The sequence below is a fragment of the Cavia porcellus genome, unplaced genomic scaffold, assembly GCF_034190915.1.
Source record: "Cavia porcellus strain 051 isolate PalLab524CR breed Dunkin Hartley unplaced genomic scaffold, mCavPor4.1 scaffold_6, whole genome shotgun sequence".
NCBI lineage: Eukaryota > Metazoa > Chordata > Mammalia > Rodentia > Caviidae > Cavia > Cavia porcellus.
Genome location: NW_026947489.1, coordinates 4,632,364 through 5,785,796, shown reverse-complemented (window position 1 = coordinate 5,785,796; position 1,153,433 = coordinate 4,632,364). Strand labels below are relative to the sequence as shown.

At 42.8% G+C, this 1,153,433-nt stretch overlaps 2 protein-coding genes, 4 long non-coding RNA genes, 1 other non-coding gene and 3 pseudogenes across 13 annotated transcripts; 8 read left to right on the top strand and 2 right to left on the bottom strand.

The window, feature by feature from the left end:
- The first annotated feature begins 93,273 nt into the window (after nt 1-93,273).
- On the top strand, nt 93,274-93,392 carry LOC111758504 (U6atac minor spliceosomal RNA; annotated as a pseudogene).
- A 25,458-nt stretch (nt 93,393-118,850) lies between these two features.
- On the bottom strand, nt 118,851-127,323 carry LOC100721731 (importin subunit alpha-1-like; annotated as a pseudogene).
- Nucleotides 127,324-131,755: 4,432 nt separating this feature from the next.
- On the top strand, nt 131,756-173,556 carry LOC134476232 (uncharacterized). Its single transcript, XR_010047804.1, has 7 exons — nt 131,756-131,901; nt 134,602-134,775; nt 135,744-135,859; nt 137,309-139,719; nt 140,526-140,602; nt 141,183-141,554; nt 173,433-173,556. It is a non-coding gene; the product is annotated as an uncharacterized LOC134476232 (long non-coding RNA).
- Nucleotides 173,557-207,577: 34,021 nt separating this feature from the next.
- On the top strand, nt 207,578-1,080,105 carry LOC101789269 (uncharacterized). Its single transcript, XR_010047764.1, has 10 exons — nt 207,578-208,081; nt 208,973-209,058; nt 209,921-210,057; nt 1,008,997-1,009,067; nt 1,048,893-1,048,973; nt 1,059,475-1,059,649; nt 1,062,976-1,063,081; nt 1,065,823-1,065,980; nt 1,076,194-1,076,307; nt 1,076,546-1,080,105. It is a non-coding gene; the product is annotated as an uncharacterized LOC101789269 (long non-coding RNA).
- Nucleotides 1,003,340-1,015,490, bottom strand: LOC106029213 (uncharacterized). 6 transcript variants are annotated; one of them, XR_010047768.1, is made up of 6 exons: nt 1,015,373-1,015,490; nt 1,014,409-1,015,249; nt 1,013,417-1,013,493; nt 1,012,567-1,012,595; nt 1,010,480-1,010,607; nt 1,003,340-1,003,517 (listed from the first exon to the last, which is right to left on the bottom strand). It is a non-coding gene; the product is annotated as an uncharacterized LOC106029213 (long non-coding RNA). The 6 variants fall into 6 exon arrangements; XR_010047767.1 differs by having other exon boundaries at nt 1,014,409-1,014,439; nt 1,015,127-1,015,486; XR_010047769.1 differs by having other exon boundaries at nt 1,014,409-1,014,439; nt 1,015,373-1,015,474.
- Nucleotides 1,004,290-1,004,392, top strand: LOC111753565 (small nucleolar RNA U3; annotated as a pseudogene).
- A 10,442-nt stretch (nt 1,080,106-1,090,547) lies between the features above and the next one.
- Nucleotides 1,090,548-1,110,681, top strand: Snurf (SNRPN upstream open reading frame). 2 transcript variants are annotated; one of them, XM_063249545.1, is made up of 6 exons: nt 1,091,665-1,091,821; nt 1,094,274-1,094,508; nt 1,098,036-1,098,131; nt 1,100,302-1,100,425; nt 1,110,298-1,110,423; nt 1,110,522-1,110,681. In XM_063249545.1, the coding sequence occupies exons 1-4, from the start codon at nt 1,091,737-1,091,739 to the stop codon at nt 1,100,405-1,100,407; spliced, it is 522 nt and encodes a 173-aa protein (XP_063105615.1). In that variant the 5' UTR covers nt 1,091,665-1,091,736; the 3' UTR covers nt 1,100,408-1,100,425; nt 1,110,298-1,110,423; nt 1,110,522-1,110,681. The 2 variants fall into 2 exon arrangements, with proteins under 2 accessions (XP_063105616.1, XP_063105615.1); XM_063249546.1 differs by lacking the exons at nt 1,100,302-1,100,425; nt 1,110,298-1,110,423; nt 1,110,522-1,110,681 and adding exons at nt 1,090,548-1,090,695; nt 1,097,078-1,097,129 and having other exon boundaries at nt 1,091,657-1,091,821; nt 1,098,036-1,098,137.
- On the top strand, nt 1,106,153-1,110,681 carry Snrpn (small nuclear ribonucleoprotein polypeptide N). The gene is made up of 7 exons (XM_003462088.4): nt 1,106,153-1,106,293; nt 1,106,906-1,107,057; nt 1,108,262-1,108,373; nt 1,108,994-1,109,146; nt 1,109,836-1,109,974; nt 1,110,298-1,110,423; nt 1,110,522-1,110,681. Exons 1-7 carry the CDS (start codon nt 1,106,291-1,106,293, stop codon nt 1,110,557-1,110,559), a joined length of 723 nt encoding a protein of 240 aa, XP_003462136.2. The 5' UTR covers nt 1,106,153-1,106,290; the 3' UTR covers nt 1,110,560-1,110,681.
- A 6,016-nt stretch (nt 1,110,682-1,116,697) lies between these two features.
- On the top strand, nt 1,116,698-1,116,766 carry LOC111753566 (small nucleolar RNA SNORD64). Its single transcript, XR_002788337.1, has one exon. It is a non-coding gene; the product is annotated as a small nucleolar RNA SNORD64 (small nucleolar RNA).
- Nucleotides 1,116,767-1,131,360: 14,594 nt separating this feature from the next.
- On the top strand, nt 1,131,361-1,132,226 carry LOC134476202 (uncharacterized). The gene is made up of 2 exons (XR_010047770.1): nt 1,131,361-1,131,581; nt 1,131,674-1,132,226. It is a non-coding gene; the product is annotated as an uncharacterized LOC134476202 (long non-coding RNA).
- Nucleotides 1,132,227-1,153,433: the final 21,207 nt, after the last annotated feature.

The window sequence follows — 1,153,433 nt, the reverse complement described above, 5'->3', positions numbered from 1 at the left end:
ACACAGGTTTGCAAAAATCGATTCCATCTCCATAACACCCACTCCTTTCCCCATTAGCTTCATTTTGTGCTGTGGCCCTAGAAAACAAATGATGGTGCGGGATTCACAGGACGCCTCTCAGGGACGGATCTAATGCAGGGCCGTCCAAGGTTACACCACCCGAATGTGCCCAGTCTCATCTGATCTCAGAAGGCTAATGCAGGGCACTTGAAAATCAAGGCACTTCAAAGAACATTGTGTCCGGCTGTGTATGTGGAGAGGTTGTACGTGAGCGCCGGCACGGAGCGCGGCATGGCAGGAGAGGGAAGCAGAACCTGCTTTGTGTGTGGGGTCTGTACACCGCTTTGTGTACCTTGTACACCGAGGGTCTTCTTTGTGTCTTGCTTTCTCCGCATTCATGCAGAGGCGAACTGCTGGAGGAGGGGTGCGGAGGGGGGTCTGGAGGAGGCCGGGGGAGCTGCTCCTCTGTTCTAATCTCTGCCTATTCTTCTCTCTGGACTCAAGGGCCCTAATCATCTATTTTATATTCTATTACAGTTCAGGCTTAAATCGCCTCCACTTAAGGTGCCTTAATTTGCTGATCTTCTACAAGAAGGTCTAAAGGGATCTCTAGTCTGTGGGCAGAATAAAAGTTTAACAAAAACCATCAGAGCTTCAGGATTCAGACTGGAAATCAATTAAAGCTGGGGCTGGACACGAGCTTGAGTGAGCAAAGGAAACGGAGTCACAGGGGGCTCAGGGTGTGCAAGTTAGGGGAGTTTCGGGTGGCTCGGTTACAGTTTGTGAAACACTGACAGCCACACCCACGGTCTCCTGCGTCCTAAACCTAAGCTGTGTGGCCTGCAGTGGGCCAGGGTGCGCCTGGGAAGAGGCGCCTGGGCTACTGGACAGGACTCCGAGGAGATGTCTGTGCCTGGGGTGGATCTCTGGGAGTCTGGTGTGCTGGTCTGCATGGTGAGAGCTTTGTTTCCAAGAACAAATGTGTGGACCAACAGCTGGGAGGGGGAGTGTGCGAAAGAGAGGGAGGGGCAAGCCATGAGCCCTCCCGGTGAGAGGAGGGGGCTTCCAGGCTTCCGCTGTCTTCTTTGATGCCTGGCAAGTTGTGCATTGTGCCTGTGTCTCCTGCAGGGTCACGGCAGAGGCGGGGTGGGATGGGCATGGTGGGAGGCTCACGTTTGCAGACCCTCCCCACCGCCACTCTCTCCTCTGGGCTGTCAGTCGCTTGACAGGCATTTTGGTTCGTTCCTATGAAGACAGTCTTCAGTGGCTCCCAACACACTGCCTCTCTGCCCATCTGCGCCCCATCCCAATGCAACTGTGGGGTGGACATTTGGGATGGATTATTGGGGCCTTTGATTCAGGTATGGCTGGATGGAGAAGTCCCGATCATCCATGGTTTAAGATGTGGAATTAAAGGGCAGATGGAACCCGACAAGAGGTGAGTTAACTTGATAGAGTCAAGGGTGACTTCAAGAACAGCTCAATAAAATGAGTAAAATAAAGAAAAAAAAGTCTTATCAGGCCCTAATATCAGAAAGGTAACTTCTGGTCAGTGGAAGCCTTTCCCCCTTCGGATTTCTAACCCCAAAGCATGCCTGGCTCCGGACTTGTCCAGCATGTCGGCGACGTGCTACGCCCTCAGACGGGGACAGGCCACCAGGGTCACAGCTTGGTTCTGCCCGTTGTCATGTATGTACAAGGGGTTTTGTCCTATTCATGACAAAGTTGATTACGGTTGGCAGGGACTGATATTTAACATTTGCTATAGTTTTCAATGTGGCAAGACTTGCATGTTTGAAATTAGCATTCTCAAGTAAAAGCTTGCTTTCAGGCCCATCAGTAAAAGGCTGGATTTCTGAAAACAAAGCTTGTCACGAGTCACTTGTGCTGTTAGCTGCAGAGGGTGAGGGGAGGGGGCTGCGCCTCTGCTGGAGGAGGGGGGTCCTCTGGGAGCCTGCGTGCTGGTCTCTGCACCGCAGGGCCTTGTCTGCTCCTGTGCTCACACCGGCCACTTGCAGTGGACGGGTGTGCGCGGAGAGGTGCGGGACAGCTGTGTGTCTGTCCCTGTCCCCCTGCTGCTCCCGCCCTCTCAGCGACGTCACTTACTGCTGCACACAGAAACACCTCACCAGGATTGCGCAGCAGTGGCGCACACGGACCCACTGACGTAGCGGCTGCTGGGATTGAGATGGGTTATGAGCATCCCAAATTTAGATGTGAAATACAATTAAAGTAGCCTGATCATTTGAGAGCTATGATGCAGAATAAAAAGGCAAGAGATGCTTCACAAGACATAGCTAAAGTGTGGAGGGGGCGAGCGTAAATCTGAGCACCTCTTCCTGTTGACAGCCCCTCCCCTTTCCTCTCCCTCTCCCCCCTCCTCCCTCCCCACCTCTGTGTTAACCCTGCCACCCCGGAAGCCCTGACCACCTGAGGATTAGAAATGAGATGTGGAAACCAAACGAAGCTCTCAAGTTTTACGTTGGGCCTCTTAAATGGGACTTGTGCAAGTTACCAACTTGGAAATAAAGGGGGTGACAACTGAAAGGAAGGGTTTGGGGTAGGGTGTGAGGGCAGAAGAAGATGAATCTTTCTGCTGCACTCTGAAGTAATGTCCTCCAGGTGCAAAGGATCGTGGGCAGTGGGACCCAGCCCTCCGTACACCCCGGGATGCCAACTTTGAGTGTGACGTGGGGCGGTTCCACCTAAGGTTCTGTGGGCTTTGCACAATACAAACAAGCCTGTGCCCCACGATGGTTACCATAAGATTGCTGTGCCCTGCAGAAGATCCCTGGCCTTTATCTACTCAACTTCCACATCCTTAAGCCACTGGCACCACCAAACTGTTCATAATCTTTATCATTTTGCATTTTCAAGAATGTTATGATTACACAGTGTGTGTTGTTTTCACCTAGAAGTGTATACTTAAGGTTGGCCTGTGTTTTTGTGGGGCTTATTAGCTCCTTTTTATGGCTAAATAGTACTCCCCCTATGTAGCTATACCAGCGTGTTTCTGTTCAGGACGTATTAGTTGCCTGCCGAGCAGGAGTAAGCTTCTGCAGCCATTTGTATGCGCTATGTGCATGGACGTGAGTTTTCACGTAAGTTAGTTAAGTACCCAGGAGTGTGGTTGCTGGGGCAGATGACAGTGTTGCGTTTAGCCTTCAGCGGGTCTGTGAAGTCGTGTTCCACAGCGGCTGTGCCACTTCATGCCCCTGTCAACAAGGGGTGAGAGCCCGGGTGTTCTGAGCGCTCGTCACTAAGCAGCGAGTCTGTTTGCTTTTGCTTTTTCTTAACTTTTGAACTTTACCCTTCTAATAAAGCAGCAGTCCTTTGTTTGAGTTGTGCTCCCTGATGACAAATGCCCTGGAGCATCTTGTTGCCTGTCGGCTTTCATTTGCGGATCTTCTTTGATGGGACTTCTGGTCACTGTTTTGCTTTTTAAAATTGAGTTTTTTCTTGTTGAATTTAAGATATTACTCCATGTTTTGAAAACAACTAGTTTATCTGCTACATGTTTTGCAACTAATCCTGCCAGCCTATGGTTTGACTTTCTGTTTGTTATCTTAACATTGTCTTTGACAAAAGTTTTTTACTTCAATAAAGACTAAATTGGCACTTTTTTCTTTTCAAGCACTGCACTTGCTGCAAGTGTCATGAAAGCTAATCGCTTTATTCTCTTACGTATTTCCTACAAGTCTTATGATTTTGCAATTTACATTTATGTCTACGATAAATTTTGAGTTAATATTATAAGGCATAAAATTTGTATCTAGATTCCTATTTTAGCATATAATCAATTGTGTGAAAACTTTATTGGGTTGTTTTGTCAAAAATCAGTTGGTTATATTTGTGTAGGGATCTTTCTGGACTCTCTTTTATCTTTCAAAGATCTGCGTCTACTTTGCCAAGATCATGCTATTCAAACTATTGTATCTTTATGTTAAGTTTTGAATTTAGTGGTATGAAACCTCTGAGTTTGCTACTGGTATTGATTATCCTGGGTCCTCTGTGTTTTTATAGGAATTTTGAATTCAGTTTTTTGGTACCTGCAAGATGGCTTTGGGACTTGAGCTCGGAATTCGTTGAGTTTGTATATTGAATTGGGAGAAATTGACATTATAATGTTACTGAGCCTGTCAATCCATTAATAATGACCATATATATGTCTAGTTAATTAAATTTTACTTGCTGCATTTCATTGCTGTTTCATATTTGTAAGCATAGAGACCCTGTACATGGGTGTACATAAGTACTTTACTGGGGGGAGCCGTTTGTAAATGGTATTCTTTTTCATTTCCAGTTCCAACAGTTTTTGAGTTATTGGCAAACAATTGTGTCCTAAGCAACTATGCCCTGTTATTCTAGCTTCTTAATTCTGGAAACTTCTTTGTAATTTTTTTTGATAATGTCTACATAGATGGCTATATTAATCCATGTTTTCCATCACTATCACAAACTATATGAAGCTAGACACTTGTATTTAAAAATGAGGGTTACAGATCTCATATTTTTGAGTGTTCAAGGGCATGGTTCAGTCTTTGTCAAATGCCACTCTAGTGGTGGGAGCACAGTGAGACAGAAAGGCAGAGAGAGGAGACAGACCAGACCTGCTCTTTAAGAGCAGGCTTCTCAGGAGAACTAGCAAAGATCTATGAGAAAGACTCTACTCGCTTCAAAGAGTGGAGACTCTGATGGCCCAGGGACCTCTGGACGGACCCTGCTTCCCGAAGACCCCACCACCCCTTGGCACTGCTATGCTGGTGAAAATGCTCACAACATAAACAGGGAACAAACCAACAACCTGCGAGGCATTTGTGAATAAAGTTTCTCCAGTCCTAACACGCGTAGCTTTCATATGTTTTTAAATTAGTGAAGACTTCTAGAAAATACTGAACAGTAGTAAAAGAAATACCCTTGCCTAATTGCTTATCTGAAGAAGAAAGCATTCAGGTCCCCACCATAACGGTATGTGTTGTCAGATTTCTCATATGCACCTTCACTAAGTTAAGGAGATTGTTTTATAGTTCTAGTTTTTGAAGGACTTTTATTATGTGTGAATGATAATTTTTTCAAATACTGTCTCAAGTTCAACTTACCTGGTCATATATTGTTTTCTGTTTCAGTCTGTTAATGTGATGATTTATTTGATTTATAACATTTGAACTAGACTTGCATTCCTGGCATTAACTTCCCCTGATTATGAATATATTACATATATATATATATATATATATATATATATATATAATATATATATTGCTAGATAATGTTTTACAAAGTACATGATAGGAGAAGCTGGATTTTAGTTTTCTTTTCTTGTAATACATTTGCCAGGGTTTGGTACTGAGGTATTGTTATTGGCTGGTAAAATGAACAGAGAAGGGTTCCTAATGCCTTTTTCTTTTGGAAGGTATGTTGAAAATTCGTTATTATTTCTTCCTTATGTGTCTGAGTGTGTTGGTATATGCTGGCCAGACTTTATTAATAACTTTGTCAAGTCAACAAGAAAGTGTCTGGCAATCATATTTATGATGGACCAAAAACTTGATCATACATTTTGAAATAATAATAGTGCAACAATCAATACATGTATTTAAAAAGTTTCCAATGGAATTATTCACCAGCAAGTATAAAATAACACAAAAAGGCATTGATATACACCTCTCTGGATAAGTAAAATTAACAGGACTCAAAGCATTGTGACAGGGCATGTGGGGAATACTATACAGTAACGAAAAAATAAAATTAGACACAGAACAGTGTTGATTAAGCCAGATACAGTGGTGCATGCCTGTAATCTCAGTACTAAGCAGGCTAAGGCAGGAAGACTGCTGCAAGTTTGAGGCTAGCCTGGTCTACATACAGAGACCCTGCCTCAAAAAAGAAAAAACAATGTCAATCCCATAACCACAATGGTAAATAACAAAGGACCACATACTATGTGATTCCACCGATATAATGCTCAAAAGCTATCAGAACAAATCTAGAATAATTAATTTTAACAGCCTCTAGCCAGGCACAGAGGAACTTTTTGCTTATTGGAAACACTCTATATCTCAGTGAGGGTGATTGATTGCATGGGTGTACGCTAAAGTTATCTCCATTAAGTTATGTGTTCAATTTTGTGTGTTTCCAGATGCAATTTATTATTCTGCCTAAAGGAGAAATGTAACTTAGCTTTTGAGATGTGGGCTCTTTTCCTGTCAAACCTGTCTCTGTGAATACGGAGCAGTGGAAACAGTCTGTGTAACGGTACGTGGGAGGGAAGCTCGGCAGGTTCTCTGCATTGTATCTCCGGAGGAGGGAGGGCCTCTGCCCTGCAGTGCCGACAGCATCTCTCTGGCTTGACCCCTTGTAGAGGAATCCTCGTGGCTGCCCGGGGTCGCTTGCCAGTTCTCGCCTGTGGTCCCTCTGTCGGCTCGTGGGTGACTTGTTTGATCGATCTCCAAAGCAACAATCATAAACACTACTTCCGGCAAATAGCCCCTTTATGCTTGAAAAACAAATGTAATGATGGGAAAGAAAGGCTCATCATGGGCTGTGAGGGCTCTAATTTTGAGACAGCACAATCCCTGATATTTTGTGCGCTATGACTCAGAATGAATAGTTACTCTAATTTAATAAATGGCACTTTTAAATCTGATGGTGTGAAGAGAGAACATTAAAGATAAAAACAGGAAGGGAAACCGAGGTCAGAAATGTGAGTTTGCACTCCAGCTCCATTCCTCTTTTCCACCCTGGAACGGTCCTCTCTGAATACGACGTTCAGGAAGCGTTCATGAGATCACAAATATGTCCCTAAAAGTTTGCCTTGAGCTTCAGTTTGGCATGAGATTCTCACTTGCTGTGTAGACGCAGTGGGGCTTGGCTGGCTTGTGTCTGGGTGCTTGGATGCTCTTCTCAGGGTCCGGACCTGCCGTGGCACTGCGTGCCCCTCTTGGCCATAGGAGCCCATGGGATGGGAGGCCAGGCAGGAGAATGGTGGTTCCTGGGACAGAGCAGGCAGGGATGCTTTCACAATTTCAGTGGTCCATTATTCACATCGGCCATCCCTGTGATGGCAGACCAAGCAAAACTCACCCATTGCCCCGTCCCAAGGGTAAGCCATGCAGCTATGTTATGTAAATACCAAGCAAGGAATGAACAAACTCAAGGAATACGTGCTGATGGCATCGAGTAAAACAAGGAAGTTGGACAAACAGACACCGAACTGCAGGAGTGACTCCAGATGAGGAGCAGCTTGGGTCTCTCCAATGGGAAGGCTGCCCGTGCCTGCCAGAGTCTTAGGTGAACTTGGCTAAGTTGCAGATGGTTGCTCTGCGTATGGGTCGAGAACTTCAGAGAGTGAATTTGTGTGAGTTCCCTCACACAAGAGAAACTCTAGATGAACTCTACAGACATAGTAAAGGATGTATAAACCCGTTGGAGGACTGAAATATACACCATGGTGTGCCAAAAATATAAAGTGTTTAAATACTGTTAAAGTATCACAGTAAAAGACCCAGTGCCATACATTCCCTCAAAATTCTCACTTCAAACACTCTCATCCCATCACTCCGGGCACTTTCTCAAGCAGATCTGGAAGCCCTCTTCCTCGAGAGACGTGATGTGATTTAAACAAACGTGGAGGCTGCTGCTTCTGGGTGCCATCCAGGGGAAGGGTGGGCTGCTGAGAATGGGTATTAGAGTATGTCTTCCTCACCAGGCTTCTCCAGAAAATCCTGCACTGTGTGAGTTCGGCTCTTCTCCAAAGTCAGAGTGACCCTGAAAGCGAAATGTTTCAGTGGACTCAGGACATCACAGAACCTCGGCAGTGCAGGCAAAGACATCTGCGACAGAGGACCTCCAGAACTGCTTCAGAAAGTGGCACTTACAATGGAACAGGTTCCTCTGGAGTGAGGAAGAAGATTCTGAGTGGGACTAGTGGGAATGTGTCTTTTACTGTAACATACAGTTTTGAATTTAAACCTTCACCATATTTTTTATCATAGTCCATGAGTACAGGTTGGTGCAAAGTTTGGGGTTGAGGTGAGGAGAGACGGGGTGGACAAGCAGAGGCTGGCAGTGCCACAGTTGTTCCTCACTTTGAGCCCAGGGCACAAGGAGGCGGCAGATAAGCTGCTCCATGCCTCTCCTTTCTGTGCCTCAGCCCTCTCTTTAGGCTCGTGTTTATTAGTGACCGTTTGCACACAGGAGTCTACAGAGCCCTGATGTGTCTTCAGATCCATCCCCTTGGGCTTCTCCAGGACTTCCATCTGCTCTTAAGGCATAGCTTCAGGTGCGGACATCCATGTGGATCTGTGGTGAGATCCAGGACAAAATGATTCCCCTTAATCATGTGTGGAAAATGATGTGGGACGTGGAGCACCTGAACTCTCATCGAAGTTGTTTCAAAGCCTGTGTGGGTGAGATTTCAGGAGAAAACCTCTCTGAGCTGCTAAAGCCCATCAACAAAATTGGTTCTGTTCCCCAGTGACCCTGTGACTCATCCATCTCCCTGCAGCCCACAGATTTTCATTAAGCAGGGACAGAGATGAAGGGCTGCAAGCATAATGTGCGTGACTCATTGTAAAGCAAAGCAAGATGTTTGAAATTGGATCTGTAATGTTCTAAATTGTCACCCTGGAGCAGTGCTGGTGTCCACGGCTATCTCGCGCTATGTGAGTGCATATTTTTGCAGGATGAGGAGATCGAGCACCTGTTTGCTACCTGCAAGGTTTGCAAGCCAGTCAGGCCTACTGAAGTTAAGCCGTCAAATCATGCCTTGACTCCTTAATTTTATTACAAATTCTTGCGGTTGTCTGATAGTGAGGGCAGGGTGGTCCATTTGACCACTGGCTTCATGAATCAGGGCAGGCAAGAGATTTTGAAATTGGTGAATTGGAGTCCTTAGATACAAAACAAAAAAGACCAAAAAAAAGAAAAAACACTTCAGGGAAGGTGCATGGTGTTCTGATCCTGAAAAACTTCAAAGGAAATCTTGTATGTGTAGGGCACAGAAGTATAAATAGATTTTGTCTGGAGCTAGAAAGTGTCAGCCTGGTACCTACCCACTTCTTTCTGGTTCCCCGTGCACTCATCTTGTACCTCACCTCCTTCTAGGTGTGAGTGGTGAAAAGGGGTTTTTCCATGATGGAAGTATTTCTACGCCATTTACATCTGGCATCCTGAACTAGCTTTGACACACTCTAGGAAAGGAAAGAGAAGGTGGGTATCTGTTGGCTTTAGATTTGTGACGATAATACAAGTCTCCGTGTAACCATATCCAATATTTCCCATTAATTAACAACTTGCATTAGTGTCAGACGTTGGCCACAGCTAATGAGCCAACGCAGACATGTTACTGTTCACTACATCTGCGCCTGAGAGTTACTTTCCTGTCACTCAGACACAACATCTGACACCCACAACTGAAAGGAAGAAAGATTCAGTTCTGATCATGTTTTCAGTCCACAGTCTGCCAGTGCCAAGGCAGAACAGCGTGGCTGAGGGGCACCGATGCTCTTCACTTCCCGGCTGCCAGAAAGCAGCGTGAGAATCCAGGAGCAGGACAGGGAGATCCACCCTTCCAGGTCACCTTTCAAAACCTTTCTTAGGAGCAAAGCAGGCCTCTTGGGGATGTTCTTGTTCTAAACCATAACCCTGGGACTTGCTGCTACTTGCTTAATTTTGCTTAGTGTCTTTTTCCATCCAGGACACAACATCTTATTCCTTTGTTATGATTTCTTAGGTTCCGCTTGGCCGCCATAATGTCTCCATTTTTCGTGACCTTGAAGGTTTGGAAATCCTGGTCACTACTGGTCACTCGGATGGTCCTCTGTTGGAACCTCACTGATGCTTTTGCATGATTAGCGAAGAGTTTGGGGAACAGGAGCACAGAGGCCAAGGATAGTTTCTCTTACATGTCACCCCCTGATTGTTCGTGGTTGTGCCCACTCTGATTACCTGGCTGAGTTATTGTTTGGTAGGTAATCACTGAAGGCAGTCACTGGGTACAGCCCACACATCAGGACTGTGCGTCATGCTGCCCTCCTGGAAGATGAAACATCTGCATAAATTTCTCAGAATTCTTCTACAAGCAGCTTTCTTCTAGCCCTCCTCTCCACACAATTATCTGAGAGTCCAAGAGGGATGCGTTATCAAATATAATATAAGTTAAGGTGTCTAACTGTAAATCTCCTGTGCAATCTGATGTCCAGACTTATAAAAGTGTTCATAGGTTTTCTTCCTGGGGAAGGGAAGGGGGTGCCAGTCTCTGAGAGTGTTTGGAGAGCATAAGTGAAGTGGACTAACCCCTGGACATGGCGATGTCCCTGTGGATGGCTGGGTTGTCCTGTCCCTGGTATTTCCTTGAAACATGGAGAAGGTAAAGGGGGCTGCGAAAGGAAAGAGAGGCACTTGTTTGGAAATGGGAGGGAGACAGATTCCCAGATTGTTTAAGTGGTCTAGTCTCATAAACTGGAGCCCTGACATTGTCCAAAGACAATGTCCGGAAGAGGAACTGGGGAGGACTGTGTAAAGCACATTCCCCAGAGAGGGAAATTCTGAGTTCCATTATCTTTGAGACACACACTGACTCGATGGGACACTGATAAGTACCCGGTCTGCCTCCCTTCCTGCACCCACTCACCCTGCCCACACCCCACTCTCCTACGGCCCTGACATCTGCAACCCTTTGTCAGCTCTCTCTGACTCGGAGCCTCCGGGGGCCTGACCATCTCAGCGTTTGGACATGGAAAGGATAAACACCTGAGGGTTTGGCCCTGTGACACAACAACATGTTGACTTGAAATGTCTTTTGAAAGGGCCCCTTTTTCTAAATTCTTTCCCTAAAAACAAATCTTGTGCTTCCTGAAAGAAATGGGGGTCTATGATAGATTATTAGCCACCTATAAATCAACTGTAATACTTTAGCGAAGTCCCCTGTAGCTTTTACTTACAATCATGAACATGTATTTGTTGCAAATGTCAGTAATAACAGGGGATGACCACATATTTATTTGATGTATTTTCTGGGCTCTTGGCAGAACACATCAGATTCCTGTAGCAGAAGGAGAAACCATGAGACGTCCTTGCAAAAGTACTCAAGAATCTGCCTGCAAGTGGCATTCATTATTTCTCATATTTTAAAGACAGTCTATCAAAGAGATGTGATCTAAAACCATGATAAGTATTTAAATGATTAAAAAACGTTGGAGTAAAAGACATTGCGCCAATTCCGTCCAAACCCCCCTTGCAGTGAACGTACTTCCCCTCGCTCCCGCCCCTTTCTGGGGTTCTGAAGTCTCCTTTTGTGAGGGTCTTCGGTTGTGCTATCACTGCTGTCTTGTGTCCATGTCCTGGGTAGATTCAAAATATCTTCCTTTCATGGTCACGTTGCCTTTGGAGAAGACCCAGAATTCACACAGGGCCAGCCACAGTGGAAATGCAGAGGACCCATGGAGAGAGCTTATGGTGCGCCTTTCTGTGGGATGGTGCTCGGCAGCACTGACTGCTCTCACACCTTCTAAGGCACTGATGGAGAAAGGCCTCCAGAACCACGTCAGAAGGTGGCAACTAGGATGGGACAGTTATTTTCAAGAGGGACTATTTTGAGGGGTTTAAGGGCAGTATGTCTTGTATGGTAATAATTTTTTAATTTAGGCATTCAGCACGCATTTTGAGCACTCCTCAGAGGATAGGTCCTTCTTCTAGGGAAAGGGGAATAATGAAAACAGAATCAACCTCAATCTAGTGCTTGTTACAATTACTATTTCTCCCTTAAAATGCAGCACATGATCCTTCTTCAAAGTGAAACCATCTATATATCATCTAATCACATTGTCAGGCAGAAAGGTTCGGATTAATTAGCACTTTGCTTCCTGATTATGAAGATATAAAAATATGTTAGCTGCCTCTCACATAGTCAGCATGAAATAACGGGCCAGAGTACACACTCTCAGTAACTGCTGCCCTTTAGACGGACACGTGTTGGGAGCCTCCCTTCATTGCTTTATGAAAATTCTGGAGTTGGTTCAGACAGACATTGTGAGACACTCCCGCCAGCTAGAGATGCTCTGCTTTCCCCAGTTCCAGTGTCTGCAGTCTGGAGCCAGGTGCCCGGTAATCTGCCCACCTCGAGTCATGGCCCACCAACTGGGAAGTCCCTCATGTCCATCCCCTTCCTTGCCATATCAGAGCATGAAAGAATAGTCTATCTTTGGTGCAATGAATATATTACTAATTTTTTGAGACAGAATCTCTCTATGGAGTTCAGGTTGGACTTGAACTTACTATGCAGCCAAGGTTGACCTCAAGCTCATAGAGATCCTCCTGTCTCAGCCTCCTGCAGGCTGAAATTACACATATGCTACCATGCCCGATTATAAATATGTTTTTGTGGGACAAAATAGTTACTTTAATTCGCAAATGGACACAAGCACTTTTAACAGTACAACTCACTCCAAATGCAGTTAGATTTTTATTCCACATAATTTTAATGGGCCAATAGCCACTCTTAGTCCATTTGTAGCTTGAAATAATCTAAGGTAAATCATGAAGACTTGAAGTTGTTAGTATTTTTAAGAGTCACACTTGTAGTCTGTTTAGTTGTGAGAGCAGAGCTAAAAGTATTAGCAGGATTTCCCTCTACTACTGTTTGGATCTTGAGTGTCCCGCTAAAGGATGTGTGTGCTAAGGCTTGCTCTGGGGCTTGGCACTGCAGGGTGGTAATGGACACAGGGAAGCCCGCCCTGGTGAGGTCAGTGGGGTTTTGCCTTGTGGGGGGATGATGGGAACACGGTCTCTCCCTCTCTCTCTGTCTCCTGCCTCCCGGCCCTGATGTGACCATCTCTGTTCCTTCACATTGCCACCCCCCGACGATGGCTGCCTCCCCACAGGTCCAAACCAGCGAGGCCAACAAAGCTCAGAGTGAAGCCTCAGAAACCCTGGGCCACAATAAACATGCCCTCTTCGTAAAGTGATTATCTCGGGCATTTTGTTACAGAAGGTGAGCACGCCCTTTATATAATTCAGAGATTATAATAAAAGTATATAAGACTACGCATGTTCTGTGGTTTTGGCCTTGACACAGAGTTTTCTTTAATTTATGTTTTTATTAGTATGTGCTTACGGTACACAGTGATTACATTCATTGTAACACAGCTGGACTTTTGAGGTCTCTGCCCCTCCTTTTCCCTGCCCTCCTCTCTCGCTCCCTGCCCATTTTCAAAAGTTCTATCTTCTTGTTCTTATTAGATATATTTTTGGGGTTGGTACCAGGTATCAAACTTGCTGGACAGGTGCCTGTGCCTCTGAGTATAACCCTGGCCTCATTTTTACATATTATTTTGCTCTTTATTTACACTTCTTGTTTCTTATACAAGAGAAACACAGTATCTAAGCTTGTGTGTCTGATTTATTTCACTTAGCATTGTGGTCCCTGGATCCATTCCCTTCCCTACAAATGACTGTGTATTATGAGGTCTTCTTCCTCAATTGTGTCTTTAGTTATGAGAAGATGAACAATTCGGTCTTTCAATCTTGCATTCAAATCCACAAATTATTTTCCCGAATTATCTCTTTGTTGTAATAAAGGCTTCCCGGGGGGACCAACAGCGGCCAAAAGATATTAGTTCAGTTGTCCAATTGAATCCAACTAAAGTTTGGTTTCTTGATCTTTTTGTCTAACTGCATAAACTCATTCCAAATTAGTGTTTAGCAAATATCATGTCAGTAAAAACATGGGTTAATCTAATTTTTAAGAATTGATCACAACTATGGAACCGCTCCTTATCGGCTCTGAGAGGAGCATTTGAGTCTTTGATCAGTGCGCCTCACAGCTGTCCAACCCTTTCCTTACTCCCTGGGCAATCGCAGGGTTAGGAATTAAATCAGAGTCTCGAGTAGTCACGAATACAGCCCAACTCTTGTTCACACATCACTGAGTAGGCATGTGGTGAGTGCCACGGCAGTTCTCCGTATTTTTCTCTCATTCAGGGACTCAGGCTCCAGGGCGTGCACTTTTTGTGATATCAGGAACAAAAGATATCACAGATGTTCACAATCACTGGTGACCGTCAGGCCTGTGTTTGGGTGTGGCCTCCGTCACATCTACTCACACTGCCAAAAGCATGTCCCCTGCCTAGACATCAGAGGGGGCAACAGTGTACTCTAAGAAGAGGAAAAAAAGAGTTAAGAAGAAAATCCCCTCACCAGGAAATACATTCATAGAGCTGCCGTGGCATTATTTGTACCTGCGTTCTCCACTTGTTTTTCTTTCTAAAACAATATGTGAAGGCAGGAAAGGCCCACACACCTGAAATCCTAGCACTCAGGAGGCAGAGGCAGAAAAATCTCTGTGAACTCAAGGTCAGCCTAGACCACCTAATAAATACAAGGGCAACCAGAGCGACATCACCAGACCCTGTCTCCAAAAAGACAAAAAAAAAAAAAAAAAAAAGGGAGCAAAGAAAGAAAGAGCGTCTCTTGCCTTTTCCCCTCCTTGCTGGACTCCGTGTCTCCTAATGGGCCTAGTCTATCCTGTTGCCATGGAGATAGAAGAAGCATGGCTCAAGGTTTACAACCTGAGTCCCTGGGTCCTGCTCTGGAGTCACTGGGCTTTGAGACAGACGAAGACGACTCCTGACGTGGCACCTGCAGCGTGTGCACAAAAACTGTGATGATTGGTCATTTTAAATAATACTTTATGAAAAAGTGATCTGTAAGAGGCAAACAAACCATTGCCTGGGAGGAGGAGGAAGAAGCCCGCACCCTCACGGGGGCGAAGGCGCTGGGTCTCTGGGAGGGCGAGTCCGCCCTGCGTGGTGAGCTGCGCCCCACACTGTCTGCTCCGGCCTCCTTCCTAGAAGCATTTTCTGCCTTCAAGATGAACACAGCTGCTGAGGACCTGGGATGTCATTCGCATGATGACAAACCAGAGTGTGCAAAAAGGGGCAAGATCTTAAAACTTAGTTCTTTCATGCAAAGAATGCTCAGATCCATTTGTCCATATTGAACTCCTGAAAGCGAGGCTTGGAGCAGACACGTGGCAGGGTGGGGGCGGGGGGAGGCCGGTACCTCCCCTGCAGGAGAAGTTTTTCTACGCAGTATCAGTCTTGTCTCTACTCAGAAAGCAAGACTCCAGCTCACCCCTGTCTCTCTGGGGTCTTTTCTCTCTTTCCTCTGTCTGAGATCACTGGTTCATCTTGTTTTCCCCTTTTTTTTTTCTTTTAAACTGGTCAAGTTAGAGAAACACCGAGATCTTGAATTAACCCATTCTAATATTTTTTTTTATATTTTTCCTGAACTTAAAAAATAATGTAACCCATCAAGCTATCAAGTTGTGTACTCATCTGTCATTGATATCTGTCTCAAATATCACGTATTTCTATGAAAGTGCAATCCAATATGCCATTTCCCCATCAATTTCATGAAATATTACTGATATATTTATGACTAGAATTTTTAACTGATTCAGACATTAAATTGACACTTTCATGTCCATACATAACAAGGAAAATAGTTTCTCTATAGGTGCTACTGACCTTGGGAAACTTAGCAACTTGAACCAGGCTTCAAAAACATAAAATGAAAAGAAACAAAATAAAATAAAGCTCTTGGGAAGTAGCTCAGTGCAAAGACCCTGGCTTCCATCTCAGCACAAAAAAAATGAATATATAAATATTGAAACCAGAAACAATGGGTAAAAATTAATGCATAGGAAAAGAGAATAAACAGTTAATCAAACTTTGAGTTCAGTAGAAATTTTCTATTAAATCCAACTGAAGTAAATGTATTCAGAGCATACATGCATTAAAAGAAACCTACTTTAAAATTAAAATTGCTTTTTAGTGGACTGAATGTTTCCCAGGGGATTTCATGTTTTTATACCCTCAACCCAATATAAAGGTAGTGGAGGGGCTTTCAGGAGGTGCAGTCAGCAAGGGGTATGTCACCACATAAACACTCAGGCGGAAGATGGCTCACTCCAGCCCAGGAGAGAGTGGTCCTCAGAAGCCACGTCACTGACCTTTGACCTGGGAATTCCTAGCCTCCAGAAATATAGGAAATCAGCTTATGCTGTTTGTAACCACTTAGTTTTCTTTGTTACAGCGACCCTAACTGATGAGGCAAAATTATTGGTAATACTACAACAATAACTAAAAATGTGGAAGCATCTTTGGGGCTGGTTGCACAGTTTTGGAGATGCATGCTATAAAAGCAAAGTTAGCCACAGTGAGATCTCTAAAAGTGATTCTGCTCAAGGCTAAGAAAGAAAACACAAGAGTTGAAGAGAAAACCTCTATTTTCTTAGAGAAGGCCTAAGGAATCCTGAACAAATTGTTGGTAGGAATATGGATTGTGAACACCATTCTGATAAATTCTCTGATTAAAATGAGAAATATGTTACCAGAGACAGGGCAAGGCGATTCCTGTTACAGGGTGACGGAAAATGAGCCTGAATAGTGCTCATGGCTCACACTTTTGTGGTAAGCAGAATTCGTCAGAGAAGAAATTGTTTATGTAGTAGAGCAGACCTGTGAGCAAAGTGTGGAGGGACGGACTTGGTTCTTCCTGAGTGCTTAGAATACAAACTGAGGAGAGAAAATGCCTGAGATGGAACCATTAAGGAAAATGGAACTGGAATTTAAGGATCTGGAGGATTCTCAAGATAGCCATAAGGAAGGCACTGAGAAAGCACGTTTGGAAACGAACTCAAGGATGCTGCATGGAGACCACCTGAAAAGGAACCATGCATCGCATCCGTGGCCCTCACAGAAAACTGCCAGAGTGAGCTGTCATCTCTCCTTCCCATCTTCAGGAAGGAGGCAGGAAGTAAAGAAAGAAGGCTGTCTGATTCATCCGCTTACAGATCACAGAAGGTAGGTGATCGCAGACCTCCAGCCACCCGCAAGCGAAGAAAGAAAAGGTGATTCAGAAGGGACACGGGTGGGAGCCAAGCCTGCTTTCACCAGGACAGATGACCCGGCGGACAGAGCTACGTGTCACCAAAGGCCCTGGAACTTGTCTGCTCCTGAGAATACCCAGTCAGTAGACACAGAAGATAGACAGCTAAGCCTAAGGATTATTCTGAAGCCGTCCTATCTCCTGAAGCCTCTCTTCCTCCTTATCATCCCCTTTTATCTCCCTTTTGGAATGTAAATGTTAGTTTAGGCCTTTCCCACCATGATCTCTCTGAAGCACATTACCTTTTTTTAATTACAGAGTTTTGTCAGTGGAAGGCTTTTGCCTCAAAATGAATCCATACTCAGGAATCACTGATGTGGGATTTGACTGATGCTTAGATGAGATATCGAACTTTAGGGTCAGTGCTGGCATGAGTTAAGACCTTTGGGTCTGTTGTGATACAGTGAGTTTATTTTCCATGTGAGGATGTATCGGGAGGCCAGGGACAGAAATCTGTGGGATGACTGTTTCTGTCTTAGTCAAATATCGTACATTGAAACTTTAGCCCCGATGTGATGGAATTTGGATGTGGGGACTCTGAGAAATAATTGATCCTGAAGGAGGAGGCCTCATAAACATCACTCATGCCCTCCTAAGGAAACACCGCAGACCCTCTACCAGGAGCTTACGTCACCAGATATCAAAGTTTAGTACAGTAAGTGCAGGGCGGTTCTGGAACAGTGGGAAAGAAGGAGACACAGGTCACCAGCTCTGGTGCATCTGATGGCCAGCTCTGGAACATCACAGTGATGCTGTAAAACAGGAGGAGAGCCAGGGATTTAGCTCAGCAGCATAAGTGCCTGCCTGACAAGCAGAAGGTCGGGAGTTCAATCCCCGGTACCAAAATAAATAATAAAAATAAATAAAGCAGCAGGAAAATTATTATCTTTTCCCAAATACTCCTAGATCAATATAAAGGAAATATTTTCATCATAAACATAATTAACTATTAAAATTTTTCAAGCCTAAATTATAATGGAAAAGCAAATGGCTTTTGCAAAATAAAATATGAGACTGGCTTCATGATTTCTTTTTTAAATTTTTTTATTTTAAAGTGATTACGACAAAAGAGAACGTAACAAAACAGATCAAAACAGAACAATTTAATCAGCACAGTATTTCACCACAAGACAACCAGATATAACAGTAGCTACCATAATGTCTCTTTCTTTAATATAGTTGAGCATATCTTCATATACAGCTTCGTGATTTCTTGAAAAGCACACCTGATACATACTCCATTCTCCTGGGGTCACTAGTTTTGTTATCAGGAATGAACTCTGAGCAGAAAGAACCTCAACACCTCCTTCCCAGATGTGATAAAAGTTTCAGATACCCTGTCTGATGTCAATATTAGGCAAGATTTTCTTATCTTTCAATTGGCAAAAAGTCACTGAAATTACAGATACCAGAATTTGGAGGAAGCTGGGTGTGGTGGCTCACACCTATAATCCCAGCACTCAGGAGGCTGAGGCAGAAGAGTCACTGAAAGTTCAAGGCCAGCCGGAGCTGGAAAGTGAGCTCAAGGTCAGCCTGGACTGCATAGTGAAACCTTGTCTCAAAAAAATTTAAAAAAGAATTTGGGACACAAAATTGCAATGAAAAAAGGAAAAGGTAAAAAATCTAGTGAGAACTAAAACAATTTTTCGAGGTCTAACTTTTTGATACTTGCTCGTTGGACTATAATATGTAAAAACATATCTTTACCTGTATTTATTTATATTCTGTACTACAGTGTGACAGCAAGGAAAAGTATGATGTTGCCACAGTTACGTTTGTCAAAGCAATCATACACAAAGTGTGAAGATTTTCCACTAAACTTACTTTTGTGAAGGGTATTCAAAGGCAAAGCTATGGTGCCAAATTGTTCAAAATTTTCATGTATAAATGTGACTCAGAATATGCTTCTAACTTTGCTGATGCGGCTTGGTTTGTTGAGGGTAAGACTTAGGATAATACAAACACAAACTTGGTTGGTAAAGCTTGGCTTAGGAAAAGCTGGTGAACTCGCACCTGTGGTGTGGCAAATCTTCTTGGAAAAGACTGATGCTCATGGTTCAGCACAGAATTCTTTACTGTGGTTGGGATCTCGGGCTGTGCTCTTGGCCACAGGGACGTTTGGGGGTATTGAAGAGTTGTGAACCAGAGGCTGAGCAGGCACTGTGTTGGCTTCATTGTCCAACACCTTCACCTCCTGCTCTTTTGACTCACCTCCATGTCATCCTGATCACACCCTGCAGCCAGGGATGCTCTTGGAACCTGGGTTTTGGAGGCCGATTGAGAAGTCGGTGGAGACAGAAATAGCCAGCCACACCTGCCCAACCCGGAATTTAAGATGTGAGCTCAAGGTGCTGCAGCTTCCTTTGATTATTGTGGAGTTCTCCCAAGGAATGCAGTGCTTTCTCTCCTGAAAAATCTCCTGTCTCTTTTGTGGGTTTGCCTTCACTGTGCCTGACCACAGTTACCAGAAACGTTAAACTGCTTGTTTCTCTGGGCCTGGACAGCATTGGCGTTTCTGAGAAACTTGCAGAGATCAACAGCTCTTAGCAGATTGCTGACTTACTGATGCTGAGATAGAAGCTCCCGTCCCAAAGATGCTGTGTAATTCACTCATTTCAAAGCCTCAGGACCTTCTGAGGATTCTTATTTACTTACATATATAGCAGATAACGGCACAGAGAGATTAAGTAATTTACATGAAGTTACACAGTTAATGAGAGGGGAAATCAGAATATGATCCTGATTGGTTGGCAAGCAGATCGTACATTCTTTTTTTTTGTTTTTAGAGACAGGGTCTACTACGCAGTTCAGGCTAGACTGAGCTCACTTTGTAGCCCAGGCTGGTGTTGAACTTACAACGATCCTGCTCCTGGCTCAGCTTCTCGAGTGCTGGGATTACAGGCGTGCGCCACCATGCCCAGCTAGACTGTGCATTCTTGTCTGATATGCTCTTCAGTTCTTCCTAGGGGCCGAAGTAACAAGAATGAGGCTTGGCAAGGGCCTACGTAACATGTAGAATAAAATGACACGGACAGCTGTCCATGATCTATTTAAGATGAGGAATGGAAAATCCTGTGAAAGTTGACCAGGGGTGACCTAAGAGCTCTGAGAGCCAGCGGGGCTCCTGTTGGCCAAGTGTCCAGAATAGTGGCACCTAAGGAATGGCTTTCCTGATCTCAGAAACATGAGCTGTTCCCGCACCAGCTGCTCTGCTCTCCGTGGGCCCAGCCTGTGAGGTGGCTTGGCCTGGAGCGAGGAGTGTAGGGAAGCCGTGTGCACGATGTGATTGGTCTCCTGTCACAGCTGGGAAACTGATACCTGGGGAGAGGCATCCAGTGAAAATCTGAGAAGGAAGGACAGAGGTGGCGGCATCCACCCTGCTGAGGACGTCAGCAGCCAATGCTGCCCGGCCTGACCATCTGCAGTCCAGAGTCTTCTTTACCCCTCCAGTTGCTTCATTTAAACCTGAGCGTTTTTCACAGATCACAGTGTAGGGTGAGGAAACAAGGTTGCGTTTCCATTTTCCTCCGCATAGAAGCAGGCTACCCATGTGCGCCAAAAGTAAATGATTTTTAATCGGTACCAGGGATCGAACTCACGACTGCCTGCTGGCAAGGCAGGCGCTTATGCCACTGAGCTAAATCCCCAGCCCCAAAAGTAAATGATTTTTGAGGAACTTTTTTGTGTTGTCCATATGCTTGTTCAGCTTGACACCCCTATTTGAAACTGCCTTGCTCTGTTCTTCTATAGATGTGTAAGTAGATAGCTTCGTATTCTAGAACTTTGGGTGGCTCTCTGCACCACCCACATATTAGCATACAGTGCGTAACCTTCATGACATTCCAGGGAGTGCACCATGAGATGGGTGGAATAACAGACTTTCTGTGCTGTGGACTACAGTTCTCAGATTTGCACATCAGAACAGCTGATAGAAGATAATAATGAATTCTAGAACTTGTTTTGTGTTTTATTAATTGAGACATAATGACCGACACCCACAACTTAAAAGAGGACAGATTTAATTTGGCTCACAATTTCTATAGATTCAGTGTGTGGTCAGCAGATGCCTTGGGGCAAATGAAAAATGCTAATTTATGGTGGTCAGGATGCAGAGCAGGGCAATAGCTCCAAAGAATGGACAAGGACCATAGATGTACCCAAAGCCACACCCCATCAGCCCACCATTCACACTTGTGAGCACACTTTCCTAATCTGCTAGGTGTCTCCTACTCCCATGAAGGTGATGCAGCCAGATTAACAATAACACTCTGTCATCTGTAGTGCTGGCTTTTCTCCCTCTGGGACATCAAACCTCTAAAGGATTTAGAGGGCTAACCAGGCTGAATGAAATGCAAGACCATACAAATTGAAAGGCCCGAAGTATTTTATGTTTGTAGATTTGGGGGACTCACATGCTTGCTTTTCACCTCTCGTTCCTGAGAGCAGCACACGGCAGTCAAGACTCTCCTTTGGGTTTGTGTGAGGAGAGACTTCCAGGATGAACCAGGACAGATTCCTGCAGCCTCCACTGGACTTCATGCACTGAGACTGGGTCTCCTCTGTAGCGAGGTGATTTCTGTGGCTCACCTCAGCTGTGGGGAGTTGGGAGCCAGTTGGAAAATCTGGGTTACCTGCATGAACTCTTCTTACCCATCTCCAACTATCAGCCATTTTCCCCCCACAACACAGCTCTCCACTTTGGCTCCATGTAAGTTGGCCAATTCTGCTTATTTCTTAGCCTATCCACATGTAACCATGCCAATTTAGCTTGGAGGTTGTATAATCCTATCTCTGATGAAGGTATGAAGAAAAAATTAGACTCTGCTCATCTCTGAGATATGGAATAACTAAGTGAATGAGGTGCCCTAAGCAAAAGGCAATGGCTTGTGTGCTTAGACCCTGATAAAACTGAGTGCAGGGTGATGCTCTCGCAAGCTCTGCCCACAGCTGGGCAGAGAGGCAGCAGCACCCCAGTCTCTCTGTCCAGCGCTAAGATCATGGTCTGTAAATATCACTTGCTAACAAAGAGGAGCAGAGCTCCTTAAGTAAATGTCAGATTTTAGAGCCGGAGCAAGAAAAATACAAGATAAAGCTAAAGCCTTTTGCCATGCCATAAAGTAAGGACATGAAAAAAATCAGCGCGCATGAAGAGCACACAGACTTAGATTCAAAGAGCTCTCAACGTTCAAACAAAGCTCGTAAAATTTGAGCAACAAAATTAAGGACAGTTTTGAACTATAACACAAAGAACAAAATAAAATACCCAAGTGTCCACAGTGATATGGGACAAATAAACACGACCTAAAGGTAAATCTTTACAGAATTCTAAAAGCCAAAGTGTAACCCTCGCCTGCAGAAATTGGAGATTTATTGTCTTTCTTTTGAGTGTCAGTTTGGAAACTCACTTCTAGCAAGTATGGAAAGAGGTCATTATGCAGTGGTGAAATCTGGCAAGCACTGTCTTTATAAAACGCTCATATTCACATCTCAGGAAAGGTCGGATTGATATGCACAGCTGGGGCTACTGATAGGAGAGGCTTCTTCCTGGTGGAGGGCTCACCCTCAAACCCTCAGCCTTCATCTAACAATAGTGAAATACGAGAGAAACTCGACGGACGGCAATCTACAAAGGCACGTGGCTAGAAAACCTCAGAAATAGCATTCCAAGACTGAGAAATGGTCACCAATGGCAGGATGCTAAGTTCATATGCTGACCACATACAGCGTGATATCCAGGATTGTTCCCTAAACTGAACGTAGAAGGAGAAAGCCATAAAGTCTGTAGAAATGCTCTACATAGTATTTCATATCAAAGCTAATTTGTTAGTTCTGGTAAGTGCTCTATAGTTCTATGTTAAAATTAGGGGAATCTGGGAAATTCTACATGGAAACTCCTTATGTTATAGGTTTTCTATACATCAAAAAAATCTCATCTAAAAAGGTTTTCTGTAAACCAAAAATAATCTCATCTAACCAATTTATAAATGAGACATGGAATAGTACTCATCAGTTAAAAAAAGAGACAGATTGTTGACATACATGGCGCTGTAGATAAATTTCAAAATTGTTACACTGAGTAAAGGAGCCAGGGGAAAAATTATACATATGATGTTATTCTATGTATATAAACTTCAAATCTGAAAAATAATGTAGAGTCAAATAATTATATTGGTAGCTTCTTGTGTGATTGCACTTAGGGTAATAATGGGGTTCAGACATTGGGCTGAGAGACTGGAATTTACCTTGCCTGTGTGGATGGTTTCATAGGTTTGTGAAAACTGATCAAGCTGGACACTGTAAATATACACATTTTTTGTTTACTTTACGCTAATGTAGAGGAACGGAAATATAGGTGGTTAGATGATAAATAGGCACATATATGTATAGGGCTAGGAAATAGTTCTTTTTGGTACTAGGTAATTTTGAGAGAAGTTTAAAAGTATAAAATTGTTATCTCAGTCCCCAGAGTAAGAACTGAATGGCCTAGATCATGTGTTGAGGCTGTATACAGCTGGTAAAAAGTTCTTAGTTCTAGAATATTCAAAGCATCATTCCATGGACAACATATTCATCCCAGAAGGGAAAATACATCTGTCTGGTGACCAAATCCAACATCACTGAGTAGCTTACCCTCATGTGGCTCCTAATGTGATCCATAAAAGACACATTGCCTTGCAGGTTTAGCCAGAATCCAGTCCACATTCTCCATCAGACAAGTCTAGAATGTGGAACACTCTACAAACCAACTCTGCTGGATGCCTGTATAACAAAGTGGCATTGTCTGGAAAGGCGTAGAAGTATGGACGTGTGTTGGTGGATGTGGAAGCCGTCAGGGCAGACTCACAGAGACTGCGGAGACAAACAAATACTCTGCGTGGACTCTGCTTAGATTCTGAGTCCAAAATAACTTGTAAAAGCTGTCCAGGCATTTGAGGACATGAGAGGCATATAAATATTATTAAATCGATCACAGACCTCTTGGAAGCTATACTGTCCCATAGTTACACGACAACAAACCGAACTGTGGAGAGACGTGACAGATAGGCAGGTAGGTACAGGTGAGGGACATGTGGACCACACCTGTGCTGAGCTGTTAACAACATGCACGTTCAGGGGAGGATGTTATAGGTGTCTGCTTTACTATACTCCACCCTCTCTGTAAGTTTCAGTTCTTACCAAACAAATGATGGAAGAAGGTTAAAGCCACAAGAGGAAGCCCAGTGCCGTTCTGTTCCGGGCAGTGCTCTCCTCCTCTCTGCAGCAGTCCTCCCGTCCAGGTGCTGACCCCACAAGGCCCTCCTGATCAGACGCAGAGATTGGTTGTTGTGAAGTGGCCGTATTGTCACCAGATCGTTTGAAATGGATGGATTTTATATTATTTTTTCAAAAAGATCCAGGCTAATGGGGAAAAACAGGATGGAGGGAGAACAGAGGATGAGTCAGTTGCCATGGCGCCGAGCGTGAAGGGCCCCTCTTTCTCGGGCTTGATGCTTGTTTAGAATCCCAAGAGGTGATGGAGAGGGAAAGAGAGGAAGAAAAATGGGGGCTTAATTTGCTCTCACAGATCCCGGCTGCCCACGGGGCTTATTATCCTTGATTGCCTGTTTTCTGCTTTTTGTCTCCATGGAGACAGGCAAAAACGTGCCTCTCCTCCGATTTACACATTTTGCTCACTGAATGCCTTGTCTCCATGTACCTGTGGGGTCTTTGCCGTGGGATGGGATCCCTATGGAATGTGTTCGTGCAAAGCCCTATGATTAACTTAGGTGGCTGCTGCGAGGTATGCAGGAGCCTGGAGTGGGGGCGTTAAGACGTCCCTGGAGAGTTGGCTAGAACAGAGTTGCCATCAGCTCGATTCTTCAGGGCAGGCTGCTAAAGCGTGTCCAGGTTTTCAAGGTGGGGATTGGGAGCAGCCTGCTGTGCTGCCAAAGACAGGCTGTATGGGGAGATGCCCACGCCTACAGAAAGCACGTTCAGAAACATCTGACAGGCCCCTTCCCGCCTCATGCAGGCAGCTCTGAGGTTCCCGTGTTCAGATCAGGCCCTAAGAACACATCAAGGTGACACGGCCCTAAGAATGGGTGGTGGGGAGTCCAGCAGGCAGCCAGAGTGGAGAAGGGAGCTGGCCACGACACCCATGAGACGGTCCCCTGAGAACATGCCCTTTGTTAAGGGCAGGGACAGAAGCTGGTGCCAAACACCCCCCACAGGTTGGGCCAAGGGATGGAGAATCATAGATCCTGAGAGGCAGCCCACAGTGCTGGGAGAAAATTCCTAGGAGCATCAATGACCATCACAGTGTCTGTGCCCGCTTCGCGGTTCAAGAAACAGTGGAGGAGAGCAAGAGAGAGATACTTCTTATTACTTCTTATTGTCCTTTTGTGTCTCTGTTTTCGTAAAGGACCCTGCAGTGGATTGTCCAACACTTGGTGAAGTTCACAAGCTCCCCGCCATAATATTGGGATAGATTTAGATTCGTTTTCCAAAGTCTGGGAGGCTCTTTCTTCAGACAGAGGTGCTGCTCCACAGTCAGTGATTGAAGAATCGAAATGACCATACCGTGATTCACACACTCCACCAAGACTTTAACATTATTTTTCATAGAAATTAAAAAAAAATAAAACCCTACAATTTACTGGGAACCAGAAAAGTCAAAGCAATCATGAGCAAAAAGATCAAAGCTAGAGGCATCACAATACCTGACTTAAAAATCTATTACAAATACGTGGAAAGCAAGTCAGCGTGTTGCAGGCATAAAAACAGAGACACAGACTGAAGAACAGAAGAGAGTCATCATGAACCCAGGAGTCTGTAGTCAACTGATTTTTGACAAAGGCACCATAAACACACAATGGGAAACAGTCATTTTCTTCAATAAGAAGCAGAGCCAGATGGAGATGAGTACCGGAAATGAGGTGAAAGAAAGGCAGATTTTACATTTTGGTCCATGAATGTGCACATTGGTTCAGTCATTGTGGAAAATAGCACATTTTAGGCCTTAAAAAATCTAAAATTAAAACTGCCCTATGATTGAAGAATCCCGTAATTGAAACCAATCTTTTGTGACGTCTGCACACCTGTGTTCACAGCAAGATTATGCACAAGAGAACATCTACGAAAGCAATCTAAGTGTCTATCTACAAGTGTCTTAAAAGAAAAGTTAGTCAATACATGTCGTGGAATACTAGTCAGAAGTGAAAAAGAAAAACTCAGTTGTCCGTGGTAATACGAATGCATCTGGAGATGGTTACGCAAAGTGTAGACAAGGACAGATAGACAGATGCTCCATGATCTATCTTATGTGTAGTGTGATGAAAAGTTGAATTGAAAGCAGAGTACAATGATGATTACCAAAGGCTTGAGTAGGGAACAGAGTGATGCTCAAAACATACGAAATTCTCAGAAGAAGGAAGTTTTTGACCACACTACACAGCATGTGGGCTGTAATTAATGTAATGTCCTGTATATTTTAAAATCGTTAAAAGTAAATTTCAGATGTTCCCGTTGCAAGTCCATGGGGTGACGAAGAGGTCAATGAGCTTAATTTAAAAGGCAGACACATTGTACCGCATCTCCACACACAATTACTGTGTCAATTAAATGCTAAGTGGGGGAAAATGTAAACAATGTTCGGAATGAACATGGGACTGAAAGTGATGTGGATCAAGTTTTGGCTGGGTGCTGGGTTTCTGAGTTTCTAACTAGGTGAAGCTGAGTCTCGGGAACTTCTGCGCAGATCTCAGAAAGCAGCAGTGTCCCGCCTGGAACCACTGCTTATTCCCTGCTCATTTCTCCATCCTCAGGCAAATGTTTTGTTGGCAGAGCCAGAAGCGCATTCCTCTGTGCCCCTGCTCTGAGCTCAGCCACACTGCGATCCGTCTCTGCAGTGAGACTCTCCAGCGTAACACAAGAGGCTTCTCTGCTTTTGGACCTCTGGCTCTATCTACCTCTGAGTACACACTGAACATGACTGGTGAAGAGGAAAACTGAGTGATTTTGCAAGGCTCCTGCTTCAATTCTGGGGTCAACTGAGTCAGGGGTTTCCTAGGAGATGGTGCAGAGGCAGGGAGGTTTCCTGAGCCTGCCTGCAGAGAAATAATAATCCCGGCTCCAGAAATACCAGCTCTGTGCCTGGTCAGCTACATTCCTCCTTTTAGGCTTCTAATCCCCAGAATCCCTTCCTTGCCTTAGAGTGGGAATAGGACCTTAGGACTTGGCTTCAAGTGTCCATCAAGTGCTTGTATGTGTGTCTGAAATGGCTGTTTTCCGAGAATTGTTGCTGTCCAGGCCAACATCAAGATCGGTTTACAACTGACCGAAGGGAAAGTGGGATGATCTGGCATTCCTGCCTTCTCCACAAATCTCGTGGTGCCTTTCACCCAGTTCTGAGCTGCTCTTCGGTAGGGCCTGCTGACACACTTCCCAGGAAGCACATTCTCCTGGGCCACGCCCTGCAGCTTGCTACTCTGCGGAGCTGTTCCTTGACTACCCCTTGGCCTGGCTTCCTGACCTTTAATCCCTTCCTCTGACTCTGACCTCTCACCTGGTGTCCTCCCCGTGCCTGGGCTTCAGAGCAGGTCTGCCATTGCCTTGGAAGCGTGACATTCCTGGTTGGGCACCAAAGAACTGGGTGGAAACTAAAGGGGAAAACATGGACTTTGGCCAGTCCTAAATCTGAGAAGAAAATGGGTGTCCAAATGTATGAAGTTGGGTACTTTACACATAAACGAAATTTTCTTAACTCATACTTTCGAAGGCTGAAATCCAAGGTGGGGTGACCTCATCTCTCTGACCTCCAGTGAAATCCTTTGGGGCTGCATTACAATTTCACAGCCAAACAGAAAGTGAGCCGCTTGCATAGAGTCCCAAGTACATATATCTCACTTGATAAAAGTCACTCCCATGAAAACTATGGAACACTACATTAACACAGCCCAAGAATGACCAAAATGGCCCTATCAACCTTCTAGAAACCTACAAAGCCACACATCTTACAGGCTTTTTACCCACTATCTCTCCTGCTGCCATCCTGAGGACAAGCTTCCTGCTCTAACACTCTGAAACCATGTCTGACTGAATTAGAAACTGCTGTGGGGGAACCAAGCCATATGTGCTCTCCCACCCTTGGCTATGGTTCTGATGCATTGCGTAGTGCACTGAGATATGCTGTGTATAGATTAAAACTTCAGGAGAAAACAAATGAAAAAGCACATCTCACTGAAGTTTTCTCTAAGCTTGATTTTGGTTAGCAGGTTAAGTGCAATCAAGGGTCTTTCTATAAGCTGATCTTCATAGTACCCATGTCTGTGGTCACAAGGAGGCTATGAAGTGGGACATTAACTCTCCATCTCTCTCTCCCTCTCCTTCTCCTCCTCCTCTTCCTTCTTATTCTTTATTATTTTCTTCCTTCTTTACCATTCTTTACTCTCAATCAGAAAAGTTGACCAACCATCTTATGCATTCTTATTGTATTATCTCACCATATTTTGTTCCATATAAGTCCCCAGACACTCAAAATGAGACAATCTTACTGTGATAACAAAAAATGTCTCCACATCTGATAAGCCTATCAGAGAGAATTTTTATTTGTTAACCACACAGGGACTTACATTGGTCAGGCACATCTTCCATACATTTCAGCCTCATCCTCTGAGATTTACACAGAATGGAGAGGAAGTTAGATGCTGGACACCAGCCTCCACCAACTCCATCCAGAAATAACACATTTCTGTGCAGGATGCACTGATCAGAGCCACGGCACAATCTGACCAAGGCAAGGTGGGCAGTGGCAGGAAGGACCTGAATATTTGCTGAGCAGGCCTGGGCCCATACACACCTTGCAGTGTAACATGAGGGTCAAAAGAGTCTTTTGTGCATAATAGAAGTGAAATCCCAGGGTTTATGTGACACAGCACCATCCAACTACTGCAGCTGTCAACCTGTATCCCTATGAAATTGGCTCATAGGGTGGGTATTGAAGTCCATATTTAGGAAGGGAATGGTGAAACCAAGATATGAATTAAGATGTGAAAGGTTTTGATAACATGTGAGTTAAGAGTTTAGCTCAGTGGATGTGTTTCCTAAGCAGCGCACTTTAGCAGATGCCACCACCACCACCCCGCCCCTAGTCAGCTACTGCCGGACACCCAGGCTTTGGACAATTCTCATTCTAAATCCCTGGCCCCGGGAATCTTTCCCTGTGGGAGTGTTGGACATTCCAGAGTTCATGGGTGACTTGGTCTCAGAGCACTCAGATGCTTGGAAACTGGATTTTTTGTAGCAGTGAAGTTCATGGTTCTAAAGCAGAACCAGTGACAGCAGTGGACAGGGAAAAAAATGTTGTCTTTCCCTCTTCCCTGAGCACAACTCTTTAGTTTCTCCCACCATTGAGCCAGCAGAGCGTTATGTTTGGATCACTGTTTTCCTGCCATTGTGTCTTTTTTATGGCTCCGGGTATTGAACTCATGACCTCACACTTGCCAGGCAGGCGCTTGTACCACTGAGCTATGTCCTTGGCCCCAGGCATTGTGTCTTTAACAAGCATTGTATTAGTAAGCCTATAATGATCTGGCTTCCCATCTTGCCTCATTCCAGGTTTTCTGGAAGCCCGTTTTGCCTATTGGGTACTGGTGAAATTCTGAGGATGCTGAGATAGTACAGAGAAACCATTCAAGGTAGTATAGGGCAGAATGTTCAAATGAGCTGGTGTGCTCTCTCTGAACAAAGCCTAGACAGATGATCACTCACCATCTGTCTCTGCACTCTGCCGTGGAGGGCAGGCATGGCAGCATCCAGCTTGGGGCAGAGGTGAGGGGATTCCCAGATTCTCCCTCGGATCTCCAGGCAGGGACAGACCACATGCAGATTTCCTCTTCTTACGTTCTTGTGACACTTCGTGCCTGCACCTTGTCTGACTCTGGCTTCCTGAATGAACTGGTTGTGGATACTGTGTATGGTAGGCTTGATTTATTTTTCTGTCTTCTTGATCTTCTTTTCGTCTGTGTTTTGACCACTTACGGTGAAAAAAGCTACCAAGACACCATCTCAGAAGTTTCTCCTTGGTGTACATCTCTAACCCCTCCTCCAGATGTAACTTGGAGTTACAGCACCAGAGTCCAGAGAAAGGACTCTGGAGGTGCTTCAAAGAGACTCAAGTTAAATTCATGACTCATAACCTCATTGTACAGAGGGGAAATCAAGGGGTATCTGTGCTAAACTCTGAAGATCTTTGGATATTTGCCCAAAGATCTGATCTCAGGAATCTGAGACCACCTGGTGCCACACAGATCTTACTGTGTAATCTCTGTTCTCCTCCAACTTCTCTCTGTGACACAGGTTCTGCTAAGGTTACCTGTTACCAATTAGGAATCCTGTTGTTATATATTTCTACAAGGAGGAGAAAGCTGGTGGAAGGCAAGTTGGAGTGAGGTGGGGGCATAGAGAAAATGCTGAAAATCTCTCTGGCTAGCAGGCTTTCTGTGTATCTGCTTGTTATCCATGAAGACTGTTGAACTCATTGCTTCTCACAGAAAAAGAGAAGACTATGACCATGGGAGTTTGGAGAAATATGTTAATACCCCCTCAGTGCTCACCTCCCCATGCACACTTGGAGCCCTTGGTGCTGACTTGTGACTTCTGGATGCAGAAACAGAGACACACGTGTATATCCACCCATTGCTGTACCAACCACACACTCCTAAGAATAGCTGCTGAAATTTTTGCCTTTATGTAAAGAATGATGTTGGATGTTGTTATGGTTTAGAACAAGAAGTTCCCAAAGACCTCACACTCATGGGCAGGGCTGTTGGGAGACAACTGAGTCATGAGGTTGATATATCTGACTTCCTGTTAGGAAACGGGGTTTGCTCAGAGGAGGTGGCCATGGATGGCGTGACCTGGAAGGGCATCTCTTTCTCCCCAGCTCTGCCCTTCTCTGTTTGTTGGCTCCCAGAACATGAAAAGTTTTCCTTTATCCCAGCCCTCCCATCCTGCCTCCTTTGCCTTGGAGTTAACCAACCATAGACTATAAGTGAGCCAAATCTCTCCTGTGTATGGCGGGCATTGGATATTGTGTCTTAGCACTGAGGAAATAGTCTCAGAAAAGTGTGGATGAGGAGGACAGTAGGAATCCTACGGGGATGCTACTCTGTTCTCTCTTCTTAGTCTGAGCTCCCTTTTTAGTCTTTATCCTAAGCCTTTAACACACTGGGATGGAGGACGGAGTAATAGGGACCAGCATGTTATGAACGCATATGATATCCTGCTATGGCTTGAATGTTCTCTGAAAACCCAAAGATGAAATTCACTTGTAAATTTAACAGTGTTGAGGTCTGGAACCTTTTAAAGGTAATTGGTGTGTAGGAGCACTGTCTTCAGGAATAGATGAAGTTCATGGGTAGAGTGCTTGGTTGCTTGAAGACTAGGGTCATTCTGAAAGAGGGGAGACTGGCCTCTCCCTCTACCTTCTCACATCATGTGGTGCCCTTCATGGTGTCAGTATGCAACAAAGCGTCTTCTACCAAATGTGAGGCCTCCAGCCTGCATATCCTGCTCTCCAGAACTTTGAGCTAAATGAACTTCTGTTATTTACAGTCTTCCCAGCCACAGAAAACAGACTAAGGAAGAAGCAGAGACGGACCATTAACTTCTTCTCTCCAAAATACATTGAGGGGCATCTGTGAGGAGTCAGGAAAGAAGTGTGCCTCAGTGATGTGCAGAGGGTTGGACCCCTGAACTCTCCCTGAGTCAGGGATGAAGGTGAGACAGACAAGCTCACTGGGATTACCTCTTCACTGTGCCTTTCCTCCAAACTAGCTCAGGGCTCCATCACTGTGGAAATAGGAAGTGACGTGTTCAGAGCTGTGCTGTCTGTCTAGGTACCTGCTGGGCAGCAGATGCATAGAGACCGGAGCATGCATAGCCAGTGGCACTGCAACTGTGACAGCCATTGTTCCTAGCTCTTCCTTGTCTGGATCTGCAGAGCTATTCACAGCTCATTCTTGACCTTATTCCATCCAGACTAGAAAGCGTCCCTGCATTCTACATGTATTGCTATATGCAATGGGTGCTTTCCGGGGCATAGCAAAGGCTGGCTGGGTCTTGAGAGTTACCCAACATTTTATTTCTATACATGAATACATGCCCTATCGTTTCTGATTAGCAGCTTTGGCTCCCATCAGCACAGCACAGATTAACATATTCTGAATCTCACTTTATCAAATCCTGGCCCAATGCTGAAGTCCCTACTATTTTAATATGCACATTATGCATGTCTTAATGTCTCTTGACCAATGGCATCTTGGGATTCTGTCATTATTGAATTAGCTGTGCTTCTACTTCTTAGTGCAAAGCATGCATTTGAAGCCCATAACTTCTTTGATTTAATGAAATACTTATTTACAAAGGTTACAAGTAGGAAGCAGAATATAAGGGTATCTTATATTCTGGGTGGTCATGTTGAGAGAGAAGGCAAATTGTGAAACTCGGCACTGTAACGCGTGACATTTTTAAAATTGGATGGGGGAAGGGGAGGTGAGAGCTCGGTGGTGCCCATACCCTTATGAAGAACCAGAAATCCGCTCTGATAAAGGTCACTGTCAGGGCTGGGAGGCTCCCTTAGGACCACAGCCATGACTCTGAGGCTCTGGGCAGAGGTCTGGGCGAGAAGGGTCGATTATAAAGCAATTGAGTAAACATAAGATTTGATCATATTTCTTCAAGGCATAGAAAGTGGAGTTTTTGAAAATCCAGGCATATGGGTTCTTAAATCTGAATTCTCTACCTAAGATAGCTGTTGATGGCCAATTGAGAAATGGAAGGGGGCCCCCGTGACTTTAATACTTGCAGATCACAAAAATTTCCTTTTGTCTTTCTTTCTTTCTTTCTTTCTTTCTTTTTCTCTCTGTTTTACATTTATTCTGGCCGCTAGCTCATGGCAATCCTCCTGCCTCATCTTCCTGAGTAATGGGATTACAGACATGCTCCCGCATACCCAAGCATCAACATTTCTTTTTGCATGTGTTAGGGGCTCTTTCACTGTAATTAACATTGCATAGCAAGAAAACTCTCTGAGGGAGGATATATCAAAAAGTGAAATCTCTAGTTACCTTTCCCTTGTCCGTGCCTTCCTCAGGTGAGTTTATTGCTCCTTGGATGCTATTTTCTACTCTCCCTAGAGGAATCTGAACAAATTATGGTCTAGCATAAATGCACAGCCTTCCTACAGCCTGGGAGTTTAAGGCTGTCTAAAGCAGTTGCGTCCCTGTGGGGAACATTCCTGACTCCAGCACCCAGTAACCAGAAAGTCTTTTCCAGCAATAGGCAGGCCACAGAACGTTGCCCTCAGGGGTCAGGGAGGACAGGGAAGGGAAGATGGGCTGGGTTTGTCTTCCTACTTCTCCCTCAGTTTTGTCCCTCTCAAGCCATAACTTACTGTCCACTTGAGGAGCAACGAGGGGTGAAATGCTTGTGAGTGACCACCCTGCAGGTGAAGAAGAAATGGGCCTATCACCACATTCCTGATTCCAGATGTAGAATTTCAAAGGGCCTCGTTAATGAAAATGGAAATTAGCATCTCACATATCCAGATCTCAGAGATCTGAGCACTGCCCCTTGTAAGGGCCATTCCCTGGTGCATCCTGCCCACCAGCACCAGGAAAAGATCCTGTGCACAAAAGAGGCTCCCTGAGTTTTGCCCAACAAAAGAGGAAATGTTTATTTTAACTTTTCTGAAGAAAACTCCTAATTCTACTCCATGGCGGTCCATGTGTTTCTACCATTGTGTGGGTCATCTCACCATCTGTGGTGTTTGTGCTGCTGCCCATGTGTTTTCATGTATGTGTTTGTGTAGAGTGTGTCAATGAATTGGTTTGTGTGTGTGTCGACTTCTGCACTGGTGTTTGTTTTGATGTGTGATTGTGTCAGTACTGATGTGTGGGCATGTTTCTTTTGATAGTGTGACCAGCATGTATTTTGTAAGTGTATTATAATGCTCTTTCTTAGTGCCTATGTGTCAGTGTAAATATGAGGGGGTCAGTGTGTGAATTTCTTAATCAACTTTCCTGTTACAGGGGCAAACACACACAACTTAAAGGAGGAAAGGTTTAAATTGGCTCAATTTCAGGGAGTTCAGTCCATGCTTGATTGGGTCCAAGGGGGGAACATCAGGATGGAAGGGGGTAACAGTAAATATGGCAACCAGGAAGTAAAGCATGGGAACAACTCCATAGAGGAACAGGCAGGGGACCGCAGATAGTGCCCAAGGTCGTACCTCCACGACCCACCCAGATAAACCCACAAGTGCGCTTCATCAATCCTCCGAGCAGCTCCTAAGCCAATCAAGCTGACACTATTAAATATCACCAACACAGTGCACATTTACTTTCCCAGCAATAATGCTGATGAAAACAGTGCTATCATGGTGTGCATGGACAGATGGATGCGGGGAAGTTAGGGGACACAGGCCCACCTCCTGCTCTGCCGAGGGAGATGGGGTACACAGGGTGTGGCGGAGGGAACTTCACTGGTGCAGAAAGCACCTCTTTACTTGAGGGACAGCTGGGAAGGTTAGTATAGGTGTACGGATTGCAAGTTTTCAGTCTTCATTTTCTTCTTTACAAAACAACATACAGGGGTTCAGAGAATAGACACTGAAGAGGAAACCTTTACATTAAATGAAATCTCACAGTAACTAAGAGGGGAAATGTATAGAGACTGGGAAGTAAACCAGTGAGAAAAATACCACAAAACAGATGCTTATGCCTATAAGTAAATTACATTTTGGAAAAGTCAATGAAGGACAGATGTATTTGTTTTTGAGACAGGGTCTCACTATGAGTCTGGCTTTGAACTCACTATGTAGCCCAGGATAGCCTCAAACGTACAGTGATCCTGCTTCCACAGCCTCCTGAGTGCTGGGATTTTAGGCAGGCAGCATCATGCCTGGCTTGGAAAGACAAATTTTTAAGCAACGTTATAAGAAGTTGAATATTCAAAAAGCATAAAAAATATGACTTCTGTCTTCACATTGCACACAAAATCAATTCCAGGTGGACCATGAGCCAATATATAAAAACAATTTAGTATTGTGTTATGCGGTATTTAGACAGTGATTTAGAAAAATAACTATGGCCATAGAGTAGGGTAGAATTTTTTAAACTAGGAAGTGTTTGCCACAGAAGGGAGCAGAGGTCCTGATGTAACTGACGTGAATGAAGCCTCTGGACAAAGCCTGGGTCAGGCCCAAAGTTCTCTGCCTGAGCTTTAGCTTGGTTAAGAACTGGACCATGGGAGAGTGAACAGTGCCTACCTCCACTAATATCATAGTGTACACTAATTGGAGGTCTATACTGACCTCTAAGTCAATATTTTCTAATATTCACAATTTCTAAGTAACTATAAATGCGTCATTCACTTCAATTGTAAACAGTGTCATTATTTTCTGTAACAATTAAAGAATAAAACTGACAGTGATGATGTAACTATGTTCTGTACTTTTCTTTGAGACAGGACCTCACTGTGTAGTCCAGGCTGGCCTTGAACTCGGGAGGTCCTTCCGCCTCTGCCTTCTCAATGCTGGGATTACAGGTATGCACCACCATACATGACTTCTTATGAATTTTTGTAATAATTGGAAAAACTCATCAACTGATATAAATATTGATATTTGCCTTATATAAGTCCTATGATTATATGGTTTGGAAGGAGCAAAGTGTATTTATAATGCGTAGAAAATCTTCCATTCAGATCAAGCCTGTGAATTATTTCTCATCTTTTGATGCCTGTGTCTTTCTCCAACATTACCATCGCCACCGAGCAGTTGTGTCCACATCACCTTCCTAGTGACAATCCTGGGTTACTCTCTGTGAGTGATGATTGCCCTGTATTAGTCTCTCATTCCAGTATACTGAGAGCCCCTCTGCAAAATTTGATACGCACAATACCATCCAAATGTGACAAAGAACATAGAACAAGTCTATGTTCATGTACTTTGGAGAGGTAATTTCATAAACTACGGTGCAAAACATCCATGGACAAACCCCTATTCTGATTTCCAAAATACTTATGTCAGCTTAAATTTCCCCAACAATGTATAAAAGTTCTCTTTCCCCCACAACCTCTCTGTCTTTTGTTGTTTTTGATTCCTTGATGTGGTCATTCTGATTCCATCTGACCAAGCTACTCTTCTCCTGGGCATCTTCCTATCCTGCTTTAGGAATACATGCAATACCCACATCCATAGCAGCATAATTCGTAACTAAGGCCGGAAGTGCCTGTATGCCCATCAGCAGCTGAATGGATAAAGAAAATTTATACACGATGGAGTCATGCTTAGCCATAAAAAGGATAAATCTGAGTCATTTGCAGAAAAATTGATGAATCTTGAGCTCCTGATGTTGAGTTAGATGTCAGTCACAAAAACTGAAATATTGCATGTTCTTTCTAATGTGAGAAGCCCAAAACAAAAACAAATTAATAAACAAAATAAAGATCCATGTTTTTAAAAAACATGGAGATAGACTCTAAGGAAATAGAAGAGGACTGGGGGAGGTATAGGACATTAGAAAGATGGAGATGAAATATGTGTGTGTATCAGACCTCCAGGCTGCATGTAAACGGGATGCATCACCACACGTACTAAGAAAAAAGGAATCATCCTAAATACAAACCAGCAATCTGAACTGGATCCTAGAAAACAAAAATGATGTCAGTCGGAGACTGATGATACATGTACAGTGTGTAAGGTGATCAATTTAAAAAATCCTTCAGAAAGCACAGAGTACTCAACAGTTTCTACCACAGTGACAACCTTGAAAACACTTAGAAATGCCTTTATTTTGAGAATTTCTGCACCAATATTAGAAAAATAAGCAATGCTCCCTGTAATCTGCATCCCGAATTCGATTTTTCCACCCAGCACATTTGAATATCCCTCTTTTTGTTCTTTCCCTTTTTATCCTTCAAATCCCTAAGATCGTGATCCTCCGTATATCATTTCATGAGCAGTCACTGCAGAAGTAGGTACACAAAATGTTTTATTCTACCCCCTTGATGTTCTGACAGACTATAATCTTGTGTTTGGGAGTTGGAATTATCTTTAGTGTCAGCTGATGAACACACGAATGAAGGTCACGATGTAGCAGTGTTCCCTGAAATCGCATCTGATTTTCAGGCCCCTGTAGGGTTGAATTAAGTTAATATCAACTCTAAATCTCAAGTGTAAGCCACTCATTTCTCATACTCTGATTTCTCTTTTGCCCAGAGTGTCGTGGCAGGGTGTGGCCTGATTTGGGAATTTTTTAATGGCATCTCTGAAAATCCTTGAGGCTGGCCCACCTGTGAAGTCTGCTCAGGAGAGGATTATTATGATGTTGACTTTCACATCCTCCCTGCTGTCAGGAGTGTGTGTGTGGACTTGGTGCTCAGTACTGCATGCGCCCGGTGGTGATATCATGCTGGCAGTTTGGTGGCAGCCACCTGTCCTGTCTTAAGTGCTTCGAGTGCATTGACTCTCACTTGCCATTTTAAAGTGGGTCACTCCTTGTCCAGATCTAGGTGGAGTCTATTGATGGAATTCGTTCTGCTTCCTTTCTCTCCTCTCCATTCTTTCCCATCACTTCTTTGTTGGAGGGATTAAGGCATGATATGGAGCACTTCACGATAGACCATAATGCTCACATTGAAATGAAGAGGGTAAAATGTTTTAATATGTAACTTTTGTGTTGTGGAAACTGTACTTAAAATGAAATGAATAAACTAATCCCCAGTGTGTTAAAATGTGGCATTGCAGTGAGCTGTCTTATCTCGAGGAGTGATGTATGGGCTTGACAAGTTGAGAAGGAATCTTGAATTACAAATGCCCAAAATAACGGCAACTAAACATTGGCTATCCTGACCTCAGAAGTGAGAGACGTGGTCCAAGTCAGCATATCTTTCATGGCCAGTTTCCAGGCCACAGGAACTAGGAATCGAATCTGGGACAGCAGTGTGGGGTTTGGGGCCCTAATGACAGAGTACTGGCTGTGTGGACAGCCACGGGCTGCAGTGGGCAGCGCCAAGGCTTTTTGTACAAGGTTCCTGGGAATAAACATAATGCTTTTCAGAACATGCTGGAAGCATGAACAGAGCCATGTGGGACGTGTAGGCAATGCTTCCTACTGTGGGGCTCCTTGACTCAGGACATGTTCAGTCTCACTCAGCCTGTGTATATCTTTGCATCACCGCACACAGAGTTAGCAAATGTTACATCATGCTGTGCTCTTACTTCTTACCAACACTCCCTATCTTTTCACGTCTTCTAAATCACTCATTTACCATCAGCTGTCTACATCTGGTGACTCTGAGTTTATTTCCAACTACCCTAGTCAGTGTTTGTCAATATACATGATCACATGCGGTCACCTGCCTCAAGCTGATGTCTTTTTATGGTGTAGGAGCTTGGTATTGGGTGTATAATTTCATTGTATAAGTAGGAACAGAACACCCATGCTCAAAAACTAATACAGTTACTGTAAAAGAGAAATAATGACATATCATTTCCTCAGAGGCTTGAGGACAGTTATCTTTTTAAAACTAGACCAAAATATTTTGATACAGACCAAAAATATTTTGAATGATGAAATGTGATCCTTGTTTTTTTTTTTTTTTTACCTGACATCTGTTAGTCTTTCCTGGTACAGTCCAGAAATCACATCTTCCAAAAAGACTTGTGGGTTTCTACAGATGCAATGCAAGAGGAGTTTCTAAGTGGATCTAGTGAGATTTTTTAATGGACGCTCTTCTTTTTAAAGGTGTTCCTGAACTTAAAGGATGTGACTGAGGAATGGGGAGCTGGGGATAGGGGAGCAGATGTAGAAAGGAGAGAGGAATCACCTAAGATTGCATGAGACTTTCGGGGAAAATCTAGACACTACGAAGAATTCAACAGTGACCCAATAGGTCCGTGCATTTTTAAATGAAAGATTTGTTATGACTGATTCAATATTTTGACTCAGTATTGGGCTGTTCAGATTTTCTATGCTCCACAGAAATAGAGAGCAATAAGTTTGGTAGATATACAGCCCCCCCCAGTCTCTCCATATCTTATAGATCTTCCCTTCTCTTGCTGTAAAGTTGTACATCACAATTTAATGATCCTTTGTATTGTGTGGTGTCAGTTACAATCATTCTGTTTCCATCGCTGATTTTGTTTATTTCAATCTCCACTCTATTTTTGCTTAATCTTGATAAAGCATTCTTAATTTTGTTGATCTTTTCTAAAAATCCACTCAGATTTTTGTTGATCTTTTCTATTGTTTTCTAGTGCCCTGGTTTTATTGGCAATTCTTTGTGCTCTGGTTTATTGTTTCCTTTCTTCTAGTTTCTGTTTTCTCTACGCAGTTCCTTGAGGTAAAAGGGAAGTCATTTATTGGAGATCGCTCTATTCTTCTTGTAGGCATTTATTGCTGTAAATGTCCCTTTAGGATGCCTTTGTTCTTCTCATTAACTTTTGTGGGTTGTGTACCCATTTTCATTTTTCAATCATGAAAATGTGCATTGTTGTGTGTTTTTTTGGATGCTACTTTTATTTTGATAAAGTTTCTTACTCTGCCATATTTATCAAGATTTTAAAATCAAGAGTAGTTTTTGGCTTTGTCAAGGGCTCTTTTTTACATCTTTGTATCTGGTCATTTAGATTCCATCCTTTAGTCTCTTAATATACTACATCATACTGTTTTCATATGCTGAACCCCAGCTGTACTCTTGAATAAATTTTCTTTTTCATGCTGAATGATATTTTTATATATTTTGGAATTCAAATGATAGTGTTTTTGTTGAGTATTTTTATATGTTCAAGAGGCATCTTGGACCATAATTTTGTTTTCTTGAAATTTATTTGTGATACCAGGCTAAAGCCTCAGAATGAGTTGGAAAATGAACATTTTGTGTTGATTTTTATGTGTTTTTGTGTTTAAGAACTTTTGACGTATTACTTCTTCATGGATTTGGTATAACTCATCAGTTCAGTAAGCTCTGCCTTGAATTTTTTTTGTCGAAAGTTTTAAAATTATTCTTTCAGTTCCATCATTCTTCTAATTAATTTAATGTTTAAGGTCTCTGTATCTTTTTTGAGGCATAATCTCACTATGCAGTTCAGGCTGGCCTTGAACTCACAGTGGTCCTCCTGTCTCGGTCTCCTGAATGCTGGGATTGCAGGTGTGTGGCACTATGCCTGGCTCTCTCTGTCTTTTTAATCCATCTCAGAATGGTGTTATCTTTCTAGGAATTTGTCCATTTAGTTAGGTTAGGTAATTCTGAGCACACAGTTATTCATAGTATTCCCTTATTTTGCTCACATAAGATTTGTGACTGTGCCTGCTTCCAATGGTACAGCCCTGTGTGCATGTGAGTACGTGCACACACACATGTGCACACACATCTTTATTACCTGTAATGTTTGGAATCCATTTCCTTAAATTGCTTTATTCTTTTTGCTATGGGTTTCAGCCCTTGGCTGAGATAAAAAGTTTTAAGAGAAAGTTTTTCAGGTGGTCCGTGGAAAAATTCCCCTATTTTAAAACAACAGCGTTGTTTTATAGAGGAAGCTCTGGGCAATGGATGTATTGTCCATAAAAGGCAAGGCCCTTCCAAGAAATCTGCCAGCCTGGAGCTATTTTTCACTCAGGTTCAAGGATTTGTCAAAACTTTCAGTCAGTGCTCCTGCCGGTTTATGGCTCCATTTCCTTCCTTTGCTGATAAGAATTCAGTTGCCACATTTCTTTAAATGTACTCATCTCTCCATATTTTGGGGTGCAGTTTCCACAGTGACCCCGATTATCTCATGGGTTCAACATAAGTCGCTGATTTTCAGTTTGTCCAAATTTTCCTAATCACATGCATGGGAGTAAAAATTTGGAAGCGTTCGTATGTCCTAGCTAACGCCAGAATTGTGTGATATAGATACTTGGGAAGAATAACACAGGACTGTGGTGTCTTCTATACACCAAGCGGTACTAGGCATCAGCACAATTATCGCTAGTGATATTATATGGGGTCCCTTGGTTAAGGTCGCAGTTGTAACATGAACTCTCTGGAAAGCTGTTGTTTTTCTTTCTCCATCCTCCGTGTTTTAGAAGCCGTTTGCTATACCCCTTATCAAACAGAACACACGAATTAAGACTGCTTTTAGATAAGAGGCTATTAATTTAACAGACGCACGTTAAAAACATCATAATTAACATTTTTGAGGAGTACTTTGAGGTTTGCAAACATTCTGTTTGTGCTTAACATTTCATCAACTAATCTTTGCATTCATTAATGAATCTTGTTTGCAGTAATTACTGATGATGTTGTCATGGTGATTTTCCACTTAAATTATTTCTTTTATGTTTATGTGGAATTATTCTGTAAAAACAGTCTGTACCTATTTATTTCATTTATTTATTTATTTAGGTTAAAAACATGAAGACCTATTCTTCCTAATAAATTGCAAGCATAAAATATCATGTTGCTGTTCACAGGTATGATCTCTAGAACTTGTTCAACTTGCATATAGAAATTTTACAGGTCTTATTGAAGGCCAGATCTTCACTTCTCCATTGCTAACCCCACCAACTAACATCCTCCTCCCTCCTCCCTGAGTTTGACAATTTTGATGACTCGTGTAGTCATGCAGTGTGTGTCATCTACGCATGACACATTTCACTTCAACTGGTTTCTGTAAGGTTGATACATGCCTGTAGAAAAACTTCCTCCTTTTAAAGACGCTATGCCACTTCACTAAGTCACTTCCCTTTTCACCAATATACACCCAGAAGTGTGATTGTTGAATCATAAATTACTTCTTGTATTTTTTGAGGAATCTTCGTTCTGCACCCAAGTAGCCATGACATTTTGGATTCCTGGGAACCCAGGGTAAGGCTGCCAACTGCTCCACCTCCTTGCTAGCATTTACCTTTGATTTTATTTATGGCAGCCACCCAAATGTGACAGTTCTTCGTGGGTTCTGCGTGTGTCTTGCTGGTACACGGTGTTGCACATTTTTCAGAAACTTCTTGCCCATGTGTATGTCTTTGGAGAAATGCCTCTTCAAGGAAAATTACATTGCTCATTTAATCTGGGCTTTTATTTTGCTATTATTCAGTGTATAGTTTGCAAACATAGTCTCACATTGCAAAGACTATAATTTAATTTTTTGTTTGTTCCGTTTCTTTTGTGGCACAGAAGCTCTTTAAATGTAGCCTCTTGCCTGTTTTTCTATTTTTGTTTTGTTTTGTTGTTTCCTTCTCTATTGGCCTATTTACTTTGTATCATAGCCACAAATCTCTGTCTGGACCAATGTCACACAGTCTTTTCCTCTTGTTTACCTCGAGTAATTTTACAGCTTCAGGCCATAGGTTTTTAAGTCTTTAGTACAATTTGGATTGATTTTCTGTGTAGGATGGCAGAGTCCAATTTCATTCCTTTACATGTACTTCTACATCTCCACATCAATTTTTGCAGAGACTGCCTTTTCCTAATTTTTTATTCTTGGCACCCTTGCTAGAGATCACATGACTGTTTATGCATGAATTCACTGCTGAGCTCTTTCCTATGTGACTTGCCTTTTTGTTATACAGCAGTATGGATTTTTATTATTACCTTACTTCCTGACACTCCAAGATGTTCCTGATGGATCTTGTTTTTGCTGGCTTCGCCCTAGAATGATTTCTCACAGAAACAGTGAGAATTTTTCCTAACAGAATAAATGATCTTTCACAACTAGATGTGCCTGTTGATACTGGAATGTCATTGCCTCTAGGCACTTCCAACACCTCCAACAAATGGAACAGAGAAATATACTGATGCACATCCAGATAACTGTGTTTATGTACCTACTTTTCTATATCAAAATCTATGTATATAGATGTATAAAGGCAAAAATATGCCTATCATGACATCTCCAAATCTAGCCCACGACTATAGGATTTATTTATGTTCTTCTCATTCATTATTTACTTTTTGTTGAGCATGAAAGAACATTTCCCAAGCTCAAGACTTGAATCACCTTTTTCTTTACACAGGCATAGACTGATTCAAATTCATTTTCATTGACTTTGCAGGGCTTACGCTCTAGCTTTCAGCCATTGTGACTTGGGTCGGGATCCTGGGATCTTGGATGAGGTGGTAGGAAACAGCAGGCTTGATCATCTGTTTATAGATGTGAAATTAAAAGCAGATTGGGTTTTGGCAAAGGGTGAGTTGAGAGCTTAACAAAATGAACGCAATCCAAGAACCCTCAAACATGTAAGCAGTGGAGTGGAGCACGTTGGAGCTGTTCTTGGATGTGTTTGTGGTCATTTCCGTGTGAACCCATTCCCACGCAGACCTGTCACAGGGTGGTACACGGTCGCGGCTGGCAGAGTATGCATGTCGTGAGACACCTGTTCTCTAAAATGCTGGAAACTGGACTCCGTAGGGAAATGTGATGTACGGCCCTCTAAATACATGGATTCCTTTCTGAGTACAGAAATGGAAGCGGTCATCTGGTGACCCAAGTACTTGGAAGGTTGCTGTCACCCTTTGTGACCTCATGGTATGCATGTCCTGGGCGGACTGATGGATGAGAGCTCCAGCTCTTCCGCTCAGGTCCCCCTCCCCACGCAGGCTTCCTCTGAGGGTGATTTTTTCTGGTTGTTTTGAGAAAGAACACTACATACCCTGGCATAAAACCACGCACTCCTTCCTCCTCTTCCTATTTACACATTCTTCTTTCAATTGTGGAGCTCTGGTTTCCCAGGTGCAGGTGGCTGCAGAATGTCTGGTGACAAATGATCTACTGTGTACCCTTATCGGAGATCGCACTGACGAGCAGTGAAATCTCAGGAGGAGGCACAGGAACGAGACAGCTTCGCTACAGGACAAGCTCTACTGAGCCTCGAGGGCCTGGCTGTACCCCTAGAGTCTCCCCCTGAGTAATGGCTGCTGCTCACCAGAAGACCCAGGGGAGGCTTCCAAGGTCATGGTGAAGATTTACTATAAAGCAGCAGGGACATTTGAACACACTGGAAGAGTTCTGGTTCAAAGTTCCTTTTAGGCCTAATTTTTGTGACTTAGAATAATCACAGCAGTACAGTAACGCGGCCTGGGTAGAGACAGAAAGAGGACTAACTGGTGTCTGGGCCACGGAAAGTCTGTATACAGGGGCACACAACTGGATGGAAACTGGGGTAAACAGAAAGAAGTCACCTGCTTTTCTCTTTTCTGACCCTTTGTGGGCAGCATCTCAAGGTGCTTTTTAGGCATGTAACAGATTTACTAAGATAAAATTTGTATGCTACATAGTTAACTTACAGTGCTGTAAGCCGGGTATGGTGGAACATGCCTATAATCCCAGCATTCTGGGAGGCTGAGGCAAGAGGATCTCAAGTCTGAGCTGAGCCTGGTCAATTGAGTGACTTAGGAAGACCCTATCACAAAAATAAATAGATACATATATAAAAGGACTGAGTACTTAGCTCAGTGTGACAGACCTGGGTCAACTGCCAGTGCTGGAAAATAAATCCATTGGGTTTTAGTGTATTCATCTTATTGGGAAATCATCATAAAAGTCAAGTTAGAATCAGTTTTAAAATTAAAACATTCAGAATAAAAAAAACCTATACTATTTATTACCAGTTACTAATCCCCCGTCCTTCCCAGCTCTGGGCAATCACAACTCTACTTTCTATGTCCAAGGATTTGCCCATTTTGGACATTTCACATAATTGAAATTAAAATATGCAGCACTGTCTTTTGTGGCTGGTTTCTTCTGCTTTGCAAATGTTCTCAGTGTTTGTCCACAGTACATAATGTATCAATACACTGGCGTTTGTCACTGCCAAATCGTGTTCTGTGGCACATGCATGCCACGTTCTAGTTTCCTACTTACCCTATGGCTGCACACCCAGGTTTCTCTGCCTTTTAATTACTATGAATATAAAACAACACTATGAACGTTTTGGTATAAGCTTTTGTGTAGATACATGTTTCCACTTATCTTGGGTACACTGTCATAAATCATAAAGAAGAGGGTTGTATTCTGAGAAATTCTGCAAACTGCAGAATCGTGTGATTTTTATCACGGAGACACGAAGCAGAATGAACACTGTGTTACCAGGGGATATAAGACTAGAAGACCACCAAAGCGTATGTAGGCAGCTGTTGACTGAAATGTTGTTACATGGCCCATGACCACACATATCAGGGTAGGATGACTGGATTTCGTGGTAATTCAGTGGGAAATTAGCAGACTACTTCCCAACCTATGAACATGGAAATTTCTCTACAATCTCACCAAATGCATTGGTCAGCTGTGTCTGTATTGTTTGGAGAAAACTATGGACTTATTTTGTCTCATGAGTTCAGAAGTTTCAATCCATGGCTGTCTGGTTCCAAATGTGGGGCCTGGTGAAGAAATCTCTTTACATGAAAGATAAGGAATGAACAAGAGAGGGGAGAAGGAGCTGAGAGAGATCAGTGTTTGCAAGGCACGTTCTCACCGAGTAGTCCTTGTGAACTACTTCTCCAAGATGGGCTCCACCTCCTAAGGGCCCACAGATTGAGCTAAAAGCTCATGAATAGGTCAGTCCACAAGGTTAGCAACCTTGCAGTGCAGGTGGTATCCTAGGCCCAGCGCTGAGAAGTGCCACCCGGATTTAAATCCTCAATAGATCCACCTTTGGTAGACATTTCATATTTAAACCAAAATCTCAACACTGTTATTATCTGATCCTTCATCTTTTTAAAACCCTAAATCTGGCCTCTTTTCTCTTGGATTCTACTTATCTATTTTATCTTTCCTTGTTCTCTGGCATATACACAAGTTTTGAAAACTAGGCTCCTTTACTGCCCTATCATATGTTACATGTATTCATAAACTGATATCTTATGCTGCTTCTACCATTCTTTATATTTTTAAAACATTTGCAGTAAAATATACATAGCATAACATTTTCCACCTTAAACGTCACACATGAGCAGTTCATTAAGTGCTCAGTACCCCATGTGCCTCTGCAGTCCTCACCAGCACCCATCTCAAGAACTCTTTTCATATTACAAAAGTGGAACTCCATGCCTTTAAATAATAACTTCGCACTATTGCTTGCCAAAAGGTAGCACAATATAATATTTGACTCTCTCTGATTGGCTTACTTCAATTACTATAATGATGTTGAGGATTACCTGCGCCATGCCATGAATCAGACTCTTCCTCCTCTATCAGTCTGTGTAGCACTCCAGTGTATGTATAGACCATGTTTGCTGATGTATTCATCCATCAGTACAATTTTGAGTTGTTCATACCTCTTGGTTACTAGGAATAGCATTTCTAGGAACATAGGTACACAGATATTTTTAAAACCATGATTTCAATTATTTTGGTTTTATAACCAGAAGTAGATTTCCTGGATTAGATGGCAATTCAAATTTTAATTGATGTATCATGACGCTGTTTACTCTAACAACTGTACGTTCTCACCAGCTGTGCATAGAAGTTCCAATTTATCCACATCCTCACTAGCACTCGTTATTTACTGTAACAGGTATGATAAGGGATCTTGTTGTAGTTTTCATTTGCATTTACAAATATTTATAAGTGTTGATAATCTCTTCAAGTGAATACTGGTCATTTGTGTGTCTTTCAAAATTTTTATTGAGAAATTTTGTCTGCTTTAATGTTTTTGTTCGTTGTTAGATCTCATGACTATTAAATGGCTGTTCACATAATCCTTCTTGACAATAATTTTTAATCAAACCTTCTCAGGTGTGCATCTGTACCTGCCCTGTGCAAGGCGATGCTGAGCTGTCCCAGGTGGAAGGTGCAGAAACCCTCGAGGTAGACACAGTGGGAAGTAGAATGTTCTAGAAAGGCGTGAGTCGCCGTGGGGGATAATTGGCAGCTGCACTTTTGTGTGCTTGATGGAAGATGTGCAGAGTAAAAAGATGTAAGGAAATCTAGATCGAGAGAGGTACAATCAGAATAGTTCTAACCACAGAGACATGAACTTTGCTACTTATAGAATCTTTTTTCTTTTAAACACACTCAAAGCAAAGGTGGGCATTATAAGTGTTTGATACCATTGAACAGTTTCAGCCAGAATACATTATCAATAGCCTTTGTGAGGTTCATTTGCCTACATTCTGTCCTCTGCACCAGAGCATATTTAGCTGTGGTTGGGTGAAAAGCAGAGTCGGCTTCAGAGAGGACAGGAAGATCTCCTCTGACCACTGTCCTGCCTCTCTTTATTACCAAGCAGGCTTCACAAACCATTCCCTGAAGAAATAATGCAGGGGCTGTTTGGTAACTGGGATAACTTAACTTAAACAAGAAAGAAAAACCTTCTATTAATTGTTTAAGAAACTGTTAGTCAGGTCTCCAGGATGTGAAAGTATTTTGAGAAACCTATTCTGAGAACATTATACTTATAAGCGTAACAGGCTTATTTGAGAGGCTTCATTTATTATGGAGGTTTGCATCTATAGTCACATGATCCCATTGCCACAGAACCGTGGCATGGTGTGGATCACCGTGGGTCATAAAGTCATGGCAGCCATGGGAAAAGTGGCAAAGGTCCCATTATCCACTTCAAAGTGACCTAACTTCCTCTTTCTGGGTTCACCTTCTTCACGATTCCACCACCTCCTAACAGGGCCACGCGCTGGGGGTTAAGCGTCCTACATGTAGGCCTTGGACTTTCAAAATCCCAACTATCCTATGGATCAAATAGAAAGACTTAACTTTTCAAGGAGTCAGTTAGGAGCTTACAGTGCATAAAAACCTGCAAATCACAGTCAGAAGGAATCTGGAGGGTCTTCCTTGACCTAAAAATAGCCTGTAATAAGATCACTTCTGCCTATGTACTGTCTCTTCAAAGCTTTCCCTTTCTCCCTATTAGGCCATTTGCAGAGAGCTGTTTCATGCATTAATCCTCTCGCTCTTCCCCGGCCCCTAGTCCCAGGTCACCCTTATGATGAGGCGTGTTCTAGTTACTGATGTCTGTGCAGTAAGGCAGCCCAACAGAACATGCGCTCTGTTTTCTCATGAATTCAGTAAGATGAATCCAGGGAAGGAAAATGTTCTCTCTTAGTATGTGGGGCCTCCACCGGGAGGAAACAAATGGCTGGAGTTGATTCCAGCAGTCAGGCTAGAAGCATCTGGAAGCCCTTTCCTTACACGCTGTGTGTCTGGCAAGGATGATTCAAACGCTAGTTCTGTCAGCATGAACTCTCCAGTGATCCGGGGTGCCTTGGACTGAACAGTCAATCTCCAAACCCACAATGCAGAGCAGCACCCTAAATCTGGACATAGCTGCCACTTCAAATCCCAGAAGACCTGTTAATTAAAATAGTTCCAGGTCCATCCAACTTCAAAGCGAGGGGCATAAATAGACAACTTCCTGGTGGATGCCGGACCATCCACATTTGTGACCAACTTTTCCAAACACCACAAGTTTGTGAAGAGAGGCATGTTTCCCTACCCCAAATATTTAACGTAATGAAAACTGATGGTTCACAATTGGAGAGATTGTCTCTGATCATGTGTGTGTTTCTGTGCAAGTTTTTTAAGAATTTGGAAGCAGGGGACAGATTTAAGAGGCTCCACTTAATGTCCTTCCCCGATTCTGGTGATGTCACTAAATTCATATATGTTGTCACCTAGTCACCCTGAGATATTTAAAGTGGCAGAAACAATCAGGAGCTGGGTTATTTGCTTGAACATTGTTTGATCTAAAAAATTAGATATAATTGGGGCTGGGGATTTAGCTCAGCGGCGTAAGTGCCTGCCTTGCAAGCAGGCAGTCGCAAGTTCAATCCCTGCACCAATAAAAAAGAAAAAGACAAAAAAAAATTTTTAAAAATAAGATACAATCAAGTTTGTACTTTTGTGTGAGTTTCTCTGTTTTGAGAAGGCTGCAGTTCCTGCTGATGTGTGAGCAGTCTGGAGCCGAGTGTCTGTGCCCAGAAAGCTGTCCTCGTTGATCCTGTTCTATGCTTTGTACTCTGAGTGACTTCTGTGATAATAAACACTCGGCATATCTTACGGAGAAAAAAAAAATTGAGACAGGGTTTTACTATGCGATTCAGACTGGCCTTGAACTTATTTTACAGCCCAGGCTGGCCTAGAACTTGTAGCAGTCCTCGTGCCTCAGTCTCCCAAGTGCTGCGATTACAGGCATGAACCACCGTATTTGGCCTACTTTTCTGTCACATGAATATTTTTGAGCTTACTGACCTCTTTCTCCAAGTTTTGCTTCATAATTTCTTTAAGTGGTGGTTTCAACCTGTATCCATTCCTCTTTCCTGCTCAACTATTTCCATGGTATGAAATAAATATTAGGTTGAATTCATAAATTTGTAGCCCATGTGTTGACTCCTGCTTCAAATAGAATACAATTAGAGTGGGGAATAGAATGCCCCATGTAGGGTTACAGATCTACAATGTGTGAAGCAGAAGGCAGAAAAAATAGCAACAAAAAAAGCTACACAAAAGCCATTGGCCTAGCTATCAGGATCTTGGAGATGCTGTGTGAAGGGAGGGAAGGTCCGTCTGTCGGTGTCTGGAGTTGTAGCATAAGGAAGGCATGAGTTAATGCTGCATTAAACCGCAGACTTTTTGGAGATAATGGACTAAAATTACATTAAAACTATGAATGGCATTGACTTGGTAATCAGGCGGCAGGCACAATAGAACTGAGAAAGATAGGTGCCGGTATTTTGTGGTTTCAAAGCGTGGCGTTGTCCGCCGTCTTGCTAGGTTGGGAGGTGGACCGCATGTTTCCTGAGCCAGCTGCTGAAGGAAATAACTGTGGGAAACAACCTTAGTTCTAAACTTGGTTGTTATTGTCTGCAGCCAATAAAATGCCATGAGAATTCAGTCTTCCAAGAAAATAACAGACCAGTTTACAAGCTAATAAAATAATTGATGAAAATAACATATATTTTCAAGATTGAAAAACAAATGCAGAGAAAAAGGCTTAGAATGGTACACAGCCCTTATCTCTGGGAAACGTGTTCGGGTAGCACGGGGCAGAGCTCTGGGAAAGTGGACCAAATGGGCGTAGTCTCATCCGCAGGGCTTTATTTGTTACAAAGAATGCATGAGTGAATGTGAAATTTATTTTTTAATTGAAAGACCCAATTTTGTGACATACCGTTTTATTTTAAAAATCTAAGTGATAGATTTATTTTTCTAGAAAGAAAAATACAATAAGAAAGAGAGAGAGAAAGAAAAAAAAGAAAAGAAAGAAATGCGAGGGCAGGAATGAGAGTTTTAAGACAGCCAGTAATATCTGTTAACTTGTTAACATACTTCAACAAAAATATCAAAGGGTTGTAACCTCCCTGCCTCGGCTCCAGAAAGCTGAAAATCACTTCTTTTCCTGGACTTTAAAATGGAGCTGGTCATGGGGATGACAAGAAAGTGGATAATTGACAGCCTCTTAAATGTAACTGTGTGCGTGGCTGTTTGTGAAAAGACCTGAGGAGCCTCTTTCCAGCTAGACGCATGGAGGGTGTGGAAGAGAAGAAAAAGAAGGTTCCTGCCTAGCCTGAAACCCTTAAGAAAAAACAAAGACATTTCTCCAAACAGAAAATAAAGCACCTGAGAAGTTTGCCCAAAAGATGCTCAAAATGCACAGAGGAAGCTCCTCTATGAACAAGCCAGGCACCACCATAGTGAGGTCAGGTATACAGAACTGAGGTGTCCAGTGGTTAGGACAGCAAGAAAAGCTGGAGACTCCTCTGTACCAAACTGGTATTTGTCATTTCGATCAGGGGTGTCAATCTGGGTAAGATCTGGAAGCTTCTTGGCCTTCACTAAATCTTCAGGGGTGCTTTTGTGAAGCTCAGTGAGGCTTCAGTTCACATGCTGACAGTTTTGGAACTGTATATGGCACAGGGGACCCAAACCTGAAGTGGCGGAATGAACCAGTCCACAAGCGTGGTGATGGAAAGATGTTAAGAAGTGAGTTGCCTAGACAGAGAATTCATCGCCAGCCTGATCTCTTGGCAAACAGGGCACCATCTGCATGGAGGATCTGATTCTTGAGTTTGGCGCTGTTAGAAAGTTCTTCAAAGAGGCAAATCACCTCCTGTGGCCCTTCAAAATATCTTCTCTGTGCAGTGGAAGGAAGACAAAGATCACTCCTTTTATGGAAGGTGCAGAAGCTGGAAATAGGGAAGACCAGATCAGCAGGCTTAGTGGAAAGAACTGAGGTATCCACCATGGTGCTTTTATGATTTTAATAAAAAGTGCCTGTTTCCAAAATTAAAAAAAAAAGATCTGAGGAGCAGCACATGCATGGCAAGTCTTCTGTGTGTTTAGGCGAGTTAAAATTATACATTTTCAAGAATTAAAATGACCACGGGGTACAATCATTTTGGAAAGCAGATTGTCAACTTCATATTAAATATGCACTTACAGTAGCAATCAGCAATCCCATCTTAGTTATTCACCCAATCAAAATGAAAATACAGGTCCACAAAAATAACTTTTCACAGATCTTTATGGCTACTTCCTTTCTAATAACCCCAATAAGAGTCAACCCAAATGTCCTCCACCAAGCAATCTAACATGTTCATATAATGCAGTAATGGTCTGTATAAAAAGGAAATACTGTTTACATGTACCACAGCATAGATGTCTACTAAAGGTCTCATTCTCAGAGAGAAGAGCTATCATACAAATTGTCCTCCATGATTCCACTGTCATGAAACTCTAGGAAGTAAACCCCATCTGTAGTGACATAAAGACTTCCAGGAGGTCACAGGACAGTCAGGTATTTGCAGAGGTCTCCCCGGATCTCAAGGGTTCAGTGGGCTGGGGAGGGGAAAAGTCCAGGGGTGAAGGCCGTAAGGAGGCCTCCTGCCAGAGTGTTGTGCTCACGTGTCCCTCCCTCAAATGCTGGCCTCCTCTGAGATCTCTGCATTGAAGATTTACTTATCCCAAGGAAGCTCCTTTGTGCCTCCCCTTCTGTATTTGGCTTATGTTTGCTTATTTGTCTCATTTCAAACAGTAAACACCACATCTCTCAACAGAAGGTACTTGTTTCTAAGGGGCCATTTTTTAACACACACACACACACACACACACACTGAGATAAAGACCTAAGAAGCTGTCTGTGAAAAGTGTCTCACACACTCTCTACATACTTACATCTGCTCATATCACAGTAGTGGTTTGGAAGTTGGGGTTGAATCTCTGGTATTTGATCATGACATTCCAACGTGTTCTATTTTTAAAAATAAAGGTTTTATTGATTTATAATTCACATATCATATAATAACCCTTTAATATATATATATATATATATATATATATATATATATATAGTTTTATGGCTTTTAGAAGTATTCATATTTGTAAAGATCATCACTGTAAACTTCATAAGATTTTCATTATCACAAAAATATCAAGATTTTTATAAATGTATAAAAATAGTATATTAACTATAACCATTGACTCCAAGCAAAAACTCTTCTGTCTACAAATTTACTTATCCAGGCATCTTCACATAAATGGAGTCAAATAATATGTAGTTATTTATACTGGATTTCTTTCACTTAGCAAAATATTTTCATGGATCGTGCATTTATAGCATGTGTTGGTACTTTGCTCCTTTTTCTTGCCAAATAATATTCCCTTCAATGGAAAAATACATTTTGGTGACCCTGTTATAAAGTCATTGCATGTACAGGAGACTGCAGCCCTAGGTGGGCTTAGTAAATGCTTTGAAGAGTGAAAACACTTTAGAAACTAGCTGAAAGTTTACTACACAACATAGAAATATAAACTCTGCTCTTTGCTACCCATATGCCTTATTTTAAGCTTCCAGCAATCTTTGATTTTAAAAAAGATTACTTAGAATATTCTGAGTAAGATATGGAGAGCTACTTTGAAGAAATCAAGAGACACTATGGTATCCATTACTGATTTTCTAGTGGCTTATGGCTCTCATTCTTGTATTTTGATTGCTTTAATACTATTTTGATGTGTATTAGCTTATTGTGTGTGAAGGTATCGACAATTATTTTGAAGAAAACAAGAGACATTATGGTTAGCCACTGTTAGTTTCCTGCTGTCTTTTTCTGAAATCCTGTGTTATTTGCAGTATTTTACGCTGCTGTATTTTGTTCTGTTTTGTTTTGTTTTATTCTCTTTAAAAGAAAAAAGAATATTCTGAGTAATGCAAAAAAAGAAAACAGGAATTAATATTAGAGCTGTGCTGCATATTTGGCTCTTGAGATGTACCCATTGTGTCACCTCTGAGACTGAAGGCTCTTCCTAAATTCTATGTCATATTGGGTGCCCTTCATTTTAGCTCAGGTAGACTGAAGAGGAGAATTTAAAAGTTTTTTAAAACTTCCATTTTTATCATTGAGCCATAATTTGGCTTGGGCTTAGCTTCCTTTCATAAACAACTAGAGGGCTGAGAGAAATATATGTGAATTGCACCCCGTGCCATATATAGTTCCACAATTGTTTTTCAAATATTGAAAGCAGACATCACAGAACTTAATTCTTGGGAAGAAACAAACAATTTTGCCCAATCCATCTTCTGCCTGGAGACACCTCGTAACTATAAAAGGGAGGACAGCGGGTCCTGAGAATCAGGGAGATTGTCTGGGAGTGAGGAAGCAGAGGTCAGAGAAATATGCAGAGGACAGAAAGTTCTGAAATCCCGAGGTCCCACTGAGTCTGCTACCAAGCCATGCCTGTGTGGGGAGAATCTCCAAGAGGCTGGGCGACAATTACCACACAGCCACAAAATGGACCATTCCTAGATTCTAGGCAGAGCTAGACAGTATGCGAGTCCAGAGCAGCCAGAAAGGAGAAACCTGATTTACCACCCAAGGCATTCAGGAGAGACCCAGAAAGGGTGACTCATTAGTAATGCAGTCACACTATTCCCAGAGTAAAAGTAGCTCCATAGCCACCCTAATAATGCCTTAAAACAAGCCTCAGAATGATTGAGCTGCTTTGCAAGTTACTTAATTTCCAAGCAACAAAGCCTAACAAAATCCAGATATCAACACAACTATTTTCAATATTAAGCATTCATTTGCAATGATTAACTATGTTAAGGAACAGGAAAGTGAGACCCATAACTAGGCAGAAACATGTCTCTCAGATTCAGACGAGATGAGAGTAGCAGAAGGGGTGTTACAAATGGCTCCTTTTCACAAATGACACCCCGGCATCCACAGAAAGTTCTAAGGAATCTTCCAAACAGCCAGGAGAACTAAACAGTGAACTTAACAACATTAGAGGGCACAGGAAAACCAAATACAAAGATGCACTGACACTCTGTCCACTAACAGCAAATGATTTGAAAATAAACATTTAAAAGCAATGACACTTACACTAGCAAAAAGAAATCCGAAACCAGAAGGATATACTTAACAAAATATATGCAGGAGTTTTGCACTAAAAATTACAAACTTTGCTTTTAGTATTTCAAGGAATTTACATAAATTAAAATATTTAGTATGTTCATAGATGACAAAAAGGCTCTGTACTCTTAAGGTATCAAGTTTACCTCAGGTGGATATATATAAAAAATTAAAACACAAGATCACTCAAGGATTTTTGCAGAAAATTGAATTCTAATTTTAAAATGAATTTCAAAATTCAAACAATGTAGAACAGCCTAAAGTGTTGAAAGAAACAAAGTCAAAAGTGTCACACTGTGATTTCAAGGAACAGCACAGTGAGTTCAAAAGTAAGCTTATATGTATATGATCAATTAATGTTTTACAAAGTCTCCAAAATAACTCAGTCAGAGACGGAGAGTCTTTTCAATAGGTGCTGTCATGTAGCCATCTGTACAGGGAAGAATGAAACTTGATTCTTACCTTAAATCATAATCAAAAATTAACCTGACCTCAGTCATATAAATAAGTATCAAAGTTAAAATTAGGATATATCTACAAAAAATACTGTGGAAAATATTCAAGACTTGGTTGAAGGAAGGTTTCTGGTTCAAAGCACGAACCCTGAATTTTAAAAATTAATAAATTTAAATTTCAAGAAAAATGTACGTTCTTCAAAAATGCAATGTGTGAGAAATATGTGTGGTACATATATGTAGAAAAGGGTTTACATCTAGATTATATAAACATCCTTATAACTCAAAAATTCAGCAATCAGAATTACAAACGTCACACCACAGGGATGTATATGTATTCGTGTTTATGGCAGCACAATTTGTAACAGCTAAATTTTGGAAACAACCCAGATGCCCATCAACCAAGGAATGGATAGAAAAGATGTAGCATTTTTATGCAATGGAATACTGTTGAGCTAGAAAGAAGGATAAACTCAAGGCTTTTATAGATAAATGGATGCAATTTGAGACCATACTCATAAATGAAGTAAATCAGACTCACATGGGTAAACATCGTATTGTCTCCCAACTGTAAGAAATTGCACGAGTAAATAAGATCCAAAATATATAACAGATATTGTAAAGTGGAAAAAAATTATTCAGAAAGAAAGAACAACTGGAATGGGGAAAGGAAAAAAGAAGGAAAGGAAAAGAAAAAAAATATATATATACACACACACACACACAAGATAGCTAAGATAATTATACTATTAATTTCTATTAAGTTCATTGAAAAGAATAGTTGGTGCTTATATGAGCAATTTTTCATACTTATAACTTGTAATCTTTGAAGATAACAATGCACAATATATTAATCATTGTTAATCTCCTGTTATCTTAATTAATCTCCTACTATTATCTCATTTTGAAATTTTGTTATCATTATTTTCATTGTTTTTTTTCTTTAAAATAAAAAACAAATTCAGCAAACAATCCAAGGTAAAACAGAAAAATGTTCAATCAGCATCTTCACCTGAAAACGCACAAGTGTGACAAGTTCCTCAATATTAAGGAAATAGAAATTAAAGCCACAGCGAAATATTATTACATACCCAGAAGAACGGTCCAAATTTAAGAGACTGGTAATCTCAATTAGCATGAATGGGAAAAAATTAGAATGCTTATTGCTCTCGTGAATATTAAATAGCTGCTTTGGAATACTGTGTTTATCATATTACCTATCAACCCTAGGAGTAAAAGTTTGTCTATAGAATGGCTTTATTCAAAGTGACCCAAAACGAAAAATTGCTATCAACCATCAAGTGTGTAAACAGATGAGTAGCACAAAAAAAAAAAAAAAAAAAAAAAAAAAAAAACCAAATGAAAACTAAATTCCCTCATTCTGCTTCCCTTCTACCGTGTTTATATAAAAGCATAACATGTTAGACTGGAGTAAAATGACCCCTAAGTTAGGGTATGAAGTAGAGATAAATTCGCCTTCTATGAAACAAGATAGAAAATGGAAGGAGACTGAACTTGAGCTACCACACGGTGGACGGGAAGGAGGAGAGTGGGTCTCACGCGGGCAGTAGGAGCACCGCCTGATTCTCCAGCGCCTCAGTCCCCAGATGCCTTAGCTGCGAGCCCTCTTAGTCGCACTCACAGGCTGATTCTGATCCCCAGCAGCTCTGCTAGTCCAGGCCTGGAGGAGGTTCCCACTGAGCAGATGATGCATAGCAATCTGGGCACAGAGGTTTCCAGCAGAAGTGTGATAGCAGGCCTGCAGCTGTGTACAGCTCATGAGAAGCTGTTATTAGGTGCCCTAAAGAGAGGAGGAAGGACAGCTGAGAAGCTGGGAGGACTGTCCCGCATGCAGTGCACTGTCCCAGAACAGGACAGGCACCTTCTCTGTGTCCATACCCACTGAGCAACTGAGAGAAAGTGTGAGAGATACAGAAGAGTTTTGGTACGATTCCCTTTCTCCTCTTCTAGGCCAACATCCAAATGCATAAAGACAAATTTATCACTTCTAATCTGAAGTACAAGGTCACATTTAGTGTAATTTCACACTCAAGCCCTTTTCTATAGTCTAATTGTGCGGTACCGTTATTTTACTGGGGTGTAGGTTTCCTAGGTTTGGCTCAGGGGTTAACTCGTATATTTTTGTAGCTTACAGAGTGGAGTGGGGAGAAGTGTGGGGAATTTGGCTGGGAGGTAAAACCTTGTAGGTGAGTAAAGGCTTCATAAAGACTGACTTAAGAAAACAGATGTATTTTAGGAAGCTTTGCCCAGATCTGAGAAATATGAGCAGTGTTCCCTTGCAGCTGCCTTTCCCCTGGCTCTGGACTGTGCAGAAATTTTTCTGCTACATATTCTCAGCAGCTCTGAGAAAATTTAATGTGTTATGGTTGGATGTGGACATGGGAGGGATCTGGATGCAGATCCCGAGGACTAACACCTGATGCTCTGAGCTACCAACGTGAACTGGAAGTTCTTTGTGGTTTGGAAAATGATCTGGAAGGCAAGCAAATCAAGACTCCATTACAATGAGCTACATTTCTCTCTCCGGGTGCCTCAGTCCAGGCACGATTGTTTACTAGAGTGTCTGCACGAGTCTTCAACTTTTAAGTTATGATTTGATGTAAGATTTTAGGGGGACATTTGAAGTTTTTGCTCTAGAAAGTAGTTACAATGTGGCTTGCAGCAGGGTAGGAAGGGGTGGGCATGCTGTGTGCTCCCAGGAAGCATGCTGGGTGGACATTGTGGGGCCTTCTGCTGACCTAGCATCCTTATTATGACCACTGTGAGATTGTCTTCTGTCCTCCTGACACCTAATCCACTTTGTTCCCCAGTCTTCATCCTCCATCTGTCTAAACCCTCCTCAGAGGAAAAGGAACACCATGTCATATCACACTGCCATATGTATGCTTCTATCCTCTCTCTTGTCTTTTTGTACCTGTCAAAAAGGATGCCAGCAACAGAGGGCACCAGAGGTGAATGGTCCCTTTATGGTAGATGCCAGGTACGTGGAGAGCACTGTGGGGAATATGACGCAGGATGTTCAGTGAAAAGGGGAACGAGACACCACAAGAGCATAAGGTATTGTGGGAAGAAAACTTACGCTAATAAAAAGAAAGAAAAGTTTTCTACAATTTAATGTTTGAATAGAATTGATGCTCCATTTTCCTAGAGGGTGAGGTCAGCATTTGGAGAGACTAGAGGCTTCGTGCAGCCTAAATGGAAAGAACAGCAATCTCCAAGGGGGGAAAAAGAAGAGAAAAGAAAACAGAGCAGTGTTTCCTGCCTGTTAGCCCCTGTCCAGGTCCCCAGGTCCCTGAAGGGAGTGCTGCCTAAACTGGACTACAGCGTGGGGAATGTATTGTCTCATTTTGTTTATGAAAACAAAGGCGATAATTACTTCTGACAAGGGTGGAAGGAAGATCATGTGAACCTGAGGTCTCATTCCTTAGCCCTCAGATGGCGGGCGGGGCGTGGGGCAGGTGGCCTCCAGTGGGAGCTGCGATGGATCCCTGCCCATGGCCTCTTCTGGTATCCAAGTCTTCTGCGTCCTGCTCAAAAAAGGCTGCATGGGGATTTGGTAATTTACACTTATCTGCCTCTGTGTCTTCCTGTCGCCCTCCCCTCACAGCCCACGCCAAAGCTCATAGGGTCTGAAATGTGATTTTCTACCATTTCTGTAATAAACAGGCTGTCCAAGCATTCATAGCTGTGTTCCTCTTCTGTTCCCCAAACACATCTGATCACTTCTGAGCTCCGGAGTGGTCCCAGGGGTGTCACACACTTATCTTGACTCCACTGACTTGAGGTTCTGCTTCATGCCCCAGCCAAGACTCCTCCTCTCTTGGAGCCAGTGTGCTGCAGACATCACAGATTTATTAAGGGCTTAGTTTTCAATGTATGTGTAAAGGTTACCCATATTTATATTGCTATTCTTTCTTATTAATACATATGTTTGTCACCTTGAACATCAAATGCAAGACCTCACACAGGTGAGACAAACACACGCTGCCACTCAGCTATCCTCCAGGCTTCCTACATTCTTTTTATGTATGTATACATTTATTTCTTTAAGACACATTGCTAGCTATGGCCCTGAACTCCTGGGTTCACAGGTCTTTCTCTCTTGCCTCAGCCTTTGGGCTGCTGGGACTATAAGCTTAGGCCACTGTGACTATCATAGGTCTATTATTATATTAATAATAACAACATTATAAACACTTTAAATGTCTTCATAGATTATCCAAGCATAATATGCATAAATTTAGATAAAAGTATTAAACAAAAGCCAAAGCAACTGAGATCAGTAGACAGAAGAAGCAGGCAGAGACCACAGGAAAACCAACACTTGGCTATTGTGCTGTGGCTCGAGGTGAGCTTTCCATGTTTTATGATTTTTAGCTTCAGACCACTTCCAAATCCCTGCCACGCAAGGTAGCTTAAATTCTAATGGGAAAACCAGCAGTTTTACTGATGTGGGAATTCAGAGGATAGTGTTTGAGACAGTTCCATGAGCGAGCTCACAAAGGAGAAGGGAGAAGGCAGGGAAGGGAGACCTGAGTCCTGCTTCTCCACTTTCCCCCAACTTTGTCTGCCCCTGGAACTTTGTCTGCTGTCAGATTCATCTCAAAGGAACCCACGTGAGACCTGAACAGAGACTCGGTCCCAGCAGCGGCAGGGGAACTAGAGTTTATGTGCAGCCAAGTTAGTTACGTGCATTTACACATACTGAAACATGCACACACACTCACATACACACATTTAACTCTTCAGTCATGGGCTGCATAACAGTATCTGGGCAATGATGGATCATGCATGTGAGAGTGGTTCCATCAGCTTATATCACCACATGACACTGTAGTTAGCTTAGTACAGCGGTGATGTTTGCACACTGACAAAATTGGCTGATGATACATTTCTCTGAACAAAACACAGACTGTGTGTGTGTGTGTGTGTGTGTGTGTGTGTGTATCAAAAGACATTACAGTCAGAAAAACATCACAATCAACATTGTTTATAATGTATTGTTCATAATGTCGGGGACCCCATCCAAGAATATTCAGCTTATGGAGAAGGATGAATTATCATGTGTGCTGAAGAGCAAATATAATAAACCAACACCCTAAGTGCTGGAGGAGGATGTAATATTTGGAATAAGTCGAAGGCTGACTTGAACAGTAATAACCTACAGGCTTAAGGACTGACTTTAGGCAGCCTATCGGACAAAAAAATGACCTCAGCTAGGAAGGTTTTGAGTGCAGAAGAAATAGTTTCACTGCTGCGTGCCCCTGCTCTCATCTAGAGCCTTTGATCTCTAGAAGCCTTATCTTCTATGAGCCTCTGCTGACAGATAAGACACAGGACTGTATTTTGCTAGGAATTCGTCAGACAGAAGGTTCACTTCTAGAATAAAGAACTCCTAAAAATTAGGCCCCACAGATTAAAAGACCAAATCAAAAAATGAGCAAGCAAGATGAATGGATGCCACACGAAGTCCAAATGACCCCATACATTCATGAAGAGACGCTCAGCATCGCTGGCTACTAGACACACGTAAGTTACAACTGCACCAACATTTCCTCTTACCCCAGGCACATGGACCATATCGGTAAATAAAATAATAACAGATCCTGGCATGGCTGTAGTTAAAAGGAACATATATGCTTTAGAGAGATCAGCATTAACACTCTTAAAGTATATAAAGCTAGAACTCCTTTATTTGACCAACTATTACCTTTCTACCAGCAGGTACCTTCCCAAGAGCTAAAGACATCATATTACAGAGATACACATAACCCATGTTGATAGCAGTAAAATTCATAACTAACCCTTAGGAGTGACCTACATGTCCACTCACACACGAATGGACAAAGAAAACGTGCTCTTTACACACAGTGGAGTACTGCTGTGCCACACAGGACAGGCTTGAGTCACTTACAGGAAAATGGGTACGCCTTGAGGCCATCATGTTAAGTAAAATAAGATGCAAAAGCTTCATTATGTGGTTTCTCTCATATGAGAAATCCAGAGCAAAAATAAAGAGCAAGCTGAAGGCTGGATAATAGGAATCAGGGAGATGGTTCTCAAAGTGAAGGGGCATTCAGAGATGGAGGGTGAGGTAGGGAAGAGAGAAGGGATCTAAAAAAGGAATTGAGGTGAATTATGTACATGTAACAACTCCACGCAAGGAACGTAAACATCATCTGCTGAAAACATGTTCAAAAAACAAAAAACAGAAGGGGTCCCAGGATGAGTGGAGGAACAAAGAAGATCGGGATACGGGGGACAGGGGACGAAAATACGCAAGATGTGTTATGTACATTCACCAGCTTCTCACAAGGAATGGAAATGTCAGGTACCACACGCACGTACTAACAAACTTAAGTAAAATGAAATTTTTCTTAAATACATTTAAAAGACATAGTACTATATTGATGTGACCAACTAGAAACAGGCTGTTGTAGATTGAACCAGTTTGAAGATAAATGGTATCCAGCCCATTTCTGGTGATAAAAAGAAAGGAAGCGTTTGGTCCACAGGGCTCTGGAGAAGACTACAGGGAACTCCGGGCCGGGAAGGGTGTCGGTCTCAGGTGCATGGGCTTGATGCTCCAGTGAGGATCCTATTGGTACACTTTCTGAATTCCCACCTGATACAGGGCCATAGAAAGCAGTCATAGGGCTGGAAAGTGATGTGTGTCTGTGTGTGTGTCTGCACGTGTCGGCGTTCGTGTCACTGTGTGCATGTGTGTCTGTGCATGTCTGTGTGTGCCTGTGTGTCTGTGGGTGTACATGTGTCTGTGTGTATGTTCATCTGTGTATCTATATGTGTCTGTGTAGGTGTCTGTATGTCTCTTTGTATGTCTGGGTGTCTCTGTGTGTGTGTGTGTGTGTGTGTGTACATGTGTCTGTGTGTGTGCATGTCTCTGTGTGGTGTCTGTGTATGTGTATGTGTGTGTGTTCTCATTTTTCTTCTTGAACATATGGCTCCTGAGGTGTAGTTTCATGTTTTGGTTTATTCACTTGCTTTCTGGGGTTCTTTAAAGTACAAAACATTGCATATCCCAAAGACAAGCTCACTCGGTTCTTCCAGAGTGAATATACCAGTCTATGCAGAAGACTGCGGTAGCCCCTGGTGCCCTCTCCTCACCCATCCTCTGCAGACATGCCAGTCCTGCCAGAGAGTGTGCTTATGTGTCGTGAGCAGAGACAAAATTTGTTGTAGCCAAAGAAAAATTACCCTCTTGCAACTTAGTGGGTTCACTAAGACCTGGGGAGGGTGCAGGGCTCACAGACACAGAGAATGGAAACTTGGAGCAGCTGCTTCTTTCACGGTCTATCGAAAGGGAAGAGACAAGACAGTTCTGTATAGCAGAATGGACAAAAGTTGAAAGAAGTCCCACATTTGCCCCTGGTTGTTTCTTTCCTTGGTGGCCACCAGGTCATAGCTGGACTGGACTTAAAGTGAGGGATGTCTGGACAACTGTGGGAAGGTATCTAATAGGCTTAACATAACCCGGGGTGCTCTCCCTGCATCTGAGTGAATTCCACATTCAGAGCCATTAGCCTGCAGGTTCCACGCCCCTTCAGCAACACTCGCACTCAGAGCCCAGAAAGCAGTGTTGCCAAGAAGAGCGTGCCCCTCACCACTCCCAGTCCTTCAGCCCTTCAGCCCTAGCCCGTGCCCCATGCTTTGCAGGACAGTGCTAGCGGCCCCTGAGCTGCTGACTCAGTGCAAGGTGGGGATACACGTTGTGTGTGGGTTCAGCTCCTGCAGGGTGGGCGCAGAGGGGCCGCAGTGTTCAGCCTGCTGGCATCTACCCATTCCTCAAGCTAAAGAAGGCTAATTCATTCTGGTTTTTACATGGAAACTTAAATATGGCTCTGCTAATTATCCTCAATGGACACAAGGACTCTGCCCTGTTTAAATGAGTTAAGGTTTTCGATCTGTTTACAGGGGCCCTGGTGTACGTGCACAGGGAGACTCAGATAAGAGAAGCTTGGCAATGCAGAACAGAAAGAAGCTGGGATTTGGCAAGTAGCGAATGATAAGCTCAGAGAAGAATGTGACTGTTCTGTACAGAGCCTTGAGAAATGCAGGGAGAAGGAGAGGAAAAGACCTGACCATACAGACCTGGAGGCCCAGGCAGAAAACAACAAGCAGAAGTCCGGCTGCTGCGTGGTCAAGTCCATGGAATAGTAACAAATGTCCCTTAGATGTAACGACATGAAAATCAGCGAAACCTAAGCGAGAGTATTTAGATTTTAAAATAAGAATAAAACCCATTAAGAGCAAGGTGGAAAGGGGATGCTTTCAGCAGCTCTAGGGAGAGAACCTTTCACTCCCCGTTGCCTGAGTCTGTGCTCTGTCCTAAGGTGAGACAGCGCAGTCTTGCAATCCAAACTCCAGGGGCCTGGGGGTACAAAGCCACAACCTTACAAAGTCCAGGAAAACATGCTCCTGTTCCATGGCTAACCCTGGACAGCGTGGGAGCACCCTGTAACCTGTAACACATTCGAGCGGCTCTAGAAGACATACCATCCCAGCGCTACTCTAGTCCAGGCTGGGAGCCCAAAGCAGGTTTTCTGGATGGATAGGTCCAACCGGAAACCTAATTAGGAGGTAGTGCAGATGGTGGATACTTCTATATTTGAGAAAGAGACGTGAGAGAACCATGGTAATGATATATGCTGACTCTCGGGTTCACGTTCATTAAACACCTGGTGAAGGGTTATGAGGCCAGGGTGAGCACTGAACTAGCTTATAGGAGAAACAAACAGCACTGCAGCTTCTTATTTCTTGTGAGGAGCATATGAGATGTTCTGAAAATACTGTAGCATTTTACTTGTTGCAGGATATTTATCGGCTTCAAAATATTTCATTCACAACTCTTCCAAAATGCACGGCACTAAGTCCAACGTTTTTGCTGATGAAGGCAATAAAATGTTTCCCATTAATGTTGTTAATCTCTCCATAGAGCATTCTAAGGTATGTTTTAAAGTGAAACTTAATCAGGATCATGTGAAATAATCAGAATCATATGTTTTGAAAACAAAGTGATTTTCCTCTTCCCCATTAACATGGTTCACATCTAGTATTTCAGCTTCCCATGAGCTGAATTTTGGTAAAGGTTCACCAGTGGTCTCAGGGCAGCAGTGCCCTGAGTCGCTTTAGAACAGCAACATGGAAACACAAACTACCAGCAAACATATTCAGGTCTCCTTTTTGATGTGACTCCATTCTTCACAGAATTTTCTCATTTTCCAAAGCTTCAACACCAGGTTCTCTTCCTGAATTTTTGAGGTCCCTTATACAATAGAGTCAGGAAAGCTGGACACAGTTCCACAGAAACACTGGCTTGTCTTTTCACTTAAAAAAGTACTTTTGCTGCTTTTAGACCACTGGGATTCCTTTTTACAAATAATTTAAGATAGAAGTTTAGCTACATTTTCCCAAAGGTATGTGAGCCAAACATTGCAAAATAATATTTTCAAGTTTCAGCTTTACTCAACTTGGAATGTTCCTGTTTGTTGGAACGCGTTTCCATGTACACATAGATTAAACACAGTAAATAAATAAGTAAAAACAGTTTTCCTCCTATTTCATCATTCATATTGATAGCTTGTGCAGAATTTATGAAGTGAGGGGGAAAATTCTAAATGAGGGATTTCAGTTACCCATAGTCTAAATTTCTGCCCTTCAAAAACAAACAGCAAGTTTGTGGCACATTTCTCCAGGCACATAAAAGCTGAGTTCAAGGTAACTTAAATTTGACAGAATGCTCTTTAAATTAAATTGATCACTCTGTTTACAGTGTACCGTTTCAGGTGGACTACCCATACCTGTGCAAAATTTCAGCGATGTTCCATGATTCATTTCAACAGTCTGTCCTAGACTGCCCCTTTTGGTTTATTTCGTAGATTCTAACCTGACCAACCCCCAGGAAAAGCTGTCTGCATTTTCTCTTCGCTTTTCTACCCATTCCTCTTAACCGGGTCTACTGTGCATTCAGATAACTTCCCCAAGAGCATCTATAGGTACTGGATCCTAAACCCAGGTGGTCTGAGACACAGCAACTTGAGGTCCTGGCTGTAATCTGGCACCATTTTCAGCCCCAAGGAGGTGCCTGGTCTTCCCCTTCTGGGGAACACAGGTCCCCTCAACCTTCTAAACATCCAGTTTGGTTGTTTCAATGTCTTGATATTACCATTGGCCTGCTCCTGGCTGGGAGACTTCACCCGGCAGGTTGCAGCGCCATCTATCATCCAGACCTGGAAGTGCCGGGCGAAACGCGATCTGCTTCCAAAAAGCCCCCGGAAGCCCCCGAGCAAGCGGCGCTGACCTGGGGGCGGGGAGGCTGCCAGCGCCTCGGATCCACCGAGGCTGCTGGGGCGGGTTTTTCAAATGACGCCAAAATCCAAAATTTTCGGACACATTCAAGCAATCTGGGATTGTGTACGTTTATGAAGCAGAACCCCCTTTCCGACCTCCCATGCAACTTAGCAAATGGGCTGCTTCTCAGGAATTTACCAGCGTTTGCAAAGCAGTTGTTAACTCTGAGATATAATCAGAAGTACCTAAAGGAATACCCAGATTTTAAAACTGTTTTTTCTAATTTGAAATTGCTCAGTTTGTAAAATATTGAGTCATTTTCCATCTCATCTTATGCAAATCTTTCTTTCTTCATTCTAGTACTATGTACACTACTTGTAGGCAATGAGCTCATTTTGAGGTTTTCTACTATGACAACGGTGCCCTGTACATTTCTGTTCTTTTTTAAAAGCTACTTCTGGAAAAATAAAACAGGTGTCCAAGTGTAGGCATACTTCGCACTTTGAGAGCTATTAAAATATCTCCTGTAGAAGCTCCTCTGAGATCACACGGAGAGAACAGAGGCTCCCATTAGCTCTGCTACCATCTCCAAAAAGGGAACTGTGACTCCTGCCAACTTCGGGGTTCATCCTCCGCAGCTAATCCCTCGAAGCCTGGCTGCGGGACAGGGGCGGACTTCTGAGGGCAGACTGCAGGACTCAGACGTGTGAGGATCAAAACATGTAAACTCAAACTGCGGCCACCCCTTATGGCACTGCCTATTCCCAGGGAAACATGTTTCCTGCCCAAACGGGCGCACGTTTCACTCCCGGGAGTGAACGTCCTGCGGGATGGTTTGCCAAGGAGGGCGGAGAAGAGCAGTGAGAGGGCACCACTCTCTTGAGGAATTATCTGGGTGGTGCCTCTACCAGCATCTCACTTACTTGGCAGATCGCTCTTGTGCTGACATTATTCTCCTCGCTCACAACGTGAAGAGGGCTGGAGAAAGCTGTTTCTAAGACTAAGAATCTCAGTGCCACTTTGTTTACTTTGCGTCCCTGGCCCTGTTCATGGTGCCTGAAGGGTTTCTTACCCCAAAGATATCTTTATCTAATCAGTGTTTGCTGAACACCTACCCTATATGGATCACTGTTCTAGAAACTTAGGGATGTATTTGCATGCAAAGTAAAGTTACCTGCTCTTTAGGGTTCACAAAATTGATATTTATAAATATCCTGTGCATTAATTTACATAGTAAGAAGATATTGAAGACAACGGACAGACATATGAAAAGTTAAGAAAGAGTTAATCATCGCGAGTGGACTGTGTGCTGTCCCAGGCAGAAGGCAAAAGCCCTCCTAGAGAGCTCGTGTGTCAAGAGCTGACAAGGGAGTCAGCTTGGCCAAGGTGCAGCTGAGGTCAGGGGTCACTCGCAGTATGTATGGCACGACGGGGATCTTGGCTTCCGCCGAGGGTAATCAGCTGCCGCTGCAGTATTCTGAACAGAGGGGCTGCATGTGGTCGGATACTCAGCTGTGTTGACAAGGGGAAGGGGCAAGGGCGGAAGCGGGCAGGCGTGCTCAGGGGTGCTGTGCTGGCCAAGGGAGGGACGACTGGGCTCAGTGAGGCTTCACTATGCACCAGGCTCCCCCTCCCCTGCAGCCCGATGGAGCTCTGGGGTCCCCTAAGTTCCTCACAGAGGTGTGAAGGAGGAATCTATGGACGTGCCCTGTGGTGTGTGTTCCATTACAAACAGTGCTGTATGAGGGGGAACAGTTAGGGCCCGCTGAGTCACCCCAGATCTTTGCTGCTCTGAGAAGTCTTGTCTAGCAGGGATGCTGGGACAGGACGCCAGATGTGTGCTTTGTAACATGGCCAGTTTGAAAGTACAATGTTTAAACACGAGTCTTTTGGGGAATTGGGGTTAGCCTGAGCCGTCCACGCGGGGACACCACCGCCGAGCTCTGCAGGCGACTGAGCGAGGGGCAGCAGGCCTCTCGGGCTGCCTTCCGCTCCTCTTCTGGCTCCACAATTCTGGTTCCAAGTGGGGTTTTCTCCCCTCCAGAGAGCCGCAGAGTAGTTAGACCTCCCTATTTTGTACCTGTCCTTATTTTCTGTACCTGTGACTTATTAAGATTCCATGATTTAAGAAAGAGGGGAGTCAGAGGTCCGTGGCGACTCCTTAAAATGCCCTCTGAGGGCTGTGAGGGGGAAGAGGGCCTTCACGAAGTCAGTGAGGTTTAAGAAAACCCCAATTTCAGAAACCTGAGCTCATCTGACCTGGGCTCATTGAACCATGGTTCACTAATCTCCGCATTCTAAGCTTCCCCAGTTGGAGGCCAGGAGCAGGTGCCCAGGGTTCTGTCTCAGCAACCCAGAATGTTTAAGTCGTGTTTGTGCTCCAGACTTTCTCTCAGGGCCACCGTGTTCCAGGGCTGCATCCCTCGGGCCACAGCGAGTGTCAATCACCTGGGAGGAGAGGTGGGAGGAGATGAACAGCACAGCTCCGGCCCGGGGAAGGAGGGGGCCCTGCCTGCGCATGCGCATTCTTTCCACTGCAGTGCGGGGGTCCGCTTGGCGGAAGGGGGGTCTCTTGGCGCAGGCGCACTCAGGACGCATTGCGGGCCCAGACTCGCGCGGGGAGGGGGCTTCTTGGCGCCTGCGCACTTTTTTTGACAGCATTGCAGAGCCTACTTTGCGGCTGCGCCGGTCTGGCAGCTTCCAGAAAGCTCGGGGCTGGGCTGGGCCAGGGGACAGTGCGGGAGCTGGCCTGCCACTCACCCCGCAGCTCCGCCCCGCGCAGCGAGCCACAAGTGTTCTTTTCTGGCGGGTTACTGCGCCGACCCGCGGCGGCCGGGTGGCATAGACGTTGCGCCTTTCCTTTCCCTGACAGCATCGAACTGGGTATTTGTCAGGGCTTGGAAATGTTCTGTGTGGGTCACCGAAGTAGAATTAGACTCGAATAACACCCTAATTTTGGAAAGAGCAGCTGCGTGAAGGCAGTTAGGGCAGCTTGGCAGGCCGTCCCCCAAAGCTCACCTCAGCATCTGAGCCCCAGGAATCCCTGGCCCTGTTCCCAGCGCTCACAGCCACTGGGCATCGGCGTCGGTGGACCTTGTTGGACCCTCAGCCCACTCTAGTCCTGTCCATCGGGAGCTGCGTGCACGGGCCCTCCGCCCTGCAGCCGCCCCGTGGGAAATCCTGTTGCCTGCTCCAGACCGCGCGCAGGGCGGGTGCAGAGAGACTGGCAGCAGCCCAAGGAAACCCAAGAACTTTTCATTGCATCCCGGGAATGCTGGTTTCCAGGATCTCTTTCTGCAGTCGCTCCTCCCTGCTGGCCCGGGTTCTGCTGGTGTTGGCCAATTGTTGCAAGGTCATAGTGGCCAGAAAAAGACAGATTAAGAGTTCCTTCACAGAAACCAGTGATCCTGAGGCCTGTGTGTCCGTGGTGATCTCTCATGGCGGTTTCAGGGTCAAGAATCTAAGGAATCTTCTTAAGGAGGGACACGTTTTCCGAAGGCTTCCCACAGGCACCCTAATGTCGGGACATCACTTTTAGTTTAAGTGCAGATGTTTTGGTGGGTTTAGGTGTTCAGGGGAGTCTGTGGTTAAATGAAGAATGAAAAACAGGGTGTCAAGGTACACATGTCCCACATCTAATTTAAAATGCAGTTCAATTCTTACGGGTTTTTCTTCCACACACAAAAAGAATGGAAGTGGTTTTCAAGGATGGAAAAGCATAGTTCGATTTCTGTTGTCTTGTGTTGTGTTTTTGTAATGCTTGACTCTGACCTAAAGCTTCACACATGCTCTCTACCACTGAGTATATTTCTGGCCCAGTTGCTGACTTCTAGGTGTAGACAAGGTCTGAAAATTCGAGTGGGTTTCAAGATGTAGGATACGGGCATATAGAGTTCATAATAGTCTGAGCCAGAGGTAAAACGATATTGAAGTCATTCGCAGGCCTATGATATTTGAAACTATGGTGTATGAGTTAATTTTCACTGTGCCAAAACATAATTTCCTGTGTTTTCAGTTTATACCTGATGCTACTCTCTAAGGTCAGGCTCACAAGCTCTGTTACTGTCCTTGTCATCCAACAGGCGCAGGCGCAGGCTCCACTTTTAAGTGCCTATGTGTTTATCAGCTAGGTTTGGTGCATATCAAACTGTCGCTCAAAATTGGTGGCTTAAAGTAGCATGTACTGTTTCTCAAGGTTCTGCATGCCCTCCTAGTTCTTCCCTGATCCAGGCCAGCTCCACTCTGTCTGGATAGTCTAGGATGGCCTCACTTACATTTTTGAAGATTGGCTTGGTGGCTTATGTGATGGTTGGGAAAGCACCTCTTACTGGGCAAGCTAGACCCCTTTCCTTCTAATAGACACATAGTTTAAGAGTAGTAATAGAAGGGAACTCCCAGTGTTCATCTCTGCATGATGTCATACTTTTTATTGTCCCATTGGCCAAAGCAATTGTAAATCCACGCCCAGACTCCATGCTAGAGAAGACCACTCAATGCACTGCATTTAGGGAGTAGCAGAATATTCATAGCCATTTTTATACATATAGAAATGAATTTATGTAAGGGGATATCACACTGGTTAATCATTCCAACACTACAGTCATAAGCAGAGGAGAGCAAACTAATAAACAAGGCTGATGTGACTAGAGATTTCAGTAAATAACAGGAGAATGGACGGTCAAAAACAGTAGAGGCTCTTTTAAGGAGGAGGAGAAGGAGGCTTAGAAAGCCTTGAATATAAGATGTGGTCAAATAAGATGATCACTAAAAAGTACCCAGCAGATTAAACAGCATGAGGTTCCATAATGATGCTGGAAAGTTTTTTTTTTTTTTATGGAGTAAGGAGAAAACCAAATCATCAGGATGATGACTGATATGTAAGTAGTTCATATTGGTAAAAATGGCCTAGTATTGTCCAATAGACATAGCATATTCTGTGGACACAGTTTTTTTCCCCAATTACATGAAAGATAATCACAGTATTCTTGATTCATGCCAATCATAAAGCACATGAGAAGCTACAATGTATTTCTTCTATGGCTTTAAAAGATATGCCAGGCTCTGTTCCCATCCAGGCCAGAATCCAGGTGATGCAGCTGGTAGATGGATACGTCCAGCTGCAGACTCCAACATCACGTACCTGAGACAGATATCTATGTTTGGAGGGAAAAACCACGAATAATATGAGACTGCAAAATAGTTTAAATTTTGTAGATGATTTAGGTATTAAAGGCAAAAGGAAAATTATAATTAAGAGATGAACTTATTTTTTCTTTCACTTGAAAATCAAGAATTTATTTTGGGAACACCTCAAAACATTCCTGCCACTGGTAATGGTCATTCATTTCACAAATATGTCATCAGACATAACTGGAATTAGTCATCTATATTAGCTAATGGCAGTAGAAACACATTTTATCTTTCAAATTGGGGTTATCCCCAAGTTTTCTTGAATATTCCATTTGCATATTTATAATTTTAAACCAGAGAAACAATCTTTAAAGGCATATAAAAATAGAAAGATAGTAAATAAAAGTAGCAATCTATTTTTAGTAAATTGATATTATATTTGCATCACTTGATATTTTGCTAGACATAAAGAACTGAAACTTAATACATTTATGCTCTTATTGCCAATATAGAACCTTATTCTCCCACTGCTGTGACTATATATTATTTTTTAATTGATACTTCAATATCTAAAAAAGTGTAATTTAATTTTCCTAATTCCTACCTAAGGTTAAGCATCTTATCACACATTTAATAAGGATTTGGGTCTTCTATGAACTCCATTTTGGATACAAATCCCCCCAGTGTAGCAGGTTATTTTTCACTCTCTATCATTTGGAAGGGTTTTCATGCATTCTGGAGACTGACCCTTTTTCAGTTACACATGACAAATATTTCTACCCTACCAGATGACCTGCTCATTTTATATAATATTTCTATATTAGTTTAAGCTCTTTTTCTGTACCAGGAATCAAACTCACAACCTCTTGCTTGCCAGGCTGGCACTGTGCCACTAAACTACATCCTGGGCCCTTAAGCTCATTTTCCAAATGTAAAGGGGAAACTCAACTTTATTTCTAGATCATTGAAATTCTAAATAGACCCAAAATTATTTTTGTGACTTTGTTATTTAAGTTAATTTTAAACTTCAAAGTATTACGAGGGACATGGGATTCCTATCTCCTCTTTACACAGATTCACCATGTGTTTATATTTTGGCCCATTTATTCTTATTGTTGTTCCTCTCTGTACACATTGATATGCTCATATCCACACACACACACACACACACACATACATACACTACTCTAAAATGTCTGAAAAATAAGGAATATTTTAACCATACATATTTTAGTTTTTAGTCGTAGTACTGACCTCCAACTACACAAGGGTTAGGGTTAATGAAATGCTATCATGTAATGCACATCTATAGTCACATTTTCTCACTGTACCAATTATGTCTTTTTACACCAAATGTTTTAGGATACAGACCACATTATTCACTGGCATTTAATTTTCACATCTGTTTAATCGCCCTCTGTCATAATTCTTGTTTCTTGACTGTCACCTTTTGAAGCTGGACAAGTCAGTTATTTTGCATAATGCCTCTCAATTTGTGTTCTTGTGATATTCTCCAATAATGAGACTTACTTGGTGCACATTTAGGGAAAAAGGTTATTATATGGATCGTGTGTCCATCTTAAGGGCATAGACTTTCCAACCTAAGTCCTTTATCAAGCAGCCCATAATGTGGGTTTTGTGCCGATAATGGAAATACTCACTTTAACTGCTTTGTTAAAATGAAATGTTAGGTTTTTCTACTATTAACATTTTGCATTTGTAATTAATTGTTGGGTGACCTTGAAGCTAGAAATTGAGCATATGTGCAGGGCTGCACCAGGGCTGGGACATGAGGGTACCAAAACTAAGGTCGCCTGGGGCAGGCCACTTGAAATAGTTGCTACAGCCCAGAGAAACAGGAAGCCCCCAGGTAATCCAAGCAGTGGGGTTGAAATTGACATCATCCCTCTGCTTATAGGAATAAACATGCTACCCGGGTTAAGCAATATCTTTCCTCTCTTATGCGGGATAAGGGCTCCACCTGACCCCAGCTTGGTCTCTTGTTAATTTCCTTAACCTTTCATTGTCCTTCACCCCAAGAACCCAAGAGCCGCATGGGTCACAGAAATTAATATTATGTGGGGAGATACTTATACTTTCACTCAACATTTTAACACAGGTTGATTCCCTCCCCCTCATTTGCCATTCATTCGTTAGTTGCCAGCTGGCATGCACGTATAGGACAAGTTTTCCCCTTTCCCTTCATTATTTTATTCACTGACTTACATCAGTGTAGACTCAAGACACCTTTTATTCACCAGCTACCTTTACTTTTTAAATAAACTTTGAAAAAAAGCATGTCTAACTTGATAGAAAAACTGAATGTAGTTTGGGGATCTTCTGTATTCCTGTTCAGACCGTGCAGAAAACCTGACAGCCAGTGTCCATGCTCAGAACATTTACAGGGGTATGCTCTGGTGGTTACAGTTAATGAACCAGAACTGATAGGTTGTTATTAGCTAAGACACACTTCATTAAAACTCCCCCAGTGTTGCTCTAATGTATTTTATGTGTTCCAAGATGGAGCACCATGCAATATTGCCATGAAACCTTAGGCTCTTCTAGACTGTGATTTTCTTTGCTTTTGATGATACTGATACTTTTGAGAACCACTGGTCAAACACTTTGTAAACCTCCTACTGGGACAGATTTGAAGTTCTACTTGTGCTTACACTGCATCCTCCAATTACTAAAGTCTTTAAACTCTGCCTGTGAAAATCCATGTTCCTGCTCCCTCCTCGAGGAAAAGTGTAAATTCTGAGAATGGTTCTACTTTACTTATTTTCTTAGTCAAAATCTTCATCCGCCTATGAAGGGTCAGTTTGTAAATGTAGATGATTAGGAGAAACCCATCTTACAGCGCCATCTATCATCTAGAAATGGAATTTAGGATCAGGTTACAGTGAAATTGCCAGAACCCAGCAGCTGTGGAAGGTGGAACTAGAGACTGAAAAAAAAAAAGAGATCAGAGTGCTGAGAAGACTGAAGTTCAAGAAACCATCTGTTACGGTCTTCAGTAAAAAGCACATTCAAATTCCTTCCAAATTACTGAATTAGGTTACTGTAAATATTTAGAAAGCATAGAATGTCACAAGCTAAAATTTGAGATTTACACATAATACCTCCATTTAACTCCATACTACTTTTCCCATTGTATTTTTTAATATGCATATATGTTTGGGGTATGTGATGATTACATTCATCATGATGTACTGGTACCTACACATAATGTATCTTAGTTATTTTAACATTCCTCCCCCCCCTTCTCTTCCTCCTCCCTTCATCTCTTGATCCTCTTCCAATTTTCAAACTGTTAATATGTATTCAACTGACTCTGCCTCTATGCCCATCTAAAGAAAGAAATTTGGATATATATAGAGATGTAAATATAAGTTTCACAATTGAATACCATTATCAATAGTATGCAATCAAAACTATATTTACCTATGTAGGTATATATTTCTACATAGAGTACATGAAATAAAACCTGTATTTAAGCCATAAAACTAAATATATATTTACATTTTATTTTGGAAGTATGCTTATTTGCAGAATCTCATAGTGGTCTTTCCATATAACTAAATAAATGCACTGTTTTTATTAGTATTCCAAAATATGTATGTCCCTTAATTTTTCTATGGACCATGATTGACATTTACTTTCATTTATTTTTCAAGATTGCAGAAAATATAGCAGAAAACTCTGGAAAGTTTACATTTCACTAATAAAATTGATAAACCCAAAAAAGGCTGCAACTCAGCTTAACCAAGTTAAATATGCAATTATTAATCTTACCTACTAACAGCCATTTTTCCCCAGTTGGTCTAAAACTGCTTCTCTAATCAGTTTATTTTCGTTTTTTTATATTTAGAATTTTAAAAAATTTTCTCTTTGAAAACCTCTATTCAAAAATTTAGTACATTTTATTAGTTTACTTTTAATTTTACGTCAACATATATTCTTAGTATTAGCCTATACAGTACACATACAGCAAATATTTCCTATTAGTTGACTCCTTGTAGCTTTACCTAACATGCCCATTCATTATTGTTACAGAAAAATGCATATATTTCTGATTTCGTGTTATCATCTATATTTTTAAAAACATTTTAATTGGTATTCTACACTTAAAACACAGTATTTCATCAGTCTGGTGGTCAGAGTGAAGAGCCTGGAGTTATTTACCAATGGGTGGTTGACAATGCCCAACTCAAATCACCCATCCTCTTTAGAGTGAGGATCTTTAGTAAACCACGTTCTCAATTTTGTAGGAAATAAACCAAGTGCAAAATGAGGCTGGGAAACCCTTGACAGTTGTGCGACTGTCACTGTGGCGAGCGCCCAGCCCCACTGTGCCCCGCTGCAGCCTGCGCCGGCCCCTGGGACGGAGGCGCACAGGGCGCCGCGGGACCCGGACACTACAGCACCTCCGCCACCGTGCGCCAGTTTGGTCCCTGAAGCGGCGATTTGGACCAAGAAGTTTATTTGACGCTGATTTTATACTATGCATAAAAACAGCAAGGCTCAGGCAAGCCACCGTACGGGGACAGACCCTCCCGAGAGCCGCTCTGATGCTCGAGTGACTAACGGCTAAGCGGCCCCGATCTCCTCCCGCACCGCCCGCCAGGACCCGGGACGCGGTGGTCCGCGTACCCGCAAGGCACCCCGGCCCGGAAGCACGCAGCCCGCCGGACCACAGACTCAAAGGGAGCAGTGGAAGGTCACGTGGGTTGCGAGGCGGACGGCGGCCCACGAGGGCCGATTCTATGAGGGTCCTCGCAGCCTCGCTGAGGTGGGCAGGTGTCGCACCTTTGCCGTCCGGGCTGAGTCTCCGCAGCCTGCGTCCCACCAGTTCCAGCCTGAAGCGCCGCTCGGTTCCGTGCGGGGCGGCGCCGCGGGGCGGGGCAGCGCAGTGCTTCGGGCTGCCGGGCTGCCGGGCTGCCGGGCTGCCGCGCTGGGGTGACTGGACCCCCGCGCACTTTTTTCAGCACAGAGACAGACTAACTTTTTCCTGAACCGTGGAAGTGTATTGTTAATATCCCTCCATTTGATATTTATGTGAAAACCCATAAATAAAATTGTGTACAGTATTTATTTTTAATATTAGTGCTTTCCATTGCTACTTTACTCCCGCTGATCAAAATTGCCTTCAAATGTTTACATTTAGATCGATGTTGGGTTTTTTCGTTTTGTTTAATTGGAAGTCCACACGGTGACTTTCTGTTTGGTTCTCCACTTCTATGTTTTCCAGACATTTTCCTCTGCTTCAGAAACAGTCTTCCAGACGTTTACACATCGTCCCTAAAGTTCTCTGGCCATCACCAGCATAAAACTTATTCTAGTTAAACTGTCTTTAATCCCCGAGGTTTAAATTAGTTTAATTCACTACTAAAGGGCGTAAGGTATTTGAGTGACTTAAAAGCAGAACAAATGCTGGATTTTATTACTGAACAGTTCTCTACGTGGTGGCTCCTCCTTCAGGAGCCTGTTTGCTGCAGCCCACCCTCCTTCCCCTCCTGCCTCTCTCAGTTCAGGTTTTTGTGCCTTTTTATTGGCATCTGACACAAAACAAGCAAGACTCGGGCTGTGTTCCTTGTTATCTGCTACAAATTATTTGCATTTCATATCTTTGTTCTTTTCTTCAATTCTGAAATTATTAGAGAAGGATAGTAACCAAAAGCCAAGCAAAAGCAGGGGGGACCCCAATAAGATAAAACTACTGTGGTGGCGTTTAGAAATAGCATTCATTTCTGTTTCTGTAGTCCTGGAATTGCCTGCAGAAAATTCAAAACTGCATACCAGTGATTATTGAGCCATGTGCATTTTCAATTTTTGGAGTAAGACATTTCATTGATAAAATTTCAGTTTATATCTGATGAAAAAATATATCACAAAGGACCATCTTCTACCACTGATCCTGCAGTTCATAATCACTATTGGCATCTTTTCTTTGCTGGTTGCCTTTTCAGACCTATGTTTGCAGAGTATGTATTTGTATAATCTTGTTTTATGTGGTATGTAAACCATACAGTGATCATCGTGTTAATTTTAGCAAAGTACATTGTTGCATAGCATTGTCATGGGTTATTATTAGTGCTGTTTTAATTGGTTAGGACATTATTACTCGGGAAAAAACATGGTGTATATTCTTGTTCTATGCATTGCAGAGGGGCAGGCACCAAACATGGGACAGGTAGAGTGACACTGAGTGATTGCAGAGACGTTAAGTGATGGCAGGACACTGTTTTCTCTGCAGTAGCACCCTCTTCACTGTTGTGTGGGGATAAGAATCTCTCACTTTCTCTCGTTAGCTCAGAGTCTTGTACCATAGATGCTTAAATATTCAGAAAGCACTGCTTCATCTACGATGTTTGTATGGTAATGTATTTAAAGATGTGCCATATATTTGCTAAAACATACATTACTCTTAAATTTTTTTTTGTCTTTTTCCTTTTTATTGGTACCAGGGATCGAACTCACAACTGCCTGCTTGCAAGGCAGGTGCTTATGCTGCTGAGCTAAATCCCCAGCCCCCATACATTATTCTTTGATAAGTGTATATATAACATTTGTTTTCCAGTTCGGTTTATTTTATCTAGTTTACTTTTAGGTTTACTCTTTGAAAAAAAAACAACGTTGAAATACATATACTGTATATTTACCTGCAGTGTTGTCCAATTATTTTAGAAATATAATTGTAAAATTTTAACTCCTGGATCGAAGCATGTATGCCTTTGATTTTTACTATATGTAGTAAATTGTTACTCAGGTTGTGTTAGATCTTTCCTTTATCAGCTATTTATGTATCTGTTATCTGTTTTTCCTTTTGCACCACCTTTCACATTCCTTTGGTAACATTTGTTTGAGATTAGCCTTGGCAGGCTCCTTGCAGGGAGGCAAATAACAGGAGGAGAAAACCAAAAGGAATCACAGAGCAAAGGGGCTCTTTGGGGATAACCACTGAGCTAGGCATTCTCAGGACACAGGATATGTGGGTGATTACTAGGGCTTTGGTGTAAGTGCTGCCCAGGTGTAATGCAACTATATGGCCATTTGTGGAATTCTGATTTAGAGGAAAGTTTTCTATACTTTCTTAAAATTCAGCTAAGATTTATTTTTTATTGCATTCAAAATTTAAAGCACAATAGAAACACATGGAGTTTTAGGGACAATCAAGGTGTCTCAGCCACCCAAACTTCTCCCCATCATTCTCAGCATCGTTCCGAGGGGCAGGATATTATTTCTCCTTTGAGTCTGTGAGAAGAGGAGGGCAAAGAGGAGTGACATTGCATCCCTTCAGAGTGACATTCACATGGAGCACTCCAGGTATGTCCTTGCCTAACTTATACAAGGAGTTCAAATATCCCATTTGAATTTTCAGCTTTGCATGGGGCATTTTGGATGATTCACCTTATTTGGAATCAGGGTTGTTGACAATTGCTGACGGCAATGTGATATGATTCCTAGAAGTGCTTGGTTCATATTTTTGATGCATAGAATAAATTTAATAATTATTACCTATCACCTTAATAATTAACCCTATGAATTTTAAATTCTTAAAGATAAAAAGAAAATGTGCTAGCACACCAATTTTTAAGATGTCCTGCTAAAACTGAGTGTACACTTCAAACGATCACCACTCTTGTGATGGGACACTATCAATACTATGTCACACAGCCACGCTCGATTTTAAGTATAAAACTATAGTCATATCGTGAGACGTGTCATATGTTTAGTGTCTCTGATGCTTTTTGTTTACCTCTCTTCTTGTAACCATTGTGTGGAGGTTATTACATTGACGAGTGTGTTCTGTTGCTGTTTGGTGGGTATAAAATCAACAGGGGCCAACTGGACCAAACTAGTGAACGTTATTATACTAATATTCCACGTCCTGTCTTATGTTGGTTTTTCTGCTTATTCTGCTCAGCCCTGGTGAGAGTACAGGAATCTTGAAGTATAATTTTGAGCTGGTCTATTTTTAATTGAGGCTGATATTTTAAAGATGTGTTATTCTGAGATAAAGAATTAGACTTATTACAATCTCCTGATACATTAGTTGTACTGTAAAAACATCTGTCTTCTTCCCGTTTTTCAGCATTAGCATTTGAGCCCATCACACTCACACCGAGCTACAGCTTCAACCTTCTCTTTTATGTGTTCTTTTATGTTTGAGACAGAGTCTTACTACATCATTAAGGTGCCTAAACTGCGTTCAAACTTGCAGTCCCTCCTTCTCTCAGAGTGCTAACATTTCGGATATGCACCACCACACTTGGCTTCACTTATTGTATGTCTTTACTTATTGTACTATTTTTTGTGAAAAATCTATATTGATTTTTAATAGCATCACCATTGAAGGTGTCTTTAGATGGTTGTCACAAAGGCGTCTATTTATTATTTTATTGTTACCTGATGTGCGAATTTATAGTTAATGTATATTTCTGCAGGATCTTACTTTTATGTGCAATCTGAGGCTCTGTCTTTCAGCATGTATATTTAGATTTATTTACATTTAAAATGATCACTTGACCCATTTTCCTTTTAATTTGTATTACTTTGGATAATTTATCTTTAAAGATTTGATTTGCTTTCCTTTATTGGATTATCATATATAATTCCTTGTTATTATGCAAATATTTGGTTTAGGGTTTATAGTGTAAATAATTTATCAGTTTTCACCTTCAAACAGTATTCTACTATTTAATGTAAAGCTTAAGAGCGTTCGGAAAAAGTATCCTACATTTCTCCCTTCCTAGCCTTCGTGAAAATGGCACACATTTTGTTTTTATTGGTAATCACATTATTTTGTAATTATTGTTGTCTAAAGAGTAAATTGTATGCTAAATAGGTTTTGCATAGTTATTTATTCAGTTTTAGATCCTTTTGTTCTTTATTGCTGATCCAAACATTCATCTGTTATAATTTTCCGTCTGTATGAACATTAACATATATTACAGTAATAGTCTACCAGGGGTCAATTATTAAAGCTTATATAAGTATAAAACATTTATTCTATTGTTTGTTTTTGAAAATACATTTGCCTTGTGAAGAACACTGGATTGAAGTTTTTCAAAGCTTTAACAATTTGGCTTCATGTCATCCTGTTTGCGATGTCATAATAATAATAATATTATTGTCATCATGTCGTTTTTATTAGTGTGCTTGGTGTATTCCTTATACCTGTTGCTCTATATCAACAGGTTTTTTTCTTTCTTGTACTGTTTTAATGTTAATTCAAACGTCTGTTTTGTTTCTGAGTCAGTCACAAGTGATTAAATTATCTCCTCATTATGGTTCACATTTTTATAATTTTCACATGCTTGGAACTAATGGATGCCAGGTATTTGCATTTGTTGACGCTGTCTGATTTTAAATTCTACCACACCCTTAGCTTTGTTATGGGGTATTATATGGAGCAGTTTCAGTATTTTATATCATATGTGGTGTACTAATGGGTCCTAGATGCCGCATGTAATCCAGAACCCATTATTCCCCAGTTCTGAGGAAGACTCGTGTGTGTTCTGCCTTAAGTGCCTTGGGAATCCTGAACTTTACCAGGTGGATGATAAAAAGAGCTCTTACTCACAACAACATATGTGAAGTATCTCTCATCCTTTCAAGTGATTATTGCCCCCAATCAGAGCACCACAGGATCCTTTGTGGATCCTTCTAGCCCTGAGCACTTCTTGGCCTTCCAGAATGATGGATTAGGAAATTGGGCCGACTTGTCCTCCCAGACTCTCAGCATGGTCATCTCCACACAGACCTACGCCTCACCACAGGTCAGCAGAAGTGGTAAACTGGAGGAAAGTAGGGCTTGCATCATCATTCCGTGCTTCTCACATGCTCCTCTCTGTCCTTCACTTCGATACGCGTTGTTGGGAATACCACTGACTCTTGTATTATATTTTTTAGGAAGTTTTCCATATGGTAAAGAGTATCCCATCATTGGTATTTACTCCACCACTTCACAGCTCATCATCATGTCTCCTAAAATTGCTTAGTCCTTATTAGAACGCTGGCTATTTGATTCTAGATGAAATCATAAGATAAATGTATAGAAGTATGAGTAAAATTTACACAGAAAGACACATATTGCACCAGGGCTTGTGGCACTAAAAAAGAAAGTAGGAATCACCCTAGGAGCAATGTCTGGGTCTTCAGAGGGCAGCTGCACACTGTGTCAACGAATCTGTAAGAGGAATCTAAGAGAAAATATATAGTCATACACATAGTGGTGTTACTTTATACTTATTTAAATCTTTTTACATTTATAAGTACAGGGGTTCTGTTCACATGAAAATAAAAGCAATGCTCAAAGTAACTTAAACTATTTCATAAATATCTGGACCTTGTTATTTTTCTAATTCATGTTTTGATCCAGAATCCTGGACCTCTTGATATTACCCTCTGCATCATGAGGCAATGTCCTTGTTACCAAACAGGACCAGTTTGCCTCCTGTCTAGTATACCAATGAAATGAAAACTTTTACAAAAGAGTTCACTCACGAGGTGGCCAAATGTCTAAATAAGAGACTAAATCTCAAATCTGACTTTCCTGAGAATAAGTCTTAGGGGTATTTATGAGATTAGGAAGCTGAGTGATTTAAGACACAGGTGAGGATGATTGGGGGTGACTAACTAGAAGTTTGTCTATATGTAACCAGTCTTCATAGTTCTGCACAGGACAGTGTTCACAAATGAATCCGAGGAGAGTTTTTGATGTCAAAGAAATGACTCGTCAGACAGTTTTTGAGGCCCCAGTGAAGAGTAGGTGACTTCAACTGAAGTGACACTTGAGTCCTTCACCAGTAACCTCTCCAGACGGACACATCCTGACCCTAGTCAGAGGTGCTCGGGCAGCAAAGTCAGTGGGAGGCTCATGATCTATGGCTCAGTTGCGTGACGTTCAAAGTTGCTGAATTTTCATGTCAACTAAAAGCAAGTAGCTAAAACAAGTGAACCTTGAGAGATTATTCCACGTTTCCCTTAGGTTCACCACAGTCTATGGTTTTTATCTAAAATCTCCCTTAAAAGCTGAAGTGGTGCCAAGTTGGTGACAGGATGACCCATGAAGGACACACCGGGACCACACTTCCCTCCCCTCCCCTCCCCTCCTCTCCTCTCCTCCCCTCCCTTCCCCTCCCCTCCCCTCCCCTCCCCTCTCCTCTCTTCCCTTCTCTCCTCTCCTCCCTTCTCCTCCCCTCCCTTCCCCTCCCCTCCCCTCCCCTCCCCTCTCCTCTCCTCCCTTCTCTCCTCTCCTCCCTTCTCCTCCCCTCCCCTCCCCTCCCCTCTCTCCTCTCCTCCCTTCTCCTCCCCTCCCCTCCCCTCCCCTCCCCTCCCCTTTCCTCCCCTCTCTCCCCTCCCCCTCCTCTCTTTTCTGCTCCTTTCTCTTCTTTGTCCCCACCCCCCACCTCTGCCACCTCCCATGAAGTACCGTCTCACTGCAGACCTCGAAATAACATATTCAAGTGACGTTGACTGAAACCTCTAAACTATGAGCCAAAATAAACATGCTGTCCCTAAGCCGATTTCCTTCTGAGTTTTGTCACGGTAAGAAAAAGTTGTCTAACGCAGTTCATATGATTTTTAGCTCTTCTGTGGACACCCATTCCAAAATTTTGGATGTAGGTGATTTATCTACCAGAAAATGACCAAAATTTCAGGGCATTTTTATTCACGTGCAAACAAGGAAAACAATGTGATTGCTATCACTCTAGCTGTTATTGTAAGTTTGGGGGGAAATACACAAAATAATATTAGCAAAATGTGTTAAATACTGAACTGAAAATATTTTCTAGGTAAACATATTAATAAAGCTGAACATTAGAAACTGAGGAAATTTTACTTTGTGGTCTGTGAAAATGCATTTAGAAGGAGGGACAAGATGCAGGAGAGTGGAGAAGCACCATGGGCCCCCAGAGGTCCACCAGAAGTCTGCACAGTGGCTTGGGGGCGGGGAGACCAGACAGGCTGAGATGGAAGTCAGGGTTTACTTTCTGTCTTGAGAATAGAAAGGGGTGAAAGAAGCATGTTCATTTTCAAGTCGGAGTTCACTGCAAAGTTGATAGGGTGTGAGGGGCTCCAGGGATCCTTTACTGCGTGTGCGGGACTCAACAGAAGGAGAATCTTCTGTGATGCTCTTTGTTGACTGCACAGCTGGCAGCTCACAGGTCAACCACAGGTACGGTTTTCGAATTTTGCGGTATTTCAGTTCCGTGGGAATTAAGAAAGCTTGGCTTAATCTAAGCTGCAGGAGCAACAGCTGCACCGGGAACTCGAAGGACAGTGTCAGACCCGGTTGGGATGAGGGCAGCCTTCTGGAGGAGGAGACCTGACACAGGAGGGGTGGCGAGACTAGCACACCAGAGAGGGAAAGAGAGGCCAGTAAGTGTGTCTGTGACTTGGGCCACCCGGGGAGAAGAAGGCAGTGCTTCGGACCGCTGGGAGCTCTTGGAAGGGAGAAGACAAGGCAGGAGGTTTGAACACCAGGGTACTGAGCAGGAGAGAGAGGGCCGGGGCAGCTCGGAGAGGACTGCAGCCTGTGCTGGCGACTGCCAATGCGTGGGCCTTGAAGTCACCCCAGTGACTTCCTAGTGACTTTCTTGAAGTCATCCCAGTCCATGATGTGTGCCGGTTGGCAAGACAGATTCAGTGAGCCGGGACCTGTCCCGGGAGGACCCCTGAGCCTCTCCAGGAGTAGCTGTGCCTGACTCTAGAGAAGGGCAAGGATGGAGGCGGCCAGAGAGCATCCCCAGACCTGTGGACTATGGGCTCAGGGATCTTGGACGCTCTTTGTCTGATCATCTCTTGCTGGGAGCCCTTAAAGCTGGAAACTGACTACACAAGCAGGGCTGCAGCGTGGACAGGGCATCTCATTCCCAAGAACGAAGAGCTCCGGGACAAGTGACATGAAGAAGCTGCTTCAGCCCAGAACACCAGCCCCTGGAGGATCCAAGCAATGGGTTGCTAGGCAGCGGGGCTGAAACTGACATCACTGTCCTCAGTGTACCAATAAACGTGCTGATGAGTGGTTGATCAGCCCCCCTCCATCAGAAAGGTAGGGGTGCCCACTGAGCCCAGCCTTGGCTCCTCTTTCCTGTCTCATCCCCTCGCAGTCCTTCACCCCAAGAATCTCGAGCCTCAAGGGTGCTGCACCTCCCTCTGCCCATTGCAGACTCCCACCCCTGCACTGCGGGTTCCTGTCCTCCCAGTGCTTTTCCAGGCTTGGGCTCTGCGGTTCCTGGATTCAGAGTAGGCAGCGCACAGCGCCACCTGGTGCCCACCTACCGCTGCCGAGAGCGGCTGCAGGAGCGCGGTGTGGAGCGGGTCGGAGCTGCGGGAGAGCCGGTCGGGACGGCGGGCGGTGAGGGGGCGCAGAGGGGGCGCGGGGCGCAGAGGGGTCGCGAGGCGCAGAGGGGGGCGCAGAGGGGGCCGCAGAGGGGGGCGCAGAGGGGGCGCAGAGGGGGCGCGGGGCGCAGAGGGGGCCGCAGAGGGGGGCGCAGAGGGGGCCGCAGAGGGCGCGGGGCGGGGGGCGCCCTTTCCCATTTTCCGCGGTGCTCTAACGTCAGCGTCATGGGGTCTGCGGGAGGCTCAGGTCGCAGCCTGCATTCGGACTGTTTTTGTTGCTGTTACCGGGGATCGAACCCACGACCTTGCGTTCCCAGGCAGGCGCTCCGGCAACCGAGCTGCAGGCCCCTCCTGTGCACGGTACCCCTCTAGGGCCGCTCGCCTTTCTCGAGGGTCAGTGTTCGCGTCTTGGTAAGCAAGGTGGTCCTGACCCTCAGCGCGTCCTGGGGGGTGCGGGGGGCTGCTCGCGCCTTTGCCCTGCGTGGGCGGGGGGGGGGGGAATGTACGGAGACTGTTGGACTGTCCCTCGGCCAGTCGCTTGCTGCAGGCTGGCTCTATGACACGGTGCCTTTTCTCTCTCTGCATTAATTGAAACAGTTAAGTGACATAAGGTGAAAGTTGCATATTGAGTTCGTCTTTTCCGAGCTGTGCATTCAATGTTTAATTTTTTTTTCAGCTCCAAGTTGATTGTGTTCATTCCCTGACCAAGCTTAGTACCCTACTATGGGCCACTGCCATCACCGCCCGCCGTGTGTGTGTGTGTGTGTGTGTGTGTGTGTGTGTGTGTGTGTGTGGCTGGAGATGGAGGCTAGGGATGTGCACCCGACCTACACCTCCAGCCCGTGTTCATTATTTATTTATTCATCTTTCAAAACAGGGTCTCCCTGGCCTGGGGATTTAGCTCCGTGGCACAGCGCGTGTCTGGCAAGTGCAAGGTCCCGAGTTCGATTCCTGGTATTAAAAAAAATAAGAAAAGGAGGAAAGTGGGGTCTCCCTGAGTTTTCCAGACTGGCCTAGGCCATAGGATGTCCCTTCCGTGGCTCCCAGGGAACTGGAATTACAGGCCTAAGTCAAGACGCCTATCCCCACCAGCCATTGCATTAGGGAATTCTGGGTTCCAGCTGCTTTCACTGGAGAGGGCTGTTGGAAACAGACTCCTGGTCAGCAGGTGGCCTTGTCACCCCCTTGATCCTAGGCCTCTCCTGCTCACAGAGCCAAGAAACTCATCTGTGCAGACTGATTCGCTCACGCACACGCTTGAGGGCGCCTGCATGCGTGCACGGGCCCCTACTCCAGGCTCCAGCGCCCACCGCTCAATCTGATTCCGTTCCCCAGCTCACTGCACACGCTTCCATTCGCCTGTACATAAACACCTGCTCCATCCATGGACAGTTTTGCTCCACCGATCTTATTCGGCTCAAAAACGTGTGCATAATGGTTTCAGAGTTGGTATCCACACCCACAGGGAGCATCTTCACCAGCTGAACGCAGTTATTTACAGCCTCTTTCCCCTCTGGACGCCGACTCTGTGCTTACTTCCCTTACCTCGTTGGCTCCCGTGTCCCCTTCTTTGACACATTTGTGGCACACTGATGCTGCTTCTCCTGCACTGCCCCCTGCACCCCATCCTATAGCTATTTTCTCCTTCACCTGCCCTTGGGTTTTATTTTTTTCTCCATGTTACAATGTTCTGTATGATGTCAAAAATAGTGTCATGTATCATACCAAATAACTTTTCTGTTCTAAAAAAACCTCTTTGCTTGCTTCTTGATGTTTCTGATTTTTTATTTCATTTAAAATTTTTAAAAAAGACAGAACCTTTCTGCACGTCAACTACTCAAATTTTGTTTTTGCCAAACCTGTGGTAACCGCTGATCTCTTTCCTATTTCTATAGGTTGTCTTTTCTGAGGTGTCGCATAATGGAATTGAAAAGTTTTTTGATTTTTCTGTCCTGCTCTTTTAGCAATGTGCCCCTTTGGTTTTGCTGAGTGTGTCTTGTGGTTCTTTGTGAGTTAATTGAATTTTCCTGAATATTGAAAGTTTTGAAATTTTTAAGTGCTTATTGGATATGTGTATAGCTTAATTGAAGAAATATCTATTCAAATAATTTACTTATTTTAGTGAAGATATTTACCTTTTATTTATAAATATGTAAGATACTTTATACTTTCTGGATAGTAGGCCATTGTATGCATCATAATTTGTACATATTTCCCCATCCATCAGTTTCCTTTTCAGTTTTGATGGAACACTTTGAATCCTAAAAATGTTTAATTGTTGTTTAAATGTTTATTAGGATATGTTTGCACTGCATAGTGATCACATCTATTATAGAGTGCATGTGTGTAATGCAATTTAATTATTTTTGCGTTCCCTTTCCTTCCCATCTCTGCCCCCTTTCCACAACTCCTGATCCTTGTCTTTTTGGTAAAAAGTCTGTCTTCCAAAATAATTTAGTATTTAAGCCTGTGTGTCTGATTTCTTCCATTTAACGTCGTGATCTCTAAATTTTAGACGCAGCCTATGTGTCAATCAACAGATGAATGGACAAAGAAATTGGCTTTTATTCATAATAGAGAACCACTCTGCCCCAAAGGATCAATGTCAGTCATTTGTAGGAAGACAGATGCACCTTGAGACTACAATCTAAAGAGAAATAAATCAGACAAAAAGTATTTAACTCTGATTATGTTCCATATATCTATTTTTTCTTCTATGACTTGTACTTTTGGTTTCATATATTAGAAATCATACCAGAAGTGACCATCTTAACTAACCCTATAAAGATTGGTTTATACTTACTCTGCAGGAAATTTTCTGATTTTAAGTCTTATAGTTTGGACTATGGTCCATTTTAAATCGACTGTAAAATCAGTGGACTCTAAGTGTAATCATTAACGTTTGGACATTCGATTTTATCCACTAATCTATATGCCTAAACATTGCTAATATCACAAGGCCTTGATTGCTGTCACTTTGCAGCAAGTTTTGAAATTAAGAAGTATGAGTCTAGCACTCCAGCTGTGTTCTTGTTTTAGCATGTATATTACTGAAATTCACATGGTAGTACTCAGAATCTCGGAATTCTTTGGAAAGGCTTAGCATTAAGCCTTCTGAGGAGTGAACTGGTATAGGTTCAAATTTATTTAGGCATTCTTTATTTTTCTCACTATATTTATATATGAATCTTATGCTTATTTCATTAAATTTTGCTCAGGATTTCCTCTGTCGTGCTATTTTATTTGGTTAGTTATTTCTGAGGCACAGTTTCCCTGAGTTACCTAGGCTGCTCTCCAGCCCCTCTGCCCCGGCGCCCTCTGCACCTCCCCCGTGGCCCGCTGGACCTGGAGCCCTGTCACCTGCCACCTGCCACCGCACCGCCAGATGCTCCTGAAATTCAGCTGCTCTGTGAACTGCAACCATGTTGTTGATCCTTGTTTGTAGAAAAAGAGTTGAATGTTTATATTGGCCATATTTCCTGACACTTTGCTGAGTGCATTTTGTAGCTGTAAATAATAATTTTGTGAAATGCTTAGGGTTTTTCTACACACAAAATGATGGCATTTGAACATAGTTATAGTTTTGCTTATTCCATATAGAATATCAAGTGATTTATATTTATTTTCTCCATAATAGTTCTAACAAAAGCCTCCAGGGTACCGCTGAGTAGAAATAACATAGGCAGAAATATTTGTCTTATTTCCAAACTCGAGAAAAATAGAGGTTTTCAAGATGAACATTAGGTGTTAAAGATCAATTTTGTAGATGTTCTCCTTAGGCTAATAAAATTCCCGCTGTGCCTAATTTGCATTCTTTTGTCATGAGGAGTAGACTTTGGATTTGTCAAATATTTTCTTTCCTCTCTTTGGATGATCATATAGGTTGTGTTTTCTATTAATAACTGCATTAGATCAGATTTTTCTAATGTAACTCTGCATTCGTAGGTCACATTCATTTGGTCACAACGTGCAATACATTTCATATTTTGACGTTGGTTTACTAGTATTCACTTGAATGCTTTCTTCTCTGTATTTTTAAGGCATGTGTGCCTATAATTTTCATTTCTTGTGATGTCTCTGCCTAGTTTGGTGTCCTAGTAGCCTGGCCTCATGTGAGGTGCCGTGAGTGATCCCAGGGTCCCGTGTGCACTGATGGCATTGTGACTCTTGTTAACTTCCTCTTCCACCCGCTCCCCTCCCTTCTCATCCTCAGGTCCTTCTCACACACCCACTATTGTGCTTCCCCAAAAAGGCCCCCGAGATGAAAAATGGGGCAAAACCCCTGAGATGGAAAAAGACAGGGCAAAACGAAATCGTTTTAGGAAGAAGCGCTTTTATTTTAGCTGGCCCAGCGACACAGTGCAGATGGAATTTGCAAAGCTGTGCAACTGAGTTAGAATTTTGACTGATTTTTATAGTTCATTTATGATTAGCTCATTGAGCATTAAGTACATAGTGATGAGAAACAGAAACAAGGTGGGCCCTTTATTCTCCTTTGCTTGAGGTCAGAGGCATTTCACAGTGGGTGGTTAGCCAATTCATAGCCCTTGGTCTGCCAATTCTCCGAACATTTGTCTCTCATAAAGGGAACAATGGTTGACACAGAATCATTTGTCTCTTACAAGGGGGAACAAAGGTTGGCAGCACACAGGTTACTTGGAGGGGGCGACACATACAGAACAGCATAACGAGGCGGTCAGTTAATCTATAACTATGTGGTTGGTGCTTGGTTAATACGATAACAAGCTCAGTACAGAATGACAATACTGCTAATAATTATCCTTTTAACTAACTATTTTTGCTAATTATCTTTTAATCAGTTATTTTAATTTTTCAGCATCTTAGTATAACACCCACGACTACCCCACCTGCTGCTGAATTGATAAGAAAGATACGGCATTTTTGTCTGATGGAAAGCTACTCAGCTATGAAGAAGGATAATCATGAGGCTGTTGTAGGTAAATGGATGAAACTTGTGATCATGCTCGAGGGTGAAATGGTTCAGATTCACATGGTTGAACATTGTGTCGTCTCCCTAGTATAAAAAAACTGAAGGAGTTAGAGGGATGCAAAATGTACAATACCTGTTGTAAAAGTGAAAGGGCAGGAAACATCTAAAAAGGGAAGCCATTGTTAATTTTCTATTCTTTTTTTTTTTTGAAGTCCTAGATCATCTTAATTGTTCTGTCTTGTTTGTTTTTATTCTGTTTTGTTTTGTTTGATTTTTTATGTCCAATTGTATGGGCAGCTATTTTATTTTGTTTGGTTTTATTCTCTTTAAAATAAAAAAAAGATGATCCAAAAATATATACACAACTCCTATTAGCTTTGTTTTAAATTGTTCTTTAAATTACTATAATTTGGGTTTCTCATATAAGGCACACCATGAATATTTAACCTTCTGTGTCTTATTTAATTTCACCTAGCATTATGGACTCAAGGTACATTCATTTTTCTACGGATGGTTCAAGTTTATTGTTCTTTATGGCTGAATAGTATTCCATCATGCATATATAGTACGTTGTCTTTAACCATTTATCCATTGATAGGCATACTAGCTACTTTCAAGATTTAGCTGTTAATGATTGGATTTTTTAAAAGTGTTTGTAAATGCCTGATATTAATTGTCTAAATTTCTTGAATCATTCACTAGTGAAACCACCATGACCTGAGCAAACTCCTAACCACAATCTCATGATCTTGGATGGGAATCCTTCCGGGCTGAGCCTTAGCTGTGACTGACATTGAGGTTTCTGACCCAGAGAAACTGTGAGTAACGGTTACAAGATTCTAATCTACTGACTTGTGTGTTGCTGACATTCATGGAAAGCTGGACACATCCATTGTTCAGTAACTAATTTGGAACCACTCTCAAATTAACAGTTTTGGAAGCTTATTATGGTTACTTAACCTATGAAATATACATGAAATTCTTTGTGCCACCTTGATGTATTCTGTAACTCTAAAATTACTTCAAAATAATATTGTTTAAAAGGCATTAATTCAGAACAGTGCCCCTTCACAAGCATATTTAAAAAACCCACAAGGCCTCACGATCTAGCTGGACATCCATAGAAAGAATATTAGAGCCGCAAACAGTGCATACCATTCCAAACACAGTGCCCCTGCTTCCTGAGGGCCTCCAGGGACACCCCTTTCTTCAGCCCTGTCACATTCCCACTGACAGCCTCCCCCAAGGTGAGTCACTGTGCTCACCCCTCCAAGTGACATTTGCAGACATTATTTGTTTGTATTATCCCACTATATATTTTCTGGAATGTCTGACTTCTGGATGGAAGCAATCATGTGTGCTAATCATCTTTTATCACTGTAATAAAATATCTGGGATAATCAAATTAAAAAGAGAAAAGATTTGTCTTACCCCACAATGGTGAAAGTTTTAGTCTGAGCTTAGTTGGTTGCATTACCCTTGGGACCATGGTGATACTGACCAGGATGGTGAAAACTACAGGACAGAACAGAACCGCTCACTGTACAGCCAGGGCAAGAACACATGGGAGGGGGAGACCAGGAACACACACTGTAACTCAGGGTCATGACATGAAAGACCTAAAACCACCTCCCAGGTCTGACTTACATTTTTTACCATCTCCTGATATCGACAAGGTAGATGACAATATTTAACACGTGAGATTTGGGGAACACTCCACACCCAAACTATGGTACCATCAGGAACAGGTAATAGAAACCAGCTTTCTGTAACCAGAAATATGTTTTCTTAGTATTTGGTTTCCCTCTTTAATTTTTGCAAAAGACAGCTGTCACTTTAAGCATTAGAGAAACCCCTCTGATACCTAAATTTTTTCTCTCTAGCTTCCATCATGCACTCTTCAGGACGATGCGTTCTGTAGCACTCACACCCTCGAGCTGTATTAACCATTGCTAAGACCAAAAGCCTCAGAGAGTGTCACGATAGCAAGTAGACTGCACGTGAAAAGAAATTGCTAGCAGGGGTTTTAGTTTAACCCTCATTTACAAACATATGGAAATGAGCATTTAGATTCCAGGCACTTGCAGTGAGTGATGCAGAATGTGTTGCTCACATGTGGAGAAATCCTGGCTCAAAAACTAAAGAAAACAAGAAACGAGACGACACTGTGATACAGCACATCCTAGATGACCCGGGAAATGGGCACAACTCAGACAAGATTGGGAGGCAAGAAGCCAGCACTGTCCTTCTTTAGTCTGAATACACGAGATTTTCATTGTCTGCATGAACCAAATATTTGATATGCGGGATTCCTGCCACCTTTATTCAGCCCTTATGACAGTTAATTCATAGGTGTAACATTGTTTAACACACCATTACATCATGAGTTATATTAATTGATGCCCAGTTTATTATGCATTTCAGAGAGCAGCAAAGCTCTTCAAAATTCCAAGTCCTCAAAGCAGAGTTGGACAGAGAGCGAGAAAGCAGAGCAAACTATTTTGTGCGGAACATTACGCATGCACTCCTGCATCGTGTCCTACTTGTTTGCACAATAGACTGATTCAATTAGAAAAATACAGAAGAAAAAGTTAGATGAAAGTTGTTATGGATTAATTAAATTAGGAATGGACTGCAAGGGAGCACTGCTCATATTTCTAAGTAGGGTTCAGAATTTCCCAAGGTACACCTTTACACACCCCAGCATCTCCTTGATCTTTCTGTGCTCTTTTTCAGTGGCTTTTTTGAACTATAGCTCACAAAATTGTTTCTATGTACATGTTGTATTAGTTTTCTTTTTAATTTGATCTTTGTGGGTTTCATTTTATATCTCCAAATGATCTCAAGCCATATTCTGAGAAGATTTCAGGGAATTTGACTTCAGTATCTTTATATTGATGATTGAGCCAACATCTGAGGATCTGACCAGTAAGAAAATGTCCCTCTAGCAGTCATTAAGAAATCAAAGGATAAAAAATGCTAATGAGGCTCCTGGGAATGTAAGCTAGTACAACTGTTAGGAAAATCAGTATGGCGATTTCTTAAAGAACTGAAATTAGAAATTCCATATGACCCAGCTGGGTCATAGGGAAGATACCCTGCTGGGCATCTTTTCCAGAGATCTTAGGACATTAAACTACACCAATACTGACATACCAATGCTGATGGGAGCCCAATTTGTAATAGCTAAATCCTGGAAATAATCTGTATACCCATCAACAGATCACTGAATAAATAATATGTGGTGTCACAGGTGTGGTGGCACATGCCTGTAATCCCAGCATTCTGGAGGCTGAGGCCGGAGGACGGCTATGAGTTTGAGGCCAGCCTGGGCCACATAAGGGAGTTCAAGGCCAGCCTGAACTCTGTCTCAAAAAATAAAAATAAGAAGAAAAGAAAACGTGGTGTCTATATATAATGAAATATTACTCTGCTATAAAGAATGACAGATTTGAGACATTTGGAGGAAAACAGATACACCTGGAAAATATAATGTTGAGTGAAACAAAAGACACACAGGCTAATACCACATGGAATTTCCCATTTGAGTGAGGCAGAGTACAAACAACAAGCACAATAGGATGGAAGGGAAAAGGAGATGAATCTCTTACAATAGGGAAGTGGTCTAAGGGAAAAATCTCAAGGAATAAGAAGGAGAAAGAAAAATAGGTAACATAAAGATAAACCATGAATAGGAACCCAGTAACCACAGTTAATTTAAACACTGTACGCCATAACATGAGGTAAGGTTAATGATCCTAGCAAGAATGAGAAAGGAGAGGAAGGGGAAGGAAGAGAACAAGGATTTGGAAAAACCAAGCCACAGGCTGGGGATTTATCTCAGCAGCATAAGCACCTGCCTGGCGAGCGCTAGGTTGTGCGTTCGATCTCTGGAACAAAAAAAAAAACCAATTTATAATATGTACGTGTAACCACTCCCACTTGTAAGCTGCATGAGCTACAAACATATATTAATAAAATTTAAAAAAGAAAGTGTCCCTCTACCAGAAAACTTGCTTGCACTGGAATATGTCCTGATGGCTGTGTTTGACCTGTGCCCAGTTTACTCCCACCAAGTTCTCCCTCCCCAGGAGAGTCCTGAGGAGCAGGGAACCCAAGCTCAGGGCTGTGGATCAAGTGGGACCCAGAGAAGGCCTCAGTAAATTGCGTGGGGTACCAGAAGCTGCGCGTGGCGTGGATGTTCCGGAGAGGAGGGCAGCTCCTCACAGGGCCAAGGGGTGCAGGGAGCTGAGCAGAAGCAGCTGTGATAGAGAAACATCCAGAGGAGAAGCCGAGTGAGCTCTGAGGGCCATTCACTGTCTTGGGTCCAAGGCATTTCCTCCTCTGTCCCTTGCTAAGGTTTTAGAGCAAGCTAACAAGTTTCCAGAAGTCTCATGTATAACAAGAAGTCCGGGAGTGAATAAGGGCCTGTTTTCCATTGTCTAATCGAGGGTGATGCACGGATCAGGAGGCAAGTTGAGCATTATCGCTCACTGTCCCGTGGAGATTTGGTCACCAGGAAGCCACGGCACATGGTAGAAATCTGAGTGGACCATGTTGAGGAGCAAACTCCTGGGAACACGGTTAAAGCTGTGTGAGCTGTTTCTGGAATGAGAATGTTAACTGATCATACACAGGTGCTGACATAGCACAACACTCTCGGGACTCAGCATGTAAATATTAGCAACAGGTGTTCACGAGTATCTCTAATAGCTAGGGAGTGTGCTGTATGAAAGGAGAGGAGGTTAGCACACTCCCTGACAAGGATGGAAGAGGCCCTTCGGCCTGACAACACAGATACGGTTAAGCCATTGCCACCTATGCTGTGACATCTAACGGTTAGGGAGAAGGTGGCTGGTATTTGAAATGCTGTGTAACACACAGTAATACACAGAACACAGAATGCTTCTACCATGATTGTGCTGCTGTTCCTATGAAACCAGAAATCACAGAGAAAAATTATTTCCTTAATGATAGGGTGTGTGTTTATATAGATGCATCTTAAAACTAATAATATTCACATATACATATTCCAGTGTATGCAAGTTTTCTGGTAGAGGGACACTTTCTTTTTTAAATTTTATTAGTCTATGTTTGTAGCTCATGCAGCTTACAAGCGGTATTGGTTACATATACATATTATAAATTTTTTTTTTTTTTTTTTGGTTCCAGGGATGAAACGCATAACCTAGCACTCGCCAGGCAGGTGCTTATGCTGTAAAAACACAGTTGGTCACCAGGCAATAATGTTGTGACTGTCTTCATGTACACACGTGTTAACTTGGTCTACAAAACACTCCCTGGTGCCCCAAGTGGCGCTATCAGTATGAAAATTTGTAAAGAGGCCATAGGCAGGTTTGATGGAATAGCAGAGGACTTCCTCAGGAATATTTCATTATTATGGCTTCAGATTAGCATTGGTGATGTTTATATGGGAAATACACAGGCAAACTGATACGAAAAATGATTCAGAAGCATCTGATCAAAATGAAAGAAAATTTTACTATTTTTTGTTTCTATTTTTCTTCTCATTGGAGTGGCATAAATATTCACATAGATAAAAAACCCTAATTGGGAAAATATTTATCAGACTAACAGTGTTTCTATTTCAGTGTTACATACAATGCTAAAGCACATTATAATTGATGAAAACAATACTTCTTTTGTAAAAACAAAGTCATATCAGCAAATATGGACCTACTGGTTAGACTACCACAACTCTTTGTCTGCATGCTTTGTGTTTAATTAGCTTACTTAGTTCTGTACCAACAGGCAGGCAATACTATCAGTTCCACAGCTCAGTTCTAAATCTGAACGGAAGCTCTACAGGAAGGGAATAGAAGATCCTTTTGCTTGACTTGATCTGCAGAGTATTTGCTCACATCAACAGTTAGAATATTTTTCTCCTACATGGAACATACTGTACAGACCTAACATAAGAAATTTTTTCTTATGGCTGGTCATGATGAAGTTATTTTCCTGACAGATATACTATATCAAATTGTCTTTATATTTAGAAGCATACGCCACCTTGAATAGATTTTGTATATATTATGGGTTTAAAGTTCAGCTTTTATTTGCCCCGGTGTGGATATTGTTGCCTACAGCATTTATCAGAAGTCCACCTTTTATTCATTTGCTTAGGTATACCTATGCCTGATTTAGCTCTCTTTTTCAATGATTTATTTCTAGCTGTATACAGACCTTATTTAAGCCAAGAATTTTCCTCCCAGAGCCTTTTCTTTGAATCACAGTACTACTCTATAATGGAGAAAAAGGTTAAACACTGACACGGTCAGGTGTTACACCAATCTCCCCAGCTGTACCTTGAGATAGATATAGAGATAGATATAGATAGATACAGATAGATAGACGATAGATAGATAGATAGATAGATAGATAGATACATACATACATACATACATACATACATAGAACCTTAGACTGCTGTTACTGATTCTTTCAGTGAGGTAGAAAACCCAGGGTGGCAGATGTGAGGTGATACGCGTCTGTGGAACCATCCTGGGCATTGGAAGTGAGCAGCAGAGTTAGAGCAGAGCTGAAGTTAGTCATACATAGGGTTGGCAGTGGCAGGAAGGGCAGGGCATGGGGAGCTTTACTATAGGAACACGGCAAGGTGGACATGTTTAGGGGCAACTCACTGAAGATCATGTCCTTTCTGGGTAGTCGGGCCTGTCTGGGATTTGTCCCATGAAGCGTTTCCCCAGCCCGTGCAGTCTCAGATATCTGGAAGACACTCAGAACTCTTGGCAATGCTAGAATGGGGCCCTGATTTTGATCCACACTGCTGAAGAAAAGCAAAACAAATGAACAAGACCCAAAAGCTTCACATAATTAAGGAACATGGTCTTTCTTTGCTCCTGAGGGCCTTGGCCATTAGCAGGTAAGATTCAGCCCCAGGATGAGGGAGCATGGATTGGGGCAGGTGTGTCCCCAAGCAAATGAAGCAGGAAGAAGCCCCTGTTCACCTCCCCTTCCCCATCATTTCAAACCTGCACCCAAACTGCACCGCCAACTCCTGTCCCACGTGCATTTTGCAAGGATAGGAGGGATTCGTGTAGAAAACAACTCACACATTTATTCAGCCAGGCTCTGTGGAATCCGTATGAGTGCTGCGGAGCACCCTAACAGGAAGCTGTGCAGAGGGATGGCAGCAGGGTGTGCGGTGTCTGAGGTTAGCAGTGTGTGGCCTGGAGGGATGCGCCTCCATGTAGGTACACTCCCCCTTATGTGTTCTTACAGAACATGCCCGGACCTCCAGAGGCAGCCACTGTCTCCAAGTGTAATATGTAGTTGCACCATTTTTTATATTGTATTTTATACTGAACATATTATACTGGTCACCTCTATTTGTAATTAGTAGAATATTAATGTTTAATGCATTCGCCAGCTTACCAAGCAAGTGAAATTTCTCTGTGTGAGCATACATTTGGTTCATCATTTCTGAATATTATTAGCATATCCTCATTTGAGAAGATCAGTCCTCCTGCCCTGTAGCAAGGGATCAGTGTGTCATGTTATATTTTTTCATTCTTTTTTCTTTTTTTTAGTTTTTCATTCTTAACAGTGTCAGTACTTTAAATCTCTCCTGGACCTCTGCTTTCATGGTATCCTACACATTTTTCGGTAGAACATGTTAGTTGCGTCAAAATATTTAAAAATATCTTTTAAGATTTGTCTTCTTGCCCTTGCAGTATTTAGAATGTGTTCAATTTTCATGTTTTCTTTTTTATTTTCCAGTTTTCCTTCTGAAGCAGTTTGAACCTATAGTATCTCCTTTCTATCCTGAATGAAATGTACTGTCCAGTGAGTGCTTGACACCAATATCTGAACAGGATTTTCTGGCTATTTAGTTGACCCTTCCTGGATCCTGAAAATCTAGATAAAAGCACACGTCATATCCTCAAACATAAACTGAGTTTCCGCTGCTTTAAATACATTCCCTGGAAACTGTTAGTGCTGCTGCAATTTTAACATACACAAAACAGAGTTTGTTAGATACCAAAGGGGCAAAGGAAAACAATTTTATTGAATCTAAAGTCCATCTGCATGTGCAGTAAGTGATTTATAGAATCTTCATAGAAAAACACAAATGCAATGAATTAGAAAGTTGAACATGTTATGGAACAGGAGGAGAACCTTGTTGATACTATTAAGATAACAGCAGAAATTCGCAAGTTACCAATTTGTCTAAATGTTTGAAGGGCTGTAGGTCTGGAACAAAGCTTCCAGCAATACGTTTTCATTTTATGTTCCTTCTCAATGAATGTTCTCAATGATAGTTTATAAAATGTTCTTCCTCCATATATTATATTTTTGTTTTTTCTAGTTTGTTCTTAAGGCCTGTTTCTAGTGAGTAGGTTTTTGTTGTTGTTTTGGTTTGGGTTTTGGGGTAAGAGTGTTTGTTTGTTTGTCTTGAGTCAGAAGTTCAGAGTGGCCTGGACTCACTGTGTAGCCTAGGATGATCTCAGACTCACAGTGATCCTCTTGCCTCAGCCTCCTGAGTTGTGGGATTACAGGCACGTAGTGGTTAGTTTTGTACCCTAGCCCTGCTCTGATAAACCTCCAAGAATTTGTGTGTTTACACTGTGTTTTCGCACAGTGTTATTGTCATTTTGGACAGTTGAATTCTCAAGTGTCTGACTTGAAGCTATTTTTTTTCTCACACTTCAAAAACCTTGTTTCTTTTGACTGACACCCTTGTAGTTCCTGTCAGACCAGCGTCCCCTCTGTTAGTGGAGTGTGGATGTGGAAGGAGACCACATCTGGTGTGTTGCTCAAGTGAGACACAGAGGAAGCAGCTTGCTGAGTCCGAGGGAGACCATCAGCGCCATCTGCAGGGGGACAGAGGGAAGAGGTCCGCGGGCCTCCCAGGCTAACCTGTATAGATAGCTCCTTGCACACCACAGCTGGCCAGACGAGGGTTCCTACGGTGCTCTGAAAGAGGCACTTAGGTTTGAGACTATACTTGGGATCAGGGTTCTGTGCTAGTGGGTTTCACCACTGAATTCTCATTGAATAACTTAGAGGAGACAATCATGAGTTCCAGGGAGTCATCTCACTGAGAGCTGGTCATTCCTACACAATTTGCCAGCTCACTTTTGAATTAAGATCACATTTTTGTGGATTTCTTAGGAGTTTTCTATATACAAGATGAGGACACTTACAAACGGATATAATCTTACCTCCTTTCCAGATGAAGGAAGATACGTAAGAACCATAAGATGCCTTTGGTTTTATTTCTAGTCTTCAGAGAATTACTGAGACTTTCAAGATAAACATATATTTTTAAATCCTCTTTTTAGGTTAAGAAATTTTCATTATTTACTGAAATTGTTGAGGGTGTTTTCTTAAATTATGAATGTGACTTTGGATTTGTCAGATACTTTCCTCTGTCTCTTTTGAGATGACCTTGTAGTTTTTTTTCATTTATGTTCTATTGTTCTTTTTTACTTATGTCAAATTAAAACTGTATCTTGGGTCACATTACCCTGAGTATACTGTGTATTTCTCATTTTGCTACATTTTGTTTGATAATGCTTTCTTTTAAAAAATCTTATTGGCACATGTTTGTAGACATCATGATTACATTCATCGCAGGGAGTTGATGCAGTGCAGGACATTTCTTAATTTTTTTTATCCTCTTTCCTCTCCCTCCCCACTTCTGCCGCCCCTTCATGTCCTCTGGACCCCTTTGTACGTGACACATGATAACCACAGTCCCTTTGGAAACTTGGGGCACATACACATACTTCACGGTAAATCTCTCTGCCCCTCCCGCCTCTTGCTATCACTTGGTTGCCTTCCCTCATGCTACTATTTTCTTGAAGATTTTTCTTTGTATTCATAAGACTCATAGACATGTTTTTTCCTTTAATATACTTGTGTGGCTTGTGTATCAAATAAACTGGCCTCATGCAATGAGTTGGGAATTAAGTATCTTCCTCTCTCACGCTTCTTTTCAAACAGTTTTTGAAGGCACTGTATTAAATCTCTCACCAGTGAGACCATCGTGACCTGAACATGGAAATAACTTCATACAACTGTCATACCCGCTTTGAAAGTCATCTCCTCTCAGCTGAGTCTTCGCTGCACACCTTAACCTTCGCCATGATCTGCGAGAGGTCTCCTGACCCAGTGACCTTGTGAGTAATGTATGGGAGGCTTTGAGCTGCCCAGCAATATGGTTCTCTCTATGCAGCAGCAAATAATCCAGTCATCCACTAGTATCCTTGGTTTGATCCTGCCTTGATTGTTTTTCTTTCATTGCTGGGAAAAAATACTCAACACCCAAAAAGAAGACAGAAAAGGTTTATTTAGCTCACTGTTTGTAGAGGTTTCAATCCATACTCAGCTGGCTCCAACTCAGGGTGGCCCAGGGGCAACAGTTCAAGGCAGCTGCCAGCAAAAGCAGCCAGAGCAAGAGAAAGGTTCTTTTCCTCCTTTGTATTGTACACAGGCTATGCACGCCCTCCAGGGTAGATATAAAACTTCTGTGCCCTCCTCTTGCACAGGACCAGGATATTTACAAAGTAAGAACCCTGACTCCATACTGAGTTCCTTAGTTAATCTTCTAAACTTCTCAAGTTGACACAATGTATCAACCATAACAGATCCTAAGATAGAAAAGAAAAGGTGATATTTGTAAAACAAATAGTAATAAAATAAAATGATGTAATTCAGTTGGTGCTTTTTCTAATTCACAATTTATTTAACATACTATCTTTATATAAGGTGTTCATATTATCAAAAGAAACTCTGTATCACCTTAAAACTGTATACCTTAGTGTATCTCAAAATAATATTTTGACAGGAATTAATTTATTATAGCCACTTTCTGAACCCATAAAAATAACACCAGGCCTCAGGAGCTGAAATAGGCTTTGGCAGAGAATAACAGGCAACTTCTCTCTTTATCCTCCATTCTAAGCCTAGGTGCACCTGCTTCACAGAAGACCCTCAGGCTTCAGGGTCACTTCTCCTTTCTTCCACATTGCACAGCCCATTTAACAGTCACCATTTTGATTGTCAACTACCACATCCTCAACATAAGTCCTGAAACCTCCAATCTCCAAAACATTCTCCAAACATTCATTTGCACAATTCCCCTGAAAGCTTTTCAAATACCTAACTTGTAAACAGGAGCATCCCATATCAGCCAACTGTCCGTTACAATAACAAAACACTTTATCAACTAATAAAGACAGCATGTTTATATCAGCTCACGGTATTAAAGCTGTCAGTCCATGGTTATTTGGCTGTGTTGCTTTGGGGCCCGTGGTGAGGCTGTGCCTTATGGAGAAGACCATGTGTTTGAATAAAACAATTCAACTGATGGCCAGTTTGGGAAAACAGAAGGAAGAGAGACTACAGTCCCTTAATGCCCAGGTACAGTGTGATACCAGGTCCCACTTACAGTTTCTACAACCTCTCCATACGGACTAGGTTGTCACTAAGCCCTGCCCTGTGGGGTCTTGTGGAACAGTCCAAATCCAACCATCAGTGGCAGTTTACGTGCACCATGGCACTGTATCCGCTAGAATGTTGCCTTACGGTAGGATTTCCTCACTTAGGTTCTGAAAGGATGAAGATAGCTTTGTGAATTTACTATGTATCTCTGGCAACTGACTCCTCTTATCCTATAGGCTTTATCAAGAAGTCTTTGGACCATGTATTCTAGTGTCACTAACACTGCTAAACCCAACAGCCACAGAATAGCTATTGTCATGGTCGCAGATAAAGTACATGCAAAAGTAAATTGCTTATATGGCGGTTTAGTCTAACATTTATTCACAAATATACCAAACAAATATTTGTTGCTCAGGTATTTGTCAAGTGAAAGCAATAGATAACCTTGTACCAAGGTGGAAATACCCTAGTACAAAACAAAACAAGAAAACAATCAAAACATTACCCAACACTTCATACAACAATAAAAGAGATGGATATAGGCTGAAGACTTGCACATGTGCTGTAAATAAAGAATCCCACGTAGAAGAAGAATTCACCCTCATTATTCAACAGCATCGTGTTCTTAGCCACACCACTGTGCCAGGCAGCACTGGGACGACATTCTGTACCCCATGGGTACCTGCAAAGACAGGAATCTTGATTTCCTGCTCTGTATTCGTGAGCATATTTTAAACACCACATTCATTGCTGTAGTGAGAAAACCAGGTGCTGGAAGAGAGATGTAGCTGGCCTGGACCACAGCTCTCATTTTGCAGAGCTGTATGCACAACAGACATTGAGGTCCTCGTCTTTGGCCATTTGCAGTTTTAAAGAATCTCACCCCTACATATTTGCCCTTCACTAGTGGACAGAGGAAAACATACTCAGTATTCACGTTAATACATCAGAATGTTTTTCTGCTCCTATTATTTTAAATGGAACTCATTGTATGTGATTGAATTAATCCCACTATAGTATAGCTTAATTTCAACTGAAACGTTTTAGTTGCTCATTGCATATACTGTGAATATTTTTCTTCCAAGAATGCCTCACACATATGTGCACAACTATGTAAATCATAGTGGTACATCAAGAAATGGTCACCAGTAGACAGGAGCAGGGGTAACTGTCTCCACATGCAAAATCACGGCTAGGAAGCCTAACTGGTGGCAGTTAAGACAAGACAGAAGACAGACACAAATCACTGTCCCATAGTGTAATGCCCCTCACACAGGAGAGACAGTGCTGAGCATCCCGTCCCACACACAACTCACTGATAGTACAACAGACAGGATTTACCGCCTACAAATAATTCCAATACTTTTCACAGAGGCGGGCCCAGCCTCCTGAATAGTCAGAAAGCTTCCACTGCAGATATTCCAAATGTGACCACATACCCCAGGAAACCCATACCCCGCATCTGCATTTTTCTAAATAGAATAAGGTGTCCAGGAGTACAAGAATCAGATATTTGAGATCAGGCCCTGCTCCTGACTTACAATTCCTAATGCAGAATTGGTGCAACTTCAACCCACACCACCAGTAGTGAACTGTATGAAGTTATTTCAATAAAATGACTGGCAGGGACCCCCAAAACTGATTCCAGTTTCTGTATCTTCAACATAGACTTGGTCAAACAGCAAAGGAGGTGAGCAGAGCATCTCTGACACCCGTGGTGTGTCTGCTTCTGCAGTGAAGACAAACGAGGTGGTTGGAATGATCGCCATTCGGATAATTAAAGAGGTGAGTAAGGAAGAAAAGTTAGATGCACAATGTTTTTAAATTCAATAATTACATTTAGAACATAGCTTTGAAATAGTGTTGGTCATTGCCAAATTCAGGGTAGACGTTCTCCACATAGAGCATTCTCGTAATCCTTAGCAAGCTACCACTACCCTGCATGCTTTCAAGAATCATCTATTTCAATCTTGATTTCTAATGGATTTTGAACTACAGTTTAAAACATTGTATCTGCCTGTGACTTTTGCTTGTCCTTCCTATTCCTTGATCCCTCAGGTTGTCTCTGAATAAACTCTATCTTTAAGTTTATGGGATGTAGGAAATTCGGCAGAAGGCTATGGAAATTTATGTCATGTATTCATTAGATTTTTTTTTTATTCTAGTAGATAGCTTAATGTCTGAGTGTGACAAGTGTGGCCGTGTGACTCTCACTGGAAACTTTCATAGAGCGGTACGTAGCCTTGTGGATTCTGTCTGTCATCTGTGCATGTCATGCTGATGAAGGCTTCCAGTCAGGAAAACAGTGTTGGATCTGGTGTTTGGGCAAGGGAGACACAGGCTGCAATGAATCAGGCCATTATGAAGTAATCACAGCATTGCATCACCTGTGGATTTCACAGAGCCCAGGCCAGCACACCTCGTAGTTCCCATGGGAGGGGGAGCCACCCAATGCTTGATTCTGGTGAGAGAACTTTGTATTTACATTCAAATTAATGCAAAGAACCTCAAAAGTATAGGGATTAGCTACAATTTAAAGCAGTAATTATGGTATTCCCCTAAATAGTCGAACAGCAAAGAAGAGGGAAAATAGAGATAATCAACTCATATAAAAGTAAGTCTAAGAATGCTTCCTCGACAGTAAGCCAAATTACAGCACATTAGCCACCAGGATTTTACCTGTGAAATGAGAAATCACAGACAAAAGTTGTCTCTTACACTAATAATAAAATATATTCTTGCATCTGTAAAATTTGGATGGTTTCTTCCAATCTGCTTTGTTCTGTTTTGTTTTGTTCTGTTCTCTTTAAAATTAAAAATAAAAACAAAATTTGGATGCACCTTAAAATTGTTATAAAAATATTATTGGCCAGAAGGCAATAATAATAATGTAATTGTTCTAATAATGACACACAAAAGAACTTGCTCAAAAAATCCATTGGCCCCTCACAGTGACACTGTATAATTGTTGGATTTTGCAAAAGGCCTATCTATAGGTTGGAAAGATAATTCCATTAGGATACCATAGTTCTTTTCTGAAATATCCTGTACCATCTCAGCTCCAGATTATCATAGATACTGATTATATCTAGAACATTACCTACAAAATGAAATGATAAGAGATCCATTTGGCCTGAATGCAAAAAGCTTAAAATACCTTTACTTTTGTGTTTTAATCTAATCATGGTATTCCTTGCCATGTAAGAATAAGCATATGATTCATATAAGACACATACTCAACATGTGAGGAAAGATTCTTTATAGATAATTAGACAAAAATAAGTAGAAAGAAAGTTTGTTTAGAAATTTATGATGGTTTTGTTTCAGAGTTATATGAAACAGTGATATTATAAATAATACAAATTATACATCTTTCCAACAGGACATCAGTATAAGCAAATATAGATGGTTAGTTAGTAACTAAACAAATAAATATGTTTAGTTAGTCTAGACCTGCTAATAACTGTATACAGGCTTCAGGTGTTCTCAGGTTGGTAAATCCTCCCAACACCTGCAGATGCGGGCCTTTTTATGATTATCATTGTCCAGTTCTGAAATTTTGCTAAAGCCTTGCAATAAAGCAATCCAAAAATCTTAAGCTTCACCCAGTCTAATAGAGTCTTTCATCACATGAGCTGTGTAAGGATAGCGTTCTATTATGTGGAACATACATTCTTGGTTTAGGTTAAGAGATTTTACCTTACCTAATTATCATGAAGTTTCTTTCTGTTTGGCTTTACCAATGAATTACAATGTGCTTAGAAGAAAGGTAGGAGCCACCTGGAATAGGTTTATATGTGACGTGAGGCTGGAGGGCAGATTTGCCTCTCTGTTTGTATGCTGCTTCCTACAACATGTGCTGAAAACTCAGCGTTTTTCCAGTTGAGTATTTGCCCATCTGTACTTACATTTTTCACTTGTCCTGTGTCTTTTTCATTGGTTTATTTCTCTTTGTGCACATGTTTTCTTAGTCAAATAAATTTTCATTAAACCAAGATTTTTCCCTCCAGAAATTGCTCTCCTAATCACAGTAGGATTTTATAATGAAGAAAACATGTAATGACATATACTAGTGCAGTATTTTGAATTGCATCTAGGGTAAAGATAGAGATTTAATGCTGCAAAACATTGTTGGTTGCTTATGTCTCTAGAACTCCAGTGAATCTTAAGCAGCTCCCACGACACTTCCCACCGGATTTATCGTCACAGTCTTCCCAAACTATATTTGAGGCTACCCCTCCACCAACACTCTGAAGCCTTGGGAATCTCCTGTGCCATCAGCAAATCTAGGTAAGCAGGAGCTTGTAGCATGCCTCTGCTTTACTGGTATGTTACACATTTGTAGGAAATACATGGTAACATTCATATATTTTAAAATATCCAGTAAAATTATTTTTACACATGTGCTATTTTACGTGCATTTAACCTCCATGGCTTGGCGGTGTTTCCATTTTCTTTCTGTGACTGACTTCTAGTTTACTTCTTCTGTACCCTGAGAGCAGACTGTCTGTGCTAATTATCATTCAAAGTTTGTTTAGTCACATTTAAGGACAAGAATGTGGGCTGTGGAGTACATGATCCACGTAGACCGAAAATGAAGGTAAATTTTGTGTTTATTAGATGAAATGCTAGTTAAGAGATGTAACTATTTCGTGTGATTGACGATTCTAATGACCTCTACTTTGTCCTTTTATTTCTGTGTGCTGAATGTGCCCACTTAAGGTAGACAGGTATTGAAGATCCCACTATGATATTATAATCAGAGTTTTGTAAATATAAGTATATAAAAAGAAAGGGATGATAGAATTTAAAATAGGAGTTACCTGTAGTGGGTTAAAAAGATTGATATTGGGTAGTGAGCCCGAGGGCATTGGCAGGATTGTTAAAGTTCATTTCATTAAGCCCAGCAGTGAAGTCCCAAAGTTTAAACTTCATTCTTAAATTTCAGAATAAATTTGGATTTTAAAGTGTTCCAGGTTGCTGCAGAAATTTCCCATATTGCCCCCCTACTTCCATTATTATTAATCTCTTCCACTGTAAAAATCCAGTAGCATACATTAGCATTCACTAACACCCACGCCTGATTAATACTTGCTTATTTTTTATTTAAGGATTATTTTGTATTCTGGAATAGAAATCTCTTCCAGGATCCCACATGATATATAGATACCCTATTTCATTGTTATGACTTATGACTATAACAGCTTCTCACATATTTTCTCTTCTTGGGGACCTTGATGTCCCTGATTTTGATTTTCTCATGTTTCCCTCAGGACTACACCAAGTCTCTGGTTTTTAAGTAGGATGTGCACAGAAGTAGCTGACCTAGCAGTTTGCTCTTCTTCACTGTTGTTATTGGGCACATGAATGACACTGTGTTATTAGATTCATCCTCTGTTTAATTAATTTTTATTCCCCTTTCATTTTGGGGAAAAAAGGTGGAACTTTATCAATTTACAGAGCACTGTAAAATGTGAAATTCTGCGTAGAAAATGAGAAATTTCTTCAGAAGACAAGCTTCCTAAACCAGGTATAGTACAGAACTATTCAAGCATAGTTTCATTGTTAAAAACTGCTTGGGAAGAGAGGAGAAGAAAGTGCTCTAAAGGATATAACTGCATTTATGTTTAAGTGTGTAGGATTGATAACCATATTACTAAATTTTTGTTGAATAGTTGAACAGTACTGTTTGCAGTCTCGCTGTTTGAATGTCCACTTTGTATGCTTCATTTTTGTAACTTGAACAACTATTTCTAAGAGGACAGTGTGTAATTATCAACTAGTGATTTATTACTGTTTATTTTTTTAAATTATGCATTATTTTTACCCTTTTTCTTTTTTTCTTTAAATAAAAAATGTTTTTAAAACTACAACATGGGAAGTACTTCAAGTAATCAACAACTCTTTTTTTAAAAGAGAAGAATACATTTGTTGAGATAACGAAAGCTTCTGTTCCAGAGAGAGTCAGAAGGGTTCCTGAGTGGGTTGCCAAAGATCCTGCCCTTTCTAAGGATTTTTATACAGCAAAACCACAAAGTGAGGTGGGTCCAAGGTGGGGAAAAATGGGAAACTGCAAGGTGAGCGTGAGATGGGTCAGAACTATGGTCAACCAGTAATACTATGAGTGTAATTGCTCAGGTAAAATTCATTAATTCAAGATCAAATTAGGAAGTGGGTCACATAGGCAGTGGGCATGAATGCAGAACAGGGACTTCTCCTGTAAGGGCTTGGGTTAGTGGCCCCTGCTGGCTTCCTCAAGGTGGTAAGAACCTACTTAGAATATCAGTCCCTGATGTTTATCCTTAGGAAGTGTGTGAGTGTGTTTATCTTTTGCCTTGAGATCTGGCCCACAGCAGGAGTGTCAGTTGCAAGGTATCTGGTCTTCCTCACTGGCTCCTTTGAGGGCCCAGCCCTATCTGACTGCTTAATATTTCTTCTTTTTTTCTGCCTATAGTATTTCTATCTAACTTAGCTGCCTATAACATTCCCTGCCCCCAAAGAATACCCCCAACTGAGCTATGAGAAATGACCCATCTGATTTCTTCAGGCCGAAGGGGGTCGAGGGTTTTGATCTGCAGTCAGAGACACTCCCCATAGTCTCTCTAAAGGCCCTTGATAGACATCAGGCACTTTCATCTTGGGTAGATGCACAGTTTAAGTTGCTTTTTTTTTCCTTGAACAGGAATCCTACATCTTCTGTGGGTTCACAGGAGTACAGAATCAACTGCAGTGACACCCTCCGGTTCCCAGGGCTTGAGTGCAACGTGATGCTTCCCAGAGTTCAGGCCTGTTGTCTTGACCACAGAAGGAGGCGATAGGGTTATAGGGATGGTCCTTCCCAAGGTGGTCCAGGGAAGGATATGGTGAGGTAGGGGCTTTATCAGTACTAAATCTCCAGATGCCCTTTTCTTTAGGCTGGGCTTCTGCTAGCTCTTAAAGAGTTTATTGGAATTTAGCCAGTAAGGTAATATCTTTTAGTAAGACATTTGCTTCTGTGTCGAAAATAAAATTGGTTGGGGAAAATGGGTCCGTAAAGCATTTCAAATGGGCTGAGGCCAGGACTTGAGGTGTGTTACATATTTTGATAAAACCTAAAGGTAGTAAGTTAGGGCACTAAACTGGGTTTCCTGAGCCATTTTACAAAGATGTCTTTTTAGGGTCCCATTTACTTTTTCTATTTTTCCTGGTGATCGCAGCTTCCATGCACAGTGGAGGTGATGGAGAATGCCCAGTGCCTCAGAGACACTGTGTGACTGTTGCTTTAAAAGAAAGCCCACCGTCACTCTGTAGACTCTTAGGAAGTCTGAATCTGGGGACAATGTCTGAGACCAAACTTTCCACCTCCTGTGCTTTTTCTGTTCTACCAGGGAAGGGCTCAACCCACTTTGTGGAAGTATCTACCCAGACCAGTAAGTACTGAAGTCCCTTACTTTTTGGCATGTGAGTACAATCAAGCTGGCTGTCTTCTCCGGGATGTTCTCCATGTCTCTGCATACGTGGAGGAACTATGGGTTCAGTTAAGAGGATTTTTTTGGGCAGAGCTTACATGTTTTAAATATCTGTCATACTGTCTTTTAAAGTGTTTTTCCTATGAATAAATTTGAATCCATCTACTGAGTCTTGTCTCCCTCCAAATGAAAGGTTTGGTGTCTGAATAGTTTTCCATGGACTCTCACCTGGCAGGAATAATTTACCATCACCTGATTGTAACCATCCTGATGGAAAGTGCTGGGACTCGTGGACAAGGACCCATTCACTTTCTGACTAAGGTCAGTATAAGTAAGGGACCCACCCCAATTAAGGGAGCCTGAAGGGAAGACCTTGAAGTGGCCTTTTTAGCTGCCACATCAGCCAGTTGATTACTGGCTTGAGATAATTCTTAATTCTCTTTTGGTGTTCTTTACAATGATTATTGCTTTGGAGGGCATATAGACAGATAATAAAAAACCATCTTCCTCTTTATGATACTTTGGCTGTTAGGTAATTTCTTTCCTTCCGTATGGCTGCATGGACGTGTAATACTAGGAAATATTAGGAAAGCATATCTAGAATCAGTATAAATACTGACTTTTGGCCCTTTGCTGAGTTGTAGGGTCCTGGTAAGGGCTGTGAGTTCTGCTGGCTGAGCCATAGTCCCAGGTGTAAGTGAGGAACTCTCAAGAGTCTGATGTAAAGTTACCACTGCATACCCTGCCTTTCTTGTTCCATCCTCCAGGAAGGCACTGCCATCACAGAAGAGGATCAGATAGGACCAGCGAAGGGCGTGTCCAACAAGTCTTCCCTGGCTGCTGATGTGTGGGGAATTACCTGGTCACACTCACGTCTATCAGCCTCAGTTCCCTCTTTTTCTGGCAAAAAGGTAGCAGGCTTTGTGGAGGAACATGTGTTTATTTGACTGGCTGGTCCTTCTAGAAGCAGAGCCTGGTATTTAAGAAGTTAGCTGTGTGATATCCATAGGCTTCCTTTGGAATAAAGAAGTCCTGCCACGTTGTGAGGTGTATATATGATGAGATCTTTTCCTAAAGTCAGTTTGGATGCTCTGGCACCAAGAGAGTTACAGCAGCCACGGCTAAGGCAATCAGATCACCCTTTGCTATAATGTCTAATTCACGGCTCAGATACCCTCTAGGCTGTTGCGTGAGTCCCAGAATCCTGCCTCGCCTCTCCTCCACATATAAGTTGAAATGGTGTTCTGTGCACAGGCCCGGAGCTGGGCCATTTAGAAGCTCTGGTTTAAGCTTCTGGAATGCAGCTTGGGAATCAAGTTCCCAAGTTAAAATATAGGCATCTGCCTTTGGGGGCCTCTTTTATAAATTTATTGTAGGGTCGCACAATCTCCCCATATGCTAGTATCCACAGACGACAAAAGCCACTAACCCTAGGAATCTCCTTAGCTGTTTTAGAGTGTTGGGCTGTTGAAAGGAAAGAATTGGTTTAAATCTTTCTTTCCCTGTTCTTCTGGTTCCCTTGGATATGATGAGGCTCAATATGTTACCTCAAGACAGTTGTGCCTTGGGTTTAGAAACCTTATAACCTCTGTCTTCTAGAAAATTTAGCAGAGCACAAGTGTCTTGGCTACAGGGCTCTTCTGAGGGGTCACATAATAGCACATTGCTAAGCCAAACCAGGGCACAACTGAGACCACTGAGGCAGGCTAAGTTGAAGCAATGTGTGAGGACTTCATTGCCAATCAGCTGTGGTCAGGCCAAGGGTAAAAAGACCATTGGCCCTGAGCAAGGGGTGAGGCCATACTTTTGTAGGGGAGTTTAGGTAGGGAAGGGAGGTATTGCTGAGGGGGGTGCACAGTTTTGGGTTTCTGAATAGGTCTAAGGCTAAGTGATGGAGTTGGGTACAGGAGGTGCTGGAAGGCACAGCGTGTCTCATGGTTTTTCAGGGAACCAGCTATTTGAGGGTTAAGCTGTGTGGGGACAACTTCAGCCTCCAGCTGAACACCATGCTCCCCTAGGTGTGAATAACAGATCTGTTTGGGGGAGTTTTTTCTGTCCTAGTTGGGGCGGAGGCTAGTTCAGAGACATGACATTCCTATCTGTGGTGTTATAAAGAGAGGGTGGGGTGGGGCTGTATTTTCTTAAGGCCTCTTCAAGAAGGACTGAGGGCTGAGTGGGAAACCTAAAAAACAGGGCTGGGGGCACTGGCTGGACTGGAGGCTGTGCTGGTGCTGTGGTGGGCAGGCCCCCAAATGAACCAGCATGAGGTCTTGTGGGACATCGCTGTGGTGGATCCTCAGGAGTCATCTGAGTGTCATGCATTGGACTTGTCCTTGATGAAATCTGTTAAAAATCTCATGATGCAAGGCCCATAAAACAACAGAAGATTGAGACCTGGGCCGGAGAACGGGGAGCAGCTAGGACATCCACCCAGTTTGGAAGATGTCCCCTCCCCATCCCAAGGAAAAGTATCTATCAGACTAGGAGATAACTAATTTTTACATTTTTGGCAGGTGTGTGAAGTCCATTTGCCACTCTCGGACCAGAGTGAATCCTCAGGCTTGGTGAGTGGGGACGGAGGGAGCCTTTCGGGGAGACTGAGTGGCAGACCTCAGCACGCAGTGATCTCTCCTACAGGAGGGGCTGAGATGAGGGTTTTGTAGCCTCTATTAAAGCTGCCAAGGGGGAAGAAAGTATCTGGAAAGTTTGGGAGGAGGAGGAGATATCCTCCTTGGTCAAGGAACAGCCCTCAGAAGTGGGCAGTGGCTGATACTGTAAGCTTTCCTATGAAAAAATTAGGGGTGATGCCTGTCAAGGAGAGACACCGGCCTGAGGGGTGAGTGGAGTCTTGTCAAGGGCAGCAGCTGCCTTTGCTGTCTGGTGTGCCAAGAAGTTTCCTTGCATTATGAGAACTGTGGTTTTTTGATGTCCCTGTGAATGACCCCTGCCTGAGTGGACAGGAGTGACCTTAGGAGTGTCTTCAAGTTGGAGCTGATGATAGAGGATCCCCTAGTGGTGAGAAATCCCCTTTCTGTCCTGATTTCTGTGTGGTCTTGGGAGTTTGGAAAGCCTACTTTGAGTCTGTGTAGATGTTCCTTGTTGTTCCCTGTGCCGGAGGACTTGGGTCAGGGCTTTGAGTTCAGCCTGCTGTGAGGTGGCATTTGTGGGGAGAGCTTGAGCTTTGATTATTATGTTAGTTGTAACTACTGTGTATCCTGTTTTTGTAGTTGAGTTGGCAGAGGCCTTGCAGGACTGCTATCTATGAACCAAGTGTGCTGTGGCTTAGGTACAGGAAGGTCTGGAATGGGCGGGGAAAGCTTGGAGGAGGGACATTCCCAGGAGGGGCTTGAGCTGTTATCTGTCTGTTGTTTGTAGTGAAGTTAGGTGGTCTGCTGGATTAAAGGCAGAGCCTGGAGCTAAGGTAATTATGGGGATCTCAAGGAAGAGGACATCAAGTTATATGAGCATTAGGACTGAAAGTAGGTGGGGGGTTAAGGGGGTGAGGCGAGCTTGGAAGTCGTGAGGGGAGTATAAAGTTACCAGTGCATGGAGGGTGATTTTCCAGGCTTCCCAGAGCTTGAGTGCAGTGGCCAGGAGGGCCATCTGCTGGTGGTGGAGCTCAGCTGTCAGGAGAGGAAGGCAACAGGATGGAGTGTTAGAGGCTGACTCAGAACTGCTGTGGCTCATCCCCTGTGTTCTGTTCTGTGCAGGGAGAAGGGTAAGTGGGGTCTGAGCTAGATAGAGTGCTGGTTAAGGTTAAGGGCTTTTTAATTTCTGAAAGGATGCATTGGTAAAAGCCTTCTGGTCTAGGTAGCCTGAGGGGCTGTCATGGGTGAGTTCATAGAGGGGTTTGGCAAGTGTGTAGAAGCCAGGGATCCAGGGGTGGAAGTCGCCTGTAATTTCTAGGAAGGAAAGGAGCTATTAGACTGTGGTGGGCATCTGGATTTGGGTGACACAGTGGATGCCTTTGGGAGGTAGGAATTTTGTTGTTGGTGGCGGTGGTTTTGTTTTGTTTTGAGTTTTTGTAGAAGGATGCATAGATAAAAGACCAAGGTCTTATGGATTTGGGCTTCAGAGGGGAAGACTCAGAATCCCTTGCTGTCTAAGTGCTGGAGGAGGGCGAGTGTGTCCTGGTGGCAAGATGCAGCGGAGAGAATACAGAAAAGCAGGTCATCGACAGACATTGGAGAAGGCGAGAAGCAGTGGGTGGTGGAGAGAGGTCCTCAGGGAGGGCCTGGCTGGCATGGTGAGGGCTGTCATGGAAGCCTGGAAGCAGCACTGGCCGAGTGAGTTGCTGGGATTGGTGGGAGTCTGGGTCAGTCCGTGCAAAGGCAAAGGGTGGCTGTGATTTGGGGTGTAAGGGAGTAGTGAAGAAAGCACCTTTGAAGTCAAGACAGTGTAGTGGGTGGTGTTGGAAGGTATGGAGGACGGGAGGGTGCAGGGGTTGGGGATCACAGGGTGGATCAGGAGTACAAATTGGTTTACAGCTCAGAGGTCTTGCATCAGATGGTATGATTGATCTGATTTCTTGACAGCAAGGATGAGGGTGTTGAAAGGGAAGCTGACGTGTGTGAGAAGGTGGTGGTTGTGAAGAAAGGTCATTGACCATAGGTACAAGTCCCCTGTGAGCTGAGTTGGGTGGGGGTATTGGTACTGAGTGAGGCAGGTGATTGTATTTTAAGGAGGGGAGTTTGGCGTGTGGTTACTGAAGAGCTAGAGCTATCCCATAGTGTGTGTTTAAGGAAAGTATAAGTGATTGAGAGAGGGCGTCACAGCCAGGATGCAACGGGGAGAGCAGAAGAGCCACGAGACGTGAGGAGGTGCGGAGATAGCTAGAGTAGCAGACGGTTTTATTCAAACGTCTCTTCTGAGGGCTGGAACAGGGCGGGTGTAATGGCTAAGAAAGCGTGAGAAAATAAGAGGTTTTGTAATTAGCAGAGGAGGGGGATGTCTTTGAGGCCTGGATGTGCTGCCATCACTTCCCACAACTTCCCAGAGATGGCAGCTAAAAGCAGCTGTCCTGAGAACAAGGGGATGGTGGAATGGGGTGGCTACGTATCAGTTAGAAATGAAACGCTCTCACCTTCCACCATGAGAGTTACCATTCAGCGACTATGATGGTCCAGGGGGCTTCTGAGACTTCAGGGTATGTCAGTCATCCAAGGCACAGGCGATCAGATCAGAGAGGACAGGAGTGTACAGTGCCCTGGGAAAGGACTCCCAAGCAAGCCTGGCTTGTGAGGGACAGTCCACCTTCCAGTGAGGGCCCCTTTGCATGGTACATGGCTTGGAGGGAGCCTGGGCAATGAGTTAGGGCACTCGTTGGCCTGGTGGCCTGGCTGTTGACACTTGAAGCAGACTCTTGGGGGGACCTGTCCCCTTTTTTCCCCTTTGGGATTATCATCTGTATCAGGTTTAGGTTTTGGGTTTCATATGGTGGAGGCAAGTAATGGTAGGTCAGAGATGTACTGCTGGTCCGCAGCCTTGTGTGGATTATTGCAGACCTTAAAGACTTGGGAGATTAATTCCCATTGTCTCAATTTTGGGGAGCTTTTTCCTTATGTAAGGGGCTGATTGGGTGATGAAATGATTTTGAGAATCAATTGTCCTTCTGGGCTTTTTGGATGGAAGGTGGTATACTTTGTCAGGGTGGTTGTCAGCTGGGACCTAAACCGAGCTGAATTTTGATTTTCGGTCTGGGTAAATTTTTTGAGTTTACCATAATTGATTGATTTGTGAGGTGCCCTCCCTCCACAAGGCAAGTAATCAGGAAGTTTTGTGCCCTTTTAGATGGACAGAGCCCTTTTTTGTCTCTGATATTGAAGTCCCATTGTGGTCTGGTTCGTGGGACAGTGGTGGTACCATCTGGAAAGTGGGGCTCAGTGAGGCAGAGGTCCTCAGCATAAGCCTAAGCCACAGTGAGAACTGGCTCTCATTCCTCGGAAGAGAGGGCTGAGGTTAGAATGACAGTAGTACCACCTCCAGTGAGGTCATAGGTCTGGACTAGGGATTAGAACTCTTGGGTATAGGTGCTCGAGTCTGAATGAAAGGAACCAAAGTGGTAATTGATTTGAGCCAGGTCTGTGAGATAGAAAGGAGCATGGACCCAGACAATGCCTTTGGCTCCAGTAACTTCATGAAGGGGAAACTGGGGGTGGGGAGGCCAAAGGGGAGGCCAGATCTCAGATGAGAGAAAGAACTCTTGGGACTTAGAGGCTGTTGCTGAGGGCAAAGAGGAGGGGGTGGGGTGTGGAATTCAAGAGTGGTGCCCTTGATACTGTAGGAGCTGTTCAACCCACGGGTGGAAGTGGGCAAGATGGTGGGGCCAAAGATGGTGGGGTCAGTAGTGAAGGCTGAATCATAATCTGGGGGAGCCAAAAACGGGCTGGGAGGAGGTGTGGAGAGGAGTAGAAGTCCAACAGGGTCACAGGAGGCACACAGTGAAGGGAATTGTCAGAGAGCAAAAATGCCTGGACATACGGGACCTCAGACCACTTACCCAGCCTGTAACAATAATTGTCAACATCCTGGAGGATTAAAAATGGCCCATTAATTGACCATTGGGATTGATTGTCCAGCTTGTAGGCTAGTTAGGCCGGATTACTCAAGAAAATGAGGCGTATTGGCATCAGGTCGGGAGTGAGATGGAGAGGCTTGAGAGCTTTCAGAATGCAGCCAGTGGTAAGGTGACAGGAGGCCAGTTACCCACGGTGACTCAAGACCACAGTCAAACAAGGGGTGACTCAAGAGAAAGGGGGAAAGTCTCCCATCAGTCCCTTGAGGTCAAAAACAGAGGTGATGGGGGGACCATACCAGAGGTCTCTGGTTTGGGCAGCTATTGGGGAGCCTGGCTCCTGACCAGAGGCGTGTGATCAGGCCTGGGTTTTTTTTTTCATCACAACTCAGTAGGTTTTGAGGTTCATCGAGGTGGAATGGTGAAGCAAAGGGTACAAGGGGAGAGAAGATTAAACAGAGGCCACTTACCCAACCCAAAGAGAAGATCAGGACCAGCAGCCAGTCCAGGCGAGAGAAGGAATGGTCAGAGGTCTGATCTATGGTGTTCTCAGTGTACCCAGCAGGGTTTGAGGAGAGTGTCAGACCCTTAGGACAGCAGACCTTGATACCTAGTCACACAGAGTACCAGATGTTAGGCTAGAGGCGCAAAACTGAGACCACTGAGGCAGGCCAACTTGAAGCAATATGGAAAGACTTTATTGCCAACTGGGTATGGTCAGGCCAAGAGTGAAAAGATTGTTGGCCCTGAGTCAAGGGTGAGGTGTGTTTTTATAGGGGAGTTTAGGTAGGGGAGGAACGTACTGATGATGGGAGTGCAAAATTTTGGGTCACTGAGTAGGGAGTCTAAAGCTAGATGATAGATGACAGGAGTAGGTACAGGGTGGGCTGGGAGGCACAGTGGTCTCTTGTGGTTTCTGTGGAATCAGCTCTTTGCAGGCTGAGCGCTGTGTGGTCAGCTGCCGACTTCCTGTTGAATGCCATGGCCCCCTAAGTATGAATAACAGATCTGTTTGGAGGAGTTTTTCTCTGAGTTGGGCAGGGGTCCAGTTCAGAGACCTGGCACATCACATTTACACAATATAAGACTGACTGAAAACCCAAAACATGCAGAGTCATGAGACAGCACTTGTCTAAAAAGAGACGTACCCTTGGGGAAGCACTATCCATGTTGGTGGAGAGACCTGGTCATGAGGGTTTTCAAATGCTGTAAGAAACTGGGAATCTGTATGGCATGGAATACAAAAGGAGGCATCTTTTAAGTCTAACACTGAGAACCAAACGGCATCTTCCAGAATCTGAGAAAGGAGAGAGTGTTTGCTAGGTACCATTGGATGCACTGTACTACTGCCTTATTTATCTGTCTAAGGTCCTGTGCTAACTCCTGCCCCACTGGGTTTTGGAATTCTCAAGATCAGAGTATTGCACCGATGGTTACAGAGCTCAAATAAACCTTGTGCCCTTAGTTTATCAGTCATAGGTAGGAATCCTCTCTTGACTTCAGGTGTTAAAGGATATTGTCTCTAGTGAGGAAAAGTAGTGGATTCTCTGAGATGGATCTGTAGTCCTCCTATTTTACCTTTAGTTGCCCATCTTTCAGGGTTTATTTCTGCCTCTATGCAGGGAAGGCAGCATACCTGACCTGGGTACATGTAGTACAGTATTTAAACAAGATAAAGTATCTCTCCCGAAGAGAGGAATTGGACTTTCAGGCATAATCAAAAATGAATGTGTAGAAAGAAAACCACCCCAGGTACAGCCTAAGGGTTGTGGAAAACAGTGAATTATCTCCTCTCCACCTCTACACCTTCCCTGAGGTGTAGAAGAAAGGCCAGGACTGAAAAAGAAGGACCCAGAGGCTTGTGCAGTATCCAGCAATATACTGGTTTCTTTTCCCTCTGTCTTCATGATCACCTGGGGCTCCTCTGTGGAGATGACAGTCCAGCCAGAGAGAGGACAGAGAGTGCCCCGGGGCCCTTCAGTCCTGCTGGACCAACTGGTAGGATGGGTCTGAACTCTGGGGCCTTAGCCTCAGAAGGCAGTTCCACCTCCATTGGTCACCTCTGCGGTCAGGGCGGGGCCCTGGGGGTGTACTAGGGCAGTTCCTCTTAAAGCGGCCTGGTTTGCAGCAGCAGTCACAGGTGAGTGTCGTCATCAAGCTCTTCTTGGCGCCCCAAGAACCAGACTTAGGGTCTGTTTATCTTAATGCTGCAATAAAAGCAGGTGCTTTTCCCCAGTCTCTGTTTTCTCTCTCTGGTGTCCTCCACACCATGGTTGTAAAATACAGAGGAGACAATTTTTATAAAAGTACCAAGTGAACTATCTGGAGCAACAGCCATCTTTTGTAGCTTTTTTCTAATATCTGAGGGTGACTGGGTAATAAATTTATCGTTAAGAATAATTTGTCGCTCTATCAAATCAATATCTAGGAAAGTATGTTTTATCAGTGCCTCTTCTAAATGGTCTAAGAAGCCACAGGGGCATTCCTTCTTTCTTGCTGAATAGCTAGTGATTTAAAATATTTGAATGGTTCAATCAATTCTTCTTAGACCTTCAAGAATACATGACTGGCAATGTTTCCTATTCCAGGCTCCCTCTGGTTGTTAGGGCAGTAGGGCTCTTGGATAGGGACTGCATGGGCTCTGGAGGGGAGTGGTGGTTCCCTGGCTGTCTATCTTCTGGCCTTCTAAAACTAACAATATGGTGTTCTCTCCAAGTGCAACAGCAGCTTCTAATGATGTTTGTCTCTCATTGGAAATCAGTGTTTGATTTAAAAGTAACATTACATCTTTCCAACCTAGCTCATAGGTCTAAGTCTTCTAAGGACCTTAGAGTACTCATGAGGATCATCGGAAAATTTCCTAAGATCTAGCTTTGTCAGTTTTAAGTCACTGAGAGAAAAAGGCACATGAACTCTGGAAGTTCAAACTGTCCCTGTACTTCCTTTAAAGGGTACTGTTTTTGAGGAGCTTGCATAAGCTCAGCTAAGGGTGGGTATGGTCCTTAGAGGCCTGGATTACAGCTAGGCAAGAAGCCCCATCCTCAAGACTGGAAGAGCAGGTAGGGGAAACCTCAGGTAGGTTCAGTAATGGTGGATGAGGCTTTGATGAAGGCTGTCTTCTCCTCAGGTTCCAAAGGGTGGAGAGGAGCAGTCTCAGCCTTTGGGATAGCGAATGTCTTAAGGACCTGAGGTGTCTGGTTTTTCTGTGGCTCACACCTACATTTTGATCATAAATAAGGAGTATTTCTTAATGCAAAGGAAGTCTGAACATAAGACAGTTCTGACCTTTCCCTCTTTTCTGTAGTAGACTCTAGTTGTAAAATAGTATCATGATTAATATTTTCCTCTGCATTCTATTTTAGCTCCAGGAGGTAGATATGCCACCCACATATGTGGGGAACTACCTACTGGCTCTTTTTCAACATGGAAGAGTCAAACGTCTTGCAGTGCTTACGAATGCATCCCAGAAGAGGAAGAGACTTCGACTCTGAGCTACCCAGATCTCCATCCCATGATCTCACTGGAAGATCTCCAGGTAACATAGGGAAAAGAAACTCCTAGCCTACTAGATGTCTAGTATGAGTTCATGTTCTCTAAAATCAAAGAATGAATTTTAGGAACAACAGAGGTTAAGAGCAGAATATATTCATTGAAAAAAATGAAGTTTTTGTCTAGGAGAGACAGAAGGGCTCCCAAATGGGTTGCCCAGATCTCATCTTATTAAAAAGCTTTTGAACATCAAAAGAAATCACCAACAGAGGGAAAACAAAACTCACCAATTGGGAAAAATTTTAGTCAACTGTTCCTCAGACAAAAGACTTCTAGAACATATAAAGAATTAAAAGTAATCAGGCCCCTCCAAATTTGAAGACTCAATCTAAAAATGGTCATCTGAGATGAATATACACTTCTCAGATGAAGAAATACAAATGACAAATATATATATGAAAAAATGTTCAACCTAATTGGTCATTCAAGGAATGCAGAATACAACACTGAGATTTCATCTCACTCCAGAAAGAGTGGTCAAAATCAAGAAATCAACCAATAACAAATGCTGGAGAGGCTGTGGGGAAAAAGGAACTCTCCTGCACTGTTGGTGGGAGTGTAGACTGGTGCAACTACTGTGGAGGTCAGTCTGGAGATTCCTCAAAAATCTGGGATTGGAAGACCCATTTGACCCAGATATTCCACTTCTGAGCATTTTCCCAAAGAACTAAAAACATCATACCACAGTGATATTTGTGCACCATGTTTTTTAGCAGCACAGTTTGTAATACTTAAATCTTGGAAACAGCCCAAATGCCCATCAACTGCAGGACAGATAAAAACAGATGTGATATTTGTATACAATGGAGTACTAATCAGCTATAAAGAAGGATCACATTGATATTTTTATAGGCAGATGGATGCCACTTGAGAACGTACTCAAAAACAAAATAAATCACACTCCCATGTGTAAACACTGTCTCCCTAGTGTAAGAAACTAAAAGAGTAAATAAGATCCAGAAGTTACAATAGATACTGTAAGAGTGAGGAGAGCAGAGATTGCCCAGAATGAAAGGACAATTGAGATGGGGGAAAGGAGAAAGGAAACGGGGGAGGGAATATGTATATATATTACTACTGATCTTTGGGGTTCATCAAAAAGAACAGTTTGTGCTTGCATTATTTGATCATTTTTTATCCCCATATCTCGTAACCTGAGCAACTACTATGATGACAACAATACACAATATATTGTGTATCTCCTATTATTTTGTTTTGAAATTCCGTATCATTGTTTTTATTCTCTTTTCGTTTTAAAATAAAAAACTGCAACAATAGCACAGCATTTTTTTGTTTAAAGAAGAGTTCTTCATGGAGACATAGTAAGGCCAACTTACACTGAGTGAAAACTTGGTGCCTCAGCCATGTGAGTAGAAGTTACAGGAGCCAGGAGCCCAGTCCTCAACTTGGAAGGCTGAGCCTTGGGTTGTGGTTCCCGGCACAGCATTTTGATCTTCCTCTTTCTTCTTGGGGAAACACTTCCCGATCAAGGTTATTGAGGCCTTGTGCATAGATTCATCTCCATGGTTCTGCAGAGCTTCAGTGTTGTCCAGGTTTCCACAGTCTTTGGTCATTATACTGAGTTTCTCAGATTCATCTGATTTCTCAGCAGCCTGAGAGTTATTCAAAACTGCATCCAGAAAGAATAAACTGATTTTTTTTTTATATTTTGCAGGTAAGAAGTTTATCATTGGTTCTGCTATATCACGAGGAGCAAGGGTTGCAGTCTGTGCCACTGTCCCACTGCGTGTGTAGCTGGTCACAGCCTGCACTGTTGGAGCTGTTAAAGCTGAATACACGTGCAGAGCTGTGGTGTGGCCCGGGCATGGCTGACCTGAGAATGAGGAGATGCTTCAGGGGGTAAGATAGGCCACAGCTGAGGTCACCTGGAGACTTTCCCCTGAAATAGTTCTCCTTAATTAGCATTGTGTGTTGCTTTGAGGGGTCTCTGAACCCCTCCCGAGATCCTGCTCAGGTTTCCTGCATTTTCCACTCAACTCCTTGCTTGTTCTGACTAAACACGGGCTGCCTAGTGTTAGTCACCGGCTAGTAGAGTTATGAGCTCTGCAGAGGACTTTAGTTCTCCTGGAGACCTGAAGATCGTATTGCTTGTCTCATTCCTTTGGGCCTTCACTGTACACCTGTTTGGAGGATTGGGGGGCCTAGGCACAGACCCCAACACTGCAGGGCTTCCTTTTGGTCTTAAATTTTTTTTTGGTCTTTTTCATTTTTATCGGTACCAGGGATCGAACTCACGACTGCCTGCTTGCAAGGCAGGCGCTTATGCCACTGAGCTAAATCCCCAGCCCCTCCTTTTGGTCTTAAAATTAACCTTAGAGAGAACACTGACGAGGTTTGGGTTTAGTCTATGATTTACAACTTGCTGAATCTGGTCCTGGCCACCAGTTGTGATGTTTGACAGTGTCCATTCAGCTTCCTTCTGAGTATTTGGGGTGGGTGATCAGGGTGGGAAATACAGCAAGTGTCCCTGCGTCTATCACAATCTGAGTCTGTTCTTCTTTTTCAGTGACAATATTCCCCATGGCTCTTGGCGTGGAAGTCCTAACTGGAAATTCATGAGATCCAATAAACTTCACTAGCTGAGCCACACCTCTTCTTTTTCAAACACATAAGCGCATTCCTTTGGATCTTTGGTAAGGTGAGAAATAGCCCAAAAGGCATCTGATGCTTTATGATCCCTTTGGTGCAGTAGATGAACTAAATAGGAAGAATTTGCTCAATAATGTCTGACGGGGTTGCAGGAACTTCATTTTAACAAAGGTCTGAAAGTGTCCACCTAAGAGTATGTAAGTAACCACAACTGAAGATGACAGAGCAGAAAATCCAAGAAGAGTCAAGAGTAGGCGAACTCTACCATGTTTGATAACCAAGTCACACTGAACTGGACCATTGCCTGCTGTGTCTTCTAGAGCTCCCACACTTATTCACTGATGGGGCCAGTTGAAGATGCCAAGAGCAAACTGAGTGTCGAGGTAGTGCCTCCATCCATTTAGCCTTGACCTGATCTGTTGACCCAGAAGCAACGTTAGTAACTCCCCAAGCAGACCCAAAGAGAATGGGGTCACACTCGCTTCTTCCTAAGAAGGACACACATTTTGGAGTCAGAGTAGCCGGGATCATGTCAACCATAGAGGCAGGGTGCTGTTTTTCATGAGAAGTCAGTTTCCCTGCAGCTTGAGTAGCTTGAGGCTGGCTTTCAAGATTGTTGCTACTTACTCTTTGACAGTTTCATCAACGTGCTGATTTGCAGTGAGGGTCCTGGTTGTGGTAGTTTCCTACATTGGTGAAGCGGCATCATCAGGAAATAAGCTTACATTTCTTCTTCTTCACATCTGGCCCTCCTTTTTATCTTTTCTCAGTTCCACAGTAACTTCTATCCTGTGCTACCTCGTGTCTGTACTGTCTTCCCCCTTGTTTGCGAATCTACTCAGATAAGCAGGTGGTGGGAAGCAGCTTTTCCACTGGTGGACGTAGTTATGAGATGGAGAGAGAAGGCTGCCTAGTGAGCTCAGAGGCAGTTTAGGGCTCACAGGTGGTGGACAGGTTGCCCTCAAGCTGTCCACTGAGGCTCAACCCAGGAATAGTATGCCTATCACCCTCTCTTTGTTTATGTTTTTTGAGATGAAGTACTACGCTCTGCAAAGTGCATACCTTAGTAATAGTAGGGATTCATGTTGCAAATCTTTGTAAACATGATATTTTTAAAGATATTTTAAATTCATTTACATTGGTGTTCATCAGTTCTCCATTTACAGAAGATTTATGCACACACTTAGGATGTAAATATATAACCTTGATTTTTTACTCACACTTTTGATGCTTTATATTTTTCTCAGTTTTTTTGGGCGGGGGCTTAGTGTTAGCTAATACTTCTAGTGCTTTATTTGACTTCTGTTCACAGTGTGAAATATCCACCTCATTAACGTTCGGTTGTGTTTCTTTCCTTGCTTGGTTTTGGTTTTGTGTAGCATTTGATTACAGTAAGGCACCACTCCACTCTCCAAGGTTAGCATGCGAGTCTTTGCTTAAAACTCATATCTTCCATGTCTTCAGTCCTTGCTTCTTTTTTTTTTTTTTTTTTTTTTTTTTTTTTTTTTTTTTGGTCTTTTTTGTTTTTACTGGTACCAGGGATCAAACTCACAACTGCCTGCTTCCAAGGCAGGCGCTTATGCCGCTGAGCTAAATCCCCAGCCCCCAGTCCTTGCTTCTTTTATTGGGAACTAGTGTCAGAATCAAATATCTGGACACAGTAAATATTCTCTGCCCCTACGGTGCCGGTTGACTTGAGTCCTGTGAGTCCTGGCAGCTTCCTCTTTCACTAACAGAGGAAAAAAATTGTGTTTATCAACTCATACATGTAAATGAACATCTCATATATATTTCTGCTCAAATCCATATGTGTACATAGTTGTGTGATGTTATCCATGAAGTCCTACTGATATCCCAGGACCACGTGGTCTAATCACGTACTACACTCATCAGGGGTCCCACTCCCAATTAGCTGCATGTTACCTACTAGTGAGAAACGTGGTTCCGTTAAATTTTACCACTGACGCCCAAAGAATACATGCAGACATGATTCAGGATTATCAGTCCGATCCCACTTGTGGAACAGCTTGACAGAGTTATACAGGGCTTATACAAAAGTTCTTTAACTTTAGAATCCCCATCTGTTTCTTAGTTTACTTAGTTCAGTCATAGTTTCTCCCACTGCTTCCACTAAGTTATTTAATGCATTTATATTTTTATTTCATCCCAGTGATCACCTAGCCTATTAAATGTTTCTATTTTGCATATATTCAGATTCACATTTTGTGTTATAAAATTTAGCAGAAATTTGAAAAACAGTATCATGTATATGCCATTACAGTATTCAGAATTTTTCTTTTTTTAAAATTTTATTTAAAAGGAAAAAGAGAAAAAACAAAACAAAACAAAACAGTGTAAGGGTACAAGTAATACAGAACTACAAAAAAAAAAAAAAAACCAGTAAGAAATCACCGGTTAATAGATTACATATTATCATCTTAGAGATAGTTGCTCAAATCACAGTATCAAAGCATACAAAGTGGACATTCAAACAGTGAGACTGCAAACAGTTGTGTTCAATGATCCAACCAAAAACATTAATATGGTCAGCTATTTAACATCCCTAAACACACTTGCTGTTGTATCATTTAGAACTCTTTTTTTCCCCTCTCTTTTTTACAACAAAATTTACACATTTTGGGTTTTATTGCTCCTTAGTTCTTATTACTTTTTTTGGGGGGGAGAATAAAGTCAAATATGGCAAAACAAAGCTGTCAGTCAAACCAAGGATAGACATAGCACATGATGTAAAACAGAGTACAAGGTCATCAACAATGGTTATCAACAATGTCTCTTGTTTCCTTAAAAAGAATTGTCTATCTCATTAGATATTATAAAGTTGAACAAAACAGTAGAGAACAAGACCAATAAAACTTAAGCATTGTAAACATCACAGGACTTCCAAAGGAGACAATAGTCAAACCAGAATGGGCATCTTAGTGAATCTTATTGCCTTCAAAGTAGTTGCCTATACCCTCAAACTTGATCCTACCATACAGAATGGAACAGAGTCTAATCAGTCAAAATAAGATAGTGGGAGTATTACAGGACTTCACTACCCTGTAGAAATGTCTTGCATTTTATTTACCCAGATTTTCTCTCTTATCTACCGCTAGAAACTATTGATACCTTCATTGCATGTTTAATATTACCTATTTCTATAAATGGAATTTCACCTTATATAGTGTTTTAAAACATAGTTGTTTCACTTAGCAACATGCTTTTGAGATTAGTATAGTTTGTATGAGTGTTTTAGATTTGACTGTGTTAGCCTCTAAAAGTTCTAAGAACCTTTGAGGTGCTTACTGGTCATGTCTGCAGCTTCTTTAGCAATACATCTAGTTGAATAATGTCTCCATTTAATTGGATGCTTGTCTTTTTATTATTGAATAAGACTCTTTAGGATATTCTGGAAAAAGACTCTCATGACCCACTTAGTTTCTAATGTTTTGTCCCATCTTTGAGTTGTCTTATGTACGTATAAATAGTGAAAGTTTTAAGTTTAGACGTTCACTTTATTCTCTTGTCTCTTGTGTTGGGAAATGTTACAGAAATCGTTTAACATAAGGCTGTGGGAACTCATTGGTTTGTTCTCTTGTACAGGTTTTGCATATTTAGCCCCTGCACTGAGATCTATAGTGCAACTTTAGGTTAATAAGTATGTTTCAAGAGGGAGGAGTCCGATTTGCACATGGGTATCTAGTGATCTCAGCATAGCTGAAAAAAAAATTGTTGCCTTTGAATTGTTTGTGCAATCTTTTAAAAATTGATCTTACATTTAAAATTGATTGATTGATTGATTGATTTATTGAGACACAGGGTCCAGGCTGTGAACTTGCTATGTATCCTATACTTTCTCAAATTAATGATCCTTCTGCCTCAATCTCTGGAATACTGGGATTATAGATATGTGTCAACACGTGCTGCCCCAGGGTTCATTATTTGAACTCTGGCTTCTGCTCTGGTGATCTGTATGCTTACCTTTACGCTAATATAAAAGTATATTGATCACTAACATTTTCATAAAGTGTTGAAAACCATAATATGAGGGAAGTACTTCATTTTGTCCTTTTATTAATCAATATTGTCTTGGCATTTGTAATTGAATTTTAGAAACTGCCAATTAATTAAAAAATCCAACAGGAAATTTTAGAGATTTTTTCCTTTTCTGTTTACTTAAGAGAAAAAAGATACAGAAAAGAAAAACAAAAAGCAAAAGAGAAAAACAAAAAAACAACAACAAAACAATAACAGTACAGGTTTTCAAAACAAGATGATAGGAACTTAACAATGGTTGTAATATTGCATATTGTTACTTCAAAGGGATTGTGTAGATTACCAGATGGAGACGTGTAAAATTGATCCAATAGTATGAGTATTAACTTCTCTTTCCCAAGAACTAACACAATTAGTAGTACAGTCATCTTAATGATCTTACATATATATATATATATATATACACACACACACAAATTTATGTCTTTTCAGTTTTTCCTCCCTTATTTTTCTCCTGTCTGCACGTGTATCACTGTGGCATGCTGTTATCAACTCTTCTGGGAAATGCCCAGAAGAGACTGGCAGAGCTGGCTCAAATGGAATCTCTAATTCTTGCTTTTTGAGGGATCTCCATACTGATCTCCACAGTGATTGCACCAGCCTGCACTTCTCAAGCAGTGGAGAAAAGTTCATTTTCCCCCCACAACCCCTCCAGAATTTGTTATTGGTTGATTTCTTGATATTGGCTATTCTTTCTGGAGTGAGATGAAATCTCAGTGTTGTTTTAATTTGCACTTTTTGAATAGCCAATGATGCTGAATATTTTTTTCATGTATTTATTTTCCATTTGTATTTATTCATCTGAGAAGTGTATATTCATGTCAGATGCCCAGTTTTGGACTGGGTCTTTGAATTTTGGGGGCCTGATTTTTAAAATTCTATACATGTTCTAAATAGAAGTCCTTTGTCTAAGGGGCAGTTGGCTAAGGTATTTTCCCAATTTGTAGGTTTTCTTTTCACTCTGTTGGAGATTTCTTTTGACACACAAGAACTTTTTAATAAAATGAAATCCCAGTTGTTGATTCTGTGAAGTATTTCCCATGCAGTTTGATTTTGTTCATAAACTCTGCTTACCCCTATGTCATCAAGATTTCTACCCACTTTGACATCCAGGAATTTAGTTTTCTGTTTTAATAGTTAGATTTCTGATTTTTGATCTCTGTGCATGGTGATATATAGAAGTCTAGTTTTAGTTTTTGTCATATGAAAAGCCAGGTTTTTTTTTAGCACCACTTATTAAAGAGACTGTCTTTATTCCAGTGAACATGTTTGGCCCCTTTGTCAAAGATAATGTGGCTGGGAGTGTTTGTAGTGGCTGTATCTTCCAGTCTATTCCATTGATCTTCAGGTCTGTTTTTATGCAGTACCAGCTGATTTTATCACAGTAGCTTTGTAGCATAATTTCAGGTCAGGGATTATGGTGCATCCTGCAATGTTGCCCAGAACTGCCTTTGTTACTCTAGGTTTCTTCTAGTTCCAGATGAATTTTAGGAGCAATTTCTCAAGATCTGTGAAATACTCAAATGGTATTTTGATTGGAATTGCATTAAATCTGCATAACAATTTTGGGAGAATGGCTATTTTCACAATGTTTATTCTTCCTATCCATGAACTAGGAATGTCTTTCCATTTTCTGATATCTTCACAATGTCCTTTTTCAGAGTAATTTAATTTTCACTGAATAGGTCTTTTACTTCCTCTGTTAGATTGACTCCTAAGTATTTCAATTTTTGGGATGCTATTGTGAAGGGTGTTGTTTCTCTTGTTTTTCTCTCAGTGAGTTTGTTGTTTGTGTAGAGGAATGCTACCGAGTGTTGATTTTGTATCCAGCTACATGACTGAATTTGGTTATTACATCTAGAAGTCTTTCAGCAGAGTTTTGGGGGCCTTCTATGTAGCGTGTCATATCTGCAAGTAATGATAATTTAACTTCTTCCTTTCCTAGCCTTATTTCTTTTATTTCTGTCTCTTGCATGATTGCCTTGGCTAATGTTTCCAGAAATATATTAAATAGGAGTGGTGATAATGGACATCCTTGTCTTGTTCCTGATTTTATATTGAAAGTTTTTGGGTTTTATCCATTTATTAAGATGTTGGCTGTTGGTTTATTCTGTATGGCTTTTATCAAATTGAGATAAAGATCATCTATTCCAATTTCCCATAGGGTTTTTATTATGAATGAGTGTTGGATTTTGTAGAATGCTTTTTCTGCATCTACTGAGATGATCATGTGATTCTTGTCTTTGGCTCTGTTTTCTTTTTAAGACATCTTTCCTTTCCTCATCACTAGCTGCTGTCCTGTCTTCAAGGTTTGAAAGTCAATCTTCAGCCTCTTTCAAGCAGTTTTGCCAGCTTTTGACTTTTTAATTTCCTGGACATCTCTTAGAATCTGTTTCATACATTGTAACTCCTCTCTATATTGTTCATTCAAGGTTTCCATCATTTTCCTATGCTCCTCTCTTTTAATCTATGTCTTCTTTAGATATGCTCAGCAATTCTTTCATTATGTTTGTGATTTCTTCTTTATTTGAGACATTATTTCTGATCTGATTACTTTTACAGTCTCATGAAGTTATTTCTTTACTTCAGTTGCTATCCTTGTGGAGATTTCAGGGGTGTGACTTCCATTTCCTTCCATGACTGTATCTCCCAGACTTGTTATATGTGGGCTGAGATTGCCTTTTGCTCCTTCCTGTTGACATTCTCCTGGTTTTCTCCCAGCAAGCTGGTTGTGGGGTCCCAGGCACTTCCCACACTGCCCCTCCACAGTGCAGAGGAATAAGACAAACACCTGGGTTTCTCTGACCCCAGGTTCCCAGAGAGGTAGCAGGGTATGGGTGGGCTTCTCCAGATTGTGCAGATATGCTGGGGCTTCCCTGATGGCCATGGTGGGGTGGAGCTGCTTCTTCCCTTAGCCTGTGTGTCTGTACTGAAACTCCCCTGAGGATGGCAGACACACAGGGGTGTGTTTGTCTGAGTCTCCCAGTGGCCAGTGGCTGCCTGAAGGAAGCAAAAGTCTCCAGTGGTGGTCTGCAGGTCCATGGGGTACCTGGCTGCATGTCTCTGCTCTTGCTGGAAGCCTACAGGAAGCAAGTCTTCTGATGACAGTGGCTGGCAGGCAGAGGCGGATCCATCTAGATCTCTCTGCTCATGCTGGTTGTCCATGGCAAGTAAGCCTTCTGATGGTGGTGGCCAGCAAGTGGATGTGTATCTTTGGTTCTGTTAATATCGTGTATTACATTTATTGATTTGTGTATATTGAACCACCCCTGCATGCTTGGGGTGAATCCCAGTTGGTCGTGGTGTACAATCTTCTTGATGATTTATTGAGTTCTATTTACCATTGGTTTTTTTTAAGGATTTTTGCATCTATATTCAATAGGGACATTGGCCTGTGATTCTCTTTTATGGTTGAATGTTTATCTGGTTTTGGTATTAGGGTAATACTTGCTTCTAGGAATGAGTTGAGGAGAATTGCTTCCCTTTCAATTTCACTGAAGAGTCTGAGGAGTGTTGGCATTATGTCTTCCCTAAATTTCTTATAGAAATTCAGCAGTGAATCCACCAAGACCTACACTTTTCTTTATTGGTAAAGCTGTAATTACATTTTCAATTTCATTAACTGAAATTGAGTTATTCAGCAGTTTTACATATTCTTGATCCAGCTTTGGTAATTCATATGTTTCTAGGAATTGAGACTTTTTCAAAAAATATGTTTCATTCAATGTATAGAAATACTTTGGGAGTATTTCCAATATATAAAGCATTCTGATCAATGAAGGTGAAATATTTTATGCTTTATATATTGAAGACATTTTTCTTTTAAGCATTTTGTAATCTTGCATATACATAGCTATTAGGATTTTTATTTAAGTATATCCCTTGTGCTAGTTAAAATGGAATGTGTATTTTAATTTCTACGTTGCCAGTTGCTAATGTGAAGGTATAGTTAATTTTTATACATTGGCATTGTATTAGGTTACCTTCATGAGCTTGTTCTTTAGTTTTAATACTATGTCAGTGGATTTCTTGGGAAATTCCATACCCAAAGTGAGGCATCAAAGAATGATGATAGTCTGACTTATTCTTTTATAACACAGGTACTTTATATTGATTTATGTGTGAATGGTCATGTGGAAAGTGCTTAACATTTTCTCTGGAGTCGCTTTGGCATACTCAAATACTGTTTAGACATTTTTAGATTATCAACTGGTTTTCCACTTTACTCAACTAATGTGTTTGCTGTGTGTTAGACCTTGGAAATCTTCGAGGTGAAAGTGCTGAAGGACTGGTTTTCAACTTGGTGCTGTAACCATGCACAGAAGCCACTTAGTAGAATAAAGTAAGGTCTTCAAGAGTTTCCTCTTCAAGGAGAAAGCAGGAACCTTTTGTCTCTATTGATTCCAGATGCCTGAGCTGTTCTGTTTCCTTGAATACCCGCTTTCCTTGTAACACACTACTCCACCACTGCCCCAGAGATAGATAATGCTGAACCTCTCAACCCTGAGACAAAGTAATATCTCCTGCTTGTAAGTTATGTGTGTCAGATATTTTGTCAGAGTCCAAAGCAAACTTTCAAGGAACTCGTTTCCATTACTATCTTCATTCTCAAAAGATTTCATGAATTATGGTCTACTGAACAACACTGCAGATCGTGTTTTTCTTATCTCTGCTTTGTTTGCAAGGTCTCTTTTAGATGAATGGCTACACATTCTACCCTTGTCCTCATAGAATGCCGGGAGATTTGCATCTTTACAGCACCCTGTCACAGGATACCTCTTACCCTGATGGACATCTGACGTCTAAGCCTCTGACTTGCACCCAGTTCTTTCTCTCTCTCAGGAAACTTGCTTTGAATCTTGGCTGATAAATGTATTTATACCAAAATGGGCACTGCTTCTAAGAGCCCTGATGAGAAAGGTTATTAGGTTCTGATGAGAGAATCAGGTGCAACACAGAAGAGAAAGCTTTCTGAACCAGATTTTTTAAAAATCTTTTTTTGAGACAGGTCTCACTATGCAGTTCGTACTGGCCTTGAGTTCACTTTGTAACCCAGGCTGGTCTTAAACTCCCAACAGTATATTACAGGCATGCACCACCACACCCTGTTTTGAAACAGACTCAATAAAACCATCAGTATACTATTTATAAATCCTAGAGACAAGAAAGCAGTATATGTCTTAGCAAATAGGAAGGAAAAGCTTTGGAGATACACATTCTCAACCCAGGAGTGGTGGGTGAGAAGGGAGGAAAGTGTGAGGAGTGTCTGTTGGAACTTGTTTGAATGTCAGGGTTTCACTGAAATGTGTTTTCATGAGGGGTCTGGTCTGAAGTAAGTTATGTGAATTTCCTTGGAGTCACACTGTGCCAGAGAAGTGACTGCTATGGATTTGTGCAGGTGCCATGTGAGATCAATGGTTCTAGTGAAAGATATTGTCTGCTGCATCCCATAGAAGTTTGTAACAGGTAGATATCTGAATCAAATCTCCTGAAATAAGTGTTACTAGATAGAGACCTCGAAACCATGTCATGGATAATTAAGACCTGCTGATGGACCCAAGGGCCTTGGATTGGATTGGCAGCAACTAAAAGTGAGGCCACCTTCTAGTTACAGACAAGCTACTCTGTTTTCAATATGTATGCTAAGACAAGACAGAATTGTGAGAATTAAGTATAACATATGAAATACAAATATTCCTTGCATGACCACCTACCTGTTCAATGAATGGTCAGACCTACAACCAAGGTATGCTGTTTGAACTTTACAACCTGCCACTCAGATTTAACACCCACTTTTCTGTAGTTTTGTACATCTTCCTTGTAGATCTTCAATATCTTTGTACAATATACTTTGTTTACATAGCACTTTAACTTTTGGTGATTGCACTGCATAATACAATACTGTAGTTTTATGTTCTGTTGTGAATTATATTACTTCCATACAAGATAAGAATAAAGAGCAAAGAATTTAAGTTGGAGTTTCCTTTGACCATTTCTTGGTTGAATATTGTAATGGTCTGAATATTGCAATGTACATAATACCTACAGTTGCTCATTTAGCAGCGGTGCATTTAATGAGCTGGTTCCAGAAGTGTAGAGTGTTAAATATTAAATGAATTCCAGTATTCTAATAACTCTGCTGTTGTAATATGTAGGTAGTAGGTAGATATCACACTATTGGTCAACTTCTTTGAAACCACAGTTTTTGTGGTGGTCTGGTTTGTGGTGACAAACCAGAAGCTATGGACGAGCTCCAGTTGTTCTCCATTGCAAATCTGACATTCACTAAGAAACCATGTCTGCTTCACTACTGTTAGGGTATATATTTTGAAGTCTCTAAAACAGAGATTCATCTTAACACTGATAGTGTCAAGATACTGTGGACCAGAAAGTAGCCATAGTATGATGGTTCTCAGGACACTTTCAGGGATATGGGGGGAACCTTCCCTTGATATCTCCCAATGGTATCATCAGCATCGGACCTCTCAGAGAGGTTGTCACTCAGATGGTAAGCTAATCCACAGGGAGAAATAAGTGGAAGACTTTATTAGGAAGTTTCTAATTGGCCCTAATAGTAATAATGCATAGGAAATGGTAGTCACAATGCATAGATTATTTTTATTTATTTAATTTTCTTTCATTTTACTTTGCTTCTTTTTATTATTGTAACACATTTCTGAGGGATAATACTCACTTTTGTATTGCAGGTTGGATAAATATATACACCTTCTTGATCATTTTTCACCACCTCCCCAGCCTCCCCTCATTCCCCTTCCCAGTTTTGAAGGTAATTGTTTTCTAAGTTTTATTTTTTATTGTTAATTCTTGGGGTAGGAGTAGAAATACATTTTCATAAGGATTATATATATTTAACTTTGTTGTGTTTATTATTCAAGTCTAATAAAAATTTTATTCTATTGGATTTTATAGACAAGATTACATTTTTGACAAATAGATGTTGAGTTTGTTTCCATATGGAAAATCATAAGCAATATGATGACTTTTGTTCACTTTTCTCTTTGCATAGCCACGTGACAGCCTCCAGCATAGTGCTGAGTGGAAGTGACAAGAATGGGATCTTTCTCTGATTTTTGATGTCAGCAAAGTGAGTCCTTTGTGCTACAGTAAGATGCTATTCGAATTTATTGAGATTCCATTTTAAGGGAAGAAATATTCTCTCTATACCTAATTAATGACATGTTTTTCAGTCAAAAATCTGGATTTGGCTTTGTCCAATATTTTCTCTGACTTTTGCAATGACTTTCTTTCCTTTTCCACATCATGCCTCTTGTTTCCGTGTGTCAGGACAGACTTGTATCAGGGATCACGTGACCTTGCTCACAGTTTTTGATGCTTTCTTCTTTTGCTCATCATTGTTTAGTAATATTTCTTCGAAGAGTTTCACATCTGTAGTCATAAAAGCCTGCAAATTTCTTTTCTTGAAAAGTCTTTGCTTACTATTACTATCAAAATATCACCTCCTCTAGTTAGGGAAGAAATATTTTTGTTTCCCCTTTAATTTGTTTCTTTGGACTTGTTTTTGAGGGGTTGTAACATCTGCAGATGTGTGTTATTAATTCCATATGTTTATACGCAGTTACCAGTGGAATCATCTTGACCTTGGCAGAGAACTGAATCCTAATCACAATAGTATGAGCAGAGAATAGGGTCTTTTGCTGCCTGAACCTTCAGTGCACAGTCAAGCCTGCAGTACACATCTGGACTCCCGACTCCAGAAATGCTGTGAGTAATGCATGTTAGGCTTTAAACTGTTTGATTATGTGGTAATATGTCAAACAACCACCAATGCATAGCCAACATGTCAGGAAATCAACTCCATTAACCCCTATTATCTTGAATGAGTTCTGAAATGGATAGAAGGGAAGATTTCTAGAAAAATAGTAAAACAAGAAATTCTGTGTTTGAGTGAGTACTTTTGTGCTATAATCAATTTAAATTCACATAAATGTGCTTTGGTTACATAACACATTCTGATTCTAGGAATATAAAGGATAGAATCAACAGTCTTCGCAAGTTGATAAATACTTTTGATAAATGTATAATTACCTCAAATTAATATTCTTTATATGATATTTAATTAGTACAGCTATCCCCCCAAATACATTAAAAAGCTTCTGACCATCAGGAAAGAAATCAACATAGAGTGAGAATATCTGAGCAGGTTTTGTTACTGCCCAGCATTCTGAAGACAGCAGTGTCTGCTTCAGAAAAATCCCCTAAGTCCTGTGACAACCCCCCTTTTTTTCCTATTCCAACATAACCCTGTTAGTAGTCACCAGTTTCAGTCCAAGCAGCTACGTATCCAAATACACGATCCATTAACTCACATGTCTCCAAAACTCCATTTGCAAATATTGTATGATAATTATTATGCATATCCTGCTGAAATTTTTTTGAAATTTATGACTTCTGGACAAGAAGAGTCTTATGAAACTGTCAGGTGTCCATTTCTTTATGAAAACCCTTAAGAAAATAAACTAACAAAGAGTATTATTCTATCCCACAAGTCTGGAGGTATCAGGTCATAACCAGGTGGATCCGGTGCGTTAGGCCAGTGGTGAGGTGGCACCTGTCAAGGAGCATGCAGTGTTCAATGCTGCTCCTCTTATGGACAGGATGGAGAGACAGAGGAAAGGACACTGGGCTCCCACAGTCCCCAAGGTCATGACACCAGGAAGGAAAATATCACAGCAGCCCCCAACTCTTGTAGTTGCAATTCCCTTCCAGTAGTGCCAGGCGTGGACCAAGCCTGTACCACGTGGGCTCTGTGGGACCTGAACTGTGGCACCGTGGTGAGAGCTTCCAGAAAACGCAAACAGAAAGTACCGTTCTGGATCCACACAGAATCTTATCAGGAAATATTTAATTTCTTCTTAAATTTTCAAAATACAGTTGTACTAAAAAAGTAGGGGAACATGTATATAGCTCAGCAGTGCAGACCTGCCTGGCAGGCATGAGGTCCTGAGTTCAATTTCTGCTACCCACAAAAAACGCAGTTCTCCTTTCAAGAATTCCCAAAAACATCCAGATAAGGAAGGTTTCATTGTGTAGGCGCAGCTTTGCTTTTTGCCCGTGTCACCATGTTCTGTTGTTAGTTACACCCTCGAATTGTATTCATTGCTAAGCTCACGAGTCACAGAATAGTCCTGTCCTAGCAGCAGGTTAAGCTGTGGAAATCAGGGTTAGATGCCAGGCATTTGTCAGTTGAAGGCGGTTAGTAGTCGGAATGTCGTGTACATTGACAGTGAAATCTGATGATGACAAAACAACAAATAAATTATCAGCATGATTTAATGTCCCTTTATAAAGTGGTCTAAGTGACAGACACAGACTCGACACACGTACTGGAGAAAAAAGAATTTCACAGCAAAGAGGACTACGACTCACGTCCACACAACTGCGGGCTCAGCCAACACCTCAGTACCCTCCACGGACATCTGAAGGACAGGAATCCTTGTTTTATGTGCTGTAACCAAGGGGCTTCTCCATCCTCTATTCATACGTTCTGTGAGAAAATGGATTTCTGTGCCCTGCAGACATTAAGTGAGAAGGAAACATGACCTGGACCACTTTTCTCCCTTCTGATATCAGTGACAGCAGATTTTTAGCCCCTTTATTTAGACATTGGTAATTTTTTTAAAAAAGCTTTCACACAGCCCCCAAACTCTTATTTCTCTCCTCAGGGCAAGCAGTCAAAACATAAACACATGGAAATGTTTTCTGTTCATATTGTCATTAACTGGAGTTCTCTTTAATTTTTTACTAGTGCATGTTTGCAGTGCATGAGGTTTACATTCCTTGTGTGGCGTTGGCATAGGCACGTAACACATCTTAATTCCTTTCTTCCTCCCTTTCCCTTTCCCTCCTCCCTCGTTCCCTTTCTTGATCATCTTCCCCTTTTAGAAAGTAAGCAATCATTGCCTCCGTTCCTTTCTACCTCTTCATATCATCCGCTACAACATGACCTGCCATGCTGTACACTAGGAATGCATTTCTCCACCTGACACTGCGTACACACATGCAGGATAGGGCGGCTTGTAGATCTGAACACAGAGTTACATCCTCAAAGTGGCACACTAATGTTAATGGGTTTTCACTTCTCAGAGTTAGCAGAAAACGATGATGGACATGAACCACACGGGCACAACGTAACAGACACAGAGGACACAGTGCAGAGTACGTGATAACTGTGACCAGATTTAACGAGGATGTCATTGAAAACATCCTACGATTCCACATCACCAGAAAGGAGCCCTGCTGTCCTTGCACGTGGCTGCATGGATTGTGATGTCATAGAGTGCGCTGGTCAAATGTTTGACACTGAGCTTCTTCCTTATTCAGCTTTCCTGGTGCTGTATCAAAGGTGCAAACTCAGCCAGCACCTCACAGCATGGGTGGCATTAATTTCTTCTTTCTCCACAGCGCTCCTCAGGGACCCACTGAAGCACGTTGTGATTTCCAAATACACAGAAAGAACAGGACAGAACAAACCAACAAAGAAGCGGATTGAGACATTTGCCAAGCAGAGGATGCTTCCACCTCTGTGGTGACTATTCTCAAATGACTTGTATGTTTTTCGTTCATGTGATTGAAAAGGTAAACAGAATAAGAGATAACTTGATATATAGTTACATGGATTAAACAGTTAAATTACAAGGGAGCCTTTTCAGAACAGCACTGTAAATATCTTCAAGTGTGGGTCGAAATTCTAAAGCTATGAGGCATAATCAACATACACAATGTATATTGAAAGTTCAAAACTGTTACAGTGAGACACATTGCCTTTAACTCTCCTCCAAAGCTCCCTCTCACTTCAGCTTACCCGCCCTCTTCCCAGGGTCCTTGCTGCTCTGGCCTTCTCTTTGTCTTCTTTATCAAGTACCTTTAGGAGTTAAAAGTAACAGAGTGTGCCGCGGCTGTGCCACGTGAAGGAAAAGCAGGTGAGGAAAACATGTCTTATTTGCCAGATCTGGAACCAAAGTCTTCTCGCTCTTCTGCAAAGTCACAGTGACAGGGAGGGTAATGTTTGGAATCTGCTGAGGATACTAACGTAGCCACAATAGCACAGCTAAAGAAAGCCACAAAAAGGACTTCTAAAGCTGCTTCAGAAAGTGTCAAATGCAGTGGGACAAGTGGGCTTGAAGGAAGGGCAGCATTTTGAGGAGAAATCATGGCAATGTGTCTCTTACTAAAATGAATTTTTTTTTGTCTTTTTCATTTTTATCGGTACCAGGGATCAAACTCACAACTGCCTGCTTGCAAGGCAGGCGCTTATGCCGCTGAGCTAAATCCCCAGCCCCCTAAAGTGAATTTTTTAAAAAAAATTAAAGTCACCTTATTTTCCATTCACCCCAATACCACTTTTTGGAAGTCATTAGAAAACATTTGTATTTTCCACTTCAGTGGGTTTTTGAAATATAATTCATAAATTGTCTCTGTATATATTTGTAGTGTTTTGCTTTCAATTTATACTTGATACTTGTCTGAATAAATTCCAGCATTAACTTCATAAATTTGATTCTGGAAACGTGTCATATCCTTTCATGAAATACTGTTTCATGCAGGTGGAAGGTCTCCGTCCGACTGTCCAAGCAGTGAGCCTGTGGTGGTCAAGTGAGACCCAGAAGAGGGAAACCCACAGAATGAGTGAAGCAACAGCTAAGTAGCACCCAGAAAAGAGGTAACACATCTGTCAGGGCCAAATGCATGGACACAGAGGGCCATGCCCTCATCTGGAGATTTGAGAGCTGCCCTGGTATTCAAATGGGTGCCGAAACAATATTAAAGTGTAGGAATTCACTTTAAAATACGAATAGTAATTGTAATAGTCTAATGATAACCAAAATAACTAGGTGAATGGGAAATGCGATTGGTCATTTTATATATGTAAGCATGTTTCCTCATTAATAGGCTAAAAGAGGAAGACTACTTACTTCGACTTTATATGTGAACTTAGAAGTCACAGAAAAAAATAGTTTTTCCCAGTATATAGAGTACATTTTTATGTCGTGAAAAGGGGGACACATTGTAAAACTGACTCTGGGAAAAATATTATTGGCCAGAAGCCAGTGTGCAGGCTGTTCAGCACACGCACAGGAACGTGGCCTGCAGTCCGTCCTTGGCAAGTCCTAGTGATACTGTCGGGGTTAAAACTCGGAGAAGAGCTGCCAGGAGGAGGGAAATGCCAACCCACAGGAATAATGCAAACCTTGCTTAAGAAACGCTGCATCATAACAGCTTCACATGACCATAGGGGATGATAATGTCATGAAATTGTTAACGAGGTGAAATGAAAAAGACTCAGAAGAACTGATCTGAATGCACACAAATTTAAAATACATTTTTAAAAACATTTATTGTGTCATCTTCCCATCTTCACATTAGGATCTGAGCGGCAGCAAACAAATATTTATGATAGAAAACAATTTTCTTTAAACATTAGATAAAAAAGTCTAAATGTTAAGACTTTTCAGTGGTTTTATTAATTGCTATTAAGACAGTGAAGCAGTTTATAATTAGGAAGAATTGCACAACTTTGGAAAAATGGTATAAATAAATGCTAACTTAGTGTTCAGTCAGACCTGTCACCTGACAGGCACTTTGTGGAACTGATTGACTTATTTCTCACAGCAGCTCAAAAGGCAGGCGCCGTTACCACCCTGCTTCCACGGTGCAGTCCTGATGCTACCGTACTGCAGGAGAAGAGCCCCAAAGCCTGAGCTGGTCCTAGTTTGTCTCTAGACGTTTTGCTCATATCAGCTGTTAGAATACCCTTCTGCTACACGGAGAGCCTCACTTTAAACATTGTACCTGACCTCATTTTCAGGAAGTTATTTTCCTAACGTGTGTTGTAACGCTGGATAAAATGTCTCTAGATAGAGGGTCTCAGCCCGGAATGTATTTTGTGTGTATTGGGAGGTTAAAGGTCTTTCCCCTGGGAGTATACAGCCTCCTGGAACATTTATTGTGAATTCTACAAATTCATCCTTTTGTGTGTATTCTGTTATGTACCATTTCCGTGTCAGGCTCCCTCTTTCTCCCTCCCTCCCTCCCCCCCCCCACCGTCTCTCATTTTAGTTTTCTCTATGCAAATTCTGTTAGTGATTGTTGAACAAGTTTCTCTCCACAGTCTGCTCACTATTCTGTAGTGAAGAACACAGAAGAATCACCGAGATGTTCTGCCCTACACAAACATCCTGACCTGTACCGTAAGTAGAGGAAACTTTTAAACTTTTAAATATTGCTTATTATTTCTCTAGCATCCCTTTGAAACTCAGCATACTCAACATATGGCCTACTTTTCTCGTTAATACATTTTCACTAAATTATATTTGATGCCACAACTCCACTTTATTATGTCTTACTCCAGCTGGTTCCAGTACAAACAGAAACCCGGGTGGGCGGGGCTCTTCCAGGCTCCACCCACGAAAGGCGGGGCTCCCTCCAGCACAGCTGAGCCCTGCCTCTTCTGTGGGGGCTCGGGGGTAAGTGCAGCGGCTCCCTGATCAGCCTTCGATCTTAAGGGCCTCATTCAGGTACTTTGTATAAAAATGGGATCTTGAAATCGCACTGCTAGCTGACCAACAGCACGTTGCTGTTTCAGGCTTTGCCTTAGAATATTTGTTTTGCCTGTAATGTTTACACTGCCGTCTGCTTTTTCATTTTTTAGCCATTTAACTAACAGCTGTTACCGTATTTGTATTTTAGTGTGAATTATTATCTTTCAGTCCTTGGTTTAAAAAGACATTCTGACTTATTTTCCCAGGTTCCTTTCAAATAGTCTCACCTGCAAACGTCACTCATTCGTTAACTGGATTGGGTTAGTTAGTTATTAGGTGAGACAGTTGTAACACATCGCAAAAGGCCCCTAAAACCAAGTCAGGCTCAGGTACGGAGATATGGATTTGTGCATCGCGGTGGTATCCAGAGCACTAACACCTGCTGGGCTCCCAAGAGGAGCACATTCTGTAGTGAACAAACCGTTCCACAGGTGCATCTTTGGGAAATAAGCCCTATGGGTGCCATAAAACTAGTAGCATACTTAGTCTAAGTTCCAAATGAGATCAAAGTCTAACCGTCTAGAAAAGTCTTTAGGCAAGGGCAGAATCTGTTACAGGTTAGGACATGTTAACAAATAAGAGAACAGAAGTCCGAACATTCTCTGTATACTTTTACACCAAATTTATCACTGTGTGTTTTTAATCTGTGTAAGATACCGCTAAATAGAGAGTTCTGGGTTATATACACAGATTATTTCATGGCCAAATATTGTCAAATGACCAAAATATAAGTCCCACATCCATACTGCAACATCTCATGACTTCTCAGCTTCTGGCCACAGAGGAGCCCAGGCCCATTTACCTCAATTTCCCTGCACATGAACAGGAAGCCTACACTCTTAGCAATGGACGTGCATGGGGACATTCAGATATGGCACAGGCAAGATGATTCAAGAATGCTTTATATGCTTATGTGCCTTGATACTGGTTGCATATATATTTAAAATTGTTGCTTCCTCTTGCCAAATTGATAGCTTTATCTTTATATAATGGCCTTCCTTACATTTTATTTCTTTTAAAGTCTTTTTTTTTTTTTTTGTCTTTTTCCTTTTTATCAGTACCAGGGATCGAACTCACAACTGCACACTTGCAAGGCAGGTGCTTATGCTGCTGAGCTAAATCCCCAGCCTAAAGTCTTTTTAATTCAGCCAAAGCTTGCCTGCTCCTGCCTTTATTCCATTTGCATGTCTTATCTGATTCCACCCCTTAATGTTCGTACTGTGTATGTCCTCAGGGCTGGAGTGTTTTGTGGGTGGTGGTGGTTTTTTTTCCAAACAACATGTAAATTTGGGTCTTGTTGTTTTATTCAGTTATTCACTCTGTCTTTTAATAGGAAAATTTAATTCCCAGACTAACAAAACCTGAGAAACATATAGCCACCTAAATTGTCCTATAGGACATTTGAAAAGGAGTTCTTAAAACTGAAAGAAACATTCATAAGTAAGACCAAAACTTTGGATAGTTGTAAAACTCACTGATAAGAGTAACTATGCCAAATCAGAATGTTCTGCTGTTGTAATTATGCTGCATAGCCATTCACATCATTAGTATAAAAATTTTAAAACAGCTAAACTAATAACTGCATTAATATGATGATATAAGCAGTGTATAAAAGATGAGAAATTGAACATCAGAATTTCAAAATGTGTGGAAAATGGAATAAGAAGTTACCCGGAAAGAATGATGCTGAAATGCATATGTAGTATATTACAGTTTGGGTCTGGGTTATTTCCCAAATAACCCAATAATTCCCAAATTCCATGGTGGAAGTTTTAAGAGGCAGAGCCTAGTGGGAGCTTTGAGTAAGCGGGGCATGCCCCTGACAGGGAATGGTGTGACCTCTCTGTCTTCTTCCTTTTTCATGTCCAAGCCATAAGCCGAGTGCCTTTGTGCTTCCATATGCTCCCGCCATGAGGAGCCACCCCAGGCTCAAAGGGATGGGACCATCCGCGTGGACCGAAACCTCCAAATGTGAGCCAGAGTAAGCCTTTCCCCTCGGAGCCCACTGCTTCGTTATAATTATGCATCATGCAATGCATAAACTGTAACCTATATCTTTCCTGTTAATGTCAACTACAAAGTAGAAACCATCATCGCAGGTGCTGTGCTAACCGGCGGCACAGTAGGCTTATTTACAGCACTATCATCACAAGCACAGGAGAAATGCTGTGCACGTTAAGATGACTGTGCCCAACACCCTGTATTCGCAAGTAGCCTGGACCGAAGTCAGGGCTCAGTCGATAAATGGCTCATGGATTTCAGATCTGAGCATGCTGTTAACTGAATTGGGCAAACAAAAAATTCTAAAATTATATGGCTTTGTTTATTCATTAATTGATACACCAGCCTACTTATTTTCCTAGTAACCAAAAGGATAATTGGCCACAGTAACATGTACAGCAACAATATTTTATAAACATCATAGTGTATTGACATCTTTATTGATAGCAAAGTAATTTATTGATGAAAAAAAGATAGATACGTACTTGAGGGATATTTGCATTGGGTTACTCATTTGTAAGAATTTGTATTGTACAGACTATTTTCAAAAGCTGTTTTAGCAATGTAGTTTCCAATTATTTTACTCCATTCTTTGAATTGTCTTTTCAATTTTTGATAATGCTTAGAGTTACAGAAGTTTTAAATTATATTTTGAAACATTCTCAATTTCCTATTTTCCATTAAATGTTATAGTTATTTAAGATGGTAACATTCTAGGAAGCTGAAGTGTAGATGAAATTCTCTGTGTAATCCTGGAAACACTCTCTTAATCTAATATTACTTCAGATTTTAAAACACCTAACTGTTAGAACAACAGCGGTCTGGAGAGGCTCACATCTGTACCCTCGCCTCAGGAGACTAAGGTAGGAGGACTGCAAGTTTGAGACCAGTAACTCTGAGCAAGCGAGGCTGGGAAACTTAATGAAACCTTAACTCAAAATAAAAGTTTTTACCAAGGATAAAGGGTGTTAGCTCAGTGGTGCAGGGTGCATGTGTGAGCCCTGGGTTAATCTCTCAGTACCTCACAACCAGAACAACAATAAAAACTCCCCTGAAGAGACAGCAAGACAAGTGGGTGGAAATGGTGGAGCAGTTTCTTACCCAGCTCCCAGTTCAAACACAGGTGTCCTGCTTCAGGGAAAAGTCACCAAGCTCCGGGCACTGTCTCCTGTTTTCCTCACCATCATTCCCCATGTTACCTACTCACCACTTGACTGTCACCAACCATGTCTGACATGACTCCAAAATCCCCATTTTCAAAATTCTCAGGATTTCAAAATGCACAATACCCTTCTGAATCCATTTGGGAGATACGATTTGGTAGAAGCCAAGGTTGGCAAGTGTCTGTGACAGGAAACATAAATCAGATTCTGCATTCAGGAAAAGGTTTTCAGTGCAAAAAGACAGCTGTACTCCTGTATGATTAAGTCATCTTTGTTCTAGACTCTAATGGACCTCTGAGACCATGACTTCCATTGAACAAAAGTGCCAGTGGTTCCAACAGTGCCAAGTCCAAATGCCATAGGGATTGGCAAGTAGCTTTTTGAAACACATTTCATTTTCTTGACGTGTCTGTAAGTAGTTGTAATATCAGGATAAAAGCAGACCTCAGACAGTGCATTGAGAAGTGTTAACTTTCACGCTCCAGTTTTGTAGGGTGGGGGTAGTAAAGGTTATATTCTTAAAAGGTTTGAAATAATCCACAGGCAAGCCGTGCGAAACTGGGAACAACAGCCACACAAGAGCTTGGAAAGACGTCCTTCTCCAACTGAGCCCACAGCAGACCTGCACCTGCACCACAGATCCAGAAAAACCGTGAGTTGTATGTGCGTGCATTTGAACCTCTGTGCTACAGGGGAACTTATTACACACTGTTTAATTAGCAACACACTTGACAGTAACTACGATGAGCTATCATAAAATTATATATTAGAAATTGGCATTAGTGGGAAATTTGAAAAAATACAAAGAAAGACTGTATTTCAGTTAATTGTATTGCACAACTATTGCTTTTTTAATATATATTTGGTAATAAGTACATGAAAAAAATGGCCAGTGTCTCTAGCTGTTAGAGAAATGCAAATGAAAGCAGCACTAAGGTTCCATCAGTAAGATTTTTCATTTTCTTATGATATTACTGTTATAGGAAGTTAGAGAATGCATGAAGTCCCCTTTTCTATCTTTACACCTTTCAGTAAATATAAAAATATTTTTAAGAGAGATGTTGTAGATAAGCATGAATTTTGTATGAGAACACCATTACAAACCAAGCCATAAACAAAATATTCTGGCTCAAGAGATGAAAGGTCACGTAATGAGAGAATGGTAAACCTTCCTGGTTATCTGTAACTCCTAGAAAGCCATGAACACGTTTCAGCAGGACAGTTGCAGGCTCCAGGGAATCCTCCATGTTCTCCTTCCCCATCAGAGTTCCCCGCCATCAGTTAGAGCATCAATAACCACTTCAAAGACAGATGTGCCACATATCCCAGAAAGACCAATTTCAAACTTTTCTAAGAAGTGTATCTCTCTGTAAGTTTCCAAGAAGGCTAGTAAGGCCAAATTTCTGGACATTAAAAGCCAAGATTAAGAGATGTCAGTGACAGGAAACAAAACATCTTTCTGAAGTCATCAGTGTTTCTACAGTGCACATTTCTTTCTTTAAGTATTGAAATTAAATCTGTACCTTAACTATTTTTTTCATTCTCCAGCCTCTGATTTGTTGGAGCAATATATTCATTTAACATCAAAATTGTTTAGTTCTGCTACCCATTACAAAGCCCCAGTGCCAAATGGTGAATGGAAAGCTGGGTGCGAACAAACAGGACACTTACTTGAGAATCAAACCTGTTGCTTAATCTTTTCAGTTATCTTTTGGTTACTGATTTGTAGTACAGTTCCATATCATTTGAGAACACACATGGTATGCTCTCAAATGATCTTTGTACCTTTGCTATGTTATATCCTTAATGTGGGTCCATGTTGGCAGCTGAATACTTAATGAGACTGTGTATATAATCTGTCCATTATTGGATGAACTAGTCTGTGAATGTCAGTTTTGCAACTGATGGTGCTTGTTGTGGGAACAGCTTGGTCACAGTGTATTCACGTACTGGTCCTGAGGTACCATAAAACTGAAAGAAAGACAGACAGATCTAGGATTGTGCAAGTGCAGTTTATTAGGGTTCTTACTGATGCAAGCATGATCGTGGGCAGTAGCGGAACAAGTTGGATCTCAGCAGTTTGGGTCATATATACAGATTAGGATAAAAATACTTCACCCTGCGGAAAAGTCCTTGGTTTCTCTTAAGCCCATATCAAGGAGTCAGGCAAATCCCTGGCACCAAAGACAAATATAGATATGTTATTACCAGTCCAAAGGTTTTTTATGTTTATAATCTCATGGGAAGCTATGTAGCAAAGATAAACCAGTGTTATTCTAGGACAGTCATGTCAGTTAATAATTCAAGATGATTGCACTAAGGTCAAGAAAGGTCCGTGCAGTTCTGTTTAAACAACATCTTTAATGATGTGGTGCTTGGGGCATCTTTCCACTTCAGGGAGCAAGCGTGTTCCAACTATAATAATGGATTCATTTCTTTCTCAAAATTATAACATTCTATGCATCACACAGTATGATGCTCTGTTAAGTACCCAAATTGATAAATCATTATATCTTCTTAGAGAACTGTTTTATATAATAGCCTTCTTTGCATCCCCCAATGCTAAAGGGCCAAGGCTACCTAAGCCATTTGGTGTCCACATGTTAGCCCTGCTAATTTTTTACCTTGATTTGGTCCCGTTCCCTTCCATTCCCCTCTTTACTCTTCTGGAATGGGAGTGCTTACCTGCGTCATTACATGTTAGAAGTGTTTAGCTTTGTTTTTTATATTTATGGGGATTCATAGCTATGACAGAGGCAGTTTCAGAGGAGACTTTAGGGTTGCACTTTTCAGCAGTTCCACACTGTTAGAACCCTGGCTGCTTTTGGGGGTAGACTAAATAAATGCATTTTGCACGAAGATATATGCATGAGTCTTTAGGGGGTCAGGGGCCAAAAGCTATTTTTTAGACTGAGAATGACCCCCAATACGCTTATGCTTGGATGTGGGATTTAATAAGAATTTGAGGATGGAGGCACTGCTTTCTCTGGTGGGTTCATCCACCAGTGATTGAAGAATCCAGTGTGCCAGCGGCAGATGGGGCCTGGCTAGAAGACCTGAGTCTCTGGGAGCAGGACCTAAGTGGTTTCCTGGGCTCCTCCCCTTCTTGCGTGTTTGTAGTTTTCCATGAGATGAGCATTTTCCTCCACCCAGACCCTTCCTGCCTTGGATCCGCCCACCATAGACTGAAAACTTGGGCCAGCTAAACCTCTTCTCCTTTAAGTTGTGCGTGTCTTCTGCTGGATCTTGGCAATGAGAAAAAAATAAACTTTATGACTGTCCCTGCTTGAATCTCCTCTCCGTCAAGGCAAGGTAGTTACTGTGGTGTCCTTGGATTAGTGTTAGCATGATGGACCTTGTTCCATCCATTTACTCCAAATATTTTACATTTAAAACATTTTCTTAGTTTCTCTGCTCTCTTGCTGTTTAGACTGGATAATAAACTAAAACGTAAAAGTAAGATAAAATAATTTCTTAAAGACAAAAGTTAGTCAATTTTTGAACCCCTTGAGAATCCTTGTGTTTTACTTAGTTACTTTATACCATTTATAATACAAAATGATTGCTGAAATTGAATTAGAATATATTACAATATTCGTGTTGCTTTCTTTTGTTATTCTTGTTTTCTAATTTTTGTTTTCCATTTGTTATCTGTCATTGTGGTTTTAACTGAACACTTTTTATATTTCTGTCTTCCTCCTTTTCTCTGTTTTAAACTTGTGTTAGTAGTTGTAGAAAATAAAAAATATATGCTATCCATTATTCATACAGATAATAGTTCAGAAAAAATATTTCTTTATGTGTGATTACACATTTATAGGTATATATAAAATAAATAAATGAGAGAAATAATAATAGCAATTGGAGGGAAGAATTAGGATTATTTCATAACCATAATGTACTCACGCTAACTCTGAGGGTGCATAGTTGTATTTGAAAAGTATCTTGGATTTCTCTGAAGTGTCACAGTGCAGAATCTTGGGAAACTATTGGACCAAAGGTCTCGGTTCCGTGCTGGCTGTTGATCAGGGACTACATGCAGTTTCTTCAGTTGCTTTACTTATGGGCTTCTCCTATGAGCAGAAAGCTTAAGGAGACAGAGAGACAGACACAGAGAAAGAGAGAGACAGGCAGACAGAGACAGAGAGAGACAGAGACAGAGAGAGACAGACAGAGAAACAGAGAGAGAGAGAGAGAGAGAGAGAGAGCGAACAGACAGAGAAACAGAGAGAGAAAAAGAGAGAGAGAGAGAGAGATAGAGAGAGAGAGAGAGAGAGGAGCAGTGGATTAGAATTAGAATAGCATTGTGTATAAACCGGAGTGTGTGCTAATTGAGGGCCTGTGTGCCACACTGGCTTCTCTCTAATCTCCTCCAGTTTTCCACTTACTTTTCATGACCCAGACCCTTTTGAAAACTAGGACTCTGGCATTTCATAAAATTCGCTGCTGTTCCTGACTTCTGTGGCCCTCGTCTCAGTGGTGTAGTGAGGAACAGGGCGACGCGGCCTGCGTGGGAGATTTATGATTTTTCCCCACATTGCCACTGGATGTGGAGAGCATGTGAGGGCATGTGGCCGCCTTGTTCTCTGGACTCGCAGTTCGGTTTTCCCCGCTAAAATGTCTCCAAAACCCCCTGCCCCACCTGCCGGAGGCTCTCCAGGAGCAGTGAGCCTGGCCAGTATTACACTCACAGTCGCTTCAGACTTCTCAAGTGTCTTTGTCCTTCCTTTTTTTTTTTTTTTTTTTTTTTTGATAATGGTTTTGCTATCCAGTTCAGGCTGGCCTTGAACTTACTTTGAGCCCAGGCTGGCCTTGAACTCACAGCGATCCTCCTGCCTCAGTCTCCAGAGTTCTGGGATTACAGGTGTGCAACACCACGCCCCGCTTTTTGATGTGCAGTGTCGTGCAAAACACGTACTCAAATATAGTTCCAATTTTTGCTTTTACATGTAGTGAAGGATATTTCACTTCTCTTAGTCTCTTCACAGCATCCTCGTTCCTCCTGCAGTTAAGAGGTCCTTACTGCAACCCTCGCTATGTGATTCTTCCTGCAGTATTAAGACGGTGAAATTCGCCAAACAGAAATATAGGTGAATTAGCATTTGTAACCCTGTCATGGTTTATGTCTGTGTCCCCCAGGCCTCATGCATTTACAATATGCATCTGTGATTGGTTCATTGTCTAGAGTTTGGATTGCTGGTGTGAGTGCTACACCCCATGGGGTGGAGTCAGGATGTGATGTAATGCAGGAAGAAGGCGTGTCTCCCTCTCTTGCTGGTTTATGCCTTGCTGTTTGCAGCCGTCATGAGCTGCAGCCCATCATGCCATTGTGCCTTGGAGCCAACTAAGTATGGACTGAAACCTCCAAAAACTGTAAGAAATAAACCTTTCCTTTCCCAAATTTAGGCATCAGGTATTTTGTCTCAGCAACCAGTAAAAAGTAACTAAGAGAAACCCTAATGAAAATTTTATGCCGACTCAATGTATAGTGTTGTAGGTTAATCACTGAGTGTGAATGGATCAAGATTAAGAAGGATCTGACCAACCTGGCATGGTGGCACACTCCTGTAACCCAGCACTCAGGGGACAGAGGCAGGAGGATCTTTATGAGTTCAAGACCAACCTGAGATACAAAGTGAACTCAACATCATAATGAAATGCTGTCTCAAAAAAAAAGATCTAACTGAAAAGATACTTCCCTCAATTAAAATAATAGACTCACTTTACTGGAAATATATTGAAAATCACTTTTAGAATTACAAAGATTTTCCTCTTTATACACTAACACTATTGAAGTTAATTCATCAATGAATTTATATATGCCCTGACATTCTGATGCTGTTTGCTCTGAATAAGATTTTGATCCAGTCATGGATATCTTCACATCACCTCTCTGGCCTGAAGACTGGTGCAGTGAAACCTTCTTAAAGGAGGTGTGCCATATTGTCTATGTGATTCTCTTTCCTGGGAATATCTCCTCTGCACATCATTATCAAGTAATCTTACCAGGAGTTGACAGCAGAGGACCTTAGGTGGATTAATCCATATGCAGACAGTGAAACCCATCTTATAGCTACCTCCAGGCTGACAGCAATTATAGCAACATTTGAATTAAAAGCATACGTAGTAAGATATATTAACTGTATAACTATTAAGGTTTAGATATACCTAGCTAGAAGCTATATTAATAAGTCCCAATCTTATAGAAAAATGAAGGTTTTACTTAGTGTTGAAAGAAAATATGTCCAGCAGAAGGGAGATGTACAGATTAGCTGAGAAGTAGCAGGGTCCTTCAGAGTCTTCACAGCGATTTGAGAATAGAAAGTCACAGAAGAGGCTGATGTGGAAGCTAGGGCTCATGCTCTGTGCTAGAACTAAAGGAAGAAAAAACGACAGGTTAATTTTCCAGTTCAGATTCTCCTTAATTCAAAAGAGTTGCAAAATACTGGAAGTCAGTTATGAACGCAGGTGAGGAGTTGGAAGGATTCGTTCACTCATATGCAGCACCCCATAGGGGAATCCCCTGTCTTGCTTTTTATCCACTACCTGTGTGAAACTCACAGAGTTTCCATCTTCTCTGAGGTTTCAGCCAAGTGGACAGTCAGAGAAAGTCAGACGACAGAAAGTGCAGGAAGAAGAGGCAGCGTCATCCCGGGGAGGGAATGGGCAGGGAAAGTGTGTGTTGGGGGCAGAATTTTGGAGGATGTGCTAAGGAGTGAGGAGCAGTGAATCCAGTACTTTGGTGTGTGATAAAATTGTCCATAAAATTGGCATGAAAGAAAACATGCCAATCAGAAAATGCGTTCTAACACTTACTGGGGGCAGCTTGTCTCTTTCTACCAATGGCTTTTAAAATAGGAATTGCATTATTTCATTTGTGTTATTCTATATCCTAGAATAATATTTTAAAAGATTTCCATGTGCTTTTTTCAGATGATAATTTTCTTAACCTCAGTCAGTGTGGCTTATGCACATTCCTAATATTTATCTTATCTGTTCAGGTCCACTGTTTGCAGGGAAAACCTTTGATGTTTCATTGACACAGACTGTATAAAAGTGATACTTCTGTTCTGCTCTACCCTTAGGAATAAATGATCTCCTTAAGTCATTTAATAGTATAATAAAGGGTTCAGTCATCCAAACAAAAAGTTATGGGAAGGCAAACCAAGGTCCTAGCTGGGGTGATTCCATAGACATTTACACCATCAGTAAACAACATTAATTTGTTCCCGGGAATTTTGAAAGATAAGTGAATTATGAAAAGACCTGTATTTTTTGACAGTGAGAAACAAGTTGAGAGTTGAAGGTCACACAAAAGCCTTCTCCATAAGTGTTTGCCTCCCCTCAGAAACGCTTCTACAGTTCTGTGACCCCGGTCTCACTGTCGTGGTGACTGCACACGGCAGAGTGATATTCCCCTGTTCTTATGGCCGGTAGTGGACGGTGGATTAGTGAAGTGGGTTGATGCACAATTCAAGTAGAGCGTTGTACAGTGTTTCTCACACTCTCCCCTTTTGCAACTAAATAATTTTTGGCAGATTGAAGCAAATGTCTCTAGTCTCTTCAGCTTATAGCAATTTAACATGTAGTCAGTCATAAGAATGCAATGACAAGCTAGGTGTGGTGGTGCATTCCTGTAATTACGTCACTCAGGAGGCTGAGGCAGGCAGATTCTTGCAAGTTCAAGACCAGCCTGGGCTATAAAGCCCATAAAAACCACATAAGATAATGACATAGTCAGTGATTTCTAAAAAAGCCAGACTCTAGCTAAGTGGTAAGGACAGACTCTAATTAGTAACGATTACTGAACTAAGAAAGAGGACCAGCATGTCTGAATTCAAGTTAATTTTTATATAGGTGAATTTTATTTTAAAGGAATAGTAAGGAGAATAGAGGGCCAGGAAGGCAGATTTTAAAAGCGTGAAAATCAAAAATTACAAAGGGTTGGTCGGCATAAGTGTGATTCAGCCATCTTTGGGAGGGAAGGTTAAGTTTGAACTGAACTCAACTTTGTTTTGCATAGATGTGAATGGTCATTTGAAAAGAGAATAAAGGAGTGTATGGATGGAAGTGGAAGCAGGCCTTAGTAGAGTCAGGGAAGTAAAACTTTACAAAGGACTGGTCAGTATGAATGTGATAGACCAGCTGTGTCTCCTTGGAGGCAGTTATGCAAGACAGGAGTCTTTTCCCAGAGACCCTGGAAAACAGATCCTCTTATGCCTGATGAAAGTATTTCAAGTAATTGGCTTTTAAGTCTTTGAGAAAGATACCCTTGAGTTGATATAAAAGCATAGACATCCCAAAGGAACAGAGGAAAGAGTCCCAGTTGCAAACCCTGTTCTTGAAAGTCCCTCAAGAATGGTTGGAATAAAGGTATACTTAGGTGTCAGCTAGAGGAATAAATTCTTTGGGCACTCTTGTGTCACCATAAAGTTTCATCCTTGAACACTTAGAAACTTTTGTCATTTGGATATGGTTTTTATGTGGAAGGTTGAAAATGGGTCAAATAAATTAGTTTGAGAGTCTGGTATTTATAGGGCAAGGTTAAAGTCTGTTCTAGTAGAGTGTTCAGAGGAGCTCAGATAGTGTTCTCAGGGAAAAGATCTTTACATTATCAAAGACAAAGCTGAAACTTAAACATTATCAAAGACAAAGCTGAAACTTAAATTTCATTTGGAGTCTCACAGTCTCTCAAAAGCCAAATCAGTCTTGAAAAAGAAAAGTCTCATACTTCTTAATTTCAAAACTTACTACATAACTACAGTAATGGAAATACAGATTTCATATGGTCAGATATATTGATCAATAGAATTGAATGGACAGCCAAAAAAATCCTTAGATACATATTAAAGGAGTTTTTTGGTGTATCATAACAATATATATGAGCTCTAAAATTTTGCATTGACAAACCCAGTGTTGCTCACATATGTTTGACAAGCACTCTGCCACTAAGACAGATTCATCCTTAGCTCAAAAAAGTGATTATAAATTCATAGTTGTTCACAGGTTTTTTCATGTTTTAGAAAATCTGATAAATTTAGTTAACCCAACAACTGAGCTACTCTGCACTCTCTATTGATTGATTAATTGGTTGGATGATTACTTTGATATTCACTTTGTAGTTCTAGGGATTAAACCCATGTCTTTTTCACTGAGCTACATCCCAGTCCTTTTTCAACTTTTTAAGATTGGTTCCCCCTAAATTATCTAGACTGAGATTCTCCTGCTTCAGCCACAGAGATGGCTGAAATTACAAGTGTAGACCACCAGATCTAGCTGTTCTTTTAAAAATTTTAAAACAGAACTTTGCTAAGATTTCCAGGCTGTCCATGAACTTGCAGTCCTACTACCTCAGTCTCTCAAATACCTGGGATTATTGATGAGACCCCACACTAAAATTATGTACACTCGCACACTGCTGAGGAGATTGATGGTTTACGTGAGTGAATCCCATTTTAATCTCCCTAATCTAAACTGATGGAATATTTTCAAAGTACTCAGCTCTTGTGCAAGTAAACAGATTGTTCTTTTCATAGTCATAACATAGAAGGCCAGACATGATGGCACACACCTGTAATCCCAACCCTTGGGAGGCTGAGGCAGGAGAACCACTGCAAGTTAGAGGCCAGCCTGGGCACGTAGTTCAAATCCAGCCTGAGCTGCATAGTGAGACCCTGTTTCAAAACAACAACAACAACAAAGAATACTCCATAGTTATAATATAGAAATACAATTTAAATAAACATTGATTTTTTTTTGTTAAACTGCTGAAACTATAAAGACAAACTACTAAACTATGTTTTTATGAGTGTCATAAGCTTTCTTTCATTTTACTCACTTTCAACATTCCTGAAACTTGCCCCAAGAATTCGGCACACGCTAGGGAAATACTCTACAACTGAACTGCACTATCAGTTGAAGGATCACAAACGTAAGTCAAGGCAAGTAAACAGTAAGTTTTTCTGAAGACTTTAGAGATTGTTTGTTCTCATCATAAAAAGGAGATCTCACTATCTAATCAGATATAGCTTTATTTACTTTATCAATTTGTTGATCCCCTGGAGGAAAAAAAGACATTAGAGAACATTGAAATATAAGATATGTCTGCAGGCAGTCCACTTACACTGACAGTGAATTTCTGTTCTCTGCTGCATAAAGTTAGATTCTGCACATAAACTTTATTCTTTCTACTTTCCTTTCTTCAGTAATATGATTTGGAACCAGTAAGAATTTCACTGCAACGTCTCTACACAGTAATGTAAATACTTGGCACTATGAAAATGATAAAATATTCACTGTTTTTTTAATTATTGGGGGGGTACTGGGAATCAAACTCAGGACCTCACAATTGCCAGGCAGGCACTTATGCCACTGAGCTATCCCTGGTGCCAAAATGCTAGATGTTACATTTATAAATTTGCCACACGCAGAAAAACGTTGCATTTATAGATTTGCAATAGGCCTAAATTATTATTTTTGCCAATAAATACTTTACATGTCACATATATACATTTACCATAAGTTATTTTGCTTATTTATGGATACAGTGTGAGCATTCAGTCCACATATCCTGTGTATAATTGTTTAAGATAGTTATTTCATATTCCTAAATTTTTTTGTGCTGGGAAATTTTAAATTCCTCTCTACGAGTCCTTTATAAAGTGTATGGTGAGTTTTGATGGGATACGGGCACCGTGCTGCTGTTGAACACTGCAGTGTATTCATCCTATTGCCCTGCATTCTGATACCCATTACCATCCTGGGTCTCTTCCCCTGGCCCAGCCAACCTCTGCTCTCCTATCCTCTTAGAGACTGACATCCCCGCTTGTCTCTAAGAAAGAACTCATGTGGTATTTGTTTTTCTGTCCTTGGCTAAGTTCCTATCAAGAGAAGTCTCACCCTCCTATGAAAGATATCTTTCTTGTCCCTGCCAGACAGCAAGACATTGGAAAGGTCCTTGTTCCCACACTGAGGAGTCTTGAATAGTCCGGTCATTGGTTACTATTTTCTCATCGGCCAGGTAGGCAAAAGATGACAAGTCAGCAAGAAGGTGGCATGTTATGGTTGGTGGGAATTGTGACCTGAATAACCACTGGCACTGTATGTAGTGTGACCCATGGACCAAAATGGCCATGTTTAATCTCAAATGAAAGATAAGAATCCACTGGCCAGTGGCAGCTGTGTTCTAACAGAACTAGTCTGTTCTGCTGAATCCCCGAACCTCTGTAAACATCATAAATTTGCACGTCTCTGAGTTCTTGGCTCCACTCAGGTCCTTTGGGCTCTTCTAGGAAGCTAAGAATTTTTTTCATGAGTCTAAGGGTCTGTTGAGGTCCCGGGTGACCCAGTGTTTTCTGTTACACTTTTATTTGATGAGTAAAATCCATTAAGGATGTCCAGCTTTGTGGCTGAGGTTTGTGAGCACGCATGTGAGAATGGGAAGTTAGGGTGGCAGAATCAAATGAGACTCAGTCACCATGAGACTTTCAGTATGTACCAGTGCCCAAAAGCAAGCAGAGAAGACCCATTCAAAAGAGGCACATGTGGTAGCTGCCTCAGGAAAATTATGCAGCTCAGTGGCTGTTTCCTGTTGGCAAAGATTCCAGTCAGCATGCATGAGGTTTATATACTGTGTGTGTCCCAAACCACCAGTCTCACCAGTGGGGTTTTCCCAACAAAAGGATCTCAAAACATTGTCTTGCCCAGGGATTAAACCATCCTCCTGACCAAGGGTGTGACGCAGCAGGATCTACAGATACGGGAGAGCACGCCCAGCTCCCCTCTTATACTGACAGAAGCACAGGCCCACTAGCCTTCAGTGGAGACTCACATGGCATCACTTCTTTCCTAACGTATCTTTGTCCTGAGCCACTTGAATCTGCGATGTCCCTGTATCAAAACTGTGTGCCAGGCAGGCAGTGTGAGGGCTTCCTGGCTTCCTTTCATATTTGTCCTTTAGACAGTGGTTTTCCCTATTTGGGAAAGCCAGAACTGCACATTTTCTTCCCAGTCAGACCTCAGAGACCATCAGTATCTCCTTCCAGCTCTCTCTATGAGTAATCACGTGAGTGGTCAACAAGCAGGGTGGTGCCCATTCGCATTCTTCCTTCCCTGCCTCAGTCCAGGTGGTCAGCACATTCACATCTGTGAAAAAGGGTGAGGTGCCTCTGTTTCTTTGCCTACAATTCATCCAGTTGCATGACCATCCCCAGGCTCACATATCTGCCCTACGCTTCATACCAAGAGCTATGCCTGCATCACTTTCCAGAAGATGGTAGTTGTGGCAGACTCTGCTCTGTACACTAGGTTTATGAGCCAGGTTCCCTAGAGAACAACACAAGGGAAGACTTCCACTGTGTGGAAAAGCAGCAGATCACTGTGTCAACCAAGGATAGAAATCCAGACACTTCTGCCTTCTGCACCCTGGGCTGTAGTTGTACCAATTTCCTGAGTCTGATGCGATGGAAATCACCTAAACAATTCGTGTAAAGCATGTTACAGACAGGCAGTGTGAGACATTTTTAAAAAATCTCGCTTGTGAGAAACATCCATGGTAAGAGAGCCCCCGATAGCTGTATTTATCCTGAAAGCTGACCAGGGTAGACAGAGACCTAACTGCAAGTGCCCTTATTTCACTATGGCTCAGGGGTCCAAAAGGCAGTCCTCCCTAAGTTACGTGCTTCAGGGTGAACATGATTCACTGGAAAATCTTTGGGGAACAACTTGCTTTCAAAGGAGACAGGAATAAAGCCCAGGCTGCTCCAGAAAGTTATGCCTTACCTCAGAATACTGCATTACTACCAAACTATGTGTTTATTCTTGAAAAATGCAGGTGAGAAAGAGAGAAGAGTGGATACATCCAGGCCAAAAAATTGCCAAAGTGTTCCACAAAGTCTCTGCCATTTTTGCTTCCCAAGAGCACTTTGGTTTCCCCTTTCACCAGTATTTGGTGGTATTGGTGTTGTGTCTGCATGAGTGCGTGTGTGCATGCATGTATGCATGTGTTTAGTGCTGGATATCCAACTAGGGCTTTGTGCATGCTGGTGAGACTCTTCCACTAAGCTGTACTCACACCCTTACACTTTTAAAATGTTACTTGATTTAGTAGCTGTGCACTAGTGTCTGTGACTGTACCTGTGGCTTTAATGCACATCTTTCTATATACAGTAGAATGAGCGCATTTTCTTCAACTTTTATAACTATCTGTATTGATTTTTTGCATAAATGCCAAACTTCCCAATTTAAATAAATGTATTTAATTCTGTGTTTTAAATATTAGTGGTAGTACACACACACACACACACACACACACACACACACACACAGAGAGCATGGGAAGCAGGAAACGAGAGAGAGAGAGAGAGAGAGAGAGAGAGAGAGAGAGAGAGAAACATTTTATACAAGAACTCTATTGCTGATACCTTAAAATATTTTCTCTGAGCCTGTGGTATCCTTTGTTTTCTTTACAATGTCTTTCAAAGAGAAGGATTTATTAAGTACAAGTTATCCACCTTTTTGTCTTGTGCTTTATAAAATTTATTTTCTGTCTATGAAATATCTGCTTAACCCAAGGTTGCAAATATTACCTGCCATATTTTCTTTTCAAGTTTTGTGTCTTCTGGCTTACCATTTATATCTATGATAAATTTTTCATTAATTTTTGGATATAATGAAAATTAAAGTGAATGGTTTTGTTATGATTTTGCTTTTCTTTGTTTTGATACATAAATGCTTTAATTCTAGCACCATTTGCTTTAACTGCTGTCTTTTCCCCTTTAAATTTCTTTTTTTTTTTCCCTTTGGTACCGGGAATCTAACTCACTACCACACGCATACAAGGCATTCACTTATGCCACTGAGCTAAAACCCTGGCCCCCTTTAAATTTCTTAACACATTAGTTCAAAACTTAAGTGACCCCATAAATATCCAGGGTCACTGGATGCTACATTGTTCTGGTTAGCTAAATGCCTATATTTACAGCAATGTCACCCTATGTTGATTAAATTACTTTATATTAATCATTAAGGTAGGCAGTTTGTACCAACTGGAATTGTTCTGTTTATAAATTGATTTGGCTTTGAGAGAGTCCTTCATGTTCTCATATATTTGGCGGGGTACTGAGGCTCAAACTCACAAGCTCATGCTAGCTAGGCAGGTGCATATGCCACTGAGCTACATCCCCAGCCCTATCATATAAACTTTAGATTTTCACTTTCTCATATTAATTTATAAAAAATTATGAGACATTCCTTTAAGATTGTAACAAATGTATAAATAAATCCGTAAGAACTGACCTGGTGGCCATGGAAATAGCTCAGCAGCACAAGCACCTGCCTGACAAGTTCCTGAGTTTGATCCCTCATACAAAAAAATTCACCTCGTAATTTTTAGTCTTCCAATCCATGAAGTTTGTGTGTCACTATATTTATTAAATCATCTTAATCAGATGAAAGCCTTTATTCTCAAGTAAAAGTTTTTCACATATTTTTCCAGATTGATCCTTGTGTATATCTTCGATGCTGTCATAAAATACATTTTTCAGTTTAATATTTGATTATTATAATATACAAAGGTAATGATTTTGGCAGGTACATTTTTGCAAGCAAAGAAAATTAGCATCTATGTTATGTGTACATTGTGTCATATAAGCATGTATAAACAAACAGGATAAACTTATTACTTAACACCTCTTTGATCAAGTAGGCAATATATAAATCACATCTGAGTGGTATAGAATACTACATAGGCAAGACCCCGAATTCCATCCCATCATCACAAAAAAAGTCTTAAGAGATTTGTAATAAGGAATGTGCATTACTCCATGCAGTGTATCAGAAGCTCACAAATACATGAGTAAACTGCATTTAAATAGTCACTGTAGCGCAAGACATGGTGGCACACATTTGTAATCCCAGGAGTCTAGGCGTCTTGGAGGCTGAGTGAGGAGATCACAAGTTAAGTCCAGCCTGAACAATTTAGAGACTGAGACCCTGTTTCAACATTAAATAAATACAAGTATTAAAGGAGGACTGAGGATGTAGCTCATTGCAAAGGCTTTGGGTACAATCCTTGGTACACGCACACACAGACACACACAGTCATTTTGTAATTTAACAGAATATAGAAAATAATACAAATTAGAATTAGCAAAGAGCAAAAAATGAATATTCAGGTAGAAACTTGGACACAAAGTAAAAATTTTAAACTTCACAAGAAGAGTATTAGGCGTTTTGTCCCGCATACATGTTCATATTTTATTCATATTTATAGTATTTATCAGCCTACATAATAACCTATGTAATAACGCAGCTGGTATGATTGTAGAATAGGAATACGGGAGCCCTGTAACTGTAAAGGAGAAAAATGGGATTTAGAGGGACAGACCCTGTACAGGCAAAGGGAAAATACAATACTGGAAGGAGGAAATAAGAGACAGCTAAGGTCCAGAAAAAGTGGTCACAAACAGTGTACTATAAAGACAGAACTTTCTTTTTATCAACATAGACTCCCTGTGAAAGATGCCGAGTCAGACTGGAAGGAGCAGTGCAGCTGCGGGCACAGGTCGCTTCCCGCCGCAGGACCTGCAGGCAGGGCTCACGCCCTGCAGCCCCGACTCCATGCCTCTCCAGGCTCGGCCGCCTCTGTGCCCACAGCGCCATCTAGCATCCAAAGAAACAGAAAACCCATGACAAGCGAAGCCAGAATTTCTGAAAAAGATGGCGGGCCAAGAGCCAGGGATTACGGCGCTGTGCTCATTTGAGCAAAGTCCATTCTTTTGGTTGTTTGTCTGTTTGTACGTTTATCTCAAGGCCTAAAGTGAACAGTAGTAGCGGGCGGCTGCGGTTGGGGGGCCCCGGCCGGTCGCGGGGATCCTGCACAGACCTCCTGTCAACCGCCCGCGGGGCTTTTCCTGGGCTGGACGCTGCTGTAACTGCTGGGGGCTGATTGGTTTCATTTACAATCGGGCTGCACTCAAGTTTGTTGCTAGCGTTACACACGCGGTTCATGTGTGCGAAACCACTTCGCTGTCTTTGCACAGTGACATTTATCTGAGCAAGTGTGCATGAGCGCTCATTTTTTTTTTTTTCCGGTCGCAGGTCAGATGATGAGGTGAAGGAAATCAGGCTAAAGTTCACGTTTGCAAACCGGACATAATGGGGGGGCGTGTTCGCTGCACAGCCCTACCTAACTTGCTACCTGACCCGTACCATAGGGTCCGCAGTAAGTGCTTCCGGGGTGTAACTCGTCGCACCGGAAATACGCCATTTTCCCGCGCCAGCCGACAAGCCGGCTGTGCGCTACCGGGAGAGTATGCGGTTTGTATAGAGGACGGCGGCCGGCAGGGGGCAATTTTCCTGGTAATGGCCGAAAGCGAAAGCGAAAACGAAGTGAGGGTTCGCTGCCTTCCGCCGTGTCTCCTTTTTGGCGTCCCAGTTGGTTCAGGTCGCTGTTAAAGCCACTGGTGGAAATTGCGCTTGCACTGCAAAGACTTTAACATATAACCTGTCTTAAATAGTTTTTTAAATAGACCACACCGTTTCATTACCCTTGTTTCGCTATTCTCTTCTGTTCTTAAAAAAAAATAAATAAGTAAATAAATAAATAAAACTTTCATAAAGAAGTTTCAGTAGAATTTTCAACATTAACATTCCCTAGCGTCGTTACATTCAATTGTAAAAGCCTATTTTTTAATTTTTAAAAATCGTGCAAGGTTAAAAGAAGTTTTGCAAGTTCTTTTTGTTGTTGTTGTTGTTTGTTTGTTTTTGTTTTTGTTTTGTTTGTTTGGTGTCTGGTTATTGAGTTTGTTTGGTCTGTTTGTTTGCTGGTTTAACAGCTACTAGATTTTGCGCTTCTGTGTATTCTGACTTTCTGTTCGAGCACAGTAGCCCTTACTTTGTGACTGGTCATTCATTTCCCAAAACTCCATAATTGTTTTTCAAATACCAGAATTGTTTTTGAAATTGGCCCTTCCACATTGTTATGTGCGCTACTTCTCCTAATTCTCGACGTTTGCCGGTTTTTTTCTCCTTTACTCTTCTCAGAAACGCACCGCCTAGTGGCTGGGGGTTTAGCTCAGTGGCATAAGCGCCTGCCTTTGTAAACCTGTGGTCATGAGTTCGATCCCTGGTACTGGTAACGATGTTAAAAAAAAGGAAAAAAAGTGTACGTGAAGTTCCTTGTGGCCAGCGGGTTTTGTCTTTTTTTTTTAAACAAATGGCCACATCTATTTTAATCTCTGTGGCCATTTGAATTATCTGGCAGCTACTCACTCCTGTCAATCAAATATAAAAGCAGGCTCAGACTTTGTTTGCTCTTTTTTTTTTTTTTAAACTTTGGCGCCTGGAGCCCCCAGCAATGCTTTATGTACCAATTCTTTTTTTTTTTTTTTTTTTTTGCCTTTTTCCTTTTTATCGGTACCAGGGACCAGGGATCGAACTCAGGACTACCTGCTTAGGCAGGCGCTTATGCCACTGAGCTAAATCCCCAGCCCCTATGTACCAATTCTTGCGATGTAGGAACGAAGTTTTTTCTGACTGCAGCATAATCCCTTTGTTCACAGTAAAGAGGACTTTGTGAAACACAAAAGTCATTGATATTTTTCTTTCATTGTTGACTATTTAGATATCAGTTCCATGTTTTAGAATTTTTAAAAGCAGTACTGGAGAAGAGAAAATTGCAGACCTGAAGATGTTTTAAGTGAGCAACTTTGAAATTTTGTTTGTTAGTATTTTGATTGCTATACAGTTTGTAGAATTTTGTCTTCTTTCTAATCCATTCTCCAGACTGCACAGAATTTTATAATCATTTCAATTTTGAATATTAGATTTCTCAGATGTTTATAAATTTGAAGAAAAGATAAAAGAAGCAGAATAGAGAGTTGGGAAAAGCAGCATGCAGAATACAATCAAAGTAACTTGAAATAGCAGAAATCATATTGAGAATTGTTTTCTAAATTCTGTAGGATTTTATTAACATTGGTGTATAAATTCATATTTTTTCACTGATTTCTTTTTTTTTTTTTTTTTTTGTCTTTTTGAGTCAAACCTTCAAAATGCAGTGCAGACTGGCCTTAAACTCAATTTGTAGCCCAGGCTGGCTTCAAACTTGCAGTAATCCTCTTGTCTCTGCCTCCTGAGTATTCAATAATTTGTCAACATGCCCAGTCTTGTTTCACTGATTTTTGCATCAGTTTTTGACTTTGAGAGTCTCAAGTGCAGAGTACAAATATGTATAATCCCAGATCTCCTTCAATATAAACTTTCAGGGGTGACCACTTTCAAAATCTTAGTGCAATTCTTTTCTAATAATCAATTATCACTATAAAATGCTTTATGTGATTTATTTATATGGGGCTCTGTCTCTATCTCTGCATCTGCATTTGTGTATCTTATGTAAATAGACATCTGATCATGATGACTATAAGGAAAATTATTATAGACAATATTCTGATGGAGTCAGGGGATATAGTTCAGCTTCATAAGTGCCTGTCTGGCAAGCACAAGGTCCTGAGTTAAATTCCTGGTACACAAAGAAACCTGATGGAATAGTATATGTTTGAACTCTTATAACTTCTTTCATTAAAAAAGGGCTGTTATGTTAACCTTAAAAATGGGTGAAGCAGTTAAGGCTCTATTTCTTACAATAAATGACGAATACTGGTAAAAGTCTCACTGTGCTATTTTACATAATAACACAAAGATCCATCTTTATAATAACGAATATATTCTTAATCTCAGTTAATGAGTTAACTCATTAAAGCAGGTCACTTTTCTCAGTCCAGCTAGTCTGAGGAGTGGTCTGTAAATATTTACTGGCATTCATAAGGGTGATCCCTGTTTCATCCTCCATAAAATAGCTCAAAAGCAGATTCTGTCATTAGAAAATACCTGCATGTGTATGAGGAAAGAAGGAAAGACTGTAAACGGGTTGCTAGTCATTGCTTTTTGTGTTTTGGTCCAGTGTACTGCATGGTTACTGAATGTAATGCACAGATCAGGGCTTTGAGACAGTTTCTTCACACCTTCAGCCACAGCTTTTGGTCATAGATCAGGAAGAAATTTCCTGAGATTTGCCCAGTGTACATCTCTCTCATAGATTCTGAACACTGTATAGCAAATATATGGTCAATACGGATCACACTATGTAAATGCTTTCACTTCATTTAGAAAGAGTTAAAAAGAATAGAGTCTCTGAATGTAACAGCTCCCTGCTCTGAACTATTTACTCAGTAATGGAGAGGATCCAGAGGGAAAGCCACTTGATAGGAAGCACCACATATCCTTGATTCTGGAGATAGGAATGGCAAGGGTTTTGCTGTACTATTTCATCTACCATGGATAACACAGGTACCCTTTCCTTCACCTTCCCTGCATTCAGATATGGCTGAGGGAGGCAGTACTCTCTCAGGGGAAGGCAGGGGTACAGTGGAAGAGTCACGAATCTGCCTTGTGCTCTTAAGATCCTATAACCTGGAAATCACTTCTCATTTCACTGTACGGCAGTGAATATCCCCATTCTTAAATGAAAGCAGACCAGTTGAGTACGGAAGGAAGCACCACAGGTAATTAACCACATGATAGAGAAGTGGACATTTCATTAGGAGGAGGATATGAGAAAGAAGACTTCTTGGTATCTCCTTTATGTAGGGGAAATTGCAATTTGTTCTGAAAACCAGAAATCTATTTTTATCTAAACAAATGTGTTGACCCCATAATATAATACTATATAATCCAATGTGCAATAATGATCAGGTACAGCTTTAAGGATGCTAGTGAATTCTCCATCTGCAAGGCATCATCGTAAGCCCCACACTGTTTTGACCTGTCAAGATGGCTAACAGATTTATGGATATTTTGTCTTCAGTAATAAAGGGAAGGGGTAAAAGTATCAAGGGCAATTCTTTTTATCTGTATGTTCTTCTTTATTCTGGGCAGCATTCCATCATTATGATACTGAATATACGTTTCCTTTTTGCAACTGAGTCACATTACTACCCTCTACACGGGAGAAGCTGGGTTGATTATGATTTCCTTTGCTGGAGACCATAAAACAAGAAGCCCCAGAAAGGTGAGAACAACATGTCAGTGTATGTGAGGGACAGTTTGCCTCAGCAGTCGGAAATCAGGGCCTGTGGGTCCAGCACTGCTTACCCTACACTGTGGTCAGTACTGTGGGAATGGAATAGCAGCCATCAGCTAAAGGAAGCCAGACCACCAGAGGGAAGACCTGTGATCTGTGCCATTTGCTTTACCTGCGAGGTTTTCTCCTTTCTCTCCCATGGCAATAATAAATATGACTACCTCGAGTTATCTTGTGAGACTTAACCACTTAGAAAACCTAAATAATTACAGACGACTTAATAAAAATTAAATTTCTCAATAAATACTAAATGTTGAGCCTTACCAGACCTGGTATTTATCTAGATTGATGAGCAAGGTGAGAAAAAATAGCCACACACAGAAAGGACAATATATGTGCTTTCTTCATTTATCATGAAAATAATCATAACTGAAAATTTAGATCTGAAGGCAAGGAAGCAGGCACATCTTTAAAATAGGGGTAAAAAGTGCTAAAAAGATAAAGAGTTAAAAGATTGTGTACATGTTAGTGATTTACCAAAAAATCATGTGTAACATCCATGAATTTGCAAATAGGATGAGCAAGAAAATGGGAGTAAATTGGTAGACACGATTCATATCAACTATACTTAGCACAAGTGAATACCGTGAAAGAATTTTTTAAATTTTAATTGTTGAGTTTTTGTTTTTGTTTTATGAGACAGGGTCTGGCTCTGTGGTTTAGGGTGGCCCTGAATTTCTTATGTAGTTCAGGCTATCCTTGAACTTACAGTGATCCTCATGTCTCAGCCTGCTGACTACATAATTAAGGGCATGTGCCATCACACCAGACTTAATGTTTAATTTAGTGTATTTGCAATGCGTACCAATTACCTTCATTGTGGGAGATTGGTACATGTATACAACATCTTCATTCTTTTCTGCCCTTCCTCTCCACCCCTCCTTTTTTGCCATCATCAGCTTTATTTATTGATGTCTTTACAAATGAATTATCATTCATACGACTGACAACCAGATTAACAGCCAAAAACTATAAAACACGTAAGACAATCATGCTCACTCACTGTATGCTTTTGGATACAGTGTCTATGCTGGATCACCATGACTTTTCTCTCACTCTCATTTTCCCTATTGTCTGTCTTTTTATTCTGCAGAAAAACCAAATTTTTCGTGATAATTTGAATAGTAGTAGGGTGATCACTTTAGCAGCACATATACTAAAACTAAGTAGTAAAAGGGACCCATTTTGAAAATTATAAAATGATAACCAAAAATTTACATACACGAGCTACAGGCAGAACAAAATTTTGTAGCATTAATTTGTAGAAAGAGAATTCAAGTCTTTAACTTATTTTGTTTTACCAGCGAACATAATGCTTTTCAAAGGTTTTCATGCTTGTGCAATTTTTAGATTTGTACTTTACTGACTTACTTGGTATGCTCTTGAGCTAATCTGTTGATACCTACTGTTTTAGGCTAAGCATCTGACACTTCTCTGATAGAGGTTGGGGGGGGGAGGTTGTTTTGTTTTGTTTTGTTTGAGACAAGGTTTTGCTATGCAGTTCAAGCTTGTCTTGAACTCGAACTCACAGCAATTCTCTTGCCTCAGCCTCCCTCCCTCCGAGTGCTGGGATTGCAGGTGTGCCCCACCACACCTGATCCAAGTTGTATAAATGCATGTAAAATGCTTTGCCTTATGAAGATAGGATTCCTTAACTTTGTTTTACAGGGATTTTTCTCACCTGAAGCTAGCAGCGTGCACGTCCCCATACACACGCACACCCCAGGGGAGCTAAAAAGATTCCAGGCTCTATGAAGCAGACTGGGATTAGTGAGGGCCTGCTGTGTGGGGTACACTCATGCTGGCACGATTTTATTAAAACAGGCACATTGTCTAGTGAAGGAAGAATCCACAGGAGCACACTTGAGACTCAGTAGCATGTGGTACTGTACAAGTAATGAAACTTTATCCTGTGTCTAATTATTATTAATCAGGGAGTGAAAGAATCTGCTCAAAATTTATGATAAATGGTCAAACAGCAGAATAACATTCATATTTTATGGGTAAGTTTACTCCCAGTTATGTACATGATCATTTGATTTCCTTGATGTATCACCATTTTCTGTAGCTACAGGAAAATGCTGGATGGATAATGATTTAAGTCATTGCTTTGGAGGTGTAAGAGCACGGTGTCCAATATCTGTTTCACTCTTTGGTTAGAATTGTAGAATGATTGGTGCATGAAGAAAGCATGGTTTAGAGGAAGAAAGAACATGCTGAGGCAGGAGACCAGAAAACAGAGAAGACACAAACCTGCTGCTTTCACACAGTACAGAGAACCAGCCAGGGTCTGGAGAGAATTGCATTCATCCCTCTTGGGGGACACCACTCCATGTGCCCCGTTACTGTGCACTAAGCCTGGCCTTTACATTTTTACCACTCCACGATGTGGGCACGCTGCTGACCAAGCTTCTGGCACATTCACCTTTGGGGTCAGCCACAGGGCTCAGTGAGTGTAGACAGGGGCTCGACGCTTCAGTAAAGAATAAGGGTATCAAGGCTGGATCTTGACTTTAAAATTCCCTCTACTTCGTTCTATTACTATATTAGGTTTGCACTCATTTGACATTAACACACAAAGCAGGAAGGCTGTGTGTGAGCCATGCTAACTACACAGACTGTAACCTAGATGATGTGATGGAGAGGGAGCAGAGGAGCCTCTGCTTTGATGGAAATTTGAGATTTTGCACAGAAACCAATAGAAGAGATAAGCCACTTTTTATTCCTTCTTTGAATGATAATTACACTCTGTGCAAACAAACATAAATAAAGTTGTATGTAAATCATTTTAAAATATAATGAGTATATTAGCACCCACAAGAAGAAAGCCTAAGCAAAGCAAGCTTGAGCCACATGGGGCACTTTAACCTAATTTCCCCTGTAGCTTCCCCTCTGTCAGTTAGCTCAGTCATACAGAGCCTCTGGGTTTTCCTATGCAAGCACAAGATAGAATTTTAAAGGCAAAACCATTGAAATGGCCACTGGTGCCCTGGCCTTGCTCTTTGCATACAAACTCCAGCCACCCGCTCTCCCGTGAAGCGATATCCACACAGTGGACAGGTGGCTGCGTGTACACTGACCCGATTGCTCTCTGCCCTTTGCACGACCAAATACGAAGAACGGCTTGGTGAAAGCAAGCAGCTCATCTTCCACACTCTGAACCCCAACTTCTCAGATCAGAAAGTCAACTAAGTTCTTTGTCACATCGCAGAGTGAAACCTCTCTTAGAGCTGTAAGTCAGGACAGTGGTATGGCTCATGCTAGTGTTTGCTGTCACTCAGGTGTAGTAATTCTTGGCCATTTGGTGCATAGCCTTCCTAAACATTGCACTGCATAATTTGCTCCTTTTCTCCACATGTGATAATGCATACTGAATTCTTATATATTCTTCACCACATTTTTCTCCCTGCAACTAGACAGCTGCTGTGCCCTGCCTTTATGACTATACTAACTAAAGTGAGTAAACAACAATATGCATGATACAGAGAAAGATCAACAGATGAACTGGCATTTATAACACTAAAGAGAAAGTAAGAATTAGCTCAACACAAAGTGTTTTTAGGTCAACCACTGCATTGCGACAAATGAGAGATATAAGGTGGATTTAATAAGAATGATAACATCATTGTCAGTTAAGCTTTTTTCTTTTAGGGCTTGAAACGCTTCACTCCCAGTCTCCTGGCCTTTAAACTTGGTGCTGAGAGTCTTCTGTAATCCTGGTGGACCTGCCTTTATACATAACCTTTTACTTTTCTCTGTCAGATTTTAAGATTCTGTCTTTAGGGTGCTGAAATATACCTTAGTGGCATAAATGTCTGTCTGGCAAGGGCAAGGTCCTGAGTTTGATTCCTGGTACCAACCCCCCCCACACACACACAAGATTCTATCTTGCTGTGGGACGTGTGGAGTATTAACTATATTGTGTCAAGTGGGGCTTTCTTTTTTGTTGTAGTTACAGGTTATCTGTAAGCCTTGCTCACCTGCATGTTTTGTAGTTTCTGTATACTTGGAAATCTTTCTGCTGTGGTTTTTGTAAATATTTTTATTTTGTATATGCTGCTTCATAACTCCTTTCTAACTCCAACTAGTCTTACATGAGTTTTTGGATGGCCCTCTGGTGGCCATTGATGGGCTTTCCTTGTTCTCTTGTTATTTTTTTTTAAATTTTATTTAAAAGGAAAAAGTGAAAAACACAAAACAAAACAAAGCGGTGTAAGAGTACACGTAATACAGAACTACAAAAAAAAAACAGTAAGAAATCACCTGTTAATAGATTACATATTATCATCTTAGAAATAGTTGCTCAAATCACAGTATCAAAGAATACAAAGTGGACATTCCTCTTGTTATTTTTAAGGCTCACCTGAGTAAACTGTCATGAATTTCCATTTTTGAAACCTGTCGTCTCCAGGGATCACTTCTGTTGTTAATGAAATCTATAGAATTTTTATGTCTATAGCTTGTTTGGAACTTTTTGGAGCCTAGGCCTGGGAAATTTGTCATTCATATTTTGGATCACTTTGATCAGCTTTTTCAATTTTTTTATTTTTTTCTCTCATACCCACATTGGTCATTTTGTATATTAGTTTCACTGTTTGGGGGGCTAAGACTTCTTTCAACTTGATGAATTTCTTTAGTGCTTTCTCTAATCATTTCACACAAGTAGCAAATTGATACTTGCTTTTCTTTCCAAAGGTTCCACTTTGGGTTTTATTTGGTCGAGTTTGGGGTCTTTGTAGGCATGTTTTGTCTTGTTTTTTACATTCCTATTTGTGTGTGTGTGTGTGTGTGTGTGTGTGTGTGTGTGTGTGTGTGTATGAGAGAGAGAGAGAGAATCTCACATCAGACAGAATGAAGATTACTTTGATGTTGATAAGAGGCTCTCTTTCGGTAGGCATGTTTACCAGTGACGTGCTCTTAGCTTTTTGATCAGTGGTGTTGCATGTGCTTTCTGTGTACTCAATTTGATTGGGTTGAACCCTTTCACTCTATTGTAAGGAGAGAATTTCTACTGCTTATGAGTGTCAACAGAACCATGCACATATCAACCCTAAACATGAAAACTTGTTTTGATAACTTCACGCTTTTGTCAGTATCACTCATAGACTAAAATCTACTGGGGTGTGAGGGTGTGATGACATGCAAAGGAAATGGAAAGAGCAGGGAGTATGGGAAAAGACAGAAGTAGGAAAAATGCCAGTAGACTAAAGAATGGAACTCAGGCTCAGCTGAAGTTATTTTATAAGTGGAGTAAACGACTGGAGGGAGTTTAAGAGAGTAGGCAAGACAATATGTGAGGATGAATGGGAATTATTTAGAAATTGAGGGAGATTCTTGGCGCCTGTCAGTGTGTTTTGAGTAATTTTGTTCAGCTCCTCAGAGCTCAGTTTTGTTGGGGATGGCCCTGACTCAGCTTTCAGCGGCAGTGGCAATGTATAGTGCTGATTAGTTCTTGCTCTCTGATGCACAGGTACATCCCCATATCGTGTTTATGCCATTAGACAGAAGGAGAGAATAAGAGGAAAGGCAAGGAGGGAAGATAACAAGGAGCAGAGAAAGACTACAAATAATATGAGGATAACATTGAAAATTAAGAGGGAAGAGATACTACATTACACGAGAGCGGGCTGAGGGGGAAACCTCTGAAATTTAACGTGCTATAATCAATGAATACCAATAAAGACGAACCAAAGGAGGGTATGAAAAATGCAGAAAATGAAAATAAACATTCAGAATTGCCCAAATCCAAAACTAAAATAACCAACATAGCAATAAAATAAATAAAATTCTTCACACAGTTGTTACAGTATTGACCCAGACTTTCTGTGCAACTCCTATTCCTTGGGGTGGCCATATGGTTTTTATTATCTGTACACTTCCCTTGGGGGGCAGGCAGTCGCCTGTCCCATGCCTTGAGGATCTTTGATCATTCCTAACTCGTGTCCCAATTTTGAGCTCTGCCCTTCTGCAGACGTCCATGGTCTAATTACCTTGATCAGTTTGGAGGGTAAATATCACGGACTTCTCTTCGTCTTCCCTCCACAGATTTTCCTGGCCTAATGCGTGGCCAGAAAGCCTATGTATAGCCCTCATGCTGACCCCACAAATGTCTTCAGCCCCACCAACAGACACAGCAAGAGGGCGCTGTTTCTCTTCATTTTGTTCAGTGTGATTGTCACAGAACTGGTTTTCCAGTACTTCTGAGTTGTTCTCAGATTTTGCTTCTTGTAACTGTCACAGAACCAGTTTTGCCTTCCTTGTGTCATTCCTCAGTGCCCTCCCACCCTGCCGGAGCCCACAGTCTTGGGCAGGGTGCTAAGTGTCCCATGGACAGCACTCTTGTTTCATGTGTGGAAAATAGGTGACTTATCCTGTTTCTGTCCCTGTTGCTTTGTTTTGTTTTGTTTTGTTTTGTTTTGTCATTCTCCTCTTTGTCCAGTGGTCCGCGGCTCACCAACTCTAAGACAGATCTGTAGGTACACAGCAATTAAATTTCAACCTGTCCTGTTTTGTTTCTTTTCCTTGGGTTGGAAATGTCTCACTTCAACACACCAGAGGGGAAGACAGTGTCATTGTGGATCTATCCACTGATGGGCCCTTTTGCTCCTTCCCTCAACCCAGTCCTTTCCCAAATGGTACATATCTTGGGTCTAGGAGGTATGTGGGGACTGTGATCCAGAAGTGGGTTTGCCCTTCCCCACTCTCCAAACCTTGGATATTAGTCCTGCATTGTTTTCATTTCTCCTCCTGTACCAGACTGTGTCATTCACCCCTGCCTCAGGGTAATGGATTTTCTTCAGCATGGAATCGGAGACATTCACCTGGGCTGTAAGCAGCCATCATCTCCTCTAGATCCATAATTGTGCAGAGTATTTTCACTGCCCTGAGGAAATCCACTGTCTTCACTGCTTCTACCATCCTCCTTTCTCAGCCCTCAGAAACCACTAATCTGTTATCTATCTCTATGGTTTTTACCTTTTATAGACAGTCCTATAAATTACCTAGTCTGGAAGATCAAATTTTTCTTAATTGCTAAAAAATAAGTCTTGAAAAAGTTAATATTTGCCCCAAAGTAGTGATAAATGTTTGAACAGATAAATATATAAACCCTGATTTAAGTATTATACAATATGTACTTTACATGATATCCATATGTATGTATAATTCTGTGTTTTTGTCTCTTAAAAAATAGGCTGCAATTTTGTGAGGTGTATTTTATGTTTTGGAGGTTTAAATTTACATTTTTCTAAGGCTTAAGCACATCAGTCATTTTTTCATGTGCTTATCAGAAAACAACCACTCCTTTGGAGAAATGGTTATTCAAACATTTCGCCCATTTTAAATAGAAATTTATTTATTTATTTATTTATAAATTTTTTATTTATTGAGTTGTGATAACATGTTGTATATGATAGGCAAAATTTATTTTTAGCTATATTAGTGGAAAACACACACTTCCATTCCTGAGATGTTGTTTAGCCCAAAATATGTAGAGTGAAACATTTTTTAATTTTGCTAAAGATCACATTATCTGCTCTTTCTTCATCACTTGGATTTTGGTGTCGTATCTTAGAATTCGTTGTTTAATCTGAAGCCTATGTCCTCTTTTACAAATTCTGTAGTTTCAGCTCCTACACTTACATCTATGAGGACTTCTGATTCAATTATGTATACTCTGTGAGGCAAGAGTCTAATCAGTATGGGAGTATCAACTTAGCCCAGGAACAGCATTCCTTGGCAATATTAAAAAGTCAGTTGGATATCTATACATACAGGTGTGTATATGCATGTGTGCATGTGTGTGCCTTTGGAGACTCACTTATTTTCTGTTGACCAATACATTATTCCTTATGTAAGCAACACAATGTTTTGACTACTATTTTGCAGTAAATTCTAAAATAAGATAATCCAACTTTGTTCATTTCAGGATTTGTTGGTTATGGATCTCAAATGTTTCCATATGTATGTTTGGATCAGTTTGAAAATTACTGCAAAAAGCATAGAGGTTTCCACATCATAAGCCATTACAGTACTAGAGGTTTGTTCAGGAATTATGTCTACAAAACCTATATGAGAAGAACAAACAGGAACATATCTGTTAATATGTTGTGCTTACATTTTCTGTATCGATTGTAGGAGCGATATGAGACATGTATACACATTTATGTAAATTAAAATAATTTTAATGATAATTATTAGATAGTAATTTCTGTGTGATAGGAACTGATTGTGTTACAGTTTGGCAATGGTTTTATTCTTTTATTGTAACATACTGTAATGATGTACTTGACAACCAGTGAAACTATAAATCTACAATTACTTGGAAACCAGTATCAGTATAAACAATTTCTGATTTAGTGGTTTATACATACAATTCTTATTGAAAAAAATGTGTTGTAAATTAATCCAGTCCACCTGATATGTCAAAAGGAAGCTATTATTATTTGTTTTGTGTTCTAAATCTAAGTTAAAGTCCCACAAGGAATACAAGAATATTGAGCTTAATTCGTCTTGGTCTAGTGAATTTTTTGCATGGTTATGTTGCAGTAAGTGTCCTCTAGCCCAAAAGCTAAAGTTCAGATAGTCCTTTTACACATGGGGAAGTAGTTCCTTTTCTTGGACCCACAGTTAAAGACACACCTCCTGGCCTTGGCAGTGCTGGAATTTAGATTTTGAATGTTTCCCAAAAGTGCATCCTGCAGCACTGTTGGGAGGTAGAATATCTGGGATGTAGGGCCTGTAAGAAAAAGTTACAGCACTGGGACTATTCCCTTGAAGGCGATAGATGACTCCAGCCCTTTCTTTCCTGTTTTTTTTTTTTTTTTATTTCTGTCTGACTTGTATTGAGCACATTTCCTGCAACACATGATCCCATGTTGGTAAGCCATTAGTTAGGGACTGAAACCACTAAGACTATAAACCAAAATAAAGTTTTCCTAATTTAAATCTGATCTTATCAGATATTTTATCACAGCAAGAGAAAACTGACAAACACAGGCAGATTCCCTCAGTCTCCACCAAGAAGGTGACCAAGGTAACATTTGGAACTGGAGTGAACATGGAAGAGATGGTTTCCCCTGCTGGTTACATGTGAAGACATGGAAGCCAAAGGCCTTGTCACAGTGGCCCCATCTGTGGGTCAGTTGCCAAATTAAGCTGAACTTAACTCTGATCCCTGTGATCCCTTACAGATCCAAAGGGATCCATTTGGGGGGCTGAATAGAGACAGTGAAGAGGGTGAATTTAGTGCTAACTAGTAACAAACAGAAGATCAGACAGAAAAAACTTTTCAAGAAGGATAAAGATGCATGCTGGAGTCTGGAGCAAGTCTTCCTCCCCATGAATTATTTAAGAAAGTACCAGCACACCTAAGTCTCAGCTGTCCATCCAGTTTCAGGGCACCTTCTCTCTCCCATTTGGGGGATACCATGAAGGTTCCCAAGGGGCGACGCTGTCATCAAGATTGTGGAATAAGACCCCATGGCAGCAACTCACTCCCGAGCTTCTCTGAGCAGGCAGCTGAGATGGACAAGCTGCAGTTGAGCTTTAAAGCCATCACTGACCACTGTGGCCCTGTGGACATTTGTCACCTGTGGGCCTGAGGGGATGAGAGCATAGGCCACTAGGAGGTGACTGAAACCTGTCATGGTTTTCCCTCTTATAAACCTATGACGCAGTTATTAAATACCTCGTCTCAGAAGATACTGGCTTAGTGGTAGAGTAGAGGGCTCTTCATTCAGTCATCAGCATTGCCAAAATACACAACTGAAAAATACCTAATTTTACCATATGTGCAATGTCAAGAGCAATTGAATATTTGCCACAGGAAGGTAGGGTTTAAATATAGAAATAACAATAGTTAGTAAAATCCATGCTCAATAATTGATGATAGCATTATTTTCTGAGAAGTTACTCAAATTGAAGAGCAGCAGAGTAGATAGAAAACACCACATAGAATAAATGATGTTTTTGTTAGCTTTTATTTGTTTGTTTGGTACCAGGAATCAAACTCAGGACCTCACACTCACCAGGCAGGTGCTTTTGCCACTGAGCTAAATCCGCAGCCCTTCTTTACCTGTTTTTTTACTTGGCTGCATGCACCTGATTCTGTTTGGTACAGTCAAAAGAAAATCTGAAAAGTAATTTAGTCAGATAGGTAGGGGAAAATAGGTGTGTTCCAGTCCATGTAAAGGTAGAGTGGGTCATGGAATCCTTTGCACAAGACAGAACCTGCAAAAAGACCCTGTTGACACACTCAGCAGCACTTGCAGGGACAGCATCGTCTGGCAGCACCTGCACATGTGCCGGACCATATGAATGCAAGATCGTAGGAACTGCAGTGTTAATATTCCGATGAGTTATCACCTCTCCACCTCCCAACATTATATCAGGGTTCAGAAGATCAACGTGGACTGAGGTTAAGAAACTTACTCAATCACACAGACAGCAGAATTGGAACACTGGCTCTGTAATCTTGTTCCTAGGCAGCAGGAATCTGCTTTTAGTAATAATGAAAATCAAATCTAAACACACCTTTAGAGGAAAATCTTTAATTGGAAAGTTAGATGGAAGACAGAAGAGAACTTCAGCATGGGCAGCTGGAGGGCACTCGCTATGATACATGGGTGGGTCTGGCCCACCAAGCAGCAAGCAGGCTCTCTAGGGTTAGCTGGTGGGCTGGGGTCTGGTTGATCATTAATTCAGTCTTTGCGTCATAGTTTTGAGCCATTGTGGCTAAGGAGCCTAACTTTCCAAGAAAACATTCTTGGGTAGTCTCGGTCATGTGGGGCTTTACCTTTCCTGGAATCTACAGGATCACAGGTTTAGACCAGATGGCCGGAGACATCTTAGTACAGGGGAATCACCCTGTAAACCATTTATCTTCCATCTTGATGAAAGATGAGATCCTGCAAACCTTCTAAATTCAGGGCTAATCCTGTTGTTTTGCCAACTTCCAGGCAAACACTTCTTGCCAGTTTCAAGTGAAATCCAAACTCAAGATAAACTGAACTCAACTCTGACCCCTGTGAGGCCTTGGGGAGCCACCATGACCCATTTTGGGGCTGAATAGAGACATTGAACAGGGTGAATTCAGTGCTGAATAGCAGGACACAGAAGATTAGAAAGAACTTTGCAAGCAGGATAGAAATACACTCTGGAGCTCAGAGCAAGTCTTCCCCCTGGTGGGTTATTACCCCAAATATTCACATATCTCTGTGAAAAATTGAGAAGAGATTTAACCGAACATTTACAATAACAAGTGATACAAACTGAAAATCAAACTTTTTTTCCTCTTATAGTTATCTACTGACCACCCATAGGTCCAAGTGAAGAGTCATGGTTCATAGCAAAAATGGCTTTTAAATTCCTAGCTGTCCCAGGAAAAAAACATAATCATGCTTTAATAAACAACTGATAAGGGCCCAGGAGTCTGCATAGTCCTTCATTGTTGTAGTGATTCCTGACTATGTTACTATTACTCAGAGCCCGGGTCCTAACAGGGTCATGTTTCAGCTTACACTTCTGTGATTAACTTGATCTTTTAAAAAGTGTCTTTTTCTTGACAAGTCAATTTTTTTAAATTTTTAAAATTATTTTGAAGGTAGTAAAATACAACAGAACAAGATAGAACAAAGCCAATTTAGACAGTGTAGTGAAAATGGTACAGAATTTCACAGCAGGTTACTAGGATAATAGTAATAAGTACCACAGTATATCTCATTATCTTCACAATAGTTTTTCTTTCTGTCAGGTATAACAAAATAAAATGAAATACAAAACATTATAGAAATTATCAAAACATATTGAATAGAGCAATACAATTAATCAGAATAAAGCAAAACACTGGTAAATATCCCCCTTATTTGCTATATTGCATACGGCCAACCTCCCAAGAGATGCTCAGATCTCTGGCTCCCATGTGCTAATGGGGTGGAGGGAAGTAGGATGTTTGATTCTCAGCCCTTGTGCACGTAGCCTCACTACCACGTAGCAGGGAGGTGAGCTGGTTGCTTGGCTTCCCAGCGCCCTAAGTTCCAACATGGCACAAATGTCAAGAGACACTTGTGGTTCTTCCCCTAGAACTGTTGTAGCCTGCCACACCACAGCCGCTTACCAGGGAGGCCAAGTCAGTTCTCTTGTACAAATAGATTCGGCTGTATTTGCCTACTCCAAACAGAATTAGTTTGCCATTTACTCCAAAGGTAGATGTCTTCTTTTACTTTGTTTTGAGACCTTGAAGCTTTTCCAGGCTCCTACCAGTGGTCTGAAATTGCCATAAGCCCTGAACCTAAACACACTTAGAGACATTACAGTCTCTGAGCTAAAGTTTGAAACCACAGCTTGTGGGAATTTTACCTGTAACTAATGATGTCTCCTTTACTTTCCAAGTAGCCACCAGATGCCCGTCTTCAGCCTGCTAATGACTAACTCTGCCTAACGTCGTGACTGTCAGCCATACTCCTCAGATAGTCTTCAGTGTGAAAAACTACAGCCAACAATTCATATGTGGTGAGTAATCTGAGGTTTTAATGTTACCTCCTTGCTCTAAAGACTCCAAGGTTGATTCCTCTGAGTTCCAAATATAGTATTTGAATATTATACTGAAAAATGCCTTGATAATTCATGCCTGCTAACGACTAACTCTGCCTAACATCGAGACTGTCAGCCATACTCCTCAGATAATCTTCAGTCTGAAAAACTACAGCAAACAATTCATACGTGGTGAGTAATCTGGGATTTTAATTTTATCTCTTACTGCCTTGCTCTAAAGACCCCAAGGTTGATTCCTCTGTAGTTCCAAAATATAATCTTTGAACATTATACTGAAAAACGCCTTGATAACTCATGCACGGTCTAGCTTTTTTGTAAAACAACCAGATATACTTCTGGGTGTGTACTGGCCTCAGCTATGGCCCTAGATAGCAATGTCAACCTTTAAAATCAACTGACCACCATATGATGCTTACTGAAATGCCATGTTTTGGTTGTTGTTCGTATTTTTGTTTTAGTTTGAATTTTGCTTCACTTATTGTTGCATCTTTGCGGATAGAACCCAGGGGGCTTCTGCATGGCACATATGTGTCCTCCCACTGGGATGCAGCCCTAACACCTAAAATACCATGATTTTCAAGTAAGATATGAGCGCCAAGGGCTCTTCTTCATAAAAGCTGTAATGGATAATGGTGTTATCAAAGATAAACAAGGCTAGACCCTTAGCTTAAGTGATAATGACAGGCTTTAATCCACAATGACTGATTGCAGTGGGAAATAGGGCCAGAACAACTGAGGTCAATTTTGTTTTTACAAAGGCGAATTTTGTCTTGAAAGGAGGAGAAAGGAGAGGAATCAGGACCTTAGAAGTATGGAAATCAAAAACTGCAAAGGCATGGTCCTTAAATGGGATTAGACCCTTCTCAGGATGAAATTAGTTGTGAGCAGCGCTCAGCTTTCATTTGCCCAGGTGTGAAGGGGCCTTTCGAAAGGAGTGTGAGAACTGGAGGGGCAGGGCCTGGGAAAGGCAGGGACATGAGAAATCAAAAGGCTTTGTCAGTGTAAGTGATTAGGTCACTGCATCTACCAGGGCCCTGTTAAGGAAGATAGGATCCTATCTCCTCAGGGAGACTCTGCGAAACAGACTCTGCTTTCCTGATGATTGTATTTCAAAGGGATGCCTTACAAGTGCTTGAGAAAAATACTTGAGTTGAAACAGATGCATACACGTTTTAAAGAAACAAAAAGAATTCTCAGTTGTAAACCCTTTCTTTGTAACTTTTCTAAGAAATGGTTGGAGGTGGGTTTTACGTAGGCATTAGGTAAGTTTTTGCTCATATTACATCATCTTAAGGCTGTAGCCTTGTACCTCTACTAACGGCTAGTACTTGACCAGGTGTTTTAATAAGGAGGGGGGGGAACGAGTCAAATAAATTAGTTTGAGAGTTTGCAGATTTTGTAAGTCAGGTTTAAAGCCTAATCTAGAAAGGAATGCAGAGGATCCCAGAGTTCTCTATAAGGGTATCTTTGTCAGAACCAGGGATAAATTTAGGATCCTACATTTTATATGGAATCTCAGGAACTCTAAAAAACCAAATCAGTCGTGAAAAAAACCAAAATAGTAGTTCTCCTGATTTCAAAACTTACTGCAAAGCTATCATAGTTAAAACAATGCAGTTTTGATAAAATCTGATATATAGAACAATAAATTTGAATGGGAATCCAGAAATAAATCCTCACAAATAATTTCTGCATCTTTCAATATATCATAAAGATATTCCCAAGAGAACAAGTTTTTTTGCTTTTTTGTTTGTTTGCTGAAAGGGGGACTGTCTTAGTAACTTTTCACATTGTTGTAACAAAATCCCCAACACCCAAAGTTAAAGGAGGAAAAGTTTATGTGTCTTACAGGTTTAATTCTTTTGTAGAGGCTGTGTAGAGGTTTCAGTTCATAGTTGGCTGACTCCAAAGCAGGGTGGCATGGTAGAGGGGCATGGCAGAGAAGAAACAGTTCATGCCAGGCAGTCAGCAGCAAGCTACAAATGCCCAGTGACTAACAATGGCACTCTTTCTGTCCTTACATCTTATCCAGGCTACCCATACTTAGGGCAGTTAGCGCACACGTTCTTAATCCTGGCACTGCATCCTTGATCCCAGCATTGCACATCCTAGCCACTTCCAAAGAGTCTCGCCTATGATTTCTTGAGGCTTTGGGGGTACATACAGATACAAGTCATAACAGAAACCCAGGACTTAGAACCTGCTATGCAGTCACAGTACCGCTGAGATACCTCTCTAGCCCAAGAACAGTAACTAGTAATCTCTATAAATTTACAGTGCTTTTCAAATATGTGTGAAGGTATATACTGAGCCAATGAGATGAGGGGTAAGAAGAATTTACCACATTAAATAAAATATCAAATAATATATTCATCAAGAGGTACAGTGAATACATGCCAAAAGCAGTATTGCACTTTCAAAGTGAGATATTGGGGTGGAGGATTAATGAAGTTTGAGGGTGTGCAAAGAAATTCTAGGAAACCAATGAGATTACCTAAAGAATGTCTTTTTACCTAAGTGTTGTAAATCTTCCAGGATCCCCTGCAGCATTTCTAAAAATGTATATCTAAAGTTACAATTTGACAAGACTATCCTCCAGCCTCACAGAAGACCTCTTAGTTTCAGGAAGGAGCTCTCTAGGGTCCATAGGCAAGATGGATCGGGGCTCAGGGAGAGAAATCAGCAGGTCAAAGATTTCCTTATGTCCTGCAATTTTGATCAGTGTTGCTGTGTTGTCTTGTGACTACTCCATCGGGATGGGGCAGGATAGTTTTAATGGAGGAGTTCTAATACTAAGAGTTTTAATCCTGTTGTTGCTCATGTTTAACCACTACACTTTTGAGAATCTAATTAGTTCAATAGACCTTTTCCAGAGAAAATTATTTGTCAACATATACCTTGCTTGTGGTACAAGCAAATGAATCCAAGAATTCCCTGGCACTAAACTGCATACTCATCTTTTTTTATTTATTAAATTATTTGTATGTCAGGACAGGACTTTGCTATTTCTCATGCTGGAACTGAATTTCCCAATCCTCTTCCTTCAGTTTCCTGAGTAGCCTGACTACAGCATACACTGCCACACTTGGCTTATAAAAAACACATTTTACAAAAGATTCTGATCTTTACAGAATGAGAGTTAAACTCCCTTGTCTAGCGTAGTTCCTCGTCTATAAGGGTTAAACTCCCTAGCCCACAGTTAGTCCTTATCTAATTGAATATATCCAAAACCCTTACTCCTATGCTTGTGAACAGTTAGTCCTCATATTCATAATATAGGAATTCTACCTGATGATTTTTTAAATTTTAAACATCTGAAATCATAAAGATTTGTAAATGTTAAAAGTTATATTGCATTCTTGTTCAATTATATGTCAAAATCTTACCTTTATCATATTTAAGAAATTTTATTAGTATATGTTCTGATCCACAATATTACATTCTTTGGGAAAAATACATATATAATTTTAATCCTTTTCCCCTAATGTATTCCTAAAATATTCAACAGATGTAGAAAACTGAGGTTCCTGTTCTTAGATATTCAACTTCCAAAACTGGGATCTAAATATACTGTCCTCTTTTGAAGCCCATAGCTTTAGGCATTTTGTTATAGAAAGAAAACTGAGTGATGCAGTGCATGTAAGGAATACTTCTTCTTCTTGACTTCCTACTCACTGGTTCTTTTAAAATAAACACCATTAAATTACCACAGAGATAGGTATTTGGAGCAAGGTATTTGGCTTCCAAATGGCAACATCTCCGTGCGTATTCACTTGGTCTTTCTCTCTGTGCTCACCTCCCTGTGTGTTGTTCTATGTCTCAGACTTCAGGGCAGTTAATGACACCAGTCAGTTGTGTTAGTTCCCTGTTCCCAGTGTCCCCATTTCACTGACCTCTCTTGAAACCCTTCTCATCATGAATCTAGAACCCTGGTGCTAATTGGACATGTCCCTTGTTGGTGTGGAGATCCACAGAAAGTGGGAGAAGATTCCCTGGGGAATAGCTGTCTCCAAATTAGAAGCAGGGAACCACATCTAGCATTTTCTGTTGACCAAATGGAAGACCTGCAAGAGGATATGCACCCTGAAAGGAAAAAGGGGAAAGGGGGGCTTAGGAACAGTGAGATTGGGATTCTGTATTTATAGCGTGCTCCAAGTTCAGTGATTCTCAAAATGCTCAGCAGTGCCATGTCTGCCTTGTTGGGAGTACCGCGTTTAATTTGCCTACTGTTAGATTGGTAGTACCACCCCACTAGCAGGCCATCTTTATATCCTGATGATAGTGGCTCCGTGAGTCTTTTGTTGCATCCTTGCATTGCCTAGCTCATGACAGGGTACAGGGAGCATATGGTAGCACATGAATGTGTGCTCGTTGTCAGACTGCTTATGTTGGGAAGGCTGTTTCTTGGTCAGGGCGAAGTTCCGTGGGGTATCTGAAGCCAGGATGTAAATTCTTCTCAAGGCCATCTATGATACTCTCAGTGTTCTCATAAATGATATGTATTTGTCCCTATCAGACAGAAAGCTGTTACTACACCTCATTCCCACAGTGCAGTACTGATGGCTGTAGAGGCCGTCTTACCACTGACCATATCTCGATCAATTTTCATTTTCCAATGTGTAGAAGTTCAGTCTCCATCAGTCATTTTCCAGTGTGTGGAGTTCAGTCTCCATTAGTTCTGAATCAAAGAAATAAATTTAAAACTGGTATATATGGTGACTGACTCATAAAACTTATGTGTCCCATATCTGACAGAATTATATACCCCAGTGGCAGTTTACTGTTTCTGTAGACTCCTATCAGCATGCACAGAGGCTTTGGAAAAATTTCATATCATCAGGTTATCAGGCTTTGAAAAATCCAAAGGTGGTAACTCAGCCACCATTTGTTGAAGATCTCCCTAATCCAGCCCTACAAAAGGTTCCATTCATGTTGCTGTCTTTGTTTACTACCTTTGATGCAGGAGACAAAGCAATATCCAGATGAGTATATGGTGTTCCCAAGACCCAAATATGTCTGCCAACTGTTTGACCTATTTTTCATTAGTCAGAGCTTCAGGGTTAAATTTTTTTGCTTTAGAGTAAGATGCAAGAACGAGCACTTTGACATCAGCAGCTTCAGGGACAGAGGCATAATGGTTACTGGATCTCAGGACACCAAGGCCAGCCCCGACAATGTTTTAAAGACCCAAAATTTCTCAAGAAAACTCTTCTAGGGAACATTAGATGCTTCTTCATTTGGTTTGGTTTGATTTGGTTTGGTTTTATCCAAGTGTCTTGCATTGTCCCCAAGTTCCAGAGCCCTTTCTGACCAGCTAACCAAAATAGTTATATAGAGACAGGGAAGGCTGTAGCACCTTAATATGTAGCTAGCAAATCTTTGAGGTAACAAAATACAACACTCTGTATCCACAAGTTCTGAACAGGTGCAGTCAATCAACTGTGGGTCAAAAATATTCAAATGAAAAATTTCTGTCTAAATTTTTCATGCAGGCTTTTGCTTGTCATTTTCCCTACTGGTATGGTGTAACAGCTATTTACATCATGTTAGACATTATCAGTAACCTACAGAGACTATAATGCACGGAAGATAGTGCACCTGCTATTTTCAAATAGCATACACTTTACATAAGTCTTCAGCATCGATAGGTTTGTATATGCATAGGGTACCCTGAAGCAAGGAACAGGGTAATGCTCTTTTTCATGTAATGACCTTGTATCTTTTTGAGTAAGTACCCAATGAGAGTTGGAAAGCTTAAGTGGCAAGCAGAAGTAGAAATGTCATGCCCTTACGAGTCAATTCCTCAGTACACGGGGCATTCACAGTCAGATAGTGCTGAGTTCTACACCACACATAACCAAAGCATCAACTGCACCTGTCAGTTAAAACCATGGCCACTACCACCTGACATGGCCAAATGGGCTCTCTTGGAAACAGAAAAATCATATATGTAAGTAAACATGGGTGACTATGTTTTCCCAGATCTTCCTTTTGGTTTGTGACTTTTTACTCAGAAAGGATCATGAACATTGTCATATGGGTATCAGAATCTGAGCACATAATAGAAATCTGCATTCCATGTTTAGTAAGAGACAAGATCCTATTATGCTGCCAAGGATAACCCTGAACTCCTGGACTTAAGCAGTCCTCCTGCCTTAGGCTTCCAAATAGCTGGATCTGCATGTATGACACGCTGTGCCTGGCTCCCCACTTTTCTTGACAATAGTATAAACCCATTGGCCTCCACTGGGGATTCTGATTCATTGGCTCCATTCTCAGCTACACAATTCAGCCTGAGCCACTTGGGCCAGTGATGGCCTTTTATCACACAAACACATCAGTTGGGCTGCATAAGAATTTGCTGTCTCTTCTCCTCATCTTTCCTAAAGACAGCAAGTATCTCTATCTGCGAAAGCCAAAATTGGACATTTGGTCCCCTATCAGAACTCAGGCACTATTAGCGTACCCATTCCCTAAACTGTCAGGACATGACAATGAGTGATCATATAAGTGCTTAATAAACGGAGTGATACACTGCAGTCCCTTTTCCCACATTGCTTCCTCTGCCTCAGTCAAAGGTGAAAGCTTTGAAGGTCACCTTGCTGTCAAAGGAAAGAGGAAGAAAGCCCATTCCAGACAGTCCTTCCTGCATTCCTGACACTGCTTGATAATTTCATAGATTTTCTTGAGAAATTCTTTTGTGCAAGTGAAAAAGAGAAATAGGTTCCTCCAAGGCCACCCTAAGAAATCTTCTGTTTCATCGCCTGAAAGGGCCTCATAGTGTCTCTTTGGAATAACCATCCCCCACTCAGCCTTGACAGTAATTAACATAAATAGCTAAAGTATCTTGGCAATCATTGATCAATGTTTTCTCAAAAATGTTGCCTTTCCCAGAATTTCAGATACAGTGGTACCTTGGGATTCAGTGTTAACTAGTTTGGGGAGCCTTGACAGTTATCAAAAACAAGTACCAAACACATTGTATTGGCTAGAAATAGTAGAGCAAATCATGGCACAATCAACACTGACAATTTCTTAGACATACATTATACACATACACACACACACACACACACACACACACACAAGAGTAATAGGAAGAAATTTTCACATCAAAATGAGTCAAGTATCGAATTAAGTATCAAATTTGATGGGTTTCAAAGCCATGGAATACCAAGTTATGATTGTAAATGAGATCATGCTTCATGAAATAATTTATATCTGTTTTTTTCTTAATGTTGTTCTTTTGAATTGCATTCATGTGATCTCCTTTATCAGTGCTGTGTCGTTGGGGTCTGTGCCTAGACCCCAACCCCCCAAATGGGTGCACAGCTAAGATCCAAAGGGATGAAACACGTGGCATAGTCTTTAGGGCTGCAGGAGGGGTGAAACCTTTGGCAGAGTTTGTAACTGCTAGCCAGCCAGCACGACTGACACTAGACAGCCCATATTTAACCAGAACGAGTGATGAGTTGAGTGGAAAATGCAGGAAACCTGAGCAGGATCTTGGGAGGGGTTCAAGGACCCCTCAGAGCAACAATTAATTCTAATTAAGGAAAACTAGCCAGAAAGTCTGTAGGTGGCCCCAGCTGTGGCCTTTCTTGCCCTCTGAGGTGTCTCCTCCTCTCAGTTCAGTCATGCCTCGGTCATGCCATAGACCTGCAGATGTATTCAGCTTACTGCTCTCCAACAGTGTGTTCCTTTGCATGTTGAGATGTAATTTATCGAGTGGGTATATCACATTTTACCTATATTCTTGTCACTTAATAGATATTTGGATCGATTCAGGATTATGGCTATTGTACATATTGTTTCTGAAAGCATACAGATTAATTTCTCGTGAAAATACCTAAGAGCATAGGTTACTAGATAGAATAACTATGTAGTTCAATTTACAAAAATCACCAAGGCTTGTCCAAGGTCTCTGAAATTTTGCATTTCCAACAGCAAAATAGGAAAATATCACTTTGCTCCACACTCATCAATATTCAATATTGTGTGTGTGTGTGTGTGTGTGTGTGTGTGTGTGTGTGTGTGTTGTATTAGGGATCAAACAAGGGCCTTGCATACCCCTAGTGTTACATTTTTTAAAGTATTAGTCAGACTAATAAGTGTGTAGTGGCGTTTCTAATGACAGTTGTATGAGGCATATTTTCTTAGGCTATTTTGCTCTCCATATTATTTGGTTGAGTCATACTTCGTGTATTTATTATCATATTGAATGCTTTGTTAACATTATCAATAGTAGAGTATGTATAAATGTTTTATTTCATACCTCTCTCATTTGCATTTTGAAAGTATTTCCTCTGAGTTTATCGCATTTCATGTTTCTTTTTTTTCAAACAGAATCATTTAATTTTTATTTTCATTAAGTGTAATTTATTAATTTTTTTCTTTCCTGGTTTATATTTATTTGCTATCCATAGAATAGTTGCTTAACCCATGTTGGCAGATTTTTAAAATTTTTTTTGTCTTTTTTGAGACCGGGTCTCTCTATGCAGTTCAGGTTGGCCTTGAGCTCACTTTGTAGCTCCGGCTGGTCTCGAACTCTCAATGATCCGCCTACCTCAGCCTCCCAAGTGCTGGGATTACAGGTGTGAGCCACCACGCCCAGCAATGTTGGCAGATTTTAACTGCTATATTTTCACTGGAAGTTTTATGTCTTTAGCTTTGCTGTTTATATGAATGATAAAAATTTGAATTAATTTGTGGGATATAAGGCAAAATTGGAGTGGACATTTTCAGATTGTTTTGCTCAATAATTCTTGCACTGTTCGTTTTAAATGTAACTTATTCCTCATAAAATTTCATTGAGATAGCAGTCAAAATCCTCTAACTATACAAAATGTAGGTCTATTTCTGGATGGTACACTGTTCAGTTTATCTAAATGTCTATATATATATTTAACTATTTTAATCACAGATTGGTATGATGTACTATCTGGGGTGGTTCCTATTTTAATAATTTATTTAGCTATTTAAAATAATTTATTTGGTCATATAAATTAAGAATTTCACTTTCTCGTCTAAATACAGAAGAATGTGTAATGGGGTGTTTGTTAAAGACTGTAGCAAATGAATACATACATTTGGAAGAACTGACCTCATAATACTGTGCCTTCAATCATTGAACATGTTGCATCTCTGCATTTATTTAGACTTAGACTACCTCATTGTTTGCAAATTTCCAAATATATATTGTGGATATATTTTATCATTTATCATTAGTATATAATGTTTTGGATGCTATTATAAGCTACATTTTAATTTCAATATAAAATTATTCCTTATTCGCATACTGAAAAACAATGGTATAAACATACTGATTTTTGCAAAGAAAGGAAATTTAGTGGCATCCGTGTGGTATTTACATGGCTACATGTAAAGGACACCCAAACGAACCACCTAGATTAATTTATCCCTTATGCAATACATCAGTAAAGCAGAGATTCAATCAAATAAGAAACATAAATCAGATATGAATGCTACAGGTATAGCTGGCTCTTAGAGCGTTTGACTACACAAAGGCATTTTGTTCCATCCTAGCAACACTAGTCAAAGCAAAGCAAAGCAAAACAAAACAAAAACAAGTTTATAGATGGTGCAGTAATAAAGAGAAAAAACTAAGAAAAAAAGGAGCATTTAGATAGAAACTAGGATATTCGAAGAAGAAAAACCTTGAGATGTAACAAAAAGAGTGTAGGATATTTTATTCCCTGTCAATGTGTTCAGATTTTGTAGGTTTTTGCTGTTGTATTCATCAGCTACTATGCGATTTTGCTTGAGAAAACAACTAATATAATTGTAAAATGAGAATGTAGGACCCTTTTGAATTTGGAAAAAAAAATACGAGCTTCGGGTCAGACTCTGTACAGGAAAGATAAAGAGTGGGGAGACTAGTTAAAAATTAGAGTGGCTGGGGGTTTAGCTCAGCGGCATAAGTGCCTGCCTTACAAGCAAAGCAGTTGTGAGTTCGATCCCCGGTTCTGATAAAAAGAAAAAAAAATTAGAGAAAAATTCAAAGTGTTAGTATTCTGAAGGCAGAATTTTCTTCTGCTTTAGTTATGCTTCCCTGTGAGAGATGCTGGATTCGATCGTGCAATTTCCTCCATGGAAGGAGACAATTCAGCTCCAAGCACAGGTTTTTAAAAATGGTTTAAATTCACCTTGCAGAACCGCTTTTACAGCCACTAATCTGCGTGCTCACAACGCCATCTAACGGCCAACGAAACAGGGATCCCATGACAAGCTTACTGAAAAGTTCTGAAAAATCAGAGGGCCAAGAAAAAATCGCTGTTCCCTTGTGCTAAAATTTTTTAAAAATATAGTTCAAAACCAAAATGCAATACACATTTGGGAGGATGTACTTCATGATTCCCTTAAGGATACAGACTTTTCCTGTCTCTTCTCACACCTAACCCGAAGGTGCAAGATTAAAGATATCCTATTTGTTTACAGTGTGTTTCCATAAACATACATAGCTCCTATCTGTGAAACGAGCCAGAAGAGTTTGAACTACGTGACACTGATCCTTGAGCACCTGCACCGGTGTGCTGACGTACACTGTTTCGTTTTTTTTTTTTTTTTTTTTTTTTTTTTAATTATAGATTATAAAATGAAGGGAATCTCAGGCTAAGCATCACGTTTTCCAAAGAGGCAGAGTGCCGGGGCTATTTTCTCCCGCTGCTGCTGCTGCGGCTGCGCCGAGAATTTACTAGTCCGCTGTGACTCATAACACAGCGACAACGATCCGCACTTTAGCCAGGCGGCGCCCGAATCCGCAATTTCAAAGCGCTCTGCGCTGAGTCGCAGCAGCGCTTCCGGCTAGGAACCGCGGCGCGCAGGAAATACGTCATCCTCCCGCGCGGCGGAAGAGCCGGCAGTCCGAGATGCGACTGTTATTTGGTAGGACGGCAACTCCGAAGGGTCAAATTAGTTCCGTTTGAGAGGCACCTCCCAGCGGAGTTTTTTTTTTTTTTTTTTTTTTTTGCCTCTGTGCTCACCTCTGTGGTACCGGGTGCCGCCGCTGGAGATTTCCTGCGAGTCGCTTGCGTCTCAAAGATTTTAACGTGCAGTGTACATTAAACACCTTTCCTCTGTACGGTTTGAGTCATCGCCTTAGCTCTTGCTATTTCTCGTTCTGTTGATCTCGAAAGGAATGGTGTATGTTTGTTTCTAGTGGGACATTTATTTTCTCCCTAGAAAATCAGTTTTTAACCGGGCGCGGTAGGGCATGCCTGTATCTCAGCATTTGGGATGGTGAGGCAGGAGAATTGCGGCAAATTCGATGTCTGCCTGGATTACAATATGAGTTCAAGGCCAGCCTGAACCATCTGAACGACATACTGAAACCCTACCCAAAAAAGGGGGGAGGGGGGAGGGAAAAAAGAAAGGAAAAAAAAAAAGAAAAATCAGTTTTCTGCAACATCCTCCTAGACCATAATTTTGTACCCTTTCAATGTTAAAATATTTTAGTTTTTATTTTTTGTTTGGTGTGGTCTGGCATGGTTTTCGAGATAGTGTCTCACTATGTAGTTCAGGCTGGCCTTGAACCCAATATGTAACCAGGCCCGCCACCACCTCATAGCCACCCTCCTGCCTCACCTTCTGAGTGCTGGAATTACAGGCGTGCACCACCACGCTTGGCTTTTAATGATTTTAATTTCATATATTTAACATTCATCCAAAAATTTTTTTCTTCTTAATAGTGGATTTATTGAGTTCCATTTTTTTCTAAAATACAGTACTCCTAATTTTTTATTGACCTCAAGTCTGCTTTCTTTTTCTGTTTTCTAACCAAAAGACTTAAAATATGACAGTATTTGTGAAGGTTTCAAAGTTGGTAGTGCCCCATCTATGTTCAACTATAAAATGCTACTAAATGATTTTAACAAATAGTAGAAGGTTAAAACATGTCTTACAACTAGGTAAACTGCTTTATGTGTATAACCTCCTTCTATATTCTGTCACCTTATAACTGATCAGTTTCCAAAATGCCAAAATTGTTTTTGAAATGGATCCTACCTCTCTGTGACCTGTGCTACTCTCCTAGTTCTTTTGTCTTTACTTTCTCCTTTTTTCTTCTATTTCTTAGAAAAAATATTCTCCAGACTCTTATTTAGAAGTTGGCAAATTGTATGTGTGCGTGTGTGTGTGTGTGTAAGGTAAGGCCATTTGGTCTTTCTGCAGCTGTCATTTCTAAAGGCTGGGCACAAAAGCAACCTCAAATCTAATGTAAACGAAGGGATCTGGAGTGCCCCTTAAAGCCTTAAAGCGTTATCATCAGGGCAAGCCTTGAAGGCACGGATAGTCCCTGCTCCTCCACTTCAGTCAGTTCCTTGCTCACAGTAAACAAGGATATAGTTGATAAAAGCACCAAAGTCCAAGGTGTTTTCCTTTTGTCCTTAGGTATATTTATTTTACCTCCGTTTCAGTATTTTTTTTAGAATTTGTAAAGCAATTTAGACAAAGTACAAGGAAAAGAGGCAATGCCTGTAAATGATACTAAGATTTTCTAAATGTATTACTTGGTGTTATTAGTTTTCAACAAACTTCTATACTTTCATCAGTGTTGGCCATCCTAATTTTTAAAAGGCAATACATGCTTAGGATAAAAAGAAAATGGAGAAAGAAATTATAAAGAAAATTTCATCTTTTACCTCTGTTGATTCCAGTCAGTAAAAATTATACTAATTTGCTCCTAAGCTATGGTAATTTGCTACAGGTTATACTAATTATAATAATTTCCTACAAATTATACTAATTTGATGTCTTTTGCTTACACCTGACTATAAAAATACATGACAGTCTTATTACATTTATTCTGTATGTGTTTTGAAAAATTATTTAGTGATACTTTTTGAAGTGTAGTCAGGACAATCACCTTATGCCCAAGGACCATAACAATCAGGTTTTTTATATCTATTATTATATTTACTTGTTTTAGTCATATATATATATATATATATATATATATATATATGTATGCATGTATATCCCTTACTTTTGGTGTTTTTTTTTTGTTTGTTTTCTGATGCTGGGGATCAAACTCATGACCTTGTGCTCCCCAGGCAAGTGCTTACGTCTCTGAGCTAAATCTCCAGCTCTATATATCCCTTACTATGAAGAATTTGCAGCTATTAAGTTATTTACTAAATGACAGTGAACGGGAAAATCCTTCCTATTCCTAGTCATTTGAGATATTTTCATACAGGTTCTTTTCTTTGCACATACATATTTCTAAATTTCACCATCAGTCCTAATAGTATCCTACTGTACTTATTTTTAAATTTCGTTTTAACTTATACATTAAAATATACATTTTCTTGGCATATTAAAAGTAAGATTTTGCTGTGCTGGAGGGAGAGAAAAAAGCGTTGGTATGTTGAAAATTCTAGTGAAGATAAGTGGAGATCTGTGGGTGAGAAATGATGGTAGCAGGTTCTGGGTAAACTGAAGTTACTAGATTCTTGCTGAAGAATGCTGTTGGCAGAAGCAGGGGTGATAAGTCATCACTACCCAGGGGGATGGCGGGAGATGGAGGAACTGATTATCACCAGGGGAATGAAAACCATCAGGTCAGGGGATGACTTATCAGGATTCTTCCTAAAATTGGATTTCGTGAGGAACTATACCTGTCGGTCTAGAAGAAATTTCAGAAACTTGATTAAAGTTTGCTTAATCTTTTGAATTCCAAATCAAGTATATTATAGACCATACAGAAAAGTAATACTAAATTCAGCAGTGAGTCAATGATTGTTTAAAAATGTCAGGATTTTTTCTGAAACAGAAAATATATGTTCCGTGTGTTCTATGACTCTGCTTTTTTCATATGAAAAGAAAATTAAACTTATTTATAGTTTTTAAAAATAGATAATGCAGAGGATATGCACAAATCCACCCCCAGCCCGCAGAGACCCTGCTCTTTACCATGCTGAGATGAAAGTCACATGCTTTTGTTTGCTAATTGCCCGAGCCTGAAGCTTGTCCACCAAATGTTAAATATTTCATTTGAATATAATTTTATTGGGGTGCAGCTGTATTTATTTGCATGGGTGTCTGTGGCTGCCTTCATGCTTTAGCAGCCAAGGGAGGCTGTGTGACCCAGAAAGCCAAAATTACGGACAATGTGGCTGTCACCCTGGGCTCTGGTAATTCAGTCTTTGGTATCATAATCAGAATGAGATTAACTCCTGCACCATTGGAGAGACTGGGTGAAATTTTAAGTTCGCAAAGACTTCTAAGTGGTCCCTTTGAAAAGCGGCTCTATGCTGCAATTTGGTAGATTTTCAGTTTCCTTTTGGCTCCAGTTTTCAGCCCTTTGGTAAGATTTAGCTTGTTTTCAAGGCGAGGGATCAGAGGATAAAGAGAACAAATAGGAAAGCAAAGAGGGGGCTGGAGCTGTTTCTCAGAGACAGTTTAGCATGGACCAAGAGAGGCCCTATGTTCAGTCTGCACACACGTCCATGCACGTGCGCGCACACATACACACAGAGAAATGAAGAGTGACCCCATTGTCTTGGACCTGCACCTTCTAAAACTGCAAAAGACTTTGTTTTACTCCTCCATTTTGCTCTGTAAACTCACTTAGCTGCTGCCCTAGTCACCATGGCAACAAGCAATCCTGAGGGCTGGAGCAGTGGAGATAAGAGGGGAAAAGAGGTGGGGGAGGAAAGTTTAGCACTTACATTGACAGTGTTGAAATAGGTGTTCCACCTGTATATCAAAACTGTATAGCAGTAATCAGTGGCAGAGCACAATATAATTCCTTTGGCTTGCAAAAATGTAAACTTCGTGGCCTCATCAAAATCATAAAATTAATTTTTGATCATAAATTTGTATTTATACTTGATATATCATCATCACTGCAAACATCATTTCAGTATTACTGCTTTTCAGTTATTTTAATATGTGTCCTTCATAAATTTTCAGAATTATTAATTATAATGGTGTTGACTATACTATTTTCTTATTTAAAAACTAGTGCTACTTTTAATATGAAAAACTGAACAAATTTTAGCAAACAATTCCTTGAGTTTTTCCATAGTGTCCCACAGGAGCACAGCTGTAGGAGCCCAAGATAAGCAAAGAACATTGCTCTGGGCTCACGTTTTTTTTTCCTTGGTGCCAGGGATTGAACTCCATGACCTTGCACTCACCAGGCAGGCACTGATGCCGCTGAGCTAAACCCCCAGCCCCCACATTTTCAATTTCAGTGAAATTTACATAGTTTTCTAATTTGAAAATACATTGCAAGTTCCAGAATCTGTTTCCAATACAGTCAAGCATCCCTTGATGATGTGTGAGCTTCCTGTTTCATAACTGTGAGAACGAGGGTGGGAAGAATAAAGGCAGGGAGAAAAGCGGCAAGCAATGACATGATTTTAAAATTGTGCTTTTATGAAAAACGAACTTTCAGTACACAATTGGAGTTCCCCAGGTTAACAACGCCTTTCCTCTTTTCCAGAAAATGCACTCAAAAATATCCTTAGCATCTTAAAGGTCCTGTAAATGTAAGAAGTTGGAAAAAAACATAAAATGGGTTCGTGTTATTCACCAGTCCATGGTGCCTGTGCTTTTCCTGTTGTACTAGAGATGCACAAAGCTCAGACTTCCGTCCTCAGGGAGACTGGTCAGTGAATAGCACATCCATCTCTAAACCTCAAACACAGGCGACGATGTGCATTCTGACCAGTCCACTAAGTGTGTGACCTGACAGGCCATAGAAATAGCCCTGGCAGGTCTCTGGTCTCGAATACAACTCGGCAAAACATCCAATCCCCACCCACACAGGAGCTGAGTCTCGCTGGCTCCTGGGTCTCTGCATTCGATTTTTTCTGAACGTGCACTTCTTTAATTCGGCCTAGTAAAGTATTTCTGAAGGGGCTGCAGCTTTTTCTGTGATTTGTCACCACGAGTGAGCATGGTAAGTGGAGGTCACCATCTGTGCTTTTAGGGTTCTCCTGTGACCCCATCAAGTGAGAAGAGTGTGCTGAGGTGTGTTTATGCAACAAGGCCTGAAACCTCAGCAGGCATGATGAGCTGTGGACAGCTGTCCAGCGTGCAGTCCGCAGTGCAGTCCCTACCTGAGCCAGCGTCACTGAGAGTCAGCTGAAAAACTGACTCTGAGTTATAAAGCTTAAATGGAGCCCCATTTAGCCTTCATTACTTCCTGAAAATTATATTTTTCTTGGAATGGGGTATGGCCAAACTATTTGGTCAATTTGAAAAGATTTTCATCTATACAAAGTACGGTTTTTGGGTTTGTTGGGTTTTTTTTTTGTTTGTTTGTTTTTTGTTTTTGTTTTTGTTTTTTTTTTTTTTTTTTGCTTTGCTTTGTTTTTTTGTCCCAGGGTTGAACTCAGAACCTTGCATTGCCAGGCAGGCAATGCACCACTGAGCTAAATTCCCAGCCCACGATGTACTTTTTTATATGCACACCTTACCCTTTATCCCTTCGTGCCCTCCAAATTGGAAGTGACAGTTACCTATCCTACTACCAGACACAAGCGTGGCAGTCACTAACTGTCTTCTCACTAGAACATCCCCAAAGCCACTTCATTGCTATTTGTCCTACGGAAAGGACCCTCCAAATTTTCCCGCTGGGTGGGTAGTGCTTACCATACTGCCTGAAGCTTGGCTTCTCTGTCCCATCACCACTGAAAGCTATATAAAACAGAGTGAATGCTCCTTTTCAATTTTTGAAAGTTAGTTAGAAATTCTTGGACGATTATAGTTGAAGAAACTATACAGAAGAGAAGCAGCAAGCAGAATAAATCAAAATAACAAGAATAATGTTGCAAAGTGTTTTCTAATTTAATTCTCCATTACTTCATTTTTAAAAATTTATTTTTTTCACTGACGTCCCTATCTGTTTATCACTGTGGCCATCTCAACTGCAGACAGGGGGAGTCTGCCCATCTCCAGATGTCTTCCAATTTCAAAATTCAGGGGTGAACACTTACACAGTCTTGGTGTAATTCTCTCCTATAGATGATTAGGTTGATTAGGAGGTAATTATTTGGTTCCTCATCTGAGCAGGTATTGATATCTCTGTGTGAACACACATTCAAGATGACAAAGCTAGAGAAAATTATTCTAGACAGAACTCTGATAGCATAGTATGTGTCAGAACTCTGTTTTATAGTAGTTCCTGGATTGATAAAAAGTTTATGTCATACTATTACTTTAGTCATTAAGTCTAAAGAAATCATTCATATACTTCTCCAAATAACTTGCATGGAATGGCAGGCACCTTATAGATACATCATCACGAGACTAAAATCCATTTTTCTAACCATGGGGACCACACTCTTAATCTCAATGATGGTTTAAGTCTTTAATTCTTACCAGTTTTCTCAGAAAAGCTACTCTGATGGGAACTTTGTGCTTATTTGTTGGAATTCTGAAGACTAACATGGTGGCTGCCTCTGTGGTCCTCACAGACTGGTTCAAAAGCAGACTTTGTATTTATAAATCACATTCTGAGACCCAGGCAACTTAACAACACTTCTCTGTCATTCATTTTAGTTTTATCCTGCGTCGTTGTTAACATGAAGTAGAGTTCAGAGCTTAGAGATAGGGCCTTTGCTCTACCCTCAGTCCAGAATGCCTGCTTCAGGAGTAGAACTAGACTTCCTGGGATTTGCCTGGAGCACATCCCTCAGAAGGCCTAATAATGACTAAAACATTGTTGGTCAATCCGAGTCACACTTTGCACATGCCTTTACTTCCTTAAAAGAAATTACAAAACATAAGCCTCTGATCTGAAGCGAAAATCCTGAGCTCTGAACCATTTCATCAGTGTATATGATCCGAAGGAAAAGCCACCAGGGTAAACAGAAGGTTTGATTTCTTCTTTAGGGTCTGTCTGATACCGTGGAGGCCAAAAACGTTTTCAAAACAACTCTCTCATATGAATGAAATGTGCAGCTCTTGGCCTCTAGGCTCAGTAACCAAATCTAGGGCCCAGTGAATTAAATACTCCAGCTGTCACATTAGGGGTTGGCACCCCACGTCCTCAGCTCTGGAGAGGTGACCCAGGAGTAAGACTGAGGCTTTGGTGTCTTAGGAGCTTATCAGCCAACAGTATCACAAGGTGCCCTCTTTTGTAGCTGGTTAACACAGTGCTGGAGGTGGGCAGGGCTGGTCACCCAGGAGGCAAGGTGAGAGTGGGAGCATCATTTATCTGTGACTCTCGCTCGCACAACATCCTGTAACCGGGGAACCTCACCGCTCTTTACATTGAATGAATGCCAGTGACTTATCTCTATTCTCAAGACAAAGAAGACAGCCTCTGGCATTGGTAGGAAAGGAAGCACCAGAGCTAATTAACCAGTCAACAGAAAACTGGGCACTTTCAAAGGGTGGGGACACAGGAATAAAGTTTATGGTATCTCCTTCATCGGGGAAAATTCTGATTTGCTCTAAAAACCAGAAAATGCATTGTTATTATTATCTTAACACATACACTAGTCACATATAATGTTGGATAAAGATGAAATAATAGCACATTGATAGAGACAGATAACTGTGGCCTTAAATATGTAGCTCTCGGCTAGTCTCTGGTTGCTGTCCTTCAGATGCTATTTTTGACTTCGTATTGCTCTTTTGTCAGCTACACATTTAAGGGATTTTATCTTCTGCAATAAAGGTAGGGTAAAAAGACTAATAAGCCTTCTTTTCTGCATGTGGATGTATTTATTTGAGGAGGTCCCCTAGTTTATGCCGCTGATGAATTTATGAGTATATTTATGAATATATTTCTCCTTCATAGAATTGTTTCACTTTGCAACCTTCTCGGCCAAGGGACCAGCATTCTCATGGTTAACTTTCTGGAGACCCTAATTGAGGAAGACCCACAACAGAAAAGTGTCCATGCCCTTGGGGTGTGGGCCTCTTCCACAGTGCTGCATGTGCCCTAATACAGTCTGTCGCTGAGACAAGGACATAGCCCCACATGGATAATCTACGGTGGAAATCTAAGATTACCGAAGGGTTTTAGGGATATATCATAGGCTACTTATTTTATGTCACATTTTACCCTTTCCCGTGGCAGTAATAACTACTTTACATATATCTTGTGCAAGTTTAATTTTTAAAAAATCTAAATAATCATTCATGAGTGGAGGAAAAATCAAGGGCTCAATAACTGTTAGGTGTCGACTTTCTCCAGCCCTGTTATTTTTCTGTCTAATTGCTTTGTTTCATTTTTTTTTTGCAAAGACTGGGATTGAACTCAGGGCTGTGATGCACGTGGGGCAACACTCTGGCACTGAACCACATCCCCATCCCTTATTTTTCTACCTAGATTGATAAGCAGCGTGAGAAGAAAAAGTTACTCACAGAAAGGACATTATACTTCCTACACTCAACCATGACAGCAGTTGTAACTAAACATTTTTGTCTGGAGGCAAGCAAAAGAGGATTGCTCTAGAATAGCTTACACACAGAGGTAAAAAAATAAAACAAAGACGGTAGAAGCTTGCATACATGTGAGGGATTTGCAAATAAACCGTGTTTTACACTCATGAATCTGAAAGGTTGAAAAACAACAAAAACAGGCATAAATTAGTTGACATCAAATTTCCCAGTTCTCAGAAGGTTGCCAGTAAAGAACTTTATTATATGGAAATTCCAAATTATTTCTGTATTTATTTATTTTTGTCTTTTTCCTTTTTATCAGTACTGGGGATCGAACTCACGACTGCCTGCTTGCAAGGAGGCACTTATGCTGCTGAGCTAAATCCCCAGCCTCTATTTCTGTATTTATTTGCATAACAAAACAGAGGATGATATTTAAGCTTTGCAAATGACCCTCAAAAAACGTGTACATACATAAGCTGCAGACAAAAAAAATTTGGTAGCATTAAACTGTAGAAAGAGTTTTGCAATATTTCATTTCTTTTTTTCACTAATAGGAATAATCCCCCCCCCAGGATCAAACTCATGACTTTGCACTTACCAGACAAGCACTTATGCCACTGAGCTATATCACCCACAGAAAAAATATTCTAAAAGCTTTTTATGTGTAAGAGACTTTTCTTCAAATGTCTTACTCAGCACAGGCCGTGCCTCTCTGATTTTAAGCAAATCTGTTGATGCTCAGTGTTCTGGGCCTAACATGGTTTTAGGGAATGGCAAGCACATTTAGTAGGGAAGTGAGGATTCCTCAGCTTGAATTAAGTAAGGATTTCTCATCTGGAGTCACAAAGAAGAAAAAAAAAAAAAGAAAACTAGAAGAGAGCAAAAAGGATTCAACACTTCAGAAAGTGGCCGTCCACACTGCCACAGTGCCCCACTGACTGGGTGGAGAAGAAAGGTTCTCTCTGTAGTGAAGGCAGATTCACTCCCACAGCTGCATCCCTGAGCCTCAGTGGAATTCATGTGCTCTGCAAGGGGTGGGATCTTCAAGCCAAGTGTCTGATCACTAGACTCGGGTAAATAAGGACTTCGTTTTCAAAGTTTATGCCATCAGTTAAAACAGCAGATCAAAAGCATTGATGCATTTTGGTTAAGTTAACTCCCAATTTTATACATGCCCATTAATTTTTTAGATACAGTTAGTCTGCTCCCAGGCTGCACTGAAATTCATGCTGCATAATGTATGAAGAATTGAGATTTATTTACATTCCAGCTTTGGAGGTTTAAGACATAGTGTCAATATATGTTTGATCCTTGTGTGAGCTTTCTCCTCCGCTATATCACAAGATGAATGTTATTGTGGTGGACTTACATGCTAAGGGGAGAGATTGAAGTACAGATCAAGTACAGAGAAATACATTGATGCTTTATACCAATGCTTTTAGGAGAACTAGCAAGAAATCCCTGACAGCTCTACCAGTGCCTTTCAAGGTTGTTATCCCCCGTGACCTGTTACTTTGCACTGTATGGCTCTGAATTTTTTTCCCACCTCTCAACATTTGCACAATGATGGTCATTCTTCCAGCACAGGAAAACAGGAAGAAACCATGGAGATTATATACTCACTGCTAGTATAGTATGGTTAGGCCTCCAGTCTTAAATACTGTGTGATTTCAAGATAAATCTTGGTTTGGAAAATCCTTCATCTTTATTCTATTACTATTAGACACGGGCACATTTTGCCTTAATGTCACTGCAGGTAAGCAGGAATATTATATTCCACACCAACTACACAGAATGTGGCATTTGTGCAGTGACGGTGAGAGACCAGATGAGGGCCTACTTTAACAGGAACTGGAGATTTTCTGTAGAAAGACCCGGAAGACTAAGGCCCTCTTGTTACTCCTCCTTTTACTGATGATTATGTACTCTTCTTAGAAGAATGCTGATAGTTCTGTGTAAACTACTTTAAAATATAGTGAGCTGGTCAGCCACACATGAAGGAAACCCTAAAGAAAGCATGTTGGACCCAGGTGATGGTTCACCCTGTTAGTACCCAGAACTGTCTTCATCGCTACAGCACATTATGTGGTCTTCAGATTTTCTGTTTTGCAACACAGGCAGCTCCTCAGAGACCTCTGTTGTTAGAATCAAAACCAAGGTAGAGGTACTGACAGCCTGATCTACTCAAATGCCTCCTCCTGCTGTTTTTCTCTTTCTTTTTTCCTGGTGTGTGTTGAGCCAGGATGGCTTGGTGCATCTGTCACCGCCCCCACACTGAGCTCCTTACCCTCTCACCCACCGCCAAAAAGCAAGAATGGCTTGAAATTGTCATCATCATGGTTTCTGCACTCCGAGTTCCATCTTCTCAACTCTCAAACCAGAGCATTCGCCAAGGTCCTTGTGCCCACAATCTCAAGGACATTATCAGGAACCCGTGAGATGGGACAATAGTCGGTCCCTGTGTACCATCAAGATGCGGTGATTCCTCTCTTTTGACATACCCTATAATTTTCTAGTCCTGTTTTTGCAACTGGTGATAGGCCCGGAATTCTTGTCCTTTCCCCTGCACCATGGTACCATATAATTTTCAAATATCTTTCTTTGCTTTTGGTTCTAGGCGCAGAATTCCTGTACCTTTTCTACATCACTGTACCTTATAATTTTCAATTTCTTTTTTACATTTGGTAATAGGCACAGAATTTCTATCCTTTTCTCTACAGCATTGTATCATATGATTTTCAAATTTTTGTCTTTATTTTTAGTCATATGTACAGAATTCAAGTACCTTTTTCTTGTAGCTTTCTACCATATAATATTCCAATTTTCTCTTTATGTTTGGTAATAGGCACAGAATTTCTGCACTTTTCTTGCAGCTCTGTGCCTTAGAATTTTCAATGTTTTGTCTGCGTTTGTTAATAGACACAATTCTAGTCCATTTTTCCTCGATGCCTCCTATCTTAAAATTTTAAAATTATTGTTTTTCTGTTTGGAAATCGTCAGAAAATTCCTGCACTTTTCCTAAATCACTATAACATAATTTATGAATTTTTTTGCATTTTATAATAGGATATAAATCCTTTCCTTTATTTTCTCACTTCACTGTATCATATAACATTCAAATTTTGTCTTTACACTTGGTAATAGGCACAGAATTCTGTTACTTTTTTTCCTGCAGGATTATATGAAACAATATTCAAATTTTTTATATTCAGTAATAGTCACCAAATTCCTATACTTTTCTTAAATCAGTGTGCATTGTAATATTCATATTTTTGTTTTTAACAGAAGAGAGCAGAAAGTATTCAGGGCTCCAAGAAGTGGGCTGCATGCACTAGAGCCTGCTGCAGGGCAGGGCCCAGTGTCCCATGACTGTGTGGAGAAGAAAAGTTCTGTCTCTACTGAAGGCAAATTCACTCACACTACTGCATCCCTGAGTCTCAGTGGAATTCATATGCTCTGCAAGGGATGGGATCTCCAAACCAAGTGTCTGCTCACTAGACTGGGGTAAATAAGGACTTTGTTTTCAAAGTTTATGACATCAGTTAAAACAGCAGATCAAAAGCATTGATGCATTTTGGTTAAGTTTACTCCCATTAATGGAGTAAGAATTAATGCTTGCCCATTAATTGTTTGGATGTAATAGTCTGCTTCCAGGCTGCACTGAAATTCATATTGCATAATGTATAAAGAATTTAGACTTATTTAGTTTCCAGCTTTGAGATTTAAGAGCTGGTATGAATATGTTGATCCTTGTGTGAGCTTTCTCTGCTACATCATGAGATGAATGTTGCTGTGTGGACTCGCATGCTAAGAGGAGAGATACAATAGACAAGACAGGAGTACAAAACATTCTGATGCTTTATATCAATGCTCTTAGGAGATCCTGACTGAATAGCCTGAGAACCATGGCTGAAACTTTCAAGGACACTGTCCCCAGTGACCTGTTATTTGCACTGTATGACTCTAAAATTGTTTTACCACCTCTCACCTTTTCCACAGTGATGTTCATTCTTGCAGAATATGAAAACAGGAAAAAAACCACAAAGATTATATATTCATGGCTAGGAAAGCGTAGTTAGGGCTCAAGCCTTGAATAGTGTGTGATTTCCACAAAAAAATCTTGGTTTGGAAAATCCTTCTGACATTATTCTGTTATTATTAGACATAGACATATTTCGCCTTAATGTCACTGCAGATACGCAGGAATATTATAATCCACGCAAACTACACAGACTGTGGCATTTGTGCAGTGACAGTGAGAGACCAGGTGAGGGCCTACTTCAACAGGAACTGGAGATTTTCTGTAGAAAGACCCAGAAGAGATAAGGCCTACTGATGATTATGTACTCTTCTTAGAAGAACGCTGATAGTTCTGTGTAAAATACTTTATAATGTAGTGAGCTGGTCAGCCACACGTGAAAGAAACCCTAAGGAAAGCATGTTGGACCCAGGTGGATGGTTCACCCTGTTAGTACCCAGAACTGTCTTCATTGCTACAGCACATTATGTGGTCTTCAGATTTTCTGTTTTGCAACACAGGCAATTTCTGCAGAAACCTTTGTTTTTAGAATCAAAATCAAGGCAGAGGTACTGACAGCCCGATCTATTCAGATGCCTCCTACTGCTGTCTTTTTCTTGGTGTGTGTTGAGCCAGGATGGCTTGGTGCATCTGTCACCGCTCCCACACTGAGCTCCTTACCCTCACCTTCACCCACCGCCAAAAAGCAAGAATGGCTTGAAAGTGTCATTATCATGGTTTCTGCACTCTGAGTTCCATCTTCTCGACTCTCAAACCAGAGCATTCGCCAAGGTCCTTGTGCCCACATCTCAAGGACGTTATCAGGAAGCCGTGAGATGAGACAACAGTCGGTCCTATCACTGCTGTGTCCCATCAAGATGCTGTGATTCCTCTCTTTTGACATACCCTATAATTTTCCAGTCCTGTTTTTGCAGCTGGCGATAAGCCAAGAACTCTTGTCCTTTCCCCTGCACCGTGGTACCATATAATTTTCAAATACCTTTCTTTGCTTTTGGTTCTAGGTGCAGAATTTCTGTATTTTTCCCAAATCACTGTACCTTATAATTTTCAATTTTTTTTACATTTGGTAATAGGCACAGAATTTCTATCCTTTTCCTTACAGCCCTGTATAATATGATTTTCAAATTTTTGTCTTTATTTTTAGTCATACATATACCTTTTTTCTTGTAGCTTTCTACCATATAATATTCCAATTTTCTCTTTATGTTTGGTAATAGGCACAGAATTCCTGAATTTTCATAAATCATAATAACTTATAATTTGCAAATTTTTGTTTTTGCATTTTTTGGTAGAACAGGATTCCTGTCCTTTTTATTTCTAGCAGCATTTGTGACCTATATCATTCAAATTTTGGCATTATATTGGTAAGAAGCACAGAATTTCTCCACGTTTCTTAAAGCACTGTACATGATAATTTTCAAAGTTGTGTTTTTACAAGAAGGTAGCAGAAAGTGCTCAGGGCTCCAGGAAGTGGGCTGTGGTGCAGCAGGGCCTGCTGCAGGGCGGGCCCCAGTACCCCATGACTGGGTGGAAAAGAAAGGTTCTCTCTCTAGTGAAGGCAGATTCCCTCCCACTGCTGCATCCCTGAGCCTCAGTGGAATCCATGTGCTCTGCAAGGGATGGGATCTTTAAGCCAAGTGTCTGATCGCTAGAATGAAGGAATTAAGGACTTTGTTTTCAAAGTTTATGACATTTGTTAAAACCACAGATCAGAAGCATTGATGCATTTGGGTTAAATTAATCCCAATTCTATGCCTTCCCATTAATATTGTAGATATAGTAATCTGTTTCTAAACTGTAATAAAATATGCATTGTTGCATAATTTATACAGAAGTGAGAAATGAGACCCAATAGATAGTTCAGTCCCTTAATACCCATAATGGTCTTTATCCCAAAACATGTTACATAATCTTCAGATTTTCTTTTTTTGCAAGATAGGCAGCTCTTGCAGCAACCTCAGTTTTTCGTCTCTAAACAAGGCAGAGATTTTGAAAGCCCAATCTATTCAAATGCCTCCTACTGTACCTTTTTCTTTTTCTTTGTTTTTCCTGCTGTGTGATGAGTCAGGATGGCGCCCTGCTTCTGTAACCACTCCCACTCTGAGGTCGTTGCCCTCACCTTTATCCACCCCCACAAGCAAGAATGGCTTGAAATTGTCCACTATCTGTCTTTGCACTCTGAGTTCCATCTTCTCAAATCTGAAACCAGAACATTCCAAAAGGTCCTTGTCACCACATCTCAAGGACGTTATCGGGAAACCATGAGTTGGGGCAATAGGTGGTCCCATTGTTGCTGCATACCTCCCCTATGCAGGGACTCTTCAACTTTTGACACACAGGGTCTTGCAAACATTCTACCCTATAATTTTCCAGTCCTGTTTCCACAACTGGTGATAGGCCCGGAATGCTTGTCCTTTCCCCCACACCATGCTGCCCATACAGTTTTCAAATGTCTTGCTTTACATTTGGTAATAGGCACAGAATTCCTGTACTTTTCCTAAATCATTGTACTTATAATTTTCAAATTTTGTTTTTATATTTGGTAGTAGGCACAGAATTTATATCCTTTTTCCTATGGCTTTGTATCATATGATTTTCAAATTTTTGTCTTCATATTTGTTAGTAGGCACAGAATTCCTCTACTTTTTTTTTTAATTTTATTTTGAAAGTGGTAAAATACAACAGAACAAGAAAGAATAAAGCCAACTAAGATCGTACAGTGAAATTTGTACAGAACTTCACAGCAGGTTACTGGGATAACAGTAATAGGTATCATAGTATTTTGTTATCTTTATAATAGTTGTTCTTTCAATTATATATATCAAAATGAAATGAAATACAGAACATTATAGAACTTATCAAAACAATATTGAATAGAGCAGTACCATTAATCAAAATAGAGCAAAACAGTAATAAAAATATTTGCCTTCAAAGAGATGGTAGAAGGAAGTCCCCCTTATTTGCTATGGTCAGCCTCCCAGGAGATGCTCAGATTTCTGGTTCCCATTTGCTAACGGTGTGGGGGGGGACAACAGGAGAAGGGGGCAAGTGGAAGTGGGATGATTGACTCTAGGCCGTGCATCAGTAGGTTCACTACTACTTAGCAGGGAAGCAGGCTGGTTGTTTGGTTTCACAGCATCCTAAATTCCAACATGGCACAGATCTCCCCAGCTGCTGCTGGTCCCCCTCTGGAAGGGCCGCAGTCTCTCCTCTACTTTTTCTTAAGTACTGTATTTTACAATTTTTCATTTTTGTTTTTAAATTTGATGAAAGGCACTGAATTCTTATCCTTTTTCCTACAACAATGGTATTATATGATTTTCAAATTTTGTTTTTACATGTAGCAATGCACATAGGATTCTTTTACGTTTTCAATAGGTTCATTCCTTCTATGACTACTTATGTACTCCTGTAGTCTGTAATTCTTGATAAACAAAATTAAATGAATAAGAACCAATGTGAATGACACAGAGTAATCAAGTCAACTGGCATGTGCAACACTAAAGGGAATTTCAGAGTGAGACATCTTGTGTTGTTTCATTGTCCACTGTATGAAAATGAATCAAACATAAACAGAAAAACAACAGATTATAGCACTGTCAGCCAAGCTATATATATACTTAGTATATTTGAACATATTGTAAAAATAATTTTATAAGTGTTAACACAAGTTGTATTTACATTAAAATTGGAAAGCTATTGGAAATAATGTACAAATTTATCAAATCTCTTGCTATTTTGAATCTGATAGCTCTGAGTCAGATTTTTATCTAGGGTCATAGATATCTTTACTTCCCTTTCATGCCCTGAAGACCGCTGGCTTAGAGCTTGCACCATTGCCCGCATCTCTCCCATTTCTCCTCTTGACACCCACACTGCATGCCACTTATGCAGGTGACCTGCCAGAATGCAAGAACAGTATTTCAGGGTAAATTCAGCCTTGCGCAGACTATGACACAGTGGCCTGATTGCTTCCAGGGAAATGGAGTCAGGATGAAATTATATGTGGTAAAATGAATGAAAGAGGATTAGTCACCATGATTTGAAAATGTTAAGAGTAAATGTTTGAGCTGAGTCTTCAAGAACAAGAAAAGTTTTATGTGGTCTAAGATGGCAAAATGCCCAGCAGTAAATAAAAAGTGCAGATGAAGCTGGAAGTAGGGTCTGTCCAGTGGCTTGAGAACGGGGGACTAGAGAAGAGGTTTGGGGTCTGTGTTCGTGAGAAGGGAGGGAAATAAAACAGCAGAACCTTCTATTTTAGTCCCTATACAGAGTAATGAGTGGTGTATGTGCAAAGTAAGACTTTGGGGAGGAGCTTGCGAGATTTATTAATATATACTGAACATCAGAAAAAAGGATTATCTCTGTCTCCTGCATATGTGGGCTCACAAGGGAAATATAATGACAAACATTCATATTCTGAGATTTCAGTCGTATGTGCATTCAGAAAATCTGGCAGAAGTGTAAAGCATGGCAAGAAAAAGTTGTATTTGGAACTCACAAAAATGTTTCATTCCCAGAAGGGGGTGGGCACGGATGGCCTCTTGGAGGAGGACATTAGAGGATGTTCTCAAGAGCAGGGAGCAGTGGACCAAGCAAACCAGAGGGAGAGGGAAGACGAAGATGCACCCGTGGGCCAGGCCCAGCCGTGAGAAGATGCCAGCAGATTTGGAGCATATTCATTGCTGAGGACGGCAGGGGTAGAAAAGGCCGCTCGTGGGCACTGGGCAGGAGAAAGCAGGATGTATGGGGAGGAACGCATCCAAACCGAGGAAGAGGGAGCATTTGCACCTTGATGCTTACAGTGTTGCCCCAGCCTCTGGAAGACAGTCAGAGTTAATAAAGACAGCCCAACCTTGGGGAGGTCCCAGGAAAATGTCAAGAGGATTCAGGTCCGGGAAAGTGGGAGGCTGGTGAGGGGAAGGAGGGCCCCAGAGTCACAGACTTGCTTGGGGATCTTAGGTGCTCCTGTGCGCTCATATCAGCACCCTCCGACCCCCACCCTCGTGCAGGTTCTGAACTCCTCAGGCACTTTACAAGCGCAGGTGAAATCCTGGGGTCCGAAATGCGAGGGTGGCAGCAGCAGGCCATGGTGGGTCTGGGCCTCTGCCCAGCGTCCGTGTTCCTCCACGAATGTACATACGTTCACACGTCCGTACCTGCGTGTCCTCTTGCGTGTTGCTGCATGCTGTGATACATTCTTTATGGTTTTCTCATGGGTATCGTAGCATGTCTCTGTGCCTTCATTTAGCTCCTTCAATTTAGGTCTGTGGGGTCCCCCAAAATTCTCAAGTGCTGTTGATCACATAGCCATCAACTTGAAAACTAGTAGCAAACTTTCAGAGGTGACACCTGTGAGCCCTCGTTCCTTGGGGGGGGGGGCTTGTTTCTTGTGGGGGGCCCTTGAAGGGGATAACAGAGCCCAGCTGGGCCTCTCCCGGGCTCCATCACAGGTGCTGCCATGGTGGCTGCCTCACTGCGGGCCCAAAACAGCAGGCACAATTGGTCATGGACTGAAACCTCTAACATCTGTGCAAAAATACACATTATCTGTTGAAGTGGATTATCTCAATTATTTATTATAGTAAGGGCAAGGGACTGACAGAGAAACTTACCTAAGTTTCTTACTGGTGGGTTACCTATGTTTAAATACACACTGATTTTGTACGATTTGGGTGATTATTTATAAACCTAGCATCTCCTCATCCTAATTTCAGAAATAGTCCTCATGTTCTTGATCAAGGATAATTTTGCTGGGTGCAGTGTTTTCTAATTGTTAGTGTTTTTATATGCTGGGTGTGATTAAATTATACATATTTATGTGATACATCAATTTACTTTGTGTTTTATTTGTTTTTTTACTGGTTTAGTTTTTAAAATAACATGCCTTCTTAATTTGCACTTAATTGTTTTTCATTTACAAGTCCTGTTTTGACTGTATCTATCATTTTTGTTAAAATGTATTGATACTTGCATTTAGTTCAAGTATTTTAAATTTATACTGAAACTTCTTCAACTCATGTGGCATTCAGTGGCATATTTTTAAATCTGTAGGGTTTTAGAAGTTTTTCAGATATCTATCTGATAATGATTTATAGCTGAAAATATTATGATACGAGAACATATACCATATGGTTTCTATTTTTAAATTAATAATATGTGTTTATGAGGTTGAATAGTCTCTGTTTTAGAGAAAGAGCTCTGTGTGCTACAGGAGAATGTGAATTCTGGCAGTTGTTGAATTCACTGGTCTTTAGAGGTCAGCTACATCCGAATCAGTTTTGTTGAGTTCAACTGTGTCTTCACTGATTTTCGGCCTGGTAGTTCTGTCCTTTTGTGACAGAAAGGCATGATACAGGGAAAAGAAAGGCTCTTCTGCAGAATAAATTCCAGAAAAAAACAGGTGCAAATACTCAGCCAACAAGTGCTCCCAGCTGTGTGGCTTTAAACCATTGAAGCCCCCAGAGTTAGGTGGGACCCTGACCACTTCATACTGACCACCATGAGGCAAGGCCTTCCGTCAGCACACTGTCCCTCTATGGTTTACCGCCTCACCTCATGCTCACAAGCAGTCTACCAAGTGACTGTGGACTTAAACCTCTGTCCGTGAGCCAAAATCATCCATTCCTTTTATAAAGATTGCTCATCTTAGGTATCTTTTAGAGTAAAGGAAACCAACATGGAAAATTGATACTGAGAACTGTGTTTGCTGTGCCTGTACAGGAGATAAAGTAGAGAAGCTTTGGTACAGTAATTGGTTTGAGGGAGTTGGAAAAGCATTCAGAGGTAGTCTGTATAATCCTAGGAGACCAAGAGCCAGGGTGAAACCCTGTAATCTGAGCACTCAGGAGGCTGACACAGGAAGATTGCTGTGAGTTCCAAGACAGGCTGGACCACATTACTATGAGTTTTAGACCAGCCTGGAGTATACAGTTAGGCCCTGTCTCAAAAAACTACCAAAACAAAGATCTCTAGAATGTTGTAAGTGGAGCTTTACGGGCATTTTTGGTGAAGACTCAGAAAACCGGAAAGTTTATAGCAATGTTGACAGTAAAGGTTCTGTTTTCAAGGTTTCAGGTGTGAGTACTTGAAACAGAGCTACAGGCCATTCATGGAATACACTGGCAAATCTTTTCAATGCCATGTGCCCATGCCCTGGGACGTTGTGGGTGGTCAAACTGAGAAGTAATGGACTATTTTTCCTGGTGGAGAAAATTTTAAGGCAACACAGCATTCAGGTTGTGGAATATTATCACAGCAGCTTTTAACCATAGTTACAAGGAGAGTCAGGAACAAAGAAGATCAGAGTGGGAAAATTTGGAAAAATCTTGGTCTGGCCACAAAGAGAGAAACTGACACCTTTAAAATCTGAGGAATTTGCCGCAGGAAAACCGGGTGGAGTGGGGGTGTCTACTGAGGAAATGGGGGTGGGTGTGTGGCTACTGAGGGGATCTCAGTTATCAGCAAGACGCCACCCAAAGCCGACTCCAGTGTGGAAAAGAACAAACTTATCTCGAGACTTCCTTTAAGAAAAAAGCCCAGGGGTGCCTTCTTGTACTGCTGTGGCTCCCAGATGTGCCACCTTGTGTTCAGCCATCACAGCATGCAGCCTCGTTTCAAGCAAGCTCAGAGAGAGCTCGTGCTATGGGCAGACCTTGGTGTCATGCACAAGCTGCTGGCCTTTCAGGCATATAAGACTCAAGAGTTACGGTGTCGTTGAGGAGAAACCTTATGAGGCCAAGTAGTGTGCGGCTAGCTCAGAGCTCCTGCAAGGAGACATCGAGAGGGCAGTGCCTGAAGCTGTGAGGCTGAAGCTAAAGGTGCAGTGGAGACTCCAGGAATTTAGAGCTGAGAGGAACATAGTATCAGCGCAAAGGAAGCTGCAGGCGGAGCAGGGGCAGGCCAGGAAAATGGCTATACAGTGCAGGCTGTGGGCAGAGCTGAACGGCTGCCCAAGTTCCTGAGCACCCTCCTTCCACCGCAGCGTGCCAAGGATGTGAGGTTCAGAGTGGGTAATTGGTACTGGCCCTGATGGGATCTGCACATGCTTTGGTCTGATCCTTCTGTCTTATACCTCTAGTGCACACACTTTCAGAATTGAACAGTTGTACTTTGGGATTATATTATTGTTCTGTTTTCATAGGGGTTCATAGGTTAAGAGTTTGTGTTAAATTTGAGAAAAGAATCCAGGGATGGACTTCTGAGCAATGCTCTACCTTTTAAGATGTGGGAAATTCTTATAGGTGGACTAAATTTATTTTGTTTCTCTTCCATGGCATGATAGTGAAGAGGGATCATTGATACAAAATCTAAAACACCTCGGGTCGAATGCAGCTCTCTGAAGGCATCCACAAAGCCAACATTAGAATCTGTGGGTTCATGTTCATGGGTTATAGTCTCCACACCACATTCATACGTTAGGTGGGAAAGCATCTTCCTGTCTTCTGAAGAACTGTGAAGAGAAGCAAGCTGCCCTGACCACATTTTTCACTTCTGAGATAAAAATACCAGATATTTAGATGCTATTTCCCCTCTGAGTTCGAGCTCCCTCCTTAGGACAGATTCATCTTAAACTCAGCATAACACACAGTTATTCCCATTCATGTCATTTCATTTGAAATTCCCATTGTACCTAAGTCACTTGCTAGATATATTTCCTTTCTCATTTCAAGTTGTGCTTCATAGCAATATATCCTGAAAGTCATGCTACAACCAATATGCAGCCAGAATTATTAATTATTAACCATAGCAAGTTTGAGGAGAGCTTGGGTGACAAACCAACACTCTGATATTTTAAAGTGGATATAATTTACAAAAAGAAGCAAGAACGTGCTCCACAGAAAAATTCCTAGGGAGAGGTGGTCACGGTGATTTGCCTCCAGATGGGACTTGTCAGTTAGTGGCAAGAGCCACGTGTTATAAAAACCCACCACCAGGATGTTATTGTGCTAGGTTTTTCTTTTTGTTCCCTTTAAAAAAAATAATTCCCATTTCCTTGCAAATAACCTGTATATAACAAAATAAAGAAGCATTTAAGCAAAAAAGAGAGCCAAGTGGGCGTCTGCTCCCCCAGGTTAGTTACGTGGATCTGCAGGGTGAGGTTGGAGGAAGGAGGATACGGTACCCATGGCAACACATCCCACTCCCAACGTGCACATGTTCCACCTGACTCAAACCAGATGCTGAAAAAACACGAAATTAGATTTCACAACATGTACAACAGGAGCTTCAGCAGTTGGCTAATAATCTAATATACACATAAGCATATATGGGTGACAGCACAATTATGGAAAAGTTAACTTATATAAAATTATATTTGAGGAAATTTCCTCAAAACATAGACCAAAATACAGCAGAGGCACCACCAGGCACCTCTACTGAGACATAGACAGTCACAGGGTAAAAATGCATATCTACTAAGGCTTATTTTCACATTTTTCAAATAGAGATTTATGCAAAGTTTATACTGTGAGAATCCTGCTGGCCTGCACGCAGTTCTTGTTACTGAGCTCAGTGCAGATGCATTCTGTGAATCTAAAAGCAATTCTGTGATGCTAATTGGTGATAGAATCAACAGCACACCTCAGGAAGGGACTGCAGGGACCAGATGGCTGGAAAGATCACGTCACAGAGAGGAGAAAAGAACTCTCTAGAAACGAAATCTCCAAAGCATTTGGTTAGCATGGCTGATGATCATGCTGAGAAAACATAAGCAAGACTTCCGAAAAGGAATTCAATGCAGTTTAATCACAAGAGTACAATTTAATCACAGTACAATTTAATCATATAATGTGATTGGTACATTTTAAAACTGATGAAAAATAAAAATAAAATAAATGCAAATTGCACATCTTTCCACTGCTTAGGGACAGCTGTCAGCACTAAACACTGACTTAGTTTTTAGACTCAAGAATTATCAGTCTCCAGGATTTATGTGTTATTAATTTATCCAGTGATCACAGCACCCAAGGAGTAGGTGCTCTTGCCATTTTCATGGTCCAGTTCTGAACCCGAGCTAAAGAAACAGATGAAACTTGAGCTGAACATTTTCTGTAGTTCAGAGACCTTGTTCACATCAACTATGATAAACTATTTTTATGTGGTCGGCATATTCCATTTCATTTAAGAAGTACTGCCCTATCCCTTTATGAAGAATTTATTTTCCTAAACTACATTCTATGAATCATATTAAGTTTTAAATGCATTAAGTATTAATATACTTAAATTATTCATAGAATATTTTATTCTATGAATCACATTAAGTTTTAAGTGTATTGAGTGTTACGTGTGTTTGTTTCCAAGTGCACTACCCATGTGTAATTCATTTCTGTGTAATGTGACGTCAAAGATAAATGTGATACTCCCAGTGTATTTCATGGACCGTTAACTAAAAACAGGACCCTGCCCTATGCACAGGTCAATTTTAGATCTCTCTTCTTTCTTATTCATTAGTTTCTCTGTTTTTGTACAAATCTCACACCATCTTAATAAGACTTCAATTAACACAAAAATATTCTCTCTAGAAACCTTTCTCTTACCCAAAATGATTTTCTGCAGTGACGGAAGCAAGAAGGGTGAGAAGCAGCCTGCCTGGCTCCCCTTCAGAACTGGGGCTCTGTACCAAAGGAGGAGGGTTTGCACTTTAGAGCCGGACCTTGGTGCCTGGGTTTGTCAGGACCTGGTTATCTTAGGCAAGCCATCCAGAACTGCTCACAGCTTTGATTTTTAGCACATTCTCAGAGGATCTCATTACATGGCCGGCTGTTCTTTGACCACCCGGCTTTCTTGATTCCAAAGCCTGGGACCACCAGCAGTGGCAGGAACCTGTGAACTCATCCTTCACTTCCTCCTGCGCAAGAGCAGATGCGGGGAAGGGAGTCATCCTCCCCCGGCCCCGCCTCCCAGGGCGGCTCTGCAGCTGAGTACCCAGCTTGTGGGGTCTGCTTGGCCGGGAACAGCTGCTCCCTGCCCTCTCCCAGGGCTTGCATATTGCGGCTCTTTTGTGCCAGAACGCCTTTTCTGCACAGTCATCCCGCCTGAGGTCCAGCAACCTGTTATCCCTGCAGCGTGCCTGGTAATCCTGGTAATATTTGTTCGTTCTTTTACAGTTTATAATTTACAAACGTTTTCAATCTATATGCATTTTCTGTTTCTTTCTGCTTTGTCTTTCTGTCTTTATTCCTACATTTTTTGCCACGTTACCGGCAACCAAATCCATCCTTGTGTTATGTATTCATGCCATTCATCTCTTTTATAAAAGTGTATCTGTAATCATTTTCCCAAGAATCTTCTCAGTTATTTTCATCCTTTCAAGCATCACTTCTTACTAACGAAATTGCAAAACCACTTCTTCTAAGAAAAAACAATGCTATACACTGTTTTACTGGTATTCAGAAATTTCCCCTCATGTACCTCTCTCTGGTTGAAAAGGAGAGATTGGTGGAGGGTTTCTGGGAGCTCTAAGGCAAAATTTATTTTGCATCTCATGAAAAAGGAAGCTACGAATACTGTCATTATGGGGCTTTGTTCATTCTCATTGAGAAAAGCTCACAAAGCCATTGTTGGTATGGGCAGAACACTGGCGGGATGTCCATTCTGATCACGGAGATCAGACATTTTGTTAATCTGCGTATTTTCTCCTTGACCAGGACCTGCATACCCTGGCAGGAGTCCATGATTCTTTCCACCTTGCTTTTGGACATGTCTGTATGATATTTCCTTCTGATGGATCATAGGGCATAGATTATTTTCTCACTCTTTGATTTGTAACTACTAAAGTTGCTTTTATGTTTCAATTATATAAAAATCTAATTCAAAATACAGTTATACCTCTCCAGGCAATATATATTTTCTAACTGGCCTAGGTAGGAAATTGCAGGGGTTTTGTTGTTGTTTTGTTTTACCATGTAACATAATTTTATACAAGGTTTTCATGCTTCTGTAATTTTAGATTTTTTTTTATTTTTTGACTTAGTAATTTACTCAAGTTCCTGTTCTTCTGCTGATCTGTTGCTGTCCATTGTCTGAGGCTGAGCTTTCGAGGTGTTGTGGACGTGTTTTGTGAGTACATGCTGGGTGCCCTGGCCAGTGAAGATGCGGTATTCCTGGGTTGAAGAGGGAATTTCTCTCACGAAAACATCAAGAACCATAAAAGCGTGAAGATAGGAAAAAAATTCAGGGTTCCAAATAGACAAGGATTTCGGGGGTGCCATACTGTGGATGGCACTTCTGCTGGTGTGATTGTTGAGAAAAGGAAGGTTCTTACACAGTGTGTTTCCAGAACTCCGTAGCATTTTCCTCTATGTACATAATGGAATACTCAAAGTACTATTAAAAACTATTGTGAGAGATGCATGTTGAAGATGTATGGGTGGTGAGCATTCAACATACCAATAACACTTGATAAGTCATGTCTATTTTTAATTTCAAATTTAAAAATGGATGTTGAATTTTTATATTGTCCTGCATTAAAGGTCCCAGGGGCTTCAAAAATGTATCCAGAGAAGTGCAGGACCATATATTGGTTAAAAAGTATCTCTCATCTTCATCTAATTAATATATTGTGTCATGGCATAGATAATCTTAACTTTACTACATGTAAGAACAGTCTTGTACCTTACACAAACAATATAGGCTGTGGTATTTATACAGTAGAGAAAGGCAAATACAGTCTCGGAGGGTTCTCTAAAGAAACAAATAAAGGATATAAAACTTACTTATTTTTTAATTTAACAATAACACATTTTATTCTTTCTTAAATAAATATTTATTGATAATTTTTAAAACAGAGCTTTGCAAGCTGTAAATAGATACTGCTTTAAAATTTTCAGCAAGGTACTAAAAGGTATAATTCAAAAATTATATGGAGATGCATATTATAATTTGCTATTGTAATAAGAAAACTGTACTTGAATTATTTCAGATTTGATAAGCTTATCAAGCAAATGTTACCAGAAAATCATAGAAATACACGTTTGATTCCACTTGTGTGTTTCAACCTGCTTACATCCTCTTCCTCTTCTCTCCTGGGAAGCCCTTCACCTAGAACCTGGATGCGAGGTAAAGAATCGTGTGTGTTCTGTAGTAAGGAATGAGATGAAATCATGAGAAACTTTTTCACTCTAGTGACTATTCTATTTGGGTTTTCACTGATTTGCTGTTCCTATATTTCTATGACACAGGTCTTAGTGGAATAATAAATGCACATGATTATCTCTTAAGCAAATGGCTGGCATGAATCCTCACTCGTGTACTTGACACTAGCATGGAGAAAGCTTGATAAATTTAGGCCTCCTTTTTCTCCAGCATTTCTGTTCTGTCTTCTCAACATATCCTGCTCCTAGGAAGACGAAACATAAACTTTTGATGGTGGATTATTCATTAAATATTTTTGAAGAAAAGTATTGACCAACGGAGTAACTGTCTGAAAATACCCTGTATTGATATGCCTTTAGTTAATCAGACCAAGGTTAGTAGCTCCTCATTTTGCTGAGGAGTCACTTTGTGAAACGTTAAGCAAGGACTCAGTTTACAAATATGCTTTCTTTGCTTTGTTTTTTTTTGTTCCAGTAATACTCAGCTATAAGTATTCATTCAGAATCCCAGTTGAGTATCTTTTATTTGGTTTTTGTTGTCTTTAGAGTACTATAGATTTTCTTCTTCTTTATTAGGTTTAATTTGCTACACTATCAAGTTTCCTGAAGTAGAATTTTGTATGATTGGTTTTCAGATTTATTATTTTCTACTGTATGCATATAATGCTATAAATTTCACTGTAAGCTCCCTTGTAGCATTCCATAAATTTTGATAAGTCACATTTTGTTCAATTTTTTAAAATATCTCTTCAGTTTTCTTCTTTGACACAGTATTCTTCAGTGCATATGACTTAATCTTCTAAACGTTGCAGTTGCCTTTTTAGCTTGATTGCTTGCATGATGTCACTTCAGTCTGAAAGCAGCCTTTGTGTGGTTCCAATCTTTAAAAACTGTTGTAACTTTTATAAACAATCATCGGGTCACTCTTGGTGATTGGTCCGCATGTAATTGGATCATGTAATTGATAATTGTGTATTATGACCAGATTTGATGGGAGGAGTTTATAATCCCAGGTATAGCGAAGCTGAGGCAGGAGGACTGTGAGCTCACGGTCTCCCAGGGAGAAATAGTGACTTTGAGATCATCCTGAACTGCTCTGCTTGTGAGGTGCTGTTAGGAAAATAGAACACGTGCTGTATGCACTGTTGAATGAAGTACTATGTAAGAGTGAATTTTGCAGAGTTAATTAATGATGTGCTATCGAGTTTGTCTTTTTCTTTGTTAACATTATAAAGGGGTTCAGTTTGGCCTTTTTGTACATGTGTATAACATAAATTGGTTATTGTTTGCTTCTGATTGGAAGTGTGGAAGTCTGCAACTATAATTGTGGGCTCATCTGTTTACTCAAGTTTTTTAATCTATAACTGATACAGAAAAGCATGAAAGTTCTGATACCACGTAATAGTCCTACATGTATACATGGAATGATATTTAAATTAGACCAAGCAGCTACCACAGCATAGCACTGAATGCAGCCTGTGGCCACAGCCAGCAAAATACTGGTGCCCTTGTTTATCCCAGGCTGAAGAAAAGTCCTCTTCACTGACATAGCCCCCAGCATGGACGCACACACAGAACATGTCCACACATCTCAAAGTCCCTGTCTTGCCTCCACTGAAGTCTGATACATCCTTCACAGTCGCCGCACCACGCAGCGGCTCCCAGAGTCTCTTGTTCCTCACTGTAAGCTCACCCTCATTGACCAACTTTCCCCTCTCCCTCCCCAGCACCCTACTGTCCTTGGCCTCCAGTAGGCATCATTCTCCTCTGACTGTCTCTGAGATTTTCTTTTTAGATTCCACATATGAATGAAGTCAGGGGCCAAATTGTGCCTGTCTTAGTTCACTCAATATAATGGTCTCTAGCTTCACGCCTGTGTTTTCCAATGGCATGATTTCTGTCCTTTGTATTGCTGCGACCTCTTCCATTGGTGTATGTACTACATTTTCATTGTCTGTTCACAAGTTGATAGACACTTAGGTTGATCCTCTATCATGGCTAATGTGGACAGTGATGCTTAAGCATGAAAGTCCACATGTTTTTTGATGCACTGATTTCCTTTGATAAAAGCCCAGTGATGAGACTACCACTGTGCACCCCATAGGAAACTCCTTAATGGTTTCTGTAAGGACTGTACTAATTTACATTCCCACTAACAGTATGCAAGTGTCTTCTTTTCTTCGCATCATCCTTAACACCTGTTACTTTTTGTACATTTAGTAGTACATATTCAGGCCAGTATTTCAGTGTGGTTCAATTTGCATTCCCTGGGTTTGTCTTTATATTGAATTTAGTATTCTGCAAACAACATTAAGTAGAATGTGGTTTCACTCTGACAATGTCTATTAAATGGTGTATTTAGACCCCTGACATTCAGTATGATTACTGGTATAGTTGGGGTGCTAGTTTCCATATGTTATACCCTACACCAGTTGTTGTTTCTGTATCTGTACTGTGGTTGAATTCAGAGCTCTGTGTATGTGAGGGAAGGGCTCTATCACCGAGCTAACCTCGGGATTGTTGTTATTTTTATGTTACATTTTTTCTACTTTTTGTGGGTTTAATTGAGCCTGTTACACACATGAACAAAGGTGGAAGAAAGTATTTTGGAAATACAGGGACTTTGAGATGTATGGATACATTTTGTGTGTGGGTCCATGCTAGATGCCCTGGTCAGTGACGATGGCCAATTCTGGTTACTTTCTGCTCTGCATTGACTACTTTATTCCTGAAATGTCTGAATCCCTAGTAAGCCCCTTCTCTTGAGGTCATCAGAACTCAAAATGCTCTGCAGGTTTTAAGGATGTGGTATTCAATTACTTGTTGCGCTCAGAAATGAAAAGGTAAGCCATGAGCTAGAGTCCATGTGGTCACAGGCATCCATCTGCACTGCATCTTTGGCAGGGGTGGACAGAAATCCCACTTTACTAAGGGGCTATCAGCCCTTCTCAAAGCTATACCGGGAAGGTGGGATGCTATCTCAGGAACCTCAACTTTTCATTTGTGTATAAAAGATCCATTTTGTGTACCTTTTTAGAATTATAAAACATTGCTTACCAAGAAGTCATGGATAGATATCACTGGGAAGCAAGGTCCACACCACAAAGTAGTAACACCATGAAAAACCAGCTACACACCTTCTTTGTGTCATTGATAGATTTCAGACAACACATGTAGGCCACTGTGTAGAGTGTAGGTGGAGTTACTGTGAAATGATCAGTTTTTCAGAGCTAGGAGAATACATCTTCAAGCGTGAGCATGATCAAGGTCCAGTGAGGTAAATGCATTGAATAAAGTCTCAGGCTATATTTATATAATTGACTAGGTCTTTCAAGAAATATCCTTTCCTACTTTAGAGGTTATCACTCATTTACAAGAAAAAGGGGATGTGTTGACCTACTAGGTCCCTGTTTATTCCTTAGGTGAATGTTTCCCATACAGTTTTATTTTGAGATCTTAAGGGTCATCCCAACCCCTCACCTATGGGCTGGACTTTGTACTGTTCCTGGACCTTATCAACAAGCTCAGAGGATGTTACTTTTCTCTGAAATGAATTCTGAACCTATAAGCTTACCGCTATCTAGTGAGTTTTAAAAATAACTTTTCAGTGAGAAATAACTTTCCAGCTGCCTCTCCTGCCCTGCTAATGTCTAACAGATATGTGTGGATGGGTGGATGTGTGGGTGTGATTGTCTAGTTCCTAAAGAGTAAATACTTCCTACATCTAGTTTCAGAATGCGTACTCTACCTCGAGGCCATGAATTTATTTGCCTAAGTTACATTATCAGTGGATGCATTAAATTGTTTTGCATTCAGGTTTATAAACCACCAGAAATTGGTGGTTTATGTGAAGGTCAAGGTCAATGTAATCTCCCTCCTATACATAATCATTCTAGAACATTGATAGAAAAATCCTTCCCTTGTATACTGTCTTTTCTATAAGATTTTTCACTTACCTTGAAATTTAAGGGACTTAAAAGACCAGAATAGTAGACCATATCAAATTGTGCATTTAGTGTATAGTTATTGGTTTTGTAAATTAGTGATTATTGGTATACGTGTTTCTATGAAATAAGCAGCGTGTACCTAAAGAGAGCCTTCTTGGGATGCTTGTGTGTTTACCTCATAAACTTTTGCTTGATAAATCCTTACAAAAGTGCCAGCCTCTCACCATAAAGTTGGAGGCCTCTCTCAGAACCTGCTCACTGCTGTCTCACTGTTCAATTAAACTATTTTCCTGTACTTCTTGAATGATGGTAGTTGTGTCTTTTACTGACTGTGATACCAGCCTTCCACAGGTCACACATCATACAGCAGTGGCCAGACTCCAAAAATGTTATTAAGCAGCATGAAAGCATATTGCCAACAGCTTGTAACTGGTGAAGAATCTAGTTTATCTCTGCTTCTTTCAGCTATGGCCTGGCTATCACTGACAGAAAAGCATTTAAGCCTCAAGCTATGGTCTGTGTCACCAAGTGTCAACCTCCAAAATCAACTTACCATATGGTTACCACGTGTTTGTTACTGAAATACCAGTATTTTGTTTTGTTTTGTTTTGTTTTGTTTTGTTTTGTTTTGTTTTGTTTTACCTTCCTGGTGGTACGTCATGGGCCTCTGACATAATACACTCTCTGCCCCAAGGCTACATCCTCCACACCCGAAATATAAAGATTTTAGAGAAAAATATGAGATTCAAGTGCTCTTGCTTGTGAAAATCATCTCAGCGTGATGTCAAAGAGAAAGTCAGACACTAGCTGAAGAGGTGCTAACAGATTTTACTGAGTAAGCGTTGTTGCTCTGGGAAGGAGAGGACACCATGACAAAACGCAACTTTGCTTACACTGAAGTGAATTGTGTTTTACAAGGACAATAAGCGAATACACAGAGGGCAGGTAGAGTCTGACAAATATGGAATTCAAAAGTCATAAAACTGGTCATTGCAGATGCAATTAGACCCCTGGGGATGGATGTTCAGGCATGAGCTGACCTCAACGTTCAATTCACAAATGCAAAAAGGCAGGTTTAAAAAAGAGTAATAAGCAAGCAGAGAGGAGGAGGAGGAGGGAGTGGTGTCATGTGGTGTCATGGAAGGAGAAGTTGCAGAGTGTTGGCTTTGGGTTTTATATCTAGATGATACCCGAGACACACATGGGCTGATAAGGGGTGTTTGGGGAGGTGCTGGACTGGGGGAGAGTGGTACACATGAGTGGATTTGCTGTGGTGAGTTTATAGCTAATGTGATGTTGTGAGATGAGCTTGATCAGAACAGGTGGGTCACTGGGGACGTGGCCTGGACATGGTGGATCTCGGCTCCCTGCTCTCTGGATCTCAGTGTGCTTTCTGTTTGGCATGCACACACAGAATGGTCTCCTCTGCCACATCCTTCTGCCATGCCACCCTGACTTAGATCCAGCTGACGATAGGCTGAATACCCTACACATTGCGAGTGAAAATAAGCCTCTCTTCCTTTAACCTGAGGGTGTAGAGTATATGGTCTCAGCATTAAGGAAAATGGCACAGAGATTACTAACAAAAAAGTGGGGTAATTGCCACAATGCTGCCTGACCATATGGCTCACAAGCTTTTGCAATGGGAGTCACAGGAGTTTTGAAAGATCTGGAGATTCCAGTTGGAGAATGAGCCTTAGAATGCTGTGTGCCCACCTTGATAGGAGATTCTGGTCAGAACTCAGATGGCCAAATTGCTGACAGTAATATAGCTGGTGAACATGAAGCACACGAAGCTTGATTGAAACAAGGACTCCACTGGAAGTTGGTGACATAGTAAAGAAAAAATAATCACCAGGCGTGGTAGCACAGACCTCTAATCTCAGCATTGGGAGGCTGAGGCAGGAGAACTTGTGCAAATTCAAGATGAGTCTGGGCTGCAAAGCGAGCCCAAGACCATCCAGAACTGCATACTGAGACCCTGTCTCAAAAACACACAAAAAATTATCAATATTTTGTTGTTCTACTGAGACTTTAAGGAAAACAGATTCAGAGCAGTAAACAGAGTGATCTGTGTGCAGAAACTTTAGAACAGTCGAATGTTGAGCTGATGGCAAGGGTATTGCTAGGGGTGTTTAGCCAGCTCTATTTTGAAAATCAAGAATAAAAAATAAGGTACAGCTGAATAATTTAAAAATGAATATGCTTGGCCAGAAAGAAAGCCTTGATAAATTTGGAGCCTGAAAACATGGAGCAGAGAGAAACTTAGTTGTTAAAAACAATGATATGTATTAAAACTCAAGTAGTTCATAAGAGGACAATAGGAAAAATACCTTCAGGAAATATGAGGAACCAGTAAGGCCCTGCTCTTTGCAGGCACAAATTTGCAAATCAATAAAGATTTTGCTTGAGAAGAAGGCCCCAGTGCACCGTGTTGGAAAGAGGTCCTAGAAAGAGCACATTCCATGGGATTCAGGCCCTTGGAGGCTGCACAGGCTCTGCTGCTCCTGGGGACCCTGGCATCACCCACACTGTGCTTTCTTTAGGTGCATGCAGCATGACTTGGGATCCTCAACCTTGGGAGTTACTGCAACTCCAGGGGCCAACAGGACACGTGGATGTGGAAATGCAGTGCTCTGGACACAAAGATGCCCACCAACAATTTGCTCAGGTTTTTAATATTAAGTTCTGCCAGAATTAAAGGTTTTATTTTGGTTTGGAAATCAGGCACTCACTAAAGTTTCAGCTACTGCCAAGGCATAGGCAGGAGAATCTCTAACTCCTATTTCAAAACCAGCCTAAGAAACAGCATATTTCAAGAAACCTGTGTTACAGGAAACTTGAGGTAAATATTTAAATGCTTGTCAACTTGGCTCTGATATCTAGTTGTACCAGACAGTTTTCTGACAAACTGCACTAGATGATAACAGAAATTGTGTGGGCCACAGTGGCCTCATCTAAATGAAGTGTGTCTTTGTTTTAATAAAATACAGTCAGCCTGGTTTCCACATCTTCAGAACAGATGGAGGGCACCAGTCATGAGTCCAAAGTATTCAGAGGAAACGTGAAGCCTCTGTTGTGCGCATATAGACTTGTGCTGTCATTTTCCCTACATGCCACAGTATAACAGTGATTCCCTTATACCTTACAGTGTACTGGGCATTAAAAGTAATATACAAAGAATCTTAAGCCCAGGAAAACATGTCTGTGCTACACATAATTACTGTGCCCTTTATCTGAGATTTCTGCATCTCCAGATGTTCATATTCGAAGGGTGTCCTAGAACCCAAGAACAATTTCAGGGAGCTCTTTTCCATGGAGCATGTTATGTTAAATTCACAGAGGCTGTTATACAGTGTAGGTGGCCAGCAGAAATGCAAATGCTCCACATTCATGCCTCATGCCAACTGTGCAGAACACTCCACCTCAGACAGTGCTGATATTCTATGATGCAAAATGTCAAAATGTCAGTGCAAAAGCACTTCGTAGTTATAAGCACAGGCACTGTCACCTTTGATCGCCAAAGTCCTCACCTACATATAGGTAACCTATAGGTGCAGGAAAATCCTATCAATGTCCCAAACCTTTCATTTTCATTGTCACATGGGTACCAGGACCCAAAAACACTTTCATGTGGGTGTGGATGCCAGTATCTAAGCAGCTAATGAAAAGTTTGCCTTCCACTCCCTTTTTTTCCAATGGATAAGTAAATTTTATATTCTCCCCACTGGCCCTGAACAGCTAAACAAAAGTGATTCTTTTGGCTTGCACCCTCAAGCAGTTGGATGTATAAGTATGTGACCCTGCACCTAGCATCCCCTTTTATTGATAGCTATTATACTCCTGTTACCTCTGATGTAGGTTGGATGTCCTTGGTTCTCTTGCAAAATATACCATTTGATCTGAGCCACTTGGGTTTGCATGCTGCTTTTAACAAATAAACACATTAGCCAGGCTGTTTAAAATTTCTCTGGTCATCTTCTGTAAGTGTCCTTACTGTACCAAGTATGCATATGTCAGGGAGCTGAAAGTCCACATTTTGGACCCAGAGCTTGGGGACTCTGAGAGTACTCACTTCCCAAGCTATCACACACTAACAATAAATAACAGATACATTCTCAGAAACCAGGGACATTCTGCCTCAGTCTATTAGCCAGAAACCATGTCCTCATACAGAGGGAAACCAACTGCTTAATTCCTTGGTCCTTGGTTCTTTATGCCCTTGATGTAAGGATTCAGGCAAGAAACAGAAGCCACAAAGAAACACAGGTTTTATTTATTATAAAGCAGATAAAGCAAGAATCCCATCACCCCACAAACACTTGGGTACTGAGTGCAGGTTTCAATACATTTTCATTTATGCACATGTTATTCCTGGTTATGCAACTAGAATAATTACACTGCTTATCAAGTTTTCACTTAAACTTTTGTTTGACATTGCAACATGCAGTTCTTTTCCTGTTAGATGGTCAGCATTTCCTCAGATGCTTTTAACCATGTATCAAGTTTACAAAACAAAATGTATGAAAGATAAATTCTGAATTTAAACCACTTCCCATCCTATTGCAGCAAGATCTTTAAACAACATTTTCTTTCCTGATGTCATTAGGCTCCAGGTATGTCAGCCAGGAGCATCACAAGGAACCTGCACAATGTGTACCCTTAAGATGTCATTGTGCTCTATGGGGCCACTTTAGGCGAAGACCCACAAAATGATTATAAATGTACTAAATCTTAGAATTTTTCTGCAATCAGCTGGCCATGCATGCTATTTTCGACCCTCCACCAATTCTTCACACCTACTATCTATCTGCCTAACATTTCCCTCTCAAGAGTTGGGACCCTAAAACCGTATAAGGTATTGGGGTGCCGAGTCATTCTGTCTGCTTCCTGCTGAGCATGGTCGTCGAGGGGAAGGTTTTAGGGTCCCTCCTCATGCTCACTTTCAGGTGTAGGAGGGGGGGCAGGCGGCCCAACAAACATGACTTCATTACAATGGAACAGAACCATCGATTCATGGTCAGACTGTAATCTAGAAGACATAAAGGTTAGAACTAATTTGACCAAAAGCGGTGCAATTAAAATAAGTGTAAGAATAACTCCAACAGTAATTATCACCCACTTCCATACAGATGTTTTAGAGAAGTGAGCCAATTCTTCGTCAAACCTGGTTGTACCTGGTCTTACAGGCTTATGCAGATGCACACAGCACTCATTCCTGAGGATTGTACACTTCCCACCTTTTGCTGCTTTCAAAGTATCCCGTGCCATCCGATGTTGGAGTACCGCCTTCCTCATAAGGTGATCTTCAAAATCTAACAAAGACATCTCTTTGGATGTGTGATTAAGGGCTTTATCAAGAAATTGAGCCAGGGAGTCTATGTGCCAAACAACTTCCCATAATTTTAGAGAGCGGGCAGAATGAGAGGAAAGTCTTTTATGATGATGCAATACACTGTGGTTCCTGCTATGAGCAGATACAGAGTCATTGGCAGGTTGATGCGGAGCTTTTGTCCACCTCGCTTGCATCCAAGGAAAACCCAAAGTGCATCGGCCAATCCAGCCAGGGGGCAGCCAGGGCCATAGATTGGTACCACAAAGCCACTGGGTGCCATTAGGGGCAGCCCAACGTACTGCAGGTCTTGAGGACCAATCAGTAGCAAACCAATCCTCTGCCTGTAAAATGATAGTATGCTGGCACCATTCTGCATGGATCCAGCCCACGAATTTAGAAGTTCTGGGCCGAGAAGGATGCGAATGGTTTTGCTGTTCCCAGCAGAGTGGAGCTTCCAGGCTAAGGCGTGCCAAAGAAGAAGTGAGCCACAGCCGTTCATCCCATATTTGATAATAGCCATCTTTGAAATGATGATTTTTTTCTCTGATCACAAGAAGATTCGTATCATTTGGAAGCAAAGACTCATAAAATCTTTTAGTGATGGCATCAGTCTCATCCTTGGAAAAGTTTTTCCCGTGCCCCTCCTGGTTCAAGGTCATATTGATGGGCCACTGGGATACGTCAGAACGAGTGGCTCTGCGTAATACCATAGACTTAGCTTGTGCCTCATTGATATAGCCCTGTAGCTTCCTCCAGTCATTACCATGAAGTGGTGAGAGCCACCAAGGCAATGGGGAGTGGTTGGAAGCAGGGAGCGGCCCACACACCCAGCTCGGGTGGTCATGCCTTGCATCCTGCGCATATTGTTGGACCCAGACAAGAAAGGAATTCGAATGATCTTTAGTATGGCCAATTTGGGACAAAATGCCCAGCAGGAGTAACACATAAAACATGGTGAAGCAAGTGGTGGCAACTGAAATTCTTAGTTGTGTAAGATCCTTTATAGTCACCACTAAAGAAACCTCTAGCTCTTCCAAACACAACGTGCAGCAGTGGTAGTAGGGCTGGCAAAGGCCCCCAGTACAGGTAGCTCTTTGTGGAGAGTGTGGTGAGGAAGTTCAGTATTTACTTAACTGAAGTGTGCTACTGGGGGTTTCCAGCCATTCACTACGCCAGGACAGTGGAAGGTCTGGAGGATCTTCTTCCCGCCAAAGTTTGACTCAAGTCCGATGAGTCAGTCCAGTTAGCGATCTCTGAGATGTTGATATCTGTTAGAAAAGACAGAGGCACAGAGATTGCAAAAAGGAGTTAATCATTGGTTTTGTGACCCCCCCCCCAATATATTTTAATGAGAACTAATGTTCTAGATTGACAGAGAAGACTTTACGGTTCCAGGAAGCCTTGTGGCAATACCTATAATCTGAATTCTTGCAGTAACTGTTGGCATATATAAGACAAGTTAAACATAGAGCACTTTAAATGGGAGGCTGGTCTATTTGCACTACTCTGGCATCACTAGACTGGTGAGGAGCAGAGGGCTAGCCCGTCCCTTTTTGGCACATTTATGGGTGTGGCGTTTTAAGCCTAAGGAAGTTTCTATGACAACAATTTACTTCATTTTACATCCTAAAAATTTGAATAAGTGCAAATATGAATATCACATCAGCAGTTTATCACAGTCTTAAACTATTAATTCATAATACCAAAGGGAATCTACTCATCTATCTTTACTTCATTTTAGTTTTCTGTTCAATAGGTTAACGTTAATTCAGATATGTTAAAGAGAGGCAAATTGAAATACCATCCCGAGTGGCACAAACTCTAGCTATTCCATTGCTACTAATGACTTCGGTTTTCTGCTGTTAACCAGCAGACCACTGAGAACACCTCTCGGGAGCTGATGGACCTCAGGCAGCATTTGCGAACTTCTAGAAAGCCAGGGCACAAACTGCAACTGAGAACCCATTCATTCATCCCAGCATGCCAACACTGCAACTAAGCCTGAATATAGAGATTTTAATTTACAAACAAAACCTCAGACATTGAAAGCAAAATATAATAACAGAGATTCTCTTGAAACACACAGTACACTGTAGCATGTGTGTCACAGATTCACCAACAGGTACTCAGCACTTTTTCAAGTAGGTATATAAGACAAGCAAGTAACACTAATTACCTAAAGCATAAAGTAAGTAACACTAATTACCTAAAAGCATAAAGCTGTATAGCAAAATATTACAGCAGTCTTGATTCATTGACACATGAGCCAGATTTCACTGATGCTATGTACAAAAGGCAAAGCACTCATAATGCAAAATGATCATAAGGTTAGCAAATCTACTAGAAGCATATTATTTTGTAACCAAAAGCACTCTTAGCCCACAAAACAGTGGTTGAGACAACAAAACATCTGTGAAAACCTAGGAATGGATGCCTGCAAATACAAACTCAGCAGCCTGAGACAACATACTATCAATTACCTTACCTGGGAGAGAGGCGGGAATATAGTTAGGGAGCACAGCACTTGCTTGATGAGCCCAAGGCTGCAAGTTCAATCCTGGAGCCAATCAATAAATAAGTAAATAAATAATCTGTCCTGAAGCATACAGTCCCACACCCATCGGAGTGATTGCAAGCTCAGAGACTTTGGCTGCCCAATGTAAAGACAAGGAAATACAAGTTTACAGTGTTAAGCAGAGACAATGGAGGGGGACAGAAAGACTATGAATGTGGGAATTCCCACCTTACCACTCGGTGACTTAGAGATGCCGCTCAGCACCGGGAAGGTGCTGCCGGGAGCCCGGCGAGCCCGGTCCGGATAGCATAGAAAGAAGCCCCTTGATTCCTGGGTCCTTGGTAGTTTGCGTCCTTGAAGAGAAGATGTAGGCAACAGGTAGGTTGTGCAAAGTGCAGGTCTTTTTTATTGGGAAGCAGAGAAGGAGGAGCTGCACCCTCAAGAAAAGGGGCAGTCCTTGCCTGAAGCGTTCAGTGCCGAGTGCAAGTCTGGATACCTTTCTCCCTGTGCACAGGGAGCAGGAAAAATTCTGATGCTTATCAGCTCTTTTACCTAGAAGTGTAATTTGGAACTGCAAAGAATCTCCCTGCTCCTGTTAGATAGCCAGTGTTTTCTACAGGATTTATTCCTATGAAGAAATTGAAAAATAGAATTTGAAAAAGATAATTTTTTTTAAAACCAGTCCCAGCAAAGGCAGGATGGTCTTTAAAGAAATATTTCCCTCCCCAGTAAAATAGGGATGCAGGTTTGGGAGCTGGGAATAGAGTACGCCTACCTCTGGAGTGCAATAGCCATGTGCCCAGGTGTCACAAGGAATATGCTAAACATGAAGCTTAAGACGTCTCTGTGTACTGTAGGTGCCTTTCAGCCTGAGACCTAATGCATGCTATGAACGTGTAACACTTCACAGTCTTTCTGGAATTTAGGGGTAGTGTGTCCTGCTCGGACACTTCACCCATTCTCAGGTCTTCAGAAGTCTAAACACTGCCTGACAGTGCTATGTCTCCTGCTCACTCACATCCATGAAAGCTGAGGTGACACAAATCCACCTTTGGAAACAGCCTTCCCTCTAATTCATCACCCTGCATGTGCAGACACCCCCCCCCAGGATCATGTTTCTGCCCTACACGGACTATAAAGGGATTTGCTCTTCTTACTTTTCCATAAAGTGATACCACACTGCTTTGAGTGCACCATTTTTTTTAACAAGGCTCCCAGCAGTTCTGCATCTCACACTGTTATTTCACCAGTTTCCTGGGATGGGTTAAAAAAAAAAACAAAAAAAAAAACACAACACTGGCACCCAACAATGGAACTGCATTAGATGGACTGAAGATAAGGGGCAAGAGACAGTGACAGTGGAGGCTGCTTTTCTGAGACACATCTATTGGAGACAGAGGTCCCCAACTTTTAAGGACAGGTGCTTCATTTGACACAAAGGCCCACTTTACTCTAATTAAAGGGGCTCAGCAGGTAACATCTCCTAGGCTCTAGGTGTTTAATGAATTATAATTTTATTTAAAACATCTTTAGATCAGAGCCAGTTAATTTTAGACACATTCATATAACTTACCTATTTTGTATTTCATGGTTCCTTTCATGACCTAAATGCCTGAAAACCACATTGAACTGGTCCTTGGAGGATCCTTGGAGGAAACCATTTCTCACTGAATACAAAACAATACACAGGTGAAAGCATGCAAATTAGACCTAGGAAACTCAAAAAATGAGATCATAGGGAGACAGCAGGGCCTAACAGATACTCCACCAGGAGACTGTAGTTATCCCTTGTCCAACTTTTCAGATTTTATCAATTTCCTGGTGGTTTTCAGCAGCTATTGGAGGGAGGTCTGATAACTTCAGAACACAGCTGTTATAACTATAAAATGAGAATGTGATGGCCTTGGATATTTGAAGGAAAGGCAGGAAGTTGATGGGCAGAGGGTGTACAGAAAAAGGAAAAGCAGTTTCTAAAGACAATGAGAGACAGCTAAGGTTGAGGAAAAGGGTTCCAAATGATTTAGGATCAGCGAGGTAGCTGTTGTTGTTTGTTTATTTGTGTGTTTGCTCTACTTAGATGTCCCTGTGAGACATGCCGGATCAAACCCAGAGTCTCACCTCTGAAATAGGCCAATTCAGCTCCGTCCTCAGTTGCATGCACTCCTTAAACTCTTCTGCTGTAGGCCTGGCTGCCCAGCTGTGCTTCTGAGGACCCACAGCGCCATCTAGCAGCCAACAAAACTGGGGCCCTGAGACCAGCATCCCCAAGGCAGAGAAAAGATGGAGGTTCAAGAACCAGGCCTCACTGTGTTCATTTGAGCAGCGATGTTTTTTTTTCAAAACTTTCCTCAAACAACTGAAAGAAAGCATAGGACTGCTCCAGGGTGACACAAGTCAGCATTCCATGTGAAGACACACGGCCTGCCCACACTTTCCTGTCCATTCCCACACTTATAATGAGGAAGCTACAGGTATCTTACCATTGACAGTTCATGTTTGTGAAGTTAGCACAGTTGACTTGATACTGTATTACATGTACCCCGATTGATGTGGTTGATATAAATTTTCTCTTCAGCTATTGGTGGATGTTTCTATGCATGGCATCCCTTAGGATAAAGGGCCCATGTGCCAGTGTGACCAAACTACAGCTACAACAAACATAGATCCGGATGGGCACCGCAGCCCACAGAAAAGCACCATTTCTGTGTCTAGGATGTGCAGTGGGAGGTCACACGGTGCACACTCTGCCTGCAGTCTGTAAGTGCAAAGGCCCTGTTACAGGCAGAAATATGTAGCAGCATGAGGTGACCTTTTGTAGTGCTCAAATCTGCTCTGGATTCCCTTAAAGAGTCTCTGGGAGAGTTGAGAGTCCCAGGCTGGAAGATCAGTGCAAGTTCAAGAGGGCTAGGAAGGGAGCCCAAGGCCAGCCTGAAATGCGTAGTTAAACCCTGTCTCAAAAGACAAAAGTAAATTACCTATCTTTTGCTCTTGTCCTGAGGCTTTGAGGGAGATTATGATTAAGAGTGGTAAACTGAGTGATCTGTGAGAGGAAATTTTAGGGTAGTCTAATGTTGAGGTCCTGGAATGGCTATTGCTGGAAATGTTTAACCAGCTCTAGTTTGAAAATTAAGAAAAAAACATAACATATAGCTCAATAATTTTAAAAATCTGTGATTTTGGCCAAAAAGAAAGCTATGATAAATTTGGAGGCTGCAAAGATGGAGTAGAAGATATTTGCTTGTTAAAAACCATTGATATTAATTGAAAGTCAAGTAGTTTGCAAGAGGACAATAGGAAGAATATCTTCCAGAAACATGAGAAACCAGTAAGGCCCTGCTACTTGCAGGTGAAAAGTTACAGAGACAAAGACTTTCCTAGAAAAAGAGAGCCCCAGTGTACCCTGTTGGAAAGACATCCCAGAAAGAACAAATTCCCTCGGGTTCTGTTCACAGTGCGTGGTCATCAGGCCACTGGAGGTGTTTGGAGGCTGCACAGGTTCTGCTGCTCCTGGAGACACTGGCGTCACCCACACTGTGCTTTCCTTAGGTGCATGCAGCAGGACTGGGGATCCTCAGCCTTGGGAGTTACTGCAACTCCAGGGCCAACAGGACACGTGGGTGGGGAAATGCTGTGTTCTGGGCCAAAGATGCCATCAACAACTTGCTCAAAGTTTTAATACTGAGTGCTTCCAAGGTTAGAGATTTCGTCTCCCTGTTTGAATGTCCACCTTGTATTCTTTGATACTGTGATTTGAGCAACTATTTTCAAGATGATAACATGTAATCTATTAACAGGTGATTTCTTACTGTTATATTTTTTGTGTAGTTCTGTATTACGTGTACCCTTACACCGCTTTGTTTTGTTTTGTGTTTTTCTCTTTTTCCTCTTAAATAAAATAAAATAAAATAAAGAAATGAGGCACTCCCAAAAATATTAGCTATTTCCAAATATGAGGCATGAGAATTGCTTAGCCCCAGGATTTCAAAACCAGCCAGAAAAACACTACATCCCAAGAAAGCTGTTTGGAGGAAAACTTTACATATATGTTAAACACTTATCAGAATGTCATTGATATCCAGTTGTGCCAGACACTTTATCCTCCATACTTTTCCGTACTTTGAAGTCCAGGAGGTGGGGCAGGTGGTCCAATATATATGATTGGGTGAGCATGGAACAGAACCATCCATATATAGATAGATCAAAAATTAGAAGAAATAAAAGTTAAACTATTTGTACTAAAAATGATGCAAGTAAAAGAAGTTTAAGAACACCTGTAAGAATTACTGAACACTTCCAGCCAGATATTTTAGAGAGGTAAACACATAAAACCTCATCAAAGCTGGTCGGACCTGGTCTTACGCACTTGTACTTAGGCAGGTACACACAGCACTCATTCTTGAGGACTGCACGCTTGCCACCTTTTGTTGCTTTCAAAGTGCCCGGGCCTTCTGATGTTTGAGTGCTGCCTTCCTCATAAGTTGGACTTCAAAACTTAACAAAGAGATTTCTTTGGCTGTGTAATTAAGGACTTTATCAAGATACTGAGCCAGAGAGTCTTTGTGCCAAACAATATCCCTTAATTCCAAAGAGAGGGCAGAATTAGAGGACAGACACTTCCGGTATTGGAATGCCCTGCGGTCTCTTCTGTGAGGTGACAGAGAGGTGGGTAGGTCGATGCAGAGCTTTTGTTCACCACCCTTGCATCCAAGGAAAACCCAAAGTGCGTTGGTCAACCCAGCCAGGAGACAGCTAGGTCCATGGATTGCTACCACAAAGACACTGGGTGCCATTAGGACATCCCAAAGTACCCCATGTCTTGAGGACCAATCAGTAGCAAATCAATCCCTGCTCATAAAATGATAGTATGCTGGCACTGATCTGAGAGGATCAAGCCCATGAATTTGGAAACTAAAGGCCAGGAAGGGTGTGAGGGTTTGTGATGTTCCCAGCAAAATGGAGCTACCTGCCTTAGGCATCCCAGAGAGGTGGTGAGCCACAGATGTTCATCCCATATTTGAAAATAGCCACCCTTGTAATGATGATTTTTGTTTATAATCACAGTGAGATTGATACCCTTGGAATGATAAGACTTAGAAAATATTTTAATGATGGCATCAGTTTCATGTTTAGAAAAATTTTTCCTATGCCTATTCTGGTTTAAGGTCATATTGATGGGCCACTGGGAAACGTCTGAACAAGTAGCTCTACGTAATACTATAGACTCAGCTTTTGCCTCATGGATATAGCACTGTAGCTTCTTGTGGTCATCACCCTGAAGTGGTGAGACCCACAATGGCAGTCCTGAGGGGTCAGAAGCAAGGAGCACCCTACACACTCAGCTCGGTTCATGCCTTGTTATACTGGGCATATTGTCTGGCCCAGACAAGAAAGGAATTTGATTCATGTTTTGTATGTCCAATTTGGGAAAAAATGCCCCGCATCAGTAAGACATAAAACATGGTTACACAAGGTGGCACCTGAAATTCTTAGTTTTATAAAGCCCATTGTGATCACCACCATGCAAGCTCTGGGTATGCCAATCACAAGGTGCAGCAGTGGTAGAAGGGCTAGAAAAGGCCCACAGTACAGGTCGCTCTTTGTGGAAGGTGTGGAGAGGAAGTTAAGCATTTGCTTAACTGAATTGTGCTTGAATGGTGGTTTCACAGCAGTTCACTGTGCCAGGATGGTTGCTAACTTTGAAAGATCTTCCCATCAAATTTTGACTCAGGAATGATGAATCCAGTTGGCAGTCTCTGAGATGGTTATATCTGTTAGAGAATAAAGAAGCAGAGAGATTACAAAAAAGGAGTTAATCATTGGTTTTTTAGAATATCCCCATATGTTTTAGTGATGACTAATATTCTAGATTGATAGAGCGGTCTTTGCAGCTCCATGAAGGTTTGGGGTGATACCTAAAAACAGTTTTCTTTCATTGCCTTTTGGAATACATAAGACAATTTAACTAGAGAGCACTTTAAATGGGCATTTGGTCCGTCTGCACTGCAGTGGCCTCGCTGGACTGGTGAGGAGCAGAGAGCTCATCCATCCCTGTTGGCTCATATTTGGGTGTGGCATTATTGGCCAAAAGGAAAATGGTATCAAAACAATTTACCTCATTTTAACATGGTAAATATTCAAATATGTAGAAATGCAAACATTATATCCTAATTATAAAAAATATTAACTCATTTATCAAATGCAATCTACACATTTATCTATCCTTCCTTTTAATTTTCCATTCTTTTGGTTAATGTTAATCTAAATATGTTGGAGACAGTTCAATTGAAAGATGATGCCAAGTGGCACAAACTCTAGATACCCGCTTACCGCTACTGACTTCTGAGATTTCCTGACTCCTCAGAACAACTCTCACGCACTGATAGACCTCAGGCAGCAATGGGAACTTCTAGGAACCTAGGGCTGAAATTGGAATTCAGAACCCATTCATTCATCCCAGCATGCCAACACTGCAAATAAGCCTGAACACAAATTATAATTTACCAAAGACACTTCAGATGCTGATAGCAAACCATAGTTACAGCTTCTCTTGAAAGACACGGCACACTGCAGTACGTGTGCCATAGGTTCACAGACAGGGACTTAACATCTTGTCAAAACCCTGTATGGACAAGGAGCTGACACTAATTCCCAAAAGCATGAAGTCATGTGATGTATACCAAAATTAAAGCAGCTTTTGATTCACTGACGCATAAACCAGATTTCTTTGATGCTGTATTCAGAAGCCAAAGCACACACAAAACACAATAATCAAAGAAAGGTTAGCAAAACTGCTAGCAGCATTCCATTTTTTTTAACCACAAGTACTTTTACCTGCAAAGTGGCCTATCAGAAAAAAAGGAAACTGAAAACATAGGAATAGATGCCTGCAAATACAAACTCAACAGCCTGAGACGACATGATGAGCATAAATTATCTCACCTAGCGTATGGAGATATAGTTCAGCAGCAGGGCACCTGCTCTGAGAATACAATGCTGTGGTTCAATTCCTGGTGCCAATAAATAAGTTAACTAATTAAATAGCCTTTCCAGGAACATATATTCTCACATGCCTGGGGATACTTCTGATGGATTATTGAAGCCCATGGAAGAGACAAGAAAATGAAGTTTTATAATCTTAACCAGGGAGAATAGAGGGGGACAGGAACAATATGAACGAATATGGGAATTCATGACTTACCACTCTGTGACTTAGAGATGCAAGTCTGCACCAGAAAGGTGCTCCCAGGAATCCTAGGAAGCCCAGGAAGCCCAGCAAGCCCAGTCCAGAAATAGTGAGGAAGAAGCTCCTTGGTTCCTGGTTCCTCAGTCCTTTGCGTCTTTGGTGAGAGGCAACAGGTAGGATGAGCAAATTGCAGGTCTTACTGGTTGGGAAACGGGAAGGAGGAGCTGCACCCTCGAGAAAGGAGGCGGTCCTGGCCACCAAGCCTTCAGTGCCCAATGCAAGTCTGGATATATTTTAACATGTGCCAAGGGAGCTGTAATAATTATGATACTTATCAGCACTTTTACCTAGAAGTGTGATTTGGAATTCCAAAATGTCTCTCTGCTCCTGTTAGGTGGTCAGTGTGTCCTTAGGGGTTTTACTGATGTAAAGAAATTGAAAAAGATAAGTTTCTTGTTTAAACCAGATCCCAGCTAAGGAAAGTGAGAATCTAAAAAGTAAATTCCTCTTTCTGATGCCACTGGGCTGTTGGTTACATGAGCCAGGAATAGAATATGCCTAGTTCTGGAGTTCAGTGGCCAGGTGCCCAGGTGCCCAGGTGCCTAAATATCAAAAATTATATGCACAGCCAGGAACCTTAACACATCACTATGCTTGTGGGGTCACTTACAGTCCAAGACCTAATACATGACTATAAATTAGCTATACCTTGAAGTCTTTCTGAAATTAACTGGCAGTGCATCCTTCCTGGGAAACCCCAACCCATCCTACAGGGCCGCAGAAGCCTAACCACTGCCTGACAGTGCCATGTCATCAGCTCACTCAGATCCAGGACAGCTGAGGAGACACACATCCTGCTTTGTACACAGCCTTCCCTCTAATTCATCCCCTTGCATGTCCATACCCTCCAATCCCAGGATCATGTCTCTTCCCTGCTCTGTCTATAAAGGGATTTGATCTTCTTACTTTTCCGTAAAGTGAGACCTGACCTGTTTTGAGTGCACCAATTTTTTATGTAGCTTCCCTAATAACCAATGCCGAGGGATAAATTCCATTGTGTCGAAGGCCAGCACGTTGCATCACAGTGATGACCACTGAGGACAAGGCTCCCAGAACTTCTGCATCTCACACTGTGGTTTCACCAGTTGCCTGGGATGGGTAAAACAATATACATTGGCACCCAAGAATAGAAATGTATCACATTGGTTACAGGTAGGGAGCAAAAAACAATGCAAGCTTCTTCTCTGAGAAAGATCTATTGGAGACAGGGGTGGTCCCCCAGGCTAACTCAAGGGCTCCCCAATAGGCACAATTTTAGCTACAGGTGTCCCGTTTGACACAAATGCACACTTTAATTAAAGAGGCTCAGAAGGCAATCTCTCCAAGGCTGTGTGTGTTTTATGATTTATCATTTTATTTACAGCATTTTAGATCAGAGCCAGTTATTTTTAGATACATTCATATAACTTATCTATTTCATCTTTCATGATTCCTTTTGTGACTTAAATGCCTGAAAACTGCATTGAAGGGGTCTTGGATGATATTTGGAGGAACCAATTTCTGACTGAATACAAAACATAAATATGTGAAATAATGCAGATTAAAACTAGTAAGTCAAAGGAGGAGTATACAGGTAAGCAGCAGGGCTTAACAGAGAATCCAGTAAGAAATTGTAGTTCATCCCTTGTCCAATTTTTCAATTTTATTATTTCTGTGGCTGTATTCAGCAGCTCTTAACGCAGGTCTCATTACTTCATAACGCAGCTGTCATAACTATAAAATGAGATTATTGTGGGCTTGTATTTTATATTTGGATTAGATGCAGTGAGTTTATAGCTAATGTGATGTTGTAAGACGAGATTGATCAGAGCAGGTGGGTCACTGGGGACGTGGCCTGGACATGGTGGATCTCGCTCCCTTCTCTCTGGTGCTTTCTGTTTGGCGTGTCATGAATGATCTCTGCCAGACCCTTGTGCCATGCTACCCTGCCTCAGAGCCAGCTGACTATAGACTGAATCCTGTACACACTGTGAGTGAAAACAAGCCTCTCTTCCTTTATCCTGAGAGTGTAGAGTATATGGTTTCCGCAATGAGGAAAATGGCACAGATGTTAGTAACAAAAAAGTGGGGTGCTCGCTGCAATGCTGCCTTAGCATAAGGCTTACAACCTTTTAGAATGGATTCAGAGGAGTTTTGAAAGGGTTGGAGGTTCCAGTTTTGAAATATTTGGAGAGTCCAGTTGAAAAAAAGCCTTAGAATACTATGAGGCGACCTTGATAGGAGATTCTGGTCAGAGCTCAGAAGGCCAAAATGCTGACATTAATATAGCTGGTGAGGATGAAGCAAAAGAGGCTCCACTTAAACAAGGTCTCTGTTGCTAGTTGGTCACAAGTTACAGCAAAAAAAAATTAATCACCAGGGGTGGTGGCGCACACCTGTAATCACAGCATTGGGAGGCTGAGGCAGGAGGACTTCTGCAAATTCCAGATGAGTCTGGGGTGCAAAGCAAGCCCAAGGCCAACCTGAACTGAGTACTGAGATCCTGTCTCAAAAACAAAAAAAATATATTTGTTCTTTCCCTGAGACTTTAAGTGAGACGGAAATAATTTTTTTTTTTAAAAAAAGAGCAGTAAACAGTGATTTGTGTGAGGAAACTTTAGAACAGTCGAATGTTGAGCTCATGGCAAGGGTATTGCTGGTGGTGGTTAGCAAACAGTACTTTGAAAATCAAGAAAAAAATAAGGTACAGCTGAATAATTTAAAAATGATTATGTTTGGCCAGAAAAAAAAAAAAGCCTTGATAAATTTGGAGCCTGCTAAGAAGGAGCAGAGAGAAACTTGGTTGTTAAAAAGATAAATATTTATTAAAAGTCAGGTAGTTTACAAGACGACAATAGTTTACAAGACGACAGGTAGTTTTACAAGATGACAAATACCTTCAGGAAATATGAGGAATCAGTAATACCTTGCCCTTTGTAGGTGCAATCTTGTAAAGGCATAAAGACTTTGCATGAAACAGAGCCCCAATGCACAGTGAAGAAAAGGGGTCCAGAAAGAATGGAACCCTGGGATTCATTGCACTGTGCGTGGCCACCCAGGCTCTTGGAGGCCCTTAGAGGCTGCACAGGCTCTGCTGCTCCCACCCACACTGGCATCATGCACACTGTGCTTTCCTTAGGTGCATGCAGAGTTGTTTGGGATCATCAGCCTTGGGAGTTACTGCAACTGCAGGGGCCAGCAGGACACGTGGGTGGGGAAATGCAGTGTTCTAGTCCCAAAGATGCCTATCAACAATTTGCTCAACTTTTTAATACTGTGTGCTTCCAGAATTAAATATTTTAATTTGGTTTGGAAATCAGGCACTCTCTGAAGTTTCAGCTACTTCCAAGGCTGAGGTAGGAGAATCTCTAACTCTTGTTTCAAATCCAGTCTAAGAAACAATATATTTCAAGAAAACTGTGTTACAGGAAACTTGAGATACATATTTAAATGCTTGCCAACTTGTCTCTGATATCCAGTTGTACCAGACATTTTTCTGACAAACTGCACTGGGTAATAAAAGAAAAAGTGTGGTCCTCAGTGGCCTCATCTAAATAATCTGTGTCTTTCTGTTCATAAAATATAGTCAGCTCTCACAGCTTCAGGACAGGTGGAGGGTACCAACTGTGAGTCCAAAGTACTCAGAGGAAATGTTAGGCCTCTGTTGTACACACATGGACTTGTGCTGTCATTTTCCCTACATGCCACAGTATAACAGTGATTCCCATATACCTTACAGTGTACTGGGCATTAAAAGTAATATACAAAGAATCTGAAGCCCAGGAAAATGTGTCTGTGCTACACATAGCTACTGTGCCTTTTATCTGAGATTTCTGCTTCTCCAGATTTTCATACTCCAGTGATGTTCTAGAACCCAGGAAGACCTGCAGGGAGCTCTGTTCCATAATACTTCTGTTCCTGTAATACTTCTTTGCCTGTAATACTTCTCAGGTTAAATGCACAGAGGGAATTAGACAGTGTAGGTGGGCAGCAGAAATGCAAGTGCCCCCCTTCATGCCTCATGACAGCTGTGACAGAACACTGCACCTCAAACAGTTCTGATATTCTATGGTGCAAAAGTCAAAATGTCAGTGCAAAAGCTCTTCACAGTTAAAATCACAATCACTCTCACTTTGATGACAAATGGCCCAGCTACAAATAGATAACCTTTATATACAAGAAAAACCTAACAATGCCCAAAACATTCAATTTTCATTGTCACATGGTTCCAGCACTCTAAAACACTGTCATGTGGGTGTGGATGACAGTATCTAAGCAGCTAATAAAAAGTTTGCCTTCTACCCACTTTTTTTCTAATGGACATGAATTTTTATGTTGTCCACACTGGCTCTGAACAGCTAAACAAAAGTGATTCTTCTGCCTTGCACTCTCAAGCAGGAAGATCTACAAGTATGTGACCCTGTGCTCATCATCCCTTTAAATTGATACATATAATACTCCTGTTCACCTCTGGTGTGGGCTGGCTGTCCTTGGTTCCACTGCAAAATATACCATTTGATCTGAGCCACTTGGGTTTGTAATCTCCTTTTATCAAATAAACACTCTAGCCAGGCTTTTTATAACCTCTCTTGTCTTCTTCTATACGTGTCCTTATGGTACCAAGTAGGCGTATCTCTGAGAGCCAAAAGTGCACATTTTGGATCCAGAGCTAGCCTTGGGGACTCAGAATACTCACTTCCCAGGCTATCATACACCAACAATAAATAGCAGGTACATTCTCAAATACCAGCGCACTCTGCATGAGTCTGTTAGCCACAAGCCAGGTCCTCAGACAGAGGGAAACCAACCCCTTCCTTCCTTGGTCCTTGGCTATTTATGCCCTTGATGTAAGGATTCAGGCAAAAAACAGAAGCCACAAAGAAACAAAGGTTTCATTTATTATAAAGCAAATAAATTGAGAATCACATGACCCCACAAGCATTTGGGCAGGGAGCGTGAGTTTTGATACATTTTCATCTACACACAGGTTACTCCTGGTTAGGAACCTAGGATGATTACACTGCTTATCAACTTTTTTTATTAAACTTTAGTTTGACACTGCAACATGCAAGTCTGGTCCTGTTAAATGATCAGTATTTCCTCAGAGGCTATAATCATATGAGGAATTTACCAAAGAAAATGTATGAAAGATAAATTCTGAATTAAAACTAGTTCCCATCCTATTGAAGGAAGATCTTTAAAGAACATTATTATCCTGATATCACTGGGCTCCAGTTATGTTAGCCAGGAGCATCAGAAGGAACCTTCATAATATGGACACACAAGATGTCATTGTGCTCTGTGGGGTCACATTAGGCTAAGAGTTAAAAAAGATTATAAATGTATTATATCCTGGAATATTTCAGAAATTTACTGGCAGTGCATGCTATTTTAGACCCTCCACCAATCCCTCATACATACTCTCTATATGACTATGGTTGCCCTCTCAAGAGTTGAACCCTAAAACCATGTATGGTATTGGGGCGCCGAGTCAATCTGGCTGCTTCGTGCTGAGTGGGGACGTCGAAGCAGTTAGGGTCCATACTCTTGCAGATATTCAAGTTCAGGAGGTGGAGCAGTCGGTTCAGTATGTGTGACTGGGTGAGCATGGAACAGGAGCATCCGCATATGGATAGACCAAAAATTAGAAGAAATAAAAGTTAGAACTATTTGTACTAACAATGTTCCAACTAAAAGAAGTTTAAGAAAACCTGCAAGAGTTACTAAGCACTTCCAGCCAGAGGTTTCAGAGAAGTAACCCCATACAATCTTCACAAAGCTGGTCAGGCCTGGTCTTACGTGCTTATCCTTAGGCAGGTACACACAGCACTCGTCCTTGAGGACTGCACACTTTCCAGCTTTTGCTGCTTTCATAGTGTCCTGGGCCATCTGACGCTGGAGAGCTGCTTTCCTCATAAGTTGGACTTCAACACTTAACAAAGAGATCTCTTTGGAAGTGTGATTAAGAACTTTATCAAGATACTGAGCCAGAGAATTTATATGCCAAACAACATCCTGTAATCCCATGGAGGGGGCAGAATTAGAGGATGAAGCCTTATGACGTTGCAATGCCCTGTGGCCCATTCTGTGAGGTGACACAGAGAGGTGGGCAGGCAGATGCAGAGCTTTTGTCCACCGCCCTTGCATCCAAGGAAAACCCAAAGTGCATCGGCCAACCCAGCCAGGGGGCAGCCAGGGCCATAAATTTTGACCACAAAGCCACTGGGTGCCATTAGGGGCAGCCCAACTTACTCCATGTCTTGAGGACCAATCACTAGCAAGCCAATGCCCTGTCTGTAAAATGACAGTATGCTGGCACTGACCTGAGGGGATCCAGCCCACAAATTTAGAAACTGTGAGCAAAGAAAGATCCACAGGTTTGGGCTGTTCCCAGCAGATTGGAGCTACCTGGCTAAGGCGTCCCAGAGAGGCAGTGAGCCACAGCTGTTCATCCCATATTTGAAAATAGCCATCCTTGTAACGATGATTTTTGTTTCTGATCACAGCAAGGCTCGTGCCCTTGGAAAGAAAAGACTTAGAAAATCTTCTAACGATAGCATCAGTTTCACGTTTAGAAACCTTCTTCCCATGCCCCTTCTGGTTCAAGGTCATATTGATGGGCCACTGGGATACGTCTGAACGAGTGGCTCTATGTAATACCATAGACTCAGCTTGGGCCTCATGGATATAGCCCCGTAGCTTCCTCCAGTCATTGCCCTGAAGTGGTGAGACCCACCAAGGCAGGCGGGAGTGGTTGGAAGCAGGGAGCGGCCCACACACCCAGCTCGGGTCATCTCTTACATCTTGGGCATATTGTCTGGCCCAGACAAGAAAGGAATTTGATTCATCCTTAGTATGGCCAATTTGGGACAAAATGCCCAGTAGGAATAACACATAAAACATGGTGAAGCAAGGGGGGGCAACTGAAATTCTTACTTGTATAATGCCTTTATGGTCACCACCATGCAAACCTCTAGCTCTTCCAAACACAATGTACAGCAGTGGTAGAATGGTTAAAAGAAGGCCCAAGGTGCAGGTAGCTCTTTGTAGAAGGTGTGCTCAGGAAGTTAAGTATTTACTTAACTGAAGTATGCTTAAATAGATGTTTCCTAGCAGCTCAGTCTGCCAGGATGGGGCTATCTCTGGAGGATCTTCTTCCTGCCAAATTTGGACTCAAGAATGATGAAACCAGTTGGCAGTCTCTGAGATGATGATATCTGTTAGAGAAGACAGAAACACAGAGATTACAAAAAGGAATTAATCATTGGTTTTGTGGAACCTCCCTTATTGTTTTAATGAGAACTAATGTGCTAGATTGATAGAAAGACCTTTGAAGCTCAGGAAGGTTTGCGGGGACACCTAAAAACTGTTTTCTTCCATTGCCTCTTGGAATACATTACACAAGTTAACCAGATAGCACTTTAAATGGGAGATTGTTTGATCTGCACTGCAGTGACCGCATTGGACTGATGAGGAAAAGAGGACTAGTTCATCCCTGTTGGTGCATTTTTGGGGTGTGGCATTATTGGCCTAAAGGAAAATGGTATCAAAACAATTTACTCCATTTTAACATGGTAAGCATTCAATACGTGGAAACACAAACATTACATCAGCACTATATCACAACTCTTAAAATGTTAACTCATTTGTTTACCAAATGCAATCTACACATTTATCTATACTTCCTTTGAATTTTCTATTCTACTGGTTAATATTAATCTAAATATGTTGGAGACAGTTAAATTGAAAGACCATCCCGAGTGGCACAAACTCAAGCATCCCCCTTACCACTACTGACTTCTGAGGTTTCCTGACTGCTCAGAACAACTCTCAGGCACTGATGGACCTCAGGCAACACCGGGGAACTTCTAGAAACCTAGGGCTGAAAGTGGGACAGAGAATCCATTCATTCACCCCAGCATGCCAACACTGCAACTAAGCCTGAACACAGATTTTAACTTACAAAGAAGGACTCAGACACTGATAGCAAACTATGATAACAGAACTTATCTTGAAAGACACCGCGCACTGCAGCATGTGTGCAATAGGTTCACCAACACAGACTGAACATCTTGTCCAATACTTGCAAGGACAAGGAACTAACACTAATTTCCAAAAGCATGAAGTCATGTGACATATACCAAAGTATTACAGCAGCTTTTGATTCATTGACACATGAAACAGATTTCATCAACACTATGTGCAGAAGCCAAAGCACTCACTAAGCACAATGGATGGTCACAGTAAGTTTAGCAAAACTACTAGCAGCATTCCAATTATTTTTTATCTTTTTTTTTTTCATTTTTATCGGTACTGGGGATCGAACTCATGACTGGCTGCTTGCAAGGCCGGGACTTATGCCACTGAGCTAAATCCCCGGCCCCTGCATTCCAATTTTTTTTAACCACAAGCACTCTTACCCACAAAGTGGCCCATTAGACAAAAAATAAAACTGAAAACCTAGGAATAGATGCCTGCAAATACAAACTCAACAGCCTGAAACATCATGATGACAATAAATTATCTTACCTAGGAGGCAAGAATATAGTTCAGCAGCAGGGCACCTGCATTGCCACCACAACACTGCCATTAATTTCCTGGTGCCAATAAATAAATAAGTTAATTAATTAATTAATCTTTCCTGAAGCACGCAGTCTCACATGCATCCTATGCAGCCCATGATGGAGAGAAGAAAATCAAGATTTACAGACTTAACCAGAGAGAGTTGCAGGGGAAGAAAATATGAATGGCTGTGGGAATTCCCGCCTTACCACTCTGTGACTTAGAGACACAGCTCAGCGCCAGAAAGGGGCTCCCAGGAAGCCCGGGAAACCCGGGGAGCCCGGGAAGCCCGGTCCAGAAACAGTGAAGAAGCAGCTCCTTGATTCCTGATTCCTCAGTCCTTTGGTCTTTGGGGAGAAGATAGGAGCAACAGGCGGGATTTGCAAAGCGCAGGTCTTATTTGTTGGGAAGCAGAGAAGGAGGAGCTGAACCCTCAAGGAAGGAGGCGGTCCATGGCGCCAGGCCTTCAGTGCCTAGTTTAAGTCTGAATACATTGTGACGTGTGCAAAGGGATCTGGAATTGTTCTGATGCTTATCAGCACTTTTGCCTAGACGTATAATTTGGAGTTGGAAAATGTCTCTCTGCTCTTGTTTGATGGTCAGTGTGTCCTTAGGGGCTTTACTCATGTAAAGAAATTGAAAAAGATAAGTTTGTGGTTAAACCAGATTCCAGCTAAGGCAAAAGGGACTTTGAAAAAATATTCCCCATCCCAATGCTACTGGGCTGTGGGTTACATGAGATAGGAATAGAATGCACCTAGTTCTGGAGTTTGGTCACCAGGTGTCCAGGTATCAGAAGGAATATGCACAACCAGTAACCTTAACACATCACTAGGCTTGTGGGGTCACTTTCAGTCCAAAACCTCATACATGACTGGAAATGAGCTGCCCCTTGAAATCTTTCTGAAATTAACTGGCAGTGTGTTCTGCTTGGAAACCCCAACCCATCCAACAGGGCCGCCAAATTCTAACCACTACCTGACAGTGCCATTTCGTCAGCTCACTCACATCCATGAGAGATGAGGTGACACACATCCTCCTTTGGATGCAGCCTTGCCTCTAATTCATCCCCCTGCATGTCCAGACCCTTCTTTCTCAGGATCATGTCTCTGCCCTACACTGACTACAAAGAGGTTTGCTCTTATTTTCCATAAGGTGAAAGCCATCTCATCTTAATTGCACTGATTTTTTAAGTAGCTTCACTAATAAGCAGTGCCAAGGGAGAACTTCCATTGTGTGGAAGGCAGCACAGAGCATCACTGTGGCGACCACCGAGGACAGGGCTCCGAGCAGTTCTGCATCTCACACTGCAGTTTCAACAGTTCCCTGGGTCTGGTAAGACACAGTGCACTGGCACCCAACAGTGGAAATGTATTAGATCAATTGCAGGTAGGGAACCAGGGACAATAGCAGCTTCTCTGAGAAAGAACGATTGGAGATAGGGGTCCTCAAGGCTAAATCAAGGGCTGCCCAATAGACACAGATTTAGCTACAGGTGCTCCATTTGACACAAATGCCAACTTTAGTTAAAGGGGCTCAGAAGGCAACCTCTTCTCTGCTCTGTGTGCTTCATTATTTATTATTTTATTTCAAACATCTTGAGATGAGAGCCAGTTATTTTTAGATACATTCATATAAATTATCTCTTTCATCTTTCATGACTTCTTTTGTGATTGAAATGCCTGAAAACTACATTGAAGGGGCCCTTGGAGAATCTTGGAGGAAACAATCTCTGAATACAAAACCATAAACCGGTGAAATCATGCAAATTAAAACTAGTAAAGACAAAAATTGAGTATATAAGCAAGCAACAGGGCTTAAAATAGAATTCAACAAGAAACTGTAGTTCATCCCTTGTCCAATTTTTCAATTTTATCATTTTTGTGGTTGTATTCAGCAGCTGTTTTGCACAGGTCTGATTACTTCAGAGCTGTTATAACTATAAAATGAGATTATGGGGGCCTGTATTTTTTTATTTAGAAGACAATAGAACCAAATGAGAAAAAACTGTGGGATCCATCAAAACAAAAGAATGGACATCATACATGACTTAAAACCAAAATGCAAGGTAATCTACAATGATTACAATGATGTCTCATTATTTTCCATAGCTTTGTCCATATCATCAGACATAATAAAATTGAATATTGCTGTACCAAACAAAATCAATAAAAACAAAACACTGGGGACATTATAGTACTTCAAAAGAAGGTAAAAGTCAAACCAGAATGGGTATCATAGTGAATCTTCTTTTCTTCAGAGTAGTTGCTTATACTCTCAGTCTTGATACTATCAAACATAACAGATCCCAATAAAATCAGTCAAAAGAAAAGTGAAAGCAATAATGGATTCAGATTAAGTTAATAGGAGATTGAAAATGGTTGCTGTAGTATATGTTTTATCTTTGAAATAGCTGTCCATGCCATCCAATCTAGTGCCAGTACACACAGCAGTGTTTTTTTCTCTATCTCTCTACAATATCTTTCAATATTTTGGAGGGTTGGATTGGTGGTCATGAACTCCCCCAGTTTCTCTTTGTCATGGAAACATCTTGTTTCTGCATTAATTTTGAGAAACAGTTTTGCAGGGTACATAAATCTGAGTTGGAATTTATTTTCTTTCAGGGCTTGGAATACTTCTCTCCAAGCTCTTCTTGTTTTGATGGTTTGTGTCAAAAAGTCTGTTGTGATTCTGATGAGTTTTTCTTTATGGGTGATCTATTTCTTTTCTCTAACAGTTTTAATATTCTGTTGTTATGTTGAACTTCTGAGATCTTGATTATTATATGTCTGTGTGTAGGTCTATTTTGGCTATAGCTGGCTGGAGTTCTGTATGCCTACTTTACCTGAATATCATTTCCTTTTCCTATGCTTGTGAAGTTTTCTTTCATTATTTCTGTGAATAGCCTTTGTATTTCATTTGTGTTTCTGACTGCTTCTTCAGTTACATTTTTTATTCTTAATTTATAGATGCTCTTGTGATCTTCTAGCCTATGTATTTTTACTGACTGGTTATTTTTAAGAGATCTTTCCTTTAGCCATCTCAAGTTGCAATCCTATTATCAAAGTTTGATAGTCTATCTTTAGTATCTTTCAAGCAGTTTTGCCAGCTTTCAATGGTGTTTTCAATTACCTGGTTATCTCTTGGAGAATGTATCATGAATTCTAGATTTTTTATATTCTTCATCAAAGGTTTCCCTCCTTTTTCTATGCTCCTATATTCCTCCATCTGTGTCTTCTGGGAAAGTTATGGGGCTGGAGATTTAGCTCAGTGGCATAAGCGCCTGCCTTGCAGGCAGGCAGTCATGAGTTCGATCCCTGGTACCGATTAAAAAAAGAAAGTTACTTAGCATTTCTTTTATTGTTTTCTCTTATATTTTCCTTTACTTGTATTACTGTTTCAGTTTTAAATTCTTTTACTATTTCATGAAGATATTTCTCTATGTTAGATGCTGTTTCTTGAGAAACTGCAGGTGTCCAACCCCCAATCCCTTTTGTGTTTACCTCTCCTAGGCTGGTGCTGCTTGGGTTGGAGGCTGGACACTTCCTTTTGTTTCTTCCTCTTTTCATGTTTCTGGATTCTTCCAGACAAGTGAATAGTGTGCATCCCAGATACTTCCTGTATTGAACCCAGTTACTCTAAAGTTTGCTGGCTGGGGATTGCTGCCCTCTGCAATCTGCTGGTGACCGCTGGAGTACAAACAGGAGCAGGGCAGGCTGGCCTTTACTTCTGAGTTGGTCAACAACTGGGAGTCTTCAACACATTAGTGTGTGCCACATGGGCTGGGCCAGTCAGTGGCAGCTTCAGGGAAACCTTGTCGTTGGTTATCAGACTGCACACATGGGCAGGCCTCAGTCGAAGGAACTCTCTCCAAACCTCTCTGCACTCCATATGGCTGAATGAATCCAGCTGCATTTCTGGTTCTGGGCTTTTCCTGCCCAACTCCAAAATACCACCCAGCCATCTGCCCACTCCCACATGATAACTGAGTCCCCCCGATTCATTGCAAGCCAGTTCCATTCTCTGGTCTGCCACTTCCCTCCGTGATTGTGTCCCCACAAGAAGGCCCTCACACACATCAACCCCCAGGTCACTGTGACCCTACGTCTTCAGATTACAGTGATGTTTCGAGCACAGTGGGACCAGTTCCATTAAGAGCACATTTGGATAAAGCCTTCTGTCCAAGTTTCCTTTCCTTTTCTTTTCCTTCTTTTTTTTCACTTTAATTTCTTCCCACATTGAGAAGTCCCATCTTCTTCCATCTGGTTTTTCCTGGATGCTGTATTACAGCATCTGAGCTGATTTTTTTTTCAAACAGGCCATTTACTTTGCTGCTTATTGATCCGCCATGTTCCCAGCTACCTCTGGCCTTGTGTATTTGAAGGAAAAACATGAAGTTGATGGGCACATGCCACGCACACATGGAGTAGTGTCTGAGGAAATGAAAGGCAGCTAAGTGTTAGAACACTAGCTACAAAACATGTTAGGATCACCAAGATAGCTGTTGCTATTGTTATTATTGTTTGTTTTATGTAGTTAGACCTCCCTGTGAGAGATACTGGATCAAAATCCAAACTCTCCCCCTTGAATGAGGACAGTTCAGCTGCATTCCCAGGGACATTCACTCCTTAGGAAAACTCTCAGTGTAGACCTGGCTGCACAGCTGTCTTCCTGAGGATCCACAGCGCCATCTAGCAGACAACAACACTGGGGCCCAAAGACCAGCATCATCAAAGCTGGAAAAAGGATTGAGGTTCAGAAACCACACCTTCGCTTGTTTTTTTAAGCAACATAGTTTCTTTCAAATATTTCTTTCAAAACCTAAAACACAGCATAGGGCTGCTTCAGGGCTGACACAAGTCAACATTCAATGTGAAGACACAGGGGAGACCATCCACCCCCACTTTTCCTGATGGTTTCCACATATTTACAAAGAGGAAGCTACATACTTATCTTACCGTAGATGATTCTTGTTTGTGAAGGTAGTTCACTTGACTTTATAATGTATCATTTCAACCCGAGCAACTGGGGGGATAGAATTTTGTTCTTCAATCACTGGTAGATTTTTCTATGTATGGCAACCCTCAGGCTACAGGTCCCATGTGCCAGTGTGACAGAGCTGCACCAGCAGCCAACATAGATACAGATCGACACCACACTCCAGAGAAAAAATGTTGTTTGTGTGTCCTGCATGCGCTACAGAAAGGTCACACAGCAGATGTTCTCCCTGTACTTGTCAGGTACCAAGGCCCTGGTGCAGGCAGAGATGCTGTGATATGGCCACGGCACTGCATGATGAACTTTTGTGATGCTCAGTAAGGGTCTGAACTCCCTTAAAAGTTCTCCTGGGAGTAGGCCATGATGGTGCACGCGAATTTCAGGTGCGTGCCTGAAATTCCATCACTTGGGGGCCTGAGGCAGGAGTATCTATGCAAGTTCAAGACCAGTCAGGCTCCAAAGTGAGGCCAAGGCTAACCTGAACTACATAGAGAAACCCGGTCAAAAAAATTACCTACACTTTGCCCCTGTCCTGAGACATTGAGGGAGACGAGATTAAGAGCAGTAACCTGAGTGATCTGTGGGAGGAAATATTATGGTAGTCTAATGTAGAGGTGATATCATCGGTATTGATGGGGGGGTTTAGCCAGCTCTACCTTGAAAATCAAGAAAAAAATAAGGTTGCACTGAATAATTTTTAAAAATATTTGTGTTTGGCCAAAAACAAACTTTGGATGAATTTGGAGCCTACAAAAATGCAGCAGAGAGAAACTTGGCTGTTAAAAACATTAATATTTTTAAAAACCCAAGCACTTTACAGGAGGATAATAGGGAAAATACCTTCAGGAAATATGAGGAAACAGTAAGGCCCTGCTCTTTACAAGTGCAAACCTGCAAATGGCTAAACATGTTGCTTGAGAAGAGAATCCCAATGCGCCATGTTGGAAAAGGGTCCCAGAAAGAAAGAATCCCCTGGGATTCAGTTCACTGTGTGTGGCCACCCAGGTCCTTGGAGGTCCTTGGAGGCTGTGCAGGCTCTGCTGCTCCTGCAAACACTGGCATCATGCACATTGTGCTTTCCTTAGGTGCATGCAGCATGACTTGGGGTCCTCAGCCTTGTGAGTTACTGCAACTTCAGGGACCAACAGGACACATGGGTGTGGAAATGCTTTGTCCTAGCTCCAAAGATGCCTATCAACAATTTGCTCAACTTTATAATACTAAGTGCGTCAAGAAATAAAGATTCAATTTTGGCTTGCATATCAGGCACACACTGAAGTATCACCTATTTCCAAGACTTAGGCAGGAGAATCACTAACCACAAATTTGAAAACCAGGCTGGGAAATAGTACAGCCCAAGAAGATTTTGGGGGAGACTTGAGATGCATGTTAGGTATCTGACCAAATGTGTATGATATTTGGTTGTACCAGATGCTTTTCTGACCAGCTGCACTGGATAATTACAGAAATAGTGTGGGCTAAGAGGCCTTATCTTTTTATTTAATTTTTTATTTTAAGGAGAATAAACAAAAGAGAACAGAACAAATCCATTCTGAACAAAACAATGCAAGTAATACAGCACTTCACAACCAACTGAACATCAGTAGTAGCTAACATAATGTCTTCAAAATAGTTGAGCATACCTTCACACACATTAATATGTAACATAACACAATAGTACAAAACCATTCGAAAGAATGAAAGCAGTACAGGATTTTAAAGCCAAATTATAGGACATGAACTTTGGCTACTATTATACATCATTTTCCTTAGAAATTTTGTCTATACCATCCCGTAAAATAAATCACATAAACCATAACAGAATAGGACCAATCAAAACAGAAGAACAAAAGCAAGATAAGACTTCAAAGCAACATGATAGTATATCAGCAATGGCCACCATAATGTCTCGTTTTCTTCAAAATAGCTATTCATACCATCACACATTATAAAATCAAACAAAACTGAATAAAATCAATCAATCCAATGAATGAAAGCATTATAAGACTTCAAAGCAATATACTAGGAAACCATGACTACCACGATACATTCCATTAGATTTAAAATAGCTACCCCTATCATCTGACAGCATAGAATCTAACAAAACAAGAAAGAACAAATCCGACCCTAACAAAACTCTGTAAACAATTCAAGAGATCGAGATAAGACAATAATAAGTTGAGGGTAGTTTCCACCTCTCCCTCCAAGGTGTTTCCTCCCTTTGCTCTTATATTAAGTATTTTGCTTTTGGATCCCATTAACTACTTCTTTTACTTATGTTAGGGTTCACACGTATGAGTTTGAGCTTTCTGAGCCATGACATGATCTCCAGTTGGGTCCACTTACCTACAGGAGCCTGAGATTATTCTACTTTATAACTGGGTAGTTTTCCACTGCATGAAAACACCATATCATTCTTATCCATTCTGAGATTGATGGGCAAGTTACTCTTGCTTTTTTTTTTGTCTTCTGTCACGTGAAACAATTGTTTTCTCTCTTTTGATTTTCAGTCTGTGAATTTCCTTTCCAGGTAAATGTGTTTTCTGTGTACAATTTATCGATGAACATGTGTTTCTGTTATTACTGACCTGAGGCCATCTCCATTACTGGTTACAACTGACATACATTGCCTTGTCTCTGCCCTGCTATCCTCCTGTTGTTGGGCCTCCACTTTCCCCCTTCAGTCAATTGCCTGTCTTGTTTGGTGATTCAGTTCTGCTGCTGTTCCTGGAACCATGGTCAGCTTTATCTCTTCCTAGAATATTCTTTAGCACTCTTTGTTAAGTTGGTTTGGTAGTCATGAATTCCCTAAGTTGTTCTTTATCATAGAAGTATCTTACCATCAATTTTGAAAGATACCTTTGCAGGGTAGATCAATCTGGGATGGAACTTGTTTTCTTTCAGGGTTTAAAACACTTTACTCCAAAATCTTCTTGACTTGATGGTTTGTGTTGATAAGTCTGCTGTGATTCTGACTGGTTTTTCTTTATAGGTGATCTGTCTCTTTTCTCTAACAGCTTTTAATATTCTTTTCTGGTGCTGAATTTCTGTGATGTCGATTATTACATGACTGAGTGTAGATTTACTTTTGTTATGGCTAGTTGGAGTCCTATATGCCTCACTTATCTGCATGCCAGGTCCATTTCACAAACTTGGAAAGCTTTCTTCTATTACTTCTCTAAATATCTGTTTCATTTCATTTATGCTGACCCCTGATTCCTGAGCTACACCTATCACTCTTACATTATGTTTCTTTGCAACATCTTGCAGCTATTGAGTTATTATTTCCTGATTCCATGTTATTTTAAAGAGATCTTTCCTCTCATGATCACTAACTGCAACACTGTCTTCAAGTTTGAAAGTCTATCATCAGTCTCAAGTAGTTATGCCAGCTTTTGATTGGATTGTTAATTACATGCATTTCTATGAATCTGTTCCATGCATTGTACCTCCTTTCTATCTTTATTCAAGGTTTCCATCATTTTCCTATGCTCCTTTTTATTGTCTCTGTTATCTTTAGACCTGCTGAACAATACCTTGAGTATGTTTGTGATTTCTTCTTTCACCTGAGACATTATTTCTGATTTGACTGCATTTAAAATTTCATGAAGTTGTTTCCTTACTTCTGTTGCTATCCTCTCAGAATTTTCAGGTGTGTGACTTTCGTTTTCTTCCATGACTGGATCTCCCAGACTGATTCTGTGTGGGCTAGAAGCAGAGCTCTCATTTTGCTCCTTGTTCCTTTGTCTTGACATTCTCCTGAGTTCCTGCCAACAAGCTGGTTGTGGAGCCCCAGGTTCTTCCCGTGTTGGCTTCCCTAATGCAGTATAGGGGTGTGAGACAGACACCTGGGTTCCTCTAATTTCACATTTCTGGGAGATAGCAGGACATGGATCAGGCTTCTCTAGATGTTTGTAGCTACACTGTGGCTTTGCTGATGATCAGCATTGCATGGAGGTAGGGCTGCTTCTCTCAACCTGTGTGCGTACAGTGGGACTGCCACGATGTAAGCAGACACATAGGAGTGTGTTTCTCTGATTCTGCTAGTGGGTGATGGCTCCTGAGGGACCAAAGGCCTCCAATGGTGGCCTATGTGTGCACAGGTCTTGCCTGGCTGTGTGTCCCTGCTCCTGCTGGCTGCCTGCAGGAAGGAGCCTTCTAGTGTCACCTCTGTGAGGTGGATCTGCTGGTTCTGTCTGCCCACACTGCTAGCTATAGGACATAGAATTTTGTTGGCAGTGCAACGCAGCAAGATGAGTGCCTGTCTGGTTCCATCAACCCACACTGACTGCATGGAAAAAGGGGCGGCCCACTGGTGGTGCTTTGCAGGCAGAGGCAGACCCTCCGGTTCTCTCAGCCTGCACTGAGCATGCAGAGGAAAGGGCCTTGAGCTAGTCCTACCCGGCAGGCAGAGGCAGATCTGCTGGTACCTGAGTGGCCTTGTCTTATGCAAGTGTGTCTTTCTGTTAATAAAATATAGTCAGCCCTGTTTCCACAGCTTCTAGATAGGTAGAGTGCATGAACCATGAGTCAAATTAGTCCAAGGAAATATTATGCCTCTTGTATGTGCACAGACCTTTGTGTTCTCATTTTTCATAGATGCCACAGTATAACAGTGATTCCCATATGACTTACATTGTAGTAGGCATGAACAGTAATATGCAAAGACTCTGAAGCACCTGGAAATGTATCTCTGCGACACATTGTGTCCTTTCTCTGAGGCTTCCACTTCTCCAGATTTTCATACTCTGTTGTCTTTCAGCCCAGGAACAACTGCAGGCAGCACTTTTCCATGTAGCATGTAATACCTCTTTGGTTAAACGCCCAGGGGGAGTTAGACAGTGTAGGTGGCCAGCAGAAATGCAAGTGTCCCACTTTCATGCCTCAGGCCCAGCTGTGACAGAACACTACATCAGACAGTGCTGACATTCTGTGGTGCAAAAAGTCAAAATGTCAGTGCAAAGGCATTTCACAGTTATAAAGACAGGCACTGTCACCTTTGATGGTCAAAGTGCCAGCTACAAATAGATAACCACTATATGCAGGAAAAGCCTGACAACTTCACAATAGCATTAGTTTTCATTGTTACGGGGGTACCAGGAACCCAAAACACTGCCATGTGGGTGCAGATGATAGTATCTAAGCAGCAATAAAAGCTTGTATTCCACCCCTGATTTTATTCTAACAGACAAGAAATATTTATACTATCCACAATGGCCCGGAACAACCAAGATCAAGTGACACTTCTGCCTGAGCCTCTCAAGGAGTTTGAGGAAAGCTGTGTCACACTGTGCCTAGCATCTGTTTTTAATGAAAAATGTTATAGACTTATCCACCTCTCCTGTGGGCCAGGGGACCTTGGCTCCATTGTTAAGTGGCACTTGCTTGGAGCCACTTGGGTGTGCATTATCCTCTCATCAGATAAACATACCAGCCACACTGCCTAAAACTTCTCTGGCCTTCCTTTATAAGTGTCCTTGTAGTTCTTTATGATATTCACATCTTTGTGAACTGAAAGTACACATTTTGGTTCCACATCTAAGCATGGGGATTGGGACAGTACACACTTCCCAAGCTATCAGTTCAAGACAATAAATAACAGACATCCTCAGATACCAAGGACAGTCTGCCTCAGTCTACCAGAGAGAAGCCACATACTGATACAGTGAGAAATGAAACCCGTAGGGCCTTGGTCCTGTTTTTATTGCCTTTATGTGAGGATTAACTCAAAAACAGAAGCCACAAAGAAACATAGGTTTCATCTATTATAAAGATGATAAAGCCAGAATCATATCATCCCACAAACACTTGGGCACTGAGTGCAGGTTTCGATACATTTTCATCTATGCAGAGGTTATTCTTGGTTAGAGAACTGGGATAATTACACTGCTTATCAATGTTTTTACTTAAACTTTACTTTGACATTTCAATATGCAGTGCCCTTCCTGAGAGATGGTTGGCATTTCCTTTGACATTGGAACCATGTGAAGAATTTACAAACATGTGAAAAATTTATGAAAGATAAATTCTGAATCTAAACCAGTTCCCATCCCAATACAGGACGATCTTTAAAGAACATTCTTTGCTGATTTCATTGGGTTCCAGTTATGTCAGCCAAAAACATCAGAAGGAACCTGCATAATGGGTACCCTTAAGATGTCATTGTGCTCTGTAGAGTCACTTTAGGCTAAAACCCAAAAATGATTATAAATGTATTATATTTTGGAATTTTCATGAAAACCACTAGCCGTGAATGCTATTTTAGACCCTCCACCAGTCCCTCAGAGCTACTGTCTTTCTGTATAACACTTCTGTTGTAAGAGTGGGGACCCTAGAACCATTTAATGTATTGGGACACTGAGTCATTCTAGCTGCTTCCTGCTGAGTCTGGATGTCAAGGGGAAGGAGTTAGGGTCTTTGCTCTTTCTGAATTTCAGGTCCAGCGGCTGTGGCAGAGGGTCCAATATGAATGACTTGGTTAGCATGGAAAAGAATCATCTGCAAACAGACAGGCTGTAATTTAGAAGAAATAAAGATTAGAACTAATTTTACCAAAAATGATCCAATTAAAACAAGTGTAAGAACAATGCCAGCAATAGTTATGAACCATTTCCATGCAGAGGTTTTAGAGAGGTAACCCCACTGTGTTTCCTAGAAGCTATTCTGAATTGGTCTTACGAGCTTATACTTAGGCAGGTACATGTAGAACACATTCTGCAGAATTGTACAATTATTGCCTTTTGCTACTTTGAATGCGTCCAGTGCCATGCGATGCTGGAGAGTCGCCTTCCTCATAAGTAGATCTTCAATATGTAACAAAGAGACCTTTTGGCTGTGTGATTAATGACTTTATCAAGATATTATGCCAGAGAATCCACGTGCCAACCAACATCCTTAATTCCACAGAGTCGGTAGAATTAGAGGTCAGACCATGAGAGTGTTGGAACTCACTGCGGGTCCTGCTGTGACATGACCCAGAAAGTTGGACAGGTCGATGCAGAGCTTTTGTCCACCGCCCTTGCCTCCAAAGAAAACCCAAAGTGCATCAGTCAACACAGCCATGGGGCAGCCAGGGCCATAGATTGCTACCACAAAGCCACTGCGTGCCATTAGGGGCAGCCCAACACACTTCATGTTTTGAGGACCAATCAGTAGCAAACCAATCCTCTGCCTGTAAAACAATAGTATGCTTGCACCATTCTGAGAGCATCCAGCCCAGGAATCTGGAAGTCCTGTACAAGGAAGACTTCAAGTGATTTTACTATTCCCAGCAGAGTGGAACTACCTCGCTAAAGCATTCCAGAGAGGCAGTGAGCTACCGCTGCTCATCCCATATTTGATAATAGCCGTCTTTGTAATGATTTTTGTCTCTGATCACAGGGAGATGTACACTCTTGAAAGAAAAAGACCTAGAAAATCTTTTAATGATGGCACCACTTTCATGTTTAGAAAAACGTGTTTGCGTGCCCCTCCTTGTTCAGTGTCATCTTGATGGGCCACTGGGATACAACTAAATCAGTGGCTCTATGTAATACTTTAGACTCAGCTTGTGCCTCACGGATATAGCACTGTTGCTTCTTCCGGTAATTGTCCTGAAGTGGTGAGACCCACCATGACAATCCTGATGAGTAGGAAACAGCGAGCAGCCCACACACTCATCTCAGGTCATGCCCTGCATCCTGGGTGTATTTTCTGGCCCAGCCAAGAAAGGTATTAGATTCATCTTTAATATGGCCAATTTGGGACAAAATGCTCAATAGGAGTAAGACATAAAACATGGTTAAGTAAGGGTGGTAATTGAAATTCTTAGTTTTGTAAAGCCCTTTATAGTCACCAGCATGGAAGCCTCTAGCTCTGTGAACCATAATGGTCAGCAGTGGTAGAAGGATTTAAAGAAGGCCCAGAGTACAGGTAGCTCCATCTGTAAGGTATGACGAGGATGTTATTTACTTAACTGATTTGGACTTGAGTTGGTGTTTCCTAGTTGTTCACTTTTTTCAGGATGGTGGTGGGTTTGCAAGATCTTTTTCATGCCAAAGTTTCACTCAAGTATGATGAATAGAGTTGGCAATCTCTGGAATTTTTGATAGCTTTTAGAGAAGACAGAAGCATAAAGTTTCCAAAGAGGAATTAATCATTGCTTTTGTGAATGCTCCCAGTATGGTTTAATGAGAATTAATACTCTAGACTTCAGACAGTTGCAGTCCAAGAAGGCTGTGACAATACCTATAATCAGTATTCTTGCAATTCCTTTTGGAATATGTAAGACAAGTGAACCATACAACACTTTAAATAGATGGCTGGTCCATGTGCAAGGCAGTGGCATTTGGACTGGTGAGGAATAGATGGCTAGTCCATCCCAGTGGGCATGTTTTAGATCTGACACTATTGGCCAAAAGGAAAATGGTCTGAAAATAATTTACTCCATTTTAACATGGTAAACAATCAAATACTGGGAAATACAAACGTAACATCTGTAGTTTATCAGACTCAAAGTATTAACATGTTTTTACCTAAAGCAGTCTACACATTTATCTATACATCAATTTAGTTTTCTATTAACTAGGTTAACAATTTAGATATTTTGGAGAGAGGCCAATTGAAAGCCAGTCTGTACTTAGCCCATTGCCACTACTGAATTATGCATTTTTCTGGTAATCAACAGACTTCTAAGAACACCACTCAGGAACTGATGGACCTCAGGCAGCAATGAGGAACCTTCCAGAAGCCAGGGCCCAAACTGCGACTCAGAACACATTCATTCATCCCAGCATGCCAACTCTGCAACTAAGCCTGAACACACAGGTTTTAATTTACAAACAACAACTCAGACATTAAAAGCAAAACATAATAACAGAGATTCTCTTAAAACATACAGCACACTGCAGCATGTGTGGCATAGTTTCACCAACATGGACTAAGCATTTTGTCAAATACCTGGAGGGGCAAGGAACAAATACTAATTTCCCAAAGCATAAAGTGTTGTGATATATATCAAATATTACAGCAGCCTTTGCTTCGCTGACACATTAAACAGATTTTATCAACAGAGGCCAAAGGAACCGCACAGCACAATAATCTAAGTAAGGTTAGTAATACTGCTGGCAACAGTCCGGTTTTTTTTCCAAAGGTACTCCTATGCCACAAAATAGTCTATGACACTAAAAAATTGTGAAAACCTAAGAGTAGGTGCATGCATATACAAACTCAGCACCCTGAGACCTCATCCTGAGTATAAATAATCATACCTAGGGGCAGGGATGTACCACAGCAGCAAGGCAACTGCTTGGCAAGCAGGAGGCTGTGAGTTCAATTCCTGGTGCCAATAAATAAGTTGACAAGTTATTAAATAAATACACAAAGCATATGATCTCACACATTGGAACAATTCCAAGCTCATGGACTGTTGCATCCCATTGTGAAGACAAGAAAATGAAGGTTTAAAGTGTTAACTAGAGAGAGTGGAAGGGGACAGGAAGACTATGAATGGATTTGGGAAATCTGGGCTTACCACACTATGACTTAGATAAGCAGCTCAGCATCATAAAGGTGCTCCTGGGAAGCCCAGGAAGCCCTGTCCAGATACAGTAGGAAGCAGCCCCTTCCTTGTTCCTCAGTCCTTTGCATCCTTGATGAGAGCATGCAGGCAACATGTAAGATGTGCAAAATATAGGTCTTATAGGTAAGGAGGAGCTGCACCCTCAATCGAGGAGGCAGACCCTGCTGCCAAGCCTTCAGTGCCCAGTGCAAGTCTAAATAATTTTTAGGAGAGTGAACAGAGCTGGAATAGTTATGATGCTTATCAGCACTTTTACCTAGACGTGTAATTTGGAATTGCAAAATGTCTCTCTGCCCCTTTTACATGGTCAGTGTTTCCTTAGGGGCTTTATTTCTATGAGGAATGTGAAAAAGATAAGTTTTTTGTTGAAACCAGATCCCAGCTAAGGCAGCAGGGACTTTAAAAAACATTCCACTTGCTGTTACCATTGGGCTGTGGGCTATGTGAGCAAGGAATAGGATAGGCCTAGTTCTGGAGTTCGGGCCGGTGTCCAGGTATCAGAAGGAATATGCACGACCAGTAACCTTAACACGTCGCTATGGTGTGGGATCACTTTCAGTCCGAGACCTCACGCATGACTGTAAATGAGCTACACCTTGAAGGCTTTCTGGAATTCACTGGTAGTGTGTCCTGCTCAGACACTTCACCCATGTTTCAGGTCTGCTAAATTATGCCTGACAGTGCCATGTCGCCTGCTCACTCACATCCATGAGAGCTGAGGTGACACACGTCCTCCTATGGACACAGCCTTCCCTCTAATTCATCCGCTGCATGTCCACACCCTCCATTCCCAGGACCGTGTCTCTGCCCTGCACTCACTGTGAAGGGATTTGCTCTTCTTACTTTTCCATAAAGTGAGAACCAACCCTGTTGAGTGCACCAATATTTTAAGTAACTTCACTAATAACCAATGCCAAGGGAGCGCTTCCATTGTGTGGAAGGCAGCACAGAGCATCACAGTGGTGACCACTAGGACAGGGCTCCCAGCAATTCTGCATCTCACACTATGGTTTGATCAGGTCCCTGAGTCTGGAAAGACAAAACACACTGGCACCCAACAATGGAAATGCATGTGATCAATTGCAGATAGGGATCAAGATCTGTTGGAGTAAGGGGTCCTCAAGGCTAAGTCAACCTCCACAGCTGCTCAGGTAGGAATTCTTAACTGCAGGAGCATCATTTGACACAAATGCCCACTTTAGTCTAATTAAGGAGGCCCAGAAGGCAACCTCTGCTAAGCTGGCTATTTTATGATTTATCCTTTTATTTGAAAGGCCTTTAGAGCAGAGCCCATTATTTTTAGATAGATTCAGTATAACTTAACTATTTTATCTTTCGTGATCCTGTTCAAGACTTAAATATCTTGCACTGAAATGACCCTTGGGGGATCCTTGGGAAACACTTTGATTAATACAAAAAAAATTGAAAGCATAAAAATTAGACCTAGGAAAGACACAGGATGAGATTACAGGGAGACACCAGGGCCTAACAGAGACTTCACCAGGAGGTTGTCGTCTATCCCTTGTCCAAGTTTTGTGATATGATTGTTTTTGTGGCTGTATTCAGCAGCTACTGAGGGCAGGTCTGATAACTTCAAAACTGAGCTGGTATAACCATAAAATGAGAATGTGAGGGACTTGAGTATTTGAAGGAAAAGCATGAAGCTGATGGGAAGATGCCATACACACAAATGAAAAGCAGTGTCTGAGGACAATTGTGGACAGCTGAGGTGAGAAAAATGGCTACCAAATGTGTGAGGATCACCAAGGTAGCTGTTGTTATTTTTGTTGTTTGTTTGTTTGTTTGTTTGCTCTAGTGAGACCTCCCTGTGAGAGATGCTGGGTCAAAATTCAAACTCTCCCCCTTGGAAGGGGACAATTGGGCTGCATCCCCAGTTGCATTCACTCCTTAAACTCAGTGTAGACCTGGCTGCCAGGCTGTGCTTCTGAGGGCTCACAGCGCCATTTATCAGCCAACAAAACTGGGGCGCAATGACCAGCATCACGAAGGAAGAGAAAAGATGGAGGTTTTTGAGCAAGAATTTTTTTCAGAAATTTCATTCAACAACTGAAACACAGCGTGGGACTGCTCTAGGGATGGCACAACTGAATATTCCATGTGAACACACATGTCAGACCGGCCTACACCATTTTTCCTGTCCATTCGCACATATTTACAAAGAGGAAGCTAAACACATATCTTAACATAGACAGTTCATGTTTATGAAGTTAGTTCACCGAACTTTATAATGTAATACATTTACTGTGAGCCACAGGATAGGTAAAACGTTCTCATCAGTCACAGGGGAGATTTTTCTATGCTTGACATCCCTTAGGCTAAAGGTCACATATTCCAATGGGACAGAGCTGCACCAGGAGCAAATATAGATCCGGAGGGGCACCAGGGTCCACAGGGAAAGCACCGTTTCTGTGTCACCATGTGCTGTGGGAAGGTCACAGAGCACACACTCTGCTTGCATTTTTCAGGCCCAAAGGCGCTGGTGCGGGCAGCGGTGCTGCAAGTGCGGCATTTCCAGCATGAGATGTCCTTTAGTGGTGCCGAGATCAGCTCTGGATTCTCTTCAAAAGACTTCTGAAAAGCGGGGCATAAGGGCACATGCCTGCAATTCCAGCACTTGGGAGGATGAGGCAGGAGGATCTTTGCAAGTTCAAGACCAGTGTGACCTCCAAAGTAAGCCCAAGGCCAGACCAAACTGCATATTCTAACCTCACAGAGACAAAATGTTATCAATATTTGGCTTTCTGGTGAGAATTTGAGGGACACTGAGATTAACCGCAGTAATCTCAGTGATCTGTGCGAGGAAATTTTAGGAAACTTGATGTTGAGGATTTGGCATGGGTATTGTTGGAGGTGTTTAGTCAGCTTGAATTTGAAAATCAAGAAAAAACAAAAAGCTGCACTGAATAATTTTAAAATGTTTGGTTTCGTCATAAGGAAGCTTTGATAAATTTGGAGTCTGCAAATATGGAGCCAAAAGAAACTTGATTGATAAAATTATTAATATTTATTAAAACCCTAGTAGCTTACAAGAGGACAATGGGAAACATACCTTTGGGAAGTATGAGAAACCAATGAGGTCCTGATATTTGCAGGTGAAAACTTGCAAAGGCACAAAGACTTCTCTTGAGAAGAGAGCCCCAATGGACCAATGCAATAACTGTCTGAAATTATGCTGTATTGGTATGCCTTTAGTTAAACATGCCAAGGTTAGTAGCTCATTTTGCTCAGGAGTCACCTTTGTGAACCACTGAGCAAGAACTTAATTTACTGTTATGTTTCCTTTGCTGTGGTTTTTTATGTTCCAGTAGTACTAAGCAATCAGGATTAATTCAGAATCCCAGTTCAATATCTTTTATTTGGTTTTTGCTCTCTAGAGTATTGTAGATTTTCTTCATCTATCTTAGGTTTAATTTGCTCTGCTATCCTGTTTCATGAAGTAGATTTTTGCATGACTGATTTTCAGATTTATTCTTTTCTGCTGTATGCATATAATATTATAAAGTTCACTGTAAGCTCCCTTGTAGCATTTCATAAGTTTCGATAAGTCTCACTTTGTTCAATTTTTTAAAATATCTCTTCAGTTTTCTTCTTTGACACAGTATTCTTCAGTACGTATGACTTAAACTTCTAAACGTTGCAGTTGCCTTTTTAGCTTGATTGCTTGCATGATGTCACTTCAGTCTGAAAGCAGCCTTTGTGTGGTTCCAATCTTTAAAAACTGTTGCAACTTTTATAAACAATCATCGGGTCGCTCTTGGTGATTGGTTGGTCCGCATGTAATTGGATAATGTAATTGATAATTGTGTATTCTGGCCAGGTTTGGTGGCAGCAGTTTATAATCCCAGCTGTAGCGAAGCTGAGGCAGGAGGACTGTGAGCTCACGGTCTCCCAGGGAGAAATAGTGACTTTGAGATCATCCTGAACTGCTCTGCTTGTGAGGTGCTGTTAGGAAAATAGAACACGTGCTGTATGCACTGTTGAATGAAGTACTATGTAAGAGTGAATTTTGCAGTTAATTAATGATGTGCTATCGAGTTTGTCTTTTTTTTGTGAACATTATAAAGGAGTTCATTTTGGCCTTTTTGTACATGTGTATAACGTAAATTGGTTATTGTCTGCTTCTGATTGGGAGAGTGGAAGTCTGCAACTATATTTGTGTGTTCATCTGTTTACTCAAGTTTTTAATCTATAACTGATACACAAAAGCATGAAAGTTCTGATACCACGTAATAGTCCTACATGTATACATGGGATGATATTTAAATTAGACCAAGCAGCTACCACAGCATAGCACTGAATGCAGCCTGTGGCCACAGCCAGCAAAATACTGGTGCCCTTGTTTATCCCAGGCTGAAGAAAAGTCCTCTTCACTGACATAGCCCCCAGCATGGACGCACACACAGAACATGTCCACACATCTCAAAGTCCCTGTCTTCTGCCTCCACTGAAGTCTGATACATCCTTCACAGTCGCCGCACCACGCAGCGGCTCCCAGAGTCTCTTGTTCCTCACTGTAAGCTCACCCTCATTGACCAACTTTCCCCTCTCCCTCCCCAGCACCCTAATGTCCTTGGCCTCCAGTAGGCATCATTCTCCTCTGACTGTCTCTGAGATTTTCTTTTTAGATTCCACATATGAATGAAGTCAGGGGCCAAACTGTGCCTGTCTTAGTTCACTCAATATAATGGTCTCTAGCTTCACGCCTGTGTTTTCCAATGGCATGATTTCTGTCCTTTGTATTGCTGCGACCTCTTCCATTGGTGTATGTACTACGTTTTCATTGTCTGTTCACGAGTTGATAGACACTTAGGTTGATCCTCTATCATGGCTAATGTGGACAGTGATGCTTAAGCATGAAAGTCCACATGTTTTTTGATGCACGGATTTCCTTTGAAAAAAACCCAGTGGTGAGATTACCACTGTGCACCCCATAGGAAACTCCTTACTGGTTTCTGTAAGGACTGTACTAATTTACATTCCCACTAACAGTATTCAAGTGCCCTCTTTTCTCCACATCCTCTTTAACACCTGTTACCTTTTGTCCATTTAGTAGTAGATATTCAGACTGGTATTTCAGCATGGTTCAATTTGCATTCCCTGGATTTGTCTTTATCCTGAAATTAGTGTTCTGCCAGGTGTGGTGGCTCCTGCCTGTAATCTCAGCACTCAGGTGTCTGAGGTGGGAGGATCATTGGGAGTTCGACACCAGCCTGGGCTACAAAGTGAGCTCAAGGCCAGCCTGAACTGCATAGTGAGACCTCATCTCAAACAAAAGACAAAAAAAAAAAAAAAGAAAGAAAGAAAGAAAGAAAGAAAGAAAGAAAGAAATTAGTGTTCTTCAAACATTATGTAGAATGTGATTTCACTCTGACCATATCTTTATTAAATGATGTATGTAGTCCACTCATATTCAATGTGATTACTGGAATATTTGGGGTGCTAGATGCCATATGTTATACCCCATTCCTGTTGTTCTTTCTGTATCTATGGTGAGGTTGAACCCGGAATCCCGTGCCTGTGAAGAAAGGGCTCTATCCACGAACTTCTGCCAGGATTATCCTTATTTTTATCTTATATTTTTTCAACTTCTTGTGGCTTTAATGGAGCCTCTTATACATATTAACAAGGAAGAATAAAGGATTTTGAAAATACGGCGACTTTGAGGTGTATGGACACATTCTGTTTTGGTCCATGCTGGGAGCCCTGCTTAGGGAAGATGGCCAATTTTAGGTAGTTTCTGCTCTGCATTGACTACTTTATTCCTGAAATGTCTGAATCCCCTAGTAAACCCCTTTTTCTTGAGGTTGTCAGGCCACAGATTGCTCTGCAGGGTTTACCTAAAGAGAGCCTTCTTGGGATGCTTGTGTGTTTACCTCATAAACTTTTGCTTGACAAATCCTTACAAAAGTGTCAGCCTCTCACCATAAAGTTGGAGGCATCTCTCAGAACCTGCTCACTGCTGTCTTACTGTTCAATTAAACTATTTTCCTGTACTTCTCGTATGATGGTAGTTGTGTCTTTTACTGACTGTGATACCAGCCTTCCACAGGTCACACATCATACAGCAGTGGCCAGACTCCAAAAATGTTATTAAGCAGCATGAAAGCATATTGCCAACAGCTTGTAACTGGTGAAGAATCTAGTTTATCTCTGCTTCTTTCAGCTATGGCCTGGCTATCACTGACAGAAAAGCATTTAAGCCTCAAGCTATGGTCTGTGTCACCAAGTGTCAACCTCCAAAATCAACTTACCATATGGTTACCACGTGGTTGTTACTGAAATGCCAGTATTTTGTTTTGTTTTGTTTTGTTTTGTTTTACCTTCCTGGTGGTACGTCATGGGCCTCTGACATAATACACTCTCTGCCCCAAGGCTACATCCTCCACACCCAAAATATAAAGATTTTAGAGGAAAATATGAGATTCAAGTGCTCTTGCTTATGAAAATCATCTCAGCGTGATGTCAAAGAGAAAGTCAGACACTAGCTGAAGAGGTGCTAACAGATTTTACTGAGTAAGCGTTGTTGCTCTGGGAAGGAGAGGACACCATGACAAAACGCAACTTTGCTTGCACTGAAGTGAATTGTGTTTTACAAGGACAATAAGCGAATACACAGAGGGCAGGTAGAGCCTGACAAATATGGAATTCAAGTCATCAAATTGGTCATTGCAGATGGAATTAGACCCCAGGGGATGGATGTTCAGGCATGAGCTGACCTCAACATTCCTTTCACAGATGCAAAAAGGCAGGTTTAAAAAGGAGTAATAAGCAAGCAGAGAGGGGGAGGAGGAGGGAGATGCTAGTTGTGTCATGGAAGTGAGAAGTTGCAGAGTGTTGGCTTTGGGTTTTATATCTAGATGATACCCGAGACCCACATGGGCTGATAAGGGGTGTTTGGGGAGGTGCTGGACTGGGGGAGAGTGGTACACAAGTAGATTTGCTGCGGTGAGTTTATAGCTAATGTGATGTTGTGAGATGAGCTTGATCAGAACAGGTGAGTCACTGGGGACGTGGCCTGGACATGGTGGATCTCGATCCTTGCTCTCTGTGTCTCAGTGTGCTTTCTGTTCGGCATACCATGAATGATCTCCTCTGCCGCACTCTTCTGCCATGCCATCCTGACTGGGAGCCAGCTGACTATAGACTGAATCCTGTACACACTGTGAGTGAAAATAAACCTGTCTTCCTTTAACCTGAGTATACGGTCTCAGCAATAAAGACAATGACACAGATGTTAGTAACACAAAAGTGGGGTACTTGCTGTGATGCTGCCTGACCATAAGGCTCACAAGCTTTTGGAATGGAGTCATAGAAGTTTTGAAAGCTTTCAAAATTTCAGTTGCAGAAAGAACCTTAGAATACCTTGAGCCAACCTTAATAGGAGATTCTGTTCAGAAATCAGAAGGCCAAATTTCTGACAGTAATATAGCTGATGAACTTGAAGAACAAGAGGCTTGACTGAAAGAAGGCCTGTGTTGCTATTTTCTCACAAGGTACCGCAAAAAAAAAATAATAATAATAATCACCAGGTGTGGTGGCACACACCTCTAATCTCAGCATTGAGAGCTGAGGCAGGAGGACTTCTACAAGTTCAAGATAGTCTGGGCTGCATAGCGAGCCCAAGGCCAGCTGAATTGCATGTTGATACACCTGACTTAAAAACACAAAAATTTTATCAATATTTTGTTCTTCTCCTGAGACTTTAACGGAAACCAGAGATACGAAGCAGTAAACTGAGTGATCTGTGTGAGGAAACTTTAGGGCACTGTAATGTTGAAGTGCTGGCATGGCTGTTGTGGGGGTGTTTAGCCAGCACTACTTTGGAAATCAAGATAAAAAAAAATAAGGTACAGATGAATAATTTAAAAATGATTGTGTTTGGCCAGAAAGAAAGCCTTGATAAATTTGGAGCCTGCAAACATGGAGGGGAGAGAAACTTAATTGTTAAAAACATTAATATGTATTAAAAGTCAAGTAGTTTACAAGAGGACAATAGGAAAAATACCTTCAGGAAATACAAGGAACCAGTAAGGCCCTGCAAACTTGTAAAGGTATAAAGACTTTGCATGAGAACAGTGCCCCAATGCACCACTATGAAAAGGGTCCCAGAAAAAACGGACGCTTGAGATTCATTTTACTATGCACGGCAACGCAGGCCCTTGGAAGTCCTTGGAGGCTGCCCAGGCTCTGCTGGTCCCACACACTGCATCATGCACACTGTGCTTTCCATAGCTGCATGCAGCATGACTTGGGGTCCTCAGCCTTGTAAGTTACTGCAACTCCAGGGTCCAACAGGTCACATGCATGGGAAAGTGTGGTGCTCTGGACCCAAAGATGCCTATCAACAATTTGCTCATTTTAAATACTAATTGCTTCCAAAATTAAAGGTTTTACATTGGTTTGAAATCAGACACTCACTGAAGTCTCAGCTACCTCCATGCTGAGGCAGAAGAATCTCTAACTCCTATTTCAAAACCAGCCTAAGAAACAGCATATTTCAAGAAAACTATGTTACAGGAAACTTGAGGTAAATATTTAAATGCTTGCCAACTTGGCTCTGATATCCAGTTGTACCAGACAGTTTTCTGACAAACTGCATTGGATAATAATAGAAAGCCTGTGGGCCACAATGGCCTCATCTAAATGAGGTGTGTCTTTGTGTTAATAAAATGTATTTAGCTCAGTTTCCACATCTTCAAAACAGGTGGAGGGCACCAGTTGTGAGTCCAAAGTATTCAGAGGAAACGTGAGGTCTCTGTTGTGCACACATAGACTTACATTGTCATTTTCCCTACATGCCACAGTATAACAGTTATTCCCTTATACCTTAGAGTGTAGTCAGCATTAAAAGTAATATACAAAGAATCTTAAGCCCAGGGAAATGTGTCTGTGCTATACATAACTACTGTGCCCTTTATCAGAGATTTCTGCATCTCCAGATGTTCATATTCGAAGGTTGTCCTAGAACCCAGGAACAATTGCAGGGAGCTCTTTTCCACGGAGCATATAATACCTCTATGGTTAAATGTGCAGGGAATGTTAGACAGTGTAGGTGGCCAGCAGAAATGCAAGTGCCCCACTTTCATGCCTCAGGCCAGCTGTGCAGAGCACTGCACCTCGGACACTGCTGACATCTGTGGTGCAAAATGTGAAACTGTCAGTGCAAAAGCACTTCACAGTTATAAGCACAAGCACTGGCACCTTTGATCGCCAAAGTCCCCACCTACAAATGGGTAACATCAAGGTGCAGGAAAAGCATAACAGTGTCCCAAAACATTCATTTTCATTGTCAAATGGGTACCAGGACCCAAAAACACTCTCCTATGGGTGTGGATACCAGAATCTAAGCAGCTAATTAAATGTTTGACTTCCACGCCCCTTTTTTTTCTAATGGACAGGAAATTTATATATTGTCCCCACTGGCCCTGAATAGCTAAACAAGGGTAATTCTTGTACCTTGCACTCTCAAACAGTTATATGTACAGGTATGTGGCCCAGTGCCTAGCATCCCTTTAAATTGATACATATAATACTGCTGTTCTCCTCTGGAGTGGTCTGGCTGTTTGTGGTTCCATTGCAAAATATACCGATTGATCTGAGCCAGTGGGTTTGCATTCTTCTTTTACCAAATAAAAACACCAGCCAGGCTGTTTGAAACTTCTCTGGTCTTTTTCTGTAAGTGTCCTTATGATACCTGGTATACATATCTGTGAGAGCCAAAAGTGCACATTTAGCATCCAGAGCTAGCCTTGGGGGCTGTGAGAGCTCAGTTCTCAAGCTATCACACCCCAACAATAAATAACACGTACAATCCCAGAGACCAGAAACATTCTGCCTCAGTATGTTAGCAAGAAGCCAGGTCCTCATACTGAGGTAAACCAACTGCTTAATTCCTTGATCCTTGGTTCTTAATACCCTAATGTAAGGATTCAGGCAAGAAACAGAAGCCTCAAAGAAACAAAGGTTTTATTTATTATAAAGCAGATAAAGCGAGAATCCCATCACCCCACAAACACTTGGGCACTGAGTACAGGTTTCATTTTCATCTATGCAGAGGATATTCCTGGCTATGGAACTATAATAATTACACTGCTTATCAATGTTTTCACTTAAGCTTTGATTTGATATTGCAATGGGCAGTTCAAGACCCCAAAATGATTATAAATGTATTATATATTGGAATTCTTCTGTAATCAACAGGCCATGCATGTTCTTTTGGACCCTCCATCAATTCCTGATGCATACTATCTATCTGCCTAACATTTCCCTCTCAAGAGATGGGACCCTAAAACCATGTAAGGTATTGGGGCGCCGAGTCAATCTGACTGCTTCCTGCTGGGTGTGGACGTCGAGGGGAAGGAGTTAGGGTCCCTGCTCTTGCTGTCTTTCAGGTCCAGGAGTTATGTCAGGGGGTCCAATAAACATCAATCGGTTACAATGGAACAGAACCATCCACACTTCCCAGACCGTAATCTGGAAAAAATAAAGGCTAGAGTTAACTTTACCAAAAGGGGTCCAACTAAAACAAGTATAATAACACACCCAGCAGTCGTTATCACCCACTTCCATCCAGATGTTTTACAGAAGTAAGCCCATAGCCTTTCCTCAAACCTGGTTGCACCTGGTCTTACAGGCTTGTAGTTAGGCAGGTACACACAGCACTCATTCTCGAGGATTGTACACTTCCCAACGTTTGCTGCTTTCAAAGTATCCCATGCTATCCGATGTTGCAGTAATGCCTTCCTCATAAGTTGGTCTTCAAACTCTAACAAAGACATTGCTTTGGCTGTGTGATTAAGGGCTTTATCAAGAAATTGAGCCAGGGAGTCTATGTGCCAAACAACATCCAAAGATTTCAGAGAGTGGACAGAATCAGAGGAAAGACCATTATGGTATGGCAGTGCCCTGGGGTTCCTGCTGTAAGGAGATACAGAGTCATTGGCAGGTTGAAGTAGAGCTTTTGTCCACCTCGCTTGCATCCAAGGAAACCCCAAAGTGCATCGGCCAACCCAGCCAGGGGGCAGCCAGGGCCATAGATTGCTACCACAAAGCCACTGGGTGCCATTAGGGGCAGCCCAACGTACTCCAGGTCTTGAGGACCAATCAGTAGCAAACCAATCCTCTGCCTGTAAAATGATAGTATGCTGGCACCATTTTGCAGGGATCCAGCCCACGAATTTAGGAATTCTGGACCAAGAAGAATGCAAATGGTTTTCCTGTTCCCAGCAGAGTGGAGCTGCCTGGCTAAGGTGTGCCAGAGAAGAAGTGAGCCACAGCTGTTCATCCCATATTTGAAAATAACCTTCTTTGTAAAGATGATTTTTTTCTCTGATCACAAAAAAATTTGTATCATTTGAAGGCAAAGACTCAGAAAATCTTTTAATGATGGCATCAGTTTCATACTTGGAAAAGTTTTTCCCATGCCCCTCCTGGTTCAGGGTCATATTGATGGGCCACTGGGATACATCTGAATGAGTGGCTCTACGTAATAGCATAGACTCAGCTTGTGCCTCGTGGATATAGCACTGTAGCTTCTTCCAGTCATTGCCCTGAAGTGGTGAGAACCACCATATCAATTGGGATGTGTTGGAATTAGGGAGCAACCCACACACCCAGCTCGGGTCATTCCTTGTGTCCTGGGCATATTGTGTGGCCCAGATGAGAAAGGAATTCGATTCCTCTTTAGTGTGGCCAATTTGGGACAAAATGCCTAGCAGGAGTAACACGTAAAACATGGTTAAGCAAGGGGTGGCAACTGAAATTCTTAGTGCTGTAAAGCCCTTTATAGAGCAAGAGCTAGAGCAAGACTCTAGCTCTTCCAAACACAATGGGCAGCAGTGGTAGAAAGGTTAAAAGAATGCCCAGGGTACAGGTAGCTCTTTGTGGAAGGTGTGGTGAGGAAGTTAAGTATTTACTTAACTGAAGTGTACTTGAATGAGTGTTTCCCAGCCCTTCAATGCACCAGGACAGGGAAGGGTCTTGAAGAACTTCTTCCTGCCAAAGTTTGACTTGAGTCCAGTTGGCAATCTCTGAGAAGCTGGTGTCTGTTAGAAAAAACAGAGGCACATATTACAAAAAGGGCTTAATGATTGGTTTTTTGAGCCTTCCAGTACGTTTTAATGAGAACTAATGTCCTAGATTGACAGAGAAGTCTTTATGGCTCCAAGAAGCCTTGTAGCAATACCTGTAATCTATATTCTTGCAGTATCTGTTTGCATACGTACGAGAAGTTAAACATAGAGCACTTTAAATGGGAGGCTGGTCCATTTGCACTACTCTGGCATCACTAGACTGGTGAGAAGCAGAGGGCTAGCCCATCTCTTTTGGCACATTTATGGGTGTGGCATTTTTGGCCAAAGGAAGTTTCTATGAAAACAGTTTACTCCATTTTGCATCATAAATATTTCAATAAGTACAAATATGAATATCACATCAGCAGCTTAGCACAGTCTTAAAATATTAACTCATTTTATTAAAAAATGCAATCTACATATTTCTTTTTATGCCATTTTAGTTTTCTGTTCAATAGATTAGCATTAATCCGGATAAGTTGGAGATGGACAAATTCAAACACTATCCCGAGTGGCACAAACTCTAGCTATTCCATTGCCACTACTGACTTTGGTTTTCTGCTGGTAACCAGCAGACTACTGAGAACACCTCTCGGGAGCTGATGGACCTCAGACAGCGTTTGCAAACTTCTAGAAAGCCAGGGCACAAACTGCAACTGAGAACCCATTCATTCATCCCAGCATGCCAACACTGCAACTAAGCCTGAATATAGAGATTTTAATTTACAAACAACTGAGACATTGAAAGCAAAATATAATCACAGAGCTTCTCTTGAAAGACACAGTACACTGTAGCATGTGTGTCATACGTTCAGCAACATGGACTGACCATTTTTTCAAATGCATATACAAGACAAGTAAGTAACACTAATTACCTACAGCATAAAGTGACATGACATGTAACACAATATTATAGCAGCCTTGCTTCACTGACACATGAGCCAGATTTAATCAAAGCTGTGTCCAAAAGCAAAGCACTCACAATGCACAATGATCATAAGGTTAGCAAAACTACCAGCAGCATCCGTTTTTCTTAACCAAAATTGCTCTTAGCCGACAAAGCAGTGGATGAGACAAAAAATCTGTGAAATCCTAAGAATGGATTCCTTCAAAGACAAAATCAACAACAAGAGACATCATACTGAGTATCAATTACCTTAGGTGGCGGGGAAGCGAGGATATAGTTGAGCGGCACAGCACATGCTTGATAAGCCAGACGCTGCAAGTTCAATCCCTGGTGCCAATAAATAAATAAGTAAATAAAATAATCTGTCCTGAAGCATACAGTCCCACACCCGTCAGAATGATTCCAAGCTCAGGGACTTAGGCTGCCCAATGTCCCTGAAATAAAGGTTTACAGTGTTAACCAGAGAGAGTGCAGGGGGGCAGGAAGACTATCAATGGATGTAGGAATTCCCACCTTACCACTCTGTCACTTAGATATGCAGCTCAGCACCAGAAAGGTGCTCCCCCGAAGCCCGGGAAGCCCGGTCCCGATACAGTAGGAAGCAGCCACTTGATTCCTGGTTCCTCAGTCCTTTGTGTACTTGGTGAGAGGACGCAGGCCACAGGTAAAATGTGCAAGGCGCAGGTCTTATTTATTGGGAAGCAGGTAAGGAGGAGCTGCATACTCAAGGAAGGAGGCGGTCTCTGCCGCCAAGCCTGCAGTGCCGAGTGCAAGCCTTCAGTGCCGAGTGCAAGTCTGGATACATTTTTTTTCGGTGAGCACAGGGAGCTGGACTAAGTTTGATGCTTATCAGCTCTTTCACCTAGAAAGGTAATTTGGAGTTGCAAAATGTCTCTGTGCTCCTGTGAGATGGTCAGTGTTTCCATAGGGGCTTTACTCCTATAAAGCATTTGAAAAATAGAATTTGAAAAAGCTAACCATTTTTGTTTAAAACAGGTCCCAGCAAAGGCAGAATGTTCTTTTAAGAAATATTTCCCTTCCAAATACCATAAGGCTGTGGGCTATGGGAGCTGGGAATAGAGTACACCTACCTCTGGAGTGCAATGGCCATGTGCCCAGGGGTCAGAAGGAAAATGCTCAACAAGTAGCTTAAGACCTGTGTGCTGTGGGTGTCTTTCACCCCAAGACCTAATGCATGCTCCAGATGTGTTACACTGTGAGGTCTTTCTAGAATGCACTGGTAGTGTGTCCTGCTCAGACACTTCACCCATGTTTCAGGTCTGCTAAACTATAACCACTGCCTGACAGTGCCATGTCGCCTGCTCACTCACATCCATGAGAGCTGAGGTGACACACATCCTCCTTTGGGCACATCTTTCCCTCTAATTCATCGCACTGCATGACCAGACCCTCCATTCCCAGGATCATGTCTCTGCCCTACACGGAGTATAAAGGGGTTTTCTCTTCTTGCCTTTCCATAACAGAAGACCCAACCCTATTGAACGAAGCCATTTTTTAAGTGCTTCACTAATAACCAATGCCATGGGAGAATTTTGATTGTGTGGAATGCAGCACAAGGCATCACAGTGGCAACCACTAAGGACAGGGCTCCCAGCAGTTCTGCATCTCACACTGAGGTTTCACCAGTTTCCTGGGACTGATAAAACGAAATGCACTGGCACCCAACAATGAAAATGCATTAGATGGACTGAAGATAGGGAGCAAGAGACAATGGAGGCTGCTCTCTGAGAAAGATCTATTGGAGGCAAGGTTCCCCGAGGTTAAATCAAACTTTACAGCTGCTCGGTTAGGTACAGTTTTATCTACAGGTGCCCCTTTTGACACAAATGCACACTTTATTCTAATTAAGGGGCTCAGCAGGCAACCTCTCCTAGGCTCTAGGTGTTTTATGAATTATAATTTTAATTAAAACACCTTAGAACAGAGCCAGTCATGTTTAGATACATTCATATAACTTACCTATTTTATCTTTCATGATTCCTTTCATCATTTAAAGGCCTGTAAACCGCATTGAACTGGAGGATCTTTGGAGGAAGCCATTGCTAATTGTATACAAAACAATAAACAGGTGAAATTATGCAAATTAAAAGCAGGAAACTCAAACGATGAGAATATAGGGAGACAGCAGGGCCTAACAGAGACTATACCAGGAGATTGTTGTTTATACCTTGTCCAAGTTTTCATATCTTATCAGTTTTGTGGTTGTATTTAGCAGCTATGGTGGGGAGGTCTGATAACTTCAGAACACAGCTGTTATAACTATAAAATGAGAATGTGACGGCCTTGGATATTTGAAGGAAAAGCATGAAGTTGATGGGCAGATGTTGTACAGACAAAGGAAAAGCAGCTTCTGAAGACAATGAGAGACAGCTAAGGTCCAACAAAAGTAGTTACAAAATTTCTTATGATCACCAAGGTACCTGTTGTTGTTTGTTTGTCTCTTTGCTCTAGTTAGACCTCCCTGTGAGAGATTCTGGATCAAAACCCAACTGTCCTCCTTAAAGGACAATAATTCAGCTCCATCCCCAGCTGCATTTACTCCTTAAATTCTCAGGGTAGGCCAGGTTGTCCACCTGTGCTTCTGAGGACCCACAGCGCCATCTAGCAGCCAACAAAACCAGGACCCAAAGTCCAGCATCATGAAAGCTAGAAAAGATGGAGGTTCAAGAACCAGGCCCCAACCTTGTTCCTTTGAGCAAGATATTTTTCAAGTATTCCTTTTAACAATTCAAATACAGCATACCAATGCTCCAGCGGTGACATAAGTCAAGATTCCGTGTGAAAACACTTGAAAGACATCCTACCTCATTTTTCCTGTCTATTCCCACACATTTACAAGAGGAAGCTACACACATATCTTATAATAAATGTGTCGTGTTTGTGACATTAGTTCAGTTAACTTTATACTGTATTACATTGACCCAAGAACCTGGGTTGGTAGAATTTTCTCCTCAGTCACTGGTAAATTTTTCTATGCATGGCATCCCTCAGGCTAAAGATCCCATTTCCAGTGTGATAGAGCTGCACCTGGAGCAAATATTGATGGACACCGCGGTCCTCAGGACAAGCACCATTTCTGTGTTCATTGTGCACTGTGGGGAGGTCACACACCTCCTGCTGTGCCAGCAGTCAGCAGCTTCAAAGGCCCTGGCACAGGCAGTAATGTGACAAATGCAGTCTCTCCACCACTTTGTGTCCCTTCATGGTTCTCAGTCTGCTCTGAACCCCTTACAAAGACCCATGGGAAGCCAGACACGGAGGTGCATGACTGTATTCGCAGCATTTGTGAGACTGAGGCAGGAGGATCTTTGCCAGTTCACCCATCCTGACATACAATATGAGCTCAAGGCCAGCCTGAACTGCATAGTGAGACCTTGTCTCACAAGGACAAAAAAAAGATAAGTTAACTGAGTGAGTGACCTGTGGGAGGAATTAGGGCAGTGTAATGTTGAGGTACTGGCGTGCGTATGGGCAGGGTGTTTAGGGAGCTGTACTTTGGAAATCAAGAAACAAATATGGAACAGCTAAATCATTTTAAAATGTGTGCATTGGGCCACTAAGAAAGCTTTGATAAATTTGATTCTGCAAAGAGGGAGCAGAAAGAAACTTAATTGCTAAAGATATAAATATTTATTAAAATCCAAGTAGTTTACAAGAGGCCAAGATGAAAAATACCCTCAGAAAGGAACCAGAGAGGCCCTGCTTACTTGCTGACCCCCCTTACCTGCTGGGAACAGGGAAGGAGGAGCTGCACCCTCAAGGGAGGAGGCGGTCCCAGCCACCAAGACTTCAGGGCAGAGTGCAGGTCTCCAAAGGGAGCTGGAATAAGCCTGATGCTTATCGGCACTTTTACCTAGAAGTGTATTTTGGAATTGCAAACTGTCTTTCTGCTTCTGTTACATGGTCAGTGTGTCCTTAAGGGCTTTGTTCCTAGAAGGAATTTGAAAAATAGAGTTTGAAAACGATAAATTTTGTGTTTAAATCAGGTCCCAGCAATCACAGGACAGTCTTTAAAGAAATATCTCCCTTCCCGAAACCACTGGGATGTGGCCTATGGGGAGCTGGAAATAGAGTCTGTCTGCCTCTGGAGTGCAATGGCCATGTGCCCAGGTGTTAGAAGGAATATGCTCTATGTGTAAGCTTACAACATTTGTGTGTGCTGTGGGTGCCTTTCAGCCTGAGACCAAATGCATGACTATTCATGAGCTACAATTTGAAATCTTTTAGAATTCTCTGGCAGTGCATGCTGCTTGGAAATCACAACCCATCCTTCAGGGCCGTGAAAGTCTACCAACTGCCTGACAGTGCCGTGTCATGTGCTTACTCACATGCATGAGAGCAGAGGTGACACACGTCCTCCTTTGGTCGCAGCCTTCCCTCATTCATCTCCCCACATGTGCAGACCCTCCATTCCTGGGATCATGTCTCTGCCCTACACTGAATGTAAAGGAGTTTGCTCTTCCTACTTTTCCATAAAGTGAGACCCAACCACGTTGATTGCACCAATTTTGTTGATTGGAAGGCAGCACAGAACATCACTATGGTGACCCCTGAGGACAGGACTCCAGCAGTTCTGGATCTCACACTGTGGGGTCACCAGGTCCCTGGGTCTGGAAAGACAAAATACACTGGAACCAAACAGTGGAAATGCATTACATCAGTTGCAGATGGGGAACAAGGGACAATGGCAGCTTCTTCTCTGAGAAAGATCTGTTGGAGACGGGGATCCCCAAAGCTAAATCAAACTCTGCAGCTGCTCAGGTAGGCACAGTCTTAAAGGCAGGAGATCATTTGACACAAATGCCCGCTTTACTCTAATTAAAAGGGCTTAGCAGGCAACCTCTCCTAGGCTCTAGGCTCTCATGTGTTTCATGAATTATAATTTTATTTAACACATCTTTAGAACAGAGCCAGGTTTTTTTAGATACATTCATACAACTTACCTATTTCATCTTTTGTGATTCCTTTTGTGACTTAAATGCATGAAAATCACATTGACATGGTCTTTGGAGAAAACCATTTTTGATTGAATACAAAACAAAAAACAGGTGAAAGCATGCAAATTAGACCTAGTAAAGTCAAAGGATTAGAATATAGGGTGACACCAGGGCTTAACTGAGACTTCACAGGGAGATTGCAGTTTCTCCCTTGTCGAAGTTTTCAGATTATATTGTTTTTATGCATGTACTCAGCAGGTATGTGGGCAGGACTGATTACTTCAGAACACCATTGGTGTAACAGTAAAACGAGAATGTGAGGGCCTTGTATTAGAAGGAACAGCATGAAGATGATGGGCAGATGCCCTGCAGGAGAAGGAAAAACAGTGTCTGAGGTCAAGAGGGACATCTAAAGTCAAAGATTAGTGACTACAAAACATGTTAGTGACACTAAGGTAGTTGCTGCTTTGTTGTGGTAGTTTGTGTTTGTTTGTTTGCTCTAGTTAGATCTCCCTGTGAGAGGTGCTGGATCAAAACTCAAAGTCTCACCTCTGAATTAGCACAATTCAGCTCCATCCTCCCTGGCATTCATTCCTTAGACTCTCAGGGTAGGCCTGGCTGCCCCGCTGTGCTTCTGAGGACCCACAGCGCCATCTAGCAGCCAACAACACTGGGGCCCAATGACCACCTTCATCAAAACTGGGAAAAGATGGAGGTTCAAGAACCAGGCCTCACTGTGTTCCTTTGAACAATTTTCTTTTTCAAAACTTTCCTTAAACTACTGAAATAAAGCATAGGACTACTCCAGTAGTCCTACAAGTCAGCATTCCATGTGAAGACACACAATCTGCCCCCACTTTCCTGTCCATTCCCACACATTTACAAAGAGAAAGCTACAGGTATCTTACCATAGACAGTTCATGTTTGTGAAGTTAGTTCAGTTGACTTAATACTGTATTACATTTAGCCGATCAATGGGGTTGATATAAAGTTTCTCTTCTGCCATTCATTGGTGGATGTGTCTATGCATGGCATTCCTCAGGATAAAGGTCCCCTGTGCCAGTGTGACAGAGCTGTACCAACAATAAACATATATCAGGATGGGCACCACGGTCCCCAGGACAAGCACCATTTCTGTGTCCAGGATGTGCAGTGGGAGATCACACAGTGCACATTCTGCCTGCCATCCATAGGTGCAAAGGCCCTGCTACAGGCAGAAATGCTACTGAAGCATGACCTTTTGTCATGCTCAGATAGGACCTGGACTCCCTTAAAAAGGCTCCTGGATGTTCGGGCATGGTGGCACATGCCTGCAATCCCAGCACTTGGGAGGAGAAGGCAGGAGGAGCTTTGCAAGTTGAAGATGAATTTGGGCTATGAACACAGCCCAAGGCCAGCCTGAATTGCATAGTGAGATGAAAAACATTATCCATACTTTGCTCTTGTCCTGAGGATTTGAGGGTGATTGAGCTTAATAGCAGTACACTGAGTGATCTGTGAGAGGAAGATTTAGGGCACCACAATGTTGTGGTGTTGGCACAGCTACTGCTGGGGTTGTTTAGCCAACTCTACTTTGAAAATCAAGGAAAAAACATAAGATAGAGCTCAGTAATTTAAAAATCTGTGAGCTTAGAAAAAAAAATCTGTGAGTTTGGCCTAAAAGTTAGCTTTGGTAATTTTGTAGGCTATAACAATGGAGCAGAGAGACACTTGGTTGTTAAAAACCATTGATATTAATTAAAACTCAAGTAGTTTATTAGAGGACAATATGAAAAATACATTCAAGAAATATGAGGAACCAATAATTCTCTGCTCTTTGCAGGTGAAAAGTTACAGAGATGAAAGACTTTCCTTCAAAAAGAGAACTAAAATGCACCATATTAGAAAGGGGTCCCATAAAGAACAAATTCCCTGGGATTCAGTTCACCATGCATGGTCAACCAGACACTAGGAGGCTGCACCGGCTCTGTTGCTCCCAGAGACACTGGCATCACCCACACTGTGCTTCCCGTAGGTGTATGCAGAATGACTTGGGATTCTCAGCCTTGTGAGTTACCGCAACTCCAGGGCCAACAGGACACATGGGTGGGTAATTGCTGTGTTCTGGGCCAAAGACGCCCATCTACAACTTGCTCAAAATTTTAATACTGAGAGCTTCCAAGGTGGAGATTCCCTTTTTAAGTTGGAAATGAGGCACTCCCGAAAATATCGGCTACTTCCAAATATGAGGCATGAGAATTGCTTAGCCCCAGGATTTCAAAAGCAGCCTCACAAACACTACGTCCCAAGAAAACTATTTTGGGGGAAATTTATATACATCTTAAACACTTACCAAAATGTCATTGATATCCAGTTGTGCCAGACATTTTTCTGACCAGCTCCATGGGATAATTGCAGGAACAGTGTGGGCTGCAGGGACCTTATGTACAGCAGGTGTGCTTTGTATTCATAAATATCATCAGCCCTGTTTCCACAGCTTCAGGACAGGTGGAGGGCACCAGCCATGAGTCAAAAGTATTCAGAGGAAATGTTAGGCCTCTATTGTACACACATAGACTTGTGCTGTCATTTTCCCTACATGCCACAGTATAACAGTGATTCCCATATACTTTACAGTGTAGTAGGAATTAAGAGTGATATATAAACAATCTGAAGCCCAGGAAAATGTCTCTGTGCTACACAAAAGTACTTGCCTTTTATCTGAGATTTTCTACATCTCCAGATTTTCATACTCAGGTGTTGTCCTAGAACCCAGGAACAACTGTGGGGAGCTCTATTCCTGTGTCATGTAATATATGTTATGTTAAATTCCCAGGGGGAGTTAGACAGTGTGGGTGGTCAGCAGAAATCCAAGTGCCCCCTCTCATGCCTCATGCCAGCTGTGACAGAACACACCAACAAAGACACTGCTGACGTTCTGTGGTGCAAAATGTCAAAATGTCAGTGTAAAAGCACTTCACAGTTAAAACCACAGTCGTTCTCACTTTGATGACCAAATGCCCAGCTACAAATAGATAACCACAATGTGCAAGAGAAGCCTAACAATGTTCCACATGTTCAATTTTCATTGTTACAGGGACACTGGGACCCCAAAACACTGTCATGTGGGTGTGTATGTCAGTATCTAAGCAGCTAAGAAGAGTTTGCATTTGATCCTGCTCTTTTCTAAAAGAGAGGCAATGTTCACATTGCCAAGGCCAACCCTGAACGCGTAAGCTCAAGTGATTCTTTTGGTTTGGTCTCTCAAGGAGCCAGATCTACCGGACTTTTACACTGTGCATAGCTGCCCCTTGATATTGATACATATTATACTCCTATTCACCTCCAGGGTGGCCTGGGTGTCTTCAGGTCCATTGCTAAGTCTACCATTTGATCTGAGACAGTTGGCTCTGCAATCTCCTTTTATCAAACACTCCAGCCAGGCTGTTTAAAACTTCTCTGGTCTTCTTCTGTGTCCTTATGACACCAAGAATGCATATCTGTGCAAGCCAAAAAGTACACATTTTGAACGCAGAGCTAGCCTTGGGGACTTTGAGGGTACTCATTCCCAAGCTATTACAACCCTACAATAAATAACACAGACATCCTCAGAGAGCAGGGACAGTCTGCCTCAGTCTGTTAGTAAGAAGCCAGGTCTTCACACAGAGGTAAACCAATGAATTACTTCCTTAGTCATGTTCTTTATGGCCTTGATGAAACCATTCAGGTAAGAAACAGAAACCACAAAGAAACACAGGTTTCATTTACTATAAATCTGATAAAGTGAGACTCACATCACCCCACAAACACTGGGGCACTGATTGCGGGATTTGGTAAATTATCATCTATGTACAGGTTATTCCAGGTTAGGGAACTAGGATAATTACACTGCTTATCAATGTGCTAACTTAAACTTTACTTTGACACTGCAGCAAGCAGTTCTGTTCCTGTTAGATGGTCTGCATTTCCTCAGATGCTTTAAACATGTGAGGAATTTACAAAAGAAAATTTAAGAAAGATAAATTCTGAATCTAATCCCATTCCCATCCCAATGCAGAAGGATTTTTAAAGAACATTATTTTCCTGATGTCACTGGTCTCAAGTTATGTCAGCCAGGAACATCAGAAGGAAGAGCACAAATGTACTCTTAAGATGTCACTGGGCTCTGTGGGGTCACTTTAGGCTAAGACCCCAAAATTATTATGAATATATTGTATCTTAGAATATTTCTGAACTTAACTGATAATGTATGCTATCTCAGACCTTCCTCTAATCCCTCAGAGTTACTGTCTATCTGCCTATGGTTCCCTCTCTAGAGTTGAGACCCTAAATCCAGGTAAAGAATTAGGGCACTGAGTCATTCTGGCTGAATCCTGCTGAGTGGGGATGTTGAGGGGAAGCAGTTAGGGTCCATACTCTTGTGCACTTTCAAGTTCAGGAGGCGGGGGAGGCGGTCCAATATATATGACTGGGTGAACAGGGAACAGAACCATCCACATATAGATAGACCAAAAATTAGAAGAAAGAAAAGTTAGGACTATTTCTACTAAAAATGATCCAACTAAAAGAAGTCTTTAAGAACACCTGCAAGAGTTACTAAGCACTTCTAGGCAGGTGTTTTACAGAGGAAACCCCATAGAATCTCCCCAAAGCTGGTGGGACCTGGTATCATGCACTTGTACTTGTTCACACAGCACGTGTTCTTGAGGACTGCACTCTTCACACATTTTGCTGCTTTCAAAGCGTCCCATGCCATCTGATGCTGGAGTGCCACCTTCCTCATAAGTTGGACATCAGCACTTATCAAAGAGATCTCTTTGTGTGATTAAGGACTTTATCAAGATACTGAGCCAGAGAGTCTATGTGCCAAACAGCATCTCTTAATTCCAAAGAGAGGGCAGCATTAGAGGTCAGAGCATTATGGTGTTGGAACGCCCTGCAGCCCTTTTTGTGAGGTGACACAGAGAAGTTGGAAGGTTGATCCAGAACTTTAGTCCACTGCCCTTGTATCCAAGGAAAACCCAAAGTGCTTGGCCACCAAGGCAGGGGGCAGCCAGGGCCATAGATTGCTAGCACAAAGCCACTGGGTGCCGTTAGGGGCAGCCCAACGCACTCCAGGCCTTGAGGACCAATCAGTAGCAAACCAATCACCTGCCCATAAAATGATAGGGTGGTCGAACTGATCTGAGGTAATCCAGCCCATAAATTTGGAAGATATGGACATGGAAGGATGTGAGTGTTTGTGCTGTTCCCAGCAGAGTGGAGCTACCTAGCTAAGGCATCCCAGAGAGATGGTGAGCCACAGCTGTTCATCCCATATGTGAAAATAGCCATCCTTGTAACAATGATTTAGGTTTCTGATCACACAGAGGTTCATACCCTTGGAATAATAAGACTTAGAAAGTATTTAATGATGGAATCAGTTTCATGTTAAGTTTTTTGCATGTGCCTTGTGGTTCAAGGTCAAATTGATGGGCCACTGGGATACCTCTGAACGAGTGGCTCTACGTAATACCATAGAGTTAGCTTTTGCCTCGTGGATATAGCACTGTAGCTTCTTCCAGTCATTGCCCTGAAGTGGTGACACCCACCATGGCAGTCCTGACAGGTGGGAAGCAGGGAGAATCCCACACACCCAGCTCGGGTCATGTCTTGCATCCTGGGCATATTGTCTGGCCCAGAGAAGAAAGGAATTCAAATCGTCTTTTGTATGGCCAATGTGGGACAAATTCCCAGCTGGAGTAACACATAAAACATGGTTAAGCAAGGGGTGGCAACTGAAATTCTTAGTTTTGTAAAGCTCTTTATAATCACCATCATGCAAGCCTCTAGCTCTTCCAAACACAGTATGTAGAGGGGCTAGAATAAGGCCCACAGTACAGGAAGCTCTTTGTGGAAGCTGTTGTCTGTAAGTTAGGTATTTACTTCACTGAAGTATGCTGGAATGGGCGTTTCCCAGCTGTTTACTGTGCCAGGGTGGGTCTATCTCTGGAAGATTTTCTTGCTGCCAAATTTGGACTCAAGATTGGTGAAGCCAGTTGGCAATATCTGAGCTGATGATATCTGTTAGAGAAGACAGAAGCAGAGAGATTACAAAAAGGAGTTAATCATTAGTTTTTGGGACCTCTCTATATGTTTTAATGAGGACTAATATTCTAGACCACTAGAGATGTTTTTGCAGCTCCATGAAGCTTTGGGGTGATAACTAGAAACATATATTCCATTGCCTTTTGGAATACATAAGACAGTTTAACCAGAGAGCACTTTAAATTGGAAGCTGACCCTTCTGCACTGCAGTGGCCAAGCTGGACTGGTGAGGAGCAGAGGGCTAGTCCATCCCTGTTGGCACACTTGTGGGTGTAGCATTATCGGCCAAAAGGAAAATGGTATCAAAGCAATTTATTCCATTTTAATATGGTAAACATTCAAATACATGGAAACGCAAACATTACATCAGCAGTTTATCATACTCTTAAAATATTAACTCATTTGTTTACCAAATTCAATCTATACATTTATCTAACCTTCCTTTAATTTTCTATTCTATTGGTTAACGTTAATCTAAATATGTTGGAGATAGTTAAATTGAAAGACCATCCCCAGTGGCACAAACTCTAGCTAACCCATTACTACTATTGACTTCTGAATTTTCCTGACCTCTCAGAACAACTCTCAGGCACTGATGGACCTCAGGCAGCAATGGGGACTTCTAGAAACCCACGGCTGAAATTGCAACTCAGAACCCATTCATTCATCCCTGGATGCCAACACTGCAACTAAGCCTGAAGACCAATTATGATTTACAAAAGACACCTCAGATGCTGACAGCAAAACATAATAACAGCTTCTCTAGAAAGACACATGCACTGCAGCATATGTGCCATAGGTTCACCAACACAGAACATCTTGTCAAAACCTTGTAAGTACAAGGAACTGACACTAATTTACAAAAGCATGAAGTCATGTGATGTATACAAAAGTATACAGCAGCTTTTGATTCACTGACACATAAACCAGATTTCCTCAGTGCTATGTGCAGAAGCCAAAGCACTCGCAAAGCACAATAAGCAAAGTAATATTGGCAAAACTACTAGTTGCGTTCCGTTTTCTTTACTACAAGCACTCTTACCCAAAAAGTGGCCCATCAGACAGAAAAGAAAACTGAAAACCTAGGAGTAAATGCCAACAAGTACAAACTGAACAGTCCGAGACATCACACTGAGCGTAAATTATCTCACCTAGAGGGCCGGGATATAGTTCAGCAGCAGGGCACCTGCTCTGCAAACACAATGCTGAGTTTCAATTCCTGGTGCCAATATATAAATAAGTTAATTAATTAGTTAATTAGTCTATTCTGAAGCATGCAATCTCACATGCATTGCAATAATTCCAAGCTCATAGATTATGGCAGCCCATGTAAGAGACAAGCAAATGAAGTTGTACAGTCTTAACCAGAGAGAGTAGAGGGGGACAGAAACAAGATGGACTGATATGAGAATTCCCTCCTTACCACTCTGTCACTTAGAGATGCAGCTCAGCACCAGAAAGGTGCTCCCGGGAAGCCCAGTAGGAGACAGTGAGGAAGCAGCTCCTTGATTCCTGGTTCCTCCGTCCTTTGGTCTTTGGTGAGAGGATTCAGGCAACAGGTAGGATGAGCAAAGTGCAGGGCTTAATTTATTTGGAAGCAGGGCAGGAGGAGCTGCACCCTCAAGAAAGGAGGTGGTCAAAGGTTTCCCTCCTTTTTCTATGCTTCTCTATTCGATCTGTGTCTTTTTGTAAGGTGCAGTATTTTATTATTTTTTCTTATATTCTCCTTTACTTGTATTAGTGATTCACTTTTAAGTTAGTTTATAATTTCACAAAGATATTTCTTTAGGTCAGGTGCTTTATTTCAGAAACTGCAGGTGTGCAAGCCCCAATCCTTTTTGTGTTTATCTCTTACTAAGCTAGTGCTGCTTGTGTTAGAAGTTGGAGACTTCCTTTGTTATCCTCCTCTTGTCATATTTCTGGATTCTTCCAGACAAGTGGATAGTGGGGGTCCCGGATGATTTCCGTATTGATTAAAATTACTCTGAAGTTTGCTGGCTGGGGATTGCTGCCTCTGCAATCTGCTAGTGACCACTGGAGTACAAGCAGTGGTGGGGCAGGCTGGCCCCTCCTTTCTGAGTTGGTCAACAACTGGGAATGGCACCCATTAGTGGGTGCCATGTGGGCCAGGCCAGTTAGTGATAGCTTCAGGGAAACCTTGTCCTTGGTTATCGGATTGTGCACAGGGGCAGGTCTCAGTCCAAGAGATTCTCACCAAACTGCTCTGCACTAGCAGTAGCTGAATGAAGCCAGCTGCAGTTCTGGGTTTAGGCTTATCCTGCCCAACTCTGAAAGAGCACCCAGCCAATCGCACTCTCTCACAGGAGGACTTAGTTCCCCACACTCAGTGGGAGCCAGTTCCATTCTCTGGTCTGCCACTTCCCTCCATGACTGTGTGCCTGAAACAAGACCCTCAGGGTTGTCAACCCCAAGCTCTACTGTGACAGTACGTCTTCAGATTACAGTGATGTTTTGAATACAATGGCACCAGCTCCAGTAAGAGCCCATCTGGTAACAGCCTTCTGTCCATGATTTCTTATCTCTTCTTTTCTTTTCCTTCTTTTTTACACTTTAATTTCTCCCCAGGTTGAGAGGATCAATCACCTTCCACCTGGTCTTTTCTCGGATGCTATATTACAGCATCTGAGCTGTTTCTCTCAAACAGGCCATTTACTGTGCTGCTTATTGATTTGCATTCTTCCCAGCCTCCTCTGGGCTTGTGTATTTGAAGGAAAAGCATCAAGTTGATGGGCACATGCCAGGCACACATGGAGTAGTGTCTTAGGATAAAGAGAGACTGCTAAGGTCTAAGAAAAGTAGCTACAAAACATGGTAGGATCACCAAGATAGCTGTTGTGGTTGTTATTATTGTTTGTTAGCTCTAGTTAGACCTCCCTGTGAGGAATACTGGATCAAAATCCAAACTCTCTCCCTTGAAAGAAAGAGGACAGTTCAGCTGCACTCCCAGGGGCATTTACTCCTTAAACTGTCAGTGTAGACCGCACTGCACAGCTGTGCTCCTGAGGATCCACAGTGGCATCTAGCAGCCAACAAAACTGGGGCCTAATGACCAGCCTCATCAAAGCTGCAAAAGGATGCAGGTTCAAGAACCACATTATACCTTTTTATTTGAGCAAGGTAATTTTTTTTCAAATATTTCTTTCAAAACCTGAAACACAGCATAGGTCTGCTCAAGGAATGACACAGGTCAACATTCCATGTGAAGATACAGGGAGACTATCCTGCACCCATTTTTCCTGACAGTTCCCACATACTTACAAAGAGGAAGCTACACACTTACCTTACCGTAGATGATTCTTGTTTGTGAAGGTACTTCACTTGACTTTATAATGGATCATTTCAACCCAACCAACTGGGTGGATAGAAATTTTTTCTTCAATGACTGGTAGATTTTTCTATATATGGCAACCCTGATGCTAAAGGTCCCATGTGCCAGTGTGACACAGGTGCATAGGCAGCAAACGTAAGTCAAGGTAGGCAATATACTCCACAGAAAAAAATGTTATTTGTGTGTCCTGCATGCACTACAGGAAGGTCACACAGCAGATCTTCTCCCTGAAGTTGGCAGGTACAAAGGCCCTGGTACAGGCAGAGATGCTGCAATGTGGCCACTCTACTGCACGATGAATTTTGTGAAGCACAAAACGGATCTGAACTCTCTTAAAAATTCTCCTGGGAGTAGGCCATGATGCTGTGTACCTGAAATTCCATCACTTGGGAGGCTCAGACAGGAGGATCTTTTTCAAGTTCAAGACGAGTCTGGGCTCCAAAGTGAGGCCGAGGCCAGCCTGCACTGCATAGAGAAACCCTGTCATAAAAAGTACTGACACTTTGCCCTTGTCTTGAGACATTGAGGGAGACTCACATTAAGAGCAGTAAGCTGAGTGACCTGTGGGAGGAGATTTTACGGCAGTCTCATGTTGAGGTGTTGTCATGGGTATTGATGGGGGAGTATAGCCAGCTGTACTTTGAAAATCGAGAAAAAAATAAGGTTGCACCGAATAATTTTAAAATGTTTGTGTGTGGCCAAATTGGAAGCTTACATGAATATGGAGCCTAAAAACATGGAGCAGAGAGAAACCTGTTTGTTAAAAACCTTAATGTTTATTAAAACCCAAGTAATTTACAGGAGGATAATAGGAAAAAATACCTTCAGGAAATATGAGGGACCAGTAAGGCCCTACTCTTTACAAGTACAAACTTGCAAATGTGTAAACACATTGCTCAAGAAGAGACCAATGCATCATGTTTGAAAGGTATCCCCTGGAATTCAGTTCACCATGTGCAGCCACCCAGGCCCTTCAAGGTCCTTGGAGGCTGCAAGGACTCTGTGCTCCCACACACACTGGCATCATCCACACTGTGCTTTCCATAGGTGCATTCAGAGTGCATTGGGATCCTCAGCCTTGTGAGTTACTGCAACTCCAGGGGCCAACAGGACACCTGGGTGGGTAAATCCTGTGTTCTGGTCCCAAAGATGCCTATCAACTCTTGGCTCAATTTTATAATACTGAGAGCTTCACAAAATAAAGATTCATTTTTTTGGCTTGCATGGCAGGCACACTCTGAAGTATCACCTACATCCAAGGCTTAGGCAGGAAAATCACTGACCACAAACTTGAAAACCAGGCTTGGAAACAGTACATCCCAAGAAAAGTATTTTGAGGGACACTTGAGATACATATTTGGTATCTGACCAAAATGTCTCTGATATGCATTTGTACCAGATGTTTTTCTGACCTGCTGCACTGAACAATTACAGAAAGAGTGTGGGCTTAATGGCCTTATCTTTTCATTTAATTTGTTATTTTAAGGAGAATAAACAAAAGAGAACAGAACAAAGCAATTCTGAACAAAACAATGTAAGTCATACAGCACTTCACAACCAGACAACTGGACATCAACAGTAGGTAACATAATGTGTCTTTTCTTCAAAATGGTTGAGCACACCTTCACACACGTTAATATCAAATGTAGCAAAATGCTATAAAAGCATTCAAAAGAATGAAAGTAGTACAGGATTTTAAAGCCAAATTATAGGACATGAACAATGACTACTATAATACCTCATTTTCCTTAGAAAATATTTCTCTATCATCCCATAAAATAAAATCAAATAAACTATAACCCAATAGGACCAGTCACAACAGAAGAACAAAAGCAAGGTAGGACTTCAAAGCAAGATGATAGTAAATTAGCAGTGCCACCAGACTGCCTTGTTTTATTCAAAATAGCTGTTCATACCATCGCACATAAGAAAATCAAACAAAACAGTACAAAATCAATTATATAAATTGATGAAAAATTATAAGACTTCAAAGCAATATAATATAAAATCATGATTACCATAATACATCCCATTAGATTTAAAATAGATACCCCTACCACCTGACAGCATAGACTCTTAACAAATCAAGAAAGAACAAAGCCAACCCTAACAAAACTGCGTAAAAAATTCAAGACTCCAAGATAAGACAATAGGAAATTGACAGTAGTTTCCACCTTTCCCTCCCCCGTGTTTCCTCTCCTTTGCTCTTACATTAATTCTTTTGCTTTTGGATCCCATTAACTCCTTCTGTTTCTTATGTTAGGGGTCACACATACGAGTTTGAGCTGTTTGGGCCATGAACATGATCTCTAGTTGGGTCCATTTACGTACAGGAGCCTGAGACTATTCTACTTGATAGCTGGGTAGCTTTCCACTATGTGACAACACCATAGCTTGCTTGCCCATTCTGACGTTCATGGGAAAGTTACTCTTGCTTTTTTTTTTTTTTTCTGTCTCTTGTCACATGCAACAATTGCTTTCCCTCCATGGATTTTCAGCCTATGAATTTCATTTCCAGTTGTTCATTTGAGTTTCTTGTGTATAATTAATTGATGGATCTTGTGTCTTGATCTACTATCCCTGTGTTTCTCTTATTGCTAACATGAGGCCATCTACATTAATGTTTACAACTGGCATACACTAGTTGGTGTCTGCCCTGCTGTCCTCCTGCTGTTAGCCCTCCATTTTCCCTCTTCATTCAGTTGACTGTCTTGTCTGGTGATCCTCCGCTGCTGCTGTTCTGGAACCATGGTCAGCTTTATCTCTTCCTAGAATCCTAGAATTTTCTTTAGCATCCTGTATTAGGTTGGATTTTCATTTTCCATTATGTTCATTTTCCAAATGTGCCACACTATACAGTGATTCTCACATAACATATATTTTAGTAGGCATTAAAAGTAATTACAAAGAATCTGAAGCCCAGAAAAATGTGTACTGCGACATATAACTACTGTGCCCTGTATCTGAGATTGCTGCATCTCTAGATTTACATATTAGAGGCTTGTCCTAGAACCCAGGAGCAACTGCAGTGAACACTTGTAAATGCATCATGTAATACTTCTTTGGTTAAACGCCCAGGGGGAGTTAGACAGTGTAGATGGCTAACAGAAATTCGCTTTCATGCCTCATGCCCAGCTGTGACCGAACAATCCACCTCAACAGTGCTGACATTCTATGGTGCACAAAGTCAGAATGTCAGTACAAATGCATTTCACAGTTCAAACCTCAGTCACTGTCACCTCTGATGGACAAAGGCCCCACCTACAAATAGATAACCACTTTGTGCAGGAAAATTTAACAACTTGCCAATAGCTTCAGTTTTCATTGTTATAGGGTACAAGGACCCCAAAACACTATCATGTGGGTATCAGTGACAGTATCTAAGCAGCAAATAAGAGTTTGCATTCCACCCTTGCTTTTAATCTAACAGACAGGAAGTATTTTATTGTCCACAGTGGCCCTGAACAAATATGATCAAGTGGCTCTTCTCTCTTGGCCTCTCAAGGCACTTGATGAAAGTTGTGTGGCACTGTGCCTAGCGTCTCCCTTTATTGTAAATGTAATAGACTTATCTGCATTGGTGTGAGCTGGGGGTTCTTAACTCCATACTTAAGTGCCACTTGGTCTGAGCCATTTGGGTATGTATTATCCTCTTATCAAATAAACACACCAGCCACACTGTAAAACTTCTCTGTTCTTCTTTTGTAAGTGTTTTATGATACTTTATGATATTTGTATCTGTGAGAACCAAAAGTGTACATTTCAGTTCCACAGGTAGGCATGGGGACGGTGAGAGTACTCACTTCCAAAGCTATCACTTTCCAATAATAAATACCAGGGACATTGTCAGAGACCAGGGACACTATGCCTCAGTCTATTAGTGAACAGCCAAGTCCTCGTACAGTGGGAAACCAACCCCTTACTTCCTTGGTCCTTGGTTCTTTATGCCCTTTATGTGAAGATTCACTCAAACACAGAAGCTACAAAGAAACACTGGAAAAATTTATTATAATCAAGATAAATCACGAATCACATCACCCCACAAACACTGGGGCACTGAGTGGGAGGTTCACTACAATTTCATCTGTGCACACCTATGCATCTATGGCTATGAAACTAGCATATTTACATTCCATATCAAATTTTTATTAAACTTTACTTTGACAAGGAGCATGCAGGTCTATTCTTATTAGACGGTCAGCATTTCCATTGACATTTTAAACATGAGTCATTTACCAAAGAAATTTTATGAAAGATAAATTCTGAATCTAAACCAGTTTGATCCCAATGCAGGAGAATCATTAAAGAACATTCCTTCCTGATGTCCCTGGGCTCTAGGGATGTCAGCCAGGAGCATCAGAAGGAACCTGCACAATGTGGACCCTTAAGGTGTCATTGTGCTCTGTGGGGTCACTTTAGGCTAAGGCCCAAAAATGATTATATATATATTATGTCCTGGAATATTTCTGAAATCAGCTGGCAATGAGTAGAACCAACCCCAATCTCACAGACCTACTATCTGCCTATGGTTCCTCTCTCAAGAGATGGGACCCTAAAACCAGTAAGGTATTGGGGCGCTGAGTCATTCTGGCTGCTTCGTGCTGAGTGTGGATGACGAGGGGAAGGAGTTAAGGTCTTGCTCTTCCTGATGTTCAGGTCCACTGGCTGTGGCAGGGGGTCCACTAGACAGGACCTGGTTAACATGGAAAAGAACCATCTGCACATAGACAGACTGTAATATAGAAGAAATAATGGTTACAACTATTTTTACCAAAAACGGTCCAATTACCACAACTGTAAGAACAATGCCAGCAACAGGTATCAGCTGTTTCCATTCAGAGATTTTAGAGGGGTAATCCCAGGGTGTTGTCTCAAAGTTGGTCAAACCTGGTGTTACACTCTTGTAGTTAGGCAGGTACACACAGCACTCATTCTGGAGGATTGTACAGTTGTCAGATTTTGCTGCTTTGAACGCATCAATGGCCATCTGATGTTGGAGAGCCGCCTTCCTCATAAGGTGGAATTCAAAACTAAACAAATTTATCTCTTTGGCTGTGTGATTAAGGACTTTATTAAGATACGTAGCCAGAGAATCTATGTGCCAAACAACATCTCTCAATCCCACAGAGTGGGTTGAATTAGAGGACAGACCATCAGGGTGTTGGAACTCACTGTGAGTCCAGCTGTGAGGTGACACAGAGAGGTTGGCAGGTAGATACAGAGCTTTTGTCCACCGCCCTTGCATCCATAGAAAACCCAAAGTGCATCGGCCAATCCAGCCAGGGGGCAGCCAGGGCCATAGATTGCTACCACAAAGCCACTGGGTGCCATTAGGGGCAGCCCAACGCACTCGAGGCCTAGAGGACCAATCAGTAGCAAACCAGTCCTCTGCCTGTAAAATGATAGTGTGCTCACACTGATCTGAGGGGATCCAGCCCAGGAATCTGGAAGTGGCAGACCAGAAAGACCTCGAGTGGTTGTGCTGTTCCCAGCAGAGTGGAGCTGCCTGGCTAAGGCGTCCCAGAGAGGTGGTGAGCCACAGCCGTTCATCCCATATTTGATAGTAGCCATTTTTGTAACGATGGTTTTTGTTTCTGATCACAGGGAAATGCACAGCCTTGAAAGAAAAAGACTTAGGAAATCTTTTAATGACAGCATCAGTTTCATGCTTGGAGAAGTTTTTCCCGTGCCCCTCCTGATTCAAGGTCATATTGATGGGCCACTGGGATACATCTGAACGAGTGGCTCTACGTAATTCCAGAGACTCAGCTTGTGCCTCATGGATATAGCCCTGTAGCTTCCTCCAGTCATTACCCTGAAGTGGTGACACCCACCATGGCAATCCTGAATAGTAAGAAACAGAGAGCAACCCACATACCCAACTTGGGTCATGCCCTGTGTCCTGGGCATACTGTCTGGCCCAGGTAAGAAAGGTATTGGATTCATCTTCAGTACGGCCAATTTGGAACAAAATGCCCAGCAGGAGTAAGACATAAATCATGGCTAAGCAAGGGGTGGCAACTGAAATTCTTAATTTTTTAAGTCCTTTATAGTCACCACCATGGAAGCCTCTAGCTCTTCCAAGCACAATGTTCAGCAGTGGTAGAAGGTTAGAAGAAGGCCCAAAGTACACTATCTGTAAGGTGCGATGAGGAAGTTAAGTGTTCACTTAACTGAAGTGGACTTGAGTTGGTGTTTGCTAGTTGTTCACTTTGCTAGAATGGCGGTATCTCTGGAAGATCTTCTCCCCGCCAAAGTTGCACTCAAGACTGATGAAAGCAGTTGGGAATTTCTGGAATGTTCATAGCTGTTAGAGAAGACACAAACAGAGAGATTCTAAAAAGGACATAATCATTGGTTTTGTGACTCCCACCAATATGTTTTCAAACTGCAGAGAGACATTTACAGCCCAACAAGGCTTGTGGCAATTCCTATCATCAGTATTCTTGCATTTTCTTTTGAAACCATACAGCACTTAAAATGGACGGCTGCTCCGTGTGCAACGCAGCGGCATATGGACTGGTGAGGAACAGAGGGCTAGTCCATCCCTGTTGACAGATTTTGGGTGTGGTATTATTGGCCAAAAGAAAAATGGACTCAAAAATTTACTCCATTCTAACGTGCAAAACATTGAAATGCTGGGGAAATACAAACATTACATTAGCAGTTTATTAGACTCTTAAAGTATTAATTCATGTTTTTACCAAATGCAATCTACACATTTATCTATATGGCAATATAGCTTTCTATTAAGTAAGTTACCATTAATCTAGATATGTTGGAGAGAGGCAAATTGAAGGACCATCCTGGGTGGCGTTAGCTCTAGCTACTCCATTGCCAATATTGACCTCTGTGTCCTCCAGCTAACCAACAGATTACTAAAATACCACTCAGAAACTGGTGGACCTCAGGCAGCAGAGAGTAACATTCTAGAAATCCAGGGCCCAAACTGCGACTTTAGAAAACATTCATTCATCCCAGCATGCTAACACTGCAACTAAGCCTGAATACACAGATTTTAATTTACAAAAAACAACTCAGACATTAAAAGCAAAACATGGTAGCAGAGATTCTTTTGAAACACACAGCACATTGCAGCATGTGTGTCAGAAATTCACCAACACTGAGTATCTTGTCAAATACTTGTAATGACAAGGAACTAACACTAACTTCCCAAAGCATAAAGTGCTGTGACATATACCAACATTTTATAGCAGCCTTAGATTCATTGACACGTAAAAAGGAATTCATCAATGCTAGGTGCAGAAGCCAAAGGAATCACATAACACAATGATCAAAGGAAGGTTAGCAACATGACTAGCAGCAGTTCATTTTCTTTATCAAAAGCACATTTACATCACAAAATGATCAATGACAAAAAAAGTGAAAAACTCACAGTAGATGCCTATATACACAAACTCAGAACCCTGAGACCTCACACTGAGTACAAATAATCTTACCTGGAGGGTGGGAATTTGGTACAGCAGCAGGGCATCTGCTCATGGAGGATGAGATTGTGAGTTCGATTCCTGTGCCAATAAATAAGTCAATAAATTGGTAAATACTTCAAATAATCTTTCCTGAAGCATACTGTCTCATACACATTGGAATCATTCCAGCTCATGGACTATTGCAGCCCATTGTGAAGTGAAAGAAAATGAAGGTTTACAGTCTTAACCAGAGAGAGTGGAAGGGAACAAAAGGTTAAGAATGGATGTGGGAAGTTCCGCCTTACCACTCACTGACCAGAGATGCAGCTCGGCACCAAAAGGTGCTCCTGGGAGCCTGGTAAGCCCCAGAAGCCCAGTCCAGAGTGAGGAAGCAAGTCCTTGATTGCTTGTTCCTCCGTTCTTTGTGATCTTGAGAGGATGTGGGCAACAGGTAGGGTGTGCAAAGAGCAGGCTTACTTGTTGGGAAGCGGAGAAGGAGGAGCTACGCCCTCAAGCAAGGAGGCGGTCCATGCCGCCAGGCCTTCAGTGCCGAGTGCAAACCTTCAGTGCCCAGTACAAGTCTGGATACATTTTAACGTGTGCAAAGGGAGCTGGGATAATTCTGATGCTTATCAGCACTTTTTACCTAGAAGTGTAATTTGGAATTGCAAGATGTCTTTCTGCTCCTGTTGCCTGGTCAGTATGTCCTTAGGGGCTTTACTCCTGTGAGGAAGTTGAAAAACAGGGCTTGAAAAATACCTGTTTTTTGTTAAACCGGTTTCCAGTGAAGTCAGGACAGTCTTTGCCGAAATATTTCCCTTCCTGATACCATTGGCCTGTGGACTATGGGAGCCAGAAATAGAGCCTAGTTCTGGAGTGCAATGGCCAGGTGCCCAGGTGTCAGAAGCAGTATGCACATGTACGCTTAAGACGTCTCTCTGTGTTGTGGGTGTCTTTTAGCCTGAGACCTAATGCATGCTATAAATGTGTTACACTGTGAGATTTTCCTGGAATTCAGTGGTAGTACAACCTGCCCAGAAACTACACCCATGCTTCAGGTCTGCTAAAGGCTTACCACTGCCTGACAGTGCCATGTCATCTGGTCACTCACATCTATGGGGGCTGGAGAGACACATGTCCACCTTTGGACACAGCCTTCCTTCTCATATATCTTCTGCATGTCCAGAACCGCCATACCAAGAATCATGTTTCTGCCATAAACTGAGTATAAAGGGGTTTCTGTTCTTACTTTTCCATAAAAGGAGACCTGACCCTGTTGAATGTAGCAGTTTTTTGTAAGTACCTTCACTAATAACCAATGCCAAGGGAGAACATCCATTGTGTGCAAGGCAGCACAGAGCATCACTGTGGCAACCACCGAGGACAGGGCTCCCAGCAGTTCTGCATCTCACACTGGGGTTTGTCCAATTGCCTGGGTCTGGTAACATAAAATACACTGGCACCCAACAATGGAAATGCATTAGATCAGTTGCAGGTAGGGAGCAAGAGGTAATGGAAGCCTCATCTCTGAGAAATATCTATTGGAGACAGGGCTCCTGAGGCTGAACCAAACTCTGCAGCTGCTCAGTAGGCACAGTTTTAACTACAGGTGCCCCATTTCACACAGATGCCCACTTTAATTAAAGTGGGTGTACTGGCAACCTCTCCTAAGGTCCATTTTTTTATTATTTATTATTTTATTTAAAATATCTTGAGAAGCGACCCAGTTATTTTTAGATAAATTCCAAATAATTTACCTATTTTATCTTTCGTGATTCCTTTGTGACTTAAATGCATGATAATGGCTTTGAAACGGTCCTTGAAGAAACCTTGGAAGAAACAATTTCTTTTTTTAAAATTTTATTTAAAAGGAAAAAGAGAAAAAACAAAACAAAACAAAGCGGTGTAAGGATACAAGTAATACAGAACTACAAAAAAAAAAAAAAAAAAAGTAAGAAATCACCAGTTAATAGATTACACATTATCATCTTAGAGATAGTTGCTCAAGTCACAGTATCAAAGCATACAAAGTGAAAATTCAAATAGAGAGACTGCAAACAGTTGTTTTCAATGATCCAACCAAAACATTAATATGGTCAGCTATTTAACACCCCTAAACACACTTGCAGTTGTATCCTTTAGAGCACTTTTTTTCCCTCTCTTTTTTAAAACAAAATTTACACATTTTGGGTTTTATTACACCTTAGTTCTTATTACTTTTTTTGGAAGAGAATAAAGTCAAATATGGCAAAACAAAGCTGTCAGTCAAAACCAAGGATAGACATAGTACATGATGTAAAAACAGAGTACAAGGTTATCAACAATGGTTACCATAATGCCTCTTGCTTCCTTAAAAAGAATTGTCTATCTCATTAGGTATTATAAAGTTGAATAAACCAGTAGAGAACAAGACCAATAAAACTTAAACATTGTAAACATTACAGGACTTCCAAAGGAGATAGTAGTCAAACCAGAATGGGCATCTTAGTGAATCTTATTGCCTTCAAAGTAGTTGCCTATACCCTCAAACTTGATACTATCATACAGAATGGAACAGGGTCTAATCAGTCAAAACAAGATCGTGGGAGTATTACAGGACTTCAAAACAAGTTAATAGGAAATCAAAAATGTTACTATCATATATCCTGCTAATTTTTAAAATTTTTCCCCTTAATTAAAAAAAACCATAAAAAATAACTAAATAATTTTTTTAATGAATAAGGGAGAGATTGAGATAAAAGAGGACATAACAACATAACAATACAGGTCAAAGCATGACTGTTTCAGCAACCTAGTGCTTCACCACCAAATAACCCGACTTAATAGTAGTTACCATAGTGTCTGTCTTTTTCCTTGAAATATTTGAATATAACTTCATATATATAGCTTCAAATATTTCAAATCAAGAAGCCCAGAATAAAGCCTTTCCAATTAATAAGTGAAAACTTTATAAGGCTTCAAGGCCACATAATGAGGAATCATGATTACCACATACTTGTATATATTTGAATCATTACTTACATTAGGGAAATTATTCGGTGTTCATACATGCAAGATTGATTTATTTCACTTATGAGTATGGTCTCAAGCTGCGCACATTTATTGATAAATATCTCAATGTGATCCTTCTTTATAGCTGAGTAATACTCCATTGTATAGAAATACCACAACTTTTTATCCATTCCTAAGTTGATAGATACTTGGATTGTTTCCAAGATCTGGCGATTACAAATTGTGTTGCTATAAACATAGGTGCACATATATCACTGTGGTATGATGCTTTCAGTTCTTCTGGGAATATGCCTAGAAGTGGAATAGCTGGAATAAATGTGACTTCCAATCCCAGCTTTTTGAGAAATCTCCAGACTGACCTTCACAAAGGTTGTACGAGTCTATACTCCCACCAACAGTGTAGGAGAGTTCCTTTTTCCCCACAGCCTCTCCAGCATTTATTGTTGTTGGTTTTCTTGATCCTGGCCATTCTTTCAGGAGTGAGATGGTATCTCAGTGTGGTTTTAATTTGCATTTCTATAATGACCAATGATGATGAACATTTTTTCATGTATTTATTTGCCATTTGTATTGCTTCATCTGAGTAATCTGTGGGAGGAAATTTGAGGGCAGTCTAGTGTTAAGGGGGAGACCGGGGTATTGCTGGGCAGTGTTTAGATTTGAAAGCCAAGAGAAAAAACACATAAGGTACAGCTGAATAATTTTAAAATGTTTCAGTTTGACCAGAAAGGAAGCTTTGATAAATTTGGAGCCTACAGAAATGGAGCTGAGAGAAATTGGTTGCTAAAAAAAATAATACTTATGAAACGCCAAGTAGAATAAAAGAGCACTATAGGAAAAATACCTTCAGGAAATATAAGGAACTAGTAAGGCCTTGCTAATTGCAGGTGCAAGCTTGCTTGATACAGAACCCCAGTGCACCATGTTGGAAAAGGGTCCCAGAGAAGAATGGAACTCCAGGGATTCAGTTCACTGTGTGGGGCCATCCAGTCACTTGGTGGTCTTTGGAGGCTGCACAGACTCTGCTGCTACCACAGATATCATCATCCACACTGTGCTTTCCTTAGGTGCATGCAGAATGACTTGGGATCCTCAGCCTTGTGAGTTACTGCAATTCCAAGGGCCAATAGCACACATGGGTGGGTAAATGCTGTGTTCCAGTCCAAAGATGCCTATCAATTCTTTGCTCAATTTTTTAATACTGAGAGCTTCCAGACTTAAACATTTATTTTTGCTAGCAAATCAAGCACACTCTGAAGTATCACCTACTTTCAAGGCTGAGGCATGTGAATCACTAGCCGCAAATTTGAAAACCAGGCTGGGAAACAGTATGTCCCAAGAAAAGTATTTAGGGGGAGACTTGAGATGCATATTTGATGTCTTACTAAAATGACTTTTATATCCAGTTGTAGCAGATGCTTTTCTGACCACCTACACTGGATAGCTACAGAAAGAGAGTGGGTTGAGTGGCCTTATCTTTTTTTAATTTGTATTTTAAAGAGAATAAAACCAAAGAGAACACAACAAAGCAAGTCATAACAGAACAATGCAAGTAACATAGTACTTCACAACCAGAGAGCCAGACATCAACAGTAGGTACCATAATGTCTCATTTCTTCAAATTAGTTGAGCGTACCTTCACACACATTAATATCAAACATACCCACTGCAGCCCTTCCAGGGGGAGAACTAGCAGTGTCTCCTGAGATCCACGCCATGTTGGAACTTAGGACTCTGGAAGCCAAGCCAGCACCTACCCTCCCTGGTAAGCATCGGTAGTGTGGCCCACTGCAGCCCTTCCAGGGGGAGAACTGGCAGTGTCTCCTGAGATCCACGCCATGTTGGAACTTAGCACTCTGGGAAGCCAAGCCAGCACCTCCCCTGCCTGGTAAGTGGAGGCAGGGTGGCAGACTGCCTCCCTTCCAGGGGCAGAACTAGCAGTGTCTCCTGAAATCCACGCCATATTGGAACTGAGAATGCTGTAAAAACAAATGACCATTCTGCCTCCCTGCTTAGCAATAGTGAACCTACTGCTACATGGCCAAATATCCCACTTCCCCTATCCTCCTCCTCCTCCTCCTCCCCACTCATTAGCAAGTGGGAACCAGAAATCTGAGCATCTCCTGGGAGGTTGACCATAGCAAATAAGGGGGACTTATTTCTACCATTTCTGTGAAGGCAAATATTTTTATTACTGTTTTGCTCTTTTCTGATTAATGGTACTGCTCTATTCAATATTCTGTTTTGGTAAGTTCTATAGTGTTCTATATTTCATTTCATTTTGATATACGTAATTGAAAGAACAACTATTATAAAGATAACAAAATACATTGTGATACCTATTACTGTTATCTCGGTAACCTGCTGTGAAGTTCTGTACCAATTTCACTGTACGATCTTAGTTGGCTTTATTCTGACTTGTTCTGTTGTATACTTTCAAAATAAAAATTTAAAAAAGTGAAAAAAAATATCAAACATAACAAAATAGTATAAAACCATTCAAAAGAATGAAAATATTACAGAACATCAAAATCAAATAACAGGAAGTTAACAGGAGCTACCATAATACCTCATTTTCCTCAGAAAATTTCTCTATACCAATACAATAAATCAAATAAACCACAACAGGATAGAACTAATCAAAACAGGAGAACAAAAGCATGGTAGGATTTCAGGACAAGATGATAAACTAAATTAGCAATGGCTACCATCAAGACTTGCTTCCTTTCAAATAGCTACTCACACCATTACACATAATAAGATCAAACGTAACAGAATAGCACCACTCAAACAAATGAATGAAAGCATTATAAGACTCCAAATCAAAGAAATCAATCATGATAACCATAATACATCCTATTATATTGAAAAGAGCTGCCACTACAATCTGACAGCATAGAATCTTACAAAACAAGTAGAACAAAGTCAAACCTAGCAAAATTATGTAAGCAATGCAAGAGTTCACGGTAAGATAATAAGAAATTGACAGTAGTTTCTGCCATTCCCTCTCAGGTGTTTCCTCCCCTTTGCTCTTACATTAATTCTTTTGCTTTTGGATCCCATTAATTCCTTCTGTTTCTTATGTTAGAGGTCACACATGTGAGTTTGAGCTGTTTGGGCCACAAACATGACCTCCAGTTGGTTGCATTTACCTTACAGGAGCCTTGAGATTATTCTACCGTAGAGCTGTGTAGCTTTCCACTGTGTGAAAACACCGTATCTTTCTTGCCCATTCTGCAATTGATGGACAACTTGCTCTTGCTTTTTTTCTTTTGTGTCCTGTCACATGAACCAATTATTTTCCCTCCATTGGTTTTCAGCCTATGAATTTCATTTCCAGTTAGATGAGTTTCTTGTGTACAATTTATTGATGGATCTTGAGTTGTTTTATATCATGGAAGTATCATGTTTTTCCATCAATTTTGAAAGATTGCTTTGCAGGGTAGTTCAATCTGGGATGGAAGTTGTTTTCTTTCAGGGTTTGAAACACTTCACTCCAAAATCTTCTGTGTTGATAAGTCTGCTGAGGATTCTGGCTGGGTTTCCTTTTTGGTGATCTGTCTCTTTTCTCTAACAGCTTTTAATATTCTGCTCTGGTGCTGAATTTGTTGGATCTTGATTATTATATGTCTGGGTGTAGATTAACTTTGGTTATGACTAGTTGGAGTCCTTTATACCTCACTTATCTGCATGCCAGATCCATTTCCCATGTTTGGGAAGTTTTCTTCTGTTCCTTCTGTGAATATCTCTTTGTTTTCATTTGTATTGACCCCTGCTTCTTCACCTACACCTGTCATTCTTACATTATGCTTACTTGCATCATCTTGCAGCTATTGGGTTGTTATTTCCTGATTCCATGTTACATTTAACAGATCTTTCCTCTCACAATCACTACCTGCAATCCTGTCTTCAAGGTTTGAAAGACTATCTTTAGTCTCTTTCAAGAAGTTTACCCAGGTTTGGATTGACTTTTTAATTTCCTGCATCTCCCTTTGAATCTGTTTCATACATTGTAACTCCTTTCTACCTTCATTCAAAGTTTCCCTCATTTTCCTATGGTCCTCTTTATTATCTCTGTTACCTTTAGACCTGCTGAACAATTCTTTCAGTATGTTTGTGATTTCTTCTTTTACCTGAGACATTATTTCTGATTTGGCTGCTTTTACAATCTCATGAAGTTTTTTTCCTTACTTGAGTTTCTATCCTCTCTCAGATGTCAGGTGTGTGACTTCCATTTCTTGCATGACTGTACCTCCCAGAATTATTCTGTGTGGGCTAGAAGTCTTAGATTGCCTTTTGCTCCTTTGTCTTGACCTTCTCCTGGGATCCTCCCAACAAGCTGGTAGTGGCGCCCCAGGAACTTCTCGTGTTGGCAGTGTGAGCGTGTGAGACAGGCACCTGGGTTCCACTATTTCCAGTTTTATAGGAGATAGGAGGGCATCAGCAGGCTTCTCTAGACCTTTGAAGCTACACTGTGGCTTTGATGTTGATCAGGACTGCATGGAGGTCGGGCTGTTTCTGTCAACATATGTGGCTACACTGAGACTCTCATGATGGTGTTGGACACACAGGAGTGTGTTTGTTTGATTCTGCTAGTGGGTGATGGCTTCCAGAGGGAACCAAAGACCTCCAATGGTGGCCTATGGACACACAGGGACTGTGTGTCCCTGTTCTTGCTGGCTGCCTGCAGGAAGGAGCCTTCTGGTGTCACCTCCCTGAGGGTGAAGGCAGATCTGCTGGTTCTGTCTGCCCACACTGGCTAGCTACAGGACATGGAGTTTTGTTGGCAGTGCATAGCAAGAAAACATGGTCTGTCTGTCTCCCTCGAACCATGGTGACTGCATGGAAGAAGGAGCCGTCCAGTGGTGGTACTAGGCAGGTAAAGTCAGATCCTTTGGTTCTCTCATCCTGCACTAAGCACACAGAGGAAAGGGCCTAGTAGTGGTGGTACCCTGCAGGGAGAGGCAGATCTCCTGGTGCCTGAGTGGCCTTGTCTTATGCAAGTTCGTCTTTATGTTAAGAAAATATAGTCAGCCCTATATCCACAGCTTCTAGATGAGTCAAATTAGTCCAAGGAAATATAACGCTTCTTGTATGTGCACAGACCTTTGTGTTCTCATTTTCCATAGGTGCTGCAGTATGACAGTGGTTCCCATATGACTTATCTTATAGTAGGCATGAACAGTAATATGCAAAGAATCTGAAGCACATGGAAATGTATCTCTGCTACACATAGATATCGTGCCCTTTCTCTGAGGTTTCCACGTCTCCAGATTTTAATACTCTGTTGTCTTTCAGCCCAGGAACAACTGCAGGAAGCTCTTTTCCACGTAGCATGTAACACCTCTTTGGTTAAATGCCCAAGAGGAGTTAGACAGTGTAGGTGGCCGGCAGAAATACCTCATGCCCAGATGTGACAGAACACTCCGCCTCAGATACTGCTGACATTCTATAGTGAAAAATGTCAAAAAGTCAGTGCAAAGGCATTTCACAGTTATAAGGACAGGCACTGTCACCTTTGATGGTCAAAGTGCCAGCTACAAATAGATAACCACTATATGCAGGAAAAGCCTGACAACTTCACAATAGCATCAGTTTTCATTGTTACGGGGGTACCAGGAACCCAAAACACTGTCATGTGGGTGCAGATGACAGTATCTAAGCAGCTAATAAAAGCTTGCATTCCACCCCTGCTTTTTTTCTAACAGACAGAAAATCTCCATATTATCCACAATGACCTGGAACAACCAAAATCAAGTGATACTTCTGCCTGAGCCTCTCAAGGAGCTTCAGGAAAGCTGTGTCACACTATGTCTAGCATCCACTTTTACTGATAAATGTTAGACTTATCCATTTCTGGTGTGGGCCAGGGGACAATGACTCCATTGTTAAGTGCCACTTGCTTGGAGCCACTGGGGTGTGCATTATCCTCTAATCAAAAAAAAAACACACCAACTACACTGCCTAAAACTTCTCTGGCCTTCTTTTATAAGTGTCCTTGTAGTTCTTTATGATATTCACATCTCTGAGAACCAAAGGTACACATTTTGATTCCACAGCTAGGCGTGGCAATTGGGACAGTACTCACTTCCCAAGCTATCAGTGCAAGACAATAAATAACAGACATCCTCAGATACCAAGGACAGTCTGCCTGAGTCTACTAGGAGAAGCCACATCCTGATACAGTGAGAAACCAAACCCTTAGGGCCTTGGTCCTTCTTTCTTTATGCCCTTTATGTGACGATTCACTCAAAAACATAAAAGTCCACAAATAAACACACGAACCATGTATTATAAACAAGATAAAGCAAGAATCACATCACTCCACAAACACTTTGGCACTGACTGCAGGTTTTAATACATTTTTATCTATGCACAGATTATTCTTCATTATGGAACTAGCATAATTACACTGCTTATCAATGTTTTTACTTTAACTTTACTTTGACATTGTCACATGCAGTTCTATTCCTTTTAGGTGGTCAGCATTTCCTTTGACATTGTAAACCACGTGAAGAATTTACAATCATGTGAGACATTTTATGAAAGATAAATTCTGATCTAAGCCAGTTTCCATCCCAATGCAGGAGGATCTTTAAAAAACATTCTCTGCTTATGTCACTGGGCTCCAGTTATGTTAGCCAGGAAATCAAAAGGAACCTGCACAATGTGTACCCTTAAGGTGTCATTGTGCTCTGTGGTGTCACTTTAGGCTGAAACCAAAAAATGATTATAAATGTATTATATCTTGGACTTTTTCTGAAAACAACTACCCATGCATGCTATTTTTGACCCACCACCAATCCTTCAGAAATACTATCTATCTGCCTATGTTTCCCCTTTTTAGAGTTTATACCCTAAAACCATGTGAGGTATTGGGGTGCTGCATCATTCTGTCTGCTTCCAGCTGAGTGTGGATGTTGAGGGGAAGCAGTTAAGGTCCGTACACTTGCTGACTTTCAGGTCCACGGGCCGTGGCAAGGGGTCTAATATGCATGACTCTCTTAACATGAAAAAGAACCATCTGCACATAGACAGACTGTAATTTAGAAGAAATAAAGGATAGAACTAATTTTACCAAAAAAAGTCCAGTTAAAACAAGTGTAAGAACAATGCCTGCAATAGTTATCAACCATGCAGAGGTTTTAGAGACGTAACCCCGATGCATTTCCTCGAAGCTGCTTGGACCTGTCTTACAAGCTTATACTTAGGCAGGTACACATAGGACTCACTCTGGTAGATTGTATAAGTCTTGCCTTTTGCTGCGTTCAATGCATCCATTGACATCTGATGCTGGAGAGTCACCTTCCTCATACGTTGGACTTCAAAATCTAACAAAGAGACCTCTTGGGCTTTGTGATTAACAACTTTATCAAGATGCTGCACCAGAGATTCTATGTGCCAAACAACATTCCTTACTCCCACAGAGCGGGTAGAATTAGAGGACAGGCCATTAGGGTGTTGGAACTTGCTGCAGGTCCTGCTGTGAGGTGACACAGAGAGGTTGGCAGGTCAATTCAGAGCTTTTGTCCACAGACCTTGCATCCAAGAAAAACCCAAAGTGCATTGGCCAACACATCTGGGGACAGTCAGGGGCATAGATTGGTACCACAAAACCCCTGGGTGCCATTACGGGCAGCCCAACACACTCCATGTCTTAAGTAGCAAACCAATCCTCTGCTTGTAAAGTGATAGTATGCTCACACTGATCTGCGGGGCTCCTGCCCAGAAATCTGGAAGTCCTGTATAAGAAAGACTGCATGTGGTTCTACTGTTCACAGCAGTGGAGATACCAGGCTAAGGCATCCCAGAGAGGTGGTGAGCCACAGTTGTTCATCCCATATTTGATAGTAGCCATCTTTGTAATGATGATTTTTGTGTCTGATCACAGGGAAATGCACAATCTTGAAAGAAAAAGTCTTAGAAAAATCTTCCAATAATGGTGTCAATTTCATCTTTAGAAAAATTATTTCCATGCACCTCCTGGTTCAAGGTCATATTGATGGGCCACTGGGATACGTCGAACGAGTGGCTCTATGTAATACCATAAACTGAGCTTCTGCCTCATGAATATAACAGTGTAGCTTCCTCCACTCATTACCCTGAAGGGGTGACACCCACCATGGCAACTGGGAGTTGTGGGAAGTAGAGAGCAGCCCACATACCCAGCTCGGGTCATGCTGTGTGTCCTGGGCATATTGTCTGGCCCAGGCAAGAAAGGAATTGGATTCATCTTTAGTATGGCAAATATGGGAAAAAATGGCCAGCAGGAGTAAGACATAAAACGTGGTTAATCACGGAGTGGCAATTGAAATTCTTCATTTTGTAAGGCCCTTTATAGTCACCACTGTGCAAGCCTCTAACTCTTGCAAGCACAATTGGCAGCATGGGTAAAGGGGTTAAAAGAAGGCGCAAGGTACACGTAGCAATATGTGTAAGGTGTGGAGAGGACATTCAGTATTTACTTAACAGAATTGGACTGCAGTTGGTGTTTTCTACTTGTTCCTTTGCCAGGATTTTGGTAGGTCTTGAAGATCTTTTCCCCGCCAAGTTTCACTCAACTATGATGAATGCAGTTGGCAATCTCTGCAACGTGGATAGCTGTTAGAGAAGACAGAAGCATAGAGATTCCAAAAAGGAATTAATCATTGATTTATGATCATGCCCAATACATTTTAATGAGAATTAATACTCTTGACTGCAGAGAGACATTTGCAGTCCAAGAAGCCTTGTGGCAATACTTATAATCAGTATTCTTGCATTTCCTTTTGGAGTATGTAAGACAAGTGAACCATACAGCACTTTAAATGGATGGGTCTTCCATGGGCAAGGCAGTGGCACAGCTGGAGTGATAGGAACAGAGGGCTAGTCCATCACAGTTGCATGTTTTGGGTGTGACATTATTGGCCAAAGGAAAATGGTCTCAAAATTTTTACTCTATTTTAACACAGTAAACCATCAAACACAACATCAGCAGTTTACCAAACTCTTAAAATATTAACATATATTTTTTACCAAATGCAATCTACATGTTTATCTATACATCAAATTACTTTTCTACTACCTAGGTTAACATTACTCTAGACATGTTGGAGAGTGACAAAATGAAATAGCATCCTGGGTGCCACAACTCTACTTACCCCATTGCCACTACTGAATTCTGTGTTAGCCTGGTAACAAACAGACTACTAAGAACATCACTCAGGAACTGATGGCCCTCAGGTAGCCATGAGGAACCTTTTAGAAACCCAGGGCCCAAACTGTGACTCAAAACACATTCATTCATCCCAGCATGCCAACACTGCAACTAAGCCTGAATGCACAGGTTTTAATTTACAAACAAGTCAGGCATTAAAACAAAACATAATAGCAGAGATTCTTTTGAAACACACAGCACATTGCAGCATGTGTGCCAGAGATTCACCATCACTGACAGAGCATCTTGTCAAATACCTATAGGGACAAAGAACTAACACTAATTTCCCCAAGCATAAAGTGCTGTGATATATACCAAATATTACAGCAGACTTTGATTCGCTGACACATTAAACAGATTTTATCAACACTATGAGCAGAGGCCAAAGGAATCTCACAGCACAAAGACCTAAGTAACGTTAGTAATACTACCAGCAGCTGTCTGTTTTTATTTTTTTACCAAAAGCAGTCTTATGCCACAAAATAGTCGATGACACTAAAAAAAAAAAAAAAATGTGAAAACCTAACAGAAGATGCCTGCATATACAAACCGAGCACCCTGAGACCTCATCCTAAGTATAAATAATTTTACCTGGGGATGGGGAGGGGTAGGGATGTACTTCAGCAGCAAGGCAACGGCTTGGCGAGGGCAAGGCTGTGAGTTCCATTCCTAATGACAATAAATAAGTCATTAAATTAATAAATAGATATACAGCATTTCCTGAAGCATATGATCTCACACATCGGAATAACTCCAAGCTCAAGGACTATTGCAGCCCATTGTAAAGACAAGAAAATGAAGGTTTACAATCTTACCCAGAGACAGTGGAGGAAGACCATGAATGAATGTGGGAAATCCCACCTTACCACTCTGTGACATAGAAAAGCAGCCCAGCACCAGAAAGGTGCTCCCAGGAAACCCAGCAAGCCCAGTCCAGATACAGTAGGAAGCCACCCATTAATTCCTCTTCCTCAGTCCTTCGCATTCTTGATAAGTGGATGCAGGCAACAGGTAGTATGTGCAAAACTCAGGTCTGACAGGTAAGGAGGAGCAGCACACTGAGGGGAGGAGGCGGTCCTGCCACCAAGCCTTCAGTGCTGAGTGTCAAGTCTGGATAGATTTTTTAGGTGAGCAAAGGGAGCTGAAATAATTCTGATACTTATCACCACTTTTACCTACAAGTGTAATTTGGAATTGCAAAATGTCTCTCTTCCCGTTTTACATGGTCAGTGTTTCCTTAGGGACTTTATACCTATGAGGAATTTGAAAAAGATAAGTTTCTTGTTTAAAACAGATCCTAGTTAAGGCAGGAGAGACTTTAAAAAAAATTCGACTTCCTCTTAAAATTGTGCTGTGGGCTATGCAAGCTTGGAATACAATATGGCTAGTTCTGGAGTTCAGGGCCAGGTGCCCAGGTATCAGAAGGAATATGCACGACCACTGACCTTAATACATCGCTGTTACAGAGGACATTTTCAGTCCAAGACAATACATCGCTGTTACAGAGGACATTTTCAGTCCAAGACTTAATGCATGATTGTACATGTGCTACAACTTGAAGTCTCTGTGGAATTAACTGGGCATGGGTGTGGCTTGGAAACCCCAACCCATCCTTCAGGGCTGCAATCACTGCCTGACGGTGCCATTTTGTCATCTCAGTGACATCCATGACAACTGAGGACACACATGTCCTCTGGACACAGCTTTCCCTCAGATTCATCTCCCTGCATGTCCAGACCCTCCATTACCAGGATCATGCTTCTGACTATGAAGGGCTTTGCTCTCCTTACTTTTCCATAAAGTGAGAGCCGACCCTGGTGAGTGCAACAATTTTTTAAGTAGCTTCACTAATCACCAGTGCCAAGGGAGAGCTTTCATTGGGTGGAAGGAAGCACAGAGCATCACTGTGGTGACCACTGAGGAGAGGGCTCCCACTGTGGGATCTCACACTGCTGTTTCCCCAGTTCCCTGGGTCTGGTAAGACAAAATACACTGACACCCAACATTGGAAAGGCATCAAACTGATTGCAGATAGGGAGCAAGAGGAAATGGCAGCTCCTTCCCTGAGAAACATCTATTGGAGACAAGGATCTCTGAGGATAAATCAATCTCCAGAGCTGCTCAGGTAGACACAGATTCAACTACAGGGGCCCAATTTGACACAAATGCCCACTTTAATTAAAGGGGCTCAGGAGGCAACTGCTCCTAGGCTCTGTGTGATTTATGATTTATCATGTAATTTAAAAGCTCCTTAGAGTAAAGCCCATTATTTTTAGATACATTCAGTATAACTTAACTATTTTATCTTGCATGATTCTTTTTATGACTTCAATGTATGAAAACTGCACTGAAATGGTCCTTGGAGAATCCTGGGGGAAACAATTTCTGATTATACAAAAAAATAAATAATTGAAAGCATGCAAATTAGGCCTAGGAAAGTCAAAAGATGAGAATACAGGGAGACACCAGGGCCTAACAGTGACTTCACAGGAGATTGTGGTTTATCCCTTGTCCAAGTTTTCAGATTTTATCAATTTTGTGGTTCTATTCAGCAGCTACTGTGGGCAGGTCTCATTACTGCAGAACACAGCTGGTGGAACAGTAAACTGAGAATGTGAGGGCTTGTCCATTTGAAGGAAAAGCATGAAGCTGATGGGCCGATGGCACGCACACAAATGAAAAGCAGTGTCTGAGGACAATGAGAGACAGCTAAGACCGAAGAAAAGTGGCTACTAAACATGTTAGGATCACCAAGGAGGCTGTTGTTCTTGTTTCTGTTTGTTTGTTTGCTCTACTGAGACCTCCCTGTGAGAGATCCTGGATCAAAACCCGAACTGTCCCCTTGAAAGAGAACAAATAGGCTCCACCCCCAGTTGCATTCATTCCTTAAACTCTCAGGGTAGGCCTGGCTGCCCAACTGTGCTTCTGAGGACCCACAGCGCCATCTAGCAGCCAACAAAACCAGGGCCCCATGACCAGATTCATCAAAGCAAATAAAACATAGAGGTTTTTGAGCAAGCTTTTTTTTCAAAAAAATTTCTTTCAACCGATCAAACATAGCATACAACTGCTCTAGAGGTGACACAGTCAAGAATCCATGTGAAGACACATATAAGACAAGCCTATCGCATTGTTCCTGTCCATTCCCCCACATTTACAAGTAGGAAACTACACAAGTATCTTACCATACATGGTTCACGTTTGTGAAGTTAGTTCAGCTGACTTTATAATGTAACACATTTACTATGAGCCACAGGATTGGTGGAACTTTCTCATCAGACACAGGGTAGATTTTTCTATGCTTGGCATCCCTTAGGCTAAAGGTCACATATTCCAGTGGGACAGAGCTGCACCAGGAGCAAATATAGATCTGGAGTGGCACCAGGGTCCCAGAGAAAGCACCATTTCCATGTCACCATGTGCTGTGGAGAGGTCATGGAGCACACGCTCTGCTTGTATTGGGCAGACGCTGAGGCCCTGGTGTGGGCAGAGCTGCTGCAAGTGTGGCATTTCCACCACGAGGTGTCCTTTAGTGGGGCTGAGAACAGCTCTGGACTCCCTTGAAAAGACACCAGAGAGGCAAGGCATGACGGAACACCCCTGCAATTCCAGCACTTGGGAGAATGAGGAAGGAAGATCAAGACCAGACTGGGCTCCAAAGCAAGCCCAAGGCCAGAGTGAACTGCATATTCTGACCTCATAGACACAAAAAAATTTATCGACATTTGGCTTTCTGGTGAATTTGAGGCACACTGAGATTAACAGCAATAATCTCAGTCATCGATGGCAGGGAATTTTAGGAGAGTGAATGTGAGATGTTGGCATGGGTATTGCTAGAGATGTTTAGCCAGCTTGAATTTGAAAATCAAGAAAAAATATAAAGTTGCACTGAATAATTTAAAAATGTTTGGTTTGGCCAGAAGAAAGTGCTGATAAATTTGCAGTCTGAAAAAATGGAGGAGAAAGAAACTTTATTGCTAAAAGTACTAAAATTTATTAAAAGCAAAGTAGTTTACAAGAGGACAATAGGCAACATACATTCAGGATATGTGAGGGACCAGTGAGGCCCTGCTCTTTGCAGGTGAAGACTTGCAAAGGTGTAAGGATGTTGCTTGAGGGAACCCCAGTGCACTGTGTTGGAAAGAACAGATCTCCTGGGATTCAGTTCACCATGCACGGCCACTGGGCCCTTGGAGGACCTTGGAGGCTGCACAGGCTCTGCTGTTCCCACAAACACTGGCATCGTCCGAACTGTGCTTTCCTAAACTGCATGCAGAATGACTTGGGATTTCCAGCCTTGTGAATTACTGTAACTCCAGGGGCCAACAGGACACGTGCGTGGGTAAATGCTGTGTTCTGGTACCAAAGATGCCCAAGAACAATTTGCCCATCTTTTTATACTGAGTGCTACCAGAATTACAGTTTTTATTTGGCTTGTAAATCAGGCACACTCTTAAGTATAGGCTACTTCCAAAGCTGAGGCAGGAGAATCACTACTGCAGATCTGAAAACCAGGTGGGAAACAGTGCATCCCAAGGATATTATTTTGGGAGTGACTTGAGATACATATTTGGTATCTGAAAGAGTTGCTGGCCCAGACCGGACACTTTAACCAGGAAAAGCCTCAGCCAAGTTAGGGGGCTCCTGCCTCCCCCGCCCCTAGAGATTTGCCTGTAACCCTATACCCCCATCCCTGGGAACCTGTCCCTGGCGCCAAGCGTGTGCCAATGAAATACCTGTGCATCCCTAATGCCCCTTGGGTCCACCCCAGACAGAGGCTACTTATGGGCCTCACTCCACGTGTTCAGAAGAAGAGGAAGAAGAAGAAGGAGAAAGGGAGAGTGTGTTCCAGAGAGAGACCACCGGCCCCAGGATGGAGATGCTGTGCCCCGGGGCCAGGGGGGTCTCTCCCCGCCTTGCCGAAATAAAGCCACTGCCACCCACTACTTTCACGGCCGTCCACTCCACTCCTTCCACGGACCTCTTTCCCTTCCCCTCTTCTTCCCCCTCTTCTTAGACCTAACAGTATCTGTCTTAGTTACTTTTACTTGTTGCTGAGACAAACTACCTGAAGCCCAAAGTTGGGAAAGGAAAGGTTTATTTCTTAGTTTTTGGAGATTTCAGTCCATACTAAGTTGGCTCCAAGGCAAGGCAGCATGGCAGGGCCCCAGTTCATGGTGGCTGCAAACAGCAAGGCAGAAACCTGCAAAAGAGCAAGACACACCTTCTTCCTGCCATTACATCACATGCTGGCTCCACCCCTAGGTGGGTGTAGCACTGACACCAGCAATCCAGGCACTGGACAATGAACCATTAACAAATGCACAATGCAAACTCATGAGGACTGGTGGCCACGGACATAAACCATGATAGTATCTGACCAAAATGTGTCTGATATCTAGTTGTACCAGATGATTTTCTGACCAGCTGCACTAGATAACTACAAAAATACTGTGCACTTCAGGGACCTTATCTACAGCAGGTGAGCTTTGTGTTAAAAATATATATATAGTCAGCCCAGACTCCACACCTTCAGGACAGGTGGAGGGTACCTACTGTGAGTCAAAAGTATTCAGAAGAAATCTTAGGCCTCCGTCTACAAGCATAGACCTTTGTGTTGTCATTTTCCCAACTTGCCCACAGTAGAGCAGTTATTCTCATATAACTTGTAGTATGGTAGGCATTAAAAGTAGTATACAAGGAATCTGAAGCCCAGGAAAATGTGTCTGTGTTACACAAAAGTATGGTGACCTTTATTTGAAATTTCCACATCTCCAGATTTTCATACTCGGGTGTTGTCCTAGAACCCAGGAACAACTGCAGGGTGCTATGTTCCATGTAGCCTCTAATACCTCTTTGGTTAAATGCCCAGGGGGAGTTAGACAGTGTAGGTGGCCAGCAGAAATGCTCTTTTATATGTGTCCTTATAGTACCAAATATTCAAATCTATGGGAGACAAAAGTGCACATTTTGCTTCCAAAAGCCAGCCTCAGGGACTGTGAAAGTACTCACTTCCCAAGCTATCACACTCCAAAGTAAATAAAAGGGAAATTCTCAGAGACAAGGGACAGTCGGCCTCACTCTTTTAGAGAGAAGCCAGGTCTTGATACAGTGAGAAACAAACCCCTTAAGTCCTTGGTCCCTGCGTCTTTATGCCCTTGATGTGAGCATTCACTCAAACACAGAAGCCACAAAGAAACAGTGGAATCATTTATTATAAAGCAGATAAATCCAGAATCACATCATCACACAATCACTTGGGCACTGAGTACAGGTTTTGACACATTTCCTTCTATGCACAGGTTATTCCTGCTTATGGAACTAGGATAGTTACACTGCTTATCAATGTTTTTACTCAAACTTTACTTTGACATTGCAGCATTCATGACTGTTCCTGTTAGATGATCAGCATTTCCTCAGAGGCTTTAACAATGTGTCAAATTTACAAAAGAAAATTTGAGAAACATAAATTCTAAATCTAAAGCAGATCCCATCCCAATACAGGAGGATTGTTAAACAACATGTTCTTTCCTGATATATTGGGCTTCAGTTATATCAGCCAGGAAAATCAGAAGGAACTACACGATGTGTACCCTTAAGATGTCATTGTGCTCTGTGGGGCCACTTTAGGCTAAGACCCAAAATGATTATAACACTAAAATGATTATAAATGTGTTACAATGTGGAATTTTCTATCATCAACTGGCAACGCATGCTATATTATACCCTCCATCAATCCCTCAGATCTACTATCTATCTGCCTATGGTTCCCCTCTCAAGAGTTAGGACCCTAAAACCATTTAAGGTATTGGGGCACCAAGTTATTCTGGCTGGTTCTTGCTAAGCGTGGATGTAGAGGGGAAGGTCGTAGGGTCCCTGCTCTTGCTCACTATCACATCCAGGAGCTGGGGGAAGTGGTCCACTATACACGAAGTGTGAGCGTGGAACAGGACCATCGGCACATTGACAGACTATAAATGAGAAGAAAAAACCCTTACAGATAATTTTACCAAAAGTGGTGCAAGTAAAAGAAGTATAAAAACAAGGCCAGCAATAGTTATCAACCATTTCCATTCAGAGGTAGTAGAGAGGTAATGCCACAGCTGCTCGTTGAAGCTGGGTAGTACGAGCTCGTACTTCAGCAGGTACACACAGCACTCATTCTGGAGGACCGCGCAATTCCGATCCTCTGCTGCTTTCACTGCATCCAGTGCCATCTGATGCTGCAGAGCCGCCTTCCTCATAAGTTGGACTTCAAAATCTAACAAAGAGACCTCTGGGGCTGTGTGATTAAGGGCTTTATCAAGATACTGAGCCAGAGAATCTATGTGCCAAACAACATCCTTTAATCCCACAGAGTGGGTAGAATTAGAGGACAGATCAGCAGGGTGTTGGAACTCACTGAGGGTCCTGCTGTGAGGTGACACAGAGGAGTTGGCAGGTTGATGCAGAGCTTTTGTCCACCGCCCTTGTATCCAAGGAAACCCCAAAGTGCATCGGCCAATCCAGCCAGGGGGCAGCCAGGGCCATAGATTGCTACCACAAAGCCACTGGGTGCCATTAGGGGCAGCCCAACGAACTCCAGGCCTTGAGGACCAATCAGTAGCAAACCAATCCTCTGCCTGTAAAATGATAGTATGCTGGCACCATTCTGCAGGGATCCAGCCCAGGAATCTGGAAGTCTCATACCAAGAAAAATGCGAGTGATTATGCTGTTGCCAGCAGAGTGGAGCTACCTGGCTAAGGCGTCCCAGAGATGCAGTGAGCCACAGCTGCTCATCCCATATTTGAAAATAGCCATCATTGAAACGATGGTTTTTGTCTCTGATCACAGGGAGTTTTGTATCATTCGAAAGAAAACACTCGGATAAATTTTTAAGGATGGCCTCAGTTTCATACTTGGAGAAGTTTTTCCCGTGTCCTTCTTGACTCAAGGTCATATTGATGGGCCACTGGGATACCTCTGAACAAGTGGCTCTACGTAATTCCAGAGACTCCGCTTGTGCCTCGTGGATATACCACTGTAGCTTCCTCCAGTCATTTCCCTGAAGTGGCGACACCCACCATGGCAACTGGGAGGTGTTTGAAGAGGGGATCGGCCCACATACCCAGCTGGGGTCATGCCTTTCATCCTGGGCATATTGGCTGGCCCAGGTAAGAAAGGTATTGGATTCATCTTCAGTATGACCAATTTGGGACAAAACGCCCAACAGGAGTAACACATAAAACATGGTGAAGCAAGGGGTGGCCACTGAAATTCTTAGTTGTGTAAAGCCCTTATAGTCACCACCACGGAAACCTCTACCTCTTCCAAGCTCAAAGGCCAGCAGTTGTAAAAGGGTCAAAGGTACAGGTAGCTTTTTGTTGGGAGCTGTGGTGAAGAAGTTAAGTATTTACTTAACTGAAGTGGACGTGAATGAGTGCTAGTTGTTGAATGAATTTGCTAGTTGTTCACTTTGCCAGGATGGTGCCATCTCTGGAAGATCTTCTCCCCTCCAAAGGTGGACTCAAAGCGGAATCCAGTTGGGAATATCTGGGATGTCGATGGCTGTTGGAAAACACAGAAGTGCAGAGATTCCAAAAAGGAGTTAATCATTGTTTTTGTGGAACCACCCAATATGATTTAATAACTAATGTTATAGACTGATAGAGAGGCCTTTTCAGCTCCAGGAAGGCTTGTGGCAACACCGAGAATCAGAATTCTTGCATTGCCTGATGGAATATGTAAGACAAGCTACCCATGTAGCACTTTACATAAGAAGTGCGTCCATGTCCGTGGCCATGCTGGAGCTGAAGTGTGAGCGTTGGCACTTTATGGGTGTGGCAGTTTTAGCCAAAAAGAAAAGGGTATCAAAGAAACTTATTCCATTTTCACATGATAAATATTTCAATATGGAGAAACACAAACATTACATCAGCAGTTTATCATACCTTAAATATTAACTTATTATTTTACCAAATGCAATCTATACATTACTTTATTTTATTAAATAGACTTACATTAATCTAGATATGTTAGAGAGAGGCTAATTGAAAGTCCATCCCAATTGGGACAAACTCCCCATTGCCACTACTGACTTCTGTGCTCTCCTGGTAACCAACAAACAACTCAGAGCATGTCTCAGGAACTGATAGACCTCAGGCAGCTGTGAGCAAACGTTTAGAAACCCAAGACTCAAACTGTGACTCAGAAACCAAGCATTCATTCCTGCATGGCAGCACTGTAACTAAGCCTGTATACAAAGGTTTTAATTCACAAACAAAAACTCAACAGTAAAAAACAAAACATAATGGCAGATCTTCTCTTGAAACACCAGGCCAACTTATGCATATGTGTCATCGGTTCACCAACAAAGACTGAGCATCTTTTCAAATAATTAAAGAACAAGGAATTAACACTCCTTTTCAAAAATAGAAAGTCATGTGACATGTAACAGATACTACAGCAGCCTTGATTCAATGACACATTTCATCGAGGCTGTGTGTAGAATGATCAAAGTAAGGTTAGCAAAACTACTAGCAGCATTCTGTGTTTGTCACCAAAAGCACTCGTACCCCCATAAAACAGTCCAAGAGACAACAAAGTAAAAGTATAAATACCTAGGAATAGATGACTGCAAATACAAACACAACAGGTTGAGACATCAAACTGAGTATCAATTATCTTACCTGGGGGCGGGGATACACTTCAGCAGGACAGGACCTGCTCAGTGAGCCTGAGGTTGTGAGTTTGATTCCTGCTGCAAAAAAAAAAAATATAAATAAATAAAGAAGTAAAGAAATAAATAAATGAATAAAGTAACCTTTCCTGAGGTAAACAATCTCACGAGTTTCAGAAAAATTTCAAGCTCACAGACTACTGCAGCCCATTGGGAAGACAAGAGAATGAAGGTTTACAGTCTTAACCAGACCGAGTGGAGGGGAAAGGAAGGCTATGAGTGGATGTGGGAAATGCCGCCTTACCACTCAGGGACTCAGAGATGCAGCTCAGCCCCTGAAAGGGGCTTCGTGGAAGCCCGGGACGCCCGGCTCCCCACAGAGTGAGGAGGCAACTCCTTGATTCCCGGTTTCTGGGTCCTTTACTTCCTTGAGGAGAGAAAGCAAGCAACAGGTAGGATGTAAAAAGTAGTATTTGTTAGAAAGGTCTTACTTGTTGTGAAGCACGGAAGGAAGAGCTGCACCCTCAAGGGAGGAGGCAGTCCTTGCCGCCAAGACTTCCTTGCTGAATGCAAGGATTCCGTGCCGAGTGCAAGCTTTCAGTGCCGAGTGCAAGTCTGGATACATTTTAACATGAGCAAAGGGAGCTGGGATAATCCCGAGGCTTATCAGCTCAGCTCTGTTACCTGGAAGTGTAACTTGGAATTGCAAAATGTCTTTCTGCTCCTGTTAGATGGTCAGTGTGTCCTTAGGGGCTTTACTAAGTAAAGAATTGAAAAGGTCAGTTTCTTGTTTAAACAAGATCCCAGCTAAGGCAGGAAGAACTTTAAAAAAATACTCCTCTTCCAGATACAATTTGGCTGTGGATTATGTGAGCCAGGAGTAGAATACACCTAGTTCTGGAGTTCAGGGTCAGGTAGGTGCCCAGGAATCAGAAGGAATATGCACGACCAGTACCCTTAACATTCACTATGTTTGTGGGGTCACTTTCAGCCTAAGACCTCATGCATGACTGTACATGTGCTATACCTTGAAGACTTTCTGGAATTCACTAGCATTGGGTGTAGTTGGAAACCTCAATCCGTCCTTCAGGGCTCCCCGAAGTCTAACCACTGCCTGACAGTGCCATGTCATCTGCTCACAAATCCATGACAGCTGAGGAGACACACGTCCTCCTTTGGACACAGCCTTCCCTCTAATTCATCCCCTGCATGTGCACACCCTCCATTCCCAGGATCATGTCTCTGCCATACACTCACTATACAGGGATTTGCTCTTCTTACTTCTCCATAAAGTCAGACCCAACCCTGTTGAGTGCACAAAATTTTTAAGTAGCTTCACTAATCACCAATGCCCAGAGAGAGCTTCCATTGTGTGGAAGGCAGCACAGAGCATCATTGTGGGGCCCACTGACGACTGGGCTCCCAGCAGTTCTCCATCTCACACTGCTGTTTCAGCAGTTCCCTGGGTCTGGGAAACAAAATACACTGCAGCCAACACTGGAAATGCATTAGATCAGTTTCAGATAAGGAGCAAGATGCAATGGAAGCTTCTTCTGTGAGAAAGATCTATTGGAGACAGAGGCTAAATCAATCTCCACGGCTGCTCAGGTAGGCACAGTTTTAACTACAGGTGCACTTTTGACACAAATGCCCACTATTACTCTAATTATAGGGGCTCTGCAGGCAACCTCTCCCAGGCTGTATGTTTCCTAATTTGTCATTTTATTTAAAGGATCTCTAGAGCAGAGCCAATTTTTTCACTAAAGTGTAATTACCTCTTTTATCTTTCATGATTCCTTTCATGACTTAAATGCATGAAAACCATATTGAAATTCTGCTTGGAGGATACGTGGGGGAAAAATATCTGATTGAATACAAAAACATAAACAATTGAATCCATACAAATTACAGCTAAGAAGGTCAAAGGATGAGAATATAGGGAGGCACCAGGGCCTAAAAGAGACTTCATCAGGAGGTTATCAAAGTTTTCAGATTTTATCATTTTTGTGGTTGTATTCAGCAGCTACTGTGTGCAGGTCTGATTACTTCAGAACAGGGCTGTTATGACAATGTGACAAGATTATTAGGCCCTGTATATTTGAAGGGAAAACATGAAGTTGATGGGCAGATGCCATACACACAAAGGAAAAACAGTGTCTGAGGTCAGTGAGAGCCAGGTAAGGTCAAAGAAAAGTGGCTATAAAACGTGTTTGTTGTTGTTGTTGTTGTTGTTCATTAGACCTCCCTGTGAGGAATACTGGATCAAAACCCAAACTCTCCTCCTTGAACAAGGACAACTCAGCTGTATCCCCAGTTGCACTCACTCCTTAAGCTCTCAGGGTAGGCCTGGCTGCCCAGCTGTGCTCCTGAGGACCCACAGTGCCATCTAGCAGTCAACAACACTGGGGCCCAATGACCAGCATCATCAATGCTGGAAATGATGGAGGTTCAAGAACCAGCCCTTACAGTGTTCTTCTGAGCAAGATAGTTTCTTTCAAAAATGTGTTTGAAAACCTGAAATACAGCATAGGACTATTCTAGTCAAGATTCCATGAAAACATGTGGGGAAGACTGGCCTGCCCTCATTTTCCAGTCCATTTTCAAAAATGAAGCTACTCCAGTATCTTACCATAGATGGTTCAAGTTTGTGAAGTTATTTCAGTTGACTTTACAATGTATTACATTTACTCTGAGCAACTGGGTTGATATAAATTTTCTCTTCAGTCACTGGTGGATTTTTCTATGCATGGCATCCTCGGGCTAAAGGTCCCATGTGCCCGTGGACAGAGCTGCTCCAGCAGCAAACATTGCTCTAGGTGGGCACCATGGTACACAGGAAAAGCACCATTTCTGTGCCCAGCGTGCACTTTGGGAGGTCACGTGGCACACACTCTGCCTGCAGTCCGCAGATGTAAAGGTCCTGGTCCTGGCATAGGGCTGCATGTGCCACCTCCCCACTGACCTTTTTGGCTCTGGACTCCCTAAAAAAGACTCTTGGAAATGGAGTGTGGTGGCATATGCCTGTTTTCCAGCACCTAGGAAGCTGATGCAGAAAGATCATTGCAAATTCAAGACCAACTTGGGCTATATATAAAGCTCAAGGCCAGCCTGAACTACATAGTGAGACCCTGTCAGACATAGTGAGACAAAAAAATTATCTACATTTTGCTCTTATACTGAGATGTTGAGGGAGACTGCGATTAAGAGCAGTAAACTGAGTGATCTGTGCAAGGAAATTTGAGTAGATTTAATGTTGAAGTGGTGGCATGGCTATTGCTGGGAGGGCTTAGCCAGCTCTAATTTGAAAATTAAGAAAAAAGGTACAATTGAATAGTTTTAAAATGTTTGCATCTGGCCAGAAACGAATCTTTGATAAATTTGGAGCCTTCCAAGATGGAGCAGAGAGAAACCCATTGCTAAAAGCATTAATATTTATTAAAAGCTAAGTAATTTACAAGAGAACAATCTGAACACTACCTTCAGGAAATGTGAGGAACCAGTAAAACCCTATTCTATGTAGGTGTGAACTAGCACTTGAATAAAGATGTTGCTTGAGAGCGAACTCCAATATACCCTGTTGCAAAGGGGTGCCAGAAAGAATGGATTCCCCGGGGTTCAGTTCACTGTGCATGGCCACCCAGGCCCTTGGAGGTCCTTGGAGGCTGCACAGGCTATGCTACTCCCGCAGACACTGGCACCATACACACTGTGCTTTTCTTAGGTGCATGCAGAATGGCTTGGGATTGCCAGCCTTGGGAGTTACTGCACTCCAGGGCCAACAGGACACATGGGTGGTAAATGCTGTGTTCTGGTCCCAAAGATACCTATCAACTCTTTGCTCAACTTTATACTACTGAGTGCTTCCAGAATTAAACATTTGTTTTTTTGCTTGCAAATCAGGAACACTCTGAAGTAACACCTACTTTCAAGGCTGAGGCAAGAGAATCACTAACCGCAGATTTGAAAACCAGGCTGGGAAAGAAAAGTATTTTGGGGGAGACTTGAGATACATATTTGGTGTCTGACCAAAATGTCTCCGATATCCAGTTTTACCAGATACTTTTCTGACCAGCTGCACTGGATAATTGCAGAAAGATTGTGGAATAAGGGGCCTTATCTTTTTTATTTATTTATTTATTTATTTATTTATTTATTTTAAGGAGAATAAAGAAAAGAGAGCAGAACAAAGCAATTCTGAACAAAAGAATTCAAGTAACACAGCACTTCATAACCAGACAACCGGATATCATCAATAGCTACCATAGTGTCTCTTTTCTTCAAAATAGTTGAATATACCTTCACATGCATTAATTTCAAATGTAACAAAATAGTACAGAAATATTCAAAAGAATGAAATCAGTACAGGATTTTAAAGCCAACTTACAGGACATGAACAATGGCTACTATAGTATCTCATTTTCCTCAGAAAATTTGTCTAAACCATCACACAAAATACAATTAAATACCCATAACTGAATAGAACCAATCACAACAGAAGAACAAAAGCAAGGTAGGATTCAAAGCAAGATGATAGTATGTCATTAAGTCTTGTTTTCTTCAAAATAGCTGTTTAAATCATCACACATAATAAAATTAAAACAGAAAAAAACAATTAAACCAATGAATGAAAGAATTATAAGACTTCAATATAATAGGAAACCATGACTACCATGTTACATCCTATTAGATTCAAAATAGCTCCCCCTGCATCTGACAGCATAGAATCTAACAAAACAAGACAGAACAAAGCCAACCCTAGCAACACTGTGTAAACAACTCAAAAGTTCAAGATAAGACAATAAGACATCGACAGAAGTTTCCACCTTTCCTCTCGGGTGTTTCCTCCCCTTTGCTCTTATATTAAGTATTTTGCTTTTGGATCCCATTAACTCCTTCTTTTTCTTATGCTAGGGTTCACATGTATGAGTTCGAACTGTTTTGGCCATGAACATGATCTCTAGTTGGGTCCACTTACCTACAGGAGCCTGAGATTATTCTACTTTATAGCTGGGTAGTTTTCCACTGCATGAAAACACCATATCATTCTTATTATCATTCTTATCCATTCTGTGGTTGATGGGCAAGTTACTCTTGCTTGTTTTCATGTCACCTGTCACATGAAACAATTGTTTTCTCTCCTTTGATTTTCAGTCTATGAATTTCCTTCAAGTTAGATGTATTTCTCGTGTAAAATTTATTGATGGATCATGTTTCCTTATCCACTCTCCTGGTATCTCCATTACTGGTTACAACTGGCGTACACTGCTTTGTCTCTGCCCTGCAATCCTCCTGTTCTTGGCCCTCCACTTTTCCCCTTCAGTCAATTGCCTGTCTTGTTTGGTGATCCTCCTCTGCTGCTGTTCCTGGAACCATGGTCAGCTTTATCTCTTCCTAGAATATTCTTTATCACTCTCTGTTAGCTTTGTTTGGTAGTCATAAATTCCTTCAGTTGTTTTTACCATAGAAGTATCTTATTTTTCCATCAATTTTGAAAGATAGTTTTGCAGGGTAGTTCAGTCTGAGACGGAAGTGGTTTCATTTCAGGGTTTGAAACACTTTACTGCAAAATCTTCTTGACTTAATGGTTTGTGTTGGTAAGTCTGCTGGGATTCTGGCTGGTTTTCCTTCATAGGTGATCTGTCGCTTTTCTCTAACAGCTTTTAATATTCTGTTCTGGCGTTGAATCTTTGGGATCTTGATATGACTGGGTGTACATTTACTTTGGTTATGGCTGTGTGCCTCACTTATCTGCATGCCAGATCCATTTCCCAAGCTTGGGAAGTTTTCTTTCATTACTTCTGTGAATATCTGATTCATTTCATTTGTGTTGAGCCCTGCTTCCTGACCTACACCTATCACTGTTATGTTTTGCTTCTTTGCATCATCTTGCAACTATTGGGCTGTTATTTCCTGGTTCCATGTTACTTTTAAGGGATCTGTCCTCTCATGATCACTAGCTGCAACCCTGTCTTACAGGTTTGAAAGACTATCTTCAGTCTCTTTCAAGTGATTTTGCCAGCTTTTGATTGAATTTTTAATTTCCTGCATCTCTCTTTTTCAAGCATTGTAACTCCTTTCTACATTCATGCAAGGTTTCCATCATTTTCCTGTGCTCCTCTTTATTGTCTCTGTCTTCTTTAGAACTGCAGAACAATTCTTTCAGTATGTTTGTAATTTCTTTTTTTAATTTTATTTTTTATTTTTTAAATTTTATTTAAAGAAAGACTAAACAAAACAGAAAATGGGTAGAAATAATACATACGTTCAGCGAAAAAATAAACAGTAAGAAATCACTAGTTAATGTTTACATACTATCCTTTTACAAATATTTGTTGAAGATACAAAAGTGGAATATATAAAGTGGGAATTCAAACAGTGAGACTGCAAACATTTCTGTTCAACTATCCAACAAAAACTTAGTAATATGGTTGTCAATCCTATGCACGTAAACGTGCATGCAGTTATCCATATCTTCATTTATGTTGGGATTAAATAAACTAAGCAGGTTAAGTCATTCTGAACAAAGAATAATATATGCTAGATTACACATCATGGCACTCCAAGATCAGCACTGGGTAGTGTAGTGTCTGTTTTTATTTTATTTAAAGCAAGACTAAATAAAACAGAAAATGGGTAGAAATAATACATACTTTCAAAGACAAAAATAAACAGTAATAAATCACTAGTTGATGATTACAGATTGTCTTCTAACAAATAGTTATTCAAGATACTAAAGTGGAGCATATAAACTAAGGTTTCAGACAGTGAGACTGCAACCAGTTCTGTTCAATTATCCAACAAAAACTTAGAAATATGGTTATCAATCCTATACACTTAAACATACATGCAGTTATCCATATCTTCATTTACGTTGGGATTGAACAAACCCAAGCAGTCTAATATCACTCAGAACAAAGAATTGCTGGGTGTCACATTATGACACTCCAGGATCAGCTCTGGGTATTTTAGTGTCTCTTTTTCTTCAAAGTATCTGTTCATTTCATCATGTGTCATAAGATCAGTTCTCACAACCTGTTTATAGATTCTACACAGGCATGAGTATTAACATGTATTTATATCCTTTCTATATTAGAGGAAGAAACAAAATAAAGCAAGACAAAACAAAACATATTCCTATAAACACTGAAATGAAGAAGACATATAAGACTGTTGTACAAGGAGTTCTACTATAGTTCCTGTGTTGTCTCTTGTTATTTTCAATAGAATTGGATATATCATCATACATAGTACAATTGAATATATCAGTACATAACAGTATTAATAAAAACACAACTTTGTATATAGTATAAAACTTCAAAAGCAGGCAGTTATCAAACCAGCAGAGTTAGACAGTGTAGGTGGCCAGCAGAAATCCAAGTGTCTTGCTTTCATGCCTCATGCCCAGCTGTGACCGAACACTCCACCTTAGACATTGCTGACATTATATGGTGCAAAAAGAATGTCAGTAAAAATGCATTTCACAATTAAAACCACAGTCACTGTCACCTTTGAGGGACAAAAGCCCCACCTACAAATAGATAACCACTTTGTGCAGGAAAAACCTAACAACTTGCCAATACTTTCTATTTTCATTGTTACAGGGTACCAGGACTCCAAAACACTATCATGTGGGTGTCCATGACAGTATCTAAGCAGCAAATAAGAGTTTTCGTTCCACCCTTGCTTTTTATCTAACACACAGGAAATATTTTATTGTCCACAATAGCCCTGAACGAAGAAGATCAAATAACTCTTTTGCCTTGGTCTCTCAAGCATCTTGATGAAGGTGTGTAACACTGTGCCTAGCATCCCCCTTTACTGATGATAATATAGACTTTTCCACATTGGTGTGGGCCGGAGATCCTTAGCTCCATTCTTAAGTATACCACATGGTTGGAGCCACTTAGATATGTGTTATCCTCTCATCAAATACACGAACCAGCCAAAATGTCTAAAACTTCTCTATTCTCCTTTAATATGTGTCCTTATGGTATTTTGTGATGTTTGTAACTGTGAGAACCAAAAGTGTACATTTCAGTTCCACAGCTAGGCATGGGGATGGGGAGGGTAATCACTTCCCAAGATACCACACTCCAAGAATAAATAACAGGGACATTCTCAGAGACCAGGGAGAGTCTGCCTGAGTCTATTAATGAGAAGCCAAGTTCTTATACAGTGGGAAACCAAGCCTGTACTTCCTTGGTCCATGGTTCTTAATGCTCTTTATGTGAGGATTCACTCAAAAACAGAAGCCACACAGAAACACTGGATTCATTTATTATAAATAAGATAAAGCAAGAATGACATCACCCCACAAACACTGGGGCACTGAGTGCAGGTTTTGATACATTTTCATGTATCCACAGGTTATTCCTGGCTAGGGAACTAGGATAATTACACTGCTAATCAACTTTTTTATTGAATTTTACTTTGACAAGGTAACATGCAGGCCTATTCTTATCAGATGGTCAGCATTTCTGTTGACATTTTAAATATGTGAGGCATTTACCAAAGAAATTTTATGAAAAATAAATTCTGAATCTAAACAAGTTCCCATCCCAGTGCAGGAGAATCATTTAAAAACATTCCTTCCTGATGTCCCTGGGCTCCAGTTATATCAGCCAGGAACATCAGAAGAAACCTGCACAATGTGTACCCTTAAGATGTCATGGTGCTCTGTGGGTTCACTTTATGCAAAGACCCAAAAATGATTATAAATTTTTATGTCTTGGAATATTTCTGAAATCAGTAATGAGTGATATTTTAGAACCAACACCAATCTCTCAGACCTACTGTCTATCTGCCTATGGTTCCTCTCTCGAGAATTTGGACCCTAAAACCATTAAGGTATTGGAGTGCTACTGCTTCCTGCTGAGCATGGACATTGAGGGGAAGGCATTTGGGTCCTGGCTCTTCCTGACTTTCAGGTCCAGGGCTGTGGCAGGGCGTCCAATAGCCATGACCTGGTTAGCATGGAAAAGAACCATCTGACATAGACAGACTGTAATTTAGAAGAAATAAAGGTAAGAGCTAATTTTACCAAAAATGGTCCATTTAAAACAAGTGTAAGAATAATGCCAGCAATAGTTATAGGCCATTTAAATTCTGAGTTTTTAGAGAGGTGACCCAACCACATTTCTTCCAAGCTGGTCAGACCTGGTGTTACACTCTTGTAGTTAGGCAGGTACATGCAGTACTCATTCTGGAGCGTTGCACAACTGTCAGTCTTTTCAGCTTTCAATGCATCCATTGCCACCTGATGTTGGAGAGTCGCCTTCCTCATAAGTTGGACTTGAAAGCTAAACAAAGAGATCTCTTTGGCTGGGTGATTAAGGGCGTTATCAAGATACTAAGACAGAGAATATACGTGCCAAATAACATCCCTTAAACCCACAGAGTGACTAGGATTAGAAGACAGACCACTAGGGTGTTGGAACTCACTATGGGACCTGCTTTAAGGTGACACAGAGAGGTGGGCAGGTCAATGCAGAGCTTTTGTCCACAGCCCTTGCATCCAAGGGAAACCCAAAGTACATCGGCCAATCCAGCCAGGGAGCAGAAAGGACCAAAGATTGGTACCACAAAGCCACTGGGTGCCATTAGGGGCAGCGCAACACACTCTAGGCCTTGAGGACCACTCAGTAGCAAACCAATCCTCTGCCTGTAAAATGGTAGTATGCTCACACTGATCTGAGGGGATCCAGCCCAGGAATCTGGAAGTCCTGTACAGTGAACACTGCAAGTGGTTTTACTGTTCCTAGCAGAGTGGAGCTGCCTGGCCAAGGTATCCCAGAGAGTTGGTGAGCCACAGCTGTTCATCCCAAATTTGAGAATAGCCATTTTTGCAATCAGATCACAGGGACATGCACACTCTTGAAAGAAAAAAATCTTAGAAAATCTTTTAATAATGGTGTGCATTTCATTTTCAGAAAAGTTTTTCCCATGTCCTTCCTAGTTTAAGGTCATATTGATGGGCTACTGGGATACGTCTGAATGAGTGGCTCTACGTAATACCATAGACTCAGCATGTGCCTCAAAGATATAGCACTGTAGCTTCCTCCAGTCATTGCCCTGAAGTGGTGACACCCACCCTGCAAGGTCTGAGGAGTAGAAAACGGAGAGCAGACCACAAACCCAGCTCGGGTCATATCTTATATCCTGGGCATATTGTATGGCCCAGGCAAGAAAGGCATTGGATTCATCTTTAGTATGGCTAATTTGGGACAAAACGCCCAGCAGCAGAAAGGCATACAACATGGTCAAGCAAGGGGTGGCAACTGAAATTCTTAGTTTTGTAAGGCCCTTTATACTCACCACCATGGAAAATTCCAGCTCTTCCAAGCACAATGGGCAGCAGTGGTAGAAAGGTTAAAAAACGGCCCAAATTACATGTAGCTCTATGTGTGAGGTGTGCTGAGGACGTTAAGTATTTAATTAATTGATTTGGACTTGGGTTGGTGTTTACTGTTTATTCCCTTTGCCAGGATAGTGGTAGGTCTGGAAGATATTTTCCCCACCTAAGTTTAACTCAACTGTGAGGAGTGCACTTGGCAACTTCTGGAATGTTGATAGGTGTTAGGGAAGACAGACTCATAGAGATTCTAAAAAAAATTAATCATTGTTTTATGATGACTGCCAATGCATTTTAATGAGAATTAATACTCTAGATTGCAGAGAGACATTTTCAGTCCAAGAAGGCTTGTGGCAAGACTTATAATCAGTATTCTTCTGTTTCCTTTTGGAATATGTAAGACAAGTGAACCATAGAGCACTGTAAATGGATGGGTCTTCCATAGGCAAGGCAGTGGCACAGCTGGAGTGGTAGGATCAGAGGACTGGTCCATCCTGCTTGGCACGTTTTGGGTGTGACATTATTCGCCAAATGAAAATGATCTCAAAAATATTTACTCCATTTTAACATGGTAAACTTTCAAATACTGGGAAATGCAAACATAACATCAGCAGTTTATCACACTCTTAAAATGTTAACTCGTATTTTTAGCAAATAAAATCTACAGGTTTATCTATACATCAACTTAGTTTTCAATTAACTAGCTTAACTTTAATCTACAAATGTTGGAAAGTGGCAGAATGAAACACCATCCTGGGTGCCACAACTGTAGGTACCCCATTACCACTACTGAATTCTCTGTTTTCCTGGTAAGCAACAAAATACAAGAATATCACTCAGAAACTAATGGACCTCAGACAGTGATGGTGAACCTTCTAGAAAGCCAGGCCCCAAACTGCAACTCAGAACACATTCATTCATCCCAGCATGCCAACACTGCAACTAAGCCTGAATACACAGGTTTTAATTTACAAACAACTCAGACATTAAAAGCAAAACATAATAGCAGAGATTCTCTTGAAACGCACAGCACGCTGCAGCATGTGTGGCATAGGTTCACCAACACTGACTGATCATCTTGTCAAATACCTTTAGGGACAAGGAACAAATATAATTTCCCAAAGCATAAACTGCTGTAACATATACCAAAATACTACAGTAGCCTTTGATTCACTGGCACATTAAATAGATTTAATCAACACGATGCAGAGGCCAACAGAATTGCACAGCACAAAGATCTAAATAAGGTTAGTAATACTACTAGCAGCAGTCGTTTTGTTTTGTTTTGTTTACCAAAAGCACTCTTATGCCACACAATGGTCGATGACACTAAACAAATGTGAAGAGCTAACAGTGGATGCATGTATGTACAGACCCAGGACCCTGAGACCTCATCCTGAGTATAAATACTATTACCTGGGGACGGGGATGTACTACAGCAGCAAGGCAACAGCTCAGCAAGGGCAAGGCTGTGAGTTCGATTCCTGGTGCAAATAAATAAGTCAATTAATTAATAAATAAACACACACCGTAATCTTTCTTGACACCTACAGTGTCACACATATTGGATTAATTCCCAGCTCATGGAGTATTACAGCCCATTGCAAAAACAAGAAAATGAAGGTTTACAGTCTTAACCAGAGAGAGTAGAGGGGAAAAGAAGACTATGAGTGGATGTAGGAATTCCCGCCTTACCACTCAGTGACTTAGAGATGCAGCTCAGCACCGGAAAGTTGCTCCTGGGAGCCCAGGAAGCCTGGCCCACATACAGTAGGAAGCAGCCCTTGATTCCTGGTTCCTCGGTCCTTTGTATCCCTGATGAGAGGATGCAAGCAACAGGTAGATGTGCAAAACACAAATCTTGCTTGTTGTGAAGCAGGGAAGAGGAACTGTACCCTCAAGGGAGGAGGCGATCCATGCCACCAAGCCCTCAGTGTAGAGTGTAAGCCTTCAGTGTCCTGTGCAAGTCTGGATGCATTTTAACATTTGCAAAGGTAGCTGGAATAGTTATGATGCTTATCAGCACTTTTACCTAGAAGTGTAATTTGGAATTGCAAAATGTTTCTCGGCCTCTTTTACATGGTCAGTGTTTCCTTAGGGGCTTTATTCTTATAAGGAATTTGAAAAAGATAAGTTTTTTTTTATTTAAACCAGAACCCAGCTAAGGCAGCAGGGACTTTAAAATGACGTTCCATTTGCTGTTACAATTGGGCTGTGGGGTGTGCGAGCAAAGAATAGAATAGGCCTAGTTCTGAGTTTGGGGCCGGTGTCCAGGTATCAGAAGGAATATGCATGATCAGTAATCTTAGCACGTCGCTATGCTTGTGAGGTGACATTCAGTCCAAGACCTCATGCATGACTGTAAATGAGCTACACATTAAAGTCTTTCTGGAATTAACTGTCAGTGACTGCCGCTTGGAAACCCCAACCCATTTTTCAGGTCTTTTCAAGTCTAAAGACTGTAAGACAGTGCCATGTCGCCTGCTCACTCACACCTATGAGAGCTGAGGAGACACATATCCTCCAATGGACACAGCCTTCCCTCTAATTCATCCCCTGCATGTCCATGCCCTCCAATCCTGGGATCACTGACTCTAAAGGGGTTTGTTCTTCTTACTTTTGCATAGTGAAACCTGAACCCTGTTGTGTTTTTTTAAGTGTTTTTTAAGTGTTTTGGCTAATAGCCAATGGCAAGGGTGAACTTCCATTGTGAGGAAGGCAGCACAGAGCATCACAGTGCTGACCACTAGGACAGGGCTCCTAGCAGTTCTGCATCTCACACTGCAGTTTCACCAGGTCCCTGCGTCTGGAAGACAAAACACACTGCACCCAACAGTGGAAAAGTGTCAGATCTACTGCAGATAGGGAGCAAGGGGCAATGGCAGCTTCTTCTCTGAGCAGGATCTGTTGGAGACAGGGCTCCCTGAGACTAACTCAATCTCCGCAACTGCTCAGGTAGGAAGTTTGAACTGCAGGGGCATCATTTCACACAAATGCCCGCTTTGCTCTAATTAAAGGGGCTTAGCAGGCAACCTCTAAAGCTAGCTGTGTTTTGTGATTTATCATTACATTTAAAAGCTCTGTAGCGCAGAGCCCATTATTTTTAGACAGATTCTTACTGTTAACTGTCTTATCTTTTGTGATTATTTTCCTAACTTAACTGTATGAGAACTGCACTGAAATGGTCCTTGGAGGACCCTGGGGGAAACAATTTCTGATAATACAAAACAATAAATAATTGAAAGCATGCAAATTAGGCCTAGGAAAGTCAAAAGACCAGAATACAGGGAGACACCAGGCCTAACAGAGACTTCGCAGGAGATTGTGGTTTATCCCTTGTCCAAGTTTTCAGATTCTATCAATTTTGTGGTTCTATTCAGCAGCTACTGTGGGCAGGTCTCATTACTGCAGAACACAGCTGGTGGAACAGTAAACTGAGAATGTGAGGGCTTGTCCATTTGAAGGAAAGCATGAAGCTGATGGGCCGATGGCACGCACACAAATGAAAAGCAGTGTCTGAGGACAATGAGAGACAGCTAAGACCGAAGAAAAGTGGCTACTAAACATGTTAGGATCACCAAGGAGGCTGTTGTTCTTGTTTCTGTTTCTGTTTTTGTTTGTTTGTTTGCTCTAGTGAGACCTCCCTGTGAGAGATACTGGATTAAAACCCAAACTCTCCCTTTGAAAGAGGACAAGTCACCTGCATCCCCAGTTGCTTTCACTCCTTAAACTCTCAGTGTAGACCTGGCTGCCCAGCTGTGCTTCTTGAGAACCCACAGTGCCATTTAGCAGCCAACACAACCAGGGCCCAATGACCAGATTCATCAAAGCAAATAAAACATAGAGGTTTTTGAGCAAGCTTTTTTAACATAAATTATTTCAACCTGTGAAGCAGAGCATACGACTGATCTCGGGGTGACACGAGTCAAGATTCCATGTGAAGACGTGAAACCAGGCTGCCCCATTTATCCTGTCCGTTCCCAACATTGACAAAGAGGAAGCTACACACATATTATATCATAGACAGTTCATGTTTGTGAAGTTAGCTGACTTTATAATGTAATACATTTACTCAGGCACAGGATTGGTGGAACTTGCTCATCAGTCACAGGGTAGATATTTCTATGCTTGGAATCCCAAGTGGGACAGTGGGACAGAGCTGCACCTGGAGCAAATATAGATCTGGAGTGGCACCAGGGTCCACAGGGAAAGCACGATTTCTGTGTCACCATGTGCTGTGGGGAGGTCACCGACCTGATGCTCTGCCTGCATTTGGAAGGTGCAAAGGCCCTGGTGCAGGCAGATCTGCTACAATTGTGGCATTTCCAGCATTAGTTATTCTTTAGTGGTGCTGAGATCACATATGGACTTTCTTTAAAATTCCCCTGGGAGCCAGGGCATGAGGGAGTATTCTTGCAATTCCAGCACTTGTGAGGATGAGGCAGGAGGATCTTTGCAAGTTTAAGACCAGTCTGGGCTCCAAAGCGAGCCAGAGGCCAGACTGAACTGCATATTCTGACCTCACATGGCAAAAAAATTATCAACATTTGGCTTTTTAGTGAGAATTTGAGGGACACTGAGATGAACCGCAGTAATCCCAGTGATCTGTGGCAGGAAATTTTAGGAGGCTTAATGATGGGGTTTTGGCATGGGTATTGTTGGAGGTGTTTAGCCAGTTTGACTTTGAAACTCAAATAAAACAGAGTTGTGCTGAATAATTTTAAAATGTTTGGTTTGGCCAGAAGAAACCTTTGATAAATTTGGAGTCTGCAAAAATGGAGCAGAAAGAAACTTGATTGCTAAAAATATTAATATTTATTAAGAGCCAGGTAGTTTACAAGAGAACAATAGGAAACAAAACTTCAGGAAATCTGAGGAACCAGTGTGGCCCTTCTCTTTGTAGGTGAAATCTTGCAAAGCCATAAAGACTTTGCTTGAGTGAGAGCCTCAAGGCACCATGTTGGAAAGGACTCCCAGAAAGAATGGAACCCCTGGGACTCAGTGGGCCGCAGGCCCTTGGAGGTCCTTGGAGGCTGCCCATCTCTGCTGCTCCCACAAACACTGGCAACATTCACAAGTGCTTTCCTTAGGTACATGCAGAATGACTTGGGATTGCCAGCGTTGTGAGTTACTGCAAATCCATGGCCAACAGGACACGTCGGGGGTAAATGCTGTGTTCTGGTCCCAAAGATGCCAATCAACAATTTGCTCAACTTTTTAATACTGAGTTCTTCCAGACGTATAGTTTTTATTTTGGCTTGTAAATCAGGCACACTCTTAAGTATGAGCTACTTACAAAGCTGAGGTAGGAGAATCACTGACTGCAGATCTGAAAACCTGGTGGGAAATAGTGCATCCTAAGGATATTATCTGGGGAGGGACTTGAGATGCATATTTGGTATCTGACCAAAATGTGTCTGATATCCAGCTGTACCAGATGATTTTCTGACCAGCTGCACTGGATAACTACAGAAATACTGTGCACTGCAGTGACCTTATCTCAAAGCAGGTGAGCTTTGAGTTAACAAAATGTAGTCAGCCATTTGGAGCCAAAAAGAGTGCACCAACTGTGAGTCAAAACCTTTGTCTGTAAGCAGAGACCTCAGCGCTGTCATTTTCCCAACATGCCACTGTACAGCAGTTATTCCCATATAACATACAATGTGCTAGGCATTAATAGTGATATGCAAACAATCCCAGAGGCCCAGGAAAATGTGCCTCTGCTACACATCACTACTGTACTGTGATATTATGTGACGTTTATGCCTCTCCAGATTTACATACTTGGCTGTTGTTCTACAACCCAGGAACAACTACTGGGAGCTTTTCCATGTAGCCTCTAATACCTCTTTGGTTAAATGCTCAGGGAGAGTTAGACAGTGTAGGTGGCCAGCTAAAATGCAAGGTCCCCTTTCTTGCCTCATGCCCAGCTGTGACAGGACACTCCACCTCAGACACTGCTGACATTCTGTGGTGCAAAGGTCAAAATGTCATTGCAAAGGCACTACACAGTTAAAACCACAGTCATTGTCACTTTTGATGGCCAAAGGCCCCATCTACAATAGATAAACACTGTATTCAGGAAAAGCCTAAGAACTTCCCAATAGCATCAGTTTTCGTTGCCACAGGGGTACCAGGAATGCAAAACACTGTCATGTGGGTATGGATGCCAATATCTAAGCACCTAGGAAAAGTTTGCATTGCACCCATGCTTCTCTACTAATAGAGAATTTCTGTATTGTCCATGATGGCTCTAAACAGGTAACCTGAAGGGATTATCCTACATTGTCCTCTCTGGGACTAAATCGACAGCTGAGTGATACTGTAGCTAGCACCCACTTTTACTGAAAAATATTAGAGTTCTATCTGGTTCTGTTGTGGGCTGAGTTTTCTTGGTTCCATTGCCAAGTATACCATTTGATCTGAGCTACTAGGGTTTGCATTCTCCTTTTATCAAATAAGTACATGAGCCAGGCTGCTTCAAACATCTCTGGTCTTCTTCTAAAGGTGTCCTCATAGTACCAAGTATTCAAATGTACGAGAGTCAAAAGTGCACATATTGGCTCCGGAGCCAGCCTTAGGGACTGTGAGAGTGATCACTTCCCAAGTTACCAGTTTGTGCCTCATGCATATAGCTCTGTAGCTTCCTCCAGTCATTGCCCTGAAGTGGTGAGAACCACCGTGGCAATTGGGAGGTGTTGCAAGTGGGGAGCAGCCCACAAACCCAGCTCAGGTCATGCCTGGCATCCTGGGCATATTGTCTGGCCCCGATAAGAAAGGAATTCAATTCATCTTCAGTATGACCAATTTGGGACCAAATCCCCAACAGGAGTAAGACATAAAACATGTTTAAGCAAGATGCTCCAAGTAAATTCCTAGTTGTGTAAGGCCCTTTATAGCACCACCATGGGAACCTCTAGCTCTTCCGAGCACAATGGGCATCAGTGACAGAAGGATTAGAAGCCCCAAAGCACAGAGAGCTCTTTGTGCAAGGTGTAGTGAGGAAGTTAAGTATTTACTTAACTGAAGGGGACGTGAATGAGTGTTTGCTAGTTGTTCACTTCACCAGGATGGTGCTATCTCTGGAAGATCTTCTCCCTTCCCAAGATGGACTCGAAGAGGAATCCAGGTGGCAATATCTGGGATATGGATGGCTGTTGGAAAACAGAGAAGTGCAGAAATTTCAAAAAGGAGCTAATCGTTGTTTTTGTATAACCTGCCAATATGTTTTAATGAGAACTAATGTTCCAGATTGATAGATATGTCTTTGCAACTCCAGCAAGGCTTGTGACAACACCTACAATCAGAATTCTTGCGTTGCCTGATGGAATATGTAAGAGAAGTAGCAAGATAACACTTCACGGGGGCGGACGGTCCGTGTCCATGGCCATGGTGTTGCTGAGTGCTGAGGAGCAGAGTGCTAGGCTTTTCCGATTGGCACATTTATGGGTGTGGCATTTCTGACCACAAGGAAAATGGTATAAAAGCAATTTATTCCATTTCCACATGATAAATATTTAAATACGGGAAAACACAATCATTACATCAGCAATTTGTCACACTTAAAATATTAACTCATTTTACCACATGCAAACTACACCTTAATCTATACATCATTTTAGTTTCATTAAATAGCTACAAATTAATCTGGATGTGTTGGAGAGAGACTAATTGAAAGACCCTGTAAACTCTGACAAACTCCCCATTGCCACTACTGACTTCTGTGCTCTCCTGGTAACCAACATTCAACTCAGAGCACCTCTCAGGAACTGATGGACCTCAGGCTGCCGTGAGGAACCTTCTAAAAACCCAGGGCCCAAACGGTGACTGAGAACCTTTCATTCATCCCAGCATGGCAGCACTATGACTAAGCCTGTTTACAAAGGTTTTAATTCACAAACAACAACTCAAACATAAAAAATAAAATATAATGACAGAGCATCCCATGAAACACCAGGCAAACTAAAGTCTGTGTGCCGTAGGTTCACCAACAAAGACTGAGCATCTTTTCAAATACCTATAAGAACAAGGAATTAACACTAATTTCCAAAAATGTAAAGTCATGTGACATGTAAAAATTTTACAGCAGCCTTGATTCATTCACACATAGAACAGATTCCATCGAGGCTGTGTGCAGAAGCCAAAGCACTCCCAAAGCCGACTGATCAAAGTAAGGCTAGCAAAACCACTAGAAGCACTGTGTGTTTGTAATCAAAACCACTCTCACCCCTTTCAATAGTCCATGAGACAACAGAAGAAAAGTGTAAAAACCTAGGGATAGATGCCTGCAAATCCAAACACAGCAGACTGAGACATCCCACTGAGTATCAGTTATCTTACTGGAGGTGAGATACCCTTCAGCAGCACAGCACCTGCTCAGTGAGCCTGCAAAAAAATTAGTAAGTAAATAAATAAATGAATGAAATCATCTTTCCTGAAGTAAACAGTCTCACATGTCTCAGAAAAATTCCAAGCTCAGGGACTTCTGCAGCCCACTGTGAAGTCAAGAAAATGAAGGTGTATAGTGTTAACCAGAGAGAGTGGAGGAGGACAGACAGACTAAGAATGGCTGTGGGAATTCCCACCTTACCACTCACTGACTTAGAGACGCAGCTCAGACCAGAGAGGTGCTCTCAGGAAGCCCGGGAAGCCCGGGAAGCCCAGTCCTGATACAGGAGGAAGCAGACCCTTGATTCCTTGTTCTTCAGTCCTTCACATATTTGAAGAGAGGGTGTAGGCCACACGTAAGACGTGCAAAACACAGTCTTATTTGTTGGGAAGCAAGTAAGGAGGAGCTGCACCCTCAAGGGAGGAGGAGGACAGTCCGGGCCACCAAGCCTTCAGTGCCCAGTAAAACTCTGGATGCATTTTCATGTGTGCAAAGGGAGCTGGAATAGTTCTGATGCACATCAGCACATTCACCTACAAGTGTAATCTGGAACTGCACAATGTCTTTCTGCTCCTGTGAGATGGTCAGAGTGGATTGAGGGACTTTACTATGTAAAAAATTTGAAAAAGACAAGTTTCTTGTTTAAACCATTTCCCAGGTAAGGTAGGAGAGGCTTTAAAAAATATCCCCATTCCTGATACCAGTGTGCTGTGGGCTATGCAAGCCAGAAACAGAATATGCCTAATTCTGGAGTTCAGGGCCAGGTTCCCAGGAATCCCGAGGAATATGCACCACCAGTAACCTTAAAACATCTCTGTTAGGGGGTCACTGCAAATGAGCTAAACTTTGAAGTCTTTCTGGAAGAAACTGGCAGGGTGAGCTACATGGAAACCCAGCCACCCATCAGGACCACCAGAGTCTAACCACTGCCTGGCTGTGCCATGTCACCTGCACACTCACATTCATGACAGCTGAGGAGACACGCATCCTCCTATGGACACAGCCTTCCCTATAACTGATCCCCTGCATGTCCACACCCTCCATACAAAGGATCATCTCTCTGCCCTTCACTCCTTATAAAGGGGTTTGCTCTACTTACTTTTCCATAAAGTGAGACCCGGCCCTGTTGAGTGCACCAATCTTTTAAGAAGCTTCACTAATCACCAGTGCCAAGGGAGAGCTTTCACTGTGTGGAAGGCAGCACAGAGCATCACTGTGGGGACCACTGAGGACAGGGCTCCCAGCAGTTCTGCATCTGACACTGCGGTTTCACCAGTTCCCTGGGTCTGGGAAGACACAGTGCACTGGCACCCAAAAGTGGAAATGCATTAGATGGACTGAAGATAGGGAGCAAGGGAAAAGGCAGCTTCTCTGAGAAAGATCTATTGGAGACAGGGGTTCCCGAGACTGAATCAATCTCCCCAGCTGCTCCTACAGGCACAGTTTTAACTACAGGTGCCACTTATGACACAAATGCCCACTGTACTCTAATTTAAGGGGCTCTGCAGGCAACCTCTCCCAGGCTGTATGTTTCCTAATTTATCATTTTATTTAAAAGATCTCTAGAGCAGAGCCAATTTTTTTGGCTAAAGTGTAATTTACCTATTTTATCTTTCATGACTCCTTTCATGACGTAAATGCATGAAAAGTGCATTGAAATGCTCCTTGGACAATCCTTGGGGAAACAATTTCTGATTAAACCCCCAAAAAAGAACAACTGAAAGCATACAAATTACAGTTAGAAAAGTCAAAAAATGAGAACATAGGGAGGCACCAGGGCCTAAAAGAGACTTCGTCAGGAGGTTAGTAAAGTTTTCAGGTTTTATCATTTTTGTGGTTGTATTCAGCAGCTACTGTGTGAAGGTCTGATTACTTCAGAACAGGGCTGTTATGACAATGTGACAAGATTATTAGGCCCTGTACATTGAAAGGAAAACGTGAAGTTGATGGGCAGATGCCATACAGAAAAGGAAAAACAGTGTCTGAGGTCAATGAGAGTCAGGTAGGCTCAAAGAAAAGTGGCTACAAAACGTGTTAGGGTCACCAAGGCAGCTGTTGTTCTTGTTTCTTTGCTCTAGTTAGACCTCCCTGTGAGAAATACTGGATCAAAACCCAAACTCTCCTCCTTGAACAAGGACAACTCAGCTGTATCCCCAGTTGCATTCACTCCTTAAACTCTCAGGGTAGGCCTGGCTGCCCAGCTGTGCTCCTGAGGACCCACAGCACCATCTAGCCGTCAACAACACTGGGCCCCAATGACCAGCATCATCAAAGCTGGAACAAAATGGAGGTTCAGGAACCTTTGCTGTGTTGTTTCTAGGAACATAATTTTTTCAAAAGTTTCTTTCAAAACCTGAAACACCACACAGGACTACTCAAGGACTGACACAGTAAAGATTCCATGTGAACACACGAGGAAGACTGGCCTGCCCCCATTTTCCAGTCCATTTTCAAAGATGAAGCTACACCAGTATCTTACCATAGATGGTTCAAGTTTGTGAAGTTATTTCAGTTGACTTTACAATGTATTACATTTACTCTGAGCAACCTGGTTGATATAAATTTTCTCTTCAGTCACTGGTGGATTTTTCTATGCATGGCATCCCTCAGGCTAAAGGTCCCATGTGCCCGTGGACAGAGCTGCTCCAGCAGCAAACATTGTTCTAGGTGGGCACCGTGGCCCACAGGAAAAGCACCATTTCTGTGCCCAGCGTGCATTTTGGGAGGTCACGTGTCGCACACTCTGCCTGCCGTCCGCAGACACAAAGGTCCTGGTTCTGGCATGTCCCACCTCTCCACTGGCTTTTTCAGCTCTGGACTCCCTTAAAATGACTCCTGAGAATGGAGTGTGGTGGCACATGCCTGTTTTCCAGAATCTGGGTAGCTGATGCAGAAAGATCATTGCAAATTCAAGACCAACCCAGGCTATAGAGTGAGCTCAAGGCCAGCCTGAACTTCATACTGAGACCCTGTCTCAAAAAGACAAAAAAATTATGTACGTTTTGCTCTTATACTGAGATGTTGAGGGAGACTGTGATTCAGAGCAGTAAACTGAGTGATCTGTGCAAGGAAATTTGAGTAGATTTAATGTTGAAGTGGTGGCATGGGTACTGCTGGGAGGGCTTAGCCAGCTCTAACTTGAAATTCAAGAAAAAAATAAAGTACTATTGAATACTTTTAAAATGTGTCCATCTGGCCAAAAATGAAGCTTTTATAAATGTGGAGCCTGCAAAGATGGAGCAGAGAAACCTGTTGCTACAGCTTTAATATTTATTAAAAAACAAGTAATTTATAAGATGGCAATACAAACGCTACCATCAGGAAATATGAGGAACCAGTAAAACCCTGTTATTTGCAGGTGCAAAGTTGCACCTTCTTAAGGACATTGCTTGAGAGACAACTCCAGTGTGTCCTGATGGAAAGGGGTCCCAGGAAGAGTGTATCGCTGGGATTCAGTTCACCATGTGTGGTTACCCAGGCCCTTGGGGAGCCTTTGAGGCTGCACAGGCTCTTCTGCTCCCACACATACTGGCATCACCCACACTGTGCTTTCCTGAGGTGCATGCACAATGACTTGGGATTGCCAGCCCTGTGAGGTACTGCGACTCCATGGGCCAACAGGACACATGAGTGTGTAATACTGCTTTCTGGTCCGAAGAGGCCTATCACCTATTTGTTCAACTTTTTCATGCTGGGTAGTACCAGAATCACAGTGTTTATTTTGGCTTACCAATCAGGCATTCTCTGAAGTACCACCTACTTCTAGGCTAAAGCAGGAAAATCACTAATTGTAGGTCTGAAAATCAGGCTGGGGAAGTATACATCCCAGGATTACTGTTTGGAAAGAGACTTTAGATACATATTTGGTATCAGACCAAAATGTCGCTGATATCCAGTTGTATCAGATCATTTTGTGCCCAGCTAAACTGGATAATTACATGGACAGTGTGGGCTTTAGTGACCTTATCTATAGTACGTGTGCTTTGTGTTAATAAATATCGTCAGCCCTGTTTCCACAGCGTCAGGACAGGTAGAGGGCACCAACTGTGAGTCAAAAGTTTTCAGAGGAAATGTTAGGCCTCTATTGTATATACAGAGACTTGTGCTCTCTTTTTCCCTACATGGCACAGTTTAACGGTGATTCCCATATAACTTACAGTGTAGTAGGCATTAAAAGTCACATACAAAGTATCTGAAGCCCAGGAAAATGTGTCTGTGCTATACATAACTACTGTGCCCTTTATCTGAGATTTCTGCATCTCCAGATTTTCATACTCGGATGTAATGCTAGAACCCAGAAACAGCTGGAGGGAGCTCTGTTCCACGAAGCATGTAATACCGCTTTGGTTAAATGCCCAGGGGGAGTTAGAATGTGTAGGTGGCCAGCAGAAATGTAAGTGCTCCACTTTCATGCCTCATGCCCAGCTGTGACAGAGCACACTACCTCGGACAGTGCTGACATTCTATGGTGCAAAAACTCAGAGTGTCAGTGCAAATGCATTTCACAGTTAAAACAACAGTCACTATCACCTTTAATGGCCAAAGGCCCAGCTACAAATAACCACTATATAAAAGAAAAGACTAACAACATCGATAAATCTTCAGTTTTCATTGTCACAGGTTAACAGGACCCCAAAACACTGTCATGTGAGGGAGAATATCAGTATATAAAAGTTTGAATTCCACCCTGCTTTACTCTAAAGGAAAAGGATTTTTAAATTCACCACGCTGACCCTGAACTCCTAAGCTCAAGTGATTCTTCTGCTGTGGTCTCTAAAGGAGGCAGATCTACTGAAAATTGACCCTGTGCCTAGATCCCCCTTTATATTCATACATACTACAGAGCTATTCACCTCTGGTGCGGGCTGGGTGTCCTTGATTCCACTGCTGAATATACCATTGGGTCTGCATTATCATTTTATCAAATAAGCACACCAACCAGGCTGTTTAAAACTTCTTGGATCTCCCACTATTCATATGTGAAAGATCAAAAATGCACATTTTACTGGCGGAGCTGACCTTGGGGACTATGAGAATACTCACTTCCGAAGCTATCACACCCCAACAATAAATAACAAGAACATTCTCACAGACCAGGGACAAACTGTCTCAGTCTCTTAGTGAGAAGCCAGATTCTGATAAGGGAGACGCCAACCCCTACATTCTTGGCCCTTGGTTCTTTAAGCCCTTGATGTAAGGATTCAGTCAAACACAGAAGTCACAAAGAAAGAGGTTTAATTTATTATAAAGCTGGTAAAGCAAGAATCACATGATCCCAAAAACACTTGGGCGCTGAGTGCAGGTTTGGATACATTTTCATCTATGCAAAGGTTGTTAATGCTTATGAAACTAGGATAATTGCACTGCTAATAAATGTTTTACTTAAACTTTGCTTTGACATTGCAACATGCATTCTCTTCCTGTCACAAGGAGAGGATCTCCTTAGAGGCTTTAAACATGGGTGAAACTTACAAAACAAAACTTAAAGTAGAAATCTGAATCTTAACCAGATCACATCCCAAGCAAGAGAACCTTTACACAACATTTTCTTTCCTGATGTCATTGTGCTCCAGGTCTGTCAGCCAGGAAAATCAGAAGCAACCTGCACAATGTGTACCCTTAAGATGTCATTGTGCTCTGTGGGGCCCCGTTAGCCTAAGAACCAATGATTACAAATGCATTATATCTCCAAATTTTTATATATTCAACTGGCCATGCGTGCTATTTTAGACCCTCCACCAGTTCCTCACACCTACTATCTATGTGCATAACACTTCCCTGTCAATGGTTGGGACCCTAAAACCATTCAAGGTATTGGGGCGCCGAGTCGCTCTGGCTTCTTCCTGCTGAGTTTGGACGTTGAGGGGAGGAGTTAGGGTCCCCACTCTTGCTCTATCTCAACTCCAATGGGGATGGCAGGGGGTTCAATATAGATGACTGGATGAGGATAGAAAAGAACAATCCTCATATAGATGGCTCGAAGAAGAGGACAAATACAACTTAGAACTAATTGTACTAGAAATGACCCACATAAAACCAGTTTCAGTACAGCAACTAAAACAATTATCAACACTGTCCAGCCAAAGAACCAGGGCCACAGAATTTCCTTCAAGGTGTTCAGAAATGATCTTACAGGCTTCTGGTTAGGCAGGTACACACAACATTCGTTCATGAGGACAGAACACTTCCCTCCTTTAGCGGCTTTCAAAGCATCCAGAGCCATCTGATGTTGGAGAGCTGCCTTCCTATAAAGTTGGACTTGAAAGCTTAACAAAGAGAACTCGTTAGCTGTGTGATTAAGGGCTTTATCAAGATACTGAGCCAGAGAGTCTATGTGCACAACAACATCCCTTAGTCCGCCAAAGTGGGTTGAATTAGAGGCCAGACCCTTATGGTATTGCAATGCCCTGCACATCCCGATGTGAGGAGACACACACAGGCGGGCAGGTTGAGGTAGAGCTTTTATCAACCGCCCTCGCATCCAAGGAAACCCCAAAGTGCATCGACCAACCCAGCCAGGGGGCAGCCAGGGCCATAGATTGTTGCCACAAAGCCACTGGGTGCCATTAGGGGCAGCCCAATGTACCCCATGTCTTGAGGACCAATCAGTAGCAAACCAGTCCCCTGCTTGTAAAATGATAGTATGCTGGCACCATTGCAAGGGGATCCAGCCCACGAATTTGGAGGCTGTGGGCCAGGAAGAATTCAAGTAGTTTTGCTGCTCCCAGCAGAGTGGAGCTACCTGGCTAAGGCGACCCAGAGATGCAGTGAGCCACAGCTGTTCGTCCCATATTTGAAAATAGCCATCTTCATAACGATGACTTTTCTCTCTGATCACAGGGAGCTTCGTATCCTTTGAAAGAAAAGGCTCAGAAAATCTTTTAATGATGGCATCAGTTTTATCCATGGAAAACATTTTGCCGTGCCCCTCCTGGTTCAGGGTCATACAGATGGGCCACAGAGATACGTCTGAACGAGTGGCTCTACGTAATGCCATAGACTCAGCTTGTGCCTCATGGATATAGCACTGTAGCTTCCTCCAGTCATCGCCCTGAAGTGGTGACACCCACCAGGGAAATGCTGAGGTCTGGGAAGCAGGGAGCGGCCCACACACCCAGCTCGGCTCATTGCTTACATCCTGGGCATATTGTCGGGCCCACACAAGAAAGGAATTGGATTCATCTTGAATACAGCCAATTTGGGACAAAACGCCCAGCAGGAGTAAGATATAAAACATGGTGAAGCAAGGGGGGGGCACCTCAAATTAGGGAGAGGCGCAAGGCACAGGTGCCTCTTTGTTGAAGCAGTGTTGAGGAAGTTAAGTATTTACTTAACTAAAGTGTGCTTCAGTGCGTGATGCACAGCAGATCACTCTGCCAGATGGTGTTAGGTCTGGGAGATCTTCTCCTCTCCAGAGCTGGACTCAACAATGATGAATCCAGTTGGCAATCTCTGGAATGTCGATAGCTGTAGAGAACATGGAAGAACAGAGATTCCAAAAAGGAGTTAATCATTGGTGTTGTGGGATGCCCCTGATTGTTTTAATGAGAACAAATGTTACACATTTTAGAAAAGCCTATGCACCTCGCAAAGCCTTGTGGTGGCACCTATAATCAGATTTCTTCATTGCCTATTGCAATATGTAATACAAAATAACTACGTAGCACTTTTAATGGGAAACTTGTCCAGGACTACACAAGTCGCATAGCTGAAGAAGTAAGGAATAAAGGGCTAGTCTAGTGTTTACCCATCTCTGGGCATGGCAGTTTCCAAAAGGAAAATGCTATCAAAACAATTCATACCATTTTCACATGATACATTTTCCAATACATGAAAATATGAACATTAAATCAGCACTTTATAAAATAATTGAAGTATTGTCTAACATTTTTACCAAATGCTATCTACATGCTTACCTATAAGTACTTTCAATTTTCTATTAAATAGATTAACGCAGCTAGATATGTTAGAGAGAGGCAAATAGGAGGACCATCCCGAGTGGCACAAACTCTAGCTACCCAATTGAAACTACATCTTCTGTGTTCTCCTGGTAACCAACACACCACTCAGCACACCTCTGGGGAACTGATACACTTCAGGCAGCACTGGCGAACTTTCTAGGAAACCAGGGCACAAACTGCAACTCTGAACACTGAATTATTCATGAGCACAGAAAACAGATTTCATCGATGCACTTTGCAGAACCCAAAGCACTCACAAAGCACAATGATCAAAGTAAGGTTAGCAAAACTACCAACACTATTCTGGTTTCTGTTTCCTTTAACCCTAACCCTCTTACCCCACAAGTCAGTGAAAGAGGCGACAAAAGACAACTGTGAAAACCTGTAGATGCCTGCAAATACAAACCATCATACTGAGTATCAATAATCTTACCTGGGCAATGTGGATAGAGTTTAGCAGGGTAGCAGCGGCTTGCCAAGCTCAAGACTGAGTTACATTCCTAGTACAAATAAATTAATTGAGTAAGTAACTGATAATCTTTACTGAAGCAAACAGTCTGACACAAATCAGAATAACTCCAAGCTATGGTAGCCTATTATAAACACAAAAAAATGAAGGTTTGCAGACGTAACCAGAGAGTTGCAGGAGAAGGAAATATGAATGGATGTGGGAATTCCCGCCTTACCACTCCGTGACTTAGAGATGAAGCTCAGCGCCAGAAAGGGGCTCCCTGGAAGCCGGGGAGGCCCAGGAAGCCCGGGAAACCCCAGAAGCCTGGTCCGGAAAGTGAGGAACCAGCTCCTAGAATCCTGGTTCCTCAGTCCTTTCCGTCCTTGATGAGAGGACGCAGGCAACAGGAAGGCCTTGCAAAGCGCAGGTCTTATTTGTTGGGCAGCAGGAAAGGAGGAGCTGCACCCTCAAGGAAGGAGGCGGTCCACGGCGCCAGGCCTTCAGTGCCGAGTGCAAGTCTGGATAGGTTTTGAGGAGAGCACAGGGAGCTGGACTCACTCTGATGCTTATCAGCACTTTCACCTAGAAGTGTAGTTTGGAGTTCCAAAATGTCTTTCTGCTCCTCTTAGATGGTCAGTTTGTCCTTAGGGGCTTTGCTCCTAAAAAATTTGAAACAGATACGTTTCCTGTTTAAACCGGTTCCCAGCAAAGCCAGAATGGTCTTTAAAGAAACATTCCCCTTGCTGATACCAGCGGGGTGTGCTGCACAAGCCAGGGTTATAATAGGCCTAATTCTGCAGTTCAGGCCCAGGTGTCCAGGTATCAGAAGGAATATGCATGATCAGTAATGTCAAAACTTTGCAATGTTCTGTGGGATCATTTTAACACCAGTCTCATGCATGACTGTATATGAGCTACAACTTGAAGACTATCTGGAATTACTGGCAGTGTGTGCAGCTTGGACACCTCAACCATCCTTCAGGGCTGCCAAAGTCTAACCACTGCCTGATGGTGCCATGTTGCCTGCTGACTCACATCCATGCAGGATAGAGAGATACACGTCCTCCTTTGTACACAGCCTTCCCTCTAATTCCTCCCCTGCATGTCCCCACCCTCCATTCCCAGGACCCTGTCTCTGCCCTACACTGACTATAAAGGGATTTGCTCTTCTTACTTTTCCATAAAGTGAAACCCAACTCTGTTGAGTGCAGCAATGTTTTTAAGTAGCTTCACTAACACCAGTGCCAGGGAGAGCTTCCATTGTGGGGAAGGCCGCACAGAGCATCACTGGGGTGAGCACTGAACTCAGGGCGCCCGGCAGTTCTGCATCTCACACTGCTGTTTCACCAGTTGCCTGATAAGACACAATGAACTGACACCCAACAATGGAAATGCGTTAGATCAACTGTAGATAGGGAGCAAGAGACAATGAGAGCTTCTTTCCTGAGAAAGATTTGTTGTGGACAGGGGTCCCCAAGGCTAAATCAAACTCTGCAGCTGCTCAGCAGGCAGAGTTTCAACTACAGGTACCCCATTGCACACACATGCCAACTTTAATCTAATTAAAGTGCATGACCTGGAAACCTCTCCTAGGCTGTATGGGTTCATGATTTATCATTTTATTTAAATGGTCTTTACCTCAGAGCCAATTACTTCTAGCTAGATTAAGTATAACTTAACTATCTTATCTTTTGTGATTCCGTTCATGACTTCAATGCATAAAAATCACATTTAAGTTATCTTTGGAGGATCCTTGCAGGAAACAATTTCTGATGGAATACAAAAAAAAGGGAAGAGCTGAAAGGATGTGAATTGGACCTAGGAAAGTCAAAGAATGAGAATATAGGTCGGCAGCAGGGCCTAGCAAAGACTTCACAGGAGATTGTAGTTTATCCCTTATCCAGGGTTTCAGATTTTATTTTATGATTCTCTTTATCAGCTAGTAGGGTGAGGTCTGATAACTTGAAAACACAGTTGTTATAACTAAACTTGAGAATGTGACCGCCTTGGATATTTGAAGGAATAGCAGGAAGATGGTGGGCAGAGGGTGTACAAAGGAAGAGGAGGTTCTGAAGACAATGAGAGACACCTAAGGTCAAAGAACAGGGTTTACAAATGTGTTATGCGCACCGAGGTAGCAGTTATTGTTCATTAGTTTCTGTGTGTGCTCTAGTTAGATCTCCCTGTGAGGGATGCTGGATGAAAACCCAGAGTCTCACCTCTGAAATAGGACAACTGAGCTCCATCCTCAGCTGCATGCACTCCTTAAACTCTTCTGCTGTAGGCCTGGCTGCCCCGCTGTGCTTCTGAGGACCCACAGCGCCATCTAGCAGCCAACAAACCTGGGGCCCCGAGACCAGCATCCCCAAGGCAGAGAAAAGATGGAGGTTCAAGACCCAGGCCTCACTGTGTTCATTTGAGCAGCGATTTTTTCAAAACTTTCCTTAAACAATTGAAATAAAGCATACGACTGCTCCAGGGTGACACAAGTCAGCATTCCATGTGAAGACACACGGCCTGCCCACACTTTCCTGTCCTTTCCCACACTATTACAATGAGGAAGCTACAGGTAACTTACCATAGACAGTTCATGTTTGTGAAGTTAGTTCAGTTGACTTTATACTGTATTACATTTAGCCAATCAATGGGGTTCATATAAAGTTTCTATTCACCTCTTGATGGATTTTTCTATGCATGGCATCCCTCAAGATAAAGGTCCCGTGTGCCATTGTCACAGAGCTGTATGAACAACAAACATAGATCTGGATGGGCACCATGATCCGCAGGACAAGCACCATTTCTGTGTCCAGGCTGTGCAGTGGGAGGTCACACAGTGCACACTCTGCCGGCAGTCTATAGGTGCAAAGGCCCTGCGACAGGCAAAAATGCTACAAGTGCAGTCACTGCAACAGGAGATGACCTTTTGTCATACTTATATTGGCTATGGAGTCCCTTAAAAAGGCCCCTGGATGTTCGGGCACAGTGGCACATGCCTGCAATCTGAGCACTTAACAGGATGAGGCAGGAGGAACTTTGCAATTTTATTTATTTAAGGAGAAAAAAAAATAGAAAAAGAGTACAAGTTATACAGTATTTCAGAAAAAATAAACTCCAGGAAATCACTAGTTAATAGATTACATATTGTCATATTAGAAATCATTGTTCAAGTTACAAAATTAAAGCATATAAAGTGGACTTTCAAACAGTGAGACTGCAAAAAGTTCTGTTCAATGATCCAGCAAAACTCAGTAATATGGTTATCTAACTTATACACTTAAATATACATGCCGTTATATCCTTCAGAGCACTTTCTTTTCCTCCCTTTTGTACAATGACAATTACACATTTTGGGTTTTATTACTCCCACAGTTCTTATTACTTTTTCTTGAATAGAGTAAAACCAAATGTGACATAGCAGAACAGAGTCAGTCAAATCAAAAGGATGGACATAATACATAATATAAAAATAAAATACAAGGTGATCAACAATGATTACCATACTGCCTATTGCTATCTTAAAAAGAATTGCCTATATCACCAGGTATAATAAAATTGAACAAAACAGTAAAGAACAAAACCAATAAAACCAAAACATTGGACACAACAGGACTTCAAAGAAGATAATAGTCCACCAGAATGGGCGTCATAATGAATCTTATTGTCTTCACAGTTGTTGCCTATACTTTCGAACTTAGTACTATCAAGGAAAACAAAATAGAGGAAAATCAGACAAAACAAGATGGTGAGAGCAATACAGGGTTTCAAATCAAGTTAATAGGAAATCAAAGTGGGTTACTATAATATATACTGCTATTTTTAATTTATTTTCCCTTAATTAAAAAGATAAAAAGTAAATAATAAAAAGGAGATTGAGATAAAAGAGGGCATAACAACAAAACAGCGCAGGTCAAAGCATAAGCATTTAAGCAAAATAGGGTTTCACCACAAGATATCCCGACATAAAATTTGTTATAATAGTGTCTCTTTCCTTGAAATCTTTGAGTATAACTTTGTATGATCTATCATCAAACATATCAAGGCAATGTAAAACCATTCAAGAGAATGACAGTATTACAGGGTATTTATAATCAACTAACAGAACAAGAACAATGGTTTCTGTATAATCTCCTTGTCTATAAAAGTTTTTGTTTATATTATCACATATAATAAAATCCAATAAGATACAACATGTTAAGACCAAGACAGCACCAGGAAGTTCCAGACCAGGCAGCCTACGCGGAACCCGCCCCTCCCGGCCACCGTCAGGCTCTGGGATCTGGGTTGGGCCAGCCCACTGGGTCCGCCAGCAGCATCATGCAGGCTAGGCACCCCTCAACAATCCAGCGTGAGAGGGGGATGTGTGGCTGGAGTCACCACCGCGCCCTGCTCCCCCAGGATTGCCTGGGCCCAGAATGACCTCCACTGGAGTCAAACTGTGGTAGAGGGTCACTTTCTCTCACTGACCTCACCACAAGCCAGTGCACGACTCCCTGCCCATCCTGTTTTCAACTCGGTTCGCAGACCCCCGTTCTCAGAGCTTCCGCGTGTCTCTCTCCTTCTCGAGCTGACATAGAGGCAGCCGCTGCTTGGCGGAAAACCCAAATAGTGGCTTCCAATGGCTCAGGCTCCAGCCTCCACACTGAGGCTTTTCTGTTCCTGTTTTAGGACCAGGACTGCATTCCAAGTTGGTTTCTCTCAGCCCAGTTCGTTCCAGAGTCAGCAGAACATATCTCCACCGGCTTATGTCTCCTTACTCCGCACCCTTCCTGACTTCTGAGCCGAGTCTTTCAGAGAGCCTCCGTAGTAGCTGTTATCTGTCCGCCATGTTCTCCCGGAAGTTCTCAACTTAGTTTTCAATTAACTAGCTTAACTTTAATCTACAAATGTTGGAAAGTGGCAGAATGAAACAGCATCCTGGCTGCCACAACTCTAGTTACCCCATTACCACTACTGAATTCTGTGTTTTCCTGGTAAGCAACAAAACACAAGAATATCATTCAGAAACTGATGGACCTCAGACACTGATGGTGAACCTTCTAGAAACCCAGGCCCCAAACTGCAACTCAGAACACATTCATTCATCCCAGCATGCCAACACTGCAACTAAGCCTGAATACACAGGTTTTAATTTACAAACAACTCAGACATTAAAAGCAAAACATAATAGCAGAGATTCTCTTGAAATGCACAGCACGCTGCAGCATGTGTGGCATAGGTTCACCAACACTGACTGATCATCTTGTCAAATACCTATAGGGACAAGGAACAAATATAATTTCCCAAAGCATAAACTGCTGTAACATATACAAAAATACTACAGGAGCCTTTGATTCACTGGCACATTAAATAGATTTAATCAACACTATGGAGAGGCCAACAGAATTGCACAGCACAAAGATCTAAGTAAGGTTAGTAATACTACCAGCAGCAGTCGTTTTGTTTTGTTTTGTTTACCAAAAACACTCTTATGCCACACAATGGTCGATGACACTAAAAAAATGTGAAAAGCTAACAGTGGATGCATGTATGTACAGACCCAGGACCCTGAGGGCTCATCCTGAGTATAAATACTATTACCTGGGGACGGGGATGTACTACAGAAGCAAGCAACATCTCAGCAAGGGCAAGGCTGTGAGTTCGATTCCTGGTGCAAATAAGCAAGTCAATAAATTAATAAATAAACATACAACGTAATCTTTCTTGACACCTACAGTCTCACACATATTGGATTATTTCCCAGCTCATGGACTATTACAGCTCATTGCAAAGACAAGAAAATGAAGGTTTACAGGCTTAACCAGAGAGAGTAGAGGGGAAAAGAAGACTATGAGTGGATGTAGGAATTCCCGCCTTACCACTCAGTGACTTAGAGATGAAGCTCAGCACCGGAAAGGGGCTCCTGGGAGCCCAGGAAGCCTGGCCCACATACAGTAGGAAGCAGCCCTTGATTCCTGGTTCCTCGGTCCTTTGTATTCTTGATGAGAGGATGCAAGCAACAGGTAGATGTGCAAAACACAAATCTTGCTTGTTATGAAGCAGGGAAGGAGGATCTGTACCCTCAAGGGAGTAGGCGATCCATGCCACCAAGCCCTCAGTGCAGAGTGTAAGCCTTCAGTGTCCTGTGCAAGTCTGGATGCATTTTAACATTTGCAAAGGTAGCTGGAATAGTTATGATGCTTATCAACACTTTCACCTAGAAGTGTAATTTGGAATTGCAAAATATTTCTCGACTCCTTTTACATGGTCAGTGTTTCTTTAGGGGCTTTATTCTTATGAGGAATTTGAAAAAGATGTTTTTTTTTTTAATTTCAACTAGATCCCAGCTAAGGCAGCAGGGACTTTAAAACGACATTCCACTTGCTGTTACCATTGGGCTGTGGGCTATCTGAGCAAAGAATAGAATAGGCCTAGTTCTGAGTTCGTGCCCAGGTATCAGAAGGAATATGCATGACCAATAACCTTAACACGTTGCTATGCGTGTGGGGTCACATTCAGTCCAAGACCTCATGCATGACTGTAAAAGAGCTGCACCTTGAAGTCTTTCTGGAATTAACTGTCAGTGTCTGCTGCTTGGAAACCCCAACCCATTCTTCAGGTCTTTTCAAGGCTAATGACTGCAAGACAGTGCCATAGCGCCTGCTCACTCATATCTATGAGAGCTGAGGAGACACATGTCCTCCAATGGACACAGCCTTCCCTCTAATTCATCCCCTGCATGTCCATGCCCTCCAATCCTGGGATCACTGACTCTAAAGGGGTTTGTTCTTCTTACTTTTGCATAGTGAAACCTGAACCCTGTTGTGTTTTTTTAAGTGTTTTTTAAGTGTTTTGGCTAATAGCCAATGGCAAGGGTGAACTTCCATTGTGAGGAAGGCAGCACAGAGCATCACAGTGCTGACCACTAGGACAGGGCTCCTAGCAGTTCTGCATCTCACACTGCAGTTTCACCAGGTCCCTGCGTCTGGAAGACAAAACACACTGCACCCAACAGTGGAAAAGTGTCAGATCTACTGCAGATAGGGAGCAAGGGGCAATGGCAGCTTCTTCTCTGAGCAGGATCTGTTGGAGACAGGGCTCCCTGAGACTAACTCAATCTCCGCAACTGCTCAGGTAGGAAGTTTGAACTGCAGGGGCATCATTTCACACAAATGCCCGCTTTGCTCTAATTAAAGGGGCTTAGCAGGCAACCTCTAAAGCTAGCTGTGTTTTGTGATTTATCATTACATTTAAAAGCTCTGTAGCGCAGAGCCCATTATTTTTAGACAGATTCTTACTGTTAACTGTTTTATCTTTTGTGATTATTTTCCTAACTTAACTGTATGAGAACTGCACTGAAATGGTCCTTGGAGGACCCTGGGGGAAACAATTTCTGATAATACAAAACAATAAATAATTGAAAGCATGCAAATTAGGCCTAGGAAAGTCAAAAGACGAGAATACAGGGAGACACCTCGGCCTAACAGAGACTTCGCAGGAGATTGTGGTTTATCCCTTGTCCAAGTTTTCAGATTCTATCAATTTTGTGGTTCTATTCAGCAGCTACTGGGGGCAGGTCTCATTACTGCAGAACACAGCTGGTGGAACAGTAAACTGAGAATGTGAGGGCTTGTCCATTTGAAGGAAAGCATGAAGCTGATGGGCCGATGGCACGCACACAAATGAAAAGCAGTGTCTGAGGACAATGAGAGACAGCTAAGACCGAAGAAAAGTGGCTACTAAACATGTTAGGATCACCAAGGAGGCTGTTGTTCTTGTTTCTGTTTCTGTTTTTGTTTGTTTGTTTGCTCTAGTGAGACCTCCCTGTGAGAGATCCTGTATTAAAACCCAAACTCTCCCTTTGAAAGAGGACAAGTCACCTGCATCCCCAGTTGCATTCACTCCTTAAACTCTAGTGTAGACCTGGCTGCCCAGCTGTGCTTCATTAGAACCCACAGTGCCATCTAGCACGGCCCAATGACCAGATTCATCAAAGCAAATAAAACATAGAGGTTTTTGAGCAAGCTTTTTTTAAAAAAAAATTATTTCAACCTGTGAAGCAGAGCATACGACTGATCTAGGGGTGACACAAGTCAAGATTCCATGTGAAGACATGTGAAACCAGCCTGCCCCATTTTTCATTTCCGTTCCCAACATTTACAAAGAGGAAGCTACACACATATTTTATCATAGACAGTTCATGTTTGTGAAGTGAGCTGACTTTATAATGTAATACATTTACTCTGAGGCACAGGATTGATGAAACTTGCTCATCATTCACAGGGTAGATTTATCTATGTTTGGCATCCCTTAGGCTAACGGTCACATATTCCAATGGGACAGAGCTGCACCAGGAGCAAATATAGATCTGGAGTGGCACCAGGGTCCGCAGGGAAAGCACCATTGCTGTGTCACCATGTGCTGTGGGGAAGTCACCGAGCAGATGCTCTGCCTGTATTTGGCAGGTGCAAAGGCCCTGGTGCACGCAGATCTGCTACAATTGTGGCATTTCCAGCGTTAGTTATTCTTTAGTGGTGCAGAGATCACATATGGACTCTCTTTAAAATTGCCCTGGGAGCCAGGGCATGAGGGAGTATTCCTGCAATTCCAGCACTTGTGAGGATGAGGCAGGAGGATCTTTGCAAGTTTAAGACGAGTCTGGGCTCCAAAGCAAGCCAGAGGCCAGACTGAGCTGCATATTCTGACCTCATAAAGGCAAAAAAATTACCAACATTTGGCTTTTTGTTGAGAATTTGAGGGACACTGAGATGAACCGCAGTAATCTCAGTGATCTGTGGCAGGAAATTTTAGGAGGCTTAATGATGGGATTTTGGCATGGGTATTGTTGGAGGTGTTTAGCCAGCTTGACTTTGAAACTCAAATAAAACAGAGTTGTGCTGAATAATTTTAAAATGTTTGGTTTGGCCAGAAGAAACCTTTGATAAATTTGGAGTCTGCAAACATGGAGCAGAAAGAAACTTGATTGCTAAAAGTATTAATATTTATTAAGAGCCAGGTAGTTTACAAGAGAACAATAGGAAACAAACCTTCAGGAAATATGAGGAACCAGTGTGGCCATTCTCTTTGTAAGTGATATCTTGCAAAGGCATAAAGACCTTGCTTGAGTGAGAGCCCCAAGGCAGCATGCTGGAAAGGAGTCCCAGAAAGAATGGAACCCCTGGGAATCAGTGGGCTGCAGGCCCTTGGAGGTCCTTGGAGTCTGCCCATTGCTCCCAGAAACCCGGGCAACATTCACACTGTGCTTTCCTTAGGTGCATGCAAAATGACTTGGGATTGCCAGCGTTGTGAGTTACTGCAACTCCATGGCCAACAGGACACGTCGGGAGTAAATGCTGTGTTCTGGTCCCAAAGATGCCAATCAACAATTTACTCAACTTTTTAATACTGAGTTCTTCCAGACGTATAGTTTTTATTTTGGCTTGTAAATCAGGAACACTCTTAAGTATGGGCTACTTGCAAAGCTGAGTTAGGACAATCACTGACTGTAGATCTGAAAACCTGGTTCGAAACAGTGCATCCCAAGGATATTATCTGGGGAGGGACTTGAGAGGCATATTTGGTATCTGACCAAAATGTGTCTGATATCCAGTTGTACCAGATGATTTCCTGACCAGCTGCACTGGATAACTACAGAAATACTGTGCACTGCATTGACCTTATCTACAGCAGGTGAGCTTTGAGTTAACAAAATGTAGTCAGCCACTTGGAGCCATAAACAGTGCACCAACTGTGAGCCAAAACCTTTGTCTATAAGCAGAGACCTCAGTGTGGTCATTTTCCCAACATGCCACAGTACAGCAGTTATTCCCATGTTACATACAGTGTGCTAGGCATTAACAGTGATATGCAAACAATCCCAGAGGCCCAGGAAAATGTGCCTCTGCTACACATCACTACTGTACTGTGACGTTTATGCCTCTCTAGATTTACATACTTGGGTGTTGTTCTATAACCCAGGAATAACTACTGGGAGCTTTTCCATGTAGCCTCTAATACCTCTTTGGTTAAATGCTCAGGGAGAGTTAGACAGTGTAGGTGGCCAGCTAAAATGCAAGGGCCCCCTTTCATGACTCATGCCCAGCTGTGACAGGACACTCCACCTCAGACACTGCTGACATTCTGTGGTGCAAAGGTCAAAATGTCATTGCAATGGCACTACACAGTTAAAACCACAGTCATTGTCACTTTTGATGGCCAAAGTCCCCATCTACAAATAGATAACCACTGTATTCAGGAAAAGCCTGAGAACTTCCCAATAGCATCAGTTTTCGTTGCCACAGGGGTACCAGGAATGCAAAACACTGTCATGTGGGTGTGGATGCCAATATCTAAGCACCTAGGAAAAGGTTGCATTGCACCCATGCTTCTCTACTAATAAAGAATTTCTATATTGTCCATGCTGGCTCTAAACATGTAACCTGAAGTGATTATCCTACATTGTCCTCTCTGGGACTAAATCGACAGCTGAGTGATACTGTAGCTAGCACCCACTTTTACTGAAAAATCTTAGAGTTCTATCCAGTTCTGTAGTGGGCTGAGTTTTCTTGATTCCATTGCCAAGTATACCATTTGATCTGAGCTACTAGGGTTTGCATTCTCCTTTTATCAAATAAGTACATGAGCCAGGCTGCTTCAAACATCTCTGGTCTTCTTCTAAAGGTGTCCTCATAGTACCAAGTATTCAAATGTACGAGAGTCAAAAGTGCACGTATTGGCTCCGGAGCCAGCCTTAGGGACTGTGAGAGTGATCACTTCCCAAGTTATCACACCCCAACAATAAATAACAGGGACATTCTCAGAGACAAGGGACAATCTGGCTCAGTCTGTTAGCAAGAAGCCACATCCTGATAGAGTGACAAACAAACCCCTCACTTCCTTGGTCCTTGCATCTATATGCAATTGATGTGAGGATTCACTCAAATACAGAAGCCTAAAGAAACATGAGAATTATTTATTATAAAGCAGATAAAGCCCCAATCACATCAACCCGTAGACACTGGGACACTGAGTGCAGGATCTGATACATTTTCATCTAGGCACAGATTACTCCTGGTTAGGGAACTAGAATAATTATACTACTTGTTAATTACTCAGAGGCTTTAATCATGTGTCAAATTTACAAAAGAAAATTTCACATAGATAAATTCTGAATCTAAACCAGGTCCTACCCCAATACAGGAGGGCCTTTAAACAATATTTTCTTTCCTGCTGTCATTTGGCTACAGCTATGTAAGCAAGGAGCATCCAAAGGAACCTGTACAATGTGTACCCTTAAAAGGTCCTTGCACTCTGTGGGGCTACTTTAGGGTAAGATACAAAAATGATTATAAATGTATTATATTATAGAATTTGTCTGTAATCAAGTGCCAATGCATGCTGTTTTAGATCCTCCACCAATCCCACAGATCTATTGTCTATCTGCCTATGGTTCCCCTCTCAAGGGTTGGGACCCTAAAACAATGTAAGGTATCGGGGTGCCGAGTTATTCTGACTGATTCCTGCTGAGGATGGACATCAAGGGGAAGGAGTTAGGGTCCCTTCTCTTGCTCACTTTCAGGTCCAGAGGCTATGGCAGGGTGTCCAACATACATGATGGGTAAGCATGGAGCAGAGCCATCCTCACATAGACAGACTATAAATTAGAAGAAAAAAGGTTAGACATAATTTTACCAAATTGGTACAACTAAAAGAAGTATAAGAACAATTCCAAAAATACTTATCAGCCATATCCATTCAGAGGTATCACAGAGCAAATGCCGCAGCCCTTCCTTGAAGCTGTTCAGACCTGGACTTCTGGGCTGGCCTGAGGCAGGTACACACAGCACTCGTTCTTGAGGACAGCACACCTCCCACTTCTTGCTGCTTTCACTGCATCCAGTGCCGTCTGATATTGGGGTTCTGCCTTGTTCATAAGATGGACTTCAATATCTAGCAAAGAGATCTCTTTGGCTTTGTGATTAAAGGTTTTATCAGGATACTGAGACAGAAAATCTACGTGCCAAACAATATCCTTTAATCCCACAGAGTGGGTAGAATTAGAAGACAGGCCATTAGGTTGTTGGAACTCACTGCAGGTCCTGCTGTGAGGTGACACAGATAGGTTGGCAGGTCGATGCAGAGCTTTTGTCCATTGCCCTTGCATCCAAGGAAACCCAAAGTGCATCGTCCAACCCAGCTAGGGGGCAGCCAGGGCCATAGATTACTACCACAAAGCCACTGGGTGCCATTAGGGGCAGCCCAACACATTCGAGGCCTAGAGTACCAATCAATAGATAATCAATCCTCTGCCTATAAAATGATAGTGTGCTCGCACTCATCTGAGGGGATCCAGCCCAGGAATCTGGAAGTGGAAGCCAAGGAAGAATGTGGGTGGTTGTGTTGTTGCCAGCAGAGTGGAGCTACCTGGCTAAGGCATCCCAGAGATGGGGTGAGCCACAGCTGCTCATCCCACATTGATAACAGCCATCTTTGTAATGATTGTTTTTGTCTCTGATCACAGGGAGTTTCATATCATTTGAAAGAAAAGACTCAGATAATCTTTTAAGGATGGTCTCAGTTTCATACTTGAAGTCTCTCCCATGTGCCTCCTGGTTCAAGGTCATATTGATGGGCCACAGGGATACGTCTGCATGAGTGGCTCTACATAATACCATAGACTCAGCTTGTGCCTCGTGGATATAGCCCTGTAGCTTCCTCCCGTCATTGCCCTGAAGTGGTGAGAACCACCGTGGCAATTGGAAGGTGTTGCAAGTGGGGAGCAGCCCACAAACCCAGCTCAGGTCATGCCTGGCATCCTGGGCATATTGTCTGGCCTAGATAAGAAAGGAATTGGATTCATCTTCAGTATGACCAATTTGGAACAAAATCTCTAACAGGAGTAAGACAAAAAACATGTTTAAGCAAGATGTTCCAACTAAATTCTTAGTTGTGTAAGGCCCTTTATAGTCACCACCATGGGAACCTCTAGCTCTTCCAAGCACAATGGGCGTCAGTGGCAGAAGGATTAGAAGAAGACCCAAAGCACAGAGAGCTCCTTGTGCAAGGTGTAGTGAGGAAGTTAACTATTTACTTAACTGAAGGGGACGTGAATGAGTGTTTGCTAGTTGTTCACTTCACCAGGATGGTGCTGTCTCTGGAAGATCTTCTCCCTTCCAAAGATGGACACGAAGAGGAATCCAGGTGGCCATATCTGGGATGTGGATGGCTGTTGGAAAACAGAGAAGTGCAGAAATTTCAAAAAGGAGCTAATCATTGTTTTTCTATAACCTGCCAATATGTTTTAATGAGAACTAATGTTCCAGATTGATAGAGAGGTCTTTGCAACTCCAGCAAGGCTTGTGACAACACCTAGAATCAGAATTCTTGTGTTACCTGATGGAATATGTAAGATAAGTAGCAAGATAGCACTTTACGTGGGCGGTCGGTCCGTGTCCATGGCCATGGTGTCGCTGAGTGCTGAGGAGCAGAGTGCTAGGCTTTTCTGATTGGCACATTTATGGGTGTGGCATTTCTGACCACAAGGAAAATGGTATAAAAGCAATTTATTTCATTTCCACATGGAAAATATTTAAATACGGGAAAACACAAACATTACATCAGCAATTTGTCACACTTAATATATTAACTCATTTTTTACCACATGCAAACTACACCTTAATCTATACATCATTTTAGTTTCATTAAATAGCTACAAATTAATCTGTATGTGTTGGAGAGAGACTAATTGAAAGACCCTGTAAACTGGGACAAACTCCCCATTGCCACTACTGACTTCTGTGCTCTCCTGGTAACCAACATTCAACTCAGAGCACTCTCAGGAACTGATGGACCTCAGGCTGCCGTGAGGAACCTTCTAGAAACCCGGGGCCCAAACTGTGACTGAGAACCCTATCATTCATCCCAGCATGGCAGCACTATGACTAAGCCTGTTTACAAATGTTTTAATTCACAAACAATAACTCAAACATAAAAAATAAAATATAATGACAGAGCATCCCTTGAAACACCGGGCAAGCTGAAGCCTGTGTGCCGTAGGTTCACCAACAAAGACTGAGCATCTTTTCAAATACCTTTAAGAACAAGGAATTAACACTAATTTCCAAAAATATAAAGTCATGTGACATGTAAAAATTTTACAGCAGCCTTGATTCATTCATACATAAAACAGATTCCATCGAGGCTGTGTGCAGAAGCCAAAGCACTCCCAAAGGCGACTGATCAAAGTAAGGCTAGCAAAACCACTAGAAACACTGTGTGTTTGTAATCAAACCACTCTCACCCCTTTCAATAGTCCATGAGACAACAGAAGAAAACTGTAAAAACCTAGGGATAGATGCCTGCAAATCCAAACACAGCAGACTGAGACATCCCACTGAGTATCAGTTATCTTACTGGAGGTGGGATACCCTTCAGCAGCACAGCACCTGCTCAGTGAGCCTGCAAAAAAATTAGTAAGTAAGTAAATAAATGAATGAAATCATCTTTCCTGAAGTAAACAGTCTCACATGTCTCAGAAAAATTCCAAGCTCAGGGACTTCTGCAGCCCACTGTGAAGTCAAGAAAATGAAGGTGTACAGTGTTAACCAGAGAGAGTGGAGGAGGACAGACAGACTAAGAATGGCTGTGGGAATTCCCGCCTTACCACTCACTGACTTAGAGATGCAGCTCAGACCAGAGAGGTGCTCTCAGGAAGCCCGGGAAGCCCAGGAAGCCCAGTCCTGATACAGGAGGAAGCAGACCCTTGATTCCTTGTTCTTCAGTCCTTCACATATTTGAAGAGAGGGTGTAGGCCACACGTAAGACGTGCAAAACACAGTCTTATTTGTTGGGAAGCAAGTAAGGAGGAGCTGCACCCTCAAGCGAGGAGGAGGGCAGTCCGGGCCGCCAAGCCTTCAGTGCCGAGTAAAACTCTGGATGCATTTTCATGTGTGCAAAGGGAGCTGGAATAGTTCTGATGCACATCAGCACATTCACCTACAAGTGTAATCTGGAACTGCACAATGTCTTTCTGCTCCTGTGAGATGGTCAGAGTGGATTGAGGGACTTTACTATGTAAAAAATTTGAAAAAGACAAGTTTCTTGTTTAAACCATATCCCAGGTAAGGTAGGAGAGGCTTTAAAAAATATCCCCATTCCTGATACCAGTGTGCTGTGGGCTATGCAAGCCAGAAACAGAATATGCCTAATTCTGGAGTTCAGGGCCAGGTTCCAGGTATCCCAAGGAATATGCACCACCAGTAACGTTAAAACATCTCTGTTACGGGGTCACTGCAAATGAGCTGCACCTTGAAGTCTTTCTGGAAGGAACTGGCAGGGTGAGCTACCTGGAAACCCAACCACCCATCAGGACCACCAGAATCTAACCACTGCCTGACAGTGCCATGTCACCTGCTCACTCACATCCATGACAGCTGAGGAGACACGCATCCTCCTATGGACACAGCCTTCCCTCTAACTCATCCCCTGCATGTCCCCACCCTCCATACACAGGATCATGTCTCTGCCCTTCACTCACTATAAAGGGGTTTGCTCTACTTACTTTTCCATAAAGTGAGACCCGGCCCTGTTGAGTGCACCAATCTTTTAAGCAGCTTCACTAATCACCAGTGCCAAGGGAGAGCTTGCATTGTGTGGAAGGCAGCACAGAGCATCACTGTGGGGACCACTGAGGACAGGGCTCCCAGCAGTTCTGCATCTCACACTGCGGTTTCACCAGTTCCCTGGGTATGGGAAAACACAGTGCACTGGCACCCAAAAGTGGAAATGCATTAGATGGACTGAAGTTGGGAAGCAAGGGAAAAGGCAGCTTCTCTGAGAAAGATCTATTGGAGACAGGGGTCCCCGATAGTAAAAGAATCTCCCCAGCTGCTCCAACAGGCACAGTTTTAGCTACAGGTACCACTTATGACACAAATGCCCACTTTAATTTAAGGGGCTCTGCAAGCAACCTCTCCCAGGCTGTATATGTTTCCTAATTTATCATTTTATTTAAAAGATCTCTAGAGCGGAGCCAATTTTTTTGGCTAAAGTGTAATTTACCTATTTTATCTTTCATGACTCCTTTCATGACTTAAATGCATAAAAACTGCATTGAAATGCTCCTTGGACGATCCTTGGGGAAACAATTTCTGATTAAACCCCCAAAAAAGAACAACTGAAAGCATACAAATTTCAGTTAGGAAAGTCAAAGAATGAGAACATAGGGAGGCACCGCGGCCTAAAGAGACTTCGTCAGGGGTTAGTAAAGTTTTCAGGTTTTATCATTTTTGTGGTTGTATTCAGCAGCTACTGTGTGCAGGTCGGATTACTTCAGAACAGGGCTGTTATGACAATGTGACAAGATTATTAGGCCCTGTACATTGAAAGGAAAACATGAAGTTGATGGGCAGATGCCATACAGAAAAGGAAAAACAGTGTCTGAGGTCAATGAGAATCAGGTATGGTCAAAGAAAAGTGGCTACAAAACGTGTTAGGGTCACCAAGGCAGCTGTTGTTCTTGTTTGTTTGCTCTAGTTAGACCTCCGTGTGAATAATACTAGATCAAAACCCAAACTCTCCTCCTTGAACAAGGACAACTCAGCTGTATCCCCAGTTGCATTCACTCCTTAAACTCTCAGGGTAGGCCTGGCTGCCCAGCTTGCTCCTGAGGACCCACAGCGCCACCTAGCAGTCAACAACACTGGGGCCCAATGACCAGCATCATCAATGCTGGAAATGATGGAGGTTCAGGAACCAGGCCTTACAGTGTTCTTCTGGGCAAGATAGTTTCTTTGAAAAATTTCTTTGAAAACCTGAAATACAGCATAGGACTATTCCAGTCAAGATTCTATGAAAACATGTGGGGATGACTGGCCTGCCCCCATTTTCCAGTCCATTTTCAAAGATGAAGCTACACCAATATCTTACCATAGATGGTTCAAGTTTGTGAAGTTATTTCAGTTGACTTTACAATGTACTACATTTACTCTGAGCAACTGGGTTGATATAAATTTTCTCTTCAGTCACTGGTGGATTTTTCTATGCATGGCATCCCTCAGGCTAAAGGTCCCATGTGCCCGTGGACAGAGCTGCTCCAGCAGCAAACATTGTTCTAGGTGGCCACCGTGGTCCCCAGGAAAAGCACCATTTCTGTGCCCAGCGTGCATTTTGGGAGGTCACGTGGCGCACACTCTGCCTGCCGTCCGCAGACACAAAGGTCCTGGTTCTGCCATGTCCCACCTCTCCACTGGCTTTTTCAGCTCTGGACTCCCTTAAAATGACTCCTGAGAATGGAGTGTGGTGACACATGCCTGTTTTCCAGAATCTGGGTAGCTGATGCAGAAAGATCATTGCAAATTCAAGACCAACCCGGGCTATAGAGTGAGCTCAAGGCCAGCCTGAACTTCATACTGAGACCCTGTCTCAAAAAGACAAGAAATATATCTACATTTTGCTCTTTTACTGAGATGATGAGGGAGACTGTGATTCAGAGCAGTAAACTGAGTGATCTGTGCAAGGAAATTTGAGTAGATTTAATGTTGAAGTGGTGGCATGGGTATTGCTGGGAGGCTTTAGCCAGCTCTAACTAGAAATTCAAGAAAAAAAATAAGGTACTACTGAACACTTTTAAAATGTGTCCATCTGGCCAAAAATGAAGCTTTAATAAATTTGGGGCCTGCAAAGATGGAGCAGAGAAACCTGTTGCTAAAGCTTTAATATTTATTAAAAACCAAGTAATTTATAAGAGGGCAATACAAACGCTACCATCAGGAAATATGAGGAACCAGTAAAACCGTTATTTGCAGGTGCGAAGTTGCACCTTCATAAGGACATTGCTTGAGAGACAACTCCAGTGTGTCCTGATGGAAAGGGCTCCCAGAAAGAGTGGATCCCTGGGGTTCAGTTCACCATGTGTGGCTACCCAGGCCCTGGGGGAGCCTTTGAGGCTGCACAGGCTCTTCTGCTCCCACACATACTGGCATCACCCACACTGTGCTTTCCTGAGATGCATGCAGAATGACTTGGGATTGCCAGCCCTGTGAGGTACTTCGACTCCATGGGCCAACAGGACACATGAGTGTGTAATACTGCTTTCTGGTCCGAAGAGGCCTATCACCTATTTGTTCAACTTTTTCATACTGGGTGGTGCCAGATTCACAGTGTTTATTTTGGCTTACCAATCAGACATTCTCTGAAGTACCACCTACTTCTAGGCTAAAGCAGGAAAATCACTAATTGTAGGTCTGAAAATCAGGCTGGGGAAGTATACATCCCAGGATTACTGTTTGGAAAGAGACTTTAGATTCATATTTGGTGTCAGACCAAAATGTCGCTGATGTCCAGTTGTACCAGATGATTTTGTGCCCAGCTACACTGGATAATTACATGGACAGTGTGGCTTTAGTGACCTTATCTATAGTACGTGTGCTTTGTGTTAATAAATATCATCAGTCCTGTTTCCACAGCGTCAGGACAGGTAGAGGGCACCAACTGTGAGTCAAAAGTTTTCAGAGGAAATGTTAGGCCTCTATTGTATATACAGAGACTTGTGCTCTCTTTTTCCCTACATGGCACAGTTTAACGGTGATTCCCATATAACGTAAAATGTAGTAGGCATTACAAATAGTATACAAAGGATCTGAAGCCCAGGAAAATGTGTCTGTGCTACACATAACTGCTGTGCCCTTTTTCTGAGATTTCCACATCTCCACATTTTCAAACTCAGGTGTAGTCCTAGAACCCAGGAACAACTGCAGGGAGCTCCATGTAGCATGTAATACCTCTTTGGTTAAACGCCCAGACAGTGTAGGTGGCCAGCAGAAATGCAAGTGCCCCACTTTCGTGCCTCATGCCCAGCTGTGACAGAACACTCCACCTCAGACAGAGCTGACATCTGTGGTGCAAAAAGTCAAAATGTCAGTGCAAATGCACTTCACAGTTAAAACCACAGTCACCGTCAATTGATGACCAAAGTTGAGTTACAAATATATAACAACTGTGTACAGGAAAACCGTAACGACTTCCCAGTGTGTTCAGTTTTCATTGTCACAGGCAGTCCACATCCCAAAACCTTGTAGGTGGCTGAGGATGCCAGTATCTGAGCAGCCAATAAAATTTCATTCAACCCTGCTTTTTTTCTAACTGACAAGGAATTTTTATATTGTTAAGGCTGACCCTGAAAGCTCAAGAGATATTTCTGCCTTGGCCTCTCAAGAACCTAGATATACAGGTATGTGATCCTGTGCCTAGGACCCCCTTTTATTGATAAATATTACAATCCTATTCACCTCTAGTGTGGGCTGGGTGTCCTTGGTCCTATTGTTAAGTATACCTTTTCATCTCAGCCGCTTGGCTGAGATAAACACACTAGACAGGCTTCTTAAAAGTTCTCTGATCAGCTTCTGTAAGTGTCCAGCACACAGTATTCATATCTAAGAGAGGCAAAACAACACATTTTGCATCCAGAGTCAGCCATGGGGACTGTGAGAGTACTCACTACCCAAGTTAACACACCCTAAAAATAAATAACAGGGACATTCTCAGAGACCAGGGACACTCTGCCTCAGTGTCTGAGTAAGAAGGTACGTCCTGATATAGCGAGAAACAAACGCCTTATTTCCTTGGTCCTTGCTTCTTTATGCCCTTGATATGAGGATTCACTCAAACACAAAAGCCACGAAGAAACACTGGAGTCATTTATTATAAAGCACATAAAGCAAGAATCACATCACCCAACAAACCCTGCGGCACTAAGTACAGGTTTCGATACATTTTCATCTATGTACAGATTATTGCTACTTATGGAACTAGGATAATTACACTGCTTATAAATGTTTTTACTTATACTTTACTGTGACATTGTAACATGCAGGTCTGTCCCTTTTCGATAGTCAGCATTTCCCCAGAGACTTTAAACATGTGTCGAATTATTGAAAAGAAAATGTAAGATAGATAAATTCTGAATCAAACCAGATCCCATCTCAATGCAAGAAGACCTTTAAAGAACATTCATTCCTGATGTCATTGGGCTCTGTTTATGTCAGCCAGGAGAATCAGAAGGAATCTGCACAATGAGTACCCTTAAGATGCCATCGTGCTCTGGGGGGCCACTTCAGGCTAAGATGCAAAAATGATTATAAATGTATTATATCTTGGAATTTTTATGTAATCAACTGGCCGTGCATGCTATGTTAAGAGCCTCCACCACTCCTTCACAAATACTGTCTCTCTGGCTATAGTCCCTTTCTCAAAAGCTGGGACCCTAAAACCATTTAAGGTACTGGGTTACCCAGTCATTCTGGCTGTTTCCTGCTGAGCAAGGACATTGAGGGTAGGCAGCTAGGATCCATAAATATGCAGAATTTCAGGTCCAGGGGCTGTAGATGGGGATCCATTATACATGATGGGAGCATGGAACAGAACCATCTGCACATAGACAGACTACAAATTAGAAGAACTAAAGATTAGAACTAACTTTACAAAAAGTGGTCCAACTACAAGAAGTGTAAGAGCAACACCAACAATAGTTATGAGCCATTTCCATTCAGCTATGTTAGAGAGATAAACCCACAGTCTTTCCTTGAAGCTGGCGGGACCTGGTCTGAGGAGCTTGTAATTAGGCATGTAAACACAGCATTCCTTCTTGAGGACCGCACACTTCCCACCTTCTGCTGCTTTCACTGCATCCAGTGCCATCTGATCCTGCAGTGCCGCCTTCCTCATAAGTTGAGCTTCAAAATCTAACAAAGAGATCTCTTTGGATGTGTGATTAAGGGCCTTATCAAGATACTGAGTCAGAGAATCTATTTGCCAAATGACAGCCCTTAATCCAACAGAGCAGGCAGAATTTGAGGATGGACCCTTATGGTATTGGGACTCGTGGTGGGTCCTGCTGTGAGGTGACACAGAGAGGTTGGCAGGTCCATACAGAGCTTTTGTCCACCGCCCTTGCATCCAAGGAAAACCCAAAGTGCATCGGCCAACCCAGCCAGGGGGCAGCCAGGGCCATAGATTGTTGCCACAAAGCCACTGGGTGCCATTAGGGGCAACCCAACGCACTCCAGGTCTCGAGGACCAATCAGTAGCAAACCAATCCTCTTCCCTTAAAACAGTAGTATGCTGGCATCCTTTCAAGGGGATCCAGCCCACAAATTTGGAAGTTGTGGATCCGGAAGAATGTGAATGGTTGTGCTGTTCCCAGCAGAGTGGAGCTACCTGGCTAAGGCATCCCAGAGAGGGCGTGAGCCACAGCTGTTCATCCCATATTTGATAATAGCTGTCTTTGTCACGATGCTTTATGTCTCTGATCACAGGGAGGTTTGTATCATTTGAAATAAAAGGCTTAGAAAATCTTTCAATGATGGCATCAGTTTCATCTTTAGAAAAGTTTTTCCCGTGTCCCTCCTGGTTCAAGGTCATATTGATGGGCCACTGGGAAACGTCTGAATGAGTGGCTCTACGTAATACCATAGACTCAGCTTGTGCCTCATGGATATAGCACTGTAGCTTCCTCCAGTCATTGCCCTGAAGTGGCGACACCCACCATGGCAATCGTGAGGTGTTGGATGAGGAGAGCAGCCCACACACCCAGCTTGGGTCATATCTTGCATCCTGGGCATATTGTCTGGCCCAGACAAGAAAGGAATTGGATTCATCTTTAGTATGGCCAATTTGGGACAAAAAGCCCAGCAGGAGTAACACATAAAACATGGTTAAGCAAGGGGTGGCAACTGAGACTCTTAGTTGTGTAAGGCCCTTTATAGTCACCACCGTGGAAGCTTCTGTTTCTTCAAAGCTCAGTGGCCATCAGTGGCAGAAGAATTAGAGGAATGCCCAAGGTACAGAGTGCTCTTTGTGCAAGGTGTAGTGAGGAAGTTAAGTATTTACTTAACTGAAGTGGACTTGAATGAGTGATTGCTGGTTGTTCACTTCGCCAGGATGGTGCTATCTCTGGAAGATCTTCTCCCTTCCAAAGATGGACTCCAAGAGGAATCCAGTTGGCAATCTTGGAATGTCGATAGCTGTTAAAGAAGACAGAAGCATAAAGATTCCAAAAAGATTTAATCATTGGTTTTATTGACCATTCCAATACATTTACTGAGACCTAGTGTCGTAGCTTGTAAGAGATCTTTGAAGCACCAGGAAGGCTTGTGATGACATCAAAAGATGACCAAAAAGATTTATTCATTCATTTTATTGACCATCCCAATATATTTTACTGAGACCTAGTGTCCTAGCTTGTAAGAGCCCTTTGAAGCACCAGGAAGCCTTGTGATGACATCTATAATCAGTATTGTTGCATTGCCTGTTGGAATGTGTAAGACAAGTAAACCATACAGCACTTTAAATGGGAGGTGGTCCAGATCCAGGGCGGTGCATAGCTGAAGTGTGAGGGCAGAGGGCCTGGCCATCCCTGTAGCCACATTTTTGGGTGTGGTATTATTGGCCAAAAGGGAAATGGTATCCAAACAATTTACTGCACTTTCACATGGTAAACATTCAAATATGGAGAAACACAAACATTACATCAGCACTTCACCACAGTCTTAAAGTATTATCTCATTGTTCTACCAAAAGTTATCTACACATGTATCAATACGTCCTTTCAATTTTCTATTAAATAGGTTCAAATTAATCTAGATATGTTGGAAAGATGCAAATTGAAAGACCATCCTGAATGGCACAAAGTCTAGCTGCCCCATTGCTACTAGACTTCTGTGTTCTCCTGGTAACCCATAGACAACTCAGAACACTTCTCAGGAACTGATGGGCTTCAGGCAGCAGTGCAGACCCGGTTTAGGACCCAGGGCCCGAACTGCAACTCAGAACCCATTGATTCATCCCAGCATGCCACACTGTAACTAATGCTGTATGCAGAGGATTTAATTTACAAACAACAACTCAGACATTAACAACAAAACACAATGACAGAGCTTCTCTTGAAACACACAACACACTCTAGCCTGTGTGTCACAGGTTCACCAACACTGACTGAGCATCTGCTTAAATACCTGTAAGCACAAGAAAATAACACTAACTTTGCTAAGCATAAAATCATGCAATATATATCAAAATATTCTAGCATCCTTCAATTCACTGACATATAAACTAGATATCTTTGACACTGTATGCAGAAGCCAAAGCACTCACAAAGCAGAATGATCAATGTAAAGTTTGCAAAACTGCTAGCTGCATTTCATCCCCTAACTAAAAGCACTCTTACCCCACAAAGTGGAGCATGAGACAGCAAAAATCTAGGCAAACCTAGGAACAGATCCCTGCAAATACAAATTCAACACAAGACATCACACTGAGTGTCAATTATTGTACCTGGTGGGTGGAGTTCTAGTTCAGCAGCAGGGCATCTGCTCAGTGGACACAAATCTGTGAGTTTGATTCCTGGAGCAATTAAAAAGTAAATAAATAAATATATAAAATAATCTCTCCTGAAGCGAACAGTCTCACATGCATCAGAATACTATCAAGCTCATGGACTACTGCAGTCCATTGTGAAGAGAAGATAAGGAAGGTTTGTAATGAACCAGAGACAGAGGAGGGAGACAGAAAGATTATAGATCCATGTGGGAAACCCCGCCTTACCACTCCAACTTAGAGATGCAGCTCAGCACAAGAAAGGTGCTCCCGGGGAGCCCGAGGAGCCCAGGAAACCAGTCCAGATACAGTAGGAAGCAGCCCCTTGATTCCTGGTTCCTCAGTCCTTTGTATCTTTGGTGAGAGGATGCAGGCAACAGGAAGGATGTACAAAGCGCAGGTCTTACTGCTTGGGAAATGGGAAGGAGGAGCTGCACCCTCAAGGGAGGAGGCAGGCCTTGCCGCCAAGCCTTTAGTGCTGAGTGCAAGCCTGGAGTGCCGAGTGCAAATCTGCATGCACTTTCAGGTAAGCAGAGGTAGCTGGAATAATTCAGATGCTTATCAGCACCTTACCTAAAACTGTAATTTAGAATTGCACAGGGTCTCTCTGCTCCTTTTAGATGGTCAGTCTGCCCTTAGGGATTTTACTCATACAAAGAATTTGGAAAGGAACATTTGAAAAAGATAAGAGTTGTGTTTAAACCTGGTCCCAGCCAATGCAGGACCGGTTTTTAAAAAAGTATTTCCCTTCCTGATACCATTGGGCTGTAGGCTCTTGGAGCCAGGAACAGAATATTCCTCCTTCTGGAGCTGGGGCCAGGTGCCCAGATATCAGAAGAAATATGCTCAGTGCGTAACATTAAGACATCACTGTGTTCTGTGGCGTTGCTTTCATCCCGAGACCAAATGTATGACTATAAATGAGTTACACATTGGAGTCTCTCTGAAATTAACTAGCAATATGTGCTGTTCATCAATCTTTGTGGTATCCTGAAGTCTAACCACAGCCTGACAGTGCTATGTGATCAGGTCACTCACGCCCATGAGAGCTGAGGAGACACACGTCCGCCTTTGGAAACAGCCTTTCCTCTAATTCATCCCATGCATGTCCAGACCCTCCATTTCCATGATCATGTCTCTGGCCTACACTGACAATAAAGGTGTTTGATCTTCTTAATTTTTCATAAAAAGAGACCCAACCCTGTTGAGTGCACCAGCTTTTAACTAGCTTCACAAATACACAATGCCAAGGGAGAACGTCCATTGTGTGGAAGGCGGCACAGAGCATCACTGTGGTGCCCACTGAGGTCAGGGCTCCGAGCAGTTCTGCATCTCACACTGCTATTTTACAGCTCTCTAAGTCTGGTGAAGACAAAATACACTTGCACCCAACAGTGGAAATGCATTAGATGGACTGAAAATCGGGAGCAAGGTACAATGACAGCTTCTTCCCTGAGAAACCTCCATTGGAGACAGGGGTCCCCGAGGCTGAATCAATTCCAAAGCTGCTCAGGCAGGCGCAGTCTTAACTACAGGTGCCCAGTTTGACACAAATGCCCACTGTACCAAAGTTAAAGGGGATCAGCAGGCAAACTCTCCTAGGCTGTGTGTGTTTGATAATTTATCATTTTATTTAAGTTGTCTGTTGAATAGCAACAATTGTTTTTAGATAGATTCAGTATAACTTAACTGTTTTCTCTTTTGTGATTCCTCTTGTGACTTAACTGCATGAAAGCCACATTTAAATGGTCCTTCAGGATTCTTGGAGGACACAGTTTCTGACTGCACACAAAACCATAAATAGGTGAAAGTATGAGAATTAGAACTGGGAATGTCAAAGGATGAGTATGTAGGGAAACCACCAAAACCTAACAGAGGCTTCACCAGGAGATGGTAGTTTATTCCTTGTCCAGCTTTTCAGGTTTTGTACCTACTGTGTTTCCGGACCTACTGTGGGGAGGTCTGATTGCTTCAGAACAGGGCTATTGTAACAATAGCGTGAGATTATGAAGGCCTTGTATGTTTGAAGAAAAAGCATGAAGTTGATGGGCACATGCCATACATAAAAAGAGAATTAGAGGACAATGAGAGACAGCTAAGGTCTAAGAAAAATGGCTACAAAACGTGTTGGGATAAACAAGGTAGCTGTTTTTCTGTTGTTTGTTTGTTTGTTTGCTTTAGTTAGACCTCCCTTGTGACATGCTGGATCAAAACCCAAACTCTCGCCCTTGAAAGACAAAAATGAGGCTGCATCCCTAGTTGTATTCACCCCTTAAACTCTCAGGGTAGGCCATGGTGTCCAGCTGTGCTTCTGAAGATCCACAGCGCCATCTAGCAGCCAACAAAACCAGGGCCCAATGACCAGCATCATCAAGGTAGAGAAAAGATGGAGGCTCAAGAACCAGGCTTCACTGTGTTCTATTGAGCAAGACTTTTTTTTGAAAACTTTCGTTAAACAACTGAGAAGAGCATAGGGCTGCTCCAGCAGTGACACAAGTCAACATTCCATTTGAAGACCAAGGGAAGACCAGCCTGCCCCTAATTTCCACTCTGTTCCCACACATTTACAAAGAAGCTACACCTATCTTACCATACATGGCTCATGTTTGTGAAGTTACTTCAGTTGACTTTATAATGTATCAGGTTTATGCCGAGCAACTGAGTTGATATAAATTTTCTCTTCAGTCACTGGTAGATTTTTCTCTGCATGGCATCCCTCAGGCTAAAGGTCCCATGTGCCAGTATGACAGAGCTACACCAGTGGCAAATATGGATCCGGATGGGCACAATGGTGCACAGGAAAAGCACCATTTCTGTGCCCAGCGTGCAATGCAGGGAGGGCACACTGAGCACACTCTGCCTGCTGTTGGCAGAGACAAGGGCCATGTGCAGACCGAGCTGCGGCAAGTATAGACTATCCACCGCAGTGTGTCCCTCTGAGGTGCACAGATTGACTCAGAACTCCCTTAAAATGAAGCCCAGGGAAGTCTACATTTGGCAGCCTGGGCAGGACACCATTGCAATTTCAAGACCCGTTTGGGATATACAGCGAGCCCAAGGCCACCTTGAACTGCAGAGTGAGACCTTGTCTAAAAAAGGCCAAAAAAATCTGTATAATAGAGGGAGACTGAGATTAAGCGTAGTAAACTAAGTGAACAGTGGGAGGAAATTTGAGGACAGTCTAATGATAAGGTGGTAGCATGGGTATTGCGGGGGGTGTTTAGCCAGCTCTACTTTGAAAATCAAGAAAACAGATAAAAGCACAGCTGAATAATTTTAAAATGTTTGGTTTGGGCAGAAATGAAGCTTTGATAAATTTGGAGCCTACAAAGATGGAGAACAAAGAAACCTGGTTGCTAAAAGCATTAGCATTTATTAAAGACAAGTAGTTTACATGAGGAAAATAGGAAAAATACCTTCTGGAAATATGAGGAACCAGTAAGGCCCTGCGCCTTGCAGGTGAAAAGTAACAGAGATGAAAGACTCTCCTTGGAAAAGAGAGCCACAGCGCACTGTGTTGGAAAGAGGTCCCAGAAAGAATGGATCCCCTGGGATTCAGTCACCACGTGTGACCACCCAGGTCGATGGAGGTCCCTGGAGGCTGGGCAGGCTCTGCTGCCCCCCCCCCACACACACTGCATCATGCACACTGTGCTTTCCTTAGGTGCGTGCAGCATGACTGGGGATCCTCAGCCTTGGGAGTTACTGCAACTCCAAGGCCAACAGGACACGTGGGTGGGAAATGCTGTGTGTCTGCTCCCAAAGATGCTGATCAAAAATTTGCTCAACTTTTTCATACTGAATCCTTCCAGAATTAAAGAATTTTTTGGCTCGCCATTCAGGCACTCTCTGAAGTATCACCTACTTCTAGCACTGAGGCAGGAGAATCACTTACCACAGATTTGAAAACCAGGCTGGGAAACAGTACCTCGCAAAAAAACTATTTTAGGGAACACTTAAGATATGTATTTGGTTTTTGACAAAATTTATCTGATATCCAGTTGTACCTGAGGATTTTCGGACCACCTATACTGGATAATTACAGGAACAGTATGGGCCACAGCATGTGTGCTTTCTGTTAACAAAATATAATCAGCCCTGTTTCCACGGCTTCTGGACAGGTAGAGTCCACTGTGAGTCAAAAGTATTCAGAGGAAATGTTAAGCCTCTATTGTACATGCACAGACTTTTGTGTTGACACTTGTCACCTCATGCACCAGTATAACAGCGATTTCCATGTAACACAAATGTATGTAGGCATAAAAGTAATATATAAGGGAATTATGTTTGTGCTACCCACAAATAATGTGCTTTTATCTGAGATTTCCACATTTCTAGTTTTTGTTTGTTTGTTTGTTTGTTTGTTCTTAGAAGGGATCCAACTCACAACACAGCAGTTATGAGACAGGCACTTATGGCCCTGAACTAAATATCCAGATCCAGATTTTCATATTTGTGTGTTGTCCTAGAACCCAAGAACAACTCTAGGGAGCTCTTTTCCACGTAGTCTGTAATGCCTATTTGTTAAATTCACAGGAGGAGTCAGACAGTGTAGGTGGGCAGCAGAAATGCAAGTGCCCCCTTTCACGCCTCATGCCCAGCTGTGAGAGAACACTCCATCTCAGACACGGCTGACATTCTATGGTGCAAAAAGTCAAAATGTCAGTGCAAAACCTCTTTGTACTTAATACTACTGTCACTGTCCCCTTTGACAGTCAAAGGTCCAGCTACAAAGAGATAAACACTATATGAAAGAAATGCCTGTAGCCTTGCCAAAAGTTTCAGTTTTCATTGTCACAGGAGTACCAGGACCCCAAAACACTGTATCTGGTGAGGATGCCAGTATGTAAGCAGCTAATAAAAGCTTTAATACTACCCTGCTTTTGCTAACAGACAGGGGATTTTTATATTGCCCACACTGACCCTGAATTCCTAAGCTCAAGTGATTCTTCTGCCTTGGCCTCTCAAGGCCCTAGATATACCCTGTGCCTAGCACCAGGTCTTACTGGTAAATATTATAGCCCTCTCCACCTCTGCTGTAGGCTGGGTATCTTTGTCTCCATTGCTAAGTATACCATTGGGTCGACACCACTTGTATTTACATTATCCTTTAATCAACTAAACACCAACCAGGCTGATCTGGTTAAGACTTTGCTCATCTTCTATAAGTGCCCCTACAGTATCTTATGATATCATATCTGTGAAAGGCAAAAATGTACATTTTAGATCGACATCTAGCCGTGGGGACTGTGAGACCACTCACTTCCCAAGCTATCACACCCTGACAATAAATAACAGGTACGTTCTCAGAGATCAGGAAGAGTCTGCCTCAGTCTGTTAGCAAGAATCCAGGTCCTGATACAGTGAGAAAAAAACCTTACTCTCCTGGTCCTTGCCACTTGATGCCCTTGATGTAAGGATTCAGTTAAACACAGAAGAGATAGGGAAACATTGGTATCATTTATTTTAAAGCAGATAAAGCAAGAATGACATCATCCCACAAACACTGGGGCACTGAGTGCAGGTTTCAATACATTTTCATCTATGCACAGGTTATTCCTGGGGAGGGAACTAGGATAATTACGCTGCTTATCAATGTTTTTATTTAAAATTTACATTGACATTGCAACATCCAGGTCTGTTCGTATTAGATGGTCAGCATTTCCTCAGAGGCTTTAAACGTGTTGAATTTGCAAAATGAAATTTAACTAACATAAATACTGAATCTAAACCAGAGCCCATCCTATTGCAGGAACATCATTAAACAACATTTTCTTTCCTAAAGTCATTGGGCTCGTTATGTCAACCAGGAATGTCAGAAGGAACCTGCACAATGTGTACCCTTAGGATGTCATTGTGCTCTGTGGGGTCGCGTTAGGCTAAGACCCAACAATGATTATAAATGTAATATATCTTGGAATTTTTCTGTAATCAACTGGCCATGCATGCTGTTTTAGACCCTTCACCAATCCCTCAGAGCTACTATCTATGTGCATAACACTTCCCTGTCAAGAGTTGGGACCCTAAAACCATTCAAGGTATTGGGGCGCCGAGTCAGTCTGGCTTCTTCCTGCTGAGCATGGACGTCGAGGGGAAGGAGTTAGGGCCCATACTCTTGTGCACCATCAGGTCTCCTGGGATGTGGCGGGGAATCCAATATACATGATGGGTGAGCACAGAAAGAACCATCCACACATAGACAGACTATAAATTAGAAAAAATAAAGATTAGAACTAATTTTACCAAAAGTGGTCCAACTACAAAAAGTGTGAAGACAATGCCAGAAATAGTTAGGAACCATATCCACTTAGCTATCTTATGGCCAAGTTGGGAAAAAACCCCCAGCAGGAGTAAGACGTAAAGCATGGTGAAGCAAGGGGTGGCCACTGGAATTCTTAGTTGTGTAAAGCCCTTTACAGTCACCACCACCGAAATTCTAGCTCTTCCAAACACAATGATCAGCAATGGTAGAAGGGCAAAAAAAGGCCCCCAGTACAGGCAGCTCTTTGTGGAAGTTGGGCTGTTGAAGTTAAGTATTTACTTAACTGAGGTGTACTTCAATGGGTGTTTGCAGGCTGTTCACTATGCCAGGATGGTGATAGTTCTGGAGATCTTCTCCCCTCCAAAGATGGACTCAGCAAGGAATCCAGTTGGCAATCTCAGAATGTGGATAGCTGTTAGAGAAGACAGAGGCAAAGATATTCCAAAAATGAGTTAATCATTGGTTTTGTGGAACCTCCTGATATGTTTTAGTGAGAACTAGTTTTTAGATTGATAGAGAGGCCTTTGAAGCTGCAGGAAGGCTTATGGCAACACCTCTAATCAGTATTGTTGCATTGCCTCTTGCAATATGTAAGACAAGCTCACCAGGGACCACTTTACATGGGAGGTTGGCCCATCTGCACTGCAGTGACCTCACTGGACTGGCGAGGAGCAGAGGGCTAGTCCATCCCTGTTGGTGCATTTTTGGATGTGGCATTATTGGCCAAAAGGGAAATGGTATGAAAACACTTTACTCCTTTTTAATGTGATAAACATTCAAATACGGGGAAACACAAACATTGTATCAGCAGTTTATCACACTCTAAAAATATTAACTCATTGTTTTACCAAATGCAATATAAACACTTATCTATATGTCATTTTAATTTAGTATTAAATAGGTTAACATTATTCTAGACATGTTGGAGAGATGCAAATTGAAAGACCACCCAGAATGGCACAAACCCTAGCTACCCCCCTGGCACTAGTGACTCCTGTGTTCTCCTGGTAACCAACAGATGACTCAGAATGCCTCTCAGGAATTGAGGGACCTCAGCCAGGGAAGACAAAACTTCTAGAACCCAGGGCCCAAACTCCAACTCACAACCCACTGATTCAGCCCAGCATGTCCGCACTGCAACTGATCCTGTATACAGAGGATTTAATTTACAAACAACTCAGACATTATACACAAAACATAATGACAGAGTTTCTCTTGAAACACACAGTGCACTCCAGCATGTGTGCCATAGGTTCACCAACACAGACTGAGCATGTTCAAATTTCTGTAAGCACAAGAAAATAACACTAATTTCCCAAAGCATAAACTGCTGTGATGTATACCACAATATTACAGCAGCTTTTGATTCATTGACACATAAAGCAGATTTCATCAATGCAATAGACACAGAAGCTAAAGCAATTGCATGGCAGTGTGATCAGAGTAAGATTAGCAAAGCTACTAGCAACATACAATTTTTTTAACCAAAATCACTCTTACCCCATAAAGCAGTTGAGGAGAGAACAAAAAAACTGTGCAAACCTAGGAATAGATTCCTGCAAAAACAAACTCAGCAGACCCAGACATCCTACTGAGTATGAATGATCTTACCTGAAGGTCGAGGGTAGAGTTCAGCAGCAGCACAGTAACTACTCGGCAAGCCAAAGGCTGTGAGTTTGATTCCTGGTGCCAATAAATAAATACACAAATAAATAACTAAATGCAATAATCTTTCCAGAAGCAAACAGTCTCACGATTATCAAAAAAAAAAAACTCCAAGCACATGTATAATTGCAGCCCATTGTGAAGACAAGAAAATGAAGGTTTACAGTCTTAACCAGAGAGACTGAAGAGGGACCTTACCACTCTGTGACTTAGAGATGCAGCTCAGCACCAGAAAGCTGCTCCCGGGAAGCCCGGGAAGCCCGGGAAGCCCGGGAAGCCCAGGAAGCCCAGGAAGCCCGGTCCAGAAACAGTGAGGGAGCAGCTCCTTGATTCCTGGTTCCTCAGTCCTTTCCGTCCTTGATGAGAGGGTGCAGGCAACAGGAAGGCTGTGCAAAGCGCAGGTCTTATTTGTTGGGCAGCAGGAAAGGAGGAGCTGCACCCTCAAGGAAGGAGGCGGTCCACGGCACCAGGCCTTCAGTGCCGAGTGCAAGTCTGGATAGGTTTTGAGGAGAGCACAGGGAGCTGGACTCACTCTGATGCTTATCAGCACTTTCACCTAGAAGTGTACTTTGGAGTCACAGAATGTCTTTCTGCTCCTGTTAGATGGTCAGTGTGTCTTTAGGGGCTTTTCTCATATAAAGAATTTAAAAAAGATAAATTTCTTGTTTAAACCAAATCGCAGCTAAGGAAGGAGAAACTAAAAAATATTCTCCTTCCTGATGCCAATGGGCTGTGGGTGATGTGAGCCAGGAAAAGAATATGTCTGGTTCTGGAATTCAGGACCTGGTACCCAGGTATCAGAAGGAATATGCACGACCAGTAACCTTAACACATCGCTAAGTTCTGTGGGGTCACTTTCAGTCTGAGACCTCATGCATGTCTGTAAATGAGCTACAACTTGAACTTTCTGAAATTAACTGGCGGTGCATGCAGCTTGGAAACCCCCAACCCATCCTTCAGGGCCACCAAAGTCTAACCACTGCCTGACAGAGCCATTTTGTCAGTTCACTCATATCCATGGGAGCTAAAGGGACACTATCCTCCATTGGACACAGCCTTCCCTCTAATTCATCCCCCTGAATGTCCACACCCTTCATTCCTGAGATCATGTCTCTGACCTACACTGACTGCATAGGGGTTTGCTCTTCTGACTTTTCCATGAAGTGAGACTCAACCCTGTTGAATGCAGCAGTTTAAGTGCTTTCACTAATAAGCAACCATGGGAGAATTTTGATTCCGTGGAAGGCAGCACGTGGCATCACTTTGTCGACCACTGAGGACAGGGCTCCCAGCAGTTCTGCATCTCACACTGTCGCTTTACCAGTTTCCTGGGACAGGGAAGACAAAATACACTGGCACCCAACAATGGAAATGCATTAGATGGATTGATGATAGGGAGACAAAGACAATGGAGACTGCATTCTGAGAAAGATCTATTGGAGACAGGGGTCTCAGAGGTTAAATCAAACTCCACAGCTGCTCAGGAAGGCACCGTTTTAACTAAAGGTGCCCAGTTTGACACAAATACCCGCTTCACTAAAATTAAAGGGGATCAGCACGCAAGCTCTCCTAGACTGTGTGTGACTTATGATGTATCATTTTATTTAAAACCTCTTTAAAACAGAACCAGTTACTTTTAGATAAAGTGTAACTTACCTATTTTATATTTTGTGATTTAAATGCATGAAAACTTTTTGAAAATGGTCCTTGGGGGATCCTTGGAGGAAACAATTTCTGACTGAATACAAAACAATAAACAGGTGAAAGCATGCAAATTAGACCTAGGAAACTCAAAAGATGAGATCAAAGGGAGACAGCAGGTTTAACAGAGACTTCACCATGAGGTTGCAGTTTATCCCTTGTCCAAGGATGCGGATTTTATCCATTTTGTGGTTGCATTTAGCAGCTACTATGGGCAGGTGTTATACTGCAGAACACAGCTGGAGGAACTATGAGACGGGACTGGTTGGGCCTTAAATATTAGAAGGAAAAGCGTGAAGTTGATGGGCAGCTGGCTCACCTACAAAGGAAAAGCTGTGTCTGAGAAGAATGAAAGACAGCTAAGGTCCAAAAAAAGTAGCTACAAGACTGGTGAGGACCACCAAGATAGCTGTTGTTGTTTGTTTGTTTGCTCTAGTTAGACCTCCCTGTGAGCGATGCTGGATCAAAACCCAAACTCTCCTCCTTAAAGCAGAATAATTCAGCTCCATCCTCAGTTGCTTGCCCTCCTTAAACTCTTTTGATGTAGGCCAGGCTGCCCAGCTGTGCTTCTGAGGACCCACAGCGCCATCTAGCAGCCATGAAAACCAGGACCCAATGACCAGCATCATCAAAGCTGGAAAAGATGGAGGTTGGAGAACCAGGCCCCTCCTTGTTCCTTTGAACAAGGTATTTTTCAAATATTCCTTTCAACAATTCAAATACAGCATACCAGTGCTCCAGGGATGACACAAGTCAAGATTTCATGTGAAGTCACTTGAAAAACATCCTACCTCATTTTTCCTGTCCATTCCCACACATTTACAAGAGGAAGCTACACACGTATCTTATAATAAATGGATCGTGTTTGTGACATTAGTTCAGTTAACTTTATACTGTATTACATTGACCCAAGAACCTGGGTTGGTAGAATTTTCTCCTCAGTCACTGGTAAATTTTTCTATGCATGGCATCCCTCAGGCTAAAGATCCCATTCCCAGTGTGATAGAGCTGCACCAGGAGCAAATATTGATGGACACCGCGGTCCTCAGGACAAGCACCATTTCTGTGTTCATTGTGCACTGTGGGGAGGTCACACACCTCCTGCTGTGCCAGCAGTGAGCAGCTTCAAAGGCCCTGACACAGGCAGTAATGTGACAAATGCAGTCTCTCCACCACTTTGTGTCCCTTCATGGTTCTCAGTCTGCTCTGAACCCCTTACAAAGACCCATGGGAAGCCAGACACGGTGGTGCATGACTGTATTCCCAGCATTTGTGAGACTGAGGCAGGAGGATCTTGGCCAGTTCACCCATCCTGACATACAATATGAGCTCAAGGCCAGCCTGAACTGCATAGTGAGACCTTGTCTCACAAAGACAAAAAAAAGATAAGTTAACTGAGTGAGTGACCTGTGGGAGGAATTAGGGCAGTGTAATGTTGAGGTACTGGCGTGCATATGGGCAGGGTGTTTAGGGAGCTGTACTTTGGAAATCAAGAAACAAATATGGAACAGCTAAATCATTTTAAAATGTGTGCGTTGGGCCACTAAGAAAGCTTTGATAAATTTGATTCTGCAAAGATGGAGCAGAAAGAAGCTTAATTGCTAAAGATATAAATATTTATTAAAATCCAAGAGGACAATCGGAAAAATACCTTCAGAAAGGAAGCAGTGAGGCCCTGCTTACTTGCTGACCCTCCTTACCTGCTGGGAACAGGGAAGGAGGAGCTGCACCCTCAAGGGAGGAGGCAGTCCCAGCCACCAAGACTTCAGTGCAGAGTGCAGGTCTCCAAAGGGAGCTGGAATAAGCCTGATGCTTATCGGCACTTTTACCTAGAAGTGAATTTTGGAAACTGTTTTTCTGTTCCTGTGACATGGTCAGTGTGTTCCTAGGGTCTTTATTCCTATAAAGAATTTGAAAAACAGAATTTGAAAAAGATAATTTTTTGCTTTAAACGAGGTCCCAGCAACTACAGGAGGAACTTTAAAGAAATATTTCCCTTCCTGATACCATTGGGCTGTGGGGGATGGGAGCTAGGAATAGAGTCTGCCTACCTCTGGAGTACAAGGCCCAGGTGTCAGAAGGAATATGTGCAACCTATGCAACCTTAAGACATTTGTGTGTGCTGTGGGTGCCTTTCAGCCTGAAACCCAGTGCTTGACTGTTCATGGGCTACAACTTGAAGTCTTCCTGGAATTCACTGGCAGTGCATGCAGCTTGGAAACCACAACCTGTCCTTGAGGGCTGCCAAAGTCTAATCACTGCCTGACAGTGCCATGTCACCTGCTCACTCACATCCATGAGAGCTGAGGTGACACACGCTCTCCTTTGGAACCAGCCTTCCCTCTAATTCATCCCCCTGCATGTCCAGACCCTCTATTCTCAGGATCATGTCTCTGCCCTACACTGACAATAAAGGGGTTTGCTCCTCTTAATTTTCCATAAAGTGAAACACAACTCTGTTGAGTGCATCAATGTTTTTAAGTAGCTTCAATAATAACCAATGCCAAGGGAGGGCATCCATAATGTGGAAGTCAGCACAGAGCATCACTGTGGTGACCACTGAGGACAGGGCTCCCAGCAGTTCTGCATCTCACACTGTGGGGTTACCAGTTCCCTGGGTCTGGTAACACACAATGCACTGGCACCCAACAGTGCAAATGCGTCAGATCAACTGCAGATAGGGAGCAAGAGACAATGGCAGCTTCTTCTCTGAGAAAGATCTTTTGGAGACAGGATTCCCCAAGTCTAAAACATTCGATTGGGCTTCTCACATAAGCAGAATTTTAACTATAAGTGTCTGGTGTGACACAAATGCACAGTGTATTCTAATTAAAGGGGATCAACAAGTTGTATCTCTGGGCTTTGTGTGTTTTGTGATTTATCATTTTATTTAAAACATCACTACAACAGAGTCCATTATTTTAGCTAGCTTAGTAATAACTTACCTATTTTATCTGTCATGATTCCTTTCTTGACTTAAATGCCTGTAAACCAGGTAGAACTGGTCCTTGGAGGGTCCTTGAAGGAAACAATTTCTGATTGAATACAAAAAAGACCCAATAGAATCATACAAATTAAAACTAGGAAAGTCAAAAGATCAGTACATTGGAGACACCAGGGCCTAACAGAGACTTCACAGGAGATTGTAGTTTATCCCTTGTTCAGTTTTTCAGTTTTATGGTTTATCTAGTTGTATTCAGCAGCTGTTTTGGGCAAGTCTGATTACTTCAGACCACAGCTATTCTAACTATAAAATGAGATTATGGGGAATTTTTTGACTTGCCAGTCAGGCATTCTCTGAAGTATCAGCTACTTCCAAGGCTTAGGCAGGAATATCACTAACCCAAACTTAAAAACCAGGCTGGGAAACAGTACATCTGAAGAAAACTAACTTGAGGGGCACTTGAGATATGTATTTGGTTGCCTGTCAAAATTTCTCTGATATCCACTTGGACCAGAGGATTTTCTGACCACCTGCACTGGATAAATATAGGAACAGTACAGGCTGCAGTGATCTTACGAGGGAAGGTGTGCTTTATGTTAATAAAATACAGTCAACCCTGTTTCACAGCTTCAGGAAAGGTGGAGGGCACCAACTTTGTATCAAGAGTATTCAGAGGTAATATTAGGCCTCTGCTGTACACGGTCAGATCTTTGTGTTGACGCTTATCTCTACATGCCACAGTATTATAGTGATTCCCATATAACTTACAGTTTAGTACGCATTAAAAGTAACATACAAAGTATCTGAAGCCCAGGAAAACATGTCTGTGCTACACATAACTACTGTGCCCTTTATCTGAGATTTCTGCATCTCCAGATTTTCATACTCGGATGTAATGCTAGAACCCAGAAACAGCCGGAGGGAGCTCTATTCCACGAAGCATGTAATACCGCTTTGGTTAAATGCCCAGGGGGAGTTAGAATGTGTAGGTGGCCAGCAGAAATGTAAGTGCTCCACTTTCATGCCTCATGCCCAGCTGTGACAGAGCACACTACCTCGGACAGTGCTGACATTCTATGGTGCAAAAACTCAGAGTGTCAGTGCAAATGCATTTCACAGTTAAAACAACAGTCACTATCACCTTTAATGGCCAAAGGCCCAGCTACAAATAACCACTATATAAAAGAAAAGACTAACAACATCGATAAATATTCAGTTTTCATTGTCACTGGTTAACAGGACCCCAAAACACTGTCATGTGAGGGAGAACATCAGTATATAAAAGTTTGAATTCCACCCTGCTTTACTCTAAAGGCAAAGGATTTTTAAATTCACCACGCTGACCCTGAACTCCTAAGCTCAAGTGATTCTTCTGCTTTGGTCTCTAAAGGAGCCAGATCTACTGAAAATTGACCCTGTGCCTAGATCCCCCTTTATATTCATACATACTACAGAGCTATTCACCTCTGGTGCGGGCTGGGTGTCCTTGGTTCCACTGCTGAATATACCATTGGGTCTGCATTATCATTTTATCAAATAAGCACACCAACCAGGCTGTTTAAAACTTCTTGGATCTCCCACTATTCATATGTGAAAGATCAAAAATGCACATTTTACTTGCGGAGCTGACCTTGGGGACTATGAGAATACTCACTTCCGAAGCTATCACACCCCAACAATAAATAACAAGAACATTCTCACAGACCAGGGACAAACTGTCTCAGTCTCTTAGTGGGAAGCCAGATTCTGATAAGTGAGATGCCAACCCCTACATTCTTGGCCCTTGGTTCTTTAAGCCCTTGATGTAAGGATTCAGTCAAACACAGAAGTCACAAAGAAAAAGAGGTTTAATTTATTATAAAGCTGGTAAAGCAAGAATCACATCACCCCAAAAACACTTGGGCACTGAGTGCAGGTTTGGATACATTTTCATCTATGCAAAGGTTGTTAATGCTTCTGGAACTAGGACAATTGCACTGCTAATAAATGTTTTACTTAAACTTTGCTTTGACATTGCAACATGCATTCTCTTCCTGTCACAAGGAGAGGATCTCCTTAGAGGCTTTAAACATGGGTGAAACTTACAAAACAAAACTTAAGAAAGTAGAAATCTGAATCTTAACCAGATCACATCCCAAAGCAAGAGAAGCTTTACACAACATTTTCTTTCCTGATGTCATTGTGCTCCAGGTCTGTCAGCCAGGAACATCAGAAGCAACCTGCACAATGTGTACCCTTAAGATGTCATTGTGCTCCGTGGGGCCCCGTTAGCCTAAGAACCAACGATTACAAATGCATTATATCTCTAAATTTTTATATATTCAACTGGCCATGCCTGCTATTTTAGACCCTCCACCAGTTCCTCACACCTACTATCTATGTGCATAACACTTCCCTGTCAATGGTTGGGACCCTAAAACCATTCAAGGTATTGGGGCGCCGAGTCGCTCTGGCTTCTTCCTGCTGAGTTTGGACGTTGAGGGGAAGGAGTTAGGGTCCCCACTCTTGCTCTATCTCAGCTCCAATGGGGATGGCAGGGGGTTCAATATAGATGACTGGATGAGGATAGAAAAGAACAATCCTCATATAGATGGCTCGAAAAAGAGGACAAATACAACTTAGAACTAATTGTACTAGAAATGACCCACATAAAACCAGTTTCAGTACAGCAACTAAAACAATTATCAACAATGTCCAGCCAAAGAACCAGGGCCACAGAATTTCCTTCAAGGTGTTCAGAAATGATCTTACAGGCTTCTGGTTAGGCAGGTACACACAACATTCGTTCATGAGGACAGAACACTTCCCTCCTTTAGCGGCTTTCAAAGCATCCAGTGCCATCTGATGTTGGAGAGCTGCCTTCCTATAAAGTTGGACTTGAAAGCTTAACAAAGAGAACTCGTTAGCTGTGTGATTAAGGGCTTTATCAAGATACTGAGCCAGAGAGTCTATGTGCACAACAACATCCCTTAGTCCCCCAAAGTGGGTTGAATTAGAGGCCAGACCCTTATGGTATTGCAATGCCCTGCACATCCCGATGTGAGGAGACACACACAGGCGGGCAGGTTGAGGCAGAGCTTTTATCACCCGCCCTCGCATCCAAGGAAACCCCAAGGTGCATCGACCAACCCAGCCAGGGGGCAGCCAGGGCCATAGATTGTTGCCACAAAGCCACTGGGTGCCATTAGGGGCAGCCCAACGTACCCCATGTCTTGAGGACCAATCAGTAGCAAACCAGTCCCCCGCTTGTAAAATGATAGTATGCTGGCACCATTGCAAGGGGATCCAGCCCACGAATTTGGAGGCTGTGGGCCAGGAAGAATTCAAGTAGTTTTGCTGCTCCCAGCAGAGTGGAGCTACCTGGCTAAGGCGACCCAGAGATGCAGTGAGCCACAGCTGTTCGTCCCATATTTGAAAATAGCCATCTTCATAACGATGACTTTTCTCTCTGATCACAGGGAGCTTCGTATCCTTTGAAAGAAAAGGCTCAGAAAATCTTTTAATGATGGCATCAGTTTTATCCATGGAAAACATTTTGCCGTGCCCCTCCTGGTTCAGGGTCATACAGATGGGCCACAGAGGTACGTCTGAACGAGTGGCTCTACGTAATGCCATAGACTCAGCTTGTGCCTCATGGATATAGCACTGTAGCTTCCTCCAGTCATCGCCCTGAAGTGGTGACACCCACCAGGGAAATGCTGAGGTCTGGGAAGCAGGGAGCGGCCCACACACCCAGCTCGGCTCATCGCTTACATCCTGGGCATATTGTCGGGCCCACACAAGAAAGGAATTGGATTCATCTTGAGTACAGCCAATTTGGGACAAAACGCCCAGCAGGAGTAAGATATAAAACATGGTGAAGCAAGGGGGGGCACCTCAAATTAGGGAGAGGCGCAAGGCAAAGGTGCCTCTTTGTTGAAGCAGTGTTGAGGAAGTTAAGTATTTACTTAACTAAAGTGTGCTTCAATGCGTGATGCCCAGCAGTTCACTCTGCCAGATGGTGTTAGGTCTGGGAGATCTTCTCCTATCCAGAGCTGGACTCAACAATGATGAATCCAGTTGGCAATCTCTGGAATGTCGATAGCTGTAGAGAACATGGAAGAACAGAGATTCCAAAAAGGAGTTAATCATTGGTGTTGTGGGATGCCCCTGATTGTTTTAATGAGAACAAATGTTACACATTTTAGAAAAGCCTATGCACCTCGCAAAGCCTTGTGGTGGCACCTATAATCAGATTTCTTCATTGCCTATTGCAATATGTAATACAAAATAACTACAGAGCACTTTTAATGGGAAACTTCTCCAGGACTACACAAGTCGCATAGCTGAAGAAGTAAGGAATAAAGGGCTAGTCTAACCCTGTTTACCCATCTCTGGGCATGGCATTTTCCAAAAGGAAAATGCTATCAAAACAATTCATACCATTTTCACATGATACATTTTCTAATACATGAAAATATGAACATTAAATCAGCACTTTATAAAACAATTAAAGTATTGTCTAACATTTTTACCAAATGCTATCTACATGCTTACCTATAAGTACTTTCAATTTTCTATTAAATAGATTAACGCAGCTAGATATGTTAGAGAGAGGCAAATAGGAGGACCATCCCGAGTGGCACAAACTCTAGCTACCCAATTGAAACTACATCTTCTGTGTTCTCCTGGTAACCAACACACCACTCAGCACACCTCTGGGGAACTGATACACTTCAGGCAGCACTGGCGAACTTTCTAACTGCAACTCTGAACCACTGAATTATTCCAGTATGCCAGCACTGTAACTAAGCCTGAATACAGAGGTTTGAAGTTAGAAACAACTTAGACATTAAAAGCAAAACAGAATAACACAGCTTCTCTTCAAACACTCTCCTCCATCCCAGAGGCTCACCAACACTGACTGAGCATCTTGTGAAATACAAATGAGGAAAGGAGCTAACACTAACTTCCCAAAGCATAAACTCATGTGACTTGTACCAACTACTCCAAAGGCTTTTGATTCATGAGCACAGAAAACAGATTTCATCGATGCGCTTTGCAGAACCCAAGGCACTCACAAAGCAGAATGATCAAAGTAAGGTTAGCAAAACTATGAACACTATTCTGGTTTCTCTGTTTCCTTTAACCCTAACGCTCTTACCCCACAAGTCAGTGAAAGAGGCGACAAAACACAACTGTGAAAACCTAGAAGTAGATGCCTGCAAATACAAACCATCATACTGAGTATCAATAATCTTACCTGGGCAATGTGGATAGAGTTTAGCAGGGTAGCAGCGGCTTGCCAAGCTCAAGACTGAGTTACATTCCTAGTACAAATAAATTAATTGAGTAAGTAACTGATAATCTTTACTGAAGCAAAGAGTCTGACACAAATCAGAATAATTCCAAGCTATGGTAGCCTATTATAAACACAAAAAAATGAAGGTTTGCAGTCATAACCAGAGAGAGTTGCAGGAGAAGGAAATATGAATGGATGTGGGAATTCCCGCCTTACCACTCCATGACTTAGAGATGCAGCTCAGCACCAGAAAGGGGCTCCCAGGAAGCCCGGGAAGCCCGGGAAACCCGGGAAACCCGGGAGGCCTGGTCCGGAAAGTGAGGAACCAGCTCCTAGAATCCTGGTTCCTCAGTCCTTTCTGTCCTTGATGAGAGGACGCAGGCAACAGGAAGGCTGTGCAAAGCGCAGGTCTTATTTGTTGGGCAGCAGGAAAGGAGGAGCTGCACCCTCAAGGAAGGAGGCGGTCCAAGTCGCCAGGCCTTCAGTGCCGAGTGCAAGTCTGGATAGGTTTTGAGGAGAGCACAGGGAGCTGGACTCACTCTGATGCTTATCAGCACTTTCACCTAGAAGTGTAGTTTGGAGTTCCAAAATGTCTTTCTGCTCCTCTTAGATGGTCAGTGTGTCCTTAGGGGCTTTGCTCCTAAAAAATTTGAAACAGATAAGTTTCCTGTTTAAACCGGTTCCCAGCAAAGCCAGAATGGTCTTTAAAGAAACATTCCCCTTGCTGATACCAGCGGGGTGTGCTGCACAAGCCAGGGTTATAAGAGGCCTAATTCTGCAGTTCAGGCCCAGGTGTCCAGGTATCAGAAGGAATATGCATGATCAGTAATGTTGAAACTTTGCAATGTTCTGTGGGATCATTTAACTCCAGTCTCATGCATGACTGTATATGAGCTACAACTTGAAGACTATCTGGAATTACTGGCAGTGTGTGCAGCTTGGACACCTCAACCATCCTTCAGGGCTGCCAAAGTCTAACCACTGCCTGATGGTGCCATGTTGCCTGCTGACTCACATCCAATGTGACAGCCTTGGATATTTGAAGGAATAGCAGGAAGACGGTGGGCAGAGAGTGTACAAAGGAAGAGGAGGTTCTGAAGACAATGAGAGATACCTAAGGTCAAAGAAAAGGGTTTACAAATGTGTTATGCGCACCGAGGTAGCAGTTATTGTTCATTAGTTTCTGTGTGTGCTCTAGTTAGATCTCCCTGTGAGGGATGCTGGATGAAAACCCAGAGTCTCTCCTCTGAAATAGGACAATTCAGCTCCATCCTCAGCTGCATGCACTCCTCAAACTCTTCTGATGCAGGCCTGGCTGCCCAGCTGTGCTTCTGAGGACCCACAGCGCCATCTAGCAGCCAACAAAACTGGGGCCCGAGACCAGCATCCCCAAGGCAGAGAAAAGATGGAGGTTCAAGACCCAGGCCTCACTGTGTTCATTTGGGCAGCCGTTTTCTCAAAACTTTCCTTAAACAACGGAAATAAAGCATAGGACTGCTCCAGGGTGACACAGTCAGCATTCCATGTGAAGACACACGGCCTGCCCACACTTTCCTGTCCATTCCCACACTTTTACAATCAGGAAGCTACAGGTAACTTATCATAGACAGTTCATGTTTGTGAAGTTAGTTCAGTTGACTTTATACTGTATTACATTTAGCCAATCAACGGGATTCATATGAAGTTTCTCTTTATCTCTTGATGGGTTTTTCTATGCATGGCATCCCTCAAGAAAAAGGTCCCATGTGCCAGTGTGATAGAGCCATACCAACAACAATCATAGATCTGGATGGGCACCATGATCCCCAGGACAAGCACCATTTCTGTGTCCAGGCTGTGTAGTGGGAGGTCACACAGTGCACACTCTGCTGGCAGTCTATAGGTGCAAAGGCCCTGCGACAGGCAGAAATGCTACAAGTGATTTGATTGTTTGAGCCGAGAAGTCTGCTGTAATTCTGATGGGTGTTCCCTTGGAAGTTATCTGTTTCTTGTCTCTGACAGCTTTTAATATTCTGTTCTTATATTGGTTTTCTGGAATTTTGATTGTTATACGCCTGGGTGTAGCTCTGTTTGGGTTGTAGGTGACTGGGGTCCTGTATGCCTCATACATCTGAGTATCTTTACCTTTTCATAATTAGGGAAATTCTCCTGGATTATTTATGTGAATAGCTTTTGTAGTTCATTTGTTTGTGTCCCTACTTCTTCTTTTATGTTCTTAATCCTTAAGTTATGGAACCTCTTATCATCTTCTTGTCTTTGTATTATTGCTGTTTGTTTCTTTGTTATTTTTAAGAAGTTTTTCATTACATTCTCCCATATTACAAGTCTGCCCTCCAGTTCAGATAGTCTGTCCTTAGTTTCTTTCAAGCTGTTATGTCAGTTTTTGATAGACTTCTTAGTTTCTTGGTAGTCCCTTTGAACCTTCTTCACGTATTCTATGTGTTCTCTATTTCCTCCATCGAACAATTCTCCCCTCTTTTTCTGTTCTTCGATTCCACCATCTGTTTTTTCTTGGGTGGTGCTTAGCATTTCTCTAACTATTCTACATACTTCTAGCTTCAGGTCATTGATAACTTCATTCCTGAATTGGTCTATGAGGCTCTCTATATGGCGCTTTATGTATATTGGTGCGGTGTCCGCTATTACCTGTTTCTCAGAATTGGGTGCCCAGGAGCCTTTCTTGTTGCTGCCTCTTCCCATATTCTCGGTTCCTTGTATATGCAAGCTTACATAGGAGGCCCAGCTTCCCTCCCTGTCAGCCACAGCCTGATCGAATTGCACAGGTTAGGTGTTCCTGCCCACCGCAGCACACCAGAAAGTTCAAGACCAGGCAGCCTATGTGGGGCCCGCCCCTCCCGGCCACCATCAGGCTCTGAGATCTGGGTTGGGCCAGCCCACTGGGTCCGCCAGCAGCATCATACAGGCTAGGCACCCCTCACCAATCCAACGTGAGAGGGGGATGTGTGGCTGGAGTCGTCACCGCGCCCTGCTCCCGCAGTATTGCCTGGGCCCAGAATGACCTCCGCTGGAGTCAAACTCTGGTAGAGTGTCAGTTTCTCTCACTGACCTCACCACAAGCCAGTGCACGACTCCCTGCCCAACCTGTTTTCGACTTCGTTCGCAGACCCTCATTCTCAGAGCTTCCGCACATCTCTCTCCTTGCCGAGCTGATGTAGAGGCAGCTGATGCGCGGCAGGAAACCCAAATCGTGGCTTCCAATGGCTCAGGCTCCAGCCTCCACACTGAGGCTTTTCTGTTCCTGTTTTAGCGCCAGGACTGCATTCCAAGTTGGTTTCTCTCAGCCCAGTTCGTTCCAGAGTCAGCAGAACATATCTGCACCGGCTTATGTCTCCTTACTCCGCACCCTTCCTGACTTCTGAGCCGAGTCTTTCAGAGAGCCTCCGTAGTAGCTGTTATCTGTCCGCCATGTTCTCCCGGAAGTTCTCAACTTAGTTTTCAATTAACTAGCTTAACTTTAATCTACAAATGTTGGAAAGTGGCAGAATGAAACAGCATCCTGGCTGCCACAACTCTAGTTACCCCATTACCACTACTGAATTCTGTGTTTTCCTGGTAAGCAACAAAACACAAGAATATCATTCAGAAACTGATGGACCTCAGACAGTGATGGTGAACCTTCTGGAAACCGAGGCCCCAAACTGCAACTCAGAACACATTCATTCATCCCAGCATGCCAACACTGCAACTAAGCCAGAATACACAGGTTTTAATTTACAAACAACTCAGACATTAAAAGCAAAACATAATAGCAGAGATTCTCTTGAAACGCACAGCACCTTGCAGCATGTGTGGCATAGGTTCACCAACACTGACTGATCATCTTGTCAAATACCTTTAGGGACAAGGAACAAATATAATTTCCCAAAGCATAAACTGCTGTAACATATACCAAAATACTACAGGAGCCTTTGATTCACTGGCACATTAAATAGATTTAATCAACACTATGCAGAGGCCAACAGAATTGCACAGCACAAAGATCTAAGTAAGGTTAGTAATACTACCAGCAGCAGTCGTTTTGTTTTGTTTTGTTTACCAAAAGCACTCTTATGCCACACAATGGTCGATGACACTAACAAAATGTGAAAAGCTAACAGTGGATGCATGTATGTACAGACCCAGGACCCTGAGGCCTCATCCTGAGTATAAATACTATTACCTGGGGACGGGGATGTACTACAGCAGCAAGGCAACAGCTCAGCAAGGGCAAGGCTGTGAGTTCGATTCCTGGTGCAAATAAATGTCAATAAATTAATAAATAAACATACAACGTAATCTTTCTTGACACCTACAGTCTCACACATATTGGATTAATTCCCAGCTCATGGAGTATTACAGCTCATTGCAAAGACAAGAAAATGAAGGTTTACAGGCTTAACCAGAGAGAGTAGAGGGGAAAAGAAGACTATGAGTGGATGTAGGAATTCCCGCCTTACCACTCAGTGACTTAGAGATGCAGCTCAGCACCAGAAAGGTGCTCCTGGGAGCCCAGGAAGCCCGGCCCACATACAGTAGGAAGCAGCCCTTGATTCCTGGTTCCTCGGTCCTTTGTATCCTTGATGAGAGGATGCAAGCAACAGGTAGGATGTGCAAAACACAAATCTTGCTTGTTATGAAGCAGGGAAGGAGGAACTGTACCCTCAAGGGAGGAGGCGATCCATGCCACCAAGCACTCAGTGCAGAGTGTAAGCCTTCAGTGTCCTGTGCAAGTCTGGATGCATTTTAACATTTGCAAAGGTAGCTGGAATAGGTATGATGCTTATCAACACTTTAACCTAGAAGTGTAATTTGGAATTGCAAAATATTTCTCGGCCCCTTTTACATGGTCAGTGGTTCCTTAGGGGCTTTATTCTTATGAGGAAGTTGAAAAAGATAAGTTTTTTTTATTTAAACCAGAACCCAGCTAAGGCAGCAGGGACTTTAAAACAACATTCCACTTGCTGTTACCATTGGGCTGTGGGCTGTGCGAGCAAAGAATAGAATAGGCCTAGTTCTGAGTTCGTGCCCAGGTATCAGAAGGAATATGCATGACCAATAACCTTAACACGATGCTATGCTTGTGAGGTCACATTCAGTCCAAGACCTCATGCATGACTGTAAAAGAGCTGCACCTTGAAATCTTTCTGGAATTAACTGTCAGTGTCTGCTGCTTGGAAATCCCAACCCACTCTTCAGGTCTTTTCAACTCTAATGACTGCAAGACAGTGCCATGTCGCCTGCTCACTCACATCTATGAGAGCTGAGAAGACACATGTCCACCAATGGACACAGCCTTCCCTCTAATTCATCCCCTGCATGTCCATGCCCTCCAATCCTGGGATCACTGACTCTAAAGGGGTTTGTTCTTCTTACTTTTGCATAAAGTGAAACCTGAACCCTGTTGAACGCAGCAGTTTTTTTTAAGTGTTTTGGCTAATAGCCAATGGCAAGGGTGAACTTCCATTGTGAGGAAGGCAGCACAGAGCATCACAGTGCTGACCACTAGGACAGGGCTCCTAGCAGTTCTGCATCTCACACTGCAGTTTCACCAGGTCCCTGGGTCTGGAAGACAAAACACACTGCACCCAACAGTGGAAAAGTGTCAGATCTACTGCAGATAGGGAGCAAGGGGCAATGGCAGCTTCTTCTCTGAGCAGGATCTGTTGGAGACAGGGCTCCCTGAGACTAACTCAATCTCCGCAACTGCTCAGGTAGGAAGTTTGAACTGCAGGGGCATCATTTCACACAAATGCCCGCTTTGCTCTAATTAAAGGGGCTTAGCAGGCAACCTCTAAAGCTAGCTGTGTTTTGTGATTTATCATTACATTTAAAAGCTCTGTAGCGCAGAGCCCATTATTTTTAGACAGATTCTTACTGTTAACTGTTTTATCTTTTGTGATTATTTTCCTAACTTAACTGTATGAGAACTGCACTGAAATGGTCCTTGGAGGACCCTGGGGGAAACAATTTCTGATAATACAAAACAATAAATAATTGAAAGCATGCAAATTAGGCCTAGGAAAGTCAAAAGCCGAGAATACGGGGAGACACCAGGGCCTAACAGTGACTTCACAGGAGATTGCGGTTTATCCCTTGTCCAAGTTTTCACATTTTATCAATTTTGTGGTTCTATTCAGCAGCTACTGTGGGCAGGTCTCATTACTGCAGAACACAGCTGGTGGAACAGTAAACTGAGAATGTGAGGGCTTGTCCATTTGAAGGAAAGCATGAAGCTGATGGGCCGATGGCACGCACACAAATGAAAAGCAGTGTCTGAGGACAATGAGAGACAGCTAAGACCGAAGAAAAGTGGCTACTAAACATGTTAGGATCACCAAGGTAGCTGCTGCTCTTGTTTCTGTTTCTGTTTTTGTTTGTCTGTTTGCTCTAGTGAGACCTCCCTGTGAGAGATCCTGGATTAAAACCCAAACTCTCTCTTTGAACGAAGACAAGTCACCTGCATCCCCAATTGCATTCACTCCTTAAACTCTAGTGTAGACCTGGCTGCCCAGTTGTGCTTCTTGAGAACCCACAGTGCCATCTAGCAGGGCCCAATGACCAGATTTATCAAAGCAAATAAAACATAGAGGTTTTTGAGCAAGCTTTTTTAACATAAATTATTTCAAACTGTGAAGCAGAGCATACGACTGATCTCGGGGTGACACGAGTCAAGATTCCATGTGAAGCCGTGAAACCAGGCTGCCCCATTTTTCCTGTCAGTTCCCAACATTGACAAAGAGGAAGCTACACACATACTTTATCATAGACAGTTCATGTTTGTGACGTTGGCTGACTTTAAAATGTAATACATTTACTCAGGCACAGGATTGGTGGAACTTGCTCATCAGTCACAGGGTAGATATTTCTATACTGGGCATCCCTTAGGCTAAAGGTAACATATTCCAGTGGGACAGAGCTGCACCTGGAGCAAATATAGATCTGGAGGGGCACCCGGGTCCGCAGGGAAAGCACCGTTTCTGTGTCTCCATGAGCTGTGGGGAGGTCACCGAGCAGATGCTCTGCCTGTATTTGGCAGGCGCAAAGGCCCTGGTGCAGGCAGATCTCCTACAATTATGGCATTTCCAGCATTAGTTGTCCGTTAGTGGTGCTGAGATCACCTATGAACTCCCTTCAAAATTCTCCTTGGGAGGCAGGGAATGAGTGAGTATGCCTGCAATTCCAGCATTTGTGAGGATGAGGCAGGAGCATTTTTGCAAGTTCAAGACCAGTCTGGGCTCCAAAGCAAGCCAGAGACCAGACTGAACTGCAGATTCTGACCTCACACAGACAAAAACAAAATATCAACATTTGGTTTTCTGGTGAGAATTTAAGGGACACTGAGATTAACAGCAGTAATCTCTGTGATCTGTGGCAGGAAATTTTAGGAGGCTTAAGGATGGGGTTTTGGCATGGGTATTATTGGAGGTGTTTAGCCAGCTTGATTTTGAAATTCAAGAAAAAACAGGGTTGTGCTGAATAATTTTAAAATGCTTGCTTTGGCCAGAAGAAACCTTTGATAAATTTGGAGTCTGCAAACATGGAGCAGAAAGAAACTTGATTGCTAAAACTATTAATATTTATTAAGAGCCAGGTAGTTTACAAGAGAACAATAGGAAACAAACCTTCAGGAAATATGAGGAACCAGTGTGGCCCTTCCCTTTGTAGGTGAAATCTTGCAAAGGCATAAAGACCTTGCTTGAGTGAGAGCCCCAAGGCACCATGTTGGAAAGGAGTCCCAGAAAGAATGGAACCCCTGGGACTCAGTGGGCCGCAGGCCCTTGGAGGTCCTTGGAGGCTGCCCAGCTCCGCTGCTCCCACAAACACTGGCAACATTCACACTGTGCTTTCCTTAGGTGCATGCAGAATGACTTGGGATTGCCAGCGTTGTGAGTTACTGCAACTCCAGGGCCAACAGGACACATCGGGGGTAAATGCTGTGTTCTGGTCCCAAAGATGCCAATCAACAATTTGCTCAACTTTTTAATACTGAGTTCTTCCAGACTTACAGTTTTTATTTTGGCTTGTAAATCAGGCACACTCTTAAGTATGGGCTACTTGCAAAGCTGAGGTAGGACAATCACTGACTGCAGATGTGAAAACCTGGTGGGAAACAGTGCATCCCAAGGATATTATCTGGGGACGGACTTGAGATGCATATTTGGTATCTGACCAAAATGTGTCTGATATCCAGCTGTACCAGATGATTTTCTGACCAGCTGCACTGGATAACTACAGAAATACTGTGCACTGCAGTGACCTTATCTCAAAGCAGGTGAGCTTTGAGTTAACAAAATGTAGTCAGCCATTTGGAGCCAAAAAGAGTGCATCAACTGTGAGCCAAAACCTTTGTCTATATGCAGAGACCTCAGTGCTGTCATTTTCCCAACATGCCACAGTACAGCAGTTATTCCCATGTTACATATAGTGTGCTAGGCATTAACAGTGATATGCAAAGAATCCCAGAGGCCCAGGAAAATGTGCCTCTGCTACACATCACTACTGTACTGTGACATTTATGCCTCTCCAGATTTACATATTTGGTGTTGTTCTACAACCCAGGAACAACTACTGGGAGCTTTTCCATGTAGCCTCTAATACCTCTTTGGTTAAATGCTCAGGGAGAGTTAGACAGTGTAGGTGGCCAGCTGAAATTCAAGGGCCCCCTTTCATGCCTCATGCCCAGCTGTGACAGGACACTCCACCTCAGACACTGCTGACATTCTGTGGTGCAAAAGTCAAAATGTCATTGCAAAGACACTACACAGTTAAAACCACAGTCATTGTCACTTTTGATGGCCAAAGGCCCCATCTACAAATAGATAACCACTGTATTCAGGAAAAGCCTGAGAACTTCCCAATAGCATCAGTTTTCGTTGCCACAGCGGTACCAGGAATGCAAAACACTCGCATGTGGGTGTGGAGGACAATATCTAAGCACCTAAGAAAAGTTTGCATTGCACCCATGCTTTTCTGCTAATAGACCGAGAATTTCTATATTGTCCATGCTGACTCTGAACATGTAACCTGAAGTGATTATCCTACGTTGTCCTCTCTGGGACTAAATCGACAGCTGAGTGATACTGTAGCTAGCACCCACTTTTACTGAAAAATATTAGAGTTCTATCTGGTTCTGTTGTGGGCTGAGTTTTCTTGGTTCCAGTGCCAAGTATACCATTTGATCTGAGCTACTAGGGTTTGTATTCTCCTTTTATCAAATAAGTACATCAGCCAGGCTGCTTCAGACATCTCTGGTCTTCTTCTAAAGGTGTCCTCATAGTACCAAGTATTCAAATGTACGAGAGTCAAAAGTGCACATATTGGCTCCGGAGCCAGCCTTAGGGACTGTGAGAGTGATCACTTCCCAAGTTATCACACCCCAACAATAAATAACAGGGACATTCTCAGAGACAAGGGACAATCTGGCTCAGTCTGTTAGCAAGAAGCCACATCCTGATAGAGTGACAAACAAACCCCTCACTTCCTTGGTCCTTGCATCTGTATGCAATTGATGTGAGGATTCACTCAAATACTGAAGCCTTAAAGAAACATGAGAATCATTTATTATAAAGCAGATAAAGCCCCAATCACATCAACCCGTAGACACTGGCACACTGAGTGCAGGATTTGATACATTTTCATCTAGGCACAGATTACTCCAAGTTAGGGAACTAGAATGATTATACTACTTGTTAATTTCTCAGAGGTTTTAATCATGTGTCAAATTTACAAAAGAAAATTTCACATAGATAAATTCTCAGTCTAAACCAGGTCCTAGCCCAATACAGGAGGGCCTTTAAACAGTATTTTCTTTCCTGCTGTCATTTGGCTCCAGCTATGCAAGCAAGGACCATCCAAAGGAACCTGTACAATGTGTACCCTTAAAAGGTCCTTGCACTCTGTGGGGCCACTTTAGGGTAAGATACAAAAATGATTATAAATGTATTATATTATAGAATTTGTCTGTAATCAAGTGCCAGTGCATGCTGTTTTAGATCCTCCACCAATCCCACAGATCTATTGTCTATCTGCCTATGGTTCCCCTCTCAAGGGTTGGGACCCTAAAACAATGTAAGGTATTGGGGTGCCGAGTTATTCTGACTGATTCCTGCTGAGGATGGACATCAAGGGGAAGGAGTTAGGATTCCTTCTCTTGCTCACTTTCAGGTCCAGAGGCTATGGCAGGGTGTGCAACATACATGATGGGTGAGCATGGAGCAGAGCCATCCGCACATAGACAGACTATAAATTAGAAGAAAAAAGGTTAGACATAATTTTACCAAATTGGTACAACTAAAAGAAGTATAAGAACAATTCCAAAAATAGTTATCAGCCATATCCATTCAGAGGTACTACAGAGCAAATGCCGCAGCCCTTCCTTGAAGCTGTTCAGACCTGGACTTCTGGGCTCGCCTGAGGCAGGTACACACAGCACTCGTTCTTGAGGACAGCACAGCTCCCACTTTTTGCTGCTTTCACTGCATCCAGTGCCGTCTGATATTGGGGTTCTGCCTTGTTCATAAGATGGACTTCAAAATCTAGCAAAGAGATCTCTTTGGCTATGTGATTAAAGGTTTTATCAGGATACTGAGACAGAAAATCTGCGTGCCAAACAACATCCTTTAATCCCACAGAGCGGGTAGAATTAGAAGACAGGCATTTGGGTGGTTGGAACTCACTGCAGGTCCTGCTGTGAGGTGACACAGACAGGTGGGCAGGTCGATGCAGAGCTTTTGTCCATTGCCATTGCATCCAAGGAAAACCCAAAGTGGATCGGCCAATACAGCCAGGGGGCAACCAGGGCCATATATTGGTACCACAAAGCCACTGGGTGCCATTAGGTGCAGCCCAACACATTCCAGGCCTACAGGACCAATCAGTAGCTAACCAATCCTCTGCCTATAAAATGATAGTGTGCTCCCACTCATCTGAGGGGATCCAGCCCAGGAATCTGGAAGTGGAAGCCAAGGAAGAATGTGGGTGGTTGTGTTGTTGCCAGCAGAGTGGAGCTACCTGGCTAAGGCATGCCAGAGATGGGGTGAGCCACAGCTGCTCATCCCACATTGATAACAGCCATCTTTGTAATGATTGTTTTTGTCTCTGATCACAGGGAGTTTCATATCATTCAAAAGAAAAGAGTCAGATAATCTTTTAAGGATGGCCTCAGTTTCAGACCTGGAGAAGTTTTTACCGTGTCCCTCCTGATTCAAGGTCATATTGATGGGCCACAGGGATATTTCTGCATGAGTGGCTCTACGTAATACCATAGACTCAGCTTGTGCCTCGTGGATATAGCCTTGTAGCTTCCTCCAGTCATTGCCCTGAAGTGGTGAGAACCTCTATGGCAATTGGGAGGTGTTGCAAGTGGGGCGCAGCCCACAAACCCAGCTCAGGTCATGCCTGGCATCCTGGGCATATTGTCTGGCCCCGATAAGAAAGGAATTCAATTCATCTTCAGTATGACAAATTTGGGACAAAATCCCCAACAGGAATAAGACATAAAACATGTTTAAGCAAGATGTTCCAACTAAATTCTTAGTTGTGTAAGGCCCTTTATACTCACCACCATGGGAACCTCTAGCTCTTCCAAGACCAATGGGCATCAGTGGCAGAAGGATTAGAAGAAGACCCAAAGCACAGAGAGCTCTTTGTACAAGGTATAGTGAGGAAGTTAAGTACTTACTTAACTGAAGTGGACGTGAATGAGTGTTTGCTAGTTGTTCACTTCACCAGGTTGGTGCCATCTCTGGAAGATCTTCTCCTTTCCAAAGATGGACTCGAAGAGGAATCCAGTTGGCAATATCTGGGATGTGGATGGCTGTTGGAAAACACAGAAGCGCAGAAATTTCAAAAAGGAGCTAATCATTGTTTTTCTATAACCTGCCAATATGTTTTAATGAGAACTAATGTTCCAGATTGATAGAGAGGTCTTTGCAACTCCAGCAAGGCTTGTGACAACACCTACAATTAGAATTCTTGTGTTACCTGATGGAATATGTAAGATAAGTAGCAAGATAGCACTTTACATGGGCGGTTGGTCCGAGTCCATGGCCATGGTGTCGCTGAGTGCTGAGGAGCAGAGTGCTAGGCTTTTCCGATTGGCACATTTATGGGTGTGGCATTTCTGACCAAAAGGAAAATGGTATAATAGCAATTAATTCCATTCCCACATGGAAAATATTTAAATACGGGAAAACACAAACATTACATCAGCAGTTTGTCACACTTAAAATATTAACTCATTTTACCGCATGCAAACTACACCTTAATCTATACATCATTTTAGTTTTATTAAATAGCTTCAAATTAATCTGGATGTGTTGGAGAGAGGCTAATTGAAAGACCATGTAAACTGGGACAAACTCCCCATTGCCACTACTGACTTCTGTGCTCTCCTGGTAACCAACATTCAACTCGGAGCACTCTCAGGAACTGATGGACCTCAGGCTGCCGTGAGGAACCTTCTAGAAACCCGGGGCCCAAACTGTGACTGAGAACCCTATCATTCATCCCAGCATGGCAGCACTATGACTAAGCCTGTTTACAAAGGTTTTAATTCACAAATAATAACTCAAACATAAAAAATAAAATATAATGACAGAGCATCCCTTGAAACATCAGGCAAGCTGAAGCCTGTGTGCCGTAGGTTCACCAACAAAGACTGAGCATCTTTTCAAATACATTTAAGAACAAGGAATTAACACTAATTTCCAAAAATATAAAGTCATGTGACATGTAAAAATTTTACAGCAGCCTTGATTCATTGACAAAAAGAACAGATTCCATCGAGGCTGTGTGCAGAAGCCAAAGCACTCCCAAAGGCGACTGATCAAAGTAAGGCTAGCAAAACCACTAGAAGCACTGTGTGTTTGTAATCAAAACCACTCTCACCCCTTTCAATAGTCCATGAGACAACAAAGAAAACTGTAAAAACCTAGGGATAGATGCCTGCAAATACAAACACAGCAGACTGAGACATCGCACTGAGTATCAATTATCTTACCTGGGGGCGGGATACCCTTCAGCAGCACAGCACCTGCTCAGTGAGCCTGCAAAAAAATTAGTAAGTAAGTAAATAAATGAATGAAATCATCTTTCCTGAAGTAAACAGTCTCACATGTCTCAGAAAAATTCCAAGCTCAGGGGCTACTGCAGCCCACTGTGAAGTCAAGAAAATGAAGGTGTATAGTGTTAACCAGAGAGAGTGGAGGAGGACAGACAGACTAAGAATGGCTGTGGGAATTCCCGCCTTACCACTCACTGACTTAAAGACGCAGCTCAGACCAGAGAGGTGCTCTCAGGAAGCCCGGGAAGCCCAGGAAGCCCAGTCCTGATACAGGAGGAAGCAGACCCTTGATTCCTTGTTCTTCAGTCCTTCACATATTTGAAGAGAGGGTGGAGGCCACACGTAAGATGTGCAAAACACAGTCTTATTTGTTGGGAAGCAAGTAAGGAGGAGCTGCACCCTCAAGGGAGGAGGAGGGCAGTCCGGGCCACCAAGCCTTCAGTGCCGAGTAAAACTCTGGATGCATTTTCATGTGTGCAAAGGGAGCTGGAATAGTTCTGATGCACATCAGCACATTCACCTGCAAGTGTAATCTGGAACTGCACAATGTCTTTCTGCTCCTGTGAGATGGTCAGAGTGGATTGAGGGACTTTACTATGTAAAAATTTGAAAAAGACAAGTTTCTTGTTTAAACCATATCCCAGTTAAGGTAGGAGAGGCTTTAAAAAATATCCCCATTCCTGATACCAGTGTGCTGTGGGCTATGCAAGCCAGAAACAGAATATGCCTAATTCTGGAGTTCAGGGCCAGGTTCCTAGGTATCCCAAGGAATATGCACCACCAGTAACCTTAAAACATCTCTGTTAGGGGGTCACTGCAAATGAACTGTACCTTACAGTCTTTCTGGAAGGAACTGGCAGGGTGAGCTACATGGAAACCCAGCCACCCATCAGGACCACCAGAGTCTAACCACTGCCTGACAGTGCCATGTCATCAGCTCACTCACATCCATGACAGCTGAGGAGACACGCATCCTCCTATGGACACAGCCTTCCCTCTAACTCATCCCCTGCATGTCCACACCCTCCATACACAGGATCATGTCTCTGCCCTAAACTCACTATAAAGGGTTTTGCTCTACTTACTTTTCCGTAAAGTGAGACCCGACCCTGTTGAGTGCACCAATCTTTTAAGCAGCTTCACTAATCACCAGTGCCAAGGAAGAGCTTTCATTGTGTGGAAGGCAGCACAGAGCATCACTGTGGGGACCACTGAGGACAGGGCTCCCAGCAGTTCTGTATCTCACACTGCAGTTTCACCAGCTCCCTGGGTCTGGGAAGACACAGTGCACTGGCACCCAAAAGTGGAAATGCATTAGATGGACTGAAGATAGGGAGCAAGGGAAAAGGCAGCTTCTCTGAGAAAGATCTATTGGAGACAGGGGTCCCCGAGACTAAATCAATCTCCCCAGCTGCTCCTACAGGCACAGTTTTAACTACAGGTGCCACTTATGAAACAAATGCCCACTGTACTCTAATTTAAGGGGCTCTGCAGGCAACCTCTCCCAGGCTGTATATGTTTCCTAATTTATCATTTTATTTAAAAGATCTCTAGAGCGTAGCCAATTTTTTTGGCTAAAGTGTAATTTACCTATTTTATCTTTCATGACTCCTTTCATGACTTAAATGCATGAAAACTGCATTGAAATGCTCCTTAGACGATCCTTGGGGAAACAATTTCTGATTAAACCCCCAAAAAAGAACAACTGAAAGCATACAAATTACAGTTAGGAAAGTCAAAGAATGAGAACAGAGGGAGGCACCAGGGCCTAAAAGAGACTTCGTCAGGAGGTTAGTAAAGTTTTCAGGTTTTATCATTTTTGTGGTTGTATTCAGCAGCTACAGTGTGCAGGTCTGATTACTTCAGAACAGGGCTGTTATGACAATGTGACAAGATTATTAGGCCCTGTATATTTGAAGGGAAAACATGAAGTTGATGGGCAGATGCCATACAGAAAAGGAAAAACAGTGTCTGAGGTCAATGAGAGTCAGGTAGGGTCAAAGAAAAGTGGCTACAAAACGTGTTAGGGTCACCAAGGCAGCTGTTATTCTTGTTTCTTTGATCAAGTTAGACCTCCGTGTGAATAATACTAGATCAAACCACAAACTCTTCTACTTGAACAAGGACAACTCAGCTGTATCTCCAGTTGCACTCACTCCTTAATCTCTCAGGGTAGGCCTGGCTGCCCAGCTGTGCTCCTGAGGACACACAGCGCCATCTAGCAGTCAACAACTCTGGGGCCCAATGACCAGCGTCATCAATGCTGGAAATGATGGAGGTTCAGGAACCAGGCCTTACAGTGTTCTTCTGGGCAAGATAGTTTCTTTGAAAAATTTCTTTGAAAACCTGAAATATAGCATAGGACTATTCTAGTCAAGATTCCATGAAAACATGTGGGGAAGACTGGGCTGCCCCCATTTTCCAGTCCATTTTCAAAGATGAAGCTACACCAATATCTTACCATAGATGGTTCAAGTTTGTGGAGTTATTTCAGTTGAATTTACAATGTATTAAATTTACTCTGAGCAACTGGATTGATATAAATTTTCTCTTTAGTAACTGGTGTATTTTTCTATGCATGGCATCTTCGGGCTAAAGGTCCCATGTGCCCGTGGACAGAGCTGCTCCAAGCAGCAAACATTGTTCTAGATGGGCACCGTGGTCCACAGGAAAAGCACCATTTCTGTGCCCAGCATGCATTTTGGGAGGTCACGTGGCACACACTCTGCCTGCCGTCTGCAGACACAAAGGTCCTGGTTCTGGCATGTCCCACCACCCCACAGACTTTTTCAGCTCTGGACTCCCTTAAAATGACTCCTGGGAATGGAGTGTGATGGCACATGCCTGTTTTCCAGAATCTGGGTAGCTGATGCAGAAAGATCATTGCAAATTCAAGACCAACCCGGGCTATAGAGTGAGCTCAAGGCCAGCCTGAAATTCATACTGAGACCCTGTCTCAAAAAGACAAAAAATTATCTACATTTTGCTCTTATACTGAGATGTTGAGGGAGACTGTGATTCAGAGCAGTAAACTGAGTGATCTGTGCAAGGAAATTTAAGTAGATTTAATGTTGAAGTGGTGGCATGGGTATGCTGGGAGGGCGTAGCCAGCTCTAACTTGAAATTCAAGAAAAAAATTAGGTACTATTGAATACTTTTAAAATGTGTCCATCTGGCCAAAAATGAAGCTTTTATAAATTTGGAGCCTGCAAAGATGGAGCAGAGAAACCTGTTGCTAAAGCTTTAATATTTATTAAAAACCAAGTAATTTATAAGAGGGCAATACAAACGCTACCATCAGGAAATATGAGGAACCAGTAAAACCCTGTTATTTGCAGGTGCCAAGTTGCACCTTCATAAGGACATTGCTTGAGAGACAACTCCAGTGTGTCCTGATGGAAAGGGGTCCCAGAAAGAGTGGATCCCTGGGATTCAGTTCACCATGTGTGGCTACCCAGGCCCTGGGGGAGCCTTTGAGGCTGCACAGGCTCTTCTGCTCCCACACATACTGGCATCACCCACACTGTGCTTTCCTGAGGTGCATGCAGAATGACTTGGGATTGCCAGCCCTGTGAGGTACTGCGACTCCATGGGCCAACAGGACACATGAGTACGTAATAGTGTTTTCTGGTCCGAAGAGGCCTATCACCTATTTGTTCAACTTTTTCATACTGGGTGGTGCCAGAATCACAGTGTTTATTTTGACTTACCAATCACACATTCTCTGAAGTACCAGCTACTTCTAGACTAAAGCAGGAAAATCACTAATTGTAGGTCTGAAAATCAGGCTGGGGAAGTATACATCCCAGGATTACTGTTTGGAAAGAGACTTTAGATACATATTTGGTATCAGACCAAAATGTCGCTGATATCCAGTTGTACCAGATGATTTTGTGCCCAGCTACACTGGATAATTACATGGACAGTGTGGGCTTTAGTGAGCTTATCTATAGTACGTGTGCTTTGTGTTAATAAATATCATCAGTCCTGTTTCCACAGCGTCACGACAGGTGGAGGGCACCAACTGTGAGTCAAAAGTTTTCAGAGGAAATGTTAGGCCTCTATTGCATATACAGAGACTTGTGCTCTCGTTTTCCCTACATGGCACAGTTTAACTGTGATTCCCATGTAACATAAAATGTAGTAGGCATTACAAGTAGTATTCAAAGGATCTGAAACCCAGGAAAATGTGTGTGTGCTACACATAACTGCTGTGCCCTTTTTCTGAGATTTGCACATCTCCACATTTTCATACTCAGGTGTAGTCCTAGGACCCAGGAACAACTGCAGGGAGCTCCATGTAGCATGTAATACCTGTTTGGTTAAACACCCAGACAGTGTAGGTGGCCAGCAGAAATGCAAGTGCCCCACTTTCGTGCCTCATGCCCAGCTGTGATAGAACACTCCACCTCAGACACTGCTGACATCTGTGGTGCAAAAAGTCAAAATGTCAGTGTAAAAGCACTTCACAGTTAAAACCACAGTCACCGTCAATTGATGACCAAAGTCCCAGTTACAAATATGTAATCACTGTGTACAGGAAAACCCTAACAACTTCCCAGTGTGTTCAGTTTTCATTGTCACAGGCAGTCCACATCCCAAAACCCTGTATGTAGGTGAGGATGCCAGGATCTGAGCAGCCAATAAAATTTGCATTCATCCCTGCTTTTTTTCTAACTGACAAGGAATTTTTATATTCTTAAGGCTGACCCTGAAAGCTCAAGAGATTTTTCTGCCTTAGCCTCTCAAGAACCTAGATATACAGGTATGTGACCCTGTGCTTAGGACCCCCTTTTCTTGATAAATATTACAATCCTATTCACCTCTAGTGTGGGCTGGGTGTCCTTGGTTCTATTGATAAGTATACCCTTTCATCTCAGCCGCTTGGCTGAGATAAACACCCTTGACAGGCTTCTTAAAAGTTCTCTGATCAGCTTCTGTAAGTGTCCAGCACACAGTATTCATATCTATGAACGGCAAAACAACACATTTTGCATCCAGAGTCGGCCATGGGGACTATGAGAGTGCTCACTTAGCAAGTTAACACACCCTAAAAATAAATAACAGGGACATTCTCAGAGACCAGGGACACACTGCCTCAGTCTCTTAGCAAGAAGGTACGTCCTGATATAGCGAGAAACAAACCCCTTATTCCCTTTATCCTTGCTTCTTTATGCCCTTGATAGGAGGATTCACTCAAACACAAAACCCATGAAGAAACACTGGAGTCATTTATTATAAAGCACATAAAGCAAGAATCACATCACCCAACAAACCCTGCGGCACTAGGTACAGGTTTCGATACATTTTCATCTATGTACAGATTATTGCTACTTATGGAACTAGGATAATTACACTGCTTATCAATGTTTTTACTTATACTTTACTGTGACATTGTAACATGCAGGCCTGTCCCTTTTGGATGGTCAGCATTTCCCCAGAGACTTTAAACATGTGTCGAATTATTCAAAAGAAAATTTAAGATAGATAAATTCTGAATCAAACCAGATCCCATCTCAGTGCAAGAAGACCTTTAAAGAACATTCATTCTTGATGTCATTGGGCTCTGTTTATGTCAGCCAGGAGAATCAGAAGGAATCTGCACAATGAGTACCCTTAAGATGCCATCGTGCTCTGTGGGGCCACTTTAGGCTAAGATGCAAAAATGATTATAAATGTATTATATCTTGGAATTTTTATGTAATCAACTGGCCATGCATGCTACGTTAAGAGCCTCCACCACTCCTTCACAAATACTGTCTCTCTGGCTATAGTCCCTGTCTCGAATGTTGGGACCCTAAAATCATTTAAGGTATTGGGGTACCCAGTCATTCTGGCTGTTTCCTGCTGAGCAAGGACATTGAGGGGAGGCAGTTAGGTTCCATAAATATGCTGTATTTCAGTCCCAGGGGCTGTAGATGGGGATCCATTATACATGATGTGAGCATGGAACAGAACCATCTGCACATAGACAGACTACAAATTAGAAGAACTAAAGATTAGAACTAATTTTACCAAAAGTGGTCCAACTACAAGAAGTGTAAGAGCAACACCAACAATAGTTATGAGCCATTTCCATTCAGCTATGTTAGAGAGATAAACCCACAGTCTTTCCTTGAAGCTGGTGGGACCTGGTCTGAGGAGCTCGTAATTAGGCATGTAAACACAGCATTCCTTCTTGAGGACCGCACACTTCCCACCTTCTGCTGCTTTCACTGCATCCAGTGCCATCTGATCCTGCAGTGCCGCCTTCCTCATAAGTTGAGCTTCAAAATCTAACAAAGAGATCTCTTTGGATGTGTGATTAAGGGCCTTATCAAGATACTGAGCCAGAGAATCTATTTGCCAAAGGACAGCCCTTAAGCCAACAGAGCAGGCAGAATTTGAGGATGGACCCTTATGGTATTGGGACTCGTTGTGGGTCCTGCTGTGAGGTGACACAGAGAGGTTGGCAGGTCGATGCAGAGCTTTTGTCCACCGCCCTTGCATCCAAGGAAAACCCAAAGTGCATCTGCCAACCCAGCCAGGGGGCAGCCAGGGCCATAGATTGTTGCCACAAAGCCACTGGGTGCCATTAGGGGCAGCCCAACGCACTCCAGGTCTCGAGGACCAATCAGTAGCAAACCAATCCTCTTCCCTTAAAACAGTAGTATGCTGGCATCCTTCCAAGGGGATCCAGCCCACAAATTTGGAAGTTGTGGATCCGGAAGAATGTGAATGGTTGTGCTGTTCCCAGCAGAGTGGAGCTACCTGGCTAAGGCATCCCAGAGAGGGCGTGAGCCACAGCTGTTCATCCCATATTTGATAATAGCTGTCTTTGTCACGATGCTTTTTGTCTCTGATCACAGGGAGGTTTGTATCATTTGAAATAAAAGGCTTAGAAAATCTTTCAATGATGGCATCAGTTTCATCTTTAGAAAAGTTTTTCCCGTGTCCCTCCTGGTTCAATGTCATATTGATGGGCCACTGGGAAACGTCTGAACGAGTCGCTCTACATAATACCATAGACTCAGCTTGTGCCTCATGGATATAGCCTTGTAGCTTCCTCCAGTCGTTGCCCTGAAGTGGCGACACCCACCATGGCAATCGTGAGGTGTTGGATGAGGGGAGCAGCCCACACACCCAGCTTGGGTCATATCTTGCATCTTGGGCATATTGTCTGGCCCAGACAAGAAAGGAATTGGATTCGTCTTTAGTATGGCCAATTTGGGACAAAAAGCCCAGCAGGAGTAACACATAAAACATGGTTAAGCAAGGGGTGGCAACTGAAATTCTTAGTTGTGTAAGGCCCTTTATAGTCAGCACCGTGGAAGCTTTGGTTTCTTCAAAGCTCAATGGGCATCAGTAGTAGAAGAATTAGAAGAATGCCCAAGGTACAGAGAGCTCTTTGTGCAAGGTGTAGTGAGGAAGTTAAGTATTTACTTAACTGAAGTGGACGTGAATGAGTGTTTGCTAGTTGTTCACTTCGCCAGGATGGTGCTATCTCTGGAAGATCCTCTCCCTTCCAAAGATGGACTCGAAGAGGAATCCAGTTGGCAATCTTGGAATGTCGATAGCTGTTAAAGAAGACAGAAGCATAAAGATTCCAAAAAGATTTAATCATTGGTTTTAGTGACCATTCCAATATATTTACTGAGACTTAGTGTCCTAGCTTGTAAGAGCCCTTTGAAGCACCAGGAAGGCTTGTGATGACATCAAAAGATGACCAAAAAGATTTAATCATTGGTTTTATTGACCATTCCAATATATTTACTGAGACCTAGTGTCCTAGCTTGTAAGAGCCCTTTGAAGCACCAGAAAGGCTTGTGATGACATCAAAAGATGACCAAAAAATTTAATCATTGGTTTTATTGACCATTCCAATATATTTACTGAGACCTAGTGTCCTAGCTTGTAAGAGCCCTTTGAAGCACCAGGAAGGCTTGTGATGACATCTATAATCAGTATTGTTGCATTGCCTGTTGGAATGTATAAGACAAGTAAACCATACAGCACTTTAAATGGGAGGTGGTCCAGCTCCAGGGCGGTGCATAGCTGAAGTGTGAGGGCAGAGGGCCTGGCCATCCCTGTAGCCACATTTTTGGGTGTGGGATTATTGGCCAAAAGGGAAATGGTAGCCAAACAATTTACTGCACTTTCACATGGTAAACATTCAAATATGGAGAAACACAAACATTACATCAGCACTTTACCACAGTCTAAAAGTATTATCTCATTGTTCTACCAAATGTTATCTACACATGTATCAATACGTCCTTTCAATTTTCTATTAAATAGGTTCACATTAATCTAGATATGTTGGAAAGATGCAAATTGAAAGACCATCCTGAATGGCACAAAGTCTAGCTGCCCCATTGCCACTAGACTTCTGTGTTCTCCTGGTAACCCATAGACATCTCAGAACACTTCTCAGGAACTGATGGGCTTCAGGCAGCTGTGAAGACCCAGTTTAGGACCCAGGGCCCGAACTGCAACCCAGAACCCATTGATTCATCCCAGCATGGCCACACTGTAACTAAGGCTGTATGCAGAGGATTTAATTTACAAACAACAACTCAGACATTAACAGCAAAACATAATGACAGAGCTTCTCTTGAAACACACAACACACTGTAGCCTGTGTGTCACAGGTTCACCAACACTGACTGAGCATCTGGTTAAATACCTGTAAGCACAAGAAAATAACACTAACTTTGCAAAGCATAAAATCATGCAATATATATCAAAATATTCTAGCATCCTTTGATTCACTGACATATAAACTAGATATCTTTTACACTGTATGCAGAAGCCAAAGCACTCACAAAGCAGAATGATCAATGTAAAGTTTGCAAAACTGCTAGCTGCATTTCGTCCCCTAACTAAAAGCACTCTTACCCCACAAAGTGGAGCATGAGACAGCAAAAATCTAGGCAAACCTAGGAACAGATCCCTGCAAATACAAATTCAACACAAGACATCACACTGAGTGTCAATTATTGTACCTGGTGGGTGGAGTTCTAGTTCAGCAGCAGGGCATCTGCTCAGTGGACACAAATCTGTGAGTTTGATTCCTGGAGCAATTAAAAAGTAAATAAATAAATATATAAAATAATCTCTCCTGAAGCGAACAGTCTCACATGCATCAGAATACTATCAAGCTCATGGACTACTGCAGTCCATTGTGAAGAGAAGATAAGGAAGGTTTGTAATGAACCAGAGACAGAGGAGGGAGACAGAAAGATTATAGATCCATGTGGGAAACCCCGCCTTACCACTCCAACTTAGAGATGCAGCTCAGCACAAGAAAGGTGCTCCCGGGGAGCCCGAGGAGCCCGGGAACCCAGTCCAGATACAGTAGGAAGCAGCCCCTTGATTCCTGGTTCCTCAGTCCTTTGTATCTTTGGTGAGAGGACGCAGGCCACAGGAAGGATGTACAAAGCGCAGGTCTTACTTGTTGGGAAATGGGAAGGAGGAGCTGCACCCTCAAGGGAGGAGGCAGGCCTTGCCGCCAAGCCTTTAGTGCTGAGTGCAAGCCTGGAGTGCCGAGTGCAAATCTGCATGCACTTTCAGGTAAGCAGAGGTAGCTGGAATAATTCTGATGCTTATCAGCACCTTACCTAAAACTGTAATTTAGAATTGCACAGGGTCTCTCTGCTCCTTTTAGATGGTCAGTCTGCCCTTAGGGACTTTACTCATACGAGGAATTTGAAAAGGAGCATTTGAAAATGATAAGAGTTGTGTTTAAACCTGGTCCCAGCCAATGCAGGACCGGTTTTTAAAAAAGTATTTCCCTTCCTGATACCATTGGGCTGTAGGCTCTTGGAGCCAGGAACAGAATATTCCTCCTTCTGGAGCTGGGGCCAGGTGCCCAGATATCAGAAGAAATATGCTCAGTGCGTAACATTAAGACATCACTGTGTTCTGTGGCGTTGCTTTCATCCCGAGACCAAATGTATGACTATAAATGAGTTACACATTGGAGTCTCTCTGAAATTAACTAGCAATATGTGCTGTTCATCAATCTTTGTGGTATCCTGAAGTCTAACCACAGCCTGACAGTGCTATGTGATCAGGTCACTCACGCCCATGAGAGCTGAGGAGACACACGTCCGCCTTTGGAAACAGCCTTTTCTCTAATTCATCCCATGCATGTCCAGACCCTCCATTCCCATGATCATGTCTCTGGCCTACACTGACAATAAAGGTGTTTGATCTTCTTAATTTTTCATAAAATGAGACCCAACCCTGTTGAGTGCACCAGCTTTTAACTAGCTTCACAAATACACACTGCCAAGGGAGAACTTCCATTGTGTGGAAGGCAGCACAGAGCATCACTGTGGTGCCCACTGAGGTCAGGGCTGAGCAGTTCTGCATCTCACACTGCTATTTTACAGCTCTCTAAGTCTGGATAAGACAAAATACACTTGCACCCACAGTGGAAATGCATTAGATGGACTGAAAATCGGGAGCAATGTACAATGACAGCTTCTTCCCTGAGAAACCTCCATTGGAGACAGGGGTCCCTGAGGCTGAATCAATTCCACAGCTGCTCAGGCAGGCGCAGTCTTAACCACAGGTGCCCAGTTTGACACAAACGCCCACTGTACCAAAGTTAAAGGGGATCAGCAGGCAAACTCTCCTAGGCTATGTGTGTTTGATAATTTATCATTTTATTTAAGTTGTCTATGGAATAGCAACAATTGTTTTTAGATAGATTCAGTATAACTTAACTGTTTTCTCTTTTGTGATTCCTCTTGTGACTTGAATGCATGAAAGCCACATTTAAATGGTCCTTCAAGGATTCTTGGAGGACACAGTTTCTGACTGCATACAAAACCATAAATAGGTGAGAGTATGGGAATTAGAACTGGGAATGTCAAAGGATGAGTATATATAGAAACACCAAAACCTAACAGAGACTTCACCAGGAGATTGTAGTTTATTCCTTGTCCAGCTTTTCAGGTTTTGTACCTACTGTGTTTCCGGACCTACTGTGGGGAGGTCTGATGGCTTCAGAACAGGGCTATTATAACAATAGTGCGAGATTACAAACACCTTGTATGTTTGAAGAAAAAGCATGAAGTTGATGGGCACATGCCATACATAAAAAGAGAATTAGAGGACAATGAGAGACAGCTAAGGTCTAAGGAAATTAGCTACAAAACGTATTGGGATAACCAAGGTAGCTGTTTTTCTGTTCTTTCTTTGTTTGTTTGCTTTAGTTAGACATCCCTTGTGACATGCTGGATCAAAACCCAAACTCTCGCCCTTGAAAGACAAAAATGAGGCTGCATCCCTAGTTGTATTGATTCTTTAAACTCTCAGGGCAGGTCTGGATGCCCAGCTGTGCTTCTGAAGATCCACAGCGCCATCTAGCAGCCAACAAAACCAGGGCCCAATGACCAGCATCATCATGGTAGAGAAAAGATGTAGGGTCAAGAACCAGGCTTCACTGTGTTCTATTGAGCAAGACTTTTTTTTGAAAACTTTCTTTAAACAACTGAGAAAAGCATAGGGCTGCTCCAGCAGTGACACAAGTCAACATTCCATGTGAAGACTAGCCTGCCCCTAATTTCCACTCTGTTCCCACACATTTACAAAGAAGCTACACCTATCTTACCATACATGGCTCATGTTTGTAAAGTTACTTCAGTTGACTTTATAATGTATCAGGTTTATGCCGAGCAACTGAGTTGATATAAATTTCCTCTTCAGTCACTGGTAGATTTTTCTATGCATGGCATCCCTCAGGCTAAAGGTCCCATGTGCCAGTATGACAGAGCTACACCAGTGGCAAATATAGATCCGGATGGGCACAATGGTGCACAGGAAAAGCACCATTTCTGTGCCCAGCGTGCAATGTGGGGAGGGCACACTGAGCACACTGTGCCTGCTGTTGGCAGAGACAAGGGCCATGTGCAGACCGAGCTGCAGCAACTACAGCCTGTCCACCGCAGTGTGGCCCTCTGAGGTGCTCAGATTGACTCAGAACTCCCTTAAAATAAAGCCCAGGAAGTCTACACTTGGCAGCCTGGGCAGGACACCATTGCAATTTCAAGACCCGTTTGGGATATACAGTGAGCCCAAGGCCACCTTGAAATGCAGAGTGAGACCTTGTCTAAAAAAGGCCAAAAAAATCTCTGTAATAGAGGGAGACTGAGATGAAGAGTAGTAAACTAAGTGAACTGTGGGAGGAAATTTGAGGACAGTCTAATGATAAGGTGGTAGCATGGGTATTGCTGGGGGTGCTTAGCCAGCTCTACTTTGAAAATCAAGAAAACAGATAAAAGCACAGCTGAATAATTTTAAAATGTTTGGTTTGGGCAGAAATGAAGCTTTGATAAATTTGGAGCCTACAAAGATGGAGAACAAAGAAACCTGGTTGCTAAAAGCATTAACATTTATTAAAGACAAGTAGTTTACATGAAGATAATAGGAAACATAACTTCTGGAAATATGAGGAACCAATAAGGCCCTGCGCATTGCAGGTGAAAAGTAACAGAGATGAAAGACTCTCCTTGGAAAAGAGAGCCGCAGTGCACTGTGTTGGAAAGAAGTCCCAGAAAGAATGGATCCCCTGGGATTCAGTTCACCACGTGTGACCACCCAGGTCGATGGAGGTCCCTGGAGGCTGGGCAGGCTCTGCTGCCCCCCCCACACACACTGCATCATGCACTGTGCTTTCCTTAGGTGCATGCAGCATGACTGGGGATCCTCAGCCTTGGGAGTTACTGCAACTCCAGGGCCAACAGGACACGTGGGTGGGAAATGCTGTGTGTTTTGGTCCCAAAGATGCTGATCAAAAATGTGCTCAACTTTTTCATACTGAATCCTTCCAGAATTAAAGAATTTTTTGGCTCGCCATTCAGGCACTCTCTGAAGTCTCACCTACTTCTAGCACTGAGGCAGGAGAATCACTTACCACAGATTTGAAAACCAGGCTGGGAAACAGTACCTCGCAAGAAAACTATTTTAGGGAACACTTAAGATATGTATTTGGTTTTTGCCAAAATTTATCTGATATCCAGTTGTACCAGAGGATTTTCTGACCACCTATACTGGATAATTACAGGAACAGTATCAGCCACAGCATGTGTGCTTTCTGTTAATAAAATATAATCAGCCCTGTTTCCACGGCTTCTGGACAGGTAGAGTCCACTGTGAGTCAAAAGTATTCAGAGGAAATGTTACGCCTCTATTGTACATGCACAGACCTTTGTGTTGACACTTGTCACCTCATGCACCAGTATAACAGCAATTTCCATTTAACACAAATGTATGTAGGCATAAAAGTAATATATAAGGAAATTTTGTTTGTGCTACCCACAAATACTGTGCTTTTATCTGAGATTTCCACATTTCTAATTTTTGTTTGTTTGTTTGTTTTGTTGTTGTTAGAAGGGATCAAACTCACAACACAGCAGTTATGAGGCAGGCACTTATGGCCCTGAACTAAATAGCCAGATCCAGATTTCATATTTGTGTGTTGTCCTAGAACCCAAGAACAACTCTAGGGAGCTCTTTTCCACGTAGTCTGTAATACCTATTTGTTAAATTCACAGGAGGAGTCAGACAGTGTAGGTGGGCAGCAGAAATGCAAGTGCCCCCTTTCACGCCTCATGCCCAGCTGTGAGAGAACACTCCATCGCAGACAAGGCTGACATTCTATGGTGCAAAAAGTCAAAATGTCAGTGTAAAACCTCTTTGTACTTAATACTACTGTCACTGTCCCCTTTGACAGCCAAAAGTCCATCTACAAAGAGATAAACACTATATGCAAGAAATGCCTGTAGCCTTGCCAAAAGCGTCAGTTTTCATTGTCACAGGAGTACCAGGACCCCAAAACACTGTATCTGGATGACGATGCCAGTATGTAAGCAGCTAATAAGAGCTTTAATACCACCCTGCTTTTTGCTAACAGACAGGGGATTTTTATATTGCCCACACTGACCCTGGATTCCTAAGCTCAAGAGATTCTTTTGCCTTGGCCTCTCAAGGCCCTAGATATACAGGTGTGTGAGCCTGTGCCTAGCACCAGGTTATACTGGTAAATATTATAGCCCTCTGCCCCTCTGCTGTAGGCTGGGTATCTTTGTCTCCATTGCTAAGTATACCATTGGGTCGACACCACTTGTGTTTGCATTATCCTTTAATCAACTAAACACCAACCAGGCTGATCTGGTTAAGACTTTGCTGATCTTCTATAAGTGCCCCGACAGTATCTTATGATATCATATCTGTGAAAGGCAAAAATGTACATTTTAGATCGACATCTAGCCGTGGGGACTGTGAGACCACTCACTTCCCAAGCTATCACACCCTGACAATAAATAACAGGTACGTTCTCAGAGATCAGGAAGAGTCTGCCTCAGTCTGTTAGCAAGAATCCAGGTCCTGATACAGTGAGAAAAAAATCTTACTCTCCTGGTACTTGCCACTTGATGCCCTTGATGTGAGGATTCAGTTAAACACAGAAGAGATAGGGAAACATTGGTATCATTTATTTTAAAGCAGATAAAGCAAGAATGACATCATCCCACAAACACTGGGGCACTGAGTGCAGGTTTCAATACATTTTCATCTATGCACAGGTTATTCCTGGGGAGGGAACTAGGATAATTACGCTGCTTATCAATGTTTTTACTTAAAATTTACATTGACATTGCAACATCCAGGTCTGTTCCTATTAGATGGTCAGCATTTCCTCAGAGGCTTTAAACGTGTTGAATTTGCAAAATGAAATTTAACTAACATAAATACTGAATCTAAACCAGAGCCCATCCTATTGCAGGAACATCATTAAACAACATTTTCTTTCCTAAAGTCATTGGGCTAGTTATGTCAACCAGGAATGTCAGAAAGAACCTGCACAATGTGTACCCTTAGGATGTCATTGTGCTCTGTGGTGTCGCGTTAGGCTAAGACCCAACAATGATTATAAATGTAATATATCTTGGAATTTTTCTGTAACCAACTGACCATGCATGCTATTTTAGACCCTTCACCAATCCCTCAGAGCTACTATCTATGTGCATAACACTTCCCTGTCAAGAGTTGGGACCCTAAAACCATTCAAGGTATTGGGGCGCCGAGTCAGTCTGGCTTCTTCCTGCTGAGCATGGACGTCGAGGGGAAGGAGTTAGGTAGGGCCCATACTCTTGTGCACCATCAGGTCTCCTGGGATGTGGCGGGGAATCCAATATACATGATGGGTGAGCACAGAAAGAACCATCCACACATAGACAGACTATAAATGAGAAAAAATAAAGATTAGAACTAATTTTACCAAAAGTGGTCCAACTACAAAAAGTGTGAAGACAATGCCAGAAATAGTTAGGAACCATATCCACTCAGCTATCTTATGGCCAAGTTGGGACAAAACCCCCAGCAGGAGTAAGACGTAAAGCATGGTGAAGCAAGGGGTGGCCACTGTCATTCTTAGTTGAGTAAAGCCCTTTACAGTCACCACCACCGAAATTCTAGCTCTTCCAAACACAATGTTCAGCAATGGTAGAAGGGCAAAAAAAGGCCCCCAGTACAGGCAGCTCTTTGTGGAAGTTGGGCTGTTGAACTTAAGTATTTACTTAACTGAGGTGTACTTCAATGGGTGTTTGCAGGCTGTTCACTATGCCAGGATGGTGATAGTTCTGGAGATCTTCTCCCCTCCAAAGATGGACTCATCGAGGAATCCAGTTGGCAATCTCAGAATGTGGATAGCTGTTAGAGAAGACAGAGGCAAAGATATTCCAAAAATGAGTTAATCATTGGTTTTGTGGAACCTCCTGATATGTTTTAGTGAGAACTAGTTTTTAGATTGATAGAGAGGCCTTTGAAGCTGCAGGAAGGCTTATGGCAACACCTCCAATCACTATTGTTGCATTGCCTCTTGCAATATGTAAGACACGCTCACCAGGTACCACTTTACATGGGAGGTTGGCCCATCTGCACTGCAGTGACCTCACTGGACTGGCGAGGAGCAGAGGGCTAGTGCATCCCTGTTGGTGCATTTTTGGATGTGGCATTATTGGCCAAAATGGAAATGGTATGAAAACACTTTATTCCTTATTAATGTGATAAACATTCAAATACAGGGAAACACAAATATTATATCAGCAGTTTATTACACTCTAAAAATATTAACTCATTGTATACCAAATGCAATCTAAACACTTATCTATATGTCATTTTAATTTAGTATTAAATAGGTTAACATTAATCTAGACATGTTGGAGAGATGCAAATTGAAAGACCACCCAGAATGGCACAAACCCTAGCTACCCCACTGGCACTAGTGACTCCTGTGTTCTCCTGGTAACCAACAGATGACTCAGAATGCCTCTCAGGAATTGAGGGACCTCAGCCAGGGAAGACAAAACTTCTAGAACCCAGGGCCTAAACTCTAACTCACAACCCACTGATTCAGCCCAGCATGTCCGCACTGCAACTGATCCTGTATACAGAGGATTTAATTTACAAACAACTCAGACATTATACACAAAACATAATGACAGAGTTTCTCTTGAAACACACAGTGCACTCCAGCATGTGTGCCATAGGTTCACCAACACAGACTGAGCATGTTCAAATTTCTGTAAGCACAAGAAAATAACACTAATTTCCCAAAGCATAAACTGCTGTGATGTATACCACAATATTACAGCAGCTTTTGATTCATTGACACATAAAGCAGATTTCATGAATGCAATAGACACAGAAGCTAAAGCAATTGCATGGCAGTGTGATCAGAGTAAGATTAGCAAAACTACTAGCAACATACAATTTTTTAACCAAAATCACTCTTACCCCACAAAGAGGTTGAGGAGACAACAAAAAAACTGTGCAAACCTAGGAATAGATTCTTGCAAAAACAAACTTAGCAGACCCAGACATCCTACTGAGTATGAATGATCTTACCTGAAGGTCCAGGATATAGTTCAGCAGCAGCACAGTAACTACTCGGCAAGCCAAAGGCTCTGAGTTTGATTCCTGGTGCCAATAAATAAATACACAAATAAATAACTAAATGCAATAATCTTTCCAGAAGCAAACAGTCTCACGATTATCAAAAAAAAAAAAACTCCAAGCACATGTATAATTGCAGCCCATTGTGAAGACAAGAAAATGAAGGTTTACAGTCTAAACCAGAGAGACTGAAGAGGGACCTTACCACTCTGTGACTTAGAGATGCAGCTCAGCACCAGAAAGCTGCTCCCGGGAAGCCCGGGAAGCCCGGGAAGCCCAGGAAGCCCGGTCCAGAAACAGTGAGGGAGCAGCTCCTTGATTCCTGGTTCCTCAGTCCTTTCCGTCCTTGATGAGAGGGTGCAGGCAACAGGAAGGCCCTGCAAAGCGCAGGTCTTATTTGTTGGGCAGCAGGAAAGGAGGAGCTGCACCCTCAAGAAAGGAGGCAGTCCACGGCGCCAGGCCTTCAGTGCCGAGTGCAAGTCTGGATAGGTTTTGAGGAGAGCACAGGGAGCTGGACTCACTCTGATGCTTATCAGCACTTTCACCTAGAAGTGTACTTTGGAGTCGCAGAATGTCCTTCTGCTCCTGTTAGATGGTCAGTGTGTCCTTAGGGGCTTTTCTCATATAAAGAATTTTAAAAAGATAAATTTCTTGTTTAAACCAAATCGCAGCTAAGGAAGGAGAAACTAAAAAATATTGTCCTTCCTGATGCCAATGGGCTGTGGGTTATGTGAGCCAGGAATAGAATATGTCTGGTTCTGGAGTTCAGGACCTGGTACCCAGGTATCAGAAGGAATATGCACGACCAGTAACCTTAACACATCGCTAAGTTCTGTGGGGTCATTTTCAGTCTGAGGCCTCATGCATGACTGTACATGAGCTCCAACTTGAACTTTCTGAAATTAACTGGCAGTGCGTGCAGCTTGGAAACCCCCAACCCAGCCTTCAGGGCCGCCAAAGTCTAACCACTGCCTGACAGTGCCATTTTGTCAGTTCACTCATATCCATGGGAGCTAAAGGGACGCCATCCTGCATTGGACACAGCCTTCCCTTTAATTCATCCCCCTGAAGGTCCACACCCTTCATTCATGAGATCATGTCTCTGACCTACACTGACTGTATAGGGGTTTGCTCCTCTGACTTTTCCATAAAGTGAGACACAACCCTGTTGAATGCAGCAGTTTAAGTGCTTTCACTAATAAGCCACCATGGGAGAATTTTGATTGAGTGGAAGGCAGCACATGGCATCACTTTGTCGACCACTGAGGACAGGGCTCCCAGCAGTTCTGCATCTCACACTGTTGCTTTACCAGTTTCCTGGGACAGGGAAGACAAAATACACTGGCACCCAACAATGGAAATGCATTAGATGGATTGATGACAGGGAGACAAAGACAATGGAGACTGATTTCTGAGAAAGATCTATTGGAGACAGGGGTCTCAGAGCTTAAATCAAACTCCACAGCTGCTCAGGAAGGCACCGTTTTAACTAAAGGTGCCCAGTTTGACACAAATACCCGCTTCACTAAAATTAAAGGGGATCAGCACGCAAGCTCTCCTAGACTGTGTGTGACTTATGATGTATCATTTTATTTAAAACCTCTTTAAAACAGAACCAGTTACTTTTAGATAAAGTGTAACTTACCTATTTTATATTTTGTGATTTAAATGCATGAAAACCTTATGAAAATGGTCCTTGGGGGATCCTTGGAGGAAACAATTTCTGACTGAATACAAAACAATAAACAGGTGAAGCATGCAAATTAGACCTAGGAAACTCAAAAGACGAGATGAAAGGGAGACAGCAGGTTTAACAGAGACTTCACCATGAGGTTGCAGTTTATCCCTTGTCCAAGGATGCAGATTTTATCCATTTTGTGGTTGCATTTAGCAGCTACTATGGGCAGGTGTTATACTGCAGAACACAGTTGGAGGAACTATGAGACGGGACTGGTTGGGCCTTAAATATTAGAAGGAAAAGCGTGAAGTTGATGGGCAGCTGGCTCACCTACAAAGGAAACACAGTGTCTGAGAAGAATGAGAGACAGCTAAGGTCCAAAAAAAGTAGCTACAACACTGGTGAGGACCACCAAGATAGCTGTTGTCTTTTGTTTCTTTGTTTGCTGTAGTTAGACCTCCCTGTGAGCGATGCTGGATCAAAACCCAAACTCTCCTACTTAAAGCAGAATAATTCAGCTCCATCCTCAGTTGCTTGCACTCCTTAAACTCTTTTGATGTAGGCCTGGCTGTCCAGCTGTGCTTCTGAGGACCCACAGCGCCATCTAGCAGCCATGAAAACCAGGACCCAATGACCAGCATCATCAAAGCTGGAAAAGATGGAGGTTCAAGAACCAGGCCCCTCCTTGTTCCTTTGAACAAGGTATTTTTCAAATATTCCTTTTAACAATTCAAATACAGCATACCAGTGCTCCAGCGGTGACACAAGTCAATATTCCATGTGAAAACAGTTGAAAGACATCCTACCTCATTTTTCCTGTCCATTCCCACACATTTACAAGAGGAAGCTACACACGTATCTTATAATAAATGGATCGTGTTTGTGACATTAGTTCAGTTAACTTTATACTGTATTACATTGACCCAAGAACCTGGGTTGGTAGAATTTTCTCCTCAGTCACTGGTAAATTTTTCTATGCATGGCATCCCTCAGGCTAAAGATCCCATTCCCAGTGTGATAGAGCTGCACCAGGAGCAAATATTGATGGACACCGCGGTCCACAGGACAAGCACCATTTCTGTGTTCATTGTGCACTGTGGGGAGGTCACACACCTCCTGCTGTGCCAGCAGTGAGCAGCTTCAAAGGCCCTGGCACAGGCAGTAATGTGACAAATGCAGTCTCTCCACCACTTTGTGTCCCTTCATGGTTTTCAGTCTGCTCTGAACCCCTTAAAAAGACCCATGGGAAGCCAGACACGGTGGTGCATGACTGTATTCCCAGCATTTGTGAGACTGAGGCAGGAGGATCTTTGCCAGTTCACCCATCCAGACATACAATATGAGCTCAAGGCCAGCCTGAACTGCATAGTGAGACCTTGTCTCACAAGGACAAAAAAAAGATAAGTTAACTGAGTGAGTGACCTGTGGGAGGAATTAGGGCAGTGTAATGTTGAGGTACTGGCGTGCATATGGGCAGGGTGTTTAGGGAGCTGTACTTTGGAAATCAAGAAACAAATATGGAACAGCTAAATCATTTTAAAATGTGTGCGTTGGGCCACTAAGAAAGCTTTGATAAATTTGATTCTGCAAAGATGGAGCAGAAAGAAGCTTAATTGCTAAAGATATAAATATTTATTAAAATCCAAGAGGACAATAGGAAAAATACCTTCAGAAAGGAAGCAGTGAGGCCCTGCTTACTTGCTGACCCTCCTTACCTGCTGGGAACAGGGAAGGAGGAGCTGCACCCTCAAGGGAGGAGGCAGTCCCAGCCACCAAGACTTCAGGGCAGAGTGCAGGTCTACAAAGGGAGCTGGAATAAGCCTGGTGCTTATAGGCACTTTTACCTAGAAGTGCATTTTGGAATTGCAAACTGTTTTTCTGTTCCTGTGACATGGTCAGCGTGTCCCTAGGAGCTATATTCCTATAAAGAATTTGAAAAGGATAATTTTTTGGTTTAAACAAGGTCCCAGCAACTACAGGAGGAACTTTAAAGAAATATTTCCCTTCCTGATACCATTGGGCTGTGGGGGATGGGAGCTAGGAATAGAGTCTGCCTACCTCTGGAGTACAAGGCCCAGGTGTCAGAAGGAATATGTGTAACCTATGTAACCTTAAGACATTTGTGTGTGCTGTGGGTGCCTTTCAGCCTGAAACCCAGTGCTTGACTGTTCATGGGCTACAACTTGAAGTCTTCCTGGAATTCACTGGCAGTGCATGCAGCTTGGAAACCACAACCTGTCCTTGAGGGCTGCCAAATCTAATCACTGCCTGACAGTGCCATGTCACCCGCTTGCTCACATCCATGAGAGCTGAGGTGACATGTTCCTCTTTGGAACCAGCCTTCCCTCTAATTCATCCCCCTGCGTGTCCAGACCCTCTATTCTCAGGATCATGTCTCTGCCCACTGACAATAAAGGGGTTTGCTCCTCTTAATTTTCCATAAAGTGAAACACAACTCTGTTGAGTGCATCAATGTTTTTAAGTAGCTTCAATAATAACCAATGCCAAGGGAGGGCATCCATTGTGTGGAAGTCAGCACAGAGCATCACTGTGGTGACCACTGAGGACAGGGCTCCCAGCAGTTCTGCATCTCACACTGTGGGGTTACCCGTTCCCTGGTTCTGGTAACACACAATGCACTGGCACCCAACAGTGCAAATGCATCAGATCAACTGCAGATAGGGAGCAAGAGACAATGGCAGCTTCTTCTCTGAGAAAGGTCTCTTGGAGACAGGATTTCCCAAGTCTAAAACATTCGATTGGGCTTCTCACATAAGCAGAATTTTAACTATAAGTGTCTGGTGTGACACAAATGCCCAGTGTATTCTAATTAAAGGGGATCAACAAGTTGTATCTCTGGGCTTTGTGTGTTTTGTGATTTATCATTTTATTTAAAACATCACTACAACAGAGTCCATTATTTTAGCTAGCTTAGTAATAACTTACCTATTTTATCTGTCATGATTCCTTTCTTGACTTAAATGCCTGTAAACCAGGTAGAACTGGTCCTTGGAGGGTCCTTGAAGGAAACAATTTCTGATTGAATACAAAAAAGACCCAATAGAATCATACAAATTAAAACTAGGAAAGTCAAAAGATGAGTACATTGGAGACACCAGGGCCTAACAGAGACTTCACAGGAGATTGTAGTTTATCCCTTGTTCAGTTTTTCAGTTTTATGGTTTATCTAGTTGTATTCAGCAGCTGTTTTGGGCAAGTCTGATTACTTCAGACCACAGCTATTCTAACTATAAAATGAGATTATGGGGAATTTTTTGACTTGCCAGTCAGGCATTCTCTGAAGTATCAGCTACTTCCAAGGCTTAGGCAGGAATATCACTAACCCAAACTTAAAAACCAGGCTGGGAAACAGTACATCTGAAGAAAACTAACTTGAGGGGCACTTGAGATATGTATTTGGTTGCCTGTCAAAATTTCTCTGATATCCAATTGGACCAGAGGATTTTCTGACCACCTGCACTGGATAAATATAGGAACAGTACGGGCTGCAGTGATCTTACGAGGGAAGGTGTGCTTTATGTTAATAAAATACAGTCAACCCTGTTTCACAGCTTCAGGAAAGGTGGAGGGCACCAACTTTGTATCAAGAGTATTCAGAGGTAATATTAGGCCTCTGCTGTACACGGTCAGATCTTTGTGTTGACGCTTATCTCTATATGCCACAGTATTATAGTGATTCCCATATAACTTACAGTGTAGTAGGCATTAAAAGTAACATACAAAGTATCTGAAGCCCAGGAAAATGTGTCTGTGCTACACATAACTACTGTGCCCTTTATCTGAGATTTCTGCATCTCCAGATTTTCATTCTCGGATGTAATGCTAGAACCCAGAAACAGCTGGAGGGAGCTCTATTCCACGAAGCATGTAATACCGCTTTGGTTAAATGCCCAGGGGGAGTTAGAATGTGTAGGTGGCCAGCAGAAATGTAAGTGCTCCACTTTCATGCCTCAGGCCCAGCTGTGACAGAGCACACTACCTCGGACAGTGCTGACATTCTATGGTGCAAAAACTCAGAGTGTCAGTGCAAATGCATTTCACAGTTAAAACAACAGTCACTATCACCTTTAATGGCCAAAGGCCCAGCTACAAATAACCACTATATAAAAGAAAAACTAACAACATTGATAAATCTTCACTTTTCATTGTCACGGGTTAACAGGACCCCAAAACACTGTCATGTGAGGGAGAACATCAGTATATAAAAGTTTGAATTCCACCCTGCTTTACTCTAAAGGCAAAGGATTTTTAAATTGACCACGCTGACCCTGAACTCCTAAGCTCAAGTGATTCTTCTGCTGTGGTCTCTAAAGGAGCCAGATCTACTGAAAATTGACCCTGTGCCTAGATCCCCCTTTATATTCATACATACTACAGAGCTACTCACCTCTGGTGCGGGCTGGGTGTCCTTGATTCCACTGCTGAATATACCATTGGGTCTGCATTATCATTTTATCAAATAAGCACACCAACCAGGCTGTTTAAAACTTCTTGGATCTCCCACTATTCATATGTGAAAGATCAAAAATGCACATTTTACTTGCGGAGCTGACCTTGGGGACTATGAGAATACTCACTTCCGAAGCTATCACACCCCAACAATAAATAACACGAACATTCTCTCAGACCAGGGACAAACTGTCTCAGTCTCTTAGTGAGAAGCCAGATTCTGATAAGGGAGATGGCAACCCCTACATTCTTGGCCCTTGGTTCTTTAAGCCCTTGATGTAAGGATTCAGTCAAACACAGAAGTCACAAAGAAAAAGAGGTTTAATTTATTATAAAGCTGGTAAAGCAAGAATCACATCACCCCAAAAACACTTGGGCACTGAGTGCAGGTTTGGATACATTTTCATCTATGCAAAGGTTGTTAATGCTTATGGAACTAGGATAATTGCACTGCTAATAAATGCTTTACTTAAACTTTGCTTTGACATTGCAACATGCATTCTCTTCCTGTCACAAGGAGAGGATCTCCTTAGAGGCTTTAAACATGGGTGAAACTTACAAAACAAAACTTAAGAAAGTAGAAATCTGAACCTTAACCAGATCACATCCCAAAGCAAGAGAACCTTTACACAACATTTTCTTTCCTGATGTCATTGTGCTCCAGGTCTGTCAGCCAGGAACATCAGAAGCAACCTGCACAATGTGTACCCTTAAGATGTCATTGTGCTCTGTGGGGCTCCGTTTGCCTAAGAACCAACGATTACAAATGCATTATATTTCCAAATTTTTATATATTCAACTGGCCATGCGTGCTATTTTAGACCCTCCACCAGTTCCTCACACCTACTATCTATGTGCATAACACTTCCCTGTCAAGGGTTGGGGCCCTAAAACCATTCAAGGTATTGGGGCGCTGAGTCACTCTGGCTTCTTCCTGCTGAGTTTGGACGTTGAGGGGAAGGAGTTAGGGTCCCCACTCTTGCTCTATCTCAGCTCCAATGGGGATGACAGGGGGTTCAATATAGATGACTGGATGAGGATGGAAAAGAACAATCCTCATATAGATGGCTCGAAAAAGAGGACAAATACAACTTAGAACTAATTGTACTAGAAATGACCCACATAAAACCAGTTTCAGTACAGCAACTAAAACAATTATTAACAATGTCCAGCCAAAGAACCAGGGCCACAGAATTTCCTTCAAGGTGTTCAGAAATGATCTTACAGGCTTCTGGTTAGGCAGGTACACACAACATTCGTTCATGAGGACAGAACACTTCCCTCCTTTAGTGGCTTTCAAAGCATCCAGTGCCATCTGATGTTGGAGAGCTGCCTTCCTATAAAGTTGGACTTGAAAGCTTAACAAAGAGAACTCGTTAGCTGTGTGATTAAGGGCTTTATCAAGATACTGAGCCAGAGAGTCTATGTGCACAACAACATCCCTTAGTCCCCCAAAGTGGGTTGAATTAGAGGCCAGACCCTTATGGTATTGCAATGCCCTGCACATCCCGATGTGAGGAGACACACACAGGTGGGCAGGTTGAGGCAGAGCTTTTATCAACCGCCCTCGCATCCAAGGAAACCCCAAGGTGCATCGACCAACCCAGCCAGGGGGCAGCCAGGGCCATAGATTGTTGCCACAAAGCCACTGGGTGCCATTAGGGGCAGCCCAACGTACCCCATGTCTTGAGGACCAATCAGTAGCAAACCAGTCCCCTGCTTGTAAAATGATAGTATGCTGGCACCATTGCAAGGGGATCCAGCCCACGAATTTGGAGGCTGTGGGCCAGGAAGAATTCAAGTAGTTTTGGTGCTCCCAGCAGAGTGGAGCTACCTCGCTAAGGCGACCCAGAGATGCAGTGAGCCACAGCTGTTCGTCCCATATTTGAAAATAGCCATCTTCATAACGATGACTTTTCTCTCTGATCACAGGGAGCTTCGTATCCTTTGAAAGAAAAGGCTCAGAAAATCTTTTAATGATGGCATCAGTTTTATCCATGGAAAACATTTTGCCATGCCCCTCCTGGTTCAGGGTCATACAGATGGGCCACAGAGATACATCTGAACGAGTGGCTCTACGTAATGCCATAGACTCAGCTTGTGCCTCATGGATATAGCACTGTAGCTTCCTCCAGTCATCGCCCTGAAGTGGTGACACCCACCAGGGAAATGCTGAGGTCTGGGAAGCAGGGAGCGGCCCACACACCCAGCTCGGCTCATCGCTTACATCCTGGGCATATTGTCGGGCCCACACAAGAAAGGAATTGGATTCATCTTTAGTACAGCCAATTTGGGACAAAACGCCCAGCAGGAGTAAGATATAAAACATGGTGAAGCAAGGGGGGGCACCTCAAATTAGGAAGAGGCGCAAGGCACAGGTGGCTCTTTGTTGAAGCAGTGTTGAGGAAGTTAAGTATTTACTTAACTAAAGTGTGCTTCAATGCGTGATGCCCAGCAGTTCACTCTGCCAGATGGTGTTAGATCTGGGAGATCTTCTCCTCTCCAGAGCTGGACTCAACAATGATGAATCCAGTTGGCAATCTCTGGAATGTCGATAGCTGTAGAGAACACGGAAGAACAGAGATTCCAAAAAGGAGTTAATCATTGGTTTTGTGAAATGCCCCTGATTGTTTTAATGAGAACAAATGTTACACATTTTAGAAAAGCCTATGCACCTCGCAAAGCCTTGTGGTGGCACCTATAATCAGATTTCTTCATTGCCTGTTGCAATATGTAATACAAAATAACTACGTAGCACTTTAAATGGGAAACTTGTCCAGGACTACACAAGTCGCATAGCTGAAGAAGTAAGGAATAAAGGGCTGGTCTAACCCTGTTTACCCATCTCTGGGCATGGCATTTTCCAAAAGGAAAATGCTATCAAAACAATTCATACCATTTTCACATGATACATTTTCTAATACATGAAAATATGAACATTAAATCAGCACTTTATAAAACAATTAAAGTATTGTCTAACATTTTTATGAAATGCTATCTACATGCTTACCTATAAGTACTTTCAATTTTCTATTAAATAGATTAACGCAGCTAGATATGTTAGAGAGAGGCAAATAGGAGGACCATCCCGAGTGGCACAAACTCTAGCTACCCAATTGAAACTACATCTTCTGTGTTCTCCTGGTAACCAACACACCACTCAGCACACCTCTGGGGAACTGATACACTTCAGGCAGCACTGGCGAACTTTCTAGGAAACCAGGGCACAAACTGCAACTCTGAACACTGAATTATTCATGAGCACAGAAAACAGATTTCATCGATGCACTTTGCAGAACCCAAAGCACTCACAAAGCACAATGATCAAAGTAAGGTTAGCAAAACTACCAACACTATTCTGGTTTCTGTTTCCTTTAACCCTAACCCTCTTACCCCACAAGTCAGTGAAAGAGGCGACAAAAGACAACTGTGAAAACCTGTAGATGCCTGCAAATACAAACCATCATACTGAGTATCAATAATCTTACCTGGGCAATGTGGATAGAGTTTAGCAGGGTAGCAGCGGCTTGCCAAGCTCAAGACTGAGTTACATTCCTAGTACAAATAAATTAATTGAGTAAGTAACTGATAATCTTTACTGAAGCAAACAGTCTGACACAAATCAGAATAACTCCAAGCTATGGTAGCCTATTATAAACACAAAAAAATGAAGGTTTGCAGACATAACCAGAGAGAGTTGCAGGAGAAGGAAATATGAATGGATGTGGGAATTCCCGCCTTACCACTCCGTGACTTAGAGATGAAGCTCAGCGCCAGAAAGGGGCTCCCTGGAAGCCGGGGAGGCCCAGGAAGCCCGGGAAACCCCAGAAGCCTGTACAGGAAAGTGAGGAACCAGCTCCTAGAATCCTGGTTCCTCAGTCCTTTCCGTCCTTGATGAGAGGACGCAGGCAACAGGAAGGTTGTGCAAAGCACAGGTCTTATTTGTTGGGCAGCAGAAAAGGAGGAGCTGCACCCTCAAGGAAGGAGGCGGTCCGCGGCGCCAGGCCTTCAGTGCCGAGTGCAAGTCTGGATAGGTTTTGAGGAGAGCACAGGGAGCTGGACTCACTCTGATGCTTATCAGCACTTTCACCTAGAAGTGTAGTTTGGAGTTCCAAAATGTCTTTCTGCTCCTCTTAGATGGTCAGTGTGTCCTTAGGGGCTTTGCTCCTAAAAAATTTGAAACAGATAAGTTTCCTGTTTAAACCGGTTCCCAGCAAAGCCAGAATGGTCTTTAAAGAAACATTCCCCTTACTGATACCAGCGGGGTGTGCTGCACAAGCCAGGGTTATAAGAGGCCTAATTCTGCAGTTCAGGCCCAGGTGTCCAGGTATCAGAAGGAATATGCTTGATCAGTAATGTTAAAACTTTGCAATGTTCTGTGGGATCATTTAACTCCAGTCTCATGCATGACTGTATATGAGCTACAACTTGAAGACTATCTGGAATTACTGGCAGTGTGTGCAGCTTGGACACCTCAACCATCCTTCAGGGCTGCCAAAGTCTAACCACTGCCTGATGGTGCCATGTTGCCTGCTGACTCACATCCAATGTGACGGCCTTGGATATTTGAAGGAATAGCAGGAAGTCAGTGGGCAGAGAGTGTACAAAGGAAGAGGAGGTTCTGAAGACAATGAGAGATACCTAAGGTCAAAGAAAAGGGTTTACAAATGTGTTATGCGCACCGAGGTAGCAGTTATTGTTCATTAGTTTCTGTGTGTGCTCTAGTTAGATCTCCCTGTGAGGGATGCTGGATGAAAACCCAGAGTATCACCTCTGATATAGGCCAATTCAGCTCCATTCTCAGCTGCATGCACTCCTCAAACTCTTCTGCTGTAGGCCTGGCTGCCCAGCTGTGCTTCTGAGGACCCACAGCGCCATCTAGCAGCCAACAAAACTGGGGCCCGAGACCAGCATCCCCAAGGCAGAGAAAAGATGGAGGTTCAAGAACCAGGCTTCACTGTGTTCATTTGAGTAGCCGTTTTCTCAAAACTTTCCTTAAACAACGGAAATAAAGCATAGGACTGCTCCAGGGTGACACAGTCAGCATTCCATGTGAAGACACACGGCCTGCCCACACTTTCCTGTCCATTCCCACACTTTTACAATCAGGAAGCTACAGGTAACTTATCATAGACAGTTCATGTTTGTGAAGTTAGTTCAGTTGACTTTATACTGTATTACATTTAGCCAATCAACGGGATTCATATGAAGTTTCTCTTTATCTCTTGATGGATTTTTCTATGCATGGCATCCCTCAAGAAAAAGGTCCCATGTGCCAGTGTGATAGAGCCATACCAACAACAATCATAGATCTGGATGGGCACCATGATCCCCAGGACAAGCACCATTTCTGTGTCCAGGCTGTGTAGTGGGAGGTCACACAGTGCACACTCTGCTGGCAGTCTATAGGTGCAAAGGCCCTGCGACAGGCAGAAATGCTACAAGTGATTTGACTGTTTGAGCCGAGAAGTCTGCTGTAATTCTGATGGGTGTTCCCTTGGAAGTTATCTGTTTCTTGTCTCTGACAGCTTTTAATATTCTGTTCTTATATTGGTTTTCTGGAATTTTGATTGTTATACGCCTGGGTGTAGCTCTGTTTGGGTTGTAGGTGACTGGGGTCCTGTATGCCTCATACATCTGAGTATCTTTACCTTTTCATAATTAGGGAAATTCTCCTGGATTATTTATGTGAATAGCTTTTGTAGTTCATTTGTTTGTGTCCCTACTTCTTCTTTTATGTTCTTAATCCTTAAGTTATGGATCCTCTTATCATCTTCTTGTCTTTGTATTATTGCTGTTTGTTTCTTTGTTATTTTTAAGAAGTTTTTCATTTCATTCTCCCATATTACAAATCTGCCCTCCAGTTCAGATAGTCTGTCCTTAGTTTCTTTCAAGCTGTTATGTCAGTTTTTGATAGACTTCTTAGTTTCTTGGTAGTCCCTTTGAACCTTCTTCACGTATTCTATGTGTTCTCTGTTTCTTCCATCGAACAATTCTCCCCTCTTTTTCTGTTCTTCGATTCCACCATCTGTTTTTTCTTGGGTGGTGCTTAGCATTTCTCTAACTATTCTACATACTTCTAGCTTCAGCTCATTGATAACTTCTTTCCTGAATTGGTCTATGAGGCTCTCTATATGGCGCTTTATGTATATTGGTGCTGTGTCCGCTATTACCTGTTTCTCAGAATTGGGTGCCGAGGAGCCTTTCTTGTTGCTGCCTCTTCCCATATTCTCGGTTCCTTATATATGCAAGCTTACATAGGAGGCCCAGCTTCCCTCCCTGTCAGGCACAGCCTGATCGAATTGCACAGGTTAGGTGTTCCTGCCCACCGCAGTGCACCAGAAAGTTCCAGACCAGGCAGCCTATGTGGGGCCCACCCCTCCCGGCCACCATCAGGCTCAGAGATCTGGGTTGGGCCAGCCCACTGGGTCCGCCAGTAGCATCATACAGGCTAGGCACCCCTCACCAATCCCGCATGACATGGGGATGTGTGGCTGGAGTCGTCACCGCGCCCTGCTCCCGCAGGATTGCCTGGGCCCAGAATGACCTCCGCTGGAGTCAAACTCTGGTAGAGTGTCAGTTTCTCTCACTGACGTCACCACAAGCCAGTGCACGACTCCCTGCCCATCCTGTTTTCGACTTTGTTCGCAGACCCTCATTCTCAGAGCTTCGGCACATCTCTATCCTTGCCGAGCTGACGTAGAGGCAGGTGACACGCGGCAGGAAACCCAAATCGTGGCTTCCAATGGCTCAGGCTCCAGCCTCCACACTGAGGCTTTTCTGTTCCTGTTTTAGCGCCAGGACTGCATTCCAAGTTGGTTTCTCTCAGCATAGTTCGTTCCAGCAGAACATATCTCCACCGGCTTATGTCTCCTTACTCCGCACCCTTCCTGACTTCTGAGCCGAGTCTTTCAGAGAGCCTCCGTAGTAGCTGTTATCTGTCCGCCATGTTCTCCCGGAAGTTCTCAACTTAGTTTTCAATTAACTAGCTTAACTTTAATCTACAAATGTTGGAAAGTGGCAGAATGAAACAGCATCCTGGCTGCCACAACTCTAGTTACCCCATTACCACTACTGAATTCTGTGTTTTCCTGGTAAGCAACAAAACACAAGAATATCATTCAGAAACTGATGGACCTCAGACACTGATGGTGAACCTTCTAGAAACCCAGGCCCCAAACTGCAACTCAGAACACATTCATTCATCCCAGCATGCCAACACTGCAACTAAGCCAGAATACACAGGTTTTAATTTACAAACAACTCAGACATTAAAAGCAAAACATAATAGCAGAGATTCTCTTGAAACGCACAGCACGCTGCAGCATGTGTGGCATAGGTTCACCAACACTGACTGATCATCTTGTCAAATACCTTTAGGGACAAGGAACAAATATAATTTCCCAAAGCATAAACTGCTGTAACATATACCAAAATACTACAGGAGCCTTTGGTTCACTGGCACATTCAATAGATTTAATCAACACTATGCAGAGGCCAACAGAATTGCACAGCACAAAGATCTAAGTAAGGTTAGTAATACTACCAGCAGCAGTCGTTTTGTTTTGTTTTGTTTACCAAAAGCACTCTTATGCCACACAATGGTCGATGACACTAACAAAATGTGAAAAGCTAACAGTGGATGCATGTATGTACAGACCCAGGACCCTGAGGCCTCATCCTGAGTATAAATACTATTACCTGGGGACGGGGATGTACTACAGCAGCAAGGCAACAGCTCAGCAAGGGCAAGGCTGTGAGTTCGATTCCTGGTGCAAATAAGCAAGTCAATAAATTAATTAATAAACACAACGTAATCTTTCTTGACACCTACAGTCTCACACATATTGGATTAATTCCCAGCTCATGGAGTATTACAGCCCATTGCAAAGACAAGAAAATGAAGGTTTACAGGCTTAACCAGAGAGAGTAGAGGGGAAAAGAAGACTATGAGTGGATGTAGGAATTCCCGCCTTACCACTCAGTGACTTAGAGATGCAGCTCAGCACCAGAAAGGTGCTCCTGGGAGCCCAGGATGTCCGGCCCACATACAGTAGGAAGCAGCCCTTGATTCCTGGTTCCTCGGTCCTTTGTATCCTTAATGAGAGGATGCAAGCAACAGGTAGATGTGCAAAACACAAATCTTGCTTGTTGTGAAGCAGGGAAGGAGGATCTGTACCCTCAAGGGAGGAGGCGATCCATGCCACCAAGCCCTCAGTGCAGAGTGTAAGCCTTCAGTGTCCTGTGCAAGTCTGGATACATTTTAACATTTGCAAAGGTAGCTGGAATAGGTATGATGCTTATCAACACTTTAACCTAGAAGTGTAATTTGGAATTACAAAATATTTCTGGTAGCTGGAATAGGTATGATGCTTATCAACACTTTAACCTAGAAGTGTAATTTGGAATTACAAAATATTTCTCGGCCCCTTTTACATTGTCAGTGGTTCCTTAGGGGCTTTATTCTTATGAGGAAGTTGAAAAAGATAAGTTTTTTTTATTTAAACCAGAACCCAGCTAAGGCAGCAGGGACTTTAAAACAACATCCTACTTGCTGTTACCATTGGGCTGTGGGCTGTGCGAGCAAAGAATAGAATAGGCCTAGTTCTGAGTTTGTGCCCAGGTATCAGAAGGAATATGCATGACCAATAACCTTAACACGTTGCTATGCTTGTGAGGTCACATTCAGTCCAAGACCTCATGCATGACTGTAAAAGAGCTGCACCTTGAAGTCTTTCTGGAATTAACTGTCAGTGTCTGCTGCTTGGAAACCCCAACCCACTCTTCAGGTCTTTTCAAGGCTAATGACTGCAAGACAGTGCCATAGCACCTGCTCACTCATATCTATGAGAGCTGAGGAGACACATGTCCTCCAATGGACACAGCCTTCCCTCTACTTCATCCCCTGCATGTCCATGCCCTCCAATCCTGGGATCTCTGACTATAAAGGGGTTTGTTCTTCTTACTTTTGCATAAAGTGAAACCTGAACCCTGTTGAACGCAGCAGTTTTTTTAAAGTGTTTTTCTAATAGCCAATGGCAAGGGTGAACTTCCATTGTGAGGAAGGCAGCACAGAGCATCACAGTGCTGACCACTAGGACAGGGCTCCTAGCAGTTCTGCATCTCACACTGCAGTTTCACCAGGTCCCTGGGTCTGGAAGACAAAACACACTGCACCCAACAGTGGAAAAGTGTCAGATCTACTGCAGATAGGGAGCAAGGGGCAATGGCAGCTTCTTCTCTGAGCAGGATCTGTTGGAGACAGGGCTCCCTGAGACTAACTCAATCTCCGCAACTGCTCAGGTAGGAAGTTTGAACTGCAGGGGCATCATTTCACACAAATGCCCGCTTTGCTCTAATTAAAGGGGCTTAGCAGGCAACCTCTAAAGCTAGCTGTGTTTTGTGATTTATCATTACATTTAAAAGCTCTGTAGCGCAGAGCCCATTATTTTTAGACAGATTCTTACTGTTAACTGTTTTATCTTTTGTGATTATTTTCCTAACTTAACTGTATGAGAACTGCACTGAAATGGTCCTTGGAGGACCCTGGGGGAAACAATTTCTGATAATACAAAACAATAAATAATTGAAAGCATGCAAATTAGGCCTAGGAAAGTCAAAAGACGAGAATACAGGGAGACACCAGGCCTAACAGAGACTTCACAGGAGATTGTGGTTTATCCCTTGTCCACGTTTTCATATTTTATCAATTTTGTGGTTCTATTCAGCAGCTACTGTGGGCAGGTCTCATTACTGCAGAACACAGCTGGTGGAACAGTAAACTGAGAATGTGAGGGCTTGTCCATTTGAAGGAAAGCACAAGCTGATGGGCCGATGGCACACACACAAATGAAAAGCAGTGTCTGAGGACAATGAGAGACAGCTAAGACCGAAGAAAAGTGGCTACTAAACATGTTAGGATCACCAAGGTAGCTGCTGCTCTTGTTTCTGTTTCTGTTTTTGTTTGTTTGTTTGCTCTAGTGAGACCTCCCTGTGAAAGATCCTGGATTAAAACCCAAACTCTCTCTTTGAACGAAGACAAGTCACCTGCATCCCCAATTGCATTCACTCCTTAAACTCTACTGTAGACCTGGCTGCCCAGTTGTGCTTCTTGAGAACCCACAGTGCCATCTAGCAGCCAACACAAACAGGGCCCAATGACCAGATTCATCAAAGCTAATAAAACATAGAGGTTTTTGAGCAAGCTTTTTTAACATAAATTATTTCAACCTGTGAAGCAGAGCATATGACTGATCTCGGGGTGACACAAGTCAAGATTCCATGTGAAGACGTGAAACCAGGCTGCCCCATTTTTCCTGTCAGTTCCCAACATTGACAAAGAGGAAGCTACACACATACTTTATCATAGACAGTTCATGTTTGTGACGTTGGCTGACTTTAAAATGTAATACATTTACTCAGGCACAGGATTGGTGGAACTTGCTCATCAGTCACAGGGTAGATATTTATATGCTTGGCATCCCTTAGGCTAAAGGTAACATATTCCAGTGGGACAGAGCTGCACCTGGAGCAAATATAGATCTGGAGGGGCACCAGGGTCCGCAGGGAAAGCACCGTTTCTGTGTCACCATGAGCTGTGGGGAAGTCACCGAGCAGATGCTCTGCCTGTATTTGGCAGGCGCAAAGGCCCTGGTGCAGGCAGATCTGCTACAATTGTGGCATTTCCAGCATTAGTTGTCCGTTAGTGGTGCTGAGATCACCTATGAACTCCCTTCAAAATTCTCCTTGGGAGGCAGGGAATGAGTGAGTATGCCTGCAATTCCAGCATTTGTGAGGATGAGGCTGGAGCATCTTTGCAAGTTCAAGACCAGTCTGGGCTCCAAAGCAAGCCAGAGACCAGACTGAACTGCAGATTCTGACCTCACACAGACAAAAACAAAATATCAACATTTGGCTTTCTGGTGAGAATTTAAGGGACACTGAGATTAACAGCAGTAATCTCTGTGATCTGTGGCAGGAAATTTTAGGAGGCTTAAGGATGGGGTTTTGGCATGGGTATTATTGGAGGTGTTTAGCCAGCTTGATTTTGAAATTCAAGAAAAAACAGGGTTGTGCTGAATAATTTTAAAATGCTTGCTTTGGCCAGAAGAAACATTTGATAAATTTGGAGTCTGCAAAGATGGAGCAGAAAGAAACTTGATTGCTAAAAGTATTAATATTTATTAAGAGCCAGGTAGTTAACAAGAGAACAATAGGAAACAAACCTTCAGGAAATATGAGGAACCAGTGTGGCCCTTCTCTTTGTAGCTGAAATCTTGCAAAGGCATAAAGACGTTGCTTGAGTGAGAGCCCCAAGGCACCATGCTGGAAAGGAGTCCCAGAAAGAATGGAACCCCTGGGACTCAGTGTGCCGCAGGCCCTTTGGAGGCCCTTGGAGGCTGCCCAGGTCCATTGCTCCCACAAACACTGGCAACATTCACACTGTGCTTTCCTTAGGTGCATGCAGAATGACTTGGGATTGCCAGCGTTGTGAGTTACTGCAACTCCAGGGCCAACAGGACACGTCGGGGGTAAATGCTGTGTTCTGGTCCCAAAGATGCCAATCAACAATTTGCTCAACTTTTTAATACTGAGTTCTTCCAGACTTACAGTTTTTATTTTGGCTTGTAAATCAGGCACACTCTTAAGTATGGGCTACTTGCAAAGCTGAGTTAGGACAATCACTGACTGCAGATGTGAAAACCTGGTGGGAAACAGTGCATCCCAAGGATATTATCTGGGGAGGGACTTGAGATGCATATTTGGTATCTGACCAAAATGTGTCTGATATCCAGTTGTACCAGATGATTTTCTGAACAGCTGCACTGGATAACTACAGAAATACTGTGCACTGCAGTGACCTTATCTCAAAGCAGGTGAGCTTTGAGTTAACAAAATGTAGTCAGCCATTTGGAGCCAAAAACAGTGCACCAACAGTGAGCCAAAACCTTTGTCTATAAGCAGAGACCTCAGTGTGGTCATTTTCCCAACATGCCACAGTACAGCAGTTATTCCCATGTTACATATAGTGTGCTAGGCATTAACAGTGATATGCAAAGAATCCCAGAGGCCCAGGAAAATGTGCCTCTGCTACACATCACTACTGTACTGTGACGTTTATGCCTCTCCAGATTTACATACTTGGGTGTTGTTCTACAACCCAGGAACAACTACTGGGAGCTTTTCCATGTAGCCTCTAATACCTCTTTGGTTAAATGCTCAGGGAGAGTTAGACAGTGTAGGTGGCCAGCTGAAATTCAAGGGCCCCCTTTCATGCCTCATGCCCAGCTGTGACAGGACACTCCACCTCAGACACTGCTGACATTCTGTGGTGCAAAAGTCAAAATGTCATTGCAAAGGCACTACACAGTTAAAATCACAGTCATTGTCACTTTTGATGGCCAAAGGCCCCATCAACAAATAGATAACCACTGTATTCAGGAAAAGCCTGAGAACTTCCCAATAGCATCAGTTTTCGTTGCCACAGGGGTACCAGGAATGCAAAACACTCGCATGTGGGTGTGGAGGACAATATCTAAGCACCTAAGAAAAGTTTGCATTGCACCCATGCTTTTCTGCTAATAGACCGAGAATTTCTATATTGTCCATGCTGACTCTGAACATGTAACCTGAAGTGATTATCCTACATGTATCCTGAAGTGATTAGTCTCTGGGACTAAATCGACAACTGAGTGATACTGTAGCTAGCACCCACTTTTACTGAAAAATCTTGGAGTTCTATCTGGTTCTGATGTGGGCTGAGTTTTCTTGGTTCCATTGCCAAGTATACCATTTGATCTGAGCTACTAGGGTTTGCATTCTCCTTTTATCAAATAAGTACATCAGCCAGGCTGCTTCAGACATCTCTGGTCTTCTTCTAAAGGTGTCCTCATAGTACCAAGTATTCAAATGTACGAGAGTCAAAAGTGCACATATTGGCTCCGGAGCCAGCCTTAGGTACTGTGACAGTGATCACTTCCCAAGTTATCACACCCAAACACTAAATAACAGGGACATTCTCAGAGACAAGGGACAATCTGGCTCAGTCTGTTAGCAAGAATCCACATCCTGATAGAGTGACAAACAAACCCCTCACTTCCTTGGTCCTTGCATCTGTATGGAATTGATGTGAGGATTCACTCAAATACAGAAGCCTTAAAGAAACATGAGAATCATTTATTATAAAGCAGATAAAGCCCCAATCACATCAACCCGTAGACACTGGGACACTGAGTGCAGGATTTGATACATTTTCATCTAGGCACAGATTACTCCTGGTTAGGGAACTAGAATGATTATACTACTTGTTAATTTCTCAGAGGTTTTAATCATGTGTCAAATTTACAAAAGAAAATTTCACATAGATAAATTCTGAATCTAAACCAGGTCCTACCCCAATACAGGAGGGCCTTTAAACAATATTTTCTTTCCTGCTGTCATTTGGCTCCAGCTATGCAAGCAAGGAGCATCCAAAGGAACCTGTACAATGTGTACCCTTAAAAGGTCCTTGCACTCTGTGGGGCTACTTTAGGGTAAGATACAAAAATGATTATAAATGTATTATATTATAGAATTTGTCTGTAATCAAGTGCCAATGCATGCTGTTTTAGATCCTCCACCAATCCCACAGATCTATTGTCTATCTGCCTATGGTTCCCCTCTCAAGGGTTGGGACCCTAAAACAATGTAAGGTATCGGGTTGCCGAGTTATTCTGACTGATTCCTGCTGAGGATGGACATCAAGGGGAAGGAGTTAGGGTCCCTCCTCTTGCTCACTTTCAGGTCCAGAGGCTGTGGCAGGGTGCCCAACATACATGATGGGTAAGCATGGAGCAGAGCCATCCGCACATAGACAGACTATAAATTAGAATAAAAAAGGTTAGACATAATTTTACCATAAGTGGTACAACTAAAAGAAGCATAAGAACAATTCCAAAAATACTTATCAGCCATATCCATTCAGAGGTATTACAGAGCAAATGCCGCAGCCCTTCCTTCAAGCTGTTCAGACCTGGACTTCTGGGCTTGCCTGAGGCAGGTACACACAGCACTCGTTCTTGAGGACAGCACAGCTCCCACTTTTTGCTGCTTTCACTGCATCCAGTGCCGTCTGATATTGGGGTTCTGCCTTGTTCATAAGATGGACTTCAAAATCTAGCAAAGAGATCTCTTTGGCTATGTGATTAAAGGTTTTATCAGGATACTGAGACAGAAAATCTGCGTGCCAAACAACATCCTTTAATCCCACAGAGTGGGTAGAATTAGAAGACAGGCATTTGGGTGGTTGGAACTCACTGCAGGTCCTGCTGTGAGGTGACACAGACAGGAGGGCAGGTCGATGCAGAGCTTTTGTCCATTGCCATTGCATCCAAGGAAAACCCAAAGTGGATCGGCCAATACAGCCAGGGGGCAACCAGGGCCATACATTGGTACCACAAAGCCACTGGGTGCCATTAGGTGCAGCCCAACACATTCCAGGCCTACAGGACCAATCAGTAGCTAACCAATCCTCTGCCTATAAAATGATAGTGTGCTCCCACTCATCTGAGGGGATCCAGCCCAGGAATCTGGAAGTGGAAGCCAAGGAAGAATGTGGGTGGTTGTGTTGTTGCCAGCAGAGTGGAGCTACCTGGCTAAGGCATCCCAGAGATGGGGTGAGCCACAGCTGCTCATCCCACATTGATAACAGCCATCTTTGTAATGATTGTTTTTGTCTCTGATCACAGGGAGTTTCATATCATTCAAAAGAAAAGAGTTAGATAATCTTTTAAGGATGGCCTCAGTTTCAGACCTGGAGAAGTTTTAACCGTGTCCCTCCTGATTCAAGGTCATATTGATGGGCCACAGTGATACGTCTGCGTGAGTGGCTCTACGTAATACCATAGACTCAGCTTGTGCCTCGAGGATATAGCCCTATAGATTCCTCCCGTCATTGCCCTGAAGTGGTGAGAACCACTATGGCAATTGGGAGGTGTTGCAAGTGGGGAGCAGCCCACAAACCCAGCTCAGGTCATGCCTGGCATCCTGGGCATATTGTCTGGCCCCGATAAGAAAGGAATTCAATTCATCTTCAGTATGACCAATTTGGGACAAAATCCCCAACAGGAGTAAGACATAAAACATGTTTAAGCAAGATGTTCCAACTAAATTCTTAGTTGTGTAAGGCCCTTTATAGCACCACCATGGGAACCTCTAGCTCTTCCGAGCACAATGGGCATCAGTGGCAGAAGGATTAGAAGACCCAAAGCACAGAGAGCTCCTTGTGCAAGGTGTAGTGAGGAAGTTAAGTACTTACTTAACTGAATGGGACGTGAATGAGTGTTTTCTAGTTGTTCACTTCACCAGGATGGTGCTGTCTCTGGAAGATCTTCTCCCTTCCAAAGATGGACTCGAAGAGGAATCCAGGTGGCAATATCTGGGATGTGGATGGCTGTTGGAAAACACAGAAACGCAGAAATTTCAAAAAGGAGCTAATCATTGTTTTTGTATAACCTGCCAATATGTTTTAATGAGAACTAATGTTCCAGATTGATAGAGAGGTCTTTGTTACTCCAGCAAGGCTTGTGACAACACCTAGAATCAGAATTCTTGCGTTTCCTGATGGAATATGTAAGATAAGTAGCAAGATAGCACTTTACATGGGCGGTTGGTCCGAGTCCATGGCCATGGTGTCGCTGAGTGCTGAGGAGCAGAGTGCTAGGCTTTTCCCATTGGCACATTTATGGGTGTGGCATTTCTGACCACAAGGAAAATGGTACAAAAGCAATTTATTCCATTTCCACATGATAAATATTTAAATATGAGAAACAAAAACATTACATCAGCAATTTGTCACACTTAAAATATTAACTCAGTATTTTACCACATGCAAACTACACCTTAATCTATCCATCATTTTAGTTTTATTAAATAGCTTCAAATTAATCTGGATGTGTTGGAGAGAGGCTAATTGAAAGCCCATGTAAACAGGGACAACCTCCCCATTGCCACTTACTGACTTCTGTGCTCTCCTGGTAACAACAGACAACTCAGAGCACCTCTCAGGAACTGATGGACCTCAGGCTGCCGTGAGGAACCTTCTAGAAACCCAAGGCCCAAACTGTGACTGAGAACCCTATCATTCATCCCAACATGGCAGCACTATGACTAAGCCTGTTTACAAAGGTTTTAATTCACAAACAACAACTCAAACATAAAAAATAAAATATAATGACAGAGCATCCCTTGAAACACCAGACAAGCTGAAGCCTGTGTGCTGTAGGTTCACCAGCAAAGACTGAGCATCTTTTCAAATACCTTTAAGAACAAGGAATTAACACCAACTTCCAAAAATATAAAGTCAAGTGACATGTAAAAATTTTACAGCAGCCTTGATTCATTGACACATAGAACAGATTCCATAGAGGCTGTGTGCAGAAGCCAAAGCACTCACGAAGCAGAATGCTCATAGTAAGGCTAGCAAAACCACTAGAAGCACTGTGTGTTTGTAATCAAAATCACTCTTACCCCTTTTAATAGTCCATGAGACAACAAAAGAAAACTGTAAAACCTAGGGATAGATGCCTGCAAATACAAACACAGCAGACTGAGACATCGCACTGAGTATCAATTATCTTACCTGGGGGCGGGATACCCTTCAGCAGCACAGCAACTGCTCAGGGAGCCTGCGAAAAAATTAGTAAGGAAAGAAATAAATGAATGAAATCATCTTTCCTGAAGTAAACAGTCTCACATGTCTCAGAAAAATTCCAAGCTCAGGGACTTCTGCAGCCCACTGTGAAGTCAAGAAAATGAAGGTGTACAGTGTTAACCAGAGAGAGTGGAGGAGGACAGACAGACTAAGAATGGCTGTGGGAATTCCCGCCTTACCACTCACTGACTTAGAGACGCAGCTCAGCACCAGAGAGGTGCTCTCAGGAAGCCCGGGAAGCCCAGGAAGCCCAGTCCTGATACAGGAGGAAGCAGACCCTTGATTCCTTGTTCTTCAGTCCTTCACATATTTGAAGAGAGGGTGTAGGCCACACGTAAGACGTGCAAAACACAGTCTTATTTGTTGGGAAACAAGTAAGGAGGAGCTGCACCCTCCAGGGAGGAGGAGGGCAGTCCGGGCCGCCAAGCCTTCAGTGCCCAGTAAAACTCTGGATGCATTTTCATGTGTGCAAAGGGAGCTGGAATAGTTCTGATGCACATCAGCACATTCACCTGCAAGTGTAATCTGGAACTGCACAATGTCTTTCTGCTCCTGTGAGATGGTCAGAGTGGATTTAGGGACTTTACTATGTAAAAAATTTGAAAAAGACAAGTTTCTTGATTAAACCATATCCCAGTTAAGGTAGGAGAGGCTTTAAAAAATATCCCCATTCCTGATACCAGTGTGCTGTGGGCTATGCAAGCCAAGCCAGAAACAGAATATGCCTAATTCTGGAGTTCAGGGCCAGGTTCCCTGGTATCCCAATGAATATGCACCACCAGTAACCTTAAAACATCTCTGTTAGGGGGTCACTGAAAATGAGCTGCACCTTGAAGTCTTTCTGGAAGGAACTGGCAGTGTGAGCTACATGGAAACCCAGCCGCCATCAGGACCACCAGAGTCTAACCACTGCCTGACAGTGCCATGTCACCTGCTCACTCACATCCATGACAGCTGAGGAGACACGCATCCTCCTATGGACACAGCCTTCCCTCTAACTCATCCCCTGCATGTCCCCACCCTCCATACACAGGATTATGTCTCTGCCCTTCACTCACTATAAAGGGGTTTGATCTACTTACTTTTCCATAAAGTGAGACCCGGCCCTGTTGAGTGCACCAATCTTTTAAGCAGCTTCACTAATCACCAATGCCAAGGGACAGCTTTCATTGTGTGGAAGGCAGCACAGAGCATCACTGTGGGGACCACTGAGGACAGGGCTCCAAGCAGTTCTGGATCCCACACTGCGGTTTCACCAGTTCCCTGGGTATGGGAAGACGCAGTGCACTGGCACCCAAAAGTGGAAATGCATTAGATGGACTGAAGATAGGGAGCAAGGGAAAAGGCAGCTTCTCTGAGAAAGATCTATTGGAGACAGGGGTCCCCGAGACTAAATGAATCTCCCCAGCTGCTCCAACAGGCACAGTTTTAGCTACAGGTGCCACTTATGACACAAATGCCCACTTTAATTTAAGGGGCACTGCAGGCAACCTCTCCCAGGCTGTATGTGTTTCCTAATTTATCATTTTATTTAAAAGATCTCTAGAACGGAGCCAATTTTTTTGGCTAAAGTGTAATTTGCCTATTTTATCTTTCATGACTCCTTTCATGACTTAAATGCATGAAAACTGCATTGAAATGCTCCTTGGACAATCCTTGGGGAAACAATTTCTGATTAAACCCCCAAAAAAGAACAACTGAAAGCATACAAATTACAGTTAGGAAAGTCAAAGGATGAGAACAGAGGGAGGCACCAGGGCCTAAAGAGACTTCGTCAGGAGGTTAGTAAAGTTTTCAGGTTTTATCATTTTTGTGGTTGTATTCAGCAGCTACTGTGCAGGTCTGATTACTTCAGAACAGGGCTGTTATGACAATGTGACAAGATTATTAGGCCCTGTATGTTGAAAGGAAAACATGAAGTTGATGGGCAGATGCCATACAGAAAAGGAAAAACAGTGTCTGAGGTCAATGAGAGTCAGGTAGGCTCAAAGAAAAGTGGCTACAAAACGTGTTAGGGTCACCAAGGCAGCTGTTGTTCTTGTTTCTTTGATCTAGTTAGACCTCCGTGTGAATAATACTAGATCAAAACCCAAACTCTCCTCCTTGAACAAGAACAACTCAGCTGTATCCCCAGTTGCACTCACTCCTTAAACTCTCAGGGTAGGCCTGCTGCCCAGCTGTGCTCCTGAGGACCCACAGTACCACCTAGCAGTCAACAACTCTGGGGCCCAATGACCAGCATCATCAAAGCTGGAAAAAAATGGAGGTTCAGGAACCTTTACTGTGTTGTTTGTAGGAAGATAATTTTTTCATAAGTTTCTTTCAAAACCTGAAACACCACACAGAACTACTCGAGGACTTACACAATAAAGATTCCATGTGAACACACGGGGAAGACTGGCCTGCCCCCATTTTCCAGTCCATTTTCAAAGATGAAGCTACACCAGTATCTTACCATAGATGGTTCAAGATTGTGAAGTTATTTCAGTTGACTTTACAATCTATTACATTTACCCTGAGCAACTGGGTTGATATAAATTTTCTCGTCAGTCACTGGTGGATTTTTCTATGCGTGGCATCCCTCAGGCTAAAGGTCCCATGTGCCCATGGACAGAGCTGCTCCAGCAGCAAACATTGTTCTAGGTGGGCACCATGGTCCACAGGAAAAGCACCATTTCTGTTCCCAGCGTGCATTTTGGGAGGTCACGTGGCGCACACTCTGCCTGCCGTCCGCGGACACAAAGGTCCTGGTTCTGGCATGTCCCACCTCTCCACTGACTTTTTCAGCTCTAGACTCCCTTAAAATGACTCCTGAGAATGGAGTGTGGTGGCACATGCCTGTTTTCCAGAATCTGGGTAGCTGATGCAGAAAGATCATTGCAAATTCAAGACCAACCCGGGCTATAGAGTGAGCTCAAGGCCAGCCTGAACTTCATGCTGAGACCCTGTCTCAAAAAGACAAAAACATTATCTACATTTTGCTCTTTTACTGAGACGTTGAGGGAGACTGTGATTAAGAGCAGTAAACGGAGTGATCTGTGCAAGGAAATTTGAGTAGATTTAATGTTGAAGTGGTGGCATGGGTACTGCTGGGAGGGCTTAGCCAGCTCTAACTTGAAATTCAAGGAAAAAAAATAAGGAACTATTGAATGCTTTTAAAATGTGTCCATCTGGCCAAATATGAAGCTTTTATAAATTTGGAGCCTGGAAAGATGGAGCAGAGAAACCTGTTGCTAAAGCTTTAATATTTATTAAAAACCAAGTAATTTATAAGAGGGCAATACAAACACTACCATAAGGAAATATGAGGAACCAGTAAAACCCTGTTATTTGCAGGTGCAAAGTTGCACCTTCTTAAGGACATTGCTTGAGAGACAACTCCAGGGTGTCCTGATGGAAAGGGGTCCCAGAAAGAGTGGATCCCTGTGATTCAGTTCACCATGTGTGGGTACCCAGGCCCTTGGGGAGCCTTTGAGGCTGCACAGGCTCTTCTGCTCCCACACATACTGGCATCACCCACACTGTGCTTTCCTGAGGTGCACGCAGAATGACTTGGGATTGCCAGCCCTGTGAGGTTCTGCGACTCCATGGGCCAACAGGACACATGAGTGTGTAATACTGCTTTCTGGTCCAAAGAGGCCTATCACCTATTTGTTCAACTTTTTCATACTCAGTGGTGCCAGAATCACAGTGTTTATTTTGGCTTAGAATCAGGCATTCTCTGAAGTACCACCTACTTCTAGGCTAAAGCAGGAAAATCACTAATTGTAGGTATGAAAATCAGGCTGGGGAAGTTAACATCCCAGGAATACTGTTTTGAAGGAAATTTTAGATACATATTTGGTGTCAGACCAAAATGTCACTGATATCCAGTTGTACCAGATGATTTTGTGCCCAGCTACCCTGGATAATTACATGGACAGTGTGGGCTTTAGTGACTTTACCTATAGTACGTGTGCTTTGTGTTAATAAATATCATCAGTCCTGTTTCCACAGCGTCAGGACAGGTACAGGGCACCAACTGTGAGTCAAAAGTTTTCAGAGGAAATGCTAGGCCTCTCTTGTATGTACAAAGACTTGTGCTCTTGTTTTCCCTACATGGCACAGTTTAACGGTGATTCCCATATAACGTAAAGTGTAGTAGGCATTACAAGTAGTATACAAAGGATCTGAAGCCCAGGAAAATGTGTGTGTGCTACACACAACTGCTGTGCCCTTTTTCTGAGATTTCCACATCTCCACATTTTCATAATCAGGTGTAGTCCTAGAACCCAGGAACAACTGCATGGAGCTCCATGTAGCATGTAATACCTCTTTGGTTAAACGCCCAGACAGTGTAGGTGGCCAGCAGAAATGCAAGTGCCCCACTTTCGGGCCTCATGCCCAGCTGGGACAGAACACTCCACCTCAGACACTGCTGACATCTGTGGTGCAAAAAGTCAAAATGTCAGTGCAAAAGCACTTCACAGTTAAAACCACAGTCATCATCAATTGATGACCAAAGTCCCAGTTACAAATATGTAATCACTGTGTACAGGAAAATCCTAACAACTTCCCAATGTCTTCACCTTTCATTGTCACAGGCAGTCCACATCCCAAAACCCTGTATGTAGGTGAGGATGCCAGGATCTGAGCAGCCAATAAAATTTACATTCAACCCTGCTTTTTTTCTAACTGACAAGGAATTTTTATATTGTTAAGGCTGACCCTGAAAGCTCAAGAGATTTTTCTGCCTTGGCCTCTCAAGAACCTAGATATACAGGTATGTGACCCTGTGCCTAGGACCCCTTTTATTGATAAATATTACAATCCTATTCACCCCTAGTGTGGGGTGGGTGTCCTTGGTTCTATTGTTAAGTATACCCTTTCATCTCAGCCGCTTGGCTGAGATAAACACACTCGACAGGCTTCTTAAAAGTTCTCTGATCAGCTTCTGTAAGTGTCCAGCACACAGTATTCATATCTATGAGAGGCAAAACAACACATTTTGCATCCAGAGTCAGCCATGGGGACTGTGAGAGTACTCACTTCCCAAGTTAACACACCCTAAAAATAAATAACAGGGACATTCTCAGAGACCAGGGACACTCTGCCTCAGTCTCTTAGCAAGAAGGTACGTCCTGATATAGAGAGAAACAAACCCCTTATTCCCTTGGTCCTTGCTTCTTTATGCCCTTGATATGAGGATTCACTCAAACACAAAAGCCATGAAGAAACACTGGAGTCATTTATTATAAAACACATAAAGCAAGAATCACATCACCCAACAAACCCTGGGGCACTAAGTACAGGTTTCGATACATTTTCGTCTATGTACAGATTATTGCTACTTATGGAACTAGGATAATTACACTGCTTATAAATGTTTTTACTTATTCTTTACTGTGACATTGTAACATGCAGGTCTGTCCCTTTTGGAGGTCAGCATTTCCCCAGAGACTTTAAACATGTGTCGAATTATTGAAAAGAAAATTTAAGATAGATAAATTCTGAATCAAACCAGATCCCATCTCAATGCAAGAAGACCTTTAAAGAACATTCATTCCTGATGTCATTGGGCTCTGTTTATATCAGCCAGGAGAATCAGAAGGAATCTGCACAATGAGTACCCTTAAGATGCCATCGTGCTCTGTGGGGCCACTTTAGGCTAAGATGCAAAAATGATTATAAATGTATTATATCTCGGAATTTTTCTGTAATCAATGAGCCATGAATGCTATGTTAAGAGCCTCCACCACTCCTTCACACATACTGTCTCTCTGGCTATAGTCCCTGTCTCAAAAGTTGGGACCCTAAAACCATTTAAGGTATTGGGGTACCCAGTCATTCAGGCTGTTTCCTGCTGAGCAAGGACATTGAGGGGAGACAGTTAGGATCCATAAATATGCTGAATTTCAGGTCCAGGGGCTGTAGATGGGGATCCATTATACATGATGGGAGCATGGAACAGAACCATCTGCACATAGACAGACTACAAATTAGAAGAACTAAAGATTAGAATTAATTTTACCAAAAATGGTCCAACTACAAGAAGTGTAAGAGCAACACCAACAATAGTTATGACCCATTTCCATTCAGCTATGTTAGAGAGATAAACCCACAGTCTTTCCTTGAAGCTGGTGGGACCTGGTCTTAGGAGCTTGTAATTAGGCATGTAAACACAGCATTCCTTCTTGAGGACCGCACACTTCCCACCTTCTGCTGCTGTCACTGCATCCAGTGCCATCTGATCCTGCAGTGCCGCCTTCCTCATAAGTTGAGCTTCAAAATCTAACAAAGACATCTCTTTGGATGTGTGATTAAGGGCCTTATCAAGATACTGAGCCAGAGAATCTATTTGCCAAACGACAGCCCTTAATCCAACAGAGCAGGCAGAATTTGAGGATTGACCCTTATGGTATTGGGATTCGTTGTGGGTCCTGCTGTGAGGTGACACAGAGAGGTTGGCAGGTCGATGCAGAGCTTTTGTCCACCGCCCCTGCATCCAAGGAAAACCCAAAGTGCATCGGCCAACCCAGCCAGGGGGCAGCCAGGGCCATAGATTGTTGCCACAAAGCCACTGGGTGCCATTAGGGGCAACCCAACGCACTCCAGGTCTCGAGGACCAATCAGTAGCAAACCAATCCTCTTCCCTTAAAACAGTAGTATGCTGGCATCCTTTCAAGGGGATCCAGCCCACAAATTTGGAAGTTGTGGACCTGGAAGAATGTGAATGGTTGTGCTGTTCCCAGCAGAGTGGAGCTACCTGGCTAAGGCATCCCAGAGAGGGCGTGAGCCACAGCTGTTCATCCCATATTTGATAATAGCTGTCTTTGTCACGATGCTTTTTGTCTCTGATCACAGGGAGGTTTGTATCATTTGAAATAAAAGGCATAGAAAATCTTTCAATGATGGCATCAGTTTCATCTTTAGAAAAGTTTTTCCCGTGTCCCTCCTGGTTCAAGGTCATATTGATGGGCCACTGGGAAACGTCTGAACGAGTGGCTCTACGTAATACCATAGACTCAGCTTGTGCCTCATGGATATAGCACTGTAGCTTCCTCCAGTCATTGCCCTGAAGTGGCGACACCCACCATGGCAATCGTGAGGTGTTGGATGAGGGGAGCAGCCCACACACCCAGCTTGGGTCATGTCTTGCATCCTGGGCATATTGTCTGGCCCAGACAAGAAAGGAATTGGATTCATCTTTAGTATGGCCAATTTGGGACAAAAAGCCCAACAGGAGTAACACATAAAACATGGTTAAGCAAGGGGTGGCAACTGAAATTCTTAGTTGTGTAAGGATCTTTATAGTCACCACCGTGGAAGCTTCTGTTTCTTCAAAGCTCAGTGGGCATCAGTGGCAGAAGAATTAGAAGAATGCCCAAGGTACAGAGAGCTCTTTGTGCAAGGTGGTAGTGAGGAAGTTAAGTAATTACTTAACTGAAAGGGACTTGAATGAGTGTTTGCTAGTTGTTCACTTCGCCAGGATGGTGCTATCTCTGGAATATCTTCTCCCTTCCAAAGATGGACTCGAAGAGGAATCCAGTTGGCAATCTTGGAATGTCGATAGCTGTTAAAGAAGACAGAAGCATAAAGATTCCAAAAAGATTTAATCATTGGTTTTATTGAGCATTCCAATATATTTACTGAGACCTAGTGTCCTAGCTTGTAAGAGCACTTTGAAGCACCAGGAAGGCTTGTGATGACATCTATAATCAGTATTGTTGCATTGCCTGTTGGAATGTGTAAGACAAGTAAACCATACAGCACTTTAAATGGGAGGTGGTCCAGCTCCAGGGCAGTGCATAGCTGAAGTGTGAGGGCAGAGGGCCTGGCCATCCCTGTAGCCACATTTTTGGGTGTGGTATTATTGGCCAAAAGGGAAATGGTATCCAAACAATTTACTGCACTTTCACATGGTAAACATTCAAATATGGAGAAACACAAAGATTATATCAGCACTTTATCACAGTCTTAAAGTATTATCTCATTGTTCCACCAAATGTTATCTACACATGTATCAACACGTCCTTTCAATTTTCTATTAAATAGGTTCACATTAATCTAGATATGTTGGAAAGATGCAAATTGAAAGACCATCCTGAATGGCACAAAGTCTAGCTGCCCCATTGCCACCTGACTTCTGTGTTTTCCTGGTAACCCATAGACATCTCAGAACACTTCTCAGGAACTGGTGGGCTTCAGGCAGCAGTGCAGAACCAGTTTAGGACCCAGGGCCCAAACTGCAACTCAGAACCCCTTGATTCATCCCAACATGGCCACACTGTAACTAAGGCTGTATGCAGAGGATTTAATTTACAAACAATACCTCAGACATTAACAACAAAACACAATGACAGAGCTTCTCTTGAAATACACAACACACTGTAGCCTGTGTGTCACAGGTTCACCAACACTGACTGAGCATCTGGTTAAATACCTGTAAGCACAAGAAAATAATACTAACTTTGCTAAGCATAAAATCATGCAATATATATCAAAATATTCTAGCATCCTTTGATTCACTGACATATAAACCAGATATCTTTGACACTGTATGCAGAAGCCAAAGCACTCACAAAGCAGAATGATCAATGTAAAGTTTGCAAAACTGCTAGCTGCATTTCGTCCCCTAACCAAAAGCACTCTTACCGCACAAAGTGGAGCATGAGACAGCAAAAATCTAGGCAAACCTAGGAACAGATCCCTGCAAATACAAATTCAACACAAGACATCACACTGAGTGTCAATTATTGTACCTGGTGGGTGGAGTTCTAGTTCAGCAGCAGGGCATCTGCTCAGTGGACACAAATCTGTGAGTTTGATTCCTGGAGCAATTAAAAAGTAAATAAATAAATATATAAAATAATCTCTCCTGAAGCGAACAGTCTCACATGCATCAGAATACTATCAAGCTCATGGACTACTGCAGTCCATTGTGAAGAGAAGATAAGGAAGGTTTGTAATGAACCAGAGACAGAGGAGGGAGACAGAAAGATTATAGATCCATGTGGGAAACCCCGCCTTACCACTCCAACTTAGAGATGCAGCTCAGCACAAGAAAGGTGCTCCCGGGGAGCCCCAGGAGCCTGGGAACCCAGTCCACATACAGTAGGAAGCAGCCCCTTGATTCCTGGTTCCTCAGTCCTTTGTGTCTTTGGTGAGAGGACGCAGGCAACAGGAAGGATGTACAAAGCGCAGGTCTTACTTGTTGGGAAATGGGAAGGAGGAGCTGCACCCTCAAGGGAGGAGGCAGGCCTTGCCGCCAAGCCTTTAGTGCCCAGTGCAAGCCTGGAGTGTCGAGTGCAAATCTGCATGCACTTTCAGGTAAGCAGAGGTAGCTGGAATAATTCAGATGCTTATCAGCACCTTACCTAAAACTGTAATTTAGAATTGCACAGGGTCTCTCTGCTCCTTTTAGATGGTCAGTCTGCCCTTAGGGACTTTACTCATACAAAGAATTTGGAAAGGAGCATTTGAAAAAGATAAGAGTTGTGTTTAAACCTGGTCCCAGCCAATGCAGGACCGGTTTTTAAAAAAGTATTTCCCTTCCTGATACCATTGGGCTGTAGGCTCTCGGAGCCAGGAACAGAATATTCCTCCTTCTGGAGCTGGGGCCAGGTGCCCAGATATCAGAAGAAATATGCTCAGTGTGTAACATTAAGACATCACTGTGTTCTGTGGCGTTGCTTTCATCCCGAGACCAAATGTATGACTATAAATGAGTTACACATTGGAGTCTCTCTGAGATTAACTAGCAATATGTGCTGTTCATCAATCTTTGTGGTATCCTGAAGTCTAACCACAGCCTGACAGTGCTATGTGATCAGGTCACTCACGCCCATGAGAGCTGAGGAGACACACGTCCTCCTTTGGAAACAGCCTTTCCTCTAATTCATCCCCTGCATGTCCAGACCCTCCATTTCCATGATCGTGTCTCTGGCCTACACTGACAATAAAGGTGTTTGATCTTCTTAATTTTTCATAAAATGAGACCCAACCCTGTTGAGTGCACCAGCTTTTAACTAGCTTCACAAATACACAATGCCAAGGGAGAACTTCCATTGTGTGGAAGGCAGCACAGAGCATCACTGTGGTGCCCACTGAGGTCAGGGCTGAGCAGTTCTGCAGCTCACACTGCTATTTTACAGCTCTCTAAGTCTGGATAAGACAAAATACACTTGCACCCAACAGTGGAAATGCATTAGATGGACTGAAAATCGGGAGCAAGGTACAGTGACAGCTTCTTCCCTGAGAAACGGCTATTGGAGACAGGGGTCCCAGAGGCTGAATCAATTCCACAGCTGCTCAGGCAGGCGCAGTCTTAACTACAGGTGCCCAGTTTGACACAAATGCCCACTGTACTAAAGTTAAAGGGGATCAGCAGGCAAACTCTCCTAGGATGTGTGTGTTTGATAATTTATCATTTTATTTAAGTTGTCTATGGAATAGCAACAATTGTTTTTAGATAGATTCAGTATAACTTAACTGTTTTCTCTTTTGTGATTCCTCTTGTGACTTAAATGCATGAAAGCCACATTTAAATGGTCCTTCAAGGATTCTTGGACGACACAGTTTCTGACTGCATACAAAACCATAAATAGGTGAAAGTATGGGAATTAGAACTGGGAATGTCAAAGGATGAGTATGTAGGGAAACACCAAAACCTAACAGAGACTTCACCAGGAGATTGTAGTTTATTCCTTGTTCAGATTTTCAGGTTTTGTACCTACTGTGTTTCCGGACCTACTGTGGGGAGGTCTGATTGCTTCAGAACAGGGCTATTATAACAATAGCGCGAGATTATGTACGCCATGTATGTTTGAAGAAAAAGCATGAAGTTGATGGGCACTTGCCATACATAAAAAGAGAATTAGAGGACAATGAGAGACAGCTAAGGTCTAAGAAAAATAGCTACAAAACGTGTTGGGATAACCAAGGTAGCTGTTTTTCTGTTGTTTGTTTGTTTGTTTGCTTTAGTTAGACCTCCCTTGTGACATGCTGGATCAAAACCCAAACTCTCGCCCTTGAAAGACAAAAATGAGGCTGCATCCCTAGTTGTATTCACTCCTTAAACTCTCAGGGTAGGCCTGGGTGCCCAGCTGTGCTTCTGAAGATCCACAGCGCCATCTAGCAGCCAACAAAACCAGGGCCCAATGACCAGCATCGCCAAGGTAGAGAAAAGATGGAGGCTTCATGTGTTCTATTGAGCAAGACTTTTTTTGAAAACTTTCGTTAAACAACTGAGAAGAGCATAGGGCTGCTCCAGCAGTGACACAAGTCAACATTCCATGTGAAGACCCAGGGAAGACCAGCCTGCCCCTAATTTCCACTCTGTTCCCACACATTTACAAAGAAGCTACACCTATCTTACCATACATGGCTCATGTTTGTGAAGTTACTTCGGTTGAATTTATAATGTATCAAGTTTATGCAGAGCAACTGAGTTGATATAAATTTTCTCTTCAGTCACTGGTAGGTTTTTCTCTGCATGGCATCCCTCAGGCTAAAGGTCCCATGTGCCAGTATGCCAGAGCTACACCAGTGGCAAATATGGATCCGGATGGGCACAATGGTCCACAGGAAAAGCACCATTTCTGTGCCCAGCGTGCAATGCGGGGAGGGCACACTGAGCACACTCTGCCTGCTGTTGGCAGAGACAAGGGCCATGTGCAGACCCAGCTGCGGCAAGTACAGCCTGTCCACTGCAGTGTGTCCCTCTGAGGTGCTCAGATTGACTCAGAACTCCCTTAAAATGAAGCCCAGGGAAATCTACATTTGGCAGCCTGGGCAGGACACAACTGCAATTTCAAGACCCGGTTGGGATACACAGCGAGCCCAAGGCCTCCTTGAAGTGCAGAGTGAGACCTTGTCTAAAAAAGGCCAAAAAAGCTCTATAATAGAGGGAGACTGAGATTGAGAGTAGTAAACTAAGTGAACTGTGGGAGGAAATTTGAGGACAGTCTAATGATAAGGTGGTAGCATGGGTATTGTTGGGGGTGCTTAGCCAGCTCTACTTTGAAAATCAAGAAAACAGATAAAAGCACAGCTGAATAATTTTAAAATGTTTGGTTTGGGCAGAAATGAAGCTTTGATAAATTTGGAGCCTACAAAGATGGAGAACAAAGAAACCTGGTTGCTAAAAGCATTAACATTTATTAAAGACAAGTAGTTTACATGAGGATAATAGGAAAAATACCTTCTGGAAATATGAGGAACCAGTAAGGCCCTGCGCCTTGCAGGTGAAAAGTAACAGAGATGAAAGACTCTCCATGGAAAAGAGAGCCGCAGCGCACTGTGTTGGAAAGAGGTCCCAGAAAGAATGGATCCTGACCGGAGCCGCGGGAGACAGGAGACCAAACTCGAGCAGGATCAGCTCTCAAACTTTATTACGTACAGCGAACCGGACCTGACAAGGTCCGCCACCCTCGGTGTTGATTCCTCTTCCGCCGTTGGGGGCAGGAACAACCTCTTATAAGGGGAAGCAGTATCCAATCACAGAGAAGCGTGCCTAACAAGCTGATAGGCTAGCGTCACGGGTAACTCGGCAGATATGACAATTTGGCGGGCTTGTTCAGGCTGGGAAGAACCCGGAAGCAGGAAATGGGCACCATCATAGGCGGCTTCCCACATCTCCCCCTTTTTTATTTATTAAAATAGGATGGTCTGTGGGTCCCTCCAAGGTGTCTATGACCTTGTTGCTGTTAGACACCTAGGAGTGGGCCTACCTTGTAGGCCGAGGCATGAGAGAATGTAGAGGTCTATACCCTGCTGTGCATCACCCTGTTTTGTGCATATCCTTGCGCCAGGACCATGCTCAAGGTGAGTGGTTCATTTTTTCGCAGGGCCAGGCTTTTGTGAACCGAACCTGGATGCATATAGACATTCATTCCTGCCTTCCCCCCAACCTTTGGGGCGGATGGCACTGCAGTACCCTTGGTCTCGCATCTCAATGCCAATAATTTGACTCCGGGAGGGACCCCTGGCCTTATAGGCCATGTATATCTGAGTGGAGCCTGTCTTAGGTTGACTGGGAGGGCTTTTCCCGTCTTACCCGTCATTGGCTTGCCCACTCAGCTCTTATAGCTGATGTTCTGCAATGTGAAGGAGATATGCGGCGGCCTGCTGGCCTGATGGGCCACCTGCTGCCATTTGCATGGCTGCCATAGCTGTGATCTTAACCTGCTGCTGAATTTGTATGAGGCGATCTAACAAGTATTTAATAACCACAAGCCCTACTAGGATAACCATGGCAATTAGCATAATCAAGGACTGTTTGATTGATGGTGTAAACCCTGGGTGAGGCGGACGAGGCCGCCGAAAAAGGTGCCAATGTGGGCGGGTGGTGCCAAGGACCCCAAAGATATTGTGGTGGTTCTGTGGAATCTGAGCATATCACAGGGGTGATTAATAGGAACCCACAGAATAGAAAAAGCTCCAAACCAGACATTTTAGTTTGTAGATGGTCTCGGGCGCTGAGCATCAGTCCCAGAAGGGTCGAGTTGACTTGTGTCCGCGGGCTTATCCTCCTGTGCTTTATCAGGAACTGGTGGGGAGTTTACTGCTCGCGTCAATCTTTCCGGGACCCACAGCGGTTCGCAGCCTGGTTCCTGTGGGAAGACACAAACCGCACCTCGGGTCCAGCTAATCACTGGATCCGGGCCCATCCATTGTCCTGTAAGGACATCTTTCCATCTAACCAGCCCTTTGTCGGCCGGGGACGGGTTATTGTGCTCCATGGCAGGGGAATGATTATTATGATTAAGGTTTAAAAAATTTATGGTAAAGAGTGCCAATGATATTCTTCCTTTGGGCGTTAGGCCGTGGCCACCCAATTCACGGCACAGGCGTGTCCACTCTTCTAAGGACCTATTTTTGTTAGTTCTTAGGACATCACGGCACTCCTTAGTGCACTGTTCAAAAATCAATTGTTTTATGAGAGGGTGAGCTGCCTCAGCATCTGGAAAAATCCTGTTAGCGGTCTCAAGCATGCGGGCCACAAAGTCTGAAAATGGCTCTCCCTGCCCTTGTATAATTTTTGTAAGGTGACCCGTATGTTCTCCCTTTCCAGCCAGCCGTCTACAGGCCTGGAGGCCACAGCGGCTAATTTGTTCATAAACCTGGCGAGGGTATTGAGTTTGATCTTCCTCAAAGGCTCCTCGCCCTAATAGCATATCCCTGTTCCACTCTCTCTGGTTATTTTCCCTGTTGGCTGCCGCCTGCTCTACACAGAATTCCTCATTCCAGGACTTCCAATCTAAATATTGTCCGGGGGAGAGGCAGGCGCGTGCCAGCTGGGTCCAATCTCCAGGAGCTAAAAGCAGACCTGCCAATGCCTCTAAAAGCGCCATGGTAAATGGCGCATTGGGCCCATAAGCTGAAACTGCATCCTTGATAGTTTTAAGTTGTTTAATTTCTAAGGGCTCATAATATCCTCCTCCTCCCCTGCCTCCTACTTGTACCGGGAATGCATGGAGACCGGAACACTCAAAGGGAAGCCGCGACCATACCCTCTGGTGGAAGGAACGTCCTCCTCCCTCCCCAGATGGGGGCGCAGAAGGCAGCCCAGGAAGTAGCTCTCCCTCTAACCAGGGCGGTGCCATAGGTTGTGGTGGCAGCCCAGGGAGCAACTCCTCTTCCGGCCACGGCGGTGCAGTGGGGCCTGGCGCCATGAAGGGGGCGACCATGGGTCGCGAACTTGCCAAAGGGTGGAAGGGCTTCTTCCCGAGCCCTAAGTTCCTTTTAACGGTGTAGGAGGGTCATGCTTAGCAAAGACGACCTCCTCTTCTGAGCCTTCCGAATCCGAATCAGAATTAGAGCCCTGAGGGGATCCTCAGCCTTGGGAGTTACTGCAACTCCAGGGCCAACAGGACACGTGGGTGGGAAATGCTGTGTGTCTGCTCCCAAAGATGCTGATCAAAAATTTGCTCAACTTTTTCATACTGAATCCTTCCAGAATTAAAGAATTTTTTGGCTCGCCATTCAGGCACTCTCTGAAGTATCACCTACTTTTAGCACTGAAGAATCACTTACCACAGATTTGAAAACCAGGCTGGGAAACAGTAGCTCTCAAGAAAACTATTTTAGGGAACACTTAAGATATGTATTTGGTTTTTGCCAAAATTTATCTGATATCCAGTTGTACCCAAGGATTTTCTGACCACCTATACTAGATAATTACTGGAACAGTATGGGCCAGAGCATGTGTGCTTTCTGTTAATAAAATATAGCATATATCAAAATATATCAAATATAACAACATATCTACAGCATGTGTGCTTTCTGTTAATAAAATATAATCAGCCCTGTTTGCACGGCTTCTGGACAGGTAGAGTCCACTGTGAGTCAAAAGTATTCAGAGGAAATGTTAGGCCTCTATTGTACATGCACAGACCTTTGTGTTGACACTTGTCACCTCATGCACCAGTATAACAGCGATTTCCATGTAACACAAATGTATGTAGGCATAAAAGTAATATATAAGGGAATTATGTTTGTGCTACCCACAAATACTGTGCTTTTATCTGAGATTTCCACATTTCTAGTTTTTGTTTGTTTGTTTGTTTTGTTGTTGTTATAAGGGATCAAACTCACAACACAGCAGTTATGAGGCAGACACTTATGGTCTGAACTAAATAGCCAGATCCAGATTTTCATATTTGTATGTTGTCCTAGAACCAAAGAACTACTCTAGGGAGCTCTTTTCCACATAGTCTGTAATACCTATTTGTTAAATTCACAGGAGGAGTCAGACAGTGTAGGTGGGCAGCAGAAATGCAAGTGCCCCCTTCCATGCCTCATGCCCAGCTGTGAGAGAACACTCCATCGCAGACATGGCTGACATTCTATGGTGCAAAAAGTCAAAATGTCAGTGTAAAACCTCTTTGTACTTAATACTACTGTCACTGTCCCCTTTGACAGTCAAAAGTCCATCTACAAAGAGATAAACACTATATGCAAGAAATGCCTGTAGCCTTGCCAAAAGCATCAGTTTTCATTGTCACAGGAGTACCAGGATCCCAAAACACTGTATCTGGGTGAGGATGCCAGTATGTAAGCAGCTGATAAAAGCTTTAATACCACCCTGCTTTTTGCTGACAGACAGGGGATTTTTATATTGCCCACACTGACCCTGAATTCCTAAGCTCAAGTGATTCTTCTGCCTTGGCCTCTCAAGGCCCTAGATGTACAGGTGTGTGAGCCTGTGCCTAGCACCAGGTTATACTGGTAAATATTATAGCCCTCTCCACCTCTGCTGTAGGCTGGGTATCTTTGTCTCCATTGCTAAGTATACCATTGGGTCGACACCACTTGTGTTTACATTATCCTTTAATCAACTAAACAACAACCAGGCTGATCTGGTTAAGACTTTGCTGATCTTCTATAAGTGCCCCTACAGTATCTTATGATATCATATCTGTGAAAGGCAAAAATGCACATTTTAGATCGACATCTAGCCGTGGGGACTGTGAGAGCACTCACTTCCCAAGCTATCACACCCTGACAATAAATAACAGGTACGTTCTCAGAGATCAGGAAGAGTCTGCCTCAGTCTGTTAGCAAGAATCCAGGTCCTGATACAGTGAGGAAAAAACCTTACTCTCCTGGTCCTTGCCTCTTGATGCCCTTGATGTGAGGCTTCAGTTAAACACAGAAGAGACAGGGAAACATTGGTATCATTTATTTTAAAACAGATAAAGCAAGAATGACATCATCCCACAAACACTGGGGCACTGAGTGCAGGTTTCAATACATTTTCATCTATGCACAGGTTATTCCTGGGGAGGGAACTAGGATAATTACACTGCTTATCAGTGTTTTTATTTAAAATTTACATTGACATTGCAACACCCAGGTCTGTTCGTATTAGATGGTCAGCATTTCCTCAGAGGCTTTAAACGTGTTGAATTTGCAAAATGAAATTTAAGTAAGATAAATACTGAATCTAAACCAGAGCCCATCCTATTGCAGGAACATCATTAAACAACATTTTCTTTCCTAAAGTCATTGGGCTCGTTATGTCAACCAGGAAAGTCAGAAGGAACCTCCACAATGTGTACCCTTAGGATGTCATTGTGCTCTGTGGGGTCGCGTTAGGCTAAGACCCAACAATGATTATAAATGTAATATATCTTGGAATTTTTCTGTAATCAACTGGCCATGCATGCTGTTTTAGACCCTTCACCAATCCCTCAGAGCTACTATCTATGTGCATAACACTTCCCTGTCAAGAGTTGGGACCCTAAAACCATTCAAGGTATTGGGGCGCCGAGTCAGTCTGGCTTCTTCCTGCTGAGCATGGACGTCGAGGGGAAGGAGTTAGGGTCCGTACTCTTGTGCACCATCAGGTCTCCTGGGATGTGGCGGGGAATCCAATATACATGATGGGTGAGCACAGAAAGAACCATCCACACATAGACAGACTATAAATGAGAAGAAATAAAGATTAGAACTAATTTTACCAAAAGTGGTCCAACTACAAAAAGTGTGAAGACAATGCCAGAAATAGTTAGGAACCATATCCACTCAGCTATCTCAGAGAGGTAAAACCACAGCCTTTCAGTGAAGGTGGTCGGACCTGGTCTTACGCGCTTGGAGTTAGGCATGTACACGCAGCACTCGTTCTTGAGGACCACACACTTCCCACCTTCTGCGGCTTTCACTGCATCCAGTGCCATCTGATTTTGGAGTGCCGCCTTCCTCATAAGTTGATCTTCAAAATCTAACAAAGAACTCTCTTTGGCTCCATGATTAATGACTTTATCGAGATACTGAGTCAGAGAGTCTGTGTGCCAAACAACATCCCTTAATCCCACACTGTGTGCAGAATGAGAGGACAGACCCATACGGTCTTGCACTGCCCTGCGGGTCCTGCTGTGAGGTGACACAGACAGGTGGGCAGGTTGATGCAGAGCTTTTGTCCACCGCCCTTGCATCCATGGAAAACCCAAAGTGCATCGGCCAATCCAGCCAGGGGGCAGCCAGGGCCATAGATTGCTACCACAAAGCCACTGGGTGCCATTAGGGGCAGCCCAACGCACTGTATGCCTTGAGAACCAATCAGTAGCAAACCAATCCCCTGCCTGCAAAATGATAGTATGCTGGCACCATTGTAAGGGGATCCAGCCCACTAAAATGGAAGTTACAGACCAAGAAGAATGTAAGGGTTTGTGCTGTTCCCAGCAGAGTGGAACTACCTGGCTCAGGCGTCCCAGAATGGGGGTGAGCCACAGCTGTTCATCCCATATTTTAAAATAGCCATCACTGTAACGATGGTTTCTGTCTCTGATCACAGGGCGCTTCATAGCCTTTGAAAGAAAAGACTCAGATAATTTTTTAATGATGGCATCACTTTTATCCTTGGAAAACTTTTTCCCGTGCCCCTCCTGGTTTAAGGTCATATTAATGGGCCACTGGGATACATCTGAACGAGTGGCTCTACGTAATTCCAGAGACTCAGCTTGTGCCTCATGGATATAGCACTGTAGCTTCCTCCAGTCATTGCCCTGAAGTGGTGACACCCACCATGGCAATCCTGAGGCATGGGGAGCAGGGAGCAGCCCACACACCCAGCTCGGGTCATGCCTTACATCCTGGGCATATTGTCTGGCCCAGACAAGAAAGGAATTGGATTCATCCTTAGTGTGGCCAATTTGGGACAAAACCCCCAGCAGGAGTAAGACGTAAAACATGGTGAGGCAAGGGATGGCCACTGAAATTCTTAGTTGTGTAAAGCCCTTTACAGTCATCACCGCAGAAGCCTCTAGCTCTTCCAAACACAATGTTCAGCAATGGTAGAAGGGCGAAAAAAGGCCCCCAGTACAGGCAGCTCTTTGTGGAAGTTGGGCTGCTGAAGTTAAGTATTTACTTAACTGAGGTGTACTTCAGTGGGTGTTTGCAAGCTGTTCACTGTGCCAGGAAGGTGATAGTTCTGGAGATCTTCTCCCCTCCAAAGAAGGACTCATCGAGGAATCCAGTTGGCAATCTCAGAATGTCGATAGCTGTTAGAGAAGACAGAGGCAAAGATATTCCAAAAATGAGTTAATCATTGGTTTTCTGGAACCTCCTGATATGTTTTAGTGAGAACTAGTTTTTAGATTGATAGAGAGGCCTTTGAAGCTGCAGGAAGGCTTATGGCAACACCTCCAATCACTATTGTTGCATTGCCTCTTGCAATATGTAAGACAAGCTCACCAGGTACCACTTTACATGGGAGGTTGGCCCATCTGCACTGCAGTGACCTCACTGGACTGGCGAGGAGCAGAGGGCTAGTCCATTCCTGTTGGTGCATTTTTGGATGTGGCATTATTGGCCAAAAGGGAAATAGTATGAAAACACTTTACTCCTTTTTAATGTGATAAACATTCAAATACGGGGAAACACAAACATTATATCAGCAGTCTATCACACTCTAAAAATATTAACTCATTGTATACCAAATGCAATCTAAACACTTATCTATATGTCATTTTAATTTAGTATTAAATAGGTTAACATTAATCTAGACATGTTGGAGAGATGCAAATTGAAAGACCACCCAGAATGGCACAAACCCTAGCTACCCCCCTGGCACTAGTGACTCCTGTGTTCTCCTGGTAACCAACAGATGACTCAGAATGCCTCTCAGGAATTGAGGGACCTCAGCCAGGGAAGACAAACTTTTAGAACCCAGGGCCCAAACTCCAACTCACAACCCACTGATTCAGCCCAGCATGTCCGCACGGCAACTAATCCTGTATGCAGAGGATTTAATTTACAAACAACTCAGACATTATACACAAAACATAATGACAGAGTTTCTCTTGAAACACACAGTGCACTCCAGCATGTGGGCCATAGGTTCACCAACACAGACTGAGCATGTTCAAATTTCTATAAGCACAAGAAAATAACACTAATTTCCCAAAGCATAAACTGCTGTGATGTATACCACAATATTACAGCAGCTTTTGATTCATTGACACATGAAGCAGATTTCATCAATGCAATAGACACAGAAGCTAAAGCAATTGCATGGAAGTGTGATCAGAGTAAGATTAGCAAAGCTACTAGCAACATACAATTTTTTTAACCAAAAATCACTCTTACCCCACAAAGAGGTTGAGGAGACAACAAAAAACTGTGCAAACCTAGGAATAGATTCCTGCAAAAACAAACTCAGCAACCCAGACATCCTACTGGGTCTGAATGATCTTACCTGAAGGTCGAGGATATAGTTCAGCAGCAGCACAGTAACTACTCGGCAAGCCAAAGGCTGTGAGTTTGATTCCTGGTGCCAATAAATAAATACACAAATAAATAACTAAATGCAATAATCTTTCCAGAAGCAAACAGTCTCACGATTATCAAAAAAACTCCAAGCACATGGATAATTGCAGCCCATTGCGAAGACAAGAAAATGAAGGTTTATAGTCTTAACCAGAGAGACTGAAGAGGGACCTTACCACTCTGTGACTTAGAGATGCAGCTCAGCACCAGAAAGCTGCTCCCGGGAAGCCCGGGAAGCCCGGGAAGCCCAGGAAGCCCGGTCCAGAAACAATGAGGGAGCAGCTCCTTGATTCCTGGTTCCTCAGTCCTTTCCGTCCTTGATGAGAGGATGCACGCAACAGGAAGGCTGTGCAAAGCGCAGGTCTTATTTGTTGGGAAACAGGAAAGGAGGAGCTGCACCCTCAAGGAAGGAGGCGGTCCATGGCGCCAGGCCTTCAGTGCCGAGTGCAAGTCTGGATAGGTTTTGAGGAGAGCACAGGGAGCTGGACTCACTCTGATGCTTATCAGCACTTTCACCTAGAAGTGTACTTTGGAGTCGCAGAATGTCTTTCTGCTCCTATTAGATGGTCAGTGTGTCCTTAGGGGCTTTTCCCATAAAAAGAATTTTAAAAAGATAAATTTCTTGTTTAAGCCAAATCGCAGCTAAAGAAGGAGAAACTAAAAAATATTCTCCTTCCTGATGCCAATGGGCTGTGGGTTATGTGAGCCAGGAATAGAATATGTCTGGTTCTGGAGTTCAGGACCTGGTACCCAGGTATCAGAAGGAATATGCACGACCAGTAACCTTAACACATCGCTAAGTTCTGTGGGGTCACTTTCAGTCTGAGACCTCATGCATGACTGTAAATGAGCTACAACTTGAACTTTCTTGAAATTAACTGGCAGTGCATGCAGCTTGGAAACACCCAATCCATCCTTCTGGGCCGCCAAAGTCTAACCACTGCCTGACAGTGCCATTTTGTCAGTTCACTCATATCCTTGGGAGCTAAAGGGACGCCATTCTCCATTGGACACAGCATTCCCTCTAATTCATCCCCCTGAAGGTCCACACCCTTCATTCCTGAGATCATGTCTCTGACCTACACTGACTGTATAGGGGTTTGCTCTTCTGACTTTTCTATAAAGTGAGACATGACCCTGTTGAATGCAGCAGTTTAAGTGCTTTCACTAATAAGCAACCATGGGAGAATTTTGATTCTGTGGAAGGCAGCACGTGGCATCACTTTGTCGACCACTGAGGACAGGGCTCCCAGCAGTTCTGCATCTCACACTGTCGCTTTACCAGTTTCCTGGGACAGGGAAGACAAAATACACTGGCACCCAACAATGGAAATGCATTAGATGGATTGATGATAGGGAGACAAAGACAATGGAGACTGCATTCTGAGAAAGATCTATTGGAGACAGGGGTCTCAGAGCTTAAATCAAACTCCACAGCTGCTCAGGAAGGCACAGTTTTAACTAAAGGTGCCCAGTTTGACACAAATACCCACTTTACTAAACGTAAAGGGGACCAGCAGGCAAGCTCTCCTAGACTGTGTGTGACTTATGATGTATCATTTTTTTAAAACCTCTTTAAAACAGAACCAGTTACTTTTAGATAAAGTGTAACTTACCTATTTTATGTTTTGTGATTTAAATGCATGAAAACCTTATTAAAATGGTCCTTGGGTGATCCTTGGAGGAAACAATTTCTGATTGAATACAAAGCAATAAACAGGTGAAAGCATGCAAATTAGACCTAGGAAACTCAAAAGACGAGATCAAAGGGAGACAACAGGCTATAACAGAGACTTCACCATGAGGTTGCAGTTTATCCCTTGTCCAAGGATGCAGATTTTATCCATTTTGTGGTTGCATTTAGCAGCTACTATGGGCAGGTGTTATACTGCAGAACACAGCTGGAGGAACTATGAGACGGGACTGGTCGGGCCTTAAATATTAGAAGGAAAAGCGTGAAGTTGATGGGCAGCTGGCTGACCTACAAAGGAAAAGCAGTGTCTGAGAAGAATGAGAGACAGCTAAGGTCGAAAAAAAGTAGCTACAAGACTGGTGAGGACCACCAAGATAGCTGTTGTTGTTGTTGTTTGTTTGTTTGCTCTAGTTAGACCTCCCTGTGAGCGATGCTGGATCAAAACCCAAACTCTCCTCCTTAAAGCAGAATAATTCAGCTCCATCCTCAGTTGCTTGCACTCCTTAAACTCTTTTGATGTAGGCCAGGCTGCCCAGCTGTGCTTCTGAGGACCCACAGCGCCATCTAGCAGCCATGAAAACCAGGACCCAATGACCAGCATCATCAAAGCTGGAAAAGATGGAGGTTCAAGAACCAGGCCCCTCCTTGTTCCTTTGAACAAGGTATTTTTCAAATATTCCTTTCAACAATTCAAATACAGCATACCAGTGCTCCAGCGGTGACACAAGTCAAGATTCCATGTGCAAACACTTGAAAGACATCCTACCTCATTTTTCCTGTCCATTCCCACACATTTACAAGAGGAAGCTACATACACATATCTTATAATAAATGCGTCGTGTTTGTGACATTAGTTCAGTTAACTTTATACTGTATTACATTGACCCAAGAACCTGGATTGGTAGAATTTTCTCCTCAGTCACTGGTAAATTTTTCTATGCATGGCATCCCTCAGGCTAAAGATCCCATTCCCAGTGTGATAGAGCTGCACCAGGAGCAAATATTGATGGACACCGCGGTCCTCAGGACAAGCACCATTTCTGTGTTCATTGTGCACTGTGGGGAGGTCACACACCTCCTGCTGTGCCAGCAGTCAGCAGCTTCAAAGGCCCTGGCACAGGCAGTAATGTGACAAATGCAGTCTCTCCACCACTTTGTGTCCCTTCATGGTTCTCAGTCTGCTCTGAACCCCTTACAAAGACCCATGGGAAGCCAGACACGGTGGTGCATGACTGTATTCGCAGCATTTGTGAGACTGAGGCAGGAGGATCTTGGCCAGTTCACCCATCCAGACATACAATATGAGCTCAAGGCCAGCCTGAACTGCATAGTGAGACCTTGTCTCACAAGGACAAAAAAAAGATAAGTTAACTGAGTGAGTGACCTGTGGGAGGAATTAGGGCAGTGTAATGTTGAGGTACTGGCGTGCATATGGGCAGGGTGTTTAGGGAGCTGTACTTTGGAAATCAAGAAACAAATATGGAACAGCTAAATCATTTTAAAATGTGTGCGTTGGGCCACTAAGAAAGCTTTGATAAATTTGATTCTGCAAAGATGGAGCAGAAAGAAGCTTAATTGCTAAAGATATAAATATTTATTAAAATCCAAGAGGACAATAGGAAAAATACCTTCAGAAAGGAAGCAGTGAGGCCCTGCTTACTTGCTGACCCCCCTTACCTGCTGGGAACAGGGAAGGAGGAGCTGCACCCTCAAGGGAGGAGGCGGTCCCAGCCACCAAGACTTCAGTGCAGAGTGCAGGTCTCCAAAGGGAGCTGGAATAAGCCTGATGCTTATCGGCACTTTTACCTAGAAGTGTATTTTGGAATTGCAAACTGTTTTTCTGTTCCTGTGACATGGTCAGTGTGTTCCTAGGGGCTTTATTCCTATAAAGAATTTGAAAAACAGAATTTGAAAAAGATAATTTTTTGCTTTAAACGAGGTCCCAGCAACTACAGGAGGAACTTTAAAAAATATTTCCCTTCCTGATACCATTGGGCTGTAGGGGATGGGAGCTAGGAATAGAGTCTGCCTACCTCTGGAGTACAATGGCCCAGGTGTCAGAAGGAATATGTGTAACCTATGTAACCTTAAGACATTTGTGTGTGCTGTGGGTGCCTTTCAGCCCGAAACCAGTGCTTGACTGTTCATGGGCTACAACTTGAAGTCTTCCTGGAATTCACTGGCAGTGCATGCAGCTTGGAAACCACAACCTGTCTTTGAGGGCTGCCAAAGTCTAACCACTGCCTGACAGTGCCATGTCACCCACTCGCTCACATCCATGAGAGCTGAGGTGACACACATTCCCCTTTGGAACCAGCCTTCCCTCTAATTCATCCCCCTGCATGTCCAGACCCTCTATTCTCAGGATCATGTCTCTGCCCTACACCGACAGTAAAGGGGTTTGCTCCTCTTAGTTTTCCATAAAGTGCAACACAACTCTGTTGAGGGCATCAATGTTTTTAAGTAGCTTCAATAATAACCAATGCCAAGGGAGGGCATCCATTGTGTGGAAGGCAGCACAGAGCATCACTGTGGTGACCACTGAGGACAGGGCTCCCAGCAGTTCTGCATCTCACACTGTGGGGTTACCAGTTCCCTGGGTCTGGTAACACACAATGCACTGGCACCCAACAGTGCAAATGCATCAGATCAACTGCAGATAGGGAGCAAGAGACAATGGCAGCTTCTTCTCTGAGAAAGATCTCTTGGAGACAGGATTTCCCAAGGCTAAAACATTTGATTGGGCTTCTCACATAAGCAGAATTTTAACTATAAGTGTCTGGTGTGACACAAATGCCCAGGGTATTCTAATTAAAGGGGATCAACAAGTTCTATCTCTGGGCTTTGTGTGTTTGGTGATTTATCATTTTATTTAAAACATCACTACAACAGAGTCCATTATTTTAGCTAGCTTAGTAATAACTTACCTATTTTATCTGTCATGATTCCTTTCTTGACTTAAATGCCTGTAAACCAGGTAGAACTGGTCCTTGGAGGGTCCTTGAAGGAAACAATTTCTCATTGAATACAAAAAAGACCAAATAGAATCATACAAATTAAAAGTAGGAAAGTCAAAAGATGAGTACATTGGAGACACCAGGGCCTAACAGAGACTTCACAGGAGATTGTAGTTTATCCCTTGTTCAGTTTTTCAGTTTTATGGTTTATCTAGTTGTATTCAGCAGCTGTTTTGGGCAAGTCTGATTACTTCAGACCACAGCTATTCTAACTATAAAATGAGATTATGGGGAATTTTTTGACTTGCCAGTCAGGCATTCTCTGAAGTATCACCTACTTCCAAGGCTTAGGCAGGAATATCACTAACCCAAACTTAAAAAACAGGCTGGGAAACAGTACATCTGAAGAAAACTAACTTGAGGGGCACTTGAGATATGTATTTGGTTTCCTGTCAAAATTTCTCTGATATCCACTTGGACCAGAGGATTTTCTGACCACCTGCACTGGATAAATATAGGAACAGTAAGGGCTGCAGTGATCTTACGAGGGAAAGTGTGCTTTGTGTTAATAAAATACAGTCAACCCTGTTTCACAGCTTCAGGAAAGGTGGAGGGCACCAACTTTGTATCAAGAGTATTCAGAGGTAATATTAGGCCTCTGCTGTACACGGTCAGATCTTTGTGTTGACGCTTATCTCTACATGCCACAGTATTATAGTGATTCCCATATAACTTACAGTGTAGTAGGCATTAAAAGTCACATACAAAGTATCTGAAGCCCAGGAAAATGTGTCTGTGCTACACATAACTACTGTGACCTTTATCTGAGATTTCTGCATCTCCAGATTTTCATACTCGGATGTAATGCTAGAACCCAGAAACAGCCGGAGGGAGCTCTATTCCACGAAGCATGTAATACCGCTTTGGTTAAATGCCCAGGGGGAGTTAGAATGTGTAGGTGGCCAGCAGAAATGTAAGTGCTCCACTTTCATGCCTCATGCCCAACTGTGACAGAGCACACTACCTCGGACAGTGCTGACATTCTATGGTGCAAAAACTCAGAGTGTCAGTGCAAATGCATTTCACAGTTAAAACAACAGTCACTATCACCTTTAATGGCCAAAGGCCCAGCTACAAATAACCACTATATAAAAGAAAAGACTAACAACATTGATAAATCTTCACTTTTCATTGTCACGGGTTAATAGGACCCCAAAACACTGTCATGTGAGGGAGGATATCAGTATATAAAAGTTTGAATTCCACCCTGCTTTACTCTAAAGGCAAAGGATTTTTAAATTCAACACGCTGACCCTGAACTCCTAAGCTCAAGAGATTCTTCTGCTGTGGTCTCTAAAGGAGCCAGATCTACTGAAAATTGACCCTGTGCCTAGATCCCCCTTTATATTCATACATACTACAGAGCTATTCACCTCTGGTGCGGGCTGGGTGTCCTTGGTTCCACTGCTGAATATACCATTGGGTCTGCATTATCATTTTATCAAATAAGCACACCAACCAGGCTGTTTAAAACTTCTTGGATCTCCCACTATTCATATGTGAAAGATCAAAAATGCACATTTTACTTGCGGAGCTGACCTTGGGGACTATGAGAATACTCACTTCCGAAGCTATCACACCCCAACAATAAATAACAAGAACATTCTCACAGACCAGGGACAAACTGTCTCAGTCTCTTAGTGAGAAGCCAGATTCTGATAAGGGAGACGCCAACCCCTACATTCTTGGCCCTTGGTTCTTTAAGCCCTTGATGTAAGGATTCAGTCAAACACAGGAGTCACAAAGAAAAAGCGGTTTACTTTATTATAAAGCTGGTAAAGCAAGAATCACATCACCCCAAAAACACTTGGGCACTGAGTGCAGGTTTGGATACATTTTCATCTATGCAAAGGTTGTTAATGCTTCTGGAACTAGGATAATTGCACTGCTAATAAATGTTTTACTTAAACTTTGCTTTGACATTTCAACATGCATTCTCTTCCTGTCACAAGGAGAGGATCTCCTTAGAGGTTTTAAACATGGGTGAAACTTACAAAACAAAACTTAAGAAAGTAGAAATCTGAATCTTAACCAGATCACATCCCAAAGCAAGAGAACCTTTACACAACATTTTCTTTCCTGATGTCATTGTGCTCCAGGTCTGTCAGCCAGGAACATCAGAAACAACCTGCACAATGTGTACCCTTAAGATGTCATTGTGCTCTGTGGGGCCCCGTTAGCCTAAGAACCAACGATTACAAATGCATTATATCTCCAAATTTTTATATATTCAACTGGCCATGCATGCTATTTTAGACCCTCCACCAGTTCCTCACACCTACTATCTATGTGCATAACACTTCCCTGTCAAGGGTTGGGACCCTAAAACCATTCAAGGTATTGGGGCGCCGAGTCACTCTGGCTTCTTCCTGCTGAGTTTGGACGTTGAGGGGAAGGAGTTAGGGTCCCCACTCTTGCTCTCTCTGAGCTACAATGGGGATGGCAGGGGGTTCAATATAGATGACTGGATGAGGATGGAAAAGAACAATCCTCATATAGATGGCTCGAAAAAGAGGACAAATACAACTTAGAACTAATTGTACTAGAAATGACCCACATAAAACCAGTTTCACTACAGCAACTAAAACAATTATCAACAATGTCCAGCCAAAGAACCAGGGCCACAGAATTTCCTTCAAGGTGTTCAGAAATGATCTTACAGGCTTCTGGTTAGGCAGGTACACACAACATTCATTCATGAGGACAGAACACTTCCCTCCTTTAGCGGCTTTCAAAGCATCCAGTGCCATCTGATGTTGGAGAGCTGCCTTCCTATAAAGTTGGACTTGAAAGCTTAACAAAGAGAACTCGTTAGCTGTGTGATTAAGGGCTTTATCAAGATACTGAGCCAGAGAGTCTATGTGCACAACAACATCCCTTAGTCCCCCAAAGTGGGTTGAATTAGAGGCCAGACCCTTATGGTATTGCAATGCCCTGCACATCCCGATGTGAGGAGAAACACACAGGCGGGCAGGTTGAGGCAGAGCTTTTATCAACCGCCCTCGCATCCAAGGAAACCCCAAGGTGCATCGACCAACCCAGCCAGGGGGCAGCCAGGGCCATAGATTGTTGCCACAAAGCCACTGGGTGCCATTAGGGGCAGCCCAACGTACCCCATGTCTTGAGGACCAATCAGTAGCAAACCAGTCCCCTGCTTGTAAAATGATAGTATGCTGGCACCATTGCAAGGGGATCCAGCCCATGAATTTGGAGGCTGTGGGCCAGGAAGAATTCAAGTAGTTTTGCTGCTCCCAGCAGAGTAGGGCTACCTCACTAAGGCGACCCAGAGATGCAGTGAGCCACAGCTGTTCGTCCCATATTTGAAAATAGCCATCTTCATAACGATGAATTTTCTCTCTGATCACAGGGAGCTTCGTATCCTTTGAAAGAAAAGGCTCAGAAAATCTTTTAATGATGGCATCAGTTTTATCCATGGAAAACATTTTGCCGTGCCCCTCCTGGTTCAGGGTCATACAGATGGGCCACAGAGATACATCTGAACGAGTGGCTCTACGTAATGCCATAGACTCAGCTTGTGCCTCATGGATATAGCACTGTAGCTTCCTCCAGTCATCACCCTGAAGTGGTGACACCCACCAGGGAAATGCTGAGGTCTGGGAAGCAGGGAGCGGACCACACACCCAGCTCGGCTCATCGCTTACATCCTGGGCATATTGTCGGGCCCACACAAGAAAGGAATTGGATTCATCTTTAGTACAGCCAATTTGGGACAAAACGCCCAGCAGGAGTAAGATATAAAACATGGTGAAGCAAGGGGGGCACCTCAAATTAGGGAGAGGCGCAAGGCACAGGTGCCTCTTTGTTGAAGCAGTGTTGAGGAAGTTAAGTATTTACTTAACTAAAGTGTGCTTAAATGCGTCATGCCCAGCAGTTCACTCTGCCAGATGGTGTTAGGTCTGGGAGATCTTCTCCTCTCCAGAGCTGGACTCAACAATGATGAATCCAGTTGGCAATCTCTGGAATGTCGATAGCTGTAGAGAACATGGAAGAACAGAGATTCCAAAAAGGAGTTAATCATTGGTGTTGTGGGATGCCCCTGATTGTTTTAATGAGAACAAATGTTACACATTTTAGAAAAGCCTATGCACCTCGCAAAGCCTTGTGGTGGCACCTATAATCAGATTTCTTCATTGCCTATTGCAATATGTAATACAAAATAACTACGTAGCACTTTTAATGGGAAACTTGTCCAGGACTACACAAGTCGCATAGCTGAACAAGTAAGGAATAAAGGGCTAGTCTAACCGTGTTTACCCATCTCTGGGCATGGCATTTTCCAAAAGGAAAATGCTATCAAGACAATTCATACCATTTTCACATGATACATTTTCTAATACATGAAAATATGAACATTAAATCAGCACTTTATAAAACAATTAAAGTATTGTCTAACATTTTTACCAAATGCTATCTACATGCTTACCTATAAGTACTTTCAATTTTCTATTAAATAGATTAACGCAGCTAGATATGTTAGAGAGAGGCAAATAGGAGGACCATCCCGAGTGGCACAAACACAAGCTACCCAATTGAAACTACATCTTCTGTGTTCTCCTGGTAACCAACACACAACTCAGCACACCTCTGGGGAACTGATACACTTCAGGCAACACTGGCGAACTTTCTAACTGCAACTCTGAACCATTGAATTATTCCACTATGCCAGCACTGTAACTAAGCCTGAATACAGAGGTTTTAATTTAGAAACAACTTAGACATTAAAAGCAAAACAGAATAACACAGCTTCTCTTAAAACACACTTCTCCATCCCAGAGGCTCACCAACACTGACTGAGCATCTTGTGAAATACAAATGACGAAAGGAGCTAACACTAACTTCCAAAAGCATAAACTCATGTGACTTGTACCAACTACTCCAAAGGCTTTTGATTCATGAACACAGAAAACAGATTTCATTGATACGCTTTGCAGAACCCAAAACACTCACAAAGCAGAATGATCAAAGTAAGGTTAGCAAAACTATCAACACTATTCTGGTTTCTCTGTTTCCTTTAACCCTAAACCTCTTACCCCACAAGTCAGTGAAAGAGGCGACAAAAGACAACTGTGAAAACCTAGAAGTAGATTCCTGCAAATACAAACCATCATACTGAGTATCAATAATCTTACCTGGGCAGTGTGGATAGAGTTTAGCAGGGTAGCGGCGGCTTGCCAAGCTCAAGACTGAGTTACATTCCTAGTACAAATAAATTAATTGAGTAAGTAACTGATAATCTTTACTGAAGCAAACAGTCTGACACAAATCAGAATAATTCCAAGCTATAGTAGCCTATTACAAACACAAAAAAATGAAGGTTTGCAGACATAACCAGAGAGAGTTGCAGGAGAAGGAAATATGAATGGATGTGATAATTCCCGCCTTACCACTCCGTGACTTAGAGATGCAGATCAGCGCCAGAAAGGGGCTCCCTGGAAGCCGGGGAGGCCCAGGAAGCCCGGGAAACCCGGGAAACCCGGGATGCCTGGTCCGGAAAGTGAGGAACCAGCTCCTAGAATCCTGGTTCCTCAGTCCTTTCCGTCCTTGATGAGAGGGTGCAGGCAACAGGAAGGCTGTGCAAAGCGCAGGTCTTATTTGTTGGGCAGCAGGAAAGGAGGAGCTGCACCCTCAAGGAAGGAGGCGGTCCATGGCGCCAGGCCTTCAGCGCTGAGTGCAAGTCTGGATAGGTTTTGAGGAGAGCACAGGGAGCTGGACTCACTCTGATGCTTATCAGCACTTTCACCTAGAAGTGTAGTTTGGAGTTCCAAAATGTCTTTCTGCTCCTCTTAGATGGTCAGTGTGTCCTTAGGGGCTTTGCTCCTAAAAAATTTGAAACAGATAAGTTTCCTGTTTAAACCGGTTCCCAGCAAAGCCAGAATGGTCTTTAAAGAAACATTCCCCTTGCTGGTACCAGCGGGGTGTGCTGCACAAGCCAGGGTTATAATAGGCCTAATTCTGCAGTTCAGGCCCAGGTGTCCAGGTATCAGAAGGAATATGCATGATCAGTAATGTTAAAACCTTGCAATGTTCTGTGGGATCATTTTAACTCCAGTCTCATGCATGACTGTGTATGAGCTACAACTTGAAGACTATCTGGAATTACTGGCAGTGTGTGCAGCTTGGACACCTCAACCATCCTTCAGGCCTGCCAAAGTCTAACCACTGCCTGATGGTGCCATGTTGCCTGCTGACTGACATCCATGCGGGATAGAGAGACACACGTCCTCCTTTGGACACAGCCTTCCCTCTAATTCCTCCCCTGCATGTCCCCACCCTCCATTCCCAGGACCCTGTCTCTGCCCTACACTGACTATAAAGGGGTTTGCTCTTCTTACTTTTCCATAAAGTGAAACCCAACTCTGTTGAGTGCAGCAATGTTTTTAAGTAGCTTCACTAACACCAGTGCCAGGGAGAGCTTCCATTGTGGGGAAGGCCGCACAGAGCATCACTGGGGTGAGCACTGAACTCAGGGCTCCCGGCAGTTCTGCATCTCACACTGCTGTTTCTCCAGTTGCCTGATAAGACACAATGAACTGACACCCAACAATGGAAATGCGTTAGATCAACTGTAGATAGGGAGCAAGAGACAATGAAAGCTTCTTTCCTGAGAAAGATTTGTTGTAGACAGGGGTCCCCAAGGCTAAATCAAACTCTGCAGCTGCTCAGCAGGCAGAGTTTTAACTAGAGGTACCCCATTGCACACACATGCCAACTTTAATCTAATTAAAATGGATGACCTGGCAACCTCTCCTAGGCTGTATGTGGTTCATGATTTATCATTTTATTTAAATGGGCTTTACCTCAGAGCCAATTACTTCTAGCTAGATTAAGTATAACTTAACTATCTTATCTTTTGTGATTCCGTTCATGACTTCAATGCATAAAAATCACACTTAAGTTATCTTTGGAGGATCCTTGCAGGAAACAATTTCTGATGGAATACAAAAAAAAGTGAAGAGCTGAAAGGATGTGAATTGGACCTAGGAAAGTCAAAGGATGAGAACATAGGTCGGCAGCAGGGCCTAGCAAAGACTTCACCCTAGATTGTAGTTTATCCCTTATCCAGGGTTTCAGATTTTATTTTATGATTCTCTTTATCAACTAGTAGGGGGAGGTCTGATAACTTGAAAACACAGTTGTTATAACTAAAATTGAGAATGTGACGGCCTTGGATATTTGAAGGAATAGCAGGAAGATGGTGGGCAGAGGGTGTACAAAGGAAGAGGAGGTTCTGAAGACAATGAGAGATACCTAAGGTCAAAGAAAAGGGTTTACAAATGTGTTATGCGCACCGAGGTAGCAATTATTTTTCATTTGTTTCAGTGTGTGCTCTAGTTAGATCTCCCTGTGAGAGATGCTGGATGAAAACCCAGAGTCTCACCTCTGAAATAGGACAATTCAGCTCCATCCTCAGCTGCATGCACTCCTTAAACTCTTCTGATGTAGGCCTGGCTGCCCAGCTGTGCTTCTGAGGACCCACAGCGCCATCTAGCAGCCAACAAAACTGGGGCCCCGAGACCAGCATCCCCAAGGCAGAGAAAAGATGGAGGTTCAAGAACCAGGCCTCACTGTGTGCATTTGAGCACCTGTTTTCTCAACACCTTCCTTAAACAACTGAAATAAAGCATAGGACTGCTCCAGGGTGACACAGTCAGCATTCCATGTGACGACACATGGCCTGCCCACACTTTCCTGTCCATTCCCACACTATTACAATCAGGAAGCTACAGGTATCTTATCATAGACAGTTCATGTTTGTGAAGTTAGTTCAGTTGACTTTGTACTGTATTACATTTAGCCAATCAACGGGATTCATATAAAGTTTCTCTTTATCTCTTGATGGGTTTTTCTATGCATGGCATCCCTCAAGAAAAAGGTCCCATGTGCCAGTGTGATAGAGCCATACCAACAACAATCATAGATCTGGATTGGCACCATGATCCCCAGGACAAGCACCATTTCTGTGTCCAGGCTGTGTAGTGGGAGGTCACACAGTGCACACTCTGCCGGCAGTCTATAGGTGCAAAGGCCCTGCGACAGGCAGAAATGCTACAAGTGCAGTCACTGCAACAGGAGATGACCTTGTGTCATACTTATATCGGCTATGGAGTCCCTTAAAAAGGCTCCTGGATGTTCGGGCACAGTGGCACATGCCTGCAATCCGAGCACTTAACAGGATGAGGCAGGAGGAACTTTGCAATTTCTTTTATTTAAGGAGAAAAAGAAAAAATAGAAAAAGGGTACAAGTTATACAGTATTTCAGAAAAAATAAACTCCAGGAAATCACTAGTTAATAGATTACATATTGTCATATTAGAAATCATTGTTCAAATTACAAAATTAAAGCATATAAAGTGGACTTTCAAACAGTGAGACTGCAAAAAGTTCTGTTCAATGATCCAGCAAAACTCAGTAATATGGTTATCTAACTTATACACTTAAATATACATGTAGTTATATCCTTCAGAGCAATTTCTTTTCCTCCCTTTTGTACAATGACAATTACACATTTTGGGTTTTATTACTCCCACAGTTCTTATTACTTTTTCTTGAATAGAGTAAAACCAAATGTGACATAGCAGAACAGAGTCAGTCAAATCAAAAGGATGGACATAATACATCATATAAAAATAAAATACAAGGTGATGTACAATGATTACCATACTGCCTCTTGCTATCTTAAAAAGAATTCCTATATCACCAGGTATAATAAAATTGAACAAAACAGCAAAGAACAAAACCAATAAAACCAAAACATTGGACACATAATAGGACTTCAAAGAAGATAATAGTCAACCAGAATGGGCATCATAATGAATCTTATTGTCTTCACAGTTGTTGCCTATACTTTCGAAATTGGTACTATCAAGCAAAACAAAATAGAGGAAAATCAGTCAAAACAAGATGGTGAGAGCAATGCAGGGTTTCAAATCAAGTTAATAGGAAATCAAAGTGGGTTACTATAATATATACTGCTATTTTTATTTATTTTCCCTTAATTAAAAAGATAAAAAAGTAAATAATGAAAAGGAGATTGAGATAAAAGAGGGCATAAAAACAAAACAGTGCAGGTCAAAGCATAAGCATTTAAGCAAAATAGTGTTTCACCACAAGATATCCCGACATAAAATTAGTTATAATAGCGTCTCTTTCCTTGAAATCTTTGAGTATAATTTTGTATGATCTATCATCAAACATACCAAGGCACTGTAAAACCATTCAAGAGAATGACAGTATTAAAGGGTATTTAGAATCAACTAACAGAACATGAACAATGGTTTCTGTATAATCTCCTTGTCTATAAAATTTTTTGTTTATATTATCACATATGATAAAATCCAGTAAGATACAACATGTTAAGACCAAGACAGAAGAACAAAAGCTTGATGGGACTTCAAAACAAGATGATATTAAATCAACGCTACCTATTATGATGTCTTGTTTTCTCCAAAATGGCTATTCCTACCATCCAGCCTTCTCTGCCTCATTTCTGTTGAGCTCTTTTTGTGTCATTAGTTGTCAGTTTGTCCTCTACATTTCAATTTCTGCTCCATTCATTGTGGCCTCTCTGTCACTGGCTCTGGAATCTTGGTATTTTTCTTTTTTAGAGTACCCTGCAGTATTCTCTGTAGAGTCGAATTGGTGGTTGCAAATTCCCCTAGTTCCTCTTTATCCTGGAAGCACCTTGTTTTTCCATCAATTTCTAGGGACAGTTTTGCAGGATATATCAGTCTTTGGCTGGAGGTTATTATCTTTCAAAGCTTGAATTATTTCCCCCCATGCTCTTCATGATTTGATTGTTTGTGCCGAGAAGTCTGCTGTAATTCTGATGGGTGTTCCCTTGTAAGTTATCTGTTTCTTGTCTCTGACAGCTTTTAATATTCTGTTCTTATATTGGTTTTCTGGAATTTTGATTGTTATACGCCTGGGTATAGCTCGGTTTGGGTTGCAGGTGCCTGGGACCCTGTGTGCCTCATACATCTGAGTATCTTTACCTTTTGCTAAATTAGGGAAATTCTCCTGGATTATTTCTGTGAGTAGCTTTTGTAGTTCATTTGTTTGTGTCCCTCTTCTTCTTTTATGTTCTTAATCCTTAAGTTATGGATCCTCTTATCATCTTCTTGTCTTTGTATTATTGCTCTTTGTTTCTTTGTTATTTTTAAGAAGTTTTCCATTTCATTCTCCCATATTACAACTCTGCCCTGCAGTTCAGATAGTCTATCCTCAGTTTCTTTCAAGCTGTTATGTCAGTTTTCGATAGACTTCTTAGTATCTTGGTAGTCCCTTTGAACCTGCTTCACGTATTCTATGCTATCTCTGTTATCTCCTTCGCACAATTCTCCCCTCTTTTTCTGTTCTTCCATTCCACCATCTGTTTTTTCTTGGGTGGTGCTTAGCATTTCTCTAACTATTCTGCATACTTCTAGCTTCAGGTCATTGATAACTTCATTCCTGAACTGATCTATGAGGCTCTCTATATGGCGCTTTATGTCTATTGGTGCGGTGTCCGCTATTACCTGTTTCTCAGAATTGGGGGCCGAGGAGACTTTCTTGTTGCTGCCTCTTCCCATATTCTCTGTTCTTTATATATGCAAGCTTACATAGAAGGCTCAGCTTCCCTCCCTGTCAGCCACAGCCTGATCGAATTGGGCGGGTTAGGTGTTCCCGCCCACCGCAGCGAACCAGAAAGTTCCAGACCAGGCAGCCTATGTGGGGCCCACCCCTCCCGGCCACCATCAGGCTCTGAGATCTGGGTTGGGCCAGCCCACTGGGTCCACCAGCAGCATCATGCAGGCTAGGCACCCCTCACCAATCCCGCGTGAGAGGGGGATGTGTGGCTGGAGTCGTCACCACGCCCTGCTCCCGCAGGATTGCCTGGGCCCAGAATGACCTCCGCTGGAGTCAAACTCTGGTAGAGTGTCAGTTTCTCTCACTGACATCACCACAAGCCAGTGCACGACTCCCTGCCCATCCTGTTTTCAACTTCGTTCGCAGACCCTCATTCTCAGAGCTTCTGTACATCTCTCTCCTTGCCGAGCTGACGTAGAGGCAGCTGATGCGCGGCAGGAAACCCAAATCGTGGCTTCCAATGGCTCAGGCTCCAGCCTCCACACTGAGGCTTTTCTGTTCCTGTTTTAGCACCAGGACTGCATTCTAAGTTGGTTTCTCTCAGCCCAGTTCGTTCCAGAGTCAGCAGAACATATATCCACCGGCTTATGTCTCCTTACTCCGCACCCTTCCTGACTTCTGAGCCGAGTCTTTCAGAGAGCCTCCATAGTAGCTGTTATCTGTCCGCCACGTTCTCCCGGAAGTTCTCAACTTAGTTTTCAATTAACTAGCTTAACTTTAATCTACAAATGTTGGAAAGTGGCAGAATGAAACAGCATTCTGGCTGCCACAACTCTAGTTACCCTGTTACCACTACTGAATTCTGTGTTTTCCTGGTAAGCAACAAAATACAAGAATATCACTCAGAAACTGATGGACCTCAGACAGTGATGGTGAACCTTCTAGAAACCCAGGCCCCAAACTGCAACTCAGAACACATTCATTCATCTCAGCATGCCAACACTGCAACTAAGCCAGAATACACAGGTTTTAATTTACAAACAACTCAGACATTAAAAGCAAAACATAATAGCAGAGATTCTCTTGAAACACACAGCACGCTGCAGCATGTGTGGCATAGGTTCACCAACACTGACTGATCATCTTGTCAAATACTTTTAGGGACAAGGAACAAATATAATTTCCCAAAGCATAAACTGCTGTGACATATACCAAAATACTACAGTAGCCTTTGATTCACTGGCACATTAAGTAGATTTAATCAACACTATGGAGAGGCCAACAGAATTGCACAGCACAAAGATCTAAGTAAGGTTAGTAATACTACCAGCAGCAGTCGTTTTGTTTTGTTTTGTTTACCAAAAGCACTCTTATGCCACACAATGGTCGAAGACACTAAAACAAATGTGAAAAGCTAACAGTGGATGCATGTATGTACAGACCCAGGACCCTGAGGCCTCATCCTGAGTATAAATACTATTACCTGGGGACGGGGATGTACTACAGCAGCAAGGCCACAGCTCATCAAGGGCAAGGCAGTGAGTTCGATTCCTGGTGCAAATAAATGTCAATAAATTAATAAATAAACATACAACGTAATCTTTCTTGACACCTACAGTCTCACACATATTGGATTAATTCCCAGCTCATGGAGTATTACAGCTCATTGCAAAGACAAGAAAATGAAGGTTTACAGGCTTAACCAGAGAGAGTAGAGGGGAAAAGAAGACTATGAGTGGATGTAGGAATTCCCGCCTTACCACTCAGTGACTTAGAGATGCAGTTCAGCACCAGAAAGGTGCTCCTGGGAGCCCAGGAAGCCCGGCGCATATACAGTAGGAAGCAGCCCTTGATTCCTGGTTCCTCGGTCCTTTGTATCCTTAATGAGAGGATGCAAGCAACAGGTAGGATGTGCAAAACACAAATCTTGCTTGTTATGAAGCAGGGAAGGAGGAACTGTACCCTCAAGGGAGGAGGCGATCCATGCCACCAAGCCCTCAGTGCAGAGTGTAAGCCTTCAGTGTCCTGTGCAAGTCTGGATGCATTTTAACATTTGCAAAGGTAGCTGGAATAGGTATGATGCTTATCAACACTTTTACCTAGAAGTGTAATTTGGAACTGCAAAATGTTTCTCAGCCTCTTTTACATGGTCAGTGTTTCCTTAGGGGCTTTATTTATAAGGAATTTGAAAAAGATAAGTTTTTTTTTTATTTAAACCAGATCCCAGCTAAGGCAGCAGGGACTTTAAAATGACGTTCCACTTGCTGTTTCAATTGGGCTGTGGGCTATGCAAGCAAGGAATAGAATAGGCCTAGTTCTGAGTTTGGGGCCGGTGTCCAGGTATCAGAAGGAATATGCATGATCAGTAATCTTAGCACGTCGCTATGCTTGTGAGGTCACATTCAGTCCAAGACCTCATGCATGACTGTAAATGAGCTACACCTTAAAGTGTTTCTGGAATTAACTGTCAGTGACTGCTGCTTGGAAACCCCAACCCATTTTTCAGGTCTTTTCAAGTCTAAAGACTGCAAGACAGTGCCATGTCGCCTGCCCACACACATCTATGAGAGCTGAGGAGACACACGTCCTCCAATGGACACAGCCTTCCCTCTAATTCATCCCCCTGCATGCCCATGCCTTCCAATCCTGGGATCATGTCTCTGCCCTACACTGACCATAAAGGGGTTTGCTCTTGTTACTTTTGCATAAAGTGAGACCTGACCCTGTTGAACGCAGCGGTTTTTTAAAGTGTTTTGGCTAATAGCCAATGGCAAGGGTGAACTTCCATTGTGAGGAAGGCAGCACAGAGCATCACAGTGCTGACCACTAGGACAGGGCTCCTAGCAGTTCTGCATCTCACACTGCAGTTTCACCGGGTCCCTGCGTCTGGAAGACAAAACACACTGCACCCAACAGTGGAAAAGTGTCAGATCTACTGCAGATAGGGAGCAAGGGGCAATGGCAGCTTCTTCTCTGAGCAGGATCTGTTGGAGACAGGGCTCCCTGAGACTAACTCAATCTCCGCAGCTGCTCAGGTAGGAAGTTTGAACTGCAGGGGCATCATTTCACACAAATGCCCGCTTTGCTCTAATTAAAGGGGCTTAGCAGGCAACCTCTAAAGCTAGCTGTGTTTTGTGATTTATCATTACATTTAAAAGCTCTGTAGCGCAGAGCCCATTATTTTTAGACAGATTCTTACTGTTAACTGTTTTATCTTTTGTGATTATTTTCCTAACTTAACTGTATGAGAACTGCACTGAAATGGTCCTTGGAGGACCCTGGGGGAAACAATTTCTGATAATACAAAACAATAAATAATTGAAAGCATGCAAATTAGGCCTAGTAAAGTCAAAAGCCGAGAATACGGGGAGACACCAGGGCCTAACAGAGACATCACAGGAGATTGTGGTTTATCCCTTGTCCAAGTTTTCAGATTCTATCAATTTTGTGGTTCTATTCAGCAGCTACTGTGGGCAGGTCTGATTACTGCAGAACACAGCTGGTGGAACAGTAAACTGAGAATGTGAGGGCTTGTCCATTTGAAGGAAAAGCATGAAGCTGATGGGCCGATGGCACGCACACAAATGAAAAGCAGTGTCTGAGGACAATGAGAGACAGCTAAGACCGAAGAAAAGTGGCTACTAAACATATTAGGATCACCAAGGAGGCTGTTGTTCTTGTTTCTGTTATTGTTTTTGTTTCTTTGTTTGCTCTAGTGAGACCTCCCTGTGAGAGATCCTGGATGAAAACCCAAACTCTCCCTTTGAAAGAGGACAAGTCACCTGCATCCCCAGTTGCATTCACTCCTTAAACTCTCAGGGTAGGCCTGGCTGCCCAGTTGTGCTTCTTGAGAACCCACAGTGCCATCTAGCAGCCAACACAACCAGGGCCCAATGACCAGATTCATCAAAGCTAATAAAACATAGAGGTTTTTGAGCAACCTTTTTTTAAAAAAAAATTATTTCAACCTGTGAAGCAGAGCATACAACTGATCTAGGGGTGACACGAGTCAAGATTCCATGTGAAGACATGTGAAACCAGGGTGCCCATTTTTCCTGTCCGTTCCCAACATTGACAAAGAGGAAGCTACACACATATTTTATCATAGACAGTTCATGTTTCTGAAGTGAGCTGACTTTATAATGTAATACATTTACTCAGGCACAGGATTGGTGGAACTTGCTCATCAGTCACAGGGTAGATATTTCTATGCTTGGAATCCCATATTCCAGTGAGACAGAGCTGCACCTGGAGCAAATATAGATCTGGAGTGGCACCAGGGTTCGCAGGGAAAGCACCGTTTCTGTGTCACCATGTGCTGTGGGAAGGTCACCAAGCAGATGCTCTGCCTGCATTTGGAAGGTGCAAAGGCCCTGGTGCAGGCAGATCTGCTACAGTTGTGGCATTTCCAGCATTAGTTATTCTTTAGTGGTGCTGAGATCACATACAGACTTTCTTTAAAATTCCCCTGGGAGCCAGGGCATGAGGGAGTATTCCTGCAATTCCAGCACTTGTGAGGATGAGGCAGGAGGATCTTTGCAAGTTTAAGACCAGTCTGGGCTCCAAAGCAAGCCACAGGCCAGACTGAACTGTATACTCGGACCTCACACGGCAAAAAAATTACCAACATTTGGCTTTTTAGTGAGAATTTGAGGGACACTGAGATTAACCGCAGTAATCTCAGTGATCTGTGGCAGGAAATTTTAGGAGGCTTAATGATGGGGTTTTGGCATGGGTATTGTTGGAGGTGTTTAGCCAGTTTGACTTTGAAACTCAAATAAAACAGAGTTGTGCTGAATAATTTTACAATGTTTCATTTGGCCAGAAGAAACCTTTGATAAATTTGGAGTCTGCAAAGATGGAGCAGAAAGAAACTTGATTGCTAAAAATATTAATATTTATTAAGAGCCAGGTAGTTTACAAGAGAACAATAGGAAACAAACCTTCAGGAAATATGAGGAACCAGTGTGGCCCTTCCCTTTGTAGGTGAAATCTTGCAAAGCCATAAAGACTTTGCTTGAGTGAGAGCCCCAAGGCACCATGCTGGAAAGGAGTCCCAGAAAGAATGGAACCCCTGGGACTCAGTGGGCCGCAGGCCCTTGGAGGTCCTTGGAGGCTGCCCAGCTCCGCTGCTCCCACAAACACTGGCAACATTCACATGTGCTTTCCTTAGGTGCATGCAGAATGACTTGGGATTGCCAGCGTTGTGAGTTACTGCAACTCCATGGCCAACAGGATACGTTGGGGGGAAATACTGTGTTCTGGTCCCAAAGATGCCAATCAACAATTTGCTCAACTTTTTAATACTGAGTTCTTCCAGAATTACAGTTTTTATTTTGGCTTGTAAATCAGGCACACTCTTAAGTATGGGCTACTTGCAAAGCGGAGTTAGGACAATCACTGACTACAGATCTGAAAACCTGGTGGGAAACAGTGCATCCCAAGGATATTATCTGGGGAGGGACTTGAGATGCGTATTTGGTATCTGACCAAAATGTGTCTGATATCCAGTTGTACCAGATGATTTTCTGACCAGCTGCACTGGATAACTACAGAAATACTGTGCACTGCAGTGACATTATCTCAAAGCAGGTGAGTTTTGAGTTAACAAAATGTAGTCAGCCATTTGGAGCCAAAAAGAGTGCACCAACTGTGAGTCAAAACCTTTGTCTGTAAGCAGAGACCTCAGTGCTGTCATTTTCCCAACATGCCACAGTACAGCAGTTATTCCCATGTTACATATAGTGTGCTAGGCATTAACAGTGATATGCAAACAATCCCAGAGGCCCAGGAAAATGTGCCTCTGCTACACATCACTACTGTACTGTGACATTATGTGACGTTTATGCCTCTCCAGATTTACATACTTGGCTGTTGTTCTACAACCCAGGAACAACTACTGGGAGCTTTTCCATGTAGCCTCTAATACCTCTTTGGTTAAATGCTCAGGGAGAGTTAGACAGTGTAGGTGCCCAGCTAAAATGCAAGGGCCCCTTTCCTGCCTCATTCCCAGCTGTGACAGGACACTCCACCTCAGACACTGCTGACATTCTGTGGTGCAAAAGTCAAAATGTCATTGCAAAGGCACTACACAGTTAAAACCACAGTCATTGTCACTTTTGATGGCCAAAGGCCCCCTCTACAAGTAGATAACCACTGTATTCAGGAAAAGCCTAAGAACTTCCCAATAGCATCAGTTTTCTTTGCCACAGGAGTAACAGGAATGCAAAACACCGTCATGTGGGTGTGGATGCCAATATCTAAGCACCTAGGAAAAGTTTGCATTGCACCCATGCTTCTCTACTAATAGAGAATTTCTATATTGTCCATGCTGGCTCTACACAGGTAACCTGAAGGGATTATCCTACATTATCCTCTCTGGGACTAAATCGACAACTGAGTGATACTGTAGCTAGCACCCACTTTTACTGAAAAATATTAGAGTTCTATCTGGTTCTGTTGTGGGCTGAGTTTTCTTGGTTCCATTGCCAAGTATACCATTTGATCTGAGCTACTAGGGTTTGCATTCTCCTTTTATCAAATAAGTACATCAGCCAGGCTGCTTCAGACATCTCTGGTCTTCTTCTAAAGGTGTCCTCATAGTACCAAGTATTCAAATGTACGAGAGTCAAAAGTGCACATATTGGCTCCGGAGCCAGCCTTAGGGACTGTGAGAGTGATCACTTCCCAAGTTATCACACCCCAACAATAAATAGCAGGGACATTCTCAGAGACAAGGGACAATCTGGCTTAGCCTGTTAGCAAGTAGCCACATCCTGATAGAGTGACAAACAAACCCCTCACTTCCTTGGTCCTTGCATCTTTATGCAACTGATGTGAGGATTCACTCAAATACAGAAGCCTTAAAGAAACATGAGAATCATTTATTATAAAGCAGATAAAGCCCCAATCACATCAACCTGTAGACACTGGGACTCTCAGTGCAGGATTTGATACATTTTCATCTAGGCACAGATTACTCCTGGTTAGGGAACTAGAATAATTATACTACTTGTTAATTTCTCAGAGGCTTTAATCATGTGTCAAATTTACAAAAGAAAATTTCACATAGATAAATTCTGAATCTAAACCAGGTCCTACCCCAATACAGGAGGGCCTTTAAACAATATTTTCTTTCCTGCTGTCATTTGGCTCCAGCTATGCAAGCAAGGAGCATCCAAAGGAACCTGTACAATGTGTACCCTTAAAAGGTCCTTGCACTTTGTGGGGCCACTTTAGGCTAAGATACAAAAATGATTATAAATGTATTATATTATAGAATTTGTCTGTAATCAAGTGCCAATGCATGCTGTTTTAGATCCTCCACCAATCCCACAGATCTATTGTCTATCTGCCTATGGTTCCCCTCTCAGGGTTGGGACCCTAAAACAATGTAAGGTATCGGGGTGCCGAGTTATTCTGACTGATTCCTGCTGAGGATGGACATCAAGGGGAAGGAGTTAGGGTCCCTTCTCTTGCTCACTTTCAGGTCCAGAGGCTATGGCAGGGTGTGCAACATACATGATGGGTGAGCATGGAGCAGAGCCATCCGCACATAGACAGACTATAAATTAGAAGAAAAAAGGTCAGACGTAATTTTACCATAAGTGGTACAACTAAAAGAAGTATAAGAACAATTGCAAAAATACTTATCAGCCATATCCATTCAGAGGTATTACAGAGCAAATGCCGCAGCCCTTCCTTGAAGCTGTTCAGACCTGGACTTCTGGGCTGGCCTGAGGCAGGTACACACAGCACTCGTTCTTGAGGACAGCACAGCTCCCACTTTTTGCTGCTTTCACTGCATCCAGTGCCGTCTGATATTGGAGTTCTGCCTTGTTCATAAGATGGACTTCAAAATCTAGCAAAGAGATCTCTTTGGCTGTGTGATTAAAGGTTTTATCAAGATACTGAGACAGAGAATCTACGTGCCAAACAACAGTCTAATCCCACAGAGTGGGTAGAATTAGAAGACAGGCCATTAGGTTGTTGGAACTCACTGCAGGTCCTGCGGTGAGGTGACACAGATACGTTGGCAGGTTGATGCAGAGCTTTAGTCCACCGCCCTTGCAACCAAGGAAAACACAAAGTGAATCGGCCAATCCAGCCAGGGGGCAACCAGGGCCATAGATACCTACCACAAAGCCACTGGGTGCCATTAGGGGCAGCTCAACACATTCGAGGCCTACAGGACCAATCAGTAGCTAACCAATCCTCTGCCTATAAAATGATAGTGTGCTCGCACTCATCTGAGGGGATCCAGCCCAGGAATCTGGAAGTGGAAGCCAAGAAAGAATGTGGGTGGTTGTGTTGTTGCCAGCAGAGTGGAGCTACCTGGCTAAGGCATCCCAGAGATGGGGTGAGCCACAGCTGCTCATCCCATATTGATAACAGCCGTCTTTGTAATGATTGTTTTTGTCTCTGATCACAGGGAGTTTCATATCATTCAAAAGAAAAGAGTTAGATAATCTTTTAAGGATGGCCTCAGTTTCATATTTGAAGTTTCTCCCATGTGCCTCCTGGTTCAAGGTCATATTGATGGGCCACAGGGATACGTCTGCATGAGTGGCTCTGCGTAATACCATAGACTCAGCTTGTGCCTCATGGATATAGCCCTGTAGCTTCCTCCAGTCATTGCCCTGAAGTGGTGAGAACCACCATGGCAATTGGGAGGTGTTGCAAGTGGGGCGCAGCCCACAAACCCAGCTCAGGTGATGCCTGGCATCCTGGGCATATTGTCTGGCCTAGATAAAAAAGGAATTCAATTCATCTTCAGTATGACCAATTTGGAACAAAATCTCTAACAGGAGTAAGACAAAAAACATGTTTAAGCAAGATGTTCCAACTAAATTCTTAGTTGTGTAAGGCCCTTTATAGCACCACCATGGGAACCTCTAGCTCTTCCGAGCACAATGGGCATCAGTGGCAGAAGGATTAGAAGACCCAAAGCACAGAGAGCTCTTTGTGCAAGGTGTAGTGAGGAAGTTAAGTACTTACTTAACTGAAGGGGACGTGAATGAGTGTTTGCTAGTTGTTCACTTCGCCAGGAACTGTGCTATCTCTTGAAGATCATGTGACAACACCTAGAAGGCTTGTGACAACACCTAGAATCAGAATTCTTGTGTTACCTGATGGAATATGTAAGATAAGTAGCAAGATAGCACTTTACGTGGGCGGTTGGTCCGTGTCCATGGCCATGGTGTCGCTGAGTGCTGAGGAGCAGAGTGCTAGGCTTTTCCGATTGGCACATTTATGGGTGTGGCATTTCTGACCAAAAGGAAAATGGTATAAAAGCAATTTGTTCCATTTCCACATGGAAAATATTTAAATACGGGAAAACACAAACATTACATCAGCAGTTTGTCACACTTAAAATATTAACTCATCTTACCACATGCAAACTACACCTTAATGTATACATCATTTTAGTTTTATTAAATAGCTTCAAATTAATCTGGATGTGTTGGAGAGAGGCTAATTGAAAGACCATGTAAACTGGGACAAACTCCCCATTGCCACTACTGACTTCTGTGTTCTCCTGGTAACCAACGTTCAACTCAGAGCACTCTCAGGAACTGATGGACCTCAGGCTGCCGTGAGGAACCTTCTAGAAACCCAGGGCCCAAACTGTGACTGAGAACCTATCATTCATCCCAGCATGGCAGCACTATGACTAAGCCTGTTTACAAAGGTTTTAATTCACAAACAACAACTCAAACATAAAAAATAAAATATAATGACAGAGCATCCCTTGAAACACCAGGCAAACTAAAGTCTGTGTGCCGTAGGTTCACCAACAAAGACTGAGCATCTTTTCAAATACCTTTAAGAACAAGGAATTAACACTAATTTTCAAAAATATAAAGTCATGTGACATGTAAAAATTTTACAGCAGCCTTGATTCATTGACACATAGAACAGATTCCATCGAGGCTGTGTGCAGAAGCCAAAGCACTCACAAAGCCGACTGATCAAAGTAAGGCTAGCAAAACCACTAGAAGACTGTGTGTTGGTAATCAAAACCACTCTCACCCCTTTCAATAGTCCATGAGACAACAAAAGAAAACTGTAAAAACCTAGGGATAGATGCCTGCAAATCCAAACACAGCAGACTGAGACATCGCATTGAGTGCCAATTATCTTACTAGAGGTGGGATACCCTTCAGCAGCACAGCACCTACTCGGAGAGCCTGTGAAAAAAATTACTAAAAAAATAAATAAATGAATGAAATCATCTTTCCTGAAGTAAACAGTCTCACATGTCTCAGAAAAATTCCAAGCTCAGGGACTTCTGCAGCCCACTGTGAAGTCAAGAAAAGGAAGGTGTACAGTGTTAACCAGAGAGAGTAGAGGAGGACAGACAGACTAAGAATGGATGTGGGAATTCCCGCCTTACCACTCACTGACTTAGAGACGCAGCTCAGCACCAGAGAGGTGCTCTCAGGAAGCCCGGGAAGCCCGGGAAGCCCAGTCCTGATACAGGAGGAAGCAGACCCTTGATTCCTTGTTCTTCAGTCCTTCACATATTTGAAGAGAGGGTGTAGGCCACACGTAAGACGTGCAAAACACAGTCTTATTTGTTGGGAAGCAAGTAAGGAGGAGCTGCACCCTCAAGCGAGGAGGAGGGCAGTCCGGGCCGCCAAGGCTTCAGTGCCCAGTAAAACTCTGGATGCATTTTCATGTGTGCAAAGGGAGCTGGAATAGTTCTGATGCACATCAGCACATTCACCTACAAGTGTAATCTGGAACTGCACAATGTCTTTCTGCTCCTGTGAGATGCTCAGAGTGGATTGAGGGACTTTACTATGTAAAAATTTGAAAAAGACAAGTTTCTTGTTTAAACCATATCCCAGTTAAGGTAGGAGAGGCTTTAAAAAATATCCCCATTCCTGATACCATTGTGCTGTGGGCTATGCAAGCCAGAAACAGAATGTGCCTAATTCTGGAGTTCAGGGCCAGGTTCCCAGGAATCCCGAGGAATATGCAACACCAGTAACCTTAAAACATCTCTGTTACGGGGTCACTGCAAATGAGCTGCACCTCGAAGTCTTTCTGTAAGAAACTGGCAGTGTGAGCTACATGGAAACCCAACCACCCATCAGGACCACCAGAGTCTAACCACTGCCTGACAGTGCCATGTCACCTGCTCACTCACATCCATGACAGTTGAGGAGACACGCATCCTCCTATGGACACAGCCTTCCCTCTACTTAATCCCCTGCATGTCCACACCCTCCATACACAGGATCATGTCTCTGCCCTTCACTCACTATAAAGGGGTTTGCTCTACTTACTTTTCCATAAAGTGAGACCCGACCCTGTTGAGTGCACCAATCTTTTAAGCAGCTTCACTAATCACCAATGCCAAGGGACAGCTTTCATTGTGTGGAAGGCAGCACAGAGCATCACTGTGGGGACCACTGAGGACAGGGCTCCCGGCAGTTCTGCATCTCACACTGCGGTTTCACCAGTTCCCTGGGTCTGGGAAGACACAGTGCACTGGCACCCAAAAGTGGAAATGCATTAGATGGACTGAAGATAGGGAGCAAGGGAAAAGGCAGCTTCTCTGAGAAAGATCTATTGGAGACAGGGGTCCCCGAGACTAAAAGAATCTCCCCAGCTGCTCCAACAGGCACAGTTTTAACTACACGTGCCACTTATGACACAAATGCCCACTTTACTCATTTTAGGAGCTCTGCAAGCAACCTCTCCCAGGCTGTATATGTTTCCTAATTTATCATTTTATTTAAAAGATCTCTAGAGCGGAGCCAATTTTTTTGGCTAAAGTGTAATTTACCTATTTTATCTTTCATGACTCCTTTCATAACTTAAATGCATGAAAACTGCATTGAAATGCTCCTTGGACAATCCTTGGGGAAACAATTTCTGATTAAACCCCCCAAAAAGAACAACTGAAAGCATACAAATTACAGTTAGGAAAGTCAAAGAATGAGAACAGAGGGAGGCACCAGGGCATAAAAGAGACTTCGTCAGGAGGTTAGTAAAGTTTTCAGGTTTTATCATTTTTGTGGTTGTATTCAGCAGCTACAGTGTGCAGGTCTGATTGCTTCAGAACAGGGCTGTTATGGCAATGTGACAAGATTATTAGGCCCTGTATATTTGAAGGGACTACATGAAGTTGATGGGCAGATGTCATAGAGAAAAGGAAAAACAGTGTCTGAGGTCAATGAGAGTCAGGTAGGGTCAAAGAAAAGTGGCTACAAAACGTGTTAGGGTCACCAAGGCAGCTGTTCTTGTTTGTTTGCTCTAGTTAGACCTCCGTGTGAATAATACTAGATCAAAACCCAAACTCTCCTCCTTGAGCAAGGACAACTCAGCTCTATCCCCAGTTGCATTCACTCCTTACACTCTCAGGGTAGGCCTGGCTGCCCAGCTGTGCTCCTGAGGACACACAGCGCCATCTAGCAGCAAACAACACTGGGGCCCAATGTCCAGGATCATCAATGCTGGAAATGATGGAGGTTCAGGAACCAGGCCTTACAGTGTTCTTCTGGGCAAGATAGTTTCTTTGAAAAATTTCTTTGAAAACCTGAAATACAGCATAGGACTATTCCAGTCAAGATTCTATGAAAACATGTGGGGATGACTGGCCTGCCCCCATTTTCCAGTCCATTTTCAAAGATGAAGCTACACCAATATCTTACCATAGATGGTTCAAGTTTGTGAAGTTATTTCAGTTGACTTTACAATGTATTACATTTACTCTGAGCAACCTGGTTGATATAAATTTTCTCTTCAGTCACTGGTGGATTTTTCTATGCATGGCATCCCTCAGGCTAAAGGTCCCATGTGCCCGTGGACAGAGCTGCTCCAGCAGCAAACATTGTTCTAGGTGGCCACCGTGGTCCCTAGGAAAAGCACCATTTCTGTGCCCAGCGTACATTTTGGGAGGTCACGTGGCGCACACTCTGCCTGCCGTCCGCAGACACAAAGGTCCTGGTTCTGCCATGTCCCACCTCTCCACTGGCTTTTTCAGCTCTGGACTCCCTTAAAATGACTCCTGAGAATGAAGTGTGTGGCACATGCCTGTTTTCCAGAATCTGGGTAGCTGATGCAGAAAGATCATTGCAAATTCAAGACCAACCCGGGCTATAGAGTGAGCTCAAGGCCAGCCTGAACTTCATACTGAGACCCTGTCTCAAAAAGACAAGAAAATTATCTACATTTTGCTCTTTTACTGAGATGTTGAGGGAGACTGTGATTAAGAGCAGTAAACGGAGTGATCTGTGCAAGGAAATTTGAATGGATTTAATGTTGAAGTGGTGGCAAGTGTATTGCTGGGAGGGCTTAGCCAGCTCTAACTTGAAATTCAAGAAAAAAAATAAAGTACTATTAAATACTTTTAAAATGTGTCCATCTGGCCAAAAATGAAGCTTTTATAAATTTGGGGCCTGCAAAGATGGAGCAGAGAAACCTGTTGCTAAAGCTTTAATATTTATTAAAAAACAAGTAATTTATAAGAGGGCAATACAAACGCTACCATCAGGAAATATGAGGAACCAGTAAAACCCTGTTATTTGCAGGTGCCAAGTTGCACCTTCATAAGGACATTGCTTGAGAGACAACTCCAGTGTGTCCTGATGGAAAGGGGTCCCAGAAAGAGTGGATCCCTGGGATTCAGTTCACCATGTGTGGCTACCCAGGCCCTGTGGGAGCCTTTGAGGCTGCACAGGCTCTTCTGCTCCCACACATACTGGCATCACCCACACTGTGCTTTCCTTAGGTGCATGCAGAATGACTTGGGATTGCCAGCCGTGTGAGGTACTGCGACTCCATGGGCCAACAGGACACATGAGTGTGTAATACTGCTTTCTGGTCCGAAGAGGCCTATCACCTATTTGTTCAACTTTTTCATACTGGGTAGTGCCAGAATCACAGTGTTTATTTTGGCTTACCAATCAGGCATTCTCTGAAGTACCACCTACTTCTAGGCTAAAGCAGGAAAATCACTAATTGTAGGTCTGAAAATCAGGCTGGGGAAGTATACATCCCAGGAATACTGTTTTGAAGGAAACTTTAGATACATATTTGGTATCAGACCGAAATGTCACTGATATCCAGTTGTACCAGATGATTTTTGTGCCCAGCTACCCTGGATAATTACATGGACAGTGTGGGCTTTAGTGACCTTATCTATAGTACGTGTGCTTTGTGTTAATAAATATCATCAGTCCTGTTTCCACAGCGTCAGGACAGGTAGAGGGCACCAACTGTGAGTCAAAAGTTTTCAGAGGAAATGTTAGGCCTCTATTGTATATACAGAGACTTGTGCTCTCTTTTTCCCTACATGGCACAGTTTAACGGTGATTCCCATATAACGTAAAGTGTAGTAGGCATTACAAGTAGTATCCAAAGGATCCGAAACCCAGGAAAATGTGTGTGTGCTACACATAACTGCTGTGCCCTTTTTCTGAGATTTCACATCTCCACATTTTCATACTCAGGTGTAGTCCTAGAACCCAGGAACAACTGCAGGGAGCTCCATGTAGCATGTAATACCTCTTTAGTTAAACGCCCAGACAAGGTAGGTGGCCAGCAGAAATGCAAGTGCCCCACTTTCGTGCCTCATGCCCAGCTGTGACAGAACACTCCACCTCAGACACTGCTGACATCTGTGGTGCAAAAAGTCAAAATGTCAGTGTAAAAGCATTTCACAGTTAAAACCACAGTCATCGTCAATTGATGAACAAAGTCCCAGTTACAAATATGTAATCACTGTGTACAGGAAAACCCTAACAACTTCCCAGTGTGTTCAGTTTTCATTGTCACAGGCAGTCCACATCCCAAAACCCTGTATGGAGGTAAGGATGCCAGGATCTGAGCAGCCAATAAAATTTCATTCAACCCTGCTTTTTTTCTAACTGACAAGGAATTTTTATATTGGTAAGGCTGACCCTGAAAGCTCAAGAGATTTTTCTGCCTTGGCCTCTCAAGAACCTAGATATACAGGTATGTGACCCTGTGCCTAGGACCCCCTTTTATTCATAAATATTACAATCCTATTCACCCCTAGTGTGGGGTGGGTGTCCTTGGTCCTATTGTTAAGTATACCCTTTCATCTCAGCCGCTTGGCTGAGATAAACACACTCGACAGCCTTCTTAAAAGTTCTCTGATCAGCTTCTGTAAGTGTCCAGCACACAATATTCATATCTATGAGAGGCAAAACAACACATTCTGCATCCAGAGTCAGCCATGGGGACTGTGAGAGCACTCACTTCCCAAGTTAACACACCCTAAAAATAAATAACAGGGACATTCTCAGAGACCAGGGACACTCTGCCTCAGTGTCTGAGTAAGAAGGTACGTCCTGATATAGCGAGAAACAAACGCCTTATTTCCTTGGTCCTTGCTTCTTTATGCCCTTGATATGAGGATTCACTCAAACACAAAAGCCACAAAGAAACACTGGAGTCATTTATTATAAAGCACATAAAGCAAGAATCACATCACCCAACAAACCCTGTGGCACTAAGTACAGGTTTCGATACATTTTCATCTATGTACAGATTATTGCTACTTATGGAACTAGGATAATTACACTGCTTATCAATGTTTTTACTTATACTTTACTGTGACATTGTAACATGCAGGTCTGTCCCTTTTGGATGGTCAGCATTTCCCCTGAGACTTTAAACATGTGTCGAATTATTCAAAAGAAAATGTAAGATAGATAAATTCTGAATCAAACCAGATCCCATCTCAATGCAAGAAGACCTTTAAAGAACATTCATTCCTGATGTCATTGGGCTCTGTTTATGTCAGCCAGGAGAATCAGAAGGAATTTGCACAATGAGTACCCTTAAGATGCCATCGTGCTCTGTGGGGCCACTTCAGGCTAAGATGCAAAAATGATTATTAATGTATTATATCTTGGAATTTTTATGTAATCAACTGGCCGTGCATGCTATGTTAAGAGCCTCCACCACTCCTTCACAAATACTGTCTCTCTGGCTATAGTCCCTTTCTCAAAAGTTGGGACCCTAAAACCATTTAAGGTATTGGGGTACCCAATCATTCTGGCTGTTTCCTGATGAGCAAGGACATTGAGGGGAGGCAGTTAGGTTCCATAAACATGCTGAATTTCAGGTCCAGGGGCTGTAGATGGGGATCCATTAGACATGATGGGAGCATGGAACAGAACCATCTGCACATAGACAGACTACAAATTAGAAGAACTAAAGATTAGAACTAATTTTACCAAAAGTGGTCCAACTACAAGAAGTGTAAGAGCAACACCAACAATAGTTATGAGCCATTTCCATTCAGCTACGTTAGAGATATAAACCCACAGTCTTTCCTTGAAGCTGGTGGGACCTGGTCTGAGGAGCTCGTAATTAGGCATGTAAACACAGCATTCCTTCTTGAGGACCGCACACTTCCCACCTTCTGCTGCTGTCACTGCATCCAGTGCCATCTGATCCTGCAGTGCCGCCTTCCTCAAAAGTTGAGCTTCAAAATCTAACAAAGAGATCTCTTTGGATGTGTGATTAAGGGCCTTATAAAGATACTGAGTCAGAGAATCTATTTGCCAAACGACAGCCCTTAATCCAACAGAGCAGGCAGAATTTGAGGATTGACCTTTATGGTATTGGGACTCGTTGTGGGTCCTGCTGTGAGGTGACACAGAGAGGTTGACAGGTCCATACAGAGCTTTTGTCCACCGCCCTTGCATCCAAGGAAAACCCAAAGTGCATCGGCCAACCCAGCCAGGGGGCAGCCAGGGCCATAGATTGTTGCCACAAAGCCACTGGGTGCCCTTAGGGGCAGCCCAACACACTCCAGGTCTCGAGGACCAATCAGTAGCAAACCAATCCTCTTCCCTTAAAACAGTAGTATGCTGGCATCCTTTCAATGGGATCCAGCCCACAAGTTTGGAAGTTGTGGACCCGGAAGAATGTGAATGGTTGTGCTGTTCCCAGCAGAGTGGAGCTACCTGGCTAAGGCATCCCAGAGAGGGCGTGAGCCACAGCTGTTCATCCCATATTTGATAATAGCTGTCTTTGTCACGATGCTTTTTGTCTCTGATCACAGGGAGGTTTGTATCATTTGAAATAAAAGGCTTAGAAAATCTTTCAATGATGGCATCAGTTTCATCTTTAGAAAAGTTTTTCCCGTGTCCCTCCTGGTTCAAGGTCATATTGATGGGCCACTGGGAAACGTCTGAACGAGTCGCTCTACGTAATACCATAGACTCAGCTTGTGCCTCATGGATATAGCCCTGTAGCTTCCTCCAGTCATTGCCCTGAAGTGGCGACACCCACCATGGCAATCGTGAGGTGTTGGATGAGGGGAGCAGCCCACACACCCAGCTTGGGTCATGTCTTGCATCTTGGGCATATTGTCTGGCCCAGACAAGAAAGGAATTGGATTCATCTTTAGTATGGCCAATTTGGGACAAAATGCCCAGCAAGAGTAACACATAAAACATGGTTAAGCAAGGGGGGGCCACTGAAATTCTTAGTTGTGTAAGGCCCTTTATAGTCACCACCGTGGAAGCTTCTGTTTCTTCAAAGCTCAATGGGCATCAGTAGTAGAAGAATTAGAAGAATGCCCAAGGTACAGAGAGCTCTTTGTGCAAGGTGTAGTGAGGAAGTTAAGTATTTACTTAACTGAAGTGGACATGAATGAGTGTTTGCTAGTTGTTCACTTCGCCAGGATGGTGCTATCTCTGGAAGATCTTCTCCCTTCCAAAGATGGACTCGAAGAGGAATCCAATTGGCAATCTTGGTATGAGGATAGCTGTTAAAGAAGACAGAATTATAAAGATTCCAAAAAGATTTAATCATTGGTTTTATTGACCATTCCAATATATTTACTGAGACCTAGTGTCCTAGCTTGAAAGAGCCCTTTGAAGCACCAGGAAGGCTTGTGATGACATCACAAGATGACCAAAAAGATTTAATCACTGCTTTTATTGACCATTCCAATATATTTACTGAGACCTAGTGTCCTAGCTTGTAAGAGCCCTTTGAAGCACCAGGAAGCCTTGTGATGACATCTATAATCAGTATTGTTGCATTGCCTGTTGGAATGTGTAAGACAAGTAAACCATACAGCACTTTAAATGGGAGGTGGTCCAGCTCCAGGGCAGTGCATAGCTGAAGTGTGAGGGCAGAGGGCCTGGCCATCCCTGTAGCCACATTTTTGGGTGTGGTATTATTGGCCAAAAGGGAAATGGTATCCAAACAATTTACTGCACTTTCACATGGTAAACATTCAAATATGGAGAAACACAAACATTACATCAGCACTTCACCACAGTCTTAATGTATTATCTCATTGTTCTACCAAAAGTTATCTACACATGTATCAATACGTCTTTCAATTTTCTATTAAATAGGTTCACAGTAATCTAGATATGTTGGAAAGATGCAAATTGAAAGACCATCCTGAATGGCACAAAGTCTAGCTGCCCCATTGCCACTACTGACTTCAGTGTTCTCCTGGTAACCAATAGACAACTCAGAACACTTCTCAGGAACTGATGGGCTTCAGGCAGCAGTGCAGACCCAGTTTAGGACCCAGGGCCCAAACTGCAACCCAGAACCCATTGATTCATCCCAGCATGGCCACCCTGTAATTAAGGCTATATGCAGAGGATTTAATTTACAAACAACAACTCAGACATTAACAGCAAAACATAATGACAGAGCTTCTCTTGAAACACACAACACACTGTAGCCTGTGTGTCACAGGTTCACCAACACTGACTGAGCATCTGGTTAAATACCTGTAAGCACAAGAAAATAACACTAACTTTGCAAAGCATAAAATCATGCAATATATATCAAAATATTCTAGCATCCTTTGATTCACCGACATATAAACCAGATATCTTTGACACTGTATGCAGAAGCCAAAGCACTCACAAAGCAGAATGATCAATGTAAAGTTTGCAAAACTGCTAGCTGCATTTCGTCCCCTAACCAAAAGCACTCTTACCCCACAAAGTGGAGCATGAGACAGCAAAAATCTAGGCAAACCTAGGAACAGATCCCTGCAAATACAAATTCAACACAAGACATCACACTGAGTGTCAATTATTGTACCTGTTGGTGGAGTTCTAGTTCAGCAGCAGGGCATCTGCTCAGTGGACACAAATCTGTGAGTTTGATTCCTGGAGCAATTAAAAAGTAAATAAATAAATATATAAAATAATCTCTCCTGAAGCGAACAGTCTCACATGCATCAGAATACTATCAAGCTCATGGACTACTGCAGTCCATTGTGAAGAGAAGATAAGGAAGGTTTGTAATGAACCAGAGACAGAGGAGGGAGACAGAAAGATTATACATCGATGTGGGAAACCCCGCCTTACCACTCCAACTTAGAGATGCAGCTCAGCACAAGAAAGGTGCTCCCGGGGAGCCCCAGGAGCCTGGGAACCCAGTCCACATACAGTAGGAAGCAGCCCCTTGATTCCTGGTTCCTCAGTCCTTTGTGTCTTTGGTGAGAGGACGCAGGCAACAGGAAGGATGTACAAAGTGCAGGTCTTACTTGTTGGGAAATGGGAAGGAGGAGCTGCACCCTCAAGGGAGGAGGCAGGCCTTGCCGCCAAGCCTTTAGTGCCCAGTGCAAGCCTGGAGTGTCGAGTGCAAATCTGCATGCACTTTCAGGTAAGCAGAGGGAGCTGGAATAATTCTGATGCTTATCAGCACCTTACCTAAAACTGTAATTTAGAATTGCACAGGGTCTCTCTGCTCCTCTTAGATGGTCAGTCTGCCCTTAGGGACTTTACTCATACAAAGAATTTGGAAAGGAACATTTGAAAAAGATAAGAGTTGTGTTTAAACCTGGTCCCAGCCAATGCAGGACCGGTTTTTAAAAAAGTATTTCCCTTCCTGATACCATTGGGCTGTAGGCTCTTGGAGCCAGGAACAGAATATTCCTCCTTCTGGAGCTGGGGCCAGGTGCCCAGATATCAGAAGAAATATGCTCAGTGTGTAACATTAAGACATCACTGTGTTCTGTGGCGTTGCTTTCATCCCGAGACCAAATGCATGACTATAAATGAGTTACACATTTGAGTCTCTCTGAAATTAACTAGCAATATGTGCTGTTCATCAATCTTTGTGGTATCCTGAAGTCTAACCACAGCCTGACAGTGCTATGTGATCAGGTCACTCACACCCATGAGAGCTGAGGAGACACACGTCCTCCTTTGGAAACAGCCTTTCCTCTAATTCATCCCATGCATGTCCAGACCCTCCATTTCCATGATCGTGTCTCTGGCCTACCCTGACAATAAAGGTGTTTGATCTTCTTAATTTTTCATAAAATGAGACCCAACCCTGTTGAGTGCACCAGCTTTTAACTAGCTTCACAAATACACAATGCCAAGGGAGAACGTCCATTGTGTGGAAGGCAGCACAGAGCATCACTGTGGTGCCCACTGAGGTCAGGGCTCCGAGCAGTTCTGCAGCTCACACTGCTATTTTACAGCTAAGTCTTGTGAAGACAAAATACACTTGCACCCACAGTGGAAATGCATTAGATGGACTGAAAATCGGGAGCAAGGTACAGTGACAGCTTCTTCCCTGAGAAACCTCCATTGGAGACAGGGGTCCCCGAGGCTGAATCAATTCCACAGCTGCTCAGGCAGGCGCAGTCTTAACCACAGGTGCCCAGTTTGACACAAATGCCCACTGTACTAAAGTTAAAGGGGATCAGCAGGCAAACTCTCCTCGGCTGTGTGTGTTTGATAATTTATCATTTTATTTAAGTTGTCTATGGAATAGCAACAATTGTTTTTAGATAGATTCAGTATAACTTAACTGTTTTCTCTTTTGTGATTCCTCTTGTGACTTAAATGCATGAAAGCCACATTTAAATGGTCCTTCAAGGATTCTTGGGGGACACAGTTTCTGACTGCATACAAAACCATAAATAGGTGAGAGTATGGGAATTAGAACTGGGAATGTCAAAGGATGAGTATATATGGAAACACCAAAACCTAACAGAGACTTCACCAGGAGATTGTAGTTTATTCCTTGTCCAACATTTCAGGTTTTGTACCTACTGTGTTTCCGTACGTACTGTGGGGAGGTCTGATTGCTTCAGAACACGGCTATTATAACAATAGCGTGAGATTATGAAGGCCTTGTATGTTTGAAGAAAAAGCATGAAGTTGATGGGCACATGCCATACATAAAAAGAGAATTAGAGGACAATGAGAGACAGCTAAGGTCTAAGAAAAATAGCTACAAAACGTGATGGGTTAACCAAGGTAGCTGTTTTTCTGTTGTTTGTTTGTTTGTTTGTTTGCTTTAGTTAGACCTCCCTTGTGACATGCTGGATCAAAACCCAAACTTTCGCCCTTGAAAGACAAAAATGAGGCTGCATCCCTAGTTGTATTCACTGCTTAAACTCTCAGGGTAGGCCTGGGTGCCCAGCTGTGCTTCTGAAGATCCACAGCGCCATCTAGCAGCCAACAAAACCAGGGCCCAATGACCAGCATCATCATGGTAGAGAAAAGATGGAGGGTCAAGAACCAGGCTTCACTGTGTTCTATTGAGCAAGACTTTTTTTGAAAACTTTCTTTAAACAACTGAGAAAAGCATAGGGCTGCTCTAGCAGTGACACAAGTCAACATTCCATGTGAAGACCCAGGGAAGACCAGCCTGCCCCTAATTTCCACTCTGTTCCCACACATTTACAAAGAAGCTACACCTATCTTACCATACATGGCTCATGTTTGTGAAGTTACTTCAGTTGACTTTATAATGTATCAAGTTTATGCAGAGCAACTGAGTTGATATAAATTTTCTCTTCAGTCACTGGTAGGTTTTTCTCTGCATGGCATCCCTCAGGCTAAAGGTCCCATGTGCCAGTATGCCAGAGCTACACCAGTGGCAAATATGGATCCGGATGGGCACTATGGTCCACAGGAAAAGCACCATTTCTGTGCCCAGCGTGCAATGCGGGGAGGGCACACTGAGCACACTCTGCCTGCTGTTGGCAGAGACAAGGGCCATGTGCAGACCGAGCTGCGGCAAGTACAGCCTCTCCACCGCAGTGTGTCCCTCTGAGGTGCTCAGATTGACTCAGAACTCCCTTAACATGAAGCCCAGGGAAGTCGACATTTGGCAGCCTGGGCAGGACACCACTGCAATTTCAAGACCCGGTTGGGATATACAGTGAGCCCAAGGCCACCTTGAAGTGCAGAGTGAGACCTTGTCTAAAAAAGGCCAAAAAAGCTCTATAATAGAGGGAGACTGAGATTGAGAGTAGTAAACTAAGTGAACTGTGGGAGGAAATTTGAGGACAGTCTAATGATAAGGTGGTAGCATGGGTATTGCTGGGGGTGTTTAGCCAGCTCTACTTTGAAAATCAAGAAAACAGATAAAAGCACAGCTGAATAATTTTAAAATGTTTGGTTTGGGCAGAAATGAAGCTTTGATAAATTTGGAGCCTACAAAGATGGAGAACAAAGAAACCTGGTTGCTAAAAGCATTAACATTTATTAAAGACAAGTAGTTTACATGAGGAAAATAGGAAAAATACCTTCTGGAAATATGAGGAACCAGTAAGGCCCTGCGCCTTGCAGGTGAAAAGTAACAGAGATGAAAGACTCTCCTTGGAAAAGAGAGCCGCAGTGCACTGTGTTGGAAAGAGGTCCCAGAAAGAATGGATCCCCTGGGATTCAGTCACCACGTGTGACCACCCAGGTCGATGGAGGTCCCTGGAGGCTGGGCAGGCTCTGCTGCCCCCCCCCCACACACACACACACTGCATCATGCACACTGTGCTTTCCTTAGGTGTGTGCAGCATGACTGGGGATCCTCAGCCTTGGGAGTTACTGCAACTCCAGGGCCAACCGGACACGTGGGTGGGAAATGCTGTGTGTTCTGGTCCCAAAGATGCTGATCAAAAATGTGCTCAATTTTTTCATACTGAATCCTTCCAGAATTAAAGAATTTTTTGGCTCGCCATTCAGGCACTCTCTGAAGTATCACCTACTTCTAGCACTGAGGCAGGAGAATCACTTACCACAGATTTGAAAACCAGGCTGGGAAACAGTACGTCTCAGGAAAACTATTTTAGGGAACACTTAAGATATGTATTTGCTTTTTGCCAAAATGTATCTGATATCCAGTTGTACCAGAGGATTTTCTGACCACCTATACTGGATAATTACAGGAACAGTATGGGCCACAGCATGTGTGCTTTCTGTTAATAAAATATAACATACATCAAAATATATCAAATATAACAACATATCTACAGCAGGTGTGCTTTCTGTTAATAAAATATAATCAGCCCTGTTTCCACAGCTTCTGGACAGGTACAGTCCACTGTGAGTCAAAAGTATTCAGAGGAAATGTCAGGCCTCTATTGTACACGCACAGACATTTGTGTTGACACTTGTCACCTGAGCGATTTCCATATAACACAAATGTATGTAGGCATAAAAGTAATATATAAGGGAATTATGTTTGTGCTACCCACAAATACTGTGCTTTTATCTGAGATTTCCACATTTCTAGTTTTTGTTTGTTTGTTTGTTTGTTTTGTTGTTGTTAGAAGGGATCAAACTCACAACACAGCAGTTATGAGGCAGGCACTTATGGCCCTGAACTAAATAGCCAGATCCCGATTTTCATATTTGTGTGTTCTCCTAGAACCCAAGAACAACTCTAGGGAGCTCTTTTCCACATAGTCTGTAATACCTATTTGTTAAATTCACAGGAGGAGTCAGACAGTGTAGGTGGGCAGCAGAAATGCAAGTTCCCCCTTCCATGCCTCATGCCCAGCTGTGAGAGAACACTCCATCGCAGACACGGCTGACATTCTATGGTGCAAAAAGTCAAAATGTCAGTGTAAAATCTCTTTGTACTTAATACTACTGTCACTGTCCCCTTTGACAGTCAAAAGTCCATCTACAAAGAGATAAACACTATATGCAAGAAATGCCTGTAGCCTTGCCAAAAGCGTCAGTTTTCATTGTCACAGGAGTACCAGGACCCCAAAACACTGTATCTGGGTGAGGATGCCAGTATGTAAGCAGCTAATAAAAGCTTTAATACCACCCTGCTTTTTGCTGACAGACAGGGGATTTTTATATTGCCCACACTGACCCTGAATTCCTAAGCTCAAGTGATTCTTCTGCATTGGCCTCTCAAGGCCCTAGATGTACAGGTGTGTGAGCCTGTGCCTAGCACCAGGTTATACTGGTAAATATTATAGCCCTCTCCACCTCTGCTGTAGGCTGGGTATCTTTGTCTCCATTGCTAAGTATACCATTGGGTCGACACCACTTGTGTTTACATTATCCTTTAATCAACTAAACACCAACCAGGCTGATCTGGTTAAGACTTTGCTCATCTTCTATAAGTGCCCCAACAGTATCTTATGATATCATATCTGTGAAAGGCAAAAATGTACATTTTAGATCGACATCTAGCCGTGGGGACTGTGAGACCACTCACTTCCCAAGCTATCACACCCTGACAATAAATAACAGGTACGTTCTCAGAGATCAGGAAGAGTCTGCCTCAGTCTGTTAGCAAGAATCCAGGTTCTGATACAGTGAGAAAAAAACCTTACTCTCCTGGTCCTTGCCACTTGATGCCCTTGATGTGAGGATTCAGTTAAACACAGAAGAGATAGGGAAACATTGGTATCATTTATTTTAAAGCAGATAAAGCAAGAATGACATCATCCCACAAACACTGGGGCACTGAGTGCAGGTTTCAATACATTATCATCTATGCACAGGTTATTCCTGGGGAGGGAACTAGGATAATGACACTGCTTATCAATGTTTTTACCTAAAATTTACATTTACATTGCAACATCCAGGTCTGTTCCTATTAGATGGTCAGCATTTCCTCAGAGGCTTTAAACATGTTGAATTTACAAAATGAAATTTAAGTAAGATAAATACTGAATCTAAACCAGAGCCCATCCTATTGCAGGAACATCATTAAACAACATTTTCTTTCCTAAAGTCATTGGGCTCGTGATGTCAACCAGGAATGTCAGAAAGAACCTGCACAATGTGTACCCTTAGGATGTCATTGTGCTCTGTGGTGTCGCGTTAGGCTAAGACCCAACAATGATTATAAATGTAATATATCTTGGAATTTTTCTGTAATCAACTGGCCATGCATGCTATTTTAGACACTTCACCAATCCCTCAGAGCTACTATCTATGTGCATAACACTTCCCTGTCAAGAGTTGGGACCCTAAAACCATTCAAGGTATTGGGGCGCCGAGTCAGTCTGGCTTCTTCCTGCTGAGCATGGACATCGAGGGGAAGGAGTTAGGGTCCATACTCTTGTGCACCATCATGTCTCCTGGGATGTGGCGGGGAATCCAATATACATGATGGGTGAGCACAGAAAGAACCATCCACACATAGACAGACTATAAATGAGAAGAAATAAAGATTAGAACTAATTTTACCAAAAGTGGTCCAACTACAAAAAGTGTGAAGACAATGCCAGAAATAGTTAGGAACCATATCCACTCAGCTATCTCAGAGAGGTAAAACCACAGCCTTTCAGTGAAGGTGGTCGGACCTGGTCTTACGCGCTTGGAGTTAGGCATGTACACGCAGCACTCGTTCTTGAGGACCACACACTTCCCACCTTCTGCGGCTTTCACTGCATCCAGTGCCATCTGATTTTGGAGTGCCGCCTTCCTCATAAGTTGATCTTCAAAATCTAACAAAGAACTCTCTTTGGCTCCATGATTAATGACTTTATCGAGATACTGAGTCAGAGAGTCTGTGTGCCAAACAACATCCCTTAATCCCACACTGTGTGCAGAATGAGAGGACAGACCCATACGGTGTTGCACTGCCCTGCAGGTCCTGCTGTGAGGTGACACAGACAGGTGGGCAGGTTGATGCAGAGCTTTTGTCCACCGCCCTTGCATCCATGGAAAACCCAAAGTGCATCGGCCAATCCAGCCAGGGGGCAGCCAGGGCCATAGATTGCTACCACAAAGCCACTGGGTGCCATTAGGGGCAGCCCAACGCACTGTACGCCTTGAGAACCAATCAGTAGCAAACCAATCCCCTGCCTGCAAAATGATAGTATGCTGGCACCATTGTAAGGGGATCCAGCCCACTAAAATGGAAGTTACGGACCAAGCAGAATGTGAGGGTTTGTGCTGTTCCCAGCAGAGTGGAGCTACCTGGCTCAGGCGTCCCAGAGTGGGGGTGAGCCACAGCTGTTCATCCCATATTTTAAAATAGCCATCACTGTAACGATGGTTTCTGCCTCTGATCACAGGGCGCTTCATATCCTTTGAAAGAAAAGACTCAGATAATTTTTTAATGATGGCATCACTTTTATCCTTGGAAAACTTTTTCCCGTGCCCCTCCTGGTTCAAGGTCATATTAATGGGCCACTGGGATACGTGTGAACGAGTGGCTCTACATAATTCCAGAGACTCAGCTTGTGCCTCATGGATATAGCGCTGTAGCTTCCTCCAGTCATTGCCCTGAAGTGGTGACACCCACCATGGCAATCCTGAGGCATGGGGAGCAAGGAGCAGCCCACACACCCAGCTCGGGTCATGCCTTACATCCTGGGCATATTGTCTGGCCCAGACAAGAAATGAATTGGATTCATCCTTAGTATGGCCAATTTGGGACAAAACCCCCAGCAGGAGTAAGACGTAAAACATGGTGAGGCAAGGGGTGGCCACTGAAATTCTTAGTTGAGTAAAGCCCTTTACAGTCACCACCACAGAAGCCTCTAGCTCTTCCAAACACAATGTTCAGCAATGGTAGAAGGGCAAAAAAAGGCCCCCAGTACAGGCAGCTCTTTGTGGAAGTTGGGCTGTTGAAGTTAAGTATTTACTTAACTGAGGCGTACTTCAGTGGGTGTTTGCAAGCTGTCCACTGTGCCAGGAAGGTGATACTTCTGGAGATCTTCTCCCCTCCAAAGATGGACTCATCGAGGAATCCAGTTGGCAATCTCAGAATGTCGATAGCTGTTAGAGAAGACAGAGGCAAAGATATTCCAAAAATGAGTTAATCATTGGTTTTCTGGAACCTCCTGATATGTTTTAGTGAGAACTAGTTTTTAGATTGATAGAGAGGCCTTTGAAGCTGCAGGAAGGCTCATGGCAACACCTCCAATCACTATTGTTGCATTGCCTCTTGCAATATGTAAGACAAGCTCACCAGGTACCACTTTACATGGGAGGTTGGCCCATCTGCACTGCAGTGACCTCACTGGACTGGCGAGGAGCAGAGGGCTAGTCCATCCCTGTTGGTGCATTTTTGGATGTGGCATTATTGGCCAAAAGGGAAATTGTATGAAAACACTTTACTCCTTTTTAATGTGATAAACATTCAAATACGGGGAAACACAAACATTATATCAGCAGTTTTTTACACTCTAAAAATATTAACTCATTGTTTTACCAAATGCAATCTAAACACTTATCTATATGTCATTTTAATTTAGTATTAAATAGGTTAACATTAATCTAGACATATTGGAGAGATGCAAATTGAAAGACCACCCAGGAGGTGGTCGAACCAGGCCCCTCCTTGTTCCTTTGAACAAGGTATTTTTCAAATGTTCCTTTCAACAATTCAAATACAGCATACCAATGCTCCAGCCGTGACACAAGTCAAGATTCCATGTGAAAACACTTGAAAGACATCCTACCTCATTTTTCCTGTCCATTCCCTCACATTTACAAGAGGAAGCTACACACATATCTTATAATAAATGCGTCATGTTTGTGACATTAGTTCAGTTAACTTTATACTGTATTACATTGACCCAAGAACCTGGATTGGTAGAATTTTCTCCTCAGTCACTGGTAAATTTTTCTATGCATGGCATCCCTCAGGCTAAAGATCCCATTTCCAGTGTGATAGAGCTGCACCTGGAGCAAATATTGATGGACACCGCGGTCCTCAGGACAAGCACCATTTCTGTGTTCATTATGCACTGTGGGGAGGTCACACACCTCCTACTGTGCCAGCAGTGAGCAGCTTCAAAGGCCCTGGCACAGGCAGTAATGTGACAAATGCAGTCTCTCCACCACTTTGTGTCCCTTCATGGTTCTCAGTCTGCTCTGAACCCCTTACAAAGACCCATGGGAAGCCAGACACGGTGGTGCATGACTGTATTCGCAGCATTTGTGAGACTGAGGCAGGAGGATCTTGGCCAGTTCACCCATCCTGACATACAATATGAGCTCAAGGCCAGCCTGAACTGCATAGTGAGACCTTGTCTCACAAGGACAAAAAAAAGATAAGTTAACTGAGTGAGTGACCTGTGGGAGGAATTAGGGCAGTGTAATGTTGAGGTACTGGCGTGCATATGGGCAGGGTGTTTAGGGAGCTGTACTTTGGAAATCAAGAAACAAATATGGAACAGCTAAATCATTTTAAAATGTGTGCGTTGGGCCACTAAGAAAGCCTTGATAAATTTGATTCTGCAAAGAGGGAGCAGAAAGAAACTTAATTGCTAAAGATATAAATATTTATTAAAATCCAAGTAGTTTACAAGAGGCCAAGATGAAAAATACCCTCAGAAAGGAAGCAGTGAGGCCCTGCTTACTTGCTGACCCTCCTTACCTGCTGGGAACAGGGAAGGAGGAGCTGCACCCTCAAGGGAGGAGGCAGTCCCAGCCACCAAGACTTCAGTGCAGAGTGCAGGTCTCCAAAGGGAGCTGGAATAAGCCTGGTGCTTATCGGCACTTTTACCTAGAAGTGCATTTTGGAATTGCAAACTGTTTTTCTGTTCCTGTGACATGGTCAGCGTGTCCCTAGGAGCTATATTCCTATAAAGAATTTGAAAAGGATAATTTTTTGGTTTAAACAAGGTCCCAGAAACTACAGGAGGAACTTTAAAGAAATATTTCCCTTCCTGATACCATTGGGCTGTGGGGGATGGGAGCTAGGAATAGAGTCTGCCTACCTCTGGAGTACAATGGCCCAGGTGTCAGAAGGAATATGTGTAACCTATGTAACCTTAAGACATTTGTGTGTGCTGTGGGTGCCTTTCAGCTTGAAACCCAGGGCTTGACTGTTCATGGGCTACAACTTGAAGTCTTCCTGGAATTCACTGGCAGTGCATGCAGCTTGGAAACCACAACCTGTCCTTGAGGGCTGCCAAAGTCTAATCACTGCCTGACAGTGCCATGTCACCCGCTTGCTCACATCCATGAGAGCTGAGGTGATACATGTGCTCCTTTGGAACCAGCCTTCCCTCTAATTCATCCCCCTGCGTGTCCAGACCCTCTATTCTCAGGATCATGTCTCTGCCCTACACTGACAATAAAGGGGTTTGCTCCTCTTAATTTTCCATAAAGTGAAACACAACTCTGTTGAGTGCATCAATGTTTTTAAGTAGCTTCAATAATAACCAATGCCAAGGGAGGGCATCCATTGTGTGGAAGGCAGCACAGAGCATCACTGTGGTGACCACTGAGGACAGGGCTCCCAGCAGTTCTGCATCTCACACTGTGGGGTTACCAGTTCCCTGGGTCTGGTAACACACAATGCACTGGCACCCAACAGTGCAAATGCGTCAGATCAACTGCAGATAGGGAGCAAGAGACAATGGCAGCTTCTTCTCTGAGAAAGATCTCTTGGAGACAGGATTCCCCAAGTCTAAAACATTCGATTGGGCTTCTCACATAAGCAGAATTTTAACTATAAGTGTCTGGTGTGACACAAATGCCCAGGGTATTCTAATTAAAGGGGATCAACAAGTTCTATCTCTGGGCTTTGTGTGTTTTGTGATTTATCATTTTATTTAAAACATCACTACAACAGAGTCCATTATTTTAGCTAGCTTAGTAATAACTTACCTATTTTATCTGTCATGATTCCTTTCTTGACTTAAATGCCTGTAAACCAGGTAGAACTGGTCCTTGGAGGGTCCTTGAAGGAAACAATTTCTCATTGAATACAAAAAAGACCAAATAGAATCATGCAAATTAAAACTAGGAAAGTCAAAAGATGAGTACATTGGAGACACCAGGGCCTAACAGAGACTTCACAGGAGATTGTAGTTTATCCCTTGTTCAGTTTTTCAGTTTTATGGTTTATCTAGTTGTATTCAGCAGCTGTTTTGGGCAAGTCTGATTACTTCAGACCACAGCTATTCTAACTATAAAATGAGATTATGGGGAATTTTTTGACTTGCCACTCAGGCATTCTCTGAAGTATCACCTACTTCCAAGGCTTAGGCAGGAATATCACTAACCCAAACTTAAAAACCAGGCTGGGAAACCGTACATCTGAAGAAAACTAACTTGAGGGGCACTTGAGATATGTATTTGGTTTCCTGTCAAAATTTCTCTGATATCCACTTGGACCAGAGGATTTTCTGACCACCTGCACTGGATAAATATAGGAACAGTACGGGCTGCAGTGACCTTACGAGGGAAGGTGTGCTTTATGTTAATAAAATACAGTCAACCCTGTTTCACAGCTTCAGGAAAGGTGGAGGGCACCAACTTTGTATCAAGAGTATTCAGAGGTAATATTAGGCCTCTGCTGTACACGGTCAGATCTTTGTGTTGACGCTTATCTCTACATGCCACAGTATTATAGTGATTCCCATATAACTTACAGTGTAGTAGGCATTAAAAGTCACATACAAAGTATCTGAAGCCCAGGAAAATGTGTCTGTGCTACACATAACTACTGTGACCTTTATCTCAGATTTCTGCATCTCCAGATTTTCATACTCGGATGTAATGCTAGAACCCAGAAACAGCTGGAGGGAGCTCTATTCCATGAAGCATGTAATACCGCTTTGGTTAAATGCCCAGGGGGAGTTAGAATGTGTAGGTGGCCAGCAGAAATGTAAGTGCTCCACTTTCATGCCTCATGCCCAGCTGTGACAGAGCACACTACCTCGGACAGTGCTGACATTCTATGGTGCAAAAACTCAGAGTGTCAGTGCAAATGCATTTCACAGTTCAAACAACAGTCACTATCACCTTTAATGGCCAAAGGCCCAGCTACAAATAACCACTATATAAAAGAAAAGACTAACAACATCGATAAATCTTCAGTTTTCATTGTCACGGGTTAACAGGGCCCCACAACACTGTCATGTGAGGGAGAACATCAGTATATAAAAGTTTGAATTCCACCCTGCTTTACTCTAAAGGCAAAGGATTTTTAAATTGACCACGCTGACCCTGAACTCCTAAGCTCAAGTGATTCTTCTGCTGTGGTCTCTAAAGGAGGCAGATCTACTGAAAATTGACCCTGTGCCTAGATCCCCCTTTATATTCATACATACTACAGAGCTATTCACCTCTGGTGCGGGCTGGGTGTCCTGGGTTCCACTGCTGAATATACCATTGGGTCTGCATTATCATTTTATCAAATAAGCACACCAACCAGGCTGTTTAAAACTTCTTGGATCTCCCACTATTCATATGTGAAAGATCAAAAATGCACATTTTACTTGCGGAGCTGACCTTGGGGACTATGAGAATACTCACTTCCGAAGCTATCACACCCCAACAATAAATAACAAGAACATTCTCACAGACCAGGGACAAACTGTCTCAGTCTCTTAGTGAGAAGCCAGATTCTGATAAGGGAGACGCCAACCCCTACATTCTTGGCCCTTGGTTCTTTAAGCCCTTGATGTAAGGATTCAGTCAAACACAGAAGTCACAAAGAAAGAGGTTTAATTTATTATAAAGCTGGTAAAGCAAGAATCACATGATCCCAAAAACACTTGGGCGCTGAGTGCAGGTTTGGATACATTTTCATCTATGCAAAGGTTGTTAATGCTTATGAAACTAGGATAATTGCACTGCTAATAAATGTTTTACTTAAACTTTGCTTTGACATTGCAACATGCATTCTCTTCCTGTCACAAGGAGAGGATCTCCTTAGAGGCTTTAAACATGGGTGAAACTTACAAAACAAAACTTAAGAAAGTAGAAATCTGAATCTTAACCAGATCACATCCCAAGCAAGAGAACCTTTACACAACATTTTCTTTCCTGATGTCATTGTGCTCCAGGTCTGTCAGCCAGGAAAATCAGAAGCAACCTGCACAATGTGTACCCTTAAGATGTCATTGTGCTCTGTGTGGCCCCGTTAGCCTAAGAACCAATGATTACAAATGCATTATATCTCCAAATTTTTATATATTCAACTGGCCATGCGTGCTATTTTAGACCCTCCACCAGTTCCTCACACCTACTATCTATGTGCATAACACTTCCCTGTCAATGGTTGGGACCCTAAAACCATTCAAGGTATTGGGGCGCCGAGTCGCTCTGGCTTCTTCCTGCTGAGTTTGGACGTTGAGGGGAGGAGTTAGGGTCCCCACTCTTGCTCTATCTCAACTCCAATGGGGATGGCAGGGGGTTCAATATAGATGACTGGATGAGGATAGAAAAGAACAATCCTCATATAGATGGCTCGAAGAAGAGGACAAATACAACTTAGAACTAATTGTACTAGAAATGACCCACATAAAACCAGTTTCAGTACAGCAACTAAAACAATTATCAACACTGTCCAGCCAAAGAACCAGGGCCACAGAATTTCCTTCAAGGTGTTCAGAAATGATCTTACAGGCTTCTGGTTAGGCAGGTACACACAACATTCGTTCATGAGGACAGAACACTTCCCTCCTTTAGCGGCTTTCAAAGCATCCAGAGCCATCTGATGTTGGAGAGCTGCCTTCCTATAAAGTTGGACTTGAAAGCTTAACAAAGAGAACTCGTTAGCTGTGTGATTAAGGGCTTTATCAAGATACTGAGCCAGAGAGTCTATGTGCACAACAACATCCCTTAGTCCGCCAAAGTGGGTTGAATTAGAGGCCAGACCCTTATGGTATTGCAATGCCCTGCACATCCCGATGTGAGGAGACACACACAGGCGGGCAGGTTGAGGTAGAGCTTTTATCAACCGCCCTCGCATCCAAGGAAACCCCAAAGTGCATCGACCAACCCAGCCAGGGGGCAGCCAGGGCCATAGATTGTTGCCACAAAGCCACTGGGTGCCATTAGGGGCAGCCCAATGTACCCCATGTCTTGAGGACCAATCAGTAGCAAACCAGTCCCCTGCTTGTAAAATGATAGTATGCTGGCACCATTGCAAGGGGATCCAGCCCACGAATTTGGAGGCTGTGGGCCAGGAAGAATTCAAGTAGTTTTGCTGCTCCCAGCAGAGTGGAGCTACCTGGCTAAGGCGACCCAGAGATGCAGTGAGCCACAGCTGTTCGTCCCATATTTGAAAATAGCCATCTTCATAACGATGACTTTTCTCTCTGATCACAGGGAGCTTCGTATCCTTTGAAAGAAAAGGCTCAGAAAATCTTTTAATGATGGCATCAGTTTTATCCATGGAAAACATTTTGCCGTGCCCCTCCTGGTTCAGGGTCATACAGATGGGCCACAGAGATACGTCTGAACGAGTGGCTCTACGTAATGCCATAGACTCAGCTTGTGCCTCATGGATATAGCACTGTAGCTTCCTCCAGTCATCGCCCTGAAGTGGTGACACCCACCAGGGAAATGCTGAGGTCTGGGAAGCAGGGAGCGGCCCACACACCCAGCTCGGCTCATCGCTTACATCCTGGGCATATTGTCGGGCCCACACAAGAAAGGAATTGGATTCATCTTGAGTACAGCCAATTTGGGACAAAACGCCCAGCAGGAGTAAGATATAAAACATGGTGAAGCAAGGGGGGGGCACCTCAAATTAGGGAGAGGCGCAAGGCACAGGTGCCTCTTTGTTGAAGCAGTGTTGAGGAAGTTAAGTATTTACTTAACTAATGTGTGCTTCAGTGCGTGATGCACAGCAGATCACTCTGCCAGATGGTGTTAGGTCTGGGAGATCTTCTCCTCTCCAGAGCTGGACTCAACAATGATGAATCCAGTTGGCAATCTCTGGAATGTCGATAGCTGTAGAGAACATGGAAGAACAGAGATTCCAAAAAGGAGTTAATCATTGGTGTTGTGGGATGCCCCTGATTGTTTTAATGAGAACAAATGTTACACATTTTAGAAAAGCCTATGCACCTCGCAAAGCCTTGTGGTGGCACCTATAATCAGATTTCTTCATTGCCTATTGCAATATGTAATACAAAATAACTACGTAGCACTTTTAATGGGAAACTTGTCCAGGACTACACAAGTCGCATAGCTGAAGAAGTAAGGAATAAAGGGCTAGTCTAGTGTTTACCCATCTCTGGGCATGGCAGTTTCCAAAAGGAAAATGCTATCAAAACAATTCATACCATTTTCACATGATACATTTTCCAATACATGAAAATATGAACATTAAATCAGCACTTTATAAAATAATTGAAGTATTGTCTAACATTTTTACCAAATGCTATCTACATGCTTACCTATAAGTACTTTCAATTTTCTATTAAATAGATTAACGCAGCTAGATATGTTAGAGAGAGGCAAATAGGAGGACCATCCCGAGTGGCACAAACTCTAGCTACCCAATTGAAACTACATCTTCTGTGTTCTCCTGGTAACCAACACACCACTCAGCACACCTCTGGGGAACTGATACACTTCAGGCAGCACTGGCGAACTTTCTAGGAAACCAGGGCACAAACTGCAACTCTGAACACTGAATTATTCATGAGCACAGAAAACAGATTTCATCGATGCACTTTGCAGAACCCAAAGCACTCACAAAGCACAATGATCAAAGTAAGGTTAGCAAAACTACCAACACCATTCTGGTTTCTGTTTCCTTTAACCCTAACCCTCTTACCCCACAAGTCAGTGAAAGAGGCGACAAAAGACAACTGTGAAAACCTGTAGATGCCTGCAAATACAAACCATCATACTGAGTATCAATAATCTTACCTGGGCAATGTGGATAGAGTTTAGCAGGGTAGCAGCGGCTTGCCAAGCTCAAGACTGAGTTACATTCCTAGTACAAATAAATCAATTGAGTAAGTAACTGATAATCTTTACTGAAGCAAACAGTCTGACACAAATCAGAATAACTCCAAGCTATGGTAGCCTATTATAAACACAAAAAAATGAAGGTTTGCAGACGTAACCAGAGAGAGTTGCAGGAGAAGGAAATATGAATGGATGTGGGAATTCCCGCCTTACCACTCCGTGACTTAGAGATGAAGCTCAGCGCCAGAAAGGGGCTCCCTGGAAGCCGGGGAGGCCCAGGAAGCCCGGGAAACCCCAGAAGCCTGGTCCGGAAAGTGAGGAACCAGCTCCTAGAATCCTGGTTCCTCAGTCCTTTCCGTCCTTGATGAGAGGAGGCAGGCAACAGGAAGGCCTTGCAAAGCGCAGGTCTTATTTGTTGGGCAGCAGGAAAGGAGGAGCTGCACCCTCAAGGAAGGAGGCGGTCCAAGGCGCCAGGCCTTCAGTGCCGAGTGCAAGTCTGGATAGGTTTTGAGGAGAGCACAGGGAGCTGGACTCACTCTGATGCTTATCAGCACTTTCACCTAGAAGTGTAGTTTGGAGTTCCAAAATGTCTTTCTGCTCCTCTTAGATGGTCAGTTTGTCCTTAGGGGCTTTGCTCCTAAAAAATTTGAAACAGATAAGTTTCCTGTTTAAACCGGTTCCCAGCAAAGCCAGAATGGTCTTTAAAGAAACATCCCCCTTGCTGATACCAGCGGGGTGTGCTGCACAAGCCAGGGTTATAATAGGCCTAATTCTGCAGTTCAGGCCCAGGTGTCCAGGTATCAGAAGGAATATGCATGATCAGTAATGTCAAAACTTTGCAATGTTCTGTGGGATCATTTTAACTCCAGTCTCATGCATGACTGTATATGAGCTACAACTTGAAGACTATCTGGAATTACTGGCAGTGTGTGCAGCTTGGACACCTCAACCATCCTTCAGGGCTGCCAAAGTCTAACCACTGCCTGATGGTGCCATGTTGCCTGCTGACTCACATCCATGCAGGATAGAGAGATACACGTCCTCCTTTGTACACAGCCTTCCCTCTAATTCCTCCCCTGCATGTCCCCACCCTCCATTCCCAGGACCCTGTCTCTGCCCTACACTGACTATAAAGGGATTTGCTCTTCTTACTTTTCCATAAAGTGAAACCCAACTCTGTTGAGTGCAGCACTGTTTTTAAGTAGCTTCACTAACACCAGTGCCAGGGAGAGCTTCCATTGTGGGGAAGGCCGCACAGAGCATCACTGGGGTGAGCACTGAACTCAGGGCTCCCGGCAGGTCTGCATCTCACACTGCTGTTTCACCAGTTGCCTGATAAGACACAATGAACTGACACCCAACAATGGAAATGCGTTAGATCAACTGTAGATAGGGAGCAAGAGACAATGAGAGCTTCTTTCCTGAGAAAGATTTGTTGTGGACAGGGGTCCCCAAGGCTAAATCAAACTCTGCAGCTGCTCAGCAGGCAGAGTTTCAACTACAGGTACCCCATTGCACACACATGCCAACTTTAATCTAATTAAAGTGCATGACCTGGAAACCTCTCCTAGGCTGTATGGGTTCATGATTTATCATTTTATTTAAATGGTCTTTACCTCAGAGCCAATTACTTCTAGCTAGATTAAGTATAACTTAACTATCTTATCTTTTGTGATTCCGTTCATGACTTCAATGCATAAAAATCACATTTAAGTTATCTTTGGAGGATCCTTGCAGGAAACAATTTCTGATGGAATACAAAAAAAAGGGAAGAGCTGAAAGGATGTGAATTGGACCTAGGAAAGTCAAAGAATGAGAATATAGGTCGGCAGCAGGGCCTAGCAAAGACTTCACAGGAGATTGTAGTTTATCCCTTATCCAGGGTTTCAGATTTTATTTTATGATTCTCTTTATCAGCTAGTAGGGTGAGGTCTGATAACTTGAAAACACAGTTGTTATAACTAAACTTGAGAATGTGACGGCCTTGGATATTTGAAGGAATAGCAGGAAGATGGTGGGCAGAGGGTGTACAAAGGAAGAGGAGGTTCTGAAGACAATGAGAGACACCTAAGGTCAAAGAACAGGGTTTACAAATGTGTTATGCGCACCGAGGTAGCAGTTATTGTTCATTAGTTTCTGTGTGTGCTCTAGTTAGATCTCCCTGTGAGGGATGCTGGATGAAAACCCAGAGTCTCACCTCTGAAATAGGACAACTGAGCTCCATCCTCAGCTGCATGCACTCCTTAAACTCTTCTGCTGTAGGCCTGGCTGCCCAGCTGTGCTTCTGAGGACCCACAGCGCCATCTAGCAGCCAACAAACCTGGGGCCCCGAGACCAGCATCCCCAAGGCAGAGAAAAGATGGAGGTTCAAGACCCAGGCCTCACTGTGTTCATTTGAGCAGCGATTTTTTCAAAACTTTCCTTAAACAATTGAAATAAAGCATACGACTGCTCCAGGGTGACACAAGTCAGCATTCCATGTGAAGACACACGGCCTGCCCACACTTTCCTGTCCTTTCCCACACTATTACAATGAGGAAGCTACAGGTAACTTACCATAGACAGTTCATGTTTGTGAAGTTAGTTCAGTTGACTTTATACTGTATTACATTTAGCCAATCAATGGGGTTCATATAAAGTTTCTATTCACCTCTTGATGGATTTTTCTATGCATGGCATCCCTCAAGATAAAGGTCCCGTGTGCCATTGTCACAGAGCTGTATGAACAACAAACATAGATCTGGATGGGCACCATGATCCGCAGGACAAGCACCATTTCTGTGTCCAGGCTGTGCAGTGGGAGGTCACACAGTGCACACTCTGCCGGCAGTCTATAGGTGCAAAGGCCCTGCGACAGGCAAAAATGCTACAAGTGCAGTCACTGCAACAGGAGATGACCTTTTGTCATACTTATATTGGCTATGGAGTCCCTTAAAAAGGCCCCTGGATGTTCGGGCACAGTGGCACATGCCTGCAATCCGAGCACTTAACAGGATGAGGCAGGAGGAACTTTGCAATTTTATTTATTTAAGGAGAAAAAAAAATAGAAAAAGAGTACAAGTTATACAGTATTTCAGAAAAAATAAACTCCAGGAAATCACTAGTTAATAGATTACATATTGTCATATTAGAAATCATTGTTCAAGTTACAAAATTAAAGCATATAAAGTGGACTTTCAAACAGTGAGACTGCAAACAGTTCTGTTCAATGATCCAGCAAAACTCAGTAATATGGTTATCTAACTTATACACTTAAATATACATGCCGTTATATCCTTCAGAGCACTTTCTTTTCCTCCCTTTTGTACAATGACAATTACACATTTTGGGTTTTATTACTCCCACAGTTCTTATTACTTTTTCTTGAATAGAGTAAAACCAAATGTGACATAGCAGAACAGAGTCAGTCAAATCAAAAGGATGGACATAATACATAATATAAAAATAAAATACAAGGTGATCAACAATGATTACCATACTGCCTATTGCTATCTTAAAAAGAATTGCCTATATCACCAGGTATAATAAAATTGAACAAAACAGTAAAGAACAAAACCAATAAAACCAAAACATTGGACACAACAGGACTTCAAAGAAGATAATAGTCCACCAGAATGGGCGTCATAATGAATCTTATTGTCTTCACAGTTGTTGCCTATACTTTCGAACTTAGTACTATCAAGGAAAACAAAATAGAGGAAAATCAGACAAAACAAGATGGTGAGAGCAATACAGGGTTTCAAATCAAGTTAATAGGAAATCAAAGTGGGTTACTATAATATATACTGCTATTTTTAATTTATTTTCCCTTAATTAAAAAGATAAAAAGTAAATAATAAAAAGGAGATTGAGATAAAAGAGGGCATAACAACAAAACAGCGCAGGTCAAAGCATAAGCATTTAAGCAAAATAGGGTTTCACCACAAGATATCCCGACATAAAATTAGTTATAATAGTGTCTTTTTCCTTGAAATCTTTGAGTATAACTTTGTATGATCTATCATCAAACATATCAAGGCAATGTAAAACCATTCAAGAGAATGACAGTATTACAGGGTATTTATAATCAACTAACAGAACAAGAACAATGGTTTCTGTATAATCTCCTTGTCTATAAAAGTTTTTGTTTATATTATCACATATAATAAAATCCAATAAGATACAACATGTTAAGACCAAGACAGCACCAGGAAGTTCCAGACCAGGCAGCCTACGCGGAACCCGCCCCTCCCGGCCACCGTCAGGCTCTGGGATCTGGGTTGGGCCAGCCCACTGGGTCCGCCAGCAGCATCATGCAGGCTAGGCACCCCTCAACAATCCCGCGTGAGAGGGGGATGTGTGGCTGGAGTCACCACCGCGCCCTGCTCCCCCAGGATTGCCTGGGCCCAGAATGACCTCCACTGGAGTCAAACTGTGGTAGAGGGTCACTTTCTCTCACTGACCTCACCACAAGCCAGTGCACGACTCCCTGCCCATCCTGTTTTCAACTCGGTTCGCAGACCCCCGTTCTCAGAGCTTCCGCGTGTCTCTCTCCTTCTCGAGCTGACGTAGAGGCAGCCGCTGCTTGGCGGAAAACCCAAATAGTGGCTTCCAATGGCTCAGGCTCCAGCCTCCACACTGAGGCTTTTCTGTTCCTGTTTTAGGACCAGGACTGCATTCCAAGTTGGTTTCTCTCAGCCCAGTTCGTTCCAGAGTCAGCAGAACATATCTCCACCAGCTTATGTCTCCTTACTCCGCACCCTTCCTGACTTCTGAGCCGAGTCTTTCAGAGAGCCTCCGTAGTAGCTGTTATCTGTCCGCCATGTTCTCCCGGAAGTTCTCAACTTAGTTTTCAATTAACTAGCTTAACTTTAATCTACAAATGTTGGAAAGTGGCAGAATGAAACAGCATCCTGGCTGCCACAACTCTAGTTACCCCATTACCACTACTGAATTCTGTGTTTTCCTGGTAAGCAACAAAACACAAGAATATCATTCAGAAACTGATGGACCTCAGACAGTGATGGTGAACCTTCTAGAAACCCAGGCCCCAAACTGCAACTCAGAACACATTCATTCATCCCAGCATGCCAACACTGCAACTAAGCAAGAATACACAGGTTTTAATTTACAAACAACTCAGACATTAAAAGCAAAACATAATAGCAGAGATTCTCTTGAAACGCACAGCACGCTGCAGCATGTGTGGCATAGGTTCACCAACACTGACTGATCATCTTGTCAAATACCTATAGGGACAAGGAACAAATATAATTTCCCAAAGCATAAACTCCTGTAACATATACAAAAATACTACAGGAGCCTTTGATTCACTGGCACATTAAATAGATTTAATCAACACTATGGAGAGGCCAACAGAATTGCACAGCACAAAGATCTAAGTAAGGTTAGTAATACTACCAGCAGCAGTCGTTTTGTTTTGTTTTGTTTACCAAAAACACTCTTATGCCACACAATGGTCGATGACACTAAAAAAATGTGAAAAGCTAACAGTGGATGCATGTATGTACAGACCCAGGACCCTGAGGGCTCATCCTGAGTATAAATACTATTACCTGGGGACGGGGATGTACTACAGAAGCAAGCAACATCTCAGCAAGGGCAAGGCTGTGAGTTCGATTCCTGGTGCAAATAAGCAAGTCAATAAATTAATTAATAAACACAACGTAATCTTTCTTGACACCTACAGTCTCACACATATTGGATTAATTCCCAGCTCATGGAGTATTACAGCTCATTGCAAAGACAAGAAAATGAAGGTTTACAGTCTTAACCAGAGAGAGTAGAGGGGAAAAGAAGACTATGAGTGGATGTAGGAATTCCCGCCTTACCACTCAGTGACTTAGAGATGCAGCTCAGCACCAGAAAGGTGCTCCTGGGAGCCCAGGAAGCCCGGCCCACATACAGTAGGAAGCAGCCCTTGATTCCTGGTTCCTCGGTCCTTTGTATCCTTAATGAGAGGATGCAAGCAACAGGTAGATGTGCAAAACACAAATCTTGCTTGTTATGAAGCAGGGAAGGAGGAACTGTACCCTCAAGGGAGGAGGCGATCCATGCCACCAAGCCCTCAGTGCAGAGTGTAAGCCTTCAGTGTCCTGTGCAAGTCTGGATGCATTTTAACATTTGCAAAGGTAGCTGGAATAGTTATGATGCTTATCAACACTTTTACCTAGAAGTGTAACTTGGAATTGCAAAATGTTTCTCGGCCTCTTTTACATGGTCAGTGTTTCCTTAGGGGCTTTATTCTTATGAGGAATTTGAAAAAGATAAGTTTTTTTTATTTAAACCAGATCCCAGCTAAGGCAGCAGGGACTTTAAAATGACATTCCACTTGCTGTTACCATTGGGCTGTGGGCTATCTGTGCAAAGAATAGAATAGGCCTAGTTCTGAGTTCGTGCCCAGGTATCAGAAGGAATATGCATGACCAATAACCTTAACACATTGCTATGCGTGTGGGGTCACATTCAGTCCAAGACCTCATGCATGACTGTAAAAGAGCTGCACCTTGAAGTCTTTCTGGAATTAACTGTCAGTGTCTGCTGCTTGGAAATCCCAACCCACTCTTCAGGTCTTTTCAACTCTAATGACTGCAAGACAGTGCCATGTCGCCTGCTCACTCACATCTATGAGAGCTGAGAAGACACATGTCCACCAATGGACACAGCCTTCCCTCTAATTCATCCCCTGCATGTCCATGCCCTCCAATCCTGGGATCACTGACTCTAAAGGGGTTTGTTCTTCTTACTTTTGCATAAAGTGAAACCTGAACCCTGTTGTGTTTTTTTTAAGTGTTTTTAAAGTGTTTTGGCTAATACCCAATGGCAAGGGTGAACTTCCATTGTGAGGAAGGCAGCACAGAGCATCACAGTGCTGACCACTAGGACAGGGCTCCTAGCAGTTCTGCATCTCACACTGCAGTTTCACCGGGTCCCTGCGTCTGGAAGACAAAACACACTGCACCCAACAGTGGAAATGTGTCAGATCTACTGCAGATAGGGAGCAAGGGGCAATGGCAGCTTCTTCTCTGAGCAGGATCTGTTGGAGACAGGGCTCCCTGAGACTAACTCAATCTCCGCAGCTGCTCAGGTAGGAAGTTTGAACTGCAGGGGCATCATTTCACACAAATGCCCGCTTTGCTCTAATTAAAGGGGCTTAGCAGGCAACCTCTAAAGCTAGCTGTGTTTTGTGATTTATCATTACATTTAAGAGCTCTGTAGCGCAGAGCCCATTATTTTTAGACAGATTCTTACTGTTAACTGTTTTATCTTTTGTGATTATTTTCCTAACTTAACTGTATGAGAACTGCACTGAAATGGTCCTTGGAGGACCCTGGGGGAAACAATTTCTGATAATACAAAACAATAAATAATTGAAAGCATGCAAATTAGGCCTAGGAAAGTCAAAAGACGAGAATACAGGGAGACACCTCGGCCTAACAGAGACTTCGCAGGAGATTGTGGTTTATCCCTTGTCCAAGTTTTCAGATTTGATCAATTTTGTGGTTCTATTCAGCAGCTACTGTGGGCAGGTCTCATTACTGCAGAACACAGCTGGTGGAACAGTAAACTGAGAATGTGAGGGCTTGTCCATTTGAAGGAAAGCACGAAGCTGATGGGCTGATGGCACGCACACAAATGAAAAGCAGTGTCTGAGGACAATGAGAGACAGCTAAGACCGAAGAAAAGTGGCTACTAAACATGTTAGGATCACCAAGGAGTCTGTTGTTCTTGTTTCTGTTATTGTTTTTGTTTGTTTGTTTGCTCTAGTGAGACCTCCCCGGGAAAGATCTTGGATCAAAACCCAAACTCTCCCTTTGAAAGAGGACAAGTCACTTGCATCCCCAGTTGCGTTCACTCCTTAAACTCTCAGTGTAGACCTGGCTGCCCAGCTGTGCTTCTTGAGAACCCACAGTGCCATCTAGCAGCCAACACAACCAGGGCCAATGACCAGATTCATCAAAGCAAATAAAACATAGAGGTTTTTGAGCAAGCTCTTTAAAAATAAATTGTTTCAACCTGTAAAGCAGAGCATACGACTGATCTAGGGGTGACACAAGTCAAGATTCCATGTGAAGACATGTGAAACCAGCCTGCCCCATTTTTCATGTCCGTTCCCAACATTTACAAAGAGGAAGCTACACACATATTTTATCATAGACAGTTCATGTTTGTGAAGTGAGCTGACTTTATAATGTAATACATTTACTCTGAGGCACAGGATTGATGAAACTTGCTCATCATTCACAGGGTAGATTTATCTATGTTTGGCATCCCTTAGGCTAACGGTCACATATTCCAATGGGACAGAGCTGCACCAGGAGCAAATATAGATCTGGAGTGGCACCAGGGTCCGCAGGGAAAGCACCATTGCTGTGTCACCATGTGCTGTGGGGAAGTCACCGAGCAGATGCTCTGCCTGTATTTGGCAGGTGCAAAGGCCCTGGTGCACGCAGATCTGCTACAATTGTGGCATTTCCAGCGTTAGTTATTCTTTAGTGGTGCAGAGATCACATATGGACTCTCTTTAAAATTGCCCTGGGAGCCAGGGCATGAGGGAGTATTCCTGCAATTCCAGCACTTGTGAGGATGAGGCAGGAGGATCTTTGCAAGTTTAAGACGAGTCTGGGCTCCAAAGCAAGCCAGAGGCCAGACTGAGCTGCATATTCTGACCTCATAAAGGCAAAAAAATTACCAACATTTGGCTTTTTGTTGAGAATTTGAGGGACACTGAGATGAACCGCAGTAATCTCAGTGATCTGTGGCAGGAAATTTTAGGAGGCTTAATGATGGGATTTTGGCATGGGTATTGTTGGAGGTGTTTAGCCAGCTTGACTTTGAAACTCAAATAAAACAGAGTTGTGCTGAATAATTTTAAAATGTTTGGTTTGGCCAGAAGAAACCTTTGATAAATTTGGAGTCTGCAAACATGGAGCAGAAAGAAACTTGATTGCTAAAAATATTAATATTTATTAAGAGCCAGGTAGTTTACAAGAGAACAATAGGAAACAAACCTTCAGGAAATATGAGGAACCAGTGTGGCCATTCTCTTTGTAAGTGATATCTTGCAAAGGCATAAAGACCTTGCTTGAGTGAGAGCCCCAAGGCAGCATGCTGGAAAGGAGTCCCAGAAAGAATGGAACCCCTGGGAATCAGTGGGCTGCAGGCCCTTGGAGGTCCTTGGAGTCTGCCCAGGTCCATTGCTCCCACAAACCCTGGCAACATTCACACTGTGCTTTCCTTAGGTGCATGCAAAATGACTTGGGATTGCCAGCGTTGTGAGTTACTGCAACTCCATGGCCAACAGGACACGTCGGGAGTAAATGCTGTGTTCTGGTCCCAAAGATGCCAATCAACAATTTACTCAACTTTTTAATACTGAGTTCTTCCAGACGTATAGTTTTTATTTTGGCTTGTAAATCAGGAACACTCTTAAGTATGGGCTACTTGCAAAGCTGAGTTAGGACAATCACTGACTGCAGATCTGAAAACCTGGTTCGAAACAGTGCATCCCAAGGATATTATCTGGGGAGGGACTTGAGAGGCATATTTGGTATCTGACCAAAATGTGTCTGATATCCAGTTGTACCAGATGATTTCCTGACCAGCTGCACTGGATAACTACAGAAATACTGTGCACTGCATTGACCTTATCTACAGCAGGTGAGCTTTGAGTTAACAAAATGTAGTCAGCCACTTGGAGCCATAAACAGTGCACCAACTGTGAGCCAAAACCTTTGTCTATAAGCAGAGACCTCAGTGTGGTCATTTTCCCAACATGCCACAGTACAGCAGTTATTCCCATGTTACATACAGTGTGCTAGGCATTAACAGTGATATGCAAACAATCCCAGAGGCCCAGGAAAATGTGCCTCTGCTACACATCACTACTGTACTGTGACGTTTATGCCTCTCTAGATTTACATACTTGGGTGTTGTTCTACAACCCAGGAATAACTACTGGGAGCTTTTCCATGTAGCCTCTAATACCTCTTTGGTTAAATGCTCAGGGAGAGTTAGACAGTGTAGGTGGCCAGCTAAAATGCAAGGGCCCCCTTTCATGACTCATGCCCAGCTGTGACAGGACACTCCACCTCAGACACTGCTGACATTCTGTGGTGCAAAGGTCAAAATGTCATTGCAATGGCACTACACAGTTAAAACCACAGTCATTGTCACTTTTGATGGCCAAAGGCCCCATCTACAAATAGATAACCACTGTATTCAGGAAAAGCCTGAGAACTTCCCAATAGCATCAGTTTTCGTTGCCACAGGGGTACCAGGAATGCAAAACACTGTCATGTGGGTGTGGATGCCAATATCTAAGCACCTAGGAAAAGGTTGCATTGCACCCATGCTTCTCTACTAATAAAGAATTTCTATATTGTCCATGCTGGCTCTAAACATGTAACCTGAAGTGATTATCCTACATTGTCCTCTCTGGGACTAAATCGACAGCTGAGTGATACTGTAGCTAGCACCCACTTTTACTGAAAAATCTTAGAGTTCTATCCAGTTCTGTAGTGGGCTGAGTTTTCTTGATTCCATTGCCAAGTATACCATTTGATCTGAGCTACTAGGGTTTGCATTCTCCTTTTATCAAATAAGTACATCAGCCAGGCTGCTTCAAACATCTCTGGTCTTCTTCTAAAGGTGTCCTCATAGTACCAAGTATTCAAATATACGAGAGTCAAAAGTGCACGTATTGGCTCTGGAGCCAGCCTTAGGGACTGTGAGAGTGATCACTTCCCAAGTTATCACACCCCAACAATAAATAACAGGGACATTCTCAGAGACAAGGGACAATCTGGCTCAGTCTGTTAGCAAGAAGCCACATCCTGATAGAGTGACAAACAAACCCCTCACTTCCTTGGTCCTTGCATCTATATGCAATTGATGTGAGGATTCACTCAAATACAGAAGCCTAAAGAAACATGAGAATTATTTATTATAAAGCAGATAAAGCCCCAATCACATCAACCTGTAGACACTGGGACACTGAGTGCAGGATCTGATACATTTTCATCTAGGCACAGATTACTCCTGGTTAGGGAACTAGAATAATTATACTACTTGTTAATTACTCAGAGGCTTTAATCATGTGTCAAATTTACAAAAGAAAATTTCACATAGATAAATTCTGAATCTAAACCAGGTCCTACCCCAATACAGGAGGGCCTTTAAACAATATTTTCTTTCCTGCTGTCATTTGGCTACAGCTATGTAAGCAAGGAGCATCCAAAGGAACCTGTACAATGTGTACCCTTAAACTGTCGTTGTACTCTGTGGGGACACTTTAGGCTAAGATACACAAATGATTATAAATGTATTATATTATAGAATCTGTCTGTAATCAAGTGCCAATGTATGCTGTTTTAGATCCTCCACCAATCCCACAGATCTATTGTCTATCTGCCTATGGTTCCCCTCTCAAGGGTTGGGACCCTAAAACAATGTAAGGTATCGGGGTGCCGAGTTATTCTGACTGATTCCTGCTGAGGATGGACATCAAGGGGAAGGAGTTAGGGTCCCTTCTCTTGCTCACTTTCAGGTCCAGAGGCTATGGCAGGGTGTCCAACATACATGATGGGTAAGCATGGAGCAGAGCCATCCTCACATAGACAGACTATAAATTAGAAGAAAAAAGGTTAGACATAATTTTACCAAATTGGTACAACTAAAAGAAGTATAAGAACAATTCCAAAAATACTTATCAGCCATATCCATTCAGAGGTATCACAGAGCAAATGCCGCAGCCCTTCCTTGAAGCTGTTCAGACCTGGACTTCTGGGCTGGCCTGAGGCAGGTACACACAGCACTCGTTCTTGAGGACAGCACACCTCCCACTTCTTGCTGCTTTCACTGCATCCAGTGCCGTCTGATATTGGGGTTCTGCCTCGTTCATAAGATGGACTTCAATATCTAGCAAAGAGATCTCTTTGGCTTTGTGATTAAAGGTTTTATCAGGATACTGAGACAGAAAATCTACGTGCCAAACAATATCCTTTAATCCCACAGAGTGGGTAGAATTAGAAGACAGGCCATTAGGTTGTTGGAACTCACTGCAGGTCCTGCTGTGAGGTGACACAGATAGGTTGGCAGGTCGATGCAGAGCTTTTGTCCATTGCCCTTGCATCCAAGGAAACCCAAAGTGCATCGTCCAACCCAGCTAGGGGGCAGCCAGGGCCATAGATTACTACCACAAAGCCACTGGGTGCCATTAGGGGCAGCCCAACACATTCGAGGCCTCGAGTACCAATCAATAGATAACCAATCCTCTGCCTATAAAATGATAGTGTGCTCACACTCATCTGAGGGGATCCAGCCCAGGAATCTGGAAGTGGAAGCCAAGGAAGAATGTGGGTGGTTGTGTTGTTGCCAGCAGAGTGGAGCTACCTGGCTAAGGCATCCCAGAGATGGGGTGAGCCACAGCTGCTCATCCCACATTGATAACAGCCATCTTTGTAATGATTGTTTTTGTCTCTGATCACAGGGAGTTTCATATCATTTGAAAGAAAAGACTCAGATAATCTTTTAAGGATGGTCTCAGTTTCATACTTGAAGTCTCTCCCATGTGCCTCCTGGTTCAAGGTCATATTGATGGGCCACTGGGAAACGTCTGAATGAGTGGCTCTACGTAATACCATAGACTCAGCTTGTGCCTCATGGATATAGCACTGTAGCTTCCTCCAGTCATTGCCCTGAAGTGGTGAGAACCACCGTGGCAATTGGAAGGTGTTGCAAGTGGGGAGCAGCCCACAAACCCAGCTCAGGTCATGCCTGGCATCCTGGGCATATTGTCTGGCCTAGATAAGAAAGGAATTGGATTCATCTTCAGTATGACCAATTTGGAACAAAATCTCTAACAGGAGTAAGACAAAAAACATGTTTAAGCAAGATGTTCCAACTAAATTCTTAGTTGTGTAAGGCCCTTTATAGTCACCACCATGGGAACCTCTAGCTCTTCCAAGCACAATGGGCGTCAGTGGCAGAAGGATTAGAAGAAGACCCAAAGCACAGAGAGCTCCTTGTGCAAGGTGTAGTGAGGAAGTTAACTATTTACTTAACTGAAGGGGACGTGAATGAGTGTTTGCTAGTTGTTCACTTCACCAGGATGGTGCTGTCTCTGGAAGATCTTCTCCCTTCCAAAGATGGACTCGAAGAGGAATCCAGGTGGCCATATCTGGGATGTGGATGGCTGTTGGAAAACACAGAAGTGCAGAAATTTCAAAAAGGAGCTAATCATTGTTTTTCTATAACCTGCCAATATGTTTTAATGAGAACTAATGTTCCAGATTGATAGAGAGGTCTTTGCAACTCCAGCAAGGCTTGTGACAACACCTAGAATCAGAATTCTTGTGTTACCTGATGGAATATGTAAGATAAGTAGCAAGATAGCACTTTACGTGGGCGGTCGGTCCGTGTCCATGGCCATGGTGTCGCTGAGTGCTGAGGAGCAGAGTGCTAGGCTTTTCCGATTGGCACATTTATGGGTGTGGCATTTCTGACCACAAGGAAAATGGTATAAAAGCAATTTATTTCATTTCCACATGGAAAATATTTAAATACGGGAAAACACAAACATTACATCAGCAATTTGTCACACTTAATATATTAACTCATTTTTTACCACATGCAAACTACACCTTAATCTATACATCATTTTAGTTTCATTAAATAGCTACAAATTAATCTGTATGTGTTGGAGAGAGACTAATTGAAAGACCCTGTAAACTGGGACAAACTCCCCATTGCCACTACTGACTTCTGTGCTCTCCTGGTAACAACAGACAACTCAGAGCACCTCTCAGGAACTGATGGACCTCAGGCTGCCGTGAGGAACCTTCTAGAAACCCGGGGCCCAAACTGTGACTGAGAACCCTATCATTCATCCCAGCATGGCAGCACTATGACTAAGCCTGTTTACAAAGGTTTTAATTCACAAACAATAACTCAAACATAAAAAATAAAATATAATGACAGAGCATCCCTTGAAACACCGGGCAAGCTGAAGCCTGTGTGCCGTAGGTTCACCAACAAAGACTGAGCATCTTTTCAAATACCTTTAAGAACAAGGAATTAACACTAATTTCCAAAAATATAAAGTCATGTGACATGTAAAAATTTTACAGCAGCCTTGATTCATTCATACATAAAACAGATTCCATCGAGGCTGTGTGCAGAAGCCAAAGCACTCACAAAGCCAACTGATCAAAGTAAGGCTAGCAAAACCACTAGAAGACTGTGTGTTTCTAATCAAACCACTCTCACCCCTTTCAATAGTCCATGAGACAACAGAAGAAAAGTGTAAAAACCTAGGGATAGATGCCTGCAAATCCAAACACAGCAGACTGAGACATCCCACTGAGTATCAGTTATCTTACTGGAGGTGGGATACCCTTCAGCAGCACAGCACCTGCTCAGTGAGCCTGCAAAAAAATTAGTAAGTAAGTAAATAAATGAATGAAATCATCTTTCCTGAAGAAAACAGTCTCACATGTCTCAGAAAAATTCCAAGCTCAGGGACTTCTGCAGCCCACTGTGAAGTCAAGAAAATGAAGGTGTATAGTGTTAACCAGAGAGAGTGGAGGAGGACAGACAGACTAAGAATGGCTGTGGGAATTCCCACCTTACCACTCACTGACTTAGAGACGCAGCTCAGACCAGAGAGGTGCTCTCAGGAAGCCCGGGAAGCCCGGGAAGCCCAGTCCTGATACAGGAGGAAGCAGACCCTTGATTCCTTGTTCTTCAGTCCTTCACATATTTGAAGAGAGGGTGTAGGCCACACGTAAGACGTGCAAAACACAGTCTTATTTGTTGGGAAGCAAGTAAGGAGGAGCTGCACCCTCAAGGGAGGAGGAGGACAGTCCGGGCCACCAAGCCTTCAGTGCCCAGTAAAACTCTGGATGCATTTTCATGTGTGCAAAGGGAGCTGGAATAGTTCTGATGCACATCAGCACATTCACCTACAAGTGTAATCTGGAACTGCACAATGTCTTTCTGCTCCTGTGAGATGGTCAGAGTGGATTGAGGGAATTTACTATGTAAAAAATTTGAAAAAGACAAGTTTCTTGTTTAAACCATATCCCAGGTAAGGTAGGAGAGGCTTTAAAAAATATCCCCATTCCTGATACCAGTGTGCTGTGGGCTATGCAAGCCAGAAACAGAATATGCCTAATTCTGGAGTTCAGGGCCAGGTTCCAGGTATCCCAAGGAATATGCACCACCAGTAACGTTAAAACATCTCTGTTACGGGGTCACTGCAAATGAGCTGCACCTTGAAGTCTTTCTGGAAGGAACTGGCAGGGTGAGCTACATGGAAACCCAACCACCCATCAGGACCACCAGAATCTAACCACTGCCTGACAGTGCCATGTCACCTGCTCACTCACATCCATGACAGCTGAGGAGACACGCATCCTCCTATGGACACAGCCTTCCCTCTAACTCATCCCCTGCATGTCCCCACCCTCCATACACAGGATCATGTCTCTGCCCTTCACTCACTATAAAGGGGTTTGCTCTACTTACTTTTCCATAAAGTGAGACCCGGCCCTGTTGAGTGCACCAATCTTTTAAGCAGCTTCACTAATCACCAGTGCCAAGGGAGAGCTTGCATTGTGTGGAAGGCAGCACAGAGCATCACTGTGGGGACCACTGAGGACAGGGCTCCCAGCAGTTCTGCATCTCACACTGCAGTTTCACCAGTTCCCTGGGTATGGGAAAACACAGTGCACTGGCACCCAAAAGTGGAAATGCATTAGATGGACTGAAGTTGGGAAGCAAGGGAAAAGGCAGCTTCTCTGAGAAAGATCTATTGGAGACAGGGGTCCCCGAGACTAAAAGAATCTCCCCAGCTGCTCCAACAGGCACAGTTTTAGCTACAGGTACCACTTATGACACAAATGCCCACTTTAATTTAAGGGGCTCTGCAAGCAACCTCTCCCAGGCTGTATATGTTTCCTAATTTATCATTTTATTTAAAAGATCTCTAGAGCGGAGCCAATTTTTTTGGCTAAAGTGTAATTTACCTATTTTATCTTTCATGACTCCTTTCATGACTTAAATGCATAAAAACTGCATTGAAATGCTCCTTGGACGATCCTTGGGGAAACAATTTCTGATTAAACCCCCAAAAAAGAACAACTGAAAGCATACAAATTTCAGTTAGGAAAGTCAAAGAATGAGAACATAGGGAGGCACCGCGGCCTAAAGAGACTTCGTCAGGGGTTAGTAAAGTTTTCAGGTTTTATCATTTTTGTGGTTGTATTCAGCAGCTACTGTGTGCAGGTCGGATTACTTCAGAACAGGGCTGTTATGACAATGTGACAAGATTATTAGGCCCTGTACATTGAAAGGAAAACATGAAGTTGATGGGCAGATGCCATACAGAAAAGGAAAAACAGTGTCTGAGGTCAATGAGAATCAGGTATGGTCAAAGAAAAGTGGCTACAAAACGTGTTAGGGTCACCAAGGCAGCTGTTGTTCTTGTTTGTTTGCTCTAGTTAGACCTCCGTGTGAATAATACTAGATCAAAACCCAAACTCTCCTCCTTGAACAAGGACAACTCAGCTGTATCCCCAGTTGCATTCACTCCTTAAACTCTCAGGGTAGGCCTGGCTGCCCAGCTTGCTCCTGAGGACCCACAGCGCCACCTAGCAGTCAACAACACTGGGGCCCAATGACCAGCATCATCAATGCTGGAAATGATGGAGGTTCAGGAACCAGGCCTTACAGTGTTCTTCTGGGCAAGATAGTTTCTTTGAAAAATTTCTTTGAAAACCTGAAATACAGCATAGGACTATTCCAGTCAAGATTCTATGAAAACATGTGGGGATGACTGGCCTGCCCCCATTTTCCAGTCCATTTTCAAAGATGAAGCTACACCAATATCTTACCATAGATGGTTCAAGTTTGTGAAGTTATTTCAGTTGACTTTACAATGTACTACATTTACTCTGAGCAACTGGGTTGATATAAATTTTCTCTTCAGTCACTGGTGGATTTTTCTATGCATGGCATCCCTCAGGCTAAAGGTCCCATGTGCCCGTGGACAGAGCTGCTCCAGCAGCAAACATTGTTCTAGGTGGCCACCGTGGTCCCCAGGAAAAGCACCATTTCTGTGCCCAGCGTGCATTTTGGGAGGTCACGTGGCGCACACTCTGCCTGCCGTCTGCAGACACAAAGGTCCTGGTTCTGGCATGTCCCACCTCTCCACTGGCTTTTTCAGCTCTGGACTCCCTTAAAATGACTCCTGAGAATGGAGTGTGGTGACACATGCCTGTTTTCCAGAATCTGGGTAGCTGATGCAGAAAGATCATTGCAAATTCAAGACCAACCCGGGCTATAGAGTGAGCTCAAGGCCAGCCTGAACTTCATACTGAGACCCTGTCTCAAAAAGACAAGAAAAATATCTACATTTTGCTCTTTTACTGAGATGATGAGGGAGACTGTGATTCAGAGCAGTAAACTGAGTGATCTGTGCAAGGAAATTTGAGTAGATTTAATGTTGAAGTGGTGGCATGGGTATTGCTGGGAGGCTTTAGCCAGCTCTAACTAGAAATTCAAGAAAAAAAATAAGGTACTACTGAACACTTTTAAAATGTGTCCATCTGGCCAAAAATGAAGCTTTAATAAATTTGGGGCCTGCAAAGATGGAGCAGAGAAACCTGTTGCTAAAGCTTTAATATTTATTAAAAACCAAGTAATTTATAAGAGGGCAATACAAACGCTACCATCAGGAAATATGAGGAACCAGTAAAACCCTGTTATTTGCAGGTGCGAAGTTGCACCTTCATAAGGACATTGCTTGAGAGACAACTCCAGTGTGTCCTGATGGAAAGGGCTCCCAGAAAGAGTGGATCCCTGGGATTCAGTTCACCATGTGTGGCTACCCAGGCCCTGGGGGAGCCTTTGAGGCTGCACAGGCTCTTCTGCTCCCACACATACTGGCATCACCCACACTGTGCTTTCCTGAGATGCATGCAGAATGACTTGGGATTGCCAGCCCTGTGAGGTACTTCGACTCCATGGGCCAACAGGACACATGAGTGTGTAATACTGCTTTCTGGTCCGAAGAGGCCTATCACCTATTTGTTCAACTTTTTCATACTGGGTGGTGCCAGATTCACAGTGTTTATTTTGGCTTACCAATCAGACATTCTCTGAAGTACCACCTACTTCTAGGCTAAAGCAGGAAAATCACTAATTGTAGGTCTGAAAATCAGGCTGGGGAAGTATACATCCCAGGATTACTGTTTGGAAAGAGACTTTAGATACATATTTGGTGTCAGACCAAAATGTCGCTGATGTCCAGTTGTACCAGATGATTTTGTGCCCAGCTACACTGGATAATTACATGGACAGTGTGGCTTTAGTGACCTTATCTATAGTACGTGTGCTTTGTGTTAATAAATATCATCAGTCCTGTTTCCACAGCGTCAGGACAGGTAGAGGGCACCAACTGTGAGTCAAAAGTTTTCAGAGGAAATGTTAGGCCTCTATTGTATATACAGAGACTTGTGCTCTCTTTTTCCCTACATGGCACAGTTTAATGGTGATTCCCATATAACGTAAAATGTAGTAGGCATTACAAATAGTATACAAAGGATCTGAAGCCCAGGAAAATGTGTCTGTGCTACACATAACTGCTGTGCCCTTTTTCTGAGATTTCCACATCTCCACATTTTCAAACTCAGGTGTAGTCCTAGAACCCAGGAACAACTGCAGGGAGCTCCATGTAGCATGTAATACCTCTTTGGTTAAACGCCCAGACAGTGTAGGTGGCCAGCAGAAATGCAAGTGCCCCACTTTCGTGCCTCATGCCCAGCTGTGACAGAACACTCCACCTCAGACAGAGCTGACATCTGTGGTGCAAAAAGTCAAAATGTCAGTGCAAATGCACTTCACAGTTAAAACCACAGTCACCGTCAATTGATGACCAAAGTCGAGTTACAAATATATAATAACTGTGTACAGGAAAACCGTAACGACTTCCCAGTGTGTTCAGTTTTCATTGTCACAGGCAGTCCACATCCCAAAACCCTGTAGGTGGCTGAGGATGCCAGTATCTGAGCAGCCAATAAAATTTCATTCAACCCTGCTTTTTTTCTAACTGACAAGGAATTTTTATATTGTTAAGGCTGACCCTGAAAGCTCAAGAGATATTTCTGCCTTGGCCTCTCAAGAACCTAGATATACAGGTATGTGATCCTGTGCCTAGGACCCCCTTTTATTGATAAATATTACAATCATATTCACCTCTAGTGTGGGCTGGGTGTCCTTGGTCCTATTGTTAAGTATACCTTTTCATCTCAGCCGCTTGGCTGAGATAAACACACTAGACAGGCTTCTTAAAAGTTCTCTGATCAGCTTCTGTAAGTGTCCAGCACACAGTATTCATATCTAAGAGAGGCAAAACAACACATTTTGCATCCAGAGTCAGCCATGGGGACTGTGAGAGTACTCACTTCCCAAGTTAACACACCCTAAAAATAAATAACAGGGACATTCTCAGAGACCAGGGACACTCTGCCTCAGTGTCTGAGTAAGAAGGTACGTCCTGATATAGCGAGAAACAAACGCCTTATTTCCTTGGTCCTTGCTTCTTTATGCCCTTGATATTAGGATTCACTCAAACACAAAAGCCATGAAGAAACACTGGAGTCATTTATTATAAAGCACATAAAGCAAGAATCACATCACCCAACAAACCCTACACCACTAAGTACAGGTTTCGATACATTTTCATCTATGTACAGATTATTGCTACTTATGGAACTAGGATAATTACACTGCTTATAAATGTTTTTACTTATACTTTACTGTGACATTGTAACATGCAGGTCTGTCCCTTTTCGATAGTCAGCATTTCCCCAGAGACTTTAAACATGTGTCGAATTATTGAAAAGAAAATGTAAGATAGATAAATTCTGAATCAAACCAGATCCCATCTCAATGCAAGAAGACCTTTAAAGAACATTCATTCCTGATGTCATTGGGCTCTGTTTATGTCAGCCAGGAGAATCAGAAGGAATCTGCACAATGAGTACCCTTAAGATGCCATCGTGCTCTGGGGGGCCACTTCAGGCTAAGATGCAAAAATGATTATAAATGTATTATATCTTGGAATTTTTATGTAATCAACTGGCCGTGCATGCTATGTTAAGAGCCTCCACCACTCCTTCACGAATACTGTCTCTCTGGCTATAGTCCCTATCTCAAAAGCTGGGACCCTAAAACCATTTAAGGTACTGGGGTACCCAGTCATTCTGGCTGTTTCCTGCTGAGCAAGGACATTGAGGGTAGGCAGCTAGGATCCATAAATATGCAGAATTTCAGGTCCAGGGGCTGTAGATGGGGATCCATTATACATGATGGGAGCATGGAACAGAACCATCTGCACATAGACAGACTACAAATTAGAAGAACTAAAGATTAGAACTAACTTTACCAAAAGTGGTCCAACTACAAGAAGTGTAAGAGCAACACCAACAATAGTTATGAGCCTTTTCCATTCAGCTATGTTAGAGAGATAAACCCACAGTCTTTCCTTGAAGCTGGCGGGACCTGGTCTGAGGAGCTTGTAATTAGGCATGTAAACACAGCATTCCTTCTTGAGGACCGCACACTTCCCACCTTCTGCTGCTTTCACTGCATCCAGTGCCATCTGATCCTGCAGTGCCGCCTTCCTCATAAGTTGAGCTTCAAAATCTAACAAAGAGATCTCTTTGGATGTGTGATTAAGGGCCTTATCAAGATACTGAGTCAGAGAATCTATTTGCCAAATGACAGCCCTTAATCCAACAGAGCAGGCAGAATTTGAGGATGGACCCTTATGGTATTGGGACTCGTGGTGGGTCCTGCTGTGAGGTGACACAGAGAGGTTGGCAGGTCCATACAGAGCTTTTGTCCACCGCCCTTGCATCCAAGGAAAACCCAAAGTGCATCGGCCAACCCAGCCAGGGGGCAGCCAGGGCCATAGATTGTTGCCACAAAGCCACTGGGTGCCATTAGGGGCAACCCAACGCACTCCAGGTCTCGAGGACCAATCAGTAGCAAACCAATCCTCTTCCCTTAAAACAGTAGTATGCTGGCATCCTTTCAAGGGGATCCAGCCCACAAATTTGGAAGTTGTGGATCCGGAAGAATGTGAATGGTTGTGCTGTTCCCAGCAGAGTGGAGCTACCTGGCTAAGGCATCCCAGAGAGGGCGTGAGCCACAGCTGTTCATCCCATATTTGATAATAGCTGTCTTTGTCACGATGCTTTTTGTCTCTGATCACAGGGAGGTTTGTATCATTTGAAATAAAAGGCTTAGAAAATCTTTCAATGATGGCATCAGTTTCATCTTTAGAAAAGTTTTTCCCGTGTCCCTCCTGGTTCAAGGTCATATTGATGGGCCACTGGGAAACGTCTGAATGAGTGGCTCTACGTAATACCATAGACTCAGCTTGTGCCTCATGGATATAGCACTGTAGCTTCCTCCAGTCATTGCCCTGAAGTGGCGACACCCACCATGGCAATCGTGAGGTGTTGGATGAGGGGAGCAGCCCACACACCCAGCTTGGGTCATATCTTGCATCCTGGGCATATTGTCTGGCCCAGACAAGAAAGGAATTGGATTCATCTTTAGTATGGCCAATTTGGGACAAAAAGCCCAGCAGGAGTAACACATAAAACATGGTTAAGCAAGGGGTGGCAACTGAGACTCTTAGTTGTGTAAGGCCCTTTATAGTCACCACCGTGGAAGCTTCTGTTTCTTCAAAGCTCAGTGGCCATCAGTGGCAGAAGAATTAGAGGAATGCCCAAGGTACAGAGTGCTCTTTGTGCAAGGTGTAGTGAGGAAGTTAAGTATTTACTTAACTGAAGTGGACTTGAATGAGTGATTGCTGGTTGTTCACTTCGCCAGGATGGTGCTATCTCTGGAAGATCTTCTCCCTTCCAAAGATGGACTCCAAGAGGAATCCAGTTGGCAATCTTGGAATGTCGATAGCTGTTAAAGAAGACAGAAGCATAAAGATTCCAAAAAGATTTAATCATTGGTTTTATTGACCATTCCAATACATTTACTGAGACCTAGTGTCGTAGCTTGTAAGAGATCTTTGAAGCACCAGGAAGGCTTGTGATGACATCAAAAGATGACCAAAAAGATTTATTCATTCATTTTATTGACCATCCCAATATATTTTACTGAGACCTAGTGTCCTAGCTTGTAAGAGCCCTTTGAAGCACCAGGAAGCCTTGTGATGACATCTATAATCAGTATTGTTGCATTGCCTGTTGGAATGTGTAAGACAAGTAAACCATACAGCACTTTAAATGGGAGGTGGTCCAGATCCAGGGCGGTGCATAGCTGAAGTGTGAGGGCAGAGGGCCTGGCCATCCCTGTAGCCACATTTTTGGGTGTGGTATTATTGGCCAAAAGGGAAATGGTATCCAAACAATTTACTGCACTTTCACATGGTAAACATTCAAATATGGAGAAACACAAACATTACATCAGCACTTCACCACAGTCTTAAAGTATTATCTCATTGTTCTACCAAAAGTTATCTACACATGTATCAATACGTCCTTTCAATTTTCTATTAAATAGGTTCACATTAATCTAGATATGTTGGAAAGATGCAAATTGAAAGACCATCCTGAATGGCACAAAGTCTAGCTGCCCCATTGCTACTAGACTTCTGTGTTCTCCTGGTAACCCATAGACAACTCAGAACACTTCTCAGGAACTGATGGGCTTCAGGCAGCAGTGCAGACCCGGTTTAGGACCCAGGGCCCGAACTGCAACTCAGAACCCATTGATTCATCCCAACATGGCCACACTGTAACTAAGGCTGTATGCAGAGGATTTAATTTACAAACAACAACTCAGACATTAACAACAAAACACAATGACAGAGCTTCTCTTGAAACACACAACACACTCTAGCCTGTGTGTCACAGGTTCACCAACACTGACTGAGCATCTGCTTAAATACCTGTAAGCACAAGAAAATAACACTAACTTTGCTAAGCATAAAATCATGCAATATATATCAAAATATTCTAGCATCCTTCGATTCACTGACATATAAACTAGATATCTTTGACACGGTATGCAGAAGCCAAAGCACTCACAAAGCAGAATGATCAATGTAAAGTTTGCAAAACTGCTAGCTGCATTTCGTCCCCTAACCAAAAGCACTCTTACCCCACAAAGTGGAGCATGAGACAGCAAAAATCTAGGCAAACCTAGGAACAGATCCCTGCAAATACAAATTCAACACAAGACATCACACTGAGTGTCAATTATTGTACCTGGTGGGTGGAGTTCTAGTTCAGCAGCAGGGCATCTGCTCAGTGGACACAAATCTGTGAGTTTGATTCCTGGAGCAATTAAAAAGTAAATAAATAAATATATAAAATAATCTCTCCTGAAGCGAACAGTCTCACATGCATCAGAATACTATCAAGCTCATGGACTACTGCAGTCCATTGTGAAGAGAAGATAAGGAAGGTTTGTAATGAACCAGAGACAGAGGAGGGAGACAGAAAGATTATAGATCCATGTGGGAAACCCCGCCTTACCACTCCAACTTAGAGATGCAGCTCAGCACAAGAAAGGTGCTCCCGGGGAGCCCGAGGAGCCCAGGAAACCAGTCCAGATACAGTAGGAAGCAGCCCCTTGATTCCTGGTTCCTCAGTCCTTTGTGTCTTTGGTGAGAGGACGCAGGCCACAGGAAGGATGTACAAAGCGCAGGTCTTACTTGTTGGGAAATGGGAAGGAGGAGCTGCACCCTCAAGGGAGGAGGCAGGCCTTGCCGCCAAGCCTTTAGTGCTGAGTGCAAGCCTGGAGTGCCGAGTGCAAATCTGCTTGCACTTTCAGGTAAGCAGAGGTAGCTGGAATAATTCAGATGCTTATCAGCACCTTACCTAAAACTGTAATTTAGAATTGCACAGGGTCTCTCTGCTCCTTTTAGATGGTCAGTCTGCCCTTAGGGACTTTACTCATACGAGGAATTTGAAAAGGAGCATTTGAAAATGATAAGAGTTGTGTTTAAACCTGGTCCCAGCCAATGCAGGACCGGTTTTTAAAAAAGTATTTCCCTTCCTGATACCATTGGGCTGTAGGCTCTTGGAGCCAGGAACAGAATATTCCTCCTTCTGGAGCTGGGGCCAGGTGCCCAGATATCAGAAGAAATATGCTCAGTGTGTAACATTAAGACATCACTGTGTTCTGTGGCGTTGCTTTCATCCCGAGACCAAATGTATGACTATAAATGAGTTACACATTGGAGTCTCTCTGAAATTAACTAGCAATATGTGCTGTTCATCAATCTTTGTGGTATCCTGAAGTCTAACCACAGCCTGACAGTGCTATGTGATCAGGTCACTCACGCCCATGAGAGCTGAGGAGACACACGTCCGCCTTTGGAAACAGCCTTTTCTCTAATTCATCCCATGCATGTCCAGACCCTCCATTCCCATGATCATGTCTCTGGCCTACACTGACAATAAAGGTGTTTGATCTTCTTAATTTTTCATAAAATGAGACCCAACCCTGTTGAGTGCACCAGCTTTTAACTAGCTTCACAAATACACACTGCCAAGGGAGAACTTCCATTGTGTGGAAGGCAGCACAGAGCATCACTGTGGTGCCCACTGAGGTCAGGGCTGAGCAGTTCTGCATCTCACACTGCTATTTTACAGCTCTCTAAGTCTGGATAAGACAAAATACACTTGCACCCACAGTGGAAATGCATTAGATGGACTGAAAATCGGGAGCAATGTACAATGACAGCTTCTTCCCTGAGAAACCTCCATTGGAGACAGGGGTCCCTGAGGCTGAATCAATTCCACAGCTGCTCAGGCAGGCGCAGTCTTAACCACAGGTGCCCAGTTTGACACAAACGCCCACTGTACCAAAGTTAAAGGGGATCAGCAGGCAAACTCTCCTAGGCTATGTGTGTTTGATAATTTATCATTTTATTTAAGTTGTCTATGGAATAGCAACAATTGTTTTTAGATAGATTCAGTATAACTTAACTGTTTTCTCTTTTGTGATTCCTCTTGTGACTTGAATGCATGAAAGCCACATTTAAATGGTCCTTCAAGGATTCTTGGAGGACACAGTTTCTGACTGCATACAAAACCATAAATAGGTGAGAGTATGGGAATTAGAACTGGGAATGTCAAAGGATGAGTATATATAGAAACACCAAAACCTAACAGAGACTTCACCAGGAGATTGTAGTTTATTCCTTGTCCAGCTTTTCAGGTTTTGTACCTACTGTGTTTCCGGACCTACTGTGGGGAGGTCTGATGGCTTCAGAACAGGGCTATTATAACAATAGTGCGAGATTACAAACACCTTGTATGTTTGAAGAAAAAGCATGAAGTTGATGGGCACATGCCATACATAAAAAGAGAATTAGAGGACAATGAGAGACAGCTAAGGTCTAAGGAAATTAGCTACAAAACGTATTGGGATAACCAAGGTAGCTGTTTTTCTGTTCTTTCTTTGTTTGTTTGCTTTAGTTAGACATCCCTTGTGACATGCTGGATCAAAACCCAAACTCTCGCCCTTGAAAGACAAAAATGAGGCTGCATCCCTAGTTGTATTGATTCTTTAAACTCTCAGGGCAGGTCTGGATGCCCAGCTGTGCTTCTGAAGATCCACAGCGCCATCTAGCAGCCAACAAAACCAGGGCCCAATGACCAGCATCATCATGGTAGAGAAAAGATGTAGGGTCAAGAACCAGGCTTCACTGTGTTCTATTGAGCAAGACTTTTTTTTGAAAACTTTCTTTAAACAACTGAGAAAAGCATAGGGATGCTCCAGCAGTGACACAAGGCAACATTCCATGTGAAGACTAGCCTGCCCCTAATTTCCACTCTGTTACCACACATTTACAAAGAAGCTACACCTATCTTACCATACATGGCTCATGTTTGTAAAGTTACTTCAGTTGACTTTATAATGTATCAGGTTTATGCCGAGCAACTGAGTTGATATAAATTTCCTCTTCAGTCACTGGTAGATTTTTCTATGCATGGCATCCCTCAGGCTAAAGGTCCCATGTGCCAGTATGACAGAGCTACACCAGTGGCAAATATAGATCCGGATGGGCACAATGGTGCACAGGAAAAGCACCATTTCTGTGCCCAGCGTGCAATGTGGGGAGGGCACACTGAGCACACTGTGCCTGCTGTTGGCAGAGACAAGGGCCATGTGCAGACCGAGCTGCAGCAACTACAGCCTGTCCACCGCAGTGTGGCCCTCTGAGGTGCTCAGATTGACTCAGAACTCCCTTAAAATAAAGCCCAGGAAGTCTACACTTGGCAGCCTGGGCAGGACACCATTGCAATTTCAAGACCCGTTTGGGATATACAGTGAGCCCAAGGCCACCTTGAAATGCAGAGTGAGACCTTGTCTAAAAAAGGCCAAAAAAATCTCTGTAATAGAGGGAGACTGAGATGAAGAGTAGTAAACTAAGTGAACTGTGGGAGGAAATTTGAGGACAGTCTAATGATAAGGTGGTAGCATGGGTATTGCTGGGGGTGCTTAGCCAGCTCTACTTTGAAAATCAAGAAAACAGATAAAAGCACAGCTGAATAATTTTAAAATGTTTGGTTTGGGCAGAAATGAAGCTTTGATAAATTTGGAGCCTACAAAGATGGAGAACAAAGAAACCTGGTTGCTAAAAGCATTAACATTTATTAAAGACAAGTAGTTTACATGAAGATAATAGGAAACATAACTTCTGGAAATATGAGGAACCAATAAGGCCCTGCGCATTGCAGGTGAAAAGTAACAGAGATGAAAGACTCTCCTTGGAAAAGAGAGCCGCAGTGCACTGTGTTGGAAAGAAGTCCCAGAAAGAATGGATCCCCTGGGATTCAGTTCACCACGTGTGACCACCCAGGTCGATGGAGGTCCCTGGAGGCTGGGCAGGCTCTGCTGCCCCCCCCACACACACTGCATCATGCACTGTGCTTTCCTTAGGTGCATGCAGCATGACTGGGGATCCTCAGCCTTGGGAGTTACTGCAACTCCAGGGCCAACAGGACACGTGGGTGGGAAATGCTGTGTGTTTTGGTCCCAAAGATGCTGATCAAAAATGTGCTCAACTTTTTCATACTGAATCCTTCCAGAATTAAAGAATTTTTTGGCTCGCCATTCAGGCACTCTCTGAAGTCTCACCTACTTCTAGCACTGAGGCAGGAGAATCACTTACCACAGATTTGAAAACCAGGCTGGGAAACAGTACCTCGCAAGAAAACTATTTTAGGGAACACTTAAGATATGTATTTGGTTTTTGCCAAAATTTATCTGATATCCAGTTGTACCAGAGGATTTTCTGACCACCTATACTGGATAATTACAGGAACAGTATCGGCCACAGCATGTGTGCTTTCTGTTAATAAAATATAATCAGCCCTGTTTCCACGGCTTCTGGACAGGTAGAGTCCACTGTGAGTCAAAAGTATTCAGAGGAAATGTTACGCCTCTATTGTACATGCACAGACCTTTGTGTTGACACTTGTCACCTCATGCACCAGTATAACAGCAATTTCCATTTAACACAAATGTATGTAGGCATAAAAGTAATATATAAGGAAATTTTGTTTGTGCTACCCACAAATACTGTGCTTTTATCTGAGATTTCCACATTTCTAATTTTTGTTTGTTTGTTTGTTTTGTTGTTGTTAGAAGGGATCAAACTCACAACACAGCAGTTATGAGGCAGGCACTTATGGCCCTGAACTAAATAGCCAGATCCAGATTTCATATTTGTGTGTTGTCCTAGAACCCAAGAACAACTCTAGGGAGCTCTTTTCCACGTAGTCTGTAATACCTATTTGTTAAATTCACAGGAGGAGTCAGACAGTGTAGGTGGGCAGCAGAAATGCAAGTGCCCCCTTTCACGCCTCATGCCCAGCTGTGAGAGAACACTCCATCGCAGACAAGGCTGACATTCTATGGTGCAAAAAGTCAAAATGTCAGTGCAAAACCTCTTTGTACTTAATACTACTGTCACTGTCCCCTTTGACAGCCAAAAGTCCATCTACAAAGAGATAAACACTATATGCAAGAAATGCCTGTAGCCTTGCCAAAAGCGTCAGTTTTCATTGTCACAGGAGTACCAGGACCCCAAAACACTGTATCTGGATGACGATGCCAGTATGTAAGCAGCTAATAAGAGCTTTAATACCACCCTGCTTTTTGCTAACAGACAGGGGATTTTTATATTGCCCACACTGACCCTGGATTCCTAAGCTCAAGAGATTCTTTTGCCTTGGCCTCTCAAGGCCCTAGATATACAGGTGTGTGAGCCTGTGCCTAGCACCAGGTTATACTGGTAAATATTATAGCCCTCTCCCCCTCTGCTGTAGGCTGGGTATCTTTGTCTCCATTGCTAAGTATACCATTGGGTCGACACCACTTGTGTTTGCATTATCCTTTAATCAACTAAACACCAACCAGGCTGATCTGGTTAAGACTTTGCTGATCTTCTATAAGTGCCCCGACAGTATCTTATGATATCATATCTGTGAAAGGCAAAAATGTACATTTTAGATCGACATCTAGCCGTGGGGACTGTGAGACCACTCACTTCCCAAGCTATCACACCCTGACAATAAATAACAGGTACGTTCTCAGAGATCAGGAAGAGTCTGCCTCAGTCTGTTAGCAAGAATCCAGGTCCTGATACAGTGAAAAAAAAATCTTACTCTCCTGGTACTTGCCACTTGATGCCCTTGATGTGAGGATTCAGTTAAACACAGAAGAGATAGGGAAACATTGGTATCATTTATTTTAAAGCAGATAAAGCAAGAATGACATCATCCCACAAACACTGGGGCACTGAGTGCAGGTTTCAATACATTTTCATCTATGCACAGGTTATTCCTGGGGAGGGAACTAGGATAATTACGCTGCTTATCAATGTTTTTACTTAAAATTTACATTGACATTGCAACATCCAGGTCTGTTCCTATTAGATGGTCAGCATTTCCTCAGAGGCTTTAAACGTGTTGAATTTGCAAAATGAAATTTAACTAACATAAATACTGAATCTAAACCAGAGCCCATCCTATTGCAGGAACATCATTAAACAACATTTTCTTTCCTAAAGTCATTGGGCTCGTTATGTCAACCAGGAATGTCAGAAAGAACCTGCACAATGTGTACCCTTAGGATGTCATTGTGCTCTGTGGTGTCGCGTTAGGCTAAGACCCAACAATGATTATAAATGTAATATATCTTGGAATTTTTCTGTAACCAACTGACCATGCATGCTATTTTAGACCCTTCACCAATCCCTCAGAGCTACTATCTATGTGCATAACACTTCCCTGTCAAGAGTTGGGACCCTAAAACCATTCAAGGTATTGGGGCGCCGAGTCAGTCTGGCTTCTTCCTGCTGAGCATGGACGTCGAGGGGAAGGAGTTAGGGCCCATACTCTTGTGCACCATCAGGTCTCCTGGGATGTGGCGGGGAATCCAATATACATGATGGGTGAGCACAGAAAGAACCATCCACACATAGACAGACTATAAATTAGAAAAAATAAAGATTAGAACTAATTTTACCAAAAGTGGTCCAACTACAAAAAGTGTGAAGACAATGCCAGAAATAGTTAGGAACCATATCCACTTAGCTATCTTATGGCCAAGTTGGGAAAAAACCCCCAGCAGGAGTAAGACGTAAAGCATGGTGAAGCAAGGGGTGGCCACTGGAATTCTTAGTTGTGTAAAGCCCTTTACAGTCACCACCACCGAAATTCTAGCTCTTCCAAACACAATGATCAGCAATGGTAGAAGGGCAAAAAAAGGCCCCCAGTACAGGCAGCTCTTTGTGGAAGTTGGGCTGTTGAAGTTAAGTATTTACTTAACTGAGGTGTACTTCAATGGGTGTTTGCAGGCTGTTCACTATGCCAGGATGGTGATAGTTCTGGAGATCTTCTCCCCTCCAAAGATGGACTCAGCAAGGAATCCAGTTGGCAATCTCAGAATGTGGATAGCTGTTAGAGAAGACAGAGGCAAAGATATTCCAAAAATGAGTTAATCATTGGTTTTGTGGAACCTCCTGATATGTTTTAGTGAGAACTAGTTTTTAGATTGATAGAGAGGCCTTTGAAGCTGCAGGAAGGCTTATGGCAACACCTCTAATCAGTATTGTTGCATTGCCTCTTGCAATATGTAAGACAAGCTCACCAGGGACCACTTTACATGGGAGGTTGGCCCATCTGCACTGCAGTGACCTCACTGGACTGGCGAGGAGCAGAGGGCTAGTCCATCCCTGTTGGTGCATTTTTGGATGTGGCATTATTGGCCAAAAGGGAAATGGTATGAAAACACTTTACTCCTTTTTAATGTGATAAACATTCAAATACGGGGAAACACAAACATTGTATCAGCAGTTTATCACACTCTAAAAATATTAACTCATTGTTTTACCAAATGCAATATAAACACTTATCTATATGTCATTTTAATTTAGTATTAAATAGGTTAACATTATTCTAGACATGTTGGAGAGATGCAAATTGAAAGACCACCCAGAATGGCACAAACCCTAGCTACCCCCCTGGCACTAGTGACTCCTGTGTTCTCCTGGTAACCAACAGATGACTCAGAATGCCTCTCAGGAATTGAGGGACCTCAGCCAGGGAAGACAAAACTTCTAGAACCCAGGGCCCAAACTCCAACTCACAACCCACTGATTCAGCCCAGCATGTCCGCACTGCAACTGATCCTGTATACAGAGGATTTAATTTACAAACAACTCAGACATTATACACAAAACATAATGACAGAGTTTCTCTTGAAACACACAGTGCACTCCAGCATGTGTGCCATAGGTTCACCAACACAGACTGAGCATGTTCAAATTTCTGTAAGCACAAGAAAATAACACTAATTTCCCAAAGCATAAACTGCTGTGATGTATACCACAATATTACAGCAGCTTTTGATTCATTGACACATAAAGCAGATTTCATCAATGCAATAGACACAGAAGCTAAAGCAATTGCATGGCAGTGTGATCAGAGTAAGATTAGCAAAGCTACTAGCAACATACAATTTTTTTAACCAAAATCACTCTTACCCCATAAAGCAGTTGAGGAGAGAACAAAAAAACTGTGCAAACCTAGGAATAGATTCCTGCAAAAACAAACTCAGCAGACCCAGACATCCTACTGAGTATGAATGATCTTACCTGAAGGTCGAGGGTAGAGTTCAGCAGCAGCACAGTAACTACTCGGCAAGCCAAAGGCTGTGAGTTTGATTCCTGGTGCCAATAAATAAATACACAAATAAATAACTAAATGCAATAATCTTTCCAGAAGCAAACAGTCTCACGATTATCAAAAAAACTCCAAGCACATGGATAATTGCAGCCCATTGTGAAGACAAGAAAATGAAGGTTTACAGTCTTAACCAGAGAGACTGAAGAGGGACCTTACCACTCTGTGACTTAGAGATGCAGCTCAGCACCAGAAAGCTGCTCCCGGGAAGCCCGGGAAGCCGGGAAGCCCAGGAAGCCCGGTCCAGAAACAGTGAGGAAGCAGCTCCTTGATTCCTGGTTCCTCAGTCCTTTCCGTCCTTGATGAGAGGATGCAGGCAACAGGAAGGCTGTGCAAAGCGCAGGTCTTATTTGTTGGGCAGCAGGAAAGGAGGAGCTGCACCCTCAAGGAAGGAGGCGGTCCAAGGCGCCAGGCCTTCAGTGCCGAGTGCAAGTCTGGATAGGTTTTGAGGAGAGCACAGGGAGCTGGACTCACTCTGATGCTTATCAGCACTTTCACCTAGAACTGTACTTTGGAGTCACAGAATGTCTTTCTGCTCCTTTTAGATGGTCAGTGTGTCTTTAGGGGCTTTTCTCATATAAAGAATTTAAAAAAGATAAATTTCTTGTTTAAACCAAATCGCAGCTAAGGAAGGAGAAACTAAAAAATATTCTCCTTCCTGATGCCAATGGGCTGTGGGTTATGTGAGCCAGGAAAAGAATATGTCTGGTTCTGGAATTCAGGACCTGGTACCCAGGTATCAGAAGGAATATGCACGACCAGTAACCTTAACACATCGCTAAGTTCTGTGGGGTCACTTTCAGTCTGAGACCTCATGCATGTCTGTAAATGAGCTACAACTTGAACTTTCTGAAATTAACTGGCGGTGCATGCAGCTTGGAAACCCCCAACCCATCCTTCAGGGCCACCAAAGTCTAACCACTGCCTGACAGAGCCATTTTGTCAGTTCACTCATATCCATGGGAGCTAAAGGGACACTATCCTCCATTGGACACAGCCTTCCCTCTAATTCATCCCCCTGAATGTCCACACCCTTCATTCCTGAGATCATGTCTCTGACCTACACTGACTGCATAGGGGTTTGCTCTTCTGACTTTTCCATGAAGTGAGACTCAACCCTGTTGAATGCAGCAGTTTAAGTGCTTTCACTAATAAGCAACCATGGGAGAATTTTGATTGTGTGGAAGGCAGCACGTGGCATCACTTTGTCGACCACTGAGGACAGGGCTCCCAGCAGTTCTGCATCTCACACTGTCGCTTTACCAGTTTCCTGGGACAGGGAAGACAAAATACACTGGCACCCAACAATGGAAATGCATTAGATGGATTGATGATAGGGAGACAAAGACAATGGAGACTGATTTCTGAGAAAGATCTATTGGAGACAGGGGTCTCAGAGGTTAAATCAAACTCCACAGCTGCTCAGGAAGGCACCGTTTTAACTAAAGGTGCCCAGTTTGACACAAATACCCGCTTCACTAAAATTAAAGGGGATCAGCACGCAAGCTCTCCTAGACTGTGTGTGACTTATGATGTATCATTTTATTTAAAACCTCTTTAAAACAGAACCAGTTACTTTTAGATAAAGTGTAACTTACCTATTTTATATTTTGTGATTTAAATGCATGAAAACTTTTTGAAAATGGTCCTTGGGGGATCCTTGGAGGAAACAATTTCTGACTGAATACAAAACAATAAACAGGTGAAAGCATGCAAATTAGACCTAGGAAACTCAAAAGATGAGATCAAAGGGAGACAGCAGGTTTAACAGAGACTTCACCATGAGGTTGCAGTTTATCCCTTGTCCAAGGATGCGGATTTTATCCATTTTGTGGTTGCATTTAGCAGCTACTATGGGCAGGTGTTATACTGCAGAACACAGCTGGAGGAACTATGAGACGGGACTGGTTGGGCCTTAAATATTAGAAGGAAAAGCGTGAAGTTGATGGGCAGCTGGCTCACCTACAAAGGAAAAGCAGTGTCTGAGAAGAATGAAAGACAGCTAAGGTCCAAAAAAAGTAGCTACAAGACTGGTGAGGACCACCAAGATAGCTGTTGTTGTTTGTTTGTTTGCTCTAGTTAGACCTCCCTGTGAGCGATGCTGGATCAAAACCCAAACTCTCCTCCTTAAAGCAGAATAATTCAGCTCCATCCTCAGTTGCTTGCCCTCCTTAAACTCTTTTGATGTAGGCCAGGCTGCCCAGCTGTGCTTCTGAGGACCCACAGTGCCATCTAGCAGCCATGAAAACCAGGACCCAATGACCAGCATCATCAAAGCTGGAAAAGATGGAGGTTCAAGAACCAGGCCCAACCTTGTTCCCTTGAGCAAGATTTTTTTTTAAATATTCCCTTCAAAAATTCAAATACACCATATGACTGCTCCAGGGATGACACAAGTCAAGATTTCATGTGAAGTCACTTGAAAAACATCCTACCTCATTTTTCCTGTCCATTCCCACACATTTACAAGAGGAAGCTACACACGTATCTTATAATAAATGGATCGTGTTTGTGACATTAGTTCAGTTAACTTTATACTGTATTACATTGACCCAAGAACCTGGGTTGGTAGAATTTTCTCCTCAGTCACTGGTAAATTTTTCTATGCATGGCATCCCTCAGGCTAAAGATCCCATTCCCAGTGTGATAGAGCTGCACCAGGAGCAAATACTGATGGACACCGCGGTCCACAGGACAAGCACCATTTCTGTGTTCAGTGTGCACTGTGCGGAGGTCACACACCTCCTGCTGTGCCAGTAGTCAGCAGCTTCAAAGGCCCTGGCACAGGCAGTAATGTGACAAATGCAGTCTCTCCACCACTTTGTGTCCCTTCATGGTTCTCAGTCTGCTCTGAACCCCTTACAAAGACCCATGGGAAGCCAGACACGGTGGTGCATGACTGTATTCGCAGCATTTGTGAGACTGAGGCAGGAGGATCTTGGCCAGTTCACCCATCCTGACATACAATATGAGCTCAAGGCCAGCCTGAACTGCATAGTGAGACCTTGTCTCACAAGGACAAAAAAAAGATAAGTTAACTGAGTGAGTGACCTGTGGGAGGAATTAGGGCAGTGTAATGTTGAGGTACTGGCGTGCATATGGGCAGGGTGTTTAGGGAGCTGTACTTTGGAAATCAAGAAACAAATATGGAACAGCTAAATCATTTTAAAATGTGTGCGTTGGGCCACTAAGAAAGCTTTGATAAATTTGATTCTGCAAAGATGGAGCAGAAAGAAGCTTAATTGCTAAAGATATAAATATTTATTAAAATCCAAGAGGACAATCGGAAAAATACCTTCAGAAAGGAACCAGTGAGGCCCTGCTTACTTGCTGACCCTCCTTACCTGCTGGGAACAGGGAAGGAGGAGCTGCACCCTCAAGGGAGGAGGCGGTCCCAGCCACCAAGACTTCAGTGCAGAGTGCAGGTCTCCAAAGGGAGCTGGAATAAGCCTGATGCTTATCGGCACTTTTACCTAGAAGTGAATTTTGGAAACTGTTTTTCTGTTCCTGTGACATGGTCAGTGTGTTCCTAGGGTCTTTATTCCTAAAAAGAATTTGAAAAACAGAATTTGAAAAATATAATTTTTTGCTTTAAACGAGGTCCCAGCAACTACAGGAGGAACTTTAAAGAAATATTTCCCTTCCTGATACCATTGGGCTGTGGGGGATGGGAGCTAGGAATAGAGTCTGCCTACCTCTGGAGTACAAGGCCCAGGTGTCAGAAGGAATATGTGCAACCTATGCAACCTTAAGACATTTGTGTGTGCTGTGGGTGCCTTTCAGCCTGAAACCCAGTGCTTGACTGTTCATGGGCTACAACTTGAAGTCTTCCTGGAATTCACTGGCAGTGCATGCAGCTTGGAAACCACAACCTGTCCTTGAGGGCTGCCAAAGTCTAATCACTGCCTGACAGTGCCATGTCACCTGCTCACTCACATCCATGAGAGCTGAGGTGACACACGCTCTCCTTTGGAACCAGCCTTCCCTCTAATTCATCCCCCTGCATGTCCAGACCCTCTATTCTCAGGATCATGTCTCTGCCCTACACTGACAATAAAGGGGTTTGCTCCTCTTAATTTTCCATAAAGTGAAACACAACTCTGTTGAGTGCATCAATGTTTTTAAGTAGCTTCAATAATAACCAATGCCAAGGGAGGGCATCCATAATGTGGAAGTCAGCACAGAGCATCACTGTGGTGACCACTGAGGACAGGGCTCCCAGCAGTTCTGCATCTCACACTGTGGGGTTACCAGTTCCCTGGGTCTGGTAACACACAATGCACTGGCACCCAACAGTGCAAATGCGTCAGATCAACTGCAGATAGGGAGCAAGAGACAATGGCAGCTTCTTCTCTGAGAAAGACCTCTTGGAGACAGGATTCCCCAAGTCTAAAACATTCGATTGGGCTTCTCACATAAGCAGAATTTTAACTATAAGTGTCTGGTGTGACACAAATGCCCAGGGTATTCTAATTAAAGGGGATGAACAAGTTCTATCTCTGCGCTTTGTGTGTTTTGTGATTTATCATTTGATTTAAAACATCACTACAACAGAGTCCATTATTTTAGCTAGCTTAGTAATAACTTACCTATTTTATCTGTTATGATGCCTTTCTTGACTTAAATGCCTACAAACCAGGTAGAACTGGTCCTTGGAGGGTCCTTGAAGAAAACAGTTTCTGATTGAATACAAAAAAAAAACAGAATCATACAAATTAAAACTAGGAAAGTTGGGGCTGGGGATTTAGCTCAGCGGCATAAGCACCTTTCTTGCAAGCAGGCAGTCGTGAGTTCGATCTCTGGTACCGATAAAAATGAAAAAAAAAAAGTAGATACAAAACTAGGAAAGTCAAAAGATGAATACATTGGAGACACCAGGGCCTAACAGAGACTTCACAGGAGATTGTAGTTTAGTCCTTGTTCAGTTTTTCAGTTTTATGGTTTATCTAGTTGTATTCAGCAGCTGTTTTGGGCAAGTCTGATTACTTCAGACCACAGCTATTCTAACTATAAAATGAGATTATGGGGAATTTTTTGACTTGCCAGTCAGGCATTCTCTGAAGTATCACCTACTTCCAAGGCTTAGGCAGGAATATGACTAACCCAAACTTAAAAACCAGGCTGGGAAACAGTACATCTGAAGAGAACTAACTTGAGGGGCACTTGAGATATGTATTTGGTTTCCTGTCAAAATTTCTCTGATATCCACTTGGACCAGAGGATTTTCTGACCACCTGCACTGGATAAATATAGGAACAGTACGGGCTGCAGTGATCTTACGAGGGAAAGTGTGCTTTATGTTAATAAAATACAGTCAACCCTGTTTCACAGCTTCAGGAAAGGTGGAGGGCACCAACTTTGTATCAAGAGTATTCAGAGGTAATATTAGGCCTCTGCTGTACACGGTCAGATCTTTGTGTTGACGCTTATCTCTACATGCCACAGTATTATAGTGATTCCCATATAACTTACAGTGTAGTACGCATTAAAAGTAACATACAAAGTATCTGAAGCCCAGGAAAACATGTCTGTGCTACACATAACTACTGTGCCCTTTATCTGAGATTTCTGCATCTCCAGATTTTCATACTCGGATGTAATGCTAGAACCCAGAAACAGCTGGAGGGAGCTCTGTTCCACGAAGCATGTAATACCGCTTTGGTTAAATGCCCAGGGGGAGTTAGAATGTGTAGGTGGCCAGCAGAAATGTAAGTGCTCCACTTTCATGCCTCAGGCCCAGCTGTGACAGAGCACACTACCTCGGACAGTGCTGACATTCTATGGTGCAAAAACTCAGAGTGTCAGTGCAAATGCATTTCACAGTTAAAACAACAGTCACTATCACCTTTAATGGCCAAAGGCCCAGCTACAAATAACCACTATATAAAAGAAAAGACTAACAACATCGATAAATATTCAGTTTTCATTGTCACTGGTTAACAGGACCCCAAAACACTGTCATGTGAGGGAGAACATCAGTATATAAAAGTTTGAATTCCACCCTGCTTTACTCAAAAGGCAAAGGATTTTTAAATTCACCACGCTGACCCTGAACTCCTAAGCTCAAGTGATTCTTCTGCTTTGGTCTCTAAAGGAGCCACATCTACTGAAAATTGACCCTGTGCCTAGATCCCCCTTTATATTCATACATACTACAGAGCTATTCACCTCTGGTGCGGGCTGGGTGTCCTTGGTTCCACTGCTGAATATACCATTGGGTCTGCATTATCATTTTATCAAATAAGCACACCAACCAGGCTGTTTAAAACTTCTTGGATCTCCCACTATTCATATGTGAAAGATCAAAAATGCACATTTTACTTGCGGAGCTGACCTTGGGGACTATGAGAATACTCACTTCCGAAGCTATCACACCCCAACAATAAATAACAAGAACATTCTCACAGACCAGGGACAAACTGTCTCAGTCTCTTAGTGAGAAGCCAGATTCTGATAAGGGAGATGCCAACCCCTACATTCTTGGCCCTTGGTTCTTTAAGCCCTTGATGTAAGGATTCAGTCAAACACAGAAGTCACAAAGAAAAAGAGGTTTAATTTATTATAAAGCTGGTAAAGCAAGAATCACATCACCCCAAAAACACTTGGGCACTGAGTGCAGGTTTGGATACATTTTCATCTATGCAAAGGTTGTTAATGCTTCTGGAACTAGGACAATTGCACTGCTAATAAATGTTTTACTTAAACTTTGCTTTGACATTGCAACATGCATTCTCTTCCTGTCACAAGGAGAGGATCTCCTTAGAGGCTTTAAACATGGGTGAAACTTACAAAACAAAACTTAAGAAAGTAGAAATCTGAATCTTAACCAGATCACATCCCAAAGCAAGAGAACCTTTACACAACATTTTCTTTCCTGATGTCATTGTGCTCCAGGTCTGTCAGCCAGGAACATCAGAAGCAACCTGCACAATGTGTACCCTTAAGATGTCATTGTGCTCCGTGGGGCCCCGTTAGCCTAAGAACCAACGATTACAAATGCATTATATCTCTAAATTTTTATATATTCAACTGGCCATGCATGCTATTTTAGACCCTCCACCAGTTCCTCACACCTACTATCTATGTGCATAACACTTCCCTGTCAATGGTTGGGACCCTAAAACCATTCAAGGTATTGGGGCGCCCAGTCACTCTGGCTTCTTCCTGCTGAGTTTGGACGTTGAGGGGAAGCAGTTAGGGTCCCCACTCTTGCTCTATCTCAGCTCCAATGGGGATGGCAGGGGGTTCAATATAGATGACTGGATGAGGATAGAAAAGAACAATCCTCATATAGATGGCTCGAAAAAGAGGACAAATACAACTTAGAACTAATTGTACTAGAAATGACCCACATAAAACCAGTTTCAGTACAGCAACTAAAACAATTATCAACAATGTCCAGCCAAAGAACCAGGGCCACAGAATTTCCTTCAAGGTGTTCAGAAATGATCTTACAGGCTTCTGGTTAGGCAGGTACACACAACATTCGTTCATGAGGACAGAACACTTCCCTCCTTTAGCGGCTTTCAAAGCATCCAGTGCCATCTGATGTTGGAGAGCTGCCTTCCTATAAAGTTGGACTTGAAAGCTTAACAAAGAGAACTCGTTAGCTGTGTGATTAAGGGCTTTATCAAGATACTGAGCCAGAGAGTCTATGTGCACAACAACATCCCTTAGTCCCCCAAAGTGGGTTGAATTAGAGGCCAGACCCTTATGGTATTGCAATGCCCTGCACATCCCGATGTGAGGAGACACACACAGGCGGGCAGGTTGAGGCAGAGCTTTTATCACCCGCCCTCGCATCCAAGGAAACCCCAAGGTGCATCGACCAACCCAGCCAGGGGGCAGCCAGGGCCATAGATTGTTGCCACAAAGCCACTGGGTGCCATTAGGGGCAGCCCAACGTACCCCATGTCTTGAGGACCAATCAGTAGCAAACCAGTCCCCTGCTTGTAAAATGATAGTATGCTGGCACCATTGCAAGGGGATCCAGCCCACGAATTTGGAGGCTGTGGGCCAGGAAGAATTCAAGTAGTTTTGCTGCTCCCAGCAGAGTGGAGCTACCTGGCTAAGGCGACCCAGAGATGCAGTGAGCCACAGCTGTTCGTCCCATATTTGAAAATAGCCATCTTCATAACGATGACTTTTCTCTCTGATCACAGGGAGCTTCGTATCCTTTGAAAGAAAAGGCTCAGAAAATCTTTTAATGATGGCATCAGTTTTATCCATGGAAAACATTTTGCCGTGCCCCTCCTGGTTCAGGGTCATATTGATGGGCCACAGAGGTACGTCTGAACGAGTGGCTCTACGTAATGCCATAGACTCAGCTTGTGCCTCATGGATATAGCACTGTAGCTTCCTCCAGTCATCGCCCTGAAGTGGTGACACCCACCAGGGAAATGCTGAGGTCTGGGAAGCAGGGAGCGGCCCACACACCCAGCTCGGCTCATCGCTTACATCCTGGGCATATTGTCGGGCCCACACAAGAAAGGAATTGGATTCATCTTGAGTACAGCCAATTTGGGACAAAACGCCCAGCAGGAGTAAGATATAAAACATGGTGAAGCAAGGGGGGGCACCTCAAATTAGGGAGAGGCGCAAGGCAAAGGTGCCTCTTTGTTGAAGCAGTGTTGAGGAAGTTAAGTATTTACTTAACTAAAGTGTGCTTCAATGCGTGATGCCCAGCAGTTCACTCTGCCAGATGGTGTTAGGTCTGGGAGATCTTCTCCTCTCCAGAGCTGGACTCAACAATGATGAATCCAGTTGGCAATCTCTGGAATGTCGATAGCTGTAGAGAACATGGAAGAACAGAGATTCCAAAAAGGAGTTAATCATTGGTGTTGTGGGATGCCCCTGATTGTTTTAATGAGAACAAATGTTACACATTTTAGAAAAGCCTATGCACCTCGCAAAGCCTTGTGGTGGCACCTATAATCAGATTTCTTCATTGCCTATTGCAATATGTAATACAAAATAACTACAGAGCACTTTTAATGGGAAACTTGTCCAGGACTACACAAGTCGCATAGCTGAAGAAGTAAGGAATAAAGGGCTAGTCTAACCCTGTTTACCCATCTCTGGGCATGGCATTTTCCAAAAGGAAAATGCTATCAAAACAATTCATACCATTTTCACATGATACATTTTCTAATACATGAAAATATGAACATTAAATCAGCACTTTATAAAACAATTAAAGTATTGTCTAACATTTTTACCAAATGCTATCTACATGCTTACCTATAAGTACTTTCAATTTTCTATTAAATAGATTAACGCAGCTAGATATGTTAGAGAGAGTCAAATAGGAGGACCATCCCGAGTGGCACAAACTCTAGCTACCCAATTGAAACTACATCTTCTGTGTTCTCCTGGTAACCAACACACCACTCAGCACACCTCTGGGGAACTGATACACTTCAGGCAGCACTGGCGAACTTTCTAACTGCAACTCTGAACCACTGAATTATTCCAGTATGCCAGCACTGTAACTAAGCCTGAATACAGAGGTTTGAAGTTAGAAACAACTTAGACATTAAAAGCAAAACAGAATAACACAGCTTCTCTTCAAACACTCTCCTCCATCCCAGAGGCTCACCAACACTGACTGAGCATCTTGTGAAATACAAATGAGGAAAGGAGCTAACACTAACTTCCCAAAGCATAAACTCATGTGACTTGTACCAACTACTCCAAAGGCTTTTGATTCATGAGCACAGAAAACAGATTTCATCGATGCGCTTTGCAGAACCCAAGGCACTCACAAAGCAGAATGATCAAAGTAAGGTTAGCAAAACTATCAACACTATTCTGGTTTCTCTGTTTCCTTTAACCCTAACGCTCTTACCCCACAAGTCAGTGAAAGAGGCGACAAAACACAACTGTGAAAACCTAGAAGTAGATGCCTGCAAATACAAACCATCATACTGAGTATCAATAACCTTACCTGGGCAATGTGGATAGAGTTTAGCAGGGTAGCAGCGGCTTGCCAAGCTCAAGACTGAGTTACATTCCTAGTACAAATAAATTAATTGAGTAAGTAACTGATAATCTTTACTGAAGCAAAGAGTCTGACACAAATCAGAATAATTCCAAGCTATGGTAGCCTATTATAAACACAAAAAAATGAAGGTTTGCAGACATAACCAGAGAGAGTTGCAGGAGAAGGAAATATGAATGGATGTGGGAATTCCTGCCTTACCACTCCATGACTTAGAGATGCAGCTCAGCAACAGAAAGGGGCTCCCAGGAAGCCCGGGAAGCCCGGGAAACCCGGGAAACCCGGGAGGCCTGGTCCGGAAAGTTAGGAACCAGCTCCTAGAATCCTGGTTCCTCAGTCCTTTCTGTCCTTGATGAGAGGACGCAGGCAACAGGAAGGCTGTGCAAAGCGCAGGTCTTATTTGTTGGGCAGCAGGAAAGGAGGAGCTGCACCCTCAAGGAAGGAGGCGGTCCGCGGCGCCAGGCCTTCAGTGCCGAGTGCAAGTCTGGATAGGTTTTGAGGAGAGCACAGGGAGCTGGACTCACTCTGATGCTTATCAGCACTTTCACCTAGAAGTGTAGTTTGGAGTTCCAAAATGTCTTTCTGCTCCTCTTAGATGGTCAGTGTGTCCTTAGGGGCTTTGCTCCTAAAAAATTTGAAACAGATAAGTTTCCTGTTTAAACCGGTTCCCAGCAAAGCCAGAATGGTCTTTAAAGAAACATTCCCCTTGCTGATACCAGCGGGGTGTGCTGCACAAGCCAGGGTTATAAGAGGCCTAATTCTGCAGTTCAGGCCCAGGTGTCCAGGTATCAGAAGGAATATGCATGATCAGTAATGTTAAAACTTTGCAATGTTCTGTGGGATCATTTAACTCCAGTCTCATGCATGACTGTATATGAGCTACAACTTGAAGACTATCTGGAATTACTGGCAGTGTGTGCAGCTTGGACACCTCAACCATCCTTCAGGGCTGCCAAAGTCTAACCACTGCCTGATGGTGCCATGTTGCCTGCTGACTCACATCCAATGTGACAGCCTTGGATATTTGAAGGAATAGCAGGAAGACGGTGGGCAGAGAGTGTACAAAGGAAGAGGAGGTTCTGAAGACAGTGAGAGATACCTAAGGTCAAAGAAAAGGGTTTACAAATGTGTTATGCGCACCGAGGTAGCAGTTATTGTTCATTAGTTTCTGTGTGTGCTCTAGTTAGATCTCCCTGTGAGGGATGCTGGATGAAAACCCAGAGTCTCTCCTCTGAAATAGGACAATTCAGCTCCATCCTCAGCTGCATGCACTCCTCAAACTCTTCTGATGCAGGCCTGGCTGCCCAGCTGTGCTTCTGAGGACCCACAGCGCCATCTAGCAGCCAACAAAACTGGGGCCTGAGACCAGCATCCCCAAGGCAGAGAAAAGATGGAGGTTCAAGACCCAGGCCTCACTGTGTTCATTTGAGCAGCCGTTTTCTCAAAACTTTCCTTAAACAACTGAAATAAAGCATAGGACTGCTCCAGGGTGACACAGTCAGCATTCCATGTGAAGACACACGGCCTGCCCACACTTTCCTGTCCATTCCCACACTTTTACAATCAGGAAGCTACAGGTAACTTATCATAGACAGTTCATGTTTGTGAAGTTAGTTCAGTTGACTTTATACTGTATTACATTTAGCCAATCAACGGGATTCATATGAAGTTTCTCTTTATCTCTTGATGGGTTTTTCTATGCATGGCATCCCTCAAGAAAAAGGTCCCATGTGCCAGTGTGATAGAGCCATACCAACAACAATCATAGATCTGGATGGGCACCATGATCCCCAGGACAAGCACCATTTCTGTGTCCAGGCTGTGTAGTGGGAGGTCACACAGTGCACACTCTGCTGGCAGTCTATAGGTGCAAAGGCCCTGCGACAAGCAGAAATGCTACAAGTGATTTGATTGTTTGAGCCGAGAAGTCTGCTGTAATTCTGATGGGTGTTCCCTTGGAAGTTATCTGTTTCTTGTCTCTGACATGTTTTAATATTCTGTTCTTATATTGGTTTTCTGGAATTTTGATTGTTATACGCCTGGGTGTAGCTCTGTTTGGGTTGTAGGTGACTGGGGTCCTATATGCCTCATACATCTGAGTATCTTTACCTTTTCATAATTAGGGAAATTCTCCTGGATTATTTATGTGAATAGCTTTTGTAGTTCATTTGTTTGTGTCCCTACTTCTTCTTTTATGTTCTTAATCCTTAAGTTATGGATCCTCTTATCATCTTCTTGTCTTTGTATTATTGCTGTTTGTTTCTTTGTTATTTTTAAGAAGTTTTTCATTACATTCTCCCATATTACAAGTCTGCCCTCCAGTTCAGATAGTCTGTCCTTAGTTTCTTTCAAGCTGTTATGTCAGTTTTTGATAGACTTCTTAGTTTCTTGGTAGTCCCTTTGAACCTTCTTCACGTATTCTATGTGTTCTCTATTTCCTCCATCGAACAATTCTCCCCTCTTTTTCTGTTCTTCGATTCCACCATCTGTTTTTTCTTGGGTGGTGCTTAGCATTTCTCTAACTATTCTACATACTTCTAGCTTCAGGTCATTGATAACTTCATTCCTGAATTGGTCTATGAGGCTCTCTATATGGCGCTTTATGTATATTGGTGCGGTGTCCGCTATTACCTGTTTCTCAGAATTGGGTGCCGAGGAGCCTTTCTTGTTGCTGCCTCTTCCCATATTCTCGGTTCCTTGTATATGCAAGCTTACATAGGAGGCCCAGCTTCCCTCCCTGTCAGCCACAGCCTGATCGAATTGCACAGGTTAGGTGTTCCCGCCCACCGCAGCACACCAGAAAGTTCAAGACCAGGCAGCCTATGTGGGGCCCGCCCCTCCCGGCCACCATCAGGCTCTGAGATCTGGGTTGGGCCAGCCCACTGGGTCCGCCAGCAGCATCATACAGGCTAGGCACCCCTCACCAATCCAACGTGAGAGGGGGATGTGTGGCTGGAGTCGTCACCGCGCCCTGCTCCCGCAGGATTGCCTGGGCCCAGAATGACCTCCGCTGGAGTCAAACTCTGGTAGAGTGTCAGTTTCTCTCACTGACCTCACCACAAGCCAGTGCACGACTCCCTGCCCAACCTGTTTTCGACTTCGTTCGCAGAACCTCATTCTCAGAGCTTCCGCACATCTCTCTCCTTGCCGAGCTGATGTAGAGGCAGCTGACGCGCGGCAGGAAACCCAAATCGTGGCTTCCAATGGCTCAGGCTCCAGCCTCCACACTGAGGCTTTTCTGTTCCTGTTTTAGCGCCAGGACTGCATTCCAAGTTGGTTTCTCTCAGCCCAGTTCGTTCCAGAGTCAGCAGAACATATCTCCACCGGCTTATGTCTCCTTACTCCGCACCCTTCCTGACTTCTGAGCCGAGTCTTTCAGAGAGCCTCCGTAGTAGCTGTTATCTGTCCGCCATGTTCTCCCGGAAGTTCTCAACTTAGTTTTCAATTAACTAGCTTAACTTTAATCTACAAATGTTGGAAAGTGGTAGAATGAAACAGCATCCTGGCTGCCACAACTCTAGTTACCCCATTACCACTACTGAATTCTGTGTTTTCCTGGTAAGCAACAAAACACAAGAATATCATTCAGAAACTGATGGAACTCAGACAGTGATGGTGAACCTTTTAGAAACCGAGGCCCCAAACTGCAACTCAGAACACATTCATTCATCCCAGCATGCCAACACTGCAACTAAGCCAGAATACACAGGTTTTAATTTACAAACAACTCAGACATTAAAAGCAAAACATAATAGCAGAGATTCTCTTGAAATGCACAGCACCTTGCAGCATGTGTGGCATAGGTTCACCAACACTGACTGATCATCTTGTCAAATACCTATAGGGACAAGGAACAAATATAATTTCCCAAAGCATAAACTGCTGTAACATATACCAAAATACTACAGGAGCCTTTGATTCACTGGCACATTAAATAGATTTAATCAACACTATGCAGAGGCCAACAGAATTGCACAGCACAAAGATCTAAGTAAGGTTAGTAATACTACCAGCAGCAGTCGTTTTGTTTTGTTTTGTTTACCAAAAGCACTCTTATGCCACACAATGGTCGATGACACTAACAAAATGTGAAAAGCTAACAGTGGATGCATGTATGTACAGACCCAGGACCCTGAGACCTCATCCTGAGATAAATACTATTACTGGGGACGGGGATGTACTACAGCACCAAGGCAACAGCTCAGCAAGGGCAAGGCAGTGAGTTCGATTCCTGGTGCAAATAAATGTCAATAAATTAATAAATAAACATACAACGTAATCTTTCTTGACACATACAGTCTCACACATATTGGATTAATTCCCAGCTCATGGAGTATTACAGCTCATTGCAAAGACAAGAAAATGAAGGTTTACAGGCTTAACCAGAGAGAGTAGAGGGGAAAAGAAGACTATGAGTGGATGTAGGAATTCCCGCCTTACCACTCAGTGACTTAGAGATGCAGCTCAGCACCAGAAAGGTGCTCCTGGGAGCCCAGGAAGCCCGGCCCACATACAGTAGGAAGCAGCCCTTGATTCCTGGTTCCTCGGTCCTTTGTATCCTTGATGAGAGGATGCAAGCAACAGGTAGGATGTGCAAAACACAAATCTTGCTTGTTATGAAGCAGGGAAGGAGGAACTGTACCCTCAAGGGAGGAGGCGATCCATGCCACCAAGCCCTCAGTGCAGAGTGTAAGCCTTCAGTGTCCTGTGCAAGTCTGGATGCATTTTAACATTTGCAAAGGTAGCTGGAATAGTTATGATGCTTATCAACACTTTTACCTAGAAGTGTAACTTGGAATTGCAAAATGTTTCTCGGCCTCTTTTACATGGTCAGTGTTTCCTTAGGGGCTTTATTCTTATGAGGAATTTGAAAAAGATAAGTTTTTTTTATTTAAACCAGATCCCAGCTAAGGCAGCAGGGACTTTAAAATGACATTCCACTTGCTGTTACCATTGGGCTGTGGGCTATCTGTGCAAAGAATAGAATAGGCCTAGTTCTGAGTTCGTGCCCAGGTATCAGAAGGAATATGCATGACCAATAACCTTAACACATTGCTATGCGTGTGGGGTCACATTCAGTCCAAGACCTCATGCATGACTGTAAAAGAGCTGCACCTTGAAGTCTTTCTGGAATTAACTGTCAGTGTCTGCTGCTTGGAAATCCCAACCCACTCTTCAGGTCTTTTCAACTCTAATGACTGCAAGACAGTGCCATGTCGCCTGCTCACTCACATCTATGAGAGCTGAGGAGACACATGTCCTCCAATGGACACAGCCTTCCCTCTAATTCATCCCCTGCATGTCCATGCCCTCCAATCCTGGGATCACTGACTCTAAAGGGGTTTGTTCTTCTTACTTTTGCATAAAGTGAAACCTGAACCCTGTTGAACGCAGCAGTTTTTTTTAAGTGTTTTGGCTAATAGCCAATGGCAAGGGTGAACTTCCATTGTGAGGAAGGCAGCACAGAGCATCACAGTGCTGACCACTAGGACAGGGCTCCTAGCAGTTCTGCATCTCACACTGCAGTTTCACCAGGTCCCTGGGTCTGGAAGACAAAATACACTGCACCCAACAGTGGAAATGTGTCAGATCTACTGCAGATAGGGAGCAAGGGGCAATGGCAGCTTCTTCTCTGAGCAGGATCTGTTGGAGACAGGGCTCCCTGAGACTAACTCAATCTCCGCAACTGCTCAGGTAGGAAGTTTGAACTGCAGGGGCATCATTTCACACAAATGCCCGCTTTGCTCTAATTAAAGGGGCTTAGCAGGCAACCTCTAAAGCTAGCTGTGTTTTGTGATTTATCATTACATTTAAAAGCTCTGTAGCGCAGAGCCCATTATTTTTAGACAGATTCTTACTGTTAACTGTTTTATCTTTTGTGATTATTTTCCTAACTTAACTGTATGAGAACTGCACTGAAATGGTCCTTGGAGGATCCTGGGGGAAACAATTTCTGATAATACAAAAAATAATAATGGAAAGCATGAAAATTAGGCCTGGGAAAGTCAAAAGATGAGAATACAGGGAGACACCAGGGCCTAACAGTGACTTCACAGGAGATTGTGGTTTATCCCTTGTCCAAGTTTTCACATTTTATCAATTTTGTGGTTCTATTCAGCAGCTACTGTGTGCAGGTCTGATTACTGCAAACACAGCTGGTGGAACAGGAAACTGAGAATGTGAGGGCCTTGTCCATTTGGAGGAAAGCATGAAGCTGATGGGCCGATGGCACGCACACAAATGAAAAGCAGTGTCTGAGGACAATGAGAGACAGCTAAGACTGAAGAAAATTGGCTACTAAACATGTTAGGATCACCAAGGTAGCTGTTGTTCTTGTTTCTGTTATTGTTTTTGTTTGTTTGTTTGCTCTAGTGAGACCTCCCCGTGAAAGATCTTGGATCAAAACCCAAACTCTCCCTTTGAAAGAGGACAAGTCACCTGCATGCCCAGTTGCATTCACTCCTTAAAATCACAGTTGTAGACCTGGCTGCCCAGCTGTGCTTCTTGAGAACCCACAGTGCCATCTAGCAGCCAACACAAACAGGGCCCAATGACCAGATTCATCAAAGCTAATAAAACATAGAGGTTTTTGAGCAAGCTCTTTAAAAATAAATTGTTTCAACCTGTGAAGCAGAGCATACGACTGATCTAGGGGTGACACAAGTCAAGATTCCATGTGAAGACACATGTGAAACCAGCCTGCCCCATTTTTCCTGTCCGTTCCCAACATTTACAAGGAGGAAGCTACACACATATTTTATCAGAGACAGTTCATGTTTGTGAAGTGAGCTGACTTTATAATGTAATACATTTACTCTGAGGCACAGGATTGGTGAAACTTGCTCATCAGTCACAGGGTAGATTTTTCTATGTTTGGCATCCCTTAGGCTAACGGTCACATATTCCAATGGGACAGAGCTGCACCAGGAGCAAATATAGATCTGGAGTGGCACCAGGGTCCGCAGTGAAAGCACCATTGCTGTGTCACCATGTGCTGTGGGGAAGTCACCGAGCAGATGCTCTGCCTGTATTTGGCAGGCGCAAAGGCCCTGGTGCAGGCAGATCTGCTACAATTGTGGCATTTCCAGCATTAGTTATTCTTTAGTGGTGCAGAGATCACATATGGACTCTCTTTAAAATTGCCCTGGGAGCCAGGGCATGAGGGAGTATTCCTGCAATTCCAGCACTTCTGAGGATGAGGCAGGAGGATCTTTGCAAGTTTAAGACCAGTCTGGGCTCCAAAGCAAGCCAGAGGCCAGACTGAACTGCATATTCTGACCACACACAGGCAAAAAAATTACCGACATTTGGCTTTTTGGTGAGAATTTGAGGGACATTGAGATGAACCGCAGTAATCTCAGTGATCTGTGGCAGGAAATTTTAGGAGGCTTAATGATGGGGTTTTGGCATGGGTATTGCTGGAGGTGTTTAGCCAGCTTGACTTTGAAACTCAAATAAAACAGAGTTGTGCTGAATAATTTTAAAATGTTTGGTTTGGCCAGAAGAAACCTTTGATAAATTTGGAGTCTGCAAAAATGGAGCAGAAAGAAACTTGATTGCTAAAAATATTAATATTTATTAAGAGCCAGGTAGTTTACAAGAGAACAATAGGAAACAAACCTTCAGGAAATATGAGGAACCAGTGTGGCCCTTCTCTTTGTAGGTGAAATCTTGCAAAGCCATAAAGACTTTGCTTGAGTGAGAGCCCCAAGGCACCATGTTGGAAAGGACTCCCAGAAAGAATGGAACCCCTGGGAATCAGTGGGCTGCAGGCCCTTGTAGGTCCTTGGAGGCTGCCCAGGTCCGTTGCTCCCACAAACACTGGCAACACTGTGCTTTCCTTAGGTGCATGCAAAATGACTTGGGATTGCCAGCGTTGTGAGTTACTGCAATTCCATGGCCAACAGGACACGTCAGGAGTAAATGCTGTGTTCTGGTCCCAAAGATGCCAATCAACAATTTACTCAACTTTTTAATACTGAGTTCTTCCAGACGTATAGTTTTTATTTTGGCTTGTAAATCAGGCACACTCTTAAGTATGGGCTACTTGCAAAGCTGAGTTAGGACAATCACTGACTGCAGATCTGAAAACCTGGTTCGAAACAGTGCATCCTAAGGATATTATTTGGGGAGGGACTTGAGATGCATATTTGGTATCTGACCAAAATATGTCTGATATCCAGTTGTACCAGATGATTTTCTGACCAGCTGCACTGGATAACTACAGAAATACTTTGCACTGCATTGACCTTATCTACAGCAGGTGAGCTTTGAGTAAACAAAATGTAGTCAGCCATTTGGAGCCAAAAAGAGTGCACCAACTGTGAGCCAAAACCTTTGTCTATAAGCAGAGACCTCAGTGTTGTCATTTTCCCAACATGCCACTGTACAGCAGTTATTCCCATTTTACATATAGTGTGGTAGACATTAACAGTGATATGCAAACAATCCCAGAGGCCCAGGAAAATGTGCCTCTGCTACACATCACTACTGTACTGTGACATTACGTGACATTTATGCCTCTCCAGATTTACATACTTGGGTGTTGTTCTACAACCCAGGAACAACTACTGGGAGCTTTTCCATGTAGCCTCTAATACCTCTTTGGTTAAATGCTCAGGGAGAGTTAGACAGTGTAGGTGGCCAGCTGAAATGCAAGGTCCCTTTCATGCCTCATGCCCAGCTGTGACAGGACACTCCACCTCAGACACTGCTGACATTCTGTGGTGCAAAGGTCAAAATGTCATTGCAAAGGCACTACACAGTTAAAACCACAGTCATTGTCACTTTTGATGGCCAAAGGCCCCATCTACAAAAAGATAACCACTGTATTCAGGAAAAGCCTAAGAACTTCCCAATAGCATCAGTTTTCGTTGCCACAGGGGTACCAGGAATGCAAAACACTGTCATGTGGTTGTGGATGCCAATATCTAAGCACCTAAGAAAAGGTTGCATTGCACCCATGCTTCTCTACTAATAGAGAATTTCTATATTGTCCATGCTGGCTCTAAACATGTAACGTGAAGTGATTATCCTACGTTGTCCTCTCTGGGACTAAATCGACAGCTGAGTGATACTGTAGCTAGCACCCACTTTTACTGAAAAATATTAGAGTTCTATCTGGTTCTGTTGTGGGCTGAGTTTTCTTGGTTCCATTGCCAAGTATACCATTTGATCTGAGCTACTAGGGTTTGCATTCTCCTTTTATCAAATAAGTACATCATCTAGGCTGCTTCAAACATCTCTGGTCTTCTTCTAAAGGTGTCCTCATAGTACCAAGTATTCAAATGTACGAGAGTCAAAAGTGCACATATTGGCTCCGGAGCCAGCCTTAGGAACTGTGAGAGTGATCACTTCCCAAGTTATCACACCCCAACAATAAATAACAGGGACATTCTCAGAGACAAGGGACAATCTGGCTTAGCCTGTTAGCAAGTAGCCGCATCCTGATAGAGTGACAAACAAACCCCTCACTTCCTTGGTCCTTGCATCTCTATGCAACTGATGTGAGGATTCACTCAAATACAGAAGCCTTAAAGAAACATGAGAATCATTTATTATAAAGCAGATAAAGCCCCAATCACATCAACCCATAGGCACTGGGACACTGAGTGCAGGATCTGATACATTTTCATCTAGGCACAGATTACTCCTGGTTAGGGAAATAGAATAATTATACTACTTGTTAATTTCTCAGAGGCTTTAATCATGCGTCAAATTTACAAAGAAAATTTCACATAGATAAATTCTGAATCTAAACCAGGTCCTACCCCAATACAGGCGGCCTTTAAACAATATTTTCTTTCCTGCTGTGGTTTGGCTCCAGCTATTCAAGCAAGGAGCATCCAAAGGAACCTGTACAATGTGTACCCTTAAAAGGTCCTTGCACTCTGTGGGGCCACTTTAGGCTAAGATACACAAATGATTATAAATGTATTATATTATAGAATCTGTCTGTAATCAAGTGCCAGTGCATGCTGTTTTAGATCCTCCACCAATCCCACAGATCTATTGTCTATCTGCCTATGGTTCCCCTCTCAAGGGTTGGGACCCTAAAACAATGTAAGGTATCGGGGTGCCGAGTTATTCTGACTGATTCCTGCTGAGGATGGACATCAAGGGGAAGGAGTTAGGGTCCCTTCTCTTGCTCACTTTCAGGTCCAGAGGCTATGGCAGGGTGTCCAACATACAGGATGGGTGAGCATGGAGCAGAGCCATCCGCACATAGACATACTATAAATTAGAAGACAAAAGGTAAGACATAAGTTTACCAAAAGTGGTACAACTAAAAGAAGTATAAGAACAATTGCAAAAATACTTATCAGCCATATCCATTCAGAGGTATTACAGAGCAAATGTCGCAGCCCTTCCTTGAAGCTGTTCAGACCTGGACTTCTGGGCTGGCCTGAGGCAGGTACACACAGCACTCGTTCTTGAGGACAGCACACCTCCCACCTTTTGCTGCTTTCACTGCATCCAGTGCCGTCTGATATTGGGGTTCTGCCTTGTTCATAAGATGGACTTCAAAATCTAGCACAGAGATCTCTTTGGCTATGTGATTAAAGGTTTTCTCAAGATACTGAGACAGAAAATCTACGTGACAAACAACATCCTTTAATCCCACAGAGTGGGTAGAATTAGAAGACAGGCAATTAGGTTGTTGGAACTCACTGCAGGTCCTGCTGTGAGGTGACACAGATAGGTTGGCAGGTTGATGCAGAGCGTTCGTCCACTGCCATTGCATCCAAGGAAATCCAAAGTGCATCGGCCAACCCAGCCAGGGGGCAGCCAGGGCCATAGATTACTACCACAAGCAACTGGGTGCCATTAGGGGCAGCCCAACACATTCGAGGCCTAGAGTACCAATCAATAGATAACCAATCCTCTGCCTATAAAATGATAGTGTGCTCGCACTCATCTGAGGGGATCCAGCCCAGGAATCTGGAAGTGGAAGCCAAGGAAGAATGTGGGTGGTTGTGTTGTTGCCAGCAGAGTGGAGCTACTGGCTAAGGCATCCCAGAGATGGGGTGAGCCACAGCTGCTCATCCCATATTGATAACAGCCATCTTTGTAATGATTTTTTTTGTCTCTGATCACAGGGAGTTTCATATCATTCAAAAGAAAAGACTCAGAAAAACTTTTAAGGATGGCCTCAGTTTCATACTTGAAGTTTCTCCCATGTGCCTCCTGGTTCAAGGTCATATGGATGGGCCACAGGAATACGTCTGCATGAGTGGCTCTACGTAATACCATAGACTCAGCTTGTGCCTCGTGGATATAGCCCTGTAGCTTCCTCCAGTCATTGCCCTGAAGTGGTGAGAACCACCATGGTAATTGGGAGGTGTTGCAAGTGGGGCGCAGCCCACAAACCCAGCTCAGGTGATGCCTGGCATCCTGGGCATATTGTCTGGCCCAGATAAAAAAGGAATTCAATTCATCTTCAGTATGACCAATTTAGGACAAAATCCCCAACAGGAGTAAGACATAAAACATGTTTAGGCAAGATGTTCCAACTAAATTATTAGTTGTGTAAGGCTCTTTATAGTCACCACCATGGGAACCTCTAGCTCTTCCAAGCACAATGGGCATCAGTGGCAGAAGGATTAGAAGAAGACCCAAAGCACAGAGAGCTCTTTGTACAAGGTATAGTGAGGAAGTTAAGTATTTACTTAACTGAAGTGGACGTGAATGAGTGTTTGCTAGTTGTTCACTTCACCAGGATAGTGCTATCTCTGGAAGATCTTCTCCCTTCCAAAGATGGACTCGAAGAGGAATCCAGGTGGCAATATCTGGGATGTGGATGGCTGTTGGAAGACACATAAGTGCAGAAATTTCAAAAAGGAGCTAATCATTGTTTTTGTATAACCTGCCAATATGCTTTAATGAGAACTAATGTTCCAGATTGATAGAGAGGTCTTTGCAACTCCAGCACGGCTTGTGACAACACCTAGAATCAGAATTCTCACGTTACCTGATGGAATATGTAAGATAAGTAGCAAGATAGCACTTTACGTGGGCGGTTGGTCCGTGTCCATGGCCATGGTGTCGCTGAGTGCTGAGGAGCAGAGTGCTAGGCTTTTCCGATTGGCACATTTATGGGTGTGGCATTTCTGACCAAAAGGAAAATGGTATAAAAGCAAATTATTCCATTTCCACATGGAAAATATTTAAACACGGGAAAACACAAACATTATATCAGCAGTTTGTCACACTTAAAATATTAACTCATTTTACCACATGCAAACTACACCTTAATCTATACATCATTTTAGTTTTATTAAATAGCTACAAATTAATCTGGATGTGTTGGAGAGAGACTAATTGAAAGACCCTGTAAACTGGGACAAACTCCCCATTGCCACTACTGACTTCTGTGCTCTCCTGGTAACAACAGACAACTCAGAGCACCTCTCAGGAACTGATGGACCTCAGGCTGCCGTGAGGAACCTTCTAGAAACCCAGGGCCCAAACTCTGACTGAGAACCTATCATTCATCCCAGGATGGCAGCACTATGACTAAGCCTGTTTACAAAGGTTTTAATTCACAAACAATAACTCAAACATAAAAAATAAAATATAATGACAGAGCATCCCTTGAAACACCACTCAAGCTGAAGCCTGTGTGCCGTAGGTTCACCAACAAAGACTGAGCATCTTTTCAAATACCTTTAAGAACAGAGAATTAACACTAATTTCCAAAAATATAAAGTCATGTGACATGTAAAAATTTTACAGCAGCCTTGATTCATTGACACATAGAACAGATTCCATTGAGGCTGTGTGCAGAAGCCAGAGCACTCACAAAGCCGACTGATCAAAGTAAGGCTAGCAAAACCAATAAGCACTGTGTGTTTGTAATCAAAACCACTCTCACCCCTTTCAATAGTCCATGAGACAACAGAAGAAAACTGTAAAAACCTAGGAACATATGCCTGCAAATACAAACACAGCAGACTGAGACATCGCACTGAGTATCAATTATCTTACTAGAGGTGGGATACCCTTCAGCAGCACAGCACCTGCTCAGTGAGCCTGTGAAAAAAATTACTAAAAAAGATAAATAAATGAATGAAATCATCTTTCCTGAAGTAAAGTCTCACATGTCTCAGAAAAATTCCAAGCTCAGGGACTACTGCAGCCCACTGTGAAGTCAAGAAAATGAAGGTGTATAGTGTTAACCAGTGAGAGTGGAGGAGGACAGACAGACTAAGATTGGATGTGGGAATTCCCACCTTACCACTCACTGACTTAGAGATGCAGCTCAGACCAGAGAGGTGCTCTCAGGAAGCCCGGGAAGCCCAGGAAGCCCAGTCCTGATACAGGAGGAAGCAGACCCTTGATTCCTTGTTCTTCAGTCCTTCACATATTTGAAGAGAGGGTGTAGGCCACACGTAAGACGTGCAAAACACAGTCTTATTTGTTGGGAAGCAAGTAAGGAGGAGCTGCACCCTCAAGCGAGGAGGAGGGCAGTCCGGGCCGCCAAGGCTTCAGTGCCCAGTAAAACTCTGCATGCATTTTCATGTGTGCAAATGGAGCTGGAATAGTTCTGATGCACATCAGCACATTCACCTACAAGTGTAATCTGGAACTGCACAATGTCTTTCTGCTCCTGTGAGATGGTCAGAGTGGATTGAGGGACTTTACTATGTAAAAAATTTGAAAAAGACAAATTTCTCGTTTAAACCATATCCCAGGGAAGGTAGGAGAGGCTTTAAAAAATATCCCCATTCCTGATACCATTGTGCTGTGGGCTATGCAAGCCAGAAACAGAATATGCCTAATTCTGGAGTTCAGGGCCAGGTTTCCAGGAATCCCAAGCAATATGCACCACCAGTAACCTTAAAACATCTCTGTTAGGGGGTCACTGCAAATGAGCTGCAACTTGAAGTCTTTCTGGAAGGAACTGGCAGTGTGAGCTACATGGAAACCCAGCCACCATCAGGACCACCAGAGTCTAACCACTGCCTGACAGTGCCATGTCATCAGCTCACACATCGATGACAGCTCAGGAGACACGCGTCCTTCTATGGACACAGCCTTCCCTCTAACTCATCCCCTGCATGTCCCCACCCTCCATACACAGGATCATGTCTCTGCCCTTCACTCACTATAAAGGGGTTTGCTCTACTTACTTTTCCATAAAGTGAGACCCGACCCTGTTGAGTGCACCAATCTTTTAAGCAGCTTCACTAATCACCAATGCCAAGGGACAGCTTTCATTGTGTGGAAGGCAGCACAGAGCATCACTGTGGGGACCACTGAGGACAGGGCTCCCAGCAGTTTTGCATCTCACACTGTGGTTTCACCAGTTCCCTGGGTATGGGAAAACACAGTGCACTGGCACCCAAAAGTGGAAATGCATTAGATGGACTGAAGATAGGGAGCAAGGGAAAAGGCAGCTTTTCTGAGAAAGATCTATTGCAGACAGGGGTCCCCGAGACTAAATCAATCTCCCTAGCTGCTCCAAGAGACACAGTTTTAACTACAGGTGCCACTTATGACACAAATGCCCACTGTACCCTAATTTAAGGGGCTCTGCAGGCAACTTCTCCCAGGCTGTGTGTTTCCTAATTTATCATTTTATTTAAAAGATCTCTAGAGCAGAGCCAATTTTTTTGGCTAAAGTGTAATTTACCTATTTTATCTTTCATGACTCCTTTCATGACGTAAATGCATGAAAAGTGCATTGAAATGCTCCTTGGACGATCCTTGGGCAAACAATTTCTGATTAAAACCCCAAAAAAGAACAACTGAAAGCATACAAATTACAGTTAGGAAAGTCAAAGAATGAGAACATAGGGAGGCACCAGGGCCTAAAAGAGACTTCGTCAGGAGATTAGTCAAGTTTTCAGGTTTTATCATTTTTGTGGTTGTATTCAGCAGCTACTGTGTGCAGGTCTGATTACTTCAGAACAGGGCTGTTATGGCAATATGACGAGATTATTAGGCCCTGTATATTGAAAGGAAAACATGAAGTTGATCGGCCGACACCATACAGAAAAGTAAAAACAGTGTCTGAGGTCAATGAGAGTCAGGTAGGGTCAAAGAAAAGTGGCTACAAAACGTGTTAGGGTCAGCAAGGCAGCTATTGTTCTTGTTTGTTTGCTCTAGTTAGACCTCCCTGTGAGGAATACAGGATCAAAACCCAAACTCTCCTCCTTGAACAAGGACAACTCAGCTCTATCCCCAGTTGCACTCACTCCTTAAACTCTCAGTGTAGGCCTGGCTGCCCAGCTGTGCTCCTGAGGACCCACAGCGCCATCTAGCAGTCAACAACTCTGGGGCCCAGTGACCAGCATCATCAAAGCTGGAACAAAATGGAGGTTCAGGAAACTTTACTGTGTTGTTTGTAGGAAGATAATTTTTTCAAAAGTTTCTTTCAAAACCTGAAACACCACACAGGACTACTTGAGGACTGACACAGTAAAGATTCCATGTGAACACACGGGGAAGACTGGCCTGCCCCCATTTTCCAGTCCATTTTCAAAGATGAAGCTACACCCATATCTTACCATAGATGGTTCAAGTTTGTGAAGTTATTTCAGTTGACTTTACAATGTATTACATTTACTCTGAGCAACTGGGTTGATATAAATTTTCTCTTCAATCACTGGTGGATTTTTCTATGCATGGCATCCCTCAGGCTAAAGGTCCCATGTGCCCGTGGACAGAGCTGCTCCAGCAGCAAACATTGTTCTAGGTGGGCACCGTGGCCCACAGGAAAAGCACCATTTCTGGGCCCAGCGTGCATTTTGGGAGGTCACGTGCCGCACACTCTGCCTGCAGTCCGCAGATGCAAAGGTTCTGGTTCTGCCATGTCCCACCTCTCCACTGACTTTTTCAGTTCTTGACTCCCTTAAAATGACTCCTGAGAATGGAGTGTGGTGGCACATGCCTGTTTTCCAGAATCTGGGTAGCTGATGCAGAAAGATCATTGCAAATTCAAGACCAACCCGGGCTATAGAGTGAGCTCAAGGCCAGCCTGAAATTCATACTGAGACCCGGTCTCAAAAAGACAAAAAATTATCTACATTTTGCTCTTATACTGAGATGTTGAGGGAGACTGTGATTCAGAGCAGTAAACTGAGTGATCTGTGCAAGGAAATTTAAGTAGATTTAATGCTGAAGTGGTGGCATGGGTATGCTGGGAGGGCGTAGCCAGCTCTAACTTGAAATTCAAGAAAAAAATTAGGTACTATTGAATACTTTTAAAATGTGTCCATCTGGCCAAAAATGAAGCTTTTATAAATTTGGAGCCTGCAAAGATGGAGCAGAGAAACCTGTTGCTAAAGCTTTAATATTTATTAAAAACCAAGTAATTTATAAGAGGGCAATACAAACGCTACCATCAGGAAATATGAGGAACCAGTAAAACCCTGTTATTTGCAGGTGCAAAGTTGCACCTTCATAAGGACATTGCTTGAGAGACAACTCCAGTGTGTCCTGATGGAAAGGGGTCCCAGAAAGAGTGGATCCCTGGGATTCAGTTCACCATGTGTGGCTACCCAGGCCCTGTGGGAGCCTTTGAGGCTGCACAGGCTCTTCTGCTCCCACACATACTGGCATCACCCACACTGTGCTTTCCTTAGGTGCATGCAGAATGACTTGGGATTGCCAGCCGTGTGAGGTACTGCGACTCCATGGGCCAACAGGACACATGAGTGTGTAATACTGCTTTCTGGTCCGAAGACGCCTATTACCTATTTGTTCAACTTTTTCATACTGGGTGGTGCCAGAATCACAGTGTTTATTTTGACTTACCAATCACACATTCTCTGAAGTACCAGCTACTTCTAGACTAAAGCAGGAAAATCACTAATTGTAGGTCTGAAAATCAGGCTGGGGAAGTATACATCCCAGGATTACTGTTTGGAAAGAGACTTTAGATACATATTTGGTATCAGACCAAAATGTCGCTGATATCCAGTTGTACCAGATGATTTTGTGCCCAGCTACACTGGATAATTACATGGACAGTGTGGGCTTTAGTGAGCTTATCTATAGTACGTGTGCTTTGTGTTAATAAATATCATCAGTCCTGTTTCCACAGCGTCACGACAGGTGGAGGGCACCAACTGTGAGTCAAAAGTTTTCAGAGGAAATGTTAGGCCTCTATTGCATATACAGAGACTTGTGCTCTCGTTTTCCCTACATGGCACAGTTTAACTGTGATTCCCATGTAACGTAAAATGTAGTAGGCATTACAAGTAGTATTCAAAGAATCTGAAACCCAGGAAAATGTGTGTGTGCTACACATAACTGCTGTGCCCTTTTTCTGAGATTTGCACATCTCCACATTTTCATACTCAGGTGTAGTCCTAGGACCCAGGAACAACTGCAGGGAGCTCCATGTAGCATGTAATACCTGTTTGGTTAAACGCCCAGACAGTGTAGGTGGCCAGCAGAAATGCAAGTGCCCCACTTTCGTGCCTCATGCCCAGCTGTGATAGAACACTCCACCTCAGACACTGCTGACATCTGTGGTGCAAAAAGTCAAAATGTCAGTGTAAAAGCACTTCACAGTTAAAACCACAGTCACCGTCAATTGATGAACAAAGTCCCAGTTACAAATATGTAATCACTGTGTACAGGAAAACCCTAACAACTTCCCAGTGTGTTCAGTTTTCATTGTCACAGGCAGTCCACATCCCAAAACCCTGTATGTAGGTGAGGATGCCAGGATCTGAGCAGCCAATAAAATTTGCATTCATCCCTGCTTTTTTTCTAACTGACAAGGAATTTTTATATTCTTAAGGCTGACCCTGAAAGCTCAAGAGATTTTTCTGCCTTAGCCTCTCAAGAACCTAGATATACAGGTATGTGACCCTGTGCTTAGGACCCCCTTTTCTTGATAAATATTACAATCCTATTCACCTCTAGTGTGGGCTGGGTGTCCTTGGTTCTATTGATAAGTATACCCTTTCATCTCAGCCGCTTGGCTGAGATAAACACCCTCGACAGGCTTCTTAAAAGTTCTCTGATCAGCTTCTGTAAGTGTCCAGCACACAGTATTCATATCTATGAACGGCAAAACAACACATTTTGCATCCAGAGTCGGCCATGGGGACTATGAGAGTGCTCACTTACCAAGTTAACACACCCTAAAAATAAATAACAGGGACATTCTCAGAGACCAGGGACACACTGCCTCAGTCTCTTAGCAAGAAGGTACGTCCTGATATAGCGAGAAACAAACCCCTTATTCCCTTTATCCTTGCTTCTTTATGCCCTTGATAGGAGGATTCACTCAAACACAAAACCCATGAAGAAACACTGGAGTCATTTATTATAAAGCACATAAAGCAAGAATCACATCACCCAACAAACCCTGCGGCACTAAGTACAGGTTTCGATACATTTTCATCTATGTACAGATTATTGCTACTTATGGAACTAGGATAATTACACTGCTTATCAATGTTTTTACTTATACTTTACTGTGACATTGTAACATGCAGGCCTGTCCCTTTTGGATGGTCAGCATTTCCCCAGAGACTTTAAACATGTGTCGAATTATTCAAAAGAAAATTTAAGATAGATAAATTCTGAATCAAACCAGATCCCATCTCAGTGCAAGAAGACCTTTAAAGAACATTCATTCTTGATGTCATTGGGCTCTGTTTATGTCAGCCAGGAGAATCAGAAGGAATCTGCACAATGAGTACCCTTAAGATGCCATCGTGCTCTGGGGGCCACTTTAGGCGAAGATGCAAAAATGATTATAAATATATTATATCTTGGAATTTTTCTGTAATCAACTGGCCATGCATGCTACGTTAAGAGCCTCCACCACTCCTTCACAAATACGGTCTCTCTGGCTATAGTCCCTGTCTCGAATGTTGGGACCCTAAAATCATTTAAGGTATTGGGGTACCCAGTCATTCTGGCTGTTTCCTGATGAGCAAGGACATTGAGGGGAGGCAGTTAGGTTCCATAAATATGCTGTATTTCAGTCCCAGGGGCTGTAGATGGGGATCCATTATACATGATGGGAGCATGGAACAGAACCATCTGCACATAGACAGACTACAAATTAGAAGAACTAAAGATTAGAACTAATTTTACCAAAAGTGGTCCAACTACAAGAAGTGTAAGAGCAACACCAACAATAGTTATGAGCCATTTCCATTCAGCTATGTTAGAGAGATAAACCAACAGTCTTTCCTTGAAGCTGGTGGGACCTGGTCTGAGGAGCTCGTAATTAGGCATGTAAACACAGCATTCCTTCTTGAGGACCGCACACTTCCCACCTTCTGCTGCTTTCACTGCATCCAGTGCCATCTGATCCTGCAGTGCCGCCTTCCTCATAAGTTGAGCTTCAAAATCTAACAAAGAGATCTCTTTGGATGTGTGATTAAGGGCCTTATCAAGATACTGAGCCAGAGAATCTATTTGCCAAACGACAGCCCTTAAGCCAACAGAGCAGGCAGAATTTGAGGATGGACCCTTATGGTATTGGGACTCGTTGTGGGTCCTGCTGTGAGGTGACACAGAGAGGTTGGCAGGTCGATGCAGAGCTTTTGACCACAGCCCTTGCATCCAAGGAAAACCCAAAGTGCATCGGCCAACCCAGCCAGGGGGCAGCCAGGGCCATAGATTGTTGCCACAAAGCCACTGGGTGCCATTAGGGGCAGCCCAACGCACTCCAGGTCTCGAGGACCAATCAGTAGCAAACCAATCCTCTTCCCTTAAAACAGTAGTATGCTGGCATCCTTCCAAGGGGATCCAGCCCACAAATTTGGAAGTTGTGGATCCGGAAGAATGTGAATGGTTGTGCTGTTCCCAGCAGAGTGGAGCTACCTGGCTAAGGCATCCCAGAGAGGGCGTGAGCCACAGCTGTTCATCCCATATTTGATAATAGCTGTCTTTGTCACGATGCTTTTTGTCTCTGATCACAGGGAGGTTTGTATCATTTGAAATAAAAGGCTTAGAAAATCTTTCAATGATGGCATCAGTTTCATCTTTAGAAAAGTTTTTCCCGTGTCCCTCCTGGTTCAATGTCATATTGATGGGCCACTAGGAAACGTCTGAACGAGTCGCTCTACGTAATACCATAGACTCAGCTTGTGCCTCATGGATATAGCCTTGTAGCTTCCTCCAGTCATTGCCCTGAAGTGGCGACACCCACCATGGCAATCGCGAGGTGTTGGATGAGGGGAGCAGCCCACACACCCAGCTTGGGTCATATCTTGCATCTTGGGCATATTGTCTGGCCCAGACAAGAAAGGAATTGGATTCGTCTTTAGTATGGCCAATTTGGGACAAAAAGCCCAGCAGGAGTAACACATAAAACATGGTTAAGCAAGGGGTGGCAACTGAAATTCTTAGTTGTGTAAGGCCCTTTATAGTCAGCACCGTGGAAGCTTTGGTTTCTTCAAAGCTCAATGGGCATCAGTAGTAGAAGAATTAGAAGAATGCCCAAGGTACAGAGAGCTCTTTGTGCAAGGTGTAGTGAGGAAGTTAAGTATTTACTTAACTGAAGTGGACGTGAATGAGTGTTTGCTAGTTGTTCACTTCGCCAGGATGGTGCTATCTCTGGAAGATCCTCTCCCTTCCAAAGATGGACTCGAAGAGGAATCCAGTTGGCAATCTTGGAATGTCGATAGCTGTTAAAGAAGACAGAAGCATAAAGATTCCAAAAAGATTTAATCATTGGTTTTAGTGACCATTCCAATATATTTACTGAGACTTAGTGTCCTAGCTTGTAAGAGCCCTTTGAAGCACCAGGAAGGCTTGTGATGACATCAAAAGATGACCAAAAAGATTTAATCATTGGTTTTATTGACCATTCCAATATATTTACTGAGACCTAGTGTCCTAGCTTGTAAGAGCCCTTTGAAGCACCAGGAAGGCTTGTGATGACATCAAAAGATGACCAAAAAATTTAATCATTGGTTTTATTGACCATTCCAATATATTTACTGAGACCTAGTGTCCTAGCTTGTAAGAGCCCTTTGAAGCACCAGGAAGGCTTGTGATGACATCTATAATCAGTATTGTTGCATTGCCTGTTGGAATGTATAAGACAAGTAAACCATACAGCACTTTAAATGGGAGGTGGTCCAGCTCCAGGGCGGTGCATAGCTGAAGTGTGAGGGCAGAGGGCCTGGCCATCCCTGTAGCCACATTTTTGGGTGTGGGATTATTGGCCAAAAGGGAAATGGTAGCCAAACAATTTACTGCACTTTCACATGGTAAACATTCAAATATGGAGAAACACAAACATTACATCAGCACTTTACCACAGTCTAAAAGTATTATCTCATTGTTCTACCAAATGTTATCTACACATGTATCAGTACGTCCTTTCAATTTTCTATTAAATAGGTTCACATTAATCTAGATATGTTGGAAAGATGCAAATTGAAAGACCATCCTGAATGGCACAAAATCTAGCTGCCCCATTGCCACTAGACTTCTGTGTTCTCCTGGTAACCCATAGACATCTCAGAACACTTCTCAGGAACTGATGGGCTTCAGGCAGCTGTGAAGACCCAGTTTAGGACCCAGGGCCCGAACTGCAACCCAGAACCCATTGATTCATCCCAGCATGGCCACACTGTAACTAAGGCTGTATGCAGAGGATTTAATTTACAAACAACAACTCAGACATTAACAGCAAAACATAATGACAGAGCTTCTCTTGAAACACACAACACACTGTAGCCTGTGTGTCACAGGTTCACCAACACTGACTGAGCATCTGGTTAAATACCTGTAAGCACAAGAAAATAACACTAACTTTGCAAAGCATAAAATCATGCAATATATATCAAAATATTCTAGCATCCTTTGATTCACTGACATATAAACCAGATATCTTTGACACTGTATGCAGAAGCCAAAGCACTCACAAAGCAGAATGATCAATGTAAAGTTTGCAAAACTGCTAGCTGCATTTCGTCCCCTAACTAAAAGCACTCTTACCCCACAAAGTGGAGCATGAGACAGCAAAAATCTAGGCAAACCTAGGAACAGATCCCTGCAAATACAAACTCAACACAAGACATCACACTGAGTGTCAATGATTGTATCTGGTGAGTGGAGTTATAGTTCAGCAACAGGGCATCTGCTCAGTGGACACAAATCTGTGAGTTTGATTCCTGGAGCAATTAAAAAGTAAATAAATAAATATATAAAATAATCTCTCCTGAAGCGAACAGTCTCACATGCATCAGAATACGATCAAGCTCATGGACTACTGCAGTCCATTGTGAAGAGAAGATAAGGAAGGTTTGTAATGAACCAGAGACAGAGGAGGGAGACAGAAAGATTATAGATCCATGTGGGAAACCCCGCCTTACCACTCCAACTTAGAGATGCAGCTCAGCACAAGAAAGGTGCTCCCGGGGAGCCTGGGGAGCCCGGAACCCAGTCCAGATACAGTAGGAAGCAGCCCCTTGATTCCTGGTTGCTCAGTCCTTTGTGTCTTTGGTGAGAGGACGCAGGCCACAGGAAGGATGTACAAAGCGCAGGTCTTACTGCTTGGGAAATGGGAAGGAGGAGCTGCACCCTCAAGGGAGGAGGCAGGCTTTGCCGCCAAGCCTTTAGTGCTGAGTGCAAGCCTTGAGTGCCGAGTGCAAATCTGCATGCACTTTCAGGTAAGCAGAGGTAGCTGGAATAATTCAGATGCTTATCAGCACCTTACCTAAAACTGTAATTTAGAATTGCACAGGGTCTCTCTGCTCCTTTTAGATGGTCAGTCTGCCCTTAGGGACTTTACTCATACAAAGAATTTGGAAAGGAGCATTTGAAAAAGATAAGAGTTGTGTTTAAACCTGGTCCCAGCCAATGCAGGACCGGTTTTTAAAAAAGTATTTCCCTTCCTGATACCATTGGGCTGTAGGCTCTCGGAGCCAGGAACAGAATATTCCTCCTTCTGGAGCTGGGGCCAGGTGCCCAGATATCAGAAGAAATATGCTCAGTGTGTAACATTAAGACATCACTGTGTTCTGTGGCGTTGCTTTCATCCCGAGACCAAATGTATGACTATAAATGAGTTACACATTGGAGTCTCTCTGAGATTAACTAGCAATATGTGCTGTTCATCAATCTTTGTGGTATCCTGAAGTCTAACCACAGCCTGACAGTGCGATGTGATCAGGTCACTCACGCCCATGAGAGCTGAGGAGACACACGTCCTCCTTTGGAAACAGCCTTTCCTCTAATTCATCCCATGCATGTCCAGACCCTCCATTTCCATGATCGTGTCTCTGGCCTACACTGACAATAAAGGTGTTTGATCTTCTTAATTTTTCATAAAATGAGACCCAACCCTGTTGAGTGCACCAGCTTTTAACTAGCTTCACAAATACACAATGCCAAGGGAGAACTTCCATTGTGTGGAAGGCAGCACAGAGCATCACTGTGGTGCCCACTGAGGTCAGGGCTGAGCAGTTCTGCAGCTCACACTGCTATTTTACAGCTCTCTAAGTCTGGATAAGACAAAATACACTTGCACCCAACAGTGGAAATGCATTAGATGGACTGAAAATCGGGAGCAAGGTACAGTGACAGCTTCTTCCCTGAGAAACGGCTATTGGAGACAGGGGTCCCAGAGGCTGAATCAATTCCACAGCTGCTCAGGCAGGCGCAGTCTTAACTACAGGTGCCCAGTTTGACACAAATGCCCACTGTACTAAAGTTAAAGGGGATCAGCAGGCAAACTCTCCTAGGATGTGTGTGTTTGATAATTTATCATTTTATTTAAGTTGTCTATGGAATAGCAACAATTGTTTTTAGATAGATTCAGTATAACTTAACTGTTTTCTCTTTTGTGATTCCTCTTGTGACTTAAATGCATGAAAGCCACATTTAAATGGTCCTTCAAGGATTCTTGGAGGACACAGTTTCTGACTGCATACAAAACCATAAATAGGTGAAAGTATGGGAATTAGAACTGGGAATGTCAAAGGATGAGTATGTAGGGAAACACCAAAACCTAACAGAGACTTCACCAGGAGATTGTAGTTTATTCCTTGTTCAGATTTTCAGGTTTTGTACCTACTGTGTTTCCGGACCTACTGTGGGGAGGTCTGATTGCTTCAGAACAGGGCTATTATAACAATAGCGCGAGATTATGTACGCCATGTATGTTTGAAGAAAAAGCATGAAGTTGATGGGCACTTGCCATACATAAAAAGAGAATTAGAGGACAATGAGAGACAGCTAAGGTCTAAGAAAAATAGCTACAAAACGTGTTGGGATAACCAAGGTAGCTGTTTTTCTGTTGTTTGTTTGTTTGTTTGCTTTAGTTAGACCTCCCTTGTGACATGCTGGATCAAAACCCAAACTCTCGCCCTTGAAAGACAAAAATGAGGCTGCATCCCTAGTTGTATTCACTCCTTAAACTCTCAGGGTAGGCCTGGGTGCCCAGCTGTGCTTCTGAAGATCCACAGCGCCATCTAGCAGCCAACAAAACCAGGGCCCAATGACCAGCATCGCCAAGGTAGAGAAAAGATGGAGGCTTCATGTGTTCTATTGAGCAAGACTTTTTTTGAAAACTTTCTTTAAACAACTGAGAAGAGCATAGGGCTGCTCCAGCAGTGACACAAGTCAACATTCCATGTGAAGACCCAGGGAAGACCAGCCTGCCCCTAATTTCCACTCTGTTCCCACACATTTACAAAGAAGCTACACCTATCTTACCATACATGGCTCATGTTTGTGAAGTTACTTCGGTTGAATTTATAATGTATCAAGTTTATGCAGAGCAACTGAGTTGATATAAATTTTCTCTTCAGTCACTGGTAGGTTTTTCTCTGCATGGCATCCCTCAGGCTAAAGGTCCCATGTGCCAGTATGCCAGAGCTACACCAGTGGCAAATATGGATCCGGATGGGCACAATGGTCCACAGGAAAAGCACCATTTCTGTGCCCAGCGTGCAATGCGGGGAGGGCACACTGAGCACACTCTGCCTGCTGTTGGCAGAGACAAGGGCCATGTGCAGACCCAGCTGCGGCAAGTACAGCCTGTCCACTGCAGTGTGTCCCTCTGAGGTGCTCAGATTGACTCAGAACTCCCTTAAAATGAAGCCCAGGGAAATCTACATTTGGCAGCCTGGGCAGGACACAACTGCAATTTCAAGACCCGGTTGGGATACACAGCGAGCCCAAGGCCTCCTTGAAGTGCAGAGTGAGACCTTGTCTAAAAAAGGCCAAAAAAGCTCTATAATAGAGGGAGACTGAGATTGAGAGTAGTAAACTAAGTGAACTGTGGGAGGAAATTTGAGGACAGTCTAATGATAAGGTGGTAGCATGGGTATTGTTGGGGGTGCTTAGCCAGCTCTACTTTGAAAATCAAGAAAACAGATAAAAGCACAGCTGAATAATTTTAAAATGTTTGGTTTGGGCAGAAATGAAGCTTTGATAAATTTGGAGCCTACAAAGATGGAGAACAAAGAAACCTGGTTGCTAAAAGCATTAACATTTATTAAAGACAAGTAGTTTACATGAGGATAATAGGAAAAATACCTTCTGGAAATATGAGGAACCAGTAAGGCCCTGCGCCTTGCAGGTGAAAAGTAACAGAGATGAAAGACTCTCCATGGAAAAGAGAGCCGCAGCGCACTGTGTTGGAAAGAGGTCCCAGAAAGAATGGATCCTGACCGGAGCCGCGGGAGACAGGAGACCAAACTCGAGCAGGATCAGCTCTCAAACTTTATTACGTACAGCGAACCGGACCTGACAAGGTCCGCCACCCTCGGTGTTGATTCCTCTTCCGCCGTTGGGGGCAGGAACAACCTCTTATAAGGGGAAGCAGTATCCAATCACAGAGAAGCGTGCCTAACAAGCTGATAGGCTAGCGTCACGGGTAACTCGGCAGATATGACAATTTGGCGGGCTTGTTCAGGCTGGGAAGAACCCGGAAGCAGGAAATGGGCACCATCATAGGCGGCTTCCCACATCTCCCCCTTTTTTATTTATTAAAATAGGATGGTCTGTGGGTCCCTCCAAGGTGTCTATGACCTTGTTGCTGTTAGACACCTAGGAGTGGGCCTACCTTGTAGGCCGAGGCATGAGAGAATGTAGAGGTCTATACCCTGCTGTGCATCACCCTGTTTTGTGCATATCCTTGCGCCAGGACCATGCTCAAGGTGAGTGGTTCATTTTTTCGCAGGGCCAGGCTTTTGTGAACCGAACCTGGATGCATATAGACATTCATTCCTGCCTTCCCCCCAACCTTTGGGGCGGATGGCACTGCAGTACCCTTGGTCTCGCATCTCAATGCCAATAATTTGACTCCGGGAGGGACCCCTGGCCTTATAGGCCATGTATATCTGAGTGGAGCCTGTCTTAGGTTGACTGGGAGGGCTTTTCCCGTCTTACCCGTCATTGGCTTGCCCACTCAGCTCTTATAGCTGATGTTCTGCAATGTGAAGGAGATATGCGGCGGCCTGCTGGCCTGATGGGCCACCTGCTGCCATTTGCATGGCTGCCATAGCTGTGATCTTAACCTGCTGCTGAATTTGTATGAGGCGATCTAACAAGTATTTAATAACCACAAGCCCTACTAGGATAACCATGGCAATTAGCATAATCAAGGACTGTTTGATTGATGGTGTAAACCCTGGGTGAGGCGGACGAGGCCGCCGAAAAAGGTGCCAATGTGGGCGGGTGGTGCCAAGGACCCCAAAGATATTGTGGTGGTTCTGTGGAATCTGAGCATATCACAGGGGTGATTAATAGGAACCCACAGAATAGAAAAAGCTCCAAACCAGACATTTTAGTTTGTAGATGGTCTCGGGCGCTGAGCATCAGTCCCAGAAGGGTCGAGTTGACTTGTGTCCGCGGGCTTATCCTCCTGTGCTTTATCAGGAACTGGTGGGGAGTTTACTGCTCGCGTCAATCTTTCCGGGACCCACAGCGGTTCGCAGCCTGGTTCCTGTGGGAAGACACAAACCGCACCTCGGGTCCAGCTAATCACTGGATCCGGGCCCATCCATTGTCCTGTAAGGACATCTTTCCATCTAACCAGCCCTTTGTCGGCCGGGGACGGGTTATTGTGCTCCATGGCAGGGGAATGATTATTATGATTAAGGTTTAAAAAATTTATGGTAAAGAGTGCCAATGATATTCTTCCTTTGGGCGTTAGGCCGTGGCCACCCAATTCACGGCACAGGCGTGTCCACTCTTCTAAGGACCTATTTTTGTTAGTTCTTAGGACATCACGGCACTCCTTAGTGCACTGTTCAAAAATCAATTGTTTTATGAGAGGGTGAGCTGCCTCAGCATCTGGAAAAATCCTGTTAGCGGTCTCAAGCATGCGGGCCACAAAGTCTGAAAATGGCTCTCCCTGCCCTTGTATAATTTTTGTAAGGTGACCCGTATGTTCTCCCTTTCCAGCCAGCCGTCTACAGGCCTGGAGGCCACAGCGGCTAATTTGTTCATAAACCTGGCGAGGGTATTGAGTTTGATCTTCCTCAAAGGCTCCTCGCCCTAATAGCATATCCCTGTTCCACTCTCTCTGGTTATTTTCCCTGTTGGCTGCCGCCTGCTCTACACAGAATTCCTCATTCCAGGACTTCCAATCTAAATATTGTCCGGGGGAGAGGCAGGCGCGTGCCAGCTGGGTCCAATCTCCAGGAGCTAAAAGCAGACCTGCCAATGCCTCTAAAAGCGCCATGGTAAATGGCGCATTGGGCCCATAAGCTGAAACTGCATCCTTGATAGTTTTAAGTTGTTTAATTTCTAAGGGCTCATAATATCCTCCTCCTCCCCTGCCTCCTACTTGTACCGGGAATGCATGGAGACCGGAACACTCAAAGGGAAGCCGCGACCATACCCTCTGGTGGAAGGAACGTCCTCCTCCCTCCCCAGATGGGGGCGCAGAAGGCAGCCCAGGAAGTAGCTCTCCCTCTAACCAGGGCGGTGCCATAGGTTGTGGTGGCAGCCCAGGGAGCAACTCCTCTTCCGGCCACGGCGGTGCAGTGGGGCCTGGCGCCATGAAGGGGGCGACCATGGGTCGCGAACTTGCCAAAGGGTGGAAGGGCTTCTTCCCGAGCCCTAAGTTCCTTTTAACGGTGTAGGAGGGTCATGCTTAGCAAAGACGACCTCCTCTTCTGAGCCTTCCGAATCCGAATCAGAATTAGAGCCCTGAGGGGATCCTCAGCCTTGGGAGTTACTGCAACTCCAGGGCCAACAGGACACGTGGGTGGGAAATGCTGTGTGTCTGCTCCCAAAGATGCTGATCAAAAATTTGCTCAACTTTTTCATACTGAATCCTTCCAGAATTAAAGAATTTTTTGGCTCGCCATTCAGGCACTCTCTGAAGTATCACCTACTTTTAGCACTGAAGCAGGAGAATCACTTACCACAGATTTGAAAACCAGGCTGGGAAACAGTAGCTCTCAAGAAAACTATTTTAGGGAACACTTAAGATATGTATTTGGTTTTTGCCAAAATTTATCTGATATCCAGTTGTACCCAAGGATTTTCTGACCACCTATACTAGATAATTACTGGAACGGTATGGGCCAGAGCATGTGTGCTTTCTGTTAATAAAATATAGCATATATCAAAATATATCAAATATAACAACATATCTACAGCATGTGTGCTTTCTGTTAATAAAATATAATCAGCCCTGTTTGCACGGCTTCTGGACAGGTAGAGTCCACTGTGAGTCAAAAGTATTCAGAGGAAATGTTAGGCCTCTATTGTACATGCACAGACCTTTGTGTTGACACTTGTCACCTCATGCACCAGTATAACAGCGATTTCCATGTAACACAAATGTATGTAGGCATAAAAGTAATATATAAGGGAATTATGTTTGTGCTACCCACAAATACTGTGCTTTTATCTGAGATTTCCACATTTCTAGTTTTTGTTTGTTTGTTTGTTTTGTTGTTGTTATAAGGGATCAAACTCACAACACAGCAGTTATGAGGCAGACACTTATGGTCTGAACTAAATAGCCAGATCCAGATTTTCATATTTGTGTGTTGTCCTAGAACCAAAGAACTACTCTAGGGAGCTCTTTTCCACGTAGTCTGTAATACCTATTTGTTAAATTCACAGGAGGAGTCAGACAGTGTAGGTGGGCAGCAGAAATGCAAGTGCCCCCTTCCATGCCTCATGCCCAGCTGTGAGAGAACACTCCATCGCAGACATGGCTGACATTCTATGGTGCAAAAAGTCAAAATGTCAGTGTAAAACCTCTTTGTACTTAATACTACTGTCACTGTCCCCTTTGACAGTCAAAAGTCCATCTACAAAGAGATAAACACTATATGCAAGAAATGCCTGTAGCCTTGCCAAAAGCATCAGTTTTCATTGTCACAGGAGTACCAGGATCCCAAAACACTGTATCTGGGTGAGGATGCCAGTATGTAAGCAGCTGATAAAAGCTTTAATACCACCCTGCTTTTTGCTGACAGACAGGGGATTTTTATATTGCCCACACTGACCCTGAATTCCTAAGCTCAAGTGATTCTTCTGCATTGGCCTCTCAAGGCCCTAGATATACAGGTGTGTGAGCCTGTGCCTAGCACCAGGTTATACTGGTAAATATTATAGCCCTCTCCACCTCTGCTGTAGGCTGGGTATCTTTGTCTCCATTGCTAAGTATACCATTGGGTCGACACCACTTGTGTTTACATTATCCTTTAATCAACTAAACACCAACCAGGCTGATCTGGTTAAGACTTTGCTGATCTTCTATAAGTGCCCCTACAGTATCTTATGATATCATATCTGTGAAAGGCAAAAATGCACATTTTAGATCGACATCTAGCCGTGGGGACTGTGAGAGCACTCACTTCCCAAGCTATCACACCCTGACAATAAATAACAGGTAGGTTCTCAGAGATCAGGAAGAGTCTGCCTCAGTCTGTTAGCAAGAATCCAGGTCCTGATACAGTGAGAAAAAAACCTTACTCTCCTGGTCCTTGCCTCTTGATGCCCTTGATGTGAGGCTTCAGTTAAACACAGAAGAGACAGGGAAACATTGGTATCATTTATTTTAAAACAGATAAAGCAAGAATGACATCATCCCACAAACACTGGGGCACTGAGTGCAGGTTTCAATACATTTTCATCTATGCACAGGTTATTCCTGGGGAGGGAACTAGGATAATTACACTGCTTATCAGAGTTTTTATTTAAAATTTACATTGACATTGCAACACCCACGTCTGTTCGTATTAGATGGTCAGCATTTCCTCAGAGGCTTTAAACGTGTTGAATTTGCAAAATGAAATTTAAGTAAGATAAATACTGAATCTAAACCAGAGCCCATCCTATTGCAGGAACATCATTAAACAACATTTTCTTTCCTAAAGTCATTGGGCTCGTTATGTCAACCAGGAATGTCAGAAGGAACCTCCACAATGTGTACCCTTAGGATGTCATTGTGCTCTGTGGGGTCGCATTAGGCTAAGACCCAACAATGATTATAAATGTAATATATCTTGGAATTTTTCTGTAATCAACTGGCCATGCATGCTGTTTTAGACCCTTCACCAATCCCTCAGAGCTACTATCTATGTGCATAACACTTCCCTGTCAAGAGTTGGGACCCTAAAACCATTCAAGGTATTGGGGCGCCGAGTCAGTCTGGCTTCTTCCTGCTGAGCATGGACGTCGAGGGGAAGGAGTTAGGGTCCGTACTCTTGTGCACCATCAGGTCTCCTGGGATGTGGCGGGGAATCCAATATACATGATGGGTGAGCACAGAAAGAACCATCCACACATAGACAGACTATAAATGAGAAGAAATAAAGATTAGAACTAATTTTACCAAAAGTGGTCCAACTACAAAAAGTGTGAAGACAATGCCAGAAATAGTTAGGAACCATATCCACTCAGCTATCTCAGAGAGGTAAAACCACAGCCTTTCAGTGAAGGTGGTCGGACCTGGTCTTACGCGCTTGGAGTTAGGCATGTACACGCAGCACTCGTTCTTGAGGACCACACACTTCCCACCTTCTGCGGCTTTCACTGCATCCAGTGCCATCTGATTTTGGAGTGCCGCCTTCCTCATAAGTTGATCTTCAAAATCTAACAAAGAACTCTCTTTGGCTCCATGATTAATGACTTTATCGAGATACTGAGTCAGAGAGTCTGTGTGCCAAACAACATCCCTTAATCCCACACTGTGTGCAGAATGAGAGGACAGACCCATACGGTCTTGCACTGCCCTGCGGGTCCTGCTGTGAGGTGACACAGACAGGTGGGCAGGTTGATGCAGAGCTTTTGTCCACCGCCCTTGCATCCATGGAAAACCCAAAGTGCATCGGCCAATCCAGCCAGGGGGCAGCCAGGGCCATAGATTGCTACCACAAAGCCACTGGGTGCCATTAGGGGCAGCCCAACGCACTGTATGCCTTGAGAACCAATCAGTAGCAAACCAATCCCCTGCCTGCAAAATGATAGTATGCTGGCACCATTGTAAGGGGATCCAGCCCACTAAAATGGAAGTTACAGACCAAGAAGAATGTAAGGGTTTGTGCTGTTCCCAGCAGAGTGGAACTACCTGGCTCAGGCGTCCCAGAATGGGGGTGAGCCACAGCTGTTCATCCCATATTTTAAAATAGCCATCACTGTAACGATGGTTTCTGTCTCTGATCACAGGGCGCTTCATAGCCTTTGAAAGAAAAGACTCAGATAATTTTTTAATGATGGCATCACTTTTATCCTTGGAAAACTTTTTCCCGTGCCCCTCCTGGTTCAAGGTCATATTAATGGGCCACTGGGATACATCTGAACGAGTGGCTCTACGTAATTCCAGAGACTCAGCTTGTGCCTCATGGATATAGCACTGTAGCTTCCTCCAGTCATTGCCCTGAAGTGGTGACACCCACCATGGCAATCCTGAGGCATGGGGAGCAGGGAGCAGCCCACACACCCAGCTCGGGTCATGCCTTACATCCTGGGCATATTGTCTGGCCCAGACAAGAAAGGAATTGGATTCATCCTTAGTGTGGCCAATTTGGGACAAAACCCCCAGCAGGAGTAAGACGTAAAACATGGTGAGGCAAGGGATGGCCACTGAAATTCTTAGTTGTGTAAAGCCCTTTACAGTCATCACCGCAGAAGCCTCTAGCTCTTCCAAACACAATGTTCAGCAATGGTAGAAGGGCAAAAAAGGCCCCCAGTACAGGCAGCTCTTTGTGGAAGTTGGGCTGCTGAAGTTAAGTATTTACTTAACTGAGGTGTACTTCAGTGGGTGTTTGCAAGCTGTTCACTGTGCCAGGAAGGTGATAGTTCTGGAGATCTTCTCCCCTCCAAAGAAGGACTCATCGAGGAATCCAGTTGGCAATCTCAGAATGTCGATAGCTGTTAGAGAAGACAGAGGCAAAGATATTCCAAAAATGAGTTAATCATTGGTTTTCTGGAACCTCCTGATATGTTTTAGTGAGAACTAGTTTTTAGATTGATAGAGAGGCCTTTGAAGCTGCAGGAAGGCTTATGGCAACACCTCCAATCACTATTGTTGCATTGCCTCTTGCAATATGTAAGACAAGCTCACCAGGTACCACTTTACATGGGAGGTTGGCCCATCTGCACTGCAGTAACCTCACTGGACGGGCGAGGAGCAGAGGGCTAGTGCCTCCCTGTTGGTGCATTTTTGGATGTGGCATTATTGGCCAAAAGGGAAATGGTATGAAAACACTTTACTCCTTTTTAATGTGATAAACATTCAAATACGGGGAAACACAAACATTATATCAGCAGTTTATCACACTCTAAAAATATTAACTCTTTGTTTTAGCAAATGCAATCTAAACACTTATCTATATGTCATTTTAATTTAGTATTAAATAGGTTAACATTAATCTAGACATGTTGGAGAGATGCAAATTGAAAGACCACCCAGAATGGCACAAACCCTAGCTACCCCCCTGGCACTAGTGACTCCTGTGTTCTCCTGGTAACCAACAGATGACTCAGAATGCCTCTCAGGTATTGAGGGACCTCAGCCAGGAAAGACAAAACCTCTAGAACCCAGGGCCCAAACTCCAACTCACAACCCACTGATTCAGCCCAGCATGTCCGCACTGCAACTAATCCTGTATACAGAAGATTTAATTTACAAACAACTCAGACACTATACACAAAACATAATGACAGAGTTTCTCTTGAAACACACAGTGCACTCCAGCATGTGGGCCATAGGTTCACCAACACAGACTGAGCATGTTCAAATTTCTATAAGCACAAGAAAATAACACTAATTTCCCAAAGCATAAACTGCTGTGATGTATACCACAATATTACAGCAGCTTTTGATTCATTGACACATGAAGCAGATTTCATCAATGCAATAGACACAGAAGCTAAAGCAATTGCATGGAAGTGTGATCAGAGTAAGATTAGCAAAGCTACTAGCAACATACAATTTTTTTAACCAAAAATCACTCTTACCCCACAAAGCAGTTGAGGACACAACAAAAAACTGTGCAAACCTAGGAATAGATTCCTGCAAAAACAAACTCAGCAGACCCAGACATCCTACTGAGTATGAATGATCTTACCTGAAGGTCGAGGGTAGAGTTCAGCAGCAGCACAGTAACTACTCGGCAAGCCAAAGGCTGTGAGTTTGATTCCTGGTGCCAATAAATAAATACACAAATAAATAACTAAATGCAATAATCTTTCCAGAAGCAAACAGTCTCACGATTATCAAAAAAAACTCCAAGCACATGGATCATTGCAGCCCATTGCGAAGACAAGAAAATGAAGGTTTACAGTCTTAACCAGAGAGACTGAAGAGGGACCTTACCACTCTGTGACTTAGAGATGCAGCTCAGCACCAGAAAGCTGCTCCCGGGAAGCCCGGGAAGCCCGGGAAGCCCAGGAAGCCCAGGAAGCCCGGTCCAGAAACAGTGAGGAAGCAGCTCCTTGATTCCTGGTTCCTCAGTCCTTTCCGTCCTTGATGAGAGGATGCAGGCAACAGGAAGGCTGTGCAAAGCGCAGGTCTTATTTGTTGGGAAACAGGAAAGGAGGAGCTGCACCCTCAAGGAAGGAGGCGGTCCATGGCGCCAGGCCTTCAGTGCCGAGTGCAAGTCTGGATAGGTTTTGAGGAGAGCACAGGGAGCTGGACTCACTCTGGTGCTTATCAGCACTTTCACCTAGAAGTGTACTTTGGAGTCGCAGAATGTCTTTCTGCTCCTATTAGATGGTCAGTGTGTCCTTAGGGGCTTTTCCCATAAAAAGAATTTTAAAAAGATAAATTTCTTGTTTAAACCAAATCGCAGCTAAAGAAGGAGAAACTAAAAAATATTCTCCTTCCTGATACCAATGGGCTGTGGGTTATGTGAGCCAGGAATAGAATATGTCTGGTTCTGGAGTTCAGGACCTGGTACCCAGGTATCAGAAGGAATATGCACGACCAGTAACCTTAACACATCGCTAAGTTCTGTGGGGTCACTTTCAGTCTGAGACCTCATGCATGACTGTAAATGAGCTACAACTTGAACTTTCTTGAAATTAACTGGCAGTGCATGCAGCTTGGAAACACCCAATCCATCCTTCTGGGCCGCCAAAGTCTAACCACTGCCTGACAGTGCCATTTTGTCAGTTCACTCATATCCTTGGGAGCTAAAGGGACGCCATTCTCCATTGGACACAGCATTCCCTCTAATTCATCCCCCTGAATGTCCACACCCTTCATTCCTGAGATCATGTCTCTGACCTACACTGACTGTATAGGGGTTTGCTCTTCTGACTTTTCTATAAAGTGAGACATGACCCTGTTGAATGCAGCAGTTTAAGTGCTTTCACTAATAAGCAACCATGGGAGAATTTTGATTGTGTGGAAGGCAGCACACGGCATCACTTTGTGGACCACGGAGGACAGGGCTCCCAGCAGTTCTGCATCTCACACTGTCGCTTTATCAGTTTCCTGGGACAGGGAAGACAAAATACACTGGCACCCAACAATGGAAATGCATTAGATGGATTGATGGCAGGGAGACAAAGACAATGGAGACTGCTTTCTGAGAAAGATCTATTGGACACAGGGGTCTCAGAGGTTAAATCAAACTCCACAGCTGCTCAGGAAGGCACAGTTTTAACTACAGGTGCCCAGTTTGACACAAATACCCACTTTACTAAACGTAAAGGGGACCAGCAGGCAAGCTCTCCTAGACTGTGTGTGACTTATGATGTATCATTTTTTTAAAACCTCTTTAAAACAGAACCAGTTACTTTTAGATAAAGTGTAACTTACCTATTTTATATTTTGTGATTTAAATGCATGAAAACTTTTTGAAAATGGTCCTTGGGGGATCCTTGGAGGAAACAATTTCTGACTGAATACAAAACAATAAACAGGTGAAAGCATGCAAATTAGACCTAGGAAACTCAAAAGATGAGATCAAAGGGAGACAGCAGGTTTAACAGAGACTTCACCATGAGGTTGCAGTTTATCCCTTGTCCAAGGATGCAGATTTTATCCATTTTGTGGTTGCATTTAGCAGCTACTATGGGCAGGTGTTATACTGCAGAACACAGCTGGAGGAACTATGAGACGGGACTGGTCGGGCCTTAAATATTAGAAGGAAAAGCGTGAAGTGGATGGGCAGCTGGCTGATCTACAAAGGAAAAGCAGTGTCTGAGAAGAATGAGAGACAGCTAAGGTCGAAAAAAAGTAGCTACAAGACTGGTGAGGACCACCAAGATAGCTGTTGTTGTTGTTGTTTGTTTGTTTGCTCTATTTAGACCTCCCTGTGAGCGATGCTGGATCAAAACCCAAACTCTCCTCCTTAAAGCAGAATAATTCAGCTCCATCCTCAGTTGCTTGCACTCCTTAAACTCTTTTGATGTAGGCCAGGCTGCCCAGCTGTGCTTCTGAGGACCCACAGCGCCATCTAGCAGCCATGAAAACCAGGACCCAATGACCAGCATCATCAAAGCTGGAAAAAATGGAGGTTCAAGAACCAGGCCCCTCCTTGTTCCTTTGAACAAGGTATTTTTCAAATATTCCTTTCAACAATTCAAATACAGCATACCAGTGCTCCAGCGGTGACACAAGTCAAGATTCCATGTGCAAACACTTGAAAGACATCCTACCTCATTTTTCCTGTCCATTCCCACACATTTACAAGAGGAAGCTACATACACATATCTTATAATAAATGCGTCGTGTTTGTGACATTAGTTCAGTTAACTTTATACTGTATTACATTGACCCAAGAACCTGGGTTGGTAGAATTTTCTCCTCAGTCACTGGTAAATTTTTCTATGCATGGCATCCCTCAGGCTAAAGATCCCATTCCCAGTGTGATAGAGCTGCACCAGGAGCAAATATTGATGGACACCGCGGTCCACAGGACAAGCACCATTTCTGTGTTCATTGTGCACTGTGGGGAGGTCACACACCTCCTGCTGTGCCAGCAGTGAGCAGCTTCAAAGGCCCTGGCACAGGCAGTAATGTGACAAATGCAGTCTCTCCACCACTTTGTGTCCCTTCATGGTTTTCAGTCTGCTCTGAACCCCTTAAAAAGACCCATGGGAAGCCAGACACGGTGGTGCATGACTGTATTCCCAGCATTTGTGAGACTGAGGCAGGAGGATCTTTGCCAGTTCACCCATCCAGACATACAATATGAGCTCAAGGCCAGCCTGAACTGCATAGTGAGACCTTGTCTCACAAGGACAAAAAAAAGATAAGTTAACTGAGTGAGTGACCTGTGGGAGGAATTAGGGCAGTGTAATGTTGAGGTACTGGCGTGCATATGGGCAGGGTGTTTAGGGAGCTGTACTTTGGAAATCAAGAAACAAATATGGAACAGCTAAATCATTTTAAAATGTGTGCATTGGGCCACTAAGAAAGCTTTGATAAATTTGATTCTGCAAAGAGGGAGCAGAAAGAAACTTAATTGCTAAAGATATAAATATTTATTAAAATCCAAGAGGACAATAGGAAAAATACCTTCAGAAAGGAAGCAGGGAGGCCCTGCTTACTTGTTGACCCTCCTTACCTGCTGGGAACAGGGAAGGAGGAGCTGCACCCTCAAGGGAGGAGGCAGTCCCAGCCACCAAGACTTCAGTGCAGAGTGCAGGTCTCCAAAGGGAGCTGGAATAAGCCTGGTGCTTATCGGCACTTTTACCTAGAAGTGCATTTTGGAATTGCAAACTGTTTTTCTGTTCCTGTGACATGGTCAGCGTGTCCCTAGGAGCTATATTCCTATAAAGAATTTGAAAAGGATAATTTTTTGGTTTAAACAAGGTCCCAGAAACTACAGGAGGAACTTTAAAGAAATATTTCCCTTCCTGATACCATTGGGCTGTGGGGGATGGGAGCTAGGAATAGAGTCTGCCTACCTCTGGAGTACAATGGCCCAGGTGTCAGAAGGAATATGTGTAACCTATGTAACCTTAAGACATTTGTGTGTGCTGTGGGTGCCTTTCAGCTTGAAACCCAGGGCTTGACTGTTCATGGGCTACAACTTGAAGTCTTCCTGGAATTCACTGGCAGTGCATGCAGCTTGGAAACCACAACCTGTCCTTGAGGGCTGCCAAAGTCTAATCACTGCCTGACAGTGCCATGTCACCCGCTTGCTCACATCCATGAGAGCTGAGGTGATAGATGTGCTCCTTTGGAACCAGCCTTCCCTCTAATTCATCCCCCTGCGTGTCCAGACCCTCTATTCTCAGGATCATGTCTCTGCCCTACACTGACAATAAAGGGGTTTGCTCCTCTTAATTTTCCATAAAGTGAAACACAACTCTGTTGAGTGCATCAATGTTTTTAAGTAGCTTCAATAATAACCAATGCCAAGGGAGGGCATCCATTGTGTGGAAGGCAGCACAGAGCATCACTGTGGTGACCACTGAGGACAGGGCTCCCAGCAGTTCTGCATCTCACACTGTGGGGTTACCAGTTCCCTGGGTCTGGTAACACACAATGCACTGGCACCCAACAGTGCAAATGCATCAGATCAACTGCAGATAGGGAGCAAGAGACAATGGCAGCTTCTTCTCTGAGAAAGATCTCTTGGAGACAGGATTCCCCAAGTCTAAAACATTCGATTGGGCTTCTCACATAAGCAGAATTTTAACTATAAGTGTCTGGTGTGACACAAATGCCCAGGGTATTCTAATTAAAGGGGATCAACAAGTTCTATCTCTGGGCTTTGTGTGTTTTGTGATTTATCATTTTATTTAAAACATCACTACAACAGAGTCCATTATTTTAGCTAGCTTAGTAATAACTTACCTATTTTATCTGTCATGATTCCTTTCTTGACTTAAATGCCTGTAAACCAGGTAGAACTGGTCCTTGGAGGGTCCTTGAAGGAAACAATTTCTGATTGAATACAAAAAAGACCAAATAGAATCATACAAATTAAAACTAGGAAAGTCAAAAGATGAGTACATTGGAGACACCAGGGCCTAACAGAGACTTCACAGGAGATTGTAGTTTATCCCTTGTTCAGTTTTTCAGTTTTATGGTTTATCTAGTTGTATTCAGCAGCTGTTTTGGGCAAGTCTGATTACTTCAGACCACAGCTATTCTAACTATAAAATGAGATTATGGGGAATTTTTTGACTTGCCACTCAGGCATTCTCTGAAGTATCACCTACTTCCAAGGCTTAGGCAGGAATATCACTAACCCAAACTTAAAAACCAGGCTGGGAAACCGTACATCTGAAGAAAACTAACTTGAGGGGCACTTGAGATATGTATTTGGTTTCCTGTCAATATTTCTCTGATATCCACTTGGACCAGAGGATTTTCTGACCACCTGCACTGGAAAAATATAGGAACAGTACGGGCTGCAGTGACCTTACGAGGGAAGGTGTGCTTTATGTTAATAAAATACAGTCAACCCTGTTTCACAGCTTCAGGAAAGGTGGAGGGCACCAACTTTGTATCAAGAGTATTCAGAGGTAATATTAGGCCTCTGCTGTACACGGTCAGATCTTTGTGTTGACGCTTATCTCTACATGCCACAGTATTATAGTGATTCCCATATAACTTACAGTGTAGTACGCATTAAAAGTCACATACAAAGTATCTGAAGCCCAGGAAAATGTGTCTGTGCTACACATAACTACTGTGACCTTTATCTGAGATTTCTGCATCTCCAGATTTTCATACTCGGATGTAATGCTAGAACCCAGAAACAGCCGGAGGGAGCTCTATTCCACGAAGCATGTAATACCGCTTTGGTTAAATGCCCAGGGGGAGTTAGAATGTGTAGGTGGCCAGCAGAAATGTAAGTGCTCCACTTTCATGCCTCAGGCCCAGCTGTGACAGAGCACACTACCTCGGACAGTGCTGACATTCTATGGTGCAAAAACTCAGAGTGTCAGTGCAAATGCATTTCACAGTTAAAACAACAGTCACTATCACCTTTAATGGCCAAAGGCCCAGCTACAAATAACCACTATATAAAAGAAAAGACTAACAACATCGATAAATATTCAGTTTTCATTGTCACAGGTTAACAGGACCCCAAAACACTGTCATGTGAGGGAGAACATCAGTATATAAAAGTTTGAATTCCACCCTGCTTTACTCTAAAGGAAAAGGATTTTTAAATTCACCACGCTGACCCTGAACTCCTAAGCTCAAGTGATTCTTCTGCTGTGGTCTCTAAAGGAGGCAGATCTACTGAAAATTGACCCTGTGCCTAGATCCCCCTTTATATTCATACATACTACAGAGCTATTCACCTCTGGTGCGGGCTGGGTGTCCTTGATTCCACTGCTGAATATACCATTGGGTCTGCATTATCATTTTATCAAATAAGCACACCAACCAGGCTGTTTAAAACTTCTTGGATCTCCCACTATTCATATGTGAAAGATCAAAAATGCACATTTTACTTGCGGAGCTGACCTTGGGGACTATGAGAATACTCACTTCCGAAGCTATCACACCACAACAATAAATAACAAGAACATTCTCACAGACCAGGGACAAACTGTCTCAGTCTCTTAGTGAGAAGCCAGATTCTGATAAGGGAGACGCCAACCCCTACATTCTTGGCCCTTGGTTCTTTAAGCCCTTGATGTAAGGATTCAGTCAAACACAGAAGTCACAAAGAAAGAGGTTTAATTTATTATAAAGCTGGTAAAGCAAGAATCACATGATCCCAAAAACACTTGGGCGCTGAGTGCAGGTTTGGATACATTTTCATCTATGCAAAGGTTGTTAATGCTTATGAAACTAGGATAATTGCACTGCTAATAAATGTTTTACTTAAACTTTGCTTTGACATTGCAACATGCATTCTCTTCCTGTCACAAGGAGAGGATCTCCTTAGAGGCTTTAAACATGGGTGAAACTTACAAAACAAAACTTAAGAAAGTAGAAATCTGAATCTTAACCAGATCACATCCCAAGCAAGAGAACCTTTACACAACATTTTCTTTCCTGATGTCATTGTGCTCCAGGTCTGTCAGCCAGGAAAATCAGAAGCAACCTGCACAATGTGTACCCTTAAGATGTCATTGTGCTCTGTGTGGCCCCGTTAGCCTAAGAACCAATGATTACAAATGCATTATATCTCCAAATTTTTATATATTCAACTGGCCATGCGTGCTATTTTAGACCCTCCACCAGTTCCTCACACCTACTATCTATGTGCATAACACTTCCCTGTCAATGGTTGGGACCCTAAAACCATTCAAGGTATTGGGGCGCCGAGTCGCTCTGGCTTCTTCCTGCTGAGTTTGGACGTTGAGGGGAGGAGTTAGGGTCCCCACTCTTGCTCTATCTCAACTCCAATGGGGATGGCAGGGGGTTCAATATAGATGACTGGATGAGGATAGAAAAGAACAATCCTCATATAGATGGCTCGAAGAAGAGGACAAATACAACTTAGAACTAATTGTACTAGAAATGACCCACATAAAACCAGTTTCAGTACAGCAACTAAAACAATTATCAACACTGTCCAGCCAAAGAACCAGGGCCACAGAATTTCCTTCAAGGTGTTCAGAAATGATCTTACAGGCTTCTGGTTAGGCAGGTACACACAACATTCGTTCATGAGGACAGAACACTTCCCTCCTTTAGCGGCTTTCAAAGCATCCAGAGCCATCTGATGTTGGAGAGCTGCCTTCCTATAAAGTTGGACTTGAAAGCTTAACAAAGAGAACTCGTTAGCTGTGTGATTAAGGGCTTTATCAAGATACTGAGCCAGAGAGTCTATGTGCACAACAACATCCCTTAGTCCCCCAAAGTGGGTTGAATTAGAGGCCAGACCCTTATGGTATTGCAATGCCCTGCACATCCCGATGTGAGGAGACACACACAGGCGGGCAGGTTGAGGCAGAGCATTTATCAACCGCCCTCGCATCCAAGGAAACCCCAAGGTGCATCGACCAACCCAGCCAGGGGGCAGCCAGGGCCATAGATTGTTGCCACAAAGCCACTGGGTGCCATTAGGGGCAGCCCAACGTACCCCATGTCTTGAGGACCAATCAGTAGCAAACCAGTCCCCTGCTTGTAAAATGATAGTATGCTGGCACCATTGCAAGGGGATCCAGCCCATGAATTTGGAGGCTGTGGGCCAGGAAGAATTCAAGTAGTTTTGCTGCTCCCAGCAGAGTGGAGCTACCTCACTAAGGCGACCCAGAGATGCAGTGAGCCACAGCTGTTCGTCCCATATTTGAAAATAGCCATCTTCATAACGATGAATTTTCTCTCTGATCGCAGGGAGCTTCGTATCCTTTGAAAGAAAAGGCTCAGAAAATCTTTTAATGATGGCATCAGTTTTATCCATGGAAAACATTTTGCCGTGCCCCTCCTGGTTCAGGGTCATACAGATGGGCCACAGAGATACATCTGAACGAGTGGCTCTATGTAATGCCATAGACTCAGCTTGTGCCTCATGGATATAGCACTGTAGCTTCCTCCAGTCATCACCCTGAAGTGGTGACACCCACCAGGGAAATGCTGAGGTCTGGGAAGCAGGGAGCGGACCACACACCCAGCTCGGCTCATCGCTTACATCCTGGGCATATTGTCGGGCCCACACAAGAAAGGAATTGGATTCATCTTGAGTACAGCCAATTTGGGACAAAACGCCCAGCAGGAGTAAGATATAAAACATGGTGAAGCAAGGGGGGCACCTCAAATTAGGGAGAGGCGCAAGGCACAGGTGCCTCTTTGTTGAAGCAGTGTTGAGGAAGTTAAGTATTTACTTAACTAAAGTGTGCTTAAATGCGTGATGCCCAGCAGTTCACTCTGCCAGATGGTGTTAGGTCTGGGAGATCTTCTCCTCTCCAGAGCTGGACTCAACAATGATGAATCCAGTTGGCAATCTCTGGAATGTCGATAGCTGTAGAGAACATGGAAGAACAGAGATTCCAAAAAGGAGTTAATCATTGGTTTTGTGGGATGCCCCTGATTGTTTTAATGAGAACAAATGTTACACATTTTAGAAAAGCCTATGCACCTCGCAAAGCCTTGTGGTGGCACCTATAATCAGATTTCTTCATTGCCTATTGCAATATGTAATACAAAATAACTACGTAGCACTTTTAATGGGAAACTTGTCCAGGACTACACAAGTCGCATAGCTGAGGAAGTAAGGAATAAAGGGCTAGTCTAACCGTGTTTACCCATCTCTGGGCATGGCATTTTCCAAAAGGAAAATGCTATCAAGACAATTCATACCATTTTCACATGATACATTTTCTAATACATGAAAATATGAACATTAAATCAGCACTTTATAAAACAATTAAAGTATTGTCTAACATTTTTACCAAATGCTATCTACATGCTTACCTATAAGTACTTTCAATTTTCTATTAAATAGATTAACGCAGCTAGATATGTTAGAGAGAGGCAAATAGGAGGACCATCCCGAGTGGCACAAACACAAGCTACCCAATTGAAACTACATCTTCTGTGTTCTCCTGGTAACCAACACACAACTCAGCACACCTCTGGGGAACTGATACACTTCAGGCAGCACTGGCGAACTTTCTGACTGCAACTCTGAACCATTGAATTATTCCACTATGCCAGCACTGTAACTAAGCCTGAATACAGAGGTTTTAATTTAGAAACAACTTAGACATTAAAAGCAAAACAGAATAACACAGCTTCTCTTAAAACACACTTCTCCATCCCAGAGGCTCACCAACACTGACTGAGCATCTTGTGAAATACAAATGACGAAAGGAGCTGACACTAACTTCCAAAAGCATAAACTCATGTGACTTGTACCAACTACTCCAAAGGCTTTTGATTCATGAACACAGAAAACAGATTTCATTGATGCGCTTTGCAGAACCCAAAACACTCACAAAGCAGAATGATTAAAGTAAGGTTAGCAAAACTATCAACACTATTCTGGTTTCTCTGTTTCCTTTAACCCTAAACCTCTTACCCTGCAAGTCAGTGAAAGAGGCGACAAAAGACAACTGTGAAAACCTAGAAGTAGATTCCTGCAAATACAAACCATCATACTGAGTATCAATAATCTTACCTGGGCAGTGTGGATAGAGTTTAGCAGGATAGCGGCGGCTTGCCAAGCTCAAGACTGAGTTACATTCCTAGTACAAATAAATTAATTGAGTAAGTAACTGATAATCTTTACTGAAGCAAACAGTCTGACACAAATCAGAATAATTCCAAGCTATGGTAGCCTATTACAAACACAAAAAAATGAAGGTTTGCAGACATAACCAGAGAGAGTTGCAGGAGAAGGAAATATGAATGGATGTGGGAATTCCAGCCTTACCACTCCGTGACTTAGAGATGCAGATCAGCGCCAGAAAGGGGCTCCCTGGAAGCCAGGGAGGCCCAGGAAGCCCGGGAAACCCGGAAAACCCGGGATGCCTGGTCCAGAAAGTGAGGAACCAGCTCCTAGAATCCTGGTTCCTCAGTCCTTTCCGTCCTTGATGAGAGGGTGCAGGCAACAGGAAGGCTGTGCAAAGCGCAGGTCTTATTTGTTGGGCAGCAGGAAAGGAGGAGCTGCACCCTCAAGGAAGGAGGCGATCCATGGCGCCAGGCCTTCAGTGCTGAGTGCAAGTCTGGATAGGTTTTGAGGAGAGCACAGGGAGCTGGACTCACTCTGATGCTTATCAGCACTTTCACCTAGAAGTGTAGTTTGGAGTTCCAAAATGTCTTTCTGCTCCTCTTAGATGGTCAGTGTGTCCTTAGGGGCTTTGCTCCGAAAAAATTTGAAACAGATAAGTTTCCTGTTTAAACCGGTTCCCAGCAAAGCCAGAATGGTCTTTAAAGAAACATTCCCCTTGCTGGTACCAGCGGGGTGTGCTGCACAAGCCAGGGTTATAATAGGCCTAATTCTGCAGTTCAGGCCCAGGTGTCCAGGTATCAGAAGGAATATGCATGATCAGTAATGTTAAAACCTTGCAATGTTCTGTGGGATCATTTTAACTCCAGTCTCATGCATGACTGTGTATGAGCTACAACTTGAAGACTATCTGGAATTACTGGCAGTGTGTGCAGCTTGGACACCTCAACCATCCTTCAGGCCTGCCAAAGTCTAACCACTGCCTGATGGTGCCATGTTGCCTGCTGACTCACATCCATGCGGGATAGAGAGACACACGTCCTCCTTTGGACACAGCCTTCCCTCTAATTCCTCCCCTGCATGTCCCCACCCTCCATTCCCAGGACCCTGTCTCTGCCCTACACTGACTATAAAGGGGTTTGCTCTTCTTACTTTTCCATAAAGTGAAACCCAACTCTGTTGAGTGCAGCAATGTTTTTAAGTAGCTTCACTAACACCAGTGCCAAGGGAGAGCTTCCATTGTGGGGAAGGCCGCACAGAGCATCACTGGGGTGAGCACTGAACTCAGGGCTCCCGGCAGTTCTGCATCTCACACTGCTGTTTCTCCAGTTGCCTGATAAGACACAATGAACTGACACCCAACAATGGAAATGCGTTAGATCAACTGTAGATAGGGAGCAAGAGACAATGAAAGCTTCTTTCCTGAGAAAGATTTGTTGTAGACAGGGGTCCCCAAGGCTAAATCAAACTCTGCAGCTGCTCAGCAGGCAGAGTTTTAACTACAGGTACCCCATTGCACACACATGCCAACTTTAATCTAATTAAAATGGATGACCTGGCAACCTCTCCTAGGCTGTATGTGGTTCATGATTTATCATTTTATTTAAATGGGCTTTACCTCAGAGCCAATTACTTCTAGCTAGATTAAGTATAACTTAACTATCTTATCTTTTGTGATTCCGTTCATGACTTCAATGCATAAAAATCACACTTAAGTTATCTTTGGAGGATCCTTGCAGGAAACAATTTCTGATGGAATACAAAAAAAAGTGAAGAGCTGAAAGGATGTGAATTGGACCTAGGAAAGTCAAAGGATGAGAACATAGGTCGGCAGCAGGGCCTAGCAAAGACTTCACAGGAGATTGTAGTTTATCCCTTATCCAGGGTTTCAGATTTTATTTTATGATTCTCTTTATCAACTAGTAGGGGGAGGTCTGATAACTTGAAAACACAGTTGTTATAACTAAAATTGAGAATGTGACGGCCTTGGATATTTGAAGGAATAGCAGGAAGATGGTGGGCAGAGGGTGTACAAAGGAAGAGGAGGTTCTGAAGACAATGAGAGATACCTAAGGTCAAAGAAAAGGGTTTACAAATGTGTTATGCGCACCGAGGTAGCAATTATTTTTCATTTGTTTCAGTGTGTGCTCTAGTTAGATCTCCCTGTGAGAGATGCTGGATGAAAACCCAGAGTCTCACCTCTGAAATAGGACAATTCAGCTCCATCCTCAGCTGCATGCACTCCTTAAACTCTTCTGATGTAGGCCTGGCTGCCCAGCTGTGCTTCTGAGGACCCACAGCGCCATCTAGCAGCCAACAAAACTGGGGCCCCGAGACCAGCATCCCCAAGGCAGAGAAAAGATGGAGGTTCAAGAACCAGGCCTCACTGTGTGCATTTGAGCACCTGTTTTCTCAACACCTTCCTTAAACAACTGAAATAAAGCATAGGACTGCTCCAGGGTGACACAGTCAGCATTCCATGTGACGACACACGGCCTGCCCACACTTTCCTGTCCATTCCCACACTATTACAATCAGGAAGCTACAGGTATCTTATCATAGACAGTTCATGTTTGTGAAGTTAGTTCAGTTGACTTTGTACTGTATTACATTTAGCCAATCAACGGGATTCATATAAAGTTTCTCTTTATCTCTTGATGGGTTTTTCTATGCATGGCATCCCTCAAGAAAAAGGTCCCATGTGCCAGTGTGATAGAGCCATACCAACAACAATCATAGATCTGGATGGGCACCATGATCCCCAGGACAAGCACCATTTCTGTGTCCAGGCTGTGTAGTGGGAGGTCACACAGTGCACACTCTGCCGGCAGTCTATAGGTGCAAAGGCCCTGCGACAGGCAGAAATGCTACAAGTGCAGTCACTGCAACAGGAGATGACCTTGTGTCATACTTATATCGGCTATGGAGTCCCTTAAAAAGGCTCCTGGATGTTCGGGCACAGTGGCACATGCCTGCAATCCGAGCACTTAACAGGATGAGGCAGGAGGAACTTTGCAATTTCTTTTATTTAAGGAGAAAAAGAAAAAATAGAAAAAGGGTACAAGTTATACAGTATTTCAGAAAAAATAAACTCCAGGAAATCACTAGTTAATAGATTACATATTGTCATATTAGAAATCATTGTTCAAGTTACAAAATTAAAGCATATAAAGTGGACTTTCAAACAGTGAGACTGCAAACAGTTCTGTTCAATGATCCAGCAAAACTCAGTAATATGGTTATCTAACTTATACACTTAAATATACATGTAGTTATATCCTTCAGAGCAATTTCTTTTCCTCCCTTTTGTACAATGACAATTACACATTTTGGGTTTTATTACTCCCACAGTTCTTATTACTTTTTCTTGAATAGAGTAAAACCAAATGTGACATAGCATAACAGAGTCAGTCAAATCAAAAGGATGGACATAATACATCATATAAAAATAAAATACAAGGTGATGTACAATGATTACCATACTGCCTCTTGCTATCTTAAAAACAATTCCTATATCACCAGGTATAATAAAATTGAACAAAACAGCAAAGAACAAAACCAATAAAACCAAAACATTGGACACATAATAGGACTTCAAAGAAGATAATAGTCAACCAGAATGGGCGTCATAATGAATCTTATTGTCTTCACAGTTGTTGCCTATACTTTCGAAATTGGTACTATCAAGCAAAACAAAATAGAGGAAAATCAGTCAAAACAAGATGGTGAGAGCAATGCAGGGTTTCAAATCAAGTTAATAGGAAATCAAAGTGGGTTACTATAATATATACTGCTATTTTTATTTATTTTCCCTTAATTAAAAAGATAAAAAAGTAAATAATGAAAAGGAGATTGAGATAAAAGAGGGCATAAAAACAAAACAGTGCAGGTCAAAGCATAAGCATTTAAGCAAAATAGTGTTTCACCACAAGATATCCCGACATAAAATTAGTTATAATAGCGTCTCTTTCCTTGAAATCTTTGAGTATAATTTTGTATGATCTATCATCAAACATTCCAAGGCACTGTAAAACGATTCAAGAGAATGACAGTATTAAAGGGTATTTAGAATCAGCTAACAGAACATGAACAATGGTTTCTGTATAATCTCCTTGTCTATAAAATTTTTTGTTTATATTATCACATATGATAAAATCCAGTAAGATACAACATGTTAAGACCAAGACAGAAGAACAAAAGCTTGATGGGACTTCAAAACAAGATGATATTAAATCAACGCTACCTATTATGATGTCTTGTTTTCTCCAAAATGGCTATTCCTACCATCCAGCCTTCTCTGCCTCATTTCTGTTGAGCTCTTTTTGTGTCATTAGTTGTCAGTTTATCCTCTACATTTCAATTTCTGCTCCATTCATTGTGGCCTCTCTGTCACTGGCTCTGGAATCTTGGTATTTTTCTTTTTTAGAGTACCCTGCAGTATTCTCTGTAGAGTCGAATTGGTGGTTGCAAATTCCCCTAGTTCCTCTTTATCCTGGAAGCACCTTGTTTTTCCATCAATTTCTAGGGACAGTTTTGCAGGATATATCAGTCTTTGGCTGGAGGTTATTATCTTTCAAAGCTTGAATTATTTCCCCCCATGCTCTTCATGATTTGATTGTTTGTGCCGAGAAGTCTGCTGTAATTCTGATGGGTGTTCCCTTGTAAGTGATCTGTTTCTTGTCTCTGACAGCTTTTAATATTCTGTTCTTATATTGGTTTTCTGGAATTTTGATTGTTATACGCCTGGGTATAGCTCTGTTTGGGTTGCAGGTGCCTGGGACCCTGTGTGCCTCATACATCTGAGTATCTTTACCTTTTGCTAAATTAGGGAAATTCTCCTGGATTATTTATGTGAGTAGCTTTTGTAGTTCACTTGTTTGTGTCCCTACTTCTTCTTTTATGTTCTTAATCCTTAAGTTATGGATCCTCTTATCATCTTCTTGTCTTTGTATTATTGCTCTTTGTTTCTTTGTTATTTTTAAGAAGTTTTCCATTTCATTCTCCCATATTACAACTCTGCCCTGCAGTTCAGATAGTCTATCCTCAGTTTCTTTCAAGCTGTTATGTCAGTTTTCGATAGACTTCTTAGTATCTTGGTAGTCCCTTTGAGCCTGCTTCACGTATTCTATGCTATCTCTGTTATCTCCTTCGCACAATTCTCCCCTCTTTTTCTGTTCTTCCATTCCACCATCTGTTTTTTCTTGGGTGGTGCTTAGCATTTCTCTAACTATTCTGCATACTTCTAGCTTCAGGTCATTGATAACTTCATTCCTGAACTGATCTATGAGGCTCTCTATATGGCGCTTTATGTCTATTGGTGCGGTGTCCGCTATTACCTGTTTCTCAGAATTGGGGGCCGAGGAGACTTTCTTGTTGCTGCCTCTTCCCATATTCTCTGTTCTTTATATATACAAGCTTACATAGAAGGCTCAGCTTCCCTCCCTGTCAGCCACAGCCTGATCGAATTGGGCGGGTTAGGTGTTCCCGCCCACCGCAGCGAACCAGAAAGTTCCAGACCAGGCAGCCTATGTGGGGCCCACCCCTCCCGGCCACCATCAGGCTCTGAGATCTGGGTTGGGCCAGCCCACTGGGTCCACCAGCAGCATCATGCAGGCTAGGCACCCCTCACCAATCCCGCGTGAGAGGGGGATGTGTGGCTGGAGTCGTCACCGCGCCCTGCTCCCGCAGGATTGCCTGGGCCCAGAATGACCTCCGCTGGAGTCAAACTCTGGTAGAGTGTCAGTTTCTCTCACTGACCTCACCACAAGCCAGTGCACGACTCCCTGCCCATCCTGTTTTCGACTTCGTTCGCAGACCCTCATTCTCAGAGCTTCTGTACATCTCTCTCCTTGCCGAGCTGACATAGAGGCAGCTGATGCGCGGCAGGAAACCCAAATCGTGGCTTCCAATGGCTCAGGCTCCAGCCTCCACACTGAGGCTTTTCTGTTCCTGTTTTAGCACCAGGACTGCATTCTAAGTTGGTTTCTCTCAGCCCAGTTCGTTCCAGAGTCAGCAGAACATATATCCACCGGCTTATGTCTCCTTACTCCGCACCCTTCCTGACTTCTGAGCCGAGTCTTTCAGAGAGCCTCCATAGTAGCTGTTATCTGTCCGCCACGTTCTCCCGGAAGTTCTCAACTTAGTTTTCAATTAACTAGCTTAACTTTAATCTACAAATGTTGGAAAGTGGCAGAATGAAACAGCATTCTGGCTGCCACAACTCTAGTTACCCTGTTACCACTACTGAATTCTGTGTTTTCCTGGTAAGCAACAAAATACAAGAATATCACTCAGAAACTGATGGACCTCAGACAGTGATGGTGAACCTTCTAGAAACCCAGGCCCCAAACTGCAACTCAGAACACATTCATTCATCTCAGCATGCCAACACTGCAACTAAGCCAGAATACACAGGTTTTAATTTACAAACAACTCAGACATTAAAAGCAAAACATAATAGCAGAGATTCTCTTGAAACGCACAGCACCTTGCAGCATGTGTGGCATAGGTTCACCAACACTGACTGATCATCTTGTCAAATACTTTTAGGGACAAGGAACAAATATAATTTCCCAAAGCATAAACTGCTGTGACATATACCAAAATACTACAGTAGCCTTTGATTCACTGGCACATTAAGTAGATTTAATCAACACTATGGAGAGGCCAACAGAATTGCACAGCACAAAGATCTAAGTAAGGTTAGTAATACTACCAGCAGCAGTCGTTTTGTTTTGTTTTGTTTACCAAAAGCACTCTTATGCCACACAATGGTTGATGACACTAAAAAAATGTGAAAAGCTAACAGTGGATGCATGTATGTACAGACCCAGGACCCTGAGACCTCATCCTGAGTATAAATACTATTACCTGGGGAACGGGGATGTACTACAGCACCAAGGCAACAGCTCAGCAAGGGCAAGGCTGTGAGTTCGATTCCTGGTGCAAATAAATGTCAATAAATTAATAAATAAACATACACCGTAATCTTTCTTGACACCTACAGTGTCACACATATTAGATTAATTCCCAGCTCATGGAGTATTACAGCTCATTGCAAAGACAAGAAAATGAAGGTTTACAGTCTTAACCAGAGAGAGTAGAGGGGAAAAGAAGACTATGAGTGGATGTAGGAATTCCCGCCTTACCACTCAGTGACTTAGAGATGCAGCTCAGCACCAGAAAGGTGCTCCTGGGAGCCCAGGAAGCCCGGCGCATATACAGTAGGAAGCAGCCCTTGATTCCTGGTTCCTCGGTCCTTTGTATCCTTGATGAGAGGATGCAAGCAACAGGTAGGATGTGCAAAACACAAATCTTGCTTGTTATGAAGCAGGGAAGGAGGAACTGTACCCTCAAGGGAGGAGGCGATCCATGCCACCAAGCCCTCAGTGCAGAGTGTAAGCCTTCAGTGTCCTGTGCAAGTCTGGATGCATTTTAACATTTGCAAAGGTAGCTGGAATAGTTATGATGCTTATCAACACTTTTACCTAGAAGTGTAATTTGGAACTGCAAAATGTTTCTCAGCCTCTTTTACATGGTCAGTGTTTCCTTAGGGGCTTTATTTATAAGGAATTTGAAAAAGATAAGTTTTTTTTTTATTTAAACCAGATCCCAGCTAAGGCAGCAGGGACTTTAAAATGACGTTCCACTTGCTGTTACAATTGGGCTGTGGGCTATGCAAGCAAGGAATAGAATAGGCCTAGTTCTGAGTTTGGGGCCGGTGTCCAGGTATCAGAAGGAATATGCATGATCAGTAATCTTAGCACGTCGCTATGCTTGTGAGGTCACATTCAGTCCAAGACCTCATGCATGACTGTAAATGAGCTACACATTAAAGTCTTTCTGGAATTAACTGTCAGTGACTGCCGCTTGGAAACCCCAACCCACTCTTCAGGTCTTTTCAAGGCTAATGACTGCAAGACAGTGCCATGTCGCCTGCCCACACACATCTATGAGAGCTGAGGAGACACACGTCCTCCAATGGACACAGCCTTCCCTCTAATTCATCCCCCTGCATGCCCATGCCTTCCAATCCTGGGATCATGTCTCTGCCCTACACTGACCATAAAGGGGTTTGCTCTTGTTACTTTTGCATAAAGTGAGACCTGACCCTGTTGAATGCAGCGGTTTTTTAAGTGTTTTGGCTAATAGCCAATGGCAAGGGTGAACTTCCATTGTGAGGAAGGCAGCACAGAGCATCACAGTGCTGACCACTAGGACAGGGCTCCTAGCAGTTCTGCATCTCACACTGCAGTTTCACCGGGTCCCTGGGTCTGGAAGACAAAATACACTGCACCCAACAGTGGAAATGTGTCAGATCTACTGCAGATAGGGAGCAAGGGGCAATGGCAGCTTCTTCTCTGAGCAGGATCTGTTGGAGACAGGGCCCCTGAGACTAAATCAATCTCCGCAACTGCTCAGGTAGGAAGTTTGAACTGCAGGGGCATCATTTCACACAAATGCCCGCTTTGCTCTAATTAAAGGGGCTTAGCAGGCAACCTCTAAAGCTAGCTGTGTTTTGTGATTTATCATTACATTTAAAAGCTCTGTAGCGCAGAGCCCATTATTTTTAGACAGATTCTTACTGTTAACTGTTTTATCTTTTGTGATTATTTTCCTAACTTAACTGTATGAGAACTGCACTGAAATGGTCCTTGGAGGATCCTGGGGGAAACAATTTCTGATAATACAAAACAATAAATAATTGAAAGCATGCAAATTAGGCCTGGGAAAGTCAAAAGACGAGAATACAGGGAGACACCTCGGCCTAACAGAGACTTCGCAGGAGATTGTGGTTTATCCCTTGTCCAAGTTTTCAGATTCTATCAATTTTGTGGTTCTATTCAGCAGCTACTGTGGGCAGGTCTGATTACTGCAGAACACAGCTGGTGGAACAGTAAACTGAGAATGTGAGGGCTTGTCCATTTGAAGGAAAAGCATGAAGCTGATGGGCCGATGGCACGCACACAAATGAAAAGCAGTGTCTGAGGACAATGAGAGACAGCTAAGACCGAAGAAAAGTGGCTACTAAACATATTAGGATCACCAAGGAGGCTGTTGTTCTTGTTTCTGTTATTGTTTTTGTTTCTTTGTTTGCTCTAGTGAGACCTCCCTGTGAGAGATCCTGGATGAAAACCCAAACTCTCCCTTTGAAAGAGGACAAGTCACCTGCATCCCCAGTTGCATTCACTCCTTAAACTCTCAGGGTAGGCCTGGCTGCCCAGTTGTGCTTCTTGAGAACCCACAGTGCCATCTAGCAGCCAACACAACCAGGGCCCAATGACCAGATTCATCAAAGCTAATAAAACATAGAGGTTTTTGAGCAACCTTTTTTTAAAAAAAAATTATTTCAACCTGTGAAGCAGAGCATACAACTGATCTAGGGGTGACACGAGTCAAGATTCCATGTGAAGACATGTGAAACCAGGGTGCCCATTTTTCCTGTCCGTTCCCAACATTGACAAAGAGGAAGCTACACACATATTTTATCATAGACAGTTCATGTTTCTGAAGTGAGCTGACTTTATAATGTAATACATTTACTCAGGCACAGGATTGGTGGAACTTGCTCATCAGTCACAGGGTAGATATTTCTATGCTTGGAATCCCATATTCCAGTGAGACAGAGCTGCACCTGGAGCAAATATAGATCTGGAGTGGCACCAGGGTTTGCAGGGAAAGCACCGTTTCTGTGTCACCATGTGCTGTGGGAAGGTCACCAAGCAGATGCTCTGCCTGCATTTGGAAGGTGCAAAGGCCCTGGTGCAGGCAGATCTGCTACAGTTGTGGCATTTCCAGCATTAGTTATTCTTTAGTGGTGCTGAGATCACATACGGACTTTCTTTAAAATTCCCCTGGGAGCCAGGGCATGAGGGAGTATTCCTGCAATTCCAGCACTTGTGAGGATGAGGCAGGAGGATCTTTGCAAGTTTAAGACCAGTCTGGGCTCCAAAGCAAGCCACAGGCCAGACTGAACTGTATACTCGGACCTCACACGGCAAAAAAATTACCAACATTTGGCTTTTTAGTGAGAATTTGAGGGACACTGAGATTAACCGCAGTAATCTCAGTGATCTGTGGCAGGAAATTTTAGGAGGCTTAATGATGGGGTTTTGGCATGGGTATTGTTGGAGGTGTTTAGCCAGTTTGACTTTGAAACTCAAATAAAACAGAGTTGTGCTGAATAATTTTACAATGTTTCATTTGGCCAGAAGAAACCTTTGATAAATTTGGAGTCTGCAAAGATGGAGCAGAAAGAAACTTGATTGCTAAAAATATTAATATTTATTAAGAGCCAGGTAGTTTACAAGAGAACAATAGGAAACAAACCTTCAGGAAATATGAGGAACCAGTGTGGCCCTTCCCTTTGTAGGTGAAATCTTGCAAAGCCATAAAGACTTTGCTTGAGTGAGAGCCCCAAGGCACCATGCTGGAAAGGAGTCCCAGAAAGAATGGAACCCCTGGGACTCAGTGGGCCGCAGGCCCTTGGAGGTCCTTGGAGGCTGCCCAGCTCCGCTGCTCCCACAAACACTGGCAACATTCACATGTGCTTTCCTTAGGTGCATGCAGAATGACTTGGGATTGCCAGCGTTGTGAGTTACTGCAACTCCATGGCCAACAGGATACGTTGGGGGGAAATACTGTGTTCTGGTCCCAAAGATGCCAATCAACAATTTGCTCAACTTTTTAATACTGAGTTCTTCCAGACTTACAGTTTTTATTTTGGCTTGTAAATCAGGCACACTCTTAAGTATGGGCTACTTGCAAAGCTGAGTTAGGACAATCACTGACTACAGATCTGAAAACCTGGTGGGAAACAGTGCATCCCAAGGATATTATCTGGGGAGGGACTTGAGATGCGTATTTGGTATCTGACCAAAATGTGTCTGATATCCAGTTGTACCAGATGATTTTCTGACCAGCTGCACTGGATAACTACAGAAATACTGTGCACTGCAGTGATGTTATCTCAAAGCAGGTGAGCTTTGAGTTAACAAAATGTAGTCAGCCATTTGGAGCCAAAAAGAGTGCACCAACTGTGAGTCAAAACCTTTGTCTGTAAGCAGAGACCTCAGTGCTGTCATTTTCCCAACATGCCACAGTACAGCAGTTATTCCCATGTTACATATAGTGTGCTAGGCATTAACAGTGATATGCAAACAATCCCAGAGGCCCAGGAAAATGTGCCTCTGCTACACATCACTACTGTACTGTGACATTATGTGATGTTTATGCCTCTCCAGATTTACATACTTGGCTGTTGTTCTACAACCCAGGAACAACTACTGGGAGCTTTTCCATGTAGCCTCTAATACCTCTTTGGTTAAATGCTCAGGGAGAGTTAGACAGTGTAGGTGCCCAGCTAAAATGCAAGGGCCCCTTTCCTGCCTCATTCCCAGCTGTGACAGGACACTCCACCTCAGACACTGCTGACATTCTGTGGTGCAAAAGTCAAAATGTCATTGCAAAGGCACTACACAGTTAAAACCACAGTCATTGTCACTTTTGATGGCCAAAGGCCCCCTCTACAAGTAGATAACCACTGTATTCAGAAAAAGCCTAAGAACTTCCCAATAGCATCAGTTTTCTTTGCCACAGGAGTAACAGGAATGCAAAACACCGTCATGTGGGTGTGGATGCCAATATCTAAGCACCTAGGAAAAGTTTGCATTGCACCCATGCTTCTCTACTAATAGAGAATTTCTATATTGTCCATGCTGGCTCTACACAGGTAACCTGAAGGGATTATCCTACATTGTCCTCTCTGGGACTAAATCGACAGCTGAGTGATACTGTAGCTAGCACCCACTTTTACTGAAAAATCTTGGAGTTCTATCTGGTTCTGATGTGGGCTGAGTTTTCTTGGTTCCATTGCCAAGTATACCATTTGATCTGAGCTACTAGGGTTTGCATTCTCCTTTTATCAAATAAGTACATCAGCCAGGCTGCTTCAGACATCTCTGGTCTTCTTCTAAAGGTGTCCTCATAGTACCAAGTATTCAAATGTACGAGAGTCAAAAGTGCACATATTGGCTCCGGAGCCAGCCTTAGGGACTGTGAGAGTGATCACTTCCCAAGTTATCACACCCCAACAATAAATAGCAGGGACATTCTCAGAGACAAGGGACAATCTGGCTCAGTCTGTTAGCAAGTAGCCACATCCTGATAGAGTGACAAACAAACCCCTCACTTCCTTGGTCCTTGCATCTTTATGCAACTGATGTGAGGATTCACTCAAATACAGAAGCCTTAAAGAAACATGAGAATCATTTATTATAAAGCAGATAAAGCCCCAATCACATCAACCCATAGGCACTGGGACACTGAGTGCAGGATTTGATACATTTTCATCTAGGCACAGATTACTCCTGGTTAGGGAACTAGAATAATTATACTACTTGTTAATTTCTCAGAGGCTTTAATCATGTGTCAAATTTACAAAAGAAAATTTCACATAGATAAATTCTGAATCTAAACCAGGTCCTACCCAAATACAGGAGGACCTTTAAACAATATTTTCTTTCCTGCTGTCATTTGGCTCCAGCTATGCAAGCAAGGAGCATCCAAAGGAACCTGTACAATGTGTACCCTTAAAAGGTCCTTGCACTTTGTGGGGCCACTTTAGGCTAAGATACAAAAATGATTATAAATGTATTATATTATAGAATTTGTCTGTAATCAAGTGCCAATGCATGCTGTTTTAGATCCTCCACCAATCCCACAGATCTATTGTCTATCTGCCTATGGTTCCCCTCTCAAGGGTTGGGACCCTAAAACAATGTAAGGTATCGGGGTGCCGAGTTATTCTGACTGATTCCTGCTGAGGATGGACATCAAGGGGAAGGAGTTAGGGTCCCTTCTCTTGCTCACTTTCAGGTCCAGAGGCTATGGCAGGGTGTGCAACATACATGATGGGTGAGCATGGAGCAGAGCCATCCGCACATAGACAGACTATAAATTAGAAGAAAAAGGTCAGACATAATTTTACCATAAGTGGTACAACTAAAAGAAGTATAAGAACAATTGCAAAAATACTTATCAGCCATATCCATTCAGAGGTATTACAGAGCAAATGCCGCAGCCCTTCCTTGAAGCTGTTCAGACCTGGACTTCTGGGCTGGCCTGAGGCAGGTACACACAGCACTCGTTCTTGAGGACAGCACAGCTCCCACTTTTTGCTGCTTTCACTGCATCCAGTGCCGTCTGATATTGGAGTTCTGCCTTGTTCATAAGATGGACTTCAAAATCTAGCAAAGAGATCTCTTTGGCTGTGTGATTAAAGGTTTTATCAAGATACTGAGACAGAGAATCTACGTGCCAAACAACAGTCTAATCCCACAGAGTGGGTAGAATTAGAAGACAGGCCATTAGGTTGTTGGAACTCACTGCAGGTCCTGCGGTGAGGTGACACAGATACGTTGGCAGGTTGATGCAGAGCTTTAGTCCACCGCCCTTGCAACCAAGGAAAACACAAAGTGAATCGGCCAATCCAGCCAGGGGGCAACCAGGGCCATAGATACCTACCACAAAGCCACTGGGTGCCATTAGGGGCAGCTCAACACATTCGAGGCCTACAGGACCAATCAGTAGCTAACCAATCCTCTGCCTATAAAATGATAGTGTGCTCGCACTCATCTGAGGGGATCCAGCCCAGGAATCTGGAAGTGGAAGCCAAGAAAGAATGTGGGTGGTTGTGTTGTTGCCAGCAGAGTGGAGCTACCTGGCTAAGGCATCCCAGAGATGGGGTGAGCCACAGCTGCTCATCCCATATTGATAACAGCCGTCTTTGTAATGATTGTTTTTGTCTCTGATCACAGGGAGTTTCATATCATTCAAAAGAAAAGAGTTAGATAATCTTTTAAGGATGGCCTCAGTTTCATATTTGAAGTTTCTCCCATGTGCCTCCTGGTTCAAGGTCATATTGATGGGCCACAGGGATACGTCTGCATGAGTGGCTCTGCGTAATACCATAGACTCAGCTTGTGCCTCATGGATATAGCCCTGTAGCTTCCTCCAGTCATTGCCCTGAAGTGGTGAGAACCACCATGGCAATTGGGAGGTGTTGCAAGTGGGGCGCAGCCCACAAACCCAGCTCAGGTGATGCCTGGCATCCTGGGCATATTGTCTGGCCTAGATAAAAAAGGAATTCAATTCATCTTCAGTATGACCAATTTGGAACAAAATCTCTAACAGGAGTAAGACAAAAAACATGTTTAAGCAAGATGTTCCAACTAAATTCTTAGTTGTGTAAGGCCCTTTATAGAACCACCATGGGAACCTCTAGCTCTTCCGAGCACAATGGGCATCAGTGGCAGAAGGATTAGAAGACCCAAAGCACAGAGAGCTCTTTGTACAAGGTGTAGTGAGGAAGTTAAGTACTTACTTAACTGAAGGGGACGTGAATGAGTGTTTGCTAGTTGTTCACTTCGCCAGGAACTGTGCTATCTCTGGAAGATCATGTGACAACACCTAGAAGGCTTGTGACAACACCTAGAATCAGAATTCTTGTGTTACCTGATGGAATATGTAAGATAAGTAGCAAGATAGCACTTTACGTGGGCGGTTGGTCCGTGTCCATGGCCATGGTGTGGCTGAGTGCTGAGGAGCAGAGTGCTAGGCTTTTCCGATTGGCACATTTATGGGTGTGGCATTTCTGACCAAAAGGAAAATGGTATAAAAGCAATTTGTTCCATTTCCACATGGAAAATATTTAAATACGGGAAAACACAAACATTACATCAGCAGTTTGTCACACTTAAAATATTAACTCATCTTACCACATGCAAACTACACCTTAATGTATACATCATTTTAGTTTTATTAAATAGCTTCAAATTAATCTGGATGTGTTGGAGAGAGGCTAATTGAAAGACCATGTAAACTGGGACAAACTCCCCAATGCCACTACTGACTTCTGTGTTCTCCTGGTAACCAACGTTCAACTCAGAGCACTCTCAGGAACTGATGGACCTCAGGCAGCTGTGAGGAACCTTCTAGAAACCCAGGGCCCAAACTCTGACCGAGAACCCTATCATTCATCCCAGCATGGCAACACTATGACTAAGCCTGTTTACAAAGGTTTTAATTCACAAACAATAACTCAAACATAAAAAATAAAATATAATGACAGAGCATCCCTTGAAACACCACTCAAGCTGAAGCCTGTGTGCCGTAGGTTCACCAACAAAGACTGAGCATCTTTTCAAATACCTTTAAGAACAGGGAATTAACACTAATTTCCAAAAATATAAAGTCATGTGACATGTAAAAATTTTACAGCAGCCTTGATTCATTGACACATAGAACAGATTCCATTGAGGCTGTGTGCAGAAGCCAGAGCACTCACAAAGCCGACTGATCAAAGTAAGGCTAGCAAAACCAATAAGCACTGTGTGTTTGTAATCAAAACCACTCTCACCCCTTTCAATAGTCCATGAGACAACAAAAGAAAACTGTAAAAACCTAGGAACATATGCCTGCAAATACAAACACAGCAGACTGAGACATCGCACTGAGTATCAATTATCTTACTAGAGGTGGGATACCCTTCAGCAGCACAGCACCTGCTCAGTGAGCCTGTGAAAAAAATTACTAAAAAAGATAAATAAATGAATGAAATCATCTTTCCTGAAGTAAACAGTCTCACATGTCTCAGAAAAAATCCAAGCTCAGGGACTTCTGCAGCCCACTGTGAAGTCAAGAAAAGGAAGGTGTATAGTGTTAACCAGAGAGAGTGGGGGAGGACAGAAAGACTAAGAATGGCTGTGGGAATTCCCACCTTACCACTCACTGACTTAGAGACGCAGCTCAGCACCAAAGAGGTGCTCTCAGGAAGCCCGGGAAGCCCGGGAAGCCCAGTCCTGATACAGGAGGAAGCAGACCCTTGATTCCTTGTTCTTCAGTCCTTCACATATTTGAAGAGAGGGTGTAGGCCACACGTAAGACGTGCAAAACACAGTCTTATTTGTTGGGAAGCAAGTAAGGAGGAGCTGCACCCTCAAGCGAGGAGGAGGGCAGTCCGGGCCGCCAAGGCTTCAGTGCCCAGTAAAACTCTGGATGCATTTTCATGTGTGCAAAGGGAGCTGGAATAGTTCTGATGCACATCAGCACATTCACCTACAAGTGTAATCTGGAACTGCACAATGTCTTTCTGCTCCTGTGAGATGCTCAGAGTGGATTGAGGGACTTTACTATGTAAAAATTTGAAAAAGACAAGTTTCTTGTTTAAACCATATCCCAGTTAAGGTAGGAGAGGCTTTAAAAAATATCCCCATTCCTGATACCATTGTGCTGTGGGCTATGCAAGCCAGAAACAGAATGTGCCTAATTCTGGAGTTCAGGGCCAGGTTCCTAGGTATCCCAAGGAATATGCACCACCAGTAACATTAAAACATCTCTGTTACGGGGTCACTGCAAATGAGCTGCACCTCGAAGTCTTTCTGTAAGAAACTGGCAGTGTGAGCTACATGGAAACCCAACCACCCATCAGGACCACCAGAGTCTAACCACTGCCTGACAGTGCCATGTCACCTGCTCACTCACATCCATGACAGTTGAGGAGACACGCATCCTCCTATGGACACAGCCTTCCCTCTAACTCATCCCCTGCATGTCCACACCCTCCATACACAGGATCATGTCTCTGCCCTTCACTCACTATAAAGGGGTTTGCTCTACTTACTTTTCCGTAAAGTGAGACCCGACCCTGTTGAGTGCACCAATCTTTTAAGCAGCTTCACTAATCACCAGTGCCAAGGGAGAGCTTTCATTGTGTGGAAGGCAGCACAGAGCATCACTGTGGGGACCACTGAGGACAGGGCTCCCGGCAGTTCTGCATCTCAGTTTCACCAGTTCCCTGGGTCTGGGAAGACACAGTGCACTGGCACCCAAAAGTGGAAATGCATTAGATGGACTGAAGATAGGGAGCAAGGGAAAAGGCAGCTTCTCTGAGAAAGATCTATTGGAGACAGGGGTCCCCGAGACTAAAAGAATCTCCCCAGCTGCTCCAACAGGCACAGTTTTAACTACAGGTGCCACTTATGACACAAATGCCCACTTTACTCATTTTAGGAGCTCTGCAAGCAACCTCTCCCAGGCTGTATATGTTTCCAAATTTATCATTTTATTTAAAAGATCTCTAGAGCGGAGCCAATTTTTTTGGCTAAAGTGTAATTTACCTATTTTATCTTTCATGACTCCTTTCATGACTTAAATGCATGAAAACTGCATTGAAATGCTCCTTGGACAATCCTTGGGGAAACAATTTCTGATTAAACCCCCCAAAAAGAACAACTGAAAGCATACAAATTACAGTTAGGAAAGTCAAAGAATGAGAACAGAGGGAGGCACCAGGGCCTAAAAGAGACTTCGTCAGGAGGTTAGTAAAGTTTTCAGGTTTTATCATTTTTGTGGTTGTATTCAGCAGCTACAGTGTGCAGGTCTGATTGCTTCAGAACAGGGCTGTTATGGCAATGTGACAAGATTATTAGGCCCTGTATATTTGAAGGGACTACATGAAGTTGATGGGCAGATGTCATAGAGAAAAGGAAAAACAGTGTCTGAGGTCAATGAGAGTCAGGTAGGGTCAAAGAAAAGTGGCTACAAAACGTGTTAGGGTCACCAAGGCAGCTGTTCTTGTTTGTTTGCTCTAGTTAGACCTCCGTGTGAATAATACTAGATCAAAACCCAAACTCTCCTCCTTGAGCATGGACAACTCAGCTCTATCCCCAGTTGCATTCACTCCTTACACTCTCAGGGTAGGCCTGGCTGCCCAGCTGTGCTCCTGAGGACACACAGCGCCATCTAGCAGAAAACAACACTGGGGCCCAATGTCCAGGATCATCAATGCTGGAAATGATGGAGGTTCAGGAACCAGGCCTTACAGTGTTCTTCTGGGCAAGATAGTATCTTTGAAAAATTTCTTTGAAAACCTGAAATACAGCATAGGACTATTCCAGTCAAGATTCTATGAAAACATGTGGGGATGACTGGCCTGCCCCCATTTTCCAGTCCATTTTCAAAGATGAAGCTACACCAATATCTTACCATAGATGGTTCAAGTTTGTGAAGTTATTTCAGTTGACTTTACAATGTATTACATTTACTCTGAGCAACCTGGTTGATATAAATTTTCTCTTCAGTCACTGGTGGATTTTTCTATGCATGGCATCCCTCAGGCTAAAGGTCCCATGTGCCCGTGGACAGAGCTGCTCCAGCAGCAAACATTGTTCTAGGTGGCCACCGTGGTCCCTAGGAAAAGCACCATTTCTGTGCCCAGCGTACATTTTGGGAGGTCACGTGGCGCACACTCTGCCTGCCGTCCGCAGACACAAAGGTCCTGGTTCTGCCATGTCCCACCTCTCCACTGGCTTTTTCAGCTCTGGACTCCCTTAAAATGACTCCTGAGAATGGAGTGTGTGGCACATGCCTGTTTTCCAGAATCTGGGTAGCTGATGCAGAAAGATCATTGCAAATTCAAGACCAACCCAGGCTATAGAGTGAGCTCAAGGCCAGCCTGAACTTCATACTGAGACCCTGTCTCAAAAAGACAAGAAAATTATCTACATTTTGCTCTTTTACTGAGATGTTGAGGGAGACTGTGATTAAGAGCAGTAAACGGAGTGATCTGTGCAAGGAAATTTGAATGGATTTAATGTTGAAGTGGTGGCAAGGGTATTGCTGGGAGGGCTTAGCCAGCTCTAACTTGAAATTCAAGAAAAAAAATAAAGTACTATTAAATACTTTTAAAATGTGTCCATCTGGCCAAAAATGAAGCTTTTATAAATTTGGGGCCTGCAAAGATGGAGCAGAGAAACCTGTTGCTAAAGCTTTAATATTTATTAAAAAACAAGTAATTTATAAGAGGGCAATACAAACGCTACCATCAGGAAATATGAGGAACCAGTAAAACCCTGTTATTTGCAGGTGCCAAGTTGCACCTTCATAAGGACATTGCTTGAGAGACAACTCCAGTGTGTCCTGATGGAAAGGGGTCCCAGGAAGAGTGTATCGCTGGGATTCAGTTCACCATGTGTGGTTACCCAGGCCCTGTGGGAGCCTTTGAGGCTGCACAGGCTCTTCTGCTCCCACACATACTGGCATCACCCACACTGTGCTTTCCTTAGGTGCATGCAGAATGACTTGGGATTGCCAGCCGTGTGAGGTACTGCGACTCCATGGGCCAACAGGACACATGAGTGTGTAATACTGCTTTCTGGTCCGAAGAGGCCTATCACCTATTTGTTCAACTTTTTCATACTGGGTAGTGCCAGAATCACAGTGTTTATTTTGGCTTACCAATCAGGCATTCTCTGAAGTACCACCTACTTCTAGGCTAAAGCAGGAAAATCACTAATTGTAGGTCTGAAAATCAGGCTGGGGAAGTATACATCCCAGGAATACTGTTTTGAAGGAAACTTTAGATACATATTTGGTATCAGACCGAAATGTCACTGATATCCAGTTGTACCAGATGATTTTTGTGCCCAGCTACCCTGGATAATTACATGGACAGTGTGGGCTTTAGTGACCTTATCTATAGTACGTGTGCTTTGTGTTAATAAATATCATCAGTCCTGTTTCCACAGCGTCAGGACAGGTAGAGGGCACCAACTGTGAGTCAAAAGTTTTCAGAGGAAATGTTAGGCCTCTATTGTATATACAGAGACTTGTGCTCTCTTTTTCCCTACATGGCACAGTTTAACGGTGATTCCCATATAACGTAAAGTGTAGTAGGCATTACAAGTAGTATCCAAAGGATCCGAAACCCAGGAAAATGTGTGTGTGCTACACATAACTGCTGTGCCCTTTTTCTGAGATTTCACATCTCCACATTTTCATACTCAGGTGTAGTCCTAGAACCCAGGAACAACTGCAGGGAGCTCCATGTAGCATGTAATACCTCTTTAGTTAAACGCCCAGACAAGGTAGGTGGCCAGCAGAAATGCAAGTGCCCCACTTTCGTGCCTCATGCCCAGCTGTGACAGAACACTCCACCTCAGACACTGCTGACATCTGTGGTGCAAAAAGTCAAAATGTCAGTGTAAAAGCATTTCACAGTTAAAACCACAGTCATCGTCAATTGATGAACAAAGTCCCAGTTACAAATATGTAATCACTGTGTACAGGAAAACCCTAACAACTTCCCAGTGTGTTCAGTTTTCATTGTCACAGGCAGTCCACATCCCAAAACCCTGTATGGAGGTAAGGATGCCAGGATCTGAGCAGCCAATAAAATTTCATTCAACCCTGCTTTTTTTCTAACTGACAAGGAATTTTTATATTGGTAAGGCTGACCCTGAAAGCTCAAGAGATTTTTCTGCCTTGGCCTCTCAAGAACCTAGATATACAGGTATGTGACCCTGTGCCTAGGACCCCCTTTTATTCATAAATATTACAATCCTATTCACCCCTAGTGTGGGGTGGGTGTCCTTGGTCCTATTGTTAAGTATACCCTTTCATCTCAGCCGCTTGGCTGAGATAAACACACTCGACAGCCTTCTTAAAAGTTCTCTGATCAGCTTCTGTAAGTGTCCAGCACACAATATTCATATCTATGAGAGGCAAAACAACACATTCTGCATCCAGAGTCAGCCATGGGGACTGTGAGAGCACTCACTTCCCAAGTTAACACACCCTAAAAATAAATAACAGGGACATTCTCAGAGACCAGGGACACTCTGCCTCAGTGTCTGAGTAAGAAGGTACGTCCTGATATAGCGAGAAACAAACGCCTTATTTCCTTGGTCCTTGCTTCTTTATGCCCTTGATATGAGGATTCACTCAAACACAAAAGCCACAAAGAAACACTGGAGTCATTTATTATAAAGCACATAAAGCAAGAATCACATCACCCAACAAACCCTGTGGCACTAAGTACAGGTTTCGATACATTTTCATCTATGTACAGATTATTGCTACTTATGGAACTAGGATAATTACACTGCTTATCAATGTTTTTACTTATACTTTACTGTGACATTGTAACATGCAGGTCTGTCCCTTTTGGATGGTCAGCATTTCCCCTGAGACTTTAAACATGTGTCGAATTATTCAAAAGAAAATGTAAGATAGATAAATTCTGAATCAAACCAGATCCCATCTCAATGCAAGAAGACCTTTAAAGAACATTCATTCCTGATGTCATTGGGCTCTGTTTATGTCAGCCAGGAGAATCAGAAGGAATTTGCACAATGAGTACCCTTAAGATGCCATCGTGCTCTGTGGGGCCACTTCAGGCTAAGATGCAAAAATGATTATTAATGTATTATATCTTGGAATTTTTATGTAATCAACTGGCCGTGCATGCTATGTTAAGAGCCTCCACCACTCCTTCACAAATACTGTCTCTCTGGCTATAGTCCCTTTCTCAAAAGTTGGGACCCTAAAACCATTTAAGGTATTGGGGTACCCAATCATTCTGGCTGTTTCCTGATGAGCAAGGACATTGAGGGGAGGCAGTTAGGTTCCATAAACATGCTGAATTTCAGGTCCAGGGGCTGTAGATGGGGATCCATTAGACATGATGGGAGCATGGAACAGAACCATCTGCACATAGACAGACTACAAATTAGAAGAACTAAAGATTAGAACTAATTTTACCAAAAGTGGTCCAACTACAAGAAGTGTAAGAGCAACACCAACAATAGTTATGAGCCATTTCCATTCAGCTACGTTAGAGATATAAACCCACAGTCTTTCCTTGAAGCTGGTGGGACCTGGTCTGAGGAGCTCGTAATTAGGCATGTAAACACAGCATTCCTTCTTGAGGACCGCACACTTCCCACCTTCTGCTGCTGTCACTGCATCCAGTGCCATCTGATCCTGCAGTGCCGCCTTCCTCAAAAGTTGAGCTTCAAAATCTAACAAAGAGATCTCTTTGGATGTGTGATTAAGGGCCTTATAAAGATACTGAGTCAGAGAATCTATTTGCCAAACGACAGCCCTTAATCCAACAGAGCAGGCAGAATTTGAGGATTGACCTTTATGGTATTGGGACTCGTTGTGGGTCCTGCTGTGAGGTGACACAGAGAGGTTGACAGGTCCATACAGAGCTTTTGTCCACCGCCCTTGCATCCAAGGAAAACCCAAAGTGCATCGGCCAACCCAGCCAGGGGGCAGCCAGGGCCATAGATTGTTGCCACAAAGCCACTGGGTGCCCTTAGGGGCAGCCCAACACACTCCAGGTCTCGAGGACCAATCAGTAGCAAACCAATCCTCTTCCCTTAAAACAGTAGTATGCTGGCATCCTTTCAATGGGATCCAGCCCACAAGTTTGGAAGTTGTGGACCCGGAAGAATGTGAATGGTTGTGCTGTTCCCAGCAGAGTGGAGCTACCTGGCTAAGGCATCCCAGAGAGGGCGTGAGCCACAGCTGTTCATCCCATATTTGATAATAGCTGTCTTTGTCACGATGCTTTTTGTCTCTGATCACAGGGAGGTTTGTATCATTTGAAATAAAAGGCTTAGAAAATCTTTCAATGATGGCATCAGTTTCATCTTTAGAAAAGTTTTTCCCGTGTCCCTCCTGGTTCAAGGTCATATTGATGGGCCACTGGGAAACGTCTGAACGAGTCGCTCTACGTAATACCATAGACTCAGCTTGTGCCTCATGGATATAGCCCTGTAGCTTCCTCCAGTCATTGCCCTGAAGTGGCGACACCCACCATGGCAATCGTGAGGTGTTGGATGAGGGGAGCAGCCCACACACCCAGCTTGGGTCATGTCTTGCATCTTGGGCATATTGTCTGGCCCAGACAAGAAAGGAATTGGATTCATCTTTAGTATGGCCAATTTGGGACAAAATGCCCAGCAAGAGTAACACATAAAACATGGTTAAGCAAGGGGGGGCCACTGAAATTCTTAGTTGTGTAAGGCCCTTTATAGTCACCACCGTGGAAGCTTCTGTTTCTTCAAAGCTCAATGGGCATCAGTAGTAGAAGAATTAGAAGAATGCCCAAGGTACAGAGAGCTCTTTGTGCAAGGTGTAGTGAGGAAGTTAAGTATTTACTTAACTGAAGTGGACATGAATGAGTGTTTGCTAGTTGTTCACTTCGCCAGGATGGTGCTATCTCTGGAAGATCTTCTCCCTTCCAAAGATGGACTCGAAGAGGAATCCAATTGGCAATCTTGGTATGAGGATAGCTGTTAAAGAAGACAGAATTATAAAGATTCCAAAAAGATTTAATCATTGGTTTTATTGACCATTCCAATATATTTACTGAGACCTAGTGTCCTAGCTTGAAAGAGCCCTTTGAAGCACCAGGAAGGCTTGTGATGACATCACAAGATGACCAAAAAGATTTAATCACTGCTTTTATTGACCATTCCAATATATTTACTGAGACCTAGTGTCCTAGCTTGTAAGAGCCCTTTGAAGCACCAGGAAGCCTTGTGATGACATCTATAATCAGTATTGTTGCATTGCCTGTTGGAATGTGTAAGACAAGTAAACCATACAGCACTTTAAATGGGAGGTGGTCCAGCTCCAGGGCAGTGCATAGCTGAAGTGTGAGGGCAGAGGGCCTGGCCATCCCTGTAGCCACATTTTTGGGTGTGGTATTATTGGCCAAAAGGGAAATGGTATCCAAACAATTTACTGCACTTTCACATGGTAAACATTCAAATATGGAGAAACACAAACATTACATCAGCACTTCACCACAGTCTTAATGTATTATCTCATTGTTCTACCAAAAGTTATCTACACATGTATCAATACGTCTTTCAATTTTCTATTAAATAGGTTCACAGTAATCTAGATATGTTGGAAAGATGCAAATTGAAAGACCATCCTGAATGGCACAAAGTCTAGCTGCCCCATTGCCACTACTGACTTCAGTGTTCTCCTGGTAACCAATAGACAACTCAGAACACTTCTCAGGAACTGATGGGCTTCAGGCAGCAGTGCAGACCCAGTTTAGGACCCAGGGCCCAAACTGCAACCCAGAACCCATTGATTCATCCCAGCATGGCCACCCTGTAATTAAGGCTATATGCAGAGGATTTAATTTACAAACAACAACTCAGACATTAACAGCAAAACATAATGACAGAGCTTCTCTTGAAACACACAACACACTGTAGCCTGTGTGTCACAGGTTCACCAACACTGACTGAGCATCTGGTTAAATACCTGTAAGCACAAGAAAATAACACTAACTTTGCAAAGCATAAAATCATGCAATATATATCAAAATATTCTAGCATCCTTTGATTCACCGACATATAAACCAGATATCTTTGACACTGTATGCAGAAGCCAAAGCACTCACAAAGCAGAATGATCAATGTAAAGTTTGCAAAACTGCTAGCTGCATTTCGTCCCCTAACCAAAAGCACTCTTACCCCACAAAGTGGAGCATGAGACAGCAAAAATCTAGGCAAACCTAGGAACAGATCCCTGCAAATACAAATTCAACACAAGACATCACACTGAGTGTCAATTATTGTACCTGTTGGTGGAGTTCTAGTTCAGCAGCAGGGCATCTGCTCAGTGGACACAAATCTGTGAGTTTGATTCCTGGAGCAATTAAAAAGTAAATAAATAAATATATAAAATAATCTCTCCTGAAGCGAACAGTCTCACATGCATCAGAATACTATCAAGCTCATGGACTACTGCAGTCCATTGTGAAGAGAAGATAAGGAAGGTTTGTAATGAACCAGAGACAGAGGAGGGAGACAGAAAGATTATACATCGATGTGGGAAACCCCGCCTTACCACTCCAACTTAGAGATGCAGCTCAGCACAAGAAAGGTGCTCCCGGGGAGCCCCAGGAGCCTGGGAACCCAGTCCACATACAGTAGGAAGCAGCCCCTTGATTCCTGGTTCCTCAGTCCTTTGTGTCTTTGGTGAGAGGACGCAGGCAACAGGAAGGATGTACAAAGTGCAGGTCTTACTTGTTGGGAAATAGGAAGGAGGAGCTGCACCCTCAAGGGAGGAGGCAGGCCTTGCCGCCAAGCCTTTAGTGCCCAGTGCAAGCCTGGAGTGTCGAGTGCAAATCTGCATGCACTTTCAGGTAAGCAGAGGGAGCTGGAATAATTCTGATGCTTATCAGCACCTTACCTAAAACTGTAATTTAGAATTGCACAGGGTCTCTCTGCTCCTCTTAGATGGTCAGTCTGCCCTTAGGGACTTTACTCATACAAAGAATTTGGAAAGGAACATTTGAAAAAGATAAGAGTTGTGTTTAAACCTGGTCCCAGCCAATGCAGGACCGGTTTTTAAAAAAGTATTTCCCTTCCTGATACCATTGGGCTGTAGGCTCTTGGAGCCAGGAACAGAATATTCCTCCTTCTGGAGCTGGGGCCAGGTGCCCAGATATCAGAAGAAATATGCTCAGTGTGTAACATTAAGACATCACTGTGTTCTGTGGCGTTGCTTTCATCCCGAGACCAAATGCATGACTATAAATGAGTTACACATTTGAGTCTCTCTGAAATTAACTAGCAATATGTGCTGTTCATCAATCTTTGTGGTATCCTGAAGTCTAACCACAGCCTGACAGTGCTATGTGATCAGGTCACTCACACCCATGAGAGCTGAGGAGACACACGTCCTCCTTTGGAAACAGCCTTTCCTCTAATTCATCCCATGCATGTCCAGACCCTCCATTTCCATGATCGTGTCTCTGGCCTACCCTGACAATAAAGGTGTTTGATCTTCTTAATTTTTCATAAAATGAGACCCAACCCTGTTGAGTGCACCAGCTTTTAACTAGCTTCACAAATACACAATGCCAAGGGAGAACGTCCATTGTGTGGAAGGCGGCACAGAGCATCACTGTGGTGCCCACTGAGGTCAGGGCTCCGAGCAGTTCTGCAGCTCACACTGCTATTTTACAGCTAAGTCTTGTGAAGACAAAATACACTTGCACCCACAGTGGAAATGCATTAGATGGACTGAAAATCGGGAGCAAGGTACAGTGACAGCTTCTTCCCTGAGAAACCTCCATTGGAGACAGGGGTCCCCGAGGCTGAATCAATTCCACAGCTGCTCAGGCAGGCGCAGTCTTAACCACAGGTGCCCAGTTTGACACAAATGCCCACTGTACTAAAGTTAAAGGGGATCAGCAGGCAAACTCTCCTCGGCTGTGTGTGTTTGATAATTTATCATTTTATTTAAGTTGTCTATGGAATAGCAACAATTGTTTTTAGATAGATTCAGTATAACTTAACTGTTTTCTCTTTTGTGATTCCTCTTGTGACTTAAATGCATGAAAGCCACATTTAAATGGTCCTTCAAGGATTCTTGGGGGACACAGTTTCTGACTGCATACAAAACCATAAATAGGTGAGAGTATGGGAATTAGAACTGGGAATGTCAAAGGATGAGTATATATGGAAACACCAAAACCTAACAGAGACTTCACCAGGAGATTGTAGTTTATTCCTTGTCCAACATTTCAGGTTTTGTACCTACTGTGTTTCCGTACGTACTGTGGGGAGGTCTGATTGCTTCAGAACACGGCTATTATAACAATAGCGTGAGATTATGAAGGCCTTGTATGTTTGAAGAAAAAGCATGAAGTTGATGGGCACATGCCATACATAAAAAGAGAATTAGAGGACAATGAGAGACAGCTAAGGTCTAAGAAAAATAGCTACAAAACGTGATGGGTTAACCAAGGTAGCTGTTTTTCTGTTGTTTGTTTGTTTGTTTGTTTGCTTTAGTTAGACCTCCCTTGTGACATGCTGGATCAAAACCCAAACTTTCGCCCTTGAAAGACAAAAATGAGGCTGCATCCCTAGTTGTATTCACTGCTTAAACTCTCAGGGTAGGCCTGGGTGCCCAGCTGTGCTTCTGAAGATCCACAGCGCCATCTAGCAGCCAACAAAACCAGGGCCCAATGACCAGCATCATCATGGTAGAGAAAAGATGGAGGGTCAAGAACCAGGCTTCACTGTGTTCTATTGAGCAAGACTTTTTTTGAAAACTTTCTTTAAACAACTGAGAAAAGCATAGGGCTGCTCTAGCAGTGACACAAGTCAACATTCCATGTGAAGACCCAGGGAAGACCAGCCTGCCCCTAATTTCCACTCTGTTCCCACACATTTACAAAGAAGCTACACCTATCTTACCATACATGGCTCATGTTTGTGAAGTTACTTCAGTTGACTTTATAATGTATCAAGTTTATGCAGAGCAACTGAGTTGATATAAATTTTCTCTTCAGTCACTGGTAGGTTTTTCTCTGCATGGCATCCCTCAGGCTAAAGGTCCCATGTGCCAGTATGCCAGAGCTACACCAGTGGCAAATATGGATCCGGATGGGCACTATGGTCCACAGGAAAAGCACCATTTCTGTGCCCAGCGTGCAATGCGGGGAGGGCACACTGAGCACACTCTGCCTGCTGTTGGCAGAGACAAGGGCCATGTGCAGACCGAGCTGCGGCAAGTACAGCCTCTCCACCGCAGTGTGTCCCTCTGAGGTGCTCAGATTGACTCAGAACTCCCTTAACATGAAGCCCAGGGAAGTCGACATTTGGCAGCCTGGGCAGGACACCACTGCAATTTCAAGACCCGGTTGGGATATACAGTGAGCCCAAGGCCACCTTGAAGTGCAGAGTGAGACCTTGTCTAAAAAAGGCCAAAAAAGCTCTATAATAGAGGGAGACTGAGATTGAGAGTAGTAAACTAAGTGAACTGTGGGAGGAAATTTGAGGACAGTCTAATGATAAGGTGGTAGCATGGGTATTGCTGGGGGTGTTTAGCCAGCTCTACTTTGAAAATCAAGAAAACAGATAAAAGCACAGCTGAATAATTTTAAAATGTTTGGTTTGGGCAGAAATGAAGCTTTGATAAATTTGGAGCCTACAAAGATGGAGAACAAAGAAACCTGGTTGCTAAAAGCATTAACATTTATTAAAGACAAGTAGTTTACATGAGGAAAATAGGAAAAATACCTTCTGGAAATATGAGGAACCAGTAAGGCCCTGCGCCTTGCAGGTGAAAAGTAACAGAGATGAAAGACTCTCCTTGGAAAAGAGAGCCGCAGTGCACTGTGTTGGAAAGAGGTCCCAGAAAGAATGGATCCCCTGGGATTCAGTCACCACGTGTGACCACCCAGGTCGATGGAGGTCCCTGGAGGCTGGGCAGGCTCTGCTGCCCCCCCCCCACACACACACACACTGCATCATGCACACTGTGCTTTCCTTAGGTGTGTGCAGCATGACTGGGGATCCTCAGCCTTGGGAGTTACTGCAACTCCAGGGCCAACCGGACACGTGGGTGGGAAATGCTGTGTGTTCTGGTCCCAAAGATGCTGATCAAAAATGTGCTCAATTTTTTCATACTGAATCCTTCCAGAATTAAAGAATTTTTTGGCTCGCCATTCAGGCACTCTCTGAAGTATCACCTACTTCTAGCACTGAGGCAGGAGAATCACTTACCACAGATTTGAAAACCAGGCTGGGAAACAGTACGTCTCAGGAAAACTATTTTAGGGAACACTTAAGATATGTATTTGCTTTTTGCCAAAATGTATCTGATATCCAGTTGTACCAGAGGATTTTCTGACCACCTATACTGGATAATTACAGTATGGGCCACAGCATGTGTGCTTTCTGTTAATAAAATATAACATACATCAAAATATATCAAATATAACAACATATCTACAGCAGGTGTGCTTTCTGTTAATAAAATATAATCAGCCCTGTTTCCACAGCTTCTGGACAGGTACAGTCCACTGTGAGTCAAAAGTATTCAGAGGAAATGTCAGGCCTCTATTGTACACGCACAGACATTTGTGTTGACACTTGTCACCTGAGCGATTTCCATATAACACAAATGTATGTAGGCATAAAAGTAATATATAAGGGAATTATGTTTGTGCTACCCACAAATACTGTGCTTTTATCTGAGATTTCCACATTTCTAGTTTTTGTTTGTTTGTTTGTTTGTTTTGTTGTTGTTAGAAGGGATCAAACTCACAACACAGCAGTTATGAGGCAGGCACTTATGGCCCTGAACTAAATAGCCAGATCCCGATTTTCATATTTGTGTGTTCTCCTAGAACCCAAGAACAACTCTAGGGAGCTCTTTTCCACATAGTCTGTAATACCTATTTGTTAAATTCACAGGAGGAGTCAGACAGTGTAGGTGGGCAGCAGAAATGCAAGTTCCCCCTTCCATGCCTCATGCCCAGCTGTGAGAGAACACTCCATCGCAGACACGGCTGACATTCTATGGTGCAAAAAGTCAAAATGTCAGTGTAAAATCTCTTTGTACTTAATACTACTGTCACTGTCCCCTTTGACAGTCAAAAGTCCATCTACAAAGAGATAAACACTATATGCAAGAAATGCCTGTAGCCTTGCCAAAAGCGTCAGTTTTCATTGTCACAGGAGTACCAGGACCCCAAAACACTGTATCTGGGTGAGGATGCCAGTATGTAAGCAGCTAATAAAAGCTTTAATACCACCCTGCTTTTTGCTGACAGACAGGGGATTTTTATATTGCCCACACTGACCCTGAATTCCTAAGCTCAAGTGATTCTTCTGCATTGGCCTCTCAAGGCCCTAGATGTACAGGTGTGTGAGCCTGTGCCTAGCACCAGGTTATACTGGTAAATATTATAGCCCTCTCCACCTCTGCTGTAGGCTGGGTATCTTTGTCTCCATTGCTAAGTATACCATTGGGTCGACACCACTTGTGTTTACATTATCCTTTAATCAACTAAACACCAACCAGGCTGATCTGGTTAAGACTTTGCTCATCTTCTATAAGTGCCCCAACAGTATCTTATGATATCATATCTGTGAAAGGCAAAAATGTACATTTTAGATCGACATCTAGCCGTGGGGACTGTGAGACCACTCACTTCCCAAGCTATCACACCCTGACAATAAATAACAGGTACGTTCTCAGAGATCAGGAAGAGTCTGCCTCAGTCTGTTAGCAAGAATCCAGGTTCTGATACAGTGAGAAAAAAACCTTACTCTCCTGGTCCTTGCCACTTGATGCCCTTGATGTGAGGATTCAGTTAAACACAGAAGAGATAGGGAAACATTGGTATCATTTATTTTAAAGCAGATAAAGCAAGAATGACATCATCCCACAAACACTGGGGCACTGAGTGCAGGTTTCAATACATTATCATCTATGCACAGGTTATTCCTGGGGAGGGAACTAGGATAATGACACTGCTTATCAATGTTTTTACCTAAAATTTACATTTACATTGCAACATCCAGGTCTGTTCCTATTAGATGGTCAGCATTTCCTCAGAGGCTTTAAACATGTTGAATTTACAAAATGAAATTTAAGTAAGATAAATACTGAATCTAAACCAGAGCCCATCCTATTGCAGGAACATCATTAAACAACATTTTCTTTCCTAAAGTCATTGGGCTCGTGATGTCAACCAGGAATGTCAGAAAGAACCTGCACAATGTGTACCCTTAGGATGTCATTGTGCTCTGTGGTGTCGCGTTAGGCTAAGACCCAACAATGATTATAAATGTAATATATCTTGGAATTTTTCTGTAATCAACTGGCCATGCATGCTATTTTAGACACTTCACCAATCCCTCAGAGCTACTATCTATGTGCATAACACTTCCCTGTCAAGAGTTGGGACCCTAAAACCATTCAAGGTATTGGGGCGCCGAGTCAGTCTGGCTTCTTCCTGCTGAGCATGGACATCGAGGGGAAGGAGTTAGGGTCCATACTCTTGTGCACCATCATGTCTCCTGGGATGTGGCGGGGAATCCAATATACATGATGGGTGAGCACAGAAAGAACCATCCACACATAGACAGACTATAAATGAGAAGAAATAAAGATTAGAACTAATTTTACCAAAAGTGGTCCAACTACAAAAAGTGTGAAGACAATGCCAGAAATAGTTAGGAACCATATCCACTCAGCTATCTCAGAGAGGTAAAACCACAGCCTTTCAGTGAAGGTGGTCGGACCTGGTCTTACGCGCTTGGAGTTAGGCATGTACACGCAGCACTCGTTCTTGAGGACCACACACTTCCCACCTTCTGCGGCTTTCACTGCATCCAGTGCCATCTGATTTTGGAGTGCCGCCTTCCTCATAAGTTGATCTTCAAAATCTAACAAAGAACTCTCTTTGGCTCCATGATTAATGACTTTATCGAGATACTGAGTCAGAGAGTCTGTGTGCCAAACAACATCCCTTAATCCCACACTGTGTGCAGAATGAGAGGACAGACCCATACGGTGTTGCACTGCCCTGCAGGTCCTGCTGTGAGGTGACACAGACAGGTGGGCAGGTTGATGCAGAGCTTTTGTCCACCGCCCTTGCATCCATGGAAAACCCAAAGTGCATCGGCCAATCCAGCCAGGGGGCAGCCAGGGCCATAGATTGCTACCACAAAGCCACTGGGTGCCATTAGGGGCAGCCCAACGCACTGTACGCCTTGAGAACCAATCAGTAGCAAACCAATCCCCTGCCTGCAAAATGATAGTATGCTGGCACCATTGTAAGGGGATCCAGCCCACTAAAATGGAAGTTACGGACCAAGCAGAATGTGAGGGTTTGTGCTGTTCCCAGCAGAGTGGAGCTACCTGGCTCAGGCGTCCCAGAGTGGGGGTGAGCCACAGCTGTTCATCCCATATTTTAAAATAGCCATCACTGTAACGATGGTTTCTGCCTCTGATCACAGGGCGCTTCATATCCTTTGAAAGAAAAGACTCAGATAATTTTTTAATGATGGCATCACTTTTATCCTTGGAAAACTTTTTCCCGTGCCCCTCCTGGTTCAAGGTCATATTAATGGGCCACTGGGATACGTGTGAACGAGTGGCTCTACATAATTCCAGAGACTCAGCTTGTGCCTCATGGATATAGCGCTGTAGCTTCCTCCAGTCATTGCCCTGAAGTGGTGACACCCACCATGGCAATCCTGAGGCATGGGGAGCAAGGAGCAGCCCACACACCCAGCTCGGGTCATGCCTTACATCCTGGGCATATTGTCTGGCCCAGACAAGAAATGAATTGGATTCATCCTTAGTATGGCCAATTTGGGACAAAACCCCCAGCAGGAGTAAGACGTAAAACATGGTGAGGCAAGGGGTGGCCACTGAAATTCTTAGTTGAGTAAAGCCCTTTACAGTCACCACCACAGAAGCCTCTAGCTCTTCCAAACACAATGTTCAGCAATGGTAGAAGGGCAAAAAAAGGCCCCCAGTACAGGCAGCTCTTTGTGGAAGTTGGGCTGTTGAAGTTAAGTATTTACTTAACTGAGGCGTACTTCAGTGGGTGTTTGCAAGCTGTCCACTGTGCCAGGAAGGTGATACTTCTGGAGATCTTCTCCCCTCCAAAGATGGACTCATCGAGGAATCCAGTTGGCAATCTCAGAATGTCGATAGCTGTTAGAGAAGACAGAGGCAAAGATATTCCAAAAATGAGTTAATCATTGGTTTTCTGGAACCTCCTGATATGTTTTAGTGAGAACTAGTTTTTAGATTGATAGAGAGGCCTTTGAAGCTGCAGGAAGGCTCATGGCAACACCTCCAATCACTATTGTTGCATTGCCTCTTGCAATATGTAAGACAAGCTCACCAGGTACCACTTTACATGGGAGGTTGGCCCATCTGCACTGCAGTGACCTCACTGGACTGGCGAGGAGCAGAGGGCTAGTCCATCCCTGTTGGTGCATTTTTGGATGTGGCATTATTGGCCAAAAGGGAAATTGTATGAAAACACTTTACTCCTTTTTAATGTGATAAACATTCAAATACGGGGAAACACAAACATTATATCAGCAGTTTTTTACACTCTAAAAATATTAACTCATTGTTTTACCAAATGCAATCTAAACACTTATCTATATGTCATTTTAATTTAGTATTAAATAGGTTAACATTAATCTAGACATATTGGAGAGATGCAAATTGAAAGACCACCCAGGAGGTGGTCGAACCAGGCCCCTCCTTGTTCCTTTGAACAAGGTATTTTTCAAATGTTCCTTTCAACAATTCAAATACAGCATACCAATGCTCCAGCCGTGACACAAGTCAAGATTCCATGTGAAAACACTTGAAAGACATCCTACCTCATTTTTCCTGTCCATTCCCTCACATTTACAAGAGGAAGCTACACACATATCTTATAATAAATGCGTCATGTTTGTGACATTAGTTCAGTTAACTTTATACTGTATTACATTGACCCAAGAACCTGGATTGGTAGAATTTTCTCCTCAGTCACTGGTAAATTTTTCTATGCATGGCATCCCTCAGGCTAAAGATCCCATTTCCAGTGTGATAGAGCTGCACCTGGAGCAAATATTGATGGACACCGCGGTCCTCAGGACAAGCACCATTTCTGTGTTCATTATGCACTGTGGGGAGGTCACACACCTCCTACTGTGCCAGCAGTGAGCAGCTTCAAAGGCCCTGGCACAGGCAGTAATGTGACAAATGCAGTCTCTCCACCACTTTGTGTCCCTTCATGGTTCTCAGTCTGCTCTGAACCCCTTACAAAGACCCATGGGAAGCCAGACACGGTGGTGCATGACTGTATTCGCAGCATTTGTGAGACTGAGGCAGGAGGATCTTGGCCAGTTCACCCATCCTGACATACAATATGAGCTCAAGGCCAGCCTGAACTGCATAGTGAGACCTTGTCTCACAAGGACAAAAAAAAGATAAGTTAACTGAGTGAGTGACCTGTGGGAGGAATTAGGGCAGTGTAATGTTGAGGTACTGGCGTGCATATGGGCAGGGTGTTTAGGGAGCTGTACTTTGGAAATCAAGAAACAAATATGGAACAGCTAAATCATTTTAAAATGTGTGCATTGGGCCACTAAGAAAGCCTTGATAAATTTGATTCTGCAAAGAGGGAGCAGAAAGAAACTTAATTGCTAAAGATATAAATATTTATTAAAATCCAAGTAGTTTACAAGAGGCCAAGATGAAAAATACCCTCAGAAAGGAAGCAGTGAGGCCCTGCTTACTTGCTGACCCTCCTTACCTGCTGGGAACAGGGAAGGAGGAGCTGCACCCTCAAGGGAGGAGGCAGTCCCAGCCACCAAGACTTCAGTGCAGAGTGCAGGTCTCCAAAGGGAGCTGGAATAAGCCTGGTGCTTATCGGCACTTTTACCTAGAAGTGCATTTTGGAATTGCAAACTGTTTTTCTGTTCCTGTGACATGGTCAGCGTGTCCCTAGGAGCTATATTCCTATAAAGAATTTGAAAAGGATAATTTTTTGGTTTAAACAAGGTCCCAGAAACTACAGGAGGAACTTTAAAGAAATATTTCCCTTCCTGATACCATTGGGCTGTGGGGGATGGGAGCTAGGAATAGAGTCTGCCTACCTCTGGAGTACAATGGCCCAGGTGTCAGAAGGAATATGTGTAACCTATGTAACCTTAAGACATTTGTGTGTGCTGTGGGTGCCTTTCAGCTTGAAACCCAGGGCTTGACTGTTCATGGGCTACAACTTGAAGTCTTCCTGGAATTCACTGGCAGTGCATGCAGCTTGGAAACCACAACCTGTCCTTGAGGGCTGCCAAAGTCTAATCACTGCCTGACAGTGCCATGTCACCCGCTTGCTCACATCCATGAGAGCTGAGGTGATACATGTGCTCCTTTGGAACCAGCCTTCCCTCTAATTCATCCCCCTGCGTGTCCAGACCCTCTATTCTCAGGATCATGTCTCTGCCCTACACTGACAATAAAGGGGTTTGCTCCTCTTAATTTTCCATAAAGTGAAACACAACTCTGTTGAGTGCATCAATGTTTTTAAGTAGCTTCAATAATAACCAATGCCAAGGGAGGGCATCCATTGTGTGGAAGGCAGCACAGAGCATCACTGTGGTGACCACTGAGGACAGGGCTCCCAGCAGTTCTGCATCTCACACTGTGGGGTTACCAGTTCCCTGGGTCTGGTAACACACAATGCACTGGCACCCAACAGTGCAAATGCGTCAGATCAACTGCAGATAGGGAGCAAGAGACAATGGCAGCTTCTTCTCTGAGAAAGATCTCTTGGAGACAGGATTCCCCAAGTCTAAAACATTCGATTGGGCTTCTCACATAAGCAGAATTTTAACTATAAGTGTCTGGTGTGACACAAATGCCCAGGGTATTCTAATTAAAGGGGATCAACAAGTTCTATCTCTGGGCTTTGTGTGTTTTGTGATTTATCATTTTATTTAAAACATCACTACAACAGAGTCCATTATTTTAGCTAGCTTAGTAATAACTTACCTATTTTATCTGTCATGATTCCTTTCTTGACTTAAATGCCTGTAAACCAGGTAGAACTGGTCCTTGGAGGGTCCTTGAAGGAAACAATTTCTCATTGAATACAAAAAAGACCAAATAGAATCATGCAAATTAAAACTAGGAAAGTCAAAAGATGAGTACATTGGAGACACCAGGGCCTAACAGAGACTTCACAGGAGATTGTAGTTTATCCCTTGTTCAGTTTTTCAGTTTTATGGTTTATCTAGTTGTATTCAGCAGCTGTTTTGGGCAAGTCTGATTACTTCAGACCACAGCTATTCTAACTATAAAATGAGATTATGGGGAATTTTTTGACTTGCCACTCAGGCATTCTCTGAAGTATCACCTACTTCCAAGGCTTAGGCAGGAATATCACTAACCCAAACTTAAAAAACAGGCTGGGAAACCGTACATCTGAAGAAAACTAACTTGAGGGGCACTTGAGATATGTATTTGGTTTCCTGTCAAAATTTCTCTGATATCCACTTGGACCAGAGGATTTTCTGACCACCTGCACTGGATAAATATAGGAACAGTACGGGCTGCAGTGACCTTACGAGGGAAGGTGTGCTTTATGTTAATAAAATACAGTCAACCCTGTTTCACAGCTTCAGGAAAGGTGGAGGGCACCAACTTTGTATCAAGAGTATTCAGAGGTAATATTAGGCCTCTGCTGTACACGGTCAGATCTTTGTGTTGACGCTTATCTCTACATGCCACAGTATTATAGTGATTCCCATATAACTTACAGTGTAGTAGGCATTAAAAGTCACATACAAAGTATCTGAAGCCCAGGAAAATGTGTCTGTGCTACACATAACTACTGTGACCTTTATCTCAGATTTCTGCATCTCCAGATTTTCATACTCGGATGTAATGCTAGAACCCAGAAACAGCTGGAGGGAGCTCTATTCCATGAAGCATGTAATACCGCTTTGGTTAAATGCCCAGGGGGAGTTAGAATGTGTAGGTGGCCAGCAGAAATGTAAGTGCTCCACTTTCATGCCTCATGCCCAGCTGTGACAGAGCACACTACCTCGGACAGTGCTGACATTCTATGGTGCAAAAACTCAGAGTGTCAGTGCAAATGCATTTCACAGTTCAAACAACAGTCACTATCACCTTTAATGGCCAAAGGCCCAGCTACAAATAACCACTATATAAAAGAAAAGACTAACAACATCGATAAATCTTCAGTTTTCATTGTCACGGGTTAACAGGGCCCCACAACACTGTCATGTGAGGGAGAACATCAGTATATAAAAGTTTGAATTCCACCCTGCTTTACTCTAAAGGCAAAGGATTTTTAAATTGACCACGCTGACCCTGAACTCCTAAGCTCAAGTGATTCTTCTGCTGTGGTCTCTAAAGGAGGCAGATCTACTGAAAATTGACCCTGTGCCTAGATCCCCCTTTATATTCATACATACTACAGAGCTATTCACCTCTGGTGCGGGCTGGGTGTCCTGGGTTCCACTGCTGAATATACCATTGGGTCTGCATTATCATTTTATCAAATAAGCACACCAACCAGGCTGTTTAAAACTTCTTGGATCTCCCACTATTCATATGTGAAAGATCAAAAATGCACATTTTACTTGCGGAGCTGACCTTGGGGACTATGAGAATACTCACTTCCGAAGCTATCACACCCCAACAATAAATAACAAGAACATTCTCACAGACCAGGGACAAACTGTCTCAGTCTCTTAGTGAGAAGCCAGATTCTGATAAGGGAGACGCCAACCCCTACATTCTTGGCCCTTGGTTCTTTAAGCCCTTGATGTAAGGATTCAGTCAAACACAGAAGTCACAAAGAAAGAGGTTTAATTTATTATAAAGCTGGTAAAGCAAGAATCACATGATCCCAAAAACACTTGGGCGCTGAGTGCAGGTTTGGATACATTTTCATCTATGCAAAGGTTGTTAATGCTTATGAAACTAGGATAATTGCACTGCTAATAAATGTTTTACTTAAACTTTGCTTTGACATTGCAACATGCATTCTCTTCCTGTCACAAGGAGAGGATCTCCTTAGAGGCTTTAAACATGGGTGAAACTTACAAAACAAAACTTAAGAAAGTAGAAATCTGAATCTTAACCAGATCACATCCCAAGCAAGAGAACCTTTACACAACATTTTCTTTCCTGATGTCATTGTGCTCCAGGTCTGTCAGCCAGGAAAATCAGAAGCAACCTGCACAATGTGTACCCTTAAGATGTCATTGTGCTCTGTGTGGCCCCGTTAGCCTAAGAACCAATGATTACAAATGCATTATATCTCCAAATTTTTATATATTCAACTGGCCATGCGTGCTATTTTAGACCCTCCACCAGTTCCTCACACCTACTATCTATGTGCATAACACTTCCCTGTCAATGGTTGGGACCCTAAAACCATTCAAGGTATTGGGGCGCCGAGTCGCTCTGGCTTCTTCCTGCTGAGTTTGGACGTTGAGGGGAGGAGTTAGGGTCCCCACTCTTGCTCTATCTCAACTCCAATGGGGATGGCAGGGGGTTCAATATAGATGACTGGATGAGGATAGAAAAGAACAATCCTCATATAGATGGCTCGAAGAAGAGGACAAATACAACTTAGAACTAATTGTACTAGAAATGACCCACATAAAACCAGTTTCAGTACAGCAACTAAAACAATTATCAACACTGTCCAGCCAAAGAACCAGGGCCACAGAATTTCCTTCAAGGTGTTCAGAAATGATCTTACAGGCTTCTGGTTAGGCAGGTACACACAACATTCGTTCATGAGGACAGAACACTTCCCTCCTTTAGCGGCTTTCAAAGCATCCAGAGCCATCTGATGTTGGAGAGCTGCCTTCCTATAAAGTTGGACTTGAAAGCTTAACAAAGAGAACTCGTTAGCTGTGTGATTAAGGGCTTTATCAAGATACTGAGCCAGAGAGTCTATGTGCACAACAACATCCCTTAGTCCGCCAAAGTGGGTTGAATTAGAGGCCAGACCCTTATGGTATTGCAATGCCCTGCACATCCCGATGTGAGGAGACACACACAGGCGGGCAGGTTGAGGTAGAGCTTTTATCAACCGCCCTCGCATCCAAGGAAACCCCAAAGTGCATCGACCAACCCAGCCAGGGGGCAGCCAGGGCCATAGATTGTTGCCACAAAGCCACTGGGTGCCATTAGGGGCAGCCCAATGTACCCCATGTCTTGAGGACCAATCAGTAGCAAACCAGTCCCCTGCTTGTAAAATGATAGTATGCTGGCACCATTGCAAGGGGATCCAGCCCACGAATTTGGAGGCTGTGGGCCAGGAAGAATTCAAGTAGTTTTGCTGCTCCCAGCAGAGTGGAGCTACCTGGCTAAGGCGACCCAGAGATGCAGTGAGCCACAGCTGTTCGTCCCATATTTGAAAATAGCCATCTTCATAACGATGACTTTTCTCTCTGATCACAGGGAGCTTCGTATCCTTTGAAAGAAAAGGCTCAGAAAATCTTTTAATGATGGCATCAGTTTTATCCATGGAAAACATTTTGCCGTGCCCCTCCTGGTTCAGGGTCATACAGATGGGCCACAGAGATACGTCTGAACGAGTGGCTCTACGTAATGCCATAGACTCAGCTTGTGCCTCATGGATATAGCACTGTAGCTTCCTCCAGTCATCGCCCTGAAGTGGTGACACCCACCAGGGAAATGCTGAGGTCTGGGAAGCAGGGAGCGGCCCACACACCCAGCTCGGCTCATCGCTTACATCCTGGGCATATTGTCGGGCCCACACAAGAAAGGAATTGGATTCATCTTGAGTACAGCCAATTTGGGACAAAACGCCCAGCAGGAGTAAGATATAAAACATGGTGAAGCAAGGGGGGGGCACCTCAAATTAGGGAGAGGCGCAAGGCACAGGTGCCTCTTTGTTGAAGCAGTGTTGAGGAAGTTAAGTATTTACTTAACTAATGTGTGCTTCAGTGCGTGATGCACAGCAGATCACTCTGCCAGATGGTGTTAGGTCTGGGAGATCTTCTCCTCTCCAGAGCTGGACTCAACAATGATGAATCCAGTTGGCAATCTCTGGAATGTCGATAGCTGTAGAGAACATGGAAGAACAGAGATTCCAAAAAGGAGTTAATCATTGGTGTTGTGGGATGCCCCTGATTGTTTTAATGAGAACAAATGTTACACATTTTAGAAAAGCCTATGCACCTCGCAAAGCCTTGTGGTGGCACCTATAATCAGATTTCTTCATTGCCTATTGCAATATGTAATACAAAATAACTACGTAGCACTTTTAATGGGAAACTTGTCCAGGACTACACAAGTCGCATAGCTGAAGAAGTAAGGAATAAAGGGCTAGTCTAGTGTTTACCCATCTCTGGGCATGGCAGTTTCCAAAAGGAAAATGCTATCAAAACAATTCATACCATTTTCACATGATACATTTTCCAATACATGAAAATATGAACATTAAATCAGCACTTTATAAAATAATTGAAGTATTGTCTAACATTTTTACCAAATGCTATCTACATGCTTACCTATAAGTACTTTCAATTTTCTATTAAATAGATTAACGCAGCTAGATATGTTAGAGAGAGGCAAATAGGAGGACCATCCCGAGTGGCACAAACTCTAGCTACCCAATTGAAACTACATCTTCTGTGTTCTCCTGGTAACCAACACACCACTCAGCACACCTCTGGGGAACTGATACACTTCAGGCAGCACTGGCGAACTTTCTAGGAAACCAGGGCACAAACTGCAACTCTGAACACTGAATTATTCATGAGCACAGAAAACAGATTTCATCGATGCACTTTGCAGAACCCAAAGCACTCACAAAGCACAATGATCAAAGTAAGGTTAGCAAAACTACCAACACCATTCTGGTTTCTGTTTCCTTTAACCCTAACCCTCTTACCCCACAAGTCAGTGAAAGAGGCGACAAAAGACAACTGTGAAAACCTGTAGATGCCTGCAAATACAAACCATCATACTGAGTATCAATAATCTTACCTGGGCAATGTGGATAGAGTTTAGCAGGGTAGCAGCGGCTTGCCAAGCTCAAGACTGAGTTACATTCCTAGTACAAATAAATTAATTGAGTAAGTAACTGATAATCTTTACTGAAGCAAACAGTCTGACACAAATCAGAATAACTCCAAGCTATGGTAGCCTATTATAAACACAAAAAAATGAAGGTTTGCAGACGTAACCAGAGAGAGTTGCAGGAGAAGGAAATATGAATGGATGTGGGAATTCCCGCCTTACCACTCCGTGACTTAGAGATGAAGCTCAGCGCCAGAAAGGGGCTCCCTGGAAGCCGGGGAGGCCCAGGAAGCCCGGGAAACCCCAGAAGCCTGGTCCGGAAAGTGAGGAACCAGCTCCTAGAATCCTGGTTCCTCAGTCCTTTCCGTCCTTGATGAGAGGAGGCAGGCAACAGGAAGGCCTTGCAAAGCGCAGGTCTTATTTGTTGGGCAGCAGGAAAGGAGGAGCTGCACCCTCAAGGAAGGAGGCGGTCCAAGGCGCCAGGCCTTCAGTGCCGAGTGCAAGTCTGGATAGGTTTTGAGGAGAGCACAGGGAGCTGGACTCACTCTGATGCTTATCAGCACTTTCACCTAGAAGTGTAGTTTGGAGTTCCAAAATGTCTTTCTGCTCCTCTTAGATGGTCAGTTTGTCCTTAGGGGCTTTGCTCCTAAAAAATTTGAAACAGATAAGTTTCCTGTTTAAACCGGTTCCCAGCAAAGCCAGAATGGTCTTTAAAGAAACATCCCCCTTGCTGATACCAGCGGGGTGTGCTGCACAAGCCAGGGTTATAATAGGCCTAATTCTGCAGTTCAGGCCCAGGTGTCCAGGTATCAGAAGGAATATGCATGATCAGTAATGTCAAAACTTTGCAATGTTCTGTGGGATCATTTTAACTCCAGTCTCATGCATGACTGTATATGAGCTACAACTTGAAGACTATCTGGAATTACTGGCAGTGTGTGCAGCTTGGACACCTCAACCATCCTTCAGGGCTGCCAAAGTCTAACCACTGCCTGATGGTGCCATGTTGCCTGCTGACTCACATCCATGCAGGATAGAGAGATACACGTCCTCCTTTGTACACAGCCTTCCCTCTAATTCCTCCCCTGCATGTCCCCACCCTCCATTCCCAGGACCCTGTCTCTGCCCTACACTGACTATAAAGGGATTTGCTCTTCTTACTTTTCCATAAAGTGAAACCCAACTCTGTTGAGTGCAGCACTGTTTTTAAGTAGCTTCACTAACACCAGTGCCAGGGAGAGCTTCCATTGTGGGGAAGGCCACACAGAGCATCACTGGGGTGAGCACTGAACTCAGGGCTCCCGGCAGGTCTGCATCTCACACTGCTGTTTCACCAGTTGCCTGATAAGACACAATGAACTGACACCCAACAATGGAAATGCGTTAGATCAACTGTAGATAGGGAGCAAGAGACAATGAGAGCTTCTTTCCTGAGAAAGATTTGTTGTGGACAGGGGTCCCCAAGGCTAAATCAAACTCTGCAGCTGCTCAGCAGGCAGAGTTTCAACTACAGGTACCCCATTGCACACACATGCCAACTTTAATCTAATTAAAGTGCATGACCTGGAAACCTCTCCTAGGCTGTATGGGTTCATGATTTATCATTTTATTTAAATGGTCTTTACCTCAGAGCCAATTACTTCTAGCTAGATTAAGTATAACTTAACTATCTTATCTTTTGTGATTCCGTTCATGACTTCAATGCATAAAAATCACATTTAAGTTATCTTTGGAGGATCCTTGCAGGAAACAATTTCTGATGGAATACAAAAAAAAGGGAAGAGCTGAAAGGATGTGAATTGGACCTAGGAAAGTCAAAGAATGAGAATATAGGTCGGCAGCAGGGCCTAGCAAAGACTTCACAGGAGATTGTAGTTTATCCCTTATCCAGGGTTTCAGATTTTATTTTATGATTCTCTTTATCAGCTAGTAGGGTGAGGTCTGATAACTTGAAAACACAGTTGTTATAACTAAACTTGAGAATGTGACGGCCTTGGATATTTGAAGGAATAGCAGGAAGATGGTGGGCAGAGGGTGTACAAAGGAAGAGGAGGTTCTGAAGACAATGAGAGACACCTAAGGTCAAAGAACAGGGTTTACAAATGTGTTATGCGCACCGAGGTAGCAGTTATTGTTCATTAGTTTCTGTGTGTGCTCTAGTTAGATCTCCCTGTGAGGGATGCTGGATGAAAACCCAGAGTCTCACCTCTGAAATAGGACAACTGAGCTCCATCCTCAGCTGCATGCACTCCTTAAACTCTTCTGCTGTAGGCCTGGCTGCCCAGCTGTGCTTCTGAGGACCCACAGCGCCATCTAGCAGCCAACAAACCTGGGGCCCCGAGACCAGCATCCCCAAGGCAGAGAAAAGATGGAGGTTCAAGACCCAGGCCTCACTGTGTTCATTTGAGCAGCGATTTTTTCAAAACTTTCCTTAAACAATTGAAATAAAGCATACGACTGCTCCAGGGTGACACAAGTCAGCATTCCATGTGAAGACACACGGCCTGCCCACACTTTCCTGTCCTTTCCCACACTATTACAATGAGGAAGCTACAGGTAACTTACCATAGACAGTTCATGTTTGTGAAGTTAGTTCAGTTGACTTTATACTGTATTACATTTAGCCAATCAATGGGGTTCATATAAAGTTTCTATTCACCTCTTGATGGATTTTTCTATGCATGGCATCCCTCAAGATAAAGGTCCCGTGTGCCATTGTCACAGAGCTGTATGAACAACAAACATAGATCTGGATGGGCACCATGATCCGCAGGACAAGCACCATTTCTGTGTCCAGGCTGTGCAGTGGGAGGTCACACAGTGCACACTCTGCCGGCAGTCTATAGGTGCAAAGGCCCTGCGACAGGCAAAAATGCTACAAGTGCAGTCACTGCAACAGGAGATGACCTTTTGTCATACTTATATTGGCTATGGAGTCCCTTAAAAAGGCCCCTGGATGTTCGGGCACAGTGGCACATGCCTGCAATCCGAGCACTTAACAGGATGAGGCAGGAGGAACTTTGCAATTTTATTTATTTAAGGAGAAAAAAAAATAGAAAAAGAGTACAAGTTATACAGTATTTCAGAAAAAATAAACTCCAGGAAATCACTAGTTAATAGATTACATATTGTCATATTAGAAATCATTGTTCAAGTTACAAAATTAAAGCATATAAAGTGGACTTTCAAACAGTGAGACTGCAAACAGTTCTGTTCAATGATCCAGCAAAACTCAGTAATATGGTTATCTAACTTATACACTTAAATATACATGCCGTTATATCCTTCAGAGCACTTTCTTTTCCTCCCTTTTGTACAATGACAATTACACATTTTGGGTTTTATTACTCCCACAGTTCTTATTACTTTTTCTTGAATAGAGTAAAACCAAATGTGACATAGCAGAACAGAGTCAGTCAAATCAAAAGGATGGACATAATACATAATATAAAAATAAAATACAAGGTGATCAACAATGATTACCATACTGCCTATTGCTATCTTAAAAAGAATTGCCTATATCACCAGGTATAATAAAATTGAACAAAACAGTAAAGAACAAAACCAATAAAACCAAAACATTGGACACAACAGGACTTCAAAGAAGATAATAGTCCACCAGAATGGGCGTCATAATGAATCTTATTGTCTTCACAGTTGTTGCCTATACTTTCGAACTTAGTACTATCAAGGAAAACAAAATAGAGGAAAATCAGACAAAACAAGATGGTGAGAGCAATACAGGGTTTCAAATCAAGTTAATAGGAAATCAAAGTGGGTTACTATAATATATACTGCTATTTTTAATTTATTTTCCCTTAATTAAAAAGATAAAAAGTAAATAATAAAAAGGAGATTGAGATAAAAGAGGGCATAACAACAAAACAGCGCAGGTCAAAGCATAAGCATTTAAGCAAAATAGGGTTTCACCACAAGATATCCCGACATAAAATTAGTTATAATAGTGTCTTTTTCCTTGAAATCTTTGAGTATAACTTTGTATGATCTATCATCAAACATATCAAGGCAATGTAAAACCATTCAAGAGAATGACAGTATTACAGGGTATTTATAATCAACTAACAGAACAAGAACAATGGTTTCTGTATAATCTCCTTGTCTATAAAAGTTTTTGTTTATATTATCACATATAATAAAATCCAATAAGATACAACATGTTAAGACCAAGACAGCACCAGGAAGTTCCAGACCAGGCAGCCTACGCGGAACCCGCCCCTCCCGGCCACCGTCAGGCTCTGGGATCTGGGTTGGGCCAGCCCACTGGGTCCGCCAGCAGCATCATGCAGGCTAGGCACCCCTCAACAATCCCGCGTGAGAGGGGGATGTGTGGCTGGAGTCACCACCGCGCCCTGCTCCCCCAGGATTGCCTGGGCCCAGAATGACCTCCACTGGAGTCAAACTGTGGTAGAGGGTCACTTTCTCTCACTGACCTCACCACAAGCCAGTGCACGACTCCCTGCCCATCCTGTTTTCAACTCGGTTCGCAGACCCCCGTTCTCAGAGCTTCCGCGTGTCTCTCTCCTTCTCGAGCTGACGTAGAGGCAGCCGCTGCTTGGCGGAAAACCCAAATAGTGGCTTCCAATGGCTCAGGCTCCAGCCTCCACACTGAGGCTTTTCTGTTCCTGTTTTAGGACCAGGACTGCATTCCAAGTTGGTTTCTCTCAGCCCAGTTCGTTCCAGAGTCAGCAGAACATATCTCCACCAGCTTATGTCTCCTTACTCCGCACCCTTCCTGACTTCTGAGCCGAGTCTTTCAGAGAGCCTCCGTAGTAGCTGTTATCTGTCCGCCATGTTCTCCCGGAAGTTCTCAACTTAGTTTTCAATTAACTAGCTTAACTTTAATCTACAAATGTTGGAAAGTGGCAGAATGAAACAGCATCCTGGCTGCCACAACTCTAGTTACCCCATTACCACTACTGAATTCTGTGTTTTCCTGGTAAGCAACAAAACACAAGAATATCATTCAGAAACTGATGGACCTCAGACAGTGATGGTGAACCTTCTAGAAACCCAGGCCCCAAACTGCAACTCAGAACACATTCATTCATCCCAGCATGCCAACACTGCAACTAAGCAAGAATACACAGGTTTTAATTTACAAACAACTCAGACATTAAAAGCAAAACATAATAGCAGAGATTCTCTTGAAACGCACAGCACGCTGCAGCATGTGTGGCATAGGTTCACCAACACTGACTGATCATCTTGTCAAATACCTATAGGGACAAGGAACAAATATAATTTCCCAAAGCATAAACTCCTGTAACATATACAAAAATACTACAGGAGCCTTTGATTCACTGGCACATTAAATAGATTTAATCAACACTATGGAGAGGCCAACAGAATTGCACAGCACAAAGATCTAAGTAAGGTTAGTAATACTACCAGCAGCAGTCGTTTGGTTTTGTTTTGTTTACCAAAAACACTCTTATGCCACACAATGGTCGATGACACTAAAAAAATGTGAAAAGCTAACAGTGGATGCATGTATGTACAGACCCAGGACCCTGAGGGCTCATCCTGAGTATAAATACTATTACCTGGGGACGGGGATGTACTACAGAAGCAAGCAACATCTCAGCAAGGGCAAGGCTGTGAGTTCGATTCCTGGTGCAAATAAGCAAGTCAATAAATTAATTAATAAACACAACGTAATCTTTCTTGACACCTACAGTCTCACACATATTGGATTAATTCCCAGCTCATGGAGTATTACAGCTCATTGCAAAGACAAGAAAATGAAGGTTTACAGTCTTAACCAGAGAGAGTAGAGGGGAAAAGAAGACTATGAGTGGATGTAGGAATTCCCGCCTTACCACTCAGTGACTTAGAGATGCAGCTCAGCACCAGAAAGGTGCTCCTGGGAGCCCAGGAAGCCCGGCCCACATACAGTAGGAAGCAGCCCTTGATTCCTGGTTCCTCGGTCCTTTGTATCCTTAATGAGAGGATGCAAGCAACAGGTAGATGTGCAAAACACAAATCTTGCTTGTTATGAAGCAGGGAAGGAGGAACTGTACCCTCAAGGGAGGAGGCGATCCATGCCACCAAGCCCTCAGTGCAGAGTGTAAGCCTTCAGTGTCCTGTGCAAGTCTGGATGCATTTTAACATTTGCAAAGGTAGCTGGAATAGTTATGATGCTTATCAACACTTTTACCTAGAAGTGTAACTTGGAATTGCAAAATGTTTCTCGGCCTCTTTTACATGGTCAGTGTTTCCTTAGGGGCTTTATTCTTATGAGGAATTTGAAAAAGATAAGTTTTTTTTATTTAAACCAGATCCCAGCTAAGGCAGCAGGGACTTTAAAATGACATTCCACTTGCTGTTACCATTGGGCTGTGGGCTATCTGTGCAAAGAATAGAATAGGCCTAGTTCTGAGTTCGTGCCCAGGTATCAGAAGGAATATGCATGACCAATAACCTTAACACATTGCTATGCGTGTGGGGTCACATTCAGTCCAAGACCTCATGCATGACTGTAAAAGAGCTGCACCTTGAAGTCTTTCTGGAATTAACTGTCAGTGTCTGCTGCTTGGAAATCCCAACCCACTCTTCAGGTCTTTTCAACTCTAATGACTGCAAGACAGTGCCATGTCGCCTGCTCACTCACATCTATGAGAGCTGAGAAGACACATGTCCACCAATGGACACAGCCTTCCCTCTAATTCATCCCCTGCATGTCCATGCCCTCCAATCCTGGGATCACTGACTCTAAAGGGGTTTGTTCTTCTTACTTTTGCATAAAGTGAAACCTGAACCCTGTTGTGTTTTTTTTAAGTGTTTTTAAAGTGTTTTGGCTAATACCCAATGGCAAGGGTGAACTTCCATTGTGAGGAAGGCAGCACAGAGCATCACAGTGCTGACCACTAGGACAGGGCTCCTAGCAGTTCTGCATCTCACACTGCAGTTTCACCGGGTCCCTGCGTCTGGAAGACAAAACACACTGCACCCAACAGTGGAAATGTGTCAGATCTACTGCAGATAGGGAGCAAGGGGCAATGGCAGCTTCTTCTCTGAGCAGGATCTGTTGGAGACAGGGCTCCCTGAGACTAACTCAATCTCCGCAGCTGCTCAGGTAGGAAGTTTGAACTGCAGGGGCATCATTTCACACAAATGCCCGCTTTGCTCTAATTAAAGGGGCTTAGCAGGCAACCTCTAAAGCTAGCTGTGTTTTGTGATTTATCATTACATTTAAGAGCTCTGTAGCGCAGAGCCCATTATTTTTAGACAGATTCTTACTGTTAACTGTTTTATCTTTTGTGATTATTTTCCTAACTTAACTGTATGAGAACTGCACTGAAATGGTCCTTGGAGGACCCTGGGGGAAACAATTTCTGATAATACAAAACAATAAATAATTGAAAGCATGCAAATTAGGCCTAGGAAAGTCAAAAGACGAGAATACAGGGAGACACCTCGGCCTAACAGAGACTTCGCAGGAGATTGTGGTTTATCCCTTGTCCAAGTTTTCAGATTTGATCAATTTTGTGGTTCTATTCAGCAGCTACTGTGGGCAGGTCTCATTACTGCAGAACACAGCTGGTGGAACAGTAAACTGAGAATGTGAGGGCTTGTCCATTTGAAGGAAAGCACGAAGCTGATGGGCTGATGGCACGCACACAAATGAAAAGCAGTGTCTGAGGACAATGAGAGACAGCTAAGACCGAAGAAAAGTGGCTACTAAACATGTTAGGATCACCAAGGAGTCTGTTGTTCTTGTTTCTGTTATTGTTTTTGTTTGTTTGTTTGCTCTAGTGAGACCTCCCCGGGAAAGATCTTGGATCAAAACCCAAACTCTCCCTTTGAAAGAGGACAAGTCACTTGCATCCCCAGTTGCGTTCACTCCTTAAACTCTCAGTGTAGACCTGGCTGCCCAGCTGTGCTTCTTGAGAACCCACAGTGCCATCTAGCAGCCAACACAACCAGGGCCAATGACCAGATTCATCAAAGCAAATAAAACATAGAGGTTTTTGAGCAAGCTCTTTAAAAATAAATTGTTTCAACCTGTAAAGCAGAGCATACGACTGATCTAGGGGTGACACAAGTCAAGATTCCATGTGAAGACATGTGAAACCAGCCTGCCCCATTTTTCATGTCCGTTCCCAACATTTACAAAGAGGAAGCTACACACATATTTTATCATAGACAGTTCATGTTTGTGAAGTGAGCTGACTTTATAATGTAATACATTTACTCTGAGGCACAGGATTGATGAAACTTGCTCATCATTCACAGGGTAGATTTATCTATGTTTGGCATCCCTTAGGCTAACGGTCACATATTCCAATGGGACAGAGCTGCACCAGGAGCAAATATAGATCTGGAGTGGCACCAGGGTCCGCAGGGAAAGCACCATTGCTGTGTCACCATGTGCTGTGGGGAAGTCACCGAGCAGATGCTCTGCCTGTATTTGGCAGGTGCAAAGGCCCTGGTGCACGCAGATCTGCTACAATTGTGGCATTTCCAGCGTTAGTTATTCTTTAGTGGTGCAGAGATCACATATGGACTCTCTTTAAAATTGCCCTGGGAGCCAGGGCATGAGGGAGTATTCCTGCAATTCCAGCACTTGTGAGGATGAGGCAGGAGGATCTTTGCAAGTTTAAGACGAGTCTGGGCTCCAAAGCAAGCCAGAGGCCAGACTGAGCTGCATATTCTGACCTCATAAAGGCAAAAAAATTACCAACATTTGGCTTTTTGTTGAGAATTTGAGGGACACTGAGATGAACCGCAGTAATCTCAGTGATCTGTGGCAGGAAATTTTAGGAGGCTTAATGATGGGATTTTGGCATGGGTATTGTTGGAGGTGTTTAGCCAGCTTGACTTTGAAACTCAAATAAAACAGAGTTGTGCTGAATAATTTTAAAATGTTTGGTTTGGCCAGAAGAAACCTTTGATAAATTTGGAGTCTGCAAACATGGAGCAGAAAGAAACTTGATTGCTAAAAATATTAATATTTATTAAGAGCCAGGTAGTTTACAAGAGAACAATAGGAAACAAACCTTCAGGAAATATGAGGAACCAGTGTGGCCATTCTCTTTGTAAGTGATATCTTGCAAAGGCATAAAGACCTTGCTTGAGTGAGAGCCCCAAGGCAGCATGCTGGAAAGGAGTCCCAGAAAGAATGGAACCCCTGGGAATCAGTGGGCTGCAGGCCCTTGGAGGTCCTTGGAGTCTGCCCAGGTCCATTGCTCCCACAAACCCTGGCAACATTCACACTGTGCTTTCCTTAGGTGCATGCAAAATGACTTGGGATTGCCAGCGTTGTGAGTTACTGCAACTCCATGGCCAACAGGACACGTCGGGAGTAAATGCTGTGTTCTGGTCCCAAAGATGCCAATCAACAATTTACTCAACTTTTTAATACTGAGTTCTTCCAGACGTATAGTTTTTATTTTGGCTTGTAAATCAGGAACACTCTTAAGTATGGGCTACTTGCAAAGCTGAGTTAGGACAATCACTGACTGCAGATCTGAAAACCTGGTTCGAAACAGTGCATCCCAAGGATATTATCTGGGGAGGGACTTGAGAGGCATATTTGGTATCTGACCAAAATGTGTCTGATATCCAGTTGTACCAGATGATTTCCTGACCAGCTGCACTGGATAACTACAGAAATACTGTGCACTGCATTGACCTTATCTACAGCAGGTGAGCTTTGAGTTAACAAAATGTAGTCAGCCACTTGGAGCCATAAACAGTGCACCAACTGTGAGCCAAAACCTTTGTCTATAAGCAGAGACCTCAGTGTGGTCATTTTCCCAACATGCCACAGTACAGCAGTTATTCCCATGTTACATACAGTGTGCTAGGCATTAACAGTGATATGCAAACAATCCCAGAGGCCCAGGAAAATGTGCCTCTGCTACACATCACTACTGTACTGTGACGTTTATGCCTCTCTAGATTTACATACTTGGGTGTTGTTCTACAACCCAGGAATAACTACTGGGAGCTTTTCCATGTAGCCTCTAATACCTCTTTGGTTAAATGCTCAGGGAGAGTTAGACAGTGTAGGTGGCCAGCTAAAATGCAAGGGCCCCCTTTCATGACTCATGCCCAGCTGTGACAGGACACTCCACCTCAGACACTGCTGACATTCTGTGGTGCAAAGGTCAAAATGTCATTGCAATGGCACTACACAGTTAAAACCACAGTCATTGTCACTTTTGATGGCCAAAGGCCCCATCTACAAATAGATAACCACTGTATTCAGGAAAAGCCTGAGAACTTCCCAATAGCATCAGTTTTCGTTGCCACAGGGGTACCAGGAATGCAAAACACTGTCATGTGGGTGTGGATGCCAATATCTAAGCACCTAGGAAAAGGTTGCATTGCACCCATGCTTCTCTACTAATAAAGAATTTCTATATTGTCCATGCTGGCTCTAAACATGTAACCTGAAGTGATTATCCTACATTGTCCTCTCTGGGACTAAATCGACAGCTGAGTGATACTGTAGCTAGCACCCACTTTTACTGAAAAATCTTAGAGTTCTATCCAGTTCTGTAGTGGGCTGAGTTTTCTTGATTCCATTGCCAAGTATACCATTTGATCTGAGCTACTAGGGTTTGCATTCTCCTTTTATCAAATAAGTACATCAGCCAGGCTGCTTCAAACATCTCTGGTCTTCTTCTAAAGGTGTCCTCATAGTACCAAGTATTCAAATATACGAGAGTCAAAAGTGCACGTATTGGCTCTGGAGCCAGCCTTAGGGACTGTGAGAGTGATCACTTCCCAAGTTATCACACCCCAACAATAAATAACAGGGACATTCTCAGAGACAAGGGACAATCTGGCTCAGTCTGTTAGCAAGAAGCCACATCCTGATAGAGTGACAAACAAACCCCTCACTTCCTTGGTCCTTGCATCTATATGCAATTGATGTGAGGATTCACTCAAATACAGAAGCCTAAAGAAACATGAGAATTATTTATTATAAAGCAGATAAAGCCCCAATCACATCAACCTGTAGACACTGGGACACTGAGTGCAGGATCTGATACATTTTCATCTAGGCACAGATTACTCCTGGTTAGGGAACTAGAATAATTATACTACTTGTTAATTACTCAGAGGCTTTAATCATGTGTCAAATTTACAAAAGAAAATTTCACATAGATAAATTCTGAATCTAAACCAGGTCCTACCCCAATACAGGAGGGCCTTTAAACAATATTTTCTTTCCTGCTGTCATTTGGCTACAGCTATGTAAGCAAGGAGCATCCAAAGGAACCTGTACAATGTGTACCCTTAAACTGTCGTTGTACTCTGTGGGGACACTTTAGGCTAAGATACACAAATGATTATAAATGTATTATATTATAGAATCTGTCTGTAATCAAGTGCCAATGTATGCTGTTTTAGATCCTCCACCAATCCCACAGATCTATTGTCTATCTGCCTATGGTTCCCCTCTCAAGGGTTGGGACCCTAAAACAATGTAAGGTATCGGGGTGCCGAGTTATTCTGACTGATTCCTGCTGAGGATGGACATCAAGGGGAAGGAGTTAGGGTCCCTTCTCTTGCTCACTTTCAGGTCCAGAGGCTATGGCAGGGTGTCCAACATACATGATGGGTAAGCATGGAGCAGAGCCATCCTCACATAGACAGACTATAAATTAGAAGAAAAAAGGTTAGACATAATTTTACCAAATTGGTACAACTAAAAGAAGTATAAGAACAATTCCAAAAATACTTATCAGCCATATCCATTCAGAGGTATCACAGAGCAAATGCCGCAGCCCTTCCTTGAAGCTGTTCAGACCTGGACTTCTGGGCTGGCCTGAGGCAGGTACACACAGCACTCGTTCTTGAGGACAGCACACCTCCCACTTCTTGCTGCTTTCACTGCATCCAGTGCCGTCTGATATTGGGGTTCTGCCTCGTTCATAAGATGGACTTCAATATCTAGCAAAGAGATCTCTTTGGCTTTGTGATTAAAGGTTTTATCAGGATACTGAGACAGAAAATCTACGTGCCAAACAATATCCTTTAATCCCACAGAGTGGGTAGAATTAGAAGACAGGCCATTAGGTTGTTGGAACTCACTGCAGGTCCTGCTGTGAGGTGACACAGATAGGTTGGCAGGTCGATGCAGAGCTTTTGTCCATTGCCCTTGCATCCAAGGAAACCCAAAGTGCATCGTCCAACCCAGCTAGGGGGCAGCCAGGGCCATAGATTACTACCACAAAGCCACTGGGTGCCATTAGGGGCAGCCCAACACATTCGAGGCCTCGAGTACCAATCAATAGATAACCAATCCTCTGCCTATAAAATGATAGTGTGCTCACACTCATCTGAGGGGATCCAGCCCAGGAATCTGGAAGTGGAAGCCAAGGAAGAATGTGGGTGGTTGTGTTGTTGCCAGCAGAGTGGAGCTACCTGGCTAAGGCATCCCAGAGATGGGGTGAGCCACAGCTGCTCATCCCACATTGATAACAGCCATCTTTGTAATGATTGTTTTTGTCTCTGATCACAGGGAGTTTCATATCATTTGAAAGAAAAGACTCAGATAATCTTTTAAGGATGGTCTCAGTTTCATACTTGAAGTCTCTCCCATGTGCCTCCTGGTTCAAGGTCATATTGATGGGCCACTGGGAAACGTCTGAATGAGTGGCTCTACGTAATACCATAGACTCAGCTTGTGCCTCATGGATATAGCACTGTAGCTTCCTCCAGTCATTGCCCTGAAGTGGTGAGAACCACCGTGGCAATTGGAAGGTGTTGCAAGTGGGGAGCAGCCCACAAACCCAGCTCAGGTCATGCCTGGCATCCTGGGCATATTGTCTGGCCTAGATAAGAAAGGAATTGGATTCATCTTCAGTATGACCAATTTGGAACAAAATCTCTAACAGGAGTAAGACAAAAAACATGTTTAAGCAAGATGTTCCAACTAAATTCTTAGTTGTGTAAGGCCCTTTATAGTCACCACCATGGGAACCTCTAGCTCTTCCAAGCACAATGGGCGTCAGTGGCAGAAGGATTAGAAGAAGACCCAAAGCACAGAGAGCTCCTTGTGCAAGGTGTAGTGAGGAAGTTAACTATTTACTTAACTGAAGGGGACGTGAATGAGTGTTTGCTAGTTGTTCACTTCACCAGGATGGTGCTGTCTCTGGAAGATCTTCTCCCTTCCAAAGATGGACTCGAAGAGGAATCCAGGTGGCCATATCTGGGATGTGGATGGCTGTTGGAAAACACAGAAGTGCAGAAATTTCAAAAAGGAGCTAATCATTGTTTTTCTATAACCTGCCAATATGTTTTAATGAGAACTAATGTTCCAGATTGATAGAGAGGTCTTTGCAACTCCAGCAAGGCTTGTGACAACACCTAGAATCAGAATTCTTGTGTTACCTGATGGAATATGTAAGATAAGTAGCAAGATAGCACTTTACGTGGGCGGTCGGTCCGTGTCCATGGCCATGGTGTCGCTGAGTGCTGAGGAGCAGAGTGCTAGGCTTTTCCGATTGGCACATTTATGGGTGTGGCATTTCTGACCACAAGGAAAATGGTATAAAAGCAATTTATTTCATTTCCACATGGAAAATATTTAAATACGGGAAAACACAAACATTACATCAGCAATTTGTCACACTTAATATATTAACTCATTTTTTACCACATGCAAACTACACCTTAATCTATACATCATTTTAGTTTCATTAAATAGCTACAAATTAATCTGTATGTGTTGGAGAGAGACTAATTGAAAGACCCTGTAAACTGGGACAAACTCCCCATTGCCACTACTGACTTCTGTGCTCTCCTGGTAACAACAGACAACTCAGAGCACCTCTCAGGAACTGATGGACCTCAGGCTGCCGTGAGGAACCTTCTAGAAACCCGGGGCCCAAACTGTGACTGAGAACCCTATCATTCATCCCAGCATGGCAGCACTATGACTAAGCCTGTTTACAAAGGTTTTAATTCACAAACAATAACTCAAACATAAAAAATAAAATATAATGACAGAGCATCCCTTGAAACACCGGGCAAGCTGAAGCCTGTGTGCCGTAGGTTCACCAACAAAGACTGAGCATCTTTTCAAATACCTTTAAGAACAAGGAATTAACACTAATTTCCAAAAATATAAAGTCATGTGACATGTAAAAATTTTACAGCAGCCTTGATTCATTCATACATAAAACAGATTCCATCGAGGCTGTGTGCAGAAGCCAAAGCACTCACAAAGCCAACTGATCAAAGTAAGGCTAGCAAAACCACTAGAAGACTGTGTGTTTCTAATCAAACCACTCTCACCCCTTTCAATAGTCCATGAGACAACAGAAGAAAAGTGTAAAAACCTAGGGATAGATGCCTGCAAATCCAAACACAGCAGACTGAGACATCCCACTGAGTATCAGTTATCTTACTGGAGGTGGGATACCCTTCAGCAGCACAGCACCTGCTCAGTGAGCCTGCAAAAAAATTAGTAAGTAAGTAAATAAATGAATGAAATCATCTTTCCTGAAGAAAACAGTCTCACATGTCTCAGAAAAATTCCAAGCTCAGGGACTTCTGCAGCCCACTGTGAAGTCAAGAAAATGAAGGTGTATAGTGTTAACCAGAGAGAGTGGAGGAGGACAGACAGACTAAGAATGGCTGTGGGAATTCCCACCTTACCACTCACTGACTTAGAGACGCAGCTCAGACCAGAGAGGTGCTCTCAGGAAGCCCGGGAAGCCCGGGAAGCCCAGTCCTGATACAGGAGGAAGCAGACCCTTGATTCCTTGTTCTTCAGTCCTTCACATATTTGAAGAGAGGGTGTAGGCCACACGTAAGACGTGCAAAACACAGTCTTATTTGTTGGGAAGCAAGTAAGGAGGAGCTGCACCCTCAAGGGAGGAGGAGGACAGTCCGGGCCACCAAGCCTTCAGTGCCCAGTAAAACTCTGGATGCATTTTCATGTGTGCAAAGGGAGCTGGAATAGTTCTGATGCACATCAGCACATTCACCTACAAGTGTAATCTGGAACTGCACAATGTCTTTCTGCTCCTGTGAGATGGTCAGAGTGGATTGAGGGAATTTACTATGTAAAAAATTTGAAAAAGACAAGTTTCTTGTTTAAACCATATCCCAGGTAAGGTAGGAGAGGCTTTAAAAAATATCCCCATTCCTGATACCAGTGTGCTGTGGGCTATGCAAGCCAGAAACAGAATATGCCTAATTCTGGAGTTCAGGGCCAGGTTCCAGGTATCCCAAGGAATATGCACCACCAGTAACGTTAAAACATCTCTGTTACGGGGTCACTGCAAATGAGCTGCACCTTGAAGTCTTTCTGGAAGGAACTGGCAGGGTGAGCTACATGGAAACCCAACCACCCATCAGGACCACCAGAATCTAACCACTGCCTGACAGTGCCATGTCACCTGCTCACTCACATCCATGACAGCTGAGGAGACACGCATCCTCCTATGGACACAGCCTTCCCTCTAACTCATCCCCTGCATGTCCCCACCCTCCATACACAGGATCATGTCTCTGCCCTTCACTCACTATAAAGGGGTTTGCTCTACTTACTTTTCCATAAAGTGAGACCCGGCCCTGTTGAGTGCACCAATCTTTTAAGCAGCTTCACTAATCACCAGTGCCAAGGGAGAGCTTGCATTGTGTGGAAGGCAGCACAGAGCATCACTGTGGGGACCACTGAGGACAGGGCTCCCAGCAGTTCTGCATCTCACACTGCAGTTTCACCAGTTCCCTGGGTATGGGAAAACACAGTGCACTGGCACCCAAAAGTGGAAATGCATTAGATGGACTGAAGTTGGGAAGCAAGGGAAAAGGCAGCTTCTCTGAGAAAGATCTATTGGAGACAGGGGTCCCCGAGACTAAAAGAATCTCCCCAGCTGCTCCAACAGGCACAGTTTTAGCTACAGGTACCACTTATGACACAAATGCCCACTTTAATTTAAGGGGCTCTGCAAGCAACCTCTCCCAGGCTGTATATGTTTCCTAATTTATCATTTTATTTAAAAGATCTCTAGAGCGGAGCCAATTTTTTTGGCTAAAGTGTAATTTACCTATTTTATCTTTCATGACTCCTTTCATGACTTAAATGCATAAAAACTGCATTGAAATGCTCCTTGGACGATCCTTGGGGAAACAATTTCTGATTAAACCCCCAAAAAAGAACAACTGAAAGCATACAAATTTCAGTTAGGAAAGTCAAAGAATGAGAACATAGGGAGGCACCGCGGCCTAAAGAGACTTCGTCAGGGGTTAGTAAAGTTTTCAGGTTTTATCATTTTTGTGGTTGTATTCAGCAGCTACTGTGTGCAGGTCGGATTACTTCAGAACAGGGCTGTTATGACAATGTGACAAGATTATTAGGCCCTGTACATTGAAAGGAAAACATGAAGTTGATGGGCAGATGCCATACAGAAAAGGAAAAACAGTGTCTGAGGTCAATGAGAATCAGGTATGGTCAAAGAAAAGTGGCTACAAAACGTGTTAGGGTCACCAAGGCAGCTGTTGTTCTTGTTTGTTTGCTCTAGTTAGACCTCCGTGTGAATAATACTAGATCAAAACCCAAACTCTCCTCCTTGAACAAGGACAACTCAGCTGTATCCCCAGTTGCATTCACTCCTTAAACTCTCAGGGTAGGCCTGGCTGCCCAGCTTGCTCCTGAGGACCCACAGCGCCACCTAGCAGTCAACAACACTGGGGCCCAATGACCAGCATCATCAATGCTGGAAATGATGGAGGTTCAGGAACCAGGCCTTACAGTGTTCTTCTGGGCAAGATAGTTTCTTTGAAAAATTTCTTTGAAAACCTGAAATACAGCATAGGACTATTCCAGTCAAGATTCTATGAAAACATGTGGGGATGACTGGCCTGCCCCCATTTTCCAGTCCATTTTCAAAGATGAAGCTACACCAATATCTTACCATAGATGGTTCAAGTTTGTGAAGTTATTTCAGTTGACTTTACAATGTACTACATTTACTCTGAGCAACTGGGTTGATATAAATTTTCTCTTCAGTCACTGGTGGATTTTTCTATGCATGGCATCCCTCAGGCTAAAGGTCCCATGTGCCCGTGGACAGAGCTGCTCCAGCAGCAAACATTGTTCTAGGTGGCCACCGTGGTCCCCAGGAAAAGCACCATTTCTGTGCCCAGCGTGCATTTTGGGAGGTCACGTGGCGCACACTCTGCCTGCCGTCTGCAGACACAAAGGTCCTGGTTCTGGCATGTCCCACCTCTCCACTGGCTTTTTCAGCTCTGGACTCCCTTAAAATGACTCCTGAGAATGGAGTGTGGTGACACATGCCTGTTTTCCAGAATCTGGGTAGCTGATGCAGAAAGATCATTGCAAATTCAAGACCAACCCGGGCTATAGAGTGAGCTCAAGGCCAGCCTGAACTTCATACTGAGACCCTGTCTCAAAAAGACAAGAAAAATATCTACATTTTGCTCTTTTACTGAGATGATGAGGGAGACTGTGATTCAGAGCAGTAAACTGAGTGATCTGTGCAAGGAAATTTGAGTAGATTTAATGTTGAAGTGGTGGCATGGGTATTGCTGGGAGGCTTTAGCCAGCTCTAACTAGAAATTCAAGAAAAAAAATAAGGTACTACTGAACACTTTTAAAATGTGTCCATCTGGCCAAAAATGAAGCTTTAATAAATTTGGGGCCTGCAAAGATGGAGCAGAGAAACCTGTTGCTAAAGCTTTAATATTTATTAAAAACCAAGTAATTTATAAGAGGGCAATACAAACGCTACCATCAGGAAATATGAGGAACCAGTAAAACCCTGTTATTTGCAGGTGCGAAGTTGCACCTTCATAAGGACATTGCTTGAGAGACAACTCCAGTGTGTCCTGATGGAAAGGGCTCCCAGAAAGAGTGGATCCCTGGGATTCAGTTCACCATGTGTGGCTACCCAGGCCCTGGGGGAGCCTTTGAGGCTGCACAGGCTCTTCTGCTCCCACACATACTGGCATCACCCACACTGTGCTTTCCTGAGATGCATGCAGAATGACTTGGGATTGCCAGCCCTGTGAGGTACTTCGACTCCATGGGCCAACAGGACACATGAGTGTGTAATACTGCTTTCTGGTCCGAAGAGGCCTATCACCTATTTGTTCAACTTTTTCATACTGGGTGGTGCCAGATTCACAGTGTTTATTTTGGCTTACCAATCAGACATTCTCTGAAGTACCACCTACTTCTAGGCTAAAGCAGGAAAATCACTAATTGTAGGTCTGAAAATCAGGCTGGGGAAGTATACATCCCAGGATTACTGTTTGGAAAGAGACTTTAGATACATATTTGGTGTCAGACCAAAATGTCGCTGATGTCCAGTTGTACCAGATGATTTTGTGCCCAGCTACACTGGATAATTACATGGACAGTGTGGCTTTAGTGACCTTATCTATAGTACGTGTGCTTTGTGTTAATAAATATCATCAGTCCTGTTTCCACAGCGTCAGGACAGGTAGAGGGCACCAACTGTGAGTCAAAAGTTTTCAGAGGAAATGTTAGGCCTCTATTGTATATACAGAGACTTGTGCTCTCTTTTTCCCTACATGGCACAGTTTAATGGTGATTCCCATATAACGTAAAATGTAGTAGGCATTACAAATAGTATACAAAGGATCTGAAGCCCAGGAAAATGTGTCTGTGCTACACATAACTGCTGTGCCCTTTTTCTGAGATTTCCACATCTCCACATTTTCAAACTCAGGTGTAGTCCTAGAACCCAGGAACAACTGCAGGGAGCTCCATGTAGCATGTAATACCTCTTTGGTTAAACGCCCAGACAGTGTAGGTGGCCAGCAGAAATGCAAGTGCCCCACTTTCGTGCCTCATGCCCAGCTGTGACAGAACACTCCACCTCAGACAGAGCTGACATCTGTGGTGCAAAAAGTCAAAATGTCAGTGCAAATGCACTTCACAGTTAAAACCACAGTCACCGTCAATTGATGACCAAAGTCGAGTTACAAATATATAATAACTGTGTACAGGAAAACCGTAACGACTTCCCAGTGTGTTCAGTTTTCATTGTCACAGGCAGTCCACATCCCAAAACCCTGTAGGTGGCTGAGGATGCCAGTATCTGAGCAGCCAATAAAATTTCATTCAACCCTGCTTTTTTTCTAACTGACAAGGAATTTTTATATTGTTAAGGCTGACCCTGAAAGCTCAAGAGATATTTCTGCCTTGGCCTCTCAAGAACCTAGATATACAGGTATGTGATCCTGTGCCTAGGACCCCCTTTTATTGATAAATATTACAATCATATTCACCTCTAGTGTGGGCTGGGTGTCCTTGGTCCTATTGTTAAGTATACCTTTTCATCTCAGCCGCTTGGCTGAGATAAACACACTAGACAGGCTTCTTAAAAGTTCTCTGATCAGCTTCTGTAAGTGTCCAGCACACAGTATTCATATCTAAGAGAGGCAAAACAACACATTTTGCATCCAGAGTCAGCCATGGGGACTGTGAGAGTACTCACTTCCCAAGTTAACACACCCTAAAAATAAATAACAGGGACATTCTCAGAGACCAGGGACACTCTGCCTCAGTGTCTGAGTAAGAAGGTACGTCCTGATATAGCGAGAAACAAACGCCTTATTTCCTTGGTCCTTGCTTCTTTATGCCCTTGATATTAGGATTCACTCAAACACAAAAGCCATGAAGAAACACTGGAGTCATTTATTATAAAGCACATAAAGCAAGAATCACATCACCCAACAAACCCTACACCACTAAGTACAGGTTTCGATACATTTTCATCTATGTACAGATTATTGCTACTTATGGAACTAGGATAATTACACTGCTTATAAATGTTTTTACTTATACTTTACTGTGACATTGTAACATGCAGGTCTGTCCCTTTTCGATAGTCAGCATTTCCCCAGAGACTTTAAACATGTGTCGAATTATTGAAAAGAAAATGTAAGATAGATAAATTCTGAATCAAACCAGATCCCATCTCAATGCAAGAAGACCTTTAAAGAACATTCATTCCTGATGTCATTGGGCTCTGTTTATGTCAGCCAGGAGAATCAGAAGGAATCTGCACAATGAGTACCCTTAAGATGCCATCGTGCTCTGGGGGGCCACTTCAGGCTAAGATGCAAAAATGATTATAAATGTATTATATCTTGGAATTTTTATGTAATCAACTGGCCGTGCATGCTATGTTAAGAGCCTCCACCACTCCTTCACGAATACTGTCTCTCTGGCTATAGTCCCTATCTCAAAAGCTGGGACCCTAAAACCATTTAAGGTACTGGGGTACCCAGTCATTCTGGCTGTTTCCTGCTGAGCAAGGACATTGAGGGTAGGCAGCTAGGATCCATAAATATGCAGAATTTCAGGTCCAGGGGCTGTAGATGGGGATCCATTATACATGATGGGAGCATGGAACAGAACCATCTGCACATAGACAGACTACAAATTAGAAGAACTAAAGATTAGAACTAACTTTACCAAAAGTGGTCCAACTACAAGAAGTGTAAGAGCAACACCAACAATAGTTATGAGCCTTTTCCATTCAGCTATGTTAGAGAGATAAACCCACAGTCTTTCCTTGAAGCTGGCGGGACCTGGTCTGAGGAGCTTGTAATTAGGCATGTAAACACAGCATTCCTTCTTGAGGACCGCACACTTCCCACCTTCTGCTGCTTTCACTGCATCCAGTGCCATCTGATCCTGCAGTGCCGCCTTCCTCATAAGTTGAGCTTCAAAATCTAACAAAGAGATCTCTTTGGATGTGTGATTAAGGGCCTTATCAAGATACTGAGTCAGAGAATCTATTTGCCAAATGACAGCCCTTAATCCAACAGAGCAGGCAGAATTTGAGGATGGACCCTTATGGTATTGGGACTCGTGGTGGGTCCTGCTGTGAGGTGACACAGAGAGGTTGGCAGGTCCATACAGAGCTTTTGTCCACCGCCCTTGCATCCAAGGAAAACCCAAAGTGCATCGGCCAACCCAGCCAGGGGGCAGCCAGGGCCATAGATTGTTGCCACAAAGCCACTGGGTGCCATTAGGGGCAACCCAACGCACTCCAGGTCTCGAGGACCAATCAGTAGCAAACCAATCCTCTTCCCTTAAAACAGTAGTATGCTGGCATCCTTTCAAGGGGATCCAGCCCACAAATTTGGAAGTTGTGGATCCGGAAGAATGTGAATGGTTGTGCTGTTCCCAGCAGAGTGGAGCTACCTGGCTAAGGCATCCCAGAGAGGGCGTGAGCCACAGCTGTTCATCCCATATTTGATAATAGCTGTCTTTGTCACGATGCTTTTTGTCTCTGATCACAGGGAGGTTTGTATCATTTGAAATAAAAGGCTTAGAAAATCTTTCAATGATGGCATCAGTTTCATCTTTAGAAAAGTTTTTCCCGTGTCCCTCCTGGTTCAAGGTCATATTGATGGGCCACTGGGAAACGTCTGAATGAGTGGCTCTACGTAATACCATAGACTCAGCTTGTGCCTCATGGATATAGCACTGTAGCTTCCTCCAGTCATTGCCCTGAAGTGGCGACACCCACCATGGCAATCGTGAGGTGTTGGATGAGGGGAGCAGCCCACACACCCAGCTTGGGTCATATCTTGCATCCTGGGCATATTGTCTGGCCCAGACAAGAAAGGAATTGGATTCATCTTTAGTATGGCCAATTTGGGACAAAAAGCCCAGCAGGAGTAACACATAAAACATGGTTAAGCAAGGGGTGGCAACTGAGACTCTTAGTTGTGTAAGGCCCTTTATAGTCACCACCGTGGAAGCTTCTGTTTCTTCAAAGCTCAGTGGCCATCAGTGGCAGAAGAATTAGAGGAATGCCCAAGGTACAGAGTGCTCTTTGTGCAAGGTGTAGTGAGGAAGTTAAGTATTTACTTAACTGAAGTGGACTTGAATGAGTGATTGCTGGTTGTTCACTTCGCCAGGATGGTGCTATCTCTGGAAGATCTTCTCCCTTCCAAAGATGGACTCCAAGAGGAATCCAGTTGGCAATCTTGGAATGTCGATAGCTGTTAAAGAAGACAGAAGCATAAAGATTCCAAAAAGATTTAATCATTGGTTTTATTGACCATTCCAATACATTTACTGAGACCTAGTGTCGTAGCTTGTAAGAGATCTTTGAAGCACCAGGAAGGCTTGTGATGACATCAAAAGATGACCAAAAAGATTTATTCATTCATTTTATTGACCATCCCAATATATTTTACTGAGACCTAGTGTCCTAGCTTGTAAGAGCCCTTTGAAGCACCAGGAAGCCTTGTGATGACATCTATAATCAGTATTGTTGCATTGCCTGTTGGAATGTGTAAGACAAGTAAACCATACAGCACTTTAAATGGGAGGTGGTCCAGATCCAGGGCGGTGCATAGCTGAAGTGTGAGGGCAGAGGGCCTGGCCATCCCTGTAGCCACATTTTTGGGTGTGGTATTATTGGCCAAAAGGGAAATGGTATCCAAACAATTTACTGCACTTTCACATGGTAAACATTCAAATATGGAGAAACACAAACATTACATCAGCACTTCACCACAGTCTTAAAGTATTATCTCATTGTTCTACCAAAAGTTATCTACACATGTATCAATACGTCCTTTCAATTTTCTATTAAATAGGTTCACATTAATCTAGATATGTTGGAAAGATGCAAATTGAAAGACCATCCTGAATGGCACAAAGTCTAGCTGCCCCATTGCTACTAGACTTCTGTGTTCTCCTGGTAACCCATAGACAACTCAGAACACTTCTCAGGAACTGATGGGCTTCAGGCAGCAGTGCAGACCCGGTTTAGGACCCAGGGCCCGAACTGCAACTCAGAACCCATTGATTCATCCCAACATGGCCACACTGTAACTAAGGCTGTATGCAGAGGATTTAATTTACAAACAACAACTCAGACATTAACAACAAAACACAATGACAGAGCTTCTCTTGAAACACACAACACACTCTAGCCTGTGTGTCACAGGTTCACCAACACTGACTGAGCATCTGCTTAAATACCTGTAAGCACAAGAAAATAACACTAACTTTGCTAAGCATAAAATCATGCAATATATATCAAAATATTCTAGCATCCTTCGATTCACTGACATATAAACTAGATATCTTTGACACGGTATGCAGAAGCCAAAGCACTCACAAAGCAGAATGATCAATGTAAAGTTTGCAAAACTGCTAGCTGCATTTCGTCCCCTAACCAAAAGCACTCTTACCCCACAAAGTGGAGCATGAGACAGCAAAAATCTAGGCAAACCTAGGAACAGATCCCTGCAAATACAAATTCAACACAAGACATCACACTGAGTGTCAATTATTGTACCTGGTGGGTGGAGTTCTAGTTCAGCAGCAGGGCATCTGCTCAGTGGACACAAATCTGTGAGTTTGATTCCTGGAGCAATTAAAAAGTAAATAAATAAATATATAAAATAATCTCTCCTGAAGCGAACAGTCTCACATGCATCAGAATACTATCAAGCTCATGGACTACTGCAGTCCATTGTGAAGAGAAGATAAGGAAGGTTTGTAATGAACCAGAGACAGAGGAGGGAGACAGAAAGATTATAGATCCATGTGGGAAACCCCGCCTTACCACTCCAACTTAGAGATGCAGCTCAGCACAAGAAAGGTGCTCCCGGGGAGCCCGAGGAGCCCAGGAAACCAGTCCAGATACAGTAGGAAGCAGCCCCTTGATTCCTGGTTCCTCAGTCCTTTGTGTCTTTGGTGAGAGGACGCAGGCCACAGGAAGGATGTACAAAGCGCAGGTCTTACTTGTTGGGAAATGGGAAGGAGGAGCTGCACCCTCAAGGGAGGAGGCAGGCCTTGCCGCCAAGCCTTTAGTGCTGAGTGCAAGCCTGGAGTGCCGAGTGCAAATCTGCTTGCACTTTCAGGTAAGCAGAGGTAGCTGGAATAATTCAGATGCTTATCAGCACCTTACCTAAAACTGTAATTTAGAATTGCACAGGGTCTCTCTGCTCCTTTTAGATGGTCAGTCTGCCCTTAGGGACTTTACTCATACGAGGAATTTGAAAAGGAGCATTTGAAAATGATAAGAGTTGTGTTTAAACCTGGTCCCAGCCAATGCAGGACCGGTTTTTAAAAAAGTATTTCCCTTCCTGATACCATTGGGCTGTAGGCTCTTGGAGCCAGGAACAGAATATTCCTCCTTCTGGAGCTGGGGCCAGGTGCCCAGATATCAGAAGAAATATGCTCAGTGCGTAACATTAAGACATCACTGTGTTCTGTGGCGTTGCTTTCATCCCGAGACCAAATGTATGACTATAAATGAGTTACACATTGGAGTCTCTCTGAAATTAACTAGCAATATGTGCTGTTCATCAATCTTTGTGGTATCCTGAAGTCTAACCACAGCCTGACAGTGCTATGTGATCAGGTCACTCACGCCCATGAGAGCTGAGGAGACACACGTCCGCCTTTGGAAACAGCCTTTTCTCTAATTCATCCCATGCATGTCCAGACCCTCCATTCCCATGATCATGTCTCTGGCCTACACTGACAATAAAGGTGTTTGATCTTCTTAATTTTTCATAAAATGAGACCCAACCCTGTTGAGTGCACCAGCTTTTAACTAGCTTCACAAATACACACTGCCAAGGGAGAACTTCCATTGTGTGGAAGGCAGCACAGAGCATCACTGTGGTGCCCACTGAGGTCAGGGCTGAGCAGTTCTGCATCTCACACTGCTATTTTACAGCTCTCTAAGTCTGGATAAGACAAAATACACTTGCACCCACAGTGGAAATGCATTAGATGGACTGAAAATCGGGAGCAATGTACAATGACAGCTTCTTCCCTGAGAAACCTCCATTGGAGACAGGGGTCCCTGAGGCTGAATCAATTCCACAGCTGCTCAGGCAGGCGCAGTCTTAACCACAGGTGCCCAGTTTGACACAAACGCCCACTGTACCAAAGTTAAAGGGGATCAGCAGGCAAACTCTCCTAGGCTATGTGTGTTTGATAATTTATCATTTTATTTAAGTTGTCTATGGAATAGCAACAATTGTTTTTAGATAGATTCAGTATAACTTAACTGTTTTCTCTTTTGTGATTCCTCTTGTGACTTGAATGCATGAAAGCCACATTTAAATGGTCCTTCAAGGATTCTTGGAGGACACAGTTTCTGACTGCATACAAAACCATAAATAGGTGAGAGTATGGGAATTAGAACTGGGAATGTCAAAGGATGAGTATATATAGAAACACCAAAACCTAACAGAGACTTCACCAGGAGATTGTAGTTTATTCCTTGTCCAGCTTTTCAGGTTTTGTACCTACTGTGTTTCCGGACCTACTGTGGGGAGGTCTGATGGCTTCAGAACAGGGCTATTATAACAATAGTGCGAGATTACAAACACCTTGTATGTTTGAAGAAAAAGCATGAAGTTGATGGGCACATGCCATACATAAAAAGAGAATTAGAGGACAATGAGAGACAGCTAAGGTCTAAGGAAATTAGCTACAAAACGTATTGGGATAACCAAGGTAGCTGTTTTTCTGTTCTTTCTTTGTTTGTTTGCTTTAGTTAGACATCCCTTGTGACATGCTGGATCAAAACCCAAACTCTCGCCCTTGAAAGACAAAAATGAGGCTGCATCCCTAGTTGTATTGATTCTTTAAACTCTCAGGGCAGGTCTGGATGCCCAGCTGTGCTTCTGAAGATCCACAGCGCCATCTAGCAGCCAACAAAACCAGGGCCCAATGACCAGCATCATCATGGTAGAGAAAAGATGTAGGGTCAAGAACCAGGCTTCACTGTGTTCTATTGAGCAAGATTTTTTTTTGAAAACTTTCTTTAAACAACTGAGAAAAGCATAGGGATGCTCCAGCAGTGACACAAGGCAACATTCCATGTGAAGACTAGCCTGCCCCTAATTTCCACTCTGTTACCACACATTTACAAAGAAGCTACACCTATCTTACCATACATGGCTCATGTTTGTAAAGTTACTTCAGTTGACTTTATAATGTATCAGGTTTATGCCGAGCAACTGAGTTGATATAAATTTCCTCTTCAGTCACTGGTAGATTTTTCTATGCATGGCATCCCTCAGGCTAAAGGTCCCATGTGCCAGTATGACAGAGCTACACCAGTGGCAAATATAGATCCGGATGGGCACAATGGTGCACAGGAAAAGCACCATTTCTGTGCCCAGCGTGCAATGTGGGGAGGGCACACTGAGCACACTGTGCCTGCTGTTGGCAGAGACAAGGGCCATGTGCAGACCGAGCTGCAGCAACTACAGCCTGTCCACCGCAGTGTGGCCCTCTGAGGTGCTCAGATTGACTCAGAACTCCCTTAAAATAAAGCCCAGGAAGTCTACACTTGGCAGCCTGGGCAGGACACCATTGCAATTTCAAGACCCGTTTGGGATATACAGTGAGCCCAAGGCCACCTTGAAATGCAGAGTGAGACCTTGTCTAAAAAAGGCCAAAAAAATCTCTGTAATAGAGGGAGACTGAGATGAAGAGTAGTAAACTAAGTGAACTGTGGGAGGAAATTTGAGGACAGTCTAATGATAAGGTGGTAGCATGGGTATTGCTGGGGGTGCTTAGCCAGCTCTACTTTGAAAATCAAGAAAACAGATAAAAGCACAGCTGAATAATTTTAAAATGTTTGGTTTGGGCAGAAATGAAGCTTTGATAAATTTGGAGCCTACAAAGATGGAGAACAAAGAAACCTGGTTGCTAAAAGCATTAACATTTATTAAAGACAAGTAGTTTACATGAAGATAATAGGAAACATAACTTCTGGAAATATGAGGAACCAATAAGGCCCTGCGCATTGCAGGTGAAAAGTAACAGAGATGAAAGACTCTCCTTGGAAAAGAGAGCCGCAGTGCACTGTGTTGGAAAGAAGTCCCAGAAAGAATGGATCCCCTGGGATTCAGTTCACCACGTGTGACCACCCAGGTCGATGGAGGTCCCTGGAGGCTGGGCAGGCTCTGCTGCCCCCCCCACACACACTGCATCATGCACTGTGCTTTCCTTAGGTGCATGCAGCATGACTGGGGATCCTCAGCCTTGGGAGTTACTGCAACTCCAGGGCCAACAGGACACGTGGGTGGGAAATGCTGTGTGTTTTGGTCCCAAAGATGCTGATCAAAAATGTGCTCAACTTTTTCATACTGAATCCTTCCAGAATTAAAGAATTTTTTGGCTCGCCATTCAGGCACTCTCTGAAGTCTCACCTACTTCTAGCACTGAGGCAGGAGAATCACTTACCACAGATTTGAAAACCAGGCTGGGAAACAGTACCTCGCAAGAAAACTATTTTAGGGAACACTTAAGATATGTATTTGGTTTTTGCCAAAATTTATCTGATATCCAGTTGTACCAGAGGATTTTCTGACCACCTATACTGGATAATTACAGGAACAGTATCGGCCACAGCATGTGTGCTTTCTGTTAATAAAATATAATCAGCCCTGTTTCCACGGCTTCTGGACAGGTAGAGTCCACTGTGAGTCAAAAGTATTCAGAGGAAATGTTACGCCTCTATTGTACATGCACAGACCTTTGTGTTGACACTTGTCACCTCATGCACCAGTATAACAGCAATTTCCATTTAACACAAATGTATGTAGGCATAAAAGTAATATATAAGGAAATTTTGTTTGTGCTACCCACAAATACTGTGCTTTTATCTGAGATTTCCACATTTCTAATTTTTGTTTGTTTGTTTGTTTTGTTGTTGTTAGAAGGGATCAAACTCACAACACAGCAGTTATGAGGCAGGCACTTATGGCCCTGAACTAAATAGCCAGATCCAGATTTCATATTTGTGTGTTGTCCTAGAACCCAAGAACAACTCTAGGGAGCTCTTTTCCACGTAGTCTGTAATACCTATTTGTTAAATTCACAGGAGGAGTCAGACAGTGTAGGTGGGCAGCAGAAATGCAAGTGCCCCCTTTCACGCCTCATGCCCAGCTGTGAGAGAACACTCCATCGCAGACAAGGCTGACATTCTATGGTGCAAAAAGTCAAAATGTCAGTGCAAAACCTCTTTGTACTTAATACTACTGTCACTGTCCCCTTTGACAGCCAAAAGTCCATCTACAAAGAGATAAACACTATATGCAAGAAATGCCTGTAGCCTTGCCAAAAGCGTCAGTTTTCATTGTCACAGGAGTACCAGGACCCCAAAACACTGTATCTGGATGACGATGCCAGTATGTAAGCAGCTAATAAGAGCTTTAATACCACCCTGCTTTTTGCTAACAGACAGGGGATTTTTATATTGCCCACACTGACCCTGGATTCCTAAGCTCAAGAGATTCTTTTGCCTTGGCCTCTCAAGGCCCTAGATATACAGGTGTGTGAGCCTGTGCCTAGCACCAGGTTATACTGGTAAATATTATAGCCCTCTCCCCCTCTGCTGTAGGCTGGGTATCTTTGTCTCCATTGCTAAGTATACCATTGGGTCGACACCACTTGTGTTTGCATTATCCTTTAATCAACTAAACACCAACCAGGCTGATCTGGTTAAGACTTTGCTGATCTTCTATAAGTGCCCCGACAGTATCTTATGATATCATATCTGTGAAAGGCAAAAATGTACATTTTAGATCGACATCTAGCCGTGGGGACTGTGAGACCACTCACTTCCCAAGCTATCACACCCTGACAATAAATAACAGGTACGTTCTCAGAGATCAGGAAGAGTCTGCCTCAGTCTGTTAGCAAGAATCCAGGTCCTGATACAGTGAAAAAAAAATCTTACTCTCCTGGTACTTGCCACTTGATGCCCTTGATGTGAGGATTCAGTTAAACACAGAAGAGATAGGGAAACATTGGTATCATTTATTTTAAAGCAGATAAAGCAAGAATGACATCATCCCACAAACACTGGGGCACTGAGTGCAGGTTTCAATACATTTTCATCTATGCACAGGTTATTCCTGGGGAGGGAACTAGGATAATTACGCTGCTTATCAATGTTTTTACTTAAAATTTACATTGACATTGCAACATCCAGGTCTGTTCCTATTAGATGGTCAGCATTTCCTCAGAGGCTTTAAACGTGTTGAATTTGCAAAATGAAATTTAACTAACATAAATACTGAATCTAAACCAGAGCCCATCCTATTGCAGGAACATCATTAAACAACATTTTCTTTCCTAAAGTCATTGGGCTCGTTATGTCAACCAGGAATGTCAGAAAGAACCTGCACAATGTGTACCCTTAGGATGTCATTGTGCTCTGTGGTGTCGCGTTAGGCTAAGACCCAACAATGATTATAAATGTAATATATCTTGGAATTTTTCTGTAACCAACTGACCATGCATGCTATTTTAGACCCTTCACCAATCCCTCAGAGCTACTATCTATGTGCATAACACTTCCCTGTCAAGAGTTGGGACCCTAAAACCATTCAAGGTATTGGGGCGCCGAGTCAGTCTGGCTTCTTCCTGCTGAGCATGGACGTCGAGGGGAAGGAGTTAGGGCCCATACTCTTGTGCACCATCAGGTCTCCTGGGATGTGGCGGGGAATCCAATATACATGATGGGTGAGCACAGAAAGAACCATCCACACATAGACAGACTATAAATTAGAAAAAATAAAGATTAGAACTAATTTTACCAAAAGTGGTCCAACTACAAAAAGTGTGAAGACAATGCCAGAAATAGTTAGGAACCATATCCACTTAGCTATCTTATGGCCAAGTTGGGAAAAAACCCCCAGCAGGAGTAAGACGTAAAGCATGGTGAAGCAAGGGGTGGCCACTGGAATTCTTAGTTGTGTAAAGCCCTTTACAGTCACCACCACCGAAATTCTAGCTCTTCCAAACACAATGATCAGCAATGGTAGAAGGGCAAAAAAAGGCCCCCAGTACAGGCAGCTCTTTGTGGAAGTTGGGCTGTTGAAGTTAAGTATTTACTTAACTGAGGTGTACTTCAATGGGTGTTTGCAGGCTGTTCACTATGCCAGGATGGTGATAGTTCTGGAGATCTTCTCCCCTCCAAAGATGGACTCAGCAAGGAATCCAGTTGGCAATCTCAGAATGTGGATAGCTGTTAGAGAAGACAGAGGCAAAGATATTCCAAAAATGAGTTAATCATTGGTTTTGTGGAACCTCCTGATATGTTTTAGTGAGAACTAGTTTTTAGATTGATAGAGAGGCCTTTGAAGCTGCAGGAAGGCTTATGGCAACACCTCTAATCAGTATTGTTGCATTGCCTCTTGCAATATGTAAGACAAGCTCACCAGGGACCACTTTACATGGGAGGTTGGCCCATCTGCACTGCAGTGACCTCACTGGACTGGCGAGGAGCAGAGGGCTAGTCCATCCCTGTTGGTGCATTTTTGGATGTGGCATTATTGGCCAAAAGGGAAATGGTATGAAAACACTTTACTCCTTTTTAATGTGATAAACATTCAAATACGGGGAAACACAAACATTGTATCAGCAGTTTATCACACTCTAAAAATATTAACTCATTGTTTTACCAAATGCAATATAAACACTTATCTATATGTCATTTTAATTTAGTATTAAATAGGTTAACATTATTCTAGACATGTTGGAGAGATGCAAATTGAAAGACCACCCAGAATGGCACAAACCCTAGCTACCCCCCTGGCACTAGTGACTCCTGTGTTCTCCTGGTAACCAACAGATGACTCAGAATGCCTCTCAGGAATTGAGGGACCTCAGCCAGGGAAGACAAAACTTCTAGAACCCAGGGCCCAAACTCCAACTCACAACCCACTGATTCAGCCCAGCATGTCCGCACTGCAACTGATCCTGTATACAGAGGATTTAATTTACAAACAACTCAGACATTATACACAAAACATAATGACAGAGTTTCTCTTGAAACACACAGTGCACTCCAGCATGTGTGCCATAGGTTCACCAACACAGACTGAGCATGTTCAAATTTCTGTAAGCACAAGAAAATAACACTAATTTCCCAAAGCATAAACTGCTGTGATGTATACCACAATATTACAGCAGCTTTTGATTCATTGACACATAAAGCAGATTTCATCAATGCAATAGACACAGAAGCTAAAGCAATTGCATGGCAGTGTGATCAGAGTAAGATTAGCAAAGCTACTAGCAACATACAATTTTTTTAACCAAAATCACTCTTACCCCATAAAGCAGTTGAGGAGAGAACAAAAAAACTGTGCAAACCTAGGAATAGATTCCTGCAAAAACAAACTCAGCAGACCCAGACATCCTACTGAGTATGAATGATCTTACCTGAAGGTCGAGGGTAGAGTTCAGCAGCAGCACAGTAACTACTCGGCAAGCCAAAGGCTGTGAGTTTGATTCCTGGTGCCAATAAATAAATACACAAATAAATAACTAAATGCAATAATCTTTCCAGAAGCAAACAGTCTCACGATTATCAAAAAAACTCCAAGCACATGGATAATTGCAGCCCATTGTGAAGACAAGAAAATGAAGGTTTACAGTCTTAACCAGAGAGACTGAAGAGGGACCTTACCACTCTGTGACTTAGAGATGCAGCTCAGCACCAGAAAGCTGCTCCCGGGAAGCCCGGGAAGCCGGGAAGCCCAGGAAGCCCGGTCCAGAAACAGTGAGGAAGCAGCTCCTTGATTCCTGGTTCCTCAGTCCTTTCCGTCCTTGATGAGAGGATGCAGGCAACAGGAAGGCTGTGCAAAGCGCAGGTCTTATTTGTTGGGCAGCAGGAAAGGAGGAGCTGCACCCTCAAGGAAGGAGGCGGTCCAAGGCGCCAGGCCTTCAGTGCCGAGTGCAAGTCTGGATAGGTTTTGAGGAGAGCACAGGGAGCTGGACTCACTCTGATGCTTATCAGCACTTTCACCTAGAACTGTACTTTGGAGTCACAGAATGTCTTTCTGCTCCTTTTAGATGGTCAGTGTGTCTTTAGGGGCTTTTCTCATATAAAGAATTTAAAAAAGATAAATTTCTTGTTTAAACCAAATCGCAGCTAAGGAAGGAGAAACTAAAAAATATTCTCCTTCCTGATGCCAATGGGCTGTGGGTTATGTGAGCCAGGAAAAGAATATGTCTGGTTCTGGAATTCAGGACCTGGTACCCAGGTATCAGAAGGAATATGCACGACCAGTAACCTTAACACATCGCTAAGTTCTGTGGGGTCACTTTCAGTCTGAGACCTCATGCATGTCTGTAAATGAGCTACAACTTGAACTTTCTGAAATTAACTGGCGGTGCATGCAGCTTGGAAACCCCCAACCCATCCTTCAGGGCCACCAAAGTCTAACCACTGCCTGACAGAGCCATTTTGTCAGTTCACTCATATCCATGGGAGCTAAAGGGACACTATCCTCCATTGGACACAGCCTTCCCTCTAATTCATCCCCCTGAATGTCCACACCCTTCATTCCTGAGATCATGTCTCTGACCTACACTGACTGCATAGGGGTTTGCTCTTCTGACTTTTCCATGAAGTGAGACTCAACCCTGTTGAATGCAGCAGTTTAAGTGCTTTCACTAATAAGCAACCATGGGAGAATTTTGATTGTGTGGAAGGCAGCACGTGGCATCACTTTGTCGACCACTGAGGACAGGGCTCCCAGCAGTTCTGCATCTCACACTGTCGCTTTACCAGTTTCCTGGGACAGGGAAGACAAAATACACTGGCACCCAACAATGGAAATGCATTAGATGGATTGATGATAGGGAGACAAAGACAATGGAGACTGATTTCTGAGAAAGATCTATTGGAGACAGGGGTCTCAGAGGTTAAATCAAACTCCACAGCTGCTCAGGAAGGCACCGTTTTAACTAAAGGTGCCCAGTTTGACACAAATACCCGCTTCACTAAAATTAAAGGGGATCAGCACGCAAGCTCTCCTAGACTGTGTGTGACTTATGATGTATCATTTTATTTAAAACCTCTTTAAAACAGAACCAGTTACTTTTAGATAAAGTGTAACTTACCTATTTTATATTTTGTGATTTAAATGCATGAAAACTTTTTGAAAATGGTCCTTGGGGGATCCTTGGAGGAAACAATTTCTGACTGAATACAAAACAATAAACAGGTGAAAGCATGCAAATTAGACCTAGGAAACTCAAAAGATGAGATCAAAGGGAGACAGCAGGTTTAACAGAGACTTCACCATGAGGTTGCAGTTTATCCCTTGTCCAAGGATGCGGATTTTATCCATTTTGTGGTTGCATTTAGCAGCTACTATGGGCAGGTGTTATACTGCAGAACACAGCTGGAGGAACTATGAGACGGGACTGGTTGGGCCTTAAATATTAGAAGGAAAAGCGTGAAGTTGATGGGCAGCTGGCTCACCTACAAAGGAAAAGCAGTGTCTGAGAAGAATGAAAGACAGCTAAGGTCCAAAAAAAGTAGCTACAAGACTGGTGAGGACCACCAAGATAGCTGTTGTTGTTTGTTTGTTTGCTCTAGTTAGACCTCCCTGTGAGCGATGCTGGATCAAAACCCAAACTCTCCTCCTTAAAGCAGAATAATTCAGCTCCATCCTCAGTTGCTTGCCCTCCTTAAACTCTTTTGATGTAGGCCAGGCTGCCCAGCTGTGCTTCTGAGGACCCACAGTGCCATCTAGCAGCCATGAAAACCAGGACCCAATGACCAGCATCATCAAAGCTGGAAAAGATGGAGGTTCAAGAACCAGGCCCAACCTTGTTCCCTTGAGCAAGATTTTTTTTTAAATATTCCCTTCAAAAATTCAAATACACCATATGACTGCTCCAGGGATGACACAAGTCAAGATTTCATGTGAAGTCACTTGAAAAACATCCTACCTCATTTTTCCTGTCCATTCCCACACATTTACAAGAGGAAGCTACACACGTATCTTATAATAAATGGATCGTGTTTGTGACATTAGTTCAGTTAACTTTATACTGTATTACATTGACCCAAGAACCTGGGTTGGTAGAATTTTCTCCTCAGTCACTGGTAAATTTTTCTATGCATGGCATCCCTCAGGCTAAAGATCCCATTCCCAGTGTGATAGAGCTGCACCAGGAGCAAATACTGATGGACACCGCGGTCCACAGGACAAGCACCATTTCTGTGTTCAGTGTGCACTGTGCGGAGGTCACACACCTCCTGCTGTGCCAGTAGTCAGCAGCTTCAAAGGCCCTGGCACAGGCAGTAATGTGACAAATGCAGTCTCTCCACCACTTTGTGTCCCTTCATGGTTCTCAATCTGCTCTGAACCTCTTAAAAAGACCCATGGGAAGCCAGACACGGTGGTGCATGACTGTATTCCCAGCATTTGTGAGACTGAGGCAGGAGGATCTTGGCCAGTTCACCCATCCTGACATACAATATGAGCTCAAGGCCAGCCTGAACTGCATAGTGAGACCTTGTCTCACAAGGACAAAAAAAAGATAAGTTAACTGAGTGAGTGACCTGTGGGAGGAATTAGGGCAGTGTAATGTTGAGGTACTGGCGTGCATATGGGCAGGGTGTTTAGGGAGCTGTACTTTGGAAATCAAGAAACAAATATGGAACAGCTAAATCATTTTAAAATGTGTGCGTTGGGCCACTAAGAAAGCTTTGATAAATTTGATTCTGCAAAGATAGAGCAGAAAGAAGCTTAATTCCTAAAGATATAAATATTTATTAAAATCCAAGAGGACAATCGGAAAAATACCTTCAGAAAGGAACCAGTGAGGCCCTGCTTACTTGCTGACCCTCCTTACCTGCTGGGAACAGGGAAGGAGGAGCTGCACCCTCAAGGGAGGAGGCGGTCCCAGCCACCAAGACTTCAGTGCAGAGTGCAGGTCTCCAAAGGGAGCTGGAATAAGCCTGATGCTTATCGGCACTTTTACCTAGAAGTGAATTTTGGAAACTGTTTTTCTGTTCCTGTGACATGGTCAGTGTGTTCCTAGGGTCTTTATTCCTAAAAAGAATTTGAAAAACAGAATTTGAAAAATATAATTTTTTGCTTTAAACGAGGTCCCAGCAACTACAGGAGGAACTTTAAAGAAATATTTCCCTTCCTGATACCATTGGGCTGTGGGGGATGGGAGCTAGGAATAGAGTCTGCCTACCTCTGGAGTACAAGGCCCAGGTGTCAGAAGGAATATGTGCAACCTATGCAACCTTAAGACATTTGTGTGTGCTGTGGGTGCCTTTCAGCCTGAAACCCAGTGCTTGACTGTTCATGGGCTACAACTTGAAGTCTTCCTGGAATTCACTGGCAGTGCATGCAGCTTGGAAACCACAACCTGTCCTTGAGGGCTGCCAAAGTCTAATCACTGCCTGACAGTGCCATGTCACCTGCTCACTCACATCCATGAGAGCTGAGGTGACACACGCTCTCCTTTGGAACCAGCCTTCCCTCTAATTCATCCCCCTGCATGTCCAGACCCTCTATTCTCAGGATCATGTCTCTGCCCTACACTGACAATAAAGGGGTTTGCTCCTCTTAATTTTCCATAAAGTGAAACACAACTCTGTTGAGTGCATCAATGTTTTTAAGTAGCTTCAATAATAACCAATGCCAAGGGAGGGCATCCATAATGTGGAAGTCAGCACAGAGCATCACTGTGGTGACCACTGAGGACAGGGCTCCCAGCAGTTCTGCATCTCACACTGTGGGGTTACCAGTTCCCTGGGTCTGGTAACACACAATGCACTGGCACCCAACAGTGCAAATGCGTCAGATCAACTGCAGATAGGGAGCAAGAGACAATGGCAGCTTCTTCTCTGAGAAAGACCTCTTGGAGACAGGATTCCCCAAGTCTAAAACATTCGATTGGGCTTCTCACATAAGCAGAATTTTAACTATAAGTGTCTGGTGTGACACAAATGCCCAGGGTATTCTAATTAAAGGGGATGAACAAGTTCTATCTCTGCGCTTTGTGTGTTTTGTGATTTATCATTTGATTTAAAACATCACTACAACAGAGTCCATTATTTTAGCTAGCTTAGTAATAACTTACCTATTTTATCTGTTATGATGCCTTTCTTGACTTAAATGCCTACAAACCAGGTAGAACTGGTCCTTGGAGGGTCCTTGAAGAAAACAGTTTCTGATTGAATACAAAAAAAAAACAGAATCATACAAATTAAAACTAGGAAAGTTGGGGCTGGGGATTTAGCTCAGCGGCATAAGCACCTTTCTTGCAAGCAGGCAGTCGTGAGTTCGATCTCTGGTACCGATAAAAATGAAAAAAAAAAAGTAGATACAAAACTAGGAAAGTCAAAAGATGAATACATTGGAGACACCAGGGCCTAACAGAGACTTCACAGGAGATTGTAGTTTAGTCCTTGTTCAGTTTTTCAGTTTTATGGTTTATCTAGTTGTATTCAGCAGCTGTTTTGGGCAAGTCTGATTACTTCAGACCACAGCTATTCTAACTATAAAATGAGATTATGGGGAATTTTTTGACTTGCCAGTCAGGCATTCTCTGAAGTATCACCTACTTCCAAGGCTTAGGCAGGAATATGACTAACCCAAACTTAAAAACCAGGCTGGGAAACAGTACATCTGAAGAGAACTAACTTGAGGGGCACTTGAGATATGTATTTGGTTTCCTGTCAAAATTTCTCTGATATCCACTTGGACCAGAGGATTTTCTGACCACCTGCACTGGATAAATATAGGAACAGTACGGGCTGCAGTGATCTTACGAGGGAAAGTGTGCTTTATGTTAATAAAATACAGTCAACCCTGTTTCACAGCTTCAGGAAAGGTGGAGGGCACCAACTTTGTATCAAGAGTATTCAGAGGTAATATTAGGCCTCTGCTGTACACGGTCAGATCTTTGTGTTGACGCTTATCTCTACATGCCACAGTATTATAGTGATTCCCATATAACTTACAGTGTAGTACGCATTAAAAGTAACATACAAAGTATCTGAAGCCCAGGAAAACATGTCTGTGCTACACATAACTACTGTGCCCTTTATCTGAGATTTCTGCATCTCCAGATTTTCATACTCGGATGTAATGCTAGAACCCAGAAACAGCTGGAGGGAGCTCTGTTCCACGAAGCATGTAATACCGCTTTGGTTAAATGCCCAGGGGGAGTTAGAATGTGTAGGTGGCCAGCAGAAATGTAAGTGCTCCACTTTCATGCCTCAGGCCCAGCTGTGACAGAGCACACTACCTCGGACAGTGCTGACATTCTATGGTGCAAAAACTCAGAGTGTCAGTGCAAATGCATTTCACAGTTAAAACAACAGTCACTATCACCTTTAATGGCCAAAGGCCCAGCTACAAATAACCACTATATAAAAGAAAAGACTAACAACATCGATAAATATTCAGTTTTCATTGTCACTGGTTAACAGGACCCCAAAACACTGTCATGTGAGGGAGAACATCAGTATATAAAAGTTTGAATTCCACCCTGCTTTACTCAAAAGGCAAAGGATTTTTAAATTCACCACGCTGACCCTGAACTCCTAAGCTCAAGTGATTCTTCTGCTTTGGTCTCTAAAGGAGCCACATCTACTGAAAATTGACCCTGTGCCTAGATCCCCCTTTATATTCATACATACTACAGAGCTATTCACCTCTGGTGCGGGCTGGGTGTCCTTGGTTCCACTGCTGAATATACCATTGGGTCTGCATTATCATTTTATCAAATAAGCACACCAACCAGGCTGTTTAAAACTTCTTGGATCTCCCACTATTCATATGTGAAAGATCAAAAATGCACATTTTACTTGCGGAGCTGACCTTGGGGACTATGAGAATACTCACTTCCGAAGCTATCACACCCCAACAATAAATAACAAGAACATTCTCACAGACCAGGGACAAACTGTCTCAGTCTCTTAGTGAGAAGCCAGATTCTGATAAGGGAGATGCCAACCCCTACATTCTTGGCCCTTGGTTCTTTAAGCCCTTGATGTAAGGATTCAGTCAAACACAGAAGTCACAAAGAAAGAGGTTTAATTTATTATAAAGCTGGTAAAGCAAGAATCACATCACCCCAAAAACACTTGGGCACTGAGTGCAGGTTTGGATACATTTTCATCTATGCAAAGGTTGTTAATGCTTCTGGAACTAGGACAATTGCACTGCTAATAAATGTTTTACTTAAACTTTGCTTTGACATTGCAACATGCATTCTCTTCCTGTCACAAGGAGAGGATCTCCTTAGAGGCTTTAAACATGGGTGAAACTTACAAAACAAAACTTAAGAAAGTAGAAATCTGAATCTTAACCAGATCACATCCCAAAGCAAGAGAACCTTTACACAACATTTTCTTTCCTGATGTCATTGTGCTCCAGGTCTGTCAGCCAGGAACATCAGAAGCAACCTGCACAATGTGTACCCTTAAGATGTCATTGTGCTCCGTGGGGCCCCGTTAGCCTAAGAACCAACGATTACAAATGCATTATATCTCTAAATTTTTATATATTCAACTGGCCATGCCTGCTATTTTAGACCCTCCACCAGTTCCTCACACCTACTATCTATGTGCATAACACTTCCCTGTCAATGGTTGGGACCCTAAAACCATTCAAGGTATTGGGGCGCCCAGTCACTCTGGCTTCTTCCTGCTGAGTTTGGACGTTGAGGGGAAGCAGTTAGGGTCCCCACTCTTGCTCTATCTCAGCTCCAATGGGGATGGCAGGGGGTTCAATATAGATGACTGGATGAGGATAGAAAAGAACAATCCTCATATAGATGGCTCGAAAAAGAGGACAAATACAACTTAGAACTAATTGTACTAGAAATGACCCACATAAAACCAGTTTCAGTACAGCAACTAAAACAATTATCAACAATGTCCAGCCAAAGAACCAGGGCCACAGAATTTCCTTCAAGGTGTTCAGAAATGATCTTACAGGCTTCTGGTTAGGCAGGTACACACAACATTCGTTCATGAGGACAGAACACTTCCCTCCTTTAGCGGCTTTGAAAGCATCCAGTGCCATCTGATGTTGGAGAGCTGCCTTCCTATAAAGTTGGACTTGAAAGCTTAACAAAGAGAACTCGTTAGCTGTGTGATTAAGGGCTTTATCAAGATACTGAGCCAGAGAGTCTATGTGCACAACAACATCCCTTAGTCCCCCAAAGTGGGTTGAATTAGAGGCCAGACCCTTATGGTATTGCAATGCCCTGCACATCCCGATGTGAGGAGACACACACAGGCGGGCAGGTTGAGGCAGAGCTTTTATCACCCGCCCTCGCATCCAAGGAAACCCCAAGGTGCATCGACCAACCCAGCCAGGGGGCAGCCAGGGCCATAGATTGTTGCCACAAAGCCACTGGGTGCCATTAGGGGCAGCCCAACGTACCCCATGTCTTGAGGACCAATCAGTAGCAAACCAGTCCCCTGCTTGTAAAATGATAGTATGCTGGCACCATTGCAAGGGGATCCAGCCCACGAATTTGGAGGCTGTGGGCCAGGAAGAATTCAAGTAGTTTTGCTGCTCCCAGCAGAGTGGAGCTACCTGGCTAAGGCGACCCAGAGATGCAGTGAGCCACAGCTGTTCGTCCCATATTTGAAAATAGCCATCTTCATAACGATGACTTTTCTCTCTGATCACAGGGAGCTTCGTATCCTTTGAAAGAAAAGGCTCAGAAAATCTTTTAATGATGGCATCAGTTTTATCCATGGAAAACATTTTGCCGTGCCCCTCCTGGTTCAGGGTCATATTGATGGGCCACAGAGGTACGTCTGAACGAGTGGCTCTACGTAATGCCATAGACTCAGCTTGTGCCTCATGGATATAGCACTGTAGCTTCCTCCAGTCATCGCCCTGAAGTGGTGACACCCACCAGGGAAATGCTGAGGTCTGGGAAGCAGGGAGCGGCCCACACACCCAGCTCGGCTCATCGCTTACATCCTGGGCATATTGTCGGGCCCACACAAGAAAGGAATTGGATTCATCTTGAGTACAGCCAATTTGGGAAAAAACGCCCAGCAGGAGTAAGATATAAAACATGGTGAAGCAAGGGGGGGCACCTCAAATTAGGGAGAGGCGCAAGGCAAAGGTGCCTCTTTGTTGAAGCAGTGTTGAGGAAGTTAAGTATTTACTTAACTAAAGTGTGCTTCAATGCGTGATGCCCAGCAGTTCACTCTGCCAGATGGTGTTAGGTCTGGGAGATCTTCTCCTCTCCAGAGCTGGACTCAACAATGATGAATCCAGTTGGCAATCTCTGGAATGTCGATAGCTGTAGAGAACATGGAAGAACAGAGATTCCAAAAAGGAGTTAATCATTGGTGTTGTGGGATGCCCCTGATTGTTTTAATGAGAACAAATGTTACACATTTTAGAAAAGCCTATGCACCTCGCAAAGCCTTGTGGTGGCACCTATAATCAGATTTCTTCATTGCCTATTGCAATATGTAATACAAAATAACTACAGAGCACTTTTAATGGGAAACTTGTCCAGGACTACACAAGTCGCATAGCTGAAGAAGTAAGGAATAAAGGGCTAGTCTAACCCTGTTTACCCATCTCTGGGCATGGCATTTTCCAAAAGGAAAATGCTATCAAAACAATTCATACCATTTTCACATGATACATTTTCTAATACATGAAAATATGAACATTAAATCAGCACTTTATAAAACAATTAAAGTATTGTCTAACATTTTTACCAAATGCTATCTACATGCTTACCTATAAGTACTTTCAATTTTCTATTAAATAGATTAACGCAGCTAGATATGTTAGAGAGAGTCAAATAGGAGGACCATCCCGAGTGGCACAAACTCTAGCTACCCAATTGAAACTACATCTTCTGTGTTCTCCTGGTAACCAACACACCACTCAGCACACCTCTGGGGAACTGATACACTTCAGGCAGCACTGGCGAACTTTCTAACTGCAACTCTGAACCACTGAATTATTCCAGTATGCCAGCACTGTAACTAAGCCTGAATACAGAGGTTTGAAGTTAGAAACAACTTAGACATTAAAAGCAAAACAGAATAACACAGCTTCTCTTCAAACACTCTCCTCCATCCCAGAGGCTCACCAACACTGACTGAGCATCTTGTGAAATACAAATGAGGAAAGGAGCTAACACTAACTTCCCAAAGCATAAACTCATGTGACTTGTACCAACTACTCCAAAGGCTTTTGATTCATGAGCACAGAAAACAGATTTCATCGATGCGCTTTGCAGAACCCAAGGCACTCACAAAGCAGAATGATCAAAGTAAGGTTAGCAAAACTATCAACACTATTCTGGTTTCTCTGTTTCCTTTAACCCTAACGCTCTTACCCCACAAGTCAGTGAAAGAGGCGACAAAACACAACTGTGAAAACCTAGAAGTAGATGCCTGCAAATACAAACCATCATACTGAGTATCAATAATCTTACCTGGGCAATGTGGATAGAGTTTAGCAGGGTAGCAGCGGCTTGCCAAGCTCAAGACTGAGTTACATTCCTAGTACAAATAAATTAATTGAGTAAGTAACTGATAATCTTTACTGAAGCAAAGAGTCTGACACAAATCAGAATAATTCCAAGCTATGGTAGCCTATTATAAACACAAAAAAATGAAGGTTTGCAGACATAACCAGAGAGAGTTGCAGGAGAAGGAAATATGAATGGATGTGGGAATTCCTGCCTTACCACTCCATGACTTAGAGATGCAGCTCAGCAACAGAAAGGGGCTCCCAGGAAGCCCGGGAAGCCCGGGAAACCCGGGAAACCCGGGAGGCCTGGTCCGGAAAGTTAGGAACCAGCTCCTAGAATCCTGGTTCCTCAGTCCTTTCTGTCCTTGATGAGAGGACGCAGGCAACAGGAAGGCTGTGCAAAGCGCAGGTCTTATTTGTTGGGCAGCAGGAAAGGAGGAGCTGCACCCTCAAGGAAGGAGGCGGTCCGCGGCGCCAGGCCTTCAGTGCCGAGTGCAAGTCTGGATAGGTTTTGAGGAGAGCACAGGGAGCTGGACTCACTCTGATGCTTATCAGCACTTTCACCTAGAAGTGTAGTTTGGAGTTCCAAAATGTCTTTCTGCTCCTCTTAGATGGTCAGTGTGTCCTTAGGGGCTTTGCTCCTAAAAAATTTGAAACAGATAAGTTTCCTGTTTAAACCGGTTCCCAGCAAAGCCAGAATGGTCTTTAAAGAAACATTCCCCTTGCTGATACCAGCGGGGTGTGCTGCACAAGCCAGGGTTATAAGAGGCCTAATTCTGCAGTTCAGGCCCAGGTGTCCAGGTATCAGAAGGAATATGCATGATCAGTAATGTTAAAACTTTGCAATGTTCTGTGGGATCATTTAACTCCAGTCTCATGCATGACTGTATATGAGCTACAACTTGAAGACTATCTGGAATTACTGGCAGTGTGTGCAGCTTGGACACCTCAACCATCCTTCAGGGCTGCCAAAGTCTAACCACTGCCTGATGGTGCCATGTTGCCTGCTGACTCACATCCAATGTGACAGCCTTGGATATTTGAAGGAATAGCAGGAAGACGGTGGGCAGAGAGTGTACAAAGGAAGAGGAGGTTCTGAAGACAGTGAGAGATACCTAAGGTCAAAGAAAAGGGTTTACAAATGTGTTATGCGCACCGAGGTAGCAGTTATTGTTCATTAGTTTCTGTGTGTGCTCTAGTTAGATCTCCCTGTGAGGGATGCTGGATGAAAACCCAGAGTCTCTCCTCTGAAATAGGACAATTCAGCTCCATCCTCAGCTGCATGCACTCCTCAAACTCTTCTGATGCAGGCCTGGCTGCCCAGCTGTGCTTCTGAGGACCCACAGCGCCATCTAGCAGCCAACAAAACTGGGGCCTGAGACCAGCATCCCCAAGGCAGAGAAAAGATGGAGGTTCAAGACCCAGGCCTCACTGTGTTCATTTGAGCAGCCGTTTTCTCAAAACTTTCCTTAAACAACTGAAATAAAGCATAGGACTGCTCCAGGGTGACACAGTCAGCATTCCATGTGAAGACACACGGCCTGCCCACACTTTCCTGTCCATTCCCACACTTTTACAATCAGGAAGCTACAGGTAACTTATCATAGACAGTTCATGTTTGTGAAGTTAGTTCAGTTGACTTTATACTGTATTACATTTAGCCAATCAACGGGATTCATATGAAGTTTCTCTTTATCTCTTGATGGGTTTTTCTATGCATGGCATCCCTCAAGAAAAAGGTCCCATGTGCCAGTGTGATAGAGCCATACCAACAACAATCATAGATCTGGATGGGCACCATGATCCCCAGGACAAGCACCATTTCTGTGTCCAGGCTGTGTAGTGGGAGGTCACACAGTGCACACTCTGCTGGCAGTCTATAGGTGCAAAGGCCCTGCGACAAGCAGAAATGCTACAAGTGATTTGATTGTTTGAGCCGAGAAGTCTGCTGTAATTCTGATGGGTGTTCCCTTGGAAGTTATCTGTTTCTTGTCTCTGACATGTTTTAATATTCTGTTCTTATATTGGTTTTCTGGAATTTTGATTGTTATACGCCTGGGTGTAGCTCTGTTTGGGTTGTAGGTGACTGGGGTCCTATATGCCTCATACATCTGAGTATCTTTACCTTTTCATAATTAGGGAAATTCTCCTGGATTATTTATGTGAATAGCTTTTGTAGTTCATTTGTTTGTGTCCCTACTTCTTCTTTTATGTTCTTAATCCTTAAGTTATGGATCCTCTTATCATCTTCTTGTCTTTGTATTATTGCTGTTTGTTTCTTTGTTATTTTTAAGAAGTTTTTCATTACATTCTCCCATATTACAAGTCTGCCCTCCAGTTCAGATAGTCTGTCCTTAGTTTCTTTCAAGCTGTTATGTCAGTTTTTGATAGACTTCTTAGTTTCTTGGTAGTCCCTTTGAACCTTCTTCACGTATTCTATGTGTTCTCTATTTCCTCCATCGAACAATTCTCCCCTCTTTTTCTGTTCTTCGATTCCACCATCTGTTTTTTCTTGGGTGGTGCTTAGCATTTCTCTAACTATTCTACATACTTCTAGCTTCAGGTCATTGATAACTTCATTCCTGAATTGGTCTATGAGGCTCTCTATATGGCGCTTTATGTATATTGGTGCGGTGTCCGCTATTACCTGTTTCTCAGAATTGGGTGCCGAGGAGCCTTTCTTGTTGCTGCCTCTTCCCATATTCTCGGTTCCTTGTATATGCAAGCTTACATAGGAGGCCCAGCTTCCCTCCCTGTCAGCCACAGCCTGATCGAATTGCACAGGTTAGGTGTTCCCGTCCACCGCAGCACACCAGAAAGTTCAAGACCAGGCAGCCTATGTGGGGCCCGCCCCTCCCGGCCACCATCAGGCTCTGAGATCTGGGTTGGGCCAGCCCACTGGGTCCGCCAGCAGCATCATACAGGCTAGGCACCCCTCACCAATCCAACGTGAGAGGGGGATGTGTGGCTGGAGTCGTCACCGCGCCCTGCTCCCGCAGGATTGCCTGGGCCCAGAATGACCTCCGCTGGAGTCAAACTCTGGTAGAGTGTCAGTTTCTCTCACTGACCTCACCACAAGCCAGTGCACGACTCCCTGCCCAACCTGTTTTCGACTTCGTTCGCAGAACCTCATTCTCAGAGCTTCCGCACATCTCTCTCCTTGCCGAGCTGATGTAGAGGCAGCTGACGCGCGGCAGGAAACCCAAATCGTGGCTTCCAATGGCTCAGGCTCCAGCCTCCACACTGAGGCTTTTCTGTTCCTGTTTTAGCGCCAGGACTGCATTCCAAGTTGGTTTCTCTCAGCCCAGTTCGTTCCAGAGTCAGCAGAACATATCTCCACCGGCTTATGTCTCCTTACTCCGCACCCTTCCTGACTTCTGAGCCGAGTCTTTCAGAGAGCCTCCGTAGTAGCTGTTATCTGTCCGCCATGTTCTCCCGGAAGTTCTCAACTTAGTTTTCAATTAACTAGCTTAACTTTAATCTACAAATGTTGGAAAGTGGTAGAATGAAACAGCATCCTGGCTGCCACAACTCTAGTTACCCCATTACCACTACTGAATTCTGTGTTTTCCTGGTAAGCAACAAAACACAAGAATATCATTCAGAAACTGATGGAACTCAGACAGTGATGGTGAACCTTCTAGAAACCGAGGCCCCAAACTGCAACTCAGAACACATTCATTCATCCCAGCATGCCAACACTGCAACTAAGCCAGAATACACAGGTTTTAATTTACAAACAACTCAGACATTAAAAGCAAAACATAATAGCAGAGATTCTCTTGAAATGCACAGCACCTTGCAGCATGTGTGGCATAGGTTCACCAACACTGACTGATCATCTTGTCAAATACCTATAGGGACAAGGAACAAATATAATTTCCCAAAGCATAAACTGCTGTAACATATACCAAAATACTACAGGAGCCTTTGATTCACTGGCACATTAAATAGATTTAATCAACACTATGCAGAGGCCAACAGAATTGCACAGCACAAAGATCTAAGTAAGGTTAGTAATACTACCAGCAGCAGTCGTTTTGTTTTGTTTTGTTTACCAAAAGCACTCTTATGCCACACAATGGTCGATGACACTAACAAAATGTGAAAAGCTAACAGTGGATGCATGTATGTACAGACCCAGGACCCTGAGACCTCATCCTGAGATAAATACTATTACTGGGGACGGGGATGTACTACAGCACCAAGGCAACAGCTCAGCAAGGGCAAGGCAGTGAGTTCGATTCCTGGTGCAAATAAATGTCAATAAATTAATAAATAAACATACAACGTAATCTTTCTTGACACATACAGTCTCACACATATTGGATTAATTCCCAGCTCATGGAGTATTACAGCTCATTGCAAAGACAAGAAAATGAAGGTTTACAGGCTTAACCAGAGAGAGTAGAGGGGAAAAGAAGACTATGAGTGGATGTAGGAATTCCCGCCTTACCACTCAGTGACTTAGAGATGCAGCTCAGCACCAGAAAGGTGCTCCTGGGAGCCCAGGAAGCCCGGCCCACATACAGTAGGAAGCAGCCCTTGATTCCTGGTTCCTCGGTCCTTTGTATCCTTGATGAGAGGATGCAAGCAACAGGTAGGATGTGCAAAACACAAATCTTGCTTGTTATGAAGCAGGGAAGGAGGAACTGTACCCTCAAGGGAGGAGGCGATCCATGCCACCAAGCCCTCAGTGCAGAGTGTAAGCCTTCAGTGTCCTGTGCAAGTCTGGATGCATTTTAACATTTGCAAAGGTAGCTGGAATAGTTATGATGCTTATCAACACTTTTACCTAGAAGTGTAACTTGGAATTGCAAAATGTTTCTCGGCCTCTTTTACATGGTCAGTGTTTCCTTAGGGGCTTTATTCTTATGAGGAATTTGAAAAAGATAAGTTTTTTTTATTTAAACCAGATCCCAGCTAAGGCAGCAGGGACTTTAAAATGACATTCCACTTGCTGTTACCATTGGGCTGTGGGCTATCTGTGCAAAGAATAGAATAGGCCTAGTTCTGAGTTCGTGCCCAGGTATCAGAAGGAATATGCATGACCAATAACCTTAACACATTGCTATGCGTGTGGGGTCACATTCAGTCCAAGACCTCATGCATGACTGTAAAAGAGCTGCACCTTGAAGTCTTTCTGGAATTAACTGTCAGTGTCTGCTGCTTGGAAATCCCAACCCACTCTTCAGGTCTTTTCAACTCTAATGACTGCAAGACAGTGCCATGTCGCCTGCTCACTCACATCTATGAGAGCTGAGGAGACACATGTCCTCCAATGGACACAGCCTTCCCTCTAATTCATCCCCTGCATGTCCATGCCCTCCAATCCTGGGATCACTGACTCTAAAGGGGTTTGTTCTTCTTACTTTTGCATAAAGTGAAACCTGAACCCTGTTGAACGCAGCAGTTTTTTTTAAGTGTTTTGGCTAATAGCCAATGGCAAGGGTGAACTTCCATTGTGAGGAAGGCAGCACAGAGCATCACAGTGCTGACCACTAGGACAGGGCTCCTAGCAGTTCTGCATCTCACACTGCAGTTTCACCAGGTCCCTGGGTCTGGAAGACAAAATACACTGCACCCAACAGTGGAAATGTGTCAGATCTACTGCAGATAGGGAGCAAGGGGCAATGGCAGCTTCTTCTCTGAGCAGGATCTGTTGGAGACAGGGCTCCCTGAGACTAACTCAATCTCCGCAACTGCTCAGGTAGGAAGTTTGAACTGCAGGGGCATCATTTCACACAAATGCCCGCTTTGCTCTAATTAAAGGGGCTTAGCAGGCAACCTCTAAAGCTAGCTGTGTTTTGTGATTTATCATTACATTTAAAAGCTCTGTAGCGCAGAGCCCATTATTTTTAGACAGATTCTTACTGTTAACTGTTTTATCTTTTGTGATTATTTTCCTAACTTAACTGTATGAGAACTGCACTGAAATGGTCCTTGGAGGATCCTGGGGGAAACAATTTCTGATAATACAAAAAATAATAATGGAAAGCATGAAAATTAGGCCTGGGAAAGTCAAAAGATGAGAATACAGGGAGACACCAGGGCCTAACAGTGACTTCACAGGAGATTGTGGTTTATCCCTTGTCCAAGTTTTCACATTTTATCAATTTTGTGGTTCTATTCAGCAGCTACTGTGTGCAGGTCTGATTACTGCAAACACAGCTGGTGGAACAGGAAACTGAGAATGTGAGGGCCTTGTCCATTTGGAGGAAAGCATGAAGCTGATGGGCCGATGGCACGCACACAAATGAAAAGCAGTGTCTGAGGACAATGAGAGACAGCTAAGACTGAAGAAAATTGGCTACTAAACATGTTAGGATCACCAAGGTAGCTGTTGTTCTTGTTTCTGTTATTGTTTTTGTTTGTTTGTTTGCTCTAGTGAGACCTCCCCGTGAAAGATCTTGGATCAAAACCCAAACTCTCCCTTTGAAAGAGGACAAGTCACCTGCATGCCCAGTTGCATTCACTCCTTAAAATCACAGTTGTAGACCTGGCTGCCCAGCTGTGCTTCTTGAGAACCCACAGTGCCATCTAGCAGCCAACACAAACAGGGCCCAATGACCAGATTCATCAAAGCTAATAAAACATAGAGGTTTTTGAGCAAGCTCTTTAAAAATAAATTGTTTCAACCTGTGAAGCAGAGCATACGACTGATCTAGGGGTGACACAAGTCAAGATTCCATGTGAAGACACATGTGAAACCAGCCTGCCCCATTTTTCCTGTCCGTTCCCAACATTTACAAGGAGGAAGCTACACACATATTTTATCAGAGACAGTTCATGTTTGTGAAGTGAGCTGACTTTATAATGTAATACATTTACTCTGAGGCACAGGATTGGTGAAACTTGCTCATCAGTCACAGGGTAGATTTTTCTATGTTTGGCATCCCTTAGGCTAACGGTCACATATTCCAATGGGACAGAGCTGCACCAGGAGCAAATATAGATCTGGAGTGGCACCAGGGTCCGCAGTGAAAGCACCATTGCTGTGTCACCATGTGCTGTGGGGAAGTCACCGAGCAGATGCTCTGCCTGTATTTGGCAGGCGCAAAGGCCCTGGTGCAGGCAGATCTGCTACAATTGTGGCATTTCCAGCATTAGTTATTCTTTAGTGGTGCAGAGATCACATATGGACTCTCTTTAAAATTGCCCTGGGAGCCAGGGCATGAGGGAGTATTCCTGCAATTCCAGCACTTCTGAGGATGAGGCAGGAGGATCTTTGCAAGTTTAAGACCAGTCTGGGCTCCAAAGCAAGCCAGAGGCCAGACTGAACTGCATATTCTGACCACACACAGGCAAAAAAATTACCGACATTTGGCTTTTTGGTGAGAATTTGAGGGACATTGAGATGAACCGCAGTAATCTCAGTGATCTGTGGCAGGAAATTTTAGGAGGCTTAATGATGGGGTTTTGGCATGGGTATTGCTGGAGGTGTTTAGCCAGCTTGACTTTGAAACTCAAATAAAACAGAGTTGTGCTGAATAATTTTAAAATGTTTGGTTTGGCCAGAAGAAACCTTTGATAAATTTGGAGTCTGCAAAAATGGAGCAGAAAGAAACTTGATTGCTAAAAATATTAATATTTATTAAGAGCCAGGTAGTTTACAAGAGAACAATAGGAAACAAACCTTCAGGAAATATGAGGAACCAGTGTGGCCCTTCTCTTTGTAGGTGAAATCTTGCAAAGCCATAAAGACTTTGCTTGAGTGAGAGCCCCAAGGCACCATGTTGGAAAGGACTCCCAGAAAGAATGGAACCCCTGGGAATCAGTGGGCTGCAGGCCCTTGTAGGTCCTTGGAGGCTGCCCAGGTCCGTTGCTCCCACAAACACTGGCAACACTGTGCTTTCCTTAGGTGCATGCAAAATGACTTGGGATTGCCAGCGTTGTGAGTTACTGCAATTCCATGGCCAACAGGACACGTCAGGAGTAAATGCTGTGTTCTGGTCCCAAAGATGCCAATCAACAATTTACTCAACTTTTTAATACTGAGTTCTTCCAGACGTATAGTTTTTATTTTGGCTTGTAAATCAGGCACACTCTTAAGTATGGGCTACTTGCAAAGCTGAGTTAGGACAATCACTGACTGCAGATCTGAAAACCTGGTTCGAAACAGTGCATCCTAAGGATATTATTTGGGGAGGGACTTGAGATGCATATTTGGTATCTGACCAAAATATGTCTGATATCCAGTTGTACCAGATGATTTTCTGACCAGCTGCACTGGATAACTACAGAAATACTTTGCACTGCATTGACCTTATCTACAGCAGGTGAGCTTTGAGTAAACAAAATGTAGTCAGCCATTTGGAGCCAAAAAGAGTGCACCAACTGTGAGCCAAAACCTTTGTCTATAAGCAGAGACCTCAGTGTTGTCATTTTCCCAACATGCCACTGTACAGCAGTTATTCCCATTTTACATATAGTGTGGTAGACATTAACAGTGATATGCAAACAATCCCAGAGGCCCAGGAAAATGTGCCTCTGCTACACATCACTACTGTACTGTGACATTACGTGACATTTATGCCTCTCCAGATTTACATACTTGGGTGTTGTTCTACAACCCAGGAACAACTACTGGGAGCTTTTCCATGTAGCCTCTAATACCTCTTTGGTTAAATGCTCAGGGAGAGTTAGACAGTGTAGGTGGCCAGCTGAAATGCAAGGTCCCTTTCATGCCTCATGCCCAGCTGTGACAGGACACTCCACCTCAGACACTGCTGACATTCTGTGGTGCAAAGGTCAAAATGTCATTGCAAAGGCACTACACAGTTAAAACCACAGTCATTGTCACTTTTGATGGCCAAAGGCCCCATCTACAAAAAGATAACCACTGTATTCAGGAAAAGCCTAAGAACTTCCCAATAGCATCAGTTTTCGTTGCCACAGGGGTACCAGGAATGCAAAACACTGTCATGTGGTTGTGGATGCCAATATCTAAGCACCTAAGAAAAGGTTGCATTGCACCCATGCTTCTCTACTAATAGAGAATTTCTATATTGTCCATGCTGGCTCTAAACATGTAACGTGAAGTGATTATCCTACGTTGTCCTCTCTGGGACTAAATCGACAGCTGAGTGATACTGTAGCTAGCACCCACTTTTACTGAAAAATATTAGAGTTCTATCTGGTTCTGTTGTGGGCTGAGTTTTCTTGGTTCCATTGCCAAGTATACCATTTGATCTGAGCTACTAGGGTTTGCATTCTCCTTTTATCAAATAAGTACATCATCTAGGCTGCTTCAAACATCTCTGGTCTTCTTCTAAAGGTGTCCTCATAGTACCAAGTATTCAAATGTACGAGAGTCAAAAGTGCACATATTGGCTCCGGAGCCAGCCTTAGGAACTGTGAGAGTGATCACTTCCCAAGTTATCACACCCCAACAATAAATAACAGGGACATTCTCAGAGACAAGGGACAATCTGGCTTAGCCTGTTAGCAAGTAGCCGCATCCTGATAGAGTGACAAACAAACCCCTCACTTCCTTGGTCCTTGCATCTCTATGCAACTGATGTGAGGATTCACTCAAATACAGAAGCCTTAAAGAAACATGAGAATCATTTATTATAAAGCAGATAAAGCCCCAATCACATCAACCCATAGGCACTGGGACACTGAGTGCAGGATCTGATACATTTTCATCTAGGCACAGATTACTCCTGGTTAGGGAAATAGAATAATTATACTACTTGTTAATTTCTCAGAGGCTTTAATCATGCGTCAAATTTACAAAGAAAATTTCACATAGATAAATTCTGAATCTAAACCAGGTCCTACCCCAATACAGGCGGCCTTTAAACAATATTTTCTTTCCTGCTGTGGTTTGGCTCCAGCTATTCAAGCAAGGAGCATCCAAAGGAACCTGTACAATGTGTACCCTTAAAAGGTCCTTGCACTCTGTGGGGCCACTTTAGGCTAAGATACACAAATGATTATAAATGTATTATATTATAGAATCTGTCTGTAATCAAGTGCCAGTGCATGCTGTTTTAGATCCTCCACCAATCCCACAGATCTATTGTCTATCTGCCTATGGTTCCCCTCTCAAGGGTTGGGACCCTAAAACAATGTAAGGTATCGGGGTGCCGAGTTATTCTGACTGATTCCTGCTGAGGATGGACATCAAGGGGAAGGAGTTAGGGTCCCTTCTCTTGCTCACTTTCAGGTCCAGAGGCTATGGCAGGGTGTCCAACATACAGGATGGGTGAGCATGGAGCAGAGCCATCCGCACATAGACATACTATAAATTAGAAGACAAAAGGTAAGACATAAGTTTACCAAAAGTGGTACAACTAAAAGAAGTATAAGAACAATTGCAAAAATACTTATCAGCCATATCCATTCAGAGGTATTACAGAGCAAATGTCGCAGCCCTTCCTTGAAGCTGTTCAGACCTGGACTTCTGGGCTGGCCTGAGGCAGGTACACACAGCACTCGTTCTTGAGGACAGCACACCTCCCACCTTTTGCTGCTTTCACTGCATCCAGTGCCGTCTGATATTGGGGTTCTGCCTTGTTCATAAGATGGACTTCAAAATCTAGCACAGAGATCTCTTTGGCTATGTGATTAAAGGTTTTCTCAAGATACTGAGACAGAAAATCTACGTGACAAACAACATCCTTTAATCCCACAGAGTGGGTAGAATTAGAAGACAGGCAATTAGGTTGTTGGAACTCACTGCAGGTCCTGCTGTGAGGTGACACAGATAGGTTGGCAGGTTGATGCAGAGCGTTCGTCCACTGCCATTGCATCCAAGGAAATCCAAAGTGCATCGGCCAACCCAGCCAGGGGGCAGCCAGGGCCATAGATTACTACCACAAGCAACTGGGTGCCATTAGGGGCAGCCCAACACATTCGAGGCCTAGAGTACCAATCAATAGATAACCAATCCTCTGCCTATAAAATGATAGTGTGCTCGCACTCATCTGAGGGGATCCAGCCCAGGAATCTGGAAGTGGAAGCCAAGGAAGAATGTGGGTGGTTGTGTTGTTGCCAGCAGAGTGGAGCTACTGGCTAAGGCATCCCAGAGATGGGGTGAGCCACAGCTGCTCATCCCATATTGATAACAGCCATCTTTGTAATGATTTTTTTTGTCTCTGATCACAGGGAGTTTCATATCATTCAAAAGAAAAGACTCAGAAAAACTTTTAAGGATGGCCTCAGTTTCATACTTGAAGTTTCTCCCATGTGCCTCCTGGTTCAAGGTCATATGGATGGGCCACAGGAATACGTCTGCATGAGTGGCTCTACGTAATACCATAGACTCAGCTTGTGCCTCGTGGATATAGCCCTGTAGCTTCCTCCAGTCATTGCCCTGAAGTGGTGAGAACCACCATGGTAATTGGGAGGTGTTGCAAGTGGGGCGCAGCCCACAAACCCAGCTCAGGTGATGCCTGGCATCCTGGGCATATTGTCTGGCCCAGATAAAAAAGGAATTCAATTCATCTTCAGTATGACCAATTTAGGACAAAATCCCCAACAGGAGTAAGACATAAAACATGTTTAGGCAAGATGTTCCAACTAAATTATTAGTTGTGTAAGGCTCTTTATAGTCACCACCATGGGAACCTCTAGCTCTTCCAAGCACAATGGGCATCAGTGGCAGAAGGATTAGAAGAAGACCCAAAGCACAGAGAGCTCTTTGTACAAGGTATAGTGAGGAAGTTAAGTATTTACTTAACTGAAGTGGACGTGAATGAGTGTTTGCTAGTTGTTCACTTCACCAGGATAGTGCTATCTCTGGAAGATCTTCTCCCTTCCAAAGATGGACTCGAAGAGGAATCCAGGTGGCAATATCTGGGATGTGGATGGCTGTTGGAAGACACATAAGTGCAGAAATTTCAAAAAGGAGCTAATCATTGTTTTTGTATAACCTGCCAATATGCTTTAATGAGAACTAATGTTCCAGATTGATAGAGAGGTCTTTGCAACTCCAGCACGGCTTGTGACAACACCTAGAATCAGAATTCTCACGTTACCTGATGGAATATGTAAGATAAGTAGCAAGATAGCACTTTACGTGGGCGGTTGGTCCGTGTCCATGGCCATGGTGTCGCTGAGTGCTGAGGAGCAGAGTGCTAGGCTTTTCCGATTGGCACATTTATGGGTGTGGCATTTCTGACCAAAAGGAAAATGGTATAAAAGCAAATTATTCCATTTCCACATGGAAAATATTTAAACACGGGAAAACACAAACATTATATCAGCAGTTTGTCACACTTAAAATATTAACTCATTTTACCACATGCAAACTACACCTTAATCTATACATCATTTTAGTTTTATTAAATAGCTACAAATTAATCTGGATGTGTTGGAGAGAGACTAATTGAAAGACCCTGTAAACTGGGACAAACTCCCCATTGCCACTACTGACTTCTGTGCTCTCCTGGTAACAACAGACAACTCAGAGCACCTCTCAGGAACTGATGGACCTCAGGCTGCCGTGAGGAACCTTCTAGAAACCCAGGGCCCAAACTCTGACTGAGAACCTATCATTCATCCCAGGATGGCAGCACTATGACTAAGCCTGTTTACAAAGGTTTTAATTCACAAACAATAACTCAAACATAAAAAATAAAATATAATGACAGAGCATCCCTTGAAACACCACTCAAGCTGAAGCCTGTGTGCCGTAGGTTCACCAACAAAGACTGAGCATCTTTTCAAATACCTTTAAGAACAGAGAATTAACACTAATTTCCAAAAATATAAAGTCATGTGACATGTAAAAATTTTACAGCAGCCTTGATTCATTGACACATAGAACAGATTCCATTGAGGCTGTGTGCAGAAGCCAGAGCACTCACAAAGCCGACTGATCAAAGTAAGGCTAGCAAAACCAATAAGCACTGTGTGTTTGTAATCAAAACCACTCTCACCCCTTTCAATAGTCCATGAGACAACAGAAGAAAACTGTAAAAACCTAGGAACATATGCCTGCAAATACAAACACAGCAGACTGAGACATCGCACTGAGTATCAATTATCTTACTAGAGGTGGGATACCCTTCAGCAGCACAGCACCTGCTCAGTGAGCCTGTGAAAAAAATTACTAAAAAAGATAAATAAATGAATGAAATCATCTTTCCTGAAGTAAAGTCTCACATGTCTCAGAAAAATTCCAAGCTCAGGGACTACTGCAGCCCACTGTGAAGTCAAGAAAATGAAGGTGTATAGTGTTAACCAGTGAGAGTGGAGGAGGACAGACAGACTAAGATTGGATGTGGGAATTCCCACCTTACCACTCACTGACTTAGAGATGCAGCTCAGACCAGAGAGGTGCTCTCAGGAAGCCCGGGAAGCCCAGGAAGCCCAGTCCTGATACAGGAGGAAGCAGACCCTTGATTCCTTGTTCTTCAGTCCTTCACATATTTGAAGAGAGGGTGTAGGCCACACGTAAGACGTGCAAAACACAGTCTTATTTGTTGGGAAGCAAGTAAGGAGGAGCTGCACCCTCAAGCGAGGAGGAGGGCAGTCCGGGCCGCCAAGGCTTCAGTGCCCAGTAAAACTCTGCATGCATTTTCATGTGTGCAAATGGAGCTGGAATAGTTCTGATGCACATCAGCACATTCACCTACAAGTGTAATCTGGAACTGCACAATGTCTTTCTGCTCCTGTGAGATGGTCAGAGTGGATTGAGGGACTTTACTATGTAAAAAATTTGAAAAAGACAAATTTCTCGTTTAAACCATATCCCAGGGAAGGTAGGAGAGGCTTTAAAAAATATCCCCATTCCTGATACCATTGTGCTGTGGGCTATGCAAGCCAGAAACAGAATATGCCTAATTCTGGAGTTCAGGGCCAGGTTTCCAGGAATCCCAAGCAATATGCACCACCAGTAACCTTAAAACATCTCTGTTAGGGGGTCACTGCAAATGAGCTGCAACTTGAAGTCTTTCTGGAAGGAACTGGCAGTGTGAGCTACATGGAAACCCAGCCACCATCAGGACCACCAGAGTCTAACCACTGCCTGACAGTGCCATGTCATCAGCTCACACATCGATGACAGCTCAGGAGACACGCGTCCTTCTATGGACACAGCCTTCCCTCTAACTCATCCCCTGCATGTCCCCACCCTCCATACACAGGATCATGTCTCTGCCCTTCACTCACTATAAAGGGGTTTGCTCTACTTACTTTTCCATAAAGTGAGACCCGACCCTGTTGAGTGCACCAATCTTTTAAGCAGCTTCACTAATCACCAATGCCAAGGGACAGCTTTCATTGTGTGGAAGGCAGCACAGAGCATCACTGTGGGGACCACTGAGGACAGGGCTCCCAGCAGTTTTGCATCTCACACTGTGGTTTCACCAGTTCCCTGGGTATGGGAAAACACAGTGCACTGGCACCCAAAAGTGGAAATGCATTAGATGGACTGAAGATAGGGAGCAAGGGAAAAGGCAGCTTTTCTGAGAAAGATCTATTGCAGACAGGGGTCCCCGAGACTAAATCAATCTCCCTAGCTGCTCCAAGAGACACAGTTTTAACTACAGGTGCCACTTATGACACAAATGCCCACTGTACCCTAATTTAAGGGGCTCTGCAGGCAACTTCTCCCAGGCTGTGTGTTTCCTAATTTATCATTTTATTTAAAAGATCTCTAGAGCAGAGCCAATTTTTTTGGCTAAAGTGTAATTTACCTATTTTATCTTTCATGACTCCTTTCATGACGTAAATGCATGAAAAGTGCATTGAAATGCTCCTTGGACGATCCTTGGGCAAACAATTTCTGATTAAACCCCCAAAAAAGAACAACTGAAAGCATACAAATTACAGTTAGGAAAGTCAAAGAATGAGAACATAGGGAGGCACCAGGGCCTAAAAGAGACTTCGTCAGGAGATTAGTCAAGTTTTCAGGTTTTATCATTTTTGTGGTTGTATTCAGCAGCTACTGTGTGCAGGTCTGATTACTTCAGAACAGGGCTGTTATGGCAATATGACGAGATTATTAGGCCCTGTATATTGAAAGGAAAACATGAAGTTGATCGGCCGACACCATACAGAAAAGTAAAAACAGTGTCTGAGGTCAATGAGAGTCAGGTAGGGTCAAAGAAAAGTGGCTACAAAACGTGTTAGGGTCAGCAAGGCAGCTATTGTTCTTGTTTGTTTGCTCTAGTTAGACCTCCCTGTGAGGAATACAGGATCAAAACCCAAACTCTCCTCCTTGAACAAGGACAACTCAGCTCTATCCCCAGTTGCACTCACTCCTTAAACTCTCAGTGTAGGCCTGGCTGCCCAGCTGTGCTCCTGAGGACCCACAGCGCCATCTAGCAGTCAACAACTCTGGGGCCCAGTGACCAGCATCATCAAAGCTGGAACAAAATGGAGGTTCAGGAAACTTTACTGTGTTGTTTGTAGGAAGATAATTTTTTCAAAAGTTTCTTTCAAAACCTGAAACACCACACAGGACTACTTGAGGACTGACACAGTAAAGATTCCATGTGAACACACGGGGAAGACTGGCCTGCCCCCATTTTCCAGTCCATTTTCAAAGATGAAGCTACACCCATATCTTACCATAGATGGTTCAAGTTTGTGAAGTTATTTCAGTTGACTTTACAATGTATTACATTTACTCTGAGCAACTGGGTTGATATAAATTTTCTCTTCAATCACTGGTGGATTTTTCTATGCATGGCATCCCTCAGGCTAAAGGTCCCATGTGCCCGTGGACAGAGCTGCTCCAGCAGCAAACATTGTTCTAGGTGGGCACCGTGGCCCACAGGAAAAGCACCATTTCTGGGCCCAGCGTGCATTTTGGGAGGTCACGTGCCGCACACTCTGCCTGCAGTCCGCAGATGCAAAGGTTCTGGTTCTGCCATGTCCCACCTCTCCACTGACTTTTTCAGTTCTTGACTCCCTTAAAATGACTCCTGAGAATGGAGTGTGGTGGCACATGCCTGTTTTCCAGAATCTGGGTAGCTGATGCAGAAAGATCATTGCAAATTCAAGACCAACCCGGGCTATAGAGTGAGCTCAAGGCCAGCCTGAAATTCATACTGAGACCCGGTCTCAAAAAGACAAAAAATTATCTACATTTTGCTCTTATACTGAGATGTTGAGGGAGACTGTGATTCAGAGCAGTAAACTGAGTGATCTGTGCAAGGAAATTTAAGTAGATTTAATGCTGAAGTGGTGGCATGGGTATGCTGGGAGGGCGTAGCCAGCTCTAACTTGAAATTCAAGAAAAAAATTAGGTACTATTGAATACTTTTAAAATGTGTCCATCTGGCCAAAAATGAAGCTTTTATAAATTTGGAGCCTGCAAAGATGGAGCAGAGAAACCTGTTGCTAAAGCTTTAATATTTATTAAAAACCAAGTAATTTATAAGAGGGCAATACAAACGCTACCATCAGGAAATATGAGGAACCAGTAAAACCCTGTTATTTGCAGGTGCAAAGTTGCACCTTCATAAGGACATTGCTTGAGAGACAACTCCAGTGTGTCCTGATGGAAAGGGGTCCCAGAAAGAGTGGATCCCTGGGATTCAGTTCACCATGTGTGGCTACCCAGGCCCTGTGGGAGCCTTTGAGGCTGCACAGGCTCTTCTGCTCCCACACATACTGGCATCACCCACACTGTGCTTTCCTTAGGTGCATGCAGAATGACTTGGGATTGCCAGCCGTGTGAGGTACTGCGACTCCATGGGCCAACAGGACACATGAGTGTGTAATACTGCTTTCTGGTCCGAAGACGCCTATTACCTATTTGTTCAACTTTTTCATACTGGGTGGTGCCAGAATCACAGTGTTTATTTTGACTTACCAATCACACATTCTCTGAAGTACCAGCTACTTCTAGACTAAAGCAGGAAAATCACTAATTGTAGGTCTGAAAATCAGGCTGGGGAAGTATACATCCCAGGATTACTGTTTGGAAAGAGACTTTAGATACATATTTGGTATCAGACCAAAATGTCGCTGATATCCAGTTGTACCAGATGATTTTGTGCCCAGCTACACTGGATAATTACATGGACAGTGTGGGCTTTAGTGAGCTTATCTATAGTACGTGTGCTTTGTGTTAATAAATATCATCAGTCCTGTTTCCACAGCGTCACGACAGGTGGAGGGCACCAACTGTGAGTCAAAAGTTTTCAGAGGAAATGTTAGGCCTCTATTGCATATACAGAGACTTGTGCTCTCGTTTTCCCTACATGGCACAGTTTAACTGTGATTCCCATGTAACGTAAAATGTAGTAGGCATTACAAGTAGTATTCAAAGAATCTGAAACCCAGGAAAATGTGTGTGTGCTACACATAACTGCTGTGCCCTTTTTCTGAGATTTGCACATCTCCACATTTTCATACTCAGGTGTAGTCCTAGGACCCAGGAACAACTGCAGGGAGCTCCATGTAGCATGTAATACCTGTTTGGTTAAACGCCCAGACAGTGTAGGTGGCCAGCAGAAATGCAAGTGCCCCACTTTCGTGCCTCATGCCCAGCTGTGATAGAACACTCCACCTCAGACACTGCTGACATCTGTGGTGCAAAAAGTCAAAATGTCAGTGTAAAAGCACTTCACAGTTAAAACCACAGTCACCGTCAATTGATGAACAAAGTCCCAGTTACAAATATGTAATCACTGTGTACAGGAAAACCCTAACAACTTCCCAGTGTGTTCAGTTTTCATTGTCACAGGCAGTCCACATCCCAAAACCCTGTATGTAGGTGAGGATGCCAGGATCTGAGCAGCCAATAAAATTTGCATTCATCCCTGCTTTTTTTCTAACTGACAAGGAATTTTTATATTCTTAAGGCTGACCCTGAAAGCTCAAGAGATTTTTCTGCCTTAGCCTCTCAAGAACCTAGATATACAGGTATGTGACCCTGTGCTTAGGACCCCCTTTTCTTGATAAATATTACAATCCTATTCACCTCTAGTGTGGGCTGGGTGTCCTTGGTTCTATTGATAAGTATACCCTTTCATCTCAGCCGCTTGGCTGAGATAAACACCCTCGACAGGCTTCTTAAAAGTTCTCTGATCAGCTTCTGTAAGTGTCCAGCACACAGTATTCATATCTATGAACGGCAAAACAACACATTTTGCATCCAGAGTCGGCCATGGGGACTATGAGAGTGCTCACTTACCAAGTTAACACACCCTAAAAATAAATAACAGGGACATTCTCAGAGACCAGGGACACACTGCCTCAGTCTCTTAGCAAGAAGGTACGTCCTGATATAGCGAGAAACAAACCCCTTATTCCCTTTATCCTTGCTTCTTTATGCCCTTGATAGGAGGATTCACTCAAACACAAAACCCATGAAGAAACACTGGAGTCATTTATTATAAAGCACATAAAGCAAGAATCACATCACCCAACAAACCCTGCGGCACTAAGTACAGGTTTCGATACATTTTCATCTATGTACAGATTATTGCTACTTATGGAACTAGGATAATTACACTGCTTATCAATGTTTTTACTTATACTTTACTGTGACATTGTAACATGCAGGCCTGTCCCTTTTGGATGGTCAGCATTTCCCCAGAGACTTTAAACATGTGTCGAATTATTCAAAAGAAAATTTAAGATAGATAAATTCTGAATCAAACCAGATCCCATCTCAGTGCAAGAAGACCTTTAAAGAACATTCATTCTTGATGTCATTGGGCTCTGTTTATGTCAGCCAGGAGAATCAGAAGGAATCTGCACAATGAGTACCCTTAAGATGCCATCGTGCTCTGGGGGCCACTTTAGGCGAAGATGCAAAAATGATTATAAATATATTATATCTTGGAATTTTTCTGTAATCAACTGGCCATGCATGCTACGTTAAGAGCCTCCACCACTCCTTCACAAATACGGTCTCTCTGGCTATAGTCCCTGTCTCGAATGTTGGGACCCTAAAATCATTTAAGGTATTGGGGTACCCAGTCATTCTGGCTGTTTCCTGATGAGCAAGGACATTGAGGGGAGGCAGTTAGGTTCCATAAATATGCTGTATTTCAGTCCCAGGGGCTGTAGATGGGGATCCATTATACATGATGGGAGCATGGAACAGAACCATCTGCACATAGACAGACTACAAATTAGAAGAACTAAAGATTAGAACTAATTTTACCAAAAGTGGTCCAACTACAAGAAGTGTAAGAGCAACACCAACAATAGTTATGAGCCATTTCCATTCAGCTATGTTAGAGAGATAAACCAACAGTCTTTCCTTGAAGCTGGTGGGACCTGGTCTGAGGAGCTCGTAATTAGGCATGTAAACACAGCATTCCTTCTTGAGGACCGCACACTTCCCACCTTCTGCTGCTTTCACTGCATCCAGTGCCATCTGATCCTGCAGTGCCGCCTTCCTCATAAGTTGAGCTTCAAAATCTAACAAAGAGATCTCTTTGGATGTGTGATTAAGGGCCTTATCAAGATACTGAGCCAGAGAATCTATTTGCCAAACGACAGCCCTTAAGCCAACAGAGCAGGCAGAATTTGAGGATGGACCCTTATGGTATTGGGACTCGTTGTGGGTCCTGCTGTGAGGTGACACAGAGAGGTTGGCAGGTCGATGCAGAGCTTTTGACCACAGCCCTTGCATCCAAGGAAAACCCAAAGTGCATCGGCCAACCCAGCCAGGGGGCAGCCAGGGCCATAGATTGTTGCCACAAAGCCACTGGGTGCCATTAGGGGCAGCCCAACGCACTCCAGGTCTCGAGGACCAATCAGTAGCAAACCAATCCTCTTCCCTTAAAACAGTAGTATGCTGGCATCCTTCCAAGGGGATCCAGCCCACAAATTTGGAAGTTGTGGATCCGGAAGAATGTGAATGGTTGTGCTGTTCCCAGCAGAGTGGAGCTACCTGGCTAAGGCATCCCAGAGAGGGCGTGAGCCACAGCTGTTCATCCCATATTTGATAATAGCTGTCTTTGTCACGATGCTTTTTGTCTCTGATCACAGGGAGGTTTGTATCATTTGAAATAAAAGGCTTAGAAAATCTTTCAATGATGGCATCAGTTTCATCTTTAGAAAAGTTTTTCCCGTGTCCCTCCTGGTTCAATGTCATATTGATGGGCCACTAGGAAACGTCTGAACGAGTCGCTCTACGTAATACCATAGACTCAGCTTGTGCCTCATGGATATAGCCTTGTAGCTTCCTCCAGTCATTGCCCTGAAGTGGCGACACCCACCATGGCAATCGCGAGGTGTTGGATGAGGGGAGCAGCCCACACACCCAGCTTGGGTCATATCTTGCATCTTGGGCATATTGTCTGGCCCAGACAAGAAAGGAATTGGATTCGTCTTTAGTATGGCCAATTTGGGACAAAAAGCCCAGCAGGAGTAACACATAAAACATGGTTAAGCAAGGGGTGGCAACTGAAATTCTTAGTTGTGTAAGGCCCTTTATAGTCAGCACCGTGGAAGCTTTGGTTTCTTCAAAGCTCAATGGGCATCAGTAGTAGAAGAATTAGAAGAATGCCCAAGGTACAGAGAGCTCTTTGTGCAAGGTGTAGTGAGGAAGTTAAGTATTTACTTAACTGAAGTGGACGTGAATGAGTGTTTGCTAGTTGTTCACTTCGCCAGGATGGTGCTATCTCTGGAAGATCCTCTCCCTTCCAAAGATGGACTCGAAGAGGAATCCAGTTGGCAATCTTGGAATGTCGATAGCTGTTAAAGAAGACAGAAGCATAAAGATTCCAAAAAGATTTAATCATTGGTTTTAGTGACCATTCCAATATATTTACTGAGACTTAGTGTCCTAGCTTGTAAGAGCCCTTTGAAGCACCAGGAAGGCTTGTGATGACATCAAAAGATGACCAAAAAGATTTAATCATTGGTTTTATTGACCATTCCAATATATTTACTGAGACCTAGTGTCCTAGCTTGTAAGAGCCCTTTGAAGCACCAGGAAGGCTTGTGATGACATCAAAAGATGACCAAAAAATTTAATCATTGGTTTTATTGACCATTCCAATATATTTACTGAGACCTAGTGTCCTAGCTTGTAAGAGCCCTTTGAAGCACCAGGAAGGCTTGTGATGACATCTATAATCAGTATTGTTGCATTGCCTGTTGGAATGTATAAGACAAGTAAACCATACAGCACTTTAAATGGGAGGTGGTCCAGCTCCAGGGCGGTGCATAGCTGAAGTGTGAGGGCAGAGGGCCTGGCCATCCCTGTAGCCACATTTTTGGGTGTGGGATTATTGGCCAAAAGGGAAATGGTAGCCAAACAATTTACTGCACTTTCACATGGTAAACATTCAAATATGGAGAAACACAAACATTACATCAGCACTTTACCACAGTCTAAAAGTATTATCTCATTGTTCTACCAAATGTTATCTACACATGTATCAGTACGTCCTTTCAATTTTCTATTAAATAGGTTCACATTAATCTAGATATGTTGGAAAGATGCAAATTGAAAGACCATCCTGAATGGCACAAAATCTAGCTGCCCCATTGCCACTAGACTTCTGTGTTCTCCTGGTAACCCATAGACATCTCAGAACACTTCTCAGGAACTGATGGGCTTCAGGCAGCTGTGAAGACCCAGTTTAGGACCCAGGGCCCGAACTGCAACCCAGAACCCATTGATTCATCCCAGCATGGCCACACTGTAACTAAGGCTGTATGCAGAGGATTTAATTTACAAACAACAACTCAGACATTAACAGCAAAACATAATGACAGAGCTTCTCTTGAAACACACAACACACTGTAGCCTGTGTGTCACAGGTTCACCAACACTGACTGAGCATCTGGTTAAATACCTGTAAGCACAAGAAAATAACACTAACTTTGCAAAGCATAAAATCATGCAATATATATCAAAATATTCTAGCATCCTTTGATTCACTGACATATAAACCAGATATCTTTGACACTGTATGCAGAAGCCAAAGCACTCACAAAGCAGAATGATCAATGTAAAGTTTGCAAAACTGCTAGCTGCATTTCGTCCCCTAACTAAAAGCACTCTTACCCCACAAAGTGGAGCATGAGACAGCAAAAATCTAGGCAAACCTAGGAACAGATCCCTGCAAATACAAACTCAACACAAGACATCACACTGAGTGTCAATGATTGTATCTGGTGAGTGGAGTTATAGTTCAGCAACAGGGCATCTGCTCAGTGGACACAAATCTGTGAGTTTGATTCCTGGAGCAATTAAAAAGTAAATAAATAAATATATAAAATAATCTCTCCTGAAGCGAACAGTCTCACATGCATCAGAATACGATCAAGCTCATGGACTACTGCAGTCCATTGTGAAGAGAAGATAAGGAAGGTTTGTAATGAACCAGAGACAGAGGAGGGAGACAGAAAGATTATAGATCCATGTGGGAAACCCCGCCTTACCACTCCAACTTAGAGATGCAGCTCAGCACAAGAAAGGTGCTCCCGGGGAGCCTGGGGAGCCCGGAACCCAGTCCAGATACAGTAGGAAGCAGCCCCTTGATTCCTGGTTGCTCAGTCCTTTGTGTCTTTGGTGAGAGGACGCAGGCCACAGGAAGGATGTACAAAGCGCAGGTCTTACTGCTTGGGAAATGGGAAGGAGGAGCTGCACCCTCAAGGGAGGAGGCAGGCTTTGCCGCCAAGCCTTTAGTGCTGAGTGCAAGCCTTGAGTGCCGAGTGCAAATCTGCATGCACTTTCAGGTAAGCAGAGGTAGCTGGAATAATTCAGATGCTTATCAGCACCTTACCTAAAACTGTAATTTAGAATTGCACAGGGTCTCTCTGCTCCTTTTAGATGGTCAGTCTGCCCTTAGGGACTTTACTCATACAAAGAATTTGGAAAGGAGCATTTGAAAAAGATAAGAGTTGTGTTTAAACCTGGTCCCAGCCAATGCAGGACCGGTTTTTAAAAAAGTATTTCCCTTCCTGATACCATTGGGCTGTAGGCTCTCGGAGCCAGGAACAGAATATTCCTCCTTCTGGAGCTGGGGCCAGGTGCCCAGATATCAGAAGAAATATGCTCAGTGTGTAACATTAAGACATCACTGTGTTCTGTGGCGTTGCTTTCATCCCGAGACCAAATGTATGACTATAAATGAGTTACACATTGGAGTCTCTCTGAGATTAACTAGCAATATGTGCTGTTCATCAATCTTTGTGGTATCCTGAAGTCTAACCACAGCCTGACAGTGCTATGTGATCAGGTCACTCACGCCCATGAGAGCTGAGGAGACACACGTCCTCCTTTGGAAACAGCCTTTCCTCTAATTCATCCCATGCATGTCCAGACCCTCCATTTCCATGATCGTGTCTCTGGCCTACACTGACAATAAAGGTGTTTGATCTTCTTAATTTTTCATAAAATGAGACCCAACCCTGTTGAGTGCACCAGCTTTTAACTAGCTTCACAAATACACAATGCCAAGGGAGAACTTCCATTGTGTGGAAGGCAGCACAGAGCATCACTGTGGTGCCCACTGAGGTCAGGGCTGAGCAGTTCTGCAGCTCACACTGCTATTTTACAGCTCTCTAAGTCTGGATAAGACAAAATACACTTGCACCCAACAGTGGAAATGCATTAGATGGACTGAAAATCGGGAGCAAGGTACAGTGACAGCTTCTTCCCTGAGAAACGGCTATTGGAGACAGGGGTCCCAGAGGCTGAATCAATTCCACAGCTGCTCAGGCAGGCGCAGTCTTAACTACAGGTGCCCAGTTTGACACAAATGCCCACTGTACTAAAGTTAAAGGGGATCAGCAGGCAAACTCTCCTAGGATGTGTGTGTTTGATAATTTATCATTTTATTTAAGTTGTCTATGGAATAGCAACAATTGTTTTTAGATAGATTCAGTATAACTTAACTGTTTTCTCTTTTGTGATTCCTCTTGTGACTTAAATGCATGAAAGCCACATTTAAATGGTCCTTCAAGGATTCTTGGAGGACACAGTTTCTGACTGCATACAAAACCATAAATAGGTGAAAGTATGGGAATTAGAACTGGGAATGTCAAAGGATGAGTATGTAGGGAAACACCAAAACCTAACAGAGACTTCACCAGGAGATTGTAGTTTATTCCTTGTTCAGATTTTCAGGTTTTGTACCTACTGTGTTTCCGGACCTACTGTGGGGAGGTCTGATTGCTTCAGAACAGGGCTATTATAACAATAGCGCGAGATTATGTACGCCATGTATGTTTGAAGAAAAAGCATGAAGTTGATGGGCACTTGCCATACATAAAAAGAGAATTAGAGGACAATGAGAGACAGCTAAGGTCTAAGAAAAATAGCTACAAAACGTGTTGGGATAACCAAGGTAGCTGTTTTTCTGTTGTTTGTTTGTTTGTTTGCTTTAGTTAGACCTCCCTTGTGACATGCTGGATCAAAACCCAAACTCTCGCCCTTGAAAGACAAAAATGAGGCTGCATCCCTAGTTGTATTCACTCCTTAAACTCTCAGGGTAGGCCTGGGTGCCCAGCTGTGCTTCTGAAGATCCACAGCGCCATCTAGCAGCCAACAAAACCAGGGCCCAATGACCAGCATCGCCAAGGTAGAGAAAAGATGGAGGCTTCATGTGTTCTATTGAGCAAGACTTTTTTTGAAAACTTTCTTTAAACAACTGAGAAGAGCATAGGGCTGCTCCAGCAGTGACACAAGTCAACATTCCATGTGAAGACCCAGGGAAGACCAGCCTGCCCCTAATTTCCACTCTGTTCCCACACATTTACAAAGAAGCTACACCTATCTTACCATACATGGCTCATGTTTGTGAAGTTACTTCGGTTGAATTTATAATGTATCAAGTTTATGCAGAGCAACTGAGTTGATATAAATTTTCTCTTCAGTCACTGGTAGGTTTTTCTCTGCATGGCATCCCTCAGGCTAAAGGTCCCATGTGCCAGTATGCCAGAGCTACACCAGTGGCAAATATGGATCCGGATGGGCACAATGGTCCACAGGAAAAGCACCATTTCTGTGCCCAGCGTGCAATGCGGGGAGGGCACACTGAGCACACTCTGCCTGCTGTTGGCAGAGACAAGGGCCATGTGCAGACCCAGCTGCGGCAAGTACAGCCTGTCCACTGCAGTGTGTCCCTCTGAGGTGCTCAGATTGACTCAGAACTCCCTTAAAATGAAGCCCAGGGAAATCTACATTTGGCAGCCTGGGCAGGACACAACTGCAATTTCAAGACCCGGTTGGGATACACAGCGAGCCCAAGGCCTCCTTGAAGTGCAGAGTGAGACCTTGTCTAAAAAAGGCCAAAAAAGCTCTATAATAGAGGGAGACTGAGATTGAGAGTAGTAAACTAAGTGAACTGTGGGAGGAAATTTGAGGACAGTCTAATGATAAGGTGGTAGCATGGGTATTGTTGGGGGTGCTTAGCCAGCTCTACTTTGAAAATCAAGAAAACAGATAAAAGCACAGCTGAATAATTTTAAAATGTTTGGTTTGGGCAGAAATGAAGCTTTGATAAATTTGGAGCCTACAAAGATGGAGAACAAAGAAACCTGGTTGCTAAAAGCATTAACATTTATTAAAGACAAGTAGTTTACATGAGGATAATAGGAAAAATACCTTCTGGAAATATGAGGAACCAGTAAGGCCCTGCGCCTTGCAGGTGAAAAGTAACAGAGATGAAAGACTCTCCATGGAAAAGAGAGCCGCAGCGCACTGTGTTGGAAAGAGGTCCCAGAAAGAATGGATCCTGACCGGAGCCGCGGGAGACAGGAGACCAAACTCGAGCAGGATCAGCTCTCAAACTTTATTACGTACAGCGAACCGGACCTGACAAGGTCCGCCACCCTCGGTGTTGATTCCTCTTCCGCCGTTGGGGGCAGGAACAACCTCTTATAAGGGGAAGCAGTATCCAATCACAGAGAAGCGTGCCTAACAAGCTGATAGGCTAGCGTCACGGGTAACTCGGCAGATATGACAATTTGGCGGGCTTGTTCAGGCTGGGAAGAACCCGGAAGCAGGAAATGGGCACCATCATAGGCGGCTTCCCACATCTCCCCCTTTTTTATTTATTAAAATAGGATGGTCTGTGGGTCCCTCCAAGGTGTCTATGACCTTGTTGCTGTTAGACACCTAGGAGTGGGCCTACCTTGTAGGCCGAGGCATGAGAGAATGTAGAGGTCTATACCCTGCTGTGCATCACCCTGTTTTGTGCATATCCTTGCGCCAGGACCATGCTCAAGGTGAGTGGTTCATTTTTTCGCAGGGCCAGGCTTTTGTGAACCGAACCTGGATGCATATAGACATTCATTCCTGCCTTCCCCCCAACCTTTGGGGCGGATGGCACTGCAGTACCCTTGGTCTCGCATCTCAATGCCAATAATTTGACTCCGGGAGGGACCCCTGGCCTTATAGGCCATGTATATCTGAGTGGAGCCTGTCTTAGGTTGACTGGGAGGGCTTTTCCCGTCTTACCCGTCATTGGCTTGCCCACTCAGCTCTTATAGCTGATGTTCTGCAATGTGAAGGAGATATGCGGCGGCCTGCTGGCCTGATGGGCCACCTGCTGCCATTTGCATGGCTGCCATAGCTGTGATCTTAACCTGCTGCTGAATTTGTATGAGGCGATCTAACAAGTATTTAATAACCACAAGCCCTACTAGGATAACCATGGCAATTAGCATAATCAAGGACTGTTTGATTGATGGTGTAAACCCTGGGTGAGGCGGACGAGGCCGCCGAAAAAGGTGCCAATGTGGGCGGGTGGTGCCAAGGACCCCAAAGATATTGTGGTGGTTCTGTGGAATCTGAGCATATCACAGGGGTGATTAATAGGAACCCACAGAATAGAAAAAGCTCCAAACCAGACATTTTAGTTTGTAGATGGTCTCGGGCGCTGAGCATCAGTCCCAGAAGGGTCGAGTTGACTTGTGTCCGCGGGCTTATCCTCCTGTGCTTTATCAGGAACTGGTGGGGAGTTTACTGCTCGCGTCAATCTTTCCGGGACCCACAGCGGTTCGCAGCCTGGTTCCTGTGGGAAGACACAAACCGCACCTCGGGTCCAGCTAATCACTGGATCCGGGCCCATCCATTGTCCTGTAAGGACATCTTTCCATCTAACCAGCCCTTTGTCGGCCGGGGACGGGTTATTGTGCTCCATGGCAGGGGAATGATTATTATGATTAAGGTTTAAAAAATTTATGGTAAAGAGTGCCAATGATATTCTTCCTTTGGGCGTTAGGCCGTGGCCACCCAATTCACGGCACAGGCGTGTCCACTCTTCTAAGGACCTATTTTTGTTAGTTCTTAGGACATCACGGCACTCCTTAGTGCACTGTTCAAAAATCAATTGTTTTATGAGAGGGTGAGCTGCCTCAGCATCTGGAAAAATCCTGTTAGCGGTCTCAAGCATGCGGGCCACAAAGTCTGAAAATGGCTCTCCCTGCCCTTGTATAATTTTTGTAAGGTGACCCGTATGTTCTCCCTTTCCAGCCAGCCGTCTACAGGCCTGGAGGCCACAGCGGCTAATTTGTTCATAAACCTGGCGAGGGTATTGAGTTTGATCTTCCTCAAAGGCTCCTCGCCCTAATAGCATATCCCTGTTCCACTCTCTCTGGTTATTTTCCCTGTTGGCTGCCGCCTGCTCTACACAGAATTCCTCATTCCAGGACTTCCAATCTAAATATTGTCCGGGGGAGAGGCAGGCGCGTGCCAGCTGGGTCCAATCTCCAGGAGCTAAAAGCAGACCTGCCAATGCCTCTAAAAGCGCCATGGTAAATGGCGCATTGGGCCCATAAGCTGAAACTGCATCCTTGATAGTTTTAAGTTGTTTAATTTCTAAGGGCTCATAATATCCTCCTCCTCCCCTGCCTCCTACTTGTACCGGGAATGCATGGAGACCGGAACACTCAAAGGGAAGCCGCGACCATACCCTCTGGTGGAAGGAACGTCCTCCTCCCTCCCCAGATGGGGGCGCAGAAGGCAGCCCAGGAAGTAGCTCTCCCTCTAACCAGGGCGGTGCCATAGGTTGTGGTGGCAGCCCAGGGAGCAACTCCTCTTCCGGCCACGGCGGTGCAGTGGGGCCTGGCGCCATGAAGGGGGCGACCATGGGTCGCGAACTTGCCAAAGGGTGGAAGGGCTTCTTCCCGAGCCCTAAGTTCCTTTTAACGGTGTAGGAGGGTCATGCTTAGCAAAGACGACCTCCTCTTCTGAGCCTTCCGAATCCGAATCAGAATTAGAGCCCTGAGGGGATCCTCAGCCTTGGGAGTTACTGCAACTCCAGGGCCAACAGGACACGTGGGTGGGAAATGCTGTGTGTCTGCTCCCAAAGATGCTGATCAAAAATTTGCTCAACTTTTTCATACTGAATCCTTCCAGAATTAAAGAATTTTTTGGCTCGCCATTCAGGCACTCTCTGAAGTATCACCTACTTTTAGCACTGAAGCAGGAGAATCACTTACCACAGATTTGAAAACCAGGCTGGGAAACAGTAGCTCTCAAGAAAACTATTTTAGGGAACACTTAAGATATGTATTTGGTTTTTGCCAAAATTTATCTGATATCCAGTTGTACCCAAGGATTTTCTGACCACCTATACTAGATAATTACTGGAACGGTATGGGCCAGAGCATGTGTGCTTTCTGTTAATAAAATATAGCATATATCAAAATATATCAAATATAACAACATATCTACAGCATGTGTGCTTTCTGTTAATAAAATATAATCAGCCCTGTTTGCACGGCTTCTGGACAGGTAGAGTCCACTGTGAGTCAAAAGTATTCAGAGGAAATGTTAGGCCTCTATTGTACATGCACAGACCTTTGTGTTGACACTTGTCACCTCATGCACCAGTATAACAGCGATTTCCATGTAACACAAATGTATGTAGGCATAAAAGTAATATATAAGGGAATTATGTTTGTGCTACCCACAAATACTGTGCTTTTATCTGAGATTTCCACATTTCTAGTTTTTGTTTGTTTGTTTGTTTTGTTGTTGTTATAAGGGATCAAACTCACAACACAGCAGTTATGAGGCAGACACTTATGGTCTGAACTAAATAGCCAGATCCAGATTTTCATATTTGTGTGTTGTCCTAGAACCAAAGAACTACTCTAGGGAGCTCTTTTCCACGTAGTCTGTAATACCTATTTGTTAAATTCACAGGAGGAGTCAGACAGTGTAGGTGGGCAGCAGAAATGCAAGTGCCCCCTTCCATGCCTCATGCCCAGCTGTGAGAGAACACTCCATCGCAGACATGGCTGACATTCTATGGTGCAAAAAGTCAAAATGTCAGTGTAAAACCTCTTTGTACTTAATACTACTGTCACTGTCCCCTTTGACAGTCAAAAGTCCATCTACAAAGAGATAAACACTATATGCAAGAAATGCCTGTAGCCTTGCCAAAAGCATCAGTTTTCATTGTCACAGGAGTACCAGGATCCCAAAACACTGTATCTGGGTGAGGATGCCAGTATGTAAGCAGCTGATAAAAGCTTTAATACCACCCTGCTTTTTGCTGACAGACAGGGGATTTTTATATTGCCCACACTGACCCTGAATTCCTAAGCTCAAGTGATTCTTCTGCATTGGCCTCTCAAGGCCCTAGATATACAGGTGTGTGAGCCTGTGCCTAGCACCAGGTTATACTGGTAAATATTATAGCCCTCTCCACCTCTGCTGTAGGCTGGGTATCTTTGTCTCCATTGCTAAGTATACCATTGGGTCGACACCACTTGTGTTTACATTATCCTTTAATCAACTAAACACCAACCAGGCTGATCTGGTTAAGACTTTGCTGATCTTCTATAAGTGCCCCTACAGTATCTTATGATATCATATCTGTGAAAGGCAAAAATGCACATTTTAGATCGACATCTAGCCGTGGGGACTGTGAGAGCACTCACTTCCCAAGCTATCACACCCTGACAATAAATAACAGGTAGGTTCTCAGAGATCAGGAAGAGTCTGCCTCAGTCTGTTAGCAAGAATCCAGGTCCTGATACAGTGAGAAAAAAACCTTACTCTCCTGGTCCTTGCCTCTTGATGCCCTTGATGTGAGGCTTCAGTTAAACACAGAAGAGACAGGGAAACATTGGTATCATTTATTTTAAAACAGATAAAGCAAGAATGACATCATCCCACAAACACTGGGGCACTGAGTGCAGGTTTCAATACATTTTCATCTATGCACAGGTTATTCCTGGGGAGGGAACTAGGATAATTACACTGCTTATCAGAGTTTTTATTTAAAATTTACATTGACATTGCAACACCCACGTCTGTTCGTATTAGATGGTCAGCATTTCCTCAGAGGCTTTAAACGTGTTGAATTTGCAAAATGAAATTTAAGTAAGATAAATACTGAATCTAAACCAGAGCCCATCCTATTGCAGGAACATCATTAAACAACATTTTCTTTCCTAAAGTCATTGGGCTCGTTATGTCAACCAGGAATGTCAGAAGGAACCTCCACAATGTGTACCCTTAGGATGTCATTGTGCTCTGTGGGGTCGCATTAGGCTAAGACCCAACAATGATTATAAATGTAATATATCTTGGAATTTTTCTGTAATCAACTGGCCATGCATGCTGTTTTAGACCCTTCACCAATCCCTCAGAGCTACTATCTATGTGCATAACACTTCCCTGTCAAGAGTTGGGACCCTAAAACCATTCAAGGTATTGGGGCGCCGAGTCAGTCTGGCTTCTTCCTGCTGAGCATGGACGTCGAGGGGAAGGAGTTAGGGTCCGTACTCTTGTGCACCATCAGGTCTCCTGGGATGTGGCGGGGAATCCAATATACATGATGGGTGAGCACAGAAAGAACCATCCACACATAGACAGACTATAAATGAGAAGAAATAAAGATTAGAACTAATTTTACCAAAAGTGGTCCAACTACAAAAAGTGTGAAGACAATGCCAGAAATAGTTAGGAACCATATCCACTCAGCTATCTCAGAGAGGTAAAACCACAGCCTTTCAGTGAAGGTGGTCGGACCTGGTCTTACGCGCTTGGAGTTAGGCATGTACACGCAGCACTCGTTCTTGAGGACCACACACTTCCCACCTTCTGCGGCTTTCACTGCATCCAGTGCCATCTGATTTTGGAGTGCCGCCTTCCTCATAAGTTGATCTTCAAAATCTAACAAAGAACTCTCTTTGGCTCCATGATTAATGACTTTATCGAGATACTGAGTCAGAGAGTCTGTGTGCCAAACAACATCCCTTAATCCCACACTGTGTGCAGAATGAGAGGACAGACCCATACGGTCTTGCACTGCCCTGCGGGTCCTGCTGTGAGGTGACACAGACAGGTGGGCAGGTTGATGCAGAGCTTTTGTCCACCGCCCTTGCATCCATGGAAAACCCAAAGTGCATCGGCCAATCCAGCCAGGGGGCAGCCAGGGCCATAGATTGCTACCACAAAGCCACTGGGTGCCATTAGGGGCAGCCCAACGCACTGTATGCCTTGAGAACCAATCAGTAGCAAACCAATCCCCTGCCTGCAAAATGATAGTATGCTGGCACCATTGTAAGGGGATCCAGCCCACTAAAATGGAAGTTACAGACCAAGAAGAATGTAAGGGTTTGTGCTGTTCCCAGCAGAGTGGAACTACCTGGCTCAGGCGTCCCAGAATGGGGGTGAGCCACAGCTGTTCATCCCATATTTTAAAATAGCCATCACTGTAACGATGGTTTCTGTCTCTGATCACAGGGCGCTTCATAGCCTTTGAAAGAAAAGACTCAGATAATTTTTTAATGATGGCATCACTTTTATCCTTGGAAAACTTTTTCCCGTGCCCCTCCTGGTTCAAGGTCATATTAATGGGCCACTGGGATACATCTGAACGAGTGGCTCTACGTAATTCCAGAGACTCAGCTTGTGCCTCATGGATATAGCACTGTAGCTTCCTCCAGTCATTGCCCTGAAGTGGTGACACCCACCATGGCAATCCTGAGGCATGGGGAGCAGGGAGCAGCCCACACACCCAGCTCGGGTCATGCCTTACATCCTGGGCATATTGTCTGGCCCAGACAAGAAAGGAATTGGATTCATCCTTAGTGTGGCCAATTTGGGACAAAACCCCCAGCAGGAGTAAGACGTAAAACATGGTGAGGCAAGGGATGGCCACTGAAATTCTTAGTTGTGTAAAGCCCTTTACAGTCATCACCGCAGAAGCCTCTAGCTCTTCCAAACACAATGTTCAGCAATGGTAGAAGGGCAAAAAAGGCCCCCAGTACAGGCAGCTCTTTGTGGAAGTTGGGCTGCTGAAGTTAAGTATTTACTTAACTGAGGTGTACTTCAGTGGGTGTTTGCAAGCTGTTCACTGTGCCAGGAAGGTGATAGTTCTGGAGATCTTCTCCCCTCCAAAGAAGGACTCATCGAGGAATCCAGTTGGCAATCTCAGAATGTCGATAGCTGTTAGAGAAGACAGAGGCAAAGATATTCCAAAAATGAGTTAATCATTGGTTTTCTGGAACCTCCTGATATGTTTTAGTGAGAACTAGTTTTTAGATTGATAGAGAGGCCTTTGAAGCTGCAGGAAGGCTTATGGCAACACCTCCAATCACTATTGTTGCATTGCCTCTTGCAATATGTAAGACAAGCTCACCAGGTACCACTTTACATGGGAGGTTGGCCCATCTGCACTGCAGTAACCTCACTGGACGGGCGAGGAGCAGAGGGCTAGTGCCTCCCTGTTGGTGCATTTTTGGATGTGGCATTATTGGCCAAAAGGGAAATGGTATGAAAACACTTTACTCCTTTTTAATGTGATAAACATTCAAATACGGGGAAACACAAACATTATATCAGCAGTTTATCACACTCTAAAAATATTAACTCTTTGTTTTAGCAAATGCAATCTAAACACTTATCTATATGTCATTTTAATTTAGTATTAAATAGGTTAACATTAATCTAGACATGTTGGAGAGATGCAAATTGAAAGACCACCCAGAATGGCACAAACCCTAGCTACCCCCCTGGCACTAGTGACTCCTGTGTTCTCCTGGTAACCAACAGATGACTCAGAATGCCTCTCAGGAATTGAGGGACCTCAGCCAGGAAAGACAAAACCTCTAGAACCCAGGGCCCAAACTCCAACTCACAACCCACTGATTCAGCCCAGCATGTCCGCACTGCAACTAATCCTGTATACAGAAGATTTAATTTACAAACAACTCAGACACTATACACAAAACATAATGACAGAGTTTCTCTTGAAACACACAGTGCACTCCAGCATGTGGGCCATAGGTTCACCAACACAGACTGAGCATGTTCAAATTTCTATAAGCACAAGAAAATAACACTAATTTCCCAAAGCATAAACTGCTGTGATGTATACCACAATATTACAGCAGCTTTTGATTCATTGACACATGAAGCAGATTTCATCAATGCAATAGACACAGAAGCTAAAGCAATTGCATGGAAGTGTGATCAGAGTAAGATTAGCAAAGCTACTAGCAACATACAATTTTTTTAACCAAAAATCACTCTTACCCCACAAAGCAGTTGAGGACACAACAAAAAACTGTGCAAACCTAGGAATAGATTCCTGCAAAAACAAACTCAGCAGACCCAGACATCCTACTGAGTATGAATGATCTTACCTGAAGGTCGAGGGTAGAGTTCAGCAGCAGCACAGTAACTACTCGGCAAGCCAAAGGCTGTGAGTTTGATTCCTGGTGCCAATAAATAAATACACAAATAAATAACTAAATGCAATAATCTTTCCAGAAGCAAACAGTCTCACGATTATCAAAAAAAACTCCAAGCACATGGATCATTGCAGCCCATTGCGAAGACAAGAAAATGAAGGTTTACAGTCTTAACCAGAGAGACTGAAGAGGGACCTTACCACTCTGTGACTTAGAGATGCAGCTCAGCACCAGAAAGCTGCTCCCGGGAAGCCCGGGAAGCCCGGGAAGCCCAGGAAGCCCAGGAAGCCCGGTCCAGAAACAGTGAGGAAGCAGCTCCTTGATTCCTGGTTCCTCAGTCCTTTCCGTCCTTGATGAGAGGATGCAGGCAACAGGAAGGCTGTGCAAAGCGCAGGTCTTATTTGTTGGGAAACAGGAAAGGAGGAGCTGCACCCTCAAGGAAGGAGGCGGTCCATGGCGCCAGGCCTTCAGTGCCGAGTGCAAGTCTGGATAGGTTTTGAGGAGAGCACAGGGAGCTGGACTCACTCTGGTGCTTATCAGCACTTTCACCTAGAAGTGTACTTTGGAGTCGCAGAATGTCTTTCTGCTCCTATTAGATGGTCAGTGTGTCCTTAGGGGCTTTTCCCATAAAAAGAATTTTAAAAAGATAAATTTCTTGTTTAAACCAAATCGCAGCTAAAGAAGGAGAAACTAAAAAATATTCTCCTTCCTGATACCAATGGGCTGTGGGTTATGTGAGCCAGGAATAGAATATGTCTGGTTCTGGAGTTCAGGACCTGGTACCCAGGTATCAGAAGGAATATGCACGACCAGTAACCTTAACACATCGCTAAGTTCTGTGGGGTCACTTTCAGTCTGAGACCTCATGCATGACTGTAAATGAGCTACAACTTGAACTTTCTTGAAATTAACTGGCAGTGCATGCAGCTTGGAAACACCCAATCCATCCTTCTGGGCCGCCAAAGTCTAACCACTGCCTGACAGTGCCATTTTGTCAGTTCACTCATATCCTTGGGAGCTAAAGGGACGCCATTCTCCATTGGACACAGCATTCCCTCTAATTCATCCCCCTGAATGTCCACACCCTTCATTCCTGAGATCATGTCTCTGACCTACACTGACTGTATAGGGGTTTGCTCTTCTGACTTTTCTATAAAGTGAGACATGACCCTGTTGAATGCAGCAGTTTAAGTGCTTTCACTAATAAGCAACCATGGGAGAATTTTGATTGTGTGGAAGGCAGCACACGGCATCACTTTGTGGACCACGGAGGACAGGGCTCCCAGCAGTTCTGCATCTCACACTGTCGCTTTATCAGTTTCCTGGGACAGGGAAGACAAAATACACTGGCACCCAACAATGGAAATGCATTAGATGGATTGATGGCAGGGAGACAAAGACAATGGAGACTGCTTTCTGAGAAAGATCTATTGGACACAGGGGTCTCAGAGGTTAAATCAAACTCCACAGCTGCTCAGGAAGGCACAGTTTTAACTACAGGTGCCCAGTTTGACACAAATACCCACTTTACTAAACGTAAAGGGGACCAGCAGGCAAGCTCTCCTAGACTGTGTGTGACTTATGATGTATCATTTTTTTAAAACCTCTTTAAAACAGAACCAGTTACTTTTAGATAAAGTGTAACTTACCTATTTTATATTTTGTGATTTAAATGCATGAAAACTTTTTGAAAATGGTCCTTGGGGGATCCTTGGAGGAAACAATTTCTGACTGAATACAAAACAATAAACAGGTGAAAGCATGCAAATTAGACCTAGGAAACTCAAAAGATGAGATCAAAGGGAGACAGCAGGTTTAACAGAGACTTCACCATGAGGTTGCAGTTTATCCCTTGTCCAAGGATGCAGATTTTATCCATTTTGTGGTTGCATTTAGCAGCTACTATGGGCAGGTGTTATACTGCAGAACACAGCTGGAGGAACTATGAGACGGGACTGGTCGGGCCTTAAATATTAGAAGGAAAAGCGTGAAGTGGATGGGCAGCTGGCTGATCTACAAAGGAAAAGCAGTGTCTGAGAAGAATGAGAGACAGCTAAGGTCGAAAAAAAGTAGCTACAAGACTGGTGAGGACCACCAAGATAGCTGTTGTTGTTGTTGTTTGTTTGTTTGCTCTATTTAGACCTCCCTGTGAGCGATGCTGGATCAAAACCCAAACTCTCCTCCTTAAAGCAGAATAATTCAGCTCCATCCTCAGTTGCTTGCACTCCTTAAACTCTTTTGATGTAGGCCAGGCTGCCCAGCTGTGCTTCTGAGGACCCACAGCGCCATCTAGCAGCCATGAAAACCAGGACCCAATGACCAGCATCATCAAAGCTGGAAAAAATGGAGGTTCAAGAACCAGGCCCCTCCTTGTTCCTTTGAACAAGGTATTTTTCAAATATTCCTTTCAACAATTCAAATACAGCATACCAGTGCTCCAGCGGTGACACAAGTCAAGATTCCATGTGCAAACACTTGAAAGACATCCTACCTCATTTTTCCTGTCCATTCCCACACATTTACAAGAGGAAGCTACATACACATATCTTATAATAAATGCGTCGTGTTTGTGACATTAGTTCAGTTAACTTTATACTGTATTACATTGACCCAAGAACCTGGGTTGGTAGAATTTTCTCCTCAGTCACTGGTAAATTTTTCTATGCATGGCATCCCTCAGGCTAAAGATCCCATTCCCAGTGTGATAGAGCTGCACCAGGAGCAAATATTGATGGACACCGCGGTCCACAGGACAAGCACCATTTCTGTGTTCATTGTGCACTGTGGGGAGGTCACACACCTCCTGCTGTGCCAGCAGTGAGCAGCTTCAAAGGCCCTGGCACAGGCAGTAATGTGACAAATGCAGTCTCTCCACCACTTTGTGTCCCTTCATGGTTTTCAGTCTGCTCTGAACCCCTTAAAAAGACCCATGGGAAGCCAGACACGGTGGTGCATGACTGTATTCCCAGCATTTGTGAGACTGAGGCAGGAGGATCTTTGCCAGTTCACCCATCCAGACATACAATATGAGCTCAAGGCCAGCCTGAACTGCATAGTGAGACCTTGTCTCACAAGGACAAAAAAAAGATAAGTTAACTGAGTGAGTGACCTGTGGGAGGAAATTTAGGGCAGTGTAATGTTGAGGTACTGGCGTGCATATGGGCAGGGTGTTTAGGGAGCTGTACTTTGGAAATCAAGAAACAAATATGGAACAGCTAAATCATTTTAAAATGTGTGCATTGGGCCACTAAGAAAGCTTTGATAAATTTGATTCTGCAAAGAGGGAGCAGAAAGAAACTTAATTGCTAAAGATATAAATATTTATTAAAATCCAAGAGGACAATAGGAAAAATACCTTCAGAAAGGAAGCAGGGAGGCCCTGCTTACTTGTTGACCCTCCTTACCTGCTGGGAACAGGGAAGGAGGAGCTGCACCCTCAAGGGAGGAGGCAGTCCCAGCCACCAAGACTTCAGTGCAGAGTGCAGGTCTCCAAAGGGAGCTGGAATAAGCCTGGTGCTTATCGGCACTTTTACCTAGAAGTGCATTTTGGAATTGCAAACTGTTTTTCTGTTCCTGTGACATGGTCAGCGAGTCCCTAGGAGCTATATTCCTATAAAGAATTTGAAAAGGATAATTTTTTGGTTTAAACAAGGTCCCAGAAACTACAGGAGGAACTTTAAAGAAATATTTCCCTTCCTGATACCATTGGGCTGTGGGGGATGGGAGCTAGGAATAGAGTCTGCCTACCTCTGGAGTACAATGGCCCAGGTGTCAGAAGGAATATGTGTAACCTATGTAACCTTAAGACATTTGTGTGTGCTGTGGGTGCCTTTCAGCTTGAAACCCAGGGCTTGACTGTTCATGGGCTACAACTTGAAGTCTTCCTGGAATTCACTGGCAGTGCATGCAGCTTGGAAACCACAACCTGTCCTTGAGGGCTGCCAAAGTCTAATCACTGCCTGACAGTGCCATGTCACCCGCTTGCTCACATCCATGAGAGCTGAGGTGATAGATGTGCTCCTTTGGAACCAGCCTTCCCTCTAATTCATCCCCCTGCGTGTCCAGACCCTCTATTCTCAGGATCATGTCTCTGCCCTACACTGACAATAAAGGGGTTTGCTCCTCTTAATTTTCCATAAAGTGAAACACAACTCTGTTGAGTGCATCAATGTTTTTAAGTAGCTTCAATAATAACCAATGCCAAGGGAGGGCATCCATTGTGTGGAAGGCAGCACAGAGCATCACTGTGGTGACCACTGAGGACAGGGCTCCCAGCAGTTCTGCATCTCACACTGTGGGGTTACCAGTTCCCTGGGTCTGGTAACACACAATGCACTGGCACCCAACAGTGCAAATGCATCAGATCAACTGCAGATAGGGAGCAAGAGACAATGGCAGCTTCTTCTCTGAGAAAGATCTCTTGGAGACAGGATTCCCCAAGTCTAAAACATTCGATTGGGCTTCTCACATAAGCAGAATTTTAACTATAAGTGTCTGGTGTGACACAAATGCCCAGGGTATTCTAATTAAAGGGGATCAACAAGTTCTATCTCTGGGCTTTGTGTGTTTTGTGATTTATCATTTTATTTAAAACATCACTACAACAGAGTCCATTATTTTAGCTAGCTTAGTAATAACTTACCTATTTTATCTGTCATGATTCCTTTCTTGACTTAAATGCCTGTAAACCAGGTAGAACTGGTCCTTGGAGGGTCCTTGAAGGAAACAATTTCTGATTGAATACAAAAAAGACCAAATAGAATCATACAAATTAAAACTAGGAAAGTCAAAAGATGAGTACATTGGAGACACCAGGGCCTAACAGAGACTTCACAGGAGATTGTAGTTTATCCCTTGTTCAGTTTTTCAGTTTTATGGTTTATCTAGTTGTATTCAGCAGCTGTTTTGGGCAAGTCTGATTACTTCAGACCACAGCTATTCTAACTATAAAATGAGATTATGGGGAATTTTTTGACTTGCCACTCAGGCATTCTCTGAAGTATCACCTACTTCCAAGGCTTAGGCAGGAATATCACTAACCCAAACTTAAAAACCAGGCTGGGAAACCGTACATCTGAAGAAAACTAACTTGAGGGGCACTTGAGATATGTATTTGGTTTCCTGTCAATATTTCTCTGATATCCACTTGGACCAGAGGATTTTCTGACCACCTGCACTGGAAAAATATAGGAACAGTACGGGCTGCAGTGACCTTACGAGGGAAGGTGTGCTTTATGTTAATAAAATACAGTCAACCCTGTTTCACAGCTTCAGGAAAGGTGGAGGGCACCAACTTTGTATCAAGAGTATTCAGAGGTAATATTAGGCCTCTGCTGTACACGGTCAGATCTTTGTGTTGACGCTTATCTCTACATGCCACAGTATTATAGTGATTCCCATATAACTTACAGTGTAGTAGGCATTAAAAGTCACATACAAAGTATCTGAAGCCCAGGAAAATGTGTCTGTGCTACACATAACTACTGTGACCTTTATCTCAGATTTCTGCATCTCCAGATTTTCATACTCGGATGTAATGCTAGAACCCAGAAACAGCCGGAGGGAGCTCTATTCCACGAAGCATGTAATACCGCTTTGGTTAAATGCCCAGGGGGAGTTAGAATGTGTAGGTGGCCAGCAGAAATGTAAGTGCTCCACTTTCATGCCTCAGGCCCAGCTGTGACAGAGCACACTACCTCGGACAGTGCTGACATTCTATGGTGCAAAAACTCAGAGTGTCAGTGCAAATGCATTTCACAGTTAAAACAACAGTCACTATCACCTTTAATGGCCAAAGGCCCAGCTACAAATAACCACTATATAAAAGAAAAGACTAACAACATCGATAAATATTCAGTTTTCATTGTCACAGGTTAACAGGACCCCAAAACACTGTCATGTGAGGGAGAACATCAGTATATAAAAGTTTGAATTCCACCCTGCTTTACTCTAAAGGAAAAGGATTTTTAAATTCACCACGCTGACCCTGAACTCCTAAGCTCAAGTGATTCTTCTGCTGTGGTCTCTAAAGGAGGCAGATCTACTGAAAATTGACCCTGTGCCTAGATCCCCCTTTATATTCATACATACTACAGAGCTATTCACCTCTGGTGCGGGCTGGGTGTCCTTGATTCCACTGCTGAATATACCATTGGGTCTGCATTATCATTTTATCAAATAAGCACACCAACCAGGCTGTTTAAAACTTCTTGGATCTCCCACTATTCATATGTGAAAGATCAAAAATGCACATTTTACTTGCGGAGCTGACCTTGGGGACTATGAGAATACTCACTTCCGAAGCTATCACACCACAACAATAAATAACAAGAACATTCTCACAGACCAGGGACAAACTGTCTCAGTCTCTTAGTGAGAAGCCAGATTCTGATAAGGGAGACGCCAACCCCTACATTCTTGGCCCTTGGTTCTTTAAGCCCTTGATGTAAGGATTCAGTCAAACACAGAAGTCACAAAGAAAGAGGTTTAATTTATTATAAAGCTGGTAAAGCAAGAATCACATGATCCCAAAAACACTTGGGCGCTGAGTGCAGGTTTGGATACATTTTCATCTATGCAAAGGTTGTTAATGCTTATGAAACTAGGATAATTGCACTGCTAATAAATGTTTTACTTAAACTTTGCTTTGACATTGCAACATGCATTCTCTTCCTGTCACAAGGAGAGGATCTCCTTAGAGGCTTTAAACATGGGTGAAACTTACAAAACAAAACTTAAGAAAGTAGAAATCTGAATCTTAACCAGATCACATCCCAAGCAAGAGAACCTTTACACAACATTTTCTTTCCTGATGTCATTGTGCTCCAGGTCTGTCAGCCAGGAAAATCAGAAGCAACCTGCACAATGTGTACCCTTAAGATGTCATTGTGCTCTGTGTGGCCCCGTTAGCCTAAGAACCAATGATTACAAATGCATTATATCTCCAAATTTTTATATATTCAACTGGCCATGCGTGCTATTTTAGACCCTCCACCAGTTCCTCACACCTACTATCTATGTGCATAACACTTCCCTGTCAATGGTTGGGACCCTAAAACCATTCAAGGTATTGGGGCGCCGAGTCGCTCTGGCTTCTTCCTGCTGAGTTTGGACGTTGAGGGGAGGAGTTAGGGTCCCCACTCTTGCTCTATCTCAACTCCAATGGGGATGGCAGGGGGTTCAATATAGATGACTGGATGAGGATAGAAAAGAACAATCCTCATATAGATGGCTCGAAGAAGAGGACAAATACAACTTAGAACTAATTGTACTAGAAATGACCCACATAAAACCAGTTTCAGTACAGCAACTAAAACAATTATCAACACTGTCCAGCCAAAGAACCAGGGCCACAGAATTTCCTTCAAGGTGTTCAGAAATGATCTTACAGGCTTCTGGTTAGGCAGGTACACACAACATTCGTTCATGAGGACAGAACACTTCCCTCCTTTAGCGGCTTTCAAAGCATCCAGAGCCATCTGATGTTGGAGAGCTGCCTTCCTATAAAGTTGGACTTGAAAGCTTAACAAAGAGAACTCGTTAGCTGTGTGATTAAGGGCTTTATCAAGATACTGAGCCAGAGAGTCTATGTGCACAACAACATCCCTTAGTCCCCCAAAGTGGGTTGAATTAGAGGCCAGACCCTTATGGTATTGCAATGCCCTGCACATCCCGATGTGAGGAGACACACACAGGCGGGCAGGTTGAGGCAGAGCATTTATCAACCGCCCTCGCATCCAAGGAAACCCCAAGGTGCATCGACCAACCCAGCCAGGGGGCAGCCAGGGCCATAGATTGTTGCCACAAAGCCACTGGGTGCCATTAGGGGCAGCCCAACGTACCCCATGTCTTGAGGACCAATCAGTAGCAAACCAGTCCCCTGCTTGTAAAATGATAGTATGCTGGCACCATTGCAAGGGGATCCAGCCCATGAATTTGGAGGCTGTGGGCCAGGAAGAATTCAAGTAGTTTTGCTGCTCCCAGCAGAGTGGAGCTACCTCACTAAGGCGACCCAGAGATGCAGTGAGCCACAGCTGTTCGTCCCATATTTGAAAATAGCCATCTTCATAACGATGAATTTTCTCTCTGATCGCAGGGAGCTTCGTATCCTTTGAAAGAAAAGGCTCAGAAAATCTTTTAATGATGGCATCAGTTTTATCCATGGAAAACATTTTGCCGTGCCCCTCCTGGTTCAGGGTCATACAGATGGGCCACAGAGATACATCTGAACGAGTGGCTCTATGTAATGCCATAGACTCAGCTTGTGCCTCATGGATATAGCACTGTAGCTTCCTCCAGTCATCACCCTGAAGTGGTGACACCCACCAGGGAAATGCTGAGGTCTGGGAAGCAGGGAGCGGACCACACACCCAGCTCGGCTCATCGCTTACATCCTGGGCATATTGTCGGGCCCACACAAGAAAGGAATTGGATTCATCTTGAGTACAGCCAATTTGGGACAAAACGCCCAGCAGGAGTAAGATATAAAACATGGTGAAGCAAGGGGGGCACCTCAAATTAGGGAGAGGCGCAAGGCACAGGTGCCTCTTTGTTGAAGCAGTGTTGAGGAAGTTAAGTATTTACTTAACTAAAGTGTGCTTAAATGCGTGATGCCCAGCAGTTCACTCTGCCAGATGGTGTTAGGTCTGGGAGATCTTCTCCTCTCCAGAGCTGGACTCAACAATGATGAATCCAGTTGGCAATCTCTGGAATGTCGATAGCTGTAGAGAACATGGAAGAACAGAGATTCCAAAAAGGAGTTAATCATTGGTTTTGTGGGATGCCCCTGATTGTTTTAATGAGAACAAATGTTACACATTTTAGAAAAGCCTATGCACCTCGCAAAGCCTTGTGGTGGCACCTATAATCAGATTTCTTCATTGCCTATTGCAATATGTAATACAAAATAACTACGTAGCACTTTTAATGGGAAACTTGTCCAGGACTACACAAGTCGCATAGCTGAGGAAGTAAGGAATAAAGGGCTAGTCTAACCGTGTTTACCCATCTCTGGGCATGGCATTTTCCAAAAGGAAAATGCTATCAAGACAATTCATACCATTTTCACATGATACATTTTCTAATACATGAAAATATGAACATTAAATCAGCACTTTATAAAACAATTAAAGTATTGTCTAACATTTTTACCAAATGCTATCTACATGCTTACCTATAAGTACTTTCAATTTTCTATTAAATAGATTAACGCAGCTAGATATGTTAGAGAGAGGCAAATAGGAGGACCATCCCGAGTGGCACAAACACAAGCTACCCAATTGAAACTACATCTTCTGTGTTCTCCTGGTAACCAACACACAACTCAGCACACCTCTGGGGAACTGATACACTTCAGGCAGCACTGGCGAACTTTCTGACTGCAACTCTGAACCATTGAATTATTCCACTATGCCAGCACTGTAACTAAGCCTGAATACAGAGGTTTTAATTTAGAAACAACTTAGACATTAAAAGCAAAACAGAATAACACAGCTTCTCTTAAAACACACTTCTCCATCCCAGAGGCTCACCAACACTGACTGAGCATCTTGTGAAATACAAATGACGAAAGGAGCTGACACTAACTTCCAAAAGCATAAACTCATGTGACTTGTACCAACTACTCCAAAGGCTTTTGATTCATGAACACAGAAAACAGATTTCATTGATGCGCTTTGCAGAACCCAAAACACTCACAAAGCAGAATGATTAAAGTAAGGTTAGCAAAACTATCAACACTATTCTGGTTTCTCTGTTTCCTTTAACCCTAAACCTCTTACCCCGCAAGTCAGTGAAAGAGGCGACAAAAGACAACTGTGAAAACCTAGAAGTAGATTCCTGCAAATACAAACCATCATACTGAGTATCAATAATCTTACCTGGGCAGTGTGGATAGAGTTTAGCAGGGTAGCGGCGGCTTGCCAAGCTCAAGACTGAGTTACATTCCTAGTACAAATAAATTAATTGAGTAAGTAACTGATAATCTTTACTGAAGCAAACAGTCTGACACAAATCAGAATAATTCCAAGCTATGGTAGCCTATTACAAACACAAAAAAATGAAGGTTTGCAGACATAACCAGAGAGAGTTGCAGGAGAAGGAAATATGAATGGATGTGGGAATTCCCGCCTTACCACTCCGTGACTTAGAGATGCAGATCAGCGCCAGAAAGGGGCTCCCTGGAAGCCAGGGAGGCCCAGGAAGCCCGGGAAACCCGGAAAACCCGGGATGCCTGGTCCAGAAAGTGAGGAACCAGCTCCTAGAATCCTGGTTCCTCAGTCCTTTCCGTCCTTGATGAGAGGGTGCAGGCAACAGGAAGGCTGTGCAAAGCGCAGGTCTTATTTGTTGGGCAGCAGGAAAGGAGGAGCTGCACCCTCAAGGAAGGAGGCGATCCATGGCGCCAGGCCTTCAGTGCTGAGTGCAAGTCTGGATAGGTTTTGAGGAGAGCACAGGGAGCTGGACTCACTCTGATGCTTATCAGCACTTTCACCTAGAAGTGTAGTTTGGAGTTCCAAAATGTCTTTCTGCTCCTCTTAGATGGTCAGTGTGTCCTTAGGGGCTTTGCTCCGAAAAAATTTGAAACAGATAAGTTTCCTGTTTAAACCGGTTCCCAGCAAAGCCAGAATGGTCTTTAAAGAAACATTCCCCTTGCTGGTACCAGCGGGGTGTGCTGCACAAGCCAGGGTTATAATAGGCCTAATTCTGCAGTTCAGGCCCAGGTGTCCAGGTATCAGAAGGAATATGCATGATCAGTAATGTTAAAACCTTGCAATGTTCTGTGGGATCATTTTAACTCCAGTCTCATGCATGACTGTGTATGAGCTACAACTTGAAGACTATCTGGAATTACTGGCAGTGTGTGCAGCTTGGACACCTCAACCATCCTTCAGGCCTGCCAAAGTCTAACCACTGCCTGATGGTGCCATGTTGCCTGCTGACTCACATCCATGCGGGATAGAGAGACACACGTCCTCCTTTGGACACAGCCTTCCCTCTAATTCCTCCCCTGCATGTCCCCACCCTCCATTCCCAGGACCCTGTCTCTGCCCTACACTGACTATAAAGGGGTTTGCTCTTCTTACTTTTCCATAAAGTGAAACCCAACTCTGTTGAGTGCAGCAATGTTTTTAAGTAGCTTCACTAACACCAGTGCCAAGGGAGAGCTTCCATTGTGGGGAAGGCCGCACAGAGCATCACTGGGGTGAGCACTGAACTCAGGGCTCCCGGCAGTTCTGCATCTCACACTGCTGTTTCTCCAGTTGCCTGATAAGACACAATGAACTGACACCCAACAATGGAAATGCGTTAGATCAACTGTAGATAGGGAGCAAGAGACAATGAAAGCTTCTTTCCTGAGAAAGATTTGTTGTAGACAGGGGTCCCCAAGGCTAAATCAAACTCTGCAGCTGCTCAGCAGGCAGAGTTTTAACTACAGGTACCCCATTGCACACACATGCCAACTTTAATCTAATTAAAATGGATGACCTGGCAACCTCTCCTAGGCTGTATGTGGTTCATGATTTATCATTTTATTTAAATGGGCTTTACCTCAGAGCCAATTACTTCTAGCTAGATTAAGTATAACTTAACTATCTTATCTTTTGTGATTCCGTTCATGACTTCAATGCATAAAAATCACACTTAAGTTATCTTTGGAGGATCCTTGCAGGAAACAATTTCTGATGGAATACAAAAAAAAGTGAAGAGCTGAAAGGATGTGAATTGGACCTAGGAAAGTCAAAGGATGAGAACATAGGTCGGCAGCAGGGCCTAGCAAAGACTTCACAGGAGATTGTAGTTTATCCCTTATCCAGGGTTTCAGATTTTATTTTATGATTCTCTTTATCAACTAGTAGGGGGAGGTCTGATAACTTGAAAACACAGTTGTTATAACTAAAATTGAGAATGTGACGGCCTTGGATATTTGAAGGAATAGCAGGAAGATGGTGGGCAGAGGGTGTACAAAGGAAGAGGAGGTTCTGAAGACAATGAGAGATACCTAAGGTCAAAGAAAAGGGTTTACAAATGTGTTATGCGCACCGAGGTAGCAATTATTTTTCATTTGTTTCAGTGTGTGCTCTAGTTAGATCTCCCTGTGAGAGATGCTGGATGAAAACCCAGAGTCTCACCTCTGAAATAGGACAATTCAGCTCCATCCTCAGCTGCATGCACTCCTTAAACTCTTCTGATGTAGGCCTGGCTGCCCAGCTGTGCTTCTGAGGACCCACAGCGCCATCTAGCAGCCAACAAAACTGGGGCCCCGAGACCAGCATCCCCAAGGCAGAGAAAAGATGGAGGTTCAAGAACCAGGCCTCACTGTGTGCATTTGAGCACCTGTTTTCTCAACACCTTCCTTAAACAACTGAAATAAAGCATAGGACTGCTCCAGGGTGACACAGTCAGCATTCCATGTGACGACACACGGCCTGCCCACACTTTCCTGTCCATTCCCACACTATTACAATCAGGAAGCTACAGGTATCTTATCATAGACAGTTCATGTTTGTGAAGTTAGTTCAGTTGACTTTGTACTGTATTACATTTAGCCAATCAACGGGATTCATATAAAGTTTCTCTTTATCTCTTGATGGGTTTTTCTATGCATGGCATCCCTCAAGAAAAAGGTCCCATGTGCCAGTGTGATAGAGCCATACCAACAACAATCATAGATCTGGATGGGCACCATGATCCCCAGGACAAGCACCATTTCTGTGTCCAGGCTGTGTAGTGGGAGGTCACACAGTGCACACTCTGCCGGCAGTCTATAGGTGCAAAGGCCCTGCGACAGGCAGAAATGCTACAAGTGCAGTCACTGCAACAGGAGATGACCTTGTGTCATACTTATATCGGCTATGGAGTCCCTTAAAAAGGCTCCTGGATGTTCGGGCACAGTGGCACATGCCTGCAATCCGAGCACTTAACAGGATGAGGCAGGAGGAACTTTGCAATTTCTTTTATTTAAGGAGAAAAAGAAAAAATAGAAAAAGGGTACAAGTTATACAGTATTTCAGAAAAAATAAACTCCAGGAAATCACTAGTTAATAGATTACATATTGTCATATTAGAAATCATTGTTCAAGTTACAAAATTAAAGCATATAAAGTGGACTTTCAAACAGTGAGACTGCAAACAGTTCTGTTCAATGATCCAGCAAAACTCAGTAATATGGTTATCTAACTTATACACTTAAATATACATGTAGTTATATCCTTCAGAGCAATTTCTTTTCCTCCCTTTTGTACAATGACAATTACACATTTTGGGTTTTATTACTCCCACAGTTCTTATTACTTTTTCTTGAATAGAGTAAAACCAAATGTGACATAGCATAACAGAGTCAGTCAAATCAAAAGGATGGACATAATACATAATATAAAAATAAAATACAAGGTGATCAACAATGATTACCATACTGCCTCTTGCTATCTTAAAAAGAACTGCCTATATCACCAGGTATAATAAAATTGAACAAAACAGTAAAGAACAAAACCAATAAAACCAAAACATTGGACACAACAGGACTTCAAAGAAGATAATAGTCAACCAGAATGGGCGTCATAATGAATCTTATTGTCTTCACAGTTGTTGCCTATACTTTCGAAATTGGTACTATCAAGCAAAACAAAATAGAGGAAAATCAGTCAAAACAAGATGGTGAGAGCAATGCAGGGTTTCAAATCAAGTTAATAGGAAATCAAAGTGGGTTACTATAATATATACTGCTATTTTTATTTATTTTCCCTTAATTAAAAAGATAAAAAAGTAAATAATGAAAAGGAGATTGAGATAAAAGAGGGCATAAAAACAAAACAGTGCAGGTCAAAGCATAAGCATTTAAGCAAAATAGTGTTTCACCACAAGATATCCCGACATAAAATTAGTTATAATAGCGTCTCTTTCCTTGAAATCTTTGAGTATAATTTTGTATGATCTATCATCAAACATTCCAAGGCACTGTAAAACGATTCAAGAGAATGACAGTATTAAAGGGTATTTAGAATCAGCTAACAGAACATGAACAATGGTTTCTGTATAATCTCCTTGTCTATAAAATTTTTTGTTTATATTATCACATATGATAAAATCCAGTAAGATACAACATGTTAAGACCAAGACAGAAGAACAAAAGCTTGATGGGACTTCAAAACAAGATGATATTAAATCAACGCTACCTATTATGATGTCTTGTTTTCTCCAAAATGGCTATTCCTACCATCCAGCCTTCTCTGCCTCATTTCTGTTGAGCTCTTTTTGTGTCATTAGTTGTCAGTTTATCCTCTACATTTCAATTTCTGCTCCATTCATTGTGGCCTCTCTGTCACTGGCTCTGGAATCTTGGTATTTTTCTTTTTTAGAGTACCCTGCAGTATTCTCTGTAGAGTCGAATTGGTGGTTGCAAATTCCCCTAGTTCCTCTTTATCCTGGAAGCACCTTGTTTTTCCATCAATTTCTAGGGACAGTTTTGCAGGATATATCAGTCTTTGGCTGGAGGTTATTATCTTTCAAAGCTTGAATTATTTCCCCCCATGCTCTTCATGATTTGATTGTTTGTGCCGAGAAGTCTGCTGTAATTCTGATGGGTGTTCCCTTGTAAGTGATCTGTTTCTTGTCTCTGACAGCTTTTAATATTCTGTTCTTATATTGGTTTTCTGGAATTTTGATTGTTATACGCCTGGGTATAGCTCTGTTTGGGTTGCAGGTGCCTGGGACCCTGTGTGCCTCATACATCTGAGTATCTTTACCTTTTGCTAAATTAGGGAAATTCTCCTGGATTATTTATGTGAGTAGCTTTTGTAGTTCACTTGTTTGTGTCCCTACTTCTTCTTTTATGTTCTTAATCCTTAAGTTATGGATCCTCTTATCATCTTCTTGTCTTTGTATTATTGCTCTTTGTTTCTTTGTTATTTTTAAGAAGTTTTCCATTTCATTCTCCCATATTACAACTCTGCCCTGCAGTTCAGATAGTCTATCCTCAGTTTCTTTCAAGCTGTTATGTCAGTTTTCGATAGACTTCTTAGTATCTTGGTAGTCCCTTTGAGCCTGCTTCACGTATTCTATGCTATCTCTGTTATCTCCTTCGCACAATTCTCCCCTCTTTTTCTGTTCTTCCATTCCACCATCTGTTTTTTCTTGGGTGGTGCTTAGCATTTCTCTAACTATTCTGCATACTTCTAGCTTCAGGTCATTGATAACTTCATTCCTGAACTGATCTATGAGGCTCTCTATATGGCGCTTTATGTCTATTGGTGCGGTGTCCGCTATTACCTGTTTCTCAGAATTGGGGGCCGAGGAGACTTTCTTGTTGCTGCCTCTTCCCATATTCTCTGTTCTTTATATATGCAAGCTTACATAGAAGGCTCAGCTTCCCTCCCTGTCAGCCACAGCCTGATCGAATTGGGCGGGTTAGGTGTTCCCGCCCACCGCAGCGAACCAGAAAGTTCCAGACCAGGCAGCCTATGTGGGGCCCACCCCTCCCGGCCACCATCAGGCTCTGAGATCTGGGTTGGGCCAGCCCACTGGGTCCACCAGCAGCATCATGCAGGCTAGGCACCCCTCACCAATCCCGCGTGAGAGGGGGATGTGTGGCTGGAGTCGTCACCGCGCCCTGCTCCCGCAGGATTGCCTGGGCCCAGAATGACCTCCGCTGGAGTCAAACTCTGGTAGAGTGTCAGTTTCTCTCACTGACCTCACCACAAGCCAGTGCACGACTCCCTGCCCATCCTGTTTTCGACTTCGTTCGCAGACCCTCATTCTCAGAGCTTCTGTACATCTCTCTCCTTGCCGAGCTGACATAGAGGCAGCTGATGCGCGGCAGGAAACCCAAATCGTGGCTTCCAATGGCTCAGGCTCCAGCCTCCACACTGAGGCTTTTCTGTTCCTGTTTTAGCACCAGGACTGCATTCTAAGTTGGTTTCTCTCAGCCCAGTTCGTTCCAGAGTCAGCAGAACATATATCCACCGGCTTATGTCTCCTTACTCCGCACCCTTCCTGACTTCTGAGCCGAGTCTTTCAGAGAGCCTCCATAGTAGCTGTTATCTGTCCGCCACGTTCTCCCGGAAGTTCTCAACTTAGTTTTCAATTAACTAGCTTAACTTTAATCTACAAATGTTGGAAAGTGGCAGAATGAAACAGCATTCTGGCTGCCACAACTCTAGTTACCCTGTTACCACTACTGAATTCTGTGTTTTCCTGGTAAGCAACAAAATACAAGAATATCACTCAGAAACTGATGGACCTCAGACAGTGATGGTGAACCTTCTAGAAACCCAGGCCCCAAACTGCAACTCAGAACACATTCATTCATCTCAGCATGCCAACACTGCAACTAAGCCAGAATACACAGGTTTTAATTTACAAACAACTCAGACATTAAAAGCAAAACATAATAGCAGAGATTCTCTTGAAACGCACAGCACGCTGCAGCATGTGTGGCATAGGTTCACCAACACTGACTGATCATCTTGTCAAATACTTTTAGGGACAAGGAACAAATATAATTTCCCAAAGCATAAACTGCTGTGACATATACCAAAATACTACAGTAGCCTTTGATTCACTGGCACATTAAGTAGATTTAATCAACACTATGGAGAGGCCAACAGAATTGCACAGCACAAAGATCTAAGTAAGGTTAGTAATACTACCAGCAGCAGTCGTTTTGTTTTGTTTTGTTTACCAAAAGCACTCTTATGCCACACAATGGTTGATGACACTAAAAAAATGTGAAAAGCTAACAGTGGATGCATGTATGTACAGACCCAGGACCCTGAGACCTCATCCTGAGTATAAATACTATTACCTGGGGAACGGGGATGTACTACAGCACCAAGGCAACAGCTCAGCAAGGGCAAGGCTGTGAGTTCGATTCCTGGTGCAAATAAATGTCAATAAATTAATAAATAAACATACACCGTAATCTTTCTTGACACCTACAGTGTCACACATATTAGATTAATTCCCAGCTCATGGAGTATTACAGCTCATTGCAAAGACAAGAAAATGAAGGTTTACAGTCTTAACCAGAGAGAGTAGAGGGGAAAAGAAGACTATGAGTGGATGTAGGAATTCCCGCCTTACCACTCAGTGACTTAGAGATGCAGCTCAGCACCAGAAAGGTGCTCCTGGGAGCCCAGGAAGCCCGGCGCATATACAGTAGGAAGCAGCCCTTGATTCCTGGTTCCTCGGTCCTTTGTATCCTTGATGAGAGGATGCAAGCAACAGGTAGGATGTGCAAAACACAAATCTTGCTTGTTATGAAGCAGGGAAGGAGGAACTGTACCCTCAAGGGAGGAGGCGATCCATGCCACCAAGCCCTCAGTGCAGAGTGTAAGCCTTCAGTGTCCTGTGCAAGTCTGGATGCATTTTAACATTTGCAAAGGTAGCTGGAATAGTTATGATGCTTATCAACACTTTTACCTAGAAGTGTAATTTGGAACTGCAAAATGTTTCTCAGCCTCTTTTACATGGTCAGTGTTTCCTTAGGGGCTTTATTTATAAGGAATTTGAAAAAGATAAGTTTTTTTTTTATTTAAACCAGATCCCAGCTAAGGCAGCAGGGACTTTAAAATGACGTTCCACTTGCTGTTACAATTGGGCTGTGGGCTATGCAAGCAAGGAATAGAATAGGCCTAGTTCTGAGTTTGGGGCCGGTGTCCAGGTATCAGAAGGAATATGCATGATCAGTAATCTTAGCACGTCGCTATGCTTGTGAGGTCACATTCAGTCCAAGACCTCATGCATGACTGTAAATGAGCTACACATTAAAGTCTTTCTGGAATTAACTGTCAGTGACTGCCGCTTGGAAACCCCAACCCACTCTTCAGGTCTTTTCAAGGCTAATGACTGCAAGACAGTGCCATGTCGCCTGCCCACACACATCTATGAGAGCTGAGGAGACACACGTCCTCCAATGGACACAGCCTTCCCTCTAATTCATCCCCCTGCATGCCCATGCCTTCCAATCCTGGGATCATGTCTCTGCCCTACACTGACCATAAAGGGGTTTGCTCTTGTTACTTTTGCATAAAGTGAGACCTGACCCTGTTGAATGCAGCGGTTTTTTAAGTGTTTTGGCTAATAGCCAATGGCAAGGGTGAACTTCCATTGTGAGGAAGGCAGCACAGAGCATCACAGTGCTGACCACTAGGACAGGGCTCCTAGCAGTTCTGCATCTCACACTGCAGTTTCACCGGGTCCCTGGGTCTGGAAGACAAAATACACTGCACCCAACAGTGGAAATGTGTCAGATCTACTGCAGATAGGGAGCAAGGGGCAATGGCAGCTTCTTCTCTGAGCAGGATCTGTTGGAGACAGGGCCCCTGAGACTAAATCAATCTCCGCAACTGCTCAGGTAGGAAGTTTGAACTGCAGGGGCATCATTTCACACAAATGCCCGCTTTGCTCTAATTAAAGGGGCTTAGCAGGCAACCTCTAAAGCTAGCTGTGTTTTGTGATTTATCATTACATTTAAAAGCTCTGTAGCGCAGAGCCCATTATTTTTAGACAGATTCTTACTGTTAACTGTTTTATCTTTTGTGATTATTTTCCTAACTTAACTGTATGAGAACTGCACTGAAATGGTCCTTGGAGGATCCTGGGGGAAACAATTTCTGATAATACAAAACAATAAATAATTGAAAGCATGCAAATTAGGCCTGGGAAAGTCAAAAGACGAGAATACAGGGAGACACCTCGGCCTAACAGAGACTTCGCAGGAGATTGTGGTTTATCCCTTGTCCAAGTTTTCAGATTCTATCAATTTTGTGGTTCTATTCAGCAGCTACTGTGGGCAGGTCTGATTACTGCAGAACACAGCTGGTGGAACAGTAAACTGAGAATGTGAGGGCTTGTCCATTTGAAGGAAAAGCATGAAGCTGATGGGCCGATGGCACGCACACAAATGAAAAGCAGTGTCTGAGGACAATGAGAGACAGCTAAGACCGAAGAAAAGTGGCTACTAAACATATTAGGATCACCAAGGAGGCTGTTGTTCTTGTTTCTGTTATTGTTTTTGTTTCTTTGTTTGCTCTAGTGAGACCTCCCTGTGAGAGATCCTGGATGAAAACCCAAACTCTCCCTTTGAAAGAGGACAAGTCACCTGCATCCCCAGTTGCATTCACTCCTTAAACTCTCAGGGTAGGCCTGGCTGCCCAGTTGTGCTTCTTGAGAACCCACAGTGCCATCTAGCAGCCAACACAACCAGGGCCCAATGACCAGATTCATCAAAGCTAATAAAACATAGAGGTTTTTGAGCAACCTTTTTTTAAAAAAAAATTATTTCAACCTGTGAAGCAGAGCATACAACTGATCTAGGGGTGACACGAGTCAAGATTCCATGTGAAGACATGTGAAACCAGGGTGCCCATTTTTCCTGTCCGTTCCCAACATTGACAAAGAGGAAGCTACACACATATTTTATCATAGACAGTTCATGTTTCTGAAGTGAGCTGACTTTATAATGTAATACATTTACTCAGGCACAGGATTGGTGGAACTTGCTCATCAGTCACAGGGTAGATATTTCTATGCTTGGAATCCCATATTCCAGTGAGACAGAGCTGCACCTGGAGCAAATATAGATCTGGAGTGGCACCAGGGTTTGCAGGGAAAGCACCGTTTCTGTGTCACCATGTGCTGTGGGAAGGTCACCAAGCAGATGCTCTGCCTGCATTTGGAAGGTGCAAAGGCCCTGGTGCAGGCAGATCTGCTACAGTTGTGGCATTTCCAGCATTAGTTATTCTTTAGTGGTGCTGAGATCACATACGGACTTTCTTTAAAATTCCCCTGGGAGCCAGGGCATGAGGGAGTATTCCTGCAATTCCAGCACTTGTGAGGATGAGGCAGGAGGATCTTTGCAAGTTTAAGACCAGTCTGGGCTCCAAAGCAAGCCACAGGCCAGACTGAACTGTATACTCGGACCTCACACGGCAAAAAAATTACCAACATTTGGCTTTTTAGTGAGAATTTGAGGGACACTGAGATTAACCGCAGTAATCTCAGTGATCTGTGGCAGGAAATTTTAGGAGGCTTAATGATGGGGTTTTGGCATGGGTATTGTTGGAGGTGTTTAGCCAGTTTGACTTTGAAACTCAAATAAAACAGAGTTGTGCTGAATAATTTTACAATGTTTCATTTGGCCAGAAGAAACCTTTGATAAATTTGGAGTCTGCAAAGATGGAGCAGAAAGAAACTTGATTGCTAAAAATATTAATATTTATTAAGAGCCAGGTAGTTTACAAGAGAACAATAGGAAACAAACCTTCAGGAAATATGAGGAACCAGTGTGGCCCTTCCCTTTGTAGGTGAAATCTTGCAAAGCCATAAAGACTTTGCTTGAGTGAGAGCCCCAAGGCACCATGCTGGAAAGGAGTCCCAGAAAGAATGGAACCCCTGGGACTCAGTGGGCCGCAGGCCCTTGGAGGTCCTTGGAGGCTGCCCAGCTCCGCTGCTCCCACAAACACTGGCAACATTCACATGTGCTTTCCTTAGGTGCATGCAGAATGACTTGGGATTGCCAGCGTTGTGAGTTACTGCAACTCCATGGCCAACAGGATACGTTGGGGGGAAATACTGTGTTCTGGTCCCAAAGATGCCAATCAACAATTTGCTCAACTTTTTAATACTGAGTTCTTCCAGACTTACAGTTTTTATTTTGGCTTGTAAATCAGGCACACTCTTAAGTATGGGCTACTTGCAAAGCTGAGTTAGGACAATCACTGACTACAGATCTGAAAACCTGGTGGGAAACAGTGCATCCCAAGGATATTATCTGGGGAGGGACTTGAGATGCGTATTTGGTATCTGACCAAAATGTGTCTGATATCCAGTTGTACCAGATGATTTTCTGACCAGCTGCACTGGATAACTACAGAAATACTGTGCACTGCAGTGATGTTATCTCAAAGCAGGTGAGCTTTGAGTTAACAAAATGTAGTCAGCCATTTGGAGCCAAAAAGAGTGCACCAACTGTGAGTCAAAACCTTTGTCTGTAAGCAGAGACCTCAGTGCTGTCATTTTCCCAACATGCCACAGTACAGCAGTTATTCCCATGTTACATATAGTGTGCTAGGCATTAACAGTGATATGCAAACAATCCCAGAGGCCCAGGAAAATGTGCCTCTGCTACACATCACTACTGTACTGTGACATTATGTGATGTTTATGCCTCTCCAGATTTACATACTTGGCTGTTGTTCTACAACCCAGGAACAACTACTGGGAGCTTTTCCATGTAGCCTCTAATACCTCTTTGGTTAAATGCTCAGGGAGAGTTAGACAGTGTAGGTGCCCAGCTAAAATGCAAGGGCCCCTTTCCTGCCTCATTCCCAGCTGTGACAGGACACTCCACCTCAGACACTGCTGACATTCTGTGGTGCAAAAGTCAAAATGTCATTGCAAAGGCACTACACAGTTAAAACCACAGTCATTGTCACTTTTGATGGCCAAAGGCCCCCTCTACAAGTAGATAACCACTGTATTCAGAAAAAGCCTAAGAACTTCCCAATAGCATCAGTTTTCTTTGCCACAGGAGTAACAGGAATGCAAAACACCGTCATGTGGGTGTGGATGCCAATATCTAAGCACCTAGGAAAAGTTTGCATTGCACCCATGCTTCTCTACTAATAGAGAATTTCTATATTGTCCATGCTGGCTCTACACAGGTAACCTGAAGGGATTATCCTACATTGTCCTCTCTGGGACTAAATCGACAGCTGAGTGATACTGTAGCTAGCACCCACTTTTACTGAAAAATCTTGGAGTTCTATCTGGTTCTGATGTGGGCTGAGTTTTCTTGGTTCCATTGCCAAGTATACCATTTGATCTGAGCTACTAGGGTTTGCATTCTCCTTTTATCAAATAAGTACATCAGCCAGGCTGCTTCAGACATCTCTGGTCTTCTTCTAAAGGTGTCCTCATAGTACCAAGTATTCAAATGTACGAGAGTCAAAAGTGCACATATTGGCTCCGGAGCCAGCCTTAGGGACTGTGAGAGTGATCACTTCCCAAGTTATCACACCCCAACAATAAATAGCAGGGACATTCTCAGAGACAAGGGACAATCTGGCTCAGTCTGTTAGCAAGTAGCCACATCCTGATAGAGTGACAAACAAACCCCTCACTTCCTTGGTCCTTGCATCTTTATGCAACTGATGTGAGGATTCACTCAAATACAGAAGCCTTAAAGAAACATGAGAATCATTTATTATAAAGCAGATAAAGCCCCAATCACATCAACCCATAGGCACTGGGACACTGAGTGCAGGATTTGATACATTTTCATCTAGGCACAGATTACTCCTGGTTAGGGAACTAGAATAATTATACTACTTGTTAATTTCTCAGAGGCTTTAATCATGTGTCAAATTTACAAAAGAAAATTTCACATAGATAAATTCTGAATCTAAACCAGGTCCTACCCAAATACAGGAGGACCTTTAAACAATATTTTCTTTCCTGCTGTCATTTGGCTCCAGCTATGCAAGCAAGGAGCATCCAAAGGAACCTGTACAATGTGTACCCTTAAAAGGTCCTTGCACTTTGTGGGGCCACTTTAGGCTAAGATACAAAAATGATTATAAATGTATTATATTATAGAATTTGTCTGTAATCAAGTGCCAATGCATGCTGTTTTAGATCCTCCACCAATCCCACAGATCTATTGTCTATCTGCCTATGGTTCCCCTCTCAAGGGTTGGGACCCTAAAACAATGTAAGGTATCGGGGTGCCGAGTTATTCTGACTGATTCCTGCTGAGGATGGACATCAAGGGGAAGGAGTTAGGGTCCCTTCTCTTGCTCACTTTCAGGTCCAGAGGCTATGGCAGGGTGTGCAACATACATGATGGGTGAGCATGGAGCAGAGCCATCCGCACATAGACAGACTATAAATTAGAAGAAAAAGGTCAGACATAATTTTACCATAAGTGGTACAACTAAAAGAAGTATAAGAACAATTGCAAAAATACTTATCAGCCATATCCATTCAGAGGTATTACAGAGCAAATGCCGCAGCCCTTCCTTGAAGCTGTTCAGACCTGGACTTCTGGGCTGGCCTGAGGCAGGTACACACAGCACTCGTTCTTGAGGACAGCACAGCTCCCACTTTTTGCTGCTTTCACTGCATCCAGTGCCGTCTGATATTGGAGTTCTGCCTTGTTCATAAGATGGACTTCAAAATCTAGCAAAGAGATCTCTTTGGCTGTGTGATTAAAGGTTTTATCAAGATACTGAGACAGAGAATCTACGTGCCAAACAACAGTCTAATCCCACAGAGTGGGTAGAATTAGAAGACAGGCCATTAGGTTGTTGGAACTCACTGCAGGTCCTGCGGTGAGGTGACACAGATACGTTGGCAGGTTGATGCAGAGCTTTAGTCCACCGCCCTTGCAACCAAGGAAAACACAAAGTGAATCGGCCAATCCAGCCAGGGGGCAACCAGGGCCATAGATACCTACCACAAAGCCACTGGGTGCCATTAGGGGCAGCTCAACACATTCGAGGCCTACAGGACCAATCAGTAGCTAACCAATCCTCTGCCTATAAAATGATAGTGTGCTCGCACTCATCTGAGGGGATCCAGCCCAGGAATCTGGAAGTGGAAGCCAAGAAAGAATGTGGGTGGTTGTGTTGTTGCCAGCAGAGTGGAGCTACCTGGCTAAGGCATCCCAGAGATGGGGTGAGCCACAGCTGCTCATCCCATATTGATAACAGCCGTCTTTGTAATGATTGTTTTTGTCTCTGATCACAGGGAGTTTCATATCATTCAAAAGAAAAGAGTTAGATAATCTTTTAAGGATGGCCTCAGTTTCATATTTGAAGTTTCTCCCATGTGCCTCCTGGTTCAAGGTCATATTGATGGGCCACAGGGATACGTCTGCATGAGTGGCTCTGCGTAATACCATAGACTCAGCTTGTGCCTCATGGATATAGCCCTGTAGCTTCCTCCAGTCATTGCCCTGAAGTGGTGAGAACCACCATGGCAATTGGGAGGTGTTGCAAGTGGGGCGCAGCCCACAAACCCAGCTCAGGTGATGCCTGGCATCCTGGGCATATTGTCTGGCCTAGATAAAAAAGGAATTCAATTCATCTTCAGTATGACCAATTTGGAACAAAATCTCTAACAGGAGTAAGACAAAAAACATGTTTAAGCAAGATGTTCCAACTAAATTCTTAGTTGTGTAAGGCCCTTTATAGAACCACCATGGGAACCTCTAGCTCTTCCGAGCACAATGGGCATCAGTGGCAGAAGGATTAGAAGACCCAAAGCACAGAGAGCTCTTTGTACAAGGTGTAGTGAGGAAGTTAAGTACTTACTTAACTGAAGGGGACGTGAATGAGTGTTTGCTAGTTGTTCACTTCGCCAGGAACTGTGCTATCTCTGGAAGATCATGTGACAACACCTAGAAGGCTTGTGACAACACCTAGAATCAGAATTCTTGTGTTACCTGATGGAATATGTAAGATAAGTAGCAAGATAGCACTTTACGTGGGCGGTTGGTCCGTGTCCATGGCCATGGTGTGGCTGAGTGCTGAGGAGCAGAGTGCTAGGCTTTTCCGATTGGCACATTTATGGGTGTGGCATTTCTGACCAAAAGGAAAATGGTATAAAAGCAATTTGTTCCATTTCCACATGGAAAATATTTAAATACGGGAAAACACAAACATTACATCAGCAGTTTGTCACACTTAAAATATTAACTCATCTTACCACATGCAAACTACACCTTAATGTATACATCATTTTAGTTTTATTAAATAGCTTCAAATTAATCTGGATGTGTTGGAGAGAGGCTAATTGAAAGACCATGTAAACTGGGACAAACTCCCCAATGCCACTACTGACTTCTGTGTTCTCCTGGTAACCAACGTTCAACTCAGAGCACTCTCAGGAACTGATGGACCTCAGGCAGCTGTGAGGAACCTTCTAGAAACCCAGGGCCCAAACTCTGACCGAGAACCCTATCATTCATCCCAGCATGGCAACACTATGACTAAGCCTGTTTACAAAGGTTTTAATTCACAAACAATAACTCAAACATAAAAAATAAAATATAATGACAGAGCATCCCTTGAAACACCACTCAAGCTGAAGCCTGTGTGCCGTAGGTTCACCAACAAAGACTGAGCATCTTTTCAAATACCTTTAAGAACAGGGAATTAACACTAATTTCCAAAAATATAAAGTCATGTGACATGTAAAAATTTTACAGCAGCCTTGATTCATTGACACATAGAACAGATTCCATTGAGGCTGTGTGCAGAAGCCAGAGCACTCACAAAGCCGACTGATCAAAGTAAGGCTAGCAAAACCAATAAGCACTGTGTGTTTGTAATCAAAACCACTCTCACCCCTTTCAATAGTCCATGAGACAACAAAAGAAAACTGTAAAAACCTAGGAACATATGCCTGCAAATACAAACACAGCAGACTGAGACATCGCACTGAGTATCAATTATCTTACTAGAGGTGGGATACCCTTCAGCAGCACAGCACCTGCTCAGTGAGCCTGTGAAAAAAATTACTAAAAAAGATAAATAAATGAATGAAATCATCTTTCCTGAAGTAAACAGTCTCACATGTCTCAGAAAAAATCCAAGCTCAGGGACTTCTGCAGCCCACTGTGAAGTCAAGAAAAGGAAGGTGTATAGTGTTAACCAGAGAGAGTGGGGGAGGACAGAAAGACTAAGAATGGCTGTGGGAATTCCCACCTTACCACTCACTGACTTAGAGACGCAGCTCAGCACCAAAGAGGTGCTCTCAGGAAGCCCGGGAAGCCCGGGAAGCCCAGTCCTGATACAGGAGGAAGCAGACCCTTGATTCCTTGTTCTTCAGTCCTTCACATATTTGAAGAGAGGGTGTAGGCCACACGTAAGACGTGCAAAACACAGTCTTATTTGTTGGGAAGCAAGTAAGGAGGAGCTGCACCCTCAAGCGAGGAGGAGGGCAGTCCGGGCCGCCAAGGCTTCAGTGCCCAGTAAAACTCTGGATGCATTTTCATGTGTGCAAAGGGAGCTGGAATAGTTCTGATGCACATCAGCACATTCACCTACAAGTGTAATCTGGAACTGCACAATGTCTTTCTGCTCCTGTGAGATGCTCAGAGTGGATTGAGGGACTTTACTATGTAAAAATTTGAAAAAGACAAGTTTCTTGTTTAAACCATATCCCAGTTAAGGTAGGAGAGGCTTTAAAAAATATCCCCATTCCTGATACCATTGTGCTGTGGGCTATGCAAGCCAGAAACAGAATGTGCCTAATTCTGGAGTTCAGGGCCAGGTTCCTAGGTATCCCAAGGAATATGCACCACCAGTAACATTAAAACATCTCTGTTACGGGGTCACTGCAAATGAGCTGCACCTCGAAGTCTTTCTGTAAGAAACTGGCAGTGTGAGCTACATGGAAACCCAACCACCCATCAGGACCACCAGAGTCTAACCACTGCCTGACAGTGCCATGTCACCTGCTCACTCACATCCATGACAGTTGAGGAGACACGCATCCTCCTATGGACACAGCCTTCCCTCTAACTCATCCCCTGCATGTCCACACCCTCCATACACAGGATCATGTCTCTGCCCTTCACTCACTATAAAGGGGTTTGCTCTACTTACTTTTCCGTAAAGTGAGACCCGACCCTGTTGAGTGCACCAATCTTTTAAGCAGCTTCACTAATCACCAGTGCCAAGGGAGAGCTTTCATTGTGTGGAAGGCAGCACAGAGCATCACTGTGGGGACCACTGAGGACAGGGCTCCCGGCAGTTCTGCATCTCAGTTTCACCAGTTCCCTGGGTCTGGGAAGACACAGTGCACTGGCACCCAAAAGTGGAAATGCATTAGATGGACTGAAGATAGGGAGCAAGGGAAAAGGCAGCTTCTCTGAGAAAGATCTATTGGAGACAGGGGTCCCCGAGACTAAAAGAATCTCCCCAGCTGCTCCAACAGGCACAGTTTTAACTACAGGTGCCACTTATGACACAAATGCCCACTTTACTCATTTTAGGAGCTCTGCAAGCAACCTCTCCCAGGCTGTATATGTTTCCAAATTTATCATTTTATTTAAAAGATCTCTAGAGCGGAGCCAATTTTTTTGGCTAAAGTGTAATTTACCTATTTTATCTTTCATGACTCCTTTCATGACTTAAATGCATGAAAACTGCATTGAAATGCTCCTTGGACAATCCTTGGGGAAACAATTTCTGATTAAACCCCCCAAAAAGAACAACTGAAAGCATACAAATTACAGTTAGGAAAGTCAAAGAATGAGAACAGAGGGAGGCACCAGGGCCTAAAAGAGACTTCGTCAGGAGGTTAGTAAAGTTTTCAGGTTTTATCATTTTTGTGGTTGTATTCAGCAGCTACAGTGTGCAGGTCTGATTGCTTCAGAACAGGGCTGTTATGGCAATGTGACAAGATTATTAGGCCCTGTATATTTGAAGGGACTACATGAAGTTGATGGGCAGATGTCATAGAGAAAAGGAAAAACAGTGTCTGAGGTCAATGAGAGTCAGGTAGGGTCAAAGAAAAGTGGCTACAAAACGTGTTAGGGTCACCAAGGCAGCTGTTCTTGTTTGTTTGCTCTAGTTAGACCTCCGTGTGAATAATACTAGATCAAAACCCAAACTCTCCTCCTTGAGCATGGACAACTCAGCTCTATCCCCAGTTGCATTCACTCCTTACACTCTCAGGGTAGGCCTGGCTGCCCAGCTGTGCTCCTGAGGACACACAGCGCCATCTAGCAGAAAACAACACTGGGGCCCAATGTCCAGGATCATCAATGCTGGAAATGATGGAGGTTCAGGAACCAGGCCTTACAGTGTTCTTCTGGGCAAGATAGTATCTTTGAAAAATTTCTTTGAAAACCTGAAATACAGCATAGGACTATTCCAGTCAAGATTCTATGAAAACATGTGGGGATGACTGGCCTGCCCCCATTTTCCAGTCCATTTTCAAAGATGAAGCTACACCAATATCTTACCATAGATGGTTCAAGTTTGTGAAGTTATTTCAGTTGACTTTACAATGTATTACATTTACTCTGAGCAACCTGGTTGATATAAATTTTCTCTTCAGTCACTGGTGGATTTTTCTATGCATGGCATCCCTCAGGCTAAAGGTCCCATGTGCCCGTGGACAGAGCTGCTCCAGCAGCAAACATTGTTCTAGGTGGCCACCGTGGTCCCTAGGAAAAGCACCATTTCTGTGCCCAGCGTACATTTTGGGAGGTCACGTGGCGCACACTCTGCCTGCCGTCCGCAGACACAAAGGTCCTGGTTCTGCCATGTCCCACCTCTCCACTGGCTTTTTCAGCTCTGGACTCCCTTAAAATGACTCCTGAGAATGGAGTGTGTGGCACATGCCTGTTTTCCAGAATCTGGGTAGCTGATGCAGAAAGATCATTGCAAATTCAAGACCAACCCAGGCTATAGAGTGAGCTCAAGGCCAGCCTGAACTTCATACTGAGACCCTGTCTCAAAAAGACAAGAAAATTATCTACATTTTGCTCTTTTACTGAGATGTTGAGGGAGACTGTGATTAAGAGCAGTAAACGGAGTGATCTGTGCAAGGAAATTTGAATGGATTTAATGTTGAAGTGGTGGCAAGGGTATTGCTGGGAGGGCTTAGCCAGCTCTAACTTGAAATTCAAGAAAAAAAATAAAGTACTATTAAATACTTTTAAAATGTGTCCATCTGGCCAAAAATGAAGCTTTTATAAATTTGGGGCCTGCAAAGATGGAGCAGAGAAACCTGTTGCTAAAGCTTTAATATTTATTAAAAAACAAGTAATTTATAAGAGGGCAATACAAACGCTACCATCAGGAAATATGAGGAACCAGTAAAACCCTGTTATTTGCAGGTGCCAAGTTGCACCTTCATAAGGACATTGCTTGAGAGACAACTCCAGTGTGTCCTGATGGAAAGGGGTCCCAGGAAGAGTGTATCGCTGGGATTCAGTTCACCATGTGTGGTTACCCAGGCCCTGTGGGAGCCTTTGAGGCTGCACAGGCTCTTCTGCTCCCACACATACTGGCATCACCCACACTGTGCTTTCCTTAGGTGCATGCAGAATGACTTGGGATTGCCAGCCGTGTGAGGTACTGCGACTCCATGGGCCAACAGGACACATGAGTGTGTAATACTGCTTTCTGGTCCGAAGAGGCCTATCACCTATTTGTTCAACTTTTTCATACTGGGTAGTGCCAGAATCACAGTGTTTATTTTGGCTTACCAATCAGGCATTCTCTGAAGTACCACCTACTTCTAGGCTAAAGCAGGAAAATCACTAATTGTAGGTCTGAAAATCAGGCTGGGGAAGTATACATCCCAGGAACACTGTTTTGAAGGAAACTTTAGATACATATTTGGTATCAGACCGAAATGTCACTGATATCCAGTTGTACCAGATGATTTTGTGCCCAGCTACCCTGGATAATTACATGGACAGTGTGGGCTTTAGTGACCTTATCTATAGTACGTGTGCTTTGTGTTAATAAATATCATCAGTCCTGTTTCCACAGCGTCAGGACAGGTAGAGGGCACCAACTGTGAGTCAAAAGTTTTCAGAGGAAATGTTAGGCCTCTATTGTATATACAGAGACTTGTGCTCTCTTTTTCCCTACATGGCACAGTTTAACGGTGATTCCCATATAACGTAAAGTGTAGTAGGCATTACAAGTAGTATCCAAAGGATCCGAAACCCAGGAAAATGTGTGTGTGCTACACATAACTGCTGTGCCCTTTTTCTGAGATTTCACATCTCCACATTTTCATACTCAGGTGTAGTCCTAGAACCCAGGAACAACTGCAGGGAGCTCCATGTAGCATGTAATACCTCTTTAGTTAAACGCCCAGACAAGGTAGGTGGCCAGCAGAAATGCAAGTGCCCCACTTTCGTGCCTCATGCCCAGCTGTGACAGAACACTCCACCTCAGACACTGCTGACATCTGTGGTGCAAAAGGTCAAAATGTCAGTGTAAAAGCATTTCACAGTTAAAACCACAGTCATCGTCAATTGATGAACAAAGTCCCAGTTACAAATATGTAATCACTGTGTACAGGAAAACCCTAACAACTTCCCAGTGTGTTCAGTTTTCATTGTCACAGGCAGTCCACATCCCAAAACCCTGTATGGAGGTAAGGATGCCAGGATCTGAGCAGCCAATAAAATTTCATTCAACCCTGCTTTTTTTCTAACTGACAAGGAATTTTTATATTGGTAAGGCTGACCCTGAAAGCTCAAGAGATTTTTCTGCCTTGGCCTCTCAAGAACCTAGATATACAGGTATGTGACCCTGTGCCTAGGACCCCCTTTTATTCATAAATATTACAATCCTATTCACCCCTAGTGTGGGGTGGGTGTCCTTGGTCCTATTGTTAAGTATACCCTTTCATCTCAGCCGCTTGGCTGAGATAAACACACTCGACAGCCTTCTTAAAAGTTCTCTGATCAGATTCTGTAAGTGTCCAGCACACAATATTCATATCTATGAGAGGCAAAACAACACATTCTGCATCCAGAGTCAGCCATGGGGACTGTGAGAGCACTCACTTCCCAAGTTAACACACCCTAAAAATAAATAACAGGGACATTCTCAGAGACCAGGGACACTCTGCCTCAGTCTCTGAGTAAGAAGGTACGTCCTGATATAGCGAGAAACAAACGCCTTATTTCCTTGGTCCTTGCTTCTTTATGCCCTTAATATGAGGATTCACTCAAACACAAAAGCCACAAAGAAACACTGGAGTCATTTATTATAAAGCACATAAAGCAAGAATCACATCACCCAACAAACCCTGTGGCACTAAGTACAGGTTTCGATACATTTTCATCTATGTACAGATTATTGCTACTTATGGAACTAGGATAATTACACTGCTTATCAATGTTTTTACTTATACTTTACTGTGACATTGTAACATGCAGGTCTGTCCCTTTTGGATGGTCAGCATTTCCCCTGAGACTTTAAACATGTGTCGAATTATTCAAAAGAAAATGTAAGATAGATAAATTCTGAATCAAACCAGATCCCATCTCAATGCAAGAAGACCTTTAAAGAACATTCATTCCTGATGTCATTGGGCTCTGTTTATGTCAGCCAGGAGAATCAGAAGGAATCTGCACAATGAGTACCCTTAAGATGCCATCGTGCTCTGTGGGGCCACTTCAGGCTAAGATGCAAAAATGATTATTAATGTATTATATCTTGGAATTTTTATGTAATCAACTGGCCGTGCATGCTATGTTAAGAGCCTCCACCACTCCTTCACAAATACTGTCTCTCTGGCTATAGTCCCTTTCTCAAAAGTTGGGACCCTAAAACCATTTAAGGTATTGGGGTACCCAATCATTCTGGCTGTTTCCTGATGAGCAAGGACATTGAGGGGAGGCAGTTAGGTTCCATAAACATGCTGAATTTCAGGTCCAGGGGCTGTAGATGGGGATCCATTAGACATGATGGGAGCATGGAACAGAACCATCTGCACATAGACAGACTACAAATTAGAAGAACTAAAGATTAGAACTAATTTTACCAAAAGTGGTCCAACTACAAGAAGTGTAAGAGCAACACCAACAATAGTTATGAGCCATTTCCATTCAGCTACGTTAGAGATATAAACCCACAGTCTTTCCTTGAAGCTGGTGGGACCTGGTCTGAGGAGCTCGTAATTAGGCATGTAAACACAGCATTCCTTCTTGAGGACCGCACACTTCCCACCTTCTGCTGCTGTCACTGCATCCAGTGCCATCTGATCCTGCAGTGCCGCCTTCCTCAAAAGTTGAGCTTCAAAATCTAACAAAGAGATCTCTTTGGATGTGTGATTAAGGGCCTTATAAAGATACTGAGTCAGAGAATCTATTTGCCAAACGACAGCCCTTAATCCAACAGAGCAGGCAGAATTTGAGGATTGACCTTTATGGTATTGGGACTCGTTGTGGGTCCTGCTGTGAGGTGACACAGAGAGGTTGACAGGTCCATACAGAGCTTTTGTCCACCGCCCTTGCATCCAAGGAAAACCCAAAGTGCATCGGCCAACCCAGCCAGGGGGCAGCCAGGGCCATAGATTGTTGCCACAAAGCCACTGGGTGCCATTAGGGGCAGCCCAACGCACTCCAGGTCTCGAGGACCAATCAGTAGCAAACCAATCCTCTTCCCTTAAAACAGTAGTATGCTGGCATCCTTTCAAGGGGATCCAGCCCACAAGTTTGGAAGTTGTGGACCCGGAAGAATGTGAATGGTTGTGCTGTTCCCAGCAGAGTGGAGCTACCTGGCTAAGGCATCCCAGAGAGGGCGTGAGCCACAGCTGTTCATCCCATATTTGATAATAGCTGTCTTTGTCACGATGCTTTTTGTCTCTGATCACAGGGAGGTTTGTATCATTTGAAATAAAAGGCTTAGAAAATCTTTCAATGATGGCATCAGTTTCATCTTTAGAAAAGTTTTTCCCGTGTCCCTCCTGGTTCAAGGTCATATTGATGGGCCACTGGGAAACGTCTGAACGAGTCGCTCTACGTAATACCATAGACTCAGCTTGTGCCTCATGGATATAGCCCTGTAGCTTCCTCCAGTCATTGCCCTGAAGTGGCGACACCCACCATGGCAATCGTGAGGTGTTGGATGAGGGGAGCAGCCCACACACCCAGCTTGGGTCATGTCTTGCATCTTGGGCATATTGTCTGGCCCAGACAAGAAAGGAATTGGATTCATCTTTAGTATGGCCAATTTGGGACAAAATGCCCAGCAGGAGTAACACATAAAACATGGTTAAGCAAGGGGGGGCCACTGAAATTCTTAGTTGTGTAAGGCCCTTTATAGTCACCACCGTGGAAGCTTCTGTTTCTTCAAAGCTCAATGGGCATCAGTAGTAGAAGAATTAGAAGAATGCCCAAGGTACAGAGAGCTCTTTGTGCAAGGTGTAGTGAGGAAGTTAAGTATTTACTTAACTGAAGTGGACGTGAATGAGTGTTTGCTAGTTGTTCACTTCGCCAGGATGGTGCTATCTCTGGAAGATCTTCTCCCTTCCAAAGATGGACTCGAAGAGGAATCCAATTGGCAATCTCGGAATGAGGATAGCTGTTAAAGAAGACAGAAGCATAAAGATTCCAAAAAGATTTAATCATTGGTTTTATTGACCATTCCAATATATTTACTGAGACCTAGTGTCCTAGCTTGAAAGAGCCCTTTGAAGCACCAGGAAGGCTTGTGATGACATCACAAGATGACCAAAAAGATTTAATCACTGGTTTTATTGACCATTCCAATATATTTACTGAGACCTAGTGTCCTAGCTTGTAAGAGCCCTTTGAAGCACCAGGAAGCCTTGTGATGACATCTATAATCAGTATTGTTGCATTGCCTGTTGGAATGTGTAAGACAAGTAAACCATACAGCACTTTAAATGGGAGGTGGTCCAGCTCCAGGGCAGTGCATAGCTGAAGTGTGAGGGCAGAGGGCCTGGCTATCCCTGTAGCCACATTTTTGGGTGTGGTATTATTGGCCAAAAGGGAAATGGTATCCAAAAAATTTACTGCATTTTCACATGGTAAACATTCAAATATGGAGAAACACAAACATTACATCAGCACTTTACCACAGTCTTAAAGTATTATCTCATTGTTCCACCAAATGTTATCTACACATGTATCAATACGTCTTTCAATTTTCTATTAAATAGGTTCACAGTAATCTAGATATGTTGGAAAGATGCAAATTGAAAGACCATCCTGAATGGCACAAAGTCTAGCTGCCCCATTGCCACTACTGACTTCAGTGTTCTCCTGGTAACCAATAGACAACTCAGAACACTTCTCAGGAACTGATGGGCTTCAGGCAGCAGTGCAGACCCAGTTTAGGACCCAGGGCCCAAACTGCAACCCAGAACCCATTGATTCATCCCAGCATGGCCACCCTGTAATTAAGGCTGTATGCAGAGGATTTAATTTACAAACAACAACTCAGACATTAACAGCAAAACATAATGACAGAGCTTCTCTTGAAACACACAACACACTGTAGCCTGTGTGTCACAGGTTCACCAACACTGACTGAGCATCTGGTTAAATACCTGTAAGCACAAGAAAATAACACTAACTTTGCAAAGCATAAAATCATGCAATATATATCAAAATATTCTAGCATCCTTTGATTCACCGACATATAAACCAGATATCTTTGACACTGTATGCAGAAGCCAAAGCACTCACAAAGCAGAATGATCAATGTAAAGTTTGCAAAACTGCTAGCTGCATTTCGTCCCCTAACCAAAAGCACTCTTACCCCACAAAGTGGAGCATGAGACAGCAAAAATCTAGGCAAACCTAGGAACAGATCCCTGCAAATACAAACTCAACACAAGACATTACACTGATTGTCAATTATTGTACCTGGTGGGTGGAGTTATAGTTCACCAACAGGGCATCTGCTCAGTGGACACAAATCTGTGAGTTTGATTCCTGGAGCAATTAAAAAGTAAATAAATAAATATATAAAATAATCTCTCCTGAAGCGAACAGTCTCACATGCATCAGAATACTATCAAGCTCATGGACTACTGCAGTCCATTGTGAAGAGAAGATAAGGAAGGTTTGTAATGAACCAGAGACAGAGGAGGGAGACAGAAAGATTATACATCGATGTGGGAAACCCCGCCTTACCACTCCAACTTAGAGATGCAGCTCAGCACAAGAAAGGTGCTCCCGGGGAGCCCCAGGAGCCCAGGAAACCAGTCCAGATACAGTAGGAAGCAGCCCCTTGATTCCTGGTTCCTCAGTCCTTTGTGTCTTTGGTGAGAGGACGCAGGCAACAGGAAGGTTGTACAAAGCGCAGGTCTTACTTGTTGGGAAATAGGAAGGAGGAGCTGCACCCTCAAGGGAGGAGGCAGGCCTTGCCGCCAAGCCTTTAGTGCCCAGTGCAAGCCTGGAGTGTCGAGTGCAAATCTGCATGCACTTTCAGGTAAGCAGAGGGAGCTGGAATAATTCTGATGCTTATCAGCACCTTACCTAAAACTGTAATTTAGAATTGCACAGGGTCTCTCTGCTCCTCTTAGATGGTCAGTCTGCCCTTAGGGACTTTACTCATACAAAGAATTTGGAAAGGAACATTTGAAAAAGATAAGAGTTGTGTTTAAACCTGGTCCCAGCCAATGCAGGACCGGTTTTTAAAAAAGTATTTCCCTTCCTGATACCATTGGGCTGTAGGCTCTTGGAGCCAGGAACAGAATATTCCTCCTTCTGGAGCTGGGGCCAGGTGCCCAGATATCAGAAGAAATATGCCTAGTGTGTAACATTAAGACATCACTGTGTTCTGTGGCGTTGCTTTCATCCCGAGACCAAATGTATGACTATAAATGAGTTACACATTTGAGTCTCTCTGAAATTAACTAGCAATATGTGCTGTTCATCAATCTTTGTGTGTATCCTGAAGTCTAACCACAGCCTGACAGTGCTATGTGATCAGGTCACTCACACCCATGAGAGCTGAGGAGACACACGTCCTCCTTTGGAAACAGCCTTTCCTCTAATTCATCCCATGCATGTCCAGACCCTCCATTTCCATGATCGTGTCTCTGGCCTACACTGACAATAAAGGTGTTTGATCTTCTTAATTTTTCATAAAATGAGACCCAACCCTGTTGAGTGCACCAGCTTTTAACTAGCTTCACAAATACACAATGCCAAGGGAGAACGTCCATTGTGTGGAAGGCGGCACAGAGCATCACTGTGGTGCCCACTGAGGTCAGGGCTCCGAGCAGTTCTGCAGCTCACACTGCTATTTTACAGCTAAGTCTTGTGAAGACAAAATACACTTGCACCCACAGTGGAAATGCATTAGATGGACTGAAAATCGGGAGCAAGGTACAGTGACAGCTTCTTCCCTGAGAAACCTCCATTGGAGACAGGGGTCCCCGAGGCTGAATCAATTCCACAGCTGCTCAGGCAGGCGCAGTCTTAACCACAGGTGCCCAGTTTGACACAAATGCCCACTGTACTAAAGTTAAAGGGGATCAGCAGGCAAACTCTCCTCGGCTGTGTGTGTTTGATAATTTATCATTTTATTTAAGTTGTCTATGGAATAGCAACAATTGTTTTTAGATAGATTCAGTATAACTTAACTGTTTTCTCTTTTGTGATTCCTCTTGTGACTTAAATGCATGAAAGCCACATTTAAATGGTCCTTCAAGGATTCTTGGGGGACACAGTTTCTGACTGCATACAAAACCATAAATAGGTGAGAGTATGGGAATTAGAACTGGGAATGTCAAAGGATGAGTATATATGGAAACACCAAAACCTAACAGAGACTTCACCAGGAGATTATAGTTTATTCCTTGTCCAACATTTCAGGTTTTGTACCTACTGTGTTTCCGTACGTACTGTGGGGAGGTCTGATTGCTTCAGAACACGGCTATTATAACAATAGCGTGAGATTATGAAGGCCTTGTATGTTTGAAGAAAAAGCATGAAGTTGATGGGCACATGCCATACATAAAAAGAGAATTAGAGGACAATGAGAGACAGCTAAGGTCTAAGAAAAATAGCTACAAAACGTGATGGGTTAACCAAGGTAGCTGTTTTTCTGTTGTTTGTTTGTTTGTTTGTTTGCTTTAGTTAGACCTCCCTTGTGACATTCTGGATCAAAACCCAAACTCTCGCCCTTGAAAGACAAAAATGAGGCTGCATCCCTAGTTGTATTCACTGCTTAAACTCTCAGGGTAGGCCTGGGTGCCCAGCTGTGCTTCTGAAGATCCACAGCGCCATCTAGCAGCCAACAAAACCAGGGCCCAATGACCAGCATCGCCAAGGTAGAGAAAAGATGGAGGCTTCATGTGTTCTATTGAGCAAGACTTTTTTTGAAAACTTTCTTTAAACAACTGAGAAAAGCATAGGGCTGCTCTAGCAGTGACACAAGTCAACATTCCATGTGAAGACCCAGGGAAGACCAGCCTGCCCCTAATTTCCACTCTGTTCCCACACATTTACAAAGAAGCTACACCTATCTTACCATACATGGCTCATGTTTGTGAAGTTACTTCAGTTGACTTTATAATGTATCAAGTTTATGCAGAGCAACTGAGTTGATATAAATTTTCTCTTCAGTCACTGGTAGGTTTTTCTCTGCATGGCATCCCTCAGGCTAAAGGTCCCATGTGCCAGTATGCCAGAGCTACACCAGTGGCAAATATGGATCCGGATGGGCACAATGGTCCACAGGAAAAGCACCATTTCTGTGCCCAGCGTGCAATGCGGGGAGGGCACACTGAGCACACTCTGCCTGCTGTTGGCAGAGACAAGGGCCATGTGCAGACCGAGCTGCGGCAAGTACAGCCTCTCCACCGCAGTGTGTCCCTCTGAGGTGCTCAGGTTGACTCAGAACTCCCTTAACATGAAGCCCAGGGAAGTCGACATTTGGCAGCCTGGGCAGGACACCACTGCAATTTCAAGACCCGGTTGGGATATACAGTGAGCCCAAGGCCACCTTGAAGTGCAGAGTGAGACCTTGTCTAAAAAAGGCCAAAAAAGCTCTATAATAGAGGGAGACTGAGATTGAGAGTAGTAAACTAAGTGAACTGTGGGAGGAAATTTGAGGACAGTCTAATGATAAGGTGGTAGCATGGGTATTGCTGGGGGTGTTTAGCCAGCTCTACTTTGAAAATCAAGAAAACAGATAAAAGCACAGCTGAATAATTTTAAAATGTTTGGTTTGGGCAGAAATGAAGCTTTGATAAATTTGGAGCCTACAAAGATGGAGAACAAAGAAACCTGGTTGCTAAAAGCATTAACATTTATTAAAGACAAGTAGTTTACATGAGGATAATAGGAAAAATACCTTCTGGAAATATGAGGAACCAGTAAGGCCCTGCGCCTTGCAGGTGAAAAGTAACAGAGATGAAAGACTCTCCTTGGAAAAGAGAGCCGCAGTGCACTGTGTTGGAAAGAGGTCCCAGAAAGAATGGATCCCCTGGGATTCAGTCACCACGTGTGACCACCCAGGTCGATGGAGGTCCCTGGAGGCTGGGCAGGCTCTGCTGCCCCCCCACACACACACTGCATCATGCACACTGTGCTTTCCTTAGGTGCGTGCAGCATGACTGGGGATCCTCAGCCTTGGGAGTTACTGCAACTCCAGGGCCAACCGGACACGTGGGTGGGAAATGCTGTGTGTTCTGGTCCCAAAGATGCTGATCAAAAATGTGCTCAATTTTTTCATACTGAATCCTTCCAGAATTAAAGAATTTTTTGGCTCGCCATTCAGGCACTCTCTGAAGTATCACCTACTTCTAGCACTGAGGCAGGAGAATCACTTACCACAGATTTGAAAACCAGGCTGGGAAACAGTACGTCTCAGGAAAACTATTTTAGGGAACACTTAAGATATGTATTTGCTTTTTGCCAAAATGTATCTGATATCCAGTTGTACCAGAGGATTTTCTGACCACCTATACTGGATAATTACAGGAACAGTATGGGCCACAGCATGTGTGCTTTCTGTTAATAAAATATAACATACATCAAAATATATCAAATATAACAACATATCTACAGCAGGTGTGCTTTCTGTTAATAAAATATAATCAGCCCTGTTTCCACAGCTTCTGGACAGGTACAGTCCACTGTGAGTCAAAAGTATTCAGAGGAAATGTCAGGCCTCTATTGTACACGCACAGACATTTGTGTTGACACTTGTCACCTGAGCGATTTCCATATAACACAAATGTATGTAGGCATAAAAGTAATATATAAGGGAATTATGTTTGTGCTACCCACAAATACTGTGCTTTTATCTGAGATTTCCACATTTCTAGTTTTTGTTTGTTTGTTTGTTTGTTTTGTTGTTGTTAGAAGGGATCAAACTCACAACACAGCAGTTATGAGGCAGGCACTTATGGCCCTGAACTAAATAGCAAGATCCCGATTTTCATATTTGTGTGTTCTCCTAGAACCCAAGAACAACTCTAGGGAGCTCTTTTCCACATAGTCTGTAATACCTATTTGTTAAATTCACAGGAGGAGTCAGACAGTGTAGGTGGGCAGCAGAAATGCAAGTTCCCCCTTCCATGCCTCATGCCCAGCTGTGAGAGAACACTCCATCGCAGACACGGCTGACATTCTATGGTGCAAAAAGTCAAAATGTCAGTGTAAAATCTCTTTGTACTTAATACTACTGTCACTGTCCCCTTTGACAGTCAAAAGTCCATCTACAAAGAGATAAACACTATATGCAAGAAATGCCTGTAGCCTTGCCAAAAGCGTCAGTTTTCATTGTCACAGGAGTACCAGGACCCCAAAACACTGTATCTGGGTGAGGATGCCAGTATGTAAGCAGCTAATAAAAGCTTTAATACCACCCTGCTTTTTGCTGACAGACAGGGGATTTTTATATTGCCCACACTGACCCTGAATTCCTAAGCTCAAGTGATTCTTCTGCCTTGGGCTCTCAAGGCCCTAGATGTACAGGTGTGTGAGCCTGTGCCTAGCACCAGGTTATACTGGTAAATATTATAGCCCTCTCCACCTCTGCTGTAGGCTGGGTATCTTTGTCTCCATTGCTAAGTATACCATTGGGTCGACACCACTTGTGTTTACATTATCCTTTAATCAACTAAACACCAACCAGGCTGATCTGGTTAAGACTTTGCTGATCTTCTATAAGTGCATCGACAGTATCTTATGATATCATATCTGTGAAAGGCAAAAATGTACATTTTAGATCGACATCTAGCCGTGGGGACTGTGAGACCACTCACTTCCCAAGCTATCACACCCTGACAATAAATAACAGGTACGTTCTCAGAGATCAGGAAGAGTCTGCCTCAGTCTGTTAGCAAGAATCCAGGTTCTGATACAGTGAGAAAAAAACCTTACTCTCCTGGTCCTTGCCACTTGATGCCCTTGATGTGAGGATTCAGTTAAACACAGAAGAGATAGGGAAACATTGGTATCATTTATTTTAAAGCAGATAAAGCAAGAATGACATCATCCCACAAACACTGGGGCACTGAGTGCAGGTTTCAATACATTATCATCTATGCACAGGTTATTCCTGGGGAGGGAACTAGGATAATGACACTGCTTATCAATGTTTTTACCTACAATTTACATTTACATTGCAACATCCAGGTCTGTTCCTATTAGATGGTCAGCATTTCCTCAGGGGCTTTAAACATGTTGAATTTACAAAATGAAATTTAAGTAAGATAAATACTGAATCTAAACCAGAGCCCATCCTATTGCAGGAACATCATTAAACAACATTTTCTTTCCTAAATTCATTGGGCTCGTGATGTCAACCAGGAATGTCAGAAAGAACCTGCACAATGTGTACCCTTAGGATGTCATTGTGCTCTGTGGTGTCGCGTTAGGCTAAGACCCAACAATGATTATAAATGTAATATATCTTGGAATTTTTCTGTAATCAACTGGCCATGCATGCTATTTTAGACACTTCACCAATCCCTCAGAGCTACTATCTATGTGCATAACACTTCCCTGTCAAGAGTTGGGACCCTAAAACCATTCAAGGTATTGGGGCGCCGAGTCAGTCTGGCTTCTTCCTGCTGAGCATGGACATCGAGGGGAAGGAGTTAGGGTCCATACTCTTGTGCACCATCAGGTCTCCTGGGATGTGGCGGGGAATCCAATATACATGATGGGTGAGCACAGAAAGAACCATCCACACATAGACAGACTATAAATGAGAAGAAATAAAGATTAGAACTAATTTTACCAAAAGTGGTCCAACTACAAAAAGTGTGAAGACAATGCCAGAAATAGTTAGGAACCATATCCACTCAGCTATCTTAGAGAGGTAAAACCACAGCCTTTCAGTGAAGGTGGTCGGACCTGGTCTTACGCGCTTGGAGTTAGGCATGTACACGCAGCACTCGTTCTTGAGGACCACACACTTCCCACCTTCTGCGGCTTTGACTGCATCCAGTGCCATCTGATTTTGGAGTGCCGCCTTCCTCATAAGTTGATCTTCAAAATCTAACAAAGAACTCTCTTTGGCTCCATGATTAATGACTTTATCGAGATACTGAGTCAGAGAGTCTGTGTGCCAAACAACATCCCTTAATCCCACACTGTGTGCAGAATGAGAGGACAGACCCATACGGTGTTGCACTGCCCTGCAGGTCCTGCTGTGAGGTGACACAGACAGGTGGGCAGGTTGATGCAGAGCTTTTGTCCACCGCCCTTGCATCCATGGAAAACCCAAAGTGCATCGGCCAATCCAGCCATAGGGCAGCCAGGGCCATAGATTGCTACCACAAAGCCACTGGGTGCCATTAGGGGCAGCCCAACGCACTGTACGCCTTGAGAACCAATCAGTAGCAAACCAATCCCTTGCCTGCAAAATGATAGTATGCTGGCACCATTGTAAGGGGATCCAGCCCACTAAAATGGAAGTTACGGACCAAGCAGAATGTGAGGGTTTGTGCTGTTCCCAGCAGAGTGGAGCTACCTGGCTCAGGCGTCCCAGAGTGGGGGTGAGCCACAGCTGTTCATCCCATATTTTAAAATAGCCATCACTGTAACGATGCTTTCTGCCTCTGATCACAGGGCGCTTCATATCCTTTGAAAGAAAAGACTCAGATAATTTTTTAATGATGGCATCACTTTTATCCTTGGAAAACTTTTTCCCGTGCCCCTCCTGGTTCAAGGTCATATTAATGGGCCACTGGGATACGTGTGAACGTGTGGCTCTACATAATTCCAGAGACTCAGCTTGTGCCTCATGGATATAGCGCTGTAGCTTCCTCCAGTCATTGCCCTGAAGTGGTGACACCCACCATGGCAATCCTGAGGCATGGGGAGCAAGGAGCAGCCCACACACCCAGCTCGGGTCATGCCTTACATCCTGGGCATATTGTCTGGCCCAGACAAGAAATGAATTGGATTCATCCTTAGTATGGCCAATTTGGGACAAAACCCCCAGCAGGAGTAAGACGTAAAACATGGTGAGGCAAGGGGTGGCCACTGAAATTCTTAGTTGAGTAAAGCCCTTTACAGTCACCACCACAGAAGCCTCTAGCTCTTCCAAACACAAAGTTCAGCAATGGTAGAAGGGCAAAAAAAGGCCCCCAGTACAGGCAGCTCTTTGTGGAAGTTGGGCTGTTGAAGTTAAGTATTTACTTAACTGAGGCGTACTTCAGTGGGTGTTTGCAAGCTGTCCACTGTGCCAGGAAGGTGATACTTCTGGAGATCTTCTCCCCTCCAAAGATGGACTCATCGAGGAATCCAGTTGGCAATCTCAGAATGTCGATAGCTGTTAGAGAAGACAGAGGCAAAGATATTCCAAAAATGAGTTAATCATTGGTTTTGTGGAACCTCCTGATATGTTTTAGTGAGAACTAGTTTTTAGATTGATAGAGAGGCCTTTGAAGCTGCAGGAAGGCTCATGGCAACACCTCCAATCACTATTGTTGCATTGCCTCTTGCAATATGTAAGACAAGCTCACCAGGTACCACTTTACATGGGAGGTTGGCCCATCTGCACTGCAGTGACCTCACTGGACTGGCGAGGAGCAGAGGGCTAGTCCATCCCTGTTGGTGCATTTTTGGATGTGGCATTATTGGCCAAAAGGGAAATTGTATGAAAACACTTTACTCCATTTTAATGTGATAAACATTCAAATACGGGGAAACACAAACATTATATCAGCAGTTTTTTACACTCTAAAAATATTAACTCATTGTTTTACCAAATGCAATCTAAACACTTATCTATATGTCATTTTAATTTAGTATTAAATAGGTTAACATTAATCTAGACATGTTGGAGAGATGCAAATTGAAAGACCACCCAGAATGGCACAAACCCTAGCTACCCCACTGGAACTAGTGACTCCTGTGTTCTCCTGGTAACCAACAGATGACTCAGAATGCCTCTCAGGAATTGAGGGACCTCAGCCAGGAAAGACAAAACCTCTAGAACCCAGGGCCCAAACTCCAACTCACAACCCACTGATTCAGCCCAGCATGTCCGCACTGCAACTAATCCTGTATACAGAAGATTTAATTTACAAACAACTCAGACACTATACACAAAACATAATGACAGAGTTTCTCTTGAAACACACAGTGCACTCCAGCATGTGTGCCATAGGTTCACCAACACAGACTGAGCATGTTCAAATTTCTGTAAGCACAAGAAAATAACACTAATTTCCCAAAGCATAAACTGCTGTGATGTATACCACAATATTACAGCAGCTTTTGATTCATTGACACATAAAGCAGATTTCATCAATGCAATAGACACAGAAGCTAAAGCAATTGCATGGCAGTGTGATCAGAGTAAGATTAGCAAAACTACTAGAAACATACAATTTTTTTAACCAAAATCACTCTTACCCCACAAAGAGGTTGAGGAGACAACAAAAAAACTGTGCAAACCTAGGAATAGATTCCTGCAAAAACAAACTCAGCAGACCCAGACATCCTACTGAGTATGAATGATCTTACCTGAAGGTCCAGTATATAGTTCAGCAGCAGCACAGTAACTACTCGGCAAGCCAAAGGCTCTGAGTTTGATTCCTGGTGCCAATAAATAAATACACAAATAAATAACTAAATGCAATAATGTTTCCAGAAGCATACAGTCTCACGATTATCAAAAAAAACTCCAAGCACATGGATAATTGCAGCCCATTGCGAAGACAAGAAAATGAAGGTTTACAGTCTTAACCAGAGAGACTGAAGAGGGACCTTACCACTCTGTGACTTAGAGATGCAGCTCAGCACCAGAAAGCTGCTCCCGGGAAGCCCGGGAAGCCCGGGAAGCCCAGGAAGCCCGGTCCAGAAACAGTGAGGGAGCAGCTCCTTGATTCCTGGTTCCTCAGTCCTTTCCGTCCTGGATGAGAGGGTGCAGGCAACAGGAAGGCCCTGCAAAGCGCAGGTCTTATTTGTTGGGCAGCAGGAAAGGAGGAGCTGCACCCTCAAGGAAGGAGGCGGTCCACGGCGCCAGGCCTTCAGCGCGGAGTGCAAGTCTGGATAGGTTTTGAGGAGAGCACAGGGAGCTGGACTCACTCTGATGCTTATCAGCACTTTCACCAAGAAGTGTACTTTGGAGTCGCAGAATGACCTTCTGCTCCTGTTAGATGGTCAGTGTGTCCTTAGGGGCTTTTCTCATATAAAGAATTTAAAAAAGATAAATTTCATTGTCCTTCCTGATGCCAATGGGCTGTGGGTTATGTGAGCCAGGAATAGAATATGTCTGGTTCTGGAGTTCAGGACCTGGTACCCAGGTATCAGAAGGAATATGCACGACCAGTAACCTTAACACATCGCTAAATTCTGTGGGGTCATTTTCAGTCTGAGACCTCATGCATGACTGTACATGAGCTCCAACTTGAACTTTGTGAAATTAACTGGCAGTGCGTGCAGCTTGGAAACCCCCAACCCATCCTTCAGGGCCGCCAAAGTCTAACCACTGCCTGACAGTGCCATTTTGTCAGTTCACTCATATCCATGGGAGCTAAAGGGACGCCATCCTGCATTGGACACAGCCTTCCCTTTAATTCATCCCCCTGAATGTCCACACCCTTCATTCCTGAGATCATGTCTCTGACCTACACTGACTGCATAGGGGTTTGCTCCTCTGACTTTTCCATAAAGTGAGACGCAACCCTGTTGAATGCAGCAGTTTAAGTGCTTTCACTAATAAGCAACCATGGGAGAATTTTGATTGTGTGGAAGGCAGCACATGGCATCACTTTGTCAACCACTGAGGACAGGGCTCCCAGCAGTTCTGCATCTCACACTGTTGCTTTACCAGTTTCCTGGGACAGGGAAGACAAAATACACTGGCACCCAACAATGGAAATGCATTAGATGGATTGATGACAGGGAGAGAAAGAAAATGGAGACTGATTTCTGAGAAAGATCTATTGGAGACAGCGGTCTCAAAGCTTAAATCAAACTCCACAGCTGCTCAGGAAGGGACAGTTTTAACTAAAGGTGCCCAGTTTGACACAAATACCTGCTTCACTAAAATTAAAGGGGATCAGCACGCAAGCTCTCCTAGACTGTGTGTGACTTATGATGTATCATTTTTTTAAAACCTCTTTAAAACAGAACCAGTTACTTTTAGATAAAGTGTAACTTACCTATTTTATATTTTGTGATTTAAATGCATGAAAACCTTATTAAAATGGTCCTTGGGGGATCCTTGGAGGAAACAATTTCTGACTGAATACAAAACAATAAACAGGTGAAAGCATGCAAATTAGACCTAGGAAACTCAAAAGATGAGATCAAAGGGAGACAGCAGGTTTAACAGAGACTTCACCATGAGGTTGCAGTTTCTCCCTTGTCCAAGGATGCAGATTTTATCCATTTTGTGGTTGCATTTAGCAGCTACTATGGGCAGGTGTTATACTGCAGAACACAGTTGGAGGAACTATAAGACGGGACTGGTTGGGCCTTAAATATTAGAAGGAAAAGCGTGAAGTGGATGGGCAGCTGGCTGATCTACAAAGGAAAAGCAGTGTCTGAGAAGAATGAGAGACAGCTAAGGTCCAAAAAAAGTAGCCACAATACTGATGAGGACCACCAAGATAGCTGTTGTTGTTTGCTTGTTTGCTCTAGTTAGACCTCCCTGTGAGCGATGCTGGATCAAAACCCAAACTCTCCTCCTTAAAGCAGAATAATTCAGCTCCATCCTCAGTTGCTTGCACTCCTTAAACTCTTTTGATGCAGGCCTGGCTGCTGAGCTGTGCTTCTGAGGACCCACAGCGCCATCTAGCAGCCATGAAAACCAGGACCCAATGACCAGCATCATCAAAGCTGGAAAAGATGGAGGTTGGAGAACCAGGCCCCTCCTTGTTCCTTTGAACAAGGTATTTTTCAAATGTTCCTTTCAACAATTCAAATACAGCATACCAATGCTCCAGCCGTGACACAAGTCAAGATTCCATGTGAAAACACTTGAAAGACATCCTACCTCATTTTTCCTGTCCATTCCCTCACATTTACAAGAGGAAGCTACACACATATCTTATAATAAATGCGTCATGTTTGTGACATTAGTTCAGTTAACTTTATACTGTAATACATTGACCCAAGAACCTGGATTGGTAGAATTTTCTCCTCAGTCACTGGTAAATTTTTCTATGCATGGCATCCCTCAGGCTAAAGATCCCATTTCCAGTGTGATAGAGCTGCACCTGGAGCAAATATTGATGGACACCTCGGTCCTCAGGACAAGCACCATTTCTGTGTTCATTGTGCACTGTGGGGAGGTCACACACCTCCTGCTGTGCCAGCAGTCAGCAGCTTCAAAGGCCCTGGCACAGGCAGTAATGTGACAAATGCAGTCTCTCCACCACTTTGTGTCCCTTCATGGTTATCAGTCTGCTATGAACCCCTTACAAAGACCCATGGGAAGCCAGACACGGTGGTGCATGACTGTATTCGCAGCATTTGTGAGACTGAGGCAGGAGGATCTTTGCCAGTTCACCCATCCTGACATACAATATGAGCTCAAGGCCAGCCTGAACTGCATAGTGAGACCTTGTCTCACAAGGACAAAAAAAAGATAAGTTAACTGAGTGAGTGACCTGTGGGAGGAATTAGGGCAGTGTAATGTTGAGGTACTGGCGTGCGTATGGGCAGGGTGTTTAGGGAGCTGTACTTTGGAAATCAAGAAACAAATATGGAACAGCTAAATCATTTTAAAATGTGTGCATTGGGCCACTAAGAAAGCTTTGATAAATTTGATTCTGCAAAGAGGGAGCAGAAAGAAACTTAATTGCTAAAGATATAAATATTTATTAAAATCCAAGAGGACAATAGGAAAAATACCTTCAGAAAGGAAGCAGGGAGGCCCTGCTTACTTGTTGACCCTCCTTACCTGCTGGGAACAGGGAAGGAGGAGCTGCACCCTCAAGGGAGGAGGCAGTCCCAGCCACCAAGACTTCAGTGCAGAGTGCAGGTCTCCAAAGGGAGCTGGAATAAGCCTGGTGCTTATCGGCACTTTTACCTAGAAGTGCATTTTGGAATTGCAAACTGTTTTTCTGTTCCTGTGACATGGTCAGCGTGTCCCTAGGAGCTATATTCCTATAAAGAATTTGAAAAGGATAATTTTTTGGTTTAAACAAGGTCCCAGAAACTACAGGAGGAACTTTAAAGAAATATTTCCCTTCCTGATACCATTGGGCTGTGGGGGATGGGAGCTAGGAATAGAGTCTGCCTACCTCTGGAGTACAATGGCCCAGGTGTCAGAAGGAATATGTGTAACCTATGTAACCTTAAGACATTTGTGTGTGCTGTGGGTGCCTTTCAGCTTGAAACCCAGGGCTTGACTGTTCATGGGCTACAACTTGAAGTCTTCCTGGAATTCACTGGCAGTGCATGCAGCTTGGAAACCACAACCTGTCCTTGAGGGCTGCCAAAGTCTAATCACTGCCTGACAGTGCCATGTCACCCGCTTGCTCACATCCATGAGAGCTGAGGTGATACATGTGCTCCTTTGGAACCAGCCTTCCCTCTAATTCATCCCCCTGCGTGTCCAGACCCTCTATTCTCAGGATCATGTCTCTGCCCTACACTGACAATAAAGGGGTTTGCTCCTCTTAATTTTCCATAAAGTGAAACACAACTCTGTTGAGTGCATCAATGTTTTTAAGTAGCTTCAATAATAACCAATGCCAAGGGAGGGCATCCATTGTGTGGAAGGCAGCACAGAGCATCACTGTGGTGACCACTGAGGACAGGGCTCCCAGCAGTTCTGCATCTCACACTGTGGGGTTACCAGTTCCCTGGGTCTGGTAACACACAATGCACTGGCACCCAACAGTGCAAATGCATCAGATCAACTGCAGATAGGGAGCAAGAGACAATGGCAGCTTCTTCTCTGAGAAAGATCTCTTGGAGACAGGATTCCCCAAGTCTAAAACATTCGATTGGGCTTCTCACATAAGCAGAATTTTAACTATAAGTGTCTGGTGTGACACAAATGCCCAGGGTATTCTAATTAAAGGGGATCAACAAGTTCTATCTCTGGGCTTTGTGTGTTTTGTGATTTATCATTTTATTTAAAACATCACTACAACAGAGTCCATTATTTTAGCTAGCTTAGTAATAACTTACCTATTTTATCTGTCATGATTCCTTTCTTGACTTAAATGCCTGTAAACCAGGTAGAACTGGTCCTTGGAGGGTCCTTGAAGGAAACAATTTCTGATTGAATACAAAAAAGACCAAATAGAATCATACAAATTAAAACTAGGAAAGTCAAAAGATGAGTACATTGGAGACACCAGGGCCTAACAGAGACTTCACAGGAGATTGTAGTTTATCCCTTGTTCAGTTTTTCAGTTTTATGGTTTATCTAGTTGTATTCAGCAGCTGTTTTGGGCAAGTCTGATTACTTCAGACCACAGCTATTCTAACTATAAAATGAGATTATGGGGAATTTTTTGACTTGCCACTCAGGCATTCTCTGAAGTATCACCTACTTCCAAGGCTTAGGCAGGAATATCACTAACCCAAACTTAAAAACCAGGCTGGGAAACCGTACATCTGAAGAAAACTAACTTGAGGGGCACTTGAGATATGTATTTGGTTTCCTGTCAATATTTCTCTGATATCCACTTGGACCAGAGGATTTTCTGACCACCTGCACTGGAAAAATATAGGAACAGTACGGGCTGCAGTGACCTTACGAGGGAAGGTGTGCTTTATGTTAATAAAATACAGTCAACCCTGTTTCACAGCTTCAGGAAAGGTGGAGGGCACCAACTTTGTATCAAGAGTATTCAGAGGTAATATTAGGCCTCTGCTGTACACGGTCAGATCTTTGTGTTGACGCTTATCTCTACATGCCACAGTATTATAGTGATTCCCATATAACTTACAGTGTAGTACGCATTAAAAGTCACATACAAAGTATCTGAAGCCCAGGAAAATGTGTCTGTGCTACACATAACTACTGTGACCTTTATCTCAGATTTCTGCATCTCCAGATTTTCATACTCGGATGTAATGCTAGAACCCAGAAACAGCTGGAGGGAGCTCTATTCCACGAAGCATGTAATACCACTTTGGTTAAATGCCCAGGGGGAGTTAGAATGTGTAGGTGGCCAGCAGAAATGTAAGTGCTCCACTTTCATGCCTCATGCCCAGCTGTGACAGAGCACACTACCTCGGACAGTGCTGACATTCTATGGTGCAAAAACTCAGAGTGTCAGTGCAAATGCATTTCACAGTTAAAACAACAGTCACTATCACCTTTAATGGCCAAAGGCCCAGCTACAAATAACCACTATATAAAAGAAAAGACTAACAACATCGATAAATCTTCAGTTTTCATTGTCACGGGTTAACAGGGCCCCACAACACTGTCATGTGAGGGAGAACATCAGTATATAAAAGTTTGAATTCCACCCTGCTTTACTCTAAAGGCAAAGGATTTTTAAATTGACCACGCTGACCCTGAACTCCTAAGCTCAAGTGATTCTTCTGCTGTGGTCTCTAAAGGAGGCAGATCTACTGAAAATTGACCCTGTGCCTAGATCCCCCTTTATATTCATACATACTACAGAGCTATTCACCTCTGGTGCGGGCTGGGTGTCCTGGGTTCCACTGCTGAATATACCATTGGGTCTGCATTATCATTTTATCAAATAAGCACACCAACCAGGCTGTTTAAAACTTCTTGGATCTCCCACTATTCATATGTGAAAGATCAAAAATGCACATTTTACTTGCGGAGCTGACCTTGGGGACTATGAGAATACTCACTTCCGAAGCTATCACACCCCAACAATAAATAACAAGAACATTCTCACAGACCAGGGACAAACTGTCTCAGTCTCTTAGTGAGAAGCCAGATTCTGATAAGTGAGACGCCAACCCCTCCATTCTTGGCCCTTGGTTCTTTAAGCCCTTGATGTAAGGATTCAGTCAAACACAGAAGTCACAAAGAAAAAGCGGTTTAATTTATTATAAAGCTGGTAAAGCAAGAATCACATCACCCCAAAAACACTTGGGCACTGAGTGCAGGTTTGGGTACATTTTCATCTATGCAAAGGTTGTTAATGCTTATGAAACTAGGACAATTGCACTGCTAATAAATGTTTTACTTAAACTTTGCTTTGACATTGCAACATGCATTCACTTCCTGTCACAAGGAGAGGATCTCCTTAGAGGCTTTAAACATGGGTGAAACTTACAAAACAAAACTTAAGAAAGTAGAAATCTGAATCTTAACCAGATCACATCCCAAAGCAAGAGAACCTTTACACAACATTTTCTTTCCTGATGTCATTGTGCTCCAGGTCTGTCAGCCAGGAACATCAGAAGCAACCTGCACAATGTGTACCCTTAAGATGTCATTGTGCACTGTGGGGCTCCGTTAGCCTAAGAACCAACGATTACAAATGCATTATATCTCCAAATTTTTATATATTCAACTGGCCATGTGTGCTATTTTAGACCCTCCACCAGTTCCTCACACCTACTATCTATGTGCATAACACTTCCCTGTCAATGGTTGGGACCCTAAAACCATTCAAGGTATTGGGGTGCCGAGTCGCTCTGGCTTCTTCCTGCTGAGTTTGGACGTTGAGGGGAAGGAGTTAGGGTCCCCAATCTTGCTCTATCTCAGCTCCAATGGGGATGGCAGGGGGTTCAATATAGATGACTGGATGAGGATAGAAAAGAACAATCCTCATATAGATGGCTCGAAAAATAGGACAAATACAACTTAGAACTAATTGTACTAGAAATGACCCACATAAAACCAGTTTCAGTACAGCAATTAAAACAATTATCAACAATGTCCAGCCAAAGAACCAGGGCCACAGAATTTCCTTCAAGGTGTTCAGAAATGATCTTACAGGCTTCTGGTTAGGCAGGTACACACAACATTCGTTCATGAGGACAGAACACTTCCCTCCTTTAGCGGCTTTCCCAGCATCCAGTGCCATCTGATGTTGGAGAGCTGCCTTCCTATAAAGTTGGACTTGAAAGCTTAACAAAGAGAACTCATTAGCTGTGTGATTAAGGGCTTTATCAAGATACTGAGCCAGAGAGTCTATGTGCACAACAACATCCCTTAGTCCCCCAAAGTGGGTTGAATTAGAGGCCAGACCCTTATGGTATTGCAATGCCCTGCACATCCCGATGTGAGGAGACACACACAGGCGGGCAGGTTGAGGCAGAGCTTTTATCAACCGCCCTCGCATCCAAGGAAACCCCAAGGTGCATCGACCAACCCAACCAGGGGGCAGCCAGGGCCATAGATTGTTGCCACAAAGCCACTGGGTGCCATTAGGGGCAGCCCAACGTACCCCATGTCTTGAGGACCAATCAGTAGCAAACCAGTCCCCTGCTTGTAAAATGATAGTATGCTGGCACCATTGCAAGGGGATCCAGCCCACGAATTTGGAGGCTGTGGGCCAGGAAGAATTCAAGTAGTTTTGCTGCTCCCAGCAGAGTGGAGCTACCTGGCTAAGGCGACCCAGAGATGCAGTGAGCCACAGCTGTTCGTCCCATATTTGAAAATAGCCATCTTCATAACGATGACTTTTCTCTCTGATCACAGGGAGCTTCGTATCCTTTGAAAGAAAAGGCTCAGAAAATCTTTTAATGATGGCATCAGTTTTATCCATGGAAAACATTTTGCCGTGCCCCTCCTGGTTCAGGGTCATACAGATGGGCCACAGAGATACGTCTGAACGAGTGGCTCTACGTAATGCCATAGACTCAGCTTGTGCCTCATGGATATAGCACTGTAGCTTCCTCCAGTCATCACCCTGAAGTGGTGACACCCACCAGGGAAATGCTGAGGTCTGGGAAGCAAGGAGCGGCCCACACACCCAGCTCAGCTCATCGCTTACATCCTGGGCATATTGTCGGGCCCACACAAGAAAGGAATTGGTTTCATCTTGAGTACAGCCAATTTGGGAAAAAACGCCCAGCAGGAGTAAGATATAAAACATGGTGCAGCAAGGGGGGGCACCTCAAATTAGGGAGAGGCACAAGGCACAGGTGCCTCTTTGTTGAAGCAGTGTTGAGGAAGTTAAGTATTTACTTAACTAAAGTGTGCTTCAATGCGTGATGCCCAGCAGATCACTCTGCCAGATGGTGTTAGGTCTGGGAGATCTTCTCCTCTCCAGAGCTGGACTCAACAATGATGAATCCAGTTGGCAATCTCTGGAATGTCAATACCTGTAGAGAACACGGAAGAACAGAGATTCCAAAAAGGAGTTAATCATTGGTTTTGTGGGATGCCCCTGATTGTTTTAATGAGAACAAATGTTACACATTTTAGAAAAGCCTATGCACCTTGCAAAGCCTCGTGGTGGCACCTATAATCAGATTTCTTCATTGCCTATTGCAATATGTAATACAAAATAACTACGGAGCACTTTAAATGGGAAACTTCTCCAGGACTACACAAGTCGCATAGCTGAACAAGTAAGGAATGAAGGGCTAGTCTAACCCTGTTTACCCATCTCTGGGCATGGCATTTTCCAAAAGGAAAATGCTATCAAAACAATTCATACCATTTTCACATGATACATTTTCTAATACATGAAAATATGAACATTAAATCAGCACTTTATAAAACAATTAAAGTATTGTCTAACATTTTTACCAAATGCTATCTACATGCTTACCTATAAGTACTTTCAATTTTCTATTAAATAGATTAACGCAGCTAGATATGTTAGAGAGAGGCAAATAGGAGGACCATCCCGAGTGGCACAAACTCTAGCTACCCAATTGAAACTACATCTTCTGTGTTCTCCTGGTAACCAACACACCACTCAGCACACCTCTGGGGAACTGATACACTTCAGGCAGCACTGGCGAACTTTCTAGGAAACCAGGGCACAAACTGCAACTCTGAACCATTGAATTATTCCACTATGCCAGCACTGTACCTAAGCCTGAATACAGAGGTTTGAAGTTAGAAACAACTTAGACATTAAAAGCAAAACAGAATAACACAGCTTCTCTTAAAACACTCTCCTCCATCCCAGAGGCTCACCAACACTGACTGAGCATCTTGTGAAATACAAATGAGGAAAGGAGCTAACACTAACTTCCCAAAGCATAAACTCATGTGACTTGTACCAACTACTCCAAAGGCTTTTGATTCATGAGCACAGAAAACAGATTTCATCCATGCGCTTTGCAGAACCCAAAGCACTCACAAAGCAGAATGATCAAAGTAAGGTTAGCAAAACTACCAACACTATTCTGGTTTCTCTGTTTCCTTTAACCCTAAACCTCTTACCCCACAAGTCAGTGAAAGAGGCGACAAAAGACAACTGTGAAAACCTAGAAGTAGATTCCTGCAAATACAAACCATCATACTGAGTATCAATAATCTTACCTGGGCAGTGTGGATAGAGTTTAGCAGGGTAGCGGCGGCTTGCCAAGCTCAAGACTGAGTTACATTCCTAGTACAAATAAATTAATTGAGTAAGTAACTGATAATCTTTACTGAAGCAAACAGTCTGACACAAATCAGAATAATTCCAATCTATGGTAGCCTATTATAAACACAAAAAAAATGAAGGTTTGCAGACATAACCAGAGAGAGTTGCAGGAGAAGGAAATATGAATGGATGTGGGAATTCCAGCCTTACCACTCCGTGACTTAGAGATGCAGCTCAGCACCAGAAAGGGGCTCCCTGGAAGCCCGGGAAGCCCGGGAAGCCCAGGAAACCCCAGAAGCCTGGTCCGGAAAGTGAGGAACCAGCTCCTAGAATCCTGGTTCCTCAGTCCTTTCTGTCCTTGATGAGAGGACTCAGGCAACAGGAAGGCCTTGCAAAGCGCAGGTCTTATTTGTTGGGCAGCAGGAAAGGAGGAGCTGCACCCTCAAGGAAGGAGGCGGTCCATGGCGCCAGGCCTTCAGTGCCGAGTGCAAGTCTGGATAGGTTTTGAGGAGAGCACAGGGAGCTGGACTCACTCTGATGCTTATCAGCACTTTCACCTAGAAGTGTACTTTGGAGTTCCAAAATGTCTTTCTGCTCCTCTTAGATGGTCAGTTTGTCCTTAGGGGCTTTGCTCCTAAAAACTTTGAAACAGATAAGTTTCCTGTTTAAACCGGTTCCCAGCAAAGCCAGAATGGTCTTTAAAGAAACATTCCCCTTGCTGATACCAGCGGGGTGTGCTGCACAAGCCAGGGTTATAATAGGCCTAATTCTGCAGTTCAGGCCCAGGTGTCCAGGTATCAGAAGGAATATGCATGATCAGTAATGTTAAAACTTTGCAATGTTCTGTGGGATCATTTTAACTCCAGTCTCATACATGACTGTGTATGAGATATAACTTGAAGACTATCTGGAATTACTGGCAGTGTGTGCAGCTTGGAACCCTCAACCATCCTTCAGGGCTGCCAAAGTCTAACCACTGCCTGATGGTGCCATGTTGCCTGCTGACTGACATCCATGCGGGATAGAGAGACACACGTCCTCCTTTGGACACAGCGTTCCCTCTAATTCCTCCCCTGCATGTCCGTACCCTCCATTCCCAGGACCCTGTCTCTGCCCTACACTGACTATAAAGGGGTTTGCTCTTCTTACTTTTCCAAAAGGGAAACCCAACTCTGTTGAGTGCAGCAATGTTTTTAAGTAGCTTCACTAACACCAGTGCCAGGGAGAGCTTCCATTGTGTGGAAGGCCGCACAGAGCATCACTGGGGTGAGCACTGAACTCAGGGCTCCCGGCAGTTCTGCATCTCACACTGCTGTTTCACCAGTGGCCTGATAAGACACAATGAACTGACACCCAACAATGGAAATGCGTTAGATCAACTGTAGATAGGGAGCAAGAGACAATGAGAGCTTCTTTCCTGAGAAAGATTTGTTGTGGACAGGGGTCCCCAAGGCTAAATCAAACTCTGCAGCTGCTCAGCAGGCAGAGTTTTAACTACAGGTACCCCATTGCACACACATGCCAACTTTAATCTAATTAACGTGGATGACCTGGCAACCTCTCCTAGGCTGTATGTGGTTCATGATTTATCATTTTATTTAAATGGGCTTTACCTCAGAGCCAATTACTTCTAGCTAGATTAAGTATAACTTTACTATCTTATCTTTTGTGATTCCGTTCATGACTTCAATGCATAAAAATCACATTTAAGTTATCTTTGGAGGATCCTTGCAGGAAACAATTTCTGATGGAATACAAAAAAAAGTGAAGAGCTGAAAGGATGTGAATTGGACCTAGGAAAGTCAAAGGATGAGAATATAGGTCGGCAGCAGGGCCTAGCAAAGACTTCACAGGAGATTGTAGTTTATCCCTTATCCAGGGTTTCAGATTTTATTTTATGTTTCTATTTATCAGCTAGGAGGGGGAGGTCTGATAACTTGAAATCACAGTTGTTATAACTAAACTTGAGAATGTGACGGCCTTGGATATTTGAAGGAATAGCAGGAAGATGGTGGGCAGAGGGTGTACAAAGGAAGAGGAGGTTCTGAAGACAATGAGAGATACCTAAGGTCAAAGAAAAGGGTTTACAAATGTGTTATGCGCACCGAGGTAGCAGTTATTGTTCATTTGTTTCTGTGTGTGCTCTAGTTAGATCTCCCTGTGAGGGATGCTGGATGAAAACCCAGAGTCTCACCTCTGAAATAGGACAACTGAGCTCCATCCTCAGCTGCATGCACTCCTTAAACTCTTCTGAAGTAGGCATGGCTGCCCAGCTGTGCTTCTGAGGACCCACAGCGCCATCTAGCTGCCAACAAAACTGGGGCCCCGAGACCAGCATCCCCAAGGCAGAGAAAAGATGGAGATTCAAGAACCAGGCCTCACTGTGTTCATTTGGGCAGCCATTTTCTCAAAACTTTCCTTAAACAACGGAAATAAAGCATAGGACTGCTCCAGGGTGACACAGTCAGCATTCCATGTGACGACACACGGCCTGCCCACACTTTCCTGTCCATTCCCACACTTTTGCAATCAGGAAGCTACAGGTATCTTTCCATAGACAGTTCATGTTTGTGAAGTTAGTTCAGTTGACGTTATACTTTATTACATTTAGCCAATCAACGGGATTCATATAAAGTTTCTCTTTATCTCTTGATGGGTTTTTCTATGCATGGCATCCCTCAAGAAAAAGGTCCCATGTGCCAGTGTGATAGAGCCATACCAACAACAATCATAGATCTGGATGGGCACCATGATCCCCAGGACAAGCACCATTTCTGTGTCCAGGCTGTGCAGTGGGAGGTCACACAGTGCACACTCTGCCGGCAGTCTATAGGTGCAAAGATCTGCGACAGGCAGAAATGCTACAAGTGCAGTCACTGCAACAGGAGATGACCTTGTGTCATACTTATATCGGCTATGGAGTCCCTTAAAAAGGCTCCTGGATGTTCGGGCACAGTGGCACATGCCTGCAATCCGAGCACTTAACAGGATGAGGCAGGAGGAACTTTGCAATTTTTTTTTATTTAAGGAGAAAAAGAAAATAAATAGAAAAAGGGTACAAGTTATACAGTATTTCAGAAAAAATAAACACCAGGAAATCACTAGTTAATAGATTACATATTGTCATATTAGAAATCATTGTTCAAGTTACAAAATTAAAGCATATAAAGTGGACTTTCAAACAGTGAGACTGCACACAGTTCTGTTCAATGATCCAGAAAAACTCAGTAATATGGTTATCTAACTTATACACTTAAATATACATGCCGTTATATCCTTCAGAGCACTTTCTTTTCCTCCCTTTTGTACAATGACAATTACACATTTTGGGTTTTATTACTCCCACAGTTCTTATTACTTTTTCTTGAATAGAGTAAAACCAAATGTGACATAGCAGAACAGAGTCAGTCAAATCAAAAGGATGGACATAATACATCATATAAAAATAAAATACAAGGTGATCTACAATGATTACCATACTGCCTCTTGCTATCTTAAAAAGAATTGCCTAAATCACCAGGTATAATAAAATTGAACAAAACAGCAAAGAACAAAACCAATAAAACCAAAACATTGGACACATAGCAGGACTTCAAAGAAGATAATAGTCAACCAGAATGGGCGTCATAATGAATCTTATTGTCTTCACAGTTGTTGCCTATACTTTCAAACTTGGTACTATCAAGCAAACAAAATAGAGGAAAATCAGTCAAAACAAGATGGTGAGAGCAATACAGGGTTTCAAATCAAGTTAATAGGAAATCAAAGTGGGTTACTATAATATATACTGCTATTTTTTATTTATTTCCCCTTAATTAAAAAGATAAAAAAGTAAATAATAAAAAGGAGATTGAAATAAAAGAGGGCATAACAACAAAACAGTGAAGGTCAAAGCATAAGCATTTAAGCAAAATAGTACTTCACCACAAGATATCCCGACATAAAATTAGTTATAATAGTGTCTCTTTCCTTGAAATCTTTGAGTATAATTTTGTATGGTCTATCATCAAACATATCAAGGCACTGTAAAACCATTCAAGAGAATGACAGTATTAAAGGGTATTTAGAATCAACTAACAGAACATGAACAATGGTTTCTATATAATCTCCTTGTCTATAAAAGTTTTTGTTTATATTATCATATATAATAAAATCCAATAAGATACAACATGTTAAGAGCAAGACAGAAGAACAAAAGCTTGATGGGACTTCAAAACAAGATGATATTAAATCAGCACTACCTATTATTATGTCCTGTTTTCTCCAAAATGGCTGTTTCTACCATCCAGCCTTCTCTGTCTCATTTCTGTTGAGCTCTTTTTCTGTCATTAGTTGTCAGTTTGTCTTCTACATTTCGCTTTCTGCTCCATTCATTGTGGCCTCTCTGTCACTGTTTCTGGAATCTTGGTATTTTTCTTTTTTAGAATACCCTGCAGTATTCTCTGTAGAGTCGAATTGGTGGTTGCATATTCCCCTAGTTCCTCTTTATCCTGGAAGCACCTTGTTTTTCCATCAATTTCTAGGGACAGTTGTGCAGGATATATCAATCTTGGCTGGAGGTTATTATCTTTCAAAGCTTGAATTATTTCCCCCCACGCTCTTCATGATTTGATTGTTTGTGCCGAGAAGTCTGCTGTAATTCTGATGGGTGTTCCCTTGTAAGTTATCTGTTTCTTGTCTCTGACAGCTTTTAATATTCTGTTCTTATATTGGTTTTCTGGAATTTTGATTGTTATATGCCTGGGTACAGCTCTGTTTGGGTTGCAGGTGCCTGGGATCCTGTATGCCTCATACATCTGAGTATCTTTACCTTTTGCTAAATTAGGGAAATTCTCCTGGATTATTTCCGTGAGTAGCTTTTGTAGATCATTTGTTTGTGTCCCTCTTCTTCTTTCATGTTCTTAATCCTTAAGTTATGGCTCCTCTTGTCATCTTATTGTCTTTGTATTATTGCTGTTTGTTTCTTTGGTATTTTTAAGAACTTTTCCATTTCATTCTCCCATATTACAAATCTACCCTGCAGTTCAGATAGTCTGTCCTTAGTTTCTTTCAAGCTGTTATGTCAGTTTTCGATAGACTTCTTAGTATCTTGGTAGTCCCTTTGAACCTGCTTCACGTATTCTATGCTTTCTCTGTTTTCTCCATCGAACAATTCTACCCTCTTTTTCTGTTCTTCCATTCCACCATCTGTTTTTTCTTGGGTTGCGCTTAGCATTTCTCTATCTATTCTGCATACTTCTAGCTTCAGGTCATTGATAACTTCATTCCTGAACTGATCTATGAGGCTCTCTATATGGTGCTTTATGTCTATTGGTGCGTTACCTGTTTTTCAGAATTGGAGGCCAAGGAGCCTTTCTTGTTGCTGCCTCTTCCCATATTCTCTGTTCCTTATATATGCAAGCTTACATAGGAGGCTCAGCTTCCCTCCCTGTCAGCCACAGCCTGATCGAATTGGGCGGGTTAGGTGTTCCCGCCCACCGCAGTGCACCAGGAATTTCCAGACGAGGCAGCCTACGTGGGGCCTGCCCCTCCCGGCCACCTTCAGTCTCTGGGATCTGGGTTGGGCCAGCCCACTGGGTCCACCAGCAGCGTCATGCAGGCTAGGCACCCCTCACCAATCCCGCGTGAGAGGGGGATGTGTGGCTGAAGTCTCCACCACGCCCTGCTCCCCCAGGATTGCCTGGGCCCAGAATGACCTCAGCTGGAGTCAAACTGTGGTAGAATGTCAGTTTCTCTCATTGACCTCACCACAAGCCAGTGCACGCCTCCCTGCCCATCCTGTTTTCGACTCCATTCGCAGACCCCCGTTCGCAGAGCTTTCACGTGTCTCTCTCCTTGCCGAGCTGACGTAGAGGCAGCCGCGCGGCGGGAAACCCAAATCGTGGCTTCCAATGGCGCAGGCTCCATCCTCCACACTGAGGCTTTTCTGTTCCGGTTTTAGGACCAGGACTGCATTCCAAGTTGGTTTCCCTCAGCCCAGGTCGTTCCTGAGTCAGCAGAGCATATCTCCACCGGCTTATGTCTCCTTACTCCGCACCCTTCCTGACTTCTGAGCCGAGTCTTTCAGAGAGCCTCCGTAGTAGCTGTTATCTGTCCGCCATGTTCTCCCGGAAGTTCTCAACTTAGTTTTCAATTAACTAGCTTAACTTTAATCTACAAATGTTGCAAAGTGGCAGAATGAAACACCATCCTGGCTGCCACAACTCTAGTTACCCCATTACCACTACTGAATTCTGTGTTTTCCTGGTAAGCAACAAAATACAAGAATATCACTCAGAAACTGATGGACCTCAGACACTGATGGTGAACCTTCTAGAAACCCAGGCCCCAAACTGCAACTCAGAACACATTCATTCATCCCAGCATGCCAACACTGCAACTAAGCCTTAATACACAGGTTTGAATTTACAAACAACTCAGACATTAAAAGCAAAACATAATAGCAGAGATTCTCTTGAAACGCACAGCACGCTGCAGCATGTGTGGCATAGGTTCACCAACACTGACTGATCATCTTGTCAAATACCTATAGGGACAAGGAACAAACACCAATTTCGCAAAGCATAAACTGCTGTGACATATACCAAAATACTACAGTAGCCTTTGATTCACTGGCACATTAAATAGATTTAATCAACACTATGCAGAGGCCAACAGAATTACACAGCACAAAGATCTAAATAAGTTTAGTAATACTACTAGCAGCAGTCGTTTTGTTTTGTTTTGCTTTACCAAAAACACTCTTATGCCACACAATGGTCGAAGACACTAAAACAAATGTGAAAAGCTAACAGTGGATGCATGTATGTACAGACCCAGGACCCTGAGGCCTCATCCTGAGTATAAATACTATTACCTGGGGACGGGGATGTACTACAGCACCAAGGCAACAGCTCAGCAAGGGCAAGGCAGTGAGTTCGATTCCTGGTGCAAATAAATGTCAATAAATTAATAAATAAACATACAACATAATCTTTCTTGACACATACAGTCTCACACATATTGGATTAATTCCCAGCTCATGGAGTATTACAGCTCATTGCAAAGACAAGAAAATGAAGGTTTACAGGCTTAACCAGAGAGAGTAGAGGGGAAAAGAAGACTATGAGTGGATGTAGGAATTCCCGCCTTACCACTCAGTGACTTAGAGATGCAGCTCAGCACCAGAAAGGTGCTCCTGGGAGCCCAGGATGTCCGGCCCACATACAGTAGGAAGCAGCCCTTGATTCCTGGTTCCTCGGTCCTTTGTATCCTTAATGAGAGGATGCAAGCAACAGGTAGATGTGCAAAACACAAATCTTGCTTGTTATGAAGCAGGGAAGGAGGAACTGTACCCTCAAGGGAGTAGGCGATCCATGCCACCAAGCCCTCAGTGCAGAGTGTAAGCCTTCAGTGTCCTGTGCAAGTCTGGATGCATTTTAACATTTGCAAAGGTAGCTGGAATAGTTATGATGCTTATCAGCACTTTTACCTAGAAGTGTAACTTGGAATTGAAAAATGTTTCTCGGCCTCTTTTACATGGTCAGTGTTTCCTTAGGGGCTTTATTCTTATGAGGAATTTGAAAAAGATAAGTTTTTTTTATTTAAACCAGATCCCAGCTAAGGCAGCAGGGACTTTAAAACGACATTCCACTTGCTGTTACCATTGGGCTGTAGGCTATCTGAGCAAAGAATAGAATAGGCCTAGTTCTGAGTTCGTGCCCAGGTATCAGAAGGAATATGCATGACCAATAACCATAACACGTTGCTATGCGTGTGGGGTCACATTCAGTCCAAGACCTCATGCATGACTGTAAAAGAGCTGCACCTTGAAGTCTTTCTGGAATTAACTGTCAGTGTCTGCTGCTTGGAAACCACAACCCATTCTTCAGGTCTTTTCAAGTCTAATGACTGCAAGACAGTGCCATGTCGCCTGCTCACTCACATCTATGAGAGCTGAGGAGACACATGTCCTCCAATGGACACAGCCTTCCCTCTAATTCATCCCCTGCATGTCCATGCCCTCCAATCCTGGGATCACTGACACTAAAGGGGTTTGTTCTTCTTACTTTTGCATAAAGTGAAACCTGAACCCTGTTGAACGCAGCAGTGTTTTTTAAGTGTTTTGGCTAATAGCCAATGGCAAGGGTGAACTTCCATTGTGAGGAAGGCAGCACAGAGCATCACAGTGCTGACCACTAGGACAGGGCTCCTAGCAGTTCTGCATCTCACACTGCAGTTTCACCAGGTCCCTGGGTCTGGAAGACAAAATACACTGCACCCAACAGTGGAAATGTGTCAGATCTACTGCAGATAGGGAGCAAGGGGCAATGGCAGCTTCTTCTCTGAGCAGGATCTGTTGGAGACAGGGCTCCCTGAGACTAACTCAATCTCCGCAGCTGCTCAGGTAGGAAGTTTGAACTGCAGGGGCATCATTTCACACAAATGCCCGCTTTGCTCTAATTAAAGGGGCTTAGCAGGCAACCTCTAAAGCTAGCTGTGTTTTGTGATTTATCATTACATTTAAAAGCTCTGTAGCGCAGAGCCCATTATTTTTAGACAGATTCTTACTGTTAACTGTTTTATCTTTTGTGATTATTTTCCTAACTTAACTGTATGAGAACTGCACTGAAATGGTCCTTGGAGGACCCTGGGGGAAACAATTTCTGATAATACAAAACAATAAATAATTGAAAGCATGCAAATTAGGCCTGGGAAAGTCAAAAGACGAGAATACAGGGAGACACCAGGGCCTAACCGTGACTTCACAGGAGATTATGGTTTACCCTTGTCCAAGTTTTCACATTTTATCAATTTTGAGGTTCTATTCAGCAGCTACTGTGGGCAGCTCTGAATACTGTAGAACACAGCTGGTGGAACAGTAAACTGAGAATGTGAGGGCTTGTCCATTTGAAGGAAAGCATGAAGCTGATGGGCCGATGGCACGCACACAAATGAAAAGCAGTGTCTGAGGACAATGAGAGACAGCTAAGACCGAAGAAAATTGGCTACTAAACATGTTAGGATCACCAAGGTAGCTGTTGTTCTTGTTTCTGTTATTGTTTTTGTTTGTTTGTTTGCTCTAGTGAGACCTCCCCGTGAAAGATCTTGGATCAAAACCCAAACTCTCCCTTTGAAAGAGGACAAGTCACCTGCATGCCCAGTTGCATTCACTCCTTAAAATCACAGTTGTAGACCTGGCTGCCCAGCTGTGCTTCTTGAGAACCCACAGTGCCATCTAGCAGCCAACACAAACAGGGCCCAATGACCAGATTCATCAAAGCTAATAAAACATAGAGGTTTTTGAGCAAGCTCTTTAAAAATAAATTGTTTCAACCTGTGAAGCAGAGCATACGACTGATCTAGGGGTGACACAAGTCAAGATTCCATGTGAAGACACATGTGAAACCAGCCTGCCCCATTTTTCCTGTCCGTTCCCAACATTTACAAGGAGGAAGCTACACACATATTTTATCATAGACAGTTCATGTTTGTGAAGTGAGCTGACTTTATAATGTAATACATTTACTCTGAGGCACAGGATTGGTGAAACTTGCTCATCAGTCACAGGGTAGATTTTTCTATGTTTGGCATCCCTTAGGCTAACGGTCACATATTCCAATGGGACAGAGCTGCACCAGGAGCAAATATAGATCTGGAGTGGCACCAGGGTACGCAGTGAAAGCACCATTGCTGTGTCACCATGTGCTGTGGGGAAGTCACCGAGCAGATGCTCTGCCTGTATTTGGCAGGCGCAAAGGCCCTGGTGCAGGCAGATCTGCTACAATTGTGGCATTTCCAGCATTAGTTATTCTTTAGTGGTGCAGAGATCACATATGGACTCTCTTTAAAATTGCCCTGGGAGCCAGGGCATGAGGGAGTATTCCTGCAATTCCAGCACTTGTGAGGATGAGGCAGGAGGATCTTTGCAAGTTTAAGACGAGTCTGGGCTCCAAAGCAAGCCAGAGGCCAGACTGAGCTGCATATTCTGACCTCATAAAGGCAAAAAAATTACCAACATTTGGCTTTTTGTTGAGAATTTGAGGGACACTGAGATGAACCGCAGTAATCTCAGTGATCTGTGGCAGGAAATTTTAGGAGGCTTAATGATGGGATTTTGGCATGGGTATTGTTGGAGGTGTTTAGCCAGCTTGACTTTGAAACTCAAATAAAACAGAGTTGTGCTGAATAATTTTAAAATGTTTGGTTTGGCCAGAAGAAACCTTTGATAAATTTGGAGTCTGCAAACATGGAGCAGAAAGAAACTTGATTGCTAAAAGTATTAATATTTATTAAGAGCCAGGTAGTTTACAAGAGAACAATAGGAAACAAACCTTCAGGAAATATGAGGAACCAGTGTGGCCATTCTCTTTGTAAGTGATATCTTGCAAAGGCATAAAGACCTTGCTTGAGTGAGAGCCCCAAGGCAGCATGCTGGAAAGGAGTCCCAGAAAGAATGGAACCCCTGGGAATCAGTGGGCTGCAGGCCCTTGGAGGTCCTTGGAGTCTGCCCAGGTCCATTGCTCCCAGAAACCCGGGCAACATTCACACTGTGCTTTCCTTAGGTGCATGCAAAATGACTTGGGATTGCCAGCGTTGTGAGTTACTGCAACTCCATGGCCAACAGGACACGTCGGGAGTAAATGCTGTGTTCTGGTCCCAAAGATGCCAATCAACAATTTACTCAACTTTTTAATACTGAGTTCTTCCAGACGTATAGTTTTTATTTTGGCTTGTAAATCAGGAACACTCTTAAGTATGGGCTACTTGCAAAGCTGAATTAGGACAATCACTGACTGCAGATCTGAAAACCTGGTCCGAAACAGTGCATCCTAAGGATATTATTTGGGGAGGGACTTGAGATGCATATTTGGTATCTGACCAAAATGTGTCTGATATCCAGTTGTACCAGATGATTTTCTGACCAGCTGCACTGGATAACTACAGAAATACTTTGCACTGCATTGACCTTATCTACAGCAGGTGAGCTTTGAGTAAACAAAATGTAGTCAGCCATTTGGAGCCAAAAAGAGTGCACCAACTGTGAGCCAAAACCTTTGTCTATAAGCAGAGACCTCAGTGTTGTCATTTTCCCAACATGCCACTGTACAGCAGTTATTCCCATTTTACATATAGTGTGGTAGACATTAACAGTGATATGCAAACAATCCCAGAGGCCCAGGAAAATGTGCCTCTGCTACACATCACTACTGTACTGTGACATTACATGACATTTATGCCTCTCCAGATTTACATACTTGGGTGTTGTTCTACAACCCAGGAACAACTACTGGGAGCTTTTCCATGTAGCCTCTAATACCTCTTTGGTTAAATGCTCAGGGAGAGTTAGACAGTGTAGGTGGCCAGCTAAAATGCAAGGTCCCTTTCATGCCTCATGCCCAGCTGTGACAGGACACTCCACCTCAGACACTGCTGACATTCTGTGGTGCAAAGGTCAAAATGTCATTGCAAAGGCACTACACAGTTAAAACCACAGTCATTGTCACTTTTGATGGCCAAAGGCCCCATCTACAAATAGATAACCACTGTATTCAGGAAAAGCCTGAGAACTTCCCAATAGCATCAGTTTTCGTTGCCACAGGGGTACCAGGAATGCAAAACACTGTCATGTGGGTGTGGATGCCAATATCTAAGCACCTAAGAAAAGGTTGCATTGCACCCATGCTTCTCTACTAATAGAGAATTTCTATATTGTCCATGCTGGCTCTAAACATGTAACGTGAAGTGATTATCCTACGTTGTCCTCTCTGGGACTAAATCGACAGCTGAGTGATACTGTAGCTAGCACCCACTTTTACTGAAAAATATTAGAGTTCTATCTGGTTCTGTTGTGGGCTGAGTTTTCTTGGTTCCATTGCCAAGTATACCATTTGATCTGAGCTACTAGGGTTTGCATTCTCCTTTTATCAAATAAGTACATCATCTAGGCTGCTTCAAACATCTCTGGTCTTCTTCTAAAGGTGTCCTCATAGTACCAAGTATTCAAATGTACGAGAGTCAAAAGTGCACATATTGGCTCCGGAGCCAGCCTTAGGAACTGTGAGAGTGATCACTTCCCAAGTTATCACACCCCAACAATAAATAACAGGGACATTGTCAGAGACAAGGGACAATCTGGCTTAGCCTGTTAGCAAGTAGCCACATCCTGATAGAGTGACAAACAAACCCCTCACTTCCTTGGTCCTTGCATCTCTATGCAACTGATGTGAGGATTCACTCAAATACAGAAGCCTTAAAGAAACATGAGAATCATTTATTATAAAGCAGATAAAGCCCCAATCACATCAACCCATAGGCACTGGGACACTGAGTGCAGGATGTGATACATTTTCATCTAGGCACAGATTACTCCTGGTTAGGGAAATAGAATAATTATACTACTTGTTAATTTCTCAGAGGCTTTAATCATGCGTCAAATTTACAAAGAAAATTTCACATAGATAAATTCTGAATCTAAACCAGGTCCTACCCCAATACAGGCGGCCTTTAAACAATATCTTCTTTCCTGCTGTGGTTTGGCTCCAGCTATTCAAGCAAGGAGCATCCAAAGGAACCTGTACAATGTGTACTCTTAAAAGGTCCTTGCACTCTGTGGGGCCACTTTAGGCTAAGATACACAAATGATTATAAATGTATTATATTATAGAATCTGTCTGTAATCAAGTGCCAGTGCATGCTGTTTTAGATCCTCCACCAATCCCACAGATCTATTGTCTATCTGCCTATGGTTCCCCTCTCAAGGGTTGGGACCCTAAAACAATGTAAGGTATCGGGGTGCCGAGTTATTCTGACTGATTCCTGCTGAGGATGGACATCAAGGGGAAGGAGTTAGGGTCCCTTCTCTTGCTCACTTTCAGGTCCAGAGGCTATGGCAGGGTGTCCAACATACAGGATGGGTGAGCATGGAGCAGAGCCATCCGCACATAGACATACTATAAATTAGAAGACAAAAGGTAAGACATAAGTTTACCAAAAGTGGTACAACTAAAAGAAGTATAAGAACAATTGCAAAAATACTTATCAGCCATATCCATTCAGAGGTATTACAGAGCAAATGCCGCAGCCCTTCCTTGAAGCTGTTCAGACCTGGACTTCTGGGCTGGCCTGAGGCAGGTACACACAGCACTCGTTCTTGAGGACAGCACACCTCCCACCTTTTGCTGCTTTCACTGCATCCAGTGCCGTCTGATATTGGGGTTCTGCCTTGTTCATAAGATGGACTTCAAAATCTAGCACAGAGATCTCTTTGGCTATGTGATTAAAGGTTTTCTCAAGATACTGAGACAGAAAATCTACGTGACAAACAACATCCTTTAATCCCACAGAGTGGGTAGAATTAGAAGACAGGCAATTAGGTTGTTGGAACTCACTGCAGGTCCTGATGTGAGGTGACACAGATAGGTTGGCAGGTTGATGCAGAGCGTTCGTCCACTGCCATTGCATCCAAGGAAATCCAAAGTGCATCGGCCAACCCAGCCAGGGGGCAGCCAGGGCCATAGATTACTACCACAAGCAACTGGGTGCCATTAGGGGCAGCCCAACACATTCGAGGCCTAGAGTACCAATCAATAGATAACCAATCCTCTGCCTATAAAATGATAGTGTGCTCGCACTGATCTGAGGGGATCCAGCCCAGGAATCTGGAAGTGGAAGCCAAGGAAGAATGTGGGTGGTTGTGTTGTTGCCAGCAGAGTGGAGCTACTGGCTAAGGCATCCCAGAGATGGGGTGAGCCACAGCTGCTCATCCCATATTGATAACAGCCATCTTTGTAATGATTGTTTTTGTCTCTGATCACAGGGAGTTTCATATCATTCAAAATAAAAGACTCAGAAAAACTTTTAAGGATGGCCTCAGTTTCATACTTGAAGTTTCTCCCATGTGCCTCCTGGTTCAAGGTCATATGGATGGGCCACAGGAATACGTCTGCATGAGTGGCTCTACGTAATACCATAGACTCAGCTTGTGCCTCGTGGATATAGCCCTGTAGCTTCCTCCAGTCATTGCCCTGAAGTGGTGAGAACCACCATGGTAATTGGGAGGTGTTGCAAGTGGGGCGCAGCCCACAAACCCAGCTCAGGTGATGCCTGGCATCCTGGGCATATTGTCTGGCCCAGATAAAAAAGGAATTCAATTCATCTTCAGTATGACCAATTTAGGACAAAATCCCCAACAGGAGTAAGACATAAAACATGTTTAGGCAAGATGTTCCAACTAAATTCTTAGTTGTGTAAGGCTCTTTATAGTCACCACCATGGGAACCTCTAGCTCTTCCAAGCACAATGGGCATCAGTGGCAGAAGGATTAGAAGAAGACCCAAAGCACAGAGAGCTCTTTGTACAAGGTATAGTGAGGAAGTTAAGTATTTACTTAACTGAAGTGGACGTGAATGAGTGTTTGCTAGTTGTTCACTTCACCAGGATAGTGCTATCTCTGGAAGATCTTCTCCCTTCCAAAGATGGACTCGAAGAGGAATCCAGGTGGCAATATCTGGGATGTGGATGGCTGTTGGAAGACACATAAGTGCAGAAATTTCAAAAAGGAGCTAATCATTGTTTTTGTATAACCTGCCAATATGCTTTAATGAGAACTAATGTTCCAGATTGATAGAGAGGTCTTTGCAACTCCAGCACGGCTTGTGACAACACCTAGAATCAGAATTCTCACGTTACCTGATGGAATATGTAAGATAAGTAGCAAGATAGCACTTTACGTGGGCGGTTGGTCCGTGTCCATGGCCATGGTGTCGCTGAGTGCTGAGGAGCAGAGTGCTAGGCTTTTCCGATTGGCACATTTATGGGTGTGGCATTTCTGACCAAAAGGAAAATGGTATAAAAGCAAATTATTCCATTTCCACATGGAAAATATTTAAACACGGGAAAACACAAACATTATATCAGCAGTTTGTCACACTTAAAATATTAACTCATTTTACCACATGCAAACTACACCTTAATCTATACATCATTTTAGTTTTATTAAATAGCTACAAATTAATCTGGATGTGTTGGAGAGAGACTAATTGAAAGACCCTGTAAACTGGGACAAACTCCCCATTGCCACTACTGACTTCTGTGCTCTCCTGGTAACAACAGACAACTCAGAGCACCTCTCAGGAACAGATGGACCTCAGGCTGCCGTGAGGAACCTTCTAGAAACCCAGGGCCCAAACTCACTGAGAACCTATCATTCATCCCAGGATGGCAGCACTATGACTAAGCCTGTTTACAAAGGTTTTAATTCACAAACAATAACTCAAACATAAAAAATAAAATATAATGACAGAGCATCCCTTGAAACACCACTCAAGCTGAAGCCTGTGTGCCGTAGGTTCACCAACAAAGACTGAGCATCTTTTCAAATACCTTTAAGAACAGGGAATTAACACTAATTTCCAAAAATATAAAGTCATGTGACATGTAAAAATTTTACAGCAGCCTTGATTCATTGACACATAGAACAGATTCCATTGAGGCTGTGTGCAGAAGCCAGAGCACTCACAAAGCCGACTGATCAAAGTAAGGCTAGCAAAACCAATAAGCACTGTGTGTTTGTAATCAAAACCACTCTAACCCCTTTCAATAGTCCATGAGACAACAAAGAAAACTGTAAAAACCTAGGAACATATGCCTGCAAATACAAACACAGCAGACTGAGACATCGCACTGAGTATCAATTATCTTACTAGAGGTGGGATACCCTTCAGCAGCACAGCACCTGCTCAGTGAGCCTGTGAAAAAAATTACTAAAAAAGATAAATAAATGAATGAAATCATCTTTCCTGAAGTAAACAGTCTCACATGTCTCAGAAAAATTCCAAGCTCAGGGACTTCTGCAGCCCACTGTGAAGTCAAGAAAATGAAGGTGTATAGTGTTAACCAGAGAGAGTGGAGGAGGACAGACAGACTAAGAATGGATGTGGGAATTCCCACCTTACCACTCACTGACTTAGAGATGCAGCTCAGACCAGAGAGGTGCTCTCAGGAAGCCCGGGAAGCCCAGGAAGCCCAGTCCTGATACAGGAGGAAGCAGACCCTTGATTCCTTGTTCTTCAGTCCTTCACATATTTGAAGAGAGGGTGTAGGCCACACGTAAGACGTGCAAAACACAGTCTTATTTGTTGGGAAGCAAGTAAGGAGGAGCTGCACCCTCAAGCGAGGAGGAGGGCAGTCCGGGCCGCCAAGCCTTAAGTGCCCAGTAAAACTCTGGATGCATTTTCATGTGTGCAAAGGGAGCTGGAATAGTTCTGATGCACATCAGCACATTCACCTACAAGTGTAATCTGGAACTGCACAATGTCTTTCTGCTCCTGTGAGATGGTCAGAGTGGATTGAGGGACTTTACTATGTAAAAAATTTGAAAAAGACAAATTTCTTGTTTAAACCATATCCCAGGGAAGGTAGGAGAGGCTTTAAAAAATATCCCCATTCCTGATACCATTGTGCTGTGGGCTATGCAAGCCAGAAACAGAATATGCCTAATTCTGGAGTTCAGGGCCAGGTTTCCAGGAATCCCAAGCAATATGCACCACCAGTAACCTTAAAACATCTCTGTTAGGGGGTCACTGCAAATGAGCTGCAACTTGAAGTCTTTCTGGAAGGAACTGGCAGTGTGAGCTACATGGAAACCCAGCCACCATCAGGACCACCAGAGTCTAACCACTGCCTGACAGTGCCATGTCATCAGCTCACACATCGATGACAGCTCAGGAGACACGCGTCCTTCTATGGACACAGCCTTCCCTCTAACTCATCCCCTGCATGTCCACACCCTCCATACACAGGATCATGTCTCTGCCCTAAACTCACTACAAGGGGGTTTGCTCTGCTTACTTTTCCATAAAGTGAGACACGACGCTGTTGAGTGCACCAATCTTTTAAGCAGCTTCACTAATCACCAATGCCAAGGGACAGCTTTCATTGTGTGGAAGGCAGCACAGAGCATCACTGTGGGGACCACTGAGGACAGGGCTCCCAGCAGTTCTGCATCTCACACTGCGGTTTCACCAGTTCCCTGGGTCTGGGAAGACACAGTGCACTGGCACCCAAAAGTGGAAATGCATTAGATGGACTGAAGATAGGGAGCAAGGGAAAAGGCAGCTTTTCTGAGAAAGATCTATTGCAGACAGGGGTCCCCGAGACTAAATCAATCTCCCCAGCTGCTCCAAGAGACACAGTTTTAACTACAGGTGCCACTTATGACACAAATGCCCACTGTACCCTAATTTAAGGGGCTCTGCAGGCAACTTCTCCCAGGCTGTGTGTTTCCTAATTTATCATTTTATTTAAAAGATCTCTAGAGCAGAGCCAATTTTTTTGGCTAAAGTGTAATTTACCTATTTTATCTTTCATGACTCCTTTCATGACTTAAATGCATGAAAACTGCATTGAAATGCTCCTTGGACGATCCTTGGCCAAACAATTTCTGATTAAACCCCCAAAAAAGAACAACTGAAAGCATACAAATTACAGTTAGGAAAGTCAAAGAATGAGAACATAGGGAGGCACCAGGGCCTAAAAGAGACTTCGTCAGGAGGTTAGTCAAGTTTTCAGGTTTTATCATTTTTGTGGTTGTATTCAGCAGCTACTGTGTGCAGGTCTGATTACTTCAGAACAGGGCTGTTATGGCAATATGACGAGATTATTAGGCCCTGTATATTGAAAGGAAAACATGAAGTTGATCGGCCGACACCATACAGAAAAGTAAAAACAGTGTCTGAGGTCAATGAGAGTCAGGTAGGGTCAAAGAAAAGTGGCTACAAAACGTGTTAGGGTCAGCAAGGCAGCTATTGTTCTTGTTTGTTTGCTCTAGTTAGACCTCCCTGTGAGGAATACAGGATCAAAACCCAAACTCTCCTCCTTGAACAAGGACAACTCAGCTGTATCCCCAGTTGCACTCACTCCTTAAACTCTCAGTGTAGGCCTGGCTGCCCAGCTGTGCTCCTGAGGACCCACAGCGCCATCTAGCAGTCAACAACTCTGGGGCCCAGTGACCAGCATCATCAAAGCTGGAACAAAATGGAGGTTCAGGAAACTTTACTGTGTTGTTTGTAGGAAGATAATTTTTTCAAAAGTTTCTTTCAAAACCTGAAACACCACACAGGACTACTTGAGGACTGACACAGTAAAGATTCCATGTGAACACACGGGGAAGACTGGCCTGCCCCCATTTTCCAGTCCATTTTCAAAGATGAAGCTACACCCATATCTTACCATAGATGGTTCAAGTTTGTGAAGTTATTTCAGTTGACTTTACAATGTATTACATTTACTCTGAGCAACTGGGTTGATATAAATTTTCTCTTCAATCACTGGTGGATTTTTCTATGCATGGCATCCCTCAGGCTAAAGGTCCCATGTGCCCGTGGACAGAGCTGCTCCAGCAGCAAACATTGTTCTAGGTGGGCACCGTGGCCCACAGGAAAAGCACCATTTCTGGGCCCAGCGTGCATTTTGGGAGGTCACGTGCCGCACACTCTGCCTGCAGTCCGCAGATACAAAGGTCCTGGTTCTGCCATGTCCCACCTCTCCACTGACTTTTTCAGTTCTTGACTCCCTTAAAATGACTCCTGAGAATGGAGTGTGGTGGCACATGCCTGTTTTCCAGAATCTGGGTAGCTGATGCAGAAAGATCATTGCAAATTCAAGACCAACCCGGGCTATAGAGTGAGCTCAAGGCCAGCCTGAAATTCATACTGAGACCCGGTCTCAAAAAGACAAAAAATTATCTACATTTTGCTCTTATACTGAGATGTTGAGGGAGACTGTGATTCAGAGCAGTAAACTGAGTGATCTGTGCAAGGAAATTTAAGTAGATTTAAAGTTGAAGTGGTGGCATGGGTATGCTGGGAGGGCGTAGCCAGCTCTAACTTGAAATTCAAGAAAAAAATTAGGTACTATTGAATACTTTTAAAATGTGTCCATCTGGCCAAAAATGAAGCTTTTATAAATTTGGAGCCTGCAAAGATAGAGCAGAGAAACCTGTTGCTAAAGCTTTAATATTTATTAAAAACCAAGTAATTTATAAGAGGGCAATACAAACGCTACCATCAGGAAATATGAGGAACCAGTAAAACCCTGTTATTTGCAGGTGCAAAGTTGCACCTTCATAAGGACATTGCTTGAGAGACAACTCCAGGGTGTCCTGATGGAAAGGGCTCCCAGAAAGAGTGGATCCCTGGGATTCAGTTCACCGTGTGTGGCTACCCAGGCCCTGGGGGAGCCTTTGAGGCTGCACAGGCTCTTCTGCTCCCACACATACTGGCATCACCCACACTGTGCTTTCCTTAGGTGCATGCAGAATGACTTGGGATTGCCAGCCCTGTGAGGTACTGCGACTCCATGGGCCAACAGGACACATGAGTGTGTAATACTGCTTTCTGGTCCGAAGACGCCTATTACCTATTTGTTCAACTTTTTCATACTGGGTGGTGCCAGAATCACAGTGTTTATTTTGACTTACCAATCACACATTCTCTGAAGTACCAGCTACTTCTAGACTAAAGCAGGAAAATCACTAATTGTAGGTCTGAAAATCAGGCTGGGGAAGTATACATCCCAGGATTACTGTTTGGAAAGAGACTTTAGATACATATTTGGTATCAGACCAAAATGTCGCTGATATCCAGTTGTACCAGATGATTTTGTGCCCAGCTACACTGGATAATTACATGGACAGTGTGGGCTTTAGTGAGCTTATCTATAGTACGTGTGCTTTGTGTTAATAAATATCATCAGTCCTGTTTCCACAGCGTCACGACAGGTGGAGGGCACCAACTGTGAGTCAAAAGTTTTCAGAGGAAATGTTAGGCCTCTATTGCATATACAGAGACTTGTGCTCTCGTTTTCCCTACATGGCACAGTTTAACTGTGATTCCCATGTAACGTAAAATGTAGTAGGCATTACAAGTAGTATTCAAAGGATCTGAAACCCAGGAAAATGTGTGTGTGCTACACATAACTGCTGTGCCCTTTTTCTGAGATTTGCACATCTCCACATTTTCATACTCAGGAGTAGTCCTAGGACCCAGGAACAACTGCAGGGAGCTCCATGTAGCATGTAATACCTGTTTGGTTAAACGCCCAGACAGTGTAGGTGGCCAGCAGAAATGCAAGGGCCCCACTTTCGTGCCTCATGCCCAGCTGTGATAGAACACTCCACCTCAGACACTGCTGACATCTGTGGTGCAAAAAGTCAAAATGTCAGTGTAAAAGCACTTCACAGTTAAAACCACAGTCACCGTCAATTGATGACCAAAGTCCCAGTTACAAATATGTAATCACTGTGTACAGGAAAACCCTAACAACTTCCCAGTGTGTTCAGTTTTCATTGTCACAGGCAGTCCACATCCCAAAACCCTGTATGTAGGTGAGGATGCCAGGATCTGAGCAGCCAATAAAATTTGCATTCATCCCTGCTTTTTTTCTAACTGACAAGGAATTTTTATATTCTTAAGGCTGACCCTGAAAGCTCAAGAGATTTTTCTGCCTTAGCCTCTCAAGAACCTAGATATACAGGTATGTGACCCTGTGCTTAGGACCCCCTTTTCTTGATAAATATTACAATCCTATTCACCTCTAGTGTGGGCTGGGTGTCCTTGGTTCTATTGATAAGTATACCCTTTCATCTCAGCCGCTTGGCTGAGATAAACACCCTCGACAGGCTTCTTAAAAGTTCTCTGATCAGCTTCTGTAAGTGTCCAGCACACAGTATTCATATCTATGAACGGCAAAACAACACATTTTGCATCCAGAGTCGGCCATGGGGACTATGAGAGTGCTCACTTACCAAGTTAACACACCCTAAAAATAAATAACAGGGACATTCTCAGAGACCAGGGACACACTGCCTCAGTCTCTTAGCAAGAAGGTACGTCCTGATATAGCGAGAAACAAACCCCTTATTCCCTTTATCCTTGCTTCTTTATGCCCTTGATAGGAGGATTCACTCAAACACAAAACCCATGAAGAAACACTGGAGTCATTTATTATAAAGCACATAAAGCAAGAATCACATCACCCAACAAACCCTGCGGCACTAAGTACAGGTTTCGATACATTTTCATCTATGTACAGATTATTGCTACTTATGGAACTAGGATAATTACACTGCTTATCAATGTTTTTACTTATACTTTACTGTGACATTGTAACATGCAGGCCTGTCCCTTTTGGATGGTCAGCATTTCCCCAGAGACTTTAAACATGTGTCGAATTATTCAAAAGAAAATTTAAGATAGATAAATTCTGAATCAAACCAGATCCCATCTCAGTGCAAGAAGACCTTTAAAGAACATTCATTCTTGATGTCATTGGGCTCTGTTTATGTCAGCCAGGAGAATCAGAAGGAATCTGCACAATGAGTACCCTTAAGATGCCATCGTGCTCTGGGGGCCACTTTAGGCTAAGATGCAAAAATGATTATAAATATATTATATCTTGGAATTTTTCTGTAATCAACTGGCCATGCATGCTACGTTAAGAGCCTCCACCACTCCTTCACAAATACTGTCTCTCTGGCTATAGTCCCTGTCTCGAATGTTGGGACCCTAAAATCATTTAAGGTATTGGGGTACCCAGTCATTCTGGCTGTTTCCTGCTGAGCAAGGACATTGAGGGGAGGCAGTTAGGTTCCATAAATATGCTGTATTTCAGTCCCAGGGGCTGTAGATGGGGATCCATTATACATGATGGGAGCATGGAACAGAACCATCTGCACATAGACAGACTACAAATTAGAAGAACTAAAGATTAGAACTAATTTTACCAAAAGTGGTCCAACTACAAGAAGTGTAAGAGCAACACCAACAATAGTTATGAGCCATTTCCATTCAGCTATGTTAGAGAGATAAACCCACAGTCTTTCCTTGAAGCTGGTGGGACCTGGTCTGAGGAGCTCGTAATTAGGCATGTAAACACAGCATTCCTTCTTGAGGACCGCACACTTCCCACCTTCTGCTGCTTTCACTGCATCCAGTGCCATCTGATCCTGCAGTGCCGCCTTCCTCATAAGTTGAGCTTCAAAATCTAACAAAGAGATCTCTTTGGATGTGTGATTAAGGGCCTTATCAAGATACTGAGCCAGAGAATCTATTTGCCAAACGACAGCCCTTAAGCCAACAGAGCAGGCAGAATTTGAGGATGGACCCTTATGGTATTGGGACTCGTTGTGGGTCCTGCTGTGAGGTGACACAGAGAGGTTGGCAGGTCGATGCAGAGCTTTTGTCCACCGCCCTTGCATCCAAGGAAAACCCAAAGTGCATCTGCCAACCCAGCCAGGGGGCAGCCAGGGCCATAGATTGTTGCCACAAAGCCACTGGGTGCCATTAGGGGCAGCCCAACGCACTCCAGGTCTCGAGGACCAATCAGTAGCAAACCAATCCTCTTCCCTTAAAACAGTAGTATGCTGGCATCCTTCCAAGGGGATCCAGCCCACAAATTTGGAAGTTGTGGATCCGGAAGAATGTGAATGGTTGTGCTGTTCCCAGCAGAGTGGAGCTACCTGGCTAAGGCATCCCAGAGAGGGCGTGAGCCACAGCTGTTCATCCCATATTTGATAATAGCTGTCTTTGTCACGATGCTTTTTGTCTCTGATCACAGGGAGGTTTGTATCATTTGAAATAAAAGGCTTAGAAAATCTTTCAATGATGGCATCAGTTTCATCTTTAGAAAAGTTTTTCCCGTGTCCCTCCTGGTTCAATGTCATATTGATGGGCCACTGGGAAACGTCTGAACGAGTCGCTCTATGTAATACCATAGACTCAGCTTGTGCCTCATGGATATAGCCTTGTAGCTTCCTCCAGTCGTTGCCCTGAAGTGGCGACACCCACCATGGCAATCGCGAGGTGTTGGATGAGGGGAGCAGCCCACACACCCAGCTTGGGTCATATCTTGCATCTTGGGCATATTGTCTGGCCCAGACAAGAAAGGAATTGGATTCGTCTTTAGTATGGCCAATTTGGGACAAAAAGCCCAGCAGGAGTAACACATAAAACATGGTTAAGCAAGGGGTGGCAACTGAAATTCTTAGTTGTGTAAGGCCCTTTATAGTCAGCACCGTGGAAGCTTTGGTTTCTTCAAAGCTCAATGGGCATCAGTAGTAGAAGAATTAGAAGAATGCCCAAGGTACAGAGAGCTCTTTGTGCAAGGTGTAGTGAGGAAGTTAAGTATTTATTTAACTGAAGTGGACGTGAATGAGTGTTTGCTAGTTGTTCACTTCGCCAGGATGGTGCTATCTCTGGAAGATCCTCTCCCTTCCAAAGATGGACTCGAAGAGGAATCCAGTTGGCAATCTTGGAATGTCGATAGCTGTTAAAGAAGACAGAAGCATAAAGATTCCAAAAAGATTTAATCATTGGTTTTAGTGACCATTCCAATATATTTACTGAGACTTAGTGTCCTAGCTTGTAAGAGCCCTTTGAAGCACCAGGAAGGCTTGTGATGACATCAAAAGATGACCAGAAAGATTTAATCATTGGTTTTATTGACCATTCCAATATATTTACTGAGACCTAGTGTCCTAGCTTGTAAGAGCCCTTTGAAGCACCAGGAAGGCTTGTGATGACATCAAAAGATGACCAAAAAATTTAATCATTGGTTTTATTGACCATTCCAATATATTTACTGAGACCTAGTGTCCTAGCTTGTAAGAGCCCTTTGAAGCACCAGGAAGGCTTGTGATGACATCTATAATCAGTATTGTTGCATTGCCTGTTGGAATGTATAAGACAAGTAAACCATACAGCACTTTAAATGGGAGGTGGTCCAGCTCCAGGGCGGTGCATAGCTGAAGTGTGAGGGCAGAGGGCCTGGCCATCCCTGTAGCCACATTTTTGGGTGTGGGATTATTGGCCAAAAGGGAAATGGTAGCCAAACAATTTACTGCACTTTCACATGGTAAACATTCAAATATGGAGAAACACAAACATTACATCAGCACTTTACCACAGTCTAAAAGTATTATCTCATTGTTCTACCAAATGTTATCTACACATGTATCAATACGTCCTTTCAATTTTCTATTAAATAGGTTCACATTAATCTAGATATGTTGGAAAGATGCAAATTGAAAGACCATCCTGAATGGCACAAAGTCTAGCTGCCCCATTGCCACTAGACTTCTGTGTTCTCCTGGTAACCCATAGACATCTCAGAACACTTCTCAGGAACTGATGGGCTTCAGGCAGCTGTGAAGACCCAGTTTAGGACCCAGGGCCCGAACTGCAACCCAGAACCCATTGATTCATCCCAGCATGGCCACACTGTAACTAAGGCTGTATGCAGAGGATTTAATTTACAAACAACAACTCAGACATTAACAGCAAAACATAATGACAGAGCTTCTCTTGAAACACACAACACACTGTAGCCTGTGTGTCACAGGTTCACCAACACTGACTGAGCATCTGGTTAAATACCTGTAAGCACAAGAAAATAACACTAACTTTGCAAAGCATAAAATCATGCAATATATATCAAAATATTCTAGCATCCTTTGATTCACTGACATATAAACTAGATATCTTTGACACTGTATGCAGAAGCCAAAGCACTCACAAAGCAGAATGATCAATGTAAAGTTTGCAAAACTGCTAGCTGCATTTCGTCCCCTAACTAAAAGCACTCTTACCCCACAAAGTGGAGCATGAGACAGCAAAAATCTAGGCAAACCTAGGAACAGATCCCTGCAAATACAAACTCAACACAAGACATCACACTGAGTGTCAATGATTGTATCTGGTGAGTGGAGTTATAGTTCAGCAACAGGGCATCTGCTCAGTGGACACAAATCTGTGAGTTTGATTCCTGGAGCAATTAAAAAGTAAATAAATAAATATATAAAATAATCTCTCCTGAAGCGAACAGTCTCACATGCATCAGAATACTATCAAGCTCATGGACTACTGCAGCCCATTGTGAAGAGAAGATAAGGAAGGTTTGTAATGAACCAGAGACAGAGGAGGGAGACAGAAAGATTATAGATCGATGTGGGAAACCCCGCCTTACCACTCCAACTTAGAGATGCAGCTCAGCACAAGAAAGGTGCTCCCGGGGAGCCCGAGGAGCCCAGGAAACCAGTCCAGATACAGTAGGAAGCAGCCCCTTGATTCCTGGTTGCTCAGTCCTTTGTGTCTTTGGTGAGAGGACGCAGGCCACAGGAAGGATGTACAAAGCGCAGGTCTTACTGCTTGGGAAATGGGAAGGAGGAGCTGCACCCTCAAGGGAGGAGGCAGGCTTTGCCGCCAAGCCTTTAGTGCTGAGTGCAAGCCTGGAGTGCCAAGTGCAAATCTGCATGCACTTTCAGGTAAGCAGAGGTAGCTGGAATAATTCAGATGCTTATCAGCACCTTACCTAAAACTGTAATTTAGAATTGCACAGGGTCTCTCTGCTCCTTTTAGATGGTCAGTCTGCCCTTAGGGACTTTACTCATACAAAGAATTTGGAAAGGAGCATTTGAAAAAGATAAGAGTTGTGTTTAAACCTGGTCCCAGCCAATGCAGGACCGGTTTTTAAAAAAGTATTTCCCTTCCTGATACCATTGGGCTGTAGGCTCTCGGAGCCAGGAACAGAATATTCCTCCTTCTGGAGCTGGGGCCAGGTGGCCAGATATCAGAAGAAATATGCTCAGTGTGTAACATTAAGACATCACTGTGTTCTGTGGCGTTGCTTTCATCCCGAGACCAAATGTATGACTATAAATGAGTTACACATTGGAGTCTCTCTGAGATTAACTAGCAATATATGCTGTTCATCAATCTTTGTGGTATCCTGAAGTCTAACCACAGCCTGACAGTGCTATGTGATCAGGTCACTCACGCCCATGAGAGCTGAGGAGACACACGTTCTCCTTTGGAAACAGCCTTTCCTCTAATTCATCCCCTGCATGTCCAGACCCTCCATTTCCATGATCGTGTCTCTGGCCTACACTGACAATAAAGGTGTTTGATCTTCTTAATTTTTCATAAAATGAGACCCAACCCTGTTGAGTGCACCAGCTTTTAACTAGCTTCACAAATACACAATGCCAAGGGAGAACTTCCATTGTGTGGAAGGCAGCACAGAGCATCACTGTGGTGCCCACTGAGGTCAGGGCTGAGCAGTTCTGCAGCTCACACTGCTATTTTACAGCTCTCTAAGTCTGGATAAGACAAAATACACTTGCACCCAACAGTGGAAATGCATTAGATGGACTGAAAATCGGGAGCAAGGTACAGTGACAGCTTCTTCCCTGAGAAACGGCTATTGGAGACAGGGGTCCCAGAGGCTGAATCAATTCCACAGCTGCTCAGGCAGGTGCAGTCTTAACTACAGGTGCCCAGTTTGACACAAATGCCCACTGTACTAAAGTTAAAGGGGATCAGCAGGCAAACTCTCCTAGGATGTGTGTGTTTGATAATTTATCATTTTATTTAAGTTGTCTATGGAATAGCAACAATTGTTTTTAGATAGATTCAGTATAACTTAACTGTTTTCTCTTTTGTGATTCCTCTTGTGACTTAAATGCATGAAAGCCACATTTAAATGGTCCTTCAAGGATTCTTGGAGGACACAGTTTCTGACTGTATACAAAACCATAAATAGGTGAAAGTATGGGAATTAGAACTGGGAATGTCAAAGGATGAGTATGTAGGGAAACACCAAAACCTAACAGAGACTTCACCAGGAGATTGTAGTTTATTCCTTGTTCAGATTTTCAGGTTTTGTACCTACTGTGTTTCCGGACCTACTGTGGGGAGGTCTGATTGCTTCAGAACAGGGCTATTATAACAATAGCGCGAGATTATGTACGCCATGTATGTTTGAAGAAAAAGCATGAAGTTGATGGGCACTTGCCATACATAAAAAGAGAATTAGAGGACAATGAGAGACAGCTAAGGTCTAAGAAAAATAGCTACAAAACGTGTTGGGATAACCAAGGTAGCTGTTTTTCTGTTGTTTGTTTGTTTGTTTGCTTTAGTTAGACCTCCCTTGTGACATGCTGGATCAAAACCCAAACTCTCGCCCTTGAAAGACAAAAATGAGGCTGCATCCCTAGTTGTATTCACTCCTTAAACTCTCAGGGTAGGCCATGGTGTCCAGCTGTGCTTCTGAAGATCCACAGCGCCATCTAGCAGCCAACAAAACCAGGGCCCAATGACCAGCATCATCAAGGTAGAAAAGATGGAGGGTCAAGAACCAGGCTTCACTGTGTTCTATTGAGCAAGACTTTTTTTGAAAACTTTCGTTAAACAACTGAGAAGAGCATAGGGCTGCTCCAGCAGTGACACAAGTCAACATTCCATGTGAAGACCAAGGGAAGACCAGCCTGCCCCTAATTTCCACTCTGTTCCCACACATTTACAAAGAAGCTACACCTATCTTACCATACATGGCTCATGTTTGTGAAGTTACTTCGGTTGAATTTATAATGTATCAAGTTTATGCAGAGCAACTGAGTTGATATAAATTTTCTCTTCAGTCACTGGTAGATTTTTCTCTGCATGGCATCCCTCAGGCTAAAGGTCCCATGTGCCAGTATGACAGAGCTACACCAGTGGCAAATATGGGTCCGGATGGGCACAATGGTCCACAGGAAAAGCACCATTTCTGTGCCCAGCGTGCAATGCAGGGAGGGCACACTGAGCACACTCTGCCTGCTGTTGGCAGAGACAAGGGCCATGTGCAGACCGAGCTGCGGCAAGTATAGACTATCCACCACAGTGTGTCCCTCTGAGGTGCTCAGATTGACTCAGAACTCCCTTAAAATGAAGCCCAGGGAAGTCTACATTTGGCAGCCTGGGCAGGACACCATTGCAATTTCAAGACCCGTTTGGGATATACAGCGAGCCCAAGGCCACCTTGAACTGCAGAGTGAGACCTTGTCTAAAAAAGGCCAAAAAAATCTGTATAATAGAGGGAGACTGAGATTAAGCGTAGTAAACTAAGTGAACAGTGGGAGGAAATTTGAGGACAGTCTAATGATAAGGTGGTAGCATGGGTATTGCGGGGGGTGTTTAGCCAGCTCTACTTTGAAAATCAAGAAAACAGATAAAAGCACAGCTGAATAATTTTAAAATGTTTGGTTTGGGCAGAAATGAAGCTTTGATAAATTTGGAGCCTACAAAGATGGAGAACAAAGAAACCTGGTTGCTAAAAGCATTAACATTTATTAAAGACAAGTAGTTTACATGAGGAAAATAGGAAAAATACCTTCTGGAAATATGAGGAACCAGTAAGGCCCTGCGCCTTGCAGGTGAAAAGTAACAGAGATGAAAGACTCTCCTTGGAAAAGAGAGCCGCAGTGCACTGTGTTGGAAAGAGGTCCCAGAAAGAATGGATCCCCTGGGATTCAGTCACCACGTGTGACCACCCAGGTCGATGGAGGTCCCTGGAGGCTGGGCAGGCTCTGCAGCCCCCCCCACACACACACACACTGCATCATGCACACTGTGCTTTCCTTAGGTGCGTGCAGCATGACTGGGGATCCTCAGCCTTGTGAGTTACTGCAACTCCAAGGCCAACAGGACACGTGGGTGGGAAATGCTGTGTGTCTGCTCCCAAAGATGCTGATCAAAAATTTGCTCAACTTTTTCATACTGAATCCTTCCAGAATTAAAGAATTTTTTGGCTCGCCATTCAGGCACTCTCTGAAGTATCACCTACTTCTAGCACTGAGGCAGGAGAATCACTTACCACAGATTTGAAAACCAGGCTGGGAAACAGTACCTCGCAAAAAAACTATTTTAGGGAACACTTAAGATATGTATTTGGTTTTTGCCAAAATTTATCTGATATCCAGTTGTACCAGAGGATTTTCTGACCACCTATACTGGATAATTACAGGAACAGTATCGGCCACAGCATGTGTGCTTTCTGTTAATAAAATATAATCAGCCCTGTTTCCACGGCTTCTGGACAGGTAGAGTCCACTGTGAGTCAAAAGTATTCAGAGGAAATGTTACGCCTCTATTGTACATGCACAGACCTTTGTGTTGACACTTGTCACCTCATGCACCAGTATAACAGCAATTTCCATGTAACACAAATGTATGTAGGCATAAAAGTAATATATAAGGGAATTATGTTTGTGCTACCCACAAATAATGTGCTTTTATCTGAGATTTCCACATTTCTAGTTTTTGTTTGTTTGTTTGTTTGTTTGTTCTTAGAAGGGATCCAACTCACAACACAGCAGTTATGAGACAGGCACTTATGGCCCTGAACTAAATATCCAGATCCAGATTTTCATATTTGTGTGTTGTCCTAGAACCCAAGAACAACTCTAGGGAGCTCTTTTCCACGTAGTCTGTAATGCCTATTTGTTAAATTCACAGGAGGAGTCAGACAGTGTAGGTGGGCAGCAGAAATGCAAGTGCCCCCTTTCACGCCTCATGCCCAGCTGTGAGAGAACACTCCATCTCAGACACGGCTGACATTCTATGGTGCAAAAAGTCAAAATGTCAGTGCAAAACCTCTTTGTACTTAATACTACTGTCACTGTCCCCTTTGACAGTCAAAGGTCCAGCTACAAAGAGATAAACACTATATGAAAGAAATGCCTGTAGCCTTGCCAAAAGTTTCAGTTTTCATTGTCACAGGAGTACCAGGACCCCAAAACACTGTATCTGGTGAGGATGCCAGTATGTAAGCAGCTAATAAAAGCTTTAATACTACCCTGCTTTTTGCTAACAGACAGGGGATTTTTATATTGCCCACACTGACCCTGAATTCCTAAGCTCAAGTGATTCTTCTGCCTTGGCCTCTCAAGGCCCTAGATATACAGGTGTGTGAGCCTGTGCCTAGCACCAGGTCTTACTGGTAAATATTATAGCCCTCTCCACCTCTGCTGTAGGCTGGGTATCTTTGTCTCCATTGCTAAGTATACCATTGGGTCGACACCACTTGTGTTTACATTATCCTTTAATCAACTAAACACCAACCAGGCTGATCTGGTTAAGACTTTGCTCATCTTCTATAAGTGCCCCTACAGTATCTTATGATATCATATCTGTGAAAGGCAAAAATGTACATTTTAGATCGACATCTAGCCGTGGGGACTGTGAGACCACTCACTTCCCAAGCTATCACACCCTGACAATAAATAACAGGTACGTTCTCAGAGATCAGGAAGAGTCTGCCTCAGTCTGTTAGCAAGAATCCAGGTCCTGATACAGTGAGAAAAAAACCTTACTCTCCTGGTCCTTGCCACTTGATGCCCTTGATGTAAGGATTCAGTTAAACACAGAAGAGATAGGGAAACATTGGTATCATTTATTTTAAAGCAGATAAAGCAAGAATGACATCATCCCACAAACACTGGGGCACTGAGTGCAGGTTTCAATACATTTTCATCTATGCACAGGTTATTCCTGGGGAGGGAACTAGGATAATTACGCTGCTTATCAATGTTTTTATTTAAAATTTACATTGACATTGCAACATCCAGGTCTGTTCGTATTAGATGGTCAGCATTTCCTCAGAGGCTTTAAACGTGTTGAATTTGCAAAATGAAATTTAACTAACATAAATACTGAATCTAAACCAGAGCCCATCCTATTGCAGGAACATCATTAAACAACATTTTCTTTCTTAAAGTCATTGGGCTCGTTATGTCAACCAGGAATGTCAGAAGGAACCTGCACAATGTGTACCCTTAGGATGTCATTGTGCTCTGTGGGGTCGCGTTAGGCTAAGACCCAACAATGATTATAAATGTAATATATCTTGGAATTTTTCTGTAATCAACTGGCCATGCATGCTGTTTTAGACCCTTCACCAATCCCTCAGAGCTACTATCTATGTGCATAACACTTCCCTGTCAAGAGTTGGGACCCTACAACCATTCAAGGTATTGGGGCGCCGAGTCAGTCTGGCTTCTTCCTGCTGAGCATGGACGTCGAGGGGAAGGAGTTAGGGCCCATACTCTTGTGCACCATCAGGTCTCCTGGGATGTGGCGGGGAATCCAATATACATGATGGGTGAGCACAGAAAGAACCATCCACACATAGACAGACTATAAATTAGAAAAAATAAAGATTAGAACTAATTTTACCAAAAGTGGTCCAACTACAAAAAGTGTGAAGACAATGCCAGAAATAGTTAGGAACCATATCCACTTAGCTATCTTATGGCCAAGTTGGGAAAAAACCCCCAGCAGGAGTAAGACGTAAAGCATGGTGAAGCAAGGGGTGGCCACTGGAATTCTTAGTTGTGTAAAGCCCTTTACAGTCACCACCACCGAAATTCTAGCTCTTCCAAACACAATGATCAGCAATGGTAGAAGGGCAAAAAAAGGCCCCCAGTACAGGCAGCTCTTTGTGGAAGTTGGGCTGTTGAAGTTAAGTATTTACTTAACTGAGGTGTACTTCAATGGGTGTTTGCAGGCTGTTCACTATGCCAGGATGGTGATAGTTCTGGAGATCTTCTCCCCTCCAAAGATGGACTCAGCAAGGAATCCAGTTGGCAATCTCAGAATGTCGATAGCTGTTAGAGAAGACAGAGGCAAAGATATTCCAAAAATGAGTTAATCATTGGTTTTGTGGAACCTCCTGATATGTTTTAGTGAGAACTAGTTTTTAGATTGATAGAGAGGCCTTTGAAGCTGCAGGAAGGCTTATGGCAACACCTCTAATCAGTATTGTTGCATTGCCTCTTGCAATATGTAAGACAAGCTCACCAGGGACCACTTTACATGGGAGGTTGGCCCATCTGCACTGCAGTGACCTCACTGGACTGGCGAGGAGCAGAGGGCTAGTCCATCCCTGTTGGTGCATTTTTGGATGTGGCATTATTGGCCAAAAGGGAAATGGTATGAAAACACTTTACTCCTTTTTAATGTGATAAACATTCAAATACGGGGAAACACAAACATTGTATCAGCAGTTTATCACACTCTAAAAATATTAACTCATTGTTTTACCAAATGCAATATAAACACTTATCTATATGTCATTTTAATTTAGTATTAAATAGGTTAACATTATTCTAGACATGTTGGAGAGATGCAAATTGAAAGACCACCCAGAATGGCACAAACCCTAGCTACCCCCCTGGCACTAGTGACTCCTGTGTTCTCCTGGTAACCAACAGATGACTCAGAATGCCTCTCAGGAATTGAGGGACCTCAGCCAGGGAAGACAAAACTTCTAGAACCCAGGGCCCAAACTCCAACTCACAACCCACTGATTCAGCCCAGCATGTCCGCACTGCAACTGATCCTGTATACAGAGGATTTAATTTACAAACAACTCAGACATTATACACAAAACATAATGACAGAGTTTCTCTTGAAACACACAGTGCACTCCAGCATGTGTGCCATAGGTTCACCAACACAGACTGAGCATGTTCAAATTTCTGTAAGCACAAGAAAATAACACTAATTTCCCAAAGCATAAACTGCTGTGATGTATACCACAATATTACAGCAGCTTTTGATTCATTGACACATAAAGCAGATTTCATCAATGCAATAGACACAGAAGCTAAAGCAATTGCATGGCAGTGTGATCAGAGTAAGATTAGCAAAGCTACTAGCAACATACAATTTTTTTAACCAAAATCACTCTTACCCCATAAAGCAGTTGAGGAGAGAACAAAAAAACTGTGCAAACCTAGGAATAGATTCCTGCAAAAACAAACTCAGCAGACCCAGACATCCTACTGAGTATGAATGATCTTACCTGAAGGTCGAGGGTAGAGTTCAGCAGCAGCACAGTAACTACTCGGCAAGCCAAAGGCTGTGAGTTTGATTCCTGGTGCCAATAAATAAATACACAAATAAATAACTAAATGCAATAATCTTTCCAGAAGCAAACAGTCTCACGACTATCAAAAAAAACTCCAAGCACATGGATAATTGCAGCCCATTGCGAAGACAAGAAAATGAAGGTTTACAGTCTTAACCAGAGAGACTGAAGAGGGACCTTACCACTCTGTGACTTAGAGATGCAGCTCAGCACCAGAAAGCTGCTCCCGGGAAGCCCGGGAAGCCCGGGAAGCCCAGGAAGCCCAGGAAGCCCGGTCCAGAAACAGTGAGGAAGCAGCTCCTTGATTCCTGGTTCCTCAGTCCTTTCCGTCCTTGATGAGAGGGTGCAGGCAACAGGAAGGCTGTGCAAAGCGCAGGTCTTATTTGTTGGGCAGCAGGAAAGGAGGAGCTGCACCCTCAAGGAAGGAGGCGGTCCACGGCACCAGGCCTTCAGTGCCGAGTGCAAGTCTGGATAGGTTTTGAGGAGAGCACAGGGAGCTGGACTCACTCTGATGCTTATCAGCACTTTCACCTAGAAGTGTACTTTGGAGTCACAGAATGTCTTTCTGCTCCTGTTAGATGGTCAGTGTGTCTTTAGGGGCTTTTCTCATATAAAGAATTTAAAAAAGATAAATTTCTTGTTTAAACCAAATCGCAGCTAAGGAAGGAGAAACTAAAAAATATTCTCCTTCCTGATGCCAATGGGCTGTGGGTTATGTGAGCCAGGAAAAGAATATGTCTGGTTCTGGAATTCAGGACCTGGTACCCAGGTATCAGAAGGAATATGCACGACCAGTAACCTTAACACATCGCTAAGTTCTGTGGGGTCACTTTCAGTCTGAGACCTCATGCATGTCTGTAAATGAGCTACAACTTGAACTTTCTGAAATTAACTGGCGGTGCATGCAGCTTGGAAACCCCCAACCCATCCTTCAGGGCCACCAAAGTCTAACCACTGCCTGACAGAGCCATTTTGTCAGTTCACTCATATCCATGGGAGCTAAAGGGACACTATCCTCCATTGGACACAGCCTTCCCTCTAATTCATCCCCCTGAATGTCCACACCCTTCATTCCTGAGATCATGTCTCTGACCTACACTGACTGCATAGGGGTTTGCTCTTCTGACTTTTCCATGAAGTGAGACACAACCCTGTTGAATGCAGCAGTTTAAGTGCTTTCACTAATAAGCAACCATGGGAGAATTTTGATTCTGTGGAAGGCAGCACGTGGCATCACTTTGTCGACCACTGAGGACAGGGCTCCCAGCAGTTCTGCATCTCACACTGTCGCTTTACCAGTTTCCTGGGACAGGGAAGACAAAATACACTGGCACCCAACAATGGAAATGCATTAGATGGATTGATGGCAGGGAGACAAAGACAATGGAGACTGCATTCTGAGAAAGATCTATTGGAGACAGGGGTCTCAGAGGTTAAATCAAACTCCACAGCTGCTCAGGAAGGCACAGTTTTAACTACAGGTGCCCAGTTTGACACAAATACCCACTTTACTAAAATTAAAGGGGATCAGCACGCAAGCTCTCCTAGACTGTGTGTGACTTATGATGTATCATTTTATTTAAAACCTCTTTAAAACAGAACCAGTTACTTTTAGATAAAGTGTAACTTACCTATTTTATATTTTGTGATTTAAATGCATGAAAACTTTTTGAAAATGGTCCTTGGGGGATCCTTGGAGGAAACAATTTCTGACTGAATACAAAACAATAAACAGGTGAAAGCATGCAAATTAGACCTAGGAAACTCAAAAGATGAGATCAAAGGGAGACAGCAGGTTTAACAGAGACTTCACCATGAGGTTGCAGTTTATCCCTTGTCCAAGGATGCGGATTTTATCCATTTTGTGGTTGCATTTAGCAGCTACTATGGGCAGGTGTTATACTGCAGAACACAGCTGGAGGAACTATGAGACGGGACTGGTTGGGCCTTAAATATTAGAAGGAAAAGCGTGAAGTTGATGGGCAGCTGGCTCACCTACAAAGGAAAAGCAGTGTCTGAGAAGAATGAAAGACAGCTAAGGTCCAAAAAAAGTAGCTACAAGACTGGTGAGGACCACCAAGATAGCTGTTGTTGTTTGTTTGTTTGCTCTAGTTAGACCTCCCTGTGAGCGATGCTGGATCAAAACCCAAACTCTCCTCCTTAAAGCAGAATAATTCAGCTCCATCCTCAGTTGCTTGCCCTCCTTAAACTCTTTTGATGTAGGCCAGGCTGCCCAGCTGTGCTTCTGAGGACCCACAGCGCCATCTAGCAGCCATGAAAACCAGGACCCAATGACCAGCATCATCAAAGCTGGAAAAGATGGAGGTTCAAGAACCAGGCCCAACCTTGTTCCCTTGAGCAAGATTTTTTTTTAAATATTCCCTTCAAAAATTCAAATACACCATATGACTGCTCCAGGGATGACACAAGTCAAGATTTCATGTGAAGTCACTTGAAAAACATCCTACCTCATTTTTCCTGTCCATTCCCACACATTTACAAGAGGAAGCTACACACGTATCTTATAATAAATGGATCGTGTTTGTGACATTAGTTCAGTTAACTTTATACTGTATTACATTGACCCAAGAACCTGGGTTGGTAGAATTTTCTCCTCAGTCACTGGTAAATTTTTCTATGCATGGCATCCCTCAGGCTAAAGATCCCATTCCCAGTGTGATAGAGCTGCACCAGGAGCAAATATTGATGGACACCGCGGTCCACAGGACAAGCACCATTTCTGTGTTCATTATGCACTGTGGGGAGGTCACACACCTCCTGCTGTGCCAGTAGTCAGCAGCTTCAAAGGCCCTGGCACAGGCAGTAATGTGACAAATGCAGTCTCTCCACCACTTTGTGTCCCTTTATGGTTCTCAGTCTGCTCTGAACCCCTTACAAAGACCCATGGGAAGCCAGACACGGTGGTGCATGACTGTATTCCCAGCATTTGTGAGACTGAGGCAGGAGGATCTTGGCCAGTTCACCCATCCAGACATACAATATGAGCTCAAGGCCAGCCTGAACTGCATAGTGAGACCTTGTCTCACAAGGACAAAAAAAAGATAAGTTAACTGAGTGAGTGACCTGTGGGAGGAATTAGGGCAGTGTAATGTTGAGGTACTGGCGTGCATATGGGCAGGGTGTTTAGGGAGCTGTACTTTGGAAATCAAGAAACAAATATGGAACAGCTAAATCATTTTAAAATGTGTGCGTTGGGCCACTAAGAAAGCTTTGATAAATTTGATTCTGCAAAGATGGAGCAGAAAGAAGCTTAATTGCTAAAGATATAAATATTTATTAAAATCCAAGAGGACAATCGGAAAAATACCTTCAGAAAGGAACCAGTGAGGCCCTGCTTACTTGCTGACCCTCCTTACCTGCTGGGAACAGGGAAGGAGGAGCTGCACCCTCAAGGGAGGAGGCGGTCCCAGCCACCAAGACTTCAGGGCAGAGTGCAGGTCTCCAAAGGGAGCTGGAATAAGCCTGGTGCTTATCGGCACTTTTACCTAGAAGTGCATTTTGGAAACTGTTTTTCTGTTCCTGTGACATGGTCAGTGTGTTCCTAGGGTCTTTATTCCTATAAAGAATTTGAAAAACAGAATTTGAAAAAGATAATTTTTTGCTTTAAACGAGGTCCCAGCAACTACAGGAGGAACTTTAAAGAAATATTTCCCTTCCTGATACCATTGGGCTGTGGGGGATGGGAGCTAGGAATAGAGTCTGCCTACCTCTGGAGTACAAGGCCCAGGTGTCAGAAGGAATATGTGCAACCTATGCAACCTTAAGACATTTGTGTGTGCTGTGGGTGCCTTTCAGCCTGAAACCCAGTGCTTGACTGTTCATGGGCTACAACTTGAAGTCTTCCTGGAATTCACTGGCAGTGCATGCAGCTTGGAAACCACAACCTGTCCTTGAGGGCTGCCAAAGTCTAATCACTGCCTGACAGTGCCATGTCACCTGCTCACTCACATCCATGAGAGCTGAGGTGACACACGTTCCTCTTTGGAACCAGCCTTCCCTCTAATTCATCCCCCTGCATGTCCAGACCCTCTATTCTCAGGATCATGTCTCTGCCCTACACTGACAATAAAGGGGTTTGCTCCTCTTAATTTTCCATAAAGTGAAACACAACTCTGTTGAGTGCATCAATGTTTTTAAGTAGCTTCAATAATAACCAATGCCAAGGGAGGGCATCCATTGTGTGGAAGGCAGCACAGAGCATCACTGTGGTGACCACTGAGGACAGGGCTCCCAGCAGTTCTGCATCTCACACTGTGGGGTTACCAGTTCCCTGGGTCTGGTAACACACAATGCACTGGCACCCAACAGTGCAAATGCGTCAGATCAACTGCAGATAGGGAGCAAGAGACAATGGCAGCTTCTTCTCTGAGAAAGATCTCTTGGAGACAGGATTCCCCAAGTCTAAAACATTCGATTGGGCTTCTCACATAAGCAGAATTTTAACTATAAGTGTCTGGTGTGACACAAATGCCCAGGGTATTCTAATTAAAGGGGATCAACAAGTTCTATCTCTGGGCTTTGTGTGTTTTGTGATTTATCATTTTATTTAAAACATCACTACAACAGAGTCCATTATTTTAGCTAGCTTAGTAATAACTTACCTATTTTATCTGTCATGATTCCTTTCTTGACTTAAATGCCTACAAACCAGGTAGAACTGGTCCTTGGAGGGTCCTTGAAGAAAACAGTTTCTGATTGAATACAAAAAAAAAACAGAATCATACAAATTAAAACTAGGAAAGTTGGGGCTGGGGATTTAGCTCAGCGGCATAAGCACCTTTCTTGCAAGCAGGCAGTCGTGAGTTCAATCTCTGGTACCGATAAAAATGAAAAAAAAAAAGTAGATACAAAACTAGGAAAGTCAAAAGATGAATACATTGGAGACACCAGGGCCTAACAGAGACTTCACAGGAGATTGTAGTTTAGTCCTTGTTCAGTTTTTCAGTTTTATGGTTTATCTAGTTGTATTCAGCAGCTGTTTTGGGCAAGTCTGATTACTTCAGACCACAGCTATTCTAACTATAAAATGAGATTATGGGGAATTTTTTGACTTGCCAGTCAGGCATTCTCTGAAGTATCACCTACTTCCAAGGCTTAGGCAGGAATATGACTAACCCAAACTTAAAAACCAGGCTGGGAAACAGTACATCTGAAGAGAACTAACTTGAGGGGCACTTGAGATATGTATTTGGTTGCCTGTCAAAATTTCTCTGATATCCACTTGGACCAGAGGATTTTCTGACCACCTGCACTGGATAAATATAGGAACAGTACGGGCTGCAGTGATCTTACGAGGGAAGGTGTGCTTTATGTTAATAAAATACAGTCAACCCTGTTTCACAGCTTCAGGAAAGGTGGAGGGCACCAACTTTGTATCAAGAGTATTCAGAGGTAATATTAGGCCTCTGCTGTACACGGTCAGATCTTTGTGTTGACGCTTATCTCTACATGCCACATTATTATAGTGATTCCCATATAACTTACAGTGTAGTACGCATTAAAAGTAACATACAAAGTATCTGAAGCCCAGGAAAACATGTCTGTGCTACACATAACTACTGTGCCCTTTATCTGAGATTTCTGCATCTCCAGATTTTCATACTCGGATGTAATGCTAGAACCCAGAAACAGCCGGAGGGAGCTCTATTCCACGAAGCATGTAATACCGCTTTGGTTAAATGCCCAGGGGGAGTTAGAATGTGTAGGTGGCCAGCAGAAATGTAAGTGCTCCACTTTCATGCCTCATGCCCAGCTGTGACAGAGCACACTACCTCGGACAGTGCTGACATTCTATGGTGCAAAAACTCAGAGTGTCAGTGCAAATGCATTTCACAGTTAAAACAACAGTCACTATCACCTTTAATGGCCAAAGGCCCAGCTACAAATAACCACTATATAAAAGAAAAGACTAACAACATCGATAAATATTCAGTTTTCATTGTCACTGGTTAACAGGACCCCAAAACACTGTCATGTGAGGGAGAACATCAGTATATAAAAGTTTGAATTCCACCCTGCTTTACTCAAAAGGCAAAGGATTTTTAAATTCACCACGCTGACCCTGAACTCCTAAGCTCAAGTGATTCTTCTGCTTTGGTCTCTAAAGGAGCCAGATCTACTGAAAATTGACCCTGTGCCTAGATCCCCCTTTATATTCATACATACTACAGAGCTATTCACCTCTGGTGCGGGCTGGGTGTCCTTGGTTCCACTGCTGAATATACCATTGGGTCTGCATTATCATTTTATCAAATAAGCACACCAACCAGGCTGTTTAAAACTTCTTGGATCTCCCACTATTCATATGTGAAAGATCAAAAATGCACATTTTACTGGCGGAGCTGACCTTGGGGACTATGAGAATACTCACTTCCGAAGCTATCACACCCCAACAATAAATAACAAGAATATTCTCACAGACCAGGGACAAACTGTCTCAGTCTCTTAGTGAGAAGCCAGATTCTGATAAGTGAGATGCCAACCCCTACATTCTTGGCCCTTGGTTCTTTAAGCCCTTGATGTAAGGATTCAGTCAAACACAGAAGTCACAAAGAAAAAGAGGTTTAATTTATTATAAAGCTGGTAAAGCAAGAATCACATCACCCCAAAAACACTTGGGCACTGAGTGCAGGTTTGGATACATTTTCATCTATGCAAAGGTTGTTAATGCTTCTGGAACTAGGACAATTGCACTGCTAATAAATGCTTTACTTAAACTTTGCTTTGACATTGCAACATGCATTCTCTTCCTGTCACAAGGAGAGGATCTCCTTAGAGGCTTTAAACATGGGTGAAACTTACAAAACAAAACTTAAGAAAGTAGAAATCTGAATCTTAACCAGATCACATCCCAAAGCAAGAGAACCTTTACACAACATTTTCTTTCCTGATGTCATTGTGCTCCAGGTCTGTCAGCCAGGAACATCAGAAGCAACCTGCACAATGTGTACCCTTAAGATGTCATTGTGCTCCATGGGGCCCCGTTAGCCTAAGAACCAACGATTACAAATGCATTATATCTCCAAATTTTTATATATTCAACTGGCCATGCGTGCTATTTTAGACCCTCCACCAGTTCCTGACACCTACTATCTATGTGCATAACACTTCCCTGTCAATGGTTGGGACCCTAAAACCATTCAAGGTATTGGGGCGCCGAGTCACTCTGGCTTCTTCCTGCTGAGTTTGGACATTGAGGGGAAGGAGTTAGGGTTCCCACTCTTGCTCTATCTCAGCTCCAATGGGGATGGCAGGGGTTTCAATATAGATGACTGGATGAGGATAGAAAAGAACAATCCTCATATAGATGGCTCGAAAAAGAGGACAAATACAACTTAGAACTAATTGTACTAGAAATGACCCACATAAAACCAGTTTCAGTACAGCAACTAAAACAATTATCAACAATGTCCAGCCAAAGAACCAGGGCCACAGAATTTCCTTCAAGGTGTTCAGAAATGATCTTACAGGCTTCTGGTTAGGCAGGTACACACAACATTCGTTCATGAGGACAGAACACTTCCCTCCTTTAGCGGCTTTCAAAGCATCCAGTGCCATCTGATGTTGGAGAACTGCCTTCCTATAAAGTTGGACTTGAAAGCTTAACAAAGAGAACTCGTTAGCTGTGTGATTAAGGGCTTTATCAAGATACTGAGCCAGAGAGTCTATGTGCACAACAACATCCCTTAGTCCCCCAAAGTGGGTTGAATTAGAGGCCAGACCCTTATGGTATTGCAATGCCCTGCACATCCCGATGTGAGGAGACACACACAGGCGGGCAGGTTGAGGCAGAGCTTTTATCAACCGCCCTCGCATCCAAGGAAACCCCAAGGTGCATCGACCAACCCAGCCAGGGGGCAGCCAGGGCCATAGATTGTTGCCACAAAGCCACTGGGTGCCATTAGGGGCAGCCCAACGTACCCCATGTCTTGAGGACCAATCAGTAGCAAACCAGTCCCCTGCTTGTAAAATGATAGTATGCTGGCACCATTGCAAGGGGATCCAGCCCACGAATTTGGAGGCTGTGGGCCAGGAAGAATTCAAGTAGTTTTGCTGCTCCCAGCAGAGTGGAGCTACCTGGCTAAGGCGACCCAGAGATGCAGTGAGCCACAGCTGTTCGTCCCATATTTGAAAATAGCCATCTTCATAACGATGACTTTTCTCTCTGATCACAGGGAGCTTCGTATCCTTTGAAAGAAAAGGCTCAGAAAATCTTTTAATGATGGCATCAGTTTTATCCATGGAAAACATTTTGCCGTGCCCTCCTGGTTCAGGGTCATACAGATGGGCCACAGAGATACGTCTGAACGAGTGGCTCTACGTAATGCCATAGACTCAGCTTGTGCCTCATGGATATAGCACTGTAGCTTCCTCCAGTCATCGCCCTGAAGTGGTGACACCCACCAGGGAAATGCTGAGGTCTGGGAAGCAGGGAGTGGCCCACACACCCAGCTCGGCTCATCGCTTACATCCTGGGCATATTGTCGGGCCCACACAAGAAAGGAATTGGTTTCATCTTGAGTACAGCCAATTTGGGACAAAACGCCCAGCAGGAGTAAGATATAAAACATGGTGAAGCAAGGGGGGGCACCTCAAATTAGGGAGAGGCGCAAGGCAAAGGTGCCTCTTTGTTGAAGCAGTGTTGAGGAAGTTAAGTATTTACTTAACTAAAGTGTGCTTCAGTGCGTGATGCCCAGCAGTTCACTCTGCCAGATGGTGTTAGGTCTGGGAGATCTTCTCCTATCCAGAGCTGGACTCAACAATGATGAATCCAGTTGGCAATCTCTGGAATGTCGATAGCTGTAGAGAACATGGAAGAACAGAGATTCCAAAAAGGAGTTAATCATTGGTGTTGTGGGATGCCCCTGATTGTTTTAATGAGAACAAATGTTACACATTTTAGAAAAGCCTATGCACCTCGCAAAGCCTTGTGGTGGCACCTATAATCAGATTTCTTCATTGCCTATTGCAATATGTAATACAAAATAACTACAGAGCACTTTTAATGGGAAACTTCTCCAGGACTACACAAGTCGCATAGCTGAAGAAGTAAGGAATAAAGGGCTAGTCTAACCCTGTTTACCCATCTCTGGGCATGGCATTTTCCAAAAGGAAAATGCTATCAAAACAATTCATACCATTTTCACGTGATACATTTTCTAATACATGAAAATATGAACATTAAATCAGCACTTTATAAAACAATTAAAGTATTGTCTAACATTTTTACCAAATGCTATCTACATGCTTACCTATAAGTACTTTCAATTTTCTATTAAATAGATTAACGCAGCTAGATATGTTAGAGAGAGTCAAATAGGAGGACCATCCCGAGTGGCACAAACTCTAGCTACCCAATTGAAACTACATCTTCTGTGTTCTCCTGGTAACCAACACACCACTCAGCACACCTCTGGGGAACTGATACACTTCAGGCAGCACTGGCGAACTTTCTAACTGCAACTCTGAACCACTGAATTATTCCAGTATGCCAGCACTGTAACTAAGCCTGAATACAGAGGTTTGAAGTTAGAAACAACTTAGACATTAAAAGCAAAACAGAATAACACAGCTTCTCTTAAAACACTCTCCTCCATCCCAGAGGCTCACCAACACTGACTGAGCATCTTGTGAAATACAAATGAGGAAAGGAGCTAACACTAACTTCCCAAAGCATAAACTCATGTGACTTGTACCAACTACTCCAAAGGCTTTTGATTCATGAGCACAGAAAACAGATTTCATCGATGCGCTTTGCAGAACCCAAGGCACTCACAAAGCAGAATGATCAAAGTAAGGTTAGCAAAACTATCAACACTATTCTGGTTTCTCTGTTTCCTTTAACCCTAACGCTCTTACCCCACAAGTCAGTGAAAGAGGCGACAAAACACAACTGTGAAAACCTAGAAGTAGATGCCTGCAAATACAAACCATCATACTGAGTATCAATAATCTTACCTGGGCAATGTGGATAGAGTTTAGCAGGGTAGCAGCGGCTTGCCAAGCTCAAGACTGGGTTACATTCCTAGTACAAATAAATTAATTGAGTAAGTAACTGATAATCTTTACTGAAGCAAAGAGTCTGACACAAATCAGAATAATTCCAAGCTATGGTAGCCTATTATAAACACAAAAAAATGAAGGTTTGCAGACATAACCAGAGAGAGTTGCAGGAGAAGGAAATATGAATGGATGTGGGAATTCCCGCCTTACCACTCCATGACTTAGAGATGCAGCTCAGCACCAGAAAGGGGCTCCCAGGAAGCCCGGGAAGCCCGGGAAACCCGGGAAACCCGGGAGGCCTGGTCCGGAAAGTTAGGAACCAGCTCCTAGAATCCTGGTTCCTCAGTCCTTTCTGTCCTTGATGAGAGGACGCAGGCAACAGGAAGGCTGTGCAAAGCGCAGGTCTTATTTGTTGGGCAGCAGGAAAGGAGGAGCTGCACCCTCAAGGAAGGAGGCGGTCCACGGCGCCAGGCCTTCAGTGCCGAGTGCAAGTCTGGATAGGTTTTGAGGAGAGCACAGGGAGCTGGACTCACTCTGATGCTTATCAGCACTTTCACCTAGAAGTGTAGTTTGGAGTTCCAAAATGTCTTTCTGCTCCTCTTAGATGGTCAGTGTGTCCTTAGGGGCTTTGCTCCTAAAAAATTTGAAACAGATAAGTTTCCTGTTTAAACCGGTTCCCAGCAAAGCCAGAATGGTCTTTAAAGAAACATTCCCCTTGCTGATACCAGCGGGGTGTGCTGCACAAGCCAGGGTTATAAGAGGCCTAATTCTGCAGTTCAGGCCCAGGTGTCCAGGTATCAGAAGGAATATGCATGATCAGTAATGTTAAAACTTTGCAATGTTCTGTGGGATCATTTAACTCCAGTCTCATGCATGACTGTATATGAGCTACAACTTGAAGACTATCTGGAATTACTGGCAGTGTGTGCAGCTTGGACACCTCAACCATCCTTCAGGGCTGCCAAACTCTAACCACTGCCTGATGGTGCCATGTTGCCTGCTGACTCACATCCAATGTGACAGCCTTGGATATTTGAAGGAATAGCAGGAAGACGGTGGGCAGAGAGTGTACAAAGGAAGAGGAGGTTCTGAAGACAATGAGAGATACCTAAGCTCAAAGAAAAGGGTTTACAAATGTGTTATGCGCACCGAGGTAGCAGTTATTGTTCATTAGTTTCTGTGTGTGCTCTAGTTAGATCTCCCTGTGAGGGATGCTGGATGAAAACCCAGAGTCTCTCCTCTGAAATAGGACAATTCAGCTCCATCCTCAGCTGCATGCACTCCTCAAACTCTTCTGATGCAGGCCTGGCTGCCCAGCTGTGCTTCTGAGGACCCACAGCGCCATCTAGCAGCCAACAAAACTGGGGCCCGAGACCAGCATCCCCAAGGCAGAGAAAAGATGGAGGTTCAAGACCCAGGCCTCACTGTGTTCATTTGAGCAGCCGTTTTCTCAAAACCTTCCTTAAACAACTGAAATAAAGCATAGGACTGCTCCAGGGTGACACAGTCAGCATTCCATGTGAAGACACACGGCCTGCCCACACTTTCCTGTCCATTCCCACACTTTTACAATCAGGAAGCTACAGGTAACTTATCATAGACAGTTCATGTTTGTGAAGTTAGTTCAGTTGACTTTATACTGTATTACATTTAGCCAATCAACGGGATTCATATGAAGTTTCTCTTTATCTCTTGATGGGTTTTTCTATGCATGGCATCCCTCAAGAAAAAGGTCCCATGTGCCAGTGTGATAGAGCCATACCAACAACAATCATAGATCTGGATGGGCACCATGATCCCCAGGACAAGCACCATTTCTGTGTCCAGGCTGTGTAGTGGGAGGTCACACAGTGCACACTCTGCTGGCAGTCTATAGGTGCAAAGGCCCTGCGACAGGCAGAAATGCTACAAGTGATTTGATTGTTTGAGCCGAGAAGTCTGCTGTAATTCTGATGGGTGTTCCCTTGGAAGTTATCTGTTTCTTGTCTCTGACATCTTTTAATATTCTGTTCTTATATTGGTTTTCTGGAATTTTGATTGTTATACGCCTGGGTGTAGCTCTGTTTGGGTTGTAGGTGACTGGGGTCCTGTATGCCTCATACATCTGAGTATCTTTACCTTTTCATAATTAGGGAAATTCTCCTGGATTATTTATGTGAATAGCTTTTGTAGTTCATTTGTTTGTGTCCCTACTTCTTCTTTTATGTTCTTAATCCTTAAGTTATGGATCCTCTTATCATCTTCTTGTCTTTGTATTATTGCTGTTTGTTTCTTTGTTATTTTTAAGAAGTTTTTCATTACATTCTCCCATATTACAAGTCTGCCCTCCAGTTCAGATAGTCTGTCCTTAGTTTCTTTCAAGCTGTTATGTCAGTTTTTGATAGACTTCTTAGTTTCTTGGTAGTCCCTTTGAACCTTCTTCACGTATTCTATGTGTTCTCTATTTCCTCCATCGAACAATTCTCCCCTCTTTTTCTGTTCTTCGATTCCACCATCTGTTTTTTCTTGGGTGGTGCTTAGCATTTCTCTAACTATTCTACATACTTCTAGCTTCAGGTCATTGATAACTTCATTCCTGAATTGGTCTATGAGGCTCTCTATATGGCGCTTTATGTATATTGGTGCGGTGTCCGCTATTACCTGTTTCTCAGAATTGGGTGCCCAGGAGCCTTTCTTGTTGCTGCCTCTTCCCATATTCTCGGTTCCTTGTATATGCAAGCTTACATAGGAGGCCCAGCTTCCCTCCCTGTCAGCCACAGCCTGATCGAATTGCACAGGTTAGGTGTTCCCGCCCACCGCAGCACACCAGAAAGTTCAAGACCAGGCAGCCTATGTGGGGCCCGCCCCTCCCGGCCACCATCAGGCTCTGAGATCTGGGTTGGGCCAGCCCACTGGGTCCGCCAGCAGCATCATACAGGCTAGGCACCCCTCACCAATCCAACGTGAGAGGGGGATGTGTGGCTGGAGTCATCACCGCGCCCTGCTCCCGCAGGATTGCCTGGGCCCAGAATGACCTCCGCTGGAGTCAAACTCTGGTAGAGTGTCAGTTTCTCTCACTGACCTCACCACAAGCCAGTGCACGACTCCCTGCCCAACCTGTTTTCGACTTCGTTCGCAGACCCTCATTCTCAGAGCTTCCGCACATCTCTCTCCTTGCCGAGCTGATGTAGAGGCAGCTGACGCGCGGCAGGAAACCCAAATCGTGGCTTCCAATGGCTCAGGCTCCAGCCTCCACACTGAGGCTTTTCTGTTCCTGTTTTAGCGCCAGGACTGCATTCCAAGTTGGTTTCTCTCAGCCCAGTTCGTTCCAGAGTCAGCAGAACATATCTCCACCGGCTTATGTCTCCTTACTCCGCACCCTTCCTGACTTCTGAGCCGAGTCTTTCAGAGAGCCTCCGTAGTAGCTGTTATCTGTCCGCCATGTTCTCCCGGAAGTTCTCAACTTAGTTTTCAATTAACTAGCTTAACTTTAATCTACAAATGTTGGAAAGTGGCAGAATGAAACAGCATCCTGGCTGCCACAACTCTAGTTACCCCATTACCACTACTGAATTCTGTGTTTTCCTGGTAAGCAACAAAACACAAGAATATCATTCAGAAACTGATGGACCTCAGACAGTGATGGTGAACCTTCTAGAAACCGAGGCCCCAAACTGCAACTCAGAACACATTCATTCATCCCAGCATGCCAACACTGCAACTAAGCCAGAATACACAGGTTTTAATTTACAAACAACTCAGACATTAAAAGCAAAACATAATAGCAGAGATTCTCTTGAAACGCACAGCACCTTGCAGCATGTGTGGCATAGGTTCACCAACACTGACTGATCATCTTGTCAAATACCTTTAGGGACAAGGAACAAATATAATTTCCCAAAGCATAAACTGCTGTAACATATACCAAAATACTACAGGAGCCTTTGATTCACTGGCACATTAAATAGATTTAATCAACACTATGCAGAGGCCAACAGAATTGCACAGCACAAAGATCTAAGTAAGGTTAGTAATACTACCAGCAGCAGTCGTTTTGTTTTGTTTTGTTTACCAAAAGCACTCTTATGCCACACAATGGTCAATGACACTAACAAAATGTGAAAAGCTAACAGTGGATGCATGTATGTACAGACCCAGGACCCTGAGGCCTCATCCTGAGTATAAATACTATTACCTGGGGACGGGGATGTACTACAGCACCAAGGCAACAGCTCAGCAAGGGCAAGGCAGTGAGTTCGATTCCTGGTGCAAATAAATGTCAATAAATTAATTACTAAACATACAACATAATCTTTCTTGACACATACAGTCTCACACATATTGGATTAATTCCCAGCTCATGGAGTATTACAGCTCATTGCAAAGACAAGAAAATGAAGGTTTACAGGCTTAACCAGAGAGAGTAGAGGGGAAAAGAAGACTATGAGTGGATGTAGGAATTCCCGCCTTACCACTCAGTGACTTAGAGATGCAGCTCAGCACCAGAAAGGTGCTCCTGGGAGCCCAGGATGTCCGGCCCACATACAGTAGGAAGCAGCCCTTGATTCCTGGTTCCTCGGTCCTTTGTATCCTTGATGAGAGGATGCAAGCAACAGGTAGGATGTGCAAAACACAAATCTTGCTTGTTATGAAGCAGGGAAGGAGGAACTGTACCCTCAAGGGAGGAGGCGATCCATGCCACCAAGCACTCAGTGCAGAGTGTAAGCCTTCAGTGTCCTGTGCAAGTCTGGATGCATTTTAACATTTGCAAAGGTAGCTGGAATAGGTATGATGCTTATCAACACTTTAACCTAGAAGTGTAATTTGGAATTGCAAAATATTTCTCGGCCTCTTTTACGTGGTCAGTGTTTCCTTAGGGGCTTTATTCTTATGAGGAATTTGAAAAAGATAAGTTTTTTTTATTTAAACCAGAACCCAGCTAAGGCAGCAGGGACTTTAAAACAACATTCCACTTGCTGTTACCATTGGGCTGTGGGCTGTGCGAGCAAAGAATAGAATAGGCCTAGTTCTGAGTTCGTGCCCAGGTATCAGAAGGAATATGCATGACCAATAACCTTAACACGATGCTATGCTTGTGAGGTCACATTCAGTCCAAGACCTCATGCATGACTGTAAAAGAGCTGCACCTTGAAGTCTTTCTGGAATTAACTGTCAGTGTCTGCTGCTTGGAAATCCCAACCCACTCTTCAGGTCTTTTCAACTCTAATGACTGCAAGACAGTGCCATGTCGCCTGCTCACTCACACCTATGAGAGCTGAGGAGACACATGTCCTCCAATGGACACAGCCTTCCCTCTACTTCATCCCCTGCATGTCCATGCCCTCCAAACCTGGGATCACTGACTATAAAGGGGTTTGTTCTTACTTTTGCATAAAGTGAAACCTGAACCCTGTTGAACGCAGCAGTTTTTTTTAAGTGTTTTGGCTAATAGCCAATGGCAAGGGTGAACTTCCATTGTGAGGAAGGCAGCACAGAGCATCACAGTGCTGACCACTAGGACAGGGCTCCTAGCAGTTCTGCATCTCACACTGCAGTTTCACCAGGTCCCTGGGTCTGGAAGACAAAATACACTGCACCCAACAGTGGAAATGTGTCAGATCTACTGCAGATAGGGAGCAAGGGGCAATGGCAGCTTCTTCTCTGAGCAGGATCTGTTGGAGACAGGGCTCCCTGAGACTAACTCAATCTCCGCAGCTGCTCAGGTAGGAAGTTTGAACTGCAGGGGCATCATTTCACACAAATGCCCGCTTTGCTCTAATTAAAGGGGCTTAGCAGGCAACCTCTAAAGCTAGCTGTGTTTTGTGATTTATCATTACATTTAAAAGCTCTGTAGCGCAGAGCCCATTATTTTTAGACAGATTCTTACTGTTAACTGTTTTATCTTTTGTGATTATTTTCCTAACTTAACTGTATGAGAACTGCACTGAAATGGTCCTTGGAGGACCCTGGGGGAAACAATTTCTGATAATACAAAACAATAAATAATTGAAAGCATGCAAATTAGGCCTAGGAAAGTCAAAAGACGAGAATACAGGGAGACACCAGGCCTAACAGAGACTTCACAGGAGATTGTGGTTTATCTCTTGGCCAAGTTTTCATATTTTATCAATTTTGAGGTTCTATTCAGCAGCTACTGTGGGCAGGTCTCATTACTGCAGAACACAGCTGGTGGAACAGTAAACTGAGAATGTGAGGGCTTGTCCATTTGAAGGAAAGCATGAAGCTGATGGGCCGATGGCACGCACACAAATGAAAAGCAGTGTCTGAGGACAATGAGAGACAGCTAAGACCGAAGAAAAGTGGCTACTAAACATGTTAGGATCACCAAGGTAGCTGCTGCTCTTGTTTCTGTTTCTGTTTTTGTTTGTCTGTTTGCTCTAGTGAGACCTCCCTGTGAGAGATCCTGGATTAAAACCCAAACTCTCTCTTTGAACGAAGACAAGTCACCTGCATCCCCAATTGCATTCACTCCTTAAACTCTACTGTAGACCTGGCTGCCCAGTTGTGCTTCTTGAGAACCCACAGTGCCATCTAGCAGGGCCCAATGACCAGATTTATCAAAGCAAATAAAACATAGAGGTTTTTGAGCAAGCTTTTTTTAAAAAAAAATTATTTCAACCTGTGAAGCAGAGCATACAACTGATCTAGGGGTGACACGAGTCAAGATTCCATGTGAAGACGTGAAACCACGCTGCCCCATTTATCCTGTCCGTTCCCAACATTGACAAAGAGGAAGCTACACAAATATTTTATCATAGACAGTTCATGTTTGTGAAGTTAGCTGACTTTATAATGTAGTACATTTACTCAGGCACAGGATTGGTGGAACTTGCTCATCAGTCACAGGGTAGATATTTCTATGCTTGGCATCCCTTAGGCTAAAGGTCACATATTCCAATGGGACAGAGCTGCACCTGGAGCAAATATAGATCTGGAGGGGCACCAGGGTCTGCAGGGAAAGCAACGTTTCTGTGTCACCATGTGCTGTGGGGAGGTCGCCGAGCAGATGCTCTGCCTGCATTTGGCAGGCGCAAAGGCCCGGGTGCAGACAGATCTGCTACAATTGTGGCATTTCCAGCATTAGTTGTCTGTTAGTGGTGCTGAGATCACCTATGAATTCCCTTCAAAAGTCTCCTTGGGAGGCAGGGAATGAGTGAGTATGCCTGCAATTCCAGCATTTGTGAGGATGAGGCAGGAGCATCTTTGCAAATTCAAGACCAGTCTGGGCTCCAAAGCAAGCCAGAGACCACACTGAACTGCATATTCTGACCTCACAGAGACAAAAAAAATATCAACATTTGGCTTTCTGGTGAGAATTTGAGGGACACTGAGATTAACAGCAGTACTCTCTGTGATCTGTGGCAGGAAATTTTAGGAGGCTTAATGATGGGGTTTTGGCATGGGTATTCTTGGAGGTGTTTAGCCAGCTTGACTTTGAAATTCAAGAAAAAACAGGGTTGTGCTGAATAATTTTAAAATGTTTGCTTTGGCCAGAAGAAACCTTTGATAAATTTGGAGTCTGCAAAGATGGAGCAGAAAGAAACTTGATTGCTAAAAGTATTAATATTTATTAAGAGCCAGGTAGTTTACAAGAGAACAATAGGAAACAAACCTTCAGGAAATATGAGGAACCAGTGTGGCCCTTCTCTTTGTAGGTGAAATCTTGCAAAGCCATAAAGACGTTGCTTGAGTGAGAGCCCCAAGGCAGCATGCTGGAAAGGAGTCCCAGAAAGAATCCAAGGATATTATCTCGGGAGGGACTTGAGATGCATATTTGGTATCTGACCAAAATGTGTCTGATATCCAGTTGTACCAGATGATTTCCTGACCAGCTGCACTGGATAACTACAGAAATACTGTGCACTGCAGTGACCTTATCTACAGCAGGTGAGCTTTGAGTTAACAAAATGTAGTCAGCCATTTGGAGCCAAAAAGAGTGCACCAACTGTGAGCCAAAACCTTTGTCTATACGGAGAGACCTCAGTGCTGTCATTTTCCCAACATACCACAGTACAGCAGTTATTCCCATGTTACATATAGTATGGTAGGCATTAACAGTGATATGCAAAGAATCCCAGAGGCCCAGGAAAATGTGCCTCTGCTACACATCACTACTGTACTGTGACATTACATGACATTTATGCCTCTCCAGATTTACATACTTGGCTGTTGTTCTACAACCCAGGAACAACTACTGGGAGCTTTTCCATGTAGCCTCTAATACCTCTTTGGTTAAATGCTCAGGGAGAGTTAGACAGTGTAGGTGGCCAGCTAAAATGCAAGGGCCCCCTTTCATGCCTCATGCCCAGCTGTGACAGGACACTCCACCTCAGACACTGCTGACATTCTGTGGTGCAAAAGTCAAAATGTCATTGAAAGGCACTACACAGTTAAAACCACAGTCATTGTCACTTTTGATGGCCAAAGATCTACAAATAGATAACCACTGTATTCAGGAAAAGCCTAAGAACTTCCCAATAGCATCAGTTTTCATTGCCACAGGGGTACCAGGAATGCAAAACACTGTCATGTGGCTGTGGATGCTAATATCTAAGCACCTAGGAAAAGGTTGCATTGCACCCATGCTTCTCTACTAATAGAGAATTTCTATATTGTCCATGCTGGCTCTAAACATGTAACCTGAAGTGATGATCCTACATTGTCCTCTCTGGGACTAAATCGACAACTGAGTGATACTGTAGCTAGCACCCACTTTTACTGAAAAATATTAGAGTTCTATCTGGTTCTGTTGTGGGCTGAGTTTTCTTGGTTCCATTGCCAAGTATACCATTTGATCTGAGCTACTAGGGTTTGCATTCTCCTTTTATCAAATAAGTACATCATCCAGGCTGCTTCAAACATCTCCGGTCTTCTTCTAAAGGTGTCCTCATAGTACCAAGTATTCAAATGTACGAGAGTCAAAAGTGCACATATTGGCTCCGGAGCCAGCCTTAGGGACTGTGAGAGTGATCACTTCCCAAGTTATCACACCCCAACAATAAATAACAGGGACATTCTCAGAGACAAGGGACAGTCTGGATCAGTCTGTTAGCAAGAAGCCACATCCTGATAGAGTGACAAACAAACCCCTCACTTCCTTGGTCCTTGCATCTTTAAAGATTGATGTGAGGATTCACTCAAATACAGAAGCCTTAAAGAAACATGAGAATCATTTATTATAAAGCAGATAAAGCCCCAATCACATCAACCTGTAGACACTGGGACTCTCAGTGCAGGATTTGATACATTTTCATCTAGGCACAGATTACTCCTGGTTAGGGAACTAGAATAATTATACTACTTGTTAATTTCTCAGAGGTTTTAATCATGTGTCAAATTTACAAAAGAAAATTTCACATAGATAAATTCTGAATCAAAACCAGGTCCTACCCAAATACAGGAGGGCCTTTAAACAATATTTTCTTTCCTGCTGTCATTTGGCTCCAGCTATGTAAGCAAGGAGCATCCAAAGGAACCTGTACAATGTGTACCCTTAAAACGTCCTTGCACTCTGTGGGGCCACTTTAGGCTAAGATACAAAAATGATTATAAATGTATTATATTACAGAATTTGTCTGTAATCAAGTGCCAATGCATGCTGTTTTAGATCCTCCACCAATCCCACAGATCTATTGTCTATCTGCCTATGGTTCCCCTCTCAAGGGTTGGGACTCTAAAACAATGTAAGGTATCGGGGTGCCGAGTTATTCTGACTGATTCCTGCTGAGGATGGACATCAAGGGGAAGGAGTTAGGGTCCCTTCTCTTGCTCACTTTCAGGTCCAGAGGCTATGGCAGGGTGCCCAACATACACGATGGGTGAGGATGGAGGAGAACCATCCGAACATAGACAGACTATAAATTAGAAGAAAAAAGGTTAGACATAATTTTACCAAATTGGTACAACTAAAAGAAGTATAAGAACAATTGCAAAAATACTTATCAGCCATATCCACTCAGAGGAAATGCAGAGGAAATGCCGCAGCCCTTCCTTGAAGCTGTTCAGACCTGGACTTCTGGGCTTGCCTCAGGCAGGTACACACAGCACTCGTTCTTGAGGACAGCACACCTCCCACTTTTTGCTGCTTTCACTGCATCCAGTGCCGTCTGATATTGGGGTTCTGCCTTGTTCATAAGATGGACTTCAAAATCTAGCAAAGAGATCTCTTTGGCTATGTGATTAAAGGTTTTATCAAGATACTGAGACAGAAAATCTACGTGCCAAACAATATCCTTTAATCCCATAGAGTGGGTAGAATTAGAAGACAGGCATTTGGGTGGTTGGAACTCACTGCAGGTCCTGCTGTGAGGTGACACAGACAGGTTGGCAGGTTGATGCAGAGCTTTCGTCCACCGCCATTGCATCCAAGGGAAACCCAAAGTGGATCGGCCAATCCAGCCAGGGGGCAACCAGGGCCATACATTGCACCAAAAAGCCACTGGGTGCCATTAGGGGCAGCCCAACACATTCGAGGCCTAGAGGACCAATCAGTAGCTAACCAATCCTCTGCCTATAAAATGATAGTGTGCTCGCACTCATCTGAGGGGATCCAGCCCAGGAATCTGGAAGTGGAAGCCAAGGAAGAATGTGGGTGGTTGTGTTGTTGCCAGCAGAGTGGAGCTACCTGGCTAAGGCATCCCACAGATTGGGTGAGCCACAGCTGCTCATCCCACATTGATAACAGCCGTCTTTGTAATGATTGTTTTTGTCTCTGATCACAGGGAGTTTCATATCATTTGAAAGAAAAGACTCAGATAATCTTTTAAGGATGGCCTCAGTTTGATACTTGAAGTTTCTCCCATGTCCCTCCTGGTTCAAGGTCATATTGATGGGCCACAGGGATACGTCTGCATGAGTGGCTCTACGTAATACCATAGACTCAGCTTGTGCCCCGTGGATATAGCCCTGTAGCTTCCTCCAGTCATTGCCCTGAAGTGGTGAGAACCACCATGGTAATTGGGAGGTGTTGCAAGTGGGGCGCAGCCCACAAACCCAGCTCAGGTGATGCCTGGCATCCTGGGCATATTGTCTGGCCCAGATAAAAAAGGAATTCAATTCATCTTCAGTATGACCAATTTGGGACAAAATCCCCAACAGGAGTAAGACATAAAACATGTTTAAGCAAGATGTTCCAAGTAAATTCATAGTTGTGTAAGGCCCTTTATAGTCACCACCATGTGAACCTCTAGCTCTTCCAAGCACAATGGGCATCAGTGACAGAAGGATTTAGAAGACCCAAAGCACAGAGAGCTCTTTGTGCAAGGTGTAGTGAGGAAGTTAAGTATTTACTTAACTGAAGGGGACGTGAATGAGTGTTTGCTAGTTGTTCACTTTGCCAGGATAGTGCTATCTCTGGAAGATCTTTTCCCTTCCAAAGATGGACTCGAAGAGGAATCCAGGTGGCAATATCTGGGATGTGGATGGCTGTTGGAAGACACATAAGTGCAGAAATTTCAAAAAGGAGCTAATCATTGTTTTTGTATAACCTGCCAATATGCTTTAATGAGAACTAATGTTCCAGATTGATAAGAGAGGTCTTTGCAACTCCAGCAAGGCTTGTGACAACACCTAGAATCAGAATTCTCGAGTTACCTGATGGAATATGTAAGATAAGTAGCAAGATAGCACTTTACGTGGGCGGTTGGTCCGAGTCCATGGCCATGGTGTCGCTGAGTGCTGAGGAGCAGAGTGCTAGGCTTTTCCGATTGGCACATTTATGGGTGTGGCATTTCTGACCACAAGGAAAATGGTACAAAAGCAATTTATTCCATTTCCACATGGAAAATATTTAAATACGGGAAAACACAAACATTACATCAGCAGTTTGTCACACTTAAAATATTAACTCATTTTACCACATGCAAACTACACCTTAATCTAAACATCATTTTAGTTTTATTAAATAGCTTCAAATTAATCTGGATGTGTTGGAGAGAGGCTAATTGAAAGACCCTGTAAACTGGGACAAACTCCCCATTGCCACTACTGACTTCTGTGCTCTCCTGGTAACCAACATTCAACTCAGAGCACCTCTCAGGAACTGATGGACCTCAGGCAGCTGTGAGGAACCTTCTAGAAACCCAGGGCCCAAACTCTGACCGAGAACCCTATCATTCATCCCAGCATGGCAACACTATGACTAAGCCTGTTTACAAAGGTTTTAATTCACAAACAGCAACTCAAACATAAAAAATAAAATATAATGACAGAGCATCCCTTGAAACACCAGGCAAACTAAAGTCTGTGTGCGGTAGGTTCACCATCAAAGACTGAGCATCTTTTCAAATACCTTTAAGAAGAAGGAATTAACACTAATTTCCAAAAATATAAAGTCATGTGACATGTAAAAATTTTACAGCAGCCTTGATTCATTCACACATAGAACAGATTCCCTCGAGGCTGTGTGCAGAAGCCAAAGCACTCACAAAGCCGACTGATCAAAGTAAGGCTAGCAAAACCACTAGAAGCACTGTGTGTTTGTAATCACAACCACTCTTACCTCTTTCAATAGTCCATGAGACAACAAAAGAAAACTGTAAAAACCTAGGGATAGATGCCTGCCAATACAAACACAGCAGACTGAGACATCACACTGAATGTGAATTATCTTACTGGAGGTGGGATACCCTTCAGCAGCACAGCACCTGCTCAGTGAGCCTGCAAAAAAATTAGTAAGGAAATAAATAAATGAATGAAATCATCTTTCCTAAAGTAAACTGTCTCACAATCTCAGAAAAATTCCAAGCTCAGGGACTACTGCAGCCCACTGTGAAGTCAAGAAAATGAAGGTGTATAGTGTTAACCAGAGAGAGTGGAGGAGGACAGACAGACTAAGAATGGATGTGGGAATTCCCACCTTACCACTCACTGACTTAGAGACGCAGCTCAGACTAGAGAGGTGCTCTCAGGAAGCCCGGGAAGCCCAGGAAGCCCAGTCCTGATACAGGAGGAAGCAGACCCTTGATTCCTTGTTCTTCAGTCCTTCACATATTTGAAGAGAGGGTGTAGGCCACACGTAAGACGTGCAAAACACAGTCTTATTTGTTGGGAAGCAAGTAAGGAGGAGCTGCACCCTCAAGGGAGGAGGAGGGCAGTCCGGGCCGCCAAGCCTTCAGTGCCCAGTAAAACTCTGGATGCATTTTCATGTGTGCAAAGGGAGCTGGAATAGTTCTGATGCACATCAGCACATTCACCTACAAGTGTAATCTGGAACTGCACAATGTCTTTCTGCTCCTGTGAGATGGTCAGAGTGGATTGAGGGACTTTACTATGTAAAAAATTTGAAAAAGACAAATTTCTCGTTTAAACCATATCCCAGGTAAGGTAGGAGAGGCTTTAAAAATATACCCATTTCTGATACCATAGTGCTGTGAGCTATGCAAGCCAGAAACAGAATATGCCTAATTCTGGAGTTCAGGGCCAGGTTCCTAGGTATCCCAAGGAATATGCACCACCAGTAACCTTAAAACATCTCTGTTATGGGGCACTGCAAATGAGCTGCACCTTGAAGTCTTTCTGGAAGGAACTGGCAGGGTGTGGTACATGGAAACCCAGCCACCCATCAGGCCCACCAGAGTCTAACCACTGCCTGACAGTGCCATGTCACCTGCTCACTCACATCCATGATAGCTGAGGAGACACTTCCTCCTAAGGACACAGCCTTCCCTCTAACTCATCCCCTGCATGTCCACACCCTCCATACACAGGATCATGTCTCTGCCCTTCACTCACTATAAAGGGGTTTGCTCTACTTACTTTTCCATAAAGTGAGACCCGACCCTGTTGAGTGCACCAATCTTTTAAGCAGCTTCACTAATCACCAGTGTCAAGGGAGAGCTTCCATTGTGTGGAAGGCAGCACAGAGCATCACTGTGGGGACCACTGAGGACAGGGCTCCCGGCAGTTCTGCATCTCACACTGCGGTTTCACCAGCTCCCTGGGTCTGGGAAGACACAGTGCACTGGCACCCAAAAGTGGCAATGCATTAGATGGACTGAGATGGGGAGCAAGGGAAAAGGCGGCTTCTCTGAGAAAGATCTATGCGAGACAGGGGTCCCCGAGACTAAATCAATCTCCCCAGCTGCTCCAAAAGGCACAGTTTTAACTACAGGTGCCACTTATGACACAAATGCCCACTGTACTCTAATTTAAGGGGCTCTGCAGGCAACCTCTCCCAGGCTGTATATGTTCCCTAATTTATCATTTTATTTAAAAGATCTCTAGAGCGGAGCCAATTTTTTTGGCTAAAGTGTAATTTACCTATTTTTCTTTCATGACTCCTTTCATGACTTAAATGCATGAAAACTGCATTGAAATGCTCCTTGGATGATCCTTGGGGAAACAATTTCTGATTAAACCCCCAAAAAAGAACAACTGAAAGCATACAAATTACAGTTAGGAAAGTCAAAGAATGAGAACAGAGGGAAGCACCAGGGCCTAAAAGAGACTTCGTCAGGAGGTTAGCAAAGTTTTCAGGTTTTATCATTTTTGTGGTTGTATTCAGCAGCTACAGTGTGCAGGTCTGATTACTTCAGAACAGGGCTGTTATGACAATGTGACAAGATTATTAGGCCCTGTATATTTGAAGGGAAAACATGAAGTTGATGGGCAGATGCCATACAGGAAAGGAAAAACAGAGTCTGAGGTCAATGAGAGCCTGGTAGGGTCAAAGAAAAGTGACTACAAAACATGTTAGGATCACCACGGCAGCTGTTGTTCTTGTTTCTTTGCTCTAGTTAGACCTCCCTGTGAGGAATACTAGATCAAACCCCAAACTCTCCTTCTTGAACAAGGACAACTCAGCTGTATCCCCAGTTGCATTCACTCCTTAGACTCTCAGGGTAGGCCTGGCTGCACAGCTGTGCTCCTGAGGACCCACAGCGCCATCTAGCAGTCAACAACTCTGGGGCCCAATGACCAGCATCATCAATGCTGGAAATGATGGAGGTACAGGAAACTTTACTGTGTTGTTTGTAGGAAGATAATTTTTTCAAAAGTTTCTTTCAAAACCTGTAACGCCACACAGGACTACTCGAGGACTGACACAGAAAAGATTCCATGTGAAGACACGGGGAAGACTGGCCTGCCCCCATTTTCCAGTCCATTTTCAAAGATTGCAAATTCATTGCAAATTCAAGACCAAGCCGGGCTATAGAGTGAGCTCAAGGCCAGCCTGAACTTCATACTGAGACCCTGTCTCAAAAAGACAAAAAAATTATCTACATTTTGCTCTTTTACTGAGATGTTGAGGGAGACTGCGATGAAGAGCAGTAAACTGAGTGATCTGTGTAGGGAAATTTGAGTAGATTTAATGTTGAGGTGGTGGCATGGGTACTGTTGGGAGGGCTTGGCCAGCTCTAACTTGAAATTCAAGAAAAAAATAAGGTACTATTGAACACCTTTAAAATGTGTCCATCTGGCCAAAAATGAAGCTTTTATAAATTTGGAGCCTGCAAAGATGGAGCAGAGAAACCTGTTGCTAAAGCTTTAATATCTATTAAAACCAAGTAATTTATAAGAGGGCAATACAAACGCTACCATCAGGAAATATGAGGAACCAGTAAAACCCTGTTATTTGCAGGTGCAAAGTTGCACCTTCTTAAGGACATTGCTTGAGAGACAACTCCAGTGTGTCCTGATGGAAAGGGCTCCCAGAAAGAGTGGATCCCTGGGATTCAGTTCACCGTGTGTGGCTACCCAGGCCCTTAGGGAGCCTTTGAGGCTGAACAGGCTCTTCTGCTCCCACACATACTGACATCACCCACACTGTGCTTTCCTGAGATGCATGCAGAATGACTTGGGATTGCCAGCCCTGTGAGGTTCTGCGACTCCATGGGCCAACAGGACACATGAGTACGTAATAGTGTTTTCTGGTCCGAAGAGGCCTATCACCTATTTGTTCAACTTTTTCATACTGGGTGGTACGAGAATCACAGTGTTTATTTTGGCTTACCAATCAGGCATTCTCGGAAGTACCACCTACTTCTAGGCTAAAGCAGGAAAATCACTAATTGTAGGTCTGAAAATCAGGCTGGGGAAGTATACATCCCAGGAACACTGTTTTGAAAGAGACTTTAGATACATATTTGGTATCAGACCAAAATGTCGCTGATGTCCAGTTGTACCAGATGATTTTGTGCCCACCTACACTGGATAATTACATGGACAGTGTGGGCTTTAGTGACTTTTATCTATAGCAAGTGTGCTTTGTGTTTATAAATATTGTCAGCCCTGTTTCCACAGCGTCAGGACAGGTGGAGGGCACCAACTGTGAGTCAAAAGTTTTCAGAGGAAATGTTAGGCCTCTATTGTATATACAGAGACTTGTGCTCTATTTTTCCCTACATGGCACAGTTTAACGGTGATTCCCATATAACGTAAAATGTAGTAGGCATTACAAGTAGTATGCAAAGGATCTGAAGCCCACGAAAATATGTCTGTGCTACACATAACTACTGTGCCCTTTATCTGAGATTTCTGCATCTCCAGATTTTCATACTCGGATGTAATGCTAGAACCCAGAAACAGCTGGAGGGAGCTCTATTCCACGAAGCATGTAATACCGCTTTGGTTAAATGCCCAGGGGGAGTTAGAATGTGTAGGTGGCCAGCAGAAATGTAAGTGCTCCACTTTCATGCCTCATGCCCAGCTGTGACAGAGCACACTACCTCGGACAGTGCTGACATTCTATGGTGCAAAAACTCAGAGTGTCAGTGCAAATGCATTTCACAGTTAAAACAACAGTCACTATCACCTTTAATGGCCAAAGGCCCAGCTACAAATAACCACTATATAAAAGAAAAGACTAACAACATCGATAAATCTTCACTTTTCATTGTCACGGGTTAACAGGACCCCAAAACACTGTCATCTGAGGGAGAACATCAGTATATAAAAGTTTGAATTCCACCCTGCTTTACTCTAAAGGCAAAGGATTTTTAAATTGACCACGCTGACCCTGAACTCCTAAGCTCAAGTGATTCTTCTGCTTTGGTCTCTAAAGGAGCCAGATCTACTGAAAATTGACCCTGTGCCTAGATCCCCCTTTATATTCATACATACTACAGAGCTATTCACCTCTGGTGCGGGCTGGGTGTCCTTGGTTCCACTGCTGAATATACCATTGGGTCTCCATTATCATTTTATCAAATAAGCACACCAACCAGGCTGTTTAAAACTTTTTGGATCTCCCACTATTCATATGTGAAAGATGAAAGATGCACATTTTACTTGCGGAGCTGACGTTGGGGACTATGAGAATACTCACTTCCGAAGCTATCACACCCCAACAATAAATAACAAGAATATTCTCACAGACCAGGGACAAACTGTCTCAGTCTCTTAGTGAGAAGCCAGATTCTGATAAGTGAGACGCCAACCCCTACATTCTTGGCCCTTGGTTCTTTAAGCCCTTGATGTAAGGATTCAGTCAAACACAGAAGTCACAAAGAAAGAGGTTTAATTTATTATAAAGCTGGTAAAGCAAGAATCACATCACCCCAAAAACACTTGGGCACTGAGTGCAGGTTTGGATACATTTTCATCTATGCAAAGGTTGTTAATGCTTATGGAACTAGGATAATTGCACTGGTAATAAATGTTTTACTTAAACTTTGCTTTGACATTGCAACATGCATTCTCTTCCTGTCACAAGGAGAGGATCTCCTTAGAGGCTTTAAACATGGGTGAAACTTACAAAACAAAACTTAAGAAAGTAGAAATCTGAATCTTAACCAGATCACATCCCAAAGCAAGAGAACCTTTACACAACATTTTCTTTCCTGATGTCATTGTGCTCCAGGTCTGTCAGCCAGGAACATCAGAAGCAACCTGCACAATGTGTACCCTTAAGATGCCATTGTGCTCTGTGGGGCCCCGTTAGCCTAAGAACCAACGATTACAAATGCATTATATCTCCAAATTTTTATATATTCAACTGGCCATGCGTGCTATTTTAGACCCTCCACCAGTTCCTCACACCTACTATCTATGTGCATAACACTTCCCTGTCAAGGGTTGGGACCCTAACACCATTCAAGGTATTGGGGTGCCGAGTCACTCTGGCTTCTTCCTGCTGAGTTTGGACGTTGAGGGGAAGGAGTTAGGGTCCCCACTCTTGCTCTATCTCAGCTCCAATGGGGAAGGCAGGGGGTTCAATATAGATGACTGGATGAGGATGGAAAAGAACAATCCTCATATAGATGGCTCGAAAAAGAGGACAAATACAACTTAGAACTAATTGTACTAGAAATGACCCACATAAAACCAGTTTCAGTACAGCAACTAAAACAATTATCAACACTGTCCAGCCAAAGAACCAGGGCCACAGAATTTCCTTCAAGGTGTTCAGAAATGATCTTACAGGCTTCTGGTTAGGCAGGTACACACAACATTCGTTCATGAGGACAGAACACTTCCCTCCTTTAGCGGCTTTCACAGCATCCAGTGCCATCTGATGTTGGAGAGCTGCCTTCCTATAAAGTTGGACTTGAAAGCTTAACAAAGAGAACTCGTTAGCTGTGTGATTAAGGGCTTTATCAAGATACTGAGCCAGAGAGTCTATGTGCACAACAACATCCCTTAGTCCCCCAAAGTGGGTTGAATTAGAGGCCAGACCCTTATGGTATTGCAATGCCCTGCACATCCCGATGTGAGGAGACACACACAGGCGGGCAGGTTGAGGCAGAGCTTTTATCAACCGCCCTCGCATCCAAGGAAACCCCAAAGTGCATCGACCAACCCAGCCAGGGGGCAGCCAGGGCCATAGATTGTTGCCACAAAGCCACTGGGTGCCATTAGGGGCAGCCCAACGTACCCCATGTCTTGAGGACCAATCAGTAGCAAACCAGTCCCCTGCTTGTAAAATGATAGTATGCTGGCACCATTGCAAGGGGATCCAGCCCACGATTTTGGATGTTGTGGGCCAGGAAGAATTCAAGTAGTTTTGCTGCTCCCAGCAGAGTGGAGCTACCTCGCTAAGGCGACCCAGAGATGCAGTGAGCCACAGCTGTTCGTCCCATATTTGAAAATAGCCATCTTCATAACGATGAATTTTCTCTCTGATCACAGGGAGCTTCGTATCCTTTGAAAGAAAAGGCTCAGAAAATCTTTTAATGATGGCATCAGTTTTATCCATGGAAAACATTTTGCTGTGCCCCTCCTGGTTCAGGGTCATACAGATGGGCCACAGAGATACGTCTGAACGAGTGGCTCTACGTAATGCCATAGACTCAGCTTGTGCCTCATGGATATAGCACTGTAGCTTCCTCCAGTCATCGCCCTGAAGTGGTGACACCCACCAGGGAAATGCTGAGGTCTGGGAAGCAGGGAGTGGCCCACACACCCAGCTCGGCTCATCGCTTACATCCTGGGCATACTGTCGGGCCCACACAAGAAAGGAATTGGATTCATCTTTAGTACAGCCAATTTGGGACAAAACGCCCAGCAGGAGTAAGATATAAAACATGGTGAAGCAAGGGGGGGCACCTCAAATTAGGGAGAGGCGCAAGGCACAGGTGGCTCTTTGTTGAAGCAGTGTTGAGGAAGTTAAGTATTTACTTAACTAAAGTGTGCTTCAGTGCGTGATGCCCAGCAGTTCACTCTGCCAGATGGTGTTAGGTCTGGGAGATCTTCTCCTCTCCAGAGATGGATTCAACAATGATGAATCCAGTTGGCAATCTCTGGAATGTCGATAGCTGTAGAGAACACGGAAGAACAGAGATTCGAAAAACGAGTTAATCATGGGTGTTGTGGGATGCCCCTGATTGTTTTAATGAGAACAAATGTTACACATTTTTGAAAAGTCTATGCACCTCGAGAAAGCCTTGTGGTGGCACCTATAATCAGATTTCTTCATTGCCTATTGCAATATGTAATACAAAATAACTACATAGCACTTTTAATGGGAAACGTCTCAAGGACTACACAAGTCGCATAGCTGAAGTAGTAAGGAATAAAGGGCTAGTCTAACCCTGTTTACCCATCTCTGGGCATGGCAGTTTCCAAAAGGAAAATGCTATCAAAACAATTCATACCATTTTCACATGATACATTTTCCAATACATGAAAACATGAATATTAAATCAGCACTTTATAAAACGATTAAAGTATTGTCTAACATTTTTTACCAAATGCTATCTACATGCTTACCTATAAGTACTTTCAATTTTCTATTAAATAGATTAACGCAGCTAGATATGTTAGAGAGAGGCAAATAGGAGGACCATCCCGAGTGGCACAAACACAAGCTACCCAATTGAAACTACATCTTCTGTGTTCTCCTGGTAACCAACACACCACTCAGCACACTTCTGGGGAACTGATACACTTCAGGCAGCACTGGCGAACTTTCTAGGAAACCAGGGCACAAACTGCAACTCTGAACCATTGAATTATTCCAGTATGCCAGCACTGTAACTAAGCCTGAATACAGAGGTTTGAAGTTAGAAACAACTTAGACATTAAAAGCAAAACAGAATAACACAGCTTCTCTTAAAACACACTTCTCCATCCCAGAGGCTCACCAACACTGACTGAGCATCTTGTGAAATACAAATGAGGAAAGGAGCTAACACTAACTTCCCAAAGCATAAACTCATGTGACTTGTACCAACTACTCCAAAGGCTTTTGATTCATGAGCACAGAAAACAGATTTCATCCATGCGCTTTGCAGAACCCAAAGCACTCACAAAGCAGAATGATCAAAGTAAGGTTAGCAAAACTATCAACACTATTCTGGTTTCTCTGTTTACTTTAACCCTAAACCTCTTACCCCACAAGTCAGTGAAAGAGGCGACAAAAGACAACTGTGAAAACCTACAAGTAGATGCCTGCAAATACAAACCATCATACTGAGTATCAATAATCTTACCTGGGCAGTGTGGATAGAGTTTAGCAGGGTAGCGGCGGCTTGCCAAGCTCAAGACTGAGTTACATTCCTAGTACAAATAAATTAATTGAGTAAGTAACTGATAATCTTTACTGAAGCAAACAGTCTGACACAAATCAGAATAACTCCAAGCTATGGTAGCCTATTACAAACACAAAAAAATGAAGGTTTGCAGACATAACCAGAGAGAGTTGCAGGAGAAGGAAGTATGAATGGCTATGGGAATTCCCGCCTTACCACTCTGTGACTTAGAGATGCAGCTCAGCACCAGAATGGGGCTCCCAGGAAGCCCGAGAACCCCGGGAAACTCGGGAGGGCCTTGTCTGGAAAGTGAGGAACCAGCTCCTAGAATCCTGGTTCCTCAGTCCTTTCCGTCCTTGATGAGAGGACGCAGGCAACAGGAAGGCTGTGCAAAGCGCAGGTCTTATTTGTTGGGCAGCAGGAAAGGAGGAGCTGCACCCTCAAAGAAGGAGGCGGTCCACAGCACCAGGCCTTCAGTGCCTAGTGCAAGTCTGGATAGGTTTTGAGGAGAGCACAGGGAGCTGGACTCACTCTGATGCTTATCAGCACTTTCACCTAGAAGTGCACCTTGGAGTCGCAGAATCTCTTTCTGCTCCTGATAGATGGTCAGTGAGTCCTTAGGGGCTTTGCTCCTAAAAACTTTGAAACAGATAAGTTTCCTGTTTAAACCGGTTCCCAGCAAAGCCAGAATGGTCTTTAAAGAAATATTTCCCTTCCTGATTCCACTGGGCTGTGTGCTGCACAAGCCAGGGTTATAAGAGGCCTAATTCTGCAGTTCAGGCCCAGGTGTCCAGGTATCAGAAGGAATATGCATGATCAGTAATGTTAAAACTTTGCAATGTTCTGTGGGATCATTTTAACTCCAGTCTCATGCATGACTGTATATGAGCTACAACTTGAAGACTATCTGGAATTACTGGCAGTGTGTGCAGCTTGGACACCTCAACCATCCTTCAGGGCTGCCATGTTGCCTGCTGACTCACATGCATGTGGGATAGAGAGACACACGTCCTCCTTTGGACACAGCCTTCCCTCTAATTCCTCCCCTGCATGTCCGCACCCTCCATTCCCAGGACCCTGTCTCTGCCCTACACTGACTATAAAGGGGTTTGCTCTTCTTACTTTTCCAAAAGGGAAACCCAACTCTGTTGAGTGCAGCACTGTTTTTAAGTAGCTTCACTAACACCAGTGCCAGGGAGAGCTTCCATTGTGGGGAAGGCCGCACAGAGCATCACTGGGGTGAGCACTGAACTCAGGGCTCCCGGCAGTTCTGCATCTCACACTGCTGTTTCACCAGTGGCCTGATAAGACACAATGAACTGACACCCAACAATGGAAATGCGTTAGATCAACTGTAGATAGGGAGCAAGAGACAATGAGAGCTTCTTTCCTGAGAAAGATTTGTTGTGGACAGGGGTCCCCAAGGCTAAATCAAACTCTGCAGCTGCTCAGCAGGCAGAGTTTTAACTACAGGTACCCCATTGCACACACATGCCAACTTTAATCTAATTAAAGTGGATGACCTGGCAACCTCTCCTAGGCTGTATGTGGTTCATGATTTATCATTTTATTTAAATGGGCTTTACCTAAGAGCCAATTACTTCTAGTTAGATTAAGTATAACTTAACTATCTTTTCTTTTGTGATTCCGTTCATGACTTCAATGCTTAAAAATCACATTTAAGTTATCTTTGGAGGATCCTTGCAGGAAACAATTTCTGATGGAATACAAAAAAAAGTGAAGAGCTGAAAGGATGTGAATTGGACCTAGGAAAGTCAAAGGATGAGAATATAGGTCGGCAGCAGGGCCTAGCAAAGACTTCACAGGAGATTGTAGTTTATCCCTTATCCAGGGTTTCAGATTTTATTTTATGTTTCTATTTATCAGCTAGGAGGGGGAGGTCTGATAACTTGAAATCACAGTTGTTATAACTAAACTTGAGAATGTGACGGCCTTGGATATTTGAAGGAATAGCAGGAAGATGGTGGGCAGAGGGTGTACAAAGGAAGAGGAGGTTCTGAAGACAATGAGAGATACCTAAGGTCAAAGAAAAGTGTTTACAAATGTGTTATGCACACCGAGGTAGCAGTTATTGTTCATTTGTTTCTGTGTGTGCTCTAGTTAGATCTCCCTGTGAGGGATGCTGGATGAAAACCCAGAGTCTCACCTCTGAAATAGGACAATTCAGCTCCATCCTCAGCTGCATGCACTCCTTAAACTCTTCTGCTGTGGGCCTGGCTGCCCAGCTGTGCTTCTGAGGACCCACAGCGCCATCTAGCAGCCAACAAACCTGGGGCCCCGAGACCAGCATCCCCAAGGCAGAGAAAACATGGCGGTTCAAGAACCAGGCCTCACTGTGTTCATTTGAGCACCTGTTTTCTCAAAACTGTCCTTAAACAACTGAAATAAAGCATAGGACTGCTCCAGGGTGACACAGTCAGCATTCCATGTGAAGACACACGGCCTGCCCACACTTTCCTGTCCATTCCCACACTTTTACAATCAGGAAGCTACAGGTATCTTATCATAGACAGTTCATGTTTGTGAAGTTAGTTCAGTTGACTTTATACTGTATTACATTTAGCCAATCAACGGGATTCATATAAAGTTTCTCTTTATCTCTTGATGGATTTTTCTATGCATGGCATCCCTCAAGAAAAAGGTCCCATGTGCCAGTGTGACAGAGCCATACCAACAACAATCATAGATCTGGATGGGCACCATGATCCCCAGGACAAGCACCATTTCTGTGTCCAGGCTGTGTAGTGGGAGGTCACACAGTGCACACTCTGCCGGCAGTCTATAGGTGCAAAGGCCCTGCGACAGGCAAAAATGCTACAAGTGCAGTCACTGCAACAGGAGATGACCTTTTGTCATACTTATATCGGCTATGGAGTCCCTTAAAAAGGCTCCTGGATGTTCGGGCACAGTGGCACATGCCTGCAATCCGAGCACTTAACAGGATGAGGCACGAGGAACTTTGCAATTTTTTTTATTTAAGGAGAAAAAGAAAAAAAATAGAAAAAGGGTACAAGTTATACAGTATTTCAGAAAAAATAAATACCAGGAAATCACTAGTTAATAGATTACATATTGTCATATTAGAAATCATTGTTCAAGTTACAATATTAAAGCATATAAAGTGGACTTTCAAACAGTGAGACTGAAAACAGTTCTGTTCAATGATCCAGAAAAACTCAGTAATACGGTTATCTAACTTATACACTTAAATATACATGCCGTTATATCCTTCAGAGCACTTTCTTTTCCTCCCTTTTGTACAATGACAATTACACATTTTGGGTTTTATTACTCCCACAGTTCTTATTACTTTTTCTTGAATAGAGTAAAACCAAATGTGACATAGCAGAACAGAGTCAGTCAAATCAAAAGGATGGACATAATACATAATATAAAAATAAAATACAAGGTGATCAACAATGATTACCATACTGCCTCTTGCTATCTTAAAAAGAACTGCCTATATCACCAGGTATAATAAAATTGAACAAAACAGTAAAGAACAAAACCAATAAAACCAAAACATTGGACACAACAGGACTTCAAAGAAGATAATAGTCAACCAGAATGGGCGTCATAATGAATCTTATTGTCTTCACAGTTGTTGCCTATACTTTCGAACTTGGTGCTATCAAGCAAAACAAAATAGAGGAAAATCAGTCAAAACAAGATGGTGAGAGCAATACAGGGTTTCAAATCAAGTTAATAGGAAATCAAAGTGGGTTACTATAATATATACTGCTATTTTTTATTTATTTTCCCTTAATTAAAAAGATAAAAAAAGTAAATAATAAAAAGGAGATTGAGATGAAAGAGGGCATAACAACAAAACAGTGCAGGTCAAAGCATAACCATTTAAGCAAAATAGTGTTTCACCACAAGATATCCCGACATAAAATTAGTTATAATAGTGTCTCTTTCCTTGAAATCTTTGAGTATAACTTTGTATGATCTATCATTAAACATATCAAGGCAATGTAAAACCATTCAAGAGAATGACAGTATTAAAGGGTATTTAGAATCAACTAAAAGAACATGAACAATGGTTTCTGTATAATCTCCTTGTCTATAAAAGTTTTTGTTTATATTATCACATATAATAAAATCCAATAAGATACAACATGTTAAGACCAAGACAGAAGAACAAAAGCTTGATGGGACTTCAAAACAAGATGATATTAAATCAAGCACTTGCTATTATGATGTCTTGTTTTCTCCAAAATGGCTATTCCTACCATCCAGCCTTCTCTGTCTCATTTCTGTTGAGCTCTTTTTCTGTCATTAGTTGTCAGTTTGTCTTCTACATTTCATTTTCTGCTCCATTCATTGTGGCCTCTCTGTCACTGTTTCTGGAATCTTGGTATTTTTCTTTTTTAGAATACCCTGCAGTATTCTCTGTAGAGTCGAATTGGTGGCTGCATATTCCCCTAGTTCCTCTTTATCCTGGAAGCACCTTGTTTTTCCATCAATTTCTAGGGACAGTTGTGCAGGATATATCAATCTTGGCTGGAGGTTATTATCTTTCAAAGCTTGAATTATTTCCCCCCATGCTTTTCGTGATTTGATGGTTTGTGACGAGAAGTCTGCTGTAATTCTGATGGGTGTTCCCTTGTAAGTGATCTGTTTCTTGTCTCTGACAGCTTTTAATATTCTGTTCTTATATTGGTTTTCTGGAATTTTTTTTTTTTTTTGGTCTTTTTCCTTTTAATCGGTACCGGGGACTGAACTCAGGACTGTCTGCTTTCAAGGCAGGCACTTATGCCACTGAGCTAAATTCCCAGCCCCGGTTTTCTGGAATTTTGATTGTTATATGCCTGGGTATTTTGATTGTTATATGCCTGGGTATAGCTCTGTTTGGGTTGTAGGTGGCTGGGGTCCTGTATGCCTCATACATCTGAGTATCTTTACCTTTTGCTAAATTAGGGAAATTCTCCTGGATTATTTCTGTGAATAGCTTTTGTAGTTCATTTGTTTGTGTCCCTACTTCTTCTTTTATGTTCTTAATTCTCAAGGTATAGATCCTCTTATCTTATCCTAGCCTTTGTATTATCGCTCTTTGTTTTCTTGTTATTTTTAAGAAGTTTTTCATTTCATGCTCCCACATTACAAAACTGCCCTGCAGTTCAGAAAATCTATCCTTAGTTTCTTTCAAGCTGTTATGCCAGCTTTCAATAGAGTTTTTAGTTTCCTAGTAATGTCTTTGAACCTGCTTCACGTATTGTCTGTTTTCTCTATTTTCTCCATCAAGCAATTCTCCCCTTTTTTTCTGTTCTCCCATTCCACCACCTGTTTTTTCTTGGGTGGTGCTTAGCATTTCTCTAACTATTCTACTTATATCTTGCTTTATTTTGTTAAATACTTCACTTTTGAACTTGTCTATGAGGGTCAGGAGATATCGCTTTATATCTATTGGGGCCATGTCTGATAGTGCATGTTTTCTGTCCTCATTCTCCTTTGCATTTACCTTTCCTCGATCATGTTCTCAGCATTGGGGACTGAAGACCCTTTCTTGCTGCTCCCTCTTCCCATACTTTTTGTTCCTTCGATGCAAGCATATATAGGAGGCCCAGTTTTTTTCTTTTTCAGTTACAGTTTGTTTCAATCCACAGGCTAGGTGTTCCCTCCCACTGTAGTGTACTAGGGAGACACAGACCTGGGCAGCCTCTGCTGCGCCCTCCCCTCCAGGTCAACCTACTGACAGCTTCACTGCTAGGGTGCACTGCCAGGTGCTGGACCTGGTTTGGCCTGGCCTACTGGGTCTTAATCAGCTGTGACCAAGGCCAGGTCACAGCCAATCAGCTGTGACCAGGCCAAGAGCTCCACACCAATCCCACTTGAGAGGGGAATATGTGACTAAAGTCACTGCAGCGTCCTATTCCAGCTAGTCTGCCCAGTCCCAGAATATCCTCTGTTGGAGCCTCCTAGTCTATGGAAGGGTTCCCGTTCCTCTCACTCACTGCAGGTCGATGCAGGGCTCCCCAACAGTCCCACTCTCAACTCCGTTAATCGATTCCCACTCTCAGAGATTTCACCTCTCTGTCCCTGCTGTGTGGATTGGGACGCAGCAACTGCAGCAGGAAATTCAAATCACGATTTCCAGAGCGCAGGTTCCAGCTACCGCGTTGATATTTCATGTATTCTGGTTATAGCACTGGGATTGCATTTCCAGTTGGTTTCACTCAGCTTAGTTCGTTCCTGGGTTGGCAGGGTACATCTCCCCTTGCTTAGGACTCCTCACACTGCACCGTTGCTGGATTCTAAGCTGAGTATCTCAGAGAGCCTCCATAGCTGCTTTTATCTAAGCGATATGTTCTCCCAGAAGATCTTTGCAATTTCAAGATGAGTCTAGGCTATGAAGGGAGCCCAAGGCCAGCCTGAATTGCAAAGTGTGACAGTGTCTCAAAAATACAAAAAAAAATTATCTATATTTTGCTCTTGTCCTGAGGCTTTGAGGGAGACTGACATTAAGAACAGTAAACTGAGTGATCTATGTGAGGCAACTTTAGGGCAGTTTAAGATTGGCGTGCTGATTTGGCTATTGCTTGGGATATTTACCAGCTCTATACTGGAAATCAAGAAAATAAAACAAGATACAGCTGAATAATTTAAAAATGTGTGACTTTGGCCAGAAAGGAAGAGTTGATAAATTTGGAGCCTGCAAGATGGAGCAGAGATAAACTCGATTCTTAAAAATTAATATTAGTTAAAAGTCAAGTAGTTTATAAGTGTACAATAAGAAAAATACTTCTAGAACTGAGTTAGTAACCAGTAAGGCCCTGTGCTTGCAGATTAAAAGTTACAGAAACAAAAGGATTTCCTTGGAAAAGAGATCCCCAATGTACCGTGTTGGAAACAGGTCGCAGAAAGAACAAATTCCCTAGGATTCTGACCACAGTGCACGGCCACCCAGGCCCTTGGAGGTCCTAGGAGTCTGCACAGGCTCTGCGGCTCCCACACACACTGCCATCATCCACACTATGCTTTCCTTACGTGCATGCAGACTGATGTGGAATCCCTAACCTTGTGAGTTAATGCAACTCCAGAGTCAGCAAGACACATGGGGGGTAAATGTTGTGTTCTGGGCAAAAGCTGATGATCAAAACTTTGCTCAAATTTTTAATACTGAGTGCCTCGAGGTTACAGATTTTTTTTTTTGGCTTGGAAGAGAAGCACTCCACAAAATATTGGCTACTTCCAAGGATGAGGCAGGAGAATTCCTTAGCCCCAGGATTTCAAAACCAGCCAGACAAACACTATGTCTCAAGAAAGCTATTTGGAGGAAACTTGACATACATGTTAAACACTTACCAAAAGGTCATTGATATTCAGTTGTGCCAGACACTATCCTGACCAGCTGCATGGGATAATTGCAGGAACAGTGTGGGCTGTAGTGACTTTATCTACAGCAGGAGAACTTTGTATGAATAAATATCATCAGCTCTGTTTCCAGAAATTCAGGACAGGTGGATGGCACCAGCCAGGAGTCCAAAGTATTCAGAATAAATGTTAGGCCTCTATTGTACACATATAGAATTGTGTTGTCCTTTTCTGACATGCTACCTTATAACAGTGAGTCCCTTATGCCTTACGGTGTAGAAGGCATTAAGAGTCACATACAAAGAATCTGAAGTCCAGCAAAATGGGTCTGTGCTACACATAGCTACTGTGCCTTTTTTGTGAGATTTCTGCATCTCCAGATTTTGATACTTGAGTGTTATCCTAGAACCCAGGAAGAATTGCTGGGAGATCTCTTCCATGTACCCTGTAAATGCACAGGGGAGTTAGACAGTGTTGGTGGCCAACAGAAATGCAAGTGCCCCCTATCACGCCTCATGCCCAGCCTGAGACAAAACTCCACCCCAGACACTACTGGCAATCTGTGTTGCAAAAGTCAAAATCTCTGTGCAAAAGCTCTTTGCACTTAATACCACTGTCACTGTCACATTTGATGATCGAAGGCCCAGCTCCAAAAACCACTGTATGTAAGAAAATACTAACATCATGCACAAACCTTCAGTTTTCATTGTCACGAGGTAAGAGGACCCCAAAACACTGTCATTTGTGTGTGGATGCCAGTATCTAAGCAGCTAATAGGAGTTTCCATTCAACCCTGCTTTTTTCTAAAAGAGAGGCAATGTGCATATTGTCCAGGACAACCCTGAACTACTAAGCTCAAATTAATCTTCAGCTTTGGCATCTCAAGGTGCTAGATCTACTGGTAATTTACACTATGGCTAGTACCCCTTATATTGATACATACGATAGTCCTATTCACCTCCAGTGTGGGCTGGGTGTCCTTGGTGCCATTGCTAAGTCTACCATTTCATCTGAGCCACTTGGGTCTACATTATGATTTTATCAAATAAGCACACCAGCCAGGTTGCTTAAAACTTCTCTGATCTCCCAGGATTCATATCTGAGAGATCAAAAGTGCACATTTTACTTGCAGAGCTAACCTTGGGGACTGTGAGAGTACTCATTTACCCAGCTGTCACTCCCTGCAATATATAACAGGTACATTCTCAGAGACCAGGGCGAGTCTGCCTCAGTCTTTTAGCAAGAAACCAAGACCTCAGACAGAGTGAAACCAACCATTTGCTTCCTTGTGTTTGGTTCTTTATGTCCTTGATGAAAGCTTTCAGGCAAGGCACAGAAGCCAAGAGAAACATAAGTTTCATTTATTATGAAACAGATAAAGCAAGAGTCACATCCCAGCGCAAACACTTTGGTACTGATGCCGGTTTTAATATATTTTTATCTGCGCATAGGTTATTCCTGGTTAGGGAACTAGGATAATTACACTCTTTATCAATGTTTTTATTTGAATTTTACTTTGACATTGAAATGTGTGGTTCTGTTCCTTTTAGACGGTCAACACTTTCTTTGACATTGTAAGCATGTGAGGAATTTACAACTATGTGAGAAATTTTATGAAAGATATCTTGTGAATCTAGATGTGTTCCTATCCTAATGCAGGGGAATCTTTAAAGAACATGGTTTGCTGATGTCATTGGGCTTCAGTAATGTCATCCAGGAACATCAGAAAGAACCTGCATAACGAGTACACTTAAGATGGCATTGTGCTCCGTGGGGTCACTTTAGGCTAAGACACAAAAATGGTTACAAATGAATTATATCTTGGAATTTCTTGGAAAACAACTGGCCATGAATTCTATTTTAGAGCCTCCACCAATTCCTCAGACCTACTCTCTATCTGCCTGCCTCTGGTTCCCCTCTCAAGAGTTTGGACCCTAAAACCACGTGAGGTATTGGGGCGCCCAGTCATTCTGGCTGCTTCCAGCTAAGTGTAAACATCGAGGGGAAGCAGTTAGGGTCCATACTCTTGTACAATTCCAAGTCCAGGAGGTGTGGTAGATGGTCCAATATGTATGACTGTGCGAGCATGGAAAAGAACCATCTGCAAAAAGAACGAAAATTACAAGAAAGAAAAGTTAGGACTCTTTCTACTAAAAATGAGCCAACTAAAAAAGATTTTAAGAACACCTGCAAGAGGTACTAAGCACTGCCAGCCCAAAAGTTTTAGAAAGGTAAGCGCCTAGAATCTCCCTAAAGCTGGTGGGACCTGGTCTCATGCACTTATACTTAGGCAGGTACACACAGCACTCGTTCTTGAGGACTGCATACTTCCCTCCTTTTGCTGCTTTCAAAGCATCCCAAACCATCTGATACTGGAGAGCTGCCTCCTCATAAATTGGACGTCAGCACTTAACAAAGAGATCTTTTTGGCTGTGTGATTAAAGGCTTCATCAAGACATTAAACCATAGAATCTATGTGAGAAAAAACATCTCTTAATCCCAGACAGAGTATAAAATTAGAGGGGAAACCATGAGGGTGTTGGAACTCACTGCGGGTCCTGCTGTGAGGTGACACAGAGAGGTTGTCAGGTTGATGCAGAGCTATGGTCCACGATGACTGTGTCCGAGGAAAACCCAAAGTGCATTGGCCAACCTAGCCAGGGTGCAGCCAGGGCGGTAGATTGCTACCATTCTTAGTTGTAGTCACCAACATGGACACCTGTAGCTCTTTCACACATAATGTGCAGCAGTCATAGAAAGGTTAAAAGAAGGCCCTAGGTACAGGTAGCTCGTTGTGGATAATGTCCTGAAGAAGTTAGGTATTTACTTATCTGAAGTGTGCTTGAATGGGTGTTTCCCACCTGTGCATTCTGCCAGTTTGGTGCTGGCTCTGGAAGATAGGGTTCCTGCCAAATTTGGACCCAAAGATGATGAATCCAGTTGGCAATCTCTGGTATGTCAATATCTATTAGAGAAAAGGGAAGCACAGAGATTATAAAAAGAAGCTCGTCATTGGTTTTGTGACACCTCCCTATATGTTTTAATAGGAACTAATGCTCTAGATTATAGAGAGGCCTTTGCAGCTCCAGGAAGGTTTAGGGTGATACATCAAAACAGTTTTCTTCCATTGCCTTTTGGAATATATTAGGCAAGTTAACCAGATAGCACTTTAAATGGGAGATTGGTCCATCTGCACTGCAGTGGTGTTGCTAGATGGGTGAGGAATACGTGCCTGCAAATACAAACTCAGCAGCCTGAGACATCATGATGAGCATAAATTATCTTACCTAGGGGACGAGGAGATAGTTCAGCAGCAGGGAACGTGCTCTGCAAGTACAACATGGCAAGTTCAATTCCCGGAGACAATAAATAAATAAGTAAATAAATAAATTAAGTAATCTTTCTTGAAGCATAGAGTCTCACATGCATCAGAACAATTCCAAGGTCAGGGACTACTGCAGCCCATTGTGGAGTCAAGAAAATGAAGGTTTACAGGCTTAACTGGAGAGACTGAAGGTGGGCAGGAAGCCCATGAATGGATGTGGGAATTCCCACCTTACCACTCGTGACTTAGAGATGCAGGTCAGCATCAGAAAGGGGCTCCCAGGAAGCCCGGGAAGACCAGGCCGCCTAGTATGGATACAGTAGGAAGCAGCCCTTCGATTCCTTGTTCCTCATTCCTTTGCGTCCTTGATGAGAGGATGCAGGCAACAGGTAGGATGTGCAAAGCGCAGGTCTTATTTCCTGGGAAGCAGGTACTGAAGAGCTGCACCCTCAAGTGCGGAGGCAGTCCATGCCACTAAGGTTTCAGTGCCCACTACAAGTCTGGGAAGATTTTTAGATGAGCAAAGGGAGCTGGAATAATTCTGATTCATATCAGAAATATATTTTTAACTAGAAGTGTGATTTCTAATTGCAAAATGTCTTTCTGCTCCTGTTAAAAACGTCAGTGTGTGCCTAAGAGCTGTATTCCTATAAGGAATTTGAAAAATAGAATTTGAGAATGGTATGTTTTTTGTGTAAACCAGGTCTTAGCAAAGGCAAAATGGTCTTTAAAGAAATATTTAACTTTCTGATACCACTGGACTGTGAGCTAAGGGAGCCATGAATACAGTTCGCCTAGTTCTGGAGTGCGGTGGCCCTGTGCCCATGTGGCAGAAGGTATATGCACATGTAAGCTTAAGACATCTGGGGGCTGGGGATTTAGGTCAGCAGCATAAGTGCCTGCCTTACAAGCAAGCAGTCGTGAGTTCGATCCCCGGTACTGATTAAAAAAAAAAGAAGAAGCTTAAGATTTCTCTATGTGCTGAGATAAGCATTCAGCCTGAGACCTAATGCATGGTATAAATGTAATACAAGTCTGAATAGTTTGGGAATTCAGTAGTAGTGTGTGCTGCTCGGAAACTTCGTCAGTGCTTCAGGTGTGCTTAAGTATAAACCATTGCCTGACAGTGCCATGTCACCTGCTAACTCACATCCATGAGAGCTGAGATGACACGTGTGCTCCTTTGGACACAGCCTTCCCTGTAATTCGTCCCCTGCATGTCCACACCCTCCATTCACAGGATCATGTCTCTGCCCTACACTGACTATAAAGGGGTTTGATTTTCTTACTTTTCTGTAAAGTGAGACCTGACCCTGTTGAGTGCACCAATGTTTTTAAATAGGTTCAGTAATAACGAGTGCCAAGGGAGAGCTTGCATTGTGTAGACGGCAGCACAGAGCATCTCTGCGGTGACCATTGAGCACAGGGCTCCTAGCAGTTCTGCACCTCACACTGCGGTTTCTCCAGTTCCCTGGGTCTGGGAAGACACAGTGCACTGTCGTCCAACAGAGGAAAGGCGTCAGATCAACGGCAGGTGGGCAGCAAGAGACAATGGCAGCTTCCTCTCTGAGAAATAACTGTTGGAAACAGGGGTCCTCAAGGCTAAATCAACCTCCACAGCTGCTCAGGGAGCCACAGTATTAACTAGAAGTGTCTGGTTTGACACAAATGCCCACTGTACTCTAATTAAAAAGGATCAACAGGCTCTATCTCCTGGCTGTGTGTGTTTTATGACTGACCATTTTATTTAAAACATCTTTTGAACACAGCCCATTATTTTTAGCAGGCTTAAGTATAACATACATATTTTATCTGTCATGATTCCTTCCTTGACTTAAAGGCCTGTAAACCGCACTGAACTGCTCCTTGGAGGATCCTTGGAGGAAACAACTACTGATTGAATACAAAACAATAAACAGGTGAAATCATACAAATTAAAACTAGGAAAGTCAAAAGATGGGTGTGTAGGTAGACACCAGGGCCTAACAGAGACTTCACAGGAGTAGTTATTCCTTATCCAATTTTTCAACTTTATCATTTTTCTGGTAGTATTCAGCAGCTGTTTTGGAAAAGTATGATTACTTCCAACCACAGCTGTTAAAACTATAAACTGAGATTATGGGCTCTTGTATTACTTTATTTTAAAGAGAATGTGACCAAATGAGGAAACCAATATGGCATCAATCCAAACAAAAGAATACACAACTTTGTGGCTGAAAACCAAAATGCAGCGTGATCTACCGTGGTTACCATGAGGTCTCCTGTTTTCTTCAATAGATTTACCCATGTCATCAGGCATAATAAAGTTGAACAATGCAACACAGAATGAAGTCAATAAAAAAAAACACTGCAGATGTTATAGGACTTCAAAAAAAGGTAAGAGTCAAACCAGAATGGGTGTCATAGTGAATCTTACTGTCTTCAGAGTAGTTTCCTATACTCTCAGATTTGATACCGTCAAACATAAAACAGATTCATATAAAATCAGTCAAAACAAGCCAGTGATCATGTGAAACAAATTCAAAACAAATCAGTCAAAACCAAACAGTGAAAGCAATATAGGGCTTCAGATTAAGGTAATAGGAAATTTAAAATGTTTACCATAGTATATCCTGCTATCTTTGGAGTAGCTGTCCATGCCATCAAATCTAATACAAGAAGACAAACTGGAACAGAATATAACCAATCTAAACAGAGTGATGAAAACAATATGGGTTCCAAATCATCATACAAGATTAACAATGTCCTCTGCCTTCCCTTTGTAGACAATTCCTCCCCTCTCACTTTCACAGGGTACATGTACATTTTGTATCCCACTAACTCCTTTAGTTTTTAGGTTACGGTGGCAACCCACTATTTACTTAAGTAGTTCTGAAACTTTAAAAAAAAATCAAAACAAAGAAGGAGATTAAGATAAAAGAGGACATAATAACACAGGTCAGAACAGAACAATTTAAACAACATAGTGTTTCACCACAAGATACCCCAACATAACAGTACCCACTATAGTGTCTCTTTCCTTGAAATATTTGAGTATAACTTCATATATTATAACATCAAACACAACTTGATACTGTATAACCATTCAAGATAATGAAAGTATTACAGCGTATTTAGAACCAACTAATAGAAAATGAACAATGGTGCCTATATTATGCCCATATCTATAAAATTTTTTATTTATATTATCCCATATAATAAAATTCAGTAAGATACAACATGATAAACCGATGGAAACAGAAGAACAAAAGCTTCATGGGACTTCAACATATGATGATATTATATCAGAACTAGTTATTATATTGCTTGTTTTCTTCAAAATAACTTCATATCACACACAATAAAAATCAAACAATCCAGAAATAAAACCATTCCAATTACTGAATGAAAACATTATAAGTCTTCAAAGCAATATAAAGGGCATTAATGTTTACGACATACTTTTATGTATTATTACCATTTTTTTACACTAGAGAAACTATTCAGTATTTGGCATGTCAGTTTGATTTATTTTGCTTATGCGTATGGTCTCAAGCTATGCCAATTTATTTATAAATATCTCAATGTGATCATTCTTTGTAACTGAGTAGTACTCCATTGTATAAAAATACCACAAAATTTTTATCCATTCCTCAGTTGATGGACACTTAGATTGTTTCCAAGATCTGGCTATTACAAACTGTGCTGCTATAAACATGGGTGCACATATATCACTGTGGTATAATGTTTTCAGAATTTCTGGGAATATGCCTAGAAGTGGAATAGCTGGAACAAATGTGACTTGCAATCCCAGCTTTTTGAGAAATCTCCAGACTGGCCCCCAGAATGGTTGCAACAGTCTACACTCCCACCAACAGTGCAGGAGAGTTGCTTTATCCCTACAGCCTCTCTAGAATTTACTATTGGTAGTTTTAATTCTGAAACTTTTTACCACTGAGCTTGATAGCAAGTTGTCTCCATTTACCGACAAGAGCCTCGAGGTTTTCGTTCCTTATAGCTGAGTAGTTCTCCATTGTGGAAAAGTGATAGCTCTTTACATGCAATCACAGGCAAAGGGCAAGCTCCCCACACTTTTTGCTGGTTCCCTCTCACACAGAGAATTATTTTCTCATTATTGGTTTTCAGTCCATAATCCCTCTTTTGGGTTAAATTTATTTCTTATAGAGCGCATCTTGATGGACCCTAACTCCTGATCCATTCTCCCTGAACGTTTTAATGGTGTATTGAGGCCAGCCATGTTAGTGATTATGGCCAACCTTCCCTGCCTCATCTCTCCCAAATAATTTTCTGCCATTGGCTGTCTGCTTTTCCCCTTCATTCCAATGTCTGCCCCATTCAGGGAACCCCCTGTCACTGTTCCTGAAGCCATGGTCTCTTTTCCTGCAGTTAGCCCTGTTTCCACAGCTTCAGAAAAGGGGGAAGGCACCAACTGTGTGCCAAGGGGATCCAGAGGAAATATTAGGCCTCTATTGTACATCAGTACACCTTCCAGTTGACACTTTTTCCTACATGCCACAGTTCTACAGTGATTCCCATATGATTTACAGTGCAGCAGGCATTAAAAGTAACATACAAAAATCTGAAGCCCAGGAAAATGTGTCTGTAATACACATCGCCACTGTGCCCTTTATCTGAGATTTCTGCTTCTCCAGATTTTGATACTCAGATGTAGTGCTAGAACCCAGAACAAATTCAGGGAGGTTTACCATGTAGCATGTAATACCACTTTGGTTAAATGCCCAGGAGGTGGCCAGCATCAAAAGGGCTCCACTCACATGCCTCATGTCCAGCTCTGACAGAACACTCCACCTCAGACAGTGCTGACATTTCATGGTGCAAATTTAAAATGTCAGTGCAAAAGCTCTTTGCACTTCATACCACGGTCAGTGTCATGTTTGAAGGCCAAACACCCAGCTACAAATAACCACTATATGCAAGAAAAGACTAACAACATTCATAAACATTCAGTTTCCACTGTATCAAGTCAGAGGACCCCAAAACTCTGTCATGTGGGAAAGAACATCACTATATATAACTTTCATGCCACCCAGACTTGGCTAAAAGACGGGATTTTTATATTGTCCATGCTTACCCTGAACTAGTGACTCTTTGACTTTGGTCTCTCAAGGAGCCAGATCTACTAGAAATTGACACTAGCCTAGCTCCCCCTTTGTATTCATACATATTATAGAGCTATTCACCTCTCGTGTGGGCTGGGTGTCCTTGGTCCCGTTGCTAACTGTACCATTTGGTCTGAGCCATTGCGTCTGCATTATCATTTTATCAAGTAAGCACACCAGCCAGGCTATTTAAAACTTCCTAGATCTCCCACTATTCATATCTGAAATACCAAAAGTGCACATTTTACTTGTAGAGCTAACATTGGGTCTCTGTGAGTACTCATTTTCCAAGGTATCAAACCCCAACAATAAATAACAAGTACATTAACAGAGACGAAGAATACTCTGCCTCAGTCTCTTAGCGACAAGCCAGATTCTGACAAATTACAAAACAACCACTTATTTTCTTGGCCCTTGGTACTTTAGGCCCTTGATGTAAGGATTCAGTCAAACACAAAAGCCACAAAGAAACACAGGTATCCTTTATTGTAAAGCTTATAAAGTGAGAATCACATCACCCCACAAACACTCGGGCACTGATTGCAGGTTTGATACATTTTCATCTATGCACAGGTTATTGCTGCTTATGGAACTAGGATAATTACATGCTTATCAATGTTTTACATAAACTCTGTTTGACTTTGCAACATGCATTTCTCTGCCTGTCAGATAGTCAGGATTTCCTCAGAGGCTTTACACAGGTGTCAAAATTACAAAAGAATGTTTAAGAAACATGAATTCTGAATCAAAACCAGATCCCATCCCAATCAGGAAGACCTTTCCACAACATTTTCTTTCCTGATGTCACTGTGCTCCAGTTCTGTCAGCCAGGAACATCAGAAGACACCTGTACAATGTGTACCCTTAAGATGTCATTGTGCTCTGTGGGGTCACCTTAGGCTAAGAACCACTAATGATTACAAACTTATAATATCTTAGCATTTTTCTATAACCAACTGGCCATGCGTGCTATTTTAGACCCTCCACCAATTCCTCACACCTACTATCCATGTGCATAACACTTCCCTGTCAAGAGTTGGGAACCTAAAACCATTGAAGGTATTGGGGCGCCGAGTCACTCTGGCTTCTTCCTGCTGAGTTTGGACGTTGACGGGAAGGAGTTAGGGTCCCCACTCTTCCTCTATCTCAGCTACAATGGGTATGGCAGGGGGTTCAATATAGATCACTGGATGAGCTTGGAACAGAACAATCCTGGTATACATGGCTCGAAAATGAGGAGAAATAAAACTTAGAACTAATTCTAATAAAAATGACCCAAATAAAACAAGTTTAAGTACCACAACTAAAACAGTTATCAACCTCCTCCAGCCAGAGAAGTAGGCCCACACAATCTCATCCAAGATGTTCAGACCTGCTCTTACAGGCTTCCGGGGGGGCAGGTACACACAACACTCGTTGTTGACGACAGCACACTTCCCTCCTTTAGCGGCTTTCACAGCATCCAGAGCCATCTGATGTTGGAGAGCTGCCTTCCTATAAAGTTGGACTTGAAAGCTTAACAAAGAGATGTCATTAGTTGTGTGATTAAGGACTTTATCAAGATACTGAGCCAGAGAGTCTATGTGCACAACAACATCCCTTAGTCCCCCAAAGTGGGTAGGATTAGAGGCCAGACCCTTATGGTGTTGCAATGCCCTGGGGACCCTGATGTGAGGAGACGCTGAGAGGTGGGCACGTTGATCCATAGCTTTTATCAACCGCCCTTGCATCCAAGGAAAACCCAAAGTGCATCGACCAACCCAGCCAGAGGGCAGCCAGGGCCACACATTGTTACCACAAAGCCACTGGGTGCCATTGGGGGCAGCCCAACGTACCCCATGCCTTGAGGACCGATCAGTAGCAAACCAATCCCCTGCTTGTAAAATGATAGTATGCTGGCACCATTGCAAGGGGATCCAGCCCACGAATTTGGAGGCTGTGGGCCAGTAAGAATGCAAGTAGTTTTGCTGCTCCCAGCAGAGTGGAGCTACCTGGCTAAGGCGACCCAGAGATGCAGTGAGCCACAGCTGTTCATCCCAAATTTGAAAATAGCCATCCTTGTAACGAAGATTATTCTCTCTGATCACAGGGAGCTTCATATCCTTTGAAAGAAAAGACTCAGAAAATCTTTTAATGATGGCATCAGTTTTACCCTTGGAAAACGTTTTCCCATGCCCCTGCTGGTTCAGAGACATACGGATGGGCCACTGAGATACGTCTGAACGAGTGGCTCTACGTAATACCACAGACTCAGCTAGTGCCTCATGGATATAGCTCTGTAGCTTCCTCCAGTCATTTCCCTGAAGTGGTGAAACCCACCATGGAAATGCTGAGTTCTGGGAAGCAGGGAGCGGCCCACACACCCAGCTCGGGTCATCGCTTACACCCTGGGCATATTGTCGGGCCCACATAAGAAAGGAATTGGATTCGTCCTTAGTATGGCCGATTTGGGACAAAACGCCCAGCAGGAGTAAGACATAAAACATGGTGAAGCAAGAGGTGGCACCTCAAATTAGGAGAAGAGCAAGGCACAGGTGGCTCTTTGTTGAAGCAGTGTTGAGGAAGTTAAGTATTGACTTAAGTGTGCTTGAATGGGTGATGCCCAGCAGATCACTCTGCCAGATGGTGGTAGGTCTGGAAGATCTTCTCCTCTCCAGAGCTAGACTCAAGAAAGATGAATCCAGTTGGCAATCTCTGGGATGTCGATAGCTGGTAGAGAACACAGAAGCACAGAGATTCCAAAAAGGAGTTAAGCATTGGTGTTGTGGGATCTCCCTCACTGTTTTAATGAGAACAATTGTTTCAGATTTTAGAAAAGTTCTGCAGCTCCAGAAAGCCTTGTGGTGACACCTATAAGCACTATCCCTGCACTGCGGGTGGGAATATGTAAGACCAGTTAACCATGTAGCACTTTAAATTGGACCTTGTCCACGTCCACTGAAGTGACATAGCTGGAGTGGTCAGAGGAAAGGGTCAGTCCAACCCTCTAACACATTTCTTTTTTAAGTGTGGCATTTTTGGCCAAAAGGAAAATGGTATCAAACCAATTCACTGAGTTTTATGAAAATTTTCAAATACTTAAAAAGGTAAACTTTACATGAGCAGTTTATCACACTCAATGTGTCATCAACATTTTTACCAAATGCGATCTACATGCTTATTTATAAGTACTTTTAATTTTCTATTAAATAGGTTAACACACCTAGGTATGTTGGAGACAGGCAAATAGAAAGACCAACCTGAGTGGCACAAACTCTACCTATCCAATTGCTACTAAGACCTCTGTGTGCTCCTGGTAACCAACAGACCACTCAGTACACCTCTCAGGAACTGATAAACTTCAGGCAGCACTGGCGAACTTTCTAGGAAACCAAGGCGAAAACTGTGACTCGGATCCCATTGGATTATTCCAGCAGGCCAGCACTGCACTCAGCCTGAATACCGAAGTTGTAAGTTAGAAACACCTTAGACATTAAAAGCAAAACAGAATAACACAGCTTCTTAGAACACTGGGCTCCTTGCCACAGACTCACCAACAATGACGGAGCGTCTTGTGAAATACAGATGAGGAAGGGAGCTAACACTAACTTCCCAAAGCATAAACTCATGTGACTTGTACCACATATTACAACAGCTTTTGATTCATTGACACGTAAAACACATTTCATCAATGCGCTTTGCAGAACCCAAAGCACTCACAAAGCGGAATGATCAAAGTAAGCTTAGCAAAACTATCAACAGTATTCTGGATTTTCTATTTCCTTTAACCAAAAGCTATCTTACCCCATAAAGGGGTGAAAGAGGCAACAAAAGAAAACTATGAAAACCTAAAAATAGATCCCGGAAATGCAAACCGTTATCATAATGAGTATCAATAGTCTTACCTGGGGGGTGAGGATACAGTTTAGCAGGGTAGCAGTGGCTTGACGAGCTCAGGACTGAGAGTTATATTCCTGGTACAGATAAATTAATTGAGTAAGTAACTGATAATCTTTACTGAAGCAAACAGTCTCTCACACATAAGAATAATTCCAAACTATGGTAGCCTATTATAAACACAAGAAATAAAGGTTTGCAGACTTAACCAGAGAGAGCTGCAAGGGAAGAAAATATGACTGGCTGTGGGAATTCCCGCCTTACCACTCCGTGACTTAGAGATGCAGCTCAGCACGAGAAAGGGGCTCCCGGGAAGCCCAGGAAAGCCGGGAAGCCTGGTTGGGAAACTTGAGGGAGCAGCTCCTTGATTCCTGGTTCCTCAGTCCATTCCGTCCTTGATGAGAGGACGCAGGCAACAGGAAAGCTGTGCAAAGCGCAGGTCTTATTTGTTGGGCAGCAGGAAAGGAGGAGCTGCACCCTCAAGGAAGGAGGCGGTCCACGGCGCCAGGCCTTCAGTGCCGAGTGCAAGTCTGGATAGGTTTTGAGGAGAGCACAGGGAGCTGGACTCACTCTGATGCTTATCAGCACTTTCACCTAGAAGTGCACCTTGGAGTCGCAGAATCTCTTTCTGCTCCTGATAGATGGTCAGTGAGTCCTTAGGGGCTTTGCTCCTAAAAACTTTGAAACAGATAATTTTCCTGTTTAAACCGGTTCCCAGTAAAGGCAGAATGGTCTTTAAAGAAATGTTTCCCTTCATGATACCACTGGGCTGTGTGCTGCACAAGCCAGGCTTACAATAGGCCTAATTCTGGAGTTCAGGCCCAGGTGTACAGGTATCAGAAGGAATATGCATGATCAGTAACCTTAAAACCTTGCTATGTTCTGTGGGATCATTTAACTCCAGTCTCATGCAGGACTGTACATGAGCTACAACTTGAAGACTATCTGGAATTAACTGACAGTGTGTGCAGCTTGGAACCCTCAACCCATCCTTCAGGGCCGCCAATGTCTAACCACGGCCTGACAGTGCCATGTCGCCGGCCCCCTGACATCCATGCTGGATGGAAAGTTACACGTCCTCCTATGGACACATCCTTCCCTCTAATTCTTCCCCTGCACTTCCGCACCCTCCATTCCCAGCATCATGTCTCTGCCCTTCACTGATTATAACGGGGTTTGCTCTTCTTACTTTTCCATAAAGTGAAGCCCAAGTCTGTTGAGTGCAACAATGTGTTTAAGTATCTTCACTAACACCAGTGCCAAGGGAAAGCTTTCAGATTTTATCATTTTTGTTTTTCTATTCATCAGTTATTGCGGGGAGGTCTGATAAGTCCAGAACACAGACGTTATAGCTATAACATGACAATATGATGGCCTTGTATATTTGAAGGATATCATGAAGTGGATGGGCAGATGTTGTACAAAGATACAGCAGTTTCTGAAGATAATGAGTGACAGCTGAAAGAGTTGCCTGCCCAGATGGAACACTGTAACCAGAAAAGGCTGCAGCTAAACTCCTCCCCCACCCTGCCCCCTATGGATTTGATTGTAATCCTATATCCCCATCCTTAAGGACCTGTGCGCCAATGAGATACCTGTGCATCTCTAATGGCCTTTGGGGCACTGCCCTAGGCTTGGGCTATTTAGAGTCCCCCACGCCACGTGTCTGAGAGAGAGACCTCCAGATTCCAGTGGCCAGTACGCCGGTCTCCTTTCCCGTGTTCCCGGAATAAAGGCCTATTTTGTCTTATACTCCTCAACTTTTGGAAGCATCTTTTATCCTTTGAAGACAGACCTATCAACAGCTATGTTCGAACAAGTTTTTACAAATGTGTTAGGAACACTGAGCTGTTATTGTTTGTTTGTTTGTTTGTTTACCCTAGTTAGATCTCCCTGTGAGAGATGCTGGATCAAAACCCAGAGTCTCACCTCTGAAATAGGACAATTCAGCTCCATCCTCAGCTGCATGCACTCCTTAAACTCTTCTGCTGTAGGCCTGGCTGCCCAGCTGTGCTTCAGAGGACCCACAGCGCCATCTAGCTGCCAACAAAACTGGGGCCCGAGACCAGCATCCCCAAGGCAGAGAAAAGATGGAGGTTCAAGAACCAGGCCTCACTGTGTTCATTTGAGCAGCGATTTTTTTCGAAACTTTCCTTAAACTACGGAAGTACAGCATAGGACTTCTCCAGGGTGACACAATTCAGCATTCCACGTGAAGACACACGGCTTGCCCACGTTTTCCCATACTTTCACAATGAGGAAGCTAAAGGTATCTTACGATAGACAGTTCATGTTGGTGAAGTCAGTTCATCTCACTTTATACTGTATTAAATTTAGCCGATCAATGGGGTTGATATAAAATTTCTCTTCAGCCATTGGTGGATTTTCCATGCATGGCATCCCTCAAGATAAAGGTCCCATGTACCAGTGTGACAGAGCTTTAACAACCAGAAACATAGATCAGGATGGGCACCATAATCCCCAGGACAAGCACCAATTCTGTGTCCAGGATGTGCAGTGGGAGGTCACACACTGCACACTCTGCCTGCAGTGTGTAGATGCAAAGGTCCTGCTACAGGCAGACATGCTACAAGTGGGGTCACTCATGCAAGGGGTGACCTTTTGTCATGCTCAGACTGGACATGGACTCCCTTTATAAAGGCTCCTGGATGTTTCAGCTTGGTGGCACATGCCTGCAATCCTCGCACTTGGCAAATGAGGAAGGACAATCTTTGCAATTTCAAGATGAGTCTGGGCTATGAAAGGAGCCCGAGGCCAGCCTGACTGGCACTGTGTGACGATGTCTAAAAAATACAAAACATTTATCTATGATTTGCTCTTATCCTGAGTCTTTGAGCGAGACTGACATTAAGAGCAGAAAACTGAGTGATCTGTGTGAGGCAACGTTAGGGCAGTCTAATATTGATGAGCTGGTCGGCTATTGCTATGGGTGTTTGCCAGCTCTACTTTGCAAATCAAGAAAATAAAATAAGATATAGATAAATAATTTAAAAATCTATGAGTTTGGCCAGAAAGGAAGTGTTGATAAATTTGGAGCCTGGAAACAAGGAGAAGAGTTAAACGTGGTTGTTAAAAATTAATATTTGTTAAAAGTCAAGTAGTTTAGAAGAGGACAATAAGAAAAATAACTTTCAGAAATATGAGTTAGTAATCAGTAATGCCCTGAGTTTTGCAGGTGAGAAGTTACAGAGACAAAAGCCTTTCCTTGGAAAAGAGATCCCCAAAGCACCGTGTTGGAAACAGGTTCCTGAAAGAACAAAGATCTTTTTGGCTGTGTGATTAAGGAGTTATCAAGATACTGAACTATAGAATCTATGTGCCAAACAACATCCCTTAATCCCACAGAGAGTGTAGAATTAGAGGAGAAACCTAAGGGTGTTGGAGCTCGCTGCAAGACCCGCTCTGAGGTGACACAGAGTGGTAGGCAGGTTGATGCAGAGCTTTGGTCCAGCACTCTTGCATCCAAGGAAAACCAAAAGTGCATTGTCCAAAACAGGTGGGAACAGTCAGGGGCACAGATTGGTACCACAAAGCCACCTGGTGCCATTAGGGGCAGCCCAACACACTCCAGGCCTTGAGGACCAATCAATAGCAAACCAATCATCGGCCTGAAAACAAGTATGCTGGCACCCTTCCGAGGGGATCCAGCCCAGGAATTAGGCAGTCTCAGACCAGGGAGACTGTGAGTGCTTGTGCTATTGCCAGTAGAGTGGAGCTATCTGGCTGGCTGAGGCGTCTGAGAGAGTGGGTGAGCCACAGCAGTTCATCCGATATTCACTAATAGCCATCTTTCTAAGGATACTTTTTTTCTCTGATCAGACGGAGGTTCATACCATTGGAATGTATACACTTACAAAGCTTTTAATGATGGCATCAGTTCAATCTTAAAAAACATTTTTCTGTGTCATTCCTGCTTCAAGGACATACTGATGTGCCACTGGGGCACATCTGAACGAGTGGCTCTACATAGTAACATAGACTTAGGTTGTGCCTCGTGGACATAGCACTGTAGTATTCTGCAATCATTGCCCTGAAGTGGTGACACCCACCATGGCAATTGGGAGGTGTGGGAAGGAGGCAGAAGCCCACACACACAGCTCACGTCGTGACTAGCATCCTGAGGATACAGTCTGGCCCAGATAAGAAAGGAATTGGATCCATCTTTAGTTTCGCCAATTCGGGACAAAATGCCCAGCAGGAGTAAGACATAAAACACGGTGAAGCAAGAGGTGGCAACTGAAATTCTTAGCTGTGTAAAGCCCTCTATAGTCACCACCGTGGAAACTTTGGCTCTTCCAAACACAAGGGGCAGCAGTGGTAGAAAGGTTAAAAGAAGGCCCAGGGTACAGGTAGCTCTTTGTGGAAGCTGTGGTGAGGAAGTTAGCAATTTACTTACGTGAAGTGTGCTTGAATGGGTGTTTCCCAGCTGTGCACCCTGCCAGGATGGTGCTGTCTCTGCAAGATATTGTTCCCACCAAATTGGGACCCAAGAATGATGAATCCAGTTAGCAATCTCTGGTGTGTCGGTATCTATTAGAGAAGACAGAAGCACAGAGATTACAAAAAGGAGCTGGACATTGGTTTTGTGACACCTCCCTATATGTTTTAATAGCAATTAATGCTCTAGAATATAGAGAGGCCTTTGCAGCTCCAGGAAGGTTTGAGGTGATTCCTAAAAACTGTTTACTTCCGTTGCCTTTTGAATATATTGGCAAGATAGCACTTTAAATGGCAGATTAGTCCATCTGCACTGCAGGGCTGTCAGTAGATGTGTGAGGAGTAGATGCCTGCAAATACAAACTCAACAGCGTGAGACATCATGATGAGCATAAATTATCTTACCTAGGGGACGGGGAGAGAGTTCAGCAGAAGGGCACGTGCTCTGCGAGCACAACACTAACAGTTCAGTCTCCGGTGACAATAAATAAGTAAATAAATAAAGTAATCTTTCTTGAAGCATAGAGTCACACATTCATCAGAACAATTCCAAGTTAAGGACTACTGCAGCCCTTTGTGAAGTCAAGAAAATGAAGGTTTACAGCCTTAACTGAAGAGAGTGAAGGTGGGCAGGAAGCCCATGAATGGATGTGGGAATTCCCACCTTACCACTCTGTGACTTAGAGATGCAGCTCAGCACCAGAAAGGGACTCCTGGGAAGACCAGACTGCATAGTCCAGATCCTGTAGGAAGCAGCTCCTCGATCCCTTGCTACTTGGTCCTTTGTGTCCTTGACGAGACGATGCAGGCAACAGGTAGGCTGTGCAAAGCGCAGGTCTTATTTGTTGGGAATCAGGGAAGGAGGAGCTGCATCCTCAAGAAGGAGGCAGTGCACGCCACCAAGGATTCAGTGCCCACTACAAGTCTGGATAGGTATTTAGGTGAGCAAAGGGAGCTGAAATCATTCTGATGAGCACTTTTAGCTATAAGTGTAATTTGAATTGCAAAATGTCTTTCTGCTCCTGTTAAATGGTCAGTGTGTCCCTAAGGGCTTTACTCCTATAAAGAATCTGAAAAGTATGATTTGAAAAACATACATTGTTTTGTTTAAACCAGGTGCAAGCAAAGACAAGATGGTCTCTAAAGAAATATTTTATTTCCCTTCCTGGTATCGTTGGACTGTGGGCTAAGGAAGCCAGGAATAGAGTACCCCTAGCTCTGGAGTGCAATGTCCATGTGGCCTGGTGGCAGAAGCAATATGCCAATGTAAGCTTAAGATGTCTCTATGTGCTCTGATAACCATTCAGCCCGAGACCTAATGCACGCTACAAATGTGTTACACCTTGGAGTATTAATGAAAATCAATAGTCGTGTATGCTGCTTCTAAACTTCATCCATGCTTCAGGTCTGCTTAAATATAAACCACTGCCTGACAGTGCAGTATAACCTGCTATCTCACATCCGTGAGAGCTGAGGTGACAGACGTCCTCCTTTTGACACAGGCTTCCCACTAATTCTTTCCCTCCATGTCCACACCCTCCCTTGCCAGGAACATGTGTCTGACCTACACTGATTATAAAGGAGTTTGATTGTGTTACTTTTCTGTAAGTTGAGACCTCACCCTGTTGAATGCACCAATGTTTTTCAATAGCTTCACTGATAATGCCCAGGGAGAGCTTCCATTGCATGGAAGGCATCACAGAGCATCACTATGGCGAGCACTGAGGACAGGGCTCCAAGCAGTTCTCCATCACAAACTGCGGGTTCACCAGTTAGCTGGGTCTGGGAAGACAAAATACACTGGCCCCCAACAGTGGAAAAGTGTCAGATCTACTGCACATAGGGAGGAAGGGACAATGGCAGCTTCTCTGAGAAATATCTATTGGAGACGGCATCTCCAAGGCTAAATCCATCTCCACAGCTGCTCAGGGAGGCACAGATTAACCTACAAGTGTCTGGTTGACACAAATGCCCAATGAACTCTAATTAAAGGGGACCAACAGGTTCTATCTCCTGGCTTTGTGTGTTGTGTGACTTACCATTTTATTTAAAATATGTTTAGAACAGAGCCCATTATTTTTAGCAGGATTAAGTATAACGTACCTATTTTATCTGTCATGATTCCTTTCTTGACGTAACTGCCTGTAAACTGCATTGAACTGGTCCTTGGGGGATCCTTGGAAGAAACAACTACTGATTGAATACGAATCAACAAACAGGGGGAATCATACAAATTAAAACTAGGAAAGTCAAAAGATGGATGTGTAGGTCGACACCAGGACCTAACAGAGACTTCACAGGAGATTGTAGCTTCTCCCTTGTCCAATTTTTCAATTTTATCATTTTTCGGGTTTGTATTCAGCAGCTGTTCTGTACAAGTATGATTACTTCAGACCACAGCAGTTAAAACTAAAAAATGAGATTGTGGTGTCTTGTATTAGTTTATTTTGAAGAGAATAAAACCAAATGAGAAAAAGCAATATGGGGTCAATCAAAACAAAAGAATGGACATCTTACCTGGCTGAAACCAAAATGCAGCGTGATCCACCATGCTTACCATGAGGTCTCTTGTTATCTTTAATAGATTGGCCCATATCATCAGGTATAATATAATTAAACATTGCAGTCCAGAATAAAATCAATAAAAACAAAACACTGGAGACGTTACAGGACTTCAAACCAGAGTGGGTGTCATAGTGAATCGTATTGTCTTCAGAGTAGTTTCCTATACTTTAGGTTTAATACTGTCAAACATAACAGATTCATAGAAAACCGTCAAGACAAGGCAGTGATCAAGTAAAACAGATTCAAAAAAATTAGTCAAAACAGAACAGTTAAGGTAATATAGGACATCAGATTAAGGTAATAGGAAATTTAAAATGTTTACCATAGTATATCCTGCTATCTTTGGAAAGCTATTCCATGCCATCAAATTTAGTACAAGAAGACACACTGGAACAGAATATAACCAAACTAAACAGAGTGATGAAAACAATATGGGTTCCAAATCATCATACAAGATTAACAATGTCCTCTGCCTTCCCTTTGTAGACAATTCCTCCCCTCTCACTTTGACAGGGTACATGTACATTTTGTATCCCACTAACTCCTTTAGTTTTTAGGTTACTGGGGCAACCCACTATTTACTTATGTGCTTCTGAAGCTTTTTTTAAAAAATTAAAACAAAGAAGGAGAGAAAGATAAAAGAGGACGTAATAACACAGATCAGGACAGAACAATTTAAGCAATGTAGTATTTCGCCGCAAGATACCCCCACATAACAGTAGCCACCATAGTGTCTCTTTCCTTGAAATATTTGAGTAAGACTTCATATATTATAGCATCAAACACAACATGATAGTGTATAACCATTCAAGATAATGAAAGTATTACAGCGTATTTAGAACCAATTAATAGAAAATGAACAATTATTTCTATAGTATCTCCATGTCTATAAAATCTTTTGTTTATACTATCACATATAATAAAATTCAGTAAAATGCAACACGATAAACCGATGGAAACAGAAGAACAAAAGCTTCATGGGACTTCAAAATAAGATGATATTATATCAGCACTAGCTATTGTATTGTCTTGTTTTCTTCAAAATAACTGTTCATATCATCACAGACAATAAAAACAAACCACCCAGAATAAAACCATTCCAATTAATGAATGAAAACATTATAAGTCTTCAAAGCAATGTAAAGGGAATTAATGATTACACCATACTTTTATGTATTATTACCATTTCTTACACTAGGGAAACTATTCGGTATTTGTACATGTCAGTTTGATTTATTTTGTTTATGCGTATGGTCTCAAGCTGTGCCCATTTATTTATAAATATCTAAATGTGATCATTCTTTATAACTGAGTAGTACTCCATTATATAAAAATACCACAAACTTTTTATCCATTCCTCAGTTGACGGACACTTAGATTGGTTCCAAGATCTGGATATTACAAAATTGTGATGCTATAAACATGGGTGCACATATATCACTGTGGTATAAAGTTTTCAGTTTTTCTGGGAATATGCCTAGAAGTGGAATAGCTGCAACAAATGTGACTTCCAATCCCAGCTATTTGAGAAATCCCAGACTAGCCTCCAGAATGGTTGCAACAGTCTACACTCCCACCAACAGTGCAGGAGAGTTGCTTTATCCCTACAGCCTCTCTAGAATTTATTATTGGTAGTTTTAATTCTGAAACTTTTTACCCCTGAACTTGACAGCAAGTTGTCTCCATTTACGGACAAGAACGTCAAGGTTTTCCTTCCTTGTAGCTGAGTAGTTCTTCATTGTGGAAAAGTACTAGCTCTTTATGATAGAACTGCGGAGAGTGAGGAAGAGGAGAAGGACTGGCGGATTTGCGGCGGCTGAAATGATAAGAAGTATAAAATATAAGTAACGTTTATTTTGGGAATGTGGGAGTGACAACCCCGACCCCCTGGGCCGTGGCTTCTTCACCCCGGGGATGGCGATCTCTCTCCCAGACACGTGGCGTGGGGGTATATAAGTAGCCTAAGCTTAGGGCAGTGCCCTAAGGCCTTTAGAGATGCACAGGTATTTCATTGGCACACGTTTGGTGCCAGGGGCAGGTTTCGAAGGGTGGGGGGTGTTGGGTTACAGGTAAATCTCTAGGGGCAGGGGAGGCAGGAGCTCCCTAATTCCAGGTGAGGCTTTTCTGGACACAGTTTCTGGTCTGGGCCAGCAAACATATCATATCCCATCTTATTATTATTAGGAAAAGGGGCAAAGATTTCTCTCTTTAAGTACTTCCTGCTGGCTTAGGGCGCTGTACTGGGGTTTAAGGGATTCAACGGGATGATGGTTGATGTCTAGGTAGAAGCTGGTGCCAAGAGTTTTAGCCAGGACAACTTCACTGGTGAATGCACGTATCTTAGACTGAAAAACCAAAGAGACAAGATGTTATGAGGAGAACTGGCACTGTCATATTTATAGACCCAAGTAAGGTAGAGGAAAGGTATCATTGATTTAGACATGTTATTTTATCAGGATGACATTGAGGTAGGAACATTTTTATGGCAAGGCAGAATTCTGAAAAATTAAACGTGGGATTAGGAGGAGTCAATTAATGAGAGGTGCTTATTCCCCCATATGAAAGCATAAAAGTAAAAGGTAGGTAGGTAAGGCTTGTCTCTGGTATATATGACGTTGGAGTATGTAGGCAATCCTGTTAAAGAGTCCTGCTATAAAAATGCTCATTAATAGAATATAAGAAATTAAGAACCAAAGTGCATAACAAAACATGAAAACCGGGGAGTTGTAAAGCAGAGATGAGTATCAAAAGGATGGTTAGATCCATGGCCTGTGTTGCGAAACCAGGATGGCAGTTTAAAAGGGAATAAAAGCATTTTAAGATTTAGGACTGGGACCTGTATAAAATAGGCCCTGTTTGTAACTGGCATAGGTTGACCTTCAATACTCCGTGAGACACTGACGATTTATTAGCCTGAAAACTCACTAAGAACTCTGTATATGTGGCCTCTTATGTCCACGAATATAGAGAATGTCTTGAGTGTTTTAATGTCACTTGGACTCTGAGACAGACACCCACAAAGGCGGTTGGCCCCTATGACCTGTGAGGGCTAGAAGTTAGGATGGCGCAGCCACTCTCTGGTGGTCAGGATAGCCCAACAGTTCTGGAGTAAGGTTCAAAGAATGTGGCAGCAATTTTGTCAGTGACGAATCTGGCAGTGACCTGTGAGGGCTGGAAGTTAGGATGGCCCAGCCACTCTCTGGTGGCCAGGATAGCCCAACAGCCCTGGAGTAAGGTCTCAAAGAATGACAGGTTGGGGCATTTTTGTCTGATGTCTTCTGCTGCATTACAGTGTGGCCCATGGCAGGGGGCAGGTAGCTTTGCCTTGTATAGATTTGTCTGTCTCAGAACTGTAAGTGTTATTTAAAATATGAAAAACCATATCAAGGTCTCTGTGGAGCTTGAAGGTCAAGTTTTGCCTTGTTGTTTGAGATCTGGACTATAGTAAAAGTTATCTGTAGAATTAAGTAAGTATGTAGGAGATTAATATAAAAAAAATAGCCTCTCTTGAGTGGAACTGAATTGTAAAAAAATGTTTGAGCAGAGCCGCCGGACTTTGGAAACACGCAGTGTTTAAGGCAGTTTGAAACCCTGAGATACATTGTGCCTATAGGAAGAGAGCAGAGCTGTGCTTGGGGCGGGGTGATCACCACCACACAGCACGCAGGGGCGCGCTGACATGGAACACGCACAGTGGGCGGGGTGAACCTCTCAACATAGGGCGCAGGGGTGGGCAGAGATCCCACCCAGAAGCAGTCATGATGGCGCTAAGACGGCGCAGGGAAATAACTTTTTTCAGCTGTGACCGCCCATGGGGGTTGGGGCTTGGAGGCCTGCGGTGGTGGCCAGAGGTGGCGCCTGGTGCCAGGGATGGATGGCAGTGCCGCGGAGGGGTAGGGCGGCAGCGTGTGGTGAGGTTGGGAGACACATAGACTGGGGCCAAGTGGGCTCTGCCCCCAGAGGCTTAAGACGGGCAGCCAGCTAGCGGCAACCTGTAGGAACCCGTGCGTTTGCGAGGGACGCGTGGCCCAGGACGCTGCGCCAAATGCTGAACCCGTGGTGTGGACAGACTCGCGGGTATCTCTCAGCGGCGGAGTGAGCCAGCACCGGCACGAATGAGCCGGCACGGCGTAGAACGGGGGCGCAGAACGGGCTGGACGAGGAGCTGAAACTGTGGGGCCCAGTGAATTGGAGCGTGATATGAGAGCAAAAAGAAAAAAAAGCGGTTTAAAACCTAAAGCAGTTTTATGTGAATCTCTCATCATCTGGTCTCATTTTAATCTTGGCGGCGGGAGGTGGGTCGGTGGGCACGGGAAATAAGAGGATGCTGGCAGCACAGTGCGGGGGAAGGGTCAGCGAGACCAAAGGAGGCACTGAGAAAAACTCTGAAAGGCCACAACGGAAGAGTTGTTATCTCTTTAAGTGCGGGGAAGTGGAGGGATCCTGGAGGAGACAAAGGGACAGGGAAGCTGGCGGGAAAGGGGCACATTCCCGAAGCAAAGATAAAACACTTTAAAGTGAGGGTCTCTCAGTGTGGGCTGTCCAGAGTGGACATCAGCTTGCCCAGAAAGCCCCCAAAAGCTCTGGAAAAAATATGAGGCCTAGGTTTGGGCTGTCTAGAAGACATGAAAGGGTCATGAACCCACGCAAAGAGGGGAGAAAATCCACGTGAGCCTGGCTCAGTGGCTGTCTCTGGGGAGTTGCTCAGCTGTGGTAAATTGGTGGGTGTTGTTTGAGAAGCAGCAGTCAAGCTTAGAATTTCAGAGTGCAGAAGTGAGGAATTACAGGATGAAGTCCGGGGGGGCTTGAACAGCAGGGGACTCAAAACTGGGGACCAGCCCCAGGAATCTCTCACCTGCTGTCCCCGGTCATGGCACCATCTGATAGAACTGTGGAGGGTGAGGAAGAGGAGAAGGACTGGCGGATTGGCAGCGGCCTGAAAGATAAGAAGTATAAAACATAAGAAACCTTTATTTTGAGAATGCGGGGAGACACACCCCCGGCCCCCTGGGGCATGGCATCTCCACACCTGGGCCAGTGATCTCTCTCATGGACACGTGGTGTGGGGGAATATAAGTAGCCTGAGCTTAGGGCAGTGCCCTAAGGCCATTAGAGATGCACAGGTATTTCATTGGCACATGTTTGGTGCCAAGGGCAGGTTTCGAAGGGTGGGAGGGTTGGGTTACAGGTAAATCTCCAGGGGTGGGGGAAGCAGGAGATCCCTAATTCCAGGTGAGGCTTTTCTGGCTACAGTGTCCGGTCTGGGCCAGCAACCCTTGCAAATTCTGGGCCGGCCACACGTTCACTTTACAGGCAATCACAGGCAAAGGGCAAGCTCCCCACACTTTTTGCTGGTTCCCTCTCACACAGAGAATTATTTTCTCATTATTGGTTTTCAGCCCATAATCCCTCTTTCGGGTTAAATTTATTTCTTATATAGAGCATCTTGATGGACCCTAACTCCTGATCCATTCTCCCTGATCAATTTAATAGTGTATTGAGGCCAGCCATGTTAGTGATTATGGCCAACCTTCTCTGCCTCATCTCTCCCAAATAATTTTCTGCCATTGGCTGTCTGCTTTTCCCCTTCATTCCAATGTCTGCCCCATTCAGGGAGCCCCCTGTCACTGTTCCTGAAGCCATGGTCTCTTTTCGTGCTCTCTGTAGTGTCCTTCAGTATGTTTTGTACTGTGGATTGTGATCATGAACTTGCCACGTTTCTCATTGTCGTGGAAGTATCTTGGTGCTACATTAATTTTGAGAGATAGCTTTGCAGGGTATATCAAACTGGGTTGGAGGTTATTTTCTTTCACGTCTTGGAATACTTCACCCCAAGTTCTTCTTGATTTGATGGTTTGTGTTGAAAAGATTGTCATGATTCTGATGGGTTTTTCTTCATAAGTGATCTATTACTTTTCTCTGAATGTTTTAATATTCTCTTCTTGTGTTGAATATCTGGGATCTTGATTATTATACATCTGGGGGTAGATATCTTTTGGTTATAGGTGACTAGAGTTCTGTATTCCTCCTTTACCTGAATATCATTCCCTTTTCCGATGCTTGGGAAGTTTTCTATAATTATTTCTGTAAATATCCTTTGTACTTCATTGGTGGTTACACCATTTTCTTGACTCACATTTTTTATTCTTAAGTTATAGATCCTCTTGTCATGTTCTAGCCTTTGTATGGGGAATTCCTGATTCCTTGTTATTTTTAAGAGATCTTTCCTTTTGCAATGACGTGTTGCAAACCTGTCTTCAACGCCTGAATGTCTATCTTTAGACCTTTAAAGTAGTTTTGCTAGCTTTCAATGGAGTTTTTAATGTCCTGGTGATCTCCTTGAATCTGTTTCATGTATTCTAGATTTTCTTTATATTCTTCATCAAAGGGTTCCCTCATTTTCCCCTGCTCCTCCACTCTGTCATCTGTGTCTTGTTGAGACCGTGACAGTGCATCTTTGTGTTACAGTGGATTTTCACATACAGTGGGGCCAGATCCAGGGAGAGCCTGTCTGATACAACCCTCTCTCCATCATTTCTTTTCTTTCTTTTCTTTTCTTTCCTTTTGTTCACTTTAGTTTCTTCTCAGGTACAGAGGATCCATGTCCTTTTATCTGGGCTTCTCACGGATGCTGGATTCCACAATCTGAGCCATTTTTCTCAGAAAAGCTTGTTAGTTTGCTGTTTATTGATGTGACATCTTCACAGCTATCTCGGGACTTGTATATTTGGAGGAAAACTGTGAACCTCATGGGCAGATGCCAACACAAAAAAGAGAAGTAGAGGACACTGAGAGACAACTAAGGTCTAAGGAAAGTAGCTACAAAACCTGTTGGGATAACCAAGGAAGCTGATATTCTTCTTCTTTGTTTGCTTGCTTTAGTTAGACCTCCCTTCTGACGTGCTGGACCATAACCCAAAGTCTCCTCCTTGAACAAGGACAACTCCGCCTTATCCCCAGTTGCATTCACTCCTTAAACCCTCAGAGTAGGCCGGGGTGCCCAGCTGTGCTTCTGAAGATCCACAGCGCCATCTAGCAGCCAACAAAACCAGGGCCCAATGACCAGCATCATCAGCGCTGGAAATGATTCCAGATAAAATAACCGCGCCTTACCTTACTTACTTGAACAAGATACTTTTCTTCAAATATTTGTTATAAAACCTGGAATGTCGCATATGACTGCTCCAGGGCTGACACAAATACACGGGGAGGATCGGGCTGCCCCCACTTTCCTGTCCCTTCCCACAAATTTACAAAGAGGAAGCTACAGAGTTATCTTACGATAGATGAGTCATGTTTGTGAAGTTAGTTCAGTCGACTTAAAAATGCACCATGTTTAACTGGAGCAACTGGGATGTAGAATTTTTTGTTCAGTCACTGATAGAGTTGTCCATACATGGCATCCTTCAAGCTAAAGATCCTATGTACCAGTGTGACAGAGCTGTACCAGCAGCCAACATAGATCCAGATGAGCACCACAGTCCACAGGAAAAACACCATTTCTCTATCTGGCATGCCCTATAGGAATGTCATGCAGCAGACATTCTCCCTGCACTTGGCACGTACAAGGGCCCTGGTGCAGGCAGAGATGCTGCAAGGGAGGCCACCCCACTGTGGGATGAACTTTTGTGATGCTCAGAACGGTTCTGGACTTCCTAAAAGATTTTCCTGGGAGGTAAGGCATGAGCGTGCCTGCCTGCAATTCCAGAACTTTTCAGGCAGAGGCAGGAGTAACTTTGTAAGTTCTAGACCACTTTGGGCTCCAAAGTAAAGCCAAGGACAGCCTGAACAGTATACTGAGACCATGTCAAAAAAATATTATTTCTTGCTGCTTTCCTAAAACTTGGAGGGATTGAGATTAAGAGCAGTAACTGAGTGACCTTTGGGAGAACATTTTAGGGGAGTCCAATATTGAGGTGCTGTCCTAGGTATTGATGGGGGTGTTTAACCAGCTCTACTTTGAAAAATCAAAAAAAAAAAATATAAGGTTGCACTGAATAATTTAAAAATGTTTGCCTCTGGTCACAAAGGAAACTTTGATAAATTTGGATGTAACAAGGAGAAACTTGATTGTTAAAAACGTTAATATTAATTAAAAGCCATGATTTTACAAGAGGACGATAGGAAACATTCCTTCAGGAAATACGAGGAACCAGTGAAGCCCAGCGTTTAGCAGCTTCAAATTTCTAAGACATAAAGAGAGAGCCCCAGTGCACCATGTTGGAAAGGCGTCCCAGAGAGAACGGATCTCCTGGGATTCAGTTCACCATGTATGGCCACCCAGGACTTTGAAGGTCCTTGGAGGCTGCACAGGCTCTGCTGCTCCAGCAAATACTGGCTTCGCCCACACTGTGCTTTCCTTAAGAGCATGCACACTGACTTGGGATTCTCAGCCTCACGAGTCACTGCAACTCCCGGAACCAACAGGACACATGGCTGGGTAACTACTGCATTTTTGGCCAAAGCTGCCTATCAACAGTTTGCTCAACTTTTTGATACTAATTCCTTCCAGAATTACAGAATTTTTTGGCTTGCCAATGAGGCACTGTCTGAAGTATCACGCACTTCCAAAGCTGAAGCAGGAGGTTTACTTTTTTTTTAAAATCAGCATAGTAAATATCACATCCCTAGAAAACTCTTTGGGGGGACACTTCAGATATGTATTTGGGTTCCTGCCAAAATTTCTCTGATATGCACTTGTACAAGAGGATTTTCTAACCACCTACCCTGGAAAATTACAGGAACAGAATGGGCTACATTGACCTTGTCGAGGGCAAGTGAGCTGTATGTTAATAAACTACAGTCAGCCCTGTTTCCACAGCTTCAGAAAAGGGGGAAGGCACCAACTGTGTGCCAAGGGGATCCAGAGGAAATATTAGGCCTCTATTGTACATCAGTTTACCTTCCAGTTGACACTTTTCCCTACATGCCACAGTATTACAGTGATTCCCATATGATTTACAGTGCAGCAGGCATTAAAAGTAACATACAAAAATCTGAAGCCCAGGAAAATGTGTCTGTAATACACATCGCCACTGTGCCCTTTGTCTGAGATTTCTGCATCTCCAGATTTTCATACTCAGATGTAGTGCTAGAACCCAGAACAAATTCAGGGAGGTTTACCATGTAGCATGTAATACCACTTTGGTTAAATGCCCAGGAGGTGGCCAGCATCGCAAGGGCCCCACTCACATGCCTCATGTCCAGCTCTGACAGAACACTCCACCTCACACAGTGCTGACATTTCATGGTGCAAATTTAAAATGTCAGTGCAAAAGCTCTTTGCACTTCATACCACGGTCAGTGTCGTGTTTGAAGGCCAAACACCCAGCTACAAATAACCACTATATGCAAGAAAAGATTAACAACATTCATAAACATTCAGTTTCCACTGTATCAAGTCAGAGGACCCAAAAACTCTGTCATGTGGGAGAGAACATCACTATATATAACTTTCATACCACCCAGACGTGGCTAAAAGACGGGATTTTTATATTGTCCATGCTTACCCTGAACTAGTGACTCTTTGACTTTGGTCTCTCAAGGAGCCAGATCTACTAGAAATTGACACTAGCCTAGCTCCCCCTTTGTATTCATACATATTATAGAGCTATTCACTTCTCGTGTGGGCTGGGTGTCCTTGGTCCCGTTGCTAACTGTACCATTTGGTCTGAGCCACTGGGTCTGCATTATCATTTTATCAAGTAAGCACACCAGACAGGCTGTTTAAAACTTCCTAGATCTCCCACTATTCATATCTGAAATACCAAAAGTGCACATTTTACTTTTAGAGCTAACCTTGGGGACTATGTGAGTACTCTCACTTTCCAAGCTATCAAACCCCAACAATAAATAACAAGTATATTAACAGAGACGAAGAATACTCTGCCTCAGTCTCTTAGCGACAAGCCAGATTCTGATAAATTACAAACCAACCACTTATTTTCGTGGCCTTGGTACTTTAGCCCCTTGATGTAAGGATTCAGTCAAACACAAAAGCCACATAGAAACACAGGTATCCTTTATTGTAAAGCTTGTAAAGCGAGAATCACATCACCCCACAAACACTCGGGCACGGATTGCAGGTTTGATACATTTTCACCTATGCACAGGTTATTGCTGCTTATGGAACTAGGATAATTACATGCTTATCAATGTTTTACATAAACTCTGTTTGACTTTGCAACATGCATTTCTCTGCCTGTCAGATAGTCAGGATTTCCTCAGAGGCTTTACACAGGTGTCAAAATTACAAAAGAATGTTTAAGAAACATGAATTCTGAATCAAAACCAGATCCCATCCCAATCAGGAAGACCTTTCCACAACATTTTCTTTCCTGATGTCACTGTGCTCCAGTTCTGTCAGCCAGGAACATCAGAAGACACCTGTACAATGTGTACCCTTAAGATGTCATTGTGCTCTGTGGGGTCACCTTAGGCTAAGAACCACTAATGATTACAAACTTATAATATCTTAGCATTTTTCTATAAACAACTGGCCATGCCTGCTATTTTAGACCCTCCACCAGTGCTTCACACCTACTATCTATGTACATAACACTTCCCTGTCAAGAGTTGGGACCCTAAAACCGTTGAAGGTATTGGGGCGCCGAGTCACTCTGGCTTCTTCCTGCTGAGTTTGGATGTTGACGGCAAGGAGTTAGGGTCCCCACTCTTCCTCTATCTCAGCTACAATGGGTATGGCAGGGGGTTCAATATAGATGACTGGATGAGCAGGGAACATAACAATCCTCGTATACATGGCTCGAAAATGAGGAGAAATAAAACTTAGAACTAAGTCTACTAGAAATGACCCAAATAAAACAAGTTTCAGTACAACAACTAAAACAGCTATCAACAATGTCCAGCCAGAGAACCAGGCCCACAGAATGTCCTGCAAGGTGTTCAGACATGATCTTACAGGCTTCCGGGGGGGAAGGTACACACAGCACTCATTGTTGACGACAGCACACTTCCCTCCTTTAGCGGCTTTCACAGCATCCAGAACCATCTGATGTTGGAGAGCTGCCTTCCTATAAAGTTGGACTTGAAAGCTTAACAAAGAGATGTCGTTAGCTGTGTGATTAAGGACTTTATCAAGATACTGAGCCAGAGAGTCTATGTGCACAACAACATCCCTTAATCCCCCAAAGTGGGTAGAATTAGAGGCCAGAGCCTTATGGTGTTGCAATGCCATGCGGACGCTGATGTGAAGAGACGCTGAGAGGTGGGCAGGTTGAGGCAGAGCTTTTATCAACCGCCCTTGCATCCAAGGAAAACCCAAAGTGCATCTACCAACCCAGCCAGAGGGCAGCCAGGGCCACACATTGTTACCACAAAGCCACTGGGTGCCATTAGGGGCAGCCCAACGTACCCCATGCCTTGAGGACCGATCAGTAGCAAACCAATCCCCTGCTTGTAAAATGATAGTATGCTGGCACCATTGCAAGGGGATCCAGCCCACGAATTTGGAGGCTGTGGGCCAGTAAGAATGCAAGTAGTTTTGCTGCTCCCAGCAGAGTGGAGCTACCTGGCTAAGGCGACCCAGAGATGCAGTGAGCCACAGCTGTTCATCCCAAATTTGAAAATGTCCATCCTTGTAACGAAGATTATTCTCTCTGATCACAGGGAGCTTCGTATCCTTTGAAAGAAAAGACTCAGAAAATCTTTTAATGATGACATCAGTTTTACCCTTGGAAAACGTTTTCCCATGCCCCTCCTGGTTCAGAGACATACGGATGGGCCACTGAGATACGTCTGAATGAGTGGCTCTACGTAATACCACAGACTCAGCTTGTGCCTCATGGATATAGCACTGTAGCTTCCTCCAGTCATCGCCCTGAAGTGGTGACACCCACCATGGAAAGGCTGAGTTCTGGGAAGCAGGGAGCGGCCCACACACCCAGCTCGGGTCATCGCTTACACCCTGGGCATATTGTCGGGCCCACATAAGAAAGGAATTGGATTCGTCCTTAGTATGGCCGATTTGGGACAAAACGCCCAGCAGGAGTAAGACATAAAACATGGTGAAGGAAGGGGGGCACCTCAAATTAGGAGAAGAGCAAGGCACAGGTGGCTCTTTGTTGAAGCAGTGTTGAGGAAGTTAAGTATTGACTTAAGTGTGCTTGAATGGGTGATGCCCAGCAGATCACTCTGCCAGATGGTTGTAGGTCTGGAAGATCTTCTCCTCTCCAGAGCTAGACTCAAGAAAGATGAATCCAGTTGGCAATCTCTGGGATGTCGATAGCTGGTAGAGAACACAGAAGCACAGAGATTCCAAAAAGGAGTTAACCATTGGTGTTGTGGGATCTCCCTCACTTTTTTAATGAGAACAATTGCTCCAGATTTTAGAAAAGTTCTGCAGCTCCAGAAAGCCTTGTGGTGACACCTATAAGCACTATCCCTGCACTGCGGGTGGGAATATGTAATACCAGTTAACCAGGTAGCCCTTTAAATTGGACCTTGTCCACGTCCACTGAAGTGACATAGCTGGAGTGGTCAGAAGAAAGGGTCAGTCCAACCCTCTAACACATTTCTTTTTTAAGTGTGGCATTTTTGGCCAAAAGGAAAATGGTATCAAACCAATTCACTGAGTTTTAAGAAAATTTTCAAATACTTAAAAAGGTAAACTTTACATGAGCAGTTTATCACACTCAATGTGGCACCAACATTTTTACCAAATGCGATCTACATGCTTATTTAAAGTACTTTTAATTTTCTATTAAATAGGTTAACACACCTAGGTATATTGGAGACAGGCAAATAGAAAGACCACCCTGAGTGGCACAAACTCTAGCTATCCAATTGCTACTACGACTTCTGTGTTTTCCTGGTAACCAACAGACCACTCAGTACACCTCTCAGGAACTGATAAACTTCAGGCAGCACTGGCGAACTTTCTAGGACACCAAGGTGAAAACTGTGACTCGGAACCCATTGGATTATTCCAGCAGGCCAGCACTGCAACTCAGCCTGAATACCGAAGTTGTAAGTTAGAAACACCTTAGACATTAAAAGCAAAACAGAGTAACACAGCTTCTTAAAACACTGGGCTCCTTGCCACAGACTCACCAACACTGACTGAGCGTCTTGTGAAATACAGATGAGGAAGGGAGCTAACACTAACTTCCCAAAACATAAAGTCATGTGACATGTACCAAATATTACAACAGCTCTTGATTCATTGACACGTAAAACACATTTCATCGATGTGCTTTGCAGAACCCAAAGCACTCACAAAGCGGAATGATCAAATTAAGCTTAGCAAAACAATCAACAGTATTCTGGATTTTCAATTTCCTTTAACCAAAAGCGCTCTTACCCCATAAAGGGGTGAAAGAGGCAACAAAAGAAAACTATGAAAACCTAAAAATAGATCCCGGAAATGCAAACCGTTATCATAATGAGTATCAATAATCTTACCTGGGGGGTGAGGATACAGTTTAGCAGGGTAGCAGTGGCTTGACGAGCTCAGGACTGAGAGTTATATTCCTGGTACAGATAAATTAATTGAGTAAGTAACTGATAATCTTTACTGAAGCAAACAGTCTCTCACACATAAGAATAATTCCAAGCTATGGTAGCCTATTATAAACACAAGAAATGAAGGTTTGCAGACTTAACCAGAGAGTGCTGCAAGGGAAGAAAATATGACTGGCTGTGGGAATTCCCGCCTTACCACTCCGTGACTTAGAGATGCAGTTCAGCACGAGAAAGGGGCTCCCGGGAAGCCCAGGAAGCCCGGGAAGCCCGGGAAGGCCTGGAAGCCTGGTCGGGAAACTTGAGAGAGCAGCTCCTTGATTCCTGGTTCCTCAGTCCTTTCCGTCCTTGATGAGAGGGTGCAGGCAACAGGGAGGCTGTGCAAAGCGCAGGTCTTATTTGTTGGGCAGCAGGAAAGGAGGAGCTGCACCTTCAAGGAAGGAGGCGGTCCAAGGCACCAGGCCTTCAGTGCCGAGTGCAAGTCTGGATAGGTTTTGAGGAGAGCACAGGGAGCTGGACTCACTCTGATGCTTATCAGCACTTTCACCTAGAAGTGTAGTTTGGAGTTCCAAAATGTCTTTCTGCTCCTGATAGATGGTCAGTGTGTCCTTAGGGGCTTTGCTCCTAAAAACTTTGAAACAGATAACTTTCCTGTTTAAACCGGTTCCCAGCAAAGGCAAAATAGTCTTTAAAGAAATATTTCCCTTCCTGATTCCACTGGGCTGTGTGCTGCACAAGCCAGGCTTGCAATAGGCCTAATTCTGGAGTTCAGGCCCAGGTGTCCAGGTATCAGAAGGAATATGCATGCTCAGTAACCTTAAAACCTTGCTATGTTCTGTGGGATCATTTAACTCCAGTCTCATGCAGGACTGTACATGAGGTACAACTTGAAGACTATCTGGAATTAACTGGCAGTGTGTGCAGCTTGGAACCCTCAACCCATCCTTCAGGGCTGCCAATGTCTAACCATGGCCTGACAGTGCCGTCTCGCCGGCCCCCTGACATCCATGCTGGATGGAAAGTTACACGTCCTCCTATGGACACATCCTTCCCTCTAATTCTTCCCCTGCACTTCCGCACCCTCCATTCCCAGCATCATGTCTCTGCCCTTCACTGATTATAACACGGTTTGCTCTTCTTACTTTTCCAAAAGTGAAGCCCAAGTCTGTTGAGTGCAACAATGTGTTTAAGTATCTTCACTAACACCAATGCCAAGGGAAAGCTTTCAGATTTTATCATTTTTGCTTTTCTATTCATCAATTATTGCGGGGAGGTCTGATAAGTCCAGAACACAGATGTTATAGCTATAAAATGACAATATGACGGCCTTGTATATTAGAAGGACATCATGAAGTGGATGGACAGATGTTGTACAAAGATACAGCAGTTTCTGAAGATAATGAGTGACAGCTAAGTTCGAACAAGTGTTTAAAAATGTGTTAGGAACACTGAGCTGTTATTGTTTGTTTGTTTGTTTGTTTACCCTAGTTAGATCTCCCTGTGAGAGATGCTGGATCAAAACCCAGAGTCTCACCTCTGAAATAACACAATTCAGCTCCATCCTCAGTTGCATGCACTCCTTAAACTCTTCTGATGTAGGCCTGGATGCTGAGCTGGCTTCTGAAGACCCACAGCACCATCTAGCAGCCAACAAAACTGGGTCCCGAGACCAGCATCCCCAAGGCAGAGAAAAGATGGAGGTTCAAGAACCAGGCCTCACTGTGTTCATTTGAGCAGCGATTTTTTTCAAAACTTTCCTTAAACTACGGAAGTACAGCATAGGACTTCTCCAGGGTGACACAATTCAGCTTCCATGTGAAGACACACGGCTTGCGCATATTTTCCCATACTTTCACAATGAGGAAGCTAAAGGTATCTTACGATAGACAGTTCATGTTGGTGAAGTCAGTTCATCTGACTTTATACTGTATTAAATTTAGCCGATCAATGGGGTTGATATAAACTTTCTCTTCAGCCGTTGGTGGATTTTTCTTTGCATGGCAACCCTCAAGATAAAGCTCCCATGTACCAGTGTGACAGAGCTTTAACAACCAGAAACATAGATCAGGATGGGCATCATAATCCCCAGGACTAGCACCAATTCTGTGTCCAGGATGTGCAGTGGGAGGTCACACACTGCACACTCTGCCTGCAGTGTAGATGCAAAGGTCCTGCTACAGGCAGACATGCTACAAGTGGGGTCACTCATGCAAGGGGTGACCTTTTGTCATGCTCAGACCGGACCTGGACTCCCTTTATAAAGGCTCCTGGATGTTTGAGCTTGGTGGCACATACCTGCAATCCTGGCACTTGGCACAATGAGGCAGGAGAATCTTTGCAATTTCAAGATGAGTCTGGGCTATGAAAGGAGCCCGAGGCCAGCCTGACTTGCACAGTGTGATGGTGTCTAAAACACACAAAACATTAATCTATGATTTGCTCTTTTCCTGAGTCTTTGAGCGAGAGTGACATTAAGAGCAGAAAACTGAGTGATCTGTGTGAGGCAACTTTAGGGCAGTCTAATATTGACGAGCTGGTCGGCTATTGCTATGGATGTTTGCCAGCTCTACTTTGCAAATCAAGAAAATAAAATAAGATACAGATAAATAATGTAAAAATCTATGAGTTTGGCCAGAAAGGAAGCGTTGATAAATTTGGAGCCTGCAAACAAGGAGAAGAGTTAAACTTGGTTGTTAAAAATTAATATTTATTAAAACTCAAGTAGTATAGAAGATGAAAACAAGAAAAATACCTTTCAGAAATATGAGTTAGTAATCAGTAATGCCCTGAGTTTTGCAGGTGAGAAGTTACAGAGACAAAAGCCTTTCCTTGGAAAAGAGATCCCCAATGCACCGTGTTGGAAACAGGTTCCAGAAAGAACAAATTCGCTATGATTCAGACCACAGTGCCCGGCCACCCAGGCCCTTAGCGGTCTGTGGAGGCTGCACAGGCTCTGCTGCTCCCACACACACTGGCGTTACCCGCACTGTGCTTTCCTCACGTGCATGCAGAGGTATTTGGCATCCTCAGCCTCATGAGTTACTGCAACTCCAGGGACCAGCAGGACACATGGGTGGGAAATGTTGTGTTCTGGGCAAAAGCTTCTGATCAAAACTTTGCTCAAATTTTTAATACTGAGTGCTTCCAGGTTGGCAGATTTTTTTGGCTTGGAAATGAGGCACGCCACAAAATATGAGCTACTTCCAAGGATGAGGCAGGAGAATTTCTTAGCCCCAGGATATCAAAACCAACCAGACAAACACTAGGTCCCAAGAAAAATGTCAGGGGCAAACTTGACAGACATGTTTAATTTCTTAGCAAATTGTCTCTGTTTTCCAGTTGTACCAGAGGATTTTCTGACCAGCTCCATGGGATAATTGCAGGAACAGTGTGGGCTGCAGGGATCTTGTCTACAGCAGGAGAGCTTTGTATAAATAAACATCATCAGCTCTGTTTCCAGGGATTCAGCACAGGTGGATGGCACCAGCCATGAGTCCAAAGTATTCAGAAGAGATGTTAGGCCTCTATTGTACACACATAGACTTGTGTGGTCCTTTATCCTACATGCTACCTATAACAGTGATTCCCTTATTCCTTACGGTGTAGTAGGCATTAAGAGTAACATACAAAGAATCTAAATCCCAGGAAAATGGGTCTGTGCTACACATAGATACTGTGCGTTTTATGTGAGATTTCTGCATCTCCAGATTTTCATACTTGAGAGTTATCCTCGAACCCAGGAAGAACCTCAGGGAGCCTTTTTCATGTAACCTCGAATATCTCTTTGGTTAAATGCACAGGGGAGTTAGACAGTGTTAGTGGCCAGCAGAAATGCAAGTGCCCCCTCTCACGCCTTATGACCAGCTGTGAGGGAAAACTCCACTTCTGACACTGCTGACACTCTGTGATGCAAAAGTCAAAATGTCAGTGCAAAAGCTCTCTGTACGCATACCACTGTCAAGGTCACATTTGATGGTGAAGGCCCAGCTACAAATAACCACTATATGCAAGAATATACTAACATCATGCACAAACCTTCAGTTTTCATTGTCACGGTGTAAGAAGACCCCAAAACACTGTCATGCATGTGTGGATGCCAGTATCTAACCAGCTAATAAGAGTTTCCATTCGACCCTGCTTTTCTTTAAAGAGAGGCAATGTGCATGTTGTCCAGGCCAACACTGAAATTCTAAGCTCAAATGATTTTTTTGCTTTGGCATCTCAAGGTACTAGATCTACTGGTAAATTACACTATGGCTAGTACCCCTTATATTGACACATATGATAGTCCTATTCACCTCCAGTGTGGGCTGTGTGAGCTTGGTTCCATTGCTAAGTTCACCATTTCATCTGAGCCACTTGGGTCTGCATTATGGTTTTATCAAATAAGCACACCAGCCAGGTTGCTTAAAACTTCTCTGATCTCCCAGGATTCATATCCGAGAGATCAAAAGTGCACATTTTACTTGCAGAGCTTACCTTGGGGACTGTGAGAGTATCACTTCCCCAGCTATCACTCCCTGCTATATATAACAGGTACATTCTCAGAGACCAGGGCGAGCCTGCCTCAGCCCGTTAGCAAGAAACCAAGTTCTCAGACACAGCAAAACCAACCATTCACTTCCCTGTATTTGGATCTTTATGTCCTTCATGAAAGCTTTAATGCAAGGCACAGAAGCCACGAGAAACACAGATTTCATTTATTATGAAGGAGATAAAGCAAGAATCACATCACACCACAAACACTTGGGCACTGACTGCAGGTTTTAATACATTTGTATCTATGCACAGGTTATTCCTGGTAAGGGAACTAGGATAATTACACTGCTTATCAATAATAACAATATTTTTACTTGAACTTTACTTTGACATTGCAACATTCAGTTCTGTTCCTTTCAGATGGTCAGCACTTTTATGACATTGTAAGCATGTGAGGAATTCATGGCCATGTGTGAAATTTTGTGAAAGATAAATCCTGAATCTAAAAGAGTCCGATCCCAGTGCAGGAGAATCTCTAAAGAACACTGTTTGCTGATGTCATTGGGCTCCAGTAATGTCATCCAGGAACATCAGAAAGAACCTCCATAAAGTGTACACTGAAGATGGCATTGTGCTCCGTGGGGTCACTTTAGGCTAAGACCCAAAAATGATTATAAATGAATTATATCTTGGAATTTCTTGGAAAACAACTGGCCATCCTTGCTATTTTAGAGCCTCCACCAATTCCTCAAACATACTCTCTCTCTGCCTCCCTCTGGTTCCCCTCTCAAGAGTTTGGACCCTCAAACCATGTAAGGTATTGGGGCACCCAGTCATTTTGGATACTTCCAGCTCAGTGTGGACACTGAAGGGAAGCAGTTAGGATCCATCATCTTGTGCAATTTCAAGTCCAGGAGGTGGGGCAGGCGGTCCAATGTATATGACTTGGTGAGTATGGAATAGAACCATCTGCAAATAGAACAAAAATTACAAGAAAGAAAAGTTACGACTATTTCTACTAAAAATGGTCCAACTAAAAGTAGTTTTTAAGAACACCTGCGGGAGTTACTAAGCACTTCAAGCAAGATGTTTCAGAGAGGAAAGCCCATAGAATCTCCCCAAAGCTGGTCAGACCTGGACTCATGCACTTGTACTTAGGCAGGTACACAGAGCACTCCTTCTTGAGGACCTCATGCTTGCCACATTTGGATGCTTTCAAAGTGTAACAAAGAGATCTTTTTGGCTGTGTGATTAAGGAGTCATCAAGATACTGAACTATAGAATCCATATGCCAAACAACATCCCTTAATCCCACAGAGAGTGTAGAATTAGAGGAGAAACCTAAGGGTGTTGAAACTCGCTGCAGGTCCCGCTCTGAGGTGACACAGAGTGGTAGGCAGGTTGATGCAGAGCTTTGGTCCAGCACCCTTGCATCCAAGGAAAACCAAAAGTGCATTGTCCAAAACAGGTGGGAACAGTCAGGGGCACAGATTGGTACCACAAAGCCACCTGGTACCATTAGGGGCAGCCCAACACACTCCAGGCCTTGAGGACCAATCAATAGCAAACCAATCATCGGCCTGAAAACAAGTATGCTGGCACCCTTCCGAGGGGATCCAGCCCAGGAATTAGGCAGTCTCAGACCAGGAAGACTGCGAGTGCTTGTGCTATTGCCAGTAGAGTTGAGCTATCTGGCTGGCTGAGGCGTCTGACAGAGTGGGTGAGCCGCAACAGTTCATCCCATATTCACTAATAGCCATCTTTCTAAGGATACTTTTTTTCTCTGATCAGACAGAAGTTCATACCATTGGAATGTATACACTTAGAAAGTCTTTTAATGATGGCATCAATTCAATCTTAAAAAACATTTACCTGTGTCATTCCTGCTTCAAGGTCATACTGATGTGCCACTGGGATACATCTGAACGAGTGGCTCTACATAGTAACATAGACTTAGGTTGTGCCTCGTGGACATAGCACTGTAGTTTTCTGCAATCATTGCCCTGAAGTGGTGACACCCACCATGGCAATAGGGAGGTGTGGGAAGGAGGCAGAAGCCCACACACACAGCTCACGTCGTGACTAGCATCCTGGGGATACAGTCTGGCCCAGATAAGAAAGGAATTGGATCCATCTTTAGTTTCGCCAATTCGGGACAAAATGCCCAGCAGGAGTAAGACATAAAACACGGTGAAGCAAGAGGTGGCAACTGAAATTCTTAGCTGTGTAAAGCCCTCTATAGTCACCACCGTGGAAATTTTAGCTCTTCCAAACACAAGGGGCAGCAGTGGTAGAAAGGTTAAAAGAAGGCCCAGGGTACAGGTAGCTCTTTGTGGAAGCTGTGGTGAGGAAGTTAACTATTTACTTACGTGAAGTGTGCTTGAATGGGTGTTTCCCAGCTGTGCACCCTGCCAGGATGGTGCTGTTTCTGCAAGATATTGTTCCCGCCAAATTGGGACCCAAGAATGATGAATCCAGTTAGCAATCTCTGGTGTGTCGATATCTATTAGAGAAGACAGAAGCACAGAGATTACAAAAAGGAGCTCGACATTGGTTTTGTGACACCTCCCGAATATGTTTTAATAGGAACTAATGCTCTAGACTATAGAGAGGCATTTGCAGCTCCAGGAAGGTTTGAGGTGATCCCTAAAAACAGTTTTCTTCCGTTACCTTTTGGATATATTGGCAAGATAGAACTTTAAATGGGAGATTAGTCCATCTGCACTGCCGTGCTCTCAGTAGATGGGTGAGGAATAGATGCCTGCAAATACAAACTCAACAGCGTGAGACATCATGATGAGCATAAATTATTTTACCTAGGGGACGGGGAGATAGTTCAGCAGCAGGGCACGTGCTCTGTGAGCACAACACTGATAGTTCAGTCTCTGGTGACAATAAATAAGTAAATAAATAAATTAAGTAATCTTTCTTGAAGCATAGAGTCACACATTCATCAGAACAATTCCAAGATCAGGGACTACTGCAGCCCATTGTGAAGTCAAAAACATGAAGGTTTACAGCCTTAACTGGAGAGAGTGAAGGTGGGCAGGAAGCCCATGAATGGATGTGGGAATTCCCACCTTACCACTCTGTGACTTAGAGATGCAGCTCAGCACCAGAAAGGGACTCCTGGGAAGACCAGACTGCATAGTCCAGATCCTGTAGGAAGCAGCTCCTCGATCCCGTGATGCTTGGTCCTTTGCGTCCTTGATGAGACGATGCAGGCAACACGTGGGATGTGAAAAGCGGAGGTCTTATTTGTTGGGAATCAGGGAAGGAGGAGTTGCACCCTCAAGTGCGGAGGCATTGCTCGCCACCAAGGATTCAGTGCCGACTACAAGTCTAGATAGGTATTTAGGTGAACAAAGGGAGCTGATATCATTCTGATGAGTACTTTTAGCTATAAGTGTAATTTGAATTGCAAAATGTCTTTCTGCTCCTGTTAAATGGTCAGTGTGTCCCTAGGGGCTTTACTCCTATAAAGAATCTAAAAGTATGATTTGAGAAAGATACATTGTTTTGTTTAAACGAGGTCCAAGCAAAGACAAGATGGTCTCTAAAGAAATATTTTATTTCCCTTCCTGATATCATTGGACTGTGGGCTAAGGGAACCAGGAATAGAGTACCCCTAGCTCTGGAGTGCAATGTCCATGTGGCCTGGTGGCAGAAACAAAATGCCAATGTAAGCTTAAGATGTCTCCATGTGCTCTGATAACCATTCAGCCCGAGACCTAATGCACGCTACAAATGTGTTACACCTTGGAGTATTAATGAAAATCAATAGTCGTGTATGCTGCTTGTAAACTTCATCCATGCTTCACGTCTGCTTAAATATAAACCACTGCCTGACAGTGCAGTATAACCTGCTATCTCACATCCGTGAGAGCTGAGGTGACAGACGTCCTCCTTTGGGCACAGGCTTCCCACTAATTCTTTCCCTCCATGTCCACACCCTCCCTTGCCAGGAACATGTGTCTGACCTACACTGATTATAAAGGAGTTTGATTGTGTTACTTTTCTGTAGGTTGAGACCTCACCCTGTTGAATGCACCAATGTTTTTCAATAGCTTCACTGATAATGCCCAGGGAGAGCTTCCATTGCATGGAAGGCATCACAGAGCATCACTATGGCGAGCACTGAGGACAGGGCTCCAAGCAGTTCTCCATCACAAACTGCGGGTTCACCAGTTAGCTGGGTCTGGGAAGACAAAATACACTGGCCCCCAACAGTGGAAAAGTGTCAGATCTACTGCACATAGGGAGGAAGGGACAATGGCAGCTTCTCTGAGAAATATCTATTGGAGACGGCATCTCCAAGGCTAAATCCATCTCCACAGCTGCTCAGGGAGGCACAGTTTAACCTACAAGTGTCTAGTTGACACAAATGCCCAATGAACTCTAATTAAAGGGGACCAACAGGTTCTATCTCCTGGCTTTGTGTGTTGTGTGACTTACCATTTTATTTAAAATATGTTTAGAACAGAGCCCATTATTTTTAGCAGGCTTAAGTATAACGTACCTATTTTATCTGTCATGATTCCTTTCTTGACGTAACTGCCTGTAAACTGCATTGAACTGGTCCTTGGGGGATCCTTGGAAGAAACAACTACTGATTGAATACGAATCAACAAACAGGTGGAATCATACAAATTAAAACTAGGAAAGTCAAAAGATGGGTGTATGGGTCGACACCAGGACCTAACAGAGACTTCACAGGAGATTGTAGCTTATCCCTTGTCCAATTTTTCAATTTTATCATTTTTCTGGTTGTATTCAGCAGCTGTTCTGTACAAGTATGATTACTTCAGACCACAGCAGTTAAAACTAAAAAATGAGATTGTGGTGTCTTGTATTAGTTTTATTTTGAAGAGAATAAAACCAAATGAGAAAAAGCAATATGGGGTCAATCAAAACAAAAGAATGGACATCTTACCTGGCTGAAACCAAAATGCAGCGTGATCCACCATGCTTACCATGAGGTCTCTTGTTATCTTTAATAGATTGGCCCATATCATCAGGTATAATATAATTGAACATTGCAGTCCAGAATAAAATCAATAAAAATAAAACACTGGAGACGATACAGGACTTCAAACCAGAGTGGGTGTCATAGTGAATCGTATTGTCTTCAGAGTAGTTTCCTATACTGTAGGTTTGATACTGTCAAACATAACAGATTCATAGAAAACCGTCAAGACAAGGCAGTGATCAAGTAAAACAGATTCAAAAAAATTAGTCAAAACAGAACAGTTAAGGTAATATAGGACATCAGATTAAGGTAATAGGAAATTTAAAATGTTTACCATAGTATATCCTGCTATCTTTGGAAAGCTATTACATGCCATCAAATTTAGTACAAGAAGACACACTGGAACAGAATATAACCAAACTAAACAGAGTGATGAAAACAATATGGGCTTCAAATCATGATACAAGGTTAACAATGTCCTCTGCCTTCCTTCCCTTTGTAGACAATTCCACTCCTCTCACTTTCCCAGGGTACATGTACATTTTGTATCCCACTAACTCCTTTAGTTTTTAGGTTACGGGGGCAACCCACTATTTACTTATGTGCTTCTGAAGCTTTTTTTTTTAAATTAAAACAAAGAAGGAGATAAAGATAAAAGAGGACATAATAACACAGATCAGGACAGAACAATTTAAGCAATGTAGTATTTCACCGCAAGATACCCCCACATAACAGTAGCCACCATAGTGTCTCTTTCCTTGAAATATTTGAGTAAGACTTCATATATTATAGCATCAAACACAACATGATAGTGTATAACCATTCAAGATAATGAAAGTATTACAGCATATTTAGAACCAACTAATAGAAAATGAACAATTATTTCTATATTATCTCCATGTCTATAAAAATTTTTTTATACTATCACATATAATAAAATTCAGTAAAATGCAACACGATAAACCGATGGAAACAGAAGAACAAAAGCTTCATGGGACTTCAAAATAAGATGATATTATATCAGCACTAGCTATTATATTGTCTTGTTTTCTTCAAAATAACTGTTCATATCATCACAGACGATAAAAACAAACCACCCAGAATAAAACCATTCCAATTAATGAATGAAAACATTATAAGTCTTCAAAGCAATGTAAAGGGAATTAATGATTACACCATACTTTTATGTATTATTACCATTTCTTACACTAGGGAAACTATTCGGTATTTGTACATGTCAGTTTGATTTATTTTGTTTATGCGTATGGTCTCAAGCTGTGCCCATTTATTTATAAATATCTAAATGTGATCATTCTTTATAACTGAGTAGTACTCCATTATATAAAAATACCACAAACTTTTTATCCATTCCTCAGTTGACGGACACTTAGATTGGTTCCAAGATCTGGATATTACAAAATTGTGCTGCTATAAACATAGGTGCACATATATCACTGTGGTATAAAGTTTTCAGTTTTTCTGGGAATATGCCTAGAAGTGGAATAGCTGCAACAAATGTGACTTCCAATCCCAGCTATTTGAGAAATCCCAGACTGGCCTCCAGAATGGTTGCAACAGTCTACACTCCCACCAACAGTGCATGAGAGTTGCTTTATCCCTACAGCCTCTCTAGAATTTATTATTGGTAGTTTTAATTCTGAAACTTTTTACCCCTGAACTTGACAGCAAGTTGTCTCCATTTACGGACAAGAACCTCAAGGTTTTCCTTCCTTGTAGCTGAGTAGTTCTTCATTGTGGAAAAGTACTAGCTCTTTATGATAGAACTGCGGAGAGTGAGGAAGAGGAGAAGGACTGGCGGATTTGCGGCGGCTGAAATGATAAGAAGTGTAAAATATAAGTAACGTTTATTTTGGGAATGTGGGGAGAGACACCCCCGACCCCCTGGGCCGTGGCTTCTTCACCCTGGGGCCGGCGATCTCTCTCCCAGACACGTGGCGTGGGGGTATATAAGTAGCCTAAGCTTAGGGCAGTGCCCTAAGGCCTTTAGAGATGCACAGGTATTTCATTGGCACACGTTTGGTGCCAGGGGCAGGTTTCGAAGGGTGGGGGGTGTTGGGTTACAGGTAAATCTCTAGGGGCAGGGGGAGCAGGAGCTCCCTAATTCCAGGTGAGGCTTTTCTGGACACAGTTTCTGGTCTGGGCCAGCAAACATATCATATCCCATCTTATGATTATTAGGAAAAGGGGCAAAGATTTCTCTCTTTAACTACTTCCTGCTGGCTTAGGGTGCTGTACTGGGGTTTAAGGGATTCGACGGGATGATGGTTGATGTCTAGGTAGAAGCTGGTGCCAAGAGTTTTATCCAGGACAACTTCACTGGTGAATGCACGTATGTTAGACTGAAAAACCAAAGAGACAAGATGTTATGAGGAGAACTGGCACTGTCATATTTATGGACCCAAGTGAGGTAGAGGAAAGGTATCTTTGATTTAGACATGTTATTTTATCAGGATGAGGTTGAGGTAGGAACATTTTTATGGCAAGGCAGAATTCTGAAAAATTAAACGTGGGATTAGGAGGAGTGAATTTATGAGAGGTGCTTATTCCCCCATATGAAAGCATAAAAGTTAAAAGGTAGGTAGGTAAGGCTTGTCTCTGGTATATATGATGTTGGAGTCTGTAGGCAATCCTGTTAAAGAGTCCTGCTATAAAAATGCTCTTTAATAGAATATAAGAAATTAAGAACCAAAGTGCATAACAAAACATGAAAACCTGTGAGTTGTAAGGCAGAGATGAGTATCAAAAGGATGGTTAGATCCATGGCCTGAGTGTTGCGAAACCAGGATGGCAGTTTAAAAGGGAATAAAAGCATTTTAAGATTTAGGACTGGGACCTGTATAAAATAGGCCCTGTTTGTAACTGGCATAGGTTGACCTTCAATACTCCGTGAGACATTGACGATTTATTAGCCTGAAAACTCACTAAGAACTCTGTATATGTGGCCTCTTATGTCCACGAATATAGAGAATGTCTTAACTTGAGAGTTTTAATGTGACTTGGACTCTGAGACAGACACCCACAAAGGCGGTTGGCCCCTATGACCTGTGAGGGCTAGAAGTTAGGATGACCCAGCCACTCTCTGGTGGTCAGGATAGCCCAACAGTTCTGGAGTAAGGTTCAAAGAATGTGGCAGCAATTTTGTCAGTGACGAATCTGGCAGTGACCTGTGAGGGCTGGAAGTTAGGATGGCCCAGCCACTCTCTGGTGGCCAGGATAGCCCAACAGCCCTGGAGTAAGGTCTCAAAGAATGACAGGTTGGGGCATTTTTGTCTGATGTCTTCTGCTGCATTACAGTGTGGCCCATGGCAGGGGGCAGGTAGCTTTGCCTTGTATAGATTTGTCTGTCTCAGAACTGTAAGTGTTATTTAAAATATGAAAAACCATATCAAGGTCTCTGTGGAGCTTGAAGGTCAAGTTTTGCCTTGTTGTTTGAGATCTGGACTATAGTAAAAGTTATCTGTAGAATTAAGTAAGTATGTAGGAGATTAATATAAAAAAAATAGCCTCTCTTGAGTGGAACTGAATTGTAAAAAAATGTTTGAGCAGAGCCGCCGGACTTTGGAAACACGCAGTGTTTAAGGCAGTTTGAAACCCTGAGATACATTGTGCCTATAGGAAGAGAGCAGATCTGTGCTTGGGGTGGGGTGATCACCACCACACAGCACGCAGGGGCGCGCTGACATGGAACACGCACAGTGGGCGGGGTGAACCTCTCAACATAGGGCGCAGGGGTGGGCAGAGATCCCACCCAGAAGCAGTCATGATGGCGCTAAGACGGCGCAGGGAAATAACTTTTTTCAGCTGTGACCGCCCATGGGGGTTGGGGCTTGGAGGCCTGCGGTGGTGGCCAGAGGTGGCGCCTGGTGCCAGGGATGGATGGCAGTGCCGCGGAGGGGTAGGGCGGCAGCGTGTGGTGAGGTTGGGAGACACATAGACTGGGGCCAAGTGGGCTCTGCCCCCAGAGGCTTAAGACGGGCAGCCAGCTAGCGGCAACCTGTAGGAACCCGTGCGTTTGCGAGGGACGCGTGGCCCAGGACGCTGCGCCAAATGCTGAACCCGTGGTGTGGACAGACTCGCGGGTATCTCTCAGCGGCGGAGTGAGCCAGCACCGGCACGAATGAGCCGGCACGGCGTAGAACGGGGGCGCAGAACGGGCTGGACGAGGAGCTGAAACTGTGGGGCCCAGTGAATTGGAGCGTGATATGAGAGCAAAAAGAAAAAAAAGCGGTTTAAAATCTAAAGCAGTTTTATGTGAATCTCTCATCATCTGGTCTCATTTTAATCTTGGCGGCGGGAGGTGGGTCGGTGGGCACGGGAAATAAGAGGATGCTGGCAGCACAGTGCGGGGGAAGGGTCAGCGAGACCAAAGGAGGCACTGAGAAAAACTCTGAAAGGCCACAACGGAAGAGTTGTTATCTCTTTAAGTGCGGGGAAGTGGAGGGATCCTGGAGGAGACAAAGGGACAGGGAAGCTGGCGGGAAAGGGGCACATTCCCGAAGCAAAGATAAAACACTTTAAAGTGAGGGTCTCTCAGTGTGGGCTGTCCAGAGTGGACATCAGCTTGCCCAGAAAGCCCCCAAAAGCTCTGGAAAAAATATGAGGCCTAGGTTTGGGCTGTCTAGAAGACATGAAAGGGTCATGAACCCACGCAAAGAGGGGAGAAAATCCACGTGAGCCTGGCTCAGTGGCTGTCTCTGGGGAGTTGCTCAGCTGTGGTAAATTGGTGGGTGTTGTTTGAGAAGCAGCAGTCAAGCTTAGAATTTCAGAGTGCAGAAGTGAGGAATTACAGGATGAAGTCCGGGGGGGCTTGAACAGCAGGGGACTCAAAACTGGGGACCAGCCCCAGGAATCTCTCACCTGCTGTCCCCGGTCATGGCACCATCTGATAGAACTGTGGAGGGTGAGGAAGAGGAGAAGGACTGGCGGATTGGCAGCGGCCTGAAAGATAAGAAGTATAAAACATAAGAAACCTTTATTTTGAGAATGCGGGGAGACACACCCCCGGCCCCCTGGGGCATGGCATCTCCACACCTGGGCCAGTGATCTCTCTCATGGACACGTGGTGTGGGGGAATATAAGTAGCCTGAGCTTAGGGCAGTGCCCTAAGGCCATTAGAGATGCACAGGTATTTCATTGGCACATGTTTGGTGCCAAGGGCAGGTTTCGAAGGGTGGGAGGGTTGGGTTACAGGTAAATCTCCAGGGGTGGGGGAAGCAGGAGATCCCTAATTCCAGGTGAGGCTTTTCTGGCTACAGTGTCCGGTCTGGGCCAGCAACCCTTGCAAATTCTGGGCCGGCCACACGTTCACTTTACAGGCAATCACAGGCAAAGGGCAAGCTCCCCACACTTTTTGCTGGTTCCCTCTCACACAGAGAATTATTTTCTCATTATTGGTTTTCAGCCCATAATCCCTCTTTCGGGTTAAATTTATTTCTTATATAGAGCATCTTGATGGACCCTAACTCCTGATCCATTCTCCCTGATCAATTTAATAGTGTATTGAGGCCAGCCATGTTAGTGATTATGGCCAACCTTCTCTGCCTCATCTCTCCCAAATAATTTTCTGCCATTGGCTGTCTGCTTTTCCCCTTCATTCCAATGTCTGCCCCATTCAGGGAGCCCCCTGTCACTGTTCCTGAAGCCATGGTCTCTTTTCGTGCTCTCTGTAGTGTCCTTCAGTATGTTTTGTACTGTGGATTGTGATCATGAACTTGCCACGTTTCTCATTGTCGTGGAAGTATCTTGGTGCTACATTAATTTTGAGAGATAGCTTTGCAGGGTATATCAAACTGGGTTGGAGATTATTTTCTTTCACGTCTTGGAATACTTCACCCCAAGTTCTTCTTGATTTGATGGTTTGTGTTGAAAAGATTGTCATGATTCTGATGGGTTTTCCTTTATAAGTGATCTATTACTTTTCTCTGAATGTTTTAATATTCTCTTCTTGTGTTGAATATCTGGGATCTTGATTATTATACATCTGGGGGTAGATATCTTTTGGTTATAGGTGACTAGAGTTCTGTATTCCTCCTTTACCTGAATATCATTTTGTTTTCCGATGCTTGGGAAGTTTTCTATAATTATTTCTGTAAATATCCTTTGTACTTCATTGATGGTTACACCATTTTCTTGACTCACTTTTTATATTCTTAAGTTATAGATCCTCTTGTCATGTTCTAGCCTTTGTATGGGGACTTCCTGATTCCTTGTTATTTTTAAGAGATCTTTCCTTTTGCGATGACGTGTTGCAAACCTGTCTTCAATGCCTGAATGTCTATCTTTAGACCTTTAAAGTAGTTTTGCTAGCTTTCAATGGAGTTTTTAATGTCCTGGTGATCTCCTTGAATCGGTTTCATGTATTCTAGATTTTCTTTATATTCTTCATCAAAGGGTTCCCTCATTTTCCCCTGCACCTCCACTCTGTCATCTGTGTCTTGTTGAGACTGTGACTGTGCATCTTTGTGTTACAGTGGCTTTTCACATACAGTGGGGCCAGATCCAGGGAGAGCCTGTCTGATATAACCTTCTGTCCATCTTTTCTTTTATTTATATTCTTTTCTTTCTTTTTTGTTCACTTTAGTTTCTTCTCAGGTAGAGAGGATCCATCTCCTTCCATCTGGGCTTCCCATGGATGCTGGATTCCAGAATCTGAGCCATTACTCTCAGAAAAGCTGTTTAGTTTGCTGTTTATTGATCTGACATCTTCACAGCTATCTCGGGACTTGTATATTTGGAGGAAAACTGTGAACTTCATGGGCAGATGCCAACACAAAAAAGAGAAGTAGAGGACAATGAGAGACAGCTAAGGTCTAAGGAAAGTAGCTACAAAACCTGTTGGGATAACCAAGGAAGCTGATATTCTTCTTCTTTGTTTGCTTGCTTTAGTTAGACCTCCCTTCTGACGTGCTGGACCATAACCCAAAGTCTCCTCCTTGAACAAGAACAACTCCGCCTTATCCCCAGTTGCATTCACTCCTTACACCCTCAAGGTGGGCCTGGGTGCCCAGCTGTGCTTCTGAAGATCCACAGCGCCATCTAGCAGGCAACAAAACCAGGGCCAAATGACCAGCATCATCAGCGCTGGAAAAGATTCCAGATAAAATAACCACGCCTTACCTTACTTACTTGAACAAGATACTTTTCTTCAAATATTTGTTATAAAACCTGGAATGTCACATATGACTGCTCCAGAGCTGACACAAATACACGGGGAGGATCGGGCTGCCCCCACTTTCCTGTCCCTTCCCACAAATTTACAAAGAGGAAGCTACAGAGTTATCTTACAATAGATGAGTCATGTTTGTGAAGTTAGTTCAGTCGACTTAAAAATGTACCATGTTCAACTGGAGCAACTGGGATGTAGAATTTTTTGTTCAGTCACTGATAGAGTTGTCCATACATGGCATCCTTCAAGCTAAAGAGCCTATGTACCAGTGTGACAGAGCTGCACCAGCAGCCAACATAGATCCAGACGAGCACCACAGTCCACAGGAAAAACACCGTTTCTCTACCTGGCATGCCCTTATGGGAATGTCATGCAGCAGACATTCTCCCTACAGTTGGCACATACAAAGGCCCTGGTGCAGGCAGGGATGCTGCAAGGGAGGCCACCCCACTGTGGGATGAACCTTTGTGATGCTCAGAACGGCTCTGTACTCCCTAAAAGATTTTCCTGGGAGATAAGGCATGAGGGTGCATGCCTGCAATTCCAGAACTTTGCAGGCTGAGGCAGGAGGAACTTTGTAAGTTCTAGACCACTTTGGTCTCCAAAGTAAAGACAAGGACAGCATGAACAGTATACTGAGACCCTGTCAAAAAACTATCATTGTTTGCTCCTTTCCTAAAACTTGGAGGGATTGAGATTAAGAGCAGTAACCAAGTGATCTTTGGAAGAAAATTTTAGGGGAGTCCAATATTGAGGTACTGTCTAGGTACTGATGGGGGTTTTTAACCAGCTCTACTTTGAAAATCAAGAAAAAAAATAAGGTTGCACTGAATAATTTAAAAATGTTTGCCTCTTGCTAGAAAAGAAACTTTGATAAATTTGCATGTAACAAGGAGAAACTTGGTTGTTAAAAACGTTAATATTCATTAAAAGCCATGATTTTACATGAGGACAATAGGAAAAATTCCTTCAGGAAATATGAGGAACCAGTGAAGCCCAGCGTTTTGCAGCTTCAAATTTCTAAGACATAAAGAGAGAGCCCCAGTGCACCATGTTGGAAAGGCGTCCCAGAGAGAACGGATCTCCTGGAATTCAGTTCACCATGTATGGCCACCCAGGACTTTGAAGGTCCTTGGAGGCTGCACAGGCTCTGCTGCTCCAGCAAATACTGGCTTCGCCCACACTGTGCTTTCCTTAAGAGCATGCACACTGACTTGGGATTCTCAGCCTCGCGAGTCACTGCAACTCCTGGGACCAACAGGACACATGGCTGGGTAACTACTGCATTTTTGTCCAAAGCTGCCTATCAACAGTTTGCTCAACTTTTTGATACTAATTCCTTCCAGAATTACAGAACTTTTGGCTTGCCAATGAGGCACTCTCTGAAGTATCACGCACTTCCAAAGCTGAAGCAGGAGATTTACTTTTTTTTTTAAAACCATCATAGTAAACAGTACATCCCTAGAAAACTATTTGGGGGAACACTTCAGATATGTATTTGGGTTCCTGCCAAAATTTCTCTGATTTCCGCTTGTACAAGAGGATTTTCTGACCACCTACCCTGGAAAATTACAGGAACACTATGGGCTGCAGTGACCTTATCAAGGGCAGGTGAGCTGTATATTAATAAACTACAGTCAGCCCTGTTTCCACAGCTTCAGAAAAGGGGGAAGGCACCAACTGTGTGCCAAGGGGATCCAGAGGAAATATTAGGCCTCTATTGTACATCAGTACACCTTCCAATTGACACTTTTTCCTACATGCCACAGTATTACAGTGATTCCCATATGATTTACAGTGCAGGAGGCATTAAAAGTAGCATACAAAAATCTGAAGCCCAGGAAAATGTGTCTATGCTACACATCGCCACTGTGCCCTTTATCTGAGATTTCTTCATCTCCAGATTTTCATACTCAGATGTAGTTCTAGAACCCAGAACAAATTCAGGGAGGTTTACCATGTAGCATGTAATACCACTTTGGTTAAATGCCCAGGAGGTGGCCATCAGAAAGGCAAGGGCCCCACTCACATGCCTCATGTCCAGCTCTGACAGAACACTCCACCTCACACAGTGCTGACATTTGATGGTGCAAATTTAAAATGTCAGTGCAAAGGCTCTTTGCACTTCATACCACGGTCAGTGTCGTGTTTGAAGGCCAAACACCCAGCTACAAATAACCACTATATGCAAGAAAAGACTAACAACATTCATAAACATTCAGTTTCCACTGTATCAAGTCAGAGGACCCCAAAACTCTGTCATGTGGGAAAGAACATCACTATATATAACTTTCATACCACCCTGACTTGGCTACAAGATGGGATTTTTATATTGTCCATGCTTACCCTGAACAAGTAACTCTTTGACTTTGGTCTCTCAAGGAGCCAGATCTACTAGAAATTGACACTAGCCGAGCTCCCCCTTTGTATTCATACATATTATAGAGCTATTCACCTCTCGTGTGGGCTGGGTGTCCTTGGTCCCCTTGCTAACTGTACCATTTGGCCTGAGCCACTGGGTCTGCATTATCATTTTATCAAATAAGCACACCAGACAGGCTGTTGAAAACTTGTTGGATCGCCCACTATTCATATCTGAGATACCAAACGTGCACATTTTACTTGTAGAGCTAACATTGGGTCTATGTGAGTAGTCACGTTCCAAGCTATCAAACCCCAACAATAAATAACAAGTACATTAACAGAGACGAAGAATACTCTGGCTCAGTCTCTTAGCGAAAAGCCAGATTCTGATTAATTACAAACCAACCACTTATTTTCTTGGCCCTTGGTACTTTAGGCCCTTGATGTAAGGATTCAGTCAAACACAAAAGCCACAAAGAAACACAGGTATCCTTTATTGTAAAGCTTATAAAGCGAGAATCACATCACCCCACAAACACTCGGGAACTGATTGCAGGTTTGGATACATTTTCATGTATGCACAGGTTATTGCTGCTTATGGAACTAGGATAATTACATGCTTATCAACGTTTTACATAAACTCTGCTTTGACTTTGCAACATGCATTTCCCTGCCTGTCAGATAGTCAGGATTTCCTCAGAGGCTTTACACAGGTGTCAAAATTACAAAAGAACGTTTAAGAAACATGAATTCTGAATCAAAACCAGATCCCATCCCAATCAGGAAGACCTTTCCACAACATTTTCTTTCCTGATGTCATTGTGCTCCAGTTCTGTCAGCCAGGAACATCAGAAGACACCTGCACAATGTGTACCCTTAAGATGTCATTGTGCTCTGTGGGGTCACCTTAGGCAAAGAACTACTAATGATTACAAACTTATAATATCTTAGCATTTTTCTATAACCAACTGGCCATGCGTGCTATTTTAGACCCTCCACCAATTCCTCACACCTACTATCTATGTGCATAACACTTCCCTGTCAAGAGTTGGGACGCTAAAACCATTGAAGGTTTTGGGGCGCCGAGTCACTCTGGCTTCTTCCTGCTGAGTTTGGACGTTGACGGGAAGGAGTTAGGGTCCCCACTCTTCCTCTATCTCAGCGACAATGGATATGGCAGGGGGTTCATTATAGATGACTGGATGAGCAGGGAACAGAACAATCCTCGTATACATGGCTCGAAAATGAGGAGAAATAAAACTTAGAACTAAGTCTACTAGAAATGACCCAAATAAAACAAGTTTCAGTACAACAAATAAAACAGCTATCAACAATGTCCAGCCAGAGAACCAGGCCCACAGAATGTCCTGCAAAGTGTTCAGACATGATCTTACAGGCTTCCGGGGGGGCAGGTACACACAACACTCGTTGTTGACGACAGCACACTTCCTTCCTTTAGCGGCTTTCACAGCATCCAGTGCCATCTGATGTTGGAGAGCTGCCTTCCTATAAAGTTGGACTTGAAAGCATAACAAAGAGATGTCGTTAGCTGTGTGATTAAGGACTTTATCAAGATACTGAGCCAGAGAGTCTATGTGCACAACAACATCCCTTAATCCCCCAAAGTGGGTAGAATTAGAGGCCAGAGCCTTATGGTGTTGCAATGCCCTGGGGACCCTGATGTGAGGAGACGCTGAGAGGTGGGCACGTTGATCCATAGCTTTTATCAACCGCCCTTGCATCCAAGGAAAACCCAAAGTGCATCGACCAACCCAGCCAGAGGGCAGCCAGGGCCACACATTGTTACCACAAAGCCACTGGGTGCCATTAGGGGCAGCCCAACGTACCCCATGCCTTGAGGACCAATCAGTAGCAAACCAATCCCCTGTGTGTAAAATGATAGTATGCTGGCACCATTGCAAGGGGATCCAGCCCACGAATTTGGAGGTTGTGGGCCAGTAAGAATGCAAGTAGTTTTGCTGCTCCCAGCAGAGTGGAGCTACCTGGCTAAGGCGACCCAGAGATGCAGTGAGCCACAGCTGTTCATCCCAAATTTGAAAATGTCCATCCTTGTAACGAAGATTATTCTCTCTGATCACAGGGAGCTTCGTATCCTTTGAAAGAAAAGACTCAGAAAATCTTTTAATGATGACATCAGTTTTACCCTTGGAAAACGTTTTCCCATGGCCCTCCTGGTTCAGAGACATACGGATGGGCCACTGAGATACGACTGAACGAGTGGCTCTACGTAATACCACAGACTCAGCTTGTGCCTCATGGATATAGCACTGTAGCTTCCTCCAGTCATTGCCCTGAAGTGGTGACACCCACCATGGAAAGCCTGAGTTCTGGGAAGAAGGGAGCGGCCCACACACCCAGCTCGGGTCATCGCTTACACCCTGGGCATATTGTCGGGCCCACATAAGAAAGGAATTGGATTCGTCCTTAGTATGGCCGATTTGGGACAAAACGCCCAGCAGGAGTAAGACATAAAACATGGTGAAGCAAGGGGTGGCACCTCAAATTAGGAGAAGAGCAAGGCACAGGTGGCTCTTTGTTGAAGCAGTGTTGAGGAAGTTAAGTATTGACTTAAGTGTGCTTGAATGGGTGATGCCCAGCAGATCACTCTGCCAGATGGTTGTAGGTCTGGAAGATCTTCTCCTCTCCAGAGCTAGACTCAAGAAAGATGAATCCAGTTGGCAATCTCTGGGATGTCGATAGCTGGTAGAGAACACAGAAGCACAGAGATTCCAAAAAGGAGTTAACCATTGGTGTTGTGGGATCTCCCTCACTGTTTTAATGAGAACAATTGTTCCAGATTTTAGAAAACTTCTTCAGCTCCAGAAAGCCTTGTGGTGACACCTATAAGCACTATCCCAGCACTGCGGGTTGGAATATGTAAGACCAGCTAACCATGTAGCACTTTAAATTGGACCTTGTCCACGTCCACTAAAGTGACATAGCTGGAGTGGTCAGAGGAAAGGGTCAGTCCAGCCCTCTAACACATTTCTTTTTTAAGTGTGGCATTTTTGGCCAAAAGGAAAATGGTATCAAAACAATTTACTGAGTTTTATGAAAATTTTCAAATACTTAAAAACGTAAACTTTACATGAGCAGTTTATCACACTCAATGTGGCACCAACATTTTTACCAAATGCGACCTACATGCTTATATAAGTACTTTTAATTTTCTATTAAATAGGTTAACACATCTAGGTATGTTGGAGACAGGCAAATAGAAAGACCACCCTGAGTGGCACAAACTCTAGCTATCCAATTGCTACTACGCCTTCTGTGTTCTCCTGGTAACCAACAGACCACTCAGTACACCTCTCAGGAACTGATAAACTTCAGGCAGCACTAGCGAACTTTCTAGTAAACCAAGGCGAAAACTGTGACTCGGAACCCATTGGATTATTCCAGCAGGCCAGCACTGCAACTCAGCCTGAATACCGAAGTTGTAAGTTAGAAACACCTTAGACATTAAAAGCAAAACAGAGTAACACAGCTTCTTAAAACACTGGGCTCCTTGCCACAGACTCACCAACACTGACTGAGCGTCTTGTGAAATACAGATGAGGAAAGGAGCTAACACTAACTTCCCAAAGCATAAAGTCATGTGACATGTACCAAATATTACAACAGCTTTTGATTCATTGACACGTAAAACACATTTCATCGATGCGCTTTGCAGAACCCAAAGCACTCACAAAGCGGAATGATCAAAGTAAGCTTAGCAAAACAATCAACAGTATTCTGGATTTTCAATTTCCTTTAACCAAAAGCGCTCTTACCCCATAAAGGGGTGAAAGAGGCAACAAAAGAAAACTATGAAAACCTAAAAATAGATCCCTAAAATGCAAACCGTTATCATAATGAGTATCAATAGTCTTACCTGGGGGGTGAGGATACAGTTTAGCAGGGTAGCAGTGGCTTGACGAGCTCAGGACTGAGAGTTATATTCCTGGTACAGATAAATTAATTGAGTAAGTAACTGATAATCTTTACTGAAGCAAATAGTCTCTCACACATAAGAATAATTCCAAGCTATGGTAGCCTATTATAAACAGAAGAAATGAAGGTTTGCAGACTTAACCAGAGAGACCTGCAAGGGAAGAAAATATGACTGGCTGTGGGAATTCCTGCCTTACCACTCCGTGACTTAGAGATGCAGCTCAGCACGAGAAAGGGGCTCCTGGGAAGCCCAGGAAGCCCGGGAAGCCCAGGAAAGCCGGGAAGCCTGGTCGGGAAACTTGAGGGAGCAGCTCTTTGATTCCTGGTTCCTCAGTCCTTTCCGTCCTTGATGAGAGGACGCAGGCAACAGGAAGGCTGTGCAAAGCGCAGGTCTTATTTGTTGGGCAGCAGAAAAGGAGGAGCTGCACCCTCAAGGAAGGAGGCGGTCCAAGGCACCAGGCCTTCAGTGCCGAGTGCAAGTCTGGATAGGTTTTGAGGAGAGCACAGGGAGCTGGACTCACTCTGATGCTTATCAGCACTTTCACCTAGAAGTGTAGTTTGGAGTTCCAAAATGTCTTTCTGCTCCTCTTAGATGGTCAGTGTGTCCTTAGGGGCTTTGCTCCTAAAAACTTTGAAACAGATAACTTTCCTGTTTAAACTGGTTCCCAGCAAAGGCAGAATGGTCTTTAAAGAAATATTTCCCTTCCTGATTCCACTGGGCTGTGTGCTGCACAAGCCAGCCTTGCAATAGGCCTAATTCTGCAGTTCAGGCCCAGGTGTCCGGATATCAGAAGGAATATGCATGATCAGTAACCTTAAAACCTTGCTATGTTCTGTGGGATCATTTAACTCCAGTCTCATGCATGACTGCACATGAGCTACAACTTGAAGACTATCTGGAATTAACTGACAGTGTGGGCAGCTTGGAACCCTCAACCCATCCTTCAGGGCTGCCAATGTCTAACCATGGTCTGACAGTGCCGTCTCGCCGGCCCCCTGACATCCATGCTGGATGGAAAGTTACCCGTCCTCCTATGGACACATCCTTCCCTCTAATTCTTCCCCTGCACTTCCGCACCCTCCATTCCCAGCATCATGTCTCTGCCCTTCACTGATTATAACACGGTTTGCTCTTCTTACTTTTCCAAAAGTGAAGCCCAAGTCTGTTGAGTGCAATAATGTGTTTAAGTATCTTCACTAACACCAGTGCCAAGGGAAAGCTTTCAGATTTGATCATTTTTGTTTTTCAATTCATCAGTTATTGCGGGGAGGTCTGATAAGTCCAGAACACAGATGTTATAACTATAAAATGACAATATGACGGCCTTGTATATTAGAAGGATATCATGAAGTGGATGGACAGATGTTGTACAAAGATACAGCAGTTTCTGAAGATAATGAGTGACAGCTAAGTTCGAACAAGTGTTTACAAATGTGTTAGGAAAACTGAGCTGTTATTGTTTGTTTGTTTGTTTGTTTACCCTAGTTAGATCTCCCTGTGAGAGATGCTGGATCAAAACCCAGAGTCTCACCTCTGAAATAGGACAATTCAGCTCCATCCTCAGTTGCATGCACTCCTTAAACTCTTCTGATGTAGGCCTGGCTGCCCAGCTGTGCTTCTGAGGACCCACAGCGCCATCTAGCTGCCAACAAAACTGGGGCCGAGACCAGCATCCCCAAGGCAGAGAAAAGATGGAGGTTCAAGAACCAGGCCTCACTGTGTTCCTTTGAGCAGCGATTTTTTTCGAAACTTTCCTTAAACTACGGAAGTACAGCATAGGACTTCTCCAGGGTGACACAATTCAGCGTTCCATGTGAAGACACACGGCTTGCCCACATTTCCCATGCTTTTACAATGAGGAAGCTAAAAGTATCTTACGATAGACATTTCATGTTGGTGAAGTCAGTTCATCTGACTTTATACTGTATTAAATTTAGACGATCAATGGGGTTGATATAAACTTTCTCTTCAGCCCTTGGTGGATTTTTCTTTGCATGGTAACCCTCAAGATAAAGCTCCCATGTACCAGTGTGACAGAGCTTTAACAACCAGAAACATAGATCAGGATGGGCACCATAATCCCCAGGACAAGCACCAATTCTGTGTCCAGGATGTGCAATGGGAGGTCACACACTGCACACTCTGCCTGCAGTGTGTAGATGCAAAGGTCCTGCTACAGGCAGACATGCTACAAGTGGGGTCACTCATGCAAGGGGTGACCTTTTGTCATGCTTAGACTGGACCTGGACTCCCTTTATAAAGGCTCCTGGATGTTCGAGCTTGGTGGCACATGCCTGAAATCCTGGCACTTGGCACAATGAGGCAGGAGAATCTTTGCAATTTCAAGATGAGTCTGGGCTATGAAAGGAGCCCGAGGCCAGCCTGACTTGCACAGTGTGATGGTGTCTAAAACATACAAAACATTTATCTATGATTTGCTCTTTTCCTGAGTCTTTGAGCGAGAGTGACATTAAGAGCAGAAAACTGAGTGATCTGTGTGAGGCAACTTTAGGGCAGTCTAGTATTGACGAGCTGGTCTGCAATTGCTATGGGTGTTTGCCAGCTCTACTTTGCAAATCAAGAAAATAAAATAAGATACAGATAAATAATGTAAAAATCTATGAGTTTGGCCAGAAAGGAAGCATTGATAAATTTGGAGCCTGCAAACAAGGAGAAGAGTTAAACTTGGTTGTTAAAAATTAATATTTAGTAAAATTCAAGTAGTTTAGAAGAGGACAACAAGAAAAATACCTTTCAGAAATATGAGTTAGTAATCAGTAATGCCCTGAGTTTTGCAGGTGAGAAGTAACAGAGACAAAAGCCTTTCCTTGGAAAAGAGATCCCCAATGCACCGTGTTGGAAACAGGTTCCAGAAAGAACAAATTCGCTATGATTCAGACCACAGTGCCCGGCCACCCAGGCCCTTAGCGGTCTGTGGAGGCTGCACAGGCTCTGCTGCTCCCACACACACTGGCGTTACCCACACTGTGCTTTCCTTACGTGCATGCAGAGGTATTTGGCATCCTCAGCCTCGTGAGTTACTGCAACTCCAGGGACCAGCAGGACACATGGGTGGGAAATGTTGTGTTCTGGGCAAAAGCTTCTGATCAAAACTTTGCTCAAATTTTTAATACTGAGTGCTTCCAGGTTGGCAGATTTTTTTGGCTTGGAAATGAGGCACGCCACAAAATATGGGCTACTTCCAAGGATGAGGCAGGAGAATTCCTTAGCCCCAGGATATCAAAACCAACCAGACAAACACTACGTCCCAAGGAAAATGTTAGGGGCAAACTTGACAGACATGTTTAATTTCTTAGCAAATTGTCTCTGTTTTCCAGTTGTACCAGAGGATTTTCTGACCAGCTCCATGGGACAATTGCAGTAACAGTGTGGGCTGCAGGGACCTTGTCTATAGCAGGAGAGCTTTGTATAAATAAATATCATCAGCTCTGTTTCCAGGGATTCAGGACAGGTGGATGGCACCAGCCATGAGTCCAAAGTATTCAGAAGAGATGTTAGGCCTCTATTGTACACACATAGACTTGTGTTGTCCTTTTTCCTACATGCTACCTATGAGAGTGATTCCCTTATGCCTTATGGTGTAGTAGGCGTTAAGAGTAACATACAAAGAATCTAAATTCCAGGAAAATGGGTCTGTGCTGCACATAGATACTGTGCGTTTTATGTGAGATTTCTGCATCTCCAGATTTTCATACTTGAGAGTTATCCTCGAACCCAGGAAGAACCTCAGGGAGCGTTTTTCAATGTAGCCTCTAATATCTCTTTGGTTAAATGCACAGAGGAGTTAGACAGTGTTAGTGACCAGCAGAAATGCAAGTGCCCCCTCTCACGCCTTATGACCAGCTGTGAGGGAAAACTCCACTTCAGACACTGCTGACACTCTGTGATGCAAAAGTCAAAATGTCAGTGCAAAAGCTCTCTGCACTCATACCACTGTCAAGGTCACATTTGATGGTTAAAGGCCCAGCTAAAAATAAACACTATATGCAAGAATATACTAACATCATGCACAAACCATCAGTTTTCATTGTCACGGTGTAAGAAGACCCCAAAACACTGTCATGCATGTGTGGATGCCAGTATCTAACCATCTAATAAGAGTTTCCATTCGACCCTGCTTTTCTTTAAAGAGAGGCAATGTGTATGTTGTCCAGGCCGACCCTGAAATCCTACGCTCAAATGATTTTTCTGCGTTGGCATCTCAAGGTGCCAGATCTACTGGTAATTTACACTATAGCTAGTACCCCTTATATTGATACTTATTATAGTCCTATTCACTTCCAGTGTAGGCTGGGTGTGCTTGGTTCCATTGCTAAGTTCACCATTTCATCTGAACCACTTAGGTCTGCGTTATGGTTTTATCAAATAAGCACACCAGCCAGGTTGCTTAAAACTTCTCTGATCTCCCAGGATTCATATCTGAGAGATTAAAAGTGCACATTTTACTTGCAGAGCTTACCTTGGGGACTGTGAGAGTATCACTTCCCCAGCTATCACTCCCTGCTATATATAACAGGTACATTCTCAGAGACCAGGGCGAGCCTGCCTCAGCCTGTTAGCAAGAAACCAAGTTCTCAGACACAGCAAAACCAACCTTCACTTCCTTGTATTTGGATCTTTATGCCCTTCATGAAAGCTTTAACACAAGGCACAGAAGCCACAAGAAACACAGATTTCATTTATTATGAAGCAGATAAAGCAAGAATCACATCACCCTACAAACACTTGAGCACTGACTGCAGGTTTTAATACATTTTTATCTATGCACAGGTTATTCCTGGTTAGGGAACTAGGATAATTACACTGCTTATCAATATTACCAATATTTTTACTTGAACTTTACTTTGACATTGCAACATCCAGTTCTGTTCCTTTTAGATGGTCAGCACTTTTATCACATTGTAAGCATGTGAGAAATTCACAGCCATGTGTGAAATTTTATGAAAGATAAATACTGAATCTAAATGAGTTCCCCTCCTAATGCAGGAGGATCTTTAAAAGAACACTGTTTGCTGATGTCATTGGGCTCCAGTAATGTCATCCAGGAACATCAGAAAGAGACTCCATAATGTGTACACTGAAGATGGCATTGTGCTCCGTGGTGTCGCTTTAGGTTAAGACCCAAACATGATTATAAATGAGTTATATCTTAGAATTTCTTGGAAAACAACTGGCCATCCTTGCTATTTTAGAGCCTCTACTAATTCATCAGACATACTCTCTATCTGCCTGCCTCTGGTTCCCCTCTCAAGAGTTTGGACCCTCAAACCATGTGAGGTATTGGGGCACCCAGTCATTCTGGCTGCTTCCGGCTCAGTGTGGACACTGAGGGAAGCAGTTAGGATCCATCATCTTGTGCAATTTCAAGTCCAGGAGGTGGGGCAGGCGGTCCAATGTATAGGACTGGGTGAGCATGGAATAAAATCATCTGCAAATAGAACAAAAATTGCAAGAAAGAAAAGTTAGGACTATTTCTAATAAAAATGATCCAACTAAAAGAAGTTTTTAAGAACACCTGCGGGAGTTACTAAGCACTTCAAGCAAGATGTTTCAGAGAGGAAAGCCCATAGAATCTCCCCAAAGCTGGTCAGACCTGGACTCATGCACTTGTACTTAGGCAGGTACACAGAGCACTCCTTCTTGAGGACCACATGCTTCCCACATTTGGATGCTTTCAAAGTGTAACAAAGAGATCTTTTTGGCTGTGTGATTAAGGAATCATCAAGATACTGAACTATAGAATCCATATGCCAAACAACATCCCTTAATCCCACAGAGAGTGTAGAATTAGAGGAGAAACCTAAGGGTGTTGGAACTCGCTGCAGGTCCCGCTCTGAGGTGACACAGAGTGGTAGGCAGGTTGATGCAGAGCTTTGGTCCAGCACCCTTGCATCCAAGGAAAACCAAAAGTGCATTGTCCAAAACAGGTGGGAACAGTCAGGGGCACAGATTGGTACCACAAAGCCACCTGGTGCCATTAGGGGCAGCCCAACACACTCCAGGCCTTGAGGACCAATCAATAGCAAACCAATCATCGGCCTGAAAACAAGTATGCTGGCACCCTTCTGAAGGGATCCAGCCCAGGAATTAGGCAGTCTCAGACCAGGAAGACTGTGAGTGCTTGTGCTATTGCCAGTAGAGTGGAGCTATCTGGCTGGCTGAGGCGTCTGAGAGAGTGGGTGAGCCGCAACAGTTCATCCCATATTCACTAATAGCCATCATTCTAAGGATACTTTTTTTCTCTGATCAGACGGAGGTTCATACCATTGGAATGTATACACTTAGAAAGCCTTTTAATGATGGCATCAGTTCAATCTTAAAAAAAATTTTCCTGTGTCATTCCTGCTTCAAGGTCATACTGATGTGCCCAGATAAGAAAGGAATTGGATCCATCTTTAGTTTTGCCAATTCGGGACAAAATGCCCAGCAGGAGTAAGACATAAAACATAGTGAAGCAAGAGGTGGCAACTGAAATCCTTACTGTGTAAAGCCCTTTATAGTCACCACCGTGGAAACTTTAGCTCTTCAAACACAAGGGGCAGCAGTGATAGAAATGTTAAAAGAAGGCCCAAGGTACAGGTAGCTCTTTGAGGAAGCTGTGGTGAGGAAGTTAACAATTTACTTACGTGAAGTGTGCTTGAATGGGTGTTTCCCAGCTGTGCACCCTGCCAGGTTGGTGCTGTCTCTATAAGATATTGTTCCCGCCAAATTGGGACCCAAGAATGATGAATCCAGTTAGCAATCTCTGGTGTGTCGATATCTATTAGAGAAGACGGAAGCACAGATATTACAAAAAGGAGCTCGACATTACTTTTGTGACACCTCCCTATATGTTTTGATAGGATCTAATGCTCTAGATTGATAGAGAGGCCTTTACAGTTCCAAAAAGTTTTGAGGTGATCCCTACTGTCAAACATAACAGATTCATAGAAAACCGTCAAGACAAGGCACTGATCAAGTAAAACAGATTCAAAAAAAATTAGTCAAAACAGAACAGTGAAAGCAATATAGGACTTCAGATTAAGGTAATAGGAAATTTAAATGTTTACCATAGTATATCCTGATATCTTTGGAATAGCTGTCCATGCCATCTAATTTAGTACAAGAAGACACACTGGAACAGAATATAACCAAACTAAACAGAGTGATGAAAACAATATGGGCTTCAAATCATGATACAAGGTTAACAATGTTGTCTGCCTGCCCTTTGTAGACAATTCCTCCCCTCTCACTTTCAAAGGGTACATGTACATTTTGTATCCCACTAACTCCTTTAGTTTTTAGGTTAAGGGGGCAACCGACTATTTACTTAAGTACTTCTGAAGCTTTTTTTTAATTAAAACAAAGAAGGAGATAAAGATAAAAGAGGACGTAATAACACAGATCAGGACAGAACAATTTAAGCAACGTAGTGTTTCACTGCAACATACCCCAACGTAACAGTAGCCACCATAGTGTCTCTTTCCTTGAAATATTTGAGTAAAACTTCATATATTACAGCATCAAACACAACATGGCAGTGTATGACCATTCAAGATAATGAAAGTATTACAGCGTATTTAGAAACAACTAATAGAAAATGAACAATTATTTCTATATTATATCCATGTCTATAAAATTTTTTGTTTATACTATCACATGTAATAAAATTCAGTAAGATGCAACACGATCAACTGATGGAGACAGAAGAACAAAAGCTTCATGGGACTTCAAAATAAGATGATATTATATCAGCACTAGCTACTATATTGTCTTCTTTTCTTCAAAATAACTGTTCATATCATCACAGACAATAAAAACAAACCACCCAGAATAAAACCATTCCAATTAATGAATGAAAACATGATAATTCTTCAAAGCAATGTAAAGGGAATTAATGATTACACCATACTTTTATGTATTATTACCATTTCTTACACTAGGGAAACTATTCAGTATTTGGCATGTCAGTTTGATTTATTTTGCTTATGCGTATGGTCTCAAGCTGTGCCCATTTATTTATAAATATCTCAATGCAATCAATCTTTATAACTGAGTAGTACTCCATTATATAAAAATACCACACCATTTTTATCCATTCCTCGGTTGATGGACACTTAGATTGGTTCCAAGATCTGGATATTACAAATTGTGCTGCTATAAACATGGGTACACATATATCACTGTGGTATAATGTTTTTAGTTTTTCAGAGAATATGCCTAGAAGTGGAATAGCTGGAACAAATGTGACTTCCAATCCCAGCTTTTTGAGAAATCTCCAGACTGGCCTCCAGAATGGTTGCAACAGTCTACACTCCCACCAACAGTGCAGGAGAGTTGCTTTATCCCTACAGCCTCTCTAGAACTTATTATTGGTAGTTTTAATTCTGAAACATTTTACCGCTGAGCTTGACAGCAAGTTGTCTCCATTTACCGACAAGAACCTCAAAGTTTTCCTTCCTTGTAGCTGAGTAGTTATTCATTGTGGAAAAGTGTTAGCTCTTTATGATAGAACTGTGGAGGGTGAGGAAGAGGAGAAGGACTGGCGGATTGGCGGCGCCTGAGAAGATAAGAAGTATAAAATATAAGTAACCTTTATTTTGGGAATGCGGGGAGAGACACCCCCGATCCCCTGGGGCATGGCATCTCCACCGTGGGGCGGCGATCTCTCTCCCAGACGTGTGGTTGGGGGTATATAAGTAGCCTAAGCTTAGGGCAGTGCCCTAAGGCCATTAGAGATGCACAGGTATTTCATAGCACACGTTTGGCGCCAGTGGCAGATTTCAAAGGGTGGGGGGTGTAGGGTTACAGGTAAATCTCTAGGGGCGGGGGAAGCAGGAGCTCCCTAATTCTGGCTGAGGCTTTTCTCGCTACAGTGTCCGGTCTGGGCCAGCAACCCTTTCATATCCCGTCTTATGATTATTAGGAAAAGGGGCAAAAATTTCTCTCTTTAACTACTTCCTGCTGGCTGAGGGCGCTGTACTGGGGTCTAGGGGAGTCGACGGGATGATGGTTGATGTCTAGGTAGAAGCTGGTGCCAGGAGTTTTAGCCAGGACAACTTCACTGGTGAATGCACGTATGTTAGACTGAAAAAACAAAGAGACAAGATGTTATGAGGAGAACTGGCACTGTCATATTTATGGACCCAAGTGAGGTAGAGGGAATGGTATCATTGATTTAGACATGTTATTTTATCAGGATGACGTTGAGGTAGGAACATTTTTATGGCAAGGCAGAATTCTGAAAAATTAAACGTTGGATTAGGAGGAGGCAATTTATGAGAGGTGCTTATTTCCCCATATGAAATCACAAAAGTTAAAAGGTAGGTAGGTAAGGCTTGTCTCTGGTATATATGATGTTGGAGTCTGTAGGCAATCCTGTTAAAGAGTCCTGCTATAAAAATGCTCATTAATAGAATGTAAGAAATTAAGAACCAAAGTGGATTAACAAAACATGAAAACCTGTGAATCGTAAGGCAGAGATGAGTATCAAAAGCATGGTTAGATCCATGGCCTGAGTGATGTGAAACCAGGATGGCAGTTAAAAAGGGAATAAAAGCATTTTAAGATTTAGGACTGGGACCTGTATAAAATAGGCCCTGTTTGTAACTGGCATAGGTTGACCTTCAATACTCCGTGAGACACTAACGATTTATTAGCCTGAAAACTCAGTAAGAACTCTGTATATGTGGCCTCTTATGTCCACGAATATAGAGAATGTCTTAACTTGAGAGTTTTAATGTGACTTGGACTCTGAGACAGACACCCACAAAGGCGGTTGGCCCCTATGACCTGTGAGGGCTAGAAGTTAGGATGGCGCAGCCACTCTCTGGTGGTCAGGATAGCCCAACAGTTCTGGAGTAAGGTTCAAAGAATGTGGCAGCAATTTTGTCAGTGACGAATCTGGCAGTGACCTGTGAGGGCTAGAAGTTAGGATGGCCCAGCCACTCTCTGGTGGCCAGGATAGCCAAACAGCCCTGGAGTAAGGTCTCAAAGAATGACAGGTTGGGGCATTTTTGTCTGATGTCTTCTGCTGCATTACAGTGTGGCCCATGGCGGTGAGCATGTAACTTTACCTTGTATAGATTTGTCTGTCTCAGAACTGTAAGAGTTATTTAAAATATGAAAAACCATATCAAGGTCTCTGTGGAGGTTGAAGGTCAAGTTTTGTCTTGTTGTTTGAGATCTGGACTATAGTAAAAGTTATCTGTAGAATTAAGTAAGTCTGTAGGAGCTTAATAAAAAAAAAAAGCCTCTCTTGAGTGGAACTGAATTGTAAAAAAATGTTTGAGCGGAGCCACGGGGCTTTGGAAACGCACAGTGTTTAAGGCATTTTGAAACTCTGAGATACATTGTGCCTGTAGGAAGAGAGCAGAGTTGTGCTTGGGGCGGGGTGATCACCACCACACAGCACGCAGGGGCGGGCTGACATGGAACATGCACAGTGGGCAGGGCGAACGCCGGGACACAGTGCGCAGGGGTGGGCCGAGATCCCACCTAGACGCTGCTATGACGTGCTAAGACGGCGCAGGGAAATAAAGTATTTCAGCTGCGACCGCATATGGAGGGGTGGGGCTTGGAGGCCTGCAGTGGTGGCCAAAGGTGGCACCTGGCGCCATGGAAGGATCGCAGCAGCGGTGCACACCCGGCGCCGTGGAGGAAAAGCACTGGCGCCGGCGTGTGCCCAGTGCCACGGAGGGGCGGCGGTGGCGGCGGCAGCGTGTGCCTGGCATCGTGGAGGGGCGGGCTGACATGGAACACGCAGAGTGGGCGGGGCGAATGCCAGGACACAGTGCACACGGGCGGGCAGAGATACCACCCAGAAGCTGTCATGACGGCGCTAAGACGGCGCAGGAAAATAAGTATTTCAGCTGTGACCGGCCATGGGGGGTGGGGCTTGGAGGCCTGCAGTGGTGGCCAGAAGTGGCACCTGGTGCCAGGGACAGATGGCGGTGCCACGGAGGGGTAGGGCGTCGGCGCGTGGTGGGGCTTTGAGACGCATAGACTGAGGCCAAGTGGGCTCTGCTCACAGAGCCTTAAGACCGGCAGCCAGCGAGCGGCAACCTGTAGGAACCAGCGTGTTTGTGAGGGACGCATGGCCCAGGACGCTGCGCCAAATGCTGAACCCGTGGTGTGGACAGTCTCGCGGGTATCTCTCATTGGCAGAATGCACCAGCACCAGAATGAATGAGCGGGCGTGGTGCAGAACGGGCTGGAAGAGGAGCTGAAATTGTGGGGCCCACAGAATTGGAGCGTGATATGAGAGCAAAAAGAAAAAAAGCTGTTTAAAATCTAAAGTAGTTTTATGTGAATCTCTTATCCTCTGGTCTCATTTTAATCTTGGCGGCGGGAGGTGGGTCGGTGGGCACGGGAAATAAAAGGACGCTGGCAGCGCGGTGCGGGGGAAGGGTCAGCGAGACAAAAGGAGGCACTGAGAAAAACTCGGAAAGGCTGCAAGGGAAGAGCTGTTATCTCTTTAAGTGCTGACAGGGGGGGATCCTGGAGGAGACAAAGGGACAGGGAACCTGTCTGGAAAGGGGCACATTCCCAAAGCAAACATAAAACGCTTTAAAGTGAGGGGCTCTCAGTGTGGGCTGTCCAGAGGGGACATCAGCTTGCCCAGAAAGCCCCAAAAGCTCTGGAAAAAATGAAAGGGTCTAAAAGCTCTAAAAGACATGAAAGGGTCATGAACCCACGCAAAGAGGGGAGAAAATCCACGTGAGCCTGGCTCAGTGGCTGTCTCTGGGGAGTGCTCACCTGTGGTAAATTGGAGGGTGTTGTTTGAGAAGCAGCAGTCAAGCTTAGAATTTCAGAGTGTAGAAGTGAGGAATTACAGGATGAATTCCGGTGGGTCTTGAACAACAGGGGACTCAAAACTGGGGACCAGCCGCAGGAGTCTCTCACCTGCTGTCCCTGGTCATGGCAAAACACCTGGCCATCAATTCTATTTTAGCGCCTCCACCAATTCCTCATACTCTCTCTCCACCTGCCATGGTTCCCCTCTCAAGAGTTTGGACCCAAAACCATGTGACATATTGGGAGACCCAGTCATTCTGGCTGTTTCCAGCTGAGTGTGGACTTCGAGGGGAAGCAGTTGGGGTCCATACTCTTGTGGAATTTGAAGTCCAGGAGGTGGGGCAGGCGTTCAAATATATATGAGAGGGTGAGCATGGAAAGAACCATCTACAAATGGAACAAAAATTAGAAGAAAGAAAAGTTAGGACTACTACTAAAAATCATACAACTGAAAGAAATTTGTAAGAATACCTGCAAGAGTTACTAAGCACTTCCAGCCAGATGTTTTAGAGAGATAAATGCATAGAATGTCCCCCAAAGCTGGTGGGACCTGGTCTCATGGCTTGTAGTTAGGCAGGTACACACAGCATTCTTTCTTGAGGACTGCAGGCTTCCCAACTTTTGCTGCTTTCAAAGGGTTCCAACCCATCTGATGCTGGAGTACCATCTTCCTTATAAATTGGATTCAACACTTAACAAAGAGATCTTTGTGGCTGTGCTATTAAAGACCTTATCCAGATACTGAACCATAGAATTTATGTGTCAAACAACATCCCTTAATCCCACAGAGAGTGTAGAATTGGAGGAGAAACCATGAGGGTGTTGGAACTCACTGCTGGTCCTGCTGTGAGGTGACACAGAGAGGTAGGCAGGTTGATGCAGAGCTTTGGTCCATGACGATTGCATCCGAGGAAAACCCAAAGTGCATTGGCCAACCCAGCAGCAAGATTGCTACCACAAACCACCTGGTGCCAGCCCAACACACTTCAGTCCTTGAGGACCAATCAGTGGCAAAACAATCCTCGGCCTGTAAAACCAAAGTATCTTGGCACCTTTCTGAAGGGATCCAGCCCAGGAATTAGGAAGTCTCAGACCAGAAAGAGTGCAAGTGGTTGTGCTGTTCCCAGAGTGGAGCTACCTTGCTAAGGCATCCTAGAGAGTGGATGAGCCAGAACTCTTTGTCCCATTTTTGATAATAGCCATTTTTGTAAGGATGGTTTTTCTCTTTGGTCAGACAGAGATTCATACCCTTGGAATGAATAGATTTGGAATATCTTTTAATGATGGCATCAGGTTCATTTTTAGAAAAATTTTTCCTGTGTCCTTTCTGGTTCAAGGTCATACTGAAGGGCCACTGGGATGCATCTGAACAAGTGACTCTATGTAATACCATAGACTCAGCTTGGGCCTCGTGGATATAGCACTGTAGTTTTCTCCAATCATTGCCCAGAAGTAGAACACCCACCATGGCAGTTGGGAGGTGTGGGAAGCAGGCAGAAGCCCACACACACAGCTCAGGTCATGCTTAGCATACTGGGGATACTGTCTGGCCCAGAAAAGAAAGAAATTGGATCCATCTTTAGTTTCTCCAATTTGGGACAAATGCCCAGCAGGAGTAAGACATAAAACACGGTGAAGCAAGGGGTGGCAACTGAAATTCTTAGGTGTGTAAAGCCCTTTATAGTCACCACCGTGGAAACTTTAGCTCTTCAAACACAAGGGGCAGCAGTGGTAGAAAGGTTAAAAGAAGGCCCAGGGTACAGGTAGCTCTTTGTGGAAGCTGTGGTGAGGAAGTTAACTATTTACTTACTTGAAGTGTGCTTGAATGGGTGTTTCCCAGCTGTGCACCCTGCCAGGATGGTGCTGTTTCTGCAAGATATTGTTCCCGCCAAATTGGGACCCAAGAATGATGAATCCAGTTAGCAATCTCTGGTGTGTCGATATCTATTAGAGAAGACAGAAGCACAGAGATTACAAAAAGGAGCTCGACATTGGTTTTGTGACACCTCCCGAATATGTTTTAATAGGAACTAATGCTCTAGATTGATAGAGAGACCTTTGCAGCTCCAGGAATGTTTGGTGTGATACATAAAAACAGTTTTCTTCCATTGCCTTTTGGATATATTAGGCAAGATAGCACTTTAAATGGGAGATTAGTCCATCTGCACTGCAGTGGTGTCGGTAGATGGGTGAGGAATAGATGCCTGCAAACACAAACTTAACAGCCTGAGACATCATGATGAGCATAAATTATCTTACCTAGGGGACGGGGAGAGAGTTCAGCAGCAGGGAACGTGCTCTGCGAGCACAGCACTGAGACTTCAGTGCCTGACAGTGTAATATCACCTGCTATCTCACATCCATGAGAGCTGAGGTGACACACGTCCTCCTTTGGACACAGCCTTCCCACTAATTCTTTCCCTGCATGTCCACACCCACCGTTGCCAGGAACATGTCTCTAACCTACATTGATTATAAAGGAGTTTGATTTTCTTACTGTTCTGTAAGTTGAGACCTCACCCTGTTGAATGCACCAATGTTTTTAAATAGCTTCACTAATAACGCCAAGGGAGAGCTTCCATTGTGTGGAAGGCCGCACAGAGCATCACTGGGGTGAGCACTGAGCACAGGGCTCCCGGCAGTTCTGCATCTCACACTGCTGTTTCACCAGTTGCCTGCATCTGGTAAGACACAATGCCCTGGTACCCAACAATGAAATTGAGTTACATCAACCGCAAATAGGGAGCAAGAGACAATGAAAGCTTCTTTCCTGAGAAAGATTTGTTGTAGACAGGGGTCCCCAAGGTAAATCAAACCCTGCAGCTGCTCAGCAGGCAGGCTTTTAACTACAGGTACCCCACTGCACACAGATGCCCACTTTGATCTAATTAAAGTCGGTCACCTGGCAACCTCTCCTAGGCTGTATGTGGTTCATGATATATCATTTTATTTAAACGGTCTTTACCTCAGAGCCAATTACTTCTAGCTAGATTAAATATAACTTAACTATTTTATCTTTTGTGATTCCTTTCATGACTTCAATGCATGAAAATCACATTTAAAAGATCCTTGGAGGATCCTTCTAGGAAACAACTCCTGACTGACTACAAAAAAAAAAGTGAACAGCTGAAAGGATGTGAATTGGACCTAGGAAAGTCAAAGGATGAGAATATGGGTCGGCATCGGGGCCTAACAATGACCTCACAGGAGACTGTAGTTTATCCTTTGACCAGAGTTTCAGATTTTATCATTTCTGTGTTTCATCATTCAGTCATTGATACATCAGCTACTGAGGGAGGTCCGATAACGTCGCAACACAGTTGTTATAACTATAAAATGAGAATGTGACGGCCTTGTGTACTTGAAGGAAAGGCAGGAAGATGATGGGCAGGGGGTGTACAAAGGAAGAGCAGTTTCTGAAGACAATGAGAGATACCTAAGGACGAAGAAAAGGGTTTACAAATGTGTTATGCTCACTGAGGTAGCAGTTATTGTTTGTTTGTTTCTGTGTTTGCCCTAGTTAGATCTCCCTGTGAGGGATGCTGGATCAAAACGAGAGTATCACCTCTGAAATAGGACAACTGAGCTCCATCCTCAGTTGCATGCACTCCTTAAACTCTTCTGATGTAAGCCTGGCTGCTGAGCTGTGCTTCTGAGGACCCACAGCACCATCTAGCAGCCTACAAAATGGAGCCCCGAGACCAGCATGATCAAGGCAGAGAAAAGATGAGGGTTCAAGAACCAGGCCTCAGTGTGTTCATTTGAGCAGCAATGTTTTTCAAAAGTTTCTTGAAATTACTGAAATAAAGCATAGGACTGCTCCAGGGTGACACAGTCAGCATTCCATGTGACGACACACGGCCTGCCCACACTTTCCTGTCCATTCCCACACTTTTACAATCAAGAAGCTGCAGGAATCTTACCACACACAGTTCATGTTTGTGAAATTCCTTCAGTTGACTTTATACTGTATTACATTTGGCCGATCAATGGTGTTGATATAACGTTTCTCTTCACCCCTTGATGGATTTTTCTGTGCATGGCAAACCTCAAGATAAAGGTCCCATGTGCCATGTGGCAGAGCTGTACCAACAACAAACATAGATCGGGATGGGCACCACAGTCCCCGGGACAAGTACCATTTCTGTGTCCAGGCTGAGCAGTGGGAGGTCACACGGTACATACTCTGCTTGCAGTCTGTAGGTTCCAAGGCCCTGCTACAGGCAGAAATGCTACAAGTGGGGACACTGCAGCAGGGGGTGAGCTTTTGTCATGCTCAGACCAGACCTGGACTCCCTTAAAAAGGCTCCTGGATGTCCAGGCATGGTCGAACATGGCACGATGAGGCAGGAGGACCTTTGCAATTTCAAGATGAGTCTGGGCTATGAAGGGAGCCCAAGGCCAGCCTAAATTGCAAAGTGTGACGATGTCTCAAAAATACAAAAAATTTATCTATATTTGCTCTTGTCCTGAGGCTTTGAGGGAGACTGAGATTAAGAGCAGTAAACTGAGTGATCTGTTCGAGGCCACTTTAGGGCAGTCTAACATTGACATTCTGGCTCGGCTATTGCTCGGGGTATTTACCAGCTCTACTTTGGAAATCAAGAAAATAAAATGAGATACAGATAATTTCAATATAATGAATAATTTAAAAATCTGTGAGTTCGGCCAAAAAGGAAGCGTTGATAAATTTGGAGCCTGCAAAGATGGAGCACAGTTAAACTTGGTTGTGAAAAATTAATATTAATTAAAAGTCAAGCAGTTTACAAAAGAACAATAGGAAAAATACCTGCCAGAAATATGAGCAACCCATAAGGCCCTGCGCTTTGCAGGTGAAAAGTCACAGATACAAAAGACCTTCCTTGGAAAAGAAATCCCCAATGCACTGTATTGGAAACAGGTCCCAGAAAGAACAAATTCCCTAGGATTTAGACTGCAGTGCATGACCACCCAGGCCCTTCGAGGTCCTTGGAGGCTGCACAAGCTCTGGTGCTCCCACACACACTGGCATCATCCACACTGTGCTTTCCTGAGGTGCATGCAGAGTTATTTGGGATCCTCAGCCTCTTGAGTTACTGCAACTCCAGGGTCCAGCAGGACACTTGGGTGGCAAATGCTTTGTTGTAGGCAAAAGCTGCTGATCAAAACTTTGCTCACATTTTTAATACTGAGTGCCTCCAGGGTTACAAATTTTTTTTGCCTTGGAAATGAGGCACTCCACAAAATATTGGTTACTCCCAAGGATGAGGCAGGAGAATTGCTTAGCCCCAGGATTTCAAAACCAGCCAGACAAACATTAAGTCCCAAGAAAACTGTTTCGGGGGAAACTTGACATACATGTTTAAATTCTTACCAAAATGTCTCTGATTTCCAGTTGTACCAGGAGAGTTTCTGGCCACCTACACTGGATAATCGCAGGAACAATGTAGGCTGCAGTGACCTTATCTACAGCACGTGTGCTTTGTACAGATAAATATCATCAGCTCTGTTTCCAGAGATTCAGGACAGGAGAATGGCACCAGCCATGAGTCCAAAGTATTCAAAAGAAATGTTAGGCCTCTATTGTACACACATAGACTTGTGTTGTCCTTTTTCCTACATGCTACCCTATCACAGGGATTCCCTTATGCCTTATGGTGCAGTCGGCATTAAGAATAACATACAAAGAATCTGAAGCCAAGGAAAATGGGTTTGTGCTACACATAGCTACAGTGACTTTTATGTGAGATTTCTGCTTCTCCAGATTTTCATACATGAGTGTTATCCTAGAACCCAGGAAGAACTGCAGGGAGCCCTTTTCCATGTAGCCTCTAATACCTCTTTGTTTAAATTCACAGGGTAGTTAGACAGTGTTGGTGGCCAGCGGAAATGCAAGTGTCCCCTTTCACACCTCATGCCCAGCTGTGAGAGAACACTCCACCTCAGACACTGATGACACTCTGTGTTTCAAAAGTCAAAATGTCAGTGCAAAGCTCTTTGCACTTAATACCACTGTCACTGTCTCATTTGACGGTCAAAGCCCCAGCTACAAATAACCACTATATGCAAGAAAAGACTAACATCATTCACAAATCGTCAGTTTTGATTATGATGGGGTAAGAAGACCCAAAAACACAGTCATGTGTGTGTGGTTGCCAGTATCTAAGCAGCTAATAACAGTTTCCATTCGACCCTGCTCTTTTATAAAAGAGAGGTGAGGTTCATATTGTCCAGGCCGACCCTGAACTCCTAAGCTCAAGTGATTCTTCACGTTGGAATCTCACTGGTAATTCACACTATGGCTAGTACACACTTATATTGATACATACTATAGTCCTATTCACCTCCAGTGTGGGCTGGGTGTCCTTGGTGCCATTGCTAAGTCTACCATTTCATCTGAGACACTTGGGTCTGCATTATCATTTTATCACATAAGCACACCAGCCAGGTTGCTTAAAACTTCTCGAATCTCCCCTTATTCATATGTGAGAGATCAAAAGTGCACCTTTTGCTTCCAGAACTAACCTTGGGGACTGTGAGAGTACTCATTTCCCCAGCTGTCACTCCCTGCTATATATAACAGGTACATTCTCAAAGACCAGGGCAAGTCTGCCTCCGTCTATTAGCAAGAAACCAAGTCCTCATACTGTGCAAAACCAACCATTCACTGCATTGTGCTTGGTTCTTTATGTCCTTTATGAAAGCTTTAAGGCAAGGCACAAAAACCACAAGAAACACAGGTTTCATATACTATGAAGCAGATGAAGCAAGAATCCCATCACCCCACAAACACTTGGCCACTGATTACAGGTTTTAATATATTTTTATCTTCTCACAGGTTATTCCTGGTTAGGGAACTAGGATAATTACACTGCTTATCAATATTTTTACTTCAGTTTTACTTTAACATTGAAACATGCGGTTCTGTTCTTTTTAGATGGTCAGCACTTTCTTTGACATTGTAAGCACGTGAGGAATTTACAGCCATGTGAGAAACTTTATGAAAGATAACTCCTGAATCTAAATGAGTTCCCGTCCCAGTGCAGGAGGATCTTTAAGGAACACTGTTTGCTGCTTTCATTGGGCTCCAGTAATTTCCGCCAGGAACATCAGAAAGAACCTGCATAATGTGGACACTGACGATGGCATTCTGCTCCATGGGGCCACTTTAGGCTAAGATCCAATAAGATTATAAAAGAATTATGTCTTGGAATTTCTTGCAAAACAACTGGCCATCAATGCTAGTTTAGAGCCTCCACCAATTCCTCATACATACTGTCTATCTGCCTGCCTCTGGTTCCCCTCTCAAGAGTTTGAACCCAAAAACCAAGTGAGGTATTTGGGTGCCCAGTCATTCTGGCTGCTTCACCTGAGTGTGGACATGGAGGGGAAGCTGTTGGGGTTCATAATCTTGTGCATTTTCAAGTCCAGGAGGAGGGGCAGGCGTTCCAATATATATGACTGGGTGAGCATGGAACAGAACCATCTGCAAATAGAACAAAAATTAGAAGAAAGAAAAGTTAGGACTATTTCTACTAAAAATGATCCAACTAAAAGAAGTTTTTGGGAACTCCTGAAAGAGTTACTAAGCACTTCCAGCCAGAAGTTTTAGAAAGGTAAATGCATAGAATCTCCCCAAAGCTGGTGGGACCTGGTCTCATGGCTTGTACTTAGGCAGGTCCACACAGCACTCGTTCTTGAGGACTGCACGCTTCCCAACTTTTGCTGCTTTCAAAGCATCCCAAGACATCTGATGCTGGAGTGCCACCTTCCTCGTAAGCTGGACTTCAACACTTAACAAAGAGATCTTTTTGGCTATGTGATTAAGGACTTTATCAAGATACTGAACCATAGAATTTATGTGTCAAACAACATCCCTTAATCCCACAGAGAATGTAGAATTGGAGGAGAAACCATGAGGGTGTTGGAACTCACTGCGGAACCTGCTGTGAGGTGACACCTCACAGGTGACAGATTGATGCAGAGCCTTAGGGCTCCACCCTTGCATCCAAGGAAAACCCAAAGTGCATCTGCCAACCTAGCCAGGGTACAGCCAGGGCCATCGATTGCTACCACAGAGCCACCTGGTGCCATTAGAGGCAGCCCAACACACTTCAGGCCTTGAGCAAACCAATCCTCGGCCTGTAAAACAAAAGAATCCTGGCACCATTTTGAGGAGATCCAGCCCAGGAATTAGGAAGTGTCAGACCAGGAAGACTGGGAATGGTTGTGCTGTTCCCAGCATAGTGGAGCTACCTGACTAAGGCATCCAGGAGAGTGGATGAGCCACAAGTGTTTGCACCATTTTTGATAACAGCCGTCGTTAAAAGGATAGTTTTTGTCTCTGGTCACACAGAGGTTCATACCCTTGGAATGAATAGACAGAAAATCTTTTAATGATGGCATCAGTTTCATCCTTAGAAAAATTTTTCCTGTGTCCTTTCTGGTTCAAGGTCATATTGAAGGGCCACTGGGATACGTCTGAACGAGTGGCTCCACGTAATACCATAGAGTCAGCTTGGGCCTCATGGATATAGCACCGTAGCTCCCTCCAGTCATTGCCCTGAACTGGTGACATCCACCTTGGCAATAGGAAGGTGTGGGAAGCAGGGAACAGCCCACACACCCAGGGCGAGTCATACCTAGATCCTGGGCATTCCCACCATCTTTAGTTTCACCAATTTGGGACAAAATGCCCAGCAGGAGTAAGACATAAAATACGGTGAAGCAAGGGGTGGCAACTGAAATTCTTAGCTGTGTAAAGCCCTTTATAGTAACCACCGTGGAAACCTCTAGCTCTTCCCAACACAATGTGCAGCAGTGGTGGAAAAGTTAAAAGAAGGCCCAAGGTACAGGTAGCTCTTTGTGGAAGCTGTGGTGAGGAAGTTAAGTATTTACTTAACTGAAGTGTTTACTTAACTGAAGCATGAATGGGTGTTTGCCAGCTGTGCACCCTGCCAGGTTGTTGCTCTCTCTGGAAGATCATGTTCCGGCCAAATTGGGACCTAAGAATGATGAATCCAGTTGGCAATATTTGGTGTGCCGATATCTATTAGAGAAAAGGGAAGCACAGAGATTACAAAAAGGAGCTCATTATTGGTTTTGTGACACCTCCCTATATGTTTTAATAGGAACTAATACTCTAGATTGATAGAGAGGCCTTTGCAGCTCCAGGAAGGTTTGGGATGATACCTAAAAACGGTTTTCTTCCATTGCCTTTTTGACTTATTAGGCAAGTTAACCACATAGCACTTTAAAAGGGAGCTTAGTCTATCTGCACTGCAGTGGTGTCACTAGATGGGAGAGCAATAGATGGCTGCTAATACCAACACAACAGCCTGAGACATGATGAGCATAAATTACCTTACCTAGGAGACGAGGAGATAGTTTAGCAACAGGGCACGTGCTCTGCGAGCACAACACAGAGAGTTCAGTTACTGGTGCTAATACATAAACTAATTAATTAAATAATTTTCTTGAAGCATACAGTCAATCTCACATGCATCAGAATAATTCTAAGGTCAGGGACTATTGCAACCCATTGTGAAGTCAAGAAATGAAGGTTTACAGTCTTAACTGGAGAGACTCATGGTGGACAGGAAGACTATGAATCGAATTGGGAATTCCCACCTTACCCCTCTGTGACTTAGAGATGCAGCTCAGCTCCAGAAAGGGCCTCCTGGGAAGACCAGGTAGCCCAGTCCAGACACAGTAGGAAACAGCTCTTCGATTCCTTGTTCCTCTGTCCTTTGCGGCCTTGATGAGAGGATGCAGGCAACAGGTAGGGTGTGCAAAGCCCAGGTCTTATTTCCTGGGAAGCAGGTACTGAAGAGCTGCACCCTCAAGTGCGGAGGCAGTCCATGCCACCAAGGATTCAGTGCCCACTACAAGTCTGGGAAGATTTTTATTGAGCAAAGGGAGCTGGAATAATTCTGATACTTATGAGTACTTTTAGCTAGAAGTGTAATTTGGAATTTCAAAATGTCTTTCTGCTCATGTTAGATGGTCAGGGTGGCCCTAGGGACTTTACTCCTATAAGGAATTTGAAAAAGATACAATTTTTGTAAGCTAGATCCCAGCAAAGGCGAGATGGTCTTTAAAGAAATATGTCCCTTCCTGATAACATTGGGCTGTGCGCTAAGGGAGCCAGGAATAGAGTACACCTAGTTCTGCAGTGCAATGGCCCTGTGCCCAGGTGGCAGAAGGAATATGTACATGCAAGCTTAAGACATCTCTATGTGCTGTGGGTACAATTCAGCCCGACACATAATGCATGCTATAAATGTGTTATACTTTGGAAAATTTCGGGAATTCAGTGGTAGTGTGTTCTGCTCGGAAACTTCATCCATGTTTCAGGTCTGCTTAAGTGTCAGATCAACTTCAGGTAGGGAGCAAGTGACAATGGCAGCTTCTCTGAGAAAGATCTGTTGAAGACAGGGGTCCTCGAGGCTAAATAAACCTTCTACAGCTGCTCAGGGAGGCACAGTTTTTACTACAAGTGTCTCGTTTGAAACAAATGCCCACTGTATTCTAATTCAAGGGGATCAACAGGCTCTATCTCCTGGCTGTGTGTGTTTTATGACTGACCATTTTATTTAAAACATCTTTTGAACAGAGCACATTATTTTTAGCAGGCTTAAGTATAACTTACATATTATCTCTATCCTGATTCCTTTCTTGACTTAAATGTCTGTAAACCACACTGAACTGCTCCCTGGAGGATCCTTGGAGGAAACAACTACTGATTGAATACAAAACAATAAACAGGTGAAATCATACAAATTAAAACTAGGAAAGTCAAAAGATGAGTATATAGGTATGTCACGTTTGATGGCCAAACACCCAGCTACCAATAACCACTATATGCAAGAAAGAGTAACAACATTCCGTTTCCACAGTTATCGACTCAGAGGACCCCAAAACACTGTCATGTGGGAGAGAACATCAGTATATAAAACTTTCATACCACCCTGCTTTTTTGCTAACAGACAGGGGATTTTTATACTGTTCACACCGATTAGGTTTCTTGCCAAAATTTTAAGTAAATTCAAAGTAAAAGTGATTCTTTTACTTTGGTCTCTCAAGGAGAGAGATCTACTGTAGACCCTCGCCTAACTCCACCTTTGTACTGATACATATTATAGAGCTATTCACCTCTAATGTGGCCTGGGTATCTTTGGTTCCATTGCTAACTACACAATTTGATTTGAGCCATTGAGTCTGCATCATCATTTTATCAAATAAGCACACCAGCCAGGCTGTTTAAAACTTCCCAGATCTCCCACGATTCATATCTGAGAGATCAAAAGTGCACATTTTACTTGTAGAGCTAATCTTGGGGACTGAGTATTCACTTTGCAAGCTATCACACCCCAACAATAAATAACAAGTACATTCACAGAGACAAAGGATACCCTGCCTCAGTCTCTTAGTGAGAAGCCCAATTCTGCTAAGTTACAAACCAACCACTTAGGTTCTTGGCCCTTGGAACTTTAGGCCCTTGATGTAAGAATTCAGTCAAACACAGAAGCCACACAGAAACACAGGTATCATGTATTATAAAGCTGATAAAGCAAAAATCACATCACCCCAAAAACACTTGGACAGAGATTGCAGGTTTGGATACATTTTCATCTATGCACAACTTATTCCTGCTTATGGAACTAGTATAATTACACTGTTTATCAATACTTTACATAAACTCTGCTTTGACTTGGCAACATGCATTTCTCTGCCTGTCAGATGGTCAGGATTTCCTCAGAGGCTTTACACAGGTGTCAAAATTACAAAAGAAAATTTAAGAAACATGAATTCTGAATCTAAACCAGATCACACCCCAATCAGGAAGACCTTTCCACAACATTTTCTTTCCTGATGTCATTGGGCTCCAGTTCTGTCAGCCAGGAACATCAGAAGGAACCTGCACAATGTGTACCCTTACGATGTCATTGTGCTCTGTGGGGTCACATTAGGCTAAAAACGAACAATGCTTACAATGTATTATATCAGCATTTTTCTATAACCAACTGGCCATTCGTGCTATTTTAGACCCTCCACCAATTCCTCACACCTATTATCTATGTGCATAACACTTCCCTGTCAAGAGTTGGGACCCTAAAACCATTCAAGGTATTGGGGCACCGAGTCACTCTGGCTTCTTCCTGCTGAGTTTGGACGTTGTGGAAGGAGTTACGGTCCCCACTCTTGCTCTCTCTCAGCTCCAATGGGGACGGCAGGGGGTTCAATATATATGACTGGATGAGGATGGAACAGAACAATCCTCACATACATTGCTCGAAAATTAGGAGAAATACAAGTTAGAACTAATTCTACTAAAAATGACCCAAATAAAACAATTTTAAGAACAACACCTAAAACAGTTATCAACCGCTTCCAGCCAGAGAACTAGGCCCACAGAATCTCATCCAAGATGTTCAGACCTGGTCTTACAGGCTTCCGGTTGGGCACGTACACACAGCAATCGTTCTTGACAACAGAACACTTCCCTCCTTTAGCTGCTTTCAAAGCATCCAGTGCAATCTGATGTTGGAGAGCTGCCTTCCTATAAAGTTGGACTTGAAAGCTTAACAAAGAGATGTCGCTAGCTGTGTGATTAAGGACTTTATCAAGATACTGAGCCAGAGAGTCTATGTGCACAACAACATCCCTTAGTCCCCCAAAGTGGGTAGAATTAGAGGCCAGACCTTATGCTGTTGCAATGCCTTGCGGACCCTGATGTGAGGAGACACAGAGAGGTGGGCACGTTGAGGCAGAGCTTCTGTCCACCGCCCTTGCATCCAAGGAAAACCAAAAGTGCATCGACCACCCCAGCCAGGGGGCAGCCAGGGCCATAGATTGCTACCACAAAGCCACTGGGTGCCATTAGGGGCAGTCCAACGTACTCCATGTCTTGAGGACCAATCAGTAGCTAACCAATCCCCTGCCTGTAAAACAATAGCATGCTGGCACCATTGCAAGGGGATCCAGCCCACGAATTTGGAGGCTGTGGGCCAGTAAGAATGCAAGTAGTTTTGCTGCTCCCAGCAGAGTGGAGCTACCTGGCCAAGGCGAACCAGAGATGGGGTGAGCCACAGCTGTTCATCCCATATTTGAAAATGTCCATTCTTGTAACGATGATTATTCTCTCTGATCACAGGGAGCTCCATATCCTTTGAAAGAAAAGACTCAGAAAATCTTTTAATGATGGCATCAGTTTTACACTTGGAAAACGTTTTCCCATGCCCCTCCTGGTTCAGGGTCATACAGATGGGCCACAGAGATACGTCTGAACGAGTGGCTCTACGTAATGCCATAGACTCAGCTTGTGCCTCATGGATATAGCACTGTAGCTTGCTCCAGTCATTGCCCTGAAGTGGTGACACCAACCAGGGAAATGCTGAGGTCTGGGAAGCAGGGAGCGGCCCACACAACCGGCTTGGGTCACGTCTTACATCCTGGGCATATTATCGGGCCCACACAAGAAAGGAATTGGATTCATTTTTAGTACAGCCAATTTGGGAGAAAATGCCCAGCAGGAGTAAGACATAAAACATGGTGAAGCAAGGGGTGGCACCTCAAATTAGGAGAAGTGCAAGGCACAGGTGGCTATTTATTGAAGCAGTGTTGAGAAAGTTAAGTATTTACTTAAGTGAGCTTGAATGGGTGATGCCCAGCAGTTCACTGGGCCAGGCTGGGGCTATCTCTGGAAGATCTTCTCCTCTCCCGAGCGGGACTCAAGAACGATTAATCCAGTTGGCAGTCTCTGGAATGTCGATAGCTGGGAGAGAACACAGAAGCACAGAGATTCCAAAAAGAGTTAATCATTGGTTTTGTGGGATTTCCCTGTATGTTTTCATGAAAACAAATGTTACAGATTTTAGAAAAGTCTTTGAAGATCCAGGAAAGATTGTGGTGACACCTATAAGCACTATTCCTGCATTGCGTGTTGGAATATGTAAGACCAGTTAACCAGGTAGCACTTTAAATGGGAAGCTTGTCCACGTCCACTGAAGTGGCAGAGCTGGAGTGGTCAGAGGAAAGGGTCAGTCCATCCCTGTTGAGACATTTCTTTTCTAAGTGTGGCATTTTTGGCCAAAAGGAAAAAGATATCAAAACACTTCGCTCAGTTTTATGACACATTTTCAAATACATAAAAACCTGAACATTACATGAGCAGTTTGTCAGACTCTTAAAGTGTCATCAACATTTTTGCCAAATGCAATCTACATGCTTATTTATGAGTACTTTTAATTTTCTATTAAACAGGTTAACAATGTACCTTGGAGACAGGCCACCATACATCTAGAAAGACCATCCGGAGTGGCACAAACTCTAGCTATCCAATTGGAACTATGACTTTGTGTTCTCCCAGTAACCAACAGAACACTCAGCACATCTCTGGGGAACTGATAAACTTCAGGCAGCACTGGGGAACTATCTAGAAAACCAGGACCCAAACTGCAACTCAGAACCCATTGAATTATTCCAGCATGCCGGCACTGCAACCAAGCCTGAATACAGAGGTTTTAAGTTAGAAACAACTTAGACCTTAAAATCAAAACAGAATAACACAGCTTCTCTTAAATTACTGTGCTCGGTGCCACAGACTCACCAACACTGGCTGAGCATCTTGTGAAATACAGATGAGGAAAGGAGCTAACACTAACTTCCCAAAGCATAAACTCATGTGACATATATCAAATATTACAACAGCTTTTGATTCATTGACACGTAAAACACATTTCATCAATGCTCTTTGCAGAACCCAAAGCACTCACAAAGCAGAATGATCAAAGTAAGGTTAGCAAAACTATCAACAGTATTCTGGTTTCTCTTTTTCCTTTAACCAAAAGCTCTCTTACACCACAAAGAGGTGAAAAAGGAGACAAAATAAAACTATGAAAACCTAGAAATAGATACCTGCAAATACAAACCATCATCATACTATCAATAATCTTACCTGGAGGTGGGGATATAGTTTAAGGAGGGTAGCATTGGCTTGGCGAGCTCAGGACTGAGAGTTACATTCCAATTACAAATAAATTAATTCAGTAAGCAACTGAGAATCCATACTGAAGCAAATAGTCTCGCACACATCAGAATAATTCCAAGCTATGGTAGCCAATTATAAGCACAAAAAAATGAAGGTTTGCAGACTTAACCAGAGAGAGCTGCAAGGAAAGAAAATATGAATGGCTGTGGGAATTCCCGCCTTACCACTCTGTGACTTAGAGATGTAGCTCAGCACCAGAAAAGGGGCTCCCAGGAAGCCCGGGAAGAGCAGAAAGCACAAGATGCCTGGTCTGGATACAGTGAAGAAGCAATTCTTTGATTCCTGGTTCCTGAGTCCTTTGTGTCCTTGATGAGAAGACGCAGGCAACAGGTAGGCTGTGCAAAGCGCAGGTCTTATTTGTTGGGAAGCAGGAAAGGAGGAGCTGCACCCTCAAGGAAGGAGGCGGTCCAGGGCGCCAGGCCTTCAGTGCCGAGTGCAAGTCTGGATAGGTTTTGAGGAGAGCACAGGGAGCTGGACTCACTCTGATGCTTATCAGCACTTTCACCTAGAAGTGTAGTTTGGAGTTCCAAAATGTCTTTCTGCTCCTGTTAGATGGTCAGTGAGTCCTTAGGGGCTTTGCTCCTAAAAAATTTTAAACAGATAAGTTTCCTGTTTAAACCAGTTCCCAGCAAAGGCAGAATGGTCTTTAAAGAAATATTTCTCTTCCTGATACCACTGGGCTGTGAGGTACACAAGCCAGGGTTACATTAGCCCTAGTTCTGGAGTTCAGGTCAGTTGTCCAGGTATCAGAAGGAATATGCATGATCATAATGTTAAAACCTTGCTATGATCTGTGGGATCATCCACTCTCATGCATGACTGTACATGAGCTACAAGTTGAAGTCTTTCTGAAATTAACTGGCAGTGTGTGCAGCTTGGAACCCTCAACCGTCCTTCAGGGCCTCCAAATTCTAACCACTGCCTGACAGTACTATGTCGCCTGCTCACTCACATCCATGCTGGATGGAGAGATACACGTCCTCCTTTGGACACAGCCTTCCCTCTAATTCATCCCCTGCATGTCCCCACCCTCCATTCCCAGGACTGTGTCTCTCCCCTAAACCCACTCTAAAGGGGTTTGCTCTTCTTACTTTTCCATAAAGTGAAACCCAACTCTGTTGAGTGCACCAATGTTTTTAAGTAGCTTCACTAACACCAGTGCCAAGGGAGAGCTTCCATTGTGTGGAAGGCCGCACAGAGCATCACTGGGGTGAGCACTGAGCACAGGGCTCCCGGCAGTTCTGCATCTCACACTGCTGTTTCTCCACTTGGCTGCATCTGGTGAGGCACAATGCACTGGTACCCAACAGTGAAAATGAGTTAGATCAACTGCAAATAGGGAGCAAGAGACAATGAAAGCTTCTTCCCTGAGAAAGATCTATTATAGACAGGGGTCTTCAAGGCTAAATCAAACTCTGCAGCTGCTCAGCAGGCAGAGTTTTAACTACAGGTACCCCATTGCACACAGATGCCCACTTTAATTTAATTAAGTGGGTCACTTGGCAACCGCTCCTAGGCTGTTTGTGTTTCATGATTTACCATTTTATGTAAAAGGTCTTTACAACACAGCCAATTACTTCTAGCTAGACTAAGTATAACTTAGCTATTCTATCTTTTGTGATTCCTTTCATGACTTCAATGCATGAAAATCACATTTAAAAGATCCTTGGAGGATCCTTGCAGGAAACAGTTTCTGACTGAATACAAAAAAAATGAAGAGCTGAAAGGATGTGAATTGGACCTAAGAAAGTCAAAGGATGAGAATATAGGTCGGCAGCAGGGCCTAACAATGACTTCACAGGAGATGGTAGTTCATCCCTTGTCCAGGGTTTCAGATTTTATCATTTTGTGGTTTATTCATCACCTATTGGATTGAGGTCTGATAACTTCAAAACACAACTGTGATAACTATAAAATGAGAATGAGACAGCCTTGTGTGTTTGAAGAAATAGCAGGAAGATGATGGGCAGATGTTGTGCAAAGGAAGAGCAGTTTCTGAGGACAATGAGACATAGCCACGGTCGAAGAAATGTATTTACAAATGTGTTATGATCAACGAGATACCTGTTGTTGTTTGTTTGTTTGTTTGTTTGCCCTATTTATATCTCCCTGTGAGAGATGCTGGGTCAAAACCCAGAGTCTCACCTCTGAAACAGGACAATTGAGCTCCATCCTGACTTGCATGCACTCCCTAAACTCGTCTGATGCAGGCCTGGCTGCCCAGCTGTGCTTCTGAGGTCTCACAGCGCCATCTAGCTGCCAACAAAATGGGGCCCAAAGACCAGCATCATCGAGGCAGAGAAAAGATGGAGGTTCAGGAACCAGGCCTCACTGTGTTCATTTGAGCAGCCGTTTTTTTCAAAACCTTCCTTAAACAACTGAAATAAAGCATATGACTGCTCCAGGGTGACACAAGTCAGCATTCCATGTGAAGACACACAGCCTGCCCACACTTTCCTGTCCATTCCCACACTTTTACAATCAGGAAGCTACAGGTATCTCTTATCATAGACAGTTCATGTTTGTGAAGTTAGTTCAGTTGACTTTATACTGTATTATATTTAGCCGATCAATGGGGCTGACATAAAGTTTCTCTTCAGCCATTGGTGAATTTTTCTATGCATGGTATCCCTCAAGATATAGGTCCCATGTGCCAGTGTGACAGAGCTGTATCAAAAACAAACATACATCAGGATGGGTATCATGGTCACCAGGACAAGCACCACTTCTGTGTCCAGGCTGTGCAGTGGGAGGTTACATGGTGCACACTATGCCTGCAGTCGGTAGGTGCAAAGGCCCTGCTACTGGCAGAAATGCTTACAAGTGTGGTCACTGCAGCAGGGGGTGACCTTTTGTCATGCTCAGATTTGCCATGGACTCTCTTAAAAGGCTTCTGAATGTTCAGGCATGGTGGCACCTGCCTGAAATCCTGGCACTTGGACGATGAGGCAGGAGAATCTTTGCAATTTCAAGATGAGTCTGGGCTATGAAGGGAGGCCAAGGCCAGCATGAATTCCAAAGTGAGATGGTGTCTCAAAAATACAAAAAAATTATGTATATTTTGCTCTTGTCAGTAAGCTTTGAGGGAGACTGACATTAAGAGCAGAAAACTGAGTGATCTTTGTGAGGCAACTTTAGGGCAGTCTAATATTGACCTGCTGGCGCGCGTATGGCTGGGGGTATTTAGTCAGCTCTACTTTAGAAATCAAGGAAATGAAATAAGATACAGCTGAATAATTTAAAAATGTGTGAGTTTGGCTACAAAGGAAGAGTTGATAAATTTGGAGCCTACAAACACGGAGCAGAGTTAAACTTGGTTGTTAAAAATCAGTATTTATTAAAAACCAAGTAGTTTACAAGAGGACAATAGGAAAAATACCTTCCAGAAATATGAGCAACCAGTAAGCCCTGCGCTTTGCAGGTGAAAAGTTACAGAACAAAAGACTTTCCGTGAAAAGGGATCCCCAATGCACGATTCCCAGAAAGAAAGAATTCCCTAGGATTCAGACCACAGTGCATGGCCACCCAGGCCCTTGGAGGTCCTTGGAGGCTGCACATGCCCTGCTGTTCCCACAAACACTAGCATCATCCATACTGCACTTTCCTGAGGTGCAGGCAGAGTTATTTGGGATCCTCAACCTTGTGAGGTACTGCAACTACAGGGGCCAGCAGGAAACCTGGGTGGGAAAGGCTGTGTTCTGAGCAAAAACTTCTGATCAAAACTTTGCTCAAATTTTTAATACTGAGTGCTTCCAGGGTCACAGATATTTTTTGGCTTGGAAATGTGGCACTCCACAAAATAGTGGCTACTTCCAAGGATGAAGAAGGAGATTTCCTTAGCCCCAGGATGTCAAAACCAACCAGACAAACACTACGTCCCAAGAAAACTGTTTCAGGGGAAACTTGACATACATGTTTAAATTCTTACCAAAATGTCTCTGATTTCCAGTTGTACCAGGGGTGAACACCTACACTGGATAATCCCAGGAACAGTGTGGGCTGCAGGGACCTTATCTAAAGCAGTTCTTTGTATTAATAAATATAATCAACTACGTTTCCAGAGATTCAGGACAGGTGAATGGCACCAGCCATGAGTCCAAAGTATTCAAAGAAATGTGAGGCCTCTATTGTGCACACATAGACTTGTGTTGTCCTTTTTCCTACATGCTACCCTATCACAGGGATTCCCTTATGCCTTACGGTACAGTCGGCATTAAGAGTAACATACAGAGAATCTGAAGCCCAGGAAAATGGGTCTGTGCTACATATAGCTACTGTGCCTTTTATGTGACGTTTCTGCATCTCCAGATTTTCATACTTGAGTGTTATCCTAGAACCCAGGAAGAACTGCAGGGAGCCCTTTTCCATGCAGCGTCTAGTATCTCTTTAGTTAAATGCACAGGGAAGTTAGACAGTGTTGGTGGCCAGCAGAAATTCAAGTGTCCCCTTTCACACCTCATGCCCAGCCGTGAGAGAACACTCCACCTCAGACACTGTTGACAGTCTGTTGCAAAAGTCAAAATGTCAGTGCAAAGCTCATTGCACTCAATACCACTGTCACGGTCACATTTGGTGGTCGAAGGCCCAGCTACAAATAACCACTATATGCAAGAATATACTAACATCATGCACAAACCTTCAGTTTTGATTTTCATGGGGTATGAAGACCCCAAAATACTCTCATGTGTGTTGATGCCAGTATCTAAGCAGCTAATAAGAGTTTCCATTCGACATTGCTTTTTTTTAAAAGAGAGGCGATGTGCATATTGTCCAGGTCAAACCTGAACTCCTAAGCTCAAATAACTCTTCTGCTTTGGAATCTCAAGGTGCTAGATCTACTGGTAATTCACACTATGGCTAGTACACCTTATATTGATACATACTATAGTCCTATTCACCTCCAGTGTGGGCTGGGTGTCCTTGGTGCCATTGCTAAGTCTACCATTTCATCTGAGACACTTGGGTCTGCATTATCATTTTATCAAATAAGCACACCAGCCAGTTTGCTTAAAACTTCTCTGATCTCCCAGGATTCATATCTGAGAGATCAAAAGTGCACCTTTTGCTTGCAGAGCTAACCTTGGGTACTGTGAGAGTACTCACATCCTCAGCTGTCACTCCCTGCAATATATAACAGATACATTCTCAGAGACCAGCGAGAGTCTGCCTCAGACTGTTAGCAAGAAACCAAGTCCTCAGACAGAAGAAAACCAACCATTCACTTGCTTGTGCTTGGTTCTTTATGTCCTTGATGAAAGCTTTCAGGCAAGGCACAGAAGCCACAATAAACACAGGTTTCATTTATTATGAAGCAGATAAACAAGAATCCCATCACCCCACAAACATTTGGGCACTTACTGCAGGGTTTAATACATTTTTATCTTCTCACAGGTTATTCCTGGTAAGGGAACTAGGATAATTACACTGCTTATCAAGATTTTTACTTCAACTTACTTTGACGTTGCAACATGCAGTTCTATTCCTTTAGATGGTCAGCACTTTGTAGGCATGTGAGGAATTTACAGCCATGTCAGAAATTTTATGAAAGATAAATTGTGAATCTAAAGGAGATCCCATCCCAATGCAGGAGGATTTTTGAAGAAAACTGTTTGCTGATGTCATTGGGCTCCAGTAATGTCATCCATGAATATCAGAATGAACCTGCATAATGTGTACACTGAAGAAGGCATTGTGCTCCATGGGGTCACTTTAGGCTAAGACCCAAAAATGATTATAAATTAATTATATCTTGGAATTTCTTGGAAAACAACTGGCCATCCATGCTATTTTAGAGCCTCCACCAATTCCTCATAGATTCTCTCTCTCTCTCTGCCTACCTCTGGTTCCCCTCTCAAGAGTTTGGACCCTATAACTATGTGTAGTATGGGGGTGCCCAGACATTCTGGCTGCTTCCAGCTGAGTGTGGATATCGAGGGGAAGCAGTTAGGGTCCATACTCTTGTGCAATTTCAAGTCCAGGAAGTGGGGCATGCGGTCCAAGGTATATGACTGGGTGAGCATGGAACAGAACCATCTGCAAATAGAACAAAAATTAGAAGAAAGAAAAGTTAGGACTATTTCTACTAAAAATGATCCAACTAAAAAAGGTTTTAAGAACACCTGCAAGAGTTACTAAGCACTTCGAGGCCAAATTTGTTAGACAGGTAACCCCATAGAATCTCCCCAAAGCTGATGGGACCTGGTCTCATGCAAATGTACTTAGGCAGTTACAGCACTCATTCTTGAGGACTGCACACTTCCTTCCTTTTGCTGCTTTCAAAGCGTCCCAAACCATCTGATGTTGGAGAGCTGCCTCCTCATAAATTGGATGTCAGCACTTAACAAAGAGATCTTTTTGGCTGTGTGATTAAGGGCTTCATCAAGACATTGAAGCATAGAATCTATGTGCCAAACAACATCGCTTAATCCCAGACAGAGTGTAAAATTAGAGGAGAAACCATGAGGGTGTTGGAACTCACTGTGGGTCCTGCTGTGAGGTGACACAGAGAGGTTGACAATTTGACACAGACTTTGGTCCACGATGATTGCATCTGAGGAAAACCCAAATTGCATTGGCCAACCTAGCCAAGGTGCAGCCAGAGCCATAGATTGCTAACATCCTTAGTTGTGTAAGGCTCGTTATAGAAACCACCATGGAAACCTCTAGCTCTTCCACAGCATAATGTGTAGCGGTTGTAGAAAGGTTAAAAGAAGGCCCAAGTACAGGTAGCTCTTTGTGGAAAGTGTCCTGAGGAAGTTGGGTATTTACTTAACTGAAGTGTGCTTGAATGAGTGTTTCCCGGCTGTTCACTCTGCCAGGTTGGTGCTGTGTCTGCAAGATATTGTTCCCGCCAAATTGGGACCCAAGAATGATGAATCCAGTTGGCAATCTCGGGTGTGTCGATATCTATTAGAGAAGACAGAATCACAGAGATTACAAAAAGGAGCTCGTCATTGGTTTTGTGACACCTCCCTATATGTTTTAATAGGAACTAATGCTCTAGATTGATAGAGAGGCCTTTGCAGCTCCGGGAAGGTTTGGTGTGATACATAAAAACAGTTTTCTTCCATTGCCTTTTGGAATATATTAGGCAAGTTAACCAGATAACACTTTAAATGGGAGATTGGTCCATTTGCACTGCAGTGGTGTTGCTAGATGGGTGAGGAATACATGCCTGCAAATACAAACTCAGCAGCCTGAGACATCATGATGAGCATAAATTACCTTATCTAGGGGACAGGGAGAGAGTTCAGCAGCAAGGCACGTGCTCTGTGAGCACAACATGGCAAGTTCAATTCTTGGTGACAATAAATAAATAAGTAAATAAATTAAATAATCGTTCTTGAAGCATACAGTCTCACATGCATCAGAATAATTATAAGGCCAGGAACTGCTGCAGCCCATTGTGAAGTCAAGAAAATGAAGGTTTCCAGCCTTAAATGGAGAGACTCAAGGTGGACAGGAAGACTATGAGTGGATGTGGGAATTCCCGCCTTACCACTCGTGACTTAGAGATGCAGGTCAGCACCAGAAAGGGGCTCCCAGGAAGCCCGGGAAGACCAGGCCGCCCAGTCTGGATACAGTAGGAAGCAGCCCTTCGATTCCTTGTTCCTCTGTCCTTTGCGTCCTTGATGAGAGGATGCAGGCAACAGGTAGGATGTGCCAAGCCCAGGTCTTATTTCCTGGGAAGCAGGTACTGAAGAGCTGCACCCTCAAGTGCGGAGGCAGTCCATGCCTCCAAGGATTCAGTGCCCACTACAAGTCTGCACAGATTTTTAGATGAGCAAAGGGAACTGGAATAATTCTGATTCGTATCAGAATTATTTTTTTAACTAGAAATGTGATTTCTAATTGCAAAATGTCTTTCTGCTGCTGTTAAAACGTCAGTGTGTGCCTAAGAGCTGTATTCCTATAAGGAATTTGAAAAATAGAATTTGAGAATGAGATGTTTTTTGTGTAAACCAGGTCTTAGCAAAGGCAAGATGGTCTTTAAAGAAATATGTCTCTTCCTGATACCACTGGGCTGTGAGCTAAGGGAGCCATGAATACAGTTCGCCTAGTTCTGGAGTGCAATGGCCATGTTCCCAGGTGGCAAAAGGAATATGTACATGCAAGCTTAAGACGTCTGGGGTCTGGGGATTTAGCTCAGCGGCATAAGTGCCTGCCTTGCAAGCAGGCAGTCATGAGTTCGATCCCCGGTACCAATTACAAAATAAATAAATATAAAAATAAGTAAGTAAAAGAAGCTTAAGACGTCTCTATGTGCTGTGGTAATCATTCAGCCCGAGACCTAATGCATGCTATAAATGTGATACACTTTTGAATAGTTCGGGAATTCAGTAGTAGTGTGTGCTGCTCGGAAACTTCATCCATGCTTCAGGTCTGCTTAGGTATAAACCACTGCCTGACAGTGCCGTGTCACCTGCTAACTCACATCCATGCTGAGGTAACACACGTTCTCCTTTGGACACAGCCTTCCCTCTAATACATCCCCTGCATGTCCACACCCTCCATTCCCAAGATCATATCTCTATCCTACACTGACTATAAAGGGGTTTGATTTTCTTACTTTTCTGTAAAGTGAGAGACCTGACCCTTTTGAGCGCACCAATGCTTTAAGTAGCTTCACTAATAACCAGTGCCAAGGGAGAGCTTGCATTGATAGAAGGCAGCACAGAGCATCTCTGCGGTGACCACTGAGCACAGGGCTCCCAGCAGTTCTGCACCTCACACTGCTGTTTCTCCAGTTCCCTGGGTCTGGGAAGACACAGCGCACTGTCATCCAACAGAGGAAATGTGTCAGATCAACTGAAGGTAGGGAGCAAGAGACAATGGCAGCTTCCACTCTGACAAATATCTATTGAAGACAGGGGTCCTCAAGGCTAAATCAACCTCCACAGCTGCTCAGGGAGGCACAGTTTTAACTACAACTGTCTGGTTTGACACAAATGCCCGCTGCACTCTAATTAAAAGGGACCAACAGGTTCTGTCTCTAGGGTGTATGTGTTTTGTGATTTACTATTTTATTTAAAACATCTTTTGAACACAGCCCATTATTTTTAGCTGGCTTAAGTATAACTTACATATTTTATCTGTCATGATTCCTTTCTTGACGTAAATGCTTGTAAACCAAACTGACCTGCTCCCAGGAGGATTCTTGGAGGAAACAACTACTGATTGAATACAAAACAATAAACAGGTGAAATCATACATATTAAAACTAGGAAAGTCAAAAGATGAGTGTATAGGTAGACACCAGGGCCTAACAGACACTTCAAAGGAGATTGGAATTATTCCTTGTCCAATTTTTCAATTTTATCATTTTTCTTGTTGTATTCAGCAGCTGTTTTGGACAAGTATGATTACTTCCAACCACAGCTGTTGTAACTGTGAAATAACATTATGGAGTCTTGTATTACTTTATTTTAAAGAGAATGCAATCAAATGAGGAAACCAATATGGGGTCAATCAAAACAAAAGAATGGACATATTACATGGCTGAAAACCAAAATGCAGCGTGATCCACCATGCTTACCATGAGGTCTCTTGTTATCTTCAATAGATTTGCCCATATCATCAGGCATAATAAAATGGAACATTGCAGGACAGAACAAAATCAATAAAAGAAAACACTGGAGACGTTATAGGACTTCAAAAGACGGTAGTAGTCAAACCAGAATGGGTGTCATAGTGAATCTTACTGTCTTCAGAGTACTTTCCTATACTCAGATTTCATACTGTCAAACATAACAGATTCATATAAAATCAGTCAAAACAAGACAGTGATCAAGTAAAACAGATTCAAAAATATCAGTCAAAAACAAACAGTGAAAGCAATATAGGGCTTCAGATTAAGATAATAGGAAATTTAAAATGTTTACCATAGTATATCCTGCCATCTTTGGAATAGCTGTCCATGCCATCAAATCTAATACAAGAAGACACACTGGAACAGAATATAACCAAACTAAACAGAGTGATGAAAACAGTATGGGTTTCAAATCTTGGTACAAGATTAGCAGGGTCCTCTGCCTTCCCTTTGTAGACAATTCCTCCCCTGTCACTTTCACAGGGGCATTGTACATTTTGTATCCCACTAACTCTTTTAGTTTTTAGATTAGGGTGACCACCCACTATTTACCTACCTGGTTCTGAACCATTTTACCCCCGAGATTGATCTCAAGTTGCATCCATTTGCCTACAAGAGCCTCCAGGTTTCCCTTCCTTAGAGCTGAATTATTCTCCATTGCGGAAAACTGTTAGCTCTCTCCATGCAATCTCAGCTGAAGGGAGAGCTATCCCCAGTTTTGCTGGTTTCCTGTCACGTAAAGAATTACTTTATCATCATTGGTTTTCCGTCATAAACCCTTTTCAGGTTAATTTTGTTTCTTATATAGAGCATCTTGATGGACTCTATCTCCTGATCCACTCTGCCTGAGCTTTTTATTAGTGTATCGAGGCCATCAATATTAGCGATTATGGCCAACCTTTTCTGCCTCATCTCTGCCATGCTATTTTTCTGCCATTGGTTGTCTGCTTTTCCCCTTCATTCCAATGTCTATCCAAGCAGTGAACCCCCTCAGTCACTGTTCCTGAAGCCATGGTCTTTTTTTCTTTCACTCTCTATAAGGTCCTTCAGTATTGTTTGTACTGCTGGATTTGTGATCACGAACTCCCCCAGTTCCTCTTTGTCATGGAAGTATCTTGGTACTACATTAATTTTCAGAGATAATTTTGCAGAGTATATCAAGTTGGGTTGAAGATTATTTTCTTTCACGTCTTGGAATCCTTCAGTCCAGGCTCTTCTTGATTTGATGGTTTATGTTGAGAAGTTTGTCATGATTCTGATGGGTTTTCCTTTATATGTGATCTATTTCTTTTCTCTGAATGTTTTAATGTTCGGTTCTTGTGTTGAATTTCTGGGATCTTGATTATTATATGTCTGGCGGTAGATACATTTTGGTTATAGCTGAGTAGAATTCTGTATTCCTCATTTATTTAAATATCATTTCCTTTTCCTATGCTTGGGACGTTTTCTCTAATTATTTCTGTAAATAGCCTTTGTCTTTTATTTGTGTTTACACCATCTTCACTCACATTTTTTTTCTTAACTTATTGATCCTCTTGTCATGTTTTTTGTGTTTTTACTTCCTGATTCCTTGGTATTTTTAAGAGACCTTTCCTTTTGTGATCACATGTTGCAAACCTGTCTTCAACGACTGAAAGTCTATCTTTAGCCCTTTCAAGCAGTTTTGCTATCTTTCAATGGAGTTTTTAATGTCCTGGTGATGTCTTTGAATCTGTTTCATGTTTTCTAGATTGTTTTTATATTCTTCAGCAATGGATTCCCTCCTTTTCCCATGCTCCTCCACTCTATCATCTATGTCTTCTTGAGACTGTGACTGTGCATCTTTGGGTTACAGTGGCTTTTCACATACAGTGGGGCCAGCTCCAGGGAGAGCCTGTCTGTCCAGACTTTTGTCCATCTTTTCTTTTATTTCTTTTATTTTCTTTGATTTTAATTAACTTCAGTGTCTTCTCAGGTAAAGAGGATCCATCTCCTTCCATGTGGTCCTCTCCAGGATGCTATATTCTAGCATCTGAGCTGTTTCTCTCAGAGAAGCTTTTACCTTGCTGCTTATTGATCCCCCATCCTCACAGCTATCAGGACTTGTATAGCTGAAGTGAAAGTGTGAACTTGATGGGCAGATGCCATACACAAAAAAGAGAAGTAGAGGACAATGAGAGAAAGCTAAGGACGAAGAAAAGAAGCTACAAAACGTGTTGGGATAACCAAGGTGGCTGTTATTCTTCTTGTTTGTTTGTTTGCTTTGGTTAGACCTCCCTTGTGACATTCTGGATCAAAACCCAAACTCTCCCCCTTGAAAGAGAAAAATGAGGCTGCATCCCTAGTTGTATTCACTCCTTAAACCCTCCAGGTAGGCCTGGGTGCCCAGCTGTGCTTCTGAAGATCCACAGCACCATCTAGCAGCCAACAAAACCAGGGCCCAATGACCAGCATCATCAAAGCTGCAAAGTATTCCAGATTCAATATCCACGCCTTACCTTGTTTATTTGAACAAGATAGGTTTCTTCAAAAGTTTCTTTCAAAACCTGAAATGTCGCATAGGACTGCTCGAGAGCTGGCACAAGTCAACATCCCACGTGAATACACGGGGAGGACCGGGCTGCCCCCACTTTCCTGTCCCTTCCCACAAATTCACAAAGAGGAAGCTACACAGTTATCTTACTATAGATGGGTCATGTTTGTGAAGTTAGCTCAGTCGACTTTATAATGTATCATGTTTAACCAGAGCAACTGGGTTGGTAGAATTTTTTGTTCAGTCACAGGTAGAGTTTTCTATACATGGCATCCTATGTCAGGCTAAAGATCCTATGTATGTACCAGTGTGACAAAGCTGCACCAGCAGCCAACATAGATCCAGATGGGCACCACAGTCCACAGGAAAACACCATTCCTGCATCTGGCATGCGCTATAGAAAGGTCAGGCAGCAGACATTCTCCCTGCAGTTGGCAGGTACAAAGGCCCTGGTGCAGGCAGAGATGCTGCAAGCGTGGCCACTCCACTGTGGGATGAACTTTTGTGATGCTCAGAACAGATTTGGACTCCCTTACAAATTCTCCTAGGAAATAGGGCATGAGGGTGCATGCCTGCAATTCCAGCACTTGAGAGGCTGAGGCAAGGAGGAACTTTGCAAGTTCAAGACCACTCTGGGCTCCAAAGTGAGGCCAAGGCCAGCCTGAACTGTAAACAGAGCCCCTGTCCAACAATTATGTATGGTTTGCTCCTGTCCTGAGACTTTGGGTGACACTGAGATTAAGAGCAGTAATTGAGTGACCTGTGAGACAAAATTTTAGGAGAGTTAATGTTGAAATTGTGTCATGGGTATTGATGGGGGTGTTTAGCCAGCTCCTCTTTGAAAATCAAGGAAAAAAAATAAGGTCACACTGAATAGCTTAAAAATGTTTGCCTCTGGACAGAAAGGAAACTTTGATAATTTGGGAGCCTACAAATGAGGAGCAGAGAGAAACTTGCTTGTTGAAAACATTAGTATTCATTAAATGCCAAGTAGTTCTCAAGGAGACAATAGGAAAAATACCTTCAGCAAATATGAGGAACCAGTAAGGCCCTGCTTTTGGAGCTTCAAACTTGCGAAGGCATAATAAAGACTTTGCTTGAGAAGAGAACCCCAGTGTACCGTGTTGGAAAGGGGTCCTAGAGAAAATGAATACCAGCGATTCCGTTCACCTTGTACAGACACCAGGCATTTGAAGGTCCTTAGGGTCTGCACAGGCTCTGCTGCTCCAGCAGACATGGGAATCACCCACTGTATGCTTTCTTAGGTGCATGTAGACTGACTTGGGATCCTCAGCCTTGTGATTTACTGCATCTCCTAGGACGAACCGGACGCATGCCTGGGTAAATGCTGTATATTTATCAAAGCAGCCTATCCACAGTTTGCTCAACATTTTGATATGATTTCCTTCCAGAATGAAAGAATTTTTTAGCTTGCCAGTCAGGCAATCTCTGAAGCATCACTCACTTCCAGTGCTGAGGCAGGAGAAACACTTACCACAGATTTGAAAACCAGGCTGGGAAACAGTACATCTGAAGAAAACTATTTTGGGGGACACTTGAGATATGTATTTGTTTCCTGCCAAAATTTCTCTGATATCCACTTGGACCGGAGGATTTTCTGACCACCTACACTGGATAATTACAGGAACAATATGGGCTGCAGCAACCTTATCAGGGAAGGTGTGCTTTATGTTAATAAAACACAGTCAGCCCTGTTTCCACAGCTTCAGGACGGGTGGAGGACACCAACTTTGTGTCAAGAATATTCAGAGGGAATATTAGACCTCTATTGTAAAAGGACAGACCTTTGTGTTGACCCTTTTCCCTACATGCCACAGTATTACGGTGATTCCCATATAACTTACAGTGTAGTAGGCATTAAAAGTAACATACAAAGAAACTGAAGCCCAGGAAAATGTGTCTGTGCTACACATACCTACTGTGCCCGTTATCTAAGATTTCCCCAACTCCAGATTTTCGTACTTGAGTGTTGTCCTAGAATCCAGAAACAGCTGGAGGGAGCTCTATTCCGTGTATCCTGTAATACCCAGAAACAGCTGGAGGGAGCTCTATTCCGTGTATCCTGTAATACCCAGAAACAGCTGGAGGGAGCTCTGTTCCACGAAGCATGTAATACCGCTTTGGTTAAATGCCCAGGGGGAGTTAGAATGTGTAGGTGGCCAGCAGAAATGTAAGTGCTCCACTTTCATGCCTCATGCCCAGCTGTGACAGAGCACACTACCTCGGACAGTGCTGACATTCTATGGTGCAAAAACTCAGAGTGTCAGTGCAAATGCATTTCACAGTTAAAACTACATGCACTGTCGCCTTTAATGGCCAAAGACCCAGCTACAAATAACCACTATATGCAAGAAAGACTAACAACGTCCATAAACTTTCAGATTTCATAGTCACGGGGTAACAGGACCCCAAAACACTGTCATGTGAGAGAGAACATTAGTATATAAAAGTGTGCATTCCACCCTGCTTTTCTCTAACAGACAAAAGATTATTATATTGTTCACATTGACAATGAACTCCTAAGCTCAAGGGATTCTTCTGCTTTGGTCTCTCAAGGAGCCAGACCTACTGAAAATTAACCCTGTGGCTAGATCACCCCTTATACTGACACATGTTTTAGAGCTATTCATCTCTGGTGTAGGCTGGGGTCCTTGGTTCCATTGCGAAGTATACCATTTGGTGTGAGCCACTTGGGTTTGCATTATAATTTTATCAAATGAGCACACCAGCCAGGCTGTTTAAAACTTTTCTGATCTCCCAGTATTCATATCTGAGAGACCAAAGTACACATTTTACATGCCAAGCTAACCTTGGGGACTGTGAGAGTACTCACTTCCCAAGCTATCAAATCCCAACAATAAATAACAAGTACATTCTAAGAACCCAGGGTCACTCTGCCTCATTCTCTTAGTAAGAAGCTGGATTTTGATAAGTGAGAAACCAAACTCTTACTTTCCTGAACCTTGGTTCTTAAGGCCATTGATGTAAGGATTCAGTCAAACACAGAAGCCACAAAGAAACACAGGTATCATTTATTATAAAGCTGATGAAGCAAGAATCACATCACCCCACAAACACTTGGGCACTGTATGCAGGTTTGGATACATTTTCATCTAGGCACAGCTTATTGCTCCTTATGGAATTAGGATAATTACACTGCTTATCAATGTTTTACTAAAACTTTGCTTTGACGTTGCAAAATGCAGTTCACCTCCTGTTAGATGGTTTCTTCAGAGGCTTTAAACATGCATCAAAATTACAAAACAAACTTAAGAAAGATGAATTGTGAATCTAAACCAGATCCCATCCCTATTTAGGAAGGCTTTACACAACATTTTCTTTCCTGATGTCATTGGGCTCCAGTTCTGTCAGCCAGGAACATCAGAAGGAACCTGCACAATGTGTACCCTTACGATGTCATTGTGCTCTGTGGGGTTTCGTTAGCCTAAGACTCAACAATGATTACAAATGTATTATATCAGCATTTTTCTATAACCAACTGGCCATGCGTGCTATTTTAGACCCTCCACCAATTCCTCACACCTATTATCTATGTGCATAACACTTCCCTGTCAAGAGTTAGGACCCTAAAACCATTCAAGGTATTGGGGCGCCGAGTCACTCTGGCTTCTTCCTGCTGAGTTTGGACGTTGAGGGGAAGGAGTTAGGGTCGCCACTCTTGATCTCTTTCAGCTCCAATGGGTACAGCAGGGGGTTCAATATATATGACTGGATGAGGATGGAACAGAACAATCCTCATATACATGGCTCGAAAATGAGGAGAAATAAAAGCTAGAACTAATTCTACTAAAAATGACCCAAGTAAAACAAGTTTAAGTACAACAACTAAAACAGTTATCAACTGCTTCCAGCCAGAGAAGTAGGCCCACACAATCTCATCCAAGATGTTCAGACCTGCTCTTACAGGCTTCTGCTTGGGCAGGTACACACAGCAATCGTTCTTGACGACAGCACACTTCCCTCCTTTAGCTGCTTTCAAAGCATCCAGAGCCATCTGATGTTGGAGAGCTGCCTTCCTATAAAGTTGGACTTGAAAGCTTAAAAAAGAGATCTCATTAGCTGTGTGATTAAGGATGTTATCCAGATAATGAGCCAAAGAGTCTATGTGCACAACAACATCCCTTAATCCTCCAGAGTGGGTAGAATTAGAGGCCAGACCCTTATGGTGTTGCAATGCCCTGTGGACCCTGATGTGAGGAGACACAGAGAGGTGGTCAGGTTGAGGCAGAGCTTTTATCAACCTCCCTTGCATCCAAGGAAAACCCAAAGTGCATCGGCCAACCCAGCCAGAGGGCAGCCAGGGCCATAGATTGCTACCACAAAGCCACTGAGTGCCATTAGGGGCAGCCCAACGTACCCCATGTCTTGAGGACCAATCAGTAGCAAACCAGTCCCCTGCTTGTAAAATGATAGTATGCTGGCACCATTGCAAGGGGATCCAGCCCACGAATTTGGAGGCTGTGGGCCAGGAAGAATGCAAGTAGTTTTGCTGTTCCCAGCAGAGTGGAGCTACCTGGCTAAGGCGACCCAGAGATGCAGTGAGCCACAGCTGTTCATCCCATAATTGAAAATGTCCATCCTTGTAACGATAATTATTCTCTCTGATCACAGGGAGCTTCGAATCCTTTGAAAGAAAAGACTCAGAAAATCTTTTAATGATGGCATCAGTTTTGCCTTTGGAAAACATTTTGCCGTGCCCCTCCTGGTTCAGGGTCATATAGATGGGCCACTGGGATACATCTGAACAAGTGGCTCTACGTAATGCCATAGACTCAGCTTGTGCCTCATGGATATAGCACTGTAGCTTCCTCCAGTCATTGCCCTGAAGTGGTGACACCCACCATGAAAATGCTGAGGTCTGGGAAGCAGGGAGCGGCCCACACAACCAGCTCGGGTCACGTCTTATATGCTGGGCATATTGTCGGGCCCACACAAGAAAGGAATTGGATTCATCTTTAGTACAGCCAATTTGGGACAAAACGCCCAACAGGAGTAAGACATAAAACATGGTGAAGCAAGGGGTGGCACCTCAAATTAGGAGAAGTGCAAGGCACAGGTGGCTCTTTGTTGAAGCAGTGTTGAGGTAGTTAAATATATTACTTAACTTAAGTGTGCTTGAATGGGTGATGCCCAGCAGTTCACTGTGCCATGCTGGGGCTATCTCTGGAAGATCTTCTCCTCTCCAGAGCTGGACTCAAGAATGATGAATCCAGTTGGCAATCTCTGGAATGTCGATAGCTGGTAGAGAACAAAGAAGCACAGAGATTTCAAAAAAGAGGTAACCATTGGTGTTGTGGGATCTCCCTGATTGTTTTAATGAGAACAAATGTTATACATTTTAGAAAAGTCTATGCACCTCGACTTGTGGTGACACCTATAATCAGTATTCCTGCATTGCCTTTTGGACTATGTAAGACCAGTTAACTAGGTACCATGTTAAATAGAAGCTTGTCCATGTCCACTGAAGTGACATGGCTGGAATGGTCAGAAGAAAGGGTCTGTCCATGCTTGTAACACATTTCTTTTCTAAGTGTGGCATTTTTGGCCAAAAAGGAAAACGGTATGAAAACAATTCACTCAGTTTTAGCATGAGAAATTATCAAATAAATGAAAAGGTGAACATTACATGAGCACTTTATCACACTCTTAAAGTGTCATTAAACATTTTTATCAAATACGATTTACATGCTTATCTATAAGTACATTTAACTTTCTATTAAATAGGTTAACACATGTAGATATGTTGGAGACAGGCAAATAGAAAGACCATCCCGAGTGCAAAATCTCTAGCTACTCAATTGGAACTACGACTTCTGTGTTCTCCTGGTAACCAACAGACCACTCAGAACACCTCTCAGGAACTGATAAACTTCAGGCAGCACTGGCGAACTTTCTAGGAAACCAAGGCGAAAACTCTGACTCGGAACCCATTGGATCATTCCAGCAGGCCAGCACTGCAACTCAGCCTGAATACCGAAGTTGTAAGTTAGAAACACCTTAGACATTAAAAGCAAAACAGAGTAACACAGCTTCTTAAAACACTGAGCTCCGTACCACAGACTCACCAACACTGACTGAGCGTCTTGTAAAATACAGATGAGGAAAGGAGCTAACACTAACTCCCCAAAGCATAAAGTCATGTGACATGTACCAAATATTACAACAGCTTTTGATTCATTGACACGTAAAACACATTTCATCGATGCGCTTTGCAGAACCCAAAGCACTCACAAAGCGGAATGATCAAATTAAGGTTAGCAAAACTATCAACAGTACTCTGGTTTTTCTTTTTCCTTTAACCAAAAGCTCTCTTACGCCACAAAGCAGTAAAAGAGGGGGAAAAATAAAACTGTGAGAACCTAGAAACAGATGCCTGCAAATACAAACCATCATCATACTGAGTATCAATAATCTTACCTGGGGCCTTCGGATATAGTTTAGCAGGGTAGCAGTGGCTTGGCAAGCTCAAGACTGAGTTACGTTCCTGGTACAAATAAATAAATTCCGTAAGTAACAGATAATCTTAACTGAAGCAAACAGTCCCACACAAATCAAAATAATTCCAAGCTATGGTAGCCTATTATAAACACACACACAAAAATGAAGGTTTACAGACTTAAAGAGAGAGAGTTGCAGGGGAAAAAAATATGAATGGCTGTGGGAATTCCCGCCTTACCACTCTGTGACTTAAAGATGCAGCTCAGCACCTCAAAGGTGCTCCCGGGAAGCCCGGGAAGCCCGGGAAGCCCGGTCCAGAAACAGTGAGGAAGGAGCTCCTTGATTCCTAGTTCCTCAGTACTTTCCGTCCTTGATGAGAGGACGCAGGCAACAGGAAGGCTGTGCGCAGCGCAGGTCTTATTTGTTGGGCAGCAGGAAAGGAGGAGCTGCACCCTCAAGGAAGGAGGCGGTCCATGGCGCCAGGCCTTCAGTGCCGAGTGCAAGTCTGGATAGGTTTTGAGGAGAGCACAGGGAGCTGGACTCACTCTGATGCTTATCAGCACTTTCACCTAGAAGTGTACTTTGGAGTCGCAGAATGTCTTTCTGCTCCTGTTAGATGGTCAGTGTGTCCTTAGGGGCTTTGCTCCTAAAAAATTTTAAACAGATAAGTTTCCTGTTTAAACCAGTTCCCAGCAAAGGCAAAATAGTCTTTAAAGAAATATTTCCCTTCCTGATACCACTGGGCTGTGTGCTGCACAAGCCAGGCTTACAATAGGCCTAATTCTGGAGTTCAGGTCAGGTGTCCAGGTATCAGAAGGAATATGCATGATCAGTAATGTTAAAACCTTGCTATGTTCTATGGGATCATTTAACTCCAGTCTCATGCAGGACTGCACATGAGCTACAACTTGAAGACTTTCTGAAATTACCTGGCAGTGCGGGCAGCTTGGAACCCTCAACCAGTCTTCAGGGCCGCCAAACTCTAACCACTGCCTGACAGTGCCATGTCGCCTGCTCCCTCACATCCATGTTGGATGGAGAGATACACGTCCTCCTTTGGACACAGCCTTCCCTCTAATTCATCCCGCTGCCTGTGCACACCCACCATTCCCAGGACGGTGTCTCTGCCCTACACTGACTATACCAGGGTTTACTCTTCTTACTTTTCCATAAAATGAAACCCAACTCTGTTGAGTGCAGCAATGTTTTTAAGTAGCTTCACTAACACCAGTGCCAAGAGAGAGCTTCCATTGTGTGGAAGGCCGCACAGAGCATCACTGGGGTGAGCACTGAACTCAGGGCTCCCGGCAGTTCTGCATCTCACACTGCTGTTTCACCAGTTGCCTGCATCTGGTAAGACACAATGCCCTGGTACCCAACAATGAAATTGAGTTAGATCAACCGCAAATAGGGAGCAAGAGACAATGAAAGCTTGTTCCCTGAGAAAGATTTGTTGTGGACAGGGGTCTCCAAGGCTAAATCAAATCCTGCAGCTGCTCAGCAGGCAGAGTTTTAACTACAGGTACCCCATTGCACACAGATGCCCACTTTAATCTAATGAAAGGATGTGAATTGGACCTAGGAAAGTAAAAAAAAATAAGAAAATAGGTAGGCATCAGGGCATAACAATGACTTCACAAGAGACTGTAGTTTATCCCTTGTCTAGGGTTTGAGATTTTATCATTTTGTGGTTTATTCATCAGCTATTGGATTGAGTTCTGATAACTTCAGAACACAAGTGTTATAAATGACAATGTGAAGGCCTTGTGTATTTGAAGGAAAGGCAGAAAGATGATGGGCAGGGGGTGTACAAAGGAAGAGCAGTTTGTGAAGACAATGAGAGATAGCTATGGTCGAAGAAAAGTGTTTACAAATGTGTTATGATCACCGAGCTATCTGTTATTGTTTGTTTGTTTGTTTGTTTACCCTAGTTAGATCTCCCTGTGAGAGATGCTGTATCAAAACCCAGAGTCTCACCTCTGAAACAGGACAATTCAGCTCCATCCTCAGCTGCATGCACTCCTTAAACTCTTCTGCTGTAGGCCTGGCTGCCCAGCTGTGCTTCTGAGGACCCACAGCGCCATCTAGCAGCCAACAAAACTGGGGCCCGAGACCAGCATCCCCAAGGCAGAGAAAAGATGGAGGTTCAAGAACCAGGCCTCACTGTGTTCCTTTGAGCAGTGATTTTTTTCAATACTTTCCTTAAACTACGGAAGTACAGCATAGGACTTCTCCAGGGTGACACAATTCAGCATTCCATGTGAAGGCACACGGCCTGCCCACACTTTCCTGTCCATTCCCACACTTTTACAATCAGGAAGCTACAGGTATCTTATCATAGACATTTCATGTTTGTGAAGTTAGTTCAGTTGACTTTATACTGTATTACATTTAGCCGATCAATGAGGTTCACATAAAGTTTCTCTTCAACCATTGGTGGATTTTTCTATGCAAAACATCCCTCAAGATAAAGGTCCCATTGCCAGTGTGACAGAGCTGTACCAACAACAAACATAGATCAGAATGGGCACCACAGTCCCCAGGACAAGCACCATTTCTGTGTCCAGGCTGTGCATGGGGAGGGCCACGATGCACACTCTGCCAGCAGTCTGTAGATGCAAAGGCCCTGCTACAGACAGAAATGCTACCAGTGGGGACATTGCAGCAGGGCATGACCTTTTGTCATGCTCAGATCTGCTATGGACTCCCTTAAAAAGGCTCCTGGATGTTCAGGCATAGTGTCACCTGCCTGCTATCCTGGCACTTGGGATGATGAGGCAGGAGAATCTTTGCAATTTCAAGATGAATCTGGACTGTGAAGGGAGCCCAAGGCCAACCTGACTTGCACAGTGTGACGGTGTCTAAAAAATACAAAAAATTATCTATGTTTTGCTCTTTTCCTGAGACTTTGAGTGAGACTGACATTAAGAGCAGAAAACGGAGTGATCCCTGTGAGGCAACTTTAGGGCAGTCTAATATTGGCATACTGACTCGGCTATTGCTGGGGGGTATTTACCAGCTCTGCTTTGGAAATCAAGACAATAAAATAAGATACAGCTGAATAATTTAAAAATGTGTGAGTTTGACTAGAAAGGAAGAGTTGATAAACTTGGAGCCTCCAAACATGGAGCGGAGTTAAACGTGGATGCTAAAAATTAATATTTATTAAAAGTCAAGTAGTTTACAAGAGGACAATAGGAAAAATACCTGCCAGAAATATGAGGAACCAGTAAGGCCCTGCACTTTGCAGGTGAAAAGTTACAGAGACAAAAGAGTTTCCTTGGAAAAGAGATCCCCAATGCATTGTGTTGGAAATAGGTCCCAAAAAGAACAAATTCCCTAGGATTTAGACCGCAGTGCATGGCCACCCAGGCCCTTGGGGTTCCTTGGAGGCTGCACAGGCTCTGCTGCTCCCACAAACACTGGCGTCATCCATACTGTGCTTACCTTAGGTGCAGGCAGAGTTATTTGGGACCCTCAACCTTGTGAGTTACTGCAACTACAGGGGCCAGCAGGACACCTGAGTGGGAAAGGCTGTGTTCTGGGCAAAAGCTTCTGATCAAAACATTGCTCAAATTTTTAATACTGAGTGCTTCCAGGGTCACAGATTTTTTTTTTTTTTTTTTTTGGCTTGGAAATGTGGCACTCCACAAAATACTGGCTACTTCCAAGGATGAGGCAGGAGAATTTCTTAGCCCCAGATTTCAAAACCAGCCAGACAAACACTGTATCCCAAGAAATCTGTTGAGGGGGAAACTTGACATACATGTTTATATTCTTACAAAATATCTCTAGATTTCCAGTTGTACCAGAGGATTTTCTGACGATCTACATTGGATAACTGCAGGAACAGTGTTGGCTGCAGTGACCTTATCTACAGCAGGGGTTCTTTGTATTAATAAATATCATCAGCTATATTTCCAGAGATTCAGGACAGGTGGATGGCACCAGCCATGAGTCCAAAGTATTCAAAAGAAATGATAGGCCTCTATTGTACACACATAGACTTGTGTTGTTCTTTTTCTGACATGCTACCTATAACAGTAATTCCCTTATGCCTCACGGTGTAGTAGGCATTAAAAATAACATACAGAGATTCTAAATCCCAGGAAAATGTGTCTGTGCTACACATAGCTACTGTGCCTTTTATGGGAGATTCCTGCATCTCCAGATTTTCATACTTGAGTGTTATCCTAGAACCCAGGAAGAACTGCAGGGAGCCCTTTACCATGTAGCATCTAACACCTCTTTAGTTAAATGCACAGGGAAGTTAGACAGTGTTGGCGGTCAGCAGAAATTCAAGTGTCCCCTTTCACACCTCATGGCCAGCTGTGAGAGAACACTCCACTTCAGACACTGCTGATACTCTGAGTTGCAAAAATCAAAATGTCAGTGCAAAGCTGTTTGCACTTAATACCACTGTCAACGTTACATTTGATGGTCAAAGGCCCAGCTACAAATAACCACTATATGCAAGAAAATAATAACATCATCCATAAACTTTCAGTTTTCATTGTCACGGGTTAAGAAGACACGAAAACATTGTCATGTGTGTGTGGATGCCAGTATCTAAGCAGCTAATAAGAGTTTCCATTCCACCCTGCTTTTTTCTAAAAGAGAGGTGAGGTTCATATTGTCCAGGCCGACCCTGAACTCCTCAGCTCAAGTGATTCTTCTGCTTTGGCATCTCAAGGTGCTAGATCTACTGGTAATTTACACTATGGCTAGTACCCCTTATATTGATACATACGATAGTCCTATTCACCTCCAGTGTGGGCTGGGTGTCCTTGGTGCCATTGCTAAGTCTACCATTTCATCTGAGCCACTTGGGTCTGCATTATCATTTTATCAAATAAGCACACCAGCCAGTTTGCTTAAAACTTCTCTGATCTCCCAGGATTGATATCAGAGATATCAAAAGTGCACATTTTGCTTGCAGAGCTAACCTTGGGGACTGTGAGAATATCACTTCCCCAGCTATCACTCCATGCTATATATAACAGGTACATTCTCAGAGACCAGAGAGAGTCTGCCTCAGTCTATTAGCAAGAAACCAAGTTCTCAGACACAGCAAAACCAACCATTCACTTCCTTGTGCTTGCTTCTTTATGTCCATCATGAAAGCTTTCAGGAAAAGCACAGAAGCCACGAGAAACACAGGTTTCATTTATTATGAAGCAGATAAACAAGAATCCCATCACCCCACAAACACTTGGGGACTGAGTGCTGGGTTTAATACATTTTTATCTATGCACAGGTTATTCCTGGTTAGGGAACTAGGATAATTACACTGCTTATCAATATTTTTATTTCAGTTTTAGTTTGACATTCAAACATGCGGTTCTGTTCCTTTTAGATGGTCAGCACTTTCTTTGACATTGTAAGCATGTGAGTAATTTACAACCATGTGAGAAAATTTATGAAAGATAAATTCTGAATGAGCTCCCATCCCAGAGCAGGAGAATCTTTAAAGAACATTCTTTGCTGATGTTACTGGGCTCCAGTAATGTCTGCCAGGAACATCAGAAAGAACCTGCATAATATGTAACCTGAAGATGGCACTGTGTTCTGTGGGGTCACTTTAGGCTAAGACCCAAAAATGATTATAAATGAATTATATCTTGGAATTTCTTGGAAAACAACTGGCCATCCATGCTATTTTAGAGCCTCCACCAATTCCTCAGACATACTCTCTATCTGCCTGCCTCTGGTTCCCCTCTCAAGAGTTTAGACCCTAAAACCATGTGAGTTATTGGGACGACCAGTCATTCTGCTGCTTCCAGCTGAGTGTGGACATCAAGGGGAAGCAGTTAGGGGCCATACTCTTGTGCAATTTCAAGTCCAGGAGGTGAGATAGGTGGTCCAATGTATATGACAGGGTGAGCATGGAACAGAACCATCTGCAAATAGAACAAAAATTAGAAGAAAGAAAAGTTAGGACTATTTCTAATAAAAATGACCCAACTAAAAGAAGTTTTTAAGAAGACCTGCAAGAGTTACTAAGCACTTCCAGCCAGATGTTTTAAAGCAGGAAACCCATAGAATGTCCTCAAACCTGGTTGGACCTGGTCTCATGCACTTGTACTTAGGCAGGTACACACAGCACTCGTTCTTGAGGACCGCACACTTCCCACATTTGGCTTCTTTCAAAGCGTCCCAAGCCATCTGACACTGGAGTGCCACCTTCCTCCCAAGTTGGACTTCAACACTTAACAAACAGATCTTTTTGGCTGTGTGATTAAGGAGTTATCAAGATACTGATCCATAGAGTCTATGTGCCAAACAACATCCCTTAATCCCACAGAGAGTGTAGAATTAGAGGAGAAACCGAAAGGGTGTTGGAACTCGCTGCAGGTCCTGCTCTGAGGTGACACAGAGTGGTAGGCAGGTTGATGCAGAGCTTTGGTCCAGCACCCTTGCATCCAAGGAAAACCAAAAGTGCATTGTCCAAAACAGGTGGGAACAGTCAGGGGCACAGATTGGTACCACAAAGCCACCTGGTGCCATTAGGGGCAGCCCAACACACTCCAGGCCTTGAGGACCAATCAATAGCAAACCAATCATCGGCCTGAAAACAAAACTATGCTGGCACCCTTCTGAGGGGATCCAGCCCAGGAATTAGGCAGTCTCAGACCAGGAAGACTGCGAGTGCTTGTGCTATTGCCAGTAGAGTGGAGCTATCTGGCTGGCTGAGGCGTCTGAGAGAGTGGGTGAGCCACAGCAGTTCATCCCATATTCACTAATAGCCATCTTTCTAAGGATACTTTCTTTCTCTGATCAGACAGAGGTTCATACCATTGGAATGTATACACTTAGTCTTTTAATGATGGCATCAGTTTTATCTTAAAAACAATTTCCTGTGTCATTCCTGCTTCAGGGTCATATTGATGGGCCACTGGGATACATCTGAACGAGTGGCTCTACATAGTAACATAGACTTAGGTTGTTCCTGGTGGACATAGCACTGTAGTTTTCTGCAATCATTGCCCTGAAGTAGTGACACCCACCATGGCAATTGGGAGGTGTGGGAAGGAGGCAGAAGCCCACACACCCAGCTCAGGTCGTGACTAGCATCCTGGGGATACAGTCTGGCCCAGATAAGAAAGGAATTGGATCCATCTTTAGTTTCACCAATTTGGGACAAAACGCCCAGCAGGAGTAAGACATAAAACATGGTGAAGCAAGGGGGGGCAACTGAAATCCTTACTGTATAAAGCCCTTTATAGTCACCACCGTGGAAACTTTAGCTCTTCCAATCACAAGGGGCAGCAGTGGTAGAAAGGTTAAAAGAAGGCCCAGGGTACAGGTAGCTCTTTGAGGAAGCTGTGGTGAGGAAGTTAACAATTTACTTACGTGAAGTGTGCTTGAATGGGTGTTTCCCAGCTGTGCACCCTGCCAGGATGGTGCTGTCTCTGCAAGATATTGTTCCCGCCAAATTGGGACCCAAGAATGATGAATCCAGTTGGCAATCTCGGGTGTGTTGATATCTATTAGAGAAGACGGAAGCATGGAGATTACAAAAAGGAGCTCGACTTTGGTTTTGTGACACCTCCCTATATGTTTTAATAGGAACTAATGCTCTAGACTATAGAGAGGCCTTTGCAGCTCCAGGAAGTTTTGGGGTGATCCCTAAAAATGGTTTTATTCCATTGCCTTTTGGATATATTAGGCAAGATAGCACTTTAAATGGGAGATTGGTCCATCTGCACTGCAGTGGTGTCGCTGGATGGGTGAGGAATAGATGCCTACAAATACAAACTCAACAGCCTGAGACATCATGATGAGCATAAATTATCTTACCTAGGGGATGGGGAGATAGTTCAGCAGCAGGGCACGTGCTCTGGAGCACAACACTGATAGTTCAGTCCCTGGTGACAATAAATAAATAAGTAAATAAATAAATTAAGTAATCTTTCTTGAAGCATAGAGTCTCACATTCATCAGAACAATTCCAAGGTCAGGGACTACTGCAGCCCATTGTGAAGTCAAGAAAATGAAGGTTTACAGTCGTAACTGTAGAGACTGAAGGTAGGCAGGAAGCCTATGAATGGATGTGGGAATTCCCACCTTACCGCTCTGTGACTTTGAGATGCAGCTCAGCACCAGAAAGGGACTCTGGGGAAGCCCTGGAAGACCAGGCCGCCCAGTATGGATACAGTAGGAAGCAGCCCTTCAATTCCTTGTTCCTCTGTCCTTTGCGTCCTTGATGAGACGATGCAGGCAACACATGGGATGTGAAAAGCCCAGGTCTTATTGGTTGGGAATCAGGGAAGGAGGAGCTGCACCCTCAAGTGCGGAGGCAGTGCATGCCACCAAGGATTCAGTGCTCACTACAAGTCTGGAAAGATTTTTATTGAGCAAAGGGAGCTGGAATAATTCTGATGAGTGCTTTTAGCTAGACGTGTAATTTGAATTACAAAATGTCTTTCTGCTCCTGTTAAATGGTCAGTGTGTCCCTAAGGATTTACTACTATAAGGAATTTGAAAAATATAATATGTAAAAGATACTTTTATTGTAAGCCAGAATCAGCAAAGGCAAGATGGTCTTTAAAGAAATATGTCCCTTCCTGATAATATTGGACTGTGCGGTAAGGAAGCCAGGAGTAGAGTAAGCCCAGTTCTGGAGATCAATGGCCCTGTGCCCAGGTGGCAGAAGGAATATGTACATGTAAGCTTATGTACATCTCTAGGTGCTGTGGTAACCATTCAGCCGCGGACATAATGCATGCTCTTAATGTGCAACACTTTGGAATCTTTCGAGAATTCAGCAGTAGTGTGTGCTGCTTGGAAACTTCATCCATCCTTCAGGTCTGCTTAAGTATAAACCACTGACTGACAGTGCCATGTCACCTGCTCACTTACATCCATGACAGCTGAGATGACACACGTACGCCTTTCGACACAGCCTTCCGTCTAACTCATCCACCTCCATGTCCACATCCTCCATTCACAGGATCATGTCTCTGCCCTACACTGACTATAAGGGGTTTGATTTTCTTACCTTTCTGTAAGGTGAGACCTGACCCTATCGAGTACACCAATGTTTTCAAGTAGTTTCACTAAAAACCGGTGCCAAGGGAGAACTTTCATTGTGTGGAAGGCAGCACAGAGCATCACAGTGGTGACCACTGATTTCAGGGCTCCGAGCAGTTCTGCATCTCTCACTACTGTTTCTCCAGTTCCCTGGCTCTGGTAAGACACATTGCATTGGCACCCAACAGTGGAAATATGTCAGATCAACAGCAGTTGGGCAGCAAGAGACAATGGCAGCTTCCTCTCTGAGAAATAACTGTTGGAAACAGGGGTCCTCAAGGCTAAATTAAACTCCACAGCTGCTCATGGAGGCACAGTTTTAACTACAACTGTGTGGTTTGAAACAAATGCCTAAGGTACTCTACTTAAAGGGGATCAACAGGCTCTATCCCCTGGGTTGTGTGGGTTTTATGACTTATCATTTTATTTAAAACATCTTTAGAACAGAGCCAATTATTTTTACAGGCTTACGTATAACTTACCTATTTTATCTGTCATGATTCCTTCCCTGACTTAAAGGCCTGTAAACCGCACTGAACTGCTCCTTGAAGGATTCTTGGAGGAAACAACTACTTATTGAATACAAAACAATAAACAGGTGAAATCATACAAATTAAAACTAGGAAAGTCAAAAGATGAGTGTATAGGTAGACACCAGGGCCTAGCAGAGACTTCACCGGAGATTGTAGTTATTCCTTGTCCAATATTTCAACTTTATCGTTTTTCTGTTTGTATTCAGCAGCTGTTTGCACAAGTATGATTACTTCTAACCACAGCTGTTATAACTATAAAATGATATTATGGTCTCTTGTATTACTTTCTTTTGAGGAGGATGCAACAAAATGAGAAAAAGCAATATGAGGTCAATCTAAACAAAAGAATGGACATCTTACTTGGCTGAAAACCAACATGCAAGGTGATCCACCATGGTTACCATGAGGTCTCTTGTTATCTTCAATGGATTTGCCCATATGATCAGGCATAATAAAATTGAACATTGCAGTACAGAACAAAATCAATAAAAACAAAACATTGGAGACATTATAGGAATTCAAAAGAAGATCATCTTCAAACCAGAATGGGTGTCATAGTGAATCTTATTGTCTTCAGAATAGTTTCCTATACTCTCAGATTTGATACTGTCAAATATAACAGATTCATATAAAATCAGTCAAAACAAGACAACGATCAAGTAAAAGAGATTCAAAAAATATCAGTCAAAACCAAACAGTGAAACCAATATAGGGCTTCAGATTAAGATAATAGGAAATTAAAAATATTTGCCATAGTATATCCTGTTATCTTTGGAATAGCTGTCCATGCCATCAAATCTAATACAAGAAAACAAAATGGAACAGAATATAACCAAACTAAACAGAGTGATGAAAACAGTACGGGTTTCAAATCTTGATACAACATTAGCAGGGTCCTCTGCCTTCCCTTTGTAGACAATTCCTCCCCTTTCACTTTCACAGGGGCATTGTACATAAATCCCACTAACTCTTTTAGTTTTTAGATTAGGGTGACCACCCACTATTTACCTACCTGGTTCTGAACCGTTTTACCCCCGAGATTGATCTCAAGTTGCGTCCATTTGCCTATGAGAGCCTCCAGATTTCCCTTCCCTAGAGCTGAGTGATTATTCCCCATTACGGAAAAGTGTTGGCGCTTTCCATGCAATCTCAGCTGAAGGGAGAGCTATCCCCAGTTTTGCTGGTTCCCTGTCACATAGAGAATTATTTTCTCATCATTGGTTTTCTGTCATAAACCCTCTTCAGGCTAACTGTATTTCTTATGTAGAGCATCTTGATGGACCCTATCTCCTGATCCACTCTGCCTGAGCTTTTTATTAGTGTATCCAGGCCATCCATATTAGCGATTATGGCCAACCTTCTCTGCCTCATCTCTCCCAAATATTTTTCTGCCATTGGCTGTCTGCTTTTCCCCTTCATTCCAATGTCTACCCCATTCAGGGAGCCCCCTCTGTCACTCTTCCTAAAGCCATGGTCTTTTTTCTTTTTCTTTAGAGTATCCTTCAGTATTTTTTATACTGTTGGATTTGTGATCATGAACTTGCCCAGTTCCTCGTTGTTGTGGAACTATCTTGGTGCTACATTAATTTTGAGAGATAGTTTTGCAGGGTATATGAAGCTGGGTTGCAGATGATTTTCTTTCAGGTCTTAGAATACTACAGTTCAAGCTCTTCTTGATTTGATGGTTTGTGTTGAGAAGATTGTCATGATTCTGATGGATTTTCTTTATAAGTGATCTACTTCTTTTCTTTGAATGTTTTAATATGCTGTTTTTGTGTTGAAATACTGGGATCTTGATTAATATATGACTGGGGGTATATATCTTTTGATTATACCTGAATAGAGTTCTGTATGCCTCATTTAACTGAATATCTTTTCCTTTTCCTATGCTTGGGAAGGTCTCTATAATTATATCTGAAAATAGCCTTTGTATTTCATTACTGTTTACACCATCTTCTTCACTCACATTTTTTATTATTAAGTTATAGATCCTCTTGTCATCTAGCCTTTGAATTGTTACTTCCTGATTCCTTGTTATTTGTAAAAGATATTTTCTGTTGTGATCATGTATTGCAAACCTGTCTTCAAGGATTGAAAGTCTATCTTTAGACCTTGCAACCACATTTGCTAGCTTTCAATGGAGTTTTTAATGTCTTGGTGATATGTTGGTGTCTGTTTCATGTATTCTACATTGTTTTTATATTCTTCAGCAACGGAATCTCTCATTTTCCTATGCTCCTCCACTCTATCATCTGTGTCTTCTTGAGCCTGTGACTGTGCATCTTTGGATTACAGTGGCATTTCACATACAGTGGGACCAGCTCCAAGAGAGCCTGTCTGTCCACAGACGTTTGTCCATGTTTTCTTTTGTTTCTTTTGTTTTCATCTCTTTTCTTTTGTTTACTTTTCTTTTTATTCATGTTAGTATCTTCTCAGGTAAAGAGGATCCATCTCCTTCCATGTGGTCCTCTCCAGGATGCTATATTCCAGCATCTGAGCTGTTTCTCTCAGAGAAGCTTTTACTTTGCTGCTTATTGATCACCCATCGTCACAGCTATCTTAGGACTTCTACATTTGAAGGAAATGCATGAAGTTGAAGGGCACATGCCATACACAAAAAAGAGAAATAGTGTCTGAGGACAATGAGAGACAGCAAAAGTCTAAGGAAAGTAGCTACAAAACGTGTTGGGATAACCAAGGTAGCTGTTTTTCTGTTGTTTGTTTGTTTGTTTGCTTTAGTTAGACCTCCCTTGTGAGATGCTGGATCAAAACCCAAACTCTCCCCCTTGAAAGAGAAAAATGAGGCTGCATCCCTAGTTGTAGTCACTCCTTAAACCCTCCAGGTAGGCCTGGCTGCCCAGCTGTGCTGCTGAAGATCCACAGCGCCATCTAGCAGCCAACAAAACCAGGGCCCAATGACCAGCATCATCAAAGCTGCAAAGTATTCCAGATTCAATAACCACGCCTCACCTTGTTTACATGAACAAGATAGTTTTCTTCAAATATTTCTTTCAAAACCTGAAATGTCGCGTAATCCAGAGCTGGCACCAGGCAACATCCCACGTGAATACACGGGGAAAACGGGATGCCCCCACTTTCCTGTCCCTTCCCACAAATTCACAAAGAGGAATCTACAGTTATCTTACTGTTATCATGTTTGTGAAGTTAGCTGAGTCGACTTTATAATGTATCATGTTTAACCAGAGCAACTGGGTTGGTAGAATTTTTTCTTTGGTCACTGGTAGAGTTTTCTATCCATGGCATCCCTCAGGCTAAAGGTCCCATGAGCCAGTGTGACAGACATGCACCAGCAGCCAACATAGATCCAGATAGGCACCACAGTCCACAGGAAGATCTCCATTCCTGTATCTGGCATGCCCTATAGGAAGGTCATGCAGAGGACATTCTCCATGCAGTTGGCAGGTACAAAGGCCCTGGTGCAGGCAGAGATGCTACAAGGGAGGCCACCCACTGTGGGATGAACTTCTGTGATGCTCAGAATGGTTCTGGACTCCCTAAAAAATTTTTCTAGGAGACAGTGCATGAGGGTACATTTCAGCACTTGGGAGGCTGAGGCAAGAGGACCTTTGTAAGTTCTACACAACTTATACTCCAAAGTGAAGCCAAGGCCAGCCTGAACTATATACTGAGACCCTGTCAAAAAATTATCATGGTTTGCTCCTTCCCTGAGACTTTGAGGGAGATTGAGATAAAGAGCAGTAACTGAGTGACATTTAAGACGAAATTTTAGGGCAGTCTAATGTTGAGGTGGTGTCATGGGTATTGATGAGGGTAATAAACGAACTCTACTTTGAAAATCAAGAAAAAAAATAAGGTGGCACGGAATAATTTAAAAATATTTGCCTCTGGCCAGAAAGAAACTTTGATAAATTTGGATGGAACAATGAGAAACTTGGTTGTTAAAAATGTTAATATTCATTAAAAGCCAAGATTTTACAAGAGGACAATAGGAAAAATTCCTTCAGGAAATATGAGGAACCAGTGAACCCCAGAGTTTTGCAGATTCAAATTTTCTAAGGCAAAAGAGAGAACCCCAGTGCACCATGATGGAAAGGGGTCCCAGAAAGAACGGATCTCCTGGGATTCGGTTCACCATGTACGGCCATGCAGGACTTTGAAGGTCCCTGGAGGCTGCACAGGTTCTGCAGTCACTGGCACGGCCCACACTGCGCTTTCTTAGGTGCATGCAGACTGACTTGGGATCCTCAGCCTTGCGAGGCACTGCACTCCTGGGACCAACAGGGCACATGGGTGGGTAAATACTGGATTTTTGTCCAAAGTGGCCTATGAACAATATGTTTAACTTTTTGATACTAATTGCTTCCAGGATTAAAGAATTTTTGGCTTGCCAGTCAGGCACTCTCTCAAGTATCAACCACTTCCAAAGCTGAAGCAGGAGAATCACTTACCACAGATTTGAAAACCAGAAAGGAAAACAGTACATCTCTAGAAAACTATTTTGGGGGACACGTGAGATATGTATTTGGTTTCTTGCCAAAATTTCTCTGATATCCACTGGTACCAGAGGATTTTCTGACCACCTACCCTGGATAATTACAGGAACAGTATGGGCTGAAGTGACCTTATTGAGAGAAGGTTTTTTATCTTAATAAAATACAGTCAGCCCTGTTTCCACAGCTTGAGGAAAGGGGGAAGGCACCAACTGTGTGCCAAGGGTATCCAGAGGAAATATTAGGCCTCTACTGTACAACAATATACCTTTGTGGTGACACTTGTTCCTGCATGCTACAGTATTACAGTGATTCCCATATGAATTACAGTGTAGTAGGCATTAAAAGTAACATACAAAAATCTGAAGCTCAGGAAAATGTGTCTGTGCTACACCTAACCTCTGTGCCCTTTATCTGAGATTTCTGCATCCCCAGATTTTCATACTCAGATGTAGTGCTAGACCCCAGACCAAATTCTTTGAGGGTTAACATGTAGCATGTAATACGACTTTGGTTAAATGCCCTGGAGGAGTTAGACAGTGTAGGAGGCCATGAGAAAGGCAAGGGCTCCACTTACATGCCTCACGTCCAGCTATGACAGAACACTCCACCTCACAAAGTGCTGACATTTGATGGTGCAAATTTAAAATGTCAGTGCAAAAGCTCTTTGTGCTTCATACCACTGTCACTGTCACATTTGATGGCCAAACGCCCAGCTACCAATAACCACTAAATGCAAGAAAGAGTAACAAGATTCATAAACATTCACTTTCCACTGTTACCAAGTCGGAGGACCCGAAAACACTGTCATGTGGGAGATAACATCAGTATATAAAACTTTCATACCACCCTGCTTTTTGCTAATGGACAGGGGATTTTTATATTGTCCATGCTTACCCTGAACAAGTGACTCTTTTACTTTGGTCTCTCAAGGAGACAGATCTACTGTAAATAGACCCTAGCCTAACTCCCACTTTGTATTGATACATATTATAGAGCTATTCACCTCTCGTGTGGGCTGGGTGTCCTTGGATCCATTGCTAACTATACCACTTGGTCTGAGCCATTGGGTCTGCATTATCATTTTATCAAGTAAGCTCTCCAGCAGGCTGTTTAAAACTTCTTAGATCTCCCACTATTCATATCTGAGATATCAAAAGTGCACATTTTACTTGTAGAGCTAACATTGGGGACTATGTGAGTACTCACTTTCCAAGCTATCAAACCCCAACGATAAATAAACAAGTACATTTACAGAGACAAAGGATACTCTCCCTCAGTCTCTTAGTGAGAAGCCAGATTCTGATAAGTTACAAACCAACCACTTATTTTCTTGGCCCTGGGAACTTTAGGCCCTTGATGTAAGGATTCAGTCAAACACAGAAGCCAAAAGAAACACAGGTATCATTTATTATAAAGTTGATAAAGCAAGAATCACATCACCCCACAAACACTCGGGCACGGATTGCAGGTTTGGATACATTTTCCTCTATGCACAGCCTATTGCTGCTTATGGAACTAGGATAATTACATGCTTATCAATGTTTTACATAAACTCCGCTTTGACTTTGCAACATGCATTTCTCTTCCTGTCAGATGGTCAGATTTCCTCAGAGGCTTTAAACAGGTGTCAAAATTACAAAACAAAACTTAAGTAACATGAATTCTGAATCTAAACCAGATCTCACCCCAATCAGGAGGACCTTTATACAACATTTTGTTTCCTGATGTCCCTGGGCTCCAGTTCTGTCAGCCAGGAACATCAGAAGACACCCGCACAATGTGTACCCTTAAGATGTCATTGTGCTCTGTGGGGTCACGTTAGGCTAAGAAATAACAATGATTACCAGTGTATTATATCTCCAAATTTTTATATATTCAACTGGCCGTGCGTGCTATTTTAGACCCTCCACCAATTCCTCACACCCACTCTCTATGTGCATAACACTTCCCTGTCAAGGGTTGGGACCCTAAAACCATTCAAGGTATTGGGGTGCCGAGTCACTCTGGCTTCTTCCTGCTGAGTTTGGACGTTGACGGGAAGGAGTTAGGGTCCCCACTCTTGCTCTCTCTCTGCTCCAATGGGTATGGCAGGGGGTTCCATATATATGACTGGATGAGGATGGAACAGAACAATCCTCACATACATGACTCGAAAATGACGAGAAATACAAGTTAGAACTAATTCTAATAAAAATAACCCAAGTAAAACAAATTTTAAAACAACACCTAAAACAGTTATCAACCACTTCCAGCAGGAGAAGTAAGCCCATATTATTTTCACCAAGACGTTCAGAACTCGTCTTACAGGCTTCTGGTTAGGCAGGTACACACAGCACTCGTTCTTGACGACAGCACACTTCCCTCTTTTAGCTGCTTTCAAAGCATCCAGAGCCATCTGATGTTGGAGAGCTGCCTTCCTATAAAGTTGGACTTGAAAGTTTAACAAAGAGATATCTTTAGCTGTGTCATTAAGGACTTTCTCAAGATACTGAGCCAGGGAGTCTATGTGCAGAACAACATCCCTTAATCCTCCAGAGTGGGTAGAATTAGAGGCCAGACCCTTATGGTGTTGCAATGCCCTGTGGACCCTGACGTGAGGAGACACAGAGAGGTGGGCCTGTTGATGCAGAGCTTTTATCAACCGCCCTTGCATCCAAGGAAAACCCAAAGTGCATCGACCTACCCAGCCAGGGGGCAGCCAGGGCCATAGATTGCTACCACAAAGCCACTGGGTGCCATTAGGGGCAGCCCAACGTACTCCATGTCTTGAGGACCAATCAGTAGCTAACCAATCCCCTGCCTGTAAAACGATAGTATGCTGGCACCATTGCAAGGGGATCCAGCCCACAAATTTGGAGGCTGTGGGCCAGGAAGAATGCAAGTAGTTTTGCTGTTCCCAGCAGAGTGGAGCTACCTGGCTAAGGCGACCCAGAGAAGCAGCGAGCCACAGCCGTTCATCCCAGATTTGAAAATAACCATCTTCATGACGATGAATTTTCTCAGTGATCACAGGGAGCTTTTTATCCTTTGAAAGAAGAGACTCAGAAAGTCTTTTAATGATGGCATCAGTTTTACCCTTGGAAAACATTTTCCCATGCCCCTCTTGGTTCAGGGTCATAGAAATGGGCCACTGGGATACATCTGAACAAGTGGCTCTACGTAATGCCATAGACTCAGCTTGTGCCTCATGGATATAGCACTGTAGCTTCCTCCAGTCGTTGCCCTGAAGGGGTGACACCAACCAGGGAAATTCTGAGGTCTGGGAAGCAGGGAGCGGCCCACACAACCAGCTCGGGTCATCACTTACATCCTGGGCATATTCTCGGGCCCACACAAGAAAGGAATTGGATTCATCTTTAGTACAGCCAATTTGGGACAAAACGCCCAGCAGGAGTAAGATATAAAACATGGTGAAGCAAGGGGTGGCACCTCAAATTCGGAGAAGTGCAAGGCACAGGTGGCTCTTTGTTGAAGCAGTGTTGAGGAAGTTAAGTATTTACTTAACTTAAGTGTGCTTGAATGGGTGATGCCCAGCAGTTCACTGCACCAGGCTGGGGCTATCTCTGGAAGATCTTCTCCTCTCCAGAGCGGGACTCAAGAATGACGAATCCAGTTGGCAGTCTCTGGAATGTCAATAGCTGGTAGAGAACACAGAAGCACAGAGATTCCAAAAAGGAGTTAATCATTGGTGTTGTGGGATCTCCCTGATTGTTTTAATGAGAACAAATGTTACACATTTTAGAAATGTCTATGCACCTCGAGAAATGCTTGAGGTGACATCTATACTCAGTATTCCTGCATTGCCTGTTGGAATATGTAAGACCAGTTAACCATGTAGCACTTTAAATGGGAAGCTTGTTCATGCGCCCTGAAGTGGCATAAGTGGAGTGGTCAGAGGAAAGGGTCAGTCCATCCCTATTGACACATTTCTTTTTGAAGTGTGGAATTATTGGACAAAAGGAAAATCATATTGGAACAATTCACTCAGTTTTAGCATGAGAAATTGTCAAATAAATGGAAATGTGAACATTATATGAGCAGTATATCACACTCTTAAAGTGTCTTCAAACTTTTTTACCAAATACTATCTACAGGCTTATCTATAAGTACTTTTAACATTCTAATAAATAGGTTAACACATCTAGGTATGTTGGAGAGACGCAAATAGAAGGACCATCCCGAGTGGCACAAACTCTAGCTACCCAATTGGAACTACAACTTCTGTTCTCCTGGTAACCAACAGACCACTCAGCACACCTCTCAGGAACTGATACACTTCAGGCAGCACTGGCGAACTTTCTAGAAAACCAAGTCCCAAACTGGGACTCGGAACCCATTGATTTATTCCAGCAGGCCAGCACTGCAACTAAGCATGAATACCGAAGTTTTAAGTTAGAAACACCTTAGACATTTAAAGCAAAACAGAACAGCACAGCTTCTCTTAAAACATTGTGCTCTGTGCCACAGGCTCATCAACACTGATTATCTTGTGAAATAGATGTGAGGAAAGGAACTAACACTAACTTCCCAAAGCATAATGTCATGTAACATGTACCAACTACTCCAAAGGCTTTTGATTCATGAGCACATAAAACAGATTTCATCGATGAGCTTTGCAGAACCCAAAGCACTCACAAAGCAAAATGATCAAAGTAAGCTTAGCAAAACTATCAACAGTATTCTGGTTTCTCTTTTTCCTTTAACCAAAAGCTCTCTTACACCACAAAGAGGTGAAAGAGGCCACAAAAGAGAACTGTGAAAACCTAGAAATACATGCCTGCAAATACAAACTCATCATCCTACTGACTATCAATAATCTTACCTGGGGGTGGGGATATAGTTTAGCAGGGTAGCAGCGGCTTGGCGAGCTCAAGACTGAGTTACATTCCTGGTACAAATAAATAAATTCCGTAAGTAACAGATAATCTTTACTGAAGCAAAGAGTCTCACACACATCAGAATAATTCCAAACTATTGTAGCCTATTATTAACACACAAAAGTAAAGGTTTGCAGACTTAACCAGAGAGAGTTGCCGGAGAAGGAAATATGAATGGATGTGGGAATTCCCGCCTTACCACTCTGTGACTTAGAGATGCAGCTCAGCACCAGAAAGGGGCTCCCTGTAAGCCCATAATGCCCGGGAAGCCCGGGAGGCCCAGTCCAGAAACAGTGAGGAAGCAGCTCCTTGATTCCTGGTTCCTGAGTCCTTTGCGTCCTTGATGAGAAGACGCAGGCAACAGGTAGGCTGTGCAAAGCGCAGGTCTTATTTGTTGGGCAGCAGGAAAGGAGGAGCTGCACCCTCAAGGAAGGAGGCGGTCCACGGCGCCAGGCCTTCAGCGCTGAGTGCAAGTCTGGATAGGTTTTGAGCAGAGCACAGGGAGCTGGACTCAGTATGATGCTTATCAGCACTTTCACCTAGAAGTGTAGTTTGGAGTTCCAAAATGTCTTTCTGCTCCTCTTAGATGGTCAGTGTGTCCTTAGGGGCTTTGCTCCTAAAAAATTTTAAACAGATAAGTTTCCTGTTTAAACCGGTTCCCAGCAAAGGCAAAATAGTCTTTAAAGAAATATTTCCCTTCCTGATTCCACTGGGCTGTGTGCTGCACAAGCCAGGCTTACAATAGGCCTAATTCTGGAGTTCAGGCCCAGGTGTCCAGGTATCAGAAGGAATATGCATGCTCAGTAATGTTAAAACCTTGCTATGTTCTGTGGGATCATTTAACTCCAGCCTCATGCAGGACTGTACATGAGCTACAACTTGAAGACTTTCTGGAATTACCTGGCAGTGCGGGCAGCTTAGAAGCCTCAACCCGTCCTTCAGGGCCGCCAAACTCTAACCACTGCCTGACAGTGCCATTTCGCCTGCCCCCTCACATCCATGCTGGATGGAGAGATACACATCCTCCTTTGTACACAGCCTTCCCTCTAATTCCTCCAACTGCATGTCCCCACCCTCCATTCCCAGGACCCTGTCTCTGCCCTACACTGACTATAAAGGGGTTTGCTCTTCTTACTTTTCCATAAAGTGAAACCCAACTCTGTTGAGTGCAGCAATGTTTTTAAGTAGCTTCACTAACACCAGTGCCAGGGAGAGCTTCCATTGTGTGGAAGGCCGCACAGAGCATCACTGGGGTGAGCACTGAACTCAGGGCTCCCGGCAGGTCTGCATCTCACACTGCTGTTTCACCAGTGGCCTGATAAGACACAATGAACTGACACCCAACAATGGAAATGCGTTAGATCAACTGTAGATAGGGAGCAAGAGACAATGAAAGCTTCTTTCCTGAGAAAGATTTGTTGTAGACAGGGGTCCCCAAGGCTAAATCAAACTCTGCAGCTGCTCAGCAGGCAGAGTTTTAATTACAGGTACCCCATTGCACACAGATGCCCACTTTGATCTAATTAAAGTGGGTCACCTGGCAACCTCTTCTAGGCTGTTAGTGTTTCATGATTTATCATTTTATGTAAAAGGTCTTTACAACAGAGCCAATTAAGAATTAAGGGGCTGGGGATTTAGCTCAGTGGCATAAGTTCCTGCCTTGCAAGCAGGCAATGGTGAGTTTGATCCCCAGTACCGATAAAAAGGAAAAAGACCAAAAAAACAACAAAAAAAATTGTAACAACAGAGCCAATTACTTCTAACTAAATTAAGTATAACTTAACTATTTTATCTTTTGTGATTCCTTTCATGACTTCAATGCATAAAAATCACATTTAAAAGATCCTTGGAGGATCCTTGCAGGAAACAATTTCTGATGGAATACAAAAAAAAGTGAAGAGCTGAAAGGATGTGAATTGGACCTAGGAAAGTCAAAGGATGAGAACATAGGTCGGCAGCAGGGCCTAGCAAAGACTTCACAGGAGATGGTAGTTCATCCCTTGTCCAGGGTTTCAGATTTTATCATTTTTGTGTTTCTATTCATCAGGTATTGGCGGGAGGTCCGATAACTTCAGAACACAGTTGTTATAACTATAAAATGAGAATGTGACGGCCTTGTGTATTTGAAGGAAAGGCAGGAAGATGATGGGCAGGGGGTGTACAAAGGAAGAGCAGATTGTGAAGACAATGAGAGGTAGCTACAGTCAAAGAAATATATTTACAAATGTCTTATGCTCAGTGAGATAGCTGTTGTTTGTTTGTTTGTTTGTTTGTTTCTGTGTTTGCCCTAGTTAGATCTCCCTGTGAGAGATGCTAGGTCAAAACCCAGTGTCTTGCCTCTGAAACAGGACAATTGAGCTCCATCCTCAGCTGCATGCACTCCCTAAACTCTTCTGATGCAGGCCTGGCTGCCCAGCTGTGCTTCTGAGGACCCACAGCGCCATCTAGCAGCCAACAAAACTGGGGCCCAGAGACCAGCATCCCCAAGTCAGAGAAAAGATGGAGGTTCAAGAACCAGGCCTCACTGTGTTCATTTGAGCAGCTGTTTTCTCAAAACCTTCCTTAAACAACTGAAATAAAGCACAGGACTGCTCCAGGGTGACACAGTCAGCATTCCATGTGACGACACACGGCCTGCCCACACTTTCCTGTCCATTCCCACACTTTTACAATCAGGAAGCTACAGGTATCTTATCATAGACAGTTCATGTTTGTGAAGTTAGTTCAGTTGACTTTACACTGTATTACATTTAGCCAATCAATGGGGTTCATATAAAGTTTCTATTCACCTCTTGATGGATTTTTCTATGCATGGCATCCCTCATGATAAAGGTCCCGTGTGCCATTGTCACAGAGCTGTACGAACAACAAACATAGATCGGGAAGGGCACCATGATACTCAGGACAAGCACCATTTCTGTGTCAAGGCTGTGCAGTGGGAGTCACATGGTCCATACTCTGCTTGCAGTCTGTAGGTGCAAAGGCCCTACCACAGGCAGAAATGTTACAAGTGCGGTCACTGAGGTAGAAAGTGACCTCTAGTCACGCTCAGACAGGACCTGGACTGCCTTTAAAAGGCTCCTGAATGTTCGGGCATGGTGGCGCATGCCTCTAATCCAAGTACTTGGGACAATGAGGCAGGAGGATCTTTGCAAATTCAAGATGAGTCTGGGCTATGAAGGGAGCCAAAGGCCAGCCTAAATTACAAAGTGAGACGGTGTCTCAAAAATACAAAAAAAATTATCTAGATTTTGCTCTTGTCCTGAGGCTTTGAGGGAGACTGAGATTAAGAGCAGTAAACTGAGTGATCTGTGTGAGGCAACTTTTGGGCAGTCTAACATTGGCGTGCTGGCTCGGCTATTGCTGGGGTATGCAGCCAGCTCTACTTTGCAAATCAAGAAAATAAGATACGGCTGAATAATTTTAAAATGTGTGAGTTTGGCCAGCCTGCAAACACGGAGTGGAGTTAAAGTGGGTTGTTAAAAATTAATATTTATTAAAAGTCAAGCAGTTTACAAGAGGACAATAGGAAAAATTCCTTTGAGAAATATGAGGAAATGATAAGGCCTGGGCTTTGCAGCTGAAAACTTACAGAGACAAAAGACTTTCCTTGGAAAAAGAGATCCCCAGTGCACCCTGTTGGAACCAGGTCGCAGAAAGAACAAATTCCTTAGGATTCAGACCGCAGTGCATGTCCACCCAGGCCCTTGGAGGTCCTTGGAGGCTGCATAGGCTCTGCTGATCCCACACACACTGGTGTCATCCGCACTGTAATTTCCTTAGGTACATGCCGAGTTATTGGGATCCTCAGCCTTGTGAGTTACTGCAACTCCGGGGGCCAGCGGACACGTGCGTGGGAAATGCTATGTTCTGGGACAAAGCTGCTGATAAAAACTTCACTCAAATTTTTAATACTGAGTGCTTCCAGGGTTACAGATTTTTTTTTTTCGCTTGGAAATGAGACATCCCACAAAATACTGGCTACTCCCAAGGATGAGGCAGGAGAATTGCTTAGCCCCAGGATTTCAAAACCAGCCAGACAAACACTAAGTCCCAAGAAAACTGTTTAGGAGGAAACTTGACATACATGTTTAAATTCTTACCAAAATGTCTCTGATTTCCAGTTGTACCAGGAGATTTTCTGGCTACCTACACTAGATAATCACAGGAACAGTGTGGGCTCCAGGGACCTTATCTACAGCACATGTGCTTTGTACAAATCCATATCATCAGCTCTGTTTCCAGAGATTCTGCACAGGTACATGGCACTAGCCATGTGTCCAAAGTATTCAGAAGACTTGTTAGGCCTCTACAGTACATACATAGACTTGTGTTGTCCTTTTTCCTACATGCTACCCTATAACAGGGATTCCCTTATGCCTTACAGTGCAGTCGGCGTTAAGACTAATATACAAAGAATCTAAAGCCCAGGAAAATGGGTCTGTGCTACACATAGCTACTGTGCCTTTTATGTGACGTTTGTGCATCTCCAGATTTTCATAATTGAGTGTTATCCTCGAACCCAGGAAGAACTGCAGGGAGCCCTTTTTGTGTAGCCTCTAATACCTCTTTGTTTAAATGCGCAGGGTAGTTAGACAGTGTTGGTGGCCAGCAGAAATGCAAGTGCCCACTTTCACGCCTCACGCCCAGCTGTGAGATAACACTCCACCTCAGACACTGATGACACGCTATTGCAAAAGTTAAAATGTCAGTGCAAAGCTCTTTGCGCTTAATACCACTGTCACGGTTACATTTCATGGTCAAAGGCCCAGCTACAAATAAACACTATATGCAAGAAAATACTAACACCTTCCACAAACCTTCAGTTTTATTGTCACGTGGTAAGGAGACCTCAAAACATTGTCATGTGTGTGTGGATGCCAGTATCTAAACAGGTAATAAGAGTTTCCATTCGACACTGCTTTTTTCTAAAAGAGGCGATGTTCATATTGTCCAGACAGACACTGAACTCCTGAGCTCAAATGACTCTTCTGCTTTGGAATCTCAAGGTGCTAGATCTACTGGTAATTCACACTATGGCTAGTACGCCATTATATTGATACATGCTATAGTCCTATTCACCTGCAGTGTGGGCTGGGTGTCCTTGGTTCCATTGCTAAGTCTGCCATTTCATCTGAGTCACTTGGGTCTGCATTATCATTTTATCACATAAGCACAATAGCCAGGTTGTTTAAAACTTCTCTGATCTCCCAGGATTCATATCTGAGAGATCAGAAGTGCACATTTTACTTGCAGTGCTAACCTTGGGGACTGTGAGAGTACTCACTTGGCCAGCAATCACCCCCTGCAATATATAACAGGTACATTCTAGGAGACCAGGGCGAGTCTGCCTGAGTCTGTTAGCAAGAAACCAAGTCCTCAGACATGGCAAAACCAACCATTCACTCCCTTGCATTTGGTTCTTTATATCCTTGATGAAAGCTTTCAGGCAAGGCACAGAAGCCACAAAGAAACACAGGTTTCATTTAGTAATGAAGCAGATAAGCAAGAATCACATCACCCTACAAACAACTGGGCACTGACTGCAGGTTTTAATACATTTTATCTATTCACAGGTTATTCCTGGTTAGGGAACTAGGATGACTATTCTGCTTATCAGTATTTTTACTTTGACATTGCAACATGCAGTTCTATTGCTTTTAGATGGTCAGCACTTTCTTTGACATTGTGAACATGTGAGGAATTTAGAGCCATGTGAGAGATTTTATGAAAGATAAACTCTGAATCTAAATGAGTTCCCATCCCAATGCAGTAGGATCTTTAAAGAACAATCTTTGCTGATGTCATTGGGCTCCAGTAATGTCAGCCAGTAACATTAGAAAGAACCTGCATAATGCGTACACTTCACATGGCATTGTGCTCCGAGGGATCACTTTAGGCTAAGGCCCCAAAATATTATAAGTGAATTATATATTGGAATTTCTTGGAAAACAACTGGCCATCAATGCTATTTTAGAACCTCCACCAATTCCTCATACATACTCTCTCTCTGCCTGCCTCTGGTTCCCCTCCCAAGAGTTTGAACCCTAAAGCCGTGTGAGGTATTGGGGTGCCCAGTCATTCTGGCTGAGGGTGGACACCGAGGGGAAGCTGTTGGGGTCCATACTCTTGGGCATTTTCAAACCCAGGAGGTAGGTCAGGTGATCCAATATATATGACTGTGTGAGCGTGGAACAGAACCATCTGCAAATAGAACCAAAATTAGAAGAAAGAAAAGTTAGGACTATTTCTAATAATAATGATCCAACTAAAAGAAGTTTGTAAGAACACCTGCAGGAGTTACTAAGCACTTCCGGCCAGCCAGAAGTTTTAGAAAGGTAATTGCATAAAATCTCCCCAAAGCTGGTAGGACCTGGTCTCATGGCTTGTACTTAGGCAGGTACACACAGCACTCGTTCTTGAGGACTGCACGCTTCCCAACTTTTGCTGCTTTCAAAGCATTCCAAGACATCTGATGCTGGAGTGCCACCTTCCTCGTAAGCTGGACTTCAACACTTAACAAAGAGATCTTTTTGGCTATGTGATTAAGGACTTTATCAAGATACTGAACCATAGAATTTATGTGCCAAACAACATCCCTTAATCCCACAGAGAGTGTAGAATTGGAGGAGAAACCATGAGGGTGTTGGAACTTACTGCAGAACCTGCTGTGAGGTGACACAGAGAGGTTGACAGATTCATGCAGAGCCAAGGGCTCCACCCTTGCATCCAAGGAAAACCCAAAGTGCATCGGCCAACCTAGCCAGGGTGCAGCCAGGGCCATCGATTGCTACCACAGAGCCACCTGGTGCCATTAGGGGCAGCCCGATACACTTCAGGCCTTGAGGACCAATCAATAGCAAACCAATCCTCAGCCTGTAAAACAAAAGAATCCTGGCACCGTTCTGAGGGGATCCAGCCTAGGAATTAGGAAGTCTCAGACCAGGAAGACTGGGAATGGTTGTGCTGTTCCCAGCATAGTGGAGCTACCTGACTAAGGCATGCTGGAGAGTGGATGAGCCGCAACTGTTTGCAATATTTTTGATAATAGCCATCATTGTAAGGATGGTATTTGTCTCTGGTCACACAGAGGTTCATAACCTTGGAAGGAATAGACTGAGAAAATCTTTTAATGATGGCATCCATTTCATCTTTAGAAAAATTTTTCCTGTGTCCTTTCTGGTTCAAGGTCATATTAAAGGGCCACTGGGATACATCTGAACAAGTGGCTCTATGTAATGCCATAGACTCAGATTGGGCCTCATGGATATAGCACTGTAGCTTCCTCCAGTTATTTCCCTGAAGTGGATACACCCACCATGGCAATTGGGAGGTGTGGGAAGCAGGGAGCAGCCCACACAGCCAGGTCGGGTCATGCCTTACATCCTGGGCGTATGGTCCGGCCCAGACAAGAAAGGAATTGGGTTCATCTTTAGTTTTTTCAATTTGGGACAAAATGCCCAGCAGAAGAAAGACATAAAACATGGTGAAGGAAAGGGTGGCAACTGAAATTCTTAGTTGTGTAAAGCCCTTTGTAGTCACCACCATGGAAACCTCTAGCTCTTCCAAAACACAATGTGCTGCAGTATTCGAAAGGTTAAAAGAAGGTCAAGGTACAGGTATCTCTTTGTGGAAAGTGTCCTGAGGAAGTAGGGTATTAACTTAACTAAAGGGTGCTTGAATGGGTGTTTCCCAGCTGTGCACCCTGCCAGGTTGGTGCTGTCTCTGGAAGATACTGTTCCCACCAAATTTGGACGCAAGAATGATGAATCCAGTTGGCAATCTCTGGTGTGTCGATATCTATTAGGGAAGCCGGAGGCACAGAGATTACAAAAAGGAGCTCATCATTGGTTTTGTGACACCTCCCTATAAGTTTTAATAGGAACTAATGCTCTAGATTGATAGAGAGGCCTTTGCATCTCCAGGAAGTTTTGGGTTGATACATAAAAACGGTTTTATTCCATTGCCTTTTGGATATATTAGGCAAGATAGCACTTTAAATGGGAGATTGGTCCATCTGCACTGCAGTGGTGTCGCTAGATGGGTAAGGAATGGATTCCTGCAAATACAAATTCAACAGCCTATGACATCATGATGAGCATAAATTATCTTACCTAGGGGACGGGGAGAGAGTTCAGCAGCAGGGAACGTGCTCTGCAAATACAGTGCTGCGGTTCAATTCCTGGGGACTATAAATAAATAAGTAAATAAATAAATTAAGTAATCTTTCTTGAAGCATAGAGTCTTACATGCATCAGAACAATTCCAAGGTCAGGAACTACTGCAGCCTATTGTGGAGTCAAGAAAATGAAGGTTCACAGCCTTAACTAGAGAGACTGAAGCTGGACAGAAAGCCTATGAGTGGATGTGGGAATTCCCGCCCTACCACTCTGTGACTTAGAGATGCAGCTCAGCACCAGAAAGGGACTCGGGGGAAGCCCGGGAAGACCAGGACGCCCAGTATGGATACAGTAGGAAGCAGCCCTTGGATTCCTTGTTCCTCTGTCCTTTGCATCCTTGATGAGAGGATGCAGGCAACAGGTAGGATGTGCAAAGCCCAGGTCTTATTTCCTGGGAAGCAGGTACTGAAGAGCTGCACCCTCAAGTGCGGAGGCAGTCCATGCCACCAAGGATTCAGTGCCCACTTCCGGTTCGGAAAGATTTTTAGGTGAGCAAAAGGAGCTGGAGTAATTCTGATGCTTATGAACACTTTTATCTGGAAATATAATTTGGAACTGCAAAATGTCTTTCTGCTCCTGTTAGATGGTCAGTGTGGCCCTAGGGGCTTTACTCCTATAAGAAATTTGAAAAAGACACATTTTTTGTGTAAGCCAGATCCCAGCAAAGGCAAGATGGTCTTTAAAGAAATATGTCCCTTCCTGATAACCTTGAGCTATGCGCTAAGAGAGCCAGGAGTAGAGCAACATAGTTCTGGAGAGCAATGGCCCTGTGCCCAGGTGGCAGAAGGAATATGTACATGTAAGCTTAAGACATCTCTATGTGCTGAGGTAACCATTCAGCCTGAGACCTAATGCATGCTATAAATGTGTTATACTTTGGAATCCGTTGGGATTTCAGTAGTAGCGTGTGCTGCTCAGAAACTTCATCAGTGCTTCAGGTGTGCTTAAGTATAAACCACTGCCTGACAGTGCCATGTCACCTGCTAACTCACATCCATGAGAGCTGAGATGACACGTGTGCTCCTTTGGACACAGCCTTCCCTGTAATTCGTCCCCTGCATGTCCACACCCTCCATTCACAGGATCATGTCTCTGCCCTACACTGACTATAAAGGGGTTTGATTTTCTTACTTTTCTGTAAAGTGAGACCTGACCCTGTTGAGTGCACCAATGTTTTTAAATAGGTTCAATAATAACGAGTGCCAAGGGAGAGCTTGCATTGTGTAGACGGCAGCACAGAGCATCTCTGTGGTGACCACTGAGCACAGGGCTCCTAGCAGTTCTGCACCTCACACTGCGGTTTCCCCAGTTCCCTAGGTCTGGGAAGACACAGTGCACTGTCGTCCAACAGAGGAAAGGCATCAGATCAACGGCAGGTGGGCAGGAAGAGACAATTGCAGCTTCCTCTCTGAGAAATAACTGTTGGAAACAGGGGTCCTCAAGGCTAAATCAACCTCCACAGCTGCTCAGGGAGCCACAGTTTTAACTACAAGTGTCTGGTTTGAAACAAATGCCCACTGTATTCTAATTAAAAGGGATCAACAGGCTCTATCTCCGGGGCTGTCTGTGTTTTATGACTGACCATTTTATTTAAAACATCTTTTGAACAGAGCCCATTATTTTTAGCAGGCTTAAGTATAACTTATATATTTTATCTGTCATGATTCCTTTCTTGACTTAAAGGCCTGTAAACTGCAGGATGGATCCTTGAAGGATCCTTGAAGGAAACAACTACTGATTGAATACAAAACAATAAACAGGTGAAATCATACAAATTAAAACTAGGAAAGTCAAAAGATGAGTGTATAGGTAGACACCAGGGCCTAACAGAGACTTCACAGGAGATTGTAGTTATTCCTTGTCCAATATTTCAACTTTATCGTTTTTCTGTTTGTATTCAGCAGCTGTTTGCACAAGTATGATTACTTCTAACCACAGCTGTGACAACTATAAACTGAGATTATGGTCTCTTGTATTACTTTCTTTTGAGGAGGATGCAACCAAATGAGAAAAAGCAATATGAGGTCAATCAAAACAAAAGAATGCACATCTTACATGGCTTAAAACCAAAATGCAAGGTGATCCAGCATGGTTACCATGAGGTCTTTGTTATCTTCAATAGATTTGCCCATATGATCAGGCATAATAAAATTGAACATTGCAGTACAGAACAAAATCAATAAAAACAAAACACTGGAGACGTTATAGGACTTCAAAAGATGGTAGTAGTCAAACCAGAATGGGTGTCATAGTGAAACTTATTGTCTTCAGAGTAGTTTCCTATACTCTCAGATTTGATACTGTCAAATATAACAGATTCATATAACAGCAGTCAAAACAAGACAGCGATCAAGTAAAAGAGATTCAAAAAATATCAGTCAAAACCAAACAGTGAAACCAATATAGGGCTTCAGATTAAGATAATAGGAAATTAAAAATGTTCGCCATAGTATATCCTGTTATCTTTGGAATAGCTGTCCATGCCATCAAATCTAATACAAGAAGACAAACTGGATCAGAATATAACCAAACTAAACAGAGTGATGAAAACAATAAGGGTTCCAAATCATGATACAAGATTAAATATGTCCACTGTCTTTCCTTTTTAGACAAACCCTCCCCTTTCACTTTCACAGGGGCATTGTACATTTTGTATCCCACTAACTCTTTTAGTTTTTAGATTAGGGTGACCACCCACTATTTACCTACCTGATTCTGAACCATTTTACCCCCGAGATTGATCTCAAGTTGCGTCCATTTGCCTATGAGAGCCTCCAGGTTTCCCTTCCTTAGAGCTGAGTGATTATTCCCCATTACGGAAAAGTGTTAGCGCTTTCCATGCAATCTCAGCTGAAGGGAGAGCTATCCCCAGTTTTGCTGGTTCCCTGTCACATAGAGAATTATTTTCTCATCATTGGCTTTCTGTCATAAACCCTCTTCAGGCTAACTGCATTTCTTATGTAGAGCATCTTGATGGACTCTATCTCCTGATCCACTCTGCCTGAGCTTATATTAGTGTATCGAGGCCATCGATATTAGCCGATTATGGCCAACCTTCTCTGCCTCATCTCTCCCAAATATTTTTCTGCCATTGGTTGTCTGCTTTTCCCCTTCATTCCAATGTCTACACCATTCATGAAGCCCCTGTTTCACTGTTCCTGAAGCCATGTTCTTTTTTATTTCTCTCTCTAGAGTGTCCTTCTGTATTGTTTGTACTGTTGGATTTGTGATCAGAATTTGCCAGTTTCCTCATTGTCGTGGAAGTATCTTGGTGCTACCTTAATTTTGAGAGATAGTTTTGCAGGGTGTATCAAGCTGGGTTGGAGATTATTTTCTTTCAGGTCTTGGAATACTTCACTCCAAGCTCTTTTTGATTTGATGGTTTGTGGTGAGAATATTGTCATGATTCTGATAGGTTTTCCTTTATAAGTGATCTATTTTTTTCTCTGAATGTTTTAATATTCTGTTCTTGTGTTGAATTTCTGGGATCTTGATTATTATATGTCTGGAGGTAGATATCTTTTGATTATACCTGAATAGAGTTCTGTATGCCTCCTTTGCCTGAATATCTTTTCCTTTTCCTATGCTTGGGAAGTTTTCTATAATTATATCTGAAAATAGCCTTTGTATTGCATTAGTGTTTACACCATCTTCTTCACTCACATTTTTTATTATCAACTTATAAATCCTCTTGTCATCTAGCCTTTCTATTGTTACTTCTTGATTCCTTGTTATTTGTAACAGATCGTTCCTGTTGTTATCATGTATTGTAAACCTGGCTTCAAGGATTGAAAGTCTATCTTTAGACCTTTCAACCAGTTTTGCTAGCTTTCAATGGAGTTTTTAATGTCCTGGTGATGTCTTTGAATCTGTTTCATGTTTTCTAGATTGTTTTTATATTCTTCAGCAATAGATGCCCTCCTTTTCCCATGCTCCTCCACTCTATCATCCTTGTCTTCTTGAGACTGTGACTGTGCATCTTTGGGTTACAGTGGCTTTTCACATACAGTGGGGCCAGCTCCAGGGAGAGCCTGTCTGTCCAGACTTTTGTCCATCTTTTCTTTTATTTCTTTTGTTTTCATCTCTTTTCTTTTCTTTTCTTTTCTTTTCTTTTTATTCATGTTAGCTTCTTCTCAGGTAGAGAAGATCCATCTCCTTCCATCTGGTCCTCTCCAGGATGCTATATTCCAGCATCTGAGCTGTTTCTCTCAGAGAAGCTTTTACTTTGCTGCTTATTGATCCCCCATCGTCACAGCTATCTTAGGAATTCTACATTTGAAGGAAATGCATGAAGTTGAAGGGCACATGCCATACACAAAAAAGAGAAATAGTGTCTGAGGACAATGAGAGACAGCTAAGGTCTAAGGAAAGTACCTGCAAAACGTGTTGGGATAACCAAGGTGGCTGTTTTTCTGTTGTTTGTTTGTTTGCTTTAGTTAGACCTCCCTTGTGACATGCTGGATCAAAACCCAAACTCTCCCCCTTGAAAGAGAAAAATGAGGCTGCATCCCTAGTTGTATTCACTCCTTAAACCCTCCAGGTAGGCCTGGCTGCCCAGCTGTGCTGCTGAAGATCCACAGCACCATCTAGCAGCCAACAAAACCAGGGCCCAATGACCAGCATCATCAAAGCTGCAAAGTATTCCAGATTCAATAACCACGCCTTACCTTGTTTACATGAACAAGATAGTTTTCTTCAAATATTTCTTTCAAAACCTGAAATGTCGCGTACGACTGCTCCAGAGCTGGCACCAGGCAATATCCCACGTGAATACACGGGGAAACCAGGCTGCCACCACTTTCCTGTCCCTTCCCACAAATTCACAAAGAGGAAGCTACACAGTTATCTTACTATAAATGGGTCATGTTTGTGAAGTTAGCTCAGTCGACTTTATAATGTATCATGTTTAACCAGAGCAACTGGGTTGGTAGAATTTTTTCTTTGGTCACTGGTAGAGTTTTCTATCCATGGCATCCCTCAGGCTAAAGGTCCCATGAGCCAGTGTGACAGACCTGAACCAGCAGCCAACATAGATCCAGATGGGCACCACAGTCCACAGGAAAATCTCCATTCCTGTATCTGGCATGCCCTATAGGAAGGTCATGCAGCGGACATTCTCCCTGCAGTTGGCAGGTACAAAGGCCCTGGTGCAGGCAGAGATGCTACAAGGGAGGCCACCCACTGTGGGATGAACTTCTGTGATGCTCAGAATGGTTCTGGACTCCCTAAAAAATTTTCCTAGGAGATAGTGCATGAGGGTACATTTCAGCACTTGGGAGGCTGAGGCAAGAGGACCTTTGTAAGTTCTACACAACTTATACTCCAAAGTGAAGCCAAGGCCAGCCTGAACTATATACTGAGAACCTGTCAAAAAATTATCATGGTTTGCTCCTTCTCTGAGACTTTGAGGGAGATTGAGATAAAGAGCAGTAACTGAGTGACATTTAAGACAAAATTTTAGGGCAGTCTAATGTTGAGGTGGTGTCATGGGTATTGATGAAGGTAATAAACAAACTCTACTTTGAAAATCAAGAAAAAAAATAAGGTGGCACGGAATAATTTAAAAATATTTGCCTCTGGCCAGAAAGAAACTTTGATAAATTTGGATGGAACAATGAGAAACTTGGTTGTTAAAAATGTTAATATTCATTAAAAGCCAAGATTTTACAAGAGGACAATAGGAAAAATTCCTTCAGGAAATATGAGGAACCAGTGAACCCCAGAGTTTTGCAGATTCAAATTTTCTAAGGCAAAAGAGAGAACCCCAGTGCACCATGATGGAAAGGGGTCCCAGAAAGAACGGATCTCCTGGGATTCGGTTCACCATGTACGGCCATGCAGGACTTTGAAGGTCCCTGGAGGCTGCACAGGTTCTGCAGTCACTGGCACGGCCCACACTGCGCTTTCTTAGGTGCATGCAGACTGACTTGGGATCCTCAGCCTTGCGAGGCACTGCACTCCTGGGACCAACAGGGCACATGGGTGGGTAAATACTGGATTTTTGTCCAAAGTGGCCTATGAACAATATGTTTAACTTTTTGATACTAATTGCTTCCAGAATTAAAGAATTTTTGGCTTGCCAGTCAGGCACTCTCTCAAGTATCAACCACTTTCAAAGCTGAAGCAGGAGAATCACTTACCACAGATTTGAAAACCAGAAAGGGAAACAGTACATCTCTAGAAAACTATTTTGGAGGACACGTGAGATATGTATTTGGTTTCTTGCCAAAATTTCTCTGATATCCACTGGTACCAGAGGATTTTCTGACCACCTACCCTGGATAATTACAGGAACAGTATGGGCTGCAATGACCTTATTGAGGAAAGGTGTTTTTGTCTTAATAAAATACAGTCAGCCCTGTTTCCACAGCTTGAGGAAAGGGGGAAGGCACCAACTGTGTGCCAAGGGTATCCAGAGGAAATATTAGGCCTCTACTGTACAACAATATACCTTTGTGGTGACACTTGTTCCTGCATGCTACAGTATTACAGGGATTCCCATATGAATTAAAGTCTAGTAGGCATTAAAAGTAACACAAAAATCTGAAGCTCAGGAAAATGTGTCTGTGCTACACCTAACCTCTGTGCCCTTTATCTGAGATTTCTGCATCCCCAGATTTTCATCCTGGGATGCTGTGCTAGAACCCAGAACAAATTCTTTGAGGTTTAACATGTAACATGTAATACGACTTTGGTTAAATGCCCTGGAGGATTTAGACAGTGTAGGAGGCCATCAGAAAGGCAAGGGTTCTACTCACATGCCTCATGTCCAGCTATGACAGAACACTCCACCTCACAAAGTACTGACATTTGATGGTGCAAATTTAAAATGTCAGTGCAAAAGCTCTTTGCGCTTCATACTACTGTCCCCGTCACGTTTGATGGCCAAACGCCCAGCTACCAATAACCATTAATGCAAGAAAGAGTAACAAGATTCATAAACATTCAGTTTCCATTGTTATCAAGTCAGAGGACCCCAAAACACTGTCATGTGGGAGAGAACATCAGTATATAAAACTTTCATACCACCCTGCTTTTTGCTAATGGACAGAGGATTTTCATATTGTTCACACTGACTCGGAACAAGTGATTCTTTTACTTTGGTCTCTCAAGGAGACAGATCTACTGTAAATAGACCCTAGCCTAACTCCACCTTTGTACTGATACATATTATAGAGCTATTCACCTCTCGTGTGGGCTGGGTGTCCTTGGTCCCGTTGCTAACTATACCATTTGGTCTGAGCCATTGGGTCTGCATTATCATTTTATCAAATAAGCACACCAGACAGGCTGTTGAAAACTTCTCTGATCTCCCAGTATTCATATCTGAGATACCAAAAGTGCACATTTTACTTGTAGAGCTAACATTGGGTCTCTGTGAGTACTCACTTTCTAAGCTATCAAACCCCAACAATAAATAACAAGTACATTAACAGAGACGAAGAATACTCTGCCTCAGTCTCTTAGCGACAAGCCAGATTCTGATAAATTACAAACCAACCACTTATTTTCTTGTCCCTTGGAACTTTAGGCCCTTGATGTAAGGATTCAGTCAAACACAGAAGCCACAAAGAAACACAGGTATCATTTATTATAAAGCTGATAAAGCAAGAATCACATCACCCCACAAACACTTGGGCACGGATTGCAGGTTTGGATACATTTTCATCTATGCACAGGTTTTTCTGCTTATGGAACTAGGATAATTACATGCTTATCAATGTTTTACGTAAACTCTGCTTTGACTTTGCAACATGCATTTCTCTGCCTGTCAGATAGTCAGGATTTCCTCAGAGGCTTTACACAGGTGTCAAAATTACAAAAGAATGTTTAAGAAACATGAATTCTGAATCTAAACCAGATCCCATCCCAATTCAGGAAGACCTTTACAGAACATTTTCTTTCCTAATGTCATGGGGCTTCAGTTCTGTCAGTCAGGAATATCAGAAGGAACCTGCACAATGTGTACCCTTAAGATGTCATTGTGCTCTGTGGGGTCACGTTAGGCTAAGACTCAACAATGATTACAAGTGTATTATAACTTAGCATTTTTCTATAACCAACTGGCCATGCCTGCTATTTTAGACCCTCCACCAATTCCTCACACCTACTATCTATGTGCATAACACTTCCCTGTCAAGAGTTGGGACCCTAAAACCATTCAAGGTATTGGGGCGCCGAGTCACTCTGGCTTCTTCCTGCTGAGTTTGGACGTTGAGGGGAAGGAGTTAGGGTCCCCACTCTTGCTCTCTTTCAACTACAATGGGTATGGCAGGGGGTTCCATATATATGACTTCATGCGGATGGAACAGAACAATCCTCGTATACATGGCTCGAAAATGAGGAGAAATACAAGTTAGAACTAATTCTACTAAAAATGACCCAAATAAAACAATTTTAAGAACAACACCTAAAACAGTTATCAACCGCTTCCAGCCAGAGAAGTAAGCCCACATTATTTTCACCACGATGTTCTGACCTGGTCTTACAGGCTTCTGGTTAGGCAGGTACACACAGCACTCATTCTTGACGACAGCACACTTCTCTCCTTTAGCTGCTTTCAAAGCATCCAGAGCCATCTGATGTTGGAGAGCTGCCTTCCTATGAAGTTGGACTTGAAAGCTTAACAAAGAGATATCTTTAGATGTGTGATTAAGGACTTTATCAAGATACTGAGCCAGAGAGTCTACGTGCACAACAACATCCCTTAATCCTCCAGAGTGGGTAGAATTAGAAGCCAGAGCCTTATGGTGTTGCAATGCCCTGAGGACCCTGATGTGAGGAGATACAGCGAGGTGGTCAGGTTGAGGCAGAGCTTCTGTCCACCGCCCTTGCATCCAAGGAAAACCCAAAGTGCATCGACCAACCCAGCCAGAGGGCAGCCAGGGCCATAGATTGCTACCACAAAGCCACTGGGTGCCATTAGGGGCAGCCCATCGTACCCCATGCCTTGAGGACCAATCAGTAGCAAACCAATCCCCTGCCTGTAAAACAATAGTATGCTGGCACCATTGCAAGGGGATCCAGCCCACGAATTTGGAGGTTGTGGGCCATGAAGGATGCAAGTAGTTTTGCTGTTCCCAGCAGAGTGGAGCTACCTGGCTAAGGCGACCCAGAGATGCAGTGAGCCACAGCTGTTCATCCCATATTTGAAAATGTCCATCCTTGTAACGATGATTATTCTGTCTGATCACAGGGAGCTTCATATCCTTTGAGAGAAAAGACTCAGAAAACCTTTTAATGATGGCATCAGTTTTACCCTTGGAAAACGTTTTCCCATGCCCCTCCTGGTTCAGAGTCATACGGATGGGCCACTGAGATACGTCTGAACGAGTGGCTCTACGTAATACCACAGACTCAGCTTGTGCCTCATGGATATAGCACTGTAGCTTCCTCCAGTCATCGCCCTGAAGTGGTGACACCCACCATGGAAAGGCTGAGTTCTGGGAAGCAGGGAGCAGCCCACACACCCAGCTCGGGTCATCGCTTAGTTCCTGGGCATATTGTCGGGCCCACACAAGAAAGGAATTGGATTTGTCCTTAGTATGGCCGATTTGGGACAAAACGCCCAGCAGGAGTAAGACATAAAACATGGTGAAGGAAGGGGGGCACCTCAAATTAGGAGAAGAGCAAGGCACAGGTGGCTCTTTGTTGAAGCAGTGTTGAGGAAGTTAAGTATTTACTTAAGTGTGCTTGAATGGGTGATGCCCAGCAGATCACTCTGCCAGATGGTGGTAGCTCTGGAAGATCTTCTCTCCAGAGCTGGACTCAAGAACGATGAATCCAGTTGGCAATCTCTGGAATGTCAATAGCTGGTATAGAACACAGAAGCACAGAGATTCCAAAAAGGAGTTAATCATGTATGTATCCTCATATGTTTTAATGAGAACAAATGTTATACATTTTAGAAAAGTCTATGCACCTCGAGAAAGGGTGCTGACACCTATAAGCAGTATTCCTGCATTGCCTGTTGGAATATGTAAGACCAGTTAACCATGTAGCAATTTAAATGGGAAGCTTGTCCACGTCTACTGAAGTGACATAGCTGGAGTGGTCAGAGGAAAGGGTCAGTCCATCCCTGTTTACACATATCTTTTTGAAGTGTGGCATTATTGGCCAAAAGGAAAATGGTATCAACACAATTCATTCATTTTAGATGATAAATTTTCAAATACATGAACATGTGAATATTAAATCAGCAGTTTATAACACACTTAAAGTATTGTCTAACATCTTTACCAAATGCCATCTATATGCTTACCTATAAGTACTTTTAATTTTCTATTAAATAGGTTAACACATCTAGGTATGTTGGAGAGAGGCAAATAGAAGGAGCATCCCAAGTGGCACAAACTCTAGCTACCCAATTGGAACTACAACTTCTGTTCTCCTGGTAACCAACAGACCACTCAGCACACCTCTCGAAACTGATACACTTCAGGCAGCACTGGCAAACTTTCTAGAAAACCAGGGCCCAAACTGGGACTCAGAACTCATTGATTTATTCCCGCATGCCAGCACTGCAACTAAGCCTGAATACAGAGTTGGAAACAACTTAGACATTAAAGCAAAACAGAATATCATGGCTTCTCTTGTAAGATTGTGCTTCATGCAATAGGTTCACCAACACTGGCTGAGCATCTTGTGAAATACAGATGAGGAAAGGAACTAACACTAACTTCCCAAAGCATAAAGTCAAGTGACATGTATCAAATATTACAACAGCTTTTAATTCATTGACACGTAAAATAGATTTCATTGATGCTCTTTGCAGAACCCAAAGCACTCACAAAGCAGAATGATCAAAGTAAGGTTAGCAAAACTATCAACAGTATTCTGGTTTCTCTTTTTCCTTTAACCAAAAGCTCTCTTACACCACAAAGAGGTGAAAGAGGCCACAAAAGCGAACTGTGAAAACCTAGAAATAGATGCCTGCAATACAAACTCGTCACCATACCGAGTATCAATAATCTTACCTGGGGGTGGAGATATAGTTTAGCAGGGTAGCAGCGGCTTGGCGATCTCAAGACTGAGTTACATTCCTGGTGCAAATAAATGAATTCAGTAAGTAACTGACAGTCTTTACTGAAGCAAACAGTCTCACACACATCAGAATAACTCCAAGCTATGGTAGCCTATTATAAACACAAAAAAATGAAGGTCTGCTGACTTAACCAGAGAGAGTTGCAGGGGAAGGAAATATGAATGGCTGTGGGAATTCTCCGCTTACCACTCTGTGACTTAGAGATGCAGCTCAGCACCAGAAAGGGGCTCCCTGGAAGCCCGGGAAGCCCGGGAAGCCCAGGAAGCCCGGGAAAGCCGGGAAGCCTGGTCGGGAAACTTGAGAGAGCAGCTCCTTGATTCCTGGTTCCTCAGTCCTTTCCGTCCTTGATGAGAGGACGCAGGCAACAGGTAGGCTGTGCAAAGGGCAGGTTTTATTTGTTGGGAAGCAGGAAAGGAGGAGCTGCACTCTCAAGGAAGGGGGCAGTCCACGGCACCAGGCCTTCTGTACAGAGTACAAGTCTGGATACGTTTTTAGATGAGCACAGGGAGCTGGAATAATCCTGAGGCTTATCAGCACTTTTACCTAACATGTAATTTGGAGTTGGAAAATGTCTTTCTGCTCCTGCTAGATGGTCAGTTTGTCCTTAGGGGCTTTACTCCTAAAAAATTTGAAACAGATAAGTTTCTTGTTTAAACCAGATCCCAACTAAGGCAGGAGGGTCTTTTAAAAAAAATCCCCCTTCCTGATACCACTGGGCTCTGGCCTATACAAGCCAGGAATACAATAAGCCTAATTCTGGAGTTCAGGGCCAGGTGTCCAGGTATCAGAATGAATATGCAAGACCAGTAACCTTAAACCATTGCTGAGTTCTGTGGGTTCACTTTCAGCCCGAGACCTCATGCATGACTGTTCATGAGCTACAACTTGGAGTCTTTCTGGAATTAACTGGCAGCGCGTGCAGCTTGGAAACCCCAACCCATGCTTCAGGGCCGCCAAAGTCTAACCAGTACATGACAGTGCCTTGTCACCTGCTCACATCCATGAGAGCTGAGGTGACACATGTCCTCCTTTGGACACAGCCTTCCCTCTAATTCATCCCCTGCATGTCCCCACCCTCCATTCCCAGGACCATGTCTCTGCCCTACACTCACTATAAAGGGGTTTGCTCTTGTTACTCTTCCATAAAGTGAAACCCAACTCCGTTGAGTGCACCAATGTTTTTAAGTAGCTTCACTAACACCAGTGCCAAGGGAGAGCTTCCATTGTGTGGAAGGCAGCACCGAGCTTCACTGTGACTACCACTGAGCACAGGGCTCCCAGAAGTTCTGCATCTCACACTGTGGTTTCACTAGTTTGCTGGGTCTGGTAAGACACAGAGCACTGGCACCCAACAGTGGAAATTCATTAGATCGATTGCAGATAGGGAGCAAGGGACAATGGCAGCTTCTTCTCTGAGAAAGATCTCTTGGAGACTGGGGTCCCTGAGGCTAAATAAATCTCCACAGATGCTCAGTAGGCACAGTTTTAACTACAGTGCCCCATTTCACAAAGATGCCCACTTTAATGTAATTAAAATGGGTCAGGTGGCCACCTCTCCTAGGCTATTTGTGTTTCATGATTTATCATTTTATTTAAAAGGTCTTTAGAACAGAGCCAATTACTTCTAGCGAGACTAAGAATAACTTATCTATTTTACTTTTTTTGATTCATTTCTTGACTTCAGTGCATGAAAATCATACTTAAAAGATTCTTAGAGGATCCTTGCGGGAAACAATTTCTGACTGAATACAAAAAAAAGTAAACAGTTGAAAGCATGCATACTGGACCTAGGAAAGTCAAAACGGAGTGCACAGGGAGATGCCAAGGCCTAACAGAGACTTCACAGGAGATCGTAGTTTATCCCTTGTCCAAATTTTCAGATTTTATCAATTTTGTGGTTGTTATTCAGTAGCTATTGTGGGCAGGTCTCATTAATTCAGAAAATAGCTGTTATAACTACAAAATGAGAATGTGACAGCCTTGTACATTTGAAGAAAAAGCTTGACGTTGATGGGCAGACTGCATACAGGCAAAGAAAATGCAGTTTCTGAGGATGAGAGACAGCTAAGTTCGAAGAAAAGTGGATATAAAAACATGTGAGGACCACCAAGGTAGCTGTTGTTCTTGCTGTTTGTTTGTTTGCTCTAGTTAGACCTCCCTGTGAGCAATGCTGGATCAAAACCCAAATTCTCCCCCTTAAACGAGGACAATTCAGCTCCATCCCTAATTGCATTCACTCCTTAAACTCTCAATGTAAACCTGGCTTCCAAGCTGTGCTTCTGAGGACCCACAGCGCCATCTAGCAGCCAACAAAACTGGAGCCCAATGACCAGCATCATCCAAGCTGGAAAAAGATGGAGGTTCAAGAATCAGGCTATAGGGGCTGGGGTTTTAGCTCAGTGGCATAAGCACCTGCCTTGTAAGCAGGTGGTCATGAGTTCCATCCCCGGTACCGATAGAAAGAGAAAAAAAAAAAAAACTAAAAAAAATCAGGCCTTACCTTGTTCCTTTGAGCAAAATTTTGTTTCAAATATTCCTTTCTAAAATTGAAAGACAGCATACAACTGCTCTAGAAGTGAGGCAAGGCAAGATTCCATGTGAAGACACAGGGAAGACCAGCCTGCCACACATTTCCTGTCTGTTTCCACACATTTACAAACAGAAAGCTACACAAGTATCTTACCATAGACAGTTCATGTTTGTAAAGTTAATTCAGTTGACTTCATAATGTGTCGCGTGTACCCTAAGCAACTTGATTGATATAAATTTTCTGTTCAGTACTGCTAGATTTTTCTATGCCTAACATCCCTCAGGCTAAAGGTCCCATGTTCCCTTGTGACATGGCTGCACCAGCAGTCAACATAGATCCAGTGGGCACTGTGATCCCACAGGAAACACACCATTTCTGTGTCCAGCATGCACAGTGGGAGGCTCCCACAGTACACACATTGCCTGCGGTGAGCAAATGCAAAGGTCTAGTGAGGCCAGAGCTGCTGCAAGGGAAGGCTCTCTACTGCAGGGTGTCCTTTGTGGTGCTCAGATCAGCTCTGAACTCCCTTAAAATTTCTCCTGGGAGGCCGGGAATGGTGGCTCATGACACTGCAGCTGTTTGTTTGCTTCGAGGGAGACTGAGATTAAAAGCATTAAACTGAGTGATCTGTGGGAGGAAACTTTAGGGCAGTCTAATGTTGAGGTAGTGACATGGGTATTGCTGGGGGTGTTTAGTCAGCTCTACTTTGAAAATCAAGAGAAAAAATAAAGTTATGCTGAATAATTTAAAAATGTTTGCATTTGTCCAGAAAGGAAGCTTTACTAAGTTTGGATTTGGTGATATAAGTTAACGATACTCCCAACCTTCCGTATATTCAATATGAGTTCTTGTTCTTTAAAATTGAAGAATGAATTTTAGAAACAATGGAAGTTAAGAGTGGAATAGGTTTATTGAGAGAAACAAAGCTTTTATCTGAGAGACAGAAGGGGTCCTAAGCGGGTTACCAGACACTCTGTTTTTTCTAGAGACTTTTATAGAGTAAAATCATGAGGATAAATGGGCCAAAGGTGGGGGAAATGGGAATTTGCATGGTGGGCATAAGGCGGGATAGAACTGTGGTCAACCAATAAGATTAATGGCTCAGGAAAAATTGATTAAATTAGGAGCAAATAGGGGAGCCAGTCACCTAGTAAGTGGGCGTGCTTAACAGCGACTTCCTGTAGGGGGCGGGATGCTGCCTCCTGACTTCCTTAGGTGATAGAGAACCATTTGGCCTGTGGGTCCTTAGGATGTGTTTGTATTTGCTTTGCTTTTGTCTTGAGATCTGGCCCACAGCAGGTGATTGTCTCTTCCAAAGATGTAAGTTTTCTCAACTTGTGCTCTGGCTCCTTTGAGGGCCCAGCCCTGTATGACTGCCTATAATGTTTCTAATGAACTCAACTGCCTGTAACATTCCCTGCTCTGAAGAAGTAACCAGAACTACTATGAGGGAAAAATGGGCAATGATACATCTGACTTCTTCTGGCTGTGTGGTTGAAAGGCAGTCAGAGATACTTCTACAGAGTTTCTCTCTAAAGGCCCTCGATAGACACCAGGCATTTTCATCTTGGATGTGTGTGCAGCTTTAAGTCTGGAGGAGACAAAGAAAACAACTAAGTATGCATGGACTAAATAATAGAATCAACAAGATAATTATGAGTATAGTTAACAAAGATTTCCACCAAGAGAAAGCCAGTAATGGCTTCCCACAAGGAGTAAAAAGATAAGGCCCAGGAGATTTTAAAGTCTGACGTTAATTTGTTGCCTACCATCTTGAACATTTATTGATATATTAGCCAGAAAGATTAGAAATGTATACACAGTTAGTGTTTACAATTGCATAAATACTCCCTGTGCTGCTGTTAGAATGTCTAATGCCATCTGATTTGATGGCAGCCTATCTCATTAATTTAATTCTTTTTTTGTTTTTTATTTAAAAGAGAGATCAGCTGCAGTGTCATTTAAGGCTCATTGAGTATAGTCAAGGCCTTGCTATAGATCACATAACTCTCTCTGGATAAGATCTGATGGATCCCAGTAAAGAGACTCGAAAAGGAATCTAGCATATTATTGGTTTCATCTGTATGATGCCTTGGGGTTTGGCACCTTTAGGCAGCAATCATTTTTAGTCAAGGCATATGTAATCAAAGTTTTATACAAAGGCATATATAATCAAAGCATGAGTAGTAGTACTGACACATTAGTTTAGAAATTGTTTCTAAGTTACAGCAATTGTGACCCATTGACTCCTAGGTCCTTTTATTGTTGGAGTCTGACGTTTTGTCATAAATTTCCCTAGCTTTAGTTATAATTATCTCTAAATTTGATTAATTTATGAGAGCCAGTTAATACACTTGACAAATGAAAAACTCTCTTAAGTCTTTATATATGAACAACAATAGGTGCTGTATTTGTGAAAACCTAGCATCATTTTAATTAGTTGGCATCCTGGATACATATTATAGCACTTAGGATAAAATCTCTCCAGGATTGGAGTTGGGTTTTTATAACCAAAAAATGAATGCAGAGAAAGTTATCCCAATTACAGTTTAAGCAACCTATATTTTGGTGACTGAGATACAGTGCCTGGAAGGAAGATCAGAGTTGAGAAGGACAAAGAGACACATGCCAGTGTCCAGCAGCTGGCTGGTTTCTACCTCCTGCCATGATTACTCAGGCTCCTCCGTGGAGATGACAGGCAGAGATGACAGTCTGGCCAGAGGGAGGGGACGAGTGCCCCAAGGCCCTTCAGTCCTGCGGGACCAGCTGATAGGATGGGTCTGAACGCTGGCGCCTTAGCCTCACAGGGCAGTCTGACCTCCAATGGTCACCTTTGCAAGTTAGGGCTTGGCATGGGGGCCTCTTAAGGCAGGCCCTCTAAAAGTGGCCTGGCTTCTGGCAGTGATAGCAGATCAGTATTGTCTTCAAGTTCTTCTTGGAATCCCAAGAATCAGACTTAAGGTCTGTGTTTTTAAGGCCACCATAAAGGCAGCCGTTGGGGGGGTCTCTTTATTTTCTCTCTTTGGTTTTCTCCCAGTCCTGATTTATAAAACACTAAGAAAGCAGTTTTTACTAAAGAATCAAGTGAACCATTGGAGCAAGGCTGTCTTTCCTTTGTAAGCTTTTTCTAATGTCTGCAGTTGACTGGGTAATATAAGCAAACTCTGTCCCTCTATTGAATCAGGATCTATGAACATACATTTTATTAATGCCTCTTGTAAATGATCTAGGAAGGCAGAAGGGTGTTCCTTTTTTTTTCTTGTTGAATAGCTGATAACTTAAAATAGTTGACTGGTTTAGTTCTCACCCTTCTTAAACCTTCAAGAACACATGTCTGGAAATGTTTTCTAATCCAATCACCCATCTGGTTGTTAGGCAAATAGGGGTCTTGCATAGGAACTGCTTGTGCTGCAGTGGGGACCGGTGCTTCCCCTGGCTGTCTATCTTCTGACCTTCGAAAATTAACAGCATGGTATTTATCTCCAAAGGCAATAGCAGCCTGTAATGTTGCCTGTCTCTCACCTGAAGTCACTGTCTGATTTAAGAGTTACATTAATCTTGTCACTCTAGCTCATAGGTCTGATTAAGTCCTCTAAGGATGTCAGTGTACTGATCATGGTCATCTGAAATTTTCCCGAGGCCCAATTTAATCTGAGAGTCTCTGAGAGAAAAAGACACATGAATTCTGGAAGTCCCAGATTGTCCGTGTACTTCCTGTAAAGGATATCGCCCTTGAGGAACTTGTACAAACTCAGCTAAGGATGGGTGTATCTCTGTGGAGGCCTGGATTACAGCTGGTCAAGAAGCCTCATCCTTAAGACTGGACGGGCGAGTAGGAGAAATCTCAGGCTCAGTAATGGGTGTATTATTTGATTAGGACTGTTTTTTCCTCAGATTTCAATGGTTTAGGAGCAGTGACCTGAGGCTCCTGTGTAGTAGGTGCCATAAAGGCCTGAGGTGTTGAGTGTTCTTGTGGCTCATACATACATTTAGAATATAAACAAGGAGTATTTCTCAATGCTAAGAACATCTGAGCTTAAGATAATTTTGACCATTTTCCCTCCTTTTTACAGTATGTGTCTAGTTGTAAAATAGCATCATAATTAATACTTCCTTCTGTATTCATTTTGGCTCTAAGGGGTAGGTAGGCCACAGATATGTGCAGAGAAATATCTTATGGCTCTCTTTCAACATGCAAGGGTTGAACATCTTCCAGTGCTTAATTAATTCCAGGCCAGGGATTTAACTCAGTGGTGTAAGTGCCTGCCTGGCAAGCTCAAGGTCATGAGTTTGATTCTCCATACAAAGAAAAAAAAAGAATGTATTGCAAAGGAGTAAGGGGCTTTGGCATTGAGTTGCCCATATCTGTACTGTAAAAAATATGTAAGGCTATGAAACCTTTTTGTACCAGGAATCGAGCTCAGGAATTTTGCTGAGCTATGTCTTTAGCCCTGTAGTACAAGAGACTTTGACATAGAGCTATCTGATTATGCAAAAATGAAATAACTAAGGGGTCCCTTATTATCCCTACTTGATAAATGTCCTCAAGGCATCCCTTAGGTTGACTCTGCTCCAGGGCAGGTGGATGCCTCCTAGAGAGTACAGAAGTTAAATTCAACAGGCCTATGCACCCTGGGCGTGGCATGCAATCTTAACTTCCCTATAGCTCATGGACTTTGTTAGCATACACCATTTATGAGTTATTCTGACAGGAGTGTTTAAAGAAGGAATCATCACTTTGTAATAAACTACTACTTTGTTTGTTGGAAGAGAGCAGCCTCTAGAAATAGGTAGAACAATTGACTAGAGGAGCTTTGCCCCATGTACTAGGGCAAAGCAGTCTCTAGACACTTGTCTCCCATTTTATTATCTGAGTAATCTTTCCTAGTAACAGGGCAAGGCTAAACTTTATTTAAATTTCTATATCTTTGAAGCTCAGTGGTTAAATTTATAAGTTATCTGTCAATCACATTTTAAGTTAGTAAAAAGCACATCAGTCTTCTAGTCACACAGAAAAGAAAAAGCCTATTTACTTCTAAGTAACTTAGGTAAATCATTTCCCTACGAGCTGTTTTGGAATGTAAGCAATTGTTGAAAGCTACCTCAGTTTAATCTCTGAAGGGATGGGTAGTCTTAAGTGATCTGGAGATTTACTGAAAAGTTTAGCGAGGGTTCTTAGTCTACTAGCAGAGAAATAAGAATTATAGAAAAGTGGAGATTTTCAGTGGTCATGAGCAAATGCCCACTGAAGAACCTTTGGGTGTCCACCAGAGAGTTGCCCTGGCCAGGAACCCTCAGTTCTGTTTTTACTGGCTCAGAAACCAGAGGTTTTGTCCAGAAAAGAATCCAGCTGTCTGTCTAGTCAACATTCCATTGACTCCATTAGCCACTGACTTCAGTGGGGATTCACCAAACAGATGCTGGGGAACCTGTCCTCTGCTTTTGAGGGTGACAGCTACTATAAGAGCAATTAATTAGCTGGCAGAGTAGCCACTGTGTGTCAAAATGCTATAAGGGATAGTTAAAAGCCTGAGAAAGATCACTACCTAGCTGTGAATTTACAATAAAGGTTTTAATGTCCACAACTTGAAAGTTTGGAGAGCTTTATTCTTTATTCTAAATGTGTTTAGGTCCCATATGTGTGCTGCTTTTGGGGACAGCTTCTCCCACTGTCATGTGGAAGCTGGTTCTCCCCACAATGTCTCAAGTTTAATCTTTGGAAGAGATTATGGCCCAGAACATTAAGCCAGGACATGGCTCTCATGTTCTCCTGGACAGACACAATTCCAATGTCTCATCTGACCCAGAGACGAGGTCTGTGTTCCTCATCTAAAATGACTTTCCTGTCTTCGGCATTAGCAAATGCTCATTTTCTATAGGCTTACCTAAGAAGGAAGAGGTTGGAATAAACCATTTTTCCTAATCTCACATGCCTCTATAAGAGGTAAAGTCAAAGGTGGGAAACGAGAGCAGAACAGGCCTAACGTTTCCTCTACAGTGAACAGGAGGATCAGAGCCAGAGTCTCAGTGAAACCTGCCCTCCAAGTCTTAAAGACAGGCCGGCGGCCTAGTGCTGTTTAAATGGTGGAAGGAGTCCCAGTTTTACGTTAGGCATGTATATTTACTAAAACTGAGCTAGATTTTATTTAAAAACCATTTTACAGAAGTTCACATTAAAGCCTGTCAGGGGTATTCTAGTATTATTCTCTCTAGCACTATTGTCTATAAATATAGTCAAACAAGGAGTACCACTAAATTTAGCAACTAATTTAAATGGGTTTTTTTGGTCTTTTTCTTTTTTATCAGTACCAGGGATCGAACTCATGACTGCCTGCTTGCAAGGTGGGCACTTATGCCGCTGAGCTAAATCCCCAGCCCCGCAACTAATTTAAATTTAACATGTCTAAAACAACATAATAAAAATATACCATTAAAGAAATGTCACAACCTTATAATGGTCTCATGCTTTACCTTAGACTTACATTATTTTACTAAAACTATTTGAGACAAAGCAATTAAAAACAATGGGCAAATAGCAAGCAATTATCACAAGTAATTATAGGCAACTGGCAAAGACAAAGCAAATTTGAAGCATAAAATTTGTTACCTAAATGGGTCCCAGTCCAGAGTCTATGAAATAAAAGCAAACTCTTACCTGCGTCCAGTGATCTTGGTGGAGGAACTGCAAATGATATAGGGAAATGAAACTCCTGACCTATTGTATGTCCAGCACAAATTCGTGTTCTCTAAAATCAAAGAATGAATTTTAGGAACAATGGAGTTTAAGAGCGGAATATATTTATTGAGAGAAACAAACCTTCTGTCTGAGAGACAGAAGGGGTCCTGAGTGGGTTGCCAAAAACTGTTTTTTCTAGCGACTTTTTATAGAGTCAAATCATGAGGACAAATGGGTCAAAGGTGGGGGAAATGGAAATTTGCATGGTGGGCATAGGCAGGACACAAATGTGGTCAACCAGTAAGATTAATGGCTGAGGTAAAACTGATTAAATTAGGAGCAAATAGGGGAGCGAGTCATCTAGTAAGTGGGCGTGCTCAACAGCGACTTCCTCTAGGGGGTGGGATGCTGCTTCCTGACTTCCTCAGGTGATAGAGAACCATTTGGACTATGGGTCCTTAGGATGTGTTTGTATTTGCTTTGCTTTTGTCTTGAGATCTGGCCCACAGCAGGTGATTGTCTCTTCCAAGGACGTAAGTTTTCTGAACTTTTACTCTGGCTCCTTTGAGGGCCCAGCCCTGTCTGACTGCCTATAATGTTTCTAACAAACTCAGCTCCTGTAACGTTGGTACTACAATATGCCAACTTCTAGAGTTGGATGGCCAGGTGCCCAGGTATCAGAAGGAATTTGTACAACGTGTGACCTTAAGGTGTTACTACATTCTGCGGGTGTCTGTCAGCCTGGGAAGTAATGCATGACTGTTACACATAGGAGTTACACATTCAGTAATTAACTGGCAATATGTACTGCACACTCCATCCTCTGATCCGCAAAAGTCTGACCACTGCCAGACAATGCCAGGCCGTCAGCACACTCCCATTTATGAGAGCACAAGAGACACACGTCCTCCTTTGGACACAGCCTTCCCTCTAATTCATCTCCCTGCATCTCTACACCCTCCATTCCCAGGACCCTGTCTCTGCCCTACACTGACTATAAGAGGTTTGCTCTTCTTACTTTTCCAAAAAGTGACAGCCGACCCTGAACAGTGCACAAATTTTTTAAGTACTTTCACTAATAACCAATGCCAAGGGAAAGCATCCATTGTGTGGAAGGCAGCACAGAGCATCACTGTGGTGACCACTGGGACAGGGCTCCCAGCAGTTCTGCATCTCACACTGTGGGTTCACCAGCTCCCTGGGTCTAGAAAGACAAAATACACTGCACCCAACAGTGGAAATGCATTAGATGGACTAAGATAGGGAGCAAGAGACAATGGCAGCTTTTTCTCTGAGAAAGATCTGTTGGAGACAGGGGTCCCCGAGGCTAAATCAATCTGCCCAGCTGCTCAGGTAGGCACAGTTTTAACTCCAGGTGCCCAGTTTGACACAAATGCCCACTGTACTCTAATTAAAGGGGCTCAGCAGGTAACCACTCCTAGGCTCTGTATGCTTTATGATCTATCATTTTATTTAAGACATCTTTGAAAAAGAACCAGTTACTTTTAGATAAAGTGTAACCTATCTATTTTATATTTTGTGATTCCTTTTGTGATTTAAATGCATGAAAACCTTATTGAAATGGTCCTTGGGGGATCCTTGGAGGAAACATTTCTGCACCAAGGTCTTTGAACTTGCTGACTGCAGGCCGAGTGTGCATCGCATGACTTCCCACTGCACACACTGGACACAGAAACCATGCTTTTCACGTGGGACCATACCATTGAATATAAAACAATAAACAGGTGAAAGCATGCAAATTAGACCTTTCTAGGCAAAGGATGAGAATACAGGGAGACACCAGGGCCTAACAGAGACTTCACCAGGAGGTTGAACCTTATTCCTTGTCAAAGTTTTCAGATTTTATTGTTTTTGTGGTTGTATTCAGCAGCTACAGGGGCAGGTCTTCAGAACAAGGCTGTTATGACAATAAGATGAGGTTAAGAGGGCCTTTTGTGTTTGAAGGAAAAGCCTAAAGTTGATGGGCAGATGCCATGCGGGCAAAGGAAGACCAGTGTCTGAAGACAATGAGAGCCAGGTAAGGTTGAAGAAAACTGGATAAAAAACGTGTTAGGATGACCAAGGTAGCTGTTGTTGGTGTTGGTTGGTTGCTCTAGTTAGACCTCCCTGTGAGAGATGCTGGATCAAAACCCAAACTCTCCTCCTTGAATGAGGACAATTCAGTTGCGTTAACTCCTTAACCTCTCAGTATAGGCCTGGCTGCCCACCTGTGCTTCTGAAGATCCACAGTGCCATCTAGCAGCCAACAAAACCAGCTCCCAATGACCAACACCCTCAAAGCAGAGAAAAGATGGAGGTTCAAGAACCATGCCTCAATGCGCCTGATCTCGGAAGCTGAGCAGGGTCGGGCCTGGTTAGTACTTGGATGGGAGACTGCCTGGGAATACCGGGTGCTGTAGGCTAAAGAACCATGTCTTACCATGTTCCTTTGAGCAAGATTTTTTCCAAGTATTTATTTCAAAACTTGAAATATAGCATACAACTGCTCCAGGGTTGACACAATCAAGATTCCATGTGAAGACACAAGGAAGACCTGCCTACCCCATTTTTTCTATCCGTTCCCACACATTTACAAAAAGGAAGCTACAGAACTATCTTACTGTAGACAGTTCATATTTTTGAAGTTAGTTCAGTTGACTTTATAATGTATCACCTTTACCCCAAGCAACTGGGTTGATATAATTTTTCTCTTGAGTCACAGGCTAGATTTTTCTATGCATGGCATCCCTCAGGCTAAAGGTCCCATGTTCCAATGTGACAGAGCTGCTCCAGCAGCAAACATAGATCCAGATGGACACTATGGTCCCACATGAAAAGCATGGTTTCTGTGTCCAGTGTGTGTAGTGGGAGGTCGTGCGATGCACACTCGGCCTGCAGTCAGCAAGTTCGAAGACCCTGGTGCAGATAGACCTGTGCAAGTGTGGCCACGCCACTACAGTATGTCCTTTTGTGGTGCTCAGGTTGGCTGTGGACTCTATTGAAATATTCCTGGGAGGTCAGGAATGGTGGCTCATGCCAGCAATCCCAGCACTTGGAACACTAAGGTAGAAGGATCTTTGCAAGTTCAAGACCAGTAGGGCCTGCAAAGTGAGCCCAAGGCCAGCCTGAATTGCATGGTGAGACCTTGTCTCAAAAAGACAAAAATAATTATCTCAATTTTGCTCTTGTCCTAAGACTTTGAGGGAGACTGCGTTTAGTGCTCTTAATGGTAAGGTGGTACCATGGGTATTGCTGGAGATATTTAGCCCTACTTTGAAAGTCAAGAAAAAGAAAGGTGAAATTCCACTTTGTATACTTTCTTTTGTAACTTGAGTATTTTTAAGAGGACAAAAATAATTTATCAAGTAGTGATTTCTTACTTTTTTTTTGAAATTATGTATTATTTCCACCCCTTTTCTGTATTATTTCTTTAAATAAAATTTTAAAAAACAAGGTTGTCTGAATAATTTAAAAACGTTTGCATTTGGCCAGAAAGCAAGCGTTGATAAATTTGGAGCCTGCAAAGATGGAGCAGAGAGAAACTTGGTAGTTAAAAATATTAATATTTATTAAAAGTCAAGTAGTTCATGAGAGGACAATAGGAAAAATACCTTCAGGAAATATGAGGAACCAGTAAGGCCCTGCTCTTTGCAGGCACAAATTTGCAAAGCAATAAAGATTTTGCTTGAGAAGAAGGCCCCAATGCACCGTGTTGGAAAGGGGTCCTAAAAAGAACGCATTCCATGGAATTCAGACCCTGGGAGGCTGCACAGGCTCTGCGGCTCCCCAGGGTCAAAGGACTTCCTTCAGGGCCACACTTCCGGAATGTTCCACCGCCTCCGGAGAGCACCACCCAATGGATAAGTCTTCAGCTAAGGAATGCTGACCCTTGGAGGCTGCACAGGCTCTGCAGTTCCTGGAGACACTGGCATTACCCACACTGTGCTTTCCTTAGGTGCATGCAGCATGACTTGGGATCCTCAGCCTTGTGAGTTACTGCAACTCCAGGGGCCAACAGGACATATGGGTGGGGAAATGCTGTGTTCTGGTCCCAAAGATGCCTTTCAAATCATTGCACCACTTTTTAATACTGTGTGCAGCTGAAATTACAGATTTCTTTTCCATTTGGAAATCAGGCACTTCCTAAAGTATCTGCAAATTCCAAGGATGAAGCAGGAGAATTGCTTAACCCCAGGATTTCAAAATCAGCATGACAAACACTAAGTCCCAAGAAAACTGTTCTGGGGGAAACTTGACAGACATATTTAGTTTCTTACCAAAATGTTACTTATATCCAGTTGTACCAGATGCTTTTCTGACAAGCTACATTGGATAATTACAGGAACAGTGTGCTCTGCAGTGACCTTATCTACAGCAGGCGAGCTTTGTGTTAATAAATATTGTCAGCCCTGTATCCATAGCTTCATCTCAGGTGAAAGGCAGCAGCCAGGAGTCTAAATTATTCAGAGGAAATGTTAGGCCTCTGTCCACATACACAGACCTTTCTCTTCTCATTTTCCCTACATGCTACAGTATAACAGTGATTCCCATATAACATATATTGTAGTAGGCATTTAAAGTAATATTCAAAAATCTGAAGCCCAGGAGACTGTGTCTGTGCTACACAAAACTATGGTGCCCTTTATCTGAGATTTCCGCATCCCCAGATTATCATACTCGGGTGTTGTCCTAGAACCCAGGAACAACTGCAGGGAGCTCTTTTCCATGTAGTCTCTGATACCTCTTTGGTTAAATGCCCAGGGGGAGTTAGACAGTGTAGGTGGGCAGCAGAAAGGCAAGCGCTCCACTTTCATGCCTCAGGCCCAGCCATGACAGAACACTCCACCTCAGACACTGCTGACATTCTGTGGTGCAAAAAGTCAAAATGTCAGTGTAAAAGCACTTCACAGTTAAAACCACAGTCGTGGTCACCTTTGATGGCCAAAGGCCCAAGCTACAAATGGGTAACCACTATATGCAGGAAAAGCCTAACAACATCCCAAAACCTGCAGTTTTCATGGTCACAGGGGTACCAGGACCCCAAAACACTGTCATGGGGGTGTGGATACCAGTATCTAAGCAGCTAATAAAAGTTTGTGTTTCACCCTGCTTTAGAGGCGATGTTCATATTGTCCAGGTTGACACTGAATACGTAAGCTCAAGTGATTCTTCTGCCTTGGCCTCTCTGGGACTAGATCTACAGGTGTGTGACACTGTACCTAGCATCCCTTTCTATTGATAAATATTAGAGTTCTATCTGCTTCTGGTGTGGGCTGAGTCTACCATTTGGTCCGAGCCGATTGGGTTTGCATTCTCCTTTTATCAAATAAACACACCAGGCTGGCTGCTTAAAAGTTCTCTTCTGTAGTTGTCTCGATGGTACCAAGTATTTCATGTGTGAGAGTCAAAAGTGCACATTTTGGATCCAGAGCCAGCCTTGAGCTCTGTGAGAGGACTCATTTCTCAAGCTGTCACACCCCTACAATAAATAACAGACACATTCTCACAGACCAGAGACACTCTGCCTCAGTCTCTTGGTGAGAAACCAGATTCTGATAAGCGAGAAACAAACCCCTCACTTCCTTGACCATTGGTTCTTTAGGCCCTTGATGTAAGGATTCAGTCAAACACAGAAGCCACAAAGAAACACAGGTATCATTTATTATAAAGCAGATAAGCAAGAATCACATCATCCACGAACACTTGGGCACTGAGTGCAGGTTTCGATACACTTTCATCTATGCACAGGTTATTCCTGGTTAGGATAACCACTTAACACTGCTTATCAATGTTTTTACTTAAACTTTACTTTGACATTGCAACATGCAGTTCTGTTTGTGTTATTTGGGCAGCATTTCCTCAAAGGCTTTAAACGTGTCAAAATTACAAAAGAGAATTTAAGAAAGCTACATTCTGAATCAAAAGCACTTCCCATCCCAATGCAGGAGGATGTTTAAACAACATTTTCTTTCCTGATGTCATTGGGCTCCAGTTCTGTCATCCAGGAACACCAGAAGGAACCTGCACAATGTGTACCCTTAAGATGTCATTGTGCTCTGTGGGGTCATGTTAGGTTAAGACCCAATAATGATTATAAATGTATTATATCTTGAAATTTTTCTATAATCAACTGGCCAAGCATGCTATTTTAGACCCTCCACCAATTCCTCAGAGCTACTATCTGTCTGCCTTACACTTCTCCCTCAAGAGTTGGGACCCTAAAACCACGTAAGGTATCGGGGCGCCGAGTCACTCTGGCTTCTTCCTGCTGGGTGTGGACGTCGAGGGGAAGGAGTTAGGGTCCCCGCTCTTGCTCACTTTCAGATCCGGGGGGTGTGGCACGTGGCTCAATATACACGACGGGGTTAGCATGGAACAGAACCATCCCCTCATAGACAGGCTGCAAATTAGAAGAGATAAAGCTCAGAAGTATTTCTACTAAAACTGATCCAATTAAAATAAGTGCAAGAACAACACCAGCAATTGTTATCAACCACTTCCGCCTAGATATTTTAGAACGGGAAGCCCACACTCTTTCTGTGGAGCTGTTCAGACCTGGTCCTACATGCTTCTGGTTAGGCAGGTGCACACAGCACTCGTTCTGGAGGACCGCACACTTCCCACCTTTTGCTGCTTTCAAAGTATCCAGTGCCATCTGATGCTGCAGGGCCGCCTTCCTCATAAGTTGATCTTCAAAATCTAACAAAGACATCTCTTTGGCCATGTGATTAACAACTTTATCAAGATACTGAGCCAGAGAGTCTATGTGCCAAATAACATCCCTTAATCCCACAAATCGGGCAGAATTAGAGGACAGACCATTATGTTGTGGCAATTCGCTGTGGTTCCTGCTGTGAGGTGACACAGAGAGGTTAGCAGGTTGATCTAGAACTTTACTCCACCGCCCTTGCATCCAAGGAAAACCCAAAGTGCATCGGCCAACCCAGCCAGGGGGCAGCCAGGGCCACAGATTTCTACCGCAAAGCCACTGGGTGCCATTAGGGGCAGCCCAACGTACTCCAGGCCTTGAGGACCAATCAGTAGCAAACCAATCCTTTGCCCATAAAACAATAATATGTTGGCACCATTTCAAGGGGATCCAGCCCAAGAATTTGGAATTTGTGGTCCAGGAAGAATGTGAGGAGTGGCGCTGTTCCCAGCAGAGCGGAGCTACCTGGCTCAGGTATCCCAGAGACGGCGTGAGCCACAGCTGTTCATCCCATATTTGGTAATAGACATCTTTGTAACGATGGTTTTCGTCTCCAGTCGCATGGAGGCTCACATTCTTGGAATGAAAAGGCTCAAAAAATCTTTCAATGATGGCATCAGTTTCATGTTTAGAAAAACTTTTCCCGTGCCCCTCTTGGTTCAGGGTCATACAGATGGGCCACTTGGATACGTCTGAACGAGTGGCTCTACGTAATACCACAGACTCAGCTTGTGCCTCATGGATATAGCCCTGTAGCTTACTCCAGTCGTTGCCCTGAAGTGGGGACACCCACCATGATAACCGTGATTTTGTTGAAGTGGGGAGCACCCCACACACCCAGCTCGGGTCATCTCTTACATCCTGGGCGTATTGTGTGGCCCAGACAAGAAAGGAATTGGATTCATCCTGAGTATGGCCAATTTGAGACAAAACGCCCAGCAGGAGCAAGACATAAAACATGGTGAAGCAAGGGGTGGCACCTCAAATTAGGAGAAGTGCAAGGCACAGGTGGCTCTTTGTTGAAGCAGTGTTCAGAAAGTTAAGTATTTACTTAACTTTAGTGTGCTTGAATGGGTGATGCCCAGCAGTTCACTCTGCCAGATGGTGGTAGGTCTGGGAGATCTTCTCCTCTCTGGAGCTGGACTCAAGAACGATGAATCCAGTTGGAAATCTCCGGAATGTCGATAGCTGGTAGAGAAGACAGAAGCACAGAGATTCCAAAAAGTAGTTAATAGTTGGTTTTGTGGATCCTCCTAATATGTTTTAATGAGAACTGATGGTCTAGTGATAGACCTTTGCAGCTCTAGTAAGGTTTGTGGTAATACCTACACTCTCTATTCTTACATTGCTTGTTGGAATATATAAGAAGTTAACCAGATAGCACTTTAACTGGATGGTTGGTCCACGTCCATGGCAGTGACATAGCAGAGTGGTAAGGAACAGAGGTCTAGTCCATCCCTGTTAGCACATTTTTCGGTGTGGCATTATTGGCCACAAGGAAAATGGTATCATAAACATTCACTCCCTTTTACATTGTAAAAATGTGAATACATGAACATCTGAACTTTGCATCAACAGTTCATTACACTCTTAAAGTATTATCTCATTTTTACCAAATGCAATTTATACATTTATTTATACATCCCTTTAATTTTCTATTAAATAGGTTAACATTAATCTAGATATGTTGGAGAGAGGCAAATAGAAGGACCATCCCGAGTGGCACAAACTCTAGCTGCCCAACTGCCATGACGACTTCTGTGTTCTCCTGATAACAAACAATGCCTCACAGGAACTGATGGACCTCAGCCAGTGATGGCAAACTTTCTAGAAACCCAGGGTCCAAACTGTGCCTCAGAACTCATTGATTCATCCCAGGAAGCCAACCCTGCAACTAAGACTGAATACACAGGTTTTAATTTAGGAAAAAAAAACTCAGACATTGAAAGCAAAACATAATAACAGAGCTTCTCTTGAAACAAACAGCCCCATTGTAGCATGTGTGCCATAGGTTCACCAATAGGGACTGAACATCTCGTCAAATACCTGTAAGGACTAGGAACTAACACTAATTTCCCAAATCACAAAAATGTGACATATACCAAAGTGTAGTAGCACCCTCTGATTCCATTAGCACCTAAACCAGATTTCATGAATGCTGTGTGCAGAGCCAAAGCATTCACAAGGCAGAATGATCAAAGTAAGGTTAGCAAAACTACTAACAGCATTCCATTTTGTTTAACCAAAAGCACTCTTACCCCACAAAGTGGCCCATTAGACAAAAAAGAAAACAGAAAACCTAGAAATAGATGCCGCAAATATAAACTCAACAGCCTGAGACATTGAGTATAAGTTATCTTACCTGGGGGGCAGAAATATAGTTCAGCAGCAGGGCACCTGCGTGGTGAGCTCGAGGTATGAGTTCGATTCCTGGTGCCAATAAATAAGTAAGTAAATACAAAAATGAATAATCTTTCCTGAAGCAAACAGCCTCACACACATCAGAATAATTCCAAGGTCAGGGACTACTGCAGCCCCTTGTGAAGACAAGAAAATGAAGGTTTACAGCTTTAACCAGAGAGAGTACAGAGGGACAGGAAGCCTATAAAAGGATGTAGGAATTCCCGGCTTACCACTCCGTGACTTAGAGATGCAGCTCAGCACCAGGAAGGGGCTCCCAGGAAGCCCGGCAAGCCCGGGAAGCCCGGTCCAGAAACACTGAGAAGGCACCTCCTTGATTCCTGGTTCCTCAGTCCTTTCCGTCCTCGACGAGAAGATGCAGGCAACAGGTAGGCTGTGCAAAGCGCAGGTCTTATTTGTTGGAAAGCAGGTAAGGAGGAGCTGAATGCTCAAGGGAGAAGGCGGTCCATGGCGCCAGGCCTTCAGTGCCGAGTGCAAGTCTGAATACATTGTAACGTGTGCAAAGGGACCTGGAATAATTCTGAGGCTTATCAGCACTTTCACCTAAACGTGTAATTTGGAGTTGCAAAATCTCTTTCTGCTCCTGTTAGATGGTCAGTGTGTCCTTAGGGGCTTTACTTATGTAAAGAATTTTAAAAACATAGTTTGCCTTGTAAACTAGGTCCCAGCTAAGGCAGGGGATTCTTTATAAAAATATTTTACTTGCTGATACCATTGGGCTGTGGACTATGCAAGTCAGGACTAGAATAAGCCTAGGTCTGGAGTTCGGTGGCCAGGTCCCAGATATCAGAAGAAATATGCATGACCAGTAACCTTAAAACGTTGCTGTGTTCTGTGGGGTCATTTTTAACTCCAAGACCTCATGCATGACTGTACATGAGCTACAACTTGAAGTCTTTCTGGAATTAACTGGCAGTGCGTGCAGCTTGAAAACCCCAACCCGTCCTTGAGGGCTGCCAAAGTCTAACCACTGCCTGATGGTGCCATGCCGTCTGCTCACTCACATCTATCAGAGCTGAGGTGACACACATCCTCCTTTGGACACAGCCTTCCCTCTAATTCATCCCCTGCATGTCCATACCCTCCATTCCCAGGACCGTGCCTCTGCCCTACACTGATTATACAGGGATTGGCTCTTCTTCCTTTTCCATAAACTGAGACCTGACCCTATTGAGTGCACCAATCTTTTAAGTATCTTCACTAATAAGCAATGCCAAGGGAGAGCTTCCATTGTATTGAAGGCAGCACAGAGCATCACTGTGCCACTTACTGTCCCATTTACTGTGCCACTGAGGACAGGGCTCCCAGCAGTTCTGCATCTCACACTGCAGGTTCATCAGTTCCCTGGGTCTCCTAAGACAAAATATACTGGCACCCAGCAGTGGAAATGCATCTGATCAACTGCAGACAGGGAGCAAGAGACAATGGCACCTTCGTCTCTGAGAAAGATCTGTTGGAGACAGAGGTCCCCAACACTAAATCTATCCCTGAAGCTGCTAGGCTAGGCAGAGTTTTAACTACAGATGCCCTGTTTGACAGAAATGCCCATTTTACTATAATTAAAGGGCTCAGAAGGCAACCTCTTGTAGGCTGTATGTTTTATGATTTATCATTTATTTAACACATTTTTAGAACAGGCTCAATTATTTTTAGCTAAGTTAAGTATAACTTACCTATGTTATGTTTCACGATTCCTTGTGAGACTTAAATGCATGAAAGCCACATTTAAATGGTCCTTGGAGGATCCTTTGAGGAAACCATTTCTGATTGCACCCAAAACAATAAACAGGTGAAGGCATGCAAATTAGACCTATGCAAGTCAAAGGATGAGAATACAGGGAGACACCAGGGCCTAACAGTGACTTCGCAGGAGATTGTAGTTTACCCCTTGTCCAAGTTTTCAGATGTTATCAATTTTGTGGTTCTATTCAGCAGCTATTGGGGGAGGTCTGATAACTTCAGAACACAGTTGTTATAACTGTAAAATGAGAATGTGACGGCCTTGGATATTTAAAGGCAGAGCATGAAGCTGATGGACGGATGCAGTAAATGCAAAGGAAAAGCAGTGTCTGAGGTCAGTGAGAGACAGTTAAGGTCAAAGAGAAGTGGATCCAAAAGGTGTGTGGATCACCAGCATACCTGTTTTTGTTGTTTGTTTGTTTGCTCTAGTGAGACCTCCCTGTGAGAGATACTGGATCAAAACCCAAACTCTCCTCCTTGAAAGACAATTAGCCTCCACCCCCAGTTGCATTCACCCCTTAAACTCTCAAGGTAGGCCTGGCTGCCCAGCTGCGCTTCTGAAGATCCACAGCGCCATCTAGCAGCCAACGAAACTGGGGCCCAATGACCAGCATCATCAAAGCAGAGAAAAGATGGCGGTTCAAGAACCAGGCATTAAGTGTTCCTTTGAACAAGATTTCTTTTCAAGTATTTATTTCAAAACCTGAAATACCCCATAGGACTGATCCAGGGCTGACACAGTAAATATTGCGTGTGAACACACGGGGAAGACTGGCCTGCCCCCATTTTCCAGTCCATTTTCAAAGATGAAGCTACACCAGTATCTTACCAGTATCTTACCCATGGTTCAAGTTTGTGAAGTGAGTTTGGTTAATTTTACAATATATTACAATTACCCTGAGCAACTGGGTTGGTAGAATTTTCTCTGCAGTCACTGGTGGATTTTTCTATGCATGGCATCCCTCAGGCTAAAGGTCCTACGTTCCAGTGGGCAGAGCTGCTCCAGCAGCAAACATAGATCCAGATGGGCACCGCAGTCCACAGGAAAAGCATCATTTCTATGCCCGACATGCGATTGGGAGGTCACGTGGCGCACACTCTGCCTGCAGTTGGGAGATGGAAAGGACCTGGTGCTGGCACAGCTTCTGCACGTGCCACCTCCCCATTGACCTTTTTGCCTCTGGACTCCCTTAAAAAGACAGCTGGGGTGGCACATGCCTGTTTTCCAGCACCTGGGAAGCTGATGCAGAAAGCTCGTTGCAAACTCAAGACCAGCCCGGGCTATATAGTGAACGCAAGGCCAGTCTGAACTACATAGTGAGACCCTATCTCAAAAAGACAAACACTCTAAAAAAGACCCCCTGGAAATTTCCTGACAGTCACTTAGCCCTTCAGAGATGTTAATGTGCAACCTACCATAACGAAATTTCCTATTTAGGGTTCCTAACCTTTATGGTTCTTCCTATTTAATGTGCTATTTATCTCAGGATGGGTAGATTTGTTTTGTGTTGTTTTTCCCCAGAAAATCACACACAATAGTTTACACCTTGTCCTTTTTTATATTCATAGAACATTAGCCTGAAACCATAATTTCACACCCTTTCCTTTCAATATTAATGATTTTCATTTCATATTTTTAATGTTCATCTGAGAAATTTACTTTTCAGTAATGCTAAATTTATTGAATGTCATTTCAAAAGCAGAGTGCTGTTTCGTTTATTGTCTTTAAATCTGTCAATTGATTCTCATTTTATAGTTGTTACTTTTCAAAACATACCAAAAACCCTTAATATGAGAGGACTTGTAGAGGCATCAAGATGAATGTTCCCCAGAATCCCAGAGCCTCTGCATTCAAATATGTTATTGTTTTTAATATAAAATTGTATAATGCTTTAAAAATGTACAGCATGTCTTAAAACAGCTCTCGACCTTGCTTTTTATATCTTGGCATCCTCTCCCTACTCCATCACACTAGCCCCCACTTTGTAACTGATCAGACAATCCCAAAATTGTTTTTCAAATTGATCCTACCTCTTCATCACATATGATACTGTCCTACTTCTGAATTTTGTTTTTCTTTTCTTAGAAAAATAAGCCCAAACTCCTTCATTCAGAGGTCAGCACTTTTTGTTTTTGTAAAGGGTCACTTGTATTTTACACTTGGTGGGCCATTTGGTCTGTCTGGCATCGAGGCATCTCTGCAGCTGATAATGAAAGTAACCCTAGATTTTATGTAAATGAAGGCGCCTGGAGAATCCCAATAATGCTTTACTTAGCACTGCAGGGTTTAAGGGAACAAGATAATTTCTGACCTTGCAGCTCAGTCGGTTCCTTTATCAAACAAGCTGCTGAAGATACAACCACAAACATCTTGGAGAGGTTCTTTTTCTTGTTAAATGTGTTTATTTTACCTCCATTTCATAGTGTTGATGAATTTTTTAAAGACAGTGTTAGGAAAGATTAAAGAGAGAAACTCTCTATAGACACTAAGCTTTTTATCTGATGTTATGATTATGTTTTTGCAATCTTACATTTTCAAATAATGTTTAGTATGCTATCTTTTTAACAAAGAGGGGGGCCAGGGATGTACCTCAGTGGTACAGTACTTCCTTTGCATGTGTGAAGTCCTGGGTTCAATCCCAAATACTGCCAAATAAGGGAATAAATGAGTGAGTACATTTTGATGGTGACAAGGAAAAATGGAAATTGAATTGCCATAAACAGTTTATCTTCTGATTCCAATTATTGAAAATTAGAATGTATTACCAAGATTAAAGTATCGGCAACCACTTTTTTTTTCCCATCGGTACCAGGGATCGAACTCACGACTGCCTGCAAGGCAGGTGCTTATGCCGCTGAGCTAAATCCCCAGCTCCTTGGCAACCATTTTTATAGATGCTTATAAAATATGTTAATATGTGTCACTGAATTTGTGATTTGAAAACAAATTTAAGGATACTTAACTGATGCATAGTCAAAACTATCCCTATTATCACAAGTACTGGGATCATGACAATGAGGTTTTGGGTTTTTCTTTTTACTTTAAAGAGGAAAAATTCAAGGCAAATAAAACAATAAAATCAATCAAAATAAACCAGAATAAGTGATATAGGACTTCCAAACCGTCTGAAATCGACAATAGTTACCACAATGCATTTATTGTCTTCAAAATAGCTGCAGATATTAGGTTCTTTTAAAGGTCTCTTTATTTTTCTACTCCTGAAATCTTAGATAACCTTTACCATGTCTCATAAATTTACAAATACTCATTTATTTACTAAGTAACACAGAGACTGAAAATCTTTCCAAATCTTATTTTCCAAACATGACGGTGCTTATTCATTTAAGACATCTCCTATAACTTGTTTTATTTTCTTTGATACATATTTTTAAAGTTATTTCTATCAGTCCTTCAACTAGCATTTTTCCTGAGTTTCTTTCTTTCATCACTTTTATTAAAGATAAAGCTATTTTACGTCTGGTGTCCTCATAGACATTGGGATTTTGCTTAGCAAAGTTAACATTAACTTGCTTAAAAATAACTGTGGCTTTTCTAACTATTCTTTCTGGCTCAGGAGTCACTTGTATCTCTGCCAGATCTCAAATAATGATAGTTTCGATTGCTTCATGGAAACATGAAGCAGCTCTTATGTAGGTATTTGACTTATTCTTAAAATGTCACTCAAATTTGGCTGTGAACCAGGTAAAAATGAATTCACAGTGAGAGAAATATATAAGACCTAAGAAAGCCGTTACACCATGAAATGATAAACAACTTTTCTCTGAGGGAGCTGGCCATAACTTCATATGATAAGCATCTTTGTTGAACTCTTAGCAAATAAAAATGATGTTTCCATAATTTCTGAAAGCTTTTTCCAAGTTCTTCCCAAGGTTTCTAAAAAGGATCATTCTTTTGCAGTAAGCGTAGATTAAACTATCTAAATGGTAAGCATTTATTTTTGTTTGCAAGATTCACGGAGTTAATCATTGTGCTCAGAAAAGAACAGGCAAATACTGAAGACTGGGGGAAGATTAGAAAGTGTTTAATTTTTACTAAGGAGGCTACATGCTAGAGGCATATGAGTCCAAGCATAAGCTGTCTGGGTTGATGGGCCGGACTTGTGCATGATTTAAATGGCAGACTGTGTGGTCCTGTGGTCCCGTTAACAGCTTCTGAAACTGTGAAGTCACTGCCTGAATGCCCATGAGAACTCAGAAGACAAAACACACAGTGATGTCTCTGGCGTGTTTTGGGGGTGGACTCCTTGCCTGGGAACCTACCGACAAACCATTCCACACCTTGATATTTCGGGTTAATGTGTGCTCGGAGAGACAGGATTCCTGCTGGTTTCATATGTCATGGAAGCTGTACGACAGAGTGATGGGATGGACTGAGAAAAGGAAACTGTTTATCTGTTTATGCTGGTGCCCATTTTTATCGGCTTGATATGTCATTATCCTAAATCTCCACATATCATTTGTCTATTGATAGACTTTGAATTTATGGACTCAGAGCAAACACCAAAATTATTGTAATGTTACAGAATATTTAAGCCATGGCTACTCTTCTGTCAAAATGTCCTCTTTTTAATTAGGGAAGGTTTGGAATACCTGATAGCTGTTTTCATTTTGGAAAATTGGTACATGTAATATCTTGATAATTTATAATCCTTTATCTCTGTCATCGGCCTCACCTCTCCTCCAAAATTTTCTATACATTTCACTCTGTCCAAAAAATTTCAAATATTAGCTTATTCACTAATTAGTGCAGACATTTAAAATCGTTAGTATTCCTGTTCCTCAAAGGTGACCTTGCTTAGACATTTGAGATATTTTACATAGTTTCTTTTCCTTAGAAATATATATGTTTAAAATTTTTGTCTTCAGTCCCTTTAGTGTTGGTTTTGCTACATTTTTTTAACTTGGTTTTAGCTGCTATATAAATTATTAAGATATTCATATTATTGCATAATAAAAATGAGATCTGCAGTGGAACAGCAAGATAGGGCTGAGCTTAAACTCCTAAATTGACAGTGAGAGCCAGGAATCAGTGGAGGAGAAGTCACCTCAGGTCACAGTGGGTGGGAGGCAGATTCTCCCTAAACTGACAGAGCAGGATTCTTGCTGAAAGAGCGGGCTGATAAGTGGTCACTACCAAGAAAAACAGAGGGGGGTTTTCAACCTGACCATCACAGGAGGGGATAGAGGAGACCAAGAAGATGTGGGAGGGGCTTACTAGAATTTTTTTTTTGTACCAAGAATCAAACTCATGACCTTGCGCTGGCCAGGAAGGTGCTTCGCCACTGAGCTGCAACCCCAGCCCTAGACTGATTTTTATAAGTACGCAGATGGCCTTAGAAGACAGTTCAGGAAACTGACTAAAATTTGGTTGAGCAAAGAATCCTTTCTGGGTGTTAAAATACACAGAAGACATAAGAGAAATTTTGATTTCAACTAATACTTAGTTATTTTATATCAATTATTGTTCTAAAATAGAAAATACAATTCAGTGTGGTCTAGGAATTTAATTTATTTGGGAAAAGAATGGTGAATAAGTTTATAATCTTAAAGCAGCAGTTAGTGTGGGGGTATGAAAACGTAACAATCCCCTGCCTGCAGAAATCCTGTTTTTCTCCCTTATTCTGCGGCAAACACCGCGACATACCTCTTCTGTTTGCTAGAGGCCAAAGGGTCAAATTGTCCACCAAAACCAGTGAGGTGGTTCAAAGTCACCCTGGTTGTCAGACTCCACAGATCCTGCTCTAGCATTACCAACAGCTTGTCCTTGTGAGGAATCTGGGATATTAAATGGTAATTCTGCACCCTTTGCTTTACAGTTCCAATAATCACTCCCTGGTACTCCATCAGGGCGTTATTTGAACACCACACTGAGAAAAAAACTTGGACAGAGAATACGGCTCAGAGGCACAGCGCCTGCCTGCAAGCACAAGGTTTTGCGGTTGTTTCCTGGTAACTCCCCCCACCAAAAAACAGCCTTGATTATTCACCTATAGCTATAATTAAACTAAAACTAACAGATTTATTTATGTATGGGCAATAGCAGCAAGCTACGACCAGGGATAGTGACGATCTCCAAAATCAGCCTGCCTGTGATATGTGTTTATCGAAGTGCCAGGTTTTGTTTTGGCTTTTGTTTTATTTTTGTTATTCTTTTCTTTTCTTTTTGCATCCCTGTAGATTAAAAAAAATATGCTTTATGCAGGCTAACCACTCTGTTGCTGGGCTACATCCCCATACCTGAAATGCAAATATTTTAAAATAAAATAAGAAAACCAAGTGTTTTTCTCCATAAAAACCCTACTAGATAATGGGATCCTCAAAGAGATTTCAAAAGCCAGGCACCAGGCTAATGAGGCAAGACAGATTTTAATCAGCAAATGACAATCATCATAGAAATAAAGACTCAGCAGGATTGAATTCAACCTTCTTTGTACAGAGGTGAATTGTATTTTAAAGGGAGAATATTGGGACAGAGGGCAAAACCAGGACCTTACTAGAATGGAACTCCAAACTTACAAAGGGCACATAGTGAAAGCAAATGTGATGGGGCCACTGTGGGTGACAGGGTTAGGTGTGAGCTGAATTCAACTTTGATTTGCACAATGGGAATGGGCTTTCTAAAAGAATAAAGGAGTAGATGTGGAGGAGGAGGAGGGCCGAAGCAGAGACAGAGAAGTGTGAAATTAGCAGGAGTTGGTCAAAGCAGAAGTGGTTGGGCCAGCTGTGACTGCTGGTATCCTATTAAGGAAGATAAGACTCTATCTCCCACCGATACTGGGAAACAGATCCCAGGCTTGCTGCTGACTGCATTTCAAAGGAATGCCTTTCAAGTCCTTGAGAAAGATGCTAGAGTTGAAAAAGAAGCATATACATCTAAAGGGACAGAGGGAAGATTCTGTTTTAAGTTCCCTAAGGAAGGGTGGAAGGCTATACTTAGGTATCCAGTACAATAATAAAACCTTTTGATAACCTTGAATCATTCTACAGTTGCAGTCTTGAACTATTAGAAACTGTTAAGTGTTTGGATAAGTATTTTAATGTAGAAAAAAGGATTGAATCAAATAAATTAGAAAGTCTGCAGGTTTTATATGCAAAGGTTAAAACACAGTCTAGAAGGCAGTTCAGAGGAGCCAACTAAGCGTTCTCAAAGAGAGAATCTTTCTCAATATCAAAGATAATACTGAAACCTAAATATATTTTGAAATCTCATTGACTTTGAATAACCAAATAAAGTAGGAGTTCTCATACGCCCTGATTCCAAAACTTAGTAGAAAGCTACAGAAATTAAAGCTATGTAGTTTTTCAATATAGTCAGGTGTATGGATCAACAGAATTGAATGGACATGCCAGAAATAAATTTTGTCATATATACTCAAATGATTTCCATATTTTTCAATATGTCATACAGATGTACACCTGAGACCAGTGATTTTTTTTTTTTTGCATTGCCGAACTTAGGACTTCATGCGTGCCAGATAAGTACTTCCCTTGGTCCAAGTATAGGTTATTCACCCACACTGAGTACCAGTTTTCTCATATGTGTATGGCCTTAAGGATGGCCTTAACTCACTTTGCATCCCAGATTGGCCTCAAATTTGCAGTGATCTTCTGCCTCAGCCTCCTAAGTGCTAGATTTACAAGTGTGCGCCACCACTGTCAGTTCTAAAAACAACATTTGGAAATAAATTCCAGCATAATGAATACATGGATGCAGTATGCAGTTCAATTACAGTGAGGTTGTATTTCCCTTTTGTGCCAAATAAGGTAAGATTGTGCAGAGAAATCTACTTCTTGTACTTTGCCTTGCTTAAGTAATATAATATCCAAACATTAAATGTATTTATGTTGGGGCTGGGGATTTAGCTCAGCGGCATAAGCGCCTGCCTTGCAAACAGGCAGTCGTGAGTTCGATCCTCAGGTACCGATAAAAAGGAAAAAGACCAAAAAAATGTATTTATGTCCATTGGAACCACTTTAGAACTTCTCTGCCATTTCTGTAAACAATAATGTAAATAATTACATGGAAATGCTAAATAAATTTGTAGATTTGCCACAAAAAGTGCTGCATTCCCAGCTAAACTTGTACAAGTAAGCCCAAATTATATTTTGGTCAAATATATTTGCTTATATATAGCAATTGTACATATACATATACAGAGAGATATAATTTTTTATACCAGGAATCAAACTCACAACCTTGCACTTGCCAGGTAGGGGCTTATGCTGCTGAACTAAATCCCTGGCCCCAATTGTACATATTTATGAGGTACACTGTAAACATTACACACATCTGTACAGTGTGTGATAATCAACTAAGAGAAATTAGCATATCCATTGCCTGAAATGCCATCTCTTTATATTGGAAATCCAAGTACAAATTCTGCACATATTTTTCCAGATTTATCCATAAATATGCCATGTTTCCTGATGCTATTGTAAAATGTATTTTAACTTCAATCCCCAATTATTTATTTTGTTATGTGGAATGACAATGATTTTGACACATGCACATTTTCAAGTTAAGAAATTTGAGCGGCAACTATGTGGTATGTACACTACTACATATAAGGAGTGGCTAAATACACAATAGAAACAAAGTTTTTCTCTATTTAAGACTTCAGTTGACCATAGACTTGATCAAATAGGCAATATAAATTGGATTTGAGGGCTAACGATTCAGCTCAGTGCTAGAACAGGTATGTGTAAATTCTGTAATAAACCATGGGATAAAATCAGACTCAGAGATTTTACTATGTGGAATGTTCATTACTCTGTGAAACTGAAAAGAAGCATGCAAATGACTATGCAAAGTGCATTTCAATGGGCATTGAAAGCAGTGAAATGCTTTCCATTAGAAAGTGCTTTCTCAGTAGCTGAAGATTGTGCAAATTAGGCTAAGTAATGAGTTCAGGGTCAGCCTGAAAGTAATACAAAAACAAAACAAACAAAAAGCTGAAAGGTTGATGTGAATTCTAGTAGACTGGTTCACAAACATGGATGTACACAAGTAAGTTCCAAAAAAGTGGCCACAAGAAGAGTCAGGATTATCAAGATAGAACTTTCTTTTGGTCTGGTTACACTTCCCTGTGAAAGACGCTGTATCAGACTGCAACTGCTCCTGCTTAAAAAGAAACAATTCAGCTCCATCGCAGGTTGCTTTTCTTCAAACTCACTTTGCAGAAGTATACCCCACACTGTGATTGAAAACCAGAGGCCCGTGTATCCACAGCGCCACCTAGCATCCAACAAAACGCCTATATACAAATTTAACAAAAAGTTTGGCAGGGGCTGGGGGCGGGGGGTGCAAGAGCAAGGAGTCACTGTATGTAATCTGAGCAAGATTTTTTCTTAAATTATTTCAAAACAGGGGCTGGGGATTTACCTCAGCGGCATAAGCGCCTGCCTTGCAAGCAGGCCGTCGTGAGTTCGATCCCTGGTACCGATAAAAAGGAAAAAGACAAAAAAAAATTATTTCAAAACAAAAGAAAAATCATTTCAAAACAAACATTACACACAATTGCTGCAGAGACAATGTGATTCATGATTCCATGTAAACACATAGGGAAGTTGGCCCATGCCCACTTTGCCTGGCACACACATAAAGCAAAATTGAGGCCGGCATGGTAGTGCACGCCTGCAATCCCAGCACTCGGGAGGACTGCTGAGGGTTCCAGGCTAGCTACAAAAAAAAAAAAAAAAAAAAAAAAAAAAAAAAAAATTGAAAGGTTGATGTGAATTCTAGTATACTGATTCACTAACATGGATATACACAAGTAAGTTACATGGAGACGTACATATTTCATGTTGGGGAAGCTTGATCAGTGGACTTTATACAATGTGACTTTTATCCATGGGCAACGGTTTCTGAGTGCCTCGACATAGAAATCATGCTCTTTTCCAGTCGCACTATCGGTAATAAAATGAGCGGTATCTCTCGGGCTGTAGATTTGCAATAACACAGGCTAGCCGAGCTTATTCACTCCGTGCTGCGAGGCCAGTGAAGCCTCGTTACCCACAATCAGATCGGCGCGGCATTGAAGGCGGCAACCTGATCCGACCGGACCAGGAAGTGCGCCATTTTTTTGCGCCGCGGGGACGCCGGCAGCGCGGAGGGCGAGTCACGTGGTGCGTTGGTGGACGGAGGCCCGCAGGGACCTAAATAATCGCGGCCGCTGAGCGGCGCTCTCAGCCCTCGCGGTTAGGTGTTTGGCGCTGAACCCGGTCAGCTTTGTAGCGAGCCCTGCAGATTTCTTAGTGAAGTCGTAACCTACTGAAGAAAGATCTCTTCCTTGTGCTTCCTGTTGTCATTTTGTTTTTTCTGTTTGAAGTTCTACTAATCTAGAAATAGGCGATGGATTTTATGTCAAAAAAAAAGTTTCTGCAACACCAATTTTTGTTTTATAAAAACATTAGCCTGAAACCATAATTTTATGCCTATCCTTTTCAATATTAATGATTTTCATTTTATGTTCTTACATGTATGTGAAATATTCAAATATATTAATCATACTTGATTTCAGTGTCATTTTTAAAATACATTCTTTTTATTTTTTATCCTTAAATTTTTCTATTGATTGTCAATTTTTTTTTCTCTTCCCACATAAAACCTTTAACAGGAGATGACTTGTGGAGCTTCAAGTCTCTGTGCTTAATTGCAAAATACCACCTTTAGGGCTCGGGATTTAGCTCAGTGGCCCAGCATCTGCCTGGAAAGTGCAAGGTCAGGAATTTGATCTCTGGTACAAAAAAAAAAAAAAAAAAAAAAAAAAAGATTAAACAGTAAAATGCTACTTTTTTACTTTAAAAAAAGGTACAAGGTTAAAAGAAATTTGAGTAGTATGAGAATAGCTGCCAGACCTTGCTTTTTTATAACCGATAATACATTCCCAGGATCCCAAAATTGTTTTTGAAATTCATCCTGCCTGCTCATCTCCTATGCTACTCTTCTGGTTCTGGGTCTCTCCTCTCGTCTCCTGCCCTCGCCTCTCTTTCCTTCCCCTCTCCTCTCTTCCATTAAATTCTCTTCTGTTCCTAGAAAAAAACTCTTCACACTCCTTAACTTTTTTTCAGGGCGCCAGTTACATTTTCATCTGTGTTAGCCGTTTGGACTCTCAGCCAGTTGGACAGATCTTGAGATTGAGCATGAAATCAGGTTTAGATTACATCTAAATGAAGGGCCTGGGGAAGTCCAGTAAAGATTTATTCACACCCCAGGCTTTGAAAAAACAAGATAATTTCTTTTTTATCAGTATATTAAGTTTCTTGGTACAATATAGATAGATATAATTATCACAGTCATCATAGGGAATCTGTACCTGTCTTGATATATCTTGGTGCCTCTTTTTCTCTCATTCCCCTCCCCTCCCTTCAACCCCTCTTCCCCTCTAATAAGATGAAGAACACAAAAGAATTGGAAAGATTCCTAGATGCATATGAATTACCAAAGTTAAGCTATAAAAATTCTAAATAACCTAGTATCAGTCAATAAAATGAAAATGTAATTTAAAACTTACTAACAAAGAAAAACCCAGGTTCTCATGGGTTCAGTGCTGAATTCTGCAAGAAATTTAGAGAACAACTAATGCCACAACCAAGTAGGATTCACCCCAGGGATATAGAGATGATTCAACATATGCCAATCAATAAATGTAACATATTATATCAACAGACAAAAACAAAAATCACATGATCATCTCAATGAATGCATAAAAAGCATTTGACAAAGTCCAACACCCATTCACAATAAAAATATATCTAGGGGCTGGGGATTTAGCTCAGCAGCATAAGCACTGCCTTGCAAGCAGGTGGTCATGAGTTCGATCCCCGGTACCGATAAAAATGAAAAAGAAAAAAAAATGTTTCAAACATTTTTTTAAAATTAAAAAGAAAAAAAAAAAAAATATATATATATATATATATATACAGAAAACTGGAATAGATAATCTTTATCTCAATCTGATAAAAGCCACCTCTGACAAACTACCAGCCAATATCATACTAAATGTTGAAAAGCTGAAAGCTTTTACTCTAAAATCAGGAACAAAAGGAGGTTGCCCACCGTCCTCACTTCTATTCAGTGTAGTTCTGGAAACACTACCCAGAGTAATTAGAAAAGAGAAAGAAATAAAAGGAATAAGGACAGGAAAGGAAGAAGTTAAATCATCATTATATACAGATGACATGACACTCTACATGGAACACCCCAAAATTCCACCAAAAGACTTCTGCAATTGTTTTTTGGTACCAGGGATCAAACATAACTTCTAGATGAATAACCAAATTTAATCACATAATTGCATATAAAGTCAACATGCAAAAACCAGTAGCATTCCTGTACACAGACAAAAAAAAAAACTCACCAAGAAAGAAGTCAGGAAAACCACACATTTCATAATAGCATCAAAAAAATGAAACACTTAGGAATCAATCTAACAACGTAAGTAAAAAATCTCTACATGGAAAATCACAGTACTCTGAAAAAAGGAGATTTAGGAGAATATCAGAATAAGGTAAGGTCAATTCTGATCCAGTAATTTAGTCAGTTTCTGGCTCACACAAAACAATACAACCACAAAAGTCATGGATGTTTTCTTATTTTTGATATTACTTCCGTATAAGAGTTTTGTAAATTTTTAAAGCAATATGTGAGCTTAGAGAAACATAAGGAACCATCCTGTGAAGACGGTGATGGCTGCTAAAACTTTTTATTTGATGCTGTCATTGTTTTCATATATTCTTGTCTACTTTTACTGGCATTATGTTAATTTTTTAAAAAGAGGAAAAATGTTGATGGTAACAAAAAAGAAAATGAAGAAAAATGTCAGAAATTTATGTTCTACTCCCTTTCTAGTCGTTGGGGTTTTTTTCATATCTTATAAAGTACATTCATATTTATCCTGCATTTCTTTTTCTGTCAGTGTTTGGAATAAAAGTAGTGGTTGTTTCTGTTAGGTTTGTTCTGAAATAGAAAATACGTGTCCTCGGGATTTAACTGATATTTACTTGACAAAATGGTAGTAAATGTATTTACAATTTTCAAAGAGCATTTAGTGTTGGAGTCTGGACACAAAACCGCTCCCTGGGGTCCCGAACCTTTGTTTTAGTTTGTCACCCTCACTCTGAGATGAATTCTAGCATATATTTTTTTTCAGTTTGCTAATGGTCAGAGGGCCCAATGTTGTCCACCAAAATGTAGATTTTGTTTCTGTTGTTGTTGTTGTTGCTATTTAGAATTTCGCGTGGGCTTATTGGCTATTTAAATACCACTGGGTTTTTTTTTTTTTTTGGTCTTTTTCCTTTTTATCGGTACCAGGAATCGAACTCACAACTGCCTACTTGCAAGGCAGGCGCTTATGCCGCTGAGCTAAATCCCCAGCCCCACCACTGGGTTTTTTAATATTTATTTGTTTATTTATTTATTTAGAGGCAGGTTTTCACTATGTAGTTCAGGCTGATTTTTTTGTCTGGTTTTTTTTTTAAGACAAGGTCTCATTGTGAAGTTCAGGCTGGCCTTGGGCTCACTTTGTAGCCCAGGCTGGTCTCAAACTTTCAAAGATCCTACTGCCTCAGCCTCCTGAGTGTTAGGATTACAGTAGTACACCACTACGCCTGGATAGGCTGATCTTTTTTGTGGAAAAAATTAATAAAATTTCTTAACAAATTAAAAGAAGTACAACAATAGTTAATGCACTACGTATTGTTATCTTTAAAGCAGTTACTTATAGTACAAGGCTTAGTCATAAGAAATTCTCCAAACAATATAAGCACAAACCTTTCTTTTCAGTGAACTAAGAAAAACTAGTAGTATGACTATCTTGTATTTTGTGTTTTCCTTTTCCCTTCCTTCATTTTCGCTTTCTCCCCCTCTAGTTCCTTTTCTTTTGAAGAATTTCTTCCCATTTCATAAGATCTACTGTATATTTTTGTCCTTATTTACCCTTTCAGTTTCCACACCAGGGAGACAATATGATGTTTACACATGTGAGTCTGATTTATTTCACTTATGAGTATGACCTCAAGTTACATCCATTTAGCTATAGATGTCTCAAGCTTGTCCTTCTTTAGGGTTGAGTAATACTCGGGTGTATAAAAGAACGTCTTTTTTAATCCATTCCCCAGTTGATAGGCATGTGGGTTGTTACCAAGATCTAGCTATTACAATTGTGCTGCAGATGGATACACATGTATCACTGTCTTATGGTATTTTTAGTTCTTCTGGAAAGATACCCAAAAAGGGTAGATCGAATGGGACCTCTAACCAGAGTTTTCTGAGGCATCTCCACACTAATTCCCACAGTAGTTGCCCCAGTTTACACTCCCGCCAACAGTAGAAAAGGGTCCCTTTAGCTTTGTTTCTGTCACAGAATTTTGCTGGGCCTCACCTAAACCCCTTTACCTATGTGTCCCCTGCAGCTGCATTCAGGGTACAACAGCAGAGTCCAGGTTACATGCATGGCGACTTTGACAACACTCAGTGCGACGCCCAGGCCCTGGTAGTTCAGTCTTTGATATCCTAGCACAGATGAGAGCCACATAGGTCCACTTGTGGAGACGGGAAGCTCTGAGTTCTTGAGGAGTTCCCAGAGCTCTTCTCAATAACTGCTTTCTGGCCGCAGCCCTCAGAATTTCCCGTTTCCATTGGAATGCAGATAAGCGGCACAGAGCGGCTCGCCATGGGCACAGAGCAGGGCCATGGGCACAGTGAGGCTCGCCATGGGCACATAGCAGCTCGCCATAGGCAGAGTAGCTCGCCATGGGCACAGTGAGGCTCGCCATGGGCACAGAGTAGCTCGCCATGGGCACAGTGAGGCTCGCCCTGGGCGCAGAGTGGCTCGCCATGGGCACAGTGAGGCCCTTTGTTCAGCACGGACACGCACAGCCACACAGGCTAGACCTACACATGCCATCGGGAAGACAAAGACATTCCTGCGCTTTCATTTGGTTCTGCAGACTCACTTAGCTGCCACGGTCACCATGGCAACTGAGGTCCTGGGGGTTGGAGCAGGAGAGTTTGGAGCAAAAGGAAAGAAAAGAAAAGATGCAGGAGGAGAGAGGAATTCTGCAGTCTCAGTTCCCTTTTCAGTGCTCTCATTAAAGCTAGGATTAGTGGACTTCTGGAACCTTCTCTGTGCATGACCTTGCTTACGCCTGGGGCTCTGGATGTTTTATGTTCAGGGCAGACGATGACATGAGAGACACTTCAAACAAAACTTGGTCTCCAGTTCAGTATTAACAACAGCGCACTCTTCCTGGACTCTCCCGTCTGCTGATTTTCAGAGTGCTGCAGTAAATGTCCAGTGCACACATCAGAACGGTGCAGTGGGCCCCGGGGTCAGCACCGGGCTGACATATGAGCAGCTTGGCTTATGATGCGGATTTTAGTTTTGTTATGACCAGAGTCTTGCGTTCCGACCCCAATGCCAGTCACTTGTGCTACCAGAAAGTCTCAGAGACAGATTTAAAGAGTTCTGGAAGGAACACGGCAACATTCTCTCCAGTGTGGGGTTAATCGAGAAATCCTGGGCAGTGTCACTCTAAGGACACTGGGATCTGCTGTACACAGGACAGACTTTGAGGGCTGGGCAGAGGAGCGTGAGCCTGCTGCTGACAGCCTGAGTTACAGCCAGCGCTCGGGGATGAACTGGGTTTGTCAGGGTTCCATGGCGGTGGGTATATTCAGCAGCAGGGCTCGGGATACTTACTCTGTCTTTCCTAAAAATGTATACTGTGACCTCGTTGAAAGAAAAAATATTATATCATACATGCCTACTAGTACTCTTGAAATACCGTATTTTCCCCAAATTAATCATTTCAGTATTCATGCCTTTCAATTCCTTTAGTTCAGGTATATTCTCAGGAAATTTTTAAGAATTTTTCATTATACAAAAAAGATGTGGTACTTTTATGCAATGGAGTACTCAGCCATAAAAAAGAAGGACACCCTGGAGACTTTTATAGGTAAATGGACACAGCTTGAGACAACACTGATAAGTGAAAAACTCAGATGCATGGGGCTGGGGATTTAGCTCAGGGGCATAAGTGCCTGCCTGGTAAGTGCTAGGTTGTGAGTTCAATCCCAGGTACCAAAAAAAAAAAAAGAAAGAAAGAAAAATCAGATGCATGTGAAAACATCATATTGCCTCACTAGTATGAGAAGCTGAAAATATATATATATATATGCAATATATAAATATATAATATTATATATATTATAGTTAAGATAGTTATACTATTGATTTTTTTTTCTCTGAGTTCACTGAAGAGAAATCTCTGCACTGGTCCTGTTCAGACAATTGAATGCAGATGTCTTATGCTCTGGGTGAATGATTTGGGGATGACAATGTGCAGTGTGTGTACCATTGTTGTTTCCTGATTGTTGTGCTTTAAAAGTTTGGAAGTTTTTTTCTCTTGGAAATACAGTGGATTTGTAAAAACAAAAAAAGAGAGAGAATTTTCCTTTATAATGATTCCTGTTATTTTCTTATTTGGATAATATGGCCACTAAACAGATCTCAGTAAACATTTTGTACTTGAGCTTTTCCATAAACTTCCTAACACATCCACAAAATACATGTAAAGACAAACAGGGGCTGGGGACTGAGCTCAGGGGCTGCGGATTTAGCTCAGAGGCTGAGGATCTAGCTGAGTAGCAGAACCCTTGTCTAGCAAACAGGAGGTCCCTCAGCACCAAAAACTTTAAAAGCTTTGAAAAAAAGATAAGCAAAGAAGTTTGTTCTGGGCTGTTTTGATTTTGCCTGAAGTTTATATAATAAGGCTTTTATATCGTCATTTGGAAACACTGTGTCATTTTATCCAGGAGACAAGCAGCATTGTAACTTTAAAATTATACTTAAGCAGACAGCAGCTTCTTGACACAAAGTTATCCAAGATTGTACAGCCTTTTGCTTTTCAAGGAAATTCACTTTTTAAAAAATCCCCCTGGGTCTAAAAGATACAAGGGGGCTGGGGATTTAGCTCAGCGGCATAAGCACCTGCCTTGTAAGCAGGCAGTCGTGAGTTCGATCCCTGGTACCGATAAAAAGGAAAAAGACAAAAAAAAATTAAAAAAAAAATAAAAGATACAAGAAGCCTGTAAATGAGTTTCACACACAAACTGCGTCTGTGCTTCACAAAAACTTGGCTCCCCTCTTCAAAATGGCAATACCAAGTGGGCTGCCTATCTCTAAACTCCAAACACACAAAAATACTACGTATTCTAATGAACCCCCTTAATGGCACCTGAAATTAGGAATTCACATGGATCACCCCTCTTGAAGACACCCCCAAGACCACTTAAAATAATCCCAACTGTGACCACAGCCCCCACTGAGGGCCCCCACTCTAATTTTCTAATTTGTGCATCACCTCAGCCTAAGAAAATCTCTCTGCGCTGTCACTGACAATGTCCTGCAGTTACTTTCTGTGATGTAAGGCAGTGAACCGAAAACCTACCCCGGGGGTTCAGTGCACTGAGGCCACCGTCTTCTCTTTGAGGGACTTTCTCAGACCCCGTTTGGCTATAAGAACATGACAGAGTATACACATAAATGTAGAGGGCTAAGAAGACATCCTTAAGGTGACAGTTTCACAGCACTGCTAATCTACAGTGCAATCATTCGCTGACCCAAACATGTTTATGCACTAGCTGCAAAATTCTGACTCTTGGAAAATTAAAGTCAGGGGTTTTTTTTTTTGTTTTTCGTTTGTTTTGTTTGGTTTGTTTGATTTTTGTTTTTCAGGACAGAATCTCACTGTGTAGTGCGAGCTGACCTTGAACTTGCTCTGTAGCCTACACTGACCTCAAAGTCACAGAGATACTTCTGCCTCAGCCTCTTGAGTACTGACAAAATCGTTTTGATGGGGAAACATTTAGCTTCCTTCAAAATATGTAAATTTTTTATGGATTTGGCTATATCCTATTTAATTACTAATTAACAGCCTCAGTGTATCCGTTATGTATGCCTTCTCCTCTATCCATTCTTCTCCAAATTTATACTGAAAATTGCATGGTCTAGTACATGTGCCATTGGAGTTGGCATTGCTACAGGACCCAATCAGGACTGTCATTCTCAGGCTATTTCCCAAGAGGGGGACCAGGACCTGCTTTGAGACAGAAAGTAGTCCCAAAATTGTCCTAATACTTTATCATGACTGTAAGGTTTACAAAATTTTGTCTTCTCTCTAATCAGCTCTCCAGACTGCACAAAATGAAATGAATGGCTTCTTAAAGCTATTTGAGGGCTGGGGATTTAGCTCAGTGGCATAAGCACCTTCCGGGCAAGTGCGAGGTCATGAGTTCAATTCCTGGTACCAGAAAAAAAAACTGTTTAAAAGTTACCTAGAATACTGGGATGGATACACAATAGAAGAAAGTATATGGAAAAAATAATCAAGCTGACTACAGTCAAATTATGTGAAATGATAAGAATTATATTGAGAAGGGGTTTTTTCTAAGTTACTACTGTATTTACACTTTGTTAACTTACTCGTAGGTGTATGAACACATTGCTGGTTTTCATGGCACCTAGTAAATGTAAGGTTCTCTAATGTAGCCAGAGCAAGTCTGCACACATCCCAGATCGTTCCCAATTTCAACTTGCAGGGGAGACCACTGTTCAAATCTTGGTGTTATTCTTTTCTAAAGATTTACTATGACTATAAAATGCTTATTTGGTTTCTTTGTTTCAGTGTGTGTGTGTGTGTGTGTGTGTATGAGAGAGAGAGAGAGAGAAAGAGAGAGAGAGAGAGAGAGAGGGAGAGAGAGAGTTTATGTGAATACACGTGACAATAATGGAATGGAAAATCACTCTCAACAGAACTCTGACTGCATGATGTGTATGTGTCAGAACTCTACCTCACTGCTTTCCTTTCATTGAGAAAAAGGTTGTGTCATACACGGCCATTTTAACTATTAAATAAGTAAACAAATTAAGGGTGTACTTTTTGAAATAACTAGTGTAGAACTGTAAAAGCCTCATAGAGCTGTAATAAGAAGTGAAATCCATCTCTCAAGTCACAGGACTGCATCTGATCTCAGTGTGGGGGAGTTCTTAAATCTGATCTTGTTCTCAGGCAGACGAGCCTGATGTATATTCCGTGAATGTGGCTTTCACAAGCTTGCCTGTTTAACCGTCTCTCTCACATACTAGAACAGAAGTAGATTTTTGTATTTAGAACATGCTTTCATGTACCTGAGACCCAGGACACGTTGAGGAGGAACAGATATTTTGCCTGCTGTTTATTGTTTGTTTTAGGGTTTCGTTCTGCTGCACTGCATGGCTACTAAATCTGGTCTAGAGCTCAGGCTTAGACATCCAGCTCTTCTCCGTGTGTTCTTCCCACAGTCCTGGCTCTTAGCGCAGAGCTGAGCTGAATATGCCGAGATTTTTCCAGCTGAGACACTGTGTCAAAAAAGAAAAAGAAAGGATTACAAAGCTGAAGCCTATGAACTCATAATGGAGAACATCAGGGAAAAAAATCAACTGAATAAGCAGAATGTTTAATTGTTTTTTCAGTTAAGTCTAACATCCAGGGCCCAGAAAAGCCCCGGGATGTCTGTCTCTCCTGAAGGAACTATTTCACTTTAGATCTTTGTGACTCAGTCACTAAGGCTAATGCACTGTGAATTAAATCCTCAACTATTAACTTGGGAGGTAGACTCTGGAGGTGTGAACAGTCAGTAAAACTGCAGTATCTCATCAACTACATAGCACAGAGTGAGGACTTTGGTCTCCAGGTGAGTAAGCCAGGGTGCGAGGAGGTACTGCTGGACACCAAAGATGCTGGCCTAACGTGGAAGGGCCACCACTCTGCCTTGCTTGACGATGGTCCTGTAACCTCACACTGTACCCCTCAGCACATGACTCACCCGTGAGTAGCCATGTTTTCAGCCTGAGCAGATAAGCTCTGACACTTGCAGGAAAGAAATCAAGGAAGGTAACTAACCACTTACTAGAGAAACAGACATTTGCTGATGATAAGGATACAAGAAACAAGTCTTACAGGATCCTCCTTCTTTCAGAGGAAATTGTGATCTGCTCTGAACAATACAAAACTGTACTAACATTATCTTAAAAGCAACATGCTGATCAGACCTTGCAATATGTGAACTCAGCCAAAGCCCTGGTCCAGTCCAGGCTTTGAGTGTGCACCTTCTGCTAGATTCCATTTGCCAAGGCTATACTTTCAGGGTCATTTCTATAGTATGTTACTAGAGAAGCTTCTCTGACTGTGTAGATTCCATCTGCCATGTTACAGGAGTAATCTGCACTATGGTTTTATTTTGTCGAGATGAGTAATGCACAAGATTTTTATATTCAGTAATAAAGAGAAAGGGAAAAGGCCAAGGACAGATTTTCTTTTATGAATATGCTCCTGTTGATTCCGAGAGATCTTCCATATTTATGATATCAAATGCACCTCTCCATGGACGACCTGGTCAGGTTATTGCCCAGATGTAAAGAAGGCTGGGACTTGCATTACTTTTCTGGAGAGAGGAAGCACCTCCAAGGGGAAGCAATGGTGTGGTGTCTGTTGCTTTGCACTGCTAATCCCGTAAAGTGACCAATACAGAGGAGAAAGAGGGCGGCAGCCGGGCAAAACCAGCATGAAAGTCTCCTAAAACTAACACATGTAAGGTCTGTGGCCTTTGCTGTTTATCTTGTATGCACGTTATTTCTGTCCATGGAAATCATAAAAATACCTCTCAATATCTTGTGTGATTTAAGTACTTTAACAACTCCAAATAATTCATCATGCATAGATGAAAAATAAAAGGCTCAATAATTATTAGCTGTTGAGTCATCTGAGACCTGGAATTTGTCTACCTAGATTGGTGAACAGGAGAAAAAAGACACACACAGAAAGAGCAGTGTGTTTTCTTTCTCTATCATGAAACTGGTTATCACTGTAGTGTTAGAGGAGTAAAGAGACATAGAAACTAGGACTTTGTTAAACATGCTTCTTTGCTGGGGATCTAGCTCAGCGACATAGCACCTGCCTTGCAAGCGCGTGGTCATGAGTTCGATATCCAGTACCAATTTTAAAAAATGTTTCTTTATGTAGAGCAACAAATAATTCAGAAGAAGGTAAGAGGGTAGTGTGCACACTGATAATTTACAAAAATGTGCAATGTTCATGGATGCGAAAGTCAGGTGAATAAAGAAATTGTGACAGATTGATAGGCTGGATTCATAGCATATATGTACAGGACACCAATGAAGAATTTTAATCTACAGAAAGACAAACAACTTATGTAGCTAAATTCAAGAGCAAAGAGAATGATGCAATATTTTATTCATTTTTACCACCTGAAAAGCTGACCCCTGCATGAGATATGCTGTGCTGTGGAGAGAGGGTAGCAGGTGCTCAGGGGAGGGATCGACCCTTCTGCCAGGATGCGGCAAAGAGTGGAAGGTCAGCCTCAGTGTCCCAGCATAAGGGCAAACATTACACAGTGTAGGAGCACTTGGAAATCTGTAGTAATCATATGAACATCAAACCAGGCATGGCAGCTTATCTGTAACCCCAGCACTTAGGAAACTGAGTTATCCAAGACCTGGAATTTGCCTACCTAGTTTGGTGAACAGGAGAAAACAGACACACATAGAAACAGCAGTGTATTTTCTTTTAGGAAACTGAGGCAGAAGTTCAAGGCCAGCATGAACTGCATAGGAGAACCCTGTCTCAAAAAGACAATAAATAGATAGAAATATAAATAAACATCTAAATTTTTTACATTGCTTATGCCTTACATGAGTTCTGAGATTACTACTGATGTGTATTTTTGGGGTGTGTGTGGGTATGTGTGTGTGTGTGTGTGTATGTGTGTGTGTGTGTGTAAAGCTAGATTTCAGGTCACACATGTAGCATGTAAAACTTAAGTAAAAAGAAATGAAGATTACCACTTAAAGTTTGCATGACTGACCTTCCCTAATATTTTGAAAAGCATGTGCTTTAAGTTATTTTAATGGCTTTTGAAGCTGTTAAATGAATACTATTGCAGTGATTAAAATTATGTGAACCTTTCCATTTTCATAGCAATGTTAAGTCCCAATTTCTGGGACTTCTAGGAAGAAACTGGAAAAATCGAAGACCAGAGGCTTTGCAGCCTCGGTGTAGCCCCTGAGCATAGAGTGCCACCCACCACCTCAGTCCCATGTCTCCTTCAGCCTCGGACCTCAGCGTGCAGCAGTAGTGCTCTGGCTGGTCAGGGTGCCCAGCATGCCCAACGCTGTCATCTCAGGCAGTGCTGATAACGGCCTGCAAGGAATTTTCTAGTCACACCTGCACCATATGCATGGAGCATGGCTGTTTTCATCCTCTGCATCCTTGCCTGTATCCTGTAGTCCTCTACCAACTGAACATTGTTAGGAATTCTGCCTGTAGATGGCAGAATTTGGGAAAATATCATGTCAGATCAAGCTAGCAAAATGCATGTGCATTTCTCTGTGGTTCCTTTAATGCATATTATATTCACTACGGAATTATAACAGCTGAACAGGGTGGCATGGGCCTGTAATCCCAGCACTTGTAAAGCTGAGGCAAGAGGACCGTCATGAGTTTAAGGCCAGCGTAGGCTACAGAACGAGCTTAAGGCTCCTCTGAACTATGTAGTAAAACCCTGTCTCAAAAAAAAGTTGTAACAATACTGGTTATTGCTAATAGCCTGCTTATAAAGAATGTAAGGAAGGCCTAGTACTGATTATGTGTTTTTCAAAACTCATGGTAAAAAAAGATATATACATTGTGCATTGTAAGTGCACCAAGAAGAAAAGAGGGCTGGCTGTAAAATTTGGAAGGTATAAACGGCTGCAGTCATAACACTAAACCCAATTTTCTTCTGCGGTCCCCACCACAGTAAGAAGCTCTGAAGGCCCAGACCATTTGCTCTGCTGTCAGGCTGACTGGTTGGTTGGTTTAGGCATTATATTTTACTGTGCACCCAGGCTGTTCTTATATGCCTGGGCTCAAGTGATTTCCCTGCCACAGTCTTCCTAGTATCTGGGACTGTAAACATGTGGAATTATACCTGGCTAGATTTTAGATAACTTCCAATTTATTCTCTGGAAAGTTTCCAAATATTCTATATTAATGGGCCACAATTACTTCCCAATATGCCATTATGCCTCACTATTTCAATTTTTAATTATTTTTGGTACAAGAAATAATTTTGAAAAAGTCAGGCTTAGACATATAACTACCTTAGAAAACAAATTTCTACAGGTAGAATATATTAAAGTCAAACCGTTCCATTAAGCCAGCTGTGGTGACAGACACCTGGAATCCTGGCCACTCAGGGCCTGGCGCAAGTTCAAGGCCAGACGGGCAGTGAGCAGTGTAGCAAGACCCGTCTCAGAAGCAAAATGATAAAACGTGTAGACGTATCTAGAATGCCCAAGAGAAAAAATCCTTCAAAATCTGACTAGTGAAAATTGCTCTAGAACTCTTTTTGAAAAATGGCATAATTCTCACCATGGCTTTTTTTTTTTTTGGATCTATTTATTAAATGTGCACAACCTAATTTTGAAATCTTATTAGGATAATTTAGCAATTTTGCTTTTATCAGCTATTTAGTAGCTCAGTCTATAGTTCCCAGATACTTTCCAAGATTGTATCAGCTCTTTATTTATATTTTTGGTTCTCCTATAATAGAAAGCCATGTGACATCAGGCTCATACGTCTGATTTATTTTACTTAATATTATGGTGTCATGTTGCATCCATTTTCCTACAAATAAGTGTAGCTTTATGACAGAGTCGTGCTCCATTGTGTGTTCATGCCACATTGTTCTACCCATTCATCTGTTGATGACACACAGGCTGCTCTCAAGACTCAGGTATTATGAATTCTGCTCCTATAAACAGAACATGCATGTGTCACTGTAATATAATGTCTGTAATTCTTTCCTCAAAATGGAATAGCTGGGTCAGAGACAGGCAACGGGAAGCAGTGAGGTGGGCCTTTCCAGAAGGGGGACCATGAGATGGACGGAAGAGATGGGAAAGGGAAGGGAATGAAAAGATGGATAAAGATGTCATGTACACGTACCAATTTCGCCCAAAGTTTTCACTGCAAATGTGTACTAATAAAAATAAAGGTTTCTTCAGCTCACCTGAAAACAAATAAGGACTATCAAAGCAAAAAATTAAAGGCTGAGGAGGAGGAGGCAAAGAACCTGCACACGGTGTTACTGTGGTGTCACCCACATGTGCCTTCTATGCTTTAAGTCCTTGCCTATGAAGTGATGCTCAGTACCATTGTGTGTAGGCACAAGGAGATTATTTTCCATATGCCTGGCAAGACCCAGGACCAGTGTCTTCTTCAAAGGTCAAGCACACTTCCCTTCACTCGTCTTTCTGCTTCTGTCCCCTTAGTATGCAGACTTTCTTCTTTCCGCCCAATGCTAGAGAGTGGCATTCTGTTTTTTCAGTTCCTCAGGGCCCTGGCCCTTTTCCTCAGCCCATCTATGTACTTGTTTGACAAAACCCAGGTTTAGAAAGAACCCTGGTAAATCAGTTTAGCAAAACACGTCCCTCCATCCTCAATCCATGATCATGTTCCCCAGCCACTGTCTTACCCCAGGTGGCATGTGTCACTCTGCTCCGTCTTCAGCAAGAATCCCATCGGCGATCCCAGCCAGAATCTCCTTCGTAACTGACGTTACTGCTTAGTAATTTTCCATCCACTAACCCCTATCCTGATCCCTAATTATAAGTTCCCACTTGCAAAGGATGTACTATGGACTGAACTCCATCCCTCCCCCTCGCAGTGTAAAATCCTGTTGGCGTGGTCCCTACGCCTACCTGTGGTGCTCCTGAACCAAGGATGCCTACCCTACTGTAACAAACATCATTTGATATTCTTCGTTTCCTTTCACAGATGATTTGAAGAATAGAGCTGAGGGTCCTGAATCTCCATGCAGGTGAGAGTCTCACGAGGCACTTGTCCAGGTAAGAATCCTCCCGTTCTTTCTTTGTTCATGCCAATAAAATCATGGGCTCAGTGTAGGTCTCGATAGTTTTTCAGTCAACAGTTTAGCACACATAAGCTGTGGCATGATGCAGCTCATGAAAACAACTGACTGCAGTGCTCAGCTCACATTAAAATTGATGGCAGTCCATTGCTCCATGCGTGTATCTTTGCATCTGTTACATAACCCCAGTGACACCTTCCTTTTTACCACGTTACACGTGAACAAGCTGAGACTGTGACTATATCCCTTCCTTGACATCATACCCTAAGGGTCAGACCTGAGGAATAAAGTGACATGAGACAGACCACAAAACTCACTTCTGGCCGTAAGTGCTCTCATCAGCCCAGAACACCGGGCATGGCTGGGGACAGGCTAAATATATTTCATCACACCTTTTCTCCCTGGTTTATCTTCCTGTCCTACAACACTGCAACTGGGCTTGTCTGCGGGCATTAGCCAGTACAATGAACTTAGGAGCTATTCCCTGGAGTAGCATGGGGGCCATGAAGGCACTGTCTGAGAGAACTTTTACTGTGACATTGCAGTCTCTGCTGCCTCACCTCCAGACAGAACCATTCTGACCTGAAGGCTAGCAGAAAAATGGCTAAAAATTCTTTTGGATGCTGCTAAAGCTGCTAGCCAGATCATCAATGCAGACTGTGTTCACGCAAGGCAAAAGTTTGTTGCTAGGCACTGGGATCCTTGGATGCCTGCCCAGTAGATTCATTTAAGTTTAGTTTGCATAAGTGGGTGAATTGTCATTTGTTCCTCTCTAGTCTCCTCCTCCATATGTGTCATTATTTTAAGTCCTTGGGGTTAATTTCATTTTTTTAAATTGTAAAAACAATATTTTTATAGTGCTAGTGATTGGATCCAGGGCTCTTGCATTACTAAGCAAGCACTGTACCACTGACCTATACTTCCATGCGCCCAAACACCAATTTTTAGCATCTAAATAGGGTACTAGACAACCACCCAAACACTGATTTTAGGTATTTACTTAACACAAAGTTGTGCACAGTGACTTCCGTGTGCAGCCAAGCCTCTTCTTTTTCCATTTCACCAGCACTCCTATAACCAAAAGACTGGCAATGGAGCTCATAGATCTCTCTAGTTATATTACTGGACGGGATCTTAGAAAGTTCCCCAAAGACAAGATATGTATGGCCCTCGACTCGGCCTGCTAAGTGGGCTCTTAATTCACATGATGGAAGAATTTCAGGAGGTAACAGTGATGTGCAGATTCATTAGGCAGAATTAGAAAGTAAGGAAGACTAGGAAAAAGAAATTGAGTGAGTGGAAGGACAGGTTCAGACTGGCCCACTCCACAAAGCACAAGGCCAGCTTTTATGGATAGCTCAGGATGGAGGCGGCATAGTAAATCATTACCTCAGTCCTGGTCCTTGTTGCACGGCTCTGGAGCAATTCTTAGCCTTGAGGAGTAGTTCATTCCCATGAGACAACTGTCCTCAGGAGGGTGATCTTGTCACAGGGTAGTCTAGGGGGCTCTGATTTTCCTAGAACCCAGATAATTGTAGTTTTAATACGATGGTGCGACAATGTCTAGTATTGATCTGGGCGATTTGGAACTGAATATTCTAAGCCTTGCAATTGTATATCCCTGTAAATCATGGAAATTATTACTCTTTATCTTGGAGTCTCGGTCTTAAAAGGAATTAGATAGGCTAGGTAAATTTTTTTGTGTGCTTTTTGTTTTTATCAGTACCAGGGATCGAACTCACAACAGCACACTTGCAAGGAAGGTGCTTATGCCCCTGAGCTAAATCCCCAGCCCCAGGGTAGGTAAATTTAAGGCTAATAAAATTTGTGTCATCAGTGTTTCCTTAATGGTTAACATTCTTACTACAGATTAAATAAGGAAAACAAGAAATTGGGGCCCCCTGGTCTCCTTTCTGCCTCTCTTGGTCTGGCCTACCTCAGTTGCCCCCAACCATTCCACTTTCCTCACAGCTGCAAGCCAGACCTCTGTAGGAGACTGCCTAAGACAAAGGCCAGCCATCCTTCCCCATCACCTTCTCCACACTCCGTTAAGCACCTGGAATCCTTTCTATTTCAAACACTCCACAAGACTAGCCAAAGATGCTGGCGCTGGTGGGGCACCTTGCACTCCAGGGGTAGCCTGTGATCCTCAGGCAGGCGGGCAGCAGGACTCCACATAGACCACCCAGCACCCTAGTTTCTCCCCGGTTACCCTGCAGCTTCCTGGCCCGATTTTCATTTGTAGTTCCTTGACCATTCAGCGATGCTGAGAATGTTTTCTTATAACTTTGGCTGTTTAAATGTCTTCTTTGGAGAAATGTCTGCTTAGGCATTTGCTGACTTTTAAGTCATGTTTTTGTCTTCTTGCTATTGTTCAATTTCTTAAGCATTTTGTTATGAAATTCTTTTCAGATTCAAGGTTTACCAATATATTCTGCCATCCCATGGGTTCTCTTCACTCTGATTCCTTTCACCTTATTTTTGCCTTTTTTACCTGTCTTTTTTAATATCATAATGCAAAAAAAAGCATCTCAGAAGCTTGTTCTCATGGAATTTATCCCGATCATCTCCTTTAGTAGTTTTTACTACATAACAGCCCTCTGATTACTTCATTTTTTGTCTTTCTGAGACAGGGTCTCTATGTAGTTCAGCTGGCCTTGAGCTCGATTTGTAGCCCAGGCTGGTCTCAAACTCACAATGACCCTCCTGCCTCAACCTCCCGAGTGCTGGGATTATAGGTGTGAGCCATCACGCCCGGATTCTGTTTACTTCGAGTTGATGTTTGTATATGGTTTGAGATAAAGGATGATGATTTTTAAAACTATCAGAAACTTATATGCAGAAACATTGTGAGTTTATTCCATGAAATGCACTGGCCTTTAGTAGACAGCAAATCCTTTTAGAGAACAATCAAAATAATGCTTATTTGACAATGCTTCCTTATCAAAAAAAACCTTTAAATAATCCTACTTCACTTTTGTTTCCTTATTTCTTTATTCCTCACTCATTTCTTATTCACGTTTTACTACTTGCATTTGAGTCTTTGAACCTTAGTTACGTACATTTATAGTGAAAAACTAGGAAATAAGCAGTTACAAACCATCTACCTATATTCCATAGACAAATTAATGAATATACTATTTTATAAATTCCAAAATCATATAGTCCCTACAGCAATAGTAAAAATTTTCAGTGTGCCTCTGACATGTATATTTGTCAACAAAACAGCTATAGTTCCTCTGCAATAATAAGCACAAAATAACCTATTTTTAAATTTATGTTCAGCCAGGCATGGTGGCCCACATCTATAATCCCAGGACTCAAGAGGCTGGGACTAGGAAGTTCTCAGTACCTAATGTTTCAGTATTTTAGTAATGGAGATATTCAATGAATATCCATCTTCATTTTATTTAGTGTAACTTTAAACATATAAGTTACCAGGGCCCAGGATTTAGCTTGGAGGCATAAGCACCTACCTGACAAGCATGAGGTCATGAGTTCAATCCTAGGTACCAAAAAATAAAATAAACATGTAAGTTACCAAGAAATAAAATAAACATATAAGTTACCAAAAAATAAAAAACTTAAAAAACTAAAGTTATCAAAAAGTTTTAGGAAACTATTTTTAAACACAGATATTATTAAAATTCTTTTTGTAAATAATTTTATAAACTTATAAATCTTACAAACTTTTACTCTACTTCTATTGTTTTAATTGCATTGAAAATTTCATGAAACATGAAATAAAGATAGCTAATACCTTATTTTTGCTATTGTCAACAAATCAAGAAAGTACACAAAAAGTCCAGAAGCATAGAATCTAACAAGCTAAACATATTTTTTCTTTCTTTTTCTTGGCATGCTTGATATATACCATGCAATTCATCTTTACTGTAAATTTTCCTTACATTACATGTATATTTTTACAATTATAAGCATCTAGCCTTGTGAGAATCCAGCTAACCTGAGCCCTGATCACTGACCCAGAAAAATGAAAATAAAACATATTTGTAAGCTGCTAAATTTCTAGTACTACAGAGTCTTCTATTAACTCTTTTCTCTGGGTGAATAAGGAAACAATTGTTTAAACAAAGTCTTCAGTGGAAACAAGACAAGTTTTTGGTAAGAAATGGAAGCACTGTGAAATCAGTGATGCTGGGCTTCTCTATGTTACATTTATATGCATGTTACTGCAGTACTTGAGAAGTTTCAGGAAGACACTGAAGTTGCAGACAGAGAGAAACACAGCAGAGTTTTCTTATCATTAGTAGTTACTCAGTTGGATTGTTAATACTGTAATATCAAATCAGGCATAGTGGCATGCACCTGTAATCCCAGCACTCAGAAGGCTGAAACAGGAGGATCACTTCGAGTTCAAGGCTAGCCTCGGCTACATAGTGACCCTGCCTCAAAAAGATGGAAAAATAATATTGTAATGGAAAAATCCTTACATGTATGAATCTTGTGATATTAGAAAGAAACCAGCATTTCTGACCAGAAATATAAGGCTTTCTTGGCAGAGAATCCAGATTGTTCTGATTAGTTTACCAACCTTGATGGATAAGTGTGTTTCTTCCAACCTTGACACAAAGTGTGTTGAATGTGTGAAGGGAAGGGACACTGAATTGTGAACACTGAAATGCATGGCAGTCAAGAGCACTTTTGGTCAGAACCTTGCTATAACATCTCTCCCCTACAGCAGATTTCAGTCAGGTACTACTAATGAAACACACATAAACACATTTCCCTGGCCCATAAGAGGAAATATTTCTGGTAAATTCGCTAGTGTGACCCTTCTTTTGCAACTCTTTAGGCCATGACTGTGTATCTTATTCCTGTGTATTCCTCTGTGCTACAGCACATTCCTGAGCTCATTTGCCAAGGGAGGTTAGGAAAGTTGCAGCCTATAACTTGCAATCATATCACCCTTAATCAAGCTATCACCTGCCAAATGAGTGTGCACCTTTGCAACCCAAGAGACTGCAGCATTTCACTGTTATTACAGCCACTGTGGCTGTAACTTCTATGGGATGGGCGACAGTCTACAGAATGTCTTCTGAGGAAGATAAAATGAAGATCTTCTGATGAAGATAAAATGGCAAACTTTACATTCTCAGTACTCATTTCAAGTCATTGTCTGAAAACCAAACAACTTCATGGCAATGGTAAAATGTTTACTGCTTGTAACTGCAGTGGAGGTGTCACTGAATACCATACAGCATGGTGTAATTATGAGGCTGCTGAACAGTGACAGCTGAGCTCACACTTTTACTGTTTTTAGTGTAAATATTACTAAAGAAAAAGATGCTGAAACTTACAGTGCATGTAGATGCAGTTGAAACTGACAATCTGGAAACAAAAAATAAGGGGTTTTTGTTTTTTGGGTATGTGGATCAAACTCACAGCCTTGGGCTTGCCAGGCAGGAGCTGGTGCCGCTGAGCTAAATCCCCAGCACCAGAAAACAGAATTTTTTTTTCCTTTTAACAGAAGTGGCTTCTCTCTATTGTTTCAAGAAAATAGCTTTCCTCTGCTGCAAAACTGTGATAAATAACTGGAGTATACGCCCTAAAGGAAATGTCCATTCTCTGTAAATCTCACTGCAAAGCATAACCAAGCTTAGGAGCATAGCGAAGTCTCATAATTATGGCCAAATATCACCGTTATCAGGGGAGATGTATACACAATGATCAGGAAATAAATACACACTTTAAAAAAAAATCTCTGAAATATCTATTTGCAGAAACCTGAGAAACAGAAAAGGAATTTGTTTTTGTCTTTTTTTCCTTTTTATCGGTACCGGGGATCGAACTCACGACTGCTTGCTTGCAAGGCAGGCGCTTAAGCCGCTGAGCTAAATCCCTGGCCCCCCAAAAAGGAATTTTGAGATTATTACAGCAAAGAAGTCGAACTGTAACATTAGATTTCACTGATATCAGTGCATTTTCTTGTAAAACCTAGTTTTAGCAAAGAACCCTGCTGTAACGGTTTTGTCAACTTGACTGAACTGACAAACACCTAGAAAATTAATATCTTACGTTACTTTCATTATTTAAAAAAATCGTATTCCTAAAGCCAAACACGCCTGTAATCCCAGCACTGTACGAGGTGAGGCAGGAGAATCTCGAATTCGAGCCCAGTTTAAGCCATTCAGCGAGCGCCTTTTTCAAAATAAAAGGGAGGGGCTTAGCTCAGCGCGGAAACTCGGAGTTCAACTTCCGGTAGGGGAAAAAGAAGTCCTATTCCGGGATTGGCCTGAGGAAATAAAGAAAACAATGGTTAACCATTTCTCCTGGCCAATATTACTGTAAAGGACCCATTCCGTGCTCGGGATCCGCCAAATTGTGCGAAGGCTGGAGTTGCCCATTAGCTCTCGCGGGCTGAGAGGAAACAGGAAATACGTCATCAACCAGCGCAGTTCGCTCAGCGGCGGCGCTCCTGGAAGGGGAAGTCGCTGGCAGGAAAATAGTGGCCGGCGGGTGCCAAACCTAATTCGTCCACTGGGGTGGTTACGTGTAACTATCACTTTCGTTTTTGACGTAGGATTTGATTTCTGCGATCGCAGGAAAGAGACATTTTCAGTTTGTTTTTCGTTATTGTGTTTTGAGATTTGTTTAAAAAAAAAGAAAAAACAATGGGGCTGGGGATTTAGCTCAGCGACATAAGCGCCTGTCTTGCAAGCAGGCTTTCGTGATTTCGATCCCTGGTATCGATTAAAAAAAAAAAAAAAGGTGGTCGCGGTGGCGCACGCCTTAATCCCAGCACTCGAGGGGCTGAGGCAGGAGGATCAGTGAAATATCGAGGCCAGCCTAAAAAAAAAAATTGTAATTACTCTCTTAGCAATGTATCCTCTATTATGCATACAGATTTTTAAAAATCCAACCTTTCTGTTCATCTTTTGTTGCCTTTGAATCTGGATTTATGAAAGTTACCCTAAATACTTTTGCTTTTACAGAAAACAAAATAAAAATATTTTCACGTTAAATCTATGGTTACAGAACTTACCTACCAGGAATTTTATGTGCCCTCTTTTAAAAATACTGTTTTGGCTTAGGTTTTTTTTTTGGGGGGGGGCCTTTTGGTTTTTGGATTTTGGATTTTGGTTTTTGGTTTATTTGTTTTTACTTTTGTTTTGTCTTGATCTTTTTTGAGACAGGGTCTTGCTCTGTAGTGCAGGCTGGCCTTGAGCTCACTTTGTAGCCCTGGCTGGTCTGGAACTTGCAAAGATCCTCCTGCGTCAGCGGCCCAAGTGCTGGGATTCAGGAGTGAGCCACCACACCCAGCTGTCTGGTTTTTAATACATTTGTCAACATACTTTTTTATAAGGGTTAAGAGTTAATTTATGGGGGCTGGGGATTTAGCTCAGCGGCATAAGTGCCTGCCTTGCAAGCTGGCAGTCATGAGTTCAAACCCCGGTACCGATAAAAAGACAAAAAAAAAAAAAGTTAATTTATATTTTCAAAAAATATTTGAAATATATACATTGAATATATTCACTTGTGTGTGTCACATGTACACCAACTGAACTGCTGCTCTAGGCTCTTTCTCCAGAGTCTGCAATGCAAATATGCCTTTGAGAATGAGTTGTGCTTTTTTGGGGGGGTGTGTGTATGTGTGTGTGTGTGAGAGAGAGAGAGGTTTTTTGTTTATTTGGTTGATTTGTTGGTTTTGGTTGTTTGGTTTTGTTTTGGTGCCAGAAATCAAACCGCAACCTCATGTGTACCTGACAGGTGCTTGTGCCACTGAGCTAAATCCCCTGTCCAGCCATGAGTTTTCTACACAGGCATGCCACATGCTCACCAATACATTACTGTGATAGGTAGCATGGCTCTTTTTATTCTTGCTTTTAAACAATGGGCATCCAAATGTGTTTTACACCTGTACGCAAAGTTCTTTCCCCTACCTATACATAACCTACAACTAAATTCATTTTCTTTTTCAGTAGTGTTACCTTTGTCACTCTCATTATTGGGACAAAATATCCCATTCCCACAATTCAGAGGCGAATAGATTTAGATTGTCTCCTGGTTTCAGCCCATGGTTGGCAGGCTCCAGCTTAGAAACAGGATGCATGGCAAAGGTAAAAATACTCACCCCAGAGCAGCCAAGGAAGAGACGAGCCAGGACAAAACTACACCCAAGTAACACCCACAGTGACCCATCCCTTTGGACCAGGATCCAAACTTCCAGGAAGCATTCAGTTCTGAACTCTTCAGTTCAGAGGATTAATTCACTGACAGTAGCACCCCCATAGCCCATGCACCTTGCAAAAGTTGGACCTCAGAACCGATGAGGCTTCCGTGGAACATTCCAGATCTAAACCATCACAAGTTTGTAATACACCTTTTAATTATCACTTTTTTCTTTTATTAGTACATGTTTGCAGTGCATCATGTTTCCAATTCATGGGTGGAACTGGTGCATGTACGTAACACATTTTAACTCCTTTTTTTCATCCCATTTCCCTTCCCTTCCTCCCCATTCTTGTCATCCCTTGGTCTCCTTCCCCTTTGAGCAAGATCTAACTCCATACTTCCTGTTATTTATATTTTATTTTGTTCTTTATAGTTTGGATTTTGTATAAGAAAAATCATTTGATATTAAAGCTTGTTACTTCACTTAACATTTGGCCATAAGATGTATCCACTTTCCTATAAATGACTCAAGCTTATCTTTCTTTATGACAGAGTAGTCTGTTCTGTGCAATTGCCACATTTTAAGGCATTTACCTGTTGGTGGATATGCAGGCCGCTTCCAAGAATTAGCTATTATCAATTGTGCTGCTAAAACAAGAATATGCATACATCACCTTAATATGATGTTTTAACTCTTTCTGTAAGATGCCTAGAGAGGGAATATCTGGGTTGAATGGAATTTCTTTTTTTTTTTAATTGGTACCAGGGATCGAACTCACGACTGCCTGCTTGCAAGGTAGACGCTTATGCGGCTGAGCTAAATCCCCAGGCCTGAATGAAATTTCTAATTTTAATTTTTTGAAGCTCTCCATTCTGATTCCCATATGGATTGTATTAGTTTATGGTAATACCAACAATGGGATGTGGTGGCACAGGCCTGTAAGCCCAGAGCTCTGGAGCCTGAGGCAGGAAGATCACTATGAGTTCAAGACCACCCTGGGTAGGGGCTGGGGTTTTAGCTCAGCGGCATAAGCACCTGCCTTGCAAACAGGCAGTCGTGAGTTCGATCCCCAGTACCGATAAAAAAGAAAAAAAAAAAAAAAAGAATAAAAAAAAGACCACCCTGGGTTAAAAAGCGAGTTCTTGATGACCCTGAACTGCATAGTGAAATTCTGTCTCAAAAAGACCAAAAAAGGGCCATAGATTTAGCTCAGCAGCATAAATGCCTTCCTAGCAAGCATGAGGTCATGGGTTCAATCTCTGGTACCACCAAAAAAAAGAAAGAAAAGAAAAAGAGAGGGACAGCTAGATAGAGTGATGTGCCTGTAATCCTAGTACTCAGGAGACTGAGGTAGGAGGATCACCAGGAGTTTGAGGCCAGCCTGGGTTACACAGCAAGTTGAAAGCCAGTGTGTACTGTATTGTGAGACTCTGTCTCAAAACAAAAGAGAAAGAAAGAAAAGAGAAACAAAGGGGCAGAAATTTTCTGGGAGTGATAAGGCAGATTTTCCTTAGAGCCTCAGGCTTAAAAAGCACTGCGAATATTGCTGTTATATGACTTAAATTTTTCTAATTATGAAGGGCAAACACAGACATTAATTTATGAACTACAGGGGCTGGGGATTTAGCTCAGCGGCATAAGCACCTGCCTTGCAAGCAGACGGTCGTGAGTTCGATCCCCGGTACCGATAAAAACGAAAAAGACAAGAAAAAGTTTATGAACTACAATAGTCTCATTCGGTGTAGAGAGCAAACACTTCCATAATCTGTGAGTGTCAATTTCATATTTATTTCCTCCTTATCCAAAAACTACAGATAATTAACTGGAGTCTTTGATTTCCTCCCCTTCATTTTTGTACATGTGCACATGACATTTCCCTCTACTGAGAGACCACAATTTAGGTTTACATCATTTCCTTACATTTTGGTGTATGATTACTGAAATCACTTCCAGTTTTCCATTAAATAAAAAGTTTCAGTTTTCTATTAAATAAAACAATAAAATACATGTATTGGAGGTAACATTTAGTTTTTAATTGCTGGCTTTTTAAAAACTGGAATGCCACATTTCACCTACTTTTCTCTTTAATCATCTAGAATAATTTGCGCGCGCGCGCGTGTGTGTGTGTGTGTGTGTGTGTGTGTGTGTGTGTGTGTGTGTGTTTGTGCTACCAAGTATTGAATTCAGAGCCTTTGCACAGTGACACATCCAAACATTTTTAATTGGAGAGAGTCTGGCTAAGTTGATAAGTTGTTCAGGCTGGGTTCAAACTTTCTGTCCTCTTCCAGCCTCCCCAAATCCTGGGATTGCAGATGCAGCACCACACCCAGATGGCATAATACATTCTAAAGTGTTTATGTTGTGACTCTCCAGATTTCATCACTAAGTGATCCACCCTCTTATTTTTGAGAGGATCAGTTAATACCCGGGTTTCTAGGCTGAACCTTTGGTGTCTCTCTGATGCGGTTTGAGTAGGAATAGATGTTGAATGTCCTTGGCGAGAGAAGATGACATTTCTAAGTGTGGGTGGAGTAGGAATTTCCTCAGATGAATAATCCAAGAGAAAGATAGATAAGGAAAGGACAGAAATGCAAGACTGAAAGAAGCATTCTGGGGTTCTGTCATGGCGTGCAGTGTGGAGGGCACTGATGCCAGCCTGACTGGTGAGAGGACCGCAGTCTGTAGTGAAGGAAGAGTCCTCCGTGAGCATACGTGAGCCGAGGGAGGAATGGAATCAGCAATCTTACAGGCACTTTTGTTTTTGTGAACTAGAGCTGTAGTCAGAAGCTCTGAGCATCAGTACTCTGTTCAGGTCATTTCAAGGCCATATATTAGTTTTAAATATGTAGCTGTTGGCCTGGGGATTTAGCCTGCTGGGATAGGTGCCTGCTTGTTAAGTGTGAGGCTGCAAGTTTGATCCCCAGAACAAATTAATAAATAAATAAAATAGCTGTCACTTTCACGGCACTGCCTGTACAGACAGATCCTATAAGCAATGCAATCTGCATAGCTGTATGATGGGTGTACTATAGGAGAGAAGAAAAGTGATTCTCAGTATTGAAGGAAATTAGAGGTTTTTCAGGGAAAACAAACAAAGAAGACAACTTCACTGGCTTCTTTTTTCTTATGATGATATTTTTGCTCTATTTAAAATGTTTCGTAACATAGTAAAATGTTCAAGTATGAAAATCACAGGAAATGCGTGGAATGCCTCGCCTGGTTTATGCACACTGGCTGTGGTATGCGTGAGGAGCAGCCCTTACGGTGTGAGCTGGTGAAAGACAGTATGGAAAATCCTCTGCGTTGTTGCATTTAGCAGTAGGGTGAAAGAGTTGTAGCCCAATTCATCCAACTAGTTCCTCCTTCTGTTTGTACCTTGTACTTCTCTGATGGCTTTCAGAGTTCTGAGCTCTGTGTCAGTTCCTATAAGGAGGGCAGTAGCAAGCCGATCCCCACAGGAGCTGTGCTTGGTAACCTGCCTCCGCACCACCCGATGTGAGGAACGGCTTGTGCGTGTCATGTACACACCTCTCCAGTGAACCAAGGTGCAGGGGCTTTCAGACTCTTCACTTCTGCACGTGGGAACTCCGAACCAAAAGCCAAGCAGACCCAAGTACTGTTTCCAGCTTTACATGAGCCTAGAGGATGCTTCAGCATAAGAAGGTGCTCAGAAACCTGGGGAGCTGCCAGCGAGCCTTCATGGTGCTGCCACTTAGCCCTGCCAGCCCGTGACTAAGCACCTGGCTGCGTGGGGGTGGGGTTCAGTTGTAGAACTTTTGCCAACATATTGGAGTTTGATTGGGACTTGAGTGCCAGCACAGTGAGGGGAATCCCGGGGGGGCAGCGCTGCTGGTACCCAGGAGAAGCATCTGCCGTGCGGAGCAGCTTCCTGCATTCCACAGGCCTGCTCCAGGACCTGGGGCGCAGTGTCAGAGGGGCTGCAGGAGCCATCCGTCCACCTGGAATAGGGCCATGTTTCAAGCCTGTTGCATCCAGGACCAGTGTCTTCTGTAGGGAATCAGGGACAAAAGCTCCAAAGTTAGTTTCCATGTTTCTACAAAAACTGTGACCTCTGTGACTCTGGTGGCATTTCTAGGAGGAATTACATGTTAATCCTGGCCTGCTGGAGCTAAGGGACCCTGAGGGGTATCAGCAGCAGGCCCGGGGGCCTTCCCATCTTTGCCACTAGGGAGCTTTGCAACCTCTGGGTTGGGGGTGACAGGTGAGAGGCACAACCACCGCTAGTCAGGACCCGCCCCTTTCCGGCTGTGGGAAGGAAAGCAAAGGGCTGGCCCTTGTTTCTTTCTCGAAAGCAGCCAGTCTCCACAAATACTATCCCTCAACATCAAAAAGGTTGTGCTTGGCACAAAATGGGAGTATTAGATGCTCTCTCTGGCTCCCTTCCTCTGAGCCCTCTGGTTTCACTGCCCTGCCCTTCCAGCCAGACGTGTTTTGAACTCCACACTGAAAAAAAAATTCCACAGTAGCTCTCCCCTGGCCTGACTGTAGGTGACAGTAAAGCACTCAGATTTACTTCTTGAGAGACAGACTCAAGCTATGACCCACACTAGCAAGCAGAAATCTCCAAAATCGAGGGATGTACCGTATAGTGCTTACTACAATTCCCAGATCTCTCTCTCTCTCTCTCTCTCTCTCTCTCTCTGTGTGTGTGTGTGTGTGTGTGTGTGTGTGTGTGTGTGTGTGTGTGTAACCTAGGTCTTCCTCCATGGAAATATGCATTCTACTAGCACACGAGATGGGAAGATTTCACAGTAAGCTAGTAGATCCAATTTCTCTCTCCCATAAAACCTGTATAAGATCATAGTATTATCAAAGATAAACACAAATTCGAATCATTACTGTCTGTTTTAGTGGAAGGTAGGGTTCAGCAGGAGCTGAGTCAACTTTGACTTGCACAGAAATAAATGGCATTTAAGGGGAGCTGTGGGGATAGTCCTTCAGGGGCAATGTCAGGGAAATGAAAAGTACCAAACAAGGGTCAGTGCAAATGCGACTTCGCCAGCTGTCCCTGCTAGTGGGCAGTTATGGAAAATAGGACCCTCGTCTTTATAGAAACACTAGGAGACAGAGGTCCCATCCTTCCCCATGACTGAATTTTCAGGAAGTATTTCAGGTCCTAGGAAAAACACTCTCAACATGGAAAAGAAGCAGGCACATCTAAAAGAGGAATGTTCACACTTGTAAATACTTTCTTTGTAAATGGCCTAAGAAAAGGATGGGGGTTAGAATCCTCCTTAGCTAAAGCATATGCTTTTGCAGCTTCAAATGCTCTAGGATTAAAGGCTTGGACTTTAGAGACTGTGCTCTAGTGTTATTGGTTTTTTTTTTTTTTGGCTTTTTCTTTTTTATCAGTACCAGGGATCAAACTCACAACTGCCTGCTTGCAAGAAGGCAGGTGCTTATGCCACTGAGCTAAATCCCCAGCCCCTGTGCTCTAGTGTTGTATTAAGTATTTGAGGATAGACAGAGAGGAGTAGGTGAAATAATTTAGGCTGAGATTTTATACATTAAGGTTAAAGCCTCGTCTATAAGGGAATTTAAAGGAAGTGGGCTAGAGTTTGATCAAGGACAGAATCATCTCAAAAACAATATGAATCCTAAAACAAAATAAAACGAATACAATATGGCCCCTAAATTTTACATGGAATCTCATAGACCCTTAATAACAAAAACATGATTGAAAAAGAGCAAAGTAAGAGATCTCATATTTTCTGGTTTTAAATCTTTTTTTTTTTTTTTTTAATACTTTTTTTTTTGTCTTTTTTTCATTTTTACTGGTACCGGGGATCGAACTCACGACCGCCTGCTTGCAAAGCTGGTACTTATGCCGCTGAGCTAAATCCCCAGCCCCTGGTTTTAAATCTTGTTACATAGTTTTAGTTTGGGGGGGGTTGTTTTGTTTGTTTGTTTGTTTGTTTGTTTGGAGTTTTTTGGTATCTGGGATCAAACTCCGATCTTGTACTTATGATCCCACACTTGTGAGGCAGGCACTTGTGCTGCTGAGCTAAACTCCCAACCCCCATAGGCATAGTATTAAAATAATGTGGTTTGGTAAAATTAGCCATATAGACCTAAGAAAATTAAATGGATAACCAAGAAATAAATTCTCATATCTATACTCAAATTATCTCTGCATTTTAAGGTATCATAAAGATATACACAAGCATGGCACTGATCAAAGGGTAGATGAGAGGTTTCTGAAGCTTCCTGTTCATATTTTAATTTATCATAGAGTTAGTTGTTAAAGTTAAATATTTTTAAAAAGACTCAGTCCTGATTTTAAAGTTTTCCATTATGTCAAAAACCAAGCCATAGGGGCTGGGGATTTAGCTCAGCGGCATAAGCACCTGCCTTGCAAGCAGGGAGTCGTGAGTTCGATCCCCGGTACCGATAAAAAGGAAAAAAACAAAAAAAAACAAAAAAAAAAACAACCAAGCCATAGCCAGTCAGATGTTTGTACTGTTGCATTTTTACTGTATTGCCCAGGGGCTGTAGCATGTAGAAATACCATTTTAGGAATATTAAACATTCCTTCACTAAGCAAAACAGAATCCCAAGCTATCAGTAGTGAAATTTCTCCATTTTTCTTAACTGAGGCAAAAATCAGATAACGGAGCAGCTGGGGGGGAAGGCCGATGGCTGAGACACGTGTGGAAACCAGGAGAGGTTGTGCAATGAGAAAGCCAAGAGGGGGGAAACTGGAGCCTGAGGAAAAGCTAACCAAAGCCTGCTTGGGAGGCTTCGTGCTGAAGAGGGGAGTAGCTACAGGTCTGCACTAACCCCGGGCTGATAATCATCCTGGGGACCGCTTCCATGAAGGCGGATTTTTCTTCAGGGAGATAAACAAACATATGAGGTCTGAGGAGGTTTCCAAAGAGAAGGGAACCTCCATGCACCCTCGAATAAGTAAGTTTTATTTTCTTGGCCCCCATCAGAGGAAAGCAGTTTCTAAGGTGCATCAGTGAGGTGTCCCGGGCCGAGGGGAAGGGCTGCTGAGAACGTGTCGGAGTGTGCAGCTGGGATGCCTACGTGTTTGGGGTAGAAATATACAAAATCTGTGAAGCGACTGAAGGCACGGGCTTATTTACTGGTGACAGCGGATGGCCATTCACAAGTGAAAGGGCAAATTTTGAGGAGAAAGATTTGGGCCCAATTTATTGTATTTTGTAAGACTTTGGAATTTTGAAGTGAGAAGCTTAAAGGGAAAAAATAATTGCAGTTATAACTGTGTCCTGAAGCTGAAGTTTTTCCTTTTTTTTTTTTTTTTTTAATCGGTACTGGGGAACGAACTCACGACCACCTGCTTGCAAGGCAGGCGCTTATGCCACTGAGCTAAATCCCCAGCCTGAAGCTGAAGTTTTTGAAGGAAGAATTTTTTAAATTTCACGTTTTTTTTTTTATCTCTCTTCTGCTGCTGTTTAGTCTATCTCACAACTAGTTAGGGGCGCCCTGCGGAACGAGTTCCAAGTGGCCCAGTGTCAATCTGGACAAAATTACACAAAAGAATACTGACTCACTTGCTTTAAATCAGATTGCATTTTAAGTGACATAGGCTATATTCTACCACCATAAAAATAATCTTTTGCTAAGTCACACAGAGTCAAATTTCTCTCGAGATCTCCAAGATAGAATAAGCACTTTCTACTCCCAAGAAAATTACAGCTGAGCTCACCAAACAAACCCTAGAATCTCTGAGGCTCTTCCTGCTTCATTGGAAGAAACTGGGCACTAACAAAATCCACATGGCCTTGTTAGACAGATGGCTCAAACACAGGTGGGCCCACAAGGCTGGGGATGTAGCTCAGCGGGACAAGCACCTGTCTGGGAAGTACGAGGTCAGAGATCACGAGTTTGATCCCCAGTACAAAAAAAAGAAAAGAAAAAAATCAAGGGGGCCCACAGAAGCCCCCTGCTGGCTCACATGAATCCCCAGAGACAATGAAAGGGAAGGACAAGCCTGGCTGCACTGGCAGCAAGAATGCCCTGGGGCTTCCCAGGCCTTGCACGTTAGCACGCACCCTGCAAATCCCTTTTTCCATTTCACTGAAAGCAGCAAAGGGCGGTGAGCACTGGCTCAGAGAGAGAGCGTGCGTGCTTTATCTTCCTCCTGCCTGTCAAATAGCCATGGTCGTGTCCCGGCAAGTATCGTCTCTAAGTGACTTGTGTAAAGGACACTTGCTTCAGTCACCATCCTTTTGGTAGGGTGAGGGTGGCAAAGGCTCCGTCTAAGTCCCAGCTATCTGAGTGTCAATGTTTATTTGCCCACCCACCATCAAGAGTGCAAGAAAATTTCTTGAGATTCGAGAAATGAATTCATGCACAATTTGATCAAATTAAGAGGGTTTAAGTTTAAATTCAGTGGGTTTAAGGCCAGCCTGAACTATCTAACAAGACCCTATCTCAAAGAGAATAAAAAAGAAAGAAAAGGTAATCTTTTATTCCTGAACCCCTCGGCTGCCAGTGTTTCTTCTTGCCAGTGTTTGCTGCATGCATTATGGCCACCATGATTACAAGAGGTCCTCCACAGTGGCAAAAGAGGTGGGGCTGTCTGATCTGGGACATTCAGCCTCCAAAACTGAATGAATAAACAAGCCTTTTATTATAATATACCCAGCCTTGTCCGACATGGCACTGCATGCCTGCAATCCTGGCTACTCTGAAGCTGAGGCAGGAGGACAGAAGTTTGAGCCCGCTCTGTGAAACTCAGTGACAGCCTGTCTCAAAATAAAATAGAAAAATCTGGGAATTCAGCTTCGTGGAAGAGCCCTTGGCGAGCAGGGGTGAGGCTCTGGGCTTGATCTGCAGTACTGCACATCTACACAAAAGAGACCCATGGAGAAGAGAGAACAAGAAACCAAATTCAGGGCTGGGCATTTAGCTCAGCGGTACAAGTGCCTGCCTGGCAAGCAAAAGGTCGTGAGTTCAATCCCCTGTACCAAGAAAAAGAAAAAGAAAAGAAATCAAAGTCAGTTATTTCCTTAACTCTGGAGAAAATCACATAATAACAATGTAAGCAGTCGGGGTTGGGGATTTAGCTCAGCAGCATAAGCACCTGCCTAGCAAGTGTGTGGTTGTGAGTTCGATCCCCGGTACTGATAAAAAAAAAGAAAAAGACAAATAAATAAACAATGTAAGCAGTCATGGGGTTGGTTTCTGAAATGAGACCATCACTGAGGAATTCTGAGAGCACTACAGTCATTTAGTGGACTGGAAGCCCGATACCGAAGGATGGGCAGGTCCCCCTTCTTGGTTACAGATGACCTCCCCTCTAGGTTTGTTATACTCAAACTTTCTGTGCATATAATGACACCAATTAGATTGCATTACAGCCCCCCAGAAGGTCTGTTTTTAATCTGACTATCCTTTGTAAAGCCTTTACCTCCAAATACAATTATATTGTGAGATGCTGGGTGTTAGGACTTTGTATGAGAGAAAAAAATGTATTTTTTTACCCACTACAATATTCATAGCTGAGCATATCATAACAAAACCCAGACTGACAGGGGAAAGTACGCAAATTTATTTTATTTGAATTTTACATCGACCCTTCAGAAATGAAAAACCCAAAAACTCAGGTCACACAAAATTATGATCAGAAGAAACGGGATGTGCTCTAGTGGTAACAGACTCAAGGGAAGTTAGCAAAACCTACTCTTTCAGATTCTTCTGGGATTTTCTGTTATTCACCTGACCTCCAGGTCTTAGGGCACATCTGTCCCATAAAGATTTCCAAGAGAAAAAGATAGAATGCAGAGATGCTTTCTTAGCTCTATAGTTTTCTTGATTTCCTTCAGGTTAAAAGATGAGTATACAAAGATGACACATTTGTGCAGCATGTCTTATACGCCATCAACTTCATTATGTGAATATTGGACCAGGGATTTAGCTCAGTGGCGTAAACCCCTGCCTGGCAAGCACAAGGTCCTGAGTTCGATCCCCGGTACCACAAAAAAAAGTGAATATTTCCATTAACACGCATGGATAGAGACTTCAAGGCAACGGAAGAAGAAGCCTTACCCAGCAGCAGTGTCTGGTGGTAATAAGAGGAATGTGATCATAAGACTATGTGTGGGAGTGCGGGCGGAGATGAATCTGAATGTGTAGGCCAGAGTCTTACCGTTTTATCTTTATGCAAAAGAAGTAACCTGGAAAATTCTACTGTGGAAATGGACCAATAAGATGTTTCACATTTGTGACTGTAGGAAAAGGAAGGGATGCATTTTAATGGACTGTATTATAGTAAAATTTCTTCCTTTCCACAGACAATTCAGTGAGTTTCAGCAAGCATATACTGTCATGCAACCACCACCAGTTTTCGTTGGAAACTACAGTTTGTAAATGCTTAATAAGGACTGTCATTCCCCTGTACAAAGATGAGACTGAGGAGTTAGTGACAACCTCCAACCCTGGTCCTCTCAGAGTCTCAAATGTCCTCTACTATATAGAATTATTGTAACCCAGTACGTCCTCGTCCTGAGGCTACTGCTTGTGCCAGCACACATAGCCCTTGTTAGTTGAACCATTTTGTCTCCAGTCATCTGGTCTTAAAGAGAGGCCATGTCCAATACAAAGCCGACTTGTCCAGCCACATCACAAGCCCAGCTAGAAGGAGCAGATGTCCCTAGCAACAGCAGAGGGAGCCGTGCACTCCAGTAATTATGGTCCTATACCTCACTGCTCTGGAATTCCTCAGAAGATGGACGTGGTTTCCCTGAGGAAGAATTCCCTCCAAATTAGGGGGACGTGTCTGGTGGCCTGTGGTCACCTAAACTGCAGATCCCCCAAAGAATATGCCCTCTAGGGAGAGAAAGGAAAAGGACTGGGTGGGAACACCAAAATTGGGATCGTGCAAGTGAAGCCTGGCCAGACGTCGGCCCGGTCCACCTCCATCCCCAGCGAGCTCAGTGTCACAGTGTCCACACAGCACCGGCTGTGTTCAGTGTCACAGTTGCCAGGTGAAGGCCTTGCGTGTCCTTCACACAGTTTCCCTGTGAAGCAGCCCCTCTGGTCCGCAGCGGAGAGGACACATGGGAATTTCATCATTTCCCACAGTGTGTGCCCATCTTCACGTCCCTCACCTTGTAAAACATGCGGCTTCTCCTTTTTCCTTGGGAAAAACAAGTTTGTTTAGCTCAGGGTGCTCTGTCAAAGGAGATAACAGTTGGAGTTCAAAGGGAGGAATCACGTAGTTAGCGTGAGAGACTTTTGAAAAACATAATTTTATGGGTACATTTTTTCTACCTACGTAAGTGGAGTTTTTATGAGGGTGTGCAGACATGGGAAAGCATCTGGGAAACAAGATTATCTGAAGAATGTCTTTTTATTGGGTTTCTTAGCATCCTGCACCTTTCCCAGAAGCTCCCAATGTTTACTGAACATCCTGTTTAGAATTCCCGTTCCCACAGGCTGCTCTGCTCTGGCCCACAGAGGGCTTTTGGCTTTAGATAAGGAAACCATAAGGAATTCAGAAGCTGGGCAAGGACACTTTGAGAGGGACGAATGGGCCTCGCATCCAAGGTTTAGAATGGGGTTTGAATCCTTTTCATTGCCAGTGGGCAGCCACTGTATTTTCCATCTGACAAACCAGCAAAGTCAAATCACCGACAAGGGAAAATGGGGCAATACCCATCACTTTCCCAAGCCGAGCGGGCACACAGTTGGGGGCCACTGGAGTTTGAAGACTGTTGGGGAAGTGGCCCATTTTCTTAGGTTGATGACTGACATCTGACTTGGGCAACAAATTAAAAATGGTTTAGAGCGTGACACCCTACTGGCTCCCCTTTGCCTGGACATGTATATAGCCATTGGCCCCCCCGGCGACTCAGAGTCCTTGGCCTCGTTCCTAACTAACTAAGTCATTCAACCTAGGACACTTAAGTCTGTGATATTCCTTTATCAAAGCACCTGATGGGTAAGAATTGCCTGGCTTTCCTCTATTGCTTTTTCGGTAGCGATTTTCTCCATTTCTGAAGGCCAGCATTGTACTTGTTGATTTTCTTTCGTGCCAGAGAGATCCTCTGTCTGAATGCCCACCTCCCAAGATCTCAGGCCTTGAAAATGAGTAATCAGCTAAGAGCTCAAAGGCCAGGCCACAGACAGAGTGCTCCTTTGCTTCTACTGTCCTCTCCCTCTGCCTCAGCACGTGCAGCCAGCTCATTCACATCCACAAAGGGGAGGTGGTGTGTAGTACTTCAATCGCTAATCCTTCTCCACACCCCTGGAAGCTGCATGTCCAGATTCTGTGTCCTCGGGCTGACATCTCTGTCCCAGGCTTGGCATTAGGGTCTCACACCTTCCACTTTTCCAGAAGTAATGCTTGTGTGAGACCAGTCCCTGCTAAGTGCACCAGTTTTGTGAAGCAGGTTCACTAATGACCAGTTCCAGAAGAGGAAGACTTCCATGGTGAGGAAGAGAGCAGAGCTCGTCACTGTCACAAACCACCAAGAACAGGGTTAAACACATCTGGCCTCTGGATCCTGGGCTGTGATTCTGTAATTGCCTGATTCTAGCGAGACGGAACATACAAGAAATTATTTATGTGAGCAGATGTATTACTCAACAGGAGGCAAGAGACAAGGAAGTCTAGGTCACATTGTGAGCAGTGAGGCAAGGCTCCGTCTACCCCTAAGTTACCCGGGTTAGGTGGTGTCTCAGCGGCAAGTGCACCACTGTATGAGGCAGCCCTGTGTGGATTGTATTCTTCAAGGGAAACTCAGTTCACTGGGAAAGCTCTGAAGGGTACCCTGCCTCCAAAGGAGAAAGGCACAAAGCCCAGGCTGTTCCAGGCATTCCTGTCTGACCTCAGGACACTGCATTCCCAGCTAATTCTAGTTTTTGTTTGTTTGTTTGTTTGTTTGTTTTGGTACCAGGGATCGAACTCATGACTGCGTGCTTGCAAGGCAGGCATTTATGCCGCTGAGCTAAATCCCAGTCTCTCTAGTTATTCTTGAGATCTACAATTGCAAAAGAAAACAGACATGGTCCCCAAGGCCACCTAAAGAACTGCTTATCATCATCATCTTTCAAAATTCCATGGTGCCCCTTTGTAGGACAGTAAGTCCCAACATACAAACATTCACGTGAAAATTTGCAGATACAAACAGAACTCGCATTACAAACATTCACAGACACAAACAGATCATGGAAAGCAGCCCACACGGTTGCCAGATGTTGTCACAGTTGAGCTGCTGTGTGCTAACTGCACAGTGTGATACTATTTTGTGGGTGAGTGTTCAGGCTTTTTATGCCTTATATTATATAGTGTCAAAAGTGTATGAGACTCACTTTGTTGGACTTACTCATGAATCCATCTTACAAGTATTCTCCCTAAACAGAAATGGTTTATAAGTTGGGGATGTACTGTAATCAACCTTGGCCACGACTGACATAATTAAGGTGGTTTGGCAGTTATTGATCACACCCAGCAAACAGGTTTCCCTCTTCCAGAATATGAAGTAAATGACATCTTCTGTACGATGTTACATAAAAATGCTTTTCAGGTTCATTCAAGTTGTCTCCCATATGAGTAGTTTGTTCCTTTGTAATGCTAAATTGTATCTTGCTGAATGACTATATCACACTGGGCTCATTTTTTTAACCACTTGATGGATATTAGGATGTAACCCAGAACTGGGCTATTGTAAATATGGTTACTCTAGGCACACAGTTTCATTTTCAGTGAGAAAATACTTAAAAGCAGAGGTTGATGGGTAGTATACCTATGTATTTCACTTCACAAAAAACTCCCAACATGTCTTAAGTGCTAGTTTTGCATTCTCAGCTGGAAAACATAAAAACATCCAGTTCTCCACATACTTACCAGTATTTGGTATTGGAGATTCATATATATAGTGCATGCTAGGTGAGTGTCCCACTACTAAGTTACACCCACAGTCCTGTACTTTTTGTTTGGTACCAAGAATTAAACTCAAGACTTTGTGATTAAGAAGCAAGCACTTGTGCCATTGAGCTATATCCCCGGCCATATACTTCTAAATTATTTCTAGATTTGAATTACTTCAGTGGCTATATAATCAAATTTCATTGTAGCTTTACTTTGTAATTTTATTTAAGTTTTTTTTTTAATCTTTCTAATGCCAATAGTATTTGGCATATTCTCATGGCCCTGTTTGCTTTGTATATCTATCTTTGGTTAAATTTCCCCCTTAAGCTTTTAAAATATATTTAATATTTTATGAACATTATTGTGTGAATATAACTTATGCAAGAAATGTAGCAGTTATGTATTGAAAGTATATTCTTGGGGGCTGGGGATTTAGCTCAGCAGCAGAAGCACCTGCCTTTCAAGCAGGCGGTCATGAGTTTGATCCCCAGTACTGATAAAAAAAATTTAAAAAAAAAAGAAAGTGTTTCCTCTGAGCCTCTTTTATCATTTACTTAGTAGTGTCTTTCAAAGAACAGCAATTATTTTGAAGAGAGTTTTATCTGGAGTTTTTGTTCATTTGTGGTTTATAGCAACTTTTTGTTTGGTTGGGTTTTGTTTCTTGGTTTTTTTAGGAGGGGTGAGTTGAGATAAGGCCTTGCTATGTTGTTCAGGCTGGCCTGGAACTTCCAGTGAGCCCCTGCTTCAGCCTCCCCAGTGCTGGGATTACAGGTGTACGTCACTGTGCCTGGCTCTATAGTAATTATTTATCAGCTGGGGACATAGCTCAGCAGCACAGCACTTGCCTGTCAAGTACAAGGTCCTGAGTTCGGTTCCCAGTACCAAAACCAAAAAATATTATTATTACTACGACTTCTTACTACAGAAGATGGAGTTGTTTTTTTTGTTTTTTTTGTTTTTTTTTTTTTTTTTTCTTTTTATCAGTACTGGGGATTGAACTCACGACCACCTGCTTGCAAGACAGGTGCTTATGCCACTGAGCTAAACCCCTAGCCCTTGACTTCTTACTATGAAAATTTAATTCAGAGTCACAAAGATGGCTTGCTATATTTTCTTTTAAAACTCACACACACACACAAAAGTTACCTTTTGAGTCTCTGATAAGTTTTGAATTGGCACAAAACTAGAATGGACACTCTGTGTCATTCTTTAGCTCTGTTCTACGTGGGATTCGCAGTCACTGGGGCACCGTTTGCTGCAGCTGTGCTCCTCTCCCCACTGAACTGCCTTGGATGCTGGATAAAATCTGTTTGCAGACTGTCTTACCCACGTATCTGAATGTCTGCCCGTGAACCGATACCACGCGATACTAAGGGAGTTTCACGTTTTAATCTAGGGTTCAGGACTACGTGCCAGGCCACACTGCGCTGCTCCTAAACTGGCCAAACACAAATTCAGGAATCGCGCCCTGGAGCGATCCTGGGCTGCCCGGGGCCCCGGAGGGACTGGACGGGGGCCGCCCAGACAGCAGCCGCCTGCGCTCCGCCCAGCCCCGATGGATCCCGCGGCTCCTGGCGCCAGGCGTCCTGCCCGGGGGCCTGGGCCTCCTGCGTCACCCACGGTGCCCGCAGCTCCTGCGGGGCCGGGCTCTCCTGCAGCTTTTACACGGTTAGCTGTTGGAGAAGAGGTGATGGCGAAACGCTCACTTCTTGGACACGCTGTCACTGCCTGAACGCCGCTGTGTGCCAGGAGAGAACAGTGTCACTTTGCAAAGCTCTCTCCTGGGACTCTGGGCTGCCTTTGCAAACATCAGGGGGTTTGAATTCAGGCAGTGTGACCTGCAAGACAGGTCACGAGCTACTTCAGAATTATTGCCTCCCTATAACAGGAAACTTTGCACACCCAGCTCAGTTTCACCACCATTATTTGCAAGCAAACGAGAAACTAGCTTGTCTCTTTGCAGAAACAAAGGGGAACACGTTGTATCAAAGTCCCTGAACTGCGCGGGTAAAACAAGCCGCCGATCTCTTGGGTGGGGGACCCCGCTGTCCTAGCGTGCAAGTGTCCGAGTGCTTTCCTGTTCCCAGGCCCCGGGACGGAGCGGTGGAGGGTACAGGTCCTTTGTGATGTGACAGCGGGGCCGGGGTCAGCCCAATTAAGGCCTGGAGCCTGCTGAGCTTTCTGTGCCCCTGCACCCGTCTCCTGCTATCACCGCTGAAACTTTGTTTCACTGGCTATTGTTCTGCCTCAAGTGTGCACACAAAAGAAAAAGAAGCGCCCACGTGATGGAAAAGAATTTGAACGAGTTGGGCAGCTGAGGTCAGAGGATAGCAGCGGGAGAGGAAACAAAGACCAGGCAAAGCAAAGTGAATCTGTGAGGGAAGGGAAAAGATCACATCAGGGTCAGGAGAAGCAGGACAAGGACTTTGTGCTGCAGCTTTTGTTTTGTTTCGAGACAAGGTCTGGCTGTGTAGTTCAAGTTGGCCATGAGTTCACTATATAGCACATGCTGGTCTTAAACTCCCAGTGATCCTCCTGCCTCAGCCTCCCTAGTGCTGGGGTCACAGGGAGCGCCGTGATACCTGCCTTGTGTTTCGGCTTTTCAGGGTATCTGAGTTTAGAGCTAAACATAATGGCACAGGCCTCTAATCTCGGCGGTCCTGAGGCGGAGGCAGCAGGGTCACCACCAGTTTGAGGCCAGTCAGTGCTATGCAGTGAAATCCAATCTCAAAACAAAAAGAGTATCTAAGGTTTTTTTTTTCAGTCTTTTTGAGACAGGGACCTGCTATGCAGTTCAGGCTGACCTCAGACTTCTAGTAATCTTCCTGCCTCAGCCTCTTGAGTGCTGGGATTACAGCACGGGGATGAGTTTACTTTTTAAAAGATGAAAAGTTCATGCAACATGAATAGCAGCAGCTTCATAAATAATGCATGCTATCTCAGATATAAAGGTATATTTTCACTTTATAAAATCATTTTATACTAAAGCCAGGTAAACCGTGTGAACTGTAACCCAGAGTAATTAATTTTATCTTTGTCTTCAAGGCATATCAGTTAATAGCGGAAAAGACACCAGCAAAATAAGTTCATAGTCCATAGAATGAGTACCACTGAAGACCTGTTTATAACCAAAGAACTTTTTTTTTTGTTCTTTTTTTTTTTTTTTTTTCATTTTTCTCGGTAGCAGGGATCGAACTCATGATTGCCTGCTTGCAAGGCAGGCGCTTATGCCGCTGAGCTAAATCCCCAGCTCATAACCAAAGAACTTATTAAAAAGTCTGTACTATTTATCTTAAAGGTTTTTTTCTAGTTCACACTTGGTATGTACAAGAATTTGTGTAACAATTGCGTATAGAGGGGCTGGGGGTTTAGCTCAGCGGCATAAGAGCCTGCTTTGAAAGCAGGCAGTCATGAGTTTGATCCCCGGTACCGATAAAAAGGAAAAAGACAAAAAAAAAAAAAAAAAGTAAAAAAAAAAACAATTGCATATAGAGTTCATCTTCCTGTGATACTGAAAAACTGTATCTTCATTAGGAATGGAATGCTTTGTGCTTTTGCTAATAATGGTTACAGTCTCTACAAGTAAAACCCATCTTTAATCCATGAATAATGACTTGAGGCAAGCAAAGAAAGCTTGTTCTGGGCCAGGCATGGTGTTGTGAACTTAGGGTCCCTGCTATTTGGGGGGATGGAGCAGGAGAATCACAGGCTTGAGGCAAGCAGTTTGGGAGACCCCATCTGACAGGAGAAGAAAGAGCACCCAGGGTGCAGCTCAGGGGCAGACCCCTGCTCGCCTGCCTGCTGAGGGCAGGGCCCGGGTTCCGTGGTTCCCTCAGTCACCAGCGCCTGAAAAGACGAACCAAAACAAGCACCCAAACACACTAAGCAAAACCCCAAAACATGCTCCTTCCAAAGCCCTGTGGCTACCAAAGCGACTCTCCCCATCTTCCCCACACCAACCAAAGGGCTACTCATCTTTAAGCCAGTGTTGTTATTGTTGTTATTGTTGTTGTTCTGTGTTTTCTAAGCCCTGCAGCCCACTTATTGACGTTTAGGGCTGCAGGTCTGAACTGTCACTGAGAAGCCCTAACAGCAGAAGCTTCTGGGCTTCTTCATAGTTTCCTGATTTTTTTTGTACCAACTTTCTTTGTATCCATGACTGGTTAAATATATAAAAATGTTATTAGGACTTGAAAAAAATAATACTTTTGACTGAAATCTGGAAGGATTAAAGTAATTCCTTTTTCCAGCTTTTATCTTTCCAGCTTTTAATTTTTGCAAATGCTTTAAGACAGCATCTTCAAAAGTAGAATAGTTTCTATTGTATGGGTAACTGAAATATTTTATAAATTCATTATAACCAAATTGAATAACATTTGGATATACATGAAAGTTGCTGATGACTTTAAAGGAAATATGAAAATCATGCCACAGTATACTAGATTAGGTGTCGGGGTGCCAGAGGGCCCCCAGCCTGCTGCTTGCAGATTCAAACACCCTAAAGCAGAGGGAGCTTAGGATGGCCGTCAAAAGTGCACAGCTCTTCAGGACCTGGGATGAAAGCTTGGGCTTGAGGAAGAGGCATCCAATGATTTGGGGAAAATGCTTTAAAATAATTTATACCATGGCTGTTGGCTAAGAAATAAGATTCTGGTAGTGAAAATTATACAGTACCCTGACTAATGTTTACCAATATTACTATCATGGATAATACACAAAAAGTAGTTACTTAGAAGCTGCTTGTTTTCTTTTTCGTCTTTGTGAGCCAGGGTCTCACTGTGCAGTTCAGGCTGGCTCTGAGCTCACTTTGCAGCCCAGGCTGGTTTGGAATTTGCAATGATCCTTTTGCCTCAGCTTCCTGAGTGCTGGAATTACAAACATGTGCCACCACACCCGGCTCTGGAAGCTGCTTTTTATTTTCTGCTGAAACAAAAACTATTTTGTTGAAAAACATCTCAGATACCCATAAAAATTGTATTGAATTAGAAAGCAACTGCTTTTCGCTAACTTCATTTTATTCTTGGCCTCAGAGCTCTTTGTCTTTATATAATTCATAATGTGGCAAAATAACTGGGTGCTCTGATGGTCGCGAGTTTAACTTATACAGAATTCAGGGAAAAGTGAGTCAAGCCTGTTATTTAAATTGGTCCAGCTCCAAGTGGCTATATACAATCTGCAGCTCATGTGGAGCATGCAGACTTCTTTTCTGGTACCATTAATTGTTTAGGCTGAAATAGTTATCAAGCAAAAAGAGTTGTTGCTCAGCCGTAAAATAATCTGAAATATTTATATAGTAAATTGGAATTTTAAATGACAATATTTACTATTTATTCTTTCTAGCAAAGACAAGTTACCCTCAGTAACTTAAGGCAGAAAAACTATTCAAACATTTAAGTGGATTTTTGGCTTTTCAAAGTCCCTCTGGAGGACTTCTAGAAAATGACTTCATCACTATTTGATCAAAAATAGAATGCTTCAAGGAGCTGGGGATTTAGCTCTGCGGCATAAGTGCCTGCCTTGCAAGTGTGTGGTCGTGAGTTGATCCCTGGTACCTATAAAAAAGAAAAAGACAAAAAAAATAGAATGCTTCCATTAAATGAATTCATGAAGATAATAAACGGATTAATTTAAGAACCTATCATAAGTGGGCTGTAAATACCAAGCAGCAGAGAAGCTGACACAGATTACTCCATCTTTATATACCGGACATGCTGAGAAAGTCTATCAATGTTTCTAACTAATACAGTCTTTCAGTGTCCTTAGATTTAATGGTGTGATAACATTCCCAGATATTTGCATATTCAAATTTACACTAAAAGGTAAATCTCCTTCTGCAGTCTTACCATTTTGTCCTTCCAGCATTTAGTCAGTCAGACCCAAACCTAAAAGTCATTGTGACATTTTTTTCTTTTACTTACAGATCAAAAATTCCTGTTTCTTTGTCCTTAAAGTTTACAGATTGCCTCTCCCATTCTAACTCACATGCTATAGCAGCTAAGATTTGTTTGTTTGCTGTCTTTTTAAGATTTCACTATGCAGTTCAGGCTGGTCTCAGACGCTCAAAGATCCTCCTGCCTCAGCCATCTGAGTGTTAGGATTATAAGCAAGAATCACCATCGCCAGTCTGTTAAGGTTTTATTTTTGAACTTTTAGTCTCATCTTCTCTCTCTCAGTATTTTCATAGTTGCCCAAGTCCCCCTTCTGTTTGATTTTTTAAAAATTTTTATTGTTGTTGTTGTTGTTGTTGTTTTGAGACATGGTTTCCCTCTTCAGTGCAGTCTGGCCTTGAACTCAAGGTAACCCTCCTGCCTTACCCTCCTGAGTGCTGGGATTATGGGCATGCACCACCATTCCCAGCCTGCAAGTACCCTTCTAAAACACAAATTTCCTTTTGCAACTTTGTGTGGCTGGTTCCATAACAGCCTAAAGACTCATCTTTGCCATTTCTTTTTTTTTGTTTGTTTGTTTTTTGTCTTTTTCCTTTTTATTGGTACCAGGGATCGAACTCATGACTGCCTGCTTGCTAAGAAGGCGCTTATGCCGCTGAGCTAAACCCCCAGCCCCATCTTTGCCATTTCTTAATATCACAGGGCATGAAATGTTAATCTCCCTCCTGCTCTGAGCCAGCCCTGACCCACAGAGGACAGGCCCAGAATTCTCCCTGGGCACTCTACACAGTTCTAACCGTCAATATTATATTCCCTGATTGTAACCTGGTGCCTCATTGAAGATTCTCCACACCCGGGGAGGGAGTGATGCTCTGTATTTGTCTTTATCCCATTCATTATAAATATGGATTGGCTGGTGTCTGTCTTCATTCTGCCCTTTGTTTCTGTGCCTTGCACCTATCACCATGAAGGTATGTTGGAAACACTGTGAAATGTGTTGAATGGGATGAATGTATAAATAAAAATCCAAATTCATATGTTCATCCTTACTTTTGGGAAAATAATTTAAAACTTCCAAATCAAAATCAAAAAAATATTTTCACAGAAAAACAATTTTAAACAACTTCTCTAAATTGTATGGGATACGTTGCCTTCAACAGCTTTAAATTTCTATTATACTCCATCATGTTTCATGGAGAGTACATGTAGACCTTATTTTTGTCCTTTATTTTAATAAGCTTTGACTTTATAAGAAATTTTAGTAGTTTATTTTTGCCTGGCACTGAAAGTTTGTGTCTACCCTGTTGAAATTTTTTCACGCTGTTGAATTTTTGTCTTTTTCCTTTTTATCTTTATCCTTTTTATGCCGCTGAGCCAAATCCCCAGCCCTTACGCTGTTGATTTTTTATTCCACTAGACCAAGTCAGAGTATCTCAGAAGCCACTTCAAAATTTAATCTTAAAAGGCCCTTTCAGAAAAATCTAGTGGTTAGTTTTGATCACCAAAAATATATCTTTCATCCAATTCATCAAATGAAAAACTAATTTCTGCTTGCTCATTGCCTGGGCCTTCAGTTTACTTATTTATTTATTTTGTACTGTGGATCAAACTCACTATCTCATGCTGCTGGGCAGGCACTTGCACTGCTGAGTTAAATCCCCACCCCTGGGTCTTCATTTTAAAATAATTTAAATGCGTGTATACAGAATAGTTTAGTGAATATCTACCATAGCTCTCCATAGGAAAATGAATCTTCTGTAACTGAAAACATTTAAATAAAGAATGATGGATGAACCTCCAATAAGCACTGTGCAACTGTAGACTGGGATATGTTCAGTTCTGTGCTACAGCATAACTGAAGGGCACAGTGACCGTGCAGTGTGCTCTGAGTAAACGCTGATTGAATAAATGAAACACACCGGAATGATGCAGTTACTTTTGAATTTTTTTGGTACTGAGAACTGAACTCAGAACTTTGTGCTTGCCAGGCAAGCGCTTGTACCGCCAGGCTACATCCCCAGCTTACTTTTGAATCTTAAAATCATACACATTACATACTTTCTGCTTTAATTTTGATTAACCGTATCTTTATCCTACTTTATAATGCAGAAAAAGAAATCTGGAATGTGCATACTTCTTTCCTGTTGTACTTAGGAACGTGTTTAATCTGTATGTAGAAAACCAGTCTTGTGCTCTGTTTAACAATTGAATTCATTAAGGATATATCACACTGTTAACAATAACTGTTGATCATTCATTGTATAGCATGTGGTAGGCACTGTAAAAATTTTTGAAATGTTTTATCTCATTTATTCCTACAACACTCTATAGATAAAAATATGGGGTGGGTTTTGAGACAGGGTCTGGCTATGCAGATCAGGCAAGTCTTGAACTCACTAAGTAACCAGGCTGGCCTCGAATCCTCTTGCCTCGGCCTCCTGAGTTCTGGGATTGCAGGTGTGTGCCACTATAATCAGCACTATTTTCTTACATAAACAAAAAGACTCAAATTTAGAGAGCTTAAATAATCTGTCTAAAGTCTCACTGCCTGTATATGGTTATAACTGAGGTTAGAATCCAAACAGTATGCCCCAGAAGTCCAACCTCACCTACCACTTTTTTTTGGTGATGGTGGGGCAATGCTGGGATTGAACCCAGAACCTTCACACAGAGCTCTTTTTATTTTTTGTTTTTAAAATTCATTTTATTCAAATATAAAAAGAAAAAGGGCAAAAAAACAATAAAATTTCAAAGCACATCAATCAGGTGGTAACAATGGTATATACATTGGGAATTATCATCCCCAAATCATTCAACCAGAGCACAAGACATCTGCCTTCAATTGTCTGAACAATACCAGCACAAATCTTTCTCTTCAGTGAACTCAGAGAAATCAGCAGTATGTATTAACTATTTTTATGTACATATACATACTACAAAACTCTTTTTATTTTTATTTTATTTATTTTTTGGTACCAGGGATCAAAACAACTACATGCTTGCAAGGCAGGTGCTTATGTCACCGAGCTAAATCCCCAGCCAGAACCCTTTAAAAAAATGTCCTTAGCCTCTTTTTAGCTAGGTGTGGTGGCATGTGCCTGTAATCTCAGCAACATAGACAGTGAGATGAAAAGCAGGCCACAGGCGAGCCTGGACAGTGTCTCCAGCTCAGTGGGTGACCATGAGCTTGTCCACCCCCATCTTCAAGCTCCCATCAGGCAGGTCATGGCAAATGATGACTGAGGCAGGAGGATCAGCCCACCAGCCTGGGCTACAAAGTGAGCTCAAGTCCAGCCTGAACTGCATAGTGAGACCCTGTCTCAAAAAGACAAAAAAAAAATTGTACGATTTGGAGTTGGGGGGGTCCCTGTAGATGGACAAATTGGGCTCAGATTTGTGGTCCTCTTGCCTCAAGCTCTCAGAGTGCTGCATACCCCACCTACCCTGCCCACCTTATTAAATAGCTCCAATCTGCTAGTTACATACGTCTTAGAAAATGAGTCTGTCACCAAGCATGCTGGTACACACCTTTAATCCCAGTACTCAGGTGGCTGAGGCAGAAGGATTGCCAGGCCAGGAGTTTAAAGTCAGCCTGGGTTACATAATGAGACCCTATCTCAAAAAACCAAAACTTGGCCAGCAATATAGCTTGCCTGCACAAGCTGGTTCTCTTCACTGGCCACAATGGTGTCTGCTTACTTAAGAACACAGTTTGGGGGTTGGGGATATAGCTCTCAGTGGCACAGTGCCTGAGTGGCAGGCACAAGGTTCTGAGTTCAGTTTGTGGTACCAGGAAAAAAAAAACTCCATAGTAGTCATAACTAAAAATGAGAACTTTAGAGTCATCTAAATTGACAAAAACAAATGTGGTTTGGGGCCAGATTCTATACAGAAAAAGTATAGAAGAAATGTGAGGTGGAAAAAGAAAAGGTGGTCGCACACACAAAAAAAATAAAAATTAATATTAAATCTTTTTTTGGCTGGCAGTAATAGTGCATGTCTATAACTCCAGCAATCAGGAGGGTGATACAAGAGGATCTCTGCGGATCTGAGCACAGCTGGAGCTACACAGTGAGTTCAAGGCAGCCTGAACTACACAGTAAGACCCTGTTTCAAAATACATAAACAAATAAATAAATATCCCTTTGATCTAGTTTAGAACTCCCTGTGAAATATACTGAGGCCACAAACTCTCTTAGAGACAATTCAGCTGCAAGCACAAGTCATTTTTGTGCCTGAAACCTACATTTGGAAGTAGATTTGCCTGTAATCCCAGCATGTGGGAGTGTGGGGCAGGAGGATCTTTAAGAGTTTGAGGCCAGCGTAGGCTACAAAGTGAGTTCAAGGCCAGCCTAAAGTCAGTAGTGAGACACTATCCCCCCCCCAAAACCACCACCACCACCACCACGACCAACAACAACAACAAAAAACTAAGTAAGAAAGAAAAAGAGAAGTACATTCAATGTTAGACTTCTGGTAGTCCATGACACGTGCTCACCATGCCATCCAGCAACCAACAAAGCGGAAAGCTAATGGGCAGCTCAATTAAAAGTTCCAGGAAGCCAGTGTGGTAGTGTACCCCTTTAATTCTAGCACCCAGGAGGCTGAGGTGCAAAGATCCTGCGAGTCTGAAGCCAGACGAGGCTACACAGTGAATTTAAGATCAGAATGAATTACAAAGCGATTCCCTGTCTCAAAATAAAACGTAAGACTGGGGGAAAGGTGGCCACCCGTGAACAAGGAATTAGTATGCTTATATGAGCAGGGTTTTAAAAACCATTGATATCAAAGCTGAAACATAACAAATAATCACTACGGGGCGTATAATTCATGATGCCCTGCAAAGATGCAGAACACCGGTCTGTTCCCACGTTTCTTGTCATTTTCTGCACCTAAATCAAGGCGTGAAGGTTGCTGTGAATCCTACTAGGCCGACTTCATTTATAAACAATATATACTACAGCATATCACAGTCTTATACTCGTTCAGTGAGTGTCAAACTAGTTGAAGCTGCGCTCTGTGATACTTATCCTTGAGCAACCGTGTATGGCTGTGCTGACGCATTTTTCTCTTCAAATGCACTACAGGTGATGAATGATACTCTAGGGTAAAGGTTTGGTACGTTATTCCTTAACGTGACACGTGTTCGCTCCAAATTTCCACCGGGTAGATAAAAACAAAACTTAGAGCCGAGTAGTGGCGCAAGCCTGTAAATCCCAGAACTTGGGAGGCTGACGCGGGCGGGTCGCGGCGAATTTGAGAACAGCCTGGGCTACACAGTAAATTCAAGGCCTGCCTAAACTTATAGTGAGACTCTGTCACAATCAAATACAAAAACGAAAGCAACAAATCTCCCCGCGCGGCCGCGCCCTTGATCCCCAAGGCTGTGACTAGGAGCCAACGGAAACCAGCGCTTCCGCCCGACACAGCGTCGCGCAGGAATTGCGTCATCTCCCGGCGACACCGCCCGACGCACAGAGCGCGGCGGAACCGTCGCGGGCGCCGCTGGGCGGAGGGCGGTGGCGCGGTGACGTCAGCGCCGCGTGCCGGAGCGGAGTGCGAGTGGCGCCCCTCCCCCTGGTTTCCTTTTTGTTCCCGCTGTTCGCTGTTTTCTGTTATAGTGACCTCTGGAAATCACTTTTCCTGCAGAGCTTTTGCTGTATAACTTACCTTTACATTTTTCCTCAGTAGGCTTCCAGCCATTGTTTTGGTTGTTGCTATTTAACTGTGTGTTAACCTTGGTTTGCTTTATTCCCCCAAAATAGGTAGTTCTACAACGCTGCTCGCTTTTTATACTTATGCACTTTAATGTGAAGCCATAATTTTATACTATTCCTTTTCAATATTAGTGATTGATACTCGCATGAATATTTCAATTATTTTTCAATAATAGTGATATTCTTTTATTTTTGGGACAGGGTCTCACTATGTAATCCAGTCTGGCCTTGAATTCACTAGGTAGCCCACTCTTTAGCACTAGGATTACAGGGATGAGCCATCATGCCTGGCTCTCTTGCTTTTCAGCAAGCTACCTTTAATATGAGAGAATGTTTAGAGTGTTTTAACGTGAACTTCTTTGGGGTCTCTGTATTCCATTATGAAGTACTGGTTTTTTTTAATTGTACAAGGTTGAAAGAAGCGTCACAGGTATATTTTAGAGCAGCTATTAGACCTTGCTTTTCTGTGTATTCTGACTGTCCTATTCCATCACCCTGTCCTTCACCTTAAAACTAATCATTCAGTCTCAAAATTGTTCATTTGATTCGGTATTTTTTCTTAGGCTACTGCTGCCCCCCCATCTCCTTTCATTAACCGAACTCCATGGTTCCAAAGGCATAATTTTAAAAAATTGTAAGGTATTTTACATTGTTAATTCTAAATTGCAGACGTTTGAAGCTTTGCAGATGCTTGGGTCTCTGACAGTCACCCGGGCAGTTGGAGGACCCAGTAAATTCTATGTAAATAGACAGGCCTGGAGATATCCGGGAAAGCATTACAAAGCAGGCTTTGAAAGGAGAGAATTTGATCCTGTGTCTTACACAGCTTCTTGCTCACAGGAAATACTGTTGTTGTTGATCAAACCTCAAGTCATGGATGATTTGTTTTTGTTGATTTTACCTTAATTTCATAATTTTGATGAACTTTTGATGCATTTTTAAAACAGTATCAAAGAAGCTGTGAGGAGAGGGAATCTGTATAAATGCGCTAAGATCTGTTAAACTTACTAATTGCTGCTTTTGTTAATTGTTTGAAATAGGAATATATTCTGATTACTAAAATGAAAGAAAATGGAAAAATGATTGAAATTGTAGTTGAAAGTTCACCTTCTAAAAGGGCTGGGATTTAGCTCAGCAGCATGAGTGCCTGCCTGGCAAGCGTGAGATTGTGAGTTCAATCCCCAGTGCCAAAACAGAAAGAAAGAAAAAGAAAGTTCACCTTCTAGCACTGATTTCAGCAATTGAAAATTGGAGTGTACCACCCATACTGAGGCGCCAGGCTCCTAAACTTCTTACTTATAAATGCATTAATATGTATCACTACATTTGCTTCTTTGTGTGTTACGAATAAATTGTTTATTGATTCTTGTTAAAGCAAGGCCAGGACCATCACCATTACCATAGGTTTAGAGACCATTACATTGAGAGTTTTTACATAAATTACTGTATTTTAATTTTATTTTACTCAGAAAATCTTATATAGTACTATAGTCAATGAACTGACAACTATTATTTAGTAAATAACATGGAAGAGGAAAATACTCCTTTCTTTTCTTTCGGTACCAGGAATAGAACTCACAACCTTGTGCTTGCCAGGCAGGCACTGTGCTGCTGGGCTATATCTCCTGGCCATAATTCTCATTTCTACTCCCACTCCCCAGGATAACCCTAAGATATCTCTAACATAGCCATACTGAGTCATTTGAAGCATTTTTATATAGCTTCTTTTTATTGAACATATATTTTTTAAAATATTGTCATGTGTCCTTCTAGTAATGTCTTTAAATTTTTTTCAGCTATATTTATTTAGTTTTTAATTTAACTTTTTTGTACCAGTAATGGAACTCAGGACCTTGTGCTTGCCAGGCAGCTGCTTTACCACTGAGCCATATCCCTGGCCCTTAAATTTATTTTTGGCTGATATATAAAATCATTAAGATTGCATATTTAGGGGGTAAAGGAAATGAGATTTTGCAGTGAGGTAGAAAGATTTGGCATGGGCAAGCAGGAATTTCTAAGCAAGGGGCAGAGTGGGGAACAGTGGATGGGAATGACCAATATTTAGTTGCACTAGGGGATTTTGGCTAAATTGACACAATGGGATTCTGGCAGAAAAGGCTTGAGTAAAGGCTAGAGTGATTAGTCATCGGCATCCAGGGACACCCATGAGGGAGGAGATGTCAAAGGCTAAGAGAGAGAGGGGACATCAAGGGATCCTAGGAGGAGGGGAATTTCAAGGTGGGGCTCTTGATAAACTGAGTAGGTTTGTTATTGCAACTGGATTTATTTTTCATTTTTTATTTTTTTGTCTTTTTGAGACAGAGTCTCACTATGAAGTTCAGACTGGCCTTGAGCTTACTTTGTAGCCCAGGCTGGTCTTGAACTCTCAACAGTCCTCCTGCCTCAGCCTCCCAAATGCTGGGATTACAGGTTTACACCACCACACCTGGCTTTGCAACTGGATTTTAGCATTACAGAAGTGAACTTAAAAGAAGACCCAATAACCTGACTAAAGTTTGGTTAAGCAAAGCATCTTTTTAGTAAAGTTTGGTTAAGCAAAGCATCTTTTTCAGTGTGTACAAATATAGAATACAACATTCACATCAAGGAAAATACTAATTTTAGCCTATATTTAGAGTCGTTTTGTGTCAGGTAAACCCAGTAGTTTTCAGGAAAAGTGTGGTGCAAAAGCCAAAATGATTTACTCTCTGAGCTTCAAGGCCCCCACCCAGTAATCAGTCTGGAGCCAGAGTAGTTCAGTCTTTGGTGTGCAAATTAAAATGGGATGCAGACTTGGCAGCTGGAGAGAGGGGAGTAAACCTTAGGATTTTAAAGGAATTGCAAGGGGTCCCTTTCAGAGTCTTTCTCTTTTCAAATCATCTTGGGTTTTCAGGATCCCTGTGGCTCTCCTTTCAGCCCCCTGGCCAAAATTTCAGTCCTCTGAGTAATCAGAAGATAGAAAGAAAAAAGTAAATATCCATAGAGTTTATGAGCAGAGGGTTGCCCTGCATACCAGGATGAATTTTCTTTCAAATGAGGGCTGACCCTACTATCTTGACCCTCCATCTCCTCCAAGCAGTGAGAGTCTCCTGTTCTCAGATTTTGTGCCGATGAGCTCACTAACTGCCACCGGGGAGGGCTGGAGCAGAAACAATCAGAGGAAAGGAAGGGGGAGGGGAGAAGGGAATTCTGCGCCCTTTATTCCCCTTTTCAACCCTCTAATGAACTGAAGGACTCCCCTCAGCACTCCCTCTGCACCAGTGTGCACCTAGAATTTGTGAATTTTCAGAAAAAAGGCAAACTCAGCTCTCACTCAGCAGTACTTTAGCAATGCTGCACACTGCCTTGACCTCCTCTGAGCACGAGTTACTGTAAATGATAAAGTAACCCTTGCCACCTCCTCCCTCTTCTTCCCACTGCTGTCTCCTCCCTCATGTGTACCCCTGGGTACCAGTGATTAATCATCCTGGCCTTTGCCAACAGACCTCTTCTGCCAGACTCCTTGGTCACGTTCAGAGTCTTCACGTAGCTCTTCCATACATCTTACCTAATCTGTATACCTATTTTCAATGACAGGCCTCAACAAACCTACTCTGCTTACTCCTTTCCTAAAATAGGAGACCCAGCCAGGTGTAATGGCGCACGCTGTAATCCCAGCCCTCAGGAGGCTGACGTAGGAGTATTGTTGAGAGTTCAAGGCCAGCTTGAACTGCGCAGTGAAAGAGACCCTGCCTCAAAAAGACAAAAAAAAATGGAGCTCTAACGTCAGCCTGTTCTACTTCTTTATGAATTTTCATTTTCTTTATGAGTATGTGAGAAAATAGTTTACTTACATTCATCAATTCAGTGTTTCTGTTTTTCAATGTAGTTTATTTGTATTCTTAGGAAATTTGGAAGCGTCATCAATGACAGTGATGTTGGCAGTGTTTCAGTTGTTTGAACAGTAATGCCACATTTAAAATGCAGTATTATTGAGAGTTTAGTAAACAGTTGCTATGTCAGCCACAAATACTACTGAAGAAACTTCATTGAGTACATGATCCAGTCTGTTTTCACAGCAGTGTGAAATCCCAGCTTCTGAACTTTTCCAGAAGAAAACTGAGAACTCAGACTGGAAACCCAGGGTTCTGCCATTCTTGTCTGGTAAGCCAAGTGGGCAGTGGCTGCTCTGGGACCATCTGGGTCAGCCAGCCTGCAGGTGCTGGCTGCTGTCAGCTCTCTGTGTGCTGGATTCTGTGGCTCTCTGGACTCTGTGGCTCACAGCTAGCTTGCCATCTTCAGATCCCCAAGCTACCCCACCCCAGGCCCACCCTGGAAGGCCCACCCTTGGTTCATGGAGTCAATGAAGGCCATTGAGGGCCATTCTGGTTGCACCCACATATCATGAATGGGGCAGCAGAGGGTTCTGTGCCTGTTCCTCTTGTCCCAACAAAAGAGATCTTTTCATCCAGACTGTCCTGGGACTCCTCCTAGAAATACACTTAGCATAGTGAGGGTCATCATTAGAGTCCATCATTCACTACAGGACAGTCCTGTAAAATGAAGCTTCATTTCTATGTGTGGTTCCTGTGTATAACTATAAAATTATGGTAATACTTACTTATAATACACTATTTTAAAGAATATAAGATATTCTCTTTTTTTGTCTCTTTTTTTTCATTTTTATCGGTACCAGGGATCGAACTCATGACCGCCTGCTCGCAAGGCAGGTGCTTATGCCACTGAGCTAAATCCCCAGCCCCCATAAGATATTCTTGATACATTTTTTCAGCTTAGTTAATAATAAAATATTTACATTGTATTATAAATGAAGAAGGGGTTGGATGCAAAATTAGAGAGGCATAAAGTCCTAAAGTGATGATGCTAAGCCTCCTTCTCAGGCATACAGATAATATTCCTCAGCTCTGTGTTGGTAAACATGCCACTGTGTGAGGTTCTGAAGCCACTGAGCATTGGTCCCTGGGGTTTTTTTTTTTTTTTGAGACAGGGTCTCCCTATGTAGTTCAGGCTGCCCTGAACTCACTATGCAGTCTAGACTGGGCTGAAATTCATGACAGTCCTCCTGCCTCAGCTCCCAAGTGCTAGGATTACAGGTGTGTGCCACCATGCCCACCTAATGGCATAATTATTTTTTACTCTTTACCCAGACAGATCTAGAGACTTTTTTATTACAAAATACGGGCCACTGACTTTAGACGTTTGCATAACTTAACCATTTTACTACTCTTTGTTTTTCTCACTGTATCCTTTCCCACATCTCTGCATGTTTGTACCGGTCACCTAAAGTTGTAGATGGCCTAGCAAAGCAGAGAAAAGCAAAGCCTGATGAGGAGGCCCTGTCAAGGAACCCGAGGCCGCATTTGGTGGACTGTTTCACTCTAGAATGTTACACACACATGGTTTGTGATTCCTTAAGTGCCAGCATATAAACTGACACACGATACAAGTGCATACAGGTGCCAGGAGCATGCTGTTCACATGCGTGACAAATTCCAAACTTGAAGAGCTCAGGAGTCTTCTTCCAAGTTCAAGCATATTTTCCTTTACTCAGCCTTAGAGTCAGAAGAATTTCTGTTTCTGCATCCTCAGTGTGTACACTTTCTTCTTTTTATCCAATTCTGAAAAATGGGACAGAATTCTCTGTTTAACCAAACATTATTTGGTTAAATGTTATTCTGATCCTTCTAGGCTCATCTATGCATTTCCCTGGAAGACAGTTTTTTGTTTTTTGTTTTTTTGTCTTTTTCATTTTTATCGGTACCAGGGATTGAACGCACAACCGCCTGCTTGCAAGGCAGGTGCTTATGCCACTGAGCTAAATCCCCAGCCCCTGGAAGACAGTTTTATAAAGAGTAAGTTTTGCAAGGATTTCTTCCCCATCCTCCATCTATGATCACGTTCCTCAGCCAGCACCATCTCCGGTGCAGTATTTGATCACTCTGGACCACCTTCTCCAAGAATCTGTTATGCCAGCTCCGCCAGAATCTCCTTTACTGTTACTATTGTGTTTAGTAATTTTTACCGACTAACCCACCTTAAATCCCTGCCTGCCCTGACCATGTCCTGGATTGGACCCAGTTTCTCTCCTTCCTTAAAGCCCTGTTGCTATGGTGCCTAGATCTTCCCATGATGGTCCTGAATAAAGTATTCCTATCGTGCATTACTGAGTACCAACGACTATTGTTTTTTTCTCTAACAGATGATCTGAGGAAGAAAACAGAGTCTTACTGAATCTCCACATGAGTGGCAGTCTCCTAGGAAACCCATCAAACCTATCCAGGTATAGATCATTCTTGTTCCCTTTTCATTTCTGTCAGTAAAATTGTGTGATTAGCGTAAGTCTTTACAGTTTTATTTGTAAGGCACCCAGCTGATTTTCGATCGGAGATGTAGCACACATTAGCTATGCATGACATGGCTCTTAAGAGGAACTTAACAGGTTTGGACACCTAAAATATGCTCAATTAATGCTAGCATTTATTGTAGACATTTCTCACATTCACTTATATTTTAAATTAAAAATGTCAAATATGTATTTCTTTTTACTGCTAGCTATGAACAAAGTGAGATTAATATGGCTATATCTCTTTCTTGGAATCATACTCCAAAAACCAGGACTGAGAAAGGCAGTAACACAATTAGAGATTCACCTTAGAGCATTGTCACTGTCATTGCAAAGCATGTGGCAGTGTTATGGGAATTTAAATGTTCTTCCTTTGCAAGACCTCCTGCTTTTTTCTGTGGGCCACTCTGGCCTGCTACAATGCATGCTATGGGGAGACACTTGGTTGCACTCTGGCACTGACTTAGCTGTTCCTAGGAGCATTTGTCTGTGTATTCTAACCATTACGTCTAGACTAGCATTAAGTCAGGGTCAAAAACATTCCTTTGCAGAGTGTGAGGGTAGAGCATGACATCTCATAAACTGTGAGGCTGAAATTTTCTCAGAAAAAGAAATGAAGCATAAGCTTTTCCTGGAAAAGATGTTTACGGCATAGCTTAGCTATCAGTGCTGAGTAGTTGCCTAGCATGTGTGAGGCCCTGGGCTTATTCCCCAGAACCATGAACAAATGCAGGTATTGGCAACAGCATCAGTGCTGCCACTAGCAAATGTGATGTGAGTGAAGACATGTCTTTAACGTCCAAGCTCCGCACCTTTGGGAAGACCAAAGGGCTAATGAGGCCCATCCAATTGTAAGAATAGCTGTAGGTCTGAGCAGAGTCCCGAGAAGTACCCAGAAGTTTGCAGGATGGGCCCATAGCTTTGTGCCTGATGTCTCTGCGGTACTATGAGGTGAAAGAGCATCTTTTGAAAGCTTATTTCCAAGGCTCCTTGTTGGTGTTTTTTTAGTTTTGTTTTTCTTTTTTGAGACAAGGTCTCTCTGTGCAGTTCAGGCTGCCTCTGAACTCATTATGTAGCCCAGGCTGGCCTCAACTTGCGCAGTCCTCCAAAACTAAATGCTGCACATTAGAGCCCTCCTTTTAAATACCACCGCCTTGGGCACCAAGCCCACAGCACAGAAACACTCAGCACATCTTCTCTGAGGGACTGTAGGCAGCAAAAGAGAGGAAAGCAGCCTTCAAACAATGAGGCACAGATGTCTGGGAAAACAGTGGACACTGAGCAAATGCTAGCACAGAGGGCAGGAAGTCTTCCTTTGATGCCAACTTCATCACCATTTGCTACGGCAGAGAGTGGAACAATTTTGACATCAGATGTAGGTCTTCTACATAATTCAACAATGGAACCATTTTTGTAAGGTGGACAGAGTTAAGGTGTTGGATCAAACTCAGAACTGTCACTAGAAGGCTTATGCTCATTTTGATCAATAAGTTTCTGGACAAGAATATGTTCTTTCTATTTGTTTGAGATGTTAGGGATGAAATTTATGGCTTTTTACATGGTAGACAAGTTCTCTATTATTAAGCGTTATCTCCAGACCCACGATTGTTACCTGAAGTGGGATAGAAGGATGAAAAACTACCAATCAGCAGTTTCAAACCTAGAATTCAGAAATCTTCAGTAAGAGTTTGCTGAAAATTGTAGGAAACCAAGTTTTTACAGCATGGAGAGCTTTTACCTGAAGTACTGAATACCTTCCCTTGGTAGTCCAAACCAAGGTATGTATTCATATTTCAGGCAAAAGCTCTCCATATTGTAAAATAATGTCATTTTTTACAATTTGTTTATTTACTACTTTTGCAACCTTTTATTGAACAATTTTTGTATTGTGGATTTTAAGGTTTTGATTGGTAAATTGCAGTTGGACAATAATCCTGGTAAACCAAATAAACCAAAACAGTGAAAAACACACATTTGAAATACAGATAGAAATGTCAAGTTAGAATTTGCAGCCAGTCAGTCAGAGCACATGCCTGTAAGTCTAGCACTCCAGAGACTCAGGCAGGAGATTGTCATGAGTTCAAGGCCAGCCTGGGGTACATAGTAATTTCAAGGCCAGCCTGAACTAGACAATCAAATCCTTTCCAAAACATGAACAATTTTTAAAAAGTTTTATTCTTGGTGCCAGGAATCAAACTGACAGCCTCTTGATTGCCAGGCAAGGTGCTGTGCCACTGAACTATATCCCCAGTCCTCAAAGAATAAATAAATAGAAAGAATTTGCAGCCTTTGGAGTACAGATGGTTTGGGGATAGCTCATGTGAGCTAATGAATGGACACATTCCTTTGAGATGCACCTTCATGAAAGAAAAATGCCCAGCTGCGTTGGATAGAACGCTAATAGTCCTTAGCTTATAATTACTGAGTGGTTCTTTGCCAATTAGACAGGTGTCACTCCTATTTTTATGGTTCATAACATAAAACTGAAAATGTAAAGGAAATTAATTACTTTAGGTTCCCATAATTATGTTTACAGTCTGTGTCTAACTCTTCAGTATCAGATTTCCTCTCAGAGCCCTAGAGATCTGTGACATTCCAAGGCATATCATCCTCTGTGCCCTTCCTGGAGATGAAGTTGTACCATTTCAGAATGAAGTCCAAAGACTTCTCACCAAGACACTGACACCAGTTCTGCAAAGCTTCATGCTGGTGATGTTATCAGAAAAGGCCACAGAAGGTTTGAAACCATGTTCATATATGTAAAACCCATGGCAATGTTCAACCTGACGTATTCTTAACTATAAGTTGCATATTTTCCTCAGATGGTAAAATACAAGGAAATATGCATAATAAAGAATGATAAAACTGAGTTGGAAATGGTTCATGAAAGGACACTGCTTTCTGAGCCCAGGGAATATACACAGCCAAGAGCAGGTGCAGTGCGGGCGAGGAGGAGCAACCCAGGTCGCCTGACCTAAACAGAAGCCTGGTTTGTGAGGAAGCTGGCTGGGCAGGGGACGTTCCCACGGGGCTCACTGTCTGGAAGGGCATCTGCTGACTGAAGTCCTCTTCGTACTCCCGGAGGAGCTTGAAATAGCGTTGTTTTGGACGTCAGAGAGAGTGAGCATCCGCTTGCCCTTGTGGGGCTCCTGGGGGAACAACACACGGCTCTCACTTTCTCTGAGGTTTCGGTCAGTGGGAATTTAGAAAATGTAACCTGTAGGAGAAAGAGTAGAGGAGACATGGAGTCCAGCGTGGCATGGACAAGGGTGCCGCCTCGGAGGAGGGGCTGAGGTGAGAGTGTTCCGAAGGGTGAGAAGCAGCGACCGCGCAAATAGGAGAGGGGGACAGAAGGAGAAAGCCCTCGGGCCTGACGCTGTGGTGATGCAGGACACAGGACATTTGACCTGGTGATGGCAGAAAGAAAACAGACCCCTGTGCTACAGGTGTTTAGCCCAGACTTCTTTATTTTTGTATTGGTACCAGGGATTGAACTCGCGACCTCCTGCTTGCAAGGCAGCTGCTTATGCCACTGAGCTAAATCCCCAGCCCCTCTAGCCAAGACTTTTAACATGGGCTTTTATCTCGATCAGAAGGGCAACAATGCAATTACACATATATGTGTGTAATTATATATATAAATATGATTTTCATATACAGTTTCAGTTTCACAGTGGTGTGTTTCTGTTTCCTTTTGTAATTTGGGGGGGGCATTAGAGGTTGAACTGAAGACCCTTGCACTGAGCTAGGTCCCCAGTCCTTTCATCACTATCATTATTATCATTATCATTAGAATGAAGGACACACTCACTATGTTCCTAAGTTGTCCAGGTGGGGCTTGAACTGCTCAGAGGGCCAGAATTACAGGTGTGTGGCCCAGATTGTAATTCATCCTGTGTTACCCTACGGAAATCATGCTTTTCTTCAGTGCATAAGAATGGAAAACTAATTATTATTTATTTTAAGAGAAGGGATTTTACTCCTAGTTATTATTACATTCAATCCATTTTTTGTTATTGTTTGGTAGAAATATTAATAAAAGTGGGAGGTGACTCTATATATAAAGTGCAGAAGAGCAGTTTCCAAAAATCAATCAGCATTGCTTCTGCCGTGTGTGTGTGTGTGTGTGTGTGTGTGTGTGTGTGTGTGCGCGCGCGCGCGCGTGCGCGCACGGCTAGAGATCAAAACAAGGGCTTCCTACATACATGCTAGGCAAGTAGAAGCTGTCCCACTGAGACGGGGCCCAAACCATTTCCCTGCTGTGACTAGGCACAGGAGGAGGACACTGCTAACTGCACTTTCCCTGTGTACACAGGAGCACTGTACCTCAACCAGTGTGTAAGAGACAGGATTTCGTATTTCTAAAAAACAGTAATTTACTAATATCGACATTTTTCTGCCTTTGTGAAATGTTATGTTTCTGTGAGAAGTTTGTTATGTCAAGAGATTGATTTCAGCCGGGCATGGTAGCACACACCTGTACTCCCAGCACTCAGAAGGCTGAGTCAGGAGGGTCACAATGAGTTTGAGGCCAACCTGGACTACATAAGTGAGTTCAAGACCAGCCTGAAATGTGTAGTGAGATTCTGTCTCAACAACCAAAACAGTGGGGCCAGGGACTTAGCTCAGTGGCACAGCACCTGCCTGGCAAAGCGTGAGATTGTGAGTTCAATCCCCAGGATGAAAAAACAAAACAGCAAAAAAAAAAGAGGTTAAAAAGAGAATCCCATGAATTTTAAACTACACTGATTTTTTTTTTTTTTTTTTTTTTTTGGTATTGGGAATCAAACTTACATCCTTGCACTTTCCAGGCAGGAACTAAGCCAAATGTACCCAACTACACTGATTTTGCCTTTAGCAAGCAACAGGAACTCTCAGCAAAGGCAGATCGGGATGAAATGGGAAATCAGTCACACAAAGACCTAGGCACTTTCTAGTTTGCCTTTGCTCTAGACTTAATGCGCTGCCCTAGCACGTGCACTGCTTCCCCTGTGGGAAGTCGGTTGTTAAATGAGGCATCCCAAAACCCAGCATGTTGGTATGTCAGGAATGTTAAGCTGAACTAAATTGAGAAAATACGGAAGGACAATGTCACACACTCATTTGCTCCCACTTTTCTCTCTTGAAGCAGATTATAAAACAGCCCTCTGACCTTCCTCCCCGGAAAGTGGCTCCTAAGAGTAATTACTGACAGATCCTGCCCTCTATCCGGAGATCACTAAGAATCTGAATTAATGTGCCCCGCTAAGGTCCCCCTGGTGTATTAGCGTTAGAACATAACCTATTACACGCCAACCATACGTCTTCTCTACCATTCATAAGAATACAGCTGTCCCCAGGTCTTTGGGTCATTTCCAAAGGATCCCATGTCACTTCAAACTTGGATTGATTTTCTTGTTATGCTTTTCTCTTGTGGATTTGTCTTTGATTAACAGGCATTGGGTCTTGCAGTGTCTGAAGAAAAAATACTCTTTGGTATCTGCTATTTCAGGCACCTAACGAATCACCTCACTTGTTTCAGAACCTGCAAATGAGATCCTGGAACATTTAACAGACAAGCCAGCAAAAGGTAGAAATACTACCGAGGTCAGTCCTCCAGGACTGCTCTGGTTAATTGAAAAGATAAAAATTTTCTCCTTCTCTCTTTATTTATAAATTCATATTAGCAGGACAAATCTCTTGTTTCAAATGAACATTTGTTTTCTATTGAAATATAATTCATCTATTCTTTCACCTATTTCTATCAAAGATAATGAAAGTCAGATTTCTTTCTTGTTTTGGCTGTACTTTGGGGTCTTCTTTGGTCTTTTGTTCTGTTTCAGTGGTAGAACATGCGTTAGGCCCTGAGTTCAGTCCTCAGCACTGAAGGAAGCACGGAAGGAGGGAAGGGAGGAGAGGAGGGAGGGAGGTGGGGAGGGAGGAGGAAAACAGTGAATAAGTGATTTTTCAGGTTCTTCTTAAATTTGGTTTAAATTTGTTTTGCTGGGCTTTTTATAAATAGCCTCTAAACCAGGTGTGGGGGCAGACGCCTGTAACCTCAGCATGAGATCTAGGCCCATCTGGGCTACATAGTGAGTTGAAGACCAGCCTGGACTAGAGTGAGACTACGTCTCAAAAAAACAAACAAACAAACAAAAAAATAGCCTCTGAGGGCCGAGGATGTAGCTCAGCAGCATAAGTGCTTGCCTGGCAAGTACAAGGGTCCTGAGTTCAATTGCTGGTGCAAAAATAGTCTCTGGTTAGACTCTTAGAATCTTCTGAAGCCTAGAAAAACAGGTAACAATTTTTGATAAAGTTTTGCCCTCGATATCTATATATCTGAGTGAATGCCTCTCTCCTTGAGACATGCTGAGGCTCATGACCTTCTCGTGCATAAAACATTCCAGGCACCAGTCTACACTCCCACCAACAGTGGAGAGGGGTTCCTTTTTCCCCACATCCCCTCTATCATTTGTTATTGGTTGATTTCTTGATAGTAGCCATTCTTTCCTGGGTGAGGTGGAATCTCAGTGTTGTTTTAATTTGCATCTCTCAAATGACCAGTGATGTTCAACATTTTTTCACATATTTATTTTCTGTTTGTATTTCTTCATCTGAGAAGTGTGTATTCATCTCAAATGCCCATTTTTGGACTGGACCTTTAAATCTGGGGGGACTGATTTTTTTGAGTTCCTTATATGTTCTCAATAGTAATACTTTGTCTGAGGAACAGCTGGCAAATATTTTCCCCCACGTCGTGGGTTGTCTGTTCACTCTGTTGATGATTTCTCTTGCTGTGCAAAAGCTTTTCAATAGGGTGAGATCCCAGTTGTTGATTCTATGTGATAGTACCTGTGTAACCAGGGTCTTGTTCATAAAGTCTTTGCCTATACCACTGTTTTCATGAGTTTTATCTACTCTATCTTCCAGCAGATTTAATGTTTCTGTTTTACTATTAAGATCTTGACCCATTTCGAATTTAGTTAGCATGGTGAAAGATATGGGTCCAATTTTAATTTTGGGCATGTTCAGAGCCTGTTTTCCCAGCACCATTTATTAAAGAGGCTTTCTGTCTACAAGTGAGTATGTCTGGCTCTTCTGTCAAAGATAAGGTGGCTTAGTGTGTCTGGAGTTGTTTCTGCATCTTCTGATCTGTTCCATTGATCTTCAGGTCTTTTTTGTGGGCTGGCACTCTTATCTAAGAAAACAGAGCCAGAATACAACTTTCATCTAAGAACTCAAGGAATCACTGTGATTCAGCAAAAAGCATATAGGGGAAAACCACCCCATATGTTGTTTTTTAATTCAAAGTTATCCTTATCACCAAAAGCAGATTAATAAAAGAAAAAAGTTTTATTTTTATTTCTGTCCATGCTAAGCATCAAACCCAGGATCCTGTGGATGCTGGCTGATTGCTTTGCCACTCAGCCACACCCTGACCCTCAGCTTATTAATGTAATGTTTCATACACACATATGCATAAATGTAGTAAATGGAGACACGTGTTTTCAGGAGGTATATATAGCCTCTCCCCATCTCCTCTCTCCGTTATCCACCCTTTTCTCCATAAGTAACTGTCCTACTATTTCTGTGAAATGAACTTTAGATCCGACATACAATTTAGACTGTACCTCTCAGGAGAATACCACACTTTTAGAGAAGCACTAAGGTAAAGACAAAGAACCTGAGCCTTTAAAACAGCAATTTGTGTAAAGGCAAAAAATGACCAAAAAAGTTAATTAGTGAGGGATGTTAGTACAGATTCCCCTGTTTTTAGCTCCAGCTAAAAATCTAAAATTGTTCTCAGTGGTAAACCTTTGTTCTCCTTGATATAAGCTGGGGGGATATAAGCAGCATAGCAGGGAAGCAGAGTGTTGGGTCATCTTTTGTTAACTGCCTACCAATCAACATGCTCTTACATTTTGGGGGTGCCATATCCTGCCCTCTCACAAGAGCCACAAAAGATAACCTTGCAGGCCACAGGAGCAGGACATAATTGGCACTCAGTACAAGAGCTGGGAGAAGACATTCCAGGTGTATTTGTTTCTTTCTGTGATAGGGTCTTAATATATAACTCAGACTGGCCTCACTCTCTCTGTGTCATCCAGGATGTAACCCATTCCGGTGCAGGGATTACTGCTAAGTAACCACACCTGGCTCAGGAGCTATTCTTCAAAGAAGCCTGAACTCTAACCTAGCTTCACAATCTACCCTTAAACTGTAGGATTAAAAATTTTCTGGGGCTGGAAGTACAGGTCAGTAGCACAGCACAAGCCTCATGTGTACAAAGTTCTGAATTTGATTACCAATACCAAGAAAATAAGTAGATAATCTCTCCTTATCAGCTTCATTGTATACATTCCTGGAAAAACGGTCCAGGTGTCTGACTCACAGTTTCCTGATGAGTCAGGAGTAAAGGCCAAGCCTCAGTGGTGTACTCCTATGGACTGGATCAGAGGGCCAATGTCGATTCTGATCCCGGCCTAGCTGTGGCTTGTTACCTGTGAAAAAATATATTCAGTTACATTTGGTCAATCATACTATTTGAGGACTAATCTGAAGGATAATAGGGAAAAACTTTCAGTGACAGTGAGAAAAACAGCTCAATTCTGAATACAGAATAGCCAAGTGGGAATTCGTAGTCAAAGAGCAGTGGGGAGGTCGGTCAGTGGAAAAGTACTACACAGAAGCATGAGAGATAAGGAGGATTCTGGCTAGAATCATCTAACAGGAGTCTTACTTTTAAAAGGCCAGAGTGGTGAGACAGAATCTGGGGGAAGGCAGAGACTGAGGAAACTGGTCATGTGTTGAGAATGATTAGTTATCAAGGCCATATTGGAGGTTTTCTTGCTAAAACATCTTAGTTTTTGCTTAAATTGGATTTTTCAAAGAAATGCATAATGGTTCTTGAAGAAAATTCAGAGACCTGATGACGTTTTCCTAATCATGAAGACTTTAACTATTTAGCTCAGTATGTGTATGTATTTGTGGTGCTGGTGATAAATTCAAAGGCACTGAGCTAAGCAAATACTCTTTCCTCTAAGTTATATTCCCTGCTGAAGAATTCAACTTTTAAAAAATACTTAAATCATAGAAAAACATTGGGATTATGAGAAATTTAAGGAGAGGCAAGGAATTATTTCAAAACCATAAAATTCCTTGTGACAAATTTAAGAATACAGTTCTACGCATGCCGTGTGTGTATGTATTTATTTATACACACGGACACATATTTTTGCCTCACTGATGTATTAAATATATACTAACTTTAAAAATTCAAAAAGCCAACCATGGTGACACACACCTGTAATTCCAAATGATAAGATGGGCAGATTATTGTGAATTTGAGGCCAGCCTGAGGTACATAGTGGAATCAAGGGCAGACTGAACTCTGCAGAGATGCCCTGACCCCAAAAAAAAAAAAAAAAAAAGTTGCCAGGCTTGGTGGACCACACCTGTAATTCCAGCACTCAGAAGTGTGAGGATCTTTGCAAATTTAAAGCCAGCCTGGATCACATAGTGAGTTCAGGGCCAGCCTTGACTACATAGCGAGACCTTGTCTTAAAAGGGGGAGGGAGAATATAGCTCAGCAACATAGCACACCTACCTGCCAGGCATGAGGCCATGAGTTTGATTCCTGGTAACCAAAAAAAAAAAAAAAAAAAAAAAAAAATCAAACAAACTCAAAACATTAGGAAATTAAATTACCTCAGCCTCCTGGTTTCTGGAGTTACACTTTGCAATGTCTGTATTTAGGCCCTCCACTTCAAACCTACACTTAAGAAATACCTACATGAGAGCTGGAGTTTTAGCTCACTGTTGGAGCATTTGCTTAGCATGGATTCAATCCCCAGCATCAGAAAACAAAAACAATTTAGCATAGTGGCACATGTCTGTAAGTCCAGCTACTCAGAAGGCTTTGGCAGGAGAATTTCAGGGCAGACCAGGTAACTTAGATACTGTCTCAAAATGTAAAAGTTAAAAAGGACTAGTGATGTAACAAAGTAGATCACTTGCCTAATACGTATGAGGTCATGAGTTCAAGCCCCAGTAGCAATATACAATAAAAAGCAAAACAAAAACCCACTCTTATCATTTCTATGTAGGCTTCAGTGTATTTCAGTGTGTATTATATAGCTTACAGAATTGTAATATAATGAAGTCCGGTAACAGAGCCAACAGTATGTGAAGAATGTAGTATGCAACAAGTTGGAAATTTTAGTTACGAGCCAGCTTTTTAAAGGTTATGTCTATTAAAATACAAATAAAGAAATGAAACCCGCTTTGAAATGTGTGATGAAATACTTTTTCCCTCAACAACCCAGTTCCTTCTGGATCAAATACTTGCAAAAATGGTAGGTTTTACAGTAGATGTTGTCTTCTATTGTTTAAATTATTTAGAATTCCTATTTCTGGACGATCCTGAGATAATCTTGCAGTGTTTTTGTTTGTCATTTAGCCTGTTTTGAAAACCGATTCGGTACCACTGCAAAAGGCCCCAATTCACAGCCGACACCTGCCAAGCCTGTGCTGCACAGAAAGAAACTGGACTGTCCCTGAGCTTGCCCAGGCGCCCGGGCCGACCGGAAGTGCGTCATCAGCCTGCGCTGGGGCTCGCCAGCGGGCGCTCTAAGGTGACGTCAGGGCCGGTCCGCGGTGCCGTGGGCTGGCCTGTCAGTGACATTTTTCGGGGTTTCAGTTTCATTAGTCATAGGAGAGACGTTTTGTGGGGTGTGTGTTTTTATGTTTAGCACTTAGTTTTTGGTCTTTTAAAAATGCGGGTTAGAAAAATAAAAAACGCGAATGAGCTGGATGTGGTGGCGCAGGCCTGCCAGCTCAGTATTTGGGAGAATGCGGCTGGAAGACCTCTGCGAGTTCTACACCAGCCTGCACTGCAGAGTGAGACTTTGTCTCAGACAATACGAAACCACTGAAAAAACGCGAGTTCCCATTTATCGTCTTAACAATGTACGCTGTAACACAGATTTAAAAGACCCAATTTCTTGTTGTTCATCTGAATTTACAAATGTAGCCCAAAGAGATCCTTTACTTGTGTGGTGCTGCGATAGAAAGGCCTTGGGTGCCTACGGGACTCGGGCTCTATCACGGGGCTGCATCCGCCCCTCGGCGCCCACCGCTTTCTGTTGCTCAGTTCCGCAGCCTGCGCTGGAATTCGCAAGCTTCTGTCTCAGCCCCCCGGAGGCTAAAATTAGAGGTCTGCGCCACCAGGATGGGTGAGATTTTTGTGGGGTTTTTTGTTTGTTTCTTTGTTACTGACTTTTGGGAGGTACTTTGTTTGAGACAGGGTCTCATTTGAGCTCACTGGTCTTCCCAACGCTGGCACTGCAGGTGTGCATCCTCATGCCCAACTCCTTTGATTTTTATATGTACAACAAAATGAAAATAGTTTTGCTTTAAAGCTATGGTTAGGGAAGTCATCCATGAGCAGATTTGCTTATGTGCCTTTTAAGATTTTTGTTGTTTTCAGTTTATTTGTTAAAAATGCTCAAAATAATTTTAGTAAGTTTGATGATAGTTTATTCCTTTTCATTTAAATGTGATTACTCTTAAATATATGCATTTACCTATCTGTCTCTCTCTCTATATATATATATAGCTGTACACACATATTTTGCTTATTCTATTCCATCTTCTTTCTACCAAAAAATCTATTGACAGGGCAGAGACAAGGACTTCTTACAGATATTTGCCACAGTGCCACTTAGGTCATCTGAATGCATCATGGGTTTTCAGTTATCAGTAACTTTTTTTGGTGCTTATCTGCAGGTTACTTGAAAAATTATTCAGCTGGATGTGGTGGTGCATGCTGGTAATCCCAGCATTTAGGAGGCTGAGGCAGGAGAATCATAGCAAGTTCAAGACCACCCTGGGCTGCAATGTGAGCTCAAGGCCAGCCTAAACTGCATAATGAGACCCTGTCTCAAAAAGACAAAAAAATTAGTTATACTTGTTGCAGCATGATAAAGCTGAGCATCAGAGTAGGTGAAGAGACCATTACAACAGTTTTCTTGTAGGGCAGAGAGGTTTGGCTCAACTCAGAAAACAGGAGAGCAGTGAGTCAGATGTAATGGTACTTCCTGCAGTTTAGCAGTTAGGAGGCTGAGGCACAAGGATTGCTGTGAGTTCAAATCCAGCCTGGGCCACAAAGTTAGACCTTATCTCAAAAAACAAAACAAGTGGGAAAGAGAGACAGGAAGAGAAGAACAAGAATAAGAAAGGCAGGGAAAATAAAGGGAGGCAGGTGACAAGGGAAGGAAGGAAGAAGGGAACACAAGGGAGGGAGAGAAGAAAGGAGGGCGAGGGGGGGATTCCGTAAACATGTTCCCTCCCCAAATTTCTGCCCAGCTTTTGCTGCCCTTTCTCTGGAAGCTGAAGGTAGTTTATCCTTTTTTTTGAAAGTAGTTTATCTTATGTAAGTAGAAATGCCACCTATCTGCAGTTTGTAATACAATGTTCAGTATTCCAGTTCATCTGGTACACGTTTTTAAAACTTTTATCCTTAATTAGAAACAGTTTTCCTATTGCTAAGGAGTTATAACTTCATTTATATCTTCAGTCCCCCATTCAACCATTGCCTCATTTTTAGATATTTGCTTTCCTTGACTCTGAGACAGCTGTCTAACAAAGCAGGTGTTCTCCCGGAAACCACATTAGCATCACCTGAGGGCTTGTTAAAACCCAGTGCAACTGCCAAGGGGGTCTCTAATTTATCAGGTCACTTGGGGCTGATAATGGGTGGTGGTAGAAGATTGACCAGACGCAGGTGAGTAGAGTTGGCCTGAGGCTTATACAGGAAGTTCCTGATAATACAGATGGACCATCTCATTGCCTGAAAACTCACGTTGTCAAGGTTCACACAGGAAGAGGCAAAACTGGGATATTAGGCGTCTGTATTCTAAATCATCTTAAAATCTCACTGACCTGAAATCTGGAAGTTTTTGCTATACTGTCTGGAATACAGATTTTTTTTTTGTCTCTTTTAATTAAAAAAAAATAGGCTGGGGGTTTAGCTCAGTGGCATAAGCGCCTGCCTTGCAAGCAGGCAGTCAGTCGTGAGTTCGATCCCCGGTACCAATAAAAATGAAAAAAGACAAAATTTAAAAAAAAAAAAATATTTTGTGGGTCAGAATTATTGGCACACTCCTGTATTCCCAGCACTTTGGAGACTGAGGGTGGAGTAGCTCCAGTTGAGATCGACCTGGGCTACATAATAAGATCCTATTTAAAAAATAAAATACGTTTTTCACTATCTATGTATAGCAAAAACATGCAAAACATTTAGTACTGCTTTACAGTATAAAAGCTAATTTTCAGATTAAAGAATAGGTGTTCCCTGGTGCTCCCAAATTGTCTGATATTTCTTTCTTACCTTGGTCTCCTCTGCCAACAGAGAAAAAGCCTTCATGCTACTATTTATACTGTACTTTCATTCCATATGATTGCATACTGAGCTACACAGCGAGACACTGTGGGGAAGGCGATTAGATCCCAAAGGTAGTTTCTCCACCATGGAAGCAGGGGCCTGGCGATATAGCTCAGCAGCACAGCGCTCCTGGGAAGCACTATGTGGTGCATTGGATTCTGGTACTAAAAACACAACAAACCATACATAAGTAAAACGATGGAATCAATCTGTTGATGAATTCAAAATGTGATAGCATTGCCTATAATCCCAGCACTTGGGAAGCTGAGACAGGAAGATCACTGTGAGTTTGAGGCCAGCCTGACCTGCATGGTGAGACCCTGTCTCAAAGCCAAAAAAAAAAAAAAAAAGATGGCATTGCTGGGAGGTCATGGGATTTAGGCGATGTGGCCTGGTTGAATGATGTGGGACAAGAGGGCCTCACCTCTGGGACTCTTTAGCTTCTGGTCTTTCCACGTAGGCTCTTTTCTGTCATGTTCATCATTCATTTCTCTTTCCTTCCTCCTTCCTTTGTAGCTGCCGCGAGGTAAGCAGCTGTGCCCTTCATGCCTGTGTGCTGTGAAGTTCCTTCTTGCCAAAGGCCTAAAGAACGGTGAACACGGCTGACTGTGGCTCTGAAACTGTAAGCCAAAATAAAGTCTTTTGAGACAGGGTCTCGTGATATAGTACAGTTCAGGCCGCCTTGGTACTCATTTTGTGTCTCATACTGGCCTAAAACTCATGGCACCCTTCCACCTCAGCCTGCCGAGGGCTGGAATTACAGGTGTGTACAGCTATGTAAAACTTTTGAGTTGTTTTCTTTGACATTTTGTCACAGGAAAAGAAAGCTACCTAACAGATTCACTTTCTCACAGGTCTGTACCTGGAATGCAGTGGTAGATCTTCAAACATTGGCCACTGGAGCGCTTACTATAACACTGCTTTAGAGAACAGAGTTCCCTAACCCACATAATGGTTGGCATCTTACCTGCCATGTACCCTGCTTTACAGTAAATTAGAAGCACAGTGCATGAAGATTCATGCACATAAATGTTTATAGCAGTGATGGTAAACCTATTAGCAACTTCAGTGATAACAAGCTGGGTGTAGTGGCACACACCTGGCATCTCAGCACGTGGGAGGCTGAGCCAAGAGGATTACCACAAGTCTGAGGCCAGCGGAACTACATGGCAAGACCCTGTCTCAAAAAACAAAAAACAGCCTGTTACAGCACGTGTGCCATAGGATCACTGCCACAGGTTGAAGGTAGCATTATCTGTGGTGGTGGAAACCTGTAAATTGTAGTGTATGCCACTGTGTTGGCTCACGCAGAAGATCCCAGCACCGGGGAGAATAGGCAGGAGCAGGTGCGTTCAGGCCAGGGTTTCTTAGGGATTCAGTACAACGTGAGGAACAGAGCAAGACTGTTTCAAAATAAAACAAACAGTAAATGGTAGCATGTGGGAGCAATGGAATTCAACTTTCCAATAATAGATAACAAGCTGTATCTGCATGCTTTGAAAACCTGTATGATGGGGCTGGGGATTTAGCTCAGCGGCTTATGCCTGCCTTGCAAGCGCGTGGTCGTGAGTTTGATCCCTAGTACCAGTAAAAAAAAAATGTATGAACTTCATAGGCATGATATTGAGCCTAGTAACCCTGGCCAAACCATACTTGTATAGCTTAATCTCTGGGACAATCAAAAGAAGGTAATAGAAAGATCACCTGGGCTACAAAGTGAGCTCAAGGCCAGCCTGAACTGCATAGTGAGACCCTGTGTCAACAAGACACAAAAAAGGGCCAGGGATTGAGCTCAGTGGCACAAGCACCTGCTTGGCATGCACAGGGTTGTGAGTTCAGCCCCTGGTACAAAAGAAATGGAAACAAAAAAGAGGAGAAATGATGGTAGGTGTGTGGAGCACACCACTAATCCCAGTAATGAGGAAGAGGCAGGAGGATTCCAAATTCAAAACCAGCCTGAACTGCATAGCGAGGATTTATCTCAGAAAATGCAAGGGGTAGCTGGGCACGGTGGCCTATAATCCGTCTCTCCAGAGGCTGAGAGCAGAAGGGGCTCCAGGAGGACAGCCTGCACTACAGAGCTAGACCCTGTCTCACACAACAAAAACTCCGAGCAGTGAAACTGTGCAGTGGAAATAGATTACAACTGTTTTAAGAGAATTGGAATTTAAGTAGCAAAGAAATGTGCATTCTCTTAAACTAATTATAATCCCATTGCTCTGTTTCTTGGAGAGGTTCATAGATAGCTTTTCAGTAGGTTTCAGTGACTTAAATTTGTTTTTATTTTTGTTCTTGCATTTTATATGTCTATTTAAAAATTTTTTATAATAAATTGGAAAATAGGGGCTGGGGATTTAGCTCAGTGGCATAAATGCCTGCCTTGCAAGCAGGCAGTCGTGAGTTCGATCCCTGGTACCAATAAAAACGAAAAAGACCAAAAAAAAAATAAAAAAAGAATAAATTGGAAAATATACCATTTCATCCTCCTGAGAAATGTGTGAGTAGAACGAAAAGAGAATAGTACCCTCACTGCCAACACTGCTGCGCCCATCTTTGACAGAGTAGATCGTTATATTCAGCAGTATGAGAACTGAAACCAAAATTGTACATAAAAAGCCAGGCATGGTGGTACACACCTGTAATCCTAGCCCTGGGGAAGCTGAGGTGGGAGGATCACTGTGAATTTGAGGTCAGCATGGGCTATGAAGTGAGCAAAGCCAACCTGAACTGCATCGTGAAAGCCTGTCTCAAAAAAAAAAAAAAAAAAAGATTGTGTGTGAAAAACTTCATGCCCAAGAGAAGATTTGGGTGCTGATGTGAGGTGGAGTCTTGTGATTTAGTTTGGGTGATATTTTTGGCTACTTAAATCCAAATTCTCTTAAACTAATTAAAGTCCCACTACACTGTGAACACAGTAAGTATACAATTTGTATTCTTTTCCCTGAATGCTTACATAGGATTAGGTGTGAAGGCTTATACTGAAGTTACTCAGGCTGCAGCTGGGAAAACTACATTTCCACCGCTGTTTTTTAATACTCGTGCCTCCAACTACACTTGCAACACACGAAGGCACCAGATAAACATTTCCACTCTGAAAGGGAGACGTGGGTGAATAGAAAGGAATGGCAGAAGCCTAGCAGGGCAGACAGTAAGTCTTTTAGCTCCATGTTGAGCAGTCTGGGCAAACTGGGAGGCGTCCCTTCTCCAACAGGATGCCTCAGTTTCTTCTCCAAGCCAGAGTGGGCTTTCTGGTCCCTCCGATTTCCTCAAGGCATTTTCCTGTTGTCCTGATGTAAATTACTTAGCTTGTTTATAATGCTTACCATTTTAGCTACAGAGCTCTTCTCTGCTGCTTCCTTGCAGGTCCCAACTTTAAGGAAGCTCCGTGTCTGGCCTCCTGTAAAACTTCTGAAATCATCTGGCTGTGACTTTTGCTCTTCATTCTCAAGGTGAAGCAAAGCTCCTGACAGTACAAATTCCTCAGCCTGAATTCTAGGCTGCTGTGAAGTTTCTTCTGCCAGGTTAGTTAGTCTAGTGCCTTTAATCTCAGTCTACTAAAGAGTCTCAGGATGTGAGCAAAAGGTAGGCAATCTTTCTGCCAGAGCTAAACGCACATGGTTTGGAACCTAGGTATCAATGGAGTCCTTTTTCCTAACTAAAATTTCTCAAGCCCGGTCTTTCTCAGCTGCATTACTATCTACATTCTGGGCTTCGGAGCTCCAACCAGAACCTCCTGTGAAGCTTCACTTAGTAGCATTGAAGGCTGCAGGAACAGGGAAGACAGGAGTCTGGATTAGATTTTGCTTGTCTAATGAGACTTTTACTTTTTTGTTTATTTTGTTTTATAGCTGGTGATTGAACACGTGGAAAGCATACATTTTATTGCTGAGCTATACCAATAACTCCAGGAGAGATTTAAAATGGATAGAGACACATGTGGTGATACCCACATATAATTCCAGCACTGGGAAGTTGGAGCAGAAGAATTTTGATGTAATCCAGGCTATGGATTACATAGTTAGTTTGAACCCAGCTTGAGCTACATGGTAGTACCCTGTCTCAATAAAAACAAAAAATGAAACAGCCAGGCATGCTGCACAAGCCTGTGATCACAGCACTAGGGAGGCTGAGGCAGGAGGATTGTCCTGAGTTTGAGGCCAGTCTAGCCTACATAATGATTTAAGTTAGACTGAGGTACACAGTGAGATGTAACTCAAAAACAAACAAAAGGGATAATGTATGCAATTTCTTTTCTAGTATTTAAAAATCTTCCATCTGTTTTTTTGGCACTGAAGATCAAACTCACGACTTCAAACTTGCCAGGCAGATGCTTATGCCACTGAGCTAAATCTCTGGCCCCAAAATCTTCCATCTTGACTTGATTTTTTTTTATCTTGACTTGATTTTGATGCTTCTAGTCATGAATCTAGTGTTTTTGCTTGTCCATTGTAATGCTTTGTATTTTTATCATAGTAAAATATGCAAAATAAAAACCACCATTCATCCCAGCACTTGGGAGGCTGAGACAGGAGGATCATTGCCAGTTCGAGACCAGCCTGGGCTACAAAGTGAGCCCAAGACCAGCCTGAACCATATAGTGAAACCCTGTCTCAAAAAGACAAAAACAAAAAGAAAGAAAGAAAAAAAAGAAAAACCACTGAACCACAACTGTAACCATTTTTAGTACTCAATACAGTGGCATTAAATGTATCCACATTTTTGTGCAACCCTTATAACCATCCATTTCAAGAACACTTTCATCTTGCAAAACTGAAACTCTGGCTAGTAACAATAAATTCCCTAGTCTCTGGCAAACCCCCAGTTGACTTCCTTTTTTTCTTTTCTTTCTTTTTGGCTTTGTTTGAGACAGGCCCTCACTTATGTAGCCCAGGCTGGCCTTAAACTAAGGGAGATGATCCTGCCTCAGCTTCCTAAGTTTACACTGCACCTGACTCTAGTTTGCTTTCAATCTCTGTGATGTTTGACTGCTTTCCGTACTTCACTTAAATTGGCTCATTCAGTATTTGTTCTTTTCTGGTTAGCTTTGTTCACTTCAATTTGCATTAAGATTCATCCATCCTGTCCCATATGTCAGAGTTGCTCTCCTTTTTAAGGCTGACCACTAGTGTACTCGTCTCTGAATGCTGTGAGCAGCTTCTACCTTTGCCTGCTGTGACTGTGGGTGCACAGAGACCTCTCGCTTGCCCTGTTCGCCAAGTTGCCCTGTTTGTTGCCCAAGTACAGCCAGAAATGCAAGTGCTGGTGCAAACGATGTCCGCCGCCCAGGTCTTCACTCATAAAGGAGCTGGCGTGGGGGTGTGGGCAGCCCAGGGTCCTGGGAACTCACTGTGGTTACCTACTATTTTCCCACGGCAGTGTGCCCTGTGACAACACTGGAGGGGCAGCGGGGTCTGGTCAGGAGGCAGAAGGCCGCGTGAGATGCATGCAGCATCTGGGCCGAGGCATTTCGGAGCCCCTGGGGAGTCCAGGGAACAGCAGTAGCCGGAGTCCGCAGGGACTGGCTGGTTTGAGGAACTCTGGCTGGTGTGCTCCCGGCGGGGTGATGCTTAGCCTGGGAGGACTGGGACCCTGGAGAGTTAGTCTTGTAAAAGTTAAGTGAGGGAGGCTGTGGCTGTGGATGGCTCCCACGGGCGCTGGCAGGTCCTTCCTTCCTGGCCTTTCGGGATGAGTGGACCTTGGGCCGGGCAGTTTCCTCCCTGGGGTTCTGAGGCTCCCAATCGCAGCTCATCAAGAAGAAGGAAAACTAGAAAAATATGATTCACCTTGAGATAAATGTCTACCACGAGACACATGCAGAGCCTAAGAAAGTCCAGAACATGGGGCAATTCTCAAAAAGCTTTCTGAAGAAACCACAGGGGCTTGTCTGGTTTGTGTTCCCACAAGACCTGTGTTTTCTCCCCAGCCCCTCTACAGCCTTTTTATGCCTAGCGCCCCATTTTCAGAGTACCTACAACAGTGGAACATAGCACAGGTTTTTCGCTTCAAACTGTTGTTTGTTTGGGTTTTGGACTCTTGCTTCTTGACGTTTTCTAGGTGACATATATAAACTTCATGTAAGAGATTAAAAAATGTCAGTCTCTGACACAAATGTGTTAACACTTATGTTGTCTTTTATTCTGTGTGTGTGTTTGTGTGTGTGCTAGGTGTACCTTCCTAACAGACGTGAATTGATATTTCATTGTGCGTTTCATTTTCATCTCATAATAATGAATGAACCTGAACATTTTTTGGTGTGCCTTCTTCATACCTTCTTTGTATACCTTATCTTCTTTGGAATACTCTTCGTTATTTGCTGATTTTATAAGCAGGCTGTTTGTTTTGTGTTATCTTCTGCTTTGAGGAACTGAGTCTGGCCAGTGTTGGCGGGCTGGCCTGCATCTCCTGAGCTCCATGTGAGGGAGATGCTTTTCAGTTGTAGGAAATGAGTACACATCTGATATTTTCCTCACTGGCTCTGAACATGTGCCACTACAGGATATGTGGTTGGCAAGTATTTTCTCCAATCTGTGGGTCTCCTTTTCACCGTTTTGATTGTGTCTTTAGATGTGCAATGGATTTTAGATTGATGTATTTCCATTCTTGTATTTCTTTCCTTCTTTAGCTTTATCACTCAAGAAACCCTTTCCACATTTAATACTGCAAAGCAAAGCTTCTCCTCCTTAGAGTTTTACAGAGCTAGCTATTTTATTTTATTTTTTTGAGTAATGCCTGTTTTTATTTTAGAACAGGGTTACACCAAGCTGTTAAATTTTCCAGGTTAGACTCAAACTTGTAATGTACTTGCCTCAGCCTCTCTTAGTGCTGAGTTTAGAAGCTTGCATCACCATGCTGGGCTCAAGTTAATTTTTCTATATGATGTAACAAAAGCCCTGGTGGGGAGAATGGGGGGAGGAAGAGATAGGATAGAAGAAATAAAAAAAATGAGACACGGAGATCATAACTAAAAAGTTTTACTTTATGGGGCCAGAGATATAGTTCAGCAGCACAAGCTCCTGCCTGGAAAGCGTTAGGATGAGTTGGATCCTGGGTACCAAAAAAAATTATATCTTGTACCTTTAAGAAGACCACAGCCTACAGGAAACAGTGGAAGTTGCCCATGTACAGATCAGCATTCCTTTGGTTAAATTTAGACTCCTTCCCTACCGGACTCATCACACCCCAAATTCCTCACGTACACTAAACCCATAAAGTGGCTTAACTGAGAAACCAGGGAGCAGGAACCTGTTCCCAAGATAAAAGAGCACACTGAACACACCCAAAGAATGTTTAAATTTCTAGCATTCAGAGGGAAGGAGAAAAACAGCAGAGACCACCAGGTTTATGTAAGGGCAACATGGGATGGAATTTACTGTGCCTGGGCATAGGCAGAAGCGAGATAAGACATGAAGGAAGAATAGAGGGAAATGTGTCTCCTTTTATGGGGTGGACAGAAGGCAGGGGCCGTGGGGCAGGAAGATCCCAGTAAACATCTGTGGCCAAAGTTCTCTGGCTGCCTTGTATCTCAGTGGGCAGAGTCCTTGAACAGTCCAGTGTAAATTCTAGGGTGTCTCCAGATGTCCCCCGGACCTGAAAATTCCTGGTCCTATCTTATCTCCTTTCCTGTGTTTGTTGATGACGCTTTCGGTGTGGTACTGAACCTAGGTCCTTGCTGGAGCTGAGCTCCCTGTAGACAGCAGTGCTTCTGCTGAGCACCAGCCTGGGGCCTGGGGGAGTCGGGTCCAATGGACTCAAACATACAAAACTACTGATTGAGGGGGCGAAATACCCATAGCTATAGAATGGGCTAGCACTCTTACAGGGGTGGCTCCTTTCCCCAGGCTTTTCTGTCTCTTCAAGAAAGGAGAAATGGGGCTGGGGCTATAGCTCAGTGCCTGCCTAGCAATGCGAGGTCATGAATTCAGTCCCCAGTAGGGAGATACAGAAAGACGGACAAACAGAAAAAAAGAAAGTAAATGTTCTGAGTTCCAAACTGAAATGTGCCTCACCCCTCTGAGAGCCTTCACTCTGCTCATTTTTGTCTTTTCCCTGTGTATTTCAGGCTGGCCTTGAGCTCACTTTGTAGCCCAAGCTAGTTTTAAACTCACAACAATCCTCCTGCCTCAGCCTCCCAAGTGCTGGGATTACAGGCGGGCTCCACCACACCTGGTTTGCACTCTGCTCTTGAGTGCATCCTAAATCTCTAGTAAACCCTTCCTGAGAATTGTTACTGCTGCACCCTAAAGTTCCCTCCCATGCCCACCAACAGCAGTCAGCAAACCTGCTACAATACAGTGGGTTACATTTTTTTCTTTCTTTCTTTCCTTTGGGTGTTTTTTTTTTTTTTTGAGATAGGGTCTCCCTGTGCAGTTCACACTGGTCCTGAACTCACTGTGTAACCCAGGCTACCTTTAACATGCAGCAATCTCCCTGCCTCAGACTCCTGAGTGCTGGGATTACAGGCATGCTCCACACTTGGCTTTCTTTAATTATTTGAGACAAGGTCTTCCTATGTAGTTCAGGGAGTCTTGAACTCACTTCTAGCCCAGGCTGGCTTCAAACTCAGTGATGCTCCTGTCTCAGCCTCCCCAGTGCTGGGATTAGAGGTGTGCACCACCATACCATGTATTTCTCCTTTCAGGGACCCTCAGAACCAGTCTGGTGAAAGGCCTGAGGTCACTGGTCTTTTGTTTTGATTTTGTGGTAATAAGGATTGAACCCAGAGATGCTCTTTTTAATTTAATTTAATTTAATTTAATTTAATTAATTGTCAAGGATTTAGCTCAGTGGCACAAGTGCCAGCTTGGCAAGTGCAAGGCTGTGAATTCAATCCCTGGTATCAAAAAAGTAATTTATTTAGGTTTTATTTTTGTGCCAGGGACGGAACACACGATCTCGTGTTTACCAAGCAAGCACTTACACTGTTGAACTAAACCCCCAGCCACTATTTAGGTCTTTTTTGAGACAAGGTCTTGCAGTGCAGTCTGGCCGAGCTCACTTTGTAGCCCAGGCCGGTCTCAGACTTGCAATGATCCTCCTGCCTCAGCCTCCTGAGTACTGGGTTTACAGGCATGCGCCACCATGCCTGGCTGAGATGCTCCTTTTTAATTTTTCTGTTTTTAATGTATTAGCTATATCCACAGCCCTGTTATATTTAAATTTGAGTCCGAGGGGGCTGGGAGTTTAGCTCAGCGGTATACACGCCTGCCTTGCAAGCAGGCAGTCATGCGTTCAATCCCCAGTACTGATAAAAAGGAAAAAGACATAAAATAAATAAATAAAGTTGAGTCCGAATCTCCCTGCACTGCATAGGCTGACCTGGAACTTTCTGCATCAGCCTCTGAGTAGTTTGTATTACAGGTACCTGCCACTGCTCTCAGTTCTAATTCATTATTTTCTTGTGGACACCCAATTTCCCAACACCTCATTTGGAAAAGAGATCCTGGGACCAGGGATTTAGCTCAGCAGCATAAGTGTCTGACTGGCAAGTGCAAGGTCATGAGTTTGATTCCAGGTATCAGAAAAAGGAAAAGAAAAGAATTCTGCACGAGGAAAGGAAAACAAATTCCTTTCTGCATTATTGGTTTTGGCTCCTCTGCCAAAACCCTTTGCCCACATGTGGTGGTCTGTGTTTGTGCACTCTATTGCTCTCCGTGGGTGTACGGAGGGACTTTACCTTCCCTGTGAATGGGTGAGCTCCACTTCCTAGGCAAGTACTGTGCCACAGAAATTCGTCCCCAGTGTCCAGAGCAGACACCACTTCCAGGGAGAGAGTCCAGTGGTGCTGTCTACCAACCTGCTGCAGGAATACTAGTGCCAGAGCAGGGAGCCTTACATGTTGGATATGTTTAGTGAAAAGGTAACTCCAAGACAGGAAAGGACCCCCACGCCCGTAGCAAGAACTAGCACAGGTAGAGAGAGCTCCCCCCGAAACCCGCTTCCTGATGCCCGTGCGGCTGGGCACCGTGGCTTTCCAGCTCTTTCCCCTTTACTGACTGCTGGGAGCTCTCCATATGCCGCCTATTTGTTACTGAAACACATTGCTAAGGGTTCTGCTTTCTTATCTTGTCTTTTATGTGCTTTTACCAGACGTGTTTCTTGAAGATTTTTTTCTGGACCTTTTGCTCTGGTATAGATAATAAATTCAAAGGCCAGAAAGTTAAACAAAAGTCACAGAGATGAAACAGTTGAAAAATCCCTTTTCCACCCTTATCTTCTGGCTTTCTTCTATGATGTCAGGTCCTTTTTGTATCATCTTTTCTGATCAGTTCTTCCTTTCCTCTGTTACTTATTTCAGAACAGTTTTAAATAGTACTGAAATATTTGAAATATTGGATGTACCTCACACAAAATCTACCCTACAATGACATTTTATACTAGTTTGGTACATTTGTTAGGATGAATGTGCCGCTATTGGTAGACACATTATTTTTTTATTTGGTAGACACATTATTAACTAAAGTTCCCAGCTGATTCAGATAGCTTTGGTTTCTCCAGGATGTCATTTTTCTGATCCTGAGTCTAATCCAGGATATCACATTACATTTAGCTTCCTGCCCTGCCTCAGGCCTCCTGGCCATGCCAATAGCTCAGGCTTTGTTTTTGATGTTCTTAACCATTGTGATTACTGGTTAGATATTTGTAAAAATCTCTCTCCTTAATGACTTTAAAACACTTACCTATAATTCAGATAGACAAAATTTCACACTTTTCATTCTTTTCCTGTTGTGCTACAGACTGAATGCACACACCAGCATACTTTACCACTCAGCTATGTGCTGAGACCAGAATTCACAGTTTTAAATCACACAGTGCTTTAGTATATGGATAGTGTTTTTGGACCATCCTTATAGCTGGGCTTTGTCGCACATGCCTGTGATCCCAGTGTGCTGGATGCTGAGGCAGGAGAATCATCATGAATACAAGGCCAGTTTTGGCTACATAGTGAGACCTCGCTTAAAAAAAAGAAGAAGAAGAAAGCCACCTCATAACCATTAGCAATCACTCCTTATTTGCTGTTTTTCCATCCCCTGAGAATGATTAAAACACTTTTTGTCTGTGTGGGTCAACCTATTTTAAACATTTTGTATAAATGAAGTGAACTGGGGCTTGCATTTTTCACTTAGCATATATTCACAGTACATTCACATTGTTTTACACAAATATAGCATATTTATCTTTCTTTATTGAGGCAGGGTCTCACTATTGTAATGCACAATGCCCTTGACCTTTATGTATCTCAGGCTAGCCTCAAATTCATGGCAATCTTCCTGTCTCAGCCTCCCAAGTGCTGGGTATTTATCCTTTTATCAGTTCATGGATTACTGAAGTATTTCTAAATTTTGATTATTATGAATAAGGCTTCTCTGGAATTTCATGTACATGTTTTTGCATGGATGTGTTTTTTTCTTTTCATTTGGGAATATTAATATCAATTGTAGTTCTTATGCTGACTGAATTTTATTTTTAACCTTGCCAAACTATTTTAAAGTAGGTGTAATTTCATAATTCTGTTAGAATGTATGAAGGGTTCAATTTCTAGCTTTTTAATTTCCTCCACAATTACAATGAATCCTTCTGTCTCTGTCTCTGTCTGTCTCTTTCTGTCTCTCTGTCTCTCTGTCTCCCTCCCTCCCTCGCGTCTATCTGTTTTGTTTTGTGGCTGAGCCTAAAACCCAAGGTCCTATGCAGACCACAGAAATATGCTAGATGCTCCAGGCATGCTCATGCCCCTCTGTAATCCCTGCACTCAAGAGACTGAGGCAGGAGACTCACCTCCAATCTGAGGCCAGTCTGGGCTACACTGTGAGTGCAAGTGTGAACTGTCTAGTGAGATCCAGTCTCAAAACCCACCCCCCAGTGAAAAGGGAGGAGAGGTATGCTAACCCTGAGCTTTGCCCCCACACCCCTCTGTTATTATTTTTTTGAATTCGACCCTAGGAGTATCTCATCATGCTTTTCATGTGTTTTCCCCTGAAGACACGGATGATATGTATCTTTTCTTGGGCTGATTGGCCATTTATTTACATAAGGTCTTGCTGTGTAATTCAGGCTAGCCTGGAACTTTCTATGGAGCTCAGGCTGGCCTTCCTACTGCACCCCCACACCAGAGGTTAAATTCCTCCTTTTCAGGGGACTCTGAGACCCGATCTAGTAAAAGGCTGAAGTCATTGTTCTTTTGTTTCTGCTTTATGGTACGGGGGATTTCCTGGGTATTTGTAAAGCTTTTGTTTTGATAGATGGTCATTTAAATTCTGGGACCACTTGAAAAAAACAGGAAGTCTTTTTGATAATTCTTTGCTTATTCTAGACATGAATAATACTATAGCCCAAGAACTTTATGAGTGGCAAATACTTTCTCCCATCCTGATTTTTGTCTTTTTACTTCCTATAAAATGTCCTTTGAAGAGCCACTGTTTTTATGTTTCCTTTTCTTTTGAAGGGATGGCCTCACCATGCATAGTTCACTCTGGCTGGCATTGAATGCCCTGTGGAGCCCAGGCTGGCCTCAATTCTCAGGGTGCCTCTAGGCTCAGACTCCAGATTACTGAGATTACGAACCTGCACCTCCAGGCCTGGCAAGCACAACTTCTTTTACCTGTGATGCAATCCAATTTATTTATTATTTTTGGTTGCTTGTGTCTGAAAAATCATTGTCTCATCCTAGTTCCTAACAATATACATTTTGGTTTCTAAGTGATTTATATTTTAAGCTGTTCAGGTAAGACCCATTTTAAAAAGTCACTGTTGTATATTTGGGGATGTAGAGGTTCTGATCAGTTTGCAAATGGTTCAGTCTGTATTGTGTGGAGATTCACTTCACACTTGGTATCCTTTAAACTCATTTTTAAGCATATGGCCTGGGGTAAAAGGTTTACTTGGGAAACAACACAATAGCTAGATGATACAGCAGGACCTTGCATCATTTTTATGGCAAAATATACTGGCAAAAATCGCCTTTTCTGTATCTTTTTACTCTCAAATTGAAGAATAGCATGAACTGCATAGTAAGATCCTGTCTCAAAAAAAAAAAAAACCAAAAAGTCGAAAGAAAAGAAGCCCCCCACCCTCGCAAGAAAAAAGACCCCAGACCTGTTATGGGACTCAAGTTTTTCTCTTTGAAGAAATCAGTGCAGTTGACTTTGGACCACATGTAAGGCTCAGGGCACCCATGATGCTCTTCTTACAGTCCAAAGGTCATTTCTTAAGTCAGTAGAGCGCACACGAGATTATGAGGAAGGGAGTCATAATTATAACAGGGAGATGAGCAGAGTACGACACAGAGGTCTAAAGCACAAGATGATCAAGTACAGTGGAGCCAGGGATTCCATATAATTGTACTGGGGTACTATGTATATTTTAATGACAAAAGAATATCATGATCTGTGATGAAGTTCAAAGCCCTAAAATGAAATAAAAGGTAGAAACAATTCTCTGTCACATCCAAGGAGAACCCGAGGCAGGATTATATGCGCACAGTTGGGGTGCCTTGGGGTGAAAAGGGACATTGGGAAAAGCTGGGGAAATTCAGTAAGACCAGAGAACAAGGGTGAGAATAAGCATTGCCCAGGTCTTACTTCAGCTGAAAGTCGATTGTAATATTCCTTGCAATTCTGAGAGCCAGCGCCTTTCTACACTGTTCACAGTGTGTATCAGGCCCCGTTCTAAATTTGTTTCTTGCTTCATTTGTTTCTCAAAAACTCGTGTGATATACACACAATCCTTTTAACTTTGCAGAGAAGGAAAGCAGTGGTCAAAATTAAGTGACATGGCCAAGTAAAAGCACAGCCTCGGACCACAGAATTCCAATCAAAGGAGTCAGCATCTCATTGCAGTTTCCTCGTTATGGAGGTGAGTATCTTTCATAATTTGTCAATATAAAAACAAACATTTACATACTATGCTTTCAAAGTTTAATTTCACGTTTTGCTTTCTACTGGCTTCCCACAGCAGAGTAAATTTTCATGTTGCTTTATACAAATATATGAAAAGGACATACTGGAAATTGCAAGTTTTTCTGTAAACCAAAAATGATTGGATTCTGAGTGTTTTTCAAGCTTGGGTTGAGTCCTGGCCTCACCTCTTCCAGGCAAGCACTCCGCCAGTGCCCTCCACCATCAGTTCCAATGCAGAGACCGTTTGCACGGTTGCAGCGAGGCCGGCGGGGTCTGGCGTGGAGTGGGAGGAGCGGCCGCGGCCGGTGCGTTTGCGGGGCCAGGAGCTCGCATGCGTGCGTGCAGCCTGCGGGCCACCGCGGAGGACTCAGCTCGCTGGCTGAACGGGGAGCCCAGGCCGAGGCCTCGGCTCCGCCGCCCGGGCTGAGCTCGGAGCATCGGGCTGGCTCCCTTGCCGCGGCTTCGCGCCGGAACCTTGCCGTGCCGCGGGGGTGGGATTCGGGCTGGGGTTCCCAGGGAGGTATGCATGCGGGCTGAGACCCGTGTCCCCAGGACGAGGGGCCCTAGAACTGGCTCCCCTTAGAGGCTGGGTTTTTTTTTGGTTGCAGAATATATTTATTGAGAGAAAGAAAGCTTCTATCCAAGAGAGAGAGAGACACAGCAGGCCCCAATGGGTTGCCCTAGACGTTTTATTCATTTATTTATTTTTGAACAGGAAAGTTTTTTTTTTTTTTTAAAAAAACATTTTATTCAAACATAAAAAGAAAGAAAAAAAGAAGAAAATACCACAACAAAATTGTAAAGTACGCCAGTCAGGAGGAGCAATGGGACAGACATTGCCCGTGGGCCCCTGATGTTTTAAAGCTGTATCCAAAGCTGCTTTGCGTTTTGGGCTTTCCTGTTTTATCTTGCTATGCGCAACCCAGCTCCTCACTTCACAGCAGGGTCTGTAGCTCCTTGCGGTGCAGCCACCCCAGCCCACCCCGTCACATGTGGCCTCTGATTTCTGCTTTCCAGATGTGATGACTTCACTGTTATGCTGACATCCATGAAGACTTGAGGGTCCTCCTCAGTCTCCCTCTCTTTTGCTCCCCCTTTTCAGGCTGTCCTGGAACTCCCCTCCCCAGGTAGCCCTGCCTGGCCTCCAAGCAGAGTGCTGGCGTTACATGTGTGTGCCATGACACCTAGCCTTAGATGAATTTTTACATTATTGCTTCTGATATTTTTTATCTTTTACTATTTATGCGTGTTGGTTTCTGAGCAAGGGACCTTAAAAGTTTTTTTGAAACTTTATAAGTTTGTTTCCTTAAAGGAATTCATCATAGGCATTAAGATCTTTGAATAAAAATTGCTCCTGGCACTTAGAGTTACCTTGTTCTCCTGTTTGGGGCAGTGTGGCAGTTTCCAGTTTCTTTTTGTGTGTGTGTGTGTTTTTCCTTTTTATCATTACCAGAGATCGAACTCACGACTGCCTGCTTGCAAGGCAGGCGCTTATGTGCTGAGCTAAACCTCCAACCCCTTAGTCTCCAGTTTCTAAGGAGGGCCTACAGAATTTTCCCTTACCACCCACTGTGTTAAGGCAAGACAGCATTTGTCAAGCAGGTATGGCAATCCTGGCTACCTGTTGCTGGCTGGCGCACCTGGCAGTTCCCCGAATCTGACAGCACAGTGCAACACCTTTCACTTGTCAGAGGGAGAGACTGAAATCATTCATTGCTTTTGCTAAACCAAAATTATGGGGGAAAAGACAAAATAATTTTGAATATTGCTTGAAAGAATTGCAACTTACCTGTTAAAACTAATTTCAACTGGACATGGGAGCACATATCTGTAATTCCAGTACTCCTCAGGCTGGGGCAAGAGGACCTTGGGGAGTTGGAGGCCAGTCTGGGCTACAAAATGAGTTCGAGGCCGGCCTCAATTTCATGGAAAGACCTTGTCTCAAAACAACAACAACAAAATTTAAAATACTAATTACCATTAATTTGTTTCTTCCAAAGTTATAAAGGCAAATACTGCTTTCCTTAAAACTTCAAAGAAAAAAAAGGAGAAAATAGAAGGGGAGAAGAAAAGAAACTGGAAAGATAATTTAAGAGAGGAAGGGTACAATGGGCTAACAAAAGTGTTAGGGAGGCTGGGTATCAGACAGGTGATATACACATGAAAATGTCACAATGAAATTCATTAGTTTGCACAGTTTCCATGGGTAAATAATTAAATAAAAATTCAGTTGTCAATTTTATGGGTACTTTAGGATGTATATGTGCTTGCATCTTAATGTAAAATGCTAGAATAACTTGTCATATGTAAAGTTTATCTTTGGCAAGTTATTGTTGACCTTTGATTGATTTAAATTTTTTTTTGTCTTTTTCCTTTTTTATCGGTACCAGGGATCAAACTCATGACTGCCTGCTTGCAAGGCAGGCGCTTATGCCGCTGAGCTAAATTCCCAGCCCCAATTGATTTAAATTTTTACTGAGTGTCTGTGTACTTTATAGCTCTCTCTTTTTTTGTTGGCACTGGGACTGAAACTCAGGACCTTGTGCTCACCAGGCAGGCACTTATCCCAGCCTCCTTTTTGTCTTTTTTGAGACAGGGTTTCATTATGCTGTGCAGGCTGGCCTTAAACTCCCTTCATAGTCCAAGCTGGCCCGGAGCTCACAGCAAGCCTCCTGCCTTAGCCTCCCCAGTGCTGGGATTATGGGTGTGTGCCACCAGATCTAGCTCAGTACTAGGTCTTTTTGGAATTTCCTGTGATTAAGGGTGAAAGTTAGACCCCTATGCTGGTATTAAAGGAAAGATGTTACTTTGTAGCCTGGTTTAGTAACAGAATTTATAGTGTCACCTTGTTCTCTCCTTGAATCTGCTCAGAGCTTCCTTGTAATACTTCCCCATTTACATCTTTATTATCCTCCTTTTTTGCTCTTGTAATGTTTATTCTCCAGTTTCACATTTAAGTTATAATGGCTTCTAAGTTAATCTGTTTCATTTGTTATCCTGCTCACTTAGTTTTAGGGAAAATACTTGATATAAATGGATTGATTGCAAGTGCACGGCCTCAGGGCCTGTTTAGCTCAGTAGTTTCTAGTGCCAGCCCAGTAAGCTTGAAGTCACTGGATCCCCGCTACCAAAAAATAAAAACAGGGCCAGGAATGCAGCAGCGCAGGCCTGACTGGCTAGCTGGCTAGCATGGGCCCTGAGTTTGACTGTCATTGCTACCAAAATAAAGCAAGTGCACTCCCACTGTGAGAAGTCAGTGGAGGCCGCAATCTTGTTTCCTCCGGTGGGTAACTATGGCCCCTGTGCCTTCCTGTCTTTCTCTCCATTTTCTTGGCTCAGAGCCGGGAAGCTTAATGTGGGTTACAGGCAGCCCCTAAGTGGATCATACGTGGAGGCGCCTTTCCTCATACAGTCTGAACAGTATGTGGGCATTCATGTCCTCTTGGTAGATCTGGGGAGGTTTCACCTTGGAAATTAGAGATTTTTCTTTTGTTAGTAAAGTGTAGATTGTTGGAATTTTGTATGATCTTTTATTTTTTCTTTATTCTTGATATTTTAATAAACTTTGGGTGTTTTTTGAGACAAGGTCTTGCTGTACGGTTCAGGTCTTGAGATCACTATGAAGCCCAGGCTGGCCTCGAATTTGGTAATCCTGAGTGCTGAGATTACAAGTGTGCACCACCACACCAGGCCAAGCTCTTCAATACATTTTTGATGTAAAGCATATTAAATGCATGTAAGTATTTAATTGAGTGTTCCCATTAGCTTTAGTCAGTTTCTTTGTTTCTTTTTTTTATCAGTACCGAGGACTGAACTCACGACCTGCGCTTGCAAGGTAGGCACTTACGCTGCTGAGCTAAATCCCTAGCCCCTTGTCAGTTTATTTTCAGAATAGAAAAGTGTTTTGTGGGGGCTGGGGATCCCTGGTACCAATAAAAACGAAAAAGACAAAAAAAAAGAAAAAGAAAAATGTTTTGTGGGTTGGGATGGATTTAACTCAGTGGCAAAGCTCCTGCCTGGCAAATACAGGGTCCTTAGTTCAATTCCTGGTACCCAAAACAAACAGACTTTTTGGAGTTTTTTTTTTTGAGGCAGGACCTTGATATCTAGCTCAGGGTGGCCTTGGACGTACTATGTAGCCCAGGCCGACAGCAGTGCTCTCACCTCAGCCTCCTGAGTGCCGGGGTCATAGAACTATGCCACCACACTCTTTAGAATATCTTAATGGCTTGATTCGGGAGCAGTTATTATGGGCATACCACTTCAGTTTTTCCTTAGCTGATTAATTTTGTGTCATTTTTGTTTTGGGGAAAGTGCAATGATTGAAAAATACTGTGATGCTTAAATTAAAACTTATTAAAACCTAACCACATTGCCAAGATTCACGGGATAAGGGGGAATGTTTTGAATGAGTTTTTTGAGGTAGATTAATGACAGATTAGTGACACACTGTCATTGATTATATTTAAAAATATAATCAATTTTTAAATTTAAATATTTAAGCCGGGCACAGTGGTGTGTGCCTGTAATTCCAGCACTTGGGAAGCTGAGGCAGGAGAATTGTTGTGAGTTTGAGACCAGCCTGGGCTACAAAGTGAGCTGAAGGGCAGCCAGAATTGCATGGAGACTCTGTCTCAAAAAAGACAAAATAAATAAATATATTTTGATCACAACATGTAAGTGCTTCTATGTGCACAGGAGAGAACCAGAAAGCCAGAACATACTGGAAATTTTTGGGGGGGCCAGTGAGGGACTAAGAATGGAAAATAGGGTTTTTCATGAATGCAAATAATTTTTAGGGGAAATCTAGGATTTTGGGGAAATGTACAGTGGCTTGAACCCAAGTCCATTACTCTCACAGATTAAAGAATGGATTGTAAATGCTTTTTTGGGGGGGGGGCTTGGGATTTAGCTCAGCGGCATAAGCACCTGCCCTGTAAGCAGGTGGTCCTGAGTTCAATCCCTGGTACCAGAAAAAAAAATGCTTTTCTTTGGAACGGTCCTGGTCTACCAGCAGACTGCAAGCTTTTTTTTTGTGCTGCTGGTTTAATGAAACTTCAGGGTAGGGATAGGATGTGATTATGCTCTAGCTTAGACATCCGGAGGGTGCTTCGGTGTATCAGAGGGCACCTTCTCACCTGTTCTGCTCTGTGAATTCATTTGATGCCAAACACTTGGTTGCCCAGGTTATCTTGTTACTTTCAGTTTGCAGGGTTATAGTAGCCAACTTCCCACTTTCAGGGAAGAGAGGTTTATTTTGGCTTATAGTTTGTAGACCTTTCAGTCCATAACTAGCTGGATTTGAGGCAAGGCAGCATGGCAAAGGGCATGGCAGAAGACAATTGCTCCTCTATGCTTGGCAGTCCAGAGCAACAAGGGGAGGCTGAGCCCGACCCTGCCAGGCCAGGGCCCCAGTGACCCGCTTGGACAAGCCCTCATCCCAGAATTAAACTATAACTCATCAGCAGACTCATCTAATGCTGAGTATCACACTGTCTTGTCCCGGTCATCAACCAAAAGTGCACTTATGATCACATAAGGACCTACGGCAACTTCTAGATATAACCCATGATAACAGGAATCATAATAACAGGAGCCAGATTCAGTAGTGCATGGCTATAATCCCAGCACTAAAGAGGTTGAGGCAGGATTGCTGAGTTCAAGGCCAGTCTGGGCTGCATAGCTCCTGGTTAGCCTGGAATGAGACAGTGAGACCCCGTCTCAACAATCAAAACATAAATACAATGCTGTAACATCAGGTCACCGTATCTACAGTTACAATCCCTGGAGTCATTGAATAGCATAATGGTCATAAGCCACTGCACTGCAGCTGTAGTGCTAGACTGATTCTGATTCCATCACTTGGGAGATGTATAACTTTATGCTTGGGTTTCTTCCTCTTCTTCCTCTTCTCCTCTCCCTTCTTGCTTTTTTCACATAGGATGTTTTCCTGTAGTGCAGGCTGCCCTTGAACTCACAGCAGTCTTCCTGCACAGCCTCCTGAGTTTTAGGATTGCAGATGTGAGTCACCAGCCCAGCTGAAGCTGGTTCTTCATTTCTGGAGGCTTGTTTGCTAGAATGTAAATGGGTTGGAGTTGGACGCTAACTCACACGGTTAAAGCACATGGACTAATGTTAAAACAGCCAGACAAAAGCACAGAGTGCAGGCCCTGTATTTCTACAGAAAATAAGTGAAAAGCAGCTCAGAATTGTAGATTTCATGCAATTTATTCTCTCTCCTTTTACTTTGACCTGACTCTTCTCTGACATCGCTGCCTGTGCCTGTCTACCTCTACCTCTGGCTCTCCCTCCATGATCTGCCTGGAGATGACTGCAGAGCGTCATTCCTGCAAGGCCGGGCCTCTGTCACTGAGCTGCATCTCCAGAGATTATTCAATCTTTATGGTTTTCTGCTTCTGAATTTTGTCATAAAAAGTACTTTATTCCTGCTAAACCTTATTTCTTAATTCTGCCTTCCTCTCCCATCCATGAACCTTTGATTGACTGGTTGTTGGTGCCATGATCAACTTCACCACCTTGTGCTTGCTGGCCAGATGCTTATTGCCCGCTGAGCTAAATCCCTGGGTCCGCCATGAACCTTTAGATGTTAAACTATCTCACCTGTGAGGCTGGGGATTTGGCTCACTGAAAAAAGAGCCTGCCTGGAGAGTATGAGGTTGTGCATTCAATCCCTGGCACTAAAACAATCTCACCTGTGACTAAAGTTGTTTTCCTTTGTTTTTATTGTTGCTGTTGTGCTCATGGGGATTGCACCCAAGCCCTCAGGCTGACTTGCCTTCCCATCCTCTGTGACAGTGTTTTTGAGGCAGGGTCTATGTAAGTCACTGACTTGCCCAGCCTGGGCTGGAACCAGCAGCTTCCTAGTTAGCCTCCCAGGGTGCTGGGATTAGGGCAGTAGACCATATCCCCAGCCTCTTTACTTTTAACTCCGTTTTTTAATGTCTTTTTTGCCAAACATGCTTCTTGGAAAACTTTTTCCATGCCATTTTCCTGTTTGTTTATTTAGCATCGTTCACAAATTCACATGACAGAATGTTAACCAAACTTGATGTGGCATGTACAGGGGACTCTGCCATCCCAGTCTGGCCTCTAGCTTTCTCCTCTCTGGCCAGGTCCTTTGTGTATTGCTTCTCCGGCCTATTTTGCATTTCTCTCCTCTAAACTGTTTTATTTCAGAACAGTTTCTCATTTGCAGAGTTATTTAAAATATTCTGATGTACCATACATACATTTGCTGGAATATTAATTGCTATGTTAGTCTGGTATATTTGTTACAATTAATGTGTCAGTGTCATCAGAACATTACCGTCTACTAAAATTTATAGTTGATTCAGATATTTTTAGTTTCTCCAAAATGCCCTTTTCTGTTCTGGAATCTCATTGTAGCCTATCACAGGACATTTAGTTTCTCCTCTGTATCAAGTCCATTAGGCTGAGGTTTTTCCCCAGACAGGGTATCATTCCATAGTTTAGGCTGGCCTTGGACTCACTATGTAATCCAGCCTGTCCTGGAGCTCCAGGCAATCCTAATGCTTTGGCCTTTCCAGTGCTGTTCACAATTTATTTTTTATGTTCTAAAATGTTGAGATTACTGGGCACAATTTTTTGAGACAGGGTCTCACTGTGCAGTTAAGGCTGGCCTCAAGTTCACTGTGTAGCCAGGTTGGCCTCAAACTCACGGTGAGCTTTCTGCCTCAGCCTCCCGAGTACTAGGATCATAGGCATGTGCCACCATGTCCAGCAGGGTCACATATTTATAAAAATCTTGGTGCTGGGGATTTAGCTCAGTGTTGTAAGCACTTGGCTGGCAAGAGTGAGGTCATGAGTTCAATCCCTAATATCAATCAATCAATCAATCAATCAAATCTCTCACAATTTGAAAACACTGAGCTGTCATCTTTTCATTCTTTCTTTATGGGGATAAAACCCAGGGCCTATATGTTGTACACGTGTGGTTTGCTGGTGAGCTATACCCCGAGGGCCAGTGTCCACGGTTTTAAATGACAAAGTTGAGTGTGCCTTAGGATATGAGCAGTGTTATTCAACCCTCTGCACTGTCTCCTCTACAGCATCTTCACTTGTAGTCACTCTGCATTTGGGCTTCCCCATTCCCTAACATATATTAGAGTGCTTTCCCTTTGTAGTCAGTGGTCTATCATGAATATTTCTATAAATGGAGTGAGATGATAGGGATTTTTCACTTAGTATAATGTTTACACAGTTCACTTAGATTGTAACACAAGTTATTACTTCATCTATATTTGCCCCTGAATGATACTGTTACATAGACATAACAATTTTATCTTTTTATCAATTCATGGGCATTAATAGTGTTTCCACTTTTTGACTTTGCATAAGGCTGTTTTAAAATGTTTTGATACAGGGTCTCACTGTGTAGTTCAGGCTCAGTATGTAGTTGAAACTGTCCTTGAATTGTCAGGAATCCTCCTGGCTCAGCCTCCTGAGTGCTGGCATTACAGATGTGTGCCACCACACTCAACTCTGCTTTGGAATTTCATGCACATATTTTTTGCACGAATATAAGTTCTTATGGTAACTTAATCATTAATATTTGTAGCATTATCAAAGTGTTTTAAAGTAGCTATACTCTCAGAAGTCGGGCAGCATGTTAGAAAAATTCAATGCTCAGTCTTCTCCAGATGCTCATGAACACATTCTGTTTAATTCGTATTGTTTTACAGTTTGGAGCAGAACCGGAGGGCCAGGCAGGGTAAACCAGTGATGGGCCTGTGCTCCGCACAGAGCCTGGCTTCATTGTCTTTCTGAACAGGCCTCAAGGACACCTCACAGTGCTTTTTTGCATTTTCCTATTGAGGAGTAGTATCTATTCTTGTGCTGATTGGCTCTTTGTAAAGCTTTTGTTTTGAGAACTGGTCTTTTAATCCGTTGGCTATTTAGAAAAAGAGTAGAGAGAGTGTTTTTCAGCTCCAAGTCTACTTTGCATATTCTGGGTTCTACAGTCAAGGCATATTTCCAGGAGAAAATTCTTTCCTGTCCTGCCTTTTTCCTTCATGTTTTGCTTTTCCTTCTTCCTTAGTATCGCTTCAGAGCAAAAATCCTTACTTTAACTGTGATGAAATCTATTTTATTATTTTTGATTTCTTGTCTTTACATGTCACTTCGAAGAAATCATTGCACATTGAAACACTCAGCAATAGTTTTACCCCCTTTTTCCAGATCATTCTCATTATGCAGTTCAGACTGGCCTTGAACTCACTATGTAGCCCAGGCTGGTCTCACACCCATGGAGGTCCTACTGTCTCAGCCTCCTGAGTGCTACGATTATAGGTTTGTGCCAGCACAGCTGGCAGCAATGATTTTCTCTTAAGCCATTTACATTTTCAAACTCTATAGATGTGATCTGTTTTGAAATCACTCTTGTATTAGTGTAATGCATAGGCTATGAATGGTTTTAGGAAATTCTCCAGTGTCAGTTGTAAGGATAATCATTTGATTCTGTTTTTAGTGCCCTTCAATTCAGCATATCTGTCTATAAGTGAAGCCTGGGATTCAGTGTGTAATGGAAAATAATTGAATGGTTGGTGGACACATGAGGACCTCATCTTATTTTCATAGCAAACTTTATGAAGATCTCTCCTCTGTATACCTGTATTTTTTACATCCCGGTTGAAGGATGTGCCACACCAGGCTGGTACACTTTAGGTGCACTTTAGGAATAGGAGTGAGGCAAGCAGATGATGGCTTTGAGCTATATATAATGCTCAGAAGTCACCCTGCCTTCTCTGGAAACCAAAGGCTACTACTTAACGCAGTTGTATTGTAGACAGCTAAGCTAGACAAAAATATTATATGTAATGGGATAGGGCTAGGCCAGAGAGAGTCAATATAGAAGATAAAAGCACATTATAACCACTGCCAGAGGCACATCTGTTAGAGATAAAGACAAAATGACTAGGCCTACATGCCTCCTAGAGAGATAAACAATAAATTAACATTCACAGCTGTCACCCTAGTGGGTGGCCAGAACATTCAGTTTTTAAAAAGTCCTGATTATGTGACCTGTGTGTCCATTGTATAATATCATCTAAACAGGAAAAATTTATTTTTTTAGGTACTGGGATCAAACTCACTACCTGGAGCTTGCCAGACAAGCACTTGTGCCACTGAGCAAAATCCTCAGCCCCTAAATGGCTAAATTTATCATTTTATTCATTGGTTATACTTTTGTCATGTGTTGGGCCCACTTGGTGATTTTGCCTCCTGGGTGCTGGGATTATAGGGAGATGCTACCACACCTGGCTTACTTCTTGTTTGATTTTTTTTTCTTGGTTCCAGGGATCGAATTTATGACCTCACACTTACCATATAAGCCCCTCAGCCACTGAGCTAAATCCCCAGACTTTACCTCTTAATTTTGCTGTAAAAACGTTTTCTATCAAATGCGATCCAAGGCAACCCACTAAGGACCACTCCTGTCTCTCAAGAACCATTTTTATTGTCCAGCACATTTTTCTACTTTTAGCCTTCTTGTTTCTCAGAATCCATGCTTTGATTCTAGAGAACACAAACTTAGTATATCAGACACCTGGCAGGTAGGGAGTTACATTTATTTCCCCTATGTCAAAAGAACTACAGGAATTAGGAGGAGGGGAGTCAAATTTCAAAAATGGAGAGAAACAAAGTGTGGAAGATAGATCCAAAACATGAGGTTAAGTATTTTAGAGTTGAAAATTAGGGGCTGGGGATTTAGCTCAGCGGCATAAGCACTTGCCTTGCAAGCAGGCGGTCGTGAGTTTGATCCCCGGTACCGATAAAAAGGAAAATGACCAAAAAAAAAGAAAGAAAATTAAGTACAATTTTATTAAAATACTTATATTACAAAAAGATATGATTATGAGTAAAAAAAAGTCAAAAGCTCTAGAAAAAAATGAAAAGAAAAAAACTCACACTGAAATGGAACATTGCAGGGCAAAGCCGAAAGGCGCCATTGTTACTGTTAGGGAAAAGAAGAAACAGAGATAGGAGCTCAACAGGCCAGGTTTATTGCAGGATGAACATGATGGGTGGGGGAGCTCTGGTGCTGGAGGCCTGGCCAGCAACTCTCCCGGGGCTCTGGGGTCTTTCAAAGGATCTTGGTGGGGGTGGGGAGTTCTGTGACAGGGGTTTGTGGCTGTTTGCCAGAAGCCAGGCTTGAGAGAGCAGGAGCGATAAGATAAGACTTGGGAAAGGGCAGGGAGTCACGTCGACATCAGTAGCAGGGCTGATAATGTTGAGTTCCCTGACGCAGCTGTGCTGGGAGGGGTGGCTTAGAGGGGTCTCTGAGCAGGACGGTGGATTCCGCCCGTAATGAGCACCATATGTGGTATCTTGTAATGGAAAGGGACATTAGAGAAACACTGAGACATGGACGTTAGTAGAGGCCCTGCATGGTGGTGCACGTCTGTAGTCCCAGCACTCTGATTTGAGGCAGGTGGGTGACCTGGGCTACATAAGCGAGTTCAAGACCAGCCTGCACTACACAGGGAGATCCTGCCTCAAAAAATAAATAAATAAATAAAATATATATATGCACATATACATTAATGAACATCAATAAATACAAGTATGTACCCAGTTTTTACTCCCAGGTGAAGATCAGTGATAACACTCATGCAGTTTTGTGCTTTTAGTGTGTGGCAGGCCCTGTTTTAAATAAGTATATGAAATGCTTTAATTGTCAAGTTATTGTATGAGATAAAAACAGTCCTTTAAAGTTAAGAAACTTGCCCAAGGTGACAGTGAAGACCATCATCAAAGTTACAACCTTCAGGGAGCCTCTGTCCCACCACATGTTTTTATTACTGTATTGTAATAGCCCCTACCTTCCTTCCTCCCTCCCTTCTTCCCTTCTTTCCCGCCTCCCTCCCTTCCTTCCTTCCTTTCTTTCTCTATTTTGAGTCAGGGTCTCCTTTATAGTTCCTGCTTGCCTTGAACGCATTGTGTAGCCCAGGCTGGCTGTGAATTTGAGGTGATCTTTGTGATTAAACTTTTCCAGTGCAGGGATTATAAGCATGTGCCACCAAGCCTGGTATAGAGAGGTGTTTTCAATGTAAAAATAAACATGGAAATAATATATCTTCCTAGGTTTGGTTTCACATTTGATTTTTCTCTTAGCTCTCAAGATCACAGTCAACATTCCATGCTACTTAATACAAATATGTAAAGAAAATGGACCATTAGAAATTACAGTGTTTTTCTGCATCAAAAACTAATGAATATTGACTTTTATTGAGAAGCTTGGATTTAACTCAGAGATCTCTTTAGCTAGGGAAAAACTCTACCACTAAGTCATGCTCCCCTCACAGATAGCCAGTTTTACATAGGTTAGTATAATAGCTCAATGAATGCATAAGAAATACTTGATTCTATTATTTATACATTATGAAGTTTTTAGCCTTTCTTTGTAAAATATCACCGCATAATCCATTATGATAAAAATCAGTGTGAAGTTTCTGCACCATTGTTTGAATACAGACTATTCAGAAACGGAGTAATCCCTTATAGGAGGGTTAAGGCAGGAGTGTTCCCCTTCTTATCTCCATATAATTCCAGTCCCAAGCCAGGACTTCGATATGCGCTGCTGAGAAAGAACAACGGTATGCAAAGCATTATGCAAAAGTCACTTCAGAATATTTTTTTAGCCTGTGTTTTTCCAAGCAATGTGAGAACATGTACATTGTGGAGGTGTATCTATAGACAGATTTTTATTAGTAAAAAATATACTACTTATTTATTGGAATTGTTTGAAAGTGCTTATTTCCTCCCTTCCAGCTATAATTATTGATTGGAAAAGTTTAAATGTATTTAAATAGAATAGGAAACATAGCTCTCAATTTTAGATTTTAGGTAAGTATCTAAATTCATACTGTTTCAATGCTCACTTCTGCAGCACATATACTAAATTCATGTTTTTTCAAATCATTTTTATTTATTTGGTATCAAGAATCAAACTCGGGACTCTGGGCTTGCCACACAGGCATTTGTGCCACTGAGCTATATACCTGGCCCCATTTTTTCAAATCATGATTCACAACTTTCTCAATTGATTCTACAGTCTGTCTCTAAAATATAAGTTATATTTTGACCTGGGAGAGAACATAAAAATTTACCTACATCTAGAAAGTTAAAATGGAAACTAATTGTTGCAAATTTGAACAATGTAACTTTTTTTAGAGTTAGATTTTCTTCTAAATCGGATATAGAGCATTGGTATATTAATATTGGCTGTAGTTTTGACAAGTTTTACTTTTCCATACATTCTGTTTTTTTTGAGACAGGGTCTTGCTACGCAGTTCAAACTGTCTTTGAATTAACTATGCAGCCAGGCTCCTAAACTCTATTTGTCTCTTCTTCCTAAGTGCTGAGATTACAAGCATGAACCATTACTACCTGACTCCAAACTATTTTTTTGGTAGCACACAGACAATTTTAGAAAGCTCAGTAAGGAAGGTCATTATTTATATCAAACATACTGCATTTTATTATGTATATACTGTATACATGAAAATTTTAGTTTATCTCTTAAAATCTCAGTATGTTATATACTATGAAAAATTTGGCACTGATGTCTGCACAATTTTTTGAAAACAGGATCTTTGGAAACTGAGCAACATCTAAAGGTGGGCAGGAAAAGATGGATGTAAATCATGAGTATTTAACCATTGTCACATGCAAGCCTTTCTTGGGAAGAAATACAAAGGATTATTTCCTACTATTTAGAGTTTAAAGTGGTTACATGTATCTACTAACCTCAGGGTGCCATGCCCTGTCCCCAGGGCATTCATGTCATTTAACCGTAAAATCTGCAGCATGGAGGCCAAGGTTCCTCAAGCTAATGATTTGTGCATGCTCAGAAGCCTAAAGATGGAGAATTTCAAACTCAAACCTAGCTTGTGCAATCTCCCGGTTGCTTCCACCGAGTTCCAATTAGAGCAATGCAGTGTTTTTTCACTACTACTGTATCCAAAGACGCTAAGGACTGTCACCCTCTGTATGGTGATCTGGAAAACCAATTGCTTTAAATGAAAAGGACTATATGGGCGCCAGATGTTAGAAGAGGAATGTGCTGCGATCTTTATCAAAGGAAAGAGAAAACAATTCATCATAAAAAAGAGGCGAGTGGGCGGGAGCGGCGGGGGTGGGGTGTGCCGGGGGCGCATGCGCCGCGGGCTCTGCAGTGCGGCAGTGCGTCATCGGCTGAGCCCCGCGGGGCTATATACCTGGCGTCTCGGCGCGAGGAGCGGGCAGAGGCGAGATGGAGCGAGCCAGGTGCGTGCGGAGTTCCTAGCTTGCAGTGCATCTGGTACGATTGGCGCCTTGGGTGAACTGCGAACACGGCTGCGAGGCCTCTATTCTGCAATACCGGTTCTGATCTTGGAGGAATCGTGCCGTCTCTTGCCGCGCTATCGCGGCCGCAGTCGCTTGCCGCGCTATCGCGGCCGCAGTCGCTTGCCGCGCTATCGCGGCCGCAATCGCAGCCGCAGTCGCAGCCGCACATGCGGCCGCATCCGCCTCATGCGGCACGTGAGTGGACTGTCGCGGCAGTTCTGGCTGCCGTGGATCTTTGTCCTCCCATCGGAAGTAGTCTCTGGCTGAGGCGGGTGAGGGGCTGGGGGGAGGTGTGGAGGAAGGCGTCCACGTTGGGTATGGGGTTGATGGAGGGCGTCCTGGGTACCAGCATCTCCAGGACCGGGGGTGGGGGGCATCGGTAGAGTCCACAGCACTCCCGGGTCTAAGATTCGGTGGACGCCAGAGTCCGCGGTGGGCGGTAGAGTCCCTGTGGCTGAGGGACCACGGATGCAGTCTCCTTAACTTGGCCTGTGGGCGTGAAGACCCTGGCGTGGCTTGGGCACAGCAGTTGATCACGGGATGGGGTTTAGGGCCCCAGGTGTGTGTCACAGATGGGTGGCGAGATCTTGAGTGCGTGGGCGGCAGGGGGCAGGCAGAGGCGTCGAGTGCCGCCACGAGGCAGGCGCAGGGCGGGGGTGGGGTGAGGGCGCTGCTGAAGGGGAGGGGCTGCATGGAGCGGCCTGGCGTGCAGGCTGGGGCGTTTCCGGCCAGCTCGAGCGGCAGCGCCATGTGCCTGCCTTAGTCCTCCTGGTTCTGTGCGCTGCCTCCCTACTGAAATGATGTAGAAAGGACGGGTTCGGTTCCTGCTTTGTATTTTATTGCTGGGGGGTCGCTATCCTTGGGGGCTGTTGCATAAGATGGGGTCTAGGCTGATGCCCAGGATGGTCGCCTTTCTCCCCCATTGTTTTCTGGAGCTCGGAGTGACGTCACTGGCTGCCGCCTCAGGCTGGCGCGGGTTGCATCTGCGTCAGCGCCATTGTGCGCCTCCCCCAAGATGGCGGCTGCTGCAGTGGCACTTCTACGCGCAGGCGCAGTAAAGCCCTCCCCAGGATCCAGGGTAGTGGACGCAGCGTTCGCAGGTCTGTGTTTTTAATCTGCTCATATTCTAGCCATACCCTGTTGTGTTGGCAGTGATCAGGAGAATGCATTGCTGAGATGGGTACTGTGACTCCAAAGCGCTGCAGGGGTAAGGATTGAAGTACGCAGGCACAGCGGGGGTGACGGCCACCTATGCCTGAAGCTGTGTGCTAGTGGGGGGCTGCCTTGGAGGCGGGGTGGAGGCGGGGTGGGGCAGGGCAGGGGAAGCATCCCTTACGCTGGGCTATGGGCGGCACACCTTGCTTTCCCCTTCCCTAACATGTTACCTGAGCATCAGCCTTTCCCTACAGTGCCGCAGTGGAGAGAAGACCGAATCCTAATGAGGGAGAGACCAGGGTTTGTGTGTACCACCACCTGAACAGCAATGGCATCTACCTTGTTACCTGCAGTTTTGTGGTTTCTGTCGTGGAGGGGTTTTGGTCCCCTTGTGCAGCTTCAGGCTCTCATCATCACTTGTTGGTATTTTAAAGGAGTTTCCAATGCGATCCATTCATTTTGAAGTGTTTTTGTTTATTGTGCGCAGTTGAATTAACATTGAAGCATTTTTAGAAACCCTTCATGCAGCTTCCCCTGCCATATGTGGCCTCTGACATGCATTAATTTATGTTTCATGGAATATTATAGTATCATTAACCTCTTAATGTCCCATTCGGTCTCTGCCACTCAGGTAATTTTGTTGTAATATGGAGGTACAAGGTGAAATCACCACCATGTTGAGGGCCATGCCCATGACTGACTATGCTGGATTCTAGGAACTCGCTGTTTTTTGTTTAGGAGACAGAAAAGCCACAAAAGTTCAAAAAATCTTACTGGTCTGTGTGTATGCTTAGGGTATTTTCAGGATTATTGCTTTTATTTGAATTTTTCTGTTTTTTGAGATGGTCTGGCTTTATACCCATGGCAGTTTTCCTGTGCGAGTCTCCTGAGTGCTGAGATGAACAGGTGTGCGCCACCATGTCAGGCTTTTTACTTGAATTTTTAAATTAATGCTTTTTTAAAAAATTAATGCTTGTGATCATTATTGTTGTATATGATGATTTTAGAACATTGGACATTAATATTAAAACTTGGAAATTATAGAAAAATTTTCACAAGTTATTTTTTATTTTTTGTATTTCCTTAAGTCTCAGTTATTTTAATTTCTGGTCTGATCTTTAAATTTCCTTCTTTCTTTGGACTTTGGGACAATCAGTAAGATTTTTCAAATAGAAATTTCAATGATATTTACATTAAGTTTGATCTTTGAGGGCAGTACCAGTTTCTAGTTTCTAGTGAAAGTGATGGTAACCTCCAGACTGTCTTCCTTATGTGAACTGAAAAAAAGTAGTCTCCAAATCCAAGACCAGGCATTGGAAACGGATGATAATGATTTAGGAAGTCAGTCATTTTATACTCTAGTTTTTTTTTCCCTGTATCTTTTTATTTTACCGTTTAATACAGGCTGCCTGTAGTTTAGGATAGTTTTGGGCATGAGCTTCCTTAACGTGGGAGGAGGGGGGCGCACTTAGACTCCTGGAACCACAGTCATTTGCTGCCACCTACAGCCCAAACACTGACATTGCACCATTGTTGCCTTAAGGTGGATTTACGTTAATTATTTTGCTTTTTCGTTTGCAGGGTATTCATGTACTTGCCTTTTTTTAAAATGTACTTTTTAATCTAAATTACGCTGTATGTTTACAGAATTTATAGTGTTACCTTGTTCTCCCCTTTAATCTAACCAGTAATTTTTTTTGATAATACTTCTCACTATGTCTGTACTGTGCTGTCTTTCTCTGTTTCTTTTTGGTTTCCAAGAAATTCATTTTTGTTTCTAGGAAATTTTGCGTTGATGTAATGGCTTCTAAATTAACTTTTTGTCTTTATATTCACTTAGGTAGCACTCTTTGGATTTTAAGAATTACAGTACTAGCAATGCTGGTGGGCCATTAGTGTAATATTACCGTCCCTCTACATAATGGGGCATTGTGATCATTATGTTTTGCTCATGTTTAAAATTTTTGTGATGTGCCAGAGGCCACACAGAAAATGCCTTTTAGCATTTTCTCGTCTTTTGGGACTCTAGTGGTTTAAAGCGGTATCTACTGTGATATTAACTTGAATTTATTCAATGATTAATATTTTTTAAATTTTTTTTCTCAAGATGACCATTTGTGTATCGTTTTTGGGTCAATGTCTTTGCGCATTTTAAAAGAATTGTTTCTTTATTGTTGAATTGACAGTACCCTTACTCAGGTAGTGTACAGTTGTAATTCCTGCACTTAAGAGGCTGAAGCAGGAATGCCTTGTGCACTCCAAAAAGATCATTTGTTTTTTTTATTAGCAATTTTGCAGTATTTAATGATTAAATTTATTGCTTTTTTAATCTCCTGCCACTTCTGTTTTTTTTGTTTGATTTTAGTTTAATGTTTTCTCTTTTCTTGCCCCTTGCAGTCTGTTCCTTTCGGATTTTGACCCCTTTCCATTTTCAAAAGCTCTGTCTAGTTCCATCACGTTTGAGGGGCAGCGCACGCAGCCCTGCGCAGTGCCGCAGTGCGGCGCATGCGCGGAGCGCTCTGCAGTGCGGCAGTGCGGCCGGCGCGGCGCGTGGGCGGCGCAGAGCTGGCGGTGGCGCCTGGCTGGTGCAGTGCGGAGCTGGCAGCGGCGGCGGCGTGATGGAGCGAGCCAGGTGCGCGCGGGTGGGGTCTGCAGCGCCGGCCGCGTTGCAGGACGTGATGCGTTGGGTGAATTCGAACCTAGATGCGAGGCCTTCACTTTCGCAGAACCGGGTCTCCCCCTTGAGGGTTGAGCCAGTGCTGTGCGGGCTCCAGTGTCCTTGCCGCATCGTGCTGCGGCCAGATCTCAAGCTTCAGCAGCAGACCTTGGTGCTTGTGGACCTTTGTCCTCCAGCCCGAGGTGGTTTGTGCAGGCCAGGCAGGTGTGGGATCCAGATGAGGGTCCAAGGGAGTTGTGTAGGGTGGGTACAGGGTGCTAGAACGTGGGAATCACGGATGAACAGGTTCCCAGGACACATGGGTGGTGGGTGGTGGGTACAGGGTCCCCACGACAGGCGAGGACTGTATAGGTGCAGGTTCCTAACACTGGAGTGAGTGTGTGGGCACGAAGTATTCCCTGAGATTTTGGGGGTTTCAAGTAAAAGGGTCTCAGTTTGGGACTTGGAGTCAGTGTGGCAGACCTGAAGGGCTCATCAGATTGAGCTGATGAGCTCAGCTTTGTCGCAGGGGTAAAGGGACTGGCTGGGGAGTGGGTTCTGATGTTAGTGCGTGGTGCTGCTGCAGGGGTGGCCACTCCCTCAGTGGGCGGGGCCGAGATGACTGACAGGCCTGCTCCGCCCACGGAGTGCCGCAGTGGCTGCGCGCTGCGCAGGTGCACAATCCTGGTGGCCACTTGTGGCTCAGGTCTGAGATGGTGGGGTGGGGGTTTCCCCTCCAGGGTAGTGGCTGCTGCAGGCCTCAGCCCTCATAGTTTGATGAGGAGCAGAAGCAGAAAGGTGGGGGAGCCAGGGTGTGTCTACTTTCAGCACAGCAGGGCCCTGTACCTGGTTTTCTGTTCCATGGTTATTGTCCGTTGGAGGGTTACAGGTCTTCAGGAGTCCGGAGGGAGTTGGTACGTATATTATATTGGCATTATATTAAGTGTCATATTAAATGTCACTTCACAGTTCTTTCTCCCCTTGCCCTTGTCTCCCGCCCCTCCCCTTCCCGTCCTCACACCTTCCCGCCCCTCCTCGCCTCGCCCTTTCCCCTCCTCGCCCCTCCTTCTCGCCTCCCATCTCCGCCCTTCCCCTAGCCTCCTCACCCCTCCCCTTCTTGCCTTCCCTCCCCTTGCCTCTCCGCCCCTCTCCTTCCCTCCTAGCCCCTCCCCTTCTTGCCTTCCCTCCCCTTGCCTCTCCGCCCCTCTCCTTCCCTCCTCGCCCCTCCCCTTCTTGCCTTCCCTCCTCGCCCCTCCCCTTCCCTCCTCGCCCCTCCCCTTCTTGCCTTCCCTCCTCGCCCCTTCCCTCCTCCGCCTCCCCTTCTTGCCTTCCCTCCCCTTCCCTCCTCGCCCCTCCCTTCCCTTCCTCTTGCCGCCCCTCCCCTTGCCTCCCCTCCTCCTCTCCCTACTGCCCCCCCCATTTCCCACCTTTATTGAGGCAGTGACAAGAGCCACATTGGTTAATTTTCATAGTTAGAATTGAGGTGAAAAATTGAAGCAGAAAAAATAAAGTCTTTTTATCTGTTGTTGTTCATTTATTGTAGGCAGTATATCTGGTTTTCCTGAGATGCACTAAAAGAAAAAGTAAATATTTCTAGACATCAGGAGAAGCTTTGAGTTTTATTTTTCATAGTTTTTTCATCATTTGTGTCTCATTGGCTTCAAATTCAGTCATTCTTGTCCCTCAGCCTACCAATTTCCAGTAGTTTGAAAAACTGCAAAACTGTTTTGGGCAGCCCAGAGGGTTAAACCCAGGCATATGCTCTAAGGTACGGCTCACCCTTTTTTTTTCTCAAACTAGTCTGGAAATTGGCATCTCCTGCTTCAGCCCCCCTAGTAGTTTTGATTACTGGCCTGTCCAGTAGCCCCTCTCTTGGGCAGGATTCTGGAGTTTTTATTTACTATTTATCATTTAACAGGTTTTTTCCAACCTGTATGGTGAAATTATTGATGATTTAACCATTTTGGTTTGGTTTCTGATCTTTTGATTATCTACAAGTCGTTGACTCTGTTGTGCCCTTTTGTAATCAGTATGAACAGGCTGAGGATCCCAGAATGGCTGTCTCCTATTTAGAAAGGTCCCCCTCATCGTGTTTAAGGCCTCACCAGTTTCCATGTCTTGGTACCCAGAGTGAATAATTGGCCCAGTACTAGGTGTCTTTCCAGGCAAGGTTTGGCCACTCCTGAGTCAGGATGAAGTTTAGTGCTTTAGGCTTAAAGTCCCAGTGTTACCTTGTGTGGCTTGGCCTGGGCACTAAATTTACAGTGTTTGCTTGTCCTCCCCTCTAATCTGTTCAGTTTCATTAACTGCCCCATTTACATTTTTATTATACCTCTTTTTGCTGTTCTAATATGTTTGTTCTCCAATTTCACATTTAAGTCATAATGGCTCCTAAGTTAATCTGTTTGATTTGTCATTATGCTCACTTAGTTTTAGGAAGAATACTGGGTGCAGGTTGCACCCCTCACCATGAGAAGTCAGGAAAGTGTTCATTCTTGTTTGCTGCATGCGGATGATGCCTGCCCTTGTTCCTTTCTTGGTTCAGAGCCAGGAAGCTTGAATGTGGGTTTTTACAGGCAGCCTCCTAAGCTGATAAGGTAGGACATACATGGAAGTTGCCTTTTTCTCTTAACAGTTCTTAGATGCTAGCTGGAGATGTAGCTCATTGCAAAGCCCATGAGTTCTATCTTCAGTACCACAAGCAAAACAAATTTTAAAATATGTAAAAAAATCCCATTGGTATATGTACAAATATATATGTTTGAGTCAAAAGGTCACGTGTATGTCATTAGACTATTCAAACATTTCTTAAGCAATGAAACAATGCTGGGGGTTATTTGAAGGCTATTTGATTACCTTAAAATTTATCATTAGTTTTATAAACAGCTAGTGTTTAGAGAAGTGACATTTGGGAAGTTTTTGATTCTCCCCCTTTACCATATTATTGCTTACATGGTTTGTTAAAGGTCTATAATGTGCCCCTTCTGGTGTATTTCTGAATTACATTGCCAGGTACTCAGCACTGGCTGGATTGTGGAGTAGTGAGAATAAATAGCTTAACTTGGGTGTGTCTGTAAATGGGTCCTGCGGTGCCCAACATAGCTGCCACTGAGCACTCTGGGAGTTTAGCAGGGCAGCCATTTTGTGGAGTGTGGTGCAAACCTCAACATGGAGGTGTCTCCCGTGCATGCATGATTGGAGTTTTGTGTTTAAAATCAGGCCCTTTCTGTCTTGCTTTGTCAGTCTGATGGCACAAGATAGGTATTTTGCTGTGTGATCTTTGTTGTATTCCACTATAAAATTTATTAAAGTATGATCTCAAAATATTTTCACAAATGTTTTGAAAAGTTTGAAGTGTAAAGATATTTTAATAGTTTAATTTTACTTAGTTTTGATTGTAGAGTCTTTGAAAAACGCACTATGTTCTAGTAAGTTCTAAATAAAACATGTAAGTCATTTCATAAACTAGTGAAGTCCTTCAGAAAGCTATTTTTTTAATTCAGGGATCGCTTACACCTGAGAAGAACTACAGAGCAGCACGTGCCGGAGGTGGAAGTCCAAGTTAAACGCAGAAGAACAGCTTCCTTGAGCAACCAAGAGTGAGTGTGATCGGCGTCCAGAGATGATGTACTTGGACCCCACAGTGTTGTGCAATGAAAAGATGAAAATGCACTTAGTTAGTGGAAGCAGCGCATTGTGAAACACAGATTGTTTATTTGCGTTTTGAGCCCTAAGGGTCTCCATGTAATTAGGCTGGCCTTGAGCTCACAGTGGTCCTCCCTGCCTCTGCCTCTTAGGCTGAAATTTTAGGCAGATGCCACCATGTATTAAAAGGAGGATCCCAGTATGTTGGTGTAAGCCTGTAATCCATGGCCTACACCTTAAGCTGAGGCAGGAGGCTTGCTGTGAGTTCAAGTACAACCTGGGTTACAAAGTGAGTTCAAGGCCAGCCTGAACTGCATGGTAAACCCTGTTAGACCCCCGCCAACCAAAAAAATTCACTTTGTTTTCTTAAGCTCTGATTTTAGTGTATTTTACTTATGTATATCTAGTTCATTTAGTATGCATTGCATGGTTAACAACCAGATACTTAGATGTGAATGTTTTAATTTTAGGTGTCTAGAAAGGAATCTTATTTAAAAAATCTATGAGCATCTTCAATAACCTGATAAATAATGGTTTTGAGTACATATGGAGCTTTTGACCTTTGTTGAAGTATCAGGAAGAACGTCTTTTCAATCTTACTTATTTTACTCTTTTCAAATTTAAAAATAAGAATAATTCATAAATACAGTCTCAAATGAGCGATTTTACAGGATTACTAATTGATCCCCCCCCCAAAGATAAGCCTTAGCTACTTCAGCTCTGTGTTTTCAGACCTTGAACTGTGCATAGCCTTTGCCTACTGTATAATAGGAGAGAAGAGGAGAAGATGTCCCCTGTGTGAGGTTTGAATTTGTTTGCCTGGCATTGATGCTTGCATTTTCTGACAGTGTTCCCTGAGGACTCGTTGCCATTTCAGTGCACATAAACTGCTCAGTGTTAACAAAATTCAGAGTACGGGTGACATATAATTTACTTATGTTAATCCTTAGCCGACTTGGCAAATTATTTTGTTTGAAGTTCTGGGTATTAACAGTGAAGATGAGTCGTGCTGCGCAGGTTATTTATTTATTTTTTTTTTGTCTTTTTCCTTTTTATCGGTACTGGGGATGGAACTCACTACTGCTTGCTTGCAAGGCAGGTGCTTATGCCGCTGAGCTAAATCCCCAGCCCTGCTGCACAGGTTATTAATACTGATTATTTCCTCACAACTATAGGCTTTTCAATTTTATTTTTTTATTTGGTGTCTTTGAGGTAGTGGCTCACTATGCAGAAGGCTGGTCTTGAGCGTACTTTGTAGCTCAGTCTCAAACTCATAGTGATCCTTCTACCTCAGTCTGTCTCTCAAGTGCTGAGATTACAAACATGTGACCCCATGCCTGGCTTACTTACCTAACTTGTTGGTTTTTGTGTTTTGAGACAAGGTCTCCCTACAGAGTTCAGGCTGTCACTGAATTCTCATAACCCATGCAGACCTTAAACTTGTGTTGATCTGCCTCAGCCTTTGGAGTGCTAGGGTTAAAGGCCAGTGCCATCATGCCTGGCCACAGCTTGGTTATTAGTGCTTTAGGGCACATTGAGGGCCTGCCTTCAGCATCTATTTCCTGCTTAGTAATGAATGATTTATGTAGTTTAAGATTCTGTCAGTGAGCCAGCAGCATATCCCAAGATTGGTATAGTTGGGAGATAACATCCTGAACCTTTTTTGGTACTAGAAACCAAACTGAGGACTTTGAGCTTGCCAGGCAGGTGCTGTCCTGCTAAGCTATATCATATCCCTAGCCCACTGGCTTGACTTTCCAGGCTGTTATGGGTAGTGACTTGTAGGATAAATATAGATGTCTCTGTTAATGTCTTACAAAAAATGTTAGCAAATCTCGCCCTCCTGCACTGTAGAGAAGGGATTGTTTCCAGTATCAGATAACTGGGATGTGAATGGGTAGGTCTGGTGCTGATTGTGTTTCCAGAAGGGAAATTATACTTGGTTTTCAGTTACGTAAGTACCAGTCCTAGAAAGGGATATAGCTTAGTGTAAGACGCTGGGCTTAGCCCCCAGATGATGAGACTGGATAAGGATCCACAAGGCCCGTGCTGCTTACCTGTTGTAGACCTGTGGTTTCTGCAAATGTTGAGTTACCATTCACCCATGTTGTGCTTCTGTCCTAGGTGTCAGCTGTACCTGAGGCGTTCTCAGCAGCAGCAGGTTCCTGTGGTGGATTTCCAGGCAGAGCTGAGACAGGTGTTCTTAGCTGAGACACCGAGAGGTGGTTAGGAGCTTTGGAACATTAAGGTAGCTGATTTCCATAAGCATGTTAGAACTCATACCAGAATGATCTGAAATAAATAGAGTTCTGAGGTTTACAGATTTTACTTACTTGGTTTTTAGAGGTCTCAAAGAAGTCCAAGCTGGGTTGTATTTACTGTGTAGCGTAGGCTGGCCTCAAACTCTTGGTAGTTCTCCTGCTTCAGCCTCCTGAGTGTTGGAATTACTCACAGGTAGCACTATACTAGGTAAGGTTTGTTCGAAAATAAAAATTTTTCCTAAAAATCCTAACATCAGCACAGTGAAACAACATAGAACCAAAAGAGTGTCTCTAGTGGCTGGGAATGTAGCTCAGTGGTACAGCGCCTGACTGGCAAACATAAGGTCCTGAATTTGAATTCTCAGTACCAAAGAAAAAGTATCACTGGGCTGAGATGCTTACATCTGGAGTCCCAGCACTCTGGGAGCCTGATGCAGGAGGATCACAGGTGTAGCCTAGCCTAGCCAACTTAGTGCGAGACCTTGCCTTAAAATTAAAAATACAGAAAAGACCTTGTGTGAAGGTTCCTGTGAAGGACCAGGTAGTGTCATGTAATTTGTGTGGAAACTTCCATTTTTTCCCCGGCCTTTTACAAAGTTGTTAATTTTCATTACCTTCAAAAAACAATAACAATATTTGCACCAGCGTTAGCTATTTTAGTTACCGTTCAGTAGGTGTAACACACACTGCGTGTACATAAAACTGTCATTAACAGTGCGTATTAGAGGGTCTAAATGTTTCCTAGACACATTTAATGTCCAGGTTTTTTTGTTGTTCTGGGGTTCAAACTGATGACCTTGTCCTGCCAGGCGGGCCCTTATGCCACTGAGCCAAGTCCCTGGCCCCTGGTTTTTCATTTTATTTTGAAGAGTTAATTTCCTGTTTTCTTTTTCAGTTTTCTGTTTTCAGCAATATATTTATTTTTTGAATTAGCAGATTTAAGTCTCCAAATTTTTCCATGCACTGTAGATTTAGTTTGTAACTTTATCCGGGATTTGTTTATTTAGTTATTATTTTTTATTTTGTTTTTGGTACCAGGGTCTGAATTCATGACTTGGCACTTGCCGGGCAGACTATTAGGGCGCTGAGCTAAATCCCCAGCCCTCATTTACTTATTTGTTTATTTATTTTGGAGACAAGATCTCATTATGTAGTTCAGGCTGGCCTTCTATTTATGGTATGATTCTTCTGCCTCAGCTTTCAGAGTACTGGTATGCCCACCATGCCCAGTTTGATTACTTACATTTTTTAAAGAAAGAGTTACTGAGAAACTGATTTTGATTATATAACTTCTGTTTTATGGCTTTTTTCTATTCAAAGACCAGAGTGCCCTTATTTCTGGCTTTTTAAACATAAATACATATAAAATTATCAGAGATAGGAGGCTTAGCAATATTTTTTTGAAATGTATCCTTCACTCTCAATTAAGACTTTATGAGGAGTATTTTGAGGTTAAATTTTAGAAGACAGGCTTTCTAGGAAATTGTCTTGTAAGTCATATCAATCATTTTTGAGTTGCTACATGGACTTGGTTGTAAACACACAGTGGAATTTGATTACTGGTTTGTAGCTGTTTCCCAGAATTGATAGTTTTTAGTGAGTAGCTGTGTGCATTTGATATTTCTACCCAGGGTTTCTTTGGCTTTTCAGTTCAAATTCTCATACAGTTTAAATACAACATTTAAATTACATATTATCTGCAAGTACCATTACTAGGTCCTGTTTTATTCTCCTCTGAATCTCTGATTTCTGCCTAAATAACAGTCCTTAGAATTTCCTTCAGACAGGAATTGGTAAAGTACTACTTACTTGATTTGTATATATCATTGGTTGGAATATTAGCCCTGGTGGGAATATTTGTATACAACATGAGTACATTGGTGCTGTAATTTTGAGTAGTGGGACAAGTACAACTTTAAATATTTAACATCTTCCTTCAAAGCCGAATTTATTGGCTGTTGTTTTACAGAACCAGTTGCAAAGATAAAGCCAAGGTAGGGCTAGGCATGGTGCAATGCCTATAATAATACCAGCTGTGAAAGTTCAGTTCAGAATACGAAGTAAAAAGAGGGGGGATGTACCTCGTTTCACTCTGGGGCCAATGCTCGGTACTGGAGGTGGTTACACAAAAGCCAAAGAGGATGTACCTGTGTGCTGTAGCAGTTGATGAGGAAAGACGCCCTGGAAAGGGTGCGGGGCTGATGCCTGCCTTTCAGGATGGGAGAGTGATGTAGTCATGGGGTTTGCCTTCGCTACACAGCTAGATGAGCTTTTAGATACTGCAGCAACAGGTAGCTTTCCTTTTTCCTTCAGTATAAAGCACAGAAATACATACAGGAAAGGACACCAGGTTGAACGTCCTTAATTCAAAGGCCAAGATGCATTCAGAACCTGAAACTGTATGTTTACTGTTTTAAGACCAAATGTGGAAAATTGCACACAAGCTTTGTTTCGTGCACAAAACTATTAGAAGATAATTGGTAAAATTACCTGAAGCTGTGTATATAAGATGTATGCAAAACAAAATTTTATTTCATTTATAAAGGAGTCTCATTTTTATCTGGAAAAATTCTCAATCTCAAAATAATATATGAAATAATTTGGGTCCCAAGTGTTTAATTCTGGTATTTGATATCAAAAAACTCAATGAGTACTTGTGCATAGGAGGTAGGGTGCTAATGTGTATTTGACTTTTTCCATTTTTCTCTTTAGTACAACTCTAAGTACTAAGTTATATTACTTTCTAAACATCAAAAAATGGTGCTTATTTTTATTAAATAGAGTTTTTAAGGAACAGTTTTCTTGTGCTTTTATTTTTTTAACTTTTAAAAAATTAATATAAAGAAATAAAAATTACTTATTTTTGGTTCCTGAATTGAACTTAGGACCTTGAAATTTCTATGTTCTGGCCTCCTTCCTTTCCTTTCCTTTGCTTTCCTCTTTCCTTTCCCTTCCCTCTCCTCCCCTCCCCATCATTGATTTGAGACAGGGTGTCACTATAGAGTTGAGGCTGTTCCTGAATGCATTATGAGTGTAGTCCAGGCAGGCCTCAAAATTGGAGAAATTGTGCCTCAGCCTTCTGAGTGCTGGGATTATAGGTGTGGGCCAGCATACCTGGCTCAGTGTTTTTTTGAGACAGGGTCTCACTATAGAGTTCATAATGGCCTTAAATTCACTAAGTAATCCATGCTAGCCTTGAACACACAGCAATCCTCCTGCCTCAGCCTCCCAAGTGGTCGGATTACAAGCATGCATCACCACACCTGGCTTTTTGTGGTTTTAATTGATTTTATTTTATGGATGAGTAATTTAGTTGTATTTTCTCAAGAATATTAATTGGCATATTTTCCTATACTAATTGCTGTATGGCAACCTAAAATTTCAAATCTTTGTACTTTTTGTTTTTGAGCCACAGTCTCATTTTAATGTAGCCTATGTTCTTCAACTCGATGCTCCTGTCTCAGCCTCCTGAGTGCTGGGATTACAGGTGTGCCACCGGGCCTGGATAGCAAATATTAGCAGATTTTAATGGACACATAGTTTTTCCATGATCTTTCTTTTGTTTCATGTGCTTTGGCCAAGAATAATCATGTTTTATTTTGACTGAAGGCAGCTTTTCATTTGAATGCAGTTTAATCATTTGTAAGTTCATACTTAGTAAGAATTTGCAAACATTGGCTTTTGTGTGGGACGGCAGTTGACTTGCTCCTTCGTGTGCTTGGTCTGAGAAAGGCCCACCATGACTGCCATCCATCTGTTCGATGCTGCTGCTCTTCCTGTCCTCTTCCTCCTGCAACGTTTCCTTCTCCTTTATCGTGGAGACAAATTGGTTCCTTCTACAAAATGATTCACTTACTTACTCCCTGTTAAAAAGGGTTCAAAATTGTGGCTTGGCAGGTTAGGGTAAGAGGTAGCTGCTCCTAAATTTCAAATTTACTTAGAGAAATCTCTTTCTACTACTAGAGGAGGTGAACTTGTCTTCCAGAGTGAAATGTATATCTTCTGTATTCTATAAATTGCATTGTGTATGTCTTCATTATTTCTCTTTGCTGGAGCAAAGTACCTGACACTCAAAATTAAAAAGAATGATTTATTTTGGCCCACAGTTTGTAGAGATTTCAGTCCATGATGGGCTGACTCCTGAGACAGGGTTGCACGGCAGAGCGGCGTTGCAGAGGAAGTCAGTGACCTTGCAGGCAGGAAGCAGCAGCCATCAAGGGAAGTGGAGGGATATATAGATATAGATATATAGATATAGATATTTATATATACTCATATCTATATCTATGTATCTTTATCCATATATCTATAAAGCTCCAGGCCACGCCTACAGTGACCCACCTCTTCCCACCCGACTTCATCCTCCAAAATCACCCAGGTACACATCCATCAGTGGACTAACCCTGTGTCACCCGCCCATGACGTCACCTCCTGAAAGCTCCCACCTGTGAGCATGCAGCTTTGCGGACACATCTGATACAAACCATAACGTGTTTTAAAATCAGTACTGGTGTAGTAGACATGTCTGTAGTCCAGATAACTTGTGGAGGAATTTCAGGTTGTACTGGATTGCACATACAGACCCTGTCTGAAAAAAAGTGGTATTAAAGGAAATACCTGTTTTATATTGTGCACCGTTAGCCCACTATTTCATGCCATTATGTTTGATCAAACATTAACACAATTTTAACCTATATTTTTTACTTTATTTTTTTTTCTGTAGTATATATGCATCATTTGAGTTACTTCCATTTTCACAGGGCAAAATACTGTACATTATTTGAAATTTCCTGACGAGCTGACAGTGCTTTTTCTAGCATGTGTGAGTCCCTGGGTTCAGGGTTCCAGTAGGGAGAAAAAATTGCCCAACCATTTTACTTGCTATTTCTTAACTGGTAAACAGTGGATAAAACACATTGCAAGTTTTTGTACGGATAACAGTATAGGTATGTTACTTTAAAAATGATGGTTTTGGAAAGTGTGGAGGTAGACTCCCCAGCACTGATCAGGCTGAGACAGGATCTTTGTGAATTTAAGGCTAACCTAATATACATAGCGAGTTTTAGGCTAGCCTTAAAAGCATAGGGAAACCTGTCTCAGAAAAGCACCACTTTTTATTTTTCTCCTTTTCTGGGTGGTGGGTACGCAATGGAAACTGGTCGCCTCGCCCTCACCTGGAAGGCAGGCAGAGTGCAACTGAGGTGAATCCCCAGCTCCTACTGATTTTATTACTAAACCCAAACTTTGATGTAAACATGGTGCAGTTCACATTCCACTTTACAGTGAGTGAGGGTTTAGCTGCTGAAAACTCTGTATGGTACTAGCTAGATTTTTTTTTACTTGTTCATAATGTTGGATCTTGTAGAGGAAAATTACCTAGTAATCTTTTAAGGTGCTTTAGGGGAAATAACATGCAGTTGTAAGCATGTATGTGGTTAAGGCAAGAAGCAAAATGTTTCAAGCGTACCCCAGTATTGAGATACTGATGTTAAATTTTGCAATCAGAGGACAAAGCTTTTTTGAGTTTCATTATTGAATGTGTGTACAGTGAAGGTGAAGAGAAGCTAATAGTGCAATTTATTAGATCTTGGAGAACTTATGGGAAGGTGTTATGTCTTTTTTTAGAAGTTTTTGTTAACAGTGATTTCTTAAAAAACAACCATTTAAAAAACACGATGGATTGGAGTGCTACTACAACATGCTTTCCTCTGCAGACTCCACCTGCTGTTGGTGACACTTCTGGACACCTTGCATTGTCTAGGAGAACCCGCTTCATACCTTTATAGCTGTCCCCTAGGTACCAAAGCTCCTGAAATTTTATCGTTGACACTGGATTTGGTGAAACGGCAATCATGGTAAGATGTACATTAAGACACAGGTGAAAAGGTGTTTTAGTGGTCCCGAGATAATAGGTGATTTGGAATTGTGAAACTAGTTAGAAATAAGGGAAATCTGGAGAGGTAAACTGCTGATTCCATTTGATAACAAGTAGTGATTGTCATATCTGATAGACTGTTAACATGCTGTTAATACTGGTGAAACAAAAGTGAAAAAGATTCAATGAGAGACTCCAGGAGCTACAAAATACGCCATGGTGTTCTACTGGGTTGAAGTCTGCAGTTCAGGTTAGGATGTGTGCAAGGGCAAGTGTCCTAGAGCAGAACGGTATTAAGGAAGAGAAGGAAAGATGAAAAGCTTTAAAAGGAAGGAGCACAGCTGAGGGGTCTGTATTTGGCAAAGTTAATGACTTGGGAAACACTGCCTGACAGAGGAGGCGAGAGCCTCCTGCGGGGCCACATCTGTTTCAGTACAATTGGTCAGCGAGGAGGGTGCTGGGGTACAGGGTAGAGGAAGACCTGCGTAGCCAAGGGAACATGCTCCTGTGGGTACCAGAACAGGAAAGCAGAGGTGAGAACAGGTGGCTCAGACGTGCCAGTCCATTGCGGCCGCCTTGAATTTGTTTCCAGACAGTGGGCAAGAGCAGCAAGATGCTGCAGCACATCGACTACCGGATGCGGTGCATCCTGCAGGACGGCCGCATCTTCATCGGCACCTTTAAGGCTTTCGACAAGCACATGAATTTGATCCTCTGTGATTGTGATGAGTTCAGGAAGATCAAGTAAGTCCAGTGTGGGTCACAACTGTTGGAGTCAGAGGCAGTGAGCAGCCAAGCCCGTAGCTGACACTGTAAAAGGGTGCTGAGGTTGGGAAATGAGGCTGACAAGTGTTGTCTGAACTCGGCCTCATCCATCCTTAGCAGAGCGAGAACCTAAAAGGCATTGCACTTATTTTTACATTAATTAATTAATTGATTCTTTGGTACCAGGAATTAAATTCAGGACTTTATGCTTGCCAGGCAGCTGCTATGCCACTGAGACATATCCCCACCCTTAATTTATCTTAATTTATCTTAACAGGGTCTCATGTGGTTTAGATTGGCCTTGAACCCACGGTGTAGGTGAGGCTAGAAACAAACTCATGGCAATCTTTTTGCCACAGCCTTCTAAGTGCTGTAATTATAGGTGTGTGCCACCACACCTAGGTGTTCATTTCATTTTTATTTTTTCAGTACCTCTGCAACCACTTTTAATATTTTTTATTTTGCAACATGTTGGTCCTTGCTGAGATTGAACTTGTTCATCTTGTCTCAGCCTGCTCAGGAGTGCTAGGGTTACAGGCAAACCCAATCTCGCTCAGAAGTAATACATTTAAACTATTACATTTTGGAAAAACCAGTCATAGTGTTTAGAAATAGAATTATACACTATTATCAAAATAACTATTAAACATTCATTGGTCACCTGTGTTGATTGAGAAAGAATAATTCTTCTTGATTGACGAGTTATAAGATATTTACCATTTACCATAAGAAACACCAACAGGTGTTTCTCTCCACCTGTTTGAATTCCTTCATTCTGTCTCCTAGCTTTATTGCATGATTTAACAAGTACTCTTTTCATTTTAATACCACTTGCCATTGCAAAAGAAGTTTTGTAATATTGTGTGATACTAACACATTCTTCAAAGGAGTAACTAGGGCTGCGGATTTAGCGCAGTGGTATAAGTGTCTGCCTGGCAAGCGTGAGCTCGTGAGTTCATTCAGTTCCTGGTACCTAAAAAAGAGGCAAAGGAGAAACTAATGTGGAATAGCTTTAATATCTTTGGATATATTTACTTGCTCTAGAGGCTGAAGGGATGGAGCAGCTCTCAATTTTTTATCCAAGAATCTTGTTGCCATGGGTTTTTATCCAAATTGGTATTTCTGGTGGGTCAGTAATCTTGGGATTTTTGAAATGTTACTAAAATTTACTTTTGATTTATAGGCCAAAGAATGCAAAACAGCCAGAACGTGAAGAAAAGCGGGTTTTGGGTCTGGTCTTGCTCCGTGGGGAGAACTTGGTATCCATGACTGTGGAAGGGCCACCCCCTAAAGATGTAAGGAGGATGCAGGGAAGGATGGACATTTTTGTTTTCTTTATTTGTCTTTTGTTTTCAACTGACACATAAAGTACAATAATTTATTATATAGAAATGTGACATCTGGGGTGTCTGAAATAAACAAAAGAAACGGTACAATTTTTATGGGGGGAGTCTTTGAGACAAGGTTTCTCTGGGCAGTTCAGGTAGGCCTTCAACACTTTGTAGCGCAGGGCAGCCTCTTCACTCAGGGATTCTCCTGCCTCAGCCTCCCAAGTGCTAGGATTACAGGTGTGCACCATCATGTCTGGCTCGTGGAATAATTTTGTGAAGTAAAATGTGCCCCAAACTTGATGTCAGGTTGTGGTCACCTATACTTTCAGATTTCAGGGACATTCTGATGAATTTCATATGCTGCCTACCTTCTACATGACCTGGATTAGGGCAGAAGTGCTGATTGTGAAGGTTTGTCCTCACACTTTGGAGATGTGCACATGTTAGTATAGTGTCCTTTTCATTTGAACATAGTGCTAATACGGGGTAGGTGGTATGGGGAGATAGTGGGTACAAGTGATGATAAGAGTCCCGAGAATTTGGAAAACACATTTGGTTTTAAGCTATAAACTTTTTTGTTTCAGACTGGCATTGCTCGGGTACCACTTGCTGGAGCTGCAGGAGGTCCCGGGGTTGGGAGGGCAGCTGGCAGAGGTGTACCAGCTGGTGTACCAATTCCCCAGGCTCCTGCTGGATTAGCAGGCCCTGTTCGAGGAGTAGGGGGTCCATCCCAACAGGTGAGGAACCAGGGGAGGAAATCTTTTGGCAGTGCTGGAGAGTCAACCCAGTGTCTTTATGCTGAAATGCACCCCTAGCCCTTCTTAACTTGGAGACAGGGTCTTGCTCATTACTAAGTGGCTGAGGCTGGGCTTGAACTTGATCCTGCTAACGCAGCCTCTCAGAATGCTGAAGTTATAGGTACGTTTCATCACAGCAAGATCAGGGGAATATTTTTGAAAAGGGAAAATGTGACAAGTGCCCAAGACTGAGGAAATTTTAAAAACTTAAGTATTAATCACACAGTGTTTAATCAGGTGGTACGATGCTTAAAGGAACTGTTAACCAAATACTCGGTTGAAAGAGAATGATCATTGAGTAATTACAGCTATCCTGAGAAGAGGGCGTGATCACTATGGATAGTCATGGCAGAAATTAGAAAGGATAAAAGATAGTAATAGGATTTAAGATACCAAGAGCTTTATTAAATGTATGGAACTAAGGGCTTGGGATGTAGATCACTAATAGTGTTTTTAGTTTGCACAGTCCCCTGGGTTTGTTTCCCAACACTGCAAAAATAAAACGAGTTCAATAAGGGCAACACTGAAGTAGTTACTTAGTATTAAGTAGGGCATAACCACCATGAGTTTTCGGTGCCGCGTTGAAGGTGTGCTTTACCTTTCACTGTCCCGCGTCCGTGTTTTCTCAGGTAATGACTCCACAGGGCAGAGGTACTGTGGCAGCTGCTGCTGTTGCTGCAACTGCCAGCATTGCTGGAGCGCCCACCCAGTACCCACCAGGAAGGGGAACCCCGCCCCCTCCTGTGGGCAGAGCAACCCCTCCTCCAGGTAAAGAACTTACAAACAGGAAGTGTAGTTTATATTTTTGAGAAGTGTATATTGTGATCTTGAGGTAATGGTTGATGATAGTGTGGATAAGGTGAAGGTTCTGATCAAATGCCTAATAGAATTTAGGGACTATATCAGGTAACTTACTTAACCAAATGCTATAGCCTCTTTTGTATTGAGGATGATATACAGAGAAAAACATATCGAAGACACTATATGACCATCTTACTGGTGTTAGGCTGTTTCTTTTAAGCATTTGGACTGAACACTAGCAACTTGTCTTGAGCCCACATGTGAGGCCTTCTTTTTGGCCATTTTTATAGGCATTATGGCTCCTCCACCTGGTATGAGACCACCCATGGGCCCACCTATTGGGCTTCCTCCTGCTAGAGGGACACCCATAGGCATGCCCCCTCCAGGAATGCGACCCCCTCCACCAGGGATTAGAGGTAAGTTCTCCAGGAGCTTCCGGCGGCTTAGCCATACCCTTGAAGATTGATACCCTTTTTATGTAACTGTCTCGTGGATTTTGTTTTCTCCTTTTTAGGTCCACCTCCCCCAGGAATGCGTCCACCAAGACCCTAGGATACTGTTGTTTGAGCTTAGTTATTTTTCCCCCACAGTGCATCTTGTGAAACTGTAGATTGTGAGCTCCCCCCCTTTCTGCATTTAATAACAGCTAAAAATAAATGTGTAGAGCAAGTAAACTGTGAGGCATTGTACATTTTTTCCTTTGCTTTTTTTTCTTTGTTTTGTGTTTTTGAAGATAAAGTAAAAACTTATTTTTATTCTTGGAATAACTTGATGGATTAAATCCTGTTAATGTCATTTCAAATCATTTTCTCAGGAGATAGAATGGTTTTATAATTGTTTCTGCATTCCAACTTTTACATTGTGAAGTGAATGATGTGGGTTAGTAAATTCCTGGAAGACACTGAAAATCCTGACCCAGGAGTTGGAGGGATTGTGTTAACAAAAACACAGCTGTCTACTTCATACTTTATAATACTATTTCAATCTCTGAAGTAATGTGGGGAATGAATGAAGGATCTTTAAGGAGATAAATCTATCTGAGTTGTGGCATGGGCTCTCTGATCATTCAAGCATTTGGAATAGGCATGACTTTTTTTCCTTGGGACATTTGCCTCAGTCGATCACTCCTCCTCTGTGATCAAGGGTGGAAGACGTAAGCCTGGAATGAACAGTTGTACCTATAAGTTAATTTATAAAATACTAAATGAGCAGCAGATGCTGAATATCGGGAGGTACATGGTTGCATATCTGACATAATGGAAGTGTGTTCATTAAAGGTAGCTTTATAGTATAGTTGACCTGCTAAAATTAACATTAAATTGTGTCTAGCTGTTAGCACTAACGAGGTACAACAGGTATTGAGTAGAGTACATAGTCTCTTCAGGGAGTTCCCTGGTGTCTAACTTATTTGAATTGGCTGTGGAATAAGAGTCATTTTTAAAGACAGAATGATAGAAAACCAATGTTAAGAAAGAACTTCTCTGTACTATAGAGTATGTAGAGAGAAATATCAATACAGTGATCAGATTGGGATCAAACTCACAACTGCCTGCTTGCAAGGCAGGCGCTTATGCCGCTGAGCTAAATCTCCAGCCCCTGTATTCTAAACTTTGTGACACTCTGAAATCTAGTCAGTGTGCCTCACAGGATGTCAGGACATTTTATTTTTTTTTACGGAAATTCTTGGTTTGACTGAAAGCTTACAAACTCAAAAAGTTTACAAACCTTGAGTATTGGACTGAGGTAGCAGTAGCTGTTGTTCGAAATTAACCGAAATATTTGGTATTTATCATGACTTACTTTGTATAGTACCTGGTCAGGATACTTATACTGTACCTTTGGAGAGGTACAGTATAAATTTTATTGTATTAGTTTAACTAATTTTTAAGGTATGAGTGGTCCTCATCCTGTTGATAGGTTGGGAAAATTTTTTTTTCAGGAAAAGTGCAGTTTATGAAACAGGGTAAACGATACATAGTTTGTGTCAAGTTCTAGATGACCAGGATGAAAGGGATGAGTTTGTTTTAGAGCATGTAGGAGGTAAGGTAATAGTCCTTTCACATTGAATGTCCTCTCTGTTAGGTGTTACAATCCAGCTTTCTTAATACAATGAGTATTTCTGGGAAGAATATTAGTTCAGACTAAGGGAATTGAGCACATACCACTAAAAGGTGACTATAAAGTATGCAGTAGTCTTGAGTGTGAAATAGCAAAAGGTATGTAAGAGGAAGTGGGCCTCAGTTACTTACCAGTGATAATCATTTGGACATTCAGTGGTTGTAAATCTTCCCTGGTGGGGGGGGCTTCCTTTGATGTTAATGTTACTTGAGTATAGAGGTAGTGTTTAGTGAAAGTGGAGAGAAGTAGAAGATTTTAAGAAGAAAAGGGGATTTGCAGTGTCCGATGACTGGTCCATTCACACGTTAGTTATGTATTTGCGTCACAACCGTGGTTCGGTATTGTATCTGCATTAATGGCCTCATTGACATTTGGAACCAACCAGTTCTGTGACTGCTTCATCAACCAGGATTACATAATAAGACAAATCCACTGTTGTCATTTCACTGATAATTCAAGAGCATCTTTCCTAGGAGGAGATTCAGTGTCAGGGCTCCACCCATAAGAAGAAATCCACCATCTGTTTTATTATGAGATGCTTGCACATTTGGCCACTGCTTCTGATTCTCTTGGATTTTTAACATCTGTATTTGGTTCCAACTCTGAAAGATAGTCTTGTAAACTCTTTAATGTTTTTACCATCCTCACTTAATGTTTTAAATAGCATTTTGGAGGGGCGAATCTAGGAAGTTTTCGATTCACTTTCCCAGTAAATCAGAGAAATCAGTATTGCATATATACATTTACCAGCGTGTATCTCAAATAATAAACTTGAAGTTTGAAATTGTTTTTTGATCCATAGTCTACAAAATGGACATTGTGTTAGCAGGGAGGCAAAAATTTATTCTGTTGCACAGCTCCACCACAGATCTTTGACCTGGTACATTGTCACTGGACTGGAACAGATGTCAACAGAATTTTTAAATATCCTTTTTTATTTTTATTTATTTATATTTCTTTTTGAGATGTGCAGGTCAGTCTGTTTGTCAACAGAATTTTTAAATATCCTTTTTTATTTTTATTTATTTATATTTCTTTTTGAGATGTGCAGGTCAGTCTGTTTGTAGCCAGGGCTGGTCTTGAACTTGGAATGATCCTCCTCCCTCGTGTCTCAGCCTTCAGTGCTGGGATTATAATAGAAGTGTGCCAACATGGCCTGGCTTAAATAGCCTTTTTAAAATGACATTATCAGCAAGTGGTGCCATCTACTTCTGTTAACAAGAATATAGAAAGTGGATTTTTGAAGGGCCCTCGGATGGTTGGTTTTAACTCTCTACTCTGACAGGAAACTTAAACGTGTCTCTCGAGGTTTTGATGCCAAGCATTGACATTGTATCAAGCGGTAGGAAGAAGTCTGGGCATGCTTCTCTGTTTTTCGAGATGGTTTAGTGGTCTGTGTAGCTCAGCATGGCCTGAAGCACTCAGGGGCCCTCCTGCCTCAGTAGTCTCCAGGTGCTGGGACTACAGGTGAGCGCCATTGTGCCTGCCTGGCTGGGTAAGTGCTGCTTCCACACTGCAGGTGGTATTCACTGTTGTGTGTGGTCACCCGCCTTGGCTAGGTCTTCAGGACTCTCCTGCCACATCAGTTTTAATGCTTGTTAGTTCACATCAGACTAACGTGACTGCTTTTTCTTATGCCTCACACACCAACTTTGTAAGCTTGAATATTTTTTTCCTGTGGCTTCCTTCATAGGCTTTACAGGAGTAAATAGAAGCAGCACTAGCTGAGGATTCGACTTAGTTTTTGGTGCTTGAACTCAGGATCTTGTGCTTGCCAGGCAGGTGCTATGCCACTGAGCTGTGGTTCCCAGACCCTTGACTTAGTTTTTAAGGGAATTAGTTGGCATACTCGATCTATTTAGACCGTAACAGGTTCTCTGTATCACTGATAAATCTCTTCTGCCTTAGAATGTGTGTTCCTTGTAGTCCTAATTTGCTTCAGGCAGTTCCTTTGTAGACACTACTTAGTTAAATTGTACAAAAGACCTAACTTGATTTTTGATATATTTCAGTTACTAAAAGATTAGTTATTTTTAGTGTTTGATTTAAATTGGCAGGCCTGAAGCTTATTATTTGATTTGAATACTTAGTGGTCATTGTAGGGTCAGTGCTTGAGTAAAGTTGTATACTCTAACATAGGGTAAGAACAGGAAGTCATGGATGAACAATTGGTCAGTGGAACTGTTATGAAACAGAGCATTTAAATCTCAGTTATCACTCACTGTTAGCATTGTGTATATATAGATTGGCTGGATGCAAAGTGTACACATGTTGTCTACTTGTCTTTGATTTAAAAATTGTGAAGCCAAATAGAAATAGTCAGAAGAAGAAGCCTGAAGCTTGTCTGGAATTACTTGCTTTGCTGAGCAAGGTTAAACTGGGGTGGTATAAATGAGATGTTTACTAACTGCAATGTTGTGTACTGGTCACAGAAGTGCTTTGATAATTTTTGATTTCCAAAAGACAGTATTTTAAGCTGTGAGTGGTGGCAAATAGCTGTAATTCAGGACCCTTTTTTTTGTCTTTTTCCTTTTTATTGGTACCAGAGATCAAACTCAAGACTGCCTGCTTGCAAGGCAGGCGCTTATGCCGCTGAGCTAAATCTCCAGCCCCATCCAGGACTCTTTTAAACAGACTAAAAACCCATGGTTCAACTCATTGGCCCTTAAAAAAAATAAAAAATTGAAAGAGCAAAATGGACAACATGACCATATGGATTTGAACCCCAAATTATATGTGTATGCTAAACCTATTACTATAAAAGTACAATATGTGCTGTATGTCTATTTTTTGACAGAATTTTGTTTAACTAGCATAGAAAGATAAGGTAATTCAAAGGACTTAGGTTTATTTGATGCAAGACAGTTTTTAGTAAGATGTTTACCTTCCTCTACAGAATTTTTCATAAAGTTGAGGTAGTTGCTGTACCACTTTTGTTCTATACATCACATGTTGCGGATAATTAAGACCTCCTTGAAGACAATTTTGTTTAGCTTTCTGCTTTAATCGTTGAGCTTACCCTGATTTTTGTGTCCTTAATCCTCATCCTCAATTCTTCTATATTATCTACTAGGCTTAACTATGGAATATTTTGATGGTGTTTGAACTTTAATTATAATGCATAAATTGGTTTATACTTATTGGGAAGCATAACAAATTTTTTTGGTCTTTTTTGATATTGAACGTCTGTTGAACTGATTCTGAGCTATGCAGTTGATGGCTTTGAGCCCACTTTGTAGCTGAGGCTGGTCTCAGACTAACTGCCTCAGTGTCCAGTGTGCAGAGATTACAGGCATGCATTACCATGCCTGGCTAAGAATAACAAGTTTTTGATACTGTGGCTCACTAAGGTAAAATTTCAGTGTGTTGAACAGTTGCCTTATTGAGTCTTGTGTCTGTCTGGTTTTCTTCATGCTTATATTTTGTTATTAATGATTTCCTCTAGTTTTTCCATGAAATTACATTGTTGGTGTTTTATATGGTTTGTACAAAGCTGAGAACTATTGTTTTATGGCTGCAGGAATTCAAAGGATGGAGCTACACTATCTGGATATCTTAGGAGTATCCAAGGGTAGAGCTGCACTATCTATGGGTATCTTCATTTTAGGAATATCCACAGGTAGAACTACACTATCTATGGGTATCTTTTATGTAGGAGTATCCCAAGTGTAGAACTATACTATCTATGGGTATCTTTTATTTCGGAATATCTAAGGGTAGAGCTACTCTGTTTGTGGATATCTTTTATTTAGAAGTATCCAAGAGTAGAGCTACACTGTCCATGGATCTCTTTTTGTGTGAGTGTCCAAGGGTAGAGCTACACTATCTATGGGTATGTTTTATATAGGAGTTTCCAAGGTTAGAGCTATACTATCTTTGGGTATCTTTTATGTAGGAGTAACCACGGGTAGAGCTACACTATCAATGGGTTATCTATGTGTAGGTATCTTTCATGTAGAAGTATCCAAGGGTAGATCCATGCTCTCTATACGTACATATTATGTAGGAGTGTTTAAGCGTAGAGCTATACTATCGATGAGTATCTTATGTAGGAGTATTCAAGGGTAGATATGTACTGTCTGTGGTTGTCTTTTATGTAGAAGTATGCAAGGATAGAGCTACACAATGTATAGTTGAGTATATTTTATGTAGAAGTTTCCAAGACTAGAGATACACTGTCAATGGGTATCTTTTAAATAGGAGGATCCAAAGGTAGAGCTACACTATCAATGGGTACTTTTTATTTTGTGCAGTATCCAATAATAGAAGTATACTGTCAAAGTATATCTTTTGTTTCGGTGTATCCAAGGATAGAGCTAAACTATGGTTATCTTTTACATAGGAGTATGCAAGGGTAGAGCTCCACTATCTACAGGTATCTTTTGTATTTTATGTAGGAGTATCCAAAGGTAGAACTAAACTATCTATGGGTATCTTGTATTATTATTGGTACTCAGGTTCACCCCTGGACCTTCTGCTTATTGAACATTCAGGGTTACAGTACCCCATGCCTCTTACTGCATCATTTTTTGGTCCTACTTGTTGGGAAAAACCTTGTGGAAGACCTTGGTTGGACTGATGATGAGCTTTGTGTACTGAGTGTGAATGAACATGAGGTTCACTGTGATTACTCTGAAGTTCAGCCTAAGTGTCTAATTATGTATACAGGACAGAGATGTCTTTACCAAATGAAAAAGGTTTTTCTCATCAGTTACGTAAGAGCAATGGGGCTGTAGAATATTAGGTATAGATTGGTAAGGTTCCCTTCCATTATCTTCTTTGCATTGATAATATTGACAGATCTCACATTGGCTTTTCCCCTGAGCATTTCAGATGATAAATTCAAGAGAAGAAAAACCTGGCAGCCACCATACATTTCCCTCAAGATTTATTAGTGAGCTTGCACCTTCTTGGAGAGTTTCCTGAGCAGCCCTTGATGAGTTAATTTTTTGTGTCTTAGTCATAGATGTATAGTTTTATGTCTCATCCCACATTATTTATTTTTGCTTGTGTTAGTGATGTCTTTTTATTATCCACCAGTGTTCTCTGATTAGAAGCTCAAATAGATAAATCTTGCTGAAACTGTGTGCTATGGACAGTTCATTTTCTTTCTGCAGACTAAAACTAGGGCATTAACTTTGTTCTACATCCCTAGCTCTTTTTACTTTTATATTTATTTATTTATTTATTTACCTCCTTATTTATTTACTTCCTTACTTATTTACCTCCTGATTTATTTACCTCCTTATTTATTTAACTCCTTAATTGTTTACCTGCTTATTCACCTCCTTATCTATTTATGTCCTTATTTATTTACCTCCTTATTTATTTACGTCCTTATTTATTTAACTCCTTAATTGTTTACCTGCTTATTTATTCACCTCCTTATCTATTTATGTCCTTAGTTGTTTACCTCCTGATTTATTTACCTCCTAATTTATTTACCTCAATTGTTTACCTCCTCAATTGTTTACCTCCTCAATTGTTTACCTCCTCAATTGTTTACCTCCTCAATTGTTTACCTCCTCAATTGTTTACCTCCTCAATTGTTTACCTCCTTAACTGTTTACCTCATTAATTGTTTACCTCATTTTTTACCTCATTTTTTTTTACCTCATTTATTTACCTCATTTTTTTACTTATTTATTCCTTATTTATTTACCTGCTTAATTATTTAACTCCTTATTTATTTACCTACATATTTATTTACCTCCTTATTTATTTACCTACGTATTTATTTACCTCCTTATTTATTTACCTACGTATTTATTTACCTCCTTATTTATTTACCTCCTTATTTATTTACCTACGTATTTATTTACCTCCTTATTTATTTACCTACGTATTTATTTACCTCCTTATTTATTTACCTACGTATTTATTTACCTCCTTATTTATTTACCTACGTATTTATTTACCTCCTTATTTATTTACCTCCTTATTTATTTACCTCCTTATTTATTTACCTACGTATTTATTTACCTCCTTATTTATTTACCTCCTTATTTATTTACCTCCTTATTTATTTACCTCCTTATTTATTTACCTCCTTATTTATTTACCTACGTATTTATTTACCTCCTTATTTATTTACCTACGTATTTATTTACCTCCTTATTTATTTACCTCCTTATTTATTTACCTACGTATTTATTTACCTCCTTATTTATTTATCTATTTATTTACCTACATATTTATTTATCTATTTACCTACATATTTATTTATCTCCTTATTTATTTACCTACGTATTTATTTACCTCCTTATTTATTTACCTACATATTTATTTATCTCCTTATTTATTTACCTTCGTATTTATTTATCTCCTTATTTGTTTACATATTTATTTACTTACTGGCTGTCTCCAAGTTAACCCAGCCATGTTTCAAACTTCCTTAAGTCTTCCAGCTTCGGCCTCCTTTAAGTCTTCCAGCTTCGGCCTCTCTGAGTTGTAGGGTAATAGGTGTGTGTCTTCACGCCCTGACAATTGTATATATTAAGTAAGATCTTATTCTTCACCTTAGTGCAGATGAATGTTTGTGTGTGTGTGTAAGAATATGTAGAAAGATGTGTGTGTATACATATGTATATATAGATGCCTTGTGTGTGTATATATGTATATACAGGTCTATTTTGCTTATGTGTATATATGTATATACCGGTCTATTTTGTGTATGCGTATATATGTATATACAGGTAAATTTTGTGTGTGTGATGAATGATGTTTGTGTTAATACTGCGATACATGACTGAAGTGTCATGCAAACTTGTCGGGGTTCCAAGAAAACATTGATTTAGAAGTTATGTAGATGACTATAGTTTTTTACCTTATTGAATCCTTGTTTTCTTGTAATATTTGTAACCTTCCATTATTTATCTCTGGATGGCACTGTTTAAATTTTTTAACAAATGTGTCATGCAGTTGAGGCTACCAAATGAGCTCACAGGTGACCTGAACTGCAAAGCAACACCCTGTCTAAAAAAAAAAAAAAAAAAAAAAAAAACCAAACAAACAAAAAAACCAAAAAAAAAAAAAAAAACAAACCAAAAAACAAAACAAAACAAAAAAAAACTGCAGTCGTGTGTGCAAGAAGTGAGTGAAGTTCAGTTGAGTTGCAGTGTTAACAAAGGTTCTTTGGCTTTTGGATGTTTTATGGAACATAGAACCATCTGTTAACTGATGGGTTGAAATACCTCTTTGTATGATAATTCTTTATCGATCTATCTGTCTGTCTGTATTTATTTATTTTTTATGATACTAGATGGTCCTGTGTATTCTACATTGTGAGCCTCCTCCCTTTGGGGTGCTGAGATTATAGATGTGCACCACCATGACTGGCTGGTAACTTTTTAAAGATGATTTGGATAAAGTTTCCTGTAAATACAAATCTTCAGAGATAAGCAGTAGCTGATGTGGTATTGGGACTCATTCTTTCTTGCACCCAAAGACAATGTCCATCTTTGGAAAGGCAGTCATTGGCCAAGTGACATTAATTCATGATAGAAGTGATGTGCTGAGTAGAATATAAAGTGTCAGTGAGACTGAGGGGCAAGTTGGTAAGGGGAAGAAGCGAAAAATAATCCAAGTTCTCAGTGATTAAACACACTCTTAAATTAGTTAAAAGGTAGTATCTTCAGAGTAATGCCAGGATTGTTCCAATTATTCCCAATCAGAAAACTTAGTACTATTTGTATGTTGGAACATTTTTGGGTCCGTGGAGTCAGAATTATCTTGCATCTTTTTTTTCTTGCTTTTTTTCCCTCAGCTGTCCTCTGTATTTTTACCTTTTATTTTATGATTACATGTTTACAAAATAGTTTGTTCAGGAGGTGGCAACTGTACAAAACATATCAGTTACCTTTTGTATCTCAGGTTTTGTGCACATTCTAATGCTTCCCATAAAGATCATATTTTATGTTTGGAATATTATTAGCAAACCATTTTAATCAAATGTCAGTTTTTGCTCTGGTTGTTAGAATGAATAAAGAGCTATCTTTCTAGGCTGCTTTTGTTGAATTGGTGGTTTTCAAGACTTTAAGGCTATATCCAAATAACTTGTAAGGCTTGTTAAAATGCATATCTGCTTCTCCTGACTTAATTAAGAGTAGATCTGGGTTTTATCAGTAGTTGAGAATTGTTTTGATCATTTTCAGTGCAAATCACAGAAAGTATTACTGTGTTAGCGTTAGGAGCTTTTTAAGATCTGAATACCAGCAAGTCTGAGTTCATTTGTGCATGTTAGCAGCTGTGATCTTTTAATTCCATTAGGTTTTCAGCAACTAGTATTAATCTTGAGGCCCCTTGGCCAGTCATGCCCCGGTCACCAGGAACCAGAGCTCGTATTTCTCTGCAACTCTTTCCAGCAGTTCTTGCCATCATCTAGCTAATTCTCTCTGGCTGATAATTTTCAGGTGGCAGCTCTTATTATTACTGCAATCAGGTTCTTCTGTTCAATATCTAATAGACTGTGGATTAGACAAAATCATGTGATCAAGACTTAGAGAATTGGTGGAGTAGCCAAAAATGCCCAAGAGTAGGTCAGAAGGATGCTGTTTATATAGAGAAAAATGTGAATCAGTACATGTGCATAATTTCTGCTGATCATAAATTTGCACTGGTCATGCTGATCTGCTGCTGTGACTGTTATCATGAGGGATCTCTTAAATGTTGGTAGGAAACATCTGAAGCAGGTGTGTGTCAGGTGGGCACATAGCAGCTCTGAGGTGTGGTTACTTGGAGTACCGTTGGGCTGAGGTGCAGTCTCTGGGAGCCATCAGAAGTATGAGATGGTCTGTTGACTGACTTGTTCTAGGTGACAACTGCCGCTGGATAAAGCTCTCTGGATCAGACTTTACTGTTGTGGAACTGGCTGAAAGGGTTTTTGTTACATCCAAAAAAAAGGCAAAAGAAATGTGGTTGCCATGTTAACTGTAAAACCTGTGGCTCTTAAGTCCTTCCCAAGGTCACAGTGTGGGCACCAGAACTTGTATCCGTGGTGATCACAATTGGGCACAGAACCAGTGTGCATGGCAGCATTTGAGCCCCTGCTTGGCCCTGTCTCCAGCAGCTTGTGTGTGGCAGCCCTGGCTTCTTGAAATGCAAACGGAGGCCTATATTAGGTCCCTCCCAGCACTCAGGAGGCCAAGGCAGCAGCATACCAGTTCTGAGGCATCTTTAGCTTAGTAAGCGAGTCCAAGCCTAACTTGCACCCCATAGTTAGACCCTGTCTCACAAAACAAAGAAAAAAACACAAAAGATTTATTTTCCTAACACCAAAAAACCCCCAAAATTTATTTTCTTAACAGTGAAGCATCCATACCAATTCTGAATTCAAGTTTGACTTAAATGCAGACAATTGCAAAGTAAGAATAATTAAGCCACTGAAGATGAAAATGATTAAAACCTCAGAAATCAATAAACTCATCAGAAATGTTTTAGTGCATTATATACCTTAATTATTTCTTTCATACAGTATTTTTATTTTTTTCCATACTTAAAAAAATTGTTGTATGACCATCTACTTTGAGCATTTTGACATTTTTATGGTGTGTAATGATTAAGTCAGAATGGTTAGGACCACTTCATATTGTTTGTAGACACAAGGGCTTTCTAGTGCATATAAACTTCAGATATCATTGCAGAACACAAGACTCCTCTTACAGACCTGTATATTGTTATCCAACTTCCCTGCCGCCTCATTACTGTGCCTCTCCTGTCCTATGTTCTCTGTTGTATTTTGTTTTTGAAGTTAACACAAATGAGTGAGAACACATACATTTGCATTCGTTATGTTATTTTGAGACAGGCTCTCACTATGTAGCTCAGGGTAACCTAGAAATTTGTAGCACAGGCTGGTCTTGACCTCAAGAGATCCTCGTGCCTCAGTGTCCACAGAGAGCTGGGATTATAGGCATGTGCCACCATGCTAGGCTACTTTATCAAAATACAATGTTGAGATTTCACCATGTTGTCACAGGATTTAAACCTGATGACTGCATAGTACTCCCTTTTCTAGCTTGTTTCCCGTATTGATGGGTTTTGATGCATACTGCAGTTGATTCTATCTATGGGCTGTATTCAGTAGTGATGCAAGAAGTGTGCACGTGGGCGTATGTTTTGATAGACTGATTTCATTTTTGTTCAGTATGCTTTTAGTGAAACCTAAGAATTGAGAACATTAGCCACTGTTACTAAGATTTTCCCAGTTTTGACAGCAATGAAGATTATGGATGTATCCCTTCAAGTGCATGAATTCTGGGGATCAGCATCTGCGGAACAAACCAAAGCTTCATAGAAGGAGACTTTGTCTTGACACCGAAGATAAGACATCTGGAGAATGTTTAAAAATTGTGGCTTATGATTTTATGGTTCATGTGTTAGATTAATTTGTTGGTAGAGTTTATCAATTTGTATTTTCTAATGTGCATTCTCTCTAGTGAGCTTGGCTGGATGTCTTTGACTATAGATTGGGTGATTTTGTCTACTGAGGGAATCATGGTCCTAAAACATGGGAAGATTACAGTAACAAATCTGCATTAGAAGTTCTTGAAGCAACAATAACTACATAAAAACCAGATTAAATTAAATTCACTTGACAATTACATTGACTTGTCTCATAAAAGGCTAAATTTTGATACTCTGGGGTGAAGAATAATATGAAATAACATATGGCCTGTGCTTGAATAGTTGGCCTTTCTCCCACTAGTATGTATTAAAACTAGGGATACATTTGACACATGATTGAATATTGGAAAAGAACTTAAACTATAGTAAACTAGAAAATATTGTAAGTGTAGGGTCCACGTTCACTCTTGATTTTTCTTTGGGGCTATGCAAAAACAAATTCATTTTATTTACTGTGTTTGAAACAGAATTGGAAATCGATTTGTCTTAAACTGGAGGTACCTATTTTTTTTCACTTGGAGGTACCTACAGTATGTTGGAAGGTTTTGATTGGCATTTCTTTAAAATTTTAAAAAAGAGGATCCTTTAAATTTGTGGTCTATACTGAATGTTCTACTTCAGGCTAGCTCACTAGAGAATAAACCTAGATCAAAAAGAAAATCAATTTGTTTATCTGAAATGAACTTCTGTGCCGAATTCTGCGAAAAATTCTTTTTATAGGGCAAGAGTAACTGTATAAAAATGAGACAAGGTACATCTAGCATTCTTTAAACTGTAAAATACTGGGTTAATTCTTGTGATTAGAGAATATATGACAAATATGATCAACAGTCTCAAGAGAAAAGATAAATGTGAAAAACATGAACTCATTTACATAAATCAGTTCTAAATATTATATTGTGCGATGAATTCCAAAGGGATTGAGAAATATGATGCCAGCTAAGAAGCAAAGAACTTGTACTTGGCTTTCAAACGAATGGACATGCATTTTTTCCTAGACACTGCAGGTACTCTTCACACTCAAGACAGTGACTGTAATCCATGTCTCCTCCCGAAAAACTGGTAATCTGTCAAGTGCATTTAGAAACTTTCAGGAAGTTCCCTTGCTTTTTGATGTACTTTAACTCCTGCATCTTGTGGAACAGCTTCTAAGAAGATGATAGCATCATCAGTTTCTTCTCACAAATCTGCATAAATGTGGTTCACTAAAATTGAAAATCTCACATCCTGATAATATTTAGAGCATCTTTTGTGGCAGAGAAAATTGCAAGTCTCCGACTTTAGGCCCTGGACATTTGGATCCATTCATTTGCATATGGTCAGTCTAATCCTTTGATCTTTAAGAGCTCCAGAAATCCATACAAGAATAAAATATTGATTAGAGACCAAGATAATTTAGTTGATTTGAAACAATTTGTCACCTAGAGCTACATCCTGAGTGACTGCCACACATTTGATAAAATTGTGTATCGTTCTGGAACTTTAGAACACTGAGTTCTGGACTTTTGTGCGCAAGTCTAAATTTTGGCTGAACAGTTGCTAAAACATGTTCCTGGCTTGGAACTGTCAGAGGGCCATGCAAAATATACATGGAAAATATCTATTGAATTATTGAACAAGTTTGACAACATTTGTGCTAGTCTGTACAAAAGTAGTTGAAACAGTTGTTTAGAAATAGATAACAGAAGGAAAATATTCCTCGATTTCAGCTAAAAGTGCTAGTTGAGGAACTTCGTATGACGCATAAATACTGCTGTAAAGTTGGCTTAGCCTTGCAGTTTTTATATTATTGAATGAGCTAAATTGACAACAAAAAGCTAAGAATACTGGATTTTAATGTTTGATACACACTTGTCTTTGTAAGATTCAGGACTAAAATTCATGTATGTGTGCCGTGTGTATGTTTATTAACAATTGTTTCCACCTAGATTTGTGAAACAACTACCCTTCGTATTCCATCAGTTTTCTACATGTCAGTAGTTTTTTCAATGATATAGATGGAAATGTAAGATGATTATGGAATGATGTGTATGGATTATTATACTACAGAAAAGCAGCAAAACGAAGTTGTTTGACTATATTTTTAACAATATTTCCAAGAATCAACTTTGTAAAACCTGTTAGCTAGATTTTAAAGATGAATGCATGAAAGTGGTAGATAGATACATGCAAAATAGCTAGTTTTTTGGAGGAAATACACAAAAACATTTGGTTACATTTTATAAGGGAATTCTGTTTTACATCCATTGTAAGGGCAGTACAGTGGGTACCATAGGTGTTTTTTAAATCTGTAAATAAGCATTGTTTAAGACACTTGAGAATCCATTCCTGTGAAATGCCCTTGTGTAATTACTTTGAGCCATTTTGTTCATACATGAAGATTGCTGAACATTAATTTGCTGAAGTATATTGCTAAGATTCCAAAAGTACATGAATATGTTAATACATTTTTATGGAAATAGAATATTTCTAAATGACATGTTGAAATGTTTTTTTTCATTCTGTTACTTGTTTTCCAGGGTTGCTTTAAGAAAACAGCTGTTTAATATGGAATTTTATTAAGGCAGTGTACATGTGAAGTGTGTATATACATGGTCAAAGGACTTTACATTCAATTTTGGTATCGTAAGATTTGCTAAAACTACAGAAGACAACTACTAGTACAAAAAGTAACCTTCACATTTGCATGGGCATTAGTATTTTCTGTATCTTACAGTGGAAAAAAAATGGTGTCTTGAATTTGGAGTGATCACTTACGAAAAGACCATTACGAAAAGACTGTACTCACTCAATGGAATTTCTAAACTATTTTGTATTATAAATTTCATTTTTAAAAGACTGGGTCTAGGAACAAAGGCCATTTTTAACATTACTACTTGATTTATGTTTCTTACAAACATTGACGTAGGATGTACTTTTGGATATTTATTGTAAAGTTCCACTGTTTTGTTGGGATAGAAAAGATTGCCAATGAACATTAATTCCTTAAATAAGTTCTCAAAATTAATTTAAACCACCTGGAAATGTTTTCTTATTATAAAAATGTTATAATGTTAAATATCTTAGTAAAATTGGTTATGTAGCATGATATATAATTATTCATACCTGTAAAACTGAAAGAAGTGTTCGTTGTGTTCTTAAGCTTACTTTTAAGGTTCTCGGACATACTAGAAATGCACATGGAAATCGTACATATCCATCTGGTATTAGGTATATCTGTATATTTCATTCAGTAGAATGTTAAGGTGTCTGTGGCAGATAAAATATATTGGAAATGTTACTGCAAATTTTACTTCACACTTTTGTCATTTCCAGATGTGTTAGTATTATATAGACCCAGTTCATTGTATGCCTGAAAAATCATCACATTTTCTAGAATGATAGGATGGAAATTTTTCTATATTCGCCAGTCCAATTTGGCATCAGGCCAATAAAAGTGAATATTTCATATCAGTGGCTATTAAATTTGACTCCCTGGAATACTTAAAGCAAGATGCAGCTAACTTAAGCAGCCACATGCATTTCAACATTAATGAGAGATTTTATTTCCTCCCCATTAAGTGTCCGAGCACATGTGTACATGAACTACAGTTCGTGTGGGGTATTACACATATACAGGTTTACATTCACATTTATGAATACATATCATGTACTTGGAAATCTTGTCTGTGTAGAACTTTTGTTATTGCAAGTTTAAGTTTGATGTTCAAAGTACAGAGAACTTCCATGAATATTTGCAAATTTATATAATTTTATTTCCATCTACTTAGTGAATTTTTTTGCCAAGGTTTATTTAGTTTTTATTTGGTAGGATGGAACTCTTAAGTGTTTAACTGCTTCATGATTGATGAAATGGTTTCTTAACATCTAAGTTCCCCCCCAATACAATTTAAGACTGTTGAAGTTTGATTAAACTTTTGTACCAGTGTAAACGCTAAAAACCAGTGGTTTTGTTTTTCTTGTTTGTATAAGGAAATTTTTGGCTTGTTGCTGTCAGAATTTTCTGTTAAATTATGTGACTGTCCTTTAGCTAAAATACAGAGAAGCAGCTTGGGTTTTTTTTCTAGAATTTTGTATTAATATATATCTTTGAGCTTATGTTTGGTACTTGTACAGTATATATAATGGGAAAAAAGTGGTTTCTTAACACCTTTTTACTGCATGTAAAAATTGCATTATAATCATGAAATTCCATTTTATGTAAACGTAATATGTTATATGTAATAACTGTACCACTTCTCTAGGCTGAGGTTTATAATGCTATTTCTGTGTGCAACTGCTCCATGACAAACCAATACAACTGTGTAAATAACAGGCAAACACAATGTTAAAATTTAAACCTAGAATTTTAGGTGTATCAAGTCACAAAGTACAATTTTTGTAAATGTACTGTGTCATAATTTTTGTAACTAACACTGCACTGAAATTTATCACTCAAAAAATCTCATACAACCAATATGGTGGCAGCAACATGCCTGTAATTCCAGCACTCTTTGAGGATGAGCCAGGAAGATTGCAAATTGCAACACAGCCTGAATAACTTAGCAAAACCCTGTCTTAAATAAAAAATGGATGGGGATATAGCCCAGTGTGAAGGTTTGGGAAATCCCCCGTATTGTCAAAAAAAGAGAAACGGATACATAGAGATGTACAAAATTTATCATTTATTACTTTGAGTGTTAAGAGAAAATAAGGCAATATGCATTTACCCCATTTCCATAGAAGAGTTTGTATTGTGTCAATCACAGATTGCGTTCTGAAAACAAAGGACAAAACTCGGCTTTTCTGAATGTTTGGCTTTATTGACATAACATTTCTATTTGTTTGCATTAACATTCAAGATAAATGATTATAACAAAAATTTTGTACTACCTCTTGGAACTATACAAAGTTCTGTATGTGTTCCCTTAGTTGCATGACAATATTCAAGACAACTTTGTAAATAGAGAAACACAAATTTAACATCTAGTCTTTCTAGATGAATGGAGTCTCACAAAGTATAATTTTGTAAATAAGTCATAAATGTTTATGGCTTCATTGCTTTGTATTTTTTTGGAAATGAACTTACCAGCAGTTTCTTCTGATATGTGGCTCATCATTTTTTGATTTGCTCAGGGGAAGGACAGTTGTACTGTTGTATTTTCTGTTTTGAATTTTCATCTTAGAGAAGTGTTTTCCACATTTTCATTATTCATTAAAACTCAATTTGTACATGTTTTTGATTGGGCATTAGGTAGAGTTATTTATAGTTATTACAGGCAGTGTCTCAAGGGAAATTAGTTTCTACCTCTTTCAATCAACATAATTTTATACGTATTTGGCCTGCATGACAGCAGTGAAGAAAAATATGTAAATAACAGTTTTGAGTAAAACATCTAGATTTTCTAGATGCATGGGGTCTCAACAAGGTATAAATTTGAGAATATTTCATTGTAAAATATAAAATGACTCTTAAATGCTTTTTTAAAAAAAAACTTTGATACCTGGGAATAAAACTCATGACCTGTTGTTAGCCAGTTAGATCTTGTGAAGATGAGCTGTATGTATTTCCTGCCCAAAATTCTGTACTTCATGTCTCTGTAAAGTAAAATCTTGGTGCTTCTGTGTTTTAGGGACGATTAATAGATTATTTCCATATCTTATGACTATGATAACATTGGGATATATATTTTATCTTTAGAAAGAGGATATATGAATAAAACTTGAGATATCAAAGATTAGGAGATTTCTAAAACGATTGTTACATTGCTATGGTGTATGTAACCTTTCTAAATTTCCATCTTTCTAAGTTTCCAAGTATTTGCATTTTTATTACATTCATGTGTATATTAGTCATATATATGAGATACTTAATGATATGAATCTATCCCAGTTGCTTATTGCTCTATAAATTTTTGTAATAGCATTTTTATTTTTTACCTTGTAGGTATTTATCATGCATTGATATTTCTAAATGGACGGTAACAGTGTCAAACCTCACAACTACTTTCTCAAAATTTATACACCTGAGATACAGAATTGCGATGAGTGTTTGTCATTATGGGGTGTGATAATTAGAGGCATGTGTTACCCATGATAAGTAGGAGAATGTCTTTTAAAGACCTGTGTATTGATCAAAGTATAAATCAGGATTTTTTTGATTAGTAATTGGGGAAATGCCATCTATGATTTTATAAAATTTTTGAAAGATAATAGTTGGCCATTGGGCTATTGTTTAATATTTTAAAAATTTTTACAAAGAAAACAAATACTAGCACTCTTATCAATCAGTACAAGAAGTCACATGGACTATAGCATGTACAATATGAATGTAACAAACAGTCCGTTCCAGTGTAAAATGTATTATGTATTATGAATGGAAACATCAACTTGCTGTTCATAGATGGTGTGCATATGCCTCTGATTTTAAACTGCAATGTTTATATATAATGTTACATATAGGTAGTGACATTCTGACAGCTAAATAGTATTCATTGGTATTATAGTATTGGTATTTTTATTCTTTTTGAGAATTTGTATGTCAGTTAATCAGCAAAACATGTATACAAATCTTGGAAATTACTGCATGAAACCTAGGATGAATATGTCTGAATGGAAGATTGTATGGACGAATATGCCAAAGCTGTAAAAGAAACAATGTCCATGTTTTCATCATTCCTTATCAACACTGGGGACGTTTGTGATTGTCACATCCAACTTTGTGTTCATGTTGGTCATTACAAATGAATTTTCATTGGTTTCTGAAAGAGTGCACAACTCAAGACAATTGTGCAGGCGTGTTCCATGCAACAAAAAGTGCTGGATGACCTAAGGAGCGAAGGGAGAAGGTGGAGTTTCAGGTAAGTGCTCAGCAGTTCTATATTGTTTGATCAATAGATGAGTTGAAAAGATAAACTGCCTTGGGCATGATGGTATGTGTCTGTAAACACAATGCTTGTGAGACTGAGGATTACAGGAGGATTGCTGCAAGTTCGGTCTGCCCTGGGCTATATAATGAGTTCAGGGGCAGGTTGAACCGTTCTGTTTGAGGGTGTCTTAAAAAATAAATTTAGTTAAAAACTTCTGCACAGAATATATTTCTGAGTCATAAGGACACGATTGTGGCTGCTGAGTAAAATGTGCTGAAACTGTTTTCATTTGAGAAGTAGGAGGCACCCACACATTTTAGGGCTTGAACTCTTGTGTATAAGTACTAACATTGAACTGCATTTTCAGCCTCCATAATTTTATGTAACTCGGGAATAGAACACATTTACTATGGTTCTGTCTGAAGATTTCACCTCAGTTTTTTTAATGTTTTTTCCGTCATACAGAATTACAAGAAAAAAATGTCAGTATTTTTATCACTTGTGCCAGTGGTTTAAAGTCAAAAGGATGAGCTGATCATGATGGTGCCTGATTGTAATCCTGCCAATTGGTGTGAGGCTGAGGCAGGAGGAACCCTGAGTTGGAGGACAGCCTGGGCTATATAAACAAGTTCAAGGCTAGCTTCAGTTGCAAAGTGAGTCATCAATAAAAGTCAAAAATAGGAAAAACCTCTCAACAGGCATGTGTGTTGTTGAATCTAATCTCTTTCATATATTTCCAACCATCCCATGTTCATCCTAATTTTGTTTTTGTTTCTCAGCTGATGAAGATGAGAGACATTTGAAGCTAAACAGTATACTCACTGCTACCAGTGCTGTCTCCCATTGTCTCTTAATTAATGGGTCATAACTACAGACCATAGGTAAGGTGGATTTTCATGTTCAGAAGCAAGACAATTCCTAGGCTCAGGAAATTCTTACTGTTACAGAGATGGTCAGATGCCACTAAGTAAATTTCAGACAAAAATTTAGTCCTTCCATTTCATTGCAGTAGACTCCAAGCCTGGGATGTGTGCTCGTCAGAGGTATTACAGTAAAGTCATAGTGACATGTAGCAGATAGCATGGGAAATCATGAGTGTAAATTGTAATAAGAGATGACCAAGTATTTGATAGGTGGAATTGTGAAATTGACAGTAAGTTTGTTTTCATAAATAGACTGTTGTGGTGTGAAAAAGGTAAATTACATGTGCTAATACCAAGATAATTTTTATGACTGAAGTTGTAATGTTGACTCAACTATAAGATTTATTAATGAGGAATTTTATGTTACCGTTAACAGAAATTTCTAAAAATATCCTTGGACATCCCCTTACCTGGTACCTTAGCAGTTTCATCAGAATGGTATGTATTGTTCTTTTGTGATATAGGACCTTTGTTATCTTTATTCCCAAGAATGATATCTATTATCAATAAGTGCTATGTGTAGATGTATTTATTCAAGTGTTCTACACTCCCATTTTTTATATGGAATGCTTCCTTACTGTAAGGACCATTGAGTGTTCATTGGATTGGATGAGGGATGCTTTATTTAAATAGAAGTTTATTGATACAGCCTGGTTTTTATACTCGATGACGTGGTGGCAGATAATTTGTAAGAAATTATCTGGACGTTTTGTTGTAGTTTAGGAATAGCAAGGAAAACAATTTAATATAGGACATATAACGTACAGTATTATAAATGTCACTCAGAGTCAGACAGAAAAGTTCAATAAATCTGTCTGTACATCCCAAAGAATCGAGCTGAGGATTTGGATGCCATGGCAACATCCTGTGTGAATCCAGCTGAGGACCTTGAGCCCGTCCTGAGTCCCAACTGGAGACCTGGAGCCCATGACAGTGTCTGGTGAGGCCAAGCTCAGACATCAGTGGTAGAAGCCAGGAAGTCTGTTCCAGCCAGATGAAGGATCTGTACCAGTAGTCTGAGAGATCTGCATTGGAGCCAGGAACGGTGCTCAAAGTAAGGCCCAGAGGTTACCTGCAAAGTACCATAGCTATCCTGTGACCAGGCTCTAAGCTTCTCTGATAATAGCAGAGTTCATGTTAGGAGCCAGCGTGAAAGTTTCTCCAGGAGACTGCAGAGCACACCATCTTGCCCTGTGGAGCCAGGAAGCAGTGCTTAAAGTAAGGACTAGAATTCCCCCAAAGTGAAACGGCAAACCTCAGTCCTCTGATGATAACTTCCAAGTATGTATCAGGAAAGAAGCTCTATAGGCTCCTCCAGGAAAACCAACAGAAACAATTCTTAATGTCCAGTTTTCTATTTTTTATGTTGGCAGCAATTCTCTAATGGACCATACCCATCCAGCACCACGCTGATTTTGTTCAGCTGCATGTTATAAGGTGACTGTCAGGGATCAATCCACCACAAACAGTGATATAAAATAATCATTGTATCCTATCAAATCTGTGGGTCAGTGTATCACTGCCTGACATGAGTAATTCATCTTAGAAGTTATAACTCTAATTTTAATGTCATGAATTAGGAATGAGAATTCTTTAGGCTTTTCCCCCTGGAATATTCAGGCAGTTTTTTTTTAATAATCTGTGTAGACTCAAATAATTCTGTGTACAAATGAGTGACCCAGAGAGAAAAACACAGAGGGATTATGAGAATAATGTTGGAGAAATTAGTCAATATTAAGTATCCAAAAAGAAGATTAATATCTGGCCTCCCCCATATTAGAAAATTCCACAAGGAATTTTTGAAGATAGCATAAATGCTACAGTATCTGAGATTTTTCTGTTAGCATTTAAACTTTTCCCACTGTATCCTCAGGTGATTACTGAGAAGGAAACTACACCATTGCTGCTGCCAACACTTCATCAAAATTAAGATAGTCCTCATAATGGGCGGAGACTTCTCAGTTAATTGCCATTGATGGTCATTGCTGCACAGGAAAATTGGACTCAGTTCTACTTTTTGGAGAGACCCAAACAGTGTCCTTGCCGTGGATAATTCGTGCTCCCGAGAATGGTTTGCACTGTTGGATGGACTGAATGACGGAGCAGGCACTGCGACTGCACGCTACCAAAGGGGCTCCCGCGCTTCATCGCAGTGCTCCCATAAGTATGCAGTGCATGCGCTACCGTCACTTTTTAGTTGATATATTTAAAACTGAGCTAAACTAATTAAAGAATTGATGAGCCAGGGCTTTTTGAAACTATTGTAACTTAAGTAACTTTTTACATTCTAATTTTAATCTTCCTTGTTATTTACCATTAATGGGTTTTTGTCTCTACACTTTTGGCACTTTATCATAAGAAAAATTATACAAATCTAATCTTATCAGCTGTAAATTTTCTATGTAGTAAATATGCTTATGTAACTTTGGATTGTTTAGCTGGATTTGAAGCATTTCTGTGACTTAAGATCACCGTGGCAAACGGTGCAAAGTGAGTCAATCCAGTGTCCCGAAAACCGCAACCCTTAGATCTCAGTGACTGCAAACACAGTAAGACGGGGGAGCTGCTTTGTCAGTCTGAAGCTGTCTCACCCTCTGCCAGTGTAGTGTGGAGCTGTCTCATCTGCGTATAGCATGATGCTCAGCTACCTCAGCTTGTATCTGGCTTTCGTGCTGCTTTCATGTGCCCGTGTAGTGATTGTCTCTATAGTTCTATAGTATGTAAAAGAGTTTTATCATCCATTTTCATTGTGGAGTATTTTGTGTTTCCTATGTATTTTGATGTTTTATTTATTTGGTTGTACAAGAGTTATGTTATGAAATACACTCATTTTCTGTTTTATCATTTTTGAGTTTGTGTTTTTTTTTACACGTGTGTACATCAGTATTGTAAATTTTTTAACTGTTTTCCGATTAAGTGATTTGTCATTTCATTTTCCATTAATCACTTCTGTGATGTTAATGTATTAGTCAACCAGATTTTGCTCATAACCATATACAAAAATACCATGTATGACTGGCTGTGTTTTTTGTGGTTTGCTTTCCTTCTGTTGACCCTTTTTTAAATTACTGCCAGATGATTTGTACTATGTAATCTGTTGCATTGAGCTCTATCTCATCTCTTCTTTTTCAGACCTTTCCCCATGTTTGCATTTTTCCCTCAGGCTGATACGTTCTTTTTCAAGTCAGAAAAAAAATGCAGCTTTAATTTTACTTGCACCAAATATAGATTATAGAGAATAGAGCTCTTTAAAATTGAGTCTTCTATCCAAATGCAAGGTATGTCCTTTTTTCTAATGAAATTACATTGAGATACTGCTAGTAGAGTTTAGTTTTTTTATTCCGAGGCATTTAAAACTTTTTATTAGTGATTGGCATTCACTCAACTCTGTCACATGAAGATTGTTTATGTATCATTTCATATGAGCATTTCATGTAACTTTTTGAAATTTATCATTTTTATTAGCTATAATAAATTATGTTGGTAAGTAGAAATTACTGGCTTTTTGACTTAGTGTGAGAGTCTAAAGGTAGCCTAAAGGTTTTGAGGGTTTTTGGTTTGCTTTGGTTTTACTGTGACGTTTTTATACTGAGGATTGGTACTTTACTACTAGGGTGAATGCTGGCACAGTGTGGCAAACCTATGGCACTGTTGCAGTAGCAGGGTATTTGTATCATGGAACACGGCCAGCTTAATTTTGAGAAAGGACCTCATTAAATTGCTAGCCTGACCTAATAACTGATTTATGTCTCAAAATCTTAAGTGTCTGAGACAGAAAGATAATGTTCCACTAAGTCCATCAAGGAAACCTCTAACATGACATTTTTCAACCTTGGTTTTTTTCTGGCCGTCTTCCTTCCTTCCTCCTGTGAAACAGTCTCACTGTAGTTAAGGCTTCCCGAAAGTTTGGTTTCTCTGTTATAATTATGTCATATCTGAGAGTTGCTACAGATATTCTTTGGCATTCTTATCCTAATTTCTCTTGTATTGATGTTTTAATAGAGGCCTAAATTGCAAGTTGAACTCCCTCAGTTTTTGTGTAATTTTAATTATTTGCATTTAACATTTTATGAGAACATTTTCTTCCATTTAATTTGTACTTATCAGCATAGATTCATTGAAACTTTGTGGAGACAGGTTTTCATGGTATAGTTCGTGCTGGCCTGCACATGCATGTGTACGCCAGGCCTCTGGAGTACTGAGTATAGATGGGCACCGCACACCCAGCTCATAAAAACCATTTTGAATGAGACAGTATTGTTTAACATTTGGCCACTTAAACTCTGTCCATTCAGCATCCACTTAGGGTTCCTTAAACTTTTTGTCAGTTGAGCAGGACTATTTATGATTGAATCTCTAGTTTATATACTGTACAGAATATATAGAAAGAAAAGGGCGCTAGAAGTTTGATATCTTATGTTTTTCGTCTAAGCCAACAGAAGACGCATTAAGCGGTATTGTTTCCTTTTTATTTTTGTAAAATACACATAAAATCAACATTATCTTAAACTTTTGAAATTATATGCATTCATGTATTGGATTTCAGGATTTCCTCATTGAGAATGATGGTTTTTTTGTTTTTTTGTCTTTTTCCTTTTTATCAGTACCAGGGATCGAACTCACGACTGCCTGCTTGCAAGGCAGGAGCTTATGCTGCTGAGCTAAATCCCCAGCCCCGAGATTGATGTTTTTATGTATGTCACATGAAATTGATCAGTTTCCTTCTCTTCCTAATTTGTTGAATGATTTTTTTGATCACGAAAAGGCATTGAATCTGCTCATGATTTTTTATATCAATTGAAAAACTATTTGGTCTTCATTGTCTTAATGTGATTTATCAGCATATTTATTCTCCCCTTCTTGCATTCCCAAGAACAGAGCACCCTTTGCCCAGAGTGTGTAAAATTTTAATGTGATGTTGAATTTATGTTGCTAGTGTTTTATTGAATTTTTTTGTGGAGGTGAGTGCTTGTGAGTTGGGGTGCATTGTGTTACTTTGTCTGCCTTTATTACAGAGTATAACACTATAAAAAAGCTAAGTTTTCTTACCTTACATTTCTCCAAAATTTTAAGAAAAATTGGTATTGGTTGAATTCTTCAGTATGTCCGGTAAAGGGTTTTTATTTTCGTTTGGAGTGGTTTTATTTTTAGTTTTTTTCTTTTGAGATTCCGTCATGGTAGATTTTGTTTTTCTAGAAAAACTTTTATACTTTTTGTAGCTTATCCTTTTTTTCCCATTTATGGTGAAGAAGACATTTCTAGCCCACTTTTAATTTTAATTTAATTTAATTTTATTATTTATTTGTCTTTTCGAGACAAAGTCTCACTCTGCATTTCAGACTGTTCTTGGGCTCACTCTGTAGCCTGGGCTACAAAGTCTCCCAAATGCTGAGATTACAGGAATGCGCTACCACACCTGGTTTTGTTATTTTGAGACAGGGTCTTGTTAAACTGCCAGAGTAGATTTGAACTTTTGATTCCTTCTACTTCATTCTCCATGTGCTTGCACTGCACGTTTATGCCATGAGACTTGCCTTATTCTCTACCAATGTTAGATGGAGAATAACTTAGACTACTGAAGACATACACACATGAACACTCGTGATGCATTTGGTGCTGTTTCTTCAGGGTAATTGGGGATCAAACCCCGGGTCTTGTCTCCATGGTATATTGATGAATGTTTTGTTCATGTTGGGATGTTTTTTCATGGTATGGATTAAACCGAAGAAATAGGCATGATAAATAGGAATTCTGTCACTGAGCTAGATACAGCTCTGCCTCGGGTCATTTTTATCTACAGCAGTTTTATTTTGGTTTTGAGTAGTTTTATTATTCCTAATCTTAAATCTCTTTAGTCACTTAAAAAAGAGTATTTCCATTTTGGTAGTCATGTTGCCTGTCCACCCACCCACCTTTCTTTGAATTAGGAGTAAGGTTCTCAAACTGACCCAAGGGCCCCTCATTTGACTGTGTTCCCGGCCACTAAATAATCTCTTAATACTTGGTTTTATTTTATATTTATTTTTTACACATTTTTATTTTAATAAGTGAGAATTTAATTTTCATACTTATTTTAAAATCTGTTCTGTCGTTGAGTGTAGTATATTGAGTAGATTATGATTAAAACAATTTTTACATAATTTATACTTAAGGTGTTATATTACATAATAAGTTGCATATACAAATACATGTAGTATAGCTTATGTTTATATAGAGGATAACAAAAGCCAGCTTATGTTTGTTACCATTAAATTTGCTTGAACAAAACCTAGTTTTCAGGGTGTGGAGAACTGAAGTAAGTGTAACAAAAGTGTACTATTAGCTTTGAATAGATTTGAACCTCACTGTATTGAAACTCATTTTAGTCTTACTGATATTTTCCTGTTTGATTTTCTTGAATATCCTGACTTTTCAAATTCATTTTATATAATTGGCCATACTTTTAGTTTTCCATTAAATCAAACTAATGGGATTTTTTATTTATTTTTATTTATGGAATCTTTAAAAAGTGGCTCCCAATAGAATATAATAATCTGTAATTTTAAAATTTTTTTCTTTTTATCTTTTAAGTAGTAACTAGCTTGTTTTTCTCAGTTTCATAATTTTTAATACTTATTTGGGGATAATGGTCTTTTGTATACATAACCTTTCTGTATGGCACAAGTAACTAAATCAATATTTCCTTAGAGTATTATCACAAAAGATTTATTCCATATTAAATGCCTGCTTTTTAAAGGTATGTTATTTTTATTTTTATTTTTTTGAGTAGTGGAGATCAGGATCAGGCAAGCACTTTGCCCCACAGCTAAGTCTCTCTGGTCCATCTTTGATTTGGTTTATTTTAAGAGGAGGAGATTTTTTTGGAGAAAAGGAACAGCAGCTAACAATGGAGAATAGCAATAGCTGCTGAGAGACAGGACTGGTCCCAAATGGCCTGACTGTGTAGCGTAGGTTCCCCCCTGACACATGGCATGCCTGCTACCTCAGCTTCCCAAGTGTTGTGGTCCCTCGGTATTGATCTTTTTTTCTATTTTTGTTGAAGGACAACTATTTTCATGTACTAAAAACTCAACAATGCATATTCAGCCCAGTTTCATGGTAAGTTGATTTCATTTCTGTTTTCTAGCTTCAGGAAGTCAAGCAGATTTGGAAACTGATGTATCCTTAGTGATGTTAGATTGTCTCCTTATCATTGGTTATGATAACTGCTATCAGCTTAGCCTCAGTGTCTTGCTTTTCCAGGTGAAATTTTGTACAGGTTATGGTGTTATTAAACATCCCAGCCTGGGCTTCCTCATGATGCAGTGTGGAGAACTCAGCATCTAACACAGGACAGGTGCGGTGAGAACCAGCACAACGAGTTACGCCTCGTAGTCACAGCCTACTCTGTGTTACTTTCTGCTAAGCTGATGTACCAATGAGCTTTGTCCTTAGAGCAGGTAGAGCAGTTTGTCTCCTGGTGAGGACTGGGTGTTTACTTGCCACTTTCCGGAGTGAGCAGTTAGCTGTTTGGCAGTCCAACATCTGAGCAATTACTTCCCACGCCAGCATGATGTAAAAGAAGCCTTTGACGATGGACCACGTGCTGTGGGGCTGCATTCCATGTGCAGTGGTGAAGTTAACTGGCCTTTGGTCAGATGGGATTCACCTCTTTCTTGGCCACCTTTCTTCATAAGCCAGTTTCTTCACTATTGCTGACTTCCTTTGGGCTTCTGAAGGAGAAAACAGAAGTTATATTTTCTTTTTTTCCAGATATGGTCTGGAAGTCTAATCTGACCTCTAACTCAGGGTCTTACACTTAAAGCCGCTCGGGTGCTGGGATTATAGCCCCACTGGACAGGGAGATTTCTAAATTTTAGGTACTCTAAGCATACAGTTTGTACAGTAACAATCCAACAGAGGATCTTTAGGGTTCCTATGTGCCCTGCAGTCGGTCATTCCAAGGTGACAAAGACAGTAACATTCCCTGCTGCTTTTGCTGGTACAGATCATCACGGTACACTGTGGCTGTGGCTTAGATCAGGAAAATTCATTCAGCTAGTCTGAATTAATCACATGCACCCTAATGTTGAAGACTGTCAGGAAATGTTTTTTTCTCACAGTTTTAAAAGTAGAATATATTGTCAATAATTATGTATTTCAAAATAAGAGTAAAACTGAACATTGCTTACCATAATTGTAGGTAATGGATACATAAATTAATTTGAACTAATCCAAGACACATTCTGTAGGTGCATCAAAGCATCAGCTACCCAACAAATGTATGCAGTTGCAAGTTACTAGTCTAAAATTTTTTTACTTAGAGATTGAGCAGTACTAATGTCTACCATAGGGTATTGCCGTACCAGGTGAGCTGCAGTAATTTGTACTTCTATCTCAGTGTACCCCTCCCACTCCTGGGACAGATGGGCTTAGACGTATTTTTCCCTCATCTTACTGTAGTATGATGATAGAGCAGATACACAGAATTCACAAACAACTTTAGACTTGGTAACAAGTCACTCACTATTCTGTGGAAATTCTGTATTTTCCCTAGAAGGATTTAAACAAAGGGCTTTATATTGTAGTGGATAACATTAGTCTTTGTGAGATGAACTCAATTTCATTTGTTCACCCTGGTTCTGCGTGTGCCCTCTGGGGCATTTTCCTGTTCCCTGTTTTAAGACACGTGTGAGAAGGCTCTAACCAGAGTCCTTTCTAAGGAGTTTAGACTCAAACTTGCTTTGTGGCAAATGCCTGTAATCTACAGTTAGTAGGCTGAGGGAGGAAAACTTGGTTCGAGGCCTGCCTGTGCTACTGAAAGTCTTGTCTCAAAAATAAAAAAGTATGAAATACCAATTTGTCCCGCAGCAATCTTAGGGCTGTAATTCCTATGGCAGTAGAAATCACTCAAAATTACAAAGTGTGGGAGCCATGTGTAGAGTTAGTGGTAGGGTACTTGATTAGTGTATGTGAGGCCTTGGTTAGATAATGAACTGTCATATTGGGTCATTAGAACAGGTCTGTGAGGAAATTTTCATAAGTGAAATGTGATACGTCAGAATTCTAAATTAGTGTGACTTCCAACTGACTAGAACGGAAACTACAGGTCAGAATTCAAAATTAATGTGTGTAAGCAGAAAGGTGGAATAGACACAGATTGGTGGAAGGAAAGGTGTAAGGTGGGTCATGGAATTTTCTGTTACACACTCATGTACTAGTGAATGAAAACTTGGCAAAAAGCTATGAAAGAGGTGAGAATATTTTGGAATTCAAGATTCAATAATGAAATATGCACGCAAAGTTAGGCAGATGAAATAATGTATCATTTACACAATGTAATAGAGTAAGTTAATTGATAAAATAATTAAATGTATGCAAGCATACATAAATAGAATCATTCAGACATGACACATCCTGTTCATTTGGAATTCAAATAAATTTCAAATGAAATATCAATGGTCACATACAGATACATTGGTCTTTTAAAAGAGTGATGGCTAGAAAATAAATATAGGGATAACCGCATACATGAATAGGTTGCGTAGTTATTACATTAAAGTAGCTTGATTGATGTGGTGCATCAATAGGTTGGTCTAAAAATGAGCATCGTACTGGCAAAGAAACAGCCCTGAAGACCAATGGAATAGATAGAAGACACTCTTTGACAAAAGGACCAAACATATTCACTGTAAGGAGATAGCCTCTTAATAAAATGGTGCTTGAAAAACTGGCTTCCTACATGCTGAAAACCAAATTCAGACCCATGTCTATCAACATACACTATAAAGTCAGAATGAATCTAAGGTCTAAATATTAAAACCCTAAATCTACTGAAAGACAAAGTGGGTAGAAATCTACAAAGCAGAACTAAAACCAGCTTGCACAGGTAGTACTTCAAAGAATGATTGGGAGCTCATCTTTTTTGGGGGGGATCTCACCTTATTAAAATTTTTGCACATCAGAAGAAAACAATAAAAAGCTCACTGATGTCCATCAGACAAAGGACTTATTTCAAGAACATACAAAGAGTTGAAAAAAATGGACATCTGAGATGATTGCAACACTTCTCAGGTGAAGAAATACAAATGGTAGATAAATACATGAAAAATGTTTCCAGTATCGTTGATCATCTGAGAAATGCAAATTTACACAACACTGAGATTCCATTTCACTCCAGAAGGAAAAGTCAATATAAAGAAATATAACAAATGCTAGAGGGTTGTAGGTAAAAAGAAACCTTTTTCCACTATTGGGAGTGTAGAGTGGTACAACCACTGTAGAAATCTGTGCATGATTCCTCAAAATCTTGGATTAGAGGACCCATCTGATCCAGTTATTCCCCTTCCAGGTATTTTCCCAAAAGAATTGAAAACATGATACCACAGCGATATACATGCGCCCTTTGTTTTTAGGAACACAATTTGTGATAGCTATATCTTGGAAACAACCCAAATGCCCATCAATTGAGGAATGGATAAAATATTTTTATACAGTGGATTACTACTCTATAAAGAAGGATAAACTTGAGACTTTTATAGGTATTGAATGCAACTATAAACCATAGTCATAAGTGAAATAAATCAGCTTTGCATGTGTAAACATCGTACTACCTTTGTAGTGTAAGAAGTGGAAAGAGTAAGATCCAAAATGTATAGTAGATACTGTAAAATGGGAAAAAGAAATGGATAGAAGAAAAGGATGAGAGAAATATATACACGTAAATATATACATACAAGGTAGCTAACATACTGCTAATTTAGTTCATTGGGATCAGTTGGTGCTTGTTGATTAAATTTTCATGCCTGTGTCTTGTAATTTGAACAACTACTTTGAAGACAACAATACACAATATATTAATTTTTTGTTCTCTTTTGAAACTTGTGTTTATCCCTTTAAAATATATGGGTATCTTTGAGTAGGTGAATAGGTTGCATAGTTAATTGCATGTTCAGTGGCTTTAGAGTACTTAATAGATTGATTCCAAAGTGGATGATTACAGAGTTTTTCAGCATTAGCATTGGGCTGACAAGGGTTGCAGTTACAGTAGGAAGGTGCATCCTTTCTGTTGGCTGATCGATTACTAATAAAATCAGAAGTTTGTGTTCATATTTTGAAAATATTGTAAGAAATAATACCTAATTCAGCCTTCAAAGTAATTGTTGAAATGACAACTGAAAATATTTCCATAATGTGGGGATCTTTGGAAGGCTACAGAGTGAGCCAGCCTTGGCTCCGGTGTGTGTTATAAAGCATATCACAGTTTTCTGTTTGCACAGTTTTTACTGCAGTACGATTACTTTATGAAGAAATGTACATGTTTTGCCACGTATCATTTCAGTGTTAATCCAAATCATTGGACTTACTTTTGTGAACTTTCACACATTGGTATGTTGGTCAAGTTAAATCATACTGTCCACAGCTTTTAACCAGGTTTTACCATTTTGAGATAGTAGCAGTTTTATATTTTGGGCCTAACATTTCCATATGAATCCACATCATTGCACATACTTCCTTGCTTGCACATTCTTTCTTTCCTGTCCAGTGTGAAAATGAATCCAGTTATTTAACAGAACTTTAAATGGCTGTGAATGCATATTATTTATACAGGACAGTGGATTTCACTTTGCATAGCTATACATGTATATAATATACTTTGACAGTTATCACACCCAGAACACTGTTCTCCTGATACCCTCTTCCATCCCCACCACTGATATCCTCATTTGTCCTGATCACCTCCTTCCTTTTTATATTCTGCATGAGCATATAACCCTGTGTGCATTGCATAAAGCATATAAACTGTCATGTTGTATAGTGTTAATGCGGTAGAGGAGAAAAGTGTGTTCCTGAACTTGGGTGCAATTTTTTATGGACATCATTCAGATTTTGATTTATTTTACTTCCTCTGACCATAAAATGTGTCATGTAAGCAAGGGACAGTGGCATAATAGTCCCAGTTACTTGGGATGCTGTCTCAGTTTTTTTTTTTTTTTAAAGGACATGATATGAATAGAGACGTATAAATGTTAAATTTTCTGGCTGTTAAAAATATATTGGAATAAATTAATCAATGGTGATCAGAGAGAAAAGTAGAAGTGGTCTAAAAGGATGTCAGGAAGCAGTGAGTAGGAAATAGAATCTGCTAATACCGTGGCTGGTAATAACACCAGCAAGTTAAAAGATAGTGTCGCAATATTAACACACAGCTGAGGTGAGCGCGTGGGAGCTGTTGATATCTCAGTGTTTAGGTGAAAAAATTCTTAATACTGTTTTATTTGATGAGTGTGTGAAGAGTCTTTACCATCAACATTACTGTTTTCTTTGTGTTTATTTTTCCTTCACAAGCCTCTTTGACAAGCAAGGACCAAAGAGATCTTTCTTCCAGGTAAGAGCAGTAAAGCCTCTGTTCTGATTTTTTAAAGATACTCTTTTGGCCCCATTCATTATAGCTTAGATTCTTGTGGGAGTTGGGAAAAATGTTTCTTTTCATTAAAATTATTTTGTATATTATTATTTTACGGTTTTTAAAATCAGGAGTGTCACAGTTACCGCTTACTGTTAGACAACATGTAATGAAATTGGAAGTTGACTCTAGTCGTGGGGTGCATGCCTGTCAGCCCAGCACTTGGAAGGCTAAAAAAAAGAGGCTTGGAAGTTTGAGGCACATTCAGGAGGCCACAGAGAAAAGACGTGGCTGTTTGGATAGTGGGCTTTGGCTTTTGGGAAAGATTTCCATTTAGTCCTTTCAAGTATAGAATATGTTACTAGTTTGTTCTTGTGCAGTATCTTTTCAATCCCTGAACTGGTATGTAAATTAGCATAAGCTACACAGAAAATGCTGATTCAAAGAATAAAGAGATATTTACAGGGAATGAAAATAATTTGGAATGGAAGATGGATCCTCATATCACCACAAAATGGTCATAGGAAAGAAAATAAGTTTCATCATTTACATCCAGTAAATTTTGTTGCTTGGGAATTATTTAGTATTAGGACTGTGAGAGTTGTTTTTTAGGGAGGATCCGTAATTACTTGAAGCTGGCAGTTACCTGTCTTCAACTGTAGTTGTATGATAACCTGTTGCTCCCATTTTCAATCTCCTTCTGCACTCTCCTAGGTGGCGAAAGTGTTGAGAAGTGCAATATATATATATATATATATATATATATATATATATATATATATATTATATCTGTATATATACCTTCTCCACTGGTTTCATCCACAGCATCACCCAAATATTTTAACATTTCTCCTGTCTGGGACTTTATTTCCACCGCTGCCTGTTACAACTTTTATAGAAGCATGCCCAGAAATAGAAGTGACCTGCTTATTGGCCAGCGATTGCCTGGAATATTCAGTGCTTGTCCTGCTTCTAAGTATGTTTTTGTTTCTATCTCTTGTGCTAACATTGTGTTTTTATTTTGCAATCGAAAGGCAGCTATGTGAAAGGCAGCTGTGTGTGTGTGTGTGTGTGTGTGTGTGTGTGTGTGTGTGTGTGAACTGTAACTACTGTAACCCCACAGACAGTTAAATTGCATTGCACATTCCTGGTAGGCTTTCTCCCTAGCTGAGGGCCTTCTATTCTGGTGCATTCGGGTGGTGCAGCTGGAGACACTTGCAGCCCTGAGTGTCTTCTGTGTGCCAGTTGTGTTTCCCTGTGTGTGATACTTTCTTACTCGTTCGCATTAGAAACTCATAGTTTCTAGGAAGTTGTTAAACATAGTAGTCTGAAGTTCTTGATTTATGTAGACTAGATTCTGAATGCCTTCTTGGTGATTCTTGAGGGTCTCACTCTCGATTAGGATGTAAGGTTGACAGCACTTGAACCCTGCGGTGCTCAAAGCTAAGACGAGTATCCCATCAGCAGTGTGCCTGTAATGGAAAGCCAGATCTTTGCACATCTGCAGAGCATGTGGGGCCATCATGCTCTTGTTGGTAGTATAATTCATGTGTTCACTTTTTTTATTATTATTATTACTTTTTATCAGTACCGGGGATCGAACTCACGACCAGGTGCTTGCAAGGCAGGCGCTTATGCTGCTGAGCTAAATCCCCAGACCCTAAGATATTTTATTTTTTAATTTAATTTTATTTATTTATTTTCCATGTGCTCACTTTTTGAGGTTGGAGTGAAACACTAACAGTATACTAAAGCGATTTTAGTATATCCCATATTAACTTGATTTCTTTATTGTTTTTTTCTTATTTTTCCCTTAACCTAAGTGAGGTTAATGTAGACACTGCTTATGTTACATTTTAGTTGTCTACTCGCGGATTGTAACTTGCACTTTCTGTCGTGGGACTGCCGAGTGCATTGCCCAGTGTATCTTAATAGCCTTGTACAATGGGCACAGCCGAAATCCCTCCTCTTTTCTCAGTCTTAAGAATAAAAAGATTTAAGATACATGATAATGCATTAATTCAAAAGGCTACAATTTTTATAATTTTTTAAATAATTTCTGTGGTTTCAACAATTGTATAAATGTAGATGAGGGCATAGCGGCACGTGCCTAATCCCAGCGCTCGGGAGGCTGAGGCAAAATTTAAATTTAGCACTTCTTCATGAATTTTGTAAGTATTTAAAGCAATAGTCTTTTTTGACTTTCTGTTTTTGAAATGATTTTAAATTAGAATTACTTAGAACAAACTCACATTCTTTACCAAGACCGAAGTTTTTCTCTGTCCCTTCTCCTCCGTCCTTTCTCCCTTTTCCCTTTCCTGCCATCTCTTTTTACAGTAATTTGTCAACTATGTATTTCCAGATACTGTGGGAGGTTTTTGGATTTTTTTGGTACTGACGATTGAACTCAGGACCTTGTGCTTGCCAAGCAGGCACTTGTGCCAGTGAGATACTCTGTTTCTTTAACCCAAAGTTCTTCAGCATTTGCTAAGAGCCTAAGCATGTTTCTATATTGATCTTGATTAAAATTTAAAACTCTGAATTGCATCATTAGTGTAAAAGTATCACATAAAACTCACATTTTATATGTTCTAATATTTTTGCATAATTTCCTTCTCTTTTTTAGGGTTCCCTTATTTGTATCTTGTATTGTACTGATATAATGTCTCTTTAATCTTTTTTCCCATACATGTATCCTCTTGATTTTATTTAAAAAAGATCCCAGCTATTGTATCATTTTATACACAAATTTCAGTGTACACTTTCAAAAGTTTGGTTCTCTCTCTGTGTCTTTTAATATAACCGCATGCCAGTATCCATTATCATACCCTCCCAGGTAAGCACAAGTCTTCAGCATCATCGCATATCTTTCAGTGCTCACCGTTCTAATTTGGTAAATGTCTAAATTATTTTCATTATAAAGATCATGATGCGAGTAAAATTTGTTGATAACCTGCAGAATGGTCTTTTATTCAAGCATTTGTCCTAGCAAGCTCTCCTGGTTTAGGTTTTACTGGCTGTGTCCCTTTGGTGTGATGTAAGTGTATTCTTCGCTTCTCTTTCCTTTGTAAATCAAGCACCAGATTCTAGCGTTTGATCAGGTTTAGAGCACATTGCCTTTTAAGGAAAACTGTCTCGGTGCACGGGTGTCCCTGCTGTGGGTTTACAGTGCTCATGACACTCTGTAGACACCAGGGAGACAGGGCGGCTGACCGTCTGTAAGTGAGGTGGTCCTAACTGCTCAGCTCCTGCCCCCGCTTCTGCTTTGTGATGTGCATTCATGGGCAAAAAGATGTGCACAGTTTTGGGCCCCACTCCTGTGTGTCGGCCTTTGTTCCTACTCTTCGGATCCTGCTCCTTCCACCTCCCTGGCAAAGCATTCGGTTTGATGGCTCCCAGCGAGCCGTTCCGCACAGTCCCGGAGTCTGTTGGCTTCTTCTTCAGGCAACTCCTCTGACCTCAAAAAGGAGACTGACTAGGTGAAGGAGATACAGGAAATAGCAGAATATTTTTCTCCCTTTTTAGTCAACATAGAGCATTTCACCTATGTTGTGGGGTCACCAGAACGTGTGTAAAACTTTTTCCGTCATCAGCCAGGCATTCTCCATTGGACACCAACTGGGTATCTTACACTTCCAATCAGTGCAGTCCTGACACCGTCTATCTGGAGTTGATATCCCATCCCACAGCATAAAGGGCTCAGTCCCACAAGATGACCCCTGCCTTGGATGGATGCCAAATGCAAGCCCTGGGGGCTTTTCCCAGGGTTCCTTGCTGACAGGTTACTAATTGGGAACTCCACAGCCTCCTCCTAGGGTTTAGATAATATGCTGGAGCAATTAGCAGAACCCAGGGAAATACTTATGTGCACTGATTGTGTCTTTAATCACAGTTGGAAACAAGTACTCCATTTTCCCTTTTCATGACTTGGGAAATAGTGTCTTACAAATTTTGAGAAGGTTCCTCCTATTTTGAAATTGCTTTCTCATGAAGAGTTAGGTTCTGTGTTTTGGTAAGGAATTTTTCAGAAGTGGTATGTATGTTTGTCACTGTATCAGTCAAGTGAAACTTATTTTATCCCTGTTAATAGAGGTGCTAACTTTGATCACGTAGCTTTATTGAAGCTGACTTGATTTCTCTTTGAGTTTGCCATTTATTTTATGATAAATATTCTAAAGGAAAATAATTTAAAATTATACAGATATTCTGTTTATCTTCACACTTTCATTTATTTATTTTTCGGTACTGAGAATCAAACTCAAGGCCTTCGTCGTCTGCCTGGCAGGTGCTATGCCACCGAGCTATGTCCCCAGCCCTGGCTTTACTCTTTTACCCAGTAGTTTTAATACTTAATAAGTTAATGTTTTATGAATTTTGTTGGTATTCTAGTAGAAGGCGGAGTTTGTGTGTCATAAATTAAGACAGATACTCAAAAGTATTTAAAGTGGTGATACTGTGGCAAAAAAATAGAAGGTTTTACATAAAAAACCAGACAGGGAACTCAAAAGGAATGGGAGGCATTCATGTCTAACCTGGAGTGAAATGTGACCTGCAGAAACCCCCAGTCAGCTGATACAGATAAGTATTTATAAGTTAGAAGAACAGCGTATTGTTGGTAATAGGTTTAAGGTAGGAATGTAACCTTTTTTTGGTAAATTTATAATTTTGATACATTCTAGATACACATAATGGTCATATTCCCGGGTAATTTTCTGTAGACGACATGTCTTGATTCTTCTTTTCCCCCAACCCCTCCTCTCCCTTCACCCCGTCATCCCCGCCTCTATTTTTTTGGTTCTATTCTTCCCGCCAGTTTGAACATTTAGTTCCTGTTTCCCAATATCTACTACACATTTTTGTCCTTATTTACCCTTGACATTTTTCAGAGAAACAATGAAATATTTGAATATGGTGTTTATTTTATTTCACTTTTATGGTCTCAAGATGTATCCATTTATCTAGTAGTGTCTCAAATTTTTCTTTCTTTACAGCAGATTAATCCTCTGCTGTATATGAAAACACATGTTTAGCCAGGCGTCGTGGTTCACGCCTATAATCTCAGCACTCGGGAGGCTGAGGCAGGAGGATCATTGCAAGTTCAAGACCAGCCTAGGCTACAAAGTGAGCCCAAGACCAGCCTGAACTGCACAGTGAGACCCTGTCTCAAAACCAAACCAAACCAAACAAAAAAACCTACATCTTTATCCATTCATGGGTTGATGGGCCTTGGAGCTCTTTCCAAATTTAGCTATTACAAACTGTGCTGCTAACAACATGGGTGAACATGTATTACTGTGTTATGATGCTTTTAATTCTTTTGGAAAGATAGCAAGAAGTGCAATAGCTGGGTTCAGTGCAATCTTAGTGTTGAAGACTCCCCGTATTGATTTTCACAGAGGAACAACCCTTCCCTTAACAGCGGTATATTTAGTAAGTTTGGGGACACTATTAAAGCATGGTTGTGTTGTCTGAGAATTCAATTTTTACTTTCTCAGTGAAATCTGTAAGTCCTTGTGAGTAGGAGGGCAGGGTGTGGCTGACTCTGTTTCACAAGGAAAGTGCTTTCATGCCAGCAGCTTGTGAACTTGAGATGAGGATGAAACAAACAAGGGGACCCTCCAGATGGTGCCCGGGCTGCACAGCAAAGGCACTGCCACCGAAAGTGGCCCCTGCGCTCCGGGTGGTCTCACCGGCGAGTGTGCAGCCTCTCCACTGGGAACAGGGTCAGCCAGACCGAGGAGGTTTGAGGAGGCTGTGCACTCTGATTTCTCCTCCCATCCTTTGAGGTTCATCCCTCTCTGAGATGGCATTTGTATAGAAATCTAGGCCCATGATGCTTTTTACAATTTGTTTAACGAGTATAGGATATTAAGTTAATTCCAAAGGGAAGTCATAGGTCAGTTACAAATACCCTTCTGCATATTTATATGAGTTTATATGCATTGAATTACTATTTTCTGGTAAATTACATAGTTTCACACATGGGTTATATAATAGTAATTTATTTTTATTTTTCCATAAAATAGTTAAATTCTAAACTGGGATGAGAAGATTGGTTTGTCAGAGTGCCTCAGGAAAATGTGTTTTGACAGCTCTAGACCTATCTTCATCCCGACATGATGATTTTTTTCCTGCTGTATTAGAGCTTAAAGTTGGTCTGTTGACCAGTGAGCTGTATCCCCACGTATTTTCTTTTTATTTTGAGGCAGGGTCTCATAAATTGCTCAGGCTGGCCTGGGCCTTGCAGCCCTCCTGCCTTATCCTGAGTGGCTGGGAAATCTTCGGTGAGGTTGTCACACCCAGCACCAAGGTTGAGATTTTGAGATTTTTAAGGTAGAAGTAGGATGGAAGGGGTCAGGGTAGTTTGGTAACACAGCTTGGCCATGCGAAAGGGTGAGGTCTAGAGACCTATGAAAGTATTTACAGTTGTGCGCTGGGGTGTGGGTGCCGAGAAATGAGGAGCGTCCACAGTTAAGAGTGATTACAGCTACTAGGGCGAGCCCCAGAAGAAGGTGGTAACCCCAGACAACAACAAACAAGACGATGCAAAAGTGCCTACAGCAGCAGTGGGCTTTCCTATGGAAATTAAAGGCCTCTATGTCATAAATACAGAAAACACTATCCTTCATTATCCTCTTTTACTTTGTTATTTTAGGTAAATTACTGGGTGGGGAGAGTAGCCAGTGCTTTTACTATTGACAAGGCCAAATCAAAGGATCACACTGAATTGTCAGTTTGTCCTGTAATGAGTTTATGAGAGGCGTCCTAGCCCAAGTAGATTCTCTTAACTTGGGGTTCCTTGTACAAATCAGTAAACGGGCAGTGTAAAATACAGTTGCATCACTGTTGCACATCTTGAGGTTCTCTTTAGCGTTCCCGGTCGTGTTTCAGTGGTAAAAGTGGAGGTCTTGGTAGCATCACTGTCTTCTCACAGCAAACTCATCCAGCTTGATGACTTCAGCATCCATTTCCACCTGGTCTTGCATCCTTTTGTCTTGGTGAAATATTTCATTGAAGTAGCACTACTACATCATTACGGAGATCTTGACATTTATGAAAAATATTTTGCAAAGACTAGAGAAAAAGAATGGTGAGAAGTCAAATGGAAAAAACCTCATTATGAATGAGTGAAAAACGAGATTGGGGGAGGAAGACAAAATGTACAGAAAATAGAATTTGAAATGAAAATAATGCTAGGCAGGGTACTGAGTCAACAATTTGCTGTTAGTTGTAGAAAATAGTAAGTGACAATGACAACAGTAAAATCAAGGAAAAGGTTGACTGTGGAAGATGTTTTTGCAGTTAAGTATGAGAAGGTCCTGATTTTATTTCCAGAAATTCATTGTGTGTAGTCATTCCCTATCTGATGGCTTACAGATGAGTATGTGGAAATTTTTTGCCCAAATCGTCTAGATTTGCACTTTACATTAACTGGTAGCATGCTTTTTGCTTCTTATAATTCAGTGAATAAAGCTTTTTTTTGAGTCAGGTCTCCCTATGCAGTTCAGGTTGGTCTTGAACTCACTGTGTAGCCTAGGTTGGCCTTGAACTCATGGTGATTCTCCTGCTGTTTGTGGGAAACATTGAACCAACAGTAGCCTGGAGCTCAGGAGAAGAAAGGAAATTTTATTGGCCCTAATGAACCCCAGAGGAGAACTTTCCAAAGTTGGAGGTGGTGATTACAGAGAGCTGGTCTTACCTACAGGGTGGTAAACGGAAGTTGCCGAAGCTTAAGGCACAGTGGGTAGCTTGCGCATAGTTGTGTGTAGCAAAGTTGTTTTGGCACATTGGCAGATGTTTCAGTTTGATGGCAAATCGTATGATTTAGCTGAGTTCGGTGGCAGAGAACAGAGTGACCGAAACTTTATTAAACAGAATGGCTGCAGTCAGTCAGGGTTTCTGCCCCATTCGCTGTTCGGTCTTTGAGGGACGTCATCATGAGTCTGTCAGGGCGGGTTGTGCAGGCTGGGTTTAGGTAGACAACCTGGGGCGGGGCCTCTCCTTTTGAAGAGCTGTCTCAGTTAACCTCTGAGTTAAATGCCATACACAGGGCGCAGCAACCCATAAGGATGAGGGCTTTAGTAGTAATGATCAGGGAAATAATTATGGAAGCCATTAAGCCCTTTCATTTGCCAAAGCATTGTTTGAGTGAACTTGTAAAGGGCCATTAACTCCAGCATTTTTGGGTCGTTTTCCATCCGGGGTCTTTAGGCCTTCAAGGGCCTTGGTACTTGTGTCATCAGGCCACTGTTGGGATAAAAGTACAGTGTTCGGTTCCTGTCATAACACAGACATCACCTTTTTCTGTTAGAATCATATGCAGAGTTGGTCAGTTAGGCCATCTGACTGGCAGGCCTGAGCTGTTCATCTGTTTTCTTAATAGCATCCTGGGTATAATTCGTAAGCCTCTGCTGACTATAAAAATGCAGTTTATGTTATCTGTGTTTTTGTCAATAGTGATTCACCAGTACAGTGAACTTTTAAGTCCTGCAGCTACTTGGTTTGGAGCTTTAAATTTATTGAGGATCCCTCATGGGACCCCAGTTGCCTCCCCTATAGATAGTAGAGTCGAAGGAATCTTGGGCTGATTTATTGAGCAGCCTTTCCTGGATGTATGGGACAAATCAGGAGGAGCGATTGACCTTTGAGCAATTGTAAAGAGAATAACCAGTTGTACTGGATACCAGTCCACTGTGCTGGGGCCTAGGTTCCAGTCCAGCCTTGGGAAGGGTGACGTACAGAGGTTTGTCACGTAACCACCAGACACCTCCATGTGGAGTAGGAGATCCACGGGCTGAGTTAGGTTAGATCAGTGAGGTTTTCAGGGGATGTATATCCTGGAAGGTCACCTACCTGGGGGCCAGAGTTTTTGATTCCTCTGATGCAAGTACTGAACTGCTGGTTTGGGTTGGTGGCCTGCCTGAGCGAGGAGCTGATGGGGGTAGTGGGTTACCAGAAAGAGCAGAGTTAGAGTCTGACAGGCCTGGTTTAGACCCCCAGGCGCAGGACTGGAAAACAAGATCATAAGGCAAGTCATCCTGTTAGGGCTAGGTGTTTCCCTGTTGCCCCTGGAAGCAGCTCAGGGTAACCAGGACCAAGACTGACAATAAGTATGCAGTAAAACCATCACTTCTCTGTTTTCCCAGCCGGCACATGTGACAGTCCAAAGTCCTATAGCAAAAAGCAAAGCCCTAAGGAGTTCTGAGGAGTCCTAGGAAGAAGGGGGCAGCCAGTAACACATTCCAAGGTCAGGGTCCTCGGACTGTGGCCATATGTAGACCTGTTGGCTTTGGGTGTGACAGGAGCAGGACTTTGAGTTCTCTGGTGACAGTGTGGTCCTCCAGGCGTTGTTTGTATCGGGTGACACCTCCCAGTCCTCAGCAATTGCAGGGTGGGCTGTCTTGATGCGGGTATGATGTATCCAAGACTGGATCTCTGCAACGTTAACAGTGAATCCAGTGCCTAGGTAGCATCAAACACAAAGAAGGTCCCAGGAAGAAGTTCAGTTGTGGAGCTTTGGCTGAATTTGGCTAGCCTTGTCTTCAAGATCTGGCTTGTTTTGTACTGGGAATTGAACTCATGACCTCATACTTGCCAGGCAGGTGCTATGCTGCTGAGTTATATCCTGAGCAATGTCTGGTTTATCTGTTCCACCTTTCCAGAGGTCAGAGGCTGATGGACAGTATCCAAGTTTCATTTTATTTGGAGCAGTTTAACAAGATTTCTTTGAATTATTCCTGCTATAATGGCATGGCCATTATCACCTCCTGCGCACAGAGAGAGTCCATATCTGGGAATAATTCCTTGGAGCAATTTTCGATTGACCTTGGAGGAATTGTTTGGGTGGGGAAAGCTTCTACCCAAACAGAGGAAGTACAGACAGGACCAGCAGGTATCTGTATCCCTTGTTGGCTTTGACTTCTGTGAAGTTTATTTGTATGTCTTTAAAAGGTAATCATCCAGGCAGTTGGAGCCCCAGAAGGGTTCTAGGCCTCTGAACGAGATTATTTTGAGCACATCACTGGCAGACAGTGAGGTAGATACCAAAAGGTGTGAAAAGTAACAGTGGCAGCCTAGGAGCTCTTCCATGGCTGTGAGGGCTTCTCCAGAGACAGCAGGGGAGTGTTCGAGTCCTGGGAAGCTGAGGCCAGATCGGTTGACTTTTGAGTCCTGAATTGGGTTCTTCCCATTTAAAAGCAAAAAGGGACTGGCTGACAGGAGCCAACCGAAGGCAAAAGAAGGCATCCTTTAGGTCCAGGCAGGTGTACCAACAGGCTGTGGGTGGCAGAAGACTTGAGTGTAGAAGGATTTGGGACTGCGTGGTGCAGAGCCACCACAGCAGCAGTGATGGCTCAGAGATCTTGAACCGATGATACTCCTCACTGGGTTTCTTGCCAGGCAGGAGAGGTGTATCCAGGGTGACTGACAGTCTGTCAGTGTTTTATAATTGTTTCAATGTGTGATTAAATACCTAGTCTTACCTCTTGGGGCATGCAGTGCTGTTTGATGCAGGGTGCAGTTGCCCTGGGATAGAGTTTCACAATCAGAGGTGGGTGGTTGACAGCCCATGCTCTGGGTAGGAGAGTCTTGAGAATTTCTATGTTGGTTTCAGCTGTGTGTGTCTGTCAGTCACCATTTTTCCCCTTGAGAAAAGCAGGAAATATGGTTGTGGAGCTAGAAGGGACAGAGAAGCAGACTCTCCCAGAGAAAAGGTGGTGGCGGTGCCTTAGATAGGCAGTCTCTCCCCA

Bases quoted from the DNA above. Each gene is read 5' to 3' on its own strand.
- Snurf (XM_063249546.1), top strand. From the start codon at position 1,090,551: ATGCGCCGCGGGCTCTGCAGTGCGGCAGTGCGTCATCGGCTGAGCCCC. The intron at 1,091,822-1,094,273 runs GTCTGTGTTTTT...TGCCCCTTGCAG, and splicing joins AGTGGACGCAGCGTTCGCAG to TCTGTTCCTTTCGGATTTTG. The intron at 1,094,509-1,097,077 runs GTGCGCGCGGGT...TTCTTGGTTCAG, and splicing joins GGCGTGATGGAGCGAGCCAG to AGCCAGGAAGCTTGAATGTG.
- Snrpn (XM_003462088.4), top strand. The intron at 1,108,374-1,108,993 runs GTAAGGAGGATG...TTTTTGTTTCAG, and splicing joins AAGGGCCACCCCCTAAAGAT to ACTGGCATTGCTCGGGTACC. The intron at 1,109,147-1,109,835 runs GTGAGGAACCAG...GTGTTTTCTCAG, and splicing joins TAGGGGGTCCATCCCAACAG to GTAATGACTCCACAGGGCAG.